At 45.9% G+C, this 1,070,277-nt stretch overlaps 2 protein-coding genes across 3 annotated transcripts; one reads left to right on the plus strand and one right to left on the minus strand.

The window, feature by feature from the left end:
• Window positions 1-103,458: 103,458 nt before the first annotated feature.
• On the minus strand, window positions 103,459-654,839 carry LOC146866324 (E3 ISG15--protein ligase HERC5-like). 2 transcript variants are annotated; one of them, XM_085635591.1, is made up of 23 exons: window positions 654,504-654,839; window positions 619,409-619,532; window positions 602,552-602,628; window positions 585,632-585,853; window positions 582,917-583,008; window positions 559,347-559,471; window positions 490,007-490,131; window positions 487,347-487,441; window positions 483,884-483,987; window positions 424,211-424,270; window positions 413,889-413,988; window positions 412,752-412,941; window positions 363,212-363,342; window positions 362,858-362,971; window positions 338,876-338,983; window positions 290,709-290,879; window positions 288,908-289,066; window positions 160,679-160,845; window positions 126,720-126,786; window positions 119,023-119,093; window positions 116,120-116,303; window positions 115,917-116,025; window positions 103,459-103,884 (listed from the first exon to the last, which is right to left on the minus strand). In XM_085635591.1, exons 1-23 carry the CDS (start codon window positions 654,739-654,741, stop codon window positions 103,679-103,681), a joined length of 3,039 nt encoding a protein of 1,012 aa, XP_085491717.1. In that variant the 5' UTR covers window positions 654,742-654,839; the 3' UTR covers window positions 103,459-103,678. The 2 variants fall into 2 exon arrangements, with proteins under 2 accessions (XP_085491717.1, XP_085491724.1); XM_085635598.1 differs by lacking the exon at window positions 424,211-424,270 and having other exon boundaries at window positions 654,504-654,822.
• Window positions 654,840-829,623: 174,784 nt separating this feature from the next.
• On the plus strand, window positions 829,624-880,936 carry LOC146866325 (uncharacterized). Its single transcript, XM_085640846.1, has 5 exons — window positions 829,624-829,878; window positions 833,649-833,793; window positions 839,105-839,253; window positions 868,204-868,343; window positions 880,747-880,936. The coding sequence occupies exons 2-5, from the start codon at window positions 833,755-833,757 to the stop codon at window positions 880,866-880,868; spliced, it is 450 nt and encodes a 149-aa protein (XP_085496972.1). The 5' UTR covers window positions 829,624-829,878; window positions 833,649-833,754; the 3' UTR covers window positions 880,869-880,936.
• The last annotated feature ends 189,341 nt before the right edge of the window (window positions 880,937-1,070,277 follow it).

Consider the following 1,070,277-nt stretch of genomic DNA (forward strand, 5'->3'; position numbering starts at 1 on the left):
TATTATCCATTCACTCTTTCATCCATCATTCATTCAGTTACTATTCTGTCCGTCCATCCGCCCCAACCATCTGTAAATCTGTCCATCCATCTTCATGCCTATTCATCCATCCGTCCACCCACCCTTTCACTCAGTCATCCACCCGTACACTTATCCATCCACCCTTTCATCAATCCATTCATCCATCCATCCTTTCAATCATTCATTCATCCTTTCACTCCATCCATCCACCCTTTCACTCATCCGTTCACCCTTTAATACACAATTTGACCCATCCATCCATCCACCCATCCACTCATTCCTCCATCCATTTATCCTTTTACTCATTCATCCTTCCACTCACTCACCCATCCACCCTTTGACTCATCAGTCCATACATTCACCCTTTTGCTCATCCATTTGTCCACCCTTTCATTCAGCCATCTATCTACCCTCCCTTTCACTCACCCATCCATTCTTTCATTCATCTATCCACCCTTTCACTCCGTTCATCCATCCAGCTTTTCAATCAGCCCATCCTTCCACTCAGCCATCTATTTACCTTTTCAATCATCCATCCTTTCTCTCATTATCCATCCATCCACCCTGTCACTCATCCGTAAAGTCATTCACACTTTCACTCCTCCATTCATCCATTGATTCATCCATCCACTCTCCCTTTCAGATATCCATCCTTACATCCATCCTTTCACTAATTCATCCATGAATCTATCAAAAGATCCTAAAACCAGACAGTGAATCCACAAGCAGGCAGAGGCACACAGGATGGTTAAACAAGAAAATACCCACTTTCTAAAAGTGGCATTTTGAAACACACAATTTAAAAGCCACCTTTACTAAAAGGTCTCTTATTAAATTCTGAGTTTAGAGAGCCCAAACTCTAAATCTCTAGCTGTTCCCAAAGTAACACTTGTAAAATGTTACAAGACAGCTCCAATAAGAGCCTATGGGAGAGAAAGTCCTTGCAATAGTGAAAAACAAAATTGGCAGTATTTCATCATCATAAAAGCTTTATTTCAGTCTCACAACCATAAAAGCTTGCATAGAAAAAACAGTACATTAAAATTCATGGCGGTTAAAATTATACAGTAGTTACCATGCTTGTTTGCATGGATCTAATTACAACACCTCTACAGTTTAAACAATAAAAAAAGTTTACAGTGGCACATCACCTATATACAATAATTCCTAAACTCGTGTAGGTTGATAATTACAAAGACAGAAGCATTGGCTTAGTAAAACAAGGCCCTGAAAGAATCCCATGAATATTGACAGTGATGGTCCAGATAGTATAAATTTGTCTAAAAATGTTAGATAGCCATTCATAGTTAGTTCCTTAGAGCACGTTATGACTAGAATAAAACCTGAGAGTGACTTATACTTCTAATAGCATACAGGCTTAAAGGTTTTTTTTTTTAGAAATGAAAACTGAAGAAGAATTAAAATTCTTTAAAAAACCTGTGGTTTGTGAAGGCAAAGTCGATTTTATTGCTGTATGGTCTTGTTTACAAACTTCCAGCACCTACGCCACATGGAGGTCAAAAATCGCGATACGGCAAATACAATGGGTCTACAAGTATTGTATTTTAAAACTCCGAGCGCCTCTGCACAGTATGTGAACCCTTAATTCCTACACAGAGTAACAAGCCAAAACTTCCTTGCTGGTTTATAGGCTGGGCAAAAAAAGATGACATGGAGCTCTGACTCTTCCTCCCAGCTACAGGCTGGGCACTCCCTCCGGACCGCGCCCGTCCGTTTACTGGAAAAGGGGCGGAGCGGGAGGGTACCCAATCTGAACTGAACGTATAGTTTCCTTGCCAGGGGTGGGTGGATATCATCTAAAAAAGGCTCAAATAGATATTCCTCCTTCAAGGATAGGAACTTAGCTGTCAGTTGTCCAATGGACAGGTTCCCTTGCACCTGTGCTAGCTTGCTCATTCGATAAGCATTCAATAGTTCCGAACGGTAAATTGAAGGGCAAGCTTCCTCTGGGTTACTCCACAGGCTTGGTTTGCCCAGCCCGGTACATTCTTTTTTTACGGAAAAAGCCAGGGGATTTTTGCCACACCAGGGATACTCAATATCTCCTTCAATTCCGTTCTGTAGACAATCAGCTCAGGTGCCACCCATAATCTGCGCCAGAACGTGAGGGGTTTCAGTCCTATTTCCTCCCCAATTGGTCTGATCCCTAAGTCCAGTCGAAGTGGGATAAGAGGAGTGCTAGAGGGGAGACCCTAAATTTGCCTCATAAAGCTATTTTCTACTTTACTCAGATCTTGACAGCAGCGATGCCCCCATAATTCGGCCCCGTATAATGTCGCACCTCTGGCTTGCATCTTGTAAATCACTGCTACGGGGCCTGCAGATTTGTAGGAGGAGTTTCTTAATAGTTTAATGATTCCTCCAGATGTCTGCGCTAGCTTGAGTTTGGATTTGGCAATTTGTGGGCTCCACTCCATGTTTTCTGTCAGTGTGACCCTTAAGTATTCGAATACCGTCACCCTATCCAGTCTAGTGCCATCTGGGCAGTATGTCACTATCAGGATATGTAAAACACACTAGCACATGGCCCTATCTTTCACCTACACTGCACCCTGTCCATGGGGGTACCTTGGGCCTACCTTAGGGTAAGGAAAGGGAAGATTAAGGCCTGCACTTGCCAGGTCGACATGCCAGGTTAAAACGGTACTCACAGACACTGTAGTGGCAGGCCTGAGACACATTTGAAAGGCTACTTGTGTGGGTGGCATAATCAGTGATGCAGGCCCACTAGCAGCATTTGACTTACAGGCCCTAGGCACACAGTGCCCTTTAGTAGGGATTTACCAGTAAATCAAATATGCCAATCATGGATAACCAATCATAATCACAATTTACACAAGGAGCACTTGCACTTTGGCACTGATCAGCAGTGGCAAAGTGCCCAGAGTACCTAAACCAGCAGCAACGAAATCCAGCACACAGTAAAAAATACCGGAGTGTAGTGGGGGGCGAAGGAGAATGAACAGCATGACAACTGGGCCGTGTTATTGAAGGCTTTATTGATCTTAACAAGCGTCTCCTTCTCGTAACCAATACTTCTGTGGAAGTTGATAGGAGTCCCTTTGGGGCAGGTGACAGTCCTCTTCTGAAGGCTGTGTAGTCCACCTCAGGTCTTCGACCTCGCCGTCTCCCGGGGGCTCCGTGTTGAAAGAAATATGGGACAGAGGAGAACGGGTATGAGTTGGCAGTTCAGATACGTAATAAAGGGTTGGGGAGTGAAGGATCTCCTCACACTGTGCTACACACAACCATAACAACCGTTATGAGAAGGACAATCCGTGAGGGTGCTCGAGGTAGGGGAGAAGTGGGCCGAAGGGGGAGAGACCCGGCTAAACCTCTGGACGCCCTTCCCGCCTCCCAATCCAGCCCTATACCCGCTCCCGTACCTTGGTGAGCCACGCTCCTCCTGGAGCGTGGCGGGACTGCTCGTGGTGTCGAGGGCCCCCTGGCGGTCTCGAGACTTCTGTTGAGGTCGTCGTTCCAGCTCGTCTCTCTCTGGTCTCCTCCACTGTCCCGTACAGGATCACGCTCCGGTTCCTGACGTCTTCTTCCTCTTTGGTGTTCTCACACACCTGCTTCCTGTTACCGTCCCTCCTTATTGGGCGGCACGACGTGACGTCATCCGGGTGTGGGGTTTCGATGGGCAAGAATCCCCAATTAAAGGGGCCCTCTTCATAATCCTCTGCTGTATGTGATAGAGATGCGGAACTCCAGTCGTCCTGTTGGGGAGAGACAAGAGGGGGAGAGGGGGAGGTTGCAGTCCATCAGTTCGCATGGTTGTTGTCTTCCTCTGGCGGTAACCCCACTTTGTTACACACCCTTCCCCTAGGACTCTCCCGATCGGGGAGAGGGAACACCCGGGATAGATAGTCTGCATTTCTGTTGTCTTTTCCCTTTCGGTGACGTACCTCAAAGGCAAAGGGTTGAACAGCCAAGAACCAACGGAGGACTCTGGGATTTTGGGACTTATTCCTACACATCCATTGCAAGGGGGCATGGTCAGTGTACAGAATGAATGGCCTCCCCTCTAGGTAATATCTCAGCTTGTCTATTGCCCATTTTATTGCTAAGCATTCTTTTTTGATCGTAGGGTATTTCACCTCCCTTTGGAACAGCTTCCAGCCTATGTATAGAATGGGATGTTCAACCCCCTCCTCCGACCTCTGAAATAACACCGCCCCCAGCCCATAATTGGAGGCGTCGGTGTGTAGAATAAAGGGCTTGTTGAAGTCGGGTGACGCCAATACCGGACTCGTGATGATGGTAGTTTTGAGAGCCTGGAAAGCCTCTAACATTTCTTTGGTTGGCTGAACCAACAGCTGAGACTTGGCATCTTTGCGGAGAATATCAGTTAAGGGGGCAGTTACTTTGGAAAATTGTGGAACAAATCGCCGATAATACCCAAACAAACCCAAAAAGGCACGGAGTTTCCTTTTGTTTGTGGGAAACAGAGTCTCTGCTATTGCTCGTACCTTTTCTGCTTGAGGTGCTATCACGCCATGTCCTAGAACATACCCCAGGTACTTCACTTTCTGGTATGCTGCCCGGGACTTTCTGGAGTTAATGTATAGGCCTGCTTGTTTAAGGGCTTGGAGGACTGTCTGGAGATGCGATAAATGTTCTTCCCATGTCCTGCTAAAGATTACTATGTCATCCAGGTATGCTGAGCAAAAAGGACAGACGTCTTGGAGTACTGTATTCATTAAACGTTGAAACGTAGAAGGAGCCCCGTGTAGTCCGAACGGCAAGACGTTAAATTCGTAAAGTCCTTCTGCTGTTGCACGGTCTTCCTCTCTCAAGGGCACCTGCCAGTAACCCTTAATCAGGTCCAGCATGGTAATGTACTTTGCACCGCTAATTTTTCGATGAGCTCATCCACTCGTGGGATGGGATATGCATCGAAGGTTGAGATGGCATTCAATGCTCGGAAGTCCATACAGAACCTCGTTGAGCCATCCGGTTTCGGCACCATTACTATTGGAGATGACCACTCGCTCACCGAAGGACGTATCACCCCCAAGCGTAACATGTCCTGTATCTCCTTCTTCACCGCGGCCCTCTTTGCTGCTGGGATCCGATAGGGCCGTTGTTTTACCACCTTCCCGGGTGGAGTCGTTATACAGTGTTCAGCAAGAGTGGTCCTCCCCGGAATATCTGAAAACAAAGCTGAAAACGTCCGCAATGTTTCATACAGTTCCCCTCTGGCTTCTGTTGTGAGGTCCTCATTGATCACTAGTTGGTCAAGTGTGGTTCCCTCCGTGTCAATAGTAGGTAGAGTCATATAGACCGATTGTGATGGAGGTCCCCACCATTTTTTTAACAGGTTTATGTGAAAAGTTTGTGTCCGTCTCGAGGTCATCTGTATTTGTTATGATGTTTTTCCAATGGTCCCCACGACTTTATAGGGGCCTAACCATTCCGATTGGAATTTCTTTGAGGAGGAAGGGAGAAGCACCAGGGCCCAATCACCAACGGATAAGTGTCTCCATCTCTTCCCTCGGTTGTAATAGGTCTTTTGTTTCTCTTGGCTTTTTTCTAAATGGGAGTAGGCCAGGTCTCTCAATTTCCAAATCCTGGATTTCAGTTGCCGTGTATATTCCAACACGCCTTTGTTTTCTTCTTCTTCCTCCTTCTTCCAAGCTTCTTTCGTCATTTCTAATAACGACCTGGGTTGCCGGCCATATAGTAATTTGAATGATGAGCATCCCAGACTGCTTTTCATTTGGGCACGGAGTACGCAGAGTGCCAGTGGTAACAATCGGTCCCATTCCTTTCCCTCGACTGCCAACATCTTTTTCAGAGTGGTCTTCAACGTCCTGTTGTACCTTTCCACAAGGTCATCCGTTTGAGGGTGATAAACGGTGGTTCTTATGTGGTGCAGGTCTAGGGTACGGCAGACTTCTGTCATTAGACGGGATACGAACGGTGTTCCTTGGGCCGTAAGAATTTCTCTTGGGAACACTACTCTGGAGAAGAGCTCCAATAACTTGTCTGCAATGTTTCGAGGGGTTGGGGCTTTAAGTGGAATGGCCTCCGGGAACCTGGTGGCAAAAACCACGATGACGAGGGGGTATTTGTGCCCCTTTTATGTCTGGGGTAGAGGTCCGATTAAATTCATCCCAAGTCTTTTGAATGGGTTTCCTACTATCGGCAAGGCCTGTAGGGGTACTGCCAGGGGTCACTAGATGTTTTTCTTCTGACATTCTTCACAGGTCTGGCAATGGATTTTGATATCTTTATAGACGCCGGGCCAGAAGAAATGACGCAACACGTTTTGGGTCGTTTTCTCAGCACCCGTGTGTCCTGCCGTGAGGTGAGAGTGAGAGAAGAAGAGGATTTGTTCTCTAAAGGCGAAAGGGACCAGGAGCTGAGGGGGATCATCTACGCTACCTTTACGATACAAGAGTCCGTCTTTGATTAGGAAGTGAGGATAGGTGGGTGATGGATTGTCTTGGTTTGCATGAGCGGTTTCCCATGCGTTGAAGAGGGTGGAGTCATTAGCTTGTGCAAACCTAAAACTCCCATCCATTAACCAGGGTTCAGGGGACGTAAGGGCAGGTAATGAGTGGTTGGATACCTGTGTTTTGCTTGATATGGGATTTCTCTTCTGTATGCTACGCTGGAACAATATCAAGAAGTCGGGGTTGTCTGTCCCTAAAAGCAGTTCCTCAGGTAGACCCTCTACCACCCCCACCTGAACAGTACACGGAGACCCATTTGGAGGGGTGAGGGTAATGGAGGCCATGGGGTAAGGACGTACATCCCCATGAACGCATCTGATATGTACTAAGTTGTTAGGTACATATTGGGAGGGGTCTACAAGGCTTTTCTGTACTACTTTCTGCCTGCACCCTGAGTCTAGCAACGCTGTTATCTTCCTGCCATTCACCTGTACACTCACATGGAAAGAGGTCCCCATCTTGGCTGTGTATAGGATAGACTTCAGAAGGTAGCCCACTTCCATTGCTTCTTCTGGGGGTCTGCGTTTGGGGCAGAGACGTGCTATGTAGCCCCAGTCACCACACTCGAAACACTGTGGTCCGAGGAAGGATGACATGTCCGGTCAGTTAGGCTTGGCAGTTGTTGGTTCTAATGTCGCTCGTCCTTTTCTTTACATCTTCATGGACATGAGTTTCAACGCTTTTTCACTGTCCCACACCAAATTGCGTGGCTGGGCTCGCGGAAAAGTTGTAGCCATCTCCATGGCCAATTCCGGGGTGAGCTGATGGTGTTGCTTTAACCATCTTTGGTTCCATAGGGTAATGCCTCTAGGAATTGTTCCAAATATATCGGATCCATTATTTCATCTTTAGGACTTGTGGCGGGCTTTAACCACTTGTCGGCTGCCATTTTGAGATGGAAGAAGAGAGTCTTAGGGTTCTCTCCCAGTCGGCCTCTCTCTTTCCTAAACTTCACCCGTTATGCCTCAGCATCCAGTCCAAGGTGATCCAGATTGACATCTTTTATTATCTGGTATGGGGTATCACCGTGGGGGTTAGCTACTTGGTATGCTGACTGGGCTTCCCCAGTTAGCAATGGGGCCAGAAAGAAGGGCCACATGTCTTCAGGCCAACCACATGCTCTGGTGGCACGCTCAAAATTCAATAAAAATGCATCCGGGTCTTCCCCAGCAATGTACTTTTGGAGGGAGATACCCGAGGGTCTATGTGTCGTGCCCCTTACGTCTCTCTGAGGGTTTAAGGTGGGTTCTTATAGGGCTTTCTGCAGTCCCTCAATTTGGGCGGTTATAGAATCTTTAAATACATCCCGATCTGCTTGGGCTGATGACATCTGCCCGACGGCCCACTCAAGTCTTTCCTGGCCTTTCACCAGGTGTTGAATGAGGGCGTCCATCATAGGTGTACTGATGGACTGTGACGGAAAATCTCCTATCTGGCTTGCCAATTGTAGTGGGGGGCGAAGGAGAATGAACAGCGTGACAACTGGGCCATGTTATTGAAGGCTTTATTGATCTTAACAAGCGTCTCCTTCTCGTAACCAATACTTCTGTGGAAGTTGATAGGAGTCCCTTTGACAGTCCTCTTCTGAAGGCTGTGTAGTCCACCTCACGTCTTCGACCTCGCCGTCTCCCGGGGGACTCCGTGTTGTAAGAAATATGGGACAGAGGAGAACGGGTATGAGTTGGCAGTTCAGATATGTAATAAAGGGTTGGGGAGTGAAGGATCACCACACACTGTGCTACACACAACCATAACGACCGTTCTGAGAAGGACAATCCGTGAGGGTGCTTAAGTTAGGGGAGAAGCGGGTCGAAGGGGGAGAGACCCGGCTAAACCTCCGGACGCCCTTCCCGGCTACCAATCCAGCCCGATACCCGCTCCCGTACCTTGGTGAGCCACGCTCCTTCTTGAGCGTGGCGGGACTGCTCGCGGTGTTGAGGGCCTCCTGGCGGTCTCAAGACCTCTGTTGAGGTCATTGTTTCGGCTCGTCTCTCTCTGGTCTCCTCCGCTGTCCCGTACAGGATCACACTCCAGTTCCTGATGTCTTCTTCCTCTTTGGTGTTCTCACACACCTGCTTCCTGTTACCGTCCCTCCTGATTGGGAGGCACGACGTGACGTCATCCGGTGGTGGGGTTTCAATGTGCGAGAATCCCCAGTTAAAGGGGCCCTCTTCATAATCCTCTGCTGTATGTGATAGAGATGCGGAACTCCAGTCGTCCTGTTGGGGAGAGACAAGAGGGGGAGAGGGAGAGGTTGCAGTCCATCAGTTCGCATGGTTGTTGTCTTCCTCTGGCGGTAACCCCACTTTGTTACATGGAGGTAGAGGCAAAAAGTCAGGGCAAACCACGCCAAGGATGTCAGGTCTAACACACATGTTATTTAAAGACTATTTGATTTGTTATGACGTAGTCTTCAGGTAGTATTCTCATCAGAGAGACTCTAAGAGGATTTAATAAGCACAATGGTGAGACTTAGAGTAGATGACTTGTTCAACACCTTGGAGGCAGAATACATGTTTGCGCTTTTTAAATTATGTGATTCACTATTAATTGCAATGTTTGAAACAAAGGACTGTGATCTACTAATACGCTGCAGTTATAGAAGTTTTAATGATGTTCAAATGCGCATTCCCTAATGAGAATACGACCCGAAGACGTAGTCCGTTGGTGATGGCATTGAAGATCTGGGAATAAAGTCTTTGTAATGACTTACCATCTGCAGCTTATTTGTAATGAAGACTTTCCACGTGGCATCGAAAATCCTCTGCTGGGGGAAGGAACATCCATCACCACACCAGGGGAAAGCTGTGAAGAAAGGAATTAACCATTTCACACCTGTGGCTGAATCTGGCGTGTTAGCAGTGGGCGATAGGAAATAAATTATTTGACTTCCAAAGCAGTATCAAGCAAGATTTTTTTTACAAGCCAGGTAGCATTTTGTAACAACAATGGTCTTGTTTACTTATGAGAGTGTGCACGCAAGATTCTATACGGAGCTTTGCAACAAAGAGGAGACTGTTGAAAAAGGTGTTTTCATTGACTAGCGACTGCCCTGAAAGTAGCATTTTCATTTTATACTGGTATGTCACGTGTGATATCATTGCATGATTTACGCATATTGCATGCCACCATTTTTGAACAGTATCACAGTGATGATTGCAGTACCGCGTCTGACAACTGTAAACGAACGATGTGACAGCACTTTATTAGGGACTTACAAGTAGGATGCCAGGTCTAATACGTGTCCCCTCCAGCTGAAAAGTGGGGAGAACTACCCACCCTCCAAGGAATTCTCATCATTAAGGCGGAAGAATCTGGACAGACCATCAGCAGTGGCGTGTTCTGTACCAGGGCGGTGTCTCACCGTAAAGTCCATTCCCTGTAGGGAAATGGACCACCTCAGCAGTTTTGGGTTCTCAACCCTATTTTGCATTAACCATCTGAGGGGCCTGTGGTCTGTCAGAACCAGGAAGTGAGTCTCAGTAGGGTCTTAGCTTTTTCAGCACCCAGACCACAACAAAAGTTTCTCGCTCAATTGCACTCTACCTCTGTTCCCTGGTAAGTAACCTCCTGCTAATGAAGGCCACAGGTTGGTCCAGGCCCTCATCGTTCAGTTGTGAAAGTACCACTCCCACACCATGATTTAAAGCATCTGTCTGCGCAACAAATTCTTGAGAGAAGTCGGGTGCCTTGAGCATGTGTGCTGTGCACCACCCCCTTTTGTACCGCCATGGCAGATTTCAGAGCATCAAAAGCGGTCTGACAGGCATCAGTCCAGATCACTTTCCTTGGCTGCTTCCTAGAAGTTAGCACAGTCAAGGGAGCAACAATGGTGCCATATCCCTTAACTAATCTCCTGTAATGTTGGGTGAGGCCTAAAAAGGCCCTCAGCTCAGTCTGGGTCTTGTGGGGCTCCCAAGCCAAAATGGTGTCAATCTTAGGTTGTAGGGGTGCCACCTCGCCGCTTCCTACCTGGTGCCCTAAGTACACAACAGACCCCTGCCATATCTCACACTTACTGGCCTTGATCGTGAGGACTGCCTTCAGCAGAGCCTTCCACACTTCCCAGAAGTGCTGCATGTGGTCTTCCCAGCTGGCAATGAAAACTCCAATGTGATCCAGGTAGGCGGCACTGAAATCCTCCAGTCCAGCCAACACCTGGTTGACCAACTTCTGAAAGGTGGCAGGGCATTCTTCAACCCAAAAGGCATAACCCGGAAATGGTAGTGCCACTCTGGTGTTGAAAATGCAGACCTCTCCTTGGTCCCATCAGTCAAGGCAATCTGCCAGTAACCAGACGTTAAATCAAACGTGCTGAGGAACTTGGCAGCTCTGAACTGATCTATGAGCTTGTCGGCTTTGGGGATGGGGTGTGGGACAATCTTGGTGACACAATTGAGCCCACGGTAGTCCACGAAGAACCATAGATCAGGTGTGGCACTGGGTGCGGCAACCTTTGGGACCAAGACCAGTGGGCTGGCCCAAAGACTGTTTGAAGGCTCAATCACCCCTAACACCTACATCTTAGAGGCTTCTTCTTTGCTGCTGGCCTTGACCTTGTCAGTCAACCTGTTAATTTTTTGTTTTACAGGAGAGCTGTCTCCAATATCCACATCATGGGTACACCGATGGGTGACACCTGGGGTCAGGGAAAACAGAGTGGTAAACTGTCCCAACAGCCGGCGACAGTCACTCTGCTGTTCTGGGGTCAGTGCAAACGGGAGAGGTTTACACCTTCCACTGACCCATCTTCCTCCTTGGCAGAGAGGTCAGGAAGAGGTTCACTTTCCTCTCCCACTACATCATCTGTTGCCAAGAGTATGTTCACTTCAGATCTCTCTATGGGGCCGATTCAAAGAACTAATCTGAGATAAAATCCCAAACTTATTACTTTTGCTATTCACAGAAGGCATTTAGTAGTAGTAAAGTTAGAACTCCTAACTTTACTATTACTAAACTGAGATAAAATCCAAACCTTACTACTTTTGGCATTCACAGAAGGCATTTAGTAGTAGTAAAGTTAGGACTCCTAACTTTACTACTACTAAATGCCTTCTGTGAATACCAAAAGTAGTAAGTTTAGGATTTTTTCTCAGATTAGTTCTGTGAATCGGCCCCAAAGTGAGGTTTGAGGCGGGTCACATGCAGGACCCTCAAAGGGTTCCTTGGAGCCTGCAAGTTCCCCAGATAGGTGATATCACCCTTGCTCTACACCACCTCAAGAGACCCAGTCCACTTCTCCTGGAGAACGCAAGACTCTACTGGGGCCATGACCCACACTTTGTGGCAAGATTGTAACTTGTACCATCGTTTCATGTCTTCCTGGCTGGCTCCTAGGTTCACCTGTGTGAGCTTCCTGAAGCACGCAGTCTGGTTTCTGAAGGCCAGCATGTAACTAAATACATCCTGCACAGGTTTACAGGGAGCTTTTTCTCAGCCTTCTTTCACCAGACTAAGAGGTCCTCTTACAGGATGCCCATACAGCAATTCAAAGGGGCTGAGCCCTAAGCGTTTCTGCGGTACCTCTCTGTGAGCAAAGAGAAGGCATGGCAAGAGGACGTCCCACTTACACCTCATGAGTTCTGCAAGACCCTTTATCATGCCTTTCAAGGTTCAGTTGACTCTCTCAACCATACCATTACTTTGGGGATGGTAAGGAGTGGTGAATTTATAGGTTACACCACACCCCTCCCGCTGACACGTCACATACTCCTCCTCTCTCAGGAAACCCATGCGGGAAAAGATCCCCATCAATGCCCGGCTCACCACAGGGGCCGTCATTGTTCTGAAAGGGATATCCTCCGAGTACCGGGTGGCATAGTCCACTAAGACCAGGATGTACCCATTGCCTAAGGATGTCTTGGGGTCCAACGGCCCCACAATATCAATTCCCACCCGCTCAAAAGGGGTGCTCACCACAGGAAAAGGTTGTGGAGGAGCCTTCCTCTTTCTCCCTCTCCTACCACTTGCCTGGCAAGTTTGTCAAGACCTACAATGTGCATCAGAGTGCCTTTGTATTTGGGGCCAAAAGAAGTGGGTGACAAGCCTGTCAAAGGTCATATCCTGCCCCAAATGTCCTGGCACATTATGAGCCAGACCCAGTAGGAAGGCTCTGAAGTGCAGGGGTACCAACAACACACGGGCTGACCCTGGCTCAGCAACCTTATGCTCACTGTACAGGAGACTGTTCTCCTAGTAGATCCAATGTGATCCAGGCTGATCCCAGCTGGCTGCTTGCAGCCAGCTGCCACAAACCAACAAGATTAGGCACTCCATCTGCTTCTTGTGGAATTCCTCCCTGGTGGGAGCCCCCTCTTGTTGCCAATGGGTCAGCTCAGGTAGGTCTCTTTCAGTTCGGCCACTTGCTCCCTTGTAGTCTCCAAGGCATCCCCTTCAAGGTCCGCCTCCTACTGGACCGTGGAAACTACTGAGGTGGGTTTCTGGCATCCCCTGCCCTTTCTCTTTCTGGCAGGCACCTGGGTCATTGTTTCAGGCTTCAGGTCCTCTTGATCACCCCTATTGGCTGCCATTGACGAGTGGTTGCACACATGCCCTCTCAGGCAGACCAAACATCTCCAGATGAGACCAGCGTTCCAGCTTTCCCCCACAGGGAACTCTCCAGGCCATTGCCAAGCAGACAATCAACAGGCATGTTTGGGCATGCAACTACTCTCAAGGTGGTTGTCGGTATGTACGTGGGACACTTGGGGTCCCCCCTCAGGTGAAGAACAGTCACCCAGGCACTCGTAAGCAAACTAGACTATGGCAACACACTCTATGCCAGCACCACCCAGAAGCTCCAAAAGAACTTGCAAAGAATCCAGAAAGCCGCTGCCAGCCTTATCCTGGACATCCCCCACCACATCCACATCTCCGGTCACCTGAGAGACCTCCACCTGCTCCCGATCAACAAAAGAATTACCTTCAAGATCATCACACACGCCTACGAGGCCCTCTACAACACCTGCATACCTCAACCACTGCCTCTCCTTCTACACTCCCACCAGACACCTCTGCTCCGCTAACCTGGCCCTGGTCACGATCCCATGGATCTGCAAGACCATGGCTGGAAGAAAATCCTTCTCCTACCATGCCGCAAAGACCTGGATAGGTTGGGATAGATGGAAGTGAAAACACTTGGGGAATAACAGGATATTTAAAATATTCAGAGCGGTGAACAAGTGAGCACTATGCAGAGATATCCAGCTTTTACATTTGTGGGAGTAACAGGTCATTACAAAAACAAATAGAACAAAAACAATCAACAAAAACAATCAGGAATGTAGCACAAAACATAAAGCAATGCCGCTGTGTGGTGTGTGCAATTAATTAAATTTATGGGAGGAAATTGCCCATTAGGAAGGTTTTAGCTTCCATTTTGGATATTGACAGAGAAGGTATTCTTCTGATGTAAGATGACAGCGAATTCCAGATTCTTGGTGCGGCCCCAGAGAAGGAGTGATTGTATGTTTTTTCCTTTCGGAAGTAGGGTGGTTGGAGCACAAGGTCTCCGGTGGACCGGGAGTTTCTGGCTCCTCCAGAAACCACGATTTTCTTGGCAAGATATGCAGGGGAATTCGAGTGAAGCGCTTTGTGCGTGATACATGCTACTTTGAGTTGGATTCTGGCTTCAAGAGGAAGCCAGCTCAGCGTTTCCTGGTGCGGTGAGATGTGGTCGGGTTATTTTTGAGCATGTTAAGAGTCTAGCGGCGGTGTTGAGGCAAGCTTTTAGGGGAGCCGTAGAGATCTTGAGTAGGTCAGATAGGGTTGAGCATCCGTATTCAATTCTGGAGATAACTAGTGTCTGAACTACCATTTTGAGGTCTGAAGCATCAAGGAATGGGTTTAATTTCCCTAAGTAGCTTAGGTGAGATCTGGCAGTTTTGGCCATCGAGGTGATGTGGTCTTGCATATTCAGGTTGCTGTTCAGAGTTATTCTGAAAGATTTTGCTGATTCCACTATGGTTGGTGGGTGTGCAGTGATTGACTTGGTCCATTCCAGAATGCCAGTGGAACTTTAAGGGGGGGAGATTAGAAGGAACTGGGTTTTTGGTGCATTTAGTTTGAGCTGGTTCCTGGCGAGCCATTGTACAGTCAGCTTTAGGGCCAAATTCAAAGAACTGATCTCCTCTAGGGATGAGATTTTGATGTGGGTCTGAGTGTCATCGGCATACATGTGGAAAGAGATGTTGGCGGTGCGTTGTATTTCAGCTAATGGTTCAAGGTAGAAGTTGAAGAGGGTTGGGGAAAGAGTTGAACCATGGGGAACTCCGATCGTTATCGGGGAAGGAGCAGATAGATTACTGTTGACTAAGACCTGGTTCTTCAACTGAACTTCAGACCGATCCCCCCCAGCACCTTGAGACCCTAACGGGTGACTAGTCATGCCTATAAGAACCATGATTGATTGATCCTCCTGATCACATGCAAAACATTTGCTGGGACCCTTCTCTGCAGGTTTCCCTGTAGAGATCCATTGTTTCTTACCACTGGGGGGCTGGGAACCTTTACCCTGGGGAACTAGATTGGAGCTCTTTAGAGAACCTATTGTGTGTACACCTGTCCCCCCACTCTTCCGCTGAGTACCCTGTCCACCCTTGGCTGAGTCTTCCACATACCCCTTGTGGACCCTTGTAATTGTCTAGCAGTTCATCTACTGAGCAAGCTTCCTGGAGTCAGTCAGCTTGCTATTCATCAGCTGCTGACGCAACTCTGGTAAACAAAGACTATACAAGTGCTCCCAAGCAATCATATTATACAACCCCTGATAGTCAGTTACCTTGCTTCTCCCCCTTATCTAACCATTGAGTGCTATGCAAAATTGATTAACACATTCCAACCAAGTATGAGAATCAGTGTTCTTAAAAGATCTACACTTTTCCTTACACTGCTCTAGGGTGAGCCCATACCTGGTACATAAGGCCTCTTTCACGATAGGGTAGATGAGATTATTTGAATCCCCTTGGGATGTCAGAGTGTCCCTTCCCCCTTCTCAAAGTGTCTTTTCCCCCTTCTCAAAGTGTTTCCACAGTGCCCCTCTCCACAGCTTCTCCAGGCCCCCATTCATATGACATCCCGCCTCATATCCTATAAACCAAGCATGTGTGTCCCTTAACAAAATCCTGTATCAAATTCTTTGGAATGTGTACCCTTCCCCCAGGCTGCACATTGCCACAATTTGAACTGGACTCTGCCTACGTGACCTTGATGTCCAGTTCCTTCAAACTTAACTCATGAGCCAACAACAGTGTTTTCTCTTCCAGAGCAAGAGACTTCTCCTTCTCTTTCTCCTGCTGTTGGAGCTCCATTTCAAAACTTTTGCTCTCAAATTTGAGCCTTTCAGCCTCTCTCACAAGCTCCCTCTCCTGTCACCTGTTCTCAAGCTCCTCTGGGGACAGAGTCCTGAATGATACACTGCTGCCATTCCTAGAAGGTGCTCTAACAGGCAGATCCTGAGCATTAACACCCCCCACTTGCTGGCTCTGCACATTCAGAGCTAGATCCAAATTCCCACCTCCCCAGCTGCTCTGGCTGCCCACCAGGCACTCAAGGCCTTCTGCAGCTCCTACTTCCTGGGAAAGTTCCTCATGGGACATCCAAACTCTTTGCAAAATTGTTTGAGCTGATCTACTTTGTAAGAGTATAACATTTTAATCTCAAACGCCAATCCTGCTACCTCACTTGCTGGTTTACCACTCAGAGACATGGTGTGTGGCTACTTCAAGGGTTATCACAAAAATAAAACAAAATCAATCACAAAGTAGTATGTGATTGCGTAATGGTCTGCACTCAGTAGCAGTGCACACTGATCACTGTATGTCAAGTACAAATACAGGTTTGATCCTCATCACTGACCACCAATGCTAGAAATGAGGATCTCTAGTTGGTAATGGCATGCACCCTGTCCAAGTAGGGACCCTTCATTCTAGTCAGAATAATAGAGTTAGATACCTAGATAACCCCTGCTCACCCCCTTGGTAGCTTGGCATGAGCAGACAGGCTTATGTCAGAGACAATGTGTAAATTATTTGTATAAAACACACACAGTAACACAGTGAAAACAATACAAATGGGCACCACACCAGTTTAGAATAATAAAGTATCTTTATCTAAACCAAATAAGACCAAAATGACAAAAATCCAGCATACACAATTCAAAATATGACTTTTAAAAGGTTTCAAGCAATTCTGTCCATAGAAATCTATGGATGCATAATTTCTACACAAGGTACCTCAGATGTGTCAAAATCCACAATGCAAAACAGCCGCAGAGGAGGGAAGCATCAGAAAACACAGCGATGCGTCGGTTCCTGAGTCCTTGGGGAGGCAATGTGATAGCTTTGCTGCATGCAGGAGAAGTGATGTGTCAAATCCAGACTAGAGTAGGAAGTGATGCGTCGGTTCTAAGACGGTTCAGGTCTGTAGGTGCTGCGTCAGAAAATCTTGTTGCACAGGATGCACGGAGGTCGATGCAATTCTTTGGGCCACTGGCAGGTGCTGCATGGATTTCGTCGACCGCACAGGGCTGTGCGTCGGGAACTTCTCTCGCTCGGCAGTGCTGCGTCAGAAAATCAGCTGCAAGAAGGGCGAAGCATTGATTTTGCAGTTTTTAATGTTCTTTGCAGTAGGAACAACCTCCAAGGGCCCAGAACTGGGTTTGGCAGCACAAGGTAGGTCAGAACTTTCAGCAGTGGATTTCAAGGAATCTGCAGGTGAAGTCTGTGTGCCTGAGACTTCTTAACAGGAGGCAAGCTCTGCACCAAGCCCTTGGAGATCTTGTTAAGCTGTATACCACAGTAGGCCAAAAGTTCAGTCCTTTCCACTGCCCACAGACAGAATCAGCAACTGCAGGTCCACCTAACAAAGCAACACACAACAAAGGGTGCAGCACACTTTCTGGCAGCTCTTCAGCTCCTCTTCTTGGCAGGGTCCTCTTAATCCAGAAGCAATCTAAAGTCCTTGGGTTTTAGGTCTAATACTTATACCCCTTTTTAGATTTTGCCTGCATAGCGGTCGCTCTGTGCTTGTGAAATCTCTTGTAATTAATATATCCTAAAAAGGGGCTCTTATCAGTTCCCATTGCCAAATTATTGTGTTCATTCGCTTTTGTGTGGAACTTTTTTATTTACGATACTACTACTAAAGCTGTTCACACTGTTTAATCCCCATTCACTGCCAAGATAAGATCTCTTCCCATGGAAAAGGCAGACAGCTTCTGTCTGTATGCGGAATGCTTGCTTTTGATTACTTAGTTGTGTAAAGCAGATGCTTTAGCCATGGAATGTTTCGAGCATTTCCTATTCATGCCTCAGTACCTTTCTTTGTACTTTTTAGGCATTATCGGGTTGATTTTTTTCAACTTAATCTATTTGGTCATTATGATATCATTCTAAAAGTTGTAATAAACAATGCACGTTAAAAATAAAGTTAATATACAAGAACTAGGCTATGTTTTACTTCTAAACAGGCAGCCACATGTGCAGTTACCTTGCAGACAACAGGGTCATGATTTGAATGGTGCAGCAGGTGCAGTAGCACCAGGCCCAAAGTTTGTCAGAACTCCTCTAAACACATAATATTGCACTAGGATCATGATTTGAATAGTGCAGCAGGTGCAGTGGCACTGGGCCAAATTCACTACTAATTCACTACTTAGTACGTGTGAAACTGCTTCACTGTGGGGAAATGGGGGTGGTTGGGAAGGATGCGGGGGACTATTGTTGATGTTAACCCCTTATCTCTATTCAGTTCATCTGTTTTTTGCTAGATAGATCGCTGACTCTACTGAAGAGAAACATTGGTTATGGCACATCATTGGTCCGAAATCGTAAGGCTCGCACTATCGCCAGGGAAAGAGATAAGCTTTACAATAGTCGATGAAACTGGTAATGAAAGAACACAATGCAAGGTAGATTTGTCTCATTAATAGCATGTATGCTGAGTAAAAAGTTGAATTGACTGTGCTAACCTTGTATAAAGAATGTACAACAAACTTCAATAAGCAGATTTAAGCAAAAAAATAAGTTTATATTAGCCATGGCACCTTAGAAAGAAGAATAACACAAGTCAATGACAGTGTCTCATGATTCTTTAGTAGGAAACTGCTAAAGTAACAGACAAAACTATAAACCATTGCAAGAATGAACAGGAAGTTTCCTCAAACCAAAACAAAAATAAATTAACTGATTTTGCAAACACTGTTTTCTTTCATGGGCTTCATTCTGCAGTTCAGCCACTGGTTTAAATAAAAACTGACATTGCGAATGTAAAAGTTACGTAAAAAACAATGTTCTCATTTCCATTGAATTTCTTTGATCACTTCCTTTTTCTCAGAAATTTACAAATTCATGGAGAACCTGCTACTTCGGATGTAACTGACCTTGTTTATCCTCCACACGGTTGTATGGCAGAGGCACGCATGGCTGAACCCCGTGTGCCTCTGCAACGCCGTCCTAACCACGAATGCCTTTACCATGCAATTTCGTGGTAAAGGCATGATTGGTAAAGGTTAATGCATGGTAAAGATTACCACTACCCTGCCCCCCTCTATGCCCTAAAATCCTATCCCCCTACCTTGCCCCCCACCCTGAAGCCTAATACCCACCCCTCCTTGCCCTTAAAACTAACCCTTCTCCTCTACCCGCCCTGAGCCCTGAAACTCATCCCACACTGCCCTTAAAACTACCTCTACCCCTTCCACTGCCCTGAGGCCTAATACCATGCCCTCATTAAAAAGACTACCTGCATATGTGTGGTTAAGGCAAGCGTTGTTCAGCTTGCGGTGAAACGGCACACATGCTTAATGCTGCTTTGTAAAGGCTGTTTCTCTCTCCACACAAAGAATTATGCATGTGGTAATTAAATACTTCTGGCCTTGTGAATCATATCCTTATCACAAATCAGTTATGACTTTTACCGTGAGCAAGTCAAATTTGTCCCTTGAAAAACGTTGTGACCCCAGGCCTTCGATGCAAAGAACTGGAGTTTTTTTGTACCTAAAAGGTAACTTCTCAGGCAATTTATAGCTAAGCACTTGATTATGGTAAAGCTGAAAGTGCTGCTATGATAGCACCAATTAGGAATAAACTAACCTATCTAAATGTACTTATACCTCAAACAACAGACCACTGAATTAACAAAAGCATCTGAAAGACAGTTATTGCAAGAAAAACCATCTGCTCTTTGCATGGGAAAAGCATGTCACTCACCTTGGAAAACAGTACTTATTTCCATGATGGGTTACTTTTTCATTCTTTCAAAATGAAGTATGCAGACGCAGGCTGTCAGAGGCCTGGCTGACTGCCAGGCCAGTGAAAACAACACATCCTGCACTTAGCCGACTTAGGGCCATATGTATGAGCACATTTTCCCATAGGCACAGAATGGGTAAAACCCTTTGATACATCTGGCCCCTGGCTCCCCTACAGTGAGCACCACTCTGAGGGGCTGGCGCACTGGAAGGAAAGGTGTCAGCTTTGCTTAAGGGTTTATGAGCGGAGGTGAGGGTAAAGGTTAAAACCAAAGTTGCCACCCATGACCTGTATTGCTAGCTGTTGGACCAATCATCTTTTGGTGTGGAAGCTAAGTTTAAGATAACAATGGTGGCATCCATTATGTACAACCTGACATTGTGATAATTCAATGATGATGGAAATTGTAGACAAATGTATAATCATTGCTTGAGCTCATGTGGCAGTCCTGATAGACAGTTTGCACTTTGCCTGCCAGTAAGCTGCTGGTAACGCAACACATAGCAAGACTTGTGCAAGAGAGTACATTTCCATGTTGCTGCATTGTGCCTGCTTGCCTTAGCAACAGGCCCTGTAGGCCTCAAAAGTATATCCAGACACACATGAAGATAATGAGGAACATCCCACCTCCTGGAATATGATGGCCTGGCCCATGTCCTGCTACGCATGAGATATTGTAATGAAATCTTGTGGTTTCTAACTATATATTATTGAGTTCTACTTCTGCTTATTCGAGCATTCAGCACCCAACTGATGCTCCTGTGCACGTAATACATTTCTTTATTTCACTTAGGTGGTGTGATGGAGTTTATTTTGGGTTCTACAGATTTTGCCAGTTTCTACATTTAGTGGTTGAATGTGGTCCCTTGAGCCTAGGCCATCTGCTGCTGACCGTCGTTCTCAAGCCCCCCCTTTAGTAGAGGGCGAACTACCGCCTGTTTTCAGCCTGCAGTGACACTCTGAGGGCGGCTCAGAGTGGGCGATCTACTGCTCCTTCTGCAGTGACACTCTGAAGGCGGGTTAGAGTGGGCAAACTAAGGCTCCTTCTGCTTTGCGGAGAGTCTCAGGGTGAGTGAGGTGGACACTCTACTCAGCACTGGAAGGTCATCTGCTTGGTAAGATTTGCCGCTCTTTTTCTTCTCTGTTCACTTCGTCTGCTGGCAATGTCTCCATGATGGCTCTTTGTATTTTTTTACATCCTCTTTGAGTGGGCATTTTTGCCAAGCATCGATTTTTCCTGGTCCAAAGGTGACCTGGATTTGTTCTGATCCAAAGTGGATAGTAAATGCATGCTCATAAGGATTGTTTCAGAAGGGTGCGGTCACAGTTAGTGCATACCCTCATGTGCTAGCCAGCTGGTGGCGATCCAACCACACTGGAAAGTCCACTGAACCTGTTTGTATAGAACAGGGACAGGGAGATTCAGTGGGAATTCTCGGAGTGGGCCCACATAGATTGGGTACGGTCGCAGTTGGTGCACACCCATGATTGATAGGGGTTGTAACTGCAGATACTCCCCTGGTATTCTCTCGTTCTCTGTAATTGGGTGTTCACCTCATTCCAGACAGGGAGGGAATTCATAAATTCATTCATTTTTTGGGTTTTGCATTAATAGGTTTCTTTGGTTTTGTGATGTTTGTTGTTATTCTTGTTGTTGATCAGTTACCAATATAATTGGGAGTCTGCCTTTTGACTGATCTGACTTTGACATGACCTCACCAACATATATTTCCATTTTCATACAATAATGCTACCAGACTGCTTAACAGACATTTTCACACAGTTTTTTTACCATATATCTATGTGCTCCTACTTATAAAACTGGAGATTCCAACGCTCCTTATGATCACACTGATACTACTTTCCGACTAAAATACACTGGGAAAAGGTGCTTGGGTAGTTCTGCACACCTAGGGACTGACCCCAGCTATTTATGTTATATGTGTATGCATGTGTAAATGCAGAGTTCACCAGTTTTTGCCTCACCTTTTCATGTGATTCTACAATTCTGTCCAGCTGCACCACCTCTGTGGGACCAGGTGGCCTCCGAAAAAAGCAAGGGGACTGAATTCCTATTCTCCCCCTGTTTCTTTCCTTATCCTCCTGAATATTTTTGGTGAACTTGTAGCAAATGCGATGTCACTTTGCCTGGTGAACGTCTCTCTCTCTGATTCATTTGACAAAGAGCAGCTGGCTGTTTGACCATTGCATGAATCATTGCACGAATTTGTTACCCTTACCCATGTCCTTTTGGAATGAGCAGCAAGAGTTAGTCTGCTAACTACCTTCTGTGTCACTGTACTGAAGTGTGTATGCATGTTTGTTAACTGCAATCAGCTGACACCTTCGCACATGCACTTACAGAAAAAAAGGTAATAATTGGGGTACGAGTGCCTTACAAGTAACTTAACTGCATTGCTGTTTTCTCTTTACTGACAATAGGGGATGGAAAAAGAGGACAAAGGACTGAATATCAGATTTTTCATGGGCTACTATATCTGTATTGTGACCGTAATTGTTCTCCTATAAGGAGGAGAATAGAGCATTATGATGTGGAACTAGCTTTTTTTGTGAAGTTGTCAATTTTGAACATTGTGGATACTGTAAATACTGCAGAAGTGATTGACTAAGATTGAATAAAGGAGTTTAGGACTGCGGACGTTGTTCAAAGAAAGATGACGCAGGGAAAAGAGTAACACCTCACCTTACAAGACACCATGGAGGGTAGAATGGTCAGAGCACCGATAAATGCCTCCTCGGCTGAGGATGGTGAGTGCTTCACATTAGCCACCAAACTCATGGAGCTAACAGCTCTAGAAACTGAAAAGAACACACTGCCCCTGAAGCAGATAAATGAGGGACTGATACGCCAGGAACAGAGCACGGCCGTAGGCTGTGATAACGGACTAAAAATGTGCAAGGGAGGATCAGTAGATACGCCATGGTCTATCCACCCACCAGTCCTTAGCCCAGTGGGCCCACACAGCCAGGGAGGCGAGGATGAAAGTGGAGATGCACATCACAAATGCATCCCATAAATGCTAGATCACGAAGTTTGAGAGAAGAAAGTTTAACTGATGCTAGCTACAGTACAATACCATCTCTCCTACAGGACACCATCAGATTTGCACATGGACTCTGTGCTCGGGGGACGCCATTATTGTCCGGCTGGCAAGAGTACCTGCAAGCACATAATAGACAAGGTCATGACCGTTACAGCCAAACTGTGGGAGTAGAATGGTCAGGGATAAATTGCATTGCATATAACAATAGACAGGGTAAATACAGAAACAGAGATTGGCCTACAGTGGAAAGAACGAGGTATAGGGCTAAGAATGGTGCAGCTTGTTTCAACTGCCACCAACAAGGCCATCAAATTGATACCTGTTTCCATCCACGTCGGCAGAAACACCACTTCAGTGGATCACCTCAGCCTTATGTTCAGCAGGTGGTGCAAGGGGTACATTGTATAACAAATGCACAAGATGAATGCATGGATAGGAAGAGTGAGGAGTTTCTTGAACAATGGTTAAGGAGGCGATTCCCACATCTGTGTGAAGGGGAAGGGAAAGATACAATGACCAAGAGTTAACTGAAGCCCTGGGGAACACGAAGGTAGCGCTGGAGGAGGCAAAACAAGTAGCGGAGGACCAGGCAGGCACCCAAAACACAGCCTTAGAACACACCAGCGTGCACATCACAATTTAATGGTCTCCGGAAAAGAATAAATTCTGTAGACGGTCAGGATGTCTCATTGTTGAAAGAATTCAATAGCATAACTCAGCCTGTGAGATTATGAACGAAGAAAGGGGATTATTAGATATAACGCATCCGACTGCAGAAAAAGAGCTGTTTGGGAGCAAGTTAGAAAGTGCTGACACTGGCATCCCTCCTTGTCGTCCAGTGCTCAGCGTGCAATTAAAAACACAGGAGGTACAGGAAGATGACCAGGCACCACAAAAGATGTTAACAGGGAAAATAAGAGGAGTTACTGACTGATGTTTCACTCTCCGCCACCGAAGCACACCACACTGAGATAAATGAGGTGGAGGAAGGGCCAAAGAGAGCCACGCAGCGGCTCTGGCGCTTCAGAAAGAGGAAATTAAACAAAAGGATCTCAATTAAAGCATAGACTGTGCAGTTTCAATCAGGCAGGACTCCCCGTCTACATTACAGTTGTATGTGCCAGGCAGAAGATTTCTGAAAAGTGATATGAAGAAATGTAAAAGGTTGCTGACTGAATTAGTGGAGAGAAATGTACAGCTTGAGCAATTCACAGCAGGGTGCAGCAGACAGCATCAGGAAGCTGTGCCGTCCCTGGCCCATGCGCAAATAATATGTGAGTTACCAGAGATAAGCTGTGACTACGGGCACCACACCAAAGGAACCGTAACAAGGGGTGCGGCAGCGGCACCATTATCGATACTAGAATATTAATGGAATATGACAGATTTTGGGTTTCTGAAATTTGCCTTACCAACTCGGATAGATTCTAAGGTAGCTCACACCCTGCACCACATAATTACGAAATCGAGGCAGTCTGAACACCAGCGGAACAAACTGAATGCAATGGAGGAGTAAAAATAATTGAGTATGTAACAACATATGCAATATCAACTAAGGATGGTTACAACACGCGCCTTGTTCTTTTCTGTCAACTGCAAGCACGCCACAGTTGACAGACACGAAAGGACAAGAAAGGGTGCTATGGAAAAGGCAAGAACATTGTGCATGGACACCAGACCTAGATGTGAGTAAAGTATTTAACGACTTAGTGAAGAGGGAGCTAGCGGAACATGACTTCCACGATTTCAAAGATAGGGTAACATTATGCAATATGTTCTATGCTGCTCACATACGCCTGATCTATACAGGACAAGCTCTGCGTGATCTCATCCGTCAGTGTCCACAGGAAGATACTGAGGTCCCACCATGGGTCACAATTAGCATTTCCTGGCTTCAACAATTCGATGACCAACACATCCTGACCACCCTTACTGTGTCCACACCTAACAGTCTCATTCTGCTGATGGCAGCTAAAGTGCCACAATGGGATGCATATAAGTGATAAATGAACAGAGGGCAGATGAAAGGGAAAAAGGAAAATTCTAGCGTAAGTGACACGCCACCTTCACCCACCAGCACCGATGTCATTGCTTGCGCAATGTTGTTTGACAAATTGATTGACCCTAATATTAAAGAGAGTGAATGGTCCTTACATGTTTGTTCGAAAGACAAGTTGATTGGCATACCATGCCTTGCAAGTGATGGTGTGGAGGAGGACTCATGTTTATTCTATGGCCTCTATGAGCACTAGAAGATAAGGCACATTGTCTGAAGTTAGCATGAGAGGCAATAATATGCATGATGCGTACAATACATCACAGGACAGGCTCAACAGGCTCTATTCTAATGATAGAAAAATGTACAATTGGGATTCAGCAACAATAATGCGTAAAATTAGAGAGGTCGTGACCAAAATACGAATATTTAGGAAGCTTGTTCAGGGACTTAATGGCAACGTATTTCGGTTACAAATGCAAGCATTAACATCTCCTGAAACACCTAGTACCCCTGATAATTTCGTTGAGTGCAAAGTAAGAGGCATACTTTACAAATTATTACTCAGGAATGTTCTGCCTAGCAAGGTCTTTTTGATATTATGATATGTTTAAGGGTTAAAGAAAAAAAAATATTCTGGTTCGCCTTTGAAATAACGCTACTGGCTGGCCATAGACTCCTCGCATTGAGGCAAGACCAAACCACACACTGCAACAGTTTCCTGTGGTTATAAACAGAACAAACAGGCATCATACAAAAGGTCTGGATTATCTTAAAATTTAAAGTTTAGATAAAGATTATTGTACGATAGATGCAATGAACTATAAATGTGTATATTACACTTATTTGTTGGGTGAGATTTCTTCCATAATATTTTATTTCTCAGTAAAGGTACGTGGAGTGGGGATGTTTTGTTTGTTTTCCATACATGTCTGTTTGCATTTTGTCCAGGATCACACAATTGAGTGAAAGAGGAAGCAGGGATTACATACAGGTTATTATTCTAAAGGCTAAGATTGTAAGGGGAATGCACTAAAATGCAATCTGGTGCAGTGCATTTGCCAGGGACTACATAGGATAGGATAATAACTAGTAATATTATCTATATATAAATTGATGCTTAGTTTGAATATATGTCAAAACAGAAGGACAGTGTGCATTGAATAACTGTGCTTCGTATTATACTGTTTTTTCAGGATACATTGTGTACAGATTGAAAATGCCTTTTGGTGTACAGGTGCAGTCTTTGGGGGTGATTGCAAATATTTTTCCAGATATAATGGATTGGAAGAGTTCGATAGCTATCAGAATTCTGATTTCAAAGGGTTTTATTGTGTCAAAGTTTTTTGATTTGAGTTTGGAGCTGGGACAAGCTTAAGTACAATGTTTTAATTCTCCTTTACTTGGGGAGATAATCGATGCTGTGAAGTCTTGTACCGGGACAACAATATCAATTTTAGGTTCTTGCCTTTGTCTCTTCACACTGTGTACTAACTTTCCTCTTTTCAAAATGTTTGCCTGCATGTGCTCAATGATAAAGTTTTCACCCTCTCATATACAGTTAGGAAGCTCCACTGGTGCAAATGTGTTCTATATTTCTGACAATTTTGCCCACACATTGCGCCACTGCTGATTTCACACCCAGCAATGGGTCATAGACAGGGAGTGTTTGGTAAAGAATAGCCATAGATGCACAAAGGTTTGACCTTATATAAGAGACACACCTTTCTCACCTGCATATTGAGATCTGTTTGTTGATGGTTCATGCATGAGGGATAACACAGCACTCAAGATGCAGAACTTGTGGCATTAGCTTGAGCACGTAAGCTGGCTGCAGAAAGAACAGTGAACATTTACACTAACAGCAAATATACGTTTGGGGAGGCCCATGATTTTGGCCAGCTATGAGCTAAGAGGGGATTCCTCACCTCAGCTGGTCAACAAGTACAGCATGCACCATTAATAGCACAGCTATTGCAAGCCCTGTTACTACCAAAAAGAGTTACAGTTGTCAAATGTGGTGCACACACTTCCTCCAAATACTCTGTATCACGGGGCAATGCATACATTAATGCAGAAGCAAAAAGAATAGCACTAATAGGTTGTGAGAATGCAATGGTTCAGATTGCATCTGCTCCACATGATACCAGGATAAAGGATGATGATATGTACTATGATCCAAAGTATATTCAGAAAAGGGCGGGGTGGAAGAGAAAGAAGAATGGAAAAGGGGAGGATGTAGACAAACAGAAGAGGGAATATGGATAGATCCAAATGGAAAAAAATGTTTGCCAATGACAATGCTTTCTCCCATTGTTCGACTTTTCCATGGACCATCACATGTAGGACATGATGGAATGAGCCGACTGTTTTCCCAATGCTGGCATAATGCTAAATTTCGCCAACAGGGCGAACGCTTATGTAAACAATGTACTGTTTGTACACAATATAATGTTGGAAAGTCCTTCCACTGCCCCAGGCCACTTCCCCTTTCCCTCATGGACCATTAAAGAGCCTGCTGATGGACTTCATTGACATGCCCCCCCACTCACAAGTACAAGTACGTGTCAGTTATTGTGTGCATGTTTAGCAAATGAACTGAGGCACACCCATCCAAGAGCTGTGCTGCACAGACTGTTGCCAAATGCCTCCTGAAAGAGATCACTCCGCGCTTTGGAGTGCCTATGCTTTTGAGTTCTGACAATGGACCAGTGTTCATCTCACATGTGATTGAGGGGTTGGGCAAGGGGCTAGAAGCTACACAAAAACTACATTGTGCCCATCACCCACCAGCAGCAGGGCTGTTGAGAGAAAGAAAGGGGGTGCTGAAAAATAAAATAGGGAAGATTTCTGCATCCACTGAACTAGCCTGGACTGATGCACTGCCACTTGCTCTGTTGTCCATGAGAAGCACCCCAGACACAGCGACAAAGCTCACTGAGGCAGCAACAGTCCGTTCACAAGAAAAACTCCCAATAATTTGCAATAGTTACTTCTAGCTACATAACTTGCCAATAAGAGTATTTTATAAGTGAAAAAGCAAGACATTAATTCAGAAACTGGAAAGAAGAAATATGTTTAATTCCATAGGTTTAAAGATTTCCAATTCCAAGTGCCAGCAGCTCACCCATGCCTGTTTTTATTCTGTTACTTGTAGCTCTGCTTAGTCATTATCCATTCTAGACTACAAGTATGAGAATGCAAATAATACAGGCTGAACTATACTGACATATGAAATGTTCTAATCTATTCTATCAAATAAGCAACATTCAGTTGTATTGACAGGAGTTATTGCTCCCATCATTTGTATGGAATACATTTGAAAATGCCATTCTATCTCAATGTTAATTTCTTATTTAATATAGTTTTTTATACAGAACTAATCCACTTCTAAAAACGATTATTATTTTATTTCCCAACATAATGGTACTAATTGTATTTAAAAAACAAAGGCTGAGCTTTGAAAATGTTTCTCACAGAAAACAGTAAGCGCTCAACACACTAGGCTGATATGCCAACTATTAATCTGTTTCCACATATTAAGATGGGCCATCGGGGCACGGAGCTTGGCTAAGACTGTCCAAGATGCTTAGAAAGTGTACAGCTATGAAAATACCATGTGTAATGCTCTAAGCAAAACCTGGCTTTTTAGTAACCAACACTATGCAATCTTGATGTATAGTTACACTTTAACAATACTAAATATGGGCTCCAAAGCTTGAGTGCTTGTTGACTAAAAAGCAAGTCTAGCTGAGTGTGTCACGTGACCTTGAATAACTTGACATCCATCCCATGACTACACAGATGTGTAGATGCTAGAAGCAGTGTCTAAAAAGAAGTCCTGATAAAATTTTGGTTTTGAACTACACATCCTTTTTCATATCAAAGACCGAAATAATATTATTTGTTACAGAACACGTCACATGAACTTTAGAAAAGTCAGTCCAACTTCTCTTCTTTTGAATACCATGCTTACCCTTTCTACTTTCATTGCATCTGCTGGCAGGTAACTAGCCAGCAGAGTCTGTAAGTGTAAACAATGGGATTCAGCACTTTGCAGCTATATACTGAGCCTACCTTCAGTACATTTGAAGAGCTGGCGTTAAAGGATGGATGGTGGAATGGTTATAAGATTTTGAAAGGGGGCACACCAGTCTGTATTAAGTTTTAGAAATGGGAACGTAATCATTAACTTGTTTTTATATAGTGCTTCGTACTCATGTCTGGCAAGGTTAAGTATAATAAATAACAGGTGTTACTATTATCAAACTTATGGTATTAAGTTTCTGACCACAGAAAAACTGAAGTCTCATTCGGCTTGCTTGGAATCTAGCTTCTGACATACCTCTCACCACAAACTTCAGCATCAGGCATGCAACTCACTATGGGGCATCTTATCAAGGGATATTTTGCTGCTTTTTTGGCACATAGCGCCGAAAAAGCGGCACATTTTTTATCGCGCGATTTACAAGGACACGCTAACAAGCGTTAGCACGTGTTTCCTTGCGACTTTGCATGTCAGCGATCAATATCGCTAATGACTTGCAAAGTAGGTGTTCCTCAGATAACATCATGAGGAAACCTCACTACAACAGCTTTGCGGTATTTACAAGGTTGCCCCAGACCCGCAAAGCGATATTAGAAGCTGCGCTAAGGCCCCATTATCGCAGGATTTTAACTCCTGCTAAAAATACAACGTAGCCATCTGTAAAACTGGAGGTGGATTGCATGGCTGAGTCTAAACCTGCCTATTACCAAGGATTTCTGTATCGCTGGTAAATGATCGCTGCTTTTATGCCGCTAAGGCATGTTCTCACCCTCTATCGCTGGATTGCACATTGCCTAGGTGAAAAGCGTTGATAATACGCTGCTAACCCGGTGCACAAATTCAGCGATAGACGGCGATAATGATAATCGCGCTAATTGCGATTTGCGATAATTATCGCATTTACTTGATAATATGCCCATATGCCTTCCAAATAGCTACTCACACATGGTTCTGTGGTAAAGCCCCTGGGTTGTGGGCAATGGGGATATTCGAGAGCTCTGTGTTAAAGCCTCTGAATATCGGCTGCTGGGACAGTGAGGGCTGTACACTCTAGTCTCAGTGGACGTCTTGGAACATACACCTATTGAAGACTCACTTCATGGTAGTGTATACTGTGACCGGTCGTACATTTATGCATCAAAATGAATCCTGTAGTCACAGAAGCTAGTGGTCTATATCAAACAAGCATTGGCATAGTATAGTGTCTTTAAGCTATGGTGTAGAGCATTGTGGCTGCTGTACATCATGTTGGAAAGTTATGATAAAAACGTGTTATAAGCATTTTTGTTACTCTTATATATAAGCAAGAAGATATTATATAAAACTGAAGGACCCAATTGAAAAAAGAATTAACATAAAAAATATCTTGTAGTTGTTTTATCCATGCAATGCTGGCAAGTTGCCCCTACCTGTTCTAATGCTTGTTTGTTATAATTTTTTCTTTGTATGGAGGGGGCAGGACATAAACAATGGGGAAGTGGAGGTTGGGAAATAGTACCCGAATTTCAACACGAGCAGCGGATGGACTCTAGGGGAGATGCCAGATTTCGTAGGCTGTCTGACGTGGTGCTTAGTGATGCTGAGGTGGTGGTGTGCTGGACAGAGGTGATGCTCAGGTTATTCTGAGTGATACTGAGCTGGTGCTGAGGGATGCTGAGGTGGTGGGGTGCTAGTGCAGAGGTGATGCTCACATGGTGCTGAGTTATACTGAGCTGGTGCTGAGTGATGTTGAGTCATGCTGAGGTGGTGGTGCTGTACTGGTGCTCAGGTGGTGCTGAGCTGGTGCCCATGTGATTGATGGAGCGAAGTACAGAAGATTTTGTGTGTACCCCTTTCAGAACAATCACCCCCCCATAACAAAGTAATATATTAATTTTGTTTGCTGTGTATTAACCAAACAAACACATTACATGTGGGAAATGCTCTGCAATAACAGGTTTGATTAACATATTAATTAATGGTGTAAAAAACATGTTTAATCTATTTTGCGCATTTAAGTAGTGTAATAGTGCATGTCTATGTTGTAGTGTACATTGTGCATTGCATGTTGCTTTTGCTTCATTTTAATGGCTTGCAGTGTGATGCTTTTCCGCTAGGTAACAGTTTTTAGGGGATAAATATTAGCCCTGGCGGGTGGGGGGACAGAAAACACTTATTTTCTGTGTATTCACATTTTCTTTGTGTGTGTTTATCGTAGTTTGGCTGATGGGCAGTTTCAAGATGGCTTCGTTTTTCCCGGTTCTGTGCAGTAGCGAATGCTTGCATCATCTGTCTGGAGGAACCTCGTGCATGCCTTGTGCTCCGCTGAACTTTGCAACTCCAGCTGACTACGTTCGAGGTCATTGGGTGTGAATGCCGGTGAGTGTCTGAAAGCCAGAATGATAGCACGAGAACAGCTGAATGCCTGCCAAAGAAGAACAGTTGAATGCCTGCCAAAGAATGACCACGTAGAAACAGCTGAATCCCTGACACTGAACAGTTGAATCCCTGCCAATGAACCTTTGAATGCCTGCTAATGAAATGTGGGACAGTTGAATTTATATCTATCAGCTAGTCAAACATAAAGTTATTCACGGACATCCTGGGAGCTGAAAACTACATTGTTAGCAACGGACATCCTGGGAGCTGAGAACTACATTGTTATTCATGGATATCCTGGGAGCTGAGAACTACATTGCTATGAACGGACATCCTGAGAGCTTAGATCTGCCTTGTCATGACCAATCAGAGCAAGGGAAACGGCAAGAGTTGAAACATTTGAGGGTAGAGAGCCAGCAAACACAATATAAATATCAGACCAAAATTGGGGTTTAGTGTCAGAGAAGGCGGAGGGGAAAAGCTGCTTTGGAGAGATACTGGGAGCTTTGGAATTATGCCAGATTGCGCACTGATGACCCCTGTAGGTTCAAGATCGTTGCGGGACACTAGCCTGGGTGAGAGAAGTCGTCGAGGAGGCCAAGGGTTAATTAAGTAAGTTGGGGTTCTAGTGCTGGGTACGAAGGTTTTAGAGTAGTAAATCTTTAGAATTAAATGCATGTTTTTAACAATGGTTCACTGATCCTTCATTTTTGGAACGCTCTGTCAGTTACATGACCAAGGATTGATTTTTTAAAATTTTGAGAATAATAAAATGAATGCAAACCTACATTTTCTCTTCATGACTTTTATTAAACAGTTTCTTGATTTATGTCCTGAATAAATGGCAATGCTCAAGTGAGAATTAATAGTGAGAGAATAAATGCTAATTTTCTTTATGCAAATTAATCACATAAAATCTTTTAAATGATTTCAGGTGTTCGTGATTCTTTTAGAGTCAATTAATTATGCAGTTCAAGGTATTGTTGTAGTGATGTTAAGCTGGTCTTGACAATCACCATCAACCAGTCCAACTAATTGGTGCATCGACCAAGTGGTGGAGTGCCTTGATGCTAAAGATAGGCTTCTACAGATGTAGATGAACATAATGTATTTAATGTCAATATTTTTCCTATAGGTAATACGGTACCCCCCCACATGTCCAGCGCTTCTTTCCTCCTGTGTGCAGACTTGAAGTGAGACGTATGAGTGTTGGTGTGATGGGCCCCACCAATGAATGTATGCGTGAATGAGTAAGAGTGATGACGGGTCTGTGACGCAGGGTGGATATGTAAATTTGCCCCCTTTTTGCTGGAGCAGTTTTCCTGGTAGCAGAGTTATGGTTTTATTGTATTGGTTTGGTGATTATTGACCATTAATGATCGAATGATTGATTGATTATTGATTTATGTTCTAACATTCTATGTTGAGTCACGTTTTATGTTCTTTTTGAAGACTTCTGGGATGTAGGAAGTTGGATGCCCTGTAGGTACACAGGGAAAACGTGTGGCAAGTGAAGTCGCACGGTGTATTGTCTTGTTGCCCTGTAAGTACACAGGGAAAACGTTGCACAACGCATTGTCTGGGTTCGAATTGGTAACATCGTCATGTGTTATCGGTAGGGACATTTTCTGTGTGAAAGTGGTGTATGAATAGCGAAGGCCACCTGTGAAATTTCGGTCTTAAGAACAGGAGTCAATTATGAGCTCTGATTACGCTTATCACTGGAAAGGTAATAGGTCTCCCATAAGCTTGTAAGAAGGGTAAAGTAGAGGGAAGTGCTACTTTATCGACAAGTGAAATAATTCTGTGGAAGGGCAGAGGTAAGCGCTGCTCTCGGTAAATACAGAATTCTTGTGTAAATGGACTACATTTTCCGTATGAATGTGTATAAGTGAAATAGCACTCGGTTTTCTCGTGAAACTCTGGCCTTAATTCTCAGGAGCACTGTAGACTCCACATGTGTTTTATCCCCAGAGAAACGGTTAGCCTTTGCTTGTTAGAAGGGTAAAGTAGAGGGAAGTGCTACTTTATCGCCGAATGGAATAATTCTGTGGAAGGGCAGAGGTAAGCGCTGCTCTCGAGAAATACGGAATTCTTGGATAAAAGGTCAAAACTATTTCTTTGATTTAGCGAAGCGGACAATGGTGGTGTCTTATGTCGTTACTAACAGATTTTGAGTGAAAGATTACGTGAAGAAAGTTTGCAGATACATTTTGTAAAGGAGGGGTTAGCAGGAGTAGTGAGAAACGCTGACGTCAGGAAGACCGCACTGGGATTGGCCAGTCATAGGAAGACGAGGTGTTCACGGATTGGTGCGCTGGTGTAGGCCGCGCTAGGAGTGGAGAATTACAGAGTGACGCAGACGCTCCGGATTGGTGCGTTAGTGAGAGTCGCGCTGGTATAGGTGGATGCGGAAGTGACGTAGAGATTTCTGATTTGCTTACGAGTGTGTTTCCACAGGGGTATTGGTTGGAAAGGAAACCACACAGAGGAAGCTGATTGGTAGAGAGTTTGTGTTGCACTGACGTTTCTAGTTGAACGTAAAGACAAAAAGTTACGCGAAAAATGTATTATATTGGTAAACAGAAGAAGAAAGTTTCACGGTTTGGAAAGGTAAAAAGATTGTTTGTGAAAGACAAGCCTGCAGTAAAGCAGGAGTGGAGACTATTCCCTCCCCCAGGAACGACTGTATTTCGCATGCTAATGAAGTATGGCTATCACACTTGCTTGTGGGTAGAGAATTGGATGCGATATACAAAAGGTCATGGTGCACTTGCATTTCCTCCAGAAGGTTCTTTTAACATAGAAGTTTTGCGGCATTTGAGAGAAACAATGGGGAAACTTGAGCCTGAACCTAGACCTATGCAATTTGAAGCATTAATGGATTGGGAAAATGCAGTGTATGAGAAAGAACAACACAGATCAGGAAGAGGTTATGATTTTGGCTTGGATAAATATCGGAATGAGAATATTGAGGACAAAATATGTAGATGGCAACAGGTGGATGTACCAAATGATTTGTTTCCAGTCATGAGTACGGGAGGATCTACAGGAGGTGAAAGGAAAGACCGAAAGAAGCATGTTCAAATTTCAGGCTGTAGGTACAGTTATACTAAAGATGAGTTGCTGGATGACATTCTGGGTAACAGACCACCTCCATATCAAGGGGAGTTTGCGACAGTGGTGCCAATGGCACCGCCAGCAGAAACTCCAAAAGTTTTCCAAACTGTTCAAGTCCCCATAGGGAATAGTGTCATAAATAGACAGGAACCTGTTTAAATTAATAGTACAGTAACGAAGCCAGAACTCCTTCCAATGAGCAGTGCGATTACTTGGCAAGAAACACAAGTGATAAATAGGTCAAATCATGAAGAAGAAGAAAATGAGTTAGCAGTCAGGGCACGAAAATCGTCTGAAAGATTGAAAGAACTGCTTATGAATATGGAGGCTTTAACAGTCCCGATGAATATAAGTTCTGAAATTTCTGTTTGCAAAAGTGAGGATAAAAAGGTAAAGCACCAGATGCAGGAGAAGTGAATTAATGATGACAAAAAGCCTCAAATAAATAATGATTCAGGGGATGAAATAATGGATGCATTGTTAACTGAGTGTCCGCCATTTTATGTGGTTCCGATTAAAAATAGTGAAAATAGTGTACCTGTAAGTACTACAGTGGCTACTGCTTCTGTTGAACAGAGAGAAATACAGAATGAGAGAAATGTGCAGACATTTCAGATTGACCCCACTACCTGTTAATTCAGCACTGACAGTGATACCTCCAGGTGTTACTGCTTTAAATATGACTGAGTCAGTGCAAACACTACAAGCTGCAGATGCACAGACAGTGCATAGACAAACTATGACTGCCCCAATTAATATGGTCCCTACTGAAAAGATTCAAACAGCTGTAGAAGGAGTAACTATGTCAGGGTTTATTTTAGAGTCTCAAAATACACAGATTATTGAACAGAAACTACACCAGCCAGCCCAAGCATTGAAAGATGGGGGAAAATGGTGTTTACAGCACTCACAGCCCAGGATCAAATAAATATATTTGGAGATGGGATTTTTCAAACCTGCTTTGAGGAAGCAGCAGTAATTAAAAAGATAAAAAGCATGGGGGAACAAATTAACCCAGACGCTGAAAAAGTGAAACAGCTTAGTGTTTTAAATTCAGCATTTGAGCATGAAGACATTAACAGTCCTTGCTATTTAAATCATGAAAATGTGAACCAGTGTCAGGAGAAAGAATTAATTTCCCTGAGTAAGGAAACAAATACATGTGCAGTAACTACACATGGTAGACTGACCGATTTGGCTCAACAATATGAAATTAATGTTTCAGGAAGTTTTCCATTTCAGAAAAGTTTCAGGGTACATGTGGATGATGAGGCAAATGAGACAATGTGTTCTTCAGGAATGCAATTGCAAATTGCAGAAACAAAATATATTTTTTAATGCAATTGGTTTGAGAAATTAGGAGACAAGTGCATTAGAAAACATGAGAAGAAAAAGAAACCACCAGACCTAGCAAAGAAACTGGATAAGAAGAAGAAACCACCAGATTTAGTTGAGGAAAATAATAAGCAGAATGAGGGAGAAGCTTTTGCTTGCTCATTGAGAAAAAGGAGGGATGTTGAGAAATGGAGAAGCAGGTGAAGAAAGAAGAAGAAACGAATAGTTGATAGGGGATCGTTAGCATTTCCTGATGCTCACAAATGTGAAACTGACTATATTACCCGAGGGAATTGGTTTGCAGATAAATTGGCAAATTATTGCACAAAACAGAATTGTTCTTTGAATAAGGCACGGGCGAAGGAAGACACTTTTTCCCAATATCTCATGCTTACTAACACAGTAGAAACATGGAAAGAAGTGAGGCAGTTGCAGGATCAGGCAAGCAAAGAGGAAAAGGAAACATGGGTAAAAGAAGGTTGCACACAAAAGGAAAAGGATGATGTTTGGGTTTACCAAGATGAAAGAGCTGTTATGCCCGACAGTATGTTTGCCCATTTTGCACGCATGTATCATGGACAGGCACACACAGATAGGGAAACTCATTTCTCCAACAAAGTTATCAGTCTGATCTGCGAAATATTGAGCGCTAAACAGAAACTGCATTGTGCCTATTGTCCAGAAGCTTCTGGAGTTGGTGAGCAGGTGAATGGCACAATCAAAGTCAAATTAGCAAAAATGTGTGATTCCACTGACTTGAAATGGCCGGATGTTTTGCCCCTGGTTCCAATAACCATGAGAAATATACCTGACAGAAGGACAGCTTTAAATCCCTACAAGATACTAGTGGGACGAGCAATGAGAGAAGCATATGTACCTGATCCACAAGATAGGCCACTGAGAAATAGACTGCAAATTTCGGATACAAGTTCAGAATCAGGTGCTGAGCAACCAGAAGCTGTTAACAGAAGAGAAGCAGACTGTGGAACTGGTGATACTAGATCAACAGACTCTGTAAGTGTACAGCAAGGTGTAAGACTCAAAGATATTTCACCTGACAACGATTTAGACGGTACTGCCGAATTAGGACAGGAACAAAGTCAAGAGCAGAGGCAAGTACAGGAAAAAGAGAGGACAGAAGACTCAGAAATCATACAGTTAATTAATGGTGTAAAACGCATGTTTAATCTATTTTCCGCATTTAAGTAGTGTAATAGTGCATGTCTATGTTGTAGTGTACATTGTGCATTGCATGTTGCTTTTGCTTCATTTTAATGGCTTGCAGTGTGATGCTTTTCTGCAAGGTAACAGTTTTTAAGGGATAAATATTAGCCCTGATGGGTGGGGGGGACAGAAAACACTAATTTTCTGTGTATTCACATTTTCTTTGTGTGTGTTTATCGTAGTTTGGCTGGTGGCCAGTTTCAAGATGGCTTCATTTTTCCCGGTTCTGCACAGTAGACAATGCTTGCATCATCTGGCTGGAGGAACCTCGTGCATGCCTTGTGCTCCACTGAACTTTGCAACTCCAGCTGACTATGTTCGAGGCCATTTGGTGTGAATGCCGGTGAGTGGCTGAGAGCCAGAATGATAGCACGAGAACAACTGAATGCCTGCCAAAGAAGAGCAGTAGACTGCCTGCCAAAGAATTACCACGTAGAAACAGCTGAATCCCTGCCAATGAACCTTTGAATGCCTGCTAATGAACTGTGGGACAGTTGAATTTATATCTATCAGCTTGTCAAACATAAAGTTATTCACGGACATCCTGGGAGCTGAGAACTACATTGTTAGCAACGGACATCCTGAGAGCTGAGAACTGCATTGTCATGACCAATCAAAGCAAGGGAAACGGCAAGAGTTGAAACATTTGAGGGTAGAGAGCCAGCAAACACAGTTTAAATATCAGACCAAAATTGGGGTTTAGTGTCAGAGAAGGCAGAGGAGAAAAGCTGCTTTGGAGAGATGCTGGGAGCTTGGAATTATGCCAGATTGCGCACTGATGACCCCTGTAAGTTCGAGATCGTTGCGGGACACTAGCCTGGGTGAGAGAAGTCGTCGAGGAGGCCAAGGGTTAATTAAGTAAGTTGGGGTTTTAGTGCTGGGTAGGAAGGTTTTAGTGTAGGAAATCTTTAGAATTAAATGCATGTTTTTAACTATGGTTCACTGATCCTTCATTTTTGGAACCCTCTGTCAGTTACATGACCAAGGATTGATTTTTTACCATTTTGAGAATAATGAAAGGAATGCAAACCTACATTTTCTCTTCATGACTTTTATTAAACAGTTTCTTGATTAATATCCTGAATAAATGGCAATGCTCAAGTGAGAATTAATAGTGAGAGAATAAATGCTAATTTTCTTTATGCAAATTAATCGCATAAAATCTGTTAAATGATTTCAGGTGTTCGTGATTCTTTTAGAGTCAATTAATTATGCAATTCAAGGTATTGTTGTAGTGAGGTTAAGCGGGTCTTGACAATCACCATCAACCAGTCCAACTAATTGGCCCATCGACCAAGTGGTGGAGTGCCTTGATGTTAAAGATAGAATTCTACAGATGTAGATGTACATAATGTATTTAATGTAAATATTTTTCCTATAGGTAATAAGGTACCCCCCCACATGTCCAGCGCTTCTTTCCTCCTGTGTGCAGACTCGAAGTGAGACATATGAGTGTTGGCGTTATGGGCCCCACCAATGAATGTATGCGTGAATGAGTAAGAGTGATGACGGGTCTGTGAAGCAGGGAGGATATGTAAATTTGCCCCCTTTTCCGCTGGAGCAGTTTTCCTGGTAGCAGAGTTATGGTTTTATTGTATTGGTTTGGTGATTATTGATTATTGACTATTGATGATCGAATGATTGATTGATTATTGATTTAGGTTCTAACATTCTATGTTGAGTCACGTTTTATGTTCTTTTTGAAGACTTTTGGGATGTAGGAAGTTGGATGCCCTGTAGGTACACAGGGAAAACGTGTGGCAAGTGAAGTCGCACGGTGTATTGTCTTGTTGCCCTGTAGGTACACAGGGAAAACGTGCGACGATTGGAGTTACACAACGCATTGTCTGGGTTCGAATTGGTAACATCGTCGTGTGTTATCGGTAGGGACATTTTCTGTGTGAAAGTGGTGTATGAATAGCGAAGGCCACCTGTGAAATTTCAGTCTTAAGAACAGGAGTCAATTATGAGCTCTGATTACGCTTATCACTGGAAAGGTAATAGGTCTCTGTGAGAAGTTGGCCTGGTATATGATGTTCACTAGTTAAAGTGACCACCTTGTACCATGCCAAGCAACCCTTATGGTGTGGTTGTAAGTCAACCTTTTCGGACTAGCTGCCCTAGTGGTAGCGTAGGCTAAGCAGTCTTTGAGCCTAAACTCGTTAAAGCGTGTTAAGCAGGCTGTTTTACCAAATGTAACCCCCTTTTATACCAATGAAAGTACACCACACAGATATATATTGAAAATATATATGTATTTATTTCTCAAAGTATCCCCTAGACTCTTTATGAGCACAGGAGCACAAATCGTTAAACAAGAATACATTAGAATACACAGAAGTTGCACTTTATATGGATAGGCCCTGGTGACCACTCGAACCATATACTAAAATAGTGGTATAAGTACCACGAACAGAAAAGGGAAAAGGCCTAGGGCCTCTAGAATCTCTGGGCCTACAAGGAGCTAACTTTAGTTAGTGACCAGGAGGTCCACGGGTTGCGTGTGCCGAGCAAACAGTCACACGTGGGCTCCCATAGGTTTTCAATGGGTGCGTAAAAGTTACAAAGTTACTGCAAAAAGGATCTTCCGGATGGACTATGAACTCAAGATTGGAAACACAGACACTAGAGATGATACTCTACACTTGGGCACCGGAGTGCCAGCTTTACCTCACCCACAGGAAGCGGGTGCATAGGTCTCGAAGTGCGTCGGGTTTCTTCTATGTGTTCAATGGAGCCTGAAGACAAAGATGCTGCAGGCGGTCGGTCCGGAAGAGATGCGGCGGATCCAAGAGTGGATCGGAGTTGTAGAAGACCTGTAAGCAGAGGGGACAGTGTTCACAGTCACTAGTCAGTGACCAGCGTGGCACCAGGTGGGTACCAGGCGATGTCGGGTGCAAACAGGAGGAAAGGTGCAGCTTGTCTCTGCAGCCACGTGGTCCCTGAAGGTCGAGGATGGTCAGGAGTCGGTTCACGAGCTGTCCCACGCAGGCTCTCGCTGTCGGCGGTATCGGCGACTTGATCGAAGCAAACAAGCTTTGGCAAAAGCAATTGTTGTGGAAAACGAAATAAGCTGATGGTTCTGACCAGCAAGGTCAGAGGGACTGCTCCTTTGGAGGGGAGCAAGGGCCAGTCTGGAGCAACCAGACCAGCGGTGTAGTTCTTGAAGTTCGTCGCCAAGATGGCCACTAGCCAACGGGCCAGCAACCGGTTAGGCGCGTCGAGTGGCAAAATGCAGAGGGGCCCCACGCAGATCGTGGAGATGCTGGAGGGCTCACCTTTGGTGCAGATGCTGCTCGGGTGTTGGGCTTCTCAGGACCCAAAGCACAACTTGGACGGAGCCTCGGTTGTCGCGCTTGCAGCTTGTCGTGGTCATTTCAAGATGGCTGGCTCCACGTGTCTCGGTGCCTCCACGGGTTCCTTCTTTTCAGGGACTGTGGATCGGGCGGTGAGAGGTCTGGAGGTCCAGGTCTTGTCAGTCTCTGGACTCGGGCTCCGGCGGGAGGCGGCGGCAAAGCAGACGTTGATTCGCCGGATGGTGCTTGCGTTAGCAAGGTGGTCACTCCCTGACCACAGGGGAGATTTCCTTCAGTCCTCTGTGCAGCAGAGCGTCGAAGTTCCCGTCTTCTTCTTGTAGTTAAGTTGATTCCAGGATGTCTGAAGTCTTAGGACACAGCTCCTACCTTTAAGCGGATTCTAGGGGCCGAACTACCTGCTAGGTCCCTCCCTAAGGGTGGCACCAGGAAGGGGGGTGGTTACACCCCCAATCCTTTGTCCAGCTCGCCCCAGGCCCGGGACTGGTGTGCCACAGGACCGGATTGAACTGGCATATGCACCGAGGCTCCTTGTGAGCCTCAGGCATGTCTGGTTTCTTTCAAGCCCTACCTGACAAATACACAAAATCCTGTCTGGGGTGGTGCACGCACCTCCCCTGGCAGGAAACCCTTTGTCCACACCTCCCAAGCTGGAAGGACTCCCAGCAGCAGGAGGGCAGACTTGTGTCTGTGGTGGCAGCATCCATTTTGTGGAGCTGAGGCTATGTCTGATTTTACCCGGGTTTCAGGTACTGTACATGTCGTGTCCCTCTAGAAGGGTGGAATGCTAACCCCGTCGCCAGAATTGGCGAGGGGTTAGTATTCCAATTCGTATGACACCTTACTCGACATGTTTTGATAAAGCCAAACCAAAGATAGCATTTAACCGCGAGGTTCATAATGCACTTAAGAGTATATGGTATGACGATATCTGGAAACAGTAGAAGGAAGTTGTTCCGACCACTGCAGACAGGCTCAGCTCATGCCAGAGCACCATCTCACATGGAACCAAGCACTCTGCCTTCAGGATTGTTAAGGCCTGCCATAGGAGTGACTTATAGGTTAACATGTGTCCCATTTAAGGTTAGGCATAGGTATACTACACCTAAGTAAGAGGTGGTTACACCAACTTACCCCAGCTGAGTGATCAGCCAGTTGTGTCAAATTTGTTAGGCCAAGCCTGGGGTGGCATAATACATGCTTCAGCCCCTGGCAGGCCTTAGATACACCAATGCCCTGGGTACCTAGTGTACACTGGTACAGGGGCTCAGAGGGTGATCCACTTCCAATTGGTTATGCACCTAGGGTGCATAGTGTCAATTTAGTTAGAGAGAACAGCAGGCTGGGGGTCTGATTAGCAGGCCCACAGCCTCAATATGTCAAAAACCAGTGAAGCAAAAAGCAAAAATTTGGGGTGACCATAGGATAGCAGACCCTACTCTCCTACACAACCCCCCCCAAACGCAGGGACATTAAACTAGCCTTGACCAGTCTCGTCTTCATGTCCTAAGTGGAAGTACCTGGAGAGACCATCTGCATTCCCATGGTCAGTATCTGGCCGGTGCTCCACTGTAAAGTCCATACCCTGTAGGGAAATGGACCACCTAAGCAGTTTGGGGTTTTCACCCTTCATCTGATTTAGCCACAAGAGGGGCTTATGGTCGGTCTGAATCTTGAAGTGAGTGCCAAACAAGTATGGCCTCAGCTTCTTCAGGGCCCACACCACAGCAAAGGCCTCCCTCTCAATAGCTGACCAATTCTACTCTCTGGGGGTCAACCTTCTGCTAATAAAAGCAATGGGTTGGTCTTGACCATCTACATTAAGTTGTGACAGCACAGCTCCCACACCCAACCCAGAAGCATCTGTTTGGACAATAAACTCTTTGGAGTAGTCAGGACTTTTCAGGATAGGTGCAGAGCACATGGCCTCCTTCAGGTCATCAAATGCCTTTTGACAGCTTACTGTCCACTGAACCTTTTTGGGCATCTTCTTGGATGTCAGATCATTAAGAGGAGTCACAATGGACCCATAGTTCTTAACAAACTTCCTGTAGTACCCAGTCAAGCCCAAGAAAGCTCGAACTTGAGTCTGGGTGGTTGGAGGGGACCAGTCCTTGATGGATTGTATCTTACTCTCCAGTAGTTGAACTTGGCCTCCACCTACAAGGTGGCCCAAATACACAACCTTACTCTGCCCTATCTGGCACTTAGTAGCCTTGATAGTGAGGCCTGCCCTTTGCAGAGCCTCAAGAGCCTTCTTCAGGTGGATCAGGTGATCCTCCCAGGTGGAGCTAAAGACAGCAATGTCATCAAGATATGCTGCACAAAAGTCATCCAACCCAGTAAGGACTTGATTCACCAACCTTTGGAAGGTGGCAGGTGCATTCTTCAGACCAAAGGGCATCACCACAAATTGATAATGCCCACCTGGGGTTGAGAATGCTGTTTTGGCCGTAGACTCCTCAGCTAATCTGATTTGCCAATAGCCAGCTGTCAAGTCAAATGTGCTCAAAAACTTAACAGAAGCTAGTTTGTCTATGAGCTCATCTGCCCTTGGAATAGGATGTGCATCTGTCCTAGTGACAGCATTGAGTCCTCTGTAATCCACACAGAACCTCATCTCTCTCTTGCCATCTTTGGTGTGAGGTTTGGGGACCAGAACCACTGGGCTAGCCCAGGGGCTCTCTGAGGGTTCAATGACACCTAATTCCAGCATTTTGTGTACCTCAGCCTTTATACAGTCCCTGACGTGGTCAGGTTGTCTGTAAAGCTTGTTCTTTACAGGCAGACTGTCACCAGTGTCCACCACATGGGTACACCAGTCAGTTTGGCTAGGTATCAAGGAAAACATGTGTTGAAATGATTGTAGAACTTGTCTACATTCAGTCTGCTGATGATCAGTGAGGTTGCCTCCAAGTGTCACTCCTTCAACTGAACCATCCTCAGGGTTCTGAGACAACAGGTCGGGGAGAGGGTCACTCTCTTCCTCCTGTCCCTCATCTGTAGCCATGAGCAAGCCCATGTCTGCCCTGTCAACATATGCTTTTAACCTGTTAACATGGAGTACCCTGTGGGGACTCCTGGGAGTTCCTAGGTCTACCAAGTAGGTAACCTCTCCCTTCTTTTCCAGGATTGTATGGGGTCCAGACCATTTGTCTTGGAGTGCTGCTGGGGCCACTGGCTCCAACACCCATACCTTCTGTCCTGGCTGAAATTCAACCAAGACAGCCTTTTGGTCATGCCAAGCTTTCTGTAAGGCCTGGCTTGCCTCAAGGTTTTTGGATGCCTTCTCCATATACTCAGCCATCCTGGAGCGGAGACCAAGTACATAGTCCACTATGTCTTGTTTAGGCTTTTTGAGAGGTAACTCCCATCCTTCCTTCACTAAACACAGTGGGCCTATTACAGGGTGCCCAAACAACAATTCAAAGGGGCTGTAGCCAACCCCCTTTTGTGGGACCTCTCTGTAAGCAAACAGAAGGCAGGGTAGAAGGATGTCCCATCTTCGCCTGAGCTTTTCAGGTAATCCTTTGATCATACCCTTTAGGGTCTTGTTGAATCTCTCAACAAGCCCATTGCATTGTGGGTGATAAGGGGTGGTGAACTTGTAGTTGACACCACATTCCTTCCACATAGCTGTCAAGAATCCTGACATGAAGTTGGTACCTCTGTCAGAAACCACCTCCTTAGGAAACCCCACTCTGGAGAATACTCCCAGCAGGGCCCTGGCCACAACAGGTGCTGTAGTGGTCCTAAGGGGAATTGCCTCTGGATACCTGGTGGCATGATCCACTACCACCAGTATAAATCTGTGCCCAGATGCAGTGGGAGGATCCATGGGACCCACTATATCTATTCCCACTCTTTCAAAGGGGACCCCCACCACAGGTAGTGGTATTAGGGGGGCCTTTGTTGTGCCACCTGATTTGCCACTGGCTTGGCAGGTCACACAGGAGCGACAAAACTCCTTGGTATCTTCATTCATGTGAGGCCAGTGAAAGTGAGGGACAAGCCTGTCCCAAGTCTTGTTCTGGCCTAAGTGTCCTGCTAGAGGAATATCATGGGCCAAGGTAAGAAGGAAGCCCCTAAATTGCAGAGGTATAACCAACCTCCTGGTTGCACCAGGCTTGGGGTCTCTAGCCTCTGAATAAAGGAGCCCTTCATCCCAATACACTTTATGGGTACCTTGAGCATTCCCAGCAGCCTCAGCAGCAGCCATCTGTCTGAGGGGTTCAAGAGAGGGACAGGATAACTGAGCCTGCCTCAAGTCAGCCCTTGAAGGTCCCCCTGTCCCCAGAAACTCAACCTGATCAGGTTCAAGCTCTTCAGGGACAGTTCCTTCAGGTTCTCTAGATCAGCTTCCTGGGAAGGTTGATCATCACTCTGAGGCAGGGGGGAAGGCACAGCCTTGACCCTCCTGTTCTTCTTCTTGGTAGGTGCTTGGTCCATTGTTCCAGGATCCAAGACCTGTGGTTCAGTAAGGCACTTTTTGGCCTGTGACCTGGTCACAGCAAGGACATGTGTTGATATACCTAACATCTCTGCATGTGTCCTGTACTCCACTTAAGACCATAGAGAACTCTCTAGGTCAGTGCCCAACAAACATTCTACTGGGAGGTCTGCACTAACCACAACCCTTTTGAGGCCAGTTACCCCTCCCCATGAGAACTTAACAACTGCCACACTATGTGAAGTAGTGGCATTGCTGGCATTGGTCACCAGGTAATTCTCACCTGGTATGTACTGTCCAGGATCCTCAAAGCCTGGTGTCACCATAGTGACACTGGCACATGTGTCCCTGTAGGCTGGAGCCACTTTTTCATTAATTAAAGGAGTCTGTCTGTACTTGCCCAGGTTACTGGGGCTCACAGTCAGGGACAAATCCATGTCCCCATCACAGATCAAGACTGCCTGTGTCAGGGTTCTGTCTAAGTCAGAATCTCCTTCAGTTCCCATAGTGATTCCCACTACACCCTTTGTTTGGGGACCAACACTGCTAACAGTAGTACTGGGAGCAGGTGCCTTAGGGGCAACAGTGTTGGGGGCTCCACCCTTTTTACAATCACTAGTCCAGTGAGTTGTATTCTTGCAAGAGTTGCACCAGGGTTTCTTTTGACCTTCTTTCTTCTTCCCTTTAGGCTGGGACCCACCCCCATTAGTACTAGTTTGGGGCCCTGTCGAAGACTTCTGGTCTTTAGATTTCTGATCTCCACCCTTTTGGTCTGTTTTCTTCTGATCACCCCCTTGGCCCTGGTTCTGGTTCTTTTGCTTAACCCTGGTTCTGACCCATTTGTCTGCCTTCTTTCCCAATTCTTGGGGAGAGGTCAGATCTGAGTCAACCAAGTGTTGATGCAGTTGCTGGTTCTGACAGTTATTTAAAATCTGTTCTCTCATCATCAAATTGTACAATCCTGTATAATCAGATACCTTACTTCCCAGCAACCAACCCTCCAAAGCCTTAGTGGCACATTCAATGTATTCAGACCAGTCCTGAGTCTGTGTCTTCTGGGTGTCTCTGAACATTAACCTGTACTGTTCAGTGGTTAAGCCTAACCCATCAACTAGGACACTCTTCAGGACTCTGTAATTTCTGACATCCTCCTCTCTAACAGTGAGGAGTCTATCTCTGCCTCTTCCTTCAAAGGAGAGCCATAAGATTGCTGCCCACTGGTCTTCAGGAACCTGCTGCACTTTGCAGGCTCTCTCAAGAGCAGTCATCCATTTGTGGATGTCATCCCCACTTTTGTAGGGGGGCACAACCTTGGACAGGTTCCTATTGTCAAAGACCCTATCTTTGTCCTTAGGGACAATGCTGCCACCAGTGGGTATAGACCCACTCTCTTTAGGTTGCCTAGCCTTGTTCAGTTTCTCTTCCATCAGGGCTACCTCTAGCTCCTGCTTCCTGATCCTCAGCTGGGCTTCCTGCATTCTGGCCTCATGCTCCCTCCTCTGAGGGGTGGTCATCCTTCTCCTGGAGTGACCTTGAGAGCCTCTAGAGGCATGAGAAGCATTAGATTCACCTGAGGGATTCCTTTGCCTCCCAAGCTCTGTGTTAAGTCCACTGGGGAGATCCAATGGGATGATCCCATTGTCAGTCCCCAATAGCCTTAGGTTAGCTGGGCCACGTATAACACTTGGCACTGGGCTAGTTCTCCATTCATCCCCACTAGCATCTGTATCCCTATCACTTTCATCCTCTGTTGTATGATTCTCATCTAAGGGATGACTATTGGAAAGGGGTACTTCAGTAGCATCCTCAGAAGGGGGGCCTCCTGTTCCTGTCCCTAAGGGGCCTAACTGGGAGGCTTTCTTGAGAGCTCTCTGATCTTCATCAGCCTGTAAAAGCTCTCTGAGTTCAGCAGAAGTAGGATTCTTGGGCTGTTTAAGGCCCCTGATATTTGCCAACTGCCTGAGCTCATTCTGATTTAGGGTAGCAAAGAGAGTTGGTGCCCTCTGGGGGTCACTCTCGACAGAGATGGGTACCTTGGACCCCTCTGCCCCCTCCATTGCTCTTAAGTGTGGGTGGATGTGTTGCAATCTACCTACACTTAGGTTTACCTACTAAACCTATCTAGTAGTTGTAGTCAGGGTGTGCTACTCCCTTTGCTCTACAACAACTAAGTTCAGTAGAACTTAAGTATATCTATCTTGTTTTATATGTACCTACAGGTACCTATGTGATCTTTCAATTGGTAACCAACAGATTACAATGGTAAAACACAGCAAGCTCAAATCCAACCGCTGCTCACCAATGTGAGAAGTTGGCCTGGTATATGATGTTCACTAGTTAAAGTGACCACCTTGTACCATGCCAAGCAACCCTTATGGTGTGGTTGTAAGTCAACCTTTTCGGACTAGCTGCCCCAGTGGTAGCGTAGGCTAAGCAGTCTTTGAGGCTAAACTCGTTAAAGCGTGTTAAGCAGGCTGTTTTACCAAATGTAACCCCCTTTTATACCAATGAAAGGACACCACACAGATATATATTGAAAATATATATGTATTTATTTTTCAAAGTATCCCCTAGACTCTTTATGAGCAAAGGAGCACAAATCGTTAAACAAGAATACGTTAGAATACACAGAAGTTGCACTTTATATGGATAGGCCCTGGTGGCCACTCGAACCATATACTAAAATAGTGGTATAAGTACCACGAACAGAAAAGGGAAAAGGCCTAGGGCCTCTAGAATCGCTGGGCCTACAAGGAGCTAACTTTAGTTAGTGACCAGGAGGTCCACGGGTTGCGTGTGCCGAGCAAACAGTCACACGCGGGCTCCCATAGGTTTTCAATGGGTGCGTAAAAGTTACAAAGTTACTGCAAAAAGGATCTTCCGGATGGACTATGAACTCAAGATTGGAAACACAGACACTAGAGATGATACTCTACACTTGGGCACCGGAGTGCCAGCTTTACCTCACCCACAGGAAGCGGGTGCATAGGTCTCGAAGTGCGTCGGGTTTCTTCTATGTGTTCAATGGAGCCTGAAGACAAAGATGCTGCAGGCGGTCGGTCCGGAAGAGATGCGGTTGATCCAAGAGTGGATCGGAGTTGTAGAAGACCTGTAAGCAGAGGGGACAGTGTTCACAGTCACTAGCCAGTGACCAGCATGGCACCAGGTGGGTACCAGGCGATGTCGGGTGCAAACAGGAGGAAAGGTGCAGCTTGTCTCTGCAGCCACGTGGTCCCTGAAGGTCGACGACGTCCAGGAGTCGGTTCACGAGCTGTCCCACGCAGGCTCTCGCTGTCGGCGACTTGATCGAAGCAAACAAGCCTTGGCAAAAGCAATTGTTGTGGAAAACAAAATAAGCTGATGGTTCTGACCAGCAAGGTCAGAGGGACTGCTCCTTTGGAGGGGAGCAAGGGCCAGTCTGGAGCAACCAGACCAGTGGTGTAGTTCTTGAAGTTCGTCGCCAAGATGGCCACTAGCCAACGGGCCAGCAACCGGTTAGGCGCGTCGAGTGGCAAAATGCAGAGGGGCCCCACGCAGATCGTGGAGATGCTGGAGGGCTCACCTTTGGTGCAGATGCTGCTCGGGTGTTGGGCTTCTCCGGACCCAAAGCACAACTTGGAGGGAGCCTCGGTTGTCGCGCTTGCAGCTTGTCGTGGTCTTTTCAAGATGGCTGGCTCCACGTGTCTCGGTGCCTCCACGGGTTCTTTCTTTTCAGGGACTGTGGATCGGGCGGTGAGAGGTCTGGAGGTCCAGGTCTTGTCAGTCTCTGGGCTCGGGCTCCGGCGGGAGGCGGCGGCAAAGCAGACGTTGATTCGCCGGATGGTGCTTGCGTTAGCAAGGTGGTCACTCCCTGACCACAGGGGAGATTTCCTTCAGTTCTCTGTGCGGCAGAGCGTCGAAGTTCCCGTCTTCTTCTTGTAGTTAAGTTGATTCCAGGATGTCTGAAGTCTTAGGACACAGCTCCTACCTTTAAGCGGATTCTAGGGGCCGGGCTACCTGCTAGGTCCCTCCCTAAGGGTGGGACCAGGAAGGGGGGTGGTTACACCCCCAATCCTTTGTCCAGCTCGCCCCAGGCCCGGGACTGGTGTGCCCCAGGACCGGATTGAACTGGCATATGCACCGAGGCTCCTTGTGAGCCTCAGGCATGTCTGGTTTCTTTCAAGCCCTACCTGACCAATACACAAAATCCTGTCTGGGGTGGTGCACGCACCTCCCCTGGCAGGAAACCCTTTGTCCACACCTCCCAAGCTGGAAGGACTCCCAGCAGCAGGAGGGCAGACTTGTGTCTGTGGTGGCAGCATCCATTTTGTGGAGCTGAGGCTATGTCTGATTTTACCCGGGTTTCAGGTACTGTACATGTCGTGTCCCTCTAGAAGGGTGGAATGCTAACCCCGTCGCCAGAATTGGCGAGGGGTTAGTATTCCAATTCGTATGACACCTTACTCGACATGTTTTGATAAAGCCAAACCAAAGATAGCATTTAACCGCGAGGTTCATAATGCACTTAAGAGTATATGGTATGACGATATCTGGAAACAGTAGAAGGAAGTTGTTCCGACCACTGCAGACAGGCTCAGCTCATGCCAGAGCACCATCTCACATGGAACCAAGCACTCTGCCTTCAGGATTGTTAAGGCCTGCCATAGGAGTGACTTATAGATTAACATGTGTCCCATTTAAGGTTAGGCATAGGTATACTACACCTAAGTAAGAGGTGGTTACACCAACTTACCCCAGCTGAGTGATCAGCCAGTTGTGTCAAATTTGTTAGGCCAAGCCTGGGGTGGCATAATACATGCTTCAGCCCCTGGCAGGCCTTAGATACACCAATGCCCTGGGTACCTAGTGTACACTGGTACAGGGGCTCACAGGGTGATCCACTTCCAATTGGTTATGCACCTAGGGTGCATAGTGTCAATTTAGTTAGAGAGAACAGCAGGCTGGGGGTCTGATTAGCAGGCCCACAGCCTCAATATGTCAAAAACCAGTGAAGCAAAAAGCAAAAATTTGGGGTGACCATAGGATAGCAGACCCTACTCTCCTACACAACCCCCCCCAAACGCAGGGACATTAAACTAGCCTTGACCAGTCTCGTCTTCATGTCCTAAGTGGAAGTACCTGGAGAGACCATCTGCATTCCCATGGTCAGTACCTGGCCGGTGCTCCACTGAAAAGTCCATACCCTGTAGGGAAATGGACCACCTAAGCAGTTTGGGGTTTTCACCCTTCATCTGATTTAGCCACAAGAGGGGCTTATGGTCGGTCTGAATCTTGAAGTGAGTGCCAAACAAGTATGGCCTCAGCTTCTTCAGGGCCCACACCACAGCAAAGGCCTCCCTCTCAATAGCTGACCAATTCTACTCTCTGGGGGTCAACCTTCTGCTAATAAAAGCAATGGGTTGGTCTTGACCATCTACATTAAGTGGTGACAGCACAGCTCCCACACCCAACCCAGAAGCATCTGTTTGGACAATAAACTCTTTGGAGTAGTCAGGACTTTTCAGGATAGGTGCAGAGCACATGGCCTCCTTCAGGTCATCAAATGCCTTTTGACAGCTTACTGTCCACTGAACCTTTTTGGGCATCTTCTTGGATGTCAGATCATTAAGAGGAGTCACAATGGACCCATAGTTCTTAACAAACTTCCTGTAGTACCCAGTCAAGCCCAAGAAAGCTCGAACTTGAGTCTGGGTGGTTGGAGGGGACCAGTCCTTGATGGATTGTATCTTACTCTCCAGTAGTTGAACTTGGCCTCCACCTACAAGGTGGCCCAAATACACAACCTTACTCTGCCCTATCTGGCACTTAGTAGCCTTGATAGTGAGGCCTACCCTTTGCAGAGCCTCAAGAGCCTTCTTCAGGTGGATCAGGTGATCCTCCCAGGTGGAGCTAAAGACAGCAATGTCATCAAGATATGCTGCACAAAAGTCATCCAACCCAGTAAGGACTTGATTCACCAACCTTTGGAAGGTGGCAGGTGCATTCTTCAGACCAAAGGGCATCACCACAAATTGATAATGCCCACCTGGGGTTGAGAATGCTGTTTTGGCCTTAGAGTCCTCAGCTAATCTGATTTGCCAATAGCCAGCTGTCAAGTCAAATGTGCTCAAAAACTTAGCAGAAGCTAGTTTGTCTATGAGCTCATCTGCCCTTGGAATAGGATGTGCATCTGTCCTAGTGACAGCATTGAGTCCTCTGCAATCCACACAGAACCTCATCTCTCTCTTGCCATCTTTGGTGTGAGGTTTGGGGACCAGAACCACTGGGCTAGCCCAGGGGCTCTCTGAGGGTTCAATGACACCTAATTCCAGCATTTTGTGTACCTCAGCCTTTATACAGTCCCTGACGTGGTCAGGTTGTCTGTAAAGCTTGTTCTTTACAGGCAGACTGTCACCAGTGTCCACCACATGGGTACACCAGTCAGTTTGGCTAGGTATCAAGGAAAACATGTGTTGAAATGATTGTAGAACTTGTCTACATTCAGTCTGCTGATGATCAGTGAGGTTGCCTCCAAGTGTCACTCCTTCAACTGAACCATCCTCAGGGTTCTGAGACAACAGGTCGGGGAGAGGGTCACTCTCTTCCTCCTGTCCCTCATCTGTAGCCATGAGCAAGCCCATGTCTGCCCTGTCAACATATGCTTTTAACCTGTTAACATGGAGTACCCTGTGGGGACTCCTGGGAGTTCCTAGGTCTACCAAGTAGGTAACCTCTCCCTTCTTTTCCAGGATTGTATGGGGTCCAGACCATTTGTCTTGGAGTGCTGCTGGGGCCACTGGCTCCAACACCCATACCTTCTGTCCTGGCTGAAACTCAACCAAGACAGCCTTTTGGTCATGCCAAGCTTTCTGTAAGGCCTGGCTTGCCTCAAGGTTTTTGGATGCCTTCTCCATATACTCAGCCATCCTGGAGCGGAGACCAAGTACATAGTCCACTATGTCTTGTTTAGGCTTTTTGAGAGGTAACTCCCATCCTTCCTTCACTAAACACAGTGGGCCTCTTACAGGGTGCCCAAACAACAATTCAAAGGGGCTGTAGCCAACCCCCTTTTGTGGGACCTCTCTGTAAGCAAACAGAAGGCAGGGTAGAAGGATGTCCCATCTTCGCCTGAGCTTTTCAGGTAATCCTTTGATCATACCCTTTAGGGTCTTGTTGAATCTCTCAACAAGCCCATTGCATTGTGGGTGATAAGGGGTGGTGAACTTGTAGTTGACACCACATTCCTTCCACATAGCTGTCAAGAATCCTGACATGAAGTTGGTACCTCTGTCAGAAACCACCTCCTTAGGAAACCCCACTCTGGAGAATACTCCCAGCAGGGCCCTGGCCACAACGGGTGCTGTAGTGGTCCTAAGGGGAATTGCCTCTGGATACCTGGTGGCATGATCCACTACCACCAGTATAAATCTGTGCCCAGATGCAGTGGGAGGATCCATGGGACCCACTATATCTATTCCCACTCTTTCAAAGGGGACCCCCACCACAGGTAGTGGTATTAGGGGGGCCTTTGTTGTGCCACCTGATTTGCCACTGGCTTGGCAGGTCACACAGGAGCGACAAAACTCCTTGGTATCTTCATTCATGTGAGGCCAGTGAAAGTGAGGGACAAGCCTGTCCCAAGTCTTGTTCTGGCCTAAGTGTCCTGCTAGAGGAATATCATGGGCCAAGGTAAGAAGGAAGCCCCTAAATTGCAGAGGTATAACCAACCTCCTGGTTGCACCAGGCTTGGGGTCTCTAGCCTCTGAATAAAGGAGCCCTTCATCCCAATACACTTTATGGGTACCTTCAGCATTCCCAGCAGCCTCAGCAGCAGCCAGCTGTCTGAGGGGTTCAAGAGAGGGACAGGATAACTGAGCCTGCCTCAAGTCAGCCCTTGAAGGTCCCCCTGTCCCCAGAAACTCAACCTGATCAGGTTCAAGCTCTTCAGGGACAGTTCCTTCAGGGTTCTCTAGATCAGCTTCCTGGGAAGGTTGATCATCACTCTGAGGCAGGGGGGAAGGCACAGCCTTGACCCTCCTGTTCTTCTTCTTGGTAGGTGCTTGGTCCATTGTTCCAGGATCCAAGACCTGTGGTTCAGTAAGGCACTTTTTGGCCTGTGACCTGGTCACAGCAAGGACATGTGGTGATATACCTAACATCTCTGCATGTGTCCTGTACTCCACTTCAGACCATAGAGAACTCTCTAGGTCAGTGCCCAACAAACATTCTACTGGGAGGTCTGCACTAACCACAACCCTTTTGAGGCCAGTTACCCCTCCCCATGAGAACTTAACAACTGCCACACTATGTGAAGTAGTGGCATTGCTGGCATTGGTCACCAGGTAATTCTCACCTGGTATGTACTGTCCAGGATCCACAAAGCCTGGTGTCACCATAGTGACACTGGCACATGTGTCCCTGTAGGCTTGAGCCACTTTTTCATTAATTAAAGGAGTCTGTCTGTACTTGCCCAGGTTACTGGGGCTCACAGTCAGGGACAAATCCATGTCCCCATCACAGATCAAGACTGCCTGTGTCAGGGTTCTGTCTAAGTCAGAATCTCCTTCAGTTCCCATAGTGATTCCCACTACACCCTTTGTTTGGGGACCAACACTGCTAACAGTAGTACTGGGAGCAGGTGCCTTAGGGGCAACAGTGTTGGGGGCTCCACCCTTTTTACAATCACTAGTCCAGTGAGTTGTATTCTTGCAAGAGTTGCACCAGGGTTTCTTTTGACCTTCTTTCTTTTTCCCTTTAGGCTGGGACCCACCCCCATTAGTACTAGTTTGGGGCCCTGTCGAAGACTTCTGGTCTTTAGATTTCTGATCTCCACCCTTTTGGTCTGTTTTCTTCTGATCACCCCCTTGGCCCTGGGTCTGGTTCTTTTGCTTAACCCTGGTTCTGACCCATTTGTCTGCCTTCTTTCCCAATTCTTGGGGAGAGGTCAGATCTGAGTCAACCAAGTGTTGATGCAGTTGCTAGTTCTGACAGTTATTTAAAATCTGTTCTCTCATCATCAAATTGTACAATCCTGTATAATCAGATACCTTACTTCCCAGCAACCAACCCTCCAAAGCCTTAGTGGCACATTCAATGTATTCAGACCAGTCCTGAGTCTGTGTCTTCTGGGTGTCTCTGAACATTAACCTGTACTGTTCAGTGGTTAAGCCTAACCCATCAACTAGGACACTCTTCAGGACTCTGTAATTTCTGACATCCTCCTCTCTAACAGTGAGGAGTCTATCTCTGCCTCTTCCTTCAAAGGAGAGCCATAAGATTGCTGCCCACTGGTCTTCAGGAACCTGCTGCACTTTGCAGGCTCTCTCAAGAGCAGTCATCCATTTGTGGATGTCATCCCCACTTTTGTAGGGGGGCACAACCTTGGACAGCTTCCTATTGTCAAAGACCCTATCTTTGTCCTTAGGGACAATGCTGCCACCAGTGGGTATAGACCCACTCTCTTTAGGTTGCCTAGCCTTGTTCAGTTTCTCTTCCATCAGGGCTACCTCTAGCTCCTGCTTCCTGATCCTCAGCTGGGCTTCCTGCATTCTGGCCTCATGCTCCCTCCTCTGAGGGGTGGTCATCCTTCTCCTGGAGTGACCTTGAGAGCCTCTAGAGGCATGAGAAGCATTAGATTCACCTGAGTGATTCCTTTGCCTCCCAAGCCCTGTGTTAAGTCCACTGGGGAGATCCAATGGGATGATCCCATTGTCAGTCCCCAATAGCCTTAGGTTAGCTGGGCCACGTATAACACTTTTTTTTTTTTTTTTTTTTTATAGTTTTTATTGAAATTAGACAAATCAAATAATACAGATTTTGCGGCTGTGCGATACACAAATAACCAATCAGTAGCAGCATTGTGACATTTCCGGTCCTGAGATAAACAATACCACATCATGAATGCAACCGACAATAAGACCCCATCTACCAATCCATCATCAACTCCTGCCCGAACCTGAACCAGGGGGATCCCTGACCCGTGAGCCGTCCCCAGGGTACTAAAGACGTTCCCCTCCCCTGCCCCCATTTCTAACATGGGAAAACGCAACGCGGTGTGCAGTACCCGACCCCAGGAGCTTAATATCCCCGCGTCGACACCCCAGCAGGACCCCTACATCTTCGTAATAGTGGGTTGGTACGACCTACCCCACTCCAGTGGGAGCTATTCCGGGATTCGGGGATGGCGGGGTCGAGCCAGGCAAGCCTGCAATGTATGTTTTATAAGGGCCCCAGATGTCCCTAGGACGCGCTATCGTTGGGAGGAGACTGGAGTAGATCTCGCTATTCGTGCTGCAGAAAGCCATGGCTGTAAGCCATGTCTTGGACGTGGGAGCTGTCTTCCTCCCCCAGTGCTTTGCTATCTCCCGCTTGGCCAGAAGAAGCCCTAGAGAGGCCAGTTTACGGACATTCTTTGGGAAATTGACCGTATAACCCAACAGTGCGACCTCAGGAGTGGGAATGAGTGTAAGCCCTAGCATCTCTTCTAGGATCTTGTGAACCTGAGCCCAGAATGTCTGCAGTCTCGGACACGTCCAGGCCATGTGTGCAAAATCGGCATGTGGTGCAGCGCATTTCCAGCAGGCGTGCGGTCGCGCGGGATCAATGGCGTGGAGTCTAACCGGGGTCATATACCAACGGCGTAGGAATTTATAATGTAGGAGTTTGTGACGGCTATTCAATGACACTGTGTCGGTGACCTTGCAACATGCCGTCCATTGTTCGTCCGTGATAGGCCTACCAAGGTCTGTCCCCCACTCCTCCCGCGCACGATCATCCGCACAGGGGACCCGCGCCGCGCACGCCTTGTACAGCTTGGAAACAATATGTGCCCCCGTATCGGCGTCAATCAGGATGGTGAGAGGTTCAAGGGAGGCCGGCTCGAGGGGGAATCCCTGAATCTCCGCCCGGGCGGCGCAATAGATCCGGCGAAGAACGAACCGGTCCATGAATGTAGCGTCACTTAATCGCGCGTCCTCTGACGCCGAGAAAATGTGCCCACCCGGGTACAAGTCCCCGATCCTGGTGAGGTCAAATTTCGTCAACGTTCGTCGCACTAGTGCTTCATCCGTGCCAGGTAACAGCCCAGGGTTGGGTATCGGGAGGGAAGACGAATACAGCAGAGGCTGAGCCAAATAGCGCGAGAGCCTGTTCCTTGCCCAGCTGGTGGTAGACACAGTTTGAATGTCCTTTGGGTCCCTGGGGACACCTTTGGGCAACACCGTCGACAGGCGACCCGGGAGGACAAAGTCCGCCTCTGGGCGAAGGAATGGGATCCGAGCATCAGGGTGATACCAGGCATAGGCATGTGCACACTGAGCGATTAGATAGTATAAATATAAATCCGGCACTCCAAGGCCGCCACGATCTTGTGGGAGTGTGAGGGTCGCCCAGCGGATCCGTGGGTGTTTCCCGCCCCAGACCAGCCTAATCAGGAGGGACCGCAGTGTGGAGAAGAAGGCCAGAGGGATAGGGATGTTATTGAAAAGATACAAGAATTTGGGGAGCACTATCATTTTAAGAATAGCTATCCTGGCGGACATAGAGAGCGGGAGCCGCAACCACCCATCCACCTGAGTCTCCAGCCGCGCAATCGCGCGGCCATAGTTGAGGCGGATGATTTCGTCCGTGTTCAAATGTATTTGTATGCCCAAGTATCGCACCGAGTCTGAGCACCACTCAAGAGGGAACTCACATTGCCATGGGGAGGTGCCGATAGTCAGTGGGAAGATGATGGACTTATGCCAGTTTATGCCCAGGCCCGAATGGCCACCGAAACGAAGGATCTCATGTATCAAGGGGGCCAGGTTGGCCTGCGGCTCCCTGACATACAGGATTGTGTCATCGGCATAAAGAGAGGCCAGCAAGGGGCCCGTCCGAAACTGGAGACCCCTGTGGAGGTGCCGCTCTTGGAAATGCCGAATCAGGGGGTCCATAGCAAAAATGAACAAGAGCGGTGAAAGCGGGCAACCCTGCCGCGTACCGCGCGTGAGTGAGAATGGGCGAGATAGCGTGCCGTTGAGACGCAAACGGGCCGTAGGGCGACTATAAAGGAGTCTGACGGTCGCCAGGAAGTTCGTGGGCATGCCCATGCGCTCCATGACGGAAAGAAAGAAAGGCCACTCCAAAGAATCGAACGCTTTTCCGGTGTCTAGGAGGATCGCTGCAGCCGGAGTGGTCGGGTTAATTCTGTGCAGAACCGTGAAGAGCGTACGCAAATTAAGCGACGTCGAGCGGCGGGGGACAAAGCCGGACTGTGCGGGCGATATAATGAATTCCATCAGCTGGGAAAGCCTGTTGGCCACTATTTTGGCCAATATCTTATAGTCAGTGTTTAAGAGGGAGAGGGGCCTGTACGACCCACACAATGTAGGGTCCTTATTCGGCTTCGGGAGCAGCACAATGACCGCCTCACTAAGAGTTGACGGGAGGGAGCCACGTTCCAAGGCCTCCGCATACACCTCTATTAGCTTGGGCGCCAGCAGATCAGAAAAGGCCTTGTAGAAGTCAGCGGAGAAGCCATCAAGGCCCGGGGCAGAAGGGCCCGGCCACGTATAACACTTGGCACTGGGCTAGTTCTCCATTCATCCCCACTAGCATCTGTATCCCTATCACTTTCATCCTCTGTTGTATGATTCTCATCTAAGGGATGACTATTGGAAAGGGGTACTTCAGTAGCATCCTCAGAAGGGGGGCCTCCTGTTCCTGTCCCTAAGGGGCCTAACTGGGAGGCTTTCTTGAGAGCTCTCTGATCTTCATCAGCCTGTAAAAGCTCTCTGAGTTCAGCAGAAGTAGGATTCTTGGGCTGTTTAAGGCCCCTGATATTTGCCAACTGCCTGAGCTCATTCTGATTTAGGGTAGCAAAGAGAGTTGGTGCCCTCTGGGGGTCACTCTCGACAGAGATGGGTACCTTGGACCCCTCTGCCCCCTCCATTGCTCTTAAGTGTGGGTGGATGTGTTGCAATCTACCTACACTTAGGTTTACCTACTAAACCTATCTAGTAGTTGTAGTCAGGGTGTGCTACTCCCTTTGCTCTACAACAACTAAGTTCAGTAGAACTTAAGTATATCTATCTTGTTTTATATGTACCTACAGGTACCTATGTGATCTTTCAATTGGTAACCAAGAGATTACAATGGTAAAACACAGCAAGCTCAAATCCAACCGCTGCTCACCAATGTGAGAAGTTGGCCTGGTATATGATGTTCACTAGTTAAAGTGACCACTTGTACCATGCCAAGCAACCCTTATGGTGTGGTTGTAAGTCAACCTTTTCGGACTAGCTGCCCCAGTGGTAGCGTAGGCTAAGCAGTCTTTGAGGCTAAACTCGTTAAAGCGTGTTAAGCAGGCTGTTTTACCAAATGTAACCCCCTTTTATACCAATGAAAGGACACCACACAGATATATATTGAAAATATATATGTATTTATTTCTCAAAGTATCCCCTAGACTCTTTATGAGCAAAGGAGCACAAATCGTTAAACAAGAATACGTTAGAATACACAGAAGTTGCACTTTATATGGATAGGCCCTGGTGGCCACTCGAACCATATACTAAAATAGTGGTATAAGTACCACGAACAGAAAAGGGAAAAGGCCTAGGGCCTCTAGAATCACTGGGCCTACAAGGAGCTAACTTTAGTTAGTGACCAGGAGGTCCACGGGTTGCGTGTGCCGAGCAAACAGTCACACGCGGGCTCCCATAGGTTTTCAATGGGTGCGTAAAAGTTACAAAGTTACTGCAAAAAGGATCTTCCGGATGGACTATGAACTCAAGATTGGAAACACAGACACTAGAGATGATACTCTACACTTGGGCACCGGAGTGCCAGCTTTACCTCACCCACAGGAAGCGGGTGCATAGGTCTCGAAGTGCGTCGGGTTTCTTCTATGTGTTCAATGGAGCCTGAAGACAAAGATGCTGCAGGCGGTCGGTCCGGAAGAGATGCGGTTGATCCAAGAGTGGATCGGAGTTGTAGAAGACCTGTAAGCAGAGGGGACAGTGTTCACAGTCACTAGCCAGTGACCAGCATGGCACCAGGTGGGTACCAGGCGATGTCGGGTGCAAACAGGAGGAAAGGTGCAGCTTGTCTCTGCAGCCACGTGGTCCCTGAAGGTCGACGACGTCCAGGAGTCAGTTCACGAGCTGTCCCACGCAGGCTCTCGCTGTCGGCGGTGTCGGCGACTTGATCGAAGCAAACAAGCCTTGGCAAAAGCAATTGTTGTGGAAAACGAAATAAGCTGATGGTTCTGACCAGCAAGGTCAGAGGGACTGCTCCTTTGGAGGGGAGCAAGGGCCAGTCTGGAGCAACCAGACCAGTGGTGTAGTTCTTGAAGTTCGTCGCCAAGATGGCCACTAGCCAACGGGCCAGCAACCGGTTAGGCGCGTCGAGTGGCAAAATGCAGAGGGGCCCCACGCAGATCGTGGAGATGCTGGAGGGCTCACCTTTGGTGCAGATGCTGCTCGGGTGTTGGGCTTCTCAGGACCCAAAGCACAACTTGGAGGGAGCCTCGGTTGTCGCGCTTGCAGCTTGTCGTGGTCTTTTCAAGATGGCTGGCTCCACGTGTCTCGGTGCCTCCACGGGTTCTTTCTTTTCAGGGACTGTGGATCGGGCGGTGAGAGGTCTGGAGGTCCAGGTCTTGTCAGTCTCTGGGCTCAGGCTCCGGCGGGAGGCGGCGGCAAAGCAGACGTTGATTCGCCGGATGGTGCTTGCGTTAGCAAGGTGGTCACTCCCTGACCACAGGGGAGATTTCCTTCAGTTCTCTGTGCGGCAGAGCGTCGAAGTTCCCGTCTTCTTCTTGTAGTTAAGTTGATTCCAGGATGTCTGAAGTCTTAGGACACAGCTCCTACCTTTAAGCGGATTCTAGGGGCCGGGCTACCTGCTAGGTCCCTCCCTAAGGGTGGGACCAGGAAGGGGGGTGGTTACACCCCCAATCCTTTGTCCAGCTCGCCCCAGGCCCGGGACTGGTGTGCCCCAGGACCGGATTGAACTGGCATATGCACCGAGGCTCCTTGTGAGCCTCAGGCATGTCTGGTTTCTTTCAAGCCCTACCTGACCAATACACAAAATCCTGTCTGGGGTGGTGCACGCACCTCCCCTGGCAGGAAACCCTTTGTCCACACCTCCCAAGCTGGAAGGACTTCCAGCAGCAGGAGGGCAGACTTGTGTCTGTGGTGGCAGCATCCATTTTGTGGAGCTGAGGCTATGTCTGATTTTACCCGGGTTTCAGGTACTGTACATGTCGTGTCCCTCTAGAAGGGTGGAATGCTAACCCCGTCGCCAGAATTGGCGAGGGGTTAGTATTCCAATTCGTATGACACCTTACTCCACATGTTTTGATAAAGCCAAACCAAAGATAGCATTTAACCGCGAGGTTCATAATGCACTTAAGAGTATATGGTATGACGATATCTGGAAACAGTAGAAGGAAGTTGTTCCGACCACTGCAGACAGGCTCAGCTCATGCCAGAGCACCATCTCACATGGAACCAAGCACTCTGCCTTCAGGATTGTTAAGGCCTGCCATAGGAGTGACTTATAGGTTAACATGTGTCCCATTTAAGGTTAGGCATAGGTATACTACACCTAAGTAAGAGGTGGTTACACCAACTTACCCCAGCTGAGTGATCAGCCAGTTGTGTCAAATTTGTTAGGCCAAGCCTGGGGTGGCATAATACATGCTTCAGCCCCTGGCAGGCCTTAGATACACCAATGCCCTGGGTACCTAGTGTACACTGGTACAGGGGCTCACAGGGTGATCCACTTCCAATTGGTTATGCACCTAGGGTGCATAGTGTCAATTTAGTTAGAGAGAACAGCAGGCTGGGGGTCTGATTAGCAGGCCCACAGCCTCAATATGTCAAAAACCAGTGAAGCAAAAAGCAAAAATTTGGGGTGACCATAGGATAGCAGACCCTACTCTCCTACACAACCCCCCCCAAACGCAGGGACATTAAACTAGCCTTGACCAGTCTCGTCTTCATGTCCTAAGTGGAAGTACCTGGAGAGACCATCTGCATTCCCATGGTCAGTACCTGGCCGGTGCTCCACTGTAAAGTCCATACCCTGTAGGGAAATGGACCACCTAAGCAGTTTGGGGTTTTCACCCTTCATCTGATTTAGCCACAAGAGGGGCTTATGGTCGGTCTGAATCTTGAAGTGAGTGCCAAACAAGTATGGCCTCAGCTTCTTCAGGGCCCACACCACAGCAAAGGCCTCCCTCTCAATAGCTGACCAATTCTACTCTCTGGGGGTCAACCTTCTGCTAATAAAAGCAATGGGTTGGTCTTGACCATCTACATTAAGTTGTGACAGCACAGCTCCCACACCCAACCCAGAAGCATCTGTTTGGACAATAAACTCTTTGGAGTAGTCAGGACTTTTCAGGATAGGTGCAGAGCACATGGCCTCCTTCAGGTCATCAAATGCCTTTTGACAGCTTACTGTCCACTGAACCTTTTTGGGCATCTTCTTGGATGTCAGATCATTAAGAGGAGTCGCAATGGACCCATAGTTCTTAACAAACTTCCTGTAGTACCCAGTCAAGCCCAAGAAAGTTCGAACTTGAGTCTGGGTGGTTGGAGGGGACCAGTCCTTGATGGATTGTATCTTACTCTCCAGTAGTTGAACTTGGCCTCCACCTACAAGGTGGCCCAAATACACAACCTTACTCTGCCCTATCTGGCACTTAGTATCCTTGATAGTGAGGCCTGCCCTTTGCAGAGCCTCAAGAGCCTTCTTCAGGTGGATCAGGTGATCCTCCCAGGTGGAGCTAAAGACAGCAATGTCATCAAGATATGCTGCACAAAAGTCATCCAACCCAGTAAGGACTTGATTCACCAACCTTTGGAAGGTGGCAGGTGCATTCTTCAGACCAAAGGGCATCACCACAAATTGATAATGCCCACCTGGGGTTGAGAATGCTGTTTTGGCCTTAGACTCCTCAGCTAATCTGTTTGCCAATAGCCAGCTGTCAAGTCAAATGTGCTCAAAAACTTAGCAGAAGCTAGTTTGTCTATGAGCTCATCTGCCCTTGGAATAGGATGTGCATCTGTCCTAGTGACAGCATTGAGTCCTCTGTAATCCACACAGAACCTCATCTCTCTCTTGCCATCTTTGGTGTGAGGTTTGGGGACCAGAACCACTGGGCTAGCCCAGGGGCTCTCTGAGGGTTCAATGACACCTAATTCCAGCATTTTGTGTACCTCAGCCTTTATACAGTCCCTGACGTGGTCAGGTTGTCTGTAAAGCTTGTTCTTTACAGGCAGACTGTCACCAGTGTCCACCACATGGGTACACCAGTCAGTTTGGCTAGGTATCAAGGAAAACATGTGTTGAAATGATGTAGAACTTGTCTACATTCAGTCTGCTGATGATCAGTGAGGTTGCCTCCAAGTGTCACTCCTTCAACTGAACCATCCTCAGGGTTCTGAGACAACAGGTCGGGGAGAGGGTCACTCTCTTCCTCCTGTCCCTCATCTGTAGCCATGAGCAAGCCCATGTCTGCCCTGTCAACATATGCTTTTAACCTGTTAACATGGAGTACCCTGTGGGGACTCCTGGGAGTTCCTAGGTCTACCAAGTAGGTAACCTCTCCCTTCTTTTCCAGGATTGTATGGGGTCCAGGCCATTTGTCTTGGAGTGCTGCTGGGGCCACTGGCTCCAACACCTATACCTTCTGTCCTGGCTGAAACTCAACCAAGACAGCCTTTTGGTCATGCCAAGCTTTCTGTAAGGCCTGGCTTGCCTCAAGGTTTTTGGATGCCTTCTCCATATACTCAGCCATCCTGGAGCGGAGACCAAGTACATAGTCCACTATGTCTTGTTTAGGCTTTTTGAGAGGTAACTCCCATCCTTCCTTCACTAAACACAGTGGGCCTCTTACAGGGTGCCCAAACAACAATTCAAAGGGGCTGTAGCCAACCCCCTTTTGTGGGACCTCTCTGTAAGCAAACAGAAGGCAGGGTAGAAGTATGTCCCATCTTCGCCTGAGCTTTTCAGGTAATCCTTTGATCATACCCTTTAGGGTCTTGTTGAATCTCTCAACAAGCCCATTGCATTGTGGGTGATAAGGGGTGGTGAACTTGTAGTTGACACCACATTCCTTCCACATAGCTGTCAAGAATCCTGACATGAAGTTGGTACCTCTGTCAGAAACCACCTCCTTAGGAAACCCCACTCTGGAGAATACTCCCAGCAGGGCCCTGGCCACAACAGGTGCTGTAGTGGTCCTAAGGGGAATTGCCTCTGGATACCTGGTGGCATGATCCACTACCACCAGTATAAATCTGTGCCCAGATGCAGTGGGAGGATCCATGGGACCCACTATATCTATTCCCACTCTTTCAAAGGGGACCCCCACCACAGGTAGTGGTATTAGGGGGGCCTTTGTTGTGCCACCTGATTTGCCACTGGCTTGGCAGGTCACACAGGAGCGACAAAACTCCTTGGTATCTTCATTCATGTGAGGCCAGTGAAAGTGAGGGACAAGCCTGTCCCAAGTCTTGTTCTGGCCTAAGTGTCCTGCTAGAGGAATATCATGGGCCAAGGTAAGAAGGAAGCCCCTAAATTGCAGAGGTATAACCAACCTCCTGGTTGCACCAGGCTTGGGGTCTCTAGCCTCTGAATAAAGGAGCCCTTCATCCCAATACACTTTATGGGTACCTTCAGCATTCCAAGCAGCCTCAGCAGCAGCCAGCTGTCTGAGGGGTTCAAGAGAGGGACAGGATAATTGAGCCTGCCTCAAGTCAGCCCTTGAAGGTCCCCCTGTCCCCAGAAACTCAACCTGATCAGGTTCAAGCTCTTCAGGGACAGTTCCTTCAGGGTTCTCTAGATCAGCTTCCTGGGAAGGTTGATCATCACTCTGAGGCAGGGGGGAAGGCACAGCCTTGACCCTCCTGTTCTTCTTCTTGGTAGGTGCTTGGTCCATTGTTCCAGGATCCAAGACCTGTGGTTCAGTAAGGCACTTTTTGGCCTGTGACCTGGTCACAGCAAGGACATGTGGTGATATACCTAACATCTCTGCATGTGTCCTGTACTCCACTTCAGACCATAGAGAACTCTCTAGGTCAGTGCCCAACAAACATTCTACTGGGAGGTCTGCACTAACCACAACCCTTTTGAGGCCAGTTACCCCTCCCCATGAGAACTTAACAACTGCCACACTATGTGAAGTAGTGGCATTGCTGGCATTGGTCACCAGGTAATTCTCACCTGGTATGTACTGTCCAGGATCCACAAAGCCTGGTGTCACCATAGTGACACTGGCACATGTGTCCCTGTAGGCTTGAGCCACTTTTTCATTAATTAAAGGAGTCTGTCTGTACTTGCCCAGGTTACTGGGGCTCACAGTCAGGGACAAATCCATGTCCCCATCACAGATCAAGACGGCCTGTGTCAGGGTTCTGTCTAAGTCAGAATCTCCTTCAGTTCCCATAGTGATTCCCACTACACCCTTTGTTTGGGGACCAACACTGCTAACAGTAGTACTGGGAGCAGGTGCCTTAGGGGCAACAGTGTTGGGGGCTCCACCCTTTTTACAATCACTAGTCCAGTGAGTTGTATTCTTGCAAGAGTTGCACCAGGGTTTCTTTTGACCTTCTTTCTTCTTCCCTTTAGGCTGGGACCCACCCCCATTAGTACTAGTTTGGGGCCCTGTCGAAGACTTCTGGTCTTTAGATTTCTGATCTCCACCCTTTTGGTCTGTTTTCTTCTGATCACCCCCTTGGCCCTGGTTCTGGTTCTTTTGCTTAACCCTGGTTCTGACCCATTTGTCTGCCTTCTTTCCCAATTCTTGGGGAGAGGTCAGATCTGAGTCAACCAAGTGTTGATGCAGTTGCTGGTTCTGACAGTTATTTAAAATCTGTTCTCTCATCATCAAATTGTACAATCCTGTATAATCAGATACCTTACTTCCCAGCAACCAACCCTCCAAAGCCTTAGTGGCACATTCAATGTATTCAGACCAGTCCTGAGTCTGTGTCTTCTGGGTGTCTCTGAACATTAACCTGTACTGTTCAGTGGTTAAGCCTAACCCATCAACTAGGACACTCTTCAGGACTCTGTAATTTCTGACATCCTCCTCTCTAACAGTGAGGAGTCTATCTCTGCCTCTTCCTTCAAAGGAGAGCCATAAGATTGCTGCCCACTGGTCTTCAGGAACCTGCTGCACTTTGCAGGCTCTCTCAAGAGCAGTCATCCATTTGTGGATGTCATCCCCACTTTTGTAGGGGGGCACAACCTTGGACAGGTTCCTATTGTCAAAGACCCTATCTTTGTCCTTAGGGACAATGCTGCCACCAGTGGGTATAGACCCACTCTCTTTAGGTTGCCTAGCCTTGTTCAGTTTCTCTTCCATCAGGGCTACCTCTAGCTCCTGCTTCCTGATCCTCAGCTGGGCTTCCTGCATTCTGACCTCATGCTCCCTCCTCTGAGGGGTGGTCATCCTTCTCCTGGAGTGACCTTGAGAGCCTCTAGAGGCATGAGAAGCATTAGATTCACCTGAGTGATTCCTTTGCCTCCCAAGCCCTGTGTTAAGTCCACTGGGGAGATCCAATGGGATGATCCCATTGTCAGTCCCCAATAGCCTTAGGTTAGCTGGGCCACGTATAACACTTGGCACTGGGCTAGTTCTCCATTCATCCCCACTAGCATCTGTATCCCTATCACTTTCATCCTCTGTTGTATGATTCTCATCTAAGGGATGACTATTGGAAAGGGGTACTTCAGTAGCATCCTCAGAAGGGGGGCCTCCTGTTCCTGTTTTTAAGGGGCCTAACTGGGAGGCTTTCTTGAGAGCTCTCTGATCTTCATCAGCCTGTAAAAGCTCTCTGAGTTCAGCAGAAGTAGGATTCTTGGGCTGTTTAAGGCCCCTGATATTTGCCAACTGCCTGAGCTCATTCTGATTTAGGGTAGCAAAGAGAGTTGGTGCCCTCTGGGGGTCACTCTCGACAGAGATGGGTACCTTGGACCCCTCTGCCCCCTCCATTGCTCTTAAGTGTGGGTGGATGTGTTGCAATCTACCTACACTTGGGTTTACCTACTAAACCTATCTAGTAGTTGTAGTCAGGGTGTGCTACTCCCTTTGCTCTACAACAACTAAGTTCAGTAGAACTTAAGTATATCTATCTTGTTTTATGTGTACCTACAGGTACCTATGTGATCTTTCAATTGGTAACCAAGAGATTACAATGGTAAAACACAGCAAGCTCAAATCCAACCGCTGCTCACCAATGTGAGAAGTTGGCCTGGTATATGATGTTCACTAGTTAAAGTGACCACCTTGTACCATGCCAAGCAACCCTTATGGTGTGGTTGTAAGTCAACCTTTTCGGACTAGCTGCCCCAGTGGTAGCGTAGGCTAAGCAGTCTTTGAGGCTAAACTCGTTAAAGCGTGTTAAGCAGGCTGTTTTACCAAATGTAACCCCCTTTTATACCAATGAAAGGACACCACACAGATATATATTGAAAATATATATGTATTTAGTTCTCAAAGTATCCCCTAGACTCTTTATGAGCAAAGGAGCACAAATCGTTAAACAAGAATACGTTAGAATACACAGAAGTTGCACTTTATATGGATAGGCCCTGGTGGCCACTCGAACCATATACTAAAATAGTGGTATAAGTACCACGAACAGAAAAGGGAAAAGGCCTAGGGCCTCTAGAATCGCTGGGCCTACAAGGAGCTAACTTTAGTTAGTGACCAGGAGGTCCACGGGTTGCGTGTGCCGAGCAAACAGTCACACGCGGGCTCCCATAGGTTTTCAATGGGTGCGTAAAAGTTACAAAGTTACTGCAAAAAGGATCTTCCGGATGGACTATGAACTCAAGATTGGAAACACAGACACTAGAGATGATACTCTACACTTGGGCACCGGAGTGCCAGCTTTACCTCACCCACAGGAAGCGGGTGCATAGGTCTCGAAGTGCGTCGGGTTTCTTCTATGTGTTCAATGGAGCCTGAAGACAAAGATGCTGCAGGCGGTCGGTCCGGAAGAGATGCGGTTGATCCAAGAGTGGATCGGAGTTGTAGAAGACCTGTAAGCAGAGGGGACAGTGTTCACAGTCACTAGCCAGTGACCAGCATGGCACCAGGTGGGTACCAGGCGATGTCGGGTGCAAACAGGAGGAAACGTGCAGCTTGTCTCTGCAGCCACGTGGTCCCTGAAGGTCGACGACGTCCAGGAGTCGGTTCACGAGCTGTCCCACGCAGGCTCTCGCTGTCGGCGACTTGATCGAAGCAAACAAGCCTTGGCAAAAGCAATTGTTGTGGAAAACGAAATAAGCTGATGGTTCTGACCAGCAAGGTCAGAGGGACTGCTCCTTTGGAGGGGAGCAAGGGCAAGTCTGGAGCAACCAGACCAGTGGTGTAGTTCTTGAAGTTCGTCGCCAAGATGGCCACTAGCCAACGGGCCAGCAACCGGTTAGGCGCGTCGAGTGGCAAAATGCAGAGGGGCCCCACGCAGATCGTGGAGATGCTGGAGGGCTCACCTTTGGTGCAGATGCTGCTCGGGTGTTGGGCTTCTCCGGACCCAAAGCACAACTTGGAGGGAGCCTCGGTTGTCGCGCTTGCAGCTTGTCGTGGTCTTTTCAAGATGGCTGGCTCCACGTGTCTCGGTGCCTCCACTGGTTCTTTCTTTTCAGGGACTGTGGATCGGGCGGTGAGAGGTCTGGAGGTCCAGGTCTTGTCAGTCTCTGGGCTCGGGCTCCGGCGGGAGGCGGCGGCAAAGCAAACGTTGATTCGCCGGATGGTGCTTGCGTTAGCAAGGTGGTCACTCCCTGACCACAGGGGAGATTTCCTTCAGTTCTCTGTGCGGCAGAGCGTCGAAGTTCCCGTCTTCTTCTTGTAGTTAAGTTGATTCCAGGATGTCTGAAGTCTTAGGACACAGCTCCTACCTTTAAGCGGATTCTAGGGGCCGGGCTACCTGCTAGGTCCCTCCCTAAGGGTGGGACCAGGAAGGGGGGTGGTTACACCCCCAATCCTTTGTCCAGCTCGCCCCAGGCCCGGGACTGGTGTGCCCCAGGACCAGATTGAACTGGCATATGCACCGAGGCTCCTTGTGAGCCTCAGGCATGTCTGGTTTCTTTCAAGCCCTACCTGACCAATACACAAAATCCTGTCTGGGGTGGTGCACGCACCTCCCCTGGCAGGAAACCCTTTGTCCACACCTCCCAAGCTGGAAGGACTCCCAGCAGCAGGAGGGCAGACTTGTGTCTGTGGTGGCAGCATCCATTTTGTGGAGCTGAGGCTATGTCTGATTTTACCCGGGTTTCAGGTACTGTACATGTCGTGTCCCTCTAGAAGGGTGGAATGCTAACCCCGTCGCCAGAATTGGCGAGGGGTTAGTATTCCAATTCGTATGACACCTTACTCGACATGTTTTGATAAAGCCAAACCAAAGATAGCATTTAACCGCGAGGTTCATAATGCACTTAAGAGTATATGGTATGACGATATCTGGAAACAGTAGAAGGAAGTTGTTCCGACCACTGCAGACAGGCTCAGCTCATGCCAGAGCACCATCTCACATGGAACCAAGCACTCTGCCTTCAGGATTGTTAAGGCCTGCCATAGGAGTGACTTATAGGTTAACATGTGTCCCATTTAAGGTTAGGCATAGGTATACTACACCTAAGTAAGAGGTGGTTACACCAACTTACCCCAGCTGAGTGATCAGCCAGTTGTGTCAAATTTGTTAGGCCAAGCCTGGGGTGGCATAATACATGCTTCAGCCCCTGGCAGGCCTTAGATACACCAATGCCCTGGGTACCTAGTGTACACTGGTACAGGGGCTCACAGGGTGATCCACTTCCAATTGGTTATGCACCTAGGGTGCATAGTGTCAATTTAGTTAGAGAGAACAGCAGGCTGGGGGTCTGATTAGCAGGCCCACAGCCTCAATATGTCAAAAACCAGTGAAGCAAAAAGCAAAAATTTGGGGTGACCATAGGATAGCAGACCCTACTCTCCTACACAACCCCCCCCAAACGCAGGGACATTAAACTAGCCTTGACCAGTCTCGTCTTCATGTCCTAAGTGGAAGTACCTGGAGAGACCATCTGCATTCCCATGGTCAGTACCTGGCCGGTGCTCCACTGTAAAGTCCATACCCTGTAGGGAAATGGACCACCTAAGCAGTTTGGGGTTTTCACCCTTCATCTGATTTAGCCACAAGAGGGGCTTATGGTCGGTCTGAATCTTGAAGTGAGTGCCAAACAAGTATGGCCTCAGCTTCTTCAGGGCCCACACCACAGCAAAGGCCTCCCTCTCAATAGCTGACCAATTCTACTCTCTGGGGGTCAACCTTCTGCTAATAAAAGCAATGGGTTGGTCTTGACCATCTACATTAAGTTGTGACAGCACAGCTCCCACACCCAACCCAGAAGCATCTGTTTGGACAATAAACTCTTTGGAGTAGTCAGGACTTTTCAGGATAGGTGCAGAGCACATGGCCTCCTTCAGGTCATCAAATGCCTTTTGACAGCTTACTGTCCACTGAACCTTTTTGGGCATCTTCTTGGATGTCAGATCATTAAGAGGAGTCACAATGGACCCATAGTTCTTAACAAACTTCCTGTAGTACCCAGTCAAGCCCAAGAAAGCTCGAACTTGAGTCTGGGTGGTTGGAGGGGACCAGTCCTTGATGGATTGTATCTTACTCTCCAGTAGTTGAACTTGGCCTCCACCTACAAGGTGGCCCAAATACACAACCTTACTCTGCCCTATCTGGCACTTAGTAGCCTTGATAGTGAGGCCTGCCCTTTGCAGAGCCTCAAGAGCCTTCTTCAGGTGGATCAGGTGATCCTCCCAGGTGGAGCTAAAGACAGCAATGTCATCAAGATATGCTGCACAAAAGTCATCCAACCCAGTAAGGACTTGATTCACCAACCTTTGGAAGGTGGCAGGTGCATTCTTCAGACCAAAGGGCATCACCACAAATTGATAATGCCCACCTGGGGTTGAGAATGCTGTTTTGGCCTTAGACTCCTTAGCTAATCTGATTTGCCAATAGCCAGCTGTCAAGTCAAATGTGCTCAAAAACTTAGCAGAAGCTAGTTTGTCTATGAGCTCATCTGCCCTTGGAATAGGATGTGCATCTGTCCTAGTGACAGCATTGAGTCCTCTGTAATCCACACAGAACCTCATCTCTCTCTTGCCATCTTTGGTGTGAGGTTTGGGGACCAGAACCACTGGGCTAGCCCAGGGGCTCTCTGAGGGTTCAATGACACCTAATTCCAGCATTTTGTGTACCTCAGCCTTTATACAGTCCCTGACGTGGTCAGGTTGTCTGTAAAGCTTGTTCTTTACAGGCAGACTGTCACCAGTGTCCACCACATGGGTACACCAGTCAGTTTGGCTAGGTATCAAGGAAAACATGTGTTGAAATGATTGTAGAACTTGTCTACATTCAGTCTGCTGATGATCAGTGAGGTTGCCTCCAAGTGTCACTCCTTCAACTGAACCATCCTCAGGGTTCTGAGACAACAGGTCGGGGAGAGGGTCACTCTCTTCCTCCTGTCCCTCATCTGTAGCCATGAGCAAGCCCATGTCTGCCCTGTCAACATAAGCTTTTAACCTGTTAACATGGAGTACCCTGTGGGGACTCCTGGGAGTTCCTAGGTCTACCAAGTAGGTAACCTCTCCCTTCTTTTCCAGGATTGTATGGGGTCCAGGCCATTTGTCTTGGAGTGCTGCTGGGGCCACTGGCTCCAACACCCATACCTTCTGTCCTGGCTGAAACTCAACCAAGACAGCCTTTTGGTCATGCCAAGCTTTCTGTAAGGCCTGGCTTGCCTCAAGGTTTTTGGATGCCTTCTCCATATACTCAGCCATCCTGGAGCGGAGACCAAGTACATAGTCCACTATGTCTTGTTTAGGCTTTTTGAGAGGTAACTCCCATCCTTCCTTCACTAAACACAGTGGGCCTCTTACAGGGTGCCCAAACAACAATTCAAAGGGGCTGTAGCCAACCCCCTTTTGTGGGACCTCTCTGTAAGCAAACAGAAGGCAGGGTAGAAGGATGTCCCATCTTCGCCTGAGCTTTTCAGGTAATCCTTTGATCATACCCTTTAGGGTCTTGTTGAATCTCTCAACAAGCCCATTGCATTGTGGGTGATAAGGGGTGGTGAACTTGTAGTTGACACCACATTCCTTCCACATAGCTGTCAAGAATCCTGACATGAAGTTGGTACCTCTGTCAGAAACCACCTCCTTAGGAAACCCCACTCTGGAGAATACTCCCAGCAGGGCCCTGGCCACAACAGGTGCTGTAGTGGTCCTAAGGGGAATTGCCTCTGGATACCTGGTGGCATGATCCACTACCACCAGTATAAATCTGTGCCCAGATGCAGTGGGAGGATCCATGGGACCCACTATATCTATTCCCACTCTTTCAAAGGGGACCCCCACCACAGGTAGTGGTATTAGGGGGGCCTTTGTTGTGCCACCTGATTTGCCACTGGCTTGGCAGGTCACACAGGAGCGACAAAACTCCTTGGTATCTTCATTCATGTGAGGCCAGTGAAAGTGAGGGACAAGCCTGTCCCAAGTCTTGTTCGGGCCTAAGTGTCCTGCTAGAGGAATATCATGGGCCAAGGTAAGAAGGAAGCCCCTAAATTGCAGAGGTATAACCAACTGTAATAATGAAGCCAGAAGCCGAGGTGAAGATTAACTCCTTTAATCAAGCCAACCACTCTCGCACTAGCGAGTAGCCTGTCAACATTCTAAGGTAAGCTTCAGGTGATACCAAAGGGAGAAGGAGTGCGGGGGTGGATGGAAGGTACCAAGGTGGGAAATAAGGAAGGATACAACACATCTCCTTACCCAACATAACGGATAGCAAGGCGAGAAGAAATATCACACAACACACTGTCTCCGCTCAAACTAGCGGGTGGCGTAAAATCTAAGGTGAGCTGGGGTGGAAACCGGGAGAGAGAGAGAGAGAGAGCGGGGGTGGATGGAAGGTACCAAGGTGGGAGTGAAGGAAGGATACAGCACATCTCCTACCTAACATGGCGGAACAAAGTACTAGGAGAATTACACAACAACTCGATCCCCGCTCCATACATGACCATCCTCCAACTCCACCACATTTCTCCCCTTGTTCTTTATTCTTATAGGTAGGAGAAATTTGCTCTGTCCCACTGGTACCCTAGTGGGTTTCTTTATCACTACAGAATCATTGACATTAGCTTTTAAATTCTTCACACCATATTTCTTGTCATACCACTCTTTGTAACGGGCTTGATGTTGCTGAACTTTTACCTGACTTTCAGTTCTGTCATAGACAACAGACTTACCCCCCTCGAGCCAAAGGGGACACAACTTTGTGCCAGGTTCTCTCCCTCTCAACACCACAAAAGGGGACATACCCGTCACTAAATTGGGCGCTGTGTGGTAGGCCCACAAACAGTCTCTAAGAGAATTGTCTATGTTGAAACCATTAGATATTGCCAGTTGGATATGGTCTTTGATCATACGGTTCATCCTCTCCACCAACCCATTGGCCTTGGGACAGTAGAGAGCCGTTTTCTCATGCTTGATGATAAGGTTCTTCAAAAACAATACCATTTCCTCCGAAGTAAATTGTACCCCATTGTCGGTCACTAACGTTGAAGGTACCCCCTCATAGGAAAATACTGACTTTAGAAAAGCGATGAGGTTCTTGGTCGTAGTGGAGGGAGTAAATTTTACGTTCACCCAATGAGAAGTATAGTCCACCAAAACAAACATGAACCTTCTTTGTGGACCTAGGGCATCCATTGGGCCAATTATATCCATGGCCAATTTTGTCCAAGGAACAGTAGGTACCTCCACGAGGGAAAGGGGAACCTTGTGAGTGGACTTTACCTTGTCACTTTTGGCACAGTTGTAGCAGTCCTTAACCTTCAGTTCTACCATTGAGTCCATCTTTGGGAACCAGAAACTGTTCCTCACTTTGCTTTTAGTGAGGCTCCTTCCCAAATGGCCTTCATGGGCAAGGTCTATTAACTTATCTCTGAGGGCATCAGGTGGCACAATTTTTGAATTGCGATAAATTTTGTTCCCATGGATGTTCAGCTCATTTCTGACTTCCCAGAACCCTTTTAAGCTCTCCATGACCTCACCACACTTTTCAGGCCACCCGTTTACGATTAGACCTTTGAGTGTCTTCATGCTGGAGTCCTTCTCCATTTCCTCATCCCATTCCTCCTTAGAAACGGAAGGTGTGAGAATGGAAAGAACAGGAGTGTCTAACGGGTCAGCTTCACTGTTCCCTGCAATGGGAGATCTGGATAAATAGTCTGCAAGGACATTGTCCTGACCAGGAAGGTATTCAATGCGAAAATTAAATTTCTCCAGCCCAAGGACCCATTTAGCTATCCTAGGGGATTCACACAATACTTTTTTGGATGAAAAAATGTGTGTTAAAGGTTTGTGGTCCGTGCGGACCGTAAAAGCACAACCCCAAAGAAAAAGCTTGAAATGGTTAATGGCCCAGTAGCATGCCAAAGCTTCCCTTTCAATTACGGAATAGTTCCGTTCTGGTGGGCTTAAGGTGCGGGAAGCAAAAGCTATGATGGTTTCTACACCTTCTCCCTTCTGTGTTAGAGTGGCCCCTAGACCTTTGTTGGATGCATCGGTGCATAGAATGGTTCTCTTCTTATGGTCAAACGGGCCTAATGCCCGTGAGCTGATAGTTTCTTTTTTTAACTTAGCTATAGATTCAGAATGATTTTTCCCCCAAATAAATTCGCAATTTTTCCTTAGCAGTTCTCGTAAGGACTCACATTTTTCTGAAAAATTGGGGATGAACTTAGCCATGTCCTCGACAAGTCCCAACAAAGATTTCAGCTCTTCCTTGTTCGTGGGTACTGGGGCATTTTCCACAGCTTGAACCAGACTTAATTTAGGCTTTATTCCTTCAAAAGAAAGATTGTGACCCAAGTAATCCACCTCAGTAACTTTGATCTTGCATTTATCTTTTTTTACAGTGAGTCCCGCAATGGTGAGCCTGGAACACACCTTCCTAAAAATGGAGTTATGTTCCTCTTCATCCGCACCATATACCAACACATCATCTTGGAAGCACATGCTGTTAGGGATCCCTTCCAGTACCCTTTGCATCATTTTTTGAAATACGGCTGCCGCCGAGGCCAAACCGAAAGGCATTCTACCGAACATGTATGTACCAAAAGGAGTAGAAAATGCTGTTAGTGGCCTAGAATCAGGGTGAAGATCAACTTGATAGTAGGCCATTGAGAGGTCTATCACCGAAAAAAACTTGGCCTTCCCCATGGTACTCAACATCTCATTAATGTTGGGGAGAGGGAACCGTTCTACCCAAATGTTTTCATTAAGGCTGCGTAAATCAATACAAAGACGAATGCCTTGTCCATTGGCCTTTGAGGCTATCACGATTGGAGATAACCACTCCGATGCGTCTACAGGATAGATGACCCCTAAATGGCACAATTTGTCGAGTTCTTCCTTCAAAGGTTGTCTCAGGAGTAGAGGAACCTGACGTGTTTTATGGACTATAGGTTTGGCCCCTTGTCTAGTTTTTATCTTATGTTGATAGTTTTTCAACAATCCCAAATCGTTAGAGAAAAGTTTGGGGAATTCTTCACAGAGGGGCGACACTTCCGCAACTTCTTTAATTATTTTGACTTGTTCCTTACTATTGGGGTCAAGGATAATGCCAAGTTCCCTTTGGTGACGCCACCCTAGGAGGTTGGATCCAGAACTGACTAGGTATACTTTACCCACCGTGGACCTCCCTTTAAAATGTATTTGTGTCTCCACCATCCCCACCAACGGAATAGGATCTTTAGTATATCCATGGGGTGAAATGTCAGGTGTAGATATAACCATGTTGGGTTCCCCATCGATTTTTCTGAAATCATTCACATTTAACAGAGTAAATGGTGAGCAGGAGTCAGCAAACATTTCAAAAGTCTCCCTATTGATTACAATGTTGCATTTAGGGTATTCATTAGAATTGCTACCAGCCGGACTCTTTACTTGGAACACAAAACTAGGTTGGTCTTCGCTAGGTGCATTGATGGCTTTAACTTGGTAAGAGTCGTTGTCCCTACACACTCTAGCTAAATGTCCCCTTCTGTTACACTTCTTACAATGAGCATTACGAGCCGTACATGACGGGTTGTTAGCTAGGTGATTACTACTCCCACACCTATAGCATTTGAGATCATTTTGTTCTCTAGGGAACTTTGTAGAAGACTCTCCTCTATGTTTAACTTTAGTACCATTCTTATTTGACGCATCAACTTGTATCGCTGCAACCACTTCCTCAGGAATTTTAATTTCCTTCATACATTTAGCAGTGTGCTCAATTGACTGAGCTATGGAAATGGCTTCTTCCAATGAAGGGTTTTTGGATAACAATTTCTCTTGAATCCTAGAGTTACTTGTACACCTGACCAACTGGTCGCGTATGAGTGAGTCGTTAAGATCTCCAAAATCACACCTTTGAGTAAGACCCCTCAACACTGCTATGTAGTTTTTCACAGACTCATTTTTCCCTTGAGATCTACTGAAGAACTTATGACGTTCTAGGACCACATTTATTTTGTCCCCAAAATGATTGCCTAACTTTAACATAGTTATGTCATAAACATCCAGGTCATCGTCTTCCTCCAACTCGGGTTCTGGCAAGGTTTCATACACTTTGCGCCCATGAACACCCATGTTGTGAAGGAGAAGATGTTGTTTCCTTAGAGCAGAAAATCTCTCCCCACCCATTGCAATCAAGTAGGATTCAAATAGTTTAGTCCATTCCTTCCAATGAATTTCGGGATCCCCGCTATCATTTAGGAATGAGGGAGGTTGGCAAATTCCTGGAGTACCCATGCTTCACAAGGAATCAAGATGCAGCCTCCGTTATCAAGGAATGGCCCTCGGGAGTCCAACACAAGCAAAATGAATAGAGTTACCAGCTGTAAGTACTTAATATGTAGCACTACTTAGTAGTCAGGCCACCACTGTCAATACTTGGAAATGTAATGCACGATGATTGGCCAGTAAGAGATACTGCTGGAAGGGAGGAGGATGCCTCAGTTCCGCAATAAAGCACAAAAGTACGGTAATGAAATGGCTAATGCAGGATAGTAGGAGTGGTGAAGAAAATTGTACCTCAACATAAAGTAGCCATCGACCCAAAAATGTAAAGGATACTTGCAGCAGCGAGGGTGTATGCCCCAAAAGCAGGAAGGAACTGAAGAAGAAGACACTGACAACACCTTCCACCAGGGCGCACCAATCACCTCCAACCCACTGCAGAGATCTCCTCCCAGCTGAATCAGCGTGGCTCCTAGCTTGTTCCCCGCTGTACGTCAGCGCCTGTGGGAGCGAGCATCAGTGGCAACTAGTACCTCATAGCAGCGAACAGCCAACAGGACACGACGAGCACGTTACTTTACCCACTAGAGGCTCGGGGAAGCTGTCGCTCGATCCTACGGTGCCGTAAATAACTCCGCCCGCAGGTGGGCGTATGATGAAACTGACCAGACGCAGACTGCCTCCAATCTTCCGTCGTCAGCCACACAACGGTAGCTCCGCCCATTATGGGCGTGTAGAAGCAAGCCAGACGATCGTCCTGCACTCCCAGCGAACTCCGCCTGCTAGTGGGCGTGAGGAGGCGTTCACCGTCCGACGCGGAACTGACAGAATTCAGCTCCTCGTCAGCTGTAGAGATCTTCGAGAGGAGGCTTCGTTGTTCGACGAAACTGACTAGAAATTCATTCCTCTCACATCATCTGTCGGGTGAGCTCTGAAGGTACAACACGCTCATCAGGATGCTAGTCGTCAGCAACTCTCTCTTCAACCGGAGATGGAACACCGTGTGCTGTGGCAAAGACACCACTACCTTCTCTGCTGTCCACTCCGTTCTTTCTTGCTGCACAGTACTTCGAGAGCACACAGGAAAGGGGAATTGGCTTGACCTGCCCCCCACGCAGGAAAATCGTCACCAGTGTAATAATGAAGCCAGAAGCCGAGGTGAAGATTAACTCCTTTAATCAAGCCAACCGCTCTCGCACTAGCGAGTAGCCTGTCAACATTCTAAGGTAAGCTTCAGGTGATACCAAAGGGAGAAGGAGTGCGGGGGTGGATGGAAGGTACCAAGGTGGGAAATAAGGAAGGATACAACACCAACCTCCTGGTTGCACCAGGCTTGGGGTCTCTAGCCTCTGAATAAAGGAGCCCTTCATCCCAATACACTTTATGGGTACCTTGAGCATTCCCAGCAGCCTCAGCAGCAGCCAGCTGTCTGAGGGGTTCAAGAGAGGGACAGGATAACTGAGCCTGCCTCAAGTCAGCCCTTGAAGGTCCCCCTGTCCCCAGAAACTCAACCTGATCAGGTTCAAGCTCTTCAGGGACAGTCACTTCAGGGTTCTCTAGATCAGCTTCCTGGGAAGGTTGATCATCACTCTGAGGCAGGGGGGAAGGCACAGCCTTGACCCTCCTGTTCTTCTTCTTGGTAGGTGCTTGGTCCATTGTTCCAGGATCCAAGACCTGTGGTTCAGTAAGGCACTTTTTGGCCTGTGACCTGGTCACAGCAAGGACATGTGGTGATATACCTAACATCTCTGCATGTGTCCTGTACTCCACTTCAGACCATAGAGAACTCTCTAGGTCAGTGCCCAACAAACATTCTACTGGGAGGTCTGCACTAACCACAACCCTTTTGAGGCCAGTTACCCCTCCCCATGAGAACTTAACAACTGCCACACTATGTGAAGTAGTGGCATTGCTGGCATTGGTCACTAGGTAATTCTCACCTGGTATGTACTGTCCAGGATCCACAAAGCCTGGTGTCACCATAGTGACACTGGCACATGTGTCCCTGTAGGCTTGAGCCACTTTTTCATTAATTAAAGGAGTCTGTCTGTACTTGCCCAGGTTACTGGGGCTCACAGTCAGGGACAAATCCATGTCCCCATCACAGATCAAGACGGCCTGTGTCAGGGTTCTGTCTAAGTCAGAATCTCCTTCAGTTCCCATAGTGATTCCCACTACACCCTTTGTTTGGGGACCAACACTGCTAACAGTAGTACTGGGAGCAGGTGCCTTAGGGGCAACAGTGTTGGGGGCTCCACCCTTTTTACAATCACTAGTCCAGTGAGTTGTATTCTTGCAAGAGTTGCACCAGGGTTTCTTTTGACCTTCTTTCTTCTTCCCTTTAGGCTGGGACCCACCCCCATTAGTACTAGTTTGGGGCCCTGTTGAAGACTTCTGGTCTTTAGATTTCTGATCTCCACCCTTTTGGTCTGTTTTCTTCTGATCACCCCCTTGGCCCTGGTTCTGGTTCTTTTGCTTAACCCTGGTTCTGACCCATTTGTCTGCCTTCTTTCCCAATTCTTGGGGAGAGGTCAGATCTGAGTCAACCAAGTGTTGATGCAGTTGCTGGTTCTGACAGTTATTTAAAATCTGTTCTCTCATCATCAAATTGTACAATCCTGTATAATCAGATACCTTACTTCCCAGCAACCAACCCTCCAAAGCCTTAGTGGCACATTCAATGTATTCAGACCAGTCCTGAGTCTGTGTCTTCTGGGTGTCTCTGAACATTAACCTGTACTGTTCAGTGGTTAAGCCTAACCCATCAACTAGGACACTCTTCAGGACTCTGTAATTTCTGACATCCTCCTCTCTAACAGTGAGGAGTCTATCTCTGCCTCTTCCTTCAAAGGAGAGCCATAAGATTGCTGCCCACTGGTCTTCAGGAACCTGCTGCACTTTGCAGGCTCTCTCAAGAGCAGTCATCCATTTGTGGATGTCATCCCCACTTTTGTAGGGGGGCACAACCTTGGACAGGTTCCTATTGTCAAAGACCCTATCTTTGTCCTTAGGGACAATGCTGCCACCAGTGGGTATAGACCCACTCTCTTTAGGTTGCCTAGCCTTGTTCAGTTTCTCTTCCATCAGGGCTACCTCTAGCTCCTGCTTCCTGATCCTCAGCTGGGCTTCCTGCATTCTGGCCTCATGCTCCCTCCTCTGAGGGGTGGTCATCCTTCTCCTGGAGTGACCTTGAGAGCCTCTAGAGGCATGAGAAGCATTAGATTCACCTGAGTGATTCCTTTGCCTCCCAAGCCCTGTTTTAAGTCCACTGGGGAGATCCAATGGGATGATCCCATTGTCAGTCCCCAATAGCCTTAGGTTAGCTGGGCCACGTATAACACTTGGCACTGGGCTAGTTCTCCATTCATCCCCACTAGCATCTGTATCCCTATCACTTTCATCCTCTGTTGTATGATTCTCATCTAAGGGATGACTATTGGAAAGGGGTACTTCAGTAGCATCCTCAGAAGGGGGGCCTCCTGTTCCTGTCCCTAAGGGGCCTAACTGGGAGGCTTTCTTGAGAGCTCTCTGATCTTCATCAGCCTGTAAAAGCTCTCTGAGTTCAGCAGAAGTAGGATTCTTGGGCTGTTTAAGGCCCCTGATATTTGCCAACTGCCTGAGCTCATTCTGATTTAGGGTAGCAAAGAGAGTTGGTGCCCTCTGGGGGTCACTCTCGACAGAGATGGGTACCTTGGACCCCTCTGCCCCCTCCATTGCTCTTAAGTGTGGGTGGATGTGTTGCAATCTACCTACACTTGGGTTTACCTACTAAACCTATCTAGTAGTTGTAGTCAGGGTGTGCTACTCCCTTTGCTCTACAACAACTAAGTTCAGTAAAACTTAAGTATATCTATCTTGTTTTATATGTACCTACAGGTACCTATGTGATCTTTCAATTGGTAACCAAGAGATTACAATGGTAAAACACAGCAAGCTCAAATCCAACCGCTGCTCACCAATGTGAGAAGTTGGCCTGGTATATGATGTTCACTAGTTAAAGTGACCACCTTGTACCATGCCAAGCAACCCTTATGGTGTGGTTGTAAGTCAACCTTTTCGGACTAGCTGCCCCAGTGGTTGCGTAGGCTAAGCAGTCTTTGAGGCTAAACTCGTTAAAGCGTGTTAAGCAGGCTGTTTTACCAAATGTAACCCCCTTTTATACCAATGAAAGGACACCACACAGATATATATTGAAAATATATATGTATTTATTTCTCAAAGTATCCCCTAGACTCTTTATGAGCAAAGGAGCACAAATCGTTAAACAAGAATACGTTAGAATACACAGAAGTTGCACTTTATATGGATAGGCCCTGGTGGCCACTCGAACCATATACTAAAATAGTGGTATAAGTACCACGAACAGAAAAGGGAAAAGGCCTAGGGCCTCTAGAATCGCTGGGCCTACAAGGAGCTAACTTTAGTTAGTGACCAGGAGGTCCACGGGTTGCGTGTGCCGAGCAAACAGTCACACGCGGGCTCCCATAGGTTTTCAATGGGTGCGTAAAAGTTACAAAGTTACTGCAAAAAGGATCTTCCGGATGGACTATGAACTCAAGATTGGAAACACAGACACTAGAGATGATACTCTACACTTGGGCACCGGAGTGCCAGCTTTACCTCACCCACAGGAAGCGGGTGCATAGGTCTCGAAGTGCGTCGGGTTTCTTCTATGTGTTCAATGGAGCCTGAAGACAAAGATGCTGCAGGCAGTCGGTCCGGAAGAGATGCGGTTGATCCAAGAGTGGATCGGAGTTGTAGAAGACCTGTAAGCAGAGGGGACAGTGTTCACAGTCACTAGCCAGTGACCAGCATGGCACCAGGTGGGTACCAGGCGATGTCGGGTGCAAACAGGAGGAAAGGTGCAGCTTGTCTCTGCAGCCACGTGGTCCCTGAAGGTCGACGACGTTCAGGAGTCGGTTCACGAGCTATCCCACGCAGGCTCTCCCTGTCGGCTGTGTCGGCGACTTGATCGAAGCAAACAAGCCTTGGCAAAAGCAATTGTTGTGGCAAACGAAATAAGCTGATGGTTCTGACCAGCAAGGTCAGAGGGACTGCTCCTTTGGAGGGGAGCTAGGGCCAGTCTGGAGCAACCAGACCAGTGGTGTAGTTCTTGAAGTTCATCGCCAAGATGGCCACTAGCCAACGGGCCAGCAACCGGTTAGGCGCGTCGAGTGGCAAAATGCAGAGGGGCCCCACGCAGATCGTGGAGATGCTGGAGGGCTCACCTTTGGTGCAGATGCTGCTCGGGTGTTGGGCTTCTAAGGACCCAAAGCACAACTTGGAGGGAGCCTCTGTTGTCGCGCTTGCAGCTTGTCGTGGTCTTTTCAAGATGGCTGGCTCCACGTGTCTCGGTGCCTCCACGGGTTCTTTCTTTTCAGGGACTGTGGATCGGGCGGTGAGAGGTCTGGAGGTCCAGGTCTTGTCAGTCTCTGGGCTCGGGCTCCGGCGGGAGGCGGCGGCAAAGCAGACGTTGATTCGCTGGATGGTGCTTGCGTTAGCAAGGTGGTCACTCCCTGACCACAGGGGAGATTTCCTTCAGTTCTCTGTGCGGCAGAGCGTCGAAGTTCCCGTCTTCTTCTTGTAGTTAAGTTGATTCCAGGATGTCTGAAGTCTTAGGACACAGCTCCTACCTTTAAGCGGATTCTAGGGGCCGGACTACCTGCTAGGTCCCTCCCTAAGGGTGGGACCAGGAAGGGGGGTGGTTACACCCCCAATCCTTTGTCCAGCTCGCCCCAGGCCCGGGACTGGTGTGCCCCAGGACCGGATTGAACTGGCATATGCACCGAGGCTCCTTGTGAGCCTCAGGCATGTCTGGTTTCTTTCAAGCCCTACCTGACCAATACACAAAATCCTGTCTGGGGTGGTGCACGCACCTCCCCTGGCAGGAAACCCTTTGTCCACACCTCCCAAGCTGGAAGGACTCCCAGCAGCAGGAGGGCAGACTTGTGTCTGTGGTGGCAGCATCCATTTTGTGGAGCTGAGGCTATGTCTGATTTTACCCGGGTTTCAGGTACTGTACATGTCGTGTCCCTCTAGAAGGGTGGAATGCTAACCCTGTCGCCAGAATTGGCGAGGGGTTAGTATTCCAATTCGTATGACACCTTACTCGACATGTTTTGATAAAGCCAAACCAAAAATAGCATTTAACCGCGAGGTTCATAATGCACTTAAGAGTATATGGTATGACGATATCTGGAAACAGTAGAAGGAAGTTGTTCCGACCACTGCAGACAGGCCCAGCTCATGCCAGAGCACCATCTCACATGGAACCAAGCACTCTGCCTTCAGGATTGTTAAGGCCTGCCATAGGAGTGACTTATAGGTTAACATGTGTCCCATTTAAGGTTAGGCATAGGTATACTACACCTAAGTAAGAGGTGGTTACACCAACTTACCCCAGCTGAGTGATCAGCCAGTTGTGTCAAATTTGTTAGGCCAAGCCTGGGGTGGCATAATACATGCTTCAGCCCCTGGCAGGCCTTAGATACACCAATGCCCTGGGTACCTAGTGTACACTGGTACAGGGGCTCACAGGGTGATCCACTTCCAATTGGTTATGCACCTAGGGTGCATAGTGTCAATTTAGTTAGAGAGAACAGCAGGCTGGGGGTCTGATTAGCAGGCCCACAGCCTCAATATGTCAAAAACCAGTGAAGCAAAAAGGCAAAAATTTGGGGTGACCATAGGATAGCAGACCCTACTCTCCTACAGTCTCCCATAAGCTTGTAAGAAGGGTAAAATAGAGGGAAGTGCTACTTTATCGACGAGTGAAATAATTCTGTGGAGGGGCAGAGGTAAGCGCTGCTCTCGGAAAATACAGAATTCTTGTGTAAATGGACTACGTTTTCCGTATGAATGTGTGTAAGTGAAATAGCATGCGGTTTTCTCGTGAAATTCTGGCCTTAATTCTCAGGAGCATTGTAGTCTTCACATGTGTTTTATCCCCAGAGAAACGATTAGCCTTTGCTTGTTAGAAGGGTAAAGTAGAGGGAAGTGTTACTTTATCGGTGAATGGAATAATTCTGTGGAAGGGCAGAGGTAAGCGCTGCTCTCGAGAAATACGGAATTCTTGGATAAAAGGTCAAAACTATTTCTTTGATTTAGCGAAGCGGACAATGGTGGTGTTTTATGTCGTTACTAACAGATTTTGAGTGAAAGAGAACGTGAAGAAAGTTTGCCGATAAATTTTGTAAAGGAGGGGTCAGCAGAAGCAGGAGTAGTGAAAACGCTGATATCAGGAAGACCGCACTGGGATTGGCCAGCCATAGGAAGACTAGGTCTTCACGGATTGGTGCGCTGGTGTAGGCCGCGCTAGGAGTGGAGAATTACAGAGTGACGTAGACGCTCCGGATTGGTGCGTTAGTGAGAGTCACTCTGGTATAGGTGGATGCGGAAGTGACGTAGAGATTTCTGATTTGCTTACGAGTGTATTTCCACAGTGGTATTGGTTGGAAAGGAAACCGCACAGAGGAAGCTGATTGGTAGAGAGTTTGTGTTGCACTAACGTCTCTAGTTGAACGCAAAGACAAAAAGTTACATGAAAAATGTATTATATTGGTAAAGAGAAGTAGAAAGTTTCACTGTTTGGAAAGCTAAAAAGATTGTTTGTGAAAGACAAGCCTGCAGTAAAGCAGGAGTGGAGACTATTCCCTCCCCCAGGAACGCCTGTATTTCGCATGCTAATGAAGTATGGCTATCACACTTGCTTGTGGGTAGAGAATTGGGTGCGATATATAAAAGGTGATGGTGCGCTTCCATTTCCTCTAGAAAGTTCTTTTAACATAGACGTTTTGCGGCATTTGAGAGAAACAATGGGGAAACTTGAGCCTAAACCTAGACCTATGCAATTTGAAGCATTAATGGATTGGGAAAATGCAGTGTATGAGAAAGAACGGCACAGATCAGGAAGAAGTTATGATTTTGGCTTGGATAAATATCGGAATGAGAATATTGAGGAAAAAATATGTAGATGGCAACAGGTGGATGTACCAAATGATTTGTTTCCTGTCATGAGTACGTGAGGATCTACAGGAGTTGAAAAGAAAGAGGAAAAAAAGCATGTTCAAATTTCAGGCTGTAGGTACAGTGATACTAAAGATGAGTTGCTGGATGACATTCTGGGTAACAGACCACCTCCTTATCAAGGGGAGTTTGTGACAGTGGTGCCAAAGGCACCGCCAGCAGAAACTCCAAAAGTTTTCCAAACTGTTCCAGTCCCCATAGGAAATAGTGTCATAAATAGACAGGAACCTGTTCAAATTAATAGTACAGTAACGAAGCCAGAACTCCGTCCAATGAGCAGTACGATTATTTGACAAGAAACACAAGTGATAAATAGGTCAAATCATGAAGAAGAAGAAAATTAGTTAGCAGTCAGGACACGAAAATTGTCTGAAAGATTGAAAGAACTGCCTATGAATATGGAGGCTTTAAAAGACCCGATGAATATAAGTTCTGAAATTTCTGTTTGCAAAAGTGAGGATAAAAAGGTAAAGCACCAGATGCAGGAGAAGGGAATTATTGATGATAAAAAGCCTCAAATAAATAATGATTCAGGGGATGAAATAATGGATGCATTGTTAACTGAGTGTCCGCCACTTTATGTGGTTCCGATTAAAAATAGTGAAAATAGTGTACCAGTACGTACTACAGTGGCTACTGCTTCTAATGAACAGAGAGAAATACAGAATGAGAGAAATGTGCAGACATTTCAGATTGACTCACTGCCTGTTAATTAAGCACTGACAGTGATACCTCCAGGTATTACTGCTTTAAATGTGGCAGATTCAGTGCAAAAACTACAAGCTGCAGATGCACAGACAGTGCCTAGACAAATTATGACTGTCCCAATTAATATGGTCCCTACTGAAAAGATTCAAACAGCTGTAGTAACTATGTCAGGGTTTATTTTAGAATATCAGAATACACAGATTATTGAACAGAAACTACCCCAGACAGTCCAAGCATTGAACGATGGGGAAAAAATTGTGTTTGCAGCACTCACAGCCCAGGATAAAATAAATATATTTGGAGATGGGATTTTTCAAACCTGCTTTGAGGAAGCAGCAGTAATTAAAAAGATAAAAAGCATGGGGGAACAAATTAACCCAGACCCCGAAAAAGAGAAACAGCTTAGTGTTTTAAATTCAGCATTTGAGCATGAAGAAATTAACAGCCCTTGCTATTTAAATCATGAAAATGTGAACCAGTGTCAGGAGAAATAATTAATTTCCCTGAGTAAGGAAACAAATACATGTGGAGTAACTACACATAGTAGACAAACCGATTTGGCTCAAAAATATGAACTTAATGTTTCACAAAGTTTTCCATTTCAGAAAAGGTTCATGGTACATGTGGATGATGAGGCAAATGAGATAATGTGTTCTTCAGGAATGCAACTGCACATTGCAAAACGAAATATATTTTTACATGCAATGGATTTGAGAAATTAGGAGACAAGTGCATAAGAAAACATGAGAAGAAAAAGAAACCACCAGACCTAGCAAAGAAACTGGATAAGAAAAAGAAACCACCAGATTTAGTTGAGGAAAATAATAAGCAGAATGAGAGAGAAGCTTTTGCTTGCGCATTGAGAAAAAGGAGGGATGTTGAGAAATAGAGAAGCAGGTGGAGAAAAAAGAAGAAACGAATAGTTGATAGGGGATTATTAGCATTTCCTGATGCTCACAAATGTGAAACTGACTATATTACCAGAGGGAATTGGTTTGCAGATGAATTGGCAATTATTGCACAAAACAGAATTGTTCTTTGAATCAGGCACGGGTGAAGGAAGACACTTTTCCCAATAACTCATGCTTATTAACACAGTAGAAACATGGAAAGAAGTGAGGCAGTTGCAGAATCAAGCAAGCAATGAGGAAAAGGAAACATGGGTAAAAGAAGGTTGCACACAAAAGGAAACGGATGATGTTTGGGTTTACCAAGATGAAAGAGCTGTTATGCCCGACAGAATGTTTGCCTATTTTGCACGCATGTATCATGGACAGGCACACACAGGTAGGGAAACTAATTTCGCCAACAAAGTTATCAGTCTGATCTGCAAAATATTGAGCGCTAAACAGAAACTGCATTGTGCCTATTGTCCAGAAGCTTCTGGAGTTGGTGAGCAGGTGAATGGCACAATGAAAGTCAAATTAGCAAAAATGTTTTATTCCACTGACTTGAAATGGCCGGATGTTTTGCCCCTAGTTCCAATAACCATGAGAAATATACCTGACAGAAGGACAGGTTTAAATCCCTACAAGATACTAGTGGGAGAAGCAATGAGAGAAGCATATGTACCTGATCCACAAGCTAGGCCACTGCAAATTTCGGATACAAGTTCAGAATCAGGTGCTGAGCAAACAGAAGCTGTTAACAGAAGAGAAGCAGACTGTGAAACTGGTGATACTAGATCAACAGACTCTGCAAGTGTACAGCAAGGTGTAAGACTCAACGATTTTTCACCTGACAACAATTTAGACGGTACTGCCGAACTAGGACAGGAACAAAGTCAAGAGCAGAGGCAAGTACAGGAAAAAGAGAAATCATACAGTTCAAGATAAGGGGAAGTGAAATACAAGTAGACACAGAGACTGAAAGCAAGGGAGAAGAAGGTTCAGAAATCCTGACAGTTATCTTGTCTGACATTAGAGAAGAAACGGATGATCAGGAAATTCTGAACAAAGACTGTGAACCTATGGATAAGGATGATTCACACATGTGGCCCAACGGAGTAAAAAAACCCAAGTATAAGATAGTGAGAAAAGGAACAACAGCTCTTGAAGATCAGATCTCTGAAATGACAAACAAGTTAGAACAGGAGAAATTGAACAGGCCACCTGAGTGGACTTACATAGTCTTACAAAATACAGAAGTAGATTTAAGAAAGGAAAGGGACAGTGACAACGACAGTGAGCAGGACAAAGAAAACGACTTGAGGCCACCCTAACAGTGTTACAGAAAACACTTCTGGGTTTTAGCACACAAGACAAAGACGATTTTTCATGAACTATTTCCAAGTACTTAAAATAAAAGAAGGGGCAAAGGACAGAAAGTCATTCAAGTGTGAAAACACACTTTGTACATACGGTACATATTTAGTAGATTTCATTTATAGGATAAGTTAGATACCATAGCAGATATGGACAGTCCTAAAAATAGATATAACATTTTTGCTTTGGGTGTAGGATGTGTTTATGTTGTACCATTGTACTAATGGTGCTGTTAACAATGTACAAATAGTTGCACAAGTAGATAGAACTGCACTTCACAAGGATAATTAAGTTTCAGATTTAGAACTAAAAATAACATTTTTGTCAAGAACCAGGGAAATGAGAAAGGAACTTGCTGAACTAACAAAATTATTATTGAGAAGAAGAATCTAATTTAGTTGAGATGAATGGGTGGTTTGGGATTTGTTGATGATGTAATCATCAAAGGGGGGATCGATGGAGCGAAGTACAGAAGATTTTGTGTGTACCCCGTTTAGACCAATCACCCCCCCAAAACAAAGTAATATATTAATTTTGTTTGCTGTGTATTAACCAAACACACACATTACATGTGGGAAATGCTCTGCATTAACAGGTTTGATTAACATATTAATTAATGGCGTAAAACGCATTTTTAATCTATATTGCGCATTTATGTAGTGTAATAGTGTATGTCTATGTTGTAGTGTACATTGTGCATTGCATGTTGGTTTTGCTTAATTTTAATGACTTGCAGTGTGATGCTTTGCCGCTAGGTAACAGTTTTTAGGGGATAAATATTAGCCCTGGCGGGTGGGGGGACAGAAAACACTTATTTTCTGTGTATTCACATTTTCTTTGTGTGTTTTTATCGTAGTTTGGCTGGTGGCCAGTTTCAAGATGGCTTTGTTTTCCCCGGTTCTGCGCAGTAGAGAATGCTTGCATCATCTGGCTGGAGGAACCTTGTGCATGCCTTGTGCTCCACTGAACTTTGCAACTCCAGCTGACTATGTCCGACGCCATTTGGTGTGAATGCCGGTGAGTGGCTGAGAGCCAGAATGATAGCACGAGAACAGCTGAATGCCTGCCAAAGAAGAACAGTAGACTGCCTGCCAAAGAATGACCACGTAGAAACAGAATAGAATCCCTGACACTGAACAGTTGAAACCCTGCCAATGAACCTTTGAATGCCTCCTAATGAACTGTGGGACAGTTGAATTTATATCTATCAGCTTGTCAAACATAAAGTTATTCACGGACATCCTGGGAGCTGTGAACTACATTGTTATGAACGGACATCCTGGGAGCTGAGAACTACATTGTTATTCATGGACATTCTGGGAGCTGAGAACTACATTGTTATGAACGGACATCCTGAGAGCTGAGAACTGCATTGTCATGACCAATTAGAGCAAGTGAAACAGCAAGAGTTGAATCATTTGAGGGTAGAGAGCCAGCAAACACAATATAAATATCAGACCAAAATTGGGGTTTAGTGTCAGAGAAGGCGGAGGAGAAAACCTGCTTTGGAGAGATGCTGGGAGCTTGGAATTATGCCAGATTGCGCACTGATGACGCCTGTAGGTTTGAGATCGTTGTGGGACACTAGCCTGGGTGAGAGAAGTCATCGAGGAGGTCAAGGGTTAATTAAGTAAGTTGGGGTTTTAGTGCTGGGTAGGAAGGTTTTACTGTAGGAAATCTTTAGAATTAAATTCATGTTTTTAACTATGGTTCACTGATCCTTCATTTTTGGAACCCTCTGCCAGTTACATGACCAAGGATTGATTTTTTACCATTTTGAGAATAATGAAATGAATGCAAACCTACATTTTCTCTTCATGACTTTTATTAAACAGTTTCTTGATTTATGTTCTGAATAAATGGCAATGCTCAAGTGAGAATTAATAGTGAGAGAATAAATGCTAATTTTCTTTATGCAAATTAATCACATAAAATGTTTTAAATGATTTCAGGTGTTTGTGATTCTTTTAGAGTCAATTAATTATGCAATTCAAGGTACTGTTGTAGTGAGGTTCAGCTGGACTTGACAATCACCATCAACCAGTCCAACTAATTGGTCCATCGACCAAGTGGTGGAGTGCCTTGATGTTAAAGATAGGATTCTACAGATGTAGATGTACATAAGGTATTTAATGTAAATATTTTTCCTATAGGTAATAAGGTCCGCCCCCACACGTCCAGCGCTTCTTTCCTCCTGTGTGCAGACTCGAAGTGAGACGTATGAGTGTTGGTGTTATGGGCCCCACCAATTAATGTATGCGTGAATGAGTAAGAGTGATGACGGGTCTGTGACGCAGGGAGGATATGTAAATTTGCCCCCTTTTCCGCTGGAGCATGATGCTGAGTTGGTGCTGCGCTGATGCTGAGGTGGTACTGTGCTGTTGCTAAGGTGGTGCTGCATTGGTGCTGAATTGCTGCTGAGGTGGGGTTGTGCAGGTGGTGGTGCACTGATGAGGTGGTGCTGTGCTGATGCTGACATGGTGCTGTGCTGATGCTCAGGTGGTGCTGTGGTGGTGGTCAGGTGGTGCTGTGCGTATGCTGAGGTGGTATTGTGCTGATGCTGAGGTGGTTCTGCGCTGATGCTGAGGTGGTGCTGAGTGATACTGAGATGGTGCTGAGTGATGTTGGGTGGTGCTCAGGTGGTGCTGTGCTGGTGCTCAGGTGGTGCTGAGTGATGCAGAGTTGGTGCTGAGGTGATGCTGCACTGGTGCTGAGTTGGTGTTGTGCTAATGCTGAAGTGGTGCTGCATTGGTGCTGAGTTGCTGGTGAGGGGCTCCTGCATTGGTGCTGTGGTGAGCCTGCGCTGGTGCTGAATTGGTGCTGCAGTGGGTGGTGGTGCACTGATGTGGTGGTGGTGCTGGGATGTTGTGTGATGCTGAGTAGATGCTGCACAGGTGCTGGGTGATGCTGTGGTGGTGCTGAGGTGTTAGTGCTGCTCTTGTGCTCAGGTCGTGCTGAACTGGTGCTCAGGTGGTGCTGAGTTGGTGCTGTGCTGAGGTGATGCTACTCTGATGCTGAAGTGGAGGTGCTGAGTTGCTGCTGAGGTGGGGCTGCACTGGTGATTAGGTGGGGCTGCGCTGGTGGTACCCTGATGCAGAGGTGGTGCTGTGCTGATGAGATGGTGCTGTGCTGATATTGAGGTGATGCTGCGCTGACACTTTGGTGGTGCTGCGCTGATGCTGACTTGGTGCTGCACTGGTGGTGGTTTGCTGATGCTGAGATGGTTCTGTGCTGATGCTCAGGTGGTGCTGTGGTGGGTCTCATGTGATGTTGAGTGATGCCGAGGTGGTTCTAAGTGATGCTGAGGTGGGGCTGACTCATGTTGAGGTGGTGCTGCTGTGCTGGTTCTGTGCCGGAGTGATGCTTCCTGGTGCTGAATTGCTGCTGAGGTGGGACGGCACTAGTGCTGAGGTGGGGCTGTGCTGGTGGTGGTGCACTGATGTAGGGGTGGTGCTGTGCTGATGCTGAGATGGTGCTGTGCTGATGTTGAAGTGGGACTTTGCTGGTGCTGAGGTGGTGCTGCGCTGATGCTGAAGTGGTGCTGCGCTGATGCTGAGTTGGTGCTGCACTGATGGTGATGCACTGATAAGGAGGTGTTGCTGTGATGATGCTGTGCTGAGGTGGTACTGCACTGATACAGTGCTGGTACTGAAGTGTGCGGTGGTGCTGATACTGAGGTGATGCTCAGGTGGTGGTGTGCTTGTGCAGAGGTGATGCTCAGGTGCTGGTGCTGAGGTGATGCTGCACTGGTGCCAAGGTGGTGCGCTAACGCTGAAGTTATGTTGCGTGGGTGCTGAGTTGATGCTGAGGTGGTATTGCGCTGGCACTGACGTGGAGCTGTGTTGACGCTGTGGTAGGGCTGCACTGGTGCTGTTGGTGGCGGTGCACTAGTGGTGCCCACAGCATGCTTAATTGGAAGGGCACTCTTCCATCAGGGTTAGCATTATTACTAGGGTTGGGTAGTAGTAAGAAAATGGTACATAAAATATAGCCAGTATGGCTACTATGATGCTAGGAGTGGTCCCATTAATGTCACAGATGACGTGGTAAGCTGGCCGGACACTGGGTTCTGAAAATGAGACTATGGGCCAGGTGGCATAAGAAGAAGAGTAAGACTCAGCCTGCTCAGAGAAGAAGGAGCAACATGGCCGATATTAGCGTCCTACACACCACATCCTGACATTGACACAATGCCACCAGGAGACTTACTTATACAACATAAAGATTTAATTAAAATCTATAGAAACTTGATGCAATTCGTCATGAGGACATATACAGTCCAACCAGCAATAGTTGCAACCAATGGAACTCAAGCTCAGGGTAAAGCAACTAAAGTCACACCACAAACATTTCACATGGTAATGTACAAAATGCCCATGAAACGTGAACAAATGCCATTCTGGGTAGCTCAGAAAATAACAGCTTGAGGCAGTATTCCTGAATACTACCCTGTATGAAAAACACAGAATGCTAACAATCTGCTTGCCCATGGGGCTAACACCACATGTAGGAGATTGTACCACTTGGGGTACAGTCTTTGCTGCCATTTATACCAGAACACATGGTATCCCGTCATTAGCAGTAGTACCAGACGTAGTGAGACAAATACAAAACGAGTACGGGGCAGAGCCTGCTCTGAACTTAGGGATGAAGTTACTAGGTAACTATGCCCAGGTATCAGCCATAAAACTAGGTAATATTATAGGGGAAGCAGCTTCAGTGACAATCCGCCAACGCCTAAAGGAGTTCAGTCCTTAAGAACAGGAACACGAACTACCCAAAATAATTGAAACTGCATACGCAGAATTAGGCAGAGACAGTTTGGGTGGGAAAGCTTTATAACCACAATTGATAAGCAGTCCTGAAAAGGACACTTCCAAGCAGGTTTCTGCTTCAACAAAAAAGAAGTGGGACAATAAAAAACAACAAACATTTAAAGGAAACAGATCTCAATCCCGAGGTAGATCTCCTTCACAGGAGCCCTCCGAACAGAGGTATAACCTTAGGACTAGGGATAATATTAGGAAACCTGACAGGTATCAGGATACTGATACACGTTCCTCTCGTTCCTTTCAGGGTTCATCAAAAAACTCAGAGAGGGAAGGACGGTCAGAAACACAAGAAGAGAGTACAAAGTCCAGAGACAAGCAGCACGCTCAAGATTATACTTCCAAAGAAGAAGAGAAGCCAAAGCAAAAGCCACAGTTCAAAAAGAAAAAGGTTGCAGGTCTAAAGATCAGACATACCCAGAATTCTGAGGACTCGACTACTGAACGTGGAATGGGCTCTGATGATACTAGACAGTGCTACAGCAAACAAATGATGGACGGAATGCTGACAATGCAAACATTTCTCCCCCAGTCAAAAGATCTGGGTTAAATCCATCATTCTTTTGCCCACTACGCCACCCCAGTTTAGACCCAGCCATATGCAAATCAGTATTGACCCTGTGCCCCATGGGAACAGTCCAGACCGAACTGCCAGGCCAGGTCCTCCCTGGACCGGAAACAAGCATCCTTGGACCGGTTTCAGGGTATGTCACCCTTCTTCAGCCAGGCTAGATTGAATCCAGTGGCACAGTGAGCAAGGGACCCACGTCTGGGCATACCCAATCCACTTAGGGCGAAAAGTGTTACAGCAAACAAATGATGGGCGGAATGCTGACAATGCAAACATTCTACCTCAGTCAAAAGATCTGGGTTAAATCCATCGTTTTTTTGCCCACTACACCACCCCAGTTTGGACCCAGCCATATGCAAATCAGTCTTGACCCTGTGCCCCATGTCAACAGTCCAGACCGAACAGCCAGGCCAGATCCTCCCTGGACCGGAAACAAGCATCCTGGGACCGGTTTCAGGGTATGTCACCTTCTTCAGCCAGGCTAGCTTGAATGCAGTGGCACAGTGAGCAAGGGACCCACGTCTGGGCATACAGTGCGGCAGAATAACAATAGCTCGCCGGAACCTGATGGAATTTCTGGTGACAGCAGACTTGAATGATTATATCACGATAGAAACGCCCAATACTAGGGTAAGTGTCCCACACAAAGTATAGAAAATAACTCTCCAGGTGAAGGGGGATAAATGTAGGACAGTGAGAGGTCTCTTTTGGGAGAACCTTGCGTTTGGCTATGACATTTTGTTAGCTGAACAAGATTGGCCGCCAGCATTCGTCATGGATTGCCCTAAAGGAGAAACGGTAATTTTGCCAGCATTCTCTGATCATATTCCCAGGCACTTACAACACTCATACGCGCAGGAGTGGGCAGTAGCCCAAGCTCCAGCATGATACGAAAACCATGTTGGATGGGACGAGGATTCCCCCCACTACATAATTTCTTTAAAAAAGACTCCAACTGCACAGAGGCAGTATTCAATAAAGCGTAAGGCTAAAAAAACAGGTCAGGGAGATCTTAGATCAACTTGAATACCAAGGTGTGATTGAAACTTGCACCTCTCAAATGAACAATCCTTTGTTTCCAGTCATGAAACCTGACAATACATATCATCTAGTTTTAGATTATAGACATTTACAAACTTTCACTAAGACATTTGCATTTCAAAATGCACACAGTGCCACATTAATGAATAACATTGTGCGTAAAAAATATAAAACAACACTAGATATCTCTAATGGATTTTTCTGCCAAAATATAGCACCTGAAAGCAGGTATCTAACAGCATTCTCAGTGTTAGGGTCACAGCATCAATTTTGTCGACTCCCCCAGGGGTATAAGAACAGCCCAGGGTTGTTTTCGGCCAGGGTAACTGAGTTACTTCAAAAATTAGATGAAGAGGCATTGTCCTATGTGGATGATATTTATCTGACGGATGATGACCTAGAGGAATAGTTGAACAGAGTAAATACCATAATTTTGGGTTTTGCATCAGAGGGCTACAAATCCAACTTTAAAAAGTAAAAAATTTCCCACCTCAGTGTCCTGTTTTTAGGATATGAGCTTGAAAGTGAAGGAAAAAGCCTGGCAGACAATTATTTTGAAAAATGTGCGCTGCTCTAACCTCCAAAATCATCAAAAAATCTACAATCAATCCTGGGATTCCTAAATTTTGGTAGAACATATATTTTAGATTACGCAGAAAGAGTAAAACCTCGCTACGATTTATTAAAACCGGAATTTTTGGACACAGGAACACACAGATACACTTTGTTCCTTACAAGCTGACATGATAGCATCCAAACACTTACAGACACATGTAAACATACGCAACCTGGCGATCTGTATAATTGCAGGTCAATATGGGTACAGCTATCTGACATATAATGAAGGTGAAACAGTACCAATAGCATACAAATCACAGTTGTACACAAATGCTGAGATGCGTTTCACATCTACTGAAAAGATTCTGACAGCAGTACAGACTGCTGTAGTAGGAGAAAGAGCACTGGCTCAGGGGAAACAAATAATAGTAGTGACTCCAGTTCCAGCCTTAGAGGCTGCGACAAAGGCAAGCGTTCCAAATGCTAAAGACTTACATCCCAGATGGATACAATGGGCTAATTCTCTCACTGCAACAGATGTAGAATACAGGTACGACCCAAATTTAATGACACAAGCATTTCTGCAATATGAACAAGAATATCCTCTACCAAACGAAATAATGCCTATAAATCAGTAAGAGTATATAATTTACACTGATGTATCTGCTCAACCAGCCATAGGAAGTAAGCAACAATATAGCGCAGCATGTGCTATTGTTAAAGGTCGCATGCGGGATGGAAAGTTTCATCCAAGTTGCACAAAAACGCAATTTCTAGGAGACTGCACAGCACAGCTGGCAGAGTTAAAAGCGCTGATACTGGCACTGGTAAATACGGATCGAGAATTCCCCACCTTAATTGTGTGTGATTCCTTTTACTGTGTGCAGTCATACAATGAATATTTGCAGTACTGTGTTCAAAATGGGTTCAAAGACGCGAAAGGTGGCACAATTAAGCCTAAAATGCTTTGCGAACAGGTAGTGGAGTCCAAAACTGAACTACCGAGGGCTCACGTGATACATACACTGAGTCATCAGCGTGATGGCGTTCACATTGAAGGAAATTCATTGGCTGATGAAGCCGCAAAGGGGGCTGTACGCATGGCTTCTGTAGCTGCAGTCACTCGTTCTAAAATGAGAACAGACGGTGAGATTATGGAAGCTGTCATTGCTTCACGCAAGAACAGCAAAGCATTACCAAAAATGTTTCCACTCAAGTACTCCTACAAGTTAGATGCCAATAACATTCCATTTGCTCAAATTTCTGGAGTGGCGGATAGAGTAATTCCAAACATGGATAGTAGGTTAGGTTTAATTCTAGCAGCACACGAAGGGAGAGGTTCTGGACATGCAGGAATTACGGCGACTGTTTCTGTGTTGAAACAACGCTATTGGTGGCCAGGATTAACAAAGCAAACTAAAGACTATGTCTTGAAATGGACATCTGCCAGCAGATAAAAGGTTCCACTGTAACATGTCCAGGACAGACACCATTGTTAATATCTGACAAACCACTAGCATGTGTTCATTTGGACCACTGCGGCCCCTTAAAAAGAGATGGGGCTTACAGGTATATCATGGTAGCAGTGGATTCCTGCTCGAGATTCCTATGGGTGTGGCCCCAACGCTCGGCGGACGCTCGAACTGTCATCAAAGATTTGAGAGTCTTTATAGGAACATATTCAATTGGCACATTACATTCTGACCAGGGCCCAGCGTTTACCTCTCGGGCTTACAAGGACGCCATGCGAGGATTGGGTGTAGCATTGCGGTACTCACCTCCATACCATCCAGAGAGAAATTCGGTTGTGGAGAGAGAAACAAACGAGACTTAAAGCAATCTTTGGCAGCTAGAGTATTAGGCACGGTGAGAGTTGGGTAAAACATTTGTATGGAGTACAGAGAGCTTTGAACAACATGCAAAGAAATTCTCTAGGGGGTGTCACTCCATATGTGGTCCTATTTGGGTTAAGAATGTGGGTTCCTGATCTAGACTGTGAAGACACAGTTGCGGATGAAAAGCCTTTTGACATCCATGATCGTTTGGCAGTTTTACAGGATCTAAATGAATCCTGGACACAACAAAGCAATGTCTACCTGAAGCAGACCGCCACTGGGGAAGTCAAATCAGTCACGGCAAGACCTGTCTGGATCCTAAAAGTGAGGGATCTGGTCAGAGAGAAAATAGAGGACAAAAAAGAATTTGGGCCATGCTACAGAAAACCTGTACAGGTCCTAGCAGTCGAAGGAACAAGAACTGTACTTCTAATGCCTCTTGCTGGAAAAAAGAAGAAAAGATGATTTGTCTTAATCAACCTAATCGAACCACACTATGTGGCCGATACTAAGTAGCAGGCCACGTGGACTCCAAAGTAGCAGACGCCCTCCTCTCGCTACAATTCACGAAGTTCAAATGGAAAGACTCATCACGTTCGAAGAGTCAACTGTACGGATTGATGAACTATGCAACAATGCTATGGAACTCGTTCCTCTTGAACCTGAAGTTCAACTTCAAAATCAAACTCAAGATAACTGACAAATTGCTTTTTGACCCAATACAGATGTCTACGTCAACATGCCTCGACAAGAGCAAACTACGATTTCAACGAATCATGATGTAATTCCAACAACTGATCAAACTGCTTCTGGCTACTTCATGAACTTTTATACATTTTCTTTGGATCCATATGAACCTGAAACTACGCCAGCCCAACAATCACAGAAGCAGCAAGTTAAAGACTTTCTGAACTTTCTTAAGAAGACTTACCTGGTGTCACCTTAGGTAGAACTATGGGTAATCACAGGGATACTTTTCTTTCTTTTCTGGTTAGGTTTAGTGATAGTTTTTAGCATGCTTATTAATGGACAATACATTCGGCAAAGCTCTGCAGCCCAAAAGGTGAATTTAATTTTAAAACCACACCAATCATCTCATCGGGAACAAAGATACTTGTCATCAGTGAACATTACAGCAGTTCCCATACCTGATGGTATGGTTTGGGACAAGGTTGATTTCGATATATTTGGCCCGACCAAACTTTTAAAAATTCCACATTTAGATAAAATATCATTACGTGATATCATTACCTCAAGTACATTTTCTGATGATTGGGATTTTGAAACTGGAAATAACATGTTGTCTGAGTTGGAACAATCTGCTGCATTTTCCAATAGTGAAACATTGGAAGGCACATCAGATTTCAAATCAATGTATTGTTTTCAACATTATGGTCATCTTTTTTTGCATAAATCTGCTAATCCTAGAAATGTGTTCACTTACCAGTGGGAACATTGTCCAACACCGCCGAAAGGCAGTACAAAAACATTTACACAAAAGTTTCCATATTTTTCGGGGTTAAATATGTCAGACCCAGCCTCATATTATTATAAGGTTGCACAAACATCAGCACAGAAAAAATGTTAACAAACACCAAACAGATTTATTCTGCATCCTTTATTGCCCAGTTGTCTGGACAACGTTACGACTTATGGAAAGACACCATAGACTTAAAATCAGTCTGGAGTACTAGAGAATGGCACGTTCAGGGAACGGAAGCTTTATTTAGGGCATGCCTCATCCCTCAACAGATCATGTTTTTGAACGAGACAGTGCTACAGATGTCTTGCCTTGGACTAGCCAAGAACAAAGACTTGAATACACCTCGGTTACCAACACCGTCACACACCGAGGGTAACAGAACAATACAAAAAGGGATTACATTAGATGAAATCATACAATACAATAGATTAGACCCCGATTGGAAGAAATGGTTGATTTGGCCAACAGACACCTATAGTTGTCAGGCAAGATTCATAGGTAAAACCGAAGGGTTTAGTATCCATAGGCCAGATCTGCGTTATGTACAGCGAGAACATCCAGGGGTAGTGACATCCTCCAGTATTGGGAAGTTGTGCCTTGATTGGCTAAAAACTTCAACACTCACACAGGTGAAACAACACTTGTCCTTACTCTCACAAGATGTAGATATTAGGGATTTTTTACTAGGTCCCAGGAAACCACGTCAGAAACGTTTCATAAATGCTGGCATTTATGCTGCCTATAATGAAATATGGAAGATATCCCAACAAGAGGTCGCAGGGAAATTACGGTAAATAGACCATACAAATCTAGAAAAATCTCGAGCAGTGGTAGACAATGAGTTAACTACATTGACCTCCAGGATATACTCCTTAAACAACATTGTATCTTCTGCGACAGACATACTTAAACAAGATTTAGCCATATTACAACACGGGCAATCTCAGTTATGTTCTATGTTATGAAGCTGGACACTGCAATCTTTGCGTGCAGGGTATGTGCCTTGGTGTTTTCTTGACAGTACGTCTCTTGTTGAATACAATCTAACAGATAAACAGATAGAAATGGCACAAAGGGGAGCGAAATATACAATGCTGCATATCGAAAAACTGGATAGGTTACCATTCACAGTGGCAGAATCACCATCCACGGAGTGGCTAATCATTGGCCGCATAACTCTACCGGTCACTACCTGTCAGTTTCAGTATTGCCTTGAACAAAAGAGGGAAGGCAGATATGAAAAAATGGGTAAGGAGTACATTAAGGAATCATGGGAATTACCATACAGATTTCGATGCCGGAGTGGGGATTGAGAAGTGTTTCTAAGTGGTACAAACTGTGAGAATGCTTTAAGTGGATCACTCATATGTCAGGATATAATGCTGCACGGGGCTTGTAATGGTTCTGTAGCGAACTTGTCCTGTCATCTGAGGGGTTCCCAGCTGCAGTGATTACTCCAGCATTCGGGCTACTTTCAAATTGGAGTTACTTGATGCTGAACGATCAAGGCTGCTGCGGAATGCTTCCAGGCATCGCATATCTGGTAACCGTGAGCTCCACGGTTACTTGTTGCATGCAAGTATTGTTTCCACCGACAAATACAGTCAGGGAAGCGCCGTTATGGACTTCACTGAATCTTTCTTTAATACGGTTTGATACTCTAAGCAGAATGAAAGCCATGCTTTTACAGAAGTCTGTGCCCTTAACCTCCCCTCAAGAGACTTTTGATCTCCAGATCGCAAGGTCTTCAGCAGAGATACAGGCGCTTATTCATACAAACTGCCCTTTCCATTTCGCAGAAATGGTAAATCGTATCTTTAACATTTCTGATACGACAGGCGGAGTTATACCAAACTTCATACACTCCGTATTTGGAAGCATCTTTGGAGGACTTCCGCTAATCCTGTTTCTAATAGCAGGTATCTTGATTGTCTTCTATCTACTACGCAGTGGAGGTCTCAGTCACCAAGGAGATGGAAAAAGCACTCTTGGAGCGTAAATACCCTGCCCGCATGGTACAACTTCAAGGCACACCTCGCCTAACTAAGTCTGGATGGACTGCATCTTACCTGTCCTCCGATGCCTGTTTTGCGAAGAAGAATGCGAATTAGACCTTTGTTTGATACTCCTATCATGTGCGCAAACAGACGTGAATGCTCTACTGGACCCAATAACGGCCCATGTTCTGCAGTGTCCCCAGCGTATTCCAATATTGATGGCGGCATTCCTAGAGCCACTGCAGGTAGCAACTGCACCTGTTAGTATGGACACCTCCACTGACACCCAGGCTTTGGACGGCGTGCAGACTGCCCCAGCATCGGCTGCGGACAGTGTGGAACATCATCTGTGCTCAATTGATGTACTGTGCGAGGTGCTACAGGGGCCGTCTACTGCGGAAGCAAGCAACAAAAATATTGCATCTACCAGCCAGGACACATAAACAGTTGACTTATTTTGGCTCGTCCTGTGCTGGAAGAAATTCGCCCTTTTTAAAACAAACTCGATTTGGAACTCAAAAACAAAAATTGACATTCCTTTCATTATTGGGCATGCACGGCTTTCAAATGCTTATAGTGGTTCGGACTTTAGCTACGGACACTTTAGAGCTATTGCTTGCAAGATTTTTAACATTTTTATGATTTTTAGATGTTTTAAACATTTTTAGCAAAAATAAATGTTTTTAAACTTTGCGCATACCAATATCTAGTTAGGATGGTAGTACAATAATAGGTTACATATGTCGTCCAGCCGGAAGAGGAGTGGGTGTTATTTTCCATATAGGCGCAGGTAACATCATAACCTTTCACCTATATCCTTCCCTACATTACATACATAACGGTTCTTGGGGACTGATCTTTAAACAAGATATGATACTGCATTCAGAACGCGAGTTTTCCCTAGTTCGATTCTCATACATTACACATGAGGCTTCTTGGAAGCACAGCAGGATTACCATCTACTGCATAATCTCTGTGTATAAAGTTCAGCCCTACGTCATCCTTTAGGCCAACAGTAACACAGCAAGAGGTAGGACCCCTGGGGAGACCTATGGGTATAAATACATCACATCTTGCTTAGGAAGATAGAGGAGACTGTTACTTCTCGGCTGACACACTGACCAGAGACTCTGAGGTTGCTGCATGCAGATGCTCCAGCTAGCAGTGGTCTAACTTCCCAAGTGGGGTGTTCAACTCAAGATCAAGACGGGGTCCCAAATTCTCTCATTCTCAGGTAATGGGGTGGACTAAATCCTAGAGGGATTATTGGCATAACACCTACACAGATGCTAGGTACATTTAGGTACATCTAGTTAGGGAGGCATTGTGTCGGATTGTGCACTCTTTATCATGTGTTTTATATACTTGTATGTATTCATGATTTCTGCAAGATGGTAGAACTATACCATCCCTTTACTTTTGTAGTATTGCTAATCATATATCTCTGCTACTGTCTAATGGTTGTTGCAACTCATCTATTCTACACTACAATAACAACTGTTCAATACATTCTTATTGAGAACGCCCAGTATGTTTATTCTGTGTATCTCTGAGACGAACCAAGTGAGCATGAGTGACTGAGCAAAAAGTAGTATATTGTTGCCACGATCCTGGGGGATCAGGGTTGTCATGTTCTGAGGTTGCCAAGAACTATTCTCTCCCCGATAAGAGAAGATTCTAGTGGCACTGTGAGCTAGCTGATACAGACAGGCTAACTTATCAGGTGGGGGTGCACAGAATCAGTCTGCCACCAAACACACAGTTTATATTATCCAAATGCGCAGATCCTGTATAGGGTATATAGGAACTACACAACAGAAACTTAAATCATATTCACAAAGGCTATGGCATGAACTATATTTAAAAGCAACAAACTTGAAGTAATAGGCACACACTACAAAATATTTAAGACCCGCCGAAATGCAAACATGATTCTACATTTTGAAAATCATTATCTCTATCTGTAATACCATATCCTCATTACAAAAGACCATTTAAACAGAAATAATATTCTGGAAAAGCACAGCTACAAAAAAAAAATGCAGTTGGAAAAAGTACCTTGTTTTCAAAGAAAGAAGGAGCCCCAGCAATGAAAGAAGTGCATGAAGACATCGCAAAGGAAGAAGTATTTGGTCCAAGCTCCACAGAAAAGACAAACACACTAAGACAGACGTGAACAAAGCAGAAACCTACAGGAAATGGAATACAATAACCTGTAAGAAGCAAGGAAATTAGAGTGACAAGCAAGCCAACAAATGGTAAGTAATGGGTAGCCTGTAAGCCCCTTTCAAGTTTTTTAATTTCAGGAGATTTCCTAAGCCCTCTGCATTCAAAACCTAAAAAGATTTGCAAGAATTTCCTTTAAAGTCTTGTGCAGCAGGCATGTAAATGCGTATTTATATTCAATATTTGGTGACCAGAATACAGAACTTGAGGGAAATATACAGTAGAAAATTAGGGTTACTTAGGTTGAAAGCATCAGGGGTAGTGCTACTATTGGTGCAGCAGGTGCAGTGGCACTGGGGCCTATTGATCCCTTATAATTGCTATATTTATTTTCCCAATAGCAGTAAAAGAGCCATTTTCCTTGATAGCACCAGGCCCCATGGCAGCCTTGCTACGCAACTGTAAAGTATGTGGCTGCAACATTAGTGCCAGGAGAGTACACATGAGGTTATTCCCTGTGTGATTTGCATTTGCAAGGCATGCAGAGATGTCCTCAGTTCCCCCAAGAAACTATTAATTATGTTTGTCCAGTTGCAATTTACAAGGCTCATAGAGAATTACTCTGATCCCGCTAAAGGAAGACTCAAATGATGTTGAAAAGGTGGTGAACTATGAAGTAATGGAAATATATCACTCTGCAGTGATCTAGTTGTAGTATTTTTTGAAGGTGTGAGATTTTTGGTTTGTTAATCAGGCAACATTTCTCAGAGATGATTCAAAGGAGTTATAGGCTTACAGTTGTTTCATTAAGGTATATCGCTGTCAATACACATTGATTTATAACAGAACTATATACATTGTTAGGACGTGTGATTAAGTTTGTTGCTGGCATATTCATGTGAAAAAAAGGTAAAGGAGAGACAATGTCATTAGGTCACACAGCGGCCTCGTATGGGGGAGGTGGTTGTATACAGTGTGGCAGAAGCAGGGGTTCCTGACCATTCCCTTTAGGCTGGTATGGGCGGCCGAATCTGTTTTAGACACCCTGAGGTTTCATCACTGAAAACAGAGTCCTAGGATGGGAAAAGATTTAGAGAAATCTTTTCAATACGTAATTGAGTATTTTCCCTGAATTTTTATTTTGGTTGAATTAATTCTGTGTGTAGCATATATTACTGTTGAATCAAAGAATAATTTCATTTTTAATAACAGTGCACATGATTTGATGGTCTTTGCAGCTCGCTATAACAGAAGCTAAATGCTATGTTCTCTTTAACGAGGGGTTCTCGTATATTATATAGAACTCTTCTACTGTGATTGTGAGCACCTGCCATTCATTTCAAAGGAAAGGGTGGAGAAGTGCAGGAAAAAAATGAAGATTAATTGTAAACAGACTAATCAAGTGCTACAAGGGAAACACGGAGCAATAGGTCCTAAAGTCAAGAATGAGGAGCACAACGTGGATAAGCAGACAAGAACAGCAAAAGCAGAACAAAATAGGAACATGAAAAGTAGTTTGGAATTGTAAACATGGATGTAGTTCCTTAATTTCTAAAATGAAAACCGATCAGGTGACAGAGTGGCACATTCGTTGACAGAACTGGAACACAGAACGCAGGTCAGGGAAAATAACAGAAGCGAGTGACACTGAGATGGAGCTGAACCACAAGGGTACATAGTACATAAGCAGTAGTCCTATCAGCTAAATGATAACTAAACTGGATAAGAAGGATGAAGCCAATGTGTTCTTTACACAAAGCCACATATTCAATTTAGAGGAAGAACAATAATGGAGCACACTAGGAAATGAAATAATGCTGTTTTCAGGGATGACTCAATGCCACCAAGAAGCAAAACCTGAATTGATCAAACAATTAAGGTGGCATGTGGGACAATTAAATGGCATGACCACACTACAAAAGGAGGGCAAGAGGCCACATAGGCATTTAGCTTAATTGGATACCCTCTTTGATGCTGCTATTGAGATCACTGACTACATTGATTGGGAGGCAGGCAGCAATTCCTGTATTGGATGCATTTGACATAAGCAGAACTTGGAACCATTAATCGGGCTCTTCAGTCTCCTCCCAGTCCACACACCCATATCCATTGGGAGGAATACATCTAGGTATGTACAGTAGATCCCCCACTCTCCAGCCAGAGCAAACAATCAAACGTAACACTACAATGGTTCATCTAATGCCCCATCAAAGTCACTCCAGACAAGTCTCATGAGACACTAAGGGAGGAATAGGTTTTGATTAGATCCGTCATGAGAGACATTGGACTGATCATTGCTTACATCTTACATCAAATGCTGTAAGCAAAGCTTCATAAAAAGCACAAACATCAAATGCTGAAAACAAAGCTTCATAAAAAGCACAAACTTTTTTTCCCTCACAAAATACAAAGGAAATATTTAGATTTACTATCTAATTACACAATTGACCTTTAAATTTGTAATCGGAAGAAAACAACCAGTTTGTTTCATTTGAAGCTTTGGATGTCATTGAATATTTTTAATCACTTATTATACCACAATCAGTTCTAAAAATACAGCTCAAACCTTATTGAAACAATAAATTACAGCTCATTTCTGTAAAAAATATATTAGAAACCTTTTAATTATACATATTCAAATTTTTTTTACAGTGTCGTTATTTTACAATGTTCAAAAAAGTTAAACATATTATTTAATGATCTTCTTCATGGTTTACATTAATAAAATCCTCTGTTGTGGCAGATAGCAAGCAACAGCTTTTCCTTGAGAACTTCCTTCTTAGAGTATGGTGGAAGTCCTAGGGTCTGGTAGCAGGTTTGTGCATATGGAAGATGATCTTCAGTAAATAAAGGGCTGGACGTGATCATTATCTTTAAATAGTCCATTCCAAAAACAGGGACGCTGTCACTTCCCACAAGAAACACTGAATTGTGGAGGAAATGGGAAACATAAATGTCAGAAAGCAGAAATATCTCTGATACACACAGAATTGGTAAATCCACACAATAAACAATACACCTAGCAATAGGAAAATGGTTACAAAATGCAAAGCGCCATAGTACCCTCCACAAAACACCACTCGCCCTTAGAGCTACTATCAAAGCATCGCAGCTGTAAAGGATGGCTCAAGAAAGAGTTTTATTCAGTGCTGGGATACCTTCTTGGGTGATAGAGTGCTCTACAAATCTGCACAACATAAAATACATGCATTTCTACATTATTGGAAAAATTTTTACTTGCTCTGGGAGCCTGCTGAGTGCAAGCAGCGCCTCCCAAACGCCGACATACGCCCCCTGATCGCCGCCATTGACGGTGTGCAGCGAGGCCACGCCCCCTCTCTGGCCACGCCCCCCGCCCAGTTCAAATAGCGCTGAATGAGAGCGCGATTTGATTGATTCTTCACTCCTGAGGCGGAAAGCCGGGAGCATACATCGTAACTTGCCGCATTTTTAAAAATTTTAATAGTTGAGTGTTATTTTACTACTGTGTCTAGAATCATTTCGCCTACCTGGCAAAAGCATTTTTTACTCGCTCTGGGAGCCTGCTGAGTGCAAGCAGCGCCTCCCAAACGCCGACATACGCCCCCTGATCGCCGCCATTGACGGCGTGCAGCGAGGCCACGCCCCCTCCCTGGCCACGCCCCCCCCGCCTCTCCCTCACTATAAAATGTACTACTGGAGGAAGCGCAGCGGACGAGCGCAGCGGGAGCGCCGTTTGCGCGCCGAAGGCGTGCTTAAGGCAAGCTCGTCTGCGCTCGTCCGCGACGAGGACGCGACTAGCGCAGACATCTCTGCACAAATTTGCTCGCAGCCCCCACGCTATACGCGGGAAACCCTGTTTAACCTGCGAGAATTCGCTCACGAAGGTAAGCTCATCTTTGATGACACCGCCTTTCCACTGCTTGACTTCACTCATAAGGGTCTGCTCCTGGGAGGCCTTTTGAATGTCAGATCACTGCCAAAGCATGCTAACGAAATTCATCTCCTCATAGAATCACACCACCTGGATGTCCTCTTCCTAACCGAAACGTGGACTCACGCAGACTGCGACATTGAATTAGCATGGGCTTGCCCTCAAGACTTCCAAATTTTGCACCTTCCCAGACCCAAAGGCCGTGGTGGCGGTGTAGGCATGATATATAGAGCCTCCTGGCACATTAATACCATAGACATGGACTCAGTTGCCGGGACTGAGCTCTTCGGCCTTTCCATAAACTGCCACTCCGGAGGTATCTTCACGGCAATTATTTGCTACCGACCTCCAGGGTCTTTCACCTTCCAACAACAGCAAGCGCTACTGACCACCTTCACGAACATGGCAACCTCCCATAATAAATTAATCATTCTAGGGGACTTCAACCTCTGGCCAAACGGGAGCCTAGACACCGGTCTAGAAAACCTCCTGCTCTCCTGCGAAAGCGTGGGACTCTACCAACTGGTTAAGCATCCTACCCACTCAGCAGGCCACCGACTTGACCTCATCTTTTCCAGTCATGGTTTAACACATTTGAACGACATTCTGCCCATGAGCTGGACAGATCATGCTCTTATCAAATTCTACATTACCACCACAAAAACTAGAAAGCTGAATAATAGCGCACCATCCGAATTTAATTATAGGGACTGGAAAGCTCTGGAAAAACTGAGTTCCACCACCACCGTCTTCAACGTAGAAGATAGCTTCTCCCCAATCAACCCGGTTGAAGACAACTACAGAGCCTTTTGCACAAGGATAGTATCCACCACGGACTCTATTGCTCCACTAAAAAGATGCAAACCTAAAAGCAGAGCACCAGCCCCATGGTATAACGACTCCCTGAAAACCCTCAAATCAGCCTGTAAACAGGCCGAGAGGAAGTGGAGACAAGGCTACTGCGAATCAAACAAAATTAGCTGGAAAAACAAGCTCCTTGAATACAAATCAGCCATCGCAGAGAGCAAATCCACCTATTACTGCTCCACTATAGTCAACGCAGCAAATAGCTCCAAAAGCATCTTCCAGATCCTTGATAACCTTATCCACCCCGACTGTGCCAAGAAAACTATCCCCCCTTCGCAGACCCTCTGCGATAATCTCGCACAGTTCTTCACGAACAAAATTGAGACAATCATTCAGAATCTTGCAATTCCCCCTTTTCAAGATAATCTAAACTCCCCCGGAGCCGCTATTACCAACCTTGAGCCGCCGAGCCCAGGACACCTACCAAGGGAATGCCTACAGGCTCTCCCCCCTATCCCCGAAGCAGATTTCGAGATACTGGCACACTGAATCACTTCTGGGTCCCCCCTCGACCCATTGCCCCCTAAAACCTGGAAAGCGTGCGGAACTGAACTATTCCACACCCTCCGCAGGATCTGTAACCAATCTCTGGGCTGTGGATTTGTCCCCACCCCCTGGAAGCAAGCACTCATCACCCCGCTGCTAAAAAAAACCTCCTTGAACCCCGAGTGTCTATCCAATTTTCGACCTATATCGCTCCTACCCTTTCCAGCGAAAGTGGTGGAACGCTGGGTTAGCTCCTGTCTTTCGACACATCTTGAGCAGAATCACTTCTTGGACGACTTCCAATTCGGTTTTCGCCCAGCCCATGGCACCGAAACGGTGGTGCTTACAACCATGGAAGAACTTCGGATGCGTGCAGACAGGGGCCACGCAGTAGCCTTGATCTTATTGGACCTGTCTGCCGCATTCGATACGGTTAATCATATGATTCTGCTGAAGAGGCTCAGAGAGGCAGGGGTCGACGGCACCGCCCTGCTATGGTTCCACTCATACTTGAGAGATAGGAAACAGGCTGTGTCCCTCCCCCCTTTTCAATCCGCTTTTTCCCCAGTACCTCACGGTGTACCCCAGGGCTCGTCCATTAGCCCGATCCTTTTTAACGTTTATCTAAAACCACTGATCACGTTAATCAAATCCTACAGATTGAAAACGGTAAACTACGCGGACGACACCCAGCTCATCCTCTCCTGGGAGGGGGAGGATTCAATCCCCATGGAATCGTTCCATGATTGCTTAAGAGACACAGCCGGCTGGCTGCACATGAATTCCCTGCAATTCAATTCCTCCAAGACCGAGGTCCTGTTCTGCTCTGGGAGCCGGATTCCTCGCCTATTTCCTACAGAATTCTGGCCCCGGAAAACCCAGAAAAACCACAGCCGGTCACTAGTGTACGCAATCTGGGTGTTATGCTAAACAACAACCTCAGCATGGAAACGCAGGTAACTAAAACAGTCTCTACTTGCTCGGCCCTACTGCGTTCTTTACGTAAAATCATGCCACTACTCCCCGCTCAGGCCCGAGCACTAATAGTCAGGTGCACTATCCTTAGTCGCCTTGACTATTGTAATGCTCTTTTGCTCGAGTCCCCAGCTGTTCTACTGGACAGACTCCAAAGAGTCCAGTCGGCTGCAGCCAAACTGGCCCTTGGTTGGACCAGGAGATCCTCGGCCACAGCAGCCTTAGCCGAACTACATTGGCTCCCTTTGAAGCAGCGAATTGCTTTTAAAGCACTCTGCCTTGTCTTCAAGGCACTACACGGAATGGGCCCCAGATCCCTATAAAAATTGTTTTCCTGGTACACCCCCACCAGAACTCTCCGATCCACCTCAGCCTGCCTTGTGTTGGTACCCAGATTTAACAAGGTAAGGACCGGGGGAAGATCCTTCAAAGTGGCCGCCGCCAAACTTTGGAACAGTTTGCCGGTCGACATTCGCCAAATTCCAAAACTCCTGCCTTTCAGAAAACGAATCAAAACCTGGCTCTTCCCCAATCCCGTTCACTGCTAACGCCCTAATTAGCCTCCCGTCTCTTTCCTTCCTAAGGAGTGAGCTTCAGCGCCAGGATACCTGTCAGGTGACAGTTGCGCTCTACAAGTGTTTTAAATAATAATAAATAAAATAAATAAAACACTCTTATGTACAAGTTCCAAATCGTGGAAAATATACAATTTTGTTTCTTTAAATGCAGAGGGATATTGAAGCAAGGGCTGGAAATTTAGACTGAAAAGGTTGTTTCTTATCAAAGATTCCTAATAGATGACAGGTTAGGGCCCTGGTATCACCCCAGAAGCAGATGCCATCTACCATGGTACATTCTCTTGGGTCCACTTTCACCTTTTGAGCTTTATTTTTCAGCAGGTTCTCCAAGTCCCCTTGAATTCAACAATCTGCATGTTTCTGGCTCATACCCAAGAAGGCACTGCTAATGTTTCAAACGAACGAGTTACTTACCTTCGGTAACGATGTACCTGGTAGAGACATAGTCTAGCCGCAGATTCCTTAACTTAGAATATCCCCAGGCGTCAGACTGGATCTAGAAAATTTTCCGCAGCAGCACCTCTGCGCGCCGGGGGGCGATGCCGCCCGGCTCCGCCCAGACGTCGTTCACGGACATGATGTCAGCGGAGCCATATGTGCCCCTCCCGGCGCGCTGTCAGTGTTTGTCGGAGAAACGTTTCCGCGTCAAAACGCGGAGCCATCACCAAAAAACTGTGAGAATATGGAAACAGTGTGCAAAAATGATGAAAAAATAGAAGAAATTGACAGGTGAGACAGAGCAGTTCTCTGAAGAGACACCCTGCAAGAGCGAAGGCTCAATCAACGTTAAAGGGAGACAATGTGGAGCACAGGTCGGGGACACAATATTAAGGAGAGGTCACCACAAGACGTCACCAGAAAGAGACGTCGCAACCCCAATACAAGACCCATAAATGTACAGAGCCACTAGATCTGAAGTAAAAGGCTGCAGGGGTGGCAAAGACCACAAGGCAATGCAGAAGGGGAGAGCGGGATGGTGGAAAAAAGCGTGAATAGATTTCACACCATTCAATCCAGGCCGAGGGCTGGAAAGAACACAGGATCTATCAACAAACCGCCTAATCTTGAGAATGGGCGGAATGGAGCAGAGAAACAGAATGAAGCAGTCTGTGTTGGAGTGAGAGAATATCACTTTGCAAAAGGGCAAGCCACCCTAAGGGAGGCGAGTATAGAAAGCCCCAACCTGGTCCTTGCAGAACGCGGAGGACGGGCGGGTGTTAAGGAATTTGCGTCTAGACTATGTCTCTACCAGATACATTGTTACCGAAGGTAAGTAACTCGTTCACCTGATAGAGACGTCTAGCCGCAGATTCCTTAACTTAGAATAGATACCAAAGCCATACCCATGGAGAAGGCGGGTCTGCGACTGAACCCCACCAAGTTCCTGAGAGAATTTAGTCATCCATAAGGTGAGTAAAACAGCACAGTCAACCTTTGGGATGAGCCATTGTGAGGACAGTAATGTGGCGCAGTTAACCGCCCGACCATGAAGCTCTAAAGAGAGCGGAAAACACTGGGAGGCAAAGGCACCAGAAGCTGTTAAGAACAGCACACAAACCTCTTTGTGTATTCCTGAGTTGAAAGAAGGAAAGCACAGAGCCAGGATGCCCGTGGCGAAGTGAGATGGTTATAACTTTAAAAAAGGGTTTAAGGGATCCACCGGACCCGAGGTGGCGACAGAAAGCGAAAGCAATTACCGGTCGACCAAGCAGAACAGTGGAAAAAAGGGCACTGTAGAACCTGCACTTGCAAAGACACGTGGGGCAGCAGTGGCAAGAGGCTGATTATCCAGCAAGTGCCAGCATGGAAGAAAACATATACTAGATATGCTGGAGGAAAAAAGAAGGTCATGACTTCGCAAGAAGTGGAGCTGATCCGAGGGTTTGAGAGAGAGCTGCCGAAGCAACATGTCGCCTGCAGCAAATCCTCTTGACAGTAACTGGTATGACAGAGACATCGCACACCGGTCTGATATGTACAACCGTGAAAAGGAGCTCAGTTGAAACCTGCACCAGCAAAACACAAGTGACAGCAGTGACAGGATGTCAATCCGTGGCCATAAGGTGCCGGTAGTACGTAGGCCCAAGACACGCCAGGACTTAGGCGGTGTGTCATAACTTGTAAAAAGGGCAGATGACAAGCAGTAAAGCCTCAACGAACAAGAGCGAAGCCCGGAAGGCACCTAAGCCTTCCAGAAGGTAGCTAAGCATACCGTGTGGATGCTGGAACCACACGAAGTAAGCAAGGACCTCCTGAAGCGGAGCGTGAGCTGCCCAGAAGCGCACAACAGCAAGAAGGCAACTGCCCCAAAAAGGGGCACCAAACAAGCCGGACACTACATAAGAGCAGGCGGAACACGCAAACCGGGCCAAGAACCACGGACACCGTATGAATAAAAGAGCCTGCACGGATCCACCTGGTAGGAACACAGAGCAGATATAGAGCAGGAGGAAAAACATTAAAATCATGAAAACGTGACCCAACAAGAGTCTAGAGTAGGCTGAAATTACTCGCAGTCATGTGGAAACTGAGTAGGACAATGTCCAAAGCAGTAAGTAACCCATGCCCCTTGCCCGAGAGGAACAACAGTCCCCTGCAAGACAGAGTAGGGGGAAAAAACTAGTCACAACAGTGGAAAAAGTGAGGACAAATGTAAAAGTTCCGGACCCCAAGAAGCGAGTATTCCAAGGAAAACACGCCCCTTTGAGAGTGCACAGCATGAACCCAAGCAAAAGCGTGGAAACCCCCGTACGGAAACAGCAGGGGTTATGGAAACCGCTGTAGAATAAGTGGCCAGAAGGAGGCCATGACCATGCACAGCAGAGAACATCTGCTAATCCACTACCTTGGAGGACAAACCCAGAACAGGCTGTTTGTCCAAGTTGCACCAATAAGCAAGCCGCACAGCGGCAAATAGGGTGTCAGTTGTGAAAAAACTGCAACAACAAGGTGTCCCGCCAGGCATGCGAGACACCGCACAGCATGGAACCTATGCTAGGTTCCGATGCACCACAGACGGACTAACCCAGACATGCAATAGAGCAATGCTGTAAAAGAATCACTGTAGGAATAAACAAGTGGCACCCAGCAGGATGTCCACGGGGAGACTCCATAGGAGCGTACCAAGGAAAAGGCAGAACCTAATGCCAGCAAATACCCCACAAAGAGTAAGGCTAATCCCCGGTAGGGGTGTCCTCCTGGGCTAAGCACACAGTCAGAGGACTGAAAAACAAGAGAAGCAGCCGACTGGCTGCGCCAAACAAACTGAGAAATGGCTAACAGTAACCAGTCCCGAAACCCAACCTGTGCATCAGGGCGGGTCCCAGAAAATAACGCTGAGAACACAGCAACAAGAGTTATCGCAGGTCGGACAAAAGACGGGAGACCGCCGAATCTGCATGGCGGTCAAAAAGATCCACTCAATTGAACGGAAGCTCTCTGAGGGTATCCCGAATATGATCAGGGAAGCGACTGTCGCACAGCCAAGCATGGCGACATAAAGTCACAGTGCGAGCTAGGATCCGTCCCATAGAGTCAGTTGCATCCAGGGAAGCCCGAAGGGAAAATTGCGCCATGCATCTCCCATACAGAAGAATGCGGAGCAATTCTGTACGTGACCCTTCTGGAATAGAAGAGAGAAGGTGAGCAACTGAGTCCCAAAGAGCAGCAGATGCGCGTGCAAACACACAGGCTGTATTTAAAAGCCGGAGGCCTGCGCTAGCGGAGGCGAAAAGCCTGCAACCACAATCATCCAGCCACCAAGACTCTCTCGTGGGAGGTAACAATGGTAAAGAGGGTGAAGATTGCAAATCAAAGGCTGCCTGAACAACTAGGTCCTGAGCAGGTGGGTGAAGAGACAGACAAAGAGGATCACCTGGGTCTGGTCGGTGCCTACGGGCAAAAGCCCGATCAACCGGGTCACCCGAAGAGGGTCTGGACCAAGTGCCACGCAGGGTGTCAAATAGTGAGTCCCCGAAGGGCAGCAAAGGTTCTCCCTCAATAGGCTGCAAATGGAGCAGATCCAATAAAGAATCAGAAAGTTGAGGCACCATAGGAGGCTGTAGGCCAAGCACAGCAGCCGCCCCATGAATAGCTTGCGCAAAGGCAGCACTAGACTCAGTTGCCATCCGAGTAGGTGAGAACAAATGGTCAGTAGGGGAAGGTTGAAGGCTAAGCATACTACTGGACATGAGGAGTGGCGAAGACGGAGACTGACCTGAAGGCCAGGCTACACAAGGAACTTGCCCCCTGACCCCTTGATCAGGGGAGTCCAAGGAAGACCCAGGATCCACAGGAGGAGGCGTAAATGGGAGCACAGGCGTCAACGGAGGCCGAGGGGGACTACAGCCGCCTGATCAGTCGGGGGGTTCAACCACCAAGGGAAGCCGGCTCGACGCTGGAATCGGCATCGATCAGTGCCGTAGTGGATTCGCCGGGATGCCGACAACCTCCCTGGAGAGAGCACAAGGCGCTGGCGCAGAGCCTGTGGTATTACCTGGCGCCGAGGTCGGCGTCGCCGGTGTCGTGGGCGCTGCCTCCAACGTCAGCGCAGGGAGCCCTACAGGGCTATGCGCTGAGCGACGGGGAGGGCCATGCTGTAGGCCCTGGCTTGTTGGTGTTGCGTCAGCTTCGGAATCGGAGTCGACGCACACAGCCGGTGCCGGGGAAACGTCCGCAGACGATGACCCGGCAACAGTGCCTGCTACCTCTGTGGGGCCCGAAGACGCACCAGGGAGAGGGGGCAACTGAAAACAAGCCTTAGAATAGGCCTTCATTTGTGCACGTGTTGCCCCAACACCCGGAAAGGGTGGATGCAGAGGATGCCGTATGCCTTTACCCGACGCATTGCGAGAGGAATGGACGGCAGCGGTCAGGCAGTGGAAGAAGATCTCCGTAAGTGGCACCTGTGCTTACCTGTTGTCACACGGCGGTCGCGTGAGCGACCTCGGGACCGAGCCTGATCCTGAGAAGAAGAGCGGCAACGGGAGGGAGCTGGACCAGACATTCGTGCGGCCAGTAATTTCATGTGCCGCTCCCGCAAGGACTTTGGCTTCATCCATTGACATGCGTCACAGTCCTTGGAGTCGTGGTGCACGCCGAGGCACCGCATACATACGAGGTGCCGGTCAGTGCCAGACATCTGACGCGCACAGGCTTCACAAGCCTTAAAGCTGGAAGGCATTGCACACTGTCCCCCCCCCACCCGACACCCACGGTGTCGAGAAGGCCCAAAAACCAGGCCAAGGAACAGCTGGTTTTCCAGGATCCGCGTTCAAACACGGAAAAGAAGAAAACTGATGTCAGTGCGCCGGGAGGGGCATATATGGCTCTACTGACATCATGTCCATGGACGACGTCAGGGCGGAGCCACTCCCCGGCGCGCAGAGGTGCTGCTGCAAAAACAATTACGGATCCAGTCTGATGCCTGGGGATATTCTAAGTTAAGGAATCTGCAGCTAGACGTCTCTATCAGATACCTCTACTTTATAATCTCTAGAGTGTACAAACATGTACATGCTTATGCCTAGTTTTTTCATATAAAATACTCAACAGCATTAAATGGTATCACTGCAGTTTGTGTTATGAACATTCCATTAATTGTTGCAAAATGTGCAGGCAGTATATGTGCACTGCAAAACAAATAAAAGGCAATGGAAAGAATGCCTGAATTAACCACAGCCACTGCCTGAAACTAATTCAATCATTCCTTCCATACCGTTGTTGTTTGTTGTAGGAGATGCCCTAATGACACGCGCATGCCCATACTGACGTCGAACGCTCTCTGTGGTAGGACACAAATTGTACCACGCTGAGGAGAGCTTAGCAGGCCCAAACTCGTCTGTGTTCCCATCTGGAAGGAACACGGCCTGGCATGGCAGCTCTCTGTCTGGAGTTGCATAGTGTAAGAACAATGATCGATAAATGCGACTGCCAGCCATCATTAGTGGTTGAGATGAATTCAAGTATTCATCCCATGACTGTTATTTGTGGCATGTATTCACAAATTTGGTTTCCATTTTGCAAGAAGGTTCAGACCATGCTTTTCTTCTGCATATGAAAATGGCCTGACTGACTGCATGCATGCTGAAAATCTGGTACAGAGTCCAGATATTGAAGCCTGCTGGCGACCTTACAAGAAACCAGAGTCTGACCTTACAAGAAACCAGAGTCTATTACAACAAGCCATTATTTTGTAGTTTCTCCCTCCGTGACGACCTATTACAAAGAACAAGTTCAACATTCTCATGGCATTCTACTCTGCATAATCACATAACTAAATTGTGGACATATGCGCCTTTAACTACATGAATTATACAACCATAGTTACATTTGTAATCAGATGAATTTAGTTAACTTTGGGGGAATAATCTTCTACTGGTAATATATTGTGTATGCCATCTCATATATTTTTAACTTTGATATAAATGTATGTAATTGGTCTACTGTTGTCATCACTTCTTTACACTTCACCTCTGTTATGAATTCCAAGTGAATTTGTCCAGCGGATATCATGGCCAAGCTCACCCTGTGATTTGACAGGAGTCATAAGTTAAACTTTACAGAATGTGGAATAACCACACCCACAAATTTAATTACAACTGATGCCTTTATCTCAAGAGATGAATCTGGTGCTGCCTCTATGGCAGAGAAAGGTGATCTATCAATGCTAAACTTTCGAAGCTCATTTGCTTAGCACCCAATGACTGATGAGCAATAGGCAAGTGGAAACCACAATATAAAATCAATCATCGTTTACTACCACTGGCTCCAGTTAAGTAGTAGATTCTGGGAGACTTGTGATAGGTAATGATGGCTTAGAAACTAGCACAGCACCAACACTCAATTCTTATTCGTGTGAAAAAACAATTGTGTGATCACACTAAATAAAAACTCTGTCTCCAGAGGTGATCAAATAGAATATTGTACTTATCCTGCAGCATTGCAGACGTTCTGCATCCATTCTGTCCACTGATATCCCCAAACAAATAGCTATTTGGAGGAAGTGCCAAACTTTAACTTGCGTTCCCAGCTCTTCTAGTTGTGAGTCTCTGAAAAGTCCACCAGCCTGTGATGTGGAGCATTGCTAGAAAACCTTTTTCAGCTCCTTGAACATCTTATGCCAGCAGTCTAAAGACAGGTGCATCAACGTATTGCCAACATTGTTAATCTTACAACTCAAATTGTGAACTTATGGTTATTTTGAGAAACATAGTCAGGCCTTCAGCACTTGGCTCAGCATTACTGCCACACCTGAGGTTAATCTTGAGGAGGATTCTGGCTGCAATCTTGTTTGGGAGTCTTGCAAAGCCAAAACCAAAGGATACTGAAGACAGCCTTCAAGTGTTGGCAGTTATATTGACAATTATTTGCATAATCTAAATGGTAAAAACATTGCTGTTTATCAGTGTTGAAGCAACAGACTGATAGCATATTCTGATGCCAAGCCATGGTCATTGATAGGTGTCCTTCCCTGAAGACACAGATATGCTGAGAAGTCTCCAGGTCCTTCCTTGGCTTAAGTGAGGGAGAGCTGAGCTTCTGACATGATTTGATTTGATTTATTTTAATAAAGAGTGATGTAAGCTGTAAGGTGTCTTGGAGATAAGAGTCTACTGTCAGATCCTCTAACCAACCATCATTAAAACTACCGTAGAAGAGCAAAAGGCCAGGTTTTTAACTGTTTTCTAAAAAACTGCAAGTTGGATTGTCCTCTCAAGTACTCCAGCATAAGATTCCAGAGTTGCTGTGTTCTGTATCCTCTGCAACTTTTTAACATCCCTATGAAAAAGCACACAAGAGGAAAGAAGGGGGAGGAAGAGAAAGATGGAAAAACAGCAACAACGGGAGGAAGCAGGGATGAAAAAGAACCTGCAAGAGGGAGATAAAGATGCAGAGAGTGTCTAGTGATGGATTAAAGAGGGACATGATGGAATCAAGAATATGTGGGCTTGCTATTCAGCACCCCAACATTTGAAATCACCAGTCACAGGCTTCAGAAAAAATCTTTTGGGCCCTGTACTTATTTTTGTGCGTATTAAGCACTGGAAACCATAATACCCAGTTGATTTGGGGGCTGTCCCCTAGAAGCTGCCACAGCATCTTCCTAGGAAAAATAAGTTTGTTCCTACATACTTACAAAGGAATTTCTTCTTTTCTGACAATGGCAGTTCATGGAAAACTTCCCAGAATATGTTAATAGTTGGATGGGGTGGCTGCTGTTTAAAAACTCCATCATATTCTGCATTCTTCAAAACAAAAAAACAGTTACAATTTACTTAGGAGATTTCATAGAATAATTGCCATAAAATAATCTGTAGATCATGTACACTCTACACAAACCTGTTCTAATTTCTTCCAATCATATTCCTCGTTTCCAATGATGATACTCCTCAGTTCCTTCGGATGGAAATCTTTGACAAGCTCCTTTTCACAGACTTTGTAAAAACCCCTTTTGAATTCCTCAAAAACGACCTCCACGGACTTGTTGAACACGTAGTCTACATACATGTTTACATAGTCATGTCTACAGAAAAAGAAACAAACTCATGTTAAAAGGTGCCTAGCACCTCATAATTAAGCAGAAATTACTTACATTCAGAATAGAGATGGAGGCGTATAGGGAAACAAGACCATAAAAAGATTTCTGGAACAGAGAAAACTAGCAGTAGCAAGTTGAGGACTTGAGAGTTGGGCCAGTGTCGGACAATAACCTCTCACCTGAAGGCCAGACACAGCATCATTCACCAGATGTCCTAGTTTATAATCTGCCTCGAGGGTGACAGGGCCAGTGTTTTCCACATACAACTCGATTATGTGCCAGTCCACTGCGACCTACCACTAGCAGGTGTACTTACTATCAAAGTCAGACTATTGAGGGTACTAAATATCGAGGTCAAAAATATCGAAAAAAAATATCGACAGGTGTAGTCTAGATTTTCTATTCCTAACTCCACATACGTGGTATATATCTCTTCAAGGTACGCACATGTAGCATTAGGAACAGGAAATGTATACTCCCCTTTATGCACTTCCCCTTTGATATTTTGTCCCTGTAAATTCTTGTATTCATGTCAGTAGTCAGTAGTACAATCTAATTGCATCACTAGCTGCTGTAAATTAAATGTCAACCGAAGGCATGAGTGCCTTAAAGCACTTTTTTAACACACATCTCTATCTAAGAGAAAAAGCACTTTGTACAGAAATATTAAAATTGGGAAGTGACAGCTATGTAGCCTCAGACCAAAAGTGAGCTCTTTAAAATAGAAAATAAAAACAACGTTGAGCAAGTGGTAAAGTAGAACAAATAGCAACCATAAGGGAAAGTGAGATGAAAACAGAACAAGTAAGTACCAAGTAAATTGATGTAGAACATAACTTCACTTGGCCTTAGTGCCCCCATGCGGCATATATCACGATGAGTTGAGAGCATTAATGCATTATTTATCGGTCCAACCATAAAACTGTGTGACTTTGCAGTCTCCCATTCTCAATTTTCCAAACTTAGGTCAGAATTCGATATTTAAAAAACATTCAGATCATGGCGCACAACAATCAATTAGAGTTCCCTCCCTTTATTCGCCACTTCACCGGAGCCTGGTTGGACCATAACATACAGAAACCCATCATCATATGGTGCATGCTGATTTTATCCCTCATCTAGTGTCACTAATTAAAAACAGCACAAAAAACCTTGTAATTCTGTTGTATCTGCTATGAAATCAAGTATATTTGATTCTGAAGACCCAACTAGTGACGTGTTGCATTAATCGCTGTAAAATAATCCACAGTAGTACGTGGTGAAGGCAGTGGCAGCCGACGCATATTAGCAGTGGTGGGGTGAGTGGCGAGGGTGCGGGTGGAATAAAAACTATAAAAAGAAAATTGAACTCCTGCTACTCCTCCATGCTGCTCCTGCTGCCTCGAAGCTCCTCTGCTTCTTGGTCCCAGCATACACTGGGTCAGCAGACCTGTGCAATCCCCGGACTGCTCTCATGCTATGAAAGCAGTGCAGGCGTTGGCCTGAGCATGCTGGTTTGACGCTCCGCTCAGGACAGGGAGTCTGTGGTATTTCTCCAACCCAGCGGTACAATACAGCCGGGTTGGAAAACCCAACTGCGCATGTCTGTTTGGCTGGCCTAAGACGCCCAGCCAAACAGACATGCACAGTTAGTAGTTCACATCACTCCACCCCCCTCCCATGGCCCGGACCATCCCCACTCATGCTGGCTCAGCCAGCAGCCAAAAAAACAAAAACAATATTGTTTAATTTTCAGCTGCCGGCTGAGCCAGTGGGGCAACGCTCCTCTGCTATTGCGGAGGAGCCCCCGCTGGTTAACGGTATGAACTAGGCCACATTTCTCCAGCAAGAAGACAGCAGCCTTCAAGAGATAAACTCCCAAGCCAATCCATAGCAGCCTGAAGTACACTGCACCATCCCTCTGGAGATGGATTCTTCTTTGAAAGATTACTCAGGTACATGTTGGACGAAGTGCACCAAAACCTGCATGTAGGGGCAGATTTACTAACATCTGGTGCAACGCAGCAAAACAACTTGCTGCCCTGTGTCAAATGGAGATGGAAATGGATATGTGTCATATTTACTTATAGATGGCGCGTTCCTGCTCTCTCTGTGTGCAGGAGCTACAGGAAGGATTGTTTTGGTGTACAAAAACAATCCTCTCAGGCATTGTCCTCTTCGTATGTGTGCTGCAGAATGCAGCACAAGTAGAAAGAGGAGAAATAAACATATTTCTCCTTGTTAGGCCTCTCCTGGGAAGGCGTAGCATTTTGATGCATTCCCAGGTTTACTAGTGTTAGTAAATCTGGGAATGCACCGAAAACTATAGGTCGATGCATGGGAACACCCACACTCTAACCATGGAACGCCTTCCTAGCGTTACTTCAGATTTACTAAGGTGTACACAAGGTGGCTCCGTATCCCATGGTAAATCTGACTCAAAGGCTTACCTGATTCAAGCCCTTAGTAAATCTGGGCCATCGTTTCTTTGAGACCTCGAGATCTCCTAGTTAAAGTTTGAAACATTTCTGATGATATCTTGACAAATGATTTCCAGTAAAATGGCTACCAGATATGCAGAGGAGAGGCCATTTTGATCTGCTTTATTTTTTCTGTATCAGTTCTGCAGCAGGAACACAACCCACAAATCTGGGGTAAGTGCAATGTACATACAGGAGTAAGAATGATGACAATAAAAGCTACAATGGTTTAAAGGTATACGCACTTGTTAGAATTATCCACTGAGATGTCACTTCCATTGGGAATTAAATCCATCGTCTTGTTGTCCCAGGTAGCCTGAAACAATCAGTTTGTCAAATTAAGTACTATGAAACATAACAAATTTGAGTAAGACACCTTACATTTATGCACAAAATTGACAGCATGTAGAGAAAAGACACACACGCTGAGTTAAGAGGTCCCTATAAGAAGGCACAGATGGGGCAAATGCCTGGATCAGGACATGGGCTTTCATAGAGATAATCTAGATAGGTAATTACAAGAGGCAATGTCCTGACAGCAGTAGCCCCATCACCCACTAGCTATACTATATTTTGCAACACCGTAGACCCTCCTTAATCAAACACACAAGAGGTGATAGAAGGATGCTTGCAATATGTCTAACCACTGGCAATAGCAAGGGGTAGCATTCCAATCTATTGTTCTTTTGCCCATCATGCAAACTCAGATTACACCCCATTATACGCAAAACAGTCCAGACCCTGCTCCAATAGGAACAATCCAGCCAAAAATGCCAAGCCAGGTCCTCTCTGACCCGGAACACAAGCAGCCGAAGACGAATTTAAACCGGGTTGGAGATTTTAAGTTGGGTGTAAATCACAGTGAGCAAGGAACCCATAGCTCACCATACCTTTTGCCACTTAGGGCATCACATCAAACACACAAAAGTGATGGGAGGATGCTTGCATTAAGTCTAACCACTAGCAATTGCTCGGAGTAGCATTTCAACGCATCGTTCTTTTGCCCACCATGTCACCTCAGATTAGAGCCAGCAATATGTAAATCAGTCTTGACCCAGCTCCATTAGGAACAATCCAGCCCAAACTGCCAAACCAGCTAGTCTTTAAACTGCAACAGAAGTAGCCTTAGACCATTTTTTCTTGATTGGAGCTATCCAGTCAGGTGTAGCTTGATTCCATTGGCACAGTGAGCAAGGGACCTACGTCTGGCCATACCCATGGCTACTTAGGGCATCACATAAAGCACACAAAAGGTGAGAGGATGCTTGCAATAATTCTAACCACTGAGAATTGCTTGAGGTAGCATTCCAAACCTTCGTTGTTTTTATGACCATGTCACCTCATCCTAGACACAGCTACATTCAAATCAGTCTTGACCCTGCTCCAATAGGACCAGTCCAGCCTGAACTGCCGAGCCAGGTCCTCTCCGAACCGGAACCCAAGCAGCCTGTGAGGAAACAGGGTGTATTATATGGTGTGGTTGTGTTACCTCACTGTGTAATACACTGACCAATCCTTTTAAGTCCAGTAGGTTTAGTCTGTAAAACACTCAGCACAACCTTGGGTAGCTGTGGCACTGAGCATCAAGGATTACACTGAGAAACAAGTGCTTAGCATTTAAACAGCACTAAAACAATTAAGGAAGAAATCAACACGAAACTCAAAATTCCCCATCACTTTATAAAATTGATAAAAATAGACTGTATTGTTACACTAGCACAAAAAGGATTTACCAGAGGGTTCTGGAGATATAGATTTTACAGGCAATAATAAATCAAAGCAATTTAACTCAAACGTGAACAAGCCTTGGCAAAGTCAAAGAATTAGACACTTTTTCAAAGAAAACTTAGGGAAGTTTAAATGCGGTCGGCTAGAAGAACTAGGGGCGACCAACTCCAGCAGGACTCTAGTCAGGGGTACCAGTAAGGTCCCCAAGAATAGTTACCTTCAAAGGAGAAGCAGTGCTTCGGCAGTTCCGGGCATTTTATCTGTGTTGCAATGGATTCCTATGGAGTGGTTCTGATGCAAGGGATGAAGGATGCTGAAGATGCTCAAAGGATGCTGTGGATGTGACATGGTTCTTCCTGTATGTTTTCCTCAGCCCACGAAGATGATAAGGGGGTCCTGGTTGCAGGGTGGACATCCCTCAAAGTCCTCTTCTGTCTAGCCAAAGTCCAGTCGCCATTGGATTACCAGTCACCCGTTGTTGCAGTCAGAGGGAAAACCTTCCTGAGTTGACAACTCACCTTCTGAAGGTCCCAGCATTTCTCTGACAACACTTCCAGGTACAGTGAACTCCGGTGCAACTGTGTGGGTCAGGTCTTGGTCCTTGGTGCTTCACGGTGGCGGTGGTAGTGGGCTGAAGACCTTGGGCCACAAAATTGCCCCAGCAGGCTTATACAGCTGTTGTGTCCATATGCTGCGAACAGGAGGCCAGTCAACTGGTCCTTGGAGTTCTCTTGGCTTGACTGGGCTCTGGAGACAGCTTCCCCTTAAGCAAGACACAGCAGGCACAGTCCCTTTCTTCGCTAGCCACCAGGTGCAGCAAGTGCAGCCTTTGTCAGTGCAGCCTCTTTTTGCTGGTCCTTTGGTGCAACAGGGCAGTCCTATTTCAGTCCTTATTCAAAGTCAGTTGAGATATGAGGTCTGGGTGCCAGGGGTGCCCTCTTTATGCTCGGAATGTGCCCTCAGGGCAGGATGCGGTTGGTAGTCAATGGGCTACCAGGTTTCCTCCCTCCTGGTGAGCACTTCCTGTGGAGTGTGGCATCTGACTATCCTATGTTGCTCCATTCTGCCAACTCCAAAGATGGTGAGATCCCTTACTCTATGTTCAGACCTCACTAGCACCCCCCGTGTGTGGCTACCCGAGGGCGACACACTCCTGTGGAAACCAATTTGGCAACAAGTTTCCCCGGTCTGCTTCCCGTACCAGCCTGTCTACCTCAACAATGGGGCAGACCTCCCCTCGGGCATTACACATCTGCCCTTCAAAGACAGCATCACCTTTGAAGCCTGACTCTTATGGCAAACATCCAAGTTGCTTCCTGCAGGAGGGAGGTGACACCTCCCTGGCCTGCAATCTCTTATTGTTCTCTTTCCTGAGAGTCACTGGCATGTCTCTCCAGGAGGACAGAAAGTTGTTTTGTGGAGCAGACTCTATGTGTGCCTACTGTCTGCAGTGGCATACTTTGGGACTTGTTTTACTTGGGGGACCTTCAGGGTGGCACAATCCGTGCTGCAAGCCCTGTGGTACCCTCTAATTTACTTGCCCTGGGTACCAGGGTATCATTTATTAGGGATTTACAGCTGAGGGAGTAATTTCCAATTGGGTACAGCCAATTAAACATTCACTTTAAGGTCAGGGCACTGGGACTGAGGGCTGGCTTGCAGGCCTCAGTGCATTCTCAAAGAGTCCAAAAACCAGCAGCATCAGTGGAAAAACTTGGGGCTGATCACACAAAAAGAGACATTACCCGAGTGATTGCGAGTGGTCAGACAAATTGCAAGCATTTCTCCCATCATCTTTTGTGTTTGATGTACTGTCTTAAGTGGCAAGGGTATGCCCAGACGTAGACGCCGTGTTTACTGTGCCACTGGAACCTAACTCTACCAGACTGATGAGCCCTAATAAATGTGAGAGCGCTCTTGGTTTGCTTATGTTCCTGTTTAGGCCGGACATGCCTGGCAGTTCAGATGGACTGTTCCTGTTGGAGCTTGTTCAAGACTGATTTGAACGTGGCTGGGTCCAAACTGAGTTGGCATGGTGGGCAAAAGAATGATGGGTCGGACTGCTACTGCTATTGATTGACAGTGGTTAGACAAATTGCAAGCATTCCTCCCATCACCTTTTGTATGTTTGACCCTCCTTAATCCCTAGCATATCAAAGGTTGTCTAATTTGTCTTTGGTCATTTTGGGGGACTATTCAGCATACAAAGAAAGTAGTACGCATCATAGTGGATGCATTTATATTTTTTCAAATGTGTTTTACAGAGCATGGTATGACCAATTTAATGAATGTGATGTATGTCCTGCTCCTGTAGGCACTGATAATTCAAGGTAACTACCACAAACTAAACACCTTCTGTACATCAGCTAAGCTTTAGATTAAGAGCTCACATCTGTTGTTGATTACCGATCAATGTCTTAAAATGAGGCAGCTAAGTTATTTCATGACATCATAGATAGATATAATGTGGCTGACGATGTTCCCTGAAAAGAAAGAAATTGAGTTTATGCAATTTGGGACCACCATCTGAGGAAGCTGGAGACAGTGTGGAAAAAGGCATGAATCCACTCCTTTGACTCAGGTGGGCAATCATATTCTCTCTGCCCACAGTCTGGCCATGTGCCTTCAAGTGGCCGCGATGGTGAAGACTAAGGGTGTTGTTTAGAGTTTGACGGATATGGGACATCCACCAAATATCGGTCAAATTCCTGTTTACCCTATGGGACATCTGCCAATTAGGTTGCTGTCCCATGCCTGCCACCTCTAAATAAACCCTCAGGTTTTCTCTTTGTGATGTCAGTAATGAACTTCTGTCTATTCATCTCAGTTCCGCATTTACAATCATTGGTTCGTGCCTCTATATCACTTACACATTAAACATGGCTGCGCTCTGTATGCAAAACTCCTTTTGGCTTTGACCAGAAAGCTCCTAATTAATACTGTAGTAGCTTGGATGCTTCATAGCATAACCTCTATTGTGTGCAATGTACAGTAGGCACTGGGAGGCTGCACAGTCAGGAGTGTAGCCCAAAGGGTGTTAGTGCCCGCCACCTGACATAAGATCCACGCTGAGAGCCTGATTTGGAGGTCAGTGCAAATACAAAATTTGTCAGAAAACTCGGTGGCAGTGTGTACTGCAACATGACTACCATATATACCAATTTAATAGTCCCTGAAACTAGTAAGAAATCTATTTTGAATATATTGAACTCTTCTATCATTTCTGGTAGAGTCCCCCGGGCGTGGAAATGCGCCCAGGTCAGAGCGCTCATAAAAAAACCTAATCTGGATCCTTCAAACCTGGCCAATTATCGGCCCATTTCCCTTCTTCCTTGGCTGAGTAAATTGATCGAACGCCACATCAACTCCACTTTAGTTAACTACCTTGAATCTAATAACCTACTACATATCTCCCAAACAGGCTTCCGTCCTCATCTAGGTACTGAAACTGCGCTACTGGCTGTTACGGAAGAAGCCAGGAAACTTCTTGACCAGGGCGTATCTGCAGCTATTATTCTGCTCGACCTCAGTGCCGCCTTCGACACTGTTAACCACAACATTCTGCTGGATAGGCTGTCCAATCTGGGGATCGGGAAAAATGCTCATACCTGGCTCCAATCCTTCTTAGAGGACCGCTGTTATCAGGTATTTGAGGGGTCAACCACCTCCAAGCAATGGCCTCTTAAGTGCGGGGTACCCCAGGGCTCCTCTCAAAGTCCCACCCTTTTTAATTCTTATATGGCCCCCCTAGCTGAGGTAGTACTTCCCTTCGACATAAAAATAATCACCTATGCCGATGATACCCAGCTAGTGGTGGCCCTTAACCATCCGGAGGGCTCATCGGACACTCTTGGCCTCTGCCTAGAGGCAGTCGCACATTGGATGCACCATTCGCACCTCAAATTAAATGGGGAAAAGTCTGAACTCATGTTCCTGGGAAAGTCACCTTCGCCCTTTTCCCCCATCACCTGGCTTCCTTGCATGGAACCTCTGCCACCTCCAAAGCACCAAATCAAAAGCCTAGGCATTTGGCTTGATAATACTCTCAGTTTCAACTATCAGACCACGAAGCTCTCGGCCACATGTTTCGGTCTGTTACGTCTGATCAGCAAAATTCTCCCCTTACTTCCCTTTCAAGCCAGGAGAATCATGGTCCAAGCATTAATCTTATCCTGCCTAGACTACGGGAACGCACTCTATCTTGGCGCTCCCCAATCTACCTTAAATGAATTACAGGTGATCCAAAACTGTGCGGCACGTCACTTGGCACAGATCCCCTGTAGACAGTCAGCCAAACCCGCCCTGATGTCCTTACACTGGCTGCCCATCCGCGCTAGGATCCAGTTCAAGGCCATGTGTCTGGCACACAAAGCTTTCTGGAAACATGGCCCCCAAATTCTTCAATCTTTGATTGTACCTTACCAACCGACTAGGGCTCTCCGGTCCAGTAACACCTTCCTTACCGCGCCCCCAAAAGTCCGTAGAGCAAAATGGGGCGGACGGTCCTTCATTCTGAATGCCTCCAATCTGTGGAACACTCTCCCACTCACGCTCCGTAGCGAACCCAATATTGCTCTCTTCCGCAAACACCTTAAAACCTACCTCTTTCCTTCAGCTTTCCAGTAACCCTTCTTTTCTGCTCCAGTCGCCGTCTTTAAGCGCTAGGAGGCCTCCGGGTAGCTACGCGCTATATAAATATAATTTCAATTCAATTCAATTCATGTCTGATGTTCAGACACCGTTTGCACTATAGAATGGCAGCAAATCTTAACCCTGCCCCAAATTGAGAGCACAAAGTACTCCATGAAATATGTACATTTTGTGTCAAAAAAGTATTCCAGAAACCTGGTGTAAAGTAAACAAATCTGTGCCAAAAAATGAACAAACTATGATACCTTCTTTGCCAGACTATTACTCACCACACATTGCATTTGTTTAGGTGTGTGAGCTTAGCGCTCTCAAGAATACACTTTTCCTGTAACATAAAGAGTTAGGCCTTAGCTTATTTGATCACATTGTTAACATGTATAATATAGACCCACTTCCAGGAAGCAACAAACCAAAGCATTGTGACCATTTCTAACCTAGCAGAGGTAAGCAAGGGGGCTGTATATAGTGCAGTTTGGTATACTACGTGCTTTGCAGGTAATATCTGATTACAGGAATTAGAATTTGTAGACATTGGAATATGCTGTTGGGACAGTAGTAAACAGTAGATTGAAAATATTTGGGCACATTCATGGTTCACAAATCTTCATTTTGTGTCTCAACGGGAGATGCATGTGTCCACAAATTCACAACATATCCTATAGACAGCATAGCACACCATGAAAGCTTCTGTGTTTGGCCCAAGATGGTGGAGGGTGAAAGATGTTTGCTCTAATGTCGGGGAAGAGGCCATCTGGAAAAGGGTATGAAATAAAAGACAGTACTTTTCTCCATATAAGGCGTTTTTCATGTATTTGCATATATTCTCCAGAATTTGTCAGCAGACATTGCCCCTTTGGCAAAATGTATGCTGCTGTGCCAAATACTGTAGATTTTTCCCTGTCTGACGTGAGCCTTTAAAATAAGGTATTTTGAAGGCAACATATTTTTAAACAGTGCAGCTTGATTTCTCTTGCCATTTTTATTTTTTCCTACTGATTTGAATTAAGCCGGTCCCCGCTGGGAGGAAGAGGGTCTAATTTACTTTAATAATCCTCCTTATATCCGTTCTACCTCTTCGACCTCTTCATTCAAAAAACAAGTTGAAGGGCTACTCCTGAATAACCAGCGGCAACAATCGACTTGAAGACAACATAACTAACTTTTATGTCTTACAGGCAATTGGGGTATATCATTCATGGAGGCAACTTGTGATGCAAATTTTGTTCACACTACATGTTCCACATGTTTGGTTTGCTCTTTCTGTAACTGTGCTGGTTAACTACAAATGTTTGTTATGTTTTCTTTTTAGTGACAAATCTTATCCTCTTTCTGTTGCACAGTGCTCTGATACCCTTACGGGTCATGCTCTCGGTTTTTAAGACCTTTCAAATAAATAAATACTTTAATTTAATATCTAAAGTGACGCCTACTAACGATATTAACAGGTGAGAGAAAATCAGGACCACCACAACCACACACTTAGAAAATGATCATAAATAGACAGTCAAGCAACAGTTTAAGGCTTTTGCCACAGGGATAAGATTTCCAGTAAAAGGGAACTCACTTCAAAACAGACGCCGCAATTTTCCACTATCTCATCATGCTCATAATCTAGAAATGACTGCAAAGACCTGAAAAACGAAACAATGGGAAACACAAAAATTCTGTTATCAGGAGCTGTACGTTGTGCGTCGTATGTGTGCTCTTTTGTCATTCTGTTCATAAAGGTGAAAAAAAGTATTGAGGCTGAACAGCTAAACATCATTCACCTTGCCTTATAGCTTGGAACAAGATGTGTGTCCTGCAGCTTTTCAGCATGGAATCTCAACTGAAGAGGCGGGGAGCCTCACACCGCTATAGAAACTGACATTGGGGGAGTGGGTGTGGCAACAAAGCAGGACCTAGATCCATCTGAGTATGATGGTCCCAGGCATTAATAGCTACAGACACAGGAGCAGGTTTCACTGGGCCCATAAACATTTTCATGAAATGTGCACTGGAAAAAACATTCTCAAAGATGGGTCTGAATCCCACTTTGCAGGGCATTCCTTTGTCAGCATCATTCATCTGTTGGGCTTCACCTGTCCAGGATATGCTTCATACTTGTATCTTCGGTGGATTTTGGATTTGGACATAGAAACACAGTGGGGCATATTTACAAGCCCCTATCGCCACAGGAACATCGCCTTTTTCGACGTTCCTGTGGCGATAGGGGCTTTGCTTTATTTACAAGGCAGCATTAAGCCAATCAATGTGGCTTAACACTGCCTTGCAAATAAGGCCGTTTCACGTTATGCTTAGCGTGAAAGGGGCGGACAATGGGTGTTGCTGTGGGCGTTCCACCGCAACACCCACTGATTCTGACGCTGCCCCCTATTTACAAGGGAGGTATAAATGGGAGGCAGCGCCAGAATTAAGACCAGGGAAAACCTGGTCTTACCCTGCCGCAACGAGGAGAAATGTTTCATTCGTTTTTGCTGTTTTCATGTGTGCTATGTTGTGTAGCACACATGAAAACAGCAAAAGGCCAAAGATTGTTTATGTACAGGAAGTTCCCCTTCCGGCACATAAAAAAAATCATTAAAAAAAAAAAATGCAGTTTTGCAACTTCTATGTGCGCTGCATTAAGCAGCACACATAGAAGTTACAAAATGGACCTTCCTGCACGTAAACAATCTTCCCCTGCATGCAGACACCCTTGCACTATGGTGCACAGGTGCCTGCGTTGGCGCTAGGCTGCTAAGTGTAGCGCCAGAGCAGGGAGAAACGCAGTGCTGCACCATATTCTTCTAAATATGGTGCAGCCCTGCGTTTCTGAAGTGGCGGAATGAGGCGTTAACTCAGGAAGGTTAACGCCTCACTCCACCACTTACCTTGGAAACATGCCCCTGTGTTTCTGCATGCAGTGCTCGCCATAAATTATGCATATTTTTTACTGAATGATGGCGAAAGGAGTTTGCGACATTAACAATAACAATTTTATATAATGTTGTGGAGCTGCCTAAGGAGGACCTAGAAGCGTAAGTGGTTTATAATTATAAGTCCTGAAAATACAACGCTTCATATTTTATATCACTAGTCATCTTCAGTCTAGATGTGGTTTGAATATTTTAGGAGCACACATTTTGTCATGTGACTTCCCTACTAGCTCTGGATGTTACCATAACTGCCTTGGCTGGGTCGTTCCCTTCCTGAGTCGATCATGGATGATTCTGGTTGCCAGTGACAATGTGTTCTAAGGTTTGGCTTATAAAATAAAGAACATTCGTCCTTGGCTAGCTATATTGACAGGGAGCTCTATCTTCAGCTACATCTTTGTGGATGCAAGGAATGTGAAATGACGGGACACACACTACTGATTAATAATGAAGGCCTAGTGTGTACAAGACCCAAGTGCATAATATGAAATAACGAAAACCTAATATGAGGCAACAAATGCAGTTGGATCAAAGTAAGGGAAATGTAATCCCATTTGTTTACATTAAGGAGCATCAGAGTGTCAGCATTCTGGGCACTGCGAAGGATCCTAATATGGGAAGCGAGACTAGTCACAGCAAGCGAAAGACGAAATTATGACATTAAATGAACATTAAATACAGAAAATCAAAGTGGCAACAACAGGTTAAGGGTGCGCTCACCAGAAGATAGTTAGCTAAAATAAGACTACTACAAACAAATTGTTTATAAAGTTACTTGCAATTTGAATATTCTGACACACCAACAATTGAATCATCTGTTAAAAATGGAAAGCACCACATGCCACTAACTAATCCCTATCAAAGGACGGCTGCCTGTAATGAACAGAACGCACTAGGGCTTACATACTTCTACTCATTGAGTGACTCCATCCCCAGACAAAATCATAACCAGTTTCCAAGAATGTCAACCGCTAGCATATCACCTCTGTGGACAGTAGGGTGAGGTGAATGTGAATCTAGAAAAGGTGGTAAAAGATGAAGAACTACATTTAACAGAAAGGATGTTATTTCACCGGTCATGGATAGTTTATAGATTTACATGCTATTGGAATAAGAAAATATCTAAAATGTGGGTGAAAAGGTGCATCCTCATTGGAATACGTATGTGAAGACTGCTTGCTCAACTTGAAATGTCTGTTTTGGTGTCCAGTTCTCTGCAACTGTATTGCAGATCTTCACTTATGTTGTGCTATCTATGAACACAGAAGTTGTGGAATTTCCCTGAGTTGGACAAGTCTGGGACGTGGCCAAGCAACATGGCCGACAGGACGTGAGACTCCGAGCTCCTAGCCGGCCTGCCCAGTAATCGTGCAACATCCTGCAGTCATGGTCCTGCGATCAGCCAAAAATCATCCTGGCAGTTGTCGGAAGACAATTAAGCTCTGACACCGTCACGAAGCCGGGAGGCCGACCCGTTGGCCGAGCTGGTGGCTAACAGCGAGGCGGCGGAGTACGGGAGCCTGTGGGAGTGTATCGCTGGGTCGGACAGCTGCCTGGGTAAGGAAGCGAATAAGGAGATCTGTTGTAAGGATGGATGCGGCGGCGGTGTTGCGCCACCAAGTGAACCACGCTTCTGCCCGGGAGCGCTGCCAGGTTGCAAGGCTTGCACTGTGAAGAGAATCCTGAACATTCACAGCCCGGCTGGAGAGGGCCAGGTCTTGGCCTGCATCGCGGTCCTTAAGTCGGACCCCTCCAGTGTTGCCAGATTTTTAGACCTATTCCAAGCCCAAAGCTGCTCAAGTATAAGCCCAAATCCAGCCCAACACAGACCTGTTTCAGCCCAAAAACCAGCCCAAAGTAGCAAGTCTCAAATTATGTACAAATAGTCATCAGAAACAATTTTAAGGACAAATATACATTCTATTCAATATACAGATAGTGGTAGGGAGTTAACTGGGCACCTGCCTTAATGCTACTCATTTTTAAGACCAGTCCTCACTGTGACTTTGTCATGTGAAACAGGCACTGCTCAGATTACAATAGTAGAAATCAAAGATTACGCAAGGCAGAAATAGTGTTATGTGCAATTTAGTGCTCCCTCTAAATTGTATTTTAATAGTCTGTAGAACTCAGTGTTTCGAGAGGCATGCTTGACTTTTTTCAGTCCCTTCATGCAAGTGCATAAAATGTAAGAATGTCAGATGTGTTGGTCTGTCGCAGTATTTACACACAATTGAAATGCAGTATTTTATTTCTTTTATAGCGCACTGCAGGGTATCAGAGTGCTTTACATAACAGACACATTGACAATAAATCATGCAACTGTGTAAATCAACGTACAAGATGTGTTGCATGACTCGGTGAAGGTTAAAAGATGTATCAGTCACATTGCTCATTGTGCAATAGTAAAAGACTTACTAATTATGAACTGCAAGGAACAAAAGGATCTGTGTTCAAAGCAGTAGCCACTAAACTAGCTACATTAAAACAAATCTGTCATCTGCATATAACATGATGTGTAGTGCTTTGCAGGAGACACATTAACCTTCTATACTACTTTGATTCAGATCTAGGACTACACAAAGCAGAGATCTCTCTGAGAAATAATTTAACCTCCAGAGTTCTCACCAATTAATATTCACTGATATTTACTGGGCACCCCTGCAGATGTCTTAGCCACATAAAATATTAGAAAACGCAGACTTTGCAACCAATTCAGCATAACAGATGTGGTAACATGCTTCTCCTTGTTGCCAATTTCTTTATGGCAGGAAAAATTGTGCAATTGTTTAATTGTAGCACACTTCAACCTGGAGCTGGCGCTGACCAAGGGGATAAATAATGGCCTAGGGTGACCGCTCGAGGAAACTCCACAGTTAGCAGCAGTATACCTGGGTGTGCCTGTCAGTGGTTTGTGGCACTCGTGCCCTACTTGGGTGTCTGCTTGAGGTGGACACCACAATGTTGACCTCCCTTTGCTTCTATGTTTTCAAGACACTCTCTACTTTCTGTAGGCGCTATTTTTACCGCTTCATTTTTCTTTACATTATAATTTAAAGCGCACAAAAGGAAACAAAAAACACAAATTATGGGAACAACTTGTTAGTATCCCGTAAGCATTCACACCCACACATGTACGGCAATGTCGTCCTCAATTGTTGGATTCATTCGAAGTGAACCATTTTCTCAAACAAGCGTTAAAAGCTACAACAAACACGCCTCAGAAACCCGTGGGGGGCGGGGGGGGGGGGGGTGGAGGGACTCGGAGTGTGAGACAGACAGTTCAGACTTAGAGCAGGAGTCGGGACTTAGCTTACCTTACCTAAGCCCAAGGCAGAGCACAAGGAAAAGCCCCCTTATCTGACCTGGACCTGTGCACGCTGCGCAGCTGCGCAAAAGCATTAGTTTCCAAATTTGCAGCCAGCCACTGCCAGGCAGGCAGGCACTGGAAGCCGACCAGGCAGGAGCTGCCGCAGGACCCAGGCCAGACATGCTAGGCCCGTTGAGAGAGAGTAATCAAAGTATTTATCGCCGCTGCAGGCCGTCACTGTCTAGGCCTATTTTTAGTTAATAGATCGAGCTAGATGATTAATTTATATAAAAAATGAAAGAATGGCGTCTGACCGTCAGTGACGCAGGCCAGGCTGGTAGCTGAGGGTGGGAGGAGGCTGGGGCTACAGTGGCTTAAGTTAGTTGCCAATACCCAAACTCACTCACCTGAGGCCGAGGAGAGGTACCGCCGGACTCAGCAAGTATGCTGCGGGCGACCTGCTGCTGCGTCACGTGCTGCCGGGCCCGGCTGGCTGAGGCTGCTTAGAGCCGCCTGCTGACTGTGGGTGACCACAGTGGGCGGTAGCAGTGACACCACATCCTCCCTTGGTGGTCTAGGTGACTGTCGAGTGCAGTAGTCGACGAGGGCAGAGAGAGGAGTTGATGACCAAAGAGCGAGTCAAACACTTGTAGTCCGTCCACTAGTCGAACACCGCCCGCGCCGAAAGAGCGTGTCACGTCAGACGTCACCCCCAGCATTATATGGGAACCGCAGGGGCTAACCGAAAAATGATGCCTAGGGCCATCATTGGCAGCGCTTTCGCGTGCTACAAGATTGACGGCCCTGGGGGACCCCCACATCGGCAGCACCCATACTACAAAGCTCGGTTGCTGCATTCATGTGCAAACCAGGTCGCTTGCACGGTTGCACCTACACAAACAATGTTACACTGCACAATTTCAAGTGCGCCGTCACGTGTCGCTTGTGATCCATCCATGCATGTATGCTGCCTGCTGCTGCTCTAGGATGGGCGGGGTCATCATGTGCGCACAGGCAGGCCCAGGATCGGTCCTCCAATGAGTAGCACTGTGTTAGTGTGCGCTGTGCGCTCATTTGCCAATGGACCATCACGCCACGGACTCATCATGGTCGGCGCCGCCCACAGCCAGTAAATTGCGTACACTGGCCTAAATGCAGCCCAAAAAGTAGCCCTCCGCCCAGTATGGGTTTTTGTCGCACAATTGGGAAAAATGTCGCCCAATTGTGAGGGAAATAGCCCAATCTGGCAACACTGGACCCCTCCTGCTCCTAATACGGCCGGGGCAGACTGAGGCCCCATGACCGAGACGGAGAGGTGTGCTCAGTGCTTTAAATGGGAAAAAATAAGTGCAGGTACTCATTAGAATAGAGGAGTGGCAAGTGGGCGGGGCTAGGGGCGGGGTGTAGAGCTATATATGATCGTACCTAATGACTTCTGTACTTGTTGCAGCACATGTCAAAACACACTAGAAATGCGTTTATTGCAATAAAACAGATTAACCGATTACACATAATTACATGCTCCTCGGAAGCAGAGTGGAATCTGCCTTGGCGGAGAAACCTAACCTGCGCCTGCCGTGCTGTGGATCAGGTTACCGGTACTCTCCCTGGCTACAGAGAAGTGCCGGTACTGACGGCATAAAAATTTGGAGGTGCCGGTACTCAGTACCGGTGAGTACTGGCCCATTTAAAGCACAGGGTGTGCTGAATGTGATTATGTGGCCGTGCGGCGTTGGGCTGTTGCTGCCTGGAGCTGGTGGTCCAGCGATTTGCACGTCTCGAGCAGGGAGCTGCAGCAGGTGGAGAACAAGAACATAGGGACACATGGCCCCACTGGAGCGAAACTGGGCCCACGGAGGAGGAGCAGAGGCCTGCGGATTCTCTGGCTGGGCCTGCCCACGTGTGGAGTCCTGGTGCTTCCTAGGGGTGTTGGACGCGGCTGCGTGAACGGACTGGAGCCTGGTCAGTGAAAAAGAAAAAGCGGACCCTTGCTACTTCAGCAGTCCTCAGGTGAGAGGGTGCCCGTGTGCACCAGGTCTGGGACAGAGTGAGAGATCCTGGGAGTCGGGCCCCTCCTATCATCACGGACGGGGCGGACTGCGGCCCGGCGACTGTGCTGGTGAGGAGTGCTGACTGTGGATGTGCAGCATTGCACGGTGGTTGGCTGGTGCCAGTGGCCCGGAGAACCACAAAGGCCCATATTGGGGAGCCCCAACCAGCAGAGAACCAGTACATCGGGGCATAAGGCCCTCCCGGAGAGAAGCGGGCCCTCGTGAGTGTAGCGGAGACCTGTGGTCACTGGACTGGGCATGCCCTCATGTGGAGGGCCGAAACATCCTAGGGTATCGGAAAAGGTTTAACGCCCGGACCGGAGTTGGTCAGAAAAAGAAAGAGTGGTACCCCACGCCCACAGTGGTCTTCAGGTGAGAGGGTGCCTGCGCACACCCAAACTGGGCCGGAACGAGAAATCCCGAGCCTGGGTAGCTCCCCAATGATATCTGAACTCAGGGGAAGTCACGGGGTTGCACTGGTCAGTTGGGAAGCAAGGCACTGTTGAGCAGTCAAAGTGTGGAAGCGGTCAACAAGGGAGACTGAATACTGAGTCAGGGGGCTGCTAGAATGAATAGTGCTTGAGGAGGAACTTGATATCTTTTTGAATAGGCTGGAGGATGACTATATTTTGATATGGGGTGGAGATTTTAACATAGATTTATGTAAGGTGTCGTCAATGGATCAATGTGGCCACATGGACGACTCAGGGGATCAAATTACCCACTTTTTACACACCCCTTATGGTGAATCTCTTAATTATGTGATGTATAAATATGGGCTGGAAGCAATGAAGTTGGGTGACAATGATGGGGTTACTGACCTATATACTTATGAGGGGGCCAGATCTTCATCATGTATTGATCACTTTCTGATATCTAGGAATAGTAGGCGCTTTGTGAATGATTGTACTATTGTACATAGCCTTTTTAGCGATCACCACCCCATATTGTTAACATTAAAATCAAGTTTATATTTTATGGAAAAATAATGCCCTTTGGCAGTAGATGTAAGAGCCCAAGGTGAAAATGGGACTTCTATTAAGTGGTCTGGCGTTAATCCCGTCCTTTTTATGGAAAATTTGATTGAAAATAGCGACCACGACATTAAAATCTGTTTAGATGATTCTTCTGATAATGTCGAAGTTGTTATTGCTTTTAATAATATTACAATGGGTATAGCTAAAACACTGAGATTAATAAATACGAAACAAAGGAATAATAATGTTTTCTGCCCACGGTGGTTTAATCAGAAATGCTCGAAATTGAATAGAGCCTTGAAGGATGAACTGGAAGTTATACCTAGAAATGGTGAAAAGATCAGAAACCTTAGAAAATGTTACAAACAAGCTTTACAGGCCAGGAAAATAGAGATAAGAGAGATGGCTTGGGAAAACCTGGTCCAGGCAGCCGAAACTAAAAATTCTACTCTCTTCTGGAAAACCATAGATCAACCCCTTTTTAAAGATGATTATTCGGTAGGGATTGATACTGTGGTGTCTCCAGAGGACTGGTTGATGTACTTTGAGGGAATTTTTACCCCACAAAATGTTGCAATAATAAGGATAAGGAAGGTAACGTAATCTTGCTAACTTACGGCAAGATTGATATAATTACTAAAGACGAGATTAGAACCGCCCTACACAATAGTGCAAGTGGGAAGGCGGCAGGCCCTGACGGGGTCCCGATAGACATTCTTAAATATAACATTGATTTCTGGTACCCCATTTATTAAAATTTTTAAATGCTGTTACTAATGGGGCGTTGCCCGCAACATGAGCTGAAAGTGTGATCATCCCAATTTTTTAAAAGGGCAATAGAGCTAGTGCTAAATGTTATCGACCGATTTCCCTCCTTGACTCCACATTCAAACTTATGGGCAGAATTTTACTTGCTAGGTTGGAGTGTTGGGTGAAGGAGGGGAACATATTAACTGAAACACAATATGGTTTCAGAAAGGGAATCGGAACGGTTGAACAATGTATAAATTTGGAGCTACTCATAGGAAAATACACACGTGCAAAGGAGGGTTCTTTCCACGTTTGCTTCGTTGATCTTTCCAGCGCGTTCGATTTAGTCAACCATACTATGTTATGGCAAACGCTGGAAGGGATGGGTGCTCCAACTAATATCATTAGTCTCTTGTCTCAAATTTATGTCCATTTAACATCAAAGATACGATACGGACCAACAGGGGAATGCACAACGCACTTTAAAGTTACCTGAGGGATTAGACAAGGTTGCGTTCTCGCACCACTTTTATTTTCATTATATATTAATGGAGTTGACTTTTTGCTGCAGGGTCTTAAAGGTGAAGCCCCTATTGTAGGTAAACGCGTAACGCCTATTTTATTATATGCAGATGATACAGTCCTGATTTCCAGGACTGCAAATAGTCTTCAGCTTTTGATTGATAATTTTACCGAGTTTATGACTAATAAAGACCTAGCAATTAATGTATCTAAAACCCTTGTCATGACCTGCGGGAAATGTAAAACTAAAAGTAGTACCCACTTCATAAAAGGTGTACCCATTGAGAGGACTTCAACCTTTTCTTATTTAGGATTACTCTTTAATTGTAAAGGTACTTGGAATGCACATATTAATCTAAGCAAGTTGAAATTTTTAAGGACAAGTGAGGCTATTTTTAGATTCTCACAAAAAATAGGTAATAAGCCTGTGAGAGAGATTTTAAAACTTTAAGGGAGTAAATGTGTATCTGGGGTATGCTATGGTGGTGCCCTCTGAGGAATGGCATATACCTCTATATTGCAAATAATGGAAAATAATTTTTTGCTTAGGGTGTTATCAGTCCCTAATTCCACTGCTACTTATATTGTCCATAGAGAAACAGATGTTCCCTTTTAAGTGATTTGATTAGCGTATCCACCATTAATTTGTGGCATCGTATTTGGACGAAGGAAGAAACCCATTTTACCAAGGAAATAATATATGATTGTCTTAGTCTTGATTACTCGAAGAAGATACCATGGTTAAAATACGTCCATGATCTTCTGATTGAGTGTAACGTGAATCCTGTTTTTAAAGACCCATTGATTATTGAGGATTTTAGTAAGGGGGAGCTTAAAAAGAGTCTCCTCGGGTCTAGGAAGATAAAAAGGGAAGCAGGGTTATGTCCTAAATCTATTGTCAGATTATACTGTGAAGGTCCCTTTTCATCTGGCACCCAACCCTATCTTATATTTATTAGGAATACCCAACACAGATTTTAACTGACTAGACTAAGGCTACGAACATTGCATTTTCAGATAGCATTTCCTAAGATGGGCAACTGGAGTGCAAACCTTCCAATGTGCCCTTGCGATGGTAAATCTGCCCAAAGCACATTGCACTTTATACTGTTTTGTAACTTTTACAGGGATCTTAGGAAATCAATTCTGCGCCCACTTTTTTATTTCCAATAAGTTGTACTCCTATAAAACCGCTTTTTATTTTATATGTAAATTAGATCATGTTACGATGTCTAATCAGGTAATTTCCTTCATTCAATTAGCAATCAAGTGAAGGAAAATGCTCTCATATTTGGAATCACTTGTCTATGAGACTGCTTAGTTGATCAAATGTTTGGGTTTTATTTCAATTACCTTTTTAAGATCTTTGTAATTCTATGTACCCCATGAAATGTAACTGACTAATATGGTGTTTATACATCAAAAATGAAATATGTATCCTTTTTTTAATAAATCTTCTTATGAGGGGGAAAAAGGGGAACGTAAAATGAAGAAATGTTTTATTATGTAGAATGCTTTTATGGATATTTTTTTATATACCGAATAAAGCTTGTTTTGACTTTGACTTTGAATAGTGAGATAGTCGCTGCACTGCTATCAACAGCCCAGGAGCCACAGTTGAGTCTGGGCAGAGAAGGACCCCGTGGGGTAAAGGACAAGGTGGAACCAGGTGAATCTGGGCAAGGGAACGCTTGGCTCTCCGAGGAAAGGGCAGGCAGCTGGATCCCACTGAGGGGAGGCCCATTAGCCAGGTACAATGGACAAAGACAAAGCTGCATGCTTAACAGGTACAAACACCATCACGCAATACCCCACGCCGCGCCAGCCCCCTCACTGGATCACGAGGCAAATGGGCGGTGGAGAAGGGGAAGTGGATGAGAACAGTGGGGAGCCCTCACATGCGGAACTCTTGGCTTCCATTCAGGGGTCAAGGAAAGCCCTGGAGAATCAAATTGAGGCAATATCTATTGACGTGAACCTTCTGAGGGCAGACCTGTGATAGGTGGTGGACAAGGTGACTGAGGCGGAGGGAGACATTATGGACCTGAGGGAAGAGGTGGCAACACTCAAGAAGCAGGTGGCTCAGATGTCCACAGCAACAAAAGTCCTGGAGTGCCGGGCTGAGGATGCAGAAGGGTGCGCCCGGCGCAGTAACATTCAAGTCTTGGGGTTCCTGGAGCAAGTGAAGGAGGGGTCTGAGGAGCAATTCCTCAAGCAATGGATACGATCGCAATTGCTTCCTCAGGGACTATCCGACTTCTTCGTCATAGAGAGGGCGCACAGGCCCTAGCGCAGAACCCCCCCCCCCCCCGGGAGCACGAGCAATCATACCTAACGTGCTGAATTATCGTGACAGAGACTGTACCCTGCATGCTGCTAGGGAACTTCAGCTACGAGAATAATAACATTACCATATACCCGGACTACACAAAGCAGGTGCATAACCAGCGAAAAGCATTCCTTGGGGGTCAAGCAAAAGTTGCGGGATTTACAACTCCAATATATATATTACTATATCAAACAAAACTGAAATTGTTGGCACAAGGCAAGGCAAGGCTCACTTCGTTGAATCCGCGGAGGAAGCGAGGGAATAGCTGGAGATTCGTGGTGACGCACTTCCTCCACGTGAACGACAGGGCCAGAAACGACTGTGGGCACCCGATCAGGTAAAAGGGTTCAGCGGAAAGATCAAAAGGCTGGGCCCCTGGACACAGATCCACAAACGGAACAAAGAGTCACAGTGGACGAGGTCGGCACCATGCAGCTGCGAATGGTGGTGGCGGAGAGCCTGGAGTCGTCAGCTGCATTGATGACACTGTACCTGGAGGGGCAGTTGCAGTCGCTGGGCTCGACGACCAAAGTTGCTGGAGGCAGAGGCGGAGGCTGAGGGGAACTGAGGTGCGATATGGCCAGACACTCTGGAGAACTGGCCTTCCCTCTTTGTATACTGCGAGTGCCTGAGTTGCAAGTGAGGGGCCGGTTGGTGAGGCAGCAAGTGCGTGAAGTTTGGAGATGCGGGAGCAAGTTGTGTGAATGCACGGGACAAACGATCTGGTGGGTCCCTAGTGGAGAATGACTTCAACTGAGACCAAGGCATACTATGGCTCTCATTGCATGGAGCACGCACAAGGCAATGGCTGGTCTAGTTTTCTGGGAAGGTGGGCCAGGGGAGCTCACTACATGGGGGGGATTAATGGCCCCAGTTGGGCGATTCGGGAAGGTGTGCACGTCCTGGCATGAGCATGGGATGGGCATTAACATTTGCGGAGTTACACGTACAATGTTCGTGGGTGGGAGTTGGGGAGTTATACATCTTAATTGTTATGATGTCGTTTGTTTCACAGGGGTGCAGCGTGTGGTGACAGCGAGAGGTGGGCAGGTATATGTGGGATGTGCAAGTATGAAACCACATTAGTATTGTAAGACCGATTAGATTCCTGAGCTGAAATGTTAGCGGCTTTGACACATGCATAAAACGCAACAGAGTGCTATCCGTTCTTAAACGACACCAGGTGTCAATAGCTTGTCTTCAGGAAATGCACCTGGATGACACGGTAACGGTCAGGGTGGCAAAGAAATGGCGGGCCATACGTTTGCTTCCTCCTACTCTACATATGCCAGAGGCACACTGGTGTAGGTGGCCCCTGGGACGCCGTTCAATCTCACATATATGGAAGCCGATGTAAATGGCCGCTATGTGCTCCTATGGGGTATGTTGGATGGCCGAGACATCACTATTTTAAACACATATGCCCGAACGCAGATGACCCTATGTTTTTTCAAACCATTCAGGATTTAATAACCCCAGAATTAGATGCACCACTATTATGGATGGGGGACTTAAATTGTGTGTTGGGCCCTGACCTAGATAGACACCTCCAAAAAAAGGGTCTAAACCACAGATGACGCAAAAGCTCCGGGAAGTTATGCGGGAGCTGTATTTACGGAATGTTTGGCGTGAGGGACAACCGACCCACTCACTGTTTACATGTTTTTCCTCCACACATGGCACACATAGTAGGCTGAACAGGGTGTTGGTGACAGGAGTCCCCTCCTTTCCGAAGGCGGAGGTAACTCATTTGGTTTGTTTCCTGTCAGATCACGCACCCGTGAGATGCATGTTACAGTGGGGTGCCCCCATTCAGGGACCGTGACGACGGAGACTGCCTCCTGACGTAAATAGTGGCCAGGTGGGGAGGGAGGCCGTCTCGCAGGCATTAACAAAATACATGTCTTCCAACTGGAGGGGGGCAGCCAGCAGAGCCACGGAGTGGGAGGCAATGAAGGCAGTGATGTGGGGAGCGGGTATAAAATTGACATGCGGGCAACGGCGTCAGCTGCAATTCCCAATGGAATTATATCAGACATACCCGGCGAAGCAACGCAGCCCCTAATACAGGTGTACGAGGAGGCATATGAGCGGGGGCTACGCCTCCCCAAGTCTGGAGGAAGGGAAGATTGTTATGCCCGTGAAGTCGGGGGTGGGGGGGTGACGGCCGGGAACCAGCAGCTGACCGACCACTCACCATGATTAACTCGGATGTTAAAGTACTGTGTAAAAGTTTGGCGCATTGGCTGACTCCATATATGTCCCACCTGATTCATGAGGAACAGTGTAGATTCATACCCGGTATTAACACCGGTATGAATTCAAGATGGTTGACACATATCATGCACAAGGTACGCCACAGGGATGAGGAACTGGCTCTGGTATCGAGAGATCTTGAGAAAGCCTACGACACTGTTGATTGGGGGTATCTGCTGGAAGTCCTGAGGACGGCGGGCTTCGGCCCTCGGTTTTACCGCTGGATCAAACTCCTATATACTGTGATGAGCGCCTGGGTCCGTGTGGGTCAGAGTCGGTCCCAGGAGTGGCTTCTGGAGAGGAGCACATGCCAGGGCTGCCTGCTCTCACTACTGCTATTTGCGCTGGCTATTGAGTCGCTGGCGATTTGGGCACAACACGTGATATCACTGTATGCAGGATTTCGGTGCTTACTCAGGGCTTCGACTTAAGAAGCATAAATCTTTGATCTTCCCACTGGCCCGGTTGGCTGGACTGCTCCAGGAGCGACTTCCCTGTCTGGGGCTGCAATGCGAGACAGGACATTTTAGATATAGATATAAAGGTGGCGAATCAGGACACACAACTATTGCACCTCAATGTACATAGAACAGTGGATGCTCTGAGATGATCAGTGTCCTTCTGGAACACACTACCGCTCTCTTCAATGAGTAGGCTGGTGGTGGCTAAGATGATAGTACTGCCCCGCTGTCTATATATGCTCCAAAACTCACTGTATCCTATCCCCAGGCAAGTATTCAGGCAGTTGAACTCTATACTAGAGGATCTCTATTGGGCCGGCCGCTGCAGTAGCGTGACACTGGACACTCTGAACTGGTTGTACAAGGAGGGGGGATTGTAGGCCCCTAGGTTGGACCTTTACTATTATGCTGCACACTTGTAGCACGCGTCCTGGTGGCTAGACGAAGGAGACAACTGGGAGAAGAGGCTATTGAAAGGAAGAGTCTTGCTGGATAGGCTTTGGTGGAAGGGGTGGGTGTCCCCAATGACGTGCCCTATATAGTAAAAGAGACTGCGAGCACTTGGTAATGTTTTGTGGAACGGATTTTAAAGCAAGCTCCATTCCATCGGGCAATATTAGGATGGATTCTTGCTTCGGTGTGGACAATGATGGACAGTATGGCCTTTCAGGCATGGCAGGAGGGAGGATGTAGTATACTGGCAGACTTATACCCAGGAGAGACTTTCATCTCCTACGAGCAAGCTTGCGGGAACTTTGGGCTGGGGAGGGGCCATTATTTCAATGATATCTGACCCGTTTAAGGCAACCTGGCCCAGTTATCCGGGTATTCCAAAGACAACACAAACGCTGGATGTAATGCTCACATGTGGAGCTGGGCCCTCTCCCGTGTCGTGAGCAACATGGAATGCAGATATGGAGGAACCCCTCGATGAAAGGCAGTAGGCGCACTCACACATACGGTACCATCCTATGCTCGCTTTAAACTCGTACACTACAACTATTAACACCGCACCTACATGACCCCTGTGAAATTGCATTGCATTGCACCAGACCGTACGGACACTTGTTCTCTGTGTGGAGAGGAAGGGGCGGACTTCCTGTACTTAGCCTGGGGGTGCCCGGGGATTAGACGTTTTTGGGCCAAGATGGTGGAGAGGGTGCAGAGTGGCACTGGTCTAAGCATGGAATTGACACCACTGCACTACCTGTTGGGACATGTCGGGAACCCTAAAAAATGTAAGACATCATACAAACTCTTGCAGTTGCTCATAGTGCTAGCACGGTGCGGAATAGCAATAACATGGATGGGGACGCGTGCTCCTGAGGTTGATGCATGGATGAGGGATCTTCGCGAATGGAGACTGGCAGAGGAGGCCTATATGAAAGCTAGTCGTAGAGATGACAAACTAGACGAGACTAAGAAAATGGAGGGAGCTATGCAACATGTTCCTAAATACTGGAATGAATGGGAGTGATAAGAATGAATCAGGGGAGGTTGAATACACAACGGAGAAAGAGTAGAACTCGGTATATTGACGGGCTATTTGATTCCTGTTGTATGCTCGTTCTCATTCTATGTGTCGGGAGGTTCTGTTTTGCGCATGATACCCTGATGTTTAACCCACCAATATATGCTGTTTATTGCTGTACACCTGATGAGTCTTTATTAAAACCAATAAATAAAGTTGTTAAAAAACAAAAAAAGATGGACAAGCCTAAATGTAAATGTAAATGTCAAGGTACTCATAGAGCGCACTGTCACCAGACGGACACCTTGCGGTGTTGCCTTTTTGCGGTTTCCTGGCGCTGATACTCATACCGCTGTGGAACCCCTCCTTGCTTTCCCTGTGAAGTGTCCACTCCTGGGCACCCCCAGGGTGAGGCCAGGCATCCTTAGCACTGTTGGGGCCGGTGTGGAGGCTAAGCAAGCTATTGCCCAGAGTTGCAGCGTGGGGCCCGTGATTAGAATAGGCACCGAGGCGAGAATAGACAGGTTCGAGGAAATTGAGCCCAAGCCCCTCCGAGGCGGGAATCGAACCCTGGTCCCTGGCCAGAACTCTGCTTCAGGGTCTGCCGCTCTAACCATTGAGCCTACCCTGGTGACTGTCGATATGCAATTTAAATGCACTCCATCAGCCTTCTATTAAAATGTAATGTCTTCTTGAATTTTCTCAGTTGAGAATGACTATATGCGACAAGCAGTTGGGTAGGACATCTAAAGGACCTTATTCTATGAATGTAGTACAATTCATAGGTCTCTTCACAATGAGTGTGTGCTGAGCTCTCTCTGCTTTGCCTGTCAGTTGCTTGAAGACAATCAGTAGTGCTGGCTAACCGTGCAGAGTTTGGGCATAAGTAGACATCTTGAATTTTACAGAGCAAGCAAGAGAAGCCTTCATGGCCAAGTGCTCCTAGGGTGGATTGGGTTATGGAGTGGGAGGGAACTTCATAAAAACATTTAGCAAATGAAAAGGGCCAAATCATGCTATTTATTGGGTTTTCGATAAACTGAATTAGACGTCATAGGTTGTTCCAGGCAACTCTGAAGAAGAGATTCATCAAATGTTTAAAATGTTTACGTTGTGCCCAAGCAAGCTCGAGAGCCACGTGACCATTGGACTAGAGAGGTGGTAAATCACTTTACCATTTGCGACACAGTACCCTGTCCACCAAATTGTAAATCAGGCCCTTATGCTTTATTTAGAGTGTAGCAGATGTGGGGCATCTGCCAAGGTGGGCCAGATGGGCTGTCGCCTATTTAGAGTGCACAGGGCCCCTATGCACTCTATAGGGCAGGCAGAGCATTCTACACAATTTGGCAGATGCCCTGCATCAGCAAAACTCTAAATGAGGCCCTGAATACAAATCCACCCTGCATGGTAATGGAAGTGCACCCCTGCCCAGAGTGCCCCATCTGCAGCAATATCTGGATCCTCTGTATCGATTTTTCGTAATGGGCGAACACGGATCATGCATGTGCACCATGACTTAGGCTTGCCCAACTGTAGTAACCATGCAAGGCAGATTGAAGTTAAATTCAGGTTTATTAGGAGAGGAAGCAGTAACGTCTGCTCTCAGGACAGCTCTCTTAGAACTGCCCATATACCAGCATTTCAGAATGTTTACACTGCTATTGTAAACTTCTGGCTATGGCAACTGACCAAGGCAGATACCACACACCTTCCCCCTTTATATAACACCCATAAGAATACACACAAAAATACCACATAACCTCTTACATAACAATAATCCACTAATACAATAAACCGCTATAGGTAATCACATTTCTCATCTAAGTTGTACACTCTTTTAGCTACGTACAATACATTTCAAAATACACTTAAGATTTCTAAATGCACTGGAGAATAGAAAAAATGATATATAAAAAATTCCCCCTACCAGAAAATCTTTCAAATTCGCAGGAAATGTAGTTACCCTTCCGGACTGAGTAGTGGTAGACTGCGTAACAACATTAGCATAATCTTCAAAATACGCCCTTGATACTTTTGCAGTACCAGCCAGAATCTCATTATGAGCATTCACCAAGATGGTTGTATTACCTTTTCATTGTCATCAGCAAGCGGATGTAGTAGAACCACCTCACCATTTTCTTCAGCAAGTAGATTTACCACCTCCTCTTCCTCCCACAGCCATGATCCAATTCATGATGAATCGACACACTTCCCCCTTTCCAGGCTCAGACATGACTTTATTACATCTATATAATTTACTGAAATGCCATACTCATCCATTGTTTAATATTGCAGGGAAGGCATACACATTCTTGGAACCGTTTAGAAAACTTACTACTTCCTTTCCTAGTTTTGTGATCCAAATTCACTCATACTCAATCACCACTTTGAAGGACAACTTTCTTCACCACATGTTTTGTCACAGTATTCTTTATAAGTCTTTTGTGCCTCCTCAAGATTATCACTAAAAGCCACAGGTGGCAATTTCTGTTGAAACTCTAAGGACATCCATGCATTATTGTCCTTAGTGAACGGCTCCAGACCTTTCAATACTTTGAACTGACTATACCCCGTCACAGTAGGTGTAATAGTGTATGCCCAAACCAATTTACAAACTTCCTTCTGCCAATCCTCGCCAGCATTTATTGCAGCTTGTATACTTCCCATAATCCCCCTGTTAAACCGTTCCACAGCCCCATTCCCTCCAGGTGATATACAGCCATGTGTTTTGCTTTGACTTCATTCCTGGTAAGGGCTTCAACTTTTCCGCTGCGAGCTGCTGACCATTATTGCTAAACAAGGACGTGGGAATCCCTTCTCTTAACCCCTTCAGTGCCCATGACGAGCTGGACTCGTCATGGGCCGCGGTTGCGCTGTGCCCATGACGAGTCCAGCTCGTCATAGACCCCGCCCGCTAATGCAACGGCCGGCACAGGGCGGGGAAAGGGGCGGGCACTGAAGGGGTTAAAGGGGCCCTCTCAATGAAGGAAACTATGACTGCCGAATCTACTCTGACACACATATCTATTTCAGGCCAACTGGAATACAAGTCTGGAACAACTATAATATTCTTGGGCACTCCTTTATTTTCCAAAACTGGAACCAGAATGTCTACAGCTAAAACTTCTCAGGGATTAACAGGAATTTATCTGAGACCCAGTGGAGGTCTGAAAAACATCTAGGCCTTATCCACATTTGCACATTGCTCACATATTTCTCCATGTCTGAAACAAATCCAGGCCACCAGTATGAAACTTTAACTCTTTTTTTGACTTAACAATACTTAAATGCCATTCATACATAATTTCCAAAATCCTTTGTCTGAGTACCTGGGGTGGGTGGTACCACCCTATCCCCTTTCAATAAGAACCCCAGACCGGAAATTGACAATTCATCCTTAAGATCCCAGAACTTCACTCGGTCTTCACCCTGTTTATTCTTACTAGGCCATCCTTGCAGAACATGTTTCATCATTACACTCAACACCTCATCTTCCTCGTAACCAGACAACCATTCTTCCTTCGAAATGGCTTCACACGCACACTCCACAATGCCAACACTATACTCATTCAATTAATTGGAAATATGTTTGTTTAGTTGCAATGGAGACCTTCACAAATAATCTGCTACCTTCTTCTTATGACCAAGCAAATATTCAACTTCAAAAGTATAATCTAACAACCTCAGAGTCATTCTGGCTACAAGGGGAGTCACTTTTGCAGAACTGTCCATACTCAAATCTTTGACCAACGGCTTGTGATCTGTGCATAAAGTGAAACTTGAGCCCCACAAGTTACTGCCTAATTTTTTCAGTCGCCCACACACACGCCAACATTTCTTTCTCGATAACAGAGTATTTCTCCTCGGTAGGTGACAGTGAACGTGATACAAATTACACTGTGCTCTCAGCACCATTGCTTGAGACTTGTGACAAAACAGCATCTTAACCCTTACCACTGGCATCAGTGGCTTTATAGAACGGGCGCTATGATCATGCCCTAGTAAGGGAACAACAGCACAAATATCATTTTCAAAACATAGAGGCCGAGATCAAATCCTAAACTTACTACTTTTGGTATTCACAGAACGCATTTAGTAGTAGTAAAGTTAGGACTCCTAACTTTACTACTACTAAATGCCTTTTGTGAATACCAAAAGTCGCAAAGTTAGGATTTTGACTCAGTTTAGTAGTAGTTAAGTTAGGAGTCCTAACTTTACTACTACTAAATGCCTTCTGTGAATACCAAAAGTAGTATGTTTAGGATTTTATCTCAGATTAGTTCAATGAATCGGCCCCTCTGAAATTCACTCTGCAATTCCTTCTTCCACTCAAACTCTTGACGTAACATCCACAATTGCCTCAAATTGAAAGTCTTTTCTGCAAACTTCCTCACAAACTTAGAATAGAATTTCAACAGACTTAAGAATGACCTGACATCGTCTCTACAGGTTGGAGCACAAGATTCTCCAATCAACTCGAGGATTTTCTTCTTAGGTGAGACTCCAGCTTCACTAACTTCATGTCCCAAATAAGTGACCAGCAAAACTTACATTTCTTCATTTCCGCTGTTAAACCATTTGTGCTCAATAGTTCAAGAACAGATTGTATCCTACTATCATGATCCTTTATAGTTCTACCCATCACCAAGATGTTGGAAAAAAAAACACACCTACTAGACCTCTAAATTATTTATGCATTAACCTTTGGAAAACAGCGGCGGTTGCCACCACCCAAAAAGCATGCAAACAAATCAATAGCACCCGAAAGGACTGATATATACTGAAAGACTTCTACTATCAAGATGAAGAGATATCTGATGATAAGCAGAAGTCAAATCAATTGTGTAGAACCACTTAACCCCCTTAGTCTTGGCAAGCAACTCATTAATCCTAACAAGAGGACATTTATGAATAACAATATTCTTGTTTAGGTTCTTCAAGTCAATGCACAACCTTATCAGCCCATTAGCCTTCCTTGCAAATACCAAAGGTGCAAGCCTCTAAGCGCACTCAGTCGGTTCTATGATGCCTTTCTTTTCCAACTCCTTGGCAACCTCATCTTTGACACTCAAATGGTTATTTCTCACTTTTAAGACATACTGGTTTTGCCCCAGGAGGGTCTGAAGGAGCGATGGGAGGAATGGGTGGGTCCCTTGTGAGGAAATATGAATTTTTATGGTCAATTGTGTCCCCTATCTTAGACCCCAACGGCTCCATGTACATGCTACAAGTACATGTATGTTCCCTCCAGTTCCAGCTATGAAGACGCAAATACATGTGCGTCCAACGTCAACATGTCCTCTTTCAGATCCGCCATGAATGGGTCGAATATTCCATTCCTAAGTATGATTGGCCACCGACTTTATATGGTTCACTTTTCACATTTTACAGTTCAGGCGAGCAGGCCCTGAATTCTGCCATCAAGCCTTTTCCTACTTCTGCCTCTGAAATGCTCCAGCTTGGACCTGCATCCGTATCCATGAACTTTGTCCTACTCCCTGCGCGGCTAACGGTGCCTGACGCGGCCTGTTGCCTGCCAAAAACTGTATTCAGCCTTCAAGTTATCTGCTCCGCTCCTCATCCAATGCATTCCTGTCTAGTAGTTTAGGTAAACATCCTTCCAGCTACCGAGCAAAGAGCTTGGCCTCGCTGTCTTTATGCAAGTAATTCATAGCCCCTGTTACCATGGAAGATTCCTGCCCCCTCGCATCTCATGTAGACACATAGACGCTTGTACATGCACTAACAGTCAGTATAGAATAGATTCCGTCCGAGAGACCTTTCCTTTTGGATAAAACAGTTCCTTAAACAAAGATATTAGATACGATTTGGGATTAGGTTGACCTGACCCCCCAGACTTTTGTCTCCACATGTAGAGCTAAATGTCAATTCCCCTTCACCCTCTAGTTGCACGTCAATCACACGTCATGCGGCTGCGCGCGCATCTCTGCCAAACATTTCTGCTGACACTGCAGGATTCTCTTATGGATCCACCCACTTGTGACATCATTTTAAATGACGTTTCTAGTATACGTCTGTTATTACGCCCATTTTCATTACGTATGTGTATTCTTATCTGTATTATCAGCTGTTACGCCTCCTGCATCTGTCTTAATGCAATGCTTTTCATATATATATTGTTACTTGTCAATAATGTATTGCCTATCCCTTCCTGAACCTTCGTGGTGATGGAATAAGATTGCCTGGTTCGAACTATGATTCCTTTGTAAGGAATAAAGCCCTTTTCAGAACCTCTAATACCACGGATTCTGCCTCTTATTTTGACTGAGTTATTCTTACTAGACTTTACCGCATAAAAAATAGTACAGGTAATTTAAATATTTACCACATAAATTGGCGCCCGAACAGGGACACTTTCTCATCTCACGCGCCGGAGGTGCGTTGCAGGCCCGGTCCCCTGCCACAGCTGAACGGACAAAAACGAGACTAAGGCTGCGATCAACACCCAGACGAGGCGGTGAGAAGTGCGAAGTATCCCGACCAGAGCCTAGCTGAGAGAGCAAGATCCGAGGTATACAGAGGCCCACCAGGTTCCGAAGTTTCCGAGTCGAGTCGAGTCCAGTCCGGTCCAGTTCAGTTCAGTTCCGAGGCCTTCCGTTCCGTGCTACCCGGTGAGTACCATTGCTGGGGAGGCAGTTAGACGTGCACATTGGTTTGTGCCGGTCCTGACGGGTTTGGGTACACAAATCCGGTCTGCACTGTTTTAGCAGTGTATCTGTACTGTTTAGCAGTATATCCAGTATGTTCATGTATATAATCCAGTATTATCTAGTATTAGTATTATGTCAGTAGTTAGTTTTCTCTTAATTATCATTGTTCGTTAAATGTTAAATGTTAAATGTTTTACTGTGTTCAAAAATTGTGGTATGAATGAGTGTTCATTATTGTGTTTATTGTATTAATTGTGTCCAAGTCCAGTTCAAGTAAGAATCAAGTAGCAAGGTTTAAAAATGCCGTTCTTTTCAAAATTAAGACAGATCAAAACTAGAAAAGGAGTACTCGAAGAAGCTGTTCCTATTCCACCTAGGGATACTCCAGGGTATTTTATGTACCATAAGCATGGCCTAGATGCCATATTATATCTTGATTTATGGGTGGATTACACCAAGGATTTAGCAGAGAGTCAGAGATGGCCCGCAGCTGGGACATGGGATGCAGATTGCATCATGAGAGTAGAAGAAGAATTATGGAAAAAGAAAGCCAGACAGTCACAGAAAGATGCCATTGAACTATGGCGTAAAGAATCGCATAGGCGCACAGTGAAAGCACTCAGACTGGAAGAGAAAAGTAGGGAGAACTCAAATAAAGCCCGAGAAAATATATTAATTGAGGAAGGTACCCGAGTAAAAACAGAACAAGTAGACAGGCAACGAAACACTCTTATGAATGGTATGTATCCTCTCTTGGCCGAAGGTTTACCTAAGGCCACCCCGGAAATACCGAAAGATTTGCCACCCCCATTACTCCCGATTAAAGCACATCCCAAGACCGCAAAAGATATTTTCCTTTCCTCCTATTTAGACGATGTAGCTCCCGAATATGTTAATGTTCCACCACACACACCACCTGTCGATGGTGCTCAACGCCGAGATCATCCGCCCCCAACTCCGCAACCACAAACTCCTCCGCAAGATTCAACTTTTTCTGCATCCACAGTTTCTACCTTACATCCCACAAATCCTTTTATGCCTAGCACCTCAGAAGGTGCGACAGGAGGTGCGGCAGCAATTTTCGCCACGCCACCATTACGAAGCACATCGTCTCTTAGAGATTTAGCAAACCAACGTACACCACAAATAGCAACGTCCGACATGTTTAAGGAACATCTTGTAGATTGTAGATATGATCCAGTGCCCGGTAAAAATGACAGAATGCTGCTATCATCACTACGTATACGACGAGCTTCAACGTATTTAACGACATTACCAGGAATGATTAAACATTTAGACAATATATATCGCTTTGTCCAAACAGGGCAAGGCCCTGAAAGTATTGACGAAGCCATGGAATACCAGAAAGTGGATGTACAGAGACTACTGTTACGCTTCTTCATAAACTGCTTGATCAGAGACAGAGATAGGTCCGAGGTAGATCAGGACGAAATGCAAGTACTTACCAGATGGGGTCAGAATATATCTGAGGGAAAACATGATAAACAGACATGTATAGTAGCTATGTGCCGAAAGATCCGCAAAGAAATAGAACGAACACATAAAGCCAGATCGGAGGCAGACAAAACTGAATCAGAGGGAGAGGAGGAGGAAGAATCAGAAATGCCCACAGGACAATTAGAAACGATAGCTTATGTAGGTAGGGGAAGACCTTGTAACAATACCAGATACTTTAATGACCCGATACGTCCGATACGTCCAGAATGTAACAGACATTTTCAAGCCCCTATGCTAAATGCGAAGTCCCCTGAACACTTATTCCAGGCTGCTGATAAATTACTCCGAGACCGAAGGGGGTATCATATGCTCGATTCTATGGATGAACAAGAATTAGCCAGGTCAGCAGTACAATGGGCTGACAGTTCTGAAAAATACAGTGATGATGCGTTAGCACACACGTTTTTGAATCTTACCCCAGACGAACAGCGTTTAGCCGGTATATACATGATACAACACCTCGTTATATTGTATAGAAGCCAACGTTCCGATCCTGGTCCCCTACCTGATATATTGATAGAATTACTCACGAATAAATGGAGAGGTTCAGGTACTGATTTAATTAAAGAAATTCTAGAATATCGACACCAGTACATTGTCTTCGTATGCCCAGAACATGTTTCAGTTCCTCCCAAGTTGGAAAGAAAAACGTATCACATAGACAGACAGAATCCCTTACACGAAGTGCACCCAATCAGAGGTGAAGACAATACTTTTAAACGCGTGTTTGTGTACACGCCCATAACTAAAATTGAATTATTAGAAATGAAGAAAGTAGTACCTAGCCATGACAAAGACCCAGCAGGTTTCCACCGTGAGATAAAAGACATGTTACTCATGGGAGAGTATACTTATCCTGACATTATGAAAATATTAAAGGTTTTATTGCCTGCCGGTATTTACGAGAAACTCAAAGAAAAGGAATGGGAGGTGGGAGACCAAAAGATAGAGTGGACAGCATTAGAAAACGAAGAAAAAGCCCGAGCTGCAGGTTCAGGGCTTGGGGAAAAGACTACAGCATTACCAGGATTATTAGTGCAGGTACTACCACGTCTATTGACTACGAAAAAGGAAGACTGGGGTGCAATTTCAGCCTGTAAACAAAAACAAGATGAAGACACTAGTGATTTCTATTCCCGATTTGAAAAATGTTTTGGTATTAATAGTGGCATAAAAGCAAGTAGTGAGTCGTATCCACATCTGTTTGTGACAAAATTAGTTGAGAATTCCCTGCCCCAAGTTAAAGGTAGAGTATTAAAATTCGAGAGTACCTGGCAAGGTAACACACCGTCACAGATGTTACAAATGTTACAATATCATCACAATAGAATCAGAGAAGAACAAGAACATGAACAAAGACGTATGAAAGACACGAAAATGAAAATGCTTGTTGCTCAGTCAGTTCCAGCTGACGGTCATAAAAAGGGTACAACACAGTCCAATGATTCAGTAGGTCCTGTTAGAGGGACATGCAACTATTGTAAACAGCCAGGTCATTATATACACGATTGCGCAGTTCTAAAACATAATATCTCTACGGGTATAACGAAAGAGAGACCACGTCCGCCTAGACAGGATCAGATCCAACAACAAGTACCTCAGAATATACAGCCTATGCCAGTTCCACAACAGACCGCACCACAACCACAACAACAACCACAACAACAGCCACAGCCTATTGCTGCAACACAAAACACGACACAACAGATGTACCAGTATGCACAAAATGACTATCCAGAGTATCAGCGCTACACATGAAATAGCCTAGAGAGGGAAGTTGGCCTACCCCTTATTGAGGTTCCCGTAGATCAAGAAGGTCCTTACGTACAGAGTCAAGTATTAGGGAAAGACAGAAAGTTTCTACTCGATACAGGGGCAAGCAGAACTACTATCCGTCACAGCGAAGTCCCAGGGGTACCCCTCTCAGGCTCACAAAATATTTCCCTTGGTTTTTCAGGAAAGCCCACTATTAATGAAGTATCGCAACCGCTTGCATTAACGGTCGGTCCATTAACACGGACTACAGATCTATTGCTCACAAAATCATGCCCAGAAAACTTGTTAGGTATAAAAACATTGAAAGCTCTAGGAGCTGTAATATGTTGTTCTCCGGAAGGAGTACGACTATTTTTGCGTGACTTTAAAGGTCACTATGTGTCTAGAGACATGGATCATCGGTTACAGAATCTACCTGCACATTTATGGGCACAAGGCCCCACTGATGTAGGTTGTATGCACATTACACCATATCGAGTCACACTCAAAACAGGGGTAGTATTACCACGAATACGACAATACAAGTTACCCCCAGATGCTGTTGTGGCTTTACTGCAAATCGTTGACGAGCTCATTGCACAAGGAGTGGTTGTGGAAACCGACTCCAATGTATGTAATTCCCCGATAATTCCGATTCTTAAACGAACTGATCCAAAAGCACCACCAGTATATCGATTAGTTATTGATCTGCGAGAATTAAATAAATGCATTGTACCACAATACCCCGTGGTCCCAGATATCTCTTCATTGCTAACAGCCATAGATTCAGAAGCAACGTTCTTTACTGTAATTGATCTCAAGAACGCTTTCTTTAGCGTCCCAATCGATCTGGAAAGCCAATATTTGTTCGGATTCAGTTTAAATGGACGAAGTTTTAAATTCGCACGCGCACCTCAAGGATTCACAGAAAGCCCCAGCATCTATAGCCAAGCACTGAAAAGAGAACTTGACAGTATCCACATGCCAGCTAACACTGCCTTGCTTCAATACGTCGATGATCTGCTGATCACCGCCCGAAGCGAACCTGAATGTGAAAAAGCATCGCTGACGGTTTTACATTTCCTAGCCGACAAGGGGCACAAGGTGTCCCCTTCAAAGCTGCAATTCTGTGTCCAGCAAGTTGTGTACCTTGGGCACTTGCTGTCCAAGGGGGGAAGACAGCTTACACCCGACCGTATCCAGTTAATTGTTAACATGCCGACACCCAAGACACAAAAGGAGGTACGGGCATTCATAGGCCTCACTTCGTACTGTAGGCAGTGGATCCCTCAATATGCATTTCTAGCAAAACCACTCATTCAGTTGACAACACAGGAGGCAGCGACATCGACTGTCCTCCCTTGGACTCAGGAACATACGCAAGCTTTTGAAAGCTTAAAGAAAGCTTTATGTCAAGCACCTGTTTTAGCAACACCATGTTACAGCAAACGTTTTACACTTTTTGTTACAGAACGAGAAGGTACTGCTTTGTCAGTACTCACGCAGGAACAAGCAGGATCACACAAGCCATGTGCTTATTTTTCTAGTACATTAGATCCCGTAGCTCAGGCTCTTCCTGCGTGCCTGAAATCGGTCGCAGCAACAGCTTTAGCAATCAGACAAAGCGACGCCATAGTGTTAGGACATCAATTGACAGTACAAGTACCACACGCAGTAGAGGTTCTCTTGAACCGGACCCAAACACAACACTTGACCATAGCAAGACTGACGGGTTATGAATTGACATTGTTCCAGCCACACATAGAAATCAGACGTTGTAGTACATTAAATCCTGCCACACTTTTGCCAGTAAGTGGAACAGACCCACTGGCACATGATTGTATTGAAGTCATTACTATTACGACGAAACCCAGACAAGACTTGACAGATATTCCATTATCAGATCCAGACCTGACATTGTATGTAGATGGTTCATGCATGAGAACAAGTACAGGAGAGTTAGTGGCCGCTTATGCAGTCACAACAGACACTGAAGTTATTGAAACAAATTGTATAGATACCTTGTCAGCTCAAGCAGCAGAGCTCATCGCTCTGACACAAGCCTGTATTCAAGCCAAAAATAAGAAAGTCAACATATATACAGATTCACGTTATGCATTCGGAGTCGTCCATGACTTCGGCGTGCTTTGGCGAGAGAGAGGTTATTTAACTTCTCACGGTGCCCACATCCAGCACGGTCCCCTTATTCAAGCTCTGTTAGATGAAATACATCTGCCGACTGCAATATCGATTATGAAGTGTAAAGCCCATACAAAAGTGACTGACATTATTTCTCAGGGTAACGACCTAGCTGACAGAACAGCTAAACAGACTGCTCAGAATCAGACTCATACAACTGACACGACAAAGACAATAGTTCCGACACCAACACGCTGCATGACAGTTAAGGATCCCGCCCTTGATGTAATTGACATACAGACACATGCTACACCAGAAGAAATAAAGAGATGGACTGAATTAGGAGGGATCCAAACGGATCAAGGATGGATGACAAAGGGAAAATCTATATGGTTTCTCCCCGACTCAATGGTTCAAGTCATCATTAACACAATACATAGTCCAGCGCACCTAGGAGAGAAAGCTATGCTAGACAGTATTCAACACATTTGGTTCAATAAACACTTGCGAGCAGCAGCTAAACAGAAAGTACGTACCTGCATGATTTGTTGTCAGTTCAATCCAGGAAAAGGCGTACCTGTAGAACAGGGTGGATTTCAACCCCCCGATCACCCTTTTGAAGTCCTCCAGATGGATTATATCCAGATGGAACGATGTCGAGGATTCAAATATGTCCTCGTAGTTGTATGCGCTCTTTCCCGGTGGACAGAGGCGTATCCCGTCTCAGATTACACTGCCCCGACTACTGCCAAACAGTTAGTTCGAGAATTCTTCCCACGGTATGGTTTGCCCCGTGTCGTGTACTCAGATAATGGCCAACCGTTCTCATCCTGAGCTAATGAAACATGCTTCACTTTTGTTAGGCTATCAATGGAAATTCCACTGTGTCCGACATCCCGAGGCAGCAGGTCTCGTGGAGCGGCATAATCAAACTTTGAAAATTAGGTTGTCCAAAGTATGTAGAGAAAAAGGTGTCGACTGGATAGTAGCTTTACCAGTTGCGCTCTTTTACATGAGAATGGTAGCACACTCTCGAACAGGGCTATCCCCGTATGAGGTGATCTTCGGTAGACCACCAAATATGTGGGGGACGCCTATACCCCGTAAAATAACTGATGTTGATTGTAATATGCTGACAGATTACCTGGCTTCCTTGATGTCTGCACTACAATCTTGTCGTTCACAGGTAGCTGCAGCTTTTCCCGATAACACTGAGGTGAAGCCCCATGACGTGGTTCCGGGAGATCTTGTGCTTATAAGGAACTTCGACAGAAGGAACCCGCTGGAGCCTCGCTGGCAGTCGCCTAAACTCGTCTTATTGACCACAAGGACAGCTGTGAAGATTGAGGGACGTAAAGGGTGGTTGCACTCGAGCCATATCAAAAAATGTCATGGACTATCATCCGACTTGAATTATCAGCCCTGCATTCCCTCACAGACTGACTCGAAACTCCCCCTGGTTGACAAGACTGAAAAAGAAAACTATAAACTGAAACTAAGGTCTAGCAAGTCAGACAATTTGATTGTTTAAGTCCTCTCCAAGGTGAATCGGTTGAATTTGTCTCTGACATGTATCCTCTAGACCGAAATAGAGAGAGAAATAGACAGAAACAGCTCAAGAAACATGCGTACTGTAAATCACTTCGTAGTCACTGCATAGTGACATTGTTAATTATGTTTTTTCTAAGTCTTCTGATTATCATTGCCAGTATATTATTACACATGTATTACCCTATTTCCAAGCGTGCTTTCAATGCTACTGCCGAACATTCTTTTAGCGAATTACCCCCGCACGAGTTGTCCTATAGATTTGCGCTGCGCAACAACACATTCATTAGTATGTTACATCATTCTCATCAGACCAGCAATGCTACAAATTGTTGGATATGTGGCCGACTCCCTCCCTATCAGAAATACAAGGGAGTTCTGCCTCTCTTTCCGTATCCATTTACACACAATGGCTCCTGTGGAGCATGGTTTAGTTTGATTAGTTCCCTAGATTCAAATTCAGTAGTTTATCAAGACAACTGGGTTTGGGGAAACCTGAACCTAGTTTTACTTAAAGTCTGCTACCCTAACAAGGAGGGACTTCCCAAAAGAACAGGAACTGATCTAGAAAATGAAGTATATGGATTAGGTAACTTTACACTTAATCTCATGATCCTGAATGTTGAATCCGAAGCTACACCAATCTTGCCCGCTATGTCAGTATTTCCAGTTAGAGGCGAATTATGTGTAAGAAAGAATGGTTCAATACACATGGGCCATAGTAAATGTACCACTGTAATAGAATTCAGTGATAAAGGCAAATCTACATTTAGAGCTTCTCGTCACTCCTACTTCATCTGTGGTCATACCGCATACATACGCCTACCCCTAGATTGGGATGGTACCTGTTACATTGCATTCCTTCTGCCACCTGTTTTCCTAGCCCCGCCTGATTACCATAGGAATACCCATTTAGTACACAATAGACAGCAGAGAGATCTCCCGATTGTCGACTACACCGAAACAGCATGGGAGCAATACACAGATTTTAATAAAGGTTTCTTTCCCTACATAGGTACAGTCACTAATAGTAAGTTGATACGTAGATTAACTAGAACCCTTGAAGCAGTAGTGAATGAAACTACTTCCGCCTTAGGCAACTTAACAGAGGAGCAGTCTGCGATGCGGATTGTTGTTCTTCAAAATCGTCTTGTCCTTGACGTCATCCTGGCCGATAGGGGCGGAGCTTGTAGGGTCATCGGATCAAGTTGCTGTGTTTTCATACCAGAAAACGCGCCGCCAGTATATAAAGCCATAACCCGACTTCATAAGATCATAAGCCAGATACACCAGAATCCAGGCACCTGGACTTGGTCCGGTTGGTTCTGGAGCGTGTTGTCAGCCTGGGGATGGAGGATCCTATCCTTCTTAGGTATTGGCTTTCTCATTCTATTCAGTTGCTGCTTGTGTCTACAATGTGGGCCAGCGATCTGTGGTCTGTGTGCCACATCGTGTATCCCGCCTTCGAATTTTTATTTAAGATCCCGGAAGAAGAAAGAAGAACAAATGATGCTATATGAACAGATTGATGGATTGATGAAGATGGATATTTCATAAGGGTCCGTAGGGGACAAGGAGGGAATGAGGAAATATGAATTTTTATGGTCAATTGTGTCCCCTATCTTAGACCCCAACGACTCCATGTACATGCTACAAGTACATGTATGTTCCCTCCAGTTCCAGCTATGAAGACGCAAATACATGTGCGTCCAACGTCAACATGTCCTCTTTCAGATCCGCCATGAATGGGTCGAATATTCCATTCCTAAGTATGATTGGCCACCGACTTTATATGGTTCACTTTTCACATTTTACAGTTCAGGCGAGCAGGCCCTGAATTCTGCCATCAAGCCTTTTCCTACTTCTGCCTCTGAAATGCTCCAGCTTGGACCTGCATCCGTATCCATGAACTTTGTCCTACTCCCTGCGCGGCTAACGGTGCCTGACGCGGCCTGTTGCCTGCCAAAAACTGTATTCAGCCTTCAAGTTATCTGCTCCGCTCCTCATCCAATGCATTCCTGTCTAGTAGTTTAGGTAAACATCCTTCCAGCTACCGAGCAAAGAGCTTGGCCTCGCTGTCTTTATGCAAGTAATTCATAGCCCCTGTTACCATGGAAGATTCCTGCCCCCTCGCATCTCATGTAGACACATAGACGCTTGTACATGCACTAACAGTCAGTATAGAATAGATTCCGTCCGAGAGACCTTTCCTTTTGGATAAAACAGTTCCTTAAACAAAGATATTAGATACGATTTGGGATTAGGTTGGCCTGACCCCCCAGACTTTTGTCTCCACATGTAGAGCTAAATGTCAATTCCCCTTCACCCTCTAGTTGCACGTCAATCACACGTCATGCGGCTGCGCGCGCATCTCTGCCAAACATTTCTGCTGACACTGCAGGATTCTCTTATGGATCCACCCACTTGTGACATCATTTTAAATGACGTTTCTAGTATACGTCTGTTATTACGCCCATTTTCATTACGTATGTGTATTCTTATCTGTATTATCAGCTGTTACGCCTCCTGCATCTGTCTTAATGCAATGCTTTTCATATATATATTGTTACTTGTCAATAATGTATTGCCTATCCCTTCCTGAACCTTCGTGGTGATGGAATAAGATTGCCTGGTTCGAACTATGATTCCTTTGTAAGGAATAAAGCCCTTTTCAGAACCTCTAATACCACGGATTCTGCCTCTTATTTTGACTGAGTTATTCTTACTAGACTTTACCGCATAAAAAATAGTACAGGTAATTTAAATATTTACCACACTTGGACGAGATCGACTGGCGGGACGCCCTTATGGCCCCCAGGCTGGTGACGGCCTCCGCCAAGCTGAGGCTCATTCAAATCTATTATCTGCATACGGCCTACCTTACACCAGCGCGCATGCGCCGTGCGGGTCTTTCCACCGACGCAGCCTGCCCTCGTTGTAGCTTTGACCAGGCCGACTTCATCCATATGGTATGGTCATGCCCGGAACTGGAGGGGTACTGGCGTAGCATTGAAACTGACTTGACGGATGTCCTGGGGTGGGAGGTGCCGCACGACCCCAAACACATCCTATTGGGTATCACTGATGGCCTGGACGGCACCCGCGCTGAAAAATTGTTTCTTATGACAGCGCTAATGGTGGCAAAACGGGACATTGCGGCAGCCTGGAAACAGCCGCAGCCGCCCAGTCTGACCAGGTGGAGCGCGGGAGTGGACTGGTGTGCGGCGCAGGAGCGGACTCTTTACCAAGCTCGGGGCTGCCACAAAAAGTATCGTAGGGTGTGGGGGAAATGGTTAGGAAATGTAATGTGATTTGGTTGGGCGGGGTGGAGGCGGGGGGGGGGGGGGGGGTAGCCCGGGGGGGGGGCTGAGAGGGGGAATGATTCCCAGATGGGACTACTGTATATTGTTGGTCTGAAAGGCTCACTGTTTTTGTTGCAAAAAAACAATAAAAACTTGTTTATCAAAAAAAAAGACATACTGGTTTAGCCATGTCCTGAGTAAAATCTTGTGCACAAACCCTTTGAATTTGCCCACTGTACCCGAAAAACCGTCAGAAAAAACTTTCTATAACCTCTCCACCAAATCCAATTCAGACTTTTCCAGCAACACTTGATCGTTACTATTAGGATCAAGTGTGATTTCTTTGATGACTCAAACCAAGAACTGAAGATCCAAATTCTGCTATGCAGTTTTTCTCAAAATTGTCCTTCTCTTGAACTCAAAGTTCTGTAACCTAACATGGGAATCTTTTCACCTGTGAATGTCACTGGATGTATACCTGTTGACTCTAAATTGTTGCCCAGCGCATTCAAACATGTCTCTTTCCACACCACCATATTCACAAAGGTATAGGCAGAGCAAGGCAGAATAAAGCAATAGTACCTCAGACGTTAGGTGTGCACATCACCGTATAACATGAGGAGAAATGCACTCATCAAATAAAGTGTGAGCCACCGTAAGGTGGATATTGTTAAATGCATGCACTGCAATTTCCAGGTGTGCGTGTCACTGTTAAGACACCCACACAACCAATTAACCAGCTGCAAGGCGTGCATGTCACGCACAGTTATTGCCTGTTATGCGTGTCACCGTCGAGACACTGGAGGAAGGGAGAACCAGACTCTCTTGTGCACTTCAAAAGGGTCCTTTGATTCTGAAAAGGACACTGGTGAGTGGGACCTGAGCACATCTAAGGAAGGAGATAGGGTTGATAAAGGATTCATAAAGAATAAGGCTAGGGCCTTTGGTAACCTTTTGATAGGCATATATCAGTTAGTCTGACTTCCATGTGTCAGAGCATATAGTATAAGAGTCCAAAAGCCGCAACACCATTCAGCAAACAATGAGGGTGCCAAACCAAAAAGAGGGATTTTCTCACATGCAAAATAAGAAAAACCTATACGAATGTACAATAGTAAGAAAAATATGCAGTTAATTAATGATACTGTGAATTGTTCAGTACAGAGGGGATGGCCCCTCTGCCCTGGAGAGAAAGTGACAACAACATGGAGCCATAGCTGCATCTACCACTCTTATCTCTATATACCACTAGTGTTGTGCACAAGGGAGACCAAGGTGTCCATCTCTAAAATCAGATGAGGACAAAACATCGATATTGATAGGAGATAAAGACTTCCAGGATCATACCGAACTTTGCTAAAACATTGCCTCATGAACTTGTATAATCCTTTGAGTTACATATCAAGTGTGTCTGAAGCTTATTGTAGAATTAAAGAAACACACTCCATGGTGTTGCAACAATAATAATCTGTAGAAATGCTGACTCTTTTTATTTTAGTTCATATTGCACATGCACATTGATTCATTACCGCCAATGCTTACCTTCCTCTAACAGGGTCAAGCTCCTTCAGATCTGCCAATGTGGGCTGCTGGTCTAGCAGTTTCCTGAAGAGAGCCAATGGAAATGGCAGATATATACTGGGGCTGTAAAATATCGTCAGCCCACACAGAATCCCAAAAAGAAAGTACTTTTTTGGCTCGAAGGTAGGCTGGAAAGAAACAAAGCTTTTACAGTACAAAAACAAAGTGTAGCAAAGCCTCACAATACACAAGTAACAAGTGATTCACCTAATCGTTCTCTTTCAGTTTTGAACTAAAATGAGGCTTTTGAGCTTTTTCCTTCAATACCTTCACACCACATAATTCTATGTGCATTGAAGATCTAGCAAAGCAGCAGAATTATTTCTAATATTAATGTTTTATTTTACAGCTTGTAATGACAAGAAATGTATTTCCTCATTAGCGTTGCCCTGCCATTGCCTTTTCAGCAAATTCAAACTCTTACGTCAAATTTAACTTTTCATAGTCCTCGAAAAGAGGGACAGTCAGTGAAAATCAGTGAAGGGGGAACACAAGCTGGCAACCCTTCTGGGGGTACACTACCTTCACAACACTGCCTAACCACTACATGATTGCCTGATATTACATAGTTGAAAGGTAAGGTATATAAAATAGATTAATGTAAGGGTTTAAAAAATAGGGTCAGAGTTAAGTAGGTGAATAACAAAGGGGGCGGGATCACAACAGTTTTCCTCCTGGTGATGATGTAATGACAAGTGTTTTAGAGGAGGGGAGGTAGCCGTGCCAAGTACCACGCATCAGGCGTGAGACTAACGCATTTCAGAGCGGTGGTCTGCATCATCGCACTGCAATGCAAAGTCACGTTCTTATAGCACCTCCTCATCTGTCCGTCCCGCAGCGCTCTTACCACTGTGTGACATCAATCTAGTGGCAGCCACGGTACGCTGCATAGGGCAGGCAGGCTTGGGGGCTGGCTAAGCAGAGGTCGCTCTATCCTAGGCTGGAATGTAACCCATTCACCTGGTGCGGCATCAGCACTGACGTCACAGACTGAATGTACCCAATGGCACAACAAGGACAAAGTCATGCATCACAGAGAGACACACCTAAAGGCAGCCACACACGATCAAGCGGGGCACTGAAGTGCTGTGTACAAGTTTCAAACAACCCAGGCAGCTTCTGCCACTGCTCCCATCATGTGGCGTAATGGAATTTTTATTTTTGGACCCCCCCTGCCTTAGTGGTGCCTCAACTGAGCCTGCACTGTCTGCAGTCCGTGGCGCGTCGTGAGTCCTGGACCATCTGCGGCCCGTGTACTGCCCGGCCAGGGCCAAGTCCGTCATCTTGGGGCAGGCTAGCCCATTCATGTCGCTCGCTAGAAGAGTCACAGATCAGTAAATGTCATTGTGATGAGTCACCGGTACTTTAAACTACTTTTGTTTGTGCAGCGCCTGCCTCAGCCTCTCAATCTCTCTCCTGAGGCACCGTGCAGCTCGCCTGGTGCTGCGGCGGGCAGGGTAGAAACGGCGCTCCGAGTCAGTAAATGAGCCTGGCTTCACGTTCCTCTCCCTAATAACCCTGCCTCCCACCACACCCACTAACTCTTCATGAAGCAATGCCTGCCTTCTCTCCCCGGATACTGGCCACCTGAGTCATCTAGGGTTTTTCCCATTTTAGGTACCTGCCAACATAGAGTTTAATATTATAAATTATACACATACCATTCAGTATGAGCCACAGCGACTCATAAGCCTTATACCAGCCTGTTTCCACATTTTGCTCTGCACGCCATTACTTGTACAACAGCCTCAATTAGTCCATTGTGATCAGTCTTTTTTCTGTCACACTACGCTCCTTCATAATGACAGCACAAATGACACTCCAGGGCTTTTTTCTCCCACCCCCTTCCTCTCTCTATAACACTTCCTCTGGAATTACTTTGGACAGTTCCTCCACGCTGTAAAGGAGCTCTTTCCAGTTAGTACTGCAGCCACTACTTCGGGTGCATCATGTGATCAGTACATGGTAGCTTCCACCCTACCATGATTTACATGGGTGAACGCACTGTGACACTGCACAACCTATATCAATATGGCGACAATAGGTTTCCAAGCCCGCCCGCCATGGCGCACACCATGCATTCAAATTATACAGAAACTGCAGCTGCTATAACAAGCAAGGTCTCCTGACATGCTATTTCTCGTACTCCCGTTAGACAGTCCTGCCTTTTTCCTGTCGCATCTCGACCACGATTGGCTACCTTGGATCGGCCTGAAGGTACTGTTTACCATTCAAACTCTCCTGGTATCTTTGTGTGTGTAGCTAGGACTACGTCCCAGCAAGTTTGATTCATTTACACCTCTGGCCGCCCTTACAGATATTGGGCACTTCGTTGCTGTCGGCACTTCACACGGCTCCGTGCTGAGATGGATCTTACACACTGCTCCTATTAACCCTTCAAATACAGGTAACCAGGGTCACATTACCTGCAGTGTAGTGTTTCTACATTCAGCTGATTTTGTAACTACTTGGTTTCATTTTTGGGGCTTTGTAGCAGTTTTAAGTTCTTCCTAGAGTTTATCGTTGCCTCAATGGGTGTAATTTCTGATATTAGTACGTTTCCCACGTCTTCATTGCTTGATTTTGCTCATGAGAAAGTGTCACTCATAGTCATTGAATGTCACTCATGAGTACACTGAAATTATGAGAATGTCACACATAAGCAATCTGAAACCTTGACAGTTGTGGGGATGTAGTGGCAGAAGTTGTAGTTGCAAGAGATGCGGTAACATACAACTCTTCCAGGGACATTCCGTTTATTTTCGTTTGACTGGAGAGCTTTAGGAAAGTAACAAAAACTTCTATAATGCTTTGAAAGCAGGGCAAGGGTTTCAATACAAAACAATGCAACATCAGGACAGAAAGCTAGCAATAGATAGTCATTCTCTTTAAAACACTCTGCTCTTGCCAGTCCTTTTACTCCTAACTTTACTACTCCTAAACTGAGAAAAATCCTAACTTTAAGACTTTCGGTATTCACAGAAGGCATTTAGGAGTCCTAAAGTTAGGACTACTAACTTCTGTGAATACCGAAATGAGAAAGTGCATTCTGTGAATACCAAAATGAGTAAGTGCCTTCTGTGAATACCAAAATGGTAGGAAGTTTAGGATTTTGTCTTAAATTAGTTCTGTGAATCGGGCCCAGTATAACTAATCCAGAATTATGCACTACTGTGCAAAATAGTTTGCGGACTTTGCTGTCCAGTAATGTGTGGGATATAAACTATATATTACTTGAGATCACTTAGAACTATATTTCTGTAATGACGTACCTTTTATGTTGATTATATCTGGAGATATTTCTCCTGATGTAACACTACTAGTGTTAACGGTGCTACCCAGCATAGAGTCAAATTATGTGGTTCAATATTTAACAAGCCATTCACACTGTTCCTACAATCTGAAGTATAGGCTTTGGCATTGGAGAATGAATGGCACAGACAGAGAATCTGATGACCACTGCCACATTACGAAGTGGGTGCACAGTCACAGCGCACCCTTACTGGATGCCCCTGGTGCAGACCGAGCCAATGTGCCAGATTATAAAGAAGTTACTGCTGCTCTGTCTGTTACTGCATGTGGCACACTGGGCGAATTTCAAGAGGGGGCAGGGACCACCTCACAAGCAGAATGGCTCCCTGGCAGATCATGAAGGCCCCTATCCCCTTTCCCGAAAAACAACTTTGGAGGATGCACTAACTGTGCACCCACTTCTAATATGGTGCACAGTTAGTGCTTCTCCCAAGTACCTATCCCTGTCAGTAATAAAGTGCACACACAAGGACGAAGAAATGTCCTCATTTGCGAGGCCATGATTCCTCGCAAATGATGTTCAGCACCACTGAGATTGTGCAGCAGTAAAAATTGTGCAGAAGGAGCCACACAATCACTTGTGATCGCTTCTGAAAAACAATTTCCCTGAGAGTACTTAATGCACAACACTCAATCAAGCTCTTTCTCATTAATTAAATCCATTCAGCAATATACGTTTTCAATCTGGCATTAGCTAAGACCATACATTTTTTGAAATAAAAATATACCTACAAAATATACTTACTGATAAAGACTTTCATCTAGCCCTCTTCAACCACTGGTCTGTTCAACTGTCATTCACATTGTGCTTCTGCCCACCAGAGCATACAACATGGAGAAAAGGTCAGCCCACTTGAACTATTTGCTCCCTTCGCTCTGACTAACGTTACTCTCGACAAACACAATGTGGTCCCCTACAGAGAATGTAGTCCTTCCGCTGTCATCGACTTGTGGTGATGTTAGTTAAAACATGCTGTTTTAAACATACTAGACCACTGAAATTCACCAGTTATGTCCCAAAAATATAACTTGTGCCCTAAGGTATCCCCTGCCTTGTACAGTGTTGTCATCAATTACAGTGTCGAATGCGGCAGATAAATCCAGATGGACAAGGAGTCACGAGTTGCCGGAGCCATGGATTCTAAGAGAGTCATTGACTATTTGGAGGATCGCAATTTCTGTACCATGACCCTGGTGCTAACCTGATTGGAAAGTGTTAAGGAGGTTGTTTGAACGTGTGAGACTAGTTAGGAAGTTACGCAACTTTCAATGACTTTGCCTAAAACTGGGAGTGTGGAGACTCAGCGGTAGTTGTTCAGGTTCTCTGGATCGAGAGGTTGTTTTTTCAACAGCAGAGTAATTAGACCCATTTTTGTCATTCTGGGAAGAGGCCCTGTTTGAGAGAGTAATTGACGACGGTGGTCCATATGGGGAGTAGGTGTGTGGCAAGAAGTTTGCTGATACAGCCTGGAATAGCGTACTGATGATGGTTTGAGGGTTTTACTTTGGAGATAGTTCATTGTAGGTCCTGCTTGGAGAATGGATAGAAAAAAGGCCATGATTGTAGTGCCTTGCATGGTAGAGACTCAACCGTTTCAAGGGAGTCATTGATGGGAAGTGAGATATGGATGCCTTTAACTTTTTGTCAAAGAAATCCACAAAGTTATTGCAATGGGCCACGGATGACATAGGAGCCGAAGTGACGGTGGGGTTAGTAGATTGTGCAATGACCTTGAAAAGGCGTTTCGGTCTATTCTTTGCAGAATTCACGAGGGTTCTTATATGGGAGGACTTAGCTCTGAGGATTTGGTCTTTGTATTGTTTTCTCGCTTTGCGAAGTTTTGTCATACTCAGGTGAGATGGTGCTTGTCTCCACTCTTTCTCGCATTTTATGATACGCTTTCGTTCTTCATAAAGCTCTTTTAAGAACCAGGGCCTTGATGGTTTTAGTCTGGATAATTTTTACTTCAGGGGTGTGCAACATTTGGGGTAATTAGCAGTGCCCTGCTACCCATATGCAAGTGGCCCCATTTAATGGGGACACACAGGAGCCGGACATTTTTTTAAATACCTGTGGCACCCCACACCACTTTGTTTGTTGGGGGCTGCAGGAGAAGCCCCAGGGTCCCCAAAGCCCTTCTCGCTCCCTACTCCTGCAGGAGACTGCTTTTTTAATTTTAAAGTGGGGTACCCTGGTGTCCATCTGGGGCACCCCACAGCAGATCCCTCATTGGGGGCTGCAGGAGAGGGTCCAGGGCCCACCGCAGTCAGAACAGCTCCCCTACTAACACCCATACTGGGTGCAGTCATTACAATTCACAGTATTTCCCTGCAAGAGTCCACGAGCAGGGAAAACTTTTGTTCTCCCACTGGAGCTGGGTGGGAGCACATTACACTTTCCCTGCCCACGCTCCCGGGCAGGGAAACAGATGGCGTCCTGGGGTGGGCTCCCTGAGATGCAATTCCTGAGCCTGCCGTGGAGGATGGAGTCCTGAGGCCATCCAATGGCTCTGGAAGGGGAGCCATGCGCCTCCCTACCCATTTCCAAGTTTGCGGCCAGAGCGGTACATGTTGGCAGCAGGGGATGGGGTCCCAGGGGCCTCTTTAGGCTCTGGAAGAGGGCCCACGTGGCCCCTCCCCTTTATTAATATAACAGCTCTGGAGAATGGAGTTCCTAGAGCCTCTGAGAGCCTAAAATACATAAAAAATGGGCCCCTTAATAAAAAATGTGCTGTCACCCAGGCCCTGTCCCACCCCAGAAGGTGTTTGTTTTAACACCCAGAAGCCCCGCTTTTTTGCAGATCCCCCGCAAATTTGTGGTAAAATAACAAAACACGTATTTGTTGACCTCAGGCGGGGTCCCTTTGGGAACCCTTCACCAGGCCTAGGGGGTCAAGGTATCCCTAACCTGGCCTTTATGTTTTTTATAACGTTTTCCTTAGGACTTAGGATTGATTCTTGAGTCCGGTCTTAGGACTTAAAACTGAGTCCTGGGATCTAAAATGACTGCCGCCACACCTTTGTTGATAAGGTAGCAGCCAATCAGATCTCAGCATGAGATCTGTTGGCTCCGCGGATCCTCCGTGGCGTTATATATACAATTTGTTTGGGCCTTAATTGCTCAAAAACTATAGAATGGATTTACACCAAATCACAAAAAGGACACTTTAAGGACCACGATCTAGTTTTCTGCTCAATCTGGTGTACATCTATTCAGGCGTTTGGGCTGTAGCAGTGTCTAAAGATTCTATGATAAAATGAAAGTGGAAAATGCATTTAGAGACACTCTCCTTTTCCTCGGCTCCACTTGATGGATCACCCTGAAACTTTCCAAGCAAAAACTAGGCAACAAAATAACACTGTTCTGGAAAGTTTCATGAAAATCCGTCAAATTGCGCCAAAATTATTAGCAACACAAAAAAAGGCATTTCCTATGTAAACGTGGTCCTACCTATAACTACTCAGTTATCCACACTCTTCTGGGCAGGGAAGTTCACTTTGCTCCTGCCTGGTGTGAGTAGTAAAGAAACATACTGGTCCCACGCCGGCGGGAGCAAAAGAATGGTGCCAGCTCCTGTCAGCAGCCTGTATGGTGCTAGCTGGGGAGCCGGCAGGATCGTATAGTTTAGTTGGTGCTCCAGGTGGGTCAGTATAGGCTTGGGTAGGGGGGCCTCTCTGACTATGATTCATGCCCTAAGGTAACTATAAATCGTGCCCTCTGCCAATGCACTGCTAATTACCCCACATATTACATCACTCATAACATGTTCATCAACAGCATTGCAACATTTGAAATAACATCATTGATTGGAAGACTGTGCATGTCGAGGGCACGAGTTCTAGTTACTTTGTATCAAAGTTTCAAGTGAGACTTGGGTTTCAAATGATGGTAGCCCTGTGTTGCCAAATTCCATGTTGACTGCAGTGGTACGACACTTCCATGGCCCTACTCATGTTGGGAGAGATGAGATGATCCGCATATTTCAAAACTACAAATATAATCCCTATTTCTGGATAATGGCTGAAAATTTGAGTCAACAACGCATTACCTGTGAGCAACTAAATCCCACCAAGAAAACAGTTGTGACCCCGAGTCACAATGGAAAGTCAGGCGGCCCATTCAATTGTATGCAGTTGGATTAGGGAAGATACTTGTTTGCAACTGGTTGAGGTATATCTTAGTAGGAGTATGCCTCTTCTCCACGTGGATGAAGGCGTAATTGACTAAAAGATGCAATAGGCTTAATATAGCGAAACTATTATTGAGGGAGATGATCCCTAGATTTGGTATGCCAGTTTCTTTACAATTTGACCATGGGACACACTTCCAGAACAAAGTCATAAAGTTACTCTGTATAGCCCTAACAATTGACCAGAACTTTCACTGTAGCTACAGACAGAAGCATCAGGAGTTGTTGAGCAGTTTAACAGTATGTTGTAATCAAGGATTGTGAAAGAGTGTGCCTCCATTTCACTCAAATGGCCCAGTGCACTCCCACTTGCCTTGATAAACCTCCAAAGACGCCTAGTAAAAGAACTGGACACTCCCTCCATGAAGTGCTCATGGGGCGAGTCATGAGAATTCCTTCTATCCCTGTATCTGCGCTTGTAAATATCACAGATAACATTATTGTTCAGTACGGCAGGGGACTGGCTGAGGCATTCTATCTCTCGTCAGGTCGACTTGGTAACATCTCTAGCGGGGCTGGAGCAGTGCCATGACTTTAATCCTGGTGATTGGATTTTGGTGAAAAAACATGTTCGTAAGACCTTTTTGGAGTCTCATTGGAAGGGCCCGCACCAGGTGATCCTAGTGACCAACACTGATGTGAAACGTGCCAGATTGCCACAGTGGATTCACACATCACACACAAAGAGGGTGAGTCGAGCTGATGAAGAAGTAGTAGCAATCAAACCCCAGTCCACAGTGTGGACCCTGAGGGAGAAGAAGCATCAGATGGGGCTCATCAAAAAGGTGAAGATATTCAAGAATCTCAAAATTTGAGAGAGAAATAGATATCAAGATTTAAGCTCCATATCTCCAGAACTCCTGGTGAGTCTTGAATTACCGTGAGAGGTGAAGATGATCAAATCAAAAACAGTTCTTAACCTGCAGCAAAAGAAGTAAGGATCGAAAACGCATTTGAAGATAAAAATTAGCACTGTGAATCTCAGCCATTCCTAAGCACATCAGGTGAAAGAATGTATTGTTAAGAAAGTTAACCAAACAACATAGAAAAAATGAAAAGGACACAGGGGGAAGAACAAAGACCAGAAACAATTGTATAAGAAATAGAACAAGTAGAACAAAGTGAAAGTTATGGAGACCAGTCAAAAGACCAAAGTGACTAAGAGTGCTTAACAGAAAGTGTATATCTCCTGAATGGTCATATCTAATCCATGTCCAGCAAGCTGAACAATCAGATGAGATGTCATTGATTTGACAGACATTCCAAATCATTTTTAAAGAACGTCCATGAGCATAAACTGATCAAAACTTAAACAATCATTCCTGAATAACTTTCATGATGAAGTATTGAACAGAGATTTGACCCAAACTTTTGAACTTTGCAAAACAAATTTGTTGTATCCAGTCAAAGATCCTAGGTTATCCTTTTTGAAAGGCACAGAGCACATGAATCATCTGCCCCGTTTATTGATTTTGCACCATAAAGTTAGTGGTTTTAGATGTTTGATTTGTTTTTTTAATTTTTCGTTGAAGAAACATGGCGATAGCAAGACAAATTGCTCCAAGCTTTTATAACTAATCCTAGTAGTTATGATATAAAATATTCATAGTTGGCTTATTAGTGGGACTTAGCATTTAAGTTGGACAAGCCTCACCTAAAACCAAAATTAACCAGACCTTGATGAATAGTAAAAATGATGCAAATAACAAAATGATTCATAGATACAATTGGCGAATTTAGGAAGAACATATATTTTAGTTTGTTAGAAGAGTTTTCAAACATTATGAATGTCAGTAATTGCTATATATGTACTTTTCTACCTGCATCAGCAGTTCAGAGTGTGGCTTACAAGCATCTTCCTCTCACCTACCCATTATCATGTATTGTATTTATAACTGTGTTTTATGCAAAAGAATTATCAATCTTTTTCTTTCAGATAATCGCATTTCTTTGGAAAAAGTGCTGAATATTAGAACTCTGAATTACTTTACAGAAATAAAAAGTTGGTAGATGAGGTCAAGGTATGCAAAACCGATTACAGAAATTAACCAAAACAACAACACAAATAATACGTTTACATGTCAACTAAATAAGATAGGAAAGGAGTTTATGAAGATGTTTAATGAAAGGAAGGAGAAGAGTAGCAGAAATTGGGAACAGGCAGGGGCGTGGCTAGCCACGGAGCAAGATGGCCGCACCTTAGTCAGCTCCGCTGAGCCGACCCCGAGTTCCCCCAGATAAATCTGTGTACTTTCCGTCAGGAGGCTTATAAGAAGGCCGGGGGACTTGCAGTGACCGGTGAGCCCAAGGAAATGATCCTAGCTGGTCCAAAAGATCAGACTGGGACACATCGTTGGGTGCAGGCCCGGAGCCGTGGGCTAAATTGAGGAGACGCGGTCGTGAGGCTACAAGACACGTGTCTGCGGTGAATACAGAGAGGTGGGGCCCAGGGGCCTGGAAAGGACGAGAGGGCAACACCGCGCCTATTGAACATGAGGCATGACTTGCACTGGGGCGCACGGATGCTGAAGAGCAGGCTCCACGAGTGGACTGCCACCGGGAGGAGAGATGCGGTGGACCCTGGTGTGTCTGGACCGCCAGGGTCACACAAGCATTGAATTTTATGCACTAAAGAATGCCCTTGGTAAAACTGAATGGGAGGCCCTTACACTTCCTTAATCTTGTCGGATTTGCTACTGGTCATAGACTAAGCTGCAAAAGGCCATCCTGAGGCCTGCACAGGGGGTGCTGCATCTATCGGGCATTGCTGGGCCCTGAACGGCTCGGTGGCCTCTGGCAGTGTTTGGACTGAGGGAACTGCCACCGGAGAAGGCACGCTGAGTGCAGGACGCATGGGCGTGAAATGCCACGGCCCAGAAGGGGGGATGAAGTCGGTGGCCTGGGTGAAGGCACACCCTGAGACTAAAGGAGCCTGAGGGACCTGCCTAGTCTAGCCCTGTAGGAGGCGGGCGGACCTGAATAAACGCGCCATCATCACACCACAGTAGGTGAGGAGCAGAGAACTCAGCACTGGGAGTTTCGGGAGATGGGGGGCCAAGCATGGGAAACACATACAGTCAGAGGGGGGGCTTTCCAGGGAGGCCACAGCAGGAATTCCGACAGACCTCTAGACATGTGGATCAGTCTGGGCAGGTGGCGGAGAGTACTGCCGGAGGCCTGCCCCCCCCCCCCCCCTTGTGACCACAAACAGAAGTTTCTCGCGCAGCAGGAGGTACAACAATGGCGGGAGGAAAGGGACCCCGCAGTAGCCAGCAGACAAAATTGGTTAGATACACTATGCCCAGAAGTTGATGGATGGTCGGGCGGTGGAGGAGGACCCTGCCCTCTCTTCGTCAGCACCCACAACTGTGATAGAACCTACTCTATCTGATATCATGATGGCACTGCAGGGAGTGCGGTGAAAATTGACACTGTGACCTCTGAAGTAACGCTCATCAGAGCGGACCTTAGAAACATGAGTGTCAGAGTGAAGAAGGTAGAGGAAGTCACAACTGCATTAGTGACTGACACAAACATTCTTCAAGGGAAAGTACAGGACCTCACCGCCACAACCAAAGCCCTGGAAGTGAGGCTGGAGGATCAGGAGGGACACTCCCACCGCAATAAAGTCTACATTATTGGTGTCCCGGAGAGGACGGAGGGACTGGCGGTGGACCTGTTTGTTGAGGATCTCATATTACAGACACTGAAACCCAAGGGGTTCTCCAAATACTTCTCCGTGGAGAGAGCCCACAGATTCCTGGGCGGCCCCCCATGTCCCAGGGCACCGCTACGCCCCTTCATTGCCCAGATTTTCAACTACCGGGACAGGGACGCTATCCTGCAGGTGGCCCGCGGGGCACCACCGATAAAAATAGATAATTCAACTATCACTCTATTACTGGATTTTACAATAAAGGTGCAGCAGGCGCGAAAAACTTTTCTTGATGTTAAGAAAGCGCTGAGAGCCAAAGAGATCAAGTACTCCATGTCGTTTCCGTCAACCCTTCGAGTAACGGCAGAGGGTAAAGTGTGGAAGTTCCCCACCCCAGAGGAGGCCTGGGAGTGGCTTGAAGGATGGAGAACTGCGGGACAACAATGACATGTGCACCGAGGCGGTAGAGGATCGGCGAGCCAGGCAACGCAGGCTGAACCGAATCAGTGGTCCCCGCCACCCGGAGACTCCCGGGCAAGCCTAGATGAACAATGATTGTGGAGGACTGAGATCAGCAGCTGGGAGGCACAGAGCAACTCCCAAGATATTGTGGCACTGATGAACATTGCCATCTCAGGAATCCGGTGCAGAAGATGGACTCTTGAGACACAGATAAGCATGACAGTTGTACTTGGGACCAATACACTTATTGTAGCCCTAAAGTGTAGATACATGACTACTTTCCAGGGTGATACAGATTGAGCCACACAGCAATATCATGGGGGATGGGGGTGGACTCGAGGGCGGGTACACTCATGGCCCAAGCCCTCCCAATTGCTTGTTAGCTCAGATTGGGGTCGACAGGCGCTCTGAAAGTTGGGGGGTCGGGAAGTTCTGGATCCACCATGCAGGGTAGCAGGGTGGGGGGTTAGAAATTGTTAAGTTTAATTTTGCATTTAGCAGATGTACAACCTTGAGATACATTGAGAAAGGAAGTGGGGGGAAACAGAACCACTCCCCAAATCACTAACTGGGCAGCAACAGCAGAATACTCAAGAATCTCGCTAGAGGAAACCTATATACACTTGAATCACCGATATGACCTCATTGGAACAACCAATTAGACCCAGCATAATGCGGAATACCCTTGTGATCATGACATGGGATGTCAATGGCCTGGGAAACAAAGTTAAACACACAATGGTAATGCAATACATACAAAGGCACTCCCCAGACACAGTCCTACTCGAAGAAACACACCTGCTGGGTAACACATGTAAAGTGCTAAACCGATTCAGGTACAAGTTGGCAGCACATGCTGGATTTACCACTGGCTCTCGGGGAGTGGGTATCCTTATTAGAACCACGCTACCATTTACACCCCAGAAAACTTAGCAGGATCGCCTGGGAAGATATGTGGCAATTACGGGGATGTGGGAGGGATAGGCAGTCAATCTGTGCTCAGAATACGTGCCACCCAAACTGCACCCAAATACTATTTGACTTAAGTGCTCTACTCCTGGAACTCCCCTATGGAGTGTTGGTACTGGGTGGCGATATCAATGCAGTGATGGATCCCTCTAGAGATAGACTGTCAAATACAAGGAAGGATTCAGGGAATGATTTTCTTAAAACATTCGTAACATATTCGGGGCTGGTAGACTTGTGGCAAGAACATAACCCCCTGACCCAGCAATACACCTTCTTCTCGGCCTCACACGGTTGGTACTCCCATCTGGATTATATTCTTACACACTCTGGTAAGGCCAACAAATTTAGAGGGACAATACATAGGGCAAGAGTTATATCGGACCACTCACCAGTTGTGGTGCAAATTATAGGATCACTTAGAACTAACGTCCTACGGCTACCTATACAACCCGTGGTTGCTTAGAGACAAAAAGATCATGGACAGCATACGAGAACGAGAACGGACAGAAAACTACTTCCGTGAAAAACAGTGGACCGTAGACTCACCCAGCGTACTATAGGAAGCATATAAAACTGTTATAATGGGACATGTGCAGGCACTTCCAGGAGGACAGAGGAAAGAGCGGCAACTTCAATACGAAGCGCTCAAAAGATAACTTGCCAATCTAGTAGCAGCAATTGGGACACCAGGGGAGGTGGATCCACACATCAGTCCCTTACACCGACTAAAGTAACAGGAGCTGCGCAATATAGCAGAAGGAAAGGCTAGGGACTATGGCATAGCATCTCAAAGGAGACTCTATGAAATAGGGGATAAGGCCACCAAACTTATGGCATGGCTGGAAAAAAGGGACAAAGAAAGAAACTGTGTGCTAAAGATAAACGTCCCTACTGGGGCAGCCTGCGAAACAGGTGATAACATAGCTGCAGCTTTTGTACGGTATTACGAGCAGTTATACCAGCTCTCCTCGACAAGAACTAAGCTAGATTGCATCACATTCCTCAGGGACTCCAACCTCAAGGACGAGTTTACGGAAGAAGAAATAAGCAGTGCAATTAGAGACCTCCAGTCAGGCAAGCCAGCTGGCCCAATGGCATACCGGCAGAACTCTATGAAGGGATTGCATCTCTGGTAGCCTCCTACATGCTAGGTATGCTTAAGGAGTCACTGGACCAGGGAGAACTCCCGGAAGACCAAAGACTGGCCACAATAGTGGTGATCCTGAAACAAGGCAAACCACCGGAGGATTGTTCCTCCTATTGGCCAATCTCCTTGTTAAATGTAGAGGCTAAGGTACTGGCCAAGGTTCTGGCAACCAGATTCACCAAAGTGATAGCTACCTTGGTACACCCGACCAGTCTGGCTTTATGCCACACCGAAGTACCCGACTAAACCTGTGGCGACTACACGGAGTCCTGCAGGCGTCCAGGGATGAGCCGAGCCTCAATGCTCGGCTGCTATCCCTGGACACCCATATGGCGTTCAATAGTATAGAGTAGAATTACCTTTTTGCGACATCGGAGCGGTTTGGCTTTGGCCCCAGATTCTGTGCCTGGGTTAAATTACTATATACGAAACCATTGGCCAGAGTGAATGTGAACGGAGTGGTTTCCGGGTGGATTGTGCCGAAAAAGAGCACGAGGCAGGGATGCCCACTCTTGCCCATGCTATTTGCATTGGCTCTGGAGCCCATATTGGAATGGATAAGGAGGGACCTGATGGTAAAAAGCATACCGATGGGGGGAGAGTGGGAAGAAAAAATCTCACTGTATGCAGATTATATAATATTATATGCCACCAAACCCAGATCAACTGTCCATCGTACTCTTCATATATTTCGGTTGTTTGGGAGCTACTCCGGCTACCAGATTAACTGGGATAAATTCCTAGCATTCACGCTGATGGGGGAAATATTGACAATGACCCTCGGTGGGAGTGTCACTGAGGTGAGGGATAAGGAAAATGCTATTTACCAGTATGCATCTGTTCTTGGCATGTAGAGCTGTAGAGTTGTATACTTTAGCATAGATCGCCATCTGGTGTTGGGCTCGGATGTTTGCACTTTGTCTTTGTTCGAAGAAGCCTTTGTAGTCACGAGATAGGTGACTCCTCCTTATGGTGATAGTGTGCATGGGCATCAACTCCATCCCCAGATAGTTTTTTGCCATAAAGGGTAATGATGGAGTTAGTATGAAAATAGGAAAGGATGTCCATGTGTGATGTATCTAAGTAAGATAATACTGTAACGGATAAAGGTATCCGGAGAGGTGGGTGGGCGTATACAACTCTACAGCTCTACATGCCAAGAACAGATGCATACTGGTAAGTAGCTTTTTTGATTTGAGGCATATGAGTTGTAGATTGTATACTTTAGCATAGACTATATAGCAGTTCTCCTCATAGCGGTGGCAACCTGTATCCGTTGCAGTGGTCTGAAAAAGTGTTCTTAATACAGCCTGGCCCACACTAGCTTGTTGTTTTGCTTGTACATCTACACAATAGTGTTTAGTGAAAGTGTGCGGTGTAGACCAAGTTGCTGCTGTGCAGATGTCATCTAGGGGAATGTTCCCTAAAAATGCCATAGAAGCCCCTAGTTTGTGTGTGGAATGAGCTATAGGGGAATGGTTAGTGTGCGTTTAGCTTTGAAGTAGCATATTTGGATGCATTTAACAATCCATCTTGCAAGCTCTGTTTTTGAAATGGGATTGCCCTTGTGAGGTGGGGAGAAAGATACAAAGAGTTGTTTAGTCTTTCTAAAGGGTTTAGTTCTTTCTATGTAGTATAGTAACGCCCTTTTGATGTCTAGCGTGTGAAAAGCACGTTCTGCCACTGAGTCTGGTTGAGGGAAAAAAACTGGGAGTTCAACAAACTGATTAAGGTGGACGGCAGAAATGACCTTGGGTAGAAATTTTGGGTTAGGTCTAAGAACCACTTTACTATGATGAAGTTGCAAACATGGTTCTTGTATGGTTAATGCCTGGAGTTCACTAACCCTTATGAGGGATGTGATAGCTACGAGGAAGGCTACCTTCCAAGTGACAAACTGTAGCTCGCATTTGTGTAGAGGTTGGAATGGGGGACCCATGAGCCTGGTAAGGATAATATTAAGGTTCCAGGCTGGAGAAGGTGGAACTCTAGGTGGAATTATTCTTTTAAGTCCTTCCATAAACGCTTTGATCGCAGGAACTCGAAATAAAGACAAGTGTTGTCTGTTTTGGAGGTAAGCGGCTATTGCAGCTAGATGTAGCCGTATAGATGTATATGTCAAATTACATTGTTGTAGATGCAAGAGATAACAGATAATGTTTTGAATGGAAGCATCTAGTGGGTTGATTTTGTTATTTGTACAATAGACAACAAATCTCTTCCACTTTGCTGCATAGCATGCTCTTGTGGTAGGACGTCTAGCTTCTTTGAATGACGTTCATACATTCTGGTGGGACATTGAGGTAACCAAACTCTAGGACTTCAGGAGCCAGATCGCAAGATTGAGTTGATTGGGATCTGGATGTCTTATCTCTCCATGGTTCTGTGTAAGAAGCTTGGGTGAGAGGTGTAACTTTTGATGAGGTACCACTGATAGCTCTAGTAGAGTTGTGAACCAAGGTTGTCTCGCCCAAGTTGGAGCAACTGGGATCATTGTGAGGGAGTGTTGTTTGAGCTTCCGAACCAGTAGGGGAATGAGAGGGAGAGGCGGAAAAGCGTATGCATATTTGCCTGCCTTTGGATAATGGGGGTGGATACCTGGAGGCAAAGCTTGGGCATTTTGCGTTGTGATGTGTGGCGAACAGATCTATGTCTGGGTGCCCCCTCATTTGAAAAAATGGAAGATGAACTTGAGGATGAAGTTTCCATTCGTGAATGTGTTGTGTTTGTCGACTGAGCAGCTCCTCGATCTGATTGTGTACTCCCGGGAGATGTGTGCGAGGAGGTATATTTTTTGTGGAATAGCCCATCTCCATATACTTTGTGCTAGGCGTGAGAGTTGGAGAGAGTGTGTCCCTTCCTGTTTTTGAATGTAATAAATTGCTGACATGTTGTCTGTACATATTAGGACAGCTTTGCCTATTAGCAAGAGTTTTAGTGCTAAAAATATTGCTAGTAACTCCAGGTGATTTATGTGGAGTTGTTTTTGTTGAGGGGTCCATAGTCCCTGCACAGTTCGATTTTGTAGATGAGCTCCCGAGCCGGTGAGCGGCGCGTCTGTTGTTAGTACTATCTGAGGAACCGGGTCGAGGAACGACCACCCTTTGGAAAGGTTTTGTGCATTCCACCACTGCAGAGAGCGATGTGTGCGGCTGTCCACCAACACCAGATCTGTCAGCTGACCTTGAGCCTGGTTCCACTGATTTGCTAGGCATTTCTGCAAGGGAAGCATCTGGAGTCTTGCATAAGGGACGTTGAGGATGCAAGAAGCCAACATCTGGCAACGAGTGTTGAGGCCGAAATTGTAATATTAGAGTTTGCATGGAGTGAATCCTGCCTGAATTGGGGTATGCTAGAGCTTTTGAGGTGTCTAGAGTAGCCCCTAAATTCTGTTGTATGTTGGATGGTTGAAGGTGAGACTTGGTGAGGTTTAATGTGAAACCTAAGTCGTAAAGTAGATGGATATTTCTGTGTGTGTGCTGTACACAACTGTTGTGAGATTTGGATTTATGAGCCAATCGTCCAGATAAGTGAACACATAGATGTGTTGCCTTCTTAAATGAGCTGCTACAACTGCAAGGCATTTGGTGAAGACTCTGGGTGCTGTGGTTACCCCGAATCGGAGGACTTTGAACTGATAATGTTGTCCATCCACCATGAACCTGAGATACTTTCTGTGAGAGGGGTGAATAGGAATATGAAATTAGGCGTCTTTTAGATCCAGAGTGGAGAGGAAGTCGCCTGGTTGAAGTAGTGGGAGCACCTGTTGGAGAGTGACCATGTGGAAGTGGTCTGATTGGATGTAGAAGTTTAGGGATTTGAGGTCTAATATTGGCCTGAGAGAGCCGTCCTTTTTTGGAATCAGAAAGTAGAGTGAGTAAACCCCTGTGCCCTGATGGGGTAAGGAGACTGGTTCTATTGCATTTTTTATAGAAGAGAGAGAACCTCTTGTTTGAGGAGAGTCAAATGTTCTGCAGACATTGGACGGTGTCTGGGAAGATCGTGTGGGGGACTGGATGTGAGTTCCAGGCAGTAACCATTCTGGATTATTTGTCTTACCCACTTGTCTGTAGTGATGGGATTACAGACAAGTAGGAACTGTGAAAGGAGTCCCACTACCAGTGTGGAATGGTCGGGGGAAGCGAAAGGGAATTCACTGCTTGGTGGTAGGGGAGCTGCGGGTGTTATTACCCCGACCTCTGCCCTTGTTGTTGTTACCCCTATAACCTCCCCTAAATTATCCTTTGGAAAAGGAGCTCTGATTGGGGCTTTTGTAGGATGAGGATGGGTGCTCTGGTGTGTTGGTTTTTGAGCCCGCTCTATAAAAGAGCGTCGAAAGGAGCCTCTAGGACATGGGTACTCACAAACTTTCTCTCGGGGCCAAATTTACAGTGTGGCTTGTGGCCGAGGGCTGGATCGGTGGGGGTGGGGTCAGTGGGGGAGGGGGGCGGGGCTAGAGCAACAAAACAAATGTGACCATGAGGTTGAACAAGGGCCCTGCAGCGGACGCCTTCATCCACTGAGCCACCAGATCCGGCATACACACATCTTTCTCTTTCTCTCTCTCTCTCTATCTCCCTCCCTCTCTCTATCTTTCCCTCCCTCTCTCTCTGTCTCCCTCTTTTTCACTCCCTCCCTCTCTCTCTCCCTCTGTCTCCCTCCCTCTGTCTCCCTCTCTCTCCCTGTCTCCCTCTGTCTGTCTCTGTCTCCCTCCCTCTGTCTCCCTCCGTCTGTCTCCCTGTCTCTGTCTCTATCTCGGTCTGTCTCTGTTTCCCTACCTCTCTCTCTCTCTGTCTCCCTCTCACTCTCTCTGTCTCCCTCCCTCTCTCTCCCTCCCTCCCTCTCTCCCTCTGTCTCTCTCTCTGTCTCCCTCACTCTGTCTGTCTCCCTCCCCTCCCTCTGTCTCCCTCTGTCTCCCTCTGTCTGTCTCCCTCTGTCTGTCTCCCTCTATCTGTCTCCCTCCCTCTGTCGTCCTCCCTCTGTCACCCTCCCTCTGTCACCCTTTCTCTGTCTCCCTCTCTCTGTCTCCCTCTCCCACCCTCTGTCTCACCCTGACTCCCTCCCTTTGCCTCCTTCTGTCTCCCTCCCTCTGTCTCTCTCTCTCTCTGTCTCCCTCTGTCTCCCTCTGTCTCCCTCTGTCTCCCTCTCTCTCCGTCTCCCTCCCTCTGTCTATCTCTGTCTGTCTCCCTCTATCTGTCTACCTCCCTCTGTCTGTCTCCCTCTGTCTGTCGCCCTCTGTCTCCCTCTCTGTCTCCCTCTGTCTCCGTCCCTCTGTCTCACTCCCTCTCTCTCTTCCTCTGTCTCCCTCTGTCTCCCTCTGTCTGTCTACCTCTCTCTCTCTCTGTCTGTCTCTGTCTCCCTCCCTCTGTCTCCCTCCCTCTGTCCGTCACCCTCCCTCTGCCTGTCTCCCTCTGTCACCTCACCCCGGGCTGAGACAGCTTCCCAGGCACACACATAGTCGCACCTGAGTACCTCACAGGTCTTTAAAAGACCATTTACTTGTTAATGAGGATTTGTTGTATTTAACCTGTTCTTAGACCCCTGCATCTCCACTCCGACTATTGCTGGAATCGCCCGGCCCCCACAGAGCAGAGTGTCTCGGAGTCCGCGCTGCTGCGGCGGTGTTTGCTGACACTCTTTAATTTTTTTTTTTTTAAAGCACAGGTACAATGTCTGCATGGTCCGCGGGCCGCCAAGGAAGGCTAGCTGGGCCTCTGGCGGCCCGCTGGCCATACTATGAATACTCGTGCTCTAGGAGAAGATAACTGCAAGGCACCCATAGATTTAGCAGTTTCCGTGCCCTTTTTCATCTTCTCCAAAGATGTGCCCACTGCAGGGCCAAGGAGGTGCTCTTGATCGAAGGGCTGATTAAGGATACTGTTTTGCACCTCTTGTTTAAAGCCAGATATCCTTAGCCTGTATGCCTAAGTAACAATATGCTAGTATTAACTGCGCGAGACGCGGTGTCAGCTGCGACTAGAGCACATTTGATTGATGTATTTGTGATCAATTTGCCTTCTTGTATGAGGTCATTGGCCTTCTCTTTGTATTGGTCGGGTAGATGTTGAATGAGCTTTTCCAGCTCATCATAGTGAGCTCTATCATACCTTGCCAAGAGAGCTTGTGTGTTGGCTATTTTCCAATAGTTTGCAGCTTGAGACGCCATACGTTTGCCTGAAGCGTCCAATAATTTGGATTCTTTGTCCAGAGGTGGGGAGTCACCTGAACCCTGAGGGTTGGCCCTTTTACGTGCGTTAGCTACTACCAGGGAATCTAAAGGAAGCTGGCCCTTAATGTATATAGGGTCACTGGGAGCTGCTTTGTATTTCTTGTCTATTCTCAGGGCTAAGAACCCCAGCCCTAATAGGGTCTTTAAATACTTCTGGTGCGTGTTTAATTAGGCCTTTTAACATTGGTGGGACGTGTGAAGATTTTTGTGGTCGAGCAAAAGTTTCTAAGAGAAAATCATCCTCTACAGGATCTGAATGTAAATTTACCCCATGATATGTTGCGGCCTTATTGATTAGTTGGGCGAAACCTACATTATCGTCTGGTGGGGATGGCTTAGAGGGATAAAGATCTGGGTCGTTGTTTAAGTCAGGATCTGTATTATAGTCCCTCCATGGATCTGGCTCCTGTGGGGGATCATCATCATTATTATTATCTTGTGGAACTATATTATCATCCCCTTGTCCGTCCCCATCTCCATTATCACTATCCTCTGGTTGTGAGAGTGGAAAAGTATGTTCTGGAGAGTGTACTGGAGAGATAAGTAGATTGGGATCAAAAGGTGGAGGAGGAGGTGTAGGGGGTGGAGAGGTGTTAGTGCCAATGTCTATTCTTTTAGCTGGAACCGGTGAATCTTGAAAATGGTCCGGTTTTCTTTTTGTAGGTTGTTTGGAAAGAATATGACCAGTCTTTGGATGGATATAAATTGTTTTCTGGTTTGGATCAGGGACAAAAAGTTCTTCGGAGTTGGTGTTCTTTTTCGGTGCCGAAGGTTTCTCCCTATGAAGAGTCTTAGAATGTTTAGGGATAGTGTCCGATTTAGAAGCTTTTTCTCGCTCCGAAGACTTCAGTGTAGTTAGTTTCAGCTCCGGAGACTTTTGCTTCGGGGTTTAGGCATCAAAGGTTTATCCTTGGATTGTTTCGACTCCGAGGTTTTAGGTGTCAAAGTTTTTTCCTTTTGCTTCGGCTCCGAGTGTTTGTCCTTCAACTGTTTCGGTGCCGGAGGGTTTTCCGGTGCCGATGGAGGAGGGCGTAGCATATCGGGGGGTTTGGACTTCGGTGCTGGAGGTGTTTTTTTGGTACTGGAGTATGGATGGCTCGAGCCCGAGCCGGAAGGCTTATCTTTGATTTTCATAGCCGGCCCGAGGGCGGGGCATCTGAAATGTTCGACCGGTGTGGACCTAGGCCATGTGGCAAAGGTGTTACCGGAGCCTTTGGTATGGGCTTGGATGGGGCAGGGGTCTCGGTACTCACGGTCCGCTGAGCTGCGGTGACTGCGTCTTCGACGTCGGAGTCATCTGCTTCAGAGACTGAGACCTTGTAATGAAAGAGCCACTCTTGTGGGTTGGCACCATATGATGACCTTCAACTACCACCTTTTTAACTGACTTTAGTGTGTTATTTTACCCTAGCCTTAATGTAGGACGGTCCTGCTTATGCCTGCTTCTCTTCTTTCTTGTAATCTTGCTGTCTCTCAGTGGGAGCTGTCACGGAGTGGAACAGTCTTGCCAAGAGCAGAGCGTGTGGAATGTGCATTTGAAAGCATGAAAGGGAGAGAGAGGTGTGGAATGTCGAAGTGCAATGTTGTGAGTGGTGGTCTGCACATGTGCTCGGTGTTGTACGTTGGTGAGAATTATAAGGTCTTACTATTGGCTTTGACATCGCCTCATGTCATCATTTTTCTGACTTTACCTTGCTTAATTATGAGTTCTGACTATCGGCTTTGACATGGTCTCATGTCATCCTTTTTCTGGCTTTGCCTCGCTGCTCGCACGTAGCTGCAAAGTGGGGAGGGTAGGTCTCTGCTCCTCACTTGCTTTTCGCACCTCACCAACCAGAGTGAACTGGAATATGTTGTGGGAAGTGTCTGTGGATTGTGCAACTCTGCCTCGAAGTCAAAATACGGGAGCCTGGCCAGCCTCCGTTTTGGCCTTGACGCAGACTGGTACAGCCAGCTCGGTTCTTTTCCATGAGAAGGGTGCGAGGTTTTCTAGAAGCTTCGTCTTACGTTTAGTAATGATATTTAAGCTGGGAGCCTTCGGGGGCCAGGTGGAAGCTTGCCACAGAATAGACGCATTGCTGTGGAGGTGACGGAACTTGAGTCCTGACTGGAGCTCCTTCCTAGGCTGTTGAAGGGCTTTCCCAGCTTGAGTTGGCAAGGATGATGCAATTTCAGTCGGTGGGGTGTTCCTAACCATTTTGTATATATTTTCTACTCTTTGCTTTTTGTACATACTGCATTTTATCCTAATCGTTTATTTTACCTAGTTGGTATTTGAAAATCTGCCTTTACTGATATATTAGGCCTACCGTTTCAAATTGTTTCATTAATAAATATATGTGTTATTTTAAAAACACTTGAATTTGTTTTCTTGCCTCGCCTAAGGGGGGGCTGTGACTTTTCTTCACCTTAGGGGGTGCTGTTCAAAGTATATGTTCCAAGTACACCTGAATTTGTTTTCTTGCCTTGCCTGAAGGAAGTGCTGCTCAAAGTGTATTATTTAAAGTTGCAGTGGTAAATTTGCCTACCAGGTGGGAGTGCAGGGTTTGGGTGTGGCCTTTTTGTGAAAAGCACATTCATTACAGACCTGTTCCTCCTGGGCTTGTTCCGGAAGGCTGCCGGGGCCTGGATGGAAGATGTCCGGAATGGAGCCGCTTCCTCTGGACATTTCGTGGCGTCGAGCCTGACGATCACAAATGGTCTTCTTGGACTTGAAAGATAGACTTGCCTCACAGGTATCCTCTCGGTGTTCTGTAGAGAGGCAAAGATTACACACAGGGTGTAGGTCCAAGTGTGGGAATTTAGCACTACACTGGGAACATTTTTTGAAGGGAGTCTGTTCCATCGACTTCCGTCGGGATCGGCGCGGGTAGGCCCAACGGCCCGCGTCAAAGTTTATCAAAGTTTTTTCCAAAGTGGAAGATTTGCGTCGAAAAAGGGAAACGCGATTGAGACATTACCGTCGAGTGATAGTGATTGCACGTCGAAGGGAGTTTCGATAGCGACATCGACCTGGAGCGCAGCAAGTCACATCCGAACCCGATGGCGGTAAAAATTGTCTGGGGATGGAGTCACTGCCCATGCGCACTATCACCATAAGGAGGAGTCACCTATCTCGTGACTACAAATACTTCTTCGAACAAAAACAAAGTGCAAACATCCGAGCCCAACACCAGATGGTGATCTATGCTAAAGTATACAATCTACAGCTCATATGCCTTGAACATTTAAATACTTGGGCATTGTGATCTCACGCATAGAAGCGGACTTTCTGAAGGACAACCTCTTCCCCCAACTGCATAGACTGCAGAAGGATGTGGTGCACTGGGTGGTGCACTGGGGAACGCTGCCCCTCTCGCTCATAGGCAGAGCAGCCCTCTTTAAGATGATGGTGCTACCTCGCCTTCTCTATATCCTCCAAAATACCCAGTACAAAATCCCTGTTGAGTTTTTTCGTAAAATAGACACACAAGTGAGAAAACTGCTATGGTATGGGGGAAACTCTAGAATGGCGCTGCATAAGCTACAAAGAGGGGTCTATGAAGGGGGGCTGGCAGTCCCGGACACCCACAAATTATATTGGGCTGTACAACTTGTTACCCTGAATGATCGGGTTTTTGCTGGCATACCGAATGGATCACTACTCGATGGGCCAGGAGGGATATCCCAATGCACTATATAGTAAGAGCCAGGCGTGTAAGCTACCGGAGCATACACAAACCTCCATACGAATCTGGAGGGAGGCGACTAAATTCCTGGGATGGGAAGGTAAACTCATCCAGCAAACACCTCTGTGGAATAGCGACATGCTGAAAGAGGTACGAGGGTTGCCAGGTTTTCACCCGTGGGCGCTGTTAGGCATTGAACACCTGAGCGATGTTTGGAAAGGTCAGCTAATGATAGACTTCCAAACCTTACAAACAGTCTATTAAATGCCAGTTACTGAACAATTTTGATATCTACAGCTACAACATGCACTTAAAGTACATATTTCGGCGGGAGAGCAAATACCCGATTAGGCACCAATAGAAGACAGAATACTTTAAAAAAAAAATTATGAATAATGCACTGGAACCACAGGGGGCCTTGAGGGTGGCGTGGGAGAGGGATGTCGGGCACTAGATAATGACGATTGGGATGAGGCAATACAGAGCCCCTTAGAAGTAGCCATGAGTGCGCGATTCCGCCTCCTACAGCTTCGAATTCTACACAGGTCATACACAACACACAGGTCGTACACAACTAGAACTAGTCTATATAAAATGGGCAAATGTGATTCTAATAAATGCATAATGGTTTGCATGGAGGAGGGCTCATTTTATCATATGTTTTTGGACAGTGTGGGGCTGAAAAACTACTGGGGAGAGGTCACAAGTGACGGCGGAAGTCGTCAGAGTGCCGGTCCCATTAGATGCCAGATGGCACATACTTTGCATTATTGGGGAGACCAAATGGCCGAAAAATACCAGGCAGTGGCTACTGCTGGCCGCAATAAATTGCTAAAAGGAACATAGCCATGGCATGGGGGGCAGTACTCCACCCCAGGGTCACAGACTGGGAAAAAGACATTGACTGGTGTGGAGCAACCGAAAAAGTAGTCTATTCTAGCTGGGGATGCCCAGAGAAATGGAGCAAAATATGGAGCAAGTGGACAGAATACAGGGTGATCTGAAATGATACAAATAAAGTAAGCCATGCAGTTAAATGCTGGCCCGAACATGGATGACCTGAAACATCTATCCAGATAGGGGGGAGGGGTGGAGGGGGAAAGAACCATGAGAACTAAGGGGATGACGGGAAGATAATGCTTTTTTGGATATATACGTTATGACTGCTACAGTTGATTGATGATGAATGTAATGCATTTACAAGTTCAATAACAAAAAAATTTTTTTTTAAAGAAATTGGGAACAGGCAAGATACCATGAATTAAAGAAGGCAGAGGAAGAAATGTTTGGAAATACCATAGACTTAGAGGCTGATTTATACTTTGTCAGGGCGAGTAAATTACTCCGCCTCCTTGACAGAGCAACCACATGGTAAATTTAGAAAAACTGCCAAGCCTGTAGGCATTTTTTAAACAGAAAATCCCATAGTAGAAATTTCTTTTTTAAAGTAAAATAAAAATACCTCCCTCACAATAGGAGTTATCTCACCATGGGAGTGATCTCCCATGATGAGGGGGGCATTAGACAGTTTTCCCTGCCCCTTACCGCCATGGTTTTGCTGCAGGTGACAAGCTCTGAAAACAGACCAGTATGCCTGACAAGCAAAATTAGGTGGGCAGACATAGAGGTCAACCTCTGACGGCCGTTACTCTGTCGGGCCATAGTCGGGGTACAACCATGATTGAGACGGAGTAGTCTTCACCATGGTTATACCTAAGGTTCGCCCGCATTTAAATTGGGCGGGTGGACCATTGTGTGACGGTTCGGATACTATGTCGCTGTTGCAATGTAGTATCCTTACTGCCAACATATAAGTTAGCCCCTTAGTCTTGATTAAGCAAAGAAGAGAATAATGTGTGTGGTACGTGAGAAAAGTCAGACTAAAGAAGCAGCAGAAGTGGTAGAATGAAGCAAATATGAACAAAGTTATTTAGCTACTAATGAGGTTTTGACTGGGAATTAACCTATTCTTAAAGGGATTTATTATGTGCGGTGAAAATGCTTATTTTAAACTCCCACGTATTTGAGTGGGAAGCTGCTATTTAGCTTAAGTGTTTCCCCGTTAGGTAAATGATATTAGTGATAAGGTTAAAAACTTGAGGCGGTAGAAACTTGGTTCTGGTCAGGAGTTAGGAGGTATATTTGGTGGTATGAATCCTTCCATTGGTGTAGCTTTAAATGAAGGAACAATTAGAACATTGTCCACATTAGTACATTGATTGGCTCTAATACACATTAACAAGGAACTAATGACTGTACAAGCTAAGGTTATGCCGGATCAGCTTACTTTAGATATATTACTTACCAAAGAAGATGAAGTCTGTTACATGTTGTGCGTGCAGCAATGTTCCACTTTAGTGTCCAATAACAGTAAGCAGATTGATAACTCTATAATGAATATTACTAAAGTCCTGCTTGAAGCAAAGAGGTTGAAAGAACAAGGTGCATGGAACACAGTTAAATAGTAGGCTAGCGTGATTGGAGAATGATTTTCAAAGATTGTTTGGTGAATGGTTAGAAAGTGGAAGTGTCCTCTGGAAAATAATAATGTCATTATAATTGTTTTAATTTGCGTAATTGGTGTTACTCTTTTATTGAAGCAGTTGGGACTTATTTGCTTTAAACAAAAATTAAATGGTGGATATAAAAAGAAGGTGTAAGCAATGAGCGGAAGAAAGAAAAGGAGAAAAGAGCACAAGACGGAAGTTATCAAGCCAGGCTTTTATGAATGAATGAAGGAGCTGGAGGAATCCAAAAGCAAGCCTTTGAATCAGCGAAAACTGTAGTCTAAAACAAATTACTTAGCGAAGTACATTTCTATCCTTAAAGATCTGTACACAATGTTCCACTGACAGTGGATTTCCCAAGGACTCACCTGTTGAGACTACAGTGTGATTTTTTGGAGAACTGATCCTTGTATATTAAATAACAACATTTGTACTAACAACTAAGGTGTCTGAAGTTCATCAGGGATAGTAACTAGATTATGCGAATTTGTGAACTCAGAAACTGTATTATTCTTTCTCAAATGAGATTGGTTTAAAATATGTGACTCTTACACGATTGTACTGAATGTAGGACTTCCTTTGTATATAATACATTAAAATAGAAATCCCTTCTTGGGAGTTGGTGGTCTCATTTCTCCTCTGACTTTCAGGAGGCAGAACCACGTTGGTCTGACTTCTTATAGATATTTTGATTTATTCTTTAGAACTATCTGGTTCAGCTTATTTATTTTTTGCAATATATTCTGAGCTTCATGCCATTTTATTGATAGAAATGACTAATTGACTGCCTTTAGCCATTCTGTAATGATTTGAATTTGAAATAAATCTTTATGGTTTTATTGTATTATTTGTCATGTTTTCATTGTAAAGCCTATTGTGCTTTGCAGCTTGCATTTTTAATTTGCTGACCAGCTCCATTATAGGAGCAACACAATTATTAGGGGATTAATAACACTCCTGGTCCATCAGAAGTGTTTTAAACTAATATATTAGAAAAATCTATTCAAACCTGTAAAACGTAACGTTTTCCTTTAGAAGTAAACAAAACAACAGGGTTAATTTGTCACAGAAATTATGATTGGTGCTCTAGAAAGATAAAATGAGAACACATTTTTTTCTTTGAGTCAGTAAAACATGCAGAATGCAGACTGAAACATGGACTTTCAACACCAGCAGTCTGTCAGTTAACTGCCCAGTGTTATTGCAGCTTTCCACAGTGATCTAGTAAACAACTAGCGCGCTAACATTTGTATCTATTACAACAGAGTGCACACCACAAGCCATCTTGATGGAATCAAATTTGTCAAACCAAAGGCATTTCCTTCAGAAATTAGAAAAATGAAGGGGGTTCTTACTGTCATAGAAATTATGGTTAGTATTCTAGAAAGCTGCAATAAGGACAAACAGGTGGCATGGCCAGGGATAACACAATGTACTGCGGAGGGCAGGAAGGAGGTAGCAGGGACACGCACATTAGCAACAGAGAGCAGCGGTGGAAGAGGTCAGGGGCAGCAAGCTGACCACAGAGGGCAGGCTGGTGATGGCAAGGGCATGCAGACAGAGAACGGAGTGTAGGTGGCATGGGAGCAGTGTGAGCAAGCTGAACATGGCATGGGCAGTGGCAACACAATGGACCAAGCAGGGCAGGAGGGAGGGAGCAGGGGAAGCAAGTAGAAATGGAGTGTAGGGGTAGCAGGCTGACTACAGAGGGCAGGCCGGCAGAGGCAGCTAGCTTACCACAAATGGCAGGCAGAAGGGTCAGGGGCACACGGTCAGACGACTGAGGACAGATGAGGGGGGCCTGGGGCAGCATGCTGATCACTGAGGGCAGGCCGGCAGGGGCAGCACAGCGGACCACAGAGGGTAGGAGGGAGGGGGCATGGTACTCACATGGAAACAGAGGGCAGGGGAGGGGGAAGGGGCAGAATGCTGACCATGGAGAGCAGAGTGCCATGGGCAGGGACAGTACAGGGCTGGAGGGAGTGGGCAAGCACACAGAAAACAGAGGGCAAGTAGTGTAGGTGCAGGGGCCGCAAGGTGACCAAGGAGGGCAGACTGGCATCAGCAGGGGCAGCAAGAGGGCCACAGAGGGCAGTGGCATGCAGATGGAGAATGAAGGGCAGGGGGGAGGAGGGTGGAGGTATGGGCAGCAAGCTGATGACATAGGGCAGGCCAGCATGGGCAGGGTCTGCAAACTGACAGGAGGAAGGCAGAAGGGGGCTGAATTGCCAGGGCAGGCCAGCATTGGCAGAGACAGCAAAATGGACTATAGATTAAGGGTTACTCACACAGAGAACATAAGGTGGGGAGGGAAGCAGCAAGCAGTCCAAAGAGTGGAGACTGGCATTCACAGGAGAAGTAAACTGACCACAGACAGAAAGCAGAAGGGGGCAGGCAGATAGAGAATGGAGGGCTGGGAAGAGGGAGGCTTGCTAACAATCTAAACATGGAGGGCATACCGGCATAGGCATGGAAAGCACATCATGGAGGACAGAAGGAAGTAAGCAGGGTCATATTACATGGAGAACAGAGAACAGGCGGAAAGGGGCAAGGGCAGCAAGGTCACTACAGAGGGAAAGCCAGAATGGGCAGAAAGCTAACTATGTAGGGCAAGCAGGAGGAGCAGTGAACGCAGACTGAGAACGGACAGCAGATGGGAGGATACAGGGGCAGCAACCTGACTATTGAGGGAAGGCTGGCATGGGCAGACACAGCAAGCTGGCTGCAGACGGCATGAGGGAGGGACGGACTGCAGGTAGCAGGAGGGTAGAGGCAGCAAGCTGACCATAAAGGGTTGGCTGCTGTGGGTTGGACATCTGTGGTGGTGGGCATTGGCCAACCCCCACTGTGCATGGCCAAAGGCTGTGTGCAATTGAGTTTTGGCTGAGTATGATTTTTTTTTTAAACTGAAATTGACTGTAAAAAACAAGTTAAAGAGCCATTGTTGTTAGATACAATAATACGATCTTCCTTTTCTTAAAAAAAAACCTGACATTTTCTGAAAAAAACAAAGGTTAAAGTGACATTTTAATTAGGTGTTGAAATGGGTTTAAAACTACATTTTATAAACCATAAAACAACTTGCAATGCTTATGACCTCACATATTATATCACTCATGACATGTTAAATGACATCAGTGATGACATCACTGATGACATCTCAAATGGCGTCATTGATGACACCATATATGTATACACACAGACACACACACACACATATATCTGAAAAAATCAAAGGTTAAAGTAACGTTATAGTCAGTGACAACATTAATATTTTGAACCAAAAAAAACACAGAACTTGACCAGTAATAGTCAGCAGCGCTAAGTATAACTTGCGCATATGTCATACACTGCTTATGACCTCACATGATATCACTCATGACATGTTCTATGACATCATTTATGACATCACTCATGACATCTCATGACATCATTGAAGACATCACTGATGACATCATTCAATAAGTGTGCTAGTTTGTTTTGTAGTTTACATAGTGGTGGGTAACTACCATATCCCCAGGGCCACTTATTTAAAAAAAAGTGGTGGGGTCGTGTGCCCCCCCATCCGAGCCTTATTAGGCTCTGGGAACCCTATCCCACAGGGCCATTCTTTTATCCCCATCCCTAGGAGCCCTGAGTGCTTGCTTGGGGTAGGGGAGCATGTAACACTCCTCCCCGGTCCAATATCGGGCCCGGGAACCATTCCTTGGGGTCTGGAACTATTTTGAAGAGGGAGGAGGGCACGGCCCTCACCCCAGTAGATTTCGGCCCCGGGGACCCCATCCTCAAGGGCCAGTCACAATTTTATGAGAGGGGGGCACATGGCCCCCCCTGCTCAGGCCAATTTTGGCCTGGCGATCCCACTCCACAGGTCCTATGAACATGTTGAAGAGGGAGGGGGCATGTGGCTCCTCTCCCTTGGCAACGGGGACCCTATCCCCCGAGCCCGGCAACATATCCAATGATGGAGAGGGGCATGCACCCCCCCTCCCGGGCTTTTTTTAGCCCCGAGGACCCCTTCCCCAATGCCTGCCAACATATCTAGTGGGAAGGGAGGCACCCGGACCCCATCCACGAGCCGCTTTTGGTCCAAGGACACCATCCACCAGGGCCCAGCGCAAGAAAAGGTGGGTGCCCTGGAGCCCTGTGGACCTGGCCGGCTCCCTGCATCTAGAGAGAGCCAGCATTGCTACTGCCGCAGGGAGCAGCTAATAATCCTGCTCCATGGGGGCAATATTTAGATCTTTTTCCCTGCCCGCATCACTGCAGGTGATCACCCCCGGGTGTCTAGTTTTCAGAAATGTATGGGTTTGGTAGGTTTCCCTAGATGGCCGCCGAACCCGGGGCCAAAAACTCATGGGAGCCCCCTTGCCAAACAAGGTTGTTTTGTGATAGGTAATTTTGATGTCGGCTCAATAGGTTTTGGGCCCTTGTCTGTTGCGGGTACTTGACCCACCCACACAAGTGAGGCATCATTTTTCTCGGAAGACTTTAAGGAACACGGGGTGGGTGGAATTTTGTGGATCCACGCAGATTCCAGAACTTTCCACCACAGAAATGTGAGGCAAATGTGTTTTTTGGAGTTTGGATTCTGGGTAACAGAACCTGGTGAGAGCCAGTCAAGTCACCCCATCCTGGATTTCCCTGGGTGTCTAGTTTAAAAAAATGTATAGGTTTGATAAGTTTCCCTAGGTGCCGGCAGAGCTAGGGTTCAAAATCTACAGCTAGGCACTTTGCAAAAAAAGGGTCAGTTTTCACTGTAAAAATAAAGTGTGTCCACGTTGCATTTTGGGCAGTTTTCTGTCGTGGGCCCTAGGCCTACCCGCACACAAGTGAGGTACCATTTTTCTCGGGAGACTTAGGGTAACACAGAATTGTAGAGCAACTGTTATTACCTATTGACTTTCGATGCATTTCTGCCTTCCAAATGAAAGACAATGTGTAAAAAAAAAGACATTTTGAAAAATGACCTATGATTCTCATGCTAGTATGGATACTCACAATTTTGGAAATGTGCAAATATCTACTGTTTCTAAACTCTATATTTTGTTCCAATTTCAGAAATACATAGGTGTCTTTCATACCGATTTTTCCATGTATATATTTTCCCAAATTAATTGCTATAAACCGGTACATAATGAAAAACCATTGCAAGACGCTGCTCAGTTATTGGCTCTGGGTTCGTCAGGCTCTTGGTGAACCTACAAGTCCTATATATCCCCATAACCAGAAAGGTCCAGCGGATGTAACAGTATATTGCTTTCAAACAGCACTCACAAATAGAAGACGTTACAGGTGAAAAAGGTGGCACAAATGTCTTTTTTTTTCCAACTAAGTTTCACATTTTCCTATATTTAACGGTTAGTTTCTATTAAGAAACCTTGAAGGATCTACACAAATGACCCCTTGCTGAATTCAGAATTGTATCTACTTTTCCAAAATGTATAGCGTTCTAGGATCCATTATTGCTTTCATACCCATTTCTACCCTAAACTGGAAGAAGGTTAAAATCACAAAAAATAGCCAAAATAGGCTATATCTCAGTAAAATGCCAAAACTGTGTAAAAAATGTTGGTTTTCTGACAAAAGTCTCCTTGTCCCTGAAAGCTGGGGAAATGGTGATTTCAGTCCCACAAACCCTTTGTTGATATCATTTGCAGGGTAAAAACCAGACGCTTTCATTTGCAGCACTTTTTTCCCATTTCCCCCCCCCAAAAAAAATGTAGCTGTAATTTGGCTAATTTCTGAGTCCCCTTCAAGGGAATTGACAAACCCTTGGTACCTTTGTAATCCCCATGAAGTAGCAAGAAAAGGATGCAAATTTGGCGTGGATACCTTATCTGGTCAAAAAGTTACAGGGGCCTAAGCGCGAACTACCCCAATTAGCCCAAAAAAGGCTTAGCACAGGGTGGGAAAGGCCTAGCAGCAAAGGGGTTAAATTCTAGAAAACTACTGAACAGATTTACAACGAACTACTTAAAGCACAATCTGCGTAACAAGATCTAGCTTCCTGACGAATTTGGTGTAATACCGTTCAGCAGTTTTTGCTGTAGCCCTACCCTTAAAAAGTCCATGGAAAATGCACGAGGATTTTGTGTTTTGAGATCCCCTTCTTTCCCGGCCCCCGCCAGATGGATCACCCCAAAATATGCCATGTGCAAACTAGTCAAAATGTAGCATCTTTTTGGAAAGTTTTGTAGACATTAATCAAACGCTGCAACATTTTTAGCAACATAAAAAAAAACTTTTTCTATGGAACAGCAGACCTAACTATAACTACCTAGTAGCCATAATATATATAACTTAGTAGATATATATATATGAGCAAGGTCACAGGGTTGACCAAAACGCATTATGGAGGACATGGTGAAATACATTTTTCAAACTGATGATTCAGTTTGTGCCTGGTCCATTGGATGAAAGAAGTACAGGAGGTGCATAAAATATATATATTTATCCTGTCATTCACCGCAGAGCATTATGTGAATGAGACCGCAGGCTTGTGGTCGAAACGCGTCTTCTTGCCATGCTTGTGAAATAAACTAACATCTTTAGCACCACAACTGGAGTCTGTGCCCTTTGCTTGACCCGGCGGTCCCAAAACGCGTTTTTCCCATGCATTTTTCCATAGGACCTTTAGACAGGGCTACAGCCCGAACGGCTGAACAGAATTTAATGAAATTTGGCAGAGAGGTAGTCCCCAGGTCAAGGAAGTGCCTTTTGTAGGTTTGGTGTAAATCTGTTCAGTAGATTCTGAGAAAAAAGCCTTTAAATCAATATATATATCTGAGCCAGCTTACGGTGCGCTTACGGTGCGCTTACCGTACGCGTACGGTGACGTGCGCGAGCGCGATTCTGATTGGCCGTTAGATCTTAGTAAACATTCGAATCGGTCTAAACCAGGAAGCGGCGGCCGCCATTTTCTCTCTCGCACTCTGACAGGGGGTTGAAAAACAAAGTGAAAAAACATGTAAAGCGGCTGTTTAGACACCTCCCAAGCATCTAGCCATGTCGAGGGAGTCCCCAACGATCCCCCAAGTGAAAAAAAGCAATTTTAATTTTTTCGAAAATTTCGCCGATTACGCTTACCGTACGCGTACGTTAGCCAATATTAAAAAAAAAAAAAAATATCCACATTCTCCCCACCCCGTGTGCTACTGGTGCCTGAAGGGCACCAGTTGTGCATGGCTTATATACTCTTTACAAAACATATATTTTACCTGTCACAACGATGCTCATCATATGTTTCCTCCATGTGCGCACGGTGCGCGAAGCGCATCGTGCGTTCAGGGCCCATCTAGCGTAACGTGGACACGCGGTGCGCGAAGCGCACCGCGTGCTCACTGTGCGCGCACGGTGCGCGAAGCGCACCGTGCGCGCACGGAACGAACTGCGTTAAGTGGGCGCGCACGCCACAAATGGCGTAAAGTAACTTAGCATTTAAAAAACCGTACAAATTCACTGAAAAAAACATAGGTTTCACACACGTTATAGTTAGGAATTAGCATTTAAAAAACCTTGCAAATTCACTGAAAAAACCATAGGTTTCACACATGTTATAGTTAGCTGCACATTTTACTGATAAAAAACCAATGAAATTCCCCCGTTATAGTTACTGTAGGCAACTATAACTCACGCGACCGTAATCCTCTGCTGATGACATATGTGTCTTTATGAAAAAAAAATATTTGTAATATATGTATAGCTAAAATTTAATGGAAGAAGACATGGGCAAATAAGTGTCTAAATACAGTATTAGCATCAGCAGAGGATTACGGTCGCGTGAGTTATAGTTGCCTACAGTAACTATAACGGGGGAATTTCATTGTTTTTTTATCAGTAAAATGTCCAGCTAACTATAACATGTGTGAAACCTATGGTTTTTTCAGTGAATATATATATATATATATATATATATATATCCAACAAGCCTCCAAGCTTTTAAGGATGCACTCCACGAGGATTTGTTTCAACCGAAACTTTATTTTCAGAAGCGATTGCAAACACCTGAATTGTTTTAAGCCCTGACGCGTTTCAATGCCTCCTGGCATCTTAATCATAGGGCAGGCAAATCAGAAAAACAGTACAGGACTGCCACAACATTTTCCCTGCTCGCACTTGCTCTCCAGTGAACAGTATGCTGGGAGTGGAAGTCCCAAATCTTCCCCTCTGGTGGGGTCCGTTTCTCAACCAAATGTTTCAGCTGCCAAAATGCAAATAATTTTTCACAACCCTCCAGTGGGTCTCAGGTTTCAGTAGTCGCTCCCCCAATTTATATTCTCCTTCGCGCTGGAACACGACTGAAAGCAGTTTTCAGTCTCACAGACCTCCTTCGATGACTGGCGGTGCAACCTTTCACGGCTGGAGCAGCTGTGCATTCAACTCCCAGCATACTGTTCACTGGAGAGCAAGTGCGAGCAGGGAAAATGTTGTGGCAGTCCAGTACTGTTTTTCTGATTTGCCTGCCCTATGATTAAGATGCCAGGAGGCAATTCACTTGTAAATTAGCGATTGGATATTTCTTCTCTTTTTACCAATGGTGTTGTATCCTTGTCTATGTCTATGACCGTACACGCAAGTGATTCCCCCCATGTGACCAACTATTTCACTTTAAATTTGTAACTTCACAAGCTAATAGCTGTCATGTGATCAAGGCTCCACGGAGCCGAAACGTTATGGCCGTCGCTCTGGGTAATAAATGAAACCAGCACCAATTCCAGGCATGTGTACTTACTTCTTTGGCAGTTGAAGGACTTTCAAGGCTGATGGGAGTAGTCTTCTTGATATATATATATATATATATATATAATTGCTCCAGTTGCCCACAGATGAGTCTCACTCGAGCATATGTTTAAGGTGGCAAACCTTTATTGAAGGGTGCAAGCGGCCTTCCCTCCACAGCTTCAATCAGGCAGTCCCAATGCGAATAGCCTAACGCATTTCAAGAGTTGCTGTGGAGGGAAGGCCGCTTGCACCCTTCAATAAAGGTTTGCCACCTTAAACATATGCTCGAGTGAGACTCATCTGTGGGCAATTGGAGCAATCATTTTAGGCGGCGGTCCAGCCGTCGAGTCAGCACCACTCCGCAAAATGAGGGGGCCACGCGGCTCTATGATGTTGGGCCGTTTTGTGGAGCATATGTTTGGGATTAGAAGCGGACACTCTCTGTGGCGACCCATTGGCGGGTTGTAAATGGTGGCAGAAATTTGTGCACCACCTATGGATTGATGTACCGGGACTTCAATATCCATAATGCTGTGGGGCCATTTGACCCGCCCATCCAGGGACGTGAAGTGTGCATCATGGAAGGGAGACCGGAGCACGCATTCGTGATAGCGACTGCCTCTGATGAAGAGAGGAAAAACTCTTGAAACGCGTTAGGCTATTCGCATTGGGACTGCCTGATTGAAGCTGTGGAGGGAAGGCCGCTTGCACCCTTCAATAAAGGTTTGCCACCTTAAACATATGCTAGAGTGAGACTCATCTGTGGGCAATTGGAGCAATCATTTTAGGCGGCGGTCCAGCCGTCGAGTCAGCACCACCCCGCGAAATGAGCGGGCCACGCGGCTCTATAATGTTGGGCCGTTTTGTGGAGCATATGTTTGGGATTAGAAGCGGACACTCTCTGTGGCGACCCATTGGCGGGTTGTAAATGGTGGCAGAAATTAGTGCACCATCTATGGATTGATGTTCCGGGACTCCAATATCCATAATGCTGTGGGGCCATTTGACCCGCCCATCCAGGGACGTGAAGTGTGCATCATGGAAGGGAGACCGGAGCACGCATTCGTGATAGCGACTGCCTCTGATGAAGAGAGGAAAAACACTTGAAACGCGTTAGGCTATTCGCATTGGGACTGCCTGATTGAAGCTGTGGAGGGAAGGCCCGCTTGCACCCTTCAATAAAGGTTTGCCACCTTAAACATATGCTCGAGTGAGACTCATCTGTGGGCAATTGGAGCAATTATATATATATATATATATATATATATATATATATATATATATATATATATATATATATATATATATATATATGAATAGAACTTCGCCTCTGCTACCACATCCTCCGGAAGGACGAAACAGGACCCAAATCATTCAGTGCATGAAGAGTTTTAATTAGGAAGTGCAACACGAACCACCATGACGCGTTTCGGCCTCAACACGGAGGCCTTGATCACATGATATATATATATTACCTACTGGCGGTCGCCAGTAGGTAGTTATAGTTAGGACCCTGTTTCCATAGGAAGACCGCAACATTCTATTTGGAATAACTTTGGCGCCGGTCGACGAATCCTCGCGAAATTTTCAAAACTAATGGGATGCTATGCTCCGCTCCTACCCTGAAAGTCTCGGGGGGATTCGTCAAGCGGGGGCTGAGGAAAAAGGGGGGTCCCAAAACGCGTTTTTCCCATGCATTTTTCCATAGGACCTTTAGACACAGCTACAGCCCGAAGGCTGAACAGAGTTACTTGAAATTTGGCAGAGAGGTAGTCTACAGGTCAAGGAAGTGCCTTTTGTAGGTCTGGTTTAAATCTGTTCAGTAGTTCCTGAGAAAATAGCATTTAAATCAATATATATATCTGTGGCAGCTTACGGTGCGCTTACCGTGCGCTTACGGTAAGCTTGCGCGAGCGCGATTCTGATTGGCTGTTAGATCTTAGTAAACATTCGAAGCGGTCGAAACCAGGAAGCGACGGCCGCCATTTTCTCTCTCGCACTCTGAGGGGGGGAGGAAAAATAAAGGTAGAAAACATGTAAAGGGGCAGGTTAGACAGCTCCTAACCACCTAGCCTAGATTAAGGTGTCCCAAAAGTACCCCAAGGCAAAAAATTCAATTTTATATTTTTTCGAAAAAACGGCGATTACGCTTACCGTACGCGTACGGTAAAAATTAATTATAAAAAAATAATTATCCACATTTCCCCCCCCCCCCCGTGTGCAAAAGGTGCTCCCCGGGCACCTTTTGTTCATGGCATATACACTAATACCACATTTAATACATTACCTTTCACAACGAAGCGCCTAATATATCCTCCGTGTGCGGACGGTGCGCGCACGGAACGAACTGCGTTAAGTGGGCGCGCACGCCACGAACGGCGTAAAGTAACTTAGCATTTAAAAAACCGTACAAATTCACTGAAAAAACCATAGGTTTCACACACGTTATAGTTAGGAATTAGCATTTAAAAAACCTTGCAAATTCAGTGAAAAAACCATAGGTTTCACACATGTTATAGTTAGCTGGACATTTTACTCCTAAAAAACCAATGAAATTCCCCCGTTATAGTTAGTGCAGGCAACTATAACTCACGCGACCGCAATCCTCTGCTGATGACATATGTGTCTTTATGAAAAAAAAATATTTGTAATATATGTATAGCTAAAATTTAATGGAAGAAGACATGGGCAAATAAGTGTCTAAATACAGTATTAGCATCAGCAGAGGATTGCGGTCGCGTGAGTTATAGTTGCCTGCACTAACTATAACGGGGACATTTCATTGGTTTTTTATGAGTAAAATGTCCAGCTAACTATAACATGTGTGAAACCTATGGTTTTTTCACTGAATATATATATATATATATATATATATATATAAATATATATATATATATATATATATATATATAAATATATATATATATATATATATATATATATTCATCAAAAGTTGCCCACGCAGATAAGCCCGCACTCCAAAACAGGTAGGTTGCAATCCACAACTTTTATTTGCAATTGATTAAGTAGGCATTTTAGTCTGTGTTTCTCCTTTACAATCCTGCCTGACGCGTTTCAAAGATACCAATCTTCTTTCTCAAAGGCAGATTGAGAATGCAAGGTCTTTTCAGCCACAATTCCGCTTCTGTTATGTTAAAGTTTTCAAAAAACGCTCCTGCTGGCTTTCACTTCGACAATTAATCAAGCTCCGGTGTCTTTATGCAGGGCAGCACGGTATTTGTAGTTTGAAATCACTTTCTGACCTTGAAATGAGTTTCATGCACCTTCGTAGGTTTTTAAAAGAAAGGAGCACTTCCCAAATACACAGAGACTGAAAGTCCCACTCCCATCAGTATTAAATACCTGTGTTTGCCCATGTCGATCTGGCATAATTCCAAAACCGGGGTCCCTTCATTTTAGGGAGGTGCGTCGACTTCACGGCTGGACTTGCCGTGTAAATATTCATCAAAAGTTGCCCACGCAGATAAGCTCGCACTCCAAAACAGGTAGGTTGCAATCCACAACTTTTATTTGCAATTGATTAAGTAGGCATTTTAGTCTGTGTTTCTCCTTTACAATCCTGCCTGACGCGTTTCAAAGATACCAATCTTCTTTCTCAAAGGCAGATTGAGAATGCAAGGTCTTTTCAGCCACAATTCCGCTTCTGTTATGTTAAAGTTTTCAAAAAACGCTCCTGCTGGCTTTCACTTCGACAATTAATCAAGCTCCGGTGTCTTTATGCAGGGCAGCACGGTATTTGTAGTTTGAAATCACTTTCTGACCTTGAAATGAGTTTCATGCATATATATAATGCCAAAAGGTTCCCCAGATACGAGGCCGCACTCCAAAGGCAGGTGGGAAACATCCTTTATTTTTCCAAAGCAGGCAGCTTCTCATCCCTTCATTTCTTTCGTGTCCCCCAGCCTGACGCGTTTCAGGGAATGCTTTCCCTTTCTTCAGAGGCCAAGTTGAGCAGCTTAAGGATTGCGTGTACTGCACTGTCCCACGCACAAGAATTAACTGCCTCCGGTGTGCTGCTTCCGGTGTGCACGTTAAATATCCCCTGTTTGGAGGTGCATGCTGGGACCTGCAGTAGATTTGTGCCTGAAACGCGTCAGGCTGGGGGACACGAAAGAAATGAAGGGATGAGAAGCTGCCTGCTTTGGAAAAATAAAGGATGTTTCCCACCTGCCTTTGGAGTGCGGCCTCGTATCTGGGGAACCTTTTGGCATGACATTAATCACGGCGCTTCCAGGCCGTGGAGGCTACGCACCGCCCTGAAGTGGGTCTGCACGAGGTAAATTGGAATGCTCTCGTGACGGCAGAGCAGGTGCCTTAATTAGACTGGCAGAATCTGATCCCAGCTCACAGGAGAGCTTTTTAAACTGGTCCGTGAAAAAAGAATTATGAGCACTTAAACACACTGAAGGGTAAACCCACTGAAGGGTATTTAATGCACAAATCTACTGCAGGTCCCAGCATGCACCTCCAAACAGGGGATATTTAACGTGCACACCGGAAGCAGCACACCGGAGGCAGTTAATTCTTGTGCGTGGGACAGTTCAGTACACGCAATCCTTAAGCTGCTCAACTTGGCCTCTGAAGAAAGGGAAAGCATTCCCTGAAACGCGTCAGGCTGGGGGACACGAAAGAAATGAAGGGATGAGAAGCTGCCTGCTTTGGAAAAATAAAGGATGTTTCCCACCTGCCTTTGGAGTGCGGCCTCGTATCTGGGGAACCTTTTGGCATGACATATATATATATGTATATATTCACTGAAAAAACCATAGGTTTCACACATGTTATAGTTAGCGGAAATTTTACTGATAAAAAACCAATGAAATTCCCCCGTTATAGTTAGTGCAGGCAACTATAACTCACGCGACCGCAATCCTCTGCTGATGCTAATACTGTATTTAGACACTTATTTACCCATGTCTTCTTCCATACATTTTTAGCTATACATATATTACAAATATTTTCTTTTCATAAAGACACATATGTCATCAGCAGAAGATTGCGGTCGCGTGAGTTATAGTTGCCTGCACTAACTATAACGGGGGAATTTCATTGGTTTTTTATCAGTAAAATTTCCGCTAACTATAACATGTGTGAAACCTATGGTTTTTTCAGTGAATTTGCAAGGTTTTTTAAATGCTAATTCCTAACTATAACGTGTGTGAAACCTATGGTTTTTTCAGTGAATTTGTACGTTTTTTAAAATGCTAAGTTACTTTACGCCATTCGTGGCGTGCGCGCCCACTTAACGTAGTTTGTTCCATGCGCGCACGGTGCGCTTCGCGCACCGTGCGCGCACAGTGAGCACGCGTTGCGCTTCGCGCACCGCGCGCCCACTTTACGCAGTTAGTGCCGTGCACGCACGTTGGGCACGCGGTGCACTACGCGCACCGCGTGCCCACGTTACGCTAGATGGGCCATGTACGCACGATGCGCTTCGCGCACCGTGCGCACATGGAGGACATATGATGCACTTTGTTTTTAAAGGTAATATTTTAATTTTTCGCAGTAGTTATAAGCCATGCACAAATGGTGCCGTTCGGGCACCATTTGCACACGGGGTGGAGAGAGTGTGGATAATTTTTTTTTTTAATATTTTTTTTTTTAATCTTTTCGTTTTTTAGTAATTTGATAAGCCATGCACAATTGGTGAACTTCGGTCACCAATTGCACACGGGGTGGGGTTAGTGTGGATATTTTAGTTTTTTTAATATTTTTTTACCGTACGCGTACGGTAAGCGTAATCGGCGAAATTAGCGAAAAAATAAAAATTCAGTTTTTGGCCTTGGGGGATCTTTGGGGACTCCCTGTACATGGCTATGTGTGTGGGAGCTGTCAAAACAGCCCCTTTAAATGTTTTTGTGCTTTGTTTGTTAATCATCTCTCTCAGTGCGAGAGAGAAAATGGCGGCCGCCGCTTCCTGGTTTCGGCCGATTCGAATGTTTACTAAGATCTAAGAGCCAATCATAATCGCGCTCGCGCACGCCACCGTACATGTACGGTAAGCGTACCGTAAGCGCACCGTAAGCTGGCTCAGATATATATATTGATTTAAAGGCTATTTTCTCAGAATCTACTGAACAGATTTACACCAAACCTACAAAAGGCACTTCCTTGACCTGAGGACTACCTCTCTGCCAAATTTCTAGTAATTCTGTTCAGCCGTTCGGGCTGTAGCCCTGTCTAAAGGTCCTATGGAAAAATGCATGGGAAAAACGCGTTTTGGGACCCCCCTTTTATCTCAGCCCCCGCTTGACGAATCCCCCCGAGACTTTCAGGGTAGGAGCGGAGCGTAGCGCCCCACCTATTTTGAAAAATTCGCGAGGATTCGTCAACCGGCGCCAAAGTTATTCAAAATAGAATGTTGCGGATTTCCTATGGAAACGTGGTCCTAACTATAACTACCTACTGGCGACCGCCAGTAGGTAATATATATATATATATATATATATATATATATATATATATATATATATATATGTACACATATATATATATATATTATCTACTGGCAGTCGCCAGTAGATAGTTATAGTTAGGACCGTGTTTCCATAGGAAATCTGAAAATTCTATTTTGAATAACTTTGGCGCCGGTTGACGAATCCTCGCAAATTTTTCAAAATAGGTGGGGCGCTCCGCTCCGCTCCTACCCTGAAAGTCTTGGGTGTTTAGTCAAGCGGGGGCCGAGAAAAAAGGGGGGTCCCAAAACGCATTTTCCCCATGCATTTTTCCATAGGACCTTTAGTCGAAGGTACAGCCCGAACGGCTGAACAGAATTACGTGAAATTTGGCAGAGAGGTAGCCATAAGGTCAAGGAAGTGCCTTTTGAAGGTCTCGTGTAAATCTGTTCAGTATTTACTGAGAAAATAGCATTTAAAACCATATCAATATCTATACGCGCGCACCGTGTGCGCACTGTGCGCGCACCCTGCCGTGCGCGAGCGCAATTCTGATTGGTTGTTAGATGTCAGTAAACATTCGAATCGGTCGAAATCAGGAAGTGGCGGCCGCCATTTTGTCTCTCGCAGTCTGAGGCAGTGAAAAACAAAGGTGGAGAACGTGAAAAGGGGGCAGGGTGGACAGTTCCTGACCCCCTAGCCTTTGTCAGGGGGTCACTGAAGGACCCCCAAGGGTGAAAAAAACATTTATTTTTTTGTCGAAAATGAGCGGGGTGCGCGCACGGAGCACGCACGGCGCGCGCACGGCACGCACAACGCTTCGTGGGTGCTCTGTGCGAGAAGCGCACCGAGTGCCCACAGCGCACGCACGGTGCACGCACGGTGAAAAACCTGAAAAAAAAAAATATTAATAAATACATAACTTAGCATTTAAAAAACCGTACAAAATTCACTTAAAAAAACCATAGGTTTCACACATGTTATAGTTAGGAATTAGCATTTAAAAAACCTTGCAAATTCACTTAAAAAACCATAGGTTTCACACATGTTATAGTTAGCTGGACATTTCCCTCGTAAAAAACCAATGAAATTCCCCTGTTATAGTTAGTGCAGGCAACTATAACTCACGCGACCGCAATCCTCTGCTGATGACGTCAGATATGACATCACTGATTACATATGTGTCTTTCTGAAAAATAAATATTTGTAATATATGTATAGCTAAAGATTAATGGAAGAAGACATGGGTAAATAGGTGTCTAAATACAGTGATGTAATATCTGACGTCATCAGCAGAGGATTGCGGTCGGGTGAGTTATAGTTGCCTGTACTAACTGTAACGGGGGAATTTCATTGGTTTTTTACGAGGGTGATGTCCAGCTAACTATAACATGTGTGAAACCTATGGTTTTTTAAGTGAATTTGCAAGGTTTTTTAATGCTAATTCCTAACTATAACGTGTGTGAAACCTATGGTTTTTTAAGTGAATATATATATATATATATATATACATATATATATATATATATATATATATATATATATATATATACTGGGCAGCATTGTTTTACAATTACATATGAGACAAATGACAAGATATCTGTTTAAAACGTTATATGACTGGGCTATTTTAATACATGAAATGTTGACATTTAAGTAACTGTTTAACATGTATTTTACTCAGCAGTTTAGGCGCATTTACTTGCCATGCACGCAGGTATATTCTTTTGAGTATGCATTTTTTTAACAGATATGTTTTTATTTAAATATTTATCTAAATATTTACATATGTATTGATATTGACATCAGTACTGTTGAAAGGAATATGCTACTTACCAGTATGCATCTGTTCTTGGCATGTAGAGCTGCAGAGTTGTACACTTAGCATAGATCGCCATCTGGTGTTGGGCCTGGATGTTTGCAGTTTGTTTTTCTTCTTGGACAGTCTTTGGAAGTCACGAGTTTGGTGACTCCTCCTTCGGTCCGTACTGCGCATGGGCTTCGGCTCCATCCTCAGATTGTTTTTCGCCAACAGGGAAATGATGGAGCTTGGTAATCACAGTGAGAAACCCATGTGTGTAGTATCTAAATAAGATGTACTGGAACGGATACAGCTAGCCGGGGAGGCGGGTGGGCGTGTACAACTCTGCAGCTCTACATGCCAAGAACAGATGCATACTGGTAAGTAGCATATTCCGTTCGAGGCATATGAGCTGCAGATTGTACACTTAGCATAGATTATATAGCAGTACCCAATCCTAGCGGCGACCACCGGTATCCGTTGCAGTGGTTTGAAATAGTGTCTTTAGTACAGCCTGGCCCACTCTAGCTTGCTGCTTGGAATGCACATCTACACAGTAATGTTTTGTGAAGGTGTGCGGTGTAGACCATGTGGCTGCTTTGCAGATGTCATCTAAGGGTATATTCCCTAGAAAGGCCATAGAAGCCCCTAACTTTCTTGTAGAATGGGCTTTAGGCGGAACAGATAATGTTCTTTTAGCCTTTTGGTAGCAAATCTGTATGCATTTTACAATCCACCTAGCTATCCCTGATTTAGAAATGGGGTTGCCTTTATGTGGTGGAGAGAAGGAGACGAACAATTGTTTAGTCTTCCTGAAGGGTTGCGTTCTTTGTATGTAGTATAGCAAGGCCCTTTTTACATCGAGTGTGTGTAAGGCTCTTTCTGCAACAGATTGAGGTTGCGAGAAGAAGACAGGTAATTCCACCGATTGATTGAGATGGAAGGGGGAAATGACCTTGGGCAGGAACTTCGGATTTGTGCGAAGTATGACCTTGCTGTGATGTATTTGTATGAAGGGTTCCTGTATAGTGAACGCTTGTATTTCACCAACCCTTCTAAGGGAAGTGATAGCTACGAGAAAAGCTGTTTTCCAGGTGAGAAACTGTAGCTCGCATTTATGCATTGGTTCGAAGGGCGGACCCATTAGTCGTGTAAGAACTAAATTTAGATTCCATACAGGGGAAGGTGGTGCCCTGGGAGGAATTACTCGTTTAAGGCCTTCCATGAAGGCTTTAATAGCAGGCACTCTGAAGAGTGATAAATGCTGTCTGTTTTGTAGATAAGCAGCGATCGCTGCTAGGTGTAGGCGTATGGATGAATATGCCAGGTTACACCTGTGAAGATGGAGCAGATAGCATATGATGTGCTGTATGGATGCATCTAAAGGGTTGATAGTATTGTTACGGCAGTAAATAACAAATCTTTTCCACTTTGCGGCATAACATGCTCTAGTGGTAGGACGTCTGGCTTCCATGATGATGTTCATGCAATCAGGGGGAAGGTTAAGGTATCCGAATTCTAGGATTTCAGGAGCCAGATCGCCAGGTTGAGCTGAGCTGGGTCCGGGTGCCTGATTTCTCCATGGTTCTGGGTTAGGAGGCATGGGGATAGGTGCAGTTTTTGATGTGGTACCACTGATAGTTGTAGTAGCGTGGTGTACCACGGCTGCCTGGCCCACGTCGGAGCTACCAGAATGAGTGTGAGGGAGTGCTGTTGTAGCTTCCTGACCACTAATGGAATTAGTGGGAGAGGTGGAAAGGCGTATGCAAATCTGCCTGACCAGTTCATCCATATCGCATTGCCCTTGGACAATGGGTGTGGGTATCTGGCGGCGAAGCTTGGGCATTTTTTGTTTTCGTGGGTGGCGAAGAGATCTATCTGAGGATGCCCCCACTGTTGGAAGAATGGCTGAAGAACTTGTGGATGCAGTTCCCATTCGTGTAGTTGTTGCGTTTGTCTGCTGAGCAGATCTGCCATGGTGTTTTGTACGCCTGGAACGTGTTGTGCCAGGAGAAAGATGTTTTGGGGAATTGCCCATCTCCATATGCTCTGGGCTAAGCGGGAGAGCTGGGGAGAGTGTGTCCCCCCCTGTTTTTGGATATAATACATTGCAGTCATGTTGTCTGTGCGAATGAGGACTGCTTTGCCCGAAATCTGTTTTTGGAAAGATTTTAGGGCTAGAAAGATCGCCAAGAGCTCCAGATGGTTGATGTGGAGCAATTTTTGCTGTGGCGTCCATAGACCTTGCATTGTGAGGTGTAGGAGGTGCGCTCCCCAGCCGGAGAGCGATGCGTCCGCTGTTAGAATCACCTGAGGAACCGGGTCCAGGAACGGCCGCCCTTTGGAAAGGTTTGTGGTGTTCCACCACTGCAGAGAGTGATGTGTGCGGCCGTCCACCAACACCAGATCCGTCAGCTGAGCCTGGGCCTGGTTCCACTGTTGTGCTAGGCACTCTTGAAGTGGACGCATGTGTAGTCTTGCATGGGGCACTATAAAGATGCAAGACGCCATCATTCCTATGAGCTTCATGAACACTCTTGCTGGAAGAGAGTGTTGGGGAAGGAATGTTTTGCCTAAGGCTTGAATGCTTGTGATTCTGGCTGTGTTTGGATAGGCAATACCTTTGGAGGTGTCTATAGTGGCCCCGAGATATTGCTTTGTGTGAGATGGTATGAGGTGGGACTTTTGGTAGTTCACCGTGAAGCCTAGCTGGTGGAGCAGTTGGATGGTGCTGTTTGTATGCTGCACGCATTGGTGGTAAGACGCGGCTTTTATCAGCCAGTCGTCTAAGTAAGGGAAGACGTGAATGTGTTGACGTCTGAGGTGTGCTGCTACTACCGCTAGGCATTTGGTAAACACCCGTGGTGCGGTGGTGACCCCGAAGGGGAGAACCGTGAATTGGTAATGTTGCCCGTCCACCACGAACCTGAGGTATTTCCTGTGAGAGGGGTGTATTGGAATGTGAAAGTATGCGTCTTTCAGATCCAAGGTTGTGAGAAAGTCTCCCTGACAGAGGAGCGGGAGGACTTGTTGTAGGGTGACCATATGGAAATGGTTTGAATGTATGTAGGCATTTAGAGGCCGGAGGTCCAGAATGGGCCTGAGGGTACCGTCTTTCTTTGGTATTAGGAAATATAGGGAGTAAACCCCTAGATTTTGCTGATTGATGGGGACCTGCTCTATAGCGTGTTTTGGGAGGAGGGAGAGTACCTCCTGTTTGAGCAGTGTGGAATGTTCTTGAGACATTGGACGGTGCCTTGGTGGGATATTGGGCGGGGTAGATGTTAGCTCGAGACAGTACCCTGACCGAATGATTTGGGTCACCCATTTGTCCGATGTTATGGACTCCCATGCGTGGATAAAGTTTTGTAGTCTGCCCCCGACCGGAGTGGAATGGTCTGGGGGGAGCGGAGGGAAGTCATTGTGTGGGCGGGGTGGCAGAACGGGTGTTGTTAGTTTTGCAATATCAACAAGGAGGAGGGACTTGGAGCTATAGAAAAAGGTCCTGAACCAAAGCTCCTAAAAAGTTATACATTTGTCCAATGGATGGTTGCAGTTCCTATAGTGTGAGAGAAAAAATGACTAGCTGCAGGTAAGCTGTCAATAAGGGGGAAAGTCTCCGAAGGTAGGGTGAGTGTGCAGAGTGAGGAGAGGGTACTCCTAGTGATGTTCCTGTGTGCCCTCACACACCCTCGCGGATGTATAGCATCATCATTGGGCACGGTTGCTCCTCGTGGGGGTGGCGCTGCAGTCCCTCACGGGCCCTTGGTTAGGGGCTCTCTGATGGAGTTCTTTTAAGGAGTTGCCGCATTTGTGAGTGAGGGTATGTGGGTCGAAATGTGCTAGTGAGTGCGAATTTTAAAAATGAAACAGGGAACTAAAACCTTTTAATCATAAGTTCCCTGGTCCAACCTAAAAATACTCGGGGATGGAGATGCACTGTAGTGCTGTTCAGAGAGGGGACAAGACAAAATAAAAGTCCCACTTCTCTCGACCCGATTAGTGTGTTAACAAAAGTGATTTAATGACAAGGTCAACATGTTTCGCGCTATAAAACGGTCCCTAGTGGATCCTAAAGCGCTTCGTCAGGACCGGGAAGGTGTGTTAGAGAATGGGATTCGGGTAAAGACTGCCCATAACCCCACTTACTACCTAGGTCTGGTATGCTTGACAGTTAGTGTCCAGGATCCGTCGTTATACGTCAATCCCGTTCACAGCCTACAAAGGGAGACAAAATCAGGGAGGGAGAGAGACAAAAAGAAAAAGGGGGGGGGGGAAAGAAACAAGGATAGTGCCTTAAATAAGATATATGTTCTATATATCTTGTGTGATCAGAGACACTGCTGCACAGTCGATGCTGTGATATCTCATGCAAGACGAGGACGTCGACTGATGAGTGTGTCTATGTGGATCAATTAAAATCAACCGGGGAGATGGGATCGTGCCCCCCAATGTTGAGACAACATAGTGATGATCATGGGCTAGCTGGGCTCCAAGCTCATGTGGGTGACATACAACGAGTGGGACTAAACGTCATAACTTCTATGGTGACTACTTATGGCGGTGGTAGGAAAGAGCATCCCGGTACGGTGTGGAAGTGGGGATGTAGTGCTCATCATGCCCAGTGTCCGGACGATATTAAAGGAGTAGAAGCTTAATATTGACAAGGTGACACGGAGAGCAGGTGATCACAACCGCGGGAAAGCCTGGGTGGTGCGGTGACTCGAGGGTCACCCCGTGCACATATCCCGAAAAGAACAGTCTTCCAACAAAACACATATTACATGAGTGCATGGCCAGCCTACCCTCTCCTCCTTGATGATGGGCTCCGTCAGCAATGCCGCGGAGTAAGGCTGGAAAAACATATGTAAAAAAGCTCTGTGATGGAAGACAGGGAACCTATGAGAGCCGCTGAGGGTCCCGCAATAAAAGAGCAGTGAAGAAGAAGTACTTACAATTCTGTACGCCTTACGTCTCGGGGAACCTACCCGTGCGGTTGCACTGCCGGTTACACGGTTAGTGCGGCTGCAGGGTCGTTAAATAATGGAAACAGTGATGCCACGGGCCCGGTGTGATGACGTAACGTAGATGCGCCCGGAGGGCTCGGGCGAACGTGGCCGGGGCGGTGCGCGGCTGACGCGGCCATCTTGGAGTGGAGTCAGGATAGAGGGCACGGGATTGTCAAGGCAGGATGCCTTTGGCCCCAAAGGTAGGGGGCTGAAATAGGAGTGAAGCAAGGTGTTGCTTCAAACAATAAAGACATGATCCATAATGCTGCACAGATGAAAAAGGTCAAAGATCTGCGGTGTCATGGGCATGTTCGTGCTGGTAACATACCGAACCGAGGGTCTATGGAAGTCACAGGGGTGGGGTGCCTGCGCCCACAGTCAAAGGGGGAGAGATGTCAACTGGAGGGAGATCGTATTACTAGTTTGGAAAAATGCTACGGGAATATATTATAACTTATTCGGTAATTAGATGGTCATAAGAATACTCATATACACAGGACAGCTAGGTACCAGCAGGTCCAAGGTGGAGAGACGGGTACTGTAACAATGTCAAAAAAGATATTTATAAAAACAGTTTTTTAAAAATAAACTGTCCACTGGGACGTGAGGTGTGCATCGCATGACACTTGATGTCTCTGTGTCAGTGAGGTTGATGCTGTCCCTCTATATCTTGCCGTCTATGCGGAGCTCATATCGCTGTATATTAAAGAAAGCAAGAAAAACTGAAAAACGGTAACAAGGTTACCCACCCCGGTGTTGGAACGGAGGTTGTTGGTACACACGATGAGCATGACATTAGCAAGACTTAGGGTGAGGTGGTCCATCTGGGAGGTGGTTTTGGCTGTAAGTGATTCCTAGTGAGTCTCCCTGAGGATACTTAACAGCCATGATCTCATTTTAATAGATTGTGAAAAGTTGGTAAGGGGTTGGACATATAGTTGTTGACAGACGTTTTGTAGGTATTCTACATGTAGACCTATGTTCTGAATACCAGGATCATTGTCCATATTAGGGAAGATACTTAACAGGCTCCCTCATGGTATGTATTATCTGGAGAGTTCAATCCAGGGAATATCCTCATTGAGTCCCCTTTTATTGCTTTGTAGTTTGAACACCCATCGTTGCTCCTGTCTGAACAGTGTGGATGGTGACCAATGTGGGTTGGATTCAATTATGGTCCATCGTAAGCTATCGGGAGGGTGATTCTTTTCCAGAAAATGGCTTTGTAGTCTTGTCGCTGTGCGCTTGCATCGAATTGTACTTTTGTGTTCCCCAATTCGTGTTTTGATTGTCCTTGTGGTCATTCCAATGTATCGAGAGCCGCAGGGACAGGTGATCATGTATACACAGTTTCTTGTGTTGCAGTTGGTATGTCGTAACTGTTTCCATGGGCTTGATAAACCTAAGTCGATTTCCTTAGTACTGCTTGTCAGTGGACATGCTGTGCAGGACCCGCATGGGTAATGTCCCGTAACCGGAGGAAGATTCCATAATGTCGGTTGTGTTTTTGTGATGTTCTTGGGTCGTGTGTGCACTAAAATATCCCTCAGGTTTTGTGTTCTCTTAAAGGCAAAAAGGGGTTTTGGTCCTGGTTGGAAATCACCCATCTCTAGGATCTTCCAATGCTTCTTTATTATCCTTTGGACTTTGTTCGAGTTAGGGGTGAAGGATGTAACACATGTTAATATGTCTGTGGTGCTCTTCTCTTTGATTTCTAGTAGAGCCCCTCTGTGATTGTTCCTTGCCCTTTTGCGTGCCTGTTTTACAATTTTCTTCGGATATTCTCTCCTTATCAAATTGTCTGTTAGAATGTCTGCCTCCTTCTCAAATTCTCTGATGGTATTGCAATTGCGGCGTAAGCGGAGGAATTGTCCCACCGGTAAATTGTTTTTTAGAGATTTTGGATGGTGACTTTGGAATAGGAGGAGGCTGTTCCTATCCGTGGGTTTCTTATAGTTGGTGGTCATCAGGCATCCTTCTTTTAAGGATATCAGCAGGTCAAGGAATGGGATGGATTCAGATGACAATGTGCCCACAAATTGTAAATATGGATTGAGAGTATTAATCCAACTAAAGAATGTGCGGCACGTATCTTCATCCCCTTGCCAGAAAATGATGATGTCATCTATGTACCTACGCCATAGTAAGATGTTGTTAGTATATGGGTTGGTCTCTGCTAGGATGTGTTCCTCTTCAAAGTTGGCCATGTATAGGCATGCCAGGCTCGGCGCAAAGGTGCTCCCCATGCTCGTACCCTGTATTTGATGATACAAATTATTCTCAAAGGCAAAGTAATTCTCTTTCAATGCTATCGTGGCACAGTCACAAATGAAAGTGATGGGGGTAGTGGATGGCCATGGATTGATGTTACGCAGGGCCTTGTCAAGGACCGTCAGAGTGGCATCTTGGGGAATGTTGGTGTACAATGATTCCACGTCTAGCGTGACTAGGAGGGTGATAGATTCTGGTGTCTCAAATCGTTCAATCAAGTTCAATACCTCTGTAGTGTCTCTCAGATATGTTGGAGTTTTCATCACAAGGGGGCGTAGAAACACATCACAAAATTTGCTCAGAGGTTCTAGAAGGGAATCGATCCCGGACACAATCGGTCTGCCTGGTGGGGGGGTGATTCCCTTGTGGATTTTCGGGAGGCAATAGAAGTATGGTGTGCGTGGACTCTTGTTCATAAGGAACTGGGCCTCCTCCTTCGAGATCCATTCCTCTGTCTCCGCTTCCGTGATGAGATGTTGTATCACGGTGGAGAGGCGCGCAGTGGGGTCCTCCTCAATGGGTTCGTAGTACCTGGTGTTGGTTAATTGTCGTATACATTCCCCCTCATAGATGTTCTTATCTTGGATGACAATGGCTCCTCCCTTGTCCGCGGGTTTCAGGATGATGGTTTCGTCCTCTGTCAGAGTTTTGAGGAGTATCCTTTCTTTTTTGGAAAGATTGTCGAACGGGCGGTCGGTAGTGATGTTGTTCACTTCCTTCAAGACTGCTTGTTCAAATGTTAATACCTCATTAGAGGTCATGGCTGCGGTTGGGGTAAATTTTGATTTAATCTTAAGGCCTGTTCCTTTGGGTGGGATTTGCGGTTTGTCTTGGAAGAAGGCTTTGAGGCGGACCTTTCGAAAAAATTGGTGCAGTTCTTGGTTCAGGATAAAGTCATCTTCCTTCGGTGTAGGTACAAATCCTAGTCCTTTTTCCAAAAGGTTGTTTTCACCTTCAGTTAGAGGTCTGGAGGATAGATTCACCACTAGGGTCTTGTTGATTTGCTGCGTAGAGTCATTGGTTCTGGATCCTGCCAGTGTACGCTCTTGGTTGTTCCTCTTCTTTTGCCTCTTCCTCTGCCCCTCCCTCTGTTGAGAAAAGGTGGGGTCTGATACTGGTGATAATTAGGCATAGGATTTTGTCCCATAGGGCCATTCCATGTAGGTTGGGGACCCATCCATGGTCCTTGATACATGGGTGTTTGAAAGGGGTGGGAAGGAAACCCGTGGAACAGAGGAGGTGGAGGAAGTTGGTGTCTGTATCCTCCTCTGGGTCTTGATTGTCTGGTGTCGTAGTTGGATTCACTCCCAGTCGAGTCTGACCTTCCTGAGCTGCGACTGCTTGCATCATCAGAGGCGGTGTCTGTGTTGGAGAACACATAATCGTCTTTGGTATAAGGATAGATCTTTTCCTTGTCAAACCGTTTGACGTCTTTTTGTAACTGGTTAATCTTCTGTTTTGTTAAATATTCTTTATGTTCATTCATTTCAAGATTGATTTCTGAGAGCTTGGATTTGAATGCTGTAATAGAAATCCCCGTCTTCAGTCTATTCTCAGACAGATTGATTTGTACTAGTAATTCATCTGATAATCGTTTGGCTGTATTTATTATTAATATCAACCAATCACGGGTACATTTCCAGGATATTCTCGACCATTCGCGACGGAATGTCAGATCTTCCAAAAATATCCTTGGGGCCAGTGTAATTAGTAGACCATTAGGGGCGATGTTTGCTCTCAGATATTCAGTCATTATGGTCCCGTGTAAGGCGGTCTTAATCTGTAATTTCCGTAGGGTTTGGAGTGATCTCCAGTCATCATTACCACTCCCTGATGGTGCACTGCCATCTTCTGCTAATAACGATGGTGCTCTCAAGATCTCTGCTACCATATCGTCATCAAAACTAAGGCCTGGGTTATCCATTGTGTCTATAGTATGTCTAAATCAACTTCAGACAATCCAGAGAGATCCTGTAGTCCCAGGTCATGTATGTTGGAAAAGGTGGGGGGAAAAATTAGAAGAAGAAAAGAGGATACAAATGTCCCACGGCCATTGGCCGTACTAAATATACAATATCAACAAGGAGGAGGGACTTGGAGCTATAGAAAAAGGTCCTGAACCAAAGCTCCTAAAAAGTTATACATTTGTCCAATGGATGGTTGCAGTTCCTATAGTGTGAGAGAAAAAATGACTAGCTGCAGGTAAGCTGTCAATAAGGGGGAAAGTCTCCGAAGGTAGGGTGAGTGTGCAGAGTGAGGAGAGGGTACTCCTAGTGATGTTCCTGTGTGCCCTCACACACCCTCGCGGATGTATAGCATCATCATTGGGCACGGTTGCTCCTCGTGGGGGTGGCGCTGCAGTCCCTCACGGGCCCTTGGTTAGGGGCTCTCTGATGGAGTTCTTTTAAGGAGTTGCCGCATTTGTGAGTGAGGGTATGTGGGTCGAAATGTGCTAGTGAGTGCGAATTTTAAAAATGAAACAGGGAACTAAAACCTTTTAATCATAAGTTCCCTGGTCCAACCTAAAAATACTCGGGGATGGAGATGCACTGTAGTGCTGTTCAGAGAGGGGACAAGACAAAATAAAAGTCCCACTTCTCTCGACCCGATTAGTGTGTTAACAAAAGTGATTTAATGACAAGGTCAACATGTTTCGCGCTATAAAACGGTCCCTAGTGGATCCTAAAGCGCTTCGTCAGGACCGGGAAGGTGTGTTAGAGAATGGGATTCGGGTAAAGACTGCCCATAACCCCACTTACTACCTAGGTCTGGTATGCTTGACAGTTAGTGTCCAGGATCCGTCGTTATACGTCAATCCCGTTCACAGCCTACAAAGGGAGACAAAATCAGGGAGGGAGAGAGACAAAAAGAAAAAGGGGGGGGGGGAAAGAAACAAGGATAGTGCCTTAAATAAGATATATGTTCTATATATCTTGTGTGATCAGAGACACTGCTGCACAGTCGATGCTGTGATATCTCATGCAAGACGAGGACGTCGACTGATGAGTGTGTCTATGTGGATCAATTAAAATCAACCGGGGAGATGGGATCGTGCCCCCCAATGTTGAGACAACATAGTGATGATCATGGGCTAGCTGGGCTCCAAGCTCATGTGGGTGACATACAACGAGTGGGACTAAACGTCATAACTTCTATGGTGACTACTTATGGCGGTGGTAGGAAAGAGCATCCCGGTACGGTGTGGAAGTGGGGATGTAGTGCTCATCATGCCCAGTGTCCGGACGATATTAAAGGAGTAGAAGCTTAATATTGACAAGGTGACACGGAGAGCAGGTGATCACAACCGCGGGAAAGCCTGGGTGGTGCGGTGACTCGAGGGTCACCCCGTGCACATATCCCGAAAAGAACAGTCTTCCAACAAAACACATATTACATGAGTGCATGGCCAGCCTACCCTCTCCTCCTTGATGATGGGCTCCGTCAGCAATGCCGCGGAGTAAGGCTGGAAAAACATATGTAAAAAAGCTCTGTGATGGAAGACAGGGAACCTATGAGAGCCGCTGAGGGTCCCGCAATAAAAGAGCAGTGAAGAAGAAGTACTTACAATTCTGTACGCCTTACGTCTCGGGGAACCTACCCGTGCGGTTGCACTGCCGGTTACACGGTTAGTGCGGCTGCAGGGTCGTTAAATAATGGAAACAGTGATGCCACGGGCCCGGTGTGATGACGTAACGTAGATGCGCCCGGAGGGCTCGGGCGAACGTGGCCGGGGCGGTGCGCGGCTGACGCGGCCATCTTGGAGTGGAGTCAGGATAGAGGGCACGGGATTGTCAAGGCAGGATGCCTTTGGCCCCAAAGGTAGGGGGCTGAAATAGGAGTGAAGCAAGGTGTTGCTTCAAACAATAAAGACATGATCCATAATGCTGCACAGATGAAAAAGGTCAAAGATCTGCGGTGTCATGGGCATGTTCGTGCTGGTAACATACCGAACCGAGGGTCTATGGAAGTCACAGGGGTGGGGTGCCTGCGCCCACAGTCAAAGGGGGAGAGATGTCAACTGGAGGGAGATCGTATTACTAGTTTGGAAAAATGCTACGGGAATATATTATAACTTATTCGGTAATTAGATGGTCATAAGAATACTCATATACACAGGACAGCTAGGTACCAGCAGGTCCAAGGTGGAGAGACGGGTACTGTAACAATGTCAAAAAAGATATTTATAAAAACAGTTTTTTAAAAATAAACTGTCCACTGGGACGTGAGGTGTGCATCGCATGACACTTGATGTCTCTGTGTCAGTGAGGTTGATGCTGTCCCTCTATATCTTGCCGTCTATGCGGAGCTCATATCGCTGTATATTAAAGAAAGCAAGAAAAACTGAAAAACGGTAACAAGGTTACCCACCCCGGTGTTGGAACGGAGGTTGTTGGTACACACGATGAGCATGACATTAGCAAGACTTAGGGTGAGGTGGTCCATCTGGGAGGTGGTTTTGGCTCTAATGAGGTATTAACATTTGAACAAGCAGTCTTGAAGGAAGTGAACAACATCACTACCGACCGCCCGTTCGACAATCTTTCCAAAAAAGAAAGGATACTCCTCAAAACTCTGACAGAGGACGAAACCATCATCCTGAAACCCGCGGACAAGGGAGGAGCCATTGTCATCCAAGATAAGAACATCTATGAGGGGGAATGTATACGACAATTAACCAACACCAGGTACTACGAACCCATTGAGGAGGACCCCACTGCGCGCCTCTCCAACCGTGATACAACATCTCATCACGGAAGCGGAGACAGAGGAATGGATCTCGAAGGAGGAGGCCCAGTTCCTTATGAACAAGAGTCCACGCACACCATACTTCTATTGCCTCCCGAAAATCCACAAGGGAATCACCCCCCCACCAGGCAGACCGATTGTGTCCGGGATCGATTCCCTTCTAGAACCTCTGAGCAAATTTTGTGATGTGTTTCTACGCCCCCTTGTGATGAAAACTCCAACATATCTGAGAGACACTACAGAGGTATTGAACTTGATTGAACGATTTGAGACACCAGAATCTATCACCCTCCTAGTCACGCTAGACGTGGAATCATTGTACACCAACATTCCCCAAGATGCCACTCTGACGGTCCTTGACAAGGCCCTGCGTAACATCAATCCATGGCCATCCACTACCCCCATCACTTTCATTTGTGACTGTGCCACGATAGCATTGAAAGAGAATTACTTTGCCTTTGAGAATAATTTGTATCATCAAATACAGGGTACGAGCATGGGGAGCACCTTTGCGCCGAGCCTGGCATGCCTATACATGGCCAACTTTGAAGAGGAACACATCCTAGCAGAGACCAACCCATATACTAACAACATCTTACTATGGCGTAGGTACATAGATGACATCATCATTTTCTGGCAAGGGGATGAAGATACGTGCCGCACATTCTTCAGTTGGATTAATACTCTCAATCCATATTTACAATTTGTGGGCACATTGTCATCTGAATCCATCCCATTCCTTGACCTGCTGATATCCTTAAAAGAAGGATGCCTGATGACCACCAACTATAAGAAACCCACGGATAGGAACAGCCTCCTCCTATTCCAAAGTCACCATCCAAAATCTCTAAAAAACAATTTACCGGTGGGACAATTCCTCCGCTTACGCCGCAATTGCAATACCATCAGAGAATTTGAGAAGGAGGCAGACATTCTAACAGACAATTTGATAAGGAGAGAATATCCGAAGAAAATTGTAAAACAGGCACGCAAAAGGGCAAGGAACAATCACAGAGGGGCTCTACTAGAAATCAAAGAGAAGAGCACCACAGACATATTAACATGTGTTACATCCTTCACCCCTAACTCGAACAAAGTCCAAAGGATAATAAAGAAGCATTGGAAGATCCTAGAGATGGGTGATTTCCAACCAGGACCAAAACCCCTTTTTGCCTTTAAGAGAACACAAAACCTGAGGGATATTTTAGTGCACACACGACCCAAGAACATCACAAAAACACAACCGACATTATGGAATCTTCCTCCGGTTACGGGACATTACCCATGCGGGTCCTGCACAGCATGTCCACTGACAAGCAGTACTAAGGAAATCGACTTAGGTTTATCAAGCCCATGGAAACAGTTACGACATACCAACTGCAACACAAGAAACTGTGTATACATGATCACCTGTCCCTGCGGCTCTCGATACATTGGAATGACCACAAGGACAATCAAAACACGAATTGGGGAACACAAAAGTACAATTCGATGCAAGCGCACAGCGACAAGACTACAAAGCCATTTTCTGGAAAAGAATCACCCTCCCGATAGCTTACGATGGACCATAATTGAATCCAACCCACATTGGTCACCATCCACACTGTTCAGACAGGAGCAACGATGGGTGTTCAAACTACAAAGCAATAAAAGGGGACTCAATGAGGATATTCCCTGGATTGAACTCTCCAGATAATACATACCATGAGGGAGCCTGTTAAGTATCTTCCCTAATATGGACAATGATCCTGGTATTCAGAACATAGGTCTACATGTAGAATACCTACAAAACGTCTGTCAACAACTATATGTCCAACCCCTTACCAACTTTTCACAATCTATTAAAATGAGATCATGGCTGTTAAGTATCCTCAGGGAGACTCACTAGGAATCACTTACAGCCAAAACCACCTCCCAGATGGACCACCTCACCCTAAGTCTTGCTAATGTCATGCTCATCGTGTGTACCAACAACCTCCGTTCCAACACCGGGGTGGGTAACCTTGTTACCGTTTTTCAGTTTTTCTTGCTTTCTTTAATATACAGCGATATGAGCTCCGCATAGACGGCAAGATATAGAGGGACAGCATCAACCTCACTGACACAGAGACATCAAGTGTCATGCGATGCACACCTCACGTCCCAGTGGACAGTTTATTTTTAAAAAACTGTTTTTATAAATATCTTTTTTGACATTGTTACAGTACCCGTCTCTCCACCTTGGACCTGCTGGTACCTAGCTGTCCTGTGTATATGAGTATTCTTATGACCATCTAATTACCGAATAAGTTATAATATATTCCCGTAGCATTTTTCCAAACTAGTAATACGATCTCCCTCCAGTTGACATCTCTCCCCCTTTGACTGTGGGCGCAGGCACCCCACCCCTGTGACTTCCATAGACCCTCGGTTCGGTATGTTACCAGCACGAACATGCCCATGACACCGCAGATCTTTGACCTTTTTCATCTGTGCAGCATTATGGATCATGTCTTTATTGTTTGAAGCAACACCTTGCTTCACTCCTATTTCAGCCCCCTACCTTTGGGGCCAAAGGCATCCTGCCTTGACAATCCCGTGCCCTCTATCCTGACTCCACTCCAAGATGGCCGCGTCAGCCGCGCACCGCCCCGGCCACGTTCGCCCGAGCCCTCCGGGCGCATCTACGTTACGTCATCACACCGGGCCCGTGGCATCACTGTTTCCATTATTTAACGACCCTGCAGCCGCACTAACCGTGTAACCGGCAGTGCAACCGCACGGGTAGGTTCCCCGAGACGTAAGGCGTACAGAATTGTAAGTACTTCTTCTTCACTGCTCTTTTATTGCGGGACCCTCAGCGGCTCTCATAGGTTCCCTGTCTTCCATCACAGAGCTTTTTTACATATGTTTTTCCAGCCTTACTCCGCGGCATTGCTGACGGAGCCCATCATCAAGGAGGAGAGGGTAGGCTGGCCATGCACTCATGTAATATGTGTTTTGTTGGAAGACTGTTCTTTTCGGGATATGTGCACGGGGTGACCCTCGAGTCACCGCACCACCCAGGCTTTCCCGCGGTTGTGATCACCTGCTCTCCGTGTCACCTTGTCAATATTAAGCTTCTACTCCTTTAATATCGTCCGGACACTGGGCATGATGAGCACTACATCCCCACTTCCACACCGTACCGGGATGCTCTTTCCTACCACCGCCATAAGTAGTCACCATAGAAGTTATGACGTTTAGTCCCACTCGTTGTATGTCACCCACATGAGCTTGGAGCCCAGCTAGCCCATGATCATCACTATGTTGTCTCAACATTGGGGGGCACGATCCCATCTCCCCGGTTGATTTTAATTGATCCACATAGACACACTCATCAGTCGACGTCCTCGTCTTGCATGAGATATCACAGCATCGACTGTGCAGCAGTGTCTCTGATCACACAAGATATATAGAACATATATCTTATTTAAGGCACTATCCTTGTTTCTTTCCCCCCCCCCTTTTTCTTTTTGTCTCTCTCCCTCCCTGATTTTGTCTCCCTTTGTAGGCTGTGAACGGGATTGACGTATAACGACGGATCCTGGACACTAACTGTCAAGCATACCAGACCTAGGTAGTAAGTGGGGTTATGGGCAGTCTTTACCCGAATCCCATTCTCTAACACACCTTCCCGGTCCTGACGAAGCGCTTTAGGATCCACTAGGGACCGTTTTATAGCGCGAAACATGTTGACCTTGTCATTAAATCACTTTTGTTAACACACTAATCGGGTCGAGAGAAGTGGGACTTTTATTTTGTCTTGTCCCCTCTCTGAACAGCACTACAGTGCATCTCCATCCCCGAGTATTTTTAGGTTGGACCAGGGAACTTATGATTAAAAGGTTTTAGTTCCCTGTTTCATTTTTAAAATTCGCACTCACTAGCACATTTCGACCCACATACCCTCACTCACAAATGCGGCAACTCCTTAAAAGAACTCCATCAGAGAGCCCCTAACCAAGGGCCCGTGAGGGACTGCAGCGCCACCCCCACGAGGAGCAACCGTGCCCAATGATGATGCTATACATCCGCGAGGGTGTGTGAGGGCACACAGGAACATCACTAGGAGTACCCTCTCCTCACTCTGCACACTCACCCTACCTTCGGAGACTTTCCCCCTTATTGACAGCTTACCTGCAGCTAGTCATTTTTTCTCTCACACTATAGGAACTGCAACCATCCATTGGACAAATGTATAACTTTTTAGGAGCTTTGGTTCAGGACCTTTTTCTATAGCTCCAAGTCCCTCCTCCTTGTTGATATTGTATATTTAGTACGGCCAATGGCCGTGGGACATTTGTATCCTCTTTTCTTCTTCTAATTTTTCCCCCCACCTTTTCCAACATACATGACCTGGGACTACAGGATCTCTCTGGATTGTCTGAAGTTGATTTAGACATACTATAGACACAATGGATAACCCAGGCCTTAGTTTTGATGACGATATGGTAGCAGAGATCTTGAGAGCACCATCGTTATTAGCAGAAGATGGCAGTGCACCATCAGGGAGTGGTAATGATGACTGGAGATCACTCCAAACCCTACGGAAATTACAGATTAAGACCGCCTTACACGGGACCATAATGACTGAATATCTGAGAGCAAACATCGCCCCTAATGGTCTACTAATTACACTGGCCCCAAGGATATTTTTGGAAGATCTGACATTCCGTCGCGAATGGTCGAGAATATCCTGGAAATGTACCCGTGATTGGTTGATATTAATAATAAATACAGCCAAACGATTATCAGATGAATTACTAGTACAAATCAATCTGTCTGAGAATAGACTGAAGACGGGGATTTCTATTACAGCATTCAAATCCAAGCTCTCAGAAATCAATCTTGAAATGAATGAACATAAAGAATATTTAACAAAACAGAAGATTAACCAGTTACAAAAAGACGTCAAACGGTTTGACAAGGAAAAGATCTATCCTTATACCAAAGACGATTATGTGTTCTCCAACACAGACACCGCCTCTGATGATGCAAGCAGTCGCAGCTCAGGAAGGTCAGACTCGACTGGGAGTGAATCCAACTACGACACCAGACAATCAAGACCCAGAGGAGGATACAGACACCAACTTCCTCCACCTCCTCTGTTCCACGGGTTTCCTTCCCACCCCTTTCAAACACCCATGTATCAAGGACCATGGATGGGTCCCCAACCTACATGGAATGGCCCTATGGGACAAAATCCTATGCCTAATTATCACCAGTATCAGACCCCACCTTTTCTCAACAGAGGGAGGGGCAGAGGAAGAGGCAAAAGAAGAGGAACAACCAAGAGCGTACACTGGCAGGATCCAGAACCAATGACTCTACGCAGCAAATCAACAAGACCCTAGTGGTGAATCTATCCTCCAGACCTCTAACTGAAGGTGAAAACAACCTTTTGGAAAAAGGACTAGGATTTGTACCTACACCGAAGGAAGATGACTTTATCCTGAACCAAGAACTGCACCAATTTTTTCGAAAGGTCCGCCTCAAAGCCTTCTTCCAAGACAAACCGCAAATCCCACCCAAAGGAACAGGCCTTAAGATTAAATCAAAATTTACCCCAACCGCAGCCATGACCTCTAATGAGGTATTAACATTTGAACAAGCAGTCTTGAAGGAAGTGAACAACATCACTACCGACCGCCCGTTCGACAATCTTTCCAAAAAAGAAAGGATACTCCTCAAAACTCTGACAGAGGACGAAACCATCATCCTGAAACCCGCGGACAAGGGAGGAGCCATTGTCATCCAAGATAAGAACATCTATGAGGGGGAATGTATACGACAATTAACCAACACCAGGTACTACGAACCCATTGAGGAGGACCCCACTGCGCGCCTCTCCACCGTGATACAACATCTCATCACGGAAGCGGAGACAGAGGAATGGATCTCGAAGGAGGAGGCCCAGTTCCTTATGAACAAGAGTCCACGCACACCATACTTCTATTGCCTCCCGAAAATCCACAAGGGAATCACCCCCCCACCAGGCAGACCGATTGTGTCCGGGATCGATTCCCTTCTAGAACCTCTGAGCAAATTTTGTGATGTGTTTCTACGCCCCCTTGTGATGAAAACTCCAACATATCTGAGAGACACTACAGAGGTATTGAACTTGATTGAACGATTTGAGACACCAGAATCTATCACCCTCCTAGTCACGCTAGACGTGGAATCATTGTACACCAACATTCCCCAAGATGCCACTCTGACGGTCCTTGACAAGGCCCTGCGTAACATCAATCCATGGCCATCCACTACCCCCATCACTTTCATTTGTGACTGTGCCACGATAGCATTGAAAGAGAATTACTTTGCCTTTGAGAATAATTTGTATCATCAAATACAGGGTACGAGCATGGGGAGCACCTTTGCGCCGAGCCTGGCATGCCTATACATGGCCAACTTTGAAGAGGAACACATCCTAGCAGAGACCAACCCATATACTAACAACATCTTACTATGGCGTAGGTACATAGATGACATCATCATTTTCTGGCAAGGGGATGAAGATACGTGCCGCACATTCTTCAGTTGGATTAATACTCTCAATCCATATTTACAATTTGTGGGCACATTGTCATCTGAATCCATCCCATTCCTTGACCTGCTGATATCCTTAAAAGAAGGATGCCTGATGACCACCAACTATAAGAAACCCACGGATAGGAACAGCCTCCTCCTATTCCAAAGTCACCATCCAAAATCTCTAAAAAACAATTTACCGGTGGGACAATTCCTCCGCTTACGCCGCAATTGCAATACCATCAGAGAATTTGAGAAGGAGGCAGACATTCTAACAGACAATTTGATAAGGAGAGAATATCCGAAGAAAATTGTAAAACAGGCACGCAAAAGGGCAAGGAACAATCACAGAGGGGCTCTACTAGAAATCAAAGAGAAGAGCACCACAGACATATTAACATGTGTTACATCCTTCACCCCTAACTCGAACAAAGTCCAAAGGATAATAAAGAAGCATTGGAAGATCCTAGAGATGGGTGATTTCCAACCAGGACCAAAACCCCTTTTTGCCTTTAAGAGAACACAAAACCTGAGGGATATTTTAGTGCACACACGACCCAAGAACATCACAAAAACACAACCGACATTATGGAATCTTCCTCCGGTTACGGGACATTACCCATGCGGGTCCTGCACAGCATGTCCACTGACAAGCAGTACTAAGGAAATCGACTTAGGTTTATCAAGCCCATGGAAACAGTTACGACATACCAACTGCAACACAAGAAACTGTGTATACATGATCACCTGTCCCTGCGGCTCTCGATACATTGGAATGACCACAAGGACAATCAAAACACGAATTGGGGAACACAAAAGTACAATTCGATGCAAGCGCACAGCGACAAGACTACAAAGCCATTTTCTGGAAAAGAATCACCCTCCCGATAGCTTACGATGGACCATAATTGAATCCAACCCACATTGGTCACCATCCACACTGTTCAGACAGGAGCAACGATGGGTGTTCAAACTACAAAGCAATAAAAGGGGACTCAATGAGGATATTCCCTGGATTGAACTCTCCAGATAATACATACCATGAGGGAGCCTGTTAAGTATCTTCCCTAATATGGACAATGATCCTGGTATTCAGAACATAGGTCTACATGTAGAATACCTACAAAACGTCTGTCAACAACTATATGTCCAACCCCTTACCAACTTTTCACAATCTATTAAAATGAGATCATGGCTGTTAAGTATCCTCAGGGAGACTCACTAGGAATCACTTACAGCCAAAACCACCTCCCAGATGGACCACCTCACCCTAAGTCTTGCTAATGTCATGCTCATCGTGTGTACCAACAACCTCCGTTCCAACACCGGGGTGGGTAACCTTGTTACCGTTTTTCAGTTTTTCTTGCTTTCTTTAATATACAGCGATATGAGCTCCGCATAGACGGCAAGATATAGAGGGACAGCATCAACCTCACTGACACAGAGACATCAAGTGTCATGCGATGCACACCTCACGTCCCAGTGGACAGTTTATTTTTAAAAAACTGTTTTTATAAATATCTTTTTTGACATTGTTACAGTACCCGTCTCTCCACCTTGGACCTGCTGGTACCTAGCTGTCCTGTGTATATGAGTATTCTTATGACCATCTAATTACCGAATAAGTTATAATATATTCCCGTAGCATTTTTCCAAACTAGTAATACGATCTCCCTCCAGTTGACATCTCTCCCCCTTTGACTGTGGGCGCAGGCACCCCACCCCTGTGACTTCCATAGACCCTCGGTTCGGTATGTTACCAGCACGAACATGCCCATGACACCGCAGATCTTTGACCTTTTTCATCTGTGCAGCATTATGGATCATGTCTTTATTGTTTGAAGCAACACCTTGCTTCACTCCTATTTCAGCCCCCTACCTTTGGGGCCAAAGGCATCCTGCCTTGACAATCCCGTGCCCTCTATCCTGACTCCACTCCAAGATGGCCGCGTCAGCCGCGCACCGCCCCGGCCACGTTCGCCCGAGCCCTCCGGGCGCATCTACGTTACGTCATCACACCGGGCCCGTGGCATCACTGTTTCCATTATTTAACGACCCTGCAGCCGCACTAACCGTGTAACCGGCAGTGCAACCGCACGGGTAGGTTCCCCGAGACGTAAGGCGTACAGAATTGTAAGTACTTCTTCTTCACTGCTCTTTTATTGCGGGACCCTCAGCGGCTCTCATAGGTTCCCTGTCTTCCATCACAGAGCTTTTTTACATATGTTTTTCCAGCCTTACTCCGCGGCATTGCTGACGGAGCCCATCATCAAGGAGGAGAGGGTAGGCTGGCCATGCACTCATGTAATATGTGTTTTGTTGGAAGACTGTTCTTTTCGGGATATGTGCACGGGGTGACCCTCGAGTCACCGCACCACCCAGGCTTTCCCGCGGTTGTGATCACCTGCTCTCCGTGTCACCTTGTCAATATTAAGCTTCTACTCCTTTAATATCGTCCGGACACTGGGCATGATGAGCACTACATCCCCACTTCCACACCGTACCGGGATGCTCTTTCCTACCACCGCCATAAGTAGTCACCATAGAAGTTATGACGTTTAGTCCCACTCGTTGTATGTCACCCACATGAGCTTGGAGCCCAGCTAGCCCATGATCATCACTATGTTGTCTCAACATTGGGGGGCACGATCCCATCTCCCCGGTTGATTTTAATTGATCCACATAGACACACTCATCAGTCGACGTCCTCGTCTTGCATGAGATATCACAGCATCGACTGTGCAGCAGTGTCTCTGATCACACAAGATATATAGAACATATATCTTATTTAAGGCACTATCCTTGTTTCTTTCCCCCCCCCCCTTTTTCTTTTTGTCTCTCTCCCTCCCTGATTTTGTCTCCCTTTGTAGGCTGTGAACGGGATTGACGTATAACGACGGATCCTGGACACTAACTGTCAAGCATACCAGACCTAGGTAGTAAGTGGGGTTATGGGCAGTCTTTACCCGAATCCCATTCTCTAACACACCTTCCCGGTCCTGACGAAGCGCTTTAGGATCCACTAGGGACCGTTTTATAGCGCGAAACATGTTGACCTTGTCATTAAATCACTTTTGTTAACACACTAATCGGGTCGAGAGAAGTGGGACTTTTATTTTGTCTTGTCCCCTCTCTGAACAGCACTACAGTGCATCTCCATCCCCGAGTATTTTTAGGTTGGACCAGGGAACTTATGATTAAAAGGTTTTAGTTCCCTGTTTCATTTTTAAAATTCGCACTCACTAGCACATTTCGACCCACATACCCTCACTCACAAATGCGGCAACTCCTTAAAAGAACTCCATCAGAGAGCCCCTAACCAAGGGCCCGTGAGGGACTGCAGCGCCACCCCCACGAGGAGCAACCGTGCCCAATGATGATGCTATACATCCGCGAGGGTGTGTGAGGGCACACAGGAACATCACTAGGAGTACCCTCTCCTCACTCTGCACACTCACCCTACCTTCGGAGACTTTCCCCCTTATTGACAGCTTACCTGCAGCTAGTTGTTAGTTTTGCCCCTGCCCTTATTGTTGTTGCCTCTGTAACCACCTCTTTGGTTGCCCTTTGAAAAGGTATTTTGAGGAGGGGACTTGTAGGAGGTAGAGGTGCTATCGGTGGAGAAGCCTCTGCCTGTGCCACGAAAGGAGGAGCGTCGAAAGGAACGTTTAGAGGCTTGTGTTTGGAGTGCCCCCATAGACTTTGCTGTGTCTGTGTCCTTTTTCATCTTTTCCAACGCTTCGTCTACCTTGGGCCCAAAGAGAGTTTGTTGGTCAAAGGGGTGATTGAGTATGGACGCCTGGACTTCAGGCTTAAACCCTGAGATCCTGAGCCAGGCATGGCGACGAAGCAGGACACTGGTATTTATGGCTCTAGAAGCAGTGTCGGCTGCATCGAGGGCACATTTAATGGAGGTGTTTGTAATGAGTTTACCCTCCTGTATTAGCTCATGAGCCCTACGCTTGTGTTTTTCGGGGAGGTGCTGCATAAGAGCCTCAAGTTTGTCGTAGTGTGCTCTGTCATAGCGCGCAAGTAGCGCTTGTGTGTTTGCAATGCGCCACATGTTTGCAGCTTGAGAGGCGGTGCGCTTGCCAGACGCGTCTAGGAGTTTGGATTCCTTGTCTGGTGGTGGGGCTTCTCCTGAGGACTGGGAGTTAGCCCGCTTTCTAGCTGTAGAGACAACTAGGGAATCTAAGGGAGCAGGGCCCTTAATGTATGCAGGGTCTGTGGGTGCCGCCTTATACTTTTTCTCTATTCTAGGGTTTAGTACCCTGGCCCTGACAGGGTCTTTGAACACCTCTGCGGCATGCTTGGTGACACCCTTAAGCATGGGTAAGATAGAGGTGGATTTGTCCTGTATGTCGAATGTATCCAGTAAGAAGTCGTCTTCCACTGGTTCAGTGTGCATGTCCACCCCATGGTAGTGTGCTGCTCTCTGCACTAAATGATGGAACCCTAAGGAGTCCTCTGGAGGAGACGGCCTGGATGGGTATAGGTCGTCCTGAGGAATATCGGGTACATCAGGGTTATTGTAATCCTCCCACGGGTCTGGGGTCCCTGGTGGAGTGGGATCCATTGGGGCGTCCGCCGGATAATTGTCCGGGTCCCCGTCATCCGGATGTGGGATCGGGGCCGGAGAGTAGTGAGGTAAAGGTGGCGGAGACCTGGGAGGGGGAGGGGGTGGAGGAGGTGGAGGAGGTAGGGGAGGTGGTAGTGGGGAGGGCACTCTGAGGGGAGAAGTAGCAGAGTCCTTCCGTTTGGGTGGTGGAGGAGGAGCCGGAGTATCAAGGCGTCTTTTCTTGATAATTAAAGTCAATAGCCCAGTCTTTGGATCTTTGGACAGAGTCTTTTGTAAAGGGTCTGGTGTAAACAGAGCCAATGGCGTCGAATCGTCCGTCGGCACCGGTGATTTCGGAACCGAGGACTTCGATGGTTTGTGTGCGCCATGCTTTTTTGGGGCCTCCGGTTTTTTCGGCGTCGAAGGAGTTTTCGGCGCCGGAGCGTCGGTGCCGACAGATTTGTGTTTGTGTTTGGTCGGCACCGAGAGTCCAGGCTTCGGCACCGGTGGCTTCGGAGTCGAGCTGGATATTGCTTTCTTCGGTGCCGGATGCTGTTTTTCGGCACCGGGCGTCGGCTGGCTCGATCCCGAGCTGCCGTGAGACTTTGGAGGCTTCGACACCGGGCCCGAAGGTGGGGTGATCGAAGCTTTGGTCTTGGTTTTGCCCAGGCCGGCAGGCGAGGGAGTAACCTGAGTCTCTTTGGTTTTGGGCGCGGGGGTGGGAGGGGGCACAGTACTCATGGCCCGCTGCGCCGGTGTGATGTCCTCCACGTCGGAGTCGTCGGCCTCGGAAGCGCTGACGACGTCTTCTTCCTGCTCGGTGTGTGTTTGCCCCGAAGCTTCGGCGCCGTCTCCGAAGATGTCCGGTGGAGCTGCAGACGATGAGTGCGCCATGGTGCGTCGAGCTTTTCGATCCCGGATGGTTTTCTTCGATCGAAAAGACTTACAGGCGGGGCAGTCTCTGGCCTCGTGTTCTGGAGAGAGGCAAAGATTACACACCTGATGGAGGTCGGTGTGGGGAAATTTAGACCCACATTTTGGGCACTTTTTGAACGGAGTCCTTTCCATCGGCCGGGACCGGAGTCGAGGAGGGCCCGAAGGCCGGTGCCGATGTACGGGATGGAGAAAAGTGCCGCTTCGAGAGATGAAGATGATGATGAAGAAACTCGAAGAAACGAGGATTTTCCGTCGAGGCTGGAACCGTAGAGTTCGAAGCCGGAGCACGAAGTATCACATCCGAGCCCGATGGCGGAAAAAAACAATCTGAGGATGGAGCCGAAGCCCATGCGCAGTACGGACCGAAGGAGGAGTCACCAAACTCGTGACTTCCAAAGACTGTCCAAGAAGAAAAACAAACTGCAAACATCCGGGCCCAACACCAGATGGCGATCTATGCTAAGTGTACAATCTGCAGCTCATATGCCTCGAACATATTGTTTACTAGCACTTTATGTACTCAATTACCAATGCATTACCTGCTAAAGCATAACAAACAGACTCTTCCAGGCCTATGACACTTGTTTCAAGCCATGTCACTTTTAAATATGTGAAGTCACTCCACCAGCGTGTCATGTGATCAAGGTCTCTCGAAGGCCGAAACGCGTTATGGCAGTGGTGCAGGGTACGAAATAAACTTTATGCACCACATTTAGGGTCCGCTTCGTCTGTTCTTGACCGATAGGAGCGTGAGAGAGGCGAGCTACATGATATATAAATATATAAAGCAATGAGCACTAATGTGTCAGAAGAGATGGACATTTTAACAGTCAGTGACCTGGAAACCCTGGCAATTATGGAAGAACTGCGATCGGGAGGAGGTTTGGGCACTTTAACATCGGATAACCCACAAGAGGAACCGGAAGAATTTGGAATAACACAGTTGGACGCATCTAGCCCTTTTAAACCTACCTCGAATTTCTACCCACAGACACCTGAGGATGCAATTGACATCTTTTCTGACAATGTCAATAGAGATTTACTGGGACTGGGGATGTAGGACAAACCCCCATGCAAATGGAACTTATCGTACAACAGAGAAAGGCTATAAAGGATCTAAATAGTGATAGAACGACTATAATAAAGCCATCAGATAAGGGGGGTAATATAGTCCTGCAAACGAGGGAGAACTACTGCAATGAGGCTTTGGGACAGCTAAATGAAGGAGCAAAATACACCAATGTGACTGAAATGGAATACAAAATAAGCATACAATCATTTGAGAGTATGATAATGAATTGGTTTCTGAAGGGGATTTTATTCACAGAGGAATATCACTTTTTACAGAACAAACATGTGAGCATCCCGACATTTTACCACCTACCAAAGATCCACAAAAATGCAACTAGACCACCAGGACGTCCCATAGTCTCCTCAATAGGAGGCTTAACAAAGAATTTGTCAAGATATGTGGACTACTTCCTCATACCCTTTGTGCGCGGAGTGTGATTGCTTGGCCACCCCAGCTTTCTCGTCTTATCTTTGGCACATTGACAAGACCTTGAGTGGCCGATCCGAGAGTACGTAAGGGAACATACGGTGCAAAAAGTTTCTGAAGATCGTCCGTGGCACCTTCGTAAATTGCCTTATGCACAAGTGTTAGGGATTTAAACTCTATACGCTGTTTAATAGGCAACCAATGAAGGGCTCTAATTCCCTCTGAGGTGGGCTGTCCTCTAGGAATGCCCAATAACAGCCTAGCAGCAGCGTTTTGTAGTGACAGAGATCTACCCGAGAGGCCAGGCATTACATTTAAGAGGTCGAGGTCCATAAAGGATCACTTAGTGGAAAGCCACCTGGGGACACTGAAGACACTTGTGGTTTTTGGTAAATATATTAGGTTGTTGTGAAGACCAGCCGGGTGCTTGGACGCACAAAATGAGCGTTGCACGCATGAGTGGTTGAGTTGCATCAGTGGTAGGATTGAAGCGGAGTGCAGTGTTTTTATCTTCACGTCTATTGCGAGTGTGGAAGGTGGCGATTCCCTGTGATGTTTGATAGTCATGGGCTTGTGAAATTATATTACTGGGGCATCACTTAGAACATTAAAGAGGGGTCCTTGTGTAGGTTCACCTTGTGATATGAGACTGAATATACCAGTAAGTTTGCTAAACCCGGGGTGGGTTAGTAACTATGTCTTACGATTTTTCCACAGACGCAAGCATTAGCAACGAAAGTGCTTCTGTAAGGGACGAAAATTGTACACGATACATTTCCCTTTGACTTGGTGGGAGCTGGTATGTGGGCCCATAGCTCCCACTAGGTAAATATTGAATGATGATAGAATAGGACTAACGATGAGTTCTTTCTTCTGCATTTTAATGATTGAATTTTAATTATACTGAAGAGAGCCTGTGTATGGATATATCCCTTCTAAATTGAACCTCCTTGTTCTCTTTGTGTCTGTCAGTCCTTTTTTGATGTTGTTTGTCCAGAGAGGTGATTGTTGACCTCGTTAGCCCTGACGAATTTGCCACAAAGATTATGGCAATGAAACATGTTGGCCGTCATTAAAATGGTTCACAACATGCTGTGTTTTCAAACGTGGGATAGACTCTCAGTCTGGAATAAAGGAGAATAGCACCAGTGAGTCTATTTCCCCTTTTTTATTTTGAGACTTCTTTGGTCTTATCTTTTTCACGGGGGACACAAGTTTTCTTTTATCTTTACTTTCCTCTTCACTGGACATATCACTTTGTTTTGAGAAAGTTATCAATGATGAAACAAACATGGGCAAGCTGGTGAGAACCTGCCAGTAGCTCCTCTGGTGGTGCGCACGTGAGATACTTTCTCTTTTCTTACACATTTTTTCACACATATACATTGGAAGCTGGTGGTATGTGTAAACTAAACACAATAGAAAATCTTTTCAAAGTACTGACTGTTCACTCTTTTCACTTTATCTGTTTCCTTTATTTTTTAGAGAATGAGGCATGCTGGATTGGGTCACACCAAGACATTTATTAGGTGATTGAGGATTTTGATAAAATTATCTTCCCTCTTCCCAATCTTGGCTAAATCAAAGAGTGCCTATTTGTGCCAGATCTTTGTTGTTAATATGACAGTGAAGCAACAACAGGGTTTGGAGGACCTACATGGCTCCTATCCCTGTGGAAAATGCAGGGCATGTACCACTAGCAAAAGGGTCACTTCATATGAAGTACCTGGGATGAAAACAACTAGGAAGATTACAAAATGTATGACATGTAGCACCACGTTCGTGGTATACTGCTTAACCTGTCCATGCAACCTCAGCAATGCACTGCTGATGACGGCACATATTACATCATTCATGACATGGTCAGTGACATCACTGATGACATCTCAAATGACATCACTGATGACATCATTCAGTGACTGTGTGGTTCTATAAAGTTTAAATATGTTTAATATATATGCCAAGGTGTATTGAAGAATGAGTGGGTGTATAAGTGTCTGGATGGATGATTTAGTAGGTGCATGACTGATTGTATAAGTGAGTGATTAAATGTGTCTTACTGAATGCATGGGTTAGTGACTGATACAGACATTCACACAGTTTGGTTTGTCAGTTGGTGTATAAGCGGTTGCATGGGTTGGTGAGTAGCTACATGAGGATCTATATGGGTTATTGATTGGTTGTCTGTGTATCTGTATGGGTGCCTGAGTGTCTGTGTGGGTGGGTGGGGGGTATGACTCTGTGCATAAATGTGTGAGTGGATGATACACTGGGTGTATAGGTTCATGAGTGCATCTGTGAAGGGCTGTATGGGTGGATGAGTGTGTGTATGGGTATGTTGGTGAGTGAATGGATGCCTCAGTGGTACATGTGTGAGTTACTGCATATGTGAAAGGCAGTATATGTGAGTGTTGGAGTGTATAAATGACTACGTTTGAGAGTGAGTGATTGTGAGAGTGGCTGTATGGATCAGTGTGTGCTTCTATTAGTTATTGTATAAGAGTGTAAGAATGTGTTAGTATATGTTTGAATAAGTGAGGTGGTGTGTGTATAACTGTATAGGTGAGTAAATGGGAGTGTGATTGATTCTTTGCATGACTGACTAGGTGTGTGAGTAACTCTATGGATGAGTGGCGGTGTGTGAGTGTCTGTATAGATATGTGAGTGCATTTGATAATGCCGTATTGATGGTTGACTGCATGTATGAGTGACTGTATGGGTGAATGAGTGGATGTGTGTGTAGACCTAGGAATTAGTGAGTGGGTATGTACTAACTGGCATTGGTGTGTCTATGGTTTAAAAAATGGTGGTCTGTATTTTAGAGTGGGTGTATCAAAGGTTATATTAGGGTATGAGGAGGTGCATCAGATTATCACAGGGATGATGTCATCAGTGATGTCATTTGAGATGTCATCAGTGATGTCACTGACCATGTCATAAATGATGTAATATGTGACGTCATCAGCAGTGCATTGCGGGGGCGCGAGTTATAGTTAGCTGAACTAACTATAACGGCCAAATTTCTCTGGTTTTGTATGAGTGAAATGTCCAACTAACTATAACGTCCCTGAAACCTGTGCTTTTTTCAGTGAATTTCTAAAGTTTTTTAAATGCTAATTTCTAACTATATCGTCCCTGAAACCTATGGTTTTTCCAGTGAATTTCAAAGGTTTTTAAATGCTAATTTCTAACTATATCGTCCCTGAAACCTATGTTTTTTTCAGTTAATTTCAACGCTTTTTTAAAATGATAATTTCGATCTATAATATCCCTGAAACCTATGGTTTTTTCAATGAATTTCTAAGGTTTTTAAAATGCTAATTTCTAACTATGCCTACAGCGGTAGGACATGTGAAGAAAGAGGAAGAAAGGCGCAGAAAGAAGCAAGAGAAGTGCAGAAAGAGGCAACAGAAGTCCAGAAAGACGAAGAAAAGTGCAGAAAGAAGTAAGAGATATGCAGAGAGAACCAACAGAGGTGCAGAAAGAGGCCTTGTTTCAAAGTCATCCTGCGCCCCCAACTTTTTACTGACTGTTACTGGTGGACTGACTCTGACTAACCAGACCCGGAGCCAGTGCTATGCTGAAAGACAATTAGAATACAGTGAAAACACCTACGTACAACACTAGGGTACACCATGGGTTGGGGTATCCCTGTGATTGGCATGACCTCCCCTGTAAGCCCCTGGTACATAATAGGGCAGGGGGATTAAAAGTGCCTCTAACCCAGAGGTGCAGAAAGAGGCAAGAGAGGTGCAGGAAGAAGTAAGAGCAGTACAGAAAGAACCAAAACAGCTGCAAAAAGAGGCAAGAAGGGTGCAGAAAAAGGTAGGAGGGATGCACAAAGAGGCAAGAGTGTTACAGAAAGAGGCAGGAGGGGTGCTGAAAGAAAGAAGGGAAGTGCAGAAAGAAGCAAGTGGGGTGCAGCAAAAAGCAAGAGCAGGGCAGAAAGAACCAACAGAGGTGCTGAAACAGGCATGAAGGGTACAGAAAGAGCAAGAGAAGTGCAGAAAGAGGCAACAGGGGTACAGAAAGAGGCAATAGAGGTTCAAAAACAGGCAAGAAAGGTAGGTGCATAAACAGGGAACAGGGGTGCAGAAAGAGGCAAGAGAGGTGCAGAAAGAGAAAAGAGGGGTGCAGAAAGAGGCAAGAGATCTGTAGAAAAAAGCAACAGAGGTGCTGAAAGAGGTGAATGACGTGCAGAAAGAGGCAAGAGATCTGCAGGAAAAAGCAACAGAGTTGCTGAAAGGGGCAAGTGAGGTGCAGAAACAAACAAGAGAGGTGCAGAAAGAGGTAATATGAGTGCTGAAAGAAGCAAAACAGGCGCAGAAAGAGGCAAGAGGGGTACAGAAAGAAGGAAGAGAAGTGCAGAAATAAGCAACAGAGGTGCTGAATAAGGCACAAAGGGTTCAAAAAGAGGCAAGAGAAGTGCATAAAGAACCAAGAGAAGTGCAGAAAGAAGCAACAGAGGTGCAGAATGAGGCGCAAGGCGTGCTGCTGGAAAACGAAACACTAACTCTACCTGTCTGTTGTGCCCACTGCTGTTCCGTGCTCTCCTGCTGCCCTGTGGGTCTCTCCCCGCCACCGCGTCTTCTTGCATCGGCGCGTCCGCAGAGCGGGAGGGACTACCACCCCCAAGATCCTTTGCGGCAGGAAGCCGTCATCGACACCACCGATTTGGCGCCAGGAGGCATTTAAATTTGGAGGACACTCCCGGCAGAGCGGGCGTGCTGCTGGAAAACGAAACACTAACTCTACCTGTCTGTTGTGCCCACTGCTGTTCCGTGCTCTCCTGCTGCCCTGTGGGTCTCTCCCCGCCACCGCGTCTTCTTGCATCGGCGCGTCCGCAGAGCGGGAGGGACTACCACCCCCAAGATCCTTTGCGGCAGGAAGCCGTCATCGACACCACCGATTTGGCGCCAGGAGGCATTTAAATTTGGAGGACACTCCCCGCGTCGCGGGACCGCGCGCGGGCAGCGCCGGGCTAAGCCCGGGCAAAGGGCGGGCCCTCTGTGGCCCGAGGGAGACGGGACGGGCCACCCCCATTGTATTTATCTCCGGTCCGGGACAAAGTATTGAGGTGACTCCAGCATTATATCCGTGTGTCATATGATAGTTTGTGCGGATTTGTGCATTGGTTAAGTGTAGTGCTCTACACGTATATAGTTGTATTGTTATATTCTGGGATAGTCTGTATAAAATGACGAAAGCCAGAAAGACACCTGTGGCAACAAGATCATCCACTAGAAAAAATCCTGTTCCACCTACACCCTTGCCATCTCTTACAGCTATCGACCTTATGTTACAAAAAACGATTGGTGTAGTTGCTGACGCAATTCAAAATACGGAGAGACGTCTCTCCTTGACTCCGAATATGTGCTTTCCAAATCTTTCAATGCACACCACTGAGCAGAATAACACTGTGGAGTCCACTATTAATGTGGATGATTCACTTTTGCTGCAATCCTTTTCGGGGTTACCCAGTGGTAAAAGTTGCAGAAATAATACACCTTCAGGCTTAATCATTCTAAACAGTAATGAAAGAAGCCCTTTATCTGTTACCAATGGTGGGGCTAGCCCGTGCCTAGTACAATCAGGAAATATGTCAATAAACTCCCCAGGGGAAGTACTTGCAGAAAGTTCCCCTTTGTCTAGCATAATAGTAGCAGATAAGTCTCCTTCTCCCAAAAAGAAGAAATGGCGCAATGGGAGAAAAAAAACCAAATCTATCATGAGGAAGATTTACAAACCTCTGGGCAACCATAAGCCCTCAGCTAAAGATGTGTGGCTTAATTTTAGATTGGCTAAACCTACAACGAGTACATCTAATACGACTACAACACCTGTCAAGCAAGATGTACCATTAACTAAAGAAAATCAGCCAAGAACTAATAAACCTCACATAGATGAGACAACTCAGACTGAAAGGGTGAGCTTAACGGATACATCTTATTTGACAGATTTAGAACGGTTGGTTAGACTTCTTCTTCAGCCTATAAGCGAGAAAATCACTAATATAGAGCAACTTTTAGTAAAACTCGAGAAACATCAAGATAAGGACCCTACTGGTAACCCTAAACTCCCTGCTGTCTCTGCACAGCTTGACAACACAGAAACTACCAGCTGCAACATGGCAACTATCAATTCATTGGGAGTTAATGATCAGAATGACCCATTACAACACATAAGACAACAAAAAGAATTAATAGTGTTGCCGAGTGTATCTCCTATGTTGGCGTGTCCCATAGTTGATAGTGACGAGAGTGAATGGGCCACTGAAGGTTCATTTCAAGTATTACCTGGCGATCAAGCTAAGCCCGTTAGGATTCCACCAACGGTATCTCTAGCCACTAACACACGATCAGCGCGAAATTCCACGCAACCCCAACAAAATAAAAAACCCATTCATATTAATCTCCCTCCTGAATCCCAATTATACACCATAGTAATGATAGGTGTACCGCAACTAGAAAAGGATAAGGTGGAGAGATATGGGGACTTGAAAAATAAAGTAAGTCACTGGTTAACCACCCATAGACCGATCCCCAGACACATTAGTGGTAAAATTTTAAATGTCAGGAGGGTCGATTGGGTGGGCCATAGATTTAAATCTACTGAGGGGGACTGCATTGTCGTTACTTTTGATGATAATCGTGCAGTAAGGCACATTACTGGCTGGAAGGATGATATGATCAACAGTTTGATCCGTACTAAAGATTTAAGTTATTTTTATCCCTCAAGTGATTATAGCATCAATAAATTGTCTTTATACCCTAGCATTGAGGACGAGGAAAATTATGCCATCTACAATTCACATCTTAACGGAGAAATACCAAGGAATCATGATTTTTATAACATAGGAAACCACAGACAGTATAGAAGTGATATATCCGGGGGGTTCAGAAAAGCCAACCGCCCAGTTACCTATTACGAAAGACGGGAAGTCCCAAATGGATTATATAATTATCGTAACCATTCTCAATTAACACATCCCAACACACACTATAATGTACCTACCTCAAATAGGTTTGATGTTTTTTATGAGCAAAATGGTTTGGAGGGGGTTGATTGACTGTATGCTGTAGCAGCCACACCTATGCTTGTTGATTCTCCGTCAAGCAACTTTGATCACGATGCTATTATTTCCCCCCCAAATATAGAATTAGACAGCAATAATCTTGTAGAACCAGACTCAGATTTTTTATTACCCAGGTCCGTATCAATTGATCGTGAGCATTTTAATACACTGCATCATCAGCCTGAAGTACTTAATTTTCACCCAACTCGTGTAAAATTACAACCCTCTGTAGTAGAAATCACGGGAGTTACTATCGATGAACAACTAAACCGGTCACCAGAACTTATTACTACCGAGGTTTCTATTAATACAGAGAATGATGATGTTTGTAAAGCGAGCCTAGTTTCTTGGAACATTGCAGGCCTGGCGGATAAGATATGTGACCCTGCCTGGTTGGCATTTGTTAAAAAATATGCTATTATATGCCTCCAAGAAACATGGTTGGAAGAAAATAATGCCTTCATTGAAGGTTATCAAAGCTTCCTCAGGCCAGCAGCCCCCTCAGTTAGTGGTAGAGCAAAAGGGGGCCTGGCCATTTTTATCAACTTGGCCCTCTCTTGTGATATAACTAACCAACAATATGTAAATAGTAACTTTCAAGTGCTTGTACTGAAGAGAGGCAAAAACGCTTTGACTTTAGTTCATTTTTATAACGCCACATCTAGTCAAGGGGAGTGTAACATATTGTTGTTGAATGAAATGTTGAAAGAAGGAGCAGGCATATTGCCTTGTAATGTATTGATTGTAGGAGATTTTAACGTACATCCATGCGGTAACCCTAGAGATACCCCTATGGGATCCCTTGGGTGTAACAGCATGGATGGATTTCATTTTGATCATACTAGACGTGGTTCTCTCCTCAATGACTTGTTAAATGAAAATAACTTGTTTGTAGCCATGTCTTTGGTCCCAGAGTCTAAAGTTTACGATGTCCCAACATTTAAAGGGTCACGTCATGGGTCTTTTATAGACCACATATTATTATCCGCTGACCTTGTTAACCAGACCTCTAGCTTTACCATCCATATGAATATCTATAGTGATCACAACCCCATTTCTATTAATTTGAATGGGGGTGTATTTGAATTACGAAAACAACGTAAAGATGGGGGAATTTTACAATGTACAAATGGTAAACGTCGTTTGAAATGGCACCGGGTAAACCAAGAAAATCTCTACAATGATATCAATAAGTTATGTGGTGAGGACTTAGTGGCCTGTGTTTCAACTTTTATGTCCCCAAAGCAAATTTTAGCTACTTTTGAAGGTGTAGCGTTAACAGTAAGTTCTATGTTATTAGTTCCAGTGAAAGGGCAAGTTGGTAGTCACCCTAAATGGTTTGATCACGCATGCTCCATGGCAAGCAGAGACTTAAGAAAGGCGTTAAAAATCAAACCTAGAGATCCAGGCGAAATTAAGATCCTCCGCTCCATTTATAAAAAAAACACTAGATAAGCGGAAAAAGGAAATTAAGGCCAGCATCTGGGAGTCTCTGCTTGACCCAACAGTCCTGGGAAATAGCAGTAAATTTGGGGAGATTGTCAACAAACCTTTGTTTGACAACCCAAGTGATACTGCAATAGGTACAAATATCCCAGAGGCAGATTGGGTGTCCCATTTTAGTGCACTTTTTAAAAGCCATGATCAACATTCAGATTATGACTTCTTAACCCCAACGGAGAATTCTCCATGCTTTTCAGTCAATGAAGTAGAAAAGGCTATCCAAGGGCTAACTGGCAATAAGGCACCAGGTCCGGATGGCCTTCCTCCGGATCTTTTTAAATCCTGTATCCAGCTATGGGCTCCAGTTCTCACGAAAGTAATAAATGCAGCTGCAATTTTTGGGTGCCCAAAGTCTTGGGGACAATCAACTATTGTCCCCGTGTTCAAAAAGGGCGACCGAGGTAGCCCGTTATGCTACAGACCAATATCTTTAATTAATTCTGTAGCAAAAGTGGTAGGGGGTGTGATTTTGAATAGGCTTACAATATGGGCAAATGAGAATAATGTTTTATCCCCAATACAATACGGCTTCAGACCTGGTCATTCAACAGTAACCCAGTGCCTGAACCTGTATTTGATTGTAGGCAAATACACTCTAGCCCGCCAGGGAACCATACATATGGCTTTTATGGACCTATCGTCCGCATTTGACTGTGTGGACAGAGGTAAATTATGGGACATTATGCTAAAAATGGGCATCGATCAGAACTTAATTTATGTCTTGATCGATTTGCACTCAGATACAAGAGCCAACGTCCGTTACTCCCAAGACTTGAAAGTGACAGGGGACATCAGAATAAATAGGGGCGTCCGTCAAGGATGTATTTTAGCGTCATTTCTCTTCAACTTGTACATAAATGAGCTGGAGGATTGTTTGTTGAGAACAGGTGCAGACTACCCCTATGTAGGCAGAAAAGGTGTCCCAGTCTTACTCTATGCGGACGACGCTGTCCTTATTTCAAGGACCGCAATTGGCCTCCAAATACTCTTGAACTCTTTTTATGAATTCATGGAGTCTAGAGGCTTAAGTATCAATAATTCTAAGTCCTATACTATGAAAATAGGCCAGGGGTCGCGTAAACCTAATTCTTTTTTTACAAATGGGGAAAGAATTCCAAACTCCAAAACCTTCTCATACCTCGGGGTCCTCCTCGACGACCAACTAGAGTGGGGCCCAGCTGTTGCTAAAAAGAAGGGCGAAGTAACACGCGTCAATGCAGCCATACTTGGCTTTGCAAGAAAAATGGGCAATAGCCCGGTGGCTGCCCTGCTCAAATTATATCAAGCCAAGAGTGTTGCCATTGCTTGCTATGGCAGCGAGCTATGGGGCTATTGCCAGACGCGAGTCCTGGAGGTTGTAGAAAATAATTTTTTAAAGAAGGTATTGAGGCTGCCAAGGGGAACCGGAAATTTTTCGGTACACGAGGAGTTAGGTGTACCATTCCTGAGTGACAGAATAGCAGCAAATCCCCTATTATGTTGGCTGAACTCCTGGCTAAACGACGACATACCTCTTACCCATGCTATATTAAAAGAAGCTTTAACTTGGGAAGGTAGGTTCAAGGTTCCGTGGCTGAGGTACATTAACGACCGTCTCACTGAAATGGGACGGCCGGATTTGTTCTCATCCCCAAACTCTATAACCAAAGCTGATGTTATTTTCGTGAAAAAGACATTTATGTCTATTAGGTATTTTGCCCGGGAGGAGGGTGAGCTGTTGAAAGACAGTGTTAGGAAACACGCCCTACTTAAAACATGTTTTCAAATGGAACCGTATCTATCCTGGCCTATGTCTGGATATGAACGTTATCTCTTGACAAGGTTCCGTTTTGACTTATTTCATCTCCTGTTGGCAATACCAAGAGGAACCCATCGAGGTCAAGTGCTACCTGCTTGCGGCTGCGACGGGAAGTCTCCGCAAGATTTGGCGCACTTTTTATTTGTTTGTCCTTATTATACAGTACCTCGGAAGTTGTATTTAAAGCCTTGTCTAAAAGATTTACAATTTACACAGATCAAACCAGCACTTTATTACCTCCAACTCCTGAATTGTGACTGTACTTTATTTGTATGTAGCTTTTTGAAACTAGCTATCACTTTCAGGAAAAGTATGGAGGGTTAACTATGCTGCTACTATCGTTGTACTTTTTAACCTTTTTTTTAACTTTGTATAGTTATTTATATTCTTAACCTGTTGTACTCTATGTGTTGTTCTGGTTCTACAACATCCTTGCACATTATCTTTTGTCTCATAGATGAAATTGATGGTTCTCTTTTTATTATATATCTATGGAATATGTTTATGTTTGTATGTCTATGAAATGTACTTTTATGAATGTAAAGATTACATTCGAATAAAGATATTTGACTTGACTTGACTTGGGTGCAGAAAGAAGGAACAGAAGTACAGAAAAAGCAACAGAGGTACAGAAAGAGGCAAGAGTGGTGCAGAAAGAGGGAAGAGAAGTGTAGAAAGAAGCAACAGAGATACAGAACGAGGCAAAAGTGGTGCAGAAAGAGGGAAAAGGGGTGTCGAAAGAGGCTAGAGAGTTGGACAAATAGGGAAGAGGGGTGCAGAAAGAGGCAGGAGGGTTGCAGATAGAAGCAACAGAGGTGCCCAAAGAGGCAAGAAGTGCAGAAAGAGGCAAGCGATCTGTAGAAAAAAGTAACAGTGGTGCTGAAAGAGACAAGTGGGGTGCAGAAAGAAGCAAGAGAGGTACAGAAAGAGGCAACAGAGGTGCAGAAAGACGCAAGAGAGGTACAGAAAGAAGGAAGAGAAATGCAGAAAGAAGCAACAGAGGTGCTGAAAGAGGCACGAAGGGTGCAGAAAGAGGCAAGAGAAGTGCAGAAAGAAGCAACAGAGGTGCAGAAAGAGGCAAGAGTGGTGTAGAAAGAGGGAAGATAGGTGTAGAAAGAGGAAAGAGAGTTGCACAAATAGGGAAGAGGGGTGCAGAAAGAGGCAGGAGGGATGCAGAAAGAATTAACAGAGGTGCCAAAAGAGGCAAGAGAGGAGCAGAAAGAAGCAAGTGAAGTACAGAAAGAGGCAACAGAGGTGCAGAAAGACACGAGAAGTACAGAAAGAGGCAAGTGAGGTACAGAAAGAAGCGAGAGAAGTGCAGAAAGAACCAACAGAAGTGCAAAAAGAGGCAAGAGGGGTGCAGTAAGAGGTGGAGAGGTATACAAAGAGGAAAGAGAGGTACAGAAAGAGGCAGGAGGGGTGCTAAAAGAAGGAAGAGAAGTGCAGAAAGAGGCAAGAGAATTGCTGAAAGAGGCAACAGAGGTGCAGAAATAAGCAAGAAAAGTGCAGAAAGAGACAAGTGAGGTGCAGAAAGAAGCAAGAGTACTGCAGAAAAAAACGTTAGAGGTGCAGAAAGCAGTAAGAGGGGTACAGAAAGAGGCAAGAGAAGTGCAGAAAGAAGCAAAATAGGTGCAGAAAGAGGCAAGAGAACTGCAGAAAATGGCAAGAGGTGCAGAAAGAGAAAAGAGGGGCGCAGAAAGAGAAAAGAGGGGTGCAGAAAGAGGCAAGAGGGGTGCAGAAAGAAGCAAGCTAGGTACAGAAAGAGGCAAGAGAGGTGCAGAAAGACGCAAGCGAGGTACAGAAAGACACAAGAGAGGTGCAGAAACAAGCAAGAGAAGTGCAGAAAGAGGCAAGAGAATTGCTGAAAGAAGCAACAGAGGTGCAGAACGAGGCAAGAGAGGTGCAGAACGAGGCAAGAGAGGTGCAGAACGAGGCAGGAAAAGTACAGAAAGAGGGAACAGGGGTGCAGAAAGAGGCAAGAAGGGGTACAGAAATTTGCAAATGAGTTGCAGAAAAAAGCAAGAGCAGTGCAGAAAGAACCGTCAGAGGTGCAGAAAGAGGCAAGAAGGGTGCAGAAAGAGGTAGGAGAGGTGCACAAAGAGGCAAGAGGGGTACAGAAAAAGGTAAGAGGGATGCAGAAAGAAGGAACAGAAGTGCAGAAAGAAGCAACAGTGGTGCTGAAAGAGACATGAAGGGTGCAGAAAAAGGGAAGATGGGTCAGAAAGAGGCAAGAGGGGTACAGAAAAAGAAAGAAATTTGCAGAAAGGAGCAACAGAAATGCAGAAAGAGGCAAGAGAGGTGCAGAAGGAAGCAAGATTGGCTTGCACACCATTAGTACCAATTTAACACCCACATTTAGCAATAAGTTCTACATTTGCAAAGGGCCTTCCACCACGCTATAACACTTGTCGCTGCATTTTTGATAATGTTTGAGCTAGAAACAAGGCTTTTTTTGTTCAAAACTGCAGATTAGGGAGCAGATAATGGATTATGTGGCTAATGCGGAAAATGTATCATTATGAAAAAATATGTGCAGCCAAAGTCGCATAATTTTGTGGCCCGGTTTATACCTCTAACTAGGTCCACAAGTGCTTCTCAGTGATTCCTTCTTTTTTTTGTCTTACTGAGTTCATACTTGAGCTTTTATGGAAACAAGGAAGACTAAACATGAGGTTACCACTCCACAACAAAGACTAGCATACCACATAATTACTTTCCATAACATATAATCCCACTCTACATAATTCCTACACACTAAATACCACATACTTTCTATCCAGATAATTTCACTGCACAACTTACCACCTAATTCCACTAAACACAACGTATATTCACTTCACTCCAAAAAACATTAGTAAAAAACTTTTACATTTACACCGCCAATAGCTCTAACTCTCGCAAATGTGAAACCTATTGCATTGCAAACACTTCTTCAACTAGTAGATGCGTTTGCAGAGTGGTGGAGAAAGGGTTCTGGGCCTCCGACCAGCGCTCAGGAATTTCGCTGCGTAGGACTTATTGGAGGTACCAGGAGGGCTTCTTGGCCCCTAAAGTCCCTCAGGAGTAAAGTGGACTTCATCCCCCATCCCGAAGTCTGCCAGGAGGCACGTCTACAGAGTGGTGGAGAAGGAGGGCATGGCCTCCAAAGACGTCTTAGCAATCCTACTGAGTAGGACTTACTGGAGGTAACAAGAGGGGAACTTGGCCCCGAAGGACATCCTTGGTGGCCAACTACCCCTTCTATTACCTCCAGTAAGTACCACACAGCAGGATTACTAAGTTCTCATAACAGGCCATGCCCCCTTTGCCCACCACTCTGCAAACGCGCTCATGGCATGCTCTTGGATGGCGATTGAAGTCCCCTTTGCTGCTGGGGGTCCTTAAGGGGCAAACTAGCCTACCTCTTAACTCCAGTAAGCCCCACACAGTGGGATTGCTGAGAGGTGGACACAGGCCACGCCCCCTTTCTCCACCACTCTGCAAACACCCCCCCTGGTGCATTTTAAGTTGGGGGATTAAGTCCCCTTGAATCCTGAGGTCCCTGGGGAACAACTAGCACACCAGGTACCTCCAGTAAGCGCCACAGAGCTGCGTTACAGAGAGGTGGTTCGAGGCCACGCCCCTTTTTAAATCCCTTTTAATCCCCCAACTTAAAACGTGCCATGGCGCGTTTGTACACTTGTCACATCAGGCCGTGCCCCCTCCCTTCACCACTGTGCAAACGCACCCCGTGGCCCCCCCCACCCTTATTAAAATTAGGCCCCGGGGAGGTGGCGGTCCATGGGATCATGCATACATGCATGGATCAAAGTGTGCATGGATGCAGTGTGCCCTATGTGGGAAGAGTTCAACACATGTATAAGGTTCTCGGATCAAAAGCTATTTCTCTTTTAAATGTTCTACCCCAGCCCCTCAAGTCTCCCCTCTGACATTGAAATTCTTTCGCGTTTTAGTGAGCTAGAGAACGAAGGTAGTTCACTTATCCAACAAGACCCAATGTTGCTTTACTCAACTAGCAACTTGCAGGTACCGAATTTAATCGTCTCTGTGCTTGTCCGAAGACCGGTGTTGCTGAGATCACCAGAATGCGCCTCTACAACACTCGTAGTTTATAAAATACATCCTTTAAAAAAAAAATGTGGGTTGTTTCATTACATTTAGAGAGCAGGATGTAGTGTTCTTGAAAAATAAAAAGCCATTTGACCGCTTTGGCTGTCTCTTCTAACCCCCCTCCCCCAGCCCCACGTCTCTCTGCAAAAAGCCATTGATATGATAAATATTTGGGAAACCAAAGTACACTCCAGCCCCTCAACTGTCCTTCCCAGGCCGGTATGAACAGCACGCTCACGGCTGCCAGAATTTGGGCAGGTTAGCCTTTCTTTTTGACAAAAGCAGGCATTCCTTAGATAAAGCCGCACTCTGCGCCCACAGGCCAATAAACCCTTTCTCACGGCACAGGCTTTTCGACTCAAGGGACTCAGTCGTGGCCTCAGGAGGCTCCCCCTTTCATACAGTCACAAAATACACCCAACGGTGTTTCGTTGACCCCACTCAGTTGTCCTTTGACCTCCCCAATTGCTAACGCCTAACGCCAGGAGCCCCAGAATCTGGCCCCGACCACAGCGCCTAATGCAGCTTCCTTCCTTGCTTTGGTGAAACCAAATGCAACAGTTCCCTGCAGCCCCCCTCCTCCCTCGCCACCCCCCTCCCCCCCACCACTTACACTTCTGCTCCAGATGTTACGATTGAAATGTTGCTGACTGGGGGCGTGCAGGGAGATCTCGCATCTATGGAGCAACTGCCAAACACAGAGGAACAGAGCCATAAGCTGTGACAATGACCCAGCGCTTCCCCCCGGTGCCACGGCGTTGCCCCCAAGATACAACTGGCCATAAACCAGCAATATATCTATGGCCACGTGACAGTGCCGAGCCCCTTGACATTGGCACACAATGAGGGAAGTAGAACTCCAAGGCATAATACACAGAAAAACAAGCATTTGCAATGCAACAGGTCTCGCATTTACGCGAGTTTGAGCTATCGGCATTGTAAATGACAATGCCTTTTATTTATGTTTTGGTTTTTGAAGCATAAATAAAACGCATTGTCATTTACAATGCCAATAGCTCAAACATGCGTAAATGCTTGTTATATACTTTTTAATATGGGATATTTGGTATGCTAAAGCTGAAGGTGTGAGCAGATCAACTAGCCAGCACAAAATATGATGAGACTGCGATGAATGGGGATTGAATTGACATGTACGTAAGTCTGGTAAGTATTGCACGTAAAAAAGAAACACGCATTTCAGCTAAATGAAAACTTTGAAACCGATTTAAAGACACCACCGAGATGATAAGCTACAAAAAGCAAGTGTTTTCCAAAATGTCCCAAAATGTAGTCGTCATTTAAAAAACGTACAGACGTATAGCACTGTTGGACTTGACCCTTTTTTGCAGGGTCATCCCTGAACGTTTTGCCTTCCTCCTGTATCTTTTCTGACCTGTTGTTGGCTGTTTTATGACTCTGAGCACTTTACCACTGCTGATCAGTGCTAAAGTGCATATGCTCTCCCTATGGTAAATGGATGTATGGATTAGTGATTCCATGATTGGCTGGTTTGGTTTACTAGTCAGACCCTAGTACAGTGCACCACGGGTGCCCAGGGCCTGTAACCCAAATGTTGCTGGTGGGCTTGCAGCACTGGTTGCGCTACCCACAGAAGCAGCCTGTAAAAGTGTGTCTAAGGCTTGCCATTGCAGAGCCTGTGTGCAGTCTGGTACTTCCATGCTGACTGGGCAAGTGCATCCACTTGCCAGTCCCTAAACCTTCCCTTTTCTTCATATCAGACACCCCTATGGTAGGCCCAAGGGCAGGGTGAATTGTAAGTATAAGGTAGGACATGCCCTGATGTGTGTGGCATGTCCTAATAGTGAATTGCAGCCATTTTCGTTTTTTCACCATTGCAAGGCTATCTGTTCCATATAGGCCAGAATGGGCAGTTTGATTATTACATCTTATAATCCTAACTGACTCAGCGAACCTGGTAGAAATTCGAGTTTAGTATGCCTGAATTCAGAATGATAAAATACATCTTTTAGTGAAGTTTTAACATTCTGTGTTTGAAAATACTACTTTTAGAAAGTAGGTATTTTCTTGTCTAACCATCCAAGGCTGCCTCTGCTTGGTTGTGTATTCCTCGTCTGGAGTTTGAGTGACAGGGGCTGGGGGATTCCAGGAGACAGGGTGAGTCAGCACAGGACTGAATATAGAGATCTGCATGCAGATGGGTGGGAGGAGTTGAGAAAAGAGCTTGTCTCCTGTTGAAGTCTCAGGGACAACAGACTTCAACCACCAGCTCTCCAGAGTTCATTGGAAGTGCCTGCAGCGGTATTGGGGCCTTCTGAGGGACTACGTGTCGCAAGGAGCTGGAAGCGCGACTCACGAAGAAGAAGCGTGTCGCCGCCGCAGCCACTGCCGTCGCATCACTGTACAAGGGTGTCGCCGCTGTAGCTGTCGCGTCGCATCGTAAAGAAACGTCTTGCAACATCGAAGAAGCGTGTCGCCGCCGCATCACTGAACAAGGGTGTCGCCACTGCAGCTGTAGCATCAAGCCGAAGCATCTCGCATCACCAGAGAAGCGTGCCGCCGCTGCAGCCGCTGTCGTCGCATCACTGAACAAGGGTGGCGCCGCTGCAGCTGTCGCTTTGAGCCGAAGCGTCTCGCATCATCAAAGAAGAGTGTCGCCGCCAAAGCCGCTGTTGTTGCATCACTGAACAAGGGTGTCGCCGCTGCGGCTGTCGCATCGAGTCGAGACGTCTTCCATCATCGGAGAAGCGTGTCGCGGCTCAGAAGAATTGTTGAGTTGCCGCACAGCCGTCAGGCATGCACGCATTGTGTCACAACAAGAAGAAGACGCCATCTTTGTTTCATTGCACCGGATCGTCATCGCATCATGGCTTTGCGGGCCGCATCGCCACGGAAGCGCAGTAAGAAACTGACGCATCACCGTTCCTGCGTGTAAGGAACCGACGCATCACCTTCCCTGCAACACTTTCGTTGTATAGCATTACGCATCCAAAGGTACATTGACTCAAAGTGTCACATTTTAACATCTAAAGAAAACTAAGCTAATTCTACCATTTTAAGTACAGTATTGTGGATTTTTGTTGTTTGTGGTCTTGTGTTAAATCTACATAAAGAATACTTATTTTTTATGTACAACTTGTGTGGTGTCCATCTCTAGTGTTGTCACTTGGTTACTGTATGTGTTCATAAATGCTTTACACACTGCCTCTGAGATAAGCCTGTCTGCCTGTGCCAAGCTACCAAGGGGGTGAGCAGGGGTTATTTTAGGAGTGTTCCCCCTTACCTCGACTAGACGCAAGGGTCCCTATTTGTCAAAGGTACCTACCTCTGCCAACTAGAGACCCCCAAATCTAACATTGGTGGTCAGCGGTGAGGATTTGGACTTTCATTTGTGACTCATGTACAGTGATTGGTGAACACTACTAGTGAGTGCAGACCAAACGCAACCACATACTGTTTTTCTGTTGTATGGTGTCCTCCTGAAGGTATTTTTGATACTATGACTCTGGTTAGTTGTTGCAAAATGGAACTCGACTTCTGGCACATGTTTGTCTACACAATGAAGGAGCTACGTGTGTTTTGCAAGGAAAGGGGGCTGCCTGTGAAGAGAAGGTCCAGGGAGGATCTAGAGGCATCCCTATTTCAGTATGAGTTACCCAGCTGGAAGGCAACACTACCAGTTGAGTCTGAGAAGGATGAATTCCCTGAAAGTGATGGAGAAACAGAAAAAGATAGCTGGCTTCCTGCTTATGAGCAGAGGCTGAGAGAGATTGATAAAGAGCTGAGAGAGCTTGATGAGGCGCAGAGGGCCTTAGCCCAAGAAGAAGAAATTTGGGCAGCTCAGAAAGTGAGCTTTGCTGAGATGGAGGTGGAGTCCAGCTCAGATGGTGTTGAGTTACCCAGTGCTGAGGGAGTAGAACACACACCCAGAGATGTGCGCCTGACTTGAAGGAGGGGGTTGACATACACCAGGGGGTTCTAGGATGTGAGGTAGCTCCAGTGGTGCGCAGTGTCCCTGAGGTGGATTGGGGAACAGGCACAGGGGTACATAGTCCTAGTGGTGGGAGGGACACTTTACTGACTCTAGATGAGAGGTGCAGGGAGAGGGGTTCCCCCCATGGTTGAAGTTCTGGTGTGTGAGTGTGAAGACTACTCAGAAGAGTGTGGGTTGAGTGACAGAGACAGTCAGCTACTGTCTTGCCAATTTCAGGAGAGGGGTGTGGAGTACGTGTGTGAGGCCTTGGATGGTGAGGTGAAGGATAGTTTGGTTAACCCTTGTAGGGGGCTGTGTGATCCAATTGTGGGAGAGCATATTGTAAGTACCTGTTTTCCAGAGCTATGCTAACACCTGTTGGAGAGTGAGTTCTCTGACCTCAGGGAGCTCACATTGGAGGCAGACCTTTTGGTGGATTCCAGAAGGTCTGGAGAGGCATTGGGGTGTGATCCGAAGAGGAATGGTTCAGGTATCTACCAACCCAGAGTGGGGGAAGAGGTGCAGAGTAGCCCAGCTAGGTCCCGGTGTAGTGGGAGGGGTGTAGGGACTCACGTCCTGTCTCAGTGGAGAAGGAGTGAGTGTGGGGCTGCATGTCCCAAGGTGCCCGAAACCCAGTCTCAGGGCCCGGATGGTTCTTTAAGGGAACACCAGGTAGGGAGCCTAGGCTGTCTTGATGGGCCGCCCGTTGAGGGGGATCCCCTAGTGTCTAGTGAACTGGCAGTGTCTGTAAGCAGGCCTCCATCAGTTCTAGTGTCTGACAGTGCCATTCCTAAGTGGAGGGTGCAGAAGTCCAGAGTGAGGGGTGAGAGGGGGAAAGAGTCCCCAGTGGAAGAACCAGTGGGTCAGGGGCCAGCCAGAAGGGCTGAGTCACCGGTGAATGACCATGGTGACACCACTTCTGTCCTGGGGGATCTTCAAGCGCTGTCAGATGGACAGGGGTCGGGATATCTGCGCCAGGCAGACTGTCACAAGACATATGAGTTGTTTGTCACCATCGGGGGGGGCATATGTGCTCCCAAGAAGTCCTGGTGCGCCGGGCAAGTGTTCAACCGCAGGGGTTGGTCCCTGGGTTGGGAAGCCAGGTTCAGGTGTTGTCTGAGCTGGAGGGTGGGACAACTGTAAACAGTGTCCTGACCGGTTCATCTTCTGGGGGTACCGCTCCTGATGGGAGGGAGCAGTACTCTGGAAGGGGGTGCAGAGGGAGGGAATCCTCGCCTCTGACCCCGGTTCAACTGGAGGGTTTAGATCCTAGTTTGGAGGGCCAGGGTCAGGGTGTCCCCCCTGACCTGGAAGTCCAGTTGCAGGATAGAACCCCTGGACTGGTGGGCGAATTGTGCAGGACACCTGCTACAGGCACCCTGACAATTCTGAAAGCGGGTACCGCTCCCGGTGGGAGGGTACAGAGCCCCAAGGAGGAGGACCGGGTGTGGGAGAGCCCACCCCAGTCTCTTGTCCAGCCGCCGGGTACAGGCCTGGGGCTGGTGGGTCAGTGCCAGGATGTCATACCTGACCTGACAGGAGGGAGAGTGGACAAAGGGTGCAAAGCACCTGGGGCTACTGCCCCCGCTCTCTGACGCAGCAGAGGTTTGAGAGCCCTGAGAGGCATGAGGCCTGGGTCTCAACACTGACTACTGTCAGTGGCCACTGTGGCTTGCGGTCTGTCTGTTGGGACACACCTGTGAGCAAGCTAAGGTTAGGTGCTGCACAGAGGGTGTCCACAGGTGAGCAGAAGGGTTCCCCATGGGTTAGAATGGTGGGCCCTGAGAGTATGGACAGAGGAATTGAAATGGGTTCAGATGGGCGTAGAACTGGAATATGCCCCTGCAGTTGCGGGCCAGGTCCAGGTTCTATCGCTCAAAGCCCGGGAAGACCATCAAGTTAGTGATTGGTCTACCCTGCGTTTTGGCTGGAAGGGGGTTGTGTTGGACCTGGCCCTTTTTTGCAGGGTCATCCCTGAACTTTTTGCCTTCCTCCTGTATCTTTTCTGACCTGTTGTTGGCTGTTTTATGACTCTGGGCACTTTACCACTGCTGATCAGTGCTAAAGTGCATATGCTCTCCCTATGGTAAATTGATGTATGGATTAGTGATTCCATGATTGGCTGGTTTGGTTTACCTGTCAGACCCTAGTACCCAGGGGTGCCCAGGGCCTATAAACCAAATGTTGCTGGTGGGCTTGCAGCACTGGTTGTGCCACCCACAGAAGCAGCCTGTAAAAGTGTGTCTAAGGCTTGCCATTGCAGAGCCTGTGTGCAGTCTGGTACTGCCATGCTGACTGGGCAAGTGCACCCACTTGCCAGTCCCTAAACCGTCCCTTTTCTTCCTATCATACACCCCTATGGTAGGCCCAAGGGCAGGGTGCATTGTAAGTATAAGGTAGGACATGCCCTGATGTGTGTGGCATGTCCTAATAGTGAATTACAAAGCAAAACCAAAGGAAATGATGGACGGAGTGTTGAACATTGCAAGCACTCACCCCCAGTCAACTGATCTGGGTTTAATCCACCACCGTTCTTTAGCCCACTCTGCCACCCCAGTTCAGACATGGCCATATGCAAATCAGTGTGACCCTGTGCCTCATGGGAACAGTCCAGCCCGAACTGCCAAGCCATGTCTTCCCTGGACCGGAAACAAGCTTCCTAGGACCGGTTTCTGGAATTCAGCCTAATAGTGAATTACAGCCATTTTCGTTTTTCACCATTGCAAGGTTACCTGTTTCCCATAGGCCAGAATGGGCAGTTTGATTATTACAGCTTATAATCCTAAAGTAACTCAGGGAACCTGGTAGAAATTCGAGTTAAGTATGCCTGAACTTAGAATGATAAAATACATCTTTTAGTGAAGTTGGTTTTAACAATCTGTGTTTGAAAATACCACTTTTAGAAAGTAGGTATTTTCTTGTCTAACCCTCCAAGGCTCCCTCTGCTAGGTTGTGTATTCCTTGTCTGGAGTTTGAGTGACAGGGGCTGGGGGATTCCAGGAGACAGGGTAAGTCAGCACAGGACTGAATAGAGCGATGTTCATGCAGATGGGTGGGAGGAGTTGCACCTGGGACCTGAATAGGGGGCTGTGCCTTCCCTCCACAATGCTGGCTCCACCTCCTGTGATGCGTCTGATGTCTCTGCCCTGCACTGTGAAAGGAAAGAAGGAGTCATGTAAACAAAGTGCTCCAGGACTGAACAGAACTGGTTTGGACTAGGCAGAGGCCACTCTGCCTTCAGAGAACAAAGAGAAACGGAGTATAAATATTGGGACCCAAACCCAAGAACCTTAGATCACTTTGGGAAACAAGAAGAAACCTTTGCTGAGGAGAGGAACCAGAGAGACTATCCCTAAGCTGAAGTGCTGAATGGGGGATTGGCCTGCAGAGGTTGCCTAACTGCCAAAGAAAGGAGAAAGGAGCTTTGTATGTACTTTATTCAACGTGTGAAGGATCTCCAAGGGCTTGAGAAAAGAGCTTGCCTCCTGCTGAAGTCTCAGGGACAACAGACTTCAACCACCAGCTCCCCAGAGTTCTTTGGAAGTGCCTGCAGCTGTATTGGGGCCTTCTGAGGAACTGCGTGTAGCAAGGAGCTGGAAGCGCGACTCACGAAGAAGCGTGTTGCCGCCGCAGCCGCTGCAGTCGCATCACTGTACAAGGGTGTCACCGCTGTAGCTGTCGCATCGCATCGTAAAGAAACGTCTCGCAACATAGAAGCGTGTCGCCGCCGAAGCCGCTGCCGTCGTATCACTGAACAAGGGTGTCGCCGCTGCAGCTGTCGCATCGAGCCGAAGCGTCTCGCACCACTGGAGAAGCATGCTGCCGCCGCAGCCGCTGTCGTCGCATCACTGAACAAGGGTGGTGCTGCTGCAGCTGCCGCATCGAGCCGAAGCATCTCGCATCACCGGAGAAGAGTGCCGCAGGGCCTGTCGAGGCTCAGAAGAATCGTTGAGTCGCCGCATGGCCGTCGGGCGTGCACGCATCGTGTCGCAACATGAAGAAGATGCCATCTTTGTTTCATTGCACCGGATCTTCATCGCATCACGACGTTGTGGGCTGCATCACCACGGAAGCGCAGTAAGAAACCGACGCATCACCGTTCCTGCATGTAAGGAACCGACGCATCATCTTCCCTGCAACACTTTCGCTGTATAGCATTATGCATCCAAATGTACATTGAATCAAAGTGTCGCATTTTAACATCTAAAGAAAACTAAACTAATTCTACCATTTTAAGTACAGTATTGTGGATTTTTGTCGTTTGTGGTCTTACTTATTTTTTATATAAAACTTGTGTGGTGTCCATCTGTAGTGTTGTCACTTGGTTACTGTATGTGTTCACAAATGCTTTACACACTGCCTCTGAGATAAGCCTGTCTGCACGTGCCAAGCTACGAAGGGGGTGAGCAGGGGTTATTTTAGGAGTGTTCCCCCTTACCCTGCCTAGACACAAGGGTCACTATTTGTCAAAGGTACCTACCTCTGCCAACTAGAGACCCCCAAATCTAACAAGCACTATGATTGTTTTGTGAACTGAACACACCGTGAGATGTTTGAGTGAGAGTCAAAACATGCTATTCAGACACAAGAGAGGCATGGATCGGTCTTCTTTATCGTTATCAAAAGGAAAGCGTCATGTTTATTCACAGTCTTGTGAAGGCCTGGTGCGATCTCAAACAATAAGATATTTCTTACAGGCAGGTTCTTATGCCACGGAGGTGTGACAAGCTGATACAGTACATATAAAGGGGTTTTTAAAACAAAAAAGCAACTGGGATTGGGGGTGACACCCCTGTGTAGACACCTCCTTGTGGTCTGCAGCCAGGACAGGTGACGGGGGCTTTTAAGCACTGTAAAAAGGATCAGACGGGAACATAAAAGGACAGAAGCCAGGCACCCCCTGGTGAGTGATGACGCACTGCTGTTCTGCCTTCTGATTGGTGGGTTCCGTCTCAGCCTTGAAGGTCTGGGAAGGGTTGGGCTCAGATCTCATTTAGTTCTCATCAGAGCAGTTTTATTTAACGCGAAACCGAACCGAAGGGAGCGCTTTACACAAGCACCAGTTACAAAACACAGGGACGCATTCATATTGTGAACAAGGGAAGGTGAAGCGATTTGCCTGGCATCATATGGGTGCTGAGCCGGCGCCGGGACTCCAGTCTGATTGTCTAGTTCCAAAGTCAGCAGCTCTGTAATGACCCATCTTTTCCCAGCCAATAACATCGAGGGCTTCTAGGCACTGAGTCTGAGCACAGGCAGCGCTCACCACAGCAAGAGAAAACAAGCCTGAGGGAGTGCTTTACACGAGCACCAGTTACATAACACAAAGACGCATTCATATTGTGAACAAGGGAAGGTGAAGCGATTTGCCTGGAATCACAGGGTGCTGAGCCGACGCCGGGACTCCAGTCTGATTGCCTAGTTCCAAAGTTAGCAGCTCTGTAATGACCCATCCTCTCCCAGCCAATAACATCGAGGGCTTCTAGGCACTGAGTCTGAGCACAGGCAGCGCTCACCACAGCAAGAGAAAACAAACCTGAGGGAGCGCTTTACACGAGCACCAGTTACATAACACATGGACGCATTCATATTGTGAACAAGGGAAGGTGAAGCGATTTGCCTGGAATCACAGGGTGCCGAGCCGACGCCAGGACTCCAGTCTGATTGCCTAGTTCTAAAGTCAGCAGCTCTGTATTGACCCATCCTCTCCCAGCCAATAACAAAGAGGGCTTCTAGGCACGGAATCTGAGCTCAGGCAGCGCTCACCACAGCAAGAGAAAACAAACCCGAGGGAGCGCTTTACACGAGCACCAGTTATATAACACAAAGATGCATTCATATTGTGAACAAGGGATGGTGAAGCGATTTGTCTGGAATCACAGGGTGCTGAGCCGACCTCAGGACTCGAGTCTGATTGCCTAGTTCCAAAGTCAGCAGCTCTGTAATGACCCATCCTCTCCCAGCCAATAACATCAAGGGCTTCTAGGCACTGAGTCTGAGCACAGGCAGCGCTCACCACAGCAAGAGAAAACAAACCCGAGGGAGCGCTTTACACGAGCACCAGTTACATAACACAAAGACGCATTCATATTGTGAACAAGGGAAGGTGAAGCGATTTGTCTGGAATCACAGGGTGCTGAGCCGACGCCAGGACTCAAGTCTGATTGTCTAGTTCCAAAGTCAGCAGCTCTGTAATGACCCATCCTCTCCCAGCCAATAACATCGAGGGCTTCTAGGCACTGAGTCTGAGCACAGGCAGCGCTCACCACAGCAAGAGAAAACAAACCCGAGGGAGCGCTTTACACGAGCACCAGTTACATAACACAAGGACGCATTCATAATGTGAACAAGGGAAGGTGAAGCGATTTGCCTGTAATCACAGGGTCACAGGGTGCTGAGCCGACGCCGGGACTCCAGTCTGATTGCCTAGTTCTAAAGTCAGCAGATCTGTAATGACCAATCCTCTCCCAGCCAATAACATCGAGGACTTCTAGGCACTGAGTCTTAGCACAGGCAGCGCTCACCACAGCAAGAGAAAACAAACCCGAGAGAGCGCTTTACACGAGCACCAGTTACATAACACAAAGACACATTCATATTGTGAACAAGGGATGGTGAAGCGATTTGTCTGGAATCACAGGGTGCTGAGCCGACCTCAGGCCTCGAGTCTGATTGCCTAGTTCCAAAGTCAGCAGCTCTGTAATGACCCATCTTTTCCCAGCCAATAACATCGAGGGCTTCTAGGCACTGAGTCTGAGCACAGGCAGCGCTCACCACAGCAAGAGAAAATAAACCCAAGGGAGCGCTTTACACGAGCACCAGTTACATAACACAGGGACATATTCATATTGTGAACAAGGGAAGGTGAAGCAATTTGCCTGGAATCACAGGGTGCTGAGCTGGTGCCAGGACTCCAGTCTGATTGTCTAGTTCCAAAGTCAGCAGCTCTGTAATGACCCATCTTTTCCCAGCCAATAAAATCGAGGGCTTCTAGGCACTGAGTCTGAGCACAGGCAGCGCTCACCACAGCAAGAGAAAACAAACCCGAGGGAGCGCTTTACACGAGCACCAGTTACATAACACAGGGACGCATTTATATTGTGAACAAGGGAAGGTGAAGCAATTTGCCTGGAATCACAGGGTGCTGAGCCGACGCCAGGACTCGAGTCTGATTGCCTAGTTCTGAAGTCAGCAGCTCTGTAATGACCCATCCTCTCCCAGCCAATAACATCGAGGGCTTCTAGGCACTGAGTCTGAGCACAGGCAGCGCTCACCACAGCAAGAGAAAACAAACCCGAGGGAGCGCTTTACATGAGCACCAGTTACATAACACAAAGACGCTTCATATTGTGAACAAGGGAAGGTGAAGCGATTTGTCTGGAATCACAGGGTGCTGAGCCGGCGCCAGGACTCGAGTCTGATTGTCTAGTTCCAAAGTCAGCAGCTCTGTAATGACCCATCCTCTCGCAGCCAATAACATCGAGGGCTTCTAGGCACTGAGTCTGAGCACAGGCAGCGCTCATCCTAGCAAGAGAAAACAAACCAGAGGGAGAGCTTTACACGAGCATCAGTTACATAACACAAGGACGCATTCATAATGTGAACAAGGGAAGGTGAAGCGATTTGCCTGTAATCACAGGGTGCTGAGCCGACGCCGGGACTCCAGTCTGATTGCCTAGTTCCATAACCCCCGCACTGCGCCCAACTGGTGGAACTTATTATCTAGCCCCCCGCCCCAGCGGCGTCCCAAGAAACTCAGCCAAGAAGAATTGTAGTTGTTGTGGTCGTTGTTGGCCGCAGATTTTATTATGGTTACACACATACTGGTTATCCGGTCATCCTTTAGCATGACCCCTGATCACATTGGGGTTATTTGCGAACTGCCCTGTCTTTGGTCACACAGCCTTGTCCGCATCGCATTAGCCGATCTTGTTGTGACAAATCCAGATCGTAAATGACCCCAACCAGTTCTGTTGTTAGTCCTTGGTAGTCCCCTTTTGTCCTGTTACCAATGGGACCACCATTTGGTTGGTCACCCCACACCCTCTGCGTGTAGGGAGGGGTAGCTTCTCCCCAGAGTTAGGCCCCCACCTCGCTACCTTTTGTGCCCTGCCGACAGGCCGAGTCTGGGCCGCGAGCGCCGTCTCCGTTTGCTACCCTCCTCCTTGGCCCGGCCACCTCACCCTGCTGTGCGGCATCCCAAGATGAGAGGGCCTTCTCCTACACACCGCCCTGTCGGTGTGTCTCCTTAGCCAACCATTGTACAGTTTTTCCGCCACGCCGCAGGGAGGCTCACGTCTTCTTGCGGCTCCCCCCTTCGCTACTGTGTTTTTTTTTTTTTATCTGCAACCTGCCAGAGCCATAGCGCCCCATAGGTTGTACCAGAAAACTTTCCACCCTTCTTCTGACAGATGGACCCCGTCCTGGCCATACAACTCTTGGCGCCCGGGGTGGATCAGACCGTGTCTTATGGATTCCGTACCGTTGATTTTGCAAGATTTGTGCATAGCGATGTTCAACCTCCTTCTGGCATTTTCTACTGCTTTGTGTGACTCTGCCCCCCTCCATTGTCTCCTGCTGATCATCTCGGACCATATGATGGCCGTGCCGCCGAGAGCTGCAGATGCCCTGGTGAGGTCTTCCTGGATGGCGTGACCTAATCCTTTCCTTCCCATTTGGGTCAGGTCGTTGCCCCCAAGGTGGATGATCAGTATGTCCGGGTGCAATGCTGCATCTGCCAGCAGGTTTCCAAGTGTTGGCGTCAGCTGGCTCCATTTCATCCCTGGCTGGCCCAGCCACCGGATGCACGTGCCTTTGGGCTTGCCCGCATTCCTGTGGCCCGTCTGCTGCCACCATGCCCGCATCCTGGACACGAATGAATGGCCCACTACCCACACCAGCCGGGGGTGTTCTCCTGCTGAAGAAAGGATTGCACATCAGATAGTCATTTTTCCTTTTTTTTTTTTTTTGCAGCTCTGGAGCACCGGCTCTCCACAGGTGTTTTATTTTTTTTTGTTCCGTGACACCCTGCCGTGCGGCATCCCAAGGTGACACGCTGTGCCACTCACCCTGCCGTGCGGCATCCCAAAGTGAGTGGCACCGACCCCTCCCAGCGCGGCCTAAAGCAGCTGTGGCCTGATGTATGTATTGTACGCCCTGGACCGCCACCGGCCCAATTCTTGAATTCTTGCCACCGGCATAACGTGCTGTGACGCCGCTGTTGCTGCGCCGATCCTGAAAGAGTGAGGGGCAAATGCCCCCGGGGGCAGCCCGGCCTTGGCGAGGGCCTGGCGCATCAGAGCAGTAAATTGGAATCTGCTCAGGTTGCTTCCGTCTTGATGCTTGAAAAGTGCCCCCCCCTCCTCCCCTGCCGGGCGTGCTTCCATGTATTTGCGCAAGCAGCACACCGCGCACGACTTGCTCCCCTGGATGTATTGCAGCCTTATTACAGCGCCCTTTCCCGCCTGATCTGTTTTTGATCTCCGCAGAACTATTTCCACTGAGGATGCCCCAGGACTGATGTCCATGGCCTGTAGGCACCGCCCCGCCGGCCCCAGCCACCTGGGTGCCACCAGTTTGCTGATGCGGAAGGCGCCAAAGAATGCTGTGGAAAAGGCTGCTTGGAAGAGGTAGAGCTCAAAACTATCCTTTGTACACCACACCAGGGCCTCCAACATCTGGCCAAGTCTCTCAAAATCTACGGGCCGCCTGCCATCGCCTTTCTTCCCCTCGGCTCGCTTCCACCCCTTCATGGCCTCTTTGAGGTACGGGGAAGCTGTTGGATCCTCCCCTGTATACATTTTTGAAAAATGGGCTATGGCTGCCAGGTGGGCCTGTGCCCACGACCTTGTCTTTTTGTTGGTGAATGCCCACAGTATGAATCGCTCTACTGCCCCTCGAGTCTCGTCCCTGTTTGCCAGGGATCTGACGCTACCTATCTCCATTACTGTTGTGGCATATTTCCTGTAACATCTAGCTGCCTCAGGGGTGAGGGCCTGATTCACCAATATAGATAGATCTACCCCCCCAGGTCCCATAGGTGCGCTGGAAAAGGGGTCATGGCTTTGTGTGCCCCAGGTGCCAGTTCCCTGAAGCAGCTCATCTGTGACCTGGACAAGGCGTCTGCTACCGTGTTGTCCACCCCTGGGACATGGCGGGCCTTCAAATCCAGGTTCCCTTCCAGCTGTAATTTAATCAACTGACGCATTAGCCTTAAAATGTCGGAGCACCTCGCCGCACCTTTGTTAATTAACTGCACCACCCCCTTGTTATCAGACCACAGTGTGAGCTTCATGTCCCTTAGCTCCAGCTTCCATATCGTCAGTGCCACTATAATGGGGAATAGCTCTAGAAATGTTATGTTGCCCGTGATACCCAGTCTATGCCATTTGTCTGGCCACCTGCTTGCACACCACTTCTTGCCGAGAATAGCCCCAAAACCTGTGCTACCAGCGGCGTCCGTATACAGGGCTATCTGCTTGGCTGTTATCCAACCTTCCCTCCATATGAGGATGCCGTTAAAGTCAGTGAGAAATTTGTCCCACATCAGTAGGTCTTGTTTGACCCCCGCCCCTAGCCGTACGTGGTGGTGCTTGTGAGTAAGGCCTGACGTCAGATGTATGAGGCGCCTGGCAAACACTCTGCCCACTGGTATGACCCTGGCTGCGAAGTTGAGCTTCCCAATCAGCCTTTGCAGCTCCTTGAGCGTCGCTTTGTTCCGGCCGCATAGGCCACGTACCTCTGCCCTGAACTCCTCCACTTTGTCCTGGGGGAGCCTAGCTGTCCCTGTTACTGAATCCAGCTCTATTCCCAAAAATGTGAGTTTTGTGGAGGGGCCTACCATTTTTTCTGGTGCCAGGGGGATCACAAGTATCCTTGCCAGCTCTTTGAATGCTGCCAATGTGTTCCCGCAGATTGGTGACCGGGGAGGGCCTGTAAACATGAAATCATCCAGGTAGTGGAGTTTCCCCCGTTTTGGGTGTCTGTCGTGTAGGGCCCATTCTATGAAGGTGGCGAACTGCTCAAAGTATGCGCAGGATACTGCGCAGCCCATAGGCATGGCCTTATCTATATACATGTCCCCTTCCCACTGGAAACCTAACAAGTGAAAACTTGAGGGATGGACTGGTAACAGGCGGAAGGCGGACTCGATGTCTGCCTTGGCCATGAGTGCCCCCTGCCCCGCCGCCTTGACCATATCAATTGCGTCGTCCACCGATGCATAACCCACCAAGCAGGCCTCTGCACTTATCCCGTCGTTTACTGAAGACCCCTCGGGAAAAGAGAGATGATGTATGAGCCTGAATTGTCCTGGCTCCTTCTTGGGGACCACCCCCAGGGGGGAAATAACCAGGCCTTTCTGCAAATGGGGGGGTAGGGGGCCCTCTATCCTGCCTAAGGATTTCTCCTTCTCCAGTTTCTTGGTTACCACCCCCGGGTGCTCCCTCGCGGATTTCAAGTTGTTTGCCCCATCTAGGGGGAGTGGCCCACTGAATGGTATCACAAAGCCTTCCTCAAAACCTTTTACCAAGACCGCCGCGTCTGCCTTGTTTGGGTATTTGTTTGCGAGTCTGCGCAGCTGCTGCGTATTAATTGGGGATCTGGCTAGCTGGTAATCGCCCAAACCCCGTGTTACCCCTCCCCCCCGGTTCGCCACCCTCATTCTGCAAAAATTCTCCTTGGTGCGCCGCTCTCCCCGCTCCACGAAGTTGGGAGCTACCTGGGCGAGCGGCTGCTTATTTCCCCCCCCCCACGTATCCCGCCGCCCGGGAACGCACCCCATTGGGGGGTTCGTAAATCGCATCACCCCCCCCATTGGAGGGGAGGGGGGAGTTTGTTGCCACCCTGATGGCCCGGGGGGCTCCATCTTGCCGCTTCCGGTCGCCGTCGGCACACAGAACCAGTTTTTTTCACCTCTGGCGCGGCGTGGGTTATGGCGCCGGCCTCTGAGCCTCTCTCCCCCTTCGGGGAAGAGCGGCGGCCTCTGCAAAAGTCAGCAGCTCTGTAATGACCCATCCTCTCCCAGCCAATAACATTGAGGGCTTCTAGGCACTGAGTCTGAGCACAGGCAGCGCTCACCACAGCAAGAGAAAACAAGCATTGGCATAGCCAATAGGTCTCGCCTTTGGGACCTTATAAGTATTTAGTTATGCAGCACAATATCATTGGTACAACAGCATCAACTGTTGCATGGCTAAACACTTATAAGGACCCAAAGGCGAGACCTATTGGCTATGCCAATACTTGTTCCATCTGTGTCTGGCTAGTAACAGGGATGCACTGGTAAACAAGGACGGCCTGTTGTAATTGTACCTAGATTTTTGTGGTATGATGCACCTGTTTCCTCTCCATCTTCTTTCATTCCCATCTCTCTAGGTAGATCAAAGTCTGATGGTGAAAACTAAGTCCTCCAATAAGCCCCCCAAACTGTTGTGCTTCACGGAGACAAGCTGTGTGGCACGGAGGACAGTCTGCTGCCATTTCAGACTACAGAGAGTTAATTTGTAGATGGATCACAGCCTATTTGCTCAGTAGGTGGGCTGCTGCAGAGATCTGTGCGTGCCCGCCCATTCATACCTTTCGCTCTTTCCACTGTCTAAACTAAAGCATGCTTAGTTTGGTGGGGAGAATGCCAACACTTGGCATGTACAGCGCAGCGAAGCTGCAACTCTGTGGAAACAAGTGCGGTACAAGAATGCATTTTTTTTACAATAAATGATTTTCTTTGCCCTGTAAAAAGTGTTCCTCTGTATACCGCGCTCCGATGCCCACATTGGTGCCTTGTCAATTCAGGGAAGGATGGCGAGGAATCTACACCATTTGTGCATACCACACACGTGCAGCAGGAAACAACAATTGTGCCATTCAGTGGCAACAAGTGCATGGGATTCATTACCTGTGGAGGTGCAGAGTGTGATTTCAGCATCTATATTGCGAGGTTATTACACAGATACATAAACCACCAGAGAGGGGTTACTCCCCCTCCATTCAGAAGGTGCTCCGGCCTCTCTGCAACTCATTTAACATGAAGAGCCCCCAGCATCTCTAGCAGTTTCCGCTGAGATGCTCAGGTTATGGCTCTCACCAGGGCTAGCTTCATTCTTCACAGGCCTCTATATCTATTCAGAGTGCCCATCTGCTTCTCTGATGTTCAACATGTCACTTATTCAACATGTAGAGTGCCCAGCATCCACTGCAGCTGCCGTCTGCTACCCAGTTCTCCCCGCAACCACTGCCCTGTGCAGAACTTTACTGCTGCAAGGCCATTTGCACAAATGATTTTAAAATACTTTTTTAGTAATTTATTTAAGGAGAACGTGATTTTACACCTTCTCTTTTGAAATCAATCGCCTCGTTAATTTGCGAGATCGTTGCATTTCGGCGGGTCACAGCAGGTTATTTTGCGGTTAATTCAGAATTGCTGAAGACACACGGATATGAGTCACAGCAAATATATGATAAAGTCAAGATGCAGAATGCATTCATTAAAATGTTCGAAATGTAAAGAGGTGAAAATCATGCACTACGTTTAGTCATTGCTTCTTCGCAAGAGCTCTCCACTTCTTCTCGACACTCCAAGCACAGTAGCACTGTTACTCCAAATATCACAGATGTGACAGGAAGTGACATCACACAAACTGTCCCGCAAGGTTATTAAGGGAAGGGACATCAGAAACTAAGACCATGATGACCAGCCATTAGACGTTTTTTTCATTTTTGTTTTTTTTAAATTGAGGTTGCAAGATATTCAAACAAGCAACTAATCTCCTTTTGAAAATTGAAGATGGAAAAGTAATTTTAATTGAACATATTGATTCATCCTTAATGTTAATGCTGCATTACTAGACCTGAAGCGGTTTGTAATCGTATTATAATAAAAGAAATAGAAAAAAGATTACATTAACAAAAGCTAAAGAAAAGCTTACTCTAAACATTAAAATACTGATTTAATCGAATGGTTGTAAGCAGCAACAAGAAGGTAGAGACTGCTACTTGCTAATGAGATGGGGGAAGAAGGACTGGAGGACAGACCTGGGCGGGCTCAGCCGGCTCGTCTCTTTTCTTCGGCCTTCGGTCTGGCTGGCGCGCTGAACTTGGCACAGCACATTGCTTTCTTCCCATGGTGACTGAGGCGCCATAGATGATTATGAAATCAGACAAGCTACTGCATGGAAGCAACTTAAATACAACGAAACACTTGACCCCAAAGATTGCATGAAATGCGAGAACTTACAAGGTTTGTGGGTTCGATTTTATGCATTCATGAGGAACATAACTTGCGCACACTTCAAAGTGTTTTCTTGACAATAACATTCTGTCAAGCAATGAAAAAGCTACATAAGTGCAGGGACATAGTTTGAGAAAAAGGTTCTGTATAAGGTACACATCACAGTAAACTCGTCTTCTTCTGTATAACACTATTGTGAGTAGGAAAACCTGCAAAAGGGATATACTTGCAGAGCGAAATTGGGAAAAAGCAAGCATTAAAAAATATATTTTTTTCTACATATTTATATTTGCAGACGCCTATATTTAATATGTTTTTCACAAACAATGTTGTGGGCCTGCAACTTAAGCAAGTCGGGAGTTTTTATCGGGTATTAGAAACTGAATGCTTTGCTTGAAGCAGCCACTCATACTTATAGAAATATAGATAATGCTGTTGAGTGTAATGGGGTAAGGGGCAGCTAAGAGTTTGCATTATTTGTTTTTCTTACGTACCTGCATGTACAGTGGCACAACGCCACCAGCAGTAGAGTAAAGGCACACTAGAAAAACTGTTTACTAACGATACAGATTCATTTCACAATTACAATCGAAACCATGACCTCAATTTTTGGGAGGGTGAGGGATATCCATGGGAGTCAAGGAGGAATGAGGAGGTCAAGTCACACTTACTCTCACACTCGTTTGCCCAGGGTATTTTTAACCTTAAATCACACCCTACCACAAAGGACAGTCCCTCCTTTACACAATGCAAGTATGGAAACAGTGATTTTCAATGCTTCCACTTAAAAAAGCTTCTTTTTCATAAAGACGACTGGAAAACGCGAGACCTATTGGCTATGCCCAGCGGCCGCGAAAGTGATCGCGATCAACGAAAGTGAAAGTAATCGCGGTAAAAGCGGCACGCACGCCTGCGCACATGCATTGTAGCTCTAGGCTGGCCTGGTAGCTCTTTTTGGAGCCCTCTCAATAAGTCTCACCAGACCAGCACATGCGCTGGGTCAGGAGAGACCTAAAAAACCCGAGGGAGAGCTTTACACGAGCACCAGTTACATAACACAGGGACGCATTCATATTCTCAAAAAGGCGCAATTTGCCTGGAATCACAGGATGCTGAGCGGGTGCCAGGACTCCAGTCTGATTGCCTAGTTCTAAAGTCAGCAGCTCTGTAATGACCCATCCTCTCCAAGCCAATAACATCGAGGGCTTCTAGGCCCTGAGTCTGAGCACAGGCAGCGCTCACCACAGCAAGAGAAAACAAGCCAGAAGGAGCGCTTTACACGAGCACCAGTTACATAACACATGGACGCATTCATATTGTGAACAAGGGATGGTGAAGCGATTTGTCTGGAATCACAGGGTGCTGAGCCGGTGCCAGGACTCCAGTCTGATTGCCTAGTTCCAAAGTCAGCAGCTCTGTAATGACCCATCCTCTCCCAGCCAATAACATTGACGGCTTCTAAGCACTGAGTCTTAGCACAGGCAGCGCTCACCACAGCAAGAGAAAACAAACCCGAGAGAGCGCTTTACACGAGCACCAGTTACATAACACAGGGACGCATTCATATTGTGAACAAGGGAAGGTGAAGCGATTTGCCTGGAATCATAGGGTGCTGAGCCGGCGTCGGGACTCCAGTCTGATTGCCTAGTTCCAAAGTCAGCAGCTCTGTAATGACCCATCCTCTCCCAGCCAATAACATCGAGGGCTTGTAGGCACTGAGTCTGAGCACAGGCAGCGCTCACCACAGCAAGAGAAAACAAACCAGAGGGAGCGCTTTACACGAGCACCAGTTACATATCACAGGGACGCATTCATATTGTGAACAAGGAAAGGTAAAGCGATTTGCCTGGAATCACAGGGTGCTGAGCCGACGCTGGGACTCGAGTCTGATTGCCTAGTTCCAAAGTCAGCAGCTCTGTAATGACCCATCCTCTCCCAGCCAATGACATACAGGGCTTCTAGGCACTAAGTCTGAGCACAGGCAGCGCTCACCACAGCAAGAGAAAACAAACTTGAGGGAGCGCATCATTTCAGAAAAGAGGACCTTCCAACGTTCCATTAATCAGTCTGAGAAGCCCCAAAAACACTGTTCTCAGCCCAGAAATGCTGCGGATCCGAAGGTGGAAATCCTGGCCCATGAGACAGCGGCAGAGGCTTGCTGCCTGGAAGCCCCGGAGCCCCAGACAGCATCCAAGGCTTCCAACTCCCCTCTCCCAAGCACAGCCAAGGTCATGGTGGTGGGCTGCGCCTGGAAGTCACCGCGTCCTGGAGAGGACCCAAGGCTGCCCTAGACACAGGGACCCCCCCTCTCCAGTTCACCCCCCATCCTAGGCCCTGCAAGATGGCTTTTTTCTTTGCCCCCGCTTGGCGAATCACCCCGAAACTTTCAAGACAGGAGCGCCCCACTAGTTTTGAAAATTTTGCGATGATTCGTCAAACAATGCCAAAGTTAATGGGAAAACAAAAAATGCTTTTCCTATGGAAAATAGGTCCTAACTATAACTACCTACTGGCGACCGCCAGTAGGTAATATAGGCAAGAGGCCTGAGGGAAAATTGGCAACCAGGCAGTTTGACATTCAAGTGATTGAATCCCACAGGCCCGCCCCAAGATCAGGCAAGTGGCTGCTGCCAGTTGACAGTCCGTGACTGCACGGAGGTTCGTGATGACTGCATCGTCGATCCACGGCCCGGTTTGACATCTGAAATTGTGGCTTGGACGTAGGGGACTCGGGGAGCCCATGGACATGTAATTACGGGGCGCTCCCAAAGCATTAACCCCCCTCTCTTGTTGGGCAAAGCAGCGCTCATTGCGAGCAGAAATCTGTCCCGCTGGTGGAATTTACCATTATAGTGCATGCTGGGTATTGGAGTCTTTATTATAGGACTACAGCAAAGCAACCAATTGGGACAAGCTTCCCTCCCGCCAATGGGAGAGCCAATATGATACTTAAAGGAGAGAGGTGGGATAACCCTGAGCTACCGGCATCTGAAGAAGGCGATGAACGCCAAAATGCATCGTGCCTAAATAGCTGTGAATAAATGGTCTCCCAGAAATTCCCCACTGTGTCCTCTGATTGCCCAGCAGTGGAGCGGTCTCTGTTTTTGATATTATGCGCGTGTTGCCAGTCACGCGCCAAAGAGGACCCGCCCAGCAAGAGGCCTGAGGGAAAATTGGCTACCAGGTAGTTTGACATTCAAGTGATAGAATCCCACAGGCCCGCCCCAAGATCAGGCCAGGAAAGTGGCTGCTGCCAGTTGACAGTCCGTGACTGCACAGAGGATCGTGATGACTGCATCGTCGATCCACGGCCCGGTTTGACATCTGAAATTGTGGTTTGGACGTAGGGGACTTGGGGAGCCCATGGACACGTAATTACGGGGCGCTCCCAAAGCATTAACCCACCTCTCTTGTTTGGCAAAGCAGCGCTCATTGCGAGCAGAAATCTGTCCCGCTGGTGGAATTTACCATTATAGTGCATGCTGGGTATTGGAGTCTTTATTATAGGACTACAGCAAAGCAACCAATTGGGACAAGCTTCACTCCCGCCAATGGGAGAGCCAATATGATACTTAAAGGAGGGAGGTGGGATAACCCTGAGCTACCGGCATCTGAAGAAGGCGATAGACGCCGAAATGCATCGTGCCTAAATAGCTGTGAATAAATGGTCTCCCAGAAATTCCCCGCTGTGTCCTCTGATTGCCCAGCAGTGGAGTGGTCTCTGTTTTTATATATATATATATTCACTTAAAAAACCATAGGTTTCACACATGTTATAGTTAGCTGGACATTTCGCTCGTAAAAAAACAATGAAATTCCCCCATTATAGTTAGTGCAGGCAACTATAACTCACGCGACCGCAATCCTCTGCTGATGACGTCAGATATTACATCACTGTATTTAGACACCTATTTACCCATGTCTTCTTCCATTAATCTTTAGCTATACATATATTACAAATATTTATTTTTCAGAAAGACACATATGTAATCAGTGATGTAATATCTGATGTCATCAGCAGAGGATTGCGGTCGCGTGAGTTATAGTTGCCTGCACTAACTATAATGGGGGAATTTCATTGGTTTTTTACGAGGGAAATGTCCAGCTAACTATAACATGTGTGAAACCTATGGTTTTTTAAGTGAATTTGCAAGGTTTTTTAAATGCTAATTCCTAACTATAACGTGTGTGAAACCTATGGCTTTTTAAGTGAATTTGTACGTTTTTTTAAATGCTAAGTTATGTATTTATTAATATATATTTTTTTCCAGGTTTTTCACCGTGCGTGCACCGTGCGCTTCGCACACCGTGCGCGCGCTGTGGGCACGAAGCGTTGTGCGTGCCGTGCGCGCGCTCGGTGCGCGCACCCCCCGCTTTTTCGTCAAAAAAATACATGTTTTTTTCACCCTTGGGGGTCCTTCAGTGACCCCCTGACAAAGGCTAGGGGGTCAGGAACTGTCCACCCTGCCCCCTTTTCACGTTCTCCACCTTTGTTTTTCAGTGCCTCAGGCTGCGAGAGACAAAATGGCGGCCGCCACTTCCCGATTTCGACCGATTCGAATGTTTACTGACATCTAACAACCAATCAGAATTGCGCTCGTGCACGGCAGGGTGCGCGCACGGTGCGCGCGTATAGATATTGATATGGTTTTAAATGCTATTTTCTCAGGAAATACTGAACAGATTTACACGAGACCTTCAAAAGGCACTTCCTTGACCTTATGGCTACCTCTCTGCCAAATTTCACGTAATTCTGTTCAGCCGTTCGGGCTGTACCTTCGACTAAAGGTCCTATGGAAAAATGCATGGGGAAAACGCGTTTTGGGAGCCCCTTTTTTCTCGGCCCCCGCTTGACTAATCACCCCGAGACTTACAGGGTAGGAACGGAGCGGAGCGCCCCACCTATTTTGAAAAATTCGCGAGGATTCGTCAACCGGCGCAAAAGTTATTCAAAATAGAATTTTCAGATTTCCTATGGAAACACGGTCCTAACTATAACTATCTACTGGCGACCGCCAGTAGATATATATATATATATATATATATATATATATTATCTATTGGCGGTCGCCAGTAGATAGTTACAGTTACAACCTAGTTTCCATAGGAAATCTCAAAATTCTATTTTGAATAACTTTGGCGCTGGTTGACGAATCCTCGCGAAATTTTCAAAACTAATGGGGCGCTCCGCTCAGCTCCTACCCGGAAAGCCTCGGGGTGATTCGTCAAGCGGGGGCCGAGAAAAAGGGGGGTTCCAAAACGCGTTTTCCCCATGCATTTTTCTATAGGACCTTTAGTCGCAGCTACAGCCCGAACGGCTGAACAGAATTACGTGAAATTTGGCAGAGAGGTAGCCATAAGGTCAAGGAAGTGCCTTTTGCAGGTCCAGTGTAAATCTGTTCAGTATTTCCTGAGAAAATAGCATTTAAAAGCATATCAATATCTATACGCGCGCGCGCACTGTGCGCACACACTGCCGTGCGCGAGCGCAATTCTGATTGGTTGTTAGATGTCGGTAAACATTCGAATTGGTCGAAACCAGGAAGTGTCGGCCGCCATTTTGTCTCTCGCAGTCTGAGGGGGTGAAAAAAAAAGGTGGATAACGTGAAAAGGGGGCAGAGTGGACAGTTCCTGACCCCCTAGCCTTGGTCAGGGGGTCACAGAAGGACCCCCAAGGGAGAAAAAAACAATAATTTTTTTATTTTAAAAATCGCGAGGTGCGCCCACAGCGCGCGCGCACCTCGCGATTTAAAAAAAATAAATAAAATTCACGGTGCGCGCACGGTGAAAAACCTGGAAATTTTTTTTTATAAATACATAATTTAGCATTTTAAAAAACGTACAAATTCACTGAAAAAACCATAGGTTTCACACACGTTATAGTTACGAATTAGCATTTAAAAAACCTTGCAAATTCATATATATATACACACTGAAAAAAACAGGTTTCAGGGATGTTGCTGATGACGTCACATATTACATCATTCATGACATGGGCAGTGACATCACTGATGACATCTCAAATGACATCACGGATGACATCACTGATGACATCATCCAGTGACTGTGTGTTTCTGTAAAGTTTAAATATGTTTATATATATATATATATATATATATATATATATATATATATATATATATATATATATATATATATATATATAGGCCAAGGTGTATTGAAGAATGAGTGGGTGTACAAGTGTCTGAATAGATGGTTTAGGAAGTGCGTGACTGTCTGTATAAGTGATTATCTAAATGTGTCTTAGTGAATGCATGGATTAGTCACTAAACTATGTAAATGTCTGTATCAGTCTGTCTGTTGGTGTGTAAGCGGCTGCATTGGTTGGTGAGTACCTACATGAGTGTCTATGTTGGTTATTGATTGGTTTTCTGAGTATCTGTATGGGTGCCTGAGTGTCTGTGTGGGTGGGTGGGGGTGTGTGACTCTGTGGATGGATGTGTGAGTGGGTGATTCACTGGGTGTATGGGTTCAAGAGTGCATCTGTGAACGGCTGTATGGGTGGGTGAGTGTGTGTATGGGTGTGTTGGTGAGTGAATGGATGTCTCAGTGGTACATGTGTGAGGAACTATATATATGAAAGGCAGTATATGTGAGTGTCGGAGTATATAAATGAACTATATGTGAGAGTGAGTGATTGTGAGAGTGGCTGTATGGATGAGTGTGTGGTTGTATCAGTGATTGTATAAGAGAGTAAGTATGTGTTAGTGTCTGTATGAATAAGTGAGCTTGTTTTTCTATAACTGTATAGGTGAGTAAATGGAAGTTTGATTGATTTTTTCCATGACTGACTAGGTGTGTGAGTAACGCTATGGATGAGTGGCGGTGTGTGAGTGTATATATAGGTGTATAAGTGCCTATTATAGTGCTGTACTGATGAGTGACTGCATGTATGAGTGACTGTATGGGTGAATTAGTGGATGTGTGTGTATACCTAGCAATCAGTGAGTGTGTATGTATTAACTGCTATTGGTGCGTCTATGGTTTTGATATTGGTAGTCTGTATTTTAGTGTAGGTGTATCAAAGGTTATATTAGTTTGTGAGGAGGTACACCAGATTATCACTTGGATGATGTCATCAGTGATGTCATCAGTGATGTCAATTGAGATTTCATCAGTGATGCCATCACTGATGTCACTGACCATGTCATGAATGATGTAATAAGTGACTTCATCAGCAGTGCATTGTGGAGGCGCGAGTTATAGTTAGCTGAACTAAGTATAACGGCTGAATTTCTCTGGTTTTGTGCGGGTAAAATGTTCACCTAAATATAACATCCCTGAAACCTATTTTTTTTCAGTAAATTTCTAAGTATTTTTTTAATGCTAATTCCTAACTATAACATCCCTGAAACCTATGTTTTTTTCAGTGAATTTCTAAGGTTTTTTTTAATGCTAATTTCTAACTATAACATCCCTGTTAATAGTGAATATCAAAGGTTTTATAAATTATAATTTTTTCTAACTATGCCTACAAAGATATTGCTGGAATGATTTGATAAGTACATGGTACTGGCTGGGTGATTTGAGGAGTGCATGGGGAATAACAGGGTGATTGCTGGACTGCATGGGTAGTACTTGGGGAATTGAAGGAGAGAATGAGTAGTGTCTAGTTGGTTAGAGGACTGCATGGGTAGTGTACAGAGGATTATAGCAGTACGTGTGTTAGTGGCTGGGTCATTAAATGAGTACATGGGTACTGACTGAATGATTAGAGTACTGCAAGGAGAGTGCATGGTGAATTAATAAGTGCTTGGGAATTAGCGGAGTGCTTGGATAAGTACATAGTACTGGCTATACCAAAAAGCAGAGAAGAAAATACCTTAGACAACACTGAATTAAACATTCAAATTCACACCGACGTCTATGATCATTCAAGTGTAGAAGTATGGATGAATGTAGGGTTAGCGATTCTCTCTTACGTGCATGTTGCTCATGTTGAGGGACTTGAGTCACAGGGTGCAACATTATCGATTGCATTCCGGGTGGCGCCGCCACTACAACAGAGACACACCCATTAGTTACTTTCTTGTCCAGCCCACTCCGCTTATGCTTATGGGGGGGGGACAACCCTACATGTCCCAGGTCTTCCCTGTAGTGCTCTCCTGATCACAGGCCTAGTTGTCAGCATGCCACAGTCACTCCCTCAGGGCTGGTCTACACCCACGCCAGACCCATCCAGCACATGCTTCACATGCATGCCACAGTCACTCCCTCAGGGCTGGTTTACACCCACGCCAGACCCATCCAGCACAGGCTTCACAGGACATGTGACCCTGCCAATAAAAAGGGCCGGGCACATGTGCTCGACGTCATTTACACTCTCTATCTGGGTGTGTCCGTGTGGTTATTATTTATGCATGAGGGCCTAGGGACCTTCCACATCACATTCCCCACTGCCAGAGGTGACATGATGGCATCCGCATCACGATATTCAATCATAAAGGGCCCATGACTTGAGGTGCACAGAGTTGGTGGCAGCAGAGGCACTTTGGTCGACACAAGCTTCCCCCAACGTGGTGATGACTTGAGGTACACAGAGTTGGTGACAGCTGAGGCATTTTGGCCGACATGGTCCTCCCGCCACGTGGCGATGACTTGAGGTGTACAGAGTTAGTGGCAGCCGAGGCATTTTAACCGACACGGGCCTCCAGCCACGTAGCGATGACTTGAGCTACACTGAGTTAGTGCCACCAGAGCTGAGCGGGTGTGCAGCCTGCGATAATGCGTAGGCCTCGATACGCCATCCTGGCAATCAAGACCCCATTTGAATTGTGAGCTCAGCCTGACCGTGTGTGCACCAAAGGCAGCAGGCTGTACAAACAAGACTCCTCGGCGCGGTGCAGCAGGATGCGCTGGGGGTCTATGCCGCGGAATTCAGCGACGGCTGAGGAGGTTGCTCCGGCACTTGGTGGACCCTCTTGGAGACACGCCAGTGGCGGCAGGTGAGTATTGAGGTCTGGGTGTGCAGGGTCGGGCAGTCATCGCTGGGTGGTGGACCGGTCTGGGGACAAGGGCTGGGGTGCTTTGAATCATGCACACTGCCTGGGAAGTTTGCGACAACATTAGTGTATAGGCCCGGTGGTCCAGTTTTGCCTTCACATTGTTAGAATGCATGTGGTTTCTGTTGCGGTGATTGTGTGCAGTGTCTGCAGGGGGCACAAGTAGTACATGTGTACAATCAATTGCCCCCAACACGTTTGGGAAGCCTGCTATGGCGTGGTTACCTTGCTTGGTCTCCAGCTGTTGCAGCGCAGTGTGGGTGAAGTGAAGCTGCAGGTGTATCAAGCTGAAGCAAACCATGATGCTTACAGGTATGATAAATCCTGCATAATGAGACCGTAACAGAAGTTCGTGTGGTCATAACCTTCCTTTTCTTTCCTATGAAAGTTACGACCACACAAACTTCTGTTACGCTCTTTTTGCGCAAGAGTGATCATACCTGCAAGCATTCTGGTTTGTCCAAGTGCAATACATTGTACCAGAGTACGTTTGTGACCAAACTAACACTTGACCATTGTCACCATTTATCCAACAGGTTTCTGAATCCAGACTTTTGGAATCTTGAATTGTATTGGGATTTCCAGGAGGATCTGCAGTTAATTGGATCCACAAGTTCCCTGATGCTGTTCCCTGTTGGGAATGTCACTCGTTGTTTGATGTTTTCGTGTTGTTAATTTATGTTTTTGTAATAAAGTACTGTTTTTCCACTACTTTTGACTACTGGACTTCATGACCTGGCGAACACCCATTTCAGAAACCACATTCTTGGATCTGGAGAACAGAGGCGCATGGCAACAACTGGGGTTGGGGTTGGTTGCGCAGGAAGACTGTGAATTGGGACGAGTGTGTGGTGTGGATACAGGGGCCCGCCGATCCTTTTGTGGACATGCATCCAAAACATGTGTGAGGAGGTTTAATAGGGCTGGCTGTGAGACTCCTCTGATTCAGGCAGTTGTTGGTTCGAAGGTACCAGAGGCCAACAGGTGCAGTACAGCCAACAGCTTTGTTGCAGAGGGATGTTGGTTGCCCGCTATGTTGGTACCGTCAGCCTGTGGGCAATGTCAAGTCACCCATGAATAAGAATGCATACAATGCCAAGTGTGGCGGTGATGTGCTTGACAGACCACACTATGCAGAGCACAGACCTATTCATGTGGACATATACTGCTGGTGTTTGTAGTGTTGTGGACAGTGGACGCAACCATGTTACTTCAGGCAGTGGGGAAGATCTCGGTCATGTAGCTGTGTGTCCCCCCGTAAGCATAAGCGGAGTAGGCTGGTCCGACGTACGCCACTCCAGCTTAGGAGTGTGAATAAATAGGCCGTGGCTCTGGGCGTGGTTCACTTCCGGGAAGGCCAACGTGCCTGCCAGGGCAGCGGCCCTCACCCTGCCACTAGGCCACAGACGTGACCGCCGGCCTCCTCGACGCAGGCCCACAGCGAACCCGGCAGCACAGCACAGCGCAGTTATGTCTGAGCTAACTACTACCTTCGACCTACACTGTGGACAGCAGGGCTCACAATTCAGATCGAGTCGCAATTGCAGATGACACAGTCCAGTAGGCAACAGACATTACTCCCAGTGCGGCCCGGCCGGACCACGCGTCATCGCTGGATGTGCACACGCTGTGTGCCTAAGGTGCCACTAACTGTGCAGCTCAAGTCAACGCCACGTGGCTGTGGGCCCTTGCCGACCGCTGCCTCCGGCCTGCACTGTGGACAGCAGGGCTCACAATTCACATCGAGTCTTGATTGCAGATGGCGCAGTCCAGTAGGCAACAGACATTGCTCCCAGTGCGGCCCGCCCGTACCACGCATCATCGCTGACTGCGCACACGCTGAGTGCTTCAGGTGCCACTAACTCTGTGCAGCTCAAGTCAAAGCCACGTGGCTGTGGGCCCTTGCTGACCGCTACCTCCGGCCTACACTGTGGTCAGCAGGGCTCACAATTCAAATTCAGTCTTGATTCATTATTTGCGGAGTCCAGTAGGCAATTAACTATAACGTCCTTGAAACCTGTGCTTTTTTCAGTGAATTTCTAAGGTTTTTAAATTGTAATTTCTAACAACAAGATTGTACTCAGAAGATCTAATATTTCAACAATGTATTCCATACATATTTCATCTTTTGTTCCATACGCCTACACTGCGGTCAGCAGGGCTCACAATTCAAATTTAGTCTTGATTCATTAATTGCAGAGTCGCTGTCTTTGCACATGTTGAGTGCTTCAGGTGCCACTAACTCTGCGCAGCTCAAGTCAATGACACATGGCTGTGTGTCCTTGCTGACCGTTGCCTGAGGCCTACACTGCGGTCAGCAGGGCTCACAATTCAAATTCAGTCTTGATTCATTAATTGCAGAGTCCAGTAGGCAACAGACATTGAATCCAGTGCGGCCCACCTGGACGACGCATCATCGCTGGCTGTTTCAGGTGCCACTAACTCTGTGCAGCTGAAGTCAAAGTCACGTGGCTGTGGGCCCTTGCTGACCGCTACCTCCGGCCTACACTGCGGACAGCAGAGCTCACAATTCAGATTGAGTCGCGATTGCAGATGACGCAGTCCAGTAGGCAACAGACATTGCAACCAGTGCGGCCAGCCCGGACCACGCATCATCACTGACTGCGCACACGCTGAGTGCCTCAGGTGCCACTATCTCAGTGCACCACAAATCACCGCTACGTGACATTATTAAGGCAGAATTCATTAGGCAAAAGACATTGCTCCCAGTGCAGCCCACCCGGACCACGCATCATTGCTGGATGCACACACGCTCAGTGCTTCAGCTGCCACTAACTCAGTGCACCACAAGTCACCGCCACGTGGCCTAATTGAGGCAGAATTCATTAGGCAAAAGACATTGCTCCCAGTGCACACTTCCCAGACCACGTACCATCGCTGGCTGCGCACATGCTGAGTGCCTCAGGTGCCACTGTCTCAGTGCACCACAAGTCACCGCCACGTGGTATTATTGAGGCAGAATTTATTAGGCAAAAGACATTGCTCCCAGTGCAGCCTGCCAGACAACGCATCATCGCTGGCTGAACACACGCTCAGTGCTTTCGGTACCACTAACTCAGTGCACCACAAGTCACCACCAAGTGGCCTTATTGAGGCAGAATTCATCAGGCAAAAGATTTTGCTCCCGGTGTGGCCCACCCGGACCACACATCATCGCTGGCTGCGCACACACTGAGTGCTTCAGGTGCCACTGACAGTGCACCACAAGTCACTGCCACGTGGCCTTATTGAGGCAGAATTCATTAGGCAAAAGACATTGCTCCCAGTGCGGCCCACCCGGACCACGCATCATCGCTGGCTGCGCACATGCTGAGCGTTTCAGGTGTCACTAACTCTGTGCAGCTCAAGTCAACGCCACGTGGCTGTGGGTCCCTGCTGACGTCTGCCTCCGGCCTACACTGCGGTCAGCAGGGCTCACAATTCAAATTCAGTCTTGATTCATTTTTTGCAGAGTCCAGTAGGCAACTAACTATAACGTCCTTGAAACCTGTGCTTTTTTCAGTGAATTTCTAAGGTTTTTAAATTGTAATTTCGAACAACAAGATTGTACTCAGAAGATCTAATATTTCAACAATGTATTCCATACATATTTCATCTTTTGTTCCATACGCCGACACTGCGGTAAGCAGGGCTCACAATTCAAATTCAGTCTTGATTCATTAATTGCAGAGTCGCTGTCTGTGCACATGCTGAGTGCTTCAGGTGCCACTAACTCTCTGCATCTCAAGTCAACGCCACATGCCTGTAGGCCCGCGCTGACTGCTGCCTCCCGGCCTACACTGTGGTCAGCAGGGCTCACAATTCAAATTCAGTCTTGATTCATTAATTACAGAGTCTAGTAGGCAACAGACATTGCATCCAGTGCGGCCCGCCCGGAAGACGCATCATTGCTGGGTGCGCACACGCTGAGTGCTTCAGATGCCACTAACTCTGTGCAGCTCAAGTCAACGACACATGGCTGTGTGTCTTTGCTGACTGCTGCCTGAGGCCTACACTGCGGTCAGCAGGGCTCACAATTCAAATTCAGTCTTGATTCATTAATTGCAGAGTCCAGTAGGCAACAGACATTGAATCCAGTGCGGCCCGCCTGGAATACGCATCATCGCTGGCTGCGCACACGCTGACTGCTTCAGGTGCCACTAACTCTGTGCAGCTCAAGTAAACACCACGTGGTTGTGTGCCCTTGCTGACCGCTGCCTCCGGCCTACACTGCGATCAGCAGGTCTCACACATATCCAATCTAATCGTGACCTGCAAGAGCACGCCATCATCGCTGGCTGCGCACACGCTGAGCTCTTCAGGTGCTACTAACTCTGTGCATCACACTCATGGACCCTTTATGATTGACTTTCATGCTGAAGACACCGGACGCAACAATGTGACCTCAGGCAGCAGGAATATCCCCAAGGGACATTAACATTTTCTTCGCATGAGCACCCTCATCTCTAGTGCCCCTACCTCAGTGCACCACAAGTCATGGACCCTTTACGATACAATCTTTTGTGTGTGATTTCAGAACTGGTGCCCCTACCTTAGTGCACCACAAGTCATGGACCCTTTATAATCGAATCTCTGTGTGTAATCTGATGATCACTGTTGTAGTTGTTGCCAGCACCAACATTCCCTGAGGGCTGGCTTACACCCACCCCACACGCATCCTGCACAGGCATCACTGGACATGTGACCCTGGTAATAAAAAGGGGCCGGGCGCACATGCCTGTAGCTAGTTCCACTATCTATCTAACTGTGTCCGTGAGTTCATTATGTATGCATGATGGCCCCGGGCCCTACCACATTACATTGTGCTGTGGACAGCGGATGCAACCATGTTACCTCTGGCAGTGGGGAAGACCTCGGTTATGTAGCTATGTCATTCCCCCCCTGTAAGCGGAGTGGGTAGAGTTGGCGTATGCCAGTACAACGTAGGGGTGTGCAGAATTTGCCCAGGGCTCTGACTGTGGTTCAGTTGTGGACTCGAGAAGGAAGTAACTAATGCATGTGTCTGTGTTTTGGTGTCAGCGCCACCTGGTACACAATCAACAATGTTGCAATGTAGCATGCACCCCGAGGGCGGGCACGGACGAACCGAGAAATGAAGGAGCGCAACACCACTTGGGGTCTTGGCTCATACATGCCAAGTGATGTGTGTATCTGTATTGCCGCAGCATGAGCCACATGCCTAGCCCAACTCACAGCGCGACTTCACCAGGCATGAACTCTACATCTGTGTCCACCCTATCCTTACCATGGACCTACACTCACGTGGCCGCCCACTTTCAACGTCCAACATCAGTGTGTCATTGTCGGGCTTGTGGACATGCGCAGAAAAATATGACGATGATGTTCCGTAGGAGTGCAAGTGATACAACCGTGCAGTGCACACAAATAAACAGGCTTGGAGGGAGGGAGGAGCAGCTGTGAGGCAATATAACACACAGTGATGCCGCACATTTGCCACATGCAAGGCATGTCAAACATGAATCCCAAAGTCGCACACATCCTATCCCACCACAACAAGCCACATCACATTGCCTGAATGCAAGCAGATGACAAGGTAACATTAGGGTTGAAAGCTCCTTTGTCTGAAGTAGCAGGCGGGAGCATATCTATTGGTTACACATAATAACCCTTAGCAACAAACTTCTACCTCCATTCTGCTTAATGCCAGTTTCCTAAGTAACAGTTCATGAAACATTCAACTAAACTGACAAGTCACAATTCACCATATTTTCAAGTTCACCACACAATGTCCCCCGCATTCGAAAAACCACCGCTGGCGGCAGATCCTTCTCCTACCTCGCCGCCAAGACCTGGAACACTCTCCCCACCATCCTACGACAGACCCAGGACCTGCTGGCCTTCAGAAGACTCCTCAAGACCTGGCTCTTCGACCAGTAGCACCCCCCCTCCCCAGCACCTTGAGACCCTCTTGGGTATGTAGCGCGCTTTACAAATGCAGTGATTGATTGATTGATTGATTGACAATGTTGCAAATACAAACAGCAGGTGTGGTTGACTTGCAAAATAGGACATTATCCTTTCTATTATACCTTTCAAACTTTTTTACTAACCAATAAAAAACCTGTTTTTTAAAGAAAGTACAATGCACCCTATTTTTGAATATACTAAGTTCTTAAACAGCCAATCAATTATTTACTTTCTTAAAAACAGCATCTTGTCCACCATTATAGATACCTCTCATTCCACCAACAGACTACTTCAGCTACAGACATCTTTTCATTGCCCAAAAGCAATCCTGCTTTGCTTCATTAAAGCGAGAGCAGGTTTCCCTGCTCTTGCTTCAATGAAGCAAAGCAGAGTTTGGTATACCATAGCAAAAAGCAGTGTCCCAGGGGTGAGCACCCCGGGACACTGCCGGAGCTGGCCCTGGGGGGTGGTGGTCCCAAGGGCCACTATGGGCTCCAGGAGGGAGGCCGCGCAGCCCCCCTTCCAACATTTCTAAAGCCCTCGGGAGGTGGTGATCCCCGGTGCTTGGGGGTCCGTAACGGACCACAAATTTCAATTTTAAGTGCCACGGGGAGGTGGTGGTCCCCGAGGCGTGTAAGGAGGGGCTCTTTCCCCAAACACACATTATTTTATTTTAAAACAGAACCCCGGGGAGGTGGTGGTCCTCGGGGCTGCGGGGGGGACCACATGCCAACCGCAGTATATTATCATAAGCCCCGGGGAGGTGGTGGTCCCCAAGTCAGCGTGTGGAGTTTGGGACCCCTCCACACATTTGTTTTGTTTCAGACCCGAAGAGGTGGCGGTCCTCGGCAAATTATTTGCTGAGTGCCCCTGCGACCTGGCCGTTACTGGGGGCTTTGATAAACGAAGCGCGTGAACCCGCGCTTTTTTATTTCACAGCAGGAGACGCGCACCCAGCGCAACTTCGATTTTTTTGTTATTTAAAAAAATTAGGGGGGCCCTGGGGGTCCTTGTGGAACCCCCTGCGCAGGCCTATGGGCTCAGGGTGTTCCTAACCTGCCCCCATTCTTGTTTTTCATCCTTTTTTCCACAGTTATCTTCTGACTCGGTAACTGAGTCACAAAATGGCTGCCAAAACTTCCTGGTTTGGAGTGTTTGGAGTGTTGGCAATCAGAGTGTAGCTTGTGCCCGGGAGGGTGCGTGAACCCTCCTCGGTGCTTAGATATCGATATTATTCTTTTTCTAATTTCTTAGCAACTACTGAACGGATTTACACCATTTAACACAAAGGGCCCTTTCTGAAGCAAGGGCTACTTTCTTGCCAAATTTGGTGTCATTTCATTTAGCAGTTCGGGCTGTAGCTTTGTCTAAAGTTTCCTATACAAGACTGATATCGAACCCATTCTTTTTCTAATTTCTCTGAAACTACTGAACGGATTTACACCATTTAAAAAAAAAGGGGCTGTTTTTTAACCAAGACCTACCTTCTTGCAATATTTGGTGTAATTCTGTTCAGCAGTTCGGGCTGTAGCTTTGTCTAAAGTTTCCTATGGAAATTAACATGGGGAAAACGTGTTTTGGGACCCCCCTTTTTTCTCAGCCCCCGCTTGACGAATCACCCCGAAACTTTCAAGACAGAAGTTGACCTGAGTTGGCCACTTTTAAAAAATATTTCTTGAAGATTCATCAACCAGCGCCAAAGTTATTGGGAAAAGAAAAAAACGCTAGGTCCCGCCAGTAAGTAATATATATATTTATTTGCAGCGTGGAGTAAAAAGGGACGTGGCCTCGGAACACCTCTCTGCAACGCAGTTCTGTGGCGCTTAATGGAGGTGCCTGGTGGGCTAGTTGGCCCCCCCGGACCCTCAAGATTTAACGGGACTTAATCCCCCAATTTACAATGCGCCAGGGGCCGCATTTGCACAGTGGTGCAGGGAGGGTGCGGGCCTGATATAACAGGTTAGCAATCTTGCTGTGTGGGACTTACTGGAGGTAATAAAAGGGGTAGTTGGCCCCCAAGGTTGACGTTGAGGGCTAACTACCCCTCGGGTGGGCCAGGTCCTGGGGGCACTGGCAATTAATTAGCGGGGGCCCATGGGGTCCCCCGCAGCCCCAGGGACCGCCACCCCCCCCAAGAGATATGCAAATCATGTGCCGGAGGGCATGCAGCCCTCCCGCAGCCCCAGGGACCGCCTCCTCCCCGGGGTTTGTTTTTTAATCTGTGGGGGGGCCTCCCAGGCCCCCCCAAGCCCGGGGACCACCATCCCCGGGGCCTTTCATTAAGTATGTGTGGGGGGGCACATGGCCCCCTCGCTGCCTCAAGGGCCTTCACCTCCCCAGGGCTCTTTTTAAAAAAGATTTTAAAACATGTGTGGGGGAAAGACCCCCCACATGCCCCAGGGACCACCACCTCCCCAGGGCACATAATCATTGCAATGCGGGGGTCCGTTATGGACCCCCAGCCCCGGGGCTTTCAAAACGAAGGGAGGGGGGCCGCGTGGCCCCCTCCATAAGCCCTTGATGGCCCTGGGGACCACCACCCCCCAGGGCCGGCCCCTGAAGTGTCCCGGGGTGCCCTCCCCGGGACACTGCTGTTTGCTATGACAGTGCAGGAGCCATGCGGCTCCCGCCCTGTCATAGCAAACTCTGGTTTGGATTTTAGAAGCGAGAGCAGGTTTCCTGCTCTCGCTTCCAAAATCCAAAGCAGATTGCTTTTCCACAAGGGGAGCTGCATGTTAACAGCTCCCCTTGTGTAAAAGCAATGCTGGCTCCCGCAGGAGGCGGGAAGCCGGCGGGACCGTGGGGGCATTGGTGCTCCCCCATGGTCCCCAACGGAGTGGGCAGGCCCCGGAGGATGGGGTCCCTGGGGATAGAAGTGGCTCGGGAGGGGGGCCACGCAGCCCCCTTCCCCACCTCAAAAAAGGACACCCCGGGCCCGGGGTCCCCGGGGCCATGAATGGCCTGAGGAGGGGCGCCACACACAGACCCACACACACAGACACACACACTGGGAAAATAATGTAAGTGGTGTTATAGATATGTAAAAAATATGTGTAAAAAACAGGAGCTCACTAAAAAAACAATAGTTAAAGTGACATCATAGTTAGGTGTTGAAACGAAACCTGAGGGATCGTTAAGAAACCCGCAAACCACTGAAATACACTAGTTATAGTTAAGTGAGCCAACTATAACTTGTGCCCCCATCATGCACAGCCTATGACCGCACATATTACATCACTCATTACATGTTAAATGAAATAATTGATGACATTATTCATGACATCTTAGCCATAGCCTTTGACCCATACCTACAGCTTCAAGACTTGGACTCTATGCCCAAGCTCCAGCAAGGCCCTGCATTCAACCCTCAGCAAGCATCCAAAGTCCACTACACACAATCTTTCAGCCATAGGTAGGACAAGATTGGCACAGAACTTTATCTATGGCCAGGTACTGCACCCACCGTTCCGCAAGCAGCCAACCTGCGCAATGCATAGACACTGGAGGTTGTCTGCAAGGCCTGGTGTCACACCAGACCATGCATTCAACATACACTAAGGGTTGGGTGGTGGGCTTGCTTTATTCTAGACCACGCACCGAATCCTCCGCATGTGCCTCGACTATAGCCACACCCAGCACTCACCCTAACATGACTACCAACAACCCTATTTGCTCAGCCTTCAGCTCTTCACAGAAAAGGTCGACCAAAGGGTCTATTGTTCAATAATGTTCAGCTGCCAGCTCTCAGCAGGTGAACTAACCCAATGCACATATCCTTTGGGTAAATCCAAGTAAAAAACACAATGACATACATCTAAAGTGCTGCACTTATGAAATTACTAGTTTATTTTGCATTAGGTTGTTCTATAACTCCTTGTTCTCTAAGCCTATAGCACACTGTCACAATCATTGGATGATTTCATTAATCATTTAAACAATGTTCTTATTTGAATATAATCAGTGATGCCATCAATGACGTCACTTAACATGCCACAAATCATGTATTATGTGAAGTCAAAAGCAAGGCTTTTTCACTAACATATATCTATTTGCATATAAATATGGGGACGCTTGGATTCCTGCCAGCTGCTTGCTGTTGCTGTTGGAGGGACTCACTGTCCCACAAACCATCTGCACCAGGAGGCGGGGCCATTGCCGGTCATAAAGCGCTCTTATGCGCTTTAACTTTCCCGTAGTGCGGGACGCCTAGATTGCTGCTCGCTGTCTGCTGTTGGAGGGACTCACTGTCCCACAAACCATCTGCTCCAGGAGGAGGGACCATTGCCAGTTATCACTCGCTCCTAAGAGCTTTAACCCTCCCGCGGCGCTGGACGCCTCGATTCCTGCCCACCGCCTGCTGTCGGAGGGACTCACTGTCCCACAAATCATCTGCCCCAGGAGGAGGGGCCACTGCTGGTCATCACGCACTCTTAAGCGCTTCAACTCTTTCGCAGCGTGGGACACGCGCGGGCCGTGCCCAGGTGATCAATTCATCAATCAATGAGGGAATTGTCAGCGCACTACTCACCCGTGAGGGTCTCAAGGTGGTGGAGGGGGGACCGCAACTCCCAGGACAAGGGCGGGCCCGTCCTGCGTCTGTCATCGTCAGGAAGAGGCAGGGCAGTGCCACACCCCTTGGCCTTAGTCTAACCTGGACCCACTTGCAGGTGATTCTGATGATCTTTTACCCCAAGGTACAGTAACTTTGTAATCTTTCTACTGGGGTTGGATTGTACTTCGGTTTGTTTTGTGTCAATCATCAACCAGCACTGGGTAGCCAAAGTAGACCAAGATGGCTTTCTTCTTAACCAGCTGACTTGCCAGAAGGATCATAATATCTGCTGCTTAGTATTTCTTGGACATTATTATTTACTGAGATTATGAGACTTGATTGTGTCTGTGGTCACTAAAAGGTAAATATACTACAGACACCGCCTATTAGTTATTCACTGCTAGGTTTTCAGGTTTCTGCTGTTATTATCATAATTATTTATTATCAAGTGGTATTTATACTAAGTGGCGAGATTTGGAAAAGTCGGCTACCCTTTTAACCCCTCTTTCCTTTGCTTTTTTCTGGTGTTTATTCCCTTTATCTAAAACGGGCAATTACAAGGCTGTGGAGGGTGGACCGGATTGATAATTTGTTGGAGTGCGCAGATCTGGCAAATTCATACTCGCATCCATCGAAGCCCAGTTTAAAAACTCCTGATGTTGAGCCAGTCAAACGAGTACACAAAATATTTGAAAAAACCCAATTCCAACCCCAACTATGCCCCCTTCCGGCTTTACATAATGACTTGCATAGGTCTCAATTCAACAGAAGCCCTGTTCGGCCGCCTCCATAATCCACCAAACCAACCACTGAATATAGCAATCGTTTTCCGGTCCTCCCTATAGAGGAAAATGTTATCACAAACGAGAGCCTACAAAAAGGGGATTTAAGAGATCAGATTAAAACACTCCAGAAGACGGTTGAGAGTCTTGAGGGTAAAAAGCAAACATATAAGATATCCATCCCTGTAGGGGTCTGGGGGGGGGCCTCCTCAATTAATGGGGAACCCAGCGCTCCACACCCCGGTGCAGCTGCTTTTCAGGTATCGGCTAATAATATTGCTATCAAGCCAACTCCGGCCCAGTCTACAGTGGAAAATAGGTTATGTATAGCCGACAGGAAAGGGGGGCCACAATCATCCCTTTCAAGGCCGAGTCCACTTGAATGGGAACCATTCACAGTGACTTGGTGGCAGTGGGGCTCACCATATGTTAGTAACCCCGTTCTGCTGAAGTAGGGAAGTGACGGTCTAGAGGGAAAATCCAAGATGGTATCTATACCCCGGGTATTGCAAGGGACCAGCCAGCTATGATATTCCTAGATTGGGTCCCTATGTTAGCCTCTAGAGTTAGAGAAGACTCAGATTCCCTAATCAACAAGGTGATATATTGGCTCAGAGAGACAAGACAATCCTATGCATTAATTAGGAGTGACATTATAGGGGTAGAAAGAGAAAGGTTGTGCACCACCGATCACTGCTATGATAAACTGCGTATTTCTTTTGTTAACAACAATTTGGTGGAAGGTCTAATGGCAGGTGGAGCTTGTACCATTGCTAACTCAAGCACATATATTCCAATCAAATTCCGTTATCCAGCTATGCTTAGAGAGCCACAACACACAGGGGTCAAGACTGGGCGGGAGGAAGCTAATAGCAGGTTAATTGTTGCCTCCCGCCGACTGGAGCCTAAGGCTCCTCTTGCAGTAATGCAGTTCCTAGGGCTTCTGTGGCGGAAGGGCAGTTCCATACTTTACCAGCCCAAATGTTGGCTGACTCACCACCTTTGAGTAGGGGAAAAAACACAGGAGTTACAGATGATGAATCAGACTCTGTATTCGGAGATTGGGCCTCCGGCTGTAAGTAATGGGGGCAGTCTTGCTATGGAACTAGCCCCCTCTATTTTTGATGGAAATTTACAATCCGAGGACACCCCCATCAAAATATTGTCATGGAATGTAGCAGGGCTAACCAAGCTATTGAAGGAGGATGAGTGGGGTCATTTTATTGAAACATTTGACATCTGTCTCTTTCAAGAGACGTGGTCACTAGCTTCCGCCCACAATAGCAGGTACACATCTTTTTGCGTGAATGCAATCCAATCTGCTAGGGGTAGGCCCTCAGGTGGGTTGTGCACATGGCTCAAAACATCACTACAATGTAGAATATCTTCAGTGCCTGTAGCTTCTTGTGATATATTAGCAGTTAGACTGGTGTTTCCATCTGGGTTGATACTAAGACTCTATAATGTATACAATAGAGTGGAGAATAATATCAAGGAGACAAAGGTAATTAGCATATTAGAACAAGCACTTCTGGAGAGTCCAGTTAAGGATAGGCTCTTGGTGGCATGGGATTTCAATGCCACCTTTGAACCATTGGTAGCCTTTCCACTCGATCTAATGCAAAAACTGGATAACCAATGGGGTGTTCTGTAGATAGATCTTCCCTTAGTCAGGTGGACAGCAAAGGCGGGTCAATTGCTGGGCATGATATTAAACTGCGATCTCAGGGCCACTAACGACAGATGTCATTTAGATCGCCAAGGTAAATTGACTTTTAATAGGGTAGGACATAGTAGTAGAATAGACTATTTTTAGGCAGACTTAAAGCTCTGGCCAGTAATAGTGGGCATGGATATAGTTGAGCGCAGAGACAGTGACCATAATACCCTCTGCATGTTGCTACGGGATGAAGTTCCCCCAGGTCAGGCATTCTATGATAACAGAGACACAGGTTCCGTCTCGTACACCAATAACTTTAGAACAAATATATGGGACTGGGGAATATAAGATGTTACTACGCTTACTAATACCATGCGCACCATTACAACGCAGGTATTACTGCGCCAGGACCTTTACAACGACCTACCATTACAATGCAAGCCTTTACCACGCATATGCCTTTACTACACATGCCATTACAATGCAAAGGCATGCGCAGTAAAGGCATACACTTGGTAAAAGTGGTTAAGATATATATATATTCACTGAAAAAACCATAGGTTTCACACATGTTATAGTTAGCTGGAAATTTTACTGATAAAAACCAAGGATCCCCCGGTTACTCGTATCATTTTCTTCCACTTCTCGTAATAAATGAGCATCACCGGGGTCTCTTGATGGGAGAGGGAGCAGGTGTGGCTCATTTGCTTCACATTAAACAGCGGTAGTTGTTGACCCAAGCTCTGGCTTGGATCAACCACCACAGCTATTCAACGTGGCGACATAGAAAATAAATACACTGCACCCAAATACCTTGCAGTGTTTATTTAAGATGTTTAAATCTGTGACGCACTTTAATATATATACAATTATAAATGTAGCTTTAAGCGTTTAACCATACGTTGTATACAAAACGTAACGTTTGGAAACCGAGATGGACAGAGCTCAAAGCTACGACATCAGCATAAAACAAGCATTTTCTTAACCCCCACGTCCCCTTAAACCCTAAAATGACCCTAACCACCCCAATACCTATACCCTACCTAAACCCTAAAATTACCCTTATCACCCCAATACCCATACCCACCCTGAACTCTAAAATTACCCGTGCCACCCTAAAACCCATACCCACCCTAAACCATACATACTTACATGTAAAACACATATACCTTTACCATTCATGCCTTTACAACAAAATGTATTGTAAAGGCATGTGTGGTAAAGGCATATGGGTTGTAATGGCATGCGTTGTGATGGCAGTGCGTTGTAATGGCACTTGCGTTGTAAAGACATGCTATGTAATAGCATGCGTTTTAATAGATTCATTGTAATGGATGTTTCCCAGGACTGGCTGATGAAAAACCCAGAAGCATTGGAAGTGATTAAGGATAGTGTAATTGTCAACCACAAGTCCCTATTAAGTTCCCTCTTGTATCTAAGATATAGATATTTGCTATTAATAATGAAGAATTAACAGCATACATTAAAGAGGTCCTGGGCAACAAAGTGGTCGGGGGGATACTATGACAGACCCTGATACTTGGTACAATGGTGAATGCCGAAAAGCCAAGAATGAGCTCATTGTGGCTATTAAGACAAAAATACAACCAAATATTACTAAGAAAAGTATGTACTACCAGCAAGTGATAAATAAAGCTAAAAGAGAATGGGAAAGTTCCTTATGGACCAATTTTCATGTAGCACTTTCCAACAAAGATAAGTCATTTTGGAAAACAGTTGTTGGTTGTCTTAATGGTATTAAACAAACAATTGATTTCTGTATCCAGACTCATGACTGGATGGCACATTTTGAACAGATTTACTCCCATAAGTGTGACATTACCGAGAGCGATGCAAACGCTATACAAACCAGTCCTAACTCTAACTTTACCAACATAACTTCTTCGCTTAATGAAACATTAACATCCATCAATTCCTGCATCCCCGGTCGCGCTACGGGGCCAGACAGACTGCCTAATGACCTTTTTAGGGAAAACCCAGAAATTTGGAGGCCATACTTTCCAATACGATCTTAGCTGGTATGAAGATTCCCCCCTCCTGGAATCTAGCCAAAAATATTACTATTTATAAAAAAGAGAACCGGGCAAATCCAGCTAATTATAGGCCTATAAGCCTGATCGACTCCCTACAAAACAAATGTTGTAAACAGGTTTTAGGCTCTTATACAGGAGTGGATTAGGGACGAGAGTGTGCTCTTGGATTGGAAGGCGGGTTTTAGGCCAAACGTGAGTACTGTGGACCAGATTTGTCATTTTACCTGCATGTACTGGAGAGAGGTGATTATCGGCAAGGGCAAACTTTATGTTGCCTTTGTCGACCTTCGCACAGCATTTTACTTGGTTCCCGTACCAAACTATGGAGGGTTCTTGAGGAGATGGGGTTGCCCACTCCCCAGCTGGACATCCTAGCGAGGCTTCATGCTGATACACTTGCTCAGGTGAGGTGGGGGCAGGATGGGGCCTTGACCGACCCCATCCATATTGATCGGAGGGTCAGGCAGGGTGGGGTTCTGGTGCCCACTCTCTTTACGCTATATTTAAACGGTGTAATTGGCCTTCTGGATAGTGATGGGTGTGATGCACCCAAGATAGGAAGGCGGAGGGTTCCCGCACTTCTTTTTGAGGATGACACCTTGTTAATATCCTAGTCGACGCATGGTGTGTAACAACTCTTGAACACCTTTTTAACTGTTTTGTGTGGAGCAGGGCTTGGAGCTTAACAGCTCTAAGACCAAATGTATGATTTTCACCAGACAGATGTCGACTTTCTGTAAGAGGAGGATGCTAGTGGGTGATACAACCCTAGATGTAAAGTCCAGTTTTGAGTATTTGGGTATCAAACTGACCAAGAATTTATGCTGGACACCGCAGGTGGAAAAAGCACATTTATCTTTGTTCCAACACACTGCTTATATAGGGAAAATCCACAGAAAAACATAATCTAGAAGGGCGGCTCCGGCATTGGAAATATATAATGTAAAGGCCCTGGGGCGGTTTTATCTCGTGCAGAGCTGTGGGGTTATTGATATACAGAGAGCTTTTCGATAGTTGAGCAAAGTTTTATAAGAACCACACTGAACCTCCCTGTTAGTAAACCATTGCTCCCCCTATATTTAAACATGGCTCAAAAGAAAATTGCCCCCAACATTGAGTGCAGAATGTTGACCTATTGTTTAGGCTATGGACAACACCTACCCTTGATTCCTTTTGGGAGGGAATTAAAGATATTTTGGTCCCACACTACACAAAGAAAATACTGTGGCTCTGCGCTATTATGGCCCTACTTCTCCGATTGAAAGTGGACAAATATTGGACCTCACCAGAGAGCATGTGTTTGAGTGGCAAGGTCAGTATAAAGGGATTATTCTGGGAAAGTGTGGTAATTGACAACGTTAGACAGTGCAAGGGCTCCTTATCTGTGTCTTTCACCAACCGGAAACAAATGGGCTTTTATAAAAGTACCTTTGATGAAATTGTCCCTCCATTAGCAAAGAAACTCTATATTCAATTTAGGTATGGCATCTTACCTGTAAAATCATTCACTGGTAGATGGCAACTGGAAAATGGTCCATACGATGTATGGTCCATGTGTAAGCTGTGAAGGATGTTGTGAATCGCTTGTCCATGTTCTGTTTTTTTTGCCCCTTTTATAAGGACATATGTGCAAAATGGATTGTTCCTCTGTACAAAAATCTGGGTTGTAGGGAGTTTCAGGAAAAATTCTGATTATTGCAGGGTGATACTAGTTAGATTGTAGTATTTTGTCTGGCTATGTTTTTAAAGGCATTTTGGATTAAGCACACAAAACTACTACTACAGTCAGCTAATGATCTATGATAAAAATTACTCAATGTTTGTGAGGTACCGTGGTGCGACATTTACATTGCTGTAGATTTTATCTGGGATTTCTGGCTTTTTATACCTTTTACACAGCGGTTTGTATCATAAATTTTGTGACTTTTATACTGTGTTTTAAATATGCTAGCTGGACATTTTTATATACTGATATCATCTTATTTATTGATATTAATAGTTGCATTTTTATGTATATGTGTACTGTGGTTGTTCTGTCTGTCTAAACTTTATTGATCCACAGAGATCGAAATAAAGTTTTTATTGATGATGATATGATAAATATAGATAGATAGATAGATAGATAGATAGATAGATAGATAGATAGATAGATAGATAGATAGATAGATAGATAGATAGATAGATAGAGGTGGTATACTAAAGAATATAAAAACATTCACAACAGCTTAAATAAACAATGTACAGTTCAATTCATAGTCTTATATTTGCCTTCATAAACATTTTTTTAACCATACAAAGTAGAGGACATACTATCATTCATAATCCTGTATACTTCCATCATTATAAAAGAACATACTAAAAAAGTACTGATTTTTAAAATTATGTGGCAGACTTTAAAACGCTACCAACTGGCAGGGCTTTCAACCTTTTATTACAAAAACATTCAAAAACCTGGCACATGCACACTCATAGGTGCCTATCTTTGAATTGTTTTTTAAAAGTTTATTTCAAAAGCATTCAAAGACAGTTGGTTGCTTGTGCATCTGCACATGTGCACACATTGGCGGCCATTTTATAGTATTAATTTTGTAATAATGCTTTACAAAAACATTTTTAAAATTGCCAAAACTAAAAGGCTCGCAGGAAATGCCACAATGGTGGCTTTGCCAATGCTTGTTTAGTGAACTCACTTTCAGATAATCTGCTGTTGATTTTATGTAAATGGACTATAATTACTAGAAAGAGCCACTAAAAATATGCTCAGACATTGGCAGTCAAATAAATACAGTGTACATGTATCAAACAAAAGATAAGTGAGAGGCCACTCAAACAGATATAAGAAAATGTAGACTCACATTGGCGGGAAACCACAATGGAGAAAACTGGGCGCATTGGACGAACATTTTATACTCTGGAAGGAGCATTTCCTCAAATACATGGATGAGCAATATCCTCATAGAACTGGCTTGGGCGTAGGGAAATAATACATAGGGAAATATTCCAGTGTATGCCACCTGTGGACATAATGTGAAATCACCATCTTAGTTTGTTTCCATGTTCAACATACTTTTCTATTTGCATGCATCTAGTAAATTGTTAATGTCCCAAATAGGGTAAGAGTTTCAATACTTGTTTTGCTTATATTTATGGTAGTAATGCAAACAAGAAGCCACTTTAAATCGATAACAACAAACAACGTGGGTGGCCAGGCAGAGGGGGGTAGGACAAGAAGTGGGAGAGGAAAAGACGGGATGGTCAGAGTCAGTGGTGAAGCTAAGACTGAAAATCTGACAGAAGAACAAAATATACGCTTCTCGTGCAAAGTGGTCCTTGAAATCAAGGTCTTTATATTTTATTGTCCTCCACACTTTCTGGATCTGAGAAGATGTAGTCCTTTTTGGTCATCTGGCACTCTAAATTTCACAGTAAGGAATAGGCCAATCTTTGCCCCATAGCCAGTAATTTATTTTTTACCCACATTCCAAGTGCTCTTCTTTATCAATTCATGTGCAGAGTGTGGGGCATGGTTGTATCCCATTGGTGTTTGGGTCCTCTGTTCTGTTTTTCAGCCACCAAGATCCTCTCCTTATCCCTCGTGTCAATTATCCCCAAAAATATGTTTGGATTTCCCTATGCCCTCTTCTATCGTAGTGCCACTGCCTTACTTTAAACATGTGGAATTTGTCCAGAATCATTGTCTCAGCTAAGGTCCAGTTAGTGATGTGCCCAACCACAAGACCTCTCAAGGCAGGACCTAACTCAGGGAAACAACCAACGTACATTTCAGTACAATAATTGGCAATATCTCATGTAGACCAGAACCAACCAACAACCATCTAGGAATGGAGGTGAACAAACCGCGACAAAAACCGTCACTGAGCCTTTTAGGGTTTCTTCTTCTTCAATACTGGTAACACCAGTTGTATTTCCTTATTACTTAAGCTGGTTATTTTAATTTCTTACTTTATCAATTAACTGCCTACCTTTGTTCTACTCTCTGCCAGTTTCTAATACATCATTAGGGGATTTATAGTCACTAGTGATCATGGGTTCATACACCTTCTATGACTTTTGCCAGATTTACTTGCTGTAGTGGTAAATCTGAAACATGTGCAGTCCAAGACAGAAACAAAACTATGCCATTATGTTATGAGTGAAATACAATGAGGGTAAAGCAAACAGACTTGCCATTAGGAGTTTGGGACTTTAGGAGGCATGGGAATGGTATTTGTGCTTACTGTTTTTGCATAGTCCGAATAACGGTGACACAATGGAGCTTTTCATTTTTCAGAAAAAGGAGGGAGCGCTGTACTGACACCTGATCAACGCAAGTGCTATTTGAGATAGAGATAGCTGAGCATGTGCGAAGCAGATGTAAATAGCCGAGGGTGTAAGAGAAATTAAAAACATGTGTAGAATGAAGTCTCACCTGTAGAGATTTCACATATTTCATCTAAAAACACATATGTTTTTGAATTTACATTTTTAAAGAAGAATTCAGTACATAGTCTAAAAAAGCAAGGTAATTTCAAATCTAAATTAATAATACAAATTAAACTAAAACCTGCAGTTCTATGTAGAGTAATAGCAATAGTTGGTTAAATAGCCTGTCTATGGTCTTGCGGAAAAATGACTAAATGATATTGTGAAGGTTACCTTTAGTTGTTTTCTAAGATCAGAATCCTTCATTGCACTCAACACGTTTAAAGTATCTTCCAATACGTTAGTATTTCTGACATTGAGAACACAAAACGGACAGTTGGGGACTTGGCTGCTTCCTTCCATACAGTCTTTGAACCACTGACTGAAAGCTTCCACGCTTCCCACCTAAATAAATGGAAATAACAATTGTTCATAATCTAGTCTTTGTATTCAGTTATTTTCCCACTACTGAACAGCCATAGAAATTATTGGTAAAAGTTTAAAAACCATTATTATTTTGGAGGAGAATTAACAAAACCACAGCAAAACAGTTACATATTTCAAAAGAGTGGGGGAGGGTTGCAATAGCGAAGTCAAAATATCAATCTGCAACAATATCGCATTCACAATATGGACTATTCTATACTGCCTAGGCAAGCAGGCCTGGAGTTAAGAATAGTAAATCTAAACTTACCTACATATACATACTTTCACGATATAGTGATGGGCGAAAGTAGGCCATCAATATATCAGCAGGTCGATATTGTCATAATTAATATTGTGACATACAACCATTTCCTTTCCTTATAAAGCAGGAACAGGAAGTAACCACCATCATTTACAATCACATATAACAAAAACTTAGTGAAATAACCAACTGCTTAACTACTTCACATTTTAGGTCAATGACGGAGTATGTTGTCCCTGGTACAGTACAGCGGCAGGAAACTGCCGCTAAAGCGGCGATAAGGGGCTTGATAATATGCCCTTGAGAATTTCCCAATAGAAGCCCAGGTTCTGGTGTGAAGGACATCAAACCTGGCCTTCTATTGGAACTCTCAAGGGCATATTATCAAGCCCCTTTTCGCCGCTTTAGCGGCAGCTTCCTGCCGCTAAAGGGGCGATAATGTTATTGCCGTTCTTGATAATATGTCCCAAAGTGTTTACTACCCTATACACTTCACAGAAGTTTGATCTAGGCGTGTAACATAAAAAATACCACTATTTCCACCAGAAGTAAGACTGCTGATGGGTTGTGTCGTACTCTGTGTTAAAGGGTCATTTGCATTCTATGGAATACTGCTCCAGTATTCCATAGAATTCTGCACGACCCGTGAGGGTATGTGGAATTGTACAGTTGACAGTTGGAGGAGAGTTGACAGGGGCTGAGAGACTGTGGTGTTTGCAGCTTCGCTATCGTGAATAAAACATGATAAAGAAATCTTCCAGAAGTTGAGTGCTCATTTAAGGAAGATCGCTACAAAGTTTTGATGGCGACGAGTACAGCGGAGCTGAAGAACCCACTACAAGTTCTGCATTACGGACAGAATTTCAGATAAACCTTTGTACCTTCATTTGACTGTCTCACCCGGTCCTGTAAAAGGTGGAAGCTGGAAGGATGGTTTGGGGTTAGTAAGCCACTCCTGTTTGGTGTGAGCGTTCTGATCAGGTATACATGATCAAGGCAAGCAACACGCAGTTGCAGGCCCATACGTTCTACAGCTGCGATCGTTGAGAAACATGCATTCCACAAACATCATCATCTGGGAACCATTTTCTATTAAGGCACAGATGACGTACTGCGTGCATTCCACAGACGTCACCATCTGTGCACCATTGCGCATTGAGACACTGAGCATATCGTAGGAGCCCATTTAATGTTGGAACTGCCCGCTTCTGATGGAACCTTGTAATGCCATACGGCCATTTTACCATTACGGAGCAAGTTGTTTAATCGTCTCATTTGCAAACAACAGTGAAACGCACACTTATTTAGTAGCGTGTCAACAATCAGTGACATGCAGGCGTGGTTAAGCTGCCGATCAAGATGGCCGCGTCGCTTTGGAGCTCCGCCGTACTCCCTTTGTCCTAGCCATGTATGGGACACGAAACAGCATCCAAATAGCACAAGCGAAGCAGTGGTGAACGCGTAAGTGTCGGGGGCCAGAGACTGCGCAAAACAGACATGAATACGCTCACTGTTGCCACAGAATAGGATGACAGCCGTGGCCTTGCGGTGCTGTACTCAATTGCGCTGGAAGGAGGACTTCGCTCCAGGAGTAGGAGGAGCTGTGCCGATCGTAGCAGGACCTATTCCCCACCCCAGACGAATTGGCAAATGGAGGAGACCAGATAGGGGAAATATCAGTGACGCTACAGGCAGGCCATCGTGAATAGATCGGCGGTGCGGAGAGCGAGCGGCCCGTGTGGCGGTTGGGCCACACCGGAGAGCTCCTTGTCCTAACGGCAACCAGAACAATGTAAGGCTGACCCACAACGCCTCCAGAGACCCCATGGTGACAGGGTCCACGGGTGAGCCAGGAGGCAGGTCGTCGGGCCATGCTCGGCTGGCTGTAACTGGGTGGGGCTTCCGTTAGATGCTGCCTTACCCTGGACACTGCTGCTCCGGGCGCCAGCAGCGACAACCCACTCAAACACGGCAACAGCCCCAGATTTTCAAAAGCACGGTACGCTGTAGCCCACAATTATCTGCAGGGCCAGAACTACAATAAATGACCCCTCATGCACTGAGTGCTCATAATTAGCCTAGCGGAGTAGGACCCCGTCAATGCACAGTGCCAGGCCAATTACCATGGGGGCCAAAGAGCCGGACAGTGCAGTGGTAAAGCCCCCAATCAAATCAGAAGGCGAGCCCCCCTGGGGCAGGGCATCCCATACCAAATATCTGGAAAGAGACTATCCGTGGGACAACTAGGAAGCACTCCTAGATCCGATGCACTAAAACCCCACTGGGACAAGACTGCACAAGTCCACCACGGGCCACCCCCATATCATAGCCCGAAAACTGGCAACACATTATGCTCTACCACACCGGTGGGAATTGGTCTGCAGCAACTCCAAGCAACGCAAGTTAAACTTCGACAAGGCGAAGCGAGCCAGAGGGACACTAGGCCCAGAAATGGTGGAAGGCGGGAGGTTGCTAGATAACGACGCAGTTGCGGCAACGGGATCAGACGCCCTCATGGCGAAACTCAGAGCAGGGTTTAAGGCCCTAGATACCCTTTTTGACTCACTAGATAAACGCCTGGATATAACGGGGGTGCGCCTGGATGGACACGAAGGTCGGCTTGACACGGTGGAGGGCAGGATCTATGACCTAGTGGATGGATCGGCTAAGACGACAAAAAGACTAGAATGTTTGGAAAAACTCCTGAAGATGGTGGCCATGAAAAATGAGGACCTTGAAGCCAGAAGTAGGCAGAATAACGTTTGCATACTAGGTATACCAGAATCCACAAACACAGGATGACTCGATGGATTTGTGGAACAATTACTAAACGACTTGTTTGGCAGGGAATCCTTCTCTTCTGCATTCCTAGTAGAAAGGGCACACCGAACTCTGGGGGCATGCCCGAACCCAGGATGCCCCCCCTCGCTTGATAATTGCCGGGCTCCTCAATTTTCGGGACAGAGACACGGTATTGCGACTGGCGAGTGACAAGGGGCCTCAAAGTTGGCAGGTGTCGTCGATCTCCTTCCATCCGGACTTTACCTCCATGGTACAGAAGGCTCGCCGAAAATACACTGGAGTCAAGGCTACCCTCTGAAATCTTGTCCTGAAATATGGAATGCTATACCTCGCACGCCTGAGGTTGGACGTGAACGGCATTTCACAGATTTTTTAAACACCTACAGCGGTGCAAGAATTTTGCTGCACCTGAGCCAAGACTCAAGGCACATGGCAAAAACCTCTCCCGAATGATCACCCCCAGATTCTAACTCAGGAGCCAGCGCTGATTTTTTCTCCTCTAGCAAACGCTCTACCAGAGCCCAATACATGATTGCTTGGAAGATGGCATCAGACTAAAATGAAGATAAACTTCTGCGCTGAGAGACTGAAATCAAATACCCAATGCATGGCACGCAGACTTGCTTATAACACACTACATGGTGAAGGGGGAGCCGGCGTGGCATCGCCACCTCCCAAGTGTATTTACACTAATAGGTTAAAAGTTGTAAAGTTACTAAAGTTTGATGTGTGGAAGAGTTAGGGGCATGGGTTTTCCCCATTGCAATGGGCATGGGGATGGGTGGGGGGAGGGAAGGATAGGGGATGTTTAGATTGTACCACAAACACTTTTCTTTGAGAATGCTATACATACCGTACAGAAGATCTCAGAATAATACACTCCAATCATTTTAGCACAGCAATGAGTGTTAAAGATAAGATCTGCCCCTTTACAAACATCACATTAGCATCCTGGAATATATGGGGACTAAATGACAATTGCAAGGCTAAACAGGTAATCCACTATTTACAGTGCCACCAAGTAGATATTGCCTTCATACAGGAAACACACTTATCACCTGCTATGCTGTCCACTTTCGCCTCGGGCTGGGGACCCCATTGATACTTTGCGAGCTATAGCAACTATGCTAGAGGAGTCTCTATAATAATTCACAAGCACGTCCTGTTCCACCCGTCAGCAATGCGAGCAGATGCGGAGGGGCGATATCTACTGGTGAAGGGTTGCCTACTAGTTCACCCCATACTATTAGTTAATGTATATGCACCAAACACTGAGCACCTGGACTTTAACCTGGACCTTTTGACTCAAATTGACCATATGGAGGTAACCCAGGTGTGCAGTGGGGGTGACTTAAACATTCTGCTTGATCCTAAACAAGACAGCAGGGCAGGTACACCTGACACTAAACCTAGAGCCAGACTTGTATTAACAGACCTTAGGGAAGCATATCATTTAAGAGATGCATGGTGCCACCCGCATCCCACACAGGCAGCATATAGCCACTTTTCAGCACAAGACACTTGGACCCACTTAGACTACTGGTTCCTTGCACCCAGTTTAACACAATGGATTGACACCGTTCAGCATCTACCATGCACCCCGTCGGATAACTCGCCGGTCCTTGTAAAGTTGCGTTTTCCAGGGCGGAGGGGGGGGAGGGGCAATGGAGATTCCAGGAAATGGCCCTTAGGGATGAATTTTTCCGATCTGAACTGCGTACGGCAGTTGTGGAATACTTCGAGATTAATAAAGGGACAGTAAAATCCTGGGCCACACTATGGGAAGCCTTCAAGGCTTCCATAAGAGGGATTTGCATAGCTAAGCATGCCAGTGTCCTTAAAGACTTGCGGCACACGTTAGGCCAGTTAGAAAAACAGCTATCAGAACTAGATCAAACACAAACAATACAACACCAGCCATCCTACCTACGACAACGGGCCACACTACTGACAGAATACCAAGAAGCGGCAGATTGGGATACACGATATCTGGGGAAATATGCAGTAGCACAATGGTATGGAAAAGGTGAAAGGCCAGGTCGTACACTTGTACGCCTGCTACAGCCCCCCAGAGACCAACCTTCCGTCTCTGCTCTCCAATGACCCGACGGCACATATATATCAGACACACTCAGTATACAAGAAGTAGTAAACACTGATTATTCCGAATTGTACACAGCCCGAGCTACGGCGGATAAAAGGGACAACAACCGATAGCTAGAGAAAGTTGACATGGTTTGGCTCAATTCATCACACCAACAATTCCTCGGTGAGCCTTTCACGGAAGACAAGGTCATTCAGGCAATAGAGGCAATGGACGGTATCTCTTAGAAACGTACCAGGAGGCAGTGGAGAGTAGCGTGCTCCCGGCCATGCTCCGAGAAGCTGTAATAATACAGCTGCCTAAGCCAGGGAAGAACACGTTGCAATGTGGTTCCTACCGACCACCTTCCCTATTAAATTTTGATAATAAAATACTGGCCAAAATGCTAGCCACCAGGCTTTCTCTCTAACTAGACCAGATTATATTGCCAGCTCAATCTGGCTTTGTCTCACAGAAGTCTACAGCCATGAATACGTGGACACTCTTTGCAGTTCTAAACAGAATCTCATCTACTGTCCTGGCTGTTGCAGCAATGTTGGATGCCGAAAAGTCATTTCACTCCCTGGAATGGCCATTCTTGCAGTTTAAGTTAGGCAGAATGGGAATCCCACTGAGATTCATTTCCATCATTAACCTATTATACACAAAACCTACAGCATGTATCCGTCTAAATGAAACACTGACACCAGCTTTTTATCCCACATAAGGGACAAGGCAGGGTTTCCCTCTCTCTCCACTATTTTCAGGTCTCGCCTACGCAGCGCGCAAGTGCTGCTTTGGAGTGACCTCTTGAAATCACTCCCGGCTTTTGTGGAAACTCATGCATGTTCTGCACTGTTTCAAATGGCCACTCATGCATGTACAGCATTTACCTTGCGGGAGCGAGCAGCGGCGCCATCTGTTTGCAATTATCACACTCGCTCCCGCAAGGTAAACGCTGTACATGGACTGAGCCCGCAGCATCACCCCCAGGAAGTCACTTCGCGATATCTCCTCTCTCCCTGCACATCAAACACTGCTTCTGACCGCCTTGCCCGTCAGTCCTTCAAGAAGGCAGTGCCACTTATTGACAGCCGTGCCTGTGAAAAGAAAAGAAAAATGTGCTTTTCCAGAGTTTGCGTGTGTCCCTGCCTGACCCTTTAACAAGAGTCGCACATCTTCTTGAAGCTTTACACTTGTTTGCCTGCATTTATACACTAGGAGGTATGTTAATATGTCTGCCTTTGGCGCAGTTTTTCCTCTGCTCAGTTGGGAAAAAGTACAGTGGGGCCTGCGAGGCTCGAGCTCTGTCTGTGCGAAGGTAAAGTTTACCTGTCTTTTTTTGTAGTTTTAAACAGTGTGAACTCTACCCGATGGTACTGGAGCGCTTTACATGAGTGCCAGATTAAGTGATTTGCCCAGCATCAGAGGATGTGGATCCGACGCTCGAATCTGGTTCCTCAGCGCCAAGGTTGTTTTTAACGTTCTTGATGCTTAATTATACTTTATGTAATCTATTTTGTATTCATTTATAGCCAAACGTTTTTGTCTTTGTTTATTTCAGTATATTTCAGGAATCATGAAGGCAACTAAGAAAGTCATGACTTGTTTACAAATTTACTGAATATGAGTGGATTTTTCTGATTTTTCTACATTTTTTGCCTTCCTTGACATAAAAATAGTGGTCCTGGCAGCAAAGACTGTTAAGGTGGCAATCCGAGGTAACGGCAGAGCATGCCTTGTTTTAGTAGGACTAGAGGATTAGGGCATGACTTAGCTTAACCAAGCACATAGTGATCGCGTGATCAAAGGGCGGAAAACGTTTTATGTTTTTGGAGGCACCTTCAAAGTTGCGGTTTTGTTGGAATCTCTCAGAAATGTGTAAGGGGTTTCTGCCTGATCCTCAGGATAGTGGTCGTCATGGCTCCGTGACTCAGGGACACCATATATCAAGGCCTGGGTGTTTCTTAATATTCCATTTTTTTCATGTGTGTGTAGAGAGGCCATCCTTCTCGTTTTTTGCAGGGTTTTCCTGCATTAGGGTGTTGTGTTCAGTTGCCTGCTCTCAGCTGGTACGTGCTGCCAAATGTACATTTTTCTGCTTACGGCTAACACAGGATGCATCAAGTGGCTTGCCAGAATGTCGTCATCTCAGTATTTCGATCATCTAGGAGTTGTTAAAAGAACTGCATGTCTGTGGGAGGGAGGAGCTGTAGCACAGGAGGAGGAGTGCACAATGCAGCTTAAGGGAAACAGTTGCCTTTAGAGATAGTAATAAGGAATGTGGAGATGCGCAGATGACCATGAACGTGCGAATGAAAACCCTGCTGGCGATATATGCTTGGTATATGGTCATAGTTTTTATTTCTATCATTGAACCTCCTACAAGATGCACACCCATTGTGAGATCTGGGAATAGGCAGGTAGAGTATGATTTGCCCAAGATCAAACAATTTGATAGAGTTGGAGACCCGAGATTGTAATGCATTTCGGTACTGCTGGTTTAAAAAGGCTAGCGCTTTGCGTCCATCCTGGTGAAAAGACCACGAGAACGGGCACAGTCTATCCACCCTGTCAAGGTAATATTCAGTTCAGGTTTCTTTTTGCTAGAAACTTAATACAACTTTCAGAATCATTATAAATACTCACAATCTTGCATAAAAATGGGAAACAGAACAGTACATTTTAAGGGTGATTGTCTAAGAACATGCAACTTATTCAAATGGAGATACTGGGATTAAAACCCACATCTAATACATTTTTATTTCCAGCACATTAGGTAAAGCGGTAAATCCAGGATTATATGTTAAGTATCGTATTGGTGTCTGGCCACCGGAGTGGTTTGCCCACATTGTTAGAGGTACTGTCAATGTTTTTTTTGTTTGTTTTGTTAGTAACAGTGCCTATCAGTATAATATCTCCCCCTTGGCATAGCCAATAGGTCTCGCCTTTGGGATCTTATAAGTGTTTAGCTATCCAGCACAATATCCTTGGTGCAACAACATCAACTGTTGCATGGCTAAACACTTATAATGTCCCAAAGGCGAGACCTATTGGCTATGCCAATGCTTGTTTGTTATAGCACTGGACCCTCTGGTGCGCCACCTACAAGAGTGGCACCTCCCTAGGGGACTTCAGTTAAATACTGGCCCGCTCCTTCTCACATTATATGCAAATGACATTATTCTCTACGTGCGGAAGCCAAGCGACAATTTGGACCCTGTGATTAGATAGGTAACCCGATATGGCACCGGACTCCACATAAACTGGCGCAAGTCCAAAATCTTCTCTTTAACATCGGTTACCGGGGAGATGGATACTGAATCCCCACTTGTGAGATGTGAGGAATCCGTCAAATACCTGGGGATATATACACAGAGACTTAGATCAGATACTAAGGCTTAAATACGGAGTAGCGATGGAAAAACTGACCAGTCGAATAGAATGATGGCTGAAGCTGCAACTAACCATAGCGGGCAGAATAGCCATACTTAAGATGGTGGTATTCCTCTTAACTATTTCACAATATCCCAATCCCATTGACTAATGCCTTCTTTACAGCACTACCTACATTAATACTGCAACTCATATGGGGAGGTAGACAACCGAGGATAAGCTGGGATACCCTGACAATACCTTACGAATGCGGTGGGTTTGGGGTTCTGAATTTCCACATATATTATCTGGTAGCCCAGTGCAGCTATGCCAGACATTGGTGCCACCTGGATGCCAGGATACCATATTCAAAACCGGAAGCAGATCTTACATACCCCACCCCTTTAGCAGCGATCTTGCCTGCAGGGTTATCCCGAGACCTTCTAGACATTCAAACAGTCTCCGCGACCAGCTAGGCTTGGAAAAGGCTCATCAGAACTCACTGGCTCATCCTTTGGCGGGGAACACCTGGTTCCCATCACACAAGAGACTCTTGTAAAGTGTACCTTGCCCAAATACTCTTTAGAAACTACTGGTGACCTATTCCCTAAAGGGCATGTCTTTACCCGGGAAGAGGATGCCAATTTCCGAGATGCCCCACTGATGGACCAATCTGTGCTGAGGCAGCTGCAGGGAGCACTTAAAAGAGCTCAGATCCCCAGTTACCCCATTGAACCGACTGAATTTACCCCTTTGACATTACTCATCAAAGATACGGGAAGGGACCACCTAGTGTCCAAACTATACAAAACGTGCATAGCACTTCTCCCTACTAGAGACGCAGGAATACGAGCTGTGTGGCAACAAGACCTGGGTCATACACTATCATATTTCCAATGGTACCACTGCTGTACACAGACACGCAAGAACGCCTTAAATCACTGTCATAAGCTCCTAAACTTTAAGTTCTTATGGCGTGCATATGTCAACCCTATCAAAGTTAATCGTATGGATCCCTCTCGTCCACATACTTGCCCCAAATGTCTCGCCCCTTCAGCGGACTTTGCCCATATGACTCGGACTTGTGTAAAGTTGACTAGGTTATGGAGGGACATATTTACCGAACTCTCTCACATTACTCACCTTGATCTTACACCTACCACACTGCAAGCACTACTGGGGTTCGTTCATGACATTCCTAAATCAGTGCAACGCTAAGTGGCTATAGCGCTAATGCTCGCCAAGAGAGAAGTGGACATACACTGGGGAAACAAGTATCCACCAACACTAAAGGCATGTCTTTCTAGCCTAACGCACTGCAACACAAACAGCTATATCTATGCACAACTACAGTCACCTACTTATATACTGCGAGACATATGGCAGCAACTACGCATATACCTACTTGAATTACAAGAATCAACAGACCCGTATGTTGAACATAATGCATAATTGTAACTCCCGACAGGTTTGATGTTGACATGGAGAGCACTTGTAGGCAGTCGATAACCATTTTAGGTATAAAAGAGACTTGGTTCTACATATTGTAAAAGGGGGAAAAGCTGATTGCAAACTCTTTGAGTAATATTTCATGTAAATAAGATGGAATGTAAGGTATAACAAGCAAAAAATGTATGTTGATTATGCACAGTACCTATTTGAGAAAATATGAAAAATAAAGTGTTAAAAAAAACAATCAGGGACACGCAATAATTTCTAGCGTGTCAACAGACAGTGATGCGCATACTTATTGCTTGTGTGTCAGCTGTCGGTTGAAGTTTACCACCTAGAGTGCTACATGGTATACCCTCACCCAGATACTGGTTGTATCCATGGATTTGTACACAGTTTGTGCATTAGCATCCAGTGATACATAACAACTGTGTCTACACTCTGTGGCAGGCACACTTTTCTTATAACATTCATTGTGTCTTCATCCGTGCTTCAGATTTTTATCTGGGGTCTCTTACTTTTGGTTGAATAAGCATGCAGTCAGTGAATCCACCACCAACGTTTTTGGAATTTTCGGGTGATCCTCCAGTTAAATGGAGGAACTGGTTGCATGAATTCCAAACGTATTTGGGTGGCACTGATGCATCTAGGTTTCGCCCCGAAAGAAGAAGATACCTTCTTTTATATTCAATTGGGTTTGAAGGTCATTGTATTTTTAAACACTTACCTGATGTGGAAAGAGCAGAGGGAGAGGTGATTGATGCATACATGGAGGACATAAAGAAATTTAAGGCCAGGTTTGATGTACAACCAAGCATTGTTGTTCTGCGTCACAAATGTTTTATGAGCTATAACTTGAAATAAAAAAAATAAAAAAAATTATGAGAAAGCACTTTCTGGGGAAAACGTGGATACTTATGTCTCAGCAGAATGTAATTTTGAAATCTTTAAAGATCAGTTGGTCCGCGACCAATATATCAATCATTGCAACAACAAGGCAATCCATCACAAATTGCTGTGATTAAGCAATCAATTGTTAGATGAGACATACGCATTGTCAAAAGTATTAAAACATCTCAGATCTCTGTAAAAAGTTAGAAGAAACAAATTACACTGTAAATCTGAAAAGTCAAACACAGCAATGTTACTAAAGATGTCAGAGCTAAAGAAAGTAGGGAACCGGGGAGATTGAGTAAAAGTAATTTTTTCAATCAAGCTAATTTTTGTTTTAAGTGTGGGAACCCCGCTCATCTCAAAAGTAGTAGAGCCTGTCTGGCAAAACTGGTCACATGGAGAAATTGCAACAAAGTTGGCAATTTTGGCAAGGTGTGTCAGGCTCTCAAGAGGAATCCAGGCAAAGGAGTTAATGTGGTCATGGAGGATTCAGGAGTAGAAGCCAATGCCAGTTTCAAACAGATTCAGAATGATTTGAGAGACATGGTCCTAGTAGTAAAGGAGCAAGAGGTCAGGTCAGGTGATCCGCCAGATTGTGCTGACCCATACATTGATATAGTGGTGGGTGAGAAAATAATCTGATTGCTGGTCGATTCAGGAGCAAGAATCACAATGGTCACAGAGGAACTGTTCCAGGAGAAATGGCCCAACAAAGTTTTAGAGCCCCCGGATCATGCCCCTGTCTCACACGAGGGTAGGAAGATTTAGTTAGCAGGTTTTTTTAAAAGAAACTTTGAATTTCAGGGGAAGGACAATTTTTAGAAAAATATATGTGGCAATCAAGAGTTTGTGCATCTTGGGGTGGGCTTTTCAAAATGGTTTTGAGGCCAAGTCTAGGTCATTTGTGTAGATTACATGGAAGAAGCAAGATCCAAATATCCTTTAGTATTTTGAGATAATGTTGGGCCAATCAAGGGATTTTGTCATAAAGTAAAGGTCAAAGAGGGGTCCATTTCCATAAAGCCAAACTTAGCAGTGTTCTATTTTCAGTCAGAGATGATTTACAGAAAGTGTTGAAAGGCTTGTGTGACAAAGATAAAAGAGCACATTGAGTCATCCCTCTGGTTTTCTCCGATTTGCGAAGTCACATCAATGCTATATATGGGTGGATTCTCATCCATTTCCAAAGATTTCTGACCTGTTGGCACTTATTGGTGGGGCCAAATGGTTCAGCATGTTGGACTTGGCTTCAGCATACCATCAGGTGGTTTTTGAGCCCGATTCCAGACACTACATGGCTTTCGTCTCACCATTTGGCATGTTCCAGTACTCCAGGATGCCTTTTGGTTTGGCATCAGCCACCGTAGTATTTCACAGAATAATGTACCAACTGTTTAAGGGAATTAAAGGAGTTGCAGCTTTTCAAGATGATGTGTTGGTCTTTGCCGAATCAGTACAAGAACATGATAGTATTCTTGAGCAAGTGTTGTTCATATTGCAAGAGAAAGGGGTGGTGCTCAAAATGAAAAAATTTGAATTGCTCAAAGATAGAGGGGAGTAATTAAGCCATGTTGCGTCGAGTGGTGGCATTGAACCTAGGCAAAGATTGGTTGATGCTAATATTAATGCGGGGGTACCCGTAGATAAAACAACTTTAAAGTAATTTTTGGTATTATATGAACTTTATGCCAAATGTATTCCTGATTACGCTTTTCGCGGTAAAGACTTGACTGGATTGTTAAAAAAAAAGTGTCATTTGTGTGGGATGTCAACTGTCAGGAGGCATTTGGATTGACTTTAAAAGACAGCCAGTTCTAAAATTCATCAACCTTTTAATCCCAAATTGTCTTACTGTATAACCGCAACCATGGGTTCGGGGGCTGTGTTTACTCAGAATGAGGGTGAGGTTAAAAACACAATTGGTTATGAGTCCAGAACGCTCAGGGAACCAGAGACACATTTCTCCACCATAAAAAAAGAACTTTTAGCTTGTTGTTGGGCTATTCAAAAATGTAAGCCTTATGTGTGGGGAACCAAGTTCACTGTGAAGACCGATCACAAGCCATTGATGACAATTTTAGGTGGAGATAAGGTAAAAGATCAAACTCCTCGCATAGCCAGGTTGTCAACCAAACTTTTGCAATTTCATATTGACATTGTTTACATTCAAGGTGCAAAGAATGCAAGAGATGATTTTTTTTCTTGATGCTCTTTGGAATGAAAGGATGACGAAACTTGCGAGGAAAGTCGTTTGGTTGCTGCTACAGACTTGGAGGAGATGAGTGCCATATCTGAAGCAGAATGGAGGGCGAAAGTTGGGGGTGTTGAGGTGATCAAACAAACCATTATGTATCCCACGAAAGGGTGGCCTAATGAGAAAGCGATTGAGATGGCGAGCCAACCTTTTTGGAAAGTGGCAGATGATCTGTTGGTGGAGGACAGGTTGTTGCTCAGCATTGAGAAATTGGTTCTTCCAGCAGGGTTGAGACACATGCTGATTAAAATGACTCATGAAGGGCATCTAAGCAGTACTTATACCTAGCACCGACTTAGGCAAATGTTTTGGTGACAGTCAATGGATACAGAGGTTGATAAGCTTGTCAACAGGTGTGCTATTTGTGCCACTTCAGAGAAAGGTTTTGTTGTAAGGAAACCCCCTTTACAACCTATTGAGTGTCCATCTCGTGAATGGGAAAATGTTGGAGTTGACCTTGTTGGTGCATTCTATGCACTTCCTAGACAGTGTTGCTACGCGTTGGTTTTGGTGGACTTGTACTCCAAATGGCCTGAGGTGAAGTTTCTGTATGAGACTAATGCGAAAACTGTGATTGAGGTTTTGAAGAATATTATAATACATGAAGATTTCCCTCAATTTCTATTGTCGGAAAATAATGTCCAGTTTGTTAATGATGAGGTGAAGAGTTTCTTAAGGTCAGGAGATGTCAAGCATCTGAGAACCATCAAGTGGAGTGCATGAATCGGAAGGTGGTTCAGTGTGTGGTGGGCTGTCTTGAATAAGTGTGTTGTTATGAATGCTATGAGTTCCAAGATATGGTTCTATCGTACCAGCCCGGAGAGCTCCACGTTATTGTATCCTTTCAAATTGTTGAGAGGAAGAAAGCCGTTCACCAAGATATGTCCTTGTTGGATGGGGAAATGGATACAATTTGGAGTGTCATTGGAGGAATGTGATGTGACAGCCAAAGAGACCACTACAGTGGCAAAGGCCAAGCAAAAAGAAAGGTATGACAGCCGGTCTGGGGGGAGTGAGATTAAGTTAACAAGCATTTGCAATGCAAAGGATCTCGCCTTTGGGTTCTTATAAGTGTTTAGCTATGCAGCACATTATCATGGGTGTTGTGCCGCCAGGGACTGAACAGCTATACAATTACTACACAATGGGTGATGTAGTGTGATTTACAACCACAATTAATATTTAAGAAAAAAAGGTCTTCTTATTCTGAATATTCATTATTTACAGGGTTCTGTGAGTCCACAGATGGGCGGGGTTGTTTAGCAACAGCTCCCAGTGAAAGAGTGGGGGATCGATTTAATTTTAGCTTTATTACCATTTGGTGCGGCTGCTTTTTGGTTTAGGCATCAGACTGTCTAATTTGTGCATTCCTGTGTTTGTCCTAATTTATAGTACTTTTCTCAGAATTGAGCTAATTTCTATCACAAATAACCATTTTAGACTTATACTTCTTTGTGTGAAGCTCTGGGGGGGAGGCGAGTGCTGCTACTTAACGACTCGCATTGGCGTTGCCATGCCCCTCTACAGTGTGGCCACTGACCCTCGCCACTGACCTTCCAATTCGTGCTGCTCATCAGCTTTTTCGCTTCAGCCCTGAGATAGCCGAGAAATTGTTAGAAGCAGTGACTGGATATGAAATGAGAAATGCAGAACCAGCTAAAGCTGAAGAACTTTGATACTGCTGCCTGTTTTGCTGGGCTCAAGATTCTGATCCATGCACAACCCTACACTGCAGTGCTACTACTGAGGCAAGAGAGGGGCCCCACTCTGCGACTCACCCGGACCTGGTGACCACTTCTCAATACCAAGGTGGGGAGAGGACATTGACTGTAAGGAGAGAGATATCAGCAATAATGCAGCAGAAGCTGAAAGTGCCCCAGGTGCTCCTGAGCCGTACTTAGCCCTGACTTTCCCTGGGACAGGCACCCACAGAGCTGCAGCCCGGGCTGAGACACACGGCGGAAGAGGGTGTGTGTGTGTGTGTGGGGGGGGGGGGTCCTAAAACCCTTCCAACCCAATAAGACAATTTGCTTTGCCAAATGTCTGCACGCGTGACGTGCTAAACACAATGAGATTAACTTGGCCATTGATATGTAGCATTTCATGACATACGTTGGCGGTTTCTAAGCGCTGTAAATAACTGATGTTACTGATACCAAATGTAAATGTCCTCAATTTACCAATCTTGAGATGATCTCAGACAGAGCTGCCCTGGCTGGTATTAGAACTTGTGCCCTGCAAATTAAATTGACGTCAGCAGTGAGCGTTTGATTTATTGATAAATCTTACCGGCTAGGGAATTAAAATCCCCTACATTGGGTTACTGTTTGCTCATATAATCAAAAACAATATTGGGGGGGGGGAGGGGGGATAGAAAGAAAATCAGTAGAGAATTCACCCTGTAGATGTGGGCCTTTTCATGACATGGGCAGAATCGAACTGAGTCCCCCTTGAAACCGCACGGATCCGGTTTTGAAAGTGGCTCCTACACATTGTGCTACTGTGGTGGGTCCACCATGGAAATAAAAGGGGAGGGGGCGGTGGGTAGCCTGGTAGGAGCTCTGATCATCTCTTACGTTCCTCTGAATGCATGAGGGTATTGACACATGTGGAAGGGTCTGTGGTATGTTATGCAATAAGGAGCTGGCTGTTGTTGCACATAATTGGGCATTCTTCACTTGCTGTATCTGCAGAGTTTTTAGACCACAAACTAGTGAACATTTCTTGAGTTATATAACCATGAAATGCAGTTTTATAACAATTTAAAGCACCATAGCAATTCGGCCACCTAAATGCTATAGTTGGAGACTCCAAACCCACACATGAAGAAGCAAAAACTAGTCTGGTGTCCTGGGTGAGATTTCTAAGTGAAATGCAACAGAAGCTAAAATAAATTTGGGGGGGAGGGAGGGTTTACCCTATAATCCTGCCAAATTTCTTCTCTCAAGTGCCCAAGAAAAAAGTGAAGTCTGCCTTTATTTTGCTGAAACTTTTTTCGTAGTTTGCGAGATTAGCAGGCCGATATAATAGCGAAGCAGTTCATGTTTCGCTGAGCGATATCGCCTGCCTTCTGCCTTTATTTTTATCAACAATGGAATAATATGAGAATTCACACCAAGAACAGCTTTGTCTTACCGAGGAACGAAACAAAAATCCTCTAGTTTGTTATGTGTTCAAACTTGTGACTTATCGCAAAAAGAAACCGAGATGAAAACACATGTGAAACCCTGACGAGCTTGAATGGCCTATGAAGCTCACGGCTGGGCGCTTCTGTAATGGATGCACAAAGTAAACACTGAAGCAGAAGCCCGCCAGCGAGAAGGCAGATCCCACCAGCCATGTGCACAGGGCATGGACTTTTGGTGACACAGTCGACTATTAGCAGTGACCTGGCAAAGACTTCAAGGGTCCTGGTGCGTGCAAGGGAAACAGGCGCCACTTTCCCTGGATTGGTAGTTTAAAGAGAGTGTTGTCCATGTATTGGGTGCCACACTGAGCCAGGGAACTGCTGCAAATGAAAAGGGACAACCAAAAAAAAAATGTGTGTAATCGCCAAGGGAGGAAGGAGCCACACAAATAAGGGACAATTGCAGTAATAGACCAATCAGAAGCCAGCATTTCTAAATGCTGCAGCTAACAGCCAATGGCAATGGGTGGGTTTGCCAAAGCCCCACAGAGAGATACAACAGGTCAGCGCTGATGCGTGACCTAAAAATAGGTGATGTGGTTTGTATCAAAAAAGGAGTCCATGTCATAAAAGGAGGAGAAAAGTTCAGTTGTCCTGTTGTGATAGACAAGGTTTGCAGAAATGCCATCAGAGTTAATGGAAGCAATTGGTGGTATGTAGGAAGAGTGGTGATGTGTCGAGGGGATCAGATTGAGTTGGTGCCCCAAAGTGAAGTGCTGTTGAAGCCAAAAGAAGGGGGCGGAATTGGTTCCTCTATTCCATGAGATGAAAATGTTGGGTTTCATCGAAGTAATCGGGTAAGAAGGTTACCTAGCTGGTTCAGATGATTCTATTAGGAATGGTTACTTCACTTCTTGTATTTCGATTTTTGGCTACAAATGCCTGGGCCCTGCTCTATTTGAAAGGGTGACATCTTCGTATTGGGTGCGTTGTATTTAAATTATGGTCTTTTTTTTTGTTTAATTGTTTTTCTTTTGTTTTTCCTTATTTAGTTTTGAACTATTCTGGTAGGGTTAAGGAACAGTTTCCATCTTTTTTGATGGGTTATTGCTTTATTTTCATTTCCATTACTGCATTGAATAAGTAATATTCAGAATTCTTAATATTAGCATATGTTGTTAGTTCTATTTGAAAATGTTTTTTGTATGTTTGTTTCAAGGGGAAAGGTAATGTAGTACTCTGTGTTAAAGGGTCATTTGCATTCTATAGAATACTGCCTCAGTAAGGGTATATGGACTTGGAATTGTACAGGTGACAGTTGGAGGAGAGTGGGCAGAGGCTGTGATGTTTGCAGCTTCGCTATCATGAATAAAACATGATACAGAAATCTTCCAGAAGTTGAGTGCTCATTTAAGGAAGATTGCTACAGGTTGTTATATGCTGTGCCAAGACCACTCCTCAACCTGCTGCCTATGTGGTTTAAAAACGCTTCAAAGCTGAGGCATTTTGCATCATGAAGATATATACGGGAATAGACGCTTTGTAGCAAAATCGTTCTTTAAAAGAGAACTGCTTAGAAAGGTCTGATGTTGTGACCGAACTATGTAAATTTCACAAGATTATGCCACTATTTATTAATCAGACATATAAACTAACCATCATTAGCATGGTGACTATTGTTTTGTAGTTTTATATAGCGTAAACCCGTCCTGAAGGCTTTGGAGTACTTTAGATGATCATCAAATCACATTACACAAGGTCAGATTTATGTTTTACAGGATGTTGAATCGGTGCCTAAACACGACCCTGTTCCTTAGTTCCAATGGCGGCACCTCTGGCCTATCGCTACACCCCTCCCTTTTGTTTGTAATGTTTTGGTCTAACTTGACATAGGAAAAACACTTTTTGTTTAAGAAGAGCCATTCCATTGCCCTCAAAGAGACAGCCATTTTGGGTTGCATGACATAAAAAAGGAACATCTCTCCAACCATTCCCCTTGGCTGGAAAAATTACCGTCTAAGGAAGTGTGAAAGTGTAAAGATACAGAAGAGCCCATGAGAGCAGGTGTTTAATACAGAATTGAACAGCCTTGCAGTAAAATTCTTTTCACACTGACTTTCAGGTAAAAAATATGGTTTGTGAAAGGAAAATGGGATTTGGGGAAGATTCCATGCTCTGTACAGGACTGAATGAATAAATAGTAGTTTTTATTGGTTAAGTTTCTTTAAAACTGTATACAGTAATATGTTACATATATAAAATCAGCACATAATAAATACTTTATAAATATTACTATACAAAACAAAAACCAGACTGAATAAACACTACGACTAAGGACCTCAGTCCAAATACATACGAGCAGTCTGTGAACGTTTCTCCCAAAGCATGAGGGCCAAACTTTAAAATTTTACAGTATGGGCCACAGATTTTGGTGAAGTGCCTTTAAAATAAAGCAAAAGTGCCTCAGAGATTGCTCTAATACCTTCAGCCTTAATAATGGGATTTAGGATTTTTTTCCAAAACCGCAGGGATAGACATAAACGTGTTACATGTTCGATAGACTTATTAACTGTTTTACACATACTATAAGCTTGCGCCCTTGATTTCCAAGAACCATTGAAGTCCTTAAAAGGGAGAACAGAAGCCTACAATGCAAGAAAACTTTCTTCTCCCAGGGCCTGAAGTTGTGATCAAGATATGATTCCCTAATCCAACATGCTGCTATAATTCTTTTTTTAACCAGTAATTTTCGAGCTGATCTTGACATGTTTAACAAGGAAGACATTGATAGGAGATTATATTTTAACAACAACTTAACGATGGAACCTTCAGACAGCAATACATCACCCATGTGGGTGGCCAAGTCATTGTTAATGATTATTTTTAGGGTGTTGATTTATGCCAGCTTACAATTTTGAATGTAGTTGATTAGATTAGCATCAGCCATAGCAATCAAGAGTAGTGAGGTCTAATTCTAATTTTAGATGGGACTGTAGTAGTGAATGCATTCATTGCAATAATTCTGTTTTACTGGGAACAAAAATATGTTTTGTTTTAGATGAAATGGAAGAATTGCTTCTGCTTTAGAGCATGTTGGATGCACACAATTTCAAGTGTTAAAAGATGCAAGTGTTATTTGACTTTTGAGCAGAGTAGTCATGGTTTCTTACCATTTCAGACCATAAAATATTAGTATTTTATTCTATAAAGAAGATAAAGGGGGAGGTTTATAGTTTGGTGGACATGCCGTCGAAAATGCTACAGAGCACCCTAACCGTCAAATCAAGGCCCATCCGCCCTATTTTGGATCAGGAGGACTGTCAACTTTCCATCAACAGAGCTTCTTACTGCCCGACGGAGTAGGGGGCATCTGAGGATGGTAAAACCTGGTGGTGAGAGACAGAAAAGATCCCTACACCCAGTGAAAAAAACACCCTAGGTGCGTGGGTCATTTTGTTCAATAACAAACCCCCACTTTGAGTTTGTTTTTTAGAAAACAAAATATAATGTTTGGTGGCAGGCATCAAAACTGACAGGAGACGTCTACTAAACATTTTGTACCATAAGGGCAGTTTCTTTTACAGTACAGAAATCCCCATGGGGTCAGAGGTGATCTTTAAATCCGCTGGATAATAGATTATCAGAGCTATGGATATAATGCCCTCTGCCACCCTCATGGACGGAGTACTGTCTGCTAAACTCTACATTGGGCCCAAAGTTATCTACCTTTAACAACTGTTCTCCTGAAAGGGTATCTTCAATAAATTAATAAACACTCTATATCTCTTCTTAAGCATAGTTCCTAGAACACTCCTTGGAGATGGAAATGCCGTCCAACTATAATAACAAAGGCTATCTAAAAACTATGCCTGGGCGGAGTTCGCAGAGTTACTCCGCGAAGTGATATAAAAACTCCATGGAGTTCCGCAAACGGCGGAGAGCAGCGCGCTAATCTTCCTGCCGCTCGGGTAGAAATTCTACCAGAGCGGCAGCTCGCGCTCACCAAGGCGAGTGTGAGTGCGGAAAAAACTCCACTGCACGATGCGGAGCAGAGTTTTCTGCAATCCGCGTAGCGCAGAGTGCAGAAAACTCCACAAACCCTGCAAACGGAGCAGAGTTAACTACCCAGGTCTACTATAAACACTGTATTTTTATTTTCTGCATTTCACAAAACACACACACACAAACAACCCCGTCCTCATGTCCCCACATAAAGTGATACTCTAATTCCATAGGAAGGAATATGCTACTTACCAGTATGCATCTGTTCTTGGCATGTAGAGCTGCAGAGTTACACACTTTTGCATAGATCGCCATCTGGTGTTGGGCCCAGATGTTTGCAGTTTGTTTTTCCTCTTGGAAAGTCTTTGGAAGTCACGAGGTCGGTGACTCCTCCCTTGGATCGTATTGCGCATGGGCTTCGGCTCCATCCTCAGATTGTTTTTCGCCAGCAGGGAAAGATGGAGCGTAGTAATAACAGTGAAGAAACCCATGTGTATTGTATCTAAATAAGATAGACTGGAACAGATACCGGTAGCCGGGGAGGCGGGTGGGCGTGTGTAGATCTGCAGCTCTACATGCCAAGAACAGATGCATACTGGTAAGTAGCATATTCCGTTCGAGGCATATGAGCTGCAGATTACACACTTTTGCATAGACTATATAGCAGTTCCCAACCTTAGCGGCGACCACCGGTATCTGTTGCAGTGGTTTGAAATAGTGTTTTTAATACAGCCTGGCCCACACTAGCTTGTTGCTTGGTTTGCACATCTACACAGTAATGTTTAGTGAAAGTGTGCGGTGTTGACCATGTAGCTGCTTTGCAGATATCATCTAATGGGATGTTCCCTAGAAAAGCCATAGAAGCCCCTATCTTTCTTGTAGAGTTTTGCTATGTGGTAGCAAATCTGTATGCATTTTACAATCCACCTAGCTATCCCTGATTTTGAGATGGGGTTGCCTTTGTGTGGTGGAGAGAAAGAGACAAATAGTTGTTTGGTCTTTCCGAAAGGTTGTGTTCTTTGGATATAGTAAAGTAAGGCTTGTTTAACATCTAGCGTGTGTAGAGCCCTTTCTGCAACAGTTTGAGGTTGCGAGAAAAAACCGGTAATTCTACCGATTGGTTTAGATGAAAGGGGGAAATTACTTTAGGTAGGAATTCTGGGTTGGTACGGAGAACAACCTTGTTCTGGTGCATTTGGAGAAAAGGTTCTTGTATGGTAAGTGCTTGTATCTCACTGACCCTTCTAAGGGAAGTGATGGCTACAAGAAAAGCTCTTTTCCATGTGAGAAATTGCAGTTCGCATTTATGCAAAGGTTCGAAGGGCGGTCCCATTAGCCGTGTGAGAACTATATTTAAGTTCCACACAGGTGAGGGTGGTACTCTGGGGGAATTATTCGTTTTAGGCCCTCCATGAAGGCTTTAATTGCAGGCACTCTGAAAAGTGATAGGTGCTGTCTGTTCTGTAGGTAAGCGGCAATTGCTGCGAGGTGTAGCCGAATGAATATGCTACTTACCAGTATGCATCTGTTCTTGGCATGTAGGGCTGCTGACATTCATATCTGTGCATAGATCGCCGCCTAGTGTTGGGTCCGGATGATTGCACATTGTTGTCCTGGAAGAGTCTTCGAAGTATCACGAGATAGGTGGCTCCTCCCCTGGACTACAGTGCGCATGGGCATCCTCTCCATCCTCAGATTGTTTTACGCCATTGTGGCAGTGATGGAATAGATACCGTAAGTGATGACCATGCTATACAGTAATTCTGAGTGCTGCAGCCGCTACAGGCGCTGGGGAGGAGGGTGGGCGATATGAATGTCAGCAGCACTACATGCCAAGAACAGATGCATACTGGTAAGTAGCATATTCAGTTCGAGGCATGTGGGCTGCTGAATTCATATCTGTGCATAGTGTATATAGCAGTCCCTCCATTAGCGGCGGCTGCCCGTGCCAGCTGCAGCAGTCTGAAAAAGGGTCTTGAGAACAGCCTGTCCTACAGCTGCCTGCTGTTTTGAATGTACATCTACACAGTAGTGTTTTGTAAATGTATGTATAGTGGACCATGTGGCTGCTCTACATATTTCCTCTAAAGGAATATTCCCTAGGAAAGCCATGGACGCCCCTAACTTTCGTGTTGAGTGGGCTCTGGGACGAATCGTTAATGTGCGTTTAGCTTTTTCATAACAAATTTGAATACATTTAACGATCCATCTGGCTATCCCTGCTTTGGAAATGGCGTTGCCCTTGTGTTGTGGAGAAAAGGCAACGAACAGTTGTTTTGTTTTCCTAAAATCCTGTGTTCTGTCTATATAGTACATGAGGGCCCTCTTTACATCTAATGTATGGAGTATTCTCTCCGTGACATTTTCTGGATTTGGAAAGAAAACAGGCAGTTCAATAGTTTGATTCATGTGGAACTGCGATATCACTTTAGGCATGAAAGTGGGGTTAGTGCGTACTACAACTCTGTTTGCGTGAACCTGTATGAATGGCTCTTGAATGGTTAGTGCCTGGAGTTCACTAACTCTTCTCAACGAAGTGATTGCCACTAAGAAGGCTACTTTCCAGGTGAGGAATTGAATCTCACATGAATGTAGTGGTTCAAAAGGTGGACCCATCAATTTGGTGAGGACCACATTCAGGTTCCACACCGGTGCCGGTGGGTGAGTTGGAGGAATCACTCTTTTGAGTCCCTCTAAGAAGGCTTTGATGGCAGGCACCTTGAATAAGAGAGGTGCTGCCTGTTCTGAAGATAGGCCGCTATTGCAGTTAGATGTATACGGACGGAGTTGTATGCCAGATTGCATCGGTATAAGTGTAATAGGTAACAGATGATGTTCTGAATGGATGCATCCAGCGGATTAATGTTATTGTTTTTACAGTAAATGACAAACCTTTTCCATTTAGCCGCATAGCAAGCTCTGGTGGTGGGTCTCCTGGCCTCCTTAATGATATTCATACATTCTGGAGGCAGGTTCAGGTAGCCAAACTCTAAGACTTCAGGAGCCAGATCGCCAGGTTCAGCTGTTGCGGATCTGGGTGCTGAATTTCGCCATGGTTCTGTGTTAAAAGTTTGGGTGTTATCCGCAGTCTTTGAGGCGGCACCACGGACAGTTCTAGTAACGTGGTGTACCATGGCTGGCGTGCCCACATTGGAGCAACCAGGATAAGTGTCATTGAGTGTTGCCGGAGTTTGCGCGCCACTAGTGGTATTAATGGCGCTGGGGGAAAAGCGTACGCAAATCTGCCTGACCAGTTCATCCATATCGCATTGCCCTGCGACTGTGGATGCGGAAACCTGGCGGCAAAGCTTTGGCATTTTGCGTTTTCCCTTGTGGCGAATAGGTCTATCTCTGGATGACCCCACTGCTGGAAGTACGGTTGGAGTACTGATGGATGTAGCTCCCATTCGTGCATTTGGTGGCTGTGTTTGCTGAGCAGATCCGCCATCTGGTTGTCCTTGCCCGGGAGGTGTTCCGCCATGAGGAACATGTTCCTCTGAATGGCCCACTTCCACATGCTCTGAGCCAGATGAGACAACTGTGGAGAGTGTGTTCCTCCCTGCTTCTGTATGTAGTACATGGCAGTCATGTTGTCCGTTCGGATCAACACGACTTTGTTGCACAAGTGTACTTTGAATGCCTTCATTGCCAGGAAGATAGCCATCAGTTCCAGAAGGTTGATGTGCATCTTCCGTTGCTGTGTCGTCCATAGTCCCTGCACTGTGTAATTGAGTACATGAGCTCCCCATCCCTGGAGAGACGCGTCCGCCGTCAGTATTATTTGTGGAACAGGCTCTTGGAACGGTCGGCCCTTGCAAAGGTTGTGTGGATTCCACCAATGCAGAGAGTTGTATGCCCGATCGCTCACCAACACTAGGTCTTTCAACTGTCCTTGAGTCTGATTCCATTGACGTGCCAAGCACTCCTGAAGCGGGCGCATATGTAGTCTCGCGTGCGGGACTATGAAGATTCAGGAGGCCATCATGCCTATCAACTGCATGAACACTTGCGCTGGAAGGGAGTGTTGTGGTCTGAATTTTTTTATCAGCAGTTGCATGCTGTTGATTCTCGCTAAATTTGGCTGAGCTTTGGCAGCCAGAGTGTCTATAGTCGCGCCCAGGTACTGCCGTACGTGGGCGGGTTGGAGATGTGACTTTGGATATTTCAGTGAGAATCCCAGACTGTGAAGAAGGTGAATGGTGTGGGATATGTGGCTGGCACACTGCTGGGCTGACTTTGCCTGAACAAGCCAGTCGTCCAGGTAAGGGAAGACGTGAATGTGCTGTCTCCTTAAGTGTGCGCCCACTGTCGCTAGGCACTTGGTAAAGACTCTGGGCGCTGTTGTTACTCCGAAAGGGAGTACTTTGAACTGATAATGCTGATCCTGAAGAGTGAACCTGAGATATTTTTTGTGTGATGGGTGTATGGGTATGTGGAAATACGCATCCTTTAAATCTAGTGTTGCTAGGAAGTCTCCCTGACTGAGTAACGGCAGAACCTGCTGGAGGGTGAGCATATGAAAATGCTCCGACAGAATGTATTGGTTGAGGGGCCGGAGGTCTAGTATAGGTCGTAAAGACCCGTCCTTTTTTGGGATTAAGAAGTACAGAGAGTACACCCCTGACCCCGCTGTTCCATAGGCACGAGCTCTATGGCTCCTTTTTGCAGCATACTTAGTACTTCTTGCTGCAATAATGTCAAGTGCTCTGCGGACATAGGACGGTGTCTTGGTGGTATGTTGGGTGGATTGGATGTTAATTCCAGACAATAACCGTACTGGACAATTTCTCTGACCCACCTGTCTGTGGTGATGGATCTCCAGACTGGCAGGAACTGTTGGAGTCTCCCCCCGACCGGTGTTATGTGGGCGGGGGCAGCGACAAGATGTCACTGTTTGTTATTGGCGGAGGACCTGGTGTTGTTGTGTCCTCGTACCCTGCCTTTGGTGCTGGATCCACGATATCCACCCCTATTGTTTTTATTATAGGTACGCTGGGTACCTCCTTTACTGTACTGCTGCTGGGACCCCTGACCTCTAGCTGCTCCTCTATTCCCGGGACGAAAGGAGCCACTCCGAAACTGCTGCGACTGTAGAGCCCCCATAGATTTCGCAGTTTCAGTGTCCTTTTTAATCTTTTCCAGTATAGTGTCAACCTCGGGGCCAAATAAAAAGTCTGGGTTGATTCAAGATATTATTTTGAATCTCAGGTTTGAAACCTGATATTCTTAGCCATGCCTCCTCAACATCACACTAGTGTTGATTGCCCTTGCTGCAGTGTCAGCTGCATCCAGTGCGCATTTTATGGACGCATTTGTAATGAGTTGTCCCTCTCTGATGAGGAGCTCCGCCCCATCTTTGTATTCATCTGGTAGGTGTTCTAGCAGTGTTTCTAGTGTATCGTAGTGTGACCTGTCGTATCGGGCCAGGAGTGCCTGAGTGTTGGCAATGCGCCAGATGTTTGCTGCTTGTGCTGCAACCCTTTTGCCCGATGTTTCTAGCACTTTGGACTCCTTGTCTGGAGGAGGAGCATCACCTGTAGTTTGCGAGTTAGCTCTCTTGCGAGCATTAGAAACTACCATGGAGTCCAACGGCAATTGACCTTTAATGTATATGGGGTCTCCGGGTGCAGGTTTGTATTTCTTCTCTATTCTGGGTTCAATACCCGTGCCCTGGTGGTGTCCTTAAAGATGTCCTTGGCATGTTTAAGAACCCCTTTCAGCATTGGTAGAGTTTTGACCATTCTTTCTGATGTGGAGAACGTATCCACTAAGAAATCCTCCTCCACAGAGTCAGAATGGAGTTCCACTCCGTGATTGGCAGCTGCCCTTTCAATGAGGACGTTAAAAGCAGCAGTATCTTCAGTGGCAGATGGTTTGATATTGTAAAGATGAGTGTCAGGAGCATCTTGTGGGTCACCTTGGTCAGTAGGGTCTCCCCATGCTTGATCTTGGTCTTGCTGTTGGTCATCAGGGTCATTATCCACAGGATAAGTGGTATCCTCCCCAATATAGCCCTCTCCTGCATCCTGTTCTGAGTGTGTAGGAGAAAAGGATGGTGGTTCCTGATGATAGGTGTGGAATGTTTCTACAAGCACTGGCGTCAAACCTGATGCCAGTTTCCTTTTTAGTGGAATCTTGTAGGAGACCAAAGCCTTCTCTGGAACAATTCTCCGATTGCGGAACAACAGCCTACCAGTCTCGGCGTCGATAAACTGGTCCTGCGAGTCCTCGACATCGGTTCTTTCCGTGGACACTGGCCGTGGTTGTTCGACACTCCTCCGAAGTTCGAACATCTTCGGCGTCCCCGGTGGCGGCAATCCAAACTTGATCGGTGCCGACGCCGAGTGAGCTTTGGCGACTTTGTGTGGTTCGGGACCCGTTTTTGGTTCGAGGGTTGCCCGTTCCCTGATGCGCTGTAGGGACTCCGACACCTGTTGCAACATGAATGCAGATGGTGCTTTGGAACCGATAGGCTCTTAGGAGACAGGCCTCGACGCCGTCTCCGGTTTCTTCCCAGCCTTCGGGTTTTCGATCCGAAGTTTGGGATCGACGCCTGGTTGATTCGAAAGTTTTGCGGTCGCCGCACTCTTCGGTGTTGACGTAGTCGGATCGACCACCGTGACCTTGGTGGTCGGCGCCCCAACCTTAGGTGCCATAGGCCGTTGCGTCTTCTCGGGACCGAGGGCCTTCTTCTGTGTCTCGGTGCCGAAGCCCTTTTTTCTCTTCTCGGTACCGAAGTCCTCCTTTGTTTGGTCGGTTCCGATGTCCCTTTTCTGTGTCGACGTATTGGAGGGCTTCGATGCCTTCGATCCGACTTGAACCAGTTGCACTTTCGGTTTTGATTTGACCGGTGCTGGTTTTGGTTTCGCTTTCACTGAACCGAATCCAGTCTTTTTTGATAGCGTTGGCTCTTTTGAAATGTTTGAAGCCGGGCCTTCAGGCGGGGCTGTAGAACGATCCGACTGATCTTGGGTAAGGCCCGCAGGCGATCCCTCGACCTGAGCCTTAGCAAGACTGTGTCCTTCGGCCTCCGCATCGACGGATTGGCCTAGCTCCTCTCCCGAGCTATCTTCCTCGGCCCCAAGGGCCTCATCGTCATCTCCTACCTCGTCGACGACGTCTTCGTCCTCGAAGATCACCTCATCATCGTCGTCAGAATGGGATTCAGGCTCCGAAGCATGGCTCGAGTCTATCTCTTCGACGCTCTCGACTTCCTCATCCTCGGTGCTGAATATGTTAACCGGGTTAGGCGCCGATTGTTTGGCCTCCAATCTAGCCGCCCGTCGATTCCGAAGTGTCTTCTTTGACCGGAACCAGGCGCAGGCCATACACCTTGACTCATCATGATCCGGTGATAAACATTTGTTACACACCGGATGGACGTCGATGTGTGGATATTTCGCATGACATAAAGGACATCTCTTGAAGGGAGTCCTCGATTCCATCCTCGAACGTCGATCGATGGTCGGACCGAAACTAGGTCCGAGAAGTGTGAATAAATCCGAGAACAGGTCTAAATCTTTGTCGATACCGAACGCAAACAATACCGACGATACCTAAAGGCTTTTGGCCTTAAATAAAGTTTTCCTAACTTGAGCTAAGATAAGCACATCCGAACCCAATGGCGGAAAAAAACAATCTGAGGATGGAGAGGATGCCCATGCGCACTGTAGTCCAGGGGAGGAGCCACCTATCTCGTGATACTTCGAAGACTCTTCCAGGACAACAATGTGCAATCATCCGGACCCAACACTAGGCGGCGATCTATGCACAGATATGAATTCAGTAGCCCACATGCCTCGAACTGGATGTATATGCTAGGTTACACCTTTGTAGATGGAGTAAGTAGCATATGATGTGTTGTATAGACACGTCTAGAGGATTGATGGTGTTGTTATGGCAATAAACAACAAATCTTTTCCACTTGGCAGCGTAGCAGGCTCTAGTGGTAGGGCGTCTAGCTTCTCTGATGACGTTCATACAGTCAGGAGAAGGTTAAGGTATCCGAATTCTAGGATCTCAGGAGCCAGATCGCAAGGTTGAGCTGAGCTGGGTCCGGGTGTCTGATCTCTCCATGGTTCTGGGTTAGGAGGCATGGTGAGAGGTTTAGCTTTTGGTCTGGTACTACCGAGAGTTCCAGCAGTGTGGTGTATCACGGTTGTCTGGCCCATGTTGGAGCTACTAGGATCAGTGTGAGGGAATGCTGTTGTGGCTTTTGCACCACTAATGGAATTAGTGGGAGAGGTGGAAAGGCGTACGCAAATTTGTCTGACCAGTTCATCCATATCGCATTGCCTTTGGACAATGGGTGTGGGTATCTGGCGGCGAAGCTTGGGCATTTATTGTTTTCTTGGGTGGCGAAAAGGTCTATCTGCGGATGCCCCCACATCTGACAGAACGGGTGAAGAACCTGTGGGTGAAGTTCCCACTCGTGGATCTGCTGCGTCTGTCTGCTGAGCAGATCTGCCATGGTGTTTTGGACTCCTGGTACATGCTGGGCCAGGAGAAAGATTTTGTGTGGAATTGCTAATCTCCATATGCTCTGTGCTAGTTGAGAGAGATGTGGAGAGTGTGTGCCGCCTTGTTTTTGAATGTAGTACATGGCCGTCATGTTGTCTGTGCGAATGAGGACTGCCTTGCCTAAAATCTGTATTTGAAAGGATTTTAGGGCTAGAAAGATTGTCAGTAACTCCAGATAGTTGATATGGAGTAACTTTTGTTGCGGCGTCCATGTGCCCTGCACTGTGAGGTGTAATAGATGAGCTCCCCAGCCGGAGAGCGATGCGTCTGTTGTTAGTATTATTTGCGGAACCGGGTCCAGGAACGGTCGACCTCTGGAAAGATTTGTGGTGTTCCACCACTGCAGAGAGCGATGGGTGCGACCATCTACAAACACCAGATCTGTCAGTTGCCCCTGGGCCTGGTTCCATTGGCGCGCTAAGCACTCTTGGAGTGGACGCATCTGGAGTCTTGCGTGAGGCACTATGAAAATGCAAGAGGCCATCATCCCTATCAGTTGCATAAACACTCTTGCTGGAAGAGAGTGTTGAGGTATGAATCTTTGACGCAAAGCCTGAATGCTTGCAATCCTGGCAGGATTGGGGTAGGCTATGGCTTTTGAGGTGTCTATGGTGGCACCGAGGTATTGCTTTATGTGGGATGGTGTTAGCTGGGACTTTTGGTGGTTCACCGTGAAGCCTAGCTGGTGGAGTAGTTGGATTGTAGTGACGGTGTGGTGTACACATTGGTTGTAGGACGTGGCTTTTATCAGCCAGTCGTCCAAATATGGGAAGACGTGAATGTGCTGTCTTCTGAGGTGTGCCGCCACTACCGCTAGGCACTTGTTGAATAACCTTGGTGCTGTTGTGACCCCGAATGGGAGCACCTTGAACTGGTAGTGTTGCCCGTCCACTACAAATCTGAGGTCTTTCTGTGAGCATGGTGTACCGGAATGTGAAAGTATGCGTCTTTCAAGTCCAGTGTGGTGAGAAAGTCGTTCTGGGAGAGGAGCGGAAGTACCTGCTGAAGCGTTACCATGTGAAAATGGTCTGAATGTATGTATGTGTTTAGGGGCCGGAGATCTAGAATAGATCGCAGAGTCTCGTCCCTTTTTGGTATTAGAAAATATAGGGAGTAGACCCCTACATTTTTCTGATTGACGGGAACTTGTTCTATTGCCTGTTTTTGTAGGAGGGAGATTACCTCCTGTTTTAGTAATGTGGAATGTTCTTGTGACATTGGGCGTTGCCTGGGTGGAATGTTTGGGGGGTAGATGTCAATTCTAGGCAGTACCCTGAGCGAATAATTTGGGTCACCCATTTGTCGGAGGCGATGGCCTCCCAGAGCTGAAGGAAATTTTGTAGTCTGCCCCCGACCGGAGTGGGATGGTCTGGAGGGAGTGGGGGGAAGTCATTGGGTAGGCGGCGTGGCAGAGCGGGCGGTATTTGTTTTGCCTCTGCCTTTATTGTTATTGCCCCTATAGCCGCCTCTTTGATAACCCCTTGTGAAGGTGGACTGAGCAGGGGATTTGTAGGAAGTGGACACGCTATCTGAGGAGTAGCCTCTAGCGGTACCCCGAAAGGAAGAGCGGCGAAAGGAGCGCCTAGGAGGGTGTGACTGTAGGGCTCCCATAGATTTTGCCGTATCCATGTCCTTCTTCATTTTCTCGAGGGCCTCATCTACCTTTGGGCCGAATAGGTGTTCTTGGTCAAAGGGATGATTTAGGATGGAGGCCTGTACCTCAGGTTTGAAACCTGATACTCGCAGCCAAGCATGGCGACGGAGGAGGACGCTAGTGTTAATGGCCCTGGAGGCTGTGTCTGCTGCATCTAAGGCACAGCGTATGGAGGTGTTAGTTATAGTCTTACCCTCTTGAATTAATTCATTGGCCCTATTTTTGTATCTTTCTGGGAGGTGGTACATTATGATTTCTAATTCATCATAATGCGCTCTATCGTATCTTGCCAATAGCGCTTGAGTGTTGGCGATACGCCATATATTGGCTGCCTGTGACGCAGTGCGCTTTCCTGACGCGTCTAGTAGCATTGACTCCTTGTCAGGTGGTGGTGCTTCGCCTGACGCCTGGGAGTTTGACCTCTTCCGTGCAGTGGAAACCACTAGGGAATCTAGTGGCGCTGGCCCTTTGATATCAGGATCTGTGGGGGCAGCTTTGTACTTTTTTTCTATGCGTGGGTTAATGAACCTAGCCCTGACTGGGTCCTTAAAAACCTCTGGCGCATGTTTAATCACCCCCTTGAGCATAGGTAGTATGGAGGTAGACCTATGTGTGGCATCAAAGGTGTCGAGGAGGAAATCCTCCTCCACTGGGTCAGTGTGTAGCTCTACCCCGTGATAATGTGCCCCCCTCTGAAGTAGGTGGTGGAAACCTAATGAGTCTTCCGGTGGAGATGGCCTGGAAGGGTATAGGTCATCTTGTGGGACGTCTGGAATATCTGGATTATTGTAGTTGACCCATGAGTCTGGGGATCCTGTAGGGGTGGGGTCTTGGGGCACATCCCCTGGATCGTAATATGGGTCCCCCTGATCATCATCGTCTGGAGATGGGGTCGGAGAGCGATGAGGTGGGGGTGGAGAAGGTGGAGGGGGCGGAGGTGGAGAGGGTGGAGGAGGTGGGGAAGGCATTCTGAAAGGGGAGGTAGCAGAGTCTTTCCTCTTTGGAGGTGGAGCCGGTTTGTCCAAATGTCTCTTTTTGGAAGAGAGTGCCAAATGTCCAGTTTTTGGATCCTTGGTAAGAGTCTTTTGCAAGGGATCCGGTGTAAAAAGTTCTTGTGACAATGTTTGCTCCGTCGGCGCCGAAGGTTTCGGGGCCGATGACTTTTTAGGCTTGTCCGTGCCGTGCTTAGCACTGGGCTTGGGAATCTCCGTTTTCTTGGCGGGCGCCGAGGTGGGCTTCGGCGTGGAAGTGTCAGTGCCGAGGGCCTTATGAGGTTTGGTCGGTACCGAAGATGGCGTCGGCACGGAAAGGCTGGGTTTTGACACCGAGGGCTTCGGTGCGGAGCTCGGTGTCGAGGTAGAGGCTGGTTTCTTTTTCGGTGCCGAAGTGTGTTTCTCGGCACCGCTGGAGGGCTGGCTCGAGCCCGAGCCGCCGGAAGGCTTATTTGGCTTCTTCACCGGGCCCGAAGGTGGGGTGTGTGAAGCAGTGTCTCTGGTCTTGCCTAGGCCCGAAGGCGAAGGCGTGACCGAAGCCTTTTTGGGTGTGGGCGCGGGTGTGGGAGGGGGTATAGTACTCACGACCCTCTGCGCCGGGGTGATCTCCTCCACATCGGAGTCGTCGGCTTCGGAAGCACTAACGAGGTCCTCTTCGGTGTGCTGCTGTCCCGGATCTTCGACGTCGTCCCTGAAGATGTCGACTGGAACGGAGGTCGAGGAGTGCGCCATGTTTCGTCTGGCTCTTCGATCTCGAATAGTCTTTATCGATCTGAAAGACTTGCAGGCCGGACAGTCTTGAGCCTCGTGTTCAGGGGAGAGGCAGAGGTTGCACACCTCATGAAGATCGGTGTGGGGGAATTTGGACCCACATCGAGGGCACTTCTTGAAAGGAGTCCTTTCCATCAGCTTGGGTAGGCCCGAAGGCCGCCGTCGACGACTGGAATCGAAGATGTGTCGAAGAGAAGGTGATTGAGGAGATCTGGATCTGAACAATACCACTGTAAGCGAGGATTCCGCTTCGATCGTCGAACTGGAAATGTTCGGAACCGGAGCGCGAAGTATTACATCCGAGCCCGATAGCGGAACAAAACTATCTGAGGATGGAGCCGAAGCCCATGCGCAATACGATCCAAGGTAGGAGTCACTGACCTCGTGACTTCCAAAGACTTTCCAAGAGGAAAAACAAACTGCAAACATCCGGGCCCAACACCAGATGGCGATCTATGCAAAAGTGTGTAATCTGCAGCTCATATGCCTCGAACATAGTATTTTGTTTTGTTTGTTTTGACAGATATCCTTCAAATTTGACACAGGTTTGACCCATCCCCAACTGGTTCTTTGTTCAGATTTTTTTGTTTTTTTTGTTTAGCAGTGTCACAGTTAAGGGTCATCACATTTGAAGGCTTTTTTACAAAATCCCTATATTCGGGTCTGCTATCTGATAAAGCAACAACTACTGGATAGGTTCACACCAAACTTGACATGAATGTAGAAGTTTCATCAGAATAGACCCTTTGCTTGATTGCATCATTTTAGTAGTTTATGAGTTATTAACGAAATAAGATACTGATTCAGCTAAATTAGTGCTAACTTCATGAACCTGTCTGCAAGTTGTGTGTGAGAAAATAGTTGTAAGTGGATTGACAGAGATGCCTTCTGGGTTTTGAAATGGCAATGCCAGTTTGCGAGCCACGCCTCATATGATTAGTTGAGGAATAACGAGATTTTTCTTTGTTTGTTACACACATCATACAAAACAAATTTTGTGAGCCCAAGTCAGGGTGAATTAGTCACCTCTTAACTTTTGGAAGGAGTTTACAAAACAAGATACTCCCAAAATAAGGTAAATAGTAGAAGCATTGATCAGTTCCTTAAAGTTCTCACTGTAGCATCCCCCCCAGACTAACACCACCTAGCAAGGGAAGTAAGGGTGGGTTTAAGGAGAGACGCAGGGAGAAGGGAAAAGATAAAGTAGGGGGAAGGCTGGAAACCGAAGGAGCATACTCCTCTGTTGAACAACAAAAATCAGAAAACCTCCTCCAAAGCCTTGTTGTCCAATCAGCGAAGATTAGGAACACAATTAATGGTACAAAACTGTAGTGGGATTTGTTCTAGGCTGGTCTTCAAGAAATAAAGCACGAGTTTGGCAAAAAATAATTATGGCCAGAAAACGATTCCCTATTACCTAAGATTGCTTTATCTTTAAACAGAGAGAAAGCATTTGATGTAGTTGAATGAGGTTCTACGATTAGTAACATGAGGAAATTTAGTACAGGACCTAATTTCAATAATATGGTAAAGATAATATATAACTCACAATCAGCTAAGATTAATTGTGGTGACTTAGGGTGACCCGATTTGCAAAACCAAAAAATGGAATGGGCAGCTGACACAGATGCAGGCACTGCCCATGACTTTAGTAGAGCTATAATGACTGCACTTACCAGCACAGAAGGACTGACTACACAGGCACCTCCCACAAACCAACGGCATAGACTATAAGTCATAAATTTGTGGGATCACAAAAAAGATCAGCTTTTTAGAGATGATGTCATTGCTTCATTTCAGAAATCTTTAACTATTCCAAAGACGAAGTTACAGATATCAAGTTGCCTATGAGTAGCTTCTTCAGTCTGGTTTTCTTTACTTTCTGGGACCTGAAGTTTTGCATTTATAAAGGTAAAACCAAAACTGAAAGTTTCAGAAAGAAAAGTATAAAACCTGGACTAGATACGCATCAATTAGGGCCTATAAAGCTGAGAGGAAGGTGACAGAGGGATGCATAAGGATCCATAAAAATTATTATTTATATTGCTCACAATATGGAAATTCAAACAAAATATACAGGGCCTCATTTTGAAACGAGATATAGCACTAAAGTTGTGGAAAAATCTCTTAGATTTCAAAAGAAAATGTAGCAAACAAGTGTATTCCTTAATTCACACTCACGCCTTCTCTATCATCTTCTGTGATGAAGCCAAGAGAAAAGCTGATGAGCTTAGGCTTCAGCTGAGGGGCTTCTCAGAAACTGATGTGCCACTCTTTCCATCCTGCTATATTGCTTGAATTGTATGTGAAAGGACAACAAGAAAGTCTTTAAAATAACTTTAAAACAATTTAGTTCTCTCCCCGCCCTGATTTAACTGGAGAGGGTCAGAGAAAATGTGAGTGTGAACTCTATTTAAAATCTAGTCTTCTTGCTAACCATTCTCTCCAAAACCAGAAGGTGTATTCATTTTAATATAAACTGTCAGGATGCTGGGACTGTTCGCGCAAACCTGGGACATCCGGTCACTTTTTGGAGACTTTATTTCTGATTCTGTCCTAATTGAAACAGATAGCAGACAAGTTTGTCCATTGTATCAAATCAAATAGCTTTATTTCGATAACAGGTATCTTAAAAGCTTTAACAGTCTTATATTCTTTGGTAAAAAAACAATAAAAGTTATCAAAAAGCATCAATTAATAATGAAAGTCCACTTGATTCATTAAATTCATTGCATTCACATTTTCTAAAAGATAACAGGAGTAGACTATAAATGGTAAAAACAATTAAAACATTGTTAAAATAAGTTAATTCGAGCCTTGTTTCACATGATAAGGCAAATGCTACTTACCAGTATGCATCTGTTCTTGGCATGTAGAGCTGCAGATCTACACACTGTGCATAGATCGCCATCTGGTGTTGGGCCCGGATGTTGGAGTTGTTTTTCTCTTGGAAAGTCTTTGGAAGTCACGAGGTATGTGACTCCTCCTTTGGATCGTATTGTGCATGGGCTTCAGCTCCATCCTCAGATTGTATTTCGCCGGCAGGGAAATAATGGAGCGTAGAAATAACAGTGAAGATGCTCATGTGTGCTGTATCTAAATAAGATAACCTGGAACAGATAAAGGTAGTCGGGGAGGCGGGTGGGCGTATGTAGATCTGCAGCTCTACATGCCAAGAACAGATGCATACTGGTAAGTAGCATTTGCCGTTCGAGGCATATGAGCTGCAGATTACACACTGTGCATAGATTGTATAGCAGTATCCATCCCTAGCGCCGAACACCAGTATCTGTTGCACTGGTTTGAAACAATGTTTTGAGTACAGCCTGGCCCACACTAGCTTGTTGCTTAGCCTGCACATCTACACAATAGTGTTTAGTGAAAGTGTGCGGTGTTGACCATGTAGCTGCTTTGCAGATATCATCTAAGGGGATGTTCCCTAAGAATGCCATGGAAGCTTCTATCTTACGTGTAGAGTGGGCTTTAAGGGGAACAGATAGCGTTTTTTTTGCTCTGTGGTAGCAAATCTGAATGCATTTGACAATCCACCTAGCTATCCCAGATTTGGAGGTGGGGTTGCCTTTATGTGGTGGTGAGAAGGAAACAAACAGTTGTTTGGTCTTACGAAAGGGTTGTGTTCTCTCGGTGTAGTAGAGTAAGGCTCGTTTGACATCTAATGTGTGGAGAGCTCTTTCTGCAACGGTTTGTGGTTGCGAGAAGAATACAGGTAGTTCCACAGATTGGTTATGGTGAAAAGGAGAAATGACTTTAGGGAGGAATTTTGGGTTTGTGTGGAGAACAACCTTGTTATGGTGCATTTGCAGAAAAGGTTCTTGAATGGTGAGTGCTTGTATTTCACTGACCCTCCTAAGGGAAGTGATGGCTACAATAAAAGCAGTTTTCCATGTTAGGAATTGAAGTTCACATTTGTGTAGAGGTTCAAAGGGAGGCCCCATTAGTCTGGTGAGTACGATGTTTAGGTTCCACACAGGTGAGGGTGGCACTCTGGGGGGAATTATTCTTTTGAGGCCTTCCATGAAGGCTTTTATGGCAGATACTCGAAAGAGTGATAGATGTTGCCTGTTTTGCAGGCAAGCTGCTATGGCTGCAATGTGCAGTCTAATAAACACGTAGGCTACATTGCATCTTTGAAGGTGTAGTAAATAGCCTATGATGTGTTGAATGGACACATCTAGGGGATCAAAGTTATTGTTGTGGCAATAGACCACAAAACGTTTTCACTTGGCTGCGTAACAAGCTCTAGTGGTTGGTCGTCTAGCCTCTCTAATGACATACATGCAGTCAGAAGGAAGATTTAGATAACCGAATTCTAGGATTTCAGGAGCCAGATCGCAAGGTTGAGCTGAGCTGGGTCCGGGTGCCTGATCTCTCCATGGTTCTGGGTTAAGAGGCTTGGCGAGAGGTGTAACTTTTGGTGCGGTACTACAGATAGTTCCAGCAGTGTTGTGTACCACGGTTGTCTGGCCCACGTTGGAGCTACTAGGATGAGAGTGAGGGAGTGTTATTGTAGTTTGCGCACCACTAAGGGAATGAGTGGGAGAGGTGGAAAAGCGTACGCAAATCTGCCTGACCAGTTCATCCATATCGCATTGCCTTTGGAAAGTGGGTGTGGATATCTGGCGGCGAAGCTTGGGCATTTGGCATTTTCGTGGGTGGCAAGAGGTCTATCTGTGGATGCCCCCACATTTGAAAGTACGGGTGAAGAACCTGTGGATGTATTTCCCACTCGTGAATTTGTTGTGTTTGTCTGCTCAGCAGATCTGCTATGGTGTTCTGGACTCCTGGGACATGTTGGGCTAGGAGGAAGATTTTTTGGGGTATGGCCCATCTCCATATGCTCTGTGCTAGTTGAGAGAGCTGCAGAGAGTGTGTGCCGCCTTGTTTTTGTATATAGTACATGGCTGTCATGTTGTCTGTGCGGACTAGGACGGCCTTTCCTGATAGGTGTGGTTGAAATGCCTTTAGTGCTAAGAATATTGCTAGTAGCTCCAGATGGTTGATGTGGAGCAACTTTTGCAGAGGTGTCCACCTGCCCTGCATGGTGTGATGTAGTAGGAGAGCTCCCCTGCCGGAGAGCGATGCGTCTGCTGTTAGTACTAACTGAGGAACAGGGTCCAGGAACGGTCGCCCTTTGGAAAGGTTTTTGTGGTAGTCCACCACTGCAGAGAGCGATGGGCACGACCGTCTACCAGCACCAGATCTGTCAGTTGACCCTGGGCCTGGTTCCATTGGCGCGCTAAGCATTCTTGGAGAGGACGCATTTGGAGTCTTGCATGAGGTACTATGAAGATGCAAGAGGCCATCATTCCTATGAGTTGCATGAACACTCGAGCTGTCAGACAGTGTTCTGGTTGAAATTTGGTGCGTAGGGCTTGAATGTTTGCTTTCCTGGCAGGACTGGGGTAGGCTAGTGCTTTTGAGGTGTCTATTGTGGCACCTAAGTACTGTTTTATGTGGGACGGTTGCAGATGGGACTTTGTGTGGTTTACTGTGAAGCCCAGTTCGTGAAGTAGCTGTATAGTTGCATGAGTGTGTTGTACACACTGGTTGTATGAGTTGGCTTTTATTAGCCAGTCGTCGAGGTATGAGAAGACGTGTATGTTTTTTCTTCGCAGATGTGCTGCCACGACCGCAAGGCACTTGGTAAATACACGTGGTGCAGTGCCGAATGGAAGCACTTTGAATTGATAGTGTTGACCGTCCACTACAAACCTGAGATACTTTCTGTGAGCTGTGTGAACGGGAATGTGGAAATAGGCGTCCTTGAGGTCTAGGGTGGCAAGGAAGTCGTTTTGAGAGAGCAGGGGAAGTACCTGCTGAAGTGTGACCATGTGGAAATGGTCTGAATGTATATAGTGATTTAGGGGTCTGAGGTCCAGGATGGGCCTTAGAGTGTCGTCCCTTTTTGGTATGAGGAAATATAGGGAGTAAACTCCCATATTTTGTTGGTGGGTAGGAACTGGCTCTATCGCACTCTTTTGTAGGAGGGAGATTACCTCCTGTTTGAGAAGTGACAAATGTTCCTGTGACATGGGGCGGTGTTTTGGTGGAATGTTTGGGGGGATTGATTTTAGTTCGAGGCAGTAGCCTGACCAAATTATTTGTGTCACCTATTTGTCTGAGGTGAAGGTAGCCCAGACATGAAGGAAATTTTGTAGTCTGCCCCCGACTGGAGTGGGATGGTCTGGGGGGAGTGAAGGGAAGTCATTGGGTAGAAGTGGAGGCAGAGCGGGAGGTATTAGTTTTGCCTCTGCCTTTATTATTGGTACCCCTGTAGCCACCTCTCTGGTAGCCCCTAGTGAAGGTGGATTGTGTAGGGGCTTTATAGGACGTAGAAGCGCTGTCGGAGGAGTAGCCTCTAGATGTGCTTCGAAAGGAAGAACGGCGAAAGGAGCGCCTAGGAGGGTGTGACTGTAAGGCTCCCATAGATTTTGCCGTATCGGTGTCTTTCTTCATTTTCTCAAGGGCTACGTCTACGTTTGGGCCAAAGAGATGTTCTAGGTCAAAGGGGTGGTTAAGGATTGAAGCCTGTACCTCTGGTTTAAAACCGGAAATTCGCAGCCAGGCATGCCATACGAAGGAGGACGCTGGTGATAATTGCCCTAGAGGCGGTATCGGCAACATCGAGGGCGTAGCGTATGGAGGTGTTGGTGATGGTTTTTCCCTCCTGTATTAGCTCGTTGGCTCTATTTTTGTACTTGTCAGGGAGATGCTGCATGATTGCTTCTAGTTCATCATAATGTGCCCTGTCGTATCGTGCTAAAAGCGCTTGTGTGTTCGCAATGCGCCATATGTTGGCCGCCTGGGATGCTGTGCGCTTGCCATAGGCATCTAGGAGTTTGGACTCTTTATCAGGTGGTGGTGCCTCGCCTGATGCCTGGGAGTTTGTACGTTTCCTTGCAGTGGAGACTATGAGGGAGTCTAGTGGTGCGGGCCCTCTGATGTAGGTGGGATCTGTAGGGGCGGCTTTATATTTCTTTTCGATACGAGGGTTGATGACCCTGGCTCTGACCGGGTCTTTAAAGACCTCTGGCGCGTGTTTGATAACACCTTTAAGCATGGGCAGAATGGACGTAGTCCTGTGGGTTGTATCAAAAGTGTCTAGGAGGAAGTCGTCCTCCTCCACGGGGTCTGTATGGGGATCAACTCTGTGGTAGTGTGCAGCTTTATGTAGCAGCTGGTTAAACCCCATAGTGTCTTCTGGGGGGGATGGTCTTGAAGGGTAAATGTCGTCCTGCGGGACATTAGGGATGTCTGGGATGTTGTAATCGTCCCATGGGTCTGGGGAGCCTGTAGGAGAGGGTCCCCTGTGGGTTGGTCATGGGGTCCCTCCCCTATGTCTTCATAGACATCATCATCATCCTCATCTGGAGAGAGTGTGGGGGAATGATGAGGTAGGGTAGGCGGAGGAGATGGAGGAGGTGGAGGAGGGGGTGAGGGTAGTCTCAGAGGGGAGGTACCACAGTCTTTTTTCTTTGGAGGTGGAGCCGGGGGAGGCTTGTCCAGCGGTCTCTTTTTGATGCTGATCATCAAATGTCCACTTTTAGGGTCTTTAGCAAGAGTTTTTTGGAGTGGATCGGGCCGAAACAGTTCCTCTGTGAGCGGTCGATCCGTTGGCGCCAAAGGGATCGGAGCCGGTGGTTTTTTAGTCTTGGAATCATCAGTTTGTTGTTTTGAACGGTGTGGTTTAGACATGTCCGGTTGTTTCCTCGGTTCCGAGATGGCTTTCGGCTTTGAGGTGTGGGTGTCGATGGTTTGGCTTTCCTGCTCGGTTCCAAAGATGGCGTGGATACCGAGGAGCTAGTGGGTGTCTTCGGCGCCGAGTGTTTCTGTGTGGAACTTGGCGCGGAGGAAGCCATTTTCTTTTTCGGTGCTCAGTGTTTTTTCGGCACCGACGGCAGGCTGGCTCGAGCCCGAGCTGCCAGAAGGCTTGATGGGCTTCTTAACCAGGCCCGAAAGCGAGGTATGGGAAGCAGTGTCTTTGGTCGTGCCTAGGCCTGAGGGCGAAGGCGTGACCAATGCCTTTTTCAATGCCGTCGAGGGTGGGGGGTGGGGATCGATAGTAGTACTCACGCCCCTCTGTGCCGGAGTGATGTCCTCGACATCTGAGTCCTCGGCTTCGGAGGCGCTGACGAGGCCCTCTTCGGTGTGCTGTTCTTTGGGAACATCGACGCCTTCTCCGAAGATGTTATCCGGGATTGCGGTCGACGCGTGTGCCATGGTTCTCCTGGCTCTTCGGTCTCGAATAGTCATTTTGGACCGGAAGGATTTGCACGCTGGACAGTCTCGAGCCTCGTGTTCTGGAGAGAGGCAGAGGTTGCACACCTCATGGAGATCGGTGTGGGGAAATTTGGACCCACATCGAGGACACTTCTTAAATGGAGTCCTTTCCATGAGTCAGGACCGGAGATGAGGTAGGCCCGAAGGCCTGCGTCGATGTCTGGAATCGAAGTTTTTTGATGAGTCGCGTTGAGTGGGGAGATCGCGATCGAGAACAATACCGTGGAAGGGAAGGATTACACGCTGATGAGAAGAACTGTGACTGGAAACGGTTCGGAACCAGAGCACGAAGAACACATCCAAGCCCGATGGCGGAAAAAAACAATCTGAGGATGGAGTTGAAGCCCATGCGCAATACGATCCAAAGGAGGAGTCACATACCTCGTGACTTCCAAAGACTTTCCAAGAGAAAAACAACTGCAACATCCGGGCCCAACACCAGATGGCGATCTATGCACAGTGCGTAATCTGCAGCTCATATGCCTCGAACATACAGGTTTTGGTTTTTACTTTTGGAAAAAAAGGGCTGTGATATAAAGTGACAGTGCAATATATACTTATGCAAATCAAGACTAAGAATGTCATAAAAGCATAGTAATTCATTAGGGTACTCCGCGCAGAGATTTGAACCTTACTATCCAGGCACAACCGAGATACTTTGCCACACCACAGGCAAAAAGGGTACGTGCATCTGATTTTAAAATGCGTAAGGCAGTGTGATGTTCATATGTACCCAATTGTCTGCAAATAGGCTTAAGCCATCTTGTTCTAGCTCTCTTGTAGGCAGGCCAGGCAAACATAAGATGGGCTATACTCTCGGTCGGCGTTTTGCAACAGGGGCACCCCGCTGGTGTCTGAAGGGGGGCACTCCATTTTGCAGTTAGCTCTCGAACCAGGAGTGAACATACCCTGAACTGTATATAAAGTGCTCTATCTCGTGGTATCTGGATAAAATCTAGATATGGTTCAAGGATTAAACCAATCCTGGCTTGTAATATGGTTAGGAATCAGGTCTGGATCTTTATGGCTTGATCGCCTGACCATACTCCAGAAAAGGTTGGGGTCTCTAGTTGCACTTGCCTCTTTTAAGTTCTGCCAGTGGGACTCGTTCCACTCCAACTTCGCACGATAGACAGCAATTTTATAGTACTTTCTGGATTCCTTAATTAGAGGGCAATTTTTGCTTTTTATAGCTAAGACCAGGGCCTTTTTTTCCCCCTACAATCGTCGTTAAACCAAGTATAGCCCTTTTTGGCACCACCCCTTAGCTTGCCAGTGTTGTTCACAATAAAATAGGATCCAATCTGATCTGCCATTCTATCGTATAGGTCTGGTATTTTTGTGACGCCATCTATTTCACCCAGGGCTTCCAGTTCTAGAGCGGTGTTTGTACTCAGGGCATGGCTAATGGCCATCATCGAGGATTCTTGGTCAACGACTCTAGGCCATTTAAGGAACCTTCTACAGCTTGAAGGAATCAGTTCTTTCGTTGTCATAAGGGGCCCTTGGGCCTGGTTTGGGGGACAAAGGAGGGCAAAAGGGGTTTCCATGCTCAGACTAAGCATATTGTGGTCACTGTCAGAAGAAGCGAGCACTTCCATATCTAATATCAATTTCCAGAGTCTCACGTCTACTAATATATAATCAATACGTGAAGGACAATTTACTCTGTTAAATGTATTGGTTCCTAAAGCATCAGAAGGGGTTCTACCATTCACAGCCCTTAGTCTGATTTCTAGGGCAAGAGCATTAATCTGGATTGCAATTTGAGACCACTTCTTAATGGGAGGAATATTTAGCAATGGGACACCCCACTTCACGTCTTCCTCTTCTGTCCCCAACAAGTCCTCAGAGTCTAGTGGCTCAAAGGTGCAGTTAAAATCTCCTGCTATCATAACGTACGAGTTTGATGGGCATTTGGCAAGCTCATGTTCTAAGGACAGGACAATATCTGACGTTTTGCCCCCTAGTGTACCCCTTATATAGAAATTAAACAGCTCGACAGTTTCACCTCCTCTGCTTCCCTTGATCGAGAGCCACATAATGTCTGGACTGTCACAATGATGTCACAATGATGTTCAGTAATTTGGCAGCCCAAGTCGATCTTTATCCAAACAATGAGACCTCCAGAAGGCCGCCCTCTCCCCATAGAGGTAGCAAATCTAAAGAAGCAGGTATAACCAGATTTATATAATGGAATTAAGCTCCATGTTTCTTGGAATATGCAGATATGGTGTTCCTCAATCAAGTCGTTCCAATCGGGAAGCGATATTTTACTATGGAGACCTGCAATATTCCAAGACAAAATTTTAAGCTGGGGTGTTGGAGTTCCGTCACAGTTAAGGATTTGTTTTATCAAGCAAAGTGGAATGGGAGGTGAAACAGAAATGTTAGCAAGCGCTATGACCCCCTGGTCCCTTAAGTTGCATCCTAGGTTACCATTATGGCTGTTAGATTGTAACAGAATTAAAGGTTCGTCAAAAGTGGTACTTGAATGAATAATGTTAGGGGTACTTTGATTATTAGTAGTTGGAATGACTTGCAATTCCTGCCAAGGCTGGTGAGCCCCGACATAGTCTATCCACAGCCTCTAACAGAGACCCTTTAAGTGTAGGTAGTAGCTTCGTACTATCGTGAGCCCTGGCCGCAGCAATTGTTGGAAAACACCTAATCTGAATGGATAAAGAATCAGGAGAACAAGTTCTATACTATAGGGCCAAGAGGTTTTCCGCTAGGTCTGGGTTAGTCAGGGTAAGTTCGATGCAGTCAGTAAGCTGGTTAATTGACATGCATCTCCGTGCCCTGACTATATCTTCCCTGATCAGTCCATTGTATCCCTTAGTGCTTTAGTTGGCATTCAATACCCCTACAGGGCAGTAGCGGCCCGTGGAGTGAGTGCTGCGGGGTGGGGAGGGCGGGGGGGGGGGAACTAAACTACGGAATACGGCCGAACTGAGGTAATTAAACAAATAAATAAATAAAACGAATTTCATTGCGTGCGGTGCATTGCCAAATTTGTTTTATTTATTTGTTTGTTTACTTACCTCCGTTGAGCCGTTTTCCGTCGTTTGCTACCCCCCACCATGCTCCTCCCCTGCCCCGCCCCACTACACTCCCTCCACGGGCCGCTACTGCTACAGGGCTAAGAAATAGTAAGAATGATAAGTAAAATTGATTTAGCTTCAGGAGGTAAACTAATGCTACATGCAGATTACATTATAGTGACACTGTTTGAATCCAAGAGGATCCATTAAACACTTGATAGATAGGTTTTAAAATCAATTGGAGTACAAGTGGAAATGATATGCAATATAATAAAAAATCTAAAATATTGAGGAATTCAATTAACTAAAGGCTTAGATAGTGTGTTATCAGATAACAGTAATCACATTAGGAAAAAGTAATTTAGATTTTCGACCTGATAGCTTTCTTCTTAAATTTCAACATTATTAATTTACAGGAGACCTGGGACACCACTGGTGATTTATTCCTAGAAGGGTATCTTTTACTGTCAATGCCTCTCTGCCCCAAAGCAGGTGAGCGAACGGGGGGGTGGGGGGGGGGGGGATTGGGGGGGTCTGGCCACTTTTCTAAAACTTAACCTGGCACCTAATCCATTTCTTAATCCAGCCCCCTCTCCCTTATTTTTGGGAGTTTTTTATCTTCCAATCTTCTTCCTTTAATTCTATGTATTAATATCTATAACTCTATTCATGGGAGGGAGAAAATAAGACATATTTTCAGAGGTGACCACCTTCCTTGATTCCTTTTTTCTTTCTCATTTGACCCGATCTGTGGCCCTATTTTTATTGGGCGACATCAATTTACACCCTTTCAAGGAGTGCCATTGTACACTACACAGGATTTAGACATACCCGGGGAACTTCAGGTCCATATAAAGCACACAACCGGAGAATAATTAAATAATCTGCTTTCACAATTTAACTTGGTCAATCTCCTCTCCAAACATACCCTGGATCAGCCAACTGTTATTTTAAAGGGCATGGTGGTGGCTCTATTATTGATTTTTATTTTTGTTTCAAGGGTTTTTTCCCATCCTTGCCAAGCTTTGCACCAGTTTGGAGCCCTCAGAGTGACCATAATCCTCTCCTAGCTACCTTCCACTGGGGGGCAGGGGGAGGAGGAAAATGGGTCTTACAGATCTGTATCTAGCCCTCACTAATCCCAGGGATCAGGGCCGTATGATAAAATGGGGGATTGTTATTCCTGAGGAATTCTACTCCCTCATGGTCCACTCATGCCAGGTGGACTTTGACACTTACCTGGCAGACGCCCCTATGGTCCCCCAGATCCTCATAGCATTTGACCAAATTAGTGCTTACATCAATAAAGCGCTAACCAAACAGTGTTCAGGGGCTCCCACCAAACTGTGCAGATACCCATTTTGTTAGGACCCAAAGAGAGTTAATAGCTACCTTAAAATGTATACCCCGGGACAGGGTCACCATTCAACATGCTAGAGCAGCTTTTAAAAATGCCCTTAAGAAATGGGAGCTGGAGCTGAAGAAGAAGTTATGGTATCACATGGAAGCTGCAAGTTCTTTACATGATAGTGCTAAGTTTTGGGCCATAGTGAATCACCCCTTCTTCAAAGATGCCCAGCTGTCTGACCAGCCAGCCACGGTACCCGGCCAGGCTTGGGTTGCTTCACAGATCTTTATGACCTGGAGGAGATAGGGCTTTCCCTCTTGCCCACTCTCTCCCCTCTTACTGCTCACCTTACAGTGGTGTGGGTTGAGTGAAGCAACGTCATCCAATCCCTGCCCCTGGGTAAGGCCCCGGGGGCAAATTGGGTTCTGAGAGACATCTTGAAATCCTTGGGTGATTTGTGGGCCCGATTATCACCTGCCATATTAATGCTGCTATAAGAGCCCCCTTCTGGCTGCATGGAAACGCTCTGTTATTATTCCAATCTTTAAAAAAGGAGACAGGCCGACCCGGCCTGTTACAGACCCATCTCATTATTCGATGTAGAGGTTAAGATTATTGGGAGGGTCATTCTTGAGAGACTCACCTAATGGGCCGATGACAGGTCTTTTCTCTCTGACGTCCAATACAGTTTCAGGTCAGGTAAGGGAACGGTTGAACAGAACCTCAACCTCCATTTCCTGATTGCCAAATATACTCAGGCAAGGGGGGGGGGGGTTTGGGGGGGAAATCCATCTGACATTTATGGACCTCTGCTCAGACTCTGGTAAGGTCAATAGGGAAAGACTTTGGTCTGAGCTGGGGTCCATGAGGTGGACCAAGTCCTGGTCGCCTTCATGAGAGATCTCCAAAATGGAACAGGGTGGTCAGGCACAAATGGTGAATGCACCTAGTCGTTTGTAATCAAAAAGGGGTGCATTCTGGTCGCCTTCTTATTAATAATGTATATTAATCGCCTGGAGAAGGTTTTAACCAATATTGAGGCAGACGTTCCCAGGCTGGAAAAAAGGCTAATTCCAGTCCTTTTTTATGCAGACGATTCAGTTTTAATTGTCTGCACTGCCAAAAGCCTGCAACGTCTTTTAGACTTTTTAAAATCATTTTTATGAACAATCTGGACCTTTCTACCAATTTTAAAAAAAACTGTTTTTGTGGTAGCTGGCCCAAAGAAAACAACCATATATCGTACTTTTTGTGCACAGGGCCAAGAATTAACCAGGGTGTGCAATTTCAATTACCTAGGTCTTCTCTTGAACCCTGGCCTTAAATTGTCTCCATTGTTAAGGAAATTTGAATACCCTGCAAAAAGCTCTTTCTGGTACACATGATTTTGCCAGGCGAATTGGGCACAAGCCCCCTACACTTCTGTTAAAGTCTACAAGGACAAATGCATCCTAATGGCCACTCTTGGGTGTGAAATCTGGGGCTACACTAACATTGACTCCTTACAGTTTATCGTAAACAGAACCTGAGAAATGTTCTGGCTGTCAGCAAGAGCACCTCACCTGAGATCGTTCATGAGGAATTAAGTCTGGCATTTATCTCAGATCTGATCCGCATTTGTCCGTTACTCCTTTGGTGCTCTGTCTGGCACAAAGTGGATCTTCATCTGAACAGACTTATCCTCTAGGATTGTTTGACCCTGGACAGGTATGCTCGGATCCTATGGATCTCATACATTAAGAGGTATTTTTTGGAACTGGCCACCCAGACTTGTTTCTTGACCCCCAGGGTATTGTAAAAAAGGACCTAACCTGGGTGAAGCAGGCCTTTGTCCAGAAAGTGGTGGCCGAAAGGGAGCGTTCTGTCTCAGCTAAACAGTCATACCGAGCCTACGTCAAATCAGTCCCAGGAAAGAAGCCCTATCTTTTCCTGGACATGTCCACTTACCATCAACGTCTTTTAACATTTTTGAGACTGAACATCTTCTATCAGCTGTTATTCCCCAAGGGTGGCTGGTCCTCGCAATCCACCCTACCTCCCTGTACCTGTGACCACACCTCAATTTGCACCTCTATGCATATAGTTTTGTTGTGTCCAAAGTTTTCTACCTTGCAACACAAAGTTCTAAGACTTATTTTAGTAGCAAAGGGATTTAGTCAAATTAGACCAGCCTATCTATATCCAAAACTTTTGGCCACTCTCAAACTGTGCTTTTTGTCTCCCATTCTTTATCTGGGGTCTTGCATAAATTTTGTTAGTACTGTATTCTCTATATTTATATGCAGGATTTTTAGCATTTGTATGAACTTAATGAATTAATGTAATTGCTTTTGAAAATATCTTATGCGTCAAGCTCACAGTTTTTATCATAAGATTGAAATTAAGAATGTATTGGTTTTTTAAATGTACACTTGTATGATTTTCTTTGAAAACCGAATAAAAGTTGATTGATTGATTGAATTTAGATTTTGTCAAAAGCAATAAAATAAATGTATGTTTCTGGAGAAGAGAACAAAAAAATACATTACTATTTCGGTACGACTTAATATTAATTATTTTTCAGCTGGTTTTCCATGATCCCAGAAAAGATTCTTTGTAAAATAATTTTTCAAAGTATTTCAGAAATTATCCTTGTTTGTGCATGTTAGTGCTCAGGTATAAAAAGCATCCCAGATATTGTTTGTTTTTGTCACAGACCTTCACACTCACAGACTCTCAGTGCATATAATTTTCATATCAAATACCCTTAAACTGCAATGTACTGCTGTGATGAGGGGTGTGCTTAGTGTAGGCTCCGGTGTGAGTGCAGCAAGGTGGAGACAGTACTGTGGGCTCAGTGTGACTGCTTTTGGGTTTAGTATTGATAGCAGAGATGGGATTAACCGTACACAAAGTCACATTGATGATAGTGGAGTATAAAGAACATAAGCTTAGTTATTGATTACAATTATCCCAACCTTTGATAAATTATGCTTGGCTCAATTAGTCTCACTTTCTTTGTGACTTGCCTTTTTTTTTTTTTAAGAACACCACATAGAAAGCACCTGTCACTTAATCAGCTTATACTTGGTTATACAAAACAATGCAACTGTACCTTTTGTTTGAGAGCTAAATCAATTTGAAGCACTTGACGCTTTGCAAGTACATTGAGGACTAAGGGAAACCGGAAACAAAAGCCAGGCATATGACAGTCATCATAGTTCTGTAAGAGAAAAGGAAGGTATGCAGTTGAAGAACAACAAAACACAAAACACAATCTTGAAAATAAAATTAAATATTAACCCTGACATGCCCTGTGCATGAGGACCTTTGTGTGTTTTTCCTTTCCTCACATGGTGGTCCCGATAGGGAAAACAAGTGGCAGTCGCCACTTCAGAAATATGGTTGGGTGACCATCACTTTGACAAAGGCACCTGTGGCAGATTGGCTGTCAGGAAAAAGTTTACAGTGGCAGAGCCATTTGAGGGTCAAAGCCATGCCTTAAAGGAAGGGGCTGTGGTGGCTTTAAAATGAGCTTTAGGAGGCTTGCGTACCCAAGCTTCCTTGCAAAGTCTGAGGCAATAAGTGTGACTCCTGCTGACTGATTACCTGAGTGAGGCTCATTATGAGGATAAACAGTGGAAGAGTGTAATGCAGGTAAAACATCCAGTCTATTGCAAAGCCATCTTCTAGGGGTTGTCCACAAGGAAATCCAACCAAGTAATAGGTTGCAGTATTTATTCAGAGTTGTGAAGAAATGCTCCTCCAGATACCCAAGACACAAATACAACGGTTTTAGAAACTAATGGTGGAATTCCAGTTCATACTCCTCTGTGTGCAAGCATTCTACCTTCATACTGTGAGCTGCTACAATAGAAGCTGATAATTGCCAAATGTAATTTACCTGTACTTCACTGTCAGAGACATAGTCCCTCAGCACAGAGTTATTATGCCCTTATACTGTCACAATTTCTGGTGTGGAACTCTGTGTGTATTTCGTTGTCAGAATCTGAACCTGAGCTGCCCTTGAGATTGAGGGAAGGGCATTCAATGCTACATGCATAGCTCTTAGCTGCAGCAATTTTTCCTAGGGTCTCCAGGGGCCATAGACTGATGTGTCCCCCAGATGGGCTCTCCATTCTATGACAGATGCAACCATCACTGTAGTGAATGTGTGAAATTGAGGACACAAAAATCCTCCCAAGTGTCAGAGCTGTGACTGAGTACACCACTCCAGTTGTTAAATCACAGATGCAAGTAAGATTATGTCCTACAGGCAACAATTGCATGCAGTTTATAATCTCTTAGAAGGTCGGAATTCAATTTCCTTGATCTTCAATCTTCAGAAGAATGCACACAACGGTGCAGTCAATTTCTGGTAATAATCCTATAACTTGGAATATTTTCTCTTATACAACTCATACAAATTCCTGCTACTCTGCTTTAAAAATCTATCTTAAATACCTTCTCTCCCAAAGTAATTTCCAAGTATGGGTTGACAACCATACTTCCAGCCACTCAACTGCTTTCTCAACTTTAATTTCTACAGTGTTCTCTCTCATCTTCACATTATGGAGTACATTCTCTGATTAATCATGTCTTATATCAAATATATCTGATAAGTACGACCATTTGTCTACATAGCCCATTTGCTATTACTGGTGTACACTTTGTTTTCTTTTTCTTGTTCATTAACTTAGATCACTTTATTTTCTTTTAATTAGTGCTTCTGATGTAACGGATGTGAATAATCTCCTATTGATATATATATATATATTGCATGCTTGCCTTGAGAAGAGCAGAGTCAAGAATGATACTACTAATGGGTACTGAAAACCCATTGGGACATAATTTGGATGCTGAGTTATATGTGCACCTTTAATGGCTCTCAAACTGAAAATTCATGTGGGGCATTTTTCAGTCTCTATTTGGTCTTTTCTGCCTTTTTGCACTTGTACATATTTCCACGCTTGATCAATAATTGTCAGTTGTCCATTATTCTCATTGCATCTCTTCCAAAACCATCTACTTTTTGTTGGCATATGAAACTTACCTCAAATTAATTCAGTATAATCTCTTCTTGATTCAAGATTGGGAACGTAATGAACTTTGACAACAATGTGTACTTTATTCATGAATTTACATACTTGATGTAAATGTCTACCTCCAATGGTACTTTACCTTGATTGTCATTCATCAAATCACAACTCCCTGAGATTAATTGTAATGAATTTTGTAAAACTTTATTCACTTCAACAAATAACCACCATGGTGGCTTGAACTACTGTGATTCTAAATTGATTTATAATTTTATTTACTTGTAATTCATATATTTCGATTGACTTTGCGATGTATGTCTAGTATGTCTTCAGTTTCTATTACTTAATTTGAAAATGTTGCTTTAAAAGAGACATTCTGGACATTAGGACTCTATGGTCCAGCTGAAGGCTGAGTGCCGAAACGCGTCGACCGTCCTTTTTTGCGTGTCCTTGAAGATTTTGATTGAATAAATACTTAAGGTGAACTCTCTGTGGTGCCGTGCTTTCCTTTGCTGCGACGAACCCTGGGACTCGGGGTGAAGCCTGAGAGAAGTTTCTGTTCCATATATATATATATATATATATATCGTCATGTGATCAAGGCTCCACGGAGCCGAAACGTTATGGCCGTCGCTCTGGGTAATAAATGAAACCAGCACAAATTCCAGGCTCGTGTACTTACTTCTTTGGCAGTTGAAGGACTTTCAAGGCTGATGGGAGTAGTCTTCTTGATATATATATATATATATATATATATATATATATATATATATATATATATATATATATATATATATATATATATATATATATATATATATATATATATATATATATATATATATATATATATATATATATATATCCAAAAACGTTCCAATCACGTTCTCTGGTCTTAGCAAAAAAACAAGAAGGACACCGAAGTTAGATATGGAGGTTTATTAACATCATAAACCCTCTGTGAGGCGTTTCAACTTCAAAAAGTCTTGATCACACAACGGAGTAGCAGGTTGCAGTTACTTTCATACACTTCCTATATGTTATCGACATAGACAACGGACATATTACAGCTAATCAGAGTCTACGTCTCTATACATGATCGCCTTCTTAATATAGTCAAATTACAGTTCTGCAATGCCATTATGCATGTATGCGAAATGAGCAGTGACTTGTCCATCATGTGAATTTTGCCACAGTATTCAGCCAAATCTACAAGTCTAATACATGGTGTATATTGCGTGAGATGACACGCGGAAAGTCCGTTATGGGGAATGCTGGTAATTGTAGTTGATAGACAGTGTGTTTTCGTATTCGCATTGCGATGTCAGCACTTGCGTATAGGTTACTTGGTGGAGCTATCACCAAATATGTAGCATCTAATGTCAAAATTGTAGCCTCAAATCCTGCTGGCCACCACGGTGATGGTAAAATTCCCTGATTAGTGGGAGTATGTTTCCTAAGAGCACATATAGCGCGATATACATAGCCTCGTAGTGCATTTTCACCATGGCTAGTACAGGAAAACTAATAGAGTCATGCTTCGACGTCTGTAAGAAGCAAGTGTAGATAGTAGTCACATTGCCTGAATGTGCTAAGAAAAACAATCTATCCTGGCGCTGTGGCTACCATGTGGCAGACATTGTGATTACGGTATTCCCTGGTTAGTGGGAAGTCAAACTAGTAGTAATCCTGTGGTGAAATGAGTAACTTAGGGTGCAAGGACTCTGCTAATGTCTCATACACATTGGCGTGTATACCTCTATTGTATTTCCCTGATTAGTGGGAAAAACCTGAAGAAAACATTATATAACTTAGAGATGTGTGGTAAAGCCCCTTTTCCCTGTGGCGCAAGTATCAGGAAGTTGTATCTAGGCACATCTGCAACCTGTCTAGATTCATTGCCCCCTCTCCCACCTATTAAGTGCACATTAAAATAGGAAATTATAAGTAATAACAAATGCAGTACAAAAGGTCTTATCTGTGGACATGGTGCAGCAGAATGGTGTCACAAAGAAAAGGTTAGGGATCCCCCTGTCACAGGCACGAGACCGGGACCCTGATACAAGTGCACCATAGCGACAGAGCCAAAGGCAGCTGGGAGGATATGAGTCATTCATATTTGCCAACCACTGTACTCCAATTTAAAAAAATATATATTTTATTGATGTACTAATGTATATAACATCGTAGTTTTGTGCGTGACTCTCTTTTTTCTTAAATCTTTTGCAGGAGGAAAGAAAGGGACCACGTCTTGTGCCTGTGACAGGGGGATCCCTAACCTTTTCTTTGTGACACCATTCTGCTGCGACCATGTCCACAGATAAGACCTTTTGCACTTCATTTGTTATCACTTATAATTTTCTATTTTAATGTGCACTTAATAGATGGGAGAGGGGGCAATGAATCTAGACAGGTTGCAGATGTTTCTAGATACAACTTCCTGATACTTGCGCCACAGGGAAAAGGGGCTTTACCACACATCTCTAAGTTATATATTGTTTTCTTCAGGTTTTTCCCACTAATCAGGGAACTACAACAGAGGTATACAAGCCCTACGCGTATGAGACATTAGCAGAGTCCTTGCACCCTAAGTTACTCATTTCACCACAGGATTACTACTGGTTTGACTTCCCACTAACCAGGGAATACCGTAATCACAATGTCTGCCACATGGTAGCCACAGCGCCAGGATAGATTGTTTTACTTAGCACATTCAGGCAATGTGACTACTATCTACACTTGCTTCTTACACACGTCGAAGCATGACTCTGTTAGTTTTCCTGCACTAGCCATGGTGAAAATGCACTACGAGGTTATGTATATCGCACTACATGCGCTCTTAGGAAACATACTCCCACTAATCAGGGAATTTTACCATCAGCGTGGTGGATAGCAGGATTTGAGGCTACAATTGCGATATTAGATGCTACATATTTTGAGATAGCTCCACCAAGTAACCCATATGCAAGTGCTGACACCGCAATCCAAATACGAAAACACAATCTCTATCAACTACAATTACCAGCATGCCTCATAACAGACTTTCCGTGTGTCATCTCACGCAATATACAACATTTATTAAACTTGTAGATTTGGCTGAATACTGTGGCAAAATTCACATGATGGACAAGTCACTGCTCAATTTGCATACATGTAAGGTTTAATAGCAGCATTGCAGAACTGTAATTTGACTATATTAAGATGGCGATCATGTATAGAGACATAGACTCTGATTAGCTGTAATATGTCCGTTGTCTATGTCGATAATACAGGAAGGGTATGAAAGTAACTGCAACCTGCTACTCCGTTGTGTGATCAAGACTTTTCGAAGTTGAAACGCGTCACAGAGGTTTTATGATGTTAATAAACACCCATATCTAACTTTGGTGTCCTGCTTGTTTTTTTGCTAAGACCTGAGAGCGCGATTGGAACTCCGTTTTGGATTTATATTGAATTACCGGTTCTCTCCGCCGGCATCGCGCCACCCCTCTACGGGTCCAGGATCTCCGGAAGGAGTGACTTTACTGTATGTATATATATATATCTAGGCTGTCGATCGGACGAAACGCGTCATGGCGACATGGTGATTGCTAAAATAAAATATTCAGCACAATACCGGGTCTGCTCTTGTCTTCTTCAAGTAATTGAAAACGTCGGACGAGTTCCCAAAATATATACATATATATATATTCTGAATTTAGGAGCCCTGTTGAAGCTGGGGACACCTTCTGCTATAATTTAAATTATGAATTTATTGTAGAGAGTTTTGATCTCTTATGGGATTGATCTGCAAAACTTCAAAAATACAATAAATTATTATTTCATTTGCATCAAAAGTAACCGGACCCCTGAATTAAATGTGAGAGCCGATATATTACTCAAAAAACATTATCAGTTCAACTAACATAGATACAATACACATTTAATATGTCATGCCTAAGAACACTTCAGTCACATTACAGTAGCCAGTCACAACTGTAAAAACCACAAAGGGCATCCCCTACTCTATGAATCAACTGTAGTGAGAGGAACCTGTACTGCAGGGTGCGTCTACAGCTCATCACCTCTTAGTAATGTAGGACAAGAGATGCTCTGCCAAAACATTCTTGATCAAATACGAATACATGGGACATTTCAGTGAAACGTAATATCAATTTGACCAAGAATATTTTGGCAGAAGATGTTTTGACATACATTACTAAAAGGTGATGTGCTGTAGGCCCACCCTGCTAACCAGGTTTCAGAAAAGAGAACATTATAAGCATCCAAAACCTCCTTTTGATAAGGTGCAAAATGGATTCTGCTGCCATTACGTGGAAATACAGTTTCTACATGAGGGTAATACACAAATTGTGACAGATTAATATTGACACAGGTATGCAATGCACTCTCCGCCACAAATATCCCACATAATGTAGGTGACTACTTTATTTCCTGAAGGAGCTTTGAAATTCAACAAGCAACGCAGATAAATCCTTCAGACGGCTCTAAAATGAAACACTAAGGATTTCACAGCACTGTACACCTTCATTTACAATCTTAATTAGGGGGTCTAATGGAGCCATCCGGTGAATGGTGTCCCAATGGATCTCAAAACCCCAAATGACATCTCCAAACAAACAAACATTCTGGAATGCCTGTTGTTAGTGATGCAGGACTTGGCAAAGAGAATTGGTTTTTTTTGGTCTGGTGTTTGCCAAGATCTTTTGATTTTACAAAAATGATATGTATAATATCCTTACTTAAAGGGGCTTTCAGCCAGCCCGTTTCATCCATTTCATCTGTTTTGAACATCTGCAGGAATGGTCAGAAGAAAGGCAAATGCTACTTACCAGTATGCATCTGTTCTTGGCATGTAGAGCTGCAGATCTACACACTGTGCATAGATCGCCATCTGGTGTTGGGCCCGGATGTTGCAGTTGTTTTTCTCTTGGAAATTCTTTGGAAGTCACGAGGTATGTGACTCCTCCTTTGGATTGTATTGCGCATGGGCTTCGGCTCCATACTCAGATTGTTTTTCGCCAGCAGGGAAATGATGGAGCGTAGTAATAACAGTGAAGATGTCCATGTGTGCTGTATCTAAATAAGATAACCTGGAACAGATAAAGGTAGTCGGGGAGGCGGGTGGGCATGTGTAGATCTGCAGCTCTACATGCCAAGAACAGATGCATAATGGTAAGTAGCATTTGCCGTTCGAGGCATATGAGCTGCAGATTACACACTGTGCATAGATTGTATAGCAGTACCCATCCCTAGCGGCGACCACCAGTATCTGTTGCAGTGGTTTGAAACAATGTTTTGAGTACAGCCTTGCCCACACTAGCTTGTTGCTTAGCCTGCACATCTACACAACAGTGTTTAGTGAAAGTGTGTCGTGTTGACCATGTAGCTGCTTTTCAGATATCATCTAAGGGGATGTTCCCTAAGAATGCCATGGAAGCTCCTATCTTACTTGTAAAGTGGGCTTTAGGGGGAACAGATAGCGTTAGTTTTGCTCTGTGGTAGCAAATCTGAATGCATTTGACAATCCACCTAGCTACCCCAGATTTGGAGATGGGGTTGCCTTTATGTGGTGGTGAAAAGGAAACGAACAGTTGTTTGGTCTTACGAAAGGGTTGTGTTCTCTCGATGTAGTAGAGTAAGGCTCGTTTGACATCTAATGTATGGAGAGCTCTTTCTGCAACGGTTTGTGGTTGCGAGAAGAATACAGGTAGTTCCACAGATTGGTTTAGGTGAAAAGGAGAAATTACTTTAGGGAGGAATTTTGGGTTTGTGCGGAGAACAACCTTGTTATGGTGCATTTGCAGAAAAGGTTCTTGAATGGTGAGTGCTTGTATTTCACTGACCCTCCTAAGGGAAGTGATGGCTACAAGAAAAGCAGTTTTCCATGTTAGGAATTGAAGTTCACATTTGTGTAGATGTTCAAAGGGAGGCCCCATTAGTCTGGTGAGAACGATGTTTAGGTTCCACACAGGTGAGGGTGGCACTCTGGGGGGAATTATTCTTTTGAGGCCTTCCATGAAGGCTTTTATGGCAGGTACTCGAAAGAGTGATAGATGTTGCCTGTTTTGCAGGTAAGCTGCTATGGCTGCAAGGTGCAGTCTAATAGATGTGTAGGCTAGATTGCATCTTTGAAGGCGTAGTAAATAGCCTATGATGTGTTAAATGGACACATCTAGGGGATCAAAGTTATTGTTGTGGCAATAGACCACAAAACGTTTCCACTTGGCTGCGTAGCAAGCTCTAGTGGTTGGTCGTCTAGCCTCTCTAATGCCATTCATGCAGACAGGAGGAAGATTTAGATAACCGAATTCTAGGATTTCAGGAGCCAGATCGCAAGGTTGAGCTGAGCTGGGTCCGGGTGCCTGATCTCTCCATGGTTCTGGGTTAAGAGGCTTGGAGAGAGGTGTAACTTTTGGTGCGGTACTACAGATAGTTCCAGCATTGTGGTGTACCACGGTTGTCTGGCCCACGTTGGAGCTACTAGGATGAGAGTGAGGGAGTGTTGTTGTAGTTTGCGCACCACTAAGGGAATGAGTGGGAGAGGCGGAAAAGCGTACGCAAATCTGCCTGACCAGTTCATCCATATCGCATTGCCTTTGGATAGTGGGTGTGGATATCTGGCGGCGAAGCTTGGGCATTTGGCGTTTTCGTGGGTGGCGAAGAGGTCTATCTGTGGATGCCCCCACATTTGAAAGTACGGGTGAAGAACTTGTGGATGGAGTTCCCACTCGTGAATTTGTTGTGTTTGTCTGCTCAGCAGATCTGCTATGGTGTTCTGGACTCCTGGGACATGTTGGGCTAGGAGGAAGATTTTTTGGGGTATGGCCCATCTCGATATGCTCTGTGCTAGTTGAGAGAGCTGCAGAGAGTGTGTGCCGCCTTGTTTTTGTATATAGTACATGGCTGTCATGTTGTCTGTGCGAACTAGGACGGCCTTTCCTGATAGGTGTGGTTGAAATGCCTTTAGTGCTAAGAATATTGCTAGTAGCTCCAGATGGTTGACGTGGAGCAACTTTTGCTGAGGTGTCCACCTGCCCTGCATGGTGTGATGTAGTAGGTGAGCTCCCCAGCCGGAGAGCGATGCGTCCGCTGTTAGTACTATCTGAGGAACACGGTCCAGGAACGGTCACCCTTTGGAAAGGTTTTTGGTGGTCCACCACTGCAGAGAGCGATGGGCACGACCGTCTACCAACACCAGATCTGTCAGTTGACCCTGGGCCTGGTTCCATTGGCGCGCTAAGCATTCTTGGAGAGGACGCATTTGGAGTCTTGCATGAGGTACTATGAAGATGCAAGAGGCCATCATTCCTATGAGTTGCATAAACACTCGAGCTGTCAGACAGTGTTCTGGTTGAAATTTGGCGCTTAGGGCTTGAATGTTTGCTATCCTGGCAGGACTGGGGTAGGCTGTTGCTTTCGAGGTGTCTATTGTGGCACCTAAGTACTGTTTTATGTGGGACGGTTGCAGATGGGACTTCGTGTGATTTACTGTGAAGCCCAGTTTGTGAAGTAGCTGTATAGTTGCATGAGTGTGTTGTACACCCTGGTTGTATGAGTTGGCTTTTATTAGCCAGTCATTGAGGCATGGGAAGACGTGTATGTGTTGTCTTTGCAGATGTGCTGCCATGACCGCTAGGCACTTGGTAAATACACGCGGTGCTGTGGTGACTCCGAATGGAAGCACTTTGAATTGATTGTGTTGACCGTCCACTGCAAACCTGAGATACTTTCTGTGAGCTGTGTGAAAGGGAATGTGGAAATAGGCGTCCTTGAGGTCTAGGGTGGTAAGAAAGTCGTTTTGGGAGAGCAGGGGAAGTACCTGCTGAAGTGTGACCATGTGGAAATGGTCTGAATGTATATAGTGATTTAGGGGTCTGAGGTCCAGGATGGGCCTTAGAGTGTCGTCCCTTTTTGGTATGAAGAAATATAGGGAGTAAACTCCCATATTTTGTTGGTGGGTAGGAACTGGCTCTATCGCACTCTTTTGTAGGAGGGAGATTACCTCCTGTTTGAGAAGTGACATGGGGCGGTGTTTTGGTGGAATGTTTGGGGGGATTGATTTTAGTTTGAGGCAGTAGCCTGACCGAATTATTTGTGTCACCCATTTGTCTGAGGTGATAGTAGCCCAGACATGAAGGACATTTTGTAGTCTGTCCCCGACTGGAGTGGGATGATCTGGGGGGAGTGAACGGAAGTCATTGGGTAGAAGTGGAGGCAGAGCGGGAGGTATTAGTTTTGCCTCTGCCTTTATTATTGGTACCCCTGTAGCCACCTCTCTGGTAGCCCCTAGTGAAGGTGGATTGTGTAGGGGCTTTATAGGATGTAGAAGCGCCGTCGGAGGAGTAGCATCTAGATGTGCTTCGAAAGGAAGAACGGGGAAAGGAGCGCCTAGGAGGGTGTGACTGTAAGGCTCCCATAGATTTTGCTGTATCAGTGTCTTTCTTCATTTTCTCAAGGGCTACGTCTACGTTTGGGCCAAAGAGATGTTCTTGGTCAAAGGGGTGGTTAAGGATGGAAGCCTGTACCTCTGGTTTAAAACCGGAAATTCGCAGCCAGGCATGCCTACGAAGGAGGACGCTGGTGTTAATTGCCCTAGAGGCGGTAACGGCAACATCGAGGGCACAGCGTATGGAGGTGTTGGTGATGGTTTTTCCCTCCTGTATTAGCTCGTTGGCTCAATTTTTGTACTTGTCAGGGAGATGCTGCATGATTGCTTCTAGCTCATCATAATGTGCCCTGTCGTATCGTGCTAAAAGCGCCTGTGTGTTCTCAATGCGCCATATGTTGGCCGCCTGGGATGCTGTGCGCTTGCCAGAGGCATCTAGGAGTTTGGACTCTTTATTAGGTGGTGGTGCCTCGCCTGATGCCTGGGAGTTTGCACGTTTCCTTGCAGTGGAGACTACGAGGGAGTCTAGTGGTGCGGGCCCTCTGATGTAGGTGGGATCTGTAGGGGCGGCTTTATATTTCTTTTCGATACGAGGGTTGATGAGCCTGGCTCTGACCGGGTCTTTAAAGACCTCTGGCACGTGTTTGATAACACCTTTAAGCTTGGGCAGAATGGACGTAGCCCTGTGGGTTGTATCAAAAGTTTCTAGGAGGAAGTCCTCCTCTACGGGGTCTGTATGGAGATCAACTCCGTGGTAGTGTGCAGCCCTCTGTAGCAGCTGGTTAAACCCCATAGTGTCTTCTGGGGGAACGGTCTTTAAGGGTAAATGTCGTCCTGCGGGACGCTAGGGATGTCTGGGATGTTGTAATCGTCCCATGGGTCTGGGAAGCCTGTAGAAGTGGGGTCCCCTGTGGGTTGGTCATGGGGTCCCTCCCCTATGTCTTCATAGACATCATCATCATCCTCATCAGGAGACGGTGTGGGGGAATGATGAGGTAGGGTAGGCGGAGGAGATGGAGGAGGTGGAGGAGGGGGTGAGGGTAGTCTCAGAGGGGAGGTACCACAGTCTTTTTTCTTTGGAGGTGGAGCCGAGGAAGGCTTGTCTAGCGGTCTCTTTTTGATGCTGATCATCAAATGTCCAGTTTTAGGCTCTTTAGCAAGAGTTTTTTGGAGTGGATCGGGCCGAAACAGTTCCTCTGAACGGTCGATCCGTCGGCGCCGAAGGGGTCGGAGCCGGGGGTTTTTTAGTCTTGGAATCATCCGTTCGTTGTTTTGAACGGTGTGGTTTAGACATGTCCGGTTGTTTCCTCGGTTCCAAGATGGCTTTCGGCTTCGAGGTGTGGGTGTCGATGGCTTTGGCTTTCCTGCTCGGTTCCGAAGATGGCGTGGATACCGAGGAGCTAGTGGGTGTCTTCGACGCCGAGTGTTTCGGTGTGGAACTCGGCACGGAGGAAGCCATTTTCTTTTTCGGTGCGGAGTGCTTTTCGGCACCGACAGCAGGCTGGCTCGAGCCTGAGCTGCCAGAAGGCTTGATGGGCTTCTTAACCGGGCCCGAAAGCGAGGTATGGGAAGCAGTGTCTTTGATCGTGCCTAGGCCCGAGGGCGAAGGCGTGACCAAAGCCTTTTTCGATGCCGTCGAGGGTGGGGGGTGGGGATCGATAGTAGTACTCACGCCCCTCTGTGCCGGAGTGATGTCCTCGACACCTGAGTCAGCAGTTTCGGAGGCGCTGACGAGGCCCTCTTCGGTGTGCTGGTCTTCGGGAACATCGACGCCTTCTCCGAAGATGTCGTCGGGGATTGCGGTCGACGCGTGTGCTATGGTTCTCCTGGCTCTTCGGTCTCGAATAGTCTTTTTGGACCGGATTTGCACGCCGGACAGTCTCGAGCCTCGTGTTCTGGAGAGAGGCAGAGGTTGTACACCTCATGGAGATCAGTGTGGGGAAATTTGGACCCACATCGAGGACACTTCTTAAATGGAGTCCTTTCCATGAGCCAGGACCGGAGCTGAGGTAGGCCTGAAGGCCTGCGTCGAGTGGGGAGATCGCGATCGAGAACAATACCGCGGAAGGGAAGGATTGCGCGCCGATGAGAAGAACTGTGACTGGAAACGGTTCAGAACCGGAGCGCGAAGAACACATCCGAGCCCGATGGCGGAAAAAAACAATCTGAGGATGGAGCCGAAGCCCATGCACAATACGATCCAAAGGAGGAGTCACATACCTCGTGACCTCCAAAGACTTTCCCAGAGAAAAACAACTGCAACATCCGGGCCCAACACCAGATGGCGATCTATGCACAGTGTGTAATCTGCAGCTCATATGCCTCGAACATAATATTTTAACAGATTTACAATATGGTTTTCAAAAGGGGCTTGGAACCACGGAGCAGTGATTAAATCTGGCCCTACTTATAGGAAAGTATACGAGGGCAAAAAATAGCAGATTGTATATGGTCTTTGTAGACTTAACTGCGGCTTTCGATTCGGTGGTACATGCAAGGTTGTGGGAGGTCCTTGAGGATTTGAAAGTAGACCCTCAAATTATTGTTTTCTTAAGGAACCTTTATAGTAATGCGTCAGCTAGTGTGCGTTTTGGAACAGGGGGGGAACGTACAGCTAACTTTCCCGTAAGAAGGGTGGTGAGGCAGGGCTGCGTGCTGGTCCCCTTCCTTTTTAACTTGTATACCAATGGGTTAGGTGAGGCATTAGTAAGAACGACTTCATGACCTTCCCCATGTTGCAGGCCGACCCATCCAGGTACTCGTCTATGCGGACGACGCAGTTATGTTCGCAAGAACCCAAATTGCTCTCCAAAGGGTCCTTAATGGCTTCTCTGTTTTTATGAAGGACCTAGGCCTCAGTATTAACATCTCAAAGACATACGTAAAGAGATATGGCCGTGGGCCTATGTGGGCGAAGGACATCTTTGTAGAGGGGCAGAAACTAAGTACAACTAAGAGTTTTTCATATCTGGGCGTTTTGTTTAATTAAAACGAATCGTGGGCTCAGCCTATAATTGCCAAAAAATCGATGTTTATCCGGACATCGAATGCTTTGGTGGGTTTTTCTAAGAAACTGGGTCGGAAACCCCCTGCAGAGATTATACAAATTTACAAAGCAAGGTGTATCACCTCCACAATGTATGGATCCGGGGTTTGGGAATTAGCAAATACCACGCAGCTGCAACAAGTGGAGAATTATTTTCTAAGATTTATATTATCCGTTCCCCCTAGTACATCATCTTTTGTTTGTCATGAAGAACTGGGTCTTCCCTTTTTATCTGATTTAATTAAAATAGAACCGATATTACTGTGGCATAGTATCTGGATTAAGGAACGGACAGAGTTAAATCGGGATATTCTCGCTGATTGTCTTAAATGAGATGGAGCCTTAAAACTACCATTGATCAGCTTTGTTCATGATTTTATGAAAGACTTAGGGCACCTAGAATATTTTACAAACCCAAGTTCCTTGCAGATGATTTCACTGGAATCATTAAAAAGGGAGGGGCTCTACATGCTAGAAGAGGCCAGACTGTCTAGCGAACGTACACCAACACCAAACCATCTTAACTACATTTGGAATGGAACCATACTTGTCATTTGTAACTGTTACCTTTGACAGAATGTTATTGGCTAGATGCAGGTTAAATATATTTCATAGACTGGTGTCGTGGCCCAAAATGAATGACTGGTCGAGACAACTTCCGCCTTGTCCTTGCGATAATCACTCATGCCAGTCTACCATCCAATCCGTTTTTTTCTGTAAATTTTATTCCGAATTAAGAAAAACGTGGTTGGTTCCGCTTTTGAAAACTTATGGGCTGAGACAATGTCGTTCTGCTTTTTTAAAACTTCAGTTGTTGGATAATGAACATGCAGTATGGAGGCTTGCTATGTTTTTAAAGAGAGTATTTTATTCAAGGAAAAGTCTAACAATCACTGATGAATTATAATTATTTGTTGAACGGTTTTAAATTCTCATGGTATGATTTTTTATCTATGATTGTGTTTTTGCCCAATATGATTGCTGCTACTTCGTAATTTTACTTGATTGATTGTAAAATGTTTTTTAAAATTGTGCTTTTATGATTGTAAATTTGTAACAATCGAATAAAGCGCTATGATGATGATGATCTGTTTTGTGTCATTCACATGTTTCTTATGCTCACTGCAGCATACAGCAAGGGGCAGCGGGTTGGCCTACTCCAGCCACTCGCTAACTTTGCTTAGAGTGACTTCATTTTGCTCTTTCACGCAGAGCACATCTACACAAAATTAGTTCACTTAAGTGCCAGTGTTTTTGTTTGTACTTAATTATTACTTTAGTGTTGCCTTTGTGTTAACAGCCTGATGTGATGATAGCAGTATGCTTTCTACCAGTTCTTTGAAACACAGGGCACGTTTCAGATTTATCAGTACCTGCCTCCAGCTAATGAAGCTGTAAATTCCTTTTGGAGCTGCCTTTTTAGGTTGAGCATTCAAGAGCTCTTGTAACTTCCCTTTTGGGCTTAAAGCCATCCCCTTGCTATCAGTTTTTTTGCTTTGGTGTCCTTTAAAAATCCTTTCTTGCTAGTGGTCAGTCCTGCCTCCTTGTCTCTCCTTATTCTCTTTCATTCCTCCCAGGCAGCAGGGACTAAGTACTGAATCATTACGCTTTGGTTGTATATATGTTCTTTGTGGGACTATTTTTTTCTTAGTTTCCTTTTTTTAGGTCTCGGCTGCGTTTGCGCAGTCTCGCTCCGAGATTTAATGACTTTGAGAAGAGGGGCTTGCACCCGCCCCTCTTCTCTCCTGTTCTCCATTGGCTGGCCTCTTAAATGCTGGCCAGCCACTGGAGAAGAGGTCCAGTCACTCCGTTGAAGCCCCGTCCTTTTCGGATCGGGGGCGTGTTTTTTGCGAGAAGTCTCAGGGAGGAGACAACAGCAAAACACGCCCCCAAATCCGAAAAGGACGTGGCGTTTCTCCGAGGCATTTTCTGCTGTGCCTCGGAGAAAGGCGGTGGTGTGCTTGTCTTCACTGGCTGTCTCTCTCTCCTTTCTCTCATTTCACTGTAAAGGAGTCCCTTCTCTCCTTTTAACCTGCGACAACTCAACCATTCAAAGACGGTATTTTTTTTTTTTTTTATAAAACGTAAAGGAAATGTTTGGATCAAATTGACAAAGCTTGAGAACCACGTTCCCCCGCCCACTTGAACGTCGGGGTGTGAGGGCCATACCATACGTTCGATTACGAAAGGGTATGCTTGCGCAGATTTCCATCATTCCGAGATCTGTAAACCCTGCCCGACTGCCAGAGCCCTGCTCCAGGTGACTAACGTCGCCTTGGATAACCCGGCTAGAGCAGATGGGATTAGCGTCACTCTATTTACCGACCTCCGGAAGGCGCGCGGCCTGCCAGAGCTCTACTGAACCGGAAGCAAATGCGTAGCGTACGTTATATACGCGGGACCGCCATGATGGACAACCGTGTGTCGCATCTGCCTCCAATAAGGATGCGGCTTCCGCTTCAACATCTGCACCAGTCTTAAACATCTTCAGCGTTCGGTACAGACTCCACTGCATGCGCTGACCCTGATTTGTAAAACGTACATTTGTAACTTCACCTTGCTAGCACGATTTGAATAAATGCATACAACATGAACGCCTGCGTTCAGGCAGTGGGCGGGAGGGCCTTTTATGTAAGTACATTTTATACTATCAAAGTTCTAACACTGGGAATAGACGTGCTCAGGAGCAGTAATGTTGCGTTGTTTGCCATAAATGGAGAACTTTGCTTGGTTGCTACCCTTGAAGATCATTTCACACCGAACCCTAACAAGTGATTTTCGGTTGGGCAGGGTAAGGAGAACGGGAAGCAGGTAGAGGTCACCAACGCCTATAACTTGAATTGTACTCACATGGTGGCTGCTCCAAACTACTGATGGCACCCCTAGTCCCAAGTATGTATGTATATAAATATATATACATACATACACACAATGTCTCTCTCGCTCTTAATTCGTAGTTGCATCACGCACTGTTTCTATGGCACCCCCTGGTACTTTCCAGCCGGCCAGCGCCGGGTGCAGCCTCCACCGGCACATCTGCCAGGCCACTTATCACCTCTGCACACACCCCTGGCTGCACAGGAAGCTGGCGGGGGAGGGAGGCATTGTGAGAGGCCGATAGCATCTGGGTCCCAGTGCTCCCGGGCAGGAGGGGATGAGCCATTTCCTCCAAACATCATGGAGGTATACCCTCCCCCACACGCCGCTCCTTCCGAGCCCCTCCCGAGCTATTCCCAGGCGCTCCGAAGTAAAGAGCCTTCTGTCTGGACAAGGCAGGCATGCAGCAGCAGAGCTCCGGCTCCTCCGAGCCAGCAGGGGCTAGAAAGGGGAGGAGGGGCGGTGGTGCTCTTCACCTTTCACCCTTTTCTTCCAGGAGCAATGGCCTAGGGCATGGGGCGGGCAGATCTTATGTCTTGGTATGTGTCACACACCGAGGCAACCGGGAAGGCTTAATCCGTCGTCAGAGCCCACGGGTACAAAGCACCTAGTGATACTGAAAAAAGCGCCTAGTGATATTGAAATTGAATGTATACAGCGCTAATTACCCATGAAGATATTTGGAAAGTTTCCTATGCGTGCAACGAATTTTAAACTTCGATTCCAAACATTGAAACAACGCCACAGGTCGTTTCCATACTTGAAGAGAGGGTTCACAGCATTCCCGACCACTGTTTTTTATTATGCTGAGCTCGTGTTTTGTTGTAGTTTTTTTTAAGTAAGGCATCTTTCTATATGAAGTTCGTGGAACATGCATTTCACAGATCGAATCAGCAAGTGATAAATGGGGCCCAGACGTGAAGAAGGCAGAGGTCTAAGCAAGTCAGTGGCAGGGGAGGTCATAAACCCAGTAGTAATGAAAAATTAGCATTGAAACAGCGGGCCCTATATCATGGTCCTTAACTCTACTGGTAAAAGCACTAACTGATTTTCGAACTATGAGTGCAAAAAGTTAAGTTAATCCACGTTTGCGATTTAGTGCCTGGTTTTAGGTCTCGGCTCGAAGGCTGCGCTTGCGCAGTCTCGATCCGAGATTTAACAAGCATTTACAATGCAATGGTCTCGGCATTGGTAAAGTTAGAGCTATTGGCATTGCTCATGACAATGCTGTTTCTTTAAATGTTTTAAAAACAAAAACATAAACAAAAATAATGTCATGAGCAATGCCAATAGCTCTAACTTTACCAATGCCGAGACCATTGCATTGTAAATGCTTGTTCTTAGTTTCCTGCTCAGGGCAACATCTGCTTCAATTTTATTACCTTTTCAGTGCTCTGACTTTCTGTAAACAGGCATAGGAAGGCTCTCTGGTCTCACAGCTGCTCCCCCTGCCTTTCGATTTAGAGCACGATTGAAAAAAGGCCTTTTATTTAATCAGTACGTATATTTGAAGCGTTTTAAAAGCACAAGGAAATTCAAGCGTTTGTTCCTCTACAAGAACATGCTCACTCATAGCCTGTCGCTGTTAGGAGCTGCAGTGGAATGTATCAGGTCTGATGCCCTGTGTGTTTCTTGATTTAACCCAGAAAACCTCCCCTCCTTCAGTGCCCCACCCCCTACAATCTGGAATTACTTGTCTGTGGACAGCCAAGCTGGACTGTTACTTCCTACTCATCACCTGCTTTAATTGTGTGCTTGGAGAATTAAACATCCGGGGTGGGTGGGGGCACTTAAGGATGCCAGGTTTGCCCCCCAACTCTGGGCGACCTTAAATTAATTCATACCTTCGAGGTTGTGCATTCAGCATTGCTACTAAAGCCCATGGTTTAATTCTGGGGATCAAAAAACAGAATTTAGCGGCGATAATAATCTGTCCCTGCCTGAATCAACATTGTGCCAAAATATGCCCACCAATGTGACATCTCCCTGCCTGCCCGACTGTTACAAATATCAGTGCGCCACAAACGCCCCTTTAAAGTGGAAGAAATGCAACACATTTGAAAAAGAAATCTAGTTAGTTGTACGGCTCACCATCTGCATTATGAAACATTATGAAACAAGCCAACCTTTCTGCTGCCAAATGTCTTGATCCCCCACTATAGTGCCTGGCCATGGTTCAGGTCGGTCACCAAACAAAACGCTTGAATGGCAAGATCAGCAGATACATAAGATAAGGGCATATTGTCAACATTTTCTTATCTATTTAATTTAAGCTACTGTAAACGGGAGAAAGATATGCTTATTAATGTTATTGATATTGTGACTTTCTAATGAGATATGTGTAATATGTAAAAAAAAAAAGTAACTGTTTGATTTATTACTTTAAATAAATATTGAATTTCTTTTTGGTCTAACAAACACATTCTAGTTTGGAGATGGCTTTCTCTTTGTTTACTTGTCAGGGGATTTCAAACTATGAAACTGTGGTTAGTACAGGCTACCAGGTTTATTCATTTATAGTTAGTATTTCTATAGTGCAGACCATGGTGACTGCAGCGCGTTACAGAAACCCAGAAATAAAATTGACACAGGAAATAGATTAAGAAGAGGAAGGTGCAGACCCATTCAAGGTATTAGGAGTGAAACTGTGGTACTCCAAGAAGAGATTGGAAATATTAAAACTAAAAGGGATTCTTGTGGTTTGAATCCCTTTTAATCGTAAAATTCTCATTCTCTTCCTGGAGTCCATCAGTTTCACTATAATACCCTGAACTGGTTTGCATCTTCCCCTTGTTAATTTATTTCCTCTATTTATTTTATTTCAGGTTTTCTGTGAAGCGCTCCAGTGACCATGTCACCATTGTTAGTTATGGCCTAGCTGGGGCCTAGAGAGGGAGTAAAGAGCTAAAAACATTTCTGATGTCGGGTACTACATCATTTAAAAATCATTTCTGATGTTGGGGTCTACATCATTTAAATCCTTAAGTGGGAGCACATCCGGAACCATTATTTAAAGCAGTTCTGAGAAATGTTTTCATTTGTATGCTTATCTAAGTTGCGCAAACCTAGCTGTAAAGCAACACAGGGATGTATAAAAAAGAAAAAATGAGTGTTGCATAAAGAGGCAAGCCAGAAAGAAAGAATACTTCTCTTCGTAAGTGTCTGCTGAAAGGTTCATGTCATTACTTTGAAAGGTCTTCTGCTGTTTTCCGACGTGGAAGAGTGAGTGAAGTAGATTGTTGATGTTTTTATTGGAACTGAGGTCCAGATCTTTGGTGAGCAGTATAAGAAGTGTTGTTTATTTACTTTTTTTCTTGATATCAAACCTAGTGATGTACTGGCTTCATGTGTGGCATTAACCACTAGACAAAGTGATGGTGTCTACCAAGAAGGGTGGTGTGGGCTTGTGGTAGGAGATTGTAAGGTGCCTGAAGTGAAGGGGTGACTTGGTATCACTTATAAGTCTCCCAGCGTCTTGCTACCATGCGGAAGACACTCTTTATGTGTGTGAAGTGAAAGTCTGGGATGCCAAGAAGACGGTGTTGCAACATTCTAGGGGGGAAAGGATCACCCTATTAAAGTGGCAACTGACACTTGGGCAGAACAAAAAAAATTCAGCATTCCTGTAAGCCTTGATCGCTACCACAACTCTTGCAAATAACATTTAGGTTTGGCACAACCGAATATTAGAAAAGACACTGCTGCTGGGAGGAGAAGCACAAAATAACTTTCTAATTGTCAGTAACACAAGTGCATTTATTCTGTAACCTACTTAGAAAACACAGAACTAAGGAAAGAGTACATCATGATTTGTAATGTAAAAGGAGATGAGAATTTTGTAAAAGGAAATGAGAACTCTGGAACAGTACTTTGGAGTAGTAGAATTTGATAGGGCCAGGCTGTGACTACAATAGTCAGAACCGTTTAAGCAGCAAATGGAATTTGAAAAGCTTATGGGTTCATATCAATGAATGAGGAACAGGGGACATTAAAGCCACCCCAATTCAAGATGGGTTGATAAATGGGGTGATGTTTTGCTGCAATCAGGTTGAACATGGGGTAACCCCATTTACTGAAGATCAGCTGGGAGACTCAGATACTGCTGCAGGAGAGCATAATGAAGCCTGCTTGGAAGTTATTCACTCAGAGGAAGTTGATACTGGTTTATAGGCAAATCCCATATATCCACTATGAGCCAACAGAGAATATGGGACAAAGTGCTCTTGCTTTATGATGAAACATAGTGGTGTTTTGTACACAGTAAAATAAGCCCCCCACCACCACTCCCGCCCGCATTGCAGAGGTATTTCAGGTCCAGAAGATGTCCCAGCTCTATCCTTGTGATTAGCATCGTTATTTTTAGGATTTCGCCTAGGCAGCACCTGCGCTGTCTTTGCGAGACATGATGTATTCAGGATATGGGCTATAAAAGCTCCGCCCATTTTCAAGGACTGCCCCTGTTACATGTGTTGTTACTCAGAGATTGTGAGTGCTATTTCTTTCTTTAAAGTGGAGCACTCAAGACCAGTGCTCGTCGTTTACAGAGTTCTGTTGTAAACAGGGCTGTAAATCTTGCTTTTATCTTGCCACACTTGCTGTGCATTCAAAGACCGAGGCCTGTTTTGGTTGCAGCTGCCTCCTCCTTTCTCCTGCTTTTGAAACGCATGGCCTGGCGTCACGGTCCCTGCCTTCCTATGGCTGCTGCCACCTCCGTCTCAGAGCTTAGCAAGCATTTGCACTGCAATAGGTCTCGTATTTGCAAGAGTTTGAGCTATTAGCACTGTAAATGACAATGCCTTTTATTTATGCATTTTGAAGTGCCTTGAATCATACACATAGAGGTTCTTTGTGTAGGGTTGCTTTGTGTGTAAATCTGCAAGACATTTTTGTCTATTAGCCAGGCACAAACTCGGACATTTAGATTCCATGTGGTGCTTGCATGGGAACGAAGGTCCATACATTTCTTTATACTGTGGTTGATGAACATCATGATACATGTGAATTTTCACAGCACGTACAATAATTGTGCTACAATTTTGAAGTGCAGCAAGGATACCCTCTGATCAGTATCCTGTAACACTGCCGACATTTTATATTCAGATTAAGCGTCTTCTCTTTCTTTCTACGTTTTTGACATCATAAATAGATGGCATGTAGTTCTTTTTCTGAATTAAATGTTTTAAATGATAATAAATGTTTAACAGTAGAAGAAATAAAAACAACTGACTGACGCACAACTTTAAATAGCACACAAGTACTTGATGTTTTCCATCTCTTTTCTACACAGGTTGACCAGTACACCAAGGCCCCTCCAGCAGAAATACATGGTGTCGTAGGTTGTATCTGTTCCATTTATCTTTTCAGTTACACCTTTTTTCTGGATATACACTACGCAGTAGCTCATAACATCTAGGACCTGAGGAAGGCTAGACACTTGTAAGGTCATGGTAGCCGAAACATGTAGACCGACTTTGCAGTTATTATGTTAAAACTGCATCAGCACTGTTTTTAATCCTAACAACAAGAGTCAACTAATAAAGATTTTTTCTCTCTTGTTAGCTAGTTTTAGTTCACTTTTCCACAATTTGGTGCACTGCGCTCGTCACTCACATAACATACGTAGCTCTTCATCTTGGGTTTTAGGAGACCCTATTTAGCGACAACAACAAAAACAACCCAGTGCTCCTCCCTCACCGTGAGGGGGTTGTAGCCCTCAGCTGTACTAGGAGTTACAGCCGGGAGGAGATCCCAGATGATGAAGCATGTCACTTCGGTGAGTAATGGGATTCCGTCCTAAAGTTAGGACTTCCCTGTGTAGGTAGAGTCTTCTTTGTACTATAGGCACACATGCTACTCTTTAAACCTCCCTCGGACCCTCCCATCCTGGTTTGTATCCTTGGATGTTAGTTTGACCATGTGATTTTACTACAATTATGTGTATAAGATAGATATGTTTAGGAGTTTTACGCCAGACTTCATCCATAAGTCTGTTGTAGTATCATTCACGTGTTTCTTCCACCCACAGTCCACTTTAGCCTTTGTCGGACTTCACTGCATAGTGAGTTACAACATGCTTCCCTTTCACATCGGGAGAGCTGGCTTGGCAGTTTGGGCTGAAATGTTCCCATTGGAGAAGGGTCAAGATTGGTTTGCGTATAGCTGGGTCCAAACTCAGGTGGCATGGTCATCAAAAGAATGATGGACTGGGATGTGGCCCGACTCAATACCAGTGGCTGAGATTAATTCAAGCATTTCATCCATCAAGGGTATGCCCAGATGTGTGTCCTGTGCACACTGTGTCACTGAAACCAAGCTATAAGTGGTTGATGAGGGCTAACTAGGATGAAACCAGTCTTGAGTTCCTTTGTGGATGTGCAAAAGAACCATGGACTGGGACACGGCCAGAGTAATTACCAGTGGCTAAGATTAATTCAAGCATTCCATTCATCACATTTTCTTTACTTTTGTGTACCCTTCACATCTACACACAAAGTAGCTCCCTTTAGTGCCAGGGACTACTATGAGAATGTTTGCCTTTTTGGACCCATTTTTTTTTTCCTTTACTCAATATTTTAGTTTGGTGAGGGCCCGGCAGCTTCCCAACAATAACGTTTCGCAAAACCCATGACAGACCAAAACAAGAATTGCTTAAGTCAAAAGGCTGGGGGCCAACACCAGAATTCTTGGCTTTGCCAATGATTGTATTTCACTAAATTGAACAACCACTTTACATCAATATAGCGCACTAGCAGTGAAAAGTGCAGCGCCACGGCGGGGCTGATATCTATACGGGCCTTTCAACCCACGTGTTGTACGCACTCACCTGAATCACCCCATGGGCTAAGCTATTAGTAGTACAGCAGGTGCAGAGTCTCCAGGGTCTGGGGATGAGAGGGGCCCTCCGCCCTGCAAATATGTGTGCCTTTGATAGGGCTGGAGGGGTAGGCTCATCGAAGGAAATTGGACATCTTATGTGGTGCCCGTAGGAGTCACTCTCCATAAGGACTCTCTTCCCAAACAAGCATTCTAGCGGGGAATCTATGACATTGGAAGAAGGTTTTCCTGGGCACCACATAAGATGTCCAATTAGATTAGATAAATATGTGTTTCAAGGCACCCTGCAACTCCAGGTTTCTTCGCACCCAGTCCTGATCAAGACCATACTGATGTTTTGCAATAAGCACGATGGTCAAAACGCCAACAACTGATTTAATTTGCCTGTACTGAAACAACAGTACTGGGGGTAGCAGAGAAAACATAACCTTTTGCACTGTGCACATGAGACTGACAAACCGGTCTAAAGAGATTCATACCTTAGGTATGCGTTACTAAGCAATTTCACACAAATCATTGTTTTTGCTCTGAAAGAATCATTTGTCTCTATATCCTAAACGATACACGGGTTCTGAGGAATACAGGGTTACCCCATGGAAGCTTAATGGATTAGGACTTAGGGTACACTTGTTAGGCCAGTGAACCACCCTGAGTTGGCTCAAGAGAAGGGAAGCTGCGGTAATATACAATGCTAGGACATTCCTGACCGAGCTCTTAACGTGCAGCCAAAGAGGCTCTTTGTTTACTAGGAAAGGTTTGCTCAGGAAGACATTTGTACTAACGTAACATACAAAGGAAACACATGTTGCCTATGTGAGTGTGCCTCTGCGAACTATTCCACAGGCAATAACACATATGTAAACGATCATCTTCCATTCTCAAGTTTAAAAACTTTTTAAAAAGTGTACTTACTTCTTGTTTCAACTTTTGCCATGTGCGCACATCATCCCATAAAAGTTTAATGTTGCAGAGTTCACGGATGTAGAACTCCTCGACTGGCAGCTCGATGTTATCCTTCATAATGACCTGCATCAAGCAGAAACATTATATTTTAAAAATGTATTTCTGGTTAGGATGTAACCTAAATAATAAAGTCACTCGCATATACCTTCAAGGTATGTAGATGTGGTGTTAAGAAATAGCAAATCTATACTTTTTTAAATATACTTACCTTCTTGACACTGAAGATTGAATATTTTGTTTATGAAATTTCGGCAGGACAATATTAAAAACTCGATATTGTGGTAGATAAACAAATAGGCTTACCGTGTACAATTTCTTCAGCATTTCGAAAATCTGGGTCACATGTGCACTCTTTAGTAGGGTCACAATGGCCTTCTTCAGCATGAGGACATGTTTATTCAAGGTGGAAGCTGGCAAAGAAGACCACAATTTCTCTAGGGACAGAAATAAAGTATATTATTTATATGTAGTCGCGATAATGGTGCTGTCAGATACAGTATAGAAAACACCGTTTATATCTGAACTTTTCCGTCAAAACAATGATTCTGGTTCATAACGTCGGTACACAGATGTCTCCATTTACGAGTGTAAATTAAGGATCTCTAATAAAAAATGACTTCATAAACTTGCTCAACCAAACCCTTTAACCAGTAAAGTAAGCAAATCTGCTCAAAGGGGCGTGTGTGCGTGGGCTTTCCAGGGCAGTGATGCCTCCAGATATAGGTTGGCATCCACGTTGCAAGTTTTTGGGTAGCCATATCCCATTAGTAGGGACATTCCCACCTGTCCGGGACTTACTTCTATTAACATCATCCCCAAAATTGGTAGGAATGCAGGGGAAGAGGTGTCTAATCAGAGAAAAATAGTGTTCTGTGGAGAAATGAAAATTGAGCATGGAGGCTTTTATCCCTGGGTCCCACTTTCAATTCTCTATTTTCTTTAATTATGAAGAGGGAACGTAGTTAAATAGCTAATACGGACGCGCAGGAAGGAGATGCCATAGTGAGGCAGGACTTCAAGCTCCAGGAGCCCTGTCCTGAGGAGGCGGGGACTGAATCAGTGCCAGTCGGGAACTTTAAAGGCCAGCTTTTCCCCTGCGGCATGGGACGCGCCTGGGCACATGCCCGGGCGAAGAGCTGGCCAACAGCGGGCCCCTGTGCACCCGTCAGAGCCTGGATGAGGGTGGGCTACCTCCCTGAAGCCTTGCCTCCCGCAGCACCTGTGAGTTGATCTTGGTATTTGGCCTGCTTCAATTTAAAGGGCTTTCTGTCCTGGTTGCTATTTGGGTTGCCTGAGACTGCTGTTTTTCTTTATTCCTTCTCCTTACTTGCAGCATGGTAAAGAGAAAAGTGGTCCTGCTAAACATGGTCGACAAACAGCCAAGAACTAGTAAACTATTTATCTTTTTTAGACAATGCTGTGGGGGTGCTCACAGAAGAGATTTGCAGTGTGGAAGATCTGCTGTGGCACACTCGCCGGGAGTCAGGCCTGTCCAGTGGGCTATTGGATAATTCACCTAGGGAGACCATGGTTGAAAATGCAGGGGACACCTGTAGCGCAAAGCACCACTCTGTAACACAGGACACGCAGAGTAATGTTAGATATAATCAGCCCCAGGGGCAGACTGACTCCCCAAAACCGTCTAGTATAGATGGGGGAGGTGCCAGGTCCAAATATATAAAGGGGGTGTTACCCCCTAAACTCTAACTAGGTAATAAGTCTCCTAATTATTAGGATCTCTTCTAAAAACTGAAAATACAAATTTCAACTGCCTTTGAATCCCTCAATTAAAGTATTGCCAAAGTGGAGGAAGTCGTGGGAAAAATCAGAGAAACTGTAGGGTTCATTCATGATCATTCAGTTAATATTCTAAGTAAAGTGTCCTCGCCGACAACTTTCACCCTGACAATAATCATTTACCCAGGTGGGCAGTCCCAGCAGGTTTTCTCTTTCACAATCATTACAGCATGTAAGGGTTGTGAGGAACTCTGGCAATTTTGAAAACAATTCTATTAGTTCTGATGTAGCGGAATATTCATTTTCATTTGTAGGGGTGCACTATAATCACACGCATAGACTGCATCCACATAATCTTTTGTCGTGTTCACATAAGGTGCTAGGATTTTGAATGTAATAACATAAATGTGATGTATTTAGGCACTTATAGAGAAAACATGAAGAATTATTGCGAAAAACGAAATATAACTAGCGGAAAACACTAATGTGAATAATTTGTATTGTGTAGTAGATAACCATTTATCATTGAAAGTGTTAATTGACTCATGTCCTTTTATACGTAGGCAGGAATATTAACTGAATGTGCCTTAGTTCTATGTAATTTGTAAAGCTCAGGGTCCATTTCTCTTATGTTAGCTGAATTTTGTAGGCCTGATATGCATTATCTCTGGAATCTCTTGTATTAGAATTAATAGTTACATTTCATGTGCATGTTACATTCTATTCTTTCGCTCGTTTATGTAAAAGATGGACGAAGCGCTTTTTGTAGTTAGAATGAGGCCTTTGTTTTAGGAGTTAGACAAGGAGAGAAGATACATTGGGAACCAATGTAGATAAGGGGAACCGTTGTACTTTCTCATCTGAGATGGCCTGGGAATCAAGGTCATCGTGTCACTGTTGGAAGCGATCGCTGTCCTATGGAAAACTGCCTATGAGAATGTGACCTGATCGTATGGTGTGATTTGAAAGGAATCCTGTGAAGGCTCCTGTGATATTGGTGTTCAAAGGAGGGAGAGAGCCCCACTTCTTCTCTGACTTTGGAGAGAGAGCATCTTGGAACAAGCTCTGTCTTAGTAGCTTTATGCTACCTGACCCACTAAAGTGGAGAGACTTCTAAGGAAGACTATACACGCTGACACCTTAATCTATCTTGCCCTGAATAATGCCCTGAATAATTAGGGAAGCCACGTTAGCGATATCGTAGGGACTGATTGATGCTATTTACATCAACCCTCGATGCAGGGGAATTTGGATTTGTGTGCCTTACTCTTTTGTATCCTGATTCTTGAATTGATTGTCTTGTGCATGCTGCATCATCTCAACTTTATTAGTAAATTTGGCTTTATGTTGCATTTTGCACATGTATTGGCTGCTATTCAACTGGTATTTGCACAATTGGGATATGTTGTATTCCTACACTCCTGCTGCTATTTTTAATCCTGATTTTTTAAAGAAGCTGTTATTATACATTGCTGTATAATGTTTTAGAAATTAGCATTTGTAGTTGCTGCTATTTAATGTGCTTTTTGCACAAAATTTGACTATATTTAGTTTTTAGGTTCTGTGGTTAAAGGAAAATGTATTGTTTATCAAAATATGCTGAATGTTTCAGAACACTTTTCTGTTTTTTACCAAGCAACTGATTTGTTGTACATTATTTTAAACTAAATCTATCTCGAAGCTACTATTGTTTAGTACGGACCTAAACTTGTGCCACTTGTTTTGAAAGAGGTTTTTCATTTAGTTGCTGTTTATTGGCCTTAATGTTGAGAACGTTCATCTTTATTTCGCTCATTAGGGTAAATGACAATATCTATTTATGCTATGCAAGGGAAAATCTAAGACCGGCTATGAAGGATTTTGATATTTATTAATGGCCTGAGAAAGTAATTATCATTATGTTTTATTGTATTTACTATGTAATAATTGAATGTATATTTTATGTGGACCTGATTGCAGATTTGGCTTTATGTTGATTCCAATGTATTTCTACACCCTTGTCCTGAGGTGTTTGTATGTCTAGCTGATTTCGGCTTTGTAATAAATTACCTAACCTTATTTAGTAGTCCGTGATTATTATGGGCCTAGAGAAATGAATTCGATCTGACTGCCTTGGTTAATGAATTTCTCTCCCTTCTATGCTCTCATGCAGAGAAAAAGTACCATTGACTCGAGGTTCTAGAGCAGATCTAGAACATGTTTATCCGGCTCCTTCAGTTCTTCAACAGAAATACAGAATGCTCAGACAACATCCAAGGGGCCAGTATTGGGGCATTGGTTGGAAGGATCCCCACTATTAATCATGGTCCATACTCAGAGTAAGGTAGTTCAAGGAGGGCCCCCTGTATCTCTGGCAAGCTCCCCTTCAGGTGTTGCTCCATGCGATGTCGCTATCGGAAAATCACCAGCAAACTTAAAAATAAAGTTGTAACCTAGCTGTCTGGGACATCAGACAGTCTCTTTTTGAGGAGACTATAACGACTTGGAGAGCGGGATGAATAGGGAATTCTTCCCTCTTGAATTAATTAATTGGCCCTATTTTTGTATTTTTCTGGGAGATGGTGCATGATGGTTTCTAGTTCATCATAATGCGCTCTGTCGTATCTGGCCAATAGCACTTGAGTGTTGGCGATACGCCATATATTGGCTGCCTGTGACGCAGTGCGCTTTCCTGACGTGTCCAGTAGCTTTGACTCCTTGTCAGGTGGTGGTGCTTCGCCTGACGCCTGGGAGTTTGACCTCTTCCGCGCAGTGGAGACCACTAGGGAATCTAGTGGCGCTGGCCCTTTGATATAGGCAGGATCTGTGGGGGCAGCTTTATACTTTTTCTCTATGGGTGGGTTAATGACCCTAGCCCTGACTGGGTCTTTAAAAACCTCTGGCGCATGTTTTATTACCCCCTTGAGCATAGGTAGTATGGAAGTAGACCTATGTGTGGTATCAAAGGTGTCAAGGAGGAAATCTTTCTCTACCGGGTCAGTGTGTAGCTCTACCCCGTGATAATGTGCCGCCCTCTGAAGTAGGTGGTGAAAACCTAATGAGTCTTCTGGTGGAGATGGCCTGGATGGATAAAGGTCATCTTGTGGGACATCTGGAATGTCTGGATTATTATAATTGTCCAATGGGTCTGGGGATCCTGTAGGGGTGGGGTCTTGTGGCACATCCCCTGGATCGTAGTATGGGTCCCCCTGATCATCATGGTCTGGAGACGGGGTCGGAGAGCGATGAGGCAGGGGTGCAGAAGGCGGAGGGGGTGGAGGTGGAGAGGGTGGAGGAGGTGGGGAAGGCACTCTGAAAGGGGAGGTAGCACAGTCTTTTCTCTTTGGAGGTGGAGGCGGAGCCGGTTTGTCCAAATGTCTCTTTTTAGAAGAGAGTGCCAAATGTCCAGTTTTTGGATCCTTGGTAAGTGTCTTTTGCAAGGGATCTGGTGTAAACAGTTCCTGAGATAATGTTTGTTCCGACGGCGCCGAAGGTTTCGGGGCCGATGACTTTTTAGGCTTGTCCGTGCCGTGCTTTTTTGGAACCTCCGATCTTTTGTTCGGCGCCGAGGTAGGCTTCGGCGCGGGAGTGTCGGTGCCGAGGGCCTTATGATGTTTGGTCGGTTTCGAAAGGCTGGGTTTCGACACCGAGGACTTTGGTGCGGAGCTCGGTGTCGAGGTAGAGGCTGGTCTCTTTTTCGGTGCCGAAGTGTGTTTGTCGGCACCGCTGCCAGGCTGGCTCGAGCCCGAGCCGCCGGAAGGCTTATTAGGCTTCTTCACCGGGCCCGAAGGTGGGGTGAAGAAGCAGTGTCTTTGGTCTTGCCTAGGCCCGGAGGCGAAGGCGTGACCGAAGCCTTTTTGGGTGTCGGCGCGGGTGTGGGAGGGGGTATAGTACTCACGACCCTCTGCGCCGGGGTGATGTCTTCCACATCCGAGTTGTCGGCTTCGGAAGCACTGACGAGGTCCTCTTCGGTGTGCTGCTGTCCCGGAGCTTCGACGTCGTCCCCGAAGATGTCGACTGGAACGGAGGTCGAGGAGTGCGCCATGTTTCATCTGGCCCTTCGATCTCGAATAGTCTTTTTCGATCTAAAAGACTTGCAGGCGGGACAGTCTCGAGCCTCGTGTTCATGGGAGAGGCAGAGGTTGCACACCTCATGAAGATCGGTGTGGGGAAATTTGGACCCACATCGAGGCACTTCTTGAATGGAGTTCTTTCCATCAGCCGGGACCGGAGCTTGGATAGGCCCGAAGGCCGCCGTCGACGACTGGAATCGAAGGTGTGTCGAGGAAAAGGTGATTAAGGAGATCTGGACCTGAACAATACCGCGATGAGTGAGGATTCCGCTTCGATCGTCGAACTGGAAATGTTCGGAACCGGAGCGCGAAGTATTACATCCGAGCCCGATGGCGGAAAAAAACAATCTGAGGATGGAGCCGAAGCCCATGCGCAATACTAACCAAGGGAGGAGTCACCGACCTCGTGACTTCCAAAGACTTTCCAAGAGGAAAAACAAACTGCAAACATCCGGGCCCAACACCAGATGGCGATTTATGCAGAAGTGTGTAATCTGCAGCTCATATGCCTCGAACACATATTTCTCCTAGTTACATCTCACCTGGGGAGAGGTAACAGTTTTGGTGCATTCCCAATTGTACCACTTGTGGTAAACCTGGAAAGGCGTCAAAATCCATGGGTGATGCATGGGAACACCCAGGTACCACCCATGCAATGCCTCCCTGGGGCATAACGCAACATGGCGATTTGTGCTGCACTGCGTTACTCTGGATTTATCAAGCTACTCAGGGTCACGCAGGGTGGCCTTGCATGGCTTGATAAATCGCGCTTAAGGGTTGTGTGGCGCATGCACCCTGTTGCGTGTTTCAAAATGGACGCAACCCATTAATAAATATGGCCCGCTGTGTGAGAGGCAGTCAAAGTGGGAAAACAGAGCTTTTTTGTCTGAATCACAGATAAAGAAATATGCCCAGGAGGATAAATGCAAATAAATTACTTCAAATGAGTTGCCGAGAGACCAGAGAGGTATGAGGTGGTCCTATGAAAAAGTTGGATGAAGTGGAGACGGCAGTGTTGGAGGTGGAAGCGAGGTTTGAGAAGACTGGGGCCAGGGTGCAATATCAGCGTTAGAGGCGAGACCACAGATAAAGAGTCAGGAAAAGAAGGTGACAAGAGCTGCAGACTACAGCAGAATTTTAAAGTAACACCTTGACTGTTGTGTTCTCTATGGAAAGCTGATGGGAGGCATGAGAAAACATGAGGAGGGCATTCAATGTGCAAATCCACAGCTTCCTACCCACTGCCAACAAAGTGTTTATGTTAGGGGCGAAGCACTCTTTCTCTGATGATCACCTAATCTAGCTATTCACACTTTCCCTGCTATTAGGCGAATACACTAAGTGGAACAATCACTGTTGGGCTCCAAGCTTCCAAATAGCGTGATCCTGTGTTCTCTGAAGCAGGAAGTGCAGCATGAGAATAACAGAAATCTGTTTTCCTTGACATGGATAATTGGGGGTTCTCCAGTTTGATCTCTGGTTGTCACCTTTTGTTGTTAACTTCGTGATCACATGATTAGTGATGTGGTGTCTGGGGAAATTTGCTTTTGAAGCACAAGTTAATACTTGTGTAATGATATATCTGTAAGAGACATTAGTTAGTGATAGATTCCATACCTTAGAATAGACTGGCGTCAGACTGGATACGGAAAGTTTTTCGTCAGCAGTACCCCTGCGCGTCGGTAGGTGGCGTTGTGCGGCTCCGCGTCTGTCGCTGGCATCGTAAGCGCCAAGATGATGTCACGGAGACCGCTTAGGCGCCACCCATGTGTGCTGACGTCAGTTCTGTACACAACTTTCCGCGCTAGGAACGCAGAGCCATGCAAGAAACTGACCACTGGTGCCATGAAACTAGGGCCCTAAAGGGATGACCTTAACCCTAGAAATCAGTTCGCAGAACGGGGAGGATGGGTGGGGCGGTAAGGAATCTATCACTAACTAATTTCTCTTACAGATATATCGTTACACAAGTAGTAACTTGTGCATCTGAAAGAGACACGTTAGTGATAGATTTCTTACCTTAGAATAGATACCCCAGCAATACCAACCCCGTGGTGGGTCTGCGAATAGATTACACCAGAAAGTCACGGAGAACAGAACAGCCAAAGAAGCCATCTCTCCGGACTTGACTGTCAAGGTAGTAATGCTTGGTAAACGTGTGCAGCGAGGCCCACGTAGCTGCCTGACAAATATCCTGCAAGCGAACGCCACGTCCCAAGGCAGTAGTGGCTGCCGTCGCCCTGATAGAATGGGCACGCAGCCCCACAGGAGGCTCCTTCATAGCCAATGAGTAACACGCTCTGATGCACAAAACGACCCACCGAGAGATAGTTCGTTTGTGCACGGCCCAACCTTTTTTGGCGCCCACGTAGCCAACAAAGAGTTGGTCATCCACCCGGAACTGTTTTTTTTTTTTTCCAAAACCTTTATTGAACATGCAAAGTCCATACACAGCATAATGCTCACAACCATCCGTGGCCGGCAGCGTGTTATGATATGGAAAGGAATAAAAACAGCATTGTACACAGCGTGGTGGCAACAACCCAAGAGGACCGGATCCACCCGGAACTGTTGTTGTGCGCTTCAGATAGAGCGAGAGCGAACGTTTTGGGTCCAGACTGTGGAGCCTCTGTTCTTCTTTTGAAGGATGCGGAGGCGGAAAGAAGGTGGGCAAAGTGATGGTCTGCCCGATGTGGAAGGGCGTGACAACCCTTGGCAAGAAAGAAGGACGGGTCCTTAAAACCACCTTGTCCGGATGAACAGAAAGGAAAGGAGGTTTAGAAGAAAGAGGCTGAATCTCAATCACTCTTCTGGCAGAGGTGATAGCTACCAGGAAAGCCGTCTTTAGAATGAGAAGACGTAAAGGACAGTTATGAAGGGGCTCAGAGCGCACATCAGATAGGTCAAGACAAGATTTAAGTCCCATTGAGGCATTATGAAAGGCACTTGAGTAAACATGTGTGTAATGCCTTTCAGGAATAGGTTGATCTGGAAGCCTTAGAAAGGCAGAGGTGGTCGAAAGACAGCCTTTGATAGTGTTCAGAGCAGAGCCCTGCTGGGCCAATGATAGTAGGAACAGAAGGAACTCAGAAAGAGGGGCAGAAAGGGGATCCACAGACTTTGCTGTGCACCATGCCACAAACTTGTTCCACTGGCAGGTGTATACCGTCTTAGTGGAGGGACGCCTGGCTGCCAGAATGACATCACAGACTTCGGGGGGGGGGGGGGTGGGGGGGGGAGCAGATCGAAAACTGTCAACGGTCGCCGCTCAATCTCCACGTATGGAGGTGGAGGCTGGACAGGTTCAGGTGGAGGACCGTCCCCTGCTGCTGTGACAGAAGATCCTCCCGAAGAGTCAGTCGGATCGGGGATCGATCGCCATGCTGAGTAGCTCGGTATACCAGTATATTCGTGCCCAATCCGGAGCCACAAGGATGACTTGGGCCCGGTCGCGCCGAATCTTCTTCAGCTCTCTGGGCAGAAGTGGTATAGGCAGAAAGGCGTACAACAGACCGCAACTCCACACGCAACAAAAAGCGTCGCCGAGCGAGTGCCGCCTTGGAAATTCCAACATGCAGAACTGATGACATTGCGCGTTCTCTTCAGTGGCAAATAGATCTAACCCAGGCTCTCCCCACTGCTGAAAGAGACTTGCGCCACGTCCGAGTGCAGACGCCATTCGTGATCCATCAAGCACCGGCAGCTGAGTTCGTCCGCCCTGGCGTTCAGAGAACCTGCCAGGTGTTGAACCACCAAGGTAATGCCTTGATGTTCCAGCCATGTCCAGAGGCGCAGAGCCTCCAGACATAGGGGCCACGACCCCACCCCGCCCTGTTTGTTGCAATACCACATGGCGGTGGTGTTGTCCGTGAACACCTGCACTACACTTCCCTGGACAGAGGGAAGGAATGCCTTCAGTGCAAGACGGATTGCCCGAAGCTCCAAAAGGTTTATATGGAGCCGGGACTCCGCCGAAGACCAGAGGCCTCTGATCTCCGACTCTCCCAAGTGGCCACCCCGTCCCAGGAGGGACGCATCCGTCACCACTGTATGCTCTGGTTGGGGAAGGGAGAGGGATCTGCCATTGACCCAATCGCGATTCGTGAGCCACCACTGCAATTGTCGTGCAGTGCCCTCCGAGATCTGGACATGATCGGACAGGTTGCCCTGATGCTGTGCCCACTGGAACTTCACGTCTCACTGCAGAGCCGCATATGCCATCTGGCATGTTGCACTAGCAGGATGCAGGAGGCCATCAGACCCAGGAGCCGGAGGGTCATCCTGACTGAAACCCGGGATAGAGGCTAAAAGATCAGAATCATAGCCTGAATATCCCGGATTCGCTGCTCGGGAGGATAAACCCGAAACTGCGTCGAATCCAGGACCACTCCGATGAAGGGGAGCTTCTGAGAGGGACTCAGGTGCGACTTCGGCACGTTGATGGAGAACCCCAGCAAATGCAGGAGGTCGGCGGTAGTCTTAAGGTGGGTGACGACTGTCTGGGGCACGCCCGCCTTCAACAACCAGTCATCGAGGTAGGGGAAGACTGACACCCCTGACCTGCGCAGATGAGCTGCGACCACCACCATCCCTTTCGTGAACACTTTAGGGACACTGGTAAGGCCATAGGGGAGCACGGCAAACTGAAAATGCTCCTGGCCTACCGTGAACCGCAGGTAACGCCGGTGGGCCGGCAGGACGGGAATGTGAAAATACGCGTCCTGCAAGTTCAACGCTACCATCCAGTCTCCAGGGTCGAGGGCAGTCAAAACCTGAGTCAACATCTTGAACTTCTACTTCCGGAGGAAGCGATTCACGTTTCTGCAGTCCAAGATGGGGCCAGGCCCCCTTTGTCCTTCGTGGGAATAACAACCACATCCTACTTCTGGCCCAGGAATGCGCTTAATGGCCCCCTTGGCCAGGAGGGCCGTGACTTCCTGTTGGACAAGCGCAAAGTGATCCCCCGACATGTGGTGGAACCGAGGTGGCATGGTTGGGGGGGGTAGACTCGAAGGGGAGGGAGTAACCCCTCCGGACGATTTGCAGCACCCACCTGTCTGAAGTGACAGAACGCAAGTGGGGGAGGTGATGTTGGATCTTGCAGCCCACTGGTGTGGGGTGCACCCCACAGCTCAGACTAGGAAGGCTTTGAGGCGGATGCTGGGGGGGCTGAGGTGGATTGACCCGCACGCTGGCCCCCTGTGCCGCCACGGCGGCCTCCACGCCCACGCTGAGTTTGGTTCTGCGCAGGCTTCTGGTTGAACGTGTTTGCAGGGGCGCCCCTTCTGTGGCCACGAAACGAACTAAAGTTAGACGTGGCTGGGCATGTGGTGGAGAGACCCAAGGACTTGGCTGTAGCCCGCGAGTCCTTGAAACGCTCCAGTGCACTGTCTGCCTTATCGGCAAACAGGCGAGTACCATCAAAAGGCATGTCCATGAGGGAACTCTGGACGTCCCCTGAAAACCCAGTGGACCGCAGCCAGGCATGGTAACGCAGGGACACTGTTGTGGAGATCGCTCTCCCTAAAGAATCTGCGCTGTCCAGCCCACACCGAATGGTGAACTTCGCGGCATCCTTCCCCTTCACAACAGCTTGGGAAAGTATAGCCCGAACCTCTTCCGGGCACTGGGGCAGTGTCTGCGCCACTGTGTCCCACACAGCGTAAGAGTAGTGGCCCAAGAGGCATGCGGTGTTGACTGACCGCAGGCCCAAGCTGGCAGAGGAAAATCATTTCTTCGCAAACTGCTCTAGCTTTCTTGATTCCCTATCCGGCGGGGCGGTAGGGAACGCACTTTGAGAAGTGGAGGCCTGAATGACCAGGCTCTCCGGAGTCGGATGATTTGTCAAAAAGGCCGGGTCACCCGGTGGCAGGCGATGACGCATGGCCACGTTCTTATCCACAGGAAGCCCTGTGGCTGGCCTAGACCAGGTGCTCAGCAAAACATCCATCAATGCCTCATTAAACGGAAGCAGAGGTTCTATAGAACTAGCCGCCAGCTGATGCACTTCAGTAAGGAGGTTCGTCTTTGGAGTGACAGTAGGCAGATCAAGGTCAAGGGTCTCAGCTGCTCTACTGGGCACCAGAGTATATGTGGCGCCATCCTCCATGACAGTGGGAGGAGACATAAATCAAGGCTCAGAGGAGAGGTCAAGGCCACCTGCATCCTCTGAGTCCTCCGCCCACTCATGTTCAGACTCGCACTGCCGTGCAAGAGGGTCCTCTGACCCCTCCCAGTCATCCCCCTCCTCCACGGCCCGAGGCACAGGCAGCAGCGGCGGGGGAGGCACAGGGGAAAACAAAGGCTTTAACAGCGCCAGGAACGGCGCCGGTCAGCACCGATCCGGCTTCATGTCCCAAGCCGGAGCAAAATTGCCAGGAAACTCGGGCAAGGGTGGAGGTGGGACAAACGGAATGCATTGCGGCGCCGGGAACGGAGCCGCAGGGGGTGCCAGGGCCGGAGCCGCCAGCGGAGGACCTTGCGGCGCCAGGGCTGGAGTCGCCGGCAGCGCTGACGGCGGAGCCAGTGGCAAGCAAGGGCCCTCAATAGGGACCGTGGTGCCCAAAGGCGCGCCGGCGGGAGCCCTAGGCCTGAAAAGGCGGTCCATGGCGGCAAGAAACTTTTGCACCTGGGCCGGAGTCGCCGACGGACCCGGATAGGGTGGGTAGGCCGCGGGAATCCTAGGCTCCAACGGAGCTGCAGGGGAAAGACACCTGGCCCCCTCGTCCGCGTCGGGGGGACATCGGAGACCGAACATGCTTCTTCGACTTTTTCTTGTGACGTCTCTTACCCGATTCCGAGGGTGAAGACTTTGACCCCGAGGAGCGATGATGATGGCTCCGCGGTCGACCCCTGGACCTCGAACGGCACAGAGATGACTGCCTGGCCTCCAGCAGCTTTCGGGACCGTTCCCGCAAAAGCCTTCGGAGCCATAGCCAGTCAGTCGGAACATGACTGGGAGTCATGGTCACGCTCCAGACAGTAGAGACAGACGCAATGGGGGTCGACCATCGACATCGTACGGCGACAGGCCCCGCAGGATTTAAACAAAGGCATCCCTATGCGGCACCAGGAGTTAAGACTTAAAAGAAGTGGAGACAAAAGTCTCAAAAAGTCAGTCGAAAAGTGACTAGGGCACGTGCTCTAACCAGATCTGTGCTTGCTGGCACGGAAAAAGAAAGAACTGACGTCAGCGTGCATGGGTGGTGCCTAAGTAGTCTCCGTGACGTCATTTTGATGCTTATGACGCCAGCGACAGACACGGAGCCGACAACGCCACCTACCGACGCGCAGGGGTACTGTTGACGAAAAACTTTCCGGATCCAGTCTGACACCTGGGGATATTCTAAGGTAAGGAATCTATCACCAACGTGTCTCAGATTGTTGTTGTGCAGATGGCTTTTCTGAGTCAAGGTTTTCTCAGTCATCTTTCTCCTCTCCCAACATATGCCCTTCCTTTTTTTCTGAACATTTTAAAACCTTCCCTGTAATGGGGTTTCAGTTTGTTTTCTATTTGTAGTGCAACTTAATTAATAAATGACCAATGTTCTTTGCTAATGAACCAAGAGCGTGATGATATTACATTAACCACCCTGAAGGACCACTGTCTGCCAAATTTACAGATCATCACCATTCCTGAAGTGATATCTTTAGTTTCAAAGAACCGCCATTATGGGGGTTCTTCTGAAGCTACAAAATGTTTGGTGGATAGCCACTAAATTTTTAGTTTTTCCTAAACAAACTCCCAAATTGGGAGTGTTTTTGAAAAATAAATAACTAATGACCCTCACAGCCAGGATGATTTTCCCTCTGTGTTGGGTATTATTATTTTAGTTTTTAAGTCTTTGATCCAGTGCTTAATTTGAGCCAGTGGTTTCCGGTGCTCGGCACTGGAACGTAATATTCAACACTGGCACTTATACCAGTCTGCCACATGGTGGCGCTGTCTACTTAAATTAGGGATGAGCGCAACAACAGCTGTTTATTAATTCAACATACATTAACACTACTAATACCTGCCACCCAAGCCATTCTTAAGGTTTGGGGGTCTGGAATAGTATGAATTGTCACTCTTGTAATAGTGTGATGGTTAGGTATTGTGTTGGTACTGTCATTGGCAGTGTTGGCAGGGGCAATGGATGGTGCAAGCTGCAGTGACCTCCTGACAAGAGCCCTGGCACTTACGTTTTTACAAATTAGGCACTGCTGTGACCACTAGCTTTTCCTTGGTGGTGACAGACAGCCAAAAAGGAGATCAGACCGTCGACCCTAAATAGTACTGGTAGAATTATGCACCCTTACTCTGACAGCAAGAACTCCATCAGGCTATGGGAGTAAGATTTCCATTGACAGTGCCAACGGGGGCATCTACAACACAAAGCTTGTGGCTTGTCAGACTTTCAGTAGGGCAGGCGGACCAACGGTTTGGCCGACAGGTTACACTGTCACACTTGTGATAGAGTACCCTGTCCATCAATCTCTAAATCAGGACTTTATTATTTTTTGTAGTGTTCTCGTCTATTGCGGCATATACTGATGAGTTTCTGCTGAGTGATTTACTCTGCAAAATTTACAGTAAAACAATCGAAATGTAAAAATCAAATAAAAATGTGCTCTGAAACGCTTCTTGTGGCTTCTTATTTACAAATAAATTGACTGGTGAGTCTGGATAACTCGCAAACTGATGACTTGCTGCAACTCCAATTAGTTTGGTCAAATGGCACTATTCGGTGAAGTTGCCAATTTATGCCGATGCCTCATAGTCATTTTGCAGCGTCAATTGTTATGTTTTCTGGCATTAATAGGGCACACACACATCCATTGAGGACGGCAGGTGATGAAAGATGAAGGAAAGTAAGGATTCCAAAATTAGACCACTGGAAAAGAGTGCTCTATGAGCAAAATACCCTTCTTGAGATGGACCCAGGAAACATGCTTGGAGGTACTATGAAAAATAACAACACTATAAAGTGTTCTATATAAAGCACAAATCAACTACCTCACAAGATAAATCTGCAGTGTTTCATTGATAATGTTTTATTATGGTTTTATATATATTCAAATATAATAAACCGGGAAGGTTTTAGCTTCAAAATATGAAATACTTTGTCAAAGCAGCTTTATTACCCTACATCAATCATAGGTGAAGGTGTTACACTGCAAGAACATAGCTCCTTCACAAATTTACAAAATTGAAGGTACAGTTTGACAGAAGCTCCAGGGAAGATAGCGACCCTAAATAGTACTGGTAGAATTATGCACCCTTACTCTGACAGCAAGAACTCCATCAGGCTATGGGAGTAAGATTTCCATTGACAGTGCCAACGGGGGCATCTACAACACAAAGCTTGTGGCTTGTCAGACTTTCAGTAGGGCAGGCGGACCAACGGTTTGGCCGACAGGTTACACTGTCACACTTGTGATAGAGTACCCTGTCCATCAATCTCTAAATCAGGACTTTATTATTTTTTGTAGTGTTCTCGTCTATTGCGGCATATACTGATGAGTTTCTGGTGAGTGATTTACTCTGCAAAATTTACAATAAAACAATCGAAATGTAAAAATCAAATAAAAATGTGCTCTGAAACGCTTCTTGTGGCTTCTTATTTACAAATAAATTGACTGGTGAGTCTGGATAACTCGCAAACTGATGACTTGCTGCAACTCCAATTAGTTTGGTCAAATGGCACTATTCGGTGAAGTTGCCAATTTATGCCGATGCCTCATAGTCATTTTGCAGCGTCAATTGTTATGTTTTCTGGCATTAATAGGGCACACACACATCCATTGAGGACGGCAGGTGATGAAAGATGAAGGAAAGTAAGGATTCCAAAATTAGACCACTGGAAAAGAGTGCTCTATGAGCAAAATACCCTTCTTGAGATGGACCCAGGAAACATGCTTGGAGGTACTATGAAAAATAACAACACTATAAAGTGTTCTATATAAAGCACAAATCAACTACCTCACAAGATAAATCTGCAGTGTTTCATTGATAATGTTTTATTATGGTTTTATATATATTCAAATATAATAAACCGGGAAGGTTTTAGCTTCAAAATATGAAATACTTTGTCAAAGCAGCTTTATTACCCTACATCAATCATAGGTGAAGGTGTTACACTGCAAGAACATAGCTCCTTCACAAATTTACAAAATTGAAGGTACAGTTTGACAGAAGCTCCAGGGAAGATAGCGACTTAGGCTTTATACTCCTCTCCTTCCCTGCAGCTGGCACAACGGAGAGATAAATTACACATTATTACCAGAAATGAGCACTAACAAGATAAATGCCTGATTGGAAAGTAAATTGCTTTATCTTGTTTACTCTCCTTCTGCTGCTGGCACTAATTGAGGTACAGTTTTTATTTCTTCTTTCCCTGTCATTCTTGTTATATTTTCTTCCCCTGGTGTTCTTTCCTAGGTTGCTTTTATTGTTGTCCATGTTGCTTCTTCCCATTCGCACCCCATGTTTGTGTTGCTTCTTCCCCTCCCACCCCGCGTCTGTGTTGCTTCTTCCCCTCCCATATCCATGTTGTCTGTGTTGCTTCTCCTCCCCACCTCTACCCCTACCCTTGTTGTCCATGTTGCTTCTTTCCCTCCCACCACCATTTGTCCATGTTGCTTCTTCCCCTTCCACCCCTGTTGACTGTCTTAAGTCTTCCCTCTCACCACCATTTGTCCCTGTTGGATCTTCCTCTTCCACCCTTTACCCTCCTATTGCCTGTATTGCCCCCTCAACCGCAATAAGAAGAAAACGTGCTATGATGCATCGTAGTGCTTCTTTTTATCGGCTCGTTCCCTCCATCCCTTCCTCCTGTGGTTTGTGTTGCCCATTTAAGAAAAACTAATGCACTCAATGAGGCCAAGAAATGAATTGAAGAAGTTGATTAAGAACTGGATTCATTCAGTGATTCTCTTCTTAAAAAGAAGACGGATAAACTTAAAAAAAGATATTCGGTTCTTTTCACACGAACAAATTGATCCATATCTCACTGGAAACTAATATAACATCTCCTATGAGGGTTCTTACCCACCGGACAATAAGAGTTTGAACAACAAGAAGATTCTTACCTTCTTAGATACATCAGAATCAGAAGGTGAGGGGAGTTCAAACCAATTCAATTTATACGCCAATAGACAAGGACAATACAAAGGACCTAACCGGAATAACAATTTTTTAGGATCCAGAAGAGTCAACTACAGGACCAGATTCAGGAACCAATTGAAGGAGAGATATCAGAATACAGACTCCTCTCCACACTACTTACAGACCAGATGCCAACAGTACTGGAAGGATTAAATCCAGTCCCCATATTCAATCTGTCTAGATCAGAACACAATGGATCTCCTTACTAAGGGACTCTTAAACGTACCCAGTACCATGATAGTCAAATTTGAACTACCTAAATCTTTGTTTGCTTTCTTTAGACGGATTAGGTTGAAGAAACACTGCATGAATAGAGTAATAGAATCTGAAACCAATGTCTCAAGCTTGAAACCCCAATCTACCCTCATTCCCAACCTTGATAGACTTGGGCCTGAAGTTGCAATCTTTGATAAGGCGGTGATCCTTAAAATCCAGAATCTCACAAATTTTTTTACCCAAGCCACCCTAAAATCTGTCTTTCCAAGAAAATATTTCATTGAAAACACTGTAGGACTATCAACACATAACAGTGAAACCGTGTGAGAAAGGGGGAGGAATCGTTCTTCTCAATACTCAACAATATAAAGACAAAATGAAACAAATGTTAAGCGTACCTGAACACTACCAGATAGATTAATGGGAGAAAAAAGTAATTAACCAGATTACTACCATTAGTTAAGAGGTGGCAAAAAAGGAATTATTTGCAAGCAAGAACATGAGTTTTTGACCCGCATCATCACCCGGTTACGATTGATCGATGGCGTTCAGAAGACCCATAAGAACATGTTAAACCCACCTTTATGACCTATTGTATTCACCATGGGGCAGCCACAGAACTATGATGGAAATACGTGAATATATTCCTTAAACCAATGGTCAGAGCTCTACCAGCGTACAATAAGGACACAGGACATGTGATTTCTAAATTGGAGGGAATGAAGTTCGATCTGCAGGCAGAAATATAGGTCATGATGGACATTGATGCTCAATATACTAATATCCCCCAGCAACAAGCCCTCGATGCATACTCCTGCCATCTAGTGTTGGGCCTGGATGTTTGCAAGTTGTTTGTCTCGAAAGTCTTTCCAGTCACGAGGTAAGGTGACTCCTCCTTTCGGTGATAGTGTGCATGGGCATCGACTCCATTGTTAGATTGTTTTCCCGCAGAGGGTGAGAATGGAGTTATTAAGGTAGAATAGAGATGTTCATGCGTGTGTAATCAAGTGAAAACTGCAACAACTATAGGAGCCTGGGGAGGCGGGTGGGCGCATGTGAATCTACAGCTGTACATGCCAAGAACAGATGCTTACTGGGTAAGTAACATTATCTGCTCGAGGCATGTGAGCTGTAGATCACATGCTTTAAATAGGCAATACAGAAGTAAACTCCCAAAGCAGTGGCTAACCTGTAGCTGTTGCAGTAGTTTGAAACAGTGTTCTAAATACTGCCTAGCCTACATTAGCTTGTTGCCTCGGTAACAAATCTACACAATAATGTGTGGTGAATGTGTGCGGTGCAGACCATGTTGCTGCCTTACAGATGTCAACTATGAGTATATTTCCTGAAAAGGTCATAGTAGCCCCTATTTTGCGAGTGAAATGCGCTCTAGGGGGTATTGTGAAAAGTTATTTTTGCTTTCGCATAACATGTTTGAATACATTTGACAATCCACCTAGCAATACCTGATTTGTATATGGGATTGCCTTTGTGTGGTGGAGCAAAAGCAACAAAGAGTTGCTTTGTCTTGCAAAAGTGTTTTGTTCTTTCTATGTGATATAGTAAAGCTCTCCTAACATCACAGGTGTGTAGAGCTTGTTCTGCCCCTGAATTAGGTTGAGGGAAAAACACGGGCAACTCAACTGATTGATTGATGTGAAAGACAGATGTGACTTTAGGTAAACATTTAGTTTTAGTACGAAGAACCACTTTGTCTTTGTGAAGCTGAAAAAGGGTCCTTCTATGGGTAATGTCTGTAGCTCACCTACTCTCCTCAGTAAAGTAATTGCAATGAGGAAAGCAACTTTCCATGAGAGAAATTGCAGTTTACACTTGTGCATTGGTTCGAATGGTGGACCCATTAACCGTGTAAGGACTATGTTGAGATTCCACACTGGCGCTGGTGGAAGTCTCGGTGGTAGTACCCTTTTTAACCCTTCCATAAAAGCTTTAATAACTGGTACTCTGAATAGAGACAAGTGTTGTCTATTTTGTAAGTACGCAGCTATTGCAAATATGTAAGCGGATGGATTTGTAGGCTAATCCAGACTGCTGCAAGTTTAACTAGTAACAGATTATATTTTGTATGGAACCATTAACGGATTGATTTTGTTATTACTTCAATATATAACAATTTTTTCCATTTAGCTTCATAACATGCTCTTGTAGTAGGTCTTCTGGCCTCTTTTATGATAGTCATACAGTCTGGTGGAAGATTTAAATAACCAAACTCTATGACTTCAGGAGCCAGATCGCCATGTTGAGTTCTTTAGGATTTGGGTGTCTGATTTCCATGGCTCTGAGTGAGGAGACTGGTAGGTGAGATGCAGCTTTTGGTGTGGAACTACCAGGGTTGACGGGCCCATGTGGGAGCTACTAGGATTAGTGTGAGGAATATTTGCCTGGGCTTCCGGACCACTAGTGGAATGAGTGGGAGAGGCGGAAAGGCGTAGGCAAATATCCCTGACCAGTTCTTCCATAGGGCATTGCCTTTGGAGAGCGGGTGTGGGTACCTAGAGGCGAAGCTTGGGCATTTTGTGTTTTCGGCTGTGGCGAACAGGTCTATTTGAGGAAATCCCCATTGCTGAAAGTATGGGAGGAGAACCTGAGGGTGAAGTTTCCACTCGTGGATTTTCTTCCTCTGTCTGCTGAGAAGGTGGGCAATCTGATTGTTTACTCCTGGAAGGTGTTCTGCCAGGAAATGCATTTCATGGTATATGGCCCATTTCCAAAGGGCTTGTGCTAGGCGTGACAGTTGGAGAGAGTGTGTTCCCCCTGCTTTTGTACAGTGTAAATAGCTGCCATGTTATCTGTGCGAACTAGAACAGCTTTGCCTATGAGGTGAGTTTGAAAGTCTTTGAGTGCTAGAAACACTGCTAGCAGCTCTAGGTGGTTTATATGTAGATGTTTTGTGCTTTTGACTCCACAAGCCTTGAATTGTGTGATCTTGTCTGTGGAAAAGGGTAGATGAAGGGCTGCCCTTTGGATACATTTTGTGGGTTCCACCACTGCAGAGAGCGATGGGTGCGGCCGTTCACCAACACTAGATCGGTTAATTGACCCTGTGACTGATTCCACTGACTGGCAAAGCATTCTTGAAGGGGACCCATGTGAAGCCTTGCATGGGGGACAATCATGATACAAGACGCCATCATTCCAAGCAGTTGCATAAATACTCGAGCTGGTAATGAGTGGTTGGGCTGAAACTGAGCGATCAGAGACTAGATATTGTGAATTCTGGCTGCATTGGGAGATGCTAGAGCTTTTTGAGCGTCTATACTGGCTCCCAGATAGGTTTGTTGGAAGGCCGAAGATGAGATTTTAATGCATTTATTGTAAACCCCAGTTGGTGCAGTAAGTGAAATGTTAGTTGAGTGTGTTGGAGAGACTTCTGGTAAGTGCTGGCTTTGATAAGCCAGTCGTCCAAGTATGGGACGACATGGATGTGTTCTCTTCGCAGGTGAGCCGCAACTAGTGCCAGGCATTTGGTGGTAATGTTGACCCGCTATTACGAATCTGAGATATTTGCGATGAGCAGGATGTATTGGAATGTGGAAATATGCATCCTTTAAGTCTAGTGTAGACATGAAGTCTCCCCGTTGTAGAAGTGGGAGCACTTGTTGAAGTGTCACCATGCGAAAATGATCTGATTTTATGTAATGATTTAGCTCTCTGAGGTCCAGTATAGGTCTCAAATAGCCGTCTTTTTGGGGAAGTAGAAAACACAGGGTGTGTACACCTGACATTTGATATTGTAGCGGTACAGGCTCTATGGCTCCCTCAAGTAAGAGAGACTGAACATCCTGTTTGAGGAGGTGCTGATGTACTGGTGCCATTTTGTGTGAACGCGGAGGAATATCTGGAGGATTGGTGGTAAGCTCCAGGCAATAATCATATTGGATAATTCCTAGCACACATTTGTCTGTAATTATTGATTGCCAGATGGGGAGGAATTCTAAGAGATGTCCCCTGACAGGTGTTAAATGATCGGGAGAAGCATAGGCAAGTCACTGTTTGTTAGGAGAGGGGGAAGTACGTGTGGAACCTTTACCTCTACCCTTGCCATTGTTACGTCTGTACTCTCCTCTAAAGAAGCCTCTCGAGGAGGAGGAGGATTGATTGTTGCCTTCGTAGGGTGTAGCACTAGTGTCTGAAGAGATGGTTTTGGACCCTCCCACAATAGAAGGAGCGACGAAAGGAGCCACGATTAGAAAGAGACTTGGGGCTCCCATAGATTTAGCTACTTTGGTATCCTTTTTCATCTTTTCTAAGGACGTATCTACTGCGGGTCAAAGACATGTTGTTTGTCAAATGGTTTATTTAAAATGGATTGCTGGACTTCAGGTTTAAACCCAGAAAACCTCAACCATGCATGCCTCCAAATAATACACTAGTATTGATTGCTTTAGCTGCAGTGTCAGCATCATCAAAAGCACACCTAATTGAGGAATTTGAGATGAGATTTCCTTCTTGGACTAGGTCATGAACTTTAGCCTTATGCTCATCTGGCAGAAATTGGAGCAATTGCTCCATCTAGTCCCAGTGTGCCCTATTGTGAGAAAGTGCTCTCTTTCTGCATGGCTGCCCCCACTGTTTGCTGAACTGCTGAAGAGCTTTGACTGATTGTGCCCTGGGTTCCTGCCAAACCTATGTTCTTTGCCTAAAACTGCATTGAAGACCAAACCCAATTGGCACTCTCTGGCCACAGGCCAGTCCCTGGTAAATGGTACCACAGGTACCCAGGGCACTGTGACCAGGGAAGGCCTCTAAGGGCTGCAGCACTCATTTTGCCACCCTTAGAGGCCCTGTACCATTACACTCACACACTGCCTTTGCAGGCTGACTGTTTTGATGCAGAGCATAGTGAAGAGTCGACATGGCACACATCCCTGTATTGTGTATAAAGATGGGTATGCAGTTCCTATGGGTGAGGAGACATATAAGACCTTATATGTCTCCTCACCCTTAGGAACTGCATACCCATCTTTATACACATTGCCCTGGGCACGTATGCTGGACCTGAAAAAAGCCCTATTGTCCTTCCTCTTGTTGTTACACACATCCCTGTATGCCATGCCTACAACCCACTACCCTGGCATAGATCAGTCACCGCTCTAGCTGGGTGCACTATACCAGTGGTGAGCGTGCAGGTGCATGAGCGCTGTACTCCTACAGTGTTAAAGTCAATTCATAGACATTGTAAGTGCAGTGCTGCTACGAAGAGTATATGGTGCTGGAAGTTTGTTATTACACACTCCACAGTACCATAATGGCTGCACTGAAAACTGAGAAGTTTGGTATTCTCAGCACATTAAACCCACACTGATGCCAGTGCGGGATTTAATGAAAAATGCACACAGAGGGCATCTTAGAGATGCCCCCTGGAAAACGACCTACCAGTTAGTGTCCAGGCTGAGTGGCTGCTTTCAGCTGCCACCACCAGACATTTTTCTGGGCCCCTGGGCCGAGAGCCTGCCAGTCTTGGGGGCCTGAGACAATGCACATCCTGGGACGAGTTGCCAATCCTCCTCCCCTATGATGGGCAGGGTCCACGAAGGGGAAGCTTCAAAGGCTTACCACCTTTGTGATCTTCCCCAAGCCTTTAGCTGCTCCCAGCAACTGGTCCCCACTGGTCTGGCCCCCACTTTGGGCAGGATAACCGGTGGGAAACCCAAGTGAGGAAGGGAGGTGTGCCCACCCCAAGGACTGGACCCATTGGTCCCAACCTTTTACTTACCTATAACGCCCCTAAATTAAGTATTTAGGGGCACCCCCGAACCTTGCTTCCTCAGATAAGAAAAGACAACAAGAAAAGAAGAAGGACCGAACAGCGGTGCTGAAGCTAAGAAGAGAAGGACGCCCACTGACTTGGCCCCAGCCCTACCGGCCTGTCCCCACCTCGAACCTGGAGAAGCGAAACCCCTGTGTGTCCTGCAGCCAGCAGCCTCAAAAACCCCGAGGACCTGCCCTGCCTTCAAAAGAAAAGACTCTGTTTCCCGTGAACACCAGACTTGTTCACCCAAGCAGACTCCAGCTCAGGCTAAATCTGCGAGTCTGCACCGCTTTGCACCCGATGCCCACGGCCCGAGTTCAAGTGGCCCAACACAACAAAGAGGTCTCCCCAGCAATCCTGACCCGAGATCTGGTGATCCCAGACCTGCCTCAAGTCTCCAGCCGACGCCTGCAGCCTCAAACTGGAAGGTCCCTCCAACCGCGACCAGTACGTTTATTTTATACATAAAATTAATTAAAATCATTGCATATGTTGATCATACAAAGAAAGGATAATTACATGATGATTCAGATTATGTACAGTACAAAAGACAGTGTTCTAAAAGTATACAATACAAAAAGGAAAAGGTTAAAAATCTTAAAATATGCAGGCGAGAGAAGATTGTCCATCGTCAAAGGGAAAAACTCTACTTTCCTGGATCATTAGGGAATCTAATCCTGATGTTCATTTCTTGGACCATGTATTATTTACGATGTCTGAAATTTTATACAGGTTGCCAGTAAATTAATCTAAGTTATTTAATCTTTTCTCTGTAATGTCCAAGAATTTTGCAAGGCGGCAAATTAGTTGAGTGACGGTCGGATTGAAACATAGAAGTACTGCTTGTCTGTAGGACCTCACGCCGCTCTGTTTAAATAAAGGCTTTAGTAGTGATATCCTTATATCTTTTAGTTTGTCACATATGCAGATGATGTGGATAATGTTCTCTTCGTCCAGACCACATAATCTACACTTGTAATCTAGTCCTCTTCTTTTCCATGGCGGTAATAAAGCTTTTATAGGTCCGATCCCCAATCTTAACTTCAGGAATTTTTGTTTTGTATGAATCTTTATTCCTATATTTAGGTAGGTTTGGGGTTTGCCGTTTTTGTAATTATTAAGAACTGTCCATCCGTGCGCTCGTCTTGATAGTGCTTCCTTGTCTAATGCGAGGGAGATACTTCTTGTCACTTTTGTTGTTAGCTTTTTAAAGACAGTGTGAGTCGCTAAAGTAGCCCATAGGTTCTCTAAACCTAATTTCGCAATTGAGTCTTTGAGGTATTTGTTAGTTGGAGATTTGCTGGTTCGTGTTATCTCTATCCATAGAAGATTATTTAAAGTGCCTTTTTCCGCTAGTCTGATTTTATGCCAGGTTTTTACAAAGGCACCCATTCTCTCCACTATTTGGTTTTGTACACCAAATTCTAGTCGAATTTGGGCAGGGGAGACATATCTAGGAAGTTGGAATATTGAGCGAAATGAAGTTGTTATTATGTTGTTTAATGTTATGGCGTCCCTTCCTCTCATTTGTTCGCTCCCATATGTGATTGTAGGTTGAAGTTTAGCTCTCAATACTTTTAGGAAGGGCTCCAGAGTGAGGTCTGGTAACAGATTCTTTAGAGGTTTGAGTGCTAAACAAGTCGTCATCCCTTTTCTCCTTAAGGTCTCCAGCTGTGGTTTGCATGAGGCTTTGTGGTCCAGGAGGATCCCCAGATACTTATAGGAAGTTACTTGCTGTATTCTTTGCCCGTCAAGGTACCACCTTGGCGTTGACTTTTTATGGTAGTTAACTGCCATGGTCTTTGTTTTTGTGAAATTTATTTTTAAAATGTTCTTTTTTGAGAAATCATTAGTTGTATCCAAGAGGCGTTGTAGCCCAATAGGGGTGCGACTGAGTAGGACTAAATCGTCGGCATAGAGCAGGTTTGTCAAGGTTTTTCCTCCTAGGGATGGACCATGAGATGAACATCTGTCCAAATCTTCAGGCAGATCACCCATAAACAGATTAAACAACACTGGTGAAAGGACACAACCTTGCTTGAGGCCTTTATTTGTTGGGATTCTTCTGGATAATCGAGAGCCTTCTCCCAGTTTTATCCTGATCCACGTATCTGTGTACAGGTACCAGATTTGATTCAGGAGTGTGGGAGGGATTCCCCATCTTGCCAGTTTGTTCCAGAGTATATTACGGTCCACATGATCGAATGCTGCTGCATAGTCTATGAAACAAAGATACAATGCGTATTTATTCTCTCTTGCGGCATCCATAAGTATGGACAGGGCCATGATGTTCGTTGTCGTTCCTTGGCCTTTTTGAAATCCAGTCTGTGTTATGGGGATGATGTTGTTTTCTGCTGCCCAGCTTGTTAATTCTTCCAAGAGGATCCCTGCGTAATATTTAGCCTCTACATCTATCAGGGCGATCAACCGATAGTTGTTTGGTTTATCGCGCCCTCCTTGTTTATATATCGGGCTTACAATTGATCCCCTCCAAGAGTCTGGTAGTTTTATAGATGTTAAAGCAAAAGTATACACTGGTTCCAGAACTTTGCTCCAGAAATCGGGGTCTTGTTTAAATAGCATTGGTGGTATTCCGTTGGGACCAGGTTTTCCTGTTCGCCTGCCTATTTGTTTCTTGATCAGTTGTAGTTCTTTGTCAGGGTTCCCCACCGTTGATATCAATATGTTTGTTTTAGTCATCTGGTCTTTATTCTGTTCTGACGGATAGTAATTTCCAAGCTTTACCTCACTTTTCTTATTTTGAGTATTAGCTGCAGCTGTTATATAGGGAGGATTGCTACTTGTTGTGCTTGTTATCTGAGCTCCCACATCTAGTTCTAAATCATTAAAGTGCTTAAATAAATAATTATTCCATACTGTTTCCGTGACATTGGAGCTGATCCCGTGGTGTCCTGGTCTCTGCAGCTTTCTGACTTTCTGCCAGAATTTGGAGCTGTTTTTTGTTTTGCATCATAAAAAAGTGATGCCCAGGCTTTGTGATCTTTCTCTCGCTTAAGTGCCCATCTCCTTTGTTTTAATGTTTTCCTTGTTTGCCGCAGGGTATTTTGCAATTGCCAATTATTTGGGTGTTTACGTAGTTGTTTCATTGTTTGATTTATAAGTCGTTTCAGTCTCTTGATCTCAGGGCAATGCGATGTTTTATTGAAAGTATGTGTAGCGGGCTTTTCCTTTTTGTTTGAGTTATTTGCCATTGTTTCGCCAAAAGTTTTAGTGAAGTTGGACCAGCGTTCTAAAGGGTTCCCAGCCTCTTCTTCGATTTGTACATGGAGTTGTTTCGCAGTAACCGCTATTACATCTATATTTTCCGAGTTGCACTTTATTCACTTGCAATTAATGGTGCTAATTTGGGTTATTGCTGTCGTTACTGAACATTTCTCGGCTTGGTTTGCTCCCAGGGTTAATTCCTGGGGAAAATGATCACTAAGATCGTTACTTCCGATCTCAAATGCAGTTATATTATTGAAGAGACCTAGGCTCACAAAGGTGTAGTCCAAGTATGTTGACGTTTTGGGCGTGTGAAAACTTGCCGCCTGTGGTTGATCCTCGCTAACGCGACCATTGGCGGCTCTCATATTACGTTGTTCCAATTCCTGTAGTAGGTATTTAGCACCACTAGTCGGTTTGATGTTAGGACCGGCAACTTGCATTGGTATATCCCAAGCATCCGATATCTCTTGTATAAAATCGGAAGCTTGGGTCGTTTCTATGAGGTGCAAATTGAAATCTCCAGCAAGAATTATATGATCCATGATGATTTCCTCTTCCATCACCCTGTCTAATTCAGCAGGAAGTTCAGAGAATGCTTTTTTCTTTCCTTTTGGGTGCAGATATATATTAATTATTTTTACTGTCTGCATTTGGTTATCTATTTTCAGCACTATTTTTATGGCCTGCACACCATTTGGTGGTGATATTTTAATAGTTATTGGTATTGTATCTCCAATAGTTGTTACGGAGGTCAGTATTGATAATCCTCCTGAGCTATGACCTAGATTTGAGGTCTTGGTAGCTGGAACGGAGTGGGATGCAAATCCCTTCAAACTAAATTGTTTCTCTTTCCAAGTCTCTTCTAAAAGTATTATATCGAATTTTTCTATGTAGCTCAAGAATTCCTGATCTGAGATTTTAGCCGCTAAACCATTGATGTTCCAGGTGCATATTTTTATTCCGCTCTGTTCAGTTTGTAATTGGTGGGTAGTTATCAGGTCAGGTCATCTTTTAGACTCTATTGTAAATGCATGATGTATTCCTAGCCAGTTTTTGTTTATTGAGGATTGTGGTTGAGTATGTTGGGGCCCTGTAGTTGATACTGTTGTTAAAAAATTCTCAGCTCTTGTAGCCCCAGGACTTCTACTTCTTGCACCTCTCAGTACCGAGTTTATTGTATGATTTAAATTACTTTTTCTATTTGTTAGGAAGGGAGTTGGATATGGTGGTTTAATGACCAATTCTATGTCGATTCCCCAGTTTTTAAAACATTCCCTTTCCTGATAGATTCTTCTTGTGATCTCAGAGTTTTGCCATTTCGTTCTAGTTGATTCTAGGTTATTGCTATTTTTTGCTGAAAATTCAATTGATAATAAATCAGAAGATGTGATGTTTTCTAATTTTGCATTGGAGTGTAGAAGCTGTAAAATGTTCTGTCTATTTAATATATCCATTGGGCCTCTGGATTTATATTGCGGGTGTAATATAATGATGGTCGATTCTTTTTTGTTTTCGTATTGATGGTTATCGTAAAGTGAACTTTCGATCTTATCACTTATTTTTACCCGGGAATTCTGTGTCGGTGCTATTTCTTCTATATCATTAAACCCTGTTTGTTGGACACTTGCCTCAGGATTCGTTTCGATAATATTTCTGTGCACCACAGTTTTATAGTCTTGGGGGTTAATTTGAATATTTGAGATCTGATTTATTTCCCCCTTTTGTGTGTTTTTTCTTACTTGCAAATTTGATTCTTGGTTATGTTTGATTTCTTCTGTCCTTTCTGTTTGGATTTGGGTAATTGGTAAGGATTTTTGATTTTCTGTGGCCACTGAGAGTATTTCCGTACTGCTAACTTCCCGTGAAACTGTTTGTTGTTTTTTATTCCAAGCTGACTTCACGATTAATGCGGGTGAATTTTGAGGTGTTGGTAATTGTTCTCTTGTGGGGTCTAGTAACGGTTGGGGGACACTGCTTAACTGTTTGTTTTTTCTTCCTTTTCTTTTACATTTACGACCATTTTTTCCCCCAAGCTTTATATTTCCTGAGGGCTCTATTCGCCCGCTCAGCTCTTGACTTCTTTTTGTTTTTGGGGAGAGTTTTTATCTGCAGGAGTTTCCGTTTTTTGAAATGCTGAAGGTATATCTTTTTCCATCAGTTTTATGGTTTTATTTGGTGTTTGATCAATGATTACTTTTTTTAAGTCCAGTAATAGACTTGAAAGCTTTTCAATTATTGGGGCACATTGACATTCTTGTCTGATTTGTTGTACGGCATAAGTTCCTTCCTGACCCCTCTTTATTAGGTCGTTCAGGCTGGCTAATTTCCTGTCTATCCCCGCTGTGAAATCTGCTAGAGTCTGTAAAATTGACAATTGTAAATCCATTTTGTGAGATTGATATTGAAGTGCCGCTGTTGAATATTGCATTGTACTTGGCATGGCCTCCCAGATTATATTATTGGTTAAATGTGTTCTTTCTGCCGGGGAATTTTTATCTGGTAATGTTTCTTGGTTGTAAGAAGCGACCATTTCTTCCCATTCTTGCGTAGCTAGGAAAGACATATCACTTTTATATGATTTATCCCCAAGTGTAATCTGGTGGGTGCTATCTGAATGGATATTTTTGAGTGACGAACTTTCTCCCTGATTTATTGTTAGTTGCTCTTGATCTATACTTGATCCCCTGCACGATATTGGTGGGTGTGGGGATTCCTGTTTTACTATGATGTCTTTTCTTTTTTCCTCCTCCAAGTTTGTATCTTTAGCTATTTCCTCATGTAGCTGTTTTACCTCGGGCTCCCCAGTGCGATTGTCTTCTTGTGACTTCGTATTAGCTGGTGGTTTTGCGTTTATTATAGATGGATTGTCATTCACCTGTCGCTCATTATATTGAGGACTCTGTGTTTTTATACCGACGTTGACATTTTTGTCGTTTTGCGACTGGTAAGCTGATTTGCTTAGATCAACAAAAAGCACGACTTGTGTTGTGTAACAGGTGGAATCGTTTGGTTTTTATATTCCATACTGTTTAATACGGTATTTATTGTGAAACTTGCTGTTTCTCGGTGGAGGTCTAAATGCGTACCAATATTATTTGTTTGAGTGTCTTTCACATCAAGGGTCTCAATTATATTTGATGGTTCATTGTATAATTGAAATCCCAACCTAGGTGGAACTATGGTCATGCATGGTGCCTTAGAGACATTTCCTTGTTGAACTAATATAGTCTGTTGCGTGTCTGATTCAACTTGTGATGTCAAATTAGAACTACTTGAGACTAAGGGTAAGAGAGGTGTTTGCAGCCCCTCTATTACACTGGTTTTAGAAAAAATTGCCGTAGTTGGATCTTTCAAAAAGGAGAACTTCTTATAAATTTTGGGTTGATAGATGCAGGGATTAGTTCCCATAATTCCATTAGTTGCGTTTCTCGGTGTACAAATTGAAATGATTGGGCTAATTGGATAAGGATTATTCACATCACTTTGATTCCATGTGGTGTCTTTAATCGGGGTGATAGATTGTGGCTTGCTTATTTCTGAAATTGTGTTTGTTAACATTTTGTCTTTGTCTTTATCCTGTTCATTGTTTTTGTTCCTAGTCTCCTTTATGTCCAATTTTTCCCTCTTTAACTTAAAAAAGTCCGCGTTGGGGTCATTCAGGTTCACCTCTCGTAGAGGACTATTGTTCACACATTCTGCTTTCCTTTTCTCTGCTTTGAGTTGCGACTTTGATTTTGACTTTACCATCGTTTTCCGTACCCTCCCTGATCGCATTGTTGTGGATTAATCTATGGCCGTATCTGTGGTCTCTTTGAGGGGCCTTGTTGTTCCTTGTGCCCACTCCCCTGTGGCCTATGTTACTGATGGTGGAGTGATTAAGTTGATTAAATTGAGGATTTTTCTACGCCCTTTATCCTTATCCTCATCTGATCGTGATCTCAGTCATGCTATTATCTCCAATTTCGTCGAAATTGCTGACCCGAAAACCCCGTGTGCCCCCCTCCACCACTCTATATGCTTCAGCACGCACCCTCACCTGGCGGGCCTGATTGGAAACGCTGAAGCCCTGGGACTGGTCTCAAAGTCGATCTCCTGCCGCTCCGTATAAGCTTAGTCTCTCTGGCAAAAACAGGTCTGGTTTCCTTAGATGGAGTCTCGCGTGTGAGCTGTCCGTAAGGGCAATCCAGTTGTAGACCTGTTGTCCTATTTGTTGTCCTGTTTGTTGTCCTGTTGTTCAATATCACGCTGATCCGATAGAGGGGGTCGTTTCACTCCTTCCCCCTGCTCTAATGCCAACTCGAGGTCTCCTCCTCCGCTGCACTCTGTGTCGGACCACAAGAGTCCGGTCCGGCGAGGGCGAAGAGAGAGAGAGAGGGCGGGAGCTCCCCCCTATGCCGCGTTGTATCGTGGTCACCCTCGAACCTCTAACCTCTATCCTCGAACATCAAGCTCAAGCCTCAAACCTCGAATGGGTTTAGCCGGATAGAACCCGGGTGGGAAACACACCGGTCGGGGCGAAGCGAGGCGCGGTGGGGAGAGGTGAGGCAGCTCCGCTTCTCTCTTGCTCGCGCTCTGTCCTCCGTCAGCTTCCGACGGCTTCCGTTCGCTCATACGAAAACCTGGACTGGACCTGCAAAGTAACAGGAAGAAGGCAAGACAATGTGTTCCAGTTCAGCTCAGTCTCCGGTGCCCGTCGGCTCCTGGGCACGCCAATTGGAGCAGGATCGATTCCGTCTGGATGTCACATCTCTGCCCTGTCGACCACTCCGATGCGAGCCCTGGGAGGAGTCGGAGTCTAACGGGGGCGGTGAGTGAGGTTTAGGAATACATCTCTCATCAGTCCACACGAAGACTTCTTCAGATCCGTGCAGCACTCTGACCGCGTATGTCTTCTGTGTCTATGGAGCTCGTGAACGATGACGCTACCCTCTTCTATTCGCTCTCTCCAACCGCGACCAGGAGCTGGTAAGAAGATCTGACTCCAAAAGGCACCCCTGCACCCGACGCCCCACGGCCTTGGGTGGCCCAACCAACGGTACCTAACCAACCCCCAGCATCCCAATTTACCTCTCCAAGTGGTGGTCGCACCCAGAAGACCATCGCCCACGAGCCTGCAGTGTGTTTGGAAACCGGAGATTCCCAATTGAAAGCTACAGGGCGCCAGACGCCAAAACAGAACTTTGCACCCGGCCGCCCCAGTGCCGCTGACGGTGAACCTTTTGTGCTGGCTTGAACCCCCATTTGCCCTAAGTTTAAGTCCTGGAGCTCCCAAAACCCAGTGGTCTGCTTGTAAGCAGCTACCAACCAGAGGCCTCCTATCCCCCATTGGATAACATTGGGCCTCAGCACTCTGCACCCGGCCGCCCTTGTGCCGCTCTGAGTGTAACAAGAGTGCATCCTTGACCCTGGGGGACCCCTGAGTCTAACCCCAGAATACCAACTCCCACAACCGAACACTTACCATTGAACCGATAACCCTATTTTCCTCCATAGAATAATATTGACTGTTTTTCTGTGAAAGGTTTTTAAGTGTGCAGTTGGAAAATCTATAACTGTCTCTAAATGTGTAACCAAATAACAAAAACGCTTTTACTTACCTGTTTACAGGAAATGTCCCAGTGCTGTGTCCAGGCATACTGCACTGTGTAGGAAAAGTAATCTGTAGAGTAATCTACTTGATATTCTACTACAAAGCCAATACAAAGTATATGTGCAATATCTCATAGCATTGCATTACTAGTAGCTCTACTGTAATCAAATCAGAAGTATATATACAACTGCAATACAGTTTACAAATGTAATTTTTATTGCATTACTATCATTTGCTGATTGAGTGTGTACAAAAAATACTTAACACTTCCCTTTGACAAAGCCTTACTGCTCGCCCACACTACCACAAATAGAAAGTAAGGTGCTATCTACTTTTACCTCTGCCTACCTTTGGGGTTCCACTGGACTTTGTGCACACTATACCTCACTTTGGTATAGTATATACAGAGCCAGCTTCCTACCCCTATCATACCTGGCTAGAAGGGCAGTGTGTTGCCAAAACGCCAGTGATTTGCTGCTGGGGCGGCTACCCTTTTACCAAAGGCGTCTATCAGTTTGGACTCTTTGTTTGGAAGGGGGACATCCCCTGAAGTTTGTGAATTGTCCCATTTACGGGCATTAGAGACTACTAAAGAGTCCAGTGGTAACTGCATTTTAATAAAAGCTGGGTCTGATCGGGCCGTCTTGTACTTTTTATCTATCTTGGGGGTGAGAATGCAAGCACGAACAGGGTCTTTGAATATATCGTCTGTATGTCTCATCATGCCTTTGAGCATAGGGAGAGTGTGGCTAGACCTTTGCGTACTACTAAGGTTTTCAAATAGAAAGTCCTCTTCTAGGGATTCTTTATGTAATTGTACCCCATGTTAATCTGCAGCTCTAGTTAGTAACTCTATGTAACCTACATTGTCGTCAGCTGGGGAAGGCTTTGTAGGGTAAAGATCTGGGTCATTATCTGTGAGTGAGTCAGTGTTATAGTCTTCCCAGGGATCTGCTGGTGAAGGCTCACCCCCCCCCCCCCCTCTTCATTCCCATCATCACCAGGTGGTTGAGGAGAGTTAGTTGGTGTAATTAATAAGTGATGTAATTGTGGGGAAGGAGGTGATCGAGGGGGAGGAGAAGGGTTAGTACCGATATACCTCCTCCTCAAAGGAATATAAGTGTCCTGTGACTCAGGTTTACGTTTCTGAGGCAATTTGGTAGCAAGATGTCCTTTCTGAGGATTAATATAGTTCTTTCTGTTTGGGGTCTGATTTTCGAGGTGCTACTGCAGAGAACATCTTTCTGTTTCGGCGCCGGAGTCAGATGAGATCTCGGTGCTGAAGGTGTAGGTTCGGAAGCCGGTTTTGGTTTCGGTATCAAAGGTTTCGGCTCCAAAGCAGGTTTTTGTCTTGAGCCCGAAGGTTTCGGCTCGGTGCCTGACCTTGGCCGACTTGATCCCGAGCTGGAAGGCTTTAGTATGTGTTTCGGTGCCAAGCTGGAAGGCGGGGAGTTGGAAACACCTTCTTGGTGCCGACCATGGCCCGAAGGCGGAGGTGGGACCGAAGCCTTTTGTTAGGGCTGAATAGGATTTTGGGGCAAGGGGTGTTCGGAGTCCGATTCTGAACTGGATACAGGTTCTTCCTGTTCTTCTTCGGCCCTTTGTGCATCGTAATCTTCTTGCTCGGAACCTTCTCCGAAGATGTCCGGTGTGGATTCAATGTTGTGGCTCTGCATTTCACAACGTCGAGCCCGATGATCGCGGAGTGTTTTCTTTGAACTGAAAGATTTGTACGCGTTGCAGTCCTGTTCGTTGTGCTTCACAGATAAGCACAAGTTGCACACTTCGTGCGAGTCGGTGCGCGGATACTTTTGCGTGGCACTGAGGACCGAATTTTAATGGAGTCCGTTCCTTTGACTGCGAGGTGGACCGATGCGGTTAGGCCCGACAGCTTTCCATGAGTTTACCAATCAAAATAGAGGTTTTGTCGACCGATACGATACGCGCAGAAGTGGGATACGCGTACGAAGATAATACCATCGAGGGTAGAGTGGATTATGCACCGAGGGGAACCCGAAGAACGGGTACGAACAGGAGCGCAGCAATACACTTCCGAACCCAATGGCAGAAAAAAACAATCTAACAATGGAGTTAATCCCCATGCACACTATCACCGAAAGGAGGAGTCACCTTACCTCATGACTGGAAAGACTTCTTCGAAGAAAAATAACTTTAAAACATCTGGACCCAACACTAGATGGCAGGAGTATGCAAAGCATGTAATCTACAGCACACATGCTTCAAACAAGTCCATTTTGCGATCGCAACCGGACGATTTTTGCGAATCGCACTGTTTGTGATTGCAAAATACATTGATGGATGTGTCTCCTAGTGAGGATTCCAAGGCTTAAAGTCTATGGGCCAGATGCATCAAGCCTTTTTCTGTTCGCAGTTTGCAAATGGAAAAAGGCCTTTTCCTATGCATGTAAGCTTTGGCATTCACAATTGTGATGTTTTTGCATTTTCACGGGACATGCTGGATGAAAAGACAAAAGGATTATGTTAATTACCCTGTAAGCATCTGTTCTTGGCATGTAGTGTTGCAGATTCATATGCTTTGCATAAGTTCGCCATCTAGTGCTGGGCTCGGATGATTACAAGTTGTTTTTGTTGCAAGAAATTTTCTTCGCGTCATGAGGCTGTGTGACTCCTCCTCTTGGTAATACTGCGCATGGTCATCGACGCCATTTTCAGATTGTTTTGCTGTGGGTAGGTGAGAATGTAAAGAATGCTGTCTATGTAAGCATTGAGATGGCCATGCATTTGTATGAAATAAAGAATATGAACTGCAATCTACACAAGAATTTGAAGAGAAGGGATGGTGCATGTGAATCTACAACACTATATGCCAAGAACAGATGCTTACAGGGTTAGTGACATAATGCGTTCGAGGCATGTGTGCTGTAGATAAACATGCTTTGAATAGACTGTAAAGCAGACCCTCTCCCTAGGCAGTGGTTAACTTGTGGGGATTGCAGTTTTCTGAAAAAGAATCTTAAGTACTGCCTGACCAATATTGGCTTGTTGGCGTGCAAATACACCACACAGTAATGTTTTGTGAAGATGTGTGGAGTAGACCATGTTGTTGCTTTGCAAATATCAGCAATAGGTATGTTTCCTAAAAAAGCCATAGAAGCTTCAATTTTCCTAGTGGAGTGACACTGATGTAACTTAAGTTGTGGGGGACCCCTGCAAAGTACATGGAGGGGCCCCGCAGTGGAAAGAATCCGGGGCTCTCGGGCCCGACTACTGTGCTGAGGGGGCCCCCTGAAGCTCAGGGCCCCCCCTGCACTGTGGGGGATGCGGGGGCCTGTGTTACGCCCCTGTGGAGTGAGCTTTAGGTGTAACAGGTAAAACTTGTTTAGCTTTTGCGTAGCATGTCTGTATGCATTCAACTATCCATCTCAAAATGCCTGATTTAGAAATTGCTTTCCCTAAACGAGGAGGTGCAGAGGTAACAAACAATTGTTTAGTTTTCCTAAATGATTTAGTCCTGTCAATGTAATACATTAATGCAAGTTTTACATCTAAAGTGTGTAATGGCCTTTTTGCAACTGTATTAGGTTGTGGGAAAAACTCGGGTAACTTAATGGATTGATTAGTAAGAACACTGGAAACTACTTTTGGTAGAAATTTAGGATTAGTTCTAGGCACTACCCTATCCTTGTGTAGTTGAAAGAAAGGCTCTTCCAGGGTTAATGCCTGAATTTCACTGACTCTTCAAAGAGAAGTAATAGCAATTAAAAAAGCAGGTTTCCATGAAAGATATTGCAGTTGACAAGAATGTAATGGTTAAAAAGGAGGGCCCATTAGTCTAGTTAGGTCAATTAATAAATTCCATGCTGGGGCAGGTGGAAGTCTAGGGGGAATTATTCTTTTAAGTCCCTTCATGAAAGCTTTTATAACAGGAATTTTAAACACTGATATGTTTTGTCTATTCGGGAGATATGCAGCAATAACTACAAGATTTTCTTGTAGAAGTATATGCTAAACCAGCAGTTAGTAAATGCAATAGGCACAAAATAAGTGTGTGTACCTTTGCTTGAAGAAGTTTAACATTTTGTTTGTGAAAGAATATAACAAAACGTTTCCATTTTGCTGCATAACATTGCCTGTTCATATAGTTTTTCGGCAAATTTAAGAATCCAAACTCTATAACTTCAGCAGCCAAAGTGCAAGATTCATTTCTTTGGGATTGGGATTTCTTAATGATCCCTGGTTCTGCGTGAGAAAGTCTGGGTTGAGGTGAAGCTTTTCTTGTGGGACTAGAGATAGTTCCATGAGTGTTGAGAACCACGGTCGTCGAGCCCATATGGAAGCTATTAGTATCATGGTGAAAGTTGTTTGCCTGAGTTTCCTGACCACTAATGGAAGTAGTGGGAGAGGTGAAAAAGCGTATGCAAATATCCCTGACCAGTTCATCCATAGAGCATTGCCTTTGGACTGATGGTGGTGAAATCTGCATGCGAAGAGTGGGCATTTCATGTTTTCTTTTGTTGCAAGCAGGTCTATCTCTGGGAATCCCCATTTGGGAAAGTATGGTTGAAGAACTTTGGGGTGAATTTTCCATTCGTGGACTTGTTGTTGTGGTGTGCTTGAAAGTCTGCAATCAGATTGCTTGTTCCTGAATAGATTAATGCTGTGGTGTATTGCTAACTTCCATATTTTCTCAGCTAAGTGAGATAATTGCAGAGAGTGTTCTCCCACCTGTTTTTATAAATAATACATTGTTGCCGTATTGTCTGTTCGAATACAGACAACTTTGTGTTGTAGGTGAAATATGGAGGCTTTGATCACTAGATGAACAGTTTGCCGCTCTAGGTGACATTACTGATATAGAGATTCTCGTGTTGGAATCCCATAGACCCTGAATAGTAAGGCTGTGGAGATGTGCTCCCCATCCTGTAAGAGATGCAACTGTTTTTAGACTTATTTGTGGAACTGGGTCTTGAAACGGCCGCCCTTTGGATAGATTTTGTGGATTCCACCATTGCAAAGAATGATACGTGTGGCTGTTTACCAACACTAGATCGTGAAGTTGACCCAGAGACTGAGTCCATTGCTGGGAGAGACATTGTTGCAGAGGTCTCATGTTGAGTCTGGCATGTGAGACTATGTTAATACAAGATGCCATCATGCCCAAAAGTCTGAGAAATATTTTGGCTGGAATGTGAGTTCCTGTTTGAAAATGTTGAATTAACATTAGTATAGTGCGTGTTCTGCTTGTGTTTGGAGATGCTAACATTAGATTTGTGTTGAGCGTGGTCCCTGGAAACGCTGGAGTAGTAGTTTGCTGTTGATGAGATTTTTTAGGTTGACAGTGAACCCTAGTTGATGCAGTAAATCTAGGGTCTTTTGAGTGTTTTGATTGCAAATTATGAAAGTGTTTGCCTAGATTAGCCAGTCGTTTCGATAACGGAAGACATGAATGTTTTCCCTGCACAGATGTGTAGCCACAATTGCTAAGCACTTTATGAATACTCTTGGTGCTGTAGTGATTCCAAAGGGAAGAACTTTGAACTGATAAGGATTTCCCTGAAATAGAAATCTGATGTATTTTCTGTGTGCAGAATGAATTGGTATGTGAAAATAGGCGTCCTTTAGATCTAAAGTTGCCATGAGGTCTCCTTCCTGTAATAACGGAATGATCTCCTGAAGAGTGACCATATGGAAATGTTCTGATATTATGTAATATATGTGGTCTGAGATCTGGAATGGGCCTGAGAGATCCATCTTTTTTGGGAATAAAGAAGTATGGTGAATACATTCGTGTCCCATGAAATTGTGGTGAAACTGGTATGATTGCTCCTTCTTGCAACAGAGCTGTTTTATTCTTGTTGCAGTAGGATTTGGTGTTGCATGGATAGTTTGTGTTTGCGAGGTGGAATATTTGGAGAAGTTGTTATGAGTTCCAGACAATAACCATGTTGGATAATGTCTACGACCCATTGGTCTGTTGTAAATGACTTCCAGTTTAGGAGAAATTGTTGAAGACGACCCCAACTGCCATTTGGTGTTGTGGGGGAAGGCTAACAGAGTCATTGTTTAATATTGGTATTTGAGAAACGTGTACTGTTTCTTCTGCCTCCTCCTTTAAAATTGTTACCCCTGTAAGAACCTCTGTAGAATGTTTTAGTTGTTTAGGTTTGTCCTTGAGTTTTATATTATGAACCAGAGGTATCAGTGGAAGCTGTCCTTGCCCCTTGTTTAAAACTGGGCCTAAGAAAGAAACCTCTATAAAGTGTTTGTTTCTAGAGCTCCCGTGAATTTTGCTACCTCTGTGTCCTTTTTCATTTTTTCAAGGACTGTGTCCACCTGGGGCCCAAAGAGATGTTCTTTGTCAAATGGGAGGTTCAATATGGTCTGTTGTACCTCAGGTTTGAAACCTGACACCCTTAACCATGCATGTCTTCTATAAGGACACTAGTATTTATACTTCTAGAAGCAGTGTCGGCTGTATCTAATGCACATTTAATAGAGTTGTTGGTGATAAGTTTGCCTTCATTAACAATCTCTTGACCTCTTTTTCTGTGCTCCTCTGGGAGATGTTGGAGAACGCCCTCCATTTCGTCCTAGTGGGCCCTATCGTACCTTCCTAGTAATGCTTGGCTATTAGCTATACGCCAATGATTAGCTGCTTGTGCTCCTTTACCAGAGACATCCATAAGTTTGGATTCCTTTTCTAGTGGTGGTGCTTCTCCAGATGTTTGGGACTTAGCCCTATTCCTAGCATTGTATACTACTAAAGAGTAAGGAGTTAATTGACATCTAATAAAAATGGGGTCTGAAGGTTTCGAACTGGAGCACAGCAATACACTTTTGAACCCGATGGCGGAAAAAAACAATCTAACAATGGAGTTGATGCCCATGCGCACTATCACCGAAAGGAGGAGTCACCTTACCTTGTGATTGGAAAGACTTCTTTGAAGAAAAACAACTTGCAAACATCTGGACCCAACACTAGATTGCAGGAGTATTCAATGCATGTAATCTACAGCTCACATGCCTCGAACAAGGCCATTTTGCAATTGCAACCGGCAAATGTGTGCGAATCGCACTGTTTGTGATTGCAAAATACCTTGATGCATGTGCCTCCTAGTAGGATTCCAAGGCTTAAAGTCTAAGGGCCAGATGCATCACGCCTTTTCATGTTTTTAAATGGAAAATGCCTTTTCCTATGCATGTAGGATTTGGCATTCACAATTGTGATGTTTTTGCATTTTCCCAGGACATGCTTAATGAAAAGACAAAAGAATAAGGAATATGCTACTTACCAGTATGCATCTGTTCTTGGCATGTAGAGCTGCAGAGCCACACACTTAGGATAAGATCGCCATCTGGTGTTGGGCTCGGATGATTGCAGGTTGTTGTTGTCTTCGGAAGAAGCCTTTTGGTCACGAGATAGGTGACTTCTCCTCTGGACAACAGTGCGCATGGGCATCCACTCCATCCTCAGATTGTTTTTCGCCATGATGGGAAATGATGGAGAGTATAAGAAGAAAGAGAAAGGATGTCCATGTGTAGTGTCTAATTAAGACAATGCTGGAACAGATACAGGTCCCGGGGAGGCGGGTGGGCGTGTGTGGCTCTGCAGCTCTACATGCCAAGAACAGATGCATACTGGTAAGTAGCATATTCCGTTCGAGGCATATGAGCTGCAGATCACACACTTAGGATAGACTATATAGCAGTGTCTCCCCTAGCGGTGGTCACCTGTATCCGTTGCAGCAGTTTGGAATAGAGTTTTTAGGACAGCTTGGCCTACTGAAGCTTGTTGTTTGGATTGCACATCAACACAGTAATGTTGAGTGAAGGTGTGTGTGGTAGACCATGTGGCTGCTTTGCAAATGTCTTCTAAGGGAATGTTCCCTAAGAATGCCATGGAAGCCCCTTTTTTACGTGTGGAGTGCGCCCTAGGGGGGAACTGTAAGAGTGCGTTTAGCTTTTTGGTAACATATTTGGATACATTTAACTATCCATCTGGCTATACCTGATTTGGAAATGGGGTTGCCTTTATGTGGTGGAGTGAAAGCAACAAACAGCTGTTTGGTTTTGCGAAAAGGTTTGGTTCTGTCGATGTAATAAAGCAAGGCTCTTTTAACATCTAAGGTATGAAGGGCCCTCTCAGCTACTGAGTCTGGATTAGGGAAGAAGACTGGTAGCTCGACTGATTGGTTAAGATGGAAAGGGGAAATGACTTTAGGTAGGAATTTTGGGTTTGTCCTAAGAACCACTTTGTTACGATGTAGTTGTAGGAATGGTTCTTCAAGAGTTAAGGCTTGTATTTCACTTACCCTTCGCAGGGATGTGATTGCGATAAGGAAAGCCACTTTCCATGTTAGGAACTGCAGTTCGCATTTATGCATAGGTTCAAATGGAGGACCCATGAGCCTTGTTAGAACAATATTTAGATTCCACACTGGGGAAGGTGGTAATCTTGGAGGAATAATCCTTTTGAGACCTTCCATAAAGGCTTTGATGGCTGGTACCTTAAAGAGGGACAGGTGTTGTCTATTTTGTAAGTAGGCTGCTAAGGCTGCTAGGTGTAGACGTATGGAGGAATACGCTAAATTGCATCTTTGCAAGTGTAGTAAATAGCAAATAATGTTTTGGATGGAAGCATCCAGTGGACGTATATCATTGTTAGTGCAGTAAATGGCAAATCTTTTCCATTTTGCAGCATAACACGCCCTAGTAGTAGGTCTTCTAGCTTCTTTTATGATATTCATACAGTCTGGTGGGAGGTTGAGGTAACCGAACTCTAAGACTTCAGGAGCCAGATTGCCAAGTTCAGTTGCTGTGGATCTGGGTGTCTGATTTCTCCATGGTTCTGGGTTAATAGGGCCGGTGAAAGGCGCAATTTTTGATGTGGAACTAGCGATAGTTCCAGGAGTGTCGTGAACCAGGGTTGATGTGCCCAAGTGGGAGCTACTAGGATCAGTTTTAGCGACTGTTGTTGAGCTTGCGTACCACAAATGGAATGAGTGGGAGAGGCGGAAAAGCGTACGCAAATCTGCCTGACCAGTTCATCCATATTGCATTGCCCTTCGACTGTGGGTGTGGAAACCTGGCGGCGCAGGTTGGGCATTTTGCTTTTTCGTGTGTGGCGAACAGGTCTATGTCTGGTTGGCCCCATTTTTGGAAGAATGGGAATAGGACTTTGGGGTGTAATTCCCATTCGTGGATTTACTGTGTCTGATGACTTAGGAGATCGGCAACCTGGTTGTGAACCCCTGGAAGGTGTTCCGCTAGCAGGTAGATGTTTTGGGGAATTGACCATCTCCAGATGTTCTGTGCGAGTTGGGACAGTTGGAGAGAATGTGTCCCCCCCTGCTTTTGTATGTAATACATTGTCGTCATGTTGTCTGCGGATGAGGACAGTTTTGTTCTTTAGATGTACTTGAAAGGATTTCAGTGCTAGGAACACCGCTAGGAGTTCTAGGTGATTGATATGGAGCAGTTTTTGTTGAGTGGTCCATCTGCCCTGAGTGGTGTGTTGGAGGAGGTGGGCTACCCACCCTGAGAGAGATGCGTCGGTGGTCAGCACTACTTGTGGAAGAGGCTCTAAGAACGGTCGCCCTTTGGACAGGTTGATGGTGTTCCACCATTTCAGTGAACGAAGTGAGCGACTGTCCACCAACACCAGATCGGTAAGTTGTCCGTGAGCCTGGTTCCACTGTTGTGCTAGACATTCTTGCAAGGGACGCATTTGAATTTGTGCGTGGGGTACGATGGAGATGCATGATGCCATCATGCCTAACAGTTGCATAAACACTCTTGCTGGAAGAGAGTGTTGAGTTTGAAATTTTAAGATGAAGTTTTGTATGTTGGCTATCCTGGCTGTGCTGGGATAAGCTATGGCCTTGGACGTATTTGTTACTCCGAATGGGAGGACTTTAAACTGATAGTGCTGTCCGTCTACCACAAATCTTAGATACTTCCTGTGAGCGGGATGCATGGGGATGTGAAAGTATGCGTCCTTGAGGTCCAATGTGGCAAGGAAGTCGCCGTGTTGAAGTAGTGGGAGGACTTGTTGGAGAGTGATCATATGGAAGTGATCTGAGTGTATGTACTGGTTTAGTAGTCTGAGGTCGAGTATGGGTCTTAAAGTCTCGTCCTTTTTGGGAATTAGGAAGTATAGAGAATAAACTCCTGTACCCTGATGTTGGAGTGGAACTGGTTCTATTGCGTGTTTTTGAAGCATGGACCGAATTTCCTGTTTGAGGAGTGTAAGATGGTGTGGTGACATTGGACGGTGTTTGGGTGGTATGTGTGGGGGGGTGTTTGTGAGTTCGAGGCAGTAACCAAACTGGATAATTTGTCTTACCCACTTGTCTGTTGTGATTGAATTCCAGACAGGTAGGAACTGTTGGAGTCTTCCCCCGACTGGAGTGGAAAGGTCTGGGGGGAGTGGGGGCAAGTCACTGTTTAGTGGCTGGAGAGGTGCGGGTGTTGGTATTGCACCGTCCTCGGCCCTTGGTATTGTTTCCCCTATATCCTCCTCTAAAATATCCTCTGTTAGGGGATGTTTGTGCGGAGGTTTTGAAGGTGAAAGAGGTGTCTGTTCCCACATTTTTGGAGGCTCCCCTGTAAAAGGAGCGTCGAAAGGAGCCTCGGGGTTGTGGAGACTGTAATGCTCCCATTGATTTAGCAGTCTTGTTATCTTTCTTCATCTTCTCTAGTGCAGTGTCTACTGCGGGTCCAAATAGTTGCTCTTGGTTGAATGGTTGAGCAAGAATGGTTGTTTGTACTTCCGGCTTAAAGCCTGAAATACGTAGCCATGCGTGGCGTCTAAGCAGTATGCTTGTGTTGACCGCCCTAGAGGCAGTGTCCGCTGCGTCTAATGCACATTTGATTGATGCATTAGATATCAGTTTTCCCTCTTGGATGAGGTCATTGGCCTGGGATTTGTACTGATCTGGCAGGTGTTGTAAAAGATCTTCTAGCTGATCATAATGAGCCCTATCATATCGGGCTAATAGGGCTTGTGTATTGGCAATACGCCAATGGTTAGCAGCTTGTGCTGCAACCCTTTTGCCCGAGGCCTCTAATAACTTGGACTCTTTGTCCGGGGGCGGTGTGTCTCCTGTTGTTTGGGAGTTAGCCCGCTTTCGTGCGTTTGAAACGACTAAAGAGTCTAGAGGGAGCTGTGCCTTAATGTACGCGGGATCTTGTGGGGCCGGTCTATATTTTTTTTCAATTCGGGGGTTAAGAACCCTAGCTCTAACAGGGTCTTTAAAAACCTCAGTGGCGTGTTTTATGACCCCTTTAATCATGGGCAAGATCTGAACTGATTTTTGCGACTGCTCAAATGTGTCGAGAAGAAAGTCCTCTTCAGGTGTATCTGAGTGCATGGTGACGCCATGGAACAGTGCCGCCCTGTTTTTCAGCTGTCCAAACCCTAGGTGGTCATCAGGAGGGGAGGGTTTGGAGGGGTATGTAGTCGGATCAGGAATGTCAGGTAAAGGGTAAGCCCAGTCATCTAAGGGTGCCGTATCCGGGAGTCTGAAAGGATCATTAGGATCATTAAGGTCATCCGGGTCTCCCCCTCCCCCTAAATCATCATCATCATCCTGTGGAGGTGGTGTATGTGAAGGAGATGGTAGAGAAGAAGGAGGTGGGGGCAGAGGGGGTGGGATGAGAGGTGATATAGGAGAGGAAGGACGAATGGGTGAGGTGGCAAAGTCCTTCTTCTTTATGGGAGCTGGAGGAGGTGTTGTATCCAGCTTCCTTTTCTTGTATGGCACAGCGGTGACATGTCCGGTTTTTGGATTGATATAAATCCTTTTTTGCGTGGGATCTGGGCGAAAAAGTTCTTCATTGTCCGAAAGTGGCTTTGGTGCCGACTTTTTTGGTTCCGATCTATGTTTTGGGTGATCGGTAGAGTCTTTGTGGACTTTTTTCGGTACCGAGGATGGTTTCGGTGCCGAAGAACTCTTCGGTGCCGGCGGAGATTTCGGTGCCGAAGAACGTTTCGGTGCCGGTGGAGACTTCGGTGCCGAAGAACGTTTTGGTGCCGGTGGAGATTTCGGCCTCGATGGTCTCGGAGCCTGCTTTGGTGCCGAGAGGTGTTGAATCTTCGTGCCGAAGGTATTGTGGGCACAATAACATGTGGTTTGCTCGAGCCCGAGCCACCTGCAGGCTTATATTTCTTCGGAGCCGGGCCCGAGGGCGGGGCTTCTGAAGACGATTTTCGGTCGCGACTGGGGCCAGCTGGCGGAGTCTTGACCAATGTCTTTTTTGGGGGGTAGGGGTAGGGGCACTGGTACTCACTTGTTGCCCCGGAGTGATGAGGTCATCAGAATCGTCCGCTTCGGATACGATTTGGAGGTCTTCGGAATCGTCTTCCGGGACATCCTGGGCAAAGATGTCCTCTGGTTCTGGAGCTGGTCTGGCCATGATATGGCGTCGAGCTCTTCGGTCCCGGATGGTTTTCTTGGAACGGAATGCGGCGCAGGCTGGACAGTTGGATTCGTTATGTTCCGGCGAGAGGCACAGGTTGCAGACCTCGTGGTGGTCACTGTGGGGGAACTTTGCTCTACGTTGGGGGCATTTTTTAAAAGGTGTCCTTTCCATGAGCCGTATCCGATTGGATTTCGACGTCGAGTTGTAAAGGTTGATGGTTTCGAAAGCTGGATTTTCAGAAGTTTTCAGCCGGAGTGGAAAAGTTCATCCAAACCCAATGGCGGAAAAAAACAATCTGAGGATGGAGTGGATGCCCATGCGCACTGTTGTCCAGAGGAGGAGTCACCTATCTCGTGACCAAAAGGCTTCTTCCGAAGACAACAACAACCTGCAATCATCCGAGCCCAACACCAGATGGCGATCTTATCCTAAGTGTGTGATCTGCAGCTCATATGCCTCGAACTGTTATTTACCCTGTAAGCATCTGTTCTTGGCATGTAGTGCTGCAAATTCACATGCTTTGCATAAGTCCGCCATCTAGTGCTGTGCTCGGATGACTACAAGTTGTTTTTGTTGCAAGACGTTTTTTTTAAGTCACAAGGTTGTGTGACTCCTCCTCTTAGGAATACTGCGCATTGTCATCGACGCCATCTTCAGATTGTTTTGCTGTTGGTAGGTGAGAATGTAAAGAATGCTGTGTATGTAAGCATTGAGATGCATCATCAGGTGGTGATGGACGGCTAGGGTATAAATCAGGTTCAGTGTCCACATGAGGATCAATATTATAATCCTCCCAAGGATCCCCTGGTTGAGTGTCATCTGGGATGTCCTCATCCTCATCTATTGTTGACTGAGGAGACATATTACCAGCCTCAGACGATTGTGGTGAGTGAGGTGGTGGGGGTGTTGATTGTGGTACAGACAAAGAAGGAATGGGAATTGCTCAAGGATAGGATCCGGGGGAGCTTTTGGACCGAAAACAATGAATTTCGGTTGAGGAAGCTTTGTCTTTGCTGGAGGAAGGTTGGATTGCGAAAGAACATGTCTTTGTTCGGTGCCGAGACCGAAGAGTGAGATGTTTTGGTCTCGGATGGAAGGGTTAGAGAGGCCCCTGCTGTAGGCTGAACTTTCGGAGCCGAGCCGGAGGGCGAAGGTTCCCAGTCATGTTTTCTGTGCACGCCATGGCTTGTGTGCAGTGGCGGCCCGTGAGCAGTTTTCTCAGTGGAGGTCGAAGATTTGGATTTCAGAGCGGGGGGTACTCACGGTATCTTGTTTTTGTGCTGGCTGAAGAGTGGCCCAGTCCTCTTCTGATTGAAACTCAAAATCAGAGTCATGTATGGAAGGGGTTTCTTCTTGTGCTGCTCAAGCCTCTTCCTCCTCCTCTTGTCGATCGAAGGTGTCGGGGACATCGTCAACTTGCTTGCACTGCATTTCTTGTGGTCTTGCCCTTTGATCTTGTAGAGTCTTTTTAGACCAAAAAGACTCACAGGCCTCACAGGTTGTGGAAATGTGCCTTTTAAGGGGTCACCCTTCTCTGTCCACGGGTCCTTAAACCAACAAAATAGAGATTGGCACTGAAGTTGGAATTCAAACAACAAGTATATTAATCACTCATGAGTGGGACAACATCCACACAGCACTCTCAAGTGCTGCCTGAGGTAGTACATGGAATACAGAGACCATGGTGCTTATATACACCCTTTGTTGCAGAGTAAGCATGTAGTTACAAATAGAAGGTACACGCATACACAGGAATAGTTACAGCCAAACATGGGCAGATGGGAAATCACTTAGTTAGCAAAGTGGGAGGGGGAACAGAACTGCTTACAGTTGCAAGACACAGATGACAGTTATGTCTTTAGTCAGGTACATTCTAGCAGCTACAGGCCTTTTCTCAGCACATATACATTGCTTGAGCTTAGAATAGAAGGAGTTAACTAAAGCTGATGACTCAAGCAGAATAGAAAAGCAAGCAACAGTGAAGACGGAAGAATCACAAGGCTAACAAAATGGGTGCTGCAAACAAGATGGCTCCAGCTCATCCCAACAGCAATTATTTTTGATTTCCACAAGGTGTTCTCTCGATGTTCGGGCAAGAGACATAAGTTGCAAACGGGATGTTGGTCGGTGTGAGAGTATTTTGAGTGCCACTTCGGACAGAAATGGAATGGAGTGTGTTCCATTAGTAGTCATTCTCGATATCGTTTGAAATGGAGAAGTATTGTCCGGACGGGCGTGGCCCGTAGGCCAAATAGACGAGTCGAAAACCAGCTAGGAAATTTAGTATGAGATGTATACTATACTAATCAAAACAATACCGTCTATATATATATATATATATATATATATATATATATATATATATATATATATATATATATATATATATATATATATATCAATACCAGACTGAAGGGTGACCGAATGAGACTCGAACCAGAACACGAGATACTACATCCGAACCCGTCGGCGGAAAAAAACAATCTGAAGATGGCGTCAATGACAATGTGCAGTATTTACAAGAGGAGGAGTCACACAGCTTTGTAACTTGAAGAAATCTTCTCGGAACAAAAACAACTAGTACTCATCGGAGCCCAACACTAGATGGCAGACTTATGCAAAGCATGTGTATCTACAGCACACATGCCTCGAACACTGTTTTCTTCACCCTTACCATATTAGCTGTACATACCAGGACAGAGGGAATGACTTTGTTCCCGCCTTGCTTTTCGAGGTACAACTCAACACTGGTATTACCTAGATCTGCACCAACTTGCCCTACATAAGATAAAAAGTTTTATGGCTAAAAGTGATGTTGTTTTAATATTCCCCAGGTGAATCTAGCAAGCTGAGTGGAATTTGTGAGGATGGATTCTTGTGGTGACTGGGTAACAGAATACTATCCCATTAATGACTTTTGAGCACATCTGAAGTGGTCTCTTATAAAGATATGTTTGCGGCGCCAAGTGAATGTGTGATGTCATCAATCCTACCAGCTTCGTCATTGTACTCAGTGTAAGAGACTGTGATGTCTAGTAAAAGGGAATTGTGTTCTGAGATGGCAGAATTTTGTACACAGTCAGAGGATCCATCACCTCACCTTCAGACCTTTACCTAATATCAGAAATGTATTTTGTTGTGTGCGGTGCTGAGATAGCTTTTGCATGTTGATGTTCAAGTAGCTTCCTTAGATCAAAGGTCCTCTGCCTGGCTTTGAAAAAGCTGCATTGCCATCTTTGGTGATTTTTCTCTGATTTGTTTGAAGTTTTTCTTCTAGTAGAGTCAACAAATCTGTGGAACATTTGAGATTCAGAACCTTTTACAAGAGATGAGTGAGAAGAAAGCCAAGCTCGGTTTAAAGGAAACGCTAAAATGTGTAAGCTCAACCAAACTCTTAGTAGACTCTGAGGTGTTTGCTGAGAATGATGGCAGTGATATAAGTCTTTTCAGCTGTACCCCTGGTATGGAGGCTGCTATTTCCACCTTTAAAGTCCTGTCAGTCACCCATATGGGTAGAACTGTCTATCTTCCTGTGCATGACGTGTTTGTAACTAACATTCAACCTAAGTAGAAGGTGTCCATTTGGGAAACAGTGTACAAAAGTGTCTATTCTCTAGTAGAATTGATAGCCAGCCACTTCTCTTGGCCAGGACTTCTTTGTGAAACTGGGATAACCTGTGGGTAAGCGGATAGTCACCATCCATTCCACTAGTAAAGGGAGCTCTTTGGCCATACCAGTCTGTTTTGAATACACATCTGGAGCCAGTTGTGACTGGTCTGATCTGTGACGCCCTCTCCAGTGGAGCCCATGAAAAATGGACAGAGAGAAAAGATGCACTTGCTAATCAGTGAAGATAGCAAACGTTTAATTAAGGAATAACTTTGGTTGGCCCAGGCTTCCTTATTGTGCTGACAAAATAGCATTAGTATTGCCCCCCAAAGCCATCAAGTCATCAAACTGGTCATTTACCAGACACAGAAATGTTGTTTTTCTGAGGATCAGAATAAGCCCTGGACTCCTGGAAACAAGAACAAGCAGAGCTGTTGCTTATCACAGAGAGGAGCTGACCCCTCAACGGCCTCCAAAGGGCTAAGCCCACTGAACATCTACCTAGAGTTTGTCTGGACTAACTGAGCTGTCAGAGAACCATGAGGTGTTTGCAGCCCAGCTGACCAGAATGGCTGAAGCAATTTAATAAAATCTCCTGGGTCTTGGTGTCGCAGTCACCTGCTGCTATCAAATTTTGGCCTTCACTATCCCAGCTGCCTGCACCCTTACGGAATGATCCTGTATCTGCTCACTCTCAGGCCAGGAGGGACAGTGTCAGTGGGGGGGTATTCAGTTTGCTGCAATGTTCTGTCGTCATATCCAAGTTAAGCTTGTGCTTACATAACTAAAAAGTCCAGCTGCCAATTGGGAGTCATGAAGCCTTTGAAGCAATTGCATGCCCGACTTTGCATAGGTGATCATGCCTCGGGAAACGTTTGATCAAAAGTGGCCCTTTTTGAGATACACTATTGAAAGTTACGCCTCTGGCATTTCTCCATTACTCCACCAAATGCTCACCTTTCCCAACCTGCTGGCATTTGTAAAAAAAAAAAAAAAAGAACTAATTTGAAGTCTCTGCATGTCATATTTCAGCTCTATCACTCCCTTCCATATCCTGGTTATGTACCTTTGTGAACCAGAAGTGTATCCGCTTTTTTAGTCTGTTCTCATGTTTTCCTTGACTGTACTACTTTGGCTTTATGACAATTATTCCAAAATGTATTTAATTTGTGGATTTTAAATGTCTTATGAAACACTATGGAGCTGGAATTCTAGGATTCATAAGAAACCGAAAATGCACTTCACAGACATGGATTCTGATCACAGACTAGAAAGCAACCAACCATCCACAAATGCTGTAATTCTGGTCACTTTCAACATTATTCACAAAAGTAACTTACGAGTTTGAGTAAACTTTGGAATAAGTTTACTTCTTTTCGGTATTCACAAACTCCAAGTGTAAATTTACTACAAAAGTTAAGTTCTATGTCTCCGCCCCCTGTGTAAATCTATTGGCTTACTCGAGTGCAGGTGGGTGATGTCCCTCCCTAAACCCTTCTTACTCCGCCCTAATCCCATCCCCTTTTGTTGTAAGTCTGTGCCTTTTTCCACCCACTCTTTGATGTCCCTCCCAAATTTGATGCTAAAAAGTGTATTTACGTATGCGGAGAGTCTGCAGTTGGACAGAGAACTTAGCACACATTACAATTGGTAATGCGTAGGCATAAAATTCTGCCTGTACTTTGGGAATTGCAATTTGGAGTACATTTTGTAGTTCTGTAAAGCGTACTACAAAGTGCAGTTTGTGAGTCAGGCCCTGAGTAGTCAGGTTTGCACTTCTTTGGTACGATAGTGCGAGTGCTTGTGAACCCGAAGTTGGGAAAAACAATGTGAAGATACATCTACAATGTAGGGCATTGTGGGTTTGGAGTCAACATTATCATGGGTTATCCTCACCCTGCCTATATTTGAATAACAAAAACTTTATTCATGTACACAAAATGTTTTTCCAAGACCAACCACAAAAACACACACGCTAAAAGACTGCAAGTAAATGTCAGGTATCTCGGGCAAAAATGTATCATTTTATCACAGTGGCTGTTGATGTCCTTAAACAGAACTGAAAATGTCCTAATCAACTTACCTAGTATTTTCAGAGATGTTGGTTTCAGATTATTAACAGCCTTTGCAAATGCAGCAACAAGAGGCAGAGCCTCCTGGGACTTATGTATCAAAGAGCATTCAGGAAGGAGAAGGAATATAGCCAGGGCATCACGATGAGCAGGAAGCTTTGAGAGCTCAGGAATAATGCAGTTCCTCAAGCAGTAACTAATCTGAAGAAAAAATGAGAGGAAGATATATATAATAAGGTTATTATTTGTATAATCATTTTGAAAAACTGAAAGATACACAGAATCACACTCAATAGTGCCTATTTTTTAGTAGCCTACAGATAATTTAATTTGCGTCCTGTGTATCAGAAGTCTAGCTTGAGTTATGAGCAATATTCCATTTATTCTGTATTTCAGAATGGGAAATCCATCATTACACCGGCTACAGCTATATTTTTTCATTTTCCTTTCTAACTCTGCTGCCTAGTTGAGCATTCCATTCGGGCTCTGAAATGTAGCTGGACCCTCATCTGCAGGGAGGACATGTCCCCCCTCTGTGTGCAGAAGAGCCCAAACCATAGCATGTGGTAACAGCTGCTGCTAGGGAAAGATTTCTCACTGTTCATCAAGACGTCAATACCATATGTTAGGGCCCAAAACTTTACTTACAATACCAGTCACCTCTTTTTTTAATTTCTTTATTCAAGAGTTTACATTTAACATAAGATATGTCAAACCATCCCTTCAACCTTATCAGCATTAGCTTACAGAAGGACAACCTTTAACATATAACATATCAGATTCTTTAGTCCCTACCCACAATGTCCCCATGGCACGAAGTAAAATTACACCATTTTCTGCTCAAAGTTGCCTATCCACTTAGAATTTTACTCAACATCGGGCAGGCGTAGCCCACATGCCCATATCACCACCCATGTCCGAGTTGTTTGCACAATTTACAATACTGATTCATATTTGTCTACTTTTGAAATAATTTGCAACAGGCTGCACAATGTGACATCATAGGTCCAGATTCAGCAAACTTTTACATGGGCTACTCGTGTTACACGCTACTGAATTCCAGGAGTGAGATGCACTTACTCTAAAAAGATTTGAAAACCGGGCAATAGTTTTCTAGTGGACACAATTTGTAAAAGTATTTGCCTTACCTGCTGTAAAACCTGTTCACGATTTGCAATCATGTCAAAAAAGTGGGAGGCGGCCTTGAGGTCAATCCATGATATATCTGAAGTTTTACAATGTTTCTCTCTACCGAAAAGAATGGACACAAGTTTGAGAAAAGCCTTGAAATTACTTTCATACAACAATAAATAAAACTATTGAGCATCATTTTACAATAATATTAGTTTGTGAATACCCAGAGGCCAAAAAGGCAATCAATGATCAATCAACAGAGTCATTTACACACTAATCGAATCCTGAAAGTAATGTCATAAATGATTTAGGTTTTGTCAAAGGCCCAGGCACTGCAAGCTGGATTCGAATATGTGCTAGACATGAGAATATACAGACATGAATGTGTGCTAGACATAAGAGTATACAGACATGAATGTGTACTAGACATGAGAGCATACAGACAATCTTAAAAGAGAATGGCAAGAAATATTAGGAAATCCCCAAAGAATGGCAATAGACTGCAAGTAGAGAAAACAACAATAAGGTCCACATTACGTAATATGCAGTTGACCAAAGCCTACACTTGGCACTGGACCCATCCCTGTGTGCCCTAAGCAGTCCAGGTTGTGTCCCTCTGCAAAACCTGAACCCTGCAAGAAATATACAGTGTACACTCCTTCTGTGCATTTCATCTTCTCCTCACATCACACACGGATGGAGGTGTGGGTTGGCCAGACTTGTAAGCATGACGCAACTCGTCGACCACCCATATGCATTTCTATCCTCCCTTTCGTGCTTCAAACCGGGGAAGGAGGCGGATTCCTGGCTGGCATATTTCGTGACTTAAAGAATACGTCAATCTACTATTGCCATCTACATATAAATATATGGGGAAGACAAACTAAGTCTACTTGAGCTTGCCAATGGGAAATCCTTCTCTGCACTAAAGTCCTTCAAAGAGCTGGGGGTATCGCGGTTGGAACTCTGCTGTAATAAGCAAGCCCTTTTCCAAACCGACACCTTGGGCCCGATACTACCATTTTGGTATTCACAGAAGGCACTTACTCATTTTGGTATTCACAGAAGGCACTTACTCATTTTGGTATTGACAGAAGTTAGGAGTCCTAACTTTAGGATTCCTAAATGCCTTCTGTGAATACCGAAAGTCTTAAAGTTAGGATTTTCCTCAGTTTAGGAGTAGTAAAGTCAAGACTCCTAACTTTAGGACTCCTAAATGCCTTCTGTGAATACCAAAAGTCTTAAAGTTAGGATTTTTCTCAGTTTAGGAGTCCTAAAGTTAGGAGTCCTAACTTTACTACTCCTAAACTGAGAAAAATCCTAACTTTAAGACTTTCGGTATTCACAGAAGGCATTTAGGAGTCCTAAAGTTAGGACTCCTAACTTCTGTGAATACCGAAATGAGTAAGTGCCTTCTGTGAATACCAAAATGGTAGTAAGTTTAGGATTTTGTCTTAAGTTAGTTCTGTGAATTGGGCCCAGACTATCCGGGACCACCTTCCAGCTTATCCTATCTCAAGGAACAGCTCTAGCCTGCTACCAGGACCACCGACTATGGGAGAAACATGGCTACCTCTCAGGACATTAAAGGCACTGACTAAAGTATTAAGGATCATTGTGCTGGGCGTTGGGCTGACACCTTGCCAAAGTCATTGGATCGGGTGGAGGTCCCCCAAGCCTGCATATCATGAGTACCTACGGTAGCTGAGACCAGGAACCTTTTGGAACCTCTTTTTTTGCCATCACCTGTTGCCATGAAGCAATTCTTCAGTCCTTAGGTGCAAACAGGAGCCCTCTGTGAATTTCAGCAGCTGCGCAGATGATTCCTGTACTCGTGCTTTGAGCAAATCTACATAGATTTGCTTTGCTATCTTGTGTGGTAGACATGCAAATGTATGAAGAAAAGAGATGCTCATGTCACATAGGAGAAATCTGGAGGAGAAGCTGAGGAAGAAATGAGCCTCAAAGCAGCCACCAAAAGGTGATGAGTGTAACGTTTGCAAAAGTCTCAGTCAAGGGCATTACCAGGCATTCCATCGTTCTTTTAGCTAACTATGTCACACCAGGTGTTCAGCAACTATAAGCAGTGATGTAGTGCAAAATGCACTTTTTCATTTGTAGGGGTGCATCATAATCACAAGTAGTCCGCACCCGCAAATATAACCTAAGACTCTAGAATGTGAACTATAATAACGTGAATTTTGGTGTATTAGGGACAGTTCAATGTAAATGTGAAGAGAGTAACGTTATATTCAGATGTGATTAGCTGAAAATATTAATGTGTAGTATTGAATATGCTACTTACCAGTATGCATCTGTTCTTGGCATGTAGGGCTGCTGACATTCATATCTGTGCATAGATCGCCGCCTAGTGTTGGGTCCGGATGTTTGCACGTTGTTGTCCTGGAAGAGTCTTCGAAGTATCCTTGGATAGGTGACTCCTCCCCTGGACTACAGTGCGCATGGGCATCCTCTCCATCCTCAGATTGTTTTTCGCCATTGTGGCAGTGATGGAGTAGATACAGAAAGTGATGACCATGCTTGCAGTAATTCTGAGAGCTGCAGCTGCGACAGGCGCCGGGGAGGAGGGAGGGCGATATGAATGTCAGCAGCCCTACATGCCAAGAACAGATGCATACTGGTAAGTAGCATATTCAGTTCGAGGCATGTGGGCTGCTGAATTCATATCTGTGCATAGAATACATAGCAGTGCCCTCTATTAGCGGCGGCTACCCGTGCCAGCTGCAGCGGTCTGAAAAAGTGTTTTGAGAACAGCCTGTCCTACAGCTGCCTGCTGTTTTGACTGCACATCTACGCAATAGTGTTTTGTAAATGTGTGTGTAGTGACCATGTGGCTGCTCTGCATATATCATGCAGGGGAATATTTCCTAGGAAGGCCATGGAAGCCCCCAACTTACGTGTTGAGTGGGCTCGTGGTGGAATAGTTAATGTGCGTTTTGCCTTTTGATAACAGATTTGAATACACTTAACTATCCATCTGGCTATCCCTGCTTTGGAGATGGCGTTACCTTTGTGGTGTGGGGCAAAGGCAACGAACAGTTGTTTTGTCTTCCTGAATGGTTTAGTCCTGTCGATGTAGTACATGAGGGCCCTCCGTACATCTAGTGTATGTAGTGCCCTTTCTGCAACAGTTTGTGGGTTTTGGAAGAAAACGGGCAGTTCAATAGTCTGGTTCATGTGGAACTGTGATATTACCTTGGGCATGAACTTGGGGTTGGTACGTAGTACGACCCTGTTAGCGTGAACCTGAATAAATGGCTCTTGAACGGTTAGTGCCTGGAGTTCACTAACTCTTCTGAGGGAAGTGATCGCTACTAGGAAGGCCACTTTCCAGGTAAGGAATTGAATCTCGCATGAGTGTAGAGGTTCAAAGGGTGGACCCATCAGGCGTGTGAGGACCAAGTTGAGGTTCCACATTGGAGCCGGTGGGTGACTAGGTGGAATGACTCGTTTGAGCCCCTCCAAGAATGCTTTGATGGCAGGCACTCTGAATAGAGAGAGGTGCTGCCTGGTTTGCAGATAGGCTGATATTGCGGTCAAATGGACACGTATAGAGGTGTACGCCAGATTGCATCGATATAGGTGTAAGAGATAACAGATGATGTTTTGGATGGATGCGTCCAGCGGGTTGATGTCATTATTTCCGCAATAAATGACGAACCTTTTCCATTTGGCTGCATAGCAAGCTCTGGTAGTGGGTCTCCTGGCCTCCTTGATGATGTCCATACAGTCAGGTGGCAGTTTGAGATAGCCAAACTCTAGGACTTCAGGAGCCAGATCGCCAGATTCAGCTGTTGCGGATCTGGGTGCTGAACCTCTCCATGGTTCTGCGTCAAATGCGCGGGTTTGATCCGCAGCCTTTGATGCGGCACCACGGAAAGTTCGAGGAAGGTGGTGTACCACGGCTGGCGTGCCCACGTGGGAGCAACTAGGACGAGTGTGAGGGAGTGTTGTCGGAGTTTGCGGGCCACTAGCGGTATCAATGGCGCTGGGGGAAAAGCGTACGCAAATCTGCCGGACCAGTTCATCCATATCGCATTGCCCTGCGACTGCGGATGTGGGAATCTGGCGGCGAAGCTTGGGCATTTTGCGTTTTCGCTTGTCGCGAATAGGTCTATCTCCGGATGACCCCACTGCTGAAAGTACGGTTGGAGTACTGATGGGTGTAACTCCCACTCGTGCATTTGGTGGCTGTGTCTGCTGAGCAGATCCGCCATCTGGTTGTCCTTGCCAGGGAGGTGTTCCGCCATGAGGAACATGTTCCTTTGAATGGCCCACTTCCACATGCTCTGAGCCAGATGAGACAACTGTGGAGAGTGTGTGCCTCCCTGTTTCTGTATGTAGTACATTGCGGTCATGTTGTCCGTCCGGATCAACACGACCTTGTTGCATAGATGTACTTTGAACGCCTTCATGGCTAGGAAGATTGCCATCAATTCCAGAAGGTTGATGTGCAACTTCTTTTGTTGTGTTGTCCATAGTCCTTGCACTGTGTAGTGGAGTACATGAGCTCCCCATCCCTGGAGAGACGCGTCCGCTGTCAGTACTATTTGTGGGACAGGCTCTTGGAACGGTCGGCCCTTGCAAAGGTTTTGTGGATTCCACCAATGCAGAGAGTTGTATGCCCGACCGCTCACCAACACTAGGTCCTTTAACTGTCCTTGAGCCTGATTCCACTGACGTGCTAGGCACTCCTGAAGTGGGCGCATATGTAATCTCGCGTGCGGGACTATGAAGATGCAGGAGGCCATCATGCCTATCAACTGCATGAACACTCGCGCTGGAAGTGAGTGATTGGGTTTGAATTTGGAGATCAGCAGTTGTATGCTGTCGATCCTCACTAAATTTGGCTGAGCTGTGGCCGCCAGAGTGTCTATAGTCGCACCTAGGTACTGTTGTACGTGTGCGGGCTGGAGATGGGACTTTGGATAATTCAGTGAGAATCCCAGACTGTGAAGAAGGTGAATGGTGCGGGACATGTGGCTTGCACATTGCTGGGCTGACTTCGCTTGAACGAGCCAGTCGTCTAGGTAGGGGTAGACGTGTATATGCTGCCTCCGTAGATGTGCTGCCACCGTAGCGAGGCACTTCGTGAAAACCCTGGGCGCTGTTGTCACGCCGAAGGGAAGGACTTTGAACTGATAGTGCTGCCCCTGAACAGTGAACCTGAGGTATTTTTTGTGTGAGGGGTGGATGGGTATGTGAAAGTACGCATCCTTGAGGTCCAGTGTGGCTAGGAAGTCTCCCTGCTTGAGAAGCGGAAGGACTTGCTGTAGAGTGAGCATATGAAAGTGCTCTGAAAGAATGTACTGGTTCAGGGGTCTCAGGTCCAATATAGGTCTGAGCGACCCGTCCTTTTTTGGAATTAAGAAGTAGAGGGAGTACACTCCCGCACCCTGCTCGTGGATGGGTACGACCTCTATAGCGCCTTTTAGAAGCATACTTTGCACTTCTTGCTGTAAGAGCGTTAAGTGCTCTGAGGACATAGGACGGCTTCTTGGTGGTATTGTGGGTGGAGTGGAGGTTAACTCCAGACAGTAACCGTATTTTATAATATCTTTGACCCACCTGTCCGTGGTGATGGAATTCCACGTGGACAGGAACCTTTGTAGCCTTCCCCCGACAGGTGTTATGTGGTCGGGAGGAAGGGAGAGGGCGTCACTGCTTGTTCTTGGGGGAGGACCTGGTGTTGCCGTAGCCGCGTCCTCTGCCCTTTGTGCTGGAGCCACGATATCCACCTCGGGTGTTTTTATCATAGGTGGTCTGTGTATTGCCTTTGTTATATGTTTGTTGTGACCCCTGTCCTCTACCTGCTCCCTTGTTTCCGGGGCGACGAAAGGAGCCGCTCCGAAAGGACTGAGTTTGTAGTGCGCCCATGGACTTTGCAGTGTCCGTATCCTTTTTTATCTTTTCGAGGGTGGTGTCAACCTCTGGCCCGAATAAATAGTCGGGGTTGACGGGCTGGTTCAGTATATTGTTTTGTACCTCAGGCTTGAATCCTGAGATCCGTAGCCAGGCATGTCGTCGCAACATGACGCTTGTGTTTATGGCTCTGGCAGCCGTGTCTGCAACATCTAGTGCGCATTTGATGGAAGCGTTCGTTAGTAGCTGTCCTTCTCTGATGAGCATTTCTGCGCCTTCCTTGAACTGGTCAGGGAGATGTTGGAATATTTGCTCAAGTGTGTCATAGTGCGCTCTATCATAGCGAGCAAGGAGCGCCTGAGTGTTGGCTATGCGCCATATGTTGGCAGCTTGGGCGGCAACTCGCTTGCCAGAGGTTTCTAACACCTTGGACTCTTTGTCCGGGGGAGGAGCGTCACCTGTTGTTTGCGAGTGTGCCCTCTTGCGTGCATTCGCTACGACGATGGAGTCGAGTGGTAATTGTCCTCTGATGTAAGTAGGATCCCCAGGTGCTGATCTGTATTTTTTATCAATCCTGGGGTTTATCACTCGTGCCCTGGTGGGTTCTTTGAAAATGTCCTTGGCTGGTTTGAGGACCCCCTTCAACATTGGCAGAGTCTTTACATGTCTTTCTGAGGATGCAAAGGTGTCCATTAGAAAGTCATCTTCGATGGTATCAGAGTGAAGCTGCACCCCATGGTTATTGGCAGCACGTTCGATAAGAGCATTGAACGCTGCAGTATCCTCCGTAGGAGATGTCTTTGCCCCATAGAGTTGTGGATCCTGTGCATCGAGAGGTGCACTGGGGTCTGCAGGGTCGCCCCAAGTTTGATCAGGGTCCTGCTGGTCATCAGGGTCCGTGTCTACATGGTAGGGGACTTGGTCAGCCATGTAGTCCTCCAATGCGTCTGTATCGGAGCGTGTGGGGGAGAACCGGTGTGGATCCTGGTAGGATGAATGGAAGGGTTCATAAAGGAGAGGTTCCGATTCTGCAGGCAACTTCCTTTTTAGTGGGATCCTGAAAGGGTCCAATGGCGGCTCCGAAGTTATCCTTCGGTCCTGGAGAATCATTCTGCCAGTGCCGGCGTCGATGATACGTGCTGGAGACGTCTCAGCAGGTGTGACCGTAGGTTGGGTGACCCGTGTCCTGAGTTGGAACATTTTTGGGATTGTTGACGGAGGCAAGCCGAAGGTAATGTTGGTCGGCACCGAAGAGGCTGCGGGAGCTCCGACCGAACCGGAGCCCGACGTGTCCTGGAGGACAGGTGTGGTTTTGCTGCCTTGCGTCACACCAGGTCGTACTTGGGGCGCCTTCGAGGCTTTGGCACCGGCCAGGCTCGTAGAGGCGGCCGTAGATTTTTTCGGTGCCGGAGGGTCATCGAGTCGGGGTGAAGAGATCACCGTCGAAGTCTTCGATACCTGAGGCTTAGGTGTCGTCGAGGGAGCGATGTGAGACACAGCAGGCGGTACGGCCCTTGGTGTCGTCGGTGCCGGTAGCCGAGCAGGTTTGTCGGTGCCGATGGCTTTTTTCCGTTTGTCGACTCCAACGTCGCCCGCCTCAAGTTCGGCACCGAAGTCCCTCTTGGTGCGGTCGGTGCCGACGCGGTGCGCTGGCGTCGAAGGCCTCGATCCGACCAGCGCTACTTTCAGTTTCGGTTTCGGTGGAACCTGAGCAGCCTTCGGTTTCGGTTTTGTGATAGGGAAACCAGCCTGTTTATGTAGTAATGGCTGCCGCTGAACGTCCGAGGCCGGGCCCGAGGGCGGGGCCGAAGAACTGCGGGATGGGTCTCGGGTAAGGCCCGAAGGCGATCCCTCGACCGGAGCCATAGGCTGTGGCACTGGTGTTTGAACGGTTTGAACAGGTAGGCCTTGTTCATCATTGGAGCTACTTTCTTCGGCCCCGAAGGCCTCCTCGTCGTCTCCTACCTCGGTGTCGTCTTCACCTCTGTGGAAGAGTGACTCGTCTTCCTCGTCCGATCCGGGTTCGTGTTCGGAAACGGGACTGGAGGGCAAGACTTCCAATTCCTCGACGTCCTCGGCCTCGCCGAAGATGTCTGTCGGGGCCGGTGCCGCGTGCTGCGCCTCGAGTCTCGCCGCTCGTCGATTCCGCAGAGTCTTCTTCGAGCGGAACCGGGCACAGGCCATGCATGTTGATTCGTCGTGGTCCGGCGAAAGGCATTTGTTGCACACCGGATGGACGTCGATGTGTGGGTACTTCGCATTGCATACCGGACACCTTTTGAACGGCGTCCTGGATTCCATCGTCGAAGTCATCGATGGACAGGTAAATGCGAAAGCAGTCGGTGCTGAAAGTTAGTAAGCTAACAAATTCTATCGAAACCCGATCGATAAACAGTACCGACGCGAACTAAAGGCCTTTTGGCCTCGAAAAAATATTTTCCTAACTTGAGCTAAGATAGCACATCCGAACCCAATGGCGGAAAAAAACAATCTGAGGATGGAGAGGATGCCCATGCGCACTGTAGTCCAGGGGAGGAGTCACCTATCCAAGGATACTTCGAAGACTCTTCCAGGACAACAACGTGCAAACATCCGGACCCAACACTAGGCGGCGATCTATGCACAGATATGAATTCAGCAGCCCACATGCCTCGAACTCGTACATACTGTTGACAATTATTCATGTATTTGATGCGCTTATGTAGTAATGTGTTAATTTAGAAGTGCTCAGTAAAGAGTGTACAATTTATATGAAATTTCATAATGCCTGCGTTCCATTTTCTTATGTTGCCCAATTTCTGTAGGCCTGAAATGTGTTTTCCCTGGAAGCTCTCGCATTAGATTTAATAGTTGAATTTCATGTGCATGTTGGATTTGTTCTTTCTCACATTTCTGTTGCAGGTGGAGGAATCATGGGGATATTGATGTATCCTAACTAGGAAAAGTGTCTGGAGACTTCTGCCTTACCTTGAGAGAGAGCATTTTAGAACGAGCTCTGGCTTTATGCTGCTTGACCCAACTGATGTGAAGAGACTTCTTAGGAAGGCTTCACACAATGACATCTTAACTGATCTTGCCTGGGAAATGCTACTGAGGGATGTCACCTTAGTGCTAGTGTAGAGACAGATTAATGCTTTATACCCACAAACTTCTGATGAAGGGGAATCTTGATGTCTGCTCGATAATCTTTTGTATCCTGATTCTCGAATTAATCTTTTTGTGCATGTTGCCCCGGCTTAACTTCATCCATAGATTTGACTTTGTATTAGTTCCAATGTATTTCTACAACCTCACTTTGAGGTGCTTGTACGTCCAGTTATTTTTGGCTTTGTAATAAACCAACTAAACTTAATTGGGAGTCTGTGATTTTTAAGAGTCATTGTAAATTGGAATTGAGATGATTGATTTACTAACGATTTGTCTCTCTTCCACGCTTTCATGCTGAGAAAAAGAACCATCGACTCTAGGTTCCTGAGCGGATATAGAACATGGAACCCGGCTCCTTCAGCAGTATCTCTGAGTTCCACACACACCCCTCTGAGATGTAAAAGGAGGAAAGAGGAGGTTAGCCTGAGCATGAGGCTACTTTAAATCAACTATACAGCCGTTCTACAGACACTGTCACAGCTCAGGTCTTCCTCATCTTCCCACTGATGCCAACAGGGTAGAAATTAGGTACATAAGGCGAAAGAATGGACAGTAACTCATTCATTATTTCATTACAATAAATTACAATTCAACCGCTGTTAACGATTTTGGCGACACATCCTTTCTGCATAGGCAACATTTTTTCACAGGGGGAAAATGAAGGCTCTATGGGGCAGAGAATGAAAGAAGGATCTATTCTCAGTGAGGTTCTTGGACATGTAACTATTTGCCAGTCATGTCCTAGAATTGTTAAAATGCGCATGGTTTGTTATCTAGCTCAATTACTGATTTGGCCTTCATGTGAATGTTTCAAACACTGATCTGTGTGAGCTTCTCTATGGGTGTCTGTCAACTAGTGTAAAGCCCCTTGTAAAAGAAAAAGCAGCCTTCCACTTAAGTGTAAGAATACTTACTACATTTCCAGTAAAGATATAATTTTCAGGAGGTTCGACCAGTGTAGGAGGACTCAATTAATTAGTTTTCATTAAAATATATTTCTATTTTATTTACAATACTAGAATTTGAAATACTTGTAGGACAAACCCGAGCATATTCAAGAAGTGCATTCATGAAAATACGTTTGGAAAAAAGGTCTTTTTGTATGACCCATTGGGGTGGCTATAGTTTATGAGAGGGTGGTTTCAGAAGAGATAGAGAGAAACAGGTGCTGGAGCTTTCGAAGTTGCTTAGAAGAAATAGACAATTGTTGCTGCTGGATTCACAGAGATGGTTTTATTTTAAAGCATATTTTGTGATAAATATTACGAGCACAAGAATTCTACCATGATCAGGGTTTCTTACTTACCTCTGTTTAACGAAACTTCCATTGACACATGCCATGGATGAAAAGATTTGTTTTATTTCCCTAGGATTAAATAAAAAATACAATTTAAGATACAATTTAAAAGTGGGAATATATTTTCTCTGCACCGGGTACCCTGAGAAGCCCCTGAGCCACGGGATGAAACACATATTAAAATATAACTACCTTTCAAAATGCTAGTTAATTAAGTTTTATCCAGACAGCAAATAGAACACATTAGAAGATGGAAAGCGGGTGCTTTGATTTTCATGCAAGATAACCCTACAGCCCATTCTAGACATAGGAAATCCAGTGGTAACACATGTATAAATTCCTTTCCATAGTACAATGGCTTTCTTTAACACACACTCCATGACGGTGAATCCTACATACATGAGTGGAGTCTGTGGGAGCGTAGTGGGCTTCTCTTCTTCATTTTTTAATGACTGAATAGGTTGCTTTGCCCACCATTAGACCAAAGAAGTGGAGTACTGCACTGATATAAGAATACTTATTGAAGACTGCCGTCAGAAAAAAAAATATTTTGGTGCAATTTTAGCGTCACCTTTGTAGACACCTAATGTTATCTTTGTCCTTATCTTCCACTGCTAGGGACAGATAGAAACAGAGCAGTTGAGTCTCGTGTACTGCAACTGTGTCAGCGCAATTATTATATAGTAAGTAATGGATTGGATATGCATTCCCCCTAGTGCCTTCTAGTGCTTGCTTTCTTCCTGGGTGCTCACTGTCAATATCTTTCCACCCACATACCAAGGGAATTATAGCAGGAGAGCAGCTGGGGGTGGGGAGGCTGATTTACTGAACTGGAAGGAGTTTGTTACGAATAGTACAGGAAATCCTAGACAACAAAAAAATATTTCCTTACTCTCCGACCAGTAAAGGTCTAAGAGAAACGAATCAACTGACGTCTCACCAACTGTTATATTCCATGCAGGTACCCTATATAGGCGCAGGTAACATTGTAACCTTTCACCTATATTCTTCCCTGCATTACATACATAACTGTTCTTAGGGACTGACCTTTTACATAGATATGACACTGCATTCAGAACGCGGGTTTTTCCCTGGTTCTATTCTCATACATTATGCATGAGGCTTCTTGGAAGCACAGCAGGACTAACAGTAGGATTACCATCTCCTGTATAATATCTCTGTATAAAGTTCAGTTCCAACGTCATCCTTTAGGCCGACACAGTAACAAGGCAAGGTAAGACCCCTTGGGAGACCTATGGGTATAGATACATCACATCTTGCGTAGGAAGATAGAGGAGACCGAGATTTCCCGGCTGACTCACTGACCAGAGACGCTGAGGTTCCTGCATGCAGACGCTCCAGGTAGTAGTGGTCTAACATCCCTCGCGGGGTGTCCATCTCGAGACCAGGACGGGGTCCCATATTCTCTCATTCTTAGGTAATGGGGTTTACTAGATCCTAGAGGGACTCTTGGCATAACACCTACACAGATGCTAGGTACATTTAGGTACAACTAGTTAGGGAGACATTGTAGGAGTACGCATTTTTATCATGCGTTTTATATACTTGTCAGACCCCGCAGGATTTAGCGATTTGCAAAAAAATCCCGAAATCATCAGTTTTGTAAAAATGCAGCGATTTTTACAAACGTGCCCGCGAAATCTGGACCCCCCCTTCTACTCGTCCAGTGGCTCTCGCCACGGGCCAATAGAAGGAGGGGGTCCTCACAGCAGGCAGGTGAGGTGGTGTGTTTATGTACACTCCTCACCTGCCCTGCTGTTCTGTTGCTGTTCCTGCTCTGTGCGAGGCTGAGGGGACTGCTGGACTGCTCACCAGGGCCCTGGGGGCTGTAATGCCCCCAGGGCCTGCCGTACACTGGGCGCGCGGTGGGCCCAACAATATTTTGTAAGTAAACAAATAATGCCCTGAATGGGTCCGCCGCGTGCCCCGTGTGCGGCGGGCCCCAAGACAATTTGTTTTGAGGCCCACAGCACATGGGGCACGCAGCAAGCCCCTTCAGGTCATTATTAATTTATTTTACAAAATATTGTTGGGCCCGCCATGTGCCCAGTGTGCGGCGGGCGCAGGGGGCGTTTTTTGGGGCCCGCTGCATATGGGGCACGCGGTGGGCCCTAGCTGACATTTCTTTCCTTTTTTTTTATTGTTGGCCCCTCCGCGTGCCCAGTGTGCGGCGGGCCCTAGGGGCATTGCTTTTATGGGGCCCGCCGCACACGGGGCATGCGGCGGGCCCCTTCAGGTCATAATTCGTTCTTTTACAAAATATTGTTGGGCCCGCCGCGTGCCCAGTGTGCGTCGGGCCCTGGGGGCATAGTTTATTTTGTAAAGTATGTTGTGCACGAGATTGGCATCAAAGGATCCGCAGTCTACTGGATCTGCTCCTCCTTAACGGATAGAGCACAAGCTGTCAGCCTGGCACCTTACTCCTCAGAAGCCCACAAACTTGTCTGTGGAGTGCTTCAAGGTTCATCGCTCACCCCCACCCTCTTCAATGCATCTATGATCCCTCTGCCCAATGTCATCTGGACGCACCATAAACATCCTCTCCTACACTGACAACGTGTAACTCATACTCTCCCTCTCAAATAAGATCCCCAATACAAGAAACCGCATGCGCCAACACCATGGCTCTCCTCAGGCACAATCCAAAGGCAAGAGCCCGACCACAGGCCAGCTGGCACACAGAGGAACACAGGCTGACTGCAAGCAACTGGAGAATAAGTGGAGAACAAGTCAAGACAATGTAGACAACGCATGTATGATCCCTCTGGCCAATGTCATCCGCTCACACATCAACATCCTCTCCTATGCCAACGACGCACAACTCATTCTCTCCCTCTCGGACAAGATACCCAACACAAGAAACAAGTTCACCGTCCCCATGACCGAAGCCAACTGTCTCAAGCTCAACACGAACAAGACAGAACTAGTGATCTTTGGCAAGAACACTTCACCATGGGACTCCCACTAGTGGCCGGCCGAACTTGGACTCACGCCCAGAACCCGCATCAAGAACCCCCCAATAATCATCAACAACAAACTGACTACACAAGTTTATACCGCCACTACATCCTACTTATGCAACCTGAAGATGCAATGGAAGATCTTCAAATGGCTTCCAGGCAACACTAGAAAAACTGTCACTCACTTTGGACTAGGGAAACACCCACTGCACCGGCATCACCAAGCAACTCACTAGAAGACTACCGACCATCCAGAACTCAGCAGCAGAATCATTCTCCCACACAGAACTCACATTACACCACACATCAGGGAACTACACTGGCTTACAATACACACACACTCAATTCAAACTCCTCACACACACATTCTAAGGCACTCCACAACTCAGGCCCCACCTACCACAAAAGTTGCAACTCCTTCCCCCACCCATCCAGACACCTCTGCTGTGGAGGAATCCTACTCACAACCATCCCACGCATACACAGAGCCAGATCAGAAGGCCAAGCGTTCTCTTACAACGGTAGAACAAACTGCCTCTTCACATCAGAGCCTCCTCCTCTCTTCTTGAATTGTGCAAGAAGCTGAAGACCTGGCTTTTCGATTAACCTACCTACCATAGGTAGAGCTAGGTGCATACCCACCTACAGAGCACCAGGATACCTTCATGGGTGATAGTGCATAACATAGCATAACATAACCAAACATAGCACGACAACTACAAACCACCCAGGACTCGGCAGCCACTCACACTCAACCTCCCCTACAGAGCTCGCATCACACCATACCTCAGGGAACTCCCCTGGATCCAGTTCCCCAACCCCTCACACACACATTCAAGGCACTACACAACTCAGGCCCCACCTACCTGAACAGTTGCAACTCATTCCACCAACTACCCAGAAACCCCTGCTCCACAGAACTCATACTTGCACATATACATAGAACCAGATCATGAGGACGGGCGATCTCTTTCATTGCTCCTTAAGCGTGGAACAGCCTCCTACTCAATATCAGAGCCCACTCCTCTCTTCTTGAATTTCACAATAAGCGGAAGACCTGGCTTTTTAATTAACCAACTTAGCATAGGCAGGCTAGGCACACACACACCTGCTCATCGTCAGGACACCATCGCGGGTGATAGTGCTCTTTACAAATACATATAACATACTCTTATGCACAGATACCTTCCTGCATAACCAATGAGTCAGGCAATTTAGAAGAAGCAACATGAGAAAGTGATGGAGATAGCTAGAAAGAATAAAAATTAGCTAAGAGATTTCTTAAGGCCGTTTGTTCGATTTGGCATCTGGTATACTGCTGGTGTTCAGAAAGCAGCACTTGCAGAAGACTCACTGAATAGTACAGGTGTCTACCTTGGCGAGGCTCATTGGGGGAAATATCTCAAGAGCAAAGAGCACTTGCATGATAAATGCCTTTTGCTAGATAATTCCTTGGCAGGAGTGGTAATATGATATCCAGGAGATGGATACTTTAAAGTCTTGTTCCCAAGGTATTTCCTTCAATTCTGATCACAAAATCATGAGGTGAACTGCTGATGTGTGCAGTGCATCCAGTAGATAACATTATGAACAAATAAAATAATGTTTTCAGTCCTCAATCCACTAGACCTCACAAATGACACACCCACTACAACGGCAATTTACCTATTCACTTATCTCATTGTAACACCCCTGAAGTACACAACTGGGATCTTCTTACTTTTATTCAGTGCTCTGTTGTTTCCTAGCTAAGTTTACGTTTCATGAGTACCCACTCGTACATACAAACAATGGGTTACTCTCGGAGTAGATACAAACCTCCACAAAAGATGTTTCAGATGTAATTATAATCTTGTCCTATCCAAAAGCAATGCATGAGTAAGATGCTGTCTTGAAGATCAGTGAGATGCTCAACTGAGGTAGATGCCATTAAAAAGTCTGTGTACCATGTCATTAAAAACTCTGTGTACCATGCCATTAAAAAGTCTGTGTACCAGTCATCAATTGTATGTGACAGGCTGACATGACTTTGCTTGGTTGCTATACCTATGTGGAGGATGAAATGTTCACATGCTTCTGAGGATATAGTTCTCTCACTGGGGCAACACAAGACATAAACTATTAGAGTGTTGTTTGATTGTTTGAATTTATAAATAAATCTGATTTAAAAAATCAGCTTCTGTGGAATATTTCTGAAGACGTGAATTGTGTCTAAGTCCCTTGTGCACGTACTGATTTGCATACTAGTCTCACCAAGGTGTGACTCAGGCCTTGAAAAATCTATTTGCTGACTTACTATTGAGAGCCAGATTTTAACATCATGAGCTAGTTTTCCAGTCTACTGGTCCGGTACGGCGAGAAAGTTCTAGCTGGAACACAAGAGGTGTTCTGTTCATTCAGAAAGTGAATGAGCAATGAAGATGCCTTTACATCTTGTTTTCTCTTGTCTCATTTCCTGTGTGTTCAAAGACAGAGGTCAAATGACAGCGCATGTCTTCTTACAACTTGCTGCTTATTTTTTCCTGGAGACTGGTGTTTACCAAAATCCTTTACATTTGTAGCCAGAGAAAGAAAAGTAAAGTGAACTGTCTGACAATAGTGCTGGGTACAAGCTGTTTGGAGTGAAAGAATGTAGGATGTAATTTGTTTTTATCACACAACATTTACATAGCTTGTAAATGAACTCTACAAATATTTCAAAATATATTTCAGTAGTTAAGAAAGCACTTTGTTTGTAATTATGAGGACTGACGGAAACAAAGGTTTTAATAGAGTGAAACAAATCAGAATACTTTACTTGGTGATGTGCAAATGATATGTGCAAAAAACAAATTTCCACAAATTATCCTTTGTATGCCATATAAGTATCAGTAAAACTGCACTTCATTGGGAAAATGTGTAGCCATTTCAATGGGAATGTGCTGTATGTGAATGACATTGCAATACCACATCGTGCTTTAGTAATATATATTCATTCATTCAAAAATCTTTATTAGGATACAAGAATATATCCATAAAAGCACAGTCATAATAGCAGCAAGTAATAATAGGACACAAACGGGTTACAAGAACAATAAAATCCATCGAGATAATACCTACAAATTTAAAATACGGTAAAAAACAATAGTAAAAAACAGATGTGCTTCAGAAAGGAATACCACAATAAGATTACAAAGCGCGCAACAACTTTCAGGAGAGAGCATTCTTTCTTTCTTTGCAGTCTTTATTCGATCAAAATTAAAAATTGATCATAAAAGAATAAATACATAATATATCTTAGCTTCCCATTACTACAATACAATTTCATTCCCCAATTCGTTAAAATCACAATCTAAAATCATTGGAATTCTCTCATTAATCACCCCCAGTTAAAAAAGAGAAAACCTCACAATAAATACATCAATTAATATTATAAAAATCAAGATACTAATCTGACGTCCATCCCCTTCTCTTCCTCTAGCATGCCCATAAAAAAGAAGCCATTGAAAAACAAACAAACGGGTCTGGTAAAGACTTTAAAAATATATAAAGCCACCTGACACTGTGTGAATCTAGCGTCTTTAACAGTGGCTTTAGATAAGTGCCAGGAAAGAGCATTCCAAATGTATAAATACTGCAAGGATGAAACAGAATTCATCAAGATATTTGCTAACGTTTTAAACAATGATAGAAACAAAAATAAAATAAGCATACATCATGGAGTACACATCGATTTACGGGCACGCACTGCAGCTTTCAAGAAAGAACCAACCCGAAAGGTTAGCTCATCATCCTCTAAGGCAAAAGCCTTCCTATAAGATACTTTATAATCAAACACAGATGCAGTCTTGAAGAATGATATAAAAAACCATTTGGTATATATGATATAATAATTACTAAAAAATAAAAAATGCAACATAGATTGTTTGTGAGAACCGTTACAGGGGCATGGCAAGCAGTCGAGGTTAGAGTTATACCCCGCAGGGATGCAGAGCAGAAATTTCATGGTATCGGCCCTAAAACGAAAGAGCAAACCCCTCTCCCATTGGCCAATATGTTTTAGTAGGTAGCTAGAAGGAGTATGGGAGATGTTCTCAATGAGCATATATCTGCTGACAGACGATTTCTGAGCCTCAGTATCATATCTAGCTTTATTGTACAGTGCATATAGAGCCTTCTGCAGGGTTTTCTTGCCTATGCTACCAGAATCTGCGGGGTTTAAAAATATGTGCTCATAGTTCACGCTAGTCAAACATTTCCAGACAGCTGTAAGCCAGGGAATATCCCTGCCCCTATCACAGTTTAGACAATCTAATATAATCTCCCTAGTAAATTGCGCAGCTGGATTATTCCAAACTGCCAGCCAAAATAGGGCAGGGTGAGCCTTAATATATTCTTCTATGTAAGGCAGTTTGAGTTCGCTATGGCAGGAGTACTGAGAGGAGGAAACGGGAGCACCCAAGATTTTGCGACTTGTTTATTGCTTTAATGTTTGGCAAACCAAATAGAAGATACAACCAAGATAGAACATCAAGGCAACATAAAGAGCAGCTGTTTGACAAGATTAGTCATTGTAACACCTGGATCAAAACATTACAGTACAGGGATATATTACAAGGCGTAAATCTTGATCTCAGGTGATGAAGAACCTGAAAGCCACAGGCCACAGATCTTTTGATGTTTGGAGGTGCAACCTCACCGTTTATACAATTCTTTTTCGGCTCTAAAGCAGTTTTCCATTCCTCGAGACCTGGTGGATACCGGGTTGGTCAAGGGATCTCCAGGATCTGGCTGTGTCTCTTTTGGCTACCAGATAGGCGATTCCAGCTGCCAGTCTCTGGTGTCTGGTGTACACCCAGCCTTCCATTATCACCAGAAGGGCCACCTTTGGGTCCAGGGCTTCAGAGGTTTCTGTGAGGCATGAAAGTACATTGTGTGTTGCGTTCCAGTAGGTGATTTTGGTGGGACAGGTTGACTGCATCTCCACAGATGTGGAGTATGTCCCCAGGGCACTGGTTTAATGTCCTCCATGTGAGGTTACTCCATTTAATCTCCAAATGTGAATAAATAAACTCAAGCCAAATGGTTCACTGGCGTTGATTTATTCTTTGTACAATATCTTGCGTTCTTGATTTAAACTCATTTGTAGTTTCGGCACTACATATCCCAACATGCATGGCGCTCTCCGAATAGCCAGCCACCTAACAGAGCCATCTGTGCTGCCCCATAATATAAGCAGCGGTCCAGTGCACCAAGGCCACCTTCGCCTACAGGCACTGTGCATTTGGAGTATGCTACTCTAGGAGTTTTGCCAGCCCAGAAATACGTTGAGGACGTGGATTGAAGCTCCGCAAAGAGGATAGGGGGAGAATGTATGGGTAGTTTGGGAGCACATAGAGAAAAGGAGGAAGTATTAGCATTTTGCAGAACACCACTTGGCCAAGGGGATTGAGGGGGAGATGTGTCCAGGAGTCTAGGTCACTGCGCTCCTTCTTCAAAATAGGGCCTATGTTCAGGTCCCAGGCGAACTGCGGATCATGGTTGATGCCCAGGTATCGGAACTGTCCCTGAGTAATCTGTAGTCTGGTGTATTGCATGGGTGTCAGGATTGAGCCTGTTAAATGAATATAGTGTGGTTTCCCCCAGTTGACTTGTAGTCTCAATGAGACTCTGTATATAGCAAGCATTTGATTTAGGCAGGGCAGAGTTGTCACGGGTATTGTCGGTACAATAGCATATTGTCAGCTTAAAATGCTACCCTATCTCATGGTTGACCAACCAGTGAAAGCCCTGCAGTTTCACATCTACACCACCAGGGCCTCCATTACTAGGATGAAGAGATGGGGCAATAGGGGGCAGCCATGTTTCATGGTTCGTTGAATGGGGAACATGGTTGAAAGCGACCCATCTAATCGAACCCTTGCACACAGGAAGCCCTTTAGGACCTCACTTAGATCCAGAAATCTTGGCTCAAATTTATCAGTCACAGGATGTGGAAAAGCAAGGGTCAATGGACCATCTTGAATGCTTTTTCATAGTAGACCAGAAGCAGGGCAGCTGGGGCCTTCAGTCAGTCGAGCTCCAAGAGCGCAACCTGGATCCTGTATAGGAAGTGATGCGTGCGTCTGCCAAGCATGAAACCATTTTGATAACTCTGGCAAATCCAGAAGCCATCATTTTGGCCAGAAGTTTGTATTCCACATTAAACAAGTGAACAGGTCTGTATGACGAGCAGAGATCAAATGGTTTGCATGGATTGAGTATTGTAGTGATGGTAGCGACCCTGAGTCTGGCACAAGAGAGCCAATATGGCCCATCTCCAGAAAGAGATGCAGAAGGTATGGTATCAGAAGGGAAGAGACCCTCTTGTAGAATTTGGCGGGGAAGTCGTTCGGTCCCTGTGTTTTACCTGAGGGGGAAACCATAATGACTACCTGAAGTTCCTCCAGAGTCAGAGGGTGTCCAGTTTGGCTCGCTGCGGGCATATGATTGTTGTATGGGTAGGTCCTCAGCTATCGGGCGGGACAGCTTCAGTGGGGGTGGGGACATTTGGCAATAAATGGTGTGATAGTAGCTTGCGAAGCTCTCCACAATCTGTGGAGGAGCAAATCGGTTGTCCCACCAGCATCTAAATCGGCGGAATGATGAACGGTCCCTCTTGTCGGTGGGACAGCCAGTAAATCAGTTTCCCTGCCTTATTGCCATGCTCATGTAATCGGAATAGAGCTAGCGCCCGGCGACGTTAGGTGTGTCGAGGAACTTGCGTCTCAGCAGCTCATGGAGCTCATCTTACTGTGGCATGGATTTAGGTGATGAGGTTGATCCAATGGACAGTGCAAATTAGAGAATCTGGGTTTCTAATGTGGCAATTGCCCCGCTTTACCACAAATCACCATTTGAATGCCTCCCAGAGGCTTACCAGGGAATCCACCAAAATCTGATTTAAGTAGGAGCAGTCCCTTATAGCCTTCTGCAGGAGGTCAACCAAAGCTTCTTCCCTGAGCCACCAGCCATTGAACTGCCAGATCCCAGGTTCCCCTGGATTCACTGCACCGAGCTGTACCTCCACCAGCACATGATCCGAAAGACTACACAGCAAAATGTGGGTGACTGAGACCAGAGGCAAGGCGTACAATGGCATAAACAAGTGACCATGGCTGGAGTCGCTTTTGTGTGAGGTAGAGCAATGAGTGTGTTTCCTCTCGTAGGGATGCCATCTACGCTAGACATCTTCCAGGCCCAGGGAGACCGCCCCTCTCCTGAGGGCCAGGGTGTTCACCGATGTGGTGCTCAATGTAGTGTCTAGGGACCTATCCATGCTCGTATTGAAATCCCCTCCCAAAAGCAGTGTGCTGGGCTAGGTTTAGAGCAAGATGTCAAATAACCCCCGCAGCGTACTAGTGATCAGGGTCAGGAGCACATATATACTGCCCAGGACCCACGGCTGGCCCTCCAGCATGCCCTCCAGGAACACGTAGAAACCCTGCTGGTTTAACTGGAATTCCGAGATGACTATCAGGCATGTCCTGTGCAGAAGAATGGCTGTCCCCTCGGCCCCTTGGTGAAGCCGGCATGGAAGAACTTGATGAAACCATAGCAGCTGAGAAAATGGCAGCTCTTGCCCAGCAAATGAGTTTCCTGGAGAAAAAGGATATTGAGTGCCATATTGGAGCACCGCTTATTTCCTAATCCTGTCTAGGAGCCCATTCACATTCCATGTCAGTACCTGGGTTACAGACACATATCGGTTAAAATCTAACTGAAACAGGTTGCTTGCTATTTGAAAACAGTAATAATGTGTGCCTTGCAAATAAGAGAATGAAAGAGAACCACAAAGCAACAACAATAAACCAACCTCCCAACTACCCCCACCTTACCTTCCCAACTGGAAGCATCTGTCGACCGAATTAGGAAATGGAACACCCACTATAACAACTTGATAACCTCAGAGGAGCGCATTGTATAGTCAACAAACGTTGCTCTAATCGGTCGCAAAGGAAACAGTCTCTTCTGCCAGGGCTAGGAGGGCTCCCAACTCCCATCGGTATTGGACGAAGTCCATGCGCAGGAGGTGTCATTGGATCTAGACCCCTGACTCAGCCTTCGCCTTGGAGTCTGTCTCTTGGAATGTCTACGTCACCCTGGACCAGACCCCTTGATTCGCCTCCACCGTCCTACTCTGATTTGCCAGTGGCTAGCTGTAATGTTCCTACTAGGGCCTGCCGTGGACCCTTCTCAACTCACTCCATACTCTGTCAGGGTGGTCCAAGAAGAAGGTTTTATCCTGATACATCACCTTAAGCGTTGCCGGGTATAGGAGCATGCATTTGAGGTTCATGACTTGGAGCTTCTGGTTGACCTGTTCAAATGATTTCCTCTAGGCCTGTACCAGTCTGGAATAATCCAGGAAAATGTGTACATTAGAGGACTCATAAGGAGTTTCCCCACAATCCTCAGGTGCCCAAATAGTTACGAAATCAAGCAATAATTGAGCGGGAGGGGCCCCAGGGGGTGGCCACTGGGCGAATGCCCAGAGGGCCCTCTCCGTGAGAAAACAGGTAAGCAGTTGGTCTCCAGGGAAGAAACAACGGAGCCAAGTCTCCAAGAACTTCTCTGGGTCAGTCCATCTGGCTCCCTCTGGAATTCCCACAAAGAGCAGGATGTTGCAGTGGGAACGGCGCTCCATGTCCCGAATCCTTACTGCCATTTCATCCTCAGTGCTCTGTAGTTTTTTAATTGTCTGTTTCAGCTTAGTCACCATGTCCTCAAGGGCAACAATGCAACCTTCCACCTCAGTCACTCAGCCAGTCATGTTGCACAGGTCCTGCCACAGGAGCGAGACTTCCACACCCATCTAGCTTCTAGGGCTAGTCTGGACTCTTGAATGGCCTGGAGGAGGGCTTTGTTGCTTATGATGGGTCCAATCGGTGGAGCAACAGCCGATGCAATGCCATCCATCAGGGGCTTCGAGAGGCCTCCGCATTGCAGAACTGGCTTAGTGTATTCGTCCAGCTTACTCTGTCTAGGGAGTGATTTATCCTTGGCCATCTTAGTTCCCCCAGCAATCTGGGCCCATCTGACCCTCAGCAAAGAGGTGGCCATGGCAGCCCTAAGTCCAGCCAATATATCCCCCTGTCTTCCATCAAGATCCGCCCACAAGACATATGGATGATGCAGCTGGGTCCACAATACTGCCAGAGAGCAGAAGTCTACTCCGTCAATCAAGAGGGTTCCTCAGATGTGGGCAGATTCTGAAGGCATTAGCCGATACGCCTACTGCAGTGTTGCAGTACCAAAGGGGGGGTGTCTCTTGCCACCATCCCTGTCTGCACAATTGGTGGCAAACTCACCAAGTAGTCCTCTGGGCCCCTTAGTTTCTCAAGGTGCGGTCTGCCCCTTCTATCTCCAGGAGAGGGGATGGGCGACCACCGACATTGTGCCATGGTGTCAATGCGGCAGAAAGAGCGCTGCATAATCCCGTAGGGTCCCCACTCCAACAGCTGTCCCCCGGCCTTAGGCTGAAGAGGGCAGTTAGGAAGGGCCCCTCCTCATTGGTTGCGGTGCTGCACCAATGATACCCCTTGCATGCCACGTCGCAGAACGCTCGGCTCCACAGCAGGAATCTCCCTGCTCTGATAGTGCCCGGGGTGAGCGCCGCAGGAAGGCCGCCTGCCTCCAGTTCTCTGAGGCCCGCATTGGTTTCAGGAGGAGAGGACCCCGTCTCTGTTGTTGCGGTGAAGCCCCAGTGATCTCTGGTGTAGGCCGTCTAGTGGGAGGGGGAGGTGCTGCCTCCGGGAGCGCTCGGCTAAGATGTCACAGCGGGATTCTCCCACTTTTGTTAGGGGCCCCCGGGGGAAGTGTTGCATGAATGCCGCCTGCCTTCAGCTCTCTGTCGCTCTGTGTATGCTGAGGCCTCACATGCTGCCGAGCTGCGCCGGACTACGGGTTGTCAGCCGGCGAGTGGCTTCATTTGGTCCCTGCCAAAGTAGCACTGTCTCTGGCCATTGGCAAGCTCAGTGTGGTCCCTCCGAGATGCCGATGCACTGTTGAAGATCAGGATCAAGACAGGATAACTGGCGCTGGCCAGGCACTCTAAACACAATTTGATCACCATCTTGCTCCTCCGGACATAGAGCAAATGTTTAGTCTATTAAATGAAACAAAAGCGTTTTTGTACAGAAAACATGCTGAACTCAGATATTTGAAGGTGCTCTTACAATGTGCTAAAGAAGAAAAAGGACACTCGGTGAAATAAAATATTTGAGACCAATGTATGGGCCAAGCAATTACAGTTTGGCCAAATAGATTATTCTAATCAGTATGACAGTATGACCCTATCCTGAAATTACAATATCGAGCAGCCATTAAACAATACCACAAGTCTATTCTGAAGGAGAGAGCGGACTTTTTTGCGGAGAAAATTAAAAACATCAAGAATCTCACGAAATGTATTTCTCCTTACTTAAGGATCTTAAAACCTCTGGGCAACCTATGTCATCCCCTCTCACTTCCAACAAGCAATGTGAGATCCTTGCTGCCTTTTTCATTAAAAAGGTGGATGATATCTATAAAGCCTTTTCACACACGGTGCCTCCAATAGATCAGCCTATCCCCATGACCATTACTGGCCCATCACTTTCCACCTTTCTGTGCTCTCCCAGGAAGCCTTGCGGCTTATCTGTAACAAACTTAAATCTGGATCTCCGGCTGATCCCCTCAAAACCGACCAATTTAAGATTTTTCTACTGCAGCTATTGCCTGTGTTCTGTGAACTCATAAATCTGTCTCTATCTTCTGCTGTGGTCCCCACTGCCTGGAAACATGCTACAGTGATCCCACTCCTCAGGAAACCCACATTAGATGACACCAAGCCAGCACATTTCGTCCCTTCTCCCTCCTCCCTTTGACAGCCAAGATCACCGAAGCCCACATTAATTCCATCCTCACCAACTACATCGACACTAATAACTTACTGGACCCCTCTCAGAACAGTTTCCGTCCATGACACAGTACGGAATCAACCCTTCTGGCGGTCACGGAACATCTGCTGCTTTCACTAGGTTCGGGAGGAACTTCTGCCCTGATCCTATTGGACTGAAGTGCTGCATTTGACACTGTGTCCCACCAAATTCTTTTGCAGTGCCTAGAGGACATTGGCATCTGTGGCCTGGCCTAAGGGTGACTCTCTTTGTTCCTTTCAGAGAGATCCTTTCAAGTGATCAACCCCCCTTCTGCTCTCAGACGCACAGTGTGCGCCAAGGGTCCCGCAGGGCTCTGCTTTGAGCCCGACCCTTTTTAACATCTACATTCGCGCTTTAGCAGCTGTGGCTAAGGATAGAGGTTTGACTGTGGTCTCCTATGCGGATGACACACAGTCAACAATCCCGAACAGGAGGCCTCTAAATTCAAAGAGGACTTAACAGAGGTCGCAGATTGGATGACATTGAACTGCCTCCAACTAAATGCCACCAAATCAGAAATTCTGCTGGTGGGGAAAAACAGTCATCTGTGGAGTGAGCAATGGTGGCCTTCCGCCCTTGGCTCTCCACCTTTACCCAAACAGACAGTCAAAAACCTGGGCGTCTGGATGGATACGGCACTCACCTTCCAGCCCCAAATCAATGCAGTGGCAGGAGTTTGTTTTGGCTCCTTTGTGCTCTCAATCCTTTGTTGGGCTTCTTTGAGGCTAATACTTGGCTGGTTATTATTCAGGCCACCATATTATCTAGGTTGGATTACACTAGCGCTCTGTACTTAGGGGTTAGCAGAGCAGAGACACAGCCCCTTCAAAGAATACAGAATGCAGCCATCTGACTGCTGTTTGAGCTCCCCAGGACCTGTCACACGTCCTAGTTTATCAATAGGCTTCATTGGCTCCATGTGGAGAGTCGTGTTCTTTTTAAAGCGCTGTGCATGCCCACCATATCCTAAACACTCAATCCCCTGAAATCCTAGCAGATCTCCTCACACCTTACACTCCCACTCATCTCTTGCGTTCTTTAAACAAAATCTGGCAGCTGTCCCGCGGATTAAGAGAGCCAGAGCTGGAGGACGCTCTTTCTGAGCTGGATCACTGACAAAATATCGACGGACAGAATATCGAGGTAGCAAAATATCGACACAAAAATGTCGGAGACAAGAATATCTACATCCTATCTACATCATGGTAAGTAAACAAATATCGAAAAATAAATATTGATGTCAAAAATATAGTTGTAAAAAAAATCTTTTTTTTAAATGTTAAAAAACATCATGTAAAATAAAGTAAATAATACATATAATTAAAAGAAACATAATAACTTGTACATATAACGTTAAAACAAATTAAACATATACATATAAAAAATAATATATATACTTACTCCACAATAAGCAACAGTATGGAAAGTGTTCGATAGCGTAGAGGTTAAAATTACTATTCCCACTTCAGAGAGTGCAACAGTAGAGAAAGTGTTGGATAGCGTAGGGGTAAAAATTACCATTTCCACTGCAAAGAGTGCAATAGTAGGGAAAGGGTTGGATAGCGTAGCGTAGGGGTAAAATTACTATTCCCACTCCAGTGAGTGCTACAGCAGGGAAAGTGTTGGATAGCGTAGAGGTAAAAATTACTATTCCCACTCCAGAGAGTGCAACAGTAGGGAAAGTGTTTGATAGCGTAGGGGTTATAAATGCTATTCCAACTCCAGAAAGTGCAACAGTAGGGAAAGTGTTGGATAGAGTAGGGGTAAAAGTTACTATTCCAACTCCAGAGAGTGCAACAGTTGGGAAAGTGTTGGATAGCGTAGGGGTAAAAATTACTATTCCCACTCCAGTGAGTGCAACTGTAGGGAAAGTGTTGGATAGCGTAGAGGTAAAAATTAGTATTCCTACTCCAGAGAGTGCAACAGTATGGAAAATGTTGGATAGCGTAGGGGTAAAAATTACTATTCCCACTCCAGTGTAAGCAACAGTAGGGAAAGTGTTGGATAGCGTATAGGTAAAAATGACTATTCCCACTCCAGAGATTGCAACAGTAGGGAAAGTCTTGGATAGCGTAGGGGTAAAAATCACTATTCCCACTCCAAAGAGTGCAACAGTAGGGAAAGTGTTGGATAGCGTAGGGGTGAAAATTACTATTCCCACTGCAAAGAGTGGAACAGTAGGGAAAGTGTTGGATAGCGTTGGGGTAAAAATTACTATTCCCACTCCAAAGAGTGCAACAGTAGGGAAAGTCTTGGATAGCGTAGGGGTAAAAATTACTATTCCCACTACAGAGAGTGCAACAGTAGGGAAAGTCTTGGATGGCGTAGGGGTAAAAATTACTATTCCCACTCCGGTTAATTAACAATAAATTATTATCAATACCAATAAATAATAAATAAAAAATAATTACCAATTAATAATTAATTAACAATGAATCAATTATCAATAACCAAATATACAAATTAATAATTACTTAATAACAATTAAATTACTTCCCAGCCTATTCCCCTATAAACCCACAACCCACTCCAATTATAAATGAATACAATTAATATAATTATCAATTAATCAATTAATAAAAATTAATTATCAATTAAAAATTAATTAACAATAAATTAGTTATCAATACCGATAAATAAAAATTAATAATTACTTAATTACAATTAAATTACTTACCACCCTATTCCCCTATAAACCCACCACCCGCTACGGTACTAAAACGCATAATTTACTTTAAAAAAAATTACAAACTTCTATAAATGTTATACATATATTTAAAAAAACATTACAATACTTAACAAAAAATATAGAACACATACATATAAAGTACATACTAAAATACATAACACTAATATAAACATCGATATTATTAACATCGATATTTTTGCTATAGATATTACTAACTTTGATATTAACAAAATCGATATTTCTTATCAGGTCGATATTCTGGTCTTCGATATTCTTGATGTCGATATTCTGTCCCTACGATATTTAAAATTTGATATTAATGTAGGTCGATATTTAAAAGTCGATATAATGTCTGTGCACCTTCTGAGCTTTGGCTCCTAAACTCCCTTCCGGTGAGCATCAGAGGCATTCAAAATCATGCTGCTTTCTGGAAGGCCATAAAAACTCATCTGTTCGCTAAATAATCATCTGCGATGTTCTTCGGCCCTGTCATCTATCCTCTGTCTGTGATTAGCGCTGGGACGCCCCTTGGCTGGGGCAGCCATGCGCGCTATACATTGTATAACATAACATGTAACATAATGCAATCACTAGACCTGCAGGTCTGGTAACATTGTTATGATTTTTCGAGGCCTGGGAATAAACAAGAGACCACCATTAAAAAGGCACAAGAGAGGGACAATTTTCCTCTCTGTGAAGTAATGGTGGAAAATATAATCCACATGGATCTATGCTAAGAACTTGCGGAGTCCTAGCTGTTCCTATTCACAACCTCGAACCTATATTTGTCAGCCCCTAGAAATACATTATATTATGGACAGGGTGAAGATGGGGTTGGGATAGTGCGTCATATGAATGAAGAGGCTGAAAGAATAAGAATATGGTAGTCACTACAGTAAGTAACTGTGTGAAAATGGGTTCTATCTCGTAGAGCCACCTGGACGGATTTCTTGCTTTTGAACGAGCTGCTTTTTAATCTCTGCTCTGAGTCTCACTAATTAAGTCTCATTCACCGTAAGCTTCGGTATAATGGCATTTTGGTGCTAGCACCAGTGCCCACCTTTTAAAACAAAGTCTCCTGCCGCACAGCTGGGGTAAGATGCTCTAGTCTGGTTCCACATGAACACCTGTGCACATATGAGTGATCTGTGCAAGTAGGACTACTGTGCCACTCAACTCAGTAGGTGGGAAAAGGCAGCCTGTTGTACAGGAGACCTTTCATGCATTGGTGATAACCTGTGCAGGCCTTATAATGTGAGTGGGCCTTCATAGTTTACATCTGTAGTGGTTAATGAAAAGGGTGTGTGCTTTACAGTGATGTAATGAAAACTGATGGGATTCCCACTACAGAATGTAATAAGAGGCCCGAGTCACTCATATCTCACAGATAGTCATTGGCTTTACGTGTAACTGGGCCCCCTGAAGGTTTGGGCCTCCATTGCTCTACAGGGGCCTGCATTACTCCCCTGGTGCTTTACTGTATTGTGCGTTGGGGGTAGGAGTTGCACCAAAATAAATATTTGCCTAAAGACTAGGTTGATGCATCAATTGTTTGGTAAGTAAAGATCCCTAATGCAGATTTTATATTACTTTTGTCATACCTACACTTCTGGCATTTCAAGTATTTCATTATTCTCTGGCTTTTGATCAATCTGCTGGGCCAAATTAATTGTTCTGCTGCCAAGCTGGGGAATCAAAGCATTTGCCACACAACAGGGCAGTTGGCTAGTGGTTAGACCTTTCTTGGTAGAGCAAATGGTGGTCAAAATCTGCATGCACTACCTTTTCACACTATACCAGACCTGGGAAGGCTCATCACGAGGAGAACAAACTAGGGCAGCCAGACCCTTGGAGACAATCACAGGAGGGACTCTCCTTTGAGGTTCTGGAGGGAAGGGACCAGTCAGCTGTGGCAGTTAGGGGGTGGTTTCCATCTCTTAGGAAGGCATTTAAACAGACCAGTTAAAGTCACCATGTTGGAAAGTCCCAAAATACTGCACACGAAGGTTGGGATGGTGTGAAGTGATGATGTGTCACTCTAGGATTAGGCCGGTGTTAGACAGGGTGATGGAACGCTCCACCTCAACTTAAAATTCTATGCACTTGGAGAGAAGGAGAGAGAGATGATGGATTAAAAAAACTCTGAAGAAGATCGATCACTGTTTGGAGTGCTGTTAGACTGGACTCCCATCGTACCTTGGAAGGTAGCGGTTTGCTTTTGCTTCGTGGGTGCTAACAGCTCCCACAGAGCAACAGCAAACATAACTCTGCTTTCTGCAAGTGGGAGTTGATAAACAGCTTCTCCTTATAGAAAGTGGAGTTTTCATCTGTTTCCCTGCAACCAAATATCCGTGCCGGGAAAGAGATGAAAACATGGCTCCTGCAAGCTGGGAGCTGCTATTTAAAGCAGCTCCCTGCTTGCAGCAGCAATGGCGGCTCCTGCAAGAGTCAGGAGCCGGCTGGGACTGTATGGGCTTGAGGCTCCCCTCCTGTGGTCCCATTGCACACTGGGTGCCCTGGGTAGGCTCCAGGGCACCCAGAAACATGGTCAGGCCCTGGGGAATGGGGTCCCCAGGAGCCAAAATAGGCCTGGGGAATGGGGACTACGCGGCCCCCCTCCCATATTAAAATAAAAAAAAATATATTGGGTGAGCCCCAGGGATGGGGTTGGCAACTGGGAGGGAGGCCACGTAGCTCCCCTCCCCTAATAAAATTAAAACAAATTATAGGTTGGGCCCCAGGGTATCAGGTCCCCGGGGCTGAAAGCAGCCTGGGGAGGGGGCCCAAATAGCCACCGTCCTTTTTAAAAATAAATTTTTGGGCCCCAGCGAGGTGGTGGTCCCCGGGTGAATCCACGTGGTCCCCCCTTATATTTATTTAACGTAGCCCTGGAGAAGTGGTGGTGGTTCTCAGGGCCCGGAGGGTCCATGCGGCCCCCCATATGGGTGATGTTACTTACCCAGTAAGCATCTGTTCTTGGCATGTAGAGCTGTAGATTCACATGCTTTGCATACTCCTGCCATCTAGTGTTGGGTCCGGATGTTTGCAAGACATTGACTCCACTGGTAGATTGTTTTCCCACAGAGGGTGAGAATGGAGTTAGTAAGAGTAGAATAGAGATGTTCATGCATATGAATAAATGTAAGAAACTGCAACAGATATAGGTACCTGGGAGGCGGGTGGGCACAAGTGAATCTACAGCTCTACATGCCAAGAACAGATGCTTACTGGGTAAGTAACAATTTCCGTTCGAGACATGTGAGCTGTAGATCACATGCTTTGCATGGACTATACAGCATTATTCTCTCAAAGCGGTGGTTAACCTGTAGCTGTTGCAGTTGTCTGAAAGAGTGTTCTCAGTACTGCCTGGCCTACATTAGCTTGTTGTCTCGCTAACACATCTACAAAATAGTGCTTTGTGAATGTGTGCGGTGTAGACCTGTTGCAGCTTTACAGATGTCAGCTATGGGGATGTTACCCAAGAAAGCCATAGAAGCCCCTAGTTTGCGCTCTAGGGGGTATTGGTAAAGTCCTCTTCGCTTTTGCATAGTATGTTTGGATAGATTTAACAATCCACTGAGCAATACCAGATTTAGAAATAAAATTGCCTTTGTGTGGTGGAGCAAATGCTACAAAGAGTTGTTTAGTTTTTCAAAAAGGTTTTGTCCTTATTACGTAATACAATAAGACTCTTCTAACATCTAAAGTGTGTAGAGCCCGTTCTGCCACTGACTCTGGTTGAGGAAAGAACACAGGTAACTCAACCGATTGATTAATGTGAAAGGCAGATACTACTTTAGGTAGGAGTTTGGGGTTAGTGTGAAGAACCACTTTGTCTTTGTGAAGTTAGAAAAATGGTTCTCCTATTGTTAGTGCCTGAAGCTCACCCATTCTCCTCAGTGATGTGATAGCAATGAGAAAAACAACTTACCAAGGGAGAAATTCCAGTTTACATTTATGAAATGGCTCGAACAGTGGACCCATTAGTCTGGTAAGGACAATGTTAAGATTCCACACTGGAGCAGGTAGAAGCCTTTGGTGAAATTACTCTTTTTAGTCCTTCCATAAAAGCCTTGATAACAGGTACCCTGAAAAGTGACAGATGCGGTCTATTTTGAAGGTATGCAGCTTTTGCAGCGAGATGTAAGCATATGGATGTGCAAGCCAACCCTGACTGCTGCAAGTGTAGTAAATAACAAATGATATTTTGAATGGAAGCATTTAACGGGTTGATATAGTTATTATTGCACTATATAACAAACCGCTTCCATTTACATGCGTAGCAAGCCCTTTTACTAGGCCTTCTGGCCTCTTTAATTATGTTCCTTTAGTCTGGTGGAAGTTTCAGACAACCAAACTCTATGATTTCAGGAGCCAGATTGCTAGGTTGAGTTATTTGGGATCTGGGTGTCTTATGTCTCTATGGCTCGGTGTGAGGAGACTGTGTGTGAGATGTAGTTTTTGATAAGGAAGTACTGGGAGCTCCAACAGGGTAGTGAACCAAGGTTGATGGGCCCATGTGGGAGCTACTAGGATTAGTGTGAGGGATTTTTGCCTGAGCTTCGGACGATGGGTGTGGATACCTGGAGGCGAAGTTTGGGCATTTTGCGTTTTCGTGTGTGATATATCCGTGGAAAACCTCACATCTGAAAGAACGGGAGGAGAACTTGAGGGTGAAGTTCCCATTCGTGAATCTGTTGTCTCCCTGCTGAGAAGGTCTGCGATTTGGTTCTTTACTCCTGGAAGGTGTTCTGCCACGAGATAAATATTGTGACGTATGGCCCACTTCCAAATGATTTGTGCAAGGCGTGACAGTTGGAGAGAGTGTGTCACCCCCCCTGTTTTTGTATGTAATACATGGCTGTCATGTTGTCGGTGCGGACAAGGACATCTTTGCCTGCAAGGTGAGTCTGGAAGGCTTTGAGTGCTAGAAACACTGCTAGCAGCACTAGATGATTTATGTGAAGTTGATTTTGCTTCTGGGTCCACAAACCTTGAACTGTGTGAGTTTGGAGATGAGCTCCCCAACCAGTGAGCGATGCATTTTTCTGTTAGCACTGTCTATGGAACTGGGTCGATGAAGGGCGCCCTTTGGATACGTTTTGTGGATTCCACCACTGCAAGGAGTGATGGGTGCGGCCGTCTACCAACACTAGATCTATCAATTGACCCTGAGACTGATTCCACTGACGTGCTATGCATTCTTGAAGGGGACCATTATGAAGTCTTGCATGGGGAACTATCATGATGTAAGACGCCATCATTCCCAGCAGCTGCATGTATACTCGAGCTGGTAATGATTGGTTGGGTTGAAACTGGGAACTTAGAGCCTGAATATTGTAGATCCTGGCTGTACTGGGTCAGGCTAGGGCTTTGAGAGTATCCAGAGTGGCTCCCAAATAGGTTTGTATGTTGGAGGGTTTGAGATGGGACTTCAACACATTTACTGTGAATCCTAGTTTGTGCAGCAATTGCAGTGTTATTTGAGTGTGCTGGAGACACTTTGGGTAAGAGCTGGCTTTGATTAGCCCGTCATCCAAGTACAGGAAGACATGAATATGCTGTCTTCGCAGGTGAGCAGCGACTATTGTCAGGCATTTGGTGAATACTCTGAGAGCAGTGGTGACTCCGAATGGAAGCACTTTGAACAGGTAGTGTTGCCCCGCTACTACAAACCTGAGATATTTTCAATGAGCGGGATGCAGTAGTGGCCCGTGGAGGGAGTTCGGTAGGGAAGTGACGCGATGCAGGGAAGGGGCAGGGTGGGGAAATGTAAACACCGGAATATGGATGAAGGAGGGACCGGAGCCTTTTTCTTGGGCACAGGTGGAGTTTGGGGCGGGGGAGGATCAGTACTCACGGTACGCTGACCCTGCAGAATGTCCTCTTCCATTTCAGAGTCTGCTTCTGAAAGTATTTATCTCCTATTCTTCCTCAGCTCCTTGTGCGTCGTAGATGTTTTGTTCTGAGTCTTCCTTGAAGAGATCCGGAGTGGAGCCGATGTGTTGTTTTTGCATTTTGTGGCATCGAGCCCGATGGTCCCGAAGCGTTTTCTTAGATCGGAAAGATTTGCACGGGTCGCAGTCCTGTTCGTTGTGCTCCGGGGAGAGGCACAAGATGCACACACCTTGCGAGTCGGTGCGCGGGTACTTGGTGTGGCACCGAGGACAGAATTTGAATGGAGTCCTTTCCATCGACTGCAAGGTGGCCCGACGCGGGTAGGCCCGACGGCCTTCCACGAAGTTTCCGATCTAAAGAGTTGTTTTCTGAAACCGATACAATACGTGGAGAATGGGAAACGCGATCAAATAACAAGACCGTCAAGTAGATTGCGCACCAAGGGGATCCCAAGAACGGTGTCGAACAGCAGCGCAACAATTCATGTACGAACCCGATGGTGGAAAAAACAATCCAACAATGGAGGCGATGCCCATGGGCACTATCACCGAAAGGAGGAGTCACCTTACCTCGTGTCTCGAAAGACATTTTCAGACCAAACACTAGATGGCAGGAGTATGCAAAGCATGTGATCTACAGCTCACATGCCTCGAACATTTATTTTATGTTGTTCTGGGGAGGTGGTGGTCCCCGGGGGGATTCATGCGGCCCCCTAACTTTTCATGTTGTCCCGGGGAGTTGCTGGTCCCCAGGACCCAGGGCAGTCCCCCTAACTTTTTTAAATATGTTGCCCCAGGGAGGTGGTGGTCCCCAGCATCCAGAGGAGGTCCGTGTGGCAACCCCTTATATTTATTTAATGTAGTCTCAGAGAGGTGGTGGTGGGTTCTGGGGCCCGGGGTGGTCCATGGGGCCCCCCAAAAAAGGTTACAGGGACGTTATAGTTAGGAAAAAGAATTTTAAAAAACCCATAGAAATTCACTTAAAAAAATAAAGGTTACAGGGATGTTCTAATTAGGTTCTGAATGTACTCGCACAAACCATAGAAATTCAGCAGTTATAGTTAGAGTTATTTCACGTAACTATAACTTGCATTCGAAGGTAACTATAACTCTATCCCTCGCCACGTAGTTAGGCCTGCGTGGTAAAGGTATACTCAGTTTAGCCGTCATTGTAAAGGCTGCTTCACTTCAATCTTCAGCTTGTGTCACATTTTTTAAGACAGCAGGAAACGCTACACCTGCAGCGGGTCAACAGAACGACAAGCTGGTGCCTTAAAGTCTTGTTTGCAGACGTGCCAGAATATATAGTTGAGCCGTTCAGAGAGTCAGACCTGCCTGCATCCCTCTAAAAATATGGGGGACATAAATCGGGTGAGTAAAAAGGAAGTTGGGGTGTCAAAACAGGTGATGGGTGGGGGGGCATATGTGGAAGGTCTGTGCCGCAATTGTGCACATTATTGCACTGACAGCTTAGGTGAGTCAAATTTGACTCTGGTTCTGGGTCACAATGACGGTGCACCAATTCAACAAAATCTGAATTGTAATCCAGGTTCTCCAAATTTGGCACACTTCTTATACGCGGGAAAAATAAAGTGTAGATGGTGGACCGAGGGCCTCTGAATGCTCTCTCTCTAGATTTATAACTTCCTCAGAATGCTGGATGCAGAGGCACAGCGTAGGATCTGGCAGCGAACGGCAGATCTTTGGCGGAGGACCTGAGCGGTTATAGTGTTGGCTGGCTTCCGGGTCGATAGAGGCAGAGACAGTACAGGCCGCTGGCTGCTGGAAGGGAGAAGTATCTGGAGTTGAGGTAGCGAGGAGGCGAAGTCCACCCATTCGAGCATGCAATTTGGGGTGCAAGTTGGGGAATCTGAAGCTGTGGAGGGGATTGAAAGGAGGGGGAGTGTGAAGAGTAAAAGACTACCGGTGAAGGGGTGTAAACAGGAGGCATTGAGGCTGATGGAAAAAGTGCCTCCATCTAAGGCTCCATACCCAGCTCAAGAAAAGGGGAAGGCGGGAGTAGAGAGTGCCATTGAGGGCATAGGAGCAGGCATTAATTTAAGAAGTGAGACTGATATTCCAGAGAAGGGAGAGAGTATTGTAGGTAATGTACCTACAAATAAGGAGACGTGAGTTAGGAGCCGCTATCAGTTACGGCCGCTTCTGGAGGTAAAAGGTAAAGGTAAAGAGGGGAGAACCAGGGAGCAGACAGCAAGGGAGGTTGTTGTGGTTTCCCCTAAGAGAAAGGTGGCAAAATCTGGAGGGAGACCTAAACACTGTGGCCCTAAGGAGGCACGTGTACCTGTTAAGCCATCATCATTATTCAGGTCATACTTCGAGATAATGGAACAGGTTGCAACTTTGCAGGGAAAGGGGGATAATGCCACTATGTAGACGCAGATAACTTCACTACCTCTGGAAAACCGGTGCTCCCCACTGGCAGGGAGCTTACATGGCGAGGATGAACAGACCGAAAATCTGAGTGCAGAGGTATGCCCCAGTCTCACTCCAACTTTAAGCATAGAATCACCCCATAATAGCATTCGGATATGTGGAATTGGGAGTACAAAGCAAATCGATGATAACCCGCAAGAGGAGTTGAAAATCAGATGGAAAGGATGATTCTGAACCTGAGGCGAGATATCTTAATGAAATTTTAGATATTTGAGACAAATCAAAAAGGGATCCAAGACAAATGCGGGGTACTGGAGGAGAAGTTGGACAATTTCGCACAGTGTACTGGAATTTTGGAAGGGGAGGTGAAGGCATTGTCAGTGGCAATGTCAGAGAGCTCTAAGGATATAGAGATGCTAAAATTGCAGAACAGATTGTTGCAGGATGATCTAGAGAGTCTGGAAACACAATCCAGACGTAACAACTTGAGAGTCCTTAAAATTCCGGAAGGGGCTCAGAAAGGGGATATTAAGGCTTTTATATGTAGTCTTTTGAGAGAAGGAATTCTGAAGGACAGACCAGTAATTTATTTGGTGAAGGAGATACAGAGAGTACACAGAGACCCATTCAAGCTGAATCCGGATAGGAAGATACCTAGAAAGATTTTTAAAAACTTCCTTACATATGCTATAAAGGAGCTAGTGTTTGGACGTGCTTTGAAGGAAGGTTCTTTGAGACATGATGGCTTTAGTTTTCAAATAGGATCAGATCTAGGCAAAAGGACGGCTCAGAGGTAGAAGGAGCTGGGTACTAGGATGAGTGAGCTAAGAAGTAAGGGAGCTCAGGTCCAGATGAAATTCCCAGAAATGCTAAAGATAATGTGGCGAAATAAGATGTATAACATCAGTAATTCGGAGGAAGTTGACACCTTCGTATCACAGATGGAGGGATGAGCGGTTAGATTATGTAATATGGGTGGGGGAACTAAGAATAGATGTTAGACATAACACGAAATATGAAATTGATAGGCTGTTTTTTTCTTATATTTAACTTAAACTCGAGTCTCACGCCTTGCCCACGCTGTCTTGCTCATTCCCGCTGAAAGCGGCTGTTTCACTTGCCTGAGCCCTTTCGAGGAGTGCACTTTTGAGCCCGTGTTCGGGAGACTGCCCTTCCTCCTAATGTAACTTTCATCAGATCCATACGATTGGGTACCATGTGGAGGTGCTTCACAGCCTTCATTCAGGTGCTTCACGTCTCTGCGGTCGCCGTGGTTTCAGTGGCCATTTGAAAACCCTTCATCAGCAGCTCTTCACGGCCGGTGCTGCCCTTCTGTTGTTAGAGTCGGAGAGCTGTGTGGAAGCAGTGCCTTGCGGCTGCCGTGGCCACCATTGGAAGGCAGTTGTTTTGGCGTCTCATCCGGCTACCGATGTGACTGGAGCGAGGCAGGTTTGTCAGGTGCCGTGTGGTGAGGGAAGCCTCGAGGGCCTGATAAGGGAAGGCCCCCCCCGCAGTGATAGTTACAGTGGCAGCGGTGGTTTGTGGCTTGTGGTGGCCTGAATTAGCGGCCCATTAGCCTCTAGTCCTCTGGGCCCCAGCCGCCTCGGGACTCATTGGGCTTTGGACAAGAGCTGCAGGAGAGTGCAGTGAATTCCCCACACACCCCGCCGGCTCGATTGGATTGGATGGGATTGTCTGCCTGTTACCTACTGTCTTGCCAGGAGTGATTTGAAGATAATTGCTCCTCGAAAACGAAAGCGCCAATACACAAGAGTGGGTGTGTTCCTTTCTGGGCTTGCTGGTGCGCTGTCCCCTGACAACAGAAGACCGACGCTTCCACGGACTTTGTCTTCACGAACCCTGGTGGAACTGGAGTCCCAGGGTAACCTATCACCTGATTCCTGCCACTCTGCGGGCTCCTGAGGGCTCCTGGTAGCAAGCCTCACAGGGACTAGTAGTCCCAGCATCCTTAGCACCACCACAGGTGCCGCGAGTGAGGGGAAGGCATCACCCATCGCGCTTATAGCGCTGCCTCTAACCCCAAATCGCGGGACGAAGCCCGGACCAAGGGCGGGCCCGTCTCAGCCCATCCTGGGCCATTTCCCTTGGCTGCCGCTTCTTGAGCAGTTGGCGGATTCGCACCAGATTTTTGGATAGCTGGCCATCAATACCCTGTACCTGCGAAAGGAGGTAGGCTTGCACCAACATCTACTATATAGAAACTGTTTGGACGCATAATACAGACACTGGTATTCAAACCCCTTGATAAGGAGGAAGTTTCCCTGGACTACGTGCTGGACTTATACCACGGCATATTACGAGTAAGAGGCATTCCTCTGCTTTTTGTATCTGTATACACGCCGTTAAATTTTATTTTATCCATTAATTTATGTTTGTATTTGTTCTAACTTAGTCGTGGTATCATCAAAGCCACTTAAAAATATGGGGAGGCGAAAGGTTCAGACGGGGACTGCTGGGGTTAAATCAGCGGTTAGTTCATCTTCCACTGTTACTACAATGGACTCCTTTTTGCAGAGAGCAGCTGCTGTTATTGACAAAGAGATTGAACTTGTGAATAGTCGTCTTTCCATGTCACCCTCTAACTGTTTGCACCCACCTACTCTTGGATCCAGTGTGCCCCAGGTTGAATCTCCATGTGTCTGTTCCGACAGCTGGCAGGGGTCACCTGCAGTCTCCTTTATCACTGAAGGGTTACCACCTGCAAACGAAGCTCCCTCTCCAGTGCCTTCCCTGACCCCGCACAGATCTCTTTCCCCAGTTGTCACAATTGAAAGAAGAGGAAGTACTGTTCCACCTCAAGGGAAGGACAGTACTAACACATTGAATCCTATGACCACCCATTCACTCTTCCAGCCTAGCCAATCTACCGCCCAGAGGGGGTTTAATATCCAGGGGAGCACAAAACGGAAACTCCAGACCACTGGGGGTAAAAGATCAAAACTGACCCCGGCCATTAAGCCTCCTATCAAATCTTTGGTGCCCAAAACGGTAGCCACAAACCTAGACATGACGGTTACCAAGGCTTTTCAAGACATAATGATTACCTTGTTGGATACTAAACTGAGTCCTATTTTGGAGAGGCAAACAGCAATTGAGAAAAGTCTTGCAGGGGGGGCCCAGACTGATATCCGTATAAATCGGGGGGCTACAAGTGAGATCCTTGAAACAGAATCAACAGTTAAACTTGGCCCAGGCTAACCGAAAAATCCTACCAAATCACATGAAGACCAGCAGCTTGCACAGCGACATGCGGCGCAGTCAGCTCAAGGGGAGATAGACGACCAAAGGGGTGGTCAGATTCTCAGCAGGCCACAGAGTCCCTCCGCACAGGCGGGACCCTCAAACTATTGTAGGCCAGCTGGACGGCCCCGTGGTGCTGCCAGGGGAGGTCTGCCAGCGCCCTACCACCATTCATCTTTCCCCAGAATCCACACCTTACGTAGTGGTCTTGGGGAACGTCCCTCCTCTTTGTCCAGGTATAAACGAGGGTTATAATAAGTTAAAGAACAAGGTACTCCACTGGTTAACAACTAATACCCCCGTGGGTCCTGGTGCAGAATGCAGCATCATCATGGAACGTCGAGTGAAATGGATAGGCAGCAATAAAAAGTTGGGAGGGGGTGACTGTGTTATAGTTAACTTCAACAGGGCTTCTGTAGCCAAAAGAATCCTGTCAGGTGATATTCGTGTTGGTCAGTTATTTCATGGGTCCACAATACAGGCACTTCCACTGGGTTTCTTCTATAGAGCTGAATCTCATGGGTATATAATGGGGAATAAGGATAGGGAACTCTCACAAGGCAGACGGCCTTATAAAAACCCTGTAGGCAACAATTGAGGGTTCCCACAACCATTGTATAGTACACGTTATCCATGGGGGCCTCATTTTGCTCCTGTCGTGCCTCCTACCCTAGCATTAGCCAACAGATCCTCTATGCTATCGGGGTTGGAGGAATGCGATTGACTGGATGTTTCTGACGAGACCGTAGTAGAGCTAATGCACCAATTGAGGGCCCACTCAACCCCGGCAACCGAGATAGAGAAAGTGCAAATGGTTCCCCTTTCATCACCACAAATAGAGGTGACACCCCACGATGCGGACAGTAATGTTCTATCATGGAACATAGCAGGCCTGGCAGACAAGTTCCAGGATCCCTTATGGCAACAGTTTGTTAGGCAATTCTTAGTAATTTGCCTTCAAGAGACCTGGTTAGTGGACTGCAACTTTTTTCTGGAGGGTTTTAAAGCTTATTTTGTTCCTGCTTCCCCGTCACCCAGTGGAAGGGCCAAAGGAGGTTTGGTTATTTATATCTCCCTGACCGTCGACTGCCAGGTACAAACTTGCCCTCCTTTTAGCCAGGGCCTTCAGGCCATCACACTCAAGAAGGGGAACAACACAATGACCCTGATCAATTTTTATAACCCACCGAATAGCAAAAAGGGGGAAGGTAACATCATACAGCTGAGTCACTATCTAAGGAAGTTATGTGATCTCAGCTTACACCCCTTGATGGTGCTGGGAGATTTCAATACTCACCCCTGTGGCGACCCATAGATCACGAATATGTCCGACATGGGATGCCACAGAATGAGGGGGTTTCACTTTGAGCATTCAACAAAGGGGGATGAATTAAACAATTTAGTCAATGAATTTGACTTACTGACACTAATGTCCCTCTCTGCCCCAAACTGTAAAACCCTGACTCCCACCTTCAAAGGTAGAGGTACCAGGTCTTTTATAAACCACATTTTAATTTCTTCTTCCTCTTAGTCCCTTTTTCAGAGGTTTACCATCAAGGACAGTGGTTATAGTGATCACAATCCCCTTTGTGTATACCTCTGTGGTGTATTTCTATCCAGCAAATCTAGGGGAAGGGTACTGGGAATCACAAGACCTATAGACGGTGGGCGCCACCTTAAATGGTCCCAGATCGACCCAGATACTTTCCACAGGGAGGTGAGAGACTCATGTGTAGCTGAACTTGCTCTTTGCGTCCAACCGGAGAGTCTACCAAGGGATGTTCTTAGTGCTTTCAGCGCCATTTCACGCAAAGCAGGGAAACTTCTGAGGGCTCCAGCCTGTAAGGTATCTAATTCAAACCCAAGATGGTTCGATTCCTCTTGCTCCCAGACTGCACGTAAGTTAAAGGAGACCTAGAAAGTTGTTCCAAGAAACCCCCATACATACGGGCATGTTGTACAGGATACAAACAGGCCCTAGCTACCCGTAAGAGAGCTCTGAACGAGGAGGCATGGAGGGAGTTGCTAGAGTCTAGCACATTAAGGAATGGCACACGGTTTTGGGGCATTGTTAACAGACCCCTGTTCTCCGAAGACACAGGCAACATCATAGATTCCCACATCACGGAAGAGGAATGGGTGGCCCACTTTTCATCTATGTTTAAGGGTTTCATGGGTCACCAAGACCAGTTATCGCGGGCATCAAACACTGACTTTCTGGTTTTTGAGTTAACAGAGGTAGAGGCGGGAATTGCGGGCCTAACCAGTAACAAGGCTCCTGGACCGTACGGAATTCCGCCGGACCATTACAAATCGGATCCATCCTTCTGGGCCCCGATCCTGGTGGCTGTATTGAATGCAGCGGCCAGGGACGGTAGCTCCGAATCCTGGGCCATCTCTACCATTGTGCCAGTGTTTAGGAAGGGGGATCGAAACAGTACGCACTGCTACCGACCTATTTCTGTTATTGACTCTGTAGCTAAGGTGGTGGGAGGGGTACTACTGCAAAGATTATCTTTATGGGCAGAGGAGCACAATATCATCGCCGACACCCAATATGGGTTTCGTGCGGGGAGATCGACGGTGGCCCAATGTTTAAACCTTTACCTGATCCTTGGCAAGTACACGATGGCCCAACCAGGTACGATCTACATGGCCTTCATGGACCTATCTTCCGCGTTTGACTGTGTAAACTGGGTCAAATTGTGGCAGTCCATGGGGGCCATGGGAGTGGAAGTCCCTATCGTGGACTTTCTAATGGATCTGCATAGGGATACTAAGGCAAATATTAGATTTGCACAGGATCTTCGGGTTTCCAAGAAATTCAATATTGAAAGAGGGGGGAGGCAGGGCTGTATTCTGGCAACCTTCCTGTTCAACCTATACATCAAAGATCTTGAAGGAGCCCTGGTAACTACGGGGGCCGATTTTCCGCATGTGGGTCGCCGGGGTCTCCCCGTCCTCCTATATGCGGATGACGCCGTCCTAATATTGAGAACCGCTAGAGGACTCCAATCTCTACTAGATGCTTTCCTGAACTTTATGGGGTCTCGTGACTTAGCGATCAATAATGCAAAATCCTATGTCTTGCAGGTAGGGGCTTGTCCCACGAAAAAGTATTCTTTTTCCGTAGGTTCTGCGAAGATCCCCACAACATCAGTTTTTTCATACCTGGGGGTCCTGTTGGATGATCGCCTGAAGTGGGGGCCCCTTATTCTAAGGAAAAAGGGGGAGCTTATCCAAATAACTTCCGCCATTTTCAGCTTTGCTGCTAAGATGGGCAGCGCCCAATTGCAGCCATGCTGAAAATCTATCAGGCTAAGGGTGTGTCAACTGCATGTTACGGTAGTGAAGTCTGGGGGTATACCACAGCAGATGTGCTGCAGGTGGCAGAGAATAACTTTTTAAAGCACCTAATGGGAATGCCAACCTGTTTATCTAATCTAATAGCTCATGAAGAACTGGGGGCCCCATTTTTATGTGATACTCTTGCCTTGCATCCCCTAGTGTTTTGGCTTAAGTGCGGGCCAAACAAGGAGCTAAAGCTCACCCAGCAGATCCTAAAGGACTGTATGACCCTGGAACGTATGTCCAGAATTCCATGGTTGCAGTATGTTAGAGGTCGCTTTACAGAGTTGGGTCGCCCGGAACTCATTTTAAAACCATCAACTATAACAAAAAAGGATGTGGAACTGGTTAAAAAAGCATTTATTTGCACCAGGAAGCTAGATAGAGATGAACAGGAATTATGCAAACCAAGCGTCCGTAAATTTCTGACCCTAAAAACCCCTTCCATTGGCTGAGCCATACCTTCTGGGAACATTGACCACCTATGAGCGGTTTTTACTGTCCAGGTTTCGTCTCGATTTTTTCCATCTTTTAATTGCCGTTCGAAAGGGTGTAGTAGAGGACAGGTGTTAGCACCCTGTGGCTGCGTCAACATGTCTCCTTAGGACCTGCTACACTTTATGTTCCTCTGTAAATTCTACGAAGTACCTCGGAGACATTTTTTACTCCCCCCTTTTAAAGAGGCTTAATTTTAACCAGGTTCGCCCAGCACTTTTGTATTTGCAGCTGCTGAAACCAGACTGTATAATCTTTATTGTAGGCTATTTGAAATCTTTGGTGAGAACCAGGGCCTGCCTGGAATATTAGTTATTCTAGGGGGAGGAGGTACTCATAGTTTTAAGGTATGTCTCTTGTGTGTTCTCTATTTTTAGCACAGAAATGTACTTATTGTACCTGCCACATTTTATTCGTAACCTTTCTTGTTTTATGGCTATGAACTGTAAATTATTTTAATGTACTTCTTTTATGAGATTTGTATATACATTGTGACTTTTATGGTTTTCACACTGTAAAACTGAATAAAGTTTTATGATGATGATGAACTTCTTCTCACATTGGGATGGGGAGTCACGATGGGCCGATTGTATCGCCCAGGGTGTAGAAAGGGGGTTTCCCGGGTGGGGAGGATTGTTGAAGAGGGGCACTGGGTGTGGGGTGCATTGAGAAGGAATATGCTACTTACCAGTATGCATCTGTTCTTGGCATGTAGAGCTGCAGAGCCACACACTAAGGATAAGATCGCCATCTGGTGTTGGGCTCGGATGATTGCAGGTTGTTGTTGTCTTTGGAAGAAGTCTTTGGTCACGAGATTGGTGACTCCTCCCCTGGACAACAGTGCGCATGGGCATCCACTCCATCCTCAGATTGTTTTTCGCCATGATGGGAAATGATGGAGTGTGTAAGAAGTAAAGAGAAAGGATGTCCATGTGTAGTGTCTAATTAAGACAAAGCTGGAACGGATACAGGTCCCGGGGAGGCGGGTGGGCGTGTGTGGCTCTGCAGCTCTACATGCCAAGAACAGATGCATACTGGTAAGTAGCATATTCCGTTCGAGGCATATGACCTGCAGATCACACACTAAGGATAGACTATATAGCAGTGTCTCCCCTAGCCGTGGTCACCTGTATCAGTTGCAGCAGTTTGGAATAGAGTTTTTAGGACAGCTTGGCCTACTGAATCTTGTTGTTTGGATTGCACATCAACACAGTAATGCTTAGTGAAGGTGTGTGTAGTAGACCATGTGGCTGCTTTGCAAATGTCTTCTAAGGGGATGTTCCCTAAGAATGCCATAGAGGCCCCTATTTTACGCGTGGAGTGCGCCCTAGGGGGAACGGTAAGAGTACGTTTAGCTTTTTGGTAACATATTTGGATACATTTGACTACCCATCTGGCGATACCCGATTTGGAAATAGGGTGGCCTTTATGTGGTGGAGCGAAAGCAACAAACAGTTTCTTGGTTTTCCGAAAAGGTTTGGTTCTGTCGATGTAATACAGCAAGGCTCTTTTAACATCTAAGGTATGAAGTGCCCTCTCGGCTACTGAGTCTGGATTAAGGAAGAAGACTGGCAGTTCAACTGACTGGTTTAGATGGAAAGGGGAAATTACTTTAGGGAGGAATTTTGGATTCGTCCTAAGAACCACTTTGTTCCGATGTAGTTGTAGGAAGGGTTCTTCGAGAGTTAAGGCTTGTATTTCACTTACTCTTCGCAGGGATGTGATTGCGATGAGGAAAGCCACTTTCCATGTTAGGAACTGCAGTTCGCATTTGTGCATTGGTTCAAATGGGGGACCCATGAGCCTAGTTAGAACAATATTAAGGTTCCACACCGGGGAAGGTGGTAACCTTGGAGGAATAATTCTTTTAAGACCCTCCATAAATGCTTTAATGGCTGGTACCTTAAAGAGGGACAGGTGGTGTCTATTTTGCAAATAGGCTGCTAACGCCGCTAGATGTAGACGTATAGAGAAATACGCTAAATTGCATCTTTGCAAGTGTAAAAAATAGCAAATGATGTTTTGGATGGAAGCATCCAGTGGTTGATGTCATTGTTAGCGCAGTAAATGGAAAATCGTTTCCATTTTGCAGCATAGCATGCCCTAGTAGTAGGTCTCCTGGCTTCTTTAATGATATTCATACAGTATGGAGGAAGGTTGAGGTACCCGAACTCTAAGACTTCAGGAGCCAGATTGCCAAGTTCAGTGTTTGAGGATCTGGGTGTCTGATTTCTCCATGGTTCTGGGTTAAGAGATCCGGGGAGAGATGCAGTTTTTGATGTGGAACTAGCGATAGTTCCAAAAGTGTGGTGAACCAGGGTTGACGTGCCCAAGTGGGAGCCACTAGGATGAGTGTCAGCGACTGTTGTTTCAGTTTGCGTACCACAAATGGAATGAGTGGGAGAGGCGGAAAAGCGTACGCAAATCTGCCTGACCAGTTCATCCATATTGCATTGCCCTTTGACCGTGGGTGTGGGACCTGGCGGCGAAGGTTGGGCATTTTGTGTTTTCTTGTGTGGCGAACAGGTCTATGTCTGGTTGTCCCCACTTTTGGAAGAATGGGAGTAAGACTTTGGGGTGTAGTTCCCATTCGTGTATCTGCTGTGTGTGGCGACATAAGAGGTCGGCCACCAGGTTCTGAATCCCTGGGAGGTGTTCTGCTAGCAGGTAGATGTTTCGGGGAATTGCCCATCTCCAAATTTGTTGCGCCAGTTGGGACAGTTGTAGAGAATGTGTCCCTCCTTGTTTCTGTATGTAATACATTGTGGTCATGTTGTCCGTGTGGATGAGGACAGTTTTGTTTTGTAGATGCACTTGGAAGGATTTCAGTGCTAGGAACACCGCTAGAAGTTCTAGGTGATTGATGTGGAGCTGTTTTTGTTGAGTGGTCCACCTTCCCTGAGTGGTGTGTTGAAGGAGGTGGGCTCCCACCCCGTGAGAGATGCGTCGGTGGTCAGCACAACTTGTGGAAGGGGCTCCAAGAACGGCCGCCCTTTGGACAGGTTGATGGTGTTCCACCATTTCAGTGAGCGAAGTGAACGGCTGTCCACCAACACCAGATCGGTAAGTTGTCCGTGGGCCTGATTACACTGTTGTGCTAGACATTCCTGTAAGGGATGCATTTGAAGGCGTGCGTAGGGTACTATGGAGATGCATGATGCCATCATGCCTAAGAGTTGGATGAACACTCTTGCGGGGAGAGAGTGTTTTTTTTTTTAATGTTTTGATGAGACTTTGTATGTTGGCTATCCTGGCTATGCTGGGATAAGCTACGGCTTTGGTTGTGTCTATGGTGGCTCCCAGGTATTGTTGTACTTGGGAGGGTTGTAGTTGAGATTTGGGATAGTTGATGGTAAATCCCAAGTTGTGTAGGGTTTGAATAGTGCGGTGAGTGTGGAGAACGCATTTGTCTAGAGTATTGGCTTTTATGAGCCAATCGTCCAGATAGGGGAAGACATGGATTTCTTGTCTCCTGAGATATGCTGCCACAACTGCCAAGCATTTGGTGAACACCCTGGGTGCAGTTGTTACTCCGAATGGGAGAACTGTAAACTGATAGTGCTGACCGTCTACCACGAATCGTAGATACTTCCTGTGAGCGGGATGCATAGGGATGTGAAAATATGCGTCCTTGAGGTCTAATGTGGCAAGGAAGTCTCCTTGTTGAAGTAATGGAAGGACCTGTTGGAGAGTGATCATGTGGAAATGATCCGATTGTATGTACTGGTTTAGTAGTCTGAGGTCCAGTATGGGTCTTAAGGTTTTGTCCTTTTTGGGAATGAGGAAGTATAGGGAATATACTCCTGTGCCCTGATGTTGTAGTGGAACAGGTTCTATAGCGTGTTTTTGAAGCAAAGACTGTATTTCTTGTTTGAGGAGCGGGAGGTGGTGAGACGTCATGGGACGGTGCCTGGGTGGTAAGTTTGGGGGTGGGTTTATGAGTTCAAGGCAGTAGCCAGATTGGATAATTTGTCTTACCCACCTGTCTGTAGTGATGGTTTTCCAGACAGGTAGGAACTGTTGAAGTCTGCCCCCGACCGGAGTGGTATGGTCTGGGGGGAGTGGTGGCAAGTCACTGTTTGGTGGCTGTAGAGGTGCGGGTGTTGTTGTTGTTGCCCCGTCCTCGCCCTTTAGTATTGTTTCCCCGATAACCTCCTCTAAAATATCCTCTGTTAGGGGATGTTTGACCTGATGCTTTGAAGGTGGAAGAGCTGTCTGTTCCCACATTTTTGGAAGCTCCTCTATAAAAGGAGCGACGAAAGGAGCCTCTGGGTTGAGTAGACTGCAATGCTCCTATAGATTTGGCAGTCTCATTATCTTTCTTCATTTTTTCTAGGGCAGTGTCTACTGCAGGGCCGAATAGTTGCTCCTGATTAAAGGGTTGAGCAAGAATGGTGGTTTGTACTTCCGGCTTGAAGCCGGAAATGCGCAGCCATGCGTGGCGTCTAAGCAATACGCTTGTGTTGACTGCCCTAGAGGCGGTGTCCGCTGCGTCTAATGCACATTTAATGGAGGCATTGGATATTAGTTTGCCCTCTTGGATGAGGTCAGTGGCCTGTGTTTTGAATGGTTCAGGCAGGTGTTGCAAGAGATCCTCTAGTTGATCATAATGGGCTCTATCATAACGAGCCAATAGGGCTTGTGTATTTGCGATACGCCAGTGGTTAGCCGCTTGAGCGGCAACCCTTTTGCCGGAAGCCTCCAGGAGTTTAGACTTTTTGTCTGGGGGTGGCATGTCTCCGGTTGTTTGGGAGTTTGCCCGTTTTCTGGCATTTGATACGACTAGTGAGTCTAGGGGGAGTTGCGCCTTGATGTACGCAGGATCTTGTGGCGCCGGTCTATATTTTCTGATATCCGTATAAATCGCGGGGCTACAAGTGAGATCCTTGAAACAGAATCAGCAGTTAAACTTGGCCCAGGCTTACCTAAAAATCCTACCAAATCACATGAAGACCAGCAGCTTGCACAGCGACATGCGGCGCAGTCAGCTCAAGGGGAGATAGATGACCAAAGGGGTGGTCAGATTCTCAGCAGGCCACGGAGTCCCTCCGCACAGGCGCGACCCTCAAACTATTGTAGGCCAGCTGGACGGCCCCGTGGTGCTGCCAGGGGAGGTCTGCCAGCGCCCTACCACCATTCATCTTTCCCCAGAATCCACACCTTATGTAGTGGTCTTGGGGAACGTCCCTCCTCTTTGTCCAGGTATAAACGAGGATTATAATAAGTTAAAGAACAAGGTACTCCACTGGTTAACAACTAATACACCCGTGGGTCCTGGTGCAGAATGCAGCATCATCATGGTACGTCGAGTGGAATGGATAGGCAGCAATAAAAAGTTGGGAGGGGGTGACTGTGTTATAGTTAACTTCAACAGGGCTTCTGTACCCAAAAGAATCCTGTCAGGTGATATTCGTGTTGGTCAGTTATTTCATGGGTCCACAATACAGGCACTTCCACTGGGTTTCTTCTATAGAGCTGAATCTCATGGGTATATAATGGGGAATAAGGATAGGGAACTCTCACAAGGCAGACGGCCTTATAAAAACCCTGTAGGCAACAACCGAGGGTTCCCACAACCATTGTATAGTACACGTTATCCATGGGGGCCTCATTTTGCTCCTGTCGTGCCTCCTACCCTAGCATTAGCCAACAGATCCTCTATGCTATCGGGGTTGGAGGAATGCGATTGACTGGATGTTTCTGACGAGACCGTAGTAGAGCTAATGCACCAATTGAGGGCCCACTCAACCCCGGCAACCGAGATAGAGACAGTGCAAATGGTTCCCCTTTCATCACCACAAATAGAGGTGACACCCCACGATGCGGACAGTAATGTTCTATCATGGAACATAGCAGGCCTGGCAGACAAGTTCCAGGATCCCTTATGGCAACAGTTTGTTAGGCAATTCTTAGTAATTTGCCTTCAAGAGACCTGGTTAGTGGACTGCAACTTTTTTCTGGAGGGTTTTAAAGCTTATTTTGTTCCTGCTTCCCCGTCACCCAGTGGAAGGGCCAAAGGAGGTTTGGTTATTTATATCTCCCTGACCGTCGACTGCCAGGTACAAACTTGCCCTCCTTTTAGCCAGGGCCTTCAGGCCATCACACTCAAGAAGGGGAACAACACAATGACCCTGATCAATTTTTATAACCCACCGAATAGCAAAAAGGGGGAAGGTAACATCATACAGCTGAGTCACTATCTAAGGAAGTTATGTGATCTCAGCTTACACCCCTTGATGGTGCTGGGAGATTTCAATACTCACCCCTGTGGCGACCCATAGATCACGAATATGTCCGACATGGGATGCCACAGAATGAGGGGGTTTCACTTTGAGCATTCAACACAGGGGGATGAATTAAACAATTTAGTCAATGAATTTGACTTACTGACACTAATGTCCCTCTCTGCCCCAAACTGTAAAACCCTGACTCCCACCTTCAAAGGTAGAGGTACCAGGTCTTTTATGAACCACATTTTAATTTCTTCTTCCTCTTAGTCCCTTTTTCAGAGGTTTACCATCAAGGACAGTGGTTATAGTGATCACAATCCCCTTTGTGTATACCTCTGTGGTGTATTTCTATCCAGCAAATCTAGGGGAAGGGTACTGGGAATCACAAGACCTATAGACGGTGGGCGCCACCTTAAATGGTCCCAGATCGACCCAGATGCTTTCCACAGGGAGGTGAGAGACTCATGTGTAGCTGAACTTGCTCTTTGCGTCCAACCGGAGAGTCTAGCAAGGGATGTTCTTAGTGCTTTCAGCGCCATTTCACGCAAAGCAGGGGAACTTCTGAGGGCTCCAGCCTGTAAGGTATCTAATTCAAACCCAAGATGGTTCGATTCCTCTTGCTCCCAGACTGCACGTAAGTTAAAGGAGACCTAGAAAGTTGTTCCAAGAAACCCCCATACATACGGGCATGTTGTACAGGATACAAACAGGCCCTAGCTACCCGTAAGAGAGCTCTGAACGAGGAGGCATGGAGGGAGTTGCTAGAGTCTAGCACATTAAGGAATGGCACACGGTTTTGGGGCATTGTCAACAGACCCCTGTTCTCCGAAGACACAGGCAACATCCTAGATTCCCACATCACGGAAGAGGAATGGGTGGCCCACTTTTCATCTATGTTTAAGGGTTTCATGGGTCACCAAGACCAGTTATCGCGGGCATCAAACACTGACTTTCTGGTTTTTGAGTTAACAGAGGTAGAGGCGGGAATTGCGGGCCTAACCAGTAACAAGGCTCCTGGACCGTACGGAATTCCGCCGGACCATTACAAATCGGATCCATCCTTCTGGGCCCCGATCCTGGTGGCTGTATTGAATGCAGCGGCCAGGGACGGTAGCTCCGAATCCTGGGCCATCTCTACCATTGTGCCAGTGTTTAGGAAGGGGGATCGAAACAGTACGCACTGCTACCGACCTATTTCTGTTATTGACTCTGTAGCTAAGGTGGTGGGAGGGGTACTACTGCAAAGATTATCTTTATGGGCAGAGGAGCATAATATCATCGCCGACACCCAATATGGGTTTCGTGCGGGGAGATCGACGGTGGCCCAATGTTTAAACCTTTACCTGATCCTTGGCAAGTACACGATGGCCCAACCAGGTACGATCTACATGGCCTTCATGGACCTATCTTCCGCGTTTGACTGTGTAAACCGGGTCAAATTGTGGCAGTCCATGGGGGCCATGGGAGTGGAAGTCCCTATCGTGGACTTTCTAATGGATCTGCATAGGGATACTAAGGCAAATATTAGATATGCACAGGATCTTCGGGTTTCCAAGAAATTCAATATTGAAAGAGGGGTGAGGCAGGGCTGTATTCTGGCAACCTTCCTGTTCAACCTATACATCAAAGATCTTGAAGGAGCCCTGGTAACTACGGGGGCCGATTTTCCGCATGTGGGTCGCCGGGGTCTCCCCGTCCTCCTATATGCGGATGACGCCGTCCTAATATTGAGAACCGCTAGAGGACTCCAATCTCTACTAGATGCTTTCCTGAACTTTATGGGGTCTCGTGACTTAGCGATCAATAATGCAAAATCCTATGTCTTGCAGGTAGGGGCTTGTCCCACGAAAAAGTATTCTTTTTCCGTAGGTTCTGCGAAGATCCCCACAACATCATTTTTTCATACCTGGGGGTCCTGTTGGATGATCGCCTGAAGTGGGGGCCCCTTATTCTAAGGAAAAAGGGGGAGCTTATCCAAATAACTTCCGCCATTTTCAGCTTTGCTGCTAAGATGGGCAGCGCCCAATTGCAGCCATGCTGAAAATCTATCAGGCTAAGGGTGTGTCAACTGCATGTTACGGTAGTGAAGTCTGGGGGTATACCACAGCAGATGTGCTGCAGGTGGCAGAGAATAACTTTTTAAAGCACCTAATGGGAATGCCAACCTGTTTATCTAATCTAATAGCTCATGAAGAACTGGGGGCCCCATTTTTATGTGATACTCTTGCCTTGCATCCCCTAGTGTTTTGGCTTAAGTGCGGGCCAAACAAGGAGCTAAAGCTCACCCAGCAGATCCTAAAGGACTGTATGACCCTGGAACGTATGTCCAGAATTCCATGGTTGCAGTATGTTAGAGGTCGCTTTACAGAGTTGGGTCGCCCGGAACTCATTTTAAAACCATCAACTATAACAAAAAAGGATGTGGAACTGGTTAAAAAAGCATTTATTTGCACCAGGAAGCTAGATAGAGATGAACAGGAATTATGCAAACCAAGCGTCCGTAAATTTCTGACCCTAAAAACCCCTTACATTGGCTGAGCCATACCTTCTGGGAACATTGACCACCTATGAGCGGTTTTTACTGTCCAGGTTTCGTCTCGATTTTTTCCATCTTTTAATTGCCGTTCGAAAGGGTGTAGTAGAGGACAGGTGTTAGCACCCTGTGGCTGCGTCAACATGTCTCCTTAGGACCTGCTACACTTTATGTTCCTCTGTAAATTCTACGAAGTACCTCGGAGACATTTTTTACTCCCCCCTTTTAAAGAGGCTTAATTTTAACCAGGTTCGCCCAGCACTTTTGTATTTGCAGCTGCTGAAACCAGACTGTATAATCTTTATTGTAGGCTATTTGAAATCTTTGGTGAGAACCAGGGCCTGCCTGGAATATTAGTTATTCTAGGGGGAGGAGGTACTCATAGTTTTAAGGTATATCTCTTGTGTATTCTCTATTTTTAGCACAGAAATGTACTTATTGTACCTGCCACATTTTATTCGTAACCTTTCTTGTTTTATGGCTATGAACTGTAAATTATTTTAATGTACTTCTTTTATGAGATTTGTATATACATTGTGACTTTTATGGTTTTCACACTGTAAAACTGAATAAAGTTTTATGATGATGATGAACTTCTTCTCACATTGGGATGGGGAGTCACGATGGGCCGATTGTATCGCCCAGGGTGTAGAAAGGGGGTTTCCCGGGTGGGGGGGGATTGTTGAAGAGGGGCACTGGGTGTGGGGTGCATTGAGAAGGAATATGCTACTTACCAGTATGCATCTGTTCTTGGCATGTAGAGCTGCAGAGCCACACACTAAGGATAAGATCGCCATCTGGTGTTGGGCTCGGATGATTGCAGGTTGTTGTTGTCTTTGGAAGAAGTCTTTGGTCACGAGATTGGTGACTCCTCCCCTGGACAACAGTGCGCATGGGCATCCACTCCATCCTCAGATTGTTTTTCGCCATGATGGGAAATGATGGAGTGTGTAAGAAGTAAAGAGAAAGGATGTCCATGTGTAGTGTCTAATTAAGACAAAGCTGGAACGGATACAGGTCCCGGGGAGGCGGGTGGGCGTGTGTGGCTCTGCAGCTCTACATGCCAAGAACAGATGCATACTGGTAAGTAGCATATTCCGTTCGAGGCATATGACCTGCAGATCACACACTAAGGATAGACTATATAGCAGTGTCTCCCCTAGCCGTGGTCACCTGTATCAGTTGCAGCAGTTTGGAATATAGTTTTTAGGACAGCTTGGCCTACTGAATCTTGTTGTTTGGATTGCACATCAACACAGTAATGCTTAGTGAAGGTGTGTGTAGTAGACCATGTGGCTGCTTTGCAAATGTCTTCTAAGGGGATGTTCCCTAAGAATGCCATAGAGGCCCCTATTTTACGCGTGGAGTGCGCCCTAGGGGGAACGGTAAGAGTACGTTTAGCTTTTTGGTAACATATTTGGATACATTTGACTACCCATCTGGCGATACCCGATTTGGAAATAGGGTGGCCTTTATGTGGTGGAGCGAAAGCAACAAACAGTTTCTTGGTTTTCCGAAAAGGTTTGGTTCTGTCGATGTAATACAGCAAGGCTCTTTTAACATCTAAGGTATGAAGTGCCCTCTCGGCTACTGAGTCTGGATTAGGGAAGAAGACTGGCAGTTCAACTGACTGGTTTAGATGGAAAGGGGAAATTACTTTAGGGAGGAATTTTGGATTCGTCCTAAGAACCACTTTGTTCCGATGTAGTTGTAGGAAGGGTTCTTCGAGAGTTAAGGCTTGTATTTCACTTACTCTTCGCAGGGATGTGATTGCGATGAGGAAAGCCACTTTCCATGTTAGGAACTGCAGTTCGCATTTGTGCATTGGTTCAAATGGGGGACCCATGAGCCTAGTTAGAACAATATTAAGGTTCCACACCGGGGAAGGTGGTAACCTTGGAGGAATAATTCTTTTAAGACCCTCCATAAATGCTTTAATGGCTGGTACCTTAAAGAGGGACAGGTGTTGTCTATTTTGCAAATAGGCTGCTAATGCCGCTAGATGTAGACGTATCGCTGGGGATGCCTGGTTTCACCCTGGAGGGACCATCTCACAGGGATAGCCAGGACGGGTTCCCCAGCGGTCTACAGCGCCAGGACGCCTCAGGGCAGCAGTGCGCTTTACAAGACACATACATTTACATAGAGAAATACGCTAAATTGCATCTTTGCAAGTTTAATAAATAGCAAATGATGTTTTGGATGGAAGCATCCAGTGGTTTATGTCATTGTTAGCGCAGTAAATGGCAAATCGTTTCCATTTTGCAGCATAGCATGCCCTAGTAGTAGGTCTCCTGGCTTCTTTAATGATATTCATACAGTCTGGAGGAAGGTTGAGGTACCCGAACTCTAAGACTTCAGGAGCCAGATTGCCAAGTTCAGTGTTTGAGGATCTGGGTGTCTGATTTCTCCATGGTTCTGGGTTAAGAGATCCGGGGAGAGATGCAGTTTTTGATGTGGAACTAGCGATAGTTCCAAAAGTGTGGTGAACCAGGGTTGACGTGCCCAAGTGGGAGCCACTAGGATGAGTGTCAGCGACTGTTGTTTCAGTTTGCGTACCACAAATGGAATGAGTGGGAGAGGCGGAAAAGCGTACGCAAATCTGCCTGACCAGTTCATCCATATTGCATTGCCCTTTGACCGTGGGTGTTGGACCAGGCGGCGAAGGTTGGGCATTTTGCGTTTTCTTGTGTGGCGAACAGGTCTATGTCTGGTTGTCCCCACTTTTGGAAGAATGGGAGTAAGACTTTGGGGTGTAGTTCCCATTCGTGTATCTGCTGTGTGTGACGACATAAGAGGTCGGCCACCTGGTTCTGAATCCCTGGGAGGTGTTCTGCTAGCAGGTAGATGTTTCGGGGAATTGCCCATCTCCAAATTTGTTGCGCCAGTTGGGACAGTTGTAGAGAATGTGTCCCTCCTTGTTTTTGTATGTAATACATTGTGGTCATGTTGTCCGTGTGGATGAGGATAGTTTTGTTTTGTAGATGCACTTGGAAGGATTTCAGTGCTAGGAACACCGCTAGAAGTTCTAGGTGATTGATGTGGAGCTGTTTTTGTTGAGTGGTCCACCTTCCCTGAGTGGTGTGTTGAAGGAGGTGGGCTCCCCACCCCGTGAGAGATGCGTCGGTGGTCAGCACAACTTGTGGAAGGGGCTCCAAGAACGGCCGCCCTTTGGACAGGTTGATGGTGTTCCACCATTTCAGTGAGCGAAGTGAACGGCTGTCCACCAACACCAGATCGGTAAGTTGTCCGTGGGCCTGATTACACTGTTGTGCTAGACATTCCTGTAAGGGATGCATTTGAAGGCGTGCGTAGGGTACTATGGAGATGCATGATGCCATCATGCCTAAGAGTTGGATGAACACTCTTGCGGGGAGAGAGTGTTTTTTTTTTAAATGTTTTGATGAGACTTTGTATGTTGGCTATCCTGGCTATGCTGGGATAAGCTACGGCTTTGGTTGTGTCTATGGTGGCTCCCAGGTATTGTTGTACTTGGGAGGGTTGTAGTTGAGATTTGGGATAGTTGATGGTAAATCCCAAGTTGTGTAGGGTTTGAATAGTGCGGTGAGTGTGGAGAACGCATTTGTCTAGAGTATTGGTTTTTATGAGCCAATCGTCCAGATAGGGGAAGACATGGATTTCTTGTCTCCTGAGATATGCTGCCACAACTGCCAAGCATTTGGTGAACACCCTGGGTGCAGTTGTTACTCCGAATGGGAGAACTGTAAACTGATAGTGCTGACCGTCTACCACGAATCGTAGATACTTCCTGTGAGCGGGATGCATAGGGATGTGAAAATATGCGTCCTTAAAGTCTAATGTGGCAAGGAAGTCTCCTTGTTGAAGTAATGGAAGGACCTGTTGGAGAGTGATCATGTGGAAATGATCCGATTGTATGTACTGGTTTAGTAGTCTGAGGTCCAGTATGGGTCTTAAGGTTTTGTCCTTTTTGGGAATGAGGAAGTATAGGGAATATACTCCTGTGCCCTGATGTTGTAGTGGAACAGGTTCTATAGCGTGTTTTTGAAGCAAAGACTGTATTTCTTGTTTGAGGAGCGGGAGGTGGTGAGACGTCATGGGACGGTGCCTGGGTGGTAAGTTTGGGGGTGGGTTTATGAGTTCAAGGCAGTAGCCAGATTGGATAATTTGTCTTACCCACCTGTCTGTAGTGATGGTATTCCAGACAGGTAGGAACTGTTGAAGTCTGCCCCCGACCGGAGTGGTATGGTCTGGGGGGAGTGGTGGCAAGTCACTGTTTGGTGGCTGTAGAGGTGCGGGTGTTGTTGTTGTTGCCCCGTCCTCGCCCTTTAGTATTGTTTCCCCGATAACCTCCTCTAAAATATCCTCTGTTAGGGGAAGTTTGACCTGATGCTTTGAAGGTGGAAGAGCTGTCTGTTCCCACATTTTTGGAAGCTCCTCTATAAAAGGAGCGACGAAAGGAGCCTCTGGGTTGAGTAGACTGCAATGCTCCTATAGATTTGGCAGTCTCATTATCTTTCTTCATTTTTTCTAGGGCAGTGTCTACTGCAGGGCCGAATAGTTGCTCCTGATTAAAGGGTTGAGCAAGAATGGTGGTTTGTACTTCCGGCTTGAAGCCGGAAATGCGCAGCCATGCGTGGCGTCTAAGCAATACGCTTGTCTTGACTGCCCTAGAGACGGTGTCCGCTGCGTCTAATGCACATTTAATGGAGGCATTGGATATTAGTTTGCCCTCTTGGATGAGGTCAGTGGCCTGTGTTTTGAATGGTTCAGGCAGGTGTTGCAAGAGATCCTCTAGTTGATCATAATGGGCTCTATCATAACGAGCCAATGTGGCTTGTGTATTTGCGATACGCCAGTGGTTAGCCGCTTGAGCGGCAACCCTTTTGCCGGAAGCCTCCAGGAGTTTAGACTTTTTGTCTGGGAGTGGCATGTCTCCGGTTGTTTGGGAGTTTGCCCGTTTTCTGGCATTTGATACGACTAGTTAGTCTAGGGGGAGTTGCGCCTTGATGTACGCAGGATCTTGTGGCGCCGGTCTATATTTTCTGATATCCGTATAAATCGCGGGGCTACAAGTGAGATCCTTGAAACAGAATCAGCAGTTAAACTTGGCCCAGGCTTACCTAAAAATCCTACCAAATCACATGAAGACCAGCAGCTTGCACAGCGACATGCGGCGCAGTCAGCTCAAGGGGAGATAGATGACCAAAGGGGTGGTCAGATTCTCAGCAGGCCACGGAGTCCCTCCGCACAGGCGCGACCCTCAAACTATTGTAGGCCAGCTGGACGGCCCCGTGGTGCTGCCAGGGGAGGTCTGCCAGCGCCCTACCACCATTCATCTTTCCCCAGAATCCACACCTTATGTAGTGGTCTTGGGGAACGTCCCTCCTCTTTGTCCAGGTATAAACGAGGATTATAATAAGTTAAAGAACAAGGTACTCCACTGGTTAACAACTAATACCCCCATGGGTCCTGGTGCAGAATGCAGCATCATCATGGTACGTCGAGTGGAATGGATAGGCAGCAATAAAAAGTTGGGAGGGGGTGACTGTGTTATAGTTAACTTCAACAGGGCTTCTGTACCCAAAAGAATCCTGTCAGGTGATATTCGTGTTGGTCAGTTATTTCATGGGTCCACAATACAGGCACTTCCACTGGATTTCTTCTATAGAGCTGAATCTCATGGGTATATAATGGGGAATAAGGATAGGGAACTCTCACAAGGCAGACGGCCTTATAAAAACCCTGTAGGCAACAACCGAGGGTTCCCACAACCATTGTATAGTACACGTTATCCATGGGGGCCTCATTTTGCTCCTGTCGTGCCTCCTACCCTAGCATTAGCCAACAGATCCTCTATGCTATCGGGGTTGGAGGAATGCGATTGACTGGATGTTTCTGACGAGACCGTAGTAGAGCTAATGCACCAATTGAGGGCCCACTCAACCCCGGCAACCGAGATAGAGACAGTGCAAATGGTTCCCCTTTCATCACCACAAATAGAGGTGACACCCCACGATGCGGACAGTAATGTTCTATCATGGAACATAGCAGGCCTGGCAGACAAGTTCCAGGATCCCTTATGGCAACAGTTTGTTAGGCAATTCTTAGAAATTTGCCTTCAAGAGACCTGGTTAGTGGACTGCAACTTTTTTCTGGAGGGTTTTAAAGCTTATTTTGTTCCTGCTTCCCCGTCACCCAGTGGAAGGGCCAAAGGAGGTTTGGTTATTTATATCTCCCTGACCGTCGACTGCCAGGTACAAACTTGCCCTCCTTTTAGCCAGGGCCTTCAGGCCATCACACTCAAGAAGGGGAACAACACAATGACCCTGATCAATTTTTATAACCCACCGAATAGCAAAAAGGGGGAAGGTAACATCATACAGCTGAGTCACTATCTAAGGAAGTTATGTGATCTCAGCTTACACCCCTTGATGGTGCTGGGAGATTTCAATACTCACCCCTGTGGCGACCCATAGATCACGAATATGTCCGACATGGGATGCCACAGAATGAGGGGGTTTCACTTTGAGCATTCAACACAGGGGGATGAATTAAACAATTTAGTCAATGAATTTGACTTACTGACACTAATGTCCCTCTCTGCCCCAAACTGTAAAACCCTGACTCCCACCTTCAAAGGTAGAGGTACCAGGTCTTTTATAAACCACATTTTAATTTCTTCTTCCTCTTAGTCCCTTTTTCAGAGGTTTACCATCAAGGACAGTGGTTATAGTGATCACAATCCCCTTTGTGTATACCTCTGTGGTGTATTTCTATCCAGCAAATCTAGGGGAAGGGTACTGGGAATCACAAGACCTATAGACGGTGGGCGCCACCTTAAATGGTCCCAGATCGACCCAGATGCTTTCCACAGGGAGGTGAGAGACTCATGTGTAGCTGAACTTGCTCTTTGCGTCCAACCGGAGAGTCTAGCAAGGGATGTTCTTAGTGCTTTCAGCGCCATTTCACGCAAAGCAGGGGAACTTCTGAGGGCTCCAGCCTGTAAGGTATCTAATTCAAACCCAAGATGGTTCGATTCCTCTTGCTCCCAGACTGCACGTAAGTTAAAGGAGACCTAGAAAGTTGTTCCAAGAAACCCCCATACATACGGGCATGTTGTACAGGATACAAACAGGCCCTAGCTACCCGTAAGAGAGCTCTGAACGAGGAGGCATGGAGGGAGTTGCTAGAGTCTAGCACATTAAGGAATGGCACACGGTTTTGGGGCATTGTCAACAGACCCCTGTTCTCCGAAGACACAGGCAACATCCTAGATTCCCACATCACGGAAGAGGAATGGGTGGCCCACTTTTCATCTATGTTTAAGGGTTTCATGGGTCACCAAGACCAGTTATCGCGGGCATCAAACACTGACTTTCTGGTTTTTGAGTTAACAGAGGTAGAGGCGGGAATTGCGGGCCTAACCAGTAACAAGGCTCCTGGACCGTACGGAATTCCGCCGGACCATTACAAATCGGATCCATCCTTCTGGGCCCCGATCCTGGTGGCTGTATTGAATGCAGCGGCCAGGGACGGTAGCTCCGAATCCTGGGCCATCTCTACCATTGTGCCAGTGTTTAGGAAGGGGGATCGAAACAGTACGCACTGCAACCGACCTATTTCTGTTATTGACTCTGTAGCTAAGGTGGTGGGAGGGGTACTACTGCAAAGATTATCTTTATGGGCAGAGGAGCATAATATCATCGCCGACACCCAATATGGGTTTCGTGCGGGGAGATCGACGGTGGCCCAATGTTTAAACCTTTACCTGATCCTTGGCAAGTACACGATGGCCCAACCAGGTACGATCTACATGGCCTTCATGGACCTATCTTCCGCGTTTGACTGTGTAAACCGGGTCAAATTGTGGCAGTCCATGGGGGCCATGGGAGTGGAAGTCCCTATCGTGGACTTTCTAATGGATCTGCATAGGGATACTAAGGCAAATATTAGATATGCACAGGATCTTCGGGTTTCCAAGAAATTCAATATTGAAAGAGGGGTGAGGCAGGGCTGTATTCTGGCAACCTTCCTGTTCAACCTATACATCAAAGATCTTGAAGGAGCCCTGGTAACTACGGGGGCCGATTTTCCGCATGTGGGTCGCCGGGGTCTCCCCGTCCTCCTATATGCGGATGACGCCGTCCTAATATTGTGAACCGCTAGAGGACTCCAATCTCTACTAGATGCTTTCCTGAACTTTATGGGGTCTCGTGACTTAGCGATCAATAATGCAAAATCCTATGTCTTGCAGGTAGGGGCTTGTCCCACGAAAAAGTATTCTTTTTCCGTAGGTTCTGCGAAGATCCCCACAACATCAGTTTTTTCATACCTGGGGGTCCTGTTGGATGATCGCCTGAAGTGGGGGCCCCTTATTCTAAGGAAAAAGGGGGAGCTTATCCAAATAACTTCTGCCATTTTCAGCTTTGCTGCTAAGATGGGCAGCGCCCAATTGCAGCCATGCTGAAAATCTATCAGGCTAAGGGTGTGTCAACTGCATGTTACGGTAGTGAAGTCTGGGGGTATACCACAGCAGATGTGCTGCAGGTGGCAGAGAATAACTTTTTAAAGCACCTAATGGGAATGCCAACCTGTTTATCTAATGTAATAGCTCATGAAGAACTGGGGGCCCCATTTTTATGTGATACTCTTGCCTTGCATCCCCTAGTGTTTTGGCTTAAGTGCGGGCCAAACAAGGAGCTAAAGCTCACCCAGCAGATCCTAAAGGACTGTATGACCCTGGAACGTTTGTCCAGAATTCCATGGTTGCAGTATGTTAGAGGTCGCTTTACAGAGTTGGGTCGCCCGGAACTCATTTTAAAACCATCAACTATAACAAAAAAGGATGTGGAACTGGTTAAAAAAGCATTTATTTGCACCAGGAAGCTAGATAGTTCTGAACAGGAATTATGCAAACCAAGCGTCCGTAAATTTCTGACCCTAAAAACCCCTTCCATTGGCTGAGCCATACCTTCTGGGAACATTGACCACCTATGAGCGGTTTTTACTGTCCAGGTTTCGTCTCGATTTTTTCCATCTTTTAATTGCCGTTCGAAAGGGTGTAGTAGAGGACAGGTGTTAGCACCCTGTGGCTGCGTCAAAATGTCTCCTTAGGACCTGCTACACTTTATGTTCCTCTGTAAATTCTACGAAGTACCTCGGAGACATTTTTTACTCCCCCCTTTTAAAGAGGCTTAATTTTAACCAGGTTCGCCCAGCACTTTTGTATTTGCAGCTGCTGAAACCAGACTGTATAATCTTTATTGTAGGCTATTTGAAATCTTTGGTGAGAACCAGGGCCTGCCTGGAATATTAGTTATTCTAGGGGGAGGAGGTACTCATAGTTTTAAGGTATGTCTCTTGTGTATTCTCTATTTTTAGCACAGAAATGTACTTATTGTACCTGCCACATTTTATTCGTAACCTTTCTTGTTTTATGGCTATGAACTGTAAATTATTTTAATGTACTTCTTTTATGAGATTTGTATATACATTGTGACTTTTATGGTTTTCACACTGTAAAACTGAATAAAGTTTTATGATGATGATGAACTTCTTCTCACATTGGGATGGGGAGTCACGATGGGCCGATTGTATCGCCCAGGGTGTAGAAAGGGGGTTTCCCGGGTGGGGGGGGATTGTTGAAGAGGGGCACTGGGTGTGGGGTGCATTGAGAAGGAATATGCTACTTACCAGTATGCATCTGTTCTTGGCATGTAGAGCTGCAGAGCCACACACTAAGGATAAGATCGCCATCTGGTGTTGGGCTCGGATGATTGCAGGTTGTTGTTGTCTTTGGAAGAAGTCTTTGGTCACGAGATTGGTGACTCCTCCCCTGGACAACAGTGCGCATGGGCATCCACTCCATCCTCAGATTGTTTTTCGCCATGATGGGAAATGATGGAGTGTGTAAGAAGTAAAGAGAAAGGATGTCCATGTGTAGTGTCTAATTAAGACAAAGCTGGAACGGATACAGGTCCCGGGGAGGCGGGTGGGCGTGTGTGGCTCTGCAGCTCTACATGCCAAGAACAGATGCATACTGGTAAGTAGCATATTCCGTTCGAGGCATATGACCTGCAGATCACACACTAAGGATAGACTATATAGCAGTGTCTCCCCTAGCCGTGGTCACCTGTATCAGTTGCAGCAGTTTGGAATAGAGTTTTTAGGACAGCTTGGCCTACTGAATCTTGTTGTTTGGATTGCACATCAACACAGTAATGCTTAGTGAAGGTGTGTGTAGTAGACCATGTGGCTGCTTTGCAAATGTCTTCTAAGGGGATGTTCCCTAAGAATGCCATAGAGGCCCCTATTTTACGCGTGGAGTGCGCCCTAGGGGGAACGGTAAGAGTACGTTTAGCTTTTTGGTAACATATTTGGATACATTTGACTACCCATCTGGCGATACCCGATTTGGAAATAGGGTGGCCTTTATGTGGTGGAGCGAAAGCAACAAACAGTTTCTTGGTTTTCCGAAAAGGTTTGGTTCTGTCGATGTAATACAGCAAGGCTCTTTTAACATCTAAGGTATGAAGTGCCCTCTCGGCTACTGAGTCTGGATTAGGGAAGAAGACTGGCAGTTCCACTGACTGGTTTAGATGGAAAGGGGAAATTACTTTAGGGAGGAATTTTGGATTCGTCCTAAGAACCACTTTGTTCCGATGTAGTTGTAGGAAGGGTTCTTCGAGAGTTAAGGCTTGTATTTCACTTACTCTTCGCAGGGATGTGATTGCGATGAGGAAAGCCACTTTCCATGTTAGGAACTGCAGTTCGCATTTGTGCATTGGTTCAAATGGGGGACCCATGAGCCTAGTTAGAACAATATTAAGGTTCCACACCGGGGAAGGTGGTAACCTTGGAGGAATAATTCTTTTAAGACCCTCCATAAATGCTTCAATGGCTGGTACCTTAAAGAGGGACAGGTGTTGTCTATTTTGCAAATAGGCTGCTAATGCCGCTAGATGTAGACGTATAGAGAAATACGCTAAATTGCATCTTTGCAAGTGTAATAAATAGCAAATGATGTTTTGGATGGAAGCATCCAGTGGTTTATGTCATTGTTAGCGCAGTAAATGGCAAATCGTTTCCATTTTGCAGCATAGCATGCCCTAGTAGTAGGTCTCCTGGCTTCTTTAATGATATTCATACAGTCTGGAGGAAGGTTGAGGTACCCGAACTCTAAGACTTCAGGAGCCAGATTGCCAAGTTCAGTGTTTGAGGATCTGGGTGTCTGATTTCTCCATGGTTCTGGGTTAAGAGATCCGGGGAGAGATGCAGTTTTTGATGTGGAACTAGCGATAGTTCCAAAAGTGTGGTGAACCAGGGTTGACGTGCCCAAGTGGGAGCCACTAGGATGAGTGTCAGCGACTGTTGTTTCAGTTTGCGTACCACAAATGGAATGAGTGGGAGAGGCGGAAAAGCGTACGCAAATCTGCCTGACCAGTTCATCCATATTGCATTGCCCTTTGACCGTGGGTGTGGGACCTGGCGGCGAAGGTTGGGCATTTTGCGTTTTCTTGTGTGGCGAACAGGTCTATGTCTGGTTGTCCCCACTTTTGGAAGAATGGGAGTAAGACTTTGGGGTGTAGTTCCCATTCGTGTATCTGCTGTGTGTGGCGACATAAGAGGTCGGCCACCTGGTTCTGAATCCCTGGGAGGTGTTCTGCTAGCAGGTAGATGTTTCGGGGAATTGCCCATCTCCAAATTTGTTGCGCCAGTTGGGACAGTTGTAGAGAATGTGTCCCTCCTTGTTTCTGTATGTAATACATTATGGTCATGTTGTCCGTGTGGATGAGGATAGTTTTGTTTTGTAGATGCACTTGGAAGGATTTCAGTGCTAGGAACACCGCTAGAAGTTCTAGGTGATTGATGTGGAGCTGTTTTTGTTGAGTGGTCCACCTTCCCTGAGTGGTGTGTTGAAGGAGGTGGGCTCCCCACCCCGTGAGAGATGCGTCGGTTGTCAGCACAACTTGTGGAAGGGGCTCCAAGAACGGCCGCCCTTTGGACAGGTTGATGGTGTTCCACCATTTCAGTGAGCGAAGTGAACGGCTGTCCACCAACACCAGATCGGTAAGTTGTCCGTGGGCCTGATTACACTGTTGTGCTAGACATTCCTGTAAGGGATGCATTTGAAGGCGTGCGTAGGGTACTATGGAGATGCATGATGCCATCATGCCTAAGAGTTGGATGAACACTCTTGCGGGGAGGGAGTGTTTTTTTTTTAATGTTTTGATGAGACTTTGTATGTTGGCTATCCTGGCTATGCTGGGATAAGCTACGGCTTTGGCTGTGTCTATGGTAGCTCCCAGGTATTGTTGTACTTGGGAGGGTTGTAGTTGAGATTTGGGATAGTTGATGGTAAATCCCAAGTTGTGTAGGGTTTGAATAGTGCGGTGAGTGTGGAGAACGCATTTGTCTAGAGTATTGGCTTTTATGACCCAATCGTCCAGATAGGGGAAGACATGGATTTCTTGTCTCCTGAGATATGCTGCCACAACTGCCAAGCATTTGGTGAACACCCTGGGTGCAGTTGTTACTCCGAATGGGAGAACTGTAAACTGATAGTGCTGACCGTCTACCACAAATCGTAGATACTTCCTGTGAGCGGGATGCATAGGGATGTGAAAATATGCGTCCTTGAGGTCTAATGTGGCAAGGAAGTCTCCTTGTTGAAGTAATGGAAGGACCTGTTGGAGAGTGATCATGTGGAAATGATCCGATTGTATGTACTGGTTTAGTAGTCTGAGGTCCAGTATGGGTCTTAAGGTTTTGTCCTTTTTGGGAATGAGGAAGTATAGGGAATATACTCCGGTGCCCTGATGTTGTAGTGGAACAGGTTCTATAGCGTGTTTTTGAAGCAAAGACTGTATTTCTTGTTTGAGGAGCGGGAGGTGGTGAGACGTCATGGGACGGTGCCTGGGTGGTAAGTTTGGGGGTGGGTTTATGAGTTCAAGGCAGTAGCCAGATTGGATAATTTGTCTTACCCACCTGTCTGTAGTGATGGTATTCCAGACAGGTAGGAACTGTTGAAGTCTGCCCCCGACCGGAGTGGTATGGTCTGGGGGGAGTGGTGGCAAGTCACTGTTTAGTGGCTGTAGAGGTGCGGGTGTTGTTGTTGTTGCCCCGTCCTCACCCTTTAGTATTGTTTCCCCGATAACCTCCTCTAAAATATCCTCTGTTAGGGGATGTTTGACCTGATGCTTTGAAGGTGGAAGAGCTGTCTGTTCCCACATTTTTGGAAGCTCCTCTATAAAAGGAGCGACGAAAGGAGCCTCTGGGTTGAGTAGACTGCAATGCTCCTATAGATTTGGCAGTCTCATTATCTTTCTTCATTTTTTCTAGGGCAGTGTCTACTGCAGGGCCGAATAGTTGCTCCTGATTAAAGGGTTGAGCAAGAATGGTGGTTTGTACTTCCGGCTTGAAGCCGGAAATATTCTGGGGTTGAGAACCCTGGCCCTGACAGGGTCTTTAAAAACCTCATTGGCATGCTTTATCACTCCTTTAATCATGGGTAGAATGTGGACTGTTTTCTGGGACTGCTCAAAAGTGTCGAGTAGAAAATCCTCCTCAGGAGTGTCGGTGTGCATGGTGACACCATGAAACGATGCTGCTCTGTTTATAAGCTGACCGAACCCTAAATGGTCATCAGGAGGGGAGGGTTTTGAGGGGTATGGAGTGGGGTCAGGCATATCAGGCATAGGGTAAGTCCAGTCATCTACTGGTGCTGTGTCCGGGAGTGTAAATGGATCAGTAGGATCAGTGGGATAAGTAAAGAAATCTGGTTCTCCCCCTCCCCCTAAATCATCATCATCCTGTGGAGGTGGTGTGTGAGAAGGAGATGGTAGAGGTGAAGGCGGTGGGGGTGGGGGGGATGGAATAGGAGGTAATGTAGGAGAGGAAGGACGTATGGGTGAAGTGGCACAGTCCTTCTTCTTTGGAGGTGCTGGAGGAGGTGTTGTGTCCAGCTTCCTTTTCTTGTAGGGCACCGCTGTGACATGTCCAGTTTTTGGATTTATGTAAATCCGTTTTTGCTTTGGATCAGGCTGAAAGAGTTCCTCACTGTCCGAAGGCGGCTTTTGCGCCGACTTTTTTGGTTCTTTATGGACTTGTTTTGGCACCGAGGAACTTTTCGGTTCCAGTGGATTTTTCGGTGCCGAAGAACCTTTCAGTGCCGAAGGACCTTTCGGTGCCGACGAGCCTTTCGGTGCCGACGAGCCTTTTGGTGTCGGTGGAGACCTCGGCGCCGAAGAACGTTTCGGTGCCGGTGGAGATGTTGGTGCCGAGTGACGTTTCGGGGCCGATGGAGATTTCGGTCTCGGAGCCTGCTTCGGTGCCGAAGGTATTATAGGTACAATGACATGAGGTTTGCTCGAGCCCGAGCCACCTGCAGGCTTACTTTTCTTCGGAGCCGGGCCCGAGGGCGGGGCTTCAGAAGATGTTTTTGGATCGCGACTGGGCCCAGCTAGCAGAGTCTTGACCAATGTCTTTTGGGTGTTGTTGGGGTAGGGGGGCTGGTACTCACAGGCTGCCCCGGATCTGAATCGTCGGCCTCGGACACGATCTGGAGATCTTCGGAGTCATCGTCAGGGACATCCTGTGCAAAGATGTCTTCTGGTTCCGGAACCGGCTTGGCCATGATATGGCGTCGAGCTCTCCGGTCCCGGATAGTTTTCTTCGATCGGAATGCGGCGCAGGCTGGACAGCTGGATTCGTTGTGGTCTGGTGAAAGGAACAAATTACAGACCTCGTGGTGATCGCTATGAGGGAACTTTGCTCCACATTGGGGGCATTTTTTAAAAGGTGTCCTTTCCATCAGCCGCGTCCGGAGTCAGTCCGATATGGTTTTTGACGTTGAGTTTTCAAATTTTGAGAGTTGTGGTGATTGCTATAAGTTTTCTGCTGGAGTGGAAAAAAGTTCATCCAAACCCAATGGCGGAAAAAAACAATCTGAGGATGGAGTGGATGCCCATGCGCACTGTTGTCCAGGGGAGGAGTCACCAATCTCGTGACCAAAGACTTCTTCCGAAGACAACAACAACCTGCAATCATCCGAGCCCAACACCAGATGGCGATCTTATCCTTAGTGTGTGATCTGCAGCTCATATGCCTCGAACAAAATGAAATTGAAATTGAATATGGATAGGTCAGAAGTAGTTAACTTCCTAACATGGAACGTGAATGGGTTGAGAACTAGGAGGAAAGTGTCCCGTAATATAGAATTCTTAAAGAACAGTGAGGCGCAAATCATATTACTGCAAAAGACACAACTGGAAAGATGCGAGTGTAGACAATGCTTTAGTAAGTTAAGATGGGTACAGGAGGTAGTGTGTTCAGACGAAAGAGGGAGTACTAGAGGAGTGGCCATTATCCTGAAAAGTAACTCTGAAATAAGATTAGCTGAATATGAATACGACTTTCGGGTAGATGATTAGTAGCTACCCTATTAATTCAAGGTATGCCGCTGGTGTGTGCTGCATACTATGGGCAAAATAATGACAATCCAGATGCCCTTATAAAGCTTGAAATCTGTTTATTAGAGACAACGGCCCGATAGTATTGGAAGGGGATTTCAATTTAGTTATGAATAAGGAACTAGACCGAACATCAAAAGTTAAGTACATTAGTCCTCCAAAAACATTTTCCGGATTGAAAAGTATGATGAGGGAATTTAACCAGATTGATATCCGGTGTAGTAAAATGGGGGAAATTAGAGTTTACTTTCTATAGCAAGAAGTACAGACATCACTCCCGTATAGATTATTGTTGTTAGATCAGGAGCTGTATGGGGATGTGGAAAAGGTTACTCATATCCCAGCAATCCTGTCAGATCATTCCGCAGTAGTCATGTCTCAGTGGTTACATCACAAGGAGGGGCAGAGAAGGTGGACACTGGATAGGACGATATTACTGGACGAGGATGTGTTTTGTGACTAAGGAGATTACTTTCAAGCCAATATGGGATCGGCAAAAGTGCAAACAGTCTGGGATGCCTTTAAAGCATATTTAAGGAGGGTCTTACGGTCTATAATGGTGGGAAAGAGACGGGTGGCGAAGCAAGAAGATGTGAACAGAATTAGAGAGATTAAGAAAAAAGAAGGAGATTTGCAGAAGACTTCGATGGATGGCTTGGACAGTGTGCGGGTACTTAGTAAAGATCTGGAAAGGTTACAGGCAGAATTCCAGGCACAGCTAGATAAAAAGCTACTATATAGATGGAAAGTGAGCAAGCTTCAACACTTTGCTTATGGAGAAAAATGTAGATAGTTACTAGCCTGGAAGGTTAAAGCAGACAGGGCCAGAAACACAATACAGGACCTAATTAGTAGGGAGTCAGGAAAAGTATTATATGCTAACTCAGATATATGTGGAGAAGCCCGAAGTTTTATGAGTTATCTCTATAGTGAAGATATACAACCGAGCCGTGAGGGCATAAAGGACTGGTTAAGAATGACACACTTCCACAATTGACCAATGAACAAAAGAAAGCCTTGGAGGGAGATATTACAGATGAAGAGATTAGAGCGCAGTGTAGGACAAGGACAAGGGGAAAGGCAGCTGGACCAGACAGTCGCCCAGTAGAGGCCTTTTAATGCATTATGGGTATAGTAGTTCCAGTCTTAAAAGTCCTATTTAATGAGATCTACATTGGGTGGGGAAACGGTCCCCATTTCTTGGTCAGAGGCTACGGTTACTTTAATTATAAAACTGAACAAAGAGCCGCAGAAAGTGGATTCTTATAGACCGATATCTCTTTTAAATACGGACTATAAGACTTTCTCCGGAATTATAGCATCACGGGTAGCCAAGGTTATAAAAGAGGTTATTCATCCCGATCAAAGAGGCTTTATACCAGGGAGGCAGCTAGATTAACTAACATTCCAGTTGATGGGGGTTGTGGATATGGCGGAGGCATGGAATTTACTTCTAACTATTGTGGCAGTAGATGCAGCTAAGGCTTTCGACCAGGTGCACTGGGCATATCTTTAGGAGACAATATGTAGATTTGACTTTCCGCAGAATGTGGTAAGGGCTGTGCAAAATTTGTATTACTGCCCTAAGGCCAAGGTGTTGGTAAATGGAGAACGGTTGAGTTGGTTCAGCATCTCAAGAGGAACAAGACAAGGCTGTCCTCTGTCCCCGCTGCTTTTTAATCTGTATATAGAGCCTTTAGCTAATTTGATATGGGCTGATTCCACCATTCTCCCTTTAAATTCCTATGAGTTTGAAGTTAAATTGGTATTATATGCAGATGATTTGATTCTGTTCACCAGTAATCCACAAGATGCAATTCCTAATTTGATGAGGAAGGCAGAGAATTTCAGCCTAATCTCGGGGTACAAAGTGAATACAGAAAAAACTGAGATATGAGATAATGGAATGGAACCACAGTCTGATGAGTCAGGGGGCCAAATCACAAATATGTTATCTTGGGGTATTGATTACCCAGAAACTGGAGGGTATCACTAAAAGAAATTGGAGGAAAGTTAGTCATGAGATAGAGAGTCTGTTGCTAAAATGGGCGAACCTACCTTTAAATATCTATGGTCAGGTAAATCTTAGAAAAATGATCAATCTCCCAAAAGTTACTTTTCTTTTTAATTCTATTCCTTTAACTTTTCAGAAAGAGGACATAGCTAAAGGATTGGCGTTACCAGACTTGCTTGCCTATTGCTATGCCTTTCATTTTAAGAATGTTAGCGTGCTTGCAAACAAGACGGATAAGACATCTGTGGGCTTTCTTTTTGAGGCTATGCTGGTGGATGTCCCGAAAAGCCAGCATCACTTTCTTTATAAATATGGAGACCCAAAAATGTTCAAAAAGGTGAGGCTTAAGATCTGGAGGTCCGCGTTAAGAACTTGGATGTATGTGCGGAATTGTACCAAGGGACAATTAACAAGGTTTAAGTACTATCAATTATGTTCCTGGTGGGCAACACAAGATTGGGCACAAGATGAGGAGGAGTCAAAATATGATCAGGTGATGAGAACTGTCAGTGGAAAAAGGAAATTTCTTTTTCATATTGGGCTTTCCTGGAGACAGATGAGAAGATCAAAACTAAAATTTTAAATCTATGGGGTAAAGAATTCGGTGATGTAAACTTGAAGCAAATGTGGCACGACTCATATGGTATGTTACGAACAGTGGTAAAACCAGCATCGCTTAAACGTAATCATTTGTTCACCACCTATAGGGACTATTGGTCCCCAGCGAAGCTGTCCAAGGTTACTGGCAATACCTATAACTGCCCAAGATATATGCTCGTAGCAGCAGGTGTCTTACATTTGTTCATAAAATTGCACTTTATTGTACCTTGGTGTGTGATTTTATTGGGGAAATTCTTGGAAAACAGATTAAGGTAAGCCCTTGCCTCATATTTTTCAGGCTAAACCTACAGGAAGAAGTACAGATTAATATGGTTAGTTCCAAATTTTTGTTTTATGCAATCTTGTTGGCAAGGCGTGAGATCTGTAGGCTATGGAAATCTGAAAGCCCCCCATCCTTCACAGAGTGTCTTAAGAATATTATATACAAAAATGAGTCTGATATGGCTTGCGCCGAAAAAGCAAAGATCAGATCTGGGCTCCGTTGGAAGAGTAGAGAGAGAAGGTAAGTGAGTCCAATGATTAAGCCAAACATGCTGTCGGCCATGGTATCTCCTATCCTCTTGTGGTCCTAGGACGTGAAGGAGATGGAAGTAGAAACAGTAGTGTGCTTGTGGGGTACTATTCTTCCTCCATCTTTCTGTCTCCCCCGTTGGCTTCAGATGGACTAGAGTAAAACTTAGCAAGAGAGTTGGCAGAAAAAGGGAAAAAAAAAAAGAATGTGGAGTTCTCCATTGCGTCATTTGTCTAGCTTTATAAAGCAGTATCAAAATGTCCACCTTAAAAGAAGCATGCATTACAATTCAAGAGCAATAACCAGTAAAACCTACTTTTTTGTTTTACGCCAGTCATCAGAGTTTCCATCTGCAAGCCATCGCTCTGCCATGCCAGGTTCAATTGTGGGTATTTGCATGTTCATACCCCAGCCACAAAACTGTCCAAAAAAAAGGAACATTTATTTGGCAAGAGTGTTTAACATTTAAACATGCAATCAGTAGGCTGAGCATAGGCAGCCCTGCTGATATTTTTGGTTACTGATCATTGACTTCCCCTGGATCAGAGAGGAACCACATGCACGGGCCAAACTTATTTATCAAAGTTAAGAGGTGTATAGACCATTCAATTTATCGATCAATGTAATAAATTATCACACTTATATATCACTGCATTGTCCCCTGTCTCAAGAACATATCAGTATACTGATGTGAGGTTCAGCTGGAGGGGCCATTTTTCCTTGAACAACTCCTTTCCTGAAATGCTATAGTTCTTCAGGCTGCTTAGAAGAGTGACTCACAGTGCAGCTGTCTGGAGGACAAGAAGATGTGAAGGAAGGATTGCAACACGAGTTTGAGGCACTGAGTGAGACATCTGTGACTGCACTACCAGGCCCTGTCTCCCAGAAGTTCAGAAACCTGCCTTTGGGTCCCTAAAATAGGTTCAAAGACTAACTTTGGGTGTGCTAAGCCAAGATGAGAGACCTCTTGCAAGGGAGACCAGGAAGAAGAGCACTCTCAGTCTGAGGGCTGCACTGTGCCAGCCACGGGGGCCTTTTAAATGAAGCTGTGGTGTGGTCGCTAAAGAAACTATCATCTAGACTAAGAACTGTAGTCTTTTTCCAGTCTTCCATTCATGCCTGAACTATGTGACTGCCACAGCCAGGCAAGTGTGGAGGTGTGGAGGATTGGCATCAAGTGCCAGCAATAGGCCATCATGGAACTCCTGCAGAAGTCACTTCACATTCTGACTTTAAGACCTTACTTTTGGGCTGATGTATTTAGTCCAGTTTTAGGTGGTGGGGTTTGTTCGGCATGAGCGAACTCTCCAGAATCCATGCACAGAGAACCTCATCTTTCTTTAACCCAAAGATCAGGAGAGGTTCGACTTTGGTAGAGAGGGAATCTAGTAGACTGACCACAGAGGATACTGGAGGCATGTTTTAGAGTTTGGTGGGTGAGTTAGTCCTTACAAACGACACAGATATCCAAACTGCCTTATTACAAGTGCAATATATCCTAGAGGACTTGTAATAATGTGGACGGTATATCCATCACTATAATTCACTGTCTATGTTTGGAAGGAGGAACAATCTTAGCATGTATTTATTCAAAAATACCATTACAATATTCAGGTGGCATCATTGGGTCCTAGTTTCAAAAAGTACAAAATATACTGTCATGTGGTCACATTAGGCCCAGGCAGGAACACCACCATTTTACATGTTCACGTTTAAAGTTGACATCTTTTCTTGAACGTTGACATTTGACACAAATTTGCTTGCATGCTTGTATGGCTATTAATCCATTAAGTAACCTTACTTACATTTACACATCTTCGTAAGCATATTATCAGAGCCTTAAACAATCTGTACAAAAGCTAAAGTTCACTGCGCAAAATGATGTTGTTTATTTTATTTTGCTCGGCGACAGCTTTGCCAGGATAGAATCAATAATGAAAGCCTGACTGGGACTTCGGCATGGCAACATGGGTGAAATGCATTATATAAACGACATTACTCCTTTGTCTAATCAGAGGAACATTTCACTGATACTGTCGAGGTTGCCTCATGCCGATTCCAGCCCAGCTGAATCATGTTTCCCGTCTGAAAAGGTTTGTGCCCAGCTCTACACCAAGACGGGCTCCCAGATGAAATATACCTACAAATAACTAAGGAGTTAGATCACCCTACAGGGATTCTGGCAGATTCACCCACCCAAGGCACACTAGGGTAGGGAGTGGTTCGTAGGAGCACAAATATAACTGTATGTATATGTAAGCATATATTCAATGTAACAGCACAATGTTTGAATTGTTTATGCTCTTTGAATCTTATTGCTTCAATAAATATTGAGATGCAATTTGAGTATTTCTTGTGTCTCCCTTTGGCATGGACGAGTCACCAAACAAAAGGGTTCTAGATCTGTTTGCAAGATTTCCTTGGGGAGTCAGGCTTGTCATGTTCTGAGGTTGCACATACCACCTATGATATGACCACGGTTAGGAGTACAGATGGTGCACTGTGAGCTAGCCAGAACTAAGATCAACATATCTTGATGGTGTGCGCAAAATCAGTCTTGCACAGTTTTGACGTTTTGGTTGTCCAACAAACGCAGTTTTACTGAGAAAGTATGAAACGTATGAAAATACGTCAGACGTCTGTTCATTCATTTGTAAACACGTTCTATCTCCAGATTATTAAAAGGGGCTGCTTTAATAGGAAGCTGCCATAGAGTTTGGCAGAAAGAATACTCCACCACAACAGTGACGAAGTACCCTCCCTGGCAAACTCTCAGTCCCGCCGCCCAATTTAGAGTGTGCAATCAGATGGCAGTGTGTCTGTAAAAAATGAATGACCCCCACATGACCATGGTGTGGAGGTCATTAGTTTTTCATTTTTCAAAAACAAACTTCTGCTTTGGAGGTTTGTCTTCAAAAAATGAAAAACAATGTAAAAAGTTTGACGGGTGGGTGGGACTAACTGTCAAACATTTACAATAGTGACAGGGACCACCGTGACAGTGGTTCCTGTCAATGTTAAGAGTTGTCCGCTGACGTAAATGCAAGCAACATAATCATTTAGACCTGCAGAGAAATTGGGACCAAGGTAGGGATGAGAGACACTCCTGTGCCGTCCTCGTCCCCTCCCCCTTTTTTACCCCTTTTTAGCCCTTTCACCTACCATGTCTGACTCTCCTCGGTGCTGTCACACCTAATCATCCTTACTAACCTGCCGTGGTGCAAAATTGTTCTACCTTTCATTTCTTACACTATTTTTCAATACTAATTATCAGCTGCTTAGTAACAACTCAGTACTGAGACAAGCACCTTATTACATGCAGACTCTGGCCCCATACTTATCTAGCTGGAACCAGTGCTTAGTTAGTAAAAGAAGGAGAGCCGGTGGCCATAGCTCTGCTTAGAAGCCCGCGGCCGGAGCCATTTCATTTCCGGTTAATCCAATACCAAGGCTGCATGGTATTGAATCAACCTCATGCCTTGTTTATCCACCATCAGACATTTTCTGCCCTTTTATCTTTCAGGTTCATGCTTTCCCGCTTTGTGATGTTTTTTTTCCATATCTCTCATCCGCTGTCTGTCTACGTTGTGTGTTTTTGCCTCTCGTGCACTTGGTAAATGCCTAATGTGAAAAAATAAGAGCCGGTCTCCAAAAATGAGTGCCGATGGGCCCCACCAGCCGATGAACCCCACCAGCTTAAATTAAGTACTTTTTGAAACCTATCATTGATAAATAAATCAGCCACATTATACGTAAGATATTTAACATAAGCTCCATACCTTTTCCTCCAAAATGACAACAGCACTTTGGGTTCCTCCAGCTATGATCCTATAGGTTTTTCCAAGGGTACCATTTCCTTCATTAATATCAATCTCTGAAAATGAAAGTGAAGTTTACGTCAGTTGTTCATGCTTTCCAAAATTAAGGCAAAAGCAATCATGTTAACAAATCAACAATTGAATGAATACTGATTTACCAATTCTAAAAGCGCACTGTCTCTTTTACGACTAGCTAAGAAACATTAATGGCAGTCATTGTTTGTTACCTATTCCTACGTGTTTGCACAAACATAATATAATATGGAAAAAATACACTCCTTGTCGAACTGTTTACCTTCAGTTTTGACAGAACTGGGGTTTTCAGTTTCAACTTTTTTTTCCTTGGTACTATCTTTACTTATTTTTTTTAAATAAGATACTTACCTATATCTATAGTTTTGCAGCTTAGATCTATTTTAGAGTGTTACGGCAGGAGAGTCCCGGGGCTGGTTCCAGGAGGGGTGCCCGCGGCATGGTCATGGTGAGGTGTGAGATCTATGCACCTCAGCCTTCCTGAAACAGCAGGTAAGGGGATGGGCAGGGGTGCTGGCCTGGCTATGACACTTCCTCACTTTGAGCCACAAGCTGCAGCCCCAACCCTCCCCTTCCTGTCTACCAGGGACAGTGCTTGGGAATAGCTGGTCTGCAGAGTTTCTTAATGTGGGCCTTTCCCTGCTTTCCCCTGCTTCAGTGTCAGGGTCTCCACTTTCCACCCATGGGAATGAAGCTAGTCATTTCCATTGTCTGGGAAGGGTCTCCTCCTCCCGTCTTGTATTACGTGAAACCAGGGGCATCCAAATGGATCCACTTTGCTCTTATAATTAATACAGTGAGATCTTTATGGATGAAAATCAGAAGACATCTGCTCCAGCATTTTCAGAATTTCCTTTTCGATGTTTGCATTATTTACATCGCATATTCTCCCATGTTGTCATGATCATGAGGTTACTGCTTCCTTCAAGCACAGCATAAATCTCTGTATATTTTCCCAGTACATGAATCCAGTCATTAATTGACACTTCCAACCCCTGTGCTGATCAGCTGTCCTGGCTGAAGCGGTTGTCTTGTAGAAGCTGAGCAATGGACAGAGTGTTCATCTAAATCTTGTGCCAAAAGTACCTAATAGAGCTCTACATTGCATGCAAAGGATGCATGAAAATTGACACTGAGTTAAAATTTCCGATTGTTGCCTCTCCTTTTTTCTTTCAAGTAAACCTCACTTACACCTCATCCATGCATGTCTCCACTGTCTGAACACAGTCTACTCTTGTGTATGGTTGCCTTAATCTCTATTATTGCATTTCTGCAAATTGTTCACACTTAATTTCAAAGATCACAACTAACTCTTTTGAAAGTAATACTGCTGCATCCCCTCTAGCTCATTTATTAATCCCACTAACTGTCTGCATTAACTCACATTCCCCCCTACCAATGATCAACCTAACTCCTAATCATTTATTCTTCCACAAAGAAACTTACGTAAATGCATAGAATGGATACCATGACAGCAAAAAAAAACCTGGACTAACCAGTAACCTTGGTTTGCCGGAGCAGCATGCTGCCTGTTGTAAGGCGCCTCAATGCCTTGTCAGTGTTAGTAAGCGTTATATAAACGCAAATACATTACAATACATGCGGTGCATAGTCCCACTGGAAACAGCATCTTGTTTACTTGGAATAATTGAAAATTGTAGGGGTTGGCATAAGGCATAGCCCCAGGACTCATGATCATGTGAACTTAATCCCACAATTTCCGACACATTAGATGCAATCTTCAGATTTAAAAAAAAATCATAGTTCCATCTTCTTTTACTTATATTTACTCTTCTATTTCCTATTTCTCTACTCATTTGTATCACTTTCCCACATCTATGCAATTCTGTAAATTCCTCTTATTCTTCCATTATTTAAGCCCTGATGCACATCCTCCAAACAGCTGTAGCTGTATCCTTCCACATGCAATAGCGCTAATTGTCCAACAGCTGCAAAGACCTGACCACTAAAGTAAAAAATTCTTTTGAAACCAAGAGGTGCCTATTTTATGTTCCATCTCACCATTTACCTTTAGCTGTGTTATGCCTATTCCTTCTCTCCTCCCAGATGCATACCCATATCTTTTCTGTGACCTAGGTCCCTTTTACACATCATTTTTGTCTTTTCATGCTTTGCAGAAGGTTGCTTTACTGGTACAGTGAACACCTCAAGTCCTTGGCAATAGCTGCTATCCTGTATCTCCTTCAGTGTAGACACTACTGCCTGCTCTGATGATGTATTTCAACTCAACAGGCAAACAGCCTACTTGAAAGGAGCCATTCACTGCCTAAGGTTTTCACCACCATGGTACTGGGCACTCTGTCTTAGATAGAATGTAAGTTGCGCCACTCTGCTCACCTGGACTTCGCTTGACACTAGTAGATCTTTCCACAAGGCCCAGTGTAAGTAAAAGAGTCGACAAGGCACAGGTTATCCAAATAGGCTTTAATAATTTCCCAAAGTAACTGGTTGATTCAATAACAAGCAATTGTAGGATTAAATTCCAATTTACAAAAAAATGGAATCTCTGTTGAAAGAACTTACAAAGATATATGAGAGTGCAATCATACAGTATGACAATATATTACCTGGCAACTGCATGGGTAGTCCCACAAATTTGCCATGCATGTCTCCATTTCTTCTTTCTTGCTGTTCCTCAACGCCAAATAAGTATACTGTCTTTGAAGAAGTAACATAGGCAAGTGTGTGATGTCTGTTGGGAAATAAATACAGTAAATTAAGAAAATATGCTAAAGCAGTCTGGTTGCAGACATCTGATTTACTTATTTTATTGTTCACTAAAGAGCTGACAATTAGTCATCAAAACCTGAAGGCAAAACTGTTATATCCTGATTTAGGTGTAATGTATTCTTTCTCTAGTTTCCCTATTACCTGCTGCTCAGCCACTGTGTGTGATGTAATGGGATGTGGGTGAGTGCCTGGGAGAGTGTCATTGGAAGGGAGAGGGCTGAGCAGTAGGATGCTGCTCCTGGTGGGGCATATACATTCACCTTAACCTGTAACCTGTAACTAAGATTTATTTTCTTCAATAAACCTACATCATATAACCTACGTGGCCTGTCTACCAAGGAGTTATCTTTTTTTGCAACAATGGTGACAAGTTGGAAACTAACATACGCGTGAAAGGAGATTGTTTTTCTAGTAGATTCACTTACTCTTCAAAGAGAAAAGAGATTGAAGAATTGAGACGAAAAGAGACATATGAAGAGGAAAGAAGATGCCCTGGACCCCACCAGTGTCTTCATTCATCAGGCAGTCTACAGACTGAGAAGGTGGTCTACTTATTTACACACAGTTGAACAGTCAGCCTATGGCCAAAAAAAGTAGAAGAGCTTTGGACCTGTTGATGTATGCAGATTGATGCTGACCTTCAACCAGAGCCAACAGTGTGTGAGTTTCTTTACACTGTACTTTAGGAATGCAGTGTCAGCAAGAGAAGATTGTACCGGCTGTGAGTTTGAAGATAAACCGTTACCTGGAGCGCGAGAGTTAATTCAACTGTGCGTGTGTCTTTGCGTGAGCTGCGGGGGAGCCATAGCCAAGCTTGCTGGTGGGGAGTGAACTGGCAACGTGTAAAGTAATAACTGTGGGGCAGGCGTTGTGAGCATGCGACTGGTGAGTATCATTTGTTTTAATGGGGTCTGCATGACACGCTGTCATATAAGGCATTAGCGTGGCAATGGGGGGGGAGGGGCGAGAGTTCCTATACTGTTGTGGAGCTCGTGTCCCCTTACTGTTGTGGTGCCAGTATCCAATGCAACATTTTAATTGGTCGTGAGGATGTCAAGTGCCGCGCCTGACAATCTAAGAGCAAGGACTGTGTGCAGCAGGGTGGCAATAGCGAGGACCCCCAAGGCTGTTCAGCATTCCAGGTGCGTGAAATGTAAACGCTAAAGGCAACTCACGTACGTGACAGCTCAAAGGCTGCAACATGCAAAGCTGCGACTAAGGGAAAACAGGAAGCTTAATGGGATGCGCGTTGGAACCCATGTGAACATCAGGAGGATTGAAGACTTAAACACCACTGCAGCCATCATTGGCTAATTATCTCCCATGGCAGTGTACAAGCTGAAGTGAGGAAAAGTTTGGCTAAAATAGAGGAGTTTGCATTGAAATCGACAGCAGAGGTGACAGTTGCCTACCTGACTGAGCTTAGTTATTTCGATCCATCAGAACTGTGTAAGTTGGACCTCTGAGCACAGTTGATGAAGGTTTGGGAGAGAGGTCGCTTTGTGAGTGCCATGTTGAAATTCGCTTCAGAGAGTATTGTGCATTTGTTCCACTTGAGCAAAATCTGTTTTGTAAGAGTAGCATTTTATTATGGTGTCCCTGGTCCTGCAAGGTATGCAGAAGAGGGTGTGTGTGCGTGTAGTGTCCCTGGTCCTTCTTGGTATGCAGTGTAGAGAAAGAAGTTATTTGGGGTCATGTTTCGTTGCACCCGAAGTTTACAAGGAGTTTTTGTGAGTGGAAGTGAGTGTGAGTTGCCCTTGTTTTGGGATGAGTGGCTATAGGTTTATGTAGTGTCCTGCTGTTTCACGGATGAGCACAGGTTTAAAGGTACCCATTGCCTTCTGCTGTAGTGAGGGTTGAAAGTCATCCATTTTGTTATGCGTGATGGTGGGTTGAAAGACACCCATTGCCACATGATTCTAAGTTTATGTAGTGTCCTGTTGTTGCAGAGATGAGCAAGAGTTGAAAGATACCCTTTACCTATTGTTATGAGTGAGGTTTGAAAGATACCCATTTTGTTATTCGCAAGATGGCACGTGTTGGAATGAGTGCTGATGGAAGAGAGTCAAGATTTGTTTCCATATTCACAAGATGCTCTGTGCTTGGGGTAAGTGTGGGATGGAAAAGACCATTTGCCTACTTATAGAATGAGGGTTGAAAGATACCCATTCACAAGTCCTGGCCCTGTGTGCAGTGGAGGGCGTGAGTAGTCCCTGGTCCTGCCATTTATCTAGTAGGTTTACAAAGATGTGCAGTAGAGGGCTGTGAGAAGTCTCTGGTCCTGTTTAGTCCTTCCTAAGGAGTTAAGGATTAAGTGTGTCCAGTAGAGAGTGCAAGAATTTCCCTGGTTCTGCCATGCATACCGTAGTCTTGATAATTTATAACTTATTGCCTAGATCAACAATAGATTAATCTAAACTCATGTGATCAATAACACACTCAGTTTGTACTCTGTCATCAAATATTAAAAGCAAAACGTCAGCCAATATTCAGAATGTTTGTGTGAAAAATAAGCACTCCCTTCCTGCTTCCCTATGAGTTAAGACAAGTGCCCAATTGTTTTGTCCTCAGGAAAGTCTACCACCTATACAATTAAACTAGAAACTTTCTGACTTTGGTCTGGAGCATTTAGGTTTGTGGTAACACACCATGTCCAGGTCAAACACTAGCTGTGGTTGTCAGAAATATCATTTACCACAGTATTTTGTTCTTATACTTATAATTGAAATATTGCGGAAGAGAATATCGACCGGAAACAGGTAAGAATATATATTCATTTTTTAAATAAATATCAACTTTAAAGTAATTTATTTATAATAGTTAATTAGTTAAAAATGTTACAAAATACGTTTCAACATTTATTTGATTTTATATATATTATAGATATATTATGCTTGTAAACACATTTTTGAAGTATATATACACATATATGTATATGCGCAAGCACAAGAGGAAGCAAACGAGGGGAGGACGGAAACACAAAGGACACAATGCCATATGGGAGAACAACGTGGCAGTCAAAGCAGAAATGATGGGTGAGCAAAATTTGACCGTGGTCAATTTGTCATCACATGAACTAACTTTGGCAGAAAAACCCTACTTGAACTTGGCCACACTTTTTGTCCCACAGCTAATTTTGATTACAGCAGGACTAGAATTGACATGTTTTTATATGTACGGAAATTTAAATAAGGAAAAAGACGTGCCACAGGTGGTGGGGGTGGTGGTGAAAGCTGAGGAGCACAAGTATCTGAGCTTTTATGTTTGAAGAATATTGAAGGCCTGGCGTGCCTGGCAGAATTGGGAGGAGAACTGAGTGAATTGTCGAATGAACATGACCTCTTAGAACAAATGGGACTAGAAACCAGGGGCACAGCACCGACAAAGTTCAGGCTGAAATCCAGTTTTAACCCCAACCTACCACAAGACAACCTGGACACGTTTCACGAGGTAGTACTACAAGACCTCATTCACATGAACAGAGACTAGCCCTAGGAGGACTTAATAGTGATCCCAGCGTTGTCATTAAACCCGGACAAAGGAGGGAATGTGGTCTTATGGGACATCAATCTGTACAAAAAAGAGGCAAGTAGACAGCTTACTCTCTCGGGGAACTACATGAGGTCAAGTAAGGATGCACACGATGAGGCAACAATTGCTTATTACAGCAGAATTAAACACTGGAGACATCAAGGTCTACAGGGAGAGGAGGAGTATAGGTTTCCCTACAAGAAATATGCAATGGCACCATGTTTTTACATGCTGCTAATAATTCACAAAGACAAGGTCAACCCACCTGGAAGACCCATAGTGTCTGCTATTGGGAGCCTCCTAGAAAACACATCCATCTTCTTGGATGCTTTCCTTTTCCCATATGTCCTTAGTCTGCCATCCTATTGCAGAGACAGCACTGATTTTATTAATAAGATTGAGGGAATCACATGGCAAGAGAACTTCTGGTTGGTAACAAATGATGTAGTGTCTTTGTACACGTGCATCAAACATGAGGATGGTATCAATTCTTGCAAACATTTCTTTAGATACAGATCTGTATTTCTGTATGAACAAACACGTATGCTAATTGACATGCTGACATTTTGCCTTGATAACAATTTCTTCCTCTTTGAGGACAGGTGGTACAAGCAAGTGGTCGGTACAGCCATGGGAAGCTGCTTTGTGCCGAGCTATGCCTGTATGTTTATGGGATGGTGGGAGGAGTAGCTGGTTTGCATTGATAAGAATGAACATCTGACTAGGCACTTTATTTTTTGGACCCGATATATTGACGACATCTTTATGATATGGGGTGGTACCAGAGGCGACCTGGATAAGTTGTTGAACATGCTAGGGAACAATGAGGTGAATCTCCGTTTTACGCATAAATATGATCAGTTGGAGATGGATTTTCTGGATGTCTGTGTGCAGGTCAGGGATGGCGTGGTATCAACCAGTTTACATAGAAAGACAACTGCAGGTAACAGTCTTCTGCATGCCAAGAGCCACCACCCCCCTAAACTCAAGTGGTGTATTCCATACGGAGAGCCAATAATGGCCAAGCGCAATTGTAATACTGATGTAGCATACAAGAAAAGCTGAACATTATGCTGCACAGATTCAGGAAGAGAGCCTATCCTGAGAAAGTCTTGAGAACGGCAAGTGGGAGAGCAGCCTCCCAGGAAAGAACGGCCCTTTTGGTAAAAAGACCGGGTACCAGGTAAGAAACTAATGATATCAGAATGATAACGGACTTTAACATTGAGGCAATGGCCGTTCGAGAAACTCTCAGGAAACACTGGCACACTGTTAAAAATGATCCAGTAATAGGAACTAAGGTCAGCGAGTATCCAATGGTCACATATAGAAAAGCACGTTCCCTAAGGACATGCTGGTCAACAGCTATATGGGTACAACTAAACAGCAAAGTTGGATACAGCAGCAAAAGGGTTTTTTCAAATGTGGAAAGTGCAAGGCCTGCAGTACAAGCAAAAACAGGAAAACATACCCATTACCAACTGGGAAGACAGGAAACATAAGCAAGTTCATAAACTGTAACACTGACTACTGTGTATATGCTATAATGTGTCCTTGTGAGAAAATGTACATAGGGAGTACCATCTTCCCTGTGAAGAAAATAATTCTGGAACATATTAGAATAATCAGAAATGGGGATCTGAGTTACTCTACTGCACGACATTGGCTCAGATACCATGATAAGAACGCAAACAGTTTGTCTTTCTTTGGTGTTGACAGGATGGCAGCAAGCCCTAGAGGGGGTGACCGTGAGAAACAACTGAGGGTCGTGGAGTCGAAGTACATCATACACCTCGACACCTTTCGGGTTGAATGAGGATGAGGAACTTTTTGTCCACATAGGATGAGTACAACGTTCGATTTATTGACTTTCTTCTGCTTTCATGGTGATCCATGGTTTCTCTGTATATACTGTGTCTCGGGGAGGGCTCTCTACCTTGACACAGTATCAGCAGGTTGGAAAACTTCACAGGAAGCATAGCTTGCCATTATTCCCTAACCAGTGTTGATCCACACTGTTATCTTATTATTTCGTATCTCCTAGCTCCCTCTGGCTGATGGCCGCTGACCTCTCCATGATTGCGTTTTACCTGGGGCCCAGTCAACCTGCTTCCCCTTTGTTTCCCTTTCTTGTCTTTTTATTTTAATTTTCACTTTCACCTAACCCTCCACTATATCTGCAGCTATCCCCCCTGAGAGGACTCCCCCTCAATTTTGAGTTTAGTACTTTTTTGTTTTTATGTATTTTTCGTGGGATACACAAGGGTCACCTCATCTCCAGTAAGGATGACCTTTTTTCATTATTCTTTAGGACCAGAATTGGTGTTAAATTTTGTTGATGTGTAAATATATAAATAAATAAATATATATATATATATATATATATATATATATATATATATATATATATATATATATATATATATATATATATATATATATATATGTTGCATTTTTACTTAGTATTGAAAAGGCCACTTGGCCAGGACGAAGTGCAGCCACAGGACGTGAATAAAATGAAGTAACGCTGTTGAAGCGCGGTGATTAACGCGGACCACAGGAGACTGTGATCCATTTATCAAATATGCTCTATAAAGTTTATGCGATTATCACATGTCACTCTATATGTTATATTATTATTTCGTATCTCATAGCTCCCTCTGGCTGATGGCTGCTGACCTCTAACATGATTGCGTTTTACCTGAGGTCCAGTCAACCTGCTACCCCTTTGTTTCCCTTTCTTGGCCTTTATTTTAATTTTCACCTTCACCTTACCCTCCACTATATCTGCAGCTATCCCCCCTGAGAGGACCCCCCTTCACTTTTGAGTTTAGTACTTTTTTTGTTTTGTGTATTTTTTTGCGTGGGATACAAAAAGGTCACCTTATCTCCGGTAAGGATGACCTTATCTCATTATTCTTTAGGGCCAGAATTGGTGTTAAATTTTGTTGATGTATATATATATATATATATATATATATATATATATATATATATATATATATATATATATATATATATATATATATATATATATATATATATATATATATATATATAATTATTACTTAGATTTTAAAAGGCCACTTGGCCAGGAAGAAGTGCAGCCACAGGGCGTGAATAAAATGAAGTAACGCTGTTGAAGTGCGGTGATTAACGCGGACCACAGGAGACTGTGATCCATTTATAAAATGTGCTCTATTAAGTTTATGCGATTATCATATGCCACTCTATATGTTTTTTATATTTTCTTATAATCACATGATTTAGTGGTCAAACGTTTTATTTGGAGTCGAATGAAATCAATTTATAACAATGTATTGAAAAAAGTTGCTTTTACTTAAATGCGTTAATTCCAGATCGGCTTTGTAACCGCATGTCGACAATAAGTCTTTCTTTTGTATGAGAACGCGGAAATGATGCGCAAAGTATGTTTTCTATGTTTACACGTCATAACCAAATCACTATGTTCCTTTTTCTATGTTGTATATACATTTTAAATGGTGATTGCAAACGGTGAAAGTTTAGCTTGTGAAGAAGACCGTCTGGTTGAAATGCTTCGCCAATAACATCTATTACTTACACTGACCCTGGAATGTGAGCCCTTTTTCCTGGTGAGGGAATTGCGCACGGGAGTTTTCTTCGAGATATATATATATATATATTTAAAAATGCAAAAAACTATTTTTTAAATGCATCTAATTTTAAATATTAACATCAAATAAAGTACAAAATATATACAATAAAAAAGAAATATAAAAAATGTAAATACACATATAAAAATAGTTCCATGTAATACTTTACACTAAATATAAAATATACACAAAACATAAAAATAATATTTTAACTATTTAGAAAAAATTATATTTACGGAAATATAAATGCATTTAAAAATTATATATTCAAATTAGCAATTAAAGTCATATATTAAACATGAAAACAATATAAAAACATAAACAATTTAAGAACAAAATATAAAAAAAACTAATAAATGTGAAATTAAAACTGTTAGAGTTCAACGGGGTTAGATGTACTACTCCTGCTCCAGTCTAAGCAACTATAAGGAAAAAGATGACTTCGGAAGGGTTAGATTTACTATTCTTATTCCAATCCAAGCAACAGTAGGGAAAGTGTTGGACCACGGAGGGATTACATTTACGATTCCTAATACAAACTATGCAACAGTAGGGAAAGTGCTGGACTTCAGAGGGGTTAGATGTACTGTTCCTAATTCAATGTAACCAACGGTAGAGAGAGTGTAGGACTTTGGAGAGATTAGATTTATTATTCCCACTCCAGGGCAACAGTAGGGAAAGGGGTGGTCTTTGGACGGGCTAGATTTACGATTCCCACTTCAGTCTAAACAACATTAGGGAAAGTATTGGGCTTCGGAGGGGTTTCACTTACTATTATTAATCCAATGTATGCAACAGTACGGAAAGTGTTGAACTTTGTAAGGAATACATATACTATTCCAATTTATAATTATTTTCTAGAAAACAGTAAAATATGTAACAATATAAAGAAATTGTCCCTTATTTCCCACGCCCGGAGGCGCGAGCGGGAGGAGGTGACCCGGGTGGAGGCTGAAATAGCCGAGTTGGAGGGTAATCTAGGAGGTGGGGTGACGGATGCTGCACTACATGTCCTCCAACTCAAGCAAGCGGCCTATAGGGCCCTCGTCACGGAGGCGGCCAGGGGCCTTAGTAGAGAGCAACAGGGGCGACTGTATGATGTGGGTGATAAGGCTGGTAAACTGATAGCGTGGTTGGATAAAAAGGAGAGAGCGAATCGTGTGGTCCCGCTGATTGAGAAAACGGATGGTGTGTGTGTAACTGAGCCAGAAGAAATTGTCTCCTGTTTCGCGGATTATTTCCGCGAGGTGTATTCCCCGGTCTCTTCCTGCTCTGAAGAGGATTCCCGTGCCCTGCTCAGGGATATCGCGCTGCCGTCCCTTTCCGGGGAGGACAGGGTGTCGCTGGACGCCGCTCCCACCTCCGACGAAATCGCCCTTGCCATACGCTCGGTCGCTTCTGGCAAGGCCATGGGCCCGAATGGTATCCCTATCGAGTTGTATAAGTTGCGACCGGATACACTGGCGCCCCATCTTCGCGCAATGTTCCTGGCGGCCCACTCGCTGGGCTCCCTCCCGCCTGACCAGCGTCTGGCTACAATTGTGGTGATCCACAAGGAAGGGAGACCTCGGGACCGGGTTACTTCCTATAGGCCTATCTCGCTACTGAATGCGGAGCCCAAAATTCTCGCCAAGGTACTGGCCAATCGGCTGGTCGGTGTGGTGGGCGATCTGGTTCATCAGGACCAGTCCGGCTTTATTCCCCATCGCAACACAGCCCTTAACCTGCGGCGTTTGCATGGGGTGCTCGCACACGTCCCATTTATACGGGAACCGGCCATTTTGGCGTCCTTGGACGCCACCATGGCGTTTGATACGCTTGAGTGGCCATACATCTGGGCGATGCTTGCTAAATTTGGATTTGGCCCAGGATTCATCAGTTGGGTCAAATTGTTGTATTCGGGCCCATTGGCGCAGGTGGTGGTCAACGGAAGAGTATCGGCCCCGTTCGAGCTGGGCCGGGGCACGCGACAGGGCTGTCCCTTATCGCCGCTCCTTTTAGCGCTTGCCTTGGAGCCCCTGGCGGAGTGGCTGCGGTGGGAGCCTTCCATCCGTGGTCTCCGTTGGACCCCCGAGTATGAGGACCGCGTATCCCTATACGCTGATGACATCCTTCTGTACCTAGCCTCCCCACGTAAATCACTCATAGTACTGGTTGATGTTTTACATTCATTTGGTCGTAACTCCGGTCTTGTCATCAACTGGGCTAAATCGTGCGTGTATGTTCTCTCTGGGGAGGCTCCTATTCTCCCGCGGGGCTGTCCGATCCAGATCGCCCCGCAGGAATTTCGGTACCTGGGTGTCTTCATTACTCTGGACCCGGAGGCCCGGTATGAACGGAACTTGCTTCCCCCCCTCCAGCGCCTGCAGGTAGATGTCGCACGCTGGCGGCGCCTGACGCTTTCGCCGCTCGGCCGGGCGGCATTGTTCAAGATGATGTCTCTGCCGCGTTTCCTGTACGCTTTGCAGAACACCATGGACCTCGTCCCAGCGCGCTACTTCCGTGAGGTGGAGAGTTTGCAGCGCCGCCTGTTCTGGGACGGGAGGCCGCGTATTGCCCTGGCGAAGTTGACGCTCCCATGGTATGACGGGGGGATTGCCCTCCCGGATATTAAACGGTACTATTGGGCCTCCCAGCTAGCTGCAATTAACCATAGCCTCTATGGGCCCGCCTTGAACCCGGCATTTGAGATGGACAAGATGCTACTGCCCGGTGGCGACTACAATCGAGCGCTTTATTCTAGCGCGCCCGACGCTCGTCTGACGGGCCCCACACGTGTCATGGTGCAAGTGTGGCATGCGGCCAATGCAGCTATGGGGTGGAGGGACCGTTTGACCCGGGCGTCACCACTATACGGGTCTGAGCGGTTGGGCTCCCTGTGGACCTCTAAGGGCTTTGAGAAGTGGGACATAATAGGCATCAGTAAAGTGGGGGATCTCTGGACGAGGGGAGGATTTAAAACGTTCGATATGCTGCAGACGGAATTTCAGTTGCAGGGCAGTGAATACTTTCGGTATTTGCAGGTCCGTCATGCGCTGGGCTCCGTCTTTTCGGACGTTGCCTCCATCCCGGAATATTCCCCCCTGGAGGATAGAATGCTGGATGGGCACGTCCCGGACAGCACGATCTCACTGATATACAAAAAGCTGATTAACGACCGCTCGGGCCTGTTGACTGCCCTTCGTGCGGCTTGGGTTGCCGACGGGCTGGAGTTGGACGACGAGGACTGGACCTCCGCGGTGGCCTCCCCGAAGGAGGTGGCCATACCGGCTCGCCTTCGCTTCGTCCAGCTCAAGATACTCCACCGGGTCTACATGACGGGGCCAAAGCTTCTGCGTATGGGCTATGCTGAAGATGGGTTGTGTAAGCGTGGGTGTGGTGCTTTGGGGACCTTTCTGCATATTTTGTGGGAGTGCCCGGAGGTGGAAGGGTTCTGGCGTGGTGTACATGAGGTGCTGCGACTGGTTACGCATGTGGCGCTGTTGCCTGAAGCGAGGAGATGCCTGTTGAATGTGTGGGAACCGACTGATTACTCGGCGCCGCAGACGTGGTGGGTGACTCTGGGATATATGATAGCCAAGCGTGATATTGCTCAACTGTGGGGATCCCAGAGGCCCCCGACGGTCTCGGCCTGGAAAGACCACATGGACTGGTGCATGTTTCGAGAAAAAGTGGTGTATGTGGCGAGGGGTAAGCCTGGGACATGGGTGAAAGTATGGGGCCCCTGGAACGCCTACCGTGGGGGTATCTGTGTACCACCGTTGCTGCCTGATACCTCGCCAGCCCCGTCCCCTTAGCCGACTCATTCCCCCGATGCCGGGCATTGGGTTCCCCCAGTCCTCGCTCTGCTCTCTTCCCCCTCTTTAGACTCCTGTGGATAGTTGGGATCCCCCCTCTAGGGGAGCACGTGCTGCTATTTCCGATGGTGGGTTGCCTTGTGGGTGTGGTTTTCTTGTTGTTCTTAATTTAAAATGAAACCGTATAGTGGGGTCTGGCTGATGTGGCTTTTGACGTTGTTACCTCCTGAGCATGCTCCTCCGCAACACCACGTGTTCCATAAATGTATGTCGTATGTTCCTGTCATTGCTAGCGGCCGGCCGGAAGGTTGTAGGCCCATACTTGTATACTCCTGAGACTTATAATAAACGGTTTCAAAAAAAAAAAAAAAAAAAAAAAACAATATAAAGAAATGTACAATTAACATTTAAAATAATAATTTCAACATCATTTTTAAAAATCATTAAAATTAAAATTACTTCCTTCCCTACAACCCAAACAAACCACAACCATCTGAAAGTTAAATACAAAATATTTAAATGAGTATAGTATTTAAATTAAACAAATAATATGAAACAAAAAACATTTTTTGCAAATATTAATAATAAAAATGTGTAAAAATATATATCAAATATAATCATTTAAACAGTAAATATCCTATTGAAAATATGTATAACTATCAATAAAAAAGTAATTAAAATTAACAATTAATTAACTTATTCAATAATTTCCCACCCTAATCCCCTATATATTCAACAACCCACTATTAAAATATAAATTACAGAACAAAGTATAGAAATTAAAAGATAAATTGTAATTATGAAACTTAAATTAATAAAATAACAATTAAATAATTCAACAATGTAACCAATTACTAATCTACTCAATATTTAGTCTGCAATAAAAAATTAATTAACATATCAATTATATTAATTATACTTTAATTAATTTCCCCTCTGTTCCCCTACAAACCCAACAGCCCACTACTATATTATAAATTAACATAAATGTAATAATGTAAATTAACAAATTGAACAAATAAAATAAAAATTTAACAGTTTATAGAATTAATAATCATTTAAATATTTTATTAAAATAAAAAATGAATTAACATTAAAATGAAAGCCTGATTTTAACTTTGGTGGCGTGGTTATTCGTCACAAAGGTGACAGAGTACCCTCTCCGCCACAGCGAAGTTTCACTCACCTCATTTAGAGCCGTGCCGAACTTCAGTGTGTAGACGGCGGAGACAACACCATCTCCACTACCTACACTACCAACACTAACAAAATTGTGAGACATGCAGAGGTGCTAAGAACCAAACTCATAGATAGAGGCTATCCCAAAAACATGGTCCGAGAGGCATTTAAAAGAGTTAGGTACTACAAAAGAGACAGCATGTTTGAGCCCAACCAGAGACAGACTGAAGATAAATTGGTATGTGTCACAAGACATTCCAACTTTGATCACAAAATCAGACAAACCATTGATTCGCAATGGCACCTGCTGAATTTCAATAACGAAGAAACAAAATTGACACAACTCATGTATGCGTTTAGAAACAATAAGAGTCTTTGGAACCTATTGGTGAAGGTAAGTTTAAGGACCGAGAACCGTTCCTCCAAAGATCCATCACAGGGACCAAACCAGTGAAAGGCAACCACAAATGTGGAACTTGCCATGCATGTCATTGTATCGGACACCTTCACCATTGGGAAAAAACATTAAGCTGAGAAGTAGAACCTCTGACATAGTATACCTTATCCTATGCCCATGCGGGCTGGGATATGTGGGGGAAACTGGACGAGTGTGTAGAACGAGACTAGTGGAACACAAATCGATCATTCGCAACCACAGAGTCACAGCACCCCTAGCCCAACATTGGTTAGCAAATAATCACCTAGAAAAAGATCTTCAGTGGACAATCCTTGCAAAAATGTATTCATTTAAAGGAAGAGACAGCACCACCATTTCAAGCAGAGGGAGGTATTCTGGATCTTTTTATTAGACTCACCAAAAAGAGGCCTAAATGAGTCTACCCCTTGGGGAAATGCACTTTGAGACAGTATATCTAAGTCAGTATTGGTATTCTCCTCTCTTCTGGAGACCTTGCTCACCCATTGGATTTCATACCATATATATATATTCTTATCTTTGGCAAGCACCTGGCTATTTGTCTTTTGCATGGAAAAGTGCACCCTCCGATAATTTTTGATACCAGCTATTAGATTCCATACCTCGTGAGGCATCATGCCCTTCGTTATTTTTAGCCTCTATTCTGTATGTGCATAGCTTTGAGACAAGCAGAGGTGGCCCTCGTCTCTATCTCTAGCGCTGCTCCCTATGCCTCTGCTATGAGCCTGTACCAGCACTAAACAGAGTAGCTCCACTGAGAGTTACAATGAAGCGTCCGGTCTATCTAGATACAGGGGATGGCGATATCTACTTTTTCACAAATGCTGCCCCCGAAGGGGGCCTCGAGGGCAGGCGCTATAACCGACGCCAAGCCCTGGAAGGATCCGGTTCTGGGTGCCCTAGAGCGCCTTGAAGCAGAATGGTGTAGCCCTGTGCCCTCTCCACCGGCGCCAGAAAGGCGCCAGGCCCCCGTCCAATGGGGGGGGGCCTGGCGAGGTACAAACCCCCCAATGGGGGGATACCGCCAGCAAGGCGGGAAAGTGTGTGGGGGATATAAGCCGCCGCTCCCCCAGGTAGCTCCTATCATCGTGGAGCAGGGGAGCAACGCACCAAATAATTTTGTCCCACCCACCCTCACCTATGGAACATCAGTGTTGCAGTGCTAGGCAGTAAACAAGCAGTAACAGAGACGTAATGGTACAATAGTTGGTAATGGAGACACACCTACAGTGCAGTGTGTAGGAATAGGGCCACCCACTTGGGGAAGCCGCACGGCAGGGTGAGTTGGCCTAGCAAAAAGGGGGTTGCAATTAAAGTCATATATTAAACATGAAAACAATATAAAAACAAACAATTTAAGAACAAAATATAAAAAAAACTAATAAATGTGAAATTAAAACTGTTAGAGTTCAACAGGGTTAGGTGTACTACTCCTGCTCCAGTCTAAGCAACTATAAGGAAAAAGTTGACTTCGGAAGGGTTAGATTTACTATTCTTATTCCAATCCAAGCAACAGTAGGGAAAGTGTTGGACCACGGAGGGATTACATTTACGATTCCTAGTCCAAAGTATGCAATAGTAGGGAAAGTGCTGGACTTCAGAGGGGTTAGATGTACTGTTCCTAATTCAGTGTAACCAACGGTAGAGAGAGTGTAGGACTTTGGAGAGTATAGATTTATTATTCCCACTCCAGGGCAACAGTAGGGAAAGGGGTGGTCTTTGGACGGGCTAGATTTACGATTCCCACTTCAGTCTAAACAACATTAGGGAAAGTATTGGGCTTCGGAGGGGTTTCACTTACTATTACTAATCCAATGTATGCAACAGTACGAAAGTGTTGAACTTTGTAAGGAATACATATACTATTCCAATTTATAATTATTTTCTAGAAAACAGTGAAATATGTAACAATATAAAGAAATGTACAATAAACACTTAAAATAATAATTTCAAAATCATTTTTAAAAATCATTAAAATTAAAATTACTTCCTTCCCTACAACCCAAACATACCACAACCATCTGAAAGTTAACTACAAAATATTTAAATAAGTATAGTATTTCAATTAAACAAATAATATGAAACAAAAAACTAATTTTGCAAATATTAATAATAAAAATGTGTACAAATATATATATCAAACATAATCATTGAAACAATAAATATCCTATTGAAAATATGTATAACTATCAATAAAAAAGTAATTAAAATTAACAATTAATTAACTTATTCAATAATTTCCCACCCTAATCCCCTATATATTCAACAACCCACTATGAAAATATAAATTACAGAACAAAGTATAGAAATTAAAATATAAATTGTAATTATGAAACTTAAATTAATAAAATAACAATTAAATAATTCAACAATGTAACCAATTACTAATCAATTCAATATTTAGTCTGCAATAAAAAAAATAATTAACATATCAATTAAATTCATTACACTTTAATTCATTTCCCCTCTGTTCCCGTACAAACCCAACAGCCCACTACTATATTATAAATTAACATAAATGTAATAATGTAAATTAACAAATTGAACAAACAAAATAACAATTTAAAAGTTTACAGAATTAATAATCATTTAAATATTTTATTAAAATAAAAAATGAATTAACATTAAAATGAAAGCCTGATTTTGACTTTGGTGGCGTGGGTATTCGTCACAAAGGTGACAGAGTACCCTCTCCGCCACAGCGAAGTTTCACTCACCTCATTTAGAGTCGTGTGGAACTTCAGTGTGTAGACGGCGGAGACAACACCATCTCCACTACCTACACTACCAACACTAACAAAATTGTGAGACATGCAGAGGTGCTAAGAACCAAACTCATAGATAGAGGCTATCTCAAAAACATGGTCCGAGAGGCATTTAAAAGAGTTAGGTACTACAAAAGAGACAGCATGTTTGAGCCCAACCAGACAGACTGAAGATAAATTGGTATGTGTCACAAGACATTCCAACTTTGATCACAAGATCAGAAAAAACATTGATTTGCAATGGCACCTGCTGAATTTCAATAATGAAGAAACAAAATTGACACAACTCATGTATGCGTTTAGAAACAATAAGAGTCTTTGGAACCTATTGGTGAAGGTAAGTTTAAGGACCGAGAACCGTTCCTCCAAAGATCCATCACGGGGACCAAACCAGTGAAAGGCAACCACAAATGTGGAACTTGCCATGCGTGTCATTGTATCGGACACCTTCACCATTGGGGAAAAAAATTAAGCTGAGAAGTAGAACCTCTGACATAGTATACCTTATCCTATGCCCATGCGGGCTGGGATATGTGGGGGAAACTGGGAGAGAGTGTAGAACGAGACTGGTGGAACACAAATCGATCATTCGCAACCACAGAGTCACAGCACCCCTAGCCCAACATTGGTTAGCAAATAATCACCTAGAAAAAGATCCTCAGTGGACAATCCTTGCAAAAATGTATTCATTTAAAGGAAGAGACAGCACCACCACTTCAAGCAGAGGGAGGTATTCTGGATCTATTTATTAGACTCACCAAAAAGAGGCCTAAATGAGTCTACCCCTTGGGGAAATGCACTTTGAGACTGTATATCTAAGTCAGTATTGGTATTCTCCTCTCTTCTGGAGACCTTGCTCACCCATTGGATTTCATACCATATATATATATTCTTATCTTTGGCAAGCACCTGGCTATTTGTCTTTTGCATGGAAAAGTGAACCCTCCAATAATTTTTGATACCAGCTATTAGATTCCATACCTCGGGAGGCATCATGCCCTTCATTATTTTTAGCCTCTATTCTGTATGTGCATAGCTTTGAGACAAGCAGAGGTGGCCCTCGTCTCTATCTCTAGCGCTGCTCCCTATGCCTCTGCTATGAGCCTGTACCAGCACTAAACAGAGTAGCTCCACTGAGAGTTACAATGAAGCGTCCAGTCTATCTAGATACAGGGGATGGCGATATCTACTTTTTCACAAATGCTGCCCCCGAAGGGGGCCTCGAGGGCAGGCGCCATAACCGACGCCAAGCCCTGGAAGGATCCGGTTCTGGGTGCCCTAGAGCGCCTTGAAGCAGAACGGTGTAGCCCTGCGCCCTCTCCACGGGTGCCAGAGAGGCGCCTGGCCCCCTCCAATGGGGGGGCCCGGCGAGGTACAAACCCCCCAATGGGGGGATACCGCCAGCAAGGCGGGAAAGTGTATGGGGGATATAAGCCGCCGCTCCCCCAGGTAGCTCCTATCATCGTGGAGCAGGAGAGTGGCGCACCGAATAATTTTGTCCCACCCACCCTCACCTATGGAACATCAGTGTTGCAGTGCTAGGCAGCAAACAAGCAGTAACAGAGACGTAATGGTACAATGGTTGGTAATGGAGACACACCTACAGTGCAGTGTGTAGGAGTAGGGCCACCCACTTGGGGAAGCCGCACGGCAGGGTGAGTTGGCCTAGCAAAAAGGGGGTAGCAAACGGTGACAGCACTCACAGCCTTAGTCTGTTTTTTAGGTCGAGCTTTAGCAGCAGCGCACATGCGCTGCTCGCTCTGCAAGGCATGCAGTAGTAGAGTATGGGAGACAAGCTGCCCTCACTCCCCGCCCATTTTTTTCATTGGCTACTGTCATTGTCCTTTGTAAATGTTGTCTTCTGATTGATTATGAGGCTTGTTTGTCCCGCCTTATTATAGCCATGTCGTCATTTGTACCCTCCCGTGGCTATTGGCCCCTTTACTTCGAGTGTCACACTGTACGGTACGTGTTATTCGGAGCACTATTTTTTACCCCTCCCCTGCCCGCACTCCGGTTATCCTAGCCTTCTTCCCCCTCCCCACAGCTGCACTCCCTTTGTCCGTGCCTTCTCGCCCCCCTCCCGCCTGCACTCCCATTGCCCGTGCCTTTTTCCCCCTGGCCCGCACTCCCGTTGTCCATGCCTTCTTACACCCCTCGCCCGCACTCACGCTGTCTGTGCCTTCTCGCCCCCCTGCCCCCCGCCCGCACTCCCGTTTGCAATGCAATAGGTCTCGCGTCAATGCGAGTCCTATTGCATTGCAAAATCTTGTTTTAACAATGCCCTGTGTGGGACTTTGCCAGAGCTAGACTTCTCTCAGTTCCGCTATGTTCTGTCCCCAGGGGGAAGGTGCACACTCCCACAGGGTGACATCTGGGAGCACCACTGCATCACATCACCTCAAGTGACGTTACACGAACATGTTTTACTCTGGGACTCGTACGCCCCTTAGCAAGCCTCTCACCATTCCATATGGACGCGCCGTCCTATTATCTTGCCTGGTGTGTAATACTTGTATATTTTGCACGGTAAAAGTCTCACTAGACTGTCAGCTTCTCGCAGATATCCCCCTATGCAGCTCGACAATGTAATTAGTCCCTGAACATGGAGCATCAAAATTCAGAATGTCGAAGTGGAAAGTGCTGTGAAGTGAGCGCCTCTTCAGCGACGAGCTATCAATGAAATGCAGGCAGCAGCTTAAATGAGAAACAAAGGTCAGCCGCAAGTCATAGCTGCAGCTTACAGACCGGCTGTGTAATGTATGCCATCATCTCTGGCGCGGGCCGCGGTTGAGCCCTTGGCAGGGCTGCGCGTGTTGGAAGAGGAGCGAAATTAAAACAGCATCTTTATTCAATGCCTGCGTAGCAACACACACAACAACACCCACCTCCCCTCCGAGCACCCACCACCCATTAGCAAATTGAAGTTGTGAGCGCTACAATTGCAGGATCCCTGCTACTCAAACTTTCAGCCTTTACGGGCATATGTAATTAACTACTTCAATTCGTCGTAATGCCTGTTTCCCTGACAGGGATCTATCGATTTTGTAATATTGTCAAGTCGTGTCCAGCACAAATGAATGTACACAGTGTAATGGAGTTAGCAGCCTAGTAGTTGGGGAGGGCGGAGCCAGGGGGTGGAAGGAAGAGGAGGAGTCATGACAGGATGAGAGCAGTTCGAGTAGGGACAGGGTCGATGTTGGATGTGTGAATAAAGCTCCCAATATATATATATATATAGACGACGTGTCTGTGGTTCTTTGTAGCACGATGCTACAACTGGCAACGAGGGTGGGATGACCAAGCCCCACTGACCACAGAACCTTAGAGATCGTGAAAAGCCGATCGCGTCGAAGCGCGATTCACGCTAGAAGCGTGTGTCTTGGATGACGCTGGGGAGTGCAGAAGTCGGGAGCCCACCCCGACCCTGCCTTGCGCCCAAGAGCGGAAAGAGAAGTGTCCCAACACCGGAGACGCTGTCCCCGAAGGTCTGCCAGCGAGCGCCGCTGAGCGCGCTGAAGTGTGAGCTGGAAAGCTCTTTTGATGCCGGCAAGTCTCACGCTTGATGCGTGAGTCTCGGCACGCCGGTGTGAGGAGAAACGCGGGAAGCTACAGAATAAGGCGGGAGCCCACCCCGACCTCACCTGAGCAGTCGCTGTAAGGGAGAAGCAGGACCTGAGGTGTGCCACCTGTCGAAGCTGCCCGCTGGTGAGTCCAGAATGAAGAGGACTGAATGAGACACGAGAGAGAGAGCCTCGTGTGTATGCGGTGACGGCGGCCATCTTGGAGTCAGGCATGCTTTCAAGACAGACCCCTTGATTGCTGGAGAGCGGCTATTTTGAAGTCAGGCACACAGTAACAGAAACAAGCACTGACAAGAACAAGGAAACAAGCATTGGCAAGAACAAATAAACAAGCATTGGCGGAAAGGAAAATAAACAAGCACTGACGAGAGCAAGTAAGCAAGCATTGGCAAGTGCAAACAAACAAGCATTGGCAAGAATAAAGAAACAAGCATTGGCAAGTACAAGTAAACAAGCATTGATATGTTCAATCAAACAAGCATTGGCAAGAACAAATAAACAAGCATTGTCGAGTGCAAGCAAACAAGCATTGTCAAGTACAAGTAAACAAGCATTGATATGTGCAAACAAACAAGCATTGGCAAGAACAAATAAACAAGCATTGTCGAGTGCAAACAAACAAGCAGTGTCAAGCGCAAATAAACAAGCATTGACGAGAGCCAATAAACAAGCATTGGAGAGAGCACATAAGGAAACACGCATCAACGAAGGAGTGGAAAGAAGACAACGACACAATGGCGACCTCACCACAGCGGAAGCTCCTTGTTGCGGGAGGATCACACTTGCGAGCTCCGGAACCTCTGACCATGACCACAGGAGGGAGTATGGGCCCCAAGTGGCAAGAATGGTTAGAAGACTTCGAAGATTATATTGAGGGATCCAAGGTGACGGAAGACAAAGAGAAGTTAATAGCCCTCCGCAACCTGGCAGGCCGGGAAATAAGCAAAATCGTCAAGGATCTTTCGCCTGCTGAAACAGGGACGTATGACAAAGTGCGTGAGGCACTGAACAAAAAGTTCCTTCACAAAAGAAGCGTAGATTATGAGCGACATGCATTCCACCAGGCACGCCAAGGGAAGGAGGAAGCAATGAGTGCATTCATCACCCGGTTACGACGGCTGTCGAGATACTGCGAGTTTGAAACCTTCTCGCCTGACGCTGCCATCAAGTCGCAAATCATAACCGGCTGCCATTCAGAAACACTCAGGAGACGGCTACTGAGGAAACCCCATGAATTAGAAGAGATTGAAGAAATGACCCGCATATATGACCAAGCGGAGGAACACGCTGTCACCATTGAAACAGGACACCACGTCAGTCATGAGCAAGCGCACCGTGTTCAAGACCGACCTCGTAGCAGAAGGAAGTATTCGCGGGAGAACAAATGGAGACAGAGACCGTCGTCTCACCAACGACGCCCGGAATACAGGAGAAGAGAAACAGGGCGAAGGGACCAAAAGCCGGAAAGGACTGGCCAATGTTATCGGTGTGGCTATGACTATCCCCATACAGACACTTGTCCGGCCATGGGTCAGCGATGCAGGAAATGTGGGCGATCCAATCACTTCGAAGCCATGTGTGGGGACTATCACAAAGAAAGGCGAGGTGGGACAACGAGATCGTCTCGCTCTGACACAGGGAAACATCACATTAGAGCTGTTCAAGGAGAGCCCAGGTGGTCCCCAGGTTCATCACATTCCAGCCGGGAATCACACAGGTCACGCTGGGGACGCAGATCCCCATCTCGGGACTCAAGATCATCTTCCTCCAAAGACTCGATCTACACGGTGGAACACTTGAACCTGATTGCGGACCCTGATCAACTAAAAAAGTATCCACGCCTAGATATTAAAGTGGGGAATCACGACAACAAATTTATATGGGATAGCGGAGCCTCGCTGAACTATATCCCAGCTGCAGAACACGAGAAAATGGTCCCGAAACCCTCACTCACTTTCGCACCGGTCCGCGTCTTCACGTGGATGTCCAAAAGACCACTCCCCTGTCTGGGTAAATTCCACACAACTCTCACCCATGGCGACATCACTGTACAGGAGGTCATACATGTCATCAAAGGGCCTGAGGCTGACTGCCTCCTTAGCCTCCCCACTGCGGAGCGTCTTCGGCTGGTGAAAGTCTTATTCACGGTCAATGACAATAAGAACTGTGTCAGCAAGTTTCCCAAATTACTTCCCAAACCGGGGAAAGCGGAGAACCTGGCTGACTACAGGCCCCGCCACCCTCTGCCACCACTACAAATGGCCACCTTACCCAGTGGAGTGTGGCAAGAGGTTGCCATGGACTTCAATGGACCGCTGCAGTCTGGAAAATATGTGGTTGCCATAATTGACGAATATTCACGATTTCCCATCGCACGAATAATATCATCTACAAGCGCCTCCTGCACTCTCAAAGTGCTGGATGGGATATTCGCAACATGGGGTGTCCCCAAGGTAGTCAAAACAGACAATGGGCCCCCATTCAGTGGACACGAATTCAGTGCTGTTGCGAAACACCTGGGTTTTGAGCACAGAAAAGTTACACCACCCTGGCCACAAGAGAATGGCACCATTGAGAGATTGATGGCTACGATCAAAAAGACACTTCAGCAAGCCACGGCTGAGAAGAGAGAATTGCAGGCAGCTTTGAATGAAGCTCTAAGAGCCTACAGGGCCACTCCCCACTCAACCACCGGACAAAGCCCTGCGACCCTCATGCTAGGGCGGCCAGTGAGAAATCATATCTCGACAGGGGAAGGTGCTCTGCAAGCGATATCACCAAATTACATGCACCAGGAAATAGCTGTGACTGACAAGCATAATAAGGACAAAATGAAATCGTGTGCCGATGCTAAGAGAAGGGCGAGGTCTCCATCCTTGCATGAAGGGGATCATGTCGTCGTTACACAGGAGCAGCAGAGAAAGACTGATTCCCGATTCCGTGACGAGCCACCATTAGTTATCCAGCAAAAGGGCACGATGCTGATGGCGGAATCTGAACAATGCAGAATCACCAGGAACACCTCCTCCTTCAAGAGGTGTCGGAGAGACATCAAAGGACCTGGGGCGAGCCCGACTGACACTCCCGCACTTGAAGAACCTGATCCTAGTGATACAGGAGGCAGAGGTCAGCAGAGTGAGTCCGTGCCGAGCGTGTCCACTGGGACCACGTCACTACGGCCACGTCGTGAAATCCAGCCACCCAAGAGACTCATTGTAGAAATGGACTGAAGCATTGTTGATTGTTGTTTTATTAAGAAAGGGGGAGATGTAATGGAGTTAGCAGTCTAGTAGTTGGGGAGGGCGGAGCCAGGGGGTGGAAGGAAGAGGAGGAGTCATGACAGGATGAGAGCAGTTCGAGTAGGGACAGGGTCGATGTTGGATGTGTGAATAAAGCTCCCAATATATATATATATATAGACGACGTGTCTGTGGTTCTTTGTAGCGCGATGCTACACACAGTTGTCTTTAATGCACTGTGTACATGCATTAAATACCGTCCCCGTGGAATTTATTGCATGCTGATACAAGGAATGTGGTCGGCCTTTTGGAGAGAATGAATACCCAGTAAAGTTCACTCTTAATCCAAATATTCTTGTGCATGCAAAAATACGGACAAGGCTTGGGGAAGGTCCAGGTGCACAGGTCCCCCCACTCTTGAGAGGTTGAAGGGTATTATATGCGAGGTTGGCATAGGAAGGTTGGATGGAGAGGGTGATCAGTTCTTTACCACCAAAAACACAATTTGCCTAATAAAGACTGTGCTGAATTTGAAGGGGGAAAAAAACAAATGTAGCTCATCAAAATTTTTTTTTCTTCTTATGAGTCCCCTCACCCCCGCTTCGGTGCTCAGAGCCAGAGTAGCCAAACACCAAGGGTGACTCGTTTTGGTTCAACCTCATATCTCTCATTTAGAATCCTACACTTCTTACTGCTACATCTCACTCTTGTTGGTTCTTTTCAACCCTGCTTTCCTCCCTTGTCAATGATTTCTCATCTCTTTCTTTTTTCTTTTTGTGCTCTTCCCAAAATAAGAGTACCGACCTACTATGACTCTGCTTTCGAGGGAAGTTGAATGATGTATGCACCAAAAGTTAGGTGAGCCCAGGAAAGAGCCCTTTAACAAAATATTTGCCATTAGTCTGACTCCTTTCAGGATGAAATGTAATTTTCCAGAATAGGTCATAGCTCTTAACAAACATAAACCTCATCTATTGCAGACCTGAAAGCTTTGACATTAATTCTACTGTGTTAGGAGAGACAGGGCCTTAAAGGTTGTGGTCTGGTTTTGAGGCAACCAAACCCTGGCCAAACATGGGCTGAGAAGGAACAAGGTGAGGAACTTTAAGGCCATGAGTGTCCATGGAGACCCCTTGCTCTTCCAAAGCGCAAACTGCTAAGGCTTCAGAGGCAGCTATCGACACCCTGGAGAGGTGGTAAATCACGTTCTCCACATCAACAGAGCAGAGCCTCCATACTCTGAAGGGGTTCCCAGCTGACTGTGTGGGCACCATGTGATATTGGCTCTTCACTGGGTGATTGTTTGAAGACAGCCAATAATGTGTGATGCATGATCGCACCATGTGAATTGGCCAGTCTGCTTATGTTTGTGTGGCATTTTCACCTATCACATGGATTTATTTTATTTGGCATAAAGTCACGTGTAATATGACCTGTGCGATTGAAATTATTTAAATTTTTGAAATCCTTTCACGTGGGAGCCTGCACTAGGAATAATGTGTTTATCCCACTTTTAACAGCAGAGGCGTTTCCACCTCCAGTGTTGATCCTTTTTAGGTCGAGACTAGGCAGCGCGCATGCGCCGTCGCTATAGTGACGATCTGTTTTGTTTGAGAAAAAACTCAAAAGGGACTTTTAGCCCACCCACACTCACCATTTGTTGACAGCATATTCACTCTCCTTTGCTGGCTTTTAATTTGGCGCAACCCGCGATACATCACTTGCTGTGGCTTGTGTGGAGCACCACTCAAGCACCAATTAATTAAACCTAATTAGAGTCCCTCCGCTGCTCGCGCTGTGAATCGGTACTATTTCTACTTTCCTTGGCATATGTATTTAGTGCAAACTCGACCGAATGTGTTCTTTATTTAAGTAGCATTTACATTTTCCAAATGGTGCTTTGAAAGACGCTACAAGCACCAGCAAAAAGCATTAAAAAAAGCAACCATAGCTCCAATCTAGCGCGCCCCAAGCAGATCCCCCGGGGCACAATCAAGCATCCACTTCTGTCCTGCCTCGTAACTTCAAAAAGCATTTGTGAATTAGGTGTAATTTCGCCTCAATTCTTATACAACATTTAACAGAATGTGTGCAAAATGACGACAACGAACCAGTACATACTCAACCCTGAAGCATACGCAAATTAGTAATTAGCGCCGCATTCGCATCTTTATGCCACACAATTTAGAGTTCCCACCTCAAGAGCAGGTGTTCGTGCCAAACCGCATGTATACGATTATTATTTCGTTTGCATGCTATACAGATGCGGCCTGTCAATTTGTCTGCATTACCTGCTGGTGGCTGGGGTTGTCAGGATAATGTTGAACAATGCCCCTTTACGTTTCTCTGTTGGGGGACCGGTCCGATGGACCTCTCTAATGATTTATGGCTGTGCTTAAAGTCCGGTGGGTGAATACCTGCCGGGCCGCTGCCCTGTCTAGTCTCGGTGTATCCTGGCCAGAAGGGAATGTGCTTTCCCTCGGGAGACTCCCGACCTGACCCCCCCTTAAGCATTGATGGGCCAGCACTCCAGAGTAAATTACTGGTAGGACCGGATTTATAGCGCCGTGCTCCATTTTTGTTGTGCTTTCTGGCCCCCTCACCCGCTTCACTGACAACCATAAACTTCTACTACTGAAGTCCACGTGTCTGCTGAGTATCCTACCTTGTAACAGGTTCTCGCGATCTAAAAAGTGTACTTTCCTTACGTTGACAATAATTCTATAGCGCTAAATTTGGTCAGGATGGTAATCCTTGCTTGGTGCTAAATTTCAAAAGTCTCTAAATAACATGTTCTTTTTCCATCCTGTTTACACCCTGAACAAAAACCTGTCCGGGGCTTCCCTCTACTAGTGCTGCACTACGTAATCCATATTATAAGCCAACGTTGTTCCTTTGTGTAATGTTAGCGTTTAAATTGTTGAAAGGTGTATGTTATAATTGTTTAATATATGTATTTACATGGGGACATAAAGGCTAGCTTCACAGTAGTAACCCTGGAAAACAGCAAAAATTAGACACAACTGTGTCTAAATATATTTGTGATGACAGTGAAGACCTCCAGGGAAGGTCTGAACCGGAGAGAGTATCTCAGCTGCCCAGGGGAAGTGTTTATGAGGACAGTTGCATTTGCTCCCAGCCATGCGCACAGCTCTCTTTGGTTCCACTACAAAGTGGGCTGCTACAAACACACTTCTCTGCCCTCCCTACTCCTATGTTGCTTCCTCATGCCCACTTGAGGACTTATGGGGGAGGGAGAGCCATGCATCCGAACTCACTGTGCAATGTTGTTTTTTTTAATTTAAATCATGTATGTATGCGTTTTCAGGGTGAAGTTGTTTTGCTATCTCATTATCGTAAGAGAATTCATCAGTGTAAAATCGTGGAAGCACACTTCCCACCTGAGAAGGTCTAAAACATTGTGCTTTAGACTTCACCATGGCACAAGCAGGTATACAGAACTTCCCAGGTGGAATCTGGCCGAGGTGTATGTCTATCTAACTATTCAACCATTCAATCTTCTGACTTGCTCACCTATGTTTTCATCTATCCGCATGCTTATCCCTTTATGAATCGATCCTTTCACCGATCCGTCTGTACATCCTGCATTTAATAAATCAATGTGTGTTCCATCTATGCTACCACCTATCTTTTCAACCTACACACTCATCTAAAAATCCATTCCCTCACCGAGCCTTATTCACCCATTTATCTCTCAATCCATCATTCATTCACCCGCCCCTATCTATTCTTATTTCCATCTGCCCATCGGCTGCACCATTTAATCAGAGAGTAAGTCCATCCTTCCACCTGACAGTAATGTCCAAGTGTCCACCCATGCATCATTTTACCTATACACACCCTCTTTCTAAATTGAAACTTTCTTCTCCCATGCCATGCGCCTCTCTCTGCCTGTCCGTGCTATAAGTCTCCCTTAAAAGAAACCTTCTCCTTCAAGTATTAACTCAATTTGATGAGTTTATTGGAAAGATTAGCTGTTTTGCTGTTTTACATAGCGCAAACTCGACCTGAAGGTATTACAGCACTTTACACGAGCGCCAACCAGCTACATTACGGAGGGACACGTTCTGTTTTTTAGGTCTGGCCTAGCGTTGCAGCGAGAATGCGCTGCCATCGCTTTGCGAGGCATGCAGTATATACTGTAGCTTGGAAGTTTCATGGAAGCACCACCCACTCTCTGCCCATTGGCTTTTGTCTTAAATGCTGCCTTCCGATTGGTTTGAGGCTTGTTAGTCCCTCCTCAGTCGTCATTTGTATCCTTCCACGACTATTGGCCCCTTTACTCTCAACACTATTTTCTTCCCTGTTTCCCCCCCCCCCACCCCTGCCCTCAGTCTGTGACTTCTACCCCCTCCTCCTCCACTCATGTTTGTGTCTTCTTGCCTGCCGGCACTACCGTTTTCAATGCAATAGGTCTTGTGTAAATGCGAGTCCTATTGCATTGCCTATGTTTGTTTTTTATTCTTGTAAGCACTATTTCTGTATAGGTCACGACGTGCTTTGCTTACGTTTAGCGCGCCGTGCGCGCTTTCACTTTCTAAGCATAATCAAGAGCCAGTGCTGTTTCAACTCTCAAATCGTGAGATGTGTTGTGCAGCCACAGAGCGTGCGCGCACGCACGGCAAAGGACTTTCTAGGCCTTCTCTTGTTTTCATGTTTAATCTTTGCATACTATTTTTGGCCTTGCCAGTGCTTTTTTGGCTTCGACAATGTATTTTGGTTTTGTAGGAGACCCAGCAGCTCCCAACACGCTGCTACATACTGCGCGCTTCAGATTGCTTTCCGTCATCAGGCAGCTATCTCTTCTTGGATATAGTATTTTTTTTTTTTTATTCAAATCGTTTTTATTGAAAAAGAAGAAGAAAGAAAGAAATACATGAAATGAATGACATATGTTGTCATAGTAAAACTAAATAAAAAATAATTATAAATAAATCAATCATACAAATCATAATAAATAATAACAAATAAAGGCAGGATAATGCACTATACCATGAATTACATAAAACACATACCATAAGATCCGACTGCGCAATACTAGTTGAACACCATTACTACAAATACAATATTGCATATGCATGCCTTGTCCAGAGCCCTGGACTGAAATCTCTATTTTATACATTTGCGTAAATTCCATTGAAAATCGGTCCCTTTAGGGATGATGGTTCCACCCATTGCCTTCACCATACAATATCAAGCATACGACAATTAAACTCCACTTCGTCATTGATTTATGCATGACTATAACACATCATGGAGGATCAAATCAAAATGATGAGGCATCAAGAGATTTCTAAAGCTTCTTGTGGGAAGCACGCCATGGGGAGGAATGTAGAGCAGGGTTGTCAGCTCCTCTTAGAAAAGATAGCCATTCTTGCCATATCCTAAAGGACACCTACGAAGCGCTCTTCCATTTACATAACACCACTTTACAGGCCAGAGTAAGCAAAATATCCAGCAATTGGCGATCGTGAGCATTATCTAGGTTCTGGTCCAGGACACCCAATAGGATATAAACGAATTCCCTCTCAGGTTTGATACTGAAAATATGCTCTATGCAGTCAAAATATTTTCCCCAGAATGATCCCAGAGACGGACAGTTAAAAAGCATATGGGCCAAGTCTCCCACAGCTGAGAAACAGTTCCAACACTTAGGGCTATCTCTCAGTTGGAGTTAAAAAAGCTTATCTAGTGTCCAGTACGTCCTGTTTGTTAGCATATATTTGGTTTGGGATAGTATGGGTGAGACTTTGTTCGATAAAGCAGTGGTGTGTATCATCTCCCAATCAAACATTAAGCCCGTAGAGTTGGGTTCCGACTCCCCTCGAATTTCATTTCGCCTGTGAGCTTTCCTAGGTAGAGGAAGGAGAAGCTTGTATGTTTTCGAGACAAAATGACCAGCCGCCATGATACGTGTTACATGGGTCTTAAGCCATGGATCACAGGGTTTAAGAGAACCTGTGGATAAAAGGACTTTTAGCTTCAAAAAGTCATCAAAGTCTATCGGCGCCAGATTATGTATGGCCTGGAGCGAGGAGAACGGTAAAGGGTGAATCCCTTCATACAGGTCGCTCACCAAATAGACCCCCTTCCTTGACCAGTATTCCCATCGGAGGGGTTTTCCTTCAATCTTAAATGAGGGGTTACGCCACAAGGCTACCATGGTAGTGTTTTTGATTTTTAAGCCTGTTTTGTGGGCTTGATCGAGTCTTAGGAGGGCCCGTCTTGTGTTTAGTAAGATGTATTTTGAATGATGAAGATGGGAGAGATCCATAGTAAGTAAGGCAGTAAGGGGAACCCCATCAATAAGGGATTTCTCAACATCCAGCCACAACGGGTGTAGGCCGAGTCTTCAATCAGCCATTGTGCGCCTTGTTTACAAAGGAAAGCAGTCTGATAATTCCTGAAGTTGGGGAGACCCAGGCCGCCTTTTTCTTTAGATAGCTGTAGCTTCTTCATTGATATCCTGGGTTTCTTCCCCTGCCACAGGAATGTACCAAAGAGCCTGTCCACCCTGGCTAAAAAGTCATCCGAAAAGGTCATCGGCAACATACTCGCCAGGTAATTCACCAATGGAGTTACCATCATTTTCAGGGTTTCGGCCCTGCCCCACCATGAGAGGTACTTAGGAGACCAACCATCTAATAATGTTGATATTTTCTTTAAGGTCAGATTTTCGTTAATGAGTAGTGTTGTAATTAGGTCCTTATCAAAGTCCAACCCCAGGTATTTGAAGCAGTCCGTTTGCCAAGTTAGACCAGAGTCCCCCATTACATCCTTATTTCCCTGATTATTTAACAATTTAACCTCCGTTTTATCCTTATTTAACTTATACCCCGATACCTTCGAGAACTCGTCGATAGTAGATATGAGGGCCGGTATAGCCTCCTCCGCCTTTTCCGAGACAACCAGGACGTCATCAGCATATGCGGTTAGCTTTATTGTACAGTCTTTAAATGGAATTCCCGAAATGCCCTTACTAGTCCGCAAGTGGTGGGGGAATGGTTTGATCGCTAGTAGAAATAATGAAGGGGAGAGGGGGCATCCCTGCCTGGTTCCTTGTTGTAGTCGGAATGATGAGGAGAACGAGCCTCCCGCTCTAACTCTGGCAGAGGGGCAGGAATAAAGGGACATCACCATCTTTGTGAAGGACGGACCTAGGTTAAATTTATTTAGTACTGCCTCCAGGTAAGTCCAGTCCACTCTGTCGAATGCCTTTTCGGCATCAAGCGTAATTGCTACAGTAGGGGTGGTTAAAAGCTTCGCCTTTTCGAGTACATGTGCTAATGTTCTGGTGTTGTCACTGGATAACCTATACTTCAAGAAACCTGCTTGGGAGGGGTGGATAAGTTTGGGCAGAACTTTCTGGAGGCGGTTGGCTAGGATCATGGCTAAGAGCTTACAATCAAGGTTAATAAGCGAGATAGGCCTATAGTTCTAAGGGAGTATTGGATCTTTCCCTTCTTTGGGAAGGACGGCAATGATAGCTTCAGATAGTGTACCTTTCCCCTCCCCTGTACTATTGATTTCCTGAAACAGGTGTAGGAGTGGATGTGATAGGAGAGAGGAGAAGCACTTATAGAATCTAGCAGTGAACCCGTGCGGGCGCCTAACCACTTTTTAACGATTTGATAGCCTTTTCAATCTCCTGGAGCGTGATTGGGTTATTAAGATCGTTTTGATCGGCAAGGGAGAGAGACGGTAGCTCGCATTCCCTTAAGTAGCCCTGAATTTTGGTTTCCTCCACTTCTATGTTCTTTGCATAGAGACGCTCATAAAAATCTTTAAATACATCTGCGATCTTGACAGGATCTGAGTGGGCCACCCCCGATTGATCTTGAATGGAATTTATCGTGTTTTTCTGCACCTTAAATTTGAGATAAGCAGCCAGACTCTTCCCAGCCTTATTTGATTCACATAGCTTAAATTGTTTCCTCCTATTCGGCCAAACCCCTGCTCTTTCACTTATTATTTTGTTGTATTCATATTTCTTATTGGCCAGCTTATTCAGTGTATCTTCTTTCCTGTCAAGTAGATGTCTATTCTCTAGGGCAGATATTTCTCTTTCAAGATTTTCCAGGGCCTTGTTATGATTCTTGTTCATGGCTGACCTAATTTTGATGATGACCCCTCTAACAGTACTTTTTAGTGCCTCCCAACGGATCAGATCAGTGGTGTCCCCCCTAATGTTATGTTCCAGGTAATCTTTAATGGCAGATTCAATTGCAGACCAATGTTGCTCCTTTTCGAGTACCTCCTCATTGAGCCGCCAAATTGATTGACGAGTAGACGATTTCACATTGGAAATGGACAGGGATATACATGAATGGTCAGACATAACCCTTGGCTCTATTGTTGTCTCTTCTATTCTGGGGATGCCATTCTTCGTGATAAATAAGTAGTCGATACGGGAGAACAAATCGTGTGGAGATGAGTAAAAAGTGTAGTCTCTCCCATCAGGGTTTTGCAATCGCCATGAGTCTACTAAGTTAAATTGGGTACAAAGGCTAGTGAAGGCCTTGTGAGACTTATTGTCACAGAAGGTGCATCAGGAGTCCCTATCAAGAGTTGGATCGAAGGGTAGATTGAAATCCCCTGCGAGAATGTGTATAGCTGAGTCAGGGATGGTCTCAATTTGTTTAGTGAGGTCTGACCAAAAACTTAAATCACATGTGTTAGGAGCATAAACATTCGTAACATAGAATTCAGTATCATCTTTGAGCAACTTGGTTGTGACCCACCTCCCCTTAGTGTCAGATATGGAGGAGAGCAAGTCAACATTGGATAAAGATGGTCGATACCATTCCTTATTTGGGGTTGGAATTAGCGTCAACAGTTAACTACACAGTTAAACTGAGTTATGCTGAGCTAGTTCGGCAGCTGAAAAAAGATTTGGGCGATCAAAGTAAACATAGCCTTTCTTTATTAGGGAGAGTAGAGGTGGACAAAACGACCCTTTTACCAAAGGCACTGTATTTGTTCCAAACTCTACCGGCACTACCAGAGGAGGGAGTGATTGTCTCACTACAACGCGACATTAACCGCTTTGTGTGGGCAGGGGCAAGGCCACGGATGAGCAAGACAATAGGGTACATGCGTCAAGAAAATTGATTCCTGGGGATACCGGACCTCCTTAGCTATTATAAAGCGACCCAAATGCGAGACTTAGTGGAATGGGCTAGGCCCGAATCCGAAAAAAAATGGCTCTTCCAGGACAGAGCACTTGTGGGAATCCCTCTATGGAAGGTCCCCTTCCTGAAAAAATCTCAGCGACCACACAGTTTAATGGGTTAGCCAATCACCAAGTCGGTGATGAAAGCCTGTGACGGGGTGTCGACGGCCAGGAAACGTACAACATTTCCGTCTCCTTTAACTTCCCTGTTTGGAAACAGTAAGTTTACACCAGGATTGGAAGACAAGGCATTTTTAGCGTGGCGGGACACCCCCTGTCGCTCGGTGGGTCATCTTTTTGACCTATCAGGAATACTCCCATTCCCTCAATTAAAGTTAGAATATGGGATCCCTGAGTCGGAACAACTGCATTACATGCAACTTAGGCACTGGGTACTCCAAACGGGGATGAGAGATATGGTGAGTCGTCGACTGACCCGATACGAAAAATGGCTACTCACCAAACAAACTGATAAAGGGTTGATTTCAGAGATGTATGACATGATCAGGCATTGCCCGCAACCACATGCCACGCCAGGTCAAAAGAGGTGAGGGAGAGAGCTGGGAGGAGATCTTACACCAAAAGACTGGGAAGGGATTTATTACAGAGCGAAGCACACAGCCCGCAATGTGGCCAGTATTGAAACAGCTATGAAAACAGCTACTTACTGGTACCGCATGCCAGCGTAGCTCCACAGGGGCAATCCGAATAGGAACCCTACTTGCTCGAGAGGCTGTGATAATGAGGAAACGCTAATACACTTACTGTGGGAATGCCCGTCACTTACTAATTACTGGACTAAAATCTTAGATGAAGTAGATGATCTATTCGATACGCAGATTCCGCGTCTCCCAGTATATGTAGTCTTGGGCCTCCCTAACCCAATCACATTTCCACTCAAAAGCAAAAGAGGACATCAAATGGGGCTGGCAATGGGGGCAGCTTGCAGAATATACTGACACACTGGGGTCATCCACCTCTCCCACGTACTTAGGGTGGTTACACAGGGTATGGTACATCCTAGGGATGGAACGACTCTCGGCCACCCTGACCAACTCTGACAATTACTTTCGGAAAGTATGGAGCCCATTTCTAAAACTGCTTTCAACAGAGTTCAGTGAAATCACCCAGCCAAAATATTTAAGAGTACTGCACTTGCCAGACCTTGGGAGAGAACATCAACCGCCCACAACCGATTAGTACGAGACACCACCGACACAGGAACGGGACACAATATATAAGATTTGGAGTTTACCGGATGGGGAGGGGGTGTTAAAATTATAAGTTTACAGCACAAAGTTAGAATTAAGACATAATGCAATTCACTTATTGCATTGAAACTGTTTAATTTGTACAATATATTAAGCAATATGTTTGTATTGGTACAAGGTTACACGCTGAAAGTAAACTGTCTTGCACTATATTGCTTATGCCTTTGGATTGTTCTTCAATATTGTAAATGCTAATAAATACATTTAAACATAAAACTGTTCACCGCCTCTAGTACAGTGCCTCATACAACATGTGGAAACCGGAATTGTCAGGGAGTGAGCACCTCTTCCTTCTCCCTTCCTCTCCTCCCATGCTTGTCGTAACTGGCAAATTCCATTCTCGTACATGGAGGCAAAAGGGTCATATCCCCCATTAAACACCACAAGAAACTCTTTGTCGTCAGGGGCCCCCCCAACCCTGCAGGGCGGTCTCAGCTGGCAGGGATGAAGCATCCTGTTATTTAATGCACACAAAGAAAGTGCTGAGACCAATTCACGGCAATACCACATGTTTATTCTCCAAGTGAAGAGTGGCTTCAGTTTTCAAATCTTTAATATCCTGACGCATTTCGGCAGTCACACCTTAGTTATAGGATTGAAATTCAAACAGTGTCCAGGCCCAGGTGATTTAAATATACTCCATCACGTGACCTTGCAAATACATACAAGTCCCAGGATGCATTGGTGTAGTTGTCCCTCTTACGCTGTGCTTGGACACTGTTTAGAATCATCCGTGTACAGCAGGGCAGAGACCATTCTGTATCCGACCTTCGGCACATCTTTACAATGTTCCCTTTATAACTGATCTAATAGATTAATGTATAAAAAAAAGGATAGGCGCTAAAATTCATCCCTGCCGGACACCCTTCCCTAACTGAAAGTGCACAGTGCATTCCCCCAGTGGGTCGTATCTTACTGAGGCTTCATGCCCTGTGGGCAAATCATGCAAAAACTCCCCAGCGATGCCTCAGCAGTAGGAGGGATACCACTGTGTGAAGCGGTAGGGTGGCCGCGAACCATTTTGTGAGGTGCCGGGCCCCATGACATGTAGATATCGGATAATCAGATGTGTTTGTCATTCCTCTGACATCTCCCCCCATCTTTCGCCCAATGCGTTATCAGGGAGGCATGAAGTAAGTATTGACCCGGGGGTAGGCCCTCCTCGATTATCAGTGCATCATATGTTAGTAAAGCACCATCCCGTTGAAGATTGCCTAATGTCTAGATTTCAGCCACTTGCCAGGCAGTGAGTTCCACAAGCGGGGTGGTGAATTGCCCCATCGGTGTGTCCAGCAACGGTAGTGCCGGTGCATACGGGGTGAAGGCACGTGTAATGTATAGGGCTCATCCATAACAACGGTGTGCAACCACCAGGAGCAAAGGATCCAGCAGCCTCTCATGTGCACAGGGATGAAAGAGTCGGAACAATGCTGGAAGTGTTCAGGTTGGGGAAAAGGCGGCAGTGTCAGCTGACTGCCTCCCCACCATCCATCTGGCTACCCATTGCAGCGAAGAGGTGAGGTAATATTGTTCCATGTTGGGGACCGCCAGTCCACCCTGATCAGTGGGTAAGTACAGCTTAGTAAGAGCTACACGACTATGGGTTTTGTTCCAAATAAATTATCTCGCAACACTTTCATGCTGACAAAATAAGGGGGGTGCGATGTAGATGGGCAGGTTAGTGAAATAGTCCTAGAGGCGGGGCAGGACTACCATCTTAAGAAGTGCCACTTGTCCCATGACTGAGAGGGGAAGCGAGCACCAGAACACCATCTGGGAACAAACTGACGGGTTGGCTCTTCCAAGGTTACACACCAGCAGGTCGGCTGGTTGATGGCAGATCTCAATCCCCCGGTATCTAATCATGGTTGGCTACCACATGATGGGAACGCCACTGAGTGTGTTGGCGGGGTCATTGGATATAAATTCACAGAAAAAAACAAAGGTTACATGGACGTTCTAGTTAGGAATTAGCATTTATAAACCCTTAGAAATAGACGGAAAAAAACAAAGGTTACAGAGACGTTATAGTTAGGCTCAGGTTCCACTCATACAAAACCAGATAAATTCAGCAGTTATGGTTAGCTGAGCTAACTATAACTTGCGCCCCCGCAATGCACTGCTTATGACCTCACATATTACATCACTCATGACATGGTCGTTACATCAATGATGACATCTCAAATTACATCACTGATGACATCATCCACAGAATCTCTGACACACCCACTCACACCCCAATATAGCCTTTCATACACCCACTCCAACTTCCACACTATCAATCAATCATTTGTAAAGCGCACTACATACCCGTGAGGGTTTCAAGGCTGAGGGGGGTGCGGGGGGGGGGGGGGGGGGTCAGGGGTGCTGTTGCTACTGGTCGAAGAGCCAGGTCTTGAGTCGTCTCCTGAAGGTCAGCAGGTCTTCGGTTTGTCGTAGGTTGAGGGGGAGGGTGTTCCAGGTCTTGGCGGCGCAGTGGGAGAAGGACCTGCCTCCGGATGTGGTTCTACGGATGCGCGGGACCGTGGCCAGGGCGTGGTCAGCGGAGCGGAGTTTCCTGTTGGGTACGTAGAAGGAGAGTCGACTGTTGAGATAGGCTGTGCCGGTTTTGTGGAGTTCCTTGTGTGCGTGGACCAGGAGCTTGAAGGAGATTCTTCTGTCGACAGGGAGCAAGTGTAGGTTCCTCAGGTGGGGGGTGATGTGGTCGCGGTGCGGGACGTCGAGGATTAGGCGTACAGAGGCGTTCAGGATTCTTTGAAGTCTGTTGATGAGCTTGGACGAGGCTTCGGCGTAGAGGGCGTTTCCGTAGTCGAGTCTGCTGCTGACTAGGGCCTGAGTGACTGTTTTCCTCGTGTTTGTGGAGCATGCGGAGGGTGTTGAAGAAGGTGGAGGAGACTGCGTTGACTTGTTTGGTCATGGTGAGTTTTGAGTTGAGGATGACTCCCAGGTTGCGTGCGTGGTCGGTAGGGGCCAGGGGGTCCCCAGTGATGCGGGCCACCTGGAGTCATCCCATGCTGAGGGGTTGGGCCCGAGGATGAGGATCTCCGTCTTGTCTGAGTTCAGCTTAAGTTGGCTTTCCTTCATCCAGTCGGCGACGGCCTTCATTCCCTGGTGGAGGTTGGATTTGGCGGTGAGAGGGTCCTTGGTGAGGGAGAGGATCAGCTGCATGTCATCGGCGTAGGAGATTATGTTGAGGTTGTGCTGTCGGGCGATGCGTGCTAGTGGTGCCATGTAGACGTTGAACAGCGTCGGGCTGAGGGAGGATCCCTCTGTGACACCGCAGATGATCTCGGAGGTTTCGGAACGGAACGGGGGGAGGCGGACTCTCTGAGTTCTGCCGGTGAGTAAGCAGGTGGTCCAGTCCAAAGCCTTCTCTCGGATCCCTGCATCGTGGAGGCGTGTGCGTAGTGTGCGGTGGCAGACGGTGTCGAAGACGGCGGAGAGATCCAGGAGGATGAGGGCCGCCGTCTCGCCGTTGTCTAGGAGGATCCTGATGTTATCTGTGGCGGCGATGAGGGCGGTCTCGGTACTGTGGTTGCTGCGGAATCCTGATTGGGAGGGGTCCAGGATGTTGTTGTCTTCGAGGTGACGGGTAAGCTGGATGTTAACTATTTTCTCGATGACCTTTGCTGGGAACGGAAGCAGGGAGATGGGCCGGAAGTTCTTGAGGTCGCTTGGATCCGCCTTGGTTTTCTTCAGTAGGGCGTTGATCTCTGCGTGTTTTCAGTTCTCAGGGAAGGTAGCAGTATCAAAGGAGAGGTTGATGATGTTGCGCAGGTGGGGTGCGATGGAGCTGCCGGCTTTGTTGAAGATGTGGTGTGGGAGAGGGTCGGACAGGGATCCGGAGTGGATTGTGCCCATGGTCTTGATTGTGTCCTCGATGCTCATGTTGGCCCAGGTTGTCAGGGAGTCGTGGTCAGTGGGGTGCGGTGGGTCCGGCATGTCGAGGTCTGTAGGGGTTGTCCGGGGTTTGAAACTGTCATGGATGTCGGTGATTTTTCGGTGAAAGAAGGTGGCGAGGGAGTCGCACAGGGCTTGCGATGATGGGATGTCGTTGGCGCTGGAGCTGGGGTTGGATAGTTCCTTCACGATGTTGAAGAGCTCCTTGCTGTTGTGTGCATTGTTGTCAAGGCGGTCTGTGAAGGAGGTCCTTTTGGCGGTCCTGATGAGGTGGTGGTGGTTGCGGATGGCGTCTTTGTGGGCAGCGCGGCTGTCCGGCGTCTTGTCGCTGTGCCATATGTTCTCCAATTTCCGGCAGGTGCGCTTTGAAGCGAGGAGTTCCGGGGTGAACCAGCTGGCTCTTTTGCTGGTGTCTCTGTTGGTGGGCTTTTTCAGCGGGGCTACGGTGTTGGTGCAGTCGTCCATCCAGCTTCCGAGGGTGAGTGCACCATCGTCGGGGTTGGTGGCATTGGTCGGTGGGTTGAGTGCGAGGCTTGTCTATAGTTGTTCTTCAGTGTCTTTGCCCCAGCAGCGGCAGGGGATCTGTAGGGTGCGGTGGTGTGTGAGGGGCTTTCGGAAGGAGAAGTGGATGCAGTGGTGGTCTGTCCAGGTGAGATCGGAGGCGTGGCCGAAGGTGACGTGGGGGCTTGAGGAGAAGATGGCATCAAGTGTGTGACCGGCAATGTGGGTCAGCGTCATGACGAGCTGTTTTAGTCCGAAGTTGGCGAGGTTGCCGATCAGGGTGGAGGAGTTGTTGTCGTTGTTGTTATTCTCCAGATGATAGTTCAGGTCTCCGAGGAGGATGTAGTCGGTGGAGGTCAGTGCGTGCGTGCTGATGAGGTCGGCGATGGAGTTGCAGAATTGAGGCCGGGGTCCTGGTGGTCTGTAGACGAGGGTGCCTCTTAGGGTGGTCTTGGGGTCCGTATGAATCTGGAATTCTCAAAACCATTGATGCACCCATACCAGTACTTACACACCCACTCACTTGTTCATAGGTCTACATGCACACATCCACTCAGTCACACATACAGCCACTCAGACACAACCAGCCACTGATATATCCACCCATACAGCCACTCACACACTGTCAGTCACCCCTTGAGCTACTCATACAACTACTCACTCACCCATAGAGTCAATCACACAGCAACTTACTCTCCTATACAGTTATAGATACTCCCACTCACTTATTCATACAGATACTAACACATACTCACTCACCTATAAAGTCACTGACACAAGCACACTCACCTATCCAGCCATTCTAACAATCACTCACACATAGTCACTCATATCCTCCAACACTCACCTATGCTGCCTTTCACATAAGCAGTTGCTCACCCATATACCACTGACACATACATTCACTCACCAACACAACCATACACACACTCAGCCATCCATACAGCCCCTCACAGATGCATTCACTAACCCATACAGCCACTGACTCACCTACTTGCGCATCTATGCAGGCAGTCACCCACCCCCTAACCCACCCACACAGACACTCATACAGCCATACAGGTACTTAGACAACCAATCAATCACCCATACAGCCACTCACATACCCACTCACTAACCCATACAGCCACTTAGACACCAACTGACAGACTGATACAGACAATCACACAACCTAGTCACTTACCCATACATTCACTGACACCTACTCACTCACTTATACAGTCATCCGTACAGGCACTCATACACCCGCTGATTCACAAATACACCTTGGTATATATATTTAAAACTCATAAATGTTAAAAAAAATACTCACAGTCACTGGATGATGTTATCTGTGATGTAATTTGAGATGTCAACAGTGATGTCACTGACCATGTCATGAGTGATGTTATATGTATGGTCATAAGCAGTGCATTGCGGGGGAACAAGTTATAGTTAGCTCAGCTAACAATAACTGCTTTTGTACGAGTGAAACCTGAGCCTAACTTAACGTCTCTGTAACCTTTGGTTTTGTCTGCAAATTCTAAGGTGTTTAAATTACTCATTCCTAACTATAATGTCCCTGTAACCTATGTTTTTTTCTGTGAATTTCTAAGAGTGGTGGACAAAGGGGGCTGGGCCTCCGACCAGCTCTCAGGAATCCCGCTGTGTAGGACTTACTGGAGGTACCAGGCGGATTTCTTGGCCCCCAAGATTCCTCAGAAGGAAATGGACTTCATCCCCCAACGAGTAGTGTACCACGAGCAACGTTTGCAGAGGGGTGGAGAAAGACCTCCGAAGACCTTTTTTTTTTTTTTTTTTAAATCTTTTTATTATATTTCTTAGAACCAAGACACACGTCATAGAAACATCTTACACATATGTTACATTTCCGCATTTGACATTCCGTTAACACTGGCTCATAATCAAACCTCCCATCATAGTTATTGTCGACACCCCTTAGTTCAGTCCCCCTTCTCAATTTCATTTTCATCATCAATGCCCTCTTCCTCCATTACCCTTGGCGGTGCGCATATGTATCCCCTGAATTTATTCCAGTTCCCCCATACCCTGTTCCACTTTCGCGGACAGCCACGACTGACATACACTGTTTTCTCGGCCTCCATAGCTAAGTCCATATCTTTACAACATGCATTGAGTGTTGGTGATTCTGCTGAGCCCCATTTTTGTGCAATATTACGTTTTGCAAACATTATCCCCAACGTGGCCCAATTCTGTGCTGTGCGAGTAAGATCATTCGGCTCCCAAATATTTAATAAACATCTCTTGGGCTCAGGTGCTGGAGCAGAGTTTTCTGTTGAAAATGTATCGAGTTTTAAGCTCCAGTTTTGTCTATATGTTATGATTAAAATTACTAATTTAAAAACATTAATTAATAGTTTGTTTTGTTAAAAGTCCAAATTAATCAACATTACTAATGAGAGAAACTACACGTGGGATGCATATATGTTGCTTAATAATAATGTGCGGTTTTACTAAATGAGTGTTGCAAAGGTACTATTTGTTTTGTGTTTATGCTTTAAAAATAACGTGTGCTAATGCTTCTTTGTGTTGCAGACGGCTAGATAATTACATACACATAAGGGTATTAGTGGGGAATAACATTGTATAATCATTATGATGTGGTAACGTTGTTTTGTGTTTCTTTTAATTAAGATGGTCCGTTTTGGCCTAAAACAAGATGGCTGCTATTTACAGCCTGCACTCGAGTGATTGAATTTTTGACGAGAGGCCTTGCTGAACATGGTTGAAAGTCACCTGACCACAGCCTCTGCCTGAATAAAAGGTTCCGTGAGGACAGCAGCTCTGGGCATGATTCCAATTGTCCTTGGAGAAGGATAAAGCCACAATGAACAATGATTAGTCTGCGGTGGCTCTGCTATGGTACCAAGGAAGAGCATTTATGAAAGTAACATTTGCAAACTCGAGTTTCCTTCTTCCGTGTTTTTTATTTTTGTGATTTTTCCTGAGCGGAGATTTTTCTAAATGTTGCAACATCTTTTCCTGCTCGCTCTGCTCAACGGACAACGGACTTTAAAAAGATTATTTGTAACTTTAGTATGCTAATTTTCAGTATAAATATTTCTAGACTAGAGAGGGTCTTAGCTTAGCATTTCCCGATTTTGGCCATTTCTTCCTGAACCTATGTTCGTGAGGACCGATGCTGTTCGTGAGGACGGTGATCTGAGAGACTTTACTGAGAGACCTGTCCTGACCCATTTAGCTAGAATAGGTAACTATGAGAATAATGATCTTGCTATTGATTGACTTTCATTTTGAACTAATTTAGATAAACAAGCATTTGTTTGAATTCCAGCGTTGGGTGGTCATTTCTTTGTCATTTATTGAGTTACAGATGTATTTCCTATGTTTAAAATCATGACTCAGGACAATGTCATTATGGTCCCATTGACCTCATTGTAGATGCAGATTGGTTTAGATTTCCTCTCTTATACACAGTGTGGATAGAGTAATAGTGTGAATTTCAGTGTGATGGGCCCAAGTGTATGATGAGTATATGTGCGTGTGACTGTAGGTTTACTCTGTCCGCGGAAGTAGTGAGATTTTATATGCGCCGATCTGCAGCAGTTTCCTGGTAGCAGAGGATGGGAAGGAAGAGAGGAAGGGTACAGAAAGGGTGTCTGATACAGAAGTGAGAAGGTATGGGGCTAATGATTATGAGGATGAGGTCTTGGATGACATGATTTACAAGAGACCACCTCCGTATAGACCAGAACCAGAAGAGAGCACGCCAGTTGCTACTCCAATAAGAGATACTTTGCGAATTGTTAAAACTGAGGTTGTGACACCTGATCTGAAAAGTGGTAGCTCTTTCATGGAAAGGGAAAGAGAGAGAGAGCGAGAAAGAGAGAAGCGAGTTAGTGACGAGAAAACAAAAGAATTAGCCAGAACGACAACTGAGCTGACTGAGAAAATTAGGGAGCTGACGAAAAACTTAGAAGCTGTTACAGTTCCTGTAACAATAGGTCCGGTTGTGCCTATTTTTGATAAACAAAGAATGGGAGAATATGGTTTGACAGTTCCTTATGTTGGAAATGGTTTGGTTGGTTCTTGCACTTTGGAGGAATCAAGAATGAGGACTGGTGAAAATAATTTGAGGCAGTCGAGACATGACACATGTGGTGGAGGATTAGAGGTGCAGCCTAATTCAGGATTGAATACTGGTTGTTCAGGAGGATCGATTTTGGAACCACAGAGGATGACAGAACAAGTGGGTGCAGTGAAAAAGTCTACAGAAATAACAGCTGAGGATTTGAATGATTGGTTGAAAGTTCTTCAAAAGAAGGATAAAGATTCACAGGCAATTGATGTAGCCAGGTTGCGCATAGAATTGGAGGAGCTTATTGCAGGAACAATTCCTACAGATATACTGAAAAACCATCATGATGGAGAGTTGTTATTTATGTGTAAGAGTATCACCTGGAGGGCTAAAAGTACACATGACAGGTTAAGGGCAATAGCGAGTGAACAAGGAGTTGACATGGATAAGGTGAAAGCTTTGCAGAAGTCTTACAGGATGGATTTCACTGACAAAGACATTGAAAATCTAAATGGTGCTGGCAGAACAGGACAGATTAAGGAAATGATTGCCTTATTGCGAAAATGGGGTGACGTAGAAAAGTGGAAGGATAGGTGGTACAAGAAAAGGGAAGATTCAGTGGACAGGACTTATTCAGCTTTCCCTGTGAGAGAAAAAGAGAAAACAGTGGATGCTTATCCTATGAGAGAGATTCCTGGAGGAGGATATGTACATGTCCCATGGACTAGACAGGATATTTTATCATTTACGAATGATTTCCCTCGATTGAGAGAAAAACCCGTCGAGTGGTATAGGCAGGTAGACAGGTTTGTGAAATTGTCAAAAGTGCTGTGGATTGACCTGAATAGTCTGTTTGATATAATTGTTCCAGCAGACTTATGGGCAGAGTGTAAAATAGTTGTAGATTGGCCTGCTAAGGAGTATCCAAGAGATCCGAAAACAGGAGCACCAGATCCAGAGGTAATGAAGAAATATGATCAGGTTATTGTGTTCCTGAAAAATAAGGTACCCCCGAAAGAGACAGACTGGGTTAAGATAGATCGAACACATCAGGAAGCAAAAGAATCAGTTCATGCTTTTTATGAAAGGCTGATACTGGCGTTTAAACAGTTCAGTGGAGATGAACACCTGGGTGACAAGGATTTGAGTCATTTTGTATACAGATTTGTATATGGCTTGAGACCTGAAATCAGTGAAAGAATACGTGAGCATACAGTTGATTGGCAGAGTAAAAAGATTGATGAAATCTTGAGACATGCAAAGTACTTCAGTGATGAGATTGAAGCAAAACAAAGAAAGCTGAAAGAGAAAGCAATGTGGGCACAGGTGAAAGTTGCTGAAAGACAAGAAGCACAGATGATGGAACAGGCGAATAATTCAGGAAATAGACCCAGATATGCGGGAAAAGGAAAGGGAAATTTAGAGGAGGCAAAGAAAAAGTTCCCTTGTCACAACTGTGGACAATTGGGGCATTGGAGATCCGAGTGTACCAATCCATCATTAGTGAGTAATGAAAATAAACCCTTAAATCAACAGGTGCAGAACGAGGGGTGTAATCAACAGCAGCAACAGCAGAAGGTTGTCAGACAGCAGAGCCAAGAGCCAAAACCGCCCTTGCCGCAGAATAGAGGGTCCCAAAAGTATAACCAGGACTCAGGATTCTACAATGATGAGCAGGTAAACAAACCGAGACGTTCAAACCCGGTACAGCAGTACTGGTTAAAGAATGAGGGGAGTGAGTCTGAAGGGGACTATTGACGGTGCCGAAGAGAGGAGGAGGAGTGCATACTTGGTGCAACTCTAGAAATAGACCAGGCAGGACCATTTGTAGATGGGAAAATAAATGGGGAGAGTGTTACTTTTTTGGTAGACACAGGAGTGACGAGATCAACTGTCAGGTCAGCAGATATTATAAATCTTCCTCTCTCGGACGAAGCAATCCAAGTGGTTGGTGTAGCCAATACACAGATTAAGACTCGTCTTACTGAACCAGTAAGGGTAAGAATAGGGAAATTTTCAGACATGCACAGGTTTGTAGTCTGTGACACTAGTCCAGTGAACTTGTTAGGTAGGGACCTATTGTGCAAGATGAATTGTACAATTTTCTGTACTCCAGATGGAATAGCTTTTGAGACACCAGATGAGGATGTGTTGTACCGGATGACTCTAGATAATAGAGAGAGTGAGATTGTTGGTACATATGCAGTGTTTAATCCAGATGATTTGCCTCAGGAGTTGAGACACACAGTAAAAACAGCGGTTTGGTATTTTACTGGAGAAGATGTGGGGTTGATGAATAATGTTGATCCAGTGAAGATTTCAGTGAAAGAGGGAATTGTTTATCCTAATATTCCTCAGTACAGATTGACACCAGAGATAATTGAGGGAATAACACCTATAATCGACAAAATGATTCAACAGGGTGTTTTGAGAGAATTACTGAGTAGCCTGTGTAATTCACCGATAATGGGGCTAAAGAAACCTAATGGGAAGTTCAGGATTGTACAAGATTTGAATGTAAATAAATGTTGTAGACTTGTAAAGCGCACAGCTGCCCCAGCAACGGGGCGTCCCGGCGCAGTAGACCGCTGGGGAACCCGTCCTGGCTATCCCTGTGAGATGGTCCCTTTCTGGGTATCTCCAAGGTGAAACCAGGCATCCCCAGCGTCTGTGGGGGGCCGTTGTAGAGATGAGGCAAGCTTAATGCCCAGAGTTGCCGAGTGTGTTCCTGGTTAGAGTAGGTACCGAGGCGAGAATTATCGAGTCCGTTTTGACCCTGGTCCACGACCCTGCCGCGTCGGGAATTGAACCCTGGTCCCTGGCCGATTCTCTGCTTACGGGTCTGCCGCCTCTAACCAGTGAGCCACACCTCTCCACAGGTTAACAAGGTTAACAAAATTGTGGTGGCATGTTGTCCCATTGTGCCAAATCCGTCAGTGATTTTGTATCAGATTCCTCATGATGCTGAATGGTATACAGTGATTGATTTGTGTCATGCTTTCTTTTCAATTCCATTGCATCATGACAGGCAGCCGATTTTTGCATTTCGGTTTGGCCAGCGTATTTTAGCATGGTGTCGTATCCCACAGGGGTATACAGAGAGTCCTTCGATATTCAATCAGTTATTGAAAAAATCATTGGAGAGTTTGATTATGCCTGAAAGCTCAGTACTAGTGCAGTACATCGATGACCTACTGGTGGCATCGAAGACACGTGAAGCTTGTGAAGTAGATACCATAGCTTTACTGAATCATCTGGCAGATGGAGGGTTAAAGGTATCTCCAGCCAAATTGCAGTTTTGCAAGAAAGAGGTGCATTATCTTGGACACAATATTGAAAAGGGTCTGAGAAAGGTGACCGATGACAGGATCAAAATTATCAGAGGAATGAGAGCCCCAATGACTCAGAGAGAAGTGAGGATGTTTCTGGGGATGGTGGGTTATTGTCGTCAGTGGATAAGTAATTTCTCCCTGATAGCAAAACCACTGATTAAATTGACTAAAAGTGAGGTGAGAGACCCATTGGAATTGGATGCAGAACAAATGGCTGCATTTGAAGAGTTAAAGAGCAGAATGTGTGAAGCTCCTGCTTTGGGAATGCCAGACTATGAGAAAGAGTTTGAGTTGTACTGCAGTGAGAGAAATGGTTGTGCACTTTCAGTGTTGATTCAGAAACATGGACAACTGAGAAGGCCGATTGCGTACTTCTCATCGACACTTGACCCCGTAGCTGTGGGTTTGCCAGGTTGTCTGAAAGCAGTAGCTGCTACATGTAGAAGTTTGGAACAGAGTGAGGGTATAATAGTGGCATATCCTGTACGGGTATTCGTACCTCATGATGTGGCTATTCTTTTGACAAGAAGCAGGACTCAGTACATGCCACATAGTCGGTTGACTAAATATCATTCTGGGAGCATCAAATGTGACTCTTGAGAGATGTGTGAATGTGAATCCAGCGACGTTGTTACCAGATGCTGACAATGTGAATGTGGGAGATGATGTTGATCATGATTGTTTGGATGTGCTTGACTACTGCACAAAACCTAGACCAGACATAAGGGATTTACCACTGCCTGAGAGTGATCATGTGCTGTTTGTGGATGGATCATGTCTGAGAACTGATGATGGTGTGCTGAGTGCAGCATATGCAGTGTGCAAGGTTTCAGAAGTTATGGAAGCTTCGCCTTTGAAAGGAGTAAGATCTGCTCAAGTGGCTGAATTGGTGGCATTGACAAAAGCTTGCAAAATTGGGAAGAATCTGAGGGTGACTGTGATGACTGATAGTCAGTATGGATTTGGAGTCGTTCATGATTTTGGCCAACTTTGGCTACAGAGAGGTTTCTTGACGTCGAGTGGGACTCCAATAAAGAATGCTGAAGTGATTGGAAAGTTGCTTGAGGCGATACAGCCGCCTAAAGAGTTAGCAGTTGTGAAATGTGCTGCTCATGGACAAGGAGATGATTTTGTTACTCTTGGTAATCGTTTTGCTAATGACATAGCACAGTATTGTGCAAAGAACAATCATTCGATCAATAGGGCACGAGAAAGGGAAATGTCTTTTTGTTCTGTGATGTTTACTAATGTCCTAGAAACGTGGGATGAAGTGAAACAGTTGCAGGATGAGGCGGGAGATGAGGAAATGAGAGATTGGATCAAGGCAGGTTGTGCCCCAAGAGAAACAGATCATGTTTGGATCTATAGAGATGGTAGACCAGTCATGCCTAATTCCATGCTGTCGACAATGGCAAGAATGTATCATGGCCAGGGACATCTGGGAAGGGATGCAATGATTAGGTCTTTTAAACAAACCTGGTACAATGCAAAGTTCAGGTTAATTGCAGAGAGCATCTGTCAGAGATGTTTGATTTGTCAGCAGTTCAATACTGGGAAGAAAACTGTGGTGAGTCTAGGAACAATAGGCAGAGAAGGAGGTCCTTTTACCAGAATGCAAATAGATTTCATTGAGATGCCCCAAGTGAACAGATTGAGGTATGTTCTAGTGGTAGTCTGTTTGTTCTCAAGATGGGTGGAGGCCTATCCGACTAGGAGGAATGATGGAATAACAGTTGCAAAGTTACTGTTAAGAGAGTTGATTCCTAGGTACGGGTTCCCAGTGACAATTGAGTCTGATAGAGGTGGACACTTCTATAATGAGCTCATGGGTTTAATTTGTGAAGCATTGAGCATACAGCAGAAGCTACATTGTGCATACAGACCAGAGGCTTCTGGAGTCGTTGAACAGATGAACGGCACAATTAAAAACCGAATTGGTAAGATGTGTTTAGCCACTGGAATGAAATGGCCTGATGTCTTGCCTCTAGTGCTTATGACTATTAGGTCTACTCCAGATAGAACCACAGGTTTGAGTCCGCACGAAATCTTAATGGGACGTGCAATGAGACATGCTTTCGTGCCCGTCAACAAGTTGATGACAATAACTGATGACATGATTTTGGATTACTGTAAAGGCCTGGCTGACGCAGTTCATTCTGTGTTTCACCAGGTTGGAGGAGACGCTACCACACTTGAGAAGAAGCAAGCCCATGATCTAAGTCCAGGGGACTGGGTGAGGATTAAGGTGCACAGAAGAAGAAATTGCTTGGTTCCAAGGTGGGGAAGGCCAAGACAGGTTATTCTGACTACAACAACTGCAGTAAAGTGTGCTGGTGTGAAAAACTGGGTTCATGCGAGTCATACTCTGAGAGTTCCGAATCCAAAGGATGGGACTGGTAAGGAGTATTTTGAAGAGTCAGATTCCAGTGATGATCCAGACACTGAACCAGTGAGAAGAGGAAAGAATCCTGTAAGGAGTGAAGGAGAAAGAGAGTCAGGTGATTCTTTCTTTCCAAGAGAGGTTTCAAGAGAAACATTGAGAGCCTCAGAGAAGAGATCGGATTCTGTAAGAGTGCCTGAAGTTTCAACGAGCAGTGGAGAAGAAAGAAGAGAAAAGAGCAATTCCACAGAGACTACTCCTGAATCAGATGAGGAGGTTGAAGAACCACTTGAGATTACACCTGAAGAAGCAGGGTCAGTAGAAGATAGAGAGGGACAGATCGCGGAAGACCCCCGAGGAGGTGTAGGGAACACTTCTGATGAGCTAGTTGAAGGGACAAGTAGACAGCAAGAAGACTGCGTGTCGGAGACCCGAGGAGGGACAGAATTAGGGAAATCTCAATCAGTGGTGGAAAAGACTGTGGAGGGAAAGAAACCTGTTGAAGAGCAAGAGGCAAATGAGACAGAATCGGATGAGAGTGAGAATGAGAAATCAGAGGGTCGAGTTCTGAGAAAGAGAACTTGGATCGGAGAGAGAAGTAATAAAGAAGTGAGACCAAAAGGAAGTGTAAGAGGAGACCTTTGGCCTAACAGGATAAAGAGGCTGAGGTATCGACTAACACGAGTGAATTCATCAAAAGCTGAACAAGTGAACGAGGTGTCGAGTCAGAATCAAGCGAAGGAAGAAGAACAAAAGAAATTAAAAGAACCAGAGGAGATCAAAAGAATCAGAAAACCCAACCAAAAGTACAGGTCACCGGAATGGACTTATGTGGCATTGCCTGAAGGAGAAGAAGAAAAGGCAGAGAGTCAAGTCAATCCGGAGGGGATCTTGAGAAAAGTGGTTGAGGGAAATTCTGTTGGAATCCTAAAAGTTATCCTGACTGACATTGGAGAAGAGTCGGACGCACAGGATGTTGTTGAAGATTTGATACAATTTGATGTTGCTGAAGAAGAAGTGAAAAGTGATGAAAATCCAAACTGAGTGAACTAAAGGAGTCACTTGGAGAAGTGAAAGAGAAAAATCTGAAATTAACTGTGTGAGATAATCTAGAGTTCCAAAACTCAGTAGTGGAGTAGAAGAGGCTAAGTCAAAAGACACTGCCGAAGTAGTAAAATGGCTAACACAGAAAATAATCAAAGTAGATGTGCCTTCTTGAAAAGATGGTGTAGAATGTGCTGCTGCTGTACTGGATTATTAATGCTATTATGGGGTGTATTAGCTTTATTAGTTACCTTTAGGGTTACAATAGATACCTTTGGAATACATCCTGAAAATGTGACTAATGTAGAGAAGAGTGCACAAAAAGTAGTTCCAACTAGAATTAGTAACATTTACATACATAAAGATAGGTCAATTAATGATTTTTCTAGCAATGTTTTTTCAAAGTTGTTATACGAATACGTAAAGACAATGGAAGTTAGGGACTGCTACGTCTGTATGCAGTTACCTGCATCCGTTTCAGAAGGTGTTACTTATCACCATTTACCAGCTACGTATGGGATTTCATGTAGTGTGCTAAGTAGTGTTTTTTATTTGTTAGGGAAAATAGATTATGAAATGTCTAACAAAGATAATATTTTTGGGCAATTGCCTATGAATAGAAAGTTGAATCCAGCTAAAGAAGCTAACATTTTTGGTGAGATTTTTATTGAAAAAGAAGAATTAACATTAGATTACATTTTTAGAAACAATTTAACTTGTAGTTTAAAAGAAGAGGAGAAGGCTTTCCTAAACATGGTGGAAGAAAGGAGAATGAGCATGCATGAGAAAGCAGGGAAATATAAAGTGAGTGAGACAATTTGGGATATTGAGATGGGAAAGGAGTTGAAAAATGGGGCTAGTCCAACTTTGGCTTTAGATGCACCACAAAAGGGTAAACTATGCATTACCAGAAGGAAATCCCAATATGATACTTATTTTGTTGGGACTAGTGAGTGTCATGATACATACTTCATTGCAACAGGAAGGGGTTTTAAAGGTGGAGAAGATCCGGTTTTCCCAGGAATGTATTATGTTTGTGGGAACAAGGCTTATTACAAGTTGCCTGACCATTGGTATGGCACGTGTTATGTGGGCCTGGTTTTTCCCAAGATTTTTCATATAGATAGGATAGAAGATGTAGAACACATTAATCTACTAACAAGCTTAAATAGAGAAACTTGGTCAGAAATAGTAGGTGATGTCTTTGGAGCTTTAATTCCAGCAGTGGGAATTTCTTTAAATGCATATGGGATTCGGAAACTGTCAACAGTGGTAGATCGCTTATCGACAAGTACCGCTGGAGGGTTTCTTTTGGTAAATACGGAGATGATTGCCGTACGCGCCATGTCTATGCAAAATCGACTTGCCCTTGATATTCTATTGGCCAAGGAGGGTGGAGTTTGTGGAATGCTGAAAGTTCAACATTGTTGCACTTACATTCCTGACGAAAGCAAAGACCTAAAGGTCTATATCAAAAATATTACTGATTTGCATAAAGAATTAGTACCACTGGAAGCTGAAAGTATCTGGACTAAAATAGCTAATAAGATAGTTGCTGTTAAGAGTTTTATTGCTAAAATAGGTAGTACCTTTATTGGTAAAATATTATTTCCTTTGACATGTGTAATTGTTGCTTTATTGATACTAAGATTGGGGTGTTTGTGTTGTAAAAACAGGGGAGGGAAAAAGAGGAAAATTGGGCAAAATATTACAAAGAAACAAAAGAGGTCAAAAAGAGACCCACAAGAAATAGAATTAGAAGAAATGAGGGAGAGTGTTTATTTGGAGACGAAGAGAGATGACGAGAGAGAGTCTGGTGTTTAATGTTGTGTTATAAAAGACATTTTCAATTTCTCCTAAGTTGGGACTAAAATTTAGATTCGTTTTTTTTTTTTGGGTTGGTTTTTTGTGGTGATAAGATATCACCAAAGGGGGGATTGCTGGAGCAGAGTTTTCTGTTGAAAATTTATCGAGTTTTAAGCTCCAGTTTTGTCTATATGTTATGATTAAAATTACTAATTTAAAAACATTAATTAATAGTTTGTTTTGTTAAAAGTCCAAATTAATCAACATTACTAATGAGAGAAACTACACGTGGGATGCATATATGTTGCTTAATAATAATGTGCGGTTTTACTAAATGAGTGTCGCAAAGGTACTATTTGTTTTGTGTTTATGCTTTAAAAATAACGTGTGCTAATGCTTCTTTGTGTTGCAGATGGCTAGATAATTACATACACATAAGGGTATTAGTGGGGAATAACATTGTATAATCATTATGATGTGGTAACGTTGTTTTGTGTTTCTTTTAATTAAGATGGTCCGTTTTGGCCTAAAACAAGATGGCTGCTATTTACAGCCTGCACTCGAGTGATTGAATTTTTGACGAGAGGCCTTGCTGAACATGGTTGAAAGTCACCTGACCACAGCCTCTGCCTGAATAAAAGTTTCCGTGAGGACAGCCGCTCTGGGCATGATTCCAATTGTCCTTGGAGAAGGATAAAGCCACAATGAACAATGATTAGTCTGCGGTGGCTCTGCTATGGTACCAAGGAAGAGCATTTATGAAAGTAACATTTGCAAACTCGAGTTTCCTTCTTCCGTGTTTTTTATTTTTGTGATTTTTCCTGAGCGGAGGTTTTTCTAAATGTTGCAACATCTTTTCCTGCTCGCTCTGCTCAACGGACAACGGACGTTAAAAAGATTATTTGTAACTTTAGTATGCTAATTTTCAGTATAAATATTTCTAGACTAGAGAGGGTCTTAGCTTAGCATTTCCCGATTTTGGCCATTTCTTCCTGAACCTATGTTCGTGAGGACCGATGCTGTTCGTGAGGACGGTGATCTGAGAGACTTTACTGAGAGACCTGTCCTGACCCATTTAGCTAGAATAGGTAACTATGAGAATAATGATCTTGCTATTGATTGACTTTAATTTTGAACTAATTTAGATAAACAAGCATTTGTTTGAATTCCAGCGTTGGGTGGTCATTTCTTTGTCATTTATTGAGTTACAGATGTATTTCCTATGTTTAAAATCATGACTCAGGACAATGTCATTATGGTCCCATTGACCTCATTGTAGATGCAGATTGGTTTAGATTTCCTCTCTTATACACAGTGTGGATAGAGTAATAGTGTGAATTTCAGTGTGATGGGCCCAAGTGTATGATGAGTGTATGTGCGTGTGACTGTAGGTTTACTCTGTCCGCGGAAGTAGGGAGATTTTATATGCGCCGATCTGCAGCACAGGTACTAGTGATACTTCCTCCGCCTGCGATATTGTTCTCATCACCTTAATCCAGTCATCTCTGACCTTTGGGCATTGCCACAGGGTATGGTAAAATGTGCCCTCCTCCCCACCGCGTCTTAGGCAATATGGGTGTAATGCTGTACCTATTTTGTGAAGAGTGAGCCTCGTGTAATAGGTTCGGTGCAGTATTTTAAGCTGCACCAACCTGAGTTTTGAAGGTATTCCCACCTCCCTCGGGGAAGCCAGTGCCTCCTGCCAATCTGTGTTATCAAGATCTCCCACATCACGGGACCATTTTTCCTGAAGTATCTTGGTAGGATCAGGCAGGTTGTTAATTAGTTTTCGGTAGATGAGAGAGGTAGCCCGTTTGTGCATGTAATCTGTCAACAGCCTATCTTCTAGTGGGGTTGCCTCCGGGACCTCAGTGCCCGGTGTCAAGGCTGCTTGGAGCGCGTGTTTCACCTGCATATATCTAAAGATTTCGGAGGGTGTCAGCTCGTACTGCTGTTGAAGACGCTCAAAGGTGATTACTTTTCCTTTGTGCCACATGTCCCCCACTGTGGATATACCAATTGCGTCCCACTGTGTGAACCCCTTACAGTTACGGAGGCTTCCCAGCCGTCGCGCATCCCAGAGCGGAGTGAGTTGTGTTATGACCCCCTGCCAGCCCAATTTGGTGTGCGCTGTGTGCCATATTATAACTGTATGTCTTGTGGGCCCTATTAATGAGGGGGTCTGCTTCTTGTTATAAAGGGCTGACAGCATACCCTCTGTTCCCAATCCTGATCTGTCCGCTTTAAAGGCAGGGTCCGCCTGAGGGGCGTGTATCCACTGATTAATGACTTTTAATTGAGCAGCCCAATAATATAACTGTATGTTTGGGAGTGCTATCCCTCCGTCATACCAGCCCTTCACCAACTTGTCCTGCGCAATACGTGCTGGTTTGTTCCCCCACAGTAGACTAGCGACCTGTGCTGCTATCGTTTTAAAGTAGCTGGGTGGCACTGGAAACGGCGTATTTTCCAGTACGTATAGGAAGCGAGGGAGTGCCATCATTTTAAAAAGCGCAGCCTTACCCAGCAGCGTCAGTGGTAGTGTTCCCCAATGCATCGCATCCCTTTTCAGACGCTCCAAGGGGGGCGTAAGGTTTCGTTTAAAGAAGATATCTGGGTTGGGTGTTATGTAGATACACAAATATTTAAACGCGTCCTCTGCGATCTGCAGTGGGCAATCTACTGGGAGTTGAGGCGGTGGACCACATACGACAAACATGATCGATTTAGACCAGTTTATGGTGTATCCGGAAGCCCTACCAAAGATTCCACAAATATTTAAGAGTACCAGTATGGAGCACCTGGGTGAGGTCATATACAATAATACATCATCCGCATAGAGGGAGATGCGGTCCTCCCATCCTTCCGCCCATCGGATTCCTCGGATCATCGGCTCCCACCTAATCCACTCTGCCAGTGGCTCTAGCACAAGGGCAAATAGCAGTGGTGACAGAGGGCAGCCTTGGCGCGTGCCCCGTGTCAATGGAAAGTTCCAGGAAATTTGACCATTGGCAGTAACATGTGCTACCGGTTTAGTGTATAATAGATGGATCCAAGCACAAAATTTTGGGCCAAAGCCCAAATGCATAAGTACAGCGAATAGGAAGGTCCACTCAACCATATTGAACGCCATTCGCGCGTCCAGAGAGAGTATGACCGCTGTCCGAAGACCTTTTAGCAATCCCGCTGTGTGGGACTTATTGGAGATAACAGGAGGGGTAGTTGGCCCCCAAGGACGTCCTTGGGGGCCAACTACCCCTCCTATGACCTCCAGTAAGTTCCAAACAGCAGGATTGCTGATACCTGATAGGAGCCCATGCCCCCTTTCTCCACCACTCTACAAATATGCCTCCTGGCGCTCTACTAGTAGGGGGATGAAGTCCCCTTGGTTATTGAGGGTTCTTAGAGGCCAACTACCCCTCCTGTTACCTCCAGCAAGTACCGCACAGTGAGGTTGCTGAGAGGTTTCTGGGGGCCACGCCCCCTTTCTCCACCACTCTGTAAACGTGCCTCCTGGTGCACTGCTGCATGGGGGGAAAATTCAACTTTAGTCCTGAGGCCCTCAGGAAGCAAGAGGACCTCATCCCCCCACTAGCAGTGCACCGAGAGGCATGCTTGCAGAGTGGTGGAGAAAGGGGGTGTGGACTCTAACCACCTGCCAGCAATCCCACTGCGCGGCCCCCCTCCCGGGCCGATATCGCCCTGGGGACCCCATCCTCCGAGACCAGGCCTTTATTTTTTTTCAAATGGGGAGGGGGGATTGAACAGCCCCCCTCCGTGGGCCAACTTCGGCCCCAAGGCCCCTATCCCCCGGGGCCTGGTTCCCTTGTTGGGGCCATTGGGGAGAGCCTGAAGGCCCTCGCAGTCTCTGCCTGCTCCCCGCCTCCTGTGGTAGCCGGCATTGCTTTAGGATCCAGGAAGCTGCTGACATGCAGCTCCCGGAGTCCCAAAGCAATGTCTGTTTCCCTGCTCACTACACAGCAAGCAAGGAAACAGACATTTGTTCTGCTTTCAAACAGCGAGATCATTTTTTGCTCTACATTGTTGAAAGCAGAGCAAATGTTTGCTATGCCATGGTGGAAGCGGTGCTCCCGCCATGCCATAGCAAACTGCAATGTACTGCGGGCGGGCACCCCGGGACTCTGCTGGAGCCAGACCTGGGGGTGGCGGTCCTGAGGGCCATCTAGGGCTCCACGAGGGGGGGCGTGCGGCGCCCTTCCAATGTTAAGTAAGCCATGGGGAGGTGGTGGTCCCCAAGTCTGTAGGTCCCAAACAGACCCCCTTCATTATTTCACTGTAGCCCTGGGGAGGTTGCGGTCCCTGGGGCAGCGGGGGGGGGGGGGCCGTAGGGCCTCCCCTGCATTTTGTTTATTAAATTATGGAATGTATGTGTCCCCGGGAGGTGGTGGTCCCCGGGGCAACGGGGGGGGGGCGAGTGCCCCCTGCATTTTTATACAACAGTGCCCCGGGGAGGTGGTGGTACCCAGGGCAGCAGGAGAGACGCGAGGCTCCCTTGCATATAATTAAGTAACTTCCCCAAGGAGGAAGTGGTCCCCAGGGCTGCAGGGAAGGCCATAGGGCCTCCCCCACATTTTTTTTCTATAACAATAGTGCCCCGGGGTAGCAGTCCCTGGGGCACCCGCGAGGCTCCCACTCATTTATTAATTATGATACTGCCCCAGGGAGGTGAAAGTCCCTTGGGCTTTCAATAGCCCTAGGAGGGGGGCCCCATGCGCCCCCTCCTACATTTGCACCATGCCCCCGGGACCTGGCCCACCTGGGGTTTATTTTAAACAAGCGCGGGAGCCCACGCTTGCTTTTTAAAAATTACAAAAAAATTGGGGTTTTTTACCCCTGCCGGTGTCTCTCAGGGACCCCCCCACCATATCTGGGGAGGTTAGGGTATACATACCCTACCCCCTTTTCTTTTTAAAAAAATGTTTTTTTCCAAGATGGCTGCCAACACTTCCTGGTTAAAGTGTTGGCAGCCAATCAAATGTTAGTAGGATCCGCAACTCCACTGCAAGGACTCGCATCCCCAGGTATCTATATTTTTTAATGATAGATATCCCAAAAACTATTGAATGGATTTACACCAAATCAAAAAAGCATGCTTTCTGGACCAACATCTAGCTTTCTGCCCAATTTGGTATAATTCCATTCAGCATGTTCGGGCTGTAGTCGGGTTCAAAAAATGAAAAATCGGCTGTTTGGGCTCATGCAGGGGTGCAGGGAGGGGGGAGTTCTGTTGGGGTGGGGGAGTTGGGGTGGGGTGTTGTTCGTTTTTACCACAAGGCAAACCCTTTTCTGTACTGTTTTTAAGCCGCTCTCCGGGGGACGACTGATGGCTCCTGTGTGTGATGGGGGGTAGGGATTTGACTTTGTTGTCTTGGATCGTTAATGGACTGGGGGATAGGATCAAACGAGGTGTGGTCCTGCAGTATTTGAAACGAATCTCACCCGATGTAGTCTTCCTGCAGGAGACACACCTTATTGGAAACTCTTTTTGTGCCATGAATCGGCGTGGCTATCGTTTGGTGGCCCACTCGGGCTTCACGTCGGGCTCACGGGGTGTGGGCATTATGGTGAAGAACTCGCTCCCGTTGGAAATTGATGAAGTGCGCCATGATGATAGGGGACGCTATGCTGTTTTAGTGGGGAGAATGGAAGGCAAAGTAGCGGTCTTTGTATCAGTATACGTCCCACCGGGGCTACAGGCGACCACTTTTGCAGACCTGGGGCGCCTCCTCCTGGGCCTTCCGGGGGGACTCCTAGTGGTTGGGGGGGACTTCAATGCGGTGGTTTCTGGGACTCTGGATCGTCACCCCCCTAGGGACCTCCCCCGGGCCCAGGCGTGGTTATCCGGCCTCTTGGATTCACTGGGATTGGTGGACTGCTGGCGCTTAAAACATCCCACGCAGCGGCAGTACACTTTCCACTCGGGGGCCCATGGTAGCCTCTCACGGCTTGATCATGTCCTTGTCCCGGCGGCCTATGCTGGGAGTGTGGGGGAGGTGCGCCATCTGGCGCGGGGTATCTCAGATCATTCCCCGCTCCTGTTCCATTTTGATGTCCTTCCGAGGGGTGAGGGCAGGGTAGCTCCCATCAATGCCTGGTACCTGCGCGACCCCACCATTCGCGCTGATGTGATTAAATCCTTGCAGCGATACTTTGATGAGAATGTGGGGTCCGTCCCTTCGGCTATCTCCTTGTGGGAAGCCTTCAAGACAGTTCTCAGAGGAGAGGCCCTGTCCCTTATTTCCCATGCCCGGAGGCGCGAGCGGGAGGAGGTTACCCGGGTGGAGGCCGAAATTGCTGAATTGGAGGGTGATTTAGAGGGCGGAGTGACGGATGCTGCACTACATGTCCTACAACTTAAGCAGGCGGCCTACAGGGCCCTCGTTACGGAGGCGGCCAGGGGCCTCAGTAGGGAGCAACAGGGGCGACTGTATGATGTGGGTGATAAGGCGGGCAAACTGATAGCGTGGTTGGATAAAAAGGTGTGAGTGTCACCGAGCCAGAAGAAATTGTCTCCTGTTTCGCGGATTATTTCCGCGAGGTGTATTCTCCGGTCTCTCCTTGCTCGGAGGAGGACTCCCATTCCCTGCTTAGGGATATCGCGCTGCCCTCCCTCTCGGAGGAGGACAGGGTGTCGCTGGATGCCGCTCCTACATCCGACGAAATTGCCCTCGCCATACGTTCGGTTGCCTCTGGCAAGGCCATGGGCCCGAATGGCATCCCTATCGAGTTATATAAGTTGCGACCAGATGTACTGGCACCCCACCTCCGCGCGATGTTCCTGGCGGCCCACTCGCTGGGCTCCCTCCCGCCGGACCAGCGTCTGGCTACTATCGTGGTGATCCACAAGGAGGGGAGGCCTCGGGACCGGGTCACATCCTATCGGCCTATCTCGCTCTTGAATGCGGAGCCCAAAATTCTCGCCAAAGTGCTGGCCAATCGGCTGGTCGGCGTGGTGGGCGACCTGGTCCACCAAGACCAGTCCGGCTTTATCCCCCATCGCAACACGGCCCTTAATCTGCGGCGCTTGCACGGGGTGCTCGCACGTGTCCCATTCGTGCGGGAGCCGGCCATTTTGGCGTCCTTAGACGCCACTATGGCGTTTGACACGCTTGAGTGGCCATACATTTGGGCGATGCTGGCGAAGTTTGGATTCGGCCCGGGCTTCATCAGTTGGGTCAAATTGTTGTATTCGGGCCCATTGGCGCAGGTGGTGGTGAATGGAAGAGTTTCGGCCCCATTCGAGCTGGGCCGGGGCACGCGACAGGGCTGCCCCTTGTCGCCGCTCCTGTTTGCGCTGGCCTTGGAGCCCCTGGCGGAGTGGCTGCGGTGGCACCCCTCCATCCGTGGTCTCCGTTGGACCCCCGAGTATGAGGACCGTGTGTCCCTATACGCTGACGACATCCTTTTGTACCTAGCCTCCCCACGTAAGTCACTCATAGTCCTGGTTGATGTTTTACGTTCATTCGGCCGGAATTCAGGCCTTGTCATCAACTGGGCTAAATCATGCGTGTATGTGCTCTCTGGGGAGGCTCCTGTCCTTCCGCGGGGTTGTCCGATTCAAATTGCCTCTCAGGGGTTTCGATACCTGGGTGTCTACATTACTCTGGACCCAGAGGCCCGCTACGAGCGGAACTTGCTTCCCCCTCTCCAGCGCTTGAAGGAGGACGTCGTGCGCTGGCGGCGCCTGCCGCTTTCGCCGCTCGGCCGGGCGGCGTTGTTTAAGATGATGTCGTTGCCACGTTTCTTATACGCTCTCCAGAACACTATGGACCCAGTCCCGGCGCGCTACTTCCGTGAGGTGGAGAGTTTACAGCGCCGCCTGTTCTGGGACGGGAGGCCGCGCATTGCCCTGGCGAAGTTGACGCTCCCATGGTATGACGGGGGGATCGCCCTCCCGGATATTAAACAGTATTACTGGGCCTCCCAGCTAGCTGCAATTAACCATGGCCTCTATGGGCCCGCCTTGAACCCGGCATTTGAGATGGACAAGATGCTACTGCCCGGTGGCGACTACAATCGAGCGCTCTACTCCGGCGCGCCCGACGCTCGCTTGACGGGACCTACGCGTGTCATGGTCAGAGTATGGCATGCGGCTAATGCAGCTATGGGGTGGAAGGACCGTTTGACCCGGGCGTCACCGCTGTATGCGTCTGAGAAGTTGGGCTCTCTCTGGACCTCGAAGGGCTTTGGGAGATGGGACACGATAGGCATCAGTAAAGTGGGGGATCTCTGGTCGAGGGGAGGATTTAAAACATTCGAGATGCTGCAGACGGAGTTTCAGTTGCAGGGCAGTGAATACTTTCGATACCTGCAGATCCGTCATGCACTGGGCTCCGTCTTCCCAGACGTCGCCTCCATCCCGGAGTCTTCCCCCCTGGAGGATAGAGTGCTAGATGGCCACGTCCCAGACAGCACGATCTCCCTTATTTATAAAAAACTGATTAATGATCGATCGGGCTTGCTGATTGGCCTTCGCGAGGCTTGGGTTGCCGACGGTCTGGAATTGGACGATGAGGACTGGACCTCCACGGTGGCCTCTCCGAAGGAGGTGGCTATACCGGCTCGCCTTCGCTTCGTCCAGCTTAAGATACTCCACCGGGTCTACATGACGGGGCCAAGGCTTCAGCGTATGGGCTATACTGAGGATGGATTGTGTAAGCGTGGTTGTGGTGCCGTGGCGACCTTCCTGCATATTTTATGGGAATGCCCGAAGGTGGAGTGATTCTGGCGCGGTGTGCACAAGGTCCTGCGAGTGGTTACGCGTGTTGCGCTGCTGCCGGAAGCGAGGAGATGCCTGTTGAATGTGTGGGAACCAACTGACTACTCGGCTCCGCAAACGTGGTGGGTGACTCTGGGATATATGATTGCTAAGCGTGATATTGCGCAACTGTGGGGATCCCAGAACCCCCCGGCGGTGTCGGCCTGGAAAGAGCACATGGACTGGTGCATGTTTCGAGAAAAGGTGGTGTATGTGGCGAGGGGTAAGCCTGGGACATGGGTGAAAGTGTGGGGCCCCTGGAACGCCTACCGTGGGAGTATTTGCGCGCCACCGTTGCTGCCTGCTGCCTCACCAGCCCCGTCCCCTTAGCTGACTCCTTCCCCTAGCCCCGGGCACAGGGTTCCCCCAGTCCTCGCTCTGTTTCCCTTCCCCTCTTTGGACTCCTCTGCATAGTTGGGGTTCCCCATTGGGGAGCACGTGCTGCTACTTTTGACTGTGGGTAGCCTTGTGGGTGTTGTTTTTCTTGTTGTTTGTATAAAATGAAACCGTACTGTGGGGTATTATGGCTGTGGCCCATGATGTTGATAACTCCTGCTTATGCTCCTTTGTAACGCCAAGTGTTCTATGAACGTATGCCATATGTTTCTGCCATTCCTAGCGGCCGGCCGGAAGGTTGTGGGCCCATATTTGTATATTCTTGAGATTTGTAATAAACGGTTTCAAAAAAAAAAAAAAAAAAAAAAAAAAAAAATGAAAAATCCCCATTGACTTAACATGGGGAAAGCGCGTTTTGGGGCCCCCCTTTTTTCTCAACCTCACTTGACGGAACACCCTGAAACTTTCAACACAGCAGCTGAACCGCAAAAGGGGAAGTTTTCTGAAAATTTCATGGAGATTCATCAAGCAGGACAAAGTTATTATCAAAACAAAAAACACTTTTCTTATGGAACCTGCCAGTAGATAATATATATATATATACATATTAGAGTGGTTGTCATGTCATGTGATCAAGGCTCTCGAGGTGCCGAAATGCGTAATGGCGACATTGGAATAAAGATTCAACACTTACCTTGTGGTCTGTGTCCGTGTGTTTGAGGAGAGCGTACAAAAGTGACGGAGAGCGGAATATATATATATATATATATTATATATATATATATTCACTGACCATGTCATGAGTGATGTAATATGTGATGTCATCAGCAGTGCATTGCGGGAGCGCGAGTTATAGTTAGCAGAACTAACTATAACGGGGGAATTTCTATGGTTTTGTATGAGTAAAATGTCCAACTAACTATAACTTTCCCTAAAACCTATGTTTTTTTCAGTGAATTTCTAAGGTTTTTTAATTGCTAATTTCTAACTATAACGTGCCTGAAACCTATGTTTTTTTCAGTGAATTTCAAAGGTTTTTTAAATGCTAATTCTTAAGTATAACATGTCTGAAACTTATGGTTTTTTCAGTGAATTTCAAAGGATTTTTAAATGATATTTTTAAATTTTATTTCTTGTTCTAATTTTTTTATATTATTTAACTACATTTTTGGAATGTACTTATTTTTATATTTTTTTTAAAATTACACTACACATTTAAAAAAAAAGATTTTAATAAAATAAATATATATATTTTTAATTATTTTATATTCTTTTAAATATACATATATTATTATTTTTTATTGTTTTTATTCTTTTGTTTTGGAGTCGCGCACCCTTCAGTTTAGTAGTCGTGCACCCAACGCGTGCACACCAGGGGGCCGCGCTGAGAGCTGCGCGACTCCTAATTTTACCGTAAAAAAAATAAATAGCCCCTATCAATAATTTTTATTATCCCCGGGGACCCCATCCCCCGGGGCTTATAAAAAAACATTGGGAACCGTGGGAGGAGCCCCAACGCCCCCACGGTCCCAGCCGGCTCCCCGCGTCCTTCGGGAGCCGGCATTGCTTTTCTACATGGGGAGCTGCTGTAATGCAGCTCCCCGTGTGGAAAAGCAATATGGTTTGGGTTTTGAAAGAGAGAGCAGGTTTCCCTGCTCTCTCTTTCAAAATCCAAATGAAGTTTGCTATGGGACGGCGGGAGACTCCCGCCCTCTCATAGCAAACAACAGTGTCCTGGGGGTGGGCACCCCAGGACACTGCAGGAGCCGGCCCTGGGGGTGGTGGTCCCCAGGGCCCTCGAGGGGCTCCAGGAGGGGGGCCACACAGCCCACCTCCCTCAATACATAAAGCCCCGGGGAGTGGTGGTCCCCGGGGCTTGGGGGGGCCGTTGAGCCCCCCCCACAAATTATACTGGGAGGGGCTTACGAGCCCCTCCCAATTTATTTTGTAGCCCTAGGGGAGGGGTGGCGGTCCCCGGGGCTGGGGGTCCCCTCTGGGCCCCCTTTAAATTTAATAATTTTGCCTCCGGGATTTTTTATTTCTTTTACGGCAGGATCCGCGCACCCTGTGCGCACTTTACGGTTTAAAAAAAAAAAAAAACTTTGGGGGGCCCTGGGAGTCCTTCTGGGACCCCCTAAGCAGGTCTAGAGGGTCAGGGTATTTCTACCCTGCCCCTTTATACGTTTTGAACACTTATTCCACAGACTTCTTCAGCCTCGCTTCTACCGAGGCACAAAATGGCTGCCAACAGTTCCTGGTTTCGAATGTTGACAACCACTTGACAGCCAATTAGAATTCAGCGCGTGATCGGGAGGGTGCGCTCAGGGTGCGCAGATCCAGCGCGCCCATAGATATATATGTACTTTTAAATGTAATTTTCTCAGGAACTACTGAACAGTTTGACACCATTTAAGCAAATGGCACGAGTCTGAACTGAGGACTACCTCTTTGCCAAATTTGGTGTGATTCCGTTCAGCATTTCGGGCTGTAGCTGCGGCTAAAGGTCCTATGGGAAATTGCATGGGAAAAACACGTTTTGGGACCCCCCTTTTTTCTCAGCCCCCGCTAAACAAATCATCCCGAGACTTTCAGGATAATAGCGGACCGGAGCTGGCCAAAAGTTTTGAAAATTTCCCGAAGATTCGTCAATCGGCGCCAAAGTTATTGGGAATAGAATGTTGTGGATTTCCTATGGAAATAGGTCCAAACTATAACTACCTACTGGCGACCACCAGCAGGTAATATATATATATATATATATATATCAGAGTGGTGGTAGCCACTCTGTAGTTACAGTTATAGTTATGGTCAGCAAAGATAGGGATTTTTGTCAAAAACTTTGCAGACATGTCTAATCCATTTTACATAGACTTTTTTATTTCGCATAGCACGAAAACGGTCAGACGGATTTTGCTGAAATTTGCAGGATTAGATATTAGGGTCTGCAGATGATGCTTTTAGGTACTGGAGGTAGGCAGAGTAAGTTTTTTTTTTCAGTTATAAGGTTTTTCAACTTAGTAGCACTATATTACTAAAAGTAGCAAATAAGCCCAAAAAATAAAGTAGACTGCATATCAAAGTTTCAGATTTACTACATGAAGAACTGAAAGACCCATTTATGACTACATGCTAATGGAAACCTATAAACAAATACATAACTAACAGAATACATCCTAATAAATATACATTTTCTCTGCATGCTCTCTGGCTTACAAAATAAAACGGTGCCCAACAAGAAATTAAAAAAAAAAAAAACATCTTCCTTATGTAATCCTGTGCAACAAAATGGAAAAGTGATCTAGCAGTGAGTGTTGGCCTTCCAGCGTGCCACCCTGGCTCGGTTGTAATACCAAGAGTGGGCCATCTTCAGCATAGATTCTTTCCCTGATAAACTAAAGGAGGAGGTGCGTGTTCTGTGGATGAAATCGTTACACAAAAATGGGGAAACCCAATGAAGTACCAGACCTGGGTCAATTATGGTACAAAAGAGTTGGTTATTCTGATGATTCTGTTCCTATGCATACAGCTATTTTCAAAACTTTGATAAGTTCCTTGTCGATGCCACGGGGCCCATTTATTTATTGTTTGACCTACGAGCCCACACGCTTTGTAATCTCCAACCCATTCGGAAAAACTTGTGTCTCTGACACAGGAGCCTACGGGCCCATCTATGTGACTAATTTCACTGACACGTCTGCCGTGGAAACAAGGTGGCTCCTTCTGTCCTAGCACGCTTTAGAGACTCATTGCTTCTCCGAATTCCATTGGAGTCGAAAAGATGACTGTCCCTTACTGTAAACCTGTACTGTATATGCATCCACATATAAATGACAGTAATTGATTTACTGTATCTTTCTTTACTATTGTGTATCTTTACTCAGTTGTAGCCAACAGATGGCTAGACAGGTTGTTGTAAAATGTATGTAAATATTGTACATTTTCCAACTTCACTTTTGAAACCCTTACACGAGTACTTCACTTTCACTTCCCCTTGAAGCACCTCTTGGCAATTGTATTGACTGATTTCATTATGCCGACTCTGATATAAATGTGCTAAAATTTCAGACCTATTTGAATAATGTGTTTATTTTGGGTGATGTGATTTGGACGAATATTTTCCTTTAGCTTTGACCAACTCTTTTGTATTGTGGATGAAATCGGCCCATTCCCTAGATGTGAAGGTGTGTTCTAAGTTGCCCTCTCACTTCTTTTGAGTTGGAGACTTACTGCTGTCTGTGGGTAAGTTTACAAAGGTGTGTATGTCAGAGAGCAGATGTGTGTCCTCTGTTTTAGGGAATAACCATTATTCAAATTTAGTGAGTGGTCTACTAGTGTACGGTTGGATCGATGGGTGGGTGACCCAGTGTTTAACCATTGAATAGTGCCAAAATGCACTGTCAGGGAGGCTCTAGTTGTCTCAGAGTTGCAGGAAGTCAGGTGCCCCAAATGATCGTATAGTTTGCCAATGCGATTGCAGCTGGGTGTTTCCCTGCATGATAATTCTGTCCCCATGAATGCGGGTCGGAATGCCGGGTTTCCTATAATAGGGGTGAGCGGGAAAATAGGGGAGGACAGTCCTCTCTTTACAATCACTCTATCACACGCCCTCATGGTGGAACTGGTGATAGGGCAGATGTACACCCCTGCTGGGCGATGCTTTTTGGCAAGCCACGGAACCTTCCATATATGAATCCTTACTATGGTTAGGTTGATGAAGCACCAACGTTTTCCTGTAAGGGGCCTGTTCCATTCAACCATGTATCTAATTTGGGCAACTAAGTAGTAGTATGTAAATTGAGGTACCCCAAAGCCGCCATCTGCAACCGAAAGGTAAGCTTGTTTCCTTGCCATGCAGGGCTTCCTACCATCCCAAATGTATGATTCTATCCTGTGCTGGAGTTTTGTTAGCACAAGTAGTGGTGGAACCAAGAGGAGCGTCTGCATTATGTAGAGGAACTTGGGTAACAGTGTCATCATCACTACAGCTAGTCTGCCCATCCAGGACAAACACCCGATTTCCAGCTCTGAAGATCCTTGCGGGCAGTGTCTAGGAGTGAGCAATTGTAACACTCCACCATCTCTCTAAGGGAGGAACATAACCTAAGGGAGGAACTTAAAGTAAGTCCCAGATATGGCACCCCTTTACGGGTCTATTGGAATGGAAAGCTTCGCTCCAGGTTGGCCAGTGGGGTGGTCATGTTGAGGATTTGGTTTTTTTTTTAAAGTTCACTTTGAAGCCCAAGGCTCTTCCAAATGCCTTAAGATCTTCCATAAGAGAGGGAGTGAAAATGGGGTTGGGTCAGTGAGATAATTATGTCATCAGCATACAGGGCCGGGTTATGATCAGTGTATTTGCCTGTATCTGGACCGCTAGTGGTTCCATGTAAAGCGCAAAAAGAATGGGGGACGGACGGCAGCCCTGCCTGGTACCCCTGTAAATCGCAAAGAGCCGAGACAGGGTGCTATTAACTCGCACCTGAGCCCTCGGGCTAGCGTAGTTGCTCCAAACCAACAACAGGGACTGCTGTCCAAGTCCTGCCCTTTCCAGTACCAGCCAGAGAAATGGCCAGTGCACCCGATGAAATGCCCATTCTGCATCAATGGACACAAGTAGTGCTGGCATGAGTGACCGGGTAGCCTTGTCCATAAGATGGAGGAGGAGTTTGGTGTTGTCACAGCACCATCTTTCAGGTATAAAGCCAGCTTGATCTGGGTCAATTAATACCTGCAGTTATGGGTTCAACCGGGTGGCCAGTATATCGTGAAGAGCTTAGCATCAACATTTAAGAGGGAAATGGGGCGCTAGCATGCATACTGTGCAGGATCTTTCCCGGGTTTTGGTATCACCATGATAACTGCCTCTCTCATGGTGGGGGGAAGTGTGCCTGAGTCTCCTATGGAGTTGTAGAGTCGGACAAGTATTGGGGCAAGTTGAGGCCCAAAGAGTTTTCAAGATCCCATGTGAAGCTGTTAGACCCCGGGTGCTTTACCAGGTTGGAGTCTGGAAATTATGGACAGTACCTCGTCTTGGCAGATATCTGCCTCAAGCGATATGGCTTCGCCGTCGGGTAGGCATGTAGGAGGTGTGGGAGGCAGGAACCCCTGGAAGTCCCCCATAGTCATCTTCTCAGCTTTGTACAGTGTGGTTTTAAAAGGCTCAAAGGTCCTGACAGACTCTAATACCGCCTGCCTGACAGATTTCAGAAATCTGATGTTTCTGGGACTGGGCTGTCAATTTGTGGACCAGGAGCCATTCAGATTTATTAGACCCTGCATAATATTTTTGCTTGGTCTGGAAGAGGGCATATTCTGCCCTGTCCCAGTTCAGCACCTCAGTTCTCCTGATCAGATTCAGCTACCAACATAGTCTGTGAGCCCCTATGTGCCTCTTCTAATTCACTGACCCATGCCTCTAGTTCCTCTCTCTTCTCCTGTTGCTCCCAGTTGAGCTTTGCAGAGATTGCAAGGAAGGGCGTCCTTACTACTGTTTTCAGTGTGTCCCAGAGTAGGAAGATGGCCATGTCCGGCATTCATTATCATTGAGAAAGTGATGAATAGCATCCTGTATCTCTTTTTTGTGGAGTCGGATGCAAGAAAATGGTCATTGAGTCACCATGTGTGTACCTGAGCCCCTCTTCCTGGCATAATAGTTGTCAGTGTGATCGGCGAGTGGTTAGACAATGCTGCCACCTCTATCTCTGCTTGTCGCAGGGTTGCCAGAATGCATGGGACAACTAGGAATTGGTCAATTCGGGTGTACGTTTGGTGTGCGACTGAAAAGAAAGTGTATCCGCAAGAGGTAGGGTGCTTAGTGCGCTATCCATCCGCTAGGCTCACATTGGTGAGCCACCAGAGTCCAGTGTCTGTGAAAGCCCCAGTTAGACCCACCTTTTGTGTTGATCTGCCAAGGGAGTTGTCGTGAACCAGACTGTAGTGCCCCCCCACTACTACATCAGTATCTGATGTGACTGATACTAGGCCCAAGTCCTAAAGCACACATTTTTCCAGGTGGTCATTGGGAGTGTTTATCATAGAAAGGGTAAAGGTTTAGATGTACACCGTTAGGCGGAAGGAGAGAATTTTCCCGCGAATCTCCACATGTGAGTGTGTGACTTGGGTTGGGAAATGGTTAACTAAGAGTATAGATACCCCCGCTGTCTTACTGTGGGCAGAGGAGAAAAACTGTCTATCAAACCAGCAGGAATGGAGCCTTCCCAGTCATTTTTAAGGAAGTGCAACTCCTGCAGGAGGGCAATGTTGTATTGTGAGTCTTTGAGAAAGGCCAAGAGAGCCAGTCATTTGGCACTGGAATTGCGGCCTCTGACATTATAGCTAATGATCTTGACTATCTGTAAGAGATGAGGGTGTGGGTGGTGCATGACCTCCAAGGACAACTGTCCCATGCAGTTCGTAATGAAGCTTGGACCTTTTTGGTTCAGCAAGGACAGCAGTGTAAGGAACCTCCTGGTCAGGGGGGTAGAACAAATGTGGGGGGAGCAACGCAACAAACTACCATTCCCTCCATGGGAGTTCTAACAATCCGAGGTGCGGATTCATGGTGGCGACTACTTCGAGACGTAAGGGATGTGGCAGGTGCGGTCGAGGCCCCACCAGCCCGATGTGTGTCCTAAACAGCAATGTGGCCATGGCGACCAGTCTGCCCTGGATTCCTGGGTGGGCAATGATGTGGGGTCTGTGGCCAGTCAAAAACAGGGCGTTGACAGGCCAGAGTCATTACGATGTAGAATCTTGGTTGGTGTCTCGGTCCGCTGGAGAAGTGTGCTGGGTTCTCGTCTACTTTCATCCAATATGGGTTTGGGAGTGGCTCTCTGCATGCAGCGCTGCTGTCTGCCTTTAGTAGTGAACTACTGCACTGAGGGACATCTGTGGCTCCCCGTGGGGGTGGAAGGGGTAGTTCTGGAAGTGCTACATAGAACAAGGACATTGTTGTCCTCCTCCACCTTGTGAACCACATGGGTTGCGTTCTTCCAGACAAAATTCAGGCAGAAGGAGTGCCCCCATTTCTATTTTGTGGTGTGTTTCCGGAGGTAGGTGGTGATCGATCTAAAGAGGCGGCACCGTTGCAACATGATAGGGGACAGGTCCTGATAGAGCCAAACTTTGGTTCCTTCAAACATCACAGGACTCTGGTCTCTGGCAGCTGCTATTATGGCTTCTTTCATCTTGTAGTTATGAACAAAAATTAAGATGTCCTGAGGCTGCCCCGGTGTCGTAGCAGGGTGGCCTGCTCTATGTATGAGGTCCAGTATCCAGTACTATCTCTTTCTCAGCCAACTCTGAGTGTACAAGGCGGAAGAGGCATATAACGTAGGTCTGCACCTACTTGTAAGGGGACCTTCTTAACTCGAATGTTAGAGTGACGTGATCTGTTCTCCAGATCTTCAACATGGAGCTGCAAGCCCAGATTGTGCTCTTGGAGCTCTACCAGTTACATCTGTGGTTCTCTAATTCTTCTTCGTGGGAATGTCCACCTGTCTCGAACGTCATCATATGGTTACCTGCTGCTATGTCCTCGCGGAGTGTGGTAATTAGAGCTTCCATGAATGACTGGGGCCAGGAGATCCTCAGCGTCGCCTGCCATCTCCAGCGCCATCGGGGGACCCGCAGAGGGTTCCTCTGTGCGGACGACGGTCTGCTTCTCGGACATCTTTGTGAGCATGTTCTTTAGTGTGGAGTCTTTCTTTATTTTGTGGGTCACCATAGTTTGTCATTGGAGGGGCTCTCTTGGCCAGATCGTTTCAATCGGTGGTTGACTGCTGTGTAGTATATGCACCAAGCAATGGCCACCCCTGGGGAGGGAAGCTCCTACCAGGTGTGCACTGTGGCCAGCACCTCTGCAGCTGTCTACACCTATCGCAGTGTTCGAGGTCGGCCCTCAGTGACTCTCAGAGTCCAGGTCTTCAAGGAGATCCAAGGTAGGCACTCAGCAATTCCCCTGTGCCATCAAGGAGTGTGGTCTCCTTCCAGGAGGAAATGGATTGGGGCGTGGATACTCCCTATCACTCTCCGGGGTCAACCACAGTCACAGTAACTTGAGGGCCTCCAAACAGACCGGCGTATCAGCATACTCTATGGGTCCTAGTTGCACCCCCCACCCCTGTGGGTCTCTCCAGGCCTACAGTGTGTAGCTACTCAAGGGAAGGGGGGCTCCTTCATGCCCCGGGCATCAGCCGCGCTCACAATTCTGGCCCCTTCAATCCAGATGAGGGGGGCCTTCTGCACTCTATGCAAGAGTACAGGTAGCCAGATCCAGGCGGCAGGGTTGACACAGTCCCCCCAGCAGGCTCCAACTTCTCTAGGCTCCGCGGCCCTCCTTGTGTCAAACAGAGAGGAGAACTGCAGGGATCAGGTCCTCAGCAACAGCCCCCGCGGGTCATTGGAACAGCCGCCCAGGTGTAGCAAAGCGGGTGGTGGGGCCAGGGAAGCAGCAGCGTCACAGCTTGCTTGTGGGCCTCTGCGGCTGCGCGGTCCAAGTCGGCAAAACCGCACTCAGCCCTCTCCAAGATGGCAGTGCTGTCTCATGGGTGGGAGGTGATGGCCTTTTTCTGCTGCAGGAGGCTCTCCGGAGGGTTCGACGTGGGCCCAGGGCCTCTCCAGAGGGGGCGGTTCCTCACTTAGTCACAGAACCCCTTCCATTGTTTTAGCCCCCAGGACTAGGCCGTACCAGCCACTGATGTCATTGGACTGGGGAGCTTCATGGGGGAGTTCCTAGAAGTCGGACATCTTGGCCTTGCCCCGAGAACTGCCTTTTAGATGTGAGTCACTATGTTGGTTGTGGTGTTGGCAGCAGTAAGTAGTTGGAGGTCATCAGAAGGAGGTACTTGACAAAATGAAGTACATTGATTGCTTGCAAGGTTTTGGACAGATGGTGGTTATGCAGAAGACATATGTGAGTAAGGTCCCAGTTTCTGTGTTGTATGAATATTAATGAGGATGAGGTTTGCTCACTGGTCATTGAAAGCCGCAGATAGGGAGAGCTAAGATTACTGACAACAGAGACGAGAAATTTGAGGTAGAGGTTGTGAATCAACCTTTTGGATTTCCTTGGCACAGATAAAGGTGTCAGGGGAGTTCTCAATTTGATAGCACATGTCTGACCACTCCTCTGATGAAGATAAAAGTAGAAGCTCAGATTTTAGACTGATTTTTTTGGAACACTGTAGTGCTGATAAAATAATTGATAATATAACAATGAATGTGACTATAATGTATTTTCAATTTTTTATGAGCTTATTCCTTTAAAATGTATCTATATTTTCATGTTATACCATTTTTTGAAAATGTGATATGCTATGGGTTAGGAAACATTTAAACATATTTTGTATTGATAAAACAAAATATAGCAATGTTATGAAACAACCTACAAGTCTTTTTGCATGCACACTTACCTTCCACATGCAACCTGAGAGACCTTACATAATTCAACTACCAAACGAGGGAGCGGCTCATTTTTTGCATATTCGTGTCCAAGCTGTCCATGCTCTCCTGCTCCAAATGTGTAGACCAGTCCGTCCTTTAAAAAGAAATATGAACATCTCTATAAAACATTAGCGCTATTGGGAGGTTTGATGGACTAATACAGAATTACAAAATCAGAGATGTGAACTCTTATATACAATTTATACTTACTAATAATGCATTTATTATGTTTTATTTAACAGCATAACATAATTTATTCCCACTTAAGAGCATTTAACTATTGATTTACCAAGAGAATTTATGGGTTGTGACATTTCTGAAAATACACAATTCTTCTGTTTGCACTCTCATATAAGCAAACTTATATGTTGTACTAATTTGGCAACGTTTAGCTTTTGAACATATAGAATAACAAAGATAAGGCTAACTAAACCCATATAAATAGAGCTGATTCATACAGGTCTCAATTCAGACACCTTGGGCCATATTTATTAAAGGATTGCGTCGCTTTTGCACGACGCAACCAAATATGCGATTTATCAAGCCATGCAAGGCCACTTTGTATGACCCTGAGTGGCTTGATAAATCTGGAGTAACGTAATGCAGCGCTGGAGCAACGCAATGAAGCACTGGAGTAACGCAATGCAGCGCAAATCGCTGCATTACGTTACTTTGCCCCAGGGAGGCGTTCCTTGTGCGTAGCCTGGATGATCCCAAGCAACGCCCATAGATTTTGACACATTCCCAGATTTACCATTACTGGTAGACCTGAGAAAGTACCAAAATGCTGCGCTTTCCCAGGTGAGGAGTACGAAGACAGGGAAAATGTTACTTACCTAGTAAGCATCTGATCTTGGCATGTAGAGCTGTAGATTCCCATGCTTTGCATACTCCTGCCATCTATTGTTGGGTCTGAATGTTTGTACTTTGTTTTTCTCCGAAGAAGTCTTTCCAGTCACGAGGTAGGTGACTTCTCCTTTCCGTGATAGTGCGCATAGGCATCGCCCTCCATTGTTAGATTGTTTTCCCGCAGAGGGTGAGAATGGAATTAGTAGGAGTAGAATAGAGATGTCCATGCGTATGTATAGAAAGTAAGAGAGAACTGCAACAGGTATAGGTACCCGGGGAGGTGGGTGGGCGCATGTGAATCTTCCGTTCAGTTGCTTACTGGGTAAGTAACATTTTCCATTCGAGGCATGTGAGCTGTAGATCACATGCTTTGCATAGACTATACCGCAGAATTCTCCCAAAGCCGTGGCTTACCTGTAGCTGTTGCAGTTATCTGAAAGAGTGTTTTAAGTACTGCCTGGCCTACATTAGCCTGTTGTCTCGCTAACATATCTACACAATAGAGCTTGGTGAATATGTGTGGTGTAGACCATGTTGCAGCTTTATAGATGTCAGCTATGGGGATGTGTCCTAAGAATGCCATAGTAGCCCCTAGTTTACAGGTGGTATGCACTCTAGGGAGTATTGGTAAAGTCCCCTTTGCTTTTGCATAACATGCTTGAATACATTTAACTATCCACCGAGCAATACCCGATTAAGAGATAGGATTGCCTTTGTGTGGTGGAGCAAAAGCCACAAAGAGTTGTTTAGTTTTACGAAATGGTTTTGTTCTTTCTATGTAATACAATAATGCTCGTTTAACATATAATGTGTGTAGAGTGCATTCTGCTACTGAATCTGGTTGAGGAAAAAACACAGGCAACTCAACAGATTGATTGATATGAAAGGCCAATACCACTTTGGGTAGGAATTAAGGATTAGTGTGAAGGACCACTTTCTTTTGGTGGACCTGACAAAATGGTTCTTCTATGGTTAGTGCCTGAAGCTCACCCACTCTCCTCAGTCATGTAATAGCAATTAGGAAAGCAACTTTCAAAGTGAGAAAGTGTAGTTCACATTTGTGCAATGGCTCGAAGGGTGAACCCATTAGTCTCGTAAGGACAATGTTAAGATTCCACACTGGAGCAGGTGGAAGTCTTGGTGGAATAACTCTTTTGAGTCCTTCCATAAAAGCTGTGATAACGGGCACTCTGAAAAGGGACAGATGCTGCCTGTTTTGAAGGTATGCAGCTATTACAGCAAGATGTAAGCGTATGGATGTGCAAGCTAATCCTGACTGCTGCAAGTGTAGTAATTAACAAGGAATATGCTACTTACCAGTATGCATCTGTTCTTGGCATGTAGAGCTGCAGAGTTGTACACTTAGCATAGATCGCCATCTGGTGTTGGGCCCGGATGTTTGCAGTTTGTTTTTCTTCTTGGACAGTCTTTGGAAGTCACAAGTTTGGTGACTCCTCCTTCGGTCCGTACTGCGCATGGGCTTCGGCTCCATCCTCAGATTGTTTTTCGCCAACAGGGAAATGATGGAGCTTGGTAATCACAGTGAGAAACCCATGTGTGTAGTATCTAAATAAGATGTACTGGAACGGATACAGGTAGCCGGGGAGGCAGGTGGGCGTGTACAACTCTGCAGCTCTACATGCCAAGAACAGATGCATACTGGTAAGTAGCATATTCCGTTCGAGGCATATGAGCTGCAGATTGTACACTTAGCATAGATTATATAGCAGTACCCAACCCTAGCGGCGACCACCGGTATCCGTTGCAGTGGTTTGAAATAGTGTCTTTAGTACAGCCTGGCCCACTCTAGCTTGCTGCTTGGAATGCACATCTACACAGTAATGTTTTGTGAAGGTGTGCGGTGTAGACCATGTGGCTGCTTTGCAGATGTCATCTAAGGGTATATTCCCTAGAAAGGCCATAGAAGCCCCTAACTTTCTTGTAGAATGGGCTTTAGGCGGGACAGATAATGTTCTTGTAGCCTTTTGGTAGCAAATCTGTATGCATTTTACAATCCACCTAGCTATCCCTGATTTAGAAATGGGGTTGCCTTTATGTGGTGGAGCGAAGGAGACGAACAATTGTTTAGTCTTCCTGAAGGGTTGCGTTCTTTGTATGTAGTATAGCAAGGCCCTTTTTACATCGAGTGTGTGTAAGGCTCTTTCTGCAACAGATTGAGGTTGCGAGAAGAAGACAGGTAATTCCACCGATTGATTGAGATGAAAGGGGGAAATGACCTTGGGGAGGAACTTCGGATTTGTGCGAAGTATGACCTTGCTGTGATGTATTTGTATGAAGGGTTCTTGTATAGTGAACGCTTGTATTTCACCAACCCTTCTAAGGGAAGTGATAGCTACGAGAAAAGCTGTTTTCCAGGTGAGAAACTGTAGCTCGCATTTATGCATTGGTTCGAAGGGCGGACCCATTGGTCGTGTAAGATCTAAATTTAGGTTCCATACAGGGGAAGGTGGTGCCCTGGGAGGAATTACTCGTTTAAGGCCTTCCATGAAGGCTTTAATAGCGGGCACTCTGAAGAGAGATAAATGCTGTCTGTTTTGTAGATAAGCAGCGATCGCTGCTAGGTGTAGGCGTATGGATGAATATGCCAGGTTACACCTGTGAAGATGGAGCAGATAGCATATGATGTGCTGTATGGATGCATCTAAAGGGTTGATTGTATTGTTACGGCAGTAAATAACAAATCTTTTCCACTTTGCGGCATAACATGCTCTAGTGGTAGGACGTCTGGCTTCCATGATGATGTTCATGCAATCAGGGGGAAGGTTAAGGTATCCGAATTCTAGGATTTCAGGAGCCAGATCGCCAGGTTGAGCTGAGCTGGGTCCGGGTGCCTGATTTCTCCATGGTTCTGGGTTAGGAGGCATGGGGATAGGTGCAGTTTTTGATGTGGTACCACTGATAGTTGTAGTAGCGTGGTGTACCACGGCTGCCTGGCCCACGTCGGAGCTACCAGAATGAGTGTGAGGGAGTGCTGTTGTAGCTTCCTGACCACTAATGGAATTAGTGGGAGAGGTGGAAAGGCGTATGCAAATCTGCCTGACCAGTTCATCCATATCGCATTGCCCTTGGACAATGGGTGTGGGTATCTGGCAGCGAAGCTTGGGCATTTTTTGTTTTCGTGGGTGGCGAAGAGGTCTATCTGAGGATGCCCCCACTGTTGGAAGAATGGTTGAAGAACTTGCGGATGCAGTTCCCATTCGTGTAGTTGTTGCGTTTGTCTGCTGAGCAGATCTGCCATGGTGTTTTGTACGCCTGGAACGTGTTGTGCCAGGAGAAAGATGTTTTGGGGAATTGCCCATCTCCATATGCTCTGGGATAAGCGGGAGAGCTGGGGAGAGTGTGTCCCCCCCTGTTTTGGGATATAATACATTGCAGTCATGTTGTCTGTGCGAATGAGGACTGCTTTGCCCGAAATCTGTTTTTGGAAAGATTTTAGGGCTAGAAAGATCGCCAAGAGCTCCAGATGGTTGATGTGGAGCAATTTTTGCTGTGGCGTCCATAGACCTTGCATTGTGAGGTGTAGGAGGTGCGCTCCCCAGCCGGAGAGCGATGCGTCCGCTGTTAGAATCACCTGAGGAACCGGGTCCAGGAACGGCCGCCCTTTTGAAAGGTTTGTGGTGTTCCACCACTGCAGAGAGTGATGTGTGCGGCCGTCCACCAACACCAGATCTGTCAGCTGACCCTGGGCCTGGTTCCACTGTTGTGCTAGGCACTCTTGAAGTGGACGCATGTGTAGTCTTGCATGGGGCACTATAAAGATGCAAGACGCCATCATTCCTATGAGCTTCATGAACACTCTTGCTAGAAGAGAGTGTTGGGGAAGGAATGTTTTGCGTAAGGCTTGAATGCTTGTGATTCTGGCTGTGTTTGGATAGGCAATACCTTTGGAGGTGTCTATAGTGGCCCCGAGGTATTGCTTTGTGTGAGATGGTATGAGGTGGGACTTTTGGTAGTTCACCGTGAAGCCTAGCTGGTGGAGCAGTTGGATGGTGCTGTTTGTATGCTGCACGCATTGATGGTAAGACGCGGCTTTTATCAGCCAGTCGTCTAAGTAAGGGAAGACGTGAATGTGTTGACGTCTGAGGTGTGCTGCTACTACCGCTAGGCATTTGGTAAACACCCGTGGTGCGGTGGTGACCCCGAAGGGGAGAACCGTGAATTGGTAATGTTGCCCGTCCACCACGAACCTGAGGTATTTCCTGTGAGAGGGGTGTATTGGAATGTGAAAGTATGCGTCTTTCAGATCCAATGTTGTGAGAAAATCTCCCTGACAGAGGAGCGGGAGGACTTGTTGTAGGGTGACCATATGGAAATGGTCTGAATGTATGTAGGCATTTAGAGGCCGGAGGTCCAGAATGGGCCTGAGGGTCCCGTCTTTCTTTGGTATTAGGAAATATAGGGAGTAAACCCCTAGATTTTGCTGATTGATGGGGACCTGCTCTATAGCGTGTTTTTGGAGGAGGGAGAGTACCTCCTGTTTGAGCAGTGTGGAATGTTCTTGAGACATTGGGCGGTGCCTTGGTGGGATATTGGGTGGGGTAGATGTTAGCTCGAGACAGTACCCTGACCGAATGATTTGGGTCACCCATTTGTCCGATGTTATGGACTCCCGTGCGTGGATAAAGTTTTGCAGTCTGCCCCCGACCGGAGTGGAATGGTCTGGGGGGAGCGGAGGGAAGTCATTGTGTGGGCGGGGTGGCAGAACGGGTGTTGTTAGTTTTGCCCCTGCCCTTATTGTTGTTGCCTCTGTAACCACCCCTTTGGTTGCCCTTTGAAAAGGTATTTTGAGGAGGGGATTTGTAGGAGGTAGAGGTGCTATCGGTGGAGAAGCCTCTGCCTGTGCCACGAAAGGAGGAGCGTCGAAAGGAACGTTTAGACGCTTGTGTTTGGAGTGCCCCATAGACTTTGCTGTGTCTGTGTCCTTTTTCATCTTTTCCAACGCTTCGTCTACCTTGGGCCCAAAGAGCGTTTGTTGGTCAAAGGGGTGATTGAGTATGGACGCCTGGACTTCAGGCTTAAACCCTGAGATCCTGAGCCAGGCATGGCGACGAAGCAGGACACTGGTATTTATGGCTCTAGAAGCAGTGTCGGCTGCATCGAGGGCACACTTAATGGAGGTGTTTGTAATGAGTTTACCCTCCTGTATTAGCTCATGAGCCCTACGCTTGTGTTTCTCGGGGAGGTGCTGCATAAGAGCCTCAAGTTCATCGTAGTGTGCTCTGTCATAGCGCGCAAGTAGCGCTTGTGTGTTTGCAATGCGCCACATGTTTGCAGCTTGAGAGGCGGTGCGCTTGCCAGACGCGTCTAGGAGTTTGGATTCCTTGTCTGGCGGTGGGGCTTCTCCTGAGGTCTGGGAGTTAGCCCGCTTTCTAGCTGTAGAGACAACTAGGGAATCTAAGGGAGCAGGGCCCTTAATGTATGCAGGGTCTGTGGGTGCCGCCTTATACTTTTTCTCTATTCTAGGGTTTAGTACCCTGGCCCTGACAGGGTCTTTGAACACCTCTGCGGCATGCTTGGTGACACCCTTAAGCATGGGTAAGATAGAGGTGGATTTGTCCTGTATGTCGAATGTGTCCAGTAAGAAGTCGTCTTCCACTGGTTCAGTGTGCATGTCCACCCCATGGTAGTGTGCTGCTCTCTGCACTAAATGATGGAACCCTAAGGAGTCCTCTGGAGGAGACGGCCTGGATGGGTATAGGTCGTCCTGAGGAATATCGGGTACATCAGGGTTATTGTAATCCTCCCACAGGTCTGGGGTCCCTGGTGGAGTGGGATCCATTGGGGCGTCCGCCGGGTAATTGTCCGGGTCCCTGTCGTCCGGATCTGGGGACGGGGCCGGAGAGTAGTGAGGTAAAGGTGGCGGAGACCTGGGAGGGGGAGGGGGTGGAGGAGGTGGAGGAGGTAGGGGAGGTGGTAGTGGGGAGGGCACTCTGAGGGGAGAAGTAGCAGAGTCCTTCCGTTTGGGTGGTGGAGGAGGAGCCGGAGTATCAAGGCGTCTTTTCTTGATAATTAAAGTCAATAGTCCAGTCTTTGGATCTTTGGACAGAGTCTTTTGTAGAGGGTCTGGTGTAAACAGAGCCAATGGCGTCGAATCGTCCGTCGGCACCGGTGATTTCGGAACCGAGGACTTCGATGGTTTGTGTGCGCCATGCTTTTTTGGGGCCTCCGGTTTTTTCGGCGTCGAAGGAGTTTTCGGCGCCGGAGCGTCGGTGCCGACAGATTTATGTTTGTGTTTGGTCGGCACCGAGAGTCCAGGCTTCGGCACCGGTGGCTTCGGAGTCGAGCTGGATATTGCTTTCTTCGGTGCCGGATGCTGTTTTTCGGCACCGGGCGTCGGCTGGCTCGATCCCGAGCTGCCGTGAGACTTTGGATGCTTCGACACCGAGCCCGAAGGTGGGGTGATCGAAGCTTTGGTCTTGGTTTTGCCCAGGCCGGCAGGCGAGGGAGTAACCTGAGTCTCTTTGGTTTTGGGCGCGGGGGTGGGAGGGGGCACAGTACTCACGGCCCGCTGCGCCGGTGTGATGTCCTCCACGTCGGAGTCGTCGGCCTCGGAAGCGCTGACGACGTCTTCTTCCTGCTCGGTGTGTGTTTGCCCCGAAGCTTCGGCGCCGTCTCCGAAGATGTCCGGTGGAGCTGCAGATGATGAGTGCGCCATGGTGCGTCGAGCTTTTCGATCCCGGATGGTTTTCTTCGATCGAAAAGACTTACAGGCGGGGCAGTCTCTGGCCTCGTGTTCTGGAGAGAGGCAAAGATTACACACCTGATGGAGGTCGGTGTGGGGAAATTTAGACCCACATTTTGGGCACTTTTTGAACGGAGTCCTTTCCATCGGCCGGGACCGGAGTCGAGGAGGGCCCGAAGGCCGGTGCCGATGTACGGGATGGAGAAAAGTGCCGCTTCGAGAGATGAAGATGATGAAGAAACTCGAAGAAACGAGGATTTTCCGTCGAGGCTGGAACCGTAGAAGTTCGAAGCCGGAGCACGAAGTATCACATCTGAGCCCGATGGCGGAAAAAAACAATCTGAGGATGGAGCCGAAGCCCATGCGCAGTACGGACCGAAGGAGGAGTCACCAAACTCGTGACTTCCAAAGACTGTCCAAGAAGAAAAACAAACTGCAAACATCCGGGCCCAACACCAGATGGCGATCTATGCTAAGTGTACAACTCTGCAGCTCATATGCCTCGAACATGATATTTTGAATGGAAGCATCAAGCAGATTGATTTGGTTGTTATTACAATATATAACAAACCGCTTCCATGTAGCTGCTTAGCAAGCTCTTGTAGTAGGCCTTCTGGCCTCTTTAATGATATTCATACAGTCTGGTGGAAGGTTCAGATAGCCGAACTCTATGATTTCAGGTGCCAGATCGCTAGATTGAGATCTTTGGGATCTGGATGTCTTATCTCTCCATGTCTCTGCATAGGGAGACTGGGTGTGAGATGTAGTTTTTGATGAGGAACTACTGAGAGCTCCAGCAGGGTAGTGAACCAAGGTTGAAGGGCCCATGTGGGAGATACTAGGATCAGTGTGAGAGATGTGGAATCACTAGTGGAATTAGTAGGAGAGGTGGAAAAACATAGGCAAATATCCCTGACCAGTTCATCCATAGTGCATTACCTTTGGACAATGGGTGTGGATACCTGGAGGCAAATTTTGGGTATTTTGCGTTTCGGTGTGTTGCGAACAGATCTATTTGTTGATAACCCCACATTTGAAAGAATGAGAGGAGAACTTGAGGGTAAAGTTCCCACTCGTGAATTTGGTGTCTCTGCCTGCTGAGAAGATCTGCGATTTGTTTGTTCACTCCTGGGAGGTGTCCTGCCTGGAGATACCTTTTGTGACGTATGACCCACCTCCAAATGGCTTGTGCAAGTCTTGACAGCTGGAGAGGGTGTGTCCTTTCCTGTTTCTGTATGTAATACATGGCTGTCGTGTTATCTGAGCATATCAGGACAGTATTGACTGCAAGGTGAGTCTGGAAGGCTTTGAGAGCTAGAAATACTACCAGCAGCTCTAGATGATTGATATGAAGTTGCTTTTGCTTTTGACTCCACAAACCTTGAATGGTGTGAGTCTGGAGATGAGCTCCCCAACCAGTGAGCGAAGCATCTGCTATTAGTACTGTTTGTGGAAGTGGGTCGATGAGTGGCTGCCCTTTGTATAGGTTTTGTAGATTTCATCACTGAAGAGAGCGATGGGTGCAGCCGTCTACCAACACTAGATCTGACAACTGACCCTGAGACTGATTCCACTGACGTGCTAAGCATTCCTGAAGAGGACGCATTGGAAGCCTTGCATGGGAAACTATTATGATGCAAGATGCCATAATTCCCAGCAGTTGCATATATACTCGAGATGGTAATGACTGGTTGGGCTGAAACTGAGAAATTAGAGCCTGAATATTGCAGATTCTGGCCGCATTGGGACAGGCTAGAGCTTTTTGAGTATTGAGAGTGGCTCCTAAGTACGTTTGCGTGTTGGAAGGTTGAAGATAGGACTTCAACACGTTTATTGTGAACCAGAGAGTGTACAGTAACTGTACTGTTATTTGCGTGTGCTGGAGACACTTTCGGTAAGAACTGGCTTTGATGAGCCAATCGTCCAAGTATGGGAAGACATGAATCTGTTGTCTTCGTAGGTGAGCAGCAACTACTGCTAGACATTTGGTGACTCTGAATGGAAGCACCACAAACCTGAGGTATTTGCGATGAGAGGGATGTATTGGAATATGGAAGTATGCGCCCTTTAAGTCTAGAGTAGTCGCCTTGCTGTAGAAGTGGTAGTACTCGTTGAAGTGTCACCATGTAAAAATGATCTGAGTGAATGTATCGATTTAACTCTCTGAGGTCCAGTATAGGCCTGAGCGAGTCGTCCTTTTTGGGCATTAGAAAGTATAGGGACTACACGCCGGATCCTTGATATTTTAAAGGTACCGGCTCTATAGCTCCCTTTTGCAGAAGAGAGTGAACCTCTTGTTTGAGAAGGTGGAGATGCTCTGGTGACATTTTGTGCGAACGTGGAGGAATGTTTGGTGGATTGTTGGTAAGCTCCAGGCTTGGATTAGATAATTCCTAGGACCCATCTGTCTGAAGTTATTGTATGATAAACGGGAAGGAACTGAGAGAGACGTCCCCCGACAGGTGTGGAATGATCAGGTGAAGAGGAGGCAAGTCACTGTTTGTTTGTTGAGGGGGAGGTGCGGGGTGTGGAACCTCTACCTCGTCCCTTGCCATTATTGCCTCTATATCCGTCACGAAAGTAACCTCTTGAAGACGGTGACTGACTGTTGCCTCTATATGATGTTGAGGTGTTGTCCGTAGATATGCTTTTGGAGCCCCTCCTGTAGAAAGAGCGACGAAAAAAAACACGATTGGAAGGGGACTGCAGAGCTCCCATTGATTTTGCAACGTCTGTGTCCTTCTTCATCTTTTCTAATGAAGTGTCTGCCAGAGGAACAAAGTGATTCTTTTTATCAAAAGGTAGATTTAAGATGGAAGCCTGGACTTCGGGTTTAAACCATGAAATTCTAAGCCAGGAGTGCCTTCGTAGCAAAACACTGGTGTTGATTAAACGAGCGGCAGTGTCAGCTGCATCAAATGCGCATCTAATGGAAGTGTTTGAGATTAGTTTCCCTTCCTGAACTAGGTCATGTGCTTTAGCCTTGTGTCCATCAGGTAGAAATTAGAGCAATTGTTCCAATTCGTCATAATGAGCTCTGTAGTATCTGGCTAAAAGAGCCTGGGTATTGCCAACACGTCAGTGAGTGGCTGCCTGTGCAGCCACTCTTTTCCCTGAGGCATCTATTAATTAGATTTCTTGTCTGGAGGAGGGGCATCCCCCAAGGTTTGAGAGTTTGGCCATTTATGGGCATTAGAAACCACAAGGGAATCTAATGGTAATTGACCCTTGATATAAGCTGGATCTGTTGGTGCATATTTATATTTCTTATCTACCCTTGGTGTAAGGATTCTAGCGTGAACGGGATCTTTAAAAATGTCGTCTGCATGCTTAAGTATACCCTTAAGCATAGGCAGTGTATGTGTGGATCTCTGGGAAGAACTTAATGTTTGAAAGAGAAAATCTTCCTCAAGTGACTCCTTATGAAGCTGAACACCATGATATTCAGTAGCCCTATTTATTAACTCTATGTACCCTACATTATCGTCAGGTGGAGAGGGCTTTGTAGGGTATAAGTCTGGATTATTATCCCGTGTTTGGATCTGTATTACAGTCGTCCCATGGATTAGGACTATTGTCGTCTACCGTATCCCAATCCCTGTCATCCTGGTTGTCAGGTGATTGTGGTGGTGGTGAATTTGTGGGTGTTATTAACAAATTTGGGTTAGGTGGGGAAGAAGGTGATAGAGGAGGAGGAGAGGGGTTAGTACCAACATGTTTCCTCTTAAGAGGAATGTGATAAGTGTCCTCTGTTTCTGGTTTGCATTTCAATGGCAATTTTGCATGAATATGTCCAGTTTTGGGATTAATGACCAGTTCTTTTTGTTTCGGGTCCGGGTTTGAAGGCAGGACATCGAAACGATGCTCCTTTGGTAAAATTGGAGCGTTTTTTGTTTCAGTGCCAATATTTTCAGAGCCGATGTTTTCGGCGTTGAAGTGTTTGGATCCGAAGATAATTTTGGTAGCGGAGGGATTGTTATCAAAATGTGCTTCGGTTTCGGTGCCGTTTGTTTCGGCTTGATGCCCGAACAGGGTTGACGCTGTTCCGAGCCGGAAGGCGTTGGTGTTTGTTTCGGTGCCGATCCCGAAGGCGGGGCGTTGGAAACATTTTCTCACAGCCGCCCTTGGCCCGAAGGCAGAGGAGGGACTGGAGCCTTTTTCTTGGGCAGAGATGGTGTTTGGGGCAGGGGAGGGTCAGTACTCACAATACACTGACCCTGCGGAATCTCTTCGTCCATGTCGGAGTCGGCTTCTGACATGGAAATGTTCTTGTCTTCTTCCTCGGCTCCTTGCGTGTCATTGATGTTTTGTTTGGAATCTTCTCCGAAGAGATGCGGAATGGAGCCGCTGTGATGATGTTGCATTTCGTGACCTCGAGCCCGACGGTCACGGATCGTCTACCCGGATCGGAAGGATGTGCACGCATCGCAGTCTTGTTAGTCTTGCTCCGGGGAGAGGCACAGGTTGCACACTTCGTGAGAGTCGGTGCGCGGGTACTTGGCGTGGCAACAGAATTTAAATGGAGTCCGTTCCATCAACTGCAAGCTTGCCCGACGTGGCTAGGCTCATGGGCCTTCCACGAAGTTGCCGACCGAAAGAGATATTTCTGACTGATACGATACGTGAAGAATGGGAAACGCAATAGAATAACAATACCATCAAGGGTAAGTTGATTGCACACCGAGGGGAACCCGAGAAACAGTGTCAAACCGGAGCGCAGCAATTCATGTCTGAACCCGATGGCGGAAAAAAATCTAACAATTGAGTTGATACCTGTGCGCACTATCACCGAAAGGAGGAGTCACCTGCCTCGTGACTAGAAAGACTTCTTTGAAGAAAAAAAAAGTGCAAACATCTGGACCCAACACTAGATGGAGTATGCAAAGCATGTGATCTACAGCTCACATGCCCTGAAAATTTCTTTATTTCTCCTCGTTACTTCCTCTTTCGATGTGTGCATTCTGAGGCACACATAGAAAGAAGAAAATGCTTTAGGGGATTGTTTTTGAGCAGACAACTGCCCCCTTTCTGCACAAAAACAATCCTGCTAACATTGCAGGCATGCTTGCCGCATGGTGAAATGCTGCCTGCATTGGAACTAGGCAGCATATTGTGCGCTAGTGAAGGGAAAAGGCTGGAATGCGCCCTACGTGATGAATACGGTGCATTTCTGCCTTTTCCCTGTAACGCAGAACAGCACAGCAATGTGACTTGCTGTGGTGCACTGTTACTTTTAGATAAATATTGCCCCCAACCTACACAGTATATGTCACATTTATTACCAAGCATACCTGCACCTCCTTCAAACAGGGCAGCAGAGCAACTATAATCCACCCAGTACACTTTTTTAAAATCTCGAAAGCATACCTTTACACCCCCGTTCCTTAGTAAGAATAGGTGTGGTGTTTGGCACACAAAATGTTTTGACACTTCTTGTAGAGTTTAGCATATCCTTTTCACAGAGTAGTAAAACATTGCAATAAGAAAATAAAGATAAAAAGGACCCGGGCAGCTGAACTCAGTCCTGTTTTCCTCTCAGTAGTTGTGTAGAGCTTACTCAGGCTGATCTTAACTGTCCCAGGACTCCACGACCCTCAATAAATGGAGGCGAATGACATCTGGGAAATGTGGCTCACTAGTAGGTTTGCAGTTGCGAAGTGGACACCACGTCAGTTATCATCTGTCCTGGTAATCCTTGACCCTCATTATTTTGATGGTAAAAGAGGAGGTGCCTCTCAAGGCCTGGACAATGTGTAGCTCTACCTAGTGCCTATCTTGAGTGCTCGGGAAAAAGTGTGACTTCTCCTAGTAGCCACGGGGTGACCTTGCACAAAATAAATACATGAAAGTTGTCAAATTCCTCCATAACAGAGGGTTCTAGTTTGGGTAAAAAGCTACAAAGGTCATACAAAAATCTCCTTGGCAGTTTTTGATTGAAGATGACTAAATGCAGGTGTAGATAAGCAAGGCACCAAATTCACCCTGAACCAGCACAGATCTTTCAGAAGTAAAAATCCAGGAAGGAATCCAGCTACAAAGTACAGACAATGGCAGGGACAAAAATGATAGCAAGTAGGCAATGAATACATCAATAAATTATTGGAACGAAATGGGGTTGCAAAGAATCCTTCACTTATCCATGCTTCCTTATTTTTGGTCTAGCTGGGAAATTACATCACAGGAAATGGTTCAGCTCTATCTTGGATGGGGGAACTTGAGGCAACAATTATTGGAAACACCACCATCTTGGGAAGTGTTATATACATGGATAGGCACCCCTGCATTTTTCAAGATACAGCGTCTTTCAGGTGTGAGAAAAATCCCACATTTGATATCCTTCTTTCACTGCGGGCCTCAACCACCACGCTCCCTGATAATCTAATCACGCAGCATTCCTACTGTTGACTGTGACAATGGAAATGTCAATATGGGATGGGTGACAAAGGGAGACAAGCAATCCTGTGTGCCGAGATATGCTACCAGACCAAGAACTAAGTGCAGAACTCAGAAACGTGCTGCTTTCTCATAACTGCCCACCACTGCTTCTAGTCCTGCAAAAACAGAAAAGTGATGGAAGGAAAGCTACAGCACATCTCAGCCAATGGCAAGCTCTTGGGGCCGCAGCCGCGACCATCGGTTTTTGACAACTGTGACACTCCACTCAGTGCTCTGTTGCAGTAACAGACATGGCATCCCAATTAAAGAAATGGCATCCTGGCAGCTCTGAGCTGCACTGTAAGCTCTTTAAAAAAACTATTAGAATCTCACCAAATACTCTTTACCTACACTTGATGAAGGGCAACCATGCAGCAATGCTTAGAAGGATCATTAAAACAGTGTGACAATTCATACTCATGGTCGAGAGTTAGGTAAGAAGAGGATAGACATTATTGTCCTGGCACTTGGGCAAGGAATGGAGGGTCAAAATAATGTATCGGCCAATTTCCTTCCTTCTGCCACGTCAAGGCTAGAAGCAAATAACATCCTTCACTGGGGGGGGGGGGGGAGGCGGAGCTTGTTCGCGACCAAGATGGCCGCTTGAGCCGAGCGCACCGCGAAACCGTTAAACTATACTCCAAATATCCTGCTACTGCGCTGATCTAGCACCACACGCCTGCGAGAGTCTTACTCAGGAGCCCGGCTGGACTGCTTTGCGGTGCTCCCGGCTGATCTCACCTGCTCTGGTCCGAAGTTGGAGCGACTGAATTGCTGCGGCCTGCTGGGCCTCTGACGCCGGGCTCACGTACAGGCCGGAGGTGGAGATTGACAGGACCTCTTGCGGTCGGTGAGCGGGCGGCTCCCGAACTACGCTGCCTGTTGGTTGTGCGAGGCCCCCACCTCTCCGACGCCACTGTGGCGGGCCCCCGCTGATTGACAGGACCTCTTGCGGTCGGTGAGCAGGCGGGTCCCGAACTACGCTGCCTGTTGGTTGTGCGAGGCCCCCACCTCTCTGACATCACTGTGGCGGGCCCCTGCTGTGAGCGTACTGTCACCAGCGACCGCAATGTGAGCCTCGTGGAGCTGCTGGGGGATGGTCCAGTTTCAGGCGCTGGAACGAGCTCCACTGCGGGAGTCGACCGGAGGAGTGGGGCCTGCGGTAATTACTGGACACTGCTCTCTAGATGAGAGAGAATCAGAGGGAGTCCGAAGATTGCTACCGATGGTGAGCCCTGCTACACAACATCCCGTGCTGCCTGGACTGGGCCGGACGGGTCCGCCGCTGCTGCGTGCTCGCCTCTCTGGCTTCCGTGTCGACTGATGAGGCTGTGCCGGGGGTTGGAGACGGACTGCCCCCTGCGTCTGCGGTGCCAGCGGGTGTGCCGCCGGAGATGCCCCTGTTGACGGGGTTCTGAGTGGCCACGGTGACTCTGAAGGTGAGGTCAGGATACTCCATGCTTGCCGGACACCGTGGCGCCCGTGTGGGATCCCGGGCTGTCCGTAGGGGGGCGCTCCTGTGCTACAGGTGGCTGAGCTGGGAGCCAGACTGGCCCTTTGGGGTGCTGATCCTCCTAGCGACGATAGAAACTGAATAGGTCTGAATTCCAACATAGAACTGCCCAGGCAGACAGAGAGGCGACACAGGACATTAGCGTCTGACCAGAGTACTCACCTCCAAGGCCCCCTGTTGTGGCGGCTGGCAGTCTACTGGTCCTGCAGTATCGCCTGGGCGTGGGGGGACAGATCGGGGGTACTGTGTTCCAGGCAGGAAGAAGGAGCCCTATCCGAGGAGTGCGGGCGTGCAGTGGTCCTGAAGGTGGGGGCCCTTAGCAGCCGCGACACCTGGCCTCTGCCTACCTGCGCTGGAGCCAACTTACGAAACGACACAGCGCTACGAGTGCGTTGGTGCCCCGAGTGGCTAAGATGGGCAGTGTGGGCAAAGCACAGCCGAAGCTGTCATTCAATCAGACGCGGTCTAAATCCAGTGACGCGTCCACCGAAGACAGCGCCGGAGAGCGGGACCAGCCGGATACCGACGCTAGGCACAACATCCGCGGTCTACTACTGACTATAGAAAAGAATCTGCAGGGGGGATCACGACCCTTGGCTCCAAGATGGACGCGCTATCCTATAGGATGGACAGCATGGCGGAAAGGTTGGACAAGCACGCAGAACGACTCGACATGTCAGAACGCAGGCTCAAGGAAACGGAGGAGGCGCAGACTGCCTTAGACACGGAACATAAACAGCTGGGCAGGGTTCTGAAGCTCTTACAGGAAAAAACAGAAGATTTGGAGGCGAGCTCTATGCGCTGTAACCTGCGCATCACAGGCCTTCCGGAAAACACCCAAACGGGTAACATGGAACTATACATCGAATGGTTACTCAAGACTCTGCTTGGGGAGTCTTCCTTGTCTGGGATGTTTGTGGTGGAGAGGGCGCACCGTTCGCTGGGGCCCAGGCCTCCTCCAGGTGCAGCTCCTAGGCCGATCATCGCCAAATTACTCAACTACCGAGACAGGGACATTGCGCTGCGGCTGGACCCAGGAGATACAACCACTGCGACATGAGGGGAACATGATATCTTTTTTTCCGGACTTCACAGCGAGGGTGCAGGAGACTCGTCGGCTGGTTACCCCACTGAAGGAGCAGCTTCGTGATCTGGGGATGGACTATGCCATGCTCTACCCGGCGAGACTTCGCGTCAACAGGCAAGGCCGATCCCACATCTTTACGGACCCAAAGGCCCTGCTGTCGGCTATGAAAGGATGGTCCAAGGAGAAGAGACATAGCCCGGAGAAGCAATTGTCGGATGAAGCGATGGGTGGCCTGTTGGAGGAACAAGAATGAGACCTTTTGTGATAAGTATACCTGGGTGGGTGGGATGGAGGGAGATGGGGACTGTGAAGAGAAACATTGGACTGTGAATTTAGTTTCCTCGGTCTCGCCCATAGGGGGCCGCTAAGTCTGTTCTTAGGCCCCGGTGTTTTCTGCAACATAATTAAATTAATCAGGGCCTGTGCTGGAGGTGATATGTTTAATGAGTAAAGTGGTGCTGTCCCTTGGCCCGAGCGTCTGGTCTCCTAAGATGGGAGGGGTTTGGACGGCACGACTTGGTCGGCCAGGGTGCCCTCAGGAACTTGATATCTCTCGAACTGATGTCTTATGTGCAGAACCGCCCATTGGGAATCTCTGTTGGTACCTGGTGGGAGTGATACGCTGCAGTAGCATACTATCCTGCTGATGGTGTACGGAGTGTAGCCTTATATAGGCTGAACACTATTGTCTGTCTGTTGAGCAACATCCACCCACGCGTGAATGTTCTTACTGTTTTTGGGGTGTGGGAGGGTGGGTCTTATTGGTTAGTGGTGTTGAGCCGTGGCCAAGTTGGGGTTGGTCTGACGTGGGTGGGGGGAGCAGGGGATCTGGGCGGCGAATTGATGCTACAAGTGCCTGACGTTTTATACCAAGATGTTCATGATGGGGAGTTATTGTCTTTAGGCCATGTTGGGTTCGGCCTGAAGTGGGTGGGGGGGAGGGAATGTATCGAGACTGACGTATGCATTGTTCTCTGTTGCAATTATTCCTGGAGGGAAGTACCGTTGGAGTGTAGGCCTGCTATGACATGTACCCTACTGTTCGTATACTCAGCCCCCTCATGACGAATAGCACTGCCCAATGCAAAGATGACAGCCCAGACACGCTTGCAGTACTCACGTGGAATGTGCGTGGACTGAACGACTTTAGGAAAGCCCGGAAGGTGCTGGGTTATTTATATAGACATGATGTTGAAATCGCCCTACTACAGGAGACACACCTGCCACTGGACAGCCCGGTCCTGCATACAAAAGGGTTCCTGGGTAACGTACACACAGCCGGCTTCACCACACATGCAAGAGGGGTACTGACGTGGGTTAACCCCAAGACGGCAATCCAACTGTCACCCCTGGCGACAGACAGGGAGGGGCGATATGTGCTCACAAAATGCAGAGGTAAGGGATTGGACATGTTCATCCTAAATGTTTATGGCCCTAATTATGATAATCTGGATTTTTACCGTAAATTGACCGATCTTTCCATTTCTCACCCAACGGCACAGTTCTTGTGGGGGGGAGACTTCAACTATGTCAGACACCCTGCTTTGGACAGGTCAGACGGCCCGGACAGTCGAGTGACCGCTTCGGCTAGTGTAGTGGATACTACGTTGATTCGATTAGACATGTGCGACGTATGGCGCACTAGACATGAGGGATAAGGTGGGTACACGCATTATTAGGCGTATCATAATGTCCATACCATAATTGACTATTGGTACGCTTCTCGTCTACTACTATCACGCATACAGTCTTGTACGATCTTACCACGTACCTATTCAGACCATTCCCCCCTTTTGTTGGTACTTGCCGCTCCTAAACCGCGGGTGCCCCCCTTCATGTGGCGCTTCGCGCCCTACTGCCTTTGCAGATGAGATGACTACAGCTATTAAGACGTTCTTCGAGGTGAATGTGGGGTCTGTAGATTCTTTCCAAACAGTATGGGAAGCTTTTAAAGTGTACATTCGGGGGGTCACTATTTCTAAACATGCGGGGGTCCGTAAATCGATTCGTACCAGGCTGTATGATCTGGAGCGTAATATCAAAAGGTTGGAAACCGCATTGTTGACTGGTTCGGATGACGCGCTTCGAGTAGAACTGGCGCAGACTTTGCAGGAATACAATGAAGAGGCAGATGCGGAAATTAAACATCTTGGGAAATATGCCACTGCTCGCACATACGGCGAAGGGGAACGGCCAGGGGTGGTACTTGCACGACTCCAGCGGCGAAGCAGGGATGCCTCGGTGATCCCGAAAATCAAATCCTCTACTGGGGATACTTTCCTGTCGAACGCCCAAGTAGCGGAGCAGTTCAGGCAATACTATTCCGATTTGTACTCCTCCAGGGGTTGTAGCCCAGACAAACAAATCCTTGCATATTTAGAGCATTTCAAGCTTCCGTGGCTTTCAAATTGGCATCGGGAGTTTCTGATGCGACAGATAGAGCGGGACGAAATACTGCTGGCACTCACTGGTATGAGGGCGGGCAGTGCGCCGGGAGGGGTCTGTCTCACGGTTGCCTTTTAAAAGGCATTCATTGACCTGCTGTTACCACACCTGCTCACTCTGTTCGAGGACATGTGCACATCAGGGACGATGCCTCCTACGATGAGGGAGGCGGTCATAGTTGCTATCCTTAAGCCGGGTAAACCACCTGACGAATGTACCTCTTATCGTCCGCAGTCCGTGTTGAACGTGGACACCAAAATCTTTGCGAAACTGCTCGCTAACCGACTGTTACCACTTGTCACGACCTTGGTAGCCCGGAGCAGGCCGGCTTCGCACTCAGCCGGAATTTGACATACAACCTCCGCACGGTCTTCGCGGCCTTACAACATACTAGATCGGAAGTTCCTGCCCTAGCAGTATTTTTAGACATGGAGAAGGCATTCGACTCCATCGAGTGGCCCTTCCTGCGACAGGTTCTCGCTCATATGGGGGTAGATGAGGTGTTCCTACAACTTATCGCAGTATTGTATCACTCTCCCACAGCGCGTATCAAAATAGGCACCCTGGTCACGGAACCTATAAGAATAAAGAGAGGCACGAGACAGGGCTGCGCCTTGTCACCTATCCTCTACGCCCTGGTTGCTGAGCCCTTGGCGTGTGCCCTTCAGGAATACCACAGCCACAGAGGTATACGTTTCCCAAATTATCGTCTGATCGTCTCCACTTAAGCGGATGACACGCTGCTCTATGTCAGTGATCCGGATACCAATCTATCACCGGTATTGAGGGAGATAGTCCTCTTTGGCTCTTTGTCCGGGATACGGCTTAACTGGCACAAATCCGTCATGTTCCCCCTAACACCTACCACAAAGCCCATTGAGCCTCAATATCCCCTGCAGTGGACTACGGAGGCGGTGCGTATCTGGGGATCAAACTTCACACAGATTCCGAGGTGGTTCTAAAAGAAAATTATGGGGTTGTGATTTCTAAACTGGAAGAGGACGACACGCGCTGGATTAGCCTCCCCTTGTTGTTGATAGGTAGAGTGTCCCTTATGAAAATGATTGTACTGCCATGATTTCTTTTTCGGTTTCTTAATATTCCCATGATATTACCCCGCACGGTATTCCAGCGTCTTCAATCCCTCATGGTCCATCTGGCCTGGGCGGGCAAACAACCACGGGTAGCCTGGCAAACATTGACGCTCCCATATTCTATGGGAGGTCTGGGTGCACCAGATTTGGAATTATATTACCGTGCCATCCAAAGTTCCCATGCATATCACTGCATACATGGACCGGTCGACATCCCCCATGTTCGGATAGAGTTGATAGTTGCGAACCCTAGGCCTCTCCCGTCCTTGCTATTCACAACGCCTGACAGACGCACGGACATTTTGCATGCCCTTAACTCGGTTTCACATGCCTGGCAATATTTGCTGTCTCTACAGGCGGGGAACCTATTGTATTCCCCGGTGGCCCACCTGGAATGGTGCCATTGGCTGGTGCCATGCAGACATAGGGGCGTTATAGCTGCGCTACAGACTCTTGGAGTCCAGGTAGTGGGGGATCTCTTCAATGATGGAATAGCACGCACACGGACTGAAATAGTGAGCGATGAGTCCCCCCCCACTCTCCTCGCGCAATTTCAATTTCACAGGCTTAGACATGCCCTAAAGGACTTGTTGGGCGACGATATGGCAGAACCTCCTGAGGTGATGGCCCTGACAGCGGTTATTAAAGCACAAACGCCTACTAGGATGGTCTCCAGGATATATAATATCTCTATGGTAGCCAGGGGGAGTAAATACACGAAGTCTAGGTTGGCCTGGCAACATGACTTACAGATAGACCTTACTGATGATAAGTGGTCCTATTGCTGCATGAGCACAAAACGGGTCACGTTGACTGGCCGGCACAGGTTGGTCCATTTTAAATACCTCAATAGGGTGTACTATATGCCGGAACGATTAAATCGATATGGATTGCGAGATGAACCTCAATGCGAAAGATGTGGTGCACACGTAGCAGACTTTCTCCACTTAGCCTGGACGTGCCCGGGGGTTGCCCGCTTCTGGGGTCTGGTCTTCACAGAACTCAATTGAATCACGGAGCTGGTGCTTGTACCTGACCCATTACTGGCACTGATTGGATATTCTAAACCTCTTCCTAAGGCTGTCCGACGCTTGATTGATATGGCATTATTAATAGCTAAAAGATGTGTGGCGATATGCTGGCTTCGGGGCCCTACACCTACGATAGCCCGGTGGACCAAAGACATGACTTTCTGCTGCACCCAGACGGAAAACTATAGTGAGTTGCTTCCACCTCGTAATCGCCCGAAGAACTTCTGGGCCCTATATAAGAGTAGGGTAGCAAACTCGGTTGAACCGGACGTGGACTCTGATGCTGGGGGGTTGCGGTCCACATTTCCTGACCAATGAAGCCCATTGCAGTAACCGGCCCGCACTGCCAGACTTCCACTACAACATGAGCTCTGCACTTACTACAAACGATTGATAGAATCATCCTTGTATGTAGACATGGTACGGCGCTACTTCTTTCTGATTACCACAGAAATTGTCGTAGATATGCATGATATGTCAATGTTTCTGGTTTGTTATGCATAAAATTAATAAAAACATTTAAAATATATATATATATATAACATCCTCCACTTTAGGCAAGGCCAGAATGGGCAAAAAATGCAAGGTGTATCCCCAGCCCCTACAGGAGAGGAGCAGGCATACCAACACCAAACTTTATGGAAAGTGAAGGAGGGATGAGGAAAAAAGGCAACGCAAAGTCTTAAAGCAGCGGGTGACAAAGCAAGCCTGCCTGGCCCTAGGTGAGGCCAGGAGGATTATTATAAAATGCTGGCTCTGTGACAGGGCCTCCCTGGTTATTGCCAGGCTGGTGGGGGAAAAGTCCCTTTTCTTTTTGTATCTACCCCCGAACTGTCGTATAGTCTCAGGAGAGCTATCTAAGGGCTCACTCACTTTTGCATACCAGAGCACTAGCTTGCAGGAAAGTTGTTTTTCACTACCAATGTTAGTTAATGTCAGACTTTTTTAGAACGTGTTTGTTTTACATTTTAGCAAAAGCACCTTCCTCACAGTATACACCAATTTTCACTGCTCTAGCATGTAAGTGACGGCTATACATCCAACAGTTTTGTTTTGATTTGTGAAATCATGGTTTTACCTTGCAATGACATTAGAGGGAAATGAGATTACTATCCCTCTGAAAAGGTTTGATGAAAATTGGGTAAGAACAGCAAACTTATTAGTAATTCAAAAATGGGTTTTCACAAGTAGGATTGTTGTGCCCCTAACTAATGAGGCACATTCTATTATTCACATGTTTGCAAGATTATAGCATGGGGATGTTTACCGAACCACTGCCAACTCTTCCCATCATCTCTCACAATCAGATAATACTGGCAGGCTCACTTCCCAAAAAATATGGGTCAGCTTGTGTTAGAAAATAGCCATTCAAAGGTCAGTAAATTCTTATTTCATTTTGTCCTCATTCTGAAGCTGCCCTTGGCATAGAAATGTTATCAAATAATGCCAAAACGACTACCAATTTATTACAGTGCTGTTCAAATGCCTAAAATATGGGGCTGCACTCCAGGAAGATCTGTATTTTGTGATCAAGATTAGGCCAGTCTACAAAAGTACTCCTGCAGAATAAATACAGCTTTTATCTTTGGGGCCATCTTTCCTACAACTAAATTTACATTTTGACAAAAAAGCATTTTCCCTCGTTGCACATGCCTTCGTGTTTATCAGTTCTATCTTCAAAGTGCCTGCTTTACCCCTCGTTGGTGACTCTGGTTCCTATTACTATGATGCCTATTAGCGGATTTGCTCACTACACATTCTCTCTCTGGACTTTCTATCCAGTTTACAGTCTGTATTTTCTCAAAGACCAAGGGACAGTTTTAAAATCTCCACATACAAATTTCTGATGTGGGATTGTAATTCACCCTAAAATGTAACCTCTTTGGGTCAGATTTAGTATTAAATGTCCATTCATAAGAAATGCATTGACTTTTTTCTTAACTGAGGCTCTGCCAACAATGGTCTTACAACCCACAGTTTTTGCTCTCTGCTCTTCTTTCTATGTATCAAGATATTACCACTTTGAGGAGAATAGAGATATGATTTTCACAGATACTTTCAGTAGAATTCTGAACTAGATTAAGGATAGTGGAGCCTCTTTATGAGGAATTTAGATTCTGCAGGAGACAAGAAACACTAAACTGAACACAGAGAGGAAAACTATTTAGATCCATTATCTCCCAAATATCTTAATTCTAATTCATATGCAAATATAATCCCTCATTTAACCCCTAAAGGCTCACTTACATTGGTGATGAGATGACAAGCTTTTCAGCACAGCAAACTGATGCAACGTCCACTTTAAATGCCACTAGACAATATGCAGACTCGAGATATGCACTATATGTTTCTCATAAAAACAATTTTGATAAATACACACACCTTTGACAAAGCAGCAGTGTGCTCATCACCGCAAGCGACAAATTCCACTCCTTTGTTCCACAGCGCTTTAACCCGAGTTGGCAAATATTGCTCTACAAAACAGAGAAAATTGAAAAAAGGTTCACTATTTTTAATGACACACTGGATTTCAGAGTAACAATATCTAAAATCTCCACATAAGGAGTCATCTTATAATTTAAATATTAAAGCAACAAATAATCAAGCTCTTGTTTGACATGACTTATTTTCAATGTTTGAGAAATCTGATTAAATGTCAGCTAAAACCTGAGGTGCAGTTTATTAGCAACTGTATTGCATTTCTGCTAATCCTTCCTACATCATTAACCAATCATTAATGGTAAGATAATGTAGTCCCCCCATTACAAGTGGCCTGGAAAATGGACGAGTATTTCCCCATGCCCACAGTTACTGATCCTGGAAATGCTAGTAACTTGAGCAAGAGGGAAAATCTGGGACATTACAAGTCGGATGCTGAGGGTTCTCTGTGAAATGAGGAACTGCTGTGTTAATCTACAATTCCGGGTCGAAGTTCGATGATAATTCCTCATTTTGGCCTGGACTTTCATCCAAAGATTTTGGCTGTTTTGAGCATCTGAAATCCCCAGCGGAGTCTAAACAGATCCACAATGTTACTGTGGAACTTATGATTCCTATAGGGCTAATAGCTGCAATTATCACCCCATCAGAATAAAGTGGCCACTTGTAATGAGGGTCTGAGTGTTTATAACTAAGGGGCCAAATTAGATGTTGCCAGAGAGGGAACTCCAGCGCCATGGGGACGAAGTTCCCTCCCCACCAACCCAGTGGTCCGTACGCTCGATTTAAATGTGGGCGGACCATAGGTTTGGGTACAGCTGTGACAACTCTGTCACCGCCATAGGCAAACTTCTCCAACGGCCCAAAAGAGTAAGGGCTGTTGGAGAATTGGCTGGATGTCTGTCCGCCCACTTAGGATGGACGAACAAACACCTGTTTTTTTACTGCCCATCACCGCCAGACAAACCTCGGTGTTAAGGGATAGTCAAAAACAAAAAATGCCTAATCGCCATGGAAGATGACTCCCATGGTGAGGGGGGCGTTAGCTTTTTCATTTTCAAAAAGAAAATCTCGTTTGTGATATTCTTTTGAAAATAAATAAGAAAACAGTTTGGTGGAAGACTGCGTCATGTTGACAGAGCACTGCACCAAGCTGAGAAAAGCATTGATAGGACGGTGGTTCCAATACTTTAGAAATGACCACCCACTTGGCGGCCATTACTAAATTCGGTGAGCAGCATCTCTCTGAGTGTACTGAGCAATTTATTCTATTGCCTGGTGGCGAAACGGGCCTCCCACCAATATATAAATCGGCCCCTTAGTGGCTGATTATGAGTTTGGCAGACCAATAGACCGCCAAACCCACTGTGGCGGTGCGGCAAACGCCGCACCAGCGGTCCGACCGGCATATTTTGACTTTGGCGGTAGGATCGCCATAGGACCTGGCAGTCTTGCAGTGGTCTGTGACCACAATATGCTTGCTGTGCAGCTGCTGCACCGCCAATCATATTATGAGTTTCATCACTGACCTCCTTTTCATGGCGGTGAGCCCGCCATGAAAAGTGTGGTGGTAAGGAAATTAAGGTGCTTGGTGGTGCATGCAGGGGGGCCCTGCTGGAATGTGCTGTGGCGGTCCCATGTCACTGCCTTTCTCAGGCTCTCTTTGAAAGGTAGCGTCTTGGGCCAGCCGCCGCAGGACCGCCCGCCCGGATTACAACTTGTAATCTGGCAGACGGTCGTCAGTGGAGTTTGACGGTGTGGGAGAAGGGCGGTGGCATGCCGCCTCGCTCCCACACCACCAAACTCATAATCAGGCCTTAAGTCTTTTACAAAAATAAAAAATGAGCAAAATACCCCTTTGAGATTGGGCCTCACACTGGAAGTGCAATATCGCGTCAAATTAGAGGAAACAAGCACCTCTGAGCCTAACCCAGTGGAAGCGGGTTAGGGACAGATGTTGCATCATGGAAATTCCCATTTATGAATCCAGGGGTAATCCCCACAAACATGTAAGGGTTTGGGGGAGCTGGAAATAAAACCAAACCAAACCAAGAAGGAACCCCTCCCCCCCTGAGGGAATGTCATGCCTGGCACTTGATCGAGGATGAGAATACAACTGCTGTGTGTGTATAATTGCTAAATAAAAAAATGATAGAGATGGGAAAACTGGGGTGACCAATGTCTTTAGTTTGTAACCTGAACTTTATGCTTCCATTTTCGGATGGCTATGGTTTATAAGTAACGTTAAATGTTACCTTGGTAAAAGTAAAAGCTAATAAAGAAATTTGTTTAAGAAATGAGGACCTCAAACCTATTGAGAGGTCATGCAAAACTCCAAGCTCTTTGCACACTACAAGACATATTCATGGATGGTTGCTTTAGGACACTATTTGGTATTTATCTATAGTCATCACAGTTTTTGATTTTAATTGGTAAACAGAGGCAAAACTCCACCGGTAGGAAAATTATGTTTTAAAATTGAAACCAGTAAGCCCTGATTTCAAATGTACTTGCTCTGCTTTATCTCAAGTAGGACAGTGGTTGGTGTATTTAAGTGCTTGCACAGCTCAACGTTCATCCAGAATTGTTTGTGATAATGATACTGAGAACTGCTAAATTCCTTATCAGAAACATACGCTTCTGCCTAATTTTACTTACTTTCCATATGGCCAAGTCCCAGTTGTCCAGCTGTATTATTTCCCCAGGAATAAACCATGCCTGTTAGAGAAAGGGCAATGCTATGAGCACTTCCTGCAGTGATCTGAGCCAAGGGGCTGCCCATTAAGTGTTCCACGTGCTGTGGTGTGCTCTGTCTCGACGGTTGAGAGCCAAGCCCCAGCTGGCCATGAGTGTTCTCTCCCCATGTAAAAAGCTCTCCACCTTAAAAGAAGAAAAAAACACAATTTGTGCCTGAAGGGAAGATGCTTAAATAATGGGAAAGTAACAGTATGAGTACTGGAAATGTTCCTTCTGATATATAATAATATTGGGTACTAACTCCCAAAATGTAATTTTTTAAAGTACTCTAATCTGCTTCCAATCCTTTTTTGAGATACTGTCATTGGTACGAAAGGCACACTCATGTTCATAGTTTACAATTTTCCGAGGTTCTATGGTATATTGTGGTACATTGGTATATGTCCCAATTATATGCGAATCAAATGCCCTAGCTTGGCTGCATCGGCAACCATGCTAGGTTTATATACTATTTGTGCCTCCTGCTTCTAAGGCTTTACCAGGAACGTGCATAAAATATGGCTCACAATAGTTATGAACTATCAAGTCCAATGCAGTTGTACATAACCTTACTCTCCAACAACCCAGAGAGCTCTACGACATACTGACACCGGCATGCATCTCTTTACAAAAACCTGTAAATCAAGACACCATCATATATTTATATAAATGATAGTTTTATTGATCAATCATCATGCTTTATTTTCCATACATTACTCCTACTTGATGGGGGACTGGTGCATGTTACCTTCAGAAAAGGGAGCAACAGACACTATATTTATTGTTCTATCACCCTACAACTCAGGACACCTATACCTCAATGCTTCCTTACCTACTCTTGGAGCAATGGCAGGGAATAATCTCCTATTCTCCCTCAGTATAAAAAATTAAGCAATTTCTCCCTATATTAGAATATCATGTAAAAAATAAGAATACGGGAGGGGCCACCCTGATTGCCAGCTATACATGAAAGGTGTCAAATGTCAGACACAAAGAGCAGAAAAGCGTAATTGATAATATTGGTAATTCTTGGTTGTAGATGATATTTAATGCAGAGGTCAAAAGCAGGGTGCCAAAGCCTCACTTATGCAAAGGTTGAGAAAGAGCTTATCATAAGTTCTTCCAGAAGAAAGATTCCAAAATGAATCCTGCAGAAGACAAAGAGGGCAACATTTGGGGGCCGAAAAATTATCAGAATAGGCAATTGTTAGAGCTGTCAGCCTTAGGGTGGTCTTCCCCCAAACCTTTTGCCTTCACCCCTCCTATTTCTGCTGAAATCATCTTTGTTGTCATTACAACTCTGTTTACTTTACCACTGCTAACCAGTGCTAAAGTGCTTGCGCTCATTCCCTAAAACATGGTAACATCGGTTCACTCCTGATTGGCATATTTCATTTACTTATAAGTCCCTAGAAAAGTGGTATACCTTATACCTAGGGCCTATAAATGAAATCCTATGAGTAGGCCTGCAGCACGTATTGTGCCACCCACTAACATAGCCTTGTAAAAAATGTCTCAGGCCTGCCATTGCAGTTTGAAACTGCCAGTTTGACTTGGCAACAAAACTCCTTTGTCAAGCCTAAAACACCTTTTTTAATGCATATAAGTCACCCCTTAGGTAGGCCCTAAACAGTCCCCTAGGGCAGGGTGCATTGCAATTAGAAAGTTGGTCATGTAGTTTTAGGTTTTACATGTCCTGGTAGTGAAAAAACGCCTTAATTCGATTTTCAATACTGTGAGGCGTATCTCTCCCTTAGGATAACACTGGTTTACCATATTACATTAAATAAGTGCTAACTTTTGATTGGGGTTACAACAAACAATTGATGGACGGAATGCTGACAATGCAGACATTCTCCCCCAGTCAAGAGATCTGGGTTAAATCCATCGTTCTTTTGCCCACTACACCACCCCAGTTTAGACATGGCCATATGCAAATCAGTCTTGACCCTGTGCCTCATGGGAACAGTCCAGCCCGAACTGCCAAGCCATGTCTTCCCTGGACCGGAATCAAGCATCCTAGGACCGGTTTCTGGCTATCAGCCGTCATCAGCCAGGATAGCTTGACTCCAGTGGCGTAGTGAGCACGGGTCCCACGTCTGGGAATACCCATCCCACTTAGGGCGAAAAGCGTTACAACAAACAATTGATGGACGGAATGCTGACAATGCAGACATTCTCCCCCAGTCAAGAGATCTGGGTTAAATCCATCGTTCTTTTGCCCACTACAACACCCCAGTTTAGACATGGCCATATGCAAATCAGTCTTGACCCTGTGCCTCATGGGAACAGTCCAGCCCGAACTGCCAAGCCATGTCTTCCCTGGACCGGAATCAGGCATCCTAGGACCGGTTTCTGGCTATCAGCCGTCATCAGCCAGGATAGCTTGACTCCAGTGGCGTAGTGAGCACGGGTCCCACGTCTGGGAATACCCATCCCACTTAGGGCGAAAAGCGTTACAACAAACAATTGATGGACGGAATGCTGACAATGCAGACATTCTCCCCCGTCAAGAGATCTGGGTTAAATCCATCGTTCTTTTGCCCACTACACCACCCCAGTTTAGACATGGCTATATGCAAATCAGTCTTGACCCTGTGCCTCATGGGAACAGTCCAGCCCGAACTGCCAAGCCATGTCTTCCCTGGACCGGAATCAAGCATCCTAGGACCGGTTTCTGGCTATCAGCCGTCATCAGCCAGGATAGCTTGACTCCAGTGGCGTAGTGAGCACGGGTCCCACGTCTGGGAATACCCATCCCACTTAGGGCGAAAAGCGTTACAACAAACAATTGATGGACGGAATGCTGACAATGCAGACATTCTCCCCCAGTCAAGAGATCTGGGTTAAATCCATTGTTCTTTTGCCCACTACACCACCCCAGTTTAGACATGGCCATATGCAAATCAGTCTTGACCCTGTGCCTCATGGGAACAGTCCAGCCCGAACTGCCAAGCCATGTCTTCCCTGCACCAGAATCAAGCATCCTAGGACTGGTTTCTGGCTATCAGCCGTCATCAGCCAGGATAGCTTGACTCCAGTGGCGTAGTGAGCACGGGTCCCACGTCTGGGAATACCCATCCCACTTAGGGTGAAAAGCGTTACAACAAACAATTGATGGACGGAATGCTGACAATGCAGACATTCTCCCCCAGTCAAGAGATCTGGGTTAAATCCATCGTTCTTTTGCCCACTACACCACCCCAGTTTAGACATGGCCATATGCAAATCAGTCTTGACCCTGTGCCTCATGGGAACAGTCCAGCCCGAACTGCCAAGCCATGTCTTCCCTGGACCGGAATCAAGCATCCTAGGACCGGTTTCTGGCTATCAGCCGTCATCAGCCAGGATAGCTTGACTCCAGTGGCGTAGTGAGCACGGGTCCCACGTCTGGGAATACCCATCCCACTTAGGGCAAAAAGCGTTACAACAAACAATTGATGGACGGAATGCTGACAATGCAGACATTCTCCCCCAGTCAAGAGATCTGGGTTAAATCCATCGTTCTTTTGCCCACTACACCACCCCAGTTTAGACGTGGCCATATGCAAATCAGTCTTGACCCTGTGCCTCATGGGAACAGTCCAGCCCGAACTGCCAAGCCATGTCTTCCCTGGACCGGAATCAAGCATCCTAGGACCGGTTTCTGGCTATCAGCCGTCATCAGCCAGGATAGCTTGACTCCAGTGGCGTAGTGAGCACGGGTCCCACGTCTGGGAATACCCATCCCACTTAGGGCGAAAAGCGTTACAACAAACAATTGATGGACGGAATGCTGACAATGCAGACATTCTCCCCCAGTCAAGAGATCTGGGTTAAATCCATTGTTCTTTTGCCCACTACACCACCCCAGTTTAGACATGGCCATATGCAAATCAGTCTTGACCCTGTGCCTCATGGGAACAGTCCAGCCCGAACTGCTAAGCCATGTCTTCCCTGGACCGGAATCAAGCATCCTAGGACCGGTTTCTGGCTATCAGCCGTCATCAGCCAGGATAGCTTGACACCAGTGGCGTAGTGAGCACGGGTCCCACGTCTGGGACTACCCATCCCACTTAGGGCGAAAAGCGTTACAACAAACAATTGATGGACGGAATGCTGACAATGCAGACATTCTCCCCCAGTCAAGAGATCTGGGTTAAATCCATCGTTCTTTTGCCCACTACACCACCCCAGTTTAGACATGGCCATATGCAAATCAGTCTTGACCCTGTGCCTCATGGGAACAGTCCAGCCCCAACTGCCAAGCCATGTCTTCCCTGGACCGGAATCAAGCATCCTAGGACCGGTTTCTGGCTATCAGCCGTCATCAGCCAGGATAGCTTGACTCCAGTGGCGTAGTGAGCACGGGTCCCACGTCTGGGAATACCCATCCCACTTAGGGCGAAAAGCGTTACAACAAACAATTGATGGACGGAATGCTGACAATGCAGACATTCTCCCCCAGTCAAGAGATCTGGGTTAAATCCATCGTTCTTTTGCCCACTACACCACCCCAGTTTAGACATGGCCATATGCAAATCAGTCTTGACCCTGTGCCTCATGGGAACAGTCCAGCCCGAACTGCCAAGCCATGTCTTCCCTGGACCGGAATCAAGCATCCTAGGAACGGTTTCTGGCTATCAGCCGTCATCAGCCAGGATAGCTTGACTCCAGTGGCGTAGTGAGCACGGGTCCCACGTCTGGGAATACCCATCCCACTTAGGGCGAAAAGCGTTACAACAAACAATTGATGGACGGAATGCTGACAATGCAGACATTCTCCCCCAGTCAAGAGATCTGGGTTAAATCCATCGTTCTTTTGCCCACTACACCACCCCAGTTTAGACATGGCCATATGCAAATCAGTCTTGACCCTGTGCCTCATGGGAACAGTCCAGCCCGAACTGCCAAGCCATGTCTTCCCTGGACCGGAATCAAGCATCCTAGGACCGGTTTCTGGCTATCAGCCGTCTTCAGCCAGGATAGCTTGACTCCAGTGGCGTAGTGAGCACGGGTCCCACGATTGGGAGCAGGTGGAAAAGTCATGTTTGGTGTCTAAGAAATTGCAATCCAAAATCCAATTTAATGGTAAAGTCGAATTTTAAATCACAGTTTTGAAAATGCCACTTTTAGAACATTTGGCATTTCCCTGCCCTATATGGTGCCTGCAGCCTGTTCGTGGATCACATAATTAGGTGGGAGTGGCAGTAGGTCTGTGTACATTCTTCCTAGACAGCCACACAATAGAGGGATTAGTTGTGCTTGGATGGGCCATCTCAGGCAGGATAGGGGGCAGAGCTGGGCACAGCCCTACTTGCAATTCAATAGGCTGTTCCATGCTTTCACACACAGGATTTCACTCTAGTCTATCGTGCTTGTAGTCAGGTTGGAACCAGTGAAGGGAGGCAAGAAATTCCAAGAACTTTTGAAAGGGGGACTTTTAGAAACTTCTCCTACTTCAAAGAGGGCACCAGGTATAAACAAGCATTGGCAAAGCCAATAGGTCTTACCTATGCAAAAGATATTGGCTTTGCCAATGTGTTTTAGCCATGTTGTACACCGGCGTGGCCACTGTTCAGCATGGATTAAAGTGAATGAGATAAAAGAGAGTGGAGTGATGTAGAGTGTTGTGGGATGGTGTTGAGTGTCGTGGAGTGGCTTAGAGTTGAGTGATGTGGAGTTACATGGATAAGCATTGAGTGTAGTAGAGTGGAGAGTCGTGGAGTAGAGTTGAGTGGAGGGGCACAGAGTGGATTAGAGTGTTGTCGCATAGAGTGAGGAGAGTGTCATGCATAGAGTGGAGTATAGTGTTGTGGTGTAGAGTAAAGTAGAGTGTCGTAAAGTGGAGTGTGTGGAGTGGAGTGGAGTGGCATACAATGGAGTAGAATAGAGTGTTGTAGAGTGGAGTGGTGTGGCACAGAGTAGATTGTAAAGTGTCATAGAATGGTGTGTAGTGTCGGAGGGTCGTAGACTGGAGGGCCGTGGAGTGGAGGGTCACAGAGTGGTGTGGAGAGGTAGAGAGTGCTGTAGAGTGGAGTGGAATGGCTTAGAGTAGAGTGCCGTAAAGTGTCATAACGTGGAGTGTCGTAGAGTGTCCTGCAGGGTTGCACAGTGGAGTGTCTAAAAGTGGAGTGGCATAAAGTGGAATAGAATGGCGTAGAGTGACAGAGTGGAGTGTCACAGAGTAGCATGACGGGTGTGGAGGGGAATAGAGTGAAGAGGTGTAGAGGCGTAGAGTGGCGTGCCGTCGAGTGGCATAGAGAGGAGTAAAGTCTCGTAGACTGGGGAGGCAATGAGTGGATTAGAGTGGAGTGACGCAGAGTGAAGGGGTATAGAGTGGTGTAGCATAGACTGGAGTAGAGTGTTGAAGACTGTAAAGTGTCATAGAGTGGAGTGGAGGGCCAGAGAGTGGAGTGGAGTAGCAGAGAGTGGAGTAAAGTGTCATAGAGTGTAGTGGCGTACCGTGGAGCAAAGTGGCATAGAGTGTCATAGAGTGGAGTGGCACAGAGTGTTGTGGAGTATTGTGGGGTGGAGTGTTGTGTCGTAGACTGGAGCGAAGTGGAGTGTCGTAAAGTGGAGTGCAGCTGAGTGGAGTAGAGTCGTCTAGAGTAAAGTGGCATAGAGTGGAGTAGAGTGTTGTAGAGTGGAGTAGCGTGTTGTGGAGTGGCGTGGAGTGGCATAGAATGGGGTAGAGTGTCATAGAGTGGAGGAGAGTGGCGGAGAGTAGAATAGAGTGGAGTGACGTTGAGCAGAGTGGCATAGCATAGAGGAGAGTTAAGTGGCATGCAGTAGAGAGTGTAGTAGTGCACTGTCATTACGGACAACACATTTTCAATGAAAATGACCATTACATTTGCACAGATATACAGTTTACTGATAAAACTATACAGCACACAAAACATAATGTGTGGAAATGGCATCACCTAGTGTATTGATTTGTTTTGATCGTATTAAAATATTTGTTTCCACCACACTTCAGAATTACCCAAAAAATGTGCTTCATTAGTGCTTTCGTAATTTTGAAATATTCTAAAATATTTGCACAGTTTATGCTGACATTTAAATTTTCTTGCGTGGTAGAAAAAATAATGTTGTACAGCCTTCTTTCAGCACACTTCAGAGTACCCAGTGATTATCCCATAAATCCTCTCACTTTGAAGTCAGAAAAAGAAAACACCAATCTCCCTAAGAAGACAGAGCCTGACATTTGACCTCGGTTTTTGAATGCACAGTAAATATGACATGATAAGAACAAGATTCAATGGCCTGTTTACAGAAAAATACAGTAAGCTGGCTATGCTCCACGAGAGGGGCAAATACCTACTGGATAGCCTAAAACAAATAAAGGCAGCAAATAGAAAGCAAGCAGTTGTGAGTTACAAAACAGAAAGCCAATGGTAAGCAATGGGCGGAATGCATTCCCAGGGAAGCTTCCTGAATATCTCCAAGAAGTCTTTACAAACTAGACAGCTGCTCTGACTGGTAGGCTTCGACCTAAAAAGGCCCCCACCAGACCCAATCTTCAGTTCACTTTTTGGACCTGCGGAAGGACTCTCAGAGGACTGCCTGCTGCTGTGGCCTGCTATACACCACAAGACTGCTTTGCTGCACCAAGATGGACTGCTCTGCTGCCTGAAGCCTGCCTTGCACACCAGAAGCCAGCCTTGCTGCTTGAGTCCTGCACATTACATTAAACCCAGGACTTCCAAAGTGACTCCAAGGTCTAGTCGGCTGGCCTCTTGAGCAGAGTCTCAGGGAAAGAAAAGGCTCCAACCATCTTGAGTCCGCACCAGGACCCAGCCTGAATGAGTCCGGACCCTCCAAGTGGTGCCTCTCCAGTCCTGGACCTTGGACGTGGTGCTAAAGGTGTCCAGATAGATCAAGTCCAGAACCTGGGACTTGGAATTTTGTGGGCCAAACAAAGACATGGAACCAACATGCTTGTTGACCCATCAAAGGTGCATCACCGGTTGGCCTGACTTTGCGGCAGCTCCCGCTGAGTTCTTCTCCGCAGCAGGAAATCCTGGTCAGCTGCTTCTTGCAGAGTGGGTATCCGACCTCGTGAAGCCCTTGTCGGCTACAAACTGCAGCGACTTCGCCCAGGGGCTCCACGACGACGAAGCTTCCTCCACCTCTGATACTGCCAGCTGCCTTGCCCTGCTGAACTTTACCTTCTCAGACATTTTTCAATGAATTTTTTTTTAAGTCCAAAGATAATCGGAGACTGGGTCAAATCTACTTCTTGCAACCGACCTGCGCTCCATCGCGATTGGCCATAACTTTTGACTTTGTCCTAGTCAAGTGCAGTAAAATAACCGTGGTTGACGCTTTGATCTTTTAGGTGCTAGATTTAACTTTAAAAACTAATAACTGAGGGGCGTGGCCAAGATGGCTGCGAGGTAGGACATGCTTTGCTGCCTCTCCGCCGACCGCCGCACTAAAGCACCGGCCCGTAGCCCTACGGAGCGTCGACGTCGGGGGCGACAGCCTCCACCCATGACGTTACACAGGGGACCACCGGAGGGTGAAATGTAGGTGTCCCGAGCACCGCAGACGGTGGAGTACAGTACCCGGAGTTTGTGCCCTCACTGCAGCGGTGCGGCCTACACTCCAGCAGCAGCAGCAGCAGCACTGGTGTGCCGACCCCTCCACTCCATGCGGCCGGCTGGTGGTTGCCTGGCGGGGAAACGCTGCTGGGGCTGCGAGCTACCTGCCACCCAGCCCTTTGTTTCCAGCACCACAGCTGGTGGAGCCCAGAAACCAGGGGAGCCGCCACGGAGGAGGACACGATTGGGGACCCGTCTCCCGGGCCACACTAGCGGTGACAACGTGGGGAGAGGCCGCACGGGCCGGCGCATCCCGAGCGGGCCCAGCAGGGACCTTTTGGAGCTTGGGACCCCCTACGTGACCCTGTTGCCTGGCTCCTGAGAGCGCAGCGGCTCCAGCTGTCCGTTTAGAGTTGGCCACGGTTGACCCAGCCTGCACTGAGACCTGCTGTGACCAGTGGCCCCTAGGTGCGGGGGGACCGACGTGGGCCTCTATTCGCAGCCCGTGTTGTGCGGGGCCTGCGAGATCACGGAACCTGCTTGGGAGAGCTGAGGGAGGCAGTCGCCGCCATCTGCTGCCGCTGCTGGGATTCCCTGGAGTGAGCCGCTGTTGGCCTGGGGTGAGCCCGGACGGGAGAGCGAGCGGTGAGGGGCCGCCAATACTTGGAGTACCCCATTCCTGAGTGGCGGATCATGACCGGCACCAAGACACTCCGATTGCTGCACCCTGGACCCAGCCCGCTATACACTCTGTATGGGGACACGGAGCGCTGGCCGGTCAGCCCACTGCATGCTTGCCTGATTCATGCTGCCTCGCTCCGACAGATCGTGGGGGCAGGTCTGCTTTGCTCGCCCCTTGCGGCACAGGCCTGCCTGGGGTATGACCTTCACCCGTGCCAAGAAGGACAGAAACCAGAAGGACTCTAAGCCGAACCTTACAGTGAAAGACCTCTTCTCTCACGCCCCGCAAGGCTCTCCCAAGATGGCTCACTCGTCCCCGGAAGCTGCGACCACATTATCACCGGGAGACGCACAAGAGGAGCGAGTGATGTGCGCCTTCCTTGAGTCCCTTTTTACGACACTCCAGGAGGAACTACAGACGGTGAAGCGTGACCTCACCTCTGAGATCAATGACATCCGTAGGGACATTGATAACATTGGGGAACAGGTTGCAGCACTTGAAGATAAAGGAGACAATAGGGACATGGAACTCTCCACGCTCCAGCGAGAGGTTATCCGCATCCATGAGCAGGAGGTAGACCTCCAAGCGCATCTCAAAGATCTTGAAAATCGCTCCCGGAGACATAACATTAGGATTCGGGGAGTTTCTACAAATGCGGGAGACATTTTTGCATATGTGAGGGGGCTGTTCAACCACGTTCTGGGCAACCCTCCTGTTTTCGACATCAAGATCGACAGAGCACATCGGCTGGGGCCCGCTAGGGCAGACAGGGCGGATCCGGCTGACATTCTGGCCTGCATTCAAGACTTTCGCACAAAAGAGGAGATTCTCCGCAAGGCCAGAGCCATGCACCCAATTACCTACTAGGACCAAAGCCCTACCCTTTATCAGGACCTTGCAGCGATCACTTTGCAGAAACGCAGGCTGTTTTTTCCGCCCCGCCCCGCCCCGCCCCATCACATCCCATCTTCGCCAATGGGACATTTCTTATTTCTGGGGGCACCCGTTCCGACTGATTTTAGCCTGGCCGGGAAATAGTATCAGCTTCACTCCCTGTCAGAGGCCTGCAGGCTTCTTGAAGTTGATGTTCCGGAAGAGGAAGGGGGAAACCATGGCTCGAGCCCTGTTGCAGGTGTTCCACCTTTGGGTTGGCAGCAGTAGAGACGCCGAAGACACCCTAAAGAGTCAGAGGGCTACCCTGGAGTCCCTCCCAGGGGAGATGGCAAAAACTCACACCTCATGACATTAGAAGGAGCGGTCTGTTCTTTATTATATTTAGGCGGGAGGCGGAGAGGGTATATTCTTGGCCACTCTATGGACCCCTTGACAAATCTTTCCTGTTCATCTTGGGATGACGGACTACCATGTTCCAGATGTTGGTTGCTTGCTGCTTTCCCTTTTACCTTTGGGGGGAGTTTGCCTTCTGTCATCTACATGGGACGGATCAGATTTCGTTTATATTCTCAACATTGTGGTTCTTGTATTTTTGGGGTTTTTCTCTTTCCTTTTTCCTTCTTTGGGGGCCCTCGTTCACTGTTTTTTAATATCAGCTCTGATAGGTTGCTTTTGCCGACTCAACATCCCTACTCGACAGGCCCTGGTATTCAGCTGTGTTTTTGGTCTTTCACTTCCTAGATGGCCCCCACCACATTTTGTATTCTTACCCTGAATGTGCGGGGGCTTAACAACCCTGTCAAGCGGAGGGCAGTCCTTTCCTACCTAGGACACTAAAAAACGCAGATATCTGCCTCCTCCAGGAGACGCACCTACTGGCCCGTGACTGCTACCGCTTAAATTCTCGCTTGTTCCCCACTCAGTTCTTTTCTTCCAGCGCTACCAAAACAGCAGGGGTGGCCATTTTGGTTTCTCGTTCCTTCCAGGGAAAGGTTCTTCAGAGGGAAGCCGAGATTAGGGGGAGACTCTCTCATATCAATTCGCCATCTGGGGGTTGACATTTATTATAGGTTCCATCTATGCCCCCAACGACGGGCAAGAAAAGTTCCTGCATGAAGCCCTGACCGAAGCCACAGTGACAGTAGAGCGTAGAATCCTGTGGGGGGGGGGGGACTTAAACCTGGTATTTGACAACTCAATGGACAGATCGGCGCAGCGCTCCCTCTGATGGGCTTGGACAGATTGAGGGAATTGGGGTTAGTGGACCTGTGGCGTTATTCCCACCCAAATAGCCGAGAATACTCATTTTACTCGAGTGTGCACAAGACATATGCTTGCCTTGACTATCTACTTGGCTCGGAGGCTCTTCGTACCCCGATAGTGGGGTCAGAGATTTTGACCGCCTCCCTCTCTGATCAGGCCCCGGTTGTAGTTACACTTACACTCCCCCCACTGCAGCGACCGTCTCGCCAATGGCACTTGCGTGATACCCGCCTCCACCGCGCGGACGTGCTCAAACAAGTGCAGAGCGCGATGGACGACTTTCTGATGCACAACGATAATCATGACACTCCACTTTCCACACAATGGACAGAGCTTAAGGCAGTAATAAGGGGGGAAATCCTTGCTATTACGACGGCAGACAACGCCGACCGCAGGTGTAAAAGAGAAGATCTCACGCAGTGAACTAGGGAATTGGAGCAGATGTACCAGCGTACTGGGGCACCTAGGATCTGGAGACAATTGCGCGCAGTAAGGACCCAGGTGGCAGCCATTGATAATGATAGGGCAGAATACGCAGTCCTCCGCCTGCGTCAGGCCTATTACACGGGGGGGACTGGTGTGGCTGTTTACTTGCTCACAAACTGCGCAAGACCAGACAGCGACAGGGGGTACAAGAAGTATGCAACGACATGGGACGAACGGTAACAGAAGACATGAACATCGCAAACACCTTCCGTGACTTTTATGCCCAACTGTACGCGGCACAGGCATTGGATAGCTTGCTCGGTGAAGCGTACATAGCGGCGGCACAACTCCCCTCCCTAGCGCAGGCACAGGCTGACCATTTGGAGAGAGAGATACAAGTAGAGAAGGTCATAGCGTCGATCTCTTGCCTTCAACAGGCTAAATCTCACAGGCCCAACGGCTACACGGCCGCCTTTTATAAAACCTTTTGTCCAACTATAGCACCCCTTCTAACTCGCCTCTTTAATTCCTTCGCGCTCACTGGGGCAATCCCGGAGGACATGTTGTAAGCAGCCATTGTGGAAATTTCGAAGGCCGGGAAGAACAAGACCAGCTGCAGGCATATCCCCCTACATCAGTCCTCAACATAGATCTCAAACTCTTCACAGGGATTCTAGCTCCCCGATTCTCGCCCTACATGCCAGGACTCATTGACCCGGATCAGGCCGCGTTTATCCCCCAACGCCAGACAAGTGACAACACTAAACGGGTACTCTACCTGATAGAGAAGGCCTCCCAGGTTTCCGGGGAATACATGATCCTTACCATCGACGCGGAGTAGGCCTTTGATAGGGTCCACTGGCTATTCCTGGAGCAGGTACTGATCCATACAGGGATATGGGAGATATTTCAAACTCTTATTTTCAACTGTTACCGGTGCCCCACAGTCTCTGTCTGAGTTAACGGACACATCTCGGCCCGCCTCCCTATTACCAGGGGCACAAGACAGGGGTGCCCTCTTTCTCCCCTGCTCTTTGCGCTATATAAGGAACCTCTCGCCCAAACTGTTCGGCGCAACCCCCTTATCACCAGGATTAAATTCGGGGGCGACACCCACACCATCAGCCTTTACGCCGATGATATCTCCTTCCGATCCCGCCCTGGCCTTGGGTGCTTTTATGTCAGAAATAGATCGCTTGGCACCGGCGTCGGGCTTTAAAGTTAATGTGGAAAAGTCGGTCCCCTTAACCTTTCGATGTCGCCCTCTACCATGGCGCACTTACGGTCCACGCACCCCCTCCAATGGGCGGAGGGAACGGTCCCCTACCTAGGCATCCAGCTGGCACCCATGCTGTCAGAGGTGGCCACCGCCTAACTATGCTAAGCTGCAGACGCAGATCCAGGCGGAGCTACGGCGGTGGAAATATTTCCCGATTTCCTGGCTGGGGAGAGTGGCTGCCATTAAAATGATGATTCTCCCCCAGATACTGTACATCTTCCAGATCTTACCCCTATGACCACCCAAGAAGTGGATCAAGCAGGTCCAATCGGAGTTGTCACAGTTTATCTGGCGGGGCCGCCGACCCCGCATGAAGGGAGCAATTACGATGCTACCCCCCCCCCCCCCCCCCCCGAGGAGGGAGGCCTGGGGGTTCCGGAACTCAGGCTCTATTTCCAGGCGGCGCAGATCTGATATATGGTCACATGGAGCAGGTCTGAATCTGAGAAACATGGGCTGTTCCAAGACCAAGCAGTAGCAGCCGCGACACCTTCCTGCGTAAGGCCCACAGGCCTGCCAATCTTTATGCCTCTCACATAACCAGAATGATTCTGGAGGCCTGGGACTAGACCGGTCAGAAATGCAACGTGACTACTTTCCCGTCTCCTCTCACCCAGCTCTTCGATAATCCTGATTTTCAACCAGGGATGGGTGAGACCTCCTTTACGAGTTGGCGTACTACGGGTTGTCTATCCCTGGGGTACTTGTTTGACTTTGATTGGATTCTTACATTCCCTCAGGTTTGTTCAATTTATGGGACTCCGGAGTCTGAACGATTCCACTATCTCCAGCTCTGGCACTGGGATCTCCAACCACTCATAAGATCGCAGGCACAGCGTTTCCTCACATCCTACGAAAAAAGGCTACTTATGCGCACATCCGATAAAAAGCTAATTTCAGACTTGTACAAGATGTTGCTTGCTAGAGATACACACATTTATAACGCTGAGCGAACGCGTAGGGAGGGGACCTAGGTCGGGCCCTCAGTCACAAAGAATGGTAGGGGGTATATTATAGAGCCCGCCACTCAGCACGCAACATGGGACTGACTGAGACCTTGACAAAGGTGACTACATACTGGTACTACACGCCTGACCGCTAACACACAATGGACCCTCTACAAAGGGCAGACTGTTGGCGGGCTGTGGGAGACAGGGCACACTGGTGCATCTTCTGTGGGACTGTGAACAGCTGCACACTTATTGGACGCAGGTTATCAATGAAATAGACAAAACACTTCGACACTCAGCTCCCACGCTTTCCAAGTTATGTCCTACTGGGCCTCCCGAATCCTCTCACATACTCGTTCCGATCAAGATGGGGCCGCCAGATGGTGATAGCTCTAAGCTCGGCCAAGCAAAACATCTTGCTCCACTGGCGGACCACTCGCAGCCCCACATTTACAGGTTGGCTGCAGCGTCTGTGACCGGTCTTGGGGATGGAAAAGATGGATCTCACGCTAGCTGGGAGGAGTTCCACTTTTGTAGACCTCTGGCAGCCATTTCTCACTTTGCTTGGTTCTGAGTTTAGGGAGCTCACCTGCCCAAGATACCTCCGCTTGCTGCACCTTTCAGCCCCCCCGGGGGAGAGTCCCAGGATGCCCAGTTGAAAGAAGAGGAGTAGGCCTGTCTTGTATTAGCATTTTGGTCAGTGGCCGACGGATGGGGCGGGGGGTGGGAGGGTAGAATAAGTTTCCTTTTTTGGTCATTTGAACATGTAACACTGTTGGCTCTCTCCACTATTACCATATTATTGATAGTAAATCTGATTTGCGTTGGAGAACATATATGTATCGCATCGCTGGCCTTTGTTTACGAAATGCAAATAAAAAGATTTAAATCTAAAAATTAATAACTTTGGTTCTACTGTCTGAATTTTGTCATATTGTTGTTGAATAATTTATTAAAATGTGCTCTATTTTTGTAAATTGGTGTGGGATTTTTCTTGTATTGTGTTTACACTTTATTGCTGTTTTTGTGCTGCATAAAACTTTACACAGTGCTCTAAGTTAAGCCTGACTGCTTGCTTTTGTGCCAAGCAACCAGACGGTTAAGCACAGGTTAATTCAGCAAGTGATTGTGGCTTTTGATTGAGCATGGTTTCACTCCCCCTCAACCAACAGCACAATTTCTCACAGCAATGAACAGAGGAAACATAGGAGAATTAAACATGTTGCGATGCCTCCTTCAATGGCAAAAGCCGCCTTATTTGCAGTCTAAGCAGGAAATTATATCACAGAAAAAAGGTTTACACCATCTTGGATTGGGAATTTCAAGAAACAAATACTGGAGAAATTACGATATTGGATGGGCATAAATATAAGCCTTGTCACTCTACTCTTCCAGGAGAATGGCACTTCAACAAATGGCAGGCGAAGGCAGAAGAATCTCATGTTTGCATTGTTCGTGCCTCCATGACCTGCCAGCTATTCAGCAATCTGCACCACATGTGGAATACTTCGCTGATCAGCTGCGACAACGGAGATGCTGGAGCCGGCTGAGCAATGTAGCAGAAAACACATCATTGTACAGCAAAGGCAGGATTTAAAGATTCTTTTTCTTCCTCTTGAAAGGAATGAGACTAAAGGAACAAGCTGCTGCCTACAGTTAATATCAAAGACACAGCTACAGGTGTTGCTCCTTTCCCATGTAGATTTTAAACTCTACAAGAAGCCATTGGGAGAACACCGTCTTAGCCTTGAAGTTAGTATTCATTAAATGTCATTCAACTATCCTGTTTTGTCATCCAACATCTAATTTCCTGCCCAAGTATTATCAATTTTAGCCATACACTATCTAAAAGCTAACATCTCCAAGATTACATTCTGCCAAAATGTAGTTTATTTGCCCAATTAACTGCAACCTTCAATATCATTTCTCACCCTATGAACTCAACAAGGATGTCAGCATGGATGTCTTAATCCCACTTCAAAACAAAGTCCCTTTGTTTTACACTAAAACCAGCTTAATGCATGCCTATTTCCCATACTAATGTCATCTATTCACCACACATCAGATGTTTCACTGCTCACCAAAATTCAAGGCATGATCGGACCTTAGACACTGCGCTTCTGCAAAATTGAGCTCTGTCTTTCTTTGAAAATACCGCTGACAACTGAAACTACTTTGCAGTTCATCAACAAACCGAACTTAAACTCAAGGCTTGTATCTTCCAGCTGCTCTATCATCTTTAGATCTGTCCTTATAACTTATTCTCCATATCCACTCCAAAAACACTGCTATCCCTGCATTTCCTAGTACCCTTTAACCATTTTGAACAACACCCGCAACCATATGCCCTGGTGAGTTTGAGCTTTCTATGTCACATTGATAATTACTTATAAATCAATCAGAAGACAGCCGGAGCCCAACGTAAACCCTTAAATCAAATGTCTGGTTAGGGGCTGTCGACATTGATTGTGCTGTGGCAGGAGGCCCTTTGCAAAGAAGACCTGATTTGCTTCCTCTCGGGCAAAGTGGTAATTTGTGAAAAACGCACATTGAGTAGTTTTTCAGCTATTGTGAAATTGGAAGAATTTCACAGTGCATGCTTTTGTTTATTGTATAACATTGACATATTTGGTCATACACTATACATTTTTCAGCTAGGATTTAACTTGTAGATTTCTGTAGCACAGTCTTGAGCTATTCTTTCAAAACAATTAGTTTTTTTGTCACAGTATAGGTATGTTACAGCTCTCATTATATAATTTAATAATTTAAAATAGGCATCTACTCTAACATACCAGTGATGTAAAGCGTGCCAATTACCTTTTGCGAGTGCCATGCAGTGATGGTCACCACATGCAACTTGAATGATGTGTCTGTCATGTAAACGCTTGATTGCACTGTAAAAGAAAGAAAAATTAATTGTTCAAACATTATTCTGATATATGCCAAAAAAACTGCATGATACTGTAACTGTAATACCCAGATCACGCTCCCCTGGACTAGGACTTTAATACGCAAAATGAGATGCAAGTGACTGTTTCAAGGTATATTCAAAACATTAGAACAAAATCAATTCATTTGGTGAAGCACAAGTTGCAAGTGAAGCTCCATCATAAAATAAATAATTTCCTTATGCGCATCTTCACAATTGTGAATGCTACCACAAAATAAAGGAAGGACTTCTGTCTCAGAAATTCTGATTTTAAAATGGACTGGGGCGAGGTCATCTCATTCTACTTCTCCTTTTCTACAACAGCTGTCAATCTCTCAAAGCTTACCAGTGACCAAAACCTTCAGCTGTTCTCCTGCACAAAATACTCCTGGCAGACTGAAGAGAGATTACATGTAATGTGTATGTGAGAAACAAACTTGACAGAGCGTCCTCACAGGGGCATATCAAAAATATCTCTAAAGATGTTCATGTCTCTTTCTTCAGTTTTATTGGCACAGCCCAAGACTTACTAGTTGTGGGTTGCAAATATCTATGCTCCACAAGGTAATACAGCTAAGAGAATAAAGAACATTAGGTACAAGCTCTTAAAAAGACAAATGTATTAGCTGGTCAGAGACATGTTGGTTTACTTGTCTTCAGAGACTTATTTCAGAGAGTGGGAAGTGCCACTTCCCCCAGCTAGACCCATGACTTCATATGCTGCCCACTGTTGGAATAGAAGTCCTCTGCATGGGCATGTAAATTGATGGTTCTCTTTCATGGACATATTTCTGGGTGCCTTCATTTTTTTCCTCCAGTAAGTCCTGCAAATCTACTGGATGTGCTCAACATTCCATCTTTGTTGATCATCAGCAGAGCTAGACTAAACTGACAGGGTATTAATCCAAAGTTCACCCTCAACCTACGTGAGGGTGTTTAGTGGCTTTTTAGACCACATTACATGAAATGACTGGTGCTGATGGAGGTAGTGGCAGCAATTTTTAGTTCAGGGGTACAGACCTGTCAACACCAACCTGCAAACTGGCTCTATTCTTTAAGGGCACACCCAGTCTCCCATGACTCATGTCCTTGTCCTATAAGTGTAGGATATGTGGATGCATGTGTAGCACATGGTTGATACACAGTTCAACAAATTGCAAAATGGAATGCTGTCTTTTTGGTCTACACAAGAATGTGGGCTGTGATTTGCCCATTGGAGACATGACCATCTGCACAGCCCTACAGCCCAAAGCACCCTTACTAAAACTGGAATTATCCGGTGGATGGGGGACATTTCTTCATCATATCCAAAGTCTAGTGCTGTGTATATTCCCTGTCCTGGGTAAAACTCTCCACTTCATCATTTGTCATGTGGTGCGGGCTATTACCTAGCAGTATTCTTTCTTTGGCTGAACTATTCTTACTTGAATACATGTGTTGGCCTTGAATAGTTCTTACTAGTGTGACCTGTTTAGAATTACTCCCACAACCTATAATATCTTGCAAAAAAGGAAGGAGATAGAATTCTCCCTGAAAGGAGGAATATTTAGATTTTTGAAAAATTCAGCTCTTTGGTTGGCCAAAGCTTTCCTATCTCATCTGCTGAACTATACTGAACCTTGAGCTGCGAGCCTGTAAATTGTCTCGACTTCCCTTTTGATCAGTGCTGGGCATAAATATACGAGGGGGCAGAAAGAACATTTGCTTGTTGATGTCTTTCCTTAGGCTGAGCCCAGCCTAGATTTCTGGAACACCTTACTGCTGTGACCAGAGTGAGAGAGAAGAAGATGGACTGCTCTATGGAAAGAGAAACTGACCCCTGCCCGCCTTGAACACCTGAACAACACCGAGCTACATAACAAATCTCCATGTAGGATGTATTAACTGACAAGGCCATGCAGGAGCTAAGAGATCACTGCAGCCAAACGAGAATAATGCCCGTCTGAACGAGTGGCGTTCTATTCAAAAGAACCAGTGGGAAATACCGTATCCTGAGCCTCGCGCTCTTTAGAAAAATAACATATCGAATGTCGGCCGAACAGATGCCGAGCTCGCGTCTCGTTAGACCACAGTTGAAAAGTTGCTCGGTGAAAATTGGTGCAGTTGGAACCTTCTTTAAGAAACTGGGAATTTAAACCACACATATACTTTTGACTTGCAAATTCAGCGTGCTGAGCAGCAGAGCAGAGCAGAGCACCAGAGCACCAGAGCACCAGCGGGAGCGGGAGCGGAGCCGCGTAGCGAAAAGCATTAACAGCCGGTACCTGTATCACCCGCATCCTCCCGCATCCCCCCGCACCCCTGTGCCTCCGGAGTCGCCCCTGTACTTGGGAAGGGAAAATAGACAACGGCGACAACGCTGCAGCTTGTCAGCCGGCGGTGACCCACTCCTTTCATCCGGAGACTGCCGTTACAGCAGCCCAACGACGGGACGGGGGGAGGAGTGAGGAGCACCAACATTCACGAGAGAAGCCGGAGAGAAGCCGGCAGAACAGAACAGCTGTGAGCGGTGAGCTGGCCATAAACATTTATAAATATTCTGGCTGCATATAGCTTTTAAGCATATCTTAAAATGCTCAGCTCTTAGTGTCTTACCGCTTCAGCCGCTAACTGCTAATTGGAGCCGTAGCACCAGCGGGGTTCCAGCGGAGCTGCAGCACCCGTAATAGCACTTGCGCTAAATGGTCACAGCCACAGCCGTCATCATAAATTATAGCCGCTATCGCAAGCCGCCACTACAGCCACACATCAGCCGCAAACAGGGAGCGGGGGATCATCCTGCACCCAACTTCTTCATCAGCGGCAGAGGGCGCAATCGCGGCAGCAGCAACAGGGGGGGGCCGTATCCCGGACGTCTCCCCAACACAGTTTACAGCTCCAATGAGAGGGCACTAGCGAGCTGTTTCTTGCGAACGCCAGAAGCCGTAGTGAATTCGCGGACATAAGCTGTTCTCGCTGTTCCCGCTGCAAGCAATCCACGAACCCCCGGGCCTCAGGCTCCAGGTCACAGGCGCCCAGGTATCGGCACTCTCCCCCCTGCGTTGCCATCTGCGACTGAATACCAGAGCCTGGAGACTGAGGAGGCACAGCGGCGGACCTGAACTTTACGGTGAGCGCAAAGGGGGCAGCGCAGCGATATCTTCTCATCTGAGCAGCAAAGTGGGTCAAGTCCAAGACAAGCAGTTACCTGCCTTAGTGTCCTCGCCTCTGCCCTCGCGCTCAGTCACCAGAAGTGAGTTGAGGAGCACGTAAAGAAACGGTGGAGGGGGCAAACTAGAGCAGGAGGAGTAGAGAGGAGCAGAGATCAAAGGTGCCAGCAGCCCTGGTTATAGATAGGTGGTCTGATACTGCTGAGGGGTAATTGTCAAGCTAACTGTCAAGCTAACTGCCAAGCATCAGTCAAATTGCTCGGACCTCTGAGGCTGTACAGGAAGGCATCAACCAATACCAAATTTCCCTGGCCGCTGGTTACTGGGCGTCATTGGACGCGACCTAGACGGTCGGTCAGCCCTGGCGATATGAGATCAGGGCGTATTCGTGGATGCCCCACGAACAAAGGGGGGGCAAACAAACGCACGAATAAACGTAAAAGGTCGCTGAAAGAGCTCGATGGGACTAGAGAAGAGCCACTGACCAAATCTAGGCAAACAACCCAGAGGGAAGGCTCACTTATTAACATAACAAGTGTCAACCCCAACAGCCCGAGTAGCGAGCAATTGACACAAGCAAAAAAGAGCAGCAGAACAAAAACCAATCTCGCAATGCTCAACTGAAAATTTACACAAAGTTTCATTTTTTTTAAAATGCGGCGGACACACTACTCTCAAACATCAATGAATCTCTAGGTTTACAGCAACCCATTGAACCATCTCAGCTTTCCCAGTCCGCGCAGCCAGACAACAACAGAAATAGAAGCCCCAACCCTATGGATAGGGGACCATTACAAGTGACTTCAACCCCTCAGCGCGACAAAAGCTGTACCACAAGGGGTACGACAACCGAAGGGATACAGCCAGGAATGAAAATTCTTTTAGAAACAAATCTGATTCAAGTGCACAGGGCAAATAACAAAAACAAAAAAAATCAGCTAATAAACATACTCCACAAAAGCTTCACGGGCCCCGGCATTTCTTCTAATGAAATCTCTTGCGAGGGTAACACATTTGGTAATGGAGACGAAGCCAACGGATCTATGAATTGCATTGCGAAAAATCAAGAAGAAACTAAGCATCCCAGAAACCACAACAATGCAGACGTAAACACCAAAAAGGAGCGCTGGGAAGTAAATGATCCAATCTTGAGAAATCAAACCTCAACTCAAATTGGACAAGCAACGGATCATGATAGTATGTCGAGGTCTGGGAAGGACATGGCCCACACAGACAGGCCACTAACCTCGCCGTTAGAAGCAATAGAAATATCCTCATTCATGGGAAAGGAAGAGTGGGAAGACCTTCTAGCTGCATACCCGCAAGACAAAGGTAAAAGCGAGTCAAATATCAAAATGTCGAATACGCCTATTATAATAAGCGATACCTCACACGAACATCAAATTAAGAGCCCCTCCATCTACAATACCAACAAGTACGGAGACCAGTGAAACCGGAACAACAGAAACTCCACTCTTTGAAAACTCTGAGGAAGAAAAAGCAAGTACAAAAACTAACGCCAAACAAAGACGAGCAAAAAAACGTAAAGGCAGGAAACACAAAATTGTCTCTCAACGTAAGGGCTTTATGCACCTCTTTGGGAATGCTCCAACCACGGAACAAAGAGCAGCTCAATCCGAGAGTGCCATGTGTCTTTCGGAAATTGAGGAAGCCATCAGCACATCTGAGACTCCTACCAAGGTAACAATCCCTAAGAAGATGGGGTGCAATAGTAAGCCCAAAATAAAAACTATGGAAATAAAAACTATGGAAACACACGGGATCTGCATACAAAAAGAGCCCGAAACAGGAACACAAAATGTATGCCTCCAAACCGGTGAAGCAAGCAATATTCTCCTTGAATCCAGCGCGAAACAGGCGCAAAAAAGTGGCAGACAGCCCGGCCCCAACTTACAGCAAATAAAAAATCAAGAACAAAGTTGGGGTGCGAAGCCTGGGAACAAACAGGGATCAGAAAACGCAGAGACAGGCAAAAGGGAAGCCAGTAAGCTACCCATCGACAATCACCCAGGAAGCACTACCCATGATGAAACATCTATTATAGAGTCAGCAGATTTTATACACAACATCTCCAGGCCCGGTGACAATTGCCACCCGGCCGGGCAACCAGCATGGAAAAAGCACACTATCAGTCGAGATCTAAGAGTAACTGCACTTAACGTACATCAGGCCAACACAAATGCAATACGACTAGTAGAGGACATGCGACCCAGCCTCCGCAAAAAAGAGGGAGGGCTGTCAAACGAACAAAGAAACGTTGAGTCGTCCGCACGAAACCTGCAAACACCTGGCCGAGAGCTAAGAGTCACTGCACCTAATTCTAACCAAACGAAAACAACTGTAACAATATTAGTAGAGGATATGCGTTCTAGTCCACCAAAAACAGAGAGTGAGCGGACAAGTGAACAAAGAAATGCAACAGGCGCCGTTTGGTTCAACCCGAACTACTGCTCGCAAGGTAGACATGATATACTGAACAGGGGTAACATCTTACGGCTGCTATCCCATATCCCCTCTTTGGCAGAAGTAAAAAGCTCAGACCTGGTATCCATTGAATTCGCAGTCGATGAGCACACAGGAAGAGAAAAAACAAAAGCAACCTGGACAACCCTGGCAATCTCACAAAAAATATATGCTGAAGCTGAAACCTTTAAAAACTGGGGGATCACAATAAAACCATATATAAAGCCTAGATACCCCGAAATTCTTGTCCCGGCGGAAAATGAGGCAGAACTAGCCACCACGAAAAACCTTAGAAATTCGGTCCTGAGAGGCGCGGTAGGGCCAGGGGGCAATAAAATCGATCAACATAATGATAGTGCCCGACGTATAGTAGACGAACACATACAACCATCTGGACTGCCTGACCCAAGATGGATAGCCAGAACTTTAAATAATAACGAATGACAAACCGGCCTCAAGCCAGGGGAGGCCGTACATGACTCATTGAGAACATGCTCATGGAATATTAATGGCTTGGCCTCAAAAATATCTGACTCGGAGTTTATGACATACATTAGAAACTTCGATGTCGTGGCATTCCAAGAAACTTGGCTTGCAGCCCCCCCGCACCTTCAGGGCTACTTACGCTTCTTTTCTGCTGCTAAAAGGTCAGCTAAATATGGGCACCTTCAAGGTGGCCTTGCAACTTATATAGCGGCCACAAGCATTTTGACGGCAAAAGAAGTTGGACCAACTTTTACAGCCTTGCTGGCTGTAAATATTCACCTGCCACAACTTATAATAGGCTCCGCTGAAAATGATTTTACTCTAATTAACGTCTACATTCATCCGAGAAAGAAAAGAAAAGCAGCTAAAAACCTTTGTAGTTTTATGGAGACTTGCATAAGGGAAAGACCTACAACAAATGTTGTTCTCACTGGGGACTTCAATCTTAACCTTATGGGTAACACGCAAGAAGACGAGTCACTAATCCAAAATGCAATCTGGGACACTCCATCACAAGCGACTTCACAAATCTCCAAGCAAACAAAGCTAGGGAATAAGATTCTGGAAGACCTGGTACACTTCAACATCAGGGCCTTAAATGGAAGGACCTCTGGAGACAACCCCCCAGCCGCAACTTTTCATTCAACTAGAACAAGCAGCATCCTAGACTACACCTTCATTTCGTTACCATTATTCCAGTTTTTAAAATCATACCGGATAGGCCGTAGAGGAGACAGCGATCACTGCCCCCAAGAAACCACCTTCAAGATTGCAAAACCCAACTTTGAGCTCTCGAAAGAACCAAAAGAGTCAATCCACACCGTCAACTTCAAAAAAATTAAGTATTCAGCAGCAATAGACGGAACTCTAGTGGAAAGAGCAAAACAGCACTTTGGGAGTTGCACTGGATATAGCGAAATCACAAAATGGGAACAATTTACAAACATTATGTCCAAGTATGCTACAAGACCTAAGCCACAATCACAATTAGGCAATGAAAGATCGAGCAAATTCTCTCAAGAACATAAAGGAAAAATCAGAGGTATAAATACCACAATTTATCACACAATGAGAGAACTTCAACAGAAACCTATGGACTTAGCAAAGCGCGATCAACTACGGAAATTAAAATTAACACTGAAAAAACTAAAATGGGAAGCAAATAAATCCGCTGAGGATAACCTATGGGCGAGACTTCATTCTGACATCAAACGGAACGACGGGGAAAGGTTCTGGAAATCAATAAACTCATTTTTAAGACCTACGCACCACGGGGTCTCATCTAACATCACAGAGGATAAATGGGCAAACTATCTTGGCAGCCATTTTCACCAGGCTGTGGGAAACAACCAGGACCATGAGTTTGACACTCTAAAATCTCTAACGAGCAAAAACACAAGCTTTACAGAATGGCAGACTCGAAACGATAGAGAGAATCTGCCGAACTTACAAAACATCATTCAGCGTCTAATCAAGAAGGGAAGAAGTGAGGGAGCACCAGGGCCGAATGGAATCCCGCCAATTCTCTATAAACAAGATGTGGTAGGCTGGGCAGTAGCCCTGGAACCGCTTTTTCTGGAGATAAGACATTACAACATCCTGCCAAGCTCCTGGAAGGGCTCAATTATCTCCCCAATTCATAAGGGAGGAGACAAGGCTTCCCCTCAAAATTATCGACTGGTGGCTTTAATTGACAACGAGGCAAAATATTTTGCAGGCATCCTTCTAGAAGAGCTGATGGCCTGGGCAACAGAGAGATCCTTAATCCCGGCTAACCAGACAGGCTTTGCCAAAGCAGTAGGCACAATGACTAACATTCTGAGTATGGGCATGCTAATAGACAAGGCAGAATCTAACAAAATGCCCATTCACTTCTGCTTTATTGACTACAAGGCCGCTTTTGACCACATAAATCGGAACCTTTTATGGTCTAAACTCAACGATTGGGGGATACCAAGACCCCTTTTGAACCTGCAAATTAACCTTCATACGGAGACTTGGGTACAGATAAAGGTGGGGGATGGATCCGCCCTGTCCAGGCGCATACCGACCAACAAGGGCCTGAAACAAGGCTGCGTCCTGGCCCCCACCCTATTTAATCTGTTCCTAAGCGACCTTGTCCCCATTTTAAATGGCTACAACTCCCACGCTCCCAAATTAGGAGGACTGCAACTTCCTTGTCTACTTTACGCTGACGATATCGTCCTTATAAGCCATACCAAGGTAGGATTTCAGCACCTCCTGAATGCAACACAATGCTACTCAAGCAAAAATGAGCTTACAATAAATTTGGAGAAAACCCAGTCAATGACCATCAGCAAGAAAAGAAGCAAATTAACATCATGGTACTGGGAAAAGATAAAAATTGGAGATACTCCAATATATAAATATCTAGGAGTGAAGATTGATAACGGAGGGCAGTTTTCCGGCCAAAGAATGAGCATTCGAGGGAAAGGGATATCCTTGGCAATTTCACTGAAGTCTCTAAACAACAAACTTTCTGGCCCGTCTCTTCTGCCCCTGACGCAAGTAATCCGCGCTAAACTTCTCCCAACGATCACCTACGGGAGCGAGGCACTTAGAGGAAGGGACGCCAAGATCCTTGATCAAACAATACCAGCTGCCTACAGAATCATCTTCAGCCTGCCCAAGCAAACTTCACCAGCTCAAATCAGACTTGAATTCACATTGATCAACAGGTCCTGGCAAGACAGGGAGCCTATATGATAGCTTGGGACAAAGTGAGGAAATCGAAACAAGGAACATTAAATGAACATCTGTGGATGGAGTTAGCCCAACACCCGTCCTCAGCAGCAGCCAAGTTCCTACGGGACAGCCTGAAGTACACGGGTTTAGAGCAGCTCTGGGATACCCCAGTAAATCACACAACATTCAAAAAATTGGTCAAGAAATCGATCAAACAACTATCATGGGTTCAAGATAAGGCAGCCATCTCTAAAAGAACGCATGGCTTGATGATCCTAAACTCGTACACAACGAAGGCACCACAGAGCTATTTTGGTGAGGGATACTCTAAATCCCCCAAAATGTGCTTCTTAAAGCACAGATTGGGCCTGCTCCCCTGCATTCAAAACCTTCCAAACTGGATAAAAATAAAAGCTGACCCTCTTTGCCGGCTATGTGGCTTGGGGCAAGAGGACATGCTGCACTTGATCTGCTCTTGTGAGAAACTACGCGAGGAACGAAAACACTTGTTGAAACACCACTTCAATCAGCAAGGGATTCGCACACGAAGGAAGGCAGTTCTCGCTTGCTTTTCTCCCCATGATCCTCGCTTGAACTGCAGCTTCGTAAAATTTATGAAGGCAGTGGGAAAAAAGATGCTAAAAATTAATCTATAATGGTCCCTGTATTATCGTTTTAACATTGCTTGTCGATTGACATCACTGACCCTATGAGCTCATGAGGAAACTGGGAAAGGAGAAATAATCTCACTAATATGAAGCTGATCAATCTTTTAAAAAAAACAACAACAAAAAACTTGTGCCGTGTGTACAGTCGACTTAAGGAAATGCGATTGTTTTTATTCTGATTCTATTTAGAATTGCATTTTTATTATACTTGTTCTTAATCTATTTTGTACAGCAATGGTTTTAAGTAACTATGCTAATAAAATTACTTACTTACTTACACTGCAGCCTAACAGGCGTGGATATGGATAAATACCAAACACCAACAGATAATGCTGCTCCTGGTTCTTTGTGCAGAGATATAGGCGCTTTAATTGGACCCCCAAGAAACCTCAGTGAGTGCTGGCACACTATACACCTGTTGCAATTGGCAATATTTGGAGGCCAGTTAGGTCCTTACTTGGTCTCCACCTGACTTGTGTTAAAATTGGACAGAGATTACCAGATCCCTAGTAGCCAGGTCACATGAAAACACAGATATCTTTAGCACCCTCAAAACTTCATCTTTTTGACCTGGGTGGACCATTGGTATATCAGAGGTGGTTGTTCTAGGAGAAGGAATTTGCCAAGGCTCAACATGCATCTCTCCCACCTTGTTGGACAGACAGGAAAATGCCTTTCTCCAGCAACTACAACCAAGTGGAATCAGGCAGGTGTCTTGTAAATGGTCAGTAAATTGGAGGAAAGAGTAAATTAGGGAGAATAAACCACTGAAGGCAAGAGGAAAGAGGCTTACAAAGACACTTTCAGGAGCAAGGTATAAGTAGTCCAAGAAATTGCACTACACTGTTGGAAGGCTGGACAGACAGAACTCACAGCAAAGTTGGGTTCAAGCTGGAGTTTCGACACTGAAGAAAAGAAAACAGATCACAAAGGGTGATGATCAGACAGAATAAAGGAGAACCCCATAAGTCTCAGCATATGTTTCATAAATTACTGGACTGCTTATATAATAGGATACAGGAAGTGGCAGACAAGAAATCTGGGATCCAAGTTGGAGTGGGACTGACATATTTATTGATGGGTGGCAGACATCTTGTAAAGTGAAAGAGAAAGAAGGCAATATGTAATATTTGTCTGTATCAAGCAAGCATTGATTACTCTGCAACCCCTTCCTATTGTAAAATAGGAAAAGTGTTTTGGCATAGTCGGCAAAACTACAGCCTCTGTTCTGGTGGAAGAAACTGATATTATTAATGCTGGCTTCTCAAAAAAAGTATAGGGTGGCGTATATCCCCAAAAGGGAACACAAACTGTTGCGTGTGTCAGTATTTTGCAACCATTTTTACTGAAAAGAAAGCAAACTGGACAAACATGTTCAGTTTGCAAAGAAATTCTCAGAACACTAAAAGAGAGGAATGTATGGTTCCTATTACTCATAGCTAGACCAGGGAGACGGAGTATATCTCCCTATGATCTTATCCAAATGAAGGGGTTTGTGCAATATAGCCCAAATTGCTACTTATTGTACCTCCACAGCACACTGATAGAGAGGGAGAGGTCAGGTTTTTGTTGCCAGGGACAAGTGAAGAAGGTTAGCCAAACAGACAGGCATGGTAGGCTTCAGGGTTGGCTGCTGGACAAACTTAGTCAAGGTTAGCTTCACGGAGGGGTTGGACTCAGGTAGGCCTTGTTTCAGTTCATTGTTACTGCAAGTGAAAGAGCACAAGAACTAGAACGCAACTGGTGTGCTAAGTCAGATGAAGATAGGTCCCAAGGGTACCCAGGGCATGTAAGGCAGAGTGTCCACCCAAGTCTGCATCACTGATTGTGCCACCCTGTGTGTATTCAAAGCACAAAATGGCTCCCAGCCTGCTACTGCAGCCTGGAATGGCAGTTTTGAATCTGCTAGTTCGACTTTGCCATTTAAACCACTGACAAAGCCCCCACTTCCCTTAACAATATATGTTTTCCCCAAGGAAGGCCTATGTAGCCGTAAGGCAGGGAGCTGTATATTATTAAGTAGGACATATGCTTTTGAGGTATGGCCTAACAGCAAAATGTCCAAATTATCGCTTTTGCTGTGAAAAAGCTAGTGGCCTCATTGGTCAACACAGAGTTACGGGCAGACCCCTCAGTCAGGCTAACTTCTGAATAGGAGTACTAAAATGGGTACTTCAAGGAGTCAAATTAATCATAGAATTAAATACAACTTAATGCCCAAGTTGAGTTTAATGTCACTTTTAGGGAAAGGCAACTTTTAAAAACTTGCCGCTCTGTTGCCCAGTTTTTCTTGTGGCTTTGCACAGTTGCTGGCCATGAGACAGCCTTTTGCCCTCCTGGAAAGTAATGTGAATGACTCCCAGGCTCAGGAACAATAGGAGCCTGCTACATGGAGAGATGTTACCTCCCCCTTGTAGGAAGCCACTCAGGGTATTGGCCCAAGAGACGAGCTTCAAAGGCGAAGCCGGCTTTGGTGGGCAAATGGAAATCATGCTCCTAAAGGTAAGTCCCTTTGTTCAGGCAGACAGGCTGGCAGCAGGAACGGAGATGGGAGACCTGTGCCCAAACCAGTTTCCCCATGGGTGTGTAGGTCTTAGGTAGCCACACCTCTAGGGTGGGCTACCAAGCTCCTAACATCTAAAGAAGGATTCAGACATTTTGAGAGTGAACAGAATAGTACACTCTGGGATTGCTAGATGTCACATGTAGCTACAAGTCATTACAGGGTGGGAGGGATCTGGGTAGCACATTGGCTAGTGAACGTATCATCCCCCAGGCCAAGTCCTGGGCATAAATATGGCACCCCTGGCACCCTAAACCTCAGATCATGACGGAACTGGTGAAAGGTCTAAAAAAGGACTGCCCTGCTGACCCCTGGACCTGGCAAGAGAAGCTGCACCAACTGCTGGACTGCACCTGCTGCACCTTGGGCTAGCAAAGAGTAGGCTGTGCCTGTGGAAAGTCGCTCCTAAGTCCCAGACCAAAAACGTGACTACAAGGGACAGTTGGCTGACCTCTAGAACCAGCACAAGGGCCATCAAAGCTGAAGAAGCCCCATCTGGCAAGTCGGTAGCCACATTCTTCGAATCACTGCTGACCACCGCTGGACAATCCAAGAAACTAATACTCAACAGCCAAAGGTTGCACCCAAGTCTATAAGACCCGGGAGTATTGTCTGAGTCCGGATTGGTCACCAAAGAGTGATACCGCTGGACCTGCTGTGTACAGAAACCGATAGCCCAGCCGCAGCTGGATTTCTACTGGCTCAAAGAGGACTTTGAAGGAAACTGACCTCTGTGGCCAAAGTTGCCTCACTTAACTTGTGGGCCGAGGAATAACCATAAGGATGCCCCTGTTGACAGCACAGTACCCAGAGCATCTTTCGGCATCCTCAGTAGTCTGTATCCCCAGCATCATAACCACTCCTTTGAAGTCTATGGCGGTCCTGATGTAAAGAGTGGAACTGGTTTATTGAACAGTTAACTGTCCAAATACTCCTTATTGCCCCCCACCCCAAATTCTTCCGGTCAAATTTGGTGGCCCCACTCAGGCTGGTTTAGCCGAACACAACTCTTTTCAACTTTTTAAAAGTTTCTAAACTTTATGGTTACCAATGCTTGTTTTTTGCGGTTTGGACTAAAAAGCTGAGATTTGCGTTTAACTTTAAAATCTGTATCTCCAGAACCCTCGGTGGATTTTGATCATCTTGGTGTCTAAAAGTTCATATAGATATAATCTCTTTTTAGATATTGGTGTGAGAGTTATTTTGTGTTTTGAGACTTTCTTATTTAGTTGTTTGGTGCTTTCAAATGCTTTACTCTAGTTTCTTTTTTTAAGCCTCGAAGCCACAGCTACCCAAGTTTGAGCTAAAGGTTTTACAAACGAATCTGACTAGACCTAATACAGTTTTGCAAGTGTAGTACATGGCAAGGTCCCACAACCATACCATATAATACACCAAAATCCTCTCAGAGAGGGCCCATCATTCTGATAGCCCAGAAAGATGGTGAAACCTATATGAGATAACCACAATATCTAAGACTAAAATCTTGTGGATTGGATGTCACACTGAGATACATTTATGACAGAACCTCCAAGGAGAAAGGTTCGTAAAACAGGGATCCTTGGGTCCGCTCAGGCAGTGCAACATTGCTGTAGGACATCTAAGACTTCAGTGAGGTACCTGCCATTGAACACCCTTCCCATCAGGAGGGTGCCTATGAGTCTGCCTTCCCTTTCAGCCTGTATGACAAGGACAGCTTACCAACATCTGCTGTTCAAGCTGTAAGTTTATTTGACCCCTTTTTTAATTCCAGTTTGAAGACTCGGTGGGCTGGAGGCCAGGAGAGAGGGCATTTGCTAAGGGTATTGGTCGTTGGCCCATGGAATGCAGATAGATTTCAAGAACAAGTCTGAACTTGATCTGGATGTACCATGGACTCTTTTTGATTAGGTTTCGACTTGGGATTCTTACAGTTTTATGCTGGTTGAACTATTAAGTTCACACATTGTTTCAAAGGACTTCAGAGCACTTCAGAGTATATTTAGAGTTTGATGGCCAGTCCGTCTTTCCACCCGGGCAGCGGAATAATTTACAGAGCTCCCCTGGTAAAAGACTGTCCGCGATATTGAGGGATCTCTGCCAGGCAGTGCTGTAAGAGAAGCCGCCACCACACGGGCTCCTCTGAAGCACTGGAGCTTTGCTGAGTGGAGCAAAGTTTAATGTCACTCAGCAAAGTTTTTTTTTTTTATGAAACTCCCAAAGCGTGAGTTATATTTCTGATAAACAATAAAAATAAATCCTGATATCCTGGGAGTTTTCTCCCAGTGGATGGGGTAAACGTTTTGCTTACCTGTTCATGGCCCCTAGGATTTTCCTGCAAGTGCAGAAAAGGAAAAAAGTACATCAGGACATCTGCCATTAATAGAGCGAATGATCAGAGGTACTTAGAACATCTGGCCCAAAGTAAGTGTGGTCTAAGGTTTCCCATGATAGAGCCAGCTGAGGCCCTGCAAAAGGAAACATAATGGTTCGCCCAACTCTAAACAGATTATGCAAACCAGGAGATTAGAGGAAACAGTACTTCAGCATGTTGGCTGCAGAGTACCCAGTCGACCAAACTGTAAATAAGCCTGTTAGCTTTTCACAACCCAAGCCTCACAATTCCTCAGCTGGCTGGGTAGATGTGCAGAGCTACTGCCATGCTAATGCAGGCCTTTCCTATCAAGGCAGAGGACTGTCTGACTTTCTAATACATATAGTGAAAGATCCATCTGACTCCATAATCTGGTGTGGGGCACCATCCTCACTTACTCTTTGTCAAACTTTAACACCATCAGTGACCTGTACTTTTGAGAACAACCTGTGAGCACTGCACCATCGACAAGCATGCTAACAGGCCAACTCACATGTTGATATTTTCCTCAAGAAGTTAAGAAAATAAAAGACTGTAGTCTGTAGTTGCAGTTTATAATTCACAACCAGTAGTTTATTTCCAATAGTTGTATTCCTTGCCTTACACTGCAGTCTAGTTTATAGTCATTTATAGCCCTACAGATGAAGGGAAGCTATTGTGACCTCTCCCATATACCCCTTCCTAAGAGATCTACCCAACTGTCCTGCTTCTCTCTTGTAGTATAGTCTGTAGCCAATGAGTGGCATATACCACCAACTTAGGAAAAACCATCACATGGAGCACAATCTATTACTAACCAAACAAACTCCAGAAACTTAAACCCAGATTTAGAAGCGGGTTGTTACAGGATTTTTGTCATAAAATAACAGGAAGTCCAGCAGCGGACACAAATGTATCAACTGTGGAGATGCTACCAAAAATAGTGATTGACTGGATCCCACAATAAGGCTTCTTACTCTTCATTTTGGTGAGCACATTTTAGATATATAATTATCCATACTGAAGGGACATAGTATAAAATTAGTACCTCCAAATTAAAAAATGTATCACATTAGAAGGTGACCCAGGCTTCTTTTATGTAAGCTCCCAAAATTATATATTTTTAAACAAACAGCAATGTTACTAATTTATTTCAAATCTCTACATTTACTCCAGATTTTTCCTTTCCAACAGAACCTTTCTCACACAAAATCAGAGGCAACTAATTATTAGTAATTTATACTGGCAACATTTTGAGATGATGTACTTACAACTTTGAGAGAGTGCATGCTTACGTTTCAATATAAACTATCAATACAAAATGCAAGTGAAATATGGTCTTGATAAATAATGCAAATTGCATTCGAATCATGACAAATTCTATTGTTGAGGCAAAAAATCTCATTGAATTTCACACTTTAAAAACAGTGGAATTTGTAGAACCATGGAGTGACTGGCAATAGGAAGGTATAGCTATAGTTTGCCACCCTGCTGCTATAGCTGTGCTCTGACTGACCGGTGTAGAAAAAAGCAAGTTAAGTACTGTTGCGAGTTGGTACAAACCACACCTTTGATTCCCTAGTTTGAGGGGGGAGGGGTTGAACATACTCTGACTACATTGCTTTTACTGCTGTTTTACGACTTACCTTGGCTATGTTTTGCCTGATAACGTACGGCAAAAGCACACAAAAAAGGATGACGATGAAACAAGACTCCTGTGTCGTAGCTGTGGCTCCCATGTTTTTGTTCAGTTAAATAGGTTTTGGATAATTGCCTCGTGAACATTTTCATATCTGAAAATATATTTCCTAATATGTCTCATACTGACTGCCAGCCACAATTCAGCCCTTGGAGAAGACCATTGTGTCACGCTCACAAACTGAGGCCCACACTCATTTGAGGACATACTCAGGCCCCTCCTAGTAATCTTCACAGAATGCAAGCAATTAGGCTGGAAGGAGAGTAGAACAGCACATCGAACTACTCCCTCCTAGCCGGAGTCAATCACCTAAGCAAGTGTGGCATACATGGACACATTGTGGGGATGCGTGTGGTAACATGAAGGGCGTCTGCACATGCTCCTGGATTCCTTTGTAGCAAGACAACCTTTTCAGTGTTAGGAGTTTGAACACACGATGTCATAGAATAAGATGAAGCTCAACTACCCATGTGGATCTTATTGGTTTCTTATGAAACCAAATTACTGCCTGGCACAGAAAATCTTATGAACATGAAGATCAAAGATACCTTTGTGGCTAAAAATACAAAACACGGCAGTGAGAAAAGTGTGTCGAAACAAACCTATAAAAATGCACTAAGTGTGCCATTGACAGAAAAATGCATATTGTGTTTCCTACTGAAAAGGTGAGATGCTGGCTACATAGTCGTGTTCGTGCAGTTTTCCGTCAGCAGAGAGCAGGAGCATGTTCGATAATCCACAGTCCACAGCATTGACCGTCATTTTTCCTAGTGAGAAATACTCTGTAGAAGAGAACAAGCATAAGGTCAGTTTACATGGACTTCCACTAAGGTAAGAAGACATCCTATTAGACATACCGTTTTATGCAATTTCTGAAATTATATTTATCTGTGATATTTACAATGACTCAACAGGCTTGGTCTGAAGCCTCGTTAGGTACTAAATTATTATTATTATTATTTATTATTTAAAACATTTATAAAGCGCAGCTGTCACCTGGCAGGTATCCTGGCGCTGAGAGATTACTCCTAAGATGAAAAAAGGGATTTAGGGGAAGAGCCAAGTTTTAATCCGCTTTCTGAATGGAAGGAGTTGTGAAATTTGGCGGATGTCGACCGGCAAGCTATTCCAGAGTTTAGCAGCGGCCACTCTGAAGGATCTTCCCCCCGTCCTTACCTTGTTGAATCTGGGTACCCTCACAAGGCAGGCTGAGGCGGATCGGAGAGTTCTGGTGGGAGTGTACCAGGAAAACATTTTTTGTAGGGATCTGGGGCCAGTTCCGTGTAGTGCTTTGAAGACAAGGCAGAGTGTTTTAAAGGCTATTCGCTGCTTCAAAGGGAGCCAGTGTAGCTCGGCTAAGGCTGCTGTGGCCGAGGATCTCCTGGTCCATCCGAGGGCTAGTTTGGCTGCGGCCGACTGGACTCTTTGGAGTCTGTCCAGTAGCACAGCTGGGGACTCGAGCAGAAGTGCATTGTAAATGGGGACTCGAGCAGAAGTGCAGAAGTAAATTATGAACTCATTACCAGCTCCATTGCGCCAAGAACATAATGCAACTCGAATTCAGGTTTGGCTGCAAAACTGGTTACACCAAACCTAACTCCTGTAATGTTCACTCTCCTATGCTGACTGCTGCCTTTTATTTCACTACCATTTTGTTTTGCTGCCATCAAGTTACCCGACGCAACTAGTATCACACTTGTCGCGCCACTTTTCTCTGGAGTTGTAAAATCAATAAAATGTATTTAAAAAAGAGAAGTTACCTAGGTCATGTAGTGTTGCAAGAAATTAAAATAAAATAGAAAGGGACAATCTAAAGTAACTACTGTCTGCCCTCTCCTGGGGGTCTACTTAGTTTTGAGTGACCTTTGTTGTGTTGGGTACATTGCTTTTTTAATTATATTACTCGTTTGCCCCACTGCTACTATTGGAAGTCATTTCCAACCTTTCTGTGAAATAGAAACCTAGCGGAGAGGAGAAGTAGTATCTCTGATATTACACAATTTATTTACCTGAAAGGAAATTATAGGTTCAACGTACAAAACTTCCCAATATCTGCAAATGAAATATTCCACAAGCCCATCTTCATCATCAAACATAAACAACCCCTACCTCATCCCACTGCATGCACATGGACATACCAATCCCTGAAAAAGAACATTTCCACCTATCCCATTACCATCATTCACCAAGCGTACTATGACCGAGAGCTTTTATCAATGGAGAATAAAGTGTGTGAGCCAGCAACACATCAAACAAGTACACTCAAGGCATCATCCAGGACCTTGATAACCTAGGCTTCCTCCAATTGACTAGTCAACCAAACCATTCTAATGCGCAATACCTGAAACCTCTTTTTCTCATTTATCCCCATGCTCCCGATCTTCAGATTCTAGGTCCTCTCATAGTCTGAACATACCATGGTCAAAGCCACTATTGGAAACAAGATGAACCCACAAACCCAAGCAACTCCCTGGAAGGGCACCGGATGGCCCACGGAGGACTTAGTTTAACATCCACGGGGCATATTTACAAGGGTTTTATCTCCGCGGAGATAAAACTATCACCCTGTTAACAAGAGGGTGCTAACATGCGATGACGCATGTTAGCACCCTTTTTCCCAATGCCTCCCTTTGCATCTCTAATGAGATGCAAAGTGGGCGTCACTGGGCGTACCCCGGATGGACTACCTTGCAAATTTCGCTGATGTTCACATCGCAATATTTACAAGGCAGCCCATAGGATTTTAGCACATGTTAGTCTTTGGAGAAAACCGCTGTTTTCTCCATAAACTAACGTCTGCTAAAATGCAGACTTACCTATCCCTGACATTGGGGTGGATTATGCTGATACGACCATGTGGGTCGTATCAGCAAGGTTATCGCTGTTTTGCATGGAACATCGCTGGAAAACCAGCGATGTTCCCTGCAAAACGGCGATTTTCCCGCTATCTCTGGAATTTTTATCGCCCTGGAGTAACACGTTGTTAATAACGCATTACCAGGGCGAGAAATTCCAGATATTGACGGCGATAAATAACAAAGCGCTAAGCACGCTTTGTGTTTATTTATCGCCGTCCTTGTAGATATGCCCCCACATTCTTTAATAACTTTCCCAAGATTTCCTCCATATAAATGCCCTGCTGCTGACCGTTTCTAATGTAATCCTGGCCTACCTAGAGAATACAATTTCAACTGCTCTTAATCAACTGGCTTCTCTCTGTCCACAAAAAAAGAAACAATGCAACTGCAAGAAGAAGGGTTGGCTCACTGCTGACCTCAGCCTATTAAAATAAAAGGGTGTAGCCTGGAAAGTCATATGCACAAGGTAACATCCACAAAAGCCTCAGAGGCCAGCATCCAAAACAGTAAGGTAACAAACAGACTACAACCAAATGCTCCATAGCCTCAAGGTACTGGATGCTTCAGGTGTAGTACAGTCCAGCTCTATACACTCAAACGACATCTGCAGTGACATCCTGTTTTGTCAAAACCTGATTTAACCCCTCACAGCAAACCAATGTCTGTAGCTTCACCACTTGTCACCATTAAGGACGCTGAGATGATCTGCTGGGGTTCTTGATTTCACCCAACCACAGGATTCTGAAGAGATCCTAACCTCACATCCCCTTCTCGGGCAGACCGCTTTTATACCCCGGGTTCATATCATATTTAGCACTTATCACAGGCCAGTGCAGAGGAAGGAAGGCCCGGCCCGGCTAGGGTGAGTAGTCCTTATGACCATTTTCCTCCAGCCCTCAGCAACATGTGAGATGTGCTCTTGATTGCTCAGGGCGTGGTTCTTCCTACACCACACTGAGTACTGGACCTGGACCACCAAAGCTGCCATTGATTCGTCTTCATTGTCTCTCAGCTGCCAGCTCATCGCTTCTGTTTTTTAGGGGTGTGTAACTTGGAGAGTCGCAGTTCCATTTTAATGCATAATGTCCTAAGGCTGCAGGAGGAGCAAGAGAAGATCAAGACTCACTGACTAATAGAGCAATTCTTTGGTTGTAATATGAGGAAATGCTCATCTGTTATTCACCAACACATTGCTGAGGTGAATCTTCATTGGGTGGATTAGACACTGTTGAGCTCACTCTGGTTTCCCATAGCATCGCAGACCACCTCATTGCCTTAGAGATACGATTTCCAACTCCTGTACCGTCCAATATTTCCTTGAAACTCAATGTGCCCAGGGCTACAGTTGAGAATGTTCTGATTATATCCCAACACAGGGACACTGACTTGTCTGCGATATGACAGCCAACTCCCCCAGTGTAACCATCTTTATAGTTCCCTATTCCAAGCTTACAACCTGGAGCCTGGAACATACTATCTTGGGACATTGATTGCCTTAATTCTAAACTGGCCGATCTGGACTGGGGATCGGGGGGGCTTGCCACTCATTCGATTTATGCATGCTACAAGAAACTTGGTGTGTAGAGCAAGTCCATTGCTCCGGGTACACAACCTTTTTTGCCCAGCCATCTCATAGGGTAGGGGTCGGCCAGCAGGTGGCTTACTTACGTGGATCAAGAACTCGCTAGCTTGAATAGCCGCTAGGCTTGAATGAACTCTTGGGATATTCTGGGGTTGTCCCTTGGCAGGGTGGGTCCACTTACTACATCTACAATGTTTATAAAAGGGCCAATGGGGAAAATAGGGCATCTAGTACTCTCTTTACTCTGTAGAATATGTTATTGACTGGCTACAGAATAATGATCAGGTAATCGCCGCCAGCGGTTTAATGTAACATTCGAACCCTTTGGTTTCAGTTCCCTCAATCTTTAAGAAGAGGAAGATGCAGCATGGGGTGTTCCTCAGTTAGACCTGGAACCCATAAAAAGATGCACAGTGACTGGTAATCAGCTGATGAGCTTATCTCTCTGCCTTGGCCTCAGAGCATGTGATGGTACGTCCATTTCTGATCGCAGAGGTACCCATACTTTCAAGAGTCTTCCGCAAAAGAGCCACTTTGATTACATATTTCTATCTATTGAGCTGTGGCTCTCCCTTATAGACATGCTGGTGGTTGACAACCACGACAGCAATCATAATGCTCTTAATTTGACCCTTAAGGGACTTGGGACTCAAGTCCAACAAGGTGGCACCTCCAAGCTAGTGGGCGAATTGACACTCTTAAATAACAAGTGGGCCAAAAAAATGGGTTTGTCTGCAAGGATTTGTATGTTCTGGCTTTGATTTTAACATTTTAAAAAGGAACAAATTGACCTTACACACAAAACCAAAACCCACGTATCAGTAAACACTCAGGGGCTAATTCTGAGTATGACGGTCCTGGGACCGCCGTACTTGCAGTGGTGGTCTGACCACCGCCACTACTGCGGGACCGCCAGCACCATCAAGCATATTCCAGGTTGCATTTCTACCGCTCATGTAATTGCAGTGAGCCCGCCTTGAAAAGGGTGGCGGACAGCCGCGGCAAGTAAGAGCGGTGGAACGGTGGGGCCAGGTGAGGGGGGATTTCAAGAGACGACCACGAGGGAAAATTATTTATTTATTTTATTTCCCCTTGTGGTTGTCTCTCGAAATCCCCCCTCACCTGGCCCTACCGCTCTTACCTGCAGCAGTGCGGCTGGTGGCGGACAGGCATGTCTGCCACTTCTGGGGGTTTTGCCACCTTGGAATTGCATCCCCGTTCCTGCACAGTGTGGCATGCACGACATGGAGCATGCCACACCGTGCAGAAAAGTCCTGCAGGTGCTATCCCAGCGGCGTCTGCTGTTAAGGCCATCCTATGAGCTTAATACAGCCCTCCCTGTGAGACCGCCGCAGCACCGTCCGCCGCCCTGGATTCAAGTCAGAATCCGGCAGGCGGGTGCGCCATGGGCTTGGAGGTCCTCCTGGCAGAGCAGCGATGGCGGTGCCACAGGAGGTCCGCCAAACATGTAAACGGCCCATTAATCATCTTGGGTTTTGGAGAAAGGTTTGGCTACTCATGTACACTAGCACACACATACTATGCATGTTCACTTCACACAGGTCCCCAAGCTTCACAGGCTTTGTGAGGCCTCCCTACTGATTGACTGGAATAAGAAAGGGGCCGTAAAATATACAGCATGAGCACATGACCATGGGAACAAATGAACATCAGGTTATGTCAGTGCACTTTGATACCAACATGCATCAACGGCGGCGCAGGCACCCGCTTGTTTCAGTGGTAATGGTCATAGCCAGTGTACGCATCAATTGCCTCAGGTATTTTGTCACAGTGACCCCAAGAATTATGTGTGTCAGTGACCATAGAAAGTAACTGCGCATAAATGGCCACACACAGTAAGAAGCATAATGGCCCCTCACAGCAATGGCCCTACTCAGTGTCACGCTTTAGTATCCACTCCTTAATGGTCACACACAGTAGCAAACGCTAACGGGCCATACAATAACAGGCAATAGGGGCCCCACAAATTATGAGTAATGACTCTCACAGTAACCAGCTTTAAAGGCTCTCGCAGTAACTGATCAGACAGTATCATTTCACCAGTGCAATCGCTGGCTGAGTCAGCAATACAGATGTGCTTACAGCTGGTGCTCATCAAATAGAACCGCTAAACTTAGAAAAAAATGTTCTATTTATTCTCTTAAGTGAAATATCCAATTTAAGATTTCGGGATTTGTTCCCACCCCCAAGTTCCAATGCCCTGGTCTATGCAAGTTATTAGAGAAAAGCAAGTCAGGTGAAAGGCCGGATGATAGTAGCAGACAGAAGCAATAGTACATTACATTACACCCAATCCATCAACTAGTGAAACAATGTACACAATCTGCACTCCAAGGTCTCAGACATGCACGCACGCATACAAACACACGCACGCACGCACACACACACACTCACGTTTTTCACATTATGAGGCAGGTACTGTAAAACACAAAACGTGCAGTAAGTTCACAAGAGTTATGCATAGAGGAAAGAAAAAATACATTGAATTATAAATTATAGAATTACAGACGAGTGATAGTGAATACCAGGGATGTTTTTCACATATGGGTTCTGAGTGACATCGCAAAGATAATCCCAAATTGAAAAACGCGTGTTATTAACTTTTTGCCCATCTATAATTTTATGCAATGTACAACACCCAACATCATCAGCCCGAGCTTTTAATAGCTACACAGGAGAAGATAACCAATGGGGGAGACATATATAACATGGCCTCTCCTCCCTATGCAAAATGTTAACAAAAACTGCCCTCCTGCCACCCATGCATCATGTCTACCTTTATGGTGTATTTTTATTTCCCAGTGGTTTGGGACTCAAATGTGCAGGCTTAAGTTCGAACAGCAAAAATCTAATTTTCATCAGCCTTTTTCACAATAGACGAAATACAGCCACAAACAAGTGACACAATTAATGGATCGATCCCACCATTTCTGTTGTCGATCAAAGAACCACAGATAGCAATAAAAGAAAGTTCTGACACAAGAAAAAGCTATAGTGCATTATAATACATTGGATTCTGTGGGGCGATTCACACAATTAATCTGAGATAAAATCCTAAACTTGCTACTTTTGGTATTCACAGAAGGCATTTAGTAGTAGTAAAGTTAGGAGTCCTAACTTTACTTCTACTAAACTGAGACAAAATCCTAACTTTACGACTTTCGGTATTCACACAAAAGGCATTTAGTAGTAGTAAAGTTAGGAGTCCTAACTTTACTACTACTAAATACCTTCTGTGAATACCAAAAGTAGTACGTTTAGGATTTTATCTCAGATCAGTTCTGTGAATCGGCCCCTGTAATCCCTTTATAAACGGTGGTCACTACTTTTTTATGATCTGCAACTTGTGACGCAGCAAGTCGAAAAGACATCAGATATCGACTATGATAATGTTATTACAGTAGAGTTCTGACATCACAATGCCTACTGCCAGAGCCAGCAGCCGAGATGAAAAGCAGGTCAGATCACGGAGCATAGTTAAAGCAGCTGTTTAAAGCACCAAACACAACTTTGCTTTTCTTTCTTCTGCTCTATTTTAATAGCTTACAATGGAAAGTAGAGGGAATATGTTTATTTGGTTCCACTCCTTAAATATAGAGAAGCTAGAATCTTTCTGCATGTTACTACATGTTCCCAACTACAGCAGTTTTTTTTTACACTGACTTATATTGAACCGTTTCTAATATCTGTTTGCAACAAATATCTAACAAGTGTTTGATGTGTTTAATTTTGCACTAGATGTTTTGTTTTTAATCTTAACGTTGGCAAACATGCTCGCTCTTTTATATGAAAGAGCTACGCACCAAAGTTTTAAGTGGTTTGTGGTAAAGGTGATGGTGTACCCATGTATTAGATGGGTTGAAGTACCTCCTGGCGTACATGATAAGGATATTGCAAGTCAAAGAGGAGTTCGGTAGCCTTATAAAAGAACTCCGCCTTTGGCCTCACTCCTCTATATGGTTATGGAACTCCTCAGTGACTTGCAATATTCTTATAATGTACAGCAAGGAGTACTTTATCCTTTATATAATTATGATCAACTATCCACAAATCACTCATAAAATAAGGTGCTGAAGATGTTTAATCCTGAGCAAAGTAACATTCTAACGTTTAGCACACAACTACTTGACAGACCACCCAGGTGGCCTTGCTACAGTATACCTTTGTTAAAAATCAAATGACATAGGAAAGCAAAACATTTACTCCCAGCAACATATCGCAAAGCAAAAACATTTCATCAAAACATCGTAAAATACCTTTCACCCAGTTATACAAACCAACAGACACCAACAGTACACATCAAAATATTTGTGCAATTATATTTGCTCACAGCCAATAAAACCTCAACCCACTGACCCCTGTGTTACAGTGCAGAGATGCCTTTGAGGCCATGAGGAGCTTGGAGATATCTTCTCCCTCCCTTGAGCAATTAGTGGACACTGTTCCAAGACCACTAGAGCCCTTATGCATTGCAGCAGCCATTAGGTTAGGACTCCAAAGTTAAGAGCCAGGCACTTCCCCCTTGCGTTGACTTCTTAACATGAGGGTCACAGCTACCCAACTTCCACTTTTCCTACTCATGGATTAGGGAGGCAATTCTTCAACGGAGCGTGCAGGTGCTGATCTTTTGGTCCAGTTTCTTCCAAGTCTTTTAAAGTACATTAGAATCTGGACACCTAAAACTGCTGGAAGGCGGTGGGAAGACCATCGCATTTACCCTGTTGAGATATGCGGGTCCAAAGTGTGTGCCACTAGGGCAATGTGTAACTACAACAAATGTGACTACACAGTGATTGTGTTTTTAGAATGAGTTTGCAGAGGTAGTACTTCCTCTCCTGTGAAAATCCAGAGAATCTGGTTGACCAGTGAAACACCCATGTCCCATTCCATGTAACTGCAGTGACAACTAACACCTGACATGGTATATAAATCGTGGTGATATTGAAGGATCTTGGTGTAATTTTTTTGCCTCTAACAAGTTTGTTTGCTTCATTGTGAAATAGAGTGTTGACATGGAGGGGACTATTCACACAGGTAAACTTAAACATGTAGATTTTCTCATGTGTAGATTTACTCTTAACTTTGGAGTAATGTTTGGCTATTCACCATTTCCTACCATTAAGGTAGACTTACATGCACCCCACAGCCCCCGTAACCAATGTAAAGTTACTACTAGTAACTTAACACATGTAGGCATATGACTCCACCATCGTGTACAGGGAAAAGTAAAAAAGCTTATTAAATGTTAAAATAAAGTAGTAAAAATATTTTAAAGATAAATATTAATCTAAAATACGTTTATATTTTTATAAAGCTAGAGCAAATACACCAAATTTTTACAGCACTATTATCTTACAGGTGCATTTTAATGGTCAGTAGCCCACTCGAGACTAGAAAAGTGCAACTCAGACTGTTCGCATTGGCTAGCACGACTGTAATCAATGTAAAAATGCCTGATACATTGTCTGCGAAACCGAAATTACACATGTGTACTTGTTGGTATGAAGAGGCCTGATGAATACTAACTATATGCTTGATTCTCGATTATGTATGATGCTACAGTTGGGAAAAATTTATAAAATATGTTTTTTTTAAAAATCTTATAGGTGCATTAAAAAAAAAATTATATATATATTTAACTCATGTATAACTTTTTAAAGGTTTATTTATTTGTTTAAATCCCACATGCAGTCAAATGTTAATTTTTATATAACATCTATTAAAAATGACTTACATTTATGTACTGGATTAATTTGAATGAATTAATTATAACAAAAAAATTAAGTTACATTTATTTTAACATTTTAATAAGTTTATTAAAAATGATGATAAAATGTTTATTTTTAATTAAATGTAATAATTGAACATTTCATAAAATCTATGTATTTGTTTAAAAGTTAAAAAAAAAGTTCATTTAATTCCATATTATTTCCTAAGGGGTTTTATTTTAAATCCCTGCCTCGATTATTTTCTATGGAATGGTGTAGTAGTACCAGTGGTGCGTCATGAGTAGTCCTGGGCTTACTCCAGGTCTGAGCCAAGGGTGGGCGGAACTTGAGGAATTTCACTCTGCGGAATTCGACGGAGTTACATAAAAACCATGTGAGATTCTGCGGCGTCCAGCAAGCGGGCGGAATTGGGACGTTGCGTACTTTTTAGTGCCTGGAACTTGCCCTGCACTGCAAAATCAGCGCAAATGGCACCATGTGGCGTGCCAGAGGGTGCTTCTTCTTTGCTGCCTCTCAAATAGATTTTCTACTTGAGTAGCAGCTTTCTCACCGCGAGCGGCAGCTTTCTCACTGCGAACAGTCGCAAATGAGAAAATCTCGTCGGGTGCTATCCTAGCACCCGGAAATCACACTGGGGGACGCCAATTCTTGCTTGCCAACTTAAAGTTGGCAAGCTGCGCGCAAGAAAAAACTCTGCCATGCTGCAGTTGGTGGAGTTTTGCTGGAACTCTGCGCTACAAGTGTAACGCGGAGCGGGAAAAACTCTGTGAACTCCGCCAGTGGAGCAGAATTTATCGCCCACCCCTAGTCTCAGATAGAGTATATTTACAACTGTGGTGGGATCATTTTGAATGTAGTAGTTTTAGAACTGCCGTTTGTGAATAGCAATGGGTTTACTCTTTAGTGGGCAGGTGGGTGTACCTCCCTTAACCCCTTTTGTGCACTCCTAAAACTCCTCCTTACTCCTTCCTAAACCCCTCTCATTTAGTAATAAGTGTTCCTCAATTTCTAGCCATGCCCCTGTCTCTCTCATATTTACTACGAAGATGTAGTCTTACAAGTGGTAAAATCTCTGCAATCGGGTAGGAGCTCTCAACCTAAAAATGATACGAAAGGCAGAGGTCTGTCTCCTCATGTTAATTTGCAGATAGCATTTTCTAGTACGTCAGTAGTACTACTGTAGTACTACTAAACATACTACAAACTGCAGTTTGTGAATAGGTCCCTGGGTCTCACTGATATGAAGCTAAAAATACAGGCTCAATAAGGACCCACTTCCTAAATTCCCACACCTACTGCCACTCTCCCATATTATACATAAGCAGTCTGCTATATTAATATTAAGGATAATATCCTCTCTGAACTATTTGTAGGTGTGCTGTTTCTAGTTCCCCATTGGTAGGAAGTGAACAACGTCCAGCCCCTGTGAGGGGTTAACTCCTTGGGGCAAGAAGAGTCCTCCTTGGGGAGAGGTGGCAGCCTTACGACTAGAGCGGTGGAACTCAAAGCTGGGGAACCGGGTTTGAGTCTCGGCAACGACGCTCAACATCCTGTGATTCTGGGCCAACCACTTAATCTCCCTGTGCCTAACCAAAAAAATGAATGTGTCCATCTGTAACGAAACTGGTGCTCATGTAAAGCGCTTGAATACCCGAAGTCTCGAGTCAAGTTCGTGCTATATAAAACTCTAAAAAAAAAAACGTTTTTTAAAAGTACGAAGTTCATCATTCCTTTGCAGAGTCACCAAGTGGTTTGAAGTCACATACTGGTGCTTCAAAAGTCCCATAAATTAAACTAATATCCTTCTGAAAAAAGTGTGAACACCAATGATATCGCGATGATATGTTGCAAGAGCCTGAACAGATCTGTCTGTCACAACTAAACAATGAAAAGCATTGACAAAGCCAATAGGGTTGGTGTTGGTGAAAGGAATCAAAACCCTAATTTAGATTTAGGACCTAATTATTCAGTTTTATCTGTCACGTGCCCACACACTGTGAAATATTATAAAGACAGAAAAACAGTATAATGCTGTTTAAACGTGCATGTTAAAGTTGCACAATTGTATCTGGAAATAACCTACAGCCTGCTTTCAAAAAAAGGTCTCAATGCGGTTTGGTTTAAGTGTTTATTCCTCTTCCTTGTATTCGTGCTGAGAACGTCCTGCCTAGGATATGTTACAGGAAATTCAGAGCAGCAAGAATGTTTTCCATTGTAGTCTGTTAGTTTGGCATGAGAAGTCACAAACAACAGGAAAGAGCTGTTCTTTAAATAAATGTATGTAATCTGGGTGGGACATAACGGAAAAACAGGAAGTTTTTTTATTGTGAACATTGTATTAAATATGGATTAGGCCAAAATTAGTCTTATAAGAAGTAGATCCGAAGTGTATGTTAGTTGAGACTGACTTGTGCTTCGCTCATAGCACATCACTCTCCCAGCTGAATTAGCCTGGCATGTACAATAAACCTTTTTGTACTCCCTTTTGTTGCAGACACTGCTTAAAGGATTTTTTCCCGACATCGTGGCAGAGCCAGCCAAGATATCCCCTTTGCTCCTGCCTGCCGCTGGGGAGGTTCCCCTTCGGGGCCCCTTCGGACAACTAATTTAGTCGTGCACAATTTGAGGAGGATGACAGATGCCCGTTGATATAAAAGATCTGTTTTATGGACGACAGGAGTGCCGGTCTGGGGGACGTCTGCAGCGGCCAGATAAGGTAGGAAAAAAGGGCGATTGTCGAATCCTTGTTTATTGATCCACAACTGTTACAAACGGAGATGTGTATTTAGTTAATCCTGGCAGACCTTTGTTTAGGAATCGTCAGAGAGGAAGAGAGAGAGAATTAAATGTGTTTTGTTGATCCTGACAGACCTTTTGTTGAGGAATTGTCAGAGAAATAGAGGTTTATTTAGTTAAACTTGGCAGACTATTTTTCTTTCCCTTTGGGAATTATTAGAGAAATAGGAATTAACTAAGAGGTTTATCCTGACAGTTTGAATTAGGAAAACGTCAGAGAAAGAGGAAAAGTTGACATTTTGCATTTGTTGGAAAACGAGGCAGCATCTGTGAGGCCTGCACAAATAACATGACTACATTTGTCCTTCAACGGGAACCAAACACCCAATTGTAGCGCCTGACTCTCAGAGGGTAGCGTTGCAGAGCAGTCTGAGGATTACTCAAGGGAGGTGGTGTGGGCTAGTAATCGCCATTTGCAGGTGCACAAAAATAGCACTCAATAATTGATTGTCCAGTCAGTACTTTGCTTTATAAAAGTAAGAGTACATTTATTAAACACACACACTACTCAATACTATGCACCAATTTACAAATATACATAAGCTGTTGGAATTACTTTGTGACATTGCATAACATCTCCACCCCTCCCGCTAATGGGGGGGGGGGTGGGGTCTAGTACCACCACTCCCATGTATGCACATCAACTTGCCCCCAATGCAGATAGTTGAACATAACCTGGAGTGAGGGCCCTGCGCACTGGCACCATCCCAGTGGCGACCCACCCCACTTCCTCAACAAGCATTAAAAAGGGGTAAACCTGCCTTGGTGACACATGACCCTGACTGAGCATCTCCTGCTGACCATAAAGTATGCACCTCTATATCTTAAGGGCTAGCAGTCTGGGGTCTTCACCTAAGCGCAGCAGGAAGAATCCATGTTTACGCACACTTTAGAATGACAGTACTCATCACCTTGGTTGATCATTTGAATGCATTGCAATTACAGCCCCTAAAGGCATCACAGATTAAATCACAGGATTGCGCATATACAGCCAGACACCCTAGAAGGACTGTCTGGCAACATAGCCCCACTTGGCTTATGACATCTCCTTACACATGTGACTTACAGTCCCTTCAAAAGAAGTACTCCTGGCAACTACACTTCTCCTGCAGTGCGCCTCTTCACTTTAAAAGGAATCACAGGTAAAAGCATGGGATTACGTAAATACAGCCAGACCCCCTAGCAGGAAGGTCCAGCAACATAACTCCATTTAGCTTAACATCACCTTACACATGTGACTTACAGTCCCTTCAAAACAAGTACTCCTGGCAACTACACTTCTCCTGCAGTGCGCCTCTTCACTTTAAAAGGAATCACAGGTAAAAGCATGGGATTACGTAAATACAGCCAGGCCCCCTAGCAGGAAGGTCCAGCAACATAACTCCATTTAGCTTAACACCACCTTACACATATACTTCACTTTACACATGTGACTTTCAGTCCACCTAAAAAGAAATAACCAATAGTAAATACATTTCGGTGCAATTACACCACTTCACCTCCAGGGGATGCCCTTCTCCAGACATCCCCAACTCAGCCCTTCACTCCATGATGCACTTCATAGTACACCCTCAGCTGTAGAACATAAGTTCCAGCCTAGAAGGTGTTAAAGGCTGGCTGAGCCCTTGAGGGGTTATTCTTTCAGATGCCCCGTGAAACTTATGGGTGGACTGTTCTTCTTTATGCTGGGGGAGGCTGCGGTGCTCCTGCAGCCCCCCTGCACCCCTTTTCACACATGAGGGTGAACCCCTTCTCTGGGGGCCACCAGGCACCAAAATGGCAGATTTCTTCGTGCTGGGGGGGGGGGGGGGGGGGAGGAAGACTGGGCCTCTCCAGCAGCTCCCCCAGCAACTTTTCACAAGTGAGGGTGACCCCCCTCCTCTGGGGGCCACAAAGCACCAAAACGGCAGATTTCCAAATGCCTGGTGAGGCATTATGGGGCGCTTTCTGCTCCTCTTTACCAGCCCCAGCCACTGGGAACACTCTCCTCTGCCCTCTGGGTCTCTGAGAGGGTAGATTCAGCAGTGTGCTTCACTGGCTCCCTGCGCCAGCCTTTCGCCAGGCTCTCCTTCTGGGCCTCTCTTCTCCCTGCGCAGAGGCCCCTGCTTCTGTGCACCAGTCCTGTGCTCTTCTTCTGGTGCTGATAGGGTCCTGGGGGCAGTCAGGGGGTCTCTCCTTCCAACTGCCCATTGCGCCAGGCTCCAGCACCTTCAGCCTCAGCCGAGCACACACCCCAGAGAGCTTCTCTTCCTGTGCAGGCACTTTTTAAAAGTTGAGTATGGGGCTGGCAGGAAGTCTCTGTTGGTCCTATCAAACAGCGACACATCACGTCCCTGCCCCTGCTCCCTCCTTCTTGTCCAGCCTCTGGGTTTGTTAAAAATGGTGTTGTCCAGCTCTGGCCACATGTCTCTGAAGCCTCATCCCCCACACTGCCTTCCCTCCTTGGTGCAGCCTGGTGAATGGCACCCAGTGACAGCTGCTGATGGATTGGCCTGCAGCCCCACCCATCTTCTCTTCGTGGAGAGGAGGCCCTAGCTTGTGGAAGAAAGGTTATCAATCCATCCAGCTGAGGTCAGCCCTCAGCCTGGGTCTGGTCATGGCTGGCTCAGGGAAATATGACAGTTCTGGATGACTCAAAAGCAGTACAAATATGACTTTGGACTCTGCAGAATACTTATTTTCACATTTGCTACCTTGGACTTAAGTGCGTGTCTGGAATCTGTAGGCCTAATAGAAGTTAATCTAGCCATGGGCCCCACATTCCCATAGGGGAATAATGAAGTAAAAAAACAGTAAGACACACTGACTTTCCCTGGCATGTTTCCAGTGTATAAAGCCTATTCCATGTCACCACCCAATACTGCATAAGTCCTGCCACACCATTCACTTTGTAGCTTCTCCTGGACTGCGCATGCTAGGAATCTCCCCTGCGCAGCCCGTACACGTGTGCACACGTATGTACACATGTGTCTGCATGAAACCAGCCCGGTGTCCCTGACTCCAGCTGCTGCACAGTGGCCTGGTCAAGCCAGGGGAACGCCAGTAAAATCCCCATGCAGTCTCTTACATCCTGAGTTCACTGTGGGTGAGTCCCAACTTATTAGGCTCCCCCACAGTAAAAGCTCCACAATTAGGTGCTCAAAAAGCGAAAAATCCGGGCAGCCCATAATGTCAGAACCACCTTCTAACAGTATTTATATGTTATGTGAGTTGTTTTTCTAAATATATAAATAAATATAATGTAGATTTGTGATTGTTATATCATGTGTATTAGATTATGAGTTCTCCTGCATTATCAGAGGTACCAACTGTATTTTTAGTGTGAACTACATTAGGACAGTAGCCTTTAAGAATAGTAAAAGTTTTTGGGTAGATTAAAAGGAAAATTGTGAGGTCATGCCTTTCTTTAAGAAATCTTCCAAGGGAACGCAGGGAGACAAAGGGACTCCTTTAGGCCATATGATTTCTACATTTCCAGGAGACTCTGACAGAATAAAAAGACATTGTCGGGAATGGGCAGAAGGCACAGAGACTTCCCTGGTTCCATGGCCCCCAGATGGCTCTTTTGATAATACAGTGATAGCCCATGTAATATCATATATCTTAGGAGCATATAAAGGAGATAAGAGAACAAAAAGATTAGCATCATTGGACATGTGGAAGATATTCAGTCAGGATTCCCATGTTGAAGCCACAGCACCACCCCGACATGTTCTGAGATAATTAAAGGGCCCTTATGCCATCAGGGTATGTATCCATCATTGTCAGTGGAAGATAAGGAATCCACTACCTCAATAGACTCAGTGGACACTGATGTTCCAACTTTAGGCTATAAAGATCCGATATTAATTCCTTTGACTGACATAAACAAAGTTACACCAAAGGTTGATGACTTATTAAAAATGGGGGAGGTTGATTTTGCTCAAACAATTAATAAAGACCCTCTTAAACCTGAAAAAGTATATGAGGGAACAGTGTCCTTAACAGGAGACATTTCAGTAAAATTAAGACAAGACAACAATGGAAAATTGCTGGAACAAAAGTCAAAAGATATATTAGAATGGGCTAGCAAGATTCCTCAAAACTCAAGTGAGGGAAATGGATATTATACTAGCACCCCACAGGTGAAGTGTGATTTAGGGGCACGATCAAAAATATATCAGGAAGAGGATAAGGGTTATTGTGCCATGACCACCACTGTAAAGGGAATACAGAATACATTTAAGAGATTAAGCACTATTGCTGATGACTGTTCAAATATATGTAATTCCATATCATTTAAACCAGATGCAAAGGATATGATCTAGAAATCAAGAATGTGACAGGAGAGGATGAGAAAGAAAAGGAAGAAATAAACTCAGTGGAGAGTGAAACTAGAAGAGTTCTTGGCCGGGAACGCATGGAATTGTGGCAAGAGGCTGAGAACAGAAATGCTGAAATAAATAGAAGAAGATTAGAGGAACCAAGTGGTTTTAGAGAACAATTAAAAGGAGAGCAGGTGTTTCCCAGTAGTACAACAAGGTCTGGGCGTCCATTTTGCGCAGAGGGTATGATAGAGTTAGGACAAAGTTCCCCTCCAGCTGAAGTAAGATCCCTTCATGTACGAAATATGCAGGGAATGACAAGTTTTATACAGAGAAAAGAAAGGAAAGGAAACAGTGACTTGACACCCAAGGAAATAGTAGCAAAGGGAGAAAATAGTTGGTATAATGTTGTCCCATTTACTAATAACCTTGCAGGATGGACAGTAGGCATGGTGCCACAGATGAAAGTGTGGCCAAGAGCAGGATCCTTTGACCCTGAATTGATAAATATGGCTGATTTATGTAGTTTTCAAGGTTATGGGGATCCAAAGTGGGATTATGATTACATGCAACAAAGTCTGTGTGTGTGGAAGAAATATGCTTTAAGGTCTGACACACCTTATGAGGGACATGGTGACAGGAATACCGCTGTAATGCAGATGCCACTGGTGTATAAGACACAGGGAGCACAGTCTGTCTATGTTCCATGGCAACACATGGATAAAGAAAATCTAAAAAAAAGGCCTGCCTCCATTACATGAAGGAGCAGAGAAATGGATAAAAGCATTTGAAAATGCAACAGCTGGGATACCTTTAGCTCTTGGGGATGTAAAGAGCCTTTTGAGCTCCATAGTAGGGGATGAGGTGGATAGTATAATGAGAAGTGCAGGGATACAAGGAGTAACTATTACTAAAGGAAAACATGATGGGTCTGCTTTTGGAGCTGTGCGCTCTAGAGTGTGGACTGAATTAAGGAATAGGTACCCAGACCAACCAGATATTGGGGCATTGATGACACAAACTATGTCTCCAGGACAGTCCTGTGCAGACTACATAACAATGATGAAGAAAAAGTGGGAAGCAGATGTAAGGACCTGTAGACATGGGAGGTAGTTGCAGATTATTCTACAATGTTTTAAAACAGGGACTAGCAGGAGATATACAAGACCATTTAGATCAGGTTGTGGCTTGTTATGTAAAACCCTGGGCAGAAATACAAGCACATATTATACATTTATGTAGGAAAAAGGAAGAAAATGAATGGAGGAATAAAGATCAAAGTGACAGAGCCCAAGCTAAACTGGTGACACAAAAGATACAGAAAAATGAGAAGGAAAAGACAGGAAAAGAAATGACTGTGCAGGTTCCTGTTGCAAACAGGGAGCAAGGAAGGGGTCAAAGAGAGGGGAGACAGATGCAAGGAAAAATACATTTTAAATGCCATTACTGCGGTAGTATTGGACATTTTATTGCTGAATGTCGCTTTAAGAAGAGTGATGAAGCGCAGGGAGTGATACGAATAGGGAGAGGAAGGGGAAGACAAAATGTGAACATGTCCGGGCCAGCGCCTCAATATGGTCCCTATCAGTATGCCCCCTATCCTCAACAACAAATAACTCCACTACCACAGGTGTATATGCCACAAAAGCAATTTGCTAACGTACCTATTCAAGGGGCACCAGCACCTGTTGTGCAGGCAGGAGGCCAGCATCAGTTGCAGACTACTGCACTGGTGAGCACAGGGAGTCAAGGACAAGGGGGAGTGATTGTTCAAGGCGGAAACCCCTTTTATCATACAGCCTGATGGGACGCACCAGTGAATCGCAATATAGATCCAGAGGAAGAACCAATGGTAGAAAGGATTGTAATGGGAAGAAGGTATGCTTTTTTGGTTGATACAGGGGCAACAAAATCTTGCCTCTCAGACGGAAATGTGCCATTGTCCTCTGCCACCATGGATACGCAGGGCTTCTCTAGTGAAGTACAGTGCATTCCATACACAACACATGTGCCCATAGAGGTGGCAGGAGTGCGAACGCAGGAGCATTTCCTTTATTCTCCAAATTCACCAGCAAATTTATTAGGAAGGTATATCATGTCTAAATTAAACATGACAATACGATTTTCCTCTGATGGGTCCATGACATGCGAAATACCAGAGCAAGCGAAATGTGGGATACATTTACTAAGAATACCAGAGGAAAACGTGGTTTGAAGGGCAGAGCCAGTGCATTATAAATTGCTAGCAGATGCAGTACTTACGGTTCTGAAGGCAGTTGAAATACTTTTAGGAAGATGGATGGAATTACCACCAAGATACATTTTTAGGAGACAAGCTGGTGGTGATGAACTAGGAAAGGTGAATACCCTTTATCTTGAGTGCATGGAAATATCCAGAAGGTGGGGCGCTCTGGTGGCATCAGAAACTGATAGAGGAATTTGGAAGGTCCTGATTTTTCTTATGCCTGGTCTGAGACCACGGGACATTTCTGATTCAGAACTCTTTTCAGACGATCCCACCAGGACTGAGATAGTTTATACACACACTGCACCCTTGTTAGTACGTGTTTACCGTGCACAGACCACGTTACCAGTTGTGCCATCCCCTCCAATGATATTGAAGCACTTGCAGCAGTCCCACCTTGTCTCTGGACATCAGCTCCAGTTGAGGTAGGACTGATACTATCTGCAGAACCATTTAAGATAAAGTTGAAGCCAGGTGCACAATTGCCACGTGTAAAACAGTATCCACTGTCTAAAGAAGCAAAAGAAGGTATTAGAGGGACAATACAAAGACTGAAGGATCAGGGAGTCCTGTATTCCTGTCCATCACCTTGTAACACAGCAGTTTATCCTGTGAAAAAAATCTACAGGTAATACTTGGAGGATGGTTCAGGATTTTCGCCCCCTTAATGCCATAGTATTAGCAGAGTACCCCATAGTGCCAGACCCATCTGTGATATTGACTAATATACCAAGTGACAGCAAATGGTTTTCTGTGGTGGACTTAAAGAATGCTTTTTTTAGCATACCTTTACATCCTGACAGTCATTATTTGACAGTCTTCAGTTTTGATGGTGAACAAATCCAGTACTCTAGACTCCCAAAAGGCTATTGTGAGTCTCCATCTGTGTTTAATAGAGTATTGAGAGATGGTTTGTTAAATTTCCAGTCAGACAGTACAGTTTTGCAATATGTAGATGATTTATTATTATGCAGTAAAACAGAATCTGAATGTGTTCTGGACACTGTCAATCTCTTAACGCTACTTGCTACTAAGGGATACATAGTGGACAGGAAAAAATTACAGTTTGTGCAAAAAGAAGTGCTGTATTTGGGCCAAGTGTTGTCCGCAGATGGCAAAAAGATAGCAGGTTGTAGAATACAAACTCTACGTGATCAGCCTCAGCCCAAAACAGTAAAAGACATGCAGAAATTTCTAGGCCTTTGTAATTTTGTACGTCAGTGGGTATTTGATTATGCTACCATCATACAACCACTATTATATGCAATGAAGCAAGCTAAAACTGACAACACAGGCATACAGTGGAGTGATGACAGTCTAAGTGCATTTCAGAGATTGAAATAAGCAATTGCTTCATCCCCTGTGTTAGGAAATCCAGACTATACAAAGAGATTGTTTCTGTTTTCTGCTGCCACAGAGGATTCCATGATATCAGTCCTTACTCAAAAATACCCAATGGGTCATAAACCCGTCACCTATTTTAGTGGACTATTAGATCCAGTAATGAAAGGTCAATTTCCTTGTGAGCGAGCGCTTGCAGCAGCAGATTTTGCAGTAGAAAAGAGTAGTACTATTACAGCAGGATGCGCTGTAACATTGTATGTTGAGCACTCTCCATTTGTTGTGCTGCAGAAAAGTAAAAGTACACTGACCACTCAAAGAGCAACAGGTTATGAAGTAATACTGTCAAACCCTTCTATCTGCATTGAGCGAGTACACTCAGTCAATCTTGCAACTTTTTTAGTGCACCCACTAGAGCCCACTGATCATGACTGTAGTGCAACATTGGAGGAGGACGATCACCTGGCACATGAAGACATGAAGACCTCTTGTCTGATGTCCGACAATTGTTTATTGATGGTTCCTCATGGATAGACCAGGAGACAGGTAAAAGACATACAGGTGCAGCTGTTGTTGAGGCTATTGGTACACCTACTGATTATACCTTACACACATTGCATCTCTTACCCTTGCCATCCCAAGACTCAGCCCAAGTGGCTGAATTAAAAGCATTGATAATGGCCCTACAGGCTTGTCAGGGTCAGCCAGTAACAATATACACTGATTCAGCATATGTAGCTTCCTCAGTTCACTCAGGGCTGAAGAGATGGGAAAGGCGAGGATTTCTTAAATCTGATGGGACACCAGTAGCGCACCAACATCTTTTAGCTGACCTTATTGCTGCATTACAAATACCATGTCAAGTAGCAGTGGTTAAGTGCCAGGCACATACAAAGGGAACAGATTTGGTGTCTAAGGGAAATGAAGCTGCTGATACAGCAGCAAAGGAAGCTCGTTTATATGCAATGAAAACATGCAGTATGCACACTTTAGATGCAGATGATGAGGTTGAGATACAACACTATGAGAATATTTCTACAGAGGCATTATTAGACGTTCAAAATGCCGCGCCACAACATGAGAAAGAGCTCTGGAAATCAAGGAGGGGAGTGACTGGATTTCCAGATCTTCTTTATAGATCAGCAACTTCAGGTAAAGTTATAATGCATCAGTCATTACTTATAACAGCCCTTCGACAACTTCATTTACCAACACACAATTCTAAAAGAGTAATGATGGATGAATTAAATAAAAGCTGGTTTATCCCTAATCTAGGACCATTCGGTTTTTTTTATTAAAAAAAATAAAAATGTTGTATTTGTTGTAGCAAAATGTATTAAATTTTACACAATACAAACATATAAGATACAAGAAGGTAGTCTACATAAGTCCCATTCCGCCTGAATAACATTCATAATTTAAATTTCATTTTTAGGCAGAGAAAAAGAAAAGTAATATCATCTAAACAAAATATACAATACACAGAAATATAAAAGAAATATAAACAGTTTAATTCCAATACCGCCAAATTCTTTCAAATTTAGCAAGGGAGCCTACCCTTTTTGCATAAGTGGATTCCCTATTGAAGACTCTCTGCATTTTTAAAATCCAATGCGAAATTGTCGGGACCACCTTAGACGTCCAGTTAGCTAAAATAAGTGATCTTGCAATTAAAGTGGCAATAAAAATAAATTGACGTTGGCCTAAGTTCAAATCTTCACTTGACTCTATGTTGCCAAAAAGGGCAGTGAGAGAGCTAGGAGAAAGATTAGATTCCAATTTCTTGTTAATTTCATAAAAAATATCCTGCCAAAAATTACTTAAATGGCAGCATAAGAACACCACATGGAGCCAGTCCCCCACTGCAAGCTCACATCTAAAACACCTGGGATCATTCGAAGAGAACATTCTGTGGAGTCTATTGGGGGTGTAATAGATCATCCATTTACTGAACCATGCCATTTTTCTTAGGTTGGCAGCCCTGACTGCTTTGCAGCTCATGTTATTATAATTTTGCCATTGTTGGAGGGAAAAGGTGCAACCAGTGGTCACAGTTATCTTTTCCAGGTGATCTAGGATCGCCTGTTTATTCTCCACTGATTTAAGTAGTTTATACCAATTGCCTATACCCTTAGTTTTAAATATGAAATATGCCTTCCCCAGGAGAGCACCGGGGCAATCGTTTTTAAAAGTTAGGCCTATACAGAACTGTTTAACCTGTGCAAAGCTAAATATCAGATTACTGCTTAAGTTGGTTTGGCTGCTACGTATCTGTTGCCAAGAGAGAGGTGCTTCATTGCTATAAATGTCCTGAAGAGTCTGAAACCCTAATTTTCCCCCCTGAATACAGTTTAAACTGGACCGCTGTAATCCCAGCGGTATACATTCCTTTAGTTTCATTTGAGGATGAAGCCACGGAATTTCGTACATTCCCCAAATTTTTTTAAAAAAGAAAGTGATTAACCCTGGGGTCTTATAGCGTGATTTTTTGGGAAGTTTTGGTATCTGTAAAAAAGGTGCAAGATCAATCTCAGATTCTTTAAGCATAGTTAACAGAAATAAATTGGCGTCAATCAACTCCTCTACATTATTATAGTTAAGCCAGTTAAGGATTGAGGCATGATAGTATATGTAAATTTGATACTTGTATAGCGCACTACTCACCCGCAAGGGTCTCAAGGCGCGTGTACGAATACCGCTGTGAGGCGTCCACTCCTGGGCACCCCCAAGGTGGAGGCCAGGCATCCTTAGCGTTGTGGGGGCCGTTGTGGAGATTAAGCAAGCTATTGCCCAGAGTTGCAGAGTGGGACTCCATGATTGGAATAGGCACCGAGGCGAGAATTATCAGGTCCATGGAATTTTTGAGCCCAAGACCCGCCGAGGCGGGGAATTGAACCCTGGTCCCGGGCTAGACCTCTGCATCAGGGTCTGCCGCTCTAATCATTGAGCTATACATCTGGTAGGGCTTGGCCCTACCAGATGTATAGCCGTACATCTGGTAGGGCCAAGCCCCCGTCCTCTACTTCAAATTGGAGGATTTGTAACTTTTTTCTCAGTTTTTGTGCCGACCAAATAAAACGTCTAAATTCAGTTTGCACAGATTCAAAAAAAGATTTTAATTATTAAATTAGAAAAAAGAAATAAAAAAAGCGGAAGAACATTCATTTTAATAAGGGCAACACGCCCCATGATTGATATAGGGAGATTGTCCATTGTTTAAACGAGCTTTTTATTTTGTTTAAGGTGGATATAAAGTTTAATGGATAAAGATCTTCCAATCTGCTGGTCACGACGATCCCAAGATATCTGATTGGCTTGGTTGCGTTGTGATGATCGCGCATGGCGAGAGGCAGGATATCTGCGGTGCTATTGAAAAGAAGCACTTCTGATTTGGAGTGATTGATTTTATAACCTCCAATATTAGTAAACTCCCCAATTTTATCTAAGGCTCTCGTTATGTTATCCCTATCTGCTGCTAGATAGAGCGCCAAATCATCGGCAAATAATTTAAGTTTCGCTGCGCCCGATAGAGGGGCGGCTATAGAAGCATTTTGTCGAATAGCACATGCCAGAGGTTCAATGAACAGAGCAAATAATACCGGGGAAAGCGGACAGCCTTGGCGTGTCCCTCGGCTGATGGAAATTGTTCCTGCGATATCTTCATTGATAATAATGGAAGCTTTTGCATTGTGGTACAAATTTTGCACCGCAAGGCAGAATTCCCTCGGAATCGCAAATTTTCTTAAGATGGAAAATAAGACCTGCCATTGCACTCTGTCAAATGCTTTTTCAGCATCAAGCATAACTATAGTCGCCTTGGTTTTACTGATAGAACAATAATCAATTGCCTGCACCAGATAGTGGGTGTTAACAGCCAGTAGTCTATCCTTAAGAAAGCCATTCTGGTCATGATGGACAAGTGTGGGGGCAACCTGCGCGAGTCTGTTTGTTAAGATTTTAGTAAAGATTTTATAATCTGAATTTAATAAACTAATAGGCCGATAGAAATTAACATCGTCTTCTGGTTTCCCTTTCTTAACAAAGCGTATTACAGCCGTTTGAGAAAATGTTTCCGGAACTGGGTCCCCTTCAAGAATCATGTTACATAACGTGCTTAAAAACATAGCAAGTTGCGGGGAAAAGATCTTATAAATCTCGGAGGGAATTCCGTCTGGCCCACAGGCCTTAACTGTCGGAGATTGATTGATCGCCTGTAAAACTTCGTTGATGGTAATATCTGAGCGCAGAAGTTCTTTCGCCTCCAATGAGAGGGTAGGAATATTTAACTTATCCAACCAAGCCAGAGCGACCTCAGGGGGGTATTATGCGTCTCTGTATAGAGTTCTTTATAGTGCTTAAGAAATACCTCTGAGATCTCCGAAGAAAGAGACTTGGAACAGAGAGTGGAGGGATCTAAAAATGTTTTTATATGATTCGCATTCGATCTCTTTTTTGAGGACTAGGCCAGAAACTTACCTATACATTCACTTTCCTCATATCTTTTCTGAAGGACCGAGTTATGATGTAGAATTTCTTTAGAAGCAAAGAAATCATATAGATTAGACTTAGCACCAGCAAGTTTAGCTTTCCTTTCTGGAGATGGTCCAGCAAGTTATTCTGCGGTGGAGGAGCTGAGCTCATTCTCAAGCTGTGATCTTTGGAGATTCTCTATTTTCCTTTTAAAGGCCATATATCCAATCACCTCCCCCCGAAAAAAAGCTTTTAAAGCATTCCAGACAGAAAATGTCAGAGCGGTATTGATATTTAACTTCAAGAACTCCTCCAGTGCCAATCGCATATACACAATCCATTGTTCATCTATAAGGAGGGATTTATCAAACATCCATCTGGGCCTAATTTTCATTTGGGTTATGATTTCAAACATCACTGCAATCAGAGCATGATCTGAGAAGGGATTTTCACAAATTTCAGACATAGTTTTTAAAAGAGTATGTGAGATCAAAAATAAGTCAATCCTAGAAGAGGAATGAAATCTACCTGAATGACAAGTATAGTGCTTTTTATCCGGGTGTTGGACCCTCCAAAGTCCCTTATAAAATTATGGTACACCTTCCTAGAATTGGGTTTAGTTTGTTTCTTATTAGCTCGGGAACAATTAAAGGCAGGGTTTATCAACAAGTTAAAATCCCCCCCTATTACAAAGTACCCGGACTGAGATATTGCAAAATCATACAGAGACTGCAGAGATAATGGAGAGTCCTCAATAGGACCATAATAGCTCACAAAATTAAAAAGTTGGCCTGAAATCTTCATCTGTACCCAGAGCCACCTAGCATTTGGATCTTTATGTACCATCAAAATCTCACATTGGAGTTTCTTGGCTACCAGGATAGCGACCCCTCTGACAGAAGCATTAGAGGAAGCATAAAATTCATGTTGAAAATAACCTGGGGCTTTATCTATAGAGAGGCCTCCTTATAATGTGTCTCTTGCACGAATACCACATCCGCTTGAAAAGATCTAAACCATGCCATCATGGAGCGTCTCTTAACTCTGTTATTGAAGCCATTGACATTACAAGACACTATCTGCAGCATTTTATCAACCATTTTATCAACCATCCCCCCCCCCCTTTGAATTCTTAGTTCATCAACAAAAAAACACAAAAAAAGACAAAACATTCTTGCATGGGACTTTAAGCTTTTTGAACAAATGCTACACCTTATTCCCCACCCGTGCCCTTGTCTCTCTCCTCTCCCCCTACACTCGTGAACCCCCCACCCCCATATACCCCCACCCACCCATGGCCCCTCTTGACCTTGGAACCCTGCCCGTCTAGGGATCCTGGAGCACCTCCCCCCCACGCGAGTGGACCCCCTCCCCTCCTTCGTGACCCTATCTATCCCTCCCCTTCTCCCTATACTAGGGTGCAGTGACATGGCACCCAAGGCGATAAGGAGAGGGCGGCTAACACTATTTAAAAAGAGAAAGAGAAGGACTAGGCATACTAGGCATATATACTTAGATCCGTCTTTAGCTCAAACACACTAAAAAAAAAAAGGGGGAGGCAAGATCCACTAGCCCTTACTCCCATCTCCTACATGCCGTAAGGATTGTAAAAAATCCTTGGCGGTCTCCACTGAGTGAAAGATCTTAACCCGCCCTTTGTGGAAAACTTTCAATTTAGATTGTTGGATTATACCTGCCGGGGCCCCCAACTGCTGAAAGGAATTAATCATGCCTCTAAACTCTTTTCTCCTCTGTGCCGAAAAGGCGAACATATCTGAAAATGTTTTTAATGTTATCAGATGATTCAAACCCTTTGCTTTGAATGGCACGTGCCAATTTCTTGTCCTTTACTCTGAAATCACCAAAATTTGCAATGATAGTTCTGGGAAATTTAGCACTGGGATATTAGACTGTGGGGACCCGATGAGCTCTGGTGATAGTAAGATCTGAGCTCAGAGTTGTCATCTCTGGACACACATATTTAAAAATTAAATCTGAAACAACTTTCACCACTGAACGTCTATTTTCACTCCCCTCTGGGACTCCTATGATGCGCTGATTGCATCTTCGTGAGCGATTTTCCGTGTCATCCACCTTTATTTGGAGACTGATACGTTCGGACTGCAGTTTTGAAATCTGACTTGTGTGCATAGGCATTTTATCTTCAGTGTCCGACACCCGCTGTTCTGTATGGGTGATGAGTGAGGTAAGTTGCTGGATATCAGAATGAATAGAGCTTAGCTGAGATTCTATTTTGTTTTGAGCTTCCACCTGAGTAAGTTTCATACTTTGCAGCTCAGCCAAAATCTGATGTAGTAATGCATGGGACATAGTTTCAGATGTTCCCTGAGATTCCTGCTCCTTAGATTGATCCGCTCCTGGACTAAAAGAAGCCACCACAGATGGAAAGTCAGCTGGAGCTTCAATGGCAGAAATAAATAAGGAACCACCTGGGAGACCAACTGTAGATTCCTCCCTCAGAAAACCTGCCTCGTGATTATCCTGGGAAATTTCATTAAGACCATGCTCCGATACTATAAGGTCAGCTACTGCTTTTGGGTGATTTTTTGTGCCAATACCCGCAAAAAGTGGATAAGTCCCTTGTTGCATTCCTGAGGAAAGATTTGGTAAAAATGTTGCATCTAGACCTGGAGCATTAGCCTCAGCCCTAGAAGGGGAGATCGGTCTTACATTGCTCAATACGTTAGCCACGGAATCGAGAGGGGGTTTAACAGATGAAGAATTAACTAGTAAGTTGGCTGCAGAATTCAAGGGTGCAGCCAACTTACAGGCCTCTTGCTCCTTAGATTTTTTGCCAAGCATATTTTCTTTCGGGGAAAAAACCTTAGATCTCCCGCCCGAAAGCCCAAGATCTATCTCCATCTCAGGAGCAGAAGAAATTATATTTCGATTTCTAGCAGTCCGTGCTACTAATCGAGGTTTAACAGTACTACTGTCCCGGGAAAGTATTTTCATGGCTTGGCAGACACACACAAAAAAAAAAAAATCACTTGCCTTAGCCTCCCAAGGTTTCTGGCTCCAGAGAATGGAATGACTCTATCCGTGATAGTAATTTCACAAAGAAAGTTAGCACACCACCAGCCACTTCCTACAGATTTCCTCCGTTTTTGGCAGCAAAATAAGACAGCGCCCGTGAATCAGCCGCACGCTGCCTTCCAAACACCAAAATGCCAAAGTGCCCAAGATCAACTGCACACCACCTCTCAATTGCGGGGGCAACGGAGCAACAGAAGCAACGGGACAGCGCCTTCAGCCTTCAGCCGAGCACTCCTTCTTTGTTCAAAACCCCTGTTTACCGCCTAACAGAAAAAGAAGGATTTCTTCGGCTTTCTTCGGCTTTAATCAACCTCCTCTTCCCGAGACGGCTTTCAGCCAGTTGCAACATTGTATCCACCATGCCGTGGAATAGTCGTATGCCGCTCTCTGAATCAAAATAGCAAAGAGAGATCCGAGCCTGCTCTTCCTCTCATGCCATTAGACACCCAGCCTCGCCTTCGCTTGCAGATTCCAGCCTGCTCCTCCTCTCACGCCTCTCGCTACCGCAAGAGAAACGCCATCAGCCGCCCGACCTGCCTCGCCTTCACTCGCGGAGCATTACAGGAACTCCTGCAATGTGATTTCTTGTGTTGTACACTAGGACCATTGGTTGATGTATTTCTAGCTTCATGTCATGTGTGTTATCAGTACTTTAATAAAAGGTCACCAAAAATGCCTTCATCCTCCATTCCAAGACCAATAGGCCCTTTCATAGAGTTACACATAGATTTTGTAGATATGATACAAAAATGTAATGGATATAGGTATTTGTTAGTAGTGGTGTGTCCATTTTCATGATGGATTGAAGCAGAACCCTGCTCCAGGTGTGATGCTGACCAGACAGCCAAATTCCTGGTGAGAGAGGTCATACCTAGGTGGGGGGTTCCGGCGGCGATACGCAGCGATAATGGAAAACACTTTGCTAACACAGTAATTCAGCAAATTACAACACTATTAGAAGTGGAACACCAGTTTACCTCAGTTTACCACCCAGAGAGTAATGGAATTGTTGAGAGGATGAATGGCTTATTGAAAAGCAAAGTGTCAAAAATTTGTGAGACACTGAAAAAGAATTTGCTTTACTGCTTCCCCTTGCCCTGTATGCATTGAGAAATGCCCCTTCAAAAGATCATCATTTGACCCCTCACCAAGTCGTAACAGGTAGGCATTCTAATTTTTCTTTTAAACAAAATCAAATGATTCGTTCTGATACCAAGTCTGCATCAGAAAGTGTTTGGCAAGAAATGAATGCATACATGTCTGCCTTAACAAAAGCTGTACAGGTCTATTCTAAACGGGTTCTGCTGCAACAGGCCAACAGTACTGCACCACCCCTGCCCTTGTCTACAGCCAGCATCGGTTCCTGGGTCTTCGTGCGCAACTTTGTGAGAACATGGAAGGATCCCAAGTTTCTAGGCCCCTACCAAGTAACACAGAGCACGCCAACAGCAGTAAAAGTGGAGGGGATGTGGAACTGGGTGCACGTAACAGACATTATTCCATTTTTGGCCTCACTCCCACAATGAGTGGAGGAGGCAATGGTCCAAGAACAAATTATACAATGAAGAGACAGTTAAATGATATTTTTCATAGTATAATAATGAGTTCAGTGGTCATGATTATTACTCTGATAATTTGCTATTGTATTATGTGTTATGTAGATGCAAAAGATCCCACCCATAGGGAAGAAGTATTACGCTTTCGTAGAGCTGCTTTCAATGAAACAGATATACATCCTCTGCATGATTCTCTACTTGATAATTTGTGGTACAAAAGCATGCATGATATAGGTACCAATACACAAAATGATAGTTGTTATGTATGTTCTCTTATTCCCCATGCCATAGAAACACCACCTTTAGTGTATCCTAAAGAAGTGCCTGTTAATATGACAAAGTGTTTATTGCATCTGTTCTTGGGTAGGATAAAAGCTTAGTTACAGCCAACGTATGTTAGTCCTATGACACCCAGAGTTAATACAACCAGATTTGATACAACCCCTGAAATTTTGCAAATTTTGACAAATAAAACAGAGATAATGAAAGATATATCCAGAATGAAAGGAGCAGGGCAGAAATATAGTTATGCAAATTGGGAGGAAGCCGTATTGGAACGAGGTATTCTAGGGAGATCTAATCCACCAGCCACCTGTAATAATTATTCTGCCAAACCACTGCCCCCAGATTGCGCAGCCAGGCCAGTATTAAGTATTGAAGCATCAGTATTTGCCAATAATAAATGGTTTTCTGGAGCTAGGTTTTCATGTAGGGCCATATCTTTATGGAATGGCACAGAAACAAAAAATCATTTGAGATTTGATGATATAAAAGCATCATGTCAGCAAGTATGGGATGAAAACATACAGAGATATACATGGACTGGAACTAAACGTCATCCTAAACTGGCTGTGAAACTAATTAGATTTTCTCTTTGCTTTCAGGGAAATGGGATTGTTAAAGTGGGACGGAATCTCAATTGCAGTTCAACTATTTACAACGCTGATATGCAGGGCGGTACCTCCAGCATTATGGATTTTTACTGGCAGTGTGGAGCTCGAATATACACTCAATTACCCTCTGACTGGAGCCGAATCTGCTCTCTGGTGACTTTGCATACTCCATCTATGGTAATACCAGCAAAAGAAAGACAAAATTTGCATTTGCATTCCATGAGTAAAGTATCAACTCTGCTGCATCATCACAGGAGAAAAAGGATGGCTGAGTACTTTGGAACTTCAGTGTGGCAGGATGTGCCCAAAGAGTATAGGTTGTTCAGTGACGCCCAAACATTTTTTGGAAGTCTGATACCTTTGTTTCAAGCAAAAGCAACTGCTCGCTGGGTTCAGATCACCCGCTGGGAGCTGATGAAAGCCATAAATGCTACTGAAGATGGCTTTAATGCAATTAAAGAAGAGCTTCGTTCGATCAGACTTATGGTGATGGAAAACAGATATGTTTTGGACTTAATGACAGCAATCGAAGGAGGAGTATGTAAAAAACGTAATTCAGTATGCTGCACTTTCATACCGGCGAATGATGAAGATGAAGGAAATCTAACTCAGGCCATATTGACTTTGCATATTTTGCATGCACAGATGAAGAAAGAGGAGCGTGCTCCAGATGAGTGGTTCACTGGCTGGTTTGATTGGGTGCCATCCTGGATGTCGGGGTTGTCTAAGGTCTTGTTGCCTATAATAGTTATGTTGCTGTTGATGTGCCTAGTATTTCAGGTTATCTAAGCATGTTGCAAGAGGGTTACAGCTAAAGTGGGAGGTATGTTCCCTATAAGGAGAAATAAAGAGATGCAAAATATAGAATTGGAAGAAATGTACAGGGGTAGTGAAGAAGTAGTCGAAGAATCGACTAGAGAGGGCATTGAAAGGAATCAAAACCCTAATTTAGATTTAGGACCTACTTATTCAGCTTTATCTGTCACGTGCCCACACACTGTGAAATATTATGTAAAGACAAAAAAACAGCATAATGCTGTTTAAACGTGCTTGTTAAAGTTGCACAATTGTATCTGGAAATAACCTACAGCCTGCTTTCAAAAAAGGTCTCAATGCAGTTTGGTTTAAGTGTTTTTTCCTCTTCATTGTATTTGAGCTGAGAACGTCTTGCCTAGGATATGTTACAGGAAATTCAGAGCAGCAAGAATGTTTTCCATTGTAGTCTGTTAGTTTGGCATGAGAAGTCACAAACAACAGGAAAGAGCTGTTCTTTAAATAAATGTATGTAATCTGGGTGGGACATAACGGAAAAACAGGAAGCTTTTTCTATTGTGAACATTGTATTAAATATGGATCTAGGCCAAAATTAGTATTATAAGAAGTAGATCTGAAGTGTATGTTAGTTGAGACCGACTTGTGCTTCGCTCATAGCACATCACTCTCCCAGCTGAATTAGCCTGGCATGTACAATAAACTTTTTTGTACTCCCTTTTGTTGCCGTTGTGGTGATTAAATGATTTGCACTGCTTAAAGGATTTTTTCCTGACATTGGCATCTAGCCTTTTGGCAATGTTTGCTTTGCTTTGTCGTGGCTGTTATAAAATGTAATTATTTGGGGAGCTGGGACTAAGCCAATATAAAACGAGCATTTACAATGCAATGGTCTCTGCATTGTTAAAGTTAGAGCTATTGGCATTGCTCATGACATTATTTTTATGTTTTTGTTTTTAAAACATTTAAAGAAACTGCATTGTTATTTACAATGTCAATAGCTTAATCACTCTCAAATGCGAGACCTATTGCATTTGCACCCACACACACAAAGCCACCCACACACACAGAGCCACCCACACAGAGCCACTCACATAGAGCAACCCACACACAAATAGAGCCACCCACAGAGCCACCTACACACACAGTTACCCACACACAGACAGAGCCACCACGCATAGAGCCACCTACAAAAAAGCCACCCACACAGAGCCACACACACAGAGCCACCCACACACACATAGAGACACCCACACACAGAGCCACCCACCCACACACAGAGCCACCCACCCACACACAGAGCCACACACACAGAGCCACCCACACACACACCGAGCCACCCACACACACACAGAGCCACACACACACAGAGCCACACACACAAAGAGCCACACATACATACACAGAGCCACATACACACACACATACACAGAGCCACACACCCACATACAAGAATAGGCAAGGTGCAGGTAATGCAGGTGGAGTGAATTTACATGTGTAGGCACCTAGACGGTGCAGGCAGTTAGAGGGCAGGTGTAGTGGTGCTGCATTACATTACAATGACATTTCTCGGGGTATGGGTCAATGACCCAGTGCTTAGCAAGTTGGTCCAACATTTCAGCATTTGTAGAGTGTACTGTGTAAAGTGTGCTGTGATCTGATAGCCGCCTGTCAAGAACACCCTATATAAAACTCTCAAATTAAATGAACAAATTGGTGGTTGAGACGTTTAGCCAATGATGTCCAGCGCATGCTGATGGAATCGATGGAGTCTAAGCACAAAGAGGGAGGACACACAGCGAGGTCAGCTGAGAGGGACTAAGAGAGGTACATATGTGACGGCAGAAAAGATAGAGTATGTTTCGAAGCCTGAGGTTGTGCTGCTGATGGGTTCAGGCCTGTCACTGAACAGCTCTTAACTGCAGAGGGACGAGTGAAGGGCCAAGAACAGAAATGTGGGAGGTCATAAGAAAGAGGGGGTGCTTATACTGAAGACACCTTATAAGCTAAGGTTTATAAACAACTTTATTTGAGGTTTCACGAGGAGCAGTACAAACTGACCTGCAGAGAAATTAAACGCCCATAAATAGTTGGCGAAGTCCAATAAGGCATCAACATGAAAGGAGGAAAGCATCACATGCAGTCATGGGTAGGAACTGATAATGACACGGTCGGCAACGTCGCATGCAGTGTCACTCACATATGGAGAATTACGGGAAGGCACCAAAACGATAAGTATGTTGGGTGAAGTTCAAAATAAGCCAGATCTCCGCACCAACCCGGTGACTGGTGAGGATGTCGGGTTTTTGGTGGGGTCCCCCGAGGGACACCTGAAAACTGCAGCCCCGGACCAGCGGGTCAAAGGGACACACAGCGATCGCTGCAGGTGAGGAAGGCGAAACAGGTGTTGGTGCGGGAGTGAGAGTGAAAGGCGCCTTCTTCCGTGCAGCACCCGGAGCATGTGCACACTGTCCCAGCCGGTGAAACGTGCGTCCACAACCCGGAGGAAATACACTCTTCCCCGGCCCGACAGCGCGGAGCGAGCAGTTTTTCCCCGTGTAATATGTTTGAGACAGCTTTTATTTAGAGGCGGCGCTTAAAATAAAAAAGAGAGCGAGCCACGGAGCGGAGCTGGGTGGGGAGGGACATTGTCCACTCGGAGCGCCCCGTGTGTGCCCCGCTAGTGCGCATCTTCAGGCTGGAGCAGGGGAGGGGAGTCCGTGCATCTCCCCAGGGCGCATCTCCCGTAGCAGGAGGACTCCGGCGTTGGACCCGAAGCAGGGGAAGCCGCAGCACCCTAGGGCGCAGGGGGAGCACTGCGCCCCCTCCGCCGTGCGCTTTTTTATGGTATTTGTTTTTAGTTTTAGTTTTCTTCCTGCAGGACTTTGTGCGTGTTTTCCCCGGACCGTGCACCTGGTTTCAGCAGCCCTGCGGTAGGGCTGGTTTGTTTATTGTGTTTTGATTTTTTTCCTTCTCCCCCTGGATGGTTTTTCAATGAAAAGGCTGATCATGAACAAGCTGTACATCAGGAACCTGAGCCCCTCGGTGACAGCCGACGAGATCGCACTTCTGATTTTTCTCTGATTTTTTTATCCGACTTTATTTGGAGGCCCCGGGGCCCGTAGGGGCCCGGCTTCCCGCTCAGATGAGCTCTGCTGCTCTTCGGCCACCTTTTTACGAGGTGCCCTGCCCCAACTCACAGGGGGCCCGAGCTAGGGGCGGCCGAAGGAGGAGCTGGGGAGCGGAAGGAGCGGAGGCTGCGGCGTGGAGTGGAGACAGAGCCACCTCGGAGGGCCGTGGAGACCATTGGGCCAGTAATATTGACCCTGTGTTTTGTATTTTCCAGGTGAACACATGAACACCACCATCTTTCTCTGAGGTCAAGCAGAAATGCCTCGGAGAAACGCAGCATCATTTTCGGATTTGGGGGCGTGTTTTTCTTTCTCTCCTCTTCCCATTGGCTGGAATGTTTACATTCCAGAGGAGAGAAAGAAACTAAAAAACACACCCCCAAATACGAAAAAGACGGGGCTTAAATGGACAGACGCCCCTCTCCTCCAATGGCTGGCCTCCGTTTAGGAAGCCAGCCAATGGAGAAGAGGGCGGGTTCAAGCCCCACTACTGAAAAACGTTAAATCTCGCCAAGCGAGTCTGCGCAAGCGCAGCCTTCGCTAGCCGAGATCTAAAAAAACTGGCTAAAGGCAAAAATAGTCAAACAGTACACACAGCCCTAGAAGTGCCTGGCACTGATGGAAACTCTTTTGTATGTGGATGTGCTCTATGGGCAGAACACCGTCACTCACAGTGAAGATAACCAATAGGTGAAGTGGACTGACCCACATTGCCCATAGGCAGAAGAAGCATAAGAATGACACAACTGACCATTGGATAGAGAACGCTGGTTGAAAGCCCCTATATGTATTTTACGTATATAATTTTAGTAAAAGCTGAAGATGTTGGCTAACGCCAGAAGAAAAAAAAACTTTTAGTAAATGTAAAGATTTTGCAAGCCCCTCTACAAATCAACGTTCTATATTCGCTAAAGTGAATAGAACTCTCAGACAGATGATGTTTTAAGTTTTGGTTTCATATAAAAAAAATCCATATTCTGCTAGCCATCGGCCACTCACTCGGTTTTCCAGTCAGAAGTCCTCCAGCCTCGTCTGTGGCACACAGGGCCACTCTGCCGTCGCTCAGCACCACAGCCACATGGCGCAGGCTGCAGCTCACCTGACGAATACCACTGAACTGCAGCGGACACCGGCTCGGCTGGCATTCCCCAGCCGAATAGAACCAGAGGGATGAGGACAGATTGGGAAGCGCGCCCCTTGCCTGCGCACCGCTCCCTGAAGGTCTCTTCTTACCCATGCCGAGGACAGCAAATACCAAGTGCGCCGAACGCCTGCCGATGTTTTATATACACTGTTGCGAGACAGTTCAGTTTCGTTTCCGGAGAAGGCGGTGACGACTCTGCCCTCGAGGCAAACCCTGTTTCAGCATATCTTGGAGCAGAAAGGAAACCGAAACTAGAACCCCGAGATCGAAAATAACAAGTATTCGCATAGCCAATAGGTCTCGCCTTTGGGGCCTTTTTAAGTGTTTAGGCAGAGCTATTGACTTGGTCAATGTGCTTAAGCTGTGCTGTAAATAAGTGTGGGTGCTGTGCAGCATGCTGAAAAGTTGTAATAAAAAGGTGCCAGAAGCATTTTTGTTACCTTATATATGACCAAGATGGCATTATGTCCAACACAACGACCATATAAAACAAGCATCTTTATTTCCTCGCCATCCATCTCGGCTGCACAATAACGGGCTCTCTTCCGTTCCCAGCAGTTGTTTGCTTGCTACAGACAGGAGCCGGCAGCGCATTGAAGCTGTGCGCGTGTTAATTAATCCCCCGGGCACCTGCCTGGCAGTAACTTCGCCAAAGCAAACAACCAGCCCCAGAGGCCTGCAGGAACCTCGCCCAGCTCATCTGCTCCTACGGCACCTGGGCATGGAAACGGGCCGGAAGCCCAAGCTCACACAGCGCGTGCTTGTCTTACGGGCGCGATCAGGTGTGTTAGGTGTGTAGATATATATATATATATATATATATATATACAGTTAGATATTGTACATGTGGTGGAGATGCTGCGTGTACCGCATACGGCCAGGAAGTGCCACGTAAAACGCCCGACTGCACACCACCCTCTGCAGCCGGAGGGAAAAGCCACGGAACACTTCTAGTAAACAATCACGCGGGCAGCTGAGCACATGGTGAACATCAGAGGGCAGGGCTTTAAGTGGGCCGGGTCCTGCGGGTGCTCAGCACAGGTAGTTCTAAAGAGCAGGTACCGAGACGGGTCTCTATAAGGCTCTCTCCATTTTTACCCTCAGGGTGAAAAAAAGTCACTGCCTGTGATGTAACTTCAAAGAGAATCGGTATAGTTCTTTCACAGTCTCATCATTTGAGAACTGAAGCATTTTCAATATTATATACGGCGAAGCCATATTTGTTGCTTAATCTTACGCAACTAATGACAAAGCCAATAGACCTGGCTTGTTGTGTGTCTAATATTACATGTTGTATGATACATCTGGACACAATGACAGAAGAGGCAAAATACTAGTGGGGCAGCACACTATGCTAAGCACAGATTTTTAGCTTAAATGATTTAAACCACGCCCTTAATTACATCAACCACTCCCCTTTTAGCGACACCCCCGTTTTTTTTTTAATCACACTTAAATCCCTTCGAGAGGGCCAGGCTCGTCGCAGTAATGCCGCTTTCTCCCAGTAGAAACTGTAAAATTATTTTTTAACGCATCGGTCATATTCTAGAGGAGGGCCTACGTGAATGGCGTTGACCGAGGGCCTTAAAAGAAATTCTGTTCTACTCCAAGAACCACATGAATTGTGTAATTGTACGTGGGTGAACATAACTAAACACGCAGAAGAGAGGTATCTGTAGTACCGTTCATCCCCTATAGGGAGCGCTATTGGTTGATAACGGATTTTCCACGTCGAATGAATGAAAGGCTGAGTGGAATATAGGGATTCGAACAGGTGACTACGTGGTAGTGTACTAAGTCACCAGTCGGGGACATTCTCGCCTAAAGCATGCACACAGGCCCTACCAAATACAAGTAGAAGAACTGTCTGTCTCCTCAAAGCACATCTCAGCAAAACATGCACCCACCAATCACCTTTACCCCAATGCAGCCCGGATTCTGACTATAACTCCTCCCAGACCACAGCTCCCCACTATGACAAACTGTGTGAGCCTAGACAAAATACTTCCAATTCCTGTGCCCGGCTTCCCTGGTTTCAACGTTTTGGAGTGTCTGAAGGTGATTCAGTTCACAGCGGTCTATGCAAAAAGAAACATCCTCGTCAGCAGCCTGGCTGTGGATTCTTTGATCTAAAGTGGAGCGTTTCTGTATTTAAAACTAAATGAAAATAATTCTTGGCCCATCCATGCTTCATCACCATGTGAACGTATATTTGGATTTTTTTGCTGCTGCACAGACACTCTCAAGAGCCATCTTTACTAGTTCAAACAGTGGGTGGGCCACTGCAGGGTGGCAGTGTTCACGTTCCTGAATAGCTCCGTATTTGGCAGTGATGTGGAATGTTTGGGTGGTCGCAGCCCACCACACGGTGGTCGTGCAATAATACAAATTATCATTAACAGTGTGTGTTATTTTCCACCGGGAACCGTCGCGCTGATTTCAACAGCTCTATTACTCACAAACACTTAAGGGACACGGATTAAAAACACAAGCACGCCTGGGCAATGTCATAGCCCAGGGCACAGGACCCACTCCGAAGTCTCGAGGCACTTTACAAAGTTTGAAACAGACCGGCGGTGCTGGCAGACTTCGTGGACACTGTAATGTTGCGCCTGTGACGCAACAGGCGCCAACAGTAGCGTAAGGGTAATGTGACCCGGAATATGAATAAAGGCTGGTCGCGCGCGTGCGTACGCCACTAGGGCTACAACCGCGAGACCTGGAATACGTCCAAACACTGGCTCCGTCTTTTATTCAAGGCCTCGACCCTAGCACCGAGTTGTCCTGGGCCCCCGCATCACCGCGGTAGCCCCCACGACACCACAAACTGACGATGAGGGTGGGCGTGCCCTCTCCGACCCGTGCGCTGGTGTGGCGGCCGCGAGCGCTGTCCTCGGCTTGCTGCGCTCGTGCCCCAGTGCGCGTTGGTCGTCACGGGCCCCATCTGCGTGCAGCGCCGCACACCCGCTGCCCTACGCGCGAGTGCTGCTGATAATTTATGCCCTCTGAGTGGCGGGAGACGAACGGAGCGCCGCACCTCTGCCCACGTGGTCCGGGCCTTGCTGCCTGTTGTGCAGCTGTTCACCTCGAGCCTTGCTGGTCACCGCCACGTGTTGGGCCCCTCGTTCTTGTGGTGTTGCGGTCTAGTTGACGGCACGCTAGGCGTGACGTCACCGGACTTCCGGCGGCGGCCATCTTAGGATCGGCATTAGCGCGCCGATTTAAACAGCGAACGGAGCTCCGCGCCGGCGCTCCTGCAAAAGTGATCATACTGAGAAATAAACCCCTCAACATCTAATCAGTGTCTGTGTCTTCTGTGGGGGGCACTGTCTGGTGAGAAAAGGGGCAACATTACAATGGCGACGAGGAGGTGAAACGGCCCAGCGCTGCCTCTGAGGGTGAGTGCCTCGTGCCTGCAGGCCAACGACGCCCACAGTCACCACCCCTGATCAGCAGGAGCGCGGCAGTGTCGCGGAGAGAGGAGGTAGAGCGCTACACGGCAGACTAGCCCCTCCTGAACCAGACTCCGGACCGCAGCAGTCTCGCAGCGGGGGGGGACCGCCCCAAGAAGAGCCCACGTGGAGAGGTCACACGCATCGTGGCGGGGGTCACAGGTCGACACGCGAGCGGCGGCGCCACAGACCACGGCGACGACCCAGACGTAGGGAGCCCAGACAGCACCCAGGGGTCAAGTGGCTCGAGTCCGGTACAGCGGCGAACGGAGGCAAGAAGAACGATGAGTGCCACATCGACGGGCCTGCCGAACCCGATACCCTTCCTCACGAAAGCAGGGGTTCCGGACATGCCATGGGAAGATTGGAAACCGTATTTCTTGAATTTCTTGTTCGCCCTGGAGGAAGAAAGTGGTGCTGAATTCTCGAGCTCGCGCAGGAAGAGGATGCTGCTACACCACTTAGGCCCTGCAGGTCAGAGGGTTTACGACGATCTGGTGAAGGTGGCGCGGCCCGCGGCGGATGACAACGTATTTCAACACGCGATCGACGACATGGATGCCCATTACCGCCCGACTGTGTGTGTAGCCGTCGACAGGTACAACTTCTACCACAGAGCGCAACAGAAGGGGGAGACGATTGACCAGTATGTAGCGGCGTTACAGAAGCTGGCCCTGACGTGCAAGTTCGGGGCCTTCCAGGAAGAGTTAATCAGGGACCAAATAGTGATGCACGCAGCGAACGCGTCCATCCAGGATAAGCTGTGGGCTCACGGAGACGAACCCCTCAAAACGGTAATAGCCATGGTGAAGAAGGCAGAAATGTCCAAGAGATGTGCGGAAACAGCAAAGAAGGACCGATACCCAGAACAAGCAGTGTGCAAGATCGAAGACCGGAAAGGCCATGAGAGACAGACGACAGCGGAACAGCACGGCACACGCCAACACAGGAAGCCCATGTCCCGGGGCGCGAAGCAGCAGGCGCAGGGACAAGGGAGCGCCAGTGGGTGCTATAGGTGCGGCAGCGAGAGGCATGCTGCCAATGACAAAGGGTGCCCAGCGTTCCGGGCCAAATGCACGTACTGCGGGCTGATGGGGCACTACGAGAGAGTATGCCGAAGGAAGACGTCAAGGCAGCAGGTGAAATACGTGGCGCAGGAGGTGACCAAGGAAGAAGAGCAAGAAGGGCAGGAGGAAGACGAAGAGATCCTGATGATAGACGACCAGATCTTGGGGATTGACGGCGCAGTCGACAAGAAACCGAGGTGCGCCATGACAATAGGGGGAGTCGAAGTCACCATGGTCGCGGACTCAGGGTCCCCCTACACGATCATAAAGAGGAAGATATGGGAAGAGGACTTCGCTCCTGCCATGACACACCGACTGCGCCCCACGGACATCCACCCAGTGACATTCACAGGGGAACCCATACCCATGGTAGGATATTGCCCTCTAATGTTCGAGTTCATGGGCCGGACGTGTGAAGGGAAACTGTACGTGGCGGAAAAGGGGCCCTCAGTGTTGGGATGGAAGGATCAAGGGAAGTTGAAAATAAAGCTTAACCCCGGAGGCCGCGTACAAGTGCTCATGATGGAGGACGACCCCAAAGGGGGGGCAAGGCAGTGGAAGGAAGAGTTCCCCGAAGTCTTCAGAGACGACATTGGGAGGCTAACAAAGTTCACCCACAAAATAAACCTCAAAGAAGGGGCACGACCCGTGTCCCACAAAGTGCGAAACATCCCGTTCCGCACCCGGGAGGCAGTACAAGAGGAACTGCAGAGACTGGAGGACAACGGGATCATCGAAGCCATCGACAATGCGGAATGGCTGGCCCCATTAGTCGTGGCGCAGAAGCCGAACGGGAAGGTGAGGCTATGTGTGGACCTCAGGGAACTCAACAAGAACATTGTAGTGGACAAGTTTCCTCTGCCCCGCATCAACGAGATGTTAGCTAAGACCAAGGGCGCCAAGTGGTTCTCCACTGTGGACTTAACATCTGCGTATCACCAGATTGCGCTCCACAAATCGTGCAACCACCTCACGTCATTCATCACTCCTTTTGGGTGCTACAAATTCCTACGCATGCCGTTCGGGCTCGCCTCGGCAGCGGCGGTATTCCAAAAATTGATGTACCGCCTGTTCAACAAGATGGAGGGTGTCCAGTTCTTCCAGGACGACATCTTGGTGATGGGCGCCTCCACGGAAGAACATGACCGGAGGCTAGCGGGTGTCTTAACGGTACTGGAACAAAACGGGCTTACGGCCCAGTGGGACAAGTGCAAGTTCGGACTGGGGAACGTCACGTACCTGGGACACGAAATCAGTCAGGAAGGCATAAAACCCAAGGCATCCAACGTAGCTGCCATCAGAGACGCGCCCACACCCGCCAGCAAGGAGGAGGTACGGACATTCTTAGGGATGGCTGAGTTCTACAGCAAGTTCGTATCCCACTTCGCGTCAAAGACACACCACCTGAGGTCGATCCTGAAAGAGAAAACGGCGTTCTCATGGAAGGAGGAACAAGAGAGAGAATTCGAAGAGGTGAAGAGAGAAATTTGTAGCGCCATACCCATCCAAGGGTTTGACCCCACGGCCCCCACGACCCTGACAACGGACGCTAGCGACCGAGGCCTCGGAGCAGTGCTCACTCAACAGTCAGCGCGAGGAGAGACAGCGACCATCAGCTTCGCGTCCCGCACACTGGCCGACAATGAACGCAAATTTAGCGTGATTGAAAAAGAAATGCTGGCAGTCGTGTGGGCAGTGGAAAGATTCCGGCAGTTCCTGTGGGGGGGACGGTTCCTCTTGCGGACAGACCACAAACCCCTGATTAAAGTGCTCACATCCAATGGCCACGAGCACGCTACCCCAAGAATTGCGAAGATGACACTGCGACTCCTCGACTACGTGTACGACGTAGAGTACATCCCAGGCACCAAGAACCGCGTGGCGGACTACCTGAGCAGGGCGGCAGCGAAGGAGTCGGCGGAGGCGCAAGACACAGAGAAGTGGGCCGAGTATGCAGTGGCGTTCATGAGCGATCACGAAAGAGCGATCAGCAAGCAGGAGTGGGAAGAAGAGTATGGGTCCGATGAGAAGGTGAAGGCTGTCAAAGCATACGTGACGCAGGGGTGGCCGGAGAAGAGGCTGCTGGGAGAAGAACTGAAACAATACTGGGAAGTCAGGGAAGAACTGTCGCTGGGGGACAACCCGTGTTTTCTATTCCGAGGCAACAAAGTGGTGCCCCCGAGGGCGCTAAGGCCCAGAGTAGTAACCTTGGCCCACGAAGGACATTTGGGCATCGTGAAGACGAAGGGTAGAGTGAAGGAGGACTATTGGTGGCCAGGGCTGGATCTCGCGGTGGAAAGACACGTCAGAACGTGTGAGCAGTGCAACAATGCAGACAAGACGCAGAAGGTGCTGCGCCCACCGCTGGGACGCTTTGACTGCCCGGAAAACCCATGGGAGGAGATTTCCATAGATGTTCTAGGTCCCATACAAGATGCCAGTGGCGACCAGAAGTACCTCACCGTGGTGGTGGACAGGTACTCGAAGTGGCCAGAAGTCCATGTGGGTGACAACGCAGAGACCGACACCATCCTGGGATTCCTCACGGAGGTTTTCATCAGAGAAGGGATCCCCAAGGGGATCCTCAGTGACAACGGCCCACAGTTCACTTCCACCAAGTGGGAGGCCTTCATGGACAGGAATGGGATAGCCGTCAGGCACACACCGGTCTACCACCCAGCGGGAAACGGAGCCGTAGAGAGATTCAACAGGGTGATAATGGGGTCAGTGCAAGCAGCTATCGGTCAGGGAGCAAGCTGGGAGAAAGAACTCAAGCGTATGCTATGGGCTTACCGGATAACTCCCTCGTCCACAGGCTACAGCCCATTCCGCATTCTGAGAGGAAGAGAACCGTTCACCCGAGACAATGTAGCATGGAAGAGGCTCACGGTGCAGAGTCATTGGTCACCGGCAGTGGTGCGCAGAAACTTAGAGAAGGCACAAGCTGTTTACACGAACTACTATGACGCAAGGCATAACACCAAGGAAACCGCCTTGGAGAAAGGAGAGTGGGTGAGGGTGAAACTGCCCACACCAGGGAAGAAAGGGGACAGCAAATTCACCCCCCCCTTCCAAGTGGTGGAACCCTATTCCACATCAGCATTACTAAGCGACGGGAAGATCTGGGCACAAGATCGGATGGCAAGGTGCACCAGAATTGATGAGACTGAGCGGAGCGGGGAGCTGGACTGCGAGGCAGGAGCCAGAGCCACTCCGGTGAGGACAGGCGATAGTAGGAGACCAGAGAAAGAGGCAGGAAGCGTTCCCAAGGGACCTGGGAGTCCACGAGGAGGAGAAGTCGAGACTCCGCGACGGGATGACCGAGGGACTGAGTTGAGTGAGAGTGAGCCCCTAGAAGCGTATGGGGAAGCTGGTCCGATGAGGGGGGGAGATACCCCGACCGCAGGCGCAGGAGGTAGGAGAACACGCTGCGGAAGAAGAGTAATGCTCCCCAGAAGGTTTGAGGAGTTCAGCCTGGACCACAAGTAAGACTGTTTACTCGTTAAGGGGGAACAGTGACATTTGGTGTTGTAAAGGGAGGAGATGTGGTGTTGCGGTCTAGTTGACGGCACGCTAGGCGTGACGTCACCGGACTTCCGGCGGCGGCCATCTTAGGATCGGCATTAGCGCGCCGATTTAAACAGCGAACGGAGCTCCGCGCCGGCGCTCCTGCAAAAGTGATCATACTGAGAAATAAACCCCTCAACATCTAATCAGTGTCTGTGTCTTCTGTGGGGGGCACTGTCTGGTGAGAAAAGGGGCAACATTACAGTTCTCCCTCCAATACGTGCCTCAAGCCTGAAGCTGCACCCACACTACCTGTGAGTACCTCTGCTTTCTGAGTGGTGGAGATAAATAAGGGGAAAAGCAGGCCCACACTCCTCAGTGCAGCAGCACCTAGCACCACTGAGAGGCCCAGCAACAGGAGGGACAGGGGACACACTACCGATGGCAAGAGTCCCAGCATAGGTGGGTGAGAAGAGTGAGCCCCAAGAGAAGGCCAGTCCACGTGCACCTGCATTGCACGCTCGTGTTCAATACAGAAAGGTCATAGAGGTCAGGAGGGACCTGGGTGACAAGGCACAACAGGAAGATGGCCACTATTCCACCCATTGAGCCATTCACAGTGGAGTGGTAGCCATCGTTGCTAGCGGCCAAATGGAAGGACTGGGTGGACCGCCTGCGAATATTTTTTGAGGCCACCAAGCTCCACAAGGACCAGAAGCGGGCAATGCTGATCCACTTGGGTGGCAAAGACATACACAATATCGTCAAAACGCTAGCCGAGGCCACCCCCAAGAGCCAACACACGCTGATAAATGCCCTCAATGAACATTTTGAACCAATGGCCAATCAGGACTATGAAAGGTGCCAGCTTCCGGAGGAATCATTAGACACGTACCATGCCCGACTAAAGAACCTAGCGGCCACGTGTGGGTTTCGCGACGAAACCGAAGAAATTAGGGGACAGATAATCAAGGGGTGCGCGTCGGCCAAGCTGCGAGAACGCATACTAGAAGAGTCCGGCAAGTCCCTAGCAGAAATACTAACCCTGGGGCGGACCAAAGAATTGTCAAAAGCGCGGGCGGCACATATGAAGGCGGCTCTCCAAACACCAGTAAAATCGGAAATCCTGCGGATACTGCGGAGGACCACCACATTCGGCGGCCGAGTGCCCTGCGAAAGGCAAAAGATGCTCGGGATGTGGGCGTTTTAACCACTTCAAAAAAGTGTGCCGGTCAAAGAAGTATCGCAAACCTCGCCAGGTAGCGAACACTCTCAAAGAAGATGACCCAGAGCCCAGTGACATGGACGATGATGAGGAGGAAGAGAGAGTGTTGCACAAAATCCACATGATCGGTACCGCCACCCGAAAATCAAGACGCCTACCCCAATGCAGCATCCGGGTAGGGTCCCAGGAGGTTACCGCAGTGGTAGACACAGGGGCCACTATCAACATCATGGCGTCCACCCTACACAGCACCATGGATCCAAGACCAGCTCTCCACCCCTCGACCATCACCGTATTTGCATATGGTCAAGATGCTCCCCTGAGGATACGGAGACGTCTACTTTACCGAAGACGTCCAGGGGATGCTTCTGGGGTGCCGAGCGGCTGAGGACCTGGGAGTCGTAACATTTGCCTTTCGGAGTACACCAAGAGTCCCTCCAGCACCTCCTTGCGGAATTCACAGAAGTTTTCCAGGGGATTGGAAAGTTCAGGGGGAAGGAAATCCACCTCCATATTGATCCAACGATCCAGCCTGTCGCCCTACGACACCAGCGAATAGCGTTCCACTTGCGGCCCCTGGTAGAGAAGGAGCTCAAGAAGCTGGAGGCAGCCGGAATAATGGAGAAGGTGTCGGGTCCCACTCCGTGGGTGTCCCCGATCATCGTTACTCAGAAGCCCAAACAGCTGGGCGCGGTGAGAATCTGCGTCGACATGAGACTGCCCAATGTCGCGATCAAGCGGGAACGTCACTTTACCCCCACGATAGACGACCTCATTGGAGAAATGGTGGGAGCCTGCTGGTTCTCAAAACTGGTTCTGAGGTCCGGATACCATCAATTGGTGCTAGACGAGGCCTCCCGCAACATCACCACGTTTTCAACACATGTGGGGCTCCGGAGGAACACAAGGTTGAGTTTTGGAGTGTCCAGTGCCGCGGAAGTAATCCAAAATGTCATACAGGAGTTGATTGCGGACATTCCCGGTGTCATCAATGTCAGCGATGACATCATGATACACGCTAAAACCATCCAAGAACACAATGAACGCCTTCTTCAAGTGCTACGCCAGTTGCGGGATGCAGGCCTTACTCGTCACCGAGAAAAATGTGAGTTCCTACACCAAAAGCTACAGTTTTTTGGCTACACATTCTCCACGGAAGGGGTCAACCCAGACCCAGAGAAAGTTTGGGACATTAAAGAGGCCGTCGCTCCCACCAACGTCACGGAAGTTCGCAGCTTCCTCGGGATGGTAAATTACTGTTGGAGATTCATCCAAGACTTGGCTAACCTAACATTACCACTGAGGGAACTGACCAAAGAATCCACCACCTGGAAGTGGGGCCCTGAACAAGCCCAGGCCTTCGAGAAAATCAAGGAGGCTCTCTCAGAAGCTACCACACTGGCGTTCTTTGACCCCACGAAGCTGATATTAGTCGCAGTGGATGCTGGCCCTGTAGGATTAGGAGCAGTCCTCCTGCAAAGAAGGAACCCTCAGGAAGAGTGGACCCCCGTGGCATTCGCCAGCTGATCTCTCACCGAAACTGAACAAAGATATTCCCAAATCGAAAAGGAAGCCATCGCTATCCACTGGGAGTGCCACCAATTCCACCTGTACATATACGGGAGGCCTTTTGTAGTAGCAACAGACTACAAGCCGCTGGTGGCACTTTTCTCAGGAACCTCGACTAAACCGCCGCCACGGATTGAAAAGCGTTGCAAACCGAGTCTTGCTGACGACTTCGGCCGCCATTCCCCTTGCCAAGCCACGGGACACGCCCACTTGCGAGGCCACGCCCCCCGCAACAGGTATGAAGTGCGCTGACTTACGAGCGTCGCTGTTAACTTGTGGAACCTCCTGAGGCTCAGCCGGGAGTAAAAACTGATCGTATCACCTGTTTTTAATATATTGCACAATTGAATTTTAAAATCACTCACTCGCCTCCTGGCACCAGATCTCCCTGGGCAGGTCACTCCATTACAGCGGATTTAGCGCTGCAAACCGAGTCTTGCTGACGACTTCGGCCGCCATTCCCCTCGCCAAGCCACGGAACATGCCCACTTGCGAGGCCACGCCCCCCGCAACAGGTATAAAGCGCGCTGACTTACGAGCGTCGCTGTTAACTTGTGGAACCTCCTGAGGCTCAGCCGGGAGTAAAAACTGATCGTATCACCTGTTTTTAATATATTGCACAATTGAATTTTAAAATCACTCACTCGCCTCCTGGCACCAGATCTCCCTGGGCAGGTCACTCCATTACAGCGGATTTAGCGCTGCAAACCGAGTCTTGCTGACGACTTCGGCCGCCATTCCCCTCGCCAAGCCACGGGACACGCCCACTTGCGAGGCCACGCCCCCCGCAACAGGTATAAAGCGCGCTGACTTACGAGCGTCGCTGTTAACTTGTGGAACCTCCTGAGGCTCAGCCGGGAGTAAAAACTGATCGTATCACCTGTTTTTAATATATTGCACAATTGAATTTTAAAATCACTCACTCGCCTCCTGGCACCAGATCTCCCTGGGCAGGTCACTCCATTACAGCGGATTTAGTGTTGCAAACCGAGTCTTGCTGACGACTTCGGCCGCCATTCCCCTTGCCAAGCCACGGGACACGCCCACTTGCGAGGCCACGCCCCCCACAACAGGTATAAAGCGCGCTGACTTACGAGCGTCGCTGTTAACTTGTGGAACCTCCTGAGGCTCAGCCGGGAGTAAAAACTGATCGTATCACCTGTTTTTAATATATTGCACAATTGAATTTTAAAATCACTCACTCGCCTCCTGGCACCAGATCTCCCTGGGCAGGTCACTCCATTACAGCGGATTTAGCGCTGCAAACCGAGTCTTGCTGATGACTTCGGCCGCCATTCCCCTCGCCAAGCCACGGGACATGCCCACTTGCGAGGCCACGCCCCCCCCGCACTTGTATCCGTCTCCACTTATAAATATGTGCATCCATCGGAAGCGCAGCGGACGAGCGCAGCGGGCGCGACGTTTGCGCGCCGAAGGCGCGCTTAAGGCAAGCTCGTCTGCGCTCGTCCGCGCCGAGGACGGGCCTAGGGCCATCCCCCCTATATCACCATCTCCAGGGCTCACTCAAAACACGGCGCCACTAACTTACACCTCGGCTCAACTCCTAAGCATTAGACCCACATCAGAGGAAGTCCACACTCTACCTCATTTTAGCTATGCCGATCCTTGTATAGGACCATTCAACTGTCCCACTTGCACTCAGAATATACCTGCTCCTTCCACAACCCCTTCCCCTCAAATACTAGCAGTACTCATAAATGTACGGTCTCTGCCGAAACACAAATTTGAAATCGCTGAGTTCATAGACTCACAGAAACTAGACTTATTGTTTGTCACTGAGACATGGGGGGATGAATCATCCGGTCCTGATTTCAGAGAGGCTACGCCTACTAACTACTGCGTCTGCAAGTTAGACAGACCGAAAAGGAAAGGGGGTGGAATAGCAATTATATACAAAGATCACTTTAAAATAACTACAACAGAGTTAAACTACACCGAGTGCGAGGCACTCCTCTTTACTATAAGCCTCTCAAGCAGATCATCATTTAAAGGCATATTAATCTACCGCCCTCCAGGATCCAGATCCAAATTCCTCTCGTTTCTAGATAACATCATCGAGGCTTCAGCAGGATCACCACACTTCACCATCTTGGGTGACTTTAATTTTCACCTAGAAGCCTCGGATGACCCTGACACTCTAACTCTAATTAATGACCTAGAGGCGGCTGGTCTCCAACAAATTGTTAAACAGCCCACACACAAAGCGGGGCACACATTGGACAGACTCTTCACTAGTAACTCAAAAATTACCATCATCAAGGTCATCCCTCTAGTTTGGACAGATCATGCGGCCTTATGTTTTTCTATTCCAATTAACTCTAACAAACCCCCGTCCACACCTTCTACACCTACGAATTTTAGAGATTGGAAAAACATTAATCTGGACGTTCTTACGCAAATAATGCGAGATAGCCCAATGCCAAATGAACAGGATCCCATAGCAGCTTCCGCTAATTACCTGAACAACCTAAAGTCAGCCTGCAACAAGCTAGCACCTAGCAAAACCTTTCACCGAACCAGAAAACTTCCTTCCGCACCTTGGTTCACCGAACCACTCCGACTACAGAGACAATACTGCAGGAATCTAGAAAGGCAGTGGCGTCGCCATTTTAATCCCGGTGAAAAAACCACATACAAAAATGCTTTAGCAAACTACAAAAAACTCATAATAGCAGAGAAAACCACTTATTACACCAACCAAATCAATCAGGCCAAAAACAACACAGGTAAACTATTCCAGGTGGTCAGTTACTTATCCAACCCCCTCGCACCTCGCCCAGAAGGATCACAGGCTCTTTCTGATGCCTTGGCCAAATTCTTCGAAGATAAAGTCAGAGATATTTTCACTACTTTCTCCCCGGACTCTTCACTCACCTCCACTCCGAAACCAACCGCTGAAATTGTCTCAGTTTTTCCAATTTTTGAAGCTACCACGAAAGATCTCATCCAACCTTTAATAGCCCAAACCAAGTCGGGTTCACCTTTTGATCCTTGCCCTCCAGGCATTCTTAATCTCATTTCTGAAGCTATTGCCCCGTCACTATCTACCATCTGTAATGCAATGTTTACAACGGGCATCTACCCTTCTGTCTGGAAGGAATCGACCATCAAACCTCTTTTAAAAAAAACCACCCTAGACCCCCGCCTCCCTGCCAGCTACAGGCCCATCGCATGTCTCCCGTTCCCTGCTAAGATTTTTGAAAAAATCATGAACATCCAGTTGTCAACTTACATACATAACAACAACCTGCTGGACGACACACAGTTTGGGTTTCGACAGGGCCACGGAACAGAGACTGCGCTCCTAAAAGCAGCGGATGAGATAAGGTCCATTATGGACAACGGAGGCTCAGCGATCCTGATACTCCTAGATCTCTCCGCGGCATTCGACACGGTTGATCATGTCACCTTGATCAACCGTGTCACGGCCATGGGAATAAAAGACAAAGCTAAAGATCTTCTTGCGTCATTTTTGTCTAACCGCCCACAAACAGTGAAGATAGGCAACTATATCTCTCAGACTTTCTCCTTGCCTTGTGGAGTACCGCAGGGATCCTCGCTAAGCCCGACACTTTTCAACATATATGTGTCGGACTTGGCGAGGGTCATAAAATCCTATGGAATCTCACTCACTACATACGCTGACGACACCCAATTGGTGTTGTCTGTGTACAATGACGGCACCTCTGTGGCAGCCAATTTCCAAAATGGAATGAGGGCAATAAGCTCCTGGATGTCATCCAATTGTCTAAAATTGAATTCTGATAAAACAGAAGTGATGACATTCGGGAGACTGCAACCTACTTGGTCCCCGCAATGGTGGCCATCTCAGATGGGACAACCTCCTGAACCAGTGACCAAGGTACGAAACCTGGGTGCCATCTTCGATAACAAGATGTCCTTCCAGCAACACGCTAATTCGGTGGTCTCCTCATCTTTCCACATCCTAAAAAGGATTAAAAAACTAATCCCATACCTTCCTCCATCTGCAGGCAAAACCTTGGTCAGCTCAATAGTCCTCTCCAAAGTAGACTATTGCAATGCCCTCCTACTAAATGCACAACAAAAGGTCCTCAATAAATTGCAGACAGTGCAAAATGCGGCAGCTAGGACACTGCTATCCATCCCCAAGTATGCATCCATCTCCCCTTATATCAAACAGTTACATTGGCTGCCGGTGAGAAGCCGGATCAAATTTAAGGCTTTATGCATAGCATTCAAAGCTATCCACAACCAAGGCCCTCTATTCTTAAGACAAGCCTTCCGCCCGCTTGAACACCTTAGAACATTACGCTCATCCACAGCTCATTTACTAAGGGTCCCTCGAACAAGAAGAGCTAATTGGGGAGACAAGCGCTTCTCTGTCGCCACAGCCAAGTTGTGGAACACGCTCCCCCTCCACATTAAATCTGCGCCAACACTGCTCAATTTCAGGAAAAAACTAAAAACTTGGTTGTTCCCAGCCTAAATACTCCCCGATTCATTGGATGTTCTACAATTACAGCGCCGAGACACCCTTGGGTATTTGCGCGCTCTAAAAATCGCTCAAATAAATAAATAATATAAATAAAAGTGGATGCTGCAGCTCCAGAACTATAACTGCAAAGTAGAGTATCAACCTGGGTCTAAAAATCCGGCTGACTACCTGTCCCGCCATCCTCGGAAGGCCACGACGCAGGAAATGGAGGATGCAGCAGATACCGAGGAATACTTCAGGTGTGTCACTGCTCGATCATGCCCCATACCTATTTCCACGGGAGGCAACGAGTCAAGACGAATGTCTACAGCGCGCCAAGATAGCCATCCAGAACAGCAGCTGGCACAGAGCCAAGGAGGAATGGAAAAGTCTAACAGCCACGGCACAACGAGTGATGGACAGTTTACACCACGTCAGAGACGAGCTCACCGAAGATGATGCAGGGTGTCTGTTGAGGGGACATCGGCTGGTGATTCTGACATCCTTAACCCAAAGAGTGGTGAACCTTGCACACATTGGGCATCAGAGCATGGTCAAAACAAAGTCGCGGCTTCGCACTAAGGTGTGGTTCCCGCTAATGGACGACCTTGTGGAGGCCACGGTCCGGGCCTGTACGGCATGTCAAGTAACTGGGGAGATACCCCGACCTGCTCCGATCATCGTGGAACCCCGACCTAGAACCCCGTGGTCTCGAGTGAGTCTTGACTTCGGCAGCCTTCCGGATGGTCGCCACACCTTGGTGGCCATTGATGACCACTCCAAATATCCGGAAGTTGAAATAGTGTCAGTGCTCAGCGACACGGAGATCATACCAAAGCTCGAGAAAATCATGGCAGCCCATGGTATCATGCAGGAACTGAAAACGGACAATGGGTCTCCGTTCCAAAGTCAAGAATTTGCATCATATCTGCAAGCCCTCGGCATAGACCATCGGAGAATCACCCCTCGGTGGCCCCAAGCAAATGCCACGCACAACAACAGGCATTGCCCCGGCTCATCTGTTAATGGGGCGGGTGGTCACCGACTCAATCCCTCATCACCCGGAGTGGCAGCCGGAGACCCCCAAGGACAGCCTCGTAGATGCCCGGCGCCGTAAAGCACATGCGCATGTCAGCCTCCAGCGAAGAGCCACAGTGCCCAGCATCCAAAGAGGGGACTTGGTGCTGCTCAGAAACCGAGTCACCAGTGGAAAGTTTCGCCTGACTTTTGAAAAAGAACCCTGGATGGTGGTGTCCGTCAGGGGAACCCGTGTCGTGGCCACTCGAGAGAGAGAGAGAGAGAGAATAACACGGAATGTTTCACACTTCAAGAAATTTCACCCTGAAAGATCCGGACAGTCAGCTAACCAAGGGAGAACCGTCCCAACACATGAGCGGTGGAAGAGGCCAGGCTAAGTGGAGCCAAAACGGGGCCGGCCATCGAAGAGGCAGGAGAAGCCGGAGGGCCCGAGACCTAGATGCCAACTCCACACCGACAAGCCAATGAACCAGTGGCGAGCGATGCCAGCCACTCTTCAAGGGTTGTGGCCCCTACCGGTTTGCCGGACAGCGGGAGCGGGGACTCCCAGAGCCGTGGCCTGTCGCAATACAGCCTGAGGGGCGATCCTGAACCAACCTGCCGGTTGAAAGACTACCTAACGTAAGACTGTTTTATTTTTGTTTTATTGGGTGCTGTTTTGGGGTCCGAACATTGGCCTGGAATGTGGCGCTAGGCTGAGAGCCCACTCTGAGGGTTTTAGCAGCATTGTTTGCTTTGATGTTTGTTGGGGAGGAATGTAATGTTGCGCCTGTGACGCAACAGGCGCCAACAGTAGCGTAAGGGTCATGTGACCCGGAATATGAATAAAGGCTGGTCGCGCGTGTGCGTACGCCACTAGGGCTACGACCGCGAGACCAGGAATACGTCCAAACACTGGCTCCGTCTTTTATTCAAGGCCTCGACCCTAGTCCCGTCTCCCGAGTTGTCCTGGGCCCCCGCATCACCGCGGTAGCCCCCACGACACCACAGACACGTTCAACAACCTGGGGCTGGTGAAAGGCAGCACAGACATATTTGTTTGTTTTGATCATTAGTGAGTGTATGAGGAATCTAACAGTGGTAAGGCACGCAGGGTGCGTTACAGAGAAGGCGGCAGCGCCGGTGCTCCCAACATAGATATGGTGAGTGGGAGCTTTCAAGTGCAGGAGGGGCGGAGGGATGAGGGGTGGCTTCTAGTCCCTCTGGGAACGGAAAGTGGGTTATGCATTGCTTGATGAGCAGATCTTCAAGCACCAAGGTTAATGGCAAGAACCCACGCAGTGCTATCAGCGCGCTACACATGCGAACGATCAATATATGGTATTTACAGATTCTAGAAGGTAAAAGAGCTGTTTGAAGCGCTAAGTAAGAAAAAAAACACACACGTTCAGATTAATGTCAGTGTTTTGCACTGTAAAAATTCTTTGTCAGGCGCATAAACCCAGTGGACGGTCTCACAAGTTACTGGTAACAGTGCTTGGATACCACCGATCTGAGCGCTATAATAATAACAACACGTGTCTAATAAAAACAAGCAGGCAAGAACCCACGCAGTGTTCTCAGCGCGCTACACACGCGAAAGATCAATATATGTTATTTACAGCTTCTAGAAGGTAAAAGGGCTGTATGAAGCGATAAGTAATTAATAAAAAAAACATACGTTCGGATTAATGTCACTGTATTGCACTTTAAAAGTTCTTTGTCAGTTGCATAAACCCAGTGAGCGATCTCACAAGTTACTGGTAACAGTGCTTGGATACCACCGATCTGAGCGCTATAATAATAACAACACGTGTCTAATAAAAACAAGCAGGCAAGAACCCACGCAGTGTTCACAGCGCGCTACACACGCGAAAGATCAATATATGTTATTTACAGCTTCTAGAAGGTAAACGAGCTGTATGAAGCGCTAAGTAAAAAAAAAAACACACACGTCCGGATTAATGTCACTGTATTGCACTGTAAAAGTTCTTTGTCAGGCGCATAAACGCAGTGAGCGATCTCTATGGCAAGAACCCACGCAGTGCGCACAGCGCGCTACACACGCGAAAGATCAATATATGTTATTTACAGCTTCTAGAAGGTAAAAGGGCTGTATGAAGCGACAAGTAATTATTAAAAAAAACATACGTTCGGATTAATGTCACTGTATTGCACTTTAAAAGTACTTTGTCAGGTGCATAAACCCAGTGAGCGATCCCACATGTTACTGGTAACAGTGCTTGGATAACACCGATCTGAGCGCTATAACAATAACATGTGTCTAATAAAAACAAGCAGGCAAGAACCCGCGCAGTGCTCTCAGCACGCTACACATGCGAAAGATCAATATAAGTTATTTACAGCTTCTAGAAGGTAAAAGAGCTGTATGAAGCGCTAAGTAAAAAAAAAAAAACACACGTTCGGATTAATGTCACTGTGTTGCACTGTAAAAGTTCTTTGTCAGGCGCATAAACCCAGTGAGCGATCTCACAAGTTACTGGTAACAGTGCTTGGATACCACCGATCTGAGCGCTATAATAATAACACGTGTCTAATAAAAACAAGCAATGGCCGCGCGGCTCACCGAGAACATCAAAGCGGCTGAAAGGGGAGAAAGGAGGGGTGAGTTCAAGCCGAGGTGACAAGAAGGGCTGGGCGAGAAGGGAGGGGGGAATGCCAGCAGCAGAGGAGCCTGATTAAAGCTGATGAAAAGGGAGGGGGAGAATGGAGGAGGGAGTGCGAGCAGCAGCTGTGCACGTGCACGCCATCGTTCACTCAAGCTTCAGGCCTGCAAAATCATGTGGGTAGCACTTTGAAAACCCGTATACTAAATCCTCTCCATGCAGCGCATGCGCACTGGCTCGGCGAGACCTAAAAACTGGAGTCAGAGGATCAGAAAAAAAGCGAATAAAGGGATTTCCCAATCCAATTTCAAAACCCCAAACCTGGCGCAGTCAGCACAGTAGTATTACGAACTTGAAAAGAGACGCATTTTTATTTCAAAATGGGTGGGTGTGAGTTCGAGGTTCAATGAATGAACAAATAAATGCAGGGCCGGCTTTAGCGCGGATGGCGCCCAGTGCAACAATCTTTGCTGGAGTCCCTGCACAAAAAGTCTTCTAAATACCTCACTATCACCCCAACCGGTGCCCTCAATTTTTCCTTAGCCCCTTCTCTCACATGCATTTAATTTGTTTTAAAGCATCTCTCACATGCATTTAATTTGTTTTAAAGCGCTATGCTGTGGTTTGGCCCAAGGGAGTAGCCAGAAAATTAAAATACCTCCCACTTTGAATCAATGCTCTTACTGGAGCAAGCAAGCAAAGCATATCGTTGCAACCCTCCCCAGAAGATCTTGCATGTCTCTTCCATCCAAGCATCATTCCATTCATCCTTCCATTCATCCTCTGATATCCACCATTTCACCTTTACATTCTCTTATCCATTCAATCTTTCATCCATCACTCAGTCAGTTACCATTCTGTCCGTTCATCCACCCACATCCATTTCAAAACCTATCCATCCATATTCAAGCCTATCCGTCTACCCACCCTTTCACTCAGCCATCCAACCTTACACTTATCCATCCACCCTGTCATCCATCCATTCATCCTACCATCCTTTCAATCATTCATTCATCCTTTCACTCCTCCATCCACCCTTTCACTCCATCCATCCTCCCTTTCACTCATCCGTCCACCCTTTGACTCATCCTTTGACCCTTCCATCCACTCCTTTACCCACCCATTTACCCTTTTACTCATTCATCCCTCTCCTCACTCACACATCCACCCTTTGACTCATCCGTCCATCCATTCACCCTTTTACTCATCCATTTGTCCACCCTTTTATCCACAAAAAGAGAGAGAGGGACCCACCAACCAAAGGGGAGGGGTGCCAGCAAAGACCTTAGTCACAAAGAAAACCCCCTTGGATAAATTCACACTTCACACACCATTTATACACAAGCAGCCTTTCACCAGTAGAGTGAGAATGGACAGAAAGGATATGATCAAAAAACAATCTAAAAGAATTTTTCAAATTTATTCACGAATCATAGGTACCACGTAAATCACGGAACACTGAAAATTTCATAAAAAGCCTAACAGTCTCAGGAACTGTGCAAAGAGGTTCAAAAACATCAGAGAAACATAGAAGACAATAAAACCAAGCGCATTAATACACAGTGCAATTCAAAATATTAAAAAATTGGGAACACAGAGAGGAAAAATAGATCCTATTGCCAGAGAGGAAACCACTAAATCAAGACTTGATCAATTGTGACCACAATGGGTATTTGTCCAAGTGCATTTATCAGAAACAATTGTCATCACAGATTTTACGTAGTTTCCTCTTCAATGAGCATCGACGCGTTTCGGTGGGCTCTAATATACAGCCATCACCTTTCTTCTTCAGGAAAATTACATAAAGTCCCAATCACAATGTTAACAATCTGTAAAAAATAAAAAAAAAATGATCACGTGGAAAATATTGAAAAACCCCCCATACCTAGTTGATAAAATGCAACAAATCCCAATCATATTTGATACAACATCCTAATGTCCAAGGCTCAACACACTGGTGATAAGAATGAGGCTCACACACACAAACCTTATACTGATCATATAGAGCACAGCTTATAAACCTAAAAGCCGGTTGAAAACATCTTAGCTATCAGGAAATTAGTCTCTACTTATATATTGTTCTACCAAAGAACATCCATACATAGCACGTATTCCTTGAAATTAATGGAGGGCTAAAAAAGTCCCATCATCAAGTACTAAGAGGGCCAACAAGCCTCCCTATTGTAGGTCAGAGACAGGCAACTATCTAGATTGTATATTAAAATAACAGTCAGAACGGGCTGATCCATCTACCTGTTTATCCAGTACAGACACACGTCTCCGGACCAGAGCTGCCACCTCGTGTTCGAGACAACGTGTGCCTGCATATAAGGAAAACAACATTACCCCACTACACCTTTTATGGGTTCACATCCAGTCTCTTGCCTGAATTTTGGCCACTTGTAATTACCTTAGACAAGTGTGATGCGCAATATATCATCACTACACGTTAGGCCATCAGTCTACTTAAGTACGGTCCTCCCAAATACTGAACTCGAACAAATATGTGCCTGCATGTGAGAAAAAGTGGATTACCCAACATAGCCATATATATACGAATACACTCAGTTTCTCGATTGTGCTAAACGCGCCTATAGTTACCTTAAGCAGGTATTATATGCAGATCCCTGCTATACATAGCGCCGTCACTACACTTGAATATGATCCTCCAGGGAAAATTGATGGAATAGAATTTGAAAGGAGATAGTACTTATTAGAGCCTACATTAATCGGGCTCACGATCAAACATGTGTTGCAATCAACTCATGCCTCTGTATGAAGCAAGCGTAGCTCGAGTCACACTCCGTCCCCACATCAAATGCCTAGGTTACAGCTTTCCTCTAAAGAGTGAAAAACAACGCTGCCAAGGGAAGTGGACATGCAAACAGGTCCTGTCCTATGAACCTATAAGCTTGCATGGGCCGGGGATTCAAAACATACCACCCAGCCAAACCCGTCACTAGACTCGCCTCCCATTCGATACCTAAATATATATACCCGGGCAAAGGGTCCCAAATTACCTTAAATTGTGAAATATCTTCCATAAAGCGGTCCGATTTACACCCGCAAAGTAGGATTAGAAACAGTCCCAAAAACCGAGAGTTGTAGAATAACAGAAAAGAAGGCAACATAGTTATATCTTTTCCTCTTGGAGTAATTCAACTTTTTCTCTCTTAAGCAAGGTAATCCATAGTAATCCACAAACTTCATAGCTGTCAAGTAATCCATGTATTCAATGCTTATGAGATCACTCCAGAGACAGTTAGGTTGAAATAGAATACTTTATTCCGTATTTTCAGATGTCATATGCTGCCAATCCTAGCTTAAACAGAGACACGTGCAGTCAACCTTCCTTTGAGCCAACACAGTAAAATATCCCAATGCATTTCGAACTTTTTAGTTCTTCGTCAGGGGTACTGCAATAAATCAGAAAAAAGTGCATAAACAGCGCGCTAAATGCCAGTAAATCATAACGACAACAACAACCAATCCGATGTCTCCCCATAATCTCCCTCCTTAACCCACCTCATGAGTGCTCACATTAAAATCAATTCAAAACCATAATGTGGTTCAAACATCTAAATCATACTATCAACAACAGTTGCTCTCCCCGTTTTTCTGATTTATTGCAGTACCCCTGACGAAGAACTAAAAAGTTCGAAATGCATTGGGATATTTTACTATGTTGGCTCAAAGGAAGGTTGACTGCACGTGTCTATGATTAAGCTAGGATTGGCAGCATATGACATCTGAAAATGCGGAATAAAGTATTCTATTTCAACCTAACTGTCTCTGGAGTGATCTCATAAACATTGAATACATGGATTACTTGACCGCTATGAAGTTTGTGGATTACTATGGATTACCTTGCTTAAGAGAGAAAAAGTTGGTTTACTCCAAGAGGAAAAGTTCCTTATTTCAGCAGTGCAGCAGCTGGGGCGACAGTATCGCCCTTTTGTCATTATCATTGATATGCTGTGTTGGGACAGTCAGAGCGCTGTTTTGCACGCATTGCTTGGCTTTCAAATCTAAACTAATTTATTCATCAAGGGAAGGAGTGCACTCGTTTTTCTACACTTGCTTAACAAGTTATATCTGCCATAAGTATATTCTACCAACTGTAACGGTGCTCACCAGGTCCCAGGGCGGTGCGAACACACGTACCTGTATCCAGCTTATGGTAACCTGCGGGGTATCTTCCTCCGATCGATATCAAACCCGATCACAGACGCGCTAAACCTTAAATAGGCACCGACACGCCGCCCATCACCCGGAAGCTACAAACCACTTCTGGTGAAGGCAGGACTTTCTTGCTGATCCCAGATGGGGTAAACTATCCACCATTTTAGGAGTATATTTATGAGTCTATAGGTGCGCTTTCATTCCTTCAGCAGGTGTATTTAGAAAATATACATTTTATGCAAAATACATTTGTTCGATGCGCTACATCGTGAATATTGTAAAGCATGCTAAAAAGATAAAAATCATGCACATATATTTGCGGACATGAGATATATTCAAAGAACCCCTCAATGAGCTAAATATACAGGCTACTACCCACTGTACACAAAGGTCAAAAACTGAACCTTCTTGCATCACTGCTTTGCTCAAAGGAGAGCATGTAACAAAGCAGGGAGGAACCCTATCTCTACTCCTAATAAGTTAAGATCTTATAGGCGATGTCACTTGCTATTACAGACAGATAAATAAAAACGAGTATAGCTTTCCTTGGTTTACTCACAAGATGCCTACATTGTATCACTACTAAGCCCCATATATTCCTAAAAGGGTCCTACCACCTATGCAAATAAAGCTCAGAACTCACCGGCCTCTAAGATCTTAAGTCTATTCCCATTCACTGTTGTGTACAGATAACAGAGACATAACAAGGGCAAAAACCTTATAAGCTATTTAGCCCCTAGGAGGCTTTCCCATTCCTCCCTTGAGTTTAACCCTTTTCGTGCAGTGTTGAGGTGGGAGATATACCATTTTTCACGTGCTTTGCGTTTAGAATGGATATTTCCACCTCTCTTGTCTAGCTTGACCCTCTCCAGAATGAACCAGAAGAAATCATTTTCCCCATGGCCAAATTCCAAAAAATGAGGCACGAGAGGTGCAGTAAGTTTTTTTGTTTTTAAGGCAGACCTATGTTCTTGGAATCTGGTGCGTACCTCTCTGCAAGTCTCCCCCACAGAGCCCAAACCACAAGGGCACAATAGGAGATAAATGGCATTCTTGCTCCTACAGTTATTGAGAGTCCTTGATCTAATAGTGCAACCATTGTGTGTGATTTCTTTTGTTTGTAGGCATTGGGGGCATATGTTGCATGTACCACATCTGACATTACCAATTGCTGGGGTGTTAACAATTGTACTCTGAGTGTCCAAATTATCCTCATGATACGTATGCACTAGCATATCTCTTAAATTTTTATTCTTTTTAAATGTATACAATTGTCTCTCTAAATTAACGTCTTCATCATGGTTCAATATGTGCCAATTCCTATTAACTATATTTTTAATCTGATTGCTGAGATTAGAGAATTTACTCACAAACACCACCTTGTTGGGTGGTTCTTTCTTGCAGGCAGGTTTATTAATCAAGACATCACGGTCATAAAACCTGGCACGCTTTAAGGAATGTGATAGGAGTTTCTTAGGGTAGCCTCTGTCTCTAAATTTACACTTCCATTCCTCAGCATGTTTGTAGAAATCTTGCAGATCAGAGCAATTCCTCCTTAACCGGGGAAATTGGCTAAAGGGAATGCTATCTCTCTGTGATTTAGGATGAAAACTTGAAAAGTGTAGAAGAGTGTTTTTAGCCATGGGCTTTGTAAACAACTCCACTTCCAGAACTCCATTCGCTTCCTTACTCGAAATCTCAAGAAAATCAACCTTGGTTTTACTGTAGTGTGATGTGAATCTAAGATTAGGGTCGCCTAAGTTCAACCAAATAAGGAATTCCTCTAATTCTTCAAGTTCAACCAAATAAGGAATTCCTCTAATTCTTCCGTGGCCCCTTCCAAGATGAAGAAGATGTCATCAATGTAGCGGTACCAGCCCGCTACATTCTCATAGAAAGGGGCCACCTCATTGTGGATGTGTTTGGCTTCGAACTGCCCTACATACAGGCAGGCCAGACTAGGGGCACAAGTGGCCCCCATGCTGGTCCCCTTCAGCTGCTTGAAATACTCATCTTTGAACAGGAAGATGTTATTCTTCAAAATTAATCTAACACACCTTACAATAAAGTCACCATTGGCACCACCTAGATCTTGATCCTCAAGGACATCACGTATCACATTCACCGTGTCCTCTTGTGGTATGTTCGTGTAGAGAGACTCAATGTCCAGAGTCAACAGACACTGAGTCTCTCCACAGAACATCTTCCCTTCAATGAGGGAAATAATGTGAGCAGAATCTCTCACATAGGAAGTGATCCACGTATTTGCTGATGGGTTCCAGAAGGGAGTCAATACTGCTCACTATCGGTCTCATTGGTGGGTCAGTGTTATTCTTGTGGATCTTAGGCAGACCATACATTGTAGGGGTCCTAGGCTCTAAGTTATTAAGAAAATTGAACTCATCCTCACATTGCCCGGGTATATATATTTAGTTACCGAATAGGAGGTGAGTCTAGTGACGGTTTGGCTAGGTGGTATGTTTTGAATCCCGGGCCCATACAAGCTGATAGATTCATGGGACAGGACCTGTTTGCATGTCCACTTCCCATGGCAGCGTTGTTTTTCACTCTTTAGAGGAAAGCTGTAACCTAGGCATTTGATGTGGGGGCGGCGTGTGACTCGAGCTACGCTTGCTTCATACAGAGGCATGAGTTGATTGCAACACATGTTTGATCGTGAGCCTGATTAATGTAGGCTCTAATAAGTACTATCTCCTTTCAGATTCTATTCCATCTATTATCCCTGGAGGACCATATTCAAGTGTAGTGACGGCCCTATGTATAGCAGGGATCTGCATATAATACCTGCTTAAGGTAACTATAGGGGGGTTTAGCACAATAGAGAAACTGAGTGTATTCGTATATATGGCTATGTTGGGTAATCCACTTTTTCTCACATGCAGGCACATATTTGTTCGAGTTCAGTATTTGGGAGGACCGTACTTAAGTAGACTGACGGCATAACATGTAGTGATATATGGTGCATCGCACTTGTCTAAGGTAATTACAAGTGGCCAAAATTCAGGCAAGAGACTGAATGTAAACCCATAAAAGGTGTAGTGGGGTAATGTTGTTTTCCTTATATGCAGGCACATGTTGTCTCGAACACGAGGTGGCAGCTCTGGTCCAGAGACTTGTGTCTGTACTGGATGAACAGGTAGATGGATCAGCCCGTTCTGACTGTTATTTCAATATACAATCTAGATAGTTTCCTGTCTCTGAACTACAATAGGGAGGCTTGTTGGCCCTCTTAGTACCTGATTATGGGACTTTTTTAGCCCTCCATTAATTTCAAGGAATACATGCTATGTATGGATGTTCTTTGGTAGAACGATAAATAAGTAGAGACTCATTTCCTGATAGCTAAGATGTTTTCAACCAGCCTTTAGGTTTATAAGCTGTGCTCTATATGATCAGTATAAGGTTTGTGTGTGTCATCCTCATTCTTATCACCAGTGTGTTGAGCCTTGGACATTAGGATGTTGTATCAAATATGATTGGGATCTGTTGTATTTTATCAACTAGGTATGTTTTTTTTTCAATATTTTCCACGTGTTCATTTATTTTTTATTTTTTACAGATTGTTAACATTGTGATTGGGACTTTTTGTAATTTTCCTGAAGAAGAAAGGTGATGGCTTTGTATTAGAGCCCACCGAAACACGTCGATGCTCATTGAAGAGGAAACTACGTAAAATCTGTGATGACAATTGTTTCTGATAAATTCACTTGGACAAATACCCATTGTGGTCACAATTGATCAAGTCTTGATTTAGTGGTTTCCTCTCTGGCAATAGGATCGTTTTTTCCTCTCTGTGTTCCCAATTTTTTAATATTTTGAATTGCACTGTGTATTAATGCGCTTGGTTTTAATGTCTTGTATGTTTCTCTGATGTTTTTAAACCTCTTTGCACAGTTCCTGAGACTGTTAGACTTTTTATGAAATTTTCTGTGTTCTGTGATTTATGTGGTACCTATGATTCGTGAATAAATTTGAAAAATTCTTTTAGATTGTATTTTGATCATATCCTTTCTGTCCATTCTCACTCTACGGGTGTGGGGCTGCTTGTGTATAAATGGTGTGTGAAGTGTTAATTTATCCAAGGGGGTTTTCTTGTGACTAAACACCCTTTTATCCAGCCATCTATCTACCCTCCCTTTCAATCACTCATCTGTTCTTTCACTCAGCCATCCTTACACTCATCCATCCATCCACCCTTTCACTCTGTTCATCCAGCCAGCTTTTCATTCCATCCGTCCATCTACTCAGCCATCTATTTACCTTTTCACACAACCATCCTTTCTCTCATTATCCATCCATCCACCCCTTCACTTATCCATAAATCCGTTCACACTTTCACTCCACTATCCATCCATTGATTCATCCATCCACTCTCCCTTTTACATATCCATCCTTACATCCATCCTTTCACTTATTCGTCCATGAATCTATCCAAACAGTGAATAAACAAGCAGGAAGAGGCACACAGGATGGTTAAACAAGAAAATACCCACTTTCTAAAAGTGGCATTTTCAAACACACAATTTAAAAAACACCTTTACTAAAAGGTGTGTTATTAAATTCTGAGTTCAGAGAGCCCCAACTCTAAATCTCTAGCTGTTGCCATTTGAAAGGTTATAAGGCACCTTAAATGATAGCCTATGGGAGAGCTAGTCCTTGCTATAGCGAAAAACAAACTTGGCAGTATTTCACTTTCAGGACATGTAAAACACACACACCAGCACATGCCCTACCTTTCACCTGCACTGCACCCTGCCCATGGGGGCTTCTTGGGCCTACCTTAGGGGTAACTTACATGTACGGGCCTGCACTTGCCAGATCGACATGGCAGTTTAAAACTGCATTCACTGACACTGCAGTAGCAGGTCTGAGACACATTTGAAAGGCTACTTGTATGGGTGGCATAATCAGTGCAGCATGCCCACTAGCTGTATTTGATTTACAGTCCCTGGGCACACACATTGCCCTTTACTATGGACTTACCAGTAAATCAAATATTCCAACCATGGATAACCAATCATAATCACAATTTACACAGGGAGCACTTGCACTTTGGCACTCAACAGCAGTGGCAAAGTGCCCAGAGTACTTAAACTAGCAAAAACGAAGTCCAGCACACAGTCAAAAATACAGGAGGTAGAGGCAAAAAGTCAGGGAAACCCACACCAAGGATGCCAGGTCTAACACATGTGTTATTTAAAGACTATCTGATTTGTTGTGACGTAGTCTTCAGGTAAGCACAATGGTGAGACGTAGAGCAGACGTAGTGCTTGCCACCTTGGAGGTAGAATACAGGTTTGCGCTTTTTGAATTATATGATTCACTATAATTGCAATGTTCAAATGCACTTTCTCTAATGGGAAGAGGTGTGGCGCCGCGGCCAGGGTGACTGACACCGGAATCTGGGGATCACGGTTTGATCCGCGGTGCTGGCGGCAGATTAGCCCAGCACCATGTGACTTTGGGCAATAGCTTGCTTAATCTTCCCGATGGCCCCCAGCGCCTAGAGACCCTTACGGGTAATTGTTCGCGCTTTACCAATGTGGATATTATTATTATTAATGAGAATACGACCTGAAGACGTAGTCCATTGGTGATGGCATTGAAGATCTGGGAATAAAGTCTGCAAGTTATTTGTAATGAAGACTTACCACGTGGCAACGAGAATCCTGTGCTGGGGGCCAGAACCTCCATCACCACACCAGGGAAAAGCTGTCAAGAAAGGAATTAAACATTTCACACTTGTGGCTGAATCTGGCATGTCAGCGGTGTGCGGTAGGAAACAAACTATTTGACTTTCAAAGAGGTATCCAGCAAGTTTTTTGCAAGCCGGGTAGTGTTTGGCTATGAGAGTGTGCACGCAAGATTGGATACGGAGCTTTGTGACACAGAGGAGACTATTGGAAGAGGTGTTTCCATTGGCTAGCGACTGCGTGAAAGGTGCATTTTCATTGGCTACCGGTATGTCAAGTGGGACATCATTGCATGATTGACGCATATTGCGTGCCACCATTTTGGAACAGCGTCACAGTTATGATTGCAGGACTGCGTCTGCCAACTGTAAACGAAAGATGTGACAGCAATTTACTAGGGACTTACCAGTAAATCAAATATGCCAATCATAGATAACCAATCATAATCATAATTTACAATGGGGGCACTCGTACTTTGGCAATGATCAGCAGTAGCAAAGCCAGCAAAAACAAAATCCAGCAACCAGTCAAAAATACAGGAGGTGGAGGCAAAAAAAGCCAGGGGTAACCACGTCAAGGATGCCAGGTCTAACATGTGTCCCCTCCAGCTGAAAATTGGGGTGAACTACTCACCCTCCTGGGAATTCTCATCACTAAGGAGAAAGAATCTGGAAAGACCATCAGCATTGGAATGTTCTGTACCAGGGTGGTGTTCCCCAAAGCCCATACCTTGTAGGGAAATGGACCACCTCAGCAGTTTTGGGTTCTCATCCCTCATTTGCATCAACCATCTGAGGGGCCTGTGGTCTGTCTGAACCCGGAAGTGATTCCCAAACAAGTAGGGTCTTAGCTTCTTCAGCGCCCAGGCCACAGCAAAAGCTTCTCGCTCAATTGCACTCCACCTCTGTTCCCTGGTAAGTAACCTCCTGCTGATGAAGGCTACAGGTTGATCCAGGCTCACATCGTTCAGTTGCGAGAGTACCACTCCAACACCATGTGCTAAAGCATCTGTCTGAGCAACAAATTCTTGAGAGAAGTTGGGTGCCTTGAGCACTGGTGCTGTGCATAAGGCAGATTTCAGGGCGTCAAAAGCGGCCTGACAGGCATCAGTCCAGATCACTTTCCTTGGCTGCTTCCTAAAAGTCAGCTCTGTCAAGGGGACAACAATGGTGCCATATCCCTTGACAAACCTCCTGTAATATCCGGTGAGACCTAAAAAGGCTCTCATCTCAGTCTGGGTCTTGGGGGGCTCCCAAGCCCCAATGGTGTCAATCTTAGGTTGTAGGGGTCTTACCTAACCGCTTCCTATCTTATGCCCTAAGTATATCACAGACCCCTGCCCTATCTCACACTTACTGGCCTTACTGGCCTTGATAGTGAGGTCTGCTTTCTGCAGAGCCTTCCACACTTTCCCGAAGGGGAAACAGCCTTTACAACGACTCATTGACAACAAGGACCAGAACCACGACTCCTTAGCAATGACCTGAACCTAAATCACGAGTCTTTTTTCACCACTAAAGCATTTATAACTACCTCTGGCCAGTAGATGGCACTCTTGGATTGTATATGATAGATGTATTACTATTGATAAAATAGTGGATGGCCATATTTTATATGGTTCTGTAGAGTGTATTTTAAAAACAAAATAATAATAAGTTTACGAAAATAGTGTTTATTATGTGGAAACATGTTTGAACTTTGTTGTAAATGCATTAAAGGTAAAGGCATACTCGCAGTAAAAAAACTTACTTTAAAATGTAAGTATTAAAGGTAAGTATTATGTGCAATATATAAATATATATAAAGATATATATATGTATATATATTATCTACTGGCGGTCGCCAGTAGATAGTTATAGTTAGGACCGTGTTTCCATAGGAAATCCGCAACATTCTATTTGGAATAACTTTGGCGCCGGTTGACGAATCCTCGCAAAATATTCAAAATAGGAGGGGCGCTCTGCTCCGCTCCTACCCTGAAAGTCTCGGGGTGATTCGTCAAGTGGGGGCCAAGAAAAAAGGGGGGTCCCAAAACGCATTTTCCCCATGCATTTTTCCGTAGGACCTTTAGTCGAAGGTACAGCACGAATGGCTGAACAGAATTACTTGAAATTTGGCAGAGAGGTAGTCCTCAGGTCAGGGAAGTGCCTTTTGCAGGTCTGTTGTCAATCTGTTCAGTAGTTCCTGAGAAAATCAAAAGTAAAATCATATATATATGTGGGCGGAGCCTAACCACACATCTCATCCTGAGATCTGATTGGCTGTCAGCACTTCATCCAAGAAGTGTTGGCAGCCATCTTGGGACCAATATACATGATAGCACCTCATTAAAAAGCATTGCAGTTAATAGAAGGTTTTAAGACTTTAGTTACATTATAAATCATTTGTTGATGGTACCATACTCATTTTAGGAATTGTGGTATGTTCTAAGGTGATTTCACCATGTGAAAAAGCCTTCTGCTGGGATATCATGATTGAGAGAAAAATATTTTCTCATGCTTTTCCCACAGAGGTTTGGAAGGTGATCTATAAGCTAAACTGAGAGCTTATTTTCTGTAAATTCACATTATCTTTCTCAGTCATGTGAGAATGAAGTCTGACATTCTCAGTAAAACATGTACATCCAACAAGGGCAGAGACTGTCAGTTGATTCCTTTGTGTTCTACTGCAGCTTCCCAGAGTGTTCCAAAGAACAACTAGAGCGCTAACAGTCCTACTGATGATAAACGTATGGCACACCTGAAGCCATCTTGCTTGGATTAAAGTGGTAACTCTTAAAACATTTAATTTAAAAAGGAACAAAATGAGGGGGTTAATGTTTCCATAAAAAGTATGATTAGTGCTGCAGAAAGAAAAATTAGGGCACATTTTGAGTGACTTCTCAAATCCTCTTCTATTTCATTAAAAAATTCTGACATGCAGACTGAAACATGCACTTTCAATACCAGCAGCAGTTTTCCCTGGTGAGCAGTAGCTTTACTACAGTGATCTAATGAGCAAAAAGAGTGCTAACATTCTGAATTTATGGCAAATGTGTGACACATCTGAATGCCTTCTTGATGGAATCAAAGTAAAAAACTGAAAGTATTTCCTACTGAGGAGACTGCAGTAAATGAGGAAATTAGGAAACTTCATAACAAATAAGTCTCCCAAGATGGCCACCAGAGACAAAAGAGCCCAAATGTAGCCCAAATATCACCCAGATGTAGCCCAAGTATAGCCCAATGACAGATTGTCCCAGAGTGTTCTTAAAAACAACTAGAGCGCTTACTGTCTTCATTATGACAAAAGTATGACACACCTGAAGCCATCTTGATTGGAATAAACTGGTAACACTTAAAACATTTAATTTAAAAAGGAACACAATGAGGGGGTTCATTTTGCCATAGAAATTATGATTAATGCTGAAGAAAGAAAATGAGGGCACATTTTGAGTGACTTCTCAAATCCTCTTCTATTTCATTAAAAAATTCTGACATGCAGACTGAAACATGCACTTTTAATACCAGGAGCAGACTTCCATGGTGAACAGTAGTTTTACTACAGTGATCTAATGAGCAACTAGAGTGCTAATATTCAGAATCTATGGCAAACGTGTGACATATCTGAATACCTTCATGATGGAATCAAAGTAAAAAACTGAAAGCATTTCCTACTGAGGAGACTGCAGTACATGAGGAAATTAGGAAACTTCATAACAAATAAATCTCCCAAGATGGCCACCGGAGACAAAAGAGCCCAAATGTAGCCCAAAATCACCCAGATGTAGCCCAAATATAGCCCAATGACAGGAGTGTGCAAAACACTTATTATTTTGTGTTTTTGCAGTGTTATATAGTGCAGACTTGTCAGGTATTGGAGTGCTTTACATGAGCATTGGTTACATCACACAAGAACAAATTCATTTTGGTTGTAGACATGGGGAGACCCTCTCATATATGTAATTTCTAAAGGAAATGCTCTAGGTATTGAAGGCAGGTAGGAGGGTGCAAAGGCAACAATTTAACCACACTGAGCAGTTAGGAAGGGCCGTGGCAGCACAACAGACTATGGAGGGCAGTGGAAAGGGGGGCAGGGGCAACAAACCAACAATACAGGACTTGCAAGAGAGGCTGTGGCAATGTAATAGACCATTGTGGGCAGAAGGAAGAGGCAATGGTAGTACAACCATACATGCCAACAGACCCGATTCAGCCAGGAAACGTCCAATGTTTTTAAGCTCAAATGGGCTTTATTTGATCTGTCTCCTGTCTACAATCTCCTCTTTTTCAATGTAACTCAAAGGGGAAAATCAATACCCCAGTTTTTTTTCAAAATCTCCCTCTTACCAAGTTCAAAATGTTCGCAAGTATGGTACATTGGATCATGGAAGGAAATGGGGTAGGGACATGGACTTGGATAACAGAGGACAGGAGGGACATTGAGAGGTGCACCAAACTGACCCTGCAGGGCAGGCATCAGGGTTTGCAGCAGCACAATACACCACACAGGGCATGCGGGACGAGAGTGCAGCACAACTATCCATAGAAAGCAAGAGGGAGGGGACAGGACCATGCACATGGACAACAGAGAACAGAGGGGCAAGAGGCAATGGTAGCTAGCTGACCATAATGGACAGACAGGAGAGAAAGCTGCAGCATAACAGACCATAAAGGGCAGGAGGGACGTATCAGGGGCATTACAATGGAACAGACAAGCCAGGAGGGAGGGAGTAGGGGTCTGCACATGTAAACAGAGAGCTGGGGGCAAGGGGGCAGGGCAGGAGCAGCAAGATAGCCATGGAGGTCAGGCAGGATGGGCACTAGAAGCAAGACACACCATGAAGAGCAACAGTGAGACTGTGATGGCATACACACAGACCATGGAGGGAAGGTGGGAGGGGGTCAGGGGCAGCTAACTGACCACACAGGGAAGGTGGGAGGGGCCATGGCAGCACAGAAGACCATGCATGGCAAGTGGGAGGGTTAGTGGCAGCACAATCGCTATGATGGGCAAGAAGGAGGGTGCAGGGGCATGCACAAAGGACGATGGAGGATAGAAGGGAGGGTCAGGACCTGTGCACAGACAAGAAAATGTAGGGGAAGGGGCCTCACAAAAGACCGCACGGGGCAGGCAGGAGGAGCAGTTGCAGACCAGGGAGGGCAGAAGGGTGTGGCAGTACAATGGACCATGGAGGACAGGAGGAAGGGGATAGGGGCATGGCATGTGGACAGGCAGGGTGGAGGTGGCAGGGACAGGTTACAGTCATCTGACAATGCTAGGCAGGTGGGAGGGGAGGGGCAGCTCAACAGAACACTCAGAGTAGATAGGAGTGGCAGGTTCATGGAACATGGTGGGCAAAAAGGATGGAGCAGGGGCATGCACAAAGACATCGGAGGGCAGGGGGAAGGAGAATAGGGGCAGCAAGCTAAGCACAGAGTTTAAGCAGGAGGTCAATGATGGGGCATAGAATTGGGCAATGGAGGGCAGGAGGAGTGGACTGGTACATCATACTAAATTGAGGGCAGTGGCAGCACATCAGACCATGCATGGCAGGAGGGAGGAGGCTAGCCCATGGATTCACACAACAGAGGATAGGGAGGAGGGGGATGGGACAGCAAGCTAACTGTTCAGAGAAGGCGGGTATTAGGAACTTTATTGTTTTTAAAACGTGTGTCTGTGCGAACTACTTAAAATATGAACAAGTATGCAGCATAATCCCACTTTTATTCAGGAAGAAGAGGACGTTTGTGACTGTGACTCTGGGCTCACTTGGCAGAAACACCCCCTGACCCTCCACCCCCTATCGCAAAATGTAATGCCCGTGAAAAGGGTAGGTGAACACAGTGTTATATAGAACATAGTCCTGAGAGCACGCTTGAAAATGAAAACTAGATATAGTGTATGGTATAAACTATGCACCAAAAAGTGTGATATAAGATGAACCAGGCGTGAAATATAATATGCAATACATTGTACGCAATGACAGATTCATTGGAGAGCGCGAGATAGCACAGGCACTAGCGCGTGCTATGCGATATGCGCCTTGGAGTGTAATATGCACAGGGCAGTGTTGTGTAACCTAACTAGTCTCTAAAGTTGTAATATAAAATATGTGCTGGGGAGTGTAACGTTGCATATGCACTGTGACAAAGATATGGATCCCAGATTGTAATATGTATGGCATAGCACTGTGCGTTATAACATAGGCATCGAGGAAGGCACGTTAGATGGGGCAATATAACCCGTGCGAAGACAAGTGTGGCATGACATATTCACGGGGTGGTGTTACAGTGCACATGGGCTAGAGAGTGTCATAGCATATGCACTAGCTAGTGGAATACAACACAGAGGTGTGTGGCACTCAGCAGGCAATGGTGGGTGTAACACAGCATTGGGCTCTGCCAGGAGCGCGCTGTGACTCTCAAGTGATGTTCGTCCCCTTTCCAGAGAGTAAAATAAAAAGTATTACACATGCGGCAGTGGATGTGTGTTTTATTAGCCGTGAGGGGGGTTTCTTGCATAGTTTTGGTCTAATTTTTGTCAAATCCCCTTTGAATGGCTTGATGTGCATGTTTATTAAATGTGCCCGTCAATAGCTACCCATGTTTGTATAAATAAACGACAAGGGTGTCTACCGGGATTAGGCACGGTAGGGCATCAGACATGTCAGAGCTTCACTAGTGATGTAAATACATTCCACGTGGATTCATTGTATGCATATTCGCCTTTTAATGAATATCACGCAAATCGTCATGGTGATAGGTACGTATGGTTTGTCCAGCATGTCCTAGGTGTGTCTATAAATATATATTTTTTTTAAATAATTAAAAACAGTGGCCGGCCCTGGGGATTGGGGTCAAAAAAATATAATACGGAGAAAGGCCCTGGGGGATGGGGTCATCAGGGCCAATAAATTAGAATAAGAAGGGGAACCACACAGCCCCCCTTCTTAAAAAATTAAAATAAATAAAAGACTGGCATCGTGCCGGAGGCCACGCCCCCTCCTTGCAGCACTCTGAAAACGCGCCCCCTGGCGAGTTGTAAGTTGGGGAATTAATTCCTCTTCAATACTGAGGGTCCCTGAGGGCCAATTAGCCCAACAGGCATCTCCAGTATGCGCCAGGGAGCTGCGCTGCAGACAGGTGTTCTGAGGCCAAGCCCCTTTTTACACCTCTCTGCAACGCAGCTCTGTGGCACTTACTGGAGGTACCTAGTGGTCTAGTTTGACCCTAGGGACCCTTAGGATTCAAGGGGACTTAATCTCTCAACTTAGAACAGCCACAGGGCGCGTTTACACAGTGGTGAAGGGAGGGGACGGGGCCTGAGGTGTCGTGTGCAAACACGCACTATGGCACGTTTTAAATTGGGGATATAATTTCCCTTCAATACTGAGGGTCCCTGGGGGCTAACTAGCCCACCAAGTGCTTCCAGTAAGCGCCACTGAGCTGCATTGCAGAGAGGTGGTCCAGGCCGTGCCACTTTTTGCACCTCTCTGCAACGCAGCTCTGTGGCACTTACTGGAGGTACCTAGTGGGCTAGTTGGACCCTAGGGACCCTCAGGATTCAAATGAACTTAATCTCCCAACTAAAAACGGACACAGGGTGTGTTTACACAGTGGTGAAGGGAGGGGACGGGGCCTGAGTTAACGTGTGCAAAAACGCCCTGTGGCCTGTTTTAAGAGGTAGTTTTAATCCCCCTGCCCTATTATATACTAGGGGCTTACAGAGGAGGTCATGCTAATCACAGGGGGACCCCAACGCATAATGTTCCCTAGTGTATGTAGGTGTTTTCACTGTATTCTAAGTGTCTTTTAACATAGCACTGGCTCTAGGACTGGTTAGTCAGACTCAGTTACCACCAGTATCCGTTTGAAAAAAGTTGAGGGTACAGGATGATTTTGCAACAAGGCTTCTTTCTGCTCTTCTTTTTGTTCTTTCTGCACGTTATCCTTCTTCCTGCACTTTTCTTCGTCTTTGAGGACTTCTGTTGCTTCTTTCTGCACTTCTTTTTTTTCTTTCTGTGCATTTTTTCTTCTTTCTTCACATGTCCTATCTCTGTAGGCATAGTTAGAAATTAGCATTTAAAAAACCTTTGAAATTCACAGAAAAAACCATAGGTTTCAGGCACGTTATAGTTAGGAATTAGCATTTAAAAAACCTCAGAATTTCACTGAAAAAACCATAGGTTTCAGGGGTGTTATAGTTAGCTGGACTTTTCACTTGTACAAAACCATTGAAATTCCACCGTTATAGTTAGTTCAGCTAACTATAACTTGCGCGCCCGCAATGCACTGCTGATGACGTCACATATTACATCACTCATGACATGGTCAGTGACATCACTCATGACATCACTTGGCCCGTTTTTCGAATTCCCTTCCCTACTAAAGGTTACAATTGAATTGTGAACATTGTAAATCTGCGCTGAACTTACTTAAGGATATTAACGAATAGCACCTCCAAAGACTACATCTCCCACAACTCTATTGTGCTGACAGGCCACACCCACTATGGGAATTTTAATATAAATAAAGGTGGCTCAAAATGGAGGTGCGTGCCCAGTGCATCTTTACTAGCCCATGATGAAGAGGCGTATCAGCCTCGAAACGCGTCGGCAGAGGCATTTGGTGAATTTTGGGGGTCGGAAGACGAGCTGCAGCGAGGCTTGACAAACCTGATGGTGAGAGCGCTGCGGAGTGCTCACTCGCTGCTTTTGGGAGTTTTGGAGAATCATTAAATCACGGCTGCTCACGCCGTGGAGAAGAGCACCACTTTTACATTTGGAAGGCTGAGAGGTGGAACAATGCTAAACCTTACAGCGCGGCGCTCTGTTGCAAATTAAGCCCGTTTTTCGAATTCCCTTCCCTACTAAAGGTTACAATTGAATTGTGAACATTGTAAATCTGCGCTGAACTTACTTAAGGATATTAACGAATAGCACCTCCAAAGACTACATCTCCCACTACTCTATTGTGCTGACAGGCCACACCCACTATGGGAATTTTACTATAAATAAAGGTGGCTCAAAATGGAGGTGCGTGACCAGTGCATCTTTACTAGCCCATGATGAAGAGGCGTATCAGCCTCGAAACGCGTCGGCAGAGGCATTTGGTAAATTTTGGGGGTCGGAAGACGAGCTGCAGCGAGGCTTGACAAACCTGATGGTGAGAGCGCTGCGGAGTGCTCACTCGCTGCTTTTGGGCGTTTTGGAGAATCATATATATATATATATATATATATATATATATATATATATATATATATATATATATATATATATATATATATATATATATATATATATATATATATATATATATATATGTTTATATATATTCAAAAAAAATGTAAAAAAATTGCAAGTGTTTTCGTAAGGGTTTAGATTGATTATGGATTTTTGGGTGGCAAGGGTATATTTAGAGTTTAGGGTGGGTGTGGGTTTTTGAGCGGCAAGGGTAATTTTAGGGTTTTTGGTGGATATGTGTTTTTGGGTAGGAAGTGTAATTTTAGGGTTTAGGGTGGGTATGGGTTTTTGGTTGGCAGGGGTATTTACATATGGGTTTATACTTACTTGTGAAATAGATACATTAATGGGGTAAAGGCAATCGCGGTTAAGGCATAGTAGTTGTAAAAAATAGTTGTTGTTAAAACTTTAGTGGTTTAAGTGGTTTAGACTAAGTAGTGGTTAAGGAGTAGTTGTTCAGACTGTAGTTGTTCAAGTGGTAGTTGTCCCATCGTACAACCTTCCAGAAGTGCTTCAAGTGGTCTTCCGAGCTGGAACTGAAAACTGCAGTGTGATCCAGGTAGGCAGCACTGAAATCCTCCAGTTTAGCCAACTCCTGGTTGACCAACCTCTGAAAGGTGGCAGGGGTTATGTTTCAACCCAAAAGGCATAACCGGGAACTGGTAGTGCCATTCTGGTGTTGAGAATGCAGACCGCTCCTTGGCTGCATCAGTCAAGGCAATCTGCCTGTACCCAGACTTTAAATCAAACTTGCTGAGGAACTTGGCAGCTCCCAGACGATCTATGAGATCATCAGCTCTGGGGATGGGGTGTACGTCGGTCTTGGTGATGGAATTGAGCCCACTGTAGTCTACGCAGAATCATAGTTCAGGTGTGGCACTGGGTGCGGCAGCCTTTGGGACCAAGACCACTGGGCTGGCCCATGGACTGTTGGAGCGCTCAATCACCCCTAACGCCAACATCTTAGAGACTTCTTCTTTGCTGCTGGCCTTGACCCTGTCAGTCAACCTGTAAATTTTGTGTTTTACAGGAAGGCTGTCTCCAGTGTCATGGGTACACCAGTGGGTGACACCAGGGGTCAGGGAAAACAGAGTGATAAACTGTCCCAAAAGTCGGCGACAGTCACTTTGGTGTTCAGGGGTCAGTGCAGGGGAGAGGTTCACACCTTCCACTGACCCATCTTTCTCCTTGGCATAGAGGAGGTCAGGAAGAGGTTTACTTTCCTCTTCCACCCCCTCATCTGTTGCCAAGAGCAAGTTCACTTCAGACCTCTCAAAGTGAGGTTTGAGGCGGTTCACATGCAGGACCCTCAAAGGGTTCCTTGGAGTCTGCAAGTTCACCAGATTAGTGACATCACCCTTGCGCTCCACTGCCTCAAAAGATCCAGTACACTTCTTCTGGAGAGGGCAAGATTCTACTGGGGCCATGACCCACAATTTCTAGCCAGGTTAAAACTTGTACCATTGTTTCATGTCTTTCTGATTGGCTTCTAGGTTCACCTGTGTGGGCTTCCTGAAGTGCGCTGGTATCGGCCAGCATGTAGCTAAATACATCCTGTGGAGATTTACTGGGAGATTTCTCCCAGCCTTCTTTCACTAGACTAAGAGGTCCTCTTACAGGATGCCCATAAAGCAAATCGAAGGGGCTGGACCCTAAGAGTTTCTGCGGTACCTTCCTGTAAGCAAAGAGATGGCATGGCAAGAGAATGTCTCACTTACACCTCATGGATTCTGCAAAACCCTTAAGCATGCCTTTGAAGGTTCGGTTGAATCTCTCAACCAAACCATTACCTTGGGGATGGTAAGGAATGGTGAATTTATAGTTAACACCACACTCCTCTCACTGAGACGTCATATACTCCACCTCTCTCGGGAAACCCAGTAGGGAAAAGATCATCATCAATGCCTGGCTCACCATGGGGGCCGTCATTGTTCTGACAGGGATATCATCCGGGTACCTTGTGTCATGATCCCCTAAGACCAGGATATATTCATTGCCTAAGGCTGACTTAGGGCCCAGCGGCCCCACAATATCAATTCCCACTCGCTCAAAAGGGGTGCTCACCACAGGAAAAGGTTGGAGAGGATCCTTCGCCTTTTTCCCACTCTTGCCACTTGCCTGGCAAGTTTGTCATTACCTACAATGTGCATCTGAGTGCCTTTGCATTTGGGGCCAAAAGAAGTGGGTGACAAACCTGTCATAGGTCTTATCCTGCCCCAAATGTCCTGCCAAAGGCACCTCATGAGCCAGACCCAGTAGATAGGCTCTGAAGCACAGGGGCACCATTAGCACACACGCTGACCCTGGCTCAGCAACCTTAGGCTTACTGTACCGGAGACCGTTCTCCCAGTAGAACCAATGTGAACCAGACTGATCATCAGCTGCCTGGTTTGCAGCCAGCTGCCACAAACCAACAAGAGTGGGCTCTCCATCTACTCCTTGCAGATCTCCTCCCTGGTGGGCCCCCCACTTGCTGCCAGTGGGTCAGCTCGGGTAGGTCTCCCAGTTCGCACACTTGCTCCCCTGTAGGCTCCAGGCATCCTCCTCGAAGTCTGCCTCCTCCTGTACCGTGGGAACTGCTGGGGTGGGCTTCCTACGTCCCCTGCCCTTTCTCTTTCTGGCAGGCACCTGGGCCACTGTTTCAGGCTCTCTTGATCACCCCTACTGGCTGTCATTGACCGAGTGGTCACACACCCACTCAGGCAGACCAAACATCTCCGCATAAGACCGGCAGTCCACCTTTTCCTAAGGAGAACTCTCCAGGTCTTTGCCAAGCATACAATCAACAGAAATGTCTGGACTTACAACTACTCTCAAGGTACCTGAGACCTCAGCACCCATTCAAAGTGAACCAGCACCACCTTACACAGACACTCAGAGTTATCTGTTGCAACTACAGGGTGAAGTACATTGGGGACCACCTGCTCCTCAGACAGCAGCAGACACCTGACAGATGTCACATTGGCTCCAGTGTCTCCCAGAGCTTTCACCTGCCCATTGATGGTCACCCACTGCCTGTATTCTTTGGTATTATTAGGCACAAGGGTCCTCTGAACCATCTCACTGTCTCCTAGCGAGACAAGGGTCATCTCAGCTGGCTTCCCCACTCCACATGGAACCAACTCCTCCCTGAGCACTACACTAAAAAACCCAAATGACTGTGCACCAGTGGTTACCGGTGTGTACTTGGGACACTTGGGATCCCATCTCAAGGGGAGGAATGGTCACCCAGGTGCTCGTAACCAGCAAACTAGACAATGGCAATACACTCTACGCCAGCACCACCCAGAGGCTCCCAAAAGAATTGTAAAGAATCCAGACCGCTGCTGCATGACTTATCCTGGACATCCCTTGCCGCAGCCACAGCTCTGGTCACCTGAGAGACCTCCACTGGCTCCCGATCAACAAAAGAATCACCTTCAAGCTCCTCACGCACGCCTACAAGGCCCTCTACAACAGCAGACCTGCATAAGTCAACCACACCTCTTCTTCTACACTCCCACCAGACACTCCCCTCCGCCAACCTGGCCCTGGCCACGATCCCATGGATCCGCAAGACCACGGCCGGAGAAAGATCCTTCTCCTACCTCGCCGCGAAGACCTGGAACTCTCTTCCTATACATCTCAGGCAATCACCCTCACTACCTCTATTCAGGAAGGACCTCAAGACCTGACTCTTCAACTGAACTTCAGACCTCCCCCCAGCTCCTTGAGACCCTAACGGGTGACTAGCCGTGCCTATAAGAAACCTGATTGATTGAACCTCCTGACCACATGCAAAACATTTGCAGGGACCCTTCTCTGCAGGTTACCCTCTAGAGATCCACTGTTTCTTACCACTGGGGGGCTAGGAAACATTACCCTGTGGAACTAGATTGAGGCTCTTTAGAGAACCTCTTCTGTTTACCCCTGCCCCCCCATTCTTCTGCTGAGGACCCTGCCCACCCTTGGCTGAGTCTCCCACATACCCCTTGTGGAACCCTGGTACTTGTCCAGCAGTCCCCTTCCTGAGCAAGCTTCCTGGGGTCAGCGGTTTACTATCCATAAGATGCTGGCTCAACTCTGGTAAACAAAGACTATACAAATGCTCCCAAGCAATCAAATAATTCGACCCCGGATAGTCAATTACCATGCTGCCATTTATCCAACCATTGAGTGCTCTGAAAAAATGATTACCACATTCCAACTGGTAAGAGAATCAGGTTTCTTAAAAAAAATCTAAATTTTTCCTTATACTGTTCTCGAGTGAGCCCATACCTGGTACATAAGGCCTCCTTCATGATAGGGTGGATGAGGTTGTTTGTGTCTCTTAGGGATGTCAAAGTGTACCTCCCCTCCTTCTCAAAGTGTTTCCACAGTGTCCCTCTCCATTGCTTCTCAGGGCCACCATTCATATGACAGGCTGCCTTATATCCTACAAACCAAGCATGTGTGTCATCCCCTTTAACAAAATCCTGTATCAAATTCTTTGGAATGTGTACCCTTCCCCCAGACGACACGTTGCCACCATTTGAGCTGAACTCCGCCTGCTTGGCCTTGATGTTCAGTTCCTTCAAACTTAACTCATGAGCCAACAAACGTTTCTTCTCTTCCAGAGCAAGGGACTTCTCCTTCTCTTTCTCCTGATGTTGGAGCTCCATTTCAAACTTTTGCTCTCAAATTTCAGCCTTTCATGCTCTCTCACAAGCTCCTTCACCTGTCCCCTGTCCTCCAGCTCCTCTGGGGACAGATTCCTGGATGACACACTGCTGCCACCCCTAAAAGATGCTCCAACATGCCCACCAGGCACTCAAGGCCTTCTGCAGCTCCTACTTCCTGGCAGAGCTCCTCATGGGGCACCCAAACAATTTGCAAAAATGTTTGAGCTGATCTACTTTGTAGGAGTGCAACATTTCAATTTCAGACTCCAATCCTTCAACCTCACTTGCTGATTTACCACTCAGCGACATGGTGCGTGGATACTTTAAGGGTTATCACAAAAATAGAACAAAAAAAAATCAGTATGTGGTTGCGTAATGGTCTGCACTTAGTAGTAGTGCACACTGATCACTGTATGTCAAGTACAAATACAAGTTTGATCCTCACCGCTGATCACCAATGTTAGAAATGGGGGTCGCTAGTTGCCAGTGGTATGCACCCTGTCCTAGTAGGGACCCTTCCTTCTAGTCAGAATAAGGGAGTTACCCCTGCTCACCCCCTTGGGAGCTTGACACCAGCAGACAAGCTTATTTCAGAGGCAATGTGTAAAGTATTCGTACAAAACGCACATAGTAACACAGTGATAACACTACAAATGGACATCACACCAGTTTAGAAAAATAAAGTATCTTTATCTAAACCAAACAAGACCAAAATGATAAAAATCCAACATACACAATTCAAAATATGACTTTTAAAAGGTTTCAAGCAATTCTGTCCATAGGAATCTATTGATGCGTGATTTCTACACAAAGTACATCAGATGTGGCAAAGTCCACAAGGAAAAACAGCCGCAGAGGAGGAAAGCATTCGAAAACACAGCGATGCGTCAGTTCCTGAGTCCTTGGGAGGGCAATGCAAGAGTTCTGCTGCACGCAGGAGATGTGATGCATCGAATCCAGACTGTAAGGGGAAGTGATGTGTCGATTCCGGTTGTGGTCTGTGGGTGCTGCGCCGTAAAAACTTGCAGTACATGTGCGATGCGTGGAAATGAGGATGCACTGGCAGTCAATGCGGCGGTGGCAAACAGGCGCTGTGTCGATTTCTTCAGCTGCAGTCCCACAATGCGTTGTTTCTTTTAGCTGCACAGCAGGGCTTGCATGGGAGTTCAGGTGGTGGTGTTTGACTTAGGAGACCAATGTGCGTGTTTTGGCGTGGTGCAATTCTTCAGGCCGCTGGCAGGTGCTGCGTCAATTTCTTTGGCTGCACGGGGCTGTGCTTTGGGAATTTCTCCCGCACGCCGGTGCTGCAGCTTAATATTCCGCCGCAAGAAGCGCAAAGCATTGAATTTGCAGTTTCTTCAGATTCTTTGCAGTAGGAACAACCTCCAAGGGCCCAGAACTGAGTTTGGCCCCACAAGGTAGGTCAGAACTCCCAGCAGTGGAGTTCAAGGAAGCTGCAGGTGAAGTCTTTGTGTCAATTAATTTTCTTAACTGGAGGCAAGCTCTTCATCAAGCCTTTGGAGATCTTCTTATGCTAGATACCACAGCAGGGCAAAAGTTCAGTCCTTTCCACTGTCCACAGACAGAAGCAGTAACTCCAGGTCCACCCAGCAAAGCAACACACAGCAAAGGGGGTAGCACAGTTTCTGGCAGCTCTTCAGCTCCTCTTTTTCGCTGGGTCCTCTTAGTTCAAAAGCAATTGAAAGTCTTTGGGTTTTAGGTCTAATACTTATATCCCTTTTAAGGTTTCACCTGCACAGTGTTTGCGCTGTGCTTGTGAAATCTCTTGTATTTAATATATCCTAAACGGAGGCTCTTATCAGTTCCCATTGCCAAATTACTGTGTCCATTCGCTTTTGGGTGGAAATTTTCATTTACAATACTTCTACTAAAGCTGTTCACACTGTTTAAGCCCCATTCACTGTCAATATAAGATCTCTATCCACAGAAAAGGGAGACAGCTTCTAACAGTATGCTGCAAGACTTTTTTTTATTACTTAGTTGTGTAAAGCAGATGCTTAGCCATAGAATGTTTGTGGCATTTCCTATTCATGCCTCAGTACCTTTCTTTGTACTTTGTAAGCATTATCAGACTGATTTTTTTTAATCTTAATCTATTTGGTCATTATGACAAAATTCTAAATGTTGTAATAAACACTGCACATTAAAAATAAAGTTAATATACAAGAGCTACGCTATATCTTACTACTAAACAGGCAGCCACAAGTGCAGTTATCTTGCAGACAACAGGGTCATGATTTGAATGGTGCACCAGGTGCAGTAGCACCAGGCCAAAAAGTTGTCAGAACTCCTCTAAACACATAATATTACTATATTTCACTACTAAACAGGCAGTCATAATTGCAGTTACCTTGCAGTTAAAAGGGACTTTTTTTTAATGGTGCAGAAGGTGCAGTGGCACAGAGGGCAAAAGTTGTCATAACTCCTCTAAACACCAAGGGCCCGATTCACAGAAGTAACTTAAGACAAAATCCTAAACTTACTACCATTTTCGTATTCACAGAAGGCACTTACTCATTTTGGTATTCACAGAAGACACTTACTCACTTCGGTATTCACAGAAGTAAGGAGTCCTAACTTTAGGACTCCTAAATGCCTTCTGTGAATACCGAAAGTCTTAAAATGAGGATTTTTCTCAGTTTAGGAGTCCTAAAGTTAGGACTCTTAACTTTACTACTACTAAACTGAGAAAAATCCTAATTTTAAGACTTTCAGTATTCACAAAAGGCATTTAGGAGTCCTTAAGTTAGGAGTCCGAACTATACTACTACTAAACTGAGAAAAATCCTAATTTTAAGACTTTCGGTATTCACAGAAGGCATTTAGGAGTCCTAAAGTTAGGACTCCTAACTTCTGTGAATACGGAAATGAGTAAGTGCCTTCTGTGAATACCAAAATGAGTAAGTGCCTTCTGTGAATACCAAAATGGTAGTAAGTTTAGGATTTTGTCTTAAGTTAGTTCTGTGAATCGGGCCCCAAATATTGCTATATTTTACTACTAAATTGGCATTTGCGGGGCGTGGCCAAGATGGTTGAGTGAACGGATGCGCCTCAATCATGCTCCGTCCCTGCCGGGCACATAGCATTGTCATAGCACCCAATCCGTTCCTAATTTAGGCACCGCAGGATTCCCCCTGAGGTGGGGCATCAGTGTCTCCCCTAGGAATCGTGTAAGCGGAGCCTGGCCCCCCTCTGGGGTCCGTCTGCCGTCGGGCATTACCCAGCACCAATGAGGAGAGCTCGGCCGAGCGTGGCAAGCTGAAGTCGGAGGCTGTGCCGGCACCCCAATGCACGGAGCAAGGCAGGTCCCGCCGGAAACACTGAACAGAGCACGGCGGTGCTGTGGAGAGGAGGTGGCACCCTGCCGAGGGCAGGATGACCAGAACGAGAGCCAGGGCATGGCTACACGGCCGGATAGCCGCTGGGCCTGTGCCTGGGATCCTACGTGCATTTATTGGAGCTCTTCTCCTGCTACTCGGCAGCACTGGCGCTGAGAGGACGACGATCGAACCGGGGCCTATATTGGCCTGTGTGTCTGCAACCTCGTGGCCCAGAGTGGATTTCGGGCTACGGTACCCCCCTGAAATTCTAGTGCCCACCCACTTACAGAAGAGTCGCCATCTGGGGCAAAGTATCGGTTGTCTGAGGTGAGGAGCTGGAGGGTGAGGTTCCAGGTCATAAGCAGCGGTGTAAATGGGGCTACAATTGCAAGTTAGGCTTCGACGAGTCTTATGGAGGCATGGGACGGGGACTGAATGCCTCGGAGGTGTGTAAGCACGGCATTGCGCAGGGGGCCCCCACTTACCAGAAGTGGCAGACGCGGTGTCCTACCCAACCGGTCCTGGATACATCGCTTCTGGCTCCGGTGGGGAGCCCCAGGTAGCCTCCCACTGACTGTTACCTAGGGCTGTCTGGGACTAACAAGCGGGGGTTGGGCAGATTATATCACCGGAAGAGGCAGAATTCATAGATTCCAGAATAGACCAGCCTCTGGGACCGAATGTTGATTGAGGCACTTGAATAAGTAGATTGAGCAAGCATTGCCCAGCGCAACGGCCCTCCGACCTCTGGGGCCAAGTCTACAGCACTATAGGGTCGAGGGGGCTGGCCTACAAAAGGGTCTGATGGACAGCATTCCCCCCATGATACTCACGGCCCGGTCATTAACGCCTGAACCAAATTTGAGAGAGAACATAGTCTGGGCTGATCAATAACCTTACTCGGCCTAAGGCATACCCACCTAGAGAAACGAGGTATGCTTAAGACGACTCAAGTGAGGGAAAGGTCAACGGAGTGCCCCACAGCTGATGAAGTGTTCCCCCTGCGGCTGCTACCCTGTCTCCGGCCCTGACGTCATCTATCTAACTGGTGGTTACAAGACACGAAAGCATGGCAGCGGCCAAGGCAAAAAAGGAGCGCTCTGTCTGCGATCTTCTTCTGACAAACACTGTGGATCCCCGGGGTGACAAGGCGCCTTCGGGGGAGCAGAGGCTGGCCGGCGCTGGTGAGGGAGCTGTCGGCGCAGTGACCCGTGAATTCTTAGAGACTTTGTTTGCCTCTCTTCGAGAAGACATACCAGCTGTAAAGAGGGATCTTCAGACGGATCTGAGAGAGGTGCGTCCAGATGTCAATGCTGTCGGCGAGAGAGTGGTGGCTCTGGAGGAAGGTGTCGTAGCCAGAGACGAAGAAATTGCAGCGCTCCAACAGGAGGCCATTCGACTACAGTACCAACAAATTGATATGCAGGGTCACGCAGAGGACCTGGAGAATAGGTCGAGGTGGAATAATATCTGCATCTGTGCAGTCCCTATGGGTGTAGAGGAGATCTGGAGGGATATGTGCAAGCTCTGTTCAGCTCTGTCCTAGGCACCTCAGCGGAGTGTGCACCGCGTGGGTCCTTTCCGCCAGCCAAATCGTCCTCCTGCGGATATCTTGGTTTGTGTGCATGACTTTAAAGTAAAAGAAGCCATACTTAAAGCAGCCCGATCCGCACAGACACTACAATTTAGAGATCATGCTCCGCAGCTCTTTCAGGACTTTGCAGCAAGCACCTTGCAGAAGAGAGAGGACTTTTGGCCCGTAGCCAACACTGGCACTCATCCTGAATTGCCTACTCTTGGGGCCACTTCTTTCGTCTTATATTCCGATACGAAGGCAAAACGCATCAGCATCGCTCCTTGGAAGAAACTTGCAGGATCCTCAACTTGGACCTCAGCGAGCATGCTCCACAGAGATCTTATACCGGGGACAGGGCTCCAGCTAGATGCCGTCGAGGCCCGAAAGCTGGATCGTCACTGATGACCCCGGCAACTATCACTAAAGAGATGCAGAGTAGGCGTTCCCGAGCAAATAGCCGTGACAACACCACATCTCAACATTCTCAACGACCAGCCAGATTGGCAATAAGATCCCAAAACATGCAATAAGGAGCGTTAGCTGCAGGAAATTAACACCTGCTCTGACCTGGTGCAAAGTCAGAAGTCAACCGGCACCAGACAAGGGAGCACAGCCCAGAGCCACACCTGAAGAACAACAGATGCCATGGAGCCAACAATCATGCAGCTCAGACACCCAAGAGGGCCACAACACCCACCGGCACCCCCCACCTCCCCCGGACCAAGAGATTGCACATCAACGTCATGAAATCATGAACAAAATCATTCGCCTGATGCCACAGAATCACAACAACTAACAGTCATGTGAGTACAGAAAAAGCAGAATCAATCATTCACCATTGAGAGTCCAAACAAAATATCACAATCAAATTTCAAACCAAACAACTATTTGGAAGAGTCATGTCGGGTCATCCCTGGACAATCTGTAAGTGACAGCCTGTAAGACAATATCCCCGATAAGGTGTGTCAGGCACACATCAAAGGACAGAGAGAGAGAGAGAAAGAGAGAGAGAGACTGAACAAGGAGTGCAAGGACTCTCTTGGCACATACATGCCAACTGTTGCGTGTGTCTCGCAATTGGTGCACCCAAAATCAAAGACCTGGCAACAATTTCAGCGCGAAGGCCACATCACATTTCAGAAATGCAAGCAGTAGTCAGACTAAAATTAGGCATGAAAGCTCCTTTGTCTCAATACACAAGGCGGAAGGACATCTGAACCTCCGACCTTGGTCTCCAATGCGCCTGGCACCCCCTGAGTGAGATACCATACCACACTCTGGTGACTCCCACAGCACGAACTGCGCTAATGAAAGAGCAACGTGTCCACACCCCACACACACCCGTCCCTGCTCGAGCTACACCTGCATGGCATGCCCCCAACACATCGGTGAAAAAGACAACCCACACATCCAAACGTTGAACACACATACAAATTCATTACTCCGTGCTGTGGCATATCGTCCACAGGACTGCCGCCGGTCTGAGGAGTGCCGGTGGTACGAGACCAACAAACACAATGGCACAACCCCAGTCATGTGGAACTGTACCGTGCATGAATGCTGCGTCTGTTGGGAGCTCTGCCAATGGCACTGTTGCAAATCAGTTACCGTCTGAGTTTCCGGCTTGCGTACGTCACATACGTCCAGCCATGGTTCCACTGTTGATCGTGCACATTCGAGTGGGCGATGGAGGTCTGCCTGTCCAACACAACGGTAGCTGAACTGGATTACGACTTGTGTGTGCGCCCCCTGTTGGCCCACGAACAGGAGTGCAACCGGGATACCTGGGCATGGGATGCCTTGATATGTGGTGTCTGTGCCGGCAGCAGTGGATGGGAGATTGCACAAGTCATTGTGTGCAGTGACCACATCGAGGCGCTCCCCTATTGGACTGTGTTGCTGATTGGTGAAACTGCGTGGTCGGAGCACATCTGTCCAGACCAGTTAATGGATTGGCTCTCCCTCGTGTTCCTTGAATTCGAGAAGAATGACGTACTTCTGTAACTGATTGCCTATGAAGCAGCGCTCGCATTCATGGACGAGTAACTACCTTCCTGCTACCACAACTGATTGACCCCCAGAGCACAGGTCCCAACACTGTGTTGCATCGTGGAGAAATGGTCCCATAAGCAAGTACAACAGTGGACATGTCTGCATTCTTTCAGACTAAGAATGCATGTGCGTGCACCCACTCGTGTTGTCACACACATGTGCAAGGTGCAGCAGCCCCATGGACGGAGCTGCACAGCGTCGTTTGGCAAAGTTTCAAAATCTGACATACTTCTGGAGGGAGACTACACACATGGCAATGTTGCACGACATGTGACCTTGTTGGTCCCTTTCACCTGCTCACTGTCAGCAGAGCACACAGTCGGCGCAGTCCGGTGGTACAGCTCCATGAAGATCCCATGGGCTGTGTGTCGTGTCCCCTGACACGGGGCAATGAGCAGACGCCAAACATCACATGACTCGAACAGCAAGGCAAGGTGGGCTGAGACCGTTGCCAACCGTAAGGCTATGTGTTCATTTTTGCCACCCTATTCCTTGCACCTCGACACATTCCCATTCTGTGTGTAAGTGTCTTAAGCATTTGTCTGCCTGTTGTGGCCCATCACTTGCCCGTACTGACACGCACATGCTAATAAAGTCTACACAACTTCACCAGTGTACAACTGTGATGAGTGTTGATAAGTATGTCAAATCGTGTGCCTCAATGAGCATTGTCCGTACACAGGGAGGGACAGACTGCCTGTGGTACATATGTGCTGAATCCAAATTGGTAGCTCCACCTCTGTGAGCCACACATTGTGTTTGGGTTAGTTGCTGGTAGACCTGTGCTCTTACGTGTCTTCAGCAATGTGAGTATGGTGTCCAACTTCTTGACTGTGTCCACACTGATGTGTGTGAGTACGTCATGTGAAGGGATGTTCCGTAGCCACAAGCGATGGGGGACACTATTTCAGGCGGTCTCACGATTCTGACATTTACACACACAGCCCTATATGATACATGGATGTGGGGCTACGTTGGGGGATGCGAGATTGTTGTTCGTGTGCAATGAAGCCACAGCTAGTTCACACCTTCACATTCATCTAATTGGCCATGTGGGTCAGGCTCAAACATGCGCATTGATGACATTTACCAGGGTGTACCTTTTAGTGCAATCAACGTCCCTACATTCATCCATACTTGTACACATGAGTGAACATAGACATTACACATCTGTGTGATTAGGAATGTTTTATTTACATTCTGAGGAGTCTCGGAGCTCGAGGGGTACATGGCCAGTTCAAGCCCACGTTAAGTGATTGCCCAGTGGTGGGCCAACCAGAGTCCTCGGGGGAAGGCAAAGATAATCTGAAGAGGAAGAGTACAGTCCTCAGCCGGTTTGCTGTGTCATTGGTACAAGAGCAGATATGGCAGTCCAGGTGAATGTTGCAGAGAGTGTCGGGGGCAGTGGGAGGTGTAGTTCCAGGGCATGATGTAGGGGGCTGAACCAGGCAGGGACAGGCCATATGGTGGGGATGAATGTTACAACCTCCTTCTTGACACAGAGTCCTTACCATCCACATCATTGCCCTCTGATACAGGTTCTGTGTCAGGTGTGCCAGGTGTGTGTGGTGGTGGTATAGTTGCATCACTTTGTGCCACTGACACATCCATGAGAGAAGGTGATAAGGCTGCATCACTGTGTGCCACTGACACATCAGGGGGGTGAAAATGTGTGTGTCGAAGTTCCAGCAGCAGTTATCTGGGACAAACTCTGTGGCAGCAATGGCAAGATGAGATTCTGCAAAGCCTGGAAGATCCCAGCTACATGTCGCTGGTGTTCAGCCATGGCAGCCCTACTTCCAGCCTGCATCTGCTCCATAATCTCCATTGTTCTCCACATCTGTGCCAACTCTGTGCTGTCATCGCTGGAGCATGTCTGACTGAACAGTTCTTGTATCTGAGTAATGACCCCAGCGAGGTCAGCCAAGGATTGTCGGTGAGCATGGTGCGGACAGGGAATGTCCGTTAGGGCCTGAACATGGTCCCTGATGGGACTCAGACACCCATGTATGGCATTGAGTTTGGCTGCCACAAGGTCGAAACCCATCCGCAGCTGATCAGCCAACTCCTCCTGGCACGCTAACACACGGCGTTGGAATTCCATGTGTTGGTCGCGGGGTCCTGTGGGCCAGCCGTGGTGGTGTGTGCTTCCTGCTGTGTGGTCTGTGCAGGGTGTGGGCTCACCGCAATGCAGCTGGGCTGCCCTGCACCTGGGGATGGGGTGCGGAGGCTGTCCACGAGCCGTTGGAGGGTGTCTGGGCAAATGTGCAGGGTGTCCTCTTCATCATCACTGTAGAGATGTGTGGTCTGCTCTGCAGTAGATGTTGATTGTCCCTCTGCAATGTAACGGGGAGATGCAGGTTAACAGTGTGTTCCAAGTATGTTCACGCATTGTACATGTTTACATACAGACTGCATGACAATGTACATTGTGACTGTTCTGGAGGAGCTGGCTATTTGATGGGAGACAGTGGAAATTTCAACTACATGACGGATGTGAGGTTGTACTCGTACATTATCATCTCACAGTGTAATGCAATGCCAGATGTGATTGGCCAGTTTCTACGCACGAGCGGCACCAGTTGTGTCCACTGTCCTTTGGTGTAAGTGTTGCACTTTGTACCACATTGTCGTCAATGTTGATGTGCTGTGATTGTTATGTGTGTGTGCTGCATTGTTGGGGAGTCGGCCCTGCAGCTGTGATTTGGCAGCCCCTCATCTCTTTGAGTCTGTGTGCCTTTGACTTTTTCGAGTGCTGTGATGTTTGCGACTTGGGTCATTTGTGCTCTTGGAGATATTTTGTACTCTTGTGCATTGTTTGCCTGCAGATGTGTTTTTGATGTCATGGGTTATAGGTGCACGTGAATGTGTCAGAGTGTGACCTGCTCCTTTACGGATGTGGTCCACACTCAGCCACCTCAAAGTCGTCTTGTGCACGATGTCATGTATTGTGACTGCAGCCATGCTATCTGTCATGCAGTGTCACTTGCACAGTCCATGTGGCTCACAGAGCAGCTGCTTTTCTGGATTCAGCACATGTGCATGGGTAGGTTGTGGCATGGGTGATATGGAGGGGGGCCCATTTGTGCACATTGTGGACAGGGGCCTACTTAGTGTTTATTTGTGAGCTGCAGTGTGCCAAGGGTATCAGGGACATGTTCCACACTCATTGTGGGTGTGCAGTGTGCTGCGCATGATTATGCATGTGTGCCATTGTGCCCATCTCCCTCCGTCCCCCCAGGCCATGGTCGGTACTCACTCTGTTGCTGTTGGGTCAGGTCATATCACTCCACCAACTCCTTGCACCGTCTCCGCACTAATCACTGTGGCCACCATTTCCTCCAGCTCATCCAGCTTCTCCTGTGGCGCTGGACTCCCGCCTCCAGTCGCCTTTGCTGCCTTCCTGTTGGCAGCAAGTTTCTCCTTGGTTTGGCTGGGCACTTCATGCCAGCACCTCCTGACCTCCTCCATTGACCTCCTCGACACTCCAACTGCATTCACGTTGTTGGGATGGACTGCCATATTTCCGTTTGTGTTGCCAATGACGTAGTGGAGGTGACGAACAGTTGTTGGTAGTGTTCTATCACCTCCGTGACGATGATCCGGTCTTCCCGCGGACTGAACCCCATCTTCATCTTCCTCTTCTCCTTGCCCTTCCCCAAGCACGGGGTACCTGGCTGGTCCTCCGTTGGGCTTGTGGGTTTTGGGTTGCACTCGGTCCTGGTGCATCCATGGTGCTACGCAGTTGGCTTTGGTTTTGGTGTGTTTTTTTTGTTGCTTTTATAGTGCATTTTCCCACATGACGCGTGGGATTTGCAAGCCTGTGGCTGGTTTTCGCTAGTTTTTGTGCCGCCACTGGCCTCATCGCATGAATTTCCGCTTTCGCGTTTTGCATTTTTGCGGCGTGGTGTTGATTTTGATGCTGTCATTTGACGTGTTATCTGGTGTCTATCGCATGGTACCGCCTTGTTGTGAATTCCACGTTGACACAAGGTTATTTTTCCGCGATGGGCTGCGATATTGAAAGTTGCGTTACGCTACTCTTGCGGTAGTTATCACACATTATTGTGAATATAACCCCAAATCTCTAGCTGTTCCCAATTGAAATGTACACTTGTAAAATGTTATAAGGCATCTCCAATGAGAGCCTATTGGAGAGCTAGTCCTTTCAATAGTAAAAAATGAAATTGGCACTATTTCACTGTCAGGACAAGTAAAACACACCAGCACATGTCCTACCTTTCACCTACACTGCACCCTGCCCATGGGGGTACCTTGTGCCTACCTTAGGGGGTGACTTACATGTAAGAACAGGAAGGTTAGGGCCTGGCAAGTGGGTGCACTTGCCAAGTCGACATGGCAGTTTAAAAACTGCACTCACAGACACTGAGACACATTTGAAAGGCTACTTGTGTGGGTGGCACAACCAGTGCTGCAGGCCCACTAGCAGCATTTGATATACAGTCCCTGGGCACACACAGTGCTCTTTACTACGGACTTACCAGTAAATCAAATATGCCAATCATAATCACAATTTAAACAGGGAGCACTTGCACTTTGGCACTGATCAGCAGTGGCGAAGTGCCAAGAGTACCTAAACCAGCAAAAATGAAATCCAGCACACAGTAGAAAATACAGGAGGTAGAGGCAAAAAGTCAGGGGAAACCACGCCAAGGATCCTAGGTCTAACACGTGTTATTTAAAGACTATTTGATTTGTTGTGATGTAGTCTTCAGGGCGTATTCTCATCAGAGAAACTCTAATAGGATAAAATAGGCACAATGGTGAGATGTAGAGCAGAAGACTTGCTCGCTACCTTGGAGGCAGAAAACAAGTTTGCGCTTTTTGAATGAAACGATTCACTATTAATTGCAATGTTTGAAGCAACAAAGGACTGAGATCTACGAATACGATGCAGTTTGAGAAGTTTTAATGATGTTCAAATGTACATTCTCTAATGAAAATACAACCTGAAGAGTACGTTGGACTCAGTAGGGATGAAATGTACTACTCCCACTCCAGTGTATGCAACTGTAGGGAAAGCGTTGGACTCAGGAGGGGTAAAATTTACTAATCCCACTCCAGTGTGTGCAACAAGTAGGGAAAGCGTTGGGCTCAGGAAGGGTAAAATGTACTATTCCAACTACACTGTGTGCAACCGTAGAGAAAGTGTTGGACTTCAGAGGGTCAAAATGTACTATTTCCATTCCATTGTGTGCAACAGTAGGGAAAGAGTTAGACTCAGGAGGGGTAAAACTTACTCCTATACAAATCCCAACTCACTGCTACCCCATTAGAAAGAGAGGTCTTCCTCAGCACTATTTCCCAGCTCTGCCCCGCGTCACCTCCAACCCAAAGGTAGAGCTTAATGACCCATTTACACTATTTGAAATACAGGAGGTGATCATAGCTCTGGCTACAGGCAAAATGCCTGGCCTAGACAGACTGCCTGTTGAGGTTTACAAGGCACACACCATGCTCCTTGACCCTTGGTTGCTCACTCTCTACTAAGAGGCCCTAGACGCCTCCTGTCTTCCCACCTCTCTACACAAAGCCTTGCTGATCTCTCTCCCTAAACCACACCAGGATGTTGAGCAACTTTGGCCATGTATTGCAGTACTCCTGTTCTCCCTCTGTCAATCCTAATCTTCTAGATCTGTTAGGGCTCTAGGGGCCAGATGTACGACCATTTTTTGTGGTTGCAAAGGGGATTTCGGCCGCTTTGCGACCACAAAATAGGTCAGCCAAATGTACTAACCCTATTTTGCGAGTCGCTAATCAATTAGCGACTCGCAAAATAGGGTTAGTGATCACTATTAAGAAGGGGCATGCCAAGGGCGTCCCTTCCTAATAGCGAGTCCAAAACCTATGTATGAATGTTTTGCGACCGCAATGGTGGTCGCAAACACTCCCAGTTTACTACCCTTCTCAGAAGGGTGGTAAACCACTTGCAAACGGGAAGTGGTCCCTAGGAGACCCCTTCTCCTTTGGGAATGGATCGCAAATATTTTTTAAGAGCAGGCAGTGGTCCCAGGGACCACTGCCTGCCCCTAAAAAATGAAAGTGAAATGTTTCGCTTTTATCTTTTAAGTGCATTCCGTTTTCCTTTAAGGAAGACGGGCTGCATTAAAAAAAAAATACTTTATTGACAAAGCAGTCCCAGACATGGTGGTCTGCTGACCCCATCAGGCCAACATCCCTGGGCGGGCCAGCCATTCCCAATGGGGTCGCAAATTGCAATAGACTCATTAATATTCATGAGGAATGCAATTTTCGACCCCATTGGGAATCGCAACTGTTGTACATTGGATTTTGCAACTCACAATTTGCGAGTCGCAAAATCCAATGGTCGTACATCATGCTCAAAATCTATTGTTGAGTGGGGAAGGGGGTGTAAAGTTGTCCTAAAGGTGGGTGTGGGGGCTCACAATGAGAATTTCTAAGAGGGATCACCGGTGGATGGACCTTTCCGCTTTATTGAAAAAGCCCAACAGTAGCGCAAACATTTGGGTGTTTGACGTTGGCCCTGATGGTAACCAAGCAAGCAATTGCTGGACCAGATGATGCGAATTAAAATTAACCACCACACAATCCTCCTGAATAGATTTAATTGAGTCCTCTACTCAAGCCACACTTCTTGCCATTAAAATGCGGGAAAGTAACTCCCCCTCCCTCCCCCATGTTTTTTAGATCTTTGATATGAGCTGGACCATTGTTTCCTTCTGTGCAGTGTCTAGCTTGGGGACGTTTGCCAAAATTATCACATAGGGGCAGGCAGATAGGTGAAGTGCCAGTCTCGTATGACAGTCTGCTAGGCCTCCTCTGTCCCCCATGTGTTCGCCACCAGGTCCTGAATTTGTCTGTAAGGTGGCACTAGATGTCCCCTGAGGTAAAAGGGAGTTAATTTTAGTGAGGGTAGGTTTTGGGGCAGATTATTATTTTGCTGCATTGGAGGTAAAGACAGGCTTGTGTGAGCATTAGAAGACATGCCCCCTAGGAGAGAGTCTTTAGTCTTGCCATCATCACACCCTCTTGTTAGGCCCAAATTTGGCCATGCAATTATTAGATGGACACAAAGGTGTAATAGGTGAATTATTATGAGTAATTGTCTCGGCAAACCTAGTCGTCTGGTGAGGGTAGGTCGTGCCCTCCTGTACAAAGCATAAGGACTCTATGCTAGCCTCAATTTAGGTTAGTGTATCCAGAAGTGGTTGCAATAAAAGGGTTATTGACTGTTCCATTTTTATAAGTAAATCGTCCGTAAAGGGTGGGGGAGTAACTTTGAGGTTTTGAGGCGCGGCAGAAAGTGGCTTAGTTATTCTCCCTCCTCCTTTTTTCTTCTTTGATAGTGGTTCTGTGGGGCCTGGGGGTGAGAAAGCTTTACCTTCTTTGGTCTTTGAGCGAGTAATGGCTAGTTTAGGGGATACATTACAGGGAACTACTGTAAGCGCAGATGGAAGCTCATTAAGAGTGCACTCACTTAAGAGATCAAGAGTTCCCGGGTCCCCCATGGAGAGTCTGGGCTCTGCAGTCTCCTTGTCCAGGGCATTAGAGGCCCCTTGAGGAAAGAATCCAGAGTATTAGTGGGCTCACATCCATGTGTTGTGGTCTTCCGTTTCCCCATCTGCAAGTCGGGATCCAAACAAACTATGAGGCTGGAATTGGACGTGTTAGTGGGGAGGCCCAGCCCACCCTTCTCCGGGCTCTGATGGGCGTGGACGGGCCCGCCCTTGGCCTGAGCTTGGCCCTGGCATGTCCCACGCTGCGGGCCGATGACGTGCTATTATGTGCAAGGACTGGGCACAAGGGCTTGCGGAAGTCAGAGTCCCTGGCGGAGCATCTCGTCAGCAGGCTCTGCTTCCCCTCCAGCTCCCAGGTACGCTGGCGGCTACAATGCCGCAGGCCGATGACGTACTAGTATGCGTGAGGACTGAGCGCAAGGGCTGGTGGGAGTCACAGTCCCCGGCGGAGACTCTCGTCAGCAGGCTCTGCTTCTGTCAAGGTGGAGCTTCTCTTTCTCGGACTTGCACAGGGACAGAAGTTGCTCTCTTCCCAACTCACTCTCAGGCACTCCCTGGAGACGATACTAAATTTTATCTCCAAAAGACTCCCGAGGGGGAAGGGGGAATTGGATAAAATAACAAATAAGAAGAGGCCGTCCAGGAATTCTAGCTTCCAGTTTCTTCCTCTAATTCTGGTTCTGCTTTCCAGCGACTGTAGTTGAAGATGATCTATGGAAACTAAACACACAATATTTGTTACTCACATCCCTACCTCTACTCTGTTCTACTTCTCCTATTTTTTTAATATCAACTACCTACCCCATTTTCCTGAACGCTGAGCCTCTCTCCTACTTCTGAAATTTAATTATTTTCTCAGATTTATTCTCTGTCTGTTCTGTGTTACACTCAGCCTGGTTACTCTGTAAGGATTAAGCACATTAATACTTCTTAAAGGTTGTTTATCTCTACCTCGTTATGTATTTGTTATTAGCTTAACTTATTTAAGAAAACAACCTATCAAGTTTTCCTGAGCGCTAACTTCCTTTTTAATTAACTCTCTGCTGTTGTAGTTATATAACAGTGCTGTATTTAACTGTCTTCTATTTTTCTTCTTAGGTTATTCAGGATTCTTCACTTGAGGTAAGTATAAACTATTTACATTAACCATTATTTTATAATGTTCTCTATAGCATTCTCAATTCTTTCAAATTAATCGTTTGTCTCATCACAAGTAGCTATTTCACATTTAGAAATCACTTAGCTGAAGCGAAGGTCTTCATTCCCTGATTACACCATTTGTCAAGCGAGTGCTCTGCCTTTTCTGGATGCCTCAAAGATTAGTCAGACTGTCTGGAACCTCACATGAAGCCTTCTTCTCACGAAGTTTGGAAGTGCGCAGGCTCATACGTGTAGACGTGGAACTGAATCCTTAAACCCGACGGGCTTCAGGATACTTGTAGAACTGGGAACTCACTACTGTCGATCTCTTGGGGGAATTCACAGGAAATTTACAGAGCTCTACAAGTAAGTACATATACTGGGAAAAACGTCAGTGAAGTGCGCAGTTTTCAGGCAGCGTGAGCTTACCAAGGTTCCAAGAGCTTGAGAGACAACAACTAGACCACACAGACGATCGAAAGATCGACGGCCATCTTGGAAATCTTATTGTTCCAAAGTTGATTCCAGGAGCGACCTTCCAATCGATCACCTTTTCCTTTAACTGATTTTTTGTCTAACAAGGCACAGATGTATGTCGCTGGATGATCTGGGGTTCTGACAGCTTCCCCTCCATCTGAGACCACTCGCAGCCTTGTCGGGAAGCGGAGGGAGTATTTAATGCCCTACTCTCGGAGCCGTCACTTAACCACTAGAAACGTCCCCCCTCTTCACCCCTGTGGCATATTCAGGCAAGAAAAGTGCTGTGGCGTTATCCACTTTCACCTCACCCAGCTTGTGTACCTCTCTCAGGACAGCATCACGATCCCTGTAGGAGGGGGAATAGAAAGGGTCTAGGACTTGTCCAGCGCAGCGGATGGCTCACCAGCACTCGATGGGCCCACTCCACAACAAAGAATGGGGTGAGTGCACCTGCTGGTAGTAGGTCACGCAACCATTTCTCAGTATATGCCACTGCATCAGCTCCTTCTGCTGCCTCGGGTAGACCCACCATCCGTGCTGGAGCAGGGTTTTCTATTTAAACCCGAACATCAGCTTATGTTTTTATATGTCATAATTAAAATTACTAACGAATAATTATTAAATATTAAGTTTTGTCGAGTGTTTTAATTAATCAACCTTACTAATGAAAGAATTACACGTGGGAATGCAATTGCATGGCTTAATTAATAAGTGGACTAAGTTGGTGAGCAAATTAATTAAATAAGTGTGGCTAAAGTGCTATTTGTTATGTGTTTGCGCTTTAAAATAATATGCTTTAATGCTTTTTTATGTTGCAAATGGCTAGATAAATACATACACATAAGGGTATTAGTGGGAATTAACACTGTATAATGAATACGATGTAGTAACGTTGTTTTGTGTTTCTTTTAATTAAGATTGTCCATTTTGGCCTATTGAGAAATGGCCGACATTTACAGCCTGCATTTGAGTAGATGAAATACGAAGAGAGGCCTCGCTGAATATGGTTGAAAACATGACTTCGGCCTCTGTCTGAGCTAAAAGTTACAAAAGGACAGCAGCTCTGGGCTCATCGCCAGATATCCTTGGAGGAGAACAATTGTCACAAATGAACATTTTGATAAACTGGCGGTGGCTTCACTATAATTCCGGAGAAAAGCATCCATGAATGTTGCAAATTTAGTTTGTGCTGCCTTTTTCCGTGTTTTTATTTTTGAGATATTCGAGAGCGTAGGTTTTTTCTAAATGTTGCGAGCCAACATCCTTTCCTGCTCGCTCTGCTCAACGGACGTTTAGAGCTTGTTTGTAACTTTTAATGTGTAAGTTTTAGTATAAATATTGTTTGACTAGAGAGGGTCTGAGGCCACTTCTTCCTGAACCTATGCTCAAGAGCATCGATGCTGATTGAGAGGACGGCGACTTGAGAGACTTTGAGAGACCTGTCCTGACTTATGATACGACATTTAGCTAGAATAGGTAACTATGACAATAATGATTTTGCTATTGGATGACTTTCATTTGAACTAATTTAGATAAAATTACTTTTGTTTGAATTCCAGTGTCGGGTGGTTATTTCCTTGTCATTTTATTGAGATCTCAAATGTGTTTTATTGTTTAAATCATGACTCGAGACAAATCAATTAGGTTGCATTGACCACAGTTTAGATGCAGATTGATTTAGGAGTTCTCTCGTATGTTCAGTGTGGATAGAGTAATAGAATGAATGTTGGTGTGATGGGCCCTAGCGTATGGTGAGTGTATGTGCGTATGACTGTGGAATTACTCTGTCCGTGGAAGTAGGGAGAATTTATAAGCTCTGATCTGCAGCAGTTTCCTGGTAGCAGTATGATGGTTATGATTATTGTCTTGATCTGATGAATTGCTTGTACATAGGCTTCGGATTTATTGATTTATTGATTGATGTTGATACATGTACTAACACTAAATGTTGAAGTCTTCGTATTGAGTTATATGTAGTGTGTACGGCTTCTGGGACGTAGGGAGTCGGTGACGGTTCCGTAGTAGGGCAGAGGGAAGTGAGTGCTGCTCTCGGGAAAAACGGGATTGTTGGCCCTGTACGATTGCAGGGAAAAGCGTGTGACAATTGAAGTTGCGCGTCGCATTGTCTGGGTTCGATTCAGTGACATCGTCGTGTGTTACTATTAGAGATATAATTTCTGTATAAAAGAAGTGTGTATGATAGTGAAGGTTATCTGTGAAACTCTGGTCTTAAGTCCCAGGGATCCGTAAGGTTTGCCGTTAAAGCTTACTGCTGGAGAAGTAATAGATATTCTCTAAGCTTGTTTGAAGGACTGGGCAGAGGTAAGCGCTGCTTGGTTAACGTGTGTTATAATTCTGTAGCAGGACAGACTGTTCGCTGTTCTCGGGAAAGGCAGGATTCTGTGTAAATGTGCTACATTTTCTGGTGTGAAAGTGCGTGAATGTATGAGCATTTAGTTGATTGTGAAACTCTTTGGAGCATTCCGGGAGGAAACAGTTAATGGATGCATGTTAGAAGGGCAGAGTAGAGGGATGTGCTACTGTGTCAACAAAAGTAATAATTCCATAGTGGAGCAGAGGTAAGCGCTGTTCTAGAGAGAAGCGGGATTCTTGTGAGAAAGGTCTTTACTATTCTGTGGTTAGCGAAGCAGACAATGGAGATGTTTATATGTTGTAACTAATAGATTTTGTAGAATCTGAAACAGAGTCTACTGAGAAGGCTTTGTAAAGGAGGGGTAGACGAGTGACAGGAGACAGGAGTAGAAGCGACTGCAGCGACTACTGACGTCAGAAAAGACCGCGCTGTGATTGGACAGTGGGTTAGAACAGTGTTCGCGCTGTGATTGGTGCGTTGGTGTGAGCCGTGCAGGGATTGGAAGGAGTACAGGGTGACGTAGACGCTCCAGGATTGGTGCGTTAGTGTGAGTCGCGCTGTTATTGGACAAAAGATCGTACAGTTGCGGAAAGGACTAGAGGGTTGTGGTAAACGTAAAAATGTATTATCAAACGGAGGAAAAGAAGAAGAAATCCTTGTTCGGTAAAATTAAAAGGTGGTTCGACAAGGATAAGGACATAATAACTAGAGAAGGTGAATTATTACCTCCGACAAGAACCCCTGCATCCTTCATGGTTGCGAAATATGGGTATCATACCTGTATCTGGTTAGACAATTGGGCTAAGTACACTAGAGAAGATGGTGTTCTAGCGTTCCCGGAACATGGTTCATTTAATCTGGCCGTGTTGAGAAATTTACGGGAAAAAATGATGTGTCTAGAGCCTAGACCAAGGCCGACACAGTTCGAGGCATTGGTAGAATGGGAAGATGAGGTGCAGGAGCGAGAAAAGCAGAGGAGTGGAGGTAATTATAGGTATATTTTTGGAAGGAAATATGATTGTGAAACTTATCATGATCGAATGAGGAGATGGCGAGATGCTAGTATGTCAGAGGGATTGTATCCTATGAGAACCATTGAGGAAACAGAAGGGAGGAAAGGTACGGAAAAGGTACAAGATGCAGAGTTGAGAAGGTATGGGGCTAATGACTATGAGGATGAAGTCTTGGATGATATGATTTACAAGAGACCACCTCCATATAGACCAGAACCAGAAGTGAGAACACCAGTTGCTACACCAATAAGAGATACTTTGCGAATCGTTATAACAGAAGTTGTGACACCTGATCTGAAAAGTGTTAGCTCTTTCACGGAAAGGGAAAGAGAGAGAGAGCGAGAGAGAGAGAATGCAATCGGAGATGAAAAAACAAGAGAATTAGCAAGAACAACATCTGAGTTGACAGAGAAAATTAGGAAATTGACCAAGAATCTAGAAGCTGTTACAGTGCCTGTAACAATAGGTCCGGTTATGCCTATTTTTGATAAGCAAAGAATGGGTGAAAATGGTTTAACAGTTCCATATGTAGGAAATGGACAAGTTGGTTCTTCGGGAGAGTCAGGAAGGTTGACGGGAGAGAGACAGTTGAGACATGACACATGTGGTGGAGAGTTGGATGTACAGCCTAATTCAGGATTGAATACTGGTTGTTTAGGAGGATCAATTTTGGAACCACAGAGGATGGTGGAACAAGTGAATACAGAGAAAAAGTCTACAGAAATAACGGCTGAGGATTTGAATGATTGGTTGAAAGTTCTTCAAAAGAAGGATAAAGATTCTCAGGCAATTGATGTAGCTAGGTTGCGCATAGAACTGGAGGAGCTTATAGCGGGAACAATTCCTACAGAAATGTTGAAAAATCATCATGATGGAGAGTTGTTATTCATGTGTAAGAGTATCACCTGGAGGGCTAAGAGTACACATGATAGGTTAAAAGGTATAGCGAGTGAAATGGGAGTTGATATGGACAAGGTGAAAGCCTTGCAGAAGCCTTACAGAGTGGATTTTTCTGACAAAGATATTGAGAATCTAAATGATGTTGGCAGAACAGGGCAGATTAAGGAAATGATTTCTTTATTGCGAAAATGGGGTGATGTGGAAAAGTGGAAGGATAGGTGGCACAAGAAAAGAGAAGATACAGTGGACAGGACTTACACAGCATTTCCCATGAGAGAAAAGGAAAAAACAGTGGATGCCTATCCTATGAGAGAGATTCCTGGAGGAGGATATGTACATGTCCCATGGACTAGACAGGATATTTTGTCATTTACGAATGATTTCCCTCGACTGAGAGAAAAGCCCGTCGAGTGGTATAGGCAAGTAGATAGGTTTGTGAAATTGTCAAAAGTGCTGTGGATTGATCTGAATAGCCTGTTTGATATAATTGTTCCAGCAGACTTGTGGGCCGAGTGTAAAATAGTTGTAGATTGGCCTGCTAAGGAATACCCGAGAGATCAAAGAACAGGAGCTCCAGACCCGGAGGTAATGAAGAAGTATGAGCAGGTTATTGTGTTCCTGAAGAATAAGGTACCCCCTAAAGAGACAGATTGGGTAAAGATAGATCGAACACATCAGGAAGCGAAAGAATCAGTTCATGCTTTCTATGAAAGGTTGATACTGGCTTTTAAACAGTTCAGTGGAGATGAACATCTGGGTGATAAGGATTTGAGTCATTTTGTATACAGATTTGTATATGGCTTGAGACCTGAAATCAGTGAAATGATTCGTGAGCACACAGTCGATTGGCAGAGTAAGAAGATTGATGAGCTCTTGAGACATGCGAAGTACTTCAGTGATGAAATTGAGGCGAAGCAAAGAAAGCTGAAGGAGAAAGCAATGTGGGCACAGGTGAAGGTTGCAGAAAGACAAGAAGCACAGCTGGTTGAACAAGCAAATAATCCAGGAAATAGGCCCAGGTATGGTACGGGAAAGGAAAGGGGAATCTAGAAGAGGCGAAAAAGAAATTCCCGTGCCACAACTGTGGACAATTGCGGCATTGGAGATCCGAGTGTACAAATCCACCATTAGTGAATAATGAAAATCAATCCTTGAATCAACAGGTGCAGAACGAGGGGTGTAATCATCAGCAGCAACAGCAGAAGGTTGTCAAGCAGCAGAATCAAGAGCCAAAACCGCCCTTGCCGCAGAACAGAGGGTCACAGAAATATAACCAGGACTCAGGATTCTACAATGATGAGCAGGTAAACAAACCAAGACATACTAACCCAGTACAGCAGTACTGGCTAAAGAATGAGGGGAGTGAGTCTGAAGGGGACTACTGACGGTGCCGAAGAGAGGAGGAAGAGTGCATACTTGGAGCAACTCTAGAAATAGACCAGGCAGGACCATTTGTAGATGGGAAAATAAATGGGGAAAGTGTTACTTTTTTAGTAGACACAGTAGCGACGAGATCAACTGTCAGGTCAGCAGATATAAGAAATCTTCCTCTCTCGGACGAAGCAATCCAAGTGGTTGGTGTAGCTAATACACAGATTAAGACTCGTCTTACCGAACCAGTAAGGGTAAGGATAGGGAAATTTTCAGATATGCACCGATTTGTGGTGTGCGACACTAGTCCAGTGAACTTGTTAGGTAGGGACTTATTGTGTAAAATGAATTGCACAATTTTTTGTACTCCGGATGGAATAGCCTTTGAGACACCGGATGAGGATGTCTTAAAGAGGATGACTCTAGATAATAGAGAAAGTGAGATTGTTGGAACATATGCTGTATTTAATCCAGAGGATTTACCTCAAGAGTTGAGAAACACAGTAAAAGCAGTAGTCTGGGATTTTACTGGAGAAGATGTGGGATTGATGAATAATGTAGATCCAGTAAAGATTACAGTGAAAGAGGGAATCACTTACCCTAATATCCCACAATACAGATTGACACCAGAGATAATTGAAGGAATAACACCTATAATAGATAAAATGATTCAGCAAGGTGTTTTGAGAGAGTTGCTGAGTAGCCCATGTAATTCACCAATAATGGGGCTGAAGAAACCTAATGAGAAGTTCAGGATTGTGCAAGATTTGAGAAAAGTTAACAAAATTGTGGTATCATGCTGTCCCATTGTGCCAAATCCATCAGTGATTTTGTATCAGATTCCTCATGATGCTGAATGGTACACAGTAATTGATTTGTGCCATGCTTTCTTTTCAATTCCATTGCATCATGACAGCCAGCCGATTTTTGCATTTCGGTTTGGACAGCGTATTTTGGCATGGTGCCGAATCCCACAGGGGTATACAGAGAGCCCTTCAATATTCAATCAGTTGCTGAAAAAGTATTTGGAGAGTCTGACTATGCCTGAAAGCTCAGTACTAGTACAGTATATCGATGACCTACTTGTGGCATCGAAGAAACGTGAAGCTTGTGAAGTAGATACCATAGCTTTACTGAATCATCTGGCAGATGGAGGGTTAAAGGTATCACCAGCCAAATTGCAATTTTGCAAGAAAGAAGTACATTATCTTGGGCACAATATTGAAAAGGGTCTAAGAAAAGTGACCATTGACAGGATCAAAATTATCAGAGGAATGAGAGCCCCAATGACCCAGAGAGAAATAAGAATGTTTCTGGGAATGGTGGGTTATTGTCGTCAGTGGATAAGTAACTTTTCCCTGATAGCAAAGCCACTGATTAAATTGACTAAAAGTGAGGTGAAAGACCCATTGGAATTGAATGCAGAACAAATGGCAGCATTCGAAGAATTAAAAAGCAGATTATGTGAAGCTCCTGCTCTAGGAATGCCAGACTATGAGAAGGAGTTTGAACTGTACTGTAGTGAGAGAAATGGATGTGCACTTTCAGTGTTAATCCAGAAACATGGACCTCTGAGAAGGCCAATTGTGTATTTCTCATCAACACTTGACCCAGTAGCTGTGGGTTTACCAGGTTGCCTGAAAGCAGTAGCTGCTACATGCAGAAGCTTGGAACAGAGTGAGGGTATAATAATGGGATATCCTGTAAGGGTGTTCGTACCTCATGATGTGGCAATTCTTTTGACAAGAAGCAGAACTCAATATATGTCACATAGTCGGCTGACTAAATATGAGAAAATCATTCTAGGAGCATCAAATGTGACTCTTGAGAGATGTGTGAATGTAAATCCAGCGACACTCTTGCCAGATGCTGAAAATGTGAGTGTGAGAGATGATGTTGATCATGATTGCTTGGATGTGCTTGATTACTGAACAAAACCGAGACCAGACATAAGAGATTTGCCATTGCCTGTGAGTGATCATGTGCTGTTTGTGGACGGATCGTGTCTGAGAACAGAAGAGGGTGTGCTGAGTGCAGCATATGCGGTGTGTAAAGTCTCAGAAGTTATGGAAGCTTCATCATTGAAAGGAGTTAAATCTGCTGAATTGGTAGCATTGACAAAAGCTTGCAAGATTGGGAAGAATGTGAGAGTGACTGTGATGACTGATAGTCAGTACGGATTTGGAGTGGTTCATGATTTCGGCCAGCTTTGGCTACAGAGAGGTTTCTTGACTTCGAGTGGGACTCCTATAAAGAATGCTGAAGTGATTGGGAAATTGCTTGAGGCGATACAGCTGCCTAAAGAACTAGCAGTTGTAAAATGTGCTGCTCATGGACAGGGAGATGATTTTGTTACTCTTGGTAATCGGTTCGCAAATGACATAGCACAGTATTGTGCAAAGAACAATCATTCGATTAACAGGGGAAGAGAGAAGGAAATGTCTTTTTGTTCTGTGATGTTTACTAATGTCCTAGAAACATGGGATGAGGTAAAGCAGTTGCAGGATGAAGCAGGAGATGAGGAAATGAGAGATTGGATCAAAGCAGGTTGTGCACCAAGAGAAAAGGATCATGTTTGGATCTATAGGGATGGAAGACCTGTCATGCCAAATTCTATGTTGTCAACAATGGCAAGAATGTATCATGGCCAGGGACACCTGGGGAGGGATGCTATGATTAGGTCTTTTAAACAGACCTGGTACAATGCAAAGTTCAGGTTGATTGCAGAGAGCATCTGTCAAAGATGTTTGATTTGTCAGCAGTTCAATACTGGAAAGAAAACAGTGGTGAGCCTAGGAACGATAGGCAGAGAAGGAGGTCCTTTTACCAGAATGCAAATAGATTTCATTGAAATGCCCCAAGTGAATAGGTTGAGGTATGTTCTAGTGGTAGTCTGTTTGTTCTCAAGGTGGGTGGAAGCATATCCGACTAGGAGAAATGATGGAATAACAGTGGCCAAGTTGCTGTTAAGAGAGTTGATTCCTAGGTACGGGTTCCCAGTGACAATTGAGTCAGACAGAGGGGGACACTTCTACAATGAGCTCATGAGTTTAATTTGTGAAGCATTGAGCATACAGCAGAAGCTACATTGTGCATACAGGCCAGAGGCTTCTGGCGTTGTTGAGCAGATGAACGGTACAATCAAAAACAGAATTGGTAAGATGTGTTTAGCCACTGGAATGAAATGGCCTGATGTCTTGCCTCTAGTGCTAATGACTATTAGATCTACTCCAGACAGAACTACAGGGTTGAGTCCACATGAAATATTGATGGGACGTGCAATGAGACATGCATTCGTGCCTGTCAATAAGCTGATGACTATAACTGATGACATGATTTTGGATTACTGTAAAGGCCTGGCTGACGCAGTTCATTCTGTGTTTCACCAGGTTGGAGAAGACGCCACTACACTTGAAAAGAAGCAAGCCCATGATCTGAGTCCAGGGGACTGGGTGAGAATAAAAGTGCACAGAAGAAGAAATTGCTTGGTTCCAAGGTGGGGAAGACCAAGACAAGTCATTCTGACTACTACGACTGCTGTGAAGTGTGCTGGAGTGAAAAATTGGGTTCATGCAAGTCATACTCTGAGAGTTCCAAATCCAAAGGATGGGACTGGGAAAGAGTACTTTGAAGAGTCAGATTCCAGTGATGATGCAGACACTGAAACAGTGAGAAGAAAAAAGAATCCTGAAAGGGGGGAAAGAGAGTCAGAAAGAGAGTCAGGTGATTCTTTTTTCTTACCAAGAGAGGCTTCGAGAGGGACATTGCGGACCTCAGAAGAGAGTTCAGATTCTGGAAAAGTGCCTGAAGTTCCAACGAGCAGTGAAAAGGAAAAGAGAAAGAAAGAAGAGAAAAGAGCAATTCCGCAGAGACTACACCTGAGTCAGATGAAGAGATTGAGGATCCACCTGAGATTACTTCTGAAGAAGTAGGGTCAGAAGAAGATAGAGAGGGACAGATTGCGGAAGACCCCCGAGGAGGTGTAGGGAACATTCCTGATAAGCTAGGTGAAGGGACAAGTAGACAGCAAGAAGATTGCGTGTCGGAGACTCGAGGAGGGACAGTAGTAGGGAAATCTCAATCGGTGGAGAAGAAGACTGTGGAAAAAGAGAATATTGTTGATGAACAAGAGGCAAATGAGACAGAATCGGATGAGAGTGGGAATGAGAAACCAGAGGGTCGAGTTCTAAGAAAGAGAACTTGGATTGGAGAAAGAAACAACAGAGAAGTGAAACAGAAAAGAAGTGTAAAAGGAGATCTTTGGCCTAACAAGATAAAGAGGCTGAGGTATCGACTGACCCGAGTGAATTCATCGAAAGCTGAACAGGTGAACGAGGTGTCAAGTCAAAATCAAGCGAAAGAAGAAGAACAGAAAGAACCAAAAGAACCAGAGGAGATCAAGAGAATCAGAAAGCCCAACCAGAAGTATAGGTCACCGGAATGGACGTATGTGGCACTGTCTGAAGGAGAAGAAGAGGCAGAAAGTCAAGGAAATCCAGAGGGGACCTTACGGAGAGTGGTTGAGGAGGAGAAAACTGTTGGAATCCTGAAAGTTATCTTGACTGACATTGGAGAAGAGACGGATGTTCAGGATATTCAGGATCTGATACAATTTGATGTTGCTGAAGAAGAAGTAAAAAGTGATGAAAATCCAAATTGAGTGAACTAAAGGAGTCACTTGGAGAAGAGTGAAGAAGAAGAAATCTAAAAATTAACAGATTGAAATAATCTAGAGATTCAGTAGTGGAGTAGTAGAGGCTAAGTCAAAAGACATTGCCAAAGTAATAAGATGGCTAACACAGAAAATAATCAAAGTAGATGTACATTCTTGGAAAGATGGTGTAGAATGTGCTGCTGCTGTACAGGATTATTATTTATTTATTTTTTTTAATTAGAAACCGTTAGCACACAATAAAAGACATACAAGGGCCTACAACCACCAGGGCCGGCCGCTATAGAGCCCGAGGGCCCGCAGTGTAACGCCATACATTCAAATGAACCAGCGGCAAAGCACCCGGCAGTCCGTAAGCACCTATAACAGACCATGGCCATAGGCCAGGAGCGGTTTAAGACAACGGTTTCATTTTTTATTAAACATAAAACACACTCAAGGCAATGAGAGTCCGAAATAGCAGCGTGCTCTTCCCAGGACGGGGAACAACATACAGTGTCCAAAGCGATTCTGGTCCAGAAGCGGTGAAGGGGGGCAATGGGAAAACAAAGCATGGAACACACATCGCACACTCCCGCAGAATGCGCGGCTAGGGGGTCAAAGCAATATCGACCTCTAATGGCAAAGGCGGGGCGCAGATACGGCCTCGATATAAATTCCACGGACCCCATACCCTACTCCATTTCCCTGGCTTACCTCTCGCCACATACACCGTCTTTTCCCTAAACATACACCAGTCCATATTCTTCTTCCATACATCAACCGTGGGTGGCCTCGGGGAGCCCCATAGCTGTGCAATGTTACGCTTAGCCACCATATACCCCAAGGTCACCCACTGCGTCTGTGCCGCATTGCAATCATTCGGTTCCCAGACATTCAACAAACACCTCCTAGCCTCTGGCAACAGGGCCACGTGCGTGACCCCTTCCAGTACGGTATGGATACCGTTCCAGAATCGCACAATCTCCGGACATTCCCACAATATATGAAGGAACGTGCCCGGCAGGCCACATCCACGCTTACACAATCCATCCATCGAATAACCCATACGCAGCAAACCGGGCCCTGTGACATACACTCTATGGAGGATCTTCAGCTGTACAAACCGGAGGCGGGCCGGGATCGCCACCTCCTTCGGGGAGGCCACCGCCGACACCCAGTCCTCATCATCCAGCTCTAAGCCATCGCCTGTCCATGCCTCCCTCAGACGGAGCAGCAAGTCCGCGCGATCGTTGATGAGTTTCTTGTAAATCAGAGAAATAGTGCTGTCGGGCACATAGCCATCCAACACTCTATCCTCCAGTGGGGAATACTCGGGGATGGCAGCAGCGTCCGGAAAAACCGAACACAGCGCATGGTGGACTTGAGCATATCGGAAGTACTCTCTATCGTTCAATTTATATTCCTTTTTAAGCATTTCAAACGTTTTGAAAGCTCCCTTCACCCAAAGATCACCCACCTTACATATACCAATCATGTCCCATTTCTCAAAGCCTTTCGATCTCCACAAACAGCCCAACCGCCCAGAGGCATACAGCGGCGTCGCCAGAGTCAAGCGATCCCTCCACCCCATCGCAGCATTCGCCGCGTGCCACACACGCACCGCCACCCGCGTGGGTCCCGTCAGCCGCGTGTCCGGGGTCACCGAGTACAGCGCCCTATTATAATCCCCACCCGGGAGCAGGAATTTATCCATCTCGAACGCCGGGTTTAAGGCAGGACCATATATCCCGTCGTTCACAGCCGCCAACTGAGACGCCCAATAGTATCGTTTGATATCAGGGAGTGCAACCCCCCCCATCGTACCAAGGAAGCGTTAACTTGGCGAGAGCAATCCGCGGCCGCCCGTCCCAAAACAGTTGACGCTGAAGACCCTCAACCTCCCGGAAATAGCGGGCCGGTACGACATCCAGAGTATTTTGCAAAGCGTACAAAAAGCGAGGCAGCGACATCATTTTAAACAATGCCGCCCGTCCAAGCGGTGAAAGCGGAAGTCGACGCCATCTTGCGACGTCGGCCTTCAGTCGCTGGAGGGGAGGGAGAAGGTTTCGCTCATAGCGGACCGCGGGATCCAGTGAGATAAAGATTCCCAAATATTTGAACCCCAGGGTAGCAACCTGAACAGGGCAGTCGTGCGGCAGGAGGGGGGCGTCCCCGGAGAGGACGTAGACGCACGATTTGGCCCAGTTGATAACCAGGCCGGAGTTGCGGCCAAAGGAAGTCAACACGTCCACCAATACCATTAGTGACTGTCGGAGGGAAGTGAGATATAGAAGGATGTCGTCCGCGTAAAGGGAGACACGGTCTTCGAACTCCGGCGTCCATCTAATGCCTCGCAACGACGGCTCCCAACGCAACCAGGCGGCGAGAGGCTCCAAAGAAAGCGCAAAGAGAAGGGGTGATAGCGGACATCCCTGTCGCGTACCCCTCCCCAGTGCGAAGGGAGCCGACACCCTACCATTCACCACCACCTGAGCCAGTGGGTCATCGTATAGCAATTTTACCCAACCAATAAACTCAGGGCCGAATCCAAATTTCGCCAAAACGGCCCAAATATATGGCCACTCCAAAGTGTCGAACGCCATAGTAGCATCTAAAGATGCCAAGATGGCCGGCTCCCGTATAAACTCGGCTCTAGCCAGCACACCGTGCAACCGCCTCAAATTTAGGGCGGTATTCCGATGGGGTATAAAACCGGACTGATCCTGATGAATCAAGTCGCCCGCGACCCGAACCAGTCGGTTAGCCAACACCTTAGCCAGAATTTTGGGTTCTGCGTTCAACAGCGAAATGGGTCTATAGGAGGCGCAGCGGTCTCGCGGCTTCCCATCTTTGTGTATCACCACTATGGTGGCGAGGCGTTGGTCAGGGGGAAGGAAGCCCGCCGCACGTGCCGCCGAAAACATGTCACGAAGATACGGCGCTATCTTATCAGGACGGAACTTATATAGTTCAATGGGAAGACCATTAGGACCCACCGCCTTACCAGACGCGATCGAGCGAATGGCCAAAGCAATCTCATCTGACGACAACTTCGCCTCCATCAATGTTGCATCCGCCTCCGATAAGGTTGGCAGTGCGATGTCTCTAAGCAACAGATGAGAATCCTCCTCCGAACGCACGGAAACCGGAGAGTATACCCCGCGGAAGTGATCCGCGAAGCAGTCAACAATCTCCACAGGGTCAGTCACACGCACTCCATCCATTCTCTCCACAACGGGCACCACCCTGCTCGCTCTCTCCTTCTTATCCAACCAAGCAATCAACTTTCCGGCCTTATCCCCCACGTCATACAGACGCCCTTGCTGCTCTCTATACATCCCTTTAGCAGCTTCCGTGACTAGCGCTCTATAATCTGACTGTTTGAGGCTTGTACAGGATTATTAGTGCTACTATGGAGTGTACTTGCCTTATTAGTTACTTTTAGAGTTACGATAGACACTTTTGGAATACATACTGAGAATATGACTAACATAGGGAAGAGTTCACAGAAAGTAGTACCAACTAGAATTAGTAACATATACATACATAAGGATAGGTCAATTAATGATTTTTCTAGCAATGTTTTTTCAAAATTGTTGTATGAATACGTAAAGACAATGGAAGTAAGGGATTGCTACGTCTGTATGCAATTACCTGCGTCTGTTTCAGAGGGAGTTACTTATCATCATCTTCCAGCTACGTATGGGATTTCATGTAGTGTGTTGAGTAGTGTTTTTTATTTGTTAGGGAAAATAGATTATGAGATGTCTAATAAGGATAACATTTTTGGGCAATTGCCTATGAATAAAAAACTGAATCCTGCTAAAGAAGCTAACATTTTTGGTGAGATTTTTATTGAAACAGAAGAATTAACATTAGATTACATTTTTAGAAACAATTTAACTTGTAGTTTGAAGGAAGAAGAAAAAGCTTTCCTAGACATGGTAGAGAAAAGGAGAATATAAAATGAGTGAGACAGTGTGGGACATTGAGATGGGAAAGGAGTTGAAGAGTGGGGCCAGTCCAACTTTGGCTTTAGATGCACCACAGAAGGGTAAACTATGCATTACCAGGAGGAAATCCCAATATGATAGTCATTTTGTTGGGACTAGTGAGTGTCATGATACATACTTTATTGCAACAGGTTGGGGATTCAAGGGAGGAGAAGATCCAGTTTCCCCGGGAGTGTATTATATTTGTGGGAATAAGGCTTATTACAGGTTGCCTGACCATTGGTATGGCACATGTTATGTTGGTCTGGTCTTTCCAAAGATTTTTCATATGGATAGAATAGAAGATGCAGAACAAATTAATCTACTAACGCGTTTTAAGAGAGAAACTTGGTCAGAAATTGTAGGAGATATTTTTGGAGCTTTGATACCAGCAGTGGGAATTTCACTAAATGCATATGGAATTCGGAAGCTGTCAACAGTGGTGGATCGCTTATCGACAAGCACCGCTGGAGGGTTTCTGTTGGTAAATACAGAGATGGTTGCCTTACGCGCCATGTCTATGCAAAATCGACTTGCCCTTGATATTCTATTGGCGAAGGAGGGTGGAGTCTGTGGAATGCTGAAAGTTCAACATTGTTGCACTTACATTCCTGATGAAAGCAAAGATCTAAAGGTCTTTATCAGAAATATTACTGATTTGCATGAAGAATTAGTACCACTGGAAGCTGAAAGTATCTGGACTAAAATGGCTAATAAGATGATTGCTGTTAAGAATTTTATTGCTAAGATAGGTAGTACCATTTTTGGTAAGATATTATTTCCATTGACATGTGTGATTGTTGCTTTATTGATTCTTAGATTAGGGTGTTTATGTTGTAGATACAGGAGAGGTAAAAAGAAAATAGTAAAAGAAAATGTTGAAAAGAGACAAAAGAGGTCAAAAAGAGACCCACAAGAAATTGAATTAGAAGAATTTAGAAAGAGCATGTATTTAGAAACTAAAAGAGATGATGAAGAAGAAACTGGTGTTTAGTAAAAGCAAAAAGACATTTTGAATTTCTCCTAAGAAAAAGGGGACTACATTTTGGGTTGGATTTTTGTGGTGATGATATATCACCAAAGGGGGGATTGCTGGAGCAGGGTTTTCTATTTAAACCCGAACATCAGCTTATATTTTTATATGTCATAATTAAAATTACTAACGAATAATTATTAAATATTAAGTTTTGTCGAGTGTTTTAATTAATCAACCTTACTAATGAAAGAATTACACGTGGGAATGCAATTGCATGGCTTAATTAATAAGTGGACTAAGTTGGTGAGCAAATTAATTAAATAAGTGTGGCTAAAGTGCTATTTGTTATGTGTTTGCGCTTTAAAATAATATGCTTTAATGCTTTTTTATGTTGCAAATGGCTAGATAAATACATACACATAAGGGTATTAGTGGGAATTAACACTGTATAATCAATACGATGTAGTAACGTTGTTTTGTGTTTCTTTTAATTAAGATTGTCCATTTTGGCCTATTGAGAAATGGCCGACATTTACAGCCTGCATTTGAGTAGATGAAATACGAAGAGAGGCCTCGCTGAATATGGTTGAAAACATGACTTCGGCCTCTGTCTGAGCTAAAAGTTACGAAAGGACAGCAGCTCTGGGCTCATCGCCAGATATCCTTGGAGGAGAACAATTGTCACAAATGAACATTTTGATAAACTGGCGGTGGCTTCACTATAATTCCGGAGAAGAGCATCCATGAATGTTGCGAATTTAGTTTGTGCTGCCTTTTTCCGTGTTTTTATTTTTGAGATATTCGAGAGCGGAGGTTTTTTCTAAATGTTGCGAGCCAACATCCTTTCCTACTCGCTCTGCTCAACGGACGTTTAGAGCTTGTTTGTAACTTTTAATGTGTAAGTTTTAGTATAAATATTGTTAGACTAGAGAGGGTCTGAGGCCACTTCTTCCTGAACCTATGCTCAAGAGGATCGATGCTGATTGAGAGGACGGCGACTTGAGAGACTTTGAGAGACCTGTCCTGACTTATGATACGACATTTAGCTAGAATAGGTAACTATGACAATAATTATTTTGCTATTGGATGACTTTCATTTGAACTAATTTAGATAAAATTACTTTTGTTTGAATTCCAGTGTCGGGTGGTTATTTCCTTGTCATTTTATTGAGATCTCAAATGCGTTTTATTGTTTAAATCATGACTCGAGACAAATCAATTAGGTTGCATTGACCTCAGTTTAGATGCAGATTGATTTCGGAGTTCTCTCGTATGTTCAGTGTGGATAGAGTAATAGAATGAATGTTGGTGTGATGGGCCCTAGCGTATGGTGAGTGTATGTGCGTATGACTGTGGAATTACTCTGTCCGTGGAAGTAGGGAGAATTTATAAGCTCTGATCTGCAGCATCCGCACGTTGTTCCACTGGGCCTGGTCTTCCACATCCTCCACTCTTCTTTCTAGTGACTTCACACGTGCCATTAGCTGCTGTACCTCCAATGCTGCGGTCTGGGTAATAGGTTGGACTTCGGCCAGTTCATGCTCAATGTCGTGTACCATGTCAGTCAACTTGCGATGATCTGCGTGCTCCAGGGTGAAGTCGACTGTGATTTTGTCAATGCAGCCCTCAAGGGAAGTGCGCATTTGTTCGAGGGAGGTATCTATTTTCCCACACCCGCAAGTGCAGATTCTTGTTTGGAGTCCAGGGTGTCCGCTGTCACCTGCCCCAGCGGCCAGTGACCTCCAGCCACTCGGTCCACCAACACAGAGGAGCGGCCAGGTGTCGACACTGCTGCTACCGTGTACAGGCAGACCATCGTTGCACCAGATTCCCAGGCACTATGTGTGACATGCGGTGCAGTACAGTGTGGCCAGCTGGCCACTTTCTTCCAGTCAGGTGTATGCTAGCCATGAATCTTCGTTTGGGCAGCACTGAGGGAAATCCCCCGTACACCCAAAAGCGCACAAACAGGGGCCGAGGAAAGGCAGCACCACCTCGTCACCTCCTCCGATCTAACAATGGCGACCAGATTCCATGGTCCCCAGTGCCCCAGTGAGTAACGGCGGATCAAGCTGCGTGTCCAAGGGCCTGGGCCGATCAGACACTTGTGCCCCTGGCACTCGCTGCCGATATGAGCGACTTGAGCCAGGTAGTGGAGTCCCCCGCCAGTCTTGTGCAGTGTCCTCAGCAATGTGGGTCTGCTACAGAGCAGGGAATGCTCAGGGCACAGTGTGCACCACCCACAGGAGCTAGAACTGGGCCCAACACGATCCCCAGGCATCCTCCGCTCTCCTTACCACCTTCATTGTCAGTGGGGCTCAATCTGCCGAGCAGTCTCAGAATCTTTGACTTAGCTAGCAGGAGCCTCAGTCAGGCCTGATTTCACAAGCCTGGGTACAGCAGTTGCTGCCGAGTCCGCTGGGCATCATTCTGATGCAGGTGATGCAACAAGGCCCTCTTAGGCGCGAAGTCGATGCACTCCTGCCACACAAGTTTGATGCAGCACAGGGGCCTCACCCTCCACAGCGTCCGGGCAGCGCCACCTCCTCTGTCCTCTGATGCAGAAAAGCATGTTATGCAATACAGACGTCCCCACGTCAGTGGACAGGAGCGCCTCTACCGAGCACAGCTACAAGGGTCTCCATGCGACCTACCAGACGTTGCCACCAGGTAGGGGCTATCGCCGACATCTCAGTGTACACCGCTGCTGGTCACAGGCTCAGGCCCGACGCAGCCAGCCTCCACTGTCTGGCCACAGTAACTCCACAGCACTGGCACCTCCCACTCCGGTTCTCAAATGCAGGCCCAGCGAGGCCTCCACGCCCTGGAGACTGTCCGCGCTTCCAGGCATCCGCCTCCATGGTGTCGCAAGGATGGTGCAATAAAAAGTGCTGCATCACTATTTTTCCCCAGCAATGCACCACTTTTCATAAATGAGGCCCTGATTTTGCATTTCCTCTTCCGTTAGGACTTCCCCTGGGACTCTGGCTGGTCATCCTGGCTGTTGGGGGGTGTTGTTGACCTGTGCTGAACTTGGTCCTGGCTGCTCCATTCTGTATTCCGGTGTTTTTGTAAGCTCGTTTTGCTCTAGAGGCTGAAAAGTGAAGTTGGGCTGACTAACGTGAAATTTTGCCTCTAATTTCACACTAGCCTCAAGATTTTTATCACCGTGACACTAGAGTTAGCAGCAATTTTCGCCGCTTCTAGCTGATTCTAACACCATGTAACAACGTAATGTAAATATGTTGCAAACTTGGCGATAGACAAGCGGTCGAAAAATTGCTGCTAAGCAACATCAATTCTGCATAACGGCAATTTCTTGTAAATATACCCCACAGTGTTTTCCGACTTGTGTACACTCCATTCGCCAACTGCTGTGAGCATAAGGAAAATATTGGGGTGTATATGTAGCCACCTCAGAAGTGGTCATAAAACAGGAAGTGGTTTGTCCATACTGCTTCATATGGAGGCAGCCTTCTTGGTTTTTGCTTATTTGTGATTGGAGAGAAGCTGCTTAATCCACTGCCATCCATCGCCTTCCTGACATTGAATTCCCAAGCAAAGACATCTATAGCATCATGGCTGCCAGTAGACTCAGGTTTATTGATTTAGAACTGGAGGTGTCTGCAGAGGTCATAAAACACCATGATGGGTTGATGGGCCATTTAATGATGAAAACACCCCCTAAGACTAGAACTCCACTGTGGGAGCAGATAACGATGAAAGTCAACGTCTTTTTATACCTGATAAATGTTGGAGATGTGCTAAAAAGGTACCACGATCTGAAGCGGAAAGTGTGCAAAGTAGTTGCTAAGTACCACAAAGACTCTCTTGCAAGTGAGGATGGTCCTGCACCACACTGGTATTTGAAACCATGGGAGGAGAAAACATATGGAATCCTGGACCTATAAGGGAGTGAAGTGATTTCTGGAGGATTTGAATGTGGAGGTACCTAGGAGGAATCCAGTAAGTGTCCATAATGCAAAAAAATGCACAGTTATGTTGCAAAAGTTGTATGATGTGTTGATGTTGCAACATTTGCCATATAAATATCATACAAAAAGACATTCCTAGGTCTGCCCGTAGTATGACTACTGTAGAAATGAATGTATAATCGTATGATTGGCATTGATTTTCACACACCCATCTTCATGCATAATTTTTTTTTAGAAAGAATCAAACTGAATGATTTAGAACTACTACCTGCAGTACATACCATTGGGCAGTGTGTCAGGCCACTACAGCCATTGTATAATTTCACTGTTCATTATGGCATTATGCCCTTTCAGCAGGAGCTCATCCACACACAAACTAATACCATACAGTTGCAGGAAGCACTATGGGTGTTTGTTTTTTGGAACATTTTAAAATTAAGTTTACACAAACCTTCAAGGTGCTGCCATCCTTAAATCAATGTATAAAATAATACATCACACGATTTGACCAATGGCAAAGTCTGACCTATTTCCTATGACATTGCAATTTAAAATACTTTGGGCCCGATTCACAGAACTAACTTAAGACAATATCCTAAACTTACTACCATTTTGGTATTCACAGAAGGCACTTACTCATTTTGGTATTCACAGAAGGCACTTACTCATTTTGGTATTCACGGAAGTTAGGCGTCCTAACTTTAGGACTCCTAAATGCCTTCTGTGAATTCCAAAAGCCTTAAAATTAGGATTTTTCTCAGTTTAGTAGTAGTATAGTTAGGACTCCTAACTTTAGGACTCCTAAATGCCTTCTGTGAATACCGAAAGTCTTAAAATTAGGATTTTTCTCAATTTAGTAGTCCTAAATTTAGGACTCCTAACTTTAGGACTCCTAAATGCCTTCTGTGAATACCGAAAGTCTTAAAATTAGGATTTTTCTCAGTTTAGTAGTAGTATAGTTAGGACTCCTAACTTTAGGACTCCTAAATGCCTTCTGTGAATACCGAAAGTCTTAAAATTAGGATTTTTCTCAATTTAGTAGTCCTAAATTTAGGACTCCTAAATGCCTTCTGTGAATACCGAAAGCCTTAAAATTAGGATTTTTCTCAGTTTAGTAGTTGTAAAGTTAGGAGTCCTAACCTTAGGACTCCTAAACTGAGAAAAATCCTAATTTTAAGACTTTCGGTTTTCACAGAAGGCATTTAGGAGTCCTAAAGTTAGGAGTCCTAAATTTAGGACTACTAAATTGAGAAAAATCCTAATTGTAAGACTTTCGGTATTCACAGAAGGCATTTAGGAGTCCTAAAGTTAGGAGTCCTAACTATACTACTACTAAACTGAGAAAAATCCTAATTTTAAGACTTTCGGTATTCACAGAAGGCATTTAGGAGTCCTAAAGTTAGAACTCCTAACTTCTGTGAATACCGAAATGAGTAAGTGCCTTCTGTGAATACCAAAATGAGTAAGTGCCTTCTGTGAATACCAAAATGGTAGTAAGTTTAGGATTTTGTCTTAAGTTAGTTCTGTGAATCGGGCCCTTTAATTGTAAAACTTTTTTTTATAGTAATCTTTATGCACCCTTCGTAACTGATAAACATATTTTAATGTCCTAGTAATACAAAAGAAAGAATATACAATCTTTCCCTCTGGCATATATGCTTACCCTAACTCACATTCGCAAGTCTTCAGCTTTACTCAGATATGTCCACACATATACATATAGTGTCACTACGTAATTACCTGTGTTCAAAAAGTATTTTATTAAAAATATATTGAAAATAAGTCAAAGTACCCCTGCCCTGGTACAATGAATTGTATTAAAACCCTTTGCGAATCCTATACGCAATCACTAAATATTCTAACACAATATTGCATTATTTCATCAACATAATATGTGACACAAATAGAAAGGAGAAAGAGTGCATCAGACAATACACTTGGGGGCATATTAACAAGGGCAGTATCGCCGCTTTAGCGGCACTTTCTGCCGCTAAAGCGGCGATATTTTAATCGCCCTATTTACAAGGTGGTGCTAACATGCATCAGCGCATGTTAGCACCCGTTTCCCCGACGCCTCGCTTTGCATCTCTAATGAGATGCAAAGTGGGCGTCACTGGGCGTACCCCTGATGGACTACCTTGTAAAATATCGCTAAATGTACATCGCGATATTTACAAGGTGGCCCACGCATTTTAGCAGACGTTCGTTTTTGGCGAAAACCGCGGTTTTCGACAAAAACTAACGTCTGCTAGAATGCTGACTTAGCTATACTTACCATTGGGGTGGATTATAATGATACAACTACATGGTCGTTTCAGCAAGGTTATCGCCGTTTTCAATGGAACATCACTGAAAAAACGGCGATGTTCCATGGAAAACATCGCTATCGCTGGGATGATTATCACCATTGCGCTATGCGTTGTTAATACAGCGCTAGCATGGCGATAATTATCAGCGATAGCTGGCGATAAAAATTTTCACGCTGAGGGCGGCCAGCGATAATTATCACTGCCGCTTGGTAATATGCCCCTTGGTAATTGGTGAAACCGCCAATTTGTATTGAGTTTCAATCAGATTCGGCACATGATCAATTCCCAATTTTTCATCTATTGTGCCAACATGTACCACAAATTAACCTGTAATGCGTCAACAGGTTTCAATGCTACCCCGCTGATTCACCTCATCTTTTTCAAGACCAGAGCAATACTCTTTTTAAAATGATTATTTGGCACCTAATGAACTTCACAATTAGTTCCTGGTGTATGTCTTTTTTATCTTTCTGTCCTGAAGTTTACTCGTCCTGTAGCCAAAGGTTTTCACTAGCGGGGTCTTCCCTCCCCTTCATTTAGCTTCTTTCTGCCAGGTTGTTTCTCCTGGGGTATGACACCAATCGTCTTTTTTTGCGGTTCACTATTTTCCCTTTGACCATTTGTTTCAGTCCTTGGCCTTTGTATCTTGCCGCAAATCTCCCATTTCTTGGTGTGTATTCGCATGGCGTATTACAGTGTCCGTTTGGTTTATTCATGTCTATTACCAAATGGACAGGCGGGCAACTAGAGCCAAATTTCGGGGGGGGGGGCTGAAAAAGATTTCGGGGGGGGGGGGGGTGGGGCTAAGTCTTCCAGCCATAGGCAGAGTGGCTGTAAGAAGGGGTGAAAACACAACAAAAGCCTCATTAACGAGTAAATGGTCTTTTAAAGACCTGTGAAGTACTCGGGTCCGGCTGCAATTAGACGGACGCCAGCCCGTGAGGCTGTCTCAGCCGGGCTGTCACACACGAGAGGGGGGGTGGGGGGGGCTGAAGCCCAGTGAGCCCAATGGGTGTTGCGCGCCTGAAATGGACCATGATATCTAAAAGAAGTTCCGTAACAAAAACGAAAGAGGCAGTACCACAGGCAACTTCTACAGGCGAAGAGACAACTACAGCATCAGAAGAGCTATTTGCTACTTCAACTAATTCAATGCAATGTGTGGACGACATACATTCTGACACATCTCTATCTACCCCAATAGCTGTTGTGGACAAAAACACAATTTCTACAGCTCAGCACTGTGTTGCTGATGACAAAGTCTTCAACACTTCTGAAGGCACGCCAGTCCTAACTACATCTGCAGCCAATGTAGAAGGTGTTCAATCACCATCCATGGGAGTAGTGGACGTGTGCAAACAACTAGTTTCCTACATAGGACAACAAGAATTAATTACCCTTGATTTACAACCTTTAGAACTTGGCAGTATCAAGCAGCACGATGCCGAACCAGACGAAGAAAGCTGGCGCCCCCCCACCAATCTAATGACTGATGATGAAAGACATGTCCCCTCAGAGGATAATGTTCAATCATTTGGTAACAATAACAACGGGCCCGATTCACAGAATTAACTTAAGACAAAATCCTAAACTTACTACTTTTGGTATTCACAGAATGCACTTACTAATTTTGGTATTCACAGAATGCACTTACTACTTTTGGTATTCACAGAATGGATTTACGACTACTAACTTTACGTCCGCACTCGGGCCGGAAATTCCAGGCCGGAGGCGGAGCTTCCGGGCCGGAGGCGGGGCTTCCGGGCCAGAGGCGGAGCTTCCGGCCCGGAGGTGGGGATTCCGGCCAGTGGCGGAGATTTAGCCATGGCCAAAAACTCCACCTCTGGGCCGGAAGCTCCGCCTCCAGGCCGGAAGCTCCGCCTCTGGGCCGGAAGCTCTGCCTCTGGGCCGGAATTTCTGGCCCGAGTGCGGACGCAAAGTTAGTAGTTGTAAATCCATTCTGTGAATACCAAAAGCAGTAAGTGCATTCTGTGAATACCAAAAGTAGTAAGTGCATTCTGTGAATACCAAAAGTAGTAAATTTAGGATTTTGTCTTAAGTTAATTCTGTGAATCGGGCCCAACGTACTTAACACATTGAAACATAGGATTTCAGCCATAAAGTCAGGCCAGCATGCCTTCCTAGCAAAAGACTCAAACTGCACAGGCAATATCAGTCCTCCCTGCCATTCAGGACATTATGCAACCACAGATGAAGTTGATGAAGAAGGAGGCACGCGCTGCTCATTTACTACAAGAAGATAAAAAGCATGAGTCAAGATCAAATGTGTGTTTACTCAATAGGCTGACTAGCCTCTATTCTGACTGTCAGTCGAAAGAATCCAGAAGAGCAAATAGAAGTTGCTAATAAATTGGATACCCTTGGCAAACTGTTGGAGCATCAAGAAATGACCAAGTTCCAGATGGTTCATTTTGTAATCCTCTTCACTACCCTTCACATCATCAGCAACAAGGCGTTCTGCTCCTAACGGCAGTCTCTGTCGGGTGCTGATAACAGCGTCCTCAGTGGATATAAAACTTCTCGTTTCTGTTTTCCTGCAAAGACATTGAGAAGAGCAGATTTGTTTTAAAGAACCAGCATATCCTATTAAGGCGGTAACATTTATTTTGCAAGTCGTGTGTTATTGTTAACAATACTTATCTAATGGTCTTTTCCTCAGTAAGTGGAGATCCTGTTTTAGTGCATGCTTTGCTTTATGGCTAAAAAGGAGCTGATTGGATATATTTCTTAGCCCTGCACCTTTTTGTGTATTATTTTTCTTTGCTTATCCAGTATGGGAAGATATATATATATTTTTCCCTAATATATGTTGGATATGAATTAAGAGGACTTGCTTGGATTTTTTCTTGATATGTTTTGAGATATATCAACCTATATATGTTTCCTATTTTTTTATATACTGCCCAAGGGAAGAGGGACTCTACCCAGGTAGTTATAATTAGAGGAAATAACATTAGCGGCAGGTAAAATGCATTGGGCTCAATCCGTGTATACATGGTAACACTTATATCTTGTTTCTATCCAGGAATTGCATACTACTCGTTCTACCAGAATATCAGTGCAAGATCTACGACAGTGACTCATCTCCTTTTCGCTTTCTTTGTTTTGTTTCTTCTCTTCCCCCATCCCCCCTGTGTTGGCTTTGACATTGTTGGGCTAGCTCCAGTGGTTGTGGGAGGTTGGGATCCAGGATCAGACCTCTGCGGAAACAGGCGAGCACTTACAGATGGGTGGTATGACGGTACATATGTGTTAGACCTGACATCTTTTGGCATGGTTTCACCTGTCTTTTTGCCTCTGACTTCCTGTTTTTGATGTGTGCTGAACTTCGTTTTTGCTGGTGTTAGGGCTCTGGGCACTTTACCACTGCTGACCAATGCTAAAGTGCAAATGCTCTATGTCAAAAATGTAATGATATTTGAGTTCTTCACGCTTTGTCTATTTGATTTCCTAATACGTCCATAGTACAGTGCACTGTGTGTGCCCAGGGCCTGTAAATCAAATGCTACTAGTGGGCCTGCACCACTGATTGTGCCACCAACATGAGTAGCCCTTCCAACATGTCTCAGGCCTGCCACCGCAGACCCTGTGTGTGCAGTTTTTTAACTCCCATGTCGACCTGGCAAGTAACCCTACCTGCCAGGCCCAAACCTTCCCTTTTATTACAGTTAAGGCACCCCTAAGGCAGGCCCTAGGTAGCCATGTGAGCAGGAGACAATGTATTTAAAAGGTAGGACATGTGGTTTTAAGTTTTACATGTCCTGGTTGTGAAAAACTTCCTTTTCACTACCGCAAGGCCTGTCTCTCCCACAGGTTAGCATTTGAATTGTCTTGTAACATCTTACAAGTGTATCTTCCAATTGGAAGTTGATAGAAAATTGGAGTTTGGTGTATCTGGACTCACAATTTAAAAAATACTCTGTTAGTGAAGTTGGTTCTTAAATTACAGGTCTGAAAATGCCACTTTTAGAAAGTTGGTGTTTTCTTACATTAACCATTCTGTACCCATTCTGTGCCTCTGCCTGTCTCTGAATACATGTCTGAAGTCTGGATAACGATTGGGCTGTGTGTGCGTTCACTCTAGACAGTCACAAAAAGTGAACTGAGGTGTGCCCTGCATATCCTGATGGTCCATCACCAGGCTAATGGGCCTTCCTGAGCTAAAGTGGTGGGAGGAGTTGACACTGACACTTGAATAGTGCTGTGCCTGCCCTCACACAAAGAAGTCTCCACCCCCTGTAGTGTGCCTGTAGCCTGGGCAGGGAAAGACAGGGTCTTGTGCACTACATAGACTTTCCTTTGAACTTTGCCTACTTCAAAGGCTGAAATGGGTATAAGTACCGGACCTCTGATCAGTGGCGGCCAGCAGGGATCGTGGGTGGGAGGGCGGGGGTGTGTAGGGTGCGAGGGTTGTAAAAAATAATGAAAATAAACTTACCTCTGCGCCGCGTCTCTCAGTCAAAGCTGCGTCTCTCCTCCGTCTTCCCAACCAGGAACAGGAAGCACATCCAGGCTCCCCTGACCAATGCAGCGTTGTGATTGGTCTGACCACTGTGGTTTGGTGCTCAGCCAGGGAATGGAAGCCTGGGCATAGTTTCCACCTAGGCTCTAATACAGCATGGGTGGAGAACAAGCAAAGTACGCATCACTGTTTGGCCAACCCGAAAGGGCCGGTCAATGAGTCATTGTGCACTTACAGTGTGCCCACCACTCTTCCCCTGTCCTGCTCTGAGAGCAGAGCAGCCCCGCCCCGCCCCACAAAGACAACAGCAGCAGGAACAAATAAAATGATAATAACTATGAGTTTTAACATTTCATCTTTCCTTTAATTCCAATGCTGAAAGCAGTGGGGCGACACTGCTCTGCCTTAGCGAAGGAACCACCACCGCCTCTGACACCACATACTCAGAACACTTCAGGGTTGCGGACATTCTGCCAGGAAGAAGAGTTGGATTGCTGTTAAGAGAGACTGCAACTTTGTTATTTGCTTTGCTGTGCTGGCCTGCTGCTTCTGTCCTGTGAGGGAAAGGACTGGACTTTGCTTTCTACATCTTGCTTTCAAAGTTTCTGCATGGGCTTGCGTTGAGCTTGGCTCCTGTTGGAAGTCAAAGACTTCACCTGCAGCATCTGGGCTTTTCTGCTGAGAGTCCTACTCTGCCAAGTGGTAACAGATCCAGTTCCTGGGCCCTTGGAAGTGAGCTTGCTGTGTTCAACAAGAAGAAATCAGCACATCGACATTGAGTGTGACTTCAGAGCCAGCAACGCTCTTCGACATTGTGTCACTGCCTACCCCGGAGCCACGGTCTTCACTCAATGCAATGACCGCGACTTGCAACACAGGCCCCAATGCCACTGCAGTGCCTCTGAAGAACCGGCACAGAGGGAGCACCGAGTACAGTGTCACCAAAGTCCGTGGCACCTGACTCCAACTCCACTGCTGCACTGGTGGCCCCTTGGTGTGACATCAACACTGCGAAACCGATGCTGTGTGGCTTGACTCTCGACACTTCATTGACCCTGCACTTGCACTGCCAGCGAAACCGACGCCTCACCACCAATGCAACATCACTTCCCCTGTGCCTTTCAATGTCCCGAGCACTGACGTGCCAAAGACCTGCGCTGCACTGGCACCAGCAACGCCGCACTCCTTTGGCGCATCGCAGCGTCTTTGTTTTGTCATCACTTCCAAGATACTGTAACCGGGATCTGTACAACTCCATAGCCGGACCATGCTCCATTGTGGTCATCCCAAAACTTTGAGATTCGACTCCGTCAAGCACATTGTTATAGCTCTAGTAGGAGCTATTATATTTCTAAGCGCTATAACTGCATTTAATCTTTGAGAATTCGTATTTTGAGTTGTGCATGTTGGATTTTAGTCGTTTTGGTCTTGTTTGATTGAGATAATTAGTGGCTAAACTGATATGGAGTACTTTTGCAGTGTTTTAACTGTGTTACTGTGTTTGTGTACAAATGCTTACACATTTCCTCTGAGGATAAGCCTGACTGCTCTTGCTAAGCTACCAGTGGGGTGAGCACAGGTCATTCTGAGGGTGTAACTTACAGATTGAGGATCCCTGCTTGAACAGTGTGCAACCCACTGCCAACCAGAGACCCCAGTTCTTACATTATGGCTACATTAGACTGTGACACATCACCTACTGATATTAGGATGTCTTCGATAGTATGCATCACCAACCTATACAGTTTTTTAAATTTCGGTTTCACTCTGGTTAAGTGGATTTAACCTGATTCTTTGGATCATTGGTCTTCTCTGGCATTTTGTGGCAATCCTTTGCCTATACCGCTGTTCAGCTTGGTTACATGCATTCTCTGGTGCTTCTTGCTGCAGTAGAACAGGATGTGGCATAGTTGAATGAAGTGGGCAAGCAATCTGCATCCATGGTGGTGTTCAGCAGATTGTGAATGTTAGCAAATGAAAAGGCCAAATTTAGCATATAGCCTTTCTTTATGCAGATGCGTCTTCTTGCAGGTGAAATTGATTTAATATTTTAAATACATTTATTTTTGCAGATTTCTTTTATTCAACACATAAAAATCATGCAAACACTTTTCTCCCTAGCTGGTATAACCATTACAAACATTTACCACCTACTTTATGCAAGTGGTAATTTTAGGTGCTAAAGAACTCACCTTCTTCTTCACAGTTGCAGCTCACATTTAACGTTATTGGATGCATTATTTAACACATGCAGTAATTAACATCTTTCTTTAGTTAGCACGTGCGCTAAGTAATGCATGCCCTAAATAACAAATTGTTATTTACCTCATACGCTAAATAACGTATAACAAACACTTGTGATTCAGTGGATGTTTCCGAAACACTTCTAAAATTGCGATTCACGCGGTAATCACTTACCGCATGGCTCATAATCAGGGACTAGGTGTTGCAAATACTAAACCATTACACACCTTAGCTACCTGGTGGTAAATGTTAGTGAGAAAACAAGTAACCTGATGCAATTCCTAGGGGTACTAATTCCACAGAAAAAGGCTGAATATCCACCACATAATATGTTGAAAACCTTTTTACAAAACTCATCACAACAAGTAATGTGAACAAGGACAGCTGATCCAGTAAATATAAAAAAGTGGAATGGGCTGACAAGTAACCTTTAACAGTGCCCACAGCAAGACCTTGCTGGGCCAAAGACAGAACAAACAGCCACACATACAACGATTTGGCCTGCAATTTGTCCGCCAGGTGGCAGCCACACCAAGCCACAAACTAATCCCAGCTTCTAGCATACACTGATTTTGTGGGTGGATGCCTGGCTGTTGGGATCACATCAATGACTTCAGGAGAAAGGTCAAAATCAATCTGCTGCTGCTCAATCCCTATGCATTAAGGTGCCAAATGCAAAAGCTAAGGTTCATGACCCTGCCCTGCTGCTGCAATAGAATATTCTCTTGAAGCTGCAGCCTGATTGGAGGACAGATGCTCAGGCCCAGAAATTCCACGGGGTATATCACTCTCCTGTCCCAATCTTGAACCACCAGGATGACTCAGAACTGGTAATTCCTGAACTTCTTCAGAACTCAGGGCAGGAGATACAGCTGCAGGAAGGTGTAAAGGAGTCCAGAGCTCCACTCCAAGGGTGCACCTATTTGGGAGCTCCTGCACGCAAAAACATTGACATTGTGCATTCTTGGCAGTGGCGAAGAATTCGTACCAGGCTTCTCCCCATTGCTAGAAGATGCCCTGCCTCACCACCAGGTGCAACCATCATTCGTGAGCTGCTAGGGGTCGGCACTCTGGCGCTTAAAGATCCTGTCAGGTGGTGTGCAACCAGGAAAATTCCCTGCCGTATAAGCCAGTTACAGAGGCGTAGAGCCTCCTGGCACAGGACCCAAGACACCACCCTGCCCGCATGTTGCAGCGCCACATAGTGGTGATATGGCTGTAAGAACCTGAATCAGCCTATCCTTAATAGTCAGCAGTAAAGCCTTCAACACCAACCAAATCCACAGCAGCTCCAACAGATTTACGTGGAGGTGGAGCTCTGCCGGAGTCTAGAGTCCTCTGATCTCCACCTCTTCCAGATGGAATTCCCCAGCAGCGGCCCATGCAGGTAAGAGGGGTGAGGTGGCGGGACCGGGTGGGGGGATTTCGACACACGACAACGATGGAAAATTAGTTATATTAAATATTTAATTTCCCCTCGTTTTCGTCTGTCGAAAACACCTGCACCCGACTCCACCGCCCCCTTACTTGGACGGGCCGCGGCTGGCATTCTCAACCATGGTGAGGACATCACCACCCTCAGTTCTGGGTGGGGATGGAAAAGGGGTCTGCTGCTGGTCCAATTACAGTTGTGCAGCCACTGCTGCAGGTCTTTCGAAGTCTCCTCTGACACCTGGATGGAGTCTAACAGGTTCCCCTGGTGCTTGACCCACTGAGACTTTAACTCCCACTGCACTGCATGCATATGACATCGGGCAAGGTCGACATGCAAGATGCAGAAGGCAAGCAGGCCAAGAAGATGGTGTAGGTAGTATAGATGTGCCTGTGAGCATGAACGTGAAGAAAAGAAACAGGAGCAATTCAGACCAAGAGTATATTATGACCCTGTACAAAAGTGTCCGAGGGCTGGGCTTGTCAACCATGCTACTTACCATGAGGACATCACACTCCCCCCCCAAAGCCTAGCAGGAGGGCATAGTTTAGGGAACAGGGTGTTTTGCATTTAACCACCGGACGAGCAGAGGGGCGTGAATTGAGTGCAAAGGTTCCCATGGGTCCTCCTCTGGACCATAGCCTTTCCAAGACATAAGAACCACAGTGTCCTCAATCGGCGCCAAACTCCCTTGATGGCTTCCACCTCGTACTCTAAATGATACCCCACCATCACAGCAGCAGGGTGGGACTGGGCCGTGGCAGAGGCCGGCTTGAGTAAGGAAGTGTGAAAAACAGGATGTATTCTCATAGCAGGAGAAAGAACAAGACATACAGACACAGGACTGAGTACATCCTTAACAGGAAATGGACCAATGAATCTTGGATGGAACCTATGAGGCTGCCTAAATCGAATATGTTTGGCGGATAACCATACCATGTCACTTGGTTGTAAAGGTAGAGCTGGTAGTCTTTTATGATCTGCAAATGTTTTAGTTTTTCCATAGATGCACACACGTTTCTCTGCAAAGTTTTGGGCAAATTTAACAACTGTTGCAACCGCTGGGGGAGAGTTTGCAAATTCTTTTCCACTTGAGGTGTCACGAAGGTTAGATAATTTGGGTGGAAACCATAGCTGGCAAAAAACTGTGACATTAAGGTAGATGAATGTTGCAAATTGTTATGTGCAAATTCTGTTCCCCAGAAGAGTGAGGCCCACAAGCCTAGAGAATGAGATAGATAACATTGTAGATATTGTGTCAAATCTTGGTTTACTCTCTCTGTTTGTCTGTCTGTTTCCGGATGAAAGCTAGAAGGCAAAAAACTGTGAATCTGTAATGCAGAACACCAGGCTTCCCAAAACCTGGATGTGATCTGTGTATCCGAGACAATTGTTTTTGGTAGGTCACACAGTCAAACTACCTTAGTGAGAAGCAAGTTTACAGCTGGCAGCATACCGGAACATGCTACAAAATGGGCCATTTTAGAGAGCTGTTCCACCACAACTAAAATAGTATCTTTTCCTCGGTCTTTAGGGAGAGCTGTAATGAAATCTAGCGATATATCATCCCAGACTTTGTGAGGAATAGGGAGTGGTTGTAATAACAATCTCATTTTGTATCTATCTTTGCTTGGCTACAAGTATAACAGTCACACACCTAGTGTCTTATATCTTGTCTCCAGTTTGGCCACCAGAAATTTCTCCTGAGTAATTCTAGGGTACGTGTTTGGCCAGGGTGACCTGCCAAAGGATAATCGTGACACCACTGTAGAACTTGCCGTTGTGATTTTTTGGAGGGTATACAATTTATTCCCTTGAAAAGGCAGGTCATTTTTGATCATTCTTGTTGGCTCTCGCCATTGTTTCATCCTCTTGGTGGACATATTTTGTTTTATTTTATTGAGAAAAGTGTCTGTCACAGTTACTCCTATAAGTTGTGTTGAAGGTATCATATGGACAGGTTGTGTATCCGTTCCTACCACCTCAGTCTCTTGTCATGACAGAGCGTCTGCCTTGCTATTGTCACTTCCTGGACAATATGTTATCACATAATCAAACTCAGCTAAGAACATTGTCCAACGTAACTGTCTGGGAGTTAATGCCTGTGCACACTGCAAAAACAGTATCTTGCGGTGGTCAGTAGATAATGTTACTGGGTCTCTTGCTCCTAATAAGTAATGACGCCATTCTTTAAATGCATGACGGATAGCAAGTAATTCTTTTTCTGCTATGGCGTAGTTCAATTCTGCTGGAACCATGGTTTTGAAAAGATATGCCACCGGATGGAGTTGACCTGTATTTATGTCTCTTTGAGAAAGAACTGCTCGTATAACACTATCAGAAGTGTCTGCTTCCACTATGAAAGTCAGTGTGGTGTGCTGTTGAAGGACAGGAGCTGTTATGAAGGCCTTATTAAGGGACTGAAATGCTTGCTCAGTTTCCAAAGTCCACTCAAATTGGATGCCTTTTCGCAACCATTTGGTTATAGGATCAGCTTTTAATGAAAAATGATCGATAAATCTGCTATAAAAATTCACAAATCCTAAAAAGCGTTTGATTTTTTTTACGTTTGTAGGGTCTGGCCAATCTTTAATGGCTGAAATCTTCCTCTCTGCTACGTTGATGCCTTTTGGGGAAAGAATAAATCCCAGAAACTCTACTTTAGTGATATGGAACTCACACTTGGTGAGCTTACATAATAACCCATGTTGTTGTTTTTTTGTTGTTTAAATTAGTTTTTATTCATCATCATCAAAAGTCTTTATTTCGGTTTTACAGTACCATAAAAGAAAAAAGCATATAGGTCTTGCATGGCAATAATCAGAATAAAAGGTACTGTAGATTAAAATAAAATACTTCCTATACAGGCTCTTGATAGTTTAAAAGGGATACAAATTAGGGTAAAAAGCTTATCACAAAGATACAATATGTACATAGTGCAAATATAAGCATATTTCAATAATTTAAAGATGCGTCCTAACATCAAAATTGAAATGGCAAGCAATCCAAATATTTACAATCCAAAGTGCTAGTGCAAAATACACGCCCATCTGTTCAGATCATTTGGGTTTCAATTCATTTAATTCCTTCAAGACGATAAAGTCAATAGGGCCATCCTTCTAATGGACCATAATCTACCCCAAAATTTTGCGGTTTCACAAACAAAAAATGGTCTTGCATCTGATTTCAGAATGCGTAGGGCTTCTTTATGACTATGTGTCCCTAGGTGTCTACACAAAAAACACATGGCCTATTGTTTCTTTGGGGCAAGGGCAAGAAGGACAGCCCCTGGGCTGTGATATATTTGTCCTCCAGGTATTAGTGAAAGAATTGATGGGAAGACAACTGTGTCTAAATTGAGTATATAATTTCCTATCTTCTGGCACTTTTATTAAATCAAGGAAGCTTTCTAACCGGCTGCTAGATTTAATATCAAAGAACAAGTCAGTTAAGCAGCCATGTTGTGTATTCATAAAATTCTTCTGTTCTACCGAAGCCCAAAACTGTAGTTTTTGTATATCCCTAGGGTATGTGGGAGGGTGACCTTCTAGCTCCTTAGGCACACCTATGTCTGCCCGGATGGTACTTATATAGTTAATCCATCCAATTTTATGATTTGTGTCCAGGGCAGAAACTTCATTAAAAGCAGCTGCATAGGACATCAGTTCTGGAGTTGTAAATAATCTGTGCCAAAATTTTTTTATAGAGCCCCACAGTTCGGCTCCATAGGGTACACTGCTTACTACCTTACAGCTACACAGCTTCAGTGCAGGGGCTACAGGCCTAGTATACGAGAGACAATGCTCCCGTCGCAGGGCCCCAGTTAACTGGGAGAATTTCAAGGATGCCCTCTCTAGATGTTTCTTCCATACCGTTCCCTCAGATAACTTAATTGCCAAATAATGAAAGGAACTCACTCGTTCGAGCGGGACATTATCAAGAACCAAGTTACTCTTAAAGGATTTGTGAGGATTTAACATCATCAACATAGTTTTAGTTGTGTTGATGACCAAACCCCTCTCGTCACAAAAGTTCTTAAAGCAATTTAAAAGTTTCTGTAACCCATGGGGGTTTTGGACACTAAAAGAGTGTCGTCTGCAAACAACAAAGTGGCTATTTTATGATTAGCCAGCGATGGGGCATCAGCCGGTGTAGAGCACAAGAGATCAGCCACCTGATTTACATAAAGGGAGAAGAGGGTGGGGGCCAGGACGCACCCTTGGCGCACCCCGCCTGATTTTAAATGGCTCAGTGTTTTGGCCCTGGTTTCCCCACCTTACACAGGCAAAGTTATCCTCATGCAACCTGATGAGTGACTCTAAAAGTTCCAGAGGCATGGCCATGTCCCGAAGGACCTGCCAAAGCAGGTCCCTGGGAACTAGGTTGAAAGCTGTTTTCAGGTCAGTAAAGGCAAGATATAAACTGCCATTGCCCAACACAACTACCTTCCAATACAGCAAGACCAAGCGAAACGCCTGGTCGAACGTGCAGGTCTTCCGCCAAAAGCCCGCCTGGAGTGGAGAAAGGATGTCGTTCTCCTCCATCCAGGTCTGGATTTTAACAAGGAGCGAGCGGCAGAATACCTTCTGGGCACAATCTATCAGGCTAATAGGACGGTAGTTGGCGGGTTTCGACCTGTCCCCTTTCTTGAAAATGGATACTACCTCTGCCCTCTTCCAGGTGTCCGGAATTCTTCCCCCATTTGAGATGTCATTGGCCAGTCTCATAAAATAGGTTGCCCAGTGTTCCCTATCAGCGAGGAAAAGGTCTACAGGGATGCCATCGGGGCCGGGGACTTTTGCTGGAATTATGGCATCAAGTGAACACAATATATCCTCCTTAGTGAATGTAAGTGTACAAGCAGGGAGACGCACATCATGGAGCATCTGGGAACTGTCAATGTGTGGACCATTAGAGTATAACTCACTGAAATGCCTATGCCATTCAGCGGCCGGAATGTTATTTGCCAAGGGAGGTGAACGTTCAAAGTTTTGTTTGGATACCAAAGACCAAAATATCCGGCTATCGGGATGCACAATGGCCACTCCTAACTCCTCCCATCTCCTCTCATCCCATTTTTTTTTTTTGCTTTTCACTGTGCCTGTTTGTAATCTTTCCTAGCCTTCCGAATACTAGTAGGCTCTTGATTTTTAATGGCAACAGTCAAACTCCCTCTCAGGGTCCTGCACTCTTTGTTGAACCATGAATCTCTTCCCAAGGGTCTTCCCTGGGATAGCCTCATTTTTTTGTGTGGAGCCTGAAAAAACAAGCCAGATGGTCAAAGAATTCCTTGTGGAGGGTGCTACAACTACTCTGGTTAGATGGATCTGTGGTCCCTGGTTCTAGGATCGCTACGTGCTTAATAAGGGCATCCTCAATCAGTTCGATATTTAATTCATCTGCCAATACCACAGGCCATTTGAGACGACGCTTATCGTTTGTAGGTATTAAGGATTTTGTGCTTAATGGTATCTGCGGCTCTCTCCCAATACCACCCCAGAGATTTTGGATAGACAAAATGAGGGGGTTATGATCGCTGTCACATGATGGAATTATGGCCATATCCTGTATCAACGGCCAAAGTATGAGGCCACTAATAAATAGTCTACCCTACTTGACCCATTTGGCCCCACAAAGGTCATTCCTCCTCCTCTATCTGAAATTGTTCTTCCATTAGCAGCCCTTAACCTATATTCTAAGGTTAGCGCATTGAGCTGAAGTGCAGCTTGCGACCATTTTTTTATTGGCGTAAGTTCCAGTGGGGGTACCCCCCCAGAGTTTATCCTCTGCATTCACATCATTATCCTCTGCCCAGTCGAGGGGTTCAAAAGTTACATTGAAATCCCCACCAACTATAAGTGGGTAGCTTTCAACCCTAACTTCCAATAAATTATTCAAGGACTGAAGTGTTGGGGAGCTACCGCCTCTGGTACTCCTAGCATATACATTATATATGTCAACGGTCTTGCCCTTACCATTGGTTATCCTAATCCCAAGGATATCTGGGCTGTTCGTAGCCAGCTCTTTGACATCACAATTTACAGCCAAGTTTACAAATATGAGCAGCCCTCCTGAGGGCCGGCCGTTTTTAGATGGAATAGCTGGTCTATGAAAGATCATAAAACCTGGTATAAACACGGGGGACAGGCTCCAGGTTTCTTGGAGTAAGCAGATCTCAGTCTGTGCAATGAGTTCTAGCCTTTGGGTGGTCAAGCATCCTTCTAACACCTGCCGTATTCCATGACGTAATTCTTAACACTTGCCCACTACCTTGTAGAGTGGAAACCAAGGGAAGTGTAGAGGCATTCAATTTGGACAGTGCTTGGCAGTCAATAACTGGATCTGGGCAACTAGCCCAGGTATGATCGTTCATCACTGGAGACGAGTCAATGGCTAAAGCCGACGGTGTGAGACATGGCATACGCTCTTGCTCTCTGTATGTCACAATAAGATCCGGGAGTACACAGTCGATGGTGGTCATAGAGCTGCTAGTAAGCTTGCATTGGGGAACCTTATTTGAGGCCAGAGTTAGTCAATCAACCTGGGATAACAATGAAATGGAAGGGTCCCCAATAAGCAAGCACGTGTTTCCTGTTTGGGCAGGTGTTAGAGGGGAGCTTAGTCTCAGCCTAATTTTCGTGGCAGGGTTTGGATGGAATCTAATCTCCAAAGCAATCAGATCGTGCACCAGATGTTCGGACTCTAGTCTTAGCTCAATCACATCGTCTGAATTCGAGTGTGAAGAGTGCCTTTTAGCATATACAATGTCATCTCTGATAACTGACCTACACCCCCTAGTGTGCCTCAACCAGTGTATGGCCTTATTTTTTAATACATCAACGTTCTCATACTTCATTTGCTGTGGATCTGCTTTGGGAACATTAGTCATGTAGATTGGGAATGCTAATGGGTTGCTCTGCTTATTATGTAGAGCTAAGGGAGACTGACGAGATAAGGACACCCCATTAAATCTTGTGGCCATATTCGGTGCGGATAGCCCTGACATTGGCCCCTGACCAACTCGATCCTGTGGCAGACCCATACTTGTCATACAATGCTCGACATTTGGCCTATATGACTCCAAAGATGGACCTTTAAAAGCTCTTGTACTACAAGTTTGTCGATGGTCAGTAGGCAGGGGCAAAGAATTGCAATCCAATTGCTTCCCAATAAATGCTAAAGGTTCCTTACTAAGGACAGCTTTGGAGGATACAGAAGATGATTGTAGTGACTGAGATGGTTGGTGTGGATGTGATCTAGTGTAGCCATCTAGCTGCTCATAGAGTTTGGATACTAGGGTAGATAGTGCCTCAACACTATTTCTTAAGGCTGCAATTTTCCTGTGATGATCGAAGTTCGAGGGTGTAGGACCAAGATTTACTTCTCTCTCCCTTTCCCCCTGCAGTTTATTTGAACTCGAGTCGTTATTGTTAGTTAAGTTTGTGCAGGAGTTCATATTGATGTGCTCTTTGACTGGGAGTGGATCGTCAGCAAGGGGGGCAAATCGATTGCTAAGTGGAAACTAATCGGATATAGCGCTATCAGTAGGGCTTATTTTCCCTTGAGCAGATAAGGGACTTGGCGCATTACTATTACACATTTCCACAACTGGGGTCGTTTTCTTCTTCCTTACTGCTTTCCTAAATAGGTTAGGGATATTTCCATATCCTGCAATTGAAGATCCGGTAGGGCTAGCGGGACATGGGGTTTTGGTGCGTGTGGTTTCCTTGATGGGGGGAGACAATAGGTACAGGTGTGAGTGTGGAAAAGTAGGTCTGTTATCTTGTCATTCACTCCGCCATTTTGTGCTATACTCTTCATGACTGACCTTCTCTCTCTTTCACGATCAATCTGGAGCTCCACTTTTGACCTCCCACATTCCTGCACGGACGCTCACACCCCGTTCGTGCTTTGACCTGCCACAAACTGACCAGCCCATGCTCAACCAGTCGGACAGGGAGTTTCCCAGATGTTTATCGTCCTCACCCTGTACACTATGCCTGCCCTGCAGGCGTCCAACAGCTACCATCTGCAGGCCTATCAGATTGACCTCTGCTTGCTGTGTAATCATTCCTCTCGCCTGTGCCCTGCAGGGGTCCAACAACTACCATCTGCGGACTTATCCGATCGAACTTTACTTGTCGTATAAACATGCTTTTCGCCTACACCCTGCAGGGGCCTCACCGCTACCATCTGTGGACTTATCAGATTAACCTTTGTTTGACATATAATCATGCCTTTTTCACCTATGCCCTGCAGGGGCCAAACAGCCACCACCCGCTGATTGTATCACAACTGACCATTGCTTGTCTGTAAATTATTGGTGTTTGTTATTGTTCACCTAGCACGCACAGGGTGGGGATGAAGGGTATATAGGGTGCAGAAGCAAAGTACTCAGCAGATTGCCTCCTCAGACAAGCTGCGAGTGTCTGTTGCCGATGTTCTCTCTTTCCATCTCATGAGATTGTAATAAATATCCTTTCTCTCGGCGCTCCAGTGTTGGTCTCAGTTTGTATCCCGGACCTGTGGACGAAGGGTGGACCCTGCACCTTTGGGTGGTCCCCCAAAAGACCACCAAATCCACAATTGGCGCCCAACGTGGAGCCTGATCAGCGACGCGGCTGCCCGTTCGAGGGGTCCCGGCGAGAAAGTTGAACGGACGGTCGTGGGTCATGCCTACGTGAAAAAGACCCTCGTCCTCGTAGCCACCACCCGACCTTCACTACATCCAAAAAGACCCCCGCAAGTGGCTCCAGTCCTAACTCGGGCCCCCGATAGACTTGGACAATCTTTGCAGTAAAGAAACCCCCTGGAGAACGAGACAAATGATTCTGGTAGGGTCGCTGGTTTGCGACACCTTTTTGTTATTTGTTTGGTTAGCTAGTTTTCTTCGGTAAAAAGTCACTTTTTGCAAAGAGTGATACTGGGCGGGTAATGTGGACTTTTTGACCCAACTAGAAATTTGTAGAGACGTTTTTTAACATAGAAATCCCCGCTTGAGGGGCAGGTACTGCTGAGGGATTGGATAGTCCAGATGCCAAAAGTAGGACGTTATATAATTGGGTGTACACTCCGTGGCTTCGAGCTGACATCTTAGCTTTCAAAAAGGACTTGCCTGATCCCCGGAAGAATCCTACGGGATTCTACGAATGGCTTGACACGGTTATTACCACTTATACGATGACACTGACTGACATAGATCAGTTCTTTGGGTTAATTCTGCCCCCAGATATTTGGAGACCAATCAGGAAAGTTGACGATGAGGCCTTGTTCAAACATAAGTGGGAGTATTTGACGACAATGGATAGGGACAGAAAACCAGGTGAAAGGCCTGCAGAAGCTATTTTAGAGCTGCCAGGTAACATTGTAAAAAAATTGAAGGCCACAAATCCAGCTAGGAAAGTAGATTGGACAGCCATCACTGCTTGTAAACAAAAATCTGAGGAAACTACATCTGACTACTTCTCCCGCCTCAGTCAGGTGTTCATTGACTATAGTGGACAGAACTCGACGACTGAGACAGGTCGACACTTACTAGTTCAGACTTTTGTTAAAGGATTGTCGCCACCCATCTCCACAAATTTACAGAGTAGCGAAAGCACGTGGCCTGCTGCAAGACCCACACAGATCTTGACTATGGCCCAATATTATGAACATCTGCAGAATAAGATAGAGGAGGAAAAAGATAAGCAAAGAAAAGAACTCAAATAAAAAGTAATGCTTTCCCAAATAAGCATCAGAGGGGGAGGAAATGGTAGAGGTCCACAGTATAATTATATGCCCACAACTGCTGGAACACACCCACCCCCACGTCAACTGTCCCAGGACCAATGCACATATTGTAAGGAAACAGGCCACTGGCACGCAGATTGTCCTCTTTTACAGCGAAATACAATGGGTCTGGGAAGGGGACTGAGTAGAGGCAGAGGAAGAGTCCCACCCTCCAACAGACAACGCCCCAATGTCTTCGATAACAATAGACAGGCTTTTGCACACGATTTTTCTGGTGACCACTTCACCGACAATGAATTTGCATGAGACAGCCAGGGATAGGGAAAGGAACCAGTGGAACTTCCAGTTGATCAATCAGGGCCCTATGTCACAGCTTCAGTGGTTGGAACTCAGGGCAAATTCTTGGTCGACACAGGGGCCTCTAGAAGTGCCCTCTCACATAAGCTGATTCCTAGGGCACCCCTGTCTGGCTTATCAGTCACATCTGTAGGATTTGACGGCACGCCCTCCACCAACCCCCTTTCTACTGAGGTGCCCCTAGACATACAGGGGAACGCAGTGATGGCCTCTTTTCTGCTCTCCCCGAACTGCCCAGACAATTTGATGGGCATTGATCTCTTAAAGCATTTCAGAGCCACCATTTGCTGTTCTCCTCAGAATGTCAGAGTCATACTGTTTGATAATGATTGTCCCCTTGGTTATGAATCCCGCCTTTATTGTCTCACTGATTCCGAACAGTAGGATTTGTCCCAGTTACCGGACACCCTGTGGGCCATCACGGACACCAACGTGGGGGAGATTGTGATGGATCCTGTCCACATAACAGTAAAACAGAATGCACCTCTTCCTCGCCTCCCTCAGTATAAAATTTCTGCAGACGGCGAAAAGGCTCTCATGACTATAGTACAGGATATGATTGCAGCTGGGGTAGTTGAGGAAGTTTAGTCTAACATTTGCAATAGCCCCATCCTTACAGTTTTGAAACGTACATCCACTTCTGAGAAAATATACCATTTTGCCATTGACCTCCGCGTAATTAACAAAATAGTGGTCCCACAATATCCTGTGGTCTCTGACATAACAACTATATTGACAATGATCCCCTCAACTGCTACCACCTTCACAGTAATAGATCTCAAAAATGCCTTTTTCTCCATACCAATACATCCTGAGTCATGCTATCTTTTTGGTTTCACCATAAAAAGCAGATCGTACAGATTCTGTCGGGCTCCTCAAGGGTATACCGAAAGCCCTAGCATCTACAGCCAGGCCCTTAAACAACAGCTCGACCAGATACAGTTACCACCCGGCGCTGTTCTCATCCAATATGTCGATGACATTCTGTTGGCTGCAGACACTCCGGCCCTGGCTCGCACTGCCTCTCTTACTACACTGCGCTTTTTGGCATCACAGGGCCATAAGGTATCCAAGAATAAGCTACAGTATTCTAGACAGCAGGTGACCTACCTCGGCCATCTGCTGTCTAAGGAGGGACGTACTCTCACACCTGACCGCATCCAAACAATACTACACCTTTCCTCTCCCACCACCCAAAGAGATGTTCGTGCACTAATTGGTCTCACTTCCTTTTGTCGCCAATGAATACCGAATTTTTCCCTCATAGTTAAGCCACTCCTTGCTTTGCTTACAAAAAACACACCCACACCTCTTCCTTGGACACATGAACACGACCAAGCCTTTCAAGACTTACGCCACGCTCTTTGCTGTGCACCAGTATTGGGCACACCTGATTACTTTAAACCCTTCTGCCTCTACACCCATGAGCGCTCAGGATGTGCTCTCTCAGTCCTGACCCAAATTCACAGCACCAAACAACGCCCATGCGCTTACTTTTCGGCCACCCTAGACCCTGTGGCCCGAGGTCTGCCCTCTTGCCGTAGAGCGGTTGCAGCAGCGGCCGTCTCTATCCGACAAAGTGAAAGGATTGTGTTGGGATCTAGATTGACGGTATTAGTTCCACACGCAGTCGACATATTACTGAATCAGACAAAGACACAACACCTCACTAGTGCACGACTAACAGGATACGAACTTACGCTGTTAGCACCCCATATCACGCTAAAGAGATGTGCGACCTTGAATCCTGCCACACTCCTGCCCACACCAGATCCTGACATCCCAGACATTCTACATGACTGCCTCTTTCGAACAGAAGAACAGGCTAAGGGACGGGTAGACTTAAAAGACACCACTCTCATGGAACAGGATGGGCAATTGTGGGTGGATGGGTCTTGTATTAAACTATCAAACGGTACCACATCTGCTGCCTATGCCGTCACCACTTCCAATACCATTGTTGGGACTGCACGCATACCTCAGAAATCGGCCCAGGCCGCAGAACTTATAGCTCTCACCCGCGCTTGTATCCTTAGCCAGGATCTCGCTGTCACCATCTATACCGACAGCCAGTACACCTTTGGAGTAGCCCACAGTTTTGGTATCCTTTGGAAGGAGAGAGGGTTCTTAACGTCACATGGTACGCCCATTCAGCATGGTGACTTAGTCACTGCATTGCTCAAAGCCTTGACACTATCCAGAACATTAGCTATTGTTAAATGCAACGCACACAAGAAGGTCACAGACGAAATAGGATTAGGAAATGCCTTTTGTTGGACCTGTCAGGCCTAGGGTGGTCTCCCCTTCTATTTTTGATCGTGCCTCATTTTTGTCCACCCTCATTTTTATGTTGGACTAGGTCTCCGGGCGTCTTTTCATTGCCTATCAGTGTTAAGGTGCAGGTGTTCCCTTCTCCTAAGATGGCTGCCACAGACCCCTGCTACTGCAGAGGGGTCTTGCATAGTAGCACCCTAGCTGCCAGGAGCTGGCTGGGACCCCACAACAATGTTGCGACACCAGCCCGCCTTTTTGTCCCATAGGTAGAGTGGGGAAGCTCCTGGAATGTGCTGGAACCTTCTAGAAGGGAGGTGTGGTTTTCTTTTGCCGCCTTGGCTAGAGGTCACCTGACCTAGGGCTACTTAAGTGAGGGAGGGAACTTTTTGTAGTTAGTTGGCCAGTGGGGTAAAGCAGAGCTGGAAGAATCCACGCAGGAGTGTAGGCGGTAGGGCCTAGCCAGGGACTTATGCCTCTGAGAGTGACAGGATTTAGGTACTGCCTCTTAAGTGAGTGAGGGACCCTGTGAAACCCACTGATCTTGCCCAGCAGTAGGAGGACCCAGAACACCTCTGCCCAGCCTGACTAGAAGGACCTAGTCGCCAACTCACTCCCTACCCCCCTGTAACAGAACCCCTTAAGGGCGCCAGATACATCTGCGCCATCAGGACTTCTTAGAGCAACTGATTGCCTGGACCGAACGCGGAGACTGCGTGTCCAGACTGAACCTTGAAACTACATGCTGATCTGACTGTGGAATCGCTGAGGATCAGCCAGGTCGTAGCACTGTGACCCCTGCGCCCCCTAACCTGACCGGAGATCCCGGCAGCGTGCTCCGTCGAGCGGGGAGATCCCTGGCTTAATATGAGCCCCCCCTGTGTTGTGGGGGCTGAAGCGCGCTCCCCGCTGCGGCCCGGAGGCCGGAAGAGTGCCCCCCATCGTCACGAGGCCCGAGGCAGAGACCGGGGCCCCGTCGCTGCCGTCGCAGCTGAGGTGAAGGAGCGCGAGGCTGTGATCGACCCCTCGTGGCGCAACAGGATCGCCTGCTGACCGCTGAACTGGTGTGGACGCCTCCCGACGTCGAACGAGGTAAGCCCGGAGGCTTGGGTCTGACCCCGGTGCGCCCCCTACTGGCTGGGAGCCTCACCGCACCCCGAGCCCGGGTTCCCTCTCCGTCGGAGTCCCTTGGTTATCCCGACTGAGAGACCCCGCCGAGGGATTCCCCCCCTGGTTCTCCCGTGACTGTCAAGGAGCGGGGGGCCCGACGATCTGCAGAGGAGCACGAGGGACTCACCCCACAAGACCCGTGGTAATCCCTGAACTGCTCCGAACTTAACTGTGCACCGCTAGTGATTACGAGTAGCGCTCAATTCAAAGTGCTCCGCTCTTAAGGTGCTCAAGGTTGATTACGAGTAGCGCTCTCTTCAGAGTGTTCCGATCTTAATGTGCTCAATAGTGATTGCGAGTAGCGCTCCATTCAAAGTGTTCCGCTCTTAATGTGCCTAATGTCAATTACGAGTAGCGCTCTATCCAAAGTGTTCCGATCTGTAATGTGCTTGAAGTTAATTACGAGTAGCGCTGTATCCAGAGTGTTCCGATCTTAATGTGCTCCTTAGTGATTACGAGTAGCGTTCAAATCAAAGTGCTCCGCTCTTAATGTGCCTAATGTTAATTGCGAATAGCGCTCTATCCAAAGTGTTCCGATCTGTAATGTGCTTGAAGTTGATTACGAGTAGCGCTCCATTCAAAGTGTTCCGACCCTAAATGTACTTTGCTGGTGATTACGAGCAGCGCGCCATTCTCAGCGCTCCGGTTCTGAAGGGGCATTAATGTTGGTTACGAGTATCGTTCCATTTCAAATGTTCCGTTTTGATATGTTCGCTACGAGTGAGTACGAGTAGCGCGGTGGTCTAGATGCTCCGTTGTGCAGTCCTGCCTTGCTATTGACCCCGAGTCAGAGCCCTGTTCTAGATGCTCCATTTTGAGGTAGTAATATCAGAGAAGCTGTATGTAACCTGCTTTACATCTCATATCCATCTCGTAACATGCATGTACCTCTCAAGGAAATGTATTTATAGCAAGAATTGCATTGACAGTCTATGAACCGCATCTGACTTAACCTGCTTGTATAAACTTGTATATTTTGTATAAATTACCCAGTGTGGCGTCCCTTATTGTGTGTGTCCCCTGTTCCACGAGAGGTGCGTGTTGTATGGTTGCTTTACACACAGACCCTTGGGTGCCCAGCCGCTCGTGTCACGTTACCGCCTATAGGGATTTGAAACCCCACTTCCTACACCTTTGCTGATGAGACAGCCCGGGCTACTGCACAGGAAAGAATACATACCCCTATGTACATAGTAAAATCCCAAGCAGAGAAGTGGCATGATGTTAGACAACAGATCCGGGACATCCAGTCCACTGCCACCTCTGAAGAGCTTCAAAATTAGGAGAAGGAGGGCATACTTGATGAAGAAAATTGTTGGCGATCCAAAGATGCAAAACTTTGGATATTACCAAATGCTTATCTCCTCCCATTGTTGAACATGATTCATTTGCCAGCACACACCAATGCTGCCACCATGACTGAAATATTACAGGAAGTGTGGGATAACAACCAACTCCAGTCTACCGCCTCCAGGCTGGTCCAACAGTGTTTGGTTTGCTCCGCTACAATGTAGGTAAAGGGACTCGGGTACCTCGGGCAGGATATGCCATCCCCACATCACCTTTTGAAATGCTACAAATGGATTATATCCAAATGGAACGATGCAACAACCTTAAATATGTTTTGGTGGTTGTTTGCGCGTTCAGCAAATGGATGGAGGCCTACCTTGTTAGAGACAACACTGCCCTAACCACCGCCAAGATATTGCTGAAGGAATTCTTTCCCCGCTACAGCCTTTGCCGAGTCCTATGGAGTGACAGTGGGAGTCACTTCATTGGAGAAATAGTCAAGCATATACTATCAGGATTAAGGGTTCAACAAAAATTTCATGCCGTCTTCCACCCCCAATCAGCAGGCCTAGTGGAAAGATACAATGCCACGATCAAATCCAAACTAGTCAAAATATTAGAAACTACTGGGCTAAAATGGCCAGATGCGCTACCACTGGCCTTTCTATCAATAAGATCTGTCCCGTATTCCCGCACCTCATTGACTCCATATGAGGTGGTCTTTGGACGCCCAATGAACATCTGGGGCGCGCCCCCCTCTATCACATTGATTCCCCTTGTGAATTGTTGAGTGATTATTTGTCCGTACTTACACGAACTTTGACTTCCATTCATCAGCAGGTCCAGGAAGCATTGCATGATCGATCCACTGGGCCGGGACATACCATCCTACCGGGGCATATTGTTATGGTAAAAAACTTTGATTGAAAGAAGACGCTGGAACCCCGGTGGAAAGGGCCCCTGCTAGTCCTTCTGATCACTAGAACAACCCTGCGAGTGGGAGGCAAGAAATCCTGGATCCATGCTGTGCACTGCCGGAAGATCCCCAGCATCACTCAAACTGATCCTACCTTGTCCACCTACAAGGAAGTTTTAACGTGCGACCCCCCCTGTGTGTGGTCTCCCAGAACCAGAACTGGAATTATTCAAAGATAACACTGTGCCAACTAAAGAAAGATAAAACCTCCGCCCACACACGGCCTCTGGAGCTCCAGCGACCGGACAGGGGAGGTGAGCCAAAAGTCGCAGGGCGGTAGTATTATCTGGAAGGGTGGATTGTTACTCCAGGTAGCGGAGTACTGAGAAGCCTAGCCAGGAGAAGCAACCACCAGCTACCGGCGACGCGTAGGGCTCACCTTTTCTCTCCAACAGCTGTACAGCCCAAAAGAAGACTGATTATGACAAACAACGAAACCATGTAACAAAATTCATAATAACAGGTCAATAGCTTTGACGACAGTTTCTCCTCCTCACTATTATCTTTAGCATCCTCTTCTGGATCCTAGAGAAAGGAGCACCAGCCAAGGATACCATATTGCCCACTGATGCCACGCCTCCTGAACACTCCTTGCCCCCTTATCTCCAAAATAGGCGACAAGAGTTTTGGAACAACACCTTCATCCAAATGTTGAATCAACATAATGAGGTATTGAATAAAACGAACTGTTGGGTCTGTGGTCTCCTGCCTCACTCCACGGAGAAAAACATACCCTTCCTCCCTTACTCTTACTCTATACACGCCTCTTGCACTGCCTGGATGCCGCCCATCATGGGCGCCCATCGGTCCAGCGGCCTTGCTGACATCACTCTCCAACAATTCCAAGATGAGTTCTGGCAGAACAAAACGGACAATGCTGTTTGTCCAAAGAACAATTCTACACGCATGACTGAGGATGAGAAGGAGGAAATGCTGGTATTCGACTCTACCAGTAGAATACGCTTCTCCAGCTTCAAAGCAAGGACACCCGCCAAGCGGACCCCACCGCTAGCTGTAGTTCGCATTCCTGGACTAATGTGTATCAGAGGCTTAGGTATTGAGTACGTTGGGGACAGCTCTTGTGCCGTGACAACAACTCTGAATACGACATCTCCACCACCCCTTGTTGCCTCCCCAAACACCTACTTCGTGTGTGGAACAAAGGCCTACACTTGGCTTCACGAGAACTGGGGAGACACATGTTACATAGCTTTACTTAACCTTTGTTTGACATATAATCATGCCTTTTTCACCTATGCCCTGCAGGGGCCAAACAGCCACCACCTGCTGATTGTATCATAACTGACCATTGCTTGTCTGTAAATTATTGGTGTTTGTTATTGTTCACCTAGCACACACAGGGTGGGGATGAAGGGTATATAAAGTGCAGAAGCAAAGCACTCAGCAGATTGCCTCCTCAGACAAGCTGCAGGTGTCTGTTGCCGATGCTCTCTCTCTCCATCTCATGAGATTGTAATAAATATCCTTTCTCTCGGCGCCCCAGTGTTGGTCTCAGTTTGTATCCCGGACACGTGGACGAAGGGTGGACCCTGCACCTTTGTGTGGTCCCCCAAAAGACCCCCAAATCCACATGAGTAGCAAGTCTTCACAGTCTGAAACAATATTCTCTATGCGACCGAGAACATCTACCTCTGACCCTCCATCGCACCCAGTTCCGTTTGCCAACAATTGGTGACGTTTTTAATGTTTTTTCTTAATGGTACCTCCCGTCCCAGTCTCAGTCTCTTTTCTTTTCTCCATTTCACTAATTGAGCAATCGACCTCAGCAGGAGTGTTACAGACAATGCTGACCACCTGAAGCAGCAGTGGCCAAAAACCGTTCAAGAACAGAATAATAGTCCAATATTAAGGTCCAGAGTCACTAGAGGTTGCAAGGGTAGTATAACAACAGTACCTGGAAGATGACCCGGGGCTCCGTACATATGATGTTGAGGGGTGGCCCAGCCCAGCCTCCTCCGGGCGATGACGGGCAAGGACGGGTCTGCCCTTGTCCCGGGCTTCACCCGGGCAAGCCCGCGCGCATCCCACGTTGCGGGAGCCTGCATTGTATTTAAGAGCACCTCCGGGCGCGCCAATTAGATGTAAATGATTAGCGAGCTGGCGGCTCCTGCTGCAAAGGAACGTGGATCTTGTGGTGCCCCCACCACAGAGCACCGAAGGCAGGAACGGATAATTGCGGGACCCGCGCTGCGGGAGCCCACCTTGGATTTAAGAGCGCCTGCGGGCGCGCCAATTAGCTGTAAATGATTAGCCAGCTGGTGGCTCCTGCCACAAAGGAACGTGGATCTTGTGGTGCCCCCACCTCAGAGCACCGAAGGCCGGAACAGATAATTGCGGGACCCGCGCTGCGGGAGCCCGCATTGGATTTAAGAGCGCCTCCGGGCATGCCAATTAGCTGTAAATGATTAGCCATATGGCGGCTCCTGCCGCAAAGGAACGTGGATCTTGTGGTGCCCCCACCACAGAGCACCGAAGGCAGGAACGGATAAATGCGGGACCCGCGTTGGATTTAAGAGCACCTCCGGGCGCGCCAATTAGCTGTAAATGATTAGCCAGCTGGCGGCTCCTGCCACAAAGGAACGTAGATCTTGTGGTGCCCCCACCACAGAGCACCGAAGGCAGGAACGGATTATTGCGGGACTCGCGCTGCGGGAGCCCGCATTGAATTTCAGAGCGCCTCCGGGCGCGCCAGTTAGCTGTAAATGATCAGCCAGCTGGCGGCTCCTGCCACAAAGGAACGTGGATCTTGTGGTGTCGGAATTATTTGGTGTTTAAAACTTAACTGCAATCAACAAAACAACAATATTGAAAAGCTTTTACTTCATCTACCACGGATTTCTTATGTTATACATGTACAATATATCCAAACCATCGCATCAAACCCCGCTACATGCCCCTGCATCGTCTGCAACCGCCTGTTTTTGCGTGGATGGCGCGTGTTATGTAAATGTAAATGTGTTCTACTTGTATAGCGCACTGTTACCCTAGGGTGTCCTGGCACTGTACTCATACCGCTGTGGAACCTCTTGGCTTTTTCCTGTGAAATGTCCACTCCTGGGCACCCCCAAGGTGAAGCCAGGCATCCCAGCACTGTTGGGGCCGTTGTGGAGATTAAGCAAGCTATTGCCCAGAGTTGCAGAGTGGGACCCATGATTAGAATAGGCACCGAGGCGAGAATTAACAGGTCAGAGGAAATTGAGCCCAAGACCCGCCGAGGCGGGAATTGAACCCTGGTCCCGGGCCAGACCTCTGCATCAGGGTCTTCCGCTCTAACCATTGAGCCACACTTCTCCACTCTTATGTCCGTCAGTGTTCGATTTCTTTGCTGACCTGCCTACCGGGGTCTAATTACATGCTGACTGCAGTGCTGTCTGCTCGCTATCGCTCAAAGATGTGTCTGTTGTTATCTCCAGTCTTCTCTGTCAGGCTATTTGGAAGTCTGATAAGATTGCATCCCATGCTGGTGCCAGCAGTTGTTTCCGCAGTCCGATCGCATCTTCCCGGCGGAGTGTTACGCTTTCCTCCTGTGCCCAGCATAGTAAGGATTGAAACCAGGCTTTTGCTGCTGGGGGAGTGGGGGACTGCCAATGGTGCGTAAGCAGCCGCTTGGCCACTATGAGTCCCAGATCTATGTATCTGGACATCACCTTATATTTTTTGGACCTGTGATAGAGTCCCAGTGTGCACACCTCCCATGTCCAGTCTAGTGTTCATTCTGTGCATTGTGCCAATCACCGGGTAACCACCTCCCAATATGTTTGAATAGTTGGGCATGACCACAGCATGTGTAAAAGATCTGCCCCAGCCTCCTTACAACACACACATTTGGCATCTGCGTGGACAAAATATCTTTTTTTTTTTCTGGTGTTAGGTAGGTTCTGTGTATTATATAATATTGGATGAGTCTGAACCATGCATTACGGGGAACCTGTGTTGGACTTTCAAGTATGCGCCCCCATTCTTGGTCTGTGGCAGGCCTCTGTAGGTCTGTGTCCCAGTGGGCTCGCAGAGAGAGTAATTGCGGCTCTGTGTGAATTCTAAGTGGTTCCGTGAACCATTTGGTGAGATAACGACCAGTGCCAAGTTTGTGTAAGTATTGTATAGTTAAATGAGTGGTGGGCTCCTGTGCTATGCTCCCCCACAATGTGGCTAGTACGCAGGTCACTGCGGCATGAAGAAGGAACTGGTCTTGCGGTAGACCTGAGTTTTCAACCAATTCCTCGAATGAGATGAAGTGCCCATCAGCAAACAAATCCCCTACTGTCTATATGCCTACTTCTTCCAACTGTGTAAGCTCTGCACTGGATACTGGATATTACCCGGGGTCTTCTGGAAGGGCCCAGTATAGGGATGGATGGCGCGTATGGTGTGATCGAATGTGTGATGCGCAGACACCGGTGGTAACATTGGTATGCTACTCGTACCAGCAGTTGTGTGGGGCGTGCTGCCTCTTCTATTGGGGTGAAACAACGTCACTATCTGGGGTTGGGTGTATCCGGGCAATTGAGTAGCTGTGTGGCTCAGCGAACGTGCCACCCATTGAAGCTGCGCTGTTAGGTAATAGTGCATCCTTTTGGGTAGTGAAAGGCCTCCCGAGCCGTCGGTGGGTAAATTTTAGTCATCGCTACTCTGATTCGCGACCCATGTCAAATGAACTGTCGCAGGTCTGACTCCGGGTCTTTAAACAGAGGTGGCCGGAGGTGGAGTGGTAAGCTTGTGACGTGATAAAGCAACCGTGGCAGGACTACCCTTTTTAGGTCTTGCCTGACCCAGCGTATGCGCTGGGTCAGGCGAGACTTTTTGTGAGGGCTCAAAAGATGCTACCATGGCCAGCCTAGAGCTACAGTGCATGTGCGCGGGCATGAGCTTAGGAGCAGAGGCTGGCAAACCTCGTCATGCTCATTAAGCGCCCGTGATCTCTTTCACTTTCGCCCGCGATCACTTTCGCGGCGCTCCTTTGATGTGTTCATTCAAAGTACATCAAACATCAAAGAACATGTTGTTGTGTTAATGCTTTGCTGCACCCGTTTGACTTACAATGTGCTTTCTCTTTCCACAAACTCGATGTTTGTGTTCCTTTATTTTGAGATGCTTTTAGTATTACTGTTTTGTGACTTAAAGAACATTAAGGAAATGTTACTGTGAAACTGGACAACGTTCACACTGTTTATTTCTGATTGCAGCGGCTGCTTCATGTCCGTTGCACCTTTCAGGAAGTCCTTTCGTTGACGCTTTCATGAGGACATGATGAGGAAGCTGGAAACTTTTGGCACATTCTCTTTAAAAGCACAGCATGTTGGCGACCGGTTAATCGATTAGACCTATGTAGCGCTTTAGATCTCAAAGCGCTATGGTGGGTGCAGCAGTTACAACTCATGAAATATGGGGTGCAACTCACAAGGAGTGGGCAGGTTTGAGTGCACATTGGCTGCAATCGAACTCTTAAGATGATGGGCTGTGTGTATCCATTATCAGCACTCAGTCTTCGCTAAGTGATCTTGTTTGTTTTGTTATTGTGTTAATGCTTTGCTGCGCCCGTCACACACACAACCACACACACAACCACATGCACAACCACACACACAACCACACAACCACACACACACACACAACCACAACCACACAACCACAACCACACACACAACCACACATACAACCACACACACACAACCACACACATATACACAAACACACACACACACAACCACACCCACAACCACACACACACAACAACCACACAACCACACATACAACCACACACATACAACCACACGCACACAACCACACACGCAACCCCTACACACAACCACACACACAACCACACACACAACCACACACACAACCACATGCACAACCACACAACCACACCCACAACCACACACACAACCACACACACACTCAACCACACACACACACAATGACACACACAACCACAACCACACACACACAACCACACACAACCACACACACAGCCACACCCACCCACACACACAACCACAACCACATCCAACCACACCCACAACCACACACACAACCACAACCACACACACAACCACAACCATGCACACAACCACACACACAACCACACACACAACCACAACCACACACAACACACACAACCACACACACACACACCACAACCACACACACAACCACACACACATACAACCACACACACAACCACACACACAACCACAACCACACACACAACACACAACCACACACACAACCACACACAACCACACACACACCCACACACACACAACCACAACCACAACCACAACCACAACCACACACACAACCACACACACACAACCACACACACACAACCACATACAACCACACACATAACCACACCCACAACCACACCCACAACCACCCACAACCACTCACACCCACAACCACAACCACACCCAACCACACCCACAACCACACACACACAACCACACACACAACCACACACACACAGCCACATGCACACACAACCACACACACAACCACACACACAACCACAACCACACATACAACCACACATACAGCCACACACATACCCACACACACACAACCACACACACAACCACACATACACAGCCACACACACAACCACACACACGCAACCACACACACACAAACCACACACACAACCACACACACAACCCCACACACACAACCACACACAACCACACACACACAACCACGCACACAACCACACACACAACAACACACACATACACGCAACCACACACACACACACAACCACACACACAACCACATACAACCCCACACACAGAACCACACACACACATATAACCACACACAAACACAACCAACCACACCCAGCCACACATCCACCTACACCCACAACCACAACCGCACCCACAACTGCACCCACACACAACCACACACACAACCACAACCACACACACAACTGCACACACAACCACAACCACACACACAAGCACACACACAAGCAGACACACAAGCACACATACAACCACACACAACCACAACCACACACACACAACCACAACCACACACACACACACACAACCACACACACAACCACACACAAAACCACACACATAACCACACACACAACCACACACACACAACCACAACCACACACACAACCACACACACACAACCACACACACAACCACACACACAACCACAACCACACACAACCACACATAACCACACCCAACCACACACAACCACAACCACACACACAACCACACACACACAACCACAACCACACACACAATCACAACCACACACACACAGCCACACACACACATCCACACACAACCACACACACAACCACTCAAACAACCACACACACAACCACACACACACAACCACAACCACACACACAACCACACACACACGACCACACACACAACCACACATAACCACACACAACAACAACCACACACACAACCACAGCTATACATACAACCACACACACAACCACACACGCACACACAACCACACACACACAACCACACACACAACCACACACACATACACACAACCACACACACAACCACACATACAACCACACACACAACTACACACACAAAACCACACACACACAACCACACACACACAACCACACACACAACCACACCCAATCACACATCCACACACACACCCACAACCGCACCCACAACTGCACCCAAACCCACAACCACACCCACACACACAACCACACACACAACCACACACACACAACCACACACAAACACACACACCCACACACACACACACAACCACACACACACACACACAACCGCACACACAACCACACACACACACACAACCACACACACACACACACAACCACACACAACCACACACACAACCACACCAAGCATTGGCATAGCCAATAGGTCTCGCCTTTGGGACCTTATAAGTGTTTAGCCACGCAACAGTTGATGTGGTTGCTGCATAACTAAATACTTAGAAGGTCCCAAAAGAGAGACATATTGGCTATGCCAATGTTTGTTAGTAATGCGATTCTACCCATGACCGCCAGTGGAAGGGTGTTCCAAAAGGTCATTTACGAGCGGACTGCTGTGAAGGCACACGTCAAGTTACCCTCTAGGAGATCCCGTTGGTCCCGGTAAATATGAATTCCGAGATAATGAAATGCTGTGAGCTGCCAGTGTACCGGCTTACCACTTATAATTAAGTGCGGGTCTGGAGTAGACTCCGCAAAGGGGTATAGGCATGACTTGTCCCAATTCACCTTCAATCCTGACACTAAGGCAAACTCAGCCACTATGTTCTCAATTACCACACACGACTGTCCAACATTTCTGAGGTATATTAGTAGGTCATCGGCATAGAGCGAGACAGCATGTGTGCCATCTCCCATAGGGATTCCCCACTTGTCTTGAGTGCTTCATAACGCCTCTGCCAGTGGTTCAACTACTAGCGCGAATAGGAGTGGGGAGAGCGGACAGCCTTGCCTAGTGCCATATTCAATAGGGACTTGTTCCTACAAGTATAGGCCCGTCTTAATCTTGGCCACTGGACGTGTGTATATTAGCTGAACAAAACCTAAAAACTCCACTCCCAGATCATATTTATGCAACACGGCAAACAAAAACTCCCATTCTAGGGTGTCGAATGCCTTCTCTAGGTCTAAGACCAGGCATCCAGCATGTGGCCAGTTATCCCCTGAGTAATGCGCCACCGTAACCGACGCAGGTTTAGTGACGTGCTGCGGGCCGGCACAAAGCCGTTCTGGTCTGCGTATACTAGCTGCAGTTTTAATGGGGCCAGTCTGCTCGCCAAGATTTTTGTTAGCACCTTGTAGTAGGTGTTGAGTAGTGCCAGTGATCGTTAAGAGCCGATCAATTCTACATCTCTGTTAGGTTTAGGCAAGAACACTAATAAGGACTCGCGAAGTGTATCCGGCAATATGCCCGTATCTCGTGCATTCTGATATACCGCAAGGAGTCGCGGTGCTAAGGTCTGCTGATACACTTTGTAAAATTCAGCCGCGTACCCATCCGGCCCCGGTGCCCTGCCTGTAGCAAGTGAGCATTGTTAGGTTTGAAAATACCCTTCCTGCTATGCACTTGTTTCCTGCTACATTAGGTTAGCAGTGTGTGGCTAAATAGATGCCATTTGTATTCACGTTATGCAACCCACTGAGTTATCCCTGCAACGTGCAAGCTTCAGTTAGCAAGTGTGACTCCATTTTGTATTTGGTAATCCCTATTAGGCTGCTTAGGCCGTGTCTGAACTAGGCCTCATTATTCATATTGCTTGCCTCAGCAGAACACTGTATTTAGTTACTTTTCTGTTCAAGGCCGCTTCCCGACTTACTATTGAATAGGCCATTCTGCCCTTGCATACCTATCCGAGTGTGTAGTTCTGCTCCCACGTTAGAAGACGCTGAGACTCAGCGCGGTAAGCTTGAGGTGCAGATAGCATGTACCCATCTGGCAGGTGGTAGCCCATCCTTCTGTGCCTTCTTTGTTCATGTTCGGCCCAGTACGGTAACTTTCCACTGTGGGCATGGTTAGGGGGTTCTTAGAGGAATGATCATGCATTACAGGCCGTGGGGGAGCCAGTCCTTCGGCAGACATCTTAGGGTGCAGGTCAGATTGGACTGCTCTGCATGGTATTGCTACTCAAAGCTTGTTCGTATTCTCTACTGTCTGACCGACTCTTCATTCTTGGGAAGGCATAGCAGGTGGTTCTAAGTAACCTTGGTGGCCCCTAAGGGCCACTTCCTTCAGTTGGTACCCGAACAGGGACCCTGCAAGGTGATCTAGCTCGCCCGTAATCGGGTTGCAGGGTCGGGGTTGCGTCCGGTCGGTTGGGCGGTTAGGGGTACCCCACACGATCAAGCTTGGCTCTCGCAGCTGCCCCACCTGACTGATCGGGGAACTCCTCGTCTAGTGGTCACCGTCTGGGGTCCTGAGAAGGCAAAACCTTGGATTTGACTATTTGGTCTGAAGAGTCGGCAGTGGAGAATAATTTGACTCGACCTGTGTGCACCAGGTGAGTGATTTGATTGTGTCTTGGTACAGCTTCTGGACTGTCTTGGAGCTGTTTTCGGACTGCCTTGCTTGAACGGCACGAGCCAACGGGCTGTGTCTTGGTACGGTCTTTGGGCTGTCTTGGTTTGAACTTGGTTGGTTTGCGGACCCTTTTAAAGGCACAGAGTGTTTGTGAACAGCCTACCAGGCCAACTGGTAATTTAGCCCACTCTTGAAAAGGTCTGGGACTGTTTGTGAACAATCTGCCAGGCCAACTGGAAATTTGGCCAATGCTTGAAAAGGTCTGGGGCTAGAGCCTGTCTTCTTGAACTTGGTACAGTCTCCGGACTGTAGGAAGCGGTCTTTGGACCATTTTCTTTGTTTCGTTCTTGAACAATATTTGTATTCTTTATTTTCTTCCTTTTATTATCTTTTGTTGGTGTTCTATTTGTCCGTTGGGCACAGCGCATGTGTCTTATATTAAGATGCCTTGTCTAAGTAAATTGGGGTGTTTTGGATGTCGGTGTTGTTCTACCGAGGCTCGTTTGGAAGAGAGCCAGCCTGCGCCTCCGGAGGGTACCCCGAATTTTGATGTATACGTCAGGCACGGCATTGGTCCTATTATGTTTAGCACATTGTGGAATAAATATACGAGGGACAATGTTGAGTTACAGTGGCCACTTACTGGCTCGTTTGATTAACAGAAATTTAAGTTCTTGCAGGACAAATTGTTTGCCAAAAAGAGCAGGCAGTCGATGTTTGATTCTCTAAGAGTATGGCAGAAGGAAGCAAAGCAAGGGCGGACACGAGCAGAGAAAGAGGCCTGGAAGAGACAGACGCAAACTATAATGCAGAAAGCAGTGGCCTATGAAAGGGAAAAGATAGAAAATGGATAGAATGTGCATATAGAAAGTTTTGATTGCAGACTGATAAATGCTATGTTACTAGAGAGGAAGGTGATGTTTTCGTTGAAGAGCTATTGGATTTTTGCCCTCCTCCACCTTATGCTCCTGAGCGGATATTCCCAAGGGTTCCAAGATCTCAGTCACTGGCCCCTGGTGGTGCTCTCCCTAGCATTTATGCCTCTGGTCAAACTGCTTTGGCCCTAGCCCCGCCTGCTTTCTCTCTGCTCACGCCAGTAACAGGGGTGGGAGCCGTTAGCTCTCCTGTTCCGTCTACTGTGTATCTGCTGCTACACTCCCTTTCACTCCTACAACACTCGTTTCATGATGATACCTGTCTCCTCATCTGCTCTTTCTCCCTCAAGTATGACACCCCAAGCACTGCCGAATGGCGAGACCCCTGTACGTGGGCTACATGAAGGGAACTGGCCGGCAGCACGAGATCGCATGGAGAAAGTGTTGGTGCGTTCTGCTGTGGGTGATAAGGAGAAGCAAAGGGTGGCAAATCAGGCAGCTCAGTGGGCTCGGAACCCGCTCTATAGTGTGGAAGATGTGTGGAGTGTGATGAAAGATTACAAGCCCTTCATACAGCAGCTTGCTCTTAAGCACATGCCGGCTAAGCTAATAGGAGTGTGGGAGTAGTGTTTTCAGGGTGTTGCACCGCAGATCATCTATGACATATGGGAAAGAGTATATGCCGCAGGTATGGCTCCTAATTAGGTTTTTAGCAATGTAACGACATTGGTGGGTTATCGGGGTAGATTGCTCCAAAAGGTTCCGACGATGGTGACCCAGTGCCCTATGAGGGAGGTCCATCCCATTTACCATCCTGAAATACCAGAACTGCGCGACTCCACAAATACTGTGATCAGGCCACAAGTTGATGCTCGGTTTCAGGGACAGTGGATTTACTTTCCTTGGAAGAGGAGTGAGGTAATATCCCTTAAAGCTCAGTTGCCGGACCCCCGAAGAAACCCGACTGCATACTACAAAGAGTTGACAGAGGCGGCCTCCTCTACGGTGATGATGTTAGCAGATATTGAGTTGTTCTGTGGCTTGTTAGTACCGGTGGATATATGGAGGCAAGTGCATACACAGGCTCATGTGGTGGAATTGGGAGGAACATGGGATCAGATCAGGGCGTGGGATAAGGAACGCAAGCCTAATGACAAGCCAAAGGCGGAGATATTGGCTTTACCGGGTCTCATTATCACATATCTGCATTTCCTTATTCCGCTGAGACGGGTGGATTAGGACAAGTTGACTGCATGTCGTCAGAAGAAGGACGAGAGTGTCTGATTACTTTACTAGGTTTGAAGGGGTGTTTCTCTACTTTAGTGGCCAGGACCTGTCGTTGGAAGGTGGTGTCCGGTTGTTTGTCAGCAGGTTCGTTAACAACTTGCTTCCAGAGATTGCGACTAGGTTGCAGGCTTCAGAAAGCACTTGGAGCACCTCTTCCCATCGGTAATATTGAGTATGACACAGTACTATGAGCATAGAGAGAATGACGAAAAGGAGAAAGTGGAGGAAAGTCAAAAGAGTTGAAAACGAGGGTGTTGATGCAGCAAGTTGTGAGGGGAAATGGACAAGGAAGAGTTTCGGGTTCAGCCCAGAGGCTGCCCCAGTCTAACAGGGGTGGTACTTTGGGTGCACCTATTGGGCTCAATCAATGTGCATATTGCAAGCAGGAGGGACATTGGCGGAATGAGTGCCGGGAGTTATCGCAGAGAGGTGACGCACTGAGAGGGTGGGTTTTGAGGACGTGGAAGAGGAGGAGGCCGGGGGGAGACGCGATCAGAGAATACATGTTCTAATAGACAGAGCGGGAACTATTTTGATGACCCCCGAGGGAGGCAGTACTATCATGATGACTATGACATGGATGAAGTGACGGGGATGTCTCACAGCTAGGATAGCCAAGGACAGGGCAAGGGACAAGTTCCGGTGCCTGTAGATCAGCGTGAACCCTATGCCACTACAGATTTACAAGGTACGACCGAGAAATTCTCAGTTGATACAGGGGCTATGTATAGCTCTGTTTCCCGTTCACTGGTCACGGGGGCAGCTCTGTCTGGCCAAAACAATGTTTTGGGGGGTTTCTCAGGCGTGCCAGTTGTTAGCCCCATTTCCAAACCTCTTGCTTTGACTATTGGCCCCTTCACAGTTGATTCACCATTTTTACTAACGTCAAATTGTGGGGAGAATTTGTTAGGATTAGATTTGTTAAAAGGTTGCATGCGACAATTTTTGGTTCTCCAGACGGTGTTTACATGACTATTGGACCGCAAGTGGCCCGTGCCAAACAATGCCTCGCAAAGGATGCCACCCTCCCCGCTCAGTTTAAAGATGTGCCATGCACACTGTGGGCAACAGGAGACACTGGTCTCTATACAAATTAAGGAAAACGCTGTATTGCCACGTATCCCCCAGTACAAGATATCCCAGGCAGGAGAAAAGGCTCTGTTGCAAATAATACAGGATTTGATTAAATCTGGTGTGGTTGAGGAGACAGTAGCGAATGTGTGTAATAGCCCTACTCTTCCCATACTTAAAAAGACACCCTTGGATTCTTCTAATGCTCACCCTGAAGTTTACCGCTTTGTAATTGACCTTAGAGAGGTGAACAAAATAGAGGTTCCCCAGTATCCTGTAGTCCCAGACATTACCACGATTTTGACAATGATTCCCCCGTCAGCAAAATTATTTTCTGTGATGGATCTGAAGAATGCTTTCTTCAGCATTCCAATCCATACAGATAGCAGATATCTGTTTGGATTTGCAATAGCCGGAAGGAGCTTTAGGTTCTGTCGTGCTCCACAAGGCTATACAGAGAGGCCTAATATCTATAGCCAAGCTTTGAAAGCTCAATTGGATTCTTTGGCACTTCCTCCTGGTAATGTGCTGTTGCTTGCAGTACGTTGACGACCACCTTGTGGCTTCGGACACTGAAGATGGTTCTAAAGAGGCCACAGTTAAATTGCTGTTACATTTGGCACACCATGTACACAAGGTGTCACTTTCAAAATTTCAATATTGTCGACAATAGGTCACCTATTTGGGTCACCTACTGTCAAAGGAGGGTCGCAGACTAACACCTGAATGCAGAGCTGCTATTACTAATATGCCTGTTCCCAAGACCCAACGTGAGGTACACACTTTCATTGGTATAACTTCGTATTGTCGTCATTGGATCCCTAACTATTCCTTACTAACAAAACCCCTCCTTTACCTGACCACTAAAGACGTTCATGAACCCTTGCCTTGGACATCTGCATGCCAGCAAGCTGTTGTGCTTTGCTCTGCTCCTGTGCTTGGTACTCCTGATTACCAGAAGCCTTTTGTGCTCTATGTACATGAGGCGGACGGTTGCGCACTTTCTGTTCTAACACGCCTTCCTTCCCTTTCGAGGTTCTCCAGATGGATTTCATCGAAATGGAACGAGTTAACAATCTGAAGTATGTGCTGGTAGTGGTTTGTGCATTCAGTAAATGGATTGAGGCGTACCCCACTAAGGAGAATACAGCTATGGCAACGGCGAAGGCTCTCTTAAAAGAGTTCTTCCCGTGCTATGGATTGTTACGTGTGACAATGGAAGTCACTTCAATTCAAAAGTCATTGAATTGGTGTGTAAAGGCTTGCATATTAAACAGAAGTTTCATGCAGAAAATCACCCCAGTCAGCAGGCTTGGTTGAGAAGTACAATTGTAGTCTCGAAATTGAAGTTAGCGAAGATTCAAGAAAGCACAGGATTGCGATGGCCCAATGCTCTACCTTTGGCCATGTTATCTACCAGAGCGATAGGGCATTCTAAAACAGAGTTGTCCTCGTACGAGGTGGTCTTTGGGCACCCCGCCAACGTCTGGGGCATCCCAAGACCCAAGCGCTTTTCCGAGATAGGGTACCTCCTACTTCTGGACTATCTGTATGAGTTAACTAAAGGTCTCCGTTCTGTCCACCAACAGATTCACGCCATGCTGCAACCATTACCAGAGGGGCCCAGGCATCAGCTACAGCCCGGGAATTTTGTGCTTGTGAAGAATTGTCAGCGAAAGAGCTGCCTGGAGCCTCGTTGGAAGGGGCCACTCTTGGTCCTGCCACCTACCCGCACTGCAGTAAAGCTTGAAGGCTGGAAGCACTGGGTGCACGGTTCGCACATCAAGAGGATCCCTCTCCCACTTCTGTATGACCGGTGGGTCCTCAACGGCATTGCTGACGAGGAAGGGGAGCGAGTGCCCCATTTAGTTCCCTTCTCTGATGCCCGCTTGAGGTGGGCACAGACAGACGAAGAAAGCGACGAGGCCTTACTTGAGGCGGTGCCCCCAGAGATAAGGACCACCCGGATGCTTCTGCCTCTGGTGCATAGACACCTGAGCCTCAATGCCCTGCTGAGCCTGAATTTCTTCCCCTTTCTGTTGATGAAGAAGTGCCTGGGGTTGCCAGGTACAACCTGCGGCCCCGACGGAAGGACAGTGCACCAGTAGGACAATCCAGGAGTTAGGGAATGAATCGAGCTTAGGGCGTAGGTGCTATGCCTAAGGTGCTGCTTTAGATTAGAGTGAGCTACACTGGTGCACTGCCCTGGACACTAGACAAGATTAGCTGAGGGTGTCTTCCCAGGAAGTAGCGTGCACTATCCTGAAAGAAGAGGATTTGTTTTCCGGCAAGGGCTGCGATCGTGCAGCTCCCCCATGGGAGTGCCTCATTACACCATCGTTGATGAACACTGGGTGATTTGTACCACTCTGATTGGTTGTATTTTTGTGGCTCCAATTCCTAAGGTTTCTTTCTATGTACCCATTTGGCCGCACAGTTATGAAGGAGGAAAAGCCTCTGGTAGCCCCCCCATTACAGCAAAATGGTCCTGTGTGGTCCAGTTGGTCTACTGGGAGTAGGGTGGTAGTGGCACTTCTCATTGTAACAATAACACTATTCGGGGTGGTGTGGTATTTAGAAGAACAGCATTCTGTACACACATTGATAGGGATTACCTCGGCTCCACCTGAGCATTCGTTTGTTACATTGGCCCTGCATACAGAGAGACATAGACAGACCTATGTCGAGAATGTATTTCTGCAGATGCCTCATCAGGTATACTGTACCACAAATGCCACAAATTGTTGGGTGTGTGGGTTACTTCCCTTAGTTATACACAAGAACGATCTACTTGGTGTCATTGCCCCTGTCATACTTGAGTAGCTGTGAGGCATGGTTCCAATTGCTTTCTATGGTGTACAAGCACTTTCATGCTGACGCAATGAGTATGGTACAGTCTGATTATGAGGCAGTGTTGGAGTATAGAGTGGTACACCAAGGATATACACCTGGGGCAGATGGAAAGGAGGGTACCCTACATCCAGAAGCTTGTATGAATATTTTTGAGGATAATAAGGATGTCACCTGGTTACAAAATGAAATGCTGGATTTTCAAGGATTTGATGTTAATGAATATTTTAACTGCTTCCAGGAACGAAATATAACTGAAGACAAAGCCATGCCCGTCCCTGTGATCAATATAGCAACTAGTTTCTGTGTTGAAGGTATAGGGAACATTCCAGTAGGTCAGAGCAGTTGTAACTATACATACCGATTGAACACTACTAGTAGCCCAGCTTTGCTCACACCTCCAAATGTATACTTTGTTTGTGGGGAACAGGCTTATACATGGCTTCCCAGGGGATGGTCTGGCCAGTGTTATGTCTCTTTTCTTTTGCCCCCTGTTTACATTGCACCATCTAATCATCACAAAGATCATAGGCTACAACGTAGTGATCTTCATTTGTATCGGGCCAAGAGAGTTGTCACTCCAGAAGATATAGATCAAACAGATTCTTCCCTACAGCAATTTACTGATATCTGCCGTTCTGTGGCCCCATGTTCAATAGCCGTAATATCTGTCGCCTTCTTAGAGTAGTTGAGGGAGTTATTAATACTACTGCAGGTATACTGACTAAAATTACAGTCAAGCTTCAGGCTACGAGACTAATTGCTCTTCAAAACCGGATGGCTTTAGACGTCATCCTTGCTGATAGGAGTGGAGCCTGCCGTGTCATCAGCAGCAGTTGTTGTGTTTACATTCCTGATAATGCCCCTAATGTATACTCCACCATACAGAAATTACACAGGCTTGCTTCAGATATCCATCAGGATAATGGTTCATAGTCCCTCACAGGGTGATTCTGGGGTCTGCTGATATCATGAGGTTGGAAGATACTACTTGTCCTCATAGTTATCTTCACATGTTGCCTATGTATTAATTGCCTTCCAGCATGTTGCACCTATTGTGTGAGCAAACGCACCCCTACCCCTAAAATGCTAGGACGTGATACTAAGGTCTCTACTATGATGATGCAGGATATCCAGGACATGATGCTTAATGACTAAGGTATTTTTGAATACTAAGTAGATTTTGATACTCATGTGCTGTTTTATTCCTCCTGGTAACGCGAGTGACTATGCATTGTCTTTCTTCCCACTAGGAATTGTAAAGACCCTACCTGATAGCCTCAATAAAGCATTTACCCACCCGTGCTAAAAGGAGGGTCTGTTAGGTTTGAAAATCCCCTTCCTGCTATGCACTTGTTTCATGCTGCATTAGGTTAGCATTGTGTGGCTAAATAGATGCCATTTGTATTCACGTTATGCAACCCACTGAGTTATCCCTGCAACGTGCAAGCTTCAGTTAGCAAGTGTGAGTCCATTTTGTATTTTGTAATCCCTATTAGACTGCTTAGGCTGTGTCTGAACTAGGCCTCATTATTCGTATTGCTTGCCTCAGTAGAACACTGTATTTAGTTAAATATTTTCCTTTTCTGTTTAAGGCTGCATCCCGACTTACTAATGAATAGGCCATTTTGCCCTTGCATGCCTATCCGAGTGTGTAGTTCTGCTCCCACGTTAGGGGACGTTGAGACTCGGCACTGTAACCTTGAGGTGCAGATAGAATGTACCCATCTGGCAGGTGGTAGCCCATCCTTCTGTGCCTTCTTTGTTCATGTTTAGCCCAGGACAGTAACTTTCCACTGTGGGCGTGGTTGGGGGGTTCTTGGAGGAATGATCATGCATTGCAGGCCGTGGGGGAGCCAGTTCCTTGGCAGACATCTTAGGGTGCAGGTCAGATTGGACTCCTCTGCAGAGTATTGCTGATAAAAGCTTGTTTGTATTCTTTACTGTCTGACCGACTCTTAATTTTTTGGAAGGCATAGCAGGTGGTTGTAAGTAACCCGGGTGGCCCTAGGGGCCACTTCCTTCAGTATATATCAGTATATAGCAGCTTGCACTTCCAGTAATGTGAGCAGTTCATTTAATTCGGCTCGCTGGTCTGCTGTGATGTGATGCAGGGTTAAGGGAGTGAACACACACACACACACACCACAACCACACACACAACCACACACACATACAACCACACACACAACCACACACACAACCACAACCACACACACAACACACAACCACACACACAACCACACACAACCACACACACCCACACACACACAACCACAACCACAACCACACACACAACCACACACACACAACCACACACACACAACCACATACAACCACACACATAACCACACACACAACCACACCCACAACCACCCACAACCACTCACACACACAACCACAACCACACCCAACCACACCCACAACCACACACACACAACCACACACACAACCACACACACACAGCCACATGCACACACAACCACACACACAACCACACACACAACCACAACCACACATACAACCACACATACAGCCACACACATACCCACACACACACAACCACACACACAACCACACATACACAGCCACACACACAACCACACACACGCAACCACACACACACACAAACCACACACACAACCACACACACAACCCCACACACACAACCACACACAACCACACACACACAACCACGCACACAACCACACACACAACAACACACACATACACGCAACCACACACACACACACAACCACACACACAACCACATACAACCCCACACACAGAACCACACACACACATATAACCACACACAAACACAACCAACCACACCCAGCCACACATCCACCTACACCCACAACCACAACCGCACCCACAACTGCACCCACACACAACCACACACACAACCACAACCACACACACAACTGCACACACAACCACAACCACACACACAAGCACACACACAAGCAGACACACAAGCACACATACAACCACACACAACCACAACCACACACACACAACCACAACCACACACACACACACACAACCACACACACAACCACACACAAAACCACACACATAACCACACACACAACCACACACACACAACCACAACCACACACACAACCACACACACACAACCACACACACAACCACACACACAACCACAACCACACACAACCACACATAACCACACCCAACCACACACAACCACAACCACACACACAACCACACACACACAACCACAACCACACACACAATCACAACCACACACACACAGCCACACACACACATCCACACACAACCACACACACAACCACTCAAACAACCACACACACAACCACACACACACAACCACAACCACACACACAACCACACACACACGACCACACACACAACCACACATAACCACACACAACAACAACCACACACACAACCACAGCTATACATACAACCACACACACAACCACACACGCACACACAACCACACACACACAACCACACACACAACCACACACACATACACACAACCACACACACAACCACACATACAACCACACACACAACTACACACACAAAACCACACACACACAACCACACACACACAACCACACACACAACCACACCCAATCACACATCCACACACACACCCACAACCGCACCCACAACTGCACCCAAACCCACAACCACACCCACACACACAACCACACACACAACCACACACACACAACCACACACAAACACACACACCCACACACACACACACAACCAACCACACACACACACACAACCGCACACACAACCACACACACACACACAACCACACACACACACACACAACCACACACAACCACACACACAACCACACCAAGCATTGGCATAGCCAATAGGTCTCGCCTTTGGGACCTTATAAGTGTTTAGCCACGCAACAGTTGATGTGGTTGCTGCATAACTAAATACTTAGAAGGTCCCAAAAGAGAGACATATTGGCTATGCCAATGTTTGTTAGTAATGCGATTCTACCCATGACCGCCAGTGGAAGGGTGTTCCAAAAGGTCATTTACGAGCGGACTGCTGTGAAGGCACACGTCAAGTTACCCTCTAGGAGATCCCGTTGGTCCCGGTAAATATGAATTCCGAGATAATGAAATGCTGTGAGCTGCCAGTGTACCGGCTTACCACTTATAATTAAGTGCGGGTCTGGAGTAGACTCCGCAAAGGGGTATAGGCATGACTTGTCCCAATTCACCTTCAATCCTGACACTAAGGCAAACTCAGCCACTATGTTCTCAATTACCACACACGACTGTCCAACATTTCTGAGGTATATTAGTAGGTCATCGGCATAGAGCGAGACAGCATGTGTGCCATCTCCCATAGGGATTCCCCACTTGTCTTGAGTGCTTCATAACGCCTCTGCCAGTGGTTCAACTACTAGCGCGAATAGGAGTGGGGAGAGCGGACAGCCTTGCCTAGTGCCATATTCAATAGGGACTTGTTCCTACAAGTATAGGCCCGTCTTAATCTTGGCCACTGGACGTGTGTATATTAGCTGAACAAAACCTAAAAACTCCACTCCCAGATCATATTTATGCAACACGGCAAACAAAAACTCCCATTCTAGGGTGTCGAATGCCTTCTCTAGGTCTAAGACCAGGCATCCAGCATGTGGCCAGTTATCCCCTGAGTAATGCGCCACCGTAACCGACGCAGGTTTAGTGACGTGCTGCGGGCCGGCACAAAGCCGTTCTGGTCTGCGTATACTAGCTGCAGTTTTAATGGGGCCAGTCTGCTCGCCAAGATTTTTGTTAGCACCTTGTAGTAGGTGTTGAGTAGTGCCAGTGATCGTTAAGAGCCGATCAATTCTACATCTCTGTTAGGTTTAGGCAAGAACACTAATAAGGACTCGCGAAGTGTATCCGGCAATATGCCCGTATCTCGTGCATTCTGATATACCGCAAGGAGTCGCGGTGCTAAGGTCTGCTGATACACTTTGTAAAATTCAGCCGCGTACCCATCCGGCCCCGGTGCCCTGCCTGTAGCAAGTGAGCATTGTTAGGTTTGAAAATACCCTTCCTGCTATGCACTTGTTTCCTGCTACATTAGGTTAGCAGTGTGTGGCTAAATAGATGCCATTTGTATTCACGTTATGCAACCCACTGAGTTATCCCTGCAACGTGCAAGCTTCAGTTAGCAAGTGTGACTCCATTTTGTATTTGGTAATCCCTATTAGGCTGCTTAGGCCGTGTCTGAACTAGGCCTCATTATTCATATTGCTTGCCTCAGCAGAACACTGTATTTAGTTACTTTTCTGTTCAAGGCCGCTTCCCGACTTACTATTGAATAGGCCATTCTGCCCTTGCATACCTATCCGAGTGTGTAGTTCTGCTCCCACGTTAGAAGACGCTGAGACTCAGCGCGGTAAGCTTGAGGTGCAGATAGCATGTACCCATCTGGCAGGTGGTAGCCCATCCTTCTGTGCCTTCTTTGTTCATGTTCGGCCCAGTACGGTAACTTTCCACTGTGGGCATGGTTAGGGGGTTCTTAGAGGAATGATCATGCATTACAGGCCGTGGGGGAGCCAGTCCTTCGGCAGACATCTTAGGGTGCAGGTCAGATTGGACTGCTCTGCATGGTATTGCTACTCAAAGCTTGTTCGTATTCTCTACTGTCTGACCGACTCTTCATTCTTGGGAAGGCATAGCAGGTGGTTCTAAGTAACCTTGGTGGCCCCTAAGGGCCACTTCCTTCAGTTGGTACCCGAACAGGGACCCTGCAAGGTGATCTAGCTCGCCCGTAATCGGGTTGCAGGGTCGGGGTTGCGTCCGGTCGGTTGGGCGGTTAGGGGTACCCCACACGATCAAGCTTGGCTCTCGCAGCTGCCCCACCTGACTGATCGGGGAACTCCTCGTCTAGTGGTCACCGTCTGGGGTCCTGAGAAGGCAAAACCTTGGATTTGACTATTTGGTCTGAAGAGTCGGCAGTGGAGAATAATTTGACTCGACCTGTGTGCACCAGGTGAGTGATTTGATTGTGTCTTGGTACAGCTTCTGGACTGTCTTGGAGCTGTTTTCGGACTGCCTTGCTTGAACGGCACGAGCCAACGGGCTGTGTCTTGGTACGGTCTTTGGGCTGTCTTGGTTTGAACTTGGTTGGTTTGCGGACCCTTTTAAAGGCACAGAGTGTTTGTGAACAGCCTACCAGGCCAACTGGTAATTTAGCCCACTCTTGAAAAGGTCTGGGACTGTTTGTGAACAATCTGCCAGGCCAACTGGAAATTTGGCCAATGCTTGAAAAGGTCTGGGGCTAGAGCCTGTCTTCTTGAACTTGGTACAGTCTCCGGACTGTAGGAAGCGGTCTTTGGACCATTTTCTTTGTTTCGTTCTTGAACAATATTTGTATTCTTTATTTTCTTCCTTTTATTATCTTTTGTTGGTGTTCTATTTGTCCGTTGGGCACAGCGCATGTGTCTTATATTAAGATGCCTTGTCTAAGTAAATTGGGGTGTTTTGGATGTCGGTGTTGTTCTACTGAGGCTCGTTTGGAAGAGAGCCAGCCTGCGCCTCCGGAGGGTACCCCGAATTTTGATGTATACGTCAGGCACGGCATTGGTCCTATTATGTTTAGCACATTGTGGAATAAATATACGAGGGACAATGTTGAGTTACAGTGGCCACTTACTGGCTCGTTTGATTAACAGAAATTTAAGTTCTTGCAGGACAAATTGTTTGCCAAAAAGAGCAGGCAGTCGATGTTTGATTCTCTAAGAGTATGGCAGAAGGAAGCAAAGCAAGGGCGGACACGAGCAGAGAAAGAGGCCTGGAAGAGACAGACGCAAACTATAATGCAGAAAGCAGTGGCCTATGAAAGGGAAAAGATAGAAAATGGATAGAATGTGCATATAGAAAGTTTTGATTGCAGACTGATAAATGCTATGTTACTAGAGAGGAAGGTGATGTTTTCGTTGAAGAGCTATTGGATTTTTGCCCTCCTCCACCTTATGCTCCTGAGCGGATATTCCCAAGGGTTCCAAGATCTCAGTCACCGGCCCCTGGTGGTGCTCTCCCTAGCATTTATGCCTCTGGTCAAACTGCTTTGGCCCTAGCCCCGCCTGCTTTCTCTCTGCTCACGCCAGTAACAGGGGTGGGAGCCGTTAGCTCTCCTGTTCCGTCTACTGTGTATCTGCTGCTACACTCCCTTTCACTCCTACAACACTCGTTTCATGATGATACCTGTCTCCTCATCTGCTCTTTCTCCCTCAAGTATGACACCCCAAGCACTGCCGAATGGCGAGACCCCTGTACGTGGGCTACATGAAGGGAACTGGCCGGCAGCACGAGATCGCATGGAGAAAGTGTTGGTGCGTTCTGCTGTGGGTGATAAGGAGAAGCAAAGGGTGGCAAATCAGGCAGCTCAGTGGGCTCGGAACCCGCTCTATAGTGTGGAAGATGTGTGGAGTGTGATGAAAGATTACAAGCCCTTCATACAGCAGCTTGCTCTTAAGCACATGCCGGCTAAGCTAATAGGAGTGTGGGAGTAGTGTTTTCAGGGTGTTGCACCGCAGATCATCTATGACATATGGGAAAGAGTATATGCCGCAGGTATGGCTCCTAATTAGGTTTTTAGCAATGTAACGACATTGGTGGGTTATCGGGGTAGATTGCTCCAAAAGGTTCCGACGATGGTGACCCAGTGCCCTATGAGGGAGGTCCATCCCATTTACCATCCTGAAATACCAGAACTGCGCGACTCCACAAATACTGTGATCAGGCCACAAGTTGATGCTCGGTTTCAGGGACAGTGGATTTACTTTCCTTGGAAGAGGAGTGAGGTAATATCCCTTAAAGCTCAGTTGCCGGACCCCCGAAGAAACCCGACTGCATACTACAAAGAGTTGACAGAGGCGGCCTCCTCTACGGTGATGATGTTAGCAGATATTGAGTTGTTCTGTGGCTTGTTAGTACCGGTGGATATATGGAGGCAAGTGCATACACAGGCTCATGTGGTGGAATTGGGAGGAACATGGGATCAGATCAGGGCGTGGGATAAGGAACGCAAGCCTAATGACAAGCCAAAGGCGGAGATATTGGCTTTACCGGGTCTCATTATCACATATCTGCATTTCCTTATTCCGCTGAGACGGGTGGATTAGGACAAGTTGACTGCATGTCGTCAGAAGAAGGACGAGAGTGTCTGATTACTTTACTAGGTTTGAAGGGGTGTTTCTCTACTTTAGTGGCCAGGACCTGTCGTTGGAAGGTGGTGTCCGGTTGTTTGTCAGCAGGTTCGTTAACAACTTGCTTCCAGAGATTGCGACTAGGTTGCAGGCTTCAGAAAGCACTTGGAGCACCTCTTCCCATCGGTAATATTGAGTATGACACAGTACTATGAGCATAGAGAGAATGACGAAAAGGAGAAAGTGGAGGAAAGTCAAAAGAGTTGAAAACGAGGGTGTTGATGCAGCAAGTTGTGAGGGGAAATGGACAAGGAAGAGTTTCGGGTTCAGCCCAGAGGCTGCCCCAGTCTAACAGGGGTGGTACTTTGGGTGCACCTATTGGGCTCAATCAATGTGCATATTGCAAGCAGGAGGGACATTGGCGGAATGAGTGCCGGGAGTTATCGCAGAGAGGTGACGCACTGAGAGGGTGGGTTTTGAGGACGTGGAAGAGGAGGAGGCCGGGGGGAGACGCGATCAGAGAATACATGTTCTAATAGACAGAGCGGGAACTATTTTGATGACCCCCGAGGGAGGCAGTACTATCATGATGACTATGACATGGATGAAGTGACGGGGATGTCTCACAGCTAGGATAGCCAAGGACAGGGCAAGGGACAAGTTCCGGTGCCTGTAGATCAGCGTGAACCCTATGCCACTACAGATTTACAAGGTACGACCGAGAAATTCTCAGTTGATACAGGGGCTATGTATAGCTCTGTTTCCCGTTCACTGGTCACGGGGGCAGCTCTGTCTGGCCAAAACAATGTTTTGGGGGGTTTCTCAGGCGTGCCAGTTGTTAGCCCCATTTCCAAACCTCTTGCTTTGACTATTGGCCCCTTCACAGTTGATTCACCATTTTTACTAACGTCAAATTGTGGGGAGAATTTGTTAGGATTGGATTTGTTAAAAGGTTGCATGCGACAATTTTTGGTTCTCCAGACGGTGTTTACATGACTATTGGACCGCAAGTGGCCCGTGCCAAACAATGCCTCGCAAAGGATGCCACCCTCCCCGCTCAGTTTAAAGATGTGCCATGCACACTGTGGGCAACAGGAGACACTGGTCTCTATACAAATTAAGGAAAACGCTGTATTGCCACGTATCCCCCAGTACAAGATATCCCAGGCAGGAGAAAAGGCTCTGTTGCAAATAATACAGGATTTGATTAAATCTGGTGTGGTTGAGGAGACAGTAGCGAATGTGTGTAATAGCCCTACTCTTCCCATACTTAAAAAGACACCCTTGGATTCTTCTAATGCTCACCCTGAAGTTTACCGCTTTGTAATTGACCTTAGAGAGGTGAACAAAATAGAGGTTCCCCAGTATCCTGTAGTCCCAGACATTACCACGATTTTGACAATGATTCCCCCGTCAGCAAAATTATTTTCTGTGATGGATCTGAAGAATGCTTTCTTCAGCATTCCAATCCATACAGATAGCAGATATCTGTTTGGATTTGCAATAGCCGGAAGGAGCTTTAGGTTCTGTCGTGCTCCACAAGGCTATACAGAGAGGCCTAATATCTATAGCCAAGCTTTGAAAGCTCAATTGGATTCTTTGGCACTTCCTCCTGGTAATGTGCTGTTGCTTGCAGTACGTTGACGACCACCTTGTGGCTTCGGACACTGAAGATGGTTCTAAAGAGGCCACAGTTAAATTGCTGTTACATTTGGCACACCATGTACACAAGGTGTCACTTTCAAAATTTCAATATTGTCGACAATAGGTCACCTATTTGGGTCACCTACTGTCAAAGTAGGGTCGCAGACTAACACCTGAATGCAGAGCTGCTATTACTAATATGCCTGTTCCCAAGACCCAACGTGAGGTACACACTTTCATTGGTATAACTTCGTATTGTCGTCATTGGATCCCTAACTATTCCTTACTAACAAAACCCCTCCTTTACCTGACCACTAAAGACGTTCATGAACCCTTGCCTTGGATATCTGCATGCCAGCAAGCTGTTGTGCTTTGCTCTGCTCCTGTGCTTGGTACTCCTGATTACCAGAAGCCTTTTGTGCTCTATGTACATGAGGCGGACGGTTGCGCACTTTCTGTTCTAACACGCCTTCCTTCCCTTTCGAGGTTCTCCAGATGGATTTCATCGAAATGGAACGAGTTAACAATCTGAAGTATGTGCTGGTAGTGGTTTGTGCATTCAGTAAATGGATTGAGGCGTACCCCACTAAGGAGAATACAGCTATGGCAACGGCGAAGGCTCTCTTAAAAGAGTTCTTCCCGTGCTATGGATTGTTACGTGTGACAATGGAAGTCACTTCAATTCAAAAGTCATTGAATTGGTGTGTAAAGGCTTGCATATTAAACAGAAGTTTCATGCAGAAAATCACCCCAGTCAGCAGGCTTGGTTGAGAAGTACAATTGTAGTCTCGAAATTGAAGTTAGCGAAGATTCAAGAAAGCACAGGATTGCGATGGCCCAATGCTCTACCTTTGGCCATGTTATCTACCAGAGCGATAGGGCATTCTAAAACAGAGTTGTCCTCGTACGAGGTGGTCTTTGGGCACCCCGCCAACGTCTGGGGCATCCCAAGACCCAAGCGCTTTTCCGAGATAGGGTACCTCCTACTTCTGGACTATCTGTATGAGTTAACTAAAGGTCTCCGTTCTGTCCACCAACAGATTCACGCCATGCTGCAACCATTACCAGAGGGGCCCAGGCATCAGCTACAGCCCGGGAATTTTGTGCTTGTGAAGAATTGTCAGCGAAAGAGCTGCCTGGAGCCTCGTTGGAAGGGGCCACTCTTGGTCCTGCCACCTACCCGCACTGCAGTAAAGCTTGAAGGCTGGAAGCACTGGGTGCACGGTTCGCACATCAAGAGGATCCCTCTCCCACTTCTGTATGACCGGTGGGTCCTCAACGGCATTGCTGACGAGGAAGGGGAGCGAGTGCCCCATTTAGTTCCCTTCTCTGATGCCCGCTTGAGGTGGGCACAGACAGACGAAGAAAGCGACGAGGCCTTACTTGAGGCGGTGCCCCCAGAGATAAGGACCACCCGGATGCTTCTGCCTCTGGTGCATAGACACCTGAGCCTCAATGCCCTGCTGAGCCTGAATTTCTTCCCCTTTCTGTTGATGAAGAAGTGCCTGGGGTTGCCAGGTACAACCTGCGGCCCCGACGGAAGGACAGTGCACCAGTAGGACAATCCAGGAGTTAGGGAATGAATCGAGCTTAGGGCGTAGGTGCTATGCCTAAGGTGCTGCTTTAGATTAGAGTGAGCTACACTGGTGCACTGCCCTGGACACTAGACAAGATTAGCTGAGGGTGTCTTCCCAGGAAGTAGCGTGCACTATCCTGAAAGAAGAGGATTTGTTTTCCGGCAAGGGCTGCGATCGTGCAGCTCCCCCATGGGAGTGCCTCATTACACCATCGTTGATGAACACTGGGTGATTTGTACCACTCTGATTGGTTGTATTTTTGTGGCTCCAATTCCTAAGGTTTCTTTCTATGTACCCATTTGGCCGCACAGTTATGAAGGAGGAAAAGCCTCTGGTAGCCCCCCCATTACAGCAAAATGGTCCTGTGTGGTCCAGTTGGTCTACTGGGAGTAGGGTGGTAGTGGCACTTCTCATTGTAACAATAACACTATTCGGGGTGGTGTGGTATTTAGAAGAACAGCATTCTGTACACACATTGATAGGGATTACCTCGGCTCCACCTGAGCATTCGTTTGTTACATTGGCCCTGCATACAGAGAGACATAGACAGACCTATGTCGAGAATGTATTTCTGCAGATGCCTCATCAGGTATACTGTACCACAAATGCCACAAATTGTTGGGTGTGTGGGTTACTTCCCTTAGTTATACACAAGAACGATCTACTTGGTGTCATTGCCCCTGTCATACTTGAGTAGCTGTGAGGCATGGTTCCAATTGCTTTCTATGGTGTACAAGCACTTTCATGCTGACGCAATGAGTATGGTACAGTCTGATTATGAGGCAGTGTTGGAGTATAGAGTGGTACACCAAGGATATACACCTGGGGCAGATGGAAAGGAGGGTACCCTACATCCAGAAGCTTGTATGAATATTTTTGAGGATAATAAGGATGTCACCTGGTTACAAAATGAAATGCTGGATTTTCAAGGATTTGATGTTAATGAATATTTTAACTGCTTCCAGGAACGAAATATAACTGAAGACAAAGCCATGCCCGTCCCTGTGATCAATATAGCAACTAGTTTCTGTGTTGAAGGTATAGGGAACATTCCAGTAGGTCAGAGCAGTTGTAACTATACATACCGATTGAACACTACTAGTAGCCCAGCTTTGCTCACACCTCCAAATGTATACTTTGTTTGTGGGGAACAGGCTTATACATGGCTTCCCAGGGGATGGTCTGGCCAGTGTTATGTCTCTTTTCTTTTGCCCCCTGTTTACATTGCACCATCTAATCATCACAAAGATCATAGGCTACAACGTAGTGATCTTCATTTGTATCGGGCCAAGAGAGTTGTCACTCCAGAAGATATAGATCAAACAGATTCTTCCCTACAGCAATTTACTGATATCTGCCGTTCTGTGGCCCCATGTTCAATAGCCGTAATATCTGTCGCCTTCTTAGAGTAGTTGAGGGAGTTATTAATACTACTGCAGGTATACTGACTAAAATTACAGTCAAGCTTCAGGCTACGAGACTAATTGCTCTTCAAAACCGGATGGCTTTAGACGTCATCCTTGCTGATAGGAGTGGAGCCTGCCGTGTCATCAGCAGCAGTTGTTGTGTTTACATTCCTGATAATGCCCCTAATGTATACTCCACCATACAGAAATTACACAGGCTTGCTTCAGATATCCATCAGGATAATGGTTCATAGTCCCTCACAGGGTGATTCTGGGGTCTGCTGATATCATGAGGTTGGAAGATACTACTTGTCCTCATAGTTATCTTCACATGTTGCCTATGTATTAATTGCCTTCCAGCATGTTGCACCTATTGTGTGAGCAAACGCACCCCTACCCCTAAAATGCTAGGACGTGATACTAAGGTCTCTACTATGATGATGCAGGATATCCAGGACATGATGCTTAATGACTAAGGTATTTTTGAATACTAAGTAGATTTTGATACTCATGTGCTGTTTTATTCCTCCTGGTAACGCGAGTGACTATGCATTGTCTTTCTTCCCACTAGGAATTGTAAAGACCCTACCTGATAGCCTCAATAAAGCATTTACCCACCCGTGCTAAAAGGAGGGTCTGTTAGGTTTGAAAATCCCCTTCCTGCTATGCACTTGTTTCATGCTGCATTAGGTTAGCATTGTGTGGCTAAATAGATGCCATTTGTATTCACGTTATGCAACCCACTGAGTTATCCCTGCAACGTGCAAGCTTCAGTTAGCAAGTGTGAGTCCATTTTGTATTTTGTAATCCCTATTAGACTGCTTAGGCTGTGTCTGAACTAGGCCTCATTATTCGTATTGCTTGCCTCAGTAGAACACTGTATTTAGTTAAATATTTTCCTTTTCTGTTTAAGGCTGCATCCCGACTTACTAATGAATAGGCCATTTTGCCCTTGCATGCCTATCCGAGTGTGTAGTTCTGCTCCCACGTTAGGGGACGTTGAGACTCGGCACTGTAACCTTGAGGTGCAGATAGAATGTACCCATCTGGCAGGTGGTAGCCCATCCTTCTGTGCCTTCTTTGTTCATGTTTAGCCCAGGACAGTAACTTTCCACTGTGGGCGTGGTTGGGGGGTTCTTGGAGGAATGATCATGCATTGCAGGCCGTGGGGGAGCCAGTTCCTTGGCAGACATCTTAGGGTGCAGGTCAGATTGGACTCCTCTGCAGAGTATTGCTGATAAAAGCTTGTTTGTATTCTTTACTGTCTGACCGACTCTTAATTTTTTGGAAGGCATAGCAGGTGGTTGTAAGTAACCCGGGTGGCCCCTAGGGGCCACTTCCTTCAGTATATAGCAGCTTGCACTTCCAGTAATGTGAGCAGTTCATTTAATTCGGCTCGCTGGTCTGCTGTGATGTGATGCAGGGTTAAGGGAGTGAGGAAGGAGTCAATGTCTGCAGATGCTACACAGTGTGATGACTGGTAAACTCTGGTGTAATGCGCAGTAAATTTGCCTTGAATATCCCGCTGTGTGGTGAGCACCGGCCCAGCCGCGGGTCGTAGCTGCAGTATCGGTGTGTGTGTATGTTCCTGCTGGATCATGCACGCTAGCAATCTACCCGCTCTGTCCGACGCTGCATGAGTGCACGCGGCATGAGATGCATAATTTATACAATGTAGGCGCTCTAATACTACGGTGTGTTGTTGGTGCCGCTCATCTATGTCTGGTTGCACTGTGCCACCCCTTGCCAAGTCAGCTTCAAGTCGAGTCAGGTCATCTTCAATGTATTTTATCTCGTTATCTAGCTTTTTCTTGATGCACCAATTCAATCCCATGCACTGTCCCCTGACCACCACTTTGCCTGCATCCCACAGAACACCAATGTCCGCAACTGACCGTCATTGTTTGTATAATACTCCTCCAGCGCTGTGCCTATTGCTGTTCTAAATGGGGGATCTTCCAGTGCCAGAGGTTGGAGCCTCCATAAATGTCTGCTGAGGCTACTATGCTCCCTTTGTAATGTCATGATGTGTGGGTTGTGCTCCGAATGCATTTTGCCCAGTTAGTCCGTGCTGAGACACTGCGCTAAATGCGGCACACTTGCAACAAAACGTTCGATGCAGACGTGTAACCTGTGTGGGTGCGAGTAGTATGAGTATAATCGCATTTGTGGATTGAGGATTCTCCACGCATCTGCCAGATTCCAATGACACAGCCATTCCCCCAGATGCCTAGCGTTAGAGGTTGCTACTGTGTGTGGGAGCGGTGGGAATGATCTGTCAAGTGTCATGTCTAAGAAGGAGTTAAAGTCACCCCCAAGCAGCCAGGGAACATCGCACCATCATGATAGGAGATCCGTTAGTGTGCGCCAAAATGTATCTTGCTCTGTATTTGGGGCGTATATGGAGCCTAACACCACGCGTTTAGGCGGCCACTCGCAAACACATATCTGCCATATGTGTTTATTACAGTCTCTTCAGTCACGAAATGGGTGCCAGGTCAGATCCATATTAGTGCCCCCCTAGCATAAGCCGAATAGCCTGTGGCCAGTATTTGGCCTCTCCACCTCTGCTGTAGCGTGTTGACTTCTGGCTGTGAGATGTGCCTTTCTTGTAGGAATGCTACGTGTGCTGAGTGGCGCTAAAGAAATGCATATATTTCATATCTGCTGGCTGGAGTGTGGATTCCCCTGACATTCCAGGTAATCACGGTTGTGGGCGGCATATGGTATTGTCAGAAGGTGATGCGCCGTGTAGTCTGCATGACGTACGAGGCAGGAGACGACCACATGTCAAGTGCAGCTTACTTGTGAGATGTATTTGTGAGATCCGTAGACGTGTGAGCGTGCCATTCTTAACTAAGGATGTAAATAACAAACTTCGGGAATGCAACTGGGAAAGAGCTGAGATACAACATGTGTCTGCCCAAACATGTAACAGTGCAATGCTGCAAATCACGGCTACGTATGCTGCTTAAAAACTTAGTAGGGGCTGGGGTAGGTGTAAATCTGCTAGGGGTCAGATCAGACATGTCTAGGCCCGTATTATTTCCTGATGCGTGTGCACTTATGGTGCGCCTCGCACCGTGCATGTGCTCCCTGTAGCCTGAGCTGTGCATGTAGCAGCACCAGCTCTCTGACTCGGCAAGGCTGTAAATGTGCAGTAAGAGGTTACATGTGAGTGAAACATATGCATCCTGTGCATGTACTCTGTTACATTCTCATACTTGCGTGAACACTGAATACATTTAACTGCTACATTAGATCATCTGCAGTTTGGGGAGTCACATCAGGGAGCGACTGCAGATCTTCATAGACCGTCCACACAGTCTGCGAGTTGTCTTCACTTAACGATTGTTCGGAGGAGGCATCTGCATCTCTGCAGTTTTGTCTTTTTCTTAAGTCCACCTCTGCTTGCAGTGCATCTCTCTTTTCTTGCAGTACTTGTTCACAGTTGGGAGCTGTTGCTGATTGTGTTGGAGAGGCGCATCCGATTCCTGCCGCACCGATTCCTATGTGATCTCGCTTGTGATCCCACGTTGGTGCGTTTCTGGCTTGGGGAGGTATGATGTCCCTTGGCCTCAAGCCAGTCCCATGCATCCTCTGCTGTGTTGAAGAACTGCGTGGTCCCGTCAGTCACTACATGCAGTCGGGCAGGAAACATGAGAGAATATTTCAGATTTAGATCTTGCATGCGTCTTTTAACTGCAAGAACGGTGCTCCGCTGCGTTTGCACACCTATGCCATAGTCTGGGTAAAAGAGAACCTGTGAGTTGTCCACCATGATCGCCTCAATTTTCCTGGCCTCACGGAGTACTGCATCTCTGTCCTTAAAGTTCATAAGGCGAAACAGGAAAACTCGCGGCCCTGCTCCTTGCGGCAGGCATTTTGACGGCACCCTGTGTGCTCTCTCCACAGGAAAGAAAGTGGATAACGCACCCTCCGGTATTAGAGACTGCGGCCAAGTCCCAACGTAGGCCACAGCATCTGCACCCTCTGGCAGATCCACCACACGTACATTATTCCTGCAGGAACGGTCTTCTGCATTGTCCATTCTGTGCTCCAGAAGTTGCAGTCTGTAGGTGAGATCATGAACCTCTGTGGTCACTTCTTTGGCTATCAGGGCGATCTCCTTTACTTCAGCAGTTAGTTTGTTAGCCCTCCGTGCGCGCTGCCCATGGTCCGCGTGTAGCAGCGTGAAGTCTGCAGTGACATTGTCTATTCGGTCTTCAAGTGACGTGCGAGTCTGCATCAGCATTTCGCTGATCTGCGTTACGGCCTGAAGTACAGAGTCTAATTTTGTCTCTAGACTGGAAGTTTTGGAATCGCTAGCTGGCTCAGACTCATGATCGGATTGAGCTGTGCCTGTCGTTGACCGTGAAGATACCGATCCTGTGTCTGTGCGCTGCCTACCCATCTCTCCAGAGTAAAGAGGTCGCTGCGTTCAAAGATAGGTTAGGGAATTGCAGGTAAAAGACACACAATTGATGGAAGGAATGCAGAACAAATCAAAACATTCATCCCCAGTGAAGAGATCTGGGTTAAATCCATCATTCTTTTGCTCACCATGCCACCCCAGTTTAGACCTGGCCATATGCAAATCAGTCTTGACCCTGTGCCTCATGGGAACAGTCTAGCCCGAACTGCTAAGCCAGGTCCTCCCTGGACCAGAATCAACAAAGGGAGGCCTGCTATACCTATATATTTTTACAATACGCAATAAAGTCAATTTCTAAAGTGAACCACTCTTGTTGGACCAAACATGCAGATAGTGAAACAGATCAGGTTATCACATTTTTATTGTTATTTTGATAATTTTCAAAGTGATTAGAGACAAATCATGAATATATAAATCATATGTTGACAAAAACGTTCAACTGGCATTGGACATTAGAATCCTATAGGTCAATGATTCCCATGGACAATCAGGGACACAAATCATTCAAACACTCTCACTCTCACTAGACTCATACAAACCACGAAAACACACTGAACAAACGTCCTAAAATCTGGAAAGTAATAATTCAGAGGCCCAAAGTAACTGGCATATTTGATTCTTATCCCTGTCAATAATGAAAATGAATATCCTATCAATGACAATAAATGACCAAAAACAAACAGTTGTCCTTCGATTTGATATATATAAAAATAAGGCACAGAACTCTAAAAAAGTCTATGAAATTAACATTGATATGATATCACACTAAGGAACTAAAGAGATTCAAAACGCCGACACGCGTATCGGTGTGACACCCCCTTTCCTGGGGTAACACCTTCTTCAGGGTGTGAAATTATCCGTGTCTGGTGTCCATGTGACCTGTTGTGTAATAAACAGAGATAAGCCAAAATGCTGGTTCATTTTTGTTAAACCAAATTTTCTTAGTATAAACAGCAATGAGAAATAACTTTCTAGTCGTGATAGACATGTGAACTGGTCATCAAGCAAGAGTGGTATATAGCATGAAATACATGATAGCTGCACACATAGATCAATAGTATGAACAAAAAAGGGGAATAAATTAAATGAAAAAGGATATTCTAATAACACAAGACAGAAAGATTTCAACCAGAGCTAGCAAACTAGTATCATATGTTTCACCTTTAGATACGAATAAAAAATATGCACAAGACTTGGCCAAAACTCGAAAGGGCTGCGTACAGGATTCGGGGAAACAAAGAAAAGCATTTGGTACATTTATCTAGCCTAACAGGAGGCGGTTACTTTCCACACAGCAAATATGAGGTGCGGTATCACGCCCTAATTACTTGAGGATTATTCGATAGGGCTCACCGTAGGGCTAAGAACTTTTGGGTTGCCGAGTTAGCAGGTTGGACAAATCTTCAAATGGCGAGCAGGATGCTGGAAAATCCGTGCGCTAGAGGGATCGTAAATGTAAATGTTAGAACAAAAAGGGGAAAAGAGAATAATTCTAAATTGCTATTTTGCGATAATAAATAACAAACATGAGCACCATTATAGATGAAAAGGGTCCCCCCGATGGAAGCATTGCAGTCAACCTGGCCGGAAAGTCCGACGGTCTTACGTAAGAATTTCAATCGATTATAACCAAAAACGCACAAATAGCGCCAGGCGTCTTAAAAAGCAAATTATCAGAAGACATAAAGATTTGCGCTAATTCAAAGACAATTAACGATGGCAAAAAAAGAAGAAAGGAGCACCTACTTGGTTAATAGACTATTGGCAGGAAAGCAGTTCTGATCAGACAATGGGCAGGTTTAATAAGTGCCGCTGAACTGGTAATAGGCTGTGCGGTCCTAATGATCTGAAACATTGAGGGAGGTACAGTCAGCGTTCAGAATGACCGAATTAGTTTAAAAATAAATCACTTCAATTTCAGTGGTTCCATGCATCATAAAGAATTCACCAGTAATAGCTGTTAGACTTCGAGGGAAGAGGGGATCATATTTCCTTCCCAGTTAGCTCTTCTAACATCGCAACATTTAGCCAGAATGTGCTCTTCTTCCGACGCGTCTTTCCTTGGTGCACAGAGGTTAGAAAACCAGCCCGCCAAAGTGGACTCAGCTGTTTAAATACTGCTCGTAGAGCTTACAAACGAACGTCACGATGGTGAAATCTAAAAAACGGCAGTGGAGTAAATCGGGTAGACAGAAATAGCCTGGAGCTGATGGTGAATTCTAAAAGTCGGCAATGGATTAATCCGAGTTAACAGAAATAACCTAAATCCAATAGTGATCCACAGCGTTCAAATGCAGGATCATATAGGGATACATAAGCCCAAGGAAAGAACAATTCAGGCATATTATCCATAGATACTGTGCTGAATAGACAGAAAAAATATTTAAAAAGCGAGCATGGAACTTTGGTCAGATTGAAAAGATAGACATCAACAATCTCTTAATATAGGGCAAATGCAGGAAAAATAACATTTTCCATTGAGAGAGCTGTGGGGAAGAATGTCGTGGGAACAGAGGCAGTTCAAGAATATTCCCACATAGGTTCTATTCTGGATGGACGAAAAAATAATAACCACAGGCGGGGGGGGGCAGATCTTAATCAGGTTAGAGAGATAGACGTCAGAATTCTAGGGAAATTGTTTTAAACGCAAGGAGATTAGTTAAGTAATTGCGTTTTCCCATGGTAGATCTTCATTCAGACCCTTCATTTTACTGTTCTAAAAGAAAATCCAAAAGACCTCCCGTTTTTTCCGAGTGATATTGGTATCAGTCCCTTTCTGTGTGCGAATCTTTTCCAGTATAGTCCAACGTAAGTCCTTTTCAGTATGGTTGACTTCCATCCAGTGGGTCACCAATGGGGCTGAGAGATTGTTACGCCTAATATTGGACTTATGTTCTCCTATGGGGACTTTTACCATCAAGTCCAGGGAGTCAGTATGGGGGAGGCATGTGCCCCGAGTGTGGCATGCCTGTGGTTATTATTTTTTCGTCCATCCAGAATAGAACCTATATGGGAATATTCTTGAACTGCCTCTGTTCCCACGACATTCTTCCCCACAGCTCTCTCAATGGAAAATGTTATGGAAAATGGTATTTTTCCTGCGTTTGCCCTATATTAAGAGATTGTTGATGACTATCTTTTCAATCTGACCAAAGTTCCATGCTCGCTTTTTAAATACTTTTTCTGTCTATTCAGCACAGTATCTATGGATAATATGCCTGAATTGTTCTTTCCTTGGGCTTATATATCCCTATTGATCCTGCATTTGAACGCTGTGGATCACTATTGGATTTAGGTTATTTCTGTTAACTCGGATTAATCCATTGCTGACTTTTAGAATTCACCATCAGCTCCAGGCTATTTCTGTCTACCCGATTTACTCCACTGCCGTTTTTTAGATTTCACCATCGTGACGTTCGTTGGTAAGCTCTACGAGCAGTATTTAAACAGCTGAGTCCACTTTGGCGGGCTGTTTTTCTAACCTCCGTGCACCAAGGAAAGACGTGTCGGAAGAAGAGCACATTCTGGCTAAATGTTGCGATGTTAGAAGAGCTAATGATCCCCTCTTCCCTCGAAGTCTAACAGCTATTACTGGTGAGTTCTTTATGATGCATGGAACCACTGAAATTGAAGTGATTTATTATTAAACTAATTCGGTCATTCTGAACGCTGACTGTACCTCCCTCAATGTTTCAGATCATTAGGACCGCACAGCCTATTACCAGTTCAGCGGCACTTATTAAACCTGCCCATTGTCTGATCAGAACTGCTTTCTTGCCAATAGTCTATTAACCAAGTAGGTGCTCCTTTCTTCTTTTTTTGCCATCGTTAATTGTCTTTGAATTAGCGCAAATCTTTATGTCTTCTGATAATTTGCTTTTTAAGACGCCTGGCGTTATATATTAGTGCGTTTTTGGTTATAATCGATTGAAATTCTTACGTAAAACCATCGGACTTTCCGGACAGGTGGACTTCAATGCTTCCATCGGGGGGACCCTTTTCATCTATAATGGTGCTCATGTTTGTTATTTATTATCGCAAAATAGCAATTTAGAATTATTCTCTTTTCCCCTTTTTGTTCTAACATTTAGATTTACGATCCCTCTAGCGCACGGATTTTCCATCATCCTGCTCGCCATTTGAAGATTTGTCCAACCTGCTAACTCGGCAACCCAAAAGTTCTTAGCCCTATGGTGAGCCCTATCGAATAATCCTCAAGTAATTAGGGCGTGATTCCGCACCTCATATTTGCTATGTGGAAAGTAACCGCCTCCTGTTAGGCTAGATAAATGTACCAAATGCTTTTCTTCGTTTCCCCGAATCCTGTACGCAGCCCTTTCGAGTTTTGGCCAAGTCTTGTGCATATTTTTTATTCTTAACTAAAGGTGAAACATATGATACTAGTTTGCTAGCTCTAGTTGAAATCTTTCTGTCTTGTGTTATTAGAATATCCTTTTTCATTTAATTTATTCCCCTTTTTTGTTTATACTATTGATCTATGTGTGCAGCTATCATGTATTTCATGCTATATACCACTCTTGCTTGATGACCAGTTCACATGTCTATCACGACTAGAAAGTTATTTCTCATTGCTGTTTATACTAAGAAAATTTGGTTTAACAAAAATGAACCAGCATTTTGGCTTATCTCTGTTTATTACACAACAGGTCACATGGACACCAGACACGGATAATTTCACGCCCTGAAGAAGGTGTTAACCCAGGAAAGGGGGTGTCACACCGAAACGCGCGTCGGCGTTTTGAATCTATTTTGTTCCTTAGTGTGATATCATATCAATGTTAATTTCATAGACTTTTTTAGAGTTCTGTGCCTTATTTTTATATATATCAAATCGAAGGACAACTGTTTGTTTTTGGTCATTTATTGTCATTGATAGGATATTCATTTTCATTATTGATAGGGATAAGAATCAAATATGCCAGTTACTTTGGGCCTCTGAATTATTACTTTCCAGATTTTAGGACGTTTGTTCAATGTGTTTTCACGGTTTGTATGAGTCTAGTGAGAGTGAGAGTGTTTGAATGATTTGTGTCCCTGATTGTCCATGGGAATCATTGACCTATAGGATTCTAATGTCCTATGCCAGTTGAACGTTTTTGTCAACATATGATTTATATATTCATGATTTGTCTCTAATCACTTTGAAAATTATCAAAATAACAATAAAAATGTGATAACCTGATCTGTTTCACTATCTGCATGTTTGTCCAACAAGAGTGGTTCACTTTAGAAATTGACTTTATTGCATGTTGTAAAAATATATAGGTATAGCAGGCCTCCCTTTGTTGATTCCTGATTTATCCCCTGCTGCTTTACCTCTATCCGTTTAGGGGTTCCCCTTTTGTAGTGTTGTTCCTTCCCAGCCTTGATTGCTGTGGGGTTTTTTACTGTTCTTGATTTTTTAACTTTTGGATTTTCTTCTGATAGTTGCACTCATATTTCTATTTGACATTGGTTTTTGATTACCTTTATTCGTTGTAACTGTTTGTCTCTTTTTTCCTTTAACCATTTTTGTTAGTACTTTTTATCTTTTTTCTACTTCTGCTTTGTTTCATCAATTTTTGTAGACATTGTGCTTGAGGACTACTTATGGATAGTATTAAAACTTTTGGGTTTTCTGATGAAGACTATACACGCCTTACAGGCCAAACATTGGACTCTGATAGACCTTTTTCACTTGCTAAAGGTCCAAATGAGGAATGGACCAAATTATTCAATTTAAAGAAAAAGACTAAACGTACAGAATCACATGCCAACTTTATGTTGGAATATCTTAAAGCGGGAACCATCCCCATTGGCCTTCGAGTTAGGAACATACCGGGGTTGTTTATTGAGATCAGGCAATTTCTTGAAAAGTGGGCATTGATATCAAACAGGTGCTCTCGAGACTGGATGATCCTCATTGTTGAAACCGCTAGAGAGGTTATTCAACTGTTGAATAAGGAAATCCAGGACCTAGAAGAAAAACTTAAAGCATCCAGTGGTCTCGAGGAAGGCAAGAAAAAATTGGAGGAAATTGTGACTGAATTAGACTCATTTAGTGAATACCTATTTAAAAGGAAGACAGACAAGTTGAGAAAAGACATTAGACTTTTTTCTCAGGAACGGGCATATCCATTTCTGTCTGAAAACTTTTATGCCACAACGAATGAAAATACAACTGGCAACACCAACCCACAGTGGGGAAATAAACGTATTATCACTTTTTCTGATACTACTGACTCAGATAGTGAGGGTACGTCCTACCAACCTCCACAATATAGATCAGACACTGAGAGATATCAAGGTGAAAACCGTTTTTTAGGGAACCGAAGGGGCGGATCCCGTCCACGATTCCGAAACCAATACAGGATCCAATATCACAATACACATCAAAGGAATCAATACCAGGAACCAGCTCAACCACAGAGATACCAGGAACAAGCTCAACCACAGAGGTACATTCAAACTCGTCAGAATCAGTACTGGCGAACATAGCCAAAATCCCGGTATTTAATTTATCAGCACATCCAATGGATGATTCTACTGAGAAATTACTCACTAAAGGATTATCATTTGTCCCGTCTACAATAATGAACAAATTTGAGTTTTTGACAGATATTCATGCCTTTTTCCGTAAAATTAGACTTAAAATATTCTTCCAAAATAGAGATGAGATCAATCTCAACGAGAATCATTCTGGTCTTAAACCACCATCTAATTTTACACCTACCATCAACCAAATAGGCAAAGAAGTAGAGCTCTTTGAAAAAGCTGTTTTCAATAAAATCGAAAAAAACATCAAATTTGTACCCAATCCTACTCACAACATCAGTAGTGAAGAAAAGAATGCCCTTACCATCTTGAAGAACAATAAAGATCTCACAATAAAACCGTGCGATAAAGGAGGAGGCATTGTCATCTTCAATACTTGTGATTACAAAAACAGGATGAATGTGATTTTGGAGTCACCAAGACATTACTTGAAGATCACTTCCAACCCTGAACCCAAATTGAAACTCAGAATTCTCCAGATTGTGAAAGCAGCTATTGAGAGAGAAGAAATCTGTGAAAACGAAGCGGAATACCTTACACCCACATATACTCGGATCCCTATCATCTATGGAGTACCCAAAACTCACAAAAATCAAACTGATCCCCCTATGAGACCTATCGTCTCCACCATAGGATCGGCGACGGAACCGCTTTCTAAATACATCGATCGGTTCCTCCACCCCTTAGTTACCACACTTCAGTCCTATGTGAAGGACACGGGGCATTTTATCTCCAAAATAGAAGGCCTTGAATATGATCAAGAAGGAGAAATATTGGTCCCCATGGACATTGAGTCTTTATATTCCAATATTCCCCAAGGTGAGGCCTTGAGAGTAATCAAGGATATAATAGAATGAGAGACATCATTACATAATGGCCCCTTCTTGATTCAATGCCTGGAAATTGTTCTGGAGGAAAATTTCTTTGAGTTTGATGGGGACTTTTACCATCAAGTCCAGGGAGTCAGTATGGGGGCGGCATGTGCCCCGAGTGTGGCATGCCTATACATGGGACACTTTGAGAAACGTAACATCTATAATGAATTGGCCCCATTCTATGAGAATATTCGCCACTGGTCACGCTTCATTGACGATATTTTCTTCGTCTGGAGTGGTGATCATGATTCACTTAACGAATTTATCTCATAGATCAACCTTGCTGACTCCAATCCTCGATTCACAGCACAAAGCAGTGTTCAACGATTGGAGTTTTTGGATGTATTTGTGGAACATGAAAACTCCCAGTTGAAGGTTTCACTCTTCACTAAACCTACCTCGAGAAACACCCTACTTCATTTTTAGAGCTTTCACCCGAACAGCCAGAAATCTAGCATACCGTTCAGTCAGTTTCACGATTGCGTAGAAACTGTACATCAGTCAAAGATTACCTCATCCACTCTGAGGTGATGAAACGAAAATTTATTCAGAGAGGGTATCCTAACAGGCTTGTGAGGGATGCACTCAAGAGAGCATGATTTTACAATCGGGATACATTATTCATCCCGAAGGAGAAGGAGAGAACTGAAAAACTAGTATGCGTTGTCAAACATTCATCCATCAACCATAAAATACGACAAATTGTCAACTCACAATGGCACCTACTCAATTTAGACAATCAGGCGCCCAGTATTCCTAAGCCCCTGTTTGCATTTCGGAGAAATAAGAACTTGAAAAACCTATTGGTCAGGGCCAAATTACCGGAACGCGATTCTGTGATACAGAGATCTATTACAGGAAACGCTCCTGTCCTGGGACATCACAAATGTGGGGGATGCCAGGCATGCCCCAATGCCATTGTGAATAACAATCAATAACCGGACCATCAACCTACACGAGATGACAAACTGTAAAACATCTAATTGTGTGTATGTCATCTTATGTCCTTGCAACATCCCCTATGTGGGAGAGACTGCCAGAGAATGTAAGATTCGGATAGGAGAACATAAGTCCAATATTAGGCGTAACAATCTCTCAGCCCCATTGGTGACCCACTGGATGGAAGTCAACCATACTGAAAAGGACTTACGTTGGACTATACTGGAAAAGATTGGCACACAGAAAGGGACTGATACCAATATCACTCGGGAGGTCTTTTGGATTTTTTTTTTTAACAGAAAAATGAAGGGTCTGAATGAAGATCTACCATGGGAAAACGCAATTACTTAACTAATCTCCTTGCGTTTAAAACAATTTCCCTAGAATTCTGACGTCTATCTCTCTAACCTGATTAAGATCTGCCCCCCCCCCCACCCCCGCCTGTGGTTATTATTTTTTCGTCCATCCAGAATAGAACCTATGTGGGAATATTCTTGAACTGCCTCTGTTCCCACGACATTCTTCCCCACAGCTCTCTCAATGGAAAATGTTATTTTTCCTGCGTTTGCCCTATATTAAGAGATTGTTGATGTCTATCTTTTCAATCTGACCAAAGTTCCATGCTCGCTTTTTAAATGCTTTTTCTGTCTATTCAGCACAGTATCTATGGATATTATGCCTGAATTGTTCTTTCCTTGGGCTTATATATCACTATATGATCCTGCATTTGAACGCTGTGGATCACTATTGGATTTAGGTTATTTCTGTTAACTCGGATTAATCCATTGCCGACTTTTAGAATTCACCATCAGCTCCAGGCTATTTCTGTCTACCCAATTTACTCCACTGCCATTTTTTAGATTTCACCATCGAGACGTTCGTTTGTAAGCTCTACGAGCAGTATTTAAACATCTGAGTCCACTTTGGCGGGCTGTTTTTCTAACCTCCGTGCACCAAGGAAAGACGTGTCGGAAGAAGAGCACATTCTGGCTAAAATTTGCGATGTTAGAAGAGCTAATGATCCCCTCTTCCCTCGAAGTCTAACAGCTATTACTGGTGAGTTCTTTATGATGCATGGAACCACTGAAATTGAAGTGATTTATTATTAAACTAATTCGGTCATTCTGAACGCTGACTGTACCTCCCTCAATGTTTCAGATCATTAGGACCGCGCAGCCTATTACCAGTTCAGCGGCACTTATTAAACCTGGCCATTGTCTGATCAGAACTGCTTTCTTGCCAATAGTCTATTAACCAAGTAGGTGCTCCTTTCTTCTTTTTTTGCCATCGTTAATTGTCTTTGAATTAGCGCAAATCTTTATGTCTTCTGATAATTTGCTTTTTAAGACGCCTGGTGCTATTTGTGCGTTTTTGGTTATAATCGATTGAAATTCTTACGTAAGACCGTCGGACTTTCCGGCCAGGTGGACTTCAATGCTTCCATCGGGGGGACCCTTTTCATCTTTAATGGTGCTCATGTTTGTTATTTATTATCGCAAAATAGCAATTTAGAATTATTCTCTTTTCCCCTTTTTGTTCTAACATTTAGATTTACGATCCCTCTAGCGCACGGATTTTCCATCATCCTGCTCGCCATTTGAAGATTTGTCCAACCTGCTAACTCGGCAACCCAAAAGTTCTTAGCCCTACGGTGAGCCCTATCGAATAATCCTCAAGTAATTAGGGCGTGATTCCGCACCTCATATTTGCTATGTGGAAAGTAACCGCCTCCTGTTAGGCTAGATAAATGTACCAAATGCTTTTCTTCGTTTCCCCGAATCCTGTACGCAGCCCTTTCGAGTTTTGGCCAAGTCTTGTGCATATTATTTATTCTTAACTAAAGGTGAAACATATGATACTAGTTTGCTAGCTCTGGTTGAAATCTTTCTGTCTTGTGTTATTAGAATATCCTTTTTCATTTAATTTATTCCCCTTTTTTGTTTATACTATTGATCTATGTGTGCAGCTATCATGTATTTCATGCTATATACCACTCTTGCTTGATGACCAGTTCACATGTCTATCACGACTAGAAAGTTATTTCTCATTGCTGTTTATACTAAGAAAATTTGGTTTAACAAAAATGAACCAGCATTTTGGCTTATCTCTGTTTATTACACAACAGGTCACATGGACACCAGACACGGATAATTTCATGCTCTGAAGAAGGTGTTACCCCAGGAAAGGGGGTGTCACACCGAAGCGCGCGTTGGCGTTTTGAATCTATTTTGTTCCTTAGTGTGATATCATATCAATGTTAATTTCATAGACGTTTTTAGATTATTTTTATATATATCAAATCGAAGGACAACTGTTTGTTTTTGGTCATTTATTGTCATTGATAGGATATTCATTTTCATTATTGATAGGGATAAGAATCAAATATGCCAGTTACTTTGGGCCTCTGAATTATTACTTTCCAGATTTTAGGACGTTTGTTCAATGTGTTTTCACGGTTTGTATGAGTCTAGTAAGAGTGAGAGTGTTTGAATGATTTGTGTCCCTGATTGTCCATGGGAATCATTGACCTATAGGATTCTAATGTCCTATGCCAGTTGAACGTTTTTGTCAACATATGATTTATATAGTCATGATTTGTCTCTAATCACTTTGAAAATTATCAAAATAACAATAAAAATGTGATAACCTGATCTGTTTCACTATCTGCATGTTTGGTCCAACAAGAGTGGTTCACTTTAGAAATTGACTTTATTGCGTGTTGTAAAAAATATATAGGTATAGCAGGCCTCCCTTTGTTGATTCCTGATTTATCCCCTGCTGCTTTACCTCTATCCGTTTAGGGGTTCCCCTTTTATAGTGGTGGTTCCTCCCTGGACCAGAAACAAGCATCCTAGGACCGGTTTCGGGGTTTCACCCCTCTTCAGCCAGGATAGCTTGAATCCAGTGGCACAGTGAGCCCGGGACCCACGTCTGGGCATACCCGGCGCACTTAGGGCGAGGAAGCAAAAGACACACAATTGATGGACGGGATGCAGAACAAATCAAAACATTCACCCCCAGTCAAGAGATCTGGGTTAAATCCATCATTCTTTTGCTCACCATGCCACCCCAGTTTAGACCTGGCCATATGCAAATCCGTCTTGACCCTGTGCCTCATGGGAACAGTCCAGCCCGAACTGCTAAGCCAGGTCCTCCCTGGACCGGAAACAAGCATCCTAGGACCGGTTTCGGGGTTTCACCCCTCTTCAGCCAGCATAGCTTGAATCCAGTGGCACAGTGAGCCCGGGACTCACGTCTGGGCATACCCGGCGCACTTAGGGCAAGAAAGCAAAAGACACACAATTGATGGACGAAATGCAGAACAAATCAAAACATTCACCCCCAGTCAAGAGATCTGGGTTAAATCCATCATTCTTTTGCTCACCGTGCCACCCCAGTTTAGACCTGGCCATATGCAAATGCAGGTCTCAGATGTCTGTCAGCTTTTCAGGGAGTTCCACACATACAATTTATTGGGCCGGTATGTGGCAAAACTTTGATTGCTGCTGAGATGTCTTTACATGTAATCCGGGGCCGTTAGAGTGCAGTGTGTCTCTCCGGGGCGCCGTTACTGCTCCGCCCAGCACCATAGAGTTGACCTGTGTCTTCATGAGTCCGGCAACATCGTGCGTGCAAAGCCTTCCCACCTCTGCAATCAGCAACGCAATGACAGCCCGCAGAGAGGCCCCTTGGTGTGGGCCACAGGGTTGCTCGCTGGGTCAGCAACCGCCGCCGGGCGACCTGGATGCAAAATCAGGCCTTGTGGTGCTTCCACTGCGCATCTCTGCAGCCGTGTCTCCACGTCACCATGGGCCGTTGCCGGCGTTCTCCCACTCAGATAGGGCTAAAGTCTACTGTTGGAGCCACGCTCACCGTGCTTGAGCTCGCATTTGTGGCCTATAATCTCAGTGTGGGTATCAGTGGCACCAGTCTTCTTTACAGACCCTGAGGCCACTTGCCTGCACATCTCTCCGACATTGCCTCCGCTAATATGGAGTTCCTGGTGGGAGGCTCGCCGCTCACTACCCTCCACCCAGGCCTGGCAAGAAGGGACGGACCCACCCGCACACTTATTTTGGCAGCCAGAGGTGTGGGAGAAAGTCTGGTGTTTCCACTCGCCTCACCCCAGGCCCAGCGGGCCGGTCTCGTTCAGTTCTTAGAGGGGGCCTCAAGCCATCCCAGCTACACGCTGCAGCACGCAGTTGACCAGCAACACAGGTCTGCCTCCGCACTCAGGGCTTGTGTAGTGCTCTATTCCGGTGTCTCAGGGTGGCGTCCAGTGCCAGCGATCTGCTGCTCTCCACCTCAGGACTCTGCTAGTCGGTCACGGCCACGACCACACGAAGCCCGCACCGCTGCGCAGCTCCTAGTTCAAGGACAAGGAGGTCCCTCTGTGCAGCCGGTCGACCAGCAACACAGGTCCGTCTCTGCACTCAGGGCTCGAGTAGTACTCTATTGCGGTGCCTCAGGGTTGCATCTGGTGCCGGCGATCCAACGTGTTCCACCTCAGGACTCTGCTACTCGGTCGTGGCCGTGATCACACGGAGCCTGCACCACTGCGCAGCACCCAGTTCAAGGACGAGGCAGCCCCTCTATGTAGTCGGTAATTGTTCAGTCTGTGCAGCCACTGGAGCCTTCAAACTTGCTGGGGTTGTGCGTGCCCGCACCCCTAATCCAGCTGGCGGGTTTTGGCATTGCGATGGCAATATTGTGCTTAGGATAAATAACAGATAATCGGGCTGAGTGACGGAGTCTCACCAGAGTGCGTCCGCCATCTAGGCTGGCTAGCCACGCCCCCCCATAATATTAACCATGCTGTTGCAGGGTGGCCAAAACTTTACGTACGTGTTGTACATGCTCCTCTTGTGATGATGAATAAATGAGTATATAATCAATATACACTATTACAAGCCTATCCAGGTATATGTAAGATGTCATTAACAAAAATGTAAATGCCGCAGGAGCATTGGGAAGACCAAAGGTCATTACGCAATATTCATATAACCCATATCATGTTCAAAATGCGGTCTTCCACTCATCTCCTGGATGAACTCTCACTAGATGAGAGGCGCCTCGAAGGTCCAGCTTTTTGTAGATTACTGCTGACCCTACCTGATCAAGGACAGGGATGAATGTTAATGGGTACTTGTTTTTTATGGTGATGTTAGTCAATGCCCTGTAATCGATGCAAGCACTCAACTCACAATTTTGTTTTGGCACAAAAAAAGAGGTGTTGCAGTTGGTGACTTTGAGCGTCGGATAAAGCTGTTCTGTAAATCTTTAGCTAAATATTCCTGTACATGTTGATTTTCTGTTTCTGTGAGGGCATAGATCCTGCTACATGGAATTGTTTACCTTGGCACCAGATCGATTTGGCAGTCATAAGTGCAATGCAGTGGTAGACATTTCTGCACTAGTAGCACTGAACACAACTGTGAACTCAGCCAATTCCTTGGACAGTTCTGTGTCTTGCTCATCTTCTGTTTCTATGGTTTTGTTTGAGATAGTATTTGTAGCAATAAAATGACTTGGTTTCAGTGCTTTTTTATTGAGGTGTTGGGCATGTGTGGGAACACCAGTCTGAATCAAAAGTTATAGTTCTTTTGAACCAATCGATTCGTGGAGTGTGAGCCAAGGAATTCCCAAAATGATTCCAAACTGTGGTGCTGCTATTACATCAAACATTATAACCTCTAGATGTGCAAGAGTACCTTGAAAACATTGCAAAGTGACAATAGCCATGTGATGTGCAATAAGGCCTGAAGTAAGTAGAGTACCATCAACTGCTCTAACTGTTTCTGGTTGTTCTTTTCATACAATGGGAATCTTTAGTTTGGCAAAATATTTGACATCAATAAAATTGCCTGTTGCACCAGAATCGATCATTAACACAGCTTCTTTGGTTCTGGACTCAGTCATTAACTGTGCGTTTAAGGTCAAATGAGGGGCTGAAGACTATAGAGTATTTGCTGCTGATTTCTGAAATTGTAGGTGATTGGTTTTCACTGGAGGTTTGTTTTTGGTTCCTTGAGCAAACCTACTTTGTTTTCCTCATGTATCCTAGTTTGCCTATTCTTTGGTTGGAGTCTGTAGGGAGGGGATTCGATTTCCTGTGTTTTTCGGACGACCTGGACATTCCCAGACAAAATGTCCTTTTTTTTCCGCAGTAAAGGCATAAGTCTCCTTTACGGCGGGCATCATTTCCTCTTGGTTCAGAGATTTTCTAACTTCACCAATGTCCATTGGTTCGCTGGAATCCAGAGGTCTGGTTTGTACCTTCTCTTTGGTCCACACATAAGTGCAAAACTCAGTTTCTTTCTTATTCCTAATGCGTTCCGAAAGCCTATGGTCTAAGCGCAAAGTGAGAGCTATGAGACCCTCACAGGTTTGTAGTTGGGGTTCAACTTGGGCAATTAAATCTTTCTTGATAAAAGAAGGCTGCTTGTTTTTCTTCCGGCCAATTAGCTTCAAACATCAGATGATTGAACTGTGTTAGATAGGTAACCAGATCTTTGTTACCTTGTTTTAGTTATAAAAGTTTTCTGTTAGCAGAGCCAGTAATTGTCCTTCAGGTTAAATATTTTCTCAAATTCTGCCTAAAATTTCCTCCAATTATATAACAAAGGATTTCATTATTCACTAAAGGGACTGCCCATTGAGCTGCATCCCCACACAGACATGAAATAAGAAACGCTATTCGAGACTTAGCATCGGGGAATGCAGCGGGTCTTACCATGCAATGCAGTTGGATCTGTGTTAAAAAGGTTTAAACCTTGGGGAAATATCCAGTATATCTTTCAGGTGGTGTCAATGGAACTTGCATTGGTACAGTTACTGAAACAATGGACTGATCAGGAGTCACAGTGGTTGCTCTGGATTGAAGGGATGATGAAGCCCCTATCTGACCCTGTAACTGTGTTACCTGATTAGCTAACACTGCCATTTCTAGTCTAGCAGCGGCGACTCCTTTTGAATTGAGGTCAGTATCTGACAGACATCTCCTAAAGAAGACATTGCGACAGTACTGCTCAGGAGGAACAAAATACCTTTGGGCTTGTGATTCTGTCAGGTCTGTGTTCCTCAGGAGCAGTACCCTCCAATGCCCACCTTCTGACAGCATCGACTCTGTGAATTTAAAAAAAAAAAAAAAAAAATGTTTTATTTTAAATTTGTTTATTGGTGAGCATCACATTCATGGATACAGAAAAGGACGACAATTTTGACTGGCATATATACAGTAAATGAACCATCATTAGACAAAAAATATATATTACATCACATTTGCACTTTCTATACTTCTATGCATGTCCAGCTCCACCATTGGAGACACCACTGGATCTCCTCGATATTTATTCCAAAGCGACCACTTTCTGTCCCACTTTTCCGGGCACCCCCTCGCTAAAAAGACTTCCGTTTCCGCCAGCATGCATCTATCCAGCTCCTTCTCCCATGCATGGACTCGTGGTATGAGCACTCCCCCCCAACCTCTCGCTATCTCCCTTTTAACTAACGTGTATTCTAGCGTCGTGAATTGCTTTTCCACTTCCGTGAGGTCGGTCGCCTCCCAGATATTCAACAGTCCCAATTGTGGCGTTAGTACAATCTCTTTATGGAGGGCCGCCTGCATGTGTTCCGAGGTCTCTTCCCACAAACTACGAATCTTCGGGCAGCTCCAGAGAGTATGGTAAAATGTGGCCTGCTGGCCACATCCCCGCAGGCATAAGTCGTCAGCTCTGGACCCTATTTTCGCTAGTGTCTGTCACCCCTGTCTAGTACCTCTTCAGAGCCTTAATACCCGGGACGTATGACCATTTACCCTCACTTGTCCCAAGACATCTGTGTATAACAGTCAAACCCAGGCTATAAACTTGGGACCCAGACCGATCCTTTTTAGGACTTCAAACACGTATAGCCATTCTATGGAATCAAAGGCTATTGAGGCATCGAGTGACAGCACCGCGGCGTCCTCCTCAATGTATTTCATACGTGCCATTACGTTATGTACACGTCTTAAATTGAGGGCTGTATTTCTTCTAGGTAGAAACCCAGACTGGTCCAGGTGGACCAATGTTTCGATAACCGACACCAGCCTATTGGCCAGAACTTTCGCTAGCCCCTTTGCCTCCACATTAATCAGAGAGATCGGTCTATAGGAGCCACAGGCTTCCGCCGGTTTGCCCGTCTTGTGGATTACTACAATAGTAGCCAATCTCTGATCCACTGGCAGCCGGCCCATCTCCAGACTCTCCTCGTACATGGCCTTTAAATGCGCGATCGTGCGGTAGGCAGTAGCTTTTAAAAATTCAACTGGGATGCCGTTGGGTCCCATCGCCTTCCTCGACTTGATCTGCCCTATAGCTTTGCCAATCTCTTCAGCTGAGAGAGCCTCATCCAATGTTTCCCTATCCGCCTCTGAGAGGGCTGGCACGTCACTATCCTGGAGATGCTTGTGCGAGTCCTCAGCCGCGTATTGAGTAGAGGGGGAATACACCTTTTCTAGGAGAGCCGCAAATTCCTCAGCAATTTCCTGTGGATGTGACACTGTGTCACCCCCTGGTGTCGTCAGCTTGTGTACCCCTCTCGATCCCTGTTCTCGTCTCTCTAGCCAAGCCAGTGTCCTGCCCGCTCTATCCCCCATTTCATATATTCTATGCTGGGTGTGGCGATACTTGGCCAACATGTGTTCCCTGGTTTTAAGCCGATATTCATCCTGCTTCAGTAGAAGCATGTGCGCCGTATCAGGAGAAGGATTCTGTGCATGCTCCTGCTCTAAGTTAAGAAGGTCATGTTCCACCTGTGCCATGTGCTCACGCTTCTTAGTGATGTATCCCATCTTCAAAGATAAGGCCTGCCCTTTCAGAACCACCTTATATGCCTCCCATATTGTCTGAGCAGATGTGACTGAACCGACATTTTCCGAGAAGTAGTTCTCCGTTTGTGTATGAAGTTCTTCCCTAATGTCCGGTATGTGTAGAAGCCATGGGTTGATAACGATGGTGGTACGTGCCTGCCTCTCCCAGTGTGTATACTCCACCCAGACCGGGGAGTGGTCAGATATGCCCCTCGGCAGAATTTGGGATTTTACGAAATTGCCCACAGATGACAGATGTGTGAGGAAGTAATCTATACATGATAAGCTGTGGTGCATGCCTGAGAAAAAGGTGAATAGCTTGCCCGTGGGCTGCAACGCCCGACCTACATCCACCAATCCCAGCGCCGCCACAAAGTCAGACATCAAGACATTGGATTTCGCCTGTGATCTCGGTGGATGGCGACCGACCGTGTCATCCAATGTCATGTTGTAGTCGCCTCCCATAATCAATGCGCCTTCTTGGAGTCCCGCCAACCTCCCCCCCAAGGTCTTCTAAGGCTACTTTGCCCAGAGCGGGAGGTAAGTAAACCGAGCCCTACCATCCCATTGGGCCTCCACTCCTGCGAATCTCCCCGCCGGGTCCACCCATATCTTACAAACTATGAGAGGTAAGGATTTTTTAACCAGAATCGCCGTTCCCCTGGACCCCGATGTGTAATCTGCATTGACCAGTAGTTTATAACCCCATCTAGTGAGGGCCTTAGTCTTCTGCCCCACCAGGTGCATCTCCTGCAGCAGCACCACATCAGGAGAGTGTCGCTTCAAATACTGTATCACTATTCCTCTCTTGATCTTGTCCCCATCCCGTTAACATTCCAGGTCAGCACAGAAAGTGTCCTGTCTCTATCCCCCCCATCCCAAGTCCCAAAATGATCACCACTCGAACGGATCAGTGCGGTTGAAGAAAACTTATACGACAGTTCTTCCATTATTGATCGCCCCCTCTGCTTCGCAATCACATCACTCCCAAGGATCTTTGACTCGTACATCCCACCAATAAACCAAATACCCTTAAACACCCCCATCTCCCCCCTCAACACCAACCCCCCTCCCTGCCCCCCTGCCCGTGGATTCAGAACTACCCACCCCCAAATATGGCAGAGTGCCTGTCTCCCCCCCAGAATGTCGTAAACACACGGGGTGATATGGCCCCCCTTCCCACATATACACATTACATTTAACTTGCATTGTAGCCACCCACGCTTAATAGCATCTAGTCCTTGTCAGATCATAGCAATGAAACCCCTCAGTTTGCGCCATTACATTAGGTCCCATAATGAAAGTCTCGCTATGATGGGAATTTCCGCCCCCCCCCCCCATGCCCACCTACTTGCACTTTTAGGCATTCAGTCCTGCATCGTCAGCTGACTGTTGTTCTCTGCCGAGCCATTGTTCGTCACCTCCCCACAGGCACCTCTGTGCTGGCCCGATCTCCCAGGTCAATCTCTTCTGTGGCTTCCCACCTTGCTCCAACCGTCTAGTCATTCCCAGACTGTCTCCGGTAAATTAAAAAACCACGACTTGCCCTACCCGTCATTCCTGCAGTTAGGCCGCAGCCGGGACCTCGATTCTTCCTTGCGAGTTCGTGCCGCGTCTGCCAGGCCTCACAAATCATGGCCGCCACATTTACCCGGGCCGCCCAGCCAGGTCACCACACACAGCAGCTCCGACCCGGCAGATCTCCGTTCGGGGTCCTCAGTTATTTACTGCCCAGCCTCCGGAACCACAACGCCATGCCCCGCCATGAAGGCCGCAGAGCCGGGGCCTCCGGCTGCAACGGCAACCACGGGGATCCTCACCTCCGTCTTCAATGTTTGGCAGAATTTCACGTCGCCGCGTCAGGTGCCCAGCGTCCACTGCCCACGCAGGGGACACCGCGCCGGCGGTCCCAGAGCCCACAGGGTCCAATCGTCTTTACGCCCCAGGGCCTCTCCTCACTCCAGTCTGCTCCGGGGAGCCGCCAGTAGTATCCAGCTGGGAAGGGCGACGAAAGCCAGCATACACACCGCTAGAAGCTCAAAAGCTGCTCCGTGGGGCAGGGAGAGGAATCCAGTTGCCGCAATACAGGTGAATTTCGTGGGTGGCACAGGATGGGGCAGAATAGACGACGGGAAGGTAGGAGCTCGTTCAGGCAGCGGCCATTCTCAACGGCAGCTAGCCACGCCCCCCGACTCTGTGAATTTAAACACCAGGGTGGGCGGATGAGGGGAAGGGTTTTGGGAAGGGTACTATGGGGAGGGAGACCTGGAACAATGAGGATCAAAGATCAGTATCTCACAGATAATTATCACTTCTGTATTCAAGATATTTAAGACTACATTCCATCTTCTCTTACCTGTATGGAAAAGATTGAAGATTCCTTCTCACACTTGTATTTCTCAATAGACACATAGGGGATAGTTCACAGAACTTTGTAGTTCACTCCTTTGATAATATTCTTGACAAATTCTCTCTTTGCTTGGATTGACAATGTCTTGTTACTCAGTGAGATATTATTCTTGTATAAACTCTCTTTAATTGGATTTCAATGGATTTGAATGCCTTGTTACACCACAAGATATGTTTCCTGATAATAACAAAAATCCCTGTAGTTTGCTTTCAAAATGTCTTGTTAAACCAAAAGGTACTGTTCTTTATAATGACAAAATTCTCTGTGGTTTGCTTTCTAAATTTCTTGTTACATCACAATCCCAAGGTATTGTTCTTGGATTTCAATGTCTTGTTACACCACAAGATATTGTATAAATTCAGTTCTGAGTTTGTTTTCTAAAATATGTCTCTATATATCTGTACAATCCAAACATTGTACTTTGCAGGCTGTCTCTGTCTCACAGGAACATGCAAGATCGCTCAAAACTAGTTCACAACAAGCACTTTGATTTGCGATCCTTTTTCAGACAACAGAAAACATGAGTGCGCAGTATACGCCAAAACCCAAACATGATTTCGTTGACCGCGATGACCAGAGCTGCCAAGAATCCCAAGTGCACTAAATCACAAGCACGTGATCGCGGGTGCGATGCGATTATATAGCATTCTGAACTTTACCAAGACGGCGGTCGCGTTTTTTGACATAACGTGAGCCTTGGCTGGAACAACTAGACCGCATCCAGTTTTCAAGATGGCGTTTGGTGCATGTAACGCAAGCCACGTCCATGTTGCTTAATGACACCCAGACTTCAAGGAAATATTTACCAAACCATTGCAGGACATGTGCATGCTAGCAGCCACAGCCTACGTCATAGTACACACACAATAACCAGTGATTTATAGATGGTTGAGTACCAAGGAATGGTGTAGGTAGTAGAGATGAGCCTGTGAGAATGAATGTGATAAAAAGAAACCGGAGCAATTCAGACCAAGAGTGTTCGTTGACTGGGCTTGTCAACCATGCTACTAACCATCATGACACTTTGAGATCCCTGGACCAGATTGTGAGGTTGCTAGGGTCTTCGATTCAAGTGATTTTGCTGGGCCTGCTGCATTACAGGGCTCTTCAACGTCTGAAGATTCACTATCTGCAACATTGTTTCAGTTACGATCACCTGATTCCATTGTCTGCCGAAGCCCAAGAAGAGCTTCAGTGGTGGCTTCCCCATATTGAGGCATGGAAGGGCAAGGCCATTTTTGGAGTCTTACCCGACATGGGCATCGAATCAGACGCCAGTCGATGGAGCTGGGGTGCACGATGCGGAGAATTTCTACCAGTGGTTGCTGGTCAGCCGAAGAATTACAACTTCAAATTAATTTCCTGGAACTGCTGGCAGGCTCTTTTGCCATAAAATCAATTTCTCCCATCAAAAGAAACTGCTGTATTCGTCTGCAGATGGACAATGTTTCAGCGGTACGTTACATCAACTGCTTGGGGGGAACAAGGTCACACCTGATGGCGTATATAGCCCATGAGTTCTGGCACTTCTGCCTTTCCCAAAAGATTACGGTTCTGGCAGAATTCCTTCCTGGCAAAGACAATCTAGTAGCAGATTGGAATTCCTAATGGATTAAAGCGACTGGAAACTCCATCCTCGCATCTTTCAAGAGATCATGTCTTCTTTGGGTCCGTGTCAAGTGGACCTGTTGCTTCCCGGCTCAATGCTCAACTGAAACGGTTCTACAGTTGGAGGCCGAATCCGATGCCTTTCTACATTCATGTATGGATCAGGTGAATTATGCTTTCCCGCCATTTGCCATGATTCCGAAGGTGGCGACGTCAATTGGCGACCCTTGTACTGGTCATCCCTTTGTGGAAGACACAATTGTGGTTTCTTACACTTCTGGAATTATCTGTAGCTCTTCACATTCTCCTTCCTGTTTTCTCACAGCTACTCCTGGAACCAGTGGGTTTGTCACATCCTCTGATTCTTCAAAACCAGCTGATTCTCATGGTCTGGAAGATATCGGGAGACATGCCAGATTCCAGGCCTTTTGGCCGCAGCTGCTGAATGTATACATCAAGCTCCTTCTACCCCCAAATGATATTCTTCTGCATGGAAACGTAGGGTGGTTTAGTGCGCTCAACGGGAGATGGATCCCATGGGATTCGAGTTGAAAGATGTTCTGGATTTCCTTTCTGAGTGTGCTGAATCTGGTTTATGTTACAGGTCAGTAAATAATTATAGGTCAGCATTGTCTGCTGGACATAACCCTATTAATGGCAAGCCCATGGGTGTCCAACCCATGCTATGTAATCTACTGAAAAGTATCAGGGTGGCCCGTCCTCTGAAACCTAGATACACTCAGTTATGAGATGTTACGAATGTTTTGTCCATATTAGAGTCATGGCCTGATGATACTGATTTGGATTTGACTTTGAAACACATTTTTGCCAAACTGACTCCTTTTCTGCTTGACTTTGTGCCAATGAGTGTTGGATGTAAAAGCTCTGGACCTTGCAGGTAGGTTCTTTTCGCCTGATGGTGTTTCTTTTTTTATTTCAATATGACCGACGACCATGTCGCGGTCTATTGATGATTCTTTTTTCCCTCACTATGCAAATGTGTAGTAAAATGTTTGAAGGTTTATGGGGAACATACTTTGGTTCATAGAACTGATCCTCTTAGTCCTTTGTTGTTGGCTATCCAGAAATCTTTTCACCCAGTGACAGCAGAGACGTTAGGCCGTTGGGTTAATTGGGTCATGTCTGAGGCTGGAATTGATATTTCGTTGTATGGTGCTCACTCAGCTAGAGGTGCTATGGCTTCTAAAGCTTTCACTCTAGGATCTAGATTAGAAGATATTCTTTGTGCTGCTGATTGGTCATCTGATTCTATTTTTAAGATTTTCTATTTTAAACCTATAGTGCATGCATCTTCTGTTTTTGTTGGTTGAGCTTTGAACCAGCATATTCGGAACCTCCGGTCCTGCCATAGAATAGAACATTTTCGAGCATGCGCAACAAGAATTTTAGATTCTATTAAGGACACAGAGGGTGGGATTATCACACCCGATGTGACAGGTAAGATTTATGATCTCACTGCTGTCAAAGTACTATGTGGTATATATATTCGGTTATTTTGTCCCACCCTTCCGCTTAAACTTATGTTAAGATGGGATTCAAGGTATTTTTTTCTTTTCAGGATCGGATTTGAAACAAAGTTTACACCCATGGTCTAGCTGTTTACAATGGTTTGTGTTTCAGCTCCAGTGGCTCTGTTTGGATTTCATTGTACAGATTGGACCCCTTTTTGGACTGTGGTAACTCTCTGTTGGGGTTTTTTGTAACGGTGTGCCTGTTCCTTTTTAGACTATGTTCTTATTAGTGGACTTCTTGTTCGCAAAGAAAGAGGCAGGAATATGGTGCCTCTCTATTTTGTACTGAATGTTGATAGACTATTGGTGGGTTTGTAAGAGGCGTGGTTCAAAGCCTCATGGGACATGTAGTATGTTTTGATATTTACTGTTTTTTGATTAGCTGCTATTTTAATAAGTAGTAAAGATTGAGAAGCATAATCCTCGCCTCCGTGTCCTTAATAGAATCTAAAATTCTTGGTTTGCATGCTAGAAAATGTTCTATTATGGATAATGTTATAGTTTGTGTTTTTATGATGTGGGTTACATTCAATTGGCAGAATGCCTTTAGTAAGTTATATGGAAATCTTCAATCTGTTGGGAACATTTTGTGAGAAAGTGCCCTCTTTCTGCATGGTTGCCCCCACTTTTTGCTAAATTGCTGATGTACTTTGACTGAGTGTGCCCTGGGCTCCTGCTAATCAGGTACCCAGGGCCTATGTTTTTTCCCTAAAACTGCATTGAAGCCTAAACCCAATTGGCATCTCTGGCCACAGGTCAGTCCCTGGTAAATGGTACTACAGGTACACAGGGCACTGTGACCAGAGAAGGCCTCTAAGAGCAGCAGCATTTATTTTGCCACCCTTAGAGGTCCTGTGCCCTTACACACACACTGCCTTTGCATGCTGCATGTTTTGGTGCAGAACATAGTGTAGAGTCAACACACATCTCTGTGTCCCATGCCTACAACCCACTGCCCTGACATAGATCAGTCACCCCTCTAGCTGGGTGCACTATACCAGTGGTGAGGGTATAGGTGCATGAGCCCTGAACCCCTACAGTGTCTAAGTCCATTCTTAGACATTGTAAGTGCAGTGCTGCCATTAAGAGTATATGCTGCTGGGAGTTTGTCATTACGAACTACACAGCACCATAATGGCTACACTGAAACCTGAGAAGTTTGGTATCAAACTTCTCAGCACAGAGCGTCTGCGATGTTGTGCAGCATGGCTAAAGTAACAAAAAAAACCCAGAAGAAATTAACGAAGTTGCCCTTATAATTTTGCAGGTGCGCGCACCACGCATACACACAAAATTACCTGAGTGCTTTTTAGGTCTCGCCTGAGCCAGCGCTTTAGCGCTGTTCTAGCGAGAGCTTTAGTGAACGGGGGATTTGGAAGTGCAAACTAGTGCTTTTCAGGCCTCCAAATACAGTGCATGTGCGCACCATTTGTCTGTCTGACAATTCACTTTCGCGGCCACTTTGATGTTCTCAGTGAGCCGCGCGGCCACTGAGAACATCAAAGCGGCCGCAAAAGTGCTCACCATTTGCCACCCCCTCCCTTGGCGGCTTAGTAACAAACCAAACAAAATCCTGGCCAACTTCCTCAGAGCGTGACAGGAAAAAAGCTTCATACGAGAAGTTAGAGACAATAATGGGATAAAGCGCGCACGAGAGGTAGCTAAAACTGTTGCTTTCAGGATTTCTATATGGACCTCTACAAGAGAAATCCTACAAGCCCAACTCATCGCAAACAATATTTACAGAAAGCTGCGCTCCCCACTTTACAACAGCAGACCAAAAGAAATTTGAACAACCCATCTCCAAAGAAGAGATCATGACAGCAATATCAGAGCTATGCCCATTTAGTGCCCCCAGCCCAGACGAGTTTACAGTACTTTTTAGAAAATATTTTTAGCCTTCAACTACTTCCCATTTTAGCAAATGTCTTCCTCAAAATAAGGAAAAAACGTGACAACCACAAAGGCACAAACAAAGCTATATTCCTGCTGTTAACTACTGGCAAGACGGCTAAAAACTGTGTCTCCTGTAGGTTTATGTTTCCTTAATGCAGCTGTTAAAACTCTCATTAAAATTGCGACAAACCACCTTTACTCAATCATTATATACCCTTACCAATATGTTGTGTCGCTGGACAGCAAACAGGTGACAACACCAAACAAGCATTGGCATAGCCAATAGGTCTCGCCTTTGGGACCTTATAAGTGTTTAGCCATGCAACAGTTGATGTTGTTGCACCAAGGATGTTGTGCTGCATAACTAAACACTTATAAGGTCCCAAAGGCGAGACCTATTGGCTATGCCAATGCTTGTTTTCTTTGTTAGTTATTGATCGAGTTGGATATGTAAGTGGCAAAAAATAGAATGCACAAAAGCATTTTGTTTTTTTAAAAAGAAGGTGGCAGGGGAGCGTAGCAACATTAGGGAAGGTGAGGCTAATTGCAAAGCAACATGGGAATGATGGGGGCGTACAACGAGCCAACACAGGAAGGTTGGTGGAGAACATGAATAAGCACAGGAGGGGATGCAAAAGCAACAGGAAGGAGGGCTGGAGGGAACACAAAAGCAACACTGGGGTTGAGGTAAAACAAATAGGACATGGTTGAGGGAAGCAATGCAGAGACACACACAGGAAAGTGCATGTGGGAGCAGTCAGGCAACAGAGGCCAACATACAGTGCTAGGGGAGAGTCTTAAATGAGGAAGGCGGCTTAAAAACACACGCATTCCTATGAGTGCTTCTCAAAAAAGAAAATAGTGTTTAAAAAACAAGCAGTGAAAGCAGAGATGACAGATAATCAAAAAGGCTATAAAGAGACAATGCTCCAAGGGAGGGCAAACGCACGATTGAAAAGCTGGTACACGAATAAGAAGTAGGCAAATGAGAGTGCCAATGGTAAGCAATGAGTGGACTCCAAGCCCCTGTATCTTCTTGTTAATTCACAATATGTCTCGCAACAAACATGTGCCGTTAATAGGCTTGACCTAAAAAGAGATAACCCGTACAGCTAAAAACACAGCTCCTCATGGAGACAGTACATTGTGGCAAGGGGGCCCACATATCACCGGAAGGTACGCGTTTCATCAGCTAAGTCTTAGCAAACCCGACACCCTCAGCAGTACCTTTTTCATGAAAACATGTAAATCCATTGTTTGTACTGAGCTTTCACCTTTCCAATCCAATGCATTGTGATAAAAAAACATCCCAGGCAGATCCGACCCATTTTAATTTGAAACGTCTGGTTTTGGGTATTCGCGCACACGTAGAACAGCTACCTTTGAACATCTCATGAAGAGAGGTTTACTCTGGTTTGTCAGAGAGGGAATCTATTATTGCAGTATCTTGATCTATTCAAACCATAACAGCATCAAAATTACCATACTGTGTGCTTTATACTGAAAGATTTGAGTCAAGGCATCCTCCATGTATTATTACAGCATCATTGTGGTGAAATTAAACTTCACAGATTTTAAGGGGGTACAAGCCAATCTTGAAGAAAATACTGACATCAGTGACACCCCAGCTGTTCGTTTTAATACCCCGGTGGAATCTGAGAAAAGATTTATTTTTTTTAAATATACACCTCATAGGAATGCCCCCATTGTTGGACCTGTGGTTTTTTTGTCTGAGATGTTTCTGCACCCCTAGATAAGCTCATTCACAGCTTCTAAAATCTCAGAAGGTGGTTGACATGCTATGATTTAGAGCTGCAGCCACAGTTTTATGTTGTAGAGCGTTATATGCTGCTGACTAGCGGCTGGAGGGAGTGTACTGAGGTCCAATAGAAGCTCCTGTGGTGATTTTGTTCTGGAGATGCTTTTTGGAATAAGCATTTTTGCATTTTCATGAAGGTTTTATAACTACTGACAAAGTTTTCCAATAACTGTGGCAACCCAGCTTACAGTCCTATTACTTGTAGACTTTATGATTGTCTTTGACCATGTGCAGCTCTCCACTGCCTTTTGCTAGGCCTACCCTGTAGAAATTGCACATTTATACATACAATCAAGACATAATTTTGATCAGTGATCATTCAAAGTTGCATTCCTTGCAGCCCCATACACCTTCCACCAAATTTTATTAGATTGTGTTTTCTCATGATGAACCCACAAACCATAGATCACAGGGCTTAAGAAGACTGATGGTATGGCATTAGGAGTTGATGTTGTCTGGTATACCATACAGGGTACTCTCTACATATGAAATAGTGTTTGAAATTTAATGGAGAATTAGTGCTGGGGTGATGAGGTCTCTTCATTTAAAGCCACAGAGATTCCCAGCTAAAATGGTTCCCAAACGTTTTTGACCTGCTGCTCCCTTGACCTATTGGCCACAGCTTCCCAATATTTTATGTTTTTTTGGTGGGCGGACGGATATACCCTGGCCTTCCATTTTTTCCCTGAAAATAAATGGGATGAAGCCGATGAAGATATAATCATAGATGTAACAAAATAAAAATGTAACAATTGTTTAATACAAAAACTTTAATTGGTAAAGTCAGAAAAAATACTCTTCAGCACTTGGGTATCCATATTTAATATGGATCGAAGTGAGATTAAATTTGCATAGTAAACCTTTTGCACACCAATTGTGAAGCAATCTAACCCTTTTTCCGGATTGGTGCAACTATCTAGGCAAGCCAGGATGTTCCAAAAAGTCTTCACACTGTTGATGGTGCATAGAATGCAGATGTGCACAGGATGTGTACTCTCCAAATACAACTATCCGAGATTAGAAGAGTAAGCAGCTGTAAGCAGGCAGTAGCATTACATGCACAGCTTGAAGCCAGAGCGCTGTCAAATAAATTGGCCAATGTGAAGGAAAAATAGAGGGCTTAATCAGCAAAACAATAGACCCAAGCAGGGCCTAAGAATAGGGGCTAGACCATGACAGATGAACTCTCTGAGGTGAGAAAAGCAGATCCAAACCGATGGGCATAAAAAAGGCAACCAGAAACATGTGCGCAGGAATGGGCTTGTGCAGTGAAAAACATAACAAGCATTTATAATGCAACGGTCTCGGCATTGTAAAAGTTAGAGCTATTGGCATTGCTCATGACATTATTTTTGTTTATGTTTTTATTTTTAAAACATTTTAAGAAACGGCATTGTTATTTACAATGTCAATAGCTTAATCACTCTCAAATGCGAGACCTATTGCATTTGCACCCACACACACAAAGCCACCCACACACACAGAGCCACCCACAGAGCCACTCACATAGAGCAACCCACACACAAATAGAGCCACCTACACACACACACGCAGTAGCCCACTGACCTATTTACATTATGTGCAACCAACATGACATAATGCAATAGGCAGGCAAATTCAGATGATGCTGCTCTACAGAGTAACTTATTTCAGACACAAAATGTGGAAAAACACTTAAGTAAGTCTACGGCTGTGGTTACTCGACTTGTGAAAAATGTAGAGTAGGGTTTCATTGGGCAGGTTTTTTTGTCAAGTTAGTTTGTCAAGTCATTGTAAAACTACTATAGTTGCCTGCTTTCGTACTTGTTGCTATGTACTACGGAGAACAACTCAAAATTATTTACTCCATATAGTTAACAAGAATGCGTTAATGAATTTTGAAGCTACCATTCTCTTTCCGTTTCTAGTGTTCTATCCCTTTAGTAACTTAATTTAACTTGGCTTAGTTAACTTGTTCCTTGAAAGTTTTTGTGGAGTCACGCATTTTTTTCAAGATTATTTTTTTCTTTTTAACTGCAGCTTTATTACGCTCGTTGAGTTCTTTTATCTCTTGAAGGACAATACATTTCCCAACTGAACACTGTTTAGTGATGTTTTCTGTGTTTGTCTATTTTAGTGAAGGCTCCCTGTTACTTTAATCTTGTACATGTATTTACTGCAGTTTTACCACTTACAGTTGTGCCTTTATTTTAAATCATCAATGTCAAAGGTTGTGTCATCAACATGCAAATTAGTTTTCACGCCTAAGAATTTAGATAACCTGAGAGTGCTGGGTAACTGTGCAATATTGGTATGAAGCGAAATGTGTCCAGCTGCACTTCGGGCAGCGTGGGCATGACTAATGGGTCCGACTCCTGTAGGGGGGGGGAGCACGATGTGAGGACAGAGACATTTCAGAGGGGGGTATAGAGAGGTGTGCCCTGCAGCAGGCCACGCCCACATATGTTTCATTTCATAACAACATTACGCGGCACTGCTGTCACCCGAAGAAACAAACATGTAGTAATGGACGTTGTTGCACGAATCCCGGAGATTCCCACGTTTCGGGTACCTACCAGGGGGTCTTTCGGGCAGGATGGGGCACCAGACCAAGCTGCTGTCCGTCAGTTGTACGTCGCAGCTCTGCTTGCCGACAGTAAATATCCCGCGAAGCAGAACCTGCTGACCCCCGCCACTGTCCACCCTGCCGGCTGCAGCCCGGGGTCCGCCCCGGAGCACTGACGAAGAAGCATTCCATCCACAACTCGTCTTCTTCTCATTCGCCTCAGTACCTTCTTCTGGGCTTATTTCCCAGACCTGGATCTTCCCGCTGCATGCAGGGGTGTACAAAGTCCTGTCAGACATTTTTAGGGGGGCGAGAAAGTTATTGCATAGATGCGCGCGGCCTCGGTTGCTAGAGTAACGGGTGTTGCATGCTCCTCGGGGTAGACTTCCTCGAGTGGGCGGGGCTTTCGCTTTGCCAGCCGCGATGTTAGTGCTTCGTAGTGGTATGGGAGGAGACTGTTACTACAGAGGCACGTATGTTTCTTACCGAAGCCTCTTTGCATTTTCCTTCGAGCTTCAGCTTTTGTATTTAATGTTTATTTAACACCTGCATGTTTACTAATAATCTGCTTGTGTTGGTTCTCAGTATTCAAGATTCCACATCAAGGTTCATTTTATAATACATTTTAAGACATCCATTCATTTGACATAGCTGAAAACCAATTCAAGTATATCGGTACCATTGTAGATGCAGTCATACAGAGGAGTTAAGAAGTTGAAAAATAACATTTTGAAATAAATGCACGCTTGCCAACATTTAGGCACACATACAAGGGAAGTTTAGAGCAAAAACTTGAGAATCCATTTCGTATTGTGAGGTGGAAACCGTTTTAAGCTAGAGAAAGCAAAATGGCACAAATCTCCGAGGTCAAGCAGAAATGCCTACGCAGCGGCGTTTTCGGATTCGGGGCGTGTTTTTCTTTCTCTCCTCTTGCCATTGGCTGGAATGTTTACATTCCAGAGGAGAGAAAGAATCGAAAAACCACACCCCCGAATCCAAAAAAGACGGGGCTTAAACGGACAGACGCCCCTCTCCTCCAATGGCTGGCCTCCGTTTAGGAAGCCAGCCAATGGAGAAGAGGGGCGGGTTCAAGCCCCGTACTGAAATCATTAAATCTCGCGAGCGAGACTGCGCAAGCGCAGCCTTCGCTAGCCGAGACTGCGCAAGCGCAGCCTTCGCTAGCCGAGACCTAAAAATGATTACACAGTACCACTGGGCAATGCTCTCTATATAATCAGTTTTCCCTCCAACCAGCAGGTAGCCTACATTTTGAGCATTGGAAAAACTGAGGACATTAGGTAATGAATAACCATAGTATCTATATCGTACAGAAATAAATGAAGTGGTTTGACTTGAAAATTACTCAATCCCATACCAGTAGGTGGCATCGGAGCCTGTGAAATACTGTCTGTGACTAGCATAGTCCTCAATGAAAATCCCAAATTAGCACTTTGGTATCTGTTTGAATGTTTTCATTATGTGACTTGTGCAATTATCCATCAACCGAGAAATTAACAAAGACCAATTACCATATCAATTTACAGTATTAAAACGTAATTTCCTATTAGGTCATAAGATTAATTGGCACCATCAGCACACAATTGTTTCATAAAGTGCATCTGTTCATGGCACCCCTGGCTAGCTTTGATGGCGCACCAGCACACAGTTTGGGAACCACTGAGCGAATGTTTCCCTATCAAGGGATCGCGTACCAGACCGCTTAAGATGCCTAGTTGCGAAAGACCTCTTGTGGACTATTCCAAAAATGTACAGTGGGTTTAGAGCCCCCTATTGTTTCCATTGGTTAGCTTTGACACTCATGTTTCCTTACTCCGGGGCAGATTTACAACAAAGTAACGCAGCACGGTGCAGCAAGTCATTTTGCTGCGCAGTGCTGCGTTAGTTTGGAAGCACAAAGATGTCACATCTCTGTGCTTCCCCTGAGCTGGCGCACAAACTGCAGCTATGCGCAGGCGCAGGCACCCTTGCACCATGGTGAAAGGATGCCTGCGTCGTGGGGAGATTGTTTTTGTGCAGGAAGGGACACCTTCCTGCACAAAAACAATCACATGAGGCTTGTTCCTCATTCAATGCGTGCTGTAGAATGCAGCACACATTGAACGTAGAACAAGCATTGGCATAGTCAATAGGTCTCGCTTTTGGGACCCTTTAAGTATTTAGTTATGCAGCACAATATCCTTGGTGCAACCAGCATCAACTGTTGCGTGGCTAAACACTTCTAAGGTCCCAAAGGCGAGACTTATTGGCTATGCCAATGCTTGGTGTGGTTGTGTGTGTGGTTGTGTGTGTGTGTGTGTGTGTGGTTGTATGTGTGGTTGTGTGTGTGGTTATGTGTGTGTGGTTGTGTGTGTGTGTGGTTGTATGGTTGTGTGTGTGGTTATGTGTGTGTTGTTGTATGTGTGGTTGTGTGTGTGGTTGTGGTTGTGTGGTTGTGTGTGTGTGTGGATGTGTGTGTGTGTGGCTGTGTGTGTGGTTGTGGTTGTGTGTGTGGTTGTGTGTATGTGTGTGGTTGTGTATGGTTGTGTGTGTGTGGTTGTGGTTGTGTGTGTGGTTGTGGGTGTGGTTGTGTGTGGTTGTGTGTGTGTGTGTGTGTGTATGCATTTATATATTTAGATGTGCACACACACACATATATATAAAAACATATTATATTCAAAATGTATCTATTTTTGTTTTTCCTTGCTTTCTTCTAAGTGAGGAAGAGTAAGTAAGTCTAAGTTCATAGAATTTCAATAAAGTACATTTTGAACATGAAATACAAAACCCTTTTAATTCAGAGTGGGTTAGTACACCATAGCTTTTCAAGTATTACACACACCTCCCTTTGTTACTGTCTAGTGGGAGTTATACCTTTTTTTAGTACCTGCTAGATACTGTAATTGCATTGTCCTCAGCTTGGCAGTAAATATAAGACCCACAGTGCTTATGTCAAGCTTTGCTGGCTGGGTTGCAGTGGCACAGTTACAATCATCATCGTCAAGCTCAATTTCTTATTCAATCTTTCACATCCAAGCACAGAACACGCCTGATGTTGAGGGCGTGTCCCACAGTTCACTATGAGTGTTATCCTTTCACATAAAGAACTTGAGTAACAACCATTTTGGTAACCATAACATTCTTTCACATAATTGACTGAAGGACAACACTTAAACACGTGAAGTGGCTTTGGCGGTTAGTTGAATGGAGGTCCAATTGGGTGGAGATCCAGTTGACTGGATGAGTAAAATTTCTGGGGAAATTGTTTGTAATAAAACTGGGGGTCACAAGCTTGATCATGTCCAAGTGAGGGGTCAGGCTTAATGAACATGCCTCGAGTCAGGTCTCAAGGTATATCAAGTCTTTTTGTCTTTGGCTGACACTCTGGAAGAACTTAGTTGTAGAGAGCGCCTGTATGTTTCTGCTAGATGGCTAATATTCCAAAATGGCATGCTCAGTGCCCCTTGGCTTGTACCTTGATGTAGTGATGACGACCTGTCACGTGCTCTGTCACTGTCATATAGTTTGGGAGAGTCTTCAGAGTCCTCATAAACTTCAGAGTAAAGACCTTGATAGCTCTTTTATGCAGACACATTCTCTTTAATGTGGATAATCCTTTTGACAAAACCATTGCATTTCTCTGGGTAGTTTCCCTGAATGATTATGATGTGAAGGGCATCCTAAGCTTTGCTCCTGGGTATTGCATGAGATTTCCTACCCGGATATCTGAGATTCTGGTGCATCTCCACTGCTTCACCTTGTTATTACTCTACTGGTATTTGATCGCCGTTCCCTCTGTCAAGGGAGAAGGGTAGCTGGATGCCAGGATGAATGAGCAGAGATGTTGACGGCAGTGAGACTTGTCATGACAACAGCAGCCAGGAAAGTGTGTGTTGCCTCTTCTGTGGGAGTATTCAATATTTCATTTCTAGATACAGAGAGTATTTGTCAACAACTATTGGCAGCTATCTCTCATTGGTGGTGACACAAAAATCAGCACTCATTTTTTCCAGTAGCTTTTTTGAAAACGTATGTGATTAATTTTCTCCCAGTTCTGTTGCCTAACACCTAGAAGCACATTGTCACCTCGCTTTCCACCAAAGCATCAGAGAGCAGCACCCTCTTGTAGATTGAGGACTTGATCACCGCTAGAACCTGGTGTCTGACATATGCTAGCTTAATGGTAGGAAGAGGCAATGTGTGAGGCATCACAATGCAGGGCCCTGAAACAGATATGTCTCATACATAACATAACTGGGGTATTTGTAAAGCAGACAATTCACCCGTGGCGGGGAGTGGGAGGGCTTATTGTTTTGGGCTGACAACAATTATTTATTGTTATCTGACTCAATGGTTCTCATTGTATGGTTCTCAGAAGAATGACATTCTCAATGGATTGACTTAGATTTGAAGCTATGACCTTGGGAGCAAATATATACCTTTGTAGTAGATCCATTAGTGCACTGGGTCACCACAACTAGCCTATGTTTCTTTCCAAGTGGTGATGATAACTGTTATCATCTTCCTGGCCCTCAGTGTCTTCTTCTCCATTTGCTGATCAGATGTTTCTGAGATGATGGTAAGCACCAATCTACCCTTTTGTGTGGGTTCTAACGGACTCCTCCAGCTTCAGGGCTGTAATACAGCAAATTTGGTGAATGGCTTCACTTGCTCTTCAGTACTGTCCACCTCTTATGTTCCTCTGATGAACCTATCTAGGATGCCTTTGGGAAATCGGCAGGCTTATCTGTAGGCTTATTGTTGGACCTGGCTCTTCTTACAGGTTTACCCCCCCTCCACGTTTTGCCTCCTATTTTTTCTGACTTGTTTCGGTTGGCTTTAGGACTCTGGGCACATTACCACTGCGGATCAGTGCTAAAGTGCATATGTACTTCGGATTGGTTCTCTATAACTAGCATATTTGAATTACTGGTAAGTCCCTAGTAAAGTGCACTATGGTTGCCCAGGGCCTGTAAATCAAAAGCTACTAGTGGGCCTGCAGCACTGGTTGTGCCACCCACATGAGTAACCCTGTACATATGTCTCAGGCCTGGCATTGCAGTGTCTGCACGTGCAGGTTTTAAACTGCTATGTAGAACTGGCAAGTTCACCCACTTGCCAGACACAAACCTGCCCTTTTACTACATGTAAGGCACCCCTAAGGTAGGCCCAGGGTGCCCCCCATGGCTCAGGGTGCAGTGTATGTGAAAGGTAGGACATGTACTGGTATGTTTTACATGTGCTGATAGTGAATTACTGATAATTCTGTTTTTCATTATTGCAAGGACTATCTCTCCCATAGGTTATCATTGGAGCTGCCTTGCAACATTTTGCAAGTGTACCTATCAATTGGGAAGAGAGAGAGATTTGGAGTTTGGGACCAAAACTTAGGATTTAAAAATACATCTTTTAGTGAAAGTGGTTTTTAAATTGTGTGTTTGAAAATGCCTCTTTTAGAAAGTGGCATTTTCTTGCTTTATCATCCTGTGCCTCTTCCTGTTGTGGAATCAACATCTGGTTCAGACTGACAGATGGGTTGTTTGTGCATTCACTCTAGGCAGTCACACAAAGGGAGTTGAGCTGTGCCCTGCATATCCTGATGACCCATCACCAGGCTGATGGGCCTTCCTAAGCTAGAGTGGAAGGAGGAGTTGTCACATACATCTGAATAGGGCTATGCCTGGCCTCTCACAATGCTGTCTTCAGCCCCCTGGAGTGTGGCTGGAGATAAGACCAGGCAGGACAAGAATGTGTGCACTGCAAAGACAATCATTTGAAGAATGCCTACTTCAAAGGCCAAAAGGGGTATAAGTATTGGACCTAAAACCGCAGACTTTTAGAACCCTTCCGGAACGAGAGGAGACTCTGTCAAGGAGAAGAGCTGTAAGGAGGAGTACTACCCCTTTGCTGTGTGTTGCTTTGCAGTGGTGGCTTGGAGTTGCTGCTTCTGCTTTGGAGAGGAAAGGGACTGGACTTTGCTGTGTATCCTGCTTGTGAAGTTTCTCAAAGGGCTTGTGCCTGCTTGCGTCCTGTTGGAAGTCTCAGGGTCATCAAAGACTTCACCTACAGCACCTTGACTCCATTGCTGGTAGTTCTGAATTTGCCAAGTGGCGTCAATTCCAGTTCTGGGCCACTGGAGGTGTTTGCTGGGCTGTAACTTCTAGAAAAGGATTCCCGAAGCCATCACAGTGACCGCTCACTGGGTGAGCTCAGCACCGATCTCAATGATACCGCAGCCCTAGTCTCAGCAACAAGGCTGCTTGCACCGTGGCTGTGGACACTGACTTCTACAACCACACAACCCTACTTTTACCGACGACACCGCTTCGCACCGTCACCGACTCCACTGCCTACACTGTAGCCGTGGTCACCGCCCTCGACGGCACCATAGCCCCTGGTCTGCCGACGACAGCACCACCGACTCTGACATCGTCACCTGTTGCCTCTGCCTGCACTGAAGCCCATCTCACCGCCTCGTGAGGAGCACAAGATACCGACCGTGACAACATCGCATCCCTGGGTCAACCGACGACCGTGCTGAACAGACACCACGCCGCTGCCTGCACCGAAGCCACGGACACCGTATCGTGAAGTGCACGACACACCGCCTGCGATGACACAGCAGTCATCAGCGCTCCTGACTTCAACTTCATGGAGTTTGATCTGCAAAGCGTGTGACATCAGATGCTCACCGACTTATGTACTGACATGCAGCACCGATGCCGCTCAACTCAAGCGACGCCTCACTTCTACACTTCACCACAAGGTCCTCGAGGCCTCTTCAAATCCAAGATACTGTTTGCGGGTCTTCCCAGACACTTTTACCAGCACTCGACTCCATCCAGGTTGGACTGAACTGTTAGATTTGTTGGTCACAATTCCGTGATAGCCCTGTTTGGCGCTATAAACTTCAAGGAACTGTATTTTTGCTTTATTCTTTACAAAATCATATATTTCCTTGTGTATGTTGGATTTTTGTCATTTTGGTTTTGTTTAGATTAAATAAATATTTGCTGTTTTTCTAAACAGGTGTGGTGTCCATTTTGTAGTGTTTTCACTGTGTTACTGTGTGTGTTATGTATAAATACTTTACACATTGCCTCTTACATAAGCCTGACTGCTCGTGCCAAGCTACCAAGGGGGTGAGCTGGGGTTATCTTAGCTGTGTAATCCCCTTACCATGACTAGAAGGTAGGGTCCCTACTTGGACAGGTGTATACCACTGCCAACTAGAGACTCCGATTTCTATCACTTATCCATGGCAAGATGGTACTCTACTCTAAGGTGGCACTCTTGCATCTCCAGAACATACTCCTCTTTTCTTGGTGAGGAATATTGGGTTAGCCCGTGGAGTAGAGTAATCAGTAGCTATTGATCAATGGCTTAATTGAAGGTGTGAACAAAGCAAACACAAGGAGATTATGGACGGCGCACTGAAACCTTTCTGACACTCACCCCCAGTCACAGATCTGGGTTGAATCCATCACCGTTCTTTAGCTCACTACGCCACCCCAGTTCAGACCCAGCTATATGCAAATCAGTCTTGACCCTGTGCCTCATGGGAACAGTCCAGCCCAAACTGCCAAGCCAGGTCTTCCCTGGAGCGGAAACAAGCATTCTGGGACTGGTTTAAGGGTAACACCCCTCATCAGCTAGGCTAGCTTGAATCCAGTGGCAAAGTGAGCAAGGGACCCACGTCAGGGCATTCCCTGCCAACTTAAAGTGAACAAAGCAAACACAAGGAGATGATGGGCGGAGCGCCAAAACTTTTCACACACTCCCAGTCACAGATCTGGGTTGAATCCATCATTGTTTTTAGCTCACTTTGCCACCCATTCATTTCTTCTCAGGTGGACAGTTAAAATGTGCTTTGTTATCATCTCAAAAAGACATTACTATCCTGAAAGTAACCAATATCTCAATACCTTCACTTGCCTCTCGTTTGCAGTTTGAACTAGGCTGGCTGGCTTTCAAGCAGCTCTTCCCAAAACCACAATCTTGTCTGGCCCGGTGACCAGTGGCGTAAAGTAATGATTGAGCCATTTGAAGATATTGAAATTCTATAAAGCTGTTCTTTTTCCATAGGCAATTTTTGTTGCAGCACCTCTTTTTGGGAGCTTTCTCCATTTAACCTGAACATTGGCATATGTGAGAGCTGTCTTTATGGAGATGCCTATAACCTAGGGTTATATATGAGATTAAACACTTTGTTCTAGTTTTCTAACACATGTTTTGTTGCTAATTCATTGCTTTTTGTTTTGACCTTAGAAACGAAAATGGATGGATGTATATAAAGCCAGATCTATTCCCAATCTGGTTTTACCTTGTGTGGATGCTCAACAACGCTCTCAACATTGGCTGGCTTTTCCTGTGGGATCGAGAATAAGTCTAAACTGTGATATATCTAAAGGAGTATTCACCATTTAAAGTCATAACAAAAAAAGCTATAAAATGTTCTCAACCAGAGAAACTGAGATACGTCTTGCAGAAGAGGATGCAGACGTTGAGGGTGGTCAGTGGAGCTCTGGTGAGGATGAACTGCTCCTATCGATTACTGCCATCCTATACAATGTGCCAAATACTTACCGTCATCTTTGTTACTCTGCTGAACCCCTGTGCTCTATTACCTACCACCTTAGGTGTGTATAGTTTCCACTAAGCACCGCTTGACATACACTTGGGCCTCCAGGAATCATATCACTACAATAGCGACAGCCAGAAACAAGTACCCCGCTGCCAACATTGAGGAGGAAACAGCAAGCACGACCCTCAGCAGAGTCCCTCCCTCCACGCCTACCTTGCCAGACCAGGAAATAGAAAGCAAGAAAAAAGCTAGATAGGTTGACTAGGCTTATCTGAGTCTGATGAGTATCATCCTGTGGAGGAGCAGGTAAAAACAGCAGGGTGTTGTGGGACCTCCATGGTCCTGGATAAGAGGGTGGACTTGAGGGGAAGAACAGAGAATTGTGTAGGGAGTTTTTTGGGGTTTTTCTTTTGCTTGGTGAAATGGTGCCTTGAGGCACACAAACATTTGGAAAGGACTCGGACTGAAAATAATTGACAACTGACACATTGTGGAGGCTTGTGGTTAGCTGGATAGGTGGAGAGGGGAGGGAGACTGGGGGAATCAACTGACACAGAAGGGAAAGATTGAATGGAAAGTTTCTAGATGGCACCTATAAGGGATACTTTTAGGTGGTAACTCCTCGGATCTTTTTGATGAACATCACTTTGAGATTGTAAGCAGAGTGACCAAAGCCATGCAGGTGAATGTATTCGCTCTGGGGTGGTGGAGGAGAGGCCCTGTATTGCCATTCACCTACCCTCAAATACAAACCTACACCACAAAATATAAGTATGCAGTTTCTCAAAATACATGTGAAATTGTGTATATGTTTTCCCCATAACACAGCAAAGCTGAACGTAGAGCAGAAATTAAACAGGTTATGGTGTATTTGCAGTAGATAAGAGTGACGGTCACAAAATTAACTCTGACTTCAACTTATAACCCAAGTCTCTGAGACTCGGTACATGGACTCGAGTTTCCAGCAATGCTCGTATAAAGGGATGAGTGACTCATCTCGAAAACACAGTTTACTTAATGAGGTTTGCATTAAGAAAGATAGGGATGGGTGGAAATGATGCTGCCTGAGGTTGCATCTGCCGATCTGTCATCATAAATTGCCTTACATGATTTTGATAGCACATTATTCATGCAGCTGCTGAGCGATGCATGTGGTTCCCCGAGGGAGTGAAAAGGAAAAATTAATATATGTCGTTACTACGCATTCCGTTGCAACGCATGCCTTTACCACGTATGCGTTACTACGGCATGATTTTTCAACGCATATCCTTTACCTCGATTATTCCTTTACCACGCTTTTTTTTGGGGGGGAGACCCCCCCCCCAGGCCCCCCTTTTTCTTTTTTTTGCCTTTTTCTCATGTCTTCGCCGACACTAAAAAAGGACTGAATCGGATGAGGAAGAAGACGTTCCGTGAAGACTTTGCTTGCGTGGTAAAGATGGTCGTGGAAGCAATACGTTTACGAGGTAAGTGTATCGTTGTAAACGTAACGCGTAGAAAAGCCTTCTTGGTAAAGGCTGTTTCCCGGAAAAACATCAATGGAGGCTTGATTATTTACCTGCTTGTGGGTGTAGAATTGGATTTTGTGCAGTACTGAGTGCTTAGCCATACACACAGCTTCTCATAGGAAGCAGGGGATGAAGCTCCTCCTTGCACGCAGCTCAGTGGCCTGCTGGATGCTGGCTCATGGTGAGAGCAGAACCCGTGGCAGATGCTAGGAGGCCGGGATACAGAGGCAAAACAGAAAATAAGACAAAATGCCCTGGACTGCCATGAGAGGAGGTGACAAGAGTGGAGCTTCACTTTGGCAAGTAATAGAGGGGAGTAGATCTTGCCCCCCTAGACGCTGTGAAAGGCAGTATAAAGGATTTGTTTCAGGGAACATACAGACTTTCTTACCAAAAGTGATGAGGTCTCTGAGAAATCTTTAAGGCTTGCTCAAACACTCAAGGAAGATGGCTGCCCACCGGTTCCTCTCTGCATCGGTACAGAGGAAGCTTGCATGTGCTGATCTATTGATGTTATTGATAAAACAAAGAATGATCAGATAAGCTTATAGGAGGTTCCCCAGCTGAACACCTTTAGAATACTGCTAAGGTAGTGATACAGGGGGCCATGCTTAGTGTTACTAGTCATAGTGGTCAAGAAGCTCGCTGGCAAAAGGAAAACACGTGTATACAACTTTCAAATCTAGAGCTTGAGTATGGGTTTTTGATCCGCTCGATTGTGCCTGGATGAGGAAAAGGAGATTTACAAACATTAAGTGGTCAGATGTTGCTTGCATAAAAGCAGCTCAGAGACATTATTGAAAGGGTGTATCATAAGCACTCAATGTTCGAGCATAGTCAGTGGGTGAGACATTGGCCTTTAATATTAGCGAAAAGGACATCACAAATATAGTTTTAGGGTATATAATATCGTTGGTATGATGATAAAACAAATTTGTGGGAATTTTAGATGTCTTTTGGGAATTTTATGCTGAACTTTATAATGAAGACTCAGACTGTTCTGTTGAGTATCCTAGGACATTCTGGCTGTGGCTAAAATGCGTCTTTATGAAGAACTCCCTACTAAATTTGAACAACCCTTTTACATTGGGGAAGAAAATCATGGGAATAAAAGGTCAGCTTGGAAGTAAGTCCACTGGTTCAAAATTAATTCCATCTGAATTTTTAATGGCATGTTAGCCCATTTTTCCTTGATAAAATCAATGGGTTTTTTGAGCAATTAAAGGTCCCTTTATAAAAAATGTAAATAAACATAGTGATATTCCTGGAGAAAAATAAACACCCCAGGAAATGTCCTTCTTACTACCTAATATCCTTTGATTAACACTGGTGTTTTTGAAAGCCTTGAGTAATAGTTTGGCTGGGATAATACATCAATTGGTTTCCCCCATGCAGCATGGATGTATCCCTAGTAGATAGATCACTGTTCATATGAATATGGCCATCTCTATTTTTTGATGTAGCACACAACAATTAGAGGTTGGGATGGGATCATCCTAGTAAATACCCAGAAGGCATTCATTAGGGCCGCATGGGTTTTCACTAGTCAAGTTGGGGGTTTGGTTTTAGATTTTTAAAGGTTTATCCAAATTCTCAATGAAAAATGTGTTTATAACTCGTCCCTTTTTTCAAGTCGTGCAAAAAGCAAGCAGAATCCTACCAGCCTTTGCTTAATAGTAGTGAGAGGAAAATTACAGATCACATTGCATCATTTTCTTCCGACTGGCTATCTCGGTGTTGGGACACTCCATCGCCACCCCCCTTCTGGTATTGATTCAAGAAAGCTATCAAAAATGGCTGCTCACCTTGTAACTCCCTGTCATCCTCTGACACCCAAAGACATCTGTATCTGGTGGCATGTAGACATTTTATACACCTCACCGCCAAGACACAATACTGCGGCTTTTAGGGAGAAGGAGGCATCTGTATCGATCTGCATGGCTGCCACTCTTTATTTGACAATGCTAGCACTTATCAGCAGATCTGCTGAATGTTCATTGGGACAGTACCAGCTCTTCTCAGCAGAGGTGCTCTTATGACCAAGTAGCTGAACTTCTTGCCCATAGTGTAGTGCTTTTGATGGAACAGTAGCAGCACTTCCCAGCTCTTAAACACTGAACCCCTGACTAATTCTGTTAATTTGTCTATATAGTGAAAATGCCACACTATCTCCATGCACCTATTGTTCCACTTCTTCTTTTACAGGTATATCATTCCAGCCCTGGTGTTCCTGGCATTCATTGCCTTTACAAACTACTGTGTCCTCATCATCTCTAACCGCGCACTGTACATTAATGGCTTATGGCTGCAGATGTCTAGAAAAATAGACCTTTGGCTCATCCGGATTCTCGTAAGTTCCTCTTTATTGTTAATATAAGGATTGTGTGCAGTACCACACCATTAGCTACTTCACAGATATCTGTTGAATAAAATAAAAACCAACAGACAAACAAAATAAAATGTGCAGGTGCCCAATTTTTTCTTATGGCCCATTGCTGAATGCCAGGGTTGCCATTACTGAGGAAGCTTAGTCTTGAATCCACCCCATGCTTCTTTCCTCCACCACTCTACACTTCTTGTTTCTTTATCTCACTTTTTGGGCCTTGCCTACAGGCAGCTTTTAGGGGTATGTTGTCAAAAAGGCATATTGTGTCCTGCACTAGTACATTTTTGTGCCAGCCTGTTTCTTGGCACAGACTTTCTTTCTTGGCAGTCTCATTTGCTTGCTTCCTATTGAATGGCTTTCCTCCTCCTTGTGTTTTTCCCTCCTCTGGAGCACAGTTTCTTTACCAATCTTTTAATTGGATGGCTTTTATCCTTCCACTGCTTACATATAGGGAACTACTGTTTGCTGTCTTTCATCACTGTATGGGATTGCAGGCATTTTATTTTGCCCTCTCTTCCTCATTAGCTGCTTCCACCTAAATTCTCACTCCACCCCTTGTTACACCCTCCTCAGCCTTCCTGTATAGTTGCTATATCGTTTCTTTTTTTTTCTTTTTTTACATTTATTTCTCCCTCTCACCTCAGGCTCCTACCTTGATCATGCAACACCCCCCCCCCCTCCATCTCTTGTTGCCCACGCCTCTGTGTTTCACTCATTGTGTTCATTTAAGAAATGCTTTTACAAAATATTTTGGAGGGCTCAGCTGCTTCAAATTGTTGCCAGACTACTCCTTTGTTTATGTTTGTGTACATTTGACTTTCTTTATATTTACTGCTCCACGATTGGCGTCTGTTGTCTTGGAACGGTGAGTAAAAACAAAATGGATGCTGAACCATGCCATATGTGAATGCGTGGTGAAGCATGCAGGCATTTAACACAGCATGCCTAGTCGACTTGGCATCATGATGCATATGCTCACAAGTGTGATAACTTATGCCTATGTTGACTTTTGTTTTGTTTTTATTCTTTCCTCTTTTTGCCATATGCTGCTTTGCCAATTGGTTTGCCGAAGACTAGACCTATTGACTTTGCCATAATTGTTTTTTTAATTTTTTTCTGCTTTCCCTGTGAATCGCTGTTTTCTTGTGTTTCTCTTCCTCCTCATTTCTCCTGTTTCTGCCTTTCTCTCCCTTGCTATGGGTCAAAGATGATAAAAAATCCTTATTGGTCCGTAACGACTGGCACAAATTAAACGACAGTTGAATAAGGACGATGGCAGGAAGTCAAAAAGTGGTCTGATTTAGGGAGTTATTTCCTGTCTCTCTCAGTTGTATTCAGTGTTCAGGCGCCTCTTGAAGCTAATGTAGCATGGTTGTGCCTGGAGGTGTAGACTCACTTGAACTACTTCACATATTTGGTGTAAATTTTTATGGTAATATCAAAAACTAACTATCGTATCCTGCTTATTTTCTGGCATGGATGCTGGATTGTGACGAAGAAAATGTTTAGAAATATTTAAAGATACTCCCTGGGCACCTCGCAGAGGAAACAATGATGCTTTCTGTAAGTTATCAGTTTGAGTACTATAGGTTTGGCTTGAATGTTACCCTTTAGGGCCCCTATTGTGCATCGGGGCAAATAGGTAAAACTAGGTAAAGTACATTTTTGGGTGGTGATGGAGTAAAGTCTCTAAAACATGTGTAGATTGGTCTATTTTGTGCATGCTCAGAAAACATGCATGCCACGGGAGTGTGAAGAATTAAAACCAAATGCACAACACTGAGGAACTCAACGCTTATAGAATTTGCAGAACACAAAGCAGCTACAAGAGTAGGCAAAAAGTTACTATCACTCAGCGCCTTATCTGTAGAGGGTGAATACTACTGTTGGCTGGTGTAAGCTGGTTATAGTTGCACAGGCACAGGCCTTTTCACTTGTACAGTTGGAAAGGAGAGGGCATACAAGCTTTCCCCCTAAAAAAGCTGTATAGTCCCCATTGTCCAATAGCTGTATAGTCTCTATCGTCTGTGCATGGTTAGGTACACGTGTTGTGTGGGGGCTGGACAGACTATGAATGGTAATTGGTGTCTATATAGGAGCCAATGCGGTGAGCCTACAGAAGTTGACAACCAGTAGCGGCTGCTACCGACCGGGGTCAAATGTGGGCCAGGAGGAGGAAAGGGAGAGGAATAATAAGAAAAAGCACTTACATCTTTACCGCTGGCCGCCCCCTATTCTTTCTCCATCCTCCTCTCGGCAGGAAGTGCACAGCCTCCCAGAATCCCCTGACCAATCAAAATGCTGCCTTAGCAGCGTTGTAATTGGTCAGAGCACGATGGTTCAGCGCTTACACCGGGGCTGGCAGGCTGTGCATGTTCTCAGCCAGCGTGGATAACTTGCAGAGTGCGCATGTGGCTTTGGACGGCCCAAGACTGCCGGCCAAAGCATCATGCGCACTTTAGGTGCTGCCACCTCCGTCCTGACTTCAGCTTCAAGCTGAATACAAAAAACGATATGATAATGACAAGCGTTATTATCATTTTATGTTTTGTATTCAGCTGGCAGCTGAAGCAGTGGGGTGACGTTCCTCTACCTTAGCAGAGGAGCCACCACTGTTGACAACCAGTTTCCCTGAACGAAAAATCCAGAGTTGACTGGTAGGTTGAGGGAATCTACATCAGTCCCTGCATATTCAGTTTCTTCCTCCCTTGTACTTACAGCACCCTAATTCCCACTCAGGGCCTGCTTCTAAGGCAGAAGGTGAAACTGGTGTAATTTTTTTCTTAGATGAGATTGATACTCTGAAGTTCAACATCCCCAGGGCCAAATTCCAGAGTGAATCTGAGATTTTACTGTGTGCAAAGTAAATGGTAAGCATTTTGATTTAAATTCTGACATTTCCTCAGATAGCTTTTATGTTGTTTTAAGTATACAACTACTCCTCTATTTGCCCTTCTTCTCAATGCAGAATCTCCTCTTGATCGAGCAAGTCTGCCACAACTGATCTTCAATGCATTTAGGTTAGGTGCAAAATCCTCACAAACTTTCAGGGGAAAATATTGGTATTGGGTATCAGTGATACACATGTACGCAGTTGTACACATTCAGCACCCTGACATGTAGAAACACTGGCTGACCATGCATAAGGAGAGTGCCAATACACTGTAAGTTTTGCTCACCCACAAGATGCCTCCTGTAGAGTGTGATAAGGCATGCTACCTGAGGTCAGGTGGATAGGTCACTATTCATCATGTGCCAAAGTAAAATACACGACAACAAGAAATACTATTTGGGAGACACAGACATGCTAATAGGGAAACAAGACAACAGAGGGGTCGGGTGGATAGGAGATAGTAACAGACAGTGGTTGTAGACCAGTGGAATTTGTCCATGTTGTGTTGTCATTGTAAATGTGGTCTAAATATCCAAAATTGACTGCCGGGGATGCATCACAAAATTCCACCATATTTCCTTGTTAACTTTATAATTCAGCAGCATGGAGGTTCAGAACAAATATTCAAGCCAATTACCATCCCCTATGCATTTTTACTTTTAGACCCCTTCCTCTTGAGAGCTGAATACTCACTCTTCTCACAGCAATTGAGAGTAGTCTTCTTCAATAGCTTTTTTCACTCAACACACAGTAAAACACCTCGCAGAGTGCTCCCAAGGCTGCCCACCTCATAATAGTGTTACGATCTTGGCCTTGAGGAGCTCGATGATGAAGAATGTCGGTTAGGGTTTTATGTACTTTTTTAAAAAGAGACATCACACAGTGGGGCAAATGCAGTAAACATTCGAGTCTACCTTATCCCAATTTAGGCAGTAACGTTTATCCTGTTTAGGAAAAGAGAGAACTGGATGGAAAATTGAACTCAGAATTCAAATCCCAAATGTAGCTTGCCAAACTTATTAAACATCAGCCCACATGGAGCAATACATTCAGCAAAGAATCATACTGTGTAGCTGTTGGACGTCTTAATAAAATGTAAAACTTGAATGTGATTACTCACTGTGCTGTGCTCTCAAGCTAATCTGACTCATATGGTAGAAAAGGGCCACATAGAAAAAGAACGTAAGGAATTTGTTACTGTACGTTACTTTGTTTTAAATCACAAAATCGATGTAGATCATTCGATATTCTTCTTCAGTGACCTCTCCACATTTTCCAGTTTGACAACGTTCCATGAGAAATGGCTTGTAAAAGCTCTTTAGTAGCAATAAGTCTTCATCAAGTGTCTTATGTTTGGTTTCAGGGATTGTCATCCCTCTCTGTTTGGGAAAACTCCACTACCACTTTTCAGAGTTAGATGTTCCAAAAGAATACTGGACTGAAGGATAAATTCTGTACCTTAAAGTATTTTCATGGCGCAATCTCATTTCTTTAAAAGATGAATTACACATGAGCTCCTTCCACTAAGTGCTCAAATGTGTCGCCTGGTTGCTTATTATGAGATGACTGTAATATAGCCTTATAGCCCGCCGTAGCGGGCTATACCTGCTATTAAAGGCCCGCTGCAGCGTTAAAGGCCCGAGCCGAAGGCGAGGGACTTTAACAAAGCAGCGGGACTTTAAAAGCCGGTATAGCCCTGCTACGAAGGGCTATAAGGCTATTAGAACATTCTGCCACTAGAGGGCAGAATGTTCTAACAAAACAAAGCCTTCAGGGAGCGCGAGGGGATTGAAATCCCCTCAGGCTCCCTGAAGTCTTTGTTCACAGCCAGAGCTGTGAACAAAGACACATTGGAATGTTGGTGCTCCGGGCTTATTGTTTTCAATGGAGCTCCCAGCATTCCAATGTTCTAAGACATTTTGTGTTTCAATAAAAACAAGCATTGGCATAGCCAATAGGTCTCGAATTGTGGACCTTATAAGTGTTTAGCCATGCAACAGTTGCATAACTAAATACTTATAAGGTCCCAAAAGCGAGACCTATTGGCTATGCCAAGCAGCCGCGAAAGTGATTGCGATCGGGATCGGGATCAAACTTCGAAGCGCCCGCGCACATACACTGTAGCTCTAGGCTGGCCTGGTAGCACTTTTTGGAGCCCTCTCAATAAGTCTCGCCAGACCAGCGCATGCGCTGGGTCAGGCGAGACCTAAAAAGGAGAGGACTCAGTGCATCGTTTATTAGGGGCTCCCTAGGTACTGGTGCAGTAGGTTACTAGGCGTTGGATCGCCAGAGATTCATGCAAACGAGAATGAATACATAGGAAAAAATGACCCTTTTTTTCGTAATGTTATTCATACTTTTAAGATCTTAATTATTTTGTAGGTCCATAATGGAATCGCAGTTTATGCTACATGGACAACTATAGCCACACTTTTGAACTTTTCCGTTGTGTTAACGTACAGTGGTGATGTGGCCAACGCGAGTTCGACTACGGTGGCATTAGCAATTTTATCCTTCGAGGTTGTTTTATGGTATGTGAAGTCAATATATTTAATAAAAATATACAGCTTTCATTTGATCATTACACTCTTCAAATTAAGGAAACATTTCCTGTGGCAGAAATTGCACTTGTGTTTCCTAATGCTTTGAGGGATTTTTTAGTAACCCAGAGGCTCTGTGACAAGCTGCTTTCTCCATCAACTGTTGTTTTATTTAAATATATTAGGCCATGTAAAAAGTTGATAATCTACCACTGTATGGTTAGCCCTACATTTGGAGTAGATTTCTGACTTTCAGGGGATTAAGAAGAATCCTAGGCTTGTTAGTATAAATGTATGTCAGTTGATTTCCAAGCATTAATCTAATTTATCCGAATTAATTCATGCTTATTTCCCACAAGTCTGAAAATTTGAGAGAGCAAATTATTCGGTAATGTAGCTTTAAAGAAATCTATAGCAGGGAGAGTATTTTTTTCTCTGTAAGTTCTCTGTGAAATATGTGTGTGTTACTTGTTGGAGTGGACTTCAATTCTGGCAGCCACTAAAAGGCATAAGGGTCCCTGATGAATCTGCTACCCTGTTACCTAGGGAACATGCAGTGGTGTATGCGCACATACTTGGGTTTATTTACAAGTCACTTTTAATAGGGGAAAAAGTGATGTACTGGCGGCACAAGGGGTTTGTAAAAAGGCCCCAGAGTGTATGTGGAGCGATGCTGCTGCCTCCAAGCAGAAGAAGGAATTTCTGGGTCTTTTCCCCACGACAACTCCTTTAAAAGGAAATTAGAAAGTACTTTTTATGAGTTTTATCGTGTCAGTAGTTATCGTGTCAGTAGAAACAAAGAATCAGCCAACAGGGTGGCTTCAAACATCTGCAAAGAAATAGACAGACAATAGTTTACTCTCTCAAACTCACTCTGTATGTTAAACATATAGCGTTATATGGTTTATTACATTTAAAATGATCGTTTATTTAACAGACAATACAAATGAGTGTTTTTGGAACTTAATTGTTATTTGCTTCTTCCTAACTTAGTTGCACTCATGTTATCAACCTTAGAAGAATGAAACATTGGTGAAAAACCTATGTTAATGTTTATCCTTGAGGCTTACAGGCTGCTGTTTGTAGCTAACACATAACCCTCCGAGCTATTTTACCAGGATTATGATTGGGTTACACATAATAGCTATCAGCAGGCACATAATTCATCCACACAGTTTCATGTTTATTTATTTATTTTAATCATTTGTTAAGCGCGCTGTCACCATGGCAGGCATCCTGGCGCTGACTGAAACTAATGGGGTGGGGAAGGCCAGAAGCAGCAGGGGACAAGATTAGTGGAGAGAGGTCTTAGAGAAAAGCCAGGTTTTGATTCTTTTCCTAAAGGGTAGAAATTCAGAGATATGTCTAATTTCCGCTGGGAGCGAGTTCCAAAGCTTGGCAGCTGCCACATTAAAGGATCTGCCTCCGGATCTGATTTTTTTTAAATTTTGGAACCATTGCAAGCTTTGCTTCAGAAGAGCGAAGCTGCCTAGCTGGGGTATACCAAGCAAATTTAGATTGGAGGGAGGCAGGGCCAATTGCATATAATGCCCTAAACACTATGCAGAGGGCTTTAAATTGGACCCTCTGCCTCACCGGAAGCCAGTGGAGTTTGCTCAATGAGGAGGCTCCACTTGCACTTCTAGGAAGCCCCAATGCCAATTTTGCCTCTGCAGATTGGACTCTTTGGAGTCTGTCTAATAGGAAACCAGGGGATTCCAGAAGCAAGGCATTACAATAGTCAAGACGACTAAGGATGGTACAGCGTACCACTTGGGCCCGTGCATGAGTGGGGAGGAGAGGCAATATCTTCCTTAGGGAACGGAGGATAGCGAAGCAACAAGCAGAGGTCTTTTGGATGTGCGTCTCCATACTGAGTTCCTGATTCAGCATGACCCCCAGGTTGCGGATTGTGGCTACTGGACGCACTATGGTCCCGGAATCAGGTGGCCAGAAGTTGTCTGGGAAGGGCCGAGGAATCTTAGTACTAGTACTGTAAAGTACCTCTGTTTTCCCTGCGTTGAATTGAAGGGAGTTGTTTTTTAACCAGTGAGAGGTGTCACGTAGACATTTGTGAAAGGTCTCAATGGAGATTGAGTCTTCTCCCTCCAGGGAGAGTATCAACTGCGTATCATCAGCGTAGTTAATAATTTTGATGTTGTAGCTTTTAATAAGCGAGATCAAAGGTCTTAGGTATAGATTAAAAAGAATTGGACTAATTGCAGAGCCCTGGGGGACCCCATGAGGGACCAGAGTGAACACCGACTGAAAAGGGGGAATGGAAACCGCTTGCTGTCTATCCTGGAGGAACGAGTGGAACCATTGTACTGCTGAGCCTTTTATTCCTGCCTCAAAGAGTCGTCTCAACAGAATATCATGGTTCACAGTGTCAAAGGCGGCAGATATGTCAAGCAGGATAAGGAACGCTGCCTGCCTACTGTCTGCACGCCTCTGAAGCTCGTCCATCGCGGTAATCAAGGCGGTCTCAGTTCCGTGGGTGGGCCTGAAGCCGAATTGATCCACGTCCAAAAGATGATGACGTTCCAGATGGGTAGAGAGAGTATTACTCACCCAGCTTTCGACAATTTTGGATGGGAAGGGCAGCAAAGATATGGGACGGTAGTTTTTAGAACAGTCTGGGTCAAGAGAGGGCTTTTTTAACAGGGGGAAACTAATGCCTGCTTCCACTGAGCAGGAACTATTCCGGTTGCAAGAGATTGGTTGCAAATAACGTGCAGAGAGGGAAGAAATTCCAGCTCAAATTCTTTCCAAACTTTTTGAGGGACAGGGTCTAAAGGAGATCCAGAGGAGATCTTGCTGGCTAGTTTAACGAAGGCCTCATACGAGATAGAAGGGAGCTCAAGTAGGAGGTCATTTGAGGTCAATGGTGGCACTGCTGTCTGGTTCACGGGGGGTCTCGGACTAAAATCAGGGTGAGAGGTGGTGTCATCTAAGTCCTTAATGATGAGCTCGATTTTATTTTTAAAAAACGCAGCAAGATTGTCACAGAGATCTTGAGACGGGATAATGGTGTTTTTGATACATTCCGGGTTGGTGACACTATTCAAAATATTAAAGATGTTTCTAGAGCTATTAGGAGACTTGCAAATCATGGAGGAATAGTAGTCAGCTTTAGATTTTTTAATTGAGTTCTTATATTCCCGCATTTTATTTTTCCAAAATTCTTTGGTGGTTTCAGTGTAATTTCGTCTCCACCTTCTCTCAGCCTGTTTGCAACTATGCTTCAGATCTTTTAGGCTGTCATTGAACCAAGGCGCAGAATTGACGCTCCTGCATTTGCGAGTTTTTAGAGGGGCATAGACATCAAGGGTAGTGGTAATCCTGGAACAGAGAGAGGAATAGTTATCATCAACCTGTTTATTCTCGTCAAAGAGTTGATCTAAATGAAACACTTTCCCTATAGAGTGCAGAAGAGTAAGGGCTTTCCAATCTCTACACTTGGTTTTATTGGGCAGCCCAGGAGCTTTGGAATAGTCACTCTTAAGGTCTAAGAAGAACTTAATGAGTGAATGGTCAGTCCAATCCATGGGTAAAATTTCTCCCATTGTTACTAACTGGGGGCCTGCGAACAATAGGTCTAAAAGGTGTCCACCCCTGTGGGTAGGTCCTGTGACCAACTGGGAAAGTCCAAGGCTCTCGCAGGAGTTCAGAAGGTTGCGAAGACCGGAGTCGAGGACGCCGTTCTGCCACAGGTTAAAGTCACCCAGAATAAGCAGTTTGTGATGCGAGAGTGCAATATTAGTTAAGATGGTCAAGAGCGCCTGTTGATGTTGAAGGCTAAACGCATCCGGTGGACGATAGCAGACTATCCCGGTAACAATGTTTCCGGACTGAGTCTGAATAGATAGTCCTAGAAGTTCAGTTCCTTCGATCGAATCTAAAGCACAGGACTTAATGTTGCAGGCTGCAGTGAAAATCACACCAACCCCTCCTCCTCTACCATTAGGTCTGGGGATATGAAGGAATTTGAACTCAGGAGGACATGTAAAGCCCGGGTCGACCATGCAATCAGGGCGCGTCCAGGTTTCTGTCATAAAAAGGACGTCAAGTTCGTGAGATTCAATAAGAAGTTGGATTTCAATACTGTGCTTGGGCAGGGACCTTACATTCAGAAGTCCACATTTCAACAGATTGTTGGCCAAGAAGTCAGCTCGGGGCGAAGCCGTATTAAGCAGAGTAAAGGTTCCTTTGTCAGCATGAAACTTACCAAGTTGTAAGAGCATCTCTCTGGAGTACGGAGGGCCAGAGGGGAGAATACTAAGGTCAGTAGGAGCGAGACATGCAGCATAGCTGGCGCTAGGCGCTACCTTGGCGCGGACGGGCGCAGACGGGCTTGCCTTAGGCGCGCCTTAGGCGCTCCCGCTGCGCTCGTCCGCTGCGCGTCCGAAATCTGCACATGATTTATGGATCTGTGGGAAGGGGCAGGGAAGGAGGGGGTGTGGCCTCGAAAAGGGGCGTGGTCACGGCAAGCGCCGGAAATGGTGCCAAGAGTGTCCCGGTACTAGCAACCGCGGCAGCGCTAAATCCGCTGCGCGGCGTAGTCTGGGCGATACAGTAACCATATGCCAATAGCAATGAGCCCCTAAAGATGTACACACACAAAGCTTTATACCTTGGCAACCATAATTACTTGGCAAAACAATTACTCACCCCAAGGGCCCGTTACTCTCTGTAAAGCTCAGAATCCATGCTTCTGGAGCAACCCTGACTCAAGAAATAAAGAACTAGTCCTAAATCACTTTCAAGAAGAGTGCTGGAATTTGGAACTCAGTTTCCTCTGTCATGCACAAAACCCCTCTTTTGAACCTTTGAAAAAACAGAATTTGCCATAACCTAGTACTGGCAGGAAGGCTTGCTCGGCAGTCTGCCCGGCTTCGGTTTCACAGCACAGGAGACTCACTGAATGGAACATCAGTTTAAGCATTTAAGCTATCTGGAATTAACCGCACCGGGACAGATGTCTTTTCACAAAAAGTAGGGGAACGGTTTTTCATAAGTTAAAAAAAAGTATGGGCACTTTGTACCCCTCCGATCTCGCCCACTTCAACCTCTGGGTTTTAGACTGTGGACATGGGAGAACGTTGTTAAATGCATCACATATCACAAACACCGAGGACACCAGCAAACTTTCACCCAACCATACGTCACATTTCCCGTCAGAAAAGGGTACATTATGGCCTCAATCCGCAAAAAAGGGACATAGGCGAGAAATAAAATGAATTTATGATAGTAAGTTACACTTTCTGATTCACAGAATCAAAAATTGGATACGTTTGGGGCCATAAATTGCAATGGGGTGGAGTGTCCTCCAACATGGCAGATTCTCCATTCACAGATGTAGGTTTTGGGTGGAAAGGGTGCTAGAGGCACAAGGCAACAAATGTGTACAAACGTGTGTGTTTGTGCATTTTCACAAACATATCACAGGAATTTTTGTACCCTGAAAACACACATCAATTCACTCATTGGAATGAAGTAGTAAGTGACCATCTCTGATGGAAAAGAGGTGACACAATGCTGGAATGAAAAATATGTAGTCTGGGAACCCACAAATTTTCGGATGTAGAAAATGGGAGGGTTGAATAGCAAGTGAAGCCAGGCAGGGTAGAGTCAAGAGAGAGCAGAGTCAGAAGGAAGAGAGCCACAGACCTGCCAGTGTGCAAATCTCTTAACATATATTATACAAAATCTCTTTTAGGCCAACAGAGCCAGATCAATTTTCTGCACACAAGTTTTCTCGGAGGCAGACTTAGTAAAAAATAATGCACATAGTTGCTGGCCATTGGTGTGCTGATGTTGACTTCAGACCTGTCAACTCACACAGTGCCACCGTGTGTCACTTTTACATGATTTCGGCTCCTTTCACTCGGTCACCTAGTGAGGACAATACGAGTTGGAATGCTCTTATAGGGAGTGTTTCCAACTCACATTGTGTTCAAGGCTGAGCTGATGTCCATCGAGATTTTACAACCTTCCCAAGATGTCTGTGTAAGCCTTTGAAACTTCAGATTGTTATCTTAGGATGGTCACTCTAACTCACGGGCGGTGCCCAAAGCCCCGTTCCCTGCCTTGAAAGCCACACCCCCTCAGAAGCACTTTCAGATCAACTAGGTAGTGGATTTAAGGTCTCGCCCCGTCCTGGTGTCCTCATCGCACACGGTGGGTTGTTGCACACTGGCAGGTCTGTGGCTCTCTTCCTTCTGACTCTGCTCTCTCTTGACTCTACCCTGCCTGGCTTCACTTGCTATTCAACCCTCCCATTTTCTACATCCGAAAATTTGTGGGTTCCCAGACTACATATTTTTCATTCCAGCATTGTGTTACCTCTTTTCCATAAGAGATGGTCACTTACTACTTCATTCCAATGAGTGAATTGATGTGTGTTTTCAGGGTACAAAAACTCCTGTGATATGTTTGTGAAAATGCACAAACACACACGTTTGTACACATTTGTTGCCTTGTGCCTCTAGCACCCTTTCCACCCAAAACCTACATCTGTGAATGGAAAATCTGCCATGTTGGAGGACACTCCACCCCATTGCAATTTATGGCCCCAAACGTATCCAATTTTTGATTCTGTGAATCGGAAAGTGTAACTTACTATCATAAATTCATTTTATTTCTCGCCTATGTCCCTTTTTTGCGGATTGAGGCCATAATGTACCCTTTTCTGACGGGAAATGTGACGTATGGTTGGGTGAAAGTTTGCTGGTGTCCTCGGTGTTTGTGATATGTGATGCATTTAACAACGTTCTCCCAAGTCCACAGTCTAAAACCCAGAGGTTGAAGTGGGCGAGATCGGAGGGGTACAAAGTGCCCATACTTTTTTTTAACTTATGAAAAACCGTTCCCCTACTTTTTGTGAAAAGACATCTGTCCCGGTGCGGTTAATTCCAGATAGCTTAAATGCTTAAACTGATGTTCCATTCAGTGAGTCTCCTGTGCTGTGAAACCGAAGCCGGGCAGACTGCCGAGCAAGCCTTCCTGCCAGTACTAGGTTAAGGCAAATTCTGTTTTTTCAAAGGTTCAAAAGAGGGGTTTTGTGCATGACAGAGGAAACTGAGTTCCAAATTCCAGGGCTCTTCTTGAAAGTGATTTAGGACTAGTTCTTTATTTCTTGAGTCAGGGTTGCTCCAGAAGCATGGATTCTGAGCTTTACAGAGAGTAACGGGCCCTTGGGGTGAGTAATTGTTTTGCCAAGTAATTATGGTTGCCAAGGTATAAAGCTTTGTGTGTGTACATCTTTAGGGGCTCATTGCTATTGGCATATGGTTACTTAGTAGATCTTGATGCTACTGCGCACTGAGATTGTTGATGTAATTTCACATACCAGATGTAAGCTGTTACTCATTAGACTGCCAGGAACAGGAAGTTGCACTTGAGAGAAGCCAGCCACTTTCATGGAATTTTGAGGAGCTTGAGACTCCATGTTCTCTTCAGGACCTGTGGACGTTTGCTCTGTCACAGATATGTTCTCAGAATGGAGCAAGATGAACACATAAGATAATAGTTGCAAAAAATACCCTGAACAGCCACTTGAACAGCTTTCAGATTGGAGGGTGGTGTAGTCTCCCAAAGATTTCCCTAATTCCCCGGGGTCAGGCTTGGTTTGGTTATTTCAAGTTTGCAGTCTCTGCCATGGACTGATACCTGCAATAGGGCCATTGCAGTTTTCAGTTCAGTGAGAGACTGGATGATAGGTTTTTTTTGGGCAGTGTAACAATGGGTGTTTAGAGAGCATCAATACTAGTCTGTAGTTCACACTACTACAAAATGCAAGGCATTTTTTACATCTGCCAATGCCTCACCAGTGGGGAAACCAGTCGCGGGGCACTCTTTTAATACTGAAAATCGTTCCAAATGAGGAGTAGCAGGATGGCTGAAACACTTCAAAGTAGAATATGGCTTGAGGTTTTCCAAAAGTTATACTTATCCCTATTACTCTCAAAGTACCTGAGTGTTCTTGCTACAATATATCTATATATGGCGAATGTATTTTCCAACAACATTCAATATTGGTTCATTCGTGATTCTCATATAAGCTGAATGATTTATAGAGGAAAGGAGCAGGAATAGACCTAGCTATCAAGTCAGGAAAATAGATAAAGAAGGAAAGCATGCGTTTGGGATGTTTACCATGCAGTACAATTTCTCAAGCCCTAACATTCTAGTTAGAAATGCATACTTCTAGCAAGCTGAACCAAATATCCTCAAAATATTACATATTGATTTCTACTCTGAAGGATGCTCTGTACACACTTGTGAAATGTACCAAACCCCCCAGTCCCACTTCTACCCTAGGTTTCCTAATGAGCTTCCATTTCCCAGAAGATCTCTTTTAGCACATATCACTGCTCTCAGCAACCACATTTTATGGTCTTTATCAGACTATGAGCTGACCTGTCACTTCCTAATATAGATAAATATGCATCTAACTTTACTCGCTCACAAAAGTGATTATCATTCTTACATCAGTTCTGTCCAAAATGTTTAATTTTTGAAGTTTGACAAACACATGTATATTTTATAAAGCTTTATTTGTTGCATCCAATAGATCATAAAAGACCTTTCACACTTGTGAATGATGCTGCTAAAATGTATCCAGTAATTGAAGCTAATGTTATCTTCAACCCATTTTCTTAAGGATTGGATGCAGGGGGTTCTCGCCTTGGTCGCACGTTCCCTGAACCTGAGGTTAGGGTGAGTGCTCTTGGTAGTCACTTTGCCAGCCAGCCAATGCATTACACAAAGCTAGGGAGTGTTGTCCTTTTTGGGTTTTTTTTACATTTTTTTATTGTCAAAAAGAAGTACAAGCAAAGAGAAAAGGCAGGATAGAATAGGGGTGGGAATTCCCCTAAAAAGTTACACATCCAAATATACATAAGAAAGTCTGTAAAGAGAAAACAAACATTTCAAGAAGATTATAAGCAAACAAATATCAAAGGAATCACAGAGAACCAACAACTAGAATTCCCCTTCTTATTAGTCATATGATTCTTCCAAACAACCCCATATAGACCTATATTTTAGCAGGGCCTGAATACCCCTTGCTTTAGCTAGTGCCTTCTCCCTTCCCCCCGTTTCTTTAACAATTAACCACCATTCCAACACTGTGGGAGTTTGGGAGAGATCCAAACTCTACCTATCGCCAGCCAGGCAGCAACCAACATGACTGCCATTATGGAACTATACCGACCACAATCTTCCTTGTGTCCTAGCATCTTTTTGGATGTCGTGAATATGAATTCACGCCCAAGTCTAATTTTAATTGCCACTGATATTTGATCCCAAAAAAGACTTAAAGCAGGACACAAAACAAACATATGAGTAATACCAGCCGCATATAGCCCACTTTTGGGGCAATTATGACGCAATCCACCATAAATCCTTCCCAATCCAGCCGCCCCTTGAGACCATCTGACGATCCTCTCCAGGGTGTAATAAAGTAAGCAAAGTGTACGGAAATGCTGCAATCGTAAGTTCACTGAATGTACAGAAAGCGCAATAGTATTAAGGACTATCTTCACCTTTTCTGTAGCAATATTTTCCCCCAAGATCTCGCTCCAGCTAGAAGCCCGATACTCTATGCTGATGGAGGATTTGATACGCTTTACTAATGGTAGCCTGCCGGTTCTGGGAATACAAACACTCACACATATCAGAACCAGAGACACTCCGAGCAGCTAAGTTTTTAACAAAATAATTCCTAACCTGTATATATTTAAAAAACAGCCGTTGAGGAATATCAAAAATTAGCTGAAGATTCACAAATAACTTAATGCCATTACAATCGAGTAATTGCCCAAGACAATGCACACCGTACCTAGCCCATTGACTGGCGGCTGCATCCTGAAATACTCTGGGCAGCATTGGGTTCCCCCAGAGGGGAAGTTTGTCATGTATAAGAGATAAGGAGGATCTGCTTTTAACGCCCTGCCAAATATATACACAGTCTTGAATGATCTTAAACCGTACACGTTTAAAATAATTAGGGTAATTGATTCAGTACAGAAACATCTGGCTCTCAGAACCAAGAACCAACCAATACCAAAAATCTGTTTGCTCTGGGTTCAGAAGGCTGCGCAAATGGCCAATGAAAGCAGCCCAAAAATAAAGTTTAAAGTCAGGGAGGTCTAAACTGCCCTGATTATATGGGAGCTTCATAGACCCAATGGCACGTCTTAATTTTTTATAACCCCAGATGAAGCTGCTCAAGGCCCCATCCAGCTTATCAAAAACGAATTGGAAATCCTAAGCGGGATCGACCTAAATAAATACAAGAACTTGGGGAGTATCTTCATCTTTATGACGTTGCATCTCCCTAAGATACTTAATGGGAGCTCATGCCACAACTTCAGTTGCTTAATAACAGCAGCTATTAGAAAATCATAATTTAAAGAGTGAATGAGTTCAATCTTAGGCGAGATTCATACCCCCAAGTAGGTAGCGGTCGAAGAAGTCCCTTCCACTGGAAATTCCGGCTGAAAATTAAGAAGAACTTGGGTTTTATCACTATTCAGTTTATAACCTGAAAAAAGGCCAAAACTCATTGCCTCCCTATTAATGCTCTCTAGAGCCTCCTTAGGCTCCTCCGTGAAAATAGTGATATCGTCTGCATACGCCATGAGTTTCAAGAGGCCCTGTCCAATATTCAAAGGACAAATCGTATTATTGGCCAACAATGCCCTAATAAATGTCTCTATATAAAGAGCGAAAAGAAGGGGAGAAAGGGGACAGCCCTGCCTTGTGCTGCAATGAATAGAAAAAGGAGTAGTTTGAATGTTAAAATATCGTAGTCTAGCCATAGGGTTGTAATACATAGCACCAACCAGCTTCCGGAATTTTTCCCTAACCCCAAATGCTGTGAGAGTTGCCCAGAGATATTCCCAGGCCACCCGGTCAAATGCTTTTTCTGCATCCAATAAGACCATGGCCACTGCCGTTTTGACATGGGCATTGGTGTCTCTCCCATGAATAAACCCATGCTACTGCAGAGAAACCAGGCTGGCCATCATTGGAGCTAACCGGGTGGCCAATATCTTAGCAAACACCTTAGCATCTGCATTTATTAAAGAGATTGGGCGATACAAAGCCCGTTCCTCTGGGACTTTATCTTTTTTTAGAAAACAAATTATGTTGGCCATATTCCATGAATTTAGTACCCTACCAGTAACCCACAATTGGCAATTAGATCTCGAAGCACCGGGCCAGGAGGCTCTTACAGCACTTATAAAACTCTGCCGGAATAGCATTGTTACCAGCCGCCTTCCCTAGAGGGAGCCCCCCAATTGATTTCGCAATTTCCTCCACGGTAATCTCCTGCTCTAATAAAAGAGAATCCTCTTCTGTCAACGTCGGTAAATTGCTCGCTTGCAAAAAACTCTGCATACCAATCAAATCTTGTGTTGAACCGGGAGAATATAGTTGCTGATAGAAAATGGAAAACTGATCTGCGATCTCCTGGGGGCGCCTGTATACAATTCCACCCTTGCCTTTAATAGCTTTAATCTTAGTTTTAAGACGGCTGTCCATGAGCTGATGTGCTAAGACTTTCCCTGTCCTGTCCCCATACTCATATTGCAGTGTCTTTTGCTTGGTAAAACAAGCCGCTACCTTCTCTTTAAGTACCCTATTAATCGAGTCCCTGTGCTCGCGAAGAGATATATACAGAGAGTCTTGATCTACCTTTCACATTCGTATAGCCTCAGCATGTTGAAGCTCGCAAATAACAAGCCTTTGATAAGCTTCCTTAGTTAGTTTCTCCCGCTTTCTATTTTGTTACCAAACAAACTGTTGAGTGACTCCACGAATAAATGCTTTCATAGCATCCCATACCACAAATGGTGAAGCAGACCCTATATTATCTGTAAGATATTCTGAGATTTTTTGAGAGATAAAAGCCAAATATTCAGAATCCGTAACCAAATACTGTGGAAAAGAAAAGGAACGGTTCGTTTTAGAAATAGAATTGGCCATAAAGGAAAATATTATAGGGTTGTGATCAGATGTTATCCTAGGACAGATCTCCATGTCTGACCCCGCCAGTATGGCATCTGAAACCCAGGCCATATCATTCCTAGAGTACTGCCAATGTGGCATAGAATAGTATGCTTACCCCGGTGCAGTTCGAAATAGAGAATGCCACGCATCTTGCAGCGAGTGCAAATGCCCTAATTCTAAAATGGAAGCCCTCACCTTGGCCATTCTAGGAGTAAGTGGCTGGCTAGTAGAATGCGTGCCATAGTTAATAACACAATTAAAATCTCCCATTACAACAAGCACACCCTACCATCCCATTAATTCTAGACAAATATCATCAAATAATGTCGGATCGTCAACATTAGGGCCGTATAGAACACAGAACACGTATTTCAAAGTGTTAATCTCAATTTGAGCTAGGGCCCACCTCCCTCTTTGGTCCGCTAATACCTTATGGATTTGACAATTGAGGGTTTTAGACACCAAAATGGCAGTCCCCCTGATTGACACATTTTGTGAAGTACATATTATATTCTGGAAGCCCAATTGATTCAGAAAGCCACGATCTTTATGCGCTAAATGCGTTTCCATTAAAAGTACTATATGGGGCTTATAAACCCTAAGCTCTTCCCGTACTAATTGTCTTTTAGATCCTCTATTCAACCCAGACACATTCCAAGATAGACACCTAATCCTTGCCATACCCATTAATATAATTACCAATCATCAAAGCAAAAAGGTAATAATCCCAAAGTTCACACCACCAAAACAAAAAACTGTAAACCTTCTTTTTGACTTTTTCTTTCTTTATACCCTTAACCCTCCCAGGAGTGCCCATCTGTAGCCCCCTCAAAAACGACCTACCCCCCCCCCCCCAGTTTCCTAAAGAAGGAATCACCCTCCCCAAAAAGCTGAAAATGACAGCTAACGTCTCAGCGCACCACAGAGCCAGCCCCGGCTAGCCCCCCACAGCTGCAAGGAAAGAAATGAAATATAACAAGCTAAACCCCTAGCTGCCACAGAGGCTGCAACTAAAGGCCCCAAGCCCAGCCTCTATACTTTTCTAGTCTACGCCTCCCGATCCCCTTTGCAGAAAAAAAAACCAGAACATTGTCTACTTTATCAATTCCTATTGGATCGGTCAGTCCTGCCGAAGGTTCATGTCATTTGCCATTTGCTTAATACTTGCTTAGCCTCGAGGTCCGAAACGAAAAATTGTGACTGCCCATCCTTGATAACTTTCAATCTGGCAGGTTCCTGCAAAAAGACCTGAGCCCCAGTCGCTTTAAATGGATCGATGAGTTGTCTCATTTTCCATCTTTTTTCCATTGTAGTGCGGCTCAAATCAGATCTTAAAAAAATCGATAAAGAGTCAACCCCTACTGGCGAATTTGGCAGGGCTTTAAAAGACAGTGCCTATCTTAACAAATAATTCCCCCCAAAAATTAGAATAGGCCGAGGATACCGAGCATTGAGCCTCTGCGCAGTAATAGGGAGTCTATGTGCTCTTTGACAGTCCCAAACCCAATCCCAATCAGACAGATCTGGAAAGGCTTTTTGGAAAAAGTTGACCACAAATGCTCCGGGGTCAGTGCCCTCCTTACCCTCCGGAACACCAAACAATCTTAAATTATTTCGCCTTTGCCGGTTTTCTAAATCTTCAATCTTAGCTTGACAAGCCAAGAGCTGTAGGTTGTGAGACTGCACAGTATTCGCTATAGCAGTAACTGACTCCTCTGTCTCTGCTACCCAGTTTTGTAACTCAAACATATTTCTTGTAATTCCGGCCACAGTACCCGTCACCTCATCCAATGATAACTTAATACTAAGGTAGTCCGCTCTAATCTGAGCATGATGATCCTGAGCCTCTCGTTGTTGTTCTTGTAAGGCCTGCAGTATTACCGCAAGAGACGGCTCTTTAGAAGAAGGCAGCTCATCTGTCTCTTGCACCAAATCTAGTGAGGTTGGCTTGGTCATATTACCTAGCTCTTCATTTTTACCGGGCGAGCTTTCAGAACTGTTCCCATTAGAGTAGTCCGCTGAGTTAGTTAAGGGTATCTCTTGTTCCCCAATGGTTTCAATATTTTCACAATTCACAGAGTCCTCCGCACATTGGCCACTTGACCAGCCAGGACCAGAACCCGACAGACGAGAACTCAGAGCCTTGACCTCTCCCTTTGCTTGGACCCACTTTCTTAGTGGGCTGCTCTCCATTCCGCCGACCTACAGAGCTATTATGCCAGCTAGCCCCTTGCAGGTCCATCGATCTTTTGCGAGGTTTGGCTACCTTGAGATCCTTTTTGCTGTTATTTTTATTTTTATTCCCAGTAGTGTTAAGGGTCTTTTGTGGATCCCGTCGGTTCTTCCCTACAATCATGACCTCAGGCATAGCATTAGATACAGTTAAACTCTTATTTTTTGGTTTAGTGCCCAGATCAGAGCGCTTGGGAGTACAGTCTTGGTCACATAATAACCTTTTTGAACCATTCTGATCCACCTCGAGACTAGACAGGCTACAGCTCTGGAGAGTACTACTAGGGCTATCGCTGTTAGCATCTAACGCAATATCCTCAGTGCCCCCCAGTGCTACGTTAGGCACTTCTGCGATGGCATCCTCCTGAGTGACTGGAATCGCCTCCGATTCAGTGGCCCCCCAATGGTCCAACACTCTGGGTGGTTCACCAGCATCGTCACATTCGGTTTCCACTTCTAAGTTCCCCACTGGATCCTCAAAAGACAGTCTGTTGTTAGCGGCTGGCTCATGTGTATCTTTCTGGGCAGCGCTACACAATATAGATGCTATAGCTATTGCATCAGCCGTTTGTATGAGAAGCTCTCCCTCCGCAATTAAACCAGCGGTTTTACCTGCTTCCAGGAGCCGAAGTGCGGGTCTGCCCACTCGAGCTGGGGTGACTTTAGATTCATTCTTGTAGTGCAGCGCCGTCCAGCCTTCTTCACCGAGCGGTGGGGGTTGTAAGCCCGTAGTCCTTGTAACACGGGCTGCTTTCGCTGTGTTTTTCAGCGGCGCCATGTCGGTCTTTAACTCCAACTCGAAAAAAGAAAGGCACGACCAACCGAGCCCCGATCTGCAGGGGCCAGACAGCCAGCAGACTCGCCTCGCCGTCCGTCAAAGCTGCTGAAAATTACACCTCGGTCCAAGCATCCACGCTACGGAGTCAGCTACAACGCTGGGGAAGACAGAAAAATAAGCCTTCTAGCGTATCACTCATCTAGGTAAGTAGGCACCTCATAGCCTTCATTCAGCGGCTAGCGGTAATGACAGGTACTGGGGTAGCCAGCCAGGAGCTTTGCTGTGCTGTGAGACGAGGCGGCACTAGTCCGCCATCTTCCTTCCCATAACAACCTCCGCCATCTTCCTTCCTGTGACAACCTCCGCCCTCTAGGGAGTGTTTTCCAAAGAGTCAAAAAATGCAGGAGGAAATATCATATAGGAGTAAAAACCTCCCAAGAACTGAGGCAAGGCTAAATACCTGCAATAAACATCCATATGCACTGACAAAGCTTAAAAAGATAACAGCCATGAAAAGAATCAGGACGATGCTCACACTTTAGCCTTAAATATGAAAGAACCTGCCTCACCTCCATCAACCTTCAATGATCAATGACAGGTCAGATGACTTGCTAAATCTAGGCCTGCCAACATCTTAAAGGCCTCAGCCCACCCATCCGTGTTTGTGATTGAGGGCATCCTGAGTCTTCCGCGTCGACTTACCATGTAATTATGTGTCCCATCCCTACCAAGTCTGTCCCAGATCCACAGGCTGTCAAGCTACCCTGACTTAACATATGTCTAACCGAACATTTGTACTACTGCTGTTTCCAGTGCTTCCCACAGACAGATGTTCCTGACGTTGGGAACTCACCGTGAACACACTCTAGGTTGCAATACGATATACCCCACACCTACCTGCCTTCCAAGACACTACTCTGACCTAACTGATTTCCAACTCAGTGTACCCTCAGCAGTCTAAAAGCTCTATGGTACTCTCTGTTACTACAGTGGTGGGTTCTGTGTCTTAATGTGCACCTCTAGTTCTCCAGCATAAGCAAAGTTTTTGTACAGGGAAAGACATCCCACCCTCCACGGCTGAGCAAACTACTGTCAATATGAACATCCTTGCTCTGAGTTCATTAAAACAATGTTGGAGCTTACCAAAACGTCCTCAAAGCTTTGAGCATCTACCTCCAAGCACTGAAATGACATCTTAGAGGACCAAAAGCATTCATTTCCGTGCACTGTAAAATTGAAACCAGACACACCAAGAAACTGCTCCTATGAAACAGCTGTTCTCATTAATAACAATTATTTCATAACGTTATCAGGAAGGTACATTTACTATAATGAATAGGTGCATCTGGACATACATATCACAAATCAGTGGATGACTGAAACAATGAATGAATACATAACAGGGCTAGACACAGCCTCGCACGGAAATTTTAGGTATTTACAACCTGTTCACGTTTCCACTACTTGCCTCTGCTAATGTTTATTTATTTTTTACAATTATACCTTTTTATTTTTTAAAGACAAGGTTAGTCTCAAATAAATACTGTCCCATGTTATTCCTTGAAACAGAATTTTCTCTGGAGGAGGTTCCTGTGGCTATCTTTTCTAGATTTGCAAATAAAATCCCAGGTCCAGATAGGGTGCCCATGGGCCTCTATAAACTCGAGGTGGCTCTGTGGGCAAACAATGCTAAATTGGCTCCCTGAACAGGATTCAGTGGCTATAGGCAAGAGTATAACGGACTTCTTATCCTGTGTAGGGGCCTCTGGATCCATTGAGCCGGTGGGGCTGACGAGTCCATGGCTACGCACCTGCGCGCCTTGAGTGGTACTTTACCTGAGAATACTTTTTATGGCAGCCTACACAGCAACCCCACACACATACCTACTCCCTGCTGACGAGAGGCAACTACCTCGAAACACGTGTACAGGGATGGCTAACGCGAAACTCATTTTCACTTTAAACTTTGGCATAGGCGTACTCGCCGATGCTACTTCATGGACCACAATGCTTTGGGGTAACACGCTGGTAGGACGAGCAGAGTGCAGCCAATCGGACTTTTGTTTATATTCAGGCTCCCTTGAGCCGGTGGGGCTGACGAGCCCATGGCTACGCACCTGCGCGCCTTGAGTGGTACTTTACCTGAGAATACTTTTTATGGCAGCCTACACAGCAACCCCACACACATACCTACTCCCTGCTGACGAGAGGCAACTACCTCGAAACACGTGTCCAGGGATGGCTAACGCGACACTAATTTTCACTTTAAACTTTGGCATAGGCGTACTCGCCGTTGCTACTTCATGGACCACAATGCTTTGGGGTAACACGCTGGTAGGACGAGCAGAGTGCGGCCAATCGGACTTTTGTTTATATTCAGGCTCCCTTGAGCCGGTGGGGCTGACGATCCCATGGCTACGCACCTGCGCGCCTTGAGTGGTACTTTACCTGAGAATACTTTTTATGGCAGCCTACACAGCAACCCCACACACATACCTACTCCCTGCTGACGAGAGGCAACTACCTCGAAACACGTGTCCAGGGATGGCTAACGCGACACTCATTTTCACTTTAAACTTTGGCATAGGCGTACTCGCCGATGCTACTTCATGGACCACAATGCTTTGGGGTAACACGCTGGTAGGACGAGCAGAGTGCGGCCAATCGGACTTTTGTTTATATTCAGGCTCCCTTGAGCCGGTGGGGCTGATGAGCCCATGGCTACGCACCTGCGCGCCTTGAGTGGTACTTTACCTGAGAATACTTTTTATGGCAGCCTACACAGCAACCCCACACACATACCTACTCCCTGCTGACGAGAGGCAACTACCTCGAAACACGTCTCCAGGGATGGCTAACGCGACACTCATTTTCACTTTAAACTTTGGCAGAGGCGTACTCGCCGACGCTACTTCATGGACCACAATGCTTTGGGGTAACACGCTGGTAGGACGAGCAGAGTGCGGCCAATCGGACTATCCTTGCTCTGTGTTCATTAAAACAATGTTGGAGCTTACCAAAACGTCCTCAAAGCTTTGAGCATCTACCTCCAAGCACTGAAATGACATCTTAGAGGACCAAAAGCATTCATTTCCGTGCACTGTAAAATTGAAACCAGACACACCAAGAAACTACTCCTATGAAACAGCTGTTCTCAATAATAACAATTATTTCATAACGTTATCAGGAAGGTACATTTACTATAATGAATAGGTGCATCTGGACATACATATCACAAATCAGTGGATGACTGAAACAATGAATGAATACATAACAGGGCTAGACACAGCCTCACACGGAAATTTTAGGTATTTACAACCTGTTCACGTTTCCACTACTTGCCTCTGCTAATGTTTTATTTATTTTTTACAATTATACCTTTTTATTTTTTAAAGACAAGGTTAGTCTCAAATAAATACTGTCCCATGTTATTCCTTGAAACAGAATTTTCTCTGGAGGAGGTTCCTGTGGCTATCTTTTCTAGATTTGCAAATAAAATCCCAGGTCCAGATAGGGTGCCCATGGGCCTCTATAAACTCGAGGTGGCTCTGTGGGCAAACAATGCTAAATTGGCTCCCTGAACAGGATTCAGTGGCTATAGGCAAGAGTATAACGGACTTCTTATCCTGTGTAGGGGCCTCTGGATCCATTGAGCCGGTGGGGCTGACGAGTCCATGGCTACGCACCTGCGCGCCTTGAGTGGTACTTTACCTGAGAATACTTTTTATGGCAGCCTACACAGCAACCCCACACACATACCTACTCCCTGCTGACGAGAGGCAACTACCTCGAAACACGTGTCCAGGGATGGCTAACGCGAAACTCATTTTCACTTTAAACTTTGGCATAGGCGTACTCGCCAATGCTACTTCATGGACCACAATGCTTTGGGGTAACACGCTGGTAGGACGAGCAGAGTGCAGCCAATCGGACTTTTGTTTATATTCAGGCTCCCTTGAGCCGGTGGGGCTGAGGAGCCCATGGCTACGCACCTGCGCGCCTTGAGTGGTACTTTACCTGAGAATACTTTTTATGGCAGCCTACACAGCAACCCCACACACATACCTACTCCCTGCTGACGAGAGGCAACTACCTCGAAACACGTGTCCAGGGATGGCTAACGCGACACTAATTTTCACTTTAAACTTTGGCATAGGCGTACTCGCCGTTGCTACTTCATGGACCACAATGCTTTGGGGTAACACGCTGGTAGGACGAGCAGAGTGCGGCCAATCGGACTTTTGTTTATATTCAGGCTCCCTTGAGCCGGTGGGGCTGACGAGCCCATGGCTACGCACCTGCGCGCCTTGAGTGGTACTTTACCTGAGAATACTTTTTATGGCAGCCTACACAGCAACCCCACACACATACCTACTCCCTGCTGACGAGAGGCAACTACCTCGAAACACGTGTCCAGGGATGGCTAACGCGACACTCATTTTCACTTTAAACTTTGGCATAGGCGTACTCGCCGATGCTACTTCATGGACCACAATGCTTTGGGGTAACACGCTGGTAGGACGAGCAGAGTGCGGCCAATCGGACTTTTGTTTATATTCAGGCTCCCTTGAGCCGGTGGGGCTGATGAGCCCATGGCTACGCACCTGCGCGCCTTGAGTGGTACTTTACCTGAGAATACTTTTTATGGCAGCCTACACAGCAACCCCAAACACATACCTACTCCCTGCTGACGAGAGGCAACTACCTCGAAACACGTCTCCAGGGATGGCTAACGCGACACTCATTTTCACTTTAAACTTTGGCAGAGGCGTACTCGCCGACGCTACTTCATGGACCACAATGCTTTGGGGTAACACGCTGGTAGGACGAGCAGAGTGCGGCCAATCGGACTATCCTTGCTCTGTGTTCATTAAAACAATGTTGGAGCTTACCAAAACGTCCTCAAAGCTTTGAGCATCTACCTCCAAGCACTGAAATGACATCTTAGAGGACCAAAAGCATTCATTTCCGTGCACTGTAAAATTGAAACCAGACACACCAAGAAACTGCTCCTATGAAACAGCTGTTCTCATTAATAACAATTATTTCATAACGTTATCAGGAAGGTACATTTACTATAATGAATAGGTGCATCTGGACATACATATCACAAATCAGTGGATGACTGAAACAATGAATGAATACATAACAGGGCTAGACACAGCCTCACACGGAAATTTTAGGTATTTACAACCTGTTCACGTTTCCACTACTCGCCTCTGCTAATGTTTTATTTATTTTTTACAATTATACCTTTTTATTTTTTAAAGACAAGGTTAGTATCAAATAAATACTGTCCCATGTTATTCCTTGAAACAGAATTTTCTCTGGAGGAGGTTCCTGTGGCTATCTTTTCTAGATTTGCAAATAAGATCCCAGGTCCAGATAGGGTGCCCAACGGCCTCTATAAACTCGAGGTGGCTCTGTGGGCAAACAATGCTAATTTGGCTCCCTGAACAGGATTCAGTGGCTATAGGCAAGAGTATAACGGACTTCTTATCCTGTGTAGGGGCCTTTGGATCCATTGAGCCGGTGGGGCTGACGAGTCCATGGCTACGCACCTGCGCGCCTTGAGTGGTACTTGACCTGAGAATACTTTTTATGGCAGCCTACACAGCAACCCCACACACATACCTACTCCCTGCTGACGAGAGGCAACTACCTCGAAACACGTGTCCAGGGATGGCTAACGCGACACTCATTTTCACTTTAAACTTTGGCATAGGCGTACTCGCCGATGCTACTTCATGGACCACAATGCTTTGGGGTAACACGCTGGTAGGACGAGCAGAGTGCGGCCAATCGGACTTTTGTTTATATTCAGGCTCCCTTGAGCCGGTGGGGCTGACGAGCCCATGGCTACGCACCTGCGCGCCTTGAGTGGTACTTTACCTGAGAATACTTTTTATGGCAGCCTACACAGCAACCCCACACACATACCTACTCCCTGCTGACGAGAGGCAACTACCTCGAAACACGTGTCCAGGGATGGCTAACGCGACACTCATTTTCACTTTAAACTTTGACATAGGCGTACTCGCCGTTGCTACTTCATGGACCACAATGCTTTGGGGTAACACGCTGGTAGGACGAGCAGAGTGCGGCCAATCGGACTTTTGTTTATATTCAGGCTCCCTTGAGCCGGTGGGGCTGACGAGCCCATGGGTACGCACCTGCGCGCCTTGAGTGGTACTTTACCTGAGAATACTTTTTATGGCAGCCTACACAGCAACCCCACACACATACCTACTCCCTGCTGACGAGAGGCAACTACCTCGAAACACGTGTCCAGGGATGGCTAACGCGACACTCATTTTCACTTTAAACTTTGGCATAGGCGTACTCGCCGACGCTACTTCATGGACCACAATGCTTTGGGGTAACACGCTGGTAGGACGAGCAGAGTGCGGCCAATCGGACTTTTGTTAATATTCAGGCTCCCTTGAGCCGGTGGGGCTGACGAGCCCATGGCTACGCACCTGCGCGCCTTGAGTGGTACTTTACCTGAGAATACTTTTTATGGCAGCCTACACAGCAACCCCACACACATACCTACTCCCTGCTGACGAGAGGCAACTACCTCGAAACACGTGTCCAGGGATGGCTAACGCGACACTCATTTTCACTTTAAACTTTGGCATAGGCGTACTCGCCGATGCTACTTCATGGACCACAATGCTTTGGGGTAACACGCTGGTAGGACGAGCAGAGTGCGGCCAATCGGACTTTTGTTTATATTCAGGCTCCCTTGAGCCGGTGGGGCTGACGAGCCCATGGCTACGCACCTGCACGCCTTGAGTGGTACTTTACCTGAGAATACTTTTTATGGCAGCCTACACAGCAACCCCACACACATACCTACTCCCTGCTGACGAGAGGCAACTACCTCGAAACACGTGTCCAGGGATGGCTAACGCGACACTCATTTTCACTTTAAACTTTGGCATAGGCGTACTCGCCGACGCTACTTCATGGACCACAATGCTTTGGGGTAACACGCTGGTAGGACGAGCAGAATGCGGCCAATCGGACTATCCTTGCTCTGTGTTCATTAAAACAATGTTGGAGCTTACCAAAACGTCCTCAAAGCTTTGAGCATCTACCTCCAAGCACTGAAATGACATCTTAGAGGACCAAAAGCATTCATTTCCGTGCACTGTAAAATTGAAACCAGACACACCAAGAAACTGCTCCTATGAAACAGCTGTTCTCATTAATAACAATTATTTCATAACGTTATCAGGAAGGTACATTTACTATAATGAATAGGTGCATCTGGACATACATATCACAAATCAGTGGATGACTGAAACAATGAATGAATACATAACAGGGCTAGACACAGCCTCACACGGAAATTTTAGGTATTTACAACCTGTTCACGTTTCCACTACTCGCCTATGCTAATGTTTTATTTATTTTTTACAATTATACCTTTTTATTTTTTAAAGACAAGGTTAGTATCAAATAAATACTGTCCCATGTTATTCCTTGAAACAGAATTTTCTCTGGAGGAGGTTCCTGTGGCTATCTTTTCTAGATTTGCAAATAAAATCCCAGGTCCATATAGGGTGCCCATGGGCCTCTATAAACTCGAGGTGGCTCTGTGGGCAAACAATGCTAATTTGGCTCCCTGATCAGGATTCAGTGGCTATAGGCAAGAGTATAACGGACTTCTTATCCTGTGTAGGGGCCTCTGGATCCATTGGTTATGCTATACCAAGGATGTTTTCACTAAGCTAGTTGGCCCTCTTTCTTCTTAAACCCGGAATTGTTATCTACACTGGATAAACACTGGCTTAAAATACATTTCATGGACGCCAGGCAAGGGGAAATAGGGAAGGTTGAACTTCAGAAACCCGCAAATAAAGATTATATGTTGATTCAAACAACACAACGTTTGGAGCCGTACATCGACATGGTGACCAACACGTGGGATAAATTAATCCTGCCTAGATTTAGGTTTGGAACCATTAGATGCCAGCTTTGCTTTCGCTTGGGTCAATTTAATTCATCTGCTGTCCTTACCTGTCTTTGTGTTGAGCACTCTCCGGAAACCCTGGCAAACTTTGTATTTTTTTGTAAATTTTATCGTATTTACACCAAAAGGTTTTTAATCTCGCCACTCCGGAGTGCCGCATTGACCAGATGTATTCTTGTGTTATTATATTTACAGATGCTCTGTTTCCCTGAGGTTTGTGCATGCATTGCAACATTTCTCAAATTTACCCTGTGTTGTAGGCATTCTCCACTGTTTTAAACTGTTGGATATATATTTAGGCTGTTTTTATTATGGTAATCATCTTTTAATCTGGGTTTGTATTTCTATGAGTTTTGTATACTGTTGATGTGCTTTTATGATTTTTTTTATGATCAAATAAAGCTTATTGATTGATATTTGTAAAATATAGGCTCATAGTTGTTTTTGAAGTCTCATCCAGAACAAAGGGGAAGTTCAACGTATGTAAGTGCCCCTTGCAGAGTTATTGACAGATCTAAAGTAATCACCATACGTGTCCAGCCTTGTGAATTATGTCTAGGGAATGGTTGGTGAGAGCCCCATCTCTTATCCTTGCTTTTTGGATCCTCAATCTCGTTGAGCAAATCAAGGGTCAGGGCAAAAATCTTTTGGCTGATATCACACCTTGAGTCCTTCACATTTTTTGATAGTAAGGCGACACTGGGTTAACTACATTTTTGTGTGAGTAATATGTTCATAGTTTGCTTTTGATTCACTGACTAATACATTTGTTATCTTACACATTTTGTGAAGTGTACTGTTCACCATTTCACTGGCATCCTGACAATGTTGGTTGCCTCGGTACACAAAGGGGGTCTGTTGGATGAAAGCTGTTCCAGTACCAAGGCTTCATAAGAGGTTTGGGTTTCTGGCTTTGGAATTCTTGAACCACACTGCCTGGGAGCACACTGTGACACTGTCGCTATGCAATTGTTCCCCTATGAGGGATATGTCAGCTCTTGTGGTTGGGCAGCAGTGTGTTTTGGAGGATATGAGAGTTGCCTCCCACACACACTCCTCCACTTGTGCCAGTTCCCATGGTTGGGAAAAGAGAGAGTACGAGCGGGTATTGGCGCTGTCCTAGGTTTTTAATTCCCTTAATTTCTTTACCTCTTCACATTTATTTTTATACGGATTGTTACATAGCTCGAACTTGACCCGGTATCGGGTATCAGAGGGCTTTACATAGCACCAGTTGCGTTAGATGAGGACACATTCATTTTTGTTAGGCACGGGGAGATGAAGTGATTTGCCCAGAATCACAGGATGTTCAGCGTCCTTGCCGAGACTCGAACCCGGTTCCCCAGATTCAAGGTCGACCACCCTAGCCGTTAGGCCAACTCCTTCACATCCTAAGACTCGAGGAGAACGCTGACTGGACCACCATTTGCATCACAGACTTGTACCCTACTTTCTGGGAAAAGAGCAGGAGGGGCATTTCCATGTAGGGGGAGGGGCAACAAACACTCACTATGCCCTCTCAGCAGTGGGACAAGGGGTGGCAGAAAAGAGGACGGTCAGTAAAGGCGAGGTCCACTAAGAGAGAGGGTTGGGATTAGAGGAGGGGCTAAGGTACCAGTACTCAGATCTCTGTGTAGTAAGGGTCAACAACCTTGTGAACTATACTGGGGAGAAGATTGATGTCATTGGTTTTAGGCAACTTGTTTTCAGATTCAAGGGTAGACATGCATTATGTAAGTTGTACGTGGCTAAAGAGGGACCCTCAGTTTTGGTCTGGAAGGATCAGAAAAAACTTGAGATTATCCTAGATCCCAGCAGTCCAGAGAAAACACTAAGAACTGGGTCTTACATGAATTTCCAGCTGTCCGCAATGGCAAAATCGAAAAATTGAAGGGTTTCGCTCATGTTATTAGGTTAAAACAGGAAGCCCCACCTAAAATTCGCAAAGCACGCAGCATTCCCTTCATTGTTAGAGATGAAGTTAAGTCAGAATTAAATAAATTGCAGAATTCTAGTATCATAGATCCCATAGAAGCCTCTGAATGGGTATCTCCATTAGTTGTAGGCAGACGTGCCAATGGCAAGGTGCATCTGTGTGTGAATTTGAGAAGTCTCAATGATAACATCGTGGATCAGTTTCCTCTCCCATGCATTGACGAAATGTTAACTTTAACTAGAAATGACAAATGGTTCTCCACTTTAGACATGTCTGCTGCTTATCACCAGGTTGTATTGAATAAAAAAGTAAACATCTTACAGCCTGTTGCACACCCTTTGGATGCTTCCAATCCAAATGTATGCCATTTGGTTTAGCATCTGCAGCAGCCTTCTTCCAAAGGCTTATGTTTGAACTTTTCAGTGACTTAAAAGAGGTGAAATTTTTAAGATGACATCTTGATTATGGGTACAACTAAACAGCATCACGATGAAATTTTAAGGAAAGTACTCAACATTCTTTGTATGAAAGGTTTAGCTGCTGAAATGAGTAAATGTAAGTTTGCTGAAAAAAAAAGCCACTTACCTGGCATATGAAATTAGTGAGAAAGGTATCAAACCCAAGGAGAAACTTGTAGAAGCAATCAACAAAGCTCCTTCTCCCAAGAACAAAGATGAGCTATGCTCATTTCTGGGCTTGGCAGAAATTAACTCTAAATTTGTTGAAAATTTTTCAGAACGAACCTATGAAATGCGTTCTTTATTAAAGAACAAGTCCAAATTTGAATGGAGTAACTTAAGTCAAAATGCTTTTCTAGATATTAGGGGGCCATCAGCGAAGCTTCTAAGTTACAAGCTTTTAATCCCTCTGCCACAATCTTTATCGCTACTGATGTGAGTGGTAAGGGTTTGGGCTGTGTCCTCACTCAAATTGATGATGTGGCGCAGAAATTGTCATAGCGTTCGCCTCCAGGTCACTTTCCCCCACGGAACAATAATACCCCCGTTATTGAAAGAGAGACACTGGCCTGCGTATGGGCTCAGAACATTTTCGGAAGTTCTTTTGCGGAAGGAGGTTTACTGTTTAAACTGATCATAAGCCTTTAGCTAAATTGCTTACTACTGATCATCTAGGACATCTGCAAGAATTGCCAGACTTTCCATGCGCCTACAAGATTTTATTTATGATGTTAAATATGTTCCGGGGAAAAAGAACGTCACTGCTGATTTGTTTATTAGAATGTCTCTCCCTCTGAGGGAAGTGGATGCCAGTCCTTGGAATGATGTGTGTGTTGCGAGTATTTTTTCGAAACACAATGAGAGTGGGAAAAAGCTCAAAAGGAGGATGAAACTCTTAACCTTGTCAGGACCAAAATTCAATGTGGTTGGGGTTGTATTAAATCCAAACTGCTTGGTGAGTTAAAAGCGTTATGGGAAGATAAAAATGAACTAGGAGTTGATGGTTTGTTTGTTAAGATAGGGGACAAGATTATTCCTCCACGCAACTTAAGGAGTAAAATTAGTTATTTTTTATCATGAAGGTCACATTGGTATAACATGTTCTAAGAAAAACATCAACTCATTCTATTGGTGGCCTAAAATTGATATTGAAACAGAGAGGTTTGTGCGATCGTGCATGGAATGTGAGGATTCTGATAAATCTCAGAAAACCCTCAACCCTCCTTTAAGCTCTTTAGGTTGCACTTCTCTTCCCTGGTATGATGAAGCATTGGACATTATGGGTCCCATTGTGTGGTCTGATGAGTCTCAGAGGTATATTCTCGTGTTAGTGGATTTGTTTTCAAGGTGGATTGAACTTAAAGTTGTCAATAATGTTGACACTAGTTGTGTCATTAAATTCCTGGACAGTGTATTTCTGTGTGAAGGTTTCCCTCAAACCATTCTTACAGATAATGGTGTCCAATTTATGTGTGTTGAAATGAAGGAATTACTTGAGGTGGTAGGGATTTCACGTAGATGCACTGCTCTCTATCATCCTAGGGGAGATGGTGGCGTGGAAAGGATCAACTGCATTATTAAGGATGTGTTGCAAATGACTAATCAAAGCAGGAAAAATATTGATTGTGATCTTAAGAAAATGCTATGGACCTACAGGGTTACTATTCACGATGCCAAAGGTGAGAGTCCCTTTGGTGTTATGAGAGGCCGTATTCCTCACTCTAAGATCAACCCATGTTGGATGAATAGAAGAAAACAAGTGGAATGAGATACAAAAAAGATCAGGAGTTGTATTTTAACTTCTCAACTTAAGGACAAAAAAAACTTTGAAATGAAACATGGTGTCCGTGATGTAAAGTTGACTGTTGGTCAATGGGTTTGTGTAAAATCCAATAGAAAGGTAGCTAAAGGTAAAAGCAAATTTAGTGCCCCTGTACAAATTGTCAAGGTCATGAACAACACAGTGAGATTAACTGATGGCAGTGTATGCCATATGAGTCGTTTATCTTTAGTTAAGAATGTTCCTTGTCACATGTTGAATTATGCTCAACAACGAGCAGAACTATTGGTGGATTAATGTCCACACTGAGAGTTTGTCTTCTTCCAATCCTGTTGATTCCAATATTTGTGTTCAGAGTGGAGATGATCTGAGGAATGAAGCTTGCTCTGAGCTGAGCCTTGGCTCTGGGCAAGGTGAGTTTAGCGGAAAGAAAATTAGCACCTTCGGTAGAACCATTGTGAGACTGAAGGGACTTGAAGACTATGATTCACAATTTCCATTTTATCTTGTGCAGTCTCACCAGTTCTTTTACAGTTTTTTTTCTCCATTTTTTTTTCTGTAAGAAGGGGGATGTGTAGTATTGTTTTTTTTTGTATTTCTCTTTGGAAGAATTGTCCTGGTTCTGTGGAATTAAGAATCAGAACACTTAGAGTGTTCTCAGTACTTATTAATGTGTGTTAGAATGTTAGGGAGATGCATTGGAGCTGGTGACATTGCTGCTTGCCTGGGCCTCGCTCGGGGTTGCCAAATAAAGAAGAAATCTACATCTTTATTAAGTCTCCTGGTCATTACTTCAGCCTCCTCTCTCTAATCGATACATTTACTTGCAGCTCTCCAGATATATCAAATCAATTGCTTGCAAAATTAACAGGAAGACTGATCGTTGGGCAACTTTTAAGTGATTACTCATGCTTTGTGGCAGACCTTTTTACTTTAATTTAGTTCATAAACCAAACTACTTCCAGTGCATGTCTAAGCTATAAGTAGCACAGATTCTAGCCAAGGTGTCCCTGCTCTGAGTTAACACATATGCATTTAAACTCCTCATTTCTTGCATTCTACTTTTCAAAGAGGGAGCAGCTCTTACCCTTCCCCTGTTCTCATGGACCTGTCTTGTTTATGAAGGTAAGAGAACACGCCTGTGATTCTACTCCTAAGGTTGTTCGCCATTTATGTGTGGGTGAAGTACCATTTTGTAGCACCTGAACTATAGCGCTTCATGCACAGTGAACAATGGATGTTGGTGACGGAAGCACGTGATATGTATAAATGGCAGAAACAACTACAGTACTTCCCTGTTGTTTAAGGATTGTGACCCTTAGAACAGAATGTGATGCGAAACGTGGAAAGACACTATGGTGGAAGAAAATGAAGAACCAATTGAACAATATTGGTTAAAAGAATTCAGGTAATCGAAAAACATGTTGATAGTGCTCGTCAGTTTCGTTGAAACGTCTAGGAAAAAGCTGCTGTTTGTTTTTGCTTTCGTTGTTGCTTCTCCAACAGCTGTCTATGATTTAGCATTTTTGGTAAAAAGATGGCATCATGTTGAAAACAAGTGATAGATCAATTTTGGGTTATGCATTTCATTTAACAATAGCCATGCTCCATCTTGATGTGTCTGTCTTTGTTTGAAAAGAAAACATACACCAGTGATGTTTCTTCCTATTTGAGCCAATTTACGTTTTTTTGCATCTTGTCACTGGTTGCCGTATTTTAATTTGTTGTTTCCGGTTAAATTTATTCCCATCGAAGGTTTATTCTTGAAAACTTTGTCTTCGACGGGTATGTGCGTAACACCCTCACTATATATCCAGTGGTAATTGTCTCATTATCTGGAAGCCTTAACAAGCACTTTGTATCATCAGATCCAGGACGCAACAACATCTTTTTAGGTACAAATAATTTTTTAGTAAAATTAATGGTCACGTTGGTCGTTTTAGTTTTTTGGTGGAAGCAGTAAAAGTTCCAAATAAATGTAAATGTCATTCTTGTGATGATGTTGGATCAGGAAAACTTCTGCAGTGGTCGGTTTATTAGAGAAACTATGCTTGATGTAGCTTATTTCTGAAATTGGGAGGAAATGGGCTTTGATTATTAGTCTACAATATATGTTGTTTCATTTTATTACACTACTTCAGTGAGTCGATTTCTTCAGTTCTTTATGGATACCATTATTGAGCCTCACTGGCCAACAAATTAGGTGCAACTTACCCTTGATCTATGATCATTGTTAAGATGTATGTGTGCTCTTTGTTTATTCCAGAGAGTCATGTAGAAACTGAAATTGCACTTACTGTAAAGTTCCTCTTCAGTGATAAGTTCCAAAGAAATCGTGAAGGCGTATTGAGATCTCCACCCAGCATGTGGAAGTAAGTTGTGCGGGGTCTGGAGGAGGAGTAGGCTGAGTCTGACACCAATAGGAACCTATAACACTAAACAACCCGGGTCTGGTGCTGAGTCAACAAAGATAAACAAAAAGCATATCTACTGGTTCCGACATCTCTAGTTAGAAAAGAACCCTTCTGGGAACAGAACCCATCAATCACCGAGGAGTCAGTGTGTTGTCATCATCTGGGTCTGTCTCTCTTGATACACCGCACCAGGTCTAGGTGGAGCGACCTGTTTGCGAGTAAAGAGAGGTGGCATACAAGGGTTGCAGTCAGATCTCCACTAGAGATGACAAAAACCATGAAGTGAACTCTCGCTCACGTGAGAGGGGTTCTAAAAGTGCAGCACTAAATCATAAAGAGTGAATAAAAATGGCTAGGGGAACTCAAAAGTGCTTTAATTGGTAGAGTACCTCTGCCAGAATTAAAAAGCAAAATGGCAACTTAGCATAAATACATTGTCATTATGCTCATTGTCCATAGTATCTGGTCGACATGTTTCTGCCCACTGGGATCTGTATAGTATCAAGGGCATTCATCAGGACCTAATTTGCTGCTACTATGTAAAAAGTGTGAAAGTATAAAAATATTACAGACATTCCTACCACCGGTTGAACTCTACGGATATCAAAACCGGATACCTAGGAAAGTAAAGAGACAAGGATAAGAAAATGCGAAAAGTCATCAATGTTGACAGAACCAGCAAACAACAGTATATGCATACCGTCCTAGAAAACACAAATTAGTGTTTTATACATCCAATAGTGTATTAGATTGCACTTACCCCAGAATTCTGGGTGATACCCTCACCTCAACCTGGTTTCTACTCAGGGAAGGGGGCCCGCTCTGATAGGGGGGAGAAGAAAAAGAAAGAAGGCTGTTAAAAAACATGCCCAAATCTTTATGCTCCCCATCAAAATGGCTAAAAAGTATAGAGTTTGTCCATGTATATATTCATAGTAAGTGGAGGCAAACAGCATGGCAGTGATGTCTTTACAAAAGTCTAACGAATGACTTGGAATCAAAAAAAGAAACTCTAACAGTTCAGCGAAAGATATAGTTTATAAAGGCAAAGCAATTAAAAGACCCAAAGTGCTCTTCTGAAAAACGCCAGTGTTTGAGGCTACTGTATTGTAGAAAAAGATTCTAAATTAGAAAAGCATTCCCAGAGTGTGAGCCACGCTTACCTCTCAGTCGGTACCCCGGGGCGGTCTATGAGTAAAGACCGGAGGTACCGACGTAAGCGAGAGGGAGTGCTTTATAGCGAACCGAATCACGAACAGGTGGGTCTGTTACACCGGGGTGACTCCGGCAAAGCCTGTTGTGCTTAGAGCGGCGTGAGGACCCGACTCACGTCGTAGAGTACTGCGCATGTGTTAAAGGTGCGATTTCCCTGTGCCTAAGAGTGCGCATGTGTTGTATTAAAGACACTGTTCTAATACAGCTCTCATGCTACAGGGTGCTTATACTGGATTTATCACACTTGATTGAAATGAATTTCAAAAAGAAATTTTGAGTGTTCTCGTGTCATACTGGCTGATGTGAGTAAACCGCTATAGTCATTGCGGAACTTGTTATGTTTAGAAATAACGTGAGAGCCTTAAAGAGACATCACACGGATATAATAAACTTTGCAAGTATAAAATGTATTAACTAAACCCCTTGCCTGCGCGTATGTCGATCTATGTGCATACGATCTCACCGAGCTCAACAAAAACAGTAGAGGTGGGGCCTGGCCAAACAGACAGAAACCGTAGAGGTAATGGCGGGACCTGTTATAACTGAATTATTATCCGACACAACGGTCATGGGAGAACCATGGTATGTTTGTATTTAGATGCGACGTGAGAACCGAAGGGAGAGGGTTCACGGATGTATTAAACTGTGCAAGTGTTGAATCTTTTGAAAAAAACCCTCGATTGAACGTATGTCGAACTATGTACACAAGTCTCACAAGTAAGGGAAGAGAGGAGGGGCCGGACCTATCAAACAGAATAAGACATGAAAACCAGAGTGTTGACTAAGGTGAAATAAATTAGGGACATACTCCTAACTGCCCACACAGCTCATAGCAAAAGCCAGGGAATATCGTCATTGAGTCCTGTGATATCTGAGTGTAGACGATAAACCCATTTCTGTTCTCTACATAGGAGAAAACGTTGGATGTCCATAATGTGTTGGGGAATATAGGGTTGTTCAAGTATTACCCAACGTAGATCGGTTTCTCTGTGGCCTGCTGAGATAAAGTGGTTGGTGAGTTTGGTGGCACTCTTCTTGCACCGAATAGTGCTCTTATGTTCCGCAATCCTGAGTTTGATTTTACGAGATGTCATCCCCACATAGTTCATTTCACAGGGACACTTTATAAGGTAAATAACTCTCTCACTGTTGCAATTAGTATGTTTGTCAAGCCGCCAAGGTCTATTCGTCCCAATATCAACTTCAGTGGTGTGCGATGTCTGGGGGCACACCGAACAGTTCCCACAGGGAAAATGACCTTTAACTGGAGGTAAACCCCAAAGGGGCACATCCGCGGATCTCTGGGGTGCTCGAGGGCGTGTATGTATCAGCTGATCCTTGATGTTATGACTCCTTTTGTAGGCAAATAGAGGAGGAGGTAAAGTCTTCCCTTCAATTTTGACCACTCTCCAATTCTTGAGGATGCTCTTCTTCAGTGCATTGGAGTAGCTGGAAAAAGTGTTAACACAAGTAATCCTGTTCTCCTCAGTGCTTGGATTACAAATTCGTTTCTCCAGGAGAGCCTCCCTGTGATTGTTAAGAGCTCTCTTCATTGATGTTCTTACGGCTCTCTTGGGATATTGCCTATCCAGTAGTTGAGAAGAAAGTTGGTTGGCATGTTCACAGTATTTGGAAGTTGTTGAACAATTGCGCCGGATACGGAGAAATTGCCCGAAAGGCAAGTTCTCTCGCAGAGATCTCGGATGAAAACTCTGAAAATGTAACAACGAGTTCCGAGCCATCGGTTTCCTATATAGTTCCGTAGTGAGTATGCCATCCTGAGAGCTGATCAGAAGATCTAAGAATGGAAGGTTCTTTTTCGAAGCCACACAAGTAAACTTCAGAAAATCATTTCTATTGTTTAACCATGAGTGGAAGTTCTCGATTGTTTCCATGGGACCTCTCCAGATGACTAGAATATCGTCTATGTACCGTTTCCAGGACAGGATATGGCCTAGAAACGGATTGGTGATAGACAATATCTCAGCCTGTTCAAATTGGTGAACATAAAGATTGGCTAAGGAAGGGGCAAAAATACTCCCCATAGATGTTCCGGAGATCTGTAGGAATAACTGATCCTCAAATTGAAAGAAATTTTCTTTCATCGCCAGTGTCGCGCAGAACATGATGAACTCAACTGGCGTGGGACTCTGCAGATCTCTAGTTTCCAGAAGTGTTTTAATGACAGATAGAGTCTCATCCTGTGGAATGCAGGTGTATAGTGACTCCACATCAAAGCTCACGAGGAAGTCTTGTGTGGAGTCAAAAGGCATTCCATCCAGGATGCGCAGAAGATCCTTCGTGTCCTCAACATATGTGGGCATTGTTTTCACTAGAGGTTTCAGAAAAAAATCTACAAAGGTAGACAGGGGTTCAAGGAGTGACCCTATCCCCGAGATTATAGGTCTACCTGGAGGGGGTAACACTCCTTTATGTATTTTCGGTAATACATAAAAATAAGGAACCACTGGAAAAGTGGTTATCAAAAACAATGCCTCATGGTTTGTGATCCAGCCTTGTTCCAAAGCGTCATCTACTCTCTCTTTGATGATGGCCAAAAGCCTCTTGGTGGGATCCAATTTGAGAGGCTGGTAAAATGTGCCATTGGTAAGTTGTCTCTTGCACTCACTTCGATATGCTGCTGTGTCCATGATTACTGTGGCGCCCCCTTTATCCGCGGGTTTGATGGTGATTGACTTGTCTGATGATAAAGTCTGGAGAGCGAAGTTTTCATTCTTGGACAGGTTCATGAATTGTCTATTCTCAAGCTGGAACAGTGCTTCAGCATCCCTCAAAACAGCCCTCTCGAAGGTAAGTATTTCCGGAGGAATTAGATGTGTCGGTGGGTTGAAGGTGGACTTGGGGCGCAAACCAGTGTTGGTGGTGTTCTCCTCATCGGCCTCTTGTGGTTTGTCGCCGAAGAAAGCACGTAATCTCACCTTTCTAAAGAAGACAGCTAGTTCTTGTCGGGTTTGAAATGAATCTCCTTTGTATGTTGGAACATACCCAAGACCCTTCTCTAGGACGGTAGTCTCATCCACAGTAAGGAGTCGGTCACTTAGATTCACAATCAGGCTGTCATGTTGCTCGGGCCTGGTGCTGTTGGATCTCTCAGGTTGCTCCGAGTCCGGGACGATGGAGGGCTCCAATGGACAGTCGTTTGAGCGGGTCTTCTCTTGCCTCTGGAACGGCGTTGGCCTTGTCCTAAAAAAGGCTGTTGTTGGAAATTGTCAGGATGTAATGGACCCGGATACATTGGCTGTTGAAAGTAAGGTTGTTGAAAGTTGTAAGGGCCAGGCGGCCACCATTGTGGCTGAGGGGGACCTCCAAAGAAATTACCTCTCCTGGGCCCTCTTCTCCTCCAGTTTCGGCCTCTTGAAGATTGGTGCGTGCCTGGATCTGAGTCAGATGAGTTACCATCACTCCCAGATGTGGAGTAGTTCGAACCAGTCCTACCACTCTGTTGGTTATATGTGGGAGGGACATAGGAATCACTCGTGTAGGGATACACTTTAGTCATAGAGAATTTAGCCAAATCCTTCTTGAATTTTATAATTTTATTGGCAAGAATGTTATCTCTAAACTCTTTGCTGGTTTTGTCAGTTTCTTTGGACTGTTTGTTATAAGTGGCCGTGACTAGTACTGATTTAATCTGAGACTCTAAGTGTTGTATCTCGACTAGAATGTTATCCGCAATCCTACCGGTGGTAGGAATGTCTGTAATATTTTTATACTTTCACACTTTTTACAAAGTAGCAGCAAATTAGGTCCTGATGAATGCCCTTGATACTATACAGATCCCAGTGGGCAGTAACATGTCGACCAGATACTATGGACAATGAGCATAATGACAATGTATTTATGCTAAGTTGCCATTTTGCTTTTTAATTCTGGCAGAGGTACTCTACCAATTAAAGCACTTTTGAGTTCCCCTAGCCATTTTTATTCACTCTTTATGATTTAGTGCTGCACTTTTAGAACCCCTCTCACGTGAGCGAGAGTTCACTTCATGGTTTTTGTCATCTCTAGTGGAGATCTGACTGCAACCCTTGTATGCCACCTCTCTTTACTCGCAAACAGGTCGCTCCACCTAGACCTGGTGCGGTGTATCAAGAGAGACAGACCCAGATGATGACAACACACTGACTCCTCGGTGATTGATGGGTTCTGTTCCCAGAAGGGTTCTTTTCTAACTAGAGATGTCGGAACCAGTAGATATGCTTTTTGTTTATCTTTGTTGACTCAGCACCAGACCCGGGTTGTTTAGTGTTATAGTGATTTGGTTAAGGGGATTTACAACCTGCTGGTCTTTAAATTCTTTCCCTTGGACCTTCTCCCACTTTGTTCTGTTGTTACTACCAATAGGAACCTCCCATTCAATGTACACAAATAAAGAGAGAGCAAAACAAAATGTTTACTGGGAGGAGCAAATGTTCCTTTGAGCCCCATAAATATGAGGGCTATATGTTTGTTTTCCCCAGAGTGACCTAAAACCTTCCACTTTCTTAAAATGTATGGTATTACTTAATTTGCTTGTTTGCTTAGTCTACCTGCAATTTTGCCATTATCACCTTGGTGTCCGATTGCTTGGCAGGTATCAAGGGGTGCTGCTCCCTTCGGGTTAAAAGTTTGGCTGATGCAACACGCAGCACCCAAGGATGGATTGGATAAACCCATCGGAGAGTAAAATTATTTATTGCTTAAATAATATGCTATGACACTCTATGGTTGCATCAAAATGCTGAGGTGGGCAGTGTAGAAGAAATGAAGAAGATGGAGAAAATAAGGTAGCCGTAAAGAAGAGGGAAGGAGCCTTGTGAACAGAGTTGGCCATCTCTAAATTCTTATATCTTGCCGGAAGGGGTAAATGAGCTTTGTGGACTGCCAACGTAAAGTGTCTAGTTAGAATAAGTGCCCAATCACCCTTAAGGCTGTATCATTGGTTTGCAAAACTGGCTAGTGCTTTGGCACAGCAGTGTTTTGGTCCAGCGAGTAATGGCAGAACAGGGTGGCATCAAGACACAGGATGAGGGAAATATTTAGTTTACAATCTATAATTCAGTGGGTACCATCTTGGACTACAGCTCCGCATCGAGCATTCCCCTATACAGGTGGCTGACTGGTCACTTGAGCAGCAAGAGAGCCTACTCTGAGCCCTTCTACTCTGCTACTGACTCTTGTGGTTTGAGGGTACGTTGCAAGCTTCCAAACGCGGTCAGTTGGCAGATGGAGCCAAAAACATGCAGGATACACGAGGAGTTGTCTTTGTTTATGACCTTGCACCTCTACTGGTCAATGTAAATACTAAGTCCCTCAGGTAATCCAGTCTGTGAAGTGGTAATATATAGGGGCTTGAATATCTAGGATAAATGCAAGCTGGTTTTCAAGATGAAAGGGGTGACCTTCCAGCTTTGCAGTTGTGGATGTAGTGTGTTTTACATATTTTCTTTTCCCATGGATTTCAAAAACTGTCACAGTATTTTAGACAAAGATTCTGTAAAAGAATTGATCCCAAATTAATCCATTACTGCAAAAGAATTGATAGATTGTTATGGCCTTTAGGGAGCAGTTTTGTTTGGCACTGTCCTCTATACAGGGCTATTCAAAACAAGCATTAACAAAGCCAGTAGGTCTTGCCTTTGTCAATCACTTGTGGCAGTGCTGCCCAGCGTTGGGACACTGTGCAGCATCGTCAAAAATGTTTAATAGCACAATGCAGAGTGCATCATTTCCTTTAGTTTTGTATTTACCAATCCAAGATGACAAATGCCACTTGGATCGGTAAAAAAAAAAGTATGATATTTTTTGTGTGAAAGCCCCAATTAGAAAAAAAAAAGGACGGCAGGTGTTAGAGTGGCTGGGGGGTAAAGAAGGAGTGGGTGGGAGGGGAAAAGCGCCACACAGAAGCCACGGGGTGAAAGCACAAGAGCGAAAGATCACCAGAGAATCACACAGATGACTAAGGCTCATGAGCTGTTTAGTTTCAAAAAGAAAGATGTCACTCAACATACTGTTAGCTACAGATTTATTGATATCTCAGAACAAAATTACTCAAGATTTCTTTTCAAATAAAACATGCAAGTTTCCTCTTTTTGTCTTCTTGCACTACCCAACGTTTACTTCACAGGTAACCAATGATTGTTCACACTAAAGGCCCTGCCTTGATAAAGTCAATTCTGGACGAAACAGTTGTTGATTGCCCTTGGAGAAATGTAATATGTTACTTTGAGATATTTGCAGTTGGCTATTTTTTAAAATAAAATATTATGATACTTTACAAATTATGACCAGGAATCATAATTATGAATTTTTGTTTGAAAATAAAGGTTAACAAATTGTGGTTATATCAATAAATCTGCATTGAATTCAAGGAGTCTCCCATTCTTTCGAATAAACACCAAAATGCCCAAGCAGTCACTACAGCAGCAGGATACTGAGGGTTTAGAACCCGCCACACATACTCTTTGATAGATACAAATTGGGACTTAGTTGGTGTGGGTGCGTACCCAGTTTTTACAGATGCTGTTTGTCTTTTGTAATAAGGCGATGTACTGTTAGTGTTTATTTCTCAGTTTCCTAATGTCTTGTAAGGCCGGTTTCTCAAACACTCCAGTATCCAGACCCGCTATTCCAAAGGAGGATATAAGTTACTTGGAAAGTGAAGATATTTTCAATTTTCTTGGCTATCGTATCCAAATTTACCAAAAATCCCTTTAAGCACATTTTACAAATATAGGACCATATGTATTAAGGTAATTTTGCGATCGCAAATGCCGAAATCGGAGAATTTCAGCGTTTGCGATCGCAAAACAGCAGTGTCATATGTATGACACAAACCACCCCTCGCCAAATAAGGAATCGCAAATTTTGCGATACCCTATTTTGCCATTGCATTTAAGGAATCGCAAATTTTGATTCCTTAAATGCAATGTAAAAAGCACAGAAAAAGTGCAATTTGGACTTCAAGTTGGTGGAAATTTGCGATTTCTTTGAAAAATTCACTTTTATGTATTTTTCAAAGTGCCATGTGACTCACATACATGCCCTTAGGGCATGTATGTGTGCCACATCTGCACCCATGCTCATTTCAGGGGTGCAACAGGGTGTCCTTTTGACACCCTGGCACCCCTGAAATTGCATTCGCAATTTGCGATTCTCTAATTGGGAATCGCAAATTGAGAATGTCTTCCCATTCATCCCTATGGGCCTCTAGGCCCATAGGAATGAATGGGGAGGTATACCTTAATTGCAAATCGCAATTTGCTATTCGCAATTACCGAATATGTAGGATTCGCAACATTTATTGCAAATCCTACATACATAGGGTTTTGCGATTCTCAAATAGTGATTCGCAAAAAATCATCATTTGAGAATCGCAAATGGGCATTTTCATACATATGGCCCTATGTGACTAGCTCCGCCAACCAGGAACAAATAAAATATTTTTGTTCGGACAAATCACATTTGAGGCTTCATTTATGAAAACCGTTGCATCGCTGTGACAAAACAGCGATGCAGCAGTTTTCACTGCGCCCTCCTTGTGACGCGATGGATGTGCCTTATTGAATGTACGTCGCTCCATTTCGCAAGGGAAGACAGATATGTCAGGAATCCTGGCGTATTTGTCGGCACAAAAGTCATGCATTGCTGGAGTTGTGTTGCAAGCATGAAGCAACTCCACCAATGAGTCGGCGAGGCTTATCCTTAATGCACTGCATCTCCCTACGCCTGCCATGAGGAAGGCGTAAGGATTTGACGCTATGGCATCCGAGAAGTGGCGCACTGAAATCTTATAGATTTCAATGCACCACTTCTACGAGGATTTTATAAGGTGGGAATGCCTACCCTGCATATATTATACCTGGCGCAGGTATAATGTGCAAAGGGGTTTACAAAGTGACGCATCTGCCTAGATGCGTCACTTTGTAAATAGGGCACAACTAGGCGCATTTTTTACGCCACCAGTAGGGCACAAAAAGTGACGGCGGCGTAACAGTGTTGCAAAAGCTCATAAATGAGCCCCTTGGTGACAGTGTTTTGTATCGTACTAGGAAAGTTCATGATTGGAGCCTTAATGTTACCATTGCCAATATCGCTGCCTGCCAGCTTATACGTACTATTGTCTCTGTGACTGAAAGTGAGCGTTTTCTGGTGTTTTCCTTGGACTTTGTTAGTGTTCCTGTCTGAAAAGGAGAATCATTAAATGTAGTTAGGTTAAGGTTAGTGTTTCTTCTAGGCTGATCATTATGTGATTAGGACCAACTACTTGTAGATAACTTGGCCTCTTCGGATACCTTGAAAGATCTCAGTTTTAGTCAGAGCTTGATCAATAGAATCTATGCGTCCACTAGGGAAGGCGATTTAATTTCCTTATTGTGTTGATGAATATGTTTTTTAAGTTTTTCTTTGTTTGCCCTGCATGCATTTTCTAAAACTTCCTATTTCAGAACTGATTACAGCATTTCTAAAAGAATAGTTTTAGAACAGGTTCCTTCCAGTTATACTGTTATTGCACATATTGTTTTAGTGACTGATAGGATTCAGCCCCAGGAGAAACTGCTGGCAATAAACGTTCATTTGTTATGGAAACAAAATGTAGATGCACATGCTTTATTTTTAGGTCTTGGCTGCAGATAGATTTAACCGTATGTAGGCCGACCTGTTGTTTCCAACACATAGGGGCCGATTCCGATCCTGGAAAAACCGGGTGCGAATCGTCGGACGGAGCGTTTTCTCCGTCCGACTTATACCCAGGAAAAATACCTTACAAACATGCATGTACGATTCGTACGGAAACACCATTTCCGTAAGAATCGCAAAAACCACCGACCGACAAAACACATACCCACAATTCCGATCCGGGACATCGCGGACGTGACGTCCGGACGGAGTCAGGCAGCGTTTCACGAACCAGCAAGTACGATCCGTGCCTACGTCCCTCCGCACGGATTATATTTAACGGCAGCCAAAAACTGCTGGAAAACCAGGACTACGCGCAGAAGGAGCACCTGTACGTGCCGTACCCCCAGCCCCCCGTATGTACGCGCCATACCCCCAGCCCCCCGTATGTACACGCCGTACCCCCAACCCCTCGTATGTACGCGCCGTACCCCCAGCCCCCCGTATGTACGCGCCAAACCCCCACCCCCGTAGGTACGGAGCGTACCCCCACCCCCCCTATGGACGGTGCGTACCCCCACCCCATATGTACAGAGCGTACTCCCAACCCTGTAGGTACGGAGCATACCCCCATCCCCGCAGGTACGGTGCGGACCCCCAGCGCATAGGTACGGAGCGTACCCCCACCCCCGTAGGTATGGAGCATACTCCCACCCCCGTAGGTACGGGCCGGGGGTCCGCACCGTACCTACGGGGGTGGGGGTACGCTCCGTACATATGGGGTGGGGGTACGCACCGTCCATAGGGGGGGTGGGGGTACGCTCCGTACCTACGGGGTAGGGGTACGCACCATCCATAGGGGGGGTGGAGGTACGCTCCGTACCTACGGGGGTGGGGGTTTGGCGCGTACATGGGGGGGGCTGGGGGTACGGCACGTACTTGGAGGGTGGGCTGGGGGGGTGTTCGGCACCTATGCGGGCACATGTTTGGACGTCTCCATGGTTGCTATGGGAGTTCGCTCCGTACGGTGTTTTTTCCATACGGTTGTGCATTCGGACGGACGAGACGGATCGTACTTGCGCGCTCGGACTTTAGTTTACCGATTCGTACGTAAAACTGTCGGACACTTTTTCCGACCCGAGGACGTGTCGGGGAATTTCCCAATGCGATTCGTATGGATTTTTTAACATACGAATCGTACTTGCCAGTTTGTACGGGACTTGTACGATTCGTACGTAAAAAAATCCGGATACGATTCGTACGGGGAATATTTTTACCGGATCGGAATCGGCTCCATAATCTATACTTAGAATGGGCTTCGTGCAGTCCCTTGCTCATGATTGGGCGACTCAGTTGACTATCTTAGTAGACTGCCCAAGATTTGATAGTTGTACTCCCTATGCTTCTGTCTGTCTTGCTGATTAGCATTTTGTTCTTGATGTTCTGAGTGAAAGAGGTGTGTCCGTCCAATGCATGATGGAGGCGACTTTTTTTTTAGTATTGAATGTTCCATTGGAGTTAATGTGTTCATTTGCTCTTTACCTACCTAAAGTCTCCCTCTTCCTCTCCCCCCAGGTGTGCTGTCATTTCACTCTCCTAGATTTATCTCAGCCTGCTTCCTGCCTCTCTCCCCGTGTACCATTTTTGAAATTGTTATTATATTGATACAATGACCTGGCAGTTAGAAAGTGCTGCCAAGATTCTTGTTTCCTTTTTTGCATGCACTTTCGTTGTTTTAAAAAATTTCATTTCCCGTTTGAGCTAGAAACAGCCTAAAATACGCACAGCAGCAATCATTCAATCCTGATTTTAAAAGTCATAGTTTCAATTGTGTCAATATTTTGTCTCAAGATGTACAGTATGGCATATATATGGTGAGTCACTGCCGCAACTCCGTCCTCAGTTCTTTGGCGAGACTGGTTTGTTATCTCAGTTGCTGACCAAGAACGTGAAGAAAAGCATTTGTGTTTTTTCTAGAATGTTGATTGATTGATTCATGGACTGTATTATTTCATCAATTGACATTTATCTATTTTTTCTCCCTTTTCAGCTGTGCTGCTGGCCGTGGCTTGCGCTGCATTTCTTGTTCGGCTCATACTTGTCATATGGAGACACTTTAAAAGGCCGCTGTACAGGTCTCAAGTCTTGAAAGGGCCAGAAAACTCCTACTAAAGCTCAATGATTGCACCGGTGGTGCATGTGAAGGACAGGGCGATAATGTGAATAATGTGCCTAACAATTTAATTTGGCGTTTAGTATAAAATTATTGGATCAGTAGATTTGTTCGTAATTTCTAAGTTATAGTTCTGATATATCTGCATAAAACGCATGCTAAAAAGTAAAAAATAAGTATCAGATGTTTGTTTTTTGTTCTGCGCTTTCTTTTATGACGCATTAAGAATGGATGTATGAGCATAAAAGAGCTGGCATCGCTGGTGTTGCTGGCGCCCATTCTGTCCTTTCCTATTGAGTCTTTGCTGTAACCATAAACATATGTTTTGGCAAAGGAGGCCATATTTGTTGTTGCTTTAAGGGGTGACACAAATCACTCCATCCCACAGGAAGTGACACGCCTCACACCCCATTTCTACAGGAAAGAATACAAATAAGTAGGAGACAGAACCAACTGTCTAATGGTCGCTAGTTTTTAAAGAGCACTTTCTTACATTCACCATGGAATCCATCCGTCATCATACTTAGCAGCATGATCCATGCAACCGGAAATTACCCTGGCGCAGTTCACGTCTTACAATGCTTTCCTGGATGTCGTGGTCGCTGTGCTTTGGCACCTGTTTTTTTTATAGTGGAAGAACACATTGTGATGAGTAACATGTCCTCTGAAGTTAGGGCTAGTTCTTAAGATGGTTGCTGCAAGGAGGAACTGAAACCATTTCGGAATGTTGTAAAGACATAAATATATTGTTAGAGTGGGATGTGCTCACTGGATTATCAAAAGACCAAAGAGAGAAGAAGCTCTTACTGGTCACTACAGCACTAACTCATTTTAAAGATTTTGAGAAGAAAAAGGAGACTTTTGGGAGGTCATGGAACATGCAGAAGATGGATGAAGGAGTTTGCTGGTGTGTTAGAACACCATTACCATTTCTATTCAACAGACCTTTGTGGTTGACTGAGAGGCAAAGGAGTTAGCAGTCACTAAAACAATTTAAAGTTTGTGTAGCTTATTTGACAACACAATAAGGACCAGGATTCGGTGAGTTTATTATACATTAATAATCAATGCAAATTAAGCATCAGATTAGAAACAGAATTTGAATTGGAAGCATTAGTCAAAGATGTAAATTCAGTTTGGTAGCATCAGACTTGGGACAACATAGCCACACAAGTACAAATGGCAAAAACCAGAAGTTTATGTTCCTTAAAGAAACCCAAACTCTCCTTCTCAGCATGCATAAAGCTTAAAGCCTTATAACCAGGACCCCAAGTTTAGATTGAGGATGGTTCAGAATTGAAAATCTCAGAGAAATTTAAGAAGCAAGAAGGTAACATTAATAAAGTAGTAAGGGAGGAGCCAAGATGGCGACCGGGACGGCAGCGTAGACTCCCGGCTCCGTGAACCTCCGCATCCCGCACGGATATCCTGCATGAGATCCTCAGCCTGCGCTACGCGCTCGTATTTGTGAATGAGAGTGGCAACCGACCGTGTGACTCCGAAGTTTCTGGCGGCGGTACCGCCGGAGAAATGTGCCTTTGAAGTTTGCGGCCCGTGCAGCCCTGGAGCCAGGACCTCGAGTGGACGCCTTGGCCGGGTGGCAGTTCAACAACAGCGGCCTGTGGTGACTGGGTGGAGTCGGACCACTGGAGCGGTGCACACCTCGGCCTACCTGTCGCCGTGGTCGTTCCTACCGCTAAGCGTAGCGGACCGAGTGCATGCCCGGGGTGGCAATTCTGAGATTCTCCGGTGATTGCCCCTGCCTTTGACGGTGAGCTGCCCAGACGCCGCCCGTAACTCGCCCTGACTCTTGCGGGCTGCTCCCGGATTTTCGCGGGCGCTGGTCCGTGGTGGGGACGACTGTTGCCCGTGACCACACAACGGATAAATACATTTTTGCCTGCCCCCGGAACCCTGTTTCCAGCGACGTGGACCTTGAGGCGCTCGTTATGATGAGGCCTACCATCCTGTCCACCGGGTCACAGCAGGATTGGGAGTGTGTGACTTTTGGGAGTGTGGCGGAGCGATCGCAGAGAGCTGTGCTGGGGTACGGCGACCTCCTCGAGGCTCTCGGTGCCCTTCATTCCACCTTGGTTCATGGCATCGGGGCCTTGGGGAGTAAGCTCGATGGTGTGGCATCAGCGTCGGGACGGTTGCGGCCTGCCTGTCCTCAGGTACACAGGGACTTCCCACACTGCACACAGGAGGACAATGTCGCGGCCACCCCTGAGATTAGTGAACAGCTGGAAACTCCGGACAGTATGTTTCCGTGTGATCGGCTGGCTGTGGGTCTGATCTGTTCCGGAGGTATTGGACCTGAGTGGGAGGTGGTGGCCTCGTCCCGTGCACGGCCTCCGGCGACCCAGGGAAAATTCAAGCAACGGTTGTCTACTTTGGCTGATTCCGCCTTCCTGTACCTTGTGTGCAGTGCAGATCCTGGGGCAACACTGGGAAAGACGTCCCTCCATGATGCGGACTGTGTTAGTACTCAGAGACTTCCACCCCACCTGTGTGCGTCGCTTCCCGGTCGTCTTTGGACACTCCTTTACATTGTAACATTGGACATGGCGCTGAGTCGAGGGGTATGCATGGGCAGATTTGCAAAGAGTGGTCAAGGATAAGGCTGATCCTTCAGGGGTGGTCATCTAGTACACGGGCGGGCTCAGGGGTTGCGTGCTCTCATGGCATAGCTATTAGTATAATTGGTGCATAATGCTCCCCATCTTTCTTTGACATGGTCGATTTTGTGCTGCTTCCTGTTTGCTTTGGGGAAAACTTACCGTGCGGGAGGGAGAAGCCGGGGGCATGTTTTGAAGGCCCTCCTCCAGTTTATTAATACTCTCTCTACCCCCCCGTCTGGTGGGGTTCTTTTCTTACTCCCTTTTCTCTGTTCTTCTATATTTCGGGTCTAGTTCCAGGGCGACAGGCACACTGCTGGGGGGGGGGCCGTACTCATCTGCAGAGGTGCAGGGTGGGGGGTTGGGGAAGGGGATTCTTTAGTCTTTACCCTTTTTTTCCATGGCCTCCTTTTTCTTCTCTGATTCTTCTTTGTTTTTCTTTTCGGGGATCAGCGTGGTACAACTCCTTTGTTGCGAATCACTGCTTTTTCATGTGTGCCACAATTTCCGGGGTGTTTTCTGGGTTTTAGAGCATGGGACTGCAGGCGCAACTGGTCATGATACTTCTCTACATCCTGCACTTCCTGTTTTAGCGCCATTGACTCGATAGATTGCCGTTTATTGTTTACGTTTGTTATTCTGCCTGCCATTTTTCGCTGCTGGGAAATTGTTTGGCACCTGATCCTTTCGTCTCTCCCTATTATAAAATGAAAGCCTTCTTAATCCTGGTGTCCTACTTGCGCCGTTCACTGGCCGAGAATATATGAGCATGGAGATTCTGCTCCCCGAGGTTCTGCCTGTGTTAACATTGGATCTTTGTTGCTTTGACTGCTTAGCGGCCGGCCCCGGGGGGTTGTAGGCCCATACTTGTTATTGGTTGAAATGCTAATAAAGGTTTTTCAAAAAAAAAAAAAAAAAAAAAAAAAAAAGTAGTAAGGTGTTAGTATGGGGAAGATTTTAGTAAAGATCTTCTCAAAGGGAGCGAGTGCTTAGCATATAGCTTCACACTCGTGAGAATAGGGTAAGCAGAGAAAGTAAACATCGTTTACCACGAATCCTTTTCCCCGCAGGCTATTACAACGCAGTCGTTACAACGACTGCGTTGTAACAACGCATACCATTACCCCGCAAATCATAACAAGGACTTGCGGAGGGGTCAGAAGTTGTTGGATTTAAAATCCAACACCTTCCCTACTGTTGCACAGACTGGAGTTGGAATAGTAAATTATACTTTTCCAACATCCAGCACCCCCTCTAGTGCAAGTCGTTGTTATGACTTGCGGTGTAATGGTATGCGTTAGTAACAACCGCTTTGTAATAGCCTGCCGGGAAAAGGAATGCGTTGTGAGGAGGCATATTCAAGCAGAGAGATTTGTACCTCTCAGAGTTCAAAGGGGTCTGCTGTAAACTCTTAACAGTGTATACATTAATTAAAGCATACAGATACATTCTCATCATTCGATCTTCACACCTCTCTTCTGGGGACCAATGGAGTTGCACTTCACATTGCTCTGTGGCAAAATCTTCAGATTTTCTGGACATTTACAATACCTTGGGTAGTACACCGTTACTGATACTCGATAAATAGGAAGCTTCTTCAGATTATTAGCTTGTCACGTCTCTGCCAAGATTTTCTTCTCACGCCTCACTATCTCTAATACACATTCATCCTTTTTCTAGCTACTGAAGCCTTGAATCCACATATGCAGAGGAGAGTACATGCAAGGCAAAAAAATGCATTTCAAATTAAGGCCTAGTTAAATTCGCTATAGTGAAGTTTCACAATCTGCACTTCCGCTACATAATGGTTTAAAAAAATATATTTTTGTTTAACACTTTTGAAACTACATAGTGTACAGAGCTACTGTAAAACATCATATATTTGCCAACACACAGTGGCAATTTATAAACCATACAATGCCAGGTTAATATTCACATGACTTACTTCTAATAATGCTTTGTTGTGTATATATCAACATTGCAACCCCCTGTATGTACGGGCTTTCCTGTTTCCTTATTCAGAAATTGATTATTGTTTAAGTAACGAGATATTACCCGCCACATTGCTCTCTAAATTTTATAAAATTAACACTGTTATTGAGGGTTTATTGACTGGCAGAAGTAGGCTAATGAAAACTAGGCTAGTCGGCTGGTTTGACAGTAATTGTACTCAGGCCCTGTCTAAATTAAAGGCCGTTCTGGCCGCCAAACCCAGGGATACTACACGTATCAAGGCCGAACGCCTCAATTATAAGATTTCCTTGGAAGTCCGGAAAAAAGAAATACAGGAGGAGTTATGGCATAAACTCAGTTTAGCGGCAGACACAAATAACATTAGATTATTTTGGGAGACCATTAACTGTCCCTTCCTTAAGAATGACAACATTCCTGAACTAACATCGCACGTAAACTGCAATGCTTGGATAGACCATTTTACTAACATTTTTAACCCAGATAGTCTGGTTTTAGATTTTGTAATGAATCACAACTCTGTATGGTTATCGTCACCTCTATCCATTAGTTTGGATGAGGTTTATTTGGGGCTGTTAAAGAGTAGCGGGGGTAAAGCCCCGGGTCCCGATGGTGTTCCCATGGACCTGTATAAACAGGAGATGAACTTATGGGCACCAATCTTAACCCGTATTTTTAATGCTGCTATTGAGGGCAATCTTCCCTTGACCTGGGGACAATCTATAATCGTCCCCTTATTCAAAAAAGGGTCCAGGTCAGAGGCACGTAACTATCGCCCGATCTCCCTCTTGGACTCATCAATTAAAATTGTGAGCCGAATCCTCCTAAACAGACTAGAAATTTGGGCAGAGGATAATACCATTTTATCGCCAGTTCAGTATGGGTTCAGGAGGGGACTAGGTACAATGGAGCAGTGCCTTAACCTGGACCTCATTATAAATAAATACACTACGGTCAAAAAATGGAACCTATTTTTATGTTTTGCTGACCTTAGCAGCGCTTTTGATTTGCCAAACACTCAATTTTATGGCCTATATTATTGGAGATGGGTGCACCAAAAGACATCATACACTTTCTGGCTAGACTATATGAAAGGCTATCCAGTAAAGTACGTTTCGGGCCTAATGGGGAATCTACACCTTTTTTTAGAGTGTCTAGAGGTATCAGACAAGGCTGTGTGCTAGCCCCCCTGTTATTCTCTTTATTCATCAACCAAATTGACATAATCCTTAGACAGGTCCCAGCTGATGCCCCCCGAGTGGATGGCAATCCAATCCCAATACTGTTGTATGCGGACGACGCCGTCCTCTTGTCACGAACACAAATCGGCCTCCAACGCTTGATCGACAGCTTCCTGCGGTTTATTGATAGCAGGAAGCTGCTAATCAATAAAGAAAAAACATTCGTAATGTCTTGTGGGAGGAAGATCGGGGCAAAAAGGACCTTTTATCTGGATGAGGCAAAAATTCAAACCACCAATAAATTTTGTTATCTTGGTGTTTCATTCTCCGGTGATGGGAGATGGGACCATGAGTGCGAGAATGTACGCCTGAAAATGGCAAGGAAAAACAATGGCGTATTTAGATTTGCCTCTAAGCTTGGGAATAGGAGAATTAAGGAAATGATTTTGATTTACAAAGCTAGATGTCTATCCTCCGCTCTGTATGGGGCTGGTGTATGGGGCCACCATGCCCTCTGTGGCAATCGTATTCAACTTGACGAAAACTCATTTTTGAGACATCCACTGTGTGCCCCTGCATCTGCCTCTACAGAGCTAATTCACAGAGAAGTGGGCCTAGACTATATTAAAGATCTTGTAGCTTTACGGCCATTAGCCTTATGGCGATCTATTTGGTCAAAAACCGAAACTATATTTACCCAAAAAGTAATTAGAGACTGCCTAAGGTTGGACCATCGTTTGCACATCCCTTGGCTCAGACATATTTATCACTGGTATAAGCTTCTCTTTAATCTGGACCCATTCTTAATGCCGGACGAAGCTGCCAGTATTTCTAAAACAGAGCTCAAGGTGACTTTTTTATGCGATTCAAGAAAATCTAGAGAACCTGATTGCGCAAAACAAAGTACTTTTGTTTTTTATTGTGAAAATAATGCGAGTGAAGGTTTTCAGACATATTTAATGGAAGTTTCAAGAAATTCTCACCGTTTTGTCCTTACCCGTTTACGGTTTGGTATAGTACACCACCTTGTGTCCTTCCCTATTAGGCAGCACAGTAACACTCTATGCCCCTGTGACGACATATCCAAACAGATTTGCTGTCATTTTATGTTGTTCTGTAAATTTTATAAATTTTTAAGAAGACAATTTTTAGTATAATGTCAGGTCTACTAGGAATGCGATGCAGTTAATGTTTACTTTGGGAAGTGCAGATATATGTTTTTATGTAGCTACTTATATTTTAAAATGTATGGTCGCTAGAAACTCTATTGTTATTTAATCACTTGGTATTTTAGCCAGTTGCATTCGCTATTTTTGTTAAGTACAGTGATATTTGTACATGTTTTGACATGAGCACTGCACTTTATATAGCGTATTTTACACATCACCTAGCACTTTAGCAACTAGCACATGCTAATTTATTGAGTTTATCAGAGCCTCCTCTTCTTGTATTTATATCGACAATTCCAATATGTATTGGTATGTTAGAGGAGATTGCATCCTAGCTAGTATGATTTGTGTACATTTAATGTATTTGGTCCATATTCCCCGTCCTTTTATTGTTTCCTTATATGATTGCTGTTTGTTTTATATTTTATGTCTGCTATATGGTTGTGCAAACAAACCGAATAAAGCATTATGAACTGAACTTCCTTATTCAGTTTACTAATGACGGATGGAAGTTGCCTGACTCGTCACACATTTTCACTCCATAGTTTCATAGCCAGGAGCCCCAGATCTTGGAAAATTTATTTGGGCACCATCTTGCTTTATGTCACTTTTTTTCTCCCCCATATAGAGGTTTATCCCCGACCTCCATTCTGCCATCGTTGGAATGTTTGGGGGCCTCAGTATTTCGCTATATCCCTTTTGGCTACTACTAGTCCTAAGTCACAGAAAATAAGGGTATGTCTGGGTACATCTATGTCTGAGGGTATACCTAATAGAGCGTATGTGGCATCTCTGGGCAGCTGTAGTTCCTCAAATATCTTGGCCCAGTATTTTTGTATCTGGGGCATTCCCACAGGGTGTGTGTGTAACTCCCTACTTTCCTGCTGCACCGCAGACATTCCGGGGATGCCGTCCACCCAATTCTATAGAGGCGGTGTCTGTCAAAGTATGTCCTGTGTAAGCTTTTAAATTGTATCAACCGTAGTTGCAATTTAATAACTATCTCCATTGGGTACATAAAATCCGCCTTCCAGTCTACGTCTTCTAGTTCTCCCAGGGTGTCTTCCCTTTGCGCCCTTAGACCCTTTAGATTATCTGGGATATTATTCATTAGGGTTTTATATATATCCATGAGACAGCTTTTTCAGGTATTTCTCCAATGGTGCATAGTCGGGTTTGTTGGACATGTCAACCCTCTTAGCCCTCCAGGGATGCTATCATTGCAGGTATTGATATCCCTGGTTATCAATTAACTGGATTTCCATTGTAGGGAGCTGAAGGAGGTCAGTGACCCTCAAGGAGGTCTCCCAGCATGGATGTTATGATTGCATCCCAGGGCCAAAACCCCCTCAGTTTCCCTAGTTCTGGTAGGCGTGTGCCCTCCCAAATTGGGGTCTCCTTTGTAATTTTCTTATCCAATTTTTATTTGTCTCTCAGCTCCTTTCCAGGCCTCTATTGACCTCTGGGGCGCAGGTAGGAGTTGCTGTAGTCCCTTGCCCCGTGTATGTAGTAAAGGTAAGTGCGGGATTCAAATTGGCTCCTCTCAAGTGCGTATGTTGGGTGATCCCCTGGTTAGTGTCCCCACTCATTGATGGCTATCAAATGTGCAGCGCAGCAGTATGATCTTATGTCTGGGAGGTCAATCCCACCATTGTATTGGTTGCGTTGGAGTGTTAGGAGTGCAACCCTCGGCTGGCCCCCATCCCATAGTAACGTTTGCAGCTCGTCGTTTATTGTTCTAAAAACATCTTCAGGTATCTTGTTATAGGTATTTTGGAGAACCTACAGCATTTTCGGAAGCGTGATCATTTTAAAATGGCTGCTCTACCTAGTAAAGTCAGAGGTAGCCATCGTTCTACCTCCTCATGGAAGTCTGTTAAGATCCTATGTATATTTCGGGTGAGGCTCAACAGTATTATTGGTAGTTATGTAGATACCTAAGTATTGAAATCCCTCATGTTTTACTTGCAGTTGGCAAGGGAATTCACGGGTGTGGATAGGTCCATAGTTGGATAAAGATTGGTTTTATTCCAGTTAATTCTGTATCCCACATGCCTTCCATATTCCGCGAATATGTGTAGTATGAGTCGGAGTGTCACAGTGGGGTTGGTGACATATAGGAGGATGTCATTGGTATATAGAGAGATCCTTTCATCATGACTTGAATCGGTGTCCTAGGTAAATCCGCTTATTTCTGGGTGGGCCTTGGCTAGTCATGCTAGTGGTTCTAGTATTAAAGCAAATATCAAGAGTGATAGGGGGCAGCCCTGTCTAGTGCCCCGTTCCAGTGAGAACGGTTTTGAGATGGCACCATTGACCCATACCTTTGCCTGCGGTGAGGTATATAATAATTTGATCCAAGCCAGAAATACCAGACCGAAGCCATACTTCCTTAGTGTGTGTCGCATGAATGGCCAGTGTATTGCATCAAAAGCCTTTTCTGCCTCTAAGGCTAGGAAAATGTGGGGGTCTGTTCTATTTTTAACCCTATATAACCAGTTCAATAGACTATGCAGATTAAATCTTGTCGATGTTCCTGGCATGATCCTGACTGATCTGCATGCATTGAGAAGTAATAACTGACAGCAGTCTCGCGCTAGGATGGTGGCAAGTATTTTGGTTTCTATATTTAGGAGTGATATTGGCCTGTACAATCTACACTCTGTCCGGGGTTTCCTGGCTTTAAGAATAACTACTATTGTGGCCATTCGGAGGTTAGGGGGAAGTATATCCTCTGTTTGTGTTTCCAGGTACATTTGCAATAGGTATGGACTTAGTAGGCTAGAATTTGCCTTGAATAATTTGGCGGTATTCCATTTGGTCCTAGGGTCTTCCCAGTTTTTGGTTTGCCTATTGCCATCACTACGTCTTCTAGGGTAAGTTCTTTCTCAAGAGCCTCTCGGTCTTTTGAGGACAGGGAGGGGAGGTCAACCGACTGGAGGTACTTTTAAATTTGGGTACCTTCTGCCAAGGTCCTGGCTTTATATAAATCTGTGTAGTACCCTGCAAAGGCGTCTGCTATGTCTTGTGCTGCTGTTAGTATACTACCTCTCCTGTGTATGGCGAACACCCATCTAGTTTCTCTCTCTTTCCTTCCCAACCATGCTAAAAGCTTCCTCGTCCTGTCCCCAGTCTCATAAAGGCGGTATTGTGCGGCCAGGCAGAGTGATTTTACCTGTCGGCGGGCCAGGGCAAGATATTTCTTGTGTGTAACTGATATCTGATATAGAAGGAGTTGGTCAGTGTCTAGGCCTATATCCCTTTCCAACTCCAGGAGCTGAATTTCCAAGGCTTCAACCTCCTGCTCTTTCTTTTTTTGTGCTATTGTATTTTTGTGCCCTGTCTCGTAGTTCAGGGTTGAAGGCCTCACAGAGGACCACCGCGGAGGACACTGAGCTCTTATTTTCGCAGAAATATAGTTCGAGTTTTTCTTACTATCCTGGGCGATATCTCTGCGTCTCGGAGATTCCATGGGTTGAGTCTCCATTGATTATATGTTTTTTGGAGGCGCCCTTCTATTTTGAGCCATAACGGGGTGTGCTCGGACAAGCCCCACGCCAAATATTCTACAGTGATCACCGGCCCTATATCTCCAGCTGGGGCTAGAAGGTAGTCCAGTCTGGAGAGGGCTTTATAGGCATCCTAGAAATATGAGTATACATGCTCTGTGGGGTGGTGTAGGCATCAGAGGTTGGTTAGGTCCAACGTTTGCATGAATCTGGCAGAGGGTGTGTCTCCTCGTTGCTCATGGTTTCTGTGTGTTCGATTCATAGACGGATCTGCCATGTCATTGAAATCTCCTCCCACTATAAATGTAGAGGATTCAGAGTCCGTTAGGATCCCTGTTACCTTTTCCAGGGTCTGTTACTGTAGTCTTGGGGGTGCTCAGACACTAATCGGAGTGAGTTCTTGTCTCCCCCAATCTCCTAGTACTGCAGTGTATATACCATTTGGATCCACCCATTTTCTATGTATCTGAAAGGGTGGAGTCTTTTTAATGAGGATCACCACCCCCCTGGAGCCTGTAGAGAATCCTACATGTGCCAGTGTTGTGTATGCCCCCCTTCCGAGAAAGGCGCAGTGGGTTTCTCTGAGGTGTGTCTCCTGGAGGAGGACTATATCTGGTTTCAGTCTCTTGAGATAGTCACCAGCCCTCTATTAATCTTGTGTGCTAGGCCATTGACAATCCATGTCATATTGGAGTACCCCTCCTCATCACGAGTCTGAACTGATGGGTCTGTCATGGTTCCTGTCTGTGCGCTGCCTGAAGTGTGGATATGTCTTTATGTGTGCGGTCTTGAAATATAGCAGCTCTATAATACATCTTAAGCTGCCCTTTCCCCTGTTTCTTGGAAGCGGTGTTGGCCTTCCCTCCCACCCCACTCTCTCCCACTGCCCATGCACTTTCCCCGAACTGTCAACATGACAACTTTGTCGTAGGTTAAGCCTGAGAGGTCTGTAACCCCCCCAGCCCCCTAATAAAAGAACAACATCAACTTAACTAGGGATGTGTCTAAAAACTTGACCCTTAGACCCTTCTTTGATGTATTAGGAGAGTCCCAAAAGGGGCACCCAGTGCCGTCTTACTGTTCTTCGGCCTCTGACTGGCCCAGGGTGTTTCATCCTTCCTCGCTCTCTTCATGCCGTAGTTGCAGGGGGTTTTCTTGTGCTGCTGTGCCTGGTTCCTGTTCCTCCATGCGGGTGATCTTTTGCAAAACAGGGTGCTCACTTTCAGAACCGGTCAAGAGTTCCAGTTCCGTAGGGTCAGGGGTTGACTGTGTTCTCGGTCGGGTTTTAGAGAGGTTCTTCCCAGTTTTAACTTGTGGCTGACCTTCATCTGTATCCAAGGCATGGATTTCTTCTTCTGTGATCCACCCCGATGTGAGAGGGGTGCCTCTATGTAGCTTGCCTGTTTGTCCTGGGCCACGCTTCAGTTTCAGCCTTTGTGACCGGGTTTTGATGTCTGGCATGTGAAGCACTGCCGGATATTCTGCCGGATCGCTTCGTTGCCGCATGGAGGGAGGTTCTTCTATCCAGCTCCATGTCTCCTCTTGTGTCTGAAAAAAGAATGTTTTGCTTATGAAAATGACATTTAAATTCACCGGAAAAAGTAGCATGTATTGAATATGAAGGTTTAATAGTTTTTCTTTGACCGAATCGAAAGTTCTCCTTTGTTTCTGGACCTCTCAAGAGTAGTCCGGAAACACTATTATTTTTGATGTTGGCAAGTCGGATCTCCCCTATCTGCTGCATCTCGTGGAGTACAAGGTCCCGGTCTTTGTAGTTCAGGAAACGGGCAATTAGTGGTTGTGGGGGGGACCCGCCGGTGGTCTCAGGCCTGGCATCCTATGAGTCAGTTCAATCACAAAACAGGACGAGAACTGTGCCTTCGGAAGAGAGTCTTTGAGCTATTTATGTAGAAAGGTTTGCTCGGCAGATCCCTCAATGGCCTCCAGAAAACCTATGAATCGTAGGTTGTTTCTATGCGTACGATTTTCTGCATCATCTACTTTCCAGGGGATTTCCTTCATGGAGACTGAAACAAGTAACCTCCTTGCGCAGGGTGTGAGTTGTATCTTCGACCTCCGATATGCGTTGTTTTGCTAATGTGACTTTTTCTGATATGTTGCCTAGGTCTTGTCTCAGTAGGGTGCCGTCAGAGCGGATTTCGTCCATTTCTTTTGCTTCCAATACTCCTCTGGAGGATTGTATCGCCTGCAAAAGGATTGCATTACCAGGCACATCCACCGTCCCCCCCACTGTCTCTGGGTGAACGGCCAGCACTTTTGCATATTTGTCCATGTTCCCTTGTATTTGTGGCTTCGGTTCCTTGTCTCTTGCCATTAGGGAAGAGTGTGATCGGTTGTGTATTGGGGTATTGATCTGGACTATGGCTGACCGAAAGATTCCGTCTGGATTGTTCCTTCCAGTCTCTGCACCAATGGCTCTTAATTCGTGAGCGTTGGCATTTATAGGCAGGCCTTTCTTTTATCTTGGCTTTTTAACCCTGGGATTCACCAAATATCGCACAGCCCTGGCGATCTTCCCAGGCGTATTTCTTCTGTTTTGAGGAGGGCCTATCAGCCCAGGCACAGTATAGCACCTATTCTGGATTGCACACTGGTGTCTTATCGCCAAGGCAGCAGTTACAGCAGCCTCCACTAGTAGTTTGCTGTGTCTTTCGTAGATCTGGCGGGGTTCAGCCCAGAGTTATCTCTCTAAGTTGTGCCTTCGAAGGGGGTTGTCAATCCTGATGGGGCTATCACCAAGGATGGGGCCAGGGAGGCTCTTTAAAATGGAGTTAAAAAACTTATTTGGGGGAATTGAGTCAGGGTGGGCCTGGTTTTCATCTCCTTCAGAACAAAGGGGAGGTTCAAAGTATGTAAGTGTACCTTGCAGAGTCATTGACAAAACTAAGGTAATCACCATACTGGTCCAACCTTGTGACTTATGTCCAGGATATAGTTGGTGAGAACCCCATCTCTTTTCCCCGCTCTTTGAATCCTCAATCTCGCTGAACTAATCAAGGATCAGGGCAAAAATCCTTTGGCTGCTATCACACCTTGAGTCCTTTACTTTATTTGACAGTCAGGCGACACTAGGTTAGCTACATTTTTGTGTGAGTAGTATGTTAATAGTTTGCTTTTGATTTACTGACTAATAACATTTGTTATCTTACACATTTTTGTGAAGTGCTCTGTTCATCATTTCACTGGCCTTCTGACACTGTTGGTTGCTTTAAATTTGTAAATTTGATACTTGTATAGCGCACTACTCACCCGCAAGGGTCTCAAGGCGCTTGTACGAATACCGCTGTGGAACCCATCCTGGCTTTCCCTGTGAGGCGTCCACTCCTGGGCACCCCCAAGGTGGAGGCCAGGCATCCTTAGCGTTGTGGGGGCCGTTGTGGAGATTAAGCAAGCTATTGCCCAGAGTTGCAGAGTGGGACTCCATGATTGGAATAGGCACCGAGGCGAGAATTATCAGGTCCGTGGAATTTTTGAGCCCAAGACCCGCCGAGGCGGGGAATTGAACCCTGGTCCCGGACTAGACCTCTGCATCAGGGTCTGCCGCTCTAATCATTGAGCCACACTTCTCCACCACTGAGCCACACTTCTCCACACAAAGGGGAGTCTGCTGAAAGAGAGTTATTCCAGTGATAGGGCTTCATAAGAGAATCGGGTTTCTGGCTTTGGTATCCTTGCACCACACCACCCAGGAGCACAATGGATAGTTGCCCCCACAGTGTGGTAATTCTTGGTATTTTGCAGGCATTCTTCACATGAGATGATGCATGTGCATTAAGACCAGAATCTATTTGTGTGTGGCAAACTGATGTTTGGGCACCAAACGTGTTTGCAAAAAAAGAAACGTTAGCATTCTTATTAAACTTTTCAACATTTGCATTAAGGAATCAAGTTTGTTTGTGCTGACTGAAAAGCTGATATTTGATAACAAAATGTGTGTGTCTTATTGAATTGGAAGCTGCTGTTTGCGGATTTAATTTCTATATATATTTATACATATACATATATATATATATATATATATATATATATATATATATTTTTTTTTTAAAGCTGACTTTTGAGTTATAGCAAGTATTGCTGTCTTAGACCCTAGCTTCCATAAGTGGCTTAACATGTCCGCTGTCTGAACCTGTAATTCCCTGTAACAGCTAAGTTACTTACCTTCGGTAACGATGTATCTGGTAGAGGCACAGTCTAGCCGCAGATTCCTTAACTTAGAATATCCCCAGGCGTCAGACTGGATCTGGAAAACTTTCTGCAGCAGCACCTCTGCGCGCCAAGGGCAGCATCGCACGGCTCCACCCTGACGTCGTCGACAGATGTGACGTCAGCGGAGCCATATAAGCCCCTCCCGGCGCACTGACATCAGTTTTCGTCGGAGAAACTTTTCCGCGGAGCCACCACCAAAAACTGTGAGAGTATGGGAACAGTGTGAGAAAAGGATGAAAAAAGAAAAGAAATTGAATGGTGAAAAACAGCACCATAAAGGACATGACCCCGCATATTACATCACTCCTGACATGGTCAGTGATATCACTGATGATATCTCAAATGATGATATCCCAAATGACATTACTGATGATATCATCCGGTCAGTGTGAGTGTTTTATAAAAGTTTCTGAGTGTTCAACATATATACTGAGATACTACAAAAGTTTAATTACTATACTTTTTGTACTAGTAACACAAACAAAACTATTTTTAACATATACTATGTGAGTGGCTGTGTGACTGTGTATCTGTGTGAGTAGGTGTCTGAGTGGCTCTATAGGTGTGTAAGTGGGTGTATGGGTGAGTGAGTGGCTGTGGGAATGCAGGAGCAATCCTTTTGTCTGTTTCCTGCCGCTTCGGGCAGAGAAACAGACGAAACCTCTGCTTCCAGCAAGCATGAGCATTTTGTCACCTCTCGCCTGCTGGAAGCGGAATATTTTCTCTGTCTTGGCAGGTGCTGTCAAAGCAAACAGATATATCCCAGGGGTGGGCACCTCAGGACATATCAGGAACCGGCCTTGGGGGGTGGCGGTCTCCAGGGCCACTATTCACTCCAAGTGGGGGGGGGGCTGCGCCCCCCCCTCCTGTGAGCACGGGCCGGTCCTGGGGGGGTGGTGGTCCCCACTATTGACTCCAAGTGGGGGGGGGATACACGGCCCCCTCCTTCTGTGAGCACGGGGCGGCCCTGGGGAGGTGGTGGTCCTCAGGGCCTTATATGGCCTAGGATTGGGGCCGCACAGCCTTCTCCCAGTTTTATTTACATTTTAGGCCTCGGGAAGGTAGTGGGCCTCGGGGCCTGGGGGGTCCGCGTGCTCCCTTATTGGTTTTAATTTAGACCCAGGGAGGTGGTGGTACCCAGGGCTTGAACCCACCCCAGGAGGAGGGTCTGTATGGTCCCCTCCAAGCTGAAAACAGCCCCAGATAAGTGGTTGTCCTCGGGGCTCAAAAGAGCCAAGGAGAGGGTCCGTGCTGCCCCCTCCATTATATTAAAACAGCCCTGGGGAGATGATAGCCCACCGAGGTTTAAAATAGCATCAGGATGGGGCCCCCATGTGCTCCCTCCTTTTATTCTTCCTGCGTGCCCCCGGGACCTGGCCTACCCGGGGGCTAAATAGTAGAAAAGTGCACGAGCTAGTGCTTCTTTATTTCAAAATAGTCAGCGGGAGCCGCGTATCCAGCACAAATCCAACCAAATAAATATAGAAAACATGCTTTCTTGCCCCCGGCGGTGTCCTTGCGGGACCACCCCTCCCCCTCCCCTACTCCAAGAGGCATAGGGGTGAGGGTATTCCAACCCTGTCCCCTTCTCTTTTTTTAAAACTTTTTTTGTGGGACTTGGCTGAAGCAGAGTCCCAAGATGGCGGTCAACACTTCCTGGTTGAAGTGTTGGCAGTAAATCATATTTCAGCACAGGGATGTCGGATCCTTGGAAGATCCGTGTCCCTATATATTTAAAAAAAAAAGAAATTCTCAAAAACTACTGAACGGATTTACATCAGATAACAAAAATGGTTCTTTCTGGACCAATAGCTACCTATCTGCCTTTTCCTGCTTGACTGATCTCCCCGAAACTTTCCATGCGCAATAAGAATCACAGGACACTTTTTGGGGAAAATTTCGTGAAGATTCGTCAACCGGCGCCAAAGGTATAGGCAAGTCAAAACGCTTTTCCTATGGAAACATGGTCCTAACCATGACTACCTACTGGCGACCACCAGTAGGTAATACATATATCTTCAAGGTACATAGATGTGGAGTTAGGAATTTAGGAATAGTAAGTCTTTCTAACTCTATATGCACTTACCTTTTGATATTTTGGTTGTCGATATTTTGTCGATGATATTCTTTTGCCACAATATTCCTATCCTCGATATTAAGTAGTACAATCGCAACATATCTTGTCCTGAATATTATGCTGTTACTCCAAGATTAAGACCCATAACAACTTCAGTACTTTCACTTCGCTTACAAATTGTCTTTGACTAAAGCCCCCGTGTCTTTATTGTCCACTATGTTTCAGTCATTGTAGTGAACATTTCAAGGATTATGGGAATGCCGCAGACTGTCCAAACTGATATTTAGTTTCTTAAAACTTCCATGTACCAACGACTCACTCATAAACTGTATACACTTAGCCATCCTTCCATTAATTAAGGCAGAAATAATCTCCTCCTTAGGTCTCTAAGACGAGCACCTGCTTGTTATGGAGACAATATGATGAGAGGGGGCTTTTATAATTGACAAATGATGTATATAACTTAGTTTCAGTCATTGACCAGTCAGTGTCTATAGTGCTTGTTCCACGTTTCCTAGCGCCACTTTGTCTGAGCAGACAGCAGTGCAATAAATCCTGAATGGAGTCTCAGACCCCATTCATGTCCAGTTCTGGTATTCACAGTTCCCAGTGTCTTGCCATTGCCATATTTGCTTAAGGAGGCATTTTTCTGAAATATCTATATTTTTAGCAGCAGGGCAAGGTATTTAGTGTTACATTTTAAGCACCCAAGTCTCTCCTGATTCAATATCTGCTCTTCAGGAGACTGGTTGCTCTGACTTTCTCTTTTTGTGCTGCATAATTTAAGGGTGCTTCTAATGTTTGTCTCTTTGGCAACCCCAAAAGCACGTCACATGCATTGACTCCACTATGGTAAACTCCTCAGTTCAATTTATCAGTCAAGGATTTATATAATGCTGCTTATCACTTAATAGGGCATACAGGCGCTTGCAAGTCCCGATGGACTTATTAGTGCAGCCAGGTTTTGAGGGCCTTTCAGAGTTCTGGTAGTAAGGTGATGGTCCAGAGCTGCGGGGAAGGCTGTCCAGGTCTTTGATGTGATGTAGGAGAAGGAGCTTCCTCCGCATTTGCTTAGGTGGATGCGGGGTATGCGGGGAACTGATAGGGAAGCAGAGTGTAGTCTTCTGGATGGTTGAGGTGGTGGTTTATGTAGACGGGTCCATGGTTGTGTAGGGCTTTGTGTGCGTGTGTCAGCAGCTTGAATTGCCATCTCTTCTGTATTGGGAGGCTGTGGAGTTGCCTAAGGTAAGGTGTGATGGGGGTTTGTCACGAGGGAGGTCAATGAGGAGTCTGGCTGCTGCGTTCTGTAAAGTTTGAAGTCTTTGTAGGAGGTGTGCTGTGATCCCTGCGTAGAGAGTTTTGCCATAGTCCAGTCAGCTGGTGATGAGTGCCTGTGTCATAGTGTGCCTCATGTGCAGGGGAAGCCATTTGAAGATTCTCCGTGGCATGCATAGTAGTGTGTGGATGCAGGCGGAGGAGATGGCATTGATCTTCGATCTCATGGTCAACCTACTATCGAGGATGATTCTGAGGTTTCTGGCATGGTCAGTGGAGGTGGGCGCGGGTCCTAGTTCCGAGGGACATCAGGAGTTGTTTCAGGGTTTGGTGTTGTTGCTGAAGATCTGTACCACAGTCTTGTCCTGTGTTGAGCTTCAGGCAATTGCTCTTCATCCAGGTTGCGATGCTTGTCATGTATCTGTGAAAGTTGGTTCTGGTGGTGGTCGGTGTAGTGTCCTCCCCAGCCCTGGTACATGTAAAGGACCATGCAGCAATTAACTAAACATTCTGCAGCAGGAATTCTATCACCCACATCCAAGCACTCATGTCACTGTTCTACGGAATACCATCAGGGGCCAATAGGGTCCTATCATCTCTAACTCACAAGATACTACATCGCTCCCTTTGTTAAATAAAAAGTACACATAACCACATATGTGTATCACAACTCTTCTATAAGTTGTTTTGGTGCTCAAATCAAATGCACAGATCTTGTCATGAGAGGCTGCGGAAATACAGAAGATGTGTCCATTACCTGCACTGTAGATAAAGACACAGGTACAGTTGTTGGACTCTCTGGATTCTGAGGTGGATAATTCTTACTTCTGACATCTGAAGTTGGCAAAGGTTAAGGCAAGTGCTTGAAATGCGAAGAATCTCATGTAATGGACTTTCCAGGACGGTTAGCAGTTACCATGTGTCCTTTACTGGTAACAACGCTCAGTGGTTCAACATCAAAGGAACATCAGACTTGCGTTCTGTTTCTGCCTGACAATGACTTGGTCTCCTGTTTTGAACAAATGCTCTTAGCACAGTAGCTTCTAGCTGCATAGGGCTTCATTTTGTATTTTGTGAGACAAATCAGTATTATGAAGTTATCTATTCAATAGGTCTTTGGGCGATCCATTGCGGCAATTTTTTTCCAATGGCTCTAGCAAACATGAAGGTGGCAGGGCTTTCACACATGGTTGAATAGGGAATTAACCCGTATGCATGCAGTGTACACTGAAGAACTGATTTGAGTTCCCGCTTTTTCAGCGCAGCACGCTGAACGGTCTTCTTGAGGGTTCTCATAATTCTCTCGGCAACCCCATTCACCTACGGCCAAAGAGGTGTTCTTTTCTGATGCTTGACATTTAAATGAGTCAGAAAGTCTTACAATTTTTTACTATTAAGAGTCAGCCCATTGTCAGACTTCACAGACTTCAAAATTACAGGAATACCCCATGTTGCATAAATGCCTTCTAATCATTCAGTGACTCTGTCATGAGTAGTTGACGGCAGATCTTCCACAAGAGGAAAATGGGAGTATTTGTCAACAATTACTTATAGATGATGTCTATTGTCTAGGGAACCAAATAAATCAATTGCAATCTTTTCCCATGCATGCTTTGGAAGATCAGACATGTTTAATGGGTGTGGGGTGTCTTGGATGACAAGCAGTTGCACAAATGACAGGCCCTTAATTATTTTTCTACGCTTTCATCCAGACGAGGGAACCACACTAGGTCCCGTAGAGCTCATTTAGTAGCAACAACTTCACGACGTCCCTCATGTGCCAGTTCATCCACTTCTCTTAGAGTCACAGGAATTACAATTCTCGACCCTCATAAAATGATGCCTTCGGGAGTAACTGAAAGTTCTTCCTGTGCATTTTTGAATCTGTGGTATTCTAGGTCATCATAAAGAGAGCAAGCATGCTTTCTCTACGATTGAGGGATAATAATGTCTTTGAGGATTTGCAAATCTCTGTCAGTATTAGTGGCAGCACTGATTTGCTCTACAATATGGCAGCTGGTGTACTGGATTTCACAATGAAAATAATATAAGCATCTGCAGCTTCAGAAGCATTGCCATGATATCGTATTGGGACATGTGAGAAGTAATCAGCAGGATTCTGACCTTTTCCTGGATGGTGCACAATCGTATAATCTACTCCTGCAGTTGTAACCCCCACCTCGAAAAGCGTGGAGCAGCTTTGCTTTAAGATTGCTGAAAATGGTGACCAATGCCTGGTGATCGTTGACAACCTTGAAAGGCTTTCCATACAGGAGCACATGAAAATGCTCACAAGTCCACACCACAGCAAGACTTTCTTTTGGAAATGTACCCCTGACACGGGCAGAGGTCAACCATCCAGAGTTTGGGAAAAAAGTGGTTGGTGGGAACGTGAACCTGTTACTGCTCAACAGATTTCCGCATAAGCAAATCTACACATGCATATTTGCTCATGCTAAAATGCAGCTCACAAATATTTTCTAGGCGTCAGATTACCTAACCTACTCATGTAAGTTCTTGTGAATACATGAAAGCCTTAAATCTGCACTAATGCAAGGAAATAAACCATAGCTGCACTTTTGTGACTTTCTTTAAGAATTGGGCCCTTATTTAGGTCTGGCATTAATCAAGACATGTTTTTTTTATATTAAAATGTTGTCTGTCTGGGGCAAGACGTGATTCACCTAGGCTCCAGAGCCATGTAGCTGTCCGAGTGCGCTATCCGATGTGAAGGGTAAGCCAAAAACTCACTCAACTGGCGTCTGAAGCATCGTGATACCGGTGGTGCCGTGCAGGAGTGCTATCGCAAGCTGGGAGCAGAGAGAAAAGCGGCCGAAGAAGAAGCAAGAAAGAGCGGCTGAAGCTCCCAAAATGGCGGCATCAGTCGGGGAAGCAGCGACTCCACGACTTCGCTGAGGAGGAGCCCTGAGAGCCGCCACAAGGGCCAGTGTCAGCCTGTAGTGAGGTTACAGTGTGTGGGCCGATGAGAGGAGGGCTACGCGACTGGACGGTGCATCTAGCGAGAAGAGACTGCTGCAGCGATGAGGCCCGCGCCCGCCATCTTTGCCCCGACGAATGACAGTGAGAGGGGAGGTGGGTGGTGACGCCGGTGACCCCACTGAGATCCGGGGGTCTCGGTTTGCAGCCCCCGCAAGCATTTGGGCACTTGTGAGTGGATCTAGACAGGCGCGGGGTGCTGGCCTCGGGCTGCCTGGCCTCAAAATGGCAGCCGTCATGACTTTCACCAGGAGCTTAAAGCAGCACTGAGCGGAGGGCCTCCATAGGGCAAACATACACCGGTGACCATAGAACAGCACCAAAAGCTGAGTCCCTGCCCAGGGGACTATCGCCCTAAAGTTGACTGTTGTGCAGCGCCAGATTTAGAGATGGTCCAGTGGAGTCCAAGGGGGTAACCCAGTATCCCTCCGAGGGGGTGTCAGATTCTTAGGCTCAACCTTCGCGTGGGGGGGTTTGCCCCTGCGTCACCACTAGCTGCCAGAGGAGGAAGACACATCTGCTGTGGGGCCCGCCGTCACCTGGTGGAGGTTGCTCACTCACGGAGACGGGGCGGCTGGTCTGCATCTATGCCACCGAAGAAAGTGATGGGCTGAGTCTCCAGCTTCATCACCCCCACTGAGAAAAGACAGGCACTGGAACAAGGGGGAGATACCGCCACCATCACGCTCACTAAAGACGACCTAATGACCTCTCCTAGGGAATTAGGGAATTCAAGGCTGAAATCCGCTCCAAAATCAAATTGGATATCAAGTCTTACATGGATCAACTCAAAACAGATCTAACCGAGCGCATGTCTGCCCTGTGTTCGAGATGGGGACCCAGGCGCAGAAACTGGACAAACGAGCAATGGCCACTCATGACAAGGTGCAAGACCTTCACACGGAATTACAGTTGCCCCACGATCAAAACTTTCTGGGAGGAAATCTTGGTTCACATGAAGGATATGCTTGGCTACCCCATTCCAACCTCCATAGAAGGAGCTCTCCTGGGTATAAGAGACCCAGAGCTGGAACATTAAATGAAAGCGGATTGGGCTATAATATGGGCATGCCTAGGAGCGGCCAAAATCGCAATTGCGGCGGCATGGAAGAAGAAGGCGGCACCGGTGCTGTCACAATGGCACTCACGCCTCTGGAAATTACTCATCATGGAAAGAATGGCAGATATTTTCAGGGACGATGACAATTTTTTTGAAATACAAATGGAGCCCTCTAGTCGCATATCTCATGCAGGACTGCCCCTTGGCGGTATGCCGACCCTCATTACGGGCTATGCACTTGTTCCAGTTTTAGGCTAAACAGAACTCAGCACTGATAATCCCAGGTGCACTCGGGGGTCCCCCTCCATAAACGTTTGAACAGACCCCGGAGTCCCACAATGCGCTTTCAGAATCACACATCATGCTGCGTGGCCAGTGTTCACACCATTTAGTTACCACCGCGATTGTTTTTTCGTTGTTTGTGTTGAGGGTGGGGGGTGGGATAGCTGGGTAGGGGTTATAAAGATCTACGACATAAGATGCTCAACGCACAAGTATAGTAGGGACGACTTGTAACTAGTACCCAGCTAACGATACCGGCTTCCTCATGTGAAGAATTTGTTCCTTCATTAGCTTGTTTAACAACTGTGGGGAGTGTTCTTTCCTCTTTACTGTAATGCCACCTTCATACTGCTTATGTTTAATAAAAAGAATTTGACAAAAAATATTTGTCTGTCTGCCTGTCTGCCTCCCCCTTCCCCTCTCTCTCTATCTACTGGCTGGTTTCACTGTGAATGACAGCATTCTTCTCTTTCACAAGGAGCATATTGGCGCGCAAAGTAGGTTTGTTCAGTGCTAGGGACTACTGGGGCAATGTGTGGTTTTTGAGACTAAAAATATTTTTGCTTTTGCCAATGTTTATTATAATGATGAGGGCCCAGCCGCCCCCACAACAATAAAGTTGTATATAAACCATGCCAAAACAGGACACACATTGACAAAACCAAAAGGCTGATCATCAATGTTCTACCTATTGGCTTTGCCAGTGCTTGTTTGTTGTCATGTTTCCTATAATTTTGTTTAAACTAGTTACATTGATTTAAGAATATAGATATTTTTGGGGAAATACTAGTATGCATCAACACATTTTACTAAATGATGCTCCAAAGAAATGGTACCTACAATTTCTGTGTAGTTTAGGAAAACATTTTGTTTCTAGTTGCATTTTTTAATGAACATTTTATTTTGAAATTAAAGAATCATCAATCTTGCTTTCAAGCTTTTGCATATATTTGCATCTAATCAGAGAGCATCCTGGAAGCATTATACGCAGCCTCATATTATTAAACTTTGCAAACATACTTACACATTTTTATACTGGAATCAGTGTCAGTAGTGTAGTCTGAACTTACAGCATGTCCTTAGAGCACTCACCCTAACAATAAAGGCTTTCTATCAATGAACCAAAAATACAAGTTGGAATGGCATTAACATATGACACAACTATTACCTTAACTGCAGACAATGCCCTTCCTTGATCCATGATGTGGTAACTAATCTGGCAGCCAAAGGGTTTGTGCTGCAGGGGGTTGGGCCTACTTGTCCCAAGAACAAACTAAACTGAAAACGTGTTGTCCTTGACACCAAACAATTTTTCCTGGGCTTTGGGCTAAAGGAATTCCACACCCCTGGTCCAGTGTGCTGGGCAAGGATGGCAGCCAACCCCACTGGGCTTGCATCAACAACAACCTCGGTCTGCGGTTTCAGATCCAAAGATGCCATTTAAGTGACATTGTCAATTGCATGCTCGAAGCTCTGTTTACATTCACATGTCCATTGAAATGGAACATTTTGTTTCGTTAAATCGTTCAAATGGGCAGTGTTGGACTTGGCCCTTTTTGGCAGGTTCACCCCTGAACTTTTTGCCTTAAGCTCTGACATGGTGGTAGTGATTTTAGGCCTCTGCGCACTTTAGCACTGTGGCCCAGTGTAAAGTGCGTGCGCTCTCTGTGGTACAATTGGAAGGTTGGCCTGCCCTCCCATAGGAATGCATAGGGATGCCCTGATCAGTGTGTGTCAGCGGTAATTCCTTTTATGAGAGGAGCTGTGTGGTCAACTCTGGTATGTCTGAAATCGTGTGAAAAAATGCAGTGCGCAATAGTGTGCGCAGACTTATTGTGGTTATGTTAGAAATGCCACTTTTAGAAGTTGGCATTTCTGTGTCCTATGTGTCTTCCTGCATGATGTGAATTGCATATCTGGCTTGTGATTGACAGGAGCTGAGAGGGCTGGGGAATTTCAGGAGCCAGGATGAGTCTGCCCAGTGGTGAATAGAGAGATCTGCATGTAGATGAGAGGGAGGAGTTGCACCTGGGACCTGAATAGGGCTGTGCCTCCCCACCACAATGCTGGCTCAACCTCCTGTGGTGCGTCTGATGTCCCTGGCTTGTACTGTGAAAAGAAGGAAGGATTCATGTACACAAAGTGCCCCTGAACCAGTTGTATCTGGTTCTCCCATGCCCTGCACTTAGACAAAGGGATTTAGTAGTATAAATATAGGGGCTGTGACCCCATGTAAATGTTCAGTCTTCTGGAGTGCTGTTCCTGCCAGAGTGTGCTGCTGCTTGTGCCCAGGGGGGCTACCATGAGGGCTTGCCTCCCTGGGCCCTGCATTGCCCTTTCCATCTTTGAGGACCTTTCTGCTAGGACCCCTTTGACTTTGCTTCCTCTTCCTTATCCTTCAGGACTCTGTGCTGCTAGTGCCTCGTGAGCGCTAAATTTTAATGATTCCCCAGGAAAGGGGAGAATGTGGGCTGCGCAGTGCTGCGCTGCAGCCCTTGCTGGGGGGCATCCACTGCGTAGGGATTCCCCTGTTTTGCCAATGCGGCGGGTGCCCACCCCGCATTCATGCCGCATTTCTTGTTACTTTGCGGGTGCCCACCCCGATTATTTTTATACTCAAATAGCAGGTGCCCACCCCGCATTGTGGCCGTTGTTTATTCCTTAGCGGGTGCCCACCCCGCTGTATATGCCGCAAATGTACTTTACTTCAATGCGGGAGCCCACCCCGCGTTTCACCGCCGCCGGCCCGATCGAAAACCAGAAGTCCCGCCCGCCGGAGAATGCGAGAAGGAGAAGTGTGGCCGGTAGCTGTGCTGCGTGCTGGGGGAGGACGGGAGCCTACCCCACCTCCCCGAGTACTGATGATCCCGGGTGAAGAGAGCAATGCCGCTACCCCGGGATACTCCAGGCGGGACTCCCGGAGTGAAGAGGGAGTCCCGCGGGCTGCCGCAGAGCAACTGGGAGAGGAGCAGAGTCCCCACCCAAAGTGCACAGTTGGCGAGCGGCCCCAGCTGGCAGCGTGCCGCTCCACCATTGAAGGAGCAGTTCAGTTCCTTTGTGGGGCATGTTTTGTTTTAGGAGCCAGCACGCTCCAACGCTTGGGGGCAAGTTATTTTTAGGGCATACCTGTTTAGGAGAGCCTGTGTGTTCCAACATGGGGGTCAATTTTATTGAAAACACCCAGTGGGGCCCCGAGGGCACAGATGTGCCCGGGCCCCGTCATGTTCCTCATTCTCAGCTACCCTGCCAGACAGTGGGCAGCTGCAACGTTTGGCAAATTGATTCCAAGGGCACCAGGAGTGTCCAGGCCGCATTTGGTATTTACAGCTGCCCAGCAAGTAGTGGGCAGCTGCACCGTTTAGGCGCACAGTTCTTTGGGGGCATGTTTTGAGTTAGGAGTGAGATGCACTCCTTTGCCCCATACTTTCCCAGCTGCCGAGCAAGTAGTGGGCAGCTGCAACGTTTAGGTCTGCGCAGATTGCGCACCCTTGACTTTCGCTGCTTTGGCAGTGTGCCCTGACGTCTGGACGTAGGGCATTTGAGCCCCTTAGAGATGGCCTGTTTGCCAGGGGGACTATTAGGTTTGTTGGGCACCAGGCACTAATGTGATTTGTATAGGTGCTAGGAAATGTAATTTATATAGTATGTTTTATGCACCCTGATTTATGCTTCTAGATGTGATTTTATGATTATGAGATTTTACCTACTGTGGTATGTTTTATTTTATTCTCCACTGTGGTTCAGGTATGAGTAATTCCCTACTGCGGTTAATGTTAGTAAGTTTATTTCCTAATGCGAGTTATGTTTAGGAGGTTATGGTCTACTATGTTTAGGCTCATGAGGTTGGCGCAGAATATATTTCTCGCCTGATGTGATACTGTGCATGATATGATTTATGTTACAGGATGATGCTGAGTATAGTGTTTGCCAGTAATTACTGGTTGTGGTCTACGTTTATGATATGTTCTTACTTTTACTATGTTTACCAAGTGATGATTCTGACAGTGGCCCGCGTGGCCCTGTCATGTGTAAATAATCCCCTGTAAATATTGCCCAGTGCCAGTTGGCACAGTGTATATTGTATGATTACCATCCAATGTGTTTTATGATAATACAAAGGCTATTTTTATATATAACCTTTTGTGGAGTTCCTTTTGTGGTGTGCCTAGTATGTTGTTGCTGTGTGTGTTGCGCAAATGCTTTACACATCGCCACCGGGATAAGCCTGACTGCTCGTGCCAAGCTACCAAGGGGGTGAGCAGGGGTTATCTTTGACGTGTAACTCCCTTGCCCTGACTAGAGTGGTGGTTTCTGCCTGGCTTTGGCGCAAGCCTTAGCCAACCAGAAATCCTATTTCTAACAGGTAGGCACAGTGGCATAGTCACATATACACCTTGAACAATACTAACTGGCCATATCAAGGAAGGATCACAGCATAATTACTTCTTGTGGGGGGGAGGGGAGTGGATGACAAGGCTTTTACTTTATTTGGATCTGGAGTCATTCCCCCATCTGAAAAGATATGACAGAAGACCTTGAGTTTTGTTTTCTGCAGTTTAAAGTGAGACCTGCATCAGCAAGTATCTGACACACTTATGTAAGAGCTTTAGCATGTTCTTTTTGTGTGGCCCCAAAAACTAATATGTCATCACTGTCATTAAAAACATTTGTGACTGGCTATATCATGCAACGAATTACATCCTGAAAGAGTTCTGCAGCGGAGGACACTCTAAAACGTAGGTGTTTCTATTCAAACAGTCCAACATGAGTCGAAAAGGTAGTAATATACCTGCAGTTTTCTTCCAGTTCGAGTTGGTGATACCCTTTGTTCAAATCAAGGCTGGAAAAGCCTTTGGTTCCATTTAGCTGCATAATCATTATATGTGGATCTGGATGTCGTTCTCTTTCAATCGCCTTGTTCTCTTCGTGCATATCAACACAGATGCGCTCTCGGCTCCTCCACCATTCTTCTTCGACACTTCCACTATGGGGGACACCCATAGCGTCGGAGCATTGGATCACTCATTGATATCATGTTTCAATAATGTCTCAGTTTGTTTCTCAACAGCCTCTTTCAAGTCAAATGTAATTTGACAATGTTTTTGAGCAACAGGATGGATGTCCTCATTTATGTGAAGTTGTCCTTTCATTGTCTTAAGTCTTCCTAGTCCATGAAACAGAGATGTAAATAAATGTATTACCATGTGATAGGCATTGACGTAGTTTACAGAAATCAGCTCCATGTCAGCAGCAGTGCTAAAATTAAGTAAACATGCACTCGATGAAGTGCCTTAGAGGACATGAATTGCTGCGTGTACTTTTGTCTTTTTATGATTCACCGTTGCCATAAATGAGCCTTGACTTTGCAGGGGCGTTGAAGCATCCCATGCATACAATTTGGTTTTCATTGGGGTGAAACGGTGCTCTAGAGACAGTTCATGGTACTTTTCTGCTGGCATAATGTTTATCGACGTGCCACTGTCTATGATAAACGGTATGGAGCACCTGTTAATGTTCAGTGTGATTTTGGAAGAGTGTCCAAATTAATTTCACACTTTCACTTGTCGATCTTGTTTCGACTGGCACTCTTCCTTATAATAAGCTAATCCTACATCTGCACATTGTTCAGTGGTTGACATTGACATCACACACCCCTCTTCGTCGCTGTCATTTGATAATGACTGTGACAACATTTAGACGAGGACTTTGACGTCAGTCGACATCGTTCAGTTTCTACTTGCCTCAACTGATGTTGCCACTTGGCCTTGTGGGCGTTGTTTTAATTTTTTTTACTTTCTGGCATCCATTGTGTTTTCTCATTGTGATGCACTTGATGTTTCCGCCATTTTATTTTCTTGACGTGATGCGGCTTATCTTCCCCACGCTTTGCAAACCATTACAAAATTGGTCTCTTTCCCGAAGCCCTATGCATATCTGTCCACTGGCAGAGCGTTTACCTTCATGTGGAAAGGAAAATCTACATCGAAAACACAACTTCTTTTTCTTTGGAGACATTGCTTTATGGCTTTCTACCTTGTGTTTCAGCTTACTTTTCACACTCAGGGCAGATTCATTTTGGGCAGTTCTGGCCTCCATGTTAGCTGCTTGTCTGTCAGCTCTTTCTTCCACTCTAGCATCCATGAGTACGCATGACCTCTTCATTGTTGAACTTGCAAAGCTTGATGAGGGAATCAAGTCTATAAACAAACTCATCCATCATTTCGCCAGTTTTCTGCCTTTCCTGTCTGAATGTATACCTTTTGTAGTCTATATTCATCATTGGATTAGACTCGGTGTTTAATGCCTCTTTGATTTCACAGTGCCTCACTTCACCACCGTGTGCTTTTTCTTAATCATTTCTTTTACTCATTCACCCGCTGTATTCTTCAGATATTTAATGATATTTTTTGTCATTTACTTCTTCCAGTACATCAATGAAATTATCAATTGCTTCGATCCAGGCAGTCCATCTGTCGCCTACATTTTGCTTTTTGGCGGTATCGTAGGGAGGCAGTTGGTTCAAGAATGCAACAGCATCATAACCTGTGAAACTTCTGCTGCCCAGAGCGGAGCCCACTCCTATAGTGTTGGCTGCCCAATCAGACCTGTATCTTCTTTAAGCACTAGCCATGTGCCAATATTTGGGTCATCGCGCCCACTCTCTGCTTGTGAGGTACTGTATTTTTCTTTTGCGGTGAGTAGCGTTTTGATTACTTGCACAGAATCTTCACCATTCTCGCCTTTTTGTATTGTGCCTTGTTTCTACTGCATTTAGCGTTTCTTTGTGTTGGAAATATTTCCGCTTATAGCGCTTCTTTGCACTCAGATAAAAATGCCTTTAGCGCTTTGCTGTACCTCGTTGTCTATGTCTTTAGCGTTGTTGTACCCCATGAATGACTGCTCTGTGTGTTAGGCTGTGTTAAACTTTCGATAAGGCTTTCACTTTTCTCACTCGCCTTGCACTGGCTGGAGTGGCGATTTGACTCCACATACGCCATCTGCCGATTTTCTTTTCGACTGGGGCATACTTGGCACTCAAAAGCAGTTTGCTGGACAACGACAAACTCTCTGGGAGGGCATGCTCTGTTCTTTGGTTCACAGCATTTATGCAATACCCTCTCATCGTCGTCAGTTGTAGCATTCTCTCCTGCCTGGGTAAATGTAAAGGATAACACCACACACATGGAGCTTGGTATTACACGTCTTGATTCCTCAGTGTGCAACTGTTAACTGAAGATTCTACAGAATGAATTCTATCACCCACACCCAAGCACCTACGTCACTGTTCTACATAGTCCATATGGGACTAAATGGTCCTTTAATCTCTAACTCACAAGACAATACAGTTGGGCCATCAAAGAGAATGAGTTGGGTGTCATCTGCGTAGGACATAATGTTGAGCCCATGTGCTCTGACGATGTTGGCCACTGGGGTCAAGTAGTTGTTGACGAGTGTAGGGCTGAGCACTGGGGAATGCTGCAGATGATAGGAGGTGGGAGGGGCTTGGTAAAAGGTGGGAAACAGGCAGAGCGGTGGCAAAATGAGCAGGAGGGGAGTGCGAAAAACAGTCACAAAAGGCCAAAAAGGGTGAAAAAGAAAAGGCACAACAGACAAGTAAAGATCAATGGCACAGGAAACAAAGGAAAGAAGAGGCACACATGGGTAGCTGGAGGAGAAGGCGCAAAAGAAGTCAGAGGGGGAAAGGAAGCACAAGTGGTCACAGCAACAGCAGCACAATCAGGAGATCTCATAGGAGAGAGGCACAAAAGGAGGGGACGTACTCAGTGAGGGAAAAGGCACAGTAATGAGTGCAGGAAGAGCAAGGCGGAGGTAGGACTGGTAGCATGAGGGAACAATGGATCTGGCTCCCAGACCACAGGAATTGTCCACTTACTTAATGTTTGACTTTCTGGCTCTGCATCCAGTCTATACCAGGAGAATCAGTATACTGCGTATTCCCCAAGGGTTTTGTGTACCTCAGTTCTGAAATGTTGTACTTCACAGCTTCATCAAATCCAATCTGTTCCAGCAAGAGACAACTTTATAAATCTGGCAATAGCTTGTTCTGCTCTACAGATATGGTGAGAGCATCAGCCACGTGGATCAGCATGCATGCTTCTGTCTTCCAGCAATAAGCACTGTCATACCCTGGCAACAGTAAAAACATGATTTGCCTAAGAGTGCATTCCTACCTTTCTACAAAGTCTGTGTGTCTCATCTGGCTCTGCTTTCTTTTCTGTGCTGAGTTGGTTGCAAGCCCACAAAGCAACGGGCTTTGGCATTTCTCATCCATATCCTTATATTGCTGATGAGGTCATCACGAAGAGGCTAGCATAATCCAGTTCAAACAATTCTCCCACTATATGAAGCAATTATTATTATTATTTTATATTTGTCAAAGGGGAGAAATGTGCCACTCATTTGAAAGACTGCCACAGGCACATCAGTTGAGAACTAAACCAGAAATTCCTTTCTGCAGCCTAGCTGGCTAGGACCCCCTCATTAACTTTAAAATGTACTTGCTTGGCCAAAATGTCTCTTCACATTGGCACTATCAAAGGAAATAATCAAAAATGGCAGGGATAAGACAAGCTAGTTGTCTGCGCACAAGCTGGCCTGTAAAGACCAAAATCCTCTGTCCCCATCACATCTAAGAATACCTGTACCTTCCACTCAGGCGCTCAACCACAACATTTACAAAAACGGTACTAATCAGTTTACTCACATTTATCAGACTCGCCTGGTTAAGACTAATGGAATATTCTTGTATTACAAATGTGGTACTCGTGCATCACATTGTGGAAAAAAACTAGCCTTTTATCACCAGCATTTCTGTTGATTACTCTGCACAAATACTTGCATTAAAGCTTGCATGAATGATCTTTTTGCAAGGCATTTCTCATGTATCTGTGCAAAGTGCTAGTATTCATGGTAATAGTTTATGGGTATAGTAACATAGTTATTGCTTCTGCGGTATTGCCGCAGACCTAGAAATCCACATAGATAAAGATCTCCATCTCGTCCCCTAATAACTACACGCCCACATGGCTGCTGAAATTACTCATGAAGGTCCTCTACTCCCTCATCATTCTTCACTAACTCTTTCCAGTACTCACTGCAAGGTAGGAGAACAGTTTCCCGCATTGGCAGTACGGTCTTTCTACATAGTGTCTTCCTCATCTGATCACTTTGTTCCTTCCAGATACATTTTCATAATTGCTAGCACTCTTCGGGGAGTCTGTCAGATTACTGAGTACAAAAATATTGACATGCCAAAATATTATGATCAAAATACTAGCAGCTAGAATATCATGAAGGTAAGTGTATATTGATAAGTATAGATTTACTGTCAGTAATTCCACATCTGCATACCTGGAAGATACATATTATTCAAAATCATATAATATGGACTTAAGCGTAGCAAACCGATACCCAAATATGCTTACCTTCATGATATTCTGGTTGTTGATATTTTGGCATGTTAATATTTCTTCTTGATATTCTGGTAGTATGGGGCTTCAGTCTGTCTTTTCAGATGCTAATATAATTCCAAACCTCCACGTCACCACTTATAATGCTAACAGCCTTCCACCTCATACCTGCGGGAGCATAAATGTGATATTGAGCACCTGCTCCTCCATGTTGTCTCTTTACCGTGATTTCATGAGCGATGTATTTGTACAAACCCTGTACGCTTCTGTATGTAGGCATAAGGAGGGGTGGGTAAAAAATGAGAACTGTTTATGCTGGTTAGCTTACCCATTGTTTTCAAGAACTGAAGGAACAAGAACATAAGAATTAGATAAGAAAGAACGATAAACAGCAGATGTTGAAACTGCGCCTGTCCTCTCACCATTAAAATGTATTCATGCTTTGCTATTCAATATTTATTTGCATTAGAGGGGAGAGTTTTTCCTGCTGTATCATGACACTTGAACTGTGAACATTATTTGGTGGGGGGATGCACAATTTGGTACATACCTGACAGCAAACAGGAAGCATATTTACACTTGACTAATATTGTAATAATTATACCTATTATTACCATTAATATAGTCCAACCCCGGGCTCCAAATAGTGAAGAAAAATCATTCCACATGTTAGTTCAGCAAAATGATGCACTTGTAACACTATGTCATGTAAATTGTCCATGGCCTTATAAACATTTGGGGCTTTACATGTATAAACGTGCAGCATTCAGTGTACATTATTTTACAAACGCCCCCTTTCTCTTCGAGGAGCATGTCAAGTGCCATACGATTGTGGAGAGTTGCCTGTTTCATGTCTGCCATTTCTACCGTAATATTACCTAGGACACATGTTGTTTCATTTATTGATGCTTCTAGCAATCGGCCTAATTAACTGATACTTCTAGAATTCATTGCTACCCCTAGCATAGATAGTATTCCTAGCTGAAAATCACCAAACTCCTGAGCAGAGGTATCCGCCAGCTCCACTGGTAATGAGGGCCAAGAGGCGTTGTCCAGATTGAATACATGGGTGCAGTTACTCCGCCTCATCGCTCGTGATCCATTTGATGACTGACAAAATTGACTGTGTCCTCTTTTTACCCATAAGGCCGGAGGCTTATTAAGGTAGAGGTGCTGTAAATTGAACTATTCTTCCCTAGGACAATTAGTTTATATCTTTTACTCATGACACTATCTTTGAAGGCGTCCCTGTAGGGGGAACCTTCCCGTCCGACAAAACAACCCAAAGGTACCACTATTTCATCTCTGTATTTGCATCTGACATCAATACCCCTCGGGCCAGAAAACCAGGTGATCACTGCTTTAAATAGAATATAACAAGAATCATTAAGTGTCAAACTCGAAGGCAACACATTCATCTTGTGTTGTGTTACAGAAGGAGGTTTTAGGCAAATCCAACAATCAGAGACATTTAATTCCTTATGATAGGCATTCATCATTGTATGGCAACCCTTTCACTGTACTTTTGGAATGGTGATCGTGCGGATCTTCAGTAAGTGTGGTGTTATTTGAACCTAGTAATTTCAGGAAGTATAAATCATGCAAGCAGATGACAACGGCTGTTAGTCTAGTGTTGATCAGAGCAAATGGTATTTCCAATTTCTTTGTCAGAATGGTTCCTTTCCATTCTCCTTGTCCCTCCTGAGCAGTAAGGGTCTTTATTCTTTACCATCGCCAGGCCCTGAGAGGTCACCAGTACTTCGCAGCTCTGGACCCGATAGTAAACTATAGTTGGTTGGGTCAAGAAGATGGACTTACTGTAAGGCCTGGGCACGGCTTGTATTGCGGGCCAGCATCCTTGATGGGCTGAGGGGGGTGAGGTGGCACATTTGTTGGTGTAAAACTGTGTGCTGCAGCCGGTGGCAAGGTCTGAGCAAGGGAGCTCTTTCCACATTTAAGGCATGAATCCAATTCTTACATCCTGGACACTTCACACCTGTTTGTGTTGCTAGCGGAACTCGTACAGACCCTTCCAGCATGATTGTCGGCAATTAGATCTCTGAAAGTTCTTGACCATCATCCGTTTGCCGGGTTAAATATTGTATCAAGGCCCCTGCTGAGGCAAGGGCAAGGGGTCGTTCACCTGTTGAATGGCAGAAACACGTTTTGTCAATTTAACACAATACTCTTGGAGCAGGTTATCAGTTATTTGTGTTGTAACAATGTCTTTTGGGACCCCCGAACAGGTGAGGGGCCTTCTAGTCACTGTTTCATGTGTGCTGAGATGTGTTACAGTATCTGGGGTAGTTCGCATATTCATAAGGACAAGTGGCAAGGCATCCACTTAAGACATTGTGGACTCTGAACATATTTTAACTATCTTGGCCTTCAGGATACTATTTCTCCATTTGATGGCACCGGCTGCCTTGGGGTGATATACACAATGAACTTCTGTTGTACTCCCATTGCCTTGCAGAACAACTCCATTACCTTATTGTGGAAGTGCACCCCATTGTCACTTGGAATCATCTAGGGCAAACCAAAAAGTAGAAATAATTAATGTTAATGAAATTCTGTGTTTGTCTGATTGTTTCATCAGCAAAGGCATTTCCCTTTACCACATCAGCTGTTATTTGTACATTACATTTGACAATGGGTACTCTTTTTGGCAGTGATAAAGCATTCAGTATTTATTCAGAGGACCATATTGTATCTTTGTTCTTTGAGACCGGAGGAAACCGTTTTCTGGCCAAAGCCTGTCAAATTTATGTGCAACTTCAAATGCAAATTGGATATCAGTATATACATTCACAGTTTAAAAAAATTTGATTTAAATTTTTATTGAGGCTTTAACATAAGCACAATGATACATGCTGTTCAGCAATGGCATCAATCTGTTACAGAGGATTTAAGGCACATTCTTCGGTACATTAGTAACTTGGCGGAATTGTGATTGTCTCTGAGATACGCATCAGAAAGAAACAGATCCCATATGAAAGCGGAAAGGGTTTTAGAGAGGCAAATAGAGACAGAACAGTAATCATATATGTGGAGTTCCACGTGTCCCCTATCTAGGCATCTGTCGCCCGCGCAGGTGTGCACTCCGAGCTACTCACTGGGTCGTGGTGATCCGAGGTGTTGTCCACCAGACTATGTAAATAAGTGATCAGAGGTCCCCATATATCGTGCTGCCTGCTAGCGCTCGGCATAAGATTCCAAAATTCTGTTAGTTGTGTCTGACAATATGCCGCATCAGCAAGCTAAAGTTTGAGCGTAGGTGCCAGTCTTCACCCCTAGTGCATTGCCACTCTGTGTTTGGCCAGGACCAGCAGCATTGCCACAAGGCACCTGTGGGCATTGGGCACCTCCTTGACATAGCCAAGTAGGTACAGAAGGGGGTTTGGTGCAAGGGTGGTTGATGCGATAGCACCAATGGATGCGCACGTTTCCAGTCAGTAGGCTGACACTTTGTGGGGACTAATCTAAATGTATAAAAGAGGCGCCAGGCGACGCACAGCGCAAGCAGCGTGCGTCCGTAATAAGGCCCATCCTGCGCAGCGCAATTGGAGTATGGTATAGCCTGTGGAGGAACTTGAAGTGTAACTGTCTGAGTCTGTAGTTAGGGGAAAGTTTTTCTGTTTGGCTGCAACAGTATTGCTCAGGTGTAGGGCGGGTGTGCAGGTCCGCCCACCAGGCACTGTGTGCCAGCTCGGCGCTAGCAGATGTAGCCGCCATGGATAGCGGGTACAGTCTGGTGACAAGCTTACGATGTGTAGTGGCTGTGTGGATATATTCCAACGCCGCGTTAGTGGGAGGTGGCGCTGGGAGTAAATTATTAGAGCTTTTGTTTGTCACATGCATCTAGTGATACAGCAGGCTATCCAATAGTGTGGATGTCAGTGTGGCGGTGCGTTTAGGGGGAGGAAGAAACTGGCCGTCTGGGTATAGGTCAGCATTTATGCTAATACCAAGCGATTTCGTGCGGCGCACCGTGCCAGTATTTTGTAGCAGGGGTAAGGCGGGATTTGCAGTAAGTTGCATGGATGGAGCGTATAAGGTGTCAGTACCGCTGTATTTACGGAGTCCTTCCACGGCCCAACGCAAGAATTCAATAGTCTTTATCTCTTTCCGGGGGGTTTTATAGGGCAGGAACAGTGCAGTGCTAAGCGGCCGGGGGAGGCCATGTCCGCCTCTACAGCTGTGTGTGGTTGGAATGGCGTTGGGTGGAGCCAAAAATGCAAGAAGCTAGCCTGGGCGCTGTAAGCATATAGTTGCAGGTCAGGGGCCCCAAGGCCCCTGCATGCAAAAGGGAGCATCAGAATAGCATAGGCGATATGCGGTTGGCACCCTGCCCATGCCAGGGAGATTAGATTGGATCGGAGTCTGTTAAAAAATTGCATGGTGAGTGTGAGTGGTATGTTTAGGAACAAATATAGGAATGTTGGCAAGAAAATCATTTTAGCAATTGCGATACGGCCAGATAAGGAAAGTGGAAGTTTGTTCCAGATTGGGATTTTGGCTTCCAGCCGTTCAATGGCTCTACCATAGTTAGCGGACCAGATTTCGTCTGTGTTTCTGCTGAGCCAGACGCCCAGGTAACTAATTGGCTCAGTTGCACATTTGAGCAGAAACTTGGTCGAACAAGGTTGTGTGGCATCCGTCAGGGGGAATAAAATGGATTTGCTCCAGTTCACTTGTATGCCCGAAAGTCCCCCAAAGCATATGACCTCCCTGGTCATAGGATCTAGATTCTTGTGCGGCTTTTGGATAAATAATGCAATCTCGTCCACTTACATGGAGGTGACCAAAGCACGGGCAGAGAACCGAATGCCCCGGTGTGTGTGATGTTGGCAGAGCCGTGCAACAAGAGGTTCCATGGCAACAGCAAAGAGTAATGGCGAGAGTGGGCATCCCTGCCGTGTGCCCCTAGTGATTTTGATGGGGTTGGTGATCTGGCCGCTAAGTTTGATGCGAGCCGTGTGGAGAGTATATAGCAGTTTAATGTTTTAAATAAAGCCCGCAGTGAGGCCCAGGCGGGCCAGAAGAGGAAACAAGAAAGGCCGTTTGAGAGAGTCAAACACTTTAGTAGCGTCGAGAAGTGCAGCCACCGCGGGTAGAGAGGGATTCATTTGATGTATAATCGAGAAAATGGTTCGGAGGTTATGCGAGGTGGCGCGGCCAGGAATAAAGCCAGATTGGTCTGGACATTCTATTAGCGGCATGAGGGCAAGCAGCCGGTTTGCCAACACTTTGGCCAGTATTTTATTGTCAGTATTGATGAGCGAAAGTGGACGGTAGGAGTCGCACGATGTTGGTGATTTGTCAGGTTTCAATATAAGTGTGATGAGCGCCTCACGGAGCGAGGGATGAAGACAACCGACCTCGATGGATTCATTATACATTTCCACCAGATGGGGTATCAAGACTGGGGCATACTCTTTATAAAAGGTGGGCGTGAGGCCGTCCGTCCCGGGGGCATTATCGACAGGGAGTCCCAAAATAACCTGGGTGATTTCCTCGTTGGTAAATGGGGCATCAAGGTATTCATGGTGTGCAGGGCTGAGCCACAAGAGCTTGATTGAATCAAAATATTGCTGAAGGGAGTCAGGGTCCTCTACGGAGCCCACGGTATAGAGTTGAGTATAAAAACTAGTGGTTGTGTTTATAATATCATCTGGTGTTGAGAGTCTGTCTCCCGAGTCGGAGCGTATCCCCGCCATATAAGTAGACGCGTGGGGCTTATGCAGCAACTTAGCCAGAGTTCTGCTCAGCCGCTCACCCTTGCCATATCTGCAGGGCCATCGCCTCGCGGCCCAGGCAGCTGACATTGGATGATATTCGGAGGTTTTAACCCGAATGCTAGCAAGAATGTCTGGGTTTGGGTTGCAGCTGTGAGCCTTGTCTAGGGCTGAGAGTTCCGATCTGAGTGCTTAGGAGTATATATATTCACAGTCTATCCACTGCTCAGCTCACATGCTCTTGTTAATACTATCAATTTGGCTGCATGTGCCAATAATTTGAATAGCATACACATTTCAATGGCATTGTGTAAGGTGGTAACAACATAGGTTGCTGTGGTTGTCCCATCCTTGAGCCTAAAGCAAGAGCCATCAACCCATAAGTCACCATCGCTTTCTTCCATTGGTGTGTCCTATGAATCTATTCTCCCTTTGGTCAGTTCTTCTGTGATCAGTACACAATCATGGGGCGTGTCCGTATCATTCTGAGGAAAAGGCAAGGGGGTTGTTGGATTAAGTGTGGTATCAATGTATTGTGAAATGAGGACTAAATAAACATTACTCATAATGTGTTAGTTTGGCATTTGGCAAATGTTGAGTCTGCTATTTTTTTAAAGTATATCTACAGAGTGAGCCACACACAGATGCACTTTGTGTCTGAGAATCAGTATTTCTGCTTATTTTAGAGAAACAGCTGCTGCTGCAGTTGCACAAAGACATGCTGGTAAGCCTTGAGCAACCATTTCTAAGGTGGCGCAAGGCATTTTCTGGTTGTCCTATTGTACAAAAACAGCAAGTGTGCACCCATCTACCCATGTACAAAAAGATGAAATACTTTAGTATAGTCAGGCATTCCAAGAGCAGGAGCGTCACAAAGTGCCTGTTTGATTTGCAGAAAGCTATTCTGGTGTTCAGCTAACCACAGTAAATGTTGTGGGTTGTCTTTAGTTGTGAGTTTTTACAAGGGTTTTAAAAGAAAGAAAAAAATAGGGATCAATTGTCTGCAAGAGCCTGCCATACCCAGGAACGCTTGTACTTGTTGTTGTGTTGTAGGGGATTGAATGTTCAGTATAGCTTTCACTCTTTGAGGGTCAAGTCTCGTTTCCCCCTTCAACAGGAGGTGGCTTAAGTAGAAATTTAGTGGGAGAGACCTTGTGGCCATATGTACCAAGGAAATTTAATAGGGCAATGATGTCATAAGGGCAATCTGTTTCGCTGGTGCTGGCCAATAATATATCATCTGTGTATTTTATGAGAGTGGTGATTGGTGTCAACTGAAAGGTGTCTAGTTGTGCTTTTAGTGCCTGCGAAAAAGAAGAGGGGCTTTCTCTGAAGCCCTGTGTAATATATGTGAAACATGAGCGATTTTCAAATGAAAAACTGAATAGGTATTGTAAATTTACATGCAGGGGAATGGAAAAGAAAGAATTTTTCTAATCCATGGCAGAAAAGTAACATGCAATAGGACGAATGTCAGCTAACACGGTGGCAATGTTATGTACCATGGGAAAATGTGGTTTCAATATTTTGTGAATCTCGTGGAGGTCAACCACAAACCTCCAGACATCTTCCTTAGTGGGGTCATCACTCTTTTTTAATACAGGGAGGATTTGGCTATTGCATGGGAAACCCTGTATCTCTCTTATCACCCCTTTTCAAACCAGGTCTTGTATAACTATCTCTATTCCGTGTTCCCCTTCCAGTGAAATTTTGTACTGTGTTATTTGTGGAAGGGGAACATTTGGTTTCAATGTTATATGTGCAGGTGCTTTTGTCATATGCCCCATGTCATTTTTACCAGAGACCTAGGCCTTTTTGTCAACTCCGTCAAAAACCCAATATGGAATTGTTGTTTGGGATTGGACAGTGTAAGTGCGGGTGAGTAAGGGGTGAGTTTTCTGTACTGTTGAGGTAAATACTATTGGCAGTACATTTTGGTACAGTTTTTAAGCAAATCTATGTCCAACAACTTATGGGCATATTTATCTGTTAACACAAAAGATTATTTTCAGTTATTGGGCCAGTGATATATAACAGTGGGGCGGAGACAGGGCTATATATGGGGATGTTAGAAAAACCCACAGAGGTGTTGTACTTACCCGAGTGGAGTGCATGTGGGATTATTTTTTGAGAAATTGAGTAATTAGTAGACTCAGTCTCCAGGAGGATTTTATTATTTTGTACTTCTACCATCGCGTCAATATATGGCCCTCGTGGATCTACAGGGATCTCCACCTGCTCCCCACTCCTTCCCGGGCTTCCCTATTATACAAAGTCGTAATCGGGCTAGGGTACAGTTATCATCTGGGATCTGTTCACTATCTAACAAGGTAGTTTTGTTAGTATCCCCGGGAACTAGTGTCATTAGCATAATATGTGGCATAGGGGCTATTATTGGGCATATCATTATTTTTTTGTGACCCTCTTTTAGAAGAATTTCTGTATCCCCCTGAGGCATGTCCACTTGGCATGGAGCATCGCCTGTTTGTTTTCTGTAGTAATGGACACTCTCTAATCCAATGATTAGGGTATTTGCAATAGTGGCACTTATTATATATTTTGGCATTCTGGGGTCTGTAATTTGGTACAGAGTATCCCCTTATTGCTCTCGAAATGTGGACCTGACTGTGCCTTGCTGTAGTTGCTGGAACAACACTTTACTGTTTAACTCCTTATGTTTCTTATCCTTATTCTAATCTTCCCCTGCCCTTCTCTCAGTGTAATATTGGGGAATGACCAGTACTTCTGTTAGTGGATTTACTCCCCATGTTGGTTCATAAGTGTGGATGGTTAATCTTATACATTCTAGATGGTCATTTACCAAACAACTGGAGATTGCTTGTTGGACCCCCTCGTCAGCAGCATCATCCCACTATGGGCAGAGAACAGCTTTTGTGTTCGGTGACGAAGGCTGCTACATTTGAGCCCTTTTCTTGTTTACAGTTGTTAAAAGTTGTCCAATCTTGTCTCTTAAGGGGCACTAATCTATGCAATCTAACCATTAATTTGCCTGGCAGTGCAGCTATTTCATCAGTGACTTGACCCTCAGCTTTCCAGGCATCCAGTATTATTAATTGTGGTCCAGTAAACATCTTCAAAGTTTTGTTTGCTGCACTTCTTCCATATATCAGGTGGGAGAATGCAGGAAAACATTTGGCCTTAGGTCATTCAATGTTAAATGGCCTCTGCGCAATATCTTTTCCGTCCTGGCATCCCATTCATCATGGTTTTCCCTTATATCTGGGTACTGTTTGGAAAAGGCAGTGAGCTCCTTTTTAGGCCAGGGGACATGTACATGATAATGAGGGTGATTGGCGTCAAAACCTTGTACTTCACGCATAGGGGCTATCATAGTAGCACATATGGATTGTTACTTATCAATCCATTTAAGATATAGGGAAAATGCAGTGTTACATTCAACATTCGTCAAGCAAATGTCTCAGATCCACTGTCATAATAGGTGAAATTATTGGGCAGCGACTGGTCCTGCAGCTGACCTTGTTTAAACCTTACTGAATTATAACGTATACATAAAGGATGTAACGTTTCCCATTTCTAGTATTATAGTGGTTTTCACTGCATTTTTACAAGTGTTTCAATTCCTATCCTCCTTATCGGCATCCTGCTTAGTGCCATGTTTAGTGCAGTTCTGACGGAATATTTAAATTTGATCTCGCATATCTTGTGTTATGATGCTTCTTAAATTTAGTGACTTATATCAGGTCCCACTAAATGCAGAACATTTGGGGGAAGAGGAGGGAAAGGAGGGTCATCCTCCGTTGGGTCTCCCTGTTCTTCTAATTCAGGCATATCGTAACCGGGGGTTTTGATATGGCCTGTATTTGCCTTAATTGATCTGCAGCCGCTTGATAGGGTGGTGGGTGTGGTCTTTCAGTGAAAATGTGTTTAATTATAGTGTCCTCTGGAATAGAATCAATCGAGGCCATCTGTTCTGGTTTATATGCCATAAATGTCGTTCTGTCCTTCATATGACGCTCCTTCATCTCTTCAGCAAACTCATCAGCCCTTTTCTTTCTGTCATATTCCCTTGCTTTCTTCCTTTCCGTCTTCATTATTTCCTTCATATGTTTTTGCGTGGCGTATTTTTCCCACCTGTTCAGGACATCAAACTGCAACAGTCTCACTTTCCTTTCTCAAACATGCATTCCTTTAGATAATGCAATGCGTCAAAATCAAAAGTGCCATTCAATGGAAGCTGTAATGAGGGATCCTTTTCAGTATATTCATGCTATAAATGCAAAAACTGCCCAGTCGCCATCCCTTGTTCAGTCATCTTCCATGCTGGAGTTCCTTCTACTGGACATGGCTGTACTTCATCTACATAATGTTTATTTACAACACACAATTTACTACAACAACTAACCATGTTCACTACTTCTATAAGATAATTATTTTAGTGCAGTAATGCTGAATCTTCTTTATCACAATGCAAATGCTTCCCGTCCTACCACTATCCACTAAAGACAACATGCTGGACCATCATGTAACAAAGTACAACTCACTGTACTGTCCCTAAGGCCATATTTATCCTTAGACGTCTCTCATATCATTTCACATCATTACACACATCCGTGGCACTTCTTACTAGGTCTCAACTACTGTGTTGCCTCTGAGGTCTTTTAGAGCCATCTGAGTCAACCTTGTGTCTCGTGGCTCTGGTGATCCCCTCAGACTGCTACCGCGGGAAACACAATCCCTTCAGCGGGTACATACTTCAAAGTCAGTCGGTTCTTCAACCGGCCCCTTGACCGTGGCTCCTTATGGTCAGTCTGGATTGACCTAGATCCTGGACGGGCCCCCAGTTTGTGAACGCACAATCAGGTATACCTGTCTGTTAATGAGAATGAGACACAGCGATCAAACACAGTTGTGGAGATATGTTAGCTTAAGCTTGAGAGATACAAAGTGGTCAACTTCCGAGCATGCTCTGCCAGACGCAGCTGGTGCAGTCTTTATATACTGACATGTATGGAAATAGCTGAGTCACACCTGTGTGCAGTCAGTTGGTTTAGTAAGTTAAGCTTTATACAAAATGGAATCTCAGCAAAGCATGACTACATTCTCACGGTGTGAGGACAGGTGCGGTTTCAACATGTGCTGCTATCATTCTTTCTTATCTACTTCTTATCTACCTGTTCTTTCCGTTGTTGAAAAAAAGGGGAAGCTAACAAGCATAAACAGTTCTCTGACTTTATCCACTCCTCCTCCTGCTGCCTACATCCAGAAGCCAGGGTTTGTACAGCTGCAAGGCTCATGAAATTCCGGTGAAGACTGTCTATCAGAACCCCTTTCAGAGGTCCACGGGGCACGCACAGGCTACTGGGCTCAACTGTGGTTGTTGGGGCCTTTTACTTCTGATGTCCTGGGATCAGCCTGCTATGCATCCTGACGAACTCAGTTGGCTGTTCAAAACTTGATCTATCACCTACAAATAACCCCTTAAAATTTTGGTCACTGTTGTGTCTTTGCATTCACGTTTTGACTTTAACAGACGAAGGAAAGGGAAGACTTTATGCACCTTGAATAGTCAGCTTAAAGACCCAATGAGGTTTTGTCGAGTTTTTGGGGGCGATATTTTGGACTACTGCGTTGTCAAAGGCATATCACAGAAAATCAAACTTACAACTGAGCAGCCTACTGTATACATTGACCTGCTGGAATAAGCAGTAATCCTTCCATCTGGGCAATGACCCGAACTCTTGGCCACAGTGGTACTGGCAGCCCCTAATGGCATACGAGGTTACCGCGTTACTCAGTCTGGTCACAGACTCTTCTGATGCTATCGCCCTCATTACATCTGGCCCTTCCTGGCATAGGGGGTCGCTAATATCAGCAGACACAAGTCTCACACTCCTGGCCCAAATAAGTTCATCATCATCATAATAAATCTTTATTCGGCATAACCGCAGTAACAGCACATCCGAAAATACAATAAAAGCATAAAAAACAGACAATAAGATAAATAATTAAAGTACATAAAATCAGTAATTAGTGCACAAAGGGCATGGTTCAATTGCATGCGTAAAGCGGCAAAAATAAGTAAGATTTACAGAAACTTAATTGAAATGACAGCATAAATGACCTGATCCAATCATATATCTAAAACAGTGGGGGGCCCTTGCAATATATGCCAGTCACAACACATTTCTTCCCGCTCTAAAACAAAAGCTATCTTAAGGCAGCATCCTTCCAGGGGCTAGATTTTTTTCCTGATCATCCAAATGTTCAGCAAGAAACAGAAGACAGCAAATACAATAGGTTGGTTGGTATCACGTCTCAGGATCCTATTCACCGATCTGTAATCCCTAAACCCCATATTGTGGCAAATCGGCTAGATCCAATTCTTCCTGTACCCGTGATAGAGTGGACAGAAAATGAAAACATGATCGATAGATTCTGTCATCTGGGGACGGAAGGGGTAGAACACATCTGACTCTGAAGAGGTACGCTACCACTTGGCCGTAACTGGACAGAGTGTCAGGACCCCAAACCGGAATTTCTTGTACAGTGCTTTAACAAGAGGGGGTGCGATCTCATCTAGGTAAACTTCTGTGATGTAATCAGCTTTGCACTCGAGGAAAGCCGCAGTCACGGACCTCACTCTCCAATTCCTAGAAGTCATAGGATCATTAAAGTGCTGATGAAGCTGATGAAGCCTCTTGAGTGTTGATTTCGAAGTCCCACAGGCAGCCTCTGGAGTAGACCAGAGATTCCCACATCCTATCTCAGTCAACCGGCATTTTATAAACCTGAACCACAAGGTTTTAGAAACCCTAGGTAACTTCAGTAACTCCTCCAAGCCCAAGTAGTATGGCGCAAGTTCTGGGGATGCCCAGACCCTCCTCAAATACAATAGTGGTCTAAGACCCACTTAACTGTTAAGAGATCTGTGGCCCAAATCTAACTGGAGGGGAACAAGAGGAGTGCTGTTGGAGAGATTAGTGAGGAGGCGCAGGAAGTTATTTTCTGCTAGCTCCTAATTCCTAAAGTTCTCATGGCCCCAGAGCTCCCCTTCATATAGTGACACCCAAGGGGCTCGCAAATTGTAAATTTGGAGAGCTGGGGATACTGAACGAAATGTAGAACCGCGTAGAGACCCCATCACGCCTCTAAATATTGCTCTAACTGGAGTCTATGCTTCTGAATATGGGGGGACCAGTTAAACTGCTCTTTAAGCGTAACCCCTAAATAATCAAATATGCAGACTCTCTCCAAGCGGATGCTGTTTAGAATCGGATGTGATTGTGCCGACGGACAGGGATTAAAGACTGTATACTTAGTTTTAGTAAGATTAATCTCCAGGCCTCTCTGCTTGTAGAAAATTCCAAAAGCTTTTGACCCCCTATGGGGATTTCGAGTTCAAAAGAGTGTCATGTGCAAACAGTGGCGTAACAGAGGAAAGGTGGCCAAGTTCCAGGGCCCCCCCTCAGAAGAGTACCCTGGCCTGTAAGCTCCTAAATGAGCCCAGAGCGGGGCCCTACATGTACTTTGCAGAGGGACCCCCTCAAGTTTCGTTACGCCACTGTGTGCAAACAGGAGAGCCAGAACCCTCCCATTAGCAAAACTCGGGCATCATTATCACACTGCACCAGCTGGGCCACTAAGTCATTGATATATAAAAGAAATAGGGTCAGGGCTACACACCCTTGCCTTACACCCCGAGTGACAAGAATAGGGACTGTCAGTTCACCCAGAGAACCACCTCTAACCTGGGTAAAATTATTGGAGTGGAGCCTGATAATAACGAGATATTTTGGAGTGCCCAAATTCATCATAAACTTCCACAGGAACTGCCTTGGTACAAGATCAAAAGCAGTCTGAAGGTCCACAAAGACTATATATAAACGGCCTCACCCCAGGGTGACATATTTCCAAAATATTAATTGAAGGTGAAACACCAGATCAATTGTGCTAATACTGTTCCTGAAGCCTGCTTTCAAGGGAATCAATAGGCCCGCATCTTCCATCCAACCATGCAGTTACTCAACACAATCCGACTAAAGATTGTTCTGGGAACTGTCGAACAGGCCGATAGTCCTATAGTTGGAGGGAAGCGACCTTGATCCCTTTTAAAAGTTGGGATTATCTCAGCCCCAGCCCATGAAGGAGGCAAAGGGGATCCACACAATAAAACACTAAAATAGAAAGCAAAAAAAGGGGCCCAAATGTCCTTATCTGCCTTAAAGAGGTCCCCGGGATCTTGTTTAGGCCGGGAGTTATATTTAGGATAATCCAATCAATTTCTCTGTTAATTGCACTAATGGAAATAGGCCTAACGTCTTGGGCATCCAACCCGGGCACAGGATCTCAGGCATCCAGCCCTGGACAGAGGATCTCCTGAGGAGATACCTGCTATAGGACTGCCCCTCTAGGATCCCACCTTCAACATACAGAGAGATATTAGTTGTGCAGCTAGCCCTCCCAGAAACAAGTATTCCAACTGATTCACACCCAGAGTGATACACACTCGCATCAGCCGAATACAGCTTTGTTCTACCCAGTCAGCTGCCGAACTGTTTTTATCCATCTAACAATTAAATAAGTTCAACGGTGGGCCCCTCTGGCTTGCGGGGTCATCATAGCGAGGCAGTGCGGGCCTGGCGCTTCCCACACAGCACTCCTTGCACGGCTCAGATCACAATGGCCCTCCTGGCATACGGGGTCACCAGACTGTTTCTGCACACAGGCAATGACCCGATTTGTGCTCAGCCATTTTCCTCACACCTTACTCAGTGTGTCCTCTTGGCCGGGCTCTATACTGTACCTCGCTTCCTCTTCCCAAAAGCACGTGCCTGAGCTCCAGGCTTCAGGGCAGGTGATCATGGTTTTCCTGGATGATGTCCCCTCACCCAGCAGGGAGACTAGCAGGCCTTTGTCCCCAGTCACAGGCAGAAGTCTTGCAGAGCTTCCCCTCCTCACAGAATCTGTCTAGCTGCTTGGCAGATGCCAAATTGTGAGGTCTCAACCTCCCTTTCTTATAGTCCATTTCCAGACACCAAAATGTGATTTAGGGTCTGAGTCTAGAAATGTTATGTTGGGGTTCGGCTTCTTTTGATGTGTCCGCATCTCTTATTGCTCTTTTCCCATGAAAGGATGTCTGTCACAGCAGGCAAGACTCGGAATGCTGATTGACCCACAATAGATTTAATGGAAATGACCAGAGTTCACACATGGATGTCAGCCACAGTGATATGTGCATCAAAACTTTAACTCCGGGCTCTTAGCCCTCCTCTTTCTGATTCTCTTATCAGCTCCATCCCCTTCCTGAGATATGTCCAGGCTCCTTCCTTGTGATATATCAACTGATCAAAGAGCAACCTTTTGAAGTCCCTTCTCCCCTTTTTCCAGTCTACATCCCACCATGCTCACAAGAATGCAGCAATACACAAACCTGCCTTGAAGGGGGGGGGGGGGATATCTCTACTTCTCTTCCCAAAATGGGACCCAGGGTCCTATTTGTAATGTATTTTGCAAGCACTCTTGCACTCCGTGTACTTTCAAAGCACACTTATTTTCTAGTACTGTTACTTGCATGCATAGTACAATTAGAGGCACACATACATTAAGCACACACATTCAGTCTGTGTGCACAGTTCAGTACTGTTGCTTTTCTCTATTGCACTAGGATGTGCTATTAGCAAACACACATGCTCACCGTGTGCATGCAGCACAACACTTCACCCTTCAAGTATCGTACTGTCTGCAAGCACACATACACCCAGCACATGCTTTTATTACGCACACACAGCACAGCACTACATCTCTCATGTATTGTATTCCTCGCAGGCATACATACACCCAGTACATGTACAAAAGACACATATACTGCACAGTAGTGCTCTATCCCGGTACTGTACCCTTCCTAGGCGCACATACATCCAGCGCAGTCACTACTCCTGTGCTGCACAGCACTCCACATCTAGCTGATGTCAGCCAGGGGTAAGCTAATTGCACAGTAGAGGAACATCTAACAAGGTGACTGAACCTGTAGGCCTCCCGCTAGTGGCACTGGATAAAAAGGACCTGCTCACTAATGCTGATCAATGCCTGATATGCTGCCACCACAACACTCGTGCTGCTTAACTCTTGATGAAGGCAGTAGCCTTTCACTACTATGAGGGTAGCACTTTAGGTGCCCCTCTTGGTTCAACAACACTGTAGTTTGTGAGGCAGGCATATGTCATGGTGCACACACATGATCTGTGTTCGCCTATGACAAAAAATCTGCATTATGTATACAGACAACAGAACAATCGGACACTCAGGTCAGGGTTATACATCTGTAACCATGCAGAGGACCTTTCCGTCTCAACAGATGTCCCTCCCAGATCAGAACACCCCAAACCACCTACTAACCTATATAAGTTGGGTGGTCAGACAGTTAAAACTGTCGGGAAAGTCTGTCAGCATTCCTGTGTCTCAGTCTGGCTCTGTGCTCCACTACAAAGTCTAACCCTTGCAAAGTAAAATACCATCTCATAACTTGGGATTCTCTCCCTTCATAGCCATCAACCATGTAAGTGGATTATGATCTATTTGCACCACAAAGTTAGTAACAAACAAATATGGGTAGAACTTACGCAAGGCTCACAATATGGCAAAGCACTCCTTCTCAATAGCCACCCAGTTCCTCTCTCTGGGTAGTAGCCTCCTACTGATAAAGGCTACCGTACACTCTCTACCTTTGTCAGGCAGTTGAGCTAACACCGCTCCAACTCCTCTGTCAGAGGCATCTGTCACTACAATGAAATGATGACTGTAGTCTGGTGCAGTGCATAGCACCTTCTTCATTTCCTCAAATGCCTTTTGACACCCTGCAGTCTATATTATTTTTGTGGGATGCTTCCTAAAGGTCAACACAGTCAGTAGGGCAACTATACTCCCATAGTTTCCCACTATGGTCCTATACTTCCCGGTGAGTCCTAAAAAGGCCCTCACTTCAGTCTGGGTAGTAGGTGCCTCCCACTTCATCACAGCTGAATCTTGGCATTCAGTGGGTGAATCTTCCTATTTCCCACTTCATGCACAAGGTAGACTACAAAGTATTGTCCCACCTGACACTTAGTTGCCTTGATGGTCAGTTTCTTCTCTTGTATTCTTTACAACAGTTGTTCAAGGTGCCTCAAGTGGTCTTTCCCTGAATTTGCAAACAGCGCAATATCGTCTGATTAGGCTACACAGCACCCTTCCCAACCTGCAAGAACATGGTTCATCAGGTGCTGAAATGTGTCAGGAGCATTCTTCAAACTAAAGGGCATCATCTTAAAGTGAAATAGCCCCACTGGCGTACATAATACAGTCTTCTCCTTAGCATTTGTTTGCCAAAGCGATCTGCCATTATCCACTGGTCAGATCCAAGATACTCATATACTTTGCAGTGCCCAACCAATCCACAAGCTCATCCGCTCTGGAGAATGGATAGGCATCGGTTTTAGTTACCTCATTGAGGGCTTGGTAGTTTTTGCAGAACAGCAAGTCCGTTGACCGTTGCTTTTGTACTAGAACCACAGGACTAGACCAAGGGCTAAGAAATCTCTCAATGACTCCCAGATCCAGCATTTTGGTAACTTTTACCTTAATGCATCCCTGAACCCGGTCATACATTCTATACACTCTGTCCTTCACTGGCAGACTATCACCTTTGTCTGTGGTATGCACACAAACAGTTGTCAACCATGGAGTCAGAGACAAGAGGTTGGAAAACCTTTTCAACACATCTCTACACTCTCTCTGCTGTTCAGGTGTTACCTCAGGGGCTAACTGAACAGCACCATCCTTCATGTCACTGTGCAGCAAGTCGGGTAGAGTCTCACTGTCTTCCTCAATTTCCTCTGCCATATCCATGACATTTACTATGTAGTCTCTCTGGACGTAAGGCTTCAGCCTGTTCACATGGAACATCCTCTTTTGTTCCCTTGAGGCACCTGTGTCCACCAGGTAGTGTCGTACGGTTTCCACTTTCTCAGTAGGAACTATTTGTTTGTTGGACAACATAAACGTTGGTATGGTGCCAGACTGATTATATGCACTTCCTCAGGATATGTGGGCCTATAGTCCTGCTAGTTTACAGTGCCAGCATATGTTCCCCATAAAGCTATTAAGGTAACAAATGGTTTGGGCAACCTCAGAACATGACAACCCTGACTTCCCAAGGAATCATGGTAACAGATTTAGAACCTTTTCACTCAGTCACTCGTGCATACTCAGTATGATACACAAGAAATACAGAAAGGGTTTTTTCAATATTTATTAAACCATTGTGAATCTTTTATAAAATATATGCGCCTCAATGATTAATAGACAGAAGCAGATAAAAGAGATTAGCAGTATGAGAAAAGTGAAACGGATAAATTATTCCACCATTGTGCTAAAACAGTGCATTTATGCTGGTATACAAGTTCTGTGTATAGTGTAGTTCTACTATGTGCTCCCTAACCTAGCTGACTTGGGCGGGTGTTTTGCCAAAAATCCCCTACTGGATGATCTAACTCCCCATTACCTGAAGATAAGTGTATGCAGGTCCCTGTCTTGGTCACAATTTGGACATCCCTCCTCGCAGAGTGTTAACAGGAATCAGCTAGGCTGAGACTCTGACAACAGCGACTTTGCAGTGACAGTAGAGTGCTCCTCTGATTTGAACATGGAAATGCATGTGTATTTATAATAACAGTATCCATGCTTCCGTGTCAAGGCTTCAGCCAGGTTGAAAGTGTTTATCTCTTGTGATAGACATGTCGCCTCATGGACGAATAATGAACAACAACATTTTCACAATATATGTTCAGGCCTTGTACTAAATGCAATCAAGCTTCCGACCTAACCATTGTACAGACACAGCCCTCATCGCAGCAACACATGACATCCAGATGATCCTCAACAGAGGTAAAAAACGCAGCCCTCATCCTTCACGACCTTTCTGCAGCCTTCGACACAGTCTCCCACACCATCTTGATTAGACTTTTTCTCGAAGCTGGCATCCATGAACCTGCCCTCAAATTGGTCGGCTCCTTCCTCACCGGTACATGTGGACAAACAATCCACATGACACCATATTTCTCAGAAGCTGGAAGTACAGAAAGGTTCCTCGCTGAGCCCGTTGCTCTTCAACATCACCATGATGCCACCGGCAGACACCATCCGGGTACACAACATCATCATACTTACGTACTCTGAACACACACACCTGATATTGTTCCTCATGGACAAAACATCCAGCACCAGTAGCAATTTAAACTCATGCATCACTGAAGTGGGCTCTTGGATGAAGTCCAACTGCCTCAAATTAAACACAGACAAGACCAAATTGGTGATCTTTGGAAATAGATGCCTCGCTGTGGTACTTCACCTGGTGGCCTATAGACCTCGGACCCACTCCTACCCCCAGCACACAAACAAGAAACCTTTAAATCATTATTACAGCAGGCTGGACATGTCTGCCCCAGTTGACACTGTTGCCACCGCCTCGTTCCACACCCTGAGGATGCTAAAATCATATTTAAGTGGCTACCTAATAACACCAAGAAACCATCACCCAAGCCTTCAACACCAGCAGACATAACTACGCAAACACTCTCTACGTGGGAATCACCAATTAACTCACGAAAAGACTTCAGATCATCCAGAACACAGCCGCCTGTCTGGTCCTCAACTGCCCATGCCGGTCTAACATCACTTTATGAAATGGAGACCCTTGCAGAGCGGGCAGCATTGATGCTAAAGGGAGCACTCCTGTTACGGGGTGCATTGCTGCAGGCAGTTTCGGGCCCGTGAGGGAAACGGCTACACGGAACAGAAGAACATCGCCGCCATGAGGGAAACGGCCAGGGGAAACTACATCCCCCAGAAGCACCGGGAGGTCGCCGAGGGTGACGCGCTACAAGCGCCAGCCGCTGCCTACTTCTGCCGCGGGGCCCCACGCACCGCGGGACGCGCGCGGTCGGCGCCGGGAGAAGCCCGGGACAAGGGCGGGACAGTCTACGGCAGTCCACGGCAAGACCAGGCAGGGCTGGGCCACCTATCGTACATCTCCTGCAAATATGGGTAAGCGGAAAAGCGGTGCTACCACAGACGATGGTGGAAAAAAGGCTAAAGTGGCAAAACAATCTGACTCCATTTTGTCCTATCTTACTTCTGCGGTGGGGGCTTTAACTAAAGAAATTGCTACAGCACAGCAAGAACTGGGTTTAATAGCTAAGTCTCCCTCCTCAGTTATATCACCTGAAGCACAAGCCATCCCTTTAGAGCCTGACGTCATCATAACAAAACCCACAACTGCCACTGTTTCCACTCTACCTCAAGCTTGTGCATTCCAAACTTTGCTTCCCACTGTAAATCCGGACCCTTTGGGAACTTTAAAATCATCCTCGAAAAAACGTAATAAGAGGGAGGCCCCCCCTCGAGCTACTCATGGGATGGAGGAGTCTCTAAAGGAGCTTATTGGGGCTCTTTTCGAGGAACGGATTGAACCCCTTTTAGTGGGAATTGCAAAGGACATAGTAGACACTATGAACACATGTCTCGAAGGCTTGTTAAAAAAATGTGTCCTGATAGATGATATAGCAAAAAAAATGGATAGCTTGCATCTTGGTGATAAAAAGGTCGTAGATTGTCACAGAGCACAACACCTACCTCTACCACTACCTGAGGCCACCTCCGAGCCCATGGAATCAGATATAGTAGGTTTACAGGCTCCCCAACCACCCATACCTATTACCCAACAGGTGGTCCCCTTAACATCAGGGGAAACTAATAACTTGGGAAGCAAGATTCATTTAAATCTGCCCCCTGCGGTAGTACCCTACGTAGCTGTTTTCCTAAGGGTGACCCCGCTAAGGGAAGGCGAGGAGGAGTCAACTTCTGCACTTATTGGAAAAGCAAAAAAATGGTGTGATGATTTAAGCAGTGGTGATTCAAATACATCCTCTAGCATCATAGCCTCAAGAAGGGTAGGATGGGTGGGAAAACGGGCAAAAAATGTGAAAGGTGATTGTGTGGTGATAAACTTTAATAACGACCATTGCCCGAGTACTCTGTTCTGGGATGGATCAGATATTAAGGAAAGTGATAGCCTCAGGGCAGTCCCTTTAGGCTTCTTTTATCCCCCACAGCCCCATTTTAACTCACATAGGATGCCCCCCTCAATTACGGTCCCACCAGTGAATGGGTGGCAAACTGTAATTAGGAAAGTGAGCCGAAACCCACCAACGTACCATAACACAGGTCCTATTATGGATTTGGTTAATCGTTTTAATCCTTTAAGTGATTTGAACACCAACGATTGACTACCTTTACGCCTAACATCACCTATAATAGCCATGCCTGAGAGGGTAAATTCCCTACCATGTACATTTATGACCTGGAACGTTGCAGGAATAAGAGCTAAAAGATCAGACCTTACTTGGACCCAATACATTTCTAAACATAAGGTCATAGCTCTGCAAGAAACGTGGGACACTTCACTTTCCTTTAACTTAGATGGTTTCCTAAGTTTTACAATACCCGCTAGTCCCAGTAACGCGGGGAGAGCAAAAGGGGGGCTTATTACATTTTTTTCATTAGATCTAGTAGGAACTTTTAACCTACTGAATTCAGGTTCCCCAAACATTCTAGCTATAGAATGGACAGTCTCCCCAAGCTGTATCATACTAGTAATTAATTTTTACAATGCCTGGGGTGGACCAAATGAATTCGAACATGTGCATTGTTTGGCGAACTTGATAAATAAATACAGTCAAAATTCACATACTCCCTTCGAAATATTTTTAATGGGCGATTTTAACAGCCACAAATGTCAATTGCCTTGTCAATCATTAGATGCAGATTCTCCTGCCGGAGCCTGCATTCCTCACTTTGAACACACCAAAATGGGGGAGTCACTTGACTTATTGTGTGCCAATTTTAATTTATATGAATCATTTAAAACTGCTATTAATGAGAAGGTCCCCACGTACAAAGGTACAACTAAGGGGACGATAATTGATTACATATTTATGTCTGTAGGCTTAATTTCAAAGACAAGTGACTATAAAGTTACGGTCTCACACCATAGTGATCATAACCCTCTGTCAGCTGCAATACACTGGAGTGACTTATGGCGCAGGCAGGTGGATCAGCCCCGGGTTTGCGCCTTGACGGTGCCCAGTGATCAAGGCAGACGACTTAGATGGGGTATGGCCATGGAGGAACGGTTTATGGAAACCCTACTTCCCAAAATTGAGGGACCGATAGAAACTTGTCTAGATCACACTGCCTCGAACCTTCAGGTTGTCGCAGCTTTTAATTGTATCTGTGCACAAACCGTCAGGGATCTTACAAAACCTAAATCTAAGTACCCCCCAAAGCCCCACAAATGGTTTGATAGCAAATGCTCAAGGGCACATAGAGAACTGAAACTGGCTCTTAAGGCCAAGAAAAGGGATAAAGAACTAATCTCTCATCTAAGACGGGCCTATAAAGCCAATGCGAGGGCAAGGAAAAATGAAATTAAGAACAATGCTTGGACCGATCTTCTCAATGTAGATGTTTTAAAAAATAGTAAACAGTTCTGGGAAATTATCAACCACTCCTTTTGTACAGGGGAGAACAACCTGAATACAGATTGTGTAATTCCCGATGAGAGATGGGTACAGCATTTTAGCAAGATTTATGGGGGCGAACCATTAGTCTGCCCAAGTACCACTGAGGTGGCTTATGGTGCAGCCACAGTGGTATTTACGGAAGAGCAGGTCCTTAAAGCCATTAGGGATACCACAAAAAATAAGGCTCCAGGCCCGGACGGTGTCCCGGCAGACTTTTTTAAATATTGCCCAGTACTCTGGAGTAAAGTTTTGACCAGAGTATTCAGAGCAGCAGCCGAAGGATGCCTACCTCAAACTTGGGCAACATCCATAATAGTCCCCATTTTTAAGAAGGGAAATCGGGAGGACCCCGGGTGCTATCGCCCAATTTCCCTCATCGACTCTACTTTCAAAATCTTAGGTAGAGTCCTTTTGAATCAACTAAGGGAAAATATAGAACTGAATGGGGGACTCTCGAATATCCAATACGGCTTTCGTGAGAATAGGGGGACATTGGAACAATGTTCTAACCTCCACCTTCTAGTCTCCAGGTATACGGTGGCCGGGGAGGGGACAGTTTACCTGGCCTTCATGGACCTCTCCTCGGCCTTCGATCTGGTGAATATAAGTAAGCTATGGACTATCCTACTAGAGCTAGGCATAGAGGAGCCCTTGGTGGCTTTTATGGCAAGGTTACATCAAGATCTCAAGGCAAAAATAAGAGTCACCAGGGACGGAAGGTGCACGGAAAGTTTTAAATCTGAAAAAGGGGTGCGCCAGGGTTGTATCCTGGCCCCCCTTCTTTTTACTATTTATATAAATGGTCTGGGGAAACACCTAGAAACAGGATTGGCAGATGTTCCCCGTGTAGGCGGAGCTCAGATCCCAGCCCTCCTATACGCGGACGATGCCGTCCTGATAGCACGAACAGGGATTAGCCTACAGATTCTTCTGGACCGTTTTGGTTCCTTTATGGAGAATCTAGACTTGAAAATCAATGTCTCCAAGTCCCACACCATGATTATTGGTCGTAAAGTAAATATGTTGCAGAAAAAATCGTTTATTTGCAAAGGGGAGATCCTTTCTAGGGTCCCAGTCTTTCCTTACCTGGGAGTCCTTTTTGACCAAAGAGGGTCCTGGGTCTCCCAGGTTAAAGCTAAAAGTCTTAGCCTAGCACGATCTTCATCAGCCTTGCTGGCCTTTACAAAAAGACTGGGAGCTAAACCAATGGAGGCTGTGATTAAAACATACAACAGTAAGTGCGTTCCAATCGCTATGTATGGATCTGCGATTTGGGGCTATGCAGAGACGGCAAAAATACAGAGGGTAGAAAACGGTATCATCAGGAATATTTTATCTGTCCCAGATTCCACACCCACCTTCTCTATCCATGAGGAAATAGGCTTAGCATACATCTCTGATAAATTAAAATTAGCTCCCCTCCTTTTTTGGGTCAAAACGTGGTTGAATCCCGAGCTGACGCTAAACCATGCCATCCTCAAGGACGTCATTGCAAGGGATAACGCCATGAGAATTCCCTGGCTAAAATTTATTAAATCTACTTTACTAATGCTAGGGAGACCGGAACTTTTTAATGACCCATCTAACATCAGGAGGGAGGATGTCAGATGGATTAAGCAGATGTTTCTGGAGAGGGTTCGTATGGATAGAGAAGATTTGGAATTGAGGAAACCCATGGTGAGGGCACATATCGTTTTAACTACTTCGCCCACCATGGAACTCTACCTAAAAACTGTGACTAACCCTCTTCATAGACTCCTACTGACTAAATTCAGGATGAATTTAATCCATTATTCTTTAGGAAATTTTCCGGTGTGGTCAAAACCTGATGATGGGCCGCCATGCGGATGTGATAATTTTTCAATTCAAGATACCCTCCATTTTATATTTTTTTGTGATTTTTACAGCAGTGAAAGGAGGAAATATCTATTCCCTGTCTTGAAAGCGGCGGGCTTTACTCAAATAAGGCCAGCCTTAATCTTCCTCCAAACGTTAGCAGATACTTACACCATGTTTAGTGTTGCCTGCTATCTAACCGTTGCATTTAGATCTAGGAAGAAAAGACTACCCCAGATTGACCTGTTTTAACTCAAACTTGTTTTTAAAGGAATACTTTTAATATTTGTAAATAGACTTGTACTTTCGCATGCAATAATCTGATGAAATGTAATCATTACGCAGAAAACCCTTTTTGTAATGAGATTAAGTGATGTTTTTAAATACTGTATTTGTGTTTGTTGTACGCCTTTTATGATTTTAACAAAAATCGAATAAAGAGTATTTTGACTGACTGACTGAAATGGATCCGCGCCTTCCTCACCTGAAGAGCTCAAACAGTCGGCATGACACCATAGTCCTCAGAAGCTCGGAAACGCAGGTCGTCCACCTAAGGGATTTACATTGGCTACTGATACAAAGCATGCAGAATTCTAGCTTCTCAGCTACATATACAAAGACCTACACAGCATAGGCCCAGTAGCATGCATTTCCAGCAACTATCCAGATGCCTCTGCTGAGCCAGACTCTCTTGTACACATCCCATACATTCATAAAAGCAGATCAGTGGGTTATGCCTTTACTCCTACATGGTGATGCTGTTTCTGGATAATTGTCAGCCATTTTGTTAGTGTCCAGCTGCTAAAAAGAAGAAAAACGGAGAAAAGCAATTTACAAGATATAGGCCTCTAAAGTTTGGTAGCCCAGAGAGCATAGTTTGGGAGCCACTTCCAATCCTAGCTTCAGTAGCTTCCCTGTTAGAACATTAACATTTGGAATGACTCTGAAGTGTGTCGGTTCCCCATGAATTTCCTGTTGCCCTGTCATCGACCTCTCCATCACAGGTGACCTGATAACCAGACTCTGAAGCTTTAACATTAGTATTTGTTCCTTTTATGCATAATGGCTATTTTTGATGGGTTTTCAGTAACCTGGGTTCAAATCTTTAAGCTGGTACTCACTTTAACCCAAGGCCTCTGAAAAGTGAGTAAAAATTGCGGAAATATCCTAGAAACCTTTATATACACCTTAACATTTTATCTGGCTGCTGGGTTCATTTAACTAGACTGGAACGCTTATGGAGTTTGCAAAGGATTTGCAATCTCCAGCCCACAGGATGACATGGTCTGTAGACTCCAATGTTATTTTGTGTGTGGTGCATTACAGTGAAGTGCTGTACCTTTGTCACAAAAGGTGCTACGACCTTCTGTATTTTTGTACGTAGCTTAATTCTGACTGTCCTACTTTACTCACCTCAAAATAAAGATATTTCTACAATTAATAGGTCTGAAGCTCTTAGTGGATACTTGGTTTAGATTATTATTTTACATAGCAAATTAGTTCCACGTGGAATAAGCCTTGCCTGCTCTGTAGGCTTGGAGTGAAGTGATAAAGGGACTAATGTGGTTCTGTTATCAGACTGCATTTTAGTTAAGATCCACAGAAGTTGCCTTAGCATTCAGTGGAGTTTTGTTCCTAAGCAAGCACATATACAAGAGTGATACAACAACCCAAGTACAGACAGATAACTTTATGTATGTTTTGCTTTAGGTTGAGATATGTCTTATCTGGGGTGCATTTGGAGAGTCAGTGTCAGAATACCTCACCTATGGGCTGTATGGCCTTTCCCGATAAGGATTATTGGTCCAGTGCCTTAAGAGGAGTGCTTTGTCAACTCTAGTGGTTGAGTGTACAGTACGTAAAAGTTTGAGATGGATGTTGTAATGATGCCTGAGCTCATGTTAAAAGTGTGTCTTCATTATTCAGATAAACTTTGTAATGATAAAAGATCAAGATGGTATGGGACGAGTCTGCTGTCGTGTTGTATGATATGCTCTTTATTTATGTGGAATGGCTCTTCAGATATTTTAATTGTTGCTGTAGGTATTTCTATCAGGTTTCTTAATTTTTTTATTTCATTAAAGTTTATCTGAACATTGATAAGATTGTCACAAAATGAAAAAAATGTAATCCCAACGAGGTTATTTTTCCTGAATTTAAAAAAAAAGATGTAAAGGTGATTTTAATGGGGTTATTTTTTCTTAATTCAGGAAAAGTAACCAGTCGTGGCTCCTCCACTAAGGCGGAGGAGCATCGCCCCACTGCTTTGAGAGCAGTGCAGAGGAGAAATAAAATTATAAACTGAACGTTATTGTCATTTTATTTTTCTGTTCCTAGGTGCGGGGAGGGCCTGGCCATAGAAGGGGCCAGGGAGAGGAGTGTTTTTCACTCCCTAAGTGCGCATGAACTGTTTCGCCGGCCCTCTTGTGCCAACCCAAAGTTCATGCACACATTGCATCTTCTCCACCCGGCTGTAATGCACAACCTGGTGAGGAACATGCACAGGCTCCGTGTCCCCATCTGAGCTTCAAACTACGGCGCTCAGACCTATCGCAATGTTGCATTGCTGCATTGTGATTGGCATAGGGGAACCAATCACAATGCTGCATTGCAGCATTGTGATTGGCTTAGGGGAGCCCGGGTGCTTCCTGCAATGAAGGAGAGGCAGGGGGTTTGATGCGAACGCAGGTAAATTTTCTTTCTTTTTAAAATTTTTTCTAACCCCCGCTTCCTCCCACCCCCGTTCCCTATCAGCCACCACTGAAAGTAACCTCATTGGAATCACTCTTTCCAGACATTGAAACGTATTTCCGGATATCGCTGAGTGCCTCGCAAAGCTTCTTCAACAATAAATAGCTTTTCCCAATCCCCACTGTTGACCCTTTATCAAGAAATCAATATGTTCTTGAATCGTCCACACCAGGTTACACTGAGGAGGACACAAGAGCCTGGAATGAACCCACAGTTGAATAGGCCATGCTGATAGCATGCCAGTTCACACATAGCTGGCAAGGCAGGCAGAACCAGGCCAGCTCTACCCAACCTTCTCTTGACTTCTGTCTACGATCTCATTCAATAAGTGGATGATGGCAGGTTCCAACCAACTGAATGGGATGACTGAATTCTGTTGCCAGATTTAAGTATTTAAGGCAAAGTTAGATAAGCACTCCTAGGCAGTCATCACTCAGCTTTGAACATAAATCTCTAAATATAGCGCTGCCCTGCTTTGTACCTCTTTTTTAGACCCAATCATGGGATACATTCCATTGTGATGGGACAATCATCCTACTCCACACCCCCATAACATACATGTGTATGCAACTCTTTGAGGCTAGTACAGAATTGCTGCACTGTACTCTTATCGTACCTGGATTTAATATTTTGACACCTTCAGTGCCCGCCTCGGTCCTGACCTGTTGTCTGGCTACCCTCAAACAGTAGCTAAGATTAACAAACTATTATATACAGAGCATAATACGTCTGAGACCTCACTAGTCATCCTCAGGCAATAGAAAAACGTTCACAATTAGTTTACAAAAAGGAATTTAAATACTACTATGATTCCTGAACTTTTGACAACAGGCTTTCCACAGCACCTCTTAAAGTGCATTAAAATGTGAACTGAAGTCCCCTGTTACCTTTAGATGAGGTTTACTAATTCAAATTCAACGAGGATATGCTTACATAATGAAATGTGAGATATTTCTTGAAAACTAGGTAAAGGTAAGTTCAGTTAGGACCTCTTCCACCTTCCACTCGCTAACCCTCCTTCCCCCAGATATGTCTATTAAAGCCGGGCTCTTGGTCCTGGTGTTAAAAGATCTTTAGTTCCTGCTAAAAATGCACCTGTAGTTATGGGGTATATTATAAAATATATTCTATATCCAGTGATATAATGGCAAACAGAAATGCAATCTCTCTCCCAGAGAGGCCACAGGGTTAAAAAAAGATTTGATGCCATAAAAAAGGAATATGCAGCGCTAATTAGTAGAAAGAAACGTGTTTACCAGAAGGCAATTTGGGACTTGATGATCCGTACCTTCCAGGCCAAAGATTTGCATATGTTTTGAAAGTTAGTCCAGAGTGGCTGAAGTAAGGCAAGCAAACCTGTAAGGTGTGTGGTCTCGGAGAACATTTGGGTCAGATTCGTAAGTAATATTTATAGGGTTAGAGGGGCTCCTGAGAGAGGAAGGTGGCTCACCCCGAGGGAGGGTCTACTGGTGTTTTTCTCAGAACATTCCCTTGTGAAACTGGTAATGGTGTGCCAAGCGACTGTTCAAAAAAAAAAGTTCTTAAAAAAAAAAACTAACCAGGGCAGCAGGTCCAGACAATTTATCCGCATTGTTATAAAAGCAAACCCTGTGTGGTGGGCCTGGTTTTTTAGGTCTCGCTGACCCAGCGCATGCGCTGCTCTGCGAGACATTTTGTATCGGGGTTTTCAAAGTGCTGCCACAGGCTTTTGGTGGCCTAGCGCTTGCGTCCATGTGAGCGTGCACACGTGCAGCCGCCATGTGGGTTTCTGTCAAGGCTCATGAAGCCTTCCAGCCTTCCAGCGCGTGACTCCCCTCACCTACCCCCTCCCTTCTCCCACTCGTCAGTTTAATTTTCCCCTTCTTCCCGCCCCCCTTTGTTCATGATCGCGATAAATTTCACGGCACTTTTGCTTGTTTTATAAATGTAATTCCTTTATTTTTAACCATAGGCAAACTTGTGCATTTTCGTCTGAGCCAATTCAATACCGCTCATTTTATTGACCCCAGCAGTGGCGTAAAAATAGCACCCGCAGTGCGGGGGGAGGGGCAATCTCCAGGGGGCCCCCTCTGGCACAGTTCACAGGCGGCGGGACTCTGAGCTCAGAACTCCTGACTATGTCAGGAGCGTGGGGCCCCCTTATACTTTGCAAGCCCCCCGCTCTATTTTGTTACGCCACTGGACCCCAGAAGGATGAGATGTTGTGTGATCCTGATGGTACGGGAGCCTGTGACTTGAAAGGAACACACTGACCTCGGCAGCAGGCACTTTAACACACTGAGCCTTCCTGTGCCCATGCATCAGTTTTCTGCAAGAAAATCAAACAATGTTCTAACTCTAGCTTCAAATCGTATGTTATGTTATCAATTCACACAGCGTCAGCTGAAGAGCCTTATAAATGTGTTGTGCATCTGAGGCGGTTTATGAATTTAAAAGTTTGTTCCTTAGACTAAAGTATAAGGATATTTATGTGCTTCTCTAAAACCGCACCACGTACCTTGTACACCTAAACGATTTCTGTATCTTATACTAAGATCTTTATGACCGGGCTTTGTATGGTGGTACTAAGAACGCATAACTTGGCATATCGAAATAGCGGACTTTTAATTGAAATGTTCATGTTATTTTGTTTTTCTCTTTTTGTTTTCTTATTCATAAAACTAGTAGAGCAGAAATGATCCATAAATGTTCATTTTCACAGGAAGCTGTGATCCGAATGTTTGAGTGTTTAGTGTAGAAGTTTCACATGTAAACTTATATGCTCCAACTCGGAGGTGGAATGTGTAGTGAATCAGAGAAATGTAATAAGAGCATGGGTGGCTCTCAGATGTTTATACAGATGCACTCTCAAGGTACCTCACACACCACAGGCTGAATCTGTCCCGCGGAGCGTAGTGCTCATGGACGCCCGTGCCTTGGCGAAAGAGTACAGAAGCACTTTTGCAAGTTACCATTCTAGACTCATCAGCTTTTCCTCTGAACACGTCTTAGCACGAACACTAAGCTGAGAGTAGCAGCTACTGTCCAGGCGACATACTAGTGACCCTAATTAGGTCATACATTCGGGTCAAAACAAGCACTGGCAAAGTCAATCGGTCTGACATTGGCAAGCTTGCATTTTTATGTATTTTTACAACTGTGCAGTGAGCATTACATTTGTGATGGTAATAACAAATAAAATTGCCACTAGGTGAAGGTAGCATGCGTTTGCTTGCAAAAATATACCCATCGGAAAAAATAAATAATTAAAACATGAAATTAAAGTAGAGATTGTCCTAACAGCCCTGGCCCTGAAGCTGGTTTCTTTTTAGGCAGATGTGTACACGTGCATTAACAAAATGCTTTCACTCACAGTAAAGCAGTGGCATAACAAAACAAGCATTGGCATAGCCAATAGGTCTCGCCTTTGGGACTTTATAAGTGTTTAGTTACCCAGCACAATATCCTTGGCGCAACAACATCAAGTGTTATAAGGTCCCAAAGGCCAGACCTATTGGCTATGCCAATGCTTGTCTCCAAAGTTTTTGTGTTTGCAACTCAGACAGGTAAATTCCCTCTGAGCTGGAAGGGTGCAAAAATTAAGCCAATCCACAAAAAAGGAGTTTGATGACCCCAAAAATTGCCGTTTGATAAATGTGCTTGATGTCGGAGCTAAGTTGTATTCGAAGGTGATTTACAGACACTAAAAGATTGGATTGAGACCATTAATATAGTCCCTATGGAGCAAGAAGGCTTCACACAAGGCCATTCTATGATTGTCCATTGCGTCAGTCTGTGGGCTCTTGGGCAGAAGGCAATGGAAACGACAGAGAACCTTTTTTGCTGTTTTATTGATTTTAGTTCAGCTTTCGACCTAGTGGATCGCACTATATTGTGGGAGAAACTTCGGCACCTGAACATTCCCTGTAGCTTACTTGCAATCATTCAGGAACTTCATCACCAGAATTGGGGTCAAGTAGAATTAGATTTAAATAGGTCTCTCTCTTCTAGAATCCCTATGGGCTAAGACATCCTTTACTCGGATGACTTGGCCATTTTAGATTTGACACAAGTGGGCCTACAGAGGAAGTTAGAGAGGTTTAATGTGTATTGTGGCTAATAAACTAAAGGGGAATATGGAGAAAACAAAAATAATGACCTTTGGGGAAAAAGATAAAACTATATAAGTAGGTATTAGGCAACGATAAGGTGGCGGTGGTAACTACTTATAAATATGTAGGTATGATGTTTCATAACAAATAACATTCGCCCCTGCACAAAGAAACGGTGGAGGCTCGTGCTCTTTCCACTAATGGTGGCCTAGTCAAATTTAAAACCACATACAGAGGACCTTCTCTGACCCCGGTACTTACAGCCTATAACGCTATGGTTCCAAGTCAATGCTTATATGGGGCTGAATTGCTGACCCTAGGTACAGAGGCAAGCTGGGAGATGTGTGAGGGCAAAAACCCGATAAATTGCTAGGCCTACTCAAAGGCACAATGTGCCCGGCGATACGAGTGGAAGGGAATCTGGTGTGCTATAGAACTAATACGGAGTGATCTAAAGTGGGCTGCGCAAGTCAGAGAAAGACTATTGAATAACGGGGCACTACTGAAGATGAACACATTTAGAGTAATGGAGGTGTCCCTTCTTTGGAAGGGGGAGTTGAGAGTGGCTGTAGAAGAGAATCCAGGGCACCAGATTTGTGTTACGTTTCAAGGAAACCCTCAGCGGACAGATAACATTCCTTAGCACACGTCTTATCAGTTATTGAAGTGACTTTAGTACATGGGGTAAACCGTGAGTACAAACATAAATAATGGACACTTAGTGGTTCTTCTATCAAGTTTCGTTTAATAAGTGCAAGTCTTCATGTTGGATTCCTGGGATAATTGTAGGATGTATCCTTATATAGCTGCTTTGCCAAGCCCTCAGTTGTGCCTGATGCTATAAAAATTTCAGGTGGCGTTGAATTTTCATTTTGTAAAAGTGGATGCAACTGTGGTTTGTGTTTTAAATTTTAATGCGCATTTCTTGTTAGATTGTTTGCATTGTTATAGTTTACGATGTCAGATTTTAAAACCATTGTTTTTAAAATATTATATACGTCATCGCACTGGCACTTCCCACGAACATGGAGTTTTTTGATGTAGCTTGTACACTAGGGCTAGAAGTATTGTTAGAGAACGTTATTCCTTAAAGCTGAAAGGATCTGTGTCGATTATGAGGAGGAATACTGAAACAGCAAATTTGTTAATATATAATTCAGGATTCCTGTTTTGCATTTTTACTGATTTTTACAGATGAGTACAGACAGAAAACCATTTATTTTCCTGTCTGTATTTATTTTTAAATGTGGATAAAAATGTAAATATGGGTTGTTTTTGAGTGATTCTAAATGCTGTCAATCATGACTGCCAGACAATAGCTGTGCGGATTGCCAAACAAGGGAATTAACAAAATATAGGGATTTTAGTAAAGAACCTTAAACTGCAGTAGACGTGCACAACCTTGATACTAAAATGTATATATTTTCTTACAAGTTCAGATTTTACCATCTGAGTGTTTATATATCATTGAAACATGTCAGGCGTTGAGGCACAAGTGCACAATAATTGGTTGAATGAATGCAGAAATATACACGTTTCAGCTTAATTTTTTCACAAAACCGAAAATAAATGTGGATAAATACTGGTAAAATTTGCAAAAAATAAATATGGATAAATACAGTGCCAAAGAAAAAGGCAAACAGTAGTTGCACTTGAGTTCAGAAAGCAAAAGCTCAAGGGACAAGCTAACACAATGTGAACGAGTGTGCGCAATCTTGTAAATGTTTATGCTCAAGCTGTGATACCAGGCCTTAGAATATCTAGTTAGTGCTTAATTTGTTAAGAAATGTGCTAGGACACAAAGCTTTCCTAAAGCACTGCCAAATGACAAGCTTGCCAAATAACTTGGCTGTCTAGTGATGACACAACACCATGCATCTTTCTTTCTCCACCCCACATTTCCGATCTCCTTATCTCACTCTTGGAGTCTGTTCTTCATCATTGCTTTTGGCTTTTCTCGCTGTTTTGATATTATTTTTCCTTCTCATTTCTCCCTTTTCTGTTTTTCTCTTTTTTGCTCTGGGTCAAAGTCTGATGACTAAAGTAAGTCCTGGTTCCTGGATGACTGCAGGTAGCCACCACCTGCAAAAACGTAAGAATTGATCTACACTACTACACACTCAAAAGATAAGCCAAAGCAATGTAGGCCCTACCGTTGCACAAGTGTATCGTATTATCATCAGTGATCCCACACTCAACTTTTCATGGCCCCACTGCATAGAAGACAAAACTATGCAATTTACATCACAACAATTAGAAAAGGAGCGTCTACTATATTGTTTCGTTTTCAGCCCAAATTCAGGCAATCTAATATTAACAACTATTACAATCATGAACAAGAAGTGAGATTCAATTGTCAGGAATCTCAAGAATGCGTCCAGTATCCAATTCAATTTTGTTGATTTTTCAATACATAAAATTTTCCAGTGAGCCCAAACTTGTATGACGTTCAAGTAGGAAGAAGTAAGGCCTCCTGTTTCAGTGTCTTCCTGGGTAATAAATCTTCTGTGAGGCCAAGTAGTCTGCATTTGTGTGTGTTTTTTTTTAATTCAGCTGTGACCCCCTAAACATTGCAAGCAGATTGCTGTTTGTAAGTTGCCAGAATATGGATATGTGGTGTAATACCTAAAGCTACCCACCCATTATAGCATGTTTGTAAAAGTTGGCCAGTTTAGCCTTTTATCGGTGTGGTGGAATTAATCTACATGGAATTATGGACTTTTCTGCTATTTCTTGCCCCTTGTGTATCCGACTGTTGGTGTCTTAATTGTCTTACTTTGGGATGGGTTGTGCTGCATTATGTTTTTGCTTCAGAACCGGATTAATGATCAGCTTTTCCTGGGCTATGCTGGTTCCAAGAAAAGCAATGTGATTAGGAGCGGACTGTTTCTCATGGGTTGTGGTGTGCCTCAAAATCTGGTATGCCTTTGCCAAGAAGGAGCCTCCTTAGAGCATCAGGACTCATACTACCCTTGGCAAATACTGTTTCTTTTGCATTATCTGCTAGGCTGCAGTGTAGGCTTCAGTCCTTACCAACCCCATGCATTATTGCTTTGTCACTGAAGACTGCGGGCATGGCCATTTTGCCAGATCTGTGCTGCACACATCCTGATTTGACCATCTCTTTAGATTCGCCACTATGGCAATGCTACTTGGGTAATGATTCAAGAGGTGCAGAATCTGCAGTTAGATGTATCCATCAGAAAAAAATCTACTTAGAAGTATCCATCAGAAAAAAAGCTACTTACCTTTGGTAGCAGTCTATCTGGTGGATACTCTGTCTGCGTCAATGTACCTTCTCACCAATCCCATTCACCTCACCATTCACAAGAGTGGGGATACATATGACACTGAATAACTATCCCAAGTGAGTTTTGTTACTGGAATTTCTATCACTATCTTCGGCCTTGTCTCTGCATCTGAGAGCATGGAAAAAAGGGTGATTAACTAATATCCAGGCAGTGGATAGGGTGAAAACGAACAGAGCTTTGTGTTCCAGGTCCTCACCAAACCTAGTAAATAAAGACACTCAACTGGAGATTTTCATAAATTTGCTGATCTGGGAGCCCTGAGAGTGGGGAGAGGCTCAGTTGATGAAAATTTAGGTGCAACATGCCCGCCTGGCTGAAAAGTGCTCAGATGAAACTCAGAGCGCATGGGGCTGGCAAATCCAGGATGGCCACAGTGAGTGGTGCACATCAGCCATCCAGGGCTCCCAAGCTGGACTGAACAGGCTCTAAGCAGTGTTTCCATTGACCGTGATGGGATCAGCACTACAAACTTCAGGTGTACCTGAGATGGGGAGCAGAGTTACTCCTTGAAGAGCAAACATGAGGGAGAAACCCAGGTGACACTGCTTTGAGCTGCAACCTGGGGAGAGAAGGGCCCTGACTGGGAAAACAGTCTTTACCATATGGTCGGAACCACACAATGCGATTACCACGCATCCATTACCATGCAATTCCTTTACCATGCATTGCCTTTACCGCAAATATGCCTTTGCCATGCATGCCTTTACAATGCAAGGTAAGTATAATTAAGGTAAATATTTGTGTGTGTGTGTGTATATATATATATATATGTATATATATATAAAATGTATGGGTTGGGGTGGCTAAGGGTATAGGGTGGTAAGGGTGTTTTAGGGTTTAGGAGTGTGTTAGGGGTTGGGTAAGGGTAGTAAAGTTTTTTTTAGGGTTTAGGGGTGGGTTTACTGGGTGGTAAGGGTCCTCCAATTAAACAAAAAAGTAATATATACATATATTCAAATGTATATAAATATATACATATATGGTGGCCGAAACGCGTAATGGCGTGTTGTGTGGGTGCTGTTTCTCATTAAAACCTGCGAAGCACGAATTGGTGTCCGTGTGCTTCTTCCTCGCCGTCTTGGAAGTGGGAGAGAGCTTTGTGGAATTCACATATATATATATATATATATATTCACTGAAAAAACCATAGGTTTCACACATGTTATAGTTAGCTGGACATTTTACTGATAAAAAAACCAATGAAATTCCCCCGTTATAGTTACTGTAGGCAACTATAACTCACGCGACCGCAATCCTCTGCTGATGCTAATACTGTATTTAGACACTTATTTGCCCATATCTTCTTCCATTAAATTTTAGCTATACATATATTACAAATATTTTTTTTTCATAAAGACACATATGTCATCAGCAGAGGATTACGGTCGCGTGAGTTATAGTTGCCTACAGTAACTATAACGGGGGAATTTCATTGGTTTTTTATCAGTAAAATGTCCAGCTAACTATAACATGTGTGAAACCTATGGTTTTTTCAGTGAATTAGCAAGGTTTTTTAAATGCTATTTCCTAACTATAACGTGTGTGAAACCTATGGTTTTTTCAGTGAATTTGTACGGTTTTTTAAATGCTAAGTTACTTTACGCCATTTGTGGCGTGCGCGCCCACTTAACGCAGTTCGTTCCGTGCACGGTTTTTATCAACTTTAATAAGCCCTGTACATTTGGTGGCCTTCGGCCACCAAAAGCACAGGGGGTGAGGTCAATGTGGATAGTGTTTTTTTTATTTCGATTTTATAATTTCATGTTGCCAAAATTACGTTTTTTTTCTCTATTAATAAGCCCTGCACATTTGGTGGCCTGCGGCCACCAAAAGCACAGGGGGTGGGGTAAGTGTGGATAGTGTTTTTTTTATTTTTATTTTTTTACCGTAAGCGTACGGTAAGCTTACGGTAAGCGTACGGTAAGCGTACGGTAAGCGTACCCCGCGAAATTGCCGAAAAAAAAATAAAACCGTTTTTGCTCTTGGGGGATGTTTGGGGACTCCCTCAACATGACTATGTGGGAGGGAGTTGTCAAAACAGCCCCGTAACATGTTTTTGGCCATCATGTTTGATAAACAACACTCAGTGCGAGAGACAAAATGGCGGACGCCGCTTCCTGGTTTCGGCCGATTCGAATGTTTACTAAGATGTAAGAGCCAATCAGAATCGCGCTCGCGCACGCCACCGTAAGCTTACGGTAAGCGTACGGTAAGCGTACGGTAAGCGTACGGTAAGCGGGCTCAGATATATATATTGATTTAAAGGCTATTTTCTCAGAATCTACTGAACAGATTTACACCAAACCTACAAAAGGCACTTCCTTGACCTAGGGACTACCTCTCTGCCAAATTTCTAGTAATTCTGTTCAGCCGTTCGGGCTGTAGCTCGTTCTAAAGGTCCTATGGAAAAATGCATGGGAAAAACGCGTTTTGGGACCCCCCTTTTATCTCAGCCCCCGCTTGACGAATCCCCCCGAGACTTTCAGGGTAGGAGCGGAGCGTAGCGCCCCACCTATTTTGAGAAATTCGCGAGGATTCGTCGACCGGCGCCAAAGTTATTCAAAATAGAATGTTGAGGTTTTCCTATGGAAACGTGGTCCTAACTATAACTACCTACTGGCGACCGCCAGTAGGTAATATATATATATATATATATATACACACACACACACACATATATAAATATATAACTTCCAGTAGAAGGCTGGGTGTTGAAATGCGTAGACCGTCCGTCTGTTTGGTTGCACTATGGTGTTGAATCAAAATTAATAAAGAAGAAGTGAAAAGATATCGGAGTCTTCAGTGCCGTGCGTCCTCATCAGATTAATGGGACGCAGACGGTGAAGCATATATATATATATATATATATATATATATATATATATATATATATATATATATATATATATACACACACACACACACACAGGAAAGCACACACGCACATGCACACACACACACATATATATATATAAATATATAAAGTTTCACTTACCTTATATTCTTACCTTGCGTTCTGAATGTATGTGTGGTAAACACTGCTCCACTCTACTGCACTCTACAACACTTCATGAAACACCACGACTCTCCACTCTACTCCACAACCCCCCACTCTATGAAACACCACCCCATGCCACTCTGTACCACTCCACCCTACCACACTCTACTCCACTTTATGGCACTCCACTATATGGCACTCCTCGCCACTCTCCTCTATGCCACTAACTTTTGGTAATGTTGAACAGCATTCATGCATGATGCTGGTGAACAAAATGGATGCAACACATTGGCAAAGCCAATAGCTCTTGCACAGGCAAGAGCTATTGGCTTGCCAATGCTTGTTATGATGATTCTTTACCCAGCCTAGGGAATGGCAACAAACTGTTTTAATTTGGAAAGCTTTAGGAACAGTTTAAGGAGTTCAAATGTTTTAAATGTGCGTACATATTATGGTGATATTTAAATATATCTTCTAAGAAGTTCACTATTATAAGCATATGCCTTTTCTGTTAAAAATAAACTTCTCCATGCTGTGGGAATAACATTGCTTCAGTTCACTGCCTATGAAGATGTTGCCCTGACCACAAAACAAAGCTAGTCCCTCATGAACATATTCCATGGTGCATATTAATATTTAAACAAAGGCAAAGCAATATAAGGCACTGCATTACGGGCATAAGCATTAAACTGGAACAATTTCCTTTGATGCCTCTCGGTTACTTGCCAAAAATGATCAAACCAGCTTATATTGCATTGCATTGTATTCCACCGTCATTCTTTATTTGAAAACATGGATCAAATGGCAATAGTGAAGTATTATGGGATTCAAAACTGACTCAAATTGCTTTTAGCAATATTATCAAACCACTAACAATTTTTAGACCCCAAAAGTCTAAATTCAGTAGCTTCATGTCAAACTGTCAATAAGGTTTTGTATTAATAAATAGAGCAACAGATAGTTTGAATTTCAAAATATTTGAAAAAAACATTGGGATAGACAGCTTTTAATGTGAAATATCTGTCCTTTCTGCTACTAGTGTGTGGATCTGGTGAGCAAAGTGTGTTTAAATGCTGTGTTTAAGACTGCAGTACCGCCTCCTGTCTACAGGGGCAGAGCTGAGCAAAAATATAAACCCACTTAATAAAACACAGGTAATTTTTTAAAAAGTTATAAAAATTGGAACGGATGTTCCTGAAGTCATTTTTAGGTCGAGCATAGCGCAGCACACATGCACTGCTCTAGGAGAGGGCCTCTTGAATCAGTCCAGACATGCTGAAAGCTTTCTGTAAGCTTGTTGTGCTTGTGGTTGTCACATTCTATTTGCCTTTGCATGTGGCTTTCAAAAAATGAAAGCACGCAATTGGCCAAAAGCGGGTGCATGTCCCACCTTTTCTTAAAATGTTCACTCCCATGGCGTTTTGCTCTAGGGAGCGAGCAGGCTGGCATCTGCATTCCTTCTGGGTCACATGCTTTCGCTTATCAGGTTACTAATTGATCTTACCGCGCCGCCCTGCTTTTCTTTGAAATGCTTGTTCTTCAGTTCTGTTCTGTGCTACAAAATTTTTCCCCCAGGGGAGGTTGTTTATCTGGGCCTCTTGCTCTGAATGCAAAGCAGATGCAAAGTCACTTCAGATAATAATTAAATTCCTACTGTTCATAATATCCTCGCAGCTTGTTATGCACCCGGATCCGATGAATTTAAGCAGCTAATTGCTGGGAAGGTGGTGTATTTATGAATCTGTCAATGTTTACCCAGTGTAGCAGCTGTCTGCTGCTTCCCTCTAACAGTAATAAAATCTGAGGCATCGATTTCGAGGTCACGGGATTGACTGCGCCAAGAGAACACGTTGTTATTCCTGGAGATGGGGAGATAGCGGGAAGCCACACACCAGTGCCCGCAGGCATCCGATGAAGTATGTGTCACAGCAGCGCCCAACGTGCTGCCAGGGGCCTGGCCTAGGGTATTTCTCCTTCACACAGCACTGTGGTAATTATCGATTTACTGCACAGTTTGATGCTTTGGAATGAAATATGCATGAGCGTGCCACAGATCACAGAGATAAACGTTCCTCCTGTGATTCCTGCTAATTCCGACCTTTCCCGTCATTGCTTGCCCTATTTAAACACCCACTTGACCATGTGGAAATTATTTTTACAGGTTCCATGTAAAAGCACTTGAGCTGTGGTACACGCCACATATTTACAATCTACTCAATGCACCATAAATACACTCAACATGATACCACTCAGTACCACATAATTACACATCACATAATTACACTACATTCAATGCAACATAAATACACTCCACATAATACCACTGTGCCACATAATTACACGACACATAAATACACAACTCAATGCAACATAAATACACTCCACATAATACCACTCAGTGTGACATAGTTACACGCCACATAATTACACTCTACTCAATGCATCATGAATACACCACACATACCACTCAGTACCACATAATTACAAGCCACATAATTACTCTACTCAAAGCAACATAAATACACTCCATATAATACCACTCAGTGCCACATAATTGCACGCCACATATTTACACTCAACTCAATGCAACATAAATACACTCAACATAATACCCCTCAGTACCACATAATTACACGTCACATAATCACATTCTATTCAATGCAACATAAGTACACTCCACATAACACTGTGCCACATAATTACACACCACATAATAACACTCTACTCAATGCAACATAAATACCCTCCACAAATTACCACTGAGTGCGACATAGTTACATGCCACATAATTACACTCTACTCAATGCAACATAAATACACTCCACATAATACCACTCAGTGTCACATAATTATGTGCTACATAATTACACTGCACTCAATGCAACATACACTCCACATAATACCACTCAGTGCCACATAATTACACGCCACTTAATTACACTCCACACAATGCAACATAAATACACCCCACATACCACTCAGTACCACATAATTACAAGCCAAATAACTACACTCTACTCAATGCAACATAAATACCCGCAACATAATACCACTAAGTGCCACATAATTACACTCTACTCAATGCAGCATAAATACACTCCACATAATACCACTCAGTGCCACATAATTATGTGCTACATATTTACACTGCAGTCAATGCAACATACACTTCAAATAATACCACTCAGTGCAACATAATTACATGCACACATAATTACACTCTACTGAATGCAACATACACTCAACATAATACCATTCAGTGCCACGTAATTACAAGCCACATAATTACACTCTACTCAATGCAACATAAATACACTACACATAATACCAGTCAGTGCCACATAACTGCACGCCACATAATTATACTCTATTCAATGCAACATACACTCCACATAATAACACTGAGCCACATAATTACACGCCACATAATTGCACTCTACTCAATGCAACATAAATACACTCCACATAATACCCAGTGCCACATAATCACATGTCATAATTACACTCTATTCAATGCAACATAAATACACTCTATTATCACATAATTACACTTTACTCAATGCAACATAAATACACTCCACATAATGCCTCTCAGTACCACATAATTACACGTCACATAATTACACTCTACTCAATGCAACATAAATATACCCCACATACCACTCAGTACCACATATTTACAAGCCAAATAACTACACTCTACTCAATGCAACATAAATACCCGCAAAATAATACCACTAAGTGCCACATAATTACACTGTACTCAATGCAACATAAATACACTCCTCATAATACCACTCAGTGCCACATAATTATGTGCCACATAATTAAACTGCAGTCAATGCAACATACTCTCCAAATAATACCACTCAGTGCCACATAATTACATGCCACATAATTACACTATACTGAATGCAACATACACTCCACATAATACCACTCAGTGCCACATAATTACAAGCCACATAATTACACTCTACTAAATGCAACATAAATACACTACACATAATACCAGTCAGTGCCACATAACTACACGCCACATAATTATACTCTACTCAGTGCAACATAAATACACTTCATATAATACCACTCAGTGCCACATAATTACACGCCACATATTTACACTCTACTCAATGCAACATTCATACATTTAACATAATACCACTCAGTACCACATAATTACACGTCACATAATCACACTCTATTCAATGCAACATAAATACACTCCACATAATAACACTGTGCCACATAATTAACACACCACATAATAACACTCTTCTCAATGCAACATAAATACACTCCACAAAATACCACTCAGTGCGACATAGTTACACGCCACATAATTACACTCTACTCAATTTAACATAAACACACTACACATAATACCAGTCAGCGGCACATAACTGCACGCCACATAATTATACTCTATTCAATGCAACATGCACTCCACATAATAACACTGAGCCACACAATTACACGCCACATAATTGCACTCTGCTCAATGCAACGTAAATACACTCCACATAATACCACTCAGTGCCACATAATCACGTCACAATTACACTCTACTCAATGCAACATAAATACACTCCACATAATACCACTCAGTGCCACATAATTACATATCACATAATTACACTTTACTCTATGCAACATAAATACACTCCACATAATGCCACTCAGTACCACATAATTACTTGTCACATAATTACATTCTACTCAATGAAACATAAATACACTCCACATAATACCACTCAGTGTGACATAGTTGCACACCACATAATTACACTCTACTCAATGCAACATAAATACACCCCACATACCACTCAATACCACATAATTACAAGCCAAATAACTACACTCTACTCAATGCAATATAAATACCCGCAACATAATACCACTAAGTGCCACATAATTACACTCTACTCAATGCAACATAAATACACTCCACATAATACCACTCAGTGCACCATAATTATGTGCTACATATTTACACTGCAGTCAATGCAACATACTCTCCAAATAATACCACTCAGGGCCACATAATTACATGCCACATAATTACACTATACTGAATGCAACATACACTCCACATAATACCACTCAGTGCCACATAATTACAAGCCACATAATTACACTCTGCTCAATGCAACATAAATACACTACACATAATACCAGTCAGTGCCACATAACTACACGCCACATAATTATACTCTACTCAGTGCAACATAAATACACTCCATATAATACCACTCAGTGCAACATAATTACACGCCACATATTTACACTCTACTCAATGCAACATTCATACACTCAACATAATACCACTCAGTACCACATAATTACACGTCACATAATCACACTCTATTCAACGCAACACAAAAGCACTCCACATAATAACACTGTGCCACATAATTACACACCACATAATAACGCTCTACTCAATGCAACATAAATACACTCCACAAAACACCACTCAGTGCGACATAGTTACACGCCACATAATTGCACTCTACTCAATGCAACATAAATACATTCCACATAATACCACTCAGTGCCACATAATTATGTGCTACATAATTACAGTGCACTCAATGCAACATACACTCCAAATACCACTCAGTGCCAAATAATTCCACGCCACATAATTACACTCAACTGAATGCAACATACACTCCACATAATACCACTCAATGCCACATAATTACATGCCACATAATTACACTCTACTCAATGCAACATAAATACACTCCACATAATACCACTCAGTGCCAAGTAATGACATGCCACATAATTACACTATACTCAATGCAGTATAAATACACTCCACATAATACCACTCACTACGACATAATTACGCACCAGGTAATTACTCTACTCATTGCAACATAAATACACTCCACATAATACCACTCAGTACCACATAATCACATGTCACAATTACACTCTATTCAATGCAACATAAATACACTCCACATAATACCACTCAGTGCCACATAATTACACATCACATAATTACACTCTACTCAATGCAACATAAATACACTCCACATAATACCACTCAGTGCCACATAATTACACGCCACATAATTACACTCTACTCAATGCAACATAAATACACTCCACATAATACCACTCAGTGTGACATAGTTGCACGCCACATAATTACACTCAATTCAATGCAACATAAATACACCCCACATATCCCTCAGTACCACATAATTACAAGCCACATAACTACTCTCTACTGAATGCAACATAAGTACCCTCCACATAATACCACTCAGTGCCACATAATTAAACGCCACATATTTACACTCTACTCAATGCAACATAAATACACTCAACATAATACCACTTAGTACCACATAATTACACGTCACATAATTACACTCTATTCAATGCAACACAAATACACTCCGCATAATACCACTGTGCCATATAATTACACGCCACATACTTACACTCTATTCAATGCAACATAAATACACTCCACAAAATACCGCTCAGTGCGACAGTTACACGCCACATAATTACACTCTACTCAATGCAACATAAATACACTCCACATAATACCACTCAGTGCAACATAATTATATGCTACATAATTACACTGCACTCAATGCAACATACACTCCAAATAATACCACTCAGTGCAACATAGTTACAAGCCACATAATTACACTCTACTCAATGCAACATAAATACACTCCACATAATACCACTCAGTGCCACATAATTATGTGCTACATAATTACACTGCACTCAATGCAATATACACTCCAAATAATACCACTCAGTGCCACATAATTATGTGCTACATAATTACACTGCACTCAATGCAATATACACTCCAAATAATACCACTCAGTGCCACATAATTACACGCCACATAATTGCACTCAACTGATTGCAACATAAACTCCACATAATACCACTCACTACCACATAATTACACACCATGTAATTACTCTACTCATTGCAACATAAATACACTCCACATAATACCACTCAGTACAACATGATCACATGTCACAATTACACTCTATTCAATGCAGCATAAATACACTCCATATAATACCACTCAGTGCCACATAATTGCACATCACATAATTACACTCTACTCAATGCAACATAAATACACTCCACATAATGCCACTCAGTACCACATAATTACACATCACATAATTACACTCTATTCAATGCAACATACACTCCACATAATAACACTGTGCCACATAAATACAAGTCACATAATTTCACTCTACTCAATGCAACATAAATACACTCCACATAATACCACTCAAGTGAGACATAGTTGCACGCCACATAATTTCACTCTACTCAATGCAACATAAATACACTCCACATAATACCACTCAGTGTGACATAATTGCAAGGCACATAACTACTCTCTACTCAATGCAACATAATTCCCCTCCACATAATACCACTCAATGCCACATAATTACACGCCACATAATTACACTCTACTCAATGCAACATAAATGCACTCCACATAATACCACTCAGTGCCACATAATTACACTCTATTCAATGCAACATAAATACCCTCCACATAATACCACTCAGTGCAACATAATTATATGCTACATAATTACACTGCACTCAATGCAACATACACTCCAAATAATACCACTCAGTGCCACATAATTACACCCCACATAATTAAACTGTACTAAATGCAACATACACTCCAAATAATACCACTCAGTGCAACATAGTTACACGCCACATATTTACACTCTACTCAATGCAACATAAATACACTCAACATAATACCACTTAGTACCACATAATTACACGTCACATAATTACACTCTATTCAATGCAACACAAATACACTCCGCATAATACCACTGTGCCATATAATTACACGCCACATACTTACACTCTATTCAATGCAACATAAATACACTCCACAAAATACCGCTCAGTGCGACAGTTACACGCCACATAATTACACTCTACTCAATGCAACATAAATACACTCCGCATAATACCACTCAGTGCAACATAATTATATGCTACATAATTACACTGCACTCAATGCAACATACACTCCAAATAATACCACTCAGTGCAACATAGTTACAAGCCACATAATTACACTCTACTCAATGCAACATAAATACACTCCACATAATACCACTCAGTGCCACATAATTATGTGCTACATAATTACACTGCACTCAATGCAATATACACTCCAAATAATACCACTCAGTGCCACATAATTATGTGCTACATAATTACACTGCACTCAATGCAATATACACTCCAAATAATACCACTCAGTGCCACATAATTACACGCCACATAATTGCACTCAACTGATTGCAACATAAACTCCACATAATACCACTCACTACCACATAATTACACACCATGTAATTACTCTACTCATTGCAACATAAATACACTCCACATAATACCACTCAGTACAACATGATCACATGTCACAATTACACTCTATTCAATGCAGCATAAATACACTCCATATAATACCACTCAGTGCCACATAATTGCACATCACATAATTACACTCTACTCAATGCAACATAAATACACTCCACATAATGCCACTCAGTACCACATAATTACACATCACATAATTACACTCTATTCAATGCAACATACACTCCACATAATAACACTGTGCCACATAAATACAAGTCACATAATTTCACTCTACTCAATGCAACATAAATACACTCCACATAATACCACTCAAGTGAGACATAGTTGCACGCCACATAATTTCACTCTACTCAATGCAACATAAATACACTCCACATAATACCACTCAGTGTGACATAATTGCAAGGCACATAACTACTCTCTACTCAATGCAACATAATTACCCTCCACATAATACCACTCAATGCCACATAATTACACGCCACATAATTACACTCTACTCAATGCAACATAAATGCACTCCACATAATACCACTCAGTGCCACATAATTACACTCTATTCAATGCAACATAAATACCCTCCACATAATACCACTCAGTGCAACATAATTATATGCTACATAATTACACTGCACTCAATGCAACATACACTCCAAATAATACCACTCAGTGCCACATAATTACACCCCACATAATTAAACTGTACTAAATGCAACATACACTCCAAATAATACCACTCAGTGCAACATAGTTACACGCCACATAATTACACTCTACTCAATGCAACATAAATACACTCCACATTATACCACTCAGTGCCACATAATTATGTGCTACATAATTACACTGCACTCAATGCAACATCCACTCCAAATAATACCACTCAGTGCCACATAATTACACGCCACATAATTGCACTCAACTGAATGCAACATACACTCCACATAATACCACTCACTACCACATAATTACACACCATGTAATTACTCTACTCATTGCAACATAAATACACTCCACATAATACCACTCAGTACAATATGATCACATGTCACAATTACACTCTATTCAATGCAGCATAAATACACTCCATATAATACCACTCAGTGCCACATAATTGCACATCACATAATTACACTCTACTCAATGCAACATAAATACACTCCACATAATGCCACTCAGTACCACATAATTACACGTCACATAATTACACTCTATTCGATGCAACATACACTCCACATAATAACACTGTGCCACATAATTACAAGTCACATAATTTCACTCTACTCACTGCAACATAAATACACCCCACATACCACTCAGTACCACATAATTGCAAGCCACATAACTACTCTCGACTCAATGCAACATAATTACCCTCCACATAATACCACTCAGTGCCACATAATTACACGCCACATGATTACACTCTACTCAATGCAACATAAATACACTCCACGTAATACCACTCAGTGCCACATAATCACACGCCACATAATTACACTCTACTCATTGCAACATAAATACACTCCATATAATACCACTAGTGCCACATAGTAACAAGCCACATAATTACACTCTACTCAGTGCAATATGAATACACTCCACATAATACCATGCAGTACCACATAATTACACGTCACATAATTACACTATTCAATGCAACATAAATACACTCCACATAATAACACTCAGTGTGACATAGTTGCACGCCACATAATTACACTCTACTCAATGCAACATAAATACACCCCACATACCACTCAGTACCACATAATTGCAAGCCACATAACTACTCTCTACTCAATGCAACATAATTACCCTCCACATAATACCACTCAGTGCCACATAATTACACGCCACATGATTACACTCTACTCAATGCAACATAAATACACTCCACATAATACCACTCAGTGCCACATAATCACACGCCACATAATTACACTCTACTCATTGCAACATAAATACACTCCATATAATACCACTTAGTGCCACATAATAACATGCCACATAATTACACTCTACTCAGTGCAATATGAATACACTCCACATAATACCATGCAGTACCACATAATTACACGTCACATAATTACACTATTCAATGCAACATAAATACACTCCACATAATAACACTGTGCAACATAATTACATGCCACATAATTACACTCTACTCAGTGCAACATAAATGCACTCCAGATAATACCACTCAGTGTGACATAGTTACACGCCACATAATTACACTCTACTCAATGCAACATACATCCACCCCACATACCACTCAGTACCACATAATTGTATGCCACATAATTACACTCTACTCAATGCAACATAAATACACTCCACATAATACCACTCAGTGCCACATAATTATACGCCACATATTTACACTCTACTCAATGCAACGTAAATGCACTCAACATAATACCACTCAGTGCCACATAATTACACACCACTTATTTACACTCTACTCAATGCAACATAAATACACTGCACATAATACCACTCAGTGCCACGTAATAACACGCCACATAATTACACTCTACTCAATGCAATATAAATACATTCCACATAATACCACTCTACCACATAATTTCACTCCATGTAATTACTCTACTCATTGAAACATAAATACACTCCATATAATACCACTCAGTACCACATGATCAAATGTCACAATTACACTCTACTCAATGCAACATAAATACACTCCACATAATGCCACTCAGTACCACATAATTACATCACATAATTACACTCTATTCAATGCAACATACACTCCACATTATAACACTGTGCCACATAATTACAAGTCACATAATTTCACTCTACTCAATGCAACATAAATACACTCCACATAATACCACTCAGTGTGACATAGTTGCACGCCACATAGTTACACTCTACTCAATGCAACATAAATACACCCCACATACCACTCAGTACCACATAATTACAAGCCACATAACTACTCTCTACTCAATGCAACATAAATACACTCCACATAATACCACTCAGTGCCACATAATCACACACCACATAATTACACTCTATGCCACATACCACCAATCAACATAAATGCACTCCACACCATGACACAATTTCGCTAAGCATAATTTCATTCAACACCACAGTTCCAGGCCACACAATTCAACTCTACACATTTCCAATACACACCACATAATTACACACCAAACAACACATTTCAACTCCACAACTCTACAATCCACAACATATCTCCAATCCACACCATATAGTGGCACCACCTGAGCACCAAACCTCACTCACCACCACCATTTTGCATCAGCGCACCACCTAAGCATCACGTCAGTCTGCCCTCAGATTCTGGCATCTATTGATTCTCCCCTAGTGTTCGTTCGCAGCTCGTGTTCTTATTAAATTACTGTTTTCCGGCCTCCACTCCCCCGTTATTTATGTCCCGCTCCCCCATAACAAAAAAGATTCTAACAAACAAGCATGAAAACAGGCAGGAAGAAGTTGCCAGCAGAACAATTCCCAAAAACTAGAAGACATTTTTTATGTTAAAATATTTTTTAATCAGGTTGTTCAGTTGTATATAATGTCATCTTGGTTTGTATAAAGGTAACAAAAATGCTTAACACTTTTTATTATAACTTTTCAGCATGATGCACAGCAGCCACAATGCTCTACAACATAGCCAAAAGTTCTGGCTAAACACATAAATCCCAAAGGCAAGACCTATTGGCTATGCCAAAGCTTGTTTATCATTCAGAAGACATTGCCTTGTGGGGACCTGTGTTCAAGTCCACACATTGCAATCAAGTGCCCACAGCGTGAGTGTGTTATCGCACCCAAGTCCCCACAAGAATAGTGCCCCCCTATTTAGACCCAGCCATGTGCAAATCAGTCTTGACCCTGTGCCTCTTGGGAACAGTCCAGCCCGAACTGCTAAGCCGGGTCTTCCCTGGACTGCAAACAAGCATCCTGGGACCGGTTTCAGGGCATCACCCTTCATCAGCCAGGCTACCTTGAATCCAGTGCCACAGTGACCCCGGAACCCACGTTTGGGCATACCCGGCACACTTAGGATGAGAAAGTAAAAGACACACAGATGATGGACAGAATGCAGAGCAAATCAAACATTCACCCCCCAGTCAAGCGATCGGGGTTAAATCCACCCCAGTTAATGCCTGGCCATAAGCAAATCAGTATTGACCCTGTGGCTCATGGAACAGTCTACCCGAACTGCCAAGCCAGGTCCTCCCTGGACCGGAAACAAGCATCCTGTTACTGGTTTTGGGGCATCACCCTTCATCAGCCAGGCTAGCTTGAATCCAGTGGCACAGTGAGCGGGGACCCACGTCTGGGCATACCCGGCGCACTTAGGGCAAGAAAGCAAAAGACACATAAATGGACGGAATGCAGAGCAAATCAAACATTCACTGCCAGTCAAGAGAACTGGTTCTAGTCCTGCGGTCTTTTGGGCCCTCTCCCATAACAGACGTCCGAGGCAGCTTAGAGCTTTGTGTCACCCAACAAGACACTTTTACAAGGGCCTCGACGAGACCATTCAACCTTTTTCAGCACTGCCATGCGCATAGAGGACATTACAATTAACAACGGCAAAGAGTGGAGCCCTCCCATGTCTTCTCAAACAGTGGCAGGGAATAGGGTGAAATCAGTAAAATCCCTTGCACTGTCCACATCGGAATCTCCAGGCATTGCAGAGCTAAAAAACAAGATATTCTGTGACGATGCCTTGTTGCTGTTTCAAGAAGTTTCCCTTTACACCCTAGATAAACGACGAGAATTTAAAGATGTAACCTCCTACCTGCTGAGAGAAAAAATACCCACCAGCTGATGGTACCCTTTCTGCCTTCACTTCACCCTCAAGGGCCATTAACTCGCCATTAACAAAATCAAAGACGCCTGTGTGGTGCTAGGCCTGGATACAGCCTCCGCAACATCAGAAACAGACACAGGACGGCTTGATCCCAGAGAGACCAGTAACGAATGGCAGCTTTCCCAAACTTCCAAATCACACATAGTAGAGTGACTCAGATTAATGCTGGAGAAAGAGGCTCGTCCACCATTATTCAATGAAATCAGACCTCCCATGGGGTATCTCATCCAGGTGTATCAGAGTGATGATCATGGCGACCGAGTGTTTGCAATCCATCTCCTGGTATGGCTCCCATAGATTTCAGCTGGGCAAGAGTGTTGGAGACCCTACCAGGTTTAACAGCAGTATCCCCAATTTTTGACTTGACTTCTGATTCTCAATGTGGTTCATAGATAATTTATTATTGGATGACCACCTTCATTCAGACCAGTTAGTCTCTCTTCAAAGAACATTCTCCTCAGGTCTCCTAGTTTAATAAACATGTAAAGACGACCTCAACCAGTATGGATATCCTTTTCTGCTGCCGTGCACCAGTTCGCAAAATGTGGTGTCTATCTTCCGCCTCCACAGTCTGACAATTTCTCAATGCACTGCGCCCAATCCTACATCCTTAAAAGCTTGACATATTTCAAAGGCAGGATTCTAGGCATCTGACATCCCAAACAACATTACACCAGTATGTAAAGGCACAGAGAGCTCAATGATGCTACTGAGGCATTCCACAACCTCCTTCCAAAACACACATTACTATGGCATTCCAAATAAGGCAAAAAGTATGTGGTTGGCTGCATCCTCGCAAAAATGCATGGTTATTAGTTTTACCAAACCATAACATCTGTATTTGAGTATAGTAGCTACAGGCTCTCACTATGAGCTGGCCTTAAAATTTCAAAATTTACAGTAACTCCAAATCCTGCACATATATGTAACAGTAGTATTAAGTAGTGAAATAAAAATCACATCCTCTGGATACATTTCAGCAGGTCAAACCTGCGGATATTACTTGAAAGGGGGTGAATCCTGGTAAGTACCAGATCATGCTGATTTTGATGTAGTAAAGACTAAAATCTGCATATTACTCCCTATTTATGAGGAAAGACTCATAGTTTCGTGGTATTTTTGTTACACAACAAATTGCAACTCAGTGAAGTTGGATTTTATTTGGAGGAATAAATGTTGAACCAATTGATTGTAATCAGAGTCTCTACGTCAAATTTTATATTGTACCTGCCTGGAGCTTGGCGATTCCTCACTTCTTTAGGTTACATCATTTATTCCTAAACAGCTTTCTCAATATGGTCTAGATCAGCCAGCAATCGAGCCTGGAGAAATTTCACACTACATGGTTGTTGAACAGAGGTTTGTAGATCTTGGATGCCATTGTGAATGAAAAGATTAATTTAACACTTTATACTTTATGGACGAGGTGTCCTGTGCCTCATTCTTAAGATCCACAAATGTTTTAGGGCCTAGCACAGATGCAGGTAAGGAAAAGCCTCAGTATCTGCCATCTCATATTCAATTTTAAGTAGGTGAAATGCTTTTAGAATCCTCGGTCTACAAACATCACTCAGGGTAGCTATCCTCATAGAATTCCATCTCCTGAATCCTGTTCTGAGCAAGGTCTGCATGCCCAGATTGTGTCTCTAAGTACAACATTTGACATTATGGGAACACTTAAAAGTTTACATTTTTCACCTTTATTAATGAATTTAGTGATGTTAAGTTTCTTAAAGGAAATAAACTGTCCATTTTTCTCTTGAATTAAGACAATGAAATGTTTGCTAAAACATTAGTTCAAACACTTGCCTCTCTGTGTAATAGCCAAAATGGTTTTATACGTGCACAAAGGACATGTAAGTATGTGTGGCTGGAATTTTGTATCATTGTGAAACTAAACTTAATAAGTAAGGCCTGATTGCAGTTGGTTTAGGCACAATTTATTGGGATTGGATTTGAATAACAAATTGTATAAAAGATCAATTGCAGTATGGAGGACAATAAACAGATGTGTTGATTTACATAGAACGGTGGTCAGGGAAGCCAAGGTGCAGGATGATGTACTCACAGGACATGCACATTACACTTACTTAAACACATTCACACTTTTATATTTTCCTGGGCTGATGGTGAGCAGACAGATGGCTTGATGCGGCCTTTACACCATGGTGGTAAAACTTCTGGTCAGTGAGGTGTTTTGAAGCTAGCTTTAATGGTGGCTCGTTTGGAAATGATATTGAGCTCTCTGGGAGGATGAGGGGGTTTCAGGGTACAAAGTAGGGAAAAATAGCACAAGTGGGAACTGGGAGCAGGTGTGCATTAGCAGATTGCAGTGATCAAGTTGAGGTGTGACGGGTGAAGGTCCAGCCCATAAATTGATTTGAAGATTAGGATAAAGATTTCATGCTGGTCTTTGCCATTGGCTGCGATTCAAACACTCTAACGGCAGGAGGGGGAGATGTTTTTTTAAGTGAAATGGAGAAGAATGTTAGGTTGAAAAGCTGCTTACATTGTCAATTGGAGAGAATGCATACTTGTTGAGTTCCATGAACAAGCTGTTGCAGTAATCTAGATTACTTATGACAGATGTACAAAGGAGATTTGTAGTGGGATGGAAAGGGAGGTGATGCTGGAGCTTTCTAATGCTTGGGAGCTGATGCTCTGTCCCTATCCTATGGAAGAGATGATTCCTCAATTGTGAATCAATAGCCTCAATAATCATTCCCTCGTTTCTCCTTGTTGAGGATGAAATGATGGTCTCCGAGATGGGAAGGAGATGAGAAGGGTGGTGGAGATTTTCGATTTTACAGCATTAAGTAGAAGAAAGTCAATGGTGATGTAGTAGCAGATAGTTAGGAAACAGGTAAGTTAAAGGTAGAGATGTAGGAATTTACCTTTATAGTGAAAGAGGGTAAAGAGAAGATTTGTGTGTCATCCACATATATGTGTACAATAATGGAAGAATAAAAGAAATGTTGCATTTGTCTCTTAGGGCGTGAGTAGTGACATGCAGTATTCTGCAGTGGAGATGGAGGTATTTGAATATTACTAGTCAGTCAATCAATTTAAAGCTAAGCTGACCACAAACCTCTTTCATATATCTTTGAGTATTTGATGGAGGTGTAGCTCCCAGAGATCCAAGTGTGGATCATGGAGTATAATTTTGAGGTACAATAAATGAAAAGTCTGCAACATTTAGTAACTTACTCCCAACTGAGATTCCTGAGCATTCAAGAAGGAGATAAAATGCAGGACAAAAACAAAGTAACAGTTGGTCATGATGGTGGGAGAGGGACTAGCCAGAGTAATGGAAAATGAGATGAAGTGATAAAGAAGGACCCTTCATGAATTACATAAAAAAGAAATTAGTGAATGGTTTGACTGATGGAGATCAATTCCCAGAAGCGAAGAAGTTTCTGTTTTATGTTTGCATTAGAGTAAACGTCTGAAGAAGACTCTGATTGTACCACTTCTAGTCGTAATAAACTGAATAATACTGTAAAGGCGATTCGATTCAAAAACGTTATTCGGTATGTAAACAACCATAAACGTAGTTGACAATAAAATAATAATACATGATTACACCAAGAGTAAAAACAAGAGCTCTTACAAATAGCTATTTTTATCAATAACAGTAGCAAAAGTACATGACAAAATATTTGACATCATAAAACAATACTTTTATGTATATTGATTCCCTTGGTGATAAAAGGTGCAACTGTGAAGGAATCCTTAGTGTTGTATGGCTTACAGGAGCATGAGCCAATAATTCTGATTTTCTCACACAAATAAAATAAAAATTGAAAGAGCGCTGTGCATGTGCCAGTAGCGGCGGTAAAAACTGTAAGTCAACCACCTTTGTCACTAATGGAAGTTATTGGGAAATCATGGTTGAAGTTAGCTTTGGATTTCCTTAGCCCTGGGCATGTCTTGTGAAAAATATGTTTGGCTTTAGGTGGAATATCAATATATCCATTGCTCTGCATGTGGCGCTGGAGGGTTAAAGGTTCTGAGATGCAAGTGTGGATCTAAGAGTGAGGGAAGTGTGTTTCTGAGGTCATAGAAGATGTTGGGACTGGGTGAAGTAGAGATATTGTTGTGCACTGTGGTACAGGGATAAAGTATAGAATTTTATATCTAGAGATAGATGAGTTGACAATCAGTGAATCATCATGGAGGTTGTGTAACTGGTATGTGCATGCAGGCATGATCAGAGGGATGTGGACAGGAAGGTAGCCTCTGTGTCCAGAGGTCAGTATGAGGTTGTTGTGTTGTGAGTAGAGCATGTGTGAATATTAATGAGTATCTGGGCAGCATGAAGTGAAGAGGAGATTGTATTCTGTATGTGGGTGTTTGTGTATCTGTTACAAACTCAAACCACAAGAATGTTCAGAGGGACCAGAGTGTGAAGGTGATCTAGAATGCTGTCAAGATCTTAAAAAGGAGCTGTTGTGGGTTCAGGTTCATTGTAAATAGCAGGCGCATGAAATAGGGTGGTGACAGTGTCAATCAGTTGGTCAAGTGTTAGTGAGTTATTGTTTTGGCGTATGGTTGTGAAAGCTGTCAGTGATGTCATGCAAAGGCTTAGTTAGACAACTTTACATGATGATTGAGGGAAATAGTGGACGTTTGCATGGTGAGTCACTAATGTAGCGTGTATTCAGAAGACTGGGCTTGCCATTGACTTGCAAGAGGTTCTGGACTTATGCTGGTCCTGGACTTCAAGGCGCGCACCAATCGAAATCTTCATGTTGACAGATGAACTACTGTCCCTGTCAGGTGCTTCACACGTGTGGCACAGTGGTGGAAGCATTAGTGTTCTGCTGGTCACTGTGATCTTGGGTCATAGCACCAAGATTCTATGCACTTAAGCATGTGTGTGTATGCTAGTGTGGTGGTGTGTAGTGTATGAGTAAATAGAGTGACACAGGTCTGTGGTTTCCATTTTAGAAGCCCTTGACTATTCATATACACAACATGCCTATGAGTATGCTTCTCCAGTGGAAAGGTATTGATGACATTCCTGAGACTGGAGGAGGGGAACCCAGACACTGAAGTGGGAAAAGTTGAGACAAGCCTCCCCCTTATAAATTTGATTAGGCCCTATCTGATGCTTAGGGGGTGAGTTATATTAGGGCGGATGACCAGTTGTTCCACCAGAGGAACGCGGAGTAGATTACTCCTTCCCCCTGACGGGAAGGGGCTGACTGACAAATTTATGAATCACCTCCAAGCTGACACCCTGCACTGGACTCCCCTGCTGTCTAGTTTTCAGATATGTCAGCCATTCAGCATGGTAGTATAGCAAGATAATGACATTTGAATTTACCCCCAATCTGCGCGTCCATATCTGATGTTTGCCCCCAGACCAATTTTAATTTCCTCTTGCTTGCCATGGGAATGGGGATGCTCAGTGCACCAGGAATGCAGAAAGACTGTTGGGGCTTTAAAGGCTTTAGGGACAGGGGCTGAGACCAATGATAGGGTGGCCTGCCCACTCTTCATATTTTGTTCTATGGGCCTCACACACCCAAAAAAGTTAACTCTGCAATTCACTTTTGATTTAGTAGGCTTTTTATCCCCTGGGGAGTAGATTGGGAGCAAACACCCCCCCCCCAAGGGAAGAAAAACTGTTGTCCCAGGGAATATAGGGAGCACAGGCCCATGTCCAGCAGGAAGGCTCAAGTCAAAACAGTAAATGAAGCAATTTCCCGGTGGTCTAATGGGCATTCTGATTCTCTGGGGCAAATTGAGGTTAAACATCCCTTATATGCCACCCCAGGGGGGTATAAAGATTAGTATGCCTGGGGTAGGAGGAATCAAGCTGCCATACAATCTACTCACTAACTCCTAAAGTGAAAGAGCAACCTGCAACATTATTGTGGAGTGTTTTCCTGTATATACTCTTAGGCTGTACATATAACCCGTAGAGCTCTCCCACAACGTGTACATCCTGATGCTGTAACGGGTTCATACTTTCCTTTTCAATCAAAATAACAGACTAACATGTTCACTTCTTGAATTCCATATTCCACTATACTAATTCACCACTAATCCTTTATGGGTTCCAGAGTAGCGTGCTACTCGCCAATAAAGCGTTTCAACACCCCATCAGGGTTACCAGCGCTATATAAATGCAAACCTTTTTCCTTTTTCCACCCCTCTCCAACCCTTCTCAATCGAAATAACTGACTAACTTATCCACCACTCAAATTACTTTGATGTTTTGCAATACTAAATCAACATTAATACTAAGGGGTTCCAGAGTAGTGTGCTACTCACCAATAAAGTGCTTCAAAACCCCATCAAGGGGTAGCAAGCGCTATATAAAGACAAACCTCTTTCCCTCTTCTATCCCGCAACCTACCCTTCTCTATTCAAATACCTCAATGATATATATCCACCACTCAAATTACTTCATACTTCACTATACTACTTTTCAACACTAATCCTTTATGGGTTACGGAGTAGCGTCCTACTCGCCACAAAAGCGCTTCAACACCCATCAGGGGTAACAGGTGCTACATGAATGCAAACCTTTCCTCCCTTTTATCCCTCCCCTATCCTTCTTACTCCAAATAACTGACTAATATCCACCACTCAAATTACTTTCATATTCACCATAGTAATTCAGCACTAATCTTTATGAGTTTGCGGAGTAGCGTGCTTCAACACCCCATCAGGGGTAACAAGCACTATATAAATACAAACCTTGTTTTCCCTCTTCTATCCTTCTGCTATCCTTCCGAATCCAAATAACTGACTAACCTATCCATCACTTAAAATTTACATGCATGTTTCACTATACTAATTCAACACTAATCCTCTATAGGTCCCGGAGTAGCGTGCTACTCAGCGAAAAAGCGTTTTGACGCCTCGTCAGGGGTAGTAAGCGCTATGTAAATGCAATTACAATACAATACTTGATTTGCTTTGCATAAACAGAAATCCCCCTTTGTACAAGATCAAGGACTCATTGACTGTTATATTCTTTCCAAGAATATAAATCTCTAGAAACTTGGCAGACAAATGTTCCACGAAAGTCTGTATTTTTAACAGTCTGTCACGGTATGGGTGATCCTGGGGCAATGCAACAGAATTATCATTGAAAAGCAACATAGGCTCCAAAATCCAAAACCTAGCTGTGCTCATGACCAGTGCGAAGCTGGGTTTTGCTCAAACCGAATGAGTAGAAGGACTGTACAGTTGGGTTGTGTAGGTTTCCCATGTTCAGTGTTAGGCTCAGAATTTCTTTTAACTCCACAAGTGATGTTTTGAGCCTCCAGGTTTGCCCCAGATTGAGGCAACAGAGTGCCTCAATGATTCCTCAGAAACTGAGAGGCATGTACATTTGTTTGGGGCTTAATATCCTCAAAGAAATCTTCATCCAGAAAAAGCGGGAAGTAGTTAATGGAAACAAAATTAAGTATTGACCTTATATCCAGCACCTACGGTGCATGGGGGACTCTGTTCCTGAACTACATTAGGAGTCTGCCAAGTGAACACTCTGCCTGTACTCTGCACGGTGCCTGTCTGCCTGCACTGTACATTTTCTTGGAAAACTATGTGAACATTGTAGGAAAGTGCCCCTTTTTGCATGGTTACCCCCTAACGTTTTGCCAGATACATGTTGCCAACTTGACTGAGTGTGCCCTGGGTCCCTGCCGCTCAGGCTTCCAGGGCCTATGTTCTTTCTCAATACTGTACCTTTTTCTCCACAATTGGCACACCTCTGGGCCACATGCAAGTACCTTGTAAAAGGTACCTCTGGTACCACGGGCCTTGTGACCTGAGAAAGCCTCTGAGGGCTGCAGAATGTATTATGCCACCCTCAGAGACCCCTCACCTTAGCACTGCCACCTGCGTGTTTGGTGCAGACAAAACTGAAGAATCGAGATAGCATACATCCCTGTGTGCGATGTCCACCCACACTTCCTGTGGCATGGGTACGTTACCCCTCACTTGTGCCAGGGTTGGATTTAATGTAGAATGCATTTAGAGGGCATCTTAGAGATGCCCCCTGTAAAACAACAAGCCATTGTGTGGTTCCTGAATGGCTACCCACCATCTACCACCTCTAGACAGGTTTCTGGCCCCTGGGTAGAGAGCCTCCACTCTCTGGGTCCTGAAACAAAGCAGGATGGGCAGGGTCCACGAAGGGGAATCTTCTAAGGCCTGCCGCTTTTGTTAGCCATCCCTGCTGCTATTAGCAACTGGCTCCCACTGGTTCTGATTCTCACTATGTGCGGTAGAATCAGCAGGAAAACCTAGAGAGAAAGGGAGTGTTGCCCACCTTTGTCAACCCCACCCCTCAGGTGGGGGAGGTGAAGCGAAGCACACATCTCAGACCCCTCCATCTTGAAGATGAGGGGACCCCCCCAATCAGGATGAGGCATATGCCCTCTCCCACTGGAGAGTGGCATAAGAGGGGGTTGTAGACACCCCAGGGAAGGGACCATTGGTCCCAACCTGTAACCCACTCTAACGCCCCTAAATCTAGGTATTTAAGGGAAACCATAAACCTGGTTAATTAGATATGACAACCTGAGAAAAAGGAGGCCTGAAGAGCCGTCCTGCAGAGAAGAGGCCTACAACAACTACTTTGGCCCCAGCTCTAACAGCCTGTCTCCTGCTTCAGGGGCCCTGCAAGCTGAAACTGGTGAGTCCTGCAGCCAGCAGCCTCCAAGAACCCCAGAGACCAGCCCTGCCTTTGAAAAAGACTTGTATCCCGAGGACACTGATTGTCCAACAAAGAAACTCCAACTTCAAGGACTCTGGATCTAGGCGGATCCGCGTCCCCAGCCCACGCTGCACCTGACGCCAATTGCCCGAGTTCGAGTGACTCACCTATCCTGTGAATTCTCCCCAGCGATCCTGACCTCGTCTGCATCAGTGGCTGACCCTTCCAGGACTCCCCCTCAACGCCTGCAGCCTCTGTTAGAAGGGTCCTCCCGACTGCGACAAGAACCAGATGAGAAAACCCTGACACCAAAGGGCACCCCTGCATCCTTCGTCCAGACTTTGGAGAGCCCAGCTGATGGTGCCCAGGTGTCCCCCAGCTATCCAGCCTACCTGTCCAGCCATTGATCATCTTCGGGCAGCTTCATGGTCCAAGGCTGCAGCGTCTTTCCGAAACCGACCACGTCCATTGGAAAACATTAAGCGTCAGACGCTAATTTGGACCCGACCGCCCTGTGCCCCTGGTGGTGTAGCTTTGGTGCTGCATTGTGGCCCCTCCCTGTGCTCACTTCAACCCCCAGGCATTTGCCCTAAGTCTGCGGGTACCTACCTTCAAACCGTGCCTCTTCTAGGTACTCCCGTATTGGATAACATTGTGCCTAGCGACCTCTGCATCCGGCCATCCTAGTGCCTCTGGAGGTGCAGTACCTACCTGGTCTTGAACCTTGCCCTGTGTTGTCCTAAACCCCCAAAGCCTGGGGAAGTATGTTGAGTACTTACCTGCAAACTGTTTAACATTGTTTTCCTCTGTAGGATTGCATTGTAGTTCTGTCTATTGCACTGAACTGTCTAACCTTATCACTGCAAAAGCATACAACTGTACTTGATTGACATCTACAGAAAACATTCTTAATACTGTAAAGTATATAACTGCATTTACAAAACATTACTGCATTCTTTAAAAGTATTGCTACTTTTAAACCACTGTGAAACTGACCTGCACTGAGTGATTTTTGGTTCTAGAAATAAAATAACAAAGTAACAATGTTTTGTACAACCTAATAGTCTGAATTTGGCACCAAACGTCTCAGCACATTAAACCCACACTGATGCCAGTGTTGGATTTAATGTAAAATGCACTCAGAGAGCATCTTTGAGATTCGCCCTGGAAAAACCACCATCCCTGGAGTGGTTCCTGAATGGCTACCCGCCATCTGCCACCTCTCTGGGTCCTGCAAAAAAGCAAATCCTGGGCAGAGGTGTCATGCCCTCATCTCCCAGGATGGGCAGGTTCTATGAAGAGGAAGGTTCAAAGGTTTGTTGCCTTTGTTAACTAGCCCCAGCCTATGCTGCTATCAGGAGTTGGCTCCCTCCGGTTCTGACCCCTCTTTGGGCAGGAGAATCGGCAGGAAAACCTAGGTGTGGGAGGCGAAGTGACGCACACATCTCAGTCCCCAGTATCTTGAAGATGGGAGGTAGCATAAGAGGGGGCGTCGTAGACACCCCAAGGAAGGGACCCATTAGTCCCATCCTGCACCCCCCTGTAACAGCACTAAATGTAGGTATTTAGGGGCACCCCTGAACCTTGCTCCTTAGATACGACAACCTAAGAAGAAGAAGTACCGAAGAGCCGTACTGCAGAGAAGATGACGACGACAACTGCTTTGGCCCCATCCCTACCAGCCTGTCTTCTGCTTCAGATACCCTGCGAGCTGAAACCAGCAAGTCCTCCAGCTAAGCAGTCTCCAACAACCATGGAGAACCTGCCATGCCTTCGAAAAAGACCCTTGTCTTCCGAGGACATGGATTCTCCAACAAAGAAAGTCCACCTTCAAGGACTCCGGATCCAGGCAGATCCGCGTCCCCAGCACACTGCACCCGACGCCCACTGCCCGAGTTCAAGTGACTCACCTATCCTGTGAAGTCTGCGCCGTGATCCTGACCTCGTCTGCATCAGTGGCTCACCTATCCAGGACTCCCCTGAACGCCTGCAGCCTCTGTTCGAAGGTTTCCCCCGACTGCGACAAGAACCAGTTGAGAAAAACCCAACACCAAAAGATACCCCTGCATCCTCCGTCCCCGACTTTGGAGACCACAGCTGGCGGTGCCAAGGTGTTCCGCCGCAATCCAACTTACCTGCCCAGCCGTTGATCACCTTCCTGCAGCTTCATTGTCCAAGGCTGCAGCTTCTTTCTGAAACCGACGACCTCCAGTGTAAAACAGTGGGCGTCAGACGCTGATTTGCCCCCTGCAACCAACTGCCCTGTCCCGCTGGTGGTGTAGCTTTGGTGCTGCATTGTGGCCCCTCCCTGTCCTCACTTTAACCCCCAGGGCATTTGCTATAAGACCGCGGGTACCTACCTGCAAACTGTGGCTCTTCGAGGTACCCCGAGGCTCTATTGGATAACATTGTGCCCAGCGACCTCTGCATCTGGCCGCCCTAGTGTCGCTGGTGGTGCAGCACCTACCTGGTCTTGAACTTTGCCCTGCGTTGTCCTAAACCTCCAAAGCCTGGGGAAGTAAGTTGAGTACTTACCTGCAAACTGTTTAACATTGTTTTCCTCTGTAGGATTGCATTGTAGTTGTATCTATTGCACTGAACTGTTTAACCTTATCACTGCAAAAGCATACAACTGTACTTGATTGACATCTACAGAAAACATTCTTAATACTGTAAAGTATATAACTGCATTTACAAACCATTAGTGCATTCTTGAAAAGTATGCTACTTTTAAACCACCGTGAAACTTACCTGCACTAAGGGATTCTTGGTTTTAGAAATAAAATAATAAAGTAACAATGTTTTCTACAACCTAATGGTCTGAATTCAGTCTTTGAGTGCCCCTTTTTGCATGGTTACTCCTTACCTTTTTGCCAGATAGATGATGCCAACTTGACTGAGTGTGCCCTGGGTCCCTGCCAATCAGGCTTACAGGGCCTATATTCTTACCCAAAACTGTACCTTTGAATGCACAACTGGCACACCTCTGGACCACATGCAAGTCCCTTGTAAATGGTACCCCTGCTACATAGGGCCTTGTGACCATAGAGGACCCTCTGAGGGCATGCCACACTCAGAGACCCGTCACCTTAACACCCACACACTGCCACTGCAGGCTGCGTGTTTTGGTTCAGTCCAATTAAAGAGTCGACATGGCCCACATTTATGTGTTTAATGCCCACCCACACTGCCTGTGGCATGGCTAAGTCACCCGTACCACAGTGGAGGGCATAGCTGCATGAACAATTTGCCCCTACAGTGTCCGTGCCATTCACCGACATTGTAATTGCAGTGAAGCCATTTTGAGCACATGGGCTGGGAGTTTGTCAGCACAAACTCCACAGCTCCATGATGGATTTACTGAAGACTGAGAAGTTTGGTGCCAAACTTCACAGCACATTAAACCAACACTGATGCCAGTGTTGCATGTAATGTAAAATGCACTAAGAGGGCATCTTAGAGATGCCCCCTGGAATACGACTATTCTTGGAGTGGTTCCTGAATGGCTACCCGCCATCTGCCACCTCTCTGGGTCCTGTAAAAAAGCACATACTGAGCAGAGATGTCATGCCCTCCTCCCCCAGGATGGGCAGGTTCTACGAAGGGGAAGGTTCAAAGGCTTGCTGCCTTTGTTAACTAGCCCCAAGCCTCTGCTGCTATCAGGAGTTGGCTCCTGCCGGTTCTGACCCCTCTTGGGGCAGAAGAATCGGTGGTAAAACCTACAGAGAAAGGGAGGTGTGCCCACCTTTGCCGACCCCACCCCTCAGGAGGGAGAGGCGAAGTGAAGCACACATCTCAGTCCCCTCGATCTTGAAAGATGAGGAAACTCCTCCAATGAGGACGAGGCATATGCTCTCCCTCACTGGAGAGTGGCATAAGAGAGGCGAAGAGACTCAAGGTATGGGACCCATCAGTCCCAATCTGCACCCCCTGTAACTCCCCTAAATTTAGTTATTTATGGGCACCCCTGAACCTTAATCCTTAGATACAAAAACCTAAGAAGAAGAACCAAAGAGCCGTGCTGCAGTGAAGATGACGACAACAACTGCTTTGGCCCAATCCCTACCAGCCTGTCTTCTGCTTCAGAGAACATGCAAGCTGAAACCAGCGAGTCCTGCAGCTAAGCAGCTTTGAAGAACCCTGGAGACCTGCCCTGCCTTCGAAAAAGACTTGTCTTCCGAGGGCACGAATTGTCCAACAAAGAAACTCCAACTTCAAGGACTCCCGATCCAGGCGGATCCGCGTCCCCAGCACACTCTGCACCCGATGCCCTCGGCCCGATTTCGAGTGGCTCACCTATCCTGTGAAGTCTCCCTGGCAATCCTGACCTCGTCTCTATCAGTGGCTGACCTATTCAGGAACACCTTTCCCACTCTATGCCTGCAGCCCGACAGCAACTGGAACCAGTTGCGTAACCCCAACACCAAAAGGCACCCCTGAATCTTCCGCCCCCTGACTTTATGGAGCCCAGTTGATGGTGTCCCCCGCTATCCAACTTACCTGCTAACTGTAGGTCGCCTTCATCCAGCCTCCTGGTCCAAGTCTGCAGCCTCTTTCCGAAAACGACGACCTCCGTTAGAAAGCATTGGTTGCCCGACACTGAGTTGAACACTACACCCATCCACCCCTGTGCCGCTGGTGGTGTAGCTTTGGTGCTGCTTTGTGGCCACCCTGTGCTCACTTTAATCCCTGGGGCATTTGCCCTAAGACTGTGGGTACCTACCTGCAGACCGTGCCTCTTCGAAGTACCCCCAGGCTTTATTGGATAACATTGTGCCCAGTGACCTCTGCATCCGGCCGCCCTAGTGTCGCTGGTGGTGCAGTACCTACCTGATCTTGAACCTTGCCCTGTGTTGTCCTAAATACCCAAAGCCTGGGGAAGTAAGTTGAGTACTTACCTGCAAACTGTTTAACATTGTCTGTATCTACCTTCAAACCGTGCCTCTTCAAGGTACCCCCCGGCTCCATTGGATAACATTAGGCCCAGTGACCTCTGCACTCTGCCGCCCAAGGGCGGCTGTTAGTTCAGTACCTACCTGGTTTAAACCTTGCCTTGTGTTGTCCTAAACCGCCAAAGCCTGGGGAATTAAGTTGAATACTTACCTGCAAACTGTTTAACATTGTGGGTACCTACCTTCAAACCGTGCCTCTTAGAGGTACCCCCGGCTCCATTGGAAAACATTAGGCCCAGTGACCTCTGCACTCAGCCGCCCCAGTGCCGCTGTTAGTTCAGTACCTACCTGGTCTTAAACTGTGCCTTGTGTTGTCCTAAAACCTCAAAGCCTGGGTAAATAAGTTTAGGTACCTACCTGCAAACTGTTTAACAGTGTTTTCCTCAATAGAGTTGCATTGTAGTTCTATCTATTGCATTGAACTGTCAAACCTTATCACTGAAAAAGCATACAACTGTACTTGATTGACATCTACAGAAAACATTCTTAATACAATAAAGTACATAACTGCATTTACAAAACATTACTGCAGTCTTGAAAAGTATTGCTACTTTAAACCACTGTGAAACTTACCTTACCTAAGTGATTTTTGGTTCTAGAAATAATATGACAAAATAACGTTTTGTACAACCTAATAGTCTCAATTCAGTCTTTATGTGCCCCTTTTTGCATGGTTACCCCCTTACCTTTTTGCCAGATACATGATGCCAACTTGACTGAGTGTGCCCTGGGTACCTGCCAATCGGCTTACAGAGTCCATGTTTTTTCCTAAAACGGTACCTTTGTCTCCACAGTTGGCACACCTCTGAGCCACATGCAAGTGCCTTGTAAACGGTACCCCTGGTTCCAAGTGCCTTGTGACCAGAGAGGGCCTCTGAGGGCATGCTACCCTCGGAGACCCCTCACCTTAACACCCACACACTGCCACTGTAGGCTGCGTGTTTTGGTGCAGACCAAACTAAAGAGTTGACATGGCCCACATTCCTGTGTGCAATGCCCACCCACACTGCCTGCTGCATGGGTAAGTCAGCCCTCTAGCAGGCATTACAGCCCTAAAGGCAGGGTACACCATACCACAGGTGAGGGCATAGCTGTATGAGCAATATGCCCCTACAGTGTCTGTGCCATTCACAGACATTGTAAGTGCAGTAAGGCTATTTTGAGTATATAGACTGGGAGTTTGCCAGAACGAACTCCACAGCTCCATGATGGCTTAACTGAAGACTGAGAAGTTTGATACTAAACTTCTCAGCACATTAAACCCACACTGATCTAGTGTTGGATTTAATGTAAAATGCACTCATAGTGCTTCTTAGAGATTTCCCCCTGGAAAACGACATGCCCCTTGTGGGGTTCCTGAATGGCTACCCACCATTTACCACCTCTAGACAGGTTTCTGTCCCCTGCATAGAGAGCCTCCGCTCTCTGGGTCCTGAAACAAAGAACATCCTGGGCAGAGGTGTCATGCCTGCTCCCCCAGGATGTGCAGGGTCCACAAGGGGAAGCTTCAAAGGCCAGCTGCCTTTGTTATCTACCCCTGCTGCTATCAGCAACTGGCTCCCACTGACTCTGATTCCCACTTTGGGCAGGAGAATCGGTAGGGGAACCTAGAGGGAAAGGAAGGTGTACCTACCTTTGTCAATCCCACCCCCTCAGGTAGAGGAGGTGAAGCGAAGCACACATCTCAGTCCCCTCCAACTTGAAGATGAGGGGACTTCCCCAATCAGGCTGAGGCATATGCCTCCCCGCCACTTGAGGGTGGCATAAGAGCGGGTGTAGACACCCCAGGGAAGGGACTCTGTAACGCCACTAAATCTAGGTATTTTGGGGCATCCATAACCTAGTTCCTTAGATACGACAACCTAAGAAAAAGATACCTGAAGAGCCGTGCTGCAGAGAAGAGGATGACGACACTGCTTTGGCCCTTGCTCTACTAGCCCGTCTCCTGCTTCAGAGACCCTGTGAGCTGAAACTGGTGAGTCCTGCAGCCAGCAGCCTCCAAGAACACCAGAGACTAGCCCTGCCTTCGAAAAAGACTCTTGTATCCCGAGGACACGTATTGTCCAACAAAGGAACTCCAAAATCAAGGACTCTGGATCCAGGCAGATCCGTGTCCCCAGCACACACTGCACCTGATGCCAATGGCTCGAGATCGAGTGACTCACCTATCCTGTGAAGTCTCCCCAGTGACCCTGACCCCGTCTGCATCAGTGGCTGACCTCTCAAGGACCCCCCCCTCAACTCCTGCAGCCTCTGTTCGAAGGGTCCCCCCAACCGCGACAAGAACGAGATGAGAAAACCCCGACACCAAAAGGCACCTCTGCTTCCTCTGTCCCTGACTTTGGAGAGCCCAGGTGTCCCCCAGCTATCCAACTTACCTGCCCAGTTGTTGATCGCCTTCGTGCAGCCTCATTGTCCAAGGCTGCAGCCTCTTTCCGAAACCGATGGCCTCCATTGGAGAACATTGGGCGTCAGCTGCTGATTTGCACCCTGCACCCGACTGCCTTGTCCCGCTGGTGGTGTAGCTTTGGTGCTGCATTGTGGCTCCCTCCCTGTGCCCACTTCAACCCCTAGGACATTTACCCTAAAAACGTCGGTACCTACCTGAAAACCGTGCCTCTTCGAGGTACCCCCAGGCTCTTTTGGATAACAATGTGCCCAGCGACCTCTGCATTCGGCCGCCCTAGTGCCGCTGGTGGTGCAGTACCTACCTGGTCTTGAACCTTGCCCTGTGTTGTCCTAAACCCCCAAAGGCTGGGGAAGTAAGTTGAGTACTTACCTGCAAACTGTTTAACATTGTTCTCCTCTATTGGATTGCATTGTAGTTCTATCTTTTGCACTGAACTGTCTAACCTTACCACTGCAAAAGCATACAACTGTACTTAATTGACTTCTATCAAAAACATTCTTAATACTGTAAAGTATATAACTGAATCTACAAAACATTACAGCATTCTTGAAAAGTATTGCTACTTTTAAACCACTGTGAAACTTACCTGCACTAAGTGATTTTTGGTTCTAGAAATGAAATAACAAAATAACGTTTTATACAAACTAAAGGTCTGAATTCAGTCTTTGAGTGCACCTTTTTTCATGGTTACCCCTTACCTTTTTGCCAGATACATGATGCCAACTTGACTGAGTGTGCCCAATCAGGCTTACAGGGCCCTATGTTCTTTCCCAAAATGGTATCTTTGTCTCCACAATTGGCACACCTCTGGGCCACATGCAAGTCCCTTGTAAATGGTACCCCTGATACCAAGGGCCTCTGACGAGAGAGGTACCTCTGTGGGCATGCCACCCTCGGAGACCCCTCACCTTAACACCCACACACTGCCACTGTAGGCTGTGTGTTTTGGTGCAGACCAAACTAAAGAGTTGACATGGCCCACATTCCTGTGTGCAATGTCCACCCACACGGCCTGCAGCATGGGTACATCACCCCTCTAGCAGGCATTACAGCCCTAAAGGCAGTACACTATACCACAGCTGAGAGTATAGCTGCATGAGCAATAGGGGAGAGGAGTTGGCCTAACGGCTAGGGCAGTCGACCTCGAATTTGGGGAACCGGGTTTGGGTCTTGGCAATGACGCTGAACATCCTGTGATTCTGGGAAAATTACTAAATCTCCCCGTGCCTAACAAAAATGAATGTGTCCTCATATAACGCAACTGGTGCTATGTAAAGCACTCTGATACCCGAAACCGGGTCAAGTTTGCGCTACATTAAACTCCATGAAAAAAAAAAAATCAGCTCCAGTGTCTGTGCCATTCACAGACATTGTAAGTGCAGTGAAGCCATTTTGAGTTCATGGGCTGGGAGTTTGTCAGCACAAACTCCACAGCTCCATGGTGGCTTTACTGAAGACTGAGAAGTTTGGTATGAAGCTTCACAGCACATTAAACCTAAACTGATGCCAGTGTTGGATTTAATATAAAATGCACTCAGGGGGCATCTTGGAGATGCCCCCTGGAAAACAACAATCCCTGCAGTGGTTCCTGAATGGCTACTCTCCATCTGCCACCTCTCTAGGTCCTGAAACAAAGCACATCCTGTGCAGAGGTGTCATGCCTCCTCCCCCAGGGTGGGCAGGTTCCACGAACTGGAAGCCTCAATGGCTTGCTTCCTTTGTAAGCTAGCCAAAGCCTCTGCTGCTGTCAGGAGTTGGCTCCCACCGGTTCTGACCCCCACTTTGGGCAGGAGAATTGGCGGGAAAACCTAAGAGAAAGGGAGGTATGCCCACCATTGCGAGGGGTGGGGAGGCGAAGTGAAACACACATCTCAGTCCCCTCCATCTTGAAGATGAGGGCGCTCCCCCAATGAGGACAAGGCATATTCCCCCCCACTGGAGGGTGGCATAAGCAGTGTGTAGACACCCCTGGGAAGGGACCCATTGGTCCCAACCTACATCGCCCTGTAATGCTCCTAAATCTAGGTATTTAGGGGCTCCCCTGAACCTTGCTCCTTAGACACGACAGCCTAAGATGAAGAAGAACCGAAGAGCCATGCTGCAGAGAAGAGGAAGACAACAACTGCTTTGGACCCATCCTTGCCAGCCTGTCCTCTGCTTCAGAGAACCAGCGAGCTGAAGCCAGCGAGTCCTGCAGCTAAGCAGCCTCCAATAACCCTGGAGACCTGCCCTGCCTTCGAAAAAGACTCTTCTGTTCCGAGGACACTGATTGTCCAACAAAGAAACTCCAACTTCAAGGATTCCAGATCCAGGCGGATCCTTGTCCCCAGCACAATCTGCACCCGACACCCACTGCCTGAATTCGAGTGACTCACCTATCCTGTGAAGTCTCCCTGGCGATCCTGACCTCGTCTGCATCAGTGGCTGACCTATCCATGACCCCATCTCCCCCTCGATGCCTGTTGCCCGACTGCGACTTGAACCAGTTGAGAAGTCCCAACAGCAAGAGACACCCCTGCATCCTGGGAACCCTGACTATAGGGAGCCCAGCTGATGGTGTCCCTCAGCTATCCAACTTACCTGCCCAACCTTTGGTCGCCTTCATCCAGCCTCCTGGTCCAAGCCTGCAGCCTCTTTCCGAAAACGACAAACTCTGTTGAAAAGCATAAGGTGCCCGACACTGACTTGCACCCTACACCAGGCCACCCCTGTGCCGCTGTTGGTGTAGCTTAGGTGCTGTTTTGCGGCCACCCTGTGCTCACTTCGACCCCGGGGCATTTGCCCTTAGACCATGGGTACATACCTTCAAACCGTGCCACTTCGAGGTACCCCCCGGCTCCATTGGATAACATTGGGCCCAGTGACCTCTGCCCTCTGCCGCCACAGTGCCGCTGGTATTGTGCAGTACCTACTTGGTCTTGAACCTTGTCTTGTGTTGGCCTAAACCCCTGAAGCCTGGGGAAGTAAGTTTAGGTACTTACCTGCAAACTGTTTAGCATTGTTTTCCTCCATAGATTTGTATTTGAGTTATATCTGTTGCATTGAACTGCCAAACCTTATCACTGCAAAAGCATACAACTGTACTTGATTGGCATCTACAGAAAACATTCTTAGTACTGTAAATTATGTAGCTGCATTTACAAAACATTTCTGCATTCTTGTAAAGTATTGCTACTTTTAAACCACTGTGAAACTTACCTGCACTAAATGATTCTTAGTTTGAGAACTAAAACAACAAAGTAACAACTTTTTGTACAACCAGTTGGTCTGGATTCAGTCTTTGAGTGTGAGATGTCATTTTTTGTCTGAGAGTGTACAGTAAATGCTTAACACTACCCTCTGATAAGCCTAGCTGCTCAGCCCAGTTAACACTACATTGAGAGTAAGGTAGTATCTACTTTAACCTCTGCCATGCCTTTGGGGACTCACTGGACTCTGTGCACAGTATACCTCTTTTTGGTACAGTCTATAAAGAGCCAGCTTCCTACAAACATCCGCACCCAAATTAAAAAAGTGCAAGTGCAAGCCAAAGCCTTTAGCGCCCTGGCAGTCTAAAGACATTGCTGACAATAAACAATCCATATGAGACAGGTAAGAATAACAGAACTCCTGAGGAGCTCTTGATAATGAAGGCCCTCAGTGCAACATGGAGACAGGTCATCACATCAGCCTAAGAACAGTACTACACCATCACCATCAATGGATCCACCAAAAGAAGCAGAACGTTCTTCAAGACAATCAAGAACTGTATCCCTCCTGCCAGATTCCCCTATTTCTCATTCCACAGAAAAGTGCAATGCCATCAACCTCTTCTTCAGTGGAAAAAATTCAGAAGATCCGAGAACACATTGACGGCCCTAAACCTACTTCATCTCATGAAGGACCTGGCCTGGTAGTTCAAGCTGGACTGTTTCCATTGGAGCAGGGTCAGAAAAGATTTTCATATGGCTAGGTCTAAACTACGATGGCATGGTGTGCAAAATAATTGATTGGGATGCTGCCGGAGTAATTACCAGTGGCTGAGATTAATTCAAGTATTTTATCCATCACAGTTTTGTGTACCTTAGTGTTGTCCTAAATACTGTGGGCATACAAAAACATGAATAGCTGGCTAACTGATCAGTGGTTGAAATGGGCTATCCCACTGCCCTGTGTTGTATGCTGTGATAGGTGGAAGTAAAATGTGAATGGCACAAAAACTACTCAGTAGCTGAAGTAGGCTGACACTGCTGCCCAAGCAGGAGGCACCTGAAAAGCCCTGAGGCGGCAGCAGACACAAACAACCATGGACAAAGTCAATAGCTCTTGCCTATGCAAGATCTATTGGCTTTGCCAGTCTTTTAGCCATATTGATCAGCGGCGTGGCAGCTGTTCAGCATGGCTAAAAGTTAGTGTCATGGCATAGAGTGGCACAGGGGAGAGTGGCGTAGAGGACAGTGGCATGGTTTGGAGCAGCCTAGAGTAGTGTAGAGTGGCATGGAGTAGAGCGACGTAGAGTACAGTGCAGTGGAGTGAAGTGATGTGGCATAGAGTAGAGTGAGCGTACAGTGAAGTGGTAAAGTAAAGTGGCATATATTGGAGTGGAGTTGAATGGAGTGGTGTAGAGTGGAGTGACATAGACTAAAATGGAGTAGCGTTGAGCGGAGAGGTGTAGAGTAGAGTGGCTTAGACTTGTGTAGAGTTAAATGGAGTGGTGTGCAGTAGAGTAGCATAGAGTAGAGTGGAGTGCTGTAGAGTAGAATGTCATACAGTAGGGTGAAGTAGAGTAGAATTGCATAGAGTGGCATACATTGAAGAGGCATAGAGTAGAGTGGAATGGAGTGGTGTAGAGTGGGGTGGTGTAGAATGGAGTGGCGTAGAGTGGAATGGGGTAGATTGGTGTAGAGTGGGTTAGAGTGGAGTGGTGTGGTGTAGAGTAGAGTGGCACGGAATGGCGTTGTGTGGAGTGGAGTGGTGTAGAGTGAGGTAGAATGCAATTGTTTGGAGTGGTGTTGAGTGGAGTGGCGTAAAGTAGAGTGGCATAGAGTAGTACAATTGTGGGTGTAAGTAACTCAAACAACAAACCAAAATTAAAATGAGTGTAAAGATATGGGGCATGAAGTGGATGAATGTCTGAAAGGCAACGATGATAGGTGTGCAGTGGCGGCAAGCATTAAGAGGGTGTAATCTGTTGTTTGTGTGGAATTTTACATTGTAACGGCTTAAACCAAACCACATAGAATAACAAAGGATGATATCATAGAAGAGATTTTGGGTAAGAAGGTTCAACTTCTAAGGCAGTACATTTGGAATGGGTTGGTGTTTTTTTGGGGTAGAGAATAGTGTTCCAGTTTGCACCCTAGTCTTTTCAGGCTAAGTTGATTTCAGGTAATCAAGTTCTGGAGATATGTACTTTGATTGTTCTATACTGTTCAGACGTTCTGATTTTCCGTGGTGGATCAGTGGCTTCTTTCTTGGCTGTTGCACCAGCACTATGCTCTTTCTTCTAGGCACTTTATGCTTTGATGGACTGTACCTCCATCTTTTGCTGCTTTTGAGATCTTCTTGTTTAGAGCCTAACGGCTTACATAATTTCTGCTTGCAATGCTCGCTCGCCAGATTCTAGCTGCTCTTCAAGAAACTGCACATGGCCCCTCATCTCAACTCATCACTCCCCGTATTAGTGAGGATTCTAGGATCCACTGACTTCATTCTCTCGACTGTTCTCCAACACTTCACCTTCATTCTTGATGTTGTAGATAAGTCGCTAGTAGCACACTCAAAGACACATGTGAAAACCTCTGTCCTTTTTTTCGCAGACCTCAGTATGAAACCCCACGAAAGAGGAATCAAATGCTGCAAATGTGGTGTTACATAAAATGGACATTTACACCTTTGTCCAGAAGTCTGTCAAGATAAGGGTAAACCATAAGTTAGTCCATGAGATTAATATATTCATGTTTTACAAGATAGGAGCACAGCTTCAGCGTTTCTGCAGGGGAAAAAAGAAAAATAAATGTCAGCAGTTGATTGGATTCTTCACACAAAAGATTACTATGGAAGTTCTAAGGAATAGATTGTATTGTCTAGTCTGTGTTTCATGGTGTGCTTAAATCTTATTTTTGAGGTATTCTCTATGAGACTGCTGGATGGGCTATGTGAGTTTTAGAGAAGATGTGAAGAGGGCGGGTAAGAGCTGTGTCTTGAGTATTATGCAGATGAGGTCCCTTTTATTCATAATACTTTCGCCACTTTGCCCTTCCCTGCGAATTCTAGCTCAGTTTGTCACTTCTCCTTTCTTGAAGCCTCAAGGTTTTGCAGATTATTTGAATTGGATATGATTTAAATTGGATAAGATGAGGTCAAATAAAAAACAAATGTATGGACAGACATACGTTCACCACCATTTTAAGCAAAGGATTAGCTCAGTTGGCTTCCATGCGAAATTAGAAAAATGGCAAAAGGGATTTAGAGTTTGGTGGATGTGGGAGGTCTACCAAAAATGGTGAATGTTCTATGTGCACTAATAAGTGAGAATATCCAGGATTAAACTCTAACTAGTATTGACAGTAATCCACCAATTATTTGCAGATGTCCCACATCCACCAAACACTGAATAACCCCCAAAGTATTTTGTCATTTTTCACCATCTTTAAGCGCTCTTTAATCTATAGGGCATACTTACAAGCCCCTATTACCAGAGGTACGTCACTTTCAGTGACGTTCAGGTGGCTATATCAGCTTCGCCTTATTTACAAGGCAGCTTTAAGCCACTTAACGTGGCTTAATGCTGCCTTGTAAGTAAGGACCGCTTTCCCGCTACATTTAGTGTGTAAGGGGCGGGCAATGGGTGTTGTGGTGCACTGCAACACCCATTGGTTTTGAGGCTGCCCCATATATTCACAAGGGCAGCGTCAAACCCAGTGGTTTTTGAGGTGGGCATCGTAAAGAAGGGGCATGCGCAACCAAGAGAAATGTTTCGTTTCTCCTTGTTGTTGCTGTTTCTGTGTGTGCTGCGTTGTGCAGCACACAAAGAAACAGCAAAAGAATACTGATTGTTTATGTGCAGTAAGGTGACCCTTCCTGCACATTAGCAATTAAAAAAAATTATGTTTTGCAATCTATGTGTGCTGCATTAAGCAGCACACATAGAAGTTTCAAAATGCCATTTCAGAATTTTTTGTGCAGGAAGGGACACCTTCATTATCAGGAAGGGACACCTTCTTGCACATAAACAATCTTTCACCCTTGCACTATGGTGCACTATGGTGCAAGGGTGTCTGCGTTGGCGCTAGGCAGCTAAAATTAGCGCCAGTGCAGGGGGAGACGCAGGGTTGCACCGTATCCTTGTAAATACAGTGCAGCCCGACGTTTTGAAGTGGTGGAGCCTGGCGTTAAGCCAAGGCGGTTAATGCCGCGCTCCGCCACTTTGTAGTAAATAGGACTGAAAATTTCGAATATAAATGAAATTAATGATAGAGTGATTATTCAAGAAACCCACTATATCCTAATGGTGATTATTCAAGAAACCCACTATATCCTAATGGAATAATTAGTTATATTTATAAATTGAATAATTTCCCATTTTCTAAATGTTTTTTTGTTTGTTTGTTTTAAACGAGCATTTGCTTATACATTAAAACAGCAACCTATCTTTCAACCCACTTATCACAAAGAAGATGGAGACGGCATGAATATAGCGTGGAGCTACTATTAGTATAAACCACTTTTATTGGCCCAATGATGATTGGTTCAATTACTTTTGCACTATTAGAAAAATATTGCTCTGTTTGCAGTTGATATCCTTGGGAACCATTCTTGTTTGTAGTAGCCCTGCATCATCTTCAAGACCTGCTGCATCAACTACAAATCAGTTACAGAAGGCTGATTATCATACCTAGTAGAAAACAGTCCATCTTTGGTGGTCACTGCAATACAAGAAGCCAAAGCATTGAGATGCTCAAACCTGGGAGAAGAAAAAGAATGTTACCCTCTTCAGTCGAGGCTCCAGGGATAAAGAACACCCACAATTTTAACAGACAACCCTCCATCCTCCACAAGTAGCTTTTCCATCCTTCTTAAATGATGGTTCCGCATGGACACAAAAACTCCAAAAACATTATTGCAGCAAGATAAACTCCTTAATATGGATTGGCTTAATCTCGACCCTACTTAAATATCTCCCTACAGAAATTTCAACTTGTATTTAATTCCTAAATTCAGACAAACTCACTACCTATATTAGTGGGTAAATTTACTGTTTGAGCTCCCGACGTGACATAATTCCACGCTGGTGCTCGATAAAGGATAAGTCCAATTTTTTTATAGACATGTTCATGTAAGACCAAAGTTTGAGTGACTGGGGTTTTACAGTCTCTGTGTTAGCAACAACAACAAAATTGAAATCAATGGCGTTACAATTGCCACTGAATTACGGCGTAGTAAAAATCTCCCCAGGGTAACTCGATTAACAGTGTTTTGACCCCGGCGATTTCACTTCCGCATTCTTAGTAAATGAGGTCAGAATAGGAATGACATGCAAATGCGGGTTTGTCACACTCAAAATCTGCACTTTTCCACCATTACAACTTGTTATGCCTGACAACCGAAAGTGCAGCAGTTTCACAGTACTCCGAATTTGAGATTAGGCTCAAACAGTGCTTATGCCCAATACAGGTACGATGCAGCCAGTCAAAACCATTTGTATTCGTCAATATTCCATAAAAGCATAAAACACTTCCATAAACAAAATAATAATTAAAAAAATATATATCCGATGTAACCCAAACTTGTAATGATAATGGAGAAAGTGGAATTGTTGGAAAATGGGTAAATTAAGGTTTGGGACAAGTGAAGTGCTATGTAGAAAGGAGTTGAGGTGTGGAAGTTTGGCAGATAATGGAGGATGGAGTGTGTAAAATGGGAGACAAATTGAAGTGGATGACAGTCAGAAGGAATGTTTTAGGTCTCGCCTGGCGTTAGCAGCGCATGCGAATGCTCTCGCTACGCGAAGGCTACTTGGAATCAATACGGTTCCAGAAGTCGTGTCTCAGCTGTGCCTGCAAATTTGATTGGTATGCGTCATTATTCAGAACAGACTTTGTTGATTGTGCCGGAGGGTTTTTAGCCCCTCCTGGTTGCCACCCTGTCCTTTTTAGGCCACGTCCAGCGGAATTGGATCTTTTACTGGCGGCGTGAGACGGTGGATTTAATATTGACTTGCTGCACTTTTTTTAAACTACTGCATGCGTTTGCGTGTGGAAGGCATTCTACACTATTTTTTTTACCCTACTTTGTTACTATGCGCTTTTTTAAAATCTAAACAATGCTTAAATGTGCACATGTCGTTGGAAGCGTTTTGAGGGGATGTCCGTAACATTAGCATCCAGACGGCGGACTCGGCATAAAAATTAAACTTTTGTGGATGAGGGCTCAGAATAAAAGGTAAGCTTTACTGGATTATGCGTTTCTGATTGCTTTATTTATGGCTTTTTTTGGTGATATCGGTTATGCTATTAAGGTGCGGCCTCGTGTGTGGGATGCATTTTGTTAATTCTATGCTACTTGTTGCTATATCCTTCCTGTGGGATGCTTTTTCTTCATTTTATGCTACATTGTTACTATACGCTTGAGGTGCGGTTGATGTTTTCTTTCTCTAAAGAATGCGTGAATGTGCACATGCCGCTGCTGACACACCGCTGCTGACACTCTGCTGCTGACACGCTGCTGCTGACACACCACTGCTGACTCACCACTGCTGACACATTGCTGCTGACATGCCGCTGCTGACACCACTGCTGAAACACCCCTGCTGACACGTCCCTGCTGACACGCCGCTGCTGACACGCTGCTGCTGACACCACTACTGACACACAGCTGCTGACACATCACTGCTGACACATCGCTGCTGACACACCAATGCTGACATCGCTGCTGACATCGCTGCTGACACACCACTGCTGACACACCACTACTGACATGCCGCTGCTTACATGCCGCTGCAGACACCACTGCTGACACATCGCTGCTGACACGCCTCTGCTGACACCGCTGCTGCTGACATGCCGCTGCTGACACACCGCTGCTGACATGCCGCTGCAGACACCACTGCTGACACATCGCTGCTGACACGCCGCTGCTGACACTGCTGCTGACACACCACTGCTGACACTGCTGCTGACACACTGCTGCTGACACACTACTGCTGACACATTGCTGCTGACATGCCGCTGCTGACACCACTGCTGAAACACTCCTGCTGAAACACCCCTGCTGACACGTCCCTGCTGACACGCCTCTGCTGACACCACTACTAACACAGAAGCTGCTGACACACCACTGCTGACACACAGCTGCTGACACACCACTGCTGACATCGCTGCTGACATTGCTGCTGACACACCACTGCTGACACACCACTGCTGACACGCCACTGCTGACATGCCACTGCAGAAACCACTGCTGACACATCGCTGCTGACACGCCTCTACTGACACCGCTCCTGACACGCTGCTGCTGATACCCCGCTGCTGACATGCCGCTGCTGACACAACGCTGCTGACACAACGCTGCAGACACCACTGCTGACACATCGCTGCTGACATACCACTGCTGACACGACTGCTGCCACAACACTGCTGACACGGTGCTGCTGACACACCGCTGCTGACTCGCCGCTGCTGACACGCCGCTGCTGACACGCCGCTGCTGACACGCTGCTGCTGACACACCGCTGCGGACATGCCGCTGCTGACACGCTGCTGCAGACATCACTGGGCACACGCCACTGCTGACACACCACTGCTGACACCCTGCTGCAGACATCACTGCTGACACACCACTGCTGACATGCCGCTGCTGACACCTCACTGGTGACACCTCACTGCTGACACCTCACTGCTGACACCTCACTGCTGACACGCCACTACTAACACGCTGGTGTTGACACACCGCTGCTGACACACCCCTGCTGACACATCGCTGCTGACACCACTGCTGACACCACTGCTGACACCACTGCTGACACCACTGCTGACACGCCGCTGCAGATACCACTGCTGACACGCCAGTGCTGACACACTGCTGCTGATACGCCACTGCTGACACGCCACTGCTGACCTGCCACTGCTGACACACCGCTGCTGACACGCCGCTGCTGACATCACTGCTGACACACCACTGCTGACATGCCGCTGCTGACACCTCACTGGTGACACCTCACTGCTGACACCTCACTGCTGACACCTCACTGCTGACACGCCACTACTAACACGCTGGTGTTGACACACCGCTGCTGACACACCCCTGCTGACACATCGCTGCTGACACCACTGCTGACACCACTGCTGACACCACTGCTGACACCACTGCTGACACCACTGCTGACACGCCGCTGCAGATACCACTGCTGACACGCCAGTGCTGACACACTGCTGCTGATACGCCACTGCTGACACGCCACTGCTGACCTGCCACTGCTGACACACCGCTGCTGACACGCCGCTGCTGACACGCCACTGCTGACACGCCACTGCTGACACCTCACTTCTGACATCTCACTGCTGACACCTTACTGCTGACACCTCACTGCTAACACGCCGCTGCTGACACGCCGCTGCTGACACGCCGCTCCTGACACACCACTGCTGACGCCTCACTGCTGACACCTTACTGCTGACACCTCACTGCTGACACACCACTGCTAACACGCTGCTGCTGTCACACCACTGCTGACACACCACTGCTGAAACGCTGCTGCAGACACCACTGCTGACACACCACTGCTGACATACCACTGCTGACATACCACTACTGCTGACATGCCACTGCTGACACGCCGCTGCTGACACACCGCTGCTGACACGCCGCTGATGACACACCGCTGCTGACACACCATTGCTGGCACACCGCTGCTGACACGACTGCTGACACACTGCTGCTGACACACCATTGCTGACCTACTGCTGCTGACATGACTGCTGACACACCACTGCTGACACATCACTGCTGACATCCTGCTGCTGACATGCCTCTGTAGACCACTGCTGACACACCACTGCTGACATGCCGCTGCTGACACCCCACTGCTGTCAAGCCACTACTGACAAGCCACTACTGACACGACGCTGCTGACACGCCGCTGCTGACACCACTGCTTACACACCACTACTGACACATCGCTGCTGACACTGCTGCTGACACCACTGCTGACACACTGCTGCTGACACTCCACTTCAGACACACCACTGCAGACACACCACTGCAGACACACCACTGCAGACACATCACTGCTGACACACCACTGCTGACACATCAGTGCTGACACACCTCTGTGGACACCAGTGCTGACACACCACTGCTGACAAGCCACTGCTGACATGCCACTGCTGACACCCCACTGCTCACAAGCCACTGCTGACAAGCCACTGCTGACATGCCACTGCTGACATGCCACTGCTGACACCCCACTGCTGACAAGCCACTGCTGACACGCCGCTGCTGATATGCCGCTGCTGACACCGCTGCTCACACACCACTACTGACACATCGCTGCTGACACTCTGCTGCTGACACCACTGCTGACACACTGCTGCTGACACACCACTGCGTACACAACACTACTGACACATCGCTGCTGACACTCTGATGCTGACACCACTGCTGACACACTGCTGCTGACACACCACTGCTGACATGCCACTGCTGACACCCCACTGCTGACACACCACTGCTGACACACCACTGCTGACACTCCACTGCAGACACGCCGCTGCAGACACCACTGCTGATACACCACTGCTGACACATCGCTGCTGACAAGCTGCTGCTGACACCACTGCTGACACATTGCTGCTGACACACCGCTGCTGACACGCTGCTGCTGACACCACTGGTGACACAGCACTGCTGACACGCCGCTGCTGACACCGCTGCTGACACATCGCTGCTGACACGCCGCTGCTGACACACCGCTGCTGACACACCACTGCTGACACACCACTGCTGACACATCGCTGCTGACACGTCGCTGCTGACTCGCCGCTGCAGACACCACTGGTCACACGCCACTGCCGACACCCTGCTGCAGACATCACTGCTGACACACAACTGCTGACATGCCGCTGCTTACACCTCACTGCTGACACCTCACTGCTGACACGCCACTACTAACACGCTGCTGTTGACACACCACTGCTGACACACCACTGCTGACACGCCGCTGCTGACACCACTGCTGACACACCGCTGCTGACCCACCGCTGCTGACACACCGCTGCTGACACCACTGCTGACACCACTGCAGACACGCTGCTGATGACACGCTGCTGCTGACACGCCGCTGCTGACACACTACTGCTGACACACCACTGCTGACACACCGCTGCTGACACATCACTGCTGATGCCGCTGCTGACACACTGCTGCTGACACACCGCTGCGGACATGCCGCTGCTGACACGCCGCTGCAGACACCACTGGTCACACGCCACTGCTGACACACCACTGCTGACACCCTGCTGCTGACACCACTACTGACACCACTGCAGACACCACTGCAGACACCACTGCAGACACCACTGCTGACACGCCACTGCTGATACGCCACTGCTGACACGCCGCTGCTGACACGCCGCTGCAGACACACCGCTGCTGACACACCACTGCTGACGCACCACTGCTGACACACCACTGCTTTCACGCCACTGCTGACACACCGCTGCTGACACTACTGCTGACGCCACTGCTGACACGACGCTGCTGACACCACTGCTGACACCACTGCTGACACACCACTGCTGACACTTCACTGTTGACACGCCACTACTGACACACTGCTGCTGACACACCGCTGCTGACACCCCGCTGCAGACATACCACTGCTGACACACCACTGCTGACACGCCACTGTTGACACGCCACTGCTGACACACTGCTGCTGACATACCGCTGCTGACACCCCGCTGCAGACATACCACTGCTGACACACCACTGCTGACACACCGTTGCTGACACCTCACAGCTGACATCTCACTGCTAACACCTCACTGCTAACATGCCGCTGCTGACACACCACTGCTGACACATTGCTGCTGACACGCTGCTGCTGACATGCTACAACAGACACCACTGCTGACACACCACTGCTGACATACCACTGCTGACATACCACTGCTGACACGCTGCTGCTGACACACCGCTGCTGACACACCGCTGCTGACACACCGCTGCTGACACACCATTGCTGACATGCCGCTGCTGACACGACTGCTGACACACCGCTGCTGACACACCATTGCTGACCTACCGCTGCTGACACGACTGCTGACACACCACTGCTGACATCCCGCTGCTGACATGCCTCTGTAGACACGACTGCTGACACACCACTGCTGACATGCCGCAGCTGACACCCCACTGCCGACAAGCCACAACTGACAAGCCACTGCTGACACAACGATGCTGACACGACGATGCTGACACCACTGCTTACACACCACTACTGATACATCGCTGCTGACACTCTGCTGCTGACACCACTTCTGACACACTGCTGCTGACACTCCACTTCAGACACGCCGCTGCTGACACCACTGCAGACATACCACTGCAGACACACCACTGCAGACACACCACTGCTGACACACCACTGCTGACACACCACACAACTGCTGACACATCACTGCTGACTCATCACTGCTGACACGCCTTTGTAGACACCACTGCTGACACACCACTGCTGACAAGCCACTGCTGACAAGCCACTGCTGACAAGCCACTGCTGACATGCCACTGCTGACACCCCACTGCTGACAAGCCACTGCTGACACCCCACTGCTGACACCCCACTGCTGACAAGCCACTGCTGACACGTCGCTGCTGATACGCCGCTGCTGACACTCTACTGCTGACACCACTGCTGACACACTGCTGCTGACACACCACTGCTTACACAACAATACTGACACATCCCTGCTGACACTCTGCTGCTGACACCACTGCTGACACACTGCTGCTGACACACCACTGCTGACATGCCACTGCTGACACCCCACTGCCTACACTCCGCTGCAGACTCGCCGCTGCAGACACCACTGCTGACACACCACTGCTGACACATGGCTGCTGACAAGCTGCTGCTGACACGCTGCTGCTGACACCAATGCTGACACAGCACTGCTGACACGCCGCTGCTGACACACCACTGCTGACACATCGCTGCTGACATGCCGCTGCTGACACGCCACTGCTGACACCACTGCTGACACACCACTGCTGACACGCCACTGCTGACACGCCACTGCTGACATGCCACTGCTGACATGCCGCTGCTGACACACCGCTGCTGACACATCGCTGCTGACACACCGCTGCTGATACACCGCTGCTGACACACCACTGCTGACAAGCTGCTGCTGACACACCACTGCTGACATGCTGTTGTTGACACCACTGCTGACACATCACTGCTGACACGCCGCTGCTGACACCACTGCTGACACACCGCTGCTGACACGCCACTGCTGACACACCGCTGCTGATACATCACTGCTGACGCTGCTGCTGACACACCACTGGTGATACACTACTGCTGACATGCCGCTGCTGACATGTCACTACTGACACACCACTGCTGACATGCCGCTGCTGACATGCCGCTGCTGACATGCCGCTGCTGACACGCTGCTGCATACACCACTGCTGACAAACCACTGCTGACACGCCACTGCTGACATGCCACTGCTGACACGCCACTGCTGACACGCTACTGCTGACACACCGCTGCTGACATGCCGCTGCTGACATGCCGCTGCTGACACCACTGCTGACACCACTGCTGACACACCACTGCTGACACGCTACTGCTGACACACCGCTGCTGACACGCCACTGCTGACACGCTACTGCTGACACACCGCTGCTGACATGCCGCTGCTGACATGCCGCTGCTGACACCACTGCTGACACACCACTGCTGACACGCTGCTGCTGACACCACTTCTGACACATCACTGCTGACACATCGCTGCTGACACACCACTGCTGACACATCGCTGTTGACTCATCACTGCTGATGCCGCTGCTGACACACCACTGCTGAGACATTACTGCTGACACCGCTGCCGACACGATGCTGCTGACACACCACTGCTGACACGCCGCTGCTGACACACCGCTGCTGACACCACTGCTGACACCACTGCTGACAAACCATTGCTGACACACCACTGCTGACACACCACTGTTGACACACCACTGCTGACACCACGGCTGACATACCACAGCTGACACACCACTGCTAACACGTCGCTGCAGACATCACTGCTGACACACCACTGCTGACATGCCGCTGCTGACATGCTGCTGCTGACACAACACTGCAGACACGCCGTTGCTGACACACCACTGCTGACACACCACTGCTGACACACCACTGCAGACACCACTGCAGACACCACTGCTGTCACACCACTGCTGATACACCACTTCTGACACACCGCCGCTGACACACCACTGCTGGCACGCCGCCGCTGACACACCACTGCTGACACACCACTGCTGACACATCACTGCTGATGCCGCTGCTGACACACCACTGCTGACAAACCACTGCTGCTGCACCACTGCTGACACACCACTGCTGACACACCATTGCTGACACGCCACTGCTAACACACTACTGCTGTGTGCCTCACTGCTGACACACCACTGTTGTGCACCTCACTGCTGACACACCACTGCTGTGCACTTCACTACTGACACACCACTGCTTACATGCCACTGCTGACACACCACTGCTGTGTGCCTCACTTATCACATGCCACTGCTGTGCGCCTCACTGCTGACACACCACTGCTGACACGCTACTGCTGACACACCACTGCTGTGTGCCTCACTGCTGACACACCACTGCTGTGCATCCCACTGCTGACACACCACTGTTGACACACCCCTTCTGTGCACCCCAGTGCTGACACGCCACTGTTGACACACCGCTTCTGTGCACCCCACTGCTGACACGCTGCTGCTGACACCACTGCTGACACTGCACTGCTGACACGCCGCTGCTGACACACCGCTGCTGACACATTGCTGCTGACATGCCGCTGCTGACACACCACTGCTGACACACCACTGCTGACACACCACTGCTGACACACCGCTGCTGACACACCGCTGCTGACATGCCACTGCTGACACGCCGCTGTTGACACACCGCTGCTGACACACCGCTGCTGACACACCAGTGCTGACAAGCTGCTGCTGACACCCCGCTGCTGACACGCCGCTGCTGACACACCGCTGCTGACACATTGCTGCTGACACACCGCTGCTGACACGCCACTGCTGACACCACTGCTGACACGCCACTGCTGACACCACTGCTGACACACCACTGCTGACACACGGCTGCTGACACCCCACTGCTGACATGCCACTGCTGACACGCCGCTGTTGATACACCGCTGCTGACACACTGCTGCTGACACATCGCTGTTGACACACCGCTGCTGATACACCGCTGCGGACACACCAGTGCTGACAAGCTGCGGCTGACACCCCGCTGCTGACACACCGCTGCTGACACGCTGTTGTTGACACCACTGCTGACACACCACTGCTGACACGCCGCTGCTGACACCACTGCTGACACACCACTGCTGACACGCCACTGTTGACACACCGCTGCTGATACATCGCTGCTGATGCTGCTGCTGACACACCACTGGTGATACACTACTGCTGACACGCCGCTGCTGACATGTCACTACTGACACGCCACTGCTGACATGCCGCTGCTGACATGCCGCTGCTGACACGCCGCTGCATACACCACTGCTGACAAACCACTGCTGACACGCCACTGCTGACATGCCACTGCTGACATGCCACTGCTGACACGCCACTGCTGACACACCGCTGCTGACATGCCACTGCTGACACCATGCTGACACACCACTGCTGACACGCTGCTGCTGACACCACTTCTGACACATCACTGCTGACACATCGCTGCTGACACACCACTGCTGATACATCACTGCTGACACTGCTGCCAATACGACACTGCTGACACACCACTGCTGACATGCCACTGCTGACACGCCGCTGTTGACACACCGCTGCTGACACACCGCTGCTGACACATCGCTGCTGACACACCGCTGCTGATACACCGCTGCGGACACACCAGTGCTGACAAGCTGCTGCTGACACCCCGCTGCTGACACACCGCTGCTGACACGCTGTTGTTGACACCACTGCTGACACACCACTGCTGACACGCCGCTGCTGACACCACTGTTGACACACCGCTGCTGACACGCCACTGTTGACACACCGCTGCTGATACATCGCTGCTGACACACCACTGCTGACACACCACTGCTGACACACCGCTGCTGACACATTGCTGCTGACACATCACTGCTGATGCCGCTGCTGACACACCACTGCTGACAAACCACTGCTGATGCACCACTGCTGACACACCACTGCTGACACACCATTGCTGACACGCCACTGCTGACACACCACTGCTGTGTCTCACTGCTGACACACCACCGCTGACACGCCACTGCTGACACACTACTGCTGTGTGCCTCACTGCTGACACACCACTGTTGTGCACCTCACTGCTGACACACCACTGCTGTGCACTTCACTACTGACACACCACTGCTTACATGCCACTGCTGACACACCACTGCTGTGTGCCTCACTTATCACATGCCACTGCTGTGCGCCTCACTGCTGACACACCACTGCTGACACGCTACTGCTGACACACCACTGCTGTGTGCCTCACTGCTGACACACCACTGCTGTGCATCCCACTGCTGACACACCACTGTTGACACACCCCTTCTGTGCACCCCAGTGCTGACACGCCACTGTTGACACACCGCTTCTGTGCACCCCACTGCTGACACGCTGCTGCTGACACCACTGCTGACACTGCACTGCTGACACGCCGCTGCTGACACACCGCTGCTGACACATTGCTGCTGACATGCCGCTGCTGACACACCACTGCTGACACACCACTGCTGACACACCACTGCTGACACACCGCTGCTGACACACCGCTGCTGACATGCCACTGCTGACACGCCGCTGTTGACACACCGCTGCTGACACACCGCTGCTGACACACCAGTGCTGACAAGCTGCTGCTGACACCCCGCTGCTGACACGCCGCTGCTGACACACCGCTGCTGACACGCCGCTGCTGACACACCGCTGCTGACACGCCACTGCTGCTGACACACCACTGCTGACACGCCACTGCTGACACCACTGCTGACACACCACTGCTGACACACGGCTGCTGACACCCCACTGCTGACATGCCACTGCTGACACGCCGCTGTTGATACACCGCTGCTGACACACTGCTGCTGACACATCGCTGTTGACACACCGCTGCTGATACACCGCTGCGGACACACCAGTGCTGACAAGCTGCGGCTGACACCCCGCTGCTGACACACCGCTGCTGACACGCTGTTGTTGACACCACTGCTGACACACCACTGCTGACACGCCGCTGCTGACACCACTGCTGACACACCACTGCTGACACGCCACTGTTGACACACCGCTGCTGATACATCGCTGCTGATGCTGCTGCTGACACACCACTGGTAATACACTACTGCTGACACGCCGCTGCTGACATGTCACTACTGACACGCCACTGCTGACATGCCGCTGCTGACATGCCGCTGCTGACACGCCGCTGCATACACCACTGCTGACAAACCACTGCTGACACGCCACTGCTGACATGCCACTGCTGACATGCCACTGCTGACACGCCACTGCTGACACGCCGCTGCTGACATGCCACTGCTGACACCATGCTGACACACCACTGCTGACACGCTGCTGCTGACACCACTTCTGACACATCACTGCTGACACATCGCTGCTGACACACCACTGCTGATACATCACTGCTGACACTGCTGCCAATACGACGCTGCTGACACACCACTGCTGACATGCCACTGCTGACACGCCGCTGTTGACACACCGCTGCTGACACACCGCTGCTGACACATCGCTGCTGACACACCGCTGCTGATACACCGCTGCGGACACACCAGTGCTGACAAGCTGCTGCTGACACCCCGCTGCTGACACACCGCTGCTGACACGCTGTTGTTGACACCACTGCTGACACACCACTGCTGACACGCCGCTGCTGACACCACTGTTGACACACCGCTGCTGACACGCCACTGTTGACACACCGCTGCTGATACATCGCTGCTGATGCTGCTGCTGACACACCCCTGGTGATACACTACTGCTGACACGCCGCTGCTGACATGTCACTACTGACACGCCACTGCTGACATGCCGCTTCTGACATGCCGCTGCTGACACACCGCTGCATACACCACTGCTGACAAACCACTGCTGACACGCCACTGCTGACATGCCACTGCTGACATGCCACTGCTGACACGCCACTGCTGACATGCCACTGCTGACATGCCACTGCTGACACGCCACTGCTGACACGCCGCTGCTGACACCACTGCTGACACACCACTGCTGACATGCCGCTCCTGACACCACTGCTGACACACCACTGCTGACACACCACTGCTGACACACCACTGCTGACACCACTCCTGATACACCCCTGCTGATACACCACTGCTAACACATCGCTGCAGACATCACTGCTGACACACCACTGCTGACATGCCGCTGCTGACATGCTGCTGCTGACACACCACTGCTGACACGCCATTGCTGACACACCACTGCTGACACACCACTGCAGACACCACTGCTGATACACCACTGCTGATACACCCCTGCTGACACACCGCCGCTGACACACCACTGCTGGCACGCGGCCGCTGACACACCACTGCTGACACACCACTGCTGACACACCACTGCTGACACACCGCTGCTGACACATTGCTGCTGACACATCACTGCTGATGCCGCTGCTGACACACCACTGCTGACACACCGCTGCTGACACGCTGTTGTTGACACCACTGCTGACACACCACTGCTGACACGCCGCTGCTGACACCACTGCTGACACACCACTGCTGACACACCACTGCTGACACACCACTGCTGACACACCACTGCTGACACACCACTGCTGACACACCGCTGCTGACACATTGCTGCTGACACATCACTGCTGATGCCGCTGCTGACACCCCGCTGCTGACACACCGCTGCTGACACGCTGTTGTTGACACCACTGCTGACACACCACTGCTGACACGCCGCTGCTGACACCACTGCTGACACACCACTGCTGACACGCCACTGTTGACACACCGCTGCTGATACATTGCTGCTGATGCTGCTGCTGACACACCACTGGTGATACACTACTGCTGACACGCCGCTGCTGACATGTCACTACTGACACGCCACTGCTGACATGCCGCTGCTGACATGCAGCTGCTGACACGCCGCTGCATACACCACTGCTGACAAACCACTGCTGACACGCCACTGCTGACATGCCACTGCTGACATGCCACTGCTGACACGCCACTGCTGACACGCCGCTGCTGACACACCGCTGCTGACATGCCACTGCTGACACCATGCTGACACACCACTGCTGACACGCTGCTGCTGACACCACTTCTGACACATCACTGCTGACACATCGCTGCTGACACACCACTGCTGATACATCACTGCTGACACTGCTGCCAACACGACGCTGCTGACACACCACTGCTGACATGCCACTGCTGACACGCCGCTGTTGACACACCGCTGCTGACACACCGCTGCTGACACATCGCTGCTGACACACCGCTGCTGATACACCGCTGCGGACACACCAGTGCTGACAAGCTGCTGCTGACACCCCGCTGCTGACACACCGCTGCTGACACGCTGTTGTTGACACCACTGCTGACACACCACTGCTGACACGCCGCTGCTGACACCACTGTTGACACACCGCTGCTGACACGCCACTGTTGACACACCGCTGCTGATACATCGCTGCTGATGCTGCTGCTGACACACCCCTGGTGATACACTACTGCTGACACGCCGCTGCTGACATGTCACTACTGACACGCCACTGCTGACATGCCGCTTCTGACATGCCGCTGCTGACACACCGCTGCATACACCACTGCTGACAAACCACTGCTGACACGCCACTGCTGACATGCCACTGCTGACATGCCACTGCTGACACGCCACTGCTGACATGCCACTGCTGACATGCCACTGCTGACACGCCACTGCTGACACGCCGCTGCTGACACCACTGCTGACACACCACTGCTGACATGCCGCTCCTGACACCACTGCTGACACACCACTGCTGACACACCACTGCTGACACACCACTGCTGACACACCACTGCTGACACCACTCCTGATACACCCCTGCTGATACACCACTGCTAACACATCGCTGCAGACATCACTGCTGACACACCACTGCTGACATGCCGCTGCTGACATGCTGCTGCTGACACACCACTGCTGACACGCCATTGCTGACACACCACTGCTGACACACCACTGCAGACACCACTGCTGATACACCACTGCTGATACACCCCTGCTGACACACCACCGCTGACACACCACTGCTGGCACGCTGCCGCTGACACACCACTGCTGACACACCACTGCTGACACACCACTGCTGACACACCGCTGCTGACACATTGCTGCTGACACATCACTGCTGATGCCGCTGCTGACACACCACTGCTGACAAACCACTGCTGCTGCACCACTGCTGACACACCACTGCTGACACACCATTGCTGACACGCCACTGCTGACACACCACTGCTGTGTCTCACTGCTGACACACCACCGCTGACACGCCACTGCTGACACACTACTGCTGTGTGCCTCACTGCTGACACACCACTGTTGTGCACCTCACTGCTGACACACCACTGCTGTGCACTTCACTACTGACACACCACTGCTTACATGCCACTGCTAACACACCACTGCTGTGTGCCTCACTTCTCACATGCCACTGCTGTGCGCCTCACTGCTGACACACCACTGCTGTCACGCTACTGCTGACACACCACAGCTGTGTGTCTCACTGCTGACACACCACTGCTGTGCATCCCACTGCTGACACGCCACTGTTGACACACCCCTTCTGTGCACCCCAGTGCTGACACGCCACTGTTGACACACCCCTTCTGTGCACCCCACTGCTGACATGCCACTATTGTGCCCCTCACTGCTGACACTCCACTGTTGTGTGCCTCACTGCTGACACACCACTGTTGACACGCCACTTCTGGGCCCCACAATGATGACAGACAATTGCTGTGCGCCCCACTGCTGACACGCCACTGCTGGGCCCCACAATTATGAGGGACCACAGCTGTGTGCCCCAATGATGACAGGTCACAGCTGTGTGCCCCGATGACAGACCGCAGCTGTGCGCCCCAATGATGACAGGCCACAGCTGTGCGCCCTAATGATGATAGACCTCTGCTCTACGCCCTGTTGATGACAGATCACTGCTGAACCCCGAAATGATGATAAACCACTGATCTGCACCCCTCTGCTGACACACCACTGCTGTGCGCCTCACTGCTGACACGCCACTGCTGTGTGCCTCAATGCTAACATGCCATTGCTGTGCGCCTCACTGCTGACACACCACTGCTGACACACCACTGGTGTGTGCTTCACTGCTGACACACCACTACTGTGCGCCTCACTGGTGACACACCATTGCTGGCACGCCACTGGTGACACACCACTGCTGACACATCACTGCTGACACATCACTGCTGACGCACCACTGCTGACACAAGACTGCTGACGCAACACTGTTGACACGCTGCTGCTGACATTACTGATGACATGCCGCTGCTGACACACCAATAATGACACATCACAGCTGATGCACCACTGCTGACACACCACTGGTGTGTACCTCACTGCTGACACACCACTGCTGACACACTGCTGCTGACGCGCCAATAATGACACATCACTGCTGACACATCGTTGACACACCACTGCTGACACATCACTGCAGACACAGCACTGCTGACGCACTGCTGCTGACACAATACTGCTGACACAACACTGTTGACATGCCGCTGCTGACACAACACTGCTGACACATCACTGCTGACACACCTCTGCTGACACACCACTGCTGTGTGCCCCAATGATGATGAACCACTGCTGAAAACACTGCTGATACACCATTGCTGTGCACCCTAATGAAGATGGAGAGTCACTGCTGACAAAACACTGCTGTGTGCCCCAATGATGACTGACCACTGCCGACACTCCATTGTTGACATGCCACTGCTGCCACATCTTTGCTGTGCTCTACAATGAGGACATACCACTGCTGACAAAGCACTGTTGACAGACCACTGATGTGCCCCCCAATGATGACACACCACTGCTGACACACCACTGCAGACAGACTACTGCATGTGCGCTCAAATGATGGCAGTCCACTGCTGATACACCACTGCTGACAAACCATTGCTGTGTGCCTCAATAATGACACACCACTGCTGTACTCCACAATGATGACATACCACTGTTAACACAATACTACTGACGTGCCACTGCTGACACATTACTACTGTGCGCTCCAATGATGACAGACCACTGCTGACAACATTGCTGACACACCACTGCTGTGCACTTCACTGCTGACACACCACTGCTGTGCACTTCATTGCTGACACACCACTGCTGACACGCCACTGCTGACACACCACTGCTGTGTGCCTCACTGCTGACACACCACTGCTGTGCACTTCACTGCTGACACACCACTACTGACATGCCACTGCTGACACACCACTGCAGTGCTCTTCACTACTGACACATCACTGCTGAAACACCACTGCTGTGCACTTCACTGCTGACACGCCACTGCTGACACGCCACTGCTGACACACCACTGCTGTGCACTTCACTCATGCTAAACCACTGCTGACACACCACTGCTGACACCCCACTGTTGATGCACCACTGCTGTGTGCCTCACTGCTGACACACCACTTCCTGTGTGCCTCACTGCTGACACACCACTGCTGTGCACTTCACTGTTGACACACCACTACTGACATGCCACTGCTGACACACCACTGCAGTGCTCTTCACTACTGACACACCACTGCTGAAACACCACTGCTGTGCACTTCACTGCTGACACGCCACTTCTGACATGCCACTGCTGACACGCCACTGCTGACACACCACTGCTGACACACCACTGCTGTGCACATCACTGCTGCTACACCACTGCTGCCACACCACTGCTGTGCACTTCACTGCTTACACGCCACTGCTGACACCCCACTGTTGACGCACCACTGCTGTGTGCCTCACTGCTGACACACCACTGCTGTGCACTTCACTGCTGACACACCACAGCTGCGCACCCCAGTGATGATGCAGAATTGAATGCAGCCAAATTTTGAAGAGGTGGGCATGCACAGCATCGACCCACGTCATCTGAAGGAGTCAGCGCAAGGAGGAGGGTGCAAGAAGCTGCCAGCACAGCTACGATAGGAGGAACATTAGACAGGTGCATGAAAGAGAAGAAATACTTTTGGAAGGCCTTTTTTAAAGCAGCAGGAGATGGTTTATTGTTTATACCTAATTTAAGGCGTTCCATTTGATTTCTCAACACATGTACATTACAATACGACCAACAGTAGTGATCGAGAACTGAATGTGACTTCCGTTTCAGAGTCAGCAGTCTGTCTTATTTAAAAAGGAAAGGCATCTAACGTAAAGGCAGCAAAATTGAACGCCCACAAAGTAAAAATGTTGTGTGGCAAGAAAAGTGCATTTTTAACAGATTATGAGACTGCAGTGATCTTTTAAATTTTCGTTAAATATACCCATAACTTGAACAATTCAGGTGTTTATGTATTTTTGTAGTGACGTGTGTACGAATGGGCATGTCAACAGAGGGTGCATGAACTAATATTTGAAGGAAATATGTTAAAACATCGCATATTTTTGTAATATCTAATTGCATGGGTGTTTTTCTACTCAGTGGAGCACTCAAACCCTGTGTGATTAATTCTAGTCATTCAGCCCAGCCCAGTCTTACATTTCTTGTTCATTGCATGTGAGAGAATATAGCTTACCTTTCTGTCAAGACCTGCTGCATCAACTACAAATCTGTTACAGGAGGCATACCTACAAGGCACAAGTCCTAAAAAACAGAAGCGGGGGGACTAACCTAGTTAGGCAGTATGCAAGTGACCACGGCGAGCGACATCACACATGGCATCACAGAATTGACATCATAGAAAGTGGCATCACAAGATACGTCTTTACAGGAAGTGACATCAGATCTAAAGCCCTCACATATATGTTTAGGAGGTCTTTCATGTGTACGTTTGAGCGCATTCAGTGCTTAATTTGAGCCGGTGCTTTCCGGTGCTCAGCACCGGCACTTGTTTTCAGTGCTGGACACCGGCACCGGCACCCAAGTGTCAATACCATACTTAAAACAGTCTACCACATGGTGGCCCTGCTCATCTAATTTAGAGATGAGCAGAACAACGGTGTTTAGGATTACAATGCAATTTAAAATATGCCCACACTTGCCTCCCCAGCCATTCCTTTAGCTTTGGGGACCTGGAATAATCTGAGCTGTCGCTTTTACATGCGATAGAGGTGGTTAGTAGTCATTTTGGCAGCAATGACAGGGGCGAGGGGTGGTGCAAGCTGCAGTGGCCCCTCCTGGTCAGAGCCCTGGCACTTAATATTTTACAAATTAAGCACTGAGCGCATTGCGAGGATAATAGCACAGTGAGCTATGGAAGATGATATGTGACTACTACACCTTGCAATCCCCCAGTTTTATGTAACACATCTTGTTCATTCATTTACAAACATATAATTTATTGTACATGTAATGTGCACATGTTGATGTGAAGAGCTCTGACAATCTGCATTGGAATGAGTAGGGCTATACAAGAAAAAATTGTGGTACTTAAGTTATTTCAATGCCTCCTTAGGGGAAGAAAGCTCTATATAAATGCAATTCGTTTTGTGGAAATACTGAGAAAGACCAACACATCTGACATTCTTACAGTGCATGCATATCCCATAAACAGGGACTGAACAAAGTGAAAAGCTGCCTCTCTTAATAAATGCTAACAAGGCGTGGGCCTTTGTTTCCCCTCCGCTTCATTTGCATCAGGTGTGAGGCTCCTGACTGCTCCCAGCCAGGAGACTCGAACAAAAGGAGGTCTGATGACACCTCAAAATCGGCCTTTGTTATGGGCCAGCAGGAGTGTAAAATAAGAAAGCCAGTCCCCGCCTGCACCTTGTTGCAGATGGAAAGCAGACAATGTGCAGGCGCTGCTTAAAGTGTGGAATGGGCTAGTTCAGCACATTATTCAGTGGGGCCTGACTTCTTGGCAGGGTGGATGGCGTTCACCCAGTGAAAATAGTGGGTGGACGCCGTCCAGCCGCGTGTACCCTCGACTCGTGCCCTGAATACCTAGCTTGGTGTTCACTGCATTACCAGAAGCCAAAGCATTGAGAGGCTCGAAACTGGGAGAAGAAAAATAATGTCACCCTCTTCAGTGGAGGCCCCAGGGAACACTCACAATTTTACCAGACAACCCTCCATCCTCCCAAAGTAGCTTTTCCATCCTTCTTATCAAATGGTGATTCCGCATGGAAACAAAAACTCCAAAAACATAATTTGCAGAGAGATAAACGCCATAATATGGATTGGCTAAATCTCGACCCTACTTAAATATCTCCCTACAAACATATAAACTTGTATTTATTTTCTAAATTCAGCCAAACTCACTACCTATATTAGTGGGTAAATTTACTGTTTGAACTACAGACGTGACATAATTCTGCGCTAGTGCTCCATAAAGAATAAATCCATTTTTTTTTGTAAACACATTCATGTAAGACCAACATTTGGGTGACTGGGGTTTTACAGTCTCTGTTTTATCAAAAAATGTGTTTTAAATCAATGACGTTATTACAAATGACACAGAATTACGGCGTAGTAAAAATCTCCCCAGGGTAACTCAGTTAACAGTGTTTCGCCCCCACGGTTTCACCTCCGCATTCAGAGTAAGTGAGGTCGGAATAGGAAATGATGTGCAAATGCAGGTTTCCCTCCATTACAATCTGTTATGCCTGCCAACTGAAAGTGCAGCAATTTCACACTACTCTGAATTCGAGATTAGGCTCAAACAGTGCTTATGCCCAATATCCGATGCAGCCAGTCAAAACCGTCTGTATTCATCAATAAGCCATAAAAGCATAAAACACTTTCATAAACAACATAATCATTAAAACATATATATCCGATGTAACCCAAACTTGTAATGATAATGGAGAGGTCGAATTGTTGGAAAATGGGGCTCTGGGGGGATTGGGTAAATTAAGGTTTGGGACAAGTGAAGTGCTTTGAAGTAAGGAGTCGAGGTGTGGAAGGTTGGCAGATAATGGAGGATGGAGTGTGTAAAATGGGAGACAAATTGAAGTGGGTGGCAGTCAGAAGGAATGGGGTTGATGATAGAAATGGGGTACGAGTAATAGGGATAATGAGCGTAATGTAGGGTAGTAGAATTAAACAGACTGGGTTCAAGGGAGGGATGACAATATGATTTGGGCAGCATGTGTGACAGATTGAGGTGATTGAAGGTAACGAGAGTAAGGTATGGGCGTCTGGAGGGGGTATAAATGGGAACACAGAAAACAGATTTGTAATAAAGCAGGTTTAGGGAATGGACAGATTGGGGAAGGGCGGGGATTGAGAAGATTGGAAGAAAAATAAGTGTCTTCGGAGAATTCGGGTTTAGAAGGCCTCATGAAGTGGTGTAGAAGGGAGTATTTGCCTAGAATGATTTAGAGGGGGTAAAGGTGTGCTAACTCACATTCTCTCTTTGTGGCAGGCAGCGTATCCCTCTCCTCTTCCATTGAGGGAGTCCGTGTAATTCAGCCATGGACTCCCTCTTCTCGTTGGTCTCTGGCTCCAGCAGAGGTTGCCTCGTGACCAAGTCAGGGTCTTCAATGCGACGGCTCCCTAGTAACTGACCTTCATATATAGCCAGAATATGTCACAATGTGTTCCTCATCACATTTGGGAAAGACCATGTGCCCCGAGGCTGTGGGGGTGGAACGGAAAATCACTGCAGCGATTGTGTTTTCCAAGTAATCTTTCTGCCTGTTTAATTAATTTAACCAGTAATGTGGACAGTTCGTTGTGTAGTCTCTGAGGTGATTGCTGATTATATAATGTCCTCTCCTTGCTTCTGCTACAGCTGAGTTATCCCCGTTCAAGTACGTTGTTTTCATGTTCCACGTGCCTCGTGACATCATAGTGCAGATTGTGTGATGTCATCAGGGGTTTATGCTGATGCTATGGAGATATGCAAAATCCATAAGAGGGTTAAGCAAACCTCATCTGTGTGTAACTGTACTTTGTCCTCAGTCCCCACGGCAATTTAGTAAACGTTCTGAAGGGGTGGGGGGTCACAGGTCACCTTTCAGATTCAACACATATGCTCGGAATCCCCTTTTTTCTGGATCTCGGTAACACTTCGAAATATATTCTTTACTTATGTAGTTTTTCATTTATGTATTTACTTGGTGCCTTCTACAAACCTGATAATCACTCAGTGCATCCCCTGAAAGGAATAAAAGGATAGAACTGAATAAACAATGACCTCCGAACCACGTTAATTAGAGAAGAAATACTTTTGGAAGGCCTTTTTTAAACCAGTAGGAGATGCTTTATTGTTTATACCTAATTTAAGGCGTTCCATTTGATTTCTCAACACATGAACATTACAACACGACCACCGCAGTGATCGAGAACTGAATGTGACTTCTGTTTCAGAGAGTCAGCAGTCAGTCTTATTTAAAAGGAAAATAAAAATGTCGTGTGGCAAGAAAAGTGCAATTTTAACAGATTATCAGACTGCAGTGATCTTTTACATTCCTTTAATTAAATACACCCCTAACTTGAACTATTCAGGTATTTCTGTCTTTTTGTAGTGAAGGGTGATCGAATGCTTATCTCAACAGAGGGTATGTGAATTAATATTTGGAGGAAATATGTAAAAACAACGCTTCCTTTCGAAATACAAATGTCTAATTGCATAGTGGAGCACTCAGAACCCGCGTGATTAGTTCTAGTCATTCAGCCCAGTCCAGTCTTAAATTTCTTCTTCATTGCATGGGAGACAATATAGCTTGCTTTTCTGTCTAATTTGGCCCTGCATTTAATGGACCTTTTACAAGACTTCAGATGAAGCAAACACTTAACAGCGAGGCTATATTTTAAAGCCAATATCTTCCATCCAATTCTTTCTTCAAGCTACATGACACAGTGCTGTTCTATTGACTCAGCAGCTCACCCTTCTTCCCACTCGCCTGTGGCTCCTTCCCCCAACTGTCTCACGCACTGATTTTAGGCAAACTTATGGGCTGAGAGACGCTGCACTAGGAGCCAACATGACAGCAGATTCTTGTCTTCCCTCTTTACTGATGGCACTCTCTCTCTCATACCTCTTCCTGCCATCTTGTGTTCCTCAGCGCTTTGAAGTAGCTCTTTCATGTAACAAACGCTATACAAGAAACCATTGTTCCGTAAGATTCTGATGTCTCTGAATTTTATGGATAGTCCGTGGCATCCAGTGCCACTTGGATAATAAACTCCTTACCAGGTTGTCATGGCCATCTGAGGTGCTCCAAACCCCATCCCATGGCCCTCAAACACCACCCCAGAGGGCTTAGCCACCTTCCTTAACTTCACACACACAGAATAGCCAGCAGACCCATCCATCCACCCCTCTTCCCACCCACTCTATTATACTCCTGTTATGGACGTTGGTATTGGCATACTCCCATCAAATGCAGATTCAGGAGAATCTTGGTCTCAGAGATGAAGTTAAAAGATATTTTGGAACTTGGCATCTGTGGAGAAAAAGTAGGCCGGGCTTGTTCTCTTTAAGATGGGGCTTGGGATATGCAGTGATTGGCAAAATATATCTTTTGAAGCAGACTCTAATTTTGCACCTCTTGTCCTCCAGCTGTAAGGCTTTGGTTTAGTAACCCTTTTTTTCTGCCCTCCACTTACACAGCTGGGGCTGTTTTGGCTCTAGTCCTCAGCATTTTAGCAGATTTCCATCACCACCAACTGTGCTCCTGAAATCCTAGTTTGAAATAAGCCGCAAGTCTTACATGGGTCCTGAATGTTCCTAAACACTACCCGAGTCCTCTTAGATTAAGACCAATAACGCCTATCGGAGCAGCTGCTATGGCAGTCTTGGGTCAGTCTTGAAACTCTGTAAGCTTACGCCAATCAGTAGCCCTGGGCTAGTAAGAGTGCCAGGACCTGCCCTTCAGCACCCTAGAAAATACATCTGACTTGACACCTGATGTCTCTATTCTCTCTGAAGCCCTTCCTACTCCCTATTGCTCCTTCCTAGTTCCTACTCAATCGTCAAGCGCTGCCTCTGGACATCAAAGTCTCAATTGGGATGTAGAGAAGGGGTAAGATCTGTAGCTTCCATCAAACATTGGCCAAGAGAATGGGAAAAGTGGACTCACCTTTTTTCCTGGAATTTCTTTGTCCGGTCGTAGTGCGTTTCCTACCCACTGTGTCTCTGATCTCTAACTCAGTGCCATACCAGGATCCCTCTTATCCCTGATTTCTAAGACCTTGCCAAGCAGTGAATCTACTCCCTGTGACCTACTGCTTTCTAGTACACCTTCACCCCTTCAATTCCGCATCCCCTCTTGAGATCAATGTCTATAGAAGGTTCAGTCTGTTGTGTGTGCGTTACATGGCTTGAAATGCATGCATTAAGCAGGTTGCGTGAGATATACGGGGACATTAGTCCATTGAACTGGTGTTGAGACATCTTTAGTGTTCTTTATGGTTCTGTATTAAATGATTGTGTGGGTTCTCCCAGTCCTTATATTATTTACTTATTTAATTTTTCATTTATGTGGTGCTTTCTACAAACCTGCTCAGCTCATCCCCTGAAAGGAATAAAATAATATAACTGAATAGACAATGACCTCTGAACCACGTTAATTAGAGAAGACAAAGCATTACACAGTGTTCATTCATCTTCATGGCATAGAGAGCCTTCCCTGTGCTTTCTTCAGCACTGCATTAATGTGGTGGTGTCTCTTCGTCTGAGCAGTAGTGCCATCTCCCGCATCCTAGACAGCAATGCATTAAAGGGAAGTTGTACCATCTCCTCTGTCTCAGGCAATCATTTTATCTTTCTTATTTTCCTGGTACCCCTCACCTTTAAAGTCACATACTTCCCTCTTCTTACCCCTCAAACGCTTGAGGTGGGATGTGCCCTATACAAGTAGCCAACATAACATTATATTCCCTCTCGTTCTCTCCTGTCCACCATTGCCCGTTCTCACTTCTGTTCCCCTTAACACTGTGAAGCAGATGTAGGGGTGGTCATTTATAGATTTGCAGAGCGAGTCAGCTAACATAAATTGGCAGTTTACCTCCCCAACCAAACTTGCTTTTGTCCCCCACCCAATTAGAGGCGGGGCAACTGCAGGGTTAGCCCTGTCAGGCCCTCAGCTAGCTCTGTTGGCACAAGCCAATGATCTTGCAGACTGTCCGTCACTGGAGTGTAAGGCAGGCTTGTGCAGGGAAATAAATTAGTCACCCAGCACACAAGGAAGGACATCACTGCACATCAGGATGATTGATTGTTCTTCAATAACAAATTTACACGTGTAAGGTTGTGTTTGATAAAAGAAACGGAGGTTCTGAGCTGTCCCAAAACAACATGGCAGCCTCTCAACATATCCCTCAGCCTACAGTGTAGCCACTTGTGTGGTATCTCCTCTGTAGACTTAGAGATCCCTGCCAGGCATGAGAGAATCTCTAAATATGGGAAGGGGGGTCCGTCTCTGGGGTCAGGGAGGAGAACCATAATCTCTGCTGGCCTGGTGGGCCTGTCCTCTGCCCATCAAGGGCTAAATGAGTCCCACGTTTAGTTTTCAGGGTGAAACTCACTAGTTACACCTCCTGGTTTTTATCCATTTGTAGGGTGTTTCACTCCCATTTTAAAAAAAGATAACAGGCACTTCCCCCTCCTATCTTCTCAGCCCTTGGTTGATGGATTAGCAAATTACTCCTAGATCCACCTCTGAGTCGGGGGGAATCCAAGTTTCAGTAATGAAAAGTATATCCCATTAATTTGATTCCAGTAGGACACTTAGTTCAATGGCATGTTTCACCAAAGAGCGGGCTTTTAACTGCCACATTTAATTCCCTCCCCTCCTTATGTTATGCTGACAAGGGTCGTGGTAATAATCTTCACACGTTCAGTGGCAAATGGTGGATAAAGTAGTGGATCATTGGCTGAGGCAAGGCAAATTATGTGGTGGAAATGATATTTTGGCAACATTTTGTGAGGTTCAGTCCTTGCCTGTGGATCTTTCTGAAGGGGCTTGGTGGAAATTTGGGATTGATCTGAATGGACCCTTCCAGGCTCTGACAAGGAGGTAGGTTTAGGCTATTGTTGTAAATTATTATGATAAATGTCCAGACGTAAATGTTGATGAAAGTGTGACTTTGAGTACTGTAATACATTTTTATAAGATGGAGTTACTGAGTACTTGGTTACTGATAATAGGCCACGGGTTGACTGTATTAGGGTATCAAATTATCTTGTCAGATGTGGCGTGGAGCATAAAAGGATTACTTCTTACCACCTTAATCCGATGGTCAAGTTGAGCGTTTCACTTGTGTCGTTAAGGATGCTGTCCAGCTTGCGGCAAGTGGTGAAATAAAGGGGAACAGAGCATTCCAATCTATATTGCTTACATGGCTAAGCTAAATTCCATTATGGGGTTTCACCATTTGCAATGTAGAGCGGATGGAAACGAGGTCTCGTCTAGCACCATGGTGGTTGAAGGGTAATGTCAAGGAAACTACACAGGAAGATCATTTTTTTGGGTAATACATAGGGCCCGATTCACAGAACTAACTTAAGACAAAATCCTAAACTTATTACCATTTTGGTATTCACAGAAGGCACTTACTCATTTTGGTATTCACAGAAGGCACTTACTCATTTCGGTATTCACAGAAGTTAGGAGTCCTAACTTTAGGACTCCTAAATGTCTTCTGTGAATACCGAAAGTCTTAAAATTAGGATTTTTCTCAGTTTAGTAGTAGTATAGTTAGGACTCCTAACTTTAGGACTCCTAAATGCCTTCTGTGAATACCGAAAGTCTTAAAATTAGGATTTTTCTCAATTTAGTAGTCCTAAATTTAGGACTCCTAACTTTAGGACTCCTAAATGCCTTCTGTGAATACCGAAAGCCTTAAAATTAGGATTTTTCTCAGTTTAGGAGTCCTAAGGTTAGGACTCCTAACTTTACAACTACTAAACTGAGAAAAATCCTAATTTTAAGGCTTTCGGTATTCAAAGAAGGCATTTAGGAGTCCTAAATTTAGGACTACTAAATTGAGAAAAATCCTAATTTTAAGACTTTCGGTATTCACAGAAGGCATTTAGGAGTCCTAAAGTTAGGAGTCCTAACTATACTACTACTAAACTGAGAAAAATCCTAATTTTAAGTCTTTCGGTATTCACAGAAGGCATTTAGGAGTCCTAAAGTTAGGACTCCTAACTTCTGTGAATACCGAAATGAGAAAGTGCCTTCTGTGAATACCAAAATGAGTAAGTGCCTTCTGTGAATACCAAAATGGTAGTAAGTTTAGGATTTTGTCTTAAGTTAGTTCTGTGAATCGGGCCCCCTAATTTTAAGGCTTTCGGTATTCACAGAAGGCATTTAGGAGTCCTAAACTTAGGAGTCCTAAATTTAGGACTATTAAATTGAGAAAAATCCTAATTTTAAGACTTTCGGTATTCACAGAAGGCATTTAGGAGTCTTAACCCCTTCGGTGCTCATGACGGAATGGTTCCGTCATGACCCACGGTTGAGCTGTGCTCATGACGGAACCATTCCGTCATGACCACGCCCGCGCAAGATTCCGCCAGCACAGCGGCGGAATCTGCGCAGCATCGAAGGGGTTAAAGTTAGGAGTCCTAACTATACTACTACTAAACTGAGAAAAATCCTAATTTTAAGGCTTTCGGTATTCACAGAAGGCATTTAGGAGTCCTAAAGTTAGGAGTCCTAAATTTAGGACTACTAAATTGAGAAAAATCCTAATTTTAAGACTTTCGGTATTCACAGAAGGCATTTAGGAGTCCTAAAGTTAGGAGTTCTAACTATACTACTACTAAACTGAGAAAAATCCTAATTTTAAGACTTTCGGTATTCACAGAAGGCATTTAGGAGTCCTAAAGTTAGGACTCCTAACTTCTGTGAATACCGAAATGAGAAAGTGCCTTCTGTGAATACCAAAATGAGTAAGTGCCTTCTGTGAATACCAAAATGGTAGTAAGTTTAGGATTTTGTCTTAAGTTAGTTCTGTGAATCGGGCCCCCTAATTTTAAGGCTTTCGGTATTCACAGAAGGCATTTAGGAGTCCTAAACTTAGGAGTCCTAAATTTAGGACTATTAAATTGAGAAAAATCCTAATTTTAAGACTTTCGGTATTCACAGAAGGCATTTAGGAGTCCTAAAGTTAGGAGTCCTAACTATACTACTCCTAAACTGAGAAAAATCCTAATTTTAAGGCTTTCGGTATTCACAGAAGGCATTTAGGAGTCCTAAAGTTAGGAGTCCTAAACTTAGGACTACTAAATTGAGAAAAATCCTAATTTTAAGACTTTCGGTATTCACAGAAGGCATTTAGGAGTCCTAAAGTTAGGAGTTCAAACTATACTACTACTAAACTGAGAAAAATCCTAATTTTAAGACTTTCGGTATTCACAGAAGGCATTTAGGAGTCCTAAAGTTAGGACTCCTAACTTCTGTGAATACCGAAATGAGTAAGTGCCTTCTGTTAATACCAAAATGAGTAAGTGCCTTCTGTGAATACCAAAATGGTAGTAAGTTTAGGATTTTGTCTTAAGTTAGTTCTGTGAATCGGGCCCATAGAGTTGAAGAATGTAAAAAGGGAAATATTGTCTATTTGGATGGAAAGAGAGGGAACCCTTCTGAGAATCTGCCTGGAGTGTATGATTATGTAAGAAGCAGACATCGTAGGAGTTATAATAAATCACAATCTAAACTGTCTAGTCCTGTCTCAGTCAATAAAAATGAGCCATTTAGGTTGAAGGGGGTAATGTGTGGAATAATAGTAAGATATCTGTGTATAGAGGGCAGGAGTAATTTTGTATTGTTTCCCTTGTTCCTGGCAATGTCTTGCCATGTTTGCTTATGGAGGATGATTCTTTTTGTTCCTGTGTCCAATGGAGTAGGTTTGAGAGATGGCAGAGTTAGGCTAGTAGTAGAGCTAGGAAGCTTTCTGCCAAGTTTATGGATTACAATATGTTTTAGAAGTTGTTTAGGTTGTGGTAGCTTTAGATTTTTTTCCCTTTTTTTACGGTAGGTGTTCCTCATGTGTGTTCCTTTTGTTAGGTTTCTGTAATAGGGAAAGCGTGTGTTATGTGTCCTTAGAATCTGTGTATAGGAATGTGTGATGCTGGTGATGTGCTGGTGATGTGCCCTAGTAAATTGCCCTCCTGGTCTCGTGACCACTAGTAATGGGGCAGGGGCTGAAGCACCCAAGCTGGAGGCGATTGGAAAAACCACAGGTAGTTGCACAATGGTCGAGAGCAAGAAAGATCCTATAAATACCAGGGAGAACCAGGGACCAATAACTATTGTCGAACAGGGAGCACCACTCATTATCACTTCCCCCCTTTGCTTATGGGAGTGCACCCACACAATGTATCACTTCAAACCATCTTAGAAATGTCAACATTAGAAGCCCCAACTCCCGACTTGTTGGTACCAAATGAGTATAAGCGAGGTGCAACTCTGGAGAAGTCCACCAGTGCTGGCAACCTTAAAGTGAAGCCACCCAGCATCTACACATGGTGAGTAATGGCTGTTAGATGTAATGAAACCTATGGCACTAAATGGGGATAACAGGGTAGTGGCAAAAAATCATATTGTAGAGGCCGCAGTGGGACCATTACCATCCAATAGGGAAAAGAACACAAAGGTAGACTCTACGAGGCACGAAATAGAGCGCCATGAGATTGCCACACACCCTGGTGCAAATTACCAGGCATTACTAAATAGCACAGTACTGGCCACTAAATGGGGAAAAAAGGAAGCCATAATAGAAGTAAACCAGCCAGAAAAGAAGGAAAATCATCAAAGCAAAATGGCCCCACAATAGAAACAGGAGAGCTATTTAGGAGAGCAAGAGGAACGCAACAAAGACAATATGCAACTGTATCCAGTTTTTATGAAAAAACCCTGTACCCCAACTGCCCCCCCCCCCCGCATTGCAGCGCCATGTGCGAAGTCCAAAAGTAAAGTGCAAAAAGAAGAAGAAATTTAAGGGAATTAAAAAAAACTATATTGCCACTGAAGTGCACAAAAAAGATAAGGAGGGGTTTTAACCCCGGATGCAGGAAATGTTTCAGAGGCACCGCCATCCAGGTAGGGACTCCCTTAAGTGTACTCGAAGATAACGACACTGGAATTGATGGTGAAGAGCAAAGTGGTGCAAATGGTAGGAGCTTTGCGCCATGAAACCCATGTGCAAGCGTTTTTCTGCCTGAATCAAACTGCACGGTAGTGGAAACTAAACCGCTGGGGATATTTGAGAATTGTAATATATTGACTCCCCAAGCACTAGCGAAATTTACTTTTATTGATCTATTCCCTGATCCGGTATGTCCATTACCATTAAATCAAGCATGCCTACTAGAAGTGTTTTGGGCTATTCATGCTCTTAGCTTGCTAGTGTTGCACGATATTAAATTAGTTAATCCCTGTGAGTATGCTAGCCCTAGCTCCCAGGCTGGCTAGAGTCAGGTATATAGTGACGTGGAGCTTCATGCACCAGTTACTCCGAATCTGATCAATGATAACAAGGACCATCTGCATGTGAGTGGCCTAGATATTATCCCCCAAAGTAGAGATTGGAGCGTAGCATTGCGGCGAGAATGCCAGATGGAGTTGGGACAGGAGAACTCGGTGCAACAGGATACGCGAGTCCTCCTCAGAAGACTGGAGGCACTTTACAAATTGACTCCCGGTGTCCTAAGGGAAGCAAAAAATATGACAGTTACCAGGGGAGAAATAGAGCTGTTATTATCAATCAGAAGAGGAGCCTTAAACCTGCAGTAGGTGGTGGCATTAATTGGCACTGGCTGCCAGCAGTTCTGAACAGCCCTAATACAGCAGGTTACAAAACTTATTACACCTCTGCTGTCTCATTTTAGCTAAAAGGGCACCTAGTTTCCTGTCCACAATTGTACCTTTGGACCTGGAGAGATGCGAAGCATAAAGCCAGTGGGATAACCATTATGTCCAGGAATATAGCCGGCCTACAACCAAAGTTTGAGGATGAGGACAGAGTGGCATCTGTTAGTACCAAGAAGATTTGCTGGTTTCAGGAGACTTGGGCTGCGATTGGTACTTTAGCTGAATCAGTGCCAGGCAAAATGGGTTTTGCCACTAAAGCAAATAGATCCGGTAAGGGCGGGGGGGGGGTCTCTCCTCCTGGATCTCAACAAAACTAGCTTACATGGTATCAAAAGTTTCTTCATTCACGACTCGATTATGTTTGTTGCACGTACCAAGGCCCACAAGAAACCACAAGCCATAATAGTTGTTGCCAATGTCTATTTGAAGCCCAACCAGTGTGGTAAACCTGAGGATCAATAAGCAACACTACAGGAAGTCATCCATGGAATAAAGGCCAAGGTGAAACCCGCCGGCATTCATTATCTGATAGTATGTGGAGATTTTGATATTCACCCGCCCAAATGTATATGGAACGAGGCAACGAGCAAAGAGGAAGCAAGCTGGGGTATCCCTTTGCCTGATATTGCCTGCTCTATTCCTATCAGCAGGCAATGTAAAGGGAGATCGTCTGCTAACTTCCTCAACAATTTAAAGCTAAGCTTCCGAAATGGCCGAATCACCTGGGGCTTCTATGTTCCAAAGCAATAAGAGAAGTGGTATCCTATTTCCAAACAACCAATGGGAACTGGTGATGAAATGCAAGTAATTCAGCGGCCTAACGGTGATCACGACCCTCTGTGTTTCAAGCATGGAATAGTGACAGGGTTTGAAAGTCCTCCATGTTATATTGCTAGTATCTTCCCAGATAACAGTAGTAGAGATGTAAAATGGATTGCGGATAGCTACTCAATCGACAAGAACATACTGATGACATCCACAGAGGAATATCTTCTAAATATTCAAGATGTGGAAAATGGAGACCATGTTGTGATATTAGAAAATTATAGGACTCTGTCAAGTGAGCTTACACGCAAATGGTCTACATCGAGAGTGGCCAGGTGGTGGAGAAGTGTGGCTCAGGGGTTAGAGGCGGCAGACCCGGAAGCTGAGATTGGTCCTGGACCAGGGTTCATTTCCCTGCCTCGGCGGGTCTTGGGCTAAAAATTCCACGGACTTGATAATTCTCGCCCCAGTGCCTCCTCGACTCACGGGTTCACACTCTGCGACTCTGGGCAATAGCTTGCTTAATCTCCACAATGGCCCCTCGCGGCGGGATGCCTGACTTTCACCTTGTGGATACCCTGCTATCTCACAGGGGAATACCAGGACGGGTTCCCTAAGCAAGCGCCGGGAAACCCACAGCGGGTAGCTGTGCGCTATATAAGCTCAAACACATTTACATTTACATTTAGAATGGTCTGTTAAAGAATTACTCTGGGTGGTACCATAAGGACTGTAGACTTGCCAAGTCGAAGGTCTCTAACGCATATAGGTACCAGCATCATTCGTTAATCAATGATTAAATGTTTAAGAGCGAAAGGAACAAATGCAAAGCCCTACTAAGGAAGAAGAAATCAAACTACCAGCAACAAGTGTGGAGCGACCTGATTGAGGCAGCAGAAGAGAAAAATAGTAGATCCTTTTCAGGGAAAATTGCCAGAGTGTTCAGGGATGGTCCAAATAGTCATGGTCATCAGATTTGCTCACACACCTAGGTGGGCCACTAAAAGGCAGTATATAATAGCAGTGGTGGTTTGACATATTTGGGAGAACTTACCAACCATAGACCAAATTGAGAACCAAGGAGCTACGCCCGGAGGTAGAAAGAGCAGTCATAGAGCAAAAGGCCAATAAAGCCCCTAGCCCGATCGTGTCCCAGTGGACATGTTTCGATCTGACCTGAAGGTCTGGTCAATCGTCCTTTCTAAGATGTTTAGTGCAGCTATTGGGAAAAAAATGCATCCCCTCTTCGTAGCAAAGTGCTATCATTGTGCCCTTCCACAAAAAAGGAAGTAAGATGCTTCCCAGTAATTACAGAGAGCACCTGAAAAATCTCTGGCTGTGTACTTTCAAATAGGCTGCAAGGGTGGATTGACAATAATAATGTTCTAATCGATGCATAGGCTAGATTCTGTACAAGCATCAGCACTATCGATCAAGCTGTCAAACAATATATGGTGTGTGCCAAATATAGACGGGTGCTCAAATTGTGTCTATATCTATCATTTATAGATTTAAAATTGGTGATTGATCTAGTTAACAGATCAGAATTTTGGCAATCACTAGAAAAAATGGGGGTGGAAAACAACTGTGCATGCAGAAAAAAGCGCTTCTGTTTGCTACGGAAGCTCTGGGGTATAGATCCCTCATTTTACAATCTGCTCTGGTGTACAGCAAGGCTGTCTACTTGCCCCGCTGTTCTATTTTTAAACAAATGCAAAGAATTTGTATCCAGAGAGAGCCTTGGATGCCCCGAGGTTGTGCAGTAAAAACAGATACTCATTCTTCTTTTTGCATATGACGCAGTTCTATTGATGCTATTGATGTATACACAAAACGCAATGCATAAATCTTTGGAGAACTTTGAGAGCATCTGTAGGCAGAAATATCTTTGTACTAACACACAAAAAACTAAAATAATGCCTATTTTAATGGCTCCGCCTTGAAGGAAATCCGCAAGGATAACGGGTCAGGTGCTTGAAACCATTAAGAGCTATGACTACTTGGGCATTTGCTTCATTAACAAACTGAACTGGCCTGACCATATTGAAAAGGCAACCAATGTCTTGTAGCGTCGGAAAAAACGCCATCCTTCGGACTTGATAAAAAATTGGTTGCCACATCCTGAGCATTATCTTACAAGGTTACAGACAAAAAGCGGTAGTCTCAGCTACTTTGGGGATACAGTTACTGCACGCAATCGCAGATAACTGAAAATTCATTCCCGCTTTCGCCTTTTGAATTTAAGTAAATCGCAGCCAACATAGGGCATCATATCTGAGAGTGGTTTTGGAAGCATCAACCCTAGGAAATTTCCAATCCAATCCCTGGCTAATCTATGTTAAGGGATGCCTGGATGAACTTGGACTCTGTCATCTTTGGTCCAGTTCAGCTCTTGTAGATCACGCCACAGTTGGCTTGGTAAAAGACACCTTCATGTGCTGGAAACTTCTCGCCTTGGCAGGCCTATTCCTCACATTTGACTGTTGACTATTTGCAAGTAAAACATACATTAGGTATTTAGCTAACTGAAATTGCCACTGTTGCACACCACACTTTGTATTTAAACTTCCGCTTGGGAACTCTACCTACCAGAGTGTATTTGGCCAAGTTTGCTGCTAACTGTTTTGGGACCGATTGCTGGGATTGTAAGTTTGGAGTGTGGGAAACACATTCATTTTTTGTTGTTTTGCACAAAAACCAACCGCTTACGCTACAAATGGCTTGTACCACTGTTTAAGCAGTTCTCGACTGTAGCTTGACTAAAGCACTCACACTTTGCCACAGAACGTTTAATAGCAGTCTGTATGGCAGTGGCCAGTTATAACCTGCCTGTCTGGCCAGTTACAAGAAGGTACTTGAAAGCTCAAGCTAACGATTAATTATGTTGGTGTTCCTTTATAATCGTCAATGTTGTTGCTCTTTTGGGATAACGAAGCAGTCCTCTCTCAGCAGTTCAATGCTTACAGTTGAACTGGTGAGAGAGTGTATCTTGATGTGATCTGAAGAGGGCGGAGAAGGAGCTGCCTGGATGAAGGGAACGCAGTGGTGTGTGCAGGAAACAGAAGTGCTGATGGGGCCTCTTACTTGCAAAGTTCAGCTGCAGATTCTCTTTACCATTTAGACAGTTCCCTGGCTCAGGGGATTTTAACTTCCTCACCGACTGGTAAACCAGCTTGCAGACAGATTCCCAAGAGGTTCAAACTGATCTACTTCTGGTTTGAGGACTTTCGGTCCCTTTAGAGTTCCTCATGTTTGGACATATGAAGAGTAACTACATACCCTCAATCACCACAAGCCTTTATGTCACTGTGCAAACCATTTTCAAATACTTATGTCCATTGGCAGTATGTTTTATGCATATAGGTAATGCTGGGTGCTGAGCAGAATGTTCTTCGCACACCTCTCCACTCTGTAGGTAAGGCTGTCATCAGGGACGCGAACATTCACTGCTCACTAAGAGAACTGTAGGCATTTTAGATGATTGAAAATAAGCGAGCTAGATTTGGCTTGCCATTAAAATGAATAAATCTTACAGCATATGTCCAAATTTAATCCGCTTGCTCCCTGGGACATGCATAAAGGAACCGTGGCCGGAAATAGTTACACAAGGTGGCTCCCAGATACTTCTGCATCCAAAACATTGGGTCTTTTGGTGTAAGGACAATTTGCTGCACCAACAACAGACAGAAAACATAGAGGCAAATTCATTAGGTTACAGGTCGTCCTCTGTAATCTGCTGGAACCTCATTGGGGAGTCTGACAAGCCTTCCTGTTTACAGCAGCAACCTCTAGTTGTCCCATTTCAAGATGGTGTTCATGGCATAGTTAAACCAGACTAAAAGCACTTGTTCTCCAATGAGGGACAGAGCCACAACAAGTCAGCGAGCTTTCTTGGTTAATTCTTCCCATTCATAGCCGATGAGCAATGTCCTCATCTTACTAACCAATAATTTAAACTCCAGCTTCTGTAACATTGTGGAACTGGTATTCTAAAGTAGCCTAAACACAAAAAAGACATATTAATAAACCACTCTGGCATAAGTTCATCTGTAGCCATCAAAAGTTTAAAATGGCAGCTCGCGGTGAGTTGTCAGCAGTAAAAATGCGCTTCATGGACTTGTGGTCCCCAATATACTCTCAGCCATAGATGTCTCAGAGGACTACCACAGTTTGCTATCCTCACCTTTAAGAATGTAAGCAATTCGAATGGCATCACCAATGGGTCATTGGGCCCTAGTATTGTACAGGACTATAATGCAAGTTTTTGCAGATAACCAGTGTAGAATAATAAAGGAATTGTAAGTTTTAAGAAATACTTTGCTTCTTTGCAGTGCTTTATAGACTATAATGAAAGTGCACGCCAATATCACAAAGCACTGTGTGGGTAATTTAGAGTTTGGCAGAATGTACTCCACCGCAAACACGACAGCTACCCTGTCTGCCAAACTGACAGTCTGCCCTCCCCGCTTAAGGTTGAGAGGATGGTCAGCCCCTGAGAGGAGGGGGGCTCCGTCAACTAAAAGCTACCTCTGATGGCCGTACAGTATAGTACATCAGACTAAAGTCATCACAAATCCCACACTGTTTAGAATGTACGGTCTGATGGGGCTTTTGTTTGTCCATCATCGCCAGGGGAAAACTGGCGATGGGGCACAGTCAAAAAATAGTGACCCCGCACCCACACCATGAAAGAAAACTCTCAGGGTGTGGAGTCATTATTTTTTTTTTTGTGATAAAGTTCCATTTTGGGAGGAAAAAAAATCTTACGTTTGGAGCTCCGCCGTCAAAACCGATAGCAGCCGTCCACCCGACTTTTTGTGCCTTGAATGGAATTGTAATAATTGCAGTTCTTTTCAGAGTGCATAGATGACCACAGGGCCAGTGGTCATCTCTAAATAAGACAGACTACTGTTCATCACGGTGGCAAACTTTAAGTCCTTTGCCACCCAAACGGATGGTACTCTGTCCGCCAGGGTCTGAATCTGTTGGTATGTTGAACACAATGTGATTGACTCAAATCTGCCTATTTTATTGTATTTGAATATCTAGACTTGCACAGTAGAGTCTAATTCCATTCATGTATATTGTATAGTTTAACTTGCATATAATAACATAATCTGTTTTGGAAGTTAATTGATTGACACTCATTGTTACTATGTTTATCTCTTCCTTAGGTATATTTTTGGAATCAGTGGGAAATCTCTCAAACAAATTAGCAACAGACTTTACTCATGCCGGATGGACTTTTTCCCTGAACTGGAATACAATATTTATCTGGCAGTTTCTGTGGTTTGGATATGCTCTTTCTGGGTTGTGTAGAAGGAATGTTTTTTGGTTATTTTACTATTAGCCTGGACTAAGAGTCCATCAGGCCGAGCAAATTCACAAGCTAGGAGTTGATACTATGGGTTTGTCAACTTACTGTAGGAATTTAACTATAAATGAGTGCAAATTTTAAATTGCAAAGATTAGCTGTCTATCCATGTACTTTAATTTGTTATGGGCAAATCAGGGATGGAGATATGGTCCACTATTTGTACTGTCAACTGTGGGACAAGGAGACACAAGTGCTGATCTTAGCTTTCACACTTGACTGAAGCATGGTCATGGGCAGATCTTTATTTCCGTGGGGGTCAGTTCTGTTTCTTTGGAAGGATGGAGGATTGTGCTCTTCTGCTGTTCCGCCTCTGCCTCTCTTGCCTCTTTTCTCCATGCCCTGTTTTTCTCTCTTGCCTCTTTCCTCTGTGCTCTCTTTTTTCTTTGCCTTCTCTGTCTTTTTTACAGTGTTTTTCCTTTCTTTTCATGACGTTCATCCCCCCCCCCTGCCGCTGCTTCCCCAGGGCCCCTCCAGTGTGTCCTTCCTACCTCCGAATTTACCCGCCCTCCCCTGATCCCTACTTAATGGCGGCTGCTGCATGGCAAGACCACTGACCTGGTCAGTGTGACTGCTCTACCCCGCGCAGCTCCACCACTGAGTGTTGTCCCCTGAGCTCACTGTTGCAGGGTGTTCGAGGCCCTCCACCCGCAGGCTCCTACCTGCGCCTCATCCCTGGTTGTTCAGTGGAAGAGCACTCTGCTCTTCTTCTGTTCTGCCTCTACCTCTCTTGCCTCTTTTCTCCGTGCCCTCTTTTTCTCCCTTGCCTCTTTCCTCTGTGCCCTCTTTTTTTCTTCCTTCTCTGTCCTTCCCTTTTTCTACCTTGTTGTTTTTTTTCTTTCTTTTTGCTGCATGTTTTCCCCCTGTGGCTGCTGCCTCCATGGTCTCTCCCCCCTTCAGTGTGTCCTTCCCGCCTCCCAGCGGACCCACCCCCCCATCCCTACTTAATGGGGGCCGCTGCGCAGCCGCACAGATAGCGCACAGAAGGCGTGTCAAATGCAAGCCCGTCTGCTCCGTGACCCGACCGCAACCAGTGCCAGGGACCCGGGTCCTCTAACCCGCCTCTGCTACGACTCCAGGACCCTCCAGGCTCTCAACCTCGGAGGCAGCAACAACTGCCAGCTCTCGACGCCGAACAACACCCGAGGCCTTCTCTCCTGTCTACCCTGCCGTCGCACCTTAAACCCTCCTCCGTACCCCAGCAGCATCTCCCAGCCTACCAGACATCACCGCTCACAAACCACTCAACTGCATCCTCCTCGACGTATGTGTCCTACACAAGCACTTTTATAGAAATCTGGGACCTCCTCAACACCGATGTTGTCCTCCTCACAGAAATCTGGACCAAAGCTAAATCTTCACCCAACATTCCAACAGCCATTCCCGACGGATACAAGATCCTCTGCTAGGACCACCCCATCCACCCAGGAGGAGGCATCGCCATCGTTTAGAAAAGCACCTTCAGCATGAAGACCACCATCCCGTACGACCCTCATGGAGCACCTCCACTTCCAGATCAACCTTAAAACGACTCTCTGCAGAACCCTCATCTACAGGCCGCCCACCCCCAGCGCTCTTTTTACCGACGCCATCACCGACCTCATCACACCCTATGCCCTTGCCTCCACAGACTACGTCCTACTCGGAGACCAAAACTTCCACCTGGACAACCACGATGAATCAAACACTGCCTCACCCCTAGAGAGCCTAGCCAGCAAAGGACTGAAGCAACTATTCACTGCCCCCACGCGCACAGCAGAAGTCACACTGGACCCCGTCTTCAGCAAAGGAAACCGATTCTCCTATAGCCACACCATGGAACACCTCTGGACAGATCACCACTGCATCCATTTCTCCTTAAAAAAAAAAACACCGTACACAAGTATGCCCACTGACTGCCCTGCAGAAGCTGGAACAAAGTCACTAAAGACCAGCGTATTTCCTCCCTCATCAGCACCCCACCACTGCCTACGCCAGACGCAAACACCCCAGCACGCGACCTCCACCGCTGGATCACGAACTGCCACTGACACACTCGTCCCCTCAAGAAAGTCGCAGGAAGACACATCAAGAAAGCAAGCTGGACTCGACAGGACATGGAGTAAGAAAAAAAAACAGAAACACGTGGCACCTACAAAGCCGACACCACCGCACACCACCATCTCATCAAATCCACAAGGAAGAAATCCCTCCAAGACAGAATCCTCACCAACGCTCACAATACCAAATAACTCTTCTCCATCAGCAAGGAATTCGAAAAACCTGCAGCGAAACAACAGATGTCCCACCCTCCCAAGACCTCTGCAACTGACTGAGCACCTTCTTCCACCTTAAGATTAAGATGATCTATGACAACTTCAACAATAAAGACCTCCTCACCATTCCGGCTCCCCCTCCATGTGACGCCACCCAAGAGACCCTGCTCAAATGGACTCTAGTCACGACAGAAGACACCTCGAAGACCATAAAAAGCATCCTCTCCGGAGCATACTCAGACCCCAGCCCACACCACTTCTTCCACAGAGCCGCCTTGGCTATCACATCTGAACTACGTTTGACGATCAACTGCTCCTTCAAGTCCGCCACCTTCGCACTCCCCTGGAAACACGCCAGAATCAACCCCCTCTTGAAGAAACCCTCAGCAGACCCGACAGACCTCAAAAACTTCATGCCCATCTTCCTGCTTCCATTAGCAGCAAAGGTCATCAAAAAAGCCGTCAGCACCCAGCTAGCAGACGTCATCGAAGCTAACAACATCCTAGACATCTCCCAATCCAGATTCTGCTGCAATTACAGCCCCGAAATTGCCCTACTCGTGGCCACCGACGACATCCGCACCCTCTTCGACCAGGGTGAAACGGCAGCCCTTATCCTCCTGGACCTCTCGGCTGCCTTCGACACCATCTCCCACCGCACCCTAGCCACCAGACTCCACGTCGCCGGCATCCACGCCAAGGCCCTCGACTGGATATGCTCCTTCCTCACTGGCAGAACTCTGCTGGTCTGACTCCCTCCCTACCTCTCGGAACCGACAGAGACCAACTGTGGAGTGCCCCAGGACTCCTCCCTCAGCCCCACCTTCTTTAACGTCTACATGGTCCCCTTCGCAGCCATCATCAGGAACCACGGCTCAACATCATCTCCTACGCTGAAGACACCCAGCTTATCCTCTCCCTCACCAACGAACCCAACATCACCAAACACACTTCCAAGAAGGGATGAAAGCTGTCACCACCTGAATGAAGAACAGCTGCCTGAAACTCAACTCTGAGAAACAGAAGTCCTCATCCTTGGCTCCACCCCCTCTGCATGGGACGACTCCTGGTGGCCCCCCGTCCTCGGAAATCCTCCCACCCCGACGGACCGCGCTGGAAACCTCGGCATCATACTAGACTCATCGCTCACAATGAACCGACAGATCAATGTTGTATCCTTGACCTGCTTCAACACCCTCCGCATGCTTCGAAAGACGTTCAGATGGATCTCATCCGAATCCAGAAAAACTGTCACACACGCTTCCCTCAGCAGCAGACTGGACTACGGCAACGCTCTCTACTCCAGAATCAATGAGAAACTCTTGCGCAACCTCCAGACCATCCAGAACGCCACAGCCAGACTGATCCTCGACATCCCCTGTTGCATTCACATCACCCAATACCTCAGCGATCTCCACTGGCTCCCAGTCGAAGGAAAAATAACCTTCAGACTCCTCACCCACGCAATCGAGGCCCTTCACTTCACCGTACCCATATACCTGAACAACTGTCTGTCCTTCCACGCACCCAAAAGACAGCTCAGATCAGCCGATCTCTCTCCCGCCACCATCCCATGCATCTACAAGACCAGAACGGGAGAAAAGTATTTTTCCTACCTCGCAGCCAAGGCCTGAAACTACCTCCCCCTCTACCTCTGCCAAGCTCCACATTGCCCCAGTTCAGGAAGGACCTCAAGACCTGACTCTTCAGATGACCCCAGCACTCAATGGAGCTGCCCCCTCAGTGCCTTTAGACCCTCACAGGTGAGTAGTTGCGCTCTATCAACCCTGATTGATTGATTGATAGCGTGTAAATTAGAGTAAACTTTATCATAACTACTGTAAAATGGCCATAAGGGTGCAGTTTAAATAATGAAAGCAGAGAGCTGCAAAAAGGAAGTTTGTCACCATTTCGATGAACTACTCACCGAGTATTACTTGTATATAATAATGAATTGCTATACTGAATAACATATTACACAACTAATTCTAACTTGGGAGGAGTTTATGTGAAATTGGAAAGGAGATGAAGAAGTGGAGAAAGTGGCGAGAACCATCTAAAATTACTGCAAGGCATTAGGCTCAAGGCATTTAATACTATCAACATAAAGTCTGAAGTAACAGGCATGTATTAGTCCATGTTGTAATGTCACCAGAAATCCGCTAGACTGCGGATTAGCAGTCTAGCAGAGTGGCGACTGGGCTTTCTAGGGGAGGAGAAGTGGGAAGGGCATGAATAGAAAGTGAGGCAGAGGGGAAGGGAAGCCCTGGATGAAGAGACATTTCAGAGGCTAGGTCCGATATGAGTAGGCTATGAAACTAGCCAGGGGATCAGCAAATAAAGAAGTCTCCTAACAAGTTCCACCAACTCTTGCAGATTTCTGGGAGTGAGTCACTCCCGCCCTCTCCGTGGTCAGGTTCAGACACACGTTTCTATCCCTGTTAGGGATTCATGAAGGTTTCATCAGTTGTCAATTAGGCACTTGTGTACTAAAGCATTTTCCCATAGACACAAAATGGGTAAAGCATTTGATACATCTAGCCTTTAGTTCTTAGATGTGTTGTAGGATTGTCGGTCACTCAAATATACATACTTTGTTTTATTCACCATTAAATAGACAGAAGAAGCTGGGAGTCGCACGCATTATGAGGGTTTGATGCCAACTCAACTTGTCAGCCCAGTGCAAACTACGGACTGCCAAACACAACAAACTAACATCTGTAAGTTAAACAGTCCATGTGCTCGCTGTAATACTTTTTTTGTGGGCGTGTGTCTGATTGCTGTAACACACAGAACATTCTCTGATTCTTTGTCCCGGAGCGCTGTGAGGTGGTGAATTAAAAAGAATTGGCGCCCGCCATATTAAAAGATGAAGCGCACTGTGTCAACAACAACCAGATGAGAACAAAAGTGAACAAGTATTAGTTAATGCATTTAAACATCCAGATTCCGTTCCGTATTGATCTGGGAACTGCTGCCTTTTTGATTGATTGCAAAATTGCCCTTCAACTGTGACAAAGTGGTTGCGTGGAAATGGCTTAAGTGGCAACTAAAATTTGAAGGCGCCATACAAAACTGAAATATTCCCAGTATTGTGTTAAGCAGCAGTAGCTGCATCGAAGATTAATAATAACCGTGCAATAATAATAAACTGGGTTACTGCCCAAGAGTTTAACGGAAAGGTCTCTCCTCCTATCAGCCATTAATGCTTAATTAACAGCTAAGTGAGGAAATATGGATTTTGTGATCAGTTATGTCCCCTATCGTAGACCCCAACGGCTCCATGTGCATGCTATAAGTACATGTATGTTCCCTCCTACTCCAGTTTTGAAGACGCAAATATATGTGCGTCCACCGTCAACATGTCCTCTTTCAGATCCGCCATGAATGGGTCAGATATTCCATTCCTAAGTATGAAAGGCCACCGACCTTATGTGGTTCACTTTCCACATTTTACAGATTCAGGCGAGTAGGCCCGAATTCTGTCATCAAGCCTTTTCCTGCCTTCTGCCTCTGAAAGCTCCAGTCTGAGCCTGCATCTGTGACCATGAACTTTGTCCTACTCCCTGCGCGGCTAACGGTGCCTGATCCAGCCAGTTGCCTGCCAAAAACTGTATTTCACCTTCAAGATTATCTCCTTCGCTCCTCATCCGATGCATTCCTGTCTAGTAGTTTAGATAAACATTCCTCCAGCTACCGTGCAAAGGGCCAGGCCTCGCTGCCCTCATGCAAGTAATTCATAGCCCCATTGCCATGGAATATTCCTACCCCCTCGCATCTAGTGTAGACACTTAGACGCTTGTACACGCACTAACAGTCAGTATAGTCAGTATAGAATAGATTCTATCCTAAGAGACCTCTCTTTTTGGATAACACTGTTCTTTAAACATAGGATATTAGATATGATTTGGGATTAGGTTGACATAACCCCAGACTTCTGTCTCCACATGTAGAGCTAAATGTCAAGTCCCCTTCACCCTCTAGTTGCACGTCAATCACACGTCATGCGGCTGCGCGCGCATCTCTGCCAACTATTTCTGCTGACATTGCAGGATTCTCTTATGGATCCACCCACTTGTGACATCATGTATGATGACGTTTATTAAATTACGCCCTCTATTAGCTACGTATGCACCTTTTATCAGTTGTTACGCCTCTTGCATCTGTTTCACTGTAATGTATTTTCTATAAAACTGCTTATCTGTCAATAATGTATGCCCTTCTTTCCTGAACTTTCGTGGTGATGGAATAGAATGTCCACAATTCGAATTGTATTCCTTTGTATAGGAATAAAGCCTTTTAAAACCTCTAATACCACGGATTCTGCCTCTTATATTTACTGAGTTATTCTTAATAGACTTTACCGCATAAAAAATAGTACCGGTAACTAAATATTTACCACATAAATTGGCGCCCGAACAGGGACACTTTCTCATCTCACGCGCCGGCGGTGCGTTGCAGGCCCGGTCTCCTGCCACAGCTGAACGGACAAAAACGCGTATCTGCAGGATTTCCTGTATCTCCCTCCGGCCAAGCGGGGACGACTGAGGCTGCGATCAACACCCAGACGAGGCGGTGAGAAGTGCGAAGTATCCCGACCAGAGCCTAGCTGAGAGAGCAAGATCCGAGGTATACAGAGACCCGCCAGGTTCCGAAGTTCCGAGTCCAGTCGAGTCCAGTCCAGTCCGGTCCAGTTTCAGTTCCGTTCCGAGGCCTACCGTTCCGAGCTACCCGGTGAGTACCATTACCGGGGAGGCATTTAACGTGCACATAGTCTGTGCCGGTCAAGACGGGTTTGGGTACACAAATCCGGTCTGCACTGTTTTAGCAGTGTATCTGTACTGTTTAGCAGTATATATATAGTATGTCTTGCATATAAATAAGTATTATCTAGTGTCAGTATAATGTCAGTAACTAGTTTTCTATTAGTTATCATTGTTCGTAAAACTGTTAAGTGTTAAATGTTTTGAAATACGTTCTATTTACTGTGGTGTGAATGACTGTTCATTATTGTGTTTTTTATAAAGTGTGTTCTAGTAATAAGGTCTAAAAATGCCGCTCTTTTCGAAACTAAGACAGATCAAAACTAGAAAAGGTGTACTCGAAGAAGCCGTTCCCATCCCACCTAGGGACACTCCAGGGTACTTTATGTATCATAAGCATGGCCTAGATGCCGTATTATTTCTTGATTTATGGGTGGACTACACCAAAGAATTACCAGAGAGTCAGAGATGGCCCGCAGCGGGGACCTGGGATGCAGATTGCATCATGAGAGTAGAAGAAGAATTATGGAAAAGGAAAGCCAGACAGTCATAGAAAGATGCCATTGAATTATGGCGTAAAGAATCATATAGACGTACAGAAAAAGCACTCAGACAGGAAGATAAGGGTAAGGAGAATTCAAATAAAGTCCGAGAAAATCTGTTAATTGAGGAAGGTACCCGAGTAAAATCAGAACAAATAGATAGACAAAGAAACGCCCTTATGAATGGTATGTATCCACTTCTGGCCGAAGGGTTACCGAAGGCTACTCCGGAAATACCAAAAGACCTGCCACCTCCATTGTTTCCGATAAAAGCACATCCCAAGGGGCATCCCAGAACCGCAGAAGATGTTTTCCTTTCCTCTTACTTAGATGACGCAGCTCCCGAGTATGCTAATACCGCACCACATAGACCGCTTGCCGATGATGCTCATCGCCAAGATCCTTCGTCTGTACCTCCGCAACAGCAAGCTCCGATACACATTCCGACAAATGCATCTGTTTCTACAGCTTTTCCCGCAACGACGGTTGCTGTCTCACCTTCAACAAATCCTTTCACGTCCAGCACCCCAGACGGTGCTACAGGAGGTACGACAGACATTTTTTCTACACCACCCAGAGGAAATAAATTTTCCCTTAGAGAATTAGCACACCAACGTACGCCCAAACTAGCAACTCCCGACATGCTTAAGGAACTTCTAGTAGATTGTAGATATGATCCTGTGCCCGGTAAACGGGACGAAATGCTGCTGTCATCATTACGTATTCGACGAGCTGCAATATATTTAACGAAGCTACCAGGAATGAATACACATTTAGAAAATATATATCACTTTGTCCAGTCAGGGCGAGGTCCTGAAAGTATTAGCAGAGCCATGGAGTACCAGAAAGCGGAGGTACAGGGACAACTGTTACGTTTCCTCATAAACTGTGTAATCAGAAATCAAGACCGGCCTGGGGTAAATCCGGAAGAAATGCAAAAACTTGTCACTTGGGGCCAGAATATATCAGAAGGGAGACATGATAAACAGTTATGTATAGTAGCTATGTATCGAAAGATCCGCAAAGAAATAGAACGAATACACGAAGAAAGATTAGAGGTAGACGCCGCTGACCTAAACAGAGAGGAGGAGGAGCAAGAGTCAGAGCAAGTAGAAACGATAGCTTATGTAGGTAGAGGAAGACCCCATAACAATACCAGAGGTTTTAACGATCCGATACGTCCAATACGTCCAGAATATAATAGACATCTTTCAAACCCTATGTTAAATACAAAATCCCCTGAACACCTATTCCAAGCCGCTGATAAATTACTCCGAGATCGAAGGGGGTACCACGTGCTCGATTCCATGGACGAACAAGAATTAGCCAGGTCAGCAGTACAATGGGCTGACAGTCCCGGCGAATACAATGACGATGTACTTGCACACACGTTTCTGAATCTAGACCCATATGAACAGCGTTTAGCTGGTATATACATGATTCAGCACCTCCTTATATTATATAAAAGCCAACACTCCGATCCAGGACCCTTACCTGACATATTGACAGAACTACTCACGAATATATGGAGAGGGTCAGGTACTGATTTGATTAAGGAAATTCTAGAATCCCGAAACCAATATTTAAATTTCGTATGCCCAGAACACGTTCCAGTTCCCATCATGGGAAGAAAAATGTATCACATAGATAGACAGAACCCGTTACGCGAAGTACACCCAATTAGAGGTGCCGGTGATAACTTTACACGCGTGTTTGTGTACACGCCTATAACTAAATTAGAATTATTAGAAATGAAGAAAGTAGTACCCAGCCATGACAAGGACCCAGCAGGTTTCCACCGTGAGATAAAAGACATGTTACTCATGGGAGAGTATACCTACCCCGATATTATGAAAATATTAAAAGTCCTATTACCCGCCGGTGTTTATGAGAAACTCAAAGAAAAAGAATGGGAGGTGGGAGACCAAAAGATATATTGGACAGCATTGGAAAACGAAGAAAAGGCCCGAGCTGCAGGAGCAGGGCTTGGGGAAAAAACTACAGCATTAGCAGGATTACTAATACAGGTACTGCCACGTTTATTAACTACGAAAAAGGAAGACTGGGGTGCAATCTCAGCCTGTAAACAAAAACCAGATGAAGACACTAGTGATTTCTATTCCCGATTTGAAAAATGTTTTAGTATAAATAGTGGCATAAAAGCCAGTAGTGAGTCATATCCACATCTGTTTGTGACAAAATTAGTTGAAAATTCTCTGCTACAAGTCAAGAATAGAGTACTGAAATTCGAAAGTACCTGGCAAGGTAATACCCCATCACAGATGCTACAGATGTTACAATATCACCACAATAGAATTAGAGAAGAACAAGAACACGAACAAAGACGTATGAAAGATACAAAAATGAAAATGCTTGTTGCACAGTCAGTTCCAGCCGATAGTCATCAAAAGGGTGATTCCGCAAGTCCTGCAAAAGGGACATGCAACTATTGTAAACAACTAGGTCATTATATACACGATTGTCCAGTCCTGAAACATAATATTGCTACAGGTAGAACTCAGGAGAGACCACGTCCACCTAGACAGGATCAGAATCAACAACAAATCCCTCAGCATGCACAACCTAGGTTAGTTCCGCAACAGGCAGCTCCACAACAGATCGTAGCACCACCACAAGCGCAGCCTATGTCTGCAACCCAAGCAACAACACAACAGATGTATCAGTATGCACAAACGGATTATCCCGATTATCAGCGATACTCATGAGATAGCCTAGAGAGGGAAGTTGGCTTACCCCTTATTGAGGTTCCTGTAGACCAAGAGGGACCTTATGTACATAGTGCACTATTAGGGGAAGACAGAAAGTTTTTACTTGATACAGGGGCAAGCAGAACAACTATAAGACGTAGTGAAGTTCCAGGGGCACCCCTCTCAGCCTCACAAAATATTTCCCTTGGATTCTCAGGAAAACCGATAATAAATGACGTAACACAACCTCTTCCACTTACAGTAGGTCCATTGACACGTACTACAGATTTATTGCTTACTAAATCATGTCCAGAAAACTTGTTAGGCATAAAAACATTGAAAGCTCTAGGAGCCATAATATGTTGTTCTCCGGTAGGAGTACGACTATTTTTACGTGACTTTAAAGGTCACTACGTGTCCAGAGACATAGATTACCGACTGCAGAATTTACCTACACATTTATGGGCACAAGGCCCCACTGATGTTGGTTGCATGAACATTACACCATATCGAGTCACACTAAAGACAGGAGTGGTACTACCACGAATGCGACAATACAAGTTACCTCCAGATGCTGTAGTAGCTTTATTGCAAATCATTGACGAGCTCATTACACAAGGAGTGGTTGTCGAAACCGACTCCAATGTATGTAATTCTCCGATAATTCCGATTCTTAAAAGAACGGATCCAAAAGCACCACCAGTATATCGATTAGTTATTGATCTGCGCGAATTAAATAAATGTATTGTACCACAATACCCTGTGGTCCCAGATATCTCTTCATTACTCACAGCTATTGACTCAGAAGCAACGTTCTTCACTGTAATTGATCTCAAGAATGCTTTCTTTAGTGTCCCAGTCGATCCGGAAAGTCAATATTTGTTCGGTTTTAGTTTAAATGGACGAAGCTTTAAATTTACACGCGCACCTCAAGGATTTACAGAAAGCCCCAGCATCTATAGCCAAGCACTGAAACGAGAACTTGACAGTATCCACATGCCAGTTAACACTGCCTTGCTTCAATATGTCGATGATCTGCTGATCACCGCTCGAAGCGAACCTGAATGTGAAAAAGCGTCACTGACGGTTTTGAAATTTCTGGCCGACAAGGGGCACAAGGTGTCCCCTTCTAAGCTGCAATTCTGTGTCCAGCGAGTTGTTTACCTTGGGCACTCGCTGTCCAAGGAGGGAAGGCAGCTTACATCCGACCGCATCCAGTTAATTGCACATTTATAGGCCTCACTTCATACTGTAGGCAGTGGATCCCTCAATATGCATTTCTAGCAAAACCACTCATCCAGTTGACAACACAGGAGGCAGCCACATCGACTGTCCTCCCTTGGACTCCAGAACATACACATGCCTTTGAAAGCTTAAAGAAAGCTTTATGCCAAGCACCTGTCCTAGCAACACCATGTTACAGTAAACAGTTTACACTCTTCGTTACAGAACGCGAAGGTACTGCTTTGTCAGTACTCACTCAGGAACAAGCAAGATCACACAAACCATGTGCTTATTTCTCTAGTACATTAGATCCAGTAGCTCAGGCACTTCCAGCGTGCCTGAAATCAGTGGCAGCAACAGCTTTAGCAATCAGACAAAGCGATGCCATAGTGTTAGGACATCAATTAACAGTACAAGTACCACACGCAGTAGAGGTTCTCTTGAACCGCACACAAACACAACACTTGACTATAGCGAGACTCACCGGTTACGAATTAACACTGTTTCAGCCACACATAGAAATCAGACGTTGTAATACGTTAAATCCTGCCACACTGTTACCAGTGGGCGGAACAGATCCATTGGCACATGATTGTGTCGAAGTCATTACTATCACGACGAAACCCAGACAAGACTTGACAGATATCCCTTTGTCAGATCCAGACTTGACATTGTATGTAGATGGATCATGTATGAGAACAAGTACAGGAGAGTTAGTGGCCGCTTACGCAGTCACAACAGACACTGAAGTCATTGAAACAAATTGTATTAACACTTTGTCAGCTCAAGCAGCAGAGCTCACCGCTCTGACACAAGCCTGTATTCAAGCCACAAATAAAAAAGTCAACATATACACAGATTCACGTTATGCATTCGGAGTCGTCCATGACTTCGGCGTACTGTGGCGAGAGAGAGGTTATTTAACTTCTCACGGTGCCCACATCCAACACGGACCCCTCATTCAAACCCTATTAGATGCGATTCATCTACCTGCTGCAATATCGATTATGAAATGCAAAGCCCACATAAAAGTTACCGATATCATTTCTCAGGGTAATGACCTAGCTGACAGAACAGCTAAACAGACTGCTCAGAATCAGACTCACACAACTGACATGACAAAGACAATAGTCCCGACACCAACACATTGCATGACAGTTAAGGATCCCGCCCTTGATGTAATTGACATACAGACACATGCTACACCAGAAGAAATAAAGAAATGGACTGAATTAGGAGGGATCCAAACAGATCAGGGATGGATGACGAAGGAAAAATCTATATGGTTTCTTCCCGACTCAATGGTCCAAGTCATCATTAACACTATACATAGTCCAGCGCACCTAGGAGAAAAAGCTATGCTAGACAGCATTCAACACATTTGGTTTAACAAACATTTACGAGCCGCAGCTAAACAAAAAGTTCGTACCTGTATGATATGTTGTCAGTTTAATCCAGGTAAAAGCATCCCCGTAGAACAGGGTGGATTCCAAACTCCCGATCATGCTTTTGAAGTCCTCCAGATGGATTATATCCAGATGGAACGATGTCGAGGATTCAAATATGTTCTCGTAGTTGTCTGTGCTCTTTCCCGTTGGACAGAAGCATACCCGGTTTCAGATTACACTGCCCCGACTACTGCCAAACAGTTAGTTCGAGAATTCTTCCCACGGTACGGTTTACCACGTGTTGTCTACTCAGATAACGGCCAGCCGTTCTCATCCGAACTAATGAAACACGTTTCACTTCTATTAGGCTATCAATGGAAATTTCACTGTGTCCGACATCCCGAGGCAGCAGGTCTCGTAGAACGCCATAATCAAACTCTGAAAATTAGATTGTCCAAAATATGTAGAGAAAAAGGAGTCGATTGGATAGTAGCCTTACCAGTTGCGCTCTTTTACATGAGAATGGTAGCCCATTCTCGAACAGGGCTATCCCCGTATGAGGTGATCTTCGGTAGACCACCAAATATGTGGGGGACGCCTATACCTCGCAAAATCACTGATGTTGACTGTAATATGCTGACAGATTACCTGGCTTCCTTGATGTCTGCACTACAATCTTGTCGTTCACAGGTATCCGCAGCTTTTCCCGATAATACTGAGGTGAAGCCCCATGACGTGGTTCCTGGTGACCTGGTTTTGGTCAGGAACTTTGACCGGAAGACCCAACTGGATCCTAGGTGGAAGTCACCGAAGTTGGTTCTACTCACCACAAGGACAGCCGTGAAAATCGAGGGACGGAAAGGGTGGTTGCACTCGAGTCATATCAAGAAATTTTATGGACTACCACCCAGTGTAGATACTCAACCCTGTATTCCCTCACAGACAGACTCAAAGCTCCCCTTGGTTGAGCAATCGAACTCAGAAATTTATAAACTAAAATTGAGGTCTAGTAAGTCAGACAATTTGATTGTTTAAGTCCTCTCCAAGGTGAATCGGTTGAATTTGTCTCTGACATGTATCCTCTAGACCGGAATAGAGAAAGAAATCATCAGATGCAGCTCAAAAAGCATGCGTATTGTAAATCACTTCGTAGTCACTGCACAGTAACATTATTAATTTTGTTTTCTCTAAGTCTTCTGATCATCATTGTCAGCATACTATTGCACATGTATTACCCTATTCTTAAACGTGCTTACAATATAACTGCAGAACATTCTTTTAGCGAATTTCCTCCGCATGAGTTGTCCTATAGATTTGCGCTGCGCAACAACACATTCATTAGTATGTTACATCATTCCCATCAAACCAGCAATGCCACAAATTGTTGGATATGTGGCCGACTCCCTCCCTATCAGAACTATAAGGGAGTTTTGCCCCTCTTTCCCTATCCATTCACACATAATGGCTCCTGTGGAGCATGGTTTAGTTTGATTAATTCCCTAGATTCAAATTCCGCAGTTTATCAAGACAACTGGGTATGGGGAAACCTGAACCTAGTTTTACTTAAAGTCTGCTACCCTAACAAGGAGGGACTTCCCAGAAGAACAGGAACTGATCTAGAAAATGAAGTATATGGATTAGGTAACTTTACACTTAACCTCATGATCCTGAACGTTGAATCTGAAGCTACACCAATCTTGCCCGCCATGTCAGTATTCCCAGTAAAAGGGGAATTATGTATAAGAAAGAATGGTTCCATACACATGGGTCATAGTAAATGCACCACTGTAATAAAATTCAGTGATCAAGGCAAGTCTACATTTAGAGCTTCCCATCATTCCTACTTCATATGTGGCCAGACCGCATATATATGTCTACCTTTAGATTGGGATGGTACCTGTTACATAGCATTCCTTCTGCCACCTGTTTTCCTAGCTCCTCCTGATTATCATAGAAATACCCATTTAGTACACAATAGACAGCAGAGAGATCTCCCAATTGTCGATTACACTGAAACAGCGTGGGAGAAATACACAGATTTCAATAAAGGTTTTTTTCCCTATATAGGTACAGTCACTAATAGTAAGCTGATACGTAGATTAACCAGAACCCTTGAAGCAGTAGTGAACGAAACTATTTCCGCCTTAGGCAATTTAACAGAAGAGCAGTCTGCTATGCGGATTGTTGTGCTTCAAAATCGTCTTGTCCTTGACGTCATCCTGGCCGATAGGGGCGGAGCTTGTAGGGTCATCGGATCAAGTTGCTGCATTTTCATCCCAGAAAATTTGCCGTCAGTATATAAAGCCATAACTCGCCTTCATAAGATTGTAAGCCAGATACACCAGAGTCCAGGCACCTGGACTTGGTCCGGTTGGTTCTGGGGCGTGTTGTCAGCCTGGGGATGGAGAATCCTATCCTTCCTAGGTATTGGCTTTCTCATACTATTCAGTTGCTGCTTATGTATACAATGTGGGCCAGCGATTTGTGGTCTGTGTGCCACCTCGTGTATCCCACATCCAAGTTTTCGTTCGAGATCCCGGAAGAAGAAAGAAGAACAAATGATGCTATATGAACAGATCGATGGATTGATGAAGATCGATATCTCCTGAGGGTCCGTAGGGGACAAGGAGGGAATGAGGAAATATGGATTTTGTGATCAGTTATGTCCCCTATCGTAGACCCCAACGGCTCCATGTGCATGCTATAAGTACATGTATGTTCCCTCCTACTCCAGTTTTGAAGACGCAAATATATGTGCGTCCGCCGTCAACATGTCCTCTTTCAGATCCGCCATGAATGGGTCAGATATTCCATTCCTAAGTATGAAAGGCCACCGACCTTATGTGGTTCACTTTCCACATTTTACAGATTCAGGCGAGTAGGCCCGAATTCTGTCATCAAGCCTTTTCCTGCCTTCTGCCTCTGAAAGCTCCAGTCTGAGCCTGCATCTGTGACCATGAACTTTGTCCTACTCCCTGCGCGGCTAACGGTGCCTGATCCAGCCAGTTGCCTGCCAAAAACTGTATTTCATCTTCAAGATTATCTCCTTCGCTCCTCATCCGATGCATTCCTGTCTAGTAGTTTAGATAAACATTCCTCCAGCTACCGTGCAAAGGGCCAGGCCTCGCTGCCCTCATGCAAGTAATTCATAGCCCCATTGCCATGGAATATTCCTACCCCCTCGCATCTAGTGTAGACACTTAGACGCTTGTACACGCACTAACAGTCAGTATAGTCAGTATAGAATAGATTCTATCCTAAGAGACCTCTCTTTTTGGATAACACTGTTCTTTAAACATAGGATATTAGATATGATTTGGGATTAGGTTGACATAACCCCAGACTTCTGTCTCCACATGTAGAGCTAAATGTCAAGTCCCCTTCACCCTCTAGTTGCACGTCAATCACACGTCATGCGGCTGCGCGCGCATCTCTGCCAACTATTTCTGCTGACATTGCAGGATTCTCTTATGGATCCACCCACTTGTGACATCATGTATGATGACGTTTATTAAATTACGCCCTCTATTAGCTACGTATGCACCTTTTATCAGTTGTTACGCCTCTTGCATCTGTTTCACTGTAATGTATTTTCTATAAAACTGCTTATCTGTCAATAATGTATGCCCTTCCTTCCTGAACTTTCGTGGTGATGGAATAGAATGTCCACAATTCGAATTGTATTCCTTTGTATAGGAATAAAGCCTTTTAAAACCTCTAATACCACGGATTCTGCCTCTTATATTTACTGAGTTATTCTTAATAGACTTTACCGCATAAAAAATAGTACCGGTAACGAAATATTTACCACATAAGTGCTGACGGTACATTTTATGTTTGTTCATCGCTTGTATTAACAGTGAGTGATGATTAGGCTGTAAACCCCTGCAGTTCTTCAGTTGTTGTTTCCTGAAATGCCTACCGTTGTGCGAGAGCACAGCATCACGTCCTGTGCATTGCTAAGGAATCGAGTGTGTCCTGATGGGCAGGGGGTGGTCTCCTCTGCGACTTCACGGTTTCTTCTTTCAGCGATGCCGCTAAAAGCTGTCCTTTCTTGTGTAACCAGCACCATCTGCTTTATACAAGATAAAACAAACAAGGTAGGGGTGGGGGGCAGACACGAGCGCGACCGAGCTAGGTTAAGCATTGATGGGGTGGGTGATTGATTAAAGCTGGGTGCCCGTGTTAAAGTAAAACTGGGCGCCCGTGTTGTTAATGAAAGCCGGTGCCCATGTACTGCCTGCAATGAGAGAAACTCAATAAAGAAAAGATATGCTTACAGATTTAAGAAGACATACCTGTAACAACCAAGACGCTGTGCTCTAATTAACAGAGACCAGGGTTCAGCGAGCAGTTGCGTTTAAAAAGGTCCCGTTTCTTGTAACACAAGATTTTCTTTCTTGGCCTCAGAGTGAAGCTTTGCTTTTCGTGCCAGTGCTTTCAGACGACCCCCAGAGAGCAAGAGAGCACAAGCGGCCGTGCGCCGGCGAAAGTGAAAGCAAACTGGTGTGAAATAGCAGCAGGGAAGGGGGCGGACAGGGGCTACGAGGGAGAGCGATGTGAAGCCATATGGCTGCTTTGCGCTCGTGCACGCCTTGTGCACTGTAGCTCTATGCCACGCGAAGCACTTTCAAAAATCCACTTACAAAATGTCTCAAAGAGACAGCTTTTGCTGCCTCAGCGAGACCTAACAAGCATTGGCATAGCCAATAGGTCTCGCCTTTGGGACCTTATAAGTGTTTAGCCATGCAAGAGTTGCATAACTAAATACTTATAAGGTCCCAAAAGCGAGACCTATTGGCTATGCCAAGCGGCCGTTCTGCCGCGAAAGTGATCGCGATCAAACATTAAAGCGGCCGCGAAAGTGAAAGTAATCACTGTAAAAGCCGCGCGTGCACCCGCGCACATGCACTGTAGCCCTAGGCTGGCCTGGTAGCACTTTTTGGAGCCCTCTCAATAAGTCTCGCCAGACCAGCGCATGCGCTGGGTCAGGCGAGACCTAAAGAGTATGAAGGCAAATGGGGGGGCAGAGCCACTACTATGCATAAGGATACTGAAAAATAGATTTTTATTTATAGATAAAAAAAGAAAAACCCTTGCATATTATATGTGGCAACCAGATAGAGAATGAGGAATATAAAAAAGCCTCTCTAAAGGTATGTGAAATACATCCGATATGCGTGTATAATATGGGAACTAAGGGAGTTTACGATGAACATGAACCCCTATAGCCTAGAGAGTATAACCTTTTGCAGGATTAGCGCTATATGAAAAGAATTTCTTGAAAACACAGAGAACCTATAGCCTGTTACTTTAAAAAAACTAAAACTTGAATAAATGCTTTTGATTAATGAATGTGTGTATGAGTGATAGAGGAAGACAATGTGCTAAGGGGCTGAACTAGGTGATTAATTAAAATACACTGAGACTGTTTTTGTAAATGTTGTAAATTTGTTTTTAGATTGAAATTCATATTTGAATATTGTTCTCTATTTATTTTTTTACTTAATTCTATGCATTTTATATAAAATCTTAAATCATGAAGAAGGTGGGTAAACCAGTTTATACGACCGAAATGCCACGTTGACAACTTAGGGGTCTATTAGGATGGCGGGCAGTGGCACCACCGTGGTGGCGAAAAATGCCTTTTTCCGTACGCCAGCAGCGGACCACACGCCCGCCATATTATTATGGCTAAACACACCCCATTTCCCATCCGCCGCGGTGCGACGTGCACCACCATCAAAGTGCGCCAGCCACCGCGGCAGTGGGAGCCACTGGAGACTCACCGCCGTGCGGAATGACGTCCCGTCCGCTGTACAAATCAGGATGCCCCAAAAATCCAGTCGCACCGCAGCGTCGAAATCACCCAACCAGAGACAGCGGAAGCTCGACAACGGAGCGCGAAACCTGATTCCCGGTCCCGACCGCAATGGATCCAGCTCTTCACGTCTTTCCGGTGCTGTACCTGATACATCACCAGCAACTCATGGACCGTCGTGGACGCCGCCGCAGGTACGCAATAACACAATCCCGCACACAACCACAACACACAACTCATGGGCTGATACAGGGTCCTTGGCCACACCAGACACCCTGGTGGGGACAGGAACACATCCACAAGTGTACCCACACATGTCCTACCTGCCATCAAGTCACCCCTCCGCAGCCAGGTCACACATTTCCACGATCTCCAAGTAATGTCCCGGTCACGTCACAGCAGCGGTGAAGACAAGGGAAAACATGCGCACAATGCAGAAGGCAGGGCATAAAGTACACAGGGCCACACCTCCACCCTCCACACACTAGCCCCCCAACATGAAGGAACATGCCATGTGCCCCCCATGCACAAAAACAAGCTAGGTGAATCCACACCCTGCACCACACAACAAACAACTAGGGAGACAGCCACAGCAGGAGTGGCTGCAGAGGAACACACAGCTCAGATGCACAGACCCAGGGCAAAACACACACCACAACAACACACACATGGCAAGAAAACTGAGTACAAGCACAAAATGAACACACACACATACAATGAACAAACATCATACTGGACACACAGCCTGCCAAGTCACACAGACATTCCCCACACTGACACACAGCCACATACACAGACCACATGCCACCAGCAATGGAGCACAACATATAGGAAAGCCAAAGTGAGGTGCACACAAATGGAAGGCCAAGGAGATAACCAACAAGCATGTGTAAATCACATGCAAGACAAGGAACAGAGAACAACACCCTCACCCCATCAAAGCACACATGGCCGGCACAGTGAGTGAAGTCAAACCACAGTCACCTCAGTGCAACAACTCAGGGAGATAGCAAGGCAACCCATGTATAGGCACAGGTAGGAAAGGAAGGCCCTGAAGTCAAACTGTGAACAGCCACACATATGTACACAACTACTTCACAGGAGTATGCCAGCAGCACAACACACAGGGCACATTGACACACTCCATGACTGTCAAACACAAGTAGGAATCTTCACACATACCCCCCACCACACCTGCAGCACACAACACCAGTGTCAGACACATAGAAGGGTGTCAATAATGTCCAGTCAATACACAGACAAACAATAACACTCCCTGGGGGTATCCACAAACATCACACACACACACAGGGATGCCAGAACCAATGTCTGCACAAAACCAACAGCCAAACACACAACTCAACAGAAACACATACAGAACCACAACAAGACCACACATGACTGTGGAAAGGCAATGGGAGCACAGACAGAACAGGAGTGTACAACCTCATCAGCCAGGAACAATGCACAGACAACATACCACAACACAGACAAGAAGTGCACCATCACAGAACAGCACAGCCACATAAAACACACAACAGATGCACAGGCCAATAAATCACATAGCAAACACAGCAGGACATCAGGGGATGCACAACAGGTCAGGGCAAGGCAACATACACCCACAGCACTGCATGCACAACAAGCAGTGTGTGCACACAAAATATTACAGTCACACAGCCATGAGTGACACACCATGAACACCCACAACAACAATCGAAACAGCAAACTGACAACATCACACTCAGGAAGTCAAGCAAGTACCCCAACATACACACATACACCTAACCCAACACCCACAGATGCACAAGTCTGGGACACAAAAGTGGAAACAACTTGACCAGAGACTGGGCAGCACAAACAGTTGAACTGCACATGAGCAACCGTGACTGCTGAACAATACAAGAACAACACAGATAACTAATTGGGGAAATGTCCTGAGTGGCATCTGCACCACAAAGCACAGTGTCACAAATGAAGTGATGGGGAGGCACACACACAGGCAACACAAGGGGACAGCTAACATCAAATTGAAGTGGTGTGCATGTCAGTAGTGGACATGGCAGGAGTGTACCATACACAAATAGAGGGAGTGCAGACTCACAATGTCAAGGCATCTGAAGCACAGATAGGGGATGGTATGACACCACACACCACATGCCACACCGAGGTAATAAAGCACCATGTGACAGCAATGCATGAGAACATCACACCCACAATGTCAGTGTGGTTGAGCAGGTTTGCACAGTCAGTACAAACAGTATCAAGACACACGGCTGATCAACAAAACACAACCCTGACTTGCCAGTCACACACTCTGCATACTCACAATTGACAAAAGCAACAAGTAGGAGTCAGCCAGAACTGCAAGGACACACCAACAAACTGCACAGTGCACCACATACAACTAACACATGCGCACACAATCACAATCACAGGCCTGAACAATCACACAAACAGGCACTCTACTCCTGGGTGACACATGTCTGTAGTTGACATTGCATGGGCACACACACATCAACACTCACGACAAACTCACCCCCTTCGCACTGCCCACTTCTTGACCACCCAAGTGCACACATTGAAAGTAAGCCATGTGAATAGGATGACTGACCATCACAACATGACCACACACCTTTACTGCTGGGCACACAGAAAGTAAGAACACACATACATGATGACCCTGGCCAGCCTGCCAGCAATCCTGTGGAAAGAATCCCACACTGTGCTGGCAGTGCCCCCAAACCTGACATGTGGACAATATAGCCAACATGAGCTAAGAATGAAAACGATAACCGCGTACCATCTAAAAACAACATCATTGCACCCACAAGTATCAGAGTCATGAAGAACTGAAGTCTCTGTCACCCCAGTACAAAACTTAACAAGTCAGACAAGCCATTGGCAATGTTGAAGTGGCACACAGGGCATGTGGCACAGTAAACCATATACATACAGGAAAAACCTTATTCAGTAAGGACACTGACCAAACAGACAACAGGAGCAACTGTCTTTATTCACAAATTGCACAGATAGGCACCAACATTAGAGAAAAGCAAGGCCCAAAATGCAGAGCTTGTCCATGAGAAGTTGCACAGGCAAGGGGAAAAAAGCAAGGCCAGTTGCCAGTCCAAAGTGCAAATGAGGTACATGAGAAGCTGCACAGGCAAGGGGCAAACAGCAAGACCAGTGGCCAGACCAAGGTGCAGATGAGGTACATGAGAAGCTGCACAGGGAATAGTTCAACACAGCAAGGAGCAACAAGGCCAGTGATCAAAACGAAGTGCAGAGTGAGTCCATGAGAAGCTGCACAGGCAGGGGGCAAACAGCAAGGCCAGTGGCCAGTCCAAGGTGCAGATGAGGTACATGAGAAGCTGCACAGGGAATAGTTCAACACAGAAAGGAGCAACAATGCCAGTGGTCAAAACGAAGTGCAGAGTGAGTCCATGAGAAGCTGCACAGGCAGGGGGCACACAGCAGTGAGCGACAAGGCCAGTGGGCAGGACAAAGTGCAGAGTGAGTCCATGAGAAGCTGCACAGGCAGGGGGCACACAGCAGTGAACAACAAGGTAAGTGGGCAGGTCAAAGTGCAGAGTGAGTCCATGAGAAGCTGCACAGGCAGGGGGCACACAGCAGTGAACGACAAGGCCAGTGGGCAGGACAAAGTGCAGAGTGAGTCCATGAGAAGCTGCACAGGCAGGGGGCACACAGCAGTGAACAACAAGGTAAGTGGGCAGGTCAAAGTGCAGAGTGAGTCCATGAGAAGCTGCACAGGCAGGGGGCACACAGCAGTGAACGACAAGGCCAGTGGGCAGGACAAAGTGCAGAGTCCATGAGAAGCTGCACAGGGAATGTGTGCGACTGTACCCTGCCAAGGTCAGCAACGCACTCAGGGGTGTCACGATAGGCATGACAGGCCCCGCTGTGGGAGGGACAGGTGTGTGAGGGTGATTACCATTCAGACTTGGCTGTCAGTCGTACTGGGAGCTGGCTGTGTGTCGGGCACAGTTGGAGCACTTGACTGGGGAGAGAGAGGCTCAGCTGAGATAGAGCTATCAGTGACTTGGCAAACCGGAGGGCTGCTTGGACCAGGTGGTGTAGTGGTACATGGAGGTGGAATCATGCAGACGTGAGACACAGTGTGGGTGGGAGATTGTGGAGGGGTGCCTTTCCACTTCTAGGGGATTGTAAATGGCTTGCCTGACTTTGGATCAATGGTAAGTGGTGTGGACACAACAGGCACACTCAACACCAAGGCTGCATCAGGTGCAGATGCTGGCCCTCCCTCTGGGGACGTGCTGGATCCAGCGGTACGCTTCGCATGGCCTTGCCTTTGCCCCTCCATCCCCTGTCTACCACAGTGCCCTCCTTTCCCTGCTTCACTGGGCTTGGAATGGGAGCTGAGGTAGGTGGTGAATCTGCCTTGGAGCCCTTCTTATGTGTACCCCTTGGCAGGCACCACCTTCTCAGTGGGCACGGAAATTGTCTGCTTGTCTTTGCAAGACGCTTTTGGGACAGGAGAGTCCTTGGCTGAAGATGGGTCTGAGGCATGTGACCCTGAGGTCTGCTTCTTTGCTTTTTGGCCCCTGGTGTCGCCTGACGGGCTTTTGTCTTTGCGCTCTGGGGTGGCTTTGGTTTTCTGTGGGGATGGTGTCTGCGCCCTGGGCTGCTGCTGCTGCTGTGTGCTACATGTGCTGTATCGTGACCTTGAGGTCTGTGGAGCATGGTCACTATCATCAGACGTGGCCACTGGCATGGGGTGGACAAAGGGCCTGGAGCTGGACTACGAGATTGTGCCAGTTGAAGGGCTGCCGTCACTGCGGAGGACAAAGACTGGACAGTCCGGTGCGGCCCACCCATGTCTGAATGTATGCCCTCCATGAAAACAACCACCTGAGCCAAGCTTTTGTTGTGGTCTATGAATGCATTGAGGAGAGGTGTCTGGCCTACACACAGCTGGCACAAAAGTTCCACAGACTCAGCACTGATAAAAGCAGGGGGGACAGGGGCAGGGGTGCTTGGGGTGAAGGACACTCTTCCCCTCTTACTGGTGCGACCACGGGCAGCACCAGAGGAAGTAACTGGGGGGGTGGGCACTGTTCGTTGTGTGGTGGAAGATGATGCAGAGTCCTCGTTCCCTGTGCCCGCCAACATTGATGCGTCACTGCTCAGATGACGTTGAACTTTGCGTCTCGGGCTGCGATTCCTCCAGCAGACTCCTGTCCCCTTCCGAGGCGCTGGTCACATCTGTGTCACTGGGCTCTTGTGCAGCTGCTGTGCTTGTTTCCCCACCACTGGTGTCCGTCCCCTGTCCCTCCGTGACCACGGGAGATGCTGCATCAGAGAGAGAGATGTAGGGTCAGTTCAGTGGCAGCAACAGAACAAACATATGCATCAAAGCAACACTGAAGATGACTACATCTATATGTTGCACGCCAACCTGTGCAATAACATTGTGCAAACACTCTTTTGTTACTCAAACAGTGCGTGTAAACAAGAAAACCAGGCATAAGTGAGCCATGTGATGACCACACAGCACAACATCCTGCATGTGGCTCCGTTCACACAGTAACACAAATAGCTCAGACCTGAAGCCCACGACCAAGAATGCTATTGAAATGCCCAGTACTCGAACTCCCTTAGGAAGTACAGGTTTGAAAAATGCATGACAGCTGCACCCAGCACAGGGGCCACTTACAAGCCACTGCACCACACTAACAACATCACATAGCCCAGCGCTGGCACAGGCTGTGTACACATGCAGCCACACACAGCCAAAGTCACCCTTCCCAGAATACTCACCCCTACTTTGCTGCTGAGGCTCCTTCAATCGTGCATCCAGCTCAGGCTGTGTCACGGCCAAGATGCGGCACACTAGTGGTGTCATACTGCGCCATGCCAACCTGCCAGTGCGATGGAGAAGCCCCAGTGTCATCTCCCCAACGTTCTTTGCCAGCCGTGAGATGTCGTCCCACCTCTTGTGGCAGTGGGTGCGCCATCGGATTGAGACACCCAGAGCCTGCACCTTGCTCGCAATGGCCCTCCACACGGCCTTACGCTGGTGTACTTTGACCTGCAGGCATGGGAGACAAGAGGGGGAAAGCATCAGTGACACAGTGTCATGTAACAAAACCACTCAGGACAGTAGCATGAAACTGATTCATCCAAAATCCACAGATATGTCTTGCAGAGACAGGAATGCATCTCACATGGTACATCTGCATGTGAGAAGCACATGTAAATTCATGTAGGTGTGAGGGGTGACACAGTACCTGCACATCTCATATACAAGCAGGATGCCAGCACAGAAAGCCATGTGTAGTCTGCCCACATCTACTGTCCATTTCTAGGTAGAGCAAGACATACATCACATATCAACATGTGTTTGGGGGAGACTCACTGTGTCCAACACTGCGCAGGCCTCAACGACCTTGCCCTGTGAATAGCTCACTGTGTCATGGATGTCACATTGAGGGACATGATCTCTCAAACCCACACCCTTCTCACAGGGCCTGTCGTGTGCAATCTACAGGGCTGAGATGGCTCATTGATGGAGAGTCCAGCAAAAAACACACATGTAACACTCTGTACATTCAGTGATGTGTCCTTGTCAGATTGAGCGGTGACTGTGCAGGCCAGGTGGGCTCACGCTGAGATGGACAACAGGGACCCACAAAGCCATTCACACAAGCAATCACTGTCCTGACTCCAGCATTACCAACTTGCTGCGTCACTGTATGGCTGACAAGACAACACATGTCCCTCAAATCTTGATTTGCAGGCAGGGAAACGTGTGGAGTTGGGTACACCCCCCTTCACCCTAGGAAACAGCATGTTAGGCAGTGCATGACACAACCCCACATTCTCAGGCACATACTGCATCAGACCGACTACATGTGTGCCCCCCCGCACTCTCACCACCACTGTTGAAGACTTGCTACGACATTTGGGGCACCATATAGCCTTGGGTGCTGTGTTTGCACCTCGTCCACCAGGACCTCCAGCTCCTCGCTTGTGAAGGGACTGGCACGGATCTTCTCAGTCCTTGCCATCACTGTGGACATGAGACAGCAGCGGCAGCAGTGGGTGGTGAGGGGTCACAGGCAGCAGTCCCTGGAGACAGCAGCAGGTGAGGGGTCTCAGGCAGCAGTCCCAGGAGGCAGCAGCAGGTGAGGGGTCTCAGGCAGCAGTCCCTGGAGGCAGCAGCAGGCGAGGGGTCTCAGGCAGCAGGCTCTGTGAGCAGTGGAAATGTGGGGGCTCTCTCCCACACATATATAGCCTCCTGGTGTCGTTTCAGTGGTTCTAAGCTGCTGCAATTGGTGTTCCAGGTCAGCCTTTTTCAAATGCATCCAATGACCGGCTCCGCGATGGCGGATCACGCCTACCATGATTTTCAAAATTGCATCATGCTTCCGCGATTTCGGATCCCATTGGCTGTAAGGGCATGGTCCATGGTGGTGACACACCACAGGGGCCAGGCGGTAGCTACCGCGATTTGTGTGCCATACAGTGACATGGGTGACCGGGATTTGGGTGGCGGAGCATGCCACCGCCATTTCACCATGTGTATATGCCCATCACTACTGCGATTTTGTCCTGGGCATTGGCAGTGAAACACCACAGGGTCCAGGCGGTAGCTACCACGATTTGGGTGCCATACAGTGACATGGGTGGCCGGGATTTGGGTGGTGGAGCATGCCAACCGCCATTTCACCATGTGTATATGCCCATCACTACCGCGATTGTGTCAGGGCATTGGCGGTGACACACCACAGGGGCCCGGCGGCAGCTACAGCGATTTGTGTGCCATACAGTGACATGGGTGACCGGGATTTGGGTGGCGGAGCATGCCAACCGCCATTTCACCAAGTGTAAATGACCATCACTACAGCGATTGTGTCCTGGGCATTGGCGGTGACACACCACAGGGGCAGGAGGTAGCTACCGCGATTTGTGTGCCATACAGTGACATGGGTGACCGGGATTTGGGTGGCGGAGCATGCCAACTGCCATTTCACCATGTGTATATGCCCATCACTACCGCTATTGTGTCCTGGGCATTGGCGGTGACACACCACAGGGGCCAGGCGGTAGCTACAGCGATTTGTGTGCCATACAGTGACATGAGTGACGGAGCATGCCAACCGCCATTTCACCATGTGTATATGCCCATCACTACCGCGATTGTGTCCTGGGCATTGGCAGTAACACACCACAGGGGCCAGGCGGTAGCTACCGCGATTTGGGTGCCATACAGTGACATGGGTGACCGGGATTTGGGTGGCGGAGCATGCCAACTGCCATTTCACCACACATATATTTGTATCACTACCGTGATTGTGTCCTGGGCATTGGCAGTGACACACCACAGGGGCCAGGTGGTAGCTACTGCGATTTGGGTGCCATACAGTGACATGGGTGACCGGGATTTGGGTGGTGGAGCATGCCAACTGCCATTTCACCATGTGTATATGCCCTTCACTACTGCGATTGTGTCCTGGGCATTGGCGGTGACACACCACAGGGACCAGGCGGTAGCTACCGCGATTTGGGTGACATACAGTGACATGGGTGACCGGGATATGGGTGGCGGAGCATGCCAACCGCCATTTGCCCACACATATATTTCTATCACTACTGCGATTGTGTCCTGGGCATTGGCGGTGACACACCACAGGGGCCTGGCGGTAGCTACCACGATTTGGGTGCCATACAGTGACATGAGTGACCGGGATTTGGGTGGTGGATGACTGTAACAGCACCAATGGACACATCATGCTGTGTCAATGGCCATCTGGCAGTCATCAGCAGTGCACAGTGGCCACATGGTTGATGGCACGTCATTGTACACGCAATGCCAATGTGCAATGCACACCCACTGCTGACTACACATGCCATGTTTGTGTATGTGATTCCTTTGATTGGCATGTACTCCCTCACATGTCATTTGTGATATTGATGGGCCTGTACACAGGACAGTGTTGTTATGGACTCCCCAATGTGTACACATGTCAATGTGTAAAAGTGCAGTGAAAATCAAAGCAATGTTTTTCAAGATGAAGATTGTCCATATGTGCCTGTTCGCTTATGTTTGACCATGCACACACTCGTCATGTACACTCAGCCTGTGGTCATTGTGTTGTTGATGTGTGCCAGGTTCGACTAACACCTGAAGGTGTGTCCAGTGCAGCAGCTAGGTGTGAGACAGTGGTGTTGCATTTTTACACAAATGCTGGATGATATACTCCCAAGCTTGCCCATGGTGAATGTGGCCATATCCCTATGTGCATTCTCATATGGTGAGGATGATTTGGAGGTACTTGCTGTGTGTCAGTTGACAGGTGTACAATTAGTGCAGCTGAAGGAGTCCCTACATCTCAGATGGTCTGTAACACAATTTTGATGACAGTCATTGTTGGCGTTGTGTCCGCCAAAACGTGAGATGCTGTGCCCATGACTTATTGCATTGACATGTGTCCACTTTCATCTCAACTAGGAGGAGACCAAATCTGCATTGTCCCTTCACAGTGCTGGCAGACATGGAGAATGAGGTGAGAATTCGGAAATTCCATCTGGATAGAGCCACCCTGCAGACCCTTTGTGCTCAGTTGGAGCCCCACCTGCAGCCTCGCTGAACATATCCAACAGCTTTCACCCCCACGTCTAAGGTGATGGCGGCCCTGCATTTTTTTGCCACTGGATCATTGCAGCACACGGTCTCCAGGGGGATGTCACAACCTATGTTCAGCATGGTGCTGCGTGATGTTCTGTCCACTATGATGATCTACAAGGACACATATATCCATTTCCCCAGGGGTCATGAATTGGCTGCTGTGAAGGGAGATTTGTATCCCCTTGGACACATCCCCCATGTTGTTGGTGCCATTGATTGCACCCATGTTGGGCTTGTACCACCACCGGCATGTGAGCACATCTACAGGAATCGGAAACATTTCCACTCCATAAATATGCAGGTGGTGTGCCAGGCAGATATGATCATCTCGCACATGTGTGCCAAATTTCCAGGCTCGGCCCATGACTCATACATCCTGCGAAACAGCATTGTACCACAGCAGATGGCAAATCTGCTTCCAGAGCGTGCATGGATTGTGGGTGAGTATGCCTAGTCAAATAGAGTGCTGTGTGTGTGACATGCTGTCCTCTGACCCAGCAACATTGCAATGTGTATCTGTGTTTGTTACACATAGGTGACTCTGCATATCCCAACCGTCCTTGGTTGCTGAGCCCACTGCGGAATCCCAGCTGATGTCCGCTACAATGATGCCCATGGGAGGACACGTCGTGTGGTGAAGCGTACCTTTGGTCTGCTAAAGTCATGTTTCACTGCCTGGACAAGACCAGAGGTGCACTGATGTACTCGTCCGGGAAGGTGTGTCAGGTTGTAGTGGCATGCTGCATGCTCCACAACCTAGCCATTCGCAAGGAGATCCCCATGATCCAGGATGATGATGAGCAGCAAAGGCCCCCGCCTGCAAACCAACCTGTGTCCAGCGATGAGGACAGTGGAGAGGAGGAAGGTGTTGACCTACTTCACTTGAAGGCGAGTGACAATGTACAACGGATCCATTGTCTGATGATGTTGCTGTTGTTGTGAAGGTGTATGTGGGCTTTGTGACTGCAGCCGGTTGTTGACTCAGTGGTGGCTGACAATGTTTCTGGGACAGGGTAGTTTTGTACATGGACAGGATGTGTATGTTGGCACTTGTTGCTCATTGTGATGTGTGCATGTTGGATTATCTTGATGGTAGGTGTTGTGTGATGTCTGTGATGCCACACCCAGACTAGTGAATGTTGTTCTGTTGCCTTTTCCTAGGTGCCTTCAACCTCTCCTTGCCTACACACATTCTATACTCCTCGTACATTGTAATCATGCTGAAGACTGTACATCCTGGAATAAAGACGGAGCAGACACAACAATATGTGTGTAAGGATTTTTTATTTACAATGGTGACATGTGAGGGGGTGAGCATTTACATTGAGGTGATTAGTGGAGCAGAGCAGTGAGTTGACAGTTGTGGTAAATGAGATAATCGAGTAGTCACAACATTGATGTGGTGACCCAGTCCAACAGACAGATGCCATTCACAAGGCAGTGTGGGGAAGGACAGTGCAAAAAGTCAATGCAGTGGTGAAGAGGGTTGCCATCATGGCTGGCTCCATGACTGGCGTTTGGCAGGTGCTTTGCCTCCAGTTACTCCCAGGGTTTTCTTAGGACGGCCCCTTCATTGCTTGGCGGGGGGCCCTGCTGTAGGGCCAGTGGGGTCTGAGGACTCACCCCTCTCTGTGGTCGCAGGGGAGGATGGTGAACTGTCATCCAGCAGCCCACCAGAGGGAGGTGGAGGTGTTGGTTGTGGCGCAGGCCTGTCCCTCAGTACCGCCACTTGCTGGCCCAAGAGGTCCACAATGTGTCCCATGCGGTTGTTGATGGACCTCATCAGCCAGATGAGCTAGTGGAACACTTCTTCCGACTGGCCCGTTCGTCCCTGGGCACGTTCATATGCCCCAAGGACTCTGTTAATGTGGTCCAGGGATTGGGTCCCAGCCTCTTCGTGTCTGTGAGTGACCCTGCTCCTCCTACCTTCCTTGCTGCCACATACCTGTTGCCTCACCACTGTAGGTACCCGCATCCTCTCCCTGCCCTCCTCAGTCGGTGGTGTGGGGTGGTCATCCTCTGGGACAGGGGGAGTGTTGCAGGCAGCATTGGTGGTGGTGATGGTGGTGGTGATGGTGGTGGAGAACGCACAGGCCGTAACAGCAGGGGTCTGCAGAGACGTTGGCATTTTATTGTATTGTATAACTCTTTTATATAGCGCAACTGTCACCCAACGGGTATCCTGGCGCTTAGAGACAAGGATGATATAGAGCATGTAGGACGATCAGTCAGCTAGTTAGGGAAGTTGCTACCTGTTCTTGGCAAAAGATGTGGTGGGGGGGACAATGGGGTCCTGGGACCTGTTGCGCCATGGCACACCAGGTGGGCCGGTTTTGAGCTCATCGCCCAGAGAATCCTGGGTGTCAACATCTGAGAGTCCATGTACCGGAGGGGGGAGACTGGCTCTGCAGGTTGCTGGTGTTGTCTTCTGCAGTGAGTTCTTGGTCACCTCTGGGTCAGATGGGAGATGGTCATGGTTGTGCACTCCGAAAGCTTTGTGTTAGCTGTATATCATTCACTGTTTGTACACCACACAGTTGAATAATCATCACATGTTTTCTATGTGCACTACTGTGCCTCCTGACATGATGCTGTGGTACATGCATTACTTGTCCATGGTGTGAGTTGTCAATACCTACCATGCGTAACGTGCATAATTTGTGAGTACAGGGACATGTTGCCATCTCGGGACTAGCACAACAAAAAATTTCGGTTAGGACTATTTTCTGCTTACTCTGCCCTGTCAAACGTTACATCTGGGCATGAACTGGCCATTGTCATCTCCTGCATACCTTTGTCTTGTCATGTGCATATCTGGATTTGTTCCACCAACCATGCTTTCTTGTTTCTCATTTGGTCCTTGCTGCTCTGGCCCCATGGCACTTACCATGGAATTCAGTGCTGTGCATGATTGTGCCCAGACTTTCTTCTACATGTGCATTGGTGTGTCACACTTTGGTTGCTGTGACAGTTTTATTTGCTTATCTGTGTGCACACTGTGAGGGGCAAAAGGATCTGTGTGTATGTGGCTTGGCTACTTACCGGTTGTGTTTTCCCATTTGGCTTCGACTTGGCACATCTGTGTGTGTGTGTGGTGGAGGCTTGCATCCTGCTCAGGGGTGTGACAAGCAAGCATGATATGTCTACCTACCTGTTGGTTTGTTTGTAGTGATACAATGGCTGACACATGCATCTGGGTGGGAGGGGATGCTCCATCTTGATGGTCTGAGGGATGAGGGGGCCTGGGGTGAGTTGTTATGCAGGCATCCCGCCCCCAAACAGACCTCCCAGGGAAGATGTCTGCCTACCTGTTAGTTTGTTTTTAGCAAGCCAATGGCTTGGAACTGCTTCTGGGTGTGGAGTGCTCTATCCTGCTTGTGTTGGGACAGGGCTGCCTGGTGGGAGTTGTAGTGCAGCCCCCCCCAAAGACCTCCCAGTGAAGATGGCTACTTACCTGTTAGATGACGCTCAAAAATGCAATGGCTGCCACATGCTTTGGGTGGGGGTGGTGCTCCATCGTGCTCAGGTGTGAGACAAGGAGCATGGTGGGAGTTGTAGTGCAGGCCTTCCAACCCCAAACAGCCTACCTGTTAGTTTGTTTGTAGTGGGACAATAGCTTCCAAATGTTTCTGAGGGGTGTGGAGTGCTACATCCTGCTCTGGGGTGGGACAGGGGGTCTGGTGGGAGTATTACTGCAGTCTTCCCACCCACATACACGCCTCCCTGTGAAGATGGCTACCTACCTGTTAGTTTGTTTGTAGTGAGACAATGGCTTCAAAAAAGCTTCTGGGTGGGGGCAGCGGTCCAACCTTCTCAGGGATGGGTCTGGGGGCCTGGTGTGAGTTGTTGTGCAGGCCTCCCACCCCCAAACAGCCCTCCCAGGGAAGAGTTCTACCTACCTGTTAGGTGAATGTGAACCATTCAATGGCTGGCAAATGCCTCTGGGTGGGGGCGAGTGCTCCATCATTCCCAGGGGTGGGTCAGGGGGCCTGGTGTGAGTTGTTGTGCAGGCCTCCCACCCCCAAACAGCCCTCCCAGGGATGTGGTCTACCTACCTGTTAGTTTGTTTGTAGTGAGACAACGGCTTCCAACTGCTTCTGGTGGGGGCGGAGTGCTCTATCCTGCTCTGGGGTGGGACAGGGGGCCTGGTGGGTGCAGTAGTGCAGTCATCCCACCCACAAACACCCCTCCCTGTTAATATGGCTACCTACCTGTTAGTTTATTTGTAGTGGGACAATGGCTTCCAAATGCTTCTGGGTGGTGTGGGGTGCTATATCCTGCTTTGGGATGGGACAGGGGGCATGGTGGGAGTTGTAGTGCAGGCCTCCCAACCCCAAACAGCCTTCATGGCAAGATGGCTACCTACCTGTTAGTTTGTTAGTAGTGAGACAATGGCTTCCAACTGCTTCGGGGGGGAGTGCTCCATCCTGCTCAGGTGTGTGACTGGGGGCCGGGTGGGAGTTGTAGTGCAGTATTCCCACCCACAAACACCCCTCTCTGTTAAGATGGCTACCTACCTGTTAGTTTGTTTGTAGTGGGACAATGGCTTCCAAATGCTCCTGGGTGGTGTGGATGCTACAGCCTGTTCTGGGGTGGGACAGGGGGCATGGTTGGAGTTGTAGTGCAGGCCTCCCAACCCCAAACAGCCTCCCTGGCAAGATGGCTACCTACCTGTTAGTTTGTTTGTAGTGAGACAATGGCTTCCAACTGCTTCAGGGGGGGTGCTCACTCCTGTTCAGGTATGTGCATGGGGGCTGGTGGGAGTTGTAGAGCACTCTTCCCACCCACAAACACCCCTCCCTGTTAAGATGGCTACCTACCTGTTAGTTTGTTTGTAGTGGGACAATGGCTTCCAAATGCTTCTGGGTGGTGTAAATGCTACATCCTGCTCTGGGGTTGGACAAGGGGCATGGGGGGAGTTGTAGTGCAGGCCTCTCAACCCAAACAGCCTCCATGGCAAGATGGCTACCTACCTGTTTGTTTGTAGTGAGACAATGGCTTCCAACTGTTTCGGGCGGAGAGCTCCATCCTGCTCAGGTATGTGCCTGGGGGGCTGGTGGGAGTTGTAGAGCACTCTTCCCACCCACAAACACCCCTCCCTGTTAAGATGGCTACCTACCTGTTAGTTTGTTTGTAGTGGGACAATGGCTTCCAAATGCTTCTGGGTGGTGTGGATGCTACATCCTGCTCTGGGGTAGGACAGGGGGCATGGTTGGAGTTGTAGTGCAGGCCTCCCAACCCCAAACAGCCTCCATGGCAAGATAGCTACCTACCTGATAGTTTGTTTCTAGTGAGACAATGGCTTCCAACTGCTTCGGGGGGGGTGCTCCATCCTGCTCAGGTGTGTGCCTGGGGGGCTGGTGGGAGTTATAGTGCAGTCTTCCCACCCACAAACACCCCTCCCTGTTAAGATGGCTACCTACCTGTTAGTTTGTTTGTAGTGGGACAATGGCTTCCAAATGTTTCTGGGTTGTGTGGAGTGCTACATCCTGCTCTGGGGTGGGACAAGGGGCATGGTGGGAGTTGTAGTGCAGGCCTCTCAACCCCAAACAGCCTCCATGGCAAGATGGCTACTTACCTGTTAGTTTGTTTGTAGAGGGACATTGGCTTCCAAATGCTTCTGGGTGGTGTGGAGTGCTACATCCTGCTCTGGGGTGGGATTGGGGGCATGGTGGGAGTTGTAGTGCAGGCCTCCCAACCCCAAACACCCTCCATGGCAAGATGGCTACCTACCTGTTAGTTTTTTTGTGGTGAGCCAATGGCTTCCAACTGCTTCTGGGTGTGGAGTGCTCCATCTTGCTGAGCTGTGGGACAAGGGGGCCTGGTGGGAGTTGTTGTGCTGGCTGCCTGTGCACATGCCCCCATAGTAATGTTGCTAGCTATGTTTGGGGTGGATGTGAGGGAGTGATTGTTGGATCTGTAAAACATGTGTTGGGGAGTGTGTTGTGCAGATGAATGTACTTGGGCCTAGGAGGTGTAGCTTTGTAGTTGTGCAAGACAGTACATAGCAGTGTTGTGGTAGTCATTTGTTTGTACTTACAGGCCTCCACTCGCCTGGCTACTCCTGTGAGACTCTCTGAATGCAGTGTGGCAAGCACCTTTTCCTCCCATGCATTGAATGGTTTTGGTGGGATGGGAGGGCCACCACCAGTCCTCTGAGCCAGCTCACGGTTCTTGCTCCTCTTCTGTTTGACAACCCTCTTCAGGTCATGCCACCGCTTCATGATTTTATTTTTGGAGCTTGGGCGGTCCTACTGCATTGACCTTACCAACTATCCTTGCCCACATGTGTGCTCTTGTGGCTAATGGTGTCTGTTGGACTAGGCTACCAAACAATTGTGGTTCCACTCTGACTATCTCATCTACCATAACCTTCAATTCACTCTCTGTGAATTTTGGCATTTTATGCATTGCCATGGTGTGTGATGTGCAAAGGGGTTATGGGTGCAGGGGTGTGAGTGGTGGGGGTGGGGGTTATGTGTATGGTGTGTGATGTGCAGGGGGGTTTGAGGTGCAGGTGTGGAAGTGGTGGTGGTGCTCTGTGTGGTGTGAGTAGTGATGGTGTGTTGCTTTGCCTACCCTTTGTTGTCAGGGTGTGTGGCCTTCAGTCTTAGAATGTTGCAAAGGATTGTGGTCAGGGAAGGGGCTGGTTTTATACTCAGCTTTGTGGGTGTGTCCAAATGGGGTTTTGCTGTCAGGTGTGTTGTGTGGGTAGTCCTGGGATTTATATTTTTGAATTTGCCATGTGGTTGTGTCATTGGGGTGTGTTCTGTGTTTTTGGGTGCATGGCTTGTTTGCTGTGTGCACTTTGTGGCCATGTTATGGATTTTTTCTTTCAACCGCCATATTTGTCACGGAGCGTCCACAGTCTATGCTGCAGCTCTTTCGCCGGCTCTCCCATTCATCACTGTTTGCGACCTGGGCGGTCAGAAACTGCGGAAAGTACCGCGGGGGCATCGGGGTTATGCTAATTTAACGTGCGGTGTCTCCGCTGTCCTGGCAGCGGTTTGAATTTTTTCTGCCACGAATGCGACCGCTGTGGTATGGGTTTTGGCCATCTCCACCCGCTACGGGTGTTTTTTCTTGGCCTCGTTCTGCCGCGGTGGGTATTTTTTGGCAGTTATTCCAAATTTGGATGACGTTTTTTCCACGGTGCCAGCGAGCGGTTGATTTCCGATTCCATGGCAGTCGAGGTGGTTTTCTGCCCGCCATCCTAATAGGCCTCTTAGTATATAACTTTTACAGTTAATGAAATTCATGTTATGATAACTTAGGATATAATTTATGTTGTCCATGGAATCTGTGGTAATTGTGGGATTAAAAACCTTTGGTGTATTACGTAAACAAATGTGATTGAGGAAGTCTCATGAGAAATTGGATGTGTTAAGAATAATGTTTTTAATATAAAAATGTTTTCATTGCGATGATATTTTATTCAGAATATAGTGTATGGTATATGAAAGTTTTTAAAGAAATTGTTTTTGAATAAATAAGACCCCTTTACATAAAAACAGTGCTCGGTGTTACAATAAAGGAGTAGCTAATATCCTAAGGGGTGAATGTTTTTTTTTTACCTATAGAGAAGTGGCGAGACTGGTATGAATGATCAAGAGTGAAGGGATCCCTTTTTTGTGTTTATTCATTGACCTTATCCGTTTTGACTTGAAGGGTACCTCTCCCTATTTGGTGTATAAAGTGAGGTAGCCTAGTTGTGTCAAAGATATGATCCTTTGAATTTGCCTCCTCATTGTCTTCACTTTGCCCTATCTGATAGGAAGGGTTTAACTGGGGAAAATGGATATGTCTTACTTTTCTCTTTTTCTAGGCACCTGAACAATATGGTTTATTGGGCCAAAATGCAGTAAAGAGGTCCGGGTGTATTTCTTAGTTTGAAGCGCGACTTTAAGCATGTGTTTTGCTTGTACGTGACTTTGAAGTCCATGATTGTGGCAGATTGGCCATGGATGAGAAGTTGGAGAGTACATTTGGATCAGTGTCCCTTTTTCTCTTCTTTTGAAGGTTGACAGTTCTGATGTTTTGCCCATTACTAATACAATTTCCGCTATTTGTGTAAGATTGGGTTTTGACGTTGTTATTGGCTACATGTGTTGAACAGTTGTGGCTCAAGGTAGATGTACAGGAGGATTGACTAGAGTCCATAAGTGCAGCCATGTGTTTGACCACACGTTAAAAAAGTAGAGTAACTTTAATTCAGAGAACGGGAGCGATATTTGGGAAATGTTTGTGGACGTTTCTTGTGTGCTTTCTGTGGAGGTTATTTTAAAACAACTGCAGTTTGCTTATGAGTCATGTAAAGACAGACAGCATTTTGTTCCATTTTATTTTGTCAACGCAAAAATGTGCAGTAGGTTTTAGTGTTTACATAGCCCTTCTTTCTCCAAATAGTTTCCCTATCCTTGCTTCTCTTTTAATTGTGTGAAGATTCAAGTTAACCTATTTGCTTGTAGGATTTTGTTTGCCAGCTCTTTCCTTTTTGAAGTGCTGAGAGGTACTTGTGGTTGTGTCTGGTATATTGTCTTATAATTGGGTGTTTGCTTGTAGGTTAGGTCTAATTAAATAAGTGGTTAGTCCATAGCTGGGGGTTATTGTGATGCGCTTGCCTGGAAAGTTGTGTGTGAAGAGAAGTTTTTGGACTTCCACGTTCATAGCATCTACGATTTTGGTGAAACCTGGGATGTCACTGTTGTCTACCTACACTCCACGTTATGTTGACATTAAGTCCCAAGCTAAAAAGATGGAACGTTTTGAGCTTTTTAAAGCTACTTTTGTACACTCCCAGTAGTCCAAAGCATCTTTTGCGAGGTCACAGAAATGAGTGACCTTTAGTGTTTGGTCACACAGGCATTTGTGGTTATTGTACGATAGAACTCTTTGCGAAAGGTCTTGAAAATAGTCTAAAGAGGGAAGCCAGAAGTCTCCCTTTTCCCAGTCTAACGTTTCTCTCTCATGCCCGGTGTCCGTACATTGTTTTGCGTTCCATTACCACGGCAGTGAGGTTAAAAGCTCAGGATCCTACTTTTTTTAATTTATGCACAATTTTGTTTCAGGAAAATGGCTTTTGTTGATTAACTTTTTAAGTTTTTAAGTTAACTTTTTAAGCTCGTGTAGCGGAAGAATTGTGGACAGTGTTTCTGGCCGTTCTAGGGGCAATAACAGCAGCGGAGCCCTTTTCAAGACCCCCTGCGTGGCCTGGGAGCATTTCGGCTCGGTCACCTCGGCTGGGGGAGTGCCCTAGACGCCACCTGCATAGGGAGCGGGACTGCGAGGTCCAGAAGTGCTTGCGCCGTCCACCGCGCGCACCTGGTTCCTCTTCCCGCCCCCTTCTCCCTCGGACCTCCCTGGACCCTCCTGGTGGTGTACTTAACTCCTCGCGGCCCCCGCTGGCGCGGGTGCCGCTCGTGTAGCGGAAGAATTGTGGACAGTGTTTCTGGCCGTTCTAGGGGCAATAACAGCAGCGGAGCCCTTTTCAAGACCCCCTGCGTGGCCTGGGAGCATTTCGGCTCGGTCACCTCGGCTGGGGGAGTGCCCTAGACGCCACCTGCATAGGGAGCGGGACTGCGAGGTCCAGAAGTGCTTGCGCCGTCCACCGCGCGCACCTGGTTCCTCTTCCCGCCCCCTTCTCCCTCGGACCTCCCTGGACCCTCCTGGTGGTGTACTTAACTCCTCGCGGCCCCCGCTGGCGCGGGTGCCGCTCGTGTAGCGGAAGAATTGTGGACAGTGTTTCTGGCCGTTCTAGGGGCAATAACAGCAGCGGAGCCCTTTTCAAGACCCCCTGCGTGGCCTGGGAGCATTTCGGCTCGGTCACCTCGGCTGGGGGAGTGCCCTAGACGCCACCTGCATAGGGAGCGGGACTGCGAGGTCCAGAAGTGCTTGCGCCGTCCACCGCGCGCACCTGGTTCCTCTTCCCGCCCCCTTCTCCCTCGGACCTCCCTGGACCCTCCTGGTGGTGTACTTAACTCCTCGCGGCCCCCGCTGGCGCGGGTGCCGCTTGTGTAGCGGAAAAATTGTGGACAGTGTTTCTGGCCGTTCTAGGGGCAATAACAGCAGCGGAGCCCTTTTCAAGACCCCCTGCGTGGCCTGGGAGCATTTCGGCTCGGTCACCTCGGCTGGGGGAGTGCCCTAGACGCCACCTGCATAGGGAGCGGGACTGCGAGGTCCAGAAGTGCTTGCGCCGTCCACCGCGCGCACCTGGTTCCTCTTCCCGCCCCCTTCTCCCTCGGACCTCCCTGGACCCTCCTGGTGGTGTACTTAACTCCTCGCGGCCCCCGCTGGCGCGGGTGCCGCTCGTGTAGCGGAAGAATTGTGGACAGTGGTTCTGGCCGTTCTAGGGGCAATAACAGCAGCGGAGCCCTTTTCAAGACCCCCTGCGTGGCCTGGGAGCATTTCGGCTCGGTCACCTCGGCTGGGGGAGTGCCCTAGATGCCACCTGCATAGGGAGCGGGACTGCGAGGTCCAGAAGTGCTTGCGCCGTCCACCGCGCGCACCTGGTTCCTCTTCCCGCCCCCTTCTTTCCTCCTCTACTTTAACCCCGCCTTGAACGCGTACGCGGGACGCGCGCGGACGAGGAAGCGGGCGAAGACCGGGCAAAGAGCGGGCCGTTTTAGGCCGGCAGAGACCGGACCGGGCCCCCTCTCTAACGTTGTCCCTGTCTCAAGGCTCTTCTCCATACTCCATCAGCCTGCGGCTTTGACTGTTCCTCTCGCCATGGCTACTAGAGTATCCAGGAGTAAGGCTGCCCAACAGTGCTCTAGCACACTGGAAAAATTCTTTCCGAAGACCAGTGCTGCGGCTAGCAAAGGTCGCACAGTATCAGACACTCTCCTTGAGGTAAACTTAGAAAATGTGTCAGTTTCAGTGGTCCCCTCGGACTCTTCTTCCGTCGATGTTAGTACTCCAATACCCTTTGACGCCACCCATCTATCTCTCATGGAAAGTATTGATCAGACAATTGAGACAGTCCTCCAACAACTTAGGACTCCGTCTAATCTACTGAGGGATAGCGAGTCTCTGCGTCCCTCGGGGGTGGTGGAGACCACTCCGTATATGAACTGTGCGGAAATGTCTAAGGCGCAGGTTGAAGGGCAAGTTGCAGCGCCAACAGATCCCGTAGGCAGTAGAGTCGACCATCCTCCGAAAAGGAAAAGGTCAAGGAAACTTAGAGGGGCAAAAAGGGCCAAAGTGGATAAAACCAACCCAACATTAGATGTTAGCTCAGACATTCCGGCTTCTCCCGTGGTTACTTCCCCGGGAATTGGGTCTGATCAACCAGACTCGCCATTAGCCACAGTGGTACCTGGGTGTTCTGGCCCGTTCATATTCGGTGGAAATCCTCCAAATGCGACAGAGGCTCTAATTGGCTCTTTTAGGGACATCCTTAGGAGCCTGTTGGAGCCCCTGTCTGTAAAATTGGATTCCATAGTTGCTAGACTCAGGGCTATAGAAGACGCACATAACAGGAATAGTCCTAGCAGGGGGTTGGGTCCAAGTGCACAGACGGCTCCCCGGGATTCTGTAGGGAATAGACCATCTACTGCTGGAACAAGCATACAGGCCCCGGTTGGGGCACAACATAGTGTTACAGGTAGTCATGCTCCCCCACTGCCCTCTTTACAAATGTCTAGGCCCCCTGTCCCTGCACCTAGAAGATCTAAGCAACCAACACTACCCCTTCCAACGAGTGGGGGGCGAGTTAACAATGAACATACTGGTCGCCCCACTAGCCCCAACACTAGGCGCAGGGCGGTTAATTTGCCCCCTGAAGCTGTGCCCTACACAGCGATTATGGTGGGAGTTCCTGAGCTCACTGGTGACACCAGAGAGCCACAGGACTCACTCCGTAATAAGGTAATTAGTTGGCTTAATATTAACAGGCCCCTCCCTTCTAACATCAAAGGTGATGTGTTGATGGTCAGAAGGATCCCATGGATTGGAATCACCCCCAAAAACAGGGTAGGAGACTGTATCATAATTAGTTTTAAAAGCCCACTGGTTGCCCCTTACATTTGCAACTGGCTGGTAAGGCCGGATAAGTCCAACATAGAATTAGTGTCCCTCTCACACTTCTACCCAAATGCTTCCAACTTAGTAGTGGGGAGGGAACAGAGTTGGACCAGAGTGGGCTTCGCCGTAGATGGTTCACGGTACAGACCCAAGCACAACACACTGCCCGCCCATGGCAATTTTGCCCTTCAGAATAGATTCTCCTGCCTGGACCAAGTAGATTGACCAATAAGGGGGGACATTCCACAACACCCAGTAAATTTTGCCTATGGGTCTACACTCAGGGGGGAAGGTACATCTGTTCCCGTAAATGAAAAAAGGTCCCTGGCCCCTGCAAATGACGGGGGGACCGCCCTGGGAAGCATCCAAGTTTTAGATGAGGATCCACCAAACACATTAACTGTTGCTATAACGCAATTGGTGGAGCTTGTTGAATTACCCACCCAGTCGCCCATTACTACTGGTTTGGGTGACCTGGGTAATTCTGCACATGACATCCCGTCTGCACTAAGTGAAGCAGGTCCCCAATTCCAAGGTCCAGGCCTGACTATCCTTTCCTGGAATGTAGCTGGCATCTCAAGTAAGGTGGATACCCCGGAGTGGGGAACTTTGGTCAGTAAAAGTGACATCCTCCTCTTCCAGGAGACATGGGCTAGGGCACCACAGCTTAGGAGGGGATATGACATTTTTGAAATCCCGGCAAAGTCGAATGGGAGAGGGAGACCCTCGGGAGGTTTAGCAATCTGGGTGGCGAGCCACATTGGGTGTCAGGTGGATAGAATGGACACACTTTCACCGGACATTCAGTGTGTGCTCCTCAGATGGCCTGGTAAAAGTACATGGGCTATTGTTAATGTCTACTCTCGACCGGTCGCTGTGGGTAAGGAATCCCCCACCCTAGTTGATCTTTCATCTTTTCTAGGGCAACTGACAGGTGACCTGAAAATAGTGATGGGAGGAGATTTCAACTGCCACTTTGAACCCCTGGAAGGTCTAATGGAGGGTGCCTTTACTGCCGAGGATGACCACTGGGGAGTCCCACCTTCCTCCTCACCTCACCCCAAAGCTTGGTCTCCGTTGGCAGTACAACTTACCTCTCTCACTCTGAACTTTGCACTGAGGGCGTGTAACGGACGCACCCCCTCTGACACTCCTTCGGTGTGTACTTTCAACAAAAAGGGCCATGAGTCAAGGTTGGACTACATTTTTATAGATATTTCCCTGTGGCCCAAAGTTCAAGATTTTAGAGTGATCCCGAGGACAGACAGTGACCACAATTCCCTTTTGTTGGAGATCCAGCACCCAGCCCCTGCTATAGGGATGCTAACTACCGATTTTGGAGTCGACCAGGGAGACATACTACTCACTACAAGCAGGCGCCGAGTGAAATGGGGGAAGCTAGTTGATAAAGAAGAAGCTTTAAAAAACCTCTATGGCATAGCACTCCCCAGGTTCCAGGAGGTGGATGCTCTCATTAATCAATCTAGACCCTCAGACTACAATGAGAGACTATTTGGCATTCACCAGGCCTTAGTAAGGGACCTTGCAGATGTCTTCAATCCGGCCCTGCCCACTAGAAGGAAAAAGACTCGTGCTCCGACTTGGTACACCTCCACTTGCAGGAAAACTAAGTCTGAGCTTCTTTCCGCAATTAAAGAGGGTAGCGATAAGGTGAAGATTGCAGCCCTTAGGAGGGGGTACAAGTTAGTACTGGCCAACGCAAGGGCAGAGTGGGATTGGAATCACTGGCATGAACTGTCTGAAGCCCTCAAATCCAAAGACTCTAGAAAATTTTGGGCTCTGGTAAACAATGGAACAGGGGATCTGCTATCCGCAGTAGAACCCAATATTGCTCCCTCTATTTGGGAGGCCCACTTTGGGACACTATATCAAGAAACCACTCTCTGGCCGGAAGGGATGGTGGTGGAGTCCCCCTGCCTGCCAGATGTGGCCTTGGAATTTTCCTTGGGGGAGGTGAAGCTAGCACTGGAGCGCTTAGCGCTGGGGAAGGCACCGGGGTTGGACAAGCTACCCGGTGATTTGTTCAGATACCACCCTGACATTTGGGCCCCGTACTTTCTTGTCCTTTTTAATGCTATTTTGGGAGGTATGGCGGTCCCTTCCTCTTGGTTAGGGGCTGAAATAGTTCCGATTTACAAGAAAGGGTCCCCTTTGAGTCCGGCAAATTACAGGCCTATTAGCCTGATAGATGTTCCCCAAAAGCTTTTTGCGCGCCTTATTTTGAACCATCTACTAGACTGGGTGGAGGAAAATGACATCATGAGTCCCCTGCAGGCTGGCTTCAGGAAAAACACGTCGACCATGGACCAGATCTTCCGCCTCGTTCTCCTCTACTGGAAGACGGTGAGGATCGAGGGCGGGAGATTGTACATGGTCTTCGTGGATCTGAGGTCAGCCTTTGACCTAGTCCCGCGCAGGAAACTTTGGGAGGTGCTGGAAAAGTTAGGAATTCCCCCCCAGCTACTTAACATCTTGGCCAGGCTGCATGAGAACAACTATGCGCAAGTCAGGTGTGGGAAAGATGGTAAACTTTCATCCAGGTTTCCTGTGCGTCGAGGTGTGAGGCAGGGTTGTGTCTTGGCACCGACCCTGTTTTGTTTATTCATCAATAACGTCATCTCACACCTGGAAAACGTCAAGGACAACGACGCCCCCTGTTTGGCAGGTAGGAAGGTACCGGCAATCATGTTTGCCGATGATACCCTCCTCCTTTCAAAATTCCCCATGGGGATCCAGAGGATCCTGGATGGATTTGGTCTTTTCTGTCATCAGCATGGGTTGGAGGTGAACACAGAAAAGACCAAGTTCATGATCTTCAACCCACCAACCAAAACTAGGCCCAATCCTACCCTGGGGACCGCCAGCCTTGAGAGGGTGTCCACCTTCATATATCTGGGGGTTACATTGCAGGAAAATTTAGCATGGGACCGACAGATAGTACGATCCAAGGCCAAATTATCCTAACTGTCGGGTGCAATCCTGAAAGTGGCTAATACTTCTTCCTTCAAGCCCATAAGCCCGGCCCTTGAAACTTACAAGACCCAGGCCAAGGCTGCGGCCATGTATGGCAGTGAGCTATGGGGATACAAAGCGGTGAAGGGCTTATCAACAGTGGAAAATAGATTTCTAAGGCGCCTTCTAGCCCTTCCAAGTGCCACGCCACTTCAGCCTCTGAGAATGGACATGGGTCTCCCCCCTATTGCAGAGGAGCTTGTGTCAAAGCCAGTGAAGTTCTGGCACAGGCTCTGGTCTACGGACGAACTTCATCATTATAGGGAGGATCTCACCCATGTCATGAGTTTAAACTGCAGCGGCAAAATCCCCTGGCTCACCTTTGTGGAAAACGAACTGTCTGCCATCAATCTCCGTGTCCTGTGGGAGGACCCTGCGCGAGGCTGCCAAACAATCTTGCGCAAAGCCCTGGCACAAATCTACAAAGCCAGGTCCCTTGCTCACTTGATGGACGCTCAAAATAGCGGCACCCTAACTTTGCGATTTTTAGAAACCAAAAATTCTTATGCTTTTGAACCTATTATGGATTTTATCTTTCCCATCCTGGCGAGGAAACTGTATGTTCAATGGAGGCTTAGCACACTACCTATTAATTCATACACCTCTAAGTGGACAAATGGGGGCGATAAAACATGTCCCTGCTGTAACAACCATGTGGAAGACGACCCCCACATCTTGTTTGTGTGCCCTGCATACCAAAGGCCCAGAAAATACTGGATAGCACCGCTCTGTAAGAACCTGGGGTTCAGAGAGTATGCACAAGCATACAGGATTTTGAAAACTAGTACCCTGGGCCACATTGTGTTCGCTGTTTCCAAATTTCTTATGGCCATATGGTTGATCAGAAAGAAAAAATCGTCTGAAGCCCCTTGAACTTTCTAAAGAACTTTCTAAATGCAATTTTAAATCACTCCTCGCTGGGAGAGCCGACTCTATTTAAATGTGTTTTAAAATAATGTTTTAATGTTTGTAATGTTTGCATTGCATCTTTTATGGTCTATATGGCCGAAATAAAGAATTTTTGGAATTGGATTAACTTTTTATTTGTAAGCTTTATTAATCATTTTCTGACATACATACAGTCTGGTTGCGATAGGATCACTGAAATAACAAATCCATCATTACCAACGTATTATCATTCTGATATCGTGTACACACATAAGTATGAAATGATTGCTTACAAATCTGGAATAAATACAGTTACTGGATGCAGATTTCAAGTCTCATCCCCCAGTCAGCCTTGTCTTAAAACAGCTATGTCTGCGCCCAAGGAATCATCTGTAGGCTATATAAGGAACTAACCTCATACACTCTGTTCAGCCTACCCCAGCTGGGACTATCCCCGGGGGCTGTGATGGGGGAGAGGGTCTATTCAAGTTCTGAAAATATTCTTTAAAGGGTCCCCAAATGTCTTTCGGTCGGGAGGCGGGTGGTTGCATTGTGGCATAAAGTTTGCAATTTGTGTTGCAGGAAGTAAGGCTGGACAGCCAGGCTTTTGTCGTGGGGAGGATTCTACTGCCCCACTTGAGAGCAATCTCACGTTTGGCAAGTAGGAGCGCTAGGGCAATACATTTCCGTAGGTTCTTTGGCATGCTGAATACATAGCTAGGGCTGGGCAGAGTTGGTGTAGCGCCACTACGCGGAATTATGGAAAAAATGTGTGGAACACGAGCCCACGTCCTGCGGCAAGCCGAGGTTCTTTGTGCCCGGGACAGGGGTCCCTTGTGCCCGGGAAGGCTCCCCGATCTCCTCGGCCTGGCTGGGTTGAGAAGCAGGGACCGGACCGGGGCCTGGGTTTCGGGCAGGACCTGGGGTGTGGAAGCCCCTGTCCTGCTGCCTGCCAAGGGTCCGTCTGCCCGGGACAAGGGTCACTGGTGCAGAGCCCTGGAGCCCTGCAAGGGCAGGCGGGAGCCCTACCGTGAAGGCTCGGCTCGGGGTGGGCGTCCTTTCGGTCCCAGCCATCTGGTCGCACCTTTCCCCCTCGGCCATCTGGTCGCACGCAATGCTTTCCAATGGGGCGACCAGATGGCCGGGCTGCCCTGAAAGTCCCGATGGGAGCTCATCTGCCTCCCTGATCCCAGCCAGGGCTCCAGGAGGTCAGGCGCCTCTGCGCCCTGGGTCCCCTCCGTCACTCGGTGCGCACGGGTTACCAGAAAGAGGGGTAGATCTCCTCTGGATTACTAGGGGCAGGGTATGCCGGAACACCCCTCCCGGGCTGGCGGTTCTTTGGTGGAGACCAGATGGGCTATGCTCGGACAACACCTCCCCTCCATCTGGGGGCTCCCTCCTACGGCCCACGGTGTGGGAAAGTGCCCAGGACGGGCTCCATGGTTCCTGGACAGTCCTCCCCGGGCATCCGGGCCCGAGAGCTCTGGCGGTCCTCCCCGTGCCTGAGGCCCAGCTGGGGTCCCCGAGCCCCCGGGAAGCAGAGCCCCCAAGCCCTGTAAGGGCAGGCGGGAGCCCTACCGCGAAGGCTCGACTCGTGTCAGGCGTCCTTTCAGTCGCGGCCATCTGGTTGCACCTTTGCCCCCTCGGCCATCTGGTTGCACGCAATGCTTTCCAATGGGGCGACCAGATGGCCGGGCTGCCCTGGAAGTCCCGATGGGGCTTCATTTGCCTCCCCAATCCCAGCCAGGGCTCCAGGAAGTCGGGCACGTCCGCGCCTAAGGTCCCCTGAGTCTCGTGGTGTGCATGGGTTACCAGAAAGGGGGGTAGCCTTCCTCCGGATTACTAGGGACAGGGTACTCCGGAACCCCGCTCGGCCTAGTGGTTCTCAGCAGGCAGCTGGACGGGCTAGGACGCCACCCTAGCCCGGGGTCAGTCCCCTGGCTTGCCGCATGGCAGGCTGCCGCAGAGAGGGTCCTGTGGGCCCGAGGAGCCTCCCCCTGCTTGGCTGGGTTCAGGGGCTCCCAAGGGTCCTGGGGAGGGCTACCTCCCCACCCGGGCTCTGTCCTCGATCCTGCTGTGTGGCACGGTGCCTGGGATGGGGTCCAGCGGGCCAGGGAGGCTTCCGCTTCGCCTCCGGGCTCAGGAGCCCCG

The sequence above is a fragment of the Triturus cristatus genome, chromosome 2_1, assembly GCF_964204655.1.
Source record: "Triturus cristatus chromosome 2_1, aTriCri1.1, whole genome shotgun sequence".
Lineage (NCBI taxonomy): Eukaryota > Metazoa > Chordata > Amphibia > Caudata > Salamandridae > Triturus > Triturus cristatus.

Coding starts and splice junctions, on each gene's coding strand:
- LOC146866325 (XM_085640846.1), top strand. CDS start 833,755: ATGTCTAGAAAAATAGACCTTTGGCTCATCCGGATTCTC. Junction 833,794..839,104: donor TTTGGCTCATCCGGATTCTC/GTAAGTTCCTCT, acceptor ATTATTTTGTAG/GTCCATAATGGAATCGCAGT. Junction 868,344..880,746: donor ACGCAACAACATCTTTTTAG/GTACAAATAATT, acceptor CTCCCTTTTCAG/CTGTGCTGCTGGCCGTGGCT.
- LOC146866324 (XM_085635591.1), bottom strand. CDS start 654,741: ATGGGTAAGAAGAGACCTTCAGGGAGCGGTGCGCAGGCAAGGGGCGCG. Junction 619,533..654,503: donor ACTTCTGACTGGAAAACCGA/GTGAGTGGCCGA, acceptor TCTCTTCTACAG/AGTATTTCTCACTAGGAAAA. Junction 126,787..160,678: donor CTTGACCCTGTTAGAGGAAG/GTAAGCATTGGC, acceptor TTCGTTTTTCAG/GTCTTTGCAGTCATTTCTAG.